At 37.9% G+C, this 1,153,433-nt stretch overlaps 16 protein-coding genes and 3 long non-coding RNA genes across 27 annotated transcripts in view; 7 read left to right on the forward strand and 12 right to left on the reverse strand.

Moving 5' to 3' along the window:
- Nucleotides 1-110, reverse strand: part of LOC139687898 (uncharacterized) — a 2,027-nt gene extending 1,917 nt beyond the window's left edge. The window contains exon 1 of the mRNA XM_071585232.1: nt 14-110. Within this exon, the coding sequence (XP_071441333.1) occupies nt 14-25 (12 nt within the window). The 5' untranslated portion in view covers nt 26-110. The remainder of the gene's footprint in view (nt 1-13) is intronic.
- Nucleotides 111-47,367: 47,257 nt separating this feature from the next.
- Nucleotides 47,368-49,543, reverse strand: LOC139688252 (vitelline membrane protein Vm26Ab). Its single transcript, XM_071585711.1, has 2 exons — nt 49,476-49,543; nt 47,368-47,849 (listed from the first exon to the last, which is right to left on the reverse strand). The coding sequence occupies exons 1-2, from the start codon at nt 49,485-49,487 to the stop codon at nt 47,478-47,480; spliced, it is 384 nt and encodes a 127-aa protein (XP_071441812.1). The 5' UTR covers nt 49,488-49,543; the 3' UTR covers nt 47,368-47,477.
- Nucleotides 49,544-68,685: 19,142 nt separating this feature from the next.
- Coq8 (ubiquinone biosynthesis protein COQ8, mitochondrial) lies at nt 68,686-86,227 on the reverse strand. Its single transcript, XM_071584706.1, has 10 exons — nt 85,928-86,227; nt 85,687-85,774; nt 85,292-85,584; nt 84,806-85,115; nt 79,224-79,348; nt 77,722-77,944; nt 75,624-75,764; nt 69,919-70,121; nt 69,540-69,692; nt 68,686-69,300 (listed from the first exon to the last, which is right to left on the reverse strand). The coding sequence occupies exons 1-10, from the start codon at nt 86,123-86,125 to the stop codon at nt 69,031-69,033; spliced, it is 2,004 nt and encodes a 667-aa protein (XP_071440807.1). The 5' UTR covers nt 86,126-86,227; the 3' UTR covers nt 68,686-69,030.
- Nucleotides 86,228-86,545: 318 nt separating this feature from the next.
- On the forward strand, nt 86,546-105,938 carry LOC139687821 (kelch domain-containing protein 2-like). 2 transcript variants are annotated; one of them, XM_071585135.1, is made up of 10 exons: nt 86,546-86,701; nt 86,843-86,934; nt 87,010-87,098; nt 87,190-87,343; nt 92,178-92,525; nt 93,220-93,335; nt 94,871-95,019; nt 99,775-99,827; nt 100,737-100,856; nt 104,599-105,938. In XM_071585135.1, exons 1-9 carry the CDS (start codon nt 86,588-86,590, stop codon nt 100,840-100,842), a joined length of 1,221 nt encoding a protein of 406 aa, XP_071441236.1. In that variant the 5' UTR covers nt 86,546-86,587; the 3' UTR covers nt 100,843-100,856; nt 104,599-105,938. The 2 variants fall into 2 exon arrangements, with proteins under 2 accessions (XP_071441236.1, XP_071441235.1); XM_071585134.1 differs by having other exon boundaries at nt 104,638-105,938.
- Nucleotides 105,939-117,962: 12,024 nt separating this feature from the next.
- LOC139687756 (metalloendopeptidase OMA1, mitochondrial-like) lies at nt 117,963-127,316 on the forward strand. The gene is made up of 7 exons (XM_071585032.1): nt 117,963-118,659; nt 119,210-119,349; nt 121,943-122,119; nt 123,599-123,706; nt 124,380-124,580; nt 126,429-126,596; nt 127,134-127,316. Exons 1-7 carry the CDS (start codon nt 118,284-118,286, stop codon nt 127,161-127,163), a joined length of 1,200 nt encoding a protein of 399 aa, XP_071441133.1. The 5' UTR covers nt 117,963-118,283; the 3' UTR covers nt 127,164-127,316.
- A 4,969-nt stretch (nt 127,317-132,285) lies between these two features.
- Nucleotides 132,286-147,970, forward strand: LOC139687803 (uncharacterized). The gene is made up of 4 exons (XM_071585113.1): nt 132,286-133,422; nt 139,721-139,934; nt 143,103-143,235; nt 147,818-147,970. Exons 1-4 carry the CDS (start codon nt 133,155-133,157, stop codon nt 147,965-147,967), a joined length of 765 nt encoding a protein of 254 aa, XP_071441214.1. The 5' UTR covers nt 132,286-133,154; the 3' UTR covers nt 147,968-147,970.
- Nucleotides 147,971-150,485: 2,515 nt separating this feature from the next.
- On the forward strand, nt 150,486-153,104 carry LOC139688133 (uncharacterized). Its single transcript, XM_071585561.1, has one exon. It carries the CDS (start codon nt 150,486-150,488, stop codon nt 153,102-153,104), a length of 2,619 nt encoding a protein of 872 aa, XP_071441662.1.
- A 9,545-nt stretch (nt 153,105-162,649) lies between these two features.
- LOC139687560 (serine/threonine-protein kinase 32B) lies at nt 162,650-701,604 on the reverse strand. Its single transcript, XM_071584772.1, has 10 exons — nt 700,970-701,604; nt 600,334-600,389; nt 541,958-542,123; nt 484,554-484,713; nt 475,709-475,746; nt 198,785-198,874; nt 178,987-179,204; nt 169,848-169,973; nt 166,213-166,347; nt 162,650-164,362 (listed from the first exon to the last, which is right to left on the reverse strand). The coding sequence occupies exons 1-10, from the start codon at nt 701,022-701,024 to the stop codon at nt 164,018-164,020; spliced, it is 1,389 nt and encodes a 462-aa protein (XP_071440873.1). The 5' UTR covers nt 701,025-701,604; the 3' UTR covers nt 162,650-164,017.
- Nucleotides 701,605-723,899: 22,295 nt separating this feature from the next.
- On the reverse strand, nt 723,900-732,517 carry LOC139687840 (uncharacterized). Its single transcript, XR_011700669.1, has 2 exons — nt 732,439-732,517; nt 723,900-726,827 (listed from the first exon to the last, which is right to left on the reverse strand). It is a non-coding gene; the product is annotated as an uncharacterized lncRNA (long non-coding RNA).
- Nucleotides 732,518-764,157, reverse strand: LOC139688134 (casein kinase I; the record flags this gene model as incomplete). The annotated part of the gene is made up of 7 exons (XM_071585562.1): nt 763,892-764,157; nt 762,324-762,430; nt 739,382-739,607; nt 737,208-737,347; nt 735,153-735,231; nt 734,929-735,003; nt 732,518-732,829 (listed from the first exon to the last, which is right to left on the reverse strand). Coding segments are annotated over exons 1-7 (1,071 nt in total), but the record flags the coding sequence as incomplete, so codon positions are not given.
- Nucleotides 764,158-784,286: 20,129 nt separating this feature from the next.
- LOC139687845 (uncharacterized) lies at nt 784,287-792,564 on the reverse strand. The gene is made up of 2 exons (XR_011700672.1): nt 792,468-792,564; nt 784,287-786,815 (listed from the first exon to the last, which is right to left on the reverse strand). It is a non-coding gene; the product is annotated as an uncharacterized lncRNA (long non-coding RNA).
- LOC139688135 (casein kinase I-like) lies at nt 792,565-831,944 on the reverse strand (the record flags this gene model as incomplete). Its single annotated transcript, XM_071585563.1, has 7 exons — nt 831,680-831,944; nt 830,171-830,277; nt 801,212-801,437; nt 799,799-799,938; nt 797,637-797,715; nt 797,413-797,487; nt 792,565-792,852 (listed from the first exon to the last, which is right to left on the reverse strand). Coding segments are annotated over exons 1-7 (1,047 nt in total), but the record flags the coding sequence as incomplete, so codon positions are not given.
- A 6,128-nt stretch (nt 831,945-838,072) lies between these two features.
- On the reverse strand, nt 838,073-869,635 carry LOC139687844 (uncharacterized). 5 transcript variants are annotated; one of them, XM_071585162.1, is made up of 9 exons: nt 869,487-869,635; nt 869,036-869,150; nt 868,555-868,800; nt 864,068-864,470; nt 859,230-859,367; nt 849,740-849,814; nt 843,835-844,006; nt 840,392-840,551; nt 838,073-839,207 (listed from the first exon to the last, which is right to left on the reverse strand). In XM_071585162.1, the coding sequence occupies exons 2-9, from the start codon at nt 869,096-869,098 to the stop codon at nt 838,950-838,952; spliced, it is 1,515 nt and encodes a 504-aa protein (XP_071441263.1). In that variant the 5' UTR covers nt 869,099-869,150; nt 869,487-869,635; the 3' UTR covers nt 838,073-838,949. The 5 variants fall into 5 exon arrangements, 3 of the variants coding, with proteins under 3 accessions (XP_071441263.1, XP_071441264.1, XP_071441266.1); XR_011700670.1 differs by lacking the exon at nt 838,073-839,207 and adding an exon at nt 841,094-841,223 and having other exon boundaries at nt 840,464-840,551; XR_011700671.1 differs by lacking the exon at nt 838,073-839,207 and adding an exon at nt 841,094-841,223 and having other exon boundaries at nt 840,474-840,567.
- Nucleotides 869,636-876,516: 6,881 nt separating this feature from the next.
- On the forward strand, nt 876,517-881,303 carry LOC139687959 (uncharacterized). The gene is made up of 2 exons (XR_011700708.1): nt 876,517-876,920; nt 880,964-881,303. It is a non-coding gene; the product is annotated as an uncharacterized lncRNA (long non-coding RNA).
- Nucleotides 881,304-887,207: 5,904 nt separating this feature from the next.
- Polr2I (RNA polymerase II subunit RpII15) lies at nt 887,208-890,938 on the reverse strand. 2 transcript variants are annotated; one of them, XM_071585187.1, is made up of 6 exons: nt 890,789-890,938; nt 890,574-890,663; nt 890,445-890,499; nt 889,550-889,623; nt 889,344-889,470; nt 887,208-887,639 (listed from the first exon to the last, which is right to left on the reverse strand). In XM_071585187.1, the coding sequence occupies exons 2-6, from the start codon at nt 890,645-890,647 to the stop codon at nt 887,577-887,579; spliced, it is 393 nt and encodes a 130-aa protein (XP_071441288.1). In that variant the 5' UTR covers nt 890,648-890,663; nt 890,789-890,938; the 3' UTR covers nt 887,208-887,576. The 2 variants fall into 2 exon arrangements, with proteins under 2 accessions (XP_071441288.1, XP_071441286.1); XM_071585185.1 differs by having other exon boundaries at nt 887,209-887,639; nt 890,574-890,930.
- Nucleotides 890,939-891,500: 562 nt separating this feature from the next.
- Pgk (phosphoglycerate kinase) lies at nt 891,501-905,289 on the forward strand. The gene is made up of 9 exons (XM_071585184.1): nt 891,501-891,663; nt 891,752-891,955; nt 892,508-892,652; nt 893,665-893,864; nt 897,558-897,696; nt 897,904-898,038; nt 898,115-898,236; nt 901,086-901,285; nt 905,084-905,289. Exons 1-9 carry the CDS (start codon nt 891,602-891,604, stop codon nt 905,125-905,127), a joined length of 1,251 nt encoding a protein of 416 aa, XP_071441285.1. The 5' UTR covers nt 891,501-891,601; the 3' UTR covers nt 905,128-905,289.
- Nucleotides 905,290-905,435: 146 nt separating this feature from the next.
- On the reverse strand, nt 905,436-913,949 carry LOC139687852 (uncharacterized). Of its 3 annotated transcripts, none has more exons than XM_071585181.1 (6): nt 913,836-913,949; nt 913,448-913,629; nt 913,269-913,360; nt 910,673-911,194; nt 909,658-909,812; nt 905,436-906,775 (listed from the first exon to the last, which is right to left on the reverse strand). In XM_071585181.1, the coding sequence occupies exons 2-6, from the start codon at nt 913,566-913,568 to the stop codon at nt 906,355-906,357; spliced, it is 1,311 nt and encodes a 436-aa protein (XP_071441282.1). In that variant the 5' UTR covers nt 913,569-913,629; nt 913,836-913,949; the 3' UTR covers nt 905,436-906,354. The 3 variants fall into 3 exon arrangements, with proteins under 3 accessions (XP_071441282.1, XP_071441284.1, XP_071441283.1); XM_071585183.1 differs by having other exon boundaries at nt 913,840-913,924; XM_071585182.1 differs by lacking the exon at nt 913,836-913,949 and having other exon boundaries at nt 913,448-913,822.
- Nucleotides 913,950-914,607: 658 nt separating this feature from the next.
- On the forward strand, nt 914,608-936,030 carry LOC139687855 (low-density lipoprotein receptor class A domain-containing protein 3-like). The gene is made up of 7 exons (XM_071585188.1): nt 914,608-914,750; nt 914,953-915,133; nt 915,655-915,806; nt 915,898-916,032; nt 918,134-918,268; nt 927,274-927,363; nt 928,779-936,030. Exons 1-7 carry the CDS (start codon nt 914,699-914,701, stop codon nt 929,528-929,530), a joined length of 1,497 nt encoding a protein of 498 aa, XP_071441289.1. The 5' UTR covers nt 914,608-914,698; the 3' UTR covers nt 929,531-936,030.
- A 4,325-nt stretch (nt 936,031-940,355) lies between these two features.
- Nucleotides 940,356-951,834, reverse strand: LOC139687989 (vanin-like protein 3). Its single transcript, XM_071585379.1, has 6 exons — nt 951,689-951,834; nt 949,081-949,206; nt 947,044-947,199; nt 944,249-944,415; nt 943,614-943,828; nt 940,356-941,405 (listed from the first exon to the last, which is right to left on the reverse strand). Exons 1-6 carry the CDS (start codon nt 951,755-951,757, stop codon nt 940,624-940,626), a joined length of 1,515 nt encoding a protein of 504 aa, XP_071441480.1. The 5' UTR covers nt 951,758-951,834; the 3' UTR covers nt 940,356-940,623.
- Nucleotides 951,835-1,153,433: the final 201,599 nt, after the last annotated feature.

Raw genomic sequence — 1,153,433 nt, forward strand, 5'->3', positions numbered from 1 at the left:
AAGAATAACGTACCAGCGGCTTCATGTTTTGCTAAGGCTGGTCCCACCAATGCGAGGAGTACACAGAGGAAGATCCTTCTTCAGAAATGTTTAAGCGACTGAAGTTCAAGAGCATCCGTTGACTTTTATATAGCGGCGCAGAAAGAGAGAATCCCTCATCTAAGGTCACCTTTCTCATCCGAGCAACTAGCCGTTCCACCCCCCTTACTCTCCCCTATCTCCCCACCACTCTGAACAACCCCTTCACATCCTCCACTTACTTTCAACCCCCGCCCCCGACGAGACTAAGCCCATCCCACGCTCATCCCTCACCAATCCCCACTCCCAACCGCACCCAGTGGCCTAAAAAATAACGCATTGCTCCCAACGGCATCCTTCCTCTCCCAGGTTCCCCTTCTCGTGCCCTCTTGGAGCCGCAAAACTCAGTCCAGTGCGGAAAGGGGCGCCGCTTCTTTTGACTCTCACTCTCACCTTTTTCCTCTCCTCCTACCCACCACGGAGCACCGCCCACCTGCAAGCCAAACGCACCGACCCCACCTCCCTCGCTCTCTTCATCCTACCCCTCCTCTCCCATTCCCTCTCGTCTGCACAGCGACGACCCTTTCTCTACTTCCCGCCCTCCCCTCTTCCTACACCCCGCATCTAGTTCCCAACACCCGAACTCCTCGTCCCCGTCTCCGCCCAATGAAAGCCGCTCGACCTCATTTTTACCCCTTGCCGAGAGCATTACGTCTAATTTACGTTCCACCCCCACCTCCCTTCACATTCGCCTTGCTCCTCCTTCACTCGGACTTTCCTCGTCTCTTTTTTTCCCCTGCAATTCGCTTTTCTTTGAGTGAGTAGGTATTCAGGGGCTGTGCGAATGCAGGCGATAAGTCATCGATGTCTTACCTCTGACCGCACCTGATTTCAAACTAACTCCGTAAATTCCATCGAATCCGAAGAAATATTTTGCAGGTAAATACCTAGGATCGATACTGATCAATCCTCAGTTGTGATATATTAAATATGCATTTTAAAAATAATTAAAAAGTCTCATTTCGCCAGAAGGTCTGGTATTATATCTTCTACTGTGGGTGAAAGTGATCTTATCTTTGGCAAAATATTGTGTCAACCTTAAAGCCATTCTCAGACCATCCGGAGCAAAAATAGATAGTCCACATATTCGAGTGTCTCGGAGGAAACTATGAGACAGCTAAAAAAAACATCTATTGCGCGAATTCGAGGTGCTTCGTAGTCAGAGGTATCATGCAATTCTTGAGGCTGCTATCTTCTAAAAGATTTTGCATTACTTCTCTGAAAAGAAACTACGTATATGGGCCTCACGTTTTAGCTCTCAAGTTAATTGTTCCCAAATTGGCCCCCAAGGCTAAGAATTTCGATTCCAGTAGAAGTCTCATGTCACGCGTTGCTCAGAATTTCTGAGGTGGCTTGCCTACGTGGGGAGTGAAATGGGGAGTTATTTATTTTAGAAGGGGGAGAGTTTTTCGAGGGAAAGGGGCATGAAGAGGCGATCGAAGCAAAGAACTACAAGTTGGACCATCGAGGTGAAATGAAATTCGTGACATTTATTCTTCTGTTACATGCAGCGTAAGTAGAGCATTTCTCTCCGAGGCTGATTTCTCGCAATCTTTGGCGCTTCCGCAGCATTAGCGTGCATAACCTAGAATGACCTTGCATTTTTCCAAGTTTAATTTGCTTCACCTCAGAAATATTCACTTAAATTTTTCCGCAACTTAAAAGAATTCCAGAGGTATCCAGCAAGACCTAAATGCCTTAGATGTTTACTCAAAGTAAATATCTATCCGGAATTAGATAGTTTGGCATTCCTGTCTCCTTAAAAATGAAAGTTGACTCGAAGAGAGTGAGGAAAAAGTATAATATTAAACCATTGTATCAGTTAGAACCTCTTGCTTTCAATGCCAAAAATCTATCAGATTTATTGTCCATAAATATTCCTTAATAGTAACGTGGGAATAGTAAAAATTATGTTTCGAACTTTTCGCCATTCTTTGCGGTCCATTCATTTTTATCGTGTGACAATTTCCTAGATAACTTGATATAAACTGCGTCATTACGCATAGAAAATTGTTCTTAAGTATTTCAGACTACAACTAGTTATGAAATAAAAATATTTTTACACATAAGTTGGCCTATTATCAGTGCCGCGATACATGCATTTACCAACGACAGAGTTTTAGCACGGAATGTATCCGTTAGATCCAGTATACTATGTCCAGTAATGAAAGCTTTTATTGCTTTTTTAGTCAGTCTTTCACTGTTATATTCATGTGCGTATACGCGATAGCTTGTTTTGAGACCGTAACAGTTTATTACCAAATATTTAAGTATTTACTTTAAATTAAAACTTAGACATACAAACGCTAACTTATGCCTCTCCCTTTAACGAAACCATAACATTCACAAATGGGCAAGAGTAAGAGCTATAATTAATTTATAAAAAAACAAGATTAATTCAGCTCTTCATGATCATTAATGCTATCTTCGAAGGATCGACATATTGATGAGCTCACAAAATATGTTTATTCGATTAGCAATTATATGTAAAAAAAATTACCCCTCTGAGTTATCAGTAAGAGTATGCGTAATAAAATAGCGTCATTAAAGGTTTGAACCTAATTCCTGACATAAGTCAATTCTGAGTGATTTATGCAAAAATAATCTTTTAAGCTAGATTTATGTTGAAATTTATTAGCTTGAAATTAATTAATACATCATCCGGTTAATTTCTCGGTGTGTAGTAACATAATACTTTTTATGACATAGCATCAGGAAGTAACTGTTCCTGCTATCTGCTAACGTAATGGTTTAATTTCTGCTAGCGTGTAAAAGCAGATTTTTAAGGGAATTAAATATTATATTTTTAGTTGAATATTTAGCTGAAGAGACTCATTAATCTCTAACATTCTACTGAATATATACGATTGTGTATATTTCTGCAATGACTTTGAAATCCTTCGTCCTACTATTGACAAAGTAAATATCATATACCTACCCCAAGTACTATCCATAAGGCCAAATGACCTTGGAGCCAAATCAATTATTTTACGGGATTTTTACGTCCTGTCGTAGTTATATCTCTCCTCCCAAGAAGAAAGTTTCCATTTGAAAAAAGTGAAAATATTTTAATACAGTTTCTTTATTGTTGGCCGTCTTTTATGCTTAGTAACAGTGAAAACGATGTTTGGTAGGAGAGGTCGTTTTTTCTAATCTTTCCCATTTCATAAATACGAACTGATCTTGAAATATTACATTACTCGGCAGAGGTTAGGGTTTATTTATAATATAAAAATAGTCATTTGCATTGTCCTAGAATTTTTCTTAAATGTCATAGCTGTATTACAGTAATGTGCGTTAGTGTTGCTGCATTCTACCTCTATAGAATTGTTAAAATATATTTCACTTACTCTTTTAATTCTAATTATAAATTTTTAATCCACCAAAGCCATCAAAACTAGGCAATTTCATTACACTCGTATATGATTACTTGTATTTTGCACCTGTATTACTCTCCTTTACTCCAAGAAGTAACCGCGAATGATTTTTCTAATTACTCCTATAAGTTTATTAAAAAATGAATAAGTAGGTAAATCAGCTGCATGTCTTAATCAAAATGGGGTCGATCGTCCACTAATCGGATACGTTTTAAAGAGTTCGAGTAAGAAACTATTTCAAATTCTCAATCAATTGATGCATATATATGTATATATATATATATATATATATATATATATATATATATATATATGTGTGTGTATGAAACGCACTGTGTAACCTTTCTCTTCACATATCCCTTCTCCTGACACTCTTTTCTCTGAAACCTCTCTCTCCCTATTCAGGTACCTCAAGTTTTTGCACGCTATTATTTTCTATTATCCGCGGGTTCAGCTTAGTCAACCTCGGCGAAGGGCGCTAGATCCATCCGCCTACGGCTGAATGCTTCACCGGAAGTGAGTCGCTGACGGATGGAGCGTGGCAGATGGATCTAAAGAACGGTTCGAAGGGACCGGTTGGTGTGAAGTTCAGGTTGAGCACATACGATTAGATAGGTAAGGCGCAATTGAGAGGAGAGGATAACTAAAAAAACCTATGCGCCTTTAACGGGATGAAATGGAGATCACCAGACCTCCTTAGTTTAGATATTCTTATTTATACGTGTGTGTTTATGTATATATATATATATATATATATATATATATATATGCGTAAATATTTTATTATTATGAGGTAATCTGCCGGTAAAGGTAGGTTTTCGGATGGACACGGCTACCAAATAAATATTTTGTGACTCCTAACAAAACACAATACAAATATGTATATATATTATTATTAGGTAATCTACCGGTTAAGGTAGGTTTTTGAATGGAAATAATTACTAATTCAATAATTTGTGACCCCTAGCAAAACACAACATCCTACTCTACATCACGTCCCTCTTCATCTCTGAGTATTTTCTTCCTCCCTGCATCCCGTCCAACATCCCTGTCCTGTTCCTTCCCTTTCCTCTTTTGCCCAACATTCTACCCTCTATCACAGTCTTCAACATCCCACTGCCGGTCAACACCCCCTTCATCCACTTTTCCTGCCTCCATAGGATTGCTCCCAACAAACCCCTCTCTTCGCCCACCATACCAATTACGTCCTCAATTGTTTTCTTCTCGGTCTATTTCATCTTCTTCATTCTTCTCCACACCCACATTTCAAAAGCCTCCAGTCTACGTCTATCCTCCTGCTTCAATGACTACCTTTCCGCGCCGCACATAGCTACACTCCATATCAAAGTTTTTACGAGTCTTTTCTTAACATCCTTAATCAACGTCCCTGTCATCATCTCCCTCCTCCTTGTGAAAGCCTCTTTGCCTAGCGCAATTCTTCTCCTTACGTCCCTACTACTTTGACCGTGTTGGTCCAAAATACTACCGAGATACGTAAACTGTTCTACCTGCTCTAATTTTTGCCCTCCTATTTTAATGTTTAGCTTCGCCTTTTTCTTTCTAGAGAATCGGATAACCTTTGTTTTATTAATATTGATTCTCATCCCATACTTGTCGCACTGAATTTCCAATTCACTAAGCAATGCTTGCAACCCTATGGCTGACTGACAGACTAAAGACCCTGCCTTACACCTCTTCCTAACACTGCCCATCCGGACTCCCGGTTCCCACCCGCACCTGAGATATATGTATATACATATATATATATATATATATATATATATATATATATATATATATATATATATATATATATATATATATGTATGTATGTATATATATATATATATATATACACTCATGGCTCGCGGTAGTCAAGGGGGTAGCGCGTTGGACTACTGACCGGAGGGCCCTGGGTTCGATTTTCGGGAAAGTGTCTGGACACCTAGAGGTCCACCCAAGATGTGTGAATTTTCGGGTACCAGATCTTCCTGGGAAACCATAACCGGCACAGGGAAAGAACTGGCCCCCCTACCCTGATGGTGTGAATTTCACACGCCGTCGGGATTAGTACTAGGTGAACTCTATCATCACCTACCAAAACGACCTTCGGTTTGATTACTATGTTTATGTTTTATATACGTATATATCCCTCCCATGGACTAAGACCTTGAGGTGGGAGAGCTTGTGCGTTCCGATGACCCCTAGAGCTGTGCTGGCGGAACCAGTAATAATTGCTCCTATTAGGGTCACCCATGCCAAATAGGTCGAAGGTTAGGAGGCAGACGAAAGGTAGTCCACGCAACGTCTGTTCCTCAGTGATGCGACTGCAAAGGCTTATGACCCAAGTGGGGCGGCAATTGGGTGGTAGTGTCACATTCAGAACCTACCTTAACCGGTAGATTATGGAATGATATATATATATATATATATATATATATATATATATATATATATATATATATATATATAAATTCTTCCAAGACTATATGTTTCTAGACAAGATGAAACAAGGCATTTCTATTCTCCCTCCTAAGATGGTGGTTGTAGATCCACCGAAGTTTCAAAGATTCAAATTTTTATTTTGTGTCTTTTATTTTATATATATCTTTGTATTTTAATTTTATATATACATATATATACACACACATGCTGATGTTTACACTAGCAACCTTGGGACACTAGAATAGAGATCCCGGTAAAACATCCCGGAATTGTCCACGAGGAGGGTAGGTGTGAAACTGTCATACACCATTAAAATTGGCCAATAGATAATAAATATGTAAAGTATTTTTCAAGAAAGAAAATTTATATTCCCGTCACGCCATTTATGGATAATGGAAACGTATAACACCAGAGAGAATAGACCGAGCGAAATGAGTAATCGTTTATTTACATAGTAAAAAGCTGATATTGCTAGCCTGTGGCAGGCTTTGCATTGTTAATGTTTCTTCAAGTCACTTAATGAGTAAATCACGCACGCAACTTAAATAAGGAACCCAGATGGAAATGCATTTTTCCTCTCTCAATATCACCATTCATTCGGCTAACCTTTCGAAAGAAATGAGCTGCATGGCATTTATTCTATCCCCGCCAGATTACGTGAGAAGTTTTAAGTGCTGTTACCGTTAACTTGTCTTTTTCCTCACATTTTTGAAGTGTTTTAACTTTAGATGTAGATTTTAGAATATATAAGTGATTAAGTTACACCACTTTGTCTATTTGAATAACTTCATTGCGGTCTTCGAGTAAAAGAACCAGACAATGAAGCCAATATTTCAAGCCAATTGAGTATATATATATATATATATATATATATACTATATATATATATATATATATATATATATATATATATATATATATATATATATATACATTCAAACACGAAATCCCGCCAAACGGCGAATGGTAATGTTAAACAGGTCATTTCAAACGTAAACAAAATTTCTCATCTACAGTTAAGCTTGAGTAGACGTCATATTAATCCACAAGTTTTTCTTAAATTTTTATGGTTTAACGTGAACGCGCTTTTCAATTTTAGTTTGTATCCTATTTATAGCTCCACTTTTGCATGTGTTTTCTGAATAATTACATGTTCCTGTGTAATGTTAAAATTAAATAATTTGGATTGTGTAGTTATTATGCAAGATGTAGTAGGAAGAGTTGGTTGACGAAACGAAAAAATTTTATTGCTGCTAACATTACAATGAAATATAATGATTTTGCTGAAATTTTAAAATATTCAATTAGTCATTTCAAATTCTGATTATTGATCCGATTTAATATTTTTTTAAATCTGCCTTCAAATTATTGAACACTTCTGACGATACAATAGTTTGATAAATGTCTATCATTATCATCAAATAGTTGTAAGGAACTTGTGCCTCACTGACCTGTGGTGGTTTTCATTTTATTTTAATCGTAGAATGATCAAAATTTGATTCAAAATTCAAAAGTTTATCTTTCATGTGTCGCAATAATTTTGGCAAAATATTTTTTTCATTTTTTGCCCGTGAAATATTTTTGCCTTTGAAACACTGCTTGATCAATTTAAAAAATGCTTTATGAGATATTTAGTGGGTTTTAAGATTTAATTGCCATATTGACTTAAAATGTACATGTATTTTTTTGTGAAATCAGGTTTTTATCAAATGATATGCTTCAATTTTTAATCTATAAAGTGAACTGCAAATAGTGAACATATTTTACCGGAAAATTATAAACTTCATTTGAGTAAGGCAATGTAGTCAAGTCCTATATTTTTCATTTGGAGAGGACGCATAGGTTCACGCATACTCACGTATATTCAAGATGTGATTGGTTAAGAATATTACATGTCCCTAATTAGAGAGTTTTCTATTAGCCGATATGCTTTAGAGAGTTTAAGATTACGAAAAAGATGTAAAAATGCCAATTTTTCGTACTTGCTGGATAAGCTATTTATTCCATTTCAGGTATAAATTAGAAGATATCGGTTGGTATCATAGCTATTGATACAATTGAGTGATTTTAGAAACAAAATATGGAGAAAATCCTTTCGAATCGTAAAAAGCAACTTAGAAAACACTTAACTCACCATTTATTTAAAAAAATTGAAATCCAATGGAATAATGATACCTATTAGCAACTATAGCGGCTATAGAAGAGCGATGAACTGAGACGGATTCAAGGACTATTTTTTTTCCTCGCACACTCTGCGACCACTACACAGAGAAAACTCATGCCTTTTAATACATTTGTATATGGTACCTTTTCTCTTCATACCTACCGCCCTGAAACTCTCGAGCTGTCTAAAGATATTTTTGGTTAATCGCTAGGTATTTTTTGTAGACGTGGTTGAATTAAAGTAAAAGTACTAAAGTGTTTTTTTCAATTTTCATGCTAACGAGCTCAGGCTAATGGTGAGTGGACTGCAAATTAGTGCAAATGTATCGTTGTAATGGAAGGAAGACGTTTTGAAAGAAGATATATTCGAAATATTGTGGGCGATTTTACATTCAAAGCATTAAGATCATAATTGCTATGTCAAAGTAGCTTTATTTTTATTCGTCAGAATTAGCTATCAATAGAAGAAGCACACTGACGACATTTGCTTAAGACATGTTTCCACGCGCAACAGAACCCGATCGCACCAAGGTTGTGGATAACATTATGCTGAGTTGATTATTTGGTAATTAATAAAATTGTGGTTTATTTTTATATTATTATGAGTTAGAAGATGTTGGCTTCATTTGGCAGGAGTGTACTTATATAATGGCTTCGGTAAGGAAATAAACATTATATTTACATTAAACTTTATTCCAGTTATAAAATGCTTAATAATTTTTTCCAATTTCAGGGCTTAAGGACTCTTTTAATCATTTTTAAAACACATTTTGACATATATATGCGGTCAAACGGCTTACACATTATTAATTACTGTTGATTAAAAGCAGTTCATATGACGTGAAAAAATGTACGAGAGAATTTAAAACAGGATGGTAAAAATAATAGAATGCCATTTTTATGAAACTATATGCATGGATGAAATAATAGTTGGCCATCAACAATTGGAGCGTTTAACGCTGCTCTCCAGAAAATTTCCCTTTCCACCTACATCTTCATTTTTGCATGTTTCTTCGTTTCGACGTCGGTCATTATTCGTTCCACCCATCTCGTCCGTGTAGTTTCCCTCTGTAGTTCCTCCTCTTTTTGCTTTCCCCTCGGCGGATGCTACCAAAAGATTATCACGTCTGAAAATTCGTCCGCTGGATTAACGGTCGACCTCTGTCCACGTCTCTGAGCCCCACCGAGTGTCGAGCGGGATTTAGTATGTACTACTCTCAGCGGGTCCGGTTCCGTGGCTTTGGCTTAACACGAGACATTGAGTGGACATCAAATAACATTCACTCAATAAGGACCATTAATTTTCTGATCGTAAAGGCCGGGTGGACACGAGACACGATTTTCACGCCGACAGGTTCCGAAAAACGTAGTCATGGGTGTCAACAGAAATTACCCGAGGAAATATCTGAGCCCGTGACTTTCGATTCCCTGGACGACTATACTACTGACCGGGCTATTGTGGTTGACTTTTATTATTCTAGCTAATCAAATTGCTTAGTTTCAGGCGTGATATAGTAGAGTTCGAACATAATGGTGAACAAATAACTTTTCATATTGAATAATAACTTTTTTCCACTAGATACTGATTTGATGTACCACTGAATTAAATGTACTACATCATTTTCAAGTAAAGAGTAAGGCAGAAGGCTACATCATCTAGTTCTGATATTTGTACAATTTTTATTTGTCAAACTTGAAAAGAAAGTGGTAGCATTTATCATTAAGTGGCACTATCGTGTGGCAGATACCCCAAATGGTGTAGTTAAGTTAAGATTATCACTCTGGAAATTACAAGGATCCTGGCGAATTGTGCGCAATGTAGTCGATTAAAAGTTCAGAATTACTTTAAAGCCCAAGTTAGCTTATGATACAGGGTGGCCAGCCATTGTAATAGTCTTGAAAACCGGAGATGGGGAAAACCTTCGGAAAAATCCGAATTGAGAATGAAAACCTGGATAATTGATATTATTTTTCTAGAAAATAGATAGTGCACCATAGAAGGAAAAATTGCTCATTTAAATTGAATATGGATGACCCATATGGCGATCTCTTTCGCATTGGCAACTTTCATTATTTTCTGTGATTTGCAAGAGGGTAAATAATTGTACGCCACCTCTGTGTACGTCGAAGGACCGTTCGTGCAGTTACTAGGGCCAGCCGAGTTACTCGATACAAAACAACCGCCTCACTATCCACTTCTGCACTACAAATGAGTAGTAATTGTTTTTAGGCACTTATTTCTTTGAGAGAGAATACCAGCGTGAATAAATATTCCGTAATGCAATGGTGCATGAATTTCCCAACTTACCGGAGCGATTATTTTCCTTGAGGAAGATTGTGAAAAGTAAATAATAATTTTACTAATGTACCCTTGTAAATGCACCAAATGCACTTCCGCGTAAACAATCAACTAATGACGAGTCAAGGGCTCCTAATAAGATGATAAGCTTGGAGGAATTAAAATGTGCCAAAAACTATGGTAACATTTCTATAGAAATATACAAAAAAAATTGAAAACTGACTGAAAGGACAATAATTTTGTAAAGTTTATTAGAAATTGTGCATGAAGTGAAATTAAATTAAAAGTGATTTCACTAGCATTAGGCACCAACTGTTCTTCGGCATTATCACTTTTAAAAGAATTTGTATTTCCTAAATGATAGAAAAAAACTATGCAAAAAGGTATCGTTTCACAGTTAGCACTCGTTTTAGATGTTTAAAAAACTAAAAGACCCCCAATCTAGGAGTCCAAAATTACGAGCAAGTGGGATTCATGAGTCTCAATCACGAGTCTCTACCGTAAGTGGGATTTTCATTTTGAAGAGTTATCAACTTTTTAAATCTACTTTTATTATTTTTGTACTCACCAATACCTGTGCTACAGGGGTAAATACTGAAATATTTTAGCATGAAATATAGCAGTGTCTGTTGGATCACATCGGGGACACGAGAAAGTACAAATGGTAGCGAAAATTCTTTAGCTACAAATTTTTATCCTTCAAATCCTGGAAAAAAACTTGAAATCAACCATTTTCTAATTTCGGGCCTCTATGGAACAGTTAACTTAGGTTAGAATAAATATTTAATGGATAGGCATTCTCTAAAATTTGTTAATCAGACGCTCAAGAGGCGGAAAATTTGAAATTTTGATCCGTATTACATATTGCGTGAGGATAGTCATTACTCAAAATAGCACACATCATTCCACGAAAACCTCAACATTCAAATGCTGTAATGAATTCGTGCTTGGGATACAAAGCCTTATTCAGAAGAAGCAAAGCTTATTCTGTATTGTTTTTGATACGTTTCTCCCTCCTGATGTTTACGCTTGGGTACCAATAGACGAGCAATTTGAATTATGCATGTGGGACTACATGTTACTCTTTTTATCAAAAGTATTTCTCTTTAAATTCTCCGCATATACTCAAGTAAAACCATTTTTAAGAAAATCCATGTTAGAAGGGAAATTAGAACTAGAGTCTCTGAGTCATTTGAGACCCATGATTCTTGCCAATTTATTATAAATAAATCAACTATTTCTGAAAATAGTTAAACGATTGCGATCACTGAATCATATTTTTTGGTCAAATGTTATGAATTGAACCTAATCATTCTAGGATTAAAATGATTAAGTTCTTCACGCAAGTCGCGTTTTAAATAGCCTGGTATTGTCTTTATATTCCTTGGCTTTTATGTCTGCCATTACTTGTTCCTTTTCATATTTCAGCCGTAACGTTCATCTGTGTTTTTCGTAAATTTTCCCATCAATTGTTTTCATTGTCCAAGAACCTTTGTTCTTAATTTGTCATATAATGTATGAATTCTTTATTATTAGAGTTTTTGTTGGAATTGGTGGTAAAGTTGTTTCTTCTACTTCTCCATAAAACCTTTTTTGTTTGTTATTTGATATGCTCTCCCCATATCACACTTTCATACACACCAGCATTCCGTAATATCCCCGCATGATTCACAGGCTTATGTTTCTGAAAAAATTCATCTTACTATCAGCTATATTTTTTTTCTGAGTTTTTGTTATCTATATTCTTCCTTCTTCTTCCATCCCTTATAAATCTGCACCTCAACTTAAGAACTTTTCTACTTCTGGATTTTGAATCCCTAGTTATATAAACCAACTTCTGTTCGTCTGCTGCAGGTTACAATTTCTGTTTTGTTTTCCTCTTCAAGTTGTCTTTTTCTATTTCCCTTCTCGAAGTCAACAGGTATTTGTGTATGATAACATTTTCCCTCTTCCATCGTAGCATTTCAGCGATGAGACGCATTATTTCAATTACACCTCCATGGGCGCACGCTTTGGTGACATTGCTTTGGATTTAATTTATTACTTTCTTGATAATAATATTGAGATTAATGTTCGTATAGAATGTATAGGTATTCATTAGATGGAACCTTATCGTCAGTGTTTATTATTTATAATTTTGGAGAGAATAAGCCTATTTTTTTAAGATCGTTTGAGTTGGTTTATATTCAATGTGGAAGTTTGCTTAGCAGAATGTATCAAAAATCGAAATAATTCTTATTCCTTCAGATGATTCATGGTGTCCATAATAGTAGAGAGAGAAATGATCATCTGAAATCCACGCCCTGGAAATGCGTGCCCTTCACGAACCCGCTATCAAAAACACTGCTCATAAGTCAACTTTCACTCTTTCACTCTACAATTATATTCTAAAAGAAAGCAGTCATGAACCAATTGAAAACTAAAATTCACATGAAGTTCTTCCTGAAAGTCCTGGTAGCCAATAACCCCGAATTCTTGGAAAACCTGCAATAAAACTTCGACCCTAATTACAAATATATTCAGGGAGAATATATTTGTTGCCTTATTTTATAATAATTATTGCATCGTCAAAACCAAAAATGAATAGATTTAAACATAATTTGCTGGACTTGCAGTGCTGGATTTGGGATGCGCCAAAGTCTCTCATTCATGAGGTTTTTATTGCAAATCGCCTAATTAATCGAATTTAACATTCTCAATTTTTAAATCTCTGAATTTTTGTTATCTAAATTTTATCATAAACTGAAAATTCCATTTTTCAACATATTTCCTATCAGCAATAAAAATGTCCAAGAAACTGATAATTAGTTGATAATATAAATATTTATCTTAATTAAGAGTTGTGATTTCTTAGTTAAGGATGGAAATAAGCAATATGAAAATGGGCAAATGTTCTCATCTAAAATTGAAACAATAGAAAACCATTCCTCAGTATTTCTTAGTGCGATATAAATATTCTTATTTAAAAAGAAATGACCTAGTATGACTTAAGTAGAAATTCTAAATTACGTTCTGCAATATACATGAATTAAATGTAGTCTGCACATAAGAGTAATGCTTAGAAAATAAACATGATATTTAAAATTTTGATCCTGAAGTCATTAAATGGGTAGAAAATGATTTTAATGCCCCATTATTCGACTAATGAGTAATGACTTTGTAAAAATATTTAACGAAAGTTGTATTTCTCGAGCATATTTGAATGCAGAACGCCAGGCAGATTTCATCTTAATTGAATGGACAGGCCAATGATGTCCAAGTTAATCGGCGTTATGTGGACTCTGTGCAAAGCAAAAGGAGAATGAAAAACCTTAAGTCGCAATGATAGTACCGTGCAAGTACAGTTTGATATTCGCAATTTCAGACGAGGGAGAGAGATTCAGTTCTCCCGAAACTGAATTCCCCAATTCCCCACTAATTCACATGTCGCTCGTCTTACCTCACCAATGATAGTCTCCGAAGCATCAAAAACCGGTCTAATATAATCCGTTGCTTATGAAGTGATGGACGTAAGGTGCAATTATAGTAAAAATTTGCTATCTCCCCAGGAAAAAAATTGCGATGAAGTCACCTGAGGAAGAAACGGAAAGTGTGTCCGTGGGAAAATTAATTTAGTGTGAATTATATGAAAATCTTCCCAGGGGATAACAAAGGCAAGGGTAGATGCATATCCCTTTGCTGCATTCTTTTACACATGCATATTCAGTTGGAAAACTTAAGTTAGTGGAAGTTTTGACTGAATTACGAGGGTGCTGGTATGAAAATGCAAATTTTATGCTAGCTTTGAAAGTTTAAGGAAAATAGTTTCAGAAAATGAGTAATTGTACGCGTACTCGTAGAATTTGATTCGTTTAATTATTTTCCAAAATCGATGCCAATGCTAATTTTGTGAATCGTTCGTAATTATCATTGTTTCTAAAAAGTAGAAAGAGTAGGTGGTTTGGAGTGATAAGGATGCTCCGCTCCAAGTTCTCATCTTCTTGTCTCTAAGTTAGACTCCTGGTCTAGTCAAAATGTTTCATTGCGTTCGATGCGAGTGGAATATTTCAGTTTTTCCTCGCTTCATCTCCCAGTGGAGAACTCTCCAATTGGTGTACGTCTTAATTAGAATTAGAAATCTTTTCATTTTACTTTTTCCTACGTTTCATGATGCCTCATAAAAAATTATTGAGTGAGCGGAAACGCAGAAATTTCTTGTCAGAGAAGCTCACATTTATTAGGTTTATTAGCAAGAATAATTTGTAGGCAGAAATATTAAGGTTATCCACGAAGAAGGGGTTGACCCTATCACGATTTTTTTATGGTTGTTATATTTACTTAATTATGGGTTGCGGTAGTGCAGAGGTGGAGCGTTGGACTATTGACCTAGAGGGCCCAGGTTCTATTCCCGGGTAAGCCTCTCTGTGCACCTGCAGCTCCACCCAAGCTATGTAATTTTTCGGGTGCCAGTTCTCCCTGGAAAACCTACCCTGATCTGTGAATTTCACTCGGTGAACACTTTTCACATTTAATTAGGTGAACTCTACCATCACCTACCAAACCGACCTTCGGGTTGATGACTGTGTTTACTTCGGTTTATGTACTTTATAATTTCATTCATTTTTTCCGTCACGGAGAAAACACTTAGGAGTTGAACTTGAATTTCTAAAATTCGGACTATTTGTCAAATTTTTTTCACGTACCATCGGCGTCCCACGAAGAACTATGAGTATCTCTTTTGCCTAATATGAATGCCCTCCTACAGGAGTAATGACTCCTTATCAGTGAAAGCTGTAAAACTGCACTATTTCCTTTTTATACATCCATCCATCAAAAATCATCCATTAACTCCTTTACTCTTAACCTCTTTGTGTATATATAGATTGCATATATCTAATATATGTATTTTCTAGGTAGCCTCCAGATGACGCTACTTCTCACTTTGTACTGAATATGGTGTTTCTTATATTCTCATTCTGCTTGGTATTCCCTCTGCTCGGTTCAGCATTTTATTTGGTTTACATACATCTATCAATTTGGCTAATACTCGGTGTTTTCTTGACCTTTTTATCTCCTTTATTTTCATCCATGGCTTTGTAATTTAAACTATTTTAAGACTGAGAGTAATGATAACCATATTTATTCTCTATTAATAATAAAATGGTGGTCAAAATGAAGGATTGTATTTTTATACGTCATCATTATGCTTCAATTTCTCTAGGTTACTGATGTCTCGCAGGCATTCCAGAATTACCCTTGATGTTCAATCCAGTGCCCACATCACCATACCACTTAATGTAAGTATCTCCTTTGTTTTCTGTCTTCTTTTACTTTATTTCGCCATACGCCCTCGCGGTGGCTTGCGAGTAATTTCCTACATTTGCTTCAGTTGACTGTAGTTCTAAGTAGGCTCTGGGTTCTTTGTAAAAATTACAATTATTAATTGAAATGTTATCAAGATACCTCGAAGTTTATTTTATTGTTTGGGACGCAGGTTATTTCAAATTCCAACCACCTTATAGCTGGTAAAATAGCATGGTAAATTATTAATGCTCAGTTATCAAAAATTTTACAATTTTTTATGACGTCGGAAGAATGAATATTTATTATAATAGTAAGACTCACTCGTAGATTGGCTTTCCCAGTGAGTGAAATCATATAAGTTGTTCATTTCGAGGCACAAAAACTTGAAGAGTATTTGTTTTAGTTTGATGCGCGCCCCGATATCGGAGAAAGGGTGTTTTGCTGCTGGGTGAAAGGGTAACAGACCTGAGGACGCTTAATGTAGGATTAGAGGTCCTTCACTCATATGATAAAAGTAAAATGTGAGTTTTAATAACCATGATATCAGAGCATGGTCGAGGGTGAAAGGGTTACCTGGAGTAAAAAGGAGAGAGAGAGTTGCGATCGATGCAAGAAACGTGAAAGGGATTTCGATGTGTAAGAGATCAGAATCCAGAGACCCGTTTCCTACGATTTCCTTTTTTCGACGAAGAACCTGGACCACGGACTACATCTTCCAATGTGGAGCATCATTAAGAGATCCTTCTACGAAATAAAATTTTAGAACATGAAAGCTATGATCATTAAATGCACTGTTAATGTTCCAAGAATGGATGAAAATCGCAGCTTGAAAACCTGTTATTACTCCTCTGTTTACCATGCACCCCTTTGAAATCGAAATTGCATATGTTCCTTTTATTTTTATTCCACTTACTGCGTTCTTTTTTTCCTACCGATTGTACATCCGAAGTCCTCTTTTAGTATCCAAAAATACGCGTATCTCGTCTCCCACGGATTTTCCTACTTCTCATACGACAGCCTCAATAAGATTTGCTCTAATCCCAGAAAGCTGTGAAAGATTTCTTTCGTTTTCCCGCCGTCGATTGTTTTCTCTGTATGCTCATCGTATTTGCTTTTCTCTTCATGCATTCGCATTAGCTCTTCGTTTTGTGTCACACTCCGTCAATTTTTCCGTCTTTCTTCCGGCTATTATGTGTACACAATGCTTTCCACTTAGACGAGTTTCTCGATAGTCCTTGAATGCCGTGCCAAACATCCTTGAAAAAGCGTCACGAAAGAGGATTCGGCTAAATAACCATGTCGGTTACTTTCCAATATCTCATCACTTCTTGTGAAACTGTATTTATTATTCCAGCTACTTCACCTCAAAGACAAGATTTCGTGACCTTGGAAATGAAATTCTAATATTTCTCCAGCCTGCGACTTCGCAGTGCTATGCGATGCTTACTTAGGGGTGGTAGAATTTATATGGTGATAACAAAGCTACCAAAAAATTGTCAATATTTAAATTTCTCAATTTCACCGTTTACAAAAAATTACACCTCGCCAAGAGCCATTATGGCACTCGTGAAAATAATTTAAAAGATGTCCATTCCTAGCCAAATGGATAGTAAATTATCATTTCTGTTTCATGCCATAGCTGAAATTGATAGCTCAATGGATCTTGAGGATTTCTCGTCTCGGAGTGGCACGTTGTGTTTTCACGTACCGATAGATCACCTATGAATGTTTCAGGCGCAACGTGACCTTAAACATCCGAGAACTTTAGAAGCTCAGTACAACTACTGCTATTTTCTTTTTTATTGAATTCATAAAGTGAAACTTGATTACGATAATTCAGTGCTCAAAATATCTCCGTATAATTTAAGTGAGAATATCTGGAATCAATTCTTCATTTCGGACAACTTCTGCAAGTTGTGTTACTCAGTTAGAAGTGGCAACAGCGTCATTTTACCCTTCACGTCCTTGACTCGTTAATCTACCAGACTGAGTTCCCCCAGCAAGAATCTACGATAGTGAGTCTTGGATGAAATTACTGGTTAACTTTCCCTTCACATTTTTTTAAAGTGATTTAGGTTGTGTAAATACTGAGTTGGAGAATACGCTTTGATTTATTTCATTCTTAGGACCTATGAAAATGGTGCAAAGCAAATAATAATTAATTTTCTATTATTATCTGTGTTTTATATTCTAGATTGTTCATACCCCGACAGGCCTAATAAGATTGCACGAATATTCTTGGCGAAATGGGTTGTGACACGTTTCCCTTTCAGTCAGATGATAGCACAAACATAATTTCGGAGTACAGCTCCGGTATTCACTCATTCTCATGTAACCAATTGGTCAAGGTAACTGATTAACTTTTAGCTGCCTCGTTCAAAATTACGTTGACTCCTTGGGAAAGAGAAATGTGGTGAGAATTTCCCAGTCTTTAATGTAACCATTCAGTTGTTTTCAATGGCACTACTCATACTTGATTATATAGTGCGAAAAAAATGCTCTTCAGAAAATAACGCCATGCCAGATAATTAAAAAACGTAATACATGGCATGTGGGTAATTATTCTCTTTCTCTTCATAGCCGTGCGACCGAGCATTACGATTTCCTGTTTTCTCCAAATTCGATTTAGTCTATTTTCAGTATTTCTCAAGGTTTACTCGAGAAATTCGGCCTTGGCTCACCCGTTAGATAATTTCCTAATCTTCTGATAGTTGGAATGTTAAGAGCACTATTCTCATAACATAGTATGTAAGGAGGGATTTGCCTATCACCATACACACTCCCTCCCCAAGGTTTCCGATTCGGATCACCATGCCGATATTTCATGACAATCAAGAAACATTTGGGAATACTATATTTCTCGATCCAGTTGATTCCTCAAGTAAATATCCTCTCGTCGAATAGATCCGAAATCCTTCCCGCGGCTGCTATCTTTGAGTATAGATAACGGGTGTCTCTCCGACTTAATTCGCCCATTGAACGGTTTTTCTGTGCAGCCTAGAAACTGCGTGTTCAAGTTCCATCGAGAGCACGCTCTTCATGTGCGTCGTGTGGAAATGTATTAGCAGCTAAAGCAACTTAAAGTCACTCATCTAGTTTCGTGTTTCCCTTATCCAGTTTAGTGTCAACTCTTTTTCACCGAGACGTGTGCCAATGCCCCAGGACAAACTGTACTGCCTATGGGTTATATTTTATTACCTTGTGACATCGTCGGCAGCCAAACTCTCGAAACGCGAAGTCTCTAGCATGGATTTCGTCAAACTCACCGGAGTCAACGTTCCACGCGTCGTCCTATTTCTGGTGGAAAGCATAAAAAACTCCGCCCTCCGGAACTTCGACCCGAGGAGCAGGTCAGATACCAGCACCCATTTCTCTACCGTGCATTTCCTCGCGACTGCATTTCCTCTCGCCTTCACTTTCGGATATTTTCAAGGCTGCCGGGGAAAGTGGCCGTCCAAATCTTTCCAGGAGTGAACCCGGTGGAGGACAGAGAGACAGAAAAGGGGGGGGAAATCCAGATGGGGTCGACGGGAAAGGGTGAACGTGTCAGCGTGTTTGCGGCAAAGCTTCGGGGTTCGTCGCTGAGATCCGCCCCCTGGGGAGGAATAGTGAGTCGACTGAATCCGACGTATGAACCGATGAGTCCCATGGAAATGAATTTGGACTATCGATTTCCTACGGTCATCTTATTTTCTCAAAACGAAGCAACGGGAGTGTTATTTCCTTTCCTCATTTTTTTTATGGATCTCGGACAATTGCGCTTGTTCTTTTATGACGAAATCGTCCACGAGAGTCCTGGAGAAAGTGGATTTTTTCCAATTCTAATTCACCCCCCACCTCACCTTCCCCCCCAATAGCACGTGCGAAGTGGGAAGGGTGAAGCCCAGCATTCCATCTCCACCTTTACACGCACGTTGCGATTGACGACTGTGCTCCGCCATCGAAGGGACCGGTGGGATCGTGTGCATGCCCGGCAGTTGCGTAAATGCAGCGGGAGCGAGAGGAGGAAAAGAAAACTCAGCATTAATTCTGATAGGGATGAAATTCCAGGGGGAACGGTGAAGGGTGTTCAGCGTACACTCAGCAGATACCCGCGAGGTTTCTAATTCTCAACAGGGTACCCACTTTGAAGTAGATTCCTGAGGGTTTAATTACAGCAGTCATGGCGTGTTTGATGATTTTTAATCATTAAACATCGCAATCTTTTCCATATGCTTCCATTATGCTTTTCCATTTCTTTATTACTTTGTGCATAGAAATTTTAAGGTAAAAGGATGGAAAAACTGTTTATTGTTTTTTAGCAATCTATTTAAGCATAAAAATTGCCAATAGGAATAATTAATCAATAAAACTTGAAATATATTCATTGAAAATAATTTCTTATGCACCACGTTCTTTGTAATTAACAATAATTGCTGTATTTAATAATAAAAACGAAGCAATACCACGGTCATGGTTACTCTAATCTGAAGATAAAAAAATCGTTGACAAATTGCAATATTTATTATTTTTCATTATTATTTTTCTAGACACACATAAAAATGAACAGAATATAATCTTTTCATAATCAAGCTGCTTTAATTATGAAGATAAAATTTGGTTCATCTGAGGAAAAAACGTTTTTAGGGGTCAGTTGTGAACCAAGACCTGCCTACCAGCCAAATTTTAATGTTTTGTACAAATTTGAAGTTCAAAAAATATATGTGCAAATTAAGTTCCTCGGAACTTCGCAAGAGATGAATACGATTTATAGTGGGTTTTTTTAAAATTATGTCAAAATATTTTAGTTTTGTTTCTGAGCAACTCTTAATCCTTCCGAACAAGGTCTATTCAAAATTCTATTTAGTTTTATGTCAGTAAAGAATGAATAATTTAGTGAATTACTTAATTAATTTGATCCAATGATATTGTAATCAAGCGTGCCTATTTCAGGGAATTAATGAAAAATTCTAGCGCAGTGAGGACAAATTATCCGAGAAGTATGTGACTTTTATAATTACGCTCGTATTCAAAAATTTTGAATGATGTTTTTTGTTTGTATTTCCAGCCACGTCAAGAACAAGCATAACTTAACTGATGATAATGAAGATTCTTCTGTCCAAATATTACTTCATTTTTCTTGTCACCCACAAGGTCTATTCTTATTGTCCCTAAGTCATAACAAAGATTTATTTTCACTGTATTAGAGCCGGTGAGACTCGTTTTTTTTACATTTTTCAGTTAACTCGATGACATTCCTCTTTACATGGTAGTACTGAGAGCATTCTGGTGGAAACACGCAACTTTGTAACGAGCGTGTTAGTTTCGCTCAGTAAATATATGCAGTGTATGCTTAAATTAACTCCAATGCTCAACTTTAGCATATATTTGAGTAAAAATAGGTCAACTCGAGAGCTGTAAATTTATCTCAAAAAATTACTTATAATCAATATATCAATCCATCTAAAACCCTGCATTGAATATATATATTAAGACTCAGAGCAATTTTCCAGAGATAAGTAGAATTGAAATTTATGAGAGGATACTAGTCGAGTCTGGCAAAATATTCGAAGATTGTTCTTGTGAACTCTAAGTTGCAGGTCAAAATCCTGAAAAAAATCACTGTACACTTTTTCAATTATACAATTTTGAAATATAAGTATTTTTATGCGTGAATGTTTACAACTTAAGATATTTCTGTAGTAAATCTATACTCTAAGTCTTTGTTTATCAGCAGAGAGGCTGATTAGTAAATGATGTTGGGTGAACTGTCCGCAATAAATTCTTGGAAGGAAAAATGATGTGAAAATAAGTATTCCCCAGGGTCAAATTAATGCCTTTCATCTTATTAGTTCACCAGTAATTATTGAAAATTATTATTTTATTGCAACGATACCTGTTACCCTTGATTTAAATCTTTGAATGAATACATTTAAAAATTACTTAATATTAAATATAAATACGACAAAATCATATTTGTTAATAATAATAATTTGCATATAGGCTTAACATTTAAACATTTACACACCTTGGTCTTCATATCAATTGGTAGTACGAAACATGGTTCATAAATTTTAGTATAATAATGAGCAAGTTAAAAATCTGTTCAGGGATCTCATTCAAAATTCATTCTCACTTCGTCTAGGAATAGCTACGAACGTTGTAATCATATCTTTTCAAATTATTAGGGTAGACGATTCAAAACCCTTATGAGTGTTAAATGTCTAACCTTCGTATATATTGGATAAGGCAATTCCAAGTGTTCGGAAGCGGATCTGTTAAAAGAAGAGTGGTGATTTTCAGTGCCTACTGCGCGCGAAAAAAATACATAACTTCCGTATTACGTCCTCAATTTTCCGTGCTCGAGACGAAGACGATTTGATTTTTGCAACTGGACTGGAAATCACGAAAACCCAAGGAGAGAAAAGTCACTAAAAAACCCTATAGTAGAATTTCCAAATTCTGGCGAAAACAGCTTTAATTTTTTTGTTTACCCTCGGGGTGTATCTCAAGGCAATTTTTCTAATCCTCGTGAGTATTCGCGGTCTGGGAAGGGCTGAAAAAAAACAGCCTCAGGAAAGGCAGGAGGAAGAGGTAATGAAAATTGGACGAGGGACAGTTAAATTACAATTGGCAAGTTCTCGCTCAAAGCTGAGCGCCTCGAGGGCAAAATGTTTCTCACGGAGAGAGAAAGCTGCGACTCTCCAGTTTAATAAAAAAATACACGGAGCCAAGGCTTGGAAGACACACACAGTGAATTCGTTGGTGCGGAGAATTTTATCTCGGGTAAGAAACCAGAAAGGGAATTAAATTATCATTAATAGATTGGGGTTGCGGAGCGCAATAGTGTCTTGACGGATATAGAAGCCGCCTTTAAACACGAAGGTGTGTTCACCTTCCTGTTAGCGCTCGAAACTTAAAAAAAAACACCATTCACTAATGGCGCTTTTGACTTTTTTTCTCATCGCATGATTAAGGCTCATTTATTTTTGGTCATCATTTGTGATGAATTGCTCGTAATTTTCTGTTTAAGCAACGCCAATTGTGCTTCTCCCGTTAGAAGATGTGACCAAAACACTTAAACGATGTGATGGAAATGACAGCACACGGTACATATTCATTCTTAAGTGCGCTGGTTAGTCACTGGGCACAGGTATATTGAAACAAGTTTATGGGAATATATTGCGAAGTCTCAGTAATGCAGTTTATGTGTATACAAATTAAAAATAAAATATCTGTGAATTATTTGAAAAAAAAATAATTGAAATTTGCTGGAAGCATTGTTTTATTTGTCAATTGCACGTGCTTTTCTCCATTGTTAAAAATGCATAAATAATGAAGCAGCTGAAGTCCACCCATCCATATTTCTAATGACAGAAGCTACAAATAGGTTTTCTATAAATGTCCTGTGGTAGAAAATAGTTATTTAAACAATTTACTTTCATGTACCAAGCAATTTATGTTTTTCATCTTATTTATGAGCTAAAAATATAAACTATTACTATCAGATCTAAAATTAAAATTGGGGAAGTGTAACGGTGTGACAATTATCCACATTGTTAGGGACCAGGGATTCGTTTCTTAAAGCTCCACAGCTTCTGAAAAAAATGTGCCTAAATGTAATATGAATCATTCAAAATCGCATATGCCCTAAAAAGTAGAATTGATGTTGGAGAATATGTGTTTCCATCAGTAACCTTTGATTGAGTGAACTCGAGGATTTTTAATTGACTTACAGGTTTGAGAAACTGGCCCCGGGATTATCCACATGTACTGCCTATCTGCACATTACTTCGATAAAATATTTTGTCTACAACCCTGTACTTTTGCCTTTAGGTATTCTAACATCATTGTTGCATTACATATTTTTGGTATTAGTCACTGAAACCAATTAAAGAATTAATCGAAGTTTCGCTCCTCTGACATGGAGCGTCAAGATTTGCGAGCTTACTCTTTCGTCGTCGTTCCTAGTGAGAGGAATGGAATATCGATAATTTCTTTTAATTGGTCACAGCAGATTCAGAAAATGTGTAATGTCCTAGTACATGTAGTATTGGGTACAAGGGGAGGTGATCGCCAGCTGAGGTCATTTGCACTATGAGGGATAGGTGAGCAATTTTATTAGAAATAGGATATGCAGGGAATTGGGAAAGGCGGAGAAAAACCCGGCGTCGGTATTAGTCTACATTCAGCGAAAAGTGCCGAGGGGTCACACAATTGAACCACCCTTCCAGCGAATGGTTTTCTCAAATATAAGTGTACTCCTAATAGCACTCTAAGAAGAGATCTGAATGCTGCTGAGAAATCGAGCCACCACCGGAATTTGAATCCGCGTCCTCGCGATGGGAAGCCAGAATACCTGCCATAGCACCGACCCGATTAGCAATTGTAGGGAAACATAAAATAAGCTCCAGGCGTTCCCATTTGTTGTCATATCATGAATGATAAAAATAACAGAAGAAACTCTTTTCCAATATTTTCGTTGGATAACCATTTCCATTTGTTTTTTTTTATATTTATGTCGAGTACAAATCTAGGTAGTGTTGATGAATTCTGTCAAATGCCAGTTGTTTTCTCCATTGTTTGTTTTGCACAAGGCTTGCGCACAAGTTTCAATCAGTGAGCAGAGAAGGGGGAAACTTGGAAAAATCATCGCTTAGAAAAAAAATAGAACGGAATAGTCGTTGGAGGTCGTGCAACAAATTAGAGCGAGGAAAGTAACGAGCGTTGGGGTTTTGACGGTTTAAATACTCGCAATCCAGAGCGGAGAGCGTAACCAACCAGACCGCCGATCGCGCTCCACTAGAAATTGCTAGATTTGCGCCCGAATGAAATGGTCGTTGGTTATGTCATCGGGTTCATGATAGAGTGAGGGAGAAGTTGGAGGATTTGTGTCGGAGAGGTTGAGGAGATGGCGAAGCGAATGGAGGATGAGGACAGACACAAGGGACAGGGTGCCACGACTCCTGAGACGGTTATCGCTGCGTTCGAGCCGTACCAGCGCGCTAGAGTCTCCGAGGTGAATGGAATTCGGAATAGGTAATAAGGTCTATTCTCTTTCACTGTCCCGAGCGTGGGATCGACTGAGCGATGGTATGGGTAACGGGAGTGAAGCTGGATTGTTTGACGGCCTATGGCGTCGCTTACGGTTAGTGGTGGCGAGTGAATTATGTGCAGGCAGGGAAGAGGGAATGGCACGATGTGGAGGGAAGGGTGTCTATTTTTCGAGGTGACTCACGGTGTAGTAATCTTTTATTTAATAGTAAACGGGCAAAGAGAATGATTCTCTGAATTGCATATAAATGAAAACTTCACAGAATTATTAAACCGTTGTGAATGAACTGGATAATTACATTATTGGACGATTTTACTCCGCTCTTAGATTTGGTCAATTTCAATTCACATTGCAGTTAAGTAAATGTATTTAAGCACAAAAATCGTTTACCGAAATCCGTACCCGAATATATTTGCAAGGAGTTCATGATTAAGCGAGCACATGTGCCATCAGTCGTCACCACTGTTAGTACTGCAATAGTTGTCTTTATAAATTTGAACGTTCTCTGACCTGTAATTGTGCCAAGTTGATGAACTCCTTGAAAATGGACAGGGCTTTAGACTAACATCAATAAACGATAAGACGCGATGGTTGCGTCTCGAAATGTGAATATTTTTATGAGCTTTGCATTGACAAAAAGCATTCTGTGGAGTCCAAGATTGTGTCAAAACCCTTTCAAAAATATTTACGTAAGATGAACTAGAATGCTCAAACTATCAGGCTACTTTAATTACATGTCGCCATAAAGTCCGACGACGGAGATATATAATTAAGGACGGGTATCGTGACACTCCTAAACCAGAATCTATACATTTTGCTTGCGAGTGTAGGAATTTGCAAATATGGCATGTGCATTGGCGTCGCGCTGTCACAAATTCCGTTTCATAGGGATGATAAAGTCGATGGGAATCTAACGCATGGGTCGCTGTAAAACAAAATCAAAACACATGCTTGTAGGCAGGACGCCACTACCCTTCAGGCGGAAAAACATGCGTGCGTGTCAAGGGTACGCGTGCGCACATTTTACGTATTAAAAGGAAACGTACAGGTACAAGCGCCGCTCCGGCAAGCATTTATGTGTTCGCCTCCAAAAGTCAGATATGGCCACATGCAAGATGCCGACGGGAGGAGAATTAAGAAAAGAAGTAAATGAAATTGCTGCTATTCGCATGAGCGTGGTTTAATTTTGTGGCTAAAGTCTTTCCCGTGAAGACTTTCCCTTTTCCGGATTTACGTCACAAGTCCACCTTAAATGTCCTCAAATTGTAGTTTGCTAGAAGTAGAATTTTCCACGTGTTCACTTAAATTCGCCTGTAGCATCAAGACTGGTGGCAAGAATTAAATGGGGAACGTATAAGACATCTCGTTCATGTAACTTCTTTCTTAACGGATGCGTAAAATATTAGGTACTTGCGCGTATTTCGAGTTAGATTAGCATAGATAACTTCAATCACATATCTTAAGAGAACAGATTAAAATGAAAGAAGTAACTTTGTAATTCCAGTCACACTTAATTTATTTAGTGATTTAAATAAAGTGTGCGTGGAATTTCAAAGATACTTCTTGCATTTCAATGTGCTCCATTAAGTTACGCTCGGGACAACAAATGTTTAGAGAGCGGAATTTTTTCTTAGAAAATAATAATTCATTCTTTTTGTAACGTTTTTTCGCTAATATAGAATTTTAATTTTCTCAGCATGAACACTTTCTCACAGTGCCCATGTAGAGGCAGTGCCACTAATATCCAAGTAATTCCACCCATATATAAGGTTTACGATTGCGTCATATCCCTTTAAGGAGTAAAAACGACATAAGGACTATCGCAGATTGTTTCAGATTAGACAGGAGCGTAGATCGTACACGGTGAAGGAAGCTTTCTATGTGATATAGAAGATAGCATTTAACGAGAAACTTTATAATCCATGGCAATTCATCCTTTGGAGGCTCTCTCTCGTGATTGTATTGATTTTATAGGTAATAATTTTTACCTGTACAAAACAATCTCTGTAATAATGTTATTCACCGATCATAATGGTTTTATTCTACAGCACAATCGTGGAATGAATATTCCTGATTGATATGGAAAAAATAAATGAAACATCCTGCATAAATAGACGGGTTTGAGATGCCTTATTATTATTATCATCAATCGTTTCGCAAGATTTCAAGTCAACCGAGTGTTTACGTATATGTAATTACCCCATTATGTAAGCATATAGTATATACTATGTGATGTTGATACGTAAAATATTCTGAGGGAAAGAAATAATTTAGTCTCTTGAAGAATAAGACAGCTAGTTATATTAAAAAGGTGTACAGTGGTTGCCACGCTCGGAATGTGAATTTAAGCCCATGTTGATTTTATGAGTCCAGTATTGCATTAACACAAACTTGAATTAAGTATTATATCGTGAACTAAGGAAAAAAAACAATGCGCTCTTCGTCCAAATTAAAAAAAGGTATCGTTTCTTAAAATTGAAATATCAGTCATACATTTTTAATATCTAAAGATTATTTTAGCAAAGAGTGTAAGGTCTTAAGCTGTTTGCTAGTTCTTTTTCTGTCACAACAAGAAAAATCCGCCATGTTGTGATTTCAAGCGTTTCGTCCGTGGAAGGAAATTTTCGCCAGCACGAAACCGCACGAAATATTACACATTTTAGGCGTAAATTTTCCCCACACCTGATTGACCATCCGAGCGTTCCTGTCCCCATAAACGCCTTAGAAAAGCATTTGAGTGCGTGAACCTGCCTTTTTCCCCACCCCATTGCATTGGCTGTCCCGTCACTCGGCGACGTGCCCCGTCTAAGCCTAGTGCTTAGCGGCCGTGCAGCGATCACACGCTCAAAACCATTCCACAGTCGCCGACGTTTACGACGCCTAAATAGCGGTTGCTCTGGGTTCGCAAACCCCGTCGCGAAATCCAGTGAAACATATATTTTTCACGAAATTTAATGTTCCGCCGCGTGTGACCGTGACTTTTCTTGCATCAATTTCAAGCATCACTGAGACGCGAAACTTGAGCATGGTTTAAGGATATACCCCGAAATCCCCCGAACCAATAACTCAGCAGCTAACCTAAGACTAAGTCCAATAATAAAACTAATACTAAGTCCAATGGCTTGTGAAATTCATGCGTTTAGGGTAATAGGGGCAGCTCCTTGCCCTGTGCCGCTCATGGTTTCTCTGGAAAATCTGGTATCCGCAAACTGACTCACCTCGGGTAAAACAGAGGAGGCGCAAGAGGCGCCCCTGGGAATCGAACCCGGACCCTCCGGTCAGTACTCTTCACTTCATCCCTAAATTTAATGCTCTGAGTAGAAGACGTCATCCTCAGCATCTGGTCGAGATTCAATTATCTTCAAAGTAGGGTGCTGACGTAGTTAAATAAAACCAGTAAAAGGAGTTTAAATCCCAAATAATACCACTTCGAACGATTATCATGGCCAAATCGTCCGGAGAACGAACAGTATTTGTTGACAACTTTCATGCCGCAGAGATGTAGGTATACTTTATGTACGGACACACGTTACATGAGGACATAAGGGGGACGAAAGTGAAACAATGAGAATTCATTCATCCAATAAACTGGAAACTGGCTAAGCACTTAAATTTGTACAATTTTAGGGGAAAAAAGGGGACGAGAAAGTGTTACGGTACGCTTTATCGAGGAGTGGAGTCATCATTTGTTTCCAGAAAACTTCGTGTGTTTAAAATATAATTTTCCTAATCTTCGTTATTGCTGTATTCCCGACTGGCGATTCAAGCATCGATCACCAAAATATAAAAGAAATCACTTGCCCCTAACTTAGAACAGAATATAGCTTATAATGATCAAAATGTATGCTTAGAAAATAGTTTAAATGTGAAATTAAACATTGTTTTTATTGAGGCTCCAAGAGAAATACTGAAAATCCAAATTTGTCAATTATTGATATTAACCCCCGTCTTTTTTATCATATTCAACTGTTTATAGTATTTTTATTATGCAGGGAATATTGCTGCAGCAGTTATCTGAAAATATTTCTCAAAACTGACTTCTGTCCGTATTTTTAACCAGTAATATTTGAACGATAACACCTTATCAAATTTGACAATTTTTTTAAACTCACATATCTTTCTTATTTTCATAAGTGGAATCTGCATTCTAAATGCCATCATATCTTAAGAAAATGGATGATCAATCAACAATGAAAACTGATAAATCTCCTACTGGAAGAAAATAATGTTATTGATGATGAAATCAATGTTTATAAAATGTAATAAAATGAAATGCTTTAAATATTAAGTCTTTATCCAATTACAAGTAAGTCACATAAATTGTTTTTAGATATTATTGGTAAAATAAAGTACGATTAGTCATTATTAAATATCATAATCAATCAAAAGCTCTATTTATTGGTGAGATTAAGGTCCACAACGAACTGCTGTCTAAGGTCGGTGAAATCCGCTACTTCAGGGTTGTGTTGCTAATCCTTTTTCGCGCATCAAGAAAATCGCGCCGCCTACCAAATTGAGTGTGTCGAAAGGGACCATCCTGTATTTGGGTTCGTGGTCTTGGACTCCAATCCCTGCCTACTAGACTACCACGCTGCCATTAAAAATATTATTTTACCATATGCTAACAGTAAATTGTTATGGAAATGCGAAAAATTTGCATACCAAGGAAAACGACATTAGTTATCTCCAACTAAATTTATAAAGTACATTACAGCGTTGCGTTCTTAGTATTCTTATTTGGTACATATTAAAGTATCAATTTAAGAGTTCATAATCTCACCAATATGAAATATACGGGAATTTATTCTGAAAAGCCACTCAGTTTGAATGCTTAAGGAAACGCCATAGATATTTGAGGGCTTATTTCCTGTTGGCGTAGTAGATGATGATTTGAAAATTAATCGTAAGTTTTTTTTAGCCTGAAATCGATTTCTTTCGAGGTGAAACATTACTCTCTTATGATGATTGGAGAAAATAACCCATCACGATAAAATATTTCGACCGCCAAAATAATGGTTAATAGAACTAATCTCCGGCGCGAAACGGGCAATGAATGTCGCCGTCGACATCAGAATTCCTCCACATGACAGCCATCAAAGTTGGCGCAGTCCGGCCAATCGCTTGACCGTCTGAGAATTGGACCGCAGCCGGTGGGCGTAACATCCACATGAGGGGGATTGCTCCCACGAGAAGGGGGGGAACCCTTTCATATCCCCTTCCCTCTCACCCTCACATCTTTGCCGCGGCTGAGGCCATTTTACATCCTCCCCCTGATCCCTGCTAACAAATCGAATCCCCAGCCGCCCTCCACTGCCCACAAAAGGCCCTTATAATAACGAAAAAGCGCCCACCACAATGGATGCAGGCCGGTCGTTGGCCCCAACGCCCTACATTCGTTCGCCTCCCCCTCCCGTCGTACACGCACCCCCCCTGCCACCCCCTCTCCCATCGCGGCCCCACCCTCCACCCCTCCCCTACTTCTCCTCACCCCCTATCCTCTCTCCTCTCCCGGCCGATCGTCCCTCCCCTCAGCCAACTCCTCTCACCCAGACTCGGCACAAGAGTGGCGAAGAACCGGAAGGCGCCCGTCGGGTGAGATTTCTACGGGCGATGGTTTCCTGCTTTCGATCAAAAAGAACTCTCGCACGGGTGTATCAGGGGGCTGCGAGACAAAAGGATGACGGGGGAGAGGTCAGGTGGGGGTAGAAAGAAAGGTGACGTTTACCTTCCCTCAGAAATCCATCTCGTGTTATTTAGCGCGTTTATCATTATTGTTATTATATGGGGCTCGGTGTCGATCCGGGTCGGCGGGATGGATTGGTTTTCCTTTCTCGGCGAGACGAGGATCCACCCCGCCTCGCCTTTCTCTCACCTCCCTACGGTCGCCGCTTCGCGAAAGGGTCGGGTTCCGGTGATGGTGACTGCAAAGAGACATTCCGTGACATGAAACCCATTTCCGACGCGGAGTCCCAAACCAGGGAAACAATTGACGGCGAGAGGAAGTTCGTACTGCTACGGCATACGCATACGGGCCCATTGAAGAACTTCCCAGAGGTCTTTGCCATTTCCTTCGGGGTTTGGCTCAGGAGTGGCTTAGTCGTCAATTGATTTCAGTGGAGACTAGTTAAACAGCATCAGTGACAATGAATGAAGAAGAAATTATTCAGTTTGATGTGGAATAAATAGAAAGCTGATAATAAAATTTAAAGTTAATGGAAATGAAACTTAACCAGTTTCTCGAGATTAAAAAGGTTATTTAAGTATTAAAAGTAGGAGAATGACATGGTAAAATTTGAAATATGCCGCAAATCTGGGCAGTGTCTTCGTTGGAAAGAATTTAACGTCATTTCATCGTTGATAGAAAAATTCCGTCCGCAAATAAGCATTCAAAAAGAAGGAGGAATGTATGACAGGAACTGTAACATTCAATCAAGACGTCAAGAATAAATTAGAAAATATTTCGAAAGAGACGGAAAAGCTGTTCGGTTCCAATACCTGGCTTTGACTAAAGGCATACCTTGAGACGCATTTGGGACGTTCTGCAAGCATGACGTCAAGGAAGGAGTGAAAGACAAAAAAGATGTGTTACATATTACTGGTATAGAATGGCATGGGATAATAATGGCATTAGGGATAATTTAAGAAGATGGAAGAGTTAGAGGGAGAGATAGCGGAGACAAAGGTAGTTGTGTCTGATAAAAACAACTAATGCGTATCGAGTATAAATGGGAAATAAATATAAACAAGTGAATATTTTTTGCATTAGCTAAGCGTTTGTGGTAGGTGACCCGATGAATGAATACATTAAATAGCCGTGCAAATTTCAGCAGCATAACAAAAGATATATGTGTAGGTTTCTCTTTCCAATTATGCATTTTTCCTCGCTAAAATTATTCTTACGAAACACCACCGGTTTTCACGAATATCGTTGTCGTCATCAGATTATGATGATATTCGTCGTGACTGCTCGTATGGAGTGATCAAAACCTTGTGAAATATAAAAAATATTATTAATTTCAAAAAGAAACATATCACTTTCGCACACAGAATCAAATGTAGCATTGTATAAAAGTGTACTCCTCCCCACATTATTGTTATTTTTTTGTAGTCTGCCGTTCAAGGTAGTTTTTGAATGGACTCAGACCAAGCATTCCAACATTTTTTAGCGTTGTCTAAAAAGAAAAAAAACCTGACTCCCCCCGCTGTTAAACTGTTGTTAAATTCCCCACACATTCTACCTCCCTTCATTTCGTCCAAAATGCATATCCTTTTCCTCGCTTACCGTCCAAATGTTCTGCATCCACCTTTCCTGCCTCCTTTGGATTTTTCCCAACAATCCTCTCTCTCCCCCCCCCCCACCATGCCTAGCACTCCCTCGTTTGTTTGTATTTTACATTTTCTTTTATATCTTCGTTTGTTTGCATATTTGTATATTGAAGTGAATATTTAGGCTGGTTAGGATGAGCATGAATGTCGCTCAAATGCGGGGCAGAGGAATGCTAATACCTGATAGCAGAGTTCAGGTGAGTAATGAGTGACTATGGATTTTTCATCGCTAATGGGAAGTTATTGAATAGATGATAGAAAGGATATTAGTTGAATCGACGAATTGGTCGAAAGAAATATCAAAACCAAATAGAGTTTATTAGTTGGAGTGGTGCAATGATTAAAGATGCTATGACGCGGCATCGCTGTACGAGATCCCACTAGACAGGTGGTTAAAATAGCTTCAGTGACGCCAGAAAATATTAAAAGCATAAATTCAATATGAGCGAAAGTAGTTGTATTTGAAAAGGAAAACTAAGAGAGAGAAGAGTAAATAGTTTGAGCAGAAGGGGGTAGGCGGAGAAAGTCATGGGCAAATGCGGTCGAGGAGACTCTCAAGAGAAATATAAGAAGTCTCGGTAGTAGAGCATATAAGAAACATCCTATGAATATGAAATAGGTGAAATAAATATCCCAGCATAGGGCAATATAGAAGACGTTATTTAAAGGGACTAAGTCATGATTTAAAATCAGGCTAGTTTCACTTTATATCTCCCGAAATGGAACGGGGTTAAGGGGGTGTATAGATAATTGCATAAATGAATTGTGGAGTTTATTTTCTAGCAGAACAAATTGAAAGCCTAGAGAAATATAGAGTTCCTTGGAGTCATATCACAAAATCTATTGAGGCTACTAATTGTATGTGCCCAATTATGGTGCCAACTGGGGGTAATCGTTAAGGCTTATTCTGGAACATAAGCCTCAGCGGAAAAGCATCCGTGATTACCGGAAATAATGAACTAAGTACAGAAGGGATAATTAAAGTTACCACATGAGTCAAGTCCAAACGACAGTTATGCATCCATGAATCCCATTGAAGGCATCCTCTTTCTCTCCGTCTCGCACTTATAATCAGCCACATTGGGATATAAATGCTGCATTTTTCGGAGCGCTTGTGCCTTATTCGGCCGCACCCGTATGTTTTTGCCTTTGCTCTGATTGTCAGAGAGCCCTTGTGCTCTGGCATGGCATTTAATCTCGGCTGGAATTGCGGAGAGCGTGAGAAATGTAGATGCAGCATATAGAACGCAAGAATGTTCTCGCTAGCCGCCCTTGCGATCTTCGCCAAATTCACAAGCCATTGCAATAGCGAAGATGAGTAGTGGTAGCTGTAGTTATTAGAGTAGATGACCGAGAGATAGTTCATTTTCACCATAAGGGATGGATGTGTAATTTGAGTGAGGTAGAATTTTCAGAGAATTGGGGAAGGGTGATGAGAGTCAAAGATTTGTTAAGATTGGAATCAAACAATCTTAACGAACGACGCCAAGAGGTCACTCTTAATTTAACGTCCCTTCTAATGGACAGTGTACTCAACTTTGAAGAGATGGCACCCAATCACTAATCGGGATACCTATGAATTTTTTTTCAGCAGCAGCCCTGCGAACCCATGCGACTCCGGGTTCTCGGGGGAGGAGCCAAAACACCAGCACATCACACCGATCCGATCTGGGTAGGATAAAACACAAGTAAAAACTTGCTGAGCAAATGTCGTATTGAAGTTTATTGGTCAACACAGTGGCAACGTATTTCGCCAATTGTAATTTAACTGTGTTACAAGAATTAGTATTGGTTGGCACAGTCCCCTCACTTCAGTAATGTGAAACCCCGGTCCTCGTTATAGGCTAACTGATAATCAGATAATTACTAGAAAAACGGCACCCCTAAAACAAAGAAGAAGATATATTATTTTATTCATTGTTTCTTTGTATCGTTGTCCGCAGTGGTATAATAATTCGCTGACATAAGACTTCATATTAAACTTTCCCTAATTTTGGTTAATCTTGATGAGGGATCTGGGAACAGCAGTGAACTATCGCAAATGTCGTGCAAAAAAAATGTTGGGGTAAAAAGAATTCAGAGAAAAAAATATCAAGCGGGAGATTTTAACTAAAGCTAAACATCTAAAAAATAAAATTCTAAAGTATGCGGTAAATGAACCTACTTGATCCATAGTAGCATCGAAACTTTTAAAAAAATATCTGCCGGTAATATCGTTTGGAACAAATAGATTGCCTGATTGAAATTCTCACAGAGGTTATTCGATCCCTGATCTAAATGGATTAAATCCCGTCATCCTAATGATATTGCATACCCTCAGTGTTTCATCCTTTTGAGGGACTAATAATTGTGCAATAATTCAAATTTTGGATTAATGCTTATTCATAACATGCACAATCCCTCGTCATTATGTACTAAATGCCGCCATCTGGACGTACTTCTTTTCTACCTTGTGATGATAAACTTCGTGAAAAGAATGTGTCCCTAACTTAATTGCCTGGATTGTTTTCGAACTTAAGAGGATTGTTTTCTGTGACCGCCTTATGGAAATGGCTCCAATCGTTATATATATTTGTATTTCCAATTTTTATTTAAGTACTGGATGTTATTATTGTGGAAAATTCTTAATGTATCTCAGATCCTTTCGCATTGCACATTGTTACTTCAATATTTAACTTTCCCTTCAGCGAAGCACTGAAGTAAATTGATTTATGGAACGTTTCAAGTAAATTGTAGGAGCACTACTCCTTCGTAGTTATGTTTCTTTCCGATTTACAAATATGCCTCATCTTACAGAGCAAGAAAAACAAATAAAATTCAGAATAAATTCGGTGCTTGAATGATATCAGACCCATTTTCCACATTTTTAGAATGAGTTGTTCCGAGAACTAGCCGATTAGAGGACTTTTTTTTCCAAAAGTGCATCTCAATATGCACAATGCAATGAAAACCGCCATGAGGGCATGTGGATGGTAATAGGCCATTCATTCACAAATAAAAGTGCATACATGCGTATGAATGAACATTTGCTCATATAGAGAAACACAAGGGAACATACAGATATACCTCTATACGGTTTACGTCATACAATAATGGATTTGTTTGATTAAATCAGTATTTTATCTATTTCAATGAAAAACATTCGGGTTCTAACGTAGTGCTCGTGGAGAAATAGCTCTCACAACGCCTTTATCAATTGATTCCTAGGAATCACTAATGATCCGATTTGCAGGAAATTGTAAGCATCTCTTTTATAAACGATGCGTTTAAAGCGCTAACTTGCACTAGTTAGTGCTATAAACACATTGTTTATAGAAAAGATGCTTACGATTTCCTGCAAGTGGAATCACAAGTGATTCCCTAGGAATCAATTGATAAGGGCGTTGTGTGACGTATTTCTCTTTCTTTTCGGTGTTCAAATTGCAAATGCTAGTTATTTTTTACATAAAAAGAAATATCAGAAAAGAAATGCTTTTGTAATTACTCGCTTAAGTTTGTCGTCATGTTGGTCCAGTCTCTTCAGATGATCAAATAAAAACTCCTCGTCGAATCTACCTACATCATGGATAAACGAAAATATTCCGCCTCGCAACGTCCCTCGTGTACCTTGTGGCTCGGAGAGTACAGGTGGTGTCATCTTTCGCCCAAAGAAGGAAGTTCTTTTCTCCCTCGGCGCTGAACGGAATGGGAGGCAGAGAGAATATTAGAGAATTTTGAATAGTTCACGGTAAACGACAGGATACGGACAATCCCTTAATGGACTTTTTATCAATAAATGTTGTTAAAGTGAATTCAATTACTCATATAAAAACATTGAATTACTAATTCATAAAATTGCGAAGAATATTCATGAATAATAAAGTTGTATGATGTTCCCATTGTTATCATATTGACAGAGCCAAGTCTCTTCAGTTTCAAATTTTCCTTTGATTTTTTCGAATAAAATTAATAAAAGTAACCTCCTGTCCAATAGCACCGATAATACTTTTTTAATATTGGCTTTTCCTCAACGCAAATGTTTCGCTCAATGAGATGTGAACTGCTTTAACTAGTCAAGACTCCAATTGAAACTCATAAATGCTTCTGAATATAATTATGTATTTTCAAAAATACATATTCTCAATTGAATACACCCAAAAGACGTGCGTTCTCAGATGATTGATACCCATTCCTCTGCCACTCTAACGGATTTATCTTCCTGAAATGAAATCCTACATACATAATCTCTTCCGCTAGAAGTACGTTGATTTCCGAACAGCCTCAACGGAGAGTTTAAAAAGCCGCAATAGTTTTTATGAAAACAGGTTTTGTAACTTGAATTTTCACAAATGGTTTCATTGTGAAATTTTAATCACGCAATACGTTGCCAGTAATTAACAGTATTACTTTTTTTTGGAAAGTGGCCAATGAAATGTAACCTTAATCTTGCCTGAGGGGACCAACAGGAAGAGAGAGACTTCAACAGATTCATTAGTTACATAATGAGTTTTTATTGAAGCCTTCACCAAACTGGGATCGACCAATGGGGTTTTGGTTTTATCAGGTTTTCGTAAGGGAGACGTCTATTTCTTGGGGTCAGCGATGAGTTAGAGTGGCGTATAATAGTATTTTTGTGTGTTTTCCTAATTATGTGCTCCACTGGCTTTGTTCCTTTAACTGCCTCGAGTCACTCTCTAATTCTCGTTAGTTTTGAAAGCGCAAACGGAGTCATCCGAGGAATCTTGTTTACCGAATGATGTAACTTAAAAGAATAGACGCTTACTTTGCATTATTATGTTAGTTTTTTAAGTGAGTAGTAATTGTATGAGCTGGTGTATTTGCTAATCGTTGTAGCTGGCGCGCACTATGTTTACATTATTAATGACAGATACTATGAATAAAGTTTTATAATAAAACAACCAGTGCTTCTTGCTTACCCCCGCTGTCACACATCTTCCTGGTAAATCTCAAGTATTTTGTATATGCAGAGTATTTAGTATTTCCAATGCGATTTGATGTAATATTTTTCAATCCCTCGAGCAAGCGAAAAACCATTTTTATACAGCGACGTTTGGGAAAGCAATGTTCATATCGGTCGATCGAGAGGGCATATTTCATTAGTAAAGTTTTTCGTCTAATTAGGATGAAAGGGACTTGATATTGAGGCTGTTATTCGTGTAAACTGAATTTCCCCTAATTTAATTCCATTCCTAGAGACGTATTGAATGATAATTATTCCAACGTCCAGAACGTTTAGCGTTGTATTCATGTGGCTCGCCCGAAAATTTTGAAACTTAATGAACTATTCTAATGGAAGGCACAGATTCACTATAATGTTTGTTAAATTTTCCCTGAGGAGATTTCCTTTCATAAAATAATATTCGGGCAATACATATAATTCTCTTTCATCCATTTTTTTAATTACTTGATTTGCTAAAATCAAACAAATGTTTAACACAGAGTAATTTACCGACCTGGCTGAAACCTGGTGTGTATTCCTTTAAGAGAAGCTGCTATTTGAAAATAACTTCAAAACACACATGTGTTTCCATTTCCATAATTTTGGACCGCTCAAACTACCTTTGAATTCTTAAGCAATACAAACTTCAATTGAAATAATAGAAGTGGCAAGTAGGTTTTGAGACAAAGAACTTTTTAATAAATATTTCCGATTCCGCATTAGATAATGAATGCATATTTTATATGATTTCAAAAGATACTTCTACTTTTTCATGGTCTATTAGGAGCTGAGTTAAATAAAACAATTTAAATATATTGAACACTGATTGGTAAAAAACATTCAATGCTGCATTTTGTCAGAAGACGGATAAAGGAGTATAAATGCATTTGAATGCAACAGTTACGGAGTGTAAAAATCATTCGCCTCGACCGGGATTCGAACTCGTATCCCTCGATGGCTGGCCGAGTGCTTTAGCCAGTTAAGATACCGAGGCGTCCTCTTACACTCCGATATTTTTCATTACAAGCAAATTGAATTACAATTGAATGAATTTGACTCCGAAATTAATCCCATTGTGATCAAGGTGAATGATGTTTACACTCTGAAATTGTTGCTTCGTAATATGCGCTGAGCGAATGACTTCAATAAAATTTACTGTTGCGGCATCTTCCGCAGTTTCTTGGTATTTGAAAAATTCATTTTGATGGCTAATTAGTAGCCCCTTGTACCAGGGAGTTGAGTAGAGCGAATAGGCAATTTAATGCTCCTCGAACTCATCAGAGAATGGACTGATATGAAATCATATATTCGTAAATAGCAGGACGTGAATGTTACATCTTCATCGACATAATACCCCGCAAGGGCGAGTGGCGTTTGGTCACCAGCCATGCATGAACAATAATTCTATCTACATTTACGCAGATATTAGTTCGAACATGTAATCGAACAGAGTTAGTCACCACGCAAGAAACTACTTGCATGCAAAAATATTCAGTTACAGGTCAATACTCAAATCATGCGGGAAAAATGATATGAAAATGGTATATTTAAGACATGCATGAAAACGACGAAATATATACACTACCAATAATATATACAATATATTTAATATATACACGATCAATACTAACATGACGAATATTATCAGCGTTTTGCTTTCATTACTTATTTTAAAATAATGCCATTGCAGTTTTGTGCTCAATACTGTTTGCTCATGAATGTTCTTGCCATAGAAGCCGCGCAACAATTCAGCGATACCGGAAATCAGAATATGCGGCCGCAATTCCGGCATCGCTATTACTTTAATTGCGCTTTTTCTTTCGCATAAATTAAAATGGCGATCTTGCTTTACGATTTCTTTTGCTCCGTAGGCGGTATGAACCAATATAATGTGGCTATTATGATTTTTGAGGTGCCAAGGTTGTAAACAAATTTTTTAGAATTAATTTTTAGAAAAATACTTACCACACTGGCCGGCAAATCTCAATTTCTATTCCATGGACTATCTAACTAGAATATTTAAATATTTATCAATTTTAGCTTCAATAATGAATGATTGCAAATTATGTCTATGACTCGATCAAAAATCACGAGATGCAATTGCAACAGTAAAATGGTCCAATATGTCGATCTTGTAAATTATTCGAAAACAGACGGAAGCGATCCAGATCTGTTTTCAAAGACCAGTGAAGTAGAAAATCAAGGCCGTAAATTCCTCTACATCCTGTAATTCTTAACCTGTTATTTTAAAATCAGCGCACATGTGTTTTTAAAAATGCTTTTGATGAAAGCTTTCCCAAGCATTCGCGTGTTTTCTTTAATTAAGCACACATTTCATTTTGGTGAATTCTCTTTTATTTCCCTCCTTAATAAGCGAGAGAGTTAGTATAAGAAATGATGGGCATGGTCAATTAGGTACGATAAAACCTCTCGCTTAAGACGGAAATTAAAACTGGACCTCTCCGATTTCCGGCTGAACGGAACATGATGAAGAAAAGTCGTCGTTTCGATAAAAAAAAGCAGTGAATCAAAATATCTTGGCACAGGAATTCATCAATCCACTTTCTTTGCCGTCGCAATTGCTTTGGGTAAGTAGAAACTATAAGATAATGTGCGAATTAAATGATAAAGATGACGGATATGAAGATCGAATTCGCTCAAGCGTGATAATTTTTTAACCAAAGATTTTTCCTGTTTCTTTCTCTCTCTACTAGGCGGGCACCTGTTTAATCCACACCGTCACAAATCATAGCTTCAGCTCCAGTATGTTTTACCGGAGAGGTTTTGTGGTACCAGCCATGGAAATAGAGAGGAAGAAAGATCTAAAAACGGGAGATAGGTATTAATTTGTTTACGTAACTCTATTTCTGTGTCACGAACATGCATCATGTGACTGAGAATTGGATAAATCCTTGAACCCATATGCCGGGCAGCATTCCTCTTTAATTTTGTAGTTAATTTTTGCTTTAGTGATAAAACGTGATATTATTTGTAGGTTTCAGGTTCTAGGAAAATGTGAGGAAAAAATAAGAGAGAGGTGTTACTCCGCTTTAATTAGGTCACCTTAGGATTGCGCGGAAAGTATTAGGGATCCATGAGAGAAAAAGTTAATTGAGGAATTTGAAAAGGTTAAGAGAAAATCTGCCCGGTTTGCTTAGAATTGCTACGAGAAGAGAGTAAGCGTGACGGGTGTGTTAGAGGAATTAGGTTGGGGGTCCCTTGATTCACGAAGAGAACTTGGACTTTTAGAAAGGTAATGGACACCCAAGAGTTTTCTTGCGACACAAGTGAATTATTATTGCACCATATTATATTTTTTTAAATCAACCACTGACATAAAAATAAGAGAAATAGACACCGCCTCAGACAGATCCAAGTACTTGTTCCTACCTCTCACGGTACGGAATAATTACTTAATCAAACCCAAGAGCCCGAATAAATTAACTAAAAAACTTGCATTTCATATGTTAGTCAACCACACCAACTATTGCGTGAAGTGTATAGGCATGTATGTGCAGGAGTGTTCTGATATTAGGTAATATATATTCAAATGCATGAATTTACCAATTATTTCCGCATGTATGGCTGGTGCCATGACACCCCCCGCCAAGCTCACTTGCAGTGCCAGATGGAAATTTTCTCGATACTACAAGAAAAATCTCACAACTTATACGTTGAATACAATTTTTTCATCTGGCGTTGTCTCCCATCTGTCTGAGCTTCCATCCCAGGTTAGATTGTAATCGTGACACTTCGAGTCCTCTTTTGGCGAATTTTCACGAGCTTAAACTGTGTTTGGCTCAATTCTCGAAATAATATTTTTTTATGGGACCGTTTTAGAATGGGGAAAATAAGTTGGGCATAAACTATTGATGAAAGCTAAGGTTTGAATACGGCGGAGGGGAGGTAGGTAGATGAAATCCGCCGTCAGAAGAAAAAGTAAGTGCAGTAGATTGGGTGGTAGAGGAGGATGTCATGGTAGAAGGGTGAATGTTATTTGAGGGAATAGACCTATTATACGACATCTAGGAAGGTGAAAAGTATAAGGAAATGATGAAAAAATAACTTGGAACAGGGAAGAGAAAGTATGCGCGGTATGTTACTCGTATTTTTTTAGGCACCGTCTAAAACCTATGTTTAATTGGTATATTACCAATGAATGAATGGAATGGGTCCCAAATGTTCGCTGTATATTTAAGGTGATGTCTCACCAACGAGAACGCTTTCTTTCCCTTTGTCATCGCCTCATTTCCCAACTCATGCGTTTCACAAATGTCTACTTCAAGGCGGCAATTTGGTAAAACACTCGCTATGTAAGGTACCTGCGTGTTTTCCCGAAGTATTTTACGTGATCGACCTCGATCATTTGAACGCTTTCAATGCGTGTGTGTCTTTATGTTTCTAGGTCCATCAGCGCGAGATGCATTTCCCTGATTGGCATCCGTGTGTCCAGAATCGACACTCGGACTTAAAAAAAAAAAAAAATCCCCCTTCTTCCAACGCTCCTTCAAACCCGTGTGCCGCTCGGACGTACCCCAGATAGCAAAACGCAACCCGGTCGATTTCTGTGTTCTGCGGGGAGAGGGGAGACGATTGCCTGCTTCTTCGCGAGGAGGAAAGGGAAAGGCGGGCGAGACGGGGAAATGGGCGGAAGGGGAAAGTGTGGATGGAAAGTTTTGTGGAACTAAGAAAGGAGGAGAATGAACGTGGGAAGAAGAATTTTTGCAAAAATGGGAAGTGGAAACAGAACTAATGTTGGAGGTTTCCGCCAATATTCTGAGTAAATCGGTAAAAAGTGAACATACTTTATAAACCTGTCACCACGGTAGTCATTCTGTGAAAAGTGAACGGGAAAATATTTTTCGACCGTTTCCCTGTCCAGGAATCGGTGCTTTCAAATATCTTCAAATTTGTGACGCCTGTGGAAAAATACTTGTTTTCAGCATTATTTTTGTATACTCGATTTCTATTCTAAAGTATTTATGTTCCAGCCCGAGTAGCTGTTTCAGAACGATCGAGAAAAAGTTCTTTTGCGACAAATGTACTTCGAGTGATATGTTCTCCAAAGTTTCAATGAAATGTGAGAAAGTCCTCTTGCAACGATATAATAGATCGACTAGTTCGAAATAGTGCCCTTCTCAATATTGACCATAACCCATACTTATTTGTGAAACCTGAAAAGAGGGATTCTAACTTCACCAGGCATGAGTATTACTGACCAGTCAACCGCAACAGAAAAAGTTGTCGAGAATAATATTATTGTTTGATGCTATGCATAACATGTATAAATAAAATATGATAGCAATGCAAAACTAAGGTAGCATTAAAGTTAGTAGATTAACTGGATCAATATCTAAAATCATTAATTTTTTTAACTTTATGCTCAACGGCTCACTCTCTTAATTTTTAATGGTTTCATAATTGGTTTTTATTAGACCTTCTTTGGCGAATGATACCATTACTACCCTTCTCGCATATCACATGGAAACATGATGGAGTCAAACGTATATAGATCTTTAGGAAACGTAATTGGCATAAAACTCTTATCATTGGACGATAATTCAAATAACATCGTCACGACAGACGTGAGTCGCGCGTATCTATATGATCGAGTCTAATAGTTTTCACCTAACATGAATGCACTTTGAAATGACTGAAGAAAAGACTGAAAAGAAGGTGAAAGTAAGAATAGAGTAATAAAGGAAGATGTGGTGTCGGAGAGAGCGCGAGTGCAAGCGCGCGCATGTTTGTTGGTGATAACATGCGTCTGCCTCGCGACGTCCATCCCTAATGAATAGGGAGCCGCCTCGTCTCGCCTCTTGTGTTATGCCCGGCTGAATTTTATTATTTTTTTCCGAACTGGTTTTTCCGCGCACAAGCAGATTTCTGTGTCGCCTGTTATTTGATGAGATGACACGAGATCCCTCTTCCCACTCCTGCCAGGATTTGTGCCCACGGGAAAACACAATAGGAGTCCACGCATACGCCCAGACTTTCGCCCGGATCGAGAGCGCCGAGGACTTGCTTTGTGGTGAGAACGTGCCAAATGTAATTTTATAATGGCTGGCTCTATCTCGTGAGATATTAAGTAAGTAAAGCAGGGAAGATATTCTGAAAACTGAGGAGCTGGGTTCTACGAAGGGACATTTGTGTAACGGAAGTGATAAGAAGGCGCAAAAGAAAAAAACACGGGTAATAAGAAGGTTCCTTTGATGACGAAACTTTGATGACAATTAGTAAAAAATCATGTACATATTTTGTATTAATCCCATAGAAAAGACACCGTCTTGTGCGGTTAGTAAATTATTCATCCTATATTTTCAGTCAGTAGACTGAAAGAACCAGATTCATCGAATACTTAAACGAACGCAGGGAATGCAATGGGATAAAACTCTTCTTAAGCTACTGGCAAAATATTAGAATTAAATTGGTATCACTGCACATATATCTACGCGTAAGGGTCCTGAATTAAATTAGTCGCTAATGTATAGGCTCATGATAAGTATAGTTAAAGTTTGGAAACCAAAATATATAGCGAGAATAACATTAAGGCTTTTTCATCTTAAGTACGTAGTTTTATGCTATCTGAATAAAATTAATATTTCCTCCGTAAGCAGGTAGATACTTGACCACTTTGTGAAATTAAAGTCAAACCACAAATGAGAAACCTATCAATACAGTTCCGAGCTAGAAATCTGCATTAAAACTCAACTAGGTGAGCATTGTAATGAGTGAGGTTGTTAGCTCACGCTAACGTCGCCTATTTGATGACCACCCTTGATATAGTCATGTGTAAATATCGGAGTGCAGATTACTTTTAATATTCGTATATGGAGTACCTTTTGGATTAGCTCTTTGTATACTATGGAAAATGCTCTATCTAAACCCTAATAACTCATAAATACAAACAATTTCATATTTTAAAAACAGATTTTTATCTCTTGAACCTTCAAAAAAGAAATCTCATGCATAATAATTTTCAAATTCCAAATAAGTTTTGCACATGGCACAAAACCCCATGGAAAGGAATTCATAGAATTTTCAGCCGTTAAAATCTCCGTCCTTTCGAAACCAGATCTAATTCAGTTTGGATATAATACTAGAGCTATTCTCATGATAGACGTTCCAAATGAAGTAATAGTCTTGTTTGTTGGGATTTTTTCCTCTGCAATGGCATGCAAGCTTCCCATTTCTCAAGTTTTCTACTTTCAAAAATGGTAGGAGAGAAAATTGTACGCCTATTTTCAAATAGCCTTCCGCTTTGTCGGACTCAACTCCCTCATGGAAGTTGAAGATGTGTAATACTCATCTCAAAAGCCCTAATCGAGCAATCTTTCAGGAGAAAGCTTGTGAAATACATAAAAAAAAATAGGTAAAAATTCCTACGGTTCCCCTTGATTCACGTCGATTGGCTGTTAAATTGATATGAAATGACATAAAAAGAGTGCACTTATTCCTTTTAATTTTATCCGTCTTGAGGACGATTGGTCATAGAGTTTTTCATCTGAATAGTCATCTGGTATAGGAAACACGATTTGTGTTTGTTATTTATATTTAATGGTTAATATCCAAAATTACCCCGTGTTATTGTTTGGAAATGACACTGCAATTCAGGGATCGTTTTGAACAGCAGTCATTAATCGAGGTCGATGCAGCTTTCCACTAAGTTCTCCTATTTCTGACCTCTTTTCATCTGCATATTTTTTTCATCGGGTATTTCAGTGCATGTTTTATATGTTGCATCCAAAGCTCTCTTCTTGAATGTTTCCCTCTTCATTTTCCTTCCACTGTCATCTAAAGAACTTCGACTTGACCTACGTAACTCAGGATGGGAACTACGGACTGCTTTTACGTTATACTAAGTTCTACCGTCCATTCATTTTCACAGTTAAAATTTACATCGAACTTGGTGTGGGAGAGGGAACTAGACGATACTTCTTCTTGTATCAGAGTCAATTATACAGAAAAAATATACATAATATATAAATGAGTTCTGTGATCGCCTACTTACTCATTCCTATTCTACAATAAGTTTTCGCACTTCAAGGCTCCCCCGATGATTTCATTTCACTTTTTCAACGTTTCCTTCACCCTTCTTGCTCATCAACTCTGTACATAACTTCTAGAGCCACTCAAATCTTCCCATTTTATTATATTTATTTCATTATAGACAGTGCCATAATTTCTATATCATACAAACATTAAAATTCCGAGAGCATCAATGGCTCTTCCGCACCATTTTTATTGGTTATGTGGAAATATTTTACTGCGGTTTTTCAAAGAGGTAGTTACTAAGAGACTCCGTAAACGTTCATTCACACGCATTGTAATTTTCCTCAGTGGTTTGTGAGAATGTCACTAACGTTCATTTATTTACCTGGATCACGCGAACCTTGGCCCTTTCCCCTGAATCAAAATTGCCAAATAACACGGGGAGAATATCATATAACGGGTGGAGGATACGATACGATAGTATATTCGTATATTGAAATGCAATGGAATATTGAAGAGACTGATCGACAGAAAAATTATGGAGGAAAAGAAGTGCATGAGGGCTGGTGGAGAATTTTTGAGCTGAATATAGTTTTATCAAGACCGCGGAGTTTTACGTTGTAAAAATTGTTTTAGATGACTAAAATGGGCTCTTTTACTACCTTAATTTGGATTTGTAAAAATTGAATAGGCTCTAAAATCTACTAATATATAACAACGCCATTGAAAATCAATAACATCATATCTTTTGGTCATTAACTGTAATTCTCGAAAACCGCGAATATTTAGACGCAATAATTTCCTTAATTCAACTGTATTTCCAAAGAACATGAAAACATTACAAATAGCCAAAAAACTTTACTTTGAGGTAATTTTCCGTGTATAACTCAAAAAATATTTTCCATACAGCATAGTAATAGTTAATAAAAGTGTTTTTCAGGTAAGCAAACATTTAAGTTCTATGCAATGTTTAATAAACGCTCGACAATGCAGCATAGCCATCGTTACATGGTCGTATCGAGCTGAAATGGAGAAACGAAATACCTCTGCTGTCAGGGTGATAGACGCGTTACAATTCTGAATTGATGCCATCTCATAGTGACCAAAATGCGAGAAACACACCCAATCACCTAGTGAGCTCATTTCTGTCAAAATATATGAACAGTACTTCAATCTCCAAAAATATCCATTTTTTCATTAGCCCTTTAAAAAATTTTGAATAAAAGGCAAGTATAGGCATCAACGCCGAAACAGCCAGTTTTATGTACAGTAAAATGTAAATTTTCGAGCTAATTTTTCATGAAACTTGTATATATAGTTTTATTAATGCAGTCGTCTTTCCTCACTAAATAAACAGGTTTACCAAATATCTGTGTTCTAGTAAAAGGATATACTGTAATATCCATTATTAAAAGAGTCTCTTAGGAGACCAAATAGGGCTGTGAAAATGTTGCCCAAGTCCATCAAAACATTGCTTCGACCGGTTGAGTATTGCTATGAAATACTTAAATAGGTCCAGACGGAATTTATTTCAATTTTCAATTTCATACTTTCAAAATGTAAACTGATTTCTCTTTCGTTATGTAAACCAAGCACCTGTTCAATTTATCAATTATTAATATTAAAAAAAGCACAATAAATGTATATGCGGTAGAATTAGTGAAATACTTTTCTAATTTGAAATAGGGAGTTGAAAAGATGCGATGGCAGGAACCTTAATAGATGACTGGAGAGAATGGAAATAAACTGAAAACTTTCACAGAAAAAAACAAATTAGCGCTGACATGAAACTGGATAACAAGAGAAGTAGGTTGATATCAACGATAGGGCCATGAGTAAATATGAATATAATTGTTCGAACTAAAGTTATAGTAACGGGAATGACTCGAAGATGGGATTATTTTTCATCGTGTTACTGTAAATTCTGTGGCTTTTCTTGGAAAGCTCGACTGGTATTTCCGGAAATTCATCCGGTCGCTCAAAGGTCATCGGGAAGAAGATTTATAGTATTATTGCCTGCGCAGCGAAAGGAAGCATTTCGAAGAAAACCGTTTCATGGGTCCTCCTCCCTCACGGGCTTTCCCGACGTGTCTGGCATCTGGCTGGGCGAGTGTCACCTTAAGTTGGTAGCGCGGATATCGGGGATCGCCCTCCTCCGGCAGGGTCCTCTTGTCAGGGCAGATATGAATGAGCAGCGCGAGATTTCGAACTCCTTCAGCCACTCGAGTCCCATAGGCAAAGTGTGTCACTGTTCATTTGCTGGAAAGCGAAATGTGCACCTTGGGCACACGAGAGAGATAGCCTATTAACGGCGTCCCAACGGACATCCGTGGGGATAGGAAAGCGAGGAAATAAATGGATGACCGTGTAAAAAATTGATAAATGATTATTTCCTAAGGATTCTTTTTTATTGCGCCATAGAATGCGTCGATATACATAGTGCCCACGTGCGGAGATCGCCCCCGTGAGGCACTGACGAGGGCGATACGGGTCAGATCGAGAGTGTGGCAACTACGTCCGTACTGATCTAGCGTCAGCTGCTTAGAAGTAGCGGTAAGCGGCATAGGGTGAGGGTGCGGTGTAGGCGGCGAAGGGCGCGGCGGCGTAGGGAGCCAGCGCGGGTGAGGTGTACGCAGCATAAGGTGCGGCGGCCACTGGTGCGGTGTAAGCGGCAGCCACTGGTGCGGTGTAAGCGGCGGCTACTGGTGCGGTGTAAGCGGCGGCTACTGGCGCGGTGTAAGCGGCGGCTACTGGTGCGGTGTAAGCGGCGGCTACTGGTGCGGTGTAGGCGGCAGCTACTGGTGCGGTGTAAGCGGCGGCTACTGGTGCGGTGTAAGCGGCAGCGATCAGGGCTCCACGCTTGTCACGCGGGGCTTCAGCTGCAGCGACGGCCAGGACGGCGAGGGCGACAACCTGAAACAGAGCGAAAGGGAAAGGGTTTCAGATGAGCGCACGGTGCGGTTGTTTAGAAGGGACGACTGATGTTGTAGGAGGGCCTTTAAGCCTTCTGCATCCAAACAGTACCCCACTAGCCGCCGCCAAGGCTTGTGACGGTGTGTGTTAGGATACTAGCCTATGTATGTATACATTTTCTCGTATGCATAAAAATATATTGAAATTATAGCTCGTATTGAAAAAATATATTATGAAAAAACTTTCGCGTATTCATGTCTCTCTACGCCATGCAAAAATGGGTATTTTCTAATGAATCTTTGAATTTTGCTTTACGGATCTAGTAAGTAGGAGCGGTAGTCCAACCCAATCGAGGGTGCTTTGGTGTGGTGAATAGGATTTTAGGAAGCGGAGGAAGAGTGGAAATAAACCAGACCGGGCTCTCACGCGTCAATTTACAATCCCCGTGCGAACAATCTTGAATGTATTAAAGAACACTCAAAATCACTTCTACCGTTAAGTTATAGATGTTATGAACACTAAACGAGTTAGCGTAATAGAAATATTTGTATGAGCGGGCCACAAGGGCTTTAAAACTTGACAATGTCTGTCTTACTTTAAAAAACGGACCCCAGGGCGTCTATTCTGGAACTTTTAGCATGCCTACTCTCTCGCAAAAATGCGTCCATTTTTACCGCATGTCTCCACCTTGTGACCGGTCGAGGAATAGATCAGTAATTGAGGAGAAACGTGACAAAAGTGGAAGATCATTCATTCGATATCGATCGATCGTTCGAACCATCAACATCGGAAGAATATGTATTACAGACGGCAGGTCGATTATCACTGGACATGTACCTTGATGATGAGATGGAATTGATTTTAAAATAGACCATCGAACTACTTAGGTATTATTAAGATCGTAATTAATTTGATCACCTATTGATTTGACACATCAAACGGTAAGGTTTAATTAAGTATAATGTGTCTTCAGGTGCAATAGAGGAATGCGCGCAGCGTAACTTATTTTCTCTCCACCATAATTTGTTAGTTACTGCTTCAATTGTCACGTATATTGATCAAAAGTTTCGGACCATTGCATCGTTAAGATTTTATTCGGTAATATTGATTGATATTCCTCAGAAATTCGAACTAATGCTGAAATTTGCAAAGATTTATTTACAGATATTTAACTTATGAGACCCTATAGAAACACATTCCTAGAAAAAAATCCCCATTTATTTTGAAATTGCTCATTGTAGATTTCTGTGATAGATTTCGGCCTAGTTAGTTTCTTTCTGCGACTGCTCATGGCAAATAATAATGACTGATTGGATATCAGGTCCAGAATAGCACTTATTTTTCTGCCAATTAAGTACGAATTAAGATGGAATATTTATTTAATTATTATGGCCTTTTGAAAGTGAATCATTAATATATTACGTTATATATGTTATATATTATAGTGGCAACATTGTATGGTGGGACAAATCCTCTTTACTATTTAAATATTGATTTCAAGAAAACTATATCTTGAAGATTCTTAAGTTATCATAGAACTAGTCTTGCGTTTAACAGTTACTCGGAAGCGAAGGGGATCCCTAGTATCTAACGCCACCGAAGATTCACCGTCGAGCCCATACTCACCAGGACCTTCATTTCTGCTGTGGGGTTGTTGGGACCAACGGCTTGAGAGAGTTGATTTGAGGAGCTGCGGTGCTTCTTCGAGTGAATGATGCTTCTGACCACGAGAAGCAGCCTATATATACCTAGAGAGGAAACCTGGCAAGGGAGACATTAACCCGTCGCACTGTCAACACCTCACGGGACAAGGAATAGATTACCTCAGTTGTCGTAATCGTGTCCCCTTAGATTGCGGGGTGAGCCAGGCGCGGGGGAGATGGCTTGCAGTGGATCCGAGAGCAGAATTTACAAGAGAGGTGGCGAGCCGGTGCGGCACGCGCCAAGAAGCCTCGGGCAGACTTCCAGGCACGCTCCCTGACTTGCGCCATTGCACTGGCAATCCACGAGGCGGAGTCCACTGGCCATCGTGCAAGGAGGTCCCTTCCGTCCGTGCGGTTTCCATTTCATTCGGCGGGACATCCTTCGTTGTTGGGAGGGGCAGAAACGAGCACGTTGAGGAGCGCCGATGGGATCGGAGACAGGGTGGAGGCGTTCGTGATCAGGTAATTAAATGTCCCCCCACGACCCGGTACCTTGGTCGGTGAACTATCGTATTTTCCGCGTTGCAACAAGTATTTGGCATCGGCCTTGCGATTACCCTATCTTTCTCCCCCACGTCCCTCTCTCCCTAATTTCCCTTTTCCGATTTGACTCGCTAAATAATCGAACAGTGAGAGTGGAATGTTCTCCTTGAACTGAAACCGCAAGTAGGAATAGAAACCCATGTTGAATACTAGAGAGGTGAATTTTTGTATTCTATCGTCTCCTGCTCGACTTCCTAGTCCGTGAATGAGGGTGTCAGTAGATTTCATTCGCGTCAAACGAGAGCATACCATCCGAGTCTCAAACATTATAATTATGTTTAGGGTAATGAGTGGATCAGAACATCCGCAGTCGATGGTTACAACCCCTTTAAGAACATACGCTCATATTTTAGCCTCGGCATGAGGATTTCTCTGATGGCACAGTGACCTACTGAAATTTGAGATTTAATCACAATCTAGTGGAAGTCGAGATTGAATATTCCTAGTCAATGTTTCGCCATTCTAAAGGAAGAGAAACTAGTCGAGTTAGAAATTTTAGGATTCGTTCGACCCCTTCCTATTTTGCCATATTGACTCTGAGCTTGAGTCCGACTGGTGCAGTCGGACTCAAGCTCGGAGTAGTAGAAGACTAGTGTGTAAGTATTATTGTGCGGATATAACTACAATATTTCATCATTTTCGTGAAGATTGGGTATGCATTAAAGAAATGAGGAGATCAGAGTGGTATTACTATGATGAGTACAGTTGCGTCCTTCAATAGCAAAACAATAAACTGCAGATGGCATGAATATCAAACAGCTATATTTAATGTGAATTCCGGGTGATTAAACATTTAGAGGACATGCACAGAATGTTTAAAGTAACCTATGCCTATAATTAAATATAAATCTTGTATAAAAAAGGTCATTTCCGTGTAAATTATATAGTTACATCAAAAGAGTAAGTGAAATCCTAAAAATGCTGCAGGGTTTTTCATCCACGGAGAAAAAAATTGGTGTACACATCTCGTACTTCTCCGGCGAAATGGATGCACCGAGAAGGAGAAGGGGATTTAAAGATGACACCTTTTAAAGCGAAGAAATTGATGCTGAAGTACAACCTGAAGATAAAAATAATGCCGTCTGGTTTATGGTGGAATAGTAAAAATCCCAGGCATAAAATTAGAGCCACATATCCAGAATACTAAGAGGAATATTTTGTTATTTTTGATTGAAAAAAGGAAGGGGATAGAGCACAATTAAAGTAAACTTTCGAGAAAAAGAAAATCTAACTTCAGCAAAATAATTAACCTCGAGTTTAGAAAGCTCTCCATCAGCATGCATATGGATAATTTAATTCTCTACCGATGCAAGACATCGGGGTTGGCCGCAGGCAATAAAATACGAGGGTAGGCTGAAAAATAATGCACACGTGCTTGTTGACCACAAAATAATGACCATCAAAAGCACTTCTGGTCATCTGTGGAAGTAACATTTCCCCACTACACGCATGCGCTGTTTTGAGGTTGTTAGATTCATCCAGTGTATTTTGAGAAGCGGAAGTATGTAGACGTGTTATAGTGCTATGACAACGTGAGTTAAACAGCGTGCTGTTATCGAATTTTTAGCTGCTGAAAAAGTGTCTGCTACTGAGATTCATCGACGTTTATAGGCTGTTTATGGTGACAATGTAGTGGATAGGTCTACTGTTAATCGATGGGTAGTAAAATTTCGTGGTTGCGAGCCTGGAAAAGCCATAATTGTTGATGAAACACGCAGTGGGCGTCCGATCACTGCCACAGACGATAAAAATTGCAAACTCGTCGAAGATTTGATTCATAATAACCGGCGAATCACTCAAAAGCGCATCGAAAACCATATTGGAATATCTAAGGAACGGCTTCATTGTGGAACAATTTGGATGCCCTAAAAGCTGTGCACGATGGGTACCACGTCGTCTCACAAACGAGAACAAACAAAACCCTCCTTATTCCCCCGATCTTGCGCCTTGCGATTTTTATTTTTTTCCTCAACTCAAGAGACACCTCGGGGTAATCATTACACCTCGGACGATGAGGTTAAGACCCAAAAATTAGATAACAGAATGCTGTTTTACTCGCGTTGACGTAGCACTAGAACACGTCTACATACTTCCGCTTCTCAAAACTGTGCATGCGTGTTGTGGGGAAATGTTACTTTCACAGACCACCAGAAGTGCTTTTGAAGGTCATTTTTTTGTGGTTTACAAGCATGTGGGCATTTGTTTTCAGTCTACCCTCGTAGAATTGAAATCAGCCTAATTTTTTTTAAGAATGAATTGACGTACCGAGTATATAAGAGCGTAAGTTTGCAAAGATAGGGTAAAGAGGAGTCAATGAAAAGAAGCAGGATGAACTCATTGCACACAATACGGTTACAGTAAAATTCGAAATTTCTTGTTGAAGCAAATACAGGAATTATAATTGAAAGGAAACTTACAAGGAAGAGCTCTGGTATACTTACGTTAAATAGAATTCCTGAACTCGTAGATGGATGAACATGTGAAGAACTTAGTATACATCAGAATCAAACGGAGAACTACAGGGCCGCACCCAAAAGTGGTAGGACTGATTTTTTTACATGAATTTCACTGACGATATACTTACATCGACTTAATAACCTTCAAAGTATGCTCCTTGAGCTGCTACACACTTAGTATAACGTTGCTCCCATTCCCCGTACGCCCGCTGGAAATTTTCTTTGGGGATGCCGTTGATGACCCTCGTCGAAGCCTCTTGAACGGCCTTTATCGAGTCAAAACGTCGTCCCTTGAGCTGTCTTTTCATCAGGGGGAAGAAGAAGAAGTCCGGTGGTTCCAGATCGGGAGAATAGGGCGGGTGCGGCAACGTGGCAACGCCGTATTTGGCCAGGAGCTGTCTGACGACGAGCGCGCCATGGCACGGCGCGTTGTCATGATGAAGCACCCAGCAGTTTGCGATGGCCGGTCGGACTCTTTTCACGCGTTCTCGTAGGCGGGTGAGCACCTGCACGTAAAAGTTCGTATTCACAGTCTCCCCTGGTGGGACAAACTCCTTGTGAACCACTCCATGACGGTCGAAAAACACAATCAACATCGTTTTGATTTGCTCATGCGAGCCTTTTTTGGACGTGGAGACGCGGAAGTGTGTCATTCCGGGGATTTCCCTTTCGTTTCGGGGTCATATTGAAAAACCCATGTTTCATCACCAGTTATCACATTGTCCAAACAATTTTCATCTCGGTGCAAATTGGCTAACACTTCTTCGGAAACGCGCACACGCGTTGCCTGTTGGTCGACACTCAGAATTTTCGGCACCATCTTGGCGCACACCTTGCGCATGGCCAAATCCTGTGAAATAATGCGTTCGACGTTGGATGCCGACAGACCCAACTGGTCTGCAATTTCTTCACTGGTTAAGCGTCGGTCTGTGTTCAGCAGTGTCCTCACTCTGTCCACATTCGTGTCGGTTCTTGCCGTCGACGGCCGTCCGGAGCGATGGTCGTCTTCAACGAGCTCCCTACCCTTTTTCGCTCTCGTTAAATGATTAGCTCTCGAGAGCTTATCATTTAAATTGATGTTAAAGTCTGATGGCTCCCCCTTCAGGCCAGAATATATGTTCATTGAAATAGCTGGAAAGGAGGGTAAAATATTGTTTTGTGTCGTGTACAAACCCCCCAAAACAGGCCATATGTCTGAAGACTTTGAGCCTTCTCTGATCCGTCTTCTTCCTAGCTACAAAGGCGTGATTCTGTGTGGTGACTTTAACATTGACATCATGAAGAAAACGCACAATATCACCTATCTCAGTGACCTACTATTTAGTTGTAACCTATTCCTCATTCCCTACCAGCCCACCCATAATCTTGTGAATAGCAGTACCCTACTAGACCTCTTTATTGTCGACGACATGTCCAAGGTTGAAGAGTATGGACAGCTCCCTGTCTCTTTTTTGTCTGAGCACGACCTAGTTTTCATTAAATATAGATTTAAACTGCAAACTTATAAACCTAATTTATGTGTTTTCGTGATTTCAAGAATTTTGATTCATCCAAATTTGCTGCAGACTCACTTGAAACTAATCTAAGTGAACTTTTCAAAACCCATCTGGTGGATAAAAATATTAATATCTTCAATACAATACTCATGCAACTCTTTGATACACATGCGCCAAAAAAAGTTATTCAGCCAAAATGTCATCCAGCTCCATGGTTAACCTCCGAAATTAGGAACTTCATGGCCGTTAGGGATCGTCTTCGCCGTAATTTCAGAAGAACTCAACTCCCGAACCTTCACGAACAATACAAAGTGGCTCGCAATCAAGTGCAGCACCGAATCCGTACCGCTAAACAAAAATACTATGTTTCGTGCTTTTCCGATAAATGGGACATAAAGTCCACTTGGCAGGAGCTGAGGCGCCTCGGACTTGGAAAGCCTAGACGTCCCCCATTCAAAATGAACTTCCCCTTGGATGATTTAAATAGCTACTTTCTCACGTCTGCTTTCAAGAATGAAAATGATGTCGAGGATGGTAACCATTCTACTCAAATCCAAAATAATCTCACTTCATTTGATCATGCATTATTCTCTGACTTTGACGATGGAAGGCTTTATTTCCCCCACTATACACCTGAAATGCTGATAGCACAAGTGAAAAGGTTAAAATCAAATTCAACAGGCGTCGATGGAATCAGTGCAAGAATGCTAAACGTTATTCTTCCAGTAGTAATGCCTATGATACTAAACATCTATAACTGTTCACTCAATTACTCTATATTCCCTACCCTGTGGAAATATGCCCTAGTTCGGCCCATAATGAAAATAACAACTCCGAAAGAAATGTCTGACTACCGACCTATTGCACTTCTTTGCTCTATTTCCAAACCTCTCGAGCGAATCGTTCATACGGTTACAGTGGAGCATCTTACGCGGCACAATTTCTTCGATGAGTATCAGTCGGGCTTTCGTAAGCTCTATAGCACTCAGTCGGCTTTGATAAAGGTAACTGATGATATACGCAGATCCATAGACGCAAAAAAGGTAACAGTTTTAGTCCAATTCGATTTGAGCAAGGCTTTTGATTCAGTAGACCACGGCATACTACTGGAACGTATGAGCAAACTCAAGTTCTCTTACTCTGTCCTTCGCTGGTTTCGCTCCTATCTGTCTAATCGTCAGCAAGCTGTTAAAGATGAAGACGGGAATGTATCTGTTTTCCAACCTGTCCTATGTGGAGTTCCACAGGGGTCAATTCTCGGGCCCTTATTGTTTACTATTTTTATAAAAGAACTCGCTACCATAATAACTCATTGTAAACATCACTTTTATGCTGACGATCTACAGATATATCTTGAGTCCTACCCCTCTGAATTTAACCATGCCATTGACTTGGTCAACAAGGATATCCAACTCATCTGTGAATGGCTGACAGAAAATCGGCTAAATCTAAATCCCAAAAAGACCAAGTCGATAATCTTTGGAAGCACCGCCAATGTACATATGCTGCTCGCAAGTGATCTCCCTAAAATAAGTGTTTTAAATATTCAAATTGGCTACTCAAATACAGTGAAAAGCTTAGGAGTTTATCTAAGCAGCACCTTAACCTGGCGCGAGCAAGTAAATGCCATTTCTAATAAAGTTCACAAAACTCTTTACACAATGAAGCATTTCAGACACCTAATCCCTATAACGTTACGCCAGAAGCTTGTTCAAACGCTAGTATTACCACATCTCGACTATTGCTCAGTTGTCTACGCTGATGTGAATAAGGAGCTAAGTACCAAATTACAAAGGCTCCAAAATTCTTGTCTACGATTCATCTTTAATATGCGTTTTAATGAACGTGTAACTCCTTACTATAAAATGTTGAATTGGTTAAAACTCGATCAGAGGAGAATGCTTCAAAAGGCCTCAATTATTTAAAGTTCTGAATTCAAAAACCCCTTCATATTTATATGAAAATTTTATATTCAATTCACTTACGACAAAAAGATCAACCCGCATTACAAAAACATTCCATCTTCCCAAATACCGCACGGCTATATATGAAAAGTCATTCAGTATTTCATCCTGTAAAATATGGAACATGGAACTCTTTACCTAATAATGTAAAATTATCCAGGAACACATCCCAATTCAACAAGAAAATGTTTGAATATCTGTCTACCACGCTACCAAAATGACCATATTACTGTTCTATCAGGCTAAATATTTAACTATTGTTCTTTGTATTTGTATGTATGTATTGTACTATATGTTTCGTTCAACTGATGTCAAATTATGTCTTGTTGCAGTAGTTTAGAACCAGTTTCACTCCATAGGTTTCAAAACCTAATGTAATCTGTATTCTGCTCCAAGGGACTTTGCTCCCAGAGCAATAAAAATTGTTTATATATATATATACCCTCTTTAAACAACTTTTGCCACTCAAATACTGTGGAACGGCTTAAGGCAGTGTCCCCATAAGCCTGCTTGATCATATCGAGGGTCTCAGTTGCCGTCTTCGCGAGTTTCGCACAAAACTTCACGGAATAACGTTGCTATAAATTCAGATTCATTTTGTTTTTCGACGTGGACAAAAAACTTGCTTCACTAAAAATGGTGTCCTCGCTCAACGACAGCTCGCAGGCGACTGAGGTTGGTGTTGGTCTGTTGCTAAGAGCCCCCTCCACCTTACTCTGCCAGGCAGACCCCCCTCCACCGCTCCGTTCGCGCCAGAGAAAATCAGTCCTACCACTTTTGGGTGCGTCCCTGTATTTCAATCTTAAAGCTTACGATCATTAACGATGCTATCCCGTCTCTGTATATTTAGTAGTAATATTTCATATTTTCATATCCTTGGGAACATTTTAGTATTTTTACTGTAGGTTTTGCAGCGATTAGTGCTTTCGTTATATTAATACACATTATGCATCTGCACATAAAGGAATACATTAGCCATTATGCATATACAACTAATTAAGAAGCAATAAAATGCATGTTCTTTTTCTTTCTTTGCTCTTGTCTCTCCGAAAGACTAGGCATGAAATAACAGTTGATTATTACCTTAAACCTTCCAAGCTATAATTATTAATAAGGTAAAACAACATTCCTCCTACCTAGATGATGAATTTTGCGTTGTTTAGCCCTTTCCATAGACATATCGATCTATATTGAAAGTTTTTGGTCGATTATACTAGCCTCCAAAATTAATCATCATTTTATTTCTTTGATGATTAGAAGAGTTTGACGAATGCGAATCACAAGTCTGTACACATCCATGACCAAATTAACAAGTCCCCAACCCTTTGGTACATGTAAGCATTCTAAAGAGTAAACTGACTTCACCACTGCCGACTTCGCTCCAAATATTAAATAAAGGTTACAGAAATACCGGTTTTAAGACCTTTTGAGTACTTGAATATCTCTTAACATTGTATATTAATTCATCATTCTTAGGCCAATCAATCAAATAATAATAAACTACATCAACTGCTAATATCGATGAATAATAAGTACTGTGCTAAATAATAAAATGATATGCATGTCCATTTTTGAATAAGCTTATGACAAAAAGTCATCAAGCAGAAAGTTGTTTGCATAAGTTACGGGTAAAATTCAAGTTTGAGGTCTAAGATATGGGAAATTGACGCTACCGATGTTTTAACGACCAGTTCCCTTTTTGTGTTATCTATAATTGAATAGGCAGATTTGGTTTAGTGAAACATCTTCAAATGATAAGCCCTATATAGTGCCGTTTGGCTTAAAATATCACGAATTTATGAGGCCGATTTCCATTTTCTTAAATTTTATGAATATATTTAAAGATCATCTCGACCGACAGCTAGTTGCAATATCCCTCTGTCCAGTTACCGATAAAATAATTAAGCATGAGTTTTTTTCCGTATAGCTAATCGTCTATAATCAACAATTCCCCGCAGTAAAGTTGAAACGTCTTTGATGAATAAGGCCATTTTCGGTGAATTTTCAGTTTTCCTATTGATTTGATCATTTACGAACAACCATTCTGTTATCTAGGTCCTAACAAGCTACTGATAGTTTTTTTACGTCAATTCTCGCATCATCATAAGTGTTAGCATACTGGATTGATTTGAGAACCTATAGGCATAGCACGAGAATTCCTTCGATGAAAGACCGCCAACCAAGTTACCACGCCGTTATGCGCTAAATACTATAAAAATTTATCGACAGCGTATAAGATGAAGACAATTATGGTCAAAACATGATCTCTCCAGACAATTCTTTGCCTGATTTTTCAATCATTGGCATCGGGCGAGAAATTCCCAGCCCATTTCAAGTGTTACTCATCCATCTCAAACCGCTATCACTTTCAACCGCGCAAATATTTCGACACTGGTCACAGTACGCCTCTCGTCGACCGCGCAGTGAAGTTACTCAGCCATTCAGTTCTCTTATACATGGCTCGTCGTCATGCATTTTTGCGATGTTTCTTTCGTTGTCCTAACATTGCAATTGAAGGAGTAAATAACTGGATGTTTGTCTTACTATTGGAAATTAAAGTAATTTATTATTTTGGCTCTATCGTGAAATACAAAAATTCCTGACTCAAAACTAATCTTAATTCCTTCATTATTTCATGACATAAGGTGTAACCGGGGAAAGAATTTTGTGTTAACCAACCCAGTGGTATCTTCCCCGGCTAAAAATAAATAAATTACGTCTATATTAAGGGCGAAATCAAAGCCATGAGGCTCTCTCTTACATTTAACCGCTTGTATTGCAAACGCCCACGCCCGAAGAGGATCTGCGTAGAATCAGCAGCGTTCGGTTAATATACGAACTAATTGCTCACCAGCCTCGACCGACCGGCAAATACCGGTAATGCAAATTTTTTTATCTTTCAAAAAACCTTTTCTCACTTTCATACAAGGCGAGAAAACAAGGAGGCAGCCCACTAGAAGCGATAAGAGCACTTGCCCAGTTACACGACACCACTGGTGAGAGGTGTCGGACTGAAGTTTTTTGCTTGAGTTTCACAGTGCCAGCCAGCATTAGAGTGATCAAGAGGTACCAATCCAAAGATAGGAAACTCCCGACTCACTCTCCACGCTGATCTCATCTCTTCCAGCATCTTAACCCATCCAACCAGCCATGTAAGATACCTCGAATTATACCCTGAGGCGCACCGAAAATTTGTACGTTCAGAATTGTTCCTTTTACTGTGCGGTTTTCCATGAAACTCAGTTTCAGGCCCGGAAATTGCATCTCTTGTGTTTACGATGAAGTTTTCCAAAGGCATTCTCGTCGCCATCTAGGTTTTCAAACCCTGGGATTCCCCCTTCCCTTCCCCCGGCCGGTGGCTACACTCCCAAAGGGGTCACCACGCTGCCGCTTCCAACTCGCACGTACGTATATCAACTCTGGGAAAGGAGAGTTCGTTCGAACGAGTAAAGTGTGCTCGTGCATCCGCTTTCAGTTTCGTTTATCCTTCCATCATCTCCCTTCCCCCCCCTCTCTCTCTTCCCCTCGGTGACTTCTCTGGTCGAAGAAAAAAAAATCTGTATTGAAAGTGGCGGCGTCACTCAAACCACAGGCCCAAGAGCTTTCAGTGTGACGTGAACATTTTTCTGTCGCCCGACATATCTAGCAAAGAAGTTTGGAGGTTCAGGTGCGGTCAAGTGGGTATGCAGTATTTCCGCATCCGACAAGTCCTTAATTTCATGAAAATGTCTCAGCAACGACTAGTCCTTACTCTGTATTTAGTTTCGAGGTATAAGCTTTTACTTAAGAGCACCTATTTTCTTTTATTTTTTGGCATACCATCCCGATTGACATTAAATAAAATAAATAGACTTAAAATGCAAAGTAACCTACGTTTTCGTGTAGCGTGAGAATTAGTGGAAGGAGCCGAAAGGTCGCTGTATTGACTTAGGTCAGTACTCCTCGATCTGCAGTGGTTGGAAGGTCGTGCCGAATGGCGTTTGTTTAAAATAGCGAGTCAAAATGAGGAATACAATTGAAATATGAAGTTCTTTCAGTGATAAGGTTTTTACTGATAAAAAACTACAGAGCTGTTGGCATTCATCGAGAAATTTGTGCTCTGTAGAAACCAAATGTGATGAGTGACAGATTTGTGCGTCGTTGTTTTCGTTTAAGACTGAACATAAATGCCCATGAGGCAGACAGAAGTGGCTGCCCGTCTATGGTGAACAATCAACTGCATCTGAAAATAGACGAAAAGTTCGTGAAAACCGGCGTTTTATGATATCTGAAACCTTGAGAATGTTTTCCACAGATTTCTAATACTCTGCTGCATGGAAACACGACTGAAAAGTTAGGCTTTTACATGTTTTGTGCTCGCCTCGACGAGGAACTTCAAGATGCCGTCATCGGTTGGCTCTCTCAGGAGGCAGAATTTTATCTTGAAAGAATTTGGAAACTTCTTCAGAGATATGACAAATGTTTGAATCTGTTGAGCGAATATTTATAAAATAGTAGAAATAAGTAGTTTTGAGATGATAACAATAAATAGTAGTAGTAGTTTTAGGGGAGACGACCGACAGCTAAGGTCATTTGCGCCATTAGGGATGGACAGGGTAGGATGAAGAATGAAGAGAAACCCGGTGTCGGCATTAGCCTACACTCAACGAAAGGCGCCAAGGGGTCCGCAGCTTAACGTTCCATCCGACAGACGGCGTGCTCAATCAAAGTGCTCACCACAAAGCACCTCAAGTTGGGATCTGGATAATACTGAAAAATATCTGCCACCTCCAGGATTCGAACTCGGGCCCTCTGCGTGGGAAACCAGCACGTCATCTACCGAAATATCCCGATCCCTTCTGTATCTATTCCAGTGTATTTTCATAGCATAATGGGGGTTACTTTCTGGAGAGCCCTCGCACCATAGGGAACAAGTTTGAAAAAAAAACTGCAGATCTGCCCTAGAGGCATGAACAAAGTCGACGAGTTCAAAAATAGGCGATGAAAAATATAAATGTTGTTGCAAGTAGATCAGTCCACATTTAGAACTTGCGGTCAATATTGGGACCCAAAAGGGATGGCATTAATTGACTTTAGTTCAAAGAGAATCAGTTACGATTGTGAAAAATTAGCTACGATAAGAAGGTAAGAGTTATAAGGTTATTTAAAGGAGTGAAAATGGAAGTCTTTCCAGGAGCAAAGAGATTCAGGCAAACTTCAGGCGATTTTCATGTCGGCCGAGACATGTGGCATGTTGGGAAATATCCTTTCACTTCTCCGAATTACTTCGCTTTCAAGTTTGTCACGATATTTTTCCTGCAATTCATTCGGAGTCTCCCCAATATTATGAAGGCATTCTATATGATTCGAAAAATGAGGATTCATCACTACTCTTTCATCCCCTCCCAGGAATTCCCTCCCGCGGCCCTGAGTGCATGTAACGCAAATGTGTATCATGGTCATCAACCTTTGGATTGATCTGATACAACTCCCCACTCATATCCCCCCTCAGCTGATCTCTTCACGTCTATATATCGCTTTTCTTTTAAGCCTGTCGTTATAAATATCCTCAACCTGAGTCTTCCACGCCCTTATTATGTGTTTGATAGCGTTATCTCTTCTTCCCTTTATATTATTCAAACTTCTTTCATCTCGGGCTTCCGTAGAATCTCTTCGTTAGTCATTCGATTGGCTCTGGTGCCACCACATTTCCAATCTTCTCTTGTCTTAGAATATATAAATTTGCTTTTATTAGATTTATAATGGTTACGCATCTACTTTCCCAGGACTATTTCAATATTTATTCCCTTCTTGCTTCTTCTGTCCTATTTTGCTAATTCTGATTACCAAATGACAAATTTTTCTTCGTCCTTCCTCTCCTTTTTATTCTCCTGTTTTATAATTGTGTAGTCTGCTGCTCTGTCACCACATCACCTCCTCTCCAATTAAGGGTGTCTTCCTCAGTTCACTTTCTCTTTCCGTCAAAAAATCTTTGTCGTCGGCAGAACGCAACATGGTGATTCTTTCTTGAATACAAACTATCTTTCCAGGAATTTATTTACTCTATGTATTGATTTCCCCGTGTAGGCGCTAAAGGTATTGCATGATAGTGCACATCCTAGCCTAATTCCTTTCTTTATTTTAGCTCTGTCACTCAGAAGGATCAAATGTAATTGTAGCTTACAGACTTTTATGTAGGTCATCGATCACTCTCGTATCAGTCAATTTTTATGCCTGCGCAGAATAATAGCAGATATTGACGTATATTAACTATCACCATTCCTCGGAAGGGAAATATATGGGTTTCATGTTGATGACTCGCATATTAATTATGCTGTAAAATTCTCTATTAATTGGCGAAAAACTATTGATTTTCCGCAGATGATTTTACGAAATGTAGTTTACTCAACTCTTGAGATTACTGAAAAATGCGGAAAGAGAGTCCATTGAGACTATCCAATGTAAAACTCTTTATGCACCTACTTTATGTATATAGCCAAAACATGTATAATATACACTAAGCATACATTGTATGAACTATAGATATATCACCTAACTATGCATACATAATATAAACATTACAATTATTGCGTGAACAATGCATTCATTTTTTGACTTTGCGAATACTGAATCCGACATCGGATGCCTTTCTTGAGCAATAAATTTCATGTGATTTCGGCATTCCAAAAGTTGAATGTATGCGCAGGACAAGGCTTTTCACGTCGCCCGAAGAAGAAGAACTTCCACATAGGCCCCGCTCCCCCACCCAAGTGCGGGGCTAAGCATTTCCTCACTTTGGGCCTTAGGCAAACTTCTCCTACTACCCCTCCTCCCTCAATGCCGACTCTTTTGTGCAGCCCCAAGTGAAGACTTTCCCTCGGCCCCGTTGGCACCCACTCCCGAACCCTTATTATTCTTTATACTTCACCCTTACGCGAGAGTGGTGTGAGTTCAGACTCACACCACTCTAGCGTAAGGGTGAAGTATAAAGAATAATAAGGGTTCGGGAGTGGGTGCCAACGGGGCCGAGGTGTGAGTTCAGAGTGTCCTTCGGCCAGTATCATTCCCGAACGTTCTCCCTACATAATATTTCTATAAAACTAATAAATTTGTATACCATCAATTGAAAACTGGGCTGCTTTAACTAATAAACTTGTCGCCGCCAGTGCGTAGCGTGTGTTCTGGTAGCTGTCATCGATGCTTTATTGCATTCACTGCTGCTACTTGTGACCAATATATTCCTCCGGCTATTAATTAATATTTATACTTGGTGTATTTAATCAAAAAGACTTCCTAAAATATGTATACCGTGTTTTCAATCAGTTTCCTTAACTGCTCACTTGTACGATTTCCATGTGCTCAAACTTACATTAGAGCTTTTCTTCGATGTGGGTACAAGAGTGTCCTTGGGCCAGTACCATTCCAGGTATGTGTCTACTTCCATCCTTCGGTGGATGCCATCTAATTGTTTCTCCCTTGGTCGTCCTCCTCCTCTCTATCTTGATACTTTTCCTTCCAAATACACTTCTGTCAGTTCCTTATCTCATGAAATGCGTGATTTATTTCTACGCGCTTCCAATGCCTGCGATATCATAGTCTACTGAGTTGAGTACTGCACTTAACTGAGGGCCCTGGCAGTCGAATTTCCGGGTGGTGCCGAAAACCCCGATTCTAATTAGCACTTCAGCATAATCTCCACCCTCGTCAATTAAAACGAATGTTAGGGTTGACTGATGTGAGAGGGATGTCTTACGCCATTATTAAGTAGAAAGTATGGATAATTAGTTGGATTGTTTGAGAACTATGCCCAAATGTACACTCGATCTTCTTCTAACAGCAATTGGAAGTTGGTAATTTTCAGACTAAAAAAATTTGTGATTGATTAGATGCTAGATATGCATAGGCGTAACGACTGTTACTTATTAAAAAATAACGAATAGTTCAAAAACGCTAAAAAAAGGCTTAAGAAAACATATTCTACCACTATATGTTAAACCAAATAATGAATCGATTGCGAATTAAGAATCAAAAGCGAATTTTACATTTTCCTCCAGAGTGCCATCACAAAAAATAAAACGATGTGAAGGAAACTAGATTAAAAATGGTTAAAGTTAAGGAATTGTATCAATCTATCTTAAAGAATTACCCTATCCTGAGAAAATGTAAGATATATTTAAAAAAATAGAATATGTAAATTGACATTTTATTATTACACGTCTGTTTTCAAAGCAAGGACAGAAGAAGTACGAAGCATCTTCTTATACTTGTTTAAGTTACATCAGAATATTTCATTAAATTTATAATTTTTATTAGTTTTCAGTGGTACATTCGCTATTATTGATGAGCGCCGCCAATAGTCTAAATAATATCCAAGAATTGAAATTCTATATCAATGAAAATAACTTCTAGATGAAAAGATAAAACTATAGAAACCATGAATTAATCAATTCACACATGTGGCAGATGTGGAAAAATTTCAAAGCCACATCGCATTTATTCCCCAGCCGCACCTCAAGATGAGCGAACAGTTGTATTGTCGGCAAGAAGACGGATGCCTTTGGTGATCATTCCGCACCATATCTTTTTATGCACTGTGGCAGCATTGCGCAATTGGTTTAGCAGTATAATAGTTCAATAATAGGCACCAATTATATTCTGACCCTTCTCCAGGTAGTCTTTTCAGATGACGTCCCGAAAGTCCCCAAAACAGACAGCATGACCTTCCCTGCAGATTTCTGCACCTTAGGCTTCTTTGGGGGAGGTAAATCGCTGTGCCTCCATTCCATGCTCATTTCTTTAGTCTCAGGATCATATTGATGGATCCAATATTCATCCATGCTACCAAGCGACCAAAAATATCCTCTTCGTCTTGCTCCAAAATATTCAACATCTCCCTTCACGAGTCTCTCCGTATTTGCTTCAGAAAAGGAGTCGCTCTTAGAGTCAGTAGCGTCAGACACTGACATGTGCAGTTCTCTGTGACTAATTTTCCACACGCTGCCTGAGATCAGTCTCACTCATGATCATTTGGATGGTTGCTCTTCGGTCTAATAAGATAAAGTCCTCCACTTTCTTCACTGTGGTATCATCGTCAGTGAGAATGGTCTTCTACGTCATTGATCGTCTGGGAGGGACATGTGGCCAGTTTGGAAATTCCTTTTCCTCCTCTCAACTGTGTTATGTGACGGGCTACCATTTTCACAAACAGTAATCATTTCATCGTGTTATTGCCGAGCACTGTCAATTTTCAAATAAAGAAACTTAATCACACTTCGAGCCTCTTTCTTCTCCATACTGCGGGTTACTTCAATCAAAGGCTTCCTGAAACAAAACTAGTGAGCATTAATAGCTGTAATTTATAGCATAGTGTATATAATGATCAATTAATATACAGAATAAATTTTATCCAAATCTCTCTATTATTTCTTTGTAATAATTAAAAGTTTACGATACCTCCTCGTACTTAAATATATTCTTGAACTATAGCGTTTCGAGTGATTCAATTAAGGTATGTTCAAAAAATTCTCGAACTTATTAAATACATTTTTCGGACATTGCTGCAATCAATTAAGCATCTCCTTTGAAGTAAAACCCTCCGTCGCTAATGCACTGTTGCCAATGCAGCTGTCACTTCTGGAAGCTGACCTATGCCTCTTTCGAGATCGCGCGTAGGCCCTTCCGCGATTTTCCTTCTTCTTCTGTCTTCATTCATATCGAATTGCTGATCTTTCGGAGCGGATTTCAATTTGCAAAAAAATGAAATCTACTGCAGCTAGGTAATGTGAATAGACTCGCAGAGGAAGCGTTGTGTATACGGTTTTGGCCAAAAATAAATCGTTAACGATACGTATGTGATTGTGCATCTCTCTGATCCAAGGTCCGAGGTCATGGGACATACTTTATAAGCAACCCGATGCATTTCCATTTCTGCCTTAAGAATTTCATGACAAGGATCAATCGATTGGTCACAATCTTTTAATATTTCTTGAATTTTCGAACAACGATTTGGAGGGTGCGATTTCACGAACTTGCGAAACATGAGCGTCGTCAGAGGACATTGAGGGACTTCTAGAACGCAGTCCATCCACGACTAGCCATCGTTCTTAAATCTCTTAAACCATTCATTTAGGTGTGCGGCTGATGTAAAGACCATCATAAACTTATTTAATTGTATCATGAATATCTGTAAACCTTTTTCCACCAATGAACAGCATTACCTTGGATCAGGTTGAAAAATTTAACTATTTACTCTATCAAGCATTATTGACTACAAAAATGTGTGAAACCAAAGCGAAGAAGAAAATAGCCTTGGTAAAACAAGCGTTTCAAAACAACAAGAACTTATTCATTAATAACCATGTAAGCATAGAGACCAGAAAAAAGTTCATCAAAATGTTTGTTTGGCATACTTACTTGTATATTGTTACTAAGGCGTGAGACATGGACAATCAGGAAAGCAGAAAGAAACAAGTAATAGGTGATGAAAATGTGGATTTGGAGGAAACTGATGAAAATAAGCTGGGCTAAGTAGAAAGAAAAAGTAATAAAAAGTCAAAGAAAATATATTGATGCTAAGAGCAATATGATAAAATAGGGAAAAACTGATAGGACATGAACTAAGGCATAATAAATACCTAACAAACATATCTGAAGGAAAGGTTGCAAGAAAGAAACCAAGAAAATATGCCAAATCAATCAATCAATTTATTTTTGCCAAAGGAGGTGTTGTACAAATATCAGACATGTCAAAGAAAATATACTGCTGCAAATTATAGTTGCAGGCATTCATCAACAGAGTGGAACATATAACAGATATTTGCAAAGTGGCTCTCTTCCAGAAGATGGAGCATGAGATGGTCTTGATATCATATGCTACTGAAGGATACAGCAATAATTGGAGAGGCATGATTATTAAGACAAGGTATCAACTTAAGCATTTGATGATTGATGACGTAGATGAATTATCAATGATCTAGTATAAGAGGTGTTCAATGATAAGTTCTGCAATTATAACACCTGTCTCATACTGTATTTACTGCAAAGAATCATGCTGCTGAAAAATCACTGTCTTTAGCATGGTGTGGTTTAATATCATGGTTTACAGCATGAACTTCCTTGGAATATCATATGGTAATTTGGAGGAGGGCAATCTTGTCCCAACTGGGTCCAAAGTGATGCTATAAATTGAGATTTTATCATGTAATCAACACTAAAAGTAAAATTTTCACTCTTTCAATGAGGAAATGCAGTCATAATTTTCCAGTGCTAGTCATGATATAGCGATTAACCTTCCAAAAACTGCACAACTCCAAACAATCTTACACATGACATAGCATTTTAGATGGGATGTAACAACAACACTTAATTTCTTACTCTGAGTAAATCAATAAGGAACCACAGTAATCAACCAGAGGTTGGTTTGATAAGCGAGTTTTGCCTAGTATTAAGCCTAACAGCAAGTGAAATTCATCCATCAGGGGAACGGACCTGTTCCCTTTTCCTGTGCCACCTGCGGTGTCCCTAGAAGAGCTAGTACCAGAAAAATTATGCAGCTTGGAGGAATCTAAAGGACCTGAGAGGAATAATTTGGAATGAAACCCAGACCTTTGACCCAATAGCCCAGTGTTCTACCCACTGCATTACAATGCCCTACACTAACAATGGAGAGGCCTTTTTAGTTGAAGGTGTTCATTTATTTTAATTTAGAAGGTACAAAGGTAAAGGACGTTAATACCTTAAAATGAGTATCTTTAAACTTCTTGTATTGCTTGTTTACCTGATTTATTAATTTTAATGATAATATTCTGAAAAAATATATAATATTCAAACCTTAATACAAAACTTATAAGAGTCCATTGACACTGCACGAATGCTCATCATATTTATATAATGACTACAACTGTCCAGATTTCGGTCCCCCAAAAAATGATGGTCTCAGTAATGCTCATGACTTTTCTACTTTTATTCATTGAGAAAATTGTGCCAAGAAGCCTGTAATGATTGGAAAATGGTAATTTCAAAAGGTTGGCAAGGATAGGTCATATTGGAATGTAAAAGAACAGGGTGATTGCTTAACTCTCCACAAATCTTTACCACACTCATATTGCTTGAAAAAACTCTCTCCGAACATTTTGATCCAATTAAAGTTTTAAAGAAGGGCACACAAAGGAAAAAAATCACCTTGCTGAACCAAAATCCTTCTATTGTACCTGGACATTAGAATTCCCTCTTCAGTCAATAGGGAAACAAATAATCTTTTAGACTGTGTAGGGCAGGATTAGTAAGTCACTTTGTGCTTAGGAGAAAATAAATTCTAGCTATGATCATAACTGGCAAAATTGTGGATTTAATGATGAAGGAGTTAGCTAAGAAAAATCACTGTAAATTGTATTTCCAACATCAAGAAACAATAAAGCTGCACTATCTGAAAGCGTGATCATAACAAGTTTAAATTTATACATGAGGTCATAGGCTGGAGTGAAGCAGAGTGGATTATGTCGGCAGTGTTTTGGATAAAATGGGCAGGAATGATATTAGAAGAAAAGCTGCATCAGTAATTGAAACATTTACAATTTACTGTACGTAGGTAAATATGCAAAGAAAAGATCCGTCAAGACTTTTTCCTTGTAATAAATGATGTCCATATATTATAAGCATAGGTCTAAATGGCAACAGAATCATTAAGAAACAACTAGTTCTGGTAAAGAAGCTCCTTTACTCAAAAATATAAATTATGCACATACATATAGCATTTAAAAATACAACCTCATAATACACAATATAGCTATGCACAATATATGTACAAAATCACCAAACAATGTACAAGGCACTTTTGGAATATTCAAGTGGCTTTTACATGGACTAAATATCTGGTCACTGACAAGTGATTTGGAATAAAAAATGAACTTTCAAGAGGTGTTTTCATGGTAAAGACCATGATCTATGCTCCAAAACTTAGAACTGACCTAGATAATTCAGCCATAATTCAGCTCCTCATAGAAATTCCAAATAACTTGAAACCAAATGCAATTACTACATATTTAATCAAATTTGTATGCACTATAAGCTTCTTCAAAAATGTCTTTGCAGTTAATTTTCACTTTTAGCTTGGAAAATAACAGGAATAGTCCTGAGAGTTTTCGATGAAGAGAGTAAGCTTGTTCAGGAGGAGGGCAAAGTCTTTCGGTGAGAATAGTGGGTATGAGATGCTGGATTCGACGTGTAGTGTCTTGGTGGCCAAAATCAAAACCACCAGTTCCAAATACTTCTCCCAGGATCATTACTGCATCAACATGAGCAGCCTCCATTGCCTGGAATTAAGAATAAAAATGCATACACAAATTCATACTTATATAAAGAATTTGCATAATTTCAGTAAGTTATGGTTTCCCTAATTATAATCTATTTAGTGTGCTAGAATATTTTATAGTTACTATGATCTACTGTCACATTATTCCAATCATGAGCTTTTCACATGTATTGCCATCAAATACGATCTAGTATATGGGTTGATTCTAGCTCCTTAGTTTGACATACATAAAATGATTACCTTGGACTCATATCCTGTTAGAAATCCTAGGTCTTGTGAGATTCTTAAAACACGGACTCTGTCCCCTTCTGCAGCAGCTTTTATTACTTGAATGTATTTGTCCATGAACGCTTTGTCATATGACCTAGTGGCCCCAAAGTCTAGCAAGGCCAACTAAAATTAAAGAAAAAATAAACTGCTTATTGTAAGTGAGAACACTTATTTACAAATTTTTACTTTTTTGCAAAATGAAATAATTGCAAAATCATGGAACCTCAAACACGTAGCCAGGAAGAAAATACCATGAACAGAATTTTAAAAATCTTCACAGGATGTAAATAACTACACTGAAGCAGATATCAAAGTTTAAATCAACTGAACAATATGAAAAAAAACTCACCTTTTTGCTTTCTGTGTCATAAAAAAAGTTGGCCCAATTGGGATCTGTTTGCATGTAGTGAAATGCAAATAACTCCTTGAGACATAGACGCATAATGAGAAGGCATACATACTCTCTAGTTGACTGATCTAATTCAATGCATTTATCAACAGATATCCCATGAATTAATTCTGATGTAAATATCTGGTTTGTGCTAAGTTCATCTGAAAAACAAACATATTAAATGTGAGAAGCATTCAATACGATATAGAATGAATTCACAAAAATAAAATGCTTGTAATGCCATCTACTTAAACAAATCTAGAGCAGATATATTACAATAAAACAATAATATGTTTATCAAAATTAGTAACAAAAGTACGTGAATTAATGTATGAATATAAAAAAAATGATCAAAACAGGCTAATGTTAGTTTTTGAACTAATATTAACCAAGTGGCTAATTACATTCAATCAAATGTAAAAGTTTTTCCTCGCTCATCAATTTAATCAAATTACTTATAAGCATACAGTTGCACTATGGTGAATCTTCTCAAGCACTGCTTCATATTAGGCAGCACAATTCTAGGAAGCAGCTGAGTATGATGCAAGGTGGCCACAAAAATCTTAAGACAAACTTTCAAGAAATTTCTAGGTTTTCCTGAGTAAGGAAATCGAAATGAGATAGATTTTGTTACAGATGATATTATACATTAACATGACAATTCACTGATGATTTTTCTGAATAATGAGGATAATAATAATAATAATAATAATAATCTTTATTTGCCCAGAAGACACTGACACAGTGTAATAGATACATCAGATAAGTGTATAGGACACGTCATATGTACATATAGATGTTAAACAATGATGAAATTCAGAAAAGCATGACACAATAATAATTTTTTGCATAAAATATATTCCATATTCAGTATGGTTATTTTTTCTCCATGAATTCCATTACAGAATAAAACTGTTCTTTCCCTAAAAATGATATTAATTTCTTTTTGAACAGGACTGGATCCTTTACGTACTTAAAATCGTAAGGGAGCCTGTTCAGTGCAAGGAGGCCCATTGATTTAGGCCCCAGGGATGTATTTAAAGTCCTGCAATAAGTTTGATGCAGGTCTCTGCAGGCTCTGGTTTGGTGGCAATGAACGTTGTCATTTGTCATATAATTGGATATATTACTTTTAGCGAAAATGCATACGACATAAATGTAAATACATGGAACAGTCAGAATATTTAACCTTTTGAAGAAGGAAAGACAAGGTGCATTGTAGGGAGCATTGCATATTAATCGTATTAAACATTTTTGAGCTTTAAAAATTGAATCAGAATGAGGGGAAGAACCCCAGAACAGAATACTATAGATAATTAAAGAATAAAATTCTCCGTAATAAATTGAAAGTAAGATATCAAGGCTTTCAAATTTCCTAATACTTCTAATAAGAAAGCAAATGGAATTTAACCTGCTACGAAGATTGCATATGTGTTCATCCCATGATACATTTTTATTTATAACAACTCCCAAAAACTTGGATCTAGAAATTTGGGGTACACACGTTCCCCCTAGGTCAATGGCCAATGAAGCAGGGGCTTTATTTTTATTAGAGAAGTATATGAGTCCAGACTTGTCAGGGTTGAGTTTCAGAGAATTTTGTGAACACCATTCACAAAGAAGTTCGGAAACTCTAGCTGCTGTCAAGGTCAAGTTGTTTAACGATGGTGCTGATACAATTACGTTAGTGTCATCAGCATATAAAATTGGCTCGGCTCCTGGAACTGACTGCAGAACTTTTGGTAAGTCATTAATGTAAAGTAAAAATAGGATAGGGCCCAAGACTGAGCCTTGGGGTACACCTAATGTAACTTCTTTACTAGGAGAAGTAAAATTAGTACCGTTCTTTAACAAAATAACCTGTTGGTGCCTTGCGCTGAGGTAAGATTTGATCCAGTTATAAGGGATACCTCTGATGCCATAGTGTCCTAATTTGGACAAGAGTAACTGATGATTAACTAGGTCAAAAGCGTTGGAAAAATCGAAGAATAGTCCCAAGGTTTCAATTCTATTATCAAGATTTGAAAGTATTAGGTTTACGAGGTGATAGGTGGCTGTATATGTAGATCTGCATTTCCTAAAACCATTCTGTGAGCCAGACAAGAGATTAAAAGATTCAAGAAATGATGTAAGTCGATTATGGAAGACCTTTTCAAATAGTTTCCCTATCTGGTTTAATAAAGATATTGGACGGTAAGAATTCATATCCTGCTCACTACCTTTCCCTTTATAAAGTGGTACAACTTTGGCAATTTTAATGGCATCAGGAAAAACACCAAGTTGTAGGGATTTATTAATTAGGAAGAGTATCTGTTCCTTGATAGAATTAATTGATTTTTTTATCACAATCCCTGGGATACCATCTGTACCAGGACTACTTTTGTTAGGGAATTTTTTAATGATGTTCATCAGTTCCAGTTCAGTACAAGGAAGCAGGTACAATGAATTAGACAGGCTTGGGATTAGAGGATAATTAACAGGAATTGGAGTATTTGTAGTAGTCTGGTGGGACAAGTAGAAGTCATTTAAGTTGGATGCCATTTGAGAGTAATCAGAAATAACATTACCGGTGGAGTCCTGTAATTTGAAATCATGATGATTATTGATAGAACACTTAGCTTCCTTTATAATCTTCCAAATTTCTTTAGATTTGTTATCGGCATTGAGAATTCTACAGTTGTTAAATGTTTTTTTAGCCAGTTGTAACTTTTGACGGTACGTTTTTTTCAGTGTTCTATACTCCAAGCAGTCTATCGAGTTACATTTATTTTTATAAGAGATAGCTAACTCCTTCATTTTTTTCGAGAGGCATCGTATTTCATCGGTGACCCAATGGTTTCTAGTATTTAAGGACAAGTTTCTAGTTTTGTGGGAGACCAATGGAAAACAAATGTCAAAGTAATATTGATATGAAGAATAAAAATACTCAAATGAGTCATTGTAGGATCTGAGTTGGTATAAATCAGACCAATCATGGGACTTCAACATATAATTGAAGATAATAAAGTTTTGCTCTGTAAACTGCCTTTTATATATTTTTTTACAGTGACTAGGAGAAGAAATTAAAATCTTGCATAGAAGAGGATAGTGATCTGATATGTGGGATTTGATTACTTCAGTATTTACTTTTCCCAAATCAATGTTTGTTAAGATATTATCTATAATAGTAGAGGAAAGGCCGTTTACCCTAGTGGGTTCGGTATTAGTAACACAAATGTTGAAAGAGGTGAGGATATCTAAGAATTCCTGTTTGGCTTTGGAATTACTTGCGAAATCACAATTAAAGTCCCCAGTTATAATTAAATTAGGTTTTGGTATAGCATCATGAATTAGCTCTAATAGTTTAGCAAGTTTGTTAAGAAAAACACTAAAATCACTCGAGGGAGAACGATAGATAGATAATAAATGATATGTGACATTATTTACACTGAGACCCACGACACAGGACTCGAAGGACAACTCTTCATTGAGAAAATCCTGTGAGAAACAGGTCGGGAAAAGGCGCACACACTGTGAAACTAGAACCAATACACCTCCATTTCTATGCTTTGAACGGCAAAATACATCGGCGATGGAATATCCAGGTAGATTTAAAAATTTCAAATCACTTAATTTCAACCAGTGTTCATTAATACAAAGGACATGAGGTTTATATTCACTCATCAGGACCTCAAGATCCAGCAACTTGTTACTAAGACATTGAATGTTAATGTGCAGGACCTTGAGGTACTTCGCTACCCTGTCGATGTTGTCGGGCGTGTCTTCCAAAAAGAATAATTTCCGACGTGCACATATTTGGGCCAAAATGAAGGCTTTATGAGGGTTTCCCGTAGCTCACTATTCACTGAAATGCGGAAGGAGGCATGGTTGCCGCGGGTCACTTCGAGCTTGACAACTTCCATGACCAATGAAGTATCCAGATCAGGAATTTCCTCTCGAACATATTCCTGAATAGCTTCCACAGTTGTGCTGGAGTTGAGATTCCATACATGAAGATGCGATCGTCGTGGAATACCTGCGAGGGAGCACATCTTCTCCGACGATCCTATCGCCAGAGGAGTACGGCGTCTTCGTTTATTGGTCGCAGGGATGAATCCATCATCAGATGCATTAAGGGGATGACGAGGTTTAAGAGTCATAACAGATTCAGGTTCAGGGGAGTCACACAATTCGACATTGCGGGCACTTTGGGCAGATTTGCTCAAAGTGGCAGCAGTGAATGTATCACATTTCTCGGAAACGGTACATATTTGCTCTGGGGCTCTTTCTTTAGAGATCGCAGTCTTAGATTGACGCGTGACTGGCTTCTCGTACTTGGGAGTAAGAATTTTTGGTTGAACTGGTTCCACAGCTGCTTTCACAACATTTGCGAACAAAGGGTTTTCCTTCTGTTTGTCCTGAGTCAATTCACGGACACTTTTAAGGTTCGTTCGAAGGTTTCCGCGGCGATGAGTAGGTGATTTCCACATTTTTCGGGCTGCGTCCACGTATGTCGTTTAAATGTACAACAGTTTCGCCAGCTATCCTGCTGGCGTCCTCAGGTCAAGGATGAAAAAGAAGCTCCGCGCAAATATGAGGACGTTCCCTGATTGGCCAAGAAATTTCCCGGTATTGGCGCCGGATTTTTCCTATATAAGACGGGACAACAAGCTTCTTTTTCATCCTTGACCTGAGGACGCCAGCAGGATAGCTGGCGAAACTGTTGTACATTTAAACGACATACGCGGACGCAGCCCGAAAAATGTGGAAATCACTTTTAAGGTTGTTTACGTCGTGCTTGATAGCTTCTAGGTCGGCCGCCATCTTAGCGATCGAGAACTTGTTAGTACGGCATGAAAAACATCTCCAGAAAATATCCCGGCAGCTTGCTAGCGCTTTGCATGCTATCTCGTCTAAGCCGGAGCATTTATAATGAAAAAGAAGTGGACAGAGTTTACACGTAATAAACTTTTCGCCTAGATTCAAGGAATTATTGCAGCCACTACAGGCTCGTATGATATTACTGGCCGCCATGATACTTACTATTTCAGGCAAGGCAGGGGAGGCAAGAACAGGCAAGGCAGAGGAAGGGAAGAAGAAGGAGGCAAGGGAACTGCAACTAATCGATTAACAGTTTAGTTAACCACATGCATGAAATTTTTCAGAAGAATATATGAAATGAATGATTGAATCAAAGAAATTAAGGTAAAAAAACAAAATTCACTGAGAGATGCATGCAAGACTTAGACGTCATATGCCATTAAAAGTATGGCCGTAATCACTTGGACCTCATATTTATCTGATTATCCATTATTTTCAATTCTCTACCCACACATTTCCTTCCATTACCTGAATTAATAGAGATATACAATAATATTCACAAAAAAATGGATTTCGGCCAAATAACACTGGATTCCCATGCTAAAAACTCCTAAAACTACTAATTTTCAATTACTCCACTTGTCAAGAAATCTAACAAATTCCAGGGAGTAGTATGCTTACTGGCTATAGCAAAGGCCTTATGTCTGAAATCCAGCTTTGTCATGGATGTTATGTCGTTACAGAACATTCATCCTAATAAGCAGTTTTATAATGCAATATAATATCATCCTTCATCACACCAAAACATTCAATCATAAACCATACATGCATGCTAAACATTAGATTAAAAAAATGGCAATCACCTATCACTGTAGGAACTATGTATTCTGAATAAGGCTCCATTAGTTGCTTAAATTTCTTGGTGCATTCTGCTTCCCTTTCATAGTCCACCTCCCAAGCAAGCTCTCTTTTAGCCACTGTGACAATATTGTCGATGAACATTCCTGAAGAATAAGAAAAGCCTTATTAATTCACTATTTAAAAATACACTGATATCAAAGAATGAGATCAGATAATAATTATAAAAATAAGATATTATTTATTAGCTCAACCAATATTCTGCAGATTATCTCTAGCATGGTACATGAACTTCAGTCATTTCTTCAAATGATTATTTTTTAGGTTTTTCACTTGAATTTTCTCCCTGTGCATTATAGGGCAGAAGTATCATACCAGTACACAATTATTTAAATAAAAATAGCATGGAAGCAGATTAAACAGGTAAATTTTGATTTTTCAAGGTACCACAGCAAATATAAAAGACTACATTATAGTCAACTTTTAGCTTCAAGTGTATTATGCAATAACACAATTTTACCAATAAATCAGCAAATACATCCAGTATTTCAATGTCAATACCACTCATAATCAATAACTAAAGAGCCCAAACTAATTCGCACTGTTGAGAACAACTCCATTCATCCCAACTTATTAATTTAATTTTTAGAAGAAACTGGGCTGTATAATTTAAGACAGCTACCATCATTTTAACATTCTAATATTATGTTATAGGTGGTGCAAAGTAACTTCAATGCACCCCTTGATCTAAACAATGCTAATCACTATTGCTGAAATAAAATATTTACTCTTACTGCAGATAATTACTCCAATATGTTAACTATAAAATTAAAACTTAAATGGAGGTTGTGATATTGAAAACCCAGATCATGATTTGAACGTAGCAAAACCCCATTACTAACAGTACATAGTTGGTTTAATATTAAGAACAAAATGACAACTTAGTCTAACAAGAGTTGAATACTTTGAAAATTGCCCACTATTACCTATTTTCATTTCACCACTCACCTCCAGGATCTATTATAATCAAATACCCCTACGAAATAATGCCTTTCCACAGACACTAGGATGAGAATTTACCTGTCTCAGACTTTCAAATTGATTAAATTCTATGCTAAATTGGGCCAATTTTATCAAAATGTAAACATTAAAAAAAAATATTACAGTGATAATATCCAAATCAAAACTATGGATATACGAGGGTCATCCGGAAAGTAGTACCCGTTCGTGAAATAAAGACACAAAAGTAAATATTAACAAACATAAAAAATTTTATTTGAAAGAGGATACTTTAAACTACTTCTCAACATAATCTCCAAGCAAATTAAGGCATTTGTCATAACGTGTGACAAGTTTCTGTATTCCTGCTGCATAGTCCTTCGCCGCCAGCTCATTGAGATACGCGAGGGACCCATCTTGCACAAATTTTTGCATAATGCAGATGGTGTTTAACAATTTCATGAACAATTGTTCGAGAAACATTGGGAAAATGCTCACAGATGTCATCAATTGTGACGCGCCGATCGTTCCTCACGAATTCGTCAACTGAGCTCACCAGTTGGTCTGTAATGACAGACGGTCTCCCCGAATGCTCATCGTCGTGTGTGTTCCCCCTCCCCATGTTGAAGTTGCGACACCACCGCCGAACAGACGACTCGTCCATTACATTGTCTCCATACACCTCCTTTAATTGGCGATGAATATCACATGGGCGAACGTTTCTTGCATTGAGGAATTTAATCACTGCCCTCACTTCACAACTGGCGGCGTTCTCAATTTTTTTAAACATTGTAAACAATCACAGAAACAACACAGGCAATGCTAGCGTCACGCAACTTGGCTCAGAGAAGGCAGACAAGCCACTGAAGCTATCTGACCTCGTCCAGCGGCTACTCGCGTCGTCAGCACTTCATGCGGCACGAACGGGTACTACTTTCCGGATGACCCTCGTATATTGACCATGCTGCATAACGCATCTTACTATTCTCCCCTTGAATGCAAAGATAAGTTTCTATTATACATACTCGTATGTACTATTTGTTCCCAGTGTGTGCATTTTCCTAGGTTTAAATATGAATACAGATAAAGAATGTCCAAATTTACCATCGGGAAAAATCTTCCATATTTTAAGAACAGAGACCAGGTTATCTATGTCACTATTTATTCCCTTAGCAACTCCCGGGTATTGTATCTTCATCGCCACTTGTCTCCCATCGTGAAGCTCAGCCAAATGAACTTGCCCAATAGAAGCAGCAGCAAATGGCTTCTCGTCAAATGTTTTAACCTTTGATCTCCAATCTGAACCTAGTTCTTGCATCAGCACTTTCTAAAACAGGAAAAGGTAGAAAGAAATAAATCATACACAGAACAGACATAGAACAAAATAAATGACAGTACAACAGAATAGCAATACTCAGACAATTCCATTATCATTAATCATATGTTATAGAGCAGAAAGTGCATTTCAGTATGTGTGTGGACTGAGTTTAGGATATATTTTTTACAGTCAACTAAAAAATTCCTTCAGATTAACGTTATTATCATAACATGGTTGTCTTTAAAATTATTGTATTTCCTGGTCCATAAGATGCAATGTAATTTTTTGGATAAGAATTTACAAACAACACTAGGATCAGACAGAAAAAATCAAAGTATTTCGAGGATAAGACTTAATACTAAGAAAATTAAATTGTAGTATGCATTAAAAATTAGCAGCTTAACATATATCAATGTTTATTCATCATAGCAGCCCAGAAATGCATCATCTCTAGTCTTCATAAGTTCAGCATGAAAAAATACAAAGGTCAATTTCCATCTTTCAGCTGCTTTGTTCATTAAAGTATAATTCACAAATTCAAATTTAAATATAATACTGCATAACCATCTGCTCTCTTAGGACCCTGTGAGGTTATTTTCATTTCAAATTTTTATGTGATGCTTAGTTTCTGTTGTTATCTTGACATAATCAAATTTTTATTAAAAGCAACCATTTTATATACCCTTACAACACTATCTTACTACTCAAGGTTGAATGCCTGTAGACTGTGAGTTTACCACAAGAGATACAATGCATATATAAGCAGAGGAATGACATGCCCATTAGCCCAGTGCACATTAAGTTTCACAGCAACACCACAAGTGACAGGAAACTAAACATGATACATTACAGATATTTATCATTTGGAAATTTTTTTAGGAAGTACTTTCAAAGATACATTAAAACTGTTCCTTAATAATGACTCTGAACATATTGATATTATTGAAATTTCTTATAAAGGTAATCATTTCCTTTGCCTGATGAGCGAAATAAGTTCTTCTTAGTGAGCGTTTTTCTGGAGAATCGGCTTGTGCTATTAGACCCAAGTTGGCCCATAAGATGCACACTGATTTAAGAGCACAATTTGGATTGAAAAATGCATACTTTGGGTCAGGAAGTATTGCAAGTGTTGCTTATATGTTAATTCCAAAGGGAAATGTAGAATAATTCAAATTACGGAAATAACTTTAACAGCAGCTTTCATGCACTATCGTATCTTACTATAAAATACCAATGTTCTACAACATACCTTGTCAACTTTTAACAGACACATCCCTCAGGAACTTACCTCAAGTTGCCATTTAGGCATAAAATCAGCTGCTTGACGGACTCGTTCAAATGCTTTCTGGAGTTCTGGGCTAACAATATTGCTATCTTGTATACTAAGTATCTGCCCAAGCTTCAATGCAGCACCTAAATACATTACACATTATATAAAACATCTTTAGTAAAATCCTAATTTTTATGTGTATGTTATTTTAACTTTATATTAATAAAGGGAAGGCTAATGACATATGCGACAAGGAAAATTATAAAAATTATTTTCAGTATTCTGCCATGAGTGGTAAACTTTGAAGTACAGGTACTGAAAATTTTTATGCAATATTTGGGCAAGTGAAGGAATTCAAAATTTAAGATCATTAAAAATATCTTTTTTAAAAATCAAAAAACTAATTAAAATATAAATGTTATAGTACATGCATTACACCCAACTGCATGAACATTTTTTATCAAGAATAAAGGAACTAGTCCCTTCCCCTGAGGGCTTTGACAGATATATTAGAAACATACCCAGAAATTGCACAGTCAATATTGTATCTGCTGAGACTGGGTGAGCATAGGCACCCACAATTTAGAAAATAATTTTCCCATGTTCTAAACTATTTAATATAATAAAACTGTCAAAATTGTTATAATAAGTCACTAGCGGAGTGACCATGGGATAGAAAAACTTGGATTAACAGAAGCCAATAACAGGTAATGCAAGAAGTAACTCGTAACATTTCAAGGTGTTTTAGTTAAAATTCCATTAAATGTTCCTCAAGGAAGTATCTTTGATCATCTCTAATTTATTTTTTTACTTTAATAATACCAAGAGCATTGTCAATAGTATGCTCAGCCTATTTCTTGATGGTGCAGTCTCTGGAATACTGGGATATTCACATTCAACAATCCAACTCAAATCAATCCAATATTGGTGCACCACTTGGAAATTAACTTTGACAAAAATTAATAGCTTGTTTAAAATTTGCTAACATGTGTGTAGGAATTCATTTTCTACCAAGGTGATTCTGTTCTAAAGTTGTTCAATGAAAATGATGAGTGGGTGAAAGGTAATGCTGATTACTATAATAATCCTATGCTTTAATCCCATGCCTTCCCCTCCTAAGAAGAGGGAAAAGTTTTCCTTGCCACCAATCTTCCTCTCCCAAATGCACTTTCCCCTCCACCTACTGTCTTTCCATGCATTGAAATGCCGGGAACTTCCTGCTCAAGTGCTGAAATTTAGAACAAAAAGTAGTTCCTCCACCAATGTAAACAGTATCAAATGCATCTAAGTAGCAAGTAAGAAGTCAGATATTACTCGTAAATGTTATGAGAAAATACATTTAGAAAATATGTGAACAAGCTAAAAGAAATTTAGGATTTTTTAATAGAATGCTGAGGAAATTTTATAAGAATTTACAAGTAGTACAAGAGAGAACATACTTGTATAATAATGATTATATTCCTCACTAGTTTAACCTTTCTTATCACAAACTGCAAAGACATTGCATCTCTGTGAGACCAATATAGTATCAGAATAAAAACTAGGATATCAAAGAGAGGCTAAAATGGTCAAATTATGACAAAATGAAATTAGGATTAAGGCTATATCATAAGAATAATATTTTCTTACAGGACTTATAAATAACTTAATTGCTGCTGGGGGAATATGCACATGAAATGGATATGATTACAGCCTCAATTGCGCATGCACTTAATAATGAAGCAAAATATCAAGGCCAAGTAATATATAACAAATTGGCAACAAGGTGAGGCAATTAACATTTATATATTTTTGCAAAGATATTTTTCAAAACAAAAGTTGCCAACAGCTAAAAATCAAGCAGTTATAAAATTAACAAAAGCTACCTTCCATTTAACAAATGTTCATTTTTCATCAATTTCTATGAACCCTGATAGTCAAATAATTTCTGGAAGCTCAAAAGCAGATTTTTGCAATAACAAAGATTAAAACAGCAATTTTCAGCTGAGGTAGCTGCACCAGAGAAAATTGAGAGGCCATTAGGACGTGTATGGTTTTCAATATGTCATTGCCTGAGATAACACAAAATTTTTTACCAGCAACGAATTCAACCATTATGCTTAGAAGTGGGAATTTTTTTAATATTTTAGTGGAACAGTACTTGCACTAGGCAGTAAAAATTCAGCTGGATGGCCCTAAATTGACAAATTTCCACAAATCAGTCCAGTCTGATCACTCCATGAGATGGTTAATCATCAGGAAAATGGTTCAAGTGCAGTTCTAAGACAAAAATGAACATATTTTGTTTTAAAACCAAACCTATAGAGGAATATGAGATCAGGAGATATTTCAACCAACTTCAAACCTCTTCCATTTCACAAAGAGAGTTTGTCTCATTCAAGTCAGGTAATGCCAAATGAATTCAGAACACCCTTGTTCTTTTTATGATATTGTGGAAACACTGAATTCAGCTGGAATAAGTCAAAAACACCAACAGGAACTGGGCTGATGACACAGAACAATTATCCTCGGGGCATGCAGCTATGGTTCCAACACCCCCTCATGAATTGCTACATGATTAAACCCCAGCAATATGCTTGAAATTAGATCAATATCATCCACTGTGCTTACAGGACTCTGACATTTCAAAATAAGAGAGGGAAAACTTCTATGCTTTATAGAACTTTACATTACTATTGATCCATAGAAATTCCATCATACCGCAGAGGAAGAGGTTGCTAATATAAGAATAAAGAGAGCAACTGTAAAATTTTTCAGTTTAAAATGTCATTTTGCTCCATGAGCAATGAAGGATCACAATGAGAAATCAAAAAAACTTTGTAGATTCCACCAAACTTAATTATGGCATGACTGGTTGCAACAAGTATGTGATGAAACCAGTTGTATCTCACCAAAGTTTGGTGAAATGTACAAAGTTTTTTCCTAATTCCTCGTGATGCAATTTCACAAGGTTGAGCCTGATATCACTGAATTTAGTGATAATAATGGTTCCCAATGAAGTTCCCATGGGATAATTCATAAGAATGTATGGCGTAGATTGAACCCATTACATAAAAGGTATTATATAAAAGCTATCATTTAGATTGTATTATGGTTAGACAGATTCAGGAACACAGAAGAGAGTTTAGGAAATGGAACAAAGAAGCATTCACCAGATTAACAAGGAAGGAGTATCACCAGGCTGTAGACAAAATCATAAGTGCAAAACAAGAGCTAGATACTACAAACGAAAAATGGGAACATATCATAAAAGGAATATTGAAAGCCACAAAAGAAACTATAGGGAAAGGACAAGGAAACCATGGATTATGGAAAATATGTTTGCAAAGATATATGAGAGTACAAATGGTAGAATATAAACACAGATCAATGAGTTCAATAATAAACTGAGGTACCTGTAAGGCAAAAGAAGTACGGCGGAAGATGCAGTCAAAGAGTATAGAAAAAATACAGAGAAAGGGTGATATTGGTGGGCTATACAGGATGGTTTAATCACAGTCTGGAAGTCAACAGAGAAAATTGTTGCAAAGATCAGTCAGGAAAATATTATTTGAACCATGGAACATTTAAGAGGATTACATAGAGGAAGCATTATATAGAGGACATTGAGTGTTTGTAATTGTCTTTAATGATTGTGTAATGTTTACGGGTTAGGTAGAAAAAGGGACCATTAAGTCTCAATCTCGTCCCATTGAAGTCATTAAGTAAATGAATAAATAAATATATGCTAAAGGCATCAGGTTAGCAAGCTTAGACATGGAAAGAGAGCATGATGTAGATGAAGATAGCTTAGGTCCAGGCTTACCCAATGGTGAGATAGAAAGGGCATAACAGGAATTGAAATCAGATAAGCCTGTGGGGATATACATTTTTAAGGAATTATTTAAGTTTAGGATAATATAGGAGAAAGATTTTTAAGGACCAATTCATAGCTTACATGAGGGAGTAATTTGGCTGTAAGATTTTGTTAGATCAGTGTTAGATCCTAACCCAAAAAAAAGGGAAGTGCGAGAGAAGTAAGGAGCAATACAAAATTTCCCGCGCAGCTAAGGTGATACTCAGGCTCATTAAGAGGATGGAAAGGAGGATGAATTATTACTAAGGGGATGTTCAGTTTGGGTTCAGGAGGGGCCTCTCACAAATGTGATGCTATGGCAGTGTTGAGGTTGCTATTAGAGAGGAACATAGAATACAATCAGGATGTATTTGTTTGTTTCATATATTTAGACATTGTATTTGAAAGAGCAAATTGGGCAAAATTAGTGGATGTACTAGAAAATATTGGAGGGATAGGAGACTTATCCGCAACCTGTACATATCTCAGACTGCATAGGTGCAAGTGGCAGATGGAGAGTGCGGATGGACAAAGTTAGGAAGAGGAGCAAGGCAGGATTGTCCATTATCACCTGTGCTGTCCAACCTACATATGGACAAAATGACTAAAGAGGCATGGGAAGAACAGGAAATAGGGATGAAATTTGGTGGGGAATTCATAAACTCAATTAGGATTGCGAATGATCTAACCTCAGTTTAACAGTCAGCCAAGAGGTTGCAAACTCTGCTGAGTACATTAATGTAAGTAAACCAAAGATTATGTGGTATTCCAGAGAGAAAAAGACTAAGTCAAGCATTAAAATAGAAAGGCAAAAACTAGAGCCTGTGGAAGAGTTTATGTATCTCTGGAAGTGTTTTGGATAGAAATGGTCAAAGTACTACGGACATTAGGAGAAGAATTGTGTTAGGCAACAAAGCCTTAATAAGGAGGAGGACATTGATGATAGAGATGTTGAGTAAGGAGATTAAGAAACAGCTTGCCAAAAATTTAATATAGAGCATGGTTTATATGGTGTGGAAACATGATTATTGAAGCATGATGATAGGTATTGGCTAGATTGAAGGCTTTTGAAATATGAATATGGAGTAGGACGGAAAAGGTGAAATGGATAGAAAGGAATAGAAACAAGGATGGGTTGGATATGGTTGGGAAGGAGAGGGGATTGCTGGAAGAAATCTTACGGAGACAAAAAAAATGGATGCAAATCATATTCATTGGAAACAGGATGTTGAAGACTGTGATAGAGGGTAGAATGTTAGGCAAGCACGGAAGGGGAGGGAATAGGATTTGATGAAATTAAGGGAAGATAGATGTATGTGGAATTGAAGAGGGACTTTCTGCAGTGTCAAATGTCAGGTGGTGTTTTTTATTAGGAGAGAAGGTATTTTCATACCATTGTAACCTAAACTTATCTTAACCAGTAGAATACAAACAATAATAATAATTTATACAAACTTTTCTGCATTATAACCAAGACTAGTATCTTGTCTTTTATGCTTAGAGTACTTGATGAAACTTAACTACAGTAGTGCTTGTATTTCTACCTGTAACATACATTACTTTCAAGTCACTTGGTTGAATTATATGACTAATCATTAGTCCTTGACCTTTTTGTACTATGCAACAATAATTGTGCATTCCCTAAGGTGGAGTCATGTTTTTCCACACTTCCTAGGAATGGCTTGCAGAGTATATGCAAATGGAGCAGGCTATCATTCCACTCAATGATCATTTATGCTACAAAAATGACAACAGAAAATCATACCTCTAACTTTGCAAAGGGTATCAACGATTCTTTCAGTGTTGGCCTGGGTGAGGAAAAGACTTGCCACAGATGGCACCACTTTTCCAGAATTTACTGAAGACGATTCAGCACTTTTGCCAGAACTACCAAGGGTTCTCCGAGCAAATTCAGCAGCAGTGCCCACCCCAAGGCCAGCTGCAAGGCTTCCAAAGGAAATCAAACGTGCCAAACGGCTAGCAGGAACAGGTCGCTGGCGAGCAGTGGAACTTAATTCTTGTTGTTTTGTTTTCAATGAATCGGGGTCTTTAATCGGATGAACTGATGAGGAATCCTGAGGAGGATGTAAAAACTTAGTATATAGTAATAGGATATCTTAAATTTTCATTCCAACTTTCAAAATTGACTGCAAAAGCCATGTTAGGGATATATTCAGAGGTAGACCTACCGAATACCTGAAATTCTCAATTCTCTGTACAAGTGACAACCCAAAAAAACTGCATACCTTACCTGTCCGTTGTCACCGCTATTGTTGATTGGGGATGCATGGTTTTCAGGCCCCTTGTCTACTGTGACTGTAGTGTGTCCAGTTTCTTGTTTAGACATTTTAAACGCGTGATTCAATTCGACCCTTTCCTCATTCACTCTGCCGATTCCGGAGAAAAGCTCCTCTTCATTTTTAGCATTCGGTTGCAATAATTTCGTATCATCCCTAACATCGTCAGCATGCACAGTGGCTTGACTTGACTCTTCCTCTGTTGATTGCAATGCTTCATTTTTCGAAATTATTCCTTTGTTGCCCTCTTATATAGAAAATAGGGAAATACATATTGCATTATTAGGAAACAGTCTTCATAATATTATACTTATATTATAAGCCAAAAATTGGGCCGCGTCTTATTTACCCAAAGTATAGCGAGCTAACTCTTGGAATCCAGCTGCTACTCCGTACAACTTTTCTGTGCTGTCATTAATTGCTTTTGAAGTTTTCCTCTGTCAGTAATACATAATTATAAGCAATACTGGTTTAGTTTTAGTGCATAGGAGAATGATGATCATGATAGTTTTTATTTATGTTGGTAGATATTAATAGAGAAATCGTCAAAGTAAAGAGAGCATAGGAGATAAGACGTGAGTAACACTTACCGAAACTAATTTGGGATCCTCTCGAATTTTCTTTCGCGCAGCGTTCGAGTAATTACACATTTCTTCATTCAAACTTCTAATGCTTGAATTTAACCATATTTGTTTAGCATATTCGTTTTGTAACTGGATGCCAGCACGAAACACGATTTCTACACCTTTTATGATTTTTGTGAAATCATTTCGCCATGGAGCAGACATTTCTCAGGATTTACAAATGAAGAGAGTGTACACGTTGGAGATGAACTAGCGCTACAATAAACAGTAAACCTCGTCTGCAATGTTTTGGTTTTGAATTTGCGATAGCTATCCCATTATTTCATGCGGGTGCAAACCTCGATGATTAAGCAAGGTAGCCAACAGCAAATTTTTAACGATTTGTTTACTAAGATATACTTTTGGCAATTCAGACTATGAAGATAATTTAGCGTAATTAACACATTCCAAATCCTGCCAACAAATAAAATTAAAATAAATACAAAACATTTGAAAATTTCTGTGGAAGTGGAATCGCGACGACTTTTTCTGACCATTGTCAGCCTGTGATGGTGACGTAACTTTAAAAAGCCTTATTGTTGGTGCTTCCGTCACTCGAGAAAAAAAAATATCCTAGGCACTACCGTCACTTGAGAAAGACTATGGAAGTTAAGCTAAATTTCTAAAATGTCTTCGCAATCGTTCATACCGTTTTTGACATTGCACGACAAAATTCATCACCGCAGTGGTCACATAACTGTTGTATTCAAAGAACACATGCTAGTATGGGGAGGCTACATGGTAATGTTATTTTTCCTCCTGAATTTCTAATAAGTATCCCTTCGTGGAACCTTGTAATGAAGGTTTTTCACCGCCTTGTCCCTGTTAACAATCGAAAAGATTTTTGTAATCATGTGAAATAATAGTTTTTTTTCTATTCAGGAAAACCCAGACGAAATATATAGATCTCAAGTGAAATGCGACTATCACAACACCAACGAACTTTGGGCCTATGACAGTCACACAGAAATATGGTATGTATATATTATTTCATGAAAGTAGCCTATATCCGATTAGCATTATGATGGACTTAATGCTCCAATTTCTAGGTCACTAATAATAACGAAAGGTGACCCACCGCCGAGGAATTCTGGTGCATGTGGCGTTGTGTTCGATGACTTCTTATACGTATTCGGAGGTAATGACTGCTTTCCTTATTATTAATGCTCTTGCTATTCTTCGTTTTCTGAAATATCTGCCAATTTTTCGTTGTTTAAAAAATATTTTAGGATATCATGGTGTTAGTGACGGCCTTGTCGAAGAAGGGAATAGCAACCAACTCCATCGACTAGATTTGACAACAATGACTTGGAAACAACTGTTCCCTGGAGGTGTGTCTCCTACGCCATGTGACAAACTTGTCGGATGGGAATACAATGGAAAGTAAGGAGAAGCTTTATGGAACTCTCAGAGTTTTGAAATTACTTTAAGGACTAGGCTACCATAAGGTCTTGGTCCCCAGGTCCTCAATTCCTTTTGCTTTGACAGTCGCCGTGGTTTCACTGATAAAACGTAGGCAGATTTTCTTGCTCTTTATGATGGAAAATGCCATGATCATGGTAAAGGATTATAAATTCTGCAAATAAATTCCATAAATCTTTTAGTTGCCATAATTTCAACTGCAGTTTACATATAGGAGAATTTCAGAAGTTCATTCTTTAATATTAATGTAATACGATATTTTATGCAATTTTTCTTGACAATGGATGGCATGAATGTTGTTTCCATGTGCCCTCAACGCAACCTGTTACCGTCATTTTGTAAACTTATGGTCAATCTTCGTGTTAAATGACGATTCTTAATTCTTTGAGCGTTCCTTACACAGGCATTGAAAAAATGTGGTTGCGGAACTGCTGAAGTTCTCATGTAACTGAAAAATGTACAATACAAACGTTAAATTCGTGAACTGCGTGTGAATACATGTATTGTTATTTTTAAGTGCCCTTAGAGAGACGATCATTAAAACTGGCAAACTAGGTGAAGTCCTTAAGTGCCATTATTGGGTAAGATCTGAGTAGGTAGGGTGTTATAAAAAAAGTTCCTTTCTTCAGTAGTTGAGCAGTCTGAACTTTTTCGGGGTTTGTCATTGCTTAACTGAACTTGGCCCACGTCGATCTACCGGCCGTAAAACCTCTAGATTTTTCAATCATACAAACACATATTTCTGCACGAAGTAACTAAGTAAATCTCTTGAACCATTGCAGTAATCTCACTACAATGGACATATTATAATCAGTAATACTCCCTGTAATCACTTGCAATTGTAAGACCGGGATGAGGTATGTAGTATATGATGTACGGCCCTAGAAAGATAACTACACTGAAGTTAGCCCAAGTGGGAGGTCGTATTTTATAGCGAAAACAAAGAGTTCATAACGGAAACGTTTTCGACAATATCTGCTTAGCTAGAAAAGTTTTTTCTTGAAAATCACCAAAAACACTCGGCACTCCCTACTCTACTACGACGTACACATACACCCCACAGTCATAGCCTAATTTAGGATCCAGGGTCCACGGCAATCACCAGAGTCGTCCTTTCTCCCCTAAAATACCAAAGTATTTAACAATATCTCCTAAACCAGAACATTTTTTCTCTAAAATTTACTATAAACACTTAACACAACATACACTATCTGCAGCCTTTCGCTTACCCCATGCTCATGCCCTAGTTTAGTAGCCAGGGCCCACCAAATGTGAATACGACACGACACTGAACTTGTCCCATGGTGAACGGTTATCTCAGCTTATTATACAAGAATTTGAAAATTACTGCTAAACTAGAACATTTTTTGCCTAAATTTTGGCATAAACTTTAATCACATCATTCCCAATCTGCAGCCTTTTACTTACCCCATGCTCATGCCCTAGTTTAGTAGCCAGGGCCCATATTCGTCACCAGAGTCGTCCTTTCACACCAAAAATCACAAAGTACCTAACAATATCTTTTGAATTAGAACATTTTTTTTCTAAAATTTGGTGTAAACATTAAAACCAAATTACTCTATCAGCAGCCTTTCGCTTACTCCATGCTCATGCCCTAGTTTAGGATTCAGGGCCCACTATCGTTAGGCTGCAGATAGAGTAAAAATGGTTTAGTGTTTATGCCAAATTTTAGAGAAAAAACTAGTTGAGGAGATATTGATAAGTACTTTCTTATTTTTGGTGTGTAAGGGCGACTCTGGTGATTGCAGTGGGCTCTGGATCCTAAATTAGGCTATGAATGTGGGGTGTATTTGTACGTCTTGATAGAGTAGGGAGTGCCGAGTGTTTTTGGTGATTTTCAAGAAAAAACTTTTCTAGCTTAGCAGATATTGTCGCAAACGTTTCCCTTTTGAACTCTTTGTTTTCACCATAAAAGACGACCTTCCGCTTGGGCTAACTTCAGTGTAGTTATCTTTCTAGGGCCGTATATCATATACTACATACCTCATCCTGGTCTTACAATTGTAAGTGATTACAGGGAGTATTACTCAGTATAATATGTCCACTGTAGTGAGATTACTGCAATGGTTTATGGGATTTACTTCGTTACTTTGTGCAGAAATATATACGTTTGTATGACTGAAAAATCCAGAGCTTTTACGGCCGGTAGATCATTGTGGGCTAGCTCTCTGTGGGCCAAGTTCAGTCAAGTTGCTACCTTATAATGTAGCAATATGTACTGAAGCATAGATTATTGTTGTTGATGTTGTGCGAAATCCTCTTTCAGTTGACTTTAATTTTCCCTTTGCCCTTGCTTGAAATACTTAAGTCCTTCAAGAATTGAGTTGTGTCTTGTAGCATAGTATTAGCTAGTTCATATGGTCGTAGGTTAGCTGTGAATATTACCATCTCTTTCTTGGCTATCATTTCTCATTTATAGCAATGTACAGCACCCCTATTTAATCATATCTCTTCACCTTGCTGATTATCTTACCAGGAAACAACAATGTGAAAGAGCCATTTTTTTGGAAAATTATTTCCTCAAAGTCATATGCGTGATACTAGCTTGCTATCTTAGTTGTCCATGTATGGGTATTAGTCTACTATTCATTTCTTTCCTTAATATCGCAATATAAGTGATCAACCATGGGCCACCCTTACCTGAAGAATACTTGCAAAGCACAAATTACCATAGAGAATTCTTATCAAATGATCCTTATATATGTAAGCATTTCAATTAAACATTGCTTGCATTAGAATGGAACCTATTATTGAAGATGGCCAGATAAGTAATTAAATTTTTTAATAAAAAAAACGTGATATGCATGCGAATGATCCAGCTTTAAACTGAATAAATAAGCTTAGTATTTATTCACACCAAAACTTTGTAATACTACCAGTTTTGATGCATAGAGGGCATCATCAGGTGGTGATCCTGCCTGATTTCGGACAATGTTACCTATGCATCGATACCTGTAGAATCATAAAGTTTGTGTGAGAAAAAATACCAAGTTAATTTATTCAGTGATCATAAATTTTCACTAAGTAGAGCCTCTAACCATCAAATTAATCAAGTTTTTGTTTATCAGTCAGCCAAGGGGTTGCAAACTCTACTGAACACATTGAAAAGTCAGTGCAATAGACATGGTATGAGAATAAATGTAATTAAAATAAAGTGTATTCCATTTTCTCGGAAGAGGAAAGCTAAGTTATATTTTAAAATAGGAGGGAAAATAAGAATAAAATAGAACAAGTGGAACAGTTTACTATCTCGGAAATGTTTTGGACCAGAATGATCAAAGTAGTTCGGATATTAGGAGAAGAATTGCATAAGGGAAAGAAGCTGTCATAAGGAGAAGGGAATTGATGACAGGGACATTAAATAAGGATGTTAAGAAAAGGCTCATCAAAACTTTGATATGGATCGTAGTTATGTACAGGGCAGAATCATGGTCACTGAAGCAGGAGGATAGAAGTAGATTGGAGGCTTTTGAAATGTGGGTGTGGAGAAGGTGAAATGGACCGAAAGGAAAACAAATGAGGAAGTGCTAGGTATGGTGGGCAAGGAGAGGGGTTCGTTGTGAGAAATCAAAAAGAGCCAGGAAAGATGGATACAGAGCATATTGATTGGCAATGGATTGTTGAAGACTGTGATAGAGGGGATAATGTTGGGCAAACGAGGAAGGGGCAGGAGTAGGAAATAGGGATGTTGGATGGAATGAAGCAAGGAAGGAAGGATGCAGAATTAAGGAAGGGCCTATTGTAAGAGAGGCAATGGAATTGTCACTGTACCATTTGGTAGCTTATGTCCATCAAAATACCACCTTAACTGGTAGATTACAGATGATTATAATGATAATGATAAGTTGACTGTACTGTATACCTAGAATGAATGAGGGAACAATAGCTTTGCAGATTCCACTAGAATTTTTATTTTACAGGTCCTGCAGTAAAACTATTGTTGTGCAATTTTAGCTAGAGATACAAAAGAGAGTCAAACTTGTCAAGAGAAGTTGACCAGGAGTCATTTTTTGAGTGTCTTTGCACATCAGTTTTGGTACACCTTTAATGTGTGGCAACATGAATTCATCAATAAGTGCTCTACACAAACTGAGGATCCAGGTACTCGCTTAACTAAATTCTGCTGTACATGAGATGGAGTTGGATGAAGATTTGTCCAGATTTGCACTGAAAGAACTATCAAATATTTCCCCATTTAGATGGTTATTATTTGAACTGTTCAAAATAGTTCTTCATTGGGCACATAATGGAAATGGAAAATGAAAAATATGTTCATAGGTAATCTATAGTTAAAAAAATGGAAACTGTAATAGAAATGTATTTCTGGTGAAAATGGCTGGTATGGTGATTTTAGGAAGGAGTAATTATAGAGTAATTAGGCTGAGGATCACCTCTCTCATATGTTAACTCTTCTCATGAAATAGGTAAAAGTCATCAAGTTATTACCTAAACTAAAAAGTATGGGAGTGATCAATGTTTACTAAAAAATACAGATCAAATGAGCTGTGTGATTAATATTGTGCAAATATCTGCACTTTTATTTCTGAATAATGTACAAGAATATAGTTGCAGTTTTCAGTGAGAGGAGAGTGGTTCGGTGTAATGCCTTTGTTTTGCCTAATTGTTAGCTGGCTGGATTGAATTGATTAATTTATGTTTTCTTTATTTTCTGCATAGTTTTCCTCCTGCATTTGCAATGTACTTTGATTGATTGTAATAAATGCAGTAATTAAATAGGTTTTAATTACAAAATTGGTGTCATTTCAATTTCCAGGCTGTATTTCTTTGGTGGTTTTGGGCCTGCACCGGATATATGGAGCTCTGGGACTTTTGACTTTGTTCCTGAACGTATGAACATGCTTGAGAATCATCCTTCTAGGGGCTGGAACAATCAACTGGTGTCACTTGATGTTAGGTGTTGCAGAGAGTTACACTCAAAAGGGCAAGAAAAAGAGCTGCTCTGGGAGTGGCCGAAAACATCTGGGGCAACTCCTTGCCCACGAGCAGCACATGCAGCTGACCTTTCTGGCTTTAGACTCTATTTATTTGGAGGTCGCTTCAAATCTAATAGAATGAATGATCTTCACTGTTTAGATTTGAAAACCATGCATTGGAGTGGAGAGTAAGTATATGTTTTGTAATTCATTGGCAAAATGCTGTGGTTTATTGTTTAAGTGCTATATTATTGTTTATATATTTTAGTATTCACACATTGGTTACCATACATGCGGGTAGTCTGACAAGTTTCCAACCTAGCAAATAAACGAGACATTTTTTCTACAAATTTATTTTTATTTTTCAACATAGTCTCCTTTTTAGTTGATATCCTCTTTCCAGCGATCACAAAAAAATTTGTTTTCATTGCGGGACGTGTGTTGCTAACTTATTACGGCTATAGGAGTTTTTATTTTATTTTATTAAGTTTTGAAGGGTAGTTGTATGGGGTTTATACCATAGATGTAACTGTTTGGTAGACTGGGAAGGAGGGGGCAATTAGTAGCAGTTGTTGGTTGATAATTTCCTAACCACTTGTCAATGAGCTCTTATTTTTAAACTTGTCTAAAATAAGGTTCTTGCTTGTTGTTTTAGCTTGTAGGATAGGTATGGTAATGGTACCTTATAGTTTAAAGTATATTTAGTGAAATACTCTTTGGTTTTGTTTTCATTGCTCGTGTTTCCTCCTTTTCCTATTGTACTTAATTTCTTGTCTTTATATTAATGGTTTCCTGAACACTTCCATCTAAATATTCCCGTAGCAACTTGTAGAATAATATTTAGATGTACAAGATTGTATTTTTATCCTAACACTCTTCCAGCTTAACAGAACCTCACCGGACAAATCCTGAAGGACGATCTTGGCACAGTTTTACTTTTGTCAAAGAAGGAAAAGCCATTCTATATGGGGGATTTAACCAGCACAATGTTATTTTAAGTAAGTTAATAAATTGTATATACTATAAATGTAGAAAACATAGATTTAAAATTAATTAATATTAATTAAATTCCAAAAATTGAAGTTATTTTGACCTAGTGGTGTATTAATTTGGCCAGCTGGAGAGAAAAATTTCAATATTTTATTTTATTTACTTGGAAAAGTCTTACTGTGAAGTCCTTTACAGCTACAGTTATGCCCACATGATGGTAATATGGCAAAATTATTTTTTTAAAGCTCATGCAAGTGGCAAAGTTAATCATTTATTGAGCATGACAAACAGTGTAAATTTCATTACGACAAACTTCCTGTCGAGCACTTATATCATACATTTCTAAAATATCATATCCTGAAGTTAAAAATTACCAATTGTAATGATTTTTTGTTATTTTATGGTAAACAAACACTAAATTCTGCAGTTTCATTAAGTGCCAGCATGTGTTTTCCAATGTCACATAGAAGCAGGGCCACTTCAAAACTAGCTCTAAATGGAAGTAATGCTCACTTTTTCAAAGAGCATTTTTATGCACTATTATGATGAAAATGCCAATACATGTGTATGTTCTATGTAAACTAATGTAACTATTAATTGTGGGAGTGATAATAGTTGTTTGATTCTGTCATCCCCGAAAATACTAATTCAATGAAAAGCATATTCTTGTGGGTTAAAGTAACCACTTATTAAATGAAGAACACAATGTCTATTTCCTCTGTTCTTAATTTGAATACAACTAGTTTCAACGCTTAGGCATCATCATCAGGTACGCCTAAGGGTTGAAACTTGTTGTAGGTAAATAAAGAACAGTGGAAATATACATTGAGTTCTTCATTTAATGAACATGAACTTCCACAAAGTTGAGCTGGGAACAATTGAATAAAGTAACCATTGTTTACCGTGCCCTGTGGTTTAAATTACCTGAACTATTAATGTTTGTGGCATCTCATATGACTGGAAATGTTCTTCATCAGAGCATTATGATGGAGACTAAAAGAAGATGACTTTGGGTTTATTATGGCTTTTAGAGGATGGTTTTGCATTTATCCTGTACAGTAACACCTGTAATCCAGCCACCATTTCAGTTTTGATACCAAATGTCAGCAGAACTGTCTTCTGTTTAAATGATTCTACACAGACACAAAAGCCATGAAGTCATCTTAAGATCCTTGATGTACAGTGTTACTAAATGAGATCTTAAAACATTATGACCCAGCCTGAATCAGAATATTAGAAATGGCTCTTGAACTAGTTTCTGACATAATTTTGCTTGCAAGTAATGAAAATTTTAATGGTATTGCAAACTATATTATGTTAAGGTAATCACTCTGGCTATGTTGCCAATACTTGAAGCTTTGCTTTTGGGTAATTTTTCTACTTTTAAAAATTTTATAATGTAGGCACCTGGGAAAAGAATGTTTTCCGATAATTGTCAGTTTATCAACTGCAATTTTCCTTTGCATTGGATTTTAAATAATCAGCCAGGATGTGCATGTTTGATATAGAATAGGAGAAAAATTATACCTCTATACTTTTACAGAGGATTGCTGGATTTTAGAAGTTCCATCAATGAATTGGGTGAAACTTTGTGAAGGAAGACCAAGGCTTTGGCACCGGGCATTGTTTTTAAAGACTGGAGATTTGATTATAATGGGTGGCCATGAACATAGTATAACAGATCCTGGAAAAGTAAGTATTTTTACATTACCATGAAAGTAGTTATCAGTTTCCTTTGTTTTAAAATTCTAACAATTATTTATAATTAAAAGAGATTAATCTTTCTAAATTGGTGGGTAATTACAAGATGTTTTTAATACAACTTACAAGGATTATCAATATTGTATCAGATCACCATTGATCAGATGTTAATGCTATGTGGTGCATTCCCAAAAACCTGCTATCAATTTAAAGTCATGTTGCTTCCTGTGGAACTGGAATAGTAAGTGTTACCATCATGGACCTGTAGATGTTTTGATGATTTTTGTGCTTCCCTTAGTTTTCTAGTAATAAGCATTTAATAAACACCCTTAAAATCACCTCATTTTACTGGAAGAATAACAGAATTTTCCCACCGATAACACGTGTGTTATCTATACCAAAATGTTCAAATGATCAAAAAAATGAAGATGCGCGTTTGGTAATGAAAATTGAAAAAATCCAGACATAGACGTATTTTTACACACACACAAATCCAATATAGACGTATTTTAACACTCACCATGTATAATTTTTATGAGCATATATATATGTATCCCTCCCCGGACTACAACCTTCAAGTGGTGGAAGGGCTTGTGCATTCCGATGACCCCTAGAGCTGTGCTGGCGGGAATAATACTTAATTATTGCTCCTGGTAGGGTCTCCCATGCCAGATAGGTCGAAGGTTAGGAGCCAGGCGAAAGGTAGTCCACGCAGCATCTGTTCCTCAGTGAGGCGGCTGCAATGGCGTCTGACCCCAGTGGGGCGGCCAGTAAGTGATGGTGTCACGTTAAAAACACTATTGAGGAAGGCAACGGGAAACCACCTCAATTATCATTCCCAAGAAAAATATGATGGACTATACAGATATTTTGAGTCCTGGCAACCACGGGGCTCGGCCCAATCGGCCGTGTGTCGTGCCCGGCAGCGGGGGAGGCAAGGCTTCCGCGGTCGTCATCCCACGAAACCCTTGCAAGGGAAAACCAGCAGCAGCAGGACAGAAGACGCAGGAGAAGAAGACCACATTAGTTAGAATAGGAACGTGGAATGTTACGACAATGATGAGGACAGAGAAACAGGAGAATGTTAAGCGAGAGATGGAAAGGGGAAATATAGATATTTTAGGTCTATGCGAGGTGAGATGGAAAGATAGCGGGTATTACTGGAGTGATAAGTATAGAATAATATACAGTGGTGGGAACGAGAGCCAACGAGGGGTTGCCATAGTATTAAATGAAGAGGTAGGAAGAAGCGTAGTCAACATAGAGCAGGTAACGGATAGAATACTACTTGTGGAGATAAAAGCAGAACCGACGAACTTAGTTATTATTCAGGTATACATGCCACCGAGCAACCATAAGGAAGAAGAGGTCGATAGGATATACGATCAGTTAGAGGACATGATCGCGTGTGTTCCTGCAGGGAAACATTTGATAGTGATGGGGGATTCGAATGCAACGGTAGGCGAAGGAAGAGATGGTGATGAGGTGGGGGACTACGGTTTAGGCACGAGGAATGACCACGGGGAGAAAGCAGTTGAGTTCTGCAGAAGACAGGGGTTAGTCATCACCAACATTTGGTTTAGACACCACAAAAGACGGAGGTATACATTGAAAATGCCAGGTGACTCAGGAAGATATCAGCTAGATTATATCCTGGTTAGACACAGGTTTAGGAACAATGTGATAAATTCGCACAGCTTCCCGGGAGCGGATGCGGACTCTGACCACAATTTAGTTGTTATGAAATGTAGCGTCCGTTTCAAAAAGATAAGGCAGGGGTGGCGAGTTAGGAAATGGAATGTAGAAGCATTGAACGGTTTGAAAAGGAAGGAGTAGCAACAGGCGGTAGAGGAAAGCATGGGGGATGGTAAAGAGATAAGTACTATCAAAGAAAAATGGGAAAGTATCAAAAAAGGGTTGTCTAAAGCCACAAAAGACACTATTGGAACCGTTAACGCTAAAAGGACTAGGAAACCATGGATCACGGATGAGATGATTACAAAGATGGATGAGCGGCAAAAATGGAAGAATGTAAATACAGAATTGGGCAAAATGAAGTACAAAGAATTAAACAATAAATTGAGGCGGGTAACGAATAAAGCAAAAGAAGCATGGTAGAAGACACAGTGCGAAGATATGGAAAGTCTACAGAGGAAGGGTGAAATCGGTGCGCTGTGTACAGCAAAGTTAAATCGTTATGGGGAAGTAAGAAAGGGAGATCTATGCTAACAGTTAGAGATAGGGCGGGTAAGGTCATAGTTGACACAGGAAAGATCCAGGAGAGATGGAAGGAATATATAGAAGAACTGTATAGTAAAGAAATTAGACCAACAAAGTTAGACATAGAAAATGAGCATGACATAGAGGAAGATAGCTTAGGTCCAGGTATACTCGACGATGAGATAGAAAGGGCATTAAGGGAGATGAAACTAAATAAGGCCGTGGGGGTGGATAACATTCCCACAGAACTATTGAAATGTTTAGGGAAATGTGGGAGGAGGAGGCTATATTGGCTGATTCGTAGTATTTATGAGGAAGGAATCTGGCCAGAAGACTTTGTGAGATCAGTTTTAGTTCCTATTCCGAAAAAGGTAAAGGCTACATCATGTGAGGACTACAGGACAATAAGTTTGATATCCCACGCAGCTAAAGTTGTTCTCAGGATCATAAACAAAAGGATAGAGAGTAGGGCAAATGATTACTTAGGGGATGATCAGTTTGGGTTTAGGAAGGGGAGAGGTCCACGTGATGCCATTGCAGTAATGAGATTATTAATCGATAGGAATATAGAACACAACCGGGAGGTATTTGCCTGTTTCGTAGATTTCAAAAAAGCTTTTGATAGAGTGAATTGGGAAAAACTAATGAGTATATTGCAGAAAATAGGAATAGATTGGAGGGAAAGGAGGCTAATCCACAACCTGTACATGTCTCAGACTGCTCAGGTGCGGGTGGGGAATGGGGAGTCCAGATGGGCAATGTTAGGAAGAGGTGTAAGGCAGGGTTGCCCATTATCACCGTTGCTGTTCAACCTGTATGCAGAGGAAATGATTAAAGAGGCATGGGAAGAACTGGAGGTAGGAATGAAAGTGGGTGGGGAATTCGTAAAATCAGTTAGGTTTGCTGATGATCAAGCTTTAGTTTGTCAGTCAGCCAAGGGGCTGCAAGCATTGCTTACTGAATTGGAAATTCAGTGCGACAGGTATGGGATGAGAATCAATATTAATAAAACAAAGGTTATGCGATTCGCTCGGAAGAAAAAGGCTAAGCTAAACATTAAAATAGGAGGGCAAAAGCTAGAGCTGGTAGAACAGTTTACGTATCTCGGTGGTGTTTTGGACCAACACGGTCAAAGTAGTAGGGACGTAAGGAAAAGAATTGCGCTAGGCAAAGAGGCTTTCACAAGGAGGAGGGAGATGATGACAGGGACGTTGAGTAAGGATGTTAAGAAAAGACTCGTAAAAACTTTGATTTGGAGCGTAGCTATGTACGGCGTGTAAACGTGGTCATTGAAGCAGGAGGATAGACATAGACTGGAGGCTTTTGAAATGTGGGTGTGGAGAAGAATGGAGAATGTGAAATGAACAGAGAAGAAAACAAACGAGGAAGTACTTGGTTTGGTGGGCGAAGAGAGGGGTTTGTTGGGAGCAATCCTATGGAGGCAGGAAAAGTGCACATAGTATACAAATTCATGATAACTACTAAGTTCTGGGTGCGCGTTATACATAAGGCCAATACTATTTTTTTCACTTCATCAATGTTTTCATCTGTCATTGACGTGCTTGGCCATCCAGCACGCTCCTTGTCGTTCACATCTTCTCGGCCCTCTGAGAACATTTTGTACCACCGATAAACGTTGCTTCAGTCGAAGGTAGCTTTTCCATATGCCACAGTCAACATTCGAAATGCGTCCGCGCACTTAATTTCGTTTTTCACACAAAATGTGATACAGATTCTTTGATCCATTTTTTGGAACAAGCAAAAATCAAAGACAAGCCAAAACACGTCCAAGCAAAACAGCTATCAACAATCAAGGGAGCATTCAAAATGGCCGAACTTTTCGGCATGTATGAGAGACATAAGTACCATTATAATGCCACAAAAATATAAGATCAAATATACGTAACCAGCAAAAATCAAAATTCCTGATACTTTTTGAACAGACCTCATATGTGCTATCTCTCTCATTAAACCTATTAGAGGCTTTTTATTTTGTAGCTGTAAATGATTTAACCATAAATTTAAGAAACTGTAAACAAAGCTTCATTACCACACAGGCAAATTTCATTTTAGACAATTGATTTTTGCAATGTAAAATGTTCACTTTTGTGATACAATAGACCACTTTCTTGCCTGTGAAATCCCATATTTCCACTTAAAAGGCATAATTAGCACATCATATTTTCTTGAACCAAATTCCATAGTATTCAAATGCAGCTGTTTTTAAATTATACCAGCTTAAATTCAACAAATCACCTAAGAGTCTAAAGTCAAACTTCTCATGCCTGTAAAATTAATTGCAAATGACATTGCATCTATCCTTGTCTCTTAATTGGTTGTAACTGGAATAAATTTCACAATGGCAAGTTGTTAGCAGTTTTATGGAGGTGACAAAAGTATTTACTGAAGCTCCTGAGTACAAAGAAGTTTTAAATGTTTCTTGCAGCTGTATTGTGAATGATCATTCTGTAACCAGTCAATATTTACGATTCTGTCTGTCGATTCAATTGGTTCTTATTGTTCCAGGATCATGCCGAGGAACTCTTTGTGTTGAACTTTTCCCCCAAGTCATTATTAAGGTAAGAAAGATAATGATAGAATCTAAATATTATTATTTAATACTATTTTAATAGCACAATTTTCTAGCATATTCATTATATAGCCCATTGTTTGAGTAGAATATAATCAGGATTGGCAAACTACTTTTCAATCGAGTGTTATTCAACAATCTCTCACTGGGGCAGCAGTGGTGTTAATGTTTACCGCTATAACAGCTGTCATTGGAGCTTTGGGTCCACCTTCTTTTTAAACTGATTGCCTTCCCTCTTTAAATATTCTAAATCGTAAATAGCTGTGTTGTATGGGAGGATATACTTCCCACAAGCATGTAGCATTACATAATGCCTCACTTGATTATTGTTCAGGCAAGCAAAATTTCAGTGCAGCGTGTTGCTCATCACGATTCCTATATCATTGCCATGGCTGCTGCCGATGCAGTAAAAAGAGATGTTTCAGGCATGATATGGTGGAATATCCTGATTAATTAAAAATTGACTATTTACCACAAAGTAAAATGTAATATTACCGGTTTCAATGTAACTACATCATCACCTGATGATGATGTAGTTGCATTGAAACCGTTCCTATTTAATTTTATTTGTGCTAAATTGTCAATTTTGAATTAATTAATAAAGATGCAGGAAAAGTCAAATCATTGAAATTTTATCTCATATACATTAAGCTAACAATATAACAAATGCTGATTATTGAACCGCAAATTATGCAAATAAAATATGCTGAACATTCTTTATTGAACAGTAATGGTATTTAGACTATCCTACAGATGTAGCGACGATATTGTTCCCAATTCAAACTAGTTTATACTTGCAAAGTTAGGTCAATTCCTGTAGTCAATAAAAAGAAATTGGTCAGTTTATACTAGAATGATAACTTACTGGTGTCACTGATTATGATATTGATTTTTGCAGGCTATGTGTGGATAAAGTTCTTAAACATCAGGAACAGCTTTCCCACAATTGGAATTGCTTACCCAAAACTCTCCAGACAGTGCTACGTCTCCGAGTTGAACAGTAGCTGTATCATCTGAGGTAGGGCTCATTATGGAATTATAAATCACCCTAGACAGTGTGTTTTTTGTGAAGGATTTTAATCGATTGGCTAATATATCATATATGGCTTATCGTTGACTGCCACTTGTTTTTCATCATTTATCATCAAGTATTTATGATAGTTTCACCGTGTGGATTCGTTTGTTAATATATCTGTGACTTTTAGGTCCTTGAGGAACATCTATTATATATTAATATATATGAGTTGTTACTCATGAGTGCAAACTCTTGTGCTGCAGGTATTTGGTCCAAATCAACAAAACTTGTTGTTCCATATTAAAGAGGAGTATTTTTTTTCTATTCATTAAATTTGTGATAGTAACATTGTATATTTATTTTTGTATCTTATTGTATATTCACAAATCAATGTTTTGGTGTCTCCTCCCGGGATCCAATGAAATTAGGATAGTTGGTATAATAATTTGCTTACCTTATTTGGAAAGTTAGTTGGTGGCACGTGACTAAATTTAGTGTATTAGATGGATTTTTACATCTTTACTTTCAGTTTTTCTTTGTATCATCATCCAAAGGTCATTAGGCAGCTATACAAAATTCAATAAAATTCATAATATGCATCAAAAAACTTCAACGCTTATTGAATTGAACATTAAAATAATTTTTCCCTCTCATTTCGAAGGGTAATTTGAAAATTTCTCGGACTGGAGTAAAAATAAACGACTTACCTCAGTGAAACTATTTTATTTTTCAATATAGTCTCCCTGTACACTAATGCACTTGGTTCAGTGATGGCCCTGTGTCTTGATCCCATCTCGAAAATTAGATTCCTTCAAGCTTGCAAAATACTCTTCTACTTAGGCTGTTCTTTTTTTGAAGAGAATCTCCGTCCACCATGGAAAATTTTGAGCTCGGGAAAGAGATGGAAATCTGATGGAGCCAAATTAGGAGAATAAGGTGGGTGTGGCAAAAATTCGTATCTTAGTTCATGCATTTTTGCCATAGCAACTACACTTGTGTGTAGGCGTGTGTTGTTTTGATGAACGATAACTTATTTCTTTGCCAAACTTGGTCTTTTTTCTTTTTATTTAGTTGGTCAATGATATTAGTGTAGTATTTTCCAGTAATTGTTTAATCAGTGGGAAGATAATCTATCAGCAGAAGCCCTTTTGCATCCCAGAAAATTGAAGCCATCACATTTCCAGCCGACCGTATTGCCTTAGCTTTCTTAGGTGGTGGTGAATCAACATGTTTATACTGCTTTGACTGCAGTGTTGTCTCTGGGCCCAAGTTTCATCTGTGGTCACAAACTGGTCCAGAAAATCTTGTTGGTTGCTCTTGAAACAGGTCAAACATTGTTCAGAAATTCCCATTCTGATGCATTTGTTACCCTACGTCTAGAGTCGCAGCACCCATTTGGCAGATAATTTTCTCATATCCAATGCCATTGTTAAAATGGGATATCTCCATCCAGATGTCATCCCTACAGCTTCAGTGATTTCTTGCACTTTCAGTTGGTGATCCTCCGTTACCATTTTATGCCCTTTTACAATAATTACATGTTTACTCATAAAGAACTGCCTGTTACTATGTGGAAAACTCATTGCGCTAGAGCTGACAGCTGCTGGGGATTCCGAGAACCTTTCAAACTACCCTTGTATTTCAGTTCCAATTTTTTGGAAAATGTAATGATGACAAATTTTTCCACAGTAACGTACATATTCACTTGGCATTGAGAGAGGGGTTTATGATGTAGTTGTTTTAATTAATTTTCACTAAGCAATGATAAAACTCGTAGTGTTAAGGAGAAGGTAAAGCAAAGTTACATAGAACTGATGTGGCCAGCATATTACTTTCTCCATACATTTTACCTCTATTTAAATAAGGTTACATAATAGTTTGTACAGGTTGACATGAACATATGGCCATGCCACAAAATTGTGTGATGAATACACTACATCCACATTGTGCCCTAATGCATTACTTGGACAGAATGATATTGCTATGAAGATTTTTCACTAAATACGTTATATAATGTATTTAGTGAAAAATCTTCATAGCAATAGACAGAGGGAAGAGATTATATAATCTCTTCCCTCTGTCTAATTTCAATGATGATGCCCTCAGAAAATGTTCATATTTTAAATATAGAATATGTTTCATTGGTATTAAATTGTTACTTTATACACTCCAGCTTTTTATTTGCAATTATCATTTTGATTATGAAAATATAATGCTGATGATAGAAACAACCTTAGCTTCGCTTAATTCTAGATAAGGTAAAACTCACTATGTTAACAGTGGAATTTAGTTATCTGAAGGGTTCCAGTTAAAAAATGATGTTCAAAATTGATTTTTTGTTAATTAAATATTCATCAATGGAATCAAATCACTTGTGAAAATTCTCATTTGAGGGATTGGAACATATTACATTAATGGATCATGATTTCTATGAAATGTTTTAATTGACAATTTGCTGAAAATTATAAACTCAGTCTGCTTTTAAGTAATGATATATTAATTTCTTTTGCATTAAAGGAGTGGGTCATGATTACAGACCCGTAAAATTTATGAATTGTGAATTTGCCACAATTTAATGAATTTATGAAGCGTGAACAAATAGTTTTAGGGTCTGCTGCTTGGGAATTTCACAGGTACCCAGTCTTGATGGAAAAAAGTATCTGTGAAATCCAAGTTTATTTTTCCAAAAACTTGACTGAATAAAAAGTCATAGAGAATTTTGTCTTCTGTGAAACAGCCAACCATAAACATAACTCACTTTGAAACTGAAGGGTATATCTGATAAAATTTTCAATCAACTTTATTAAATTATTAATTTCAGTAAAAAATGTCAAATAAAAAGTTGTAGAAAAAACTGTCTTTAATTTATAACTGTAATAACATTCTTTCAAAATTTGATGTTTAAACTGACAAAAATCAATTAAACAGGAGAGTTGTGACTCTTGCATTATGGCAATAGCGGAAGGTTGATTTTGGCCTACGGTACAGTCATTGTTGGTCTTATTTACCAAAATGATACAACTGTATAATTATTCACATACACATGGCTAAGCATCCATGGGAAAATCATCAAATTGTGCTTCCGTTGGAATCCCAAATTTATATTCTTCATCAGTTCTCTATATTCCTACATACTAAGTATGGAGAAAGTAGATATTGAAATGCTGCTAATTTAAAAGTGTCAGTTGAAGAAACTTCTTGGAAAATAGTGTTCAATATCTATATTGTGTTTTGTATGACACATATTACCCAAGGCACATTTGTTTTCCTGTGTTTAAAATCTTCATTTTAGTTACCCTCATTCATTTGTGTATTAAACCAGTATTTGGGGAAAGTTACGATATCATCTCCTTATGCTTTTATGTATGTTATATATTTATTAATATTGAATATTGTTAATTTATGTTCATTAAGAATATTTTCATATTGCCTATGGTGAAATTCATTAAACATGTGTAATTTTGGTCACAATATAAATTTACTTTAAGGTGATATTATTATCATTTTGATGTAAGTTGTAGAGGAAACCTTTGATATCCTTTCTTGGGTAAACACACACAATATATTATAACAAAATTCAGTCTAAGGGAGGCAACACTTAAAAGCAAGTAGATATTGAGATATTAGTTTACAGGTTAATTTAATTCTAATGTAAATAATCATGCATAAATACTAGTATTAAAAGAATTGTATGCTACTAATTGTGTCCAGAATCTTTGACACTGATGTTTAACATTTTTCATAGGATAAAACATTTATCTCCAAGTGTTTTGTGGCTTTTTAGCATGGCCTATGCCCAACATTTCAACAAGCAAGAGGGACAGTAGCCTCAGTCATCCCGGTGGAGACATCACTAATGTACAGTTATGCATAAGCTATACCATTTGAGAAACTGTGATTGAACTAGTGACTTCATGTATTCACCTCACAATTGTCATATTAGTATCAACATTTAGCTTTTGCAGTAATGTTCAAAATTGCAAACATATATTTTTTTAAGGGGAATGCAACTTAAAGAGCACAATGTCAGAAACCTCTTGTGCTCTTGATTTCTGCTTGGGTTGCGTTGTCATTCAGTGTCTATTCAATTTTATGTTTTGAAAATGTAAATATGTAAATAGTGTTAATGTGTTGGCACTCTCAATTGCAGACTAGTGTTGTAATGCATATGAGTGTTTACATTCTTCCACATTGATTTAAAATAAAAATAGATTAGACTGAATAAAAATTCCAATTTAAATCATATAATTTCAATAAAATTTCCATGATTTTATATAATTTTAGTATTGTCAAAGAAGATAAAATCAAAATTGCCAATCTATTTATTTAATTGTACATAAGCATTAATCTCAACACAGGTTTTCCGTCATGAATGTTTTTTAAAAAAACCATTTGCATAAAAAATAGAAAACAGGAACTATACAAGAATGATTTACTTCAGTTCTGCTAATAAGTTAGATTGTATTGTGTCAAATTAAAACATTTTGTATCTTCATGATGCTCTGTAAATATAATTTTCTTAGTTTTGAGAGTAACTTTATGATGGACTTCAAGATAATCAGTTGGAATAGACATTTCAGTTGATTTTAGTAAAGGTTTAATTTTTCACTCACATTTGTAGTTTTCAGAGCTCTTTTTGCCATAATTTTGTTTGTCTAACATTTTTTTCGTGTAACAAATCATCTTATTTTGTGGAAAATTGGTTGATACATTTAGCATTATTTTATGTATCTCTCCAGCAAATTTGTGCATTTTATCATAATCCATTTGAATAGCTCCTCAATAGTTTTTACTGAGAACTTCAGAAATGAAAATATTTTCTTGGTTCATAAGAATGAACCAAATTTATCTTTAAAATGTGGGCTATTACTTAAAGCAGTCATAATTGATGGTAAATGGCAAGAAATGTGTGCTATAAAGACTGGTGATCTCACTTGATATAAGCTCGTACTTAGTGGGTGAAAGGTATGTGAAAGTGATAGAGAGTTATGCTGGATTTAATGGTCTTACCCTCTGATCTACAGGCTTCTCGGTTATGTTTTCTTCAGAAATTAGTATGATAAAGGTATATACTGGTTAACTTCAGTTGCTTCTAAACTTGTTCATTCATTTTACCAACTTAAATTGGTATGGCGGTAAGTGACACTAATCAATGCTGGATTGTGTTTTGTAAGCAAAACAATATGTGATAAAAAGTTTGAAATTCAAGTTCATGGTGCATGGATATCATCTAATTTTTCTGTTTCCTTTCATCATCATGTTCTTGGGTGTATGTGTTCTGCATTTCCTCTGAATTTTTTTCTTCGTGCTTGGTGAGTAGTACCTAAGGAAATCATAACTTTCATAAGTTCTGTTCTCTCGCTCGAAGGAAAAAAAATAATGAACACAGCTCCTACAAAAAGATATATTATGAAATAAAGTCTGTTATCTGTTGAAAATATTTTTTTTTTCTCCTTTTAAAATACGTTGGAGATTCACAACTATAACTGTGCTATGAGTCAGCTTATACATTTCTATTGCTAAGATTAAGTAATTTTATCCTTTGCGATCTATTAAATCATTTCAAAAGTAATTCTGTCATATCTAATAACACTGACATAGACCAAACCATATTTTGAGAAACTACCGTTAGTAATAACTTTCTTTCCCTCCTTATAGATGCCGACATGAAAATTATGACTGATGGGGGGTTATTCCCTGACAATGGTGCTCGATGCTATTTGCTTAAGGATGACATTTCTGGATGCTATATGAGTATCAGGCGGCTGAGTCAGTGACATGATGGCATTGCTGACATAGCATCGACAAATGCATTGCTTTTAGGTAGTCATTTGTCAAAAATGTCACACAAAACACAATGTAAACATGAGAATTGAAGAGAATTCGGGGAGTTAATGCGGCTAATTTTTATTCATTGACACAACATATTAAATTTCAACATATCCAATTCACATTCATAGCACTTAACAGAAACTGTGCAAATATGGGTTGAAATAATTCTAAAGAGAAGGCTACAGGATCAATCAAACCATGCCGTATTGTGTGATGAATATTTTGTCCGATTTTTTAGTTCTATATGAATTTTGAAGACTGATAGAGAGGAGAAAGTTAGGTAAGCGAGGAAAGGGAAAGAAAAGGATTAGGATGCTGGGCAAAATGAAAGAAGCATATGTTATTGAAGAAGGGGTTATTGTAGTGTGTTAGTGTCAGGTTGTTTTGGTAGAGGAGGCAAGTACCTAAATGCGTCGTGCCATTATCTAGGTTGTGCCCATCCGAAACCCTACCTTTACGGATGGATTATCATTATTAAAAACGATTGTAACACTGTATACATATGACAGCAATTTGAGGCATACCTTAGATTTCACTGATCCGCAACATTAAATCATCAATGCGCCTAGTAAAGAAATTCCACAGCCCATGCCAAATAGCAACGGTATCAGTACATAAGATTATTTGACAAACCTTAGTTAAACAAAATTAGTTTGCATTATTGGACTAATTATATCTACATAATGTAATTATTCGATATTTTTTCCGAATGAATTTTGAATTCAGTTTTTTTTCAATAGCTTTAACCAAATGCCATTTCGTACAAAAGCTACTTTGGCTTGAATTATAATTTATGGCTCAAGATAGAGTACCTGTGAGTTGCTGGACAGAAATCCTGCCCATGAATAATAGCACTTCATTAGAAGGTTCTTTAGTTTCAATATGAAAGAAAATTACCATATTGTACATTTGCCTTAAGTTGATTTTACTTTCTAATGCAATTCCGAATTCAATCTTATTTATACCATGAATTTGGCATGATTGAAGCTTGCAGATGCAAATGAATTCACAATTTCATATCAGACTAAGTTCCCATAAAGGCAACGTGGTTTCCCGTTGCCTTCCTCAATAGTGTTTTTAACGTGACGCCATCACTTGCTGGCCGCCCCACTGGGGTCAGATGCTGTTGCAGCCGCTTCATTGAGGAACAGACGCTGCGTGGACTACCTTTCGTCTGGCTCCCAACCTTCGACCAATCTGGTGTGGGTGATCCTACTAGGAGCAATTATCATTGCTCCTGCCAACATAGCTCAGGGGTCATCGGAATGCAGAAGCCCTTCCACCATGTCAAGGTTTTCGTCCATGGTTAGGGTCATTTACTATATTTCCTTCAAAAATATATCAGTTTTGAGTTAATTTTATGAAGACTACTATGTGATTTTGCCTTTTTCTGATTACCTTTGAAATGCAAGAAGAAATAAATTCATGACTGGTGGTGGCTTTATGATTAATTGAATGAATGTGAAATGAGCTAGAATAATTAAAACACATTTTTTTGCAAGGATTTCTAAGGTAGTCTTTGCCTTTTGATGCCAAGTTGAAATATTTTCAAGGAGGGAGGCTGTCACCATAGGGCGGAGGGAATATTAAATTGTGGTTCTAACTACACATCTACTTAAGGATGGGTGGAATGCATATCAGGTGGTAAATTATTAGTCTTTTAAATCCAAAAATTCATATTTACTTATATAGTAGTTCGCCAACCTTACTTGATAACCTCAACAGTCCTCAAATTCTCAAATGTATATCCACCCATGGTCACTTCAAAGTATGAAATTATTATAAATGCAGGAACATTGAATTTCTCTATAACCCTTAAAATTCACCTTGTAAGAGTTTTCCTAGGTAGCTTAACTAACTAGAGCACTTTGCCGAATTTTGATGGATCTGGGCATAAAGTCTGGTCAAAAAATGCTTTGTACATGGTGAAATTTCTGCATTTCAGTGTACATTCACAAAACTATTTAAGTAATTCATAGTATATCCCTCAGCTCTTTAAATTCTACTTAGTTGGACATAAATACTTCCATCTAATGAAATTATTATGATTCATCATGAAAAATGACCGTTTTCAGTTAATAATTGGCTTTGGGTAAAGGTATTCAAAATCATTACAGATGTTATGTAGGAGGAATTCATTGAGAGCAATTGAAGAGCTTGTTTTAAAAAAGAAATATGCTTAGGTTTTAAAGTCATGCATGGAGAGGATATCAAAGAAGGCATATATGAAGAGAATTTCAAAGGAACATTTGAAGAGTATATCAATGAGGGCAAAAAGAAAAGGCCACCAAAGAAGACATATATGAAGAGGATTTCAAATAAGACATGCAGAGACTTGGTAAAAAAGCATGCATAAATAGGGCTTCAAAGAAGGCATATATATAAAGAGGATTTTTAAGATAGCGTGGATGAATATGATTGAAACACACATGGCTTGTGTGTAAAATAATGGAACAAATAAAGAGGATATTAAAGTATGCACAGTTCCAAAGTATTTATGTATGAATGGGTATTAAAGGAAAGTATATTTGAAGAGAAATCAAATGATTTCACGTCTGAAATGTCATCTAAAGAAAATCTTCCGAACATTTCATTTTCTTATATATATTGTTAATGTTTACATGCTAATTGATTTCATCTGTAAATATTGAGACTTAATTTAATGTTCATATGATTCTTTTTTGGCTCGGCAGTGGTCTTGGATGATAACTTGCATTACATTGAAAGTTTTTTATGTATCCTTTTAAGTGAGGTTAGAAAAACAGGTAAGTTTCAATTATAAGCCAAACTAATGATATATCTCATCCTTTCAAATTCCATAGATGCTAGATGTTTTTCTCATATTTAGGTATTATTGTTCATAAGACATATCTATTCCAGTGTTAGTTAACATTGTCTATAAAGTTTCTATATGGTATAAAAATATATATCTATTAGTAGATCTGAGCATATGTTTCAATGTTGCTTCTTAAAATTTAAATTCTAATTGAAATTTGATTTATTAATACATTTCAGCCTTTTATATTTATACTTGTCTTCTTTGAACCTTAATATATGAGGCATTACGTGATTTTCATGTAAAGTTGATTTTTAGTTAATTTATTACAAAAGTTCTGATTTAAATAAGGTGAGAAATAAGTCATTACATGCATACCTATACTTATGCCTATCACTTTACAATGTGCTTAATGGAATGCCAAATGCTTAGAGCTCTGAAATGCATTGTTAATGTAATTTTAAATGTAGTGGTATTTTAATATCTGTAGTATACTGCTTGATTACTGTAAAATCGACAGTAATGTAGAGAAAATTAACAAAATCCAAATATTAAACTATGAACTGCGAGGGTTAATGGTGGTCATCAGAAATGTAACCAAACTTGAATTTATCTGTTTGACTTTATGGTGAACACATTATATTATGACCTACTATGTCCACAAGGTGTGCGACTTTTCCTCAAAGGTTAATTGTTTAATACCAACCTCTGTAATAATTCAATCTTTAATTCATCCACTGAATAATACTGCATTACATTACAATGCTACCGAATGAATAGTATGGGCATCGCATGTTTTACTCAGTGATGAGTTTTTTAGACTTCCATGCCAGATTATGGAGCACCTTTGAGTATTTACTTTGCCTGTTTTCTTTTTTTCAATTCAATTCCAGTTCAATTTTTTCAATCAAAAGAGGTAATTTTTCTCTGTATTCTGTGGAAATGTCATGATAGCTCTCAGGGATGAGTTACTTGAATATTGAATTTAATGAGAAATAGCATATTTTTTGCACTCTTTCATCACATATTTTCCTCTTAAGTGCCTCAAAAGTATATACTAGCTTCTTCATAGCAGCACCACGTGTGCTGCATATCTTCTGCAAGGTAAGCCTGATGTGACTGGAGCCATCGGAACAGCAAATAAACCTATCTCCCTAAACATTGTAAATATTTCTTTGTGATTTTAATTATGTTACTCACTCACTCTGTTAATTTTATTATACCAATTGGTACTACTTATGATATTTTCCTAAAATATTGGTGAGATTTTTGTATTAATGATCTATTGTAACGGGACCTGTGTTTTACGATTTGACTAATTGAATGAAAAACTAATGAGAACATTATAAAAGATAAATGAGAGGGATAATAAAAATTACTTGAGGTAATCTTAAGTAGCATAGATTTCAGTAACATTTGAAAAGAATATTTTCTAGGATGATGTGAATAGTTATCTTAATAGATATTAATATCTTTGTGAACATCTCCATTTCAGCATGATGTTAATTTTCCTGTTTGAATTATTTAATATTTATCCAATCTTGAGGTAACCTTTACTTACAAGCATATAAATACTTCAGTGTTGGTCATATTTCTCCATTGGCGTGGACATGTCCCCCAATCCTTTTATAGGTAATTAAGGTTTAGTCTCCTGTCAAATGTTTACCCACAGTATATAGAGCAGTGCTGTGGAATATTTCTGGATTTAAATGATAAAAAGGATAAGTAGGTATATTAAGTGATCCAATTCTTGCCTGCAAGAAAAGGCCTTTTACCTCCAGTATTTGATGGCATGTAGGATGGACCTGTTTTCCAGAATAATAGTTAAAACATCACCTGTGTCTAATAAGTGCAGGTTTAAATTACATGGATTAACTTTAATTACTGAAATTTATTTTTACTCCAGTTTGTCAGTTCTACCTAGTTTGAATTTATTATATACATATGTATATAATGTATATTATTCAATTAAGGAATGCTTTTGGGATTATTATTATTGAGCTTATCACTATCATGTGGCATGAATATTGTTGCTTGCTTGTGTGATGTCGAAAGAGGTACAAGCAAGATATTAAATGAACTTGATCATATTTTATAACAACTTATAACAAAACTTGGAGAAGATCTTAGTGAGTGGAATTATTTGTTTTACAAAAATTAAATAAATGTAACAGCCGGCAAGAGATTAATTTACTCCATTCCATTTAAAATAAGTATACCAGAATACACTCACTAAGGAGAATTGAAATTATTTTGTAATTACAGCAGTGATGGTGCCATGCCTTTGGCTTTCCTGAAATGCAAATTCGAAAAGGAATTTTAACTTAAGTTGGTGAGGTGTTACACTGCTAAGACTATACAAATATTTCTCTTGAAATCCTCCCCCGAAATGAGGGTACATCTTACATGCAATCAATTACAGCATTCACTCAATGGCTGAGAAATTCACAAAAAATCCACCTGAGAAATATGCCTTTCTTTGTATGGAACGTCTGATCTTTTGCATGAATAAGTACTGGGACAAAGTAATGGCTGGGGAATGTACTTTATGTTGGGAGATGAGGTTTTGTATACTAACTAGTTAGGATATGGTTGAGACCACCAGATCTTACTGAGAAATTGGAGGGAGGAGAAAATTACTTGGAGGCTCTTTACAGGTGTGGAATCATATCAATGACTTCTCTGGTCATTCATGAGATTTTTACAGGTTTTTGTATTTTCCTATTCATACTGTATTCTGAAGAGACAACAGGATTTCCCTGTTTAGGCCTTTGGTACAATCTTCCTAAGCAGAGATGCAGGTGGACAATTTCAGAGAGGTGAGGTAATTCCTATACAAATTATTTAGATGAATTTACCTCATCAAATATGCTTCCATTATCTAGTTGTGATATACTACCATTCCATAGTCTGAAGGTAAGGTTCACTTCCCACCCAGTTTTGCTTGCTCAACCTAACCCAAAGCATGCCACAAAAAGACAACCTCCTTCCTTAACAGATGATGATATTTTGGAGTTATGTTCTTGATATTATTAGGTTTTTATTACCTGTGGTATGTTTAAACTTCACACAGTGTCACTCAACTTTGCACTGTTGTATGGTGATGTATTCAGTAACTTTAATTTTGTGGCTCGGCATGACTGAAGCCAAAATATCCAAAATTCAACCAAAGAGACCCTTAAGAGTTGTTTCTTTTCCATGTTGGCAATTAAGAAGAATTGAAGCAATTCATATTTTAATATGGAGGACTAGAGATTTTTTTTGTCATCAAATAACCACGTGGGATGGGATTGACAGCTGCTATGTGATGGTGATTCACAGATAATGAAATTGTTATTTACAGCTATTACATTTTCAGGAAGGAGACATCTGTGAGAGGAGAGGGAACTGGATAATTGTTACATCCTCACATAATTACGGCAACTTAGCATGCCTTTATGTGGAATTAAGTTTTTTTAACAACCTCTTTTTTTCTTTGCTGCATATCAACAAGAGTTAGATGAAGTAATAACTTTTGTGTGATTTTGGGGAATATTTTCATAATTAGGAGTTTATTCCACTCAACATAGTTTGTTAAAACTCCTGTCAACAGGCAACCTTCCAGAGATTATGGAGGACACATTTTCTATAAGCAACAGCCTCCAACTATGAAAGTCCTGATTATCTTTTTCCATGTATCATTCACCAATAAGGAAATGTGGCACTATAGTGTTTTGAATATATGCCTGTCTCATAACATCAACTTTGTTTCCCTCCTAAATTTCTTTGGTTGGACAAGTACCTGTTTTTTTAACTTAAAATTGGTTGGCAATACACGGTACTCTCATGAAATATTTGGGCATTGTAGGATTCTGTAAGGAAATGCCTTTAAATGTGATTGAAGAGTGATGGTGAAAATGTAAGTTTTGTCCTAGTTTGCATGCAACTGCTACAGAATTAGATTCTCACCCAGAAGGAGGTGCAGGTAATTAAACTAGAAATTCATCAAGAATGTGTAATGACTGTGGTTTTACAGATATCATTGTATGATTATACAATTGCAAATTATGAATATACATTGTCACAATACCAGAAGATGTAAAGATATACATGTTAAAACATCTAATTTGCCTAACCATTTAAAAAATGGGACAAGAATATCACTATTCAAGAAGAATCTATTTGTATATCTGGTTGATGAGTGTTGTTATAGTGTAAATGAATATTTATGTAAAACTTTTGTTTATTAGTTTATTGTCATAACTGTATTTTGTATTTCTATTTGGAATAATGTGATGTACATGTATATCCCATTGCTGTGTCCTGTACACCTGCCATGTATTCCCAATACACTGTGTCTGCTGGACAATAAAGATATTATTAATACAAAGAGGATAAGTATGCAAAAGTGTTCTTACTTGGAAAGTCAAAAAAATCCTTTCTTATCAGTATTTAGACAATGCACAAGATTAGCTAAATATGCAATTGGGAATTTTATTCAAAATTAAAGGTACTGTGCAGCAGCATCAATTTTCTTTTTACTGTCTAATTCACGATATACTGCTTCCTTGGGAAATGTATAATGGTCCATGAACTAATATTTAAAGGCCACTGTTGATTGTTGCATACGAAGGTAATTAAAATGGAAGCTAAACCATTTGAGAGGGTAAATAATGAAAATGCACTTCTCTGCGATAATGACAGTTCTACTGCATGAAGTTTACTTGGAGCAGAACAATTTCCCATATTTTAGGCAAGACAAAACTGAGCTCATAAAACCCACCTGAACTGTAAAGTCGAGGCATATATATTTGGTAATGTTCTAAACGCATTAGCACTCCCGGTATAAAAGTACCCGTGTATTTTTGCTGGGAGTAAATATTGTGGCAGCAGTATCGCTGTGTACAATCTACACCCGTCAAAAAAGCCGAATATCCATTGTTAAATACATGCACGTAAGAAAATGAATCGACGGCAAACCTTTAAAAGCTGGTTCGATGTTAGCCATCATTTTATGGTAACGTAAAAAGACATAGTAGTAGTTCAAACTCAATCATATCACGAAAACATGGATTTAAAAATGTCTAAGACTCAAGAAAGTGTATACATCTACACGAATCGAAACAACGATTATAAGCATTTAGTTCTTATCTTAAACGCAGCCCACGCAGCAGAATTTACAGCTAGCTGTGCACTTTTTTGTCTCCGATATCCACTGAAAACGATTTGAAAACGTAACTACAAGGAAACAACAAACAAATGACAATATAAAAGCGGGTTAAATAAAAGCAAAATAAACATTGAATTTTAAAAATAAGTTTATGTGACTTTCATCGTTGTACGTTTTCGTCGAGAGCTAAATATCGGGTTTTAAAAGTACCTCGAACTCTAGCAGCTGCCAGATAGCGTTTAGATGAGCGAATGAAAATTGATAACGATCGACATATGAAATATTAACTTAAAATTGTTAAAATTAAGGGTAAAGTTTAACCTATCTGTTGTTGCAACTCAATCTCTGTAAATTAAATAGAATTTTTTCCAAGTTTTGGTCTCCTAGTGCGCTCATATACCAAACAGTATTATTTTTTTGCCAATGTCGATCAATATTACAATTACTTTAAAAATGACTCGAATACGTGATAATTAAAAAATGTAAGGCACCAATTTAATAAAAATATTGGAAATGCAACCAATCTGGTCAGAGAAGACGGACGACGTCAACCTGTGCAGTAAAAACTTTTTTATATAACCTTTATATTTCATGAAATATTACATATACCTGGGATATAAATTAAGAAGAATGTAATATATCATGTAGTGTACAGGAATAATTGCATATCAGGTGGCGAATATGAACTGAAAGACAAATATGACGGACGTAGTTCGACGGCAACCAAAAGCTGCGGAGGCGACGAAAACGCTGAAAATCCGCATTTCAGAAACTTGGTATCCGGCGAGCATAACATGTCAGGAGGTATCCTCGTAGAAGGTTCAACTTGACTCACGCCCCTGCTGCCGCAGGAAAATTCTCCACCCCCTTGATAGCGCCCGGTAGTGACCCATTGGCAGTAAATACTGGGAGGCGGAGTTCACAGAAAATATAAAAGGGCATCAGCCAATCCGGCGATATGACCCACTCTCCATTCTAGAGAGCGGAAAAAATAATGATTGGTCGATTTTTCCTGAGGAGGGTCGAGGATTCACCTACTTGACCAAAGAGCCAATAGGTCGCCAGGGACTGGTGTAGTGGTGTGAGGTAATTTCCACGGTACTAGGAGCAGGAGTTCAATGGTACCTTACACGAGGATACCTCCTGACATATTATGCTCGCCGGATACAAAACTCCAAAAAATCTCGGGTTTTCAGTGTTTACGAAAGTTGCTTCCGCTCTGCCCAGTTCTCATTTCGCGAATTCCTACGTGTTTATCGGCAATTTTTTTTATCCTCCTGCGCTTTTCGAAATTACATTCCTTTTATTTTGTATGGCAGGAATACGTAGTATGTGGCGAATTGCAATGTCGCAACTATAGTTTTTACACAGATTTTTTCAAATTATAGTTGCCTTGTTTTTAGAATGTCACTTTAAATTCATTCCCATAGCCTCCTATTAATACAATATAAAGCTTTGATAAAATCTTAAATAATAATCGTTGCGGACGTTTATGTTTTATATTTTCGTTGTAAATTTTATGCGGTTTTGCAAAATAAAACATTTCACTTGGAAGCGACCAAGAGTTTCAAATGTTACACTCAAGGCGAGTAGTTCGTAAGGTAAAATCGTATAATATTAGATGAAAGACAATGCATTCTCTTATTTTACAGCGCTTTTTAACGAGTTTATTTACAAAATATATATGAAGCTAATGATTTCAAATGAATGGGAAGTTTTAATAATGGTCACAATAAAATATGCATTGCTAAATTGAAACTTAAAATTCCAACTTAATTATTTATTTTTGCATCAAATTTTGCGCTCTGTAAAAAGAATATTTCAATTTGACATCAACCATCGTTATGTAATAAATTAAGTGTTGTTATGTAAACTTTTTTCGTGAAATATCACGTATACCTGGAGGAATATTAAGAAGAATGTAATCTATCATTAAGTGTAAAGGAAAATGTGCATATAAGGCGGCAAATATGAACACAAAAATGACGAAGTTCGAGGGCAACCAAAAGCTGCGGAGGCGACCACAAACGCTGAAAATCCGCATTTCAGAAACTTGGTATCCGGCGAGCATAACATGTCAGGAGGTATCTTCGTAGAAGGTTCAACTTGACTCACGCCCCTGCTGTCGCAGGAAAATTCTCCGCCCCCTTGATAGCGCCCGGTAGTGACCCATTGGCAGTAAATACTGGGAGGCGGAGTTCACAGAAAATATAAAAGGGCATCAGCCAATCCGGCGATATGACCCACTCCCCATTCCAGAGAGCGGAAAAAATAATGATTGGTCGATATTCCCGGAGGCGGGTCGAGGTTCCACCTTCTTGACCAAAGGGCCAATAGATCGCCAGGGACTGTTGGAGTGGTGTGAGGAAATATGCGCGGTACCAGGAGCAGGCGTCAAGTGGTGCCTTCTTTGAGCGTACCTCCTAGCATATCATGTTCGCCGGATACAAATCTCAGAAAATCTCGGGTTTTCAGTGTTTACGAAAGCGTTTTGTTGCGATTTCCTTCGCGACTTCGTCATTTCACGTTTTCCTTCGTGTTAGTAGCATAATTGGAGATTATCCTTTCAAATTACATGATAGTTTACTTTATTTTTAATATATTTGTCGAAGTCACGAATAATTAGATGAAATATTATGTTAGAAGTAATTTTTTAGGTTATTGTAACATTTTCATTTCATTTTTTCCTTAGCATTAAAAATGTAAACAGGCACTTAATTTTTTCTGAGACCCTACCCAAAATTAATTTGCTTACTTCCTGACGCTGACTAGACTTCTTTTTTCTGGATGGAACGGCTGTTCTTAAGGCATTCTTTCCTTTAAAAAATACAAAAATGCTCAAAATGAACTGTTTCCTAAGCCTGTGTAGATGCGAGTATATTTATTTTATCTTTCACGATTACATGGATTCTATTTTTATTTTTGCTATGGCAGATGATCGCCATTGTTAATAAGCCCAACTTGTGAACAAACCAATCAAGTACCATTAGATTACCTGTGACTACCATTAGATTTCAGCAAATCCAATGAATTATATCATTACATCATTCAAGTAATAACGTACGAATCACTCGTAACTCGCCATTAACAAACGCCAAAATAGCAACTTATACTCCTGGTAGCATGTGACTTCGTATTCCAACCGAGTCACTTGGACTCATCGGAACTGCAAAGACTCGTTTCTTTTGATTCATCGCAGCAGACGATGAATCACATTTGTTTCACTCACTGACAGGAAACTTTGCGAGATCTTCGAGTCTTTTCGGAGTCGGAGACTGTTCTTTTGAGTCGGCAACAACAGTCCCTAGCATATCCAACCGCCAAAAGTTCACTAAATACTCGTTGACCTCATTCCTAATGACGCGAGTCATTACACTCACTTGAATGACTCGTTCAATTAAACGATTCGTGACTGATCGTCGCAACGCCAACCTATTCAGAAAAACAGTGAAGTAATTTAAAGCGTGAAGTAGGCAGCTAAACATCGAGGGCTCTAAGGGCATTTTGAGAGTGTATTAATAGCTGAGAGTTTTATTACTTCGCTTTAAGAGTTAAAACACATGCCACATGAATACCCGAAAACGCAACGAAAGAGTCTCGTAGTTTCTGTTTGCAATCTGTGGCCCATATCGTGAATTATTGAAATTGAAATCATTTTCCAGTTGTTTTCAAAATGCTATGCTCCAGTCGGTGCTTATTGATAAAATTGAATGGCACAATAAAAAACGCTGTAAATTGGAATAACTTAAGCAAATGGACAAACAATCACTCGAATGTTTTACGAGGAAGATGTGTTAGTTTAATGAAAAGTGAGGTTGCTAGTCAGGTTCCCAAGAAATTCGAGTACAAGTTATTTTCGATCTGCAAATTTCACACGTCGAGAAATTGCAAAGCTCTTCCACCTGTCTTGGTGTTAATCTTAAGACCAATCGTAAACGTATTGAGTGTGCTACTCGGTCGAGGGCTGAGGAAATGGTGGCAGTCCTTGTCCCCTAGTAGGAGGAAACAATTATATGAAAATGTGAAAAGGCATAAATATAAATTAATAGGTAAGATTGCGGTTAATTTTCCATTGAAAAATCCTATCATGTAGGTCAGCTCCCCAGTTGATAATCCATACCGATGTAGTTAATTCCAGGGTTGATATACATGGTTTCAGTGGTACATGTATGCTCGTGCTCACCTTGATCCTTCAATATTTTGTACAGTAATTATATGTAGGAAATCAGTCATTATTATCATGTATTTTCTTAGACCTTCTTGTTGTACCTGCAATTCAATCCTGTTAAAACTGCTGCAGCACAGCCGAATTCACTAATCATATGGCGAATAGCCGTTACTATGAGGTAAAATTTTCAGCTGGGGTGCTTTGAGGAAGTTAATTTTAACATGTACAAAATCCAAAATATGTACAGCATTTTAATAAGTACCGTTTCATGTGGAATGGTTTCATAACTTTGTGAACAAAATACATCACTCATCCATGATGTGCATTTTAAATCCTAATAGTCCAATTTTTTATGAAATCATCTGCTTACTATTTCTTTTTCTAGTTTGTAAAGAGGCATTATTAATTGTTGAAAACTTTGGCACCTACAGGAGGAGCGGCCGTAATTCCTGTTACTTGTTATGCTTATTATGAACTACATTTGGTAGAAACTCCTATTACAAAAAGGAAAAGGTTTATTGTGTTTACCAAGAAAGAATTGCTTCGACTGGCTAACGTTCAACGTGACGTTGTGAGTGGGTAACATGACTTGGCAAATTATTTCTATATAGCTTGCTTGTACCTAATTGAACTTGGCCTACGGAGAGCCAGCCCACGACTCTAATGTCGCTAATATGCCATTCTGCCCAATATATGTTAGTGAATTTCTTCCACCTAAACTCCATTTTCTTAAAAAATATTCAAATACATCTGGCTTGAATCCATAATTAGCAGAAATTGATCTATGGATTCTGATGAAGTGATTTATTCTGACTGTATCACCTCTTCTGAAAATGGTTGTGAAATTTGAGTGTAGCATGACTTTCTAGTCATTTTGTCACCTCTGGAATGGTGGCTTTCAAATATTATATCCTGGTGTGGGGATGTTCAAGCATAGTTTGACTCACTTTTGAGGCATTAAATTCACCAATGTGTTTCTTCTAATTCATTATTGTGATGGGAATGGTGGGAAGTCAGCTCTGGGAACATTATTTGTTAGACAAATTTTACAAAATGGAAAGGAAGACTCATTCAGAAAAATTAACAATATAGCTTTAATTTCACATTTATTAACATATGTAATCAACAAAACAGCAATTGGTTGAATGACTATAAGAATAACAGAAACATTACATTTTGCAAATAATTTGGAGCATTCAGCCAAACAAGGAATTAGTAAAGAAGGAAGTGCTAATTCAACTTTGTGTCATCTGGCTGAATGATCTGCAGTTGCTATTACAATGACAGTACAGATGTTTGTAATCAGTTTTTGGAGTGTGAGGTCATATTTATCAAGTTTACCCCATTGTAAAACATGAAAGGTATATATTAAATTTGGTCCAAAATTAGGTGAATGATAATGGAATAGTGATAGGTGTACTGCTATTTGCTGTTCAGCAACTTTGCTGAATATGTATAGTATGGATCCGAGATGAATTTAAAGAACAGCATTATGTCTTTCTGATGTCCCATGCAAGCCAGCATTACAGATGCATTCCTAATTGCCACTGATGGCATCAATCCTGAAGATGTCTTTGTTGTAGAGCTCTAGTGTTTTATGCCAGACCATAATCAAAATTTTCAATTCTCCTTGAACCATACCGTGTTTTGTTCTGCATTGTTGTTAGTCCCTTAATGAACTGCTCTAGGTTTGTTTTCCTAAAACGCTTTTAACCAATGCTCCTTTCTCCTTTGGTCAATGATAGATACAGTTCATTCATCAAATAACACTTTTCTTTCTTCTCTTTATCAAACTAAAAAAAATAATAGTTTTATTTTAGTATATTTTTAATTTGATTTCTGCAGTATATTTTTGTGTTTGTGATCAACATTTCTCAAGCAGAAGTGACCATCTCAGCTGAAAATACTCCTGACCCTTTTAGGGTTTCCCCTCCATTTTCTACATTATTCTCTCAAAGTGGAAATTTTTGGGGAAAAGAAGGCAAAATTTTCTTCATTTCCACTGTTGAAAATCGATTATTTTCCCCTTTTTTAAAGCAGCATTATGAAATTAGATGAGTAGGGTGTATAAGACAGAATTTTTTTATCCTTTTCGTCATAAGAAAACATATTTTTTAATCAAAAAGAGAATGTTGGAGAGGACTAAAAATTCATAAATGGTTATTAAAAAATTAATTCGTGTTTTATAAGAGGCTGCAGTAACTGTTCTTGCAAAGAAGAGTACTGCATTTTGGATTATATTCTGTTATCAATCTGAAGGAGATACCAAAGGAAATAAATGAAACCTTCATTGAATGTACTTTGATAAAAATCTCATCAAGGATTTCCAAGGGTGTCATACAAGAAGTAGCCCATGTTCTTAAAAGATCAAATCCTCCATTATCCAGGGTAATAAAATTATAGAAGCGAGAGGAGAATATAAGGTCACCTAACTGTTTGGTGATTCAGTCAACAGATAATTGAAGAAAGGTTTTAAAGCCAAAGTGGAAATAATTACAAGGAATCTATTTACATGCTCTTTCATTCTAAATGATGAGGAAAAGTTTCCTGCACCATGAGCTTAAAAACTACTAAGACTTCAATGATGATAAAAAATTCACCAGCCTAGAATGAGCAGTTATTAAGCTTTCTAATCCCCTTGTGGGTTTGCTGAATTTGGTCAGCGGTAACCAGCGTACTCTGTCAATGGCATCCCTTGACATAATTTTACATCTAATTGAGGTCTACCCTCACCAGTCCAGGTACCATTCCTTGGTTTCTCTCTTTTCCTTTGTACTCCCTCAGGATGTCCGTACAATTTCAGCCTTCTCACTTGCTCTTTGCTTGATAATCATCCCATCTTTGTCATGCCTATCTTGAAAATTTTTTAATTCTCTCTCATCATTCTGTCTTTGTAAATGAAATCAGGTAGAAACTAAAATGCATGATTCTTTCACGTTACTTGAAGTTCAAAATATTTGTAAAAATCCTAAAAATGTTATAAGTTCAGTTATTTTATATGAGAAAATCACTATCCATTTGACTAATGGAATTCACTTTCTTTTAAGTATCAATTTAATTATGTTTTAAATTTTATTGAAAGTATTTAATTTTGAATGAATTGGAAAAATTAGTTCCCCATCCTGAAACCGATTTAATTTGTTGTTCCTTTTGATGTTGAGTAGTTGCTGGAGGAACATAAGAAGCAGCTACTTCCTTCTGATCATTATTTTTATAAAAAAGTTGCCCGTGTAGCTGTACAGCTAATTAACAAGAATGAAGATTTACTTGGTAAGCAAGATGCCCCATGGATGATATTTTTAATAGATGATGATGAACAAAAGAATGCCTTTGTTCTTCCAGTAAGTACAAGTTTTTTCTTCTACTCATTAATCTACCAAAGATAAGTTCTCTTGAAATGAATTGTATTTACAGTAGTTTCAAGTGTGGAAAATGAATGATGATGGTAAATTCATTGAAATGGTGACATTGTGGAGTCAAATCCTGAAATAATTCACTATAATACAATGAATCCAAAACACTAGCTTTGAATTATTTTTTATTAGTCATTACAAGTCTAAGATATATAGATTGCCATTTCACATAATATTTTCTCTTGTGAAGGTTTTCATGGTATATAGTTTGGATAGCTGGATTTCAGGATTTCTCCTCATTGACATATTCTGATGATGACCATTCTCAGGTCAGGCTTAAGTATCGCAGAAGCTTGGCCTCAGCAAGTCTGCAGCATAGTAGGTGGAATGTCACCATACAGACGTGCCAAGGTAGAGAAATCCTGAAATGTAACTGTTCAATGTTCTCTCCATTTGACTGGCTAACTGACATGAGTTCACTTCTATGCTTGCTGTATAACTCACCATGTATTCATAGCAATGTCATTTACTCCTAAGTGATCTTATAAAATACAAATAACATACACACAAGGATGTACAATATGCACACTTAGGCATGAATCGTACATGAGTAAAACACAGTTACCAAAAAAAAATCAGGATCACTGTGGCATTTGACTGAAATTAGCAAAGGGTCATTGCAACAATTTCATTGTATAAATCCTATGCCTTGACCGGGATTCGGACCCAGATCCCTCAATGTCCAGTATTTTTACACTCTGAAATTGTTGCATTGTAATGCATATCAACAGATGACTCTGTCAAAAGTTACAGCTGTGGAATATCCCGCAGTTTCTTGGAATTATCATAATAATTTCAAGTCAGCAACATTTTTTCTGAAAATTATCAATATTGCTCTGTTGTTACTATGCTGTATTTGTAAAACCATATTTCATCTCTGATGATAAAAAGTATAATTATTACTTTCTGAAACTTAGTTCAAAAATGTTACTCGCTAAAAACAGTGCCTCTGATTATGAATACTCTGAATTTCTATTTTTTTTATGATGTATCCCATATTGCTGTTGTAAACCTATCCTTGGGCAAATAAAATTATTATTATTGTTTACAATATGGCTATTAACTAGAGAAAACCACACTAAGGTGTTGTATACTGTATAGTAAATATTAAAGAGTATACCGCCAGTCATTCATCATTAATATTGCATTCATAATATTCTTTGGAGAGCAGCAAGATTTCTCCTGTGTTTTGACTCACTGCATATACTGAAATTCAAACAATTTAATTTAGCATTTCCTTTAGAATTAATGCTTAATTAATCATTTTGTATAGTGATAAAATAATGATTTGTCTTCTTAACTTTGGCTTATCAGCATTAGTTACCATTATTATTTTTGAATTTTTGAATGAAAAATAATTTCATATGCCTAATTGTAAATGTTTTTTTTTTTTGCTTCATGGGACAGAATAAGTGCATATTTGTTTGCACTGGAATGCTAAATGTCTGCAGCAATGATGATCAACTGGCTGTTATTTTGGCCCATGAGATTGCACATGTTGCTCTTTCACATATGGTAAGCATGGATTGAATGAGCCGATATTTCAGCTGCATTTCTCTTAGATTTTTCTTTAGCAGTGTTTATGTTGAAAGGAAAATGTAGTCAATCAATATTTCTTTTGAAACATTTTCCAATATTAATCTTTTTAAACCTTTTATAGGTACTTTAATAATTAATGGTAAGATTCTTATTTTTTATATTCAGAACTGATTGAAAAGCAAATTATTTGTTGAAAAATCGTGCCTTATTTACCCTCCACTTTCCCTCTGTGTCCATTTTGATATTTGACTTGGTAAATAGTACCTTTGCTAGCAAATTGAATTTATCATTTTCGGTTAAAATCCTACTGTGAGTTTTGTGGTTAGATAATGAGTGGGCTTTATATGGTTGACTGTAATGCTGTGTTATGACCTTTGTAATGAGAAAATCTTTAACAATTGACTTGTAATTACTGTATGCAGCCATTGAAATTAGAATCACATCAAGTGTGCAAAAAAACCAGAGTGCTCGCCTGAGCAGTATATTTGTTATGCAATAAAAATATTTGTGGGAATTTATTCTTATTTTAAAGATAGAATTGCATTTTTATCATGTTGGTAATTTATTTGTGGGAATGTTATAAATAAATGTGTATTGACCTTCACTGTCTAATTTTATGCTTTATATTTGATTATCTTTTTATATTCAGGAAGAAAATTTGAGTAAAACGCATTTGATACAAATGATGTTGTTCATACCATTTCTTTTGATATGGACTGTTCTACCCAATGAAAGTGCCTTGTTTTCCCATTGGGTAACCAACAAAGTAGCTGATTTGATGATTCATCTGCCATTCAGCCGTGGAATTGAAACTGAGGCAGATGAAGTAGGTTTAATGATGGCTGCAAAGGTGGGTTTGGCTCTTTTTAATTTACCAACATTCGTTCAATGCCTTTCACTGTCTTCACTAATACTTTTGTCACTGGGGGTAGGCAACCTCAATCTTCTTAAACTGGTCATCAGGTTCTAAAGTGTTGTTGGGTCGCATTCTCCTGTAAACATTTTTTTTTAAAATGGCAGTAAAAGCAGTTTCTTTTGCTTGTGGCTGCTGTTTATATGGATTTTCTCAAAATTTTTTCATCGTGTAGAGCAGATTTAGTGGTCTCAAGTTGTTTGTATTGTAATGGTGTCTTGATAATTGAATTAGAGGTTATTTTTGCAAATTCCTACGTAGTCTGATTCCGTAAAGTGTTCCCCACCAATCAACTGCATATTTCAGTTATGACCTTCCAGATGAGCCTTTGTTTACTCACATGTGTTTTTAATGAGTCAAAGATCACTTAAAAAGACCTAAGAGGCTTAATGGCAATAAATGAGGCTTTCAAAAATGGTTCAAAATCTGTATCATTTCCAAATGGGAAGTGTGAGCATTGCTTTAGTCCAACTGTCCTATTGTTCCATGCCCCATTCCTTACATGCAATTTCTGTTCACTTGATGAATCTGTCTCATGTGGTGCCACCTGGAATTGATAAAAACCCTGCCCTCCTGCCTAACTTTCCCTGGTGAAGATGAACTTTACAATTCGTGTTCAAACTCAAGGAAAGCTAATGGCTCTCTGCAACAAACAGCAGGCAACAGGTACACACAACAGGTCTGCACAAACAGCAACAGGCAAAAATCCTCCAATGTTGTTAATGACATTGAATGCCAACTTAAGCAGCTACTTCTTCTCCTTCTTGAATGCATTGAGTCATGATCCTGATTCAACTAAAGAGCAAGTTGAATAAAATCTTTTGAAAGCGGTTGATGATGTTGAAATTTTTGCCCTAAATTTTAAGGGAAATTGTCTTTTTCAAAATAAAGGTTTCCTCAAATGTTTTCATCTTATTGATTAACCCAAAATTGTAGCCTAAAAAACCATAATAAAAAGTATGAGTTTCCAATAAAAAAAACCAGAATTACTGCTGACAGTAATATTGACACTTGGTATGTTTCTGCTAAGAAAACTCATAATTCTGCTGTTATGCACTGAAAACTCATAATTCCCCTATGGTGCTGCTGTGAATTCTCCCTGTACTTCATTTAAAATATGGAATTCTGAAGCCCAAAAAGGTATGACTAAGCGTAGATAACTAAAGCAAATCTGGAAGTTTTCCTGCAGGAACTGAGCATAGATAGTCTATTACTAAATGCAAATGGCCTTACTTATTATGAATTATGCATCTTTCCAACCAATCACATATATCTAAGTTTGAGCAAAAAGTGATTGAGTAGCATTCTTTTGTAGAGAAATATTGATGCCTCTGTTCTTGACTATAATGTATGCACTACAAAGGAAATTGAATGCACCATTACAAATTTGAAGTAAATTAATTCCATACAGCCTAATTCTATTGTTATCTATCTTGGAAAATGTATATTATAGCCTGGATGAACTTCTTTTCTGACCAGCTGTAGGCCCTACAAGTCTTTGGGCATGGTTTATGTGTTATGTATATCTATATATTTGTCTTAATGTCATGCCTTGTACCAATTAATGAGTTTCATCCATTTATTTTGACATACCAAACAAAGATAATTAAATTGATATGTAATGTTTAAAAACGTTTTTTGATTACAAAAATATTATCATTCTTCCTACTTCATGGTTCATTGAAGAATCACACTGCTTCGACCTGTCGAGCATGTACATATATTAGGTTGTAGTCCTCTGCATAATAAAAACCCATTCTAATCATCATTTTATTTTTGTTTAAGGCATGCTATGATGTAAGGGAATCAAGTGCATTGTGGGGAAAGATGGATAAACTTTCTTCTGATGATAATTCTATAGAATGGCTCTCCACTCATCCCAGCTATAGTAGCCGAAAAAATGTAATGGACTGTCTCATTCCAAGAGCTCTTCAAGTTAGAGAAAATTGCCTGGTGAGTTATAATTTTATTTTCTTTTCTTGAAAAGTACAGGACATACTAATTATCCATAAGGATGAGTACAGGCCATTTTAATGTTAATCTCTTTTGTTCTTAACTCAAGTGTTTAGTATCAATAATATGTCATTCAGTGGTTAGCATTAGTATTGAATATTTAAGAATGAGAGAGTGCACAGTCAGTATTCATGTATTTAAATAACCCAAAGCTTGTCTGAAATACCGTGTTTTGGCCATTTGAAAACCCTACATTTTGTGTTTGTCTTAATACTTTAGGTATTGTATGATGTACTAATCAATGCCATAAATGCTGGAATTCATTCATTTCAATTATATTAGTAGTTTCCAGCCAGATTAATTGCATTTATTTATACTTTACCACAGCTCACATTTAAGTTTTAATTTTACGGTTCCTCTGAGTTGTGGAGAAAGGAACTTCACAGGTTATAAGATAAGATTACTATAATTTTTTCAGGGTGTGCACTTTGAGTCAGAACTTATGCATAGTTATTGAGGCTAATGATTTTGTTTCAGTGTCCTCCACTGTTTGGTGCTAGAATATGAAGATGAAATCAAAGTCAAGATGTAAAATGCCATTCTTAGTATATATGATGTGCTTTGAGAAAACAAGAACTGGAGTTCTTTGTTGGTATGCTTTTCATTGCAGAGGTTAAAATTATTGACTTTTTTATGCTGTTAAGAAAACGTGTCAACCCACTGTTCATAATTTCAATAAAAAAAACCTTCAAAATGTGAATAATAATTTCATTTCACCTAATTTTATTTTTGAATGAAGTGGCATTATTTTTCTCAGCAAGTTCATATTAAAGCAAGCATATATATACAGCTTGTCAATTTTCATAGAGAAAGGGTAATAGACTTTCGTAAACAAAGTCTGACTGAGACATGGGTGCCCATTCAGGGTGGCAGGTGAAATTTGAAAGCCAAACTGACATCTGTACTCTAAACTTAATTCTGTTCATTAATCTTAGAAGGGCCAAGGATGGACAACTATTAAGAATGACCGTAACCCATCATTTTGACTGTTATAATTTGTTCTGAAACTAATGCTATCTTTGGCTTCTAGCATGGATTTTAGACTTGAGATGTGAATTTGGTGAGAAGATAAGTGTAACTGAGAAGAGGGCAAATGCTTAAGTTTTAAATAGAGTTGGCGAAGAGAGGGAGTTACTTTTAAAAATCATAAAAAGACAGAGAAAGTGGTCGGAGGAAATATTGAAGGGTAGTAGTCTGTTGAAGACCATTATAGAGGGGAGAACTTTGGATAATCAAGGTAGAGGAAGAAACGAGGATAGTAGGTTTTTATAGATAGCATGGAGGGAGGCAGAATTTACTAAGAAATGAAGAAAGAAATAGAGTGGAGCAGGTAAAAAGGAAGATTTCACAATAATTGGAAGTAAATAGTCATTAGGGACCATCTAAAAGTTACCTTTAAATGGGAAGAATACCTTGATTGATTAAAAGAAAGAAATTAGTCCTCTAAATTCTAGGGTGTCTTGTTTTTCACTGCCGTCAACACTGTGAGAACTTGCTGGCTTTGAATGAAAGAGAGGATATTAAAATTAATGTAAACTTAGGTATAAATGTGTATGTTCATATTCAATCTACAGCTTGTAAAAAGTGTCTTGAAGTAAACCAAAGCAAACAACAAGGAAAGCAATGAAAAAAGTAAGTATAAAGGCAGATGTGATCAGAAATGGTATCAAGTATTGGTGATCTTATACGCAATGTGGTAAAGATAAGAACCCTGCCCTCAAGTGACCCTGGAGGAATATTTGTAGCCTTTTATGCATATTCTGTTACGCCAGTCCTTTTATCACACCATTAGTCCTCCTTTGTAAAGACCTCCACATAATAATCCCAGGAAAGCAAACTCTCTGGATTAACTCTTTAAGTGATGAGGTGGGCGGCAGGACCCATTTTTTAGATCAAGACATTACCTAGTGCAGGAGATGTCCCTCGTGAAGCCCCCACGGTGAAAGATGGGTTAGAGAAAGAGCAATATTCTCAATTAGGAATTGACGGGAAATACAAAAATAGATCAACAAATTATTTTTGTTTTTCTCAAACACTATCGGGCCAATTTTAATTAATAGAAACAGAAGAAGCATAGGTATGTGGAAAAAATAAATATCATCTATCCATTTCCCATATAAATTTACTCATAATCGAAATATCAGTCAGAAAAAGGACAACGGTTGGATTAAATTCGAGACTGTGCGGTAGGGGGAGAGAGAGAGACTCCATGCCCATCCATGCATATTGACCCATCCGACCAAGAAGATGGTTACTGGTTGATTTTTTTAAAGTTAGCCCTAAATGCTGCAATGTTATGACTATTTAAACTCACTTACTCTTGAGAATTAAGAGTGCTCTCTTTAGGAAAATCAAAAATACATTCGGAATAGGCAAAGCTTGTGCTGATGAATGAAAGTGAAACATCATCGTCCATTAAAAAAGTGTAGTTAATAGCCATTTGTACACAATACGAGCATGTCAATGAACATGAAAATGCACATAAAATAAAGAGTGAGCGTCGAACGTGAAAAAGTGTGTAAAAGCACCTCATGCCCCTGGTAGGCAGGATGGTCGCTTTTCGTGTTTCATGCTATTTTTTTAAACCTGATCTGCTGCATGACATTCTTAGTTTTCTTTTTAACATCGAAGGAGAAATAAATAGGCTATGCTAGGCTGATTCTTGAGGTAATATGCTGTGAGAGAATCATCTCTTTCTGTTATCGTCTTTATTTCTATCATGTCCCATGGACCTACTCATACCAGTAGATACTTCATCTTGCTAATCAACATAGTGATTCAATATTCTTCTGCCTTCTTCATAATTCATATTTGTCGTATTTTTGCATCGAGTTATTTCAAAATAAAATTATTTTTTATCAACAATTTTTTGCATCGTTCACTCAAAAAAAGAAATAAATATTTCCAAAATTTAACATTAATAATTTAATGATCCATAAAATTAAACAATTTATAGACAGTATTGTTTAGATACATGATTTTAATATCATTTTTGCACATAATCAGGTGAAAAACAGGGACGCCAATGGAAGATTAAAAGTAGAACAATTATGCAAGTTTGTGTCTTGAAACACATCTTAATATTTAAATGAAATTGAAATTTGGCTTGACGCACATTCATTGGAGTGTCTGCCGACTTCGAGGATATCAGAAAATATGACCAACAGAATATGATCAATAGAAAAAAGCAAAAACTTATTCATATCAATGAATTGTTATTTGTATCAATAGATTCACTATACAGGTAGGTGATATGAAGTGGTTGATGAAAGATAACGGTAATCCACTATTATGTATTTAATGGCTGCCCTAAATTTCCAAATTCTCTCTTCGCTTCATTAATATGTAACAATGGGACATTTTTTTAAGCCTCTACCATCGTAGTTTCACGAAGTGGCAAAATATCAATGTGCCTTAGTAATTTTTTCAAATTAAAAAAATATTCTCTCTAAATGACAAGCTTATCAAGCCCTTCATATTATAGCTTAGATAGGACCAAGCCGCGTCCAGAGCGACGCTTTTTTGGCTCTTAATTTTTGTAGCATTCGCGCCGTGAAGGCAATTTCGTTCTCATCTATGGGGAATAAAGTTAACTTGTCAACTATTTCCAGTGAACAACGCAACTAGCTCAGGCCTGTTTGCGTCTCCCCGAACTCTAGGCGTGCGCAACTTTGAATCGATTAAGCATTTGGCAAAAAATTGTATTCATCGTTATTCTGAAGGTTTACTTGATGAAGACTATTAGACATTATGCTTCCATGAGTGGGATAATTTGTTGTCAAAATTTTCCCCCCAACCCTGGAGGCGTCCTCAGGCATTGTCTGCCCATCTTCAACAACTTTTGATAGTAAAAAAACTACACGGCAGAGATTGAGAGAAGCAAGATGAAGCCGATATTCACTAACGTTGGGCGTGGGTATTTAAGAGTTGCGTTAGAAGAAGTTTGATATTTAAGTTGAAGAGGTTTAACCCTTAGTTTAAAATATATATAAATAGGTTCTAAATATACTCATGTAATACCTTTAAATATAAGCCCAAGGACATGTTCGGATGTCAGCTTTTCATTGGCTATTTCCATGAATAGTATTCCAATTTCTACCTGCTGCCACACACCCTTGCGGAAACTTTCAGAGTAAGTTATAGATGAAGATGTACTATATCCTTGCAATAATTAGTGATAGTTTATGAATCTAACAGTAATTAATTTTTAACTCCCAAGTGTTAAAAGACGAAAATTCCACAGCCATTAATTATAGAAATGAATGCCTCTTGAAATTTTCCTTCAGCGTTAGTTTGTCCAGGTCAGGGAATCTACGTGTTTTAGTTCCTATTCCGTTCAGCTACGCCGAGGTTTTTCGTCAAATATCACAATTTGTCGAGGTTTTGTGCTCTCGGATTGTACAAGTCAGAGCGCGATGGGTCGCGTAAAAGAAAGAACTTTAAAAGCCAAACTTATCCTACTCTTATTCATGTCTGCGAATGGCATTCGCGGATTCGAAGCAAGTTCAAAGCTAAAAATGTTAAGAGACGTATTTACTCGGACAAAAGGCTTTCCGCCGAGCAAAAATCCTCCAACCCCTCCATCTCTCCCTTTCATGCTCCCATTCTTGGCGTCACTTGTGTTCTTTCCTGGGTAAGCGGGAGAGAGCTTATTTCACAATTTTCTTGAGCTGCGCTTTCTCCAAAAGCCTTGGCCTTTGCAGAGCTGCGCCGGCCACCTTTTCACGAGGTCTTAGCCGTCCATTTCTTCCATCTAGTGTCGATCTGGATGGAGTAGACATGTTCCGAGACGAGTTTCAACATGATTAAACTAAAGCAGTATTAAAAAAAATGAGCAACAGGTTTTTGAAATTAATGCAAATTGGTGTTTGGTGGAAAAAAGAGGTTTTCAAAAGGGGGGATATATTGTTGTGGGTATAAAAACGAGGTGGTCGGAATGAAGTAACAACTAGAATGTAATGAATTTATGAATTCAGTAAATGAAATTTTAATAAACAGTAAATTATAAAGCTTTTCCAGCTCATTTTTCTTGAAAAAATTCGAGCGAGGCGAATTATTTTTGGTCGCTATCTTGGCCTGTTTTTTTTTCGTTCGGTAGATATGCGTCCGTAGAGAGATAGAGAGAAAATAAAAGCTCGTCCACGATTATTTCTTCTATAATTTCAAGGTCAAGTTGCGTGTTTTACCGGTTCAAGAAACAATGCAATATGTGCACCTTTGGTGGTAACGTTGACATCATGCGAACATAACTGAGTGAATCAGCGAAATTTGGCCCGAGCGGAGTCTTTGCAATAGCGCAAGTGATGTGAAGGAATTTGCATATTTAAACAGTTGACAGTGCTTCTGCTCGCGGAAGTTGTGACTTGGATAGGAGGGGAGGAAGGGAGGAGGAGAGTTTGTGGGAAAGGGGGTGAGGAAAGGGGAGGGGTGGGGCAGAGGTTGCGGCAGAAGAGTTAAGAAATAACACATAGCCATCCGGGATGGGTTGGAGATGTAAACCGAGGCACTGTCATTTTAACCGTCGTGATTGAATGAACAGCGGTGGGTTATCGCGGAATTCGCCGGCGCTCGGCTGTATTTTTTTCTTTCTACTCCTTTCTGACGACTCTCGCCGGGAGCGCGAAAGGGGCGCACAGTTTCCTCGCGGTCGCCGGTGCAGAATGACGGCGGGTCCCCTCGCTCCCTCAGTGCAAAGGAAAGAAATCGTGTTCGGAGGACGTGAGGGCCGACTCGTACCGAAAGAAAAAAAACAATACAACTGATCGAACCGTCTCTCAAGCGCGAGTTTACGTCAGCAGCCACTTAAAACACACTTCGTAGGATCTCAGTGGATTACGTATGTGGTGTAACCTCCATCGGAGTTCATTTCGAAAGCTCAAAAGTGAATCAAGGACACTTTTTCGCGGCGTGAAGGAGAGTGTGAAAGGAGTACGTGGACGCCAAATACCGGTGACTACTCTGTCGACGGAGGCACACACATCGATCCCGCTGACTCTTTATTCAAAAACAAAAAGCTTTCCTTCGTCCACTCATCTATATCGCCGTTCGAAACGTCTATCCTGAGGTGCCGTTTTTCTCGTCCCCGTGGCACTTCGCCCCTCCTCCATCCGATGGAACGTTTGGCGCGCTCTCCGTTGACGGAGCAGTGAAGTGGCACGACTTCGGAGGTAGTCGCTCGCGTCGCGCTGAACTTTGGATCGCGGGCACGCACCCGCTCGCGCACCGCGGCTGCGCTATCAGTAGTTGCGCCAGCTTCTGACAATGGGAGCAGATCATAGGTTCCCTCACCCCTCCCCCCCGTCCAGTGACCGATTGTGCACCCCCCTGTAACAATTGTTTTCTCTCCTCTTATCTCCCTCCCCCTCCTCAGCCATACCACCGGTTAAGGGGGAGCGGTCACGAAGAAAACGAAAACAATCACTCTTCCCGTGTGCGCATTTTTTTCGTGCGCGGAAATCCTCTAAGGGACTCCCTTCGCCGTCGTTTCGCCCCGACAACATGGAGTACAACGCGACGGCGTGCGTGCTCTACGGTCTGGCCGTGATCGTGTTCTTGAACATTTTCTCGAAGTTTGTGTCACAGAGGAGAGCCAAGAGGCCGCCGCCGCCGTCCGACCGCGACCAGCAGAACGGTGGGATGTATTCGGCGGTGTCGTCCGTAACCACCGCTCCGGAAGTAGGCAGCGCAGAGGACCGCTCCGAGGGCATCGACCACTTGACGAATGGAACTGCGGGTCACGTGACGATAGAGCGAGTCAGCAAACGAGGTGACAGGAGGCAATAAACGATCCTTCATTCCCACTAATACGAGGTCCTGAAGACGACGCCTCCTTATCCTAAAATTTGTGTGTTCCATTATAAAATTTGATCTAATTGCCTCAGTTTCGACCCTTACCTATAATTCAAGGCTCTTCCTCCGTACCCGCAAACAGCAATGACGACATAACTCTATTCCAACTCAAGTCTGAAGTGTGATGAAAATAATAAAAAGAGGTTAAAAATAATCCATGTGATCATAGAGAAAGGATTGAAACGGACATTCAAACGTTTATTAGTTTCGGAGCTCATGTCGCCTTCGTAAGAAGTACCGAGGTATCTTGTCAGCCACGGACTAAGGCGGTATCGTCAATGCGATATCGTTTCTAAAAGTCTGTAGGAAGTCACCTGGGTGCTGCGATTTGAGAAGAGTCAATTTGGGAAACGTGAAATCGTTCGCTATGCCGGCACGCATTCCTGGCTTTTAGAGTGACAACAAATTAATGTAAACCAAATGACGGCAACGTTGAATGCGAAAGTAACGAAAGTTTTCACCTTTCCCAAATACTCAGTACATCGTATGACTGCCAACAGATTTTTGGAAATGAAGGTGAACATACACCTAGGCGGTATTGCCGCCTTAGACTGTGGCAGAGAAGTCACTACGGTACTACTGATGAAGGAGGAACTTATAAACATCTATGTGAGTGTCCGTTTTTATTCGTTATACATGTTTGAACGATTCTGAATGTTGTAACCTTCATCACATACAAGACTTGATTCGGATTTGAGGTCACTCCGTCATCGCTGTTTGCGGCTATACATGATAAACCTTGAGTTACAGGTTTGCGTCGAAACTGGGCGAGCCAATTATATGCTATGCAAACGAATTGAAATAGAAAGTGTCTTTAAGTTGTAATTCATTACGGACTTATAGTCCATACAATACACGTGTCATCAATGCCAACTCGATTAATCATTGGTATATTTCATTAACACGGGATTATACGCAACTTGTTTCCATCCAAAGCTTAGAATCGCAATAAAAATATATTTTTAAGCCAAGTCTATACTGAAACTTCTAATTTGTATTAGCAGTGGATGGAATTCAAATTATTTTGATTTGAATCTAGTTAAAGTTCAAGTCCAAACAATTAATATAATTTTCAAGCTATGGAACACAGTGTGTTTCACATTGCACTATTATTTCACATTCTCACTAAAATTTTTGTTTATGGAGAATATTTTTCTCGATGAGCATAATTTGTGTCCCTATAACTTTTTAGCTGCTTATTAATTATTCGATCTTAATATTAGTTTTATAGAGACATAGTTTTACTTTTGTTTCACCAGCCTTTAGGAGCGAGCAATATCCTTTACATTCCCTGCCTCACATCCTCATGGTGTATCCCAGCGAGTATTTGATCACAAGATGGTACGAAAAGATGTGTCAAAGAAGTTGAAAGTGCAGTAGATTTAAGTGCATGTTAATTTACTTGCCTAGTTTTCATCTGGCAAATGAACACAGTTTCGCACATCTCCACGTTCGTCCATCAATTAACGCGAATAATTATCACGTAAGCAAAATATTTGAAAAAGCCAGGTGTTTGTCAAGCACACTGAAAGACTTTTTGGAGTGCCTCGAGAGCGTTATTTTAATATCAGCTCAAGGTTACGTTATCATCGACTCCTCAGAAAAACTGACATTTATTTTAAGGCAGCAGATAAAGCTTAACGATATAAAAACTGGAATTAAATCAGCATCTTTTATTACTTGTTTGATATTGAAATACTAGCTCGGAAAAATGTCGGCTGTAATACTTTTGACGGTTTATGATCGACGCTCGCAAATGTAGCGCCTTTTGTGAGTTGCCTCTCTGAATAGGAACAACTTTATTATACGAACAAAAATCTTCCTTTTACTTCGAAGCGCTAGATTATGGCTGAGCCTTTTCACGCGTTTGAATAAACGCTCATCGCTGGTCGAGGCTTTGAAATCCCCACATGGCAAGAATATTTGTATTTTGTCAGTGCGATATTAACTCTATGACTTCAAACGATGACAGCATTAAAAAATGTCATTGCCACTAAAATAAATCATTTTGCATTTCTTCACTTCTCATGGGCTTGCCAAATAAATGCATGACATGCAGGCGTTCTTTTTACGGGTAAACCTGTTCACGTTCGCGTTTCTAAGTCACATTAAATTCCGGTGGAGCAATAATCATGGATGGGTTTGGTAGGAATGACTAAAATTCTAAAAACCAGAGAAGTGCACATATTTTTCGGTATAGAGGAGAACATAAAAGTGACAGCGTTTAATAGCATTACATGCAGCGCTTACTATAAAGATAACACTTTAGATTCTTAGGAAAACGATGTTATTTTATTTGACTTGCGATAAGATAAATATGCGCGCAGAATAGCGATGATCATAAAGCGAAGCGGTTTTTGGTGAATTCAGATAACTTCCGGAGCATGTCTTAGACTAGTTTAACTGCAATTGTCTTGATCATGGACGAATATCCTTGGCGTTTGGAGATCATACATAGAATTGTAGTATGGAGGAATCAATCATGCTAGTTTGGAGTATGAACTCCTAACTATTATGATTGATTCCTATTTCTGTTCATAAGCTGCCATCCATCTATTTTCTTGTTAGTTTCATGCATTCCTTTTCATTTTGCTTTTTTCCTATTACATTTCTTCACTTTATTTTTAAATTATACTCAGCATTATTTATGTACATTATATTCATGTATATCGCTTCAATTCCTACTCATATACGAGTATACGTATGTCACTTCAATTCTTTTCCAGTCAATATCCCATGCTCCACAAGAGTCTGTGGCCGAACCTCAGCACTACATATTAGGATGCATGGTACCGGTCATTATAAACTGTTGTGTGCTAGTCAAGGCGAGGACTTTGTTCAGCGGTTATACGTATTTTTATTAAATTAATGTATCAGAACGTGACCCGTTCACAAAGTTGACTGGAATAATTAACATGAATGTTATTGAAATTAATATTTAAATGGATATTGATATTGACATACACAGCTAAAGAGCAAGTTTTGGTTACATATAGTAAAGTGCTTAAAATTATTTTGTGTCATTTTAACCAGGGCTTTGGATCACAGTAGTGTCTAGTTCCATGGGCCATCAAAAAACCAACCGTAACCTGTAAACTATTGCTAGTAATAATAATTACAATTTATATTCATCTACTAATTATAATGCATCGTTATTTTCCATCAAACTCCTAGTTTTATCACAATATATGTAGGTGAATTAAACTTTTATGGGATTCTAATCGGAATAGGATTCTCGTATATTTTTCTCTTGTCAGTTGGGGTAGATGTGCGGAATTTTCCGAGAGTCTTATCCAAAAATGCTCGGTGTGTCAAAATATTCCGTCCGCTATGAGTTTTTTTCAGCCCGACCATCCGGTGTACGACAAAAGTACAAAACTTGAATTAAGTATCCATACCTATGACCACATAAAGGCTGTTTTACATTCAACCCCTATAAAAGCATGAGGAAGCTGGATATCAAGGCAAAGAAGTTTACCGTCATACCCAGTGGGGATTACCCAGTGTTTGAGACAGTAAAGGTTTCACTCGTACGGCAGTCAAAAGTTTTCGCGGCACGGCCCCGTGTTCATTCCAGGGAAATCCACCAGATGGAGGTTGACGCGCTGTTTCCACAAGATTCATTGCTATTGCATCATGACCCCTTCCCGGAATTTCTAATATTGACAAGTCAGATTACTTCTCACCCATAGTTATACGAGGACTCTTTTAACGTTAAACTTGGGAACTGCGGAGTTCACTCTATTAAGGGAATGTCCGGCATCGAATTAATTTTCTGGGCTTTACTTCACCGAAAGAATTTCCCAGAATTAAAAGCCATACGCACAGCAGCTATAACAGAAGGTAAAATATCGGAGGATAAGAAAAATAGCATTGCAATAAAACTATTTTAAAATAAAATACAAAGACATTTTTCTGTTATCTACTGTGGCGTAGATATGTTTCTGTCATAATGCGAAATAAATCCTCAAAATAAAGCGTGATCCTTTAACTACAGGTTCAAAATATTAAATCTAACGTAAATGCTTTCGAGACTGGTAGGATGAATGCCCTTCATCGCAGCAAAGAAACTTCTAAGGAGTGACCTTAATTATGAATTTTCTTATTATTTGAAAAGCGAAAAAAATTCCAAGAATAAGCTTATACGTTGCAATAATAATTGAGAAAAATATTAGAACTATTGTGATTTGGTTGCGTATAGGTCAAGAATGTATTATAATCGAGATATTCTGCAAAATATTTCTCGGTAATCAGCTCATTAGCAATACAAAGTCAACATAGCAAAGATGGCTCAGACAATCATAGTGATCATTAATACGTTATTAAACCATAAACACAGTAACTAACCCGAAGGTCGGTTTGGTAGGTGATGTTAGAACCCACCCAGTACTAAGCCCGAAGGCGTGTAAAATTCACACTTCAGGGTAGGAGGGCCAGTTCCTTTCCCTTGGCCGGTTATGGTCTCCCAGGAAGATCTGGTTCCTGAAAAATCACATAGCTTGAGTGGAGCTACAGGTGCCCAGAGAAGCTTTCCCGGGAATCGAACCCGGGTCCTCCGGTCATTAGTCCGATGCTCTACCCCTGGAATACCGCGACCCACAAGAATCAATTATATTGTAAAAAATTAATATAAATGTTGAGAAATAATATCTATAATCAAATCAATAATAATAAAACATAGAATGGAAATGTATCTATCTAAGTTATTTAAAAAAATGTGAGTAATGAACATAATTGGATACTGTCGAGTGGTAGCTTACTTAAGTGCCACAGCATGCTGCAACCACGCTTTTATATTATTTAGATACATTTTGGAAACGACAAAGTGTTAATTAAGTTTTGAAGTCAATAATTAACTCCTTAGAAGCGAGACGAAAGCTTCAAGAAAATAGGCATTAATATCATAAATTTCCTGCTCAATGTAATAATATTTTGAAGCATACTAATAAATAACTTATTTTCCGTAATATCCCACGCTTGTATAAAATCGGAGGGAAAAGCTATTTTCCAACAAAAATTTGAAACAGCTGAAAACAGGACAGCTATTGTTGCGCACTGGTACAAAATACGAAAAGTAAGGTGAACAATCACAATTTGCTTAATTTTGGTGATTTTCCGTTGCCATTTTACTTATTACGTTTTTAATATTTAAAAGTAACTTGAATATCTTAGCAATCGACATTCTAATTATTCCCTTTTCTATGTTAGACTAACCAAAGGATAGACAAATATCCATTAAAACACACAATAAACGGGGAGCACATCTACATATTTTATGCTTAGAGTGCAATTGAATATAACCCGCTTGCTAATCTGAAAATTTCATACTTAGTTTTGCATTGTTTTATTGTGCTCCGACAGTAGTAGAAACGTGTACATCGACAATAGATAGTATTTATGTTATCTAACTGATTCAGATTTAAAATGTCTATAATTACGAATGGCAATTATTAAAAATATGCTATCAATGAAAATATTTTTTATCCATGCCATGTCCGCGCCTTTATTTTCGAATTTTTTCCTGGTCCTGACAAGTCCAATGTCGGATTAGTCAGCAAGTACTATGCATGTGGTATACCACGCTTATTCTGGTTTTACATGGCCTATTATTACATGCCTATTTATCAATATTTCATTAAACTAGTTAATATTATTAGCATTTGAAAGTACATCACAAAAATACGATGCAATATATTTAATTATTTTAACACAAACTATGAATCACATAAGTATATTCTTGAACAATTTCCTGCCACTCAATAAATATTTTGTTATAACAAATTCATTCCTTTGATTTATTATGCATAACCATGAGATTATATTTATTGTATTCTTTGGTAATCTAATCAGCATCTATTTGGTAACAAAACGCGCTTTTGATTTCGACTATATTCACCATAAAATTTGGTATTAATAATCGTAAAAAATTTAAACTTTAAACTTTCATGCATGTCATAATAATTTCTCCCATTTTAAAGTTATTGTTTAAAGTTATTCTACAAGAAACTAACAGTTAAAATCTAAAAATATTAATTTATTTACACATTATCACAATTTCAATGTTTAAGCGATGCTCTGTAAAAGTGACGATAATTACGGTTACCTAACCGGTAATATAGAAGCAAACCTACAACAGGCTTGCTTCAACCCTGTCACATGAGAGACAGGAAACCGTCATGCCGTTATCTTCCTCAACGTTAAAATGAACATTTCAGATGATTTCGTTGAATTGCGGCCATCCGCGAACGGTGTTTGTGGGTTGAGTCGGCGGACGATGGAGGATCCACCGGTGCTGGATCCCGCGGGAATGGACGAGGCGCGAGAGGTCAACTGGAAGGGGGAAGGACCTCATGTGGTCCACCTGCTGGAACACGGCTGGAGTGAGGAGGACTTGGACGAGCTTCAGCGTCCGATTGAGGTGTACTCGTGGTATGGTTCCAGAGAGTCGGCCCGAGCCCTGCTTGTAACCGATGCGCCGCTTATTTCCAATCGAAGTTATGGCTGTTAATATTTCGTTTGAAAGCACAAATTTCTCCGAAGGATAAACCCATAAGCTCCATCATATAAATTTAATCGCTAATGACCAAACAAAATCAACTTCGAACACAGTTGGGTGAATTGTGGGGGGTATATGATGAGTCCATGAGTGATGAGTTTACATACACGCAATCAGAGGGAATTGGGGGGGGATACCAGTTGGTAGGACAGGGGGTTTCTCCCCCTGTCCTACCAACTGGTTTTACACGAAGTTTTAGCAGTCAGAAAATCTCAACATATGCTGAATATTTAGTTGGGATTGTTCAAAGGATTAAACCCGGGACTATCCAGTCGGCAGCGAAACCTGCTTCCCATTGGGCTGCCATCATCTCCAAGCTTATTTTCCGACATTAAGTAATTAATTACACTTTACACACGTTACTAATTAACACAAGTTGTTATAATCCTGTCATAATGGAATTTTTCAAGCTACTCTAGTCTAAGGCCTCACCACAATTTTTGAGGAAAATTGTGTCTGACGAGCTTGTTCCGACCTTGATCCCGAGTCTTTAGAGCAGCGTGAAGGTGATTTCTACCTCAAAGTTGGGATTAAACTTTATAAATAGTATTATTGAACTCTGTAAGTCATAATTGGTAACATTCTCATGCATGTTCAATCCCCTTGTAAAAAAAGGGTTTTGGCTTTCTTGGAGGAGTGACAAATAATGAATATACTACGTATGATTTTTGGATCCGATCCTCACGATGCTTTTAATGACTTTTTTGATGGTATTTAAAGAAGAAGGAAGTTTTACTCAATAGTTTGGCTTAAATTTTATAGTACAAGAGGTCATATTAGCCCTAACCTAATAATTTTGGCACTGAGATTTTGCATTTGCTGTATTTGCAATATGCATTAGTTATCAATGACATGGCAGTGCAAATGAATTAATATTTTTGGCAAATTCTTACAAACGGTAAAAATACCTACATCACGACCCAGATTTCAGTATTTAGCATCATCAACAAGTCAGCCTGGTTTTGACTGTCATTTTTAAACGATATTAATGCTAAAAGCATTGAAACCCGCGTCGTTATTTATTTATTTGTGTGGTCTGTAACTACTTTTTGAAATAACCATATTTTTAATGGAAAAGCACCACAGAGTTAGCCGATGTTTTGTTTGTTATTAAAATGAAGCTAAAATGATCGTGATTATTCCCCGCGAGAAAAATCATGCGAGAGTAAATTATTTCTTATTTGATGATCTACATGTAGAACGATATCATACGCCGTGAGACGAAGGGTGGGGGAGGGGGATAACTAGTTTTGGAAAGCTAGCAATTGCAAAGTATTGTGGACAAAATCTGAAAATGTAAAATTCGTTGAAAGTATTTCACCCTATTTGTGATACGGTCTCGAGTCTCGTAAAGAAAAGAAAATTTCTTGTGTCAATTTTATCTGTCCGGTCGTAGGTACCTACACCTCTCTAATGTCCTCATTTAATTCTGGAATTGGATTATTTTCTTAACGTCTCGTGTCAAAATCTCAAGACTGGCGACTTTGTAATAAATTAACTCTTCTCGTTGAGCCGTTGATCCTTCAGAGATCCCGATTATAGTTCATGTGGTATTTGTTTGACGATTTCCTTTCATGACTGGCTATCACGAAACGAACCGCGTTTACCAATAATCTGTTGTACTTTGGATTCAATGTTTTCCAAGATAAGTCCAAAGTGATAGCAGCATATTCAACGTGGAATCCAAGGAACGAATACTTTCATGGTACCACCTTCACTTTTACGTCTCCATATGCATGCATATATATAATAAATTATTCCAGCTTTTGCGAGGTTGCACTGTGAGTGTTTCTTCTAGAGTGGGAAAAGTTAGGTATAGGATGAGAAAAAGACAATTTCGTCTCAGTTTTCTATCGCGATCTCGAGTAGACGTGATGCGATGGGGGAAAGCGTCTCTATCAATGTTCGGTGAATAAATCGATCGGCGTTCACCAAAGGCCACAGTGAGGGAAGCCGTTCATCGTGCTGCCTGAAAATCGTCCACCTCTCTCTCCTATCTCCCGTCATCCACTCTGGTCACGCGATTGTCCGTGACAGTAATTTTTTTCTCATTGAAAGGTTTCGATAATTAAGTTAACCATAATCGCGCACTTTATTATTCTGAGATAGCAGTTATGAGGGTTTCCGTCTCTTGTGTAAGCCAAATATGGCATCTGAATTTGCCCACCTGTTATTTAATGAGCGTTTCAAGATAATCCAAGAGTTGAGTGATAATGTGGCCGAAGAGAGTGATGCCAATGCGTTTCTCAATGTGGATTAGTTGATAAAAACGACCCATACTTTAAACTCAAGCGAGTTCCCGGGACAACTTTTATCACTATATTCTGTTTTCTTTGCTTTATTTCCTAAGTCTCATATGCTTTTTGAGAAGCAGTCGATATCGCGCTGGCAATAAATCACCGAAATATGGGTGAGGAGTGCCAGACACATAAAAAATTTAAATGCTTCGTCTTTAAGGACGCTATCTCCTCGATTCTAATGGAAAAGTGCGTTAGCAAGGATCAAAGATTTGTCCAGTCAATAAATTGCTGAAAGCAATAATAGCATAGGGATAGAGCATAGGGATTTGATAGTCCGGTGGATAGAGTGCTAGATTTTTGATTGATTGAGGATTCCTGGTTCGATTCCGAGTGTCGGTTCTGGGCATTTTCAGCGTCACCCTAGCTGAGTGATTTTTCGGGTAGGAACCAGATGTTCCTGGGAATCTACATGCGGCCTAGGTAGAACCGCGCCGCGCAGAACTTCATATTATGTGAGCTGTATCCTCACCGATCGAACAAAACTTCGGATAAATTAGTGTGTGTTCTTTAAAAAATAAATATATATGTATTTAGGTTGAAAACTTTAAAAATTCCGTAGAGAAACATTTATGATGCGATAATTTTGATTTTTTTAAATATCTAGTGACAGCTAAATGACTGTAAAAGTTTATTTTTCAAATAAATACAACCTGTGAAAAATTTATGAGTATTTAGCTACCTGTAAGAGGTGCAAAATATAATTTAATGGATGTTTTGACTTAAATAAAAATTTTAATGCAGGTTTGTCCATCGTCAATCTTGTGGATGCAGTTTTGAATTAGCAGCAATTCTCCAGGATAAAAGGCGGAAGAGGATCGCTGATTATCTGCTCTGTCCTGGATTCTGCAATCCGGGAACTAATATATATAAAAAGGTATGCAAATGCAAATGTTATGCAAATTCCACAAAGTTACGCCTGAGACAACAAATTTTAAAAAGGTATGTACTTCATTTTGAAATTATTACCAGGCTCTGAGTTTTCCGAGCTACAGCAATTTCCACGCCTAGTCTATTTTGTTAGCATAATAAGTTAAATTTGTGGCCAAGTATAATGCATACTGTAGTTCATTCGGGCTCACTTGTATCTTTTGTTGAAAAAAGCTTACAGCAAATCATGTCTTGCAGCAAAACTTCATTAATCTATACTAATGATTGTCCACTCCAACAGAGGCAAATAACTAATAAGCCGTAAATCCAAAATGTAACATATTCGGTTGAGAGCGATAACATTCAATTTTATCGGATGTTCTCACTCTCCAAATATATTATTCATCTAATCCAACTTCTATGGTGTCAAGACATGCATGAAAACTGAACGAAAAAAGAATAATTTATTAATGTATTTTGGTTCCAGATTTCATGGAATTAATAAGGAAAAGAATATGTATTTGGGATGTAATGAAGTAATGCAAAGAGTGTGCGGAATGAAAGAGGCGTGATATATTTTGTCTTACTACTTTTGGATGGACACAGATTGAACACTAGCGGAGTTCCGGCGATGAGCAGCGACCCGATCTTAGTTTGCGTCCGCCTTCAGTTTTCTACGCGAGAGTTAGTTAACTGAGAACTGAGGCTACGAAAAAATCCCTAAATGTCATTATTTTACTAAACACATATTTGACTAAAATCATAATTAACAATGTAAGGAACTTTAGAGAAATAGAGCTCTGTGAAAAAATCGAAAATTTTAAAAAGTGTTACCACACACTCTTATTTTAAAATTCTTGCATTTTCACATCAGCGAGGCCCTCGTCACTTTTTACCAATACTGCTTGTCTCTGTTACAGTTTTCTCTATACGTTTAGCTGGTAGAGAACGGTCTATGGTCCTCTTTTAATAAAAATAGATAATTTGTGTTTAAAGCATTTTATTATATTCCCACATTTTAAAGCACAACTAAGATCTCAATTTCATTTATTAATGCCTGGAGCAGGTAAAACTGGCCAAATTGTGTCGCCATTGGGAATAAATTAGTGTGTGTTCTTTAAAAAATAAATATAATATATTTATACCAATATGAAAGCGGTCTGGTCCGTAAAATATTGGCTCAATCTTGAATCTTAATTCGCGAGTTTAACCTCTAAAAGTGACAGGAAGTTTACCAGTATATGAAATAGGGAAAGCTTATGGGTACATACATATATTTCAAGTCTTTCCATAGAAATAATCTGTATTACAAGTATACAGAAATACCTTTGGAATCACCGTCCCAGTCTCAAAGCATGGGTAAGGTTAAGCGCTTTAGTATAATCATATTGAAGGGGTCCACTACGTCCATCCACAATGTCGTTGTCGAGGAAGGGTTGACACGAGGAGGTGAGATCTAGTTTTGGAAGTGGGTCTAATAAATCCTTCAACAACTTCTATTTAATTATCATAGGATAAAAAGAGGAAAGTTCGTAAATGAAGAGAGTTAACTTTCAGGAAGGAAGAAAGAAATTAGCGCTCCTCGATTTTTAGTATTGGGAAATAACTGTGAAATTCATAACTTTAGTAATAATTTTCTATTTGAGTGAAGTTAAATTCACACCATCTAATAGTGGTTTGTTAGTTACGTTGAGAATAATATAGAGAAAGTTCAAGTTTAACGAACTCCACGAGCGGAAAGAAGTTCAAAGTTTAAAGAATGAGCCCCGTTAATATTTCATCGTTCAATCTCGGTTCATGCCCCTTTAGGCATACATTATCATTCGGTCATATAGCCTTGGATTATTGAGATGTAAACGGATGCACATTTTAGGCGAGGGGTCTCTAGGAAATTGATCCCTTCCTCGGTCAATCCATAGAATAGATGGCAATTGTCACACTAAATCGCTCCCAAATGATTTACGCTAACGCTACGCTTGCGTCATCATTGGGTCTGTCCATGGGGAGCAAACTTCAGGCGATTAGTAAAATATGTGTGAGATATGTGAGAGATGTGTAGAACACACACATATTAAAATATGTGTGTATTCCAAATACGCAACCTAATAATGAAATTTTACCTCTGGCTGTACCATCCAAATCAAAATGATATTTTCCGTGCCCTTCGTTATGCCGTGATCATAATAATTAGGGTATCTATATCGCGAATAAGCCACCAACGGTAATTGAACTTTACTAACTGCTACCGAAAGACCCTTTCCAGACAGTTAATGAACCTCGAGATAACGCCAGTGTTTTGCTAACAAATGTATTTTAGATTATAAAATCGACATCACAAAAAGACAATTTTGCGAGGTATTTTATGGAAGAGGTTATCAAACCTGATCTATTAAATTATGTCCCCCTAAAAATGTTGAGACAACAAACATGGACACAAGGAAGTTACACCTTAAGAATTTCACCTTTAGGTTTCCTAGAGGGAATTTCACCTGACAGGCAAATTTCGAAGGATAATTTGAAGATTTTCTTCATAGAATAATCCCTCAGATGTACGAAAGCCTTCGGGAATCAAAATTAAACATTGATTTCTTTCGAATATTTAAAACTTTAGTGAATACTCTTTATGCCTTGATTTATAAAGTTTTGAAAGTTAGTAAACTTTGTAAGGATAGGAGACATTTAAATAGTGTCACTGAAGCATTTGGAGAGGTTTAACCACTATTCCCTGGGAAATGGTGGTTAAAAAAAGTTAAAAAATGAATTTAGGTGAAAACAGCATCATTTTCAATTAGTAACCCGTAATATTTGCAAATATCTTTCTGGAGAAAAAATTTCTATGTTATTAGCGATTCTAATACACTCGTGTTAGATCTATCTCATCACCAACAAATTTATGCAAACTATTCTTTCAAAATATCAGCTTAATACATAATTTTAAATGCAATGAATCGGTTTATTGAGCACAGGGAAATCAAACCTATACCTACCTTTATTGAGCCTGGAGTTCACCCCCTTGGCTCAGGTAATTCTGCGTCCACTAGCCGCACCGATCATAAACAAATCTTGAAAAATGAATTAGAATTGCAAGAACTCCATATCCTCCATCTGATCGACGTGTTATTCAGTTCAAGTGTAACATATTATTTGGAAACTATCCAGTGAAGGAAAACTTTGGGAGAAAATTAGTTTTAATGATCTCGAAGTCATCAAAGAAATGAAAGAGAAAACCCTGTACCAAGCTTTGGGGTTCCGGGGCTGCTAAATGTTCTCTATTAGAGTTTGGTGGGCACTTGGGCATAGGTCATAATTGCGTTCAGAGAAGAGGAAGCCGTTGTTTACCGCCTCTAGAGCAACCTTTCATTCTGGTACGGGTGACTAAATATGGTGATATGTGGTCTGAAGTAAACGCAGGATTCATCCGTCAAGGAGGGGAGCATAGAACCAGAAGCGAAGTCATCAACTCGAAGGTCGGGTTGATTGGTGATAGCAGTGTTCACTTAATCCTAAACCAAACGGCATGTGAATTCCAAACATCAGAATAAGGGGGCCGTATCCTTTCCTGGTGCAGCATATGGTTTCCCATAAAGATCTGATTCCCTAAATACCACACAGCTCGGGCGGAAATGAGGCTGCCCAGAAAAGCGTGAAGGGGAGCATATTATAAATGAAAAAAATGTATTTAAAAGTTACTTAAGTAATGGATTTACAATAAAAATGAAAGTAGAGATTAATATAAATATTGAGAGTAGTCTGTAAGAAGCGAGATCAACAGACAAAATATAGAATTTTCAGGAACGGATACTATGAGATCTGAGTAACATGGTAATGTACGTAATATAATTACCATATTCTATCCTTGTTCTATATGCTACTCAGTCATATTTTCATAGCATTAGGATGAATTAATACAATTTAAAAGTAACATCGGCTTCTCCTAAGCTGTGTGATTTTTCGGGTTCCTGAACTTCCTGGGAAACCATAGGCGGTACAGTGATCTGGACACATTGCCATTGGGTTTAGCACCATATTTGGTGAACTCTGCCATCACCTACCAGACCGAATACATATATATATATATATATATATATATATATATATATATATATATATATATATATGTATATAGGTCTTTATATTATACACACACACACACACATATATATATACATATGTGTACATGTATATATAATAGATAAATTTTCACAAATATCAACCGATTCTCATTAAATAATTTAGCTTACTGACTAAGTTTAAAGTCTATACCCAGATTGATCGTAAAGAGCTACACGTATGGGTATATTCAGGAAGATGAAATAAGAGCATATCGGCGAAACATAGTAATATATGTTATAAAAACTCTCCCGGCAAACTCGATTTTTGCTAACACTACTTCAGGGATCAATTTCTTGATGTGACTGTTAAATTCAAAAATTAATATAACAATCTTCCTATCTTGTGTTATTCCATTTGATTTATCTAAATCCACATCTTACAAATAAAAGCTAGTCTTTTGTTAAGTTATTTATTCATTAAAAACAGTTTGAATTAAAAATAAATTCTTCAACTAATATCATGTTTTTCCCATTCAGGTGTCGCTCATCTTCGAGAAATATGGTACTGGAGTTCGTTACGTCACTTACAGTCACAGGAGAAGAAAACCCATGGAAAAAAAGTGTCAAGGGGATTGTAGTAGAGAGATGTGTAGCGGTCTCAGGAAACTGATAAAAATTAATAATTAAAAATGATCAGTCTACATTTATTTATCATGTGTTTACTTATACCGCAAGACAAACTAGCCACAATATTCTCATTTGCTAAAAAAAACATGAGAGGTACATTTAAAAAGAAATGAACTTAAATACCAGCTCAAAAATGCAATAGCTTTTAAAACGCTTGAAAAATATGCTCATAAAAAGTTTTTGGGAATGTCATTTGACCTGAGTAGTAACTATTTAGAGGTATACGTACTTAACGAGCAGTAATGCAATCTCTCAGAACATAATTTATTTTAATTAATGAACAAATATCTGGTTTTGCGTGAACAGGGATACTGTGCGACTGCTCTTCTAGGTAATGCCTGCCGACAAATTACTTTTTCAGTTGTACACAAGATCCAAATATGTATCTGACAATAATTGATTTGTATCAGTCATCAATGCTATTTTGTGAAGCGGGATTGGGCATGACTACGCAACAGAGATTTTATACTTGGATACCTAGAATATATTTCGTAAACTACGAAACCTAAAACTCTAGCCTTAACCATTGAAATTGAAGCTAAACCCTTACATTTGTGAGATGGTTGTTTATTGGACAGCATTTCGGCACGAAAATGTACACATACTTTCGCTGAATGTCATGAATTAACTTTGAAATTCAATCAACGACATAATGCAATGACTGAGAAAGGTTTACTTCCCAAAATAGGCATTAATTATCAGAAAGAATAAATTTTACCAGCTTAAAAATAGACGAGTAGATATATATATATATATATAATATATACATAATGAAATGTTTTAATGTATGTACAAGGGTTATAAAGGTCCGTGTTACCTTGTGTACAAAAATAAGCAGAAACATTTAAGACCGAAGATTTCAAATTATTGCATTTTCTTGGATTGAGCATCTATCATCCGTTGGCGGAGAAAGAATCTTCTGGTAGTTACTAAGCGGTGTTATGTGTGCATCTGCCTCACCTTCCAACTTCGAAGGAAGCATCAGATTTTGTTGCCCAATTTCCCCTCTGAGGAGGCAACTTCAAGCTACCACCTACCAAGGGAAAATGATGGGATCTTAGCTTCCTCTTGAATTTTGCATAACTACAAAAAATTGGTAAAAATTAAGTCCGAAACGAACACATGTAAAAGTATATGACACGAATAAGCATAAAACGGGGAAGGATATGCTAACAATAATAAAACAGTTCACGGAAGAAGGACAAACGAGAAAGAAGAAGCTGTCAGAAGATGACGAACTTCTCCTACAATGTTCTGTTCTATGAGCGCACACTATAGAGAGGGATTTTATAAGCAGAGACACATTTGATTACGCGTAAGCATTTGAAATTGTGCATAATTGGTCGTTCAATGTACTTATAATTCTATAAATGCAGCTTGTAGCGCTACATGAATGTCGATTATGAGTTAGATGCGAGGTACAAAACCCTAACGCCCATGCTTCCAAGATTTTTAATCAGCGAAATTGTTTACTGCTGTTTTTATTTACAGAATTCTTAACTTGATAAAGTTAAAGTACAGAACAAAAATAAAAATCAATTTCATTTTATATTCCGTTTCCCGGTTCCGCTCAAAAATGGACTTCAGATTCGCATCAAGGGGGTATTCATATAAAGATGTTAACTTGCGGATGCAAAGGAACCATGGTCGTCCATATAAATAGTAAATATTAAGACTAACAGCTGTTTATACTACTTCAAGTGTAATCTCATCAGCATAGGTGGTGTTTTATCGTACTTTTTCTTTCTAAAATTTGAATCCGGAATTCAAACTGCAAATTTCACCAATAGACATTTTTAAGCTCCTAAGAATTTCATTCCCATTCAAGAAAGAAAATATATATTGAAGAATTAATTGTTTGATTTATGTTATAGTTTCAATGAAACTCACATTTGCAACCAGCGCTGTGTGTCAAAAACGAAATCATGTTTTACCATTCCATATAAGGATTTTCTAGTCAAAATATTTGTGACACAATGTCTAATTAGTAAATGCGGAATATTATGGTGTACTGAAATTCGAAAAAATATAAGGGTGAAAGAATGAGAGAGTAGGATTACGATTGTGTTTTCACAGAAAATAAGTTTTGCAAATTGCTTATGCCCTCCAGAGTCAAGCTCTATCTTTTCAAGTCCAAATAACGTTTGTATCTTTATATGTGTCATATCAAACAATATTGATCGAAGGCAGAGATAACGTATATCAGCGGAGTATGAACAGCAGAAAAATATACATGGTTAGGAGAACTCTTAGGTATTTTGTAGCGATAAGCTATCGGACTTAAAGATTCGACGTGTCTCACAATCCTTATACATGATCAGTCAACGTTCAACAGACCGAACGGTGGTGATCGCTTGTGTGCCGTGAGGTGTACTTTTGATAAAAGAGTTGACGACCGCCATTATCGCCAGAGATGTCGGGACGAACGGCCAAAACTCGGACCCAGTGAATTGATTCGGGAGAAAAAATTTCTCGGACTGGTTTTTCAGCAACAGTGACACGGAGAACACATTTCAAGATGTGGACATTGGAGTATCCCATTGAATATGTCTTTTACGGGATCGCGACTATTGCCCTATGGACCATCATCAACTTGTTCATCAAGGTGACGTCCGAGAGAACAGAAGAGGAGATTGATGAATTCGAGCCAAGTGTTCCAGAGGAAAACGAAATTCATGTTATAAAAGAGAGGGAGTTCCAGGGAGTGTATGCCACGAGAGAAACTAGTGGCATCCCTACCAACAGTTTTAAAGAACTTCGAAAGGAGAGTGCGTGGGAGAATCAGGCATTCGAATTGAGCACAGGTTTAGAAGACTCAAGTGGAGCAGGCGAAAAAGTATTATTTCAAGGAGAGTTGTTGAGGTATAAACCGATAACTGGAGACGTATTGGAGATAAAAGATTGCTTCCTGGAAAAAGAACCTGGAAGAAATGAGGGGGAAGTTGGATCAATGGTTGAAGCAGAACCAGAGATTAAAACTTCAGATTGCCAGGTATTACTTCCAAAGGTTTGGGAAGAACCTACAACTGGAGCTGAACTGAAGGTGGGAGATTGCTTCCTGGAAAAAGAACCCGGAAAGAATGAAGTGATAGTCGGACCAATGCCCGAGGCAAAGCTGTGGGTCGAATTTCCGGATGATCACCAGGAGGAGTTACTTCCAAAGGAACTGGTTGAAGAGGAACCAACGACTGGAGCCGAACTGGGGATAGTAGATAGGTTCCTCATAAAAGAACCTGGAAGAGATGAGGTGGAAGTTGGATCAATGGTAGAAGCGAAACCGGATATAAAAGTTTCGGATTGCCAGCTGGAGGAATTACTTCCACAGGAATTGGTCCGAGAAAAACCTGCGCCTGGAGTCGAACTGGAGGGAGAAAATTGGTTTTTTGTTAAAGATCCTCAAAAGGCAGGAGTCGGGGAGGGACTGAATACGGAAGTAAAGTCAGAGGGAGAATATTTAGAGAGTTCCCTGGGGGAATTTCTTCCTAAGGAATCAGTGAGGGTGGGAACTACGATTGAAGCTGACCTAGAGCTGGAAGATCCGCATAATTTCCTGGAGGAAGAACCTCGAAGAAATGTTGACAGCATGATTCCGGACGAAACGAATCCGAAAAATGAAGGTTTGAATTATAACCTGGAGGATGACCACCCGGAAGGAATTGAACCTGAGGGTCAGGCGGAGGAAGTACTCAAACGGGACGATGCCAGGCCGGATTGGTTCGGCGAGGATGATGCAAAAACTGAACAGTCCATATTATTGGATTTGGACCGCAAAGCTGAAATTCTCGGAAGTGATCTCAAATCCGATATGGCGAGTGATTTTGAGGTAGTGGAAGCGCCAGTTTCCCAGGTCGATTCAGTTAGGGAGACAGAGATGGAAGCGGTACGTGAAATGGCTGGTAATTGGAATGAAGATTCTAGTGGTTATGAGATCCTGATTGGTGATTTAAATCCCCCTTCGCGTTACTCGAGATCTGAAGAGGAAGAATGCCATGATCTCGGAGATGACGTTGACCGAAATCAAAGCAGCGAGGTGGACGTAGATGAGATCCCCGAGGACATAAACAACGAGATACCCGATGAAAGTAAGAACTTAGTGGTTGGGGTTGAAATACCCAGGATAAATGTCATTGATCCGTCGGCGCAGGGTCCGTATGAATTTAATGCGGAGGAAGATGAAATTCTTGAAAAAAATGATGTTGATTGCTTTCCCGAAGTGGAAGAAGAACTAGAAAAATCTGGCGCAAAAATAGGTGATGTTGACACCGGGGAAAATGGGGCGTTTCAAGATTCATCGAGCAAACCTGACCTTGACTCTGATGGGGAAATATGCTTCTCTGAAAAAAGGGAGCGTGTTAATCCTGAGGAGAATGTCTCAAAGTCCATGCCGTCCGACGAACATCATTACGCTCAAACAGAAGAAGGCCCAAGGATCGGCAACGAACGAACTTATCCCATTGCTGAAGCATTGAGCACACAGGCACAACCCTTCCAAGAGGAGGTCGAAAGTTTTCACTCCGATGAATCAGAAGACCTGACAATCACTGTCGAAAGATTGACGGATACGCCCTCTAGCGACTTCATCACTTCCCCTCATGCAGCAGAAATATTAGACCCCCACGGCGAAGAAAAAGAACAAAATATTTTAAAGGACCTGGACCATATCGTCGATGGACCACTTGATAGTCCATACTATTGTGCGGGAGCGGAGAGCTCAGAAGAGGGACGCGAAATAAATCGCGTCAACACCGAGAGGAGTACTCAAGAAGGGCACGCGGCGGAAAGTGAGACACCGGTCGTGGATGTGTTCAGGAGGGACCGAGTTGAGCAACCCACCATCGGGAGCAATGAGGACGTAGTAGTGGAATCTGCGGTTCGGCCACTTGGACGTGAGGAAGCTATTGGCAGTGTAGGAGTCTTGGAGCATTTCAACGGTGGTGCACAACACGTCAGCGAGACGGCAGACAGGCACGTGGTACCAAAAGATTCCGACCGAGAGAGTAGAGAATCTATTCAACGGGTTATTGGTTTACCTGTTGAGGGAGATGAAAAGTCAAGTGCGGCGGATGCGATGATAAAGGCGGAGGACATATCTATACGGAATTGCTCCAATGCTAAGAAGCCGAGCCATCAAGGTTAGTGCATTGTCATTAATACCCAAAACATTAAACAGTATGCTGCAATCACGTGGGAAAGAAAAAAACAAACGGTAGATTAAAAATTTACTAGAACTGTAAACCTGTGTTTGTGTGTCAGCCATGGTGGATATGGTGAATTCTTTAAATATTTCACGTAAAATTAACTCACCCAATGGATACTGGATATCACGATTATGCACGGATTCCCTTATAAAGTGAAAAGTCCTTGGTTTGTTCCTCAGTGGATATAAAAAAGAGATATGCTTAATTATTAGTATTTCTCATTGTCATGCTTTTGTCACAAATTTTGCGAGGAAAATTAAATAAGCAGTTGAATTTCTCTGTTCAGCACCTGTAGTTTTAGACAATTAGATTTGCCTTTTCATTGCTGCGTTTGGATTATTCTTAAAGTCATTCTTAAAATATTACTACGGAAACTTGAATATGAATTTAGCATGGGGAAAGTGTTTTTTCATTTATTAACGCACAGTTGCCCACCCCTGGGGGGCTGGTTTGACCCCGGCGGTGAAAGGAGTTTTTTAGTTCTATTTTGATCCCTACTTCGGGTGCTACGTGGAGAGCTCTTCATTTGGATAACGTAGCCCGTCGGATGGGAAGTTATTAAATTGTACAAGCTCCTGGCACCCTTTGCTAAGTGTGCCTTAATACTGACACCGGGTTTCCATCCACCCTTCCCCAATTTCTTGTAAATGTTACAGTTGAAATGATCCACATATCATTAGTGAGACAAATAAATAAGACTGTCGATTTCCTCCTCTTATGAATACTACGATTTTTTGTTAATAATTGAGTCTCCTTTTCTTTATTTATTCGCTACACAATTTTTCTCGTAGATTTATGATTTTTTGTGTTCCTTCGTAAAAGTTTTTTTCACAAACTTGGGGGTTCTTAACCTTTTTCTTGAACTTCCTCGGGATTTCTTTCTTTCAAAGATTCTTTATACTAGAGCCATATCGCTGTGGAATTTAGTTCAATATCTCGATCGCAATGCTTATCCATCATTCGTGTGATCAGTGGAACGAAGTGTCCTCTAAGCGGCGAGAGTAGATCGCAATATTTACGGTTCATTGCATCTCTGTCAAGGACGGTATCGTTGGCCATCAGGGTATCATCTATGCAGTTTTATCATTTTGAATTGACATTTTTCATTGCAACAAAATATTTGTAAGTTGTTAATCCGCTATTATACTTCACTGGAGGCAATTACATGAGCATAATTGAGAACCGTATATTATACACAAAATCGATACTTTTTTAAAGACAGAAACAAAAATGAAATGAAAGGACACTCGCAGAGATATTTGTAATGTTTCAGTGGCCACGCCACCATCATACAGCAGAGTCTGTCAGATGAAGTGTGTGTGTGTATATATATATATACATATATATATATATATATATATATATATATATATATATATTATATATATATGGATAGAGAAGTAATGAAGAAGTAATCTTCCGATGAAGACGGAGTAGAATTCCGTCGAAATTATCAAGAAATAACGTGTGAGTGATATTTTTTTTGTGTTTCTATGTTGTTTGTTACTGTGTAATGTACTATATATATATATGTATATATGTGTGGGTCACGGTAGTCCAGTGGGTAGAGCGTTGGACTGCTGACCGGAGGGTCCCGGGTTCGATTCCCAGTATAAGGCACTTTTGGCTCTAAAGTGAATTTTCGGGTACCAGGTCTTCCTGGGGCACCGTAATCGGCCCAGGGAAAGGAACTGGCCCCCCTACCCTGATGTGTGAATTTTCACACGCCGCATAGGGCTTAGTACTGGGTGATCTCTACCATCACCTACTAAACCGACCTTCGGGTTGATTACTTTGTTTATGGTTATATGTATATATGCATATATGTGTGTGTGTGCATATATCTAATCATATACATGTGTGCGTGCATAAAATACACAAAGAAGGCGTGGTAATCTAGAGTGCAGAGAATTAGGCTACTGACTGGAACACTCGGGTTCGATTCGAGGGGAGGCCCTAATACGAGCATCCTCGTAAACCCTCAGCTTTACCAAGGCTGTATGATATTTCTGGTAATAGAAAATATCGCGGAAACCCTAGGCGGTACAGGGACAGTGGATTTTACAAGCCGTTAGGCTTAGTAGTATTAGGTGAGGGCACACTTCACATCACAAGGGAACAGCTAAAAAATATACATATATAATATATATTAGTGTGTACATATATATGCCTACATTTATGAGTGTGTGTGTATATATATATATATATAAATATAAATATATTTCCACACACACACACACACACATATATATATATATACATATATATATATATATATATATATATATATATATATATATATATATATATGCACACACACATACACACATAAGCATCACGCGGGAACAATTATCAATTCTCAGCTCGAAGTAATCACGAATACCCTCAAGAGACAACAAACATATATAAACCGAAAAAGGTATTGGGAAATAGGATAGAAACAAAGGACCGTAGTTCAAGTCCTGGTCAAGGAAACTATTTTCTGCTTGCGATCCGCACCCTTTCACCTTCCCCAATTACTTTGTATTTGTCCTTTATATGTGTTTATATTCCTTCTTCTTATGCCTAAATCCGTATACCATATCATACAGTCACTTGAATGAGGCATAGGGTTTTTTTGCTCAGAGACACAGTAAACCCCCTAAGCTCTTTACGCACAGCTTAACATGTTAGCAGTACGACAAAAAAATAGTGCTAAGCCTTCAAATGGCCTCTGTAACCCAGGGCCTCATTTTTCCATTGTAAAATAGTGGATCGCAGTAGTAAAAATGACTGGAATAGCAGCTTCAGCTACTGGAGAACTAATTATTACTAAGTTGTTTTGTTATTTTCACATTGAATCGCAAACTCCATTTTGTACTGACGACCTAATGCCTTCCGTCACAGGACTCTTTAGGGATTTGCAAGTTCTAACGCAAATTATGAATAGGTGCCCCATTGAAGTTCTTTATATATGTTATTATATTGTTAAAATGCAAGGTATATCATGAAAGCAATTTTTAAAATTCTTAATGAAAACAATTAAAAGTAAAAATTCTAATACACTAAATTACCCTCTGATACCCTATGAAATAAGCAGACAATTATCTTCTTAAGTTATTATTATTGTATACAATTTCAAATATTTCGTGTTGCTAACTTCATGAAGCTGATTACTGATTTGTGATTTATCGAAGTTGTTACAGCAAATTCCGAAAATAGCAATCAAGAAGGAGATGAAATCCCTAATCGGCCGCAATCCAATATCCCCTTTCTACGCGAAGACTTCATCAATACATATATGAAATCCAAATTGAAGATAGTGAAGCCGAAGAAGAGCAGCATCTTTGAAGCTATTGGCTGTTCTTCCCATGAAGAAAGGAATTTATTGAAAAACAACTGCGGACAAGGTACATTAAAAATGGGTAAAATGTACGCAATTCATTGCATTAAAGTATATGGCTGCCCCCTGCGTATATGAATTACGATTTCCTGAAAATTAATTCAGTTTTTCTTACCATTTAACTTAAGTTATTGTAAAATCACATATTTTTATGTTCAAAACGGTTTTTAATTAATAGGTAAAATTTGAATGAAGTAGATTTACATAATATTTTATTTATTACTGATAAATGTACCTCTCTCAGAATGAATTCTCAGGACTGGGCGTAGCCAAACTACGGAAAAGTAGATTACATTCTCTATTTACCTCATACTGATTTCAACATAAGTGCCACTCATTCACAGCTTCCATTGAACGGAGGTAATATTATCAGCGGCTTACCCGTAGTTGAAATTTTCTTTTTTCTTTAATGAAAACTCCTTGGTTGGTAACACGCCTTTCTGGGGATACCCCAAGAGGAATTCAATCACTGGACCTTGAAGCAGGAGAATCACGGTTGGCGTGTTGGGGATTGCTCAGCAGACGATGAGAAACTGCCGACGAGGAACAATTTTGGTGACTCACTACCCGAGTTTGAGGGTTACAACTCGTACTTCGAGGCCGTCAACAGGATGTGCAAGAAAGAGCAAATTATAGACCTGATTGCTGAAGGTTTTGACACCGAACATTTAGACTTTGAAGTGCCCAGAATTGAAATTAGTGAATGGTAAGTTTATGGAATTATGATACATAAATTGTGAGCCTACCATATTGTTATCTGTTGGCGAATAGTTTTACGATCTCAAAATTTATGGTTCGGACGAGGTTTGCAGAATGAGTCCATTTGTAATTGCCCAAAATTAACGTCTCGGCATGAAGATCAGATAGTGTGTTTACCACCGACGACGAACCCACGCGTTATCTCTGCTCTAATGCGGGGGAACTCTGACCTTTCCCACTGCAAGGAAGGAGTAATAAACATTGTCAGACTGATCATGACAAGAAGAAAAATATTTCTTGTGAAAGCAAAGAAAACGTAATATATTTTCCTTTTAATTAAAACCATAACATTAAGACGAGGAAGATAATAATTTCAGTGCCGATATTTGTATGCTAACTACGTGGCTTAAGATTTTTTCTTTCATCAAAAACAGGATATCCACCATGGAAGGCTGCAAAAGTACGTACGAGTTGAGGGTCAAACTTCTCAGTGAAAAAAAAATAAAGATAGATGAATTCCAGTCCGACACTTGTGCCGACACGGCGTGGAGCAAGGTACACCTATTTTTAGAAGATGGATTCAGCTACTGGCTATTAACATAACTGAAGGCTGGTCCGTCATTTATTTTCTAGTGGATCATATTGTTGGCATTTTTAGGCAGAAATGCGTTCACCAACTTTAAATTAGAAAGAAACGTGAACAAAGGCAATTTTGGTAACGTGAAGTAAAGATTTGATTAAAGATTTCATGAAGTTATATGATTTTGTTGGTTTGAAATGTTGTGTTAATTTGTAAAAATTTGGCAGGAAAATGAAACCGCCGAATTTGAATTGAAATCCTCAGCTAATGTCTAATTTAGACCAAAATGTACTGCAACGCAAATATCATTTCTCCATCGCTACATGGATAATGTAGCGATAAAAAGCAATAAAATTTATATAATTGCATACAATAATGAGATATCAATCTTCAATTTAATTTAAATATCGAGGAAATGAATGAAATAGAGTGATATGATAAATCCAAGGGATATTTCACCTCTCAGGAGAGGTGGAATTAAATGGGAAAAATGAAGGCACGGTGAATACTTATTAAAGTTAGTAAAAATAAGGCGAACTATAGCTTATAATGAATAAATTCTTCCATTTCTTGGACTCTAAGGTTATTCTAGAAGCACGCTCTAAATTATGGTACATCATTAGTATTGTGCAAGATATTTGGAGGTACTTGCAGGAGCTACTCGGAGATGGATGATTCGAATTTGGAATTATGAGTTTGCTGTAACTGATAAATGTCTTTTCTTTTTTATCTCAGGTGTCACACGTCTTTAAGAATTATGGCAGAGGCGTTCGATATGTATGTTTTAACCACGGTGCAGTTAAGTGGCTTGGGAACCACGGCTGCAGGATGACCGGTGGTGTCGTGAGGATAGAGCGTCGAAAGCAGTGAGTGAGAGAGAAGAATAATACAGCACCTCACGTGCAAAGCTCCTACGCGTGTAATGAACATTTCTCAAGAAATCATAGGATATTATAGGGTGGCAAATTTGATAATTTTGTAGGTATTTATTTTCAATACAATTTCCATAAAAATCAGTTTCCAATGTTCCAAGAATATTCCTAACGATTACAAACCTGAAAACTTATGTTTAACGTGGAATTTTTTCAGAAAGTATATCGTCACAGAAAAATTGAGTATCAAAAAAATATGCTTGAAGTAAGCGCTATTAAAAATTAATCCACTTTCTAGACGAAGGGATACATTAATTTTTGATAAAAATTGAAGAATTATGTCTACTAAAAAAATAAAAATTTTGAGAAAAATACAATTCATGTTGCAATAAATATTTTTGTAGATCTTGTCAAGAACGCGATTTAACCGCCCAAAACTGAAAAATAATACTGAGTTTCGTCCGAGAATGAGGCACAAATTTTGGCTTCGTCGAGCAGGAAAATAAAAGATCACAAAACCTATTGTCGGAGTGTTCCACTTGTTGATTTCTTTGTAGTAAGGGAATCCAAAGCTACAAAGAAAAAACGGGTCAGTTGGAAGAATTATAAATAAGCGGATATTGTTCTGAGGGGTCTTGAGGAGGAAAATTCATCCATTTTCTCTTCAGTACATGAATATCAGCAACTTGAAGCTGCAGTCACGACTTGAACTTTCTTGTGTATCCTTCTGAACAGGTAATCTCTAAAAATATAATTAGCCACCGGCGTAAATGCCACTGGGAATTGGATACATGGAATCTGTTCGCAGAGGGGTGCTGAGCTTCCTCAGCTCTTTGTCCAACCAATTACCTCTATTATTTAAACATCAGTGTTCCTGAATGCCAGCATCATTTTTATGGGTATCTGTTGCAAAATGAATCTTCATAGTCTTCTTCGTCGTTGGTTCACCTTTTCAAATGACAGTTTTGACAGAATTTCAGCCAGCTTCTTTAGGTCAGAATTATCTAGAGCTGAAGAAGCTGTGCGGAATGCCTACGAACCAACAACATCCAATTTAGCTCGAAATGTAGCAATTTTATTATGAGTTTTACAATAAGCAAGTTGCTACAAGTAGGTGGTGTCTCCATCCGTTTTCATGCGGAAACGGATATTCCTCTTGGTTTGAGTTACGCGGTTCATATAAATTTCAGAGAGTAAAGAGAGCACGTGATGCGTTTTTAATGTGAAGTTTACCGGGATTAATCTCCATTGGATTTTATTATGAAGATTATATTTCAAAGAAGAAAAAATAAAGGCTTTTAAATAGGACTACCATGACGGTTTCAATACATTTATAAAGAGTGTTTTGTACCATTGGTACCCACAGCGCATTATCCGAAATATCCTTGTTTACTTTGCAATGGTTCTGTAACTTAGAGATAAACATCAAATGTACGATAAAATAGTAATGAAAATGAGAAAATCATTACAGAAAAAGGGCCATGAACAGATTTTGCCTGAAATATTTAAATTATATTAGGGATGGGCTGAAAGGAAAATAAAATGAATACCGAAGAGTACTGACTAAGGAAGCATTTGATTTGAACTGATTGTGTATATTGGAAGGGTGAAGTACGTGCCAGATCTCCAAAGTGTCAGAAATAAGCTGAATTTCATTGCGGAATTCAAGTGCTTTAACGCCGAACAAAAAAATTAAACCATATCTTTTGAGTAAGTGTCCCGCACTTGTTGTGTAGAGTTCATAAGTAAGGTTAAGCCAGCGTAAGAGTAAGAAATCTTATGTTAATTTTTAATCACACATCTTAGGCTAAGAATGGTATCGATATAGTTTTGGATTTTAATGCTAAAATCAATCACCGATCATGAAAAATATCACTGAATTCGCTATCACTACCGATGGTGCAATAAAGGCTACAATGGGGACAAACCCAATGACAACCAGTCGTTTAATAGTTGAGAAGGATAAAATTTTATTTCCAAGAACTATGTATATATATATATGTATATATACCCACAAAAATGTTATAAACATAGTTAAAATACATTCTACAGCCTAGGAAAACCTTCCGAGTCTAAAAATAATTTCCGCTCCGTCCCATCAGCGCAAAAAGCACTTGACGACAAATCAGCAGTCGTCTCCCAGGGCCCTCCCCGCTCGAGTCCCGCATTTCCTCCCTCCGACTCCGAACCCGTTCCGCAACTCTTAACCCCCAAAGAACCAGGCACGCAACTTAAAGCCTTCAACTACCTCGCGCGGCCAACACTGTCGACCTCGGTAGTTCAGCAGGAAGGCGATGGCAGAATCGAGGGGCCCCGCGCCAACCTGTTACCGAGTATTTCAAGAGCTTTCCACCTGTGGCTTCAGTGACATCAGAAGAGGGGGGGGGAGGGGTCGACCAAGGTTCTATTGGGTGGACTAATGTCGACAACTTTCAAGCTCACTTGAAGTATTCTCAGCCGAAAGTTTCTATTTTTCCCTTTATTAAAGCATTTAGAATCCGTCGTGCGGATAATTTCTTCTTTTAAGATTATATACTGACTGCCTTTTGATGCGATGAGCTCAGAAATATAAATTGTATGTGTTTTTTATGAACAAATGACACTAAACTGGATTCAATGGTTAGCAGAACGATCGCGATGCCAAAAAGAGTCGTCCGAGAACGACTGTGCTCAAGTTAACTGCGCGAGAGATATCGTATGAGGGGCGGTGCGTGCTATGTGCAAAATAATGGGCGACGAAACCGTCTATTATAAATTAATTCATGTCCCAAGATTAAAAGATCGCGGAAGGGATTGACTTAGCTCACCGTTGGAGTTGTAATAGCTCAACCGTATTCTAAATGTCAGTGGTGATTTGGTCGTTTGGTCCTTGGTTGATGGGCTTGAAAGGGTGCAGCGAAGTGTGAATTAGCATGCACCTAATTATGGGCTTGGGTGTTTGATTTTACGAGGTGAAATTACTGCATCATGGGGGAGAATAATCACATAATGGATACAAAAAATATTGCATTAAATCTTGCGATTCATTAAAGGCATCATTAGAAATACCTTTTGCGTAGCATCAGTCGCACAAACTATAATCACACCGATTGCAGAAAAACGAAGAAATCTTTTCTCAAGTGGTATATTATTGTGTGCTATATGCTAATTTCTAGGTGTGTGTTTTTGTACATATATATATATATATATATATATATATATATATATATATGTATATATATGTATATATATGTATATATATGTATATATATGTATATATATGTATATATATGTATATATATGTATATATACATATATATATATATATATGTTTATATGTTAATTGTATATATATATATGTCTATATATATACGTATATATATATATATATATATAAATATGTGTGTGTTTGTGTGTGCGTAATTATATATAAAGTCGAATCTCGAAGGCTCGCCAGTGTTGTGACTATCGGTATTGTTAGCCAAAAGACAACTAAAGCAATGCATAAAATATGCGAAAGAAAAACCGCATTATATATATATACATGTATACTTATATATATATATATATATATATATTAATATATATATATATATATATATATATATATATATATATATATATATATATATATATATATATATATATATAACACTTTTGCGAAAGTCTCACGGACGTGAATTATAATGTATATGAAGTTAGCACTTGTGGACAAAGACAAAAACACAGAAATACACAAAAAAGAAAAGAACTCTGTTCTATCCTTCTCTTCCTCGAGAAAGCTAGTGAGTTTGTTTTCTTTTTTTGTGTGTTCCTGTGTTTTTGTTCGCTAATGCTAACACCATATACATTATATACATATGTATATATATACATATATATATATATATATATATATATATATATATATATATATATATATATATATATATATATATATATATATATATATATATATCTTTATATGGATGATGTACAATGTACTACTAAGTGTAACCGGCTGATGATACGCTGTAAAGGAGAATGAGTCTAATTCAATACTTTTTGAGCAATTTGTAAAAAAATTATTTCCTTCGCGTAGCTAATTATTTGATAGTGCACGTATTTCCCTTCTGTTTACAACCAAACACAAAAAGCGCGGCAAGGGCAACCTCACGTCCTAAGCGCAGCGAGAGGGTCGGAGAATTACGAAGAGGAGATTTGGAATGAATTTTTGCTTGGTCACATCATCTTAGGGGCGTTTAAATGTTTGGTGGCGGAAGAAAAATGCTAATCGGAACTAAGAAGTGTATCCTTTAAACCCCACTGCGGATGGCCCATGTGCAATAGATATACGTATAGGATCTTGTCTTTATATATTTCACCGCCCATCTCCCATCGATTCACTTTATGTTTTCCTTTCGAGCCCTCTTTCGCTTCGTGGGGTTCGAAATAACACAGGCAGTCGTCCGAATGCGCAGAATTGACTCCTCCTTTTCATGTGACCGATGGCGCTCACGAGTGAGGAGTACGGAGGGTCACTCCATCAAAGCGGTGGACGGACCGTTCGACTCGAGCAATAAACAAATCACGACGAAACCGTTATCAGTGGCGCACGAGAAAAATATTGCCGGGAGATTAATATTCTCGAGCAAAATCTCTAGCACGAAGTCCAAGTTCATTCTTTTCCTTCGAGCCCATCACCGGACGAACTCGTTAAAAGAGTTCTATCCCTTGCTCCTTCTCCACCGTTCCTCGAGAGCGGGGAAAGCACTGAAGGAACTGGAAGTTGAGTTAAGAGTGGGCAAGTCCTCGATCGTACGCGACAGCGCTCGACGAACTCTCCAAAAACGACAACAAACCCACGAGAAGCACACTCGAAACGGGTCCCTGTACCCACCTTAACCCCTCTCCCCAAAAAGTGAAAGGGCGTTCTCCGTACAAACACACACACACGCCGGAATCACAGTCGCCAAACACTCGTGCGAATCTCCTCCTCAATCCAATCAGGTGTGGCTGTGTATGTCTTTTGTGATCTCCTTTTGTTATCACCAACCTTTACCGGAGAGCTTTCTTCTTGGGATCGTCCCGATCAAACAAGCGACGACTCACACAAAGAAACGAAAATATGATGCGACGAGTCATTTGCTCATATAATATTTATATATTTATATAGATAGGTAGATATATATATATATATATATATATATGTGTGTATGCATGCTTATATAATTGTGTTTGAGGAAGAAAGAAAGCGTCTTTTTTTTTTTGGTTGGTTCCCTTTCGTTTAGAATGCCAGCTCGACGAACTTCCGTATCGTAGAAAAACCCATTGGCGGCGAAGCCATTGAAGTGAATCCCATCAGGGAGGTGGCGGGGTCTCGGCTCTCGACTGAGGGGACGGCGTCCTATCGATGAACTCGAGCGCCACCGACGATCCGTCACCGCCCTCCTCCTCCTTGACTGCCGTCAGGCCGGATGACGCGGCGGCCGCCTGCTCCGCGCTGATTGTTATCGGCTCGAACCCCGGCGAGGGCATGTCCTTCCTGGATGGCGTGACGGGCTCCGAGGCATCCATGGCCATCTTCAGCTCCTTCTCCCACGCCTTCTCCTTTCGCTCCCTCTCCTTCCTCTCCAGCTCCTTCTGGCGATTGTAGACGAGGAAGGGGAGGACTGGAAAGTGGTCCATATCACCACCCGGAGATTCCTGGGGGTAAGACGGGTGGGAAATATGTGAGTGAGTTGTTCCTTGCGGATACTGCGCTGAAAGGACGACCCTTTGATGGCCGCTATGATAGTCGGGTCGTCTACGCCGTACCGGCTAGCGGGTTTGATTATCCCTTAGTCATTACTCACATTGTGGTTTACCCCAGTAGTCTTGGGCGAATAGTGAGCTATGATTACGGCCCTGTTGCGTCTAAAAATTAAAGTATAATACGTACGAGACTGTGATATACTGGGTTTTGAGAGATGGGTTTAGAAGAGGAGGGAACAAGTAAAATGAAAAAGAAAGGTAAATACACGTAAAAGTACAAGGTATGGTAGAAGAGGAGAGAAGGTAGCTGGAAGCAATGCAAAGGAGGCAAGAAAGGTCAGCCAGTCAATGGCACGACTCCGAGATCTTATTCCTGAGATTATCATAAAATCCCTCAACACAATGATGTGTTGAATTAGTGATTTAGTAACTAACTGTTGGAAACAATCACTAAATCTTATGATGATTAATTATGGTATTTATGATCTTATTCTTCGTGTACTGATGAAATAAAAAACTCACCATGCCAAAATTTGCAAAAAAATGACAAATTTGGAAATATAAAACTAATATAATTTCTCAGATAAGAAATTTGGGGGAACTTTTTGATAACTAAATGTCGTCAAAAAGAATTTTAAGATACATATGAGTAGGCTTGACACTATTAGCATCCGTTTTCATTGATGCATTAAATTATTTCAATATGATATACGGTCTACATAAATTCAAAGAATTCAAATGATAAACTTATTATTGAAAGAAAAAGGCATACAATTTACTACTGAATGATGCTCTTAATTTTGGAAAGAAAATACTTTGTTTTTCTTCGTACATTTTATTATGCACGACCTAGGTTTCGACTAACAAAGTCATCATCAGCTGAAGTACAGAAAACAAATTGCTTTATGTACGCGCTATATACATTACCCTTCATTTTACTGGCACAACCTTTGTATATTGAAAAGGGGAGCCTCTCATGAATTCTAAGCAAATTGCCTTTTCAGATAATGCGTATGAATGATACACGGGAAATTAAAATAAAAAATGATTCAATGAAAATCATGCACTTTAACTAATTAATATTGGAAGTATTTTCCAAAACATCATCATCAGAAAGGAAGGCAGCTGAAAAGATTTTGCGACCATTCATTTCCAGTTCCACCAGCAACTTGTTGAATAAACTCAACTCATCCACTTGATATCTGTAATCAATATTATTTGGGAGGGTGAAAAATATCTCCATGCCTTCCATCTCCTTGTCTCCAAAGCTTCAATGTTATTTCTTTTGACAGAGATTATTCAAAATGAGTTTACATCTCCAGCTCAATGAAAACTGTCGATCCCGGAAATATGCCTGATGGATGCCTGATGACCAATAATCTCTTTGCCGGACAAAGTAAAAATTGAGGTGAAGGAGATTGTTTTGTTTCAAGCAAATATGATTTCTCAGCGTCCCCTCACCTCCCCCTTATCCTCTCACTCTCCCATTTGCCCTTTGAAGGGCCACACTAAGCTCTCCCATTACCTTGAAAGCCTTCTTATCCCGATGGATGGAGGGACAGATAAGAAATTCCTAAAAAGGGAATGCAAAATCACGGAATGGAGGGCTTCGGCAGAGAGGAGGAAAGAGGGAGGAGGGGTAGATGGGTGGAATAGGGTGTGGGTTGGTGGCAACGATCGAAGGGAAATGCGGAAAATCCCGGACGGCTCTGGGGGGATGAGGAGACGGTCCTGAGGAGAGGGTTAGTAGTAGGAGGATGACGATGAAAGGAGGCCCTGAGAAACAAGGTGGAGAGACTCACGATGTCCCCCGGGGTGCCCTGGGTCTCCCGCAGCGACCTCTGCTTCGCCAGACGCTTTTTCTTCTTGTGCAAGGGCCGAGTCTCTATGATCATCTCCTCCAGCTCGAAGGTGGGATCGCAGTTCAAGTGGTCCTTCTGCAACGCAAATAATATTCATGCAAGGGCGGGGTCTCCGATTCCCAAAGACCACCACTTGGGCACCGCTTACGGTAGCTGTGGTGGCAATTCGTCATGCACGGGCCTGGAAGGGCGCCAAGTTTACGAGTATACACAAGAGATATCGAGCGATAAAAAATATACACCATGGGCGATCATTTGCCATGTTAATTAAGCAATTGCAACCGAGGAACTGGCGCACTACCGCGCATTGAAGTTGCGGGGATAGCCATCGATATTCAGCAATGTTAAAGTTATTTTCTGGATGTAATATAGTTATAATGAAAATATTCCATTATATTATTAGGAACATAATGGATCATTTCTATAACAAATAGTGTTTAAAATTTGATGAGCCCACTTCATCAGGAGTTAAAATTAGATTTATATTAGAGTAAATGGATTGATACACTAATTACCGTATTAATTCTTTATGTGCACAAAAAAACAGTTAAATTTGTTTAATGGTGCACTGATAATTACAATCCGAGTTTAAAATGTTAAGAAAAATCTTGAAATTGAATATATCAACTCTGATTAAGTGACCTCGAGTTCATCAGACCGTTATATTAGACACGCATACAAAAAAACCACAATTATCAACCTGGAGGTTGTTTTGACAGGTGAGGATAGAGCCCACTTAGTACTAAGCTCAACGGCGCATGAAATTCACACATCAGGGTAGAGGGGTCAGCTCATTTCCCCGAGTCGCCAATAGCTTCCCAAGAAGAAATGGTGCCTGAAATGTAGATTGGGTGTAGCTGAGGGCGCACGGAGGCGTCATCCAGAATCTAACCCGGGCTCTCAGGTCAGTTGTCCAGCCTAACCACCCGACTTCCTGGTCCTCTAGATGCATTAATGCCAATTTGATAGCCAATCAAAGTCAGCCCTTTAATTTAAAATGGAACACCATTACCAACTGCTACTGTTTCAAAATAAATATTACCATATTTAATCAGAAAAAAGTTCTATAAAGTCCATGAGTTAATCATACACTTTAATTATTTTCCTCTGATGGTGAATGGTTTTGAAATAAGTACCTCTATAAAGGATACTGGGAAATATGTTTCACCTTATAAATTATATGAAATGAAAATACTACTTGTAATATTACAATGTAGTCAAATAAGGGACTTATACAAGTATAGTTTAGGTCATTTATTAGAGCGTATGTTAAAAATAAATGAAGGCGAATAACTATAAAAAATTCATTAAGGTAATTGAAACGAACAGCGAAATTTTCATGAATATTCAAGCACCAATTAAGAGAACTAAATTGTAAAACACACCGTTACCAGAGCGGGATGAAATGGTAATGTGAGCTATTTAAAGAAATGTAACTTTTTCTCTTGTTTGTTTTTCAATCAGAGAAATTGAACGAAAACACTGCAGCTCATGTTACTGGAGTGGAATGGGAACAATGACGTACCCAACCTAGCACTGCCTAGTACCCTGAATATCCTGCCGATGCAATACCCATTAAATGAACCCCCCCCCCTCGCCCATTTCCCGTGGGTCTGACATATACTTCAAATAAAGGGAGAGGGAAACTGAAAATTCAATGGAACATTATATCGATCACGATAAGGTGTGCGGAACCGTTTCTAATAGGAATGTGAATTCTAATTATGCATGCCCGTAACACCTGCGACGCACACGCGTCCTCCGCAAAGAGCGGGCGGAATAATGGCGACACTTTTGAGTTTATCTCCATGCTCCCGCGCGTACTCTTAACCATGAGAAACGGTGGTTGCACACCCCAATCAAATAGTTTGAGATAATGCACTCGGAAAACACGTGGAGGCTAAAATTCTCCGCACGAGAGAAACAGATTGACTTATATTCGTGAGTCTGACGACTCACGAATGAAGATAAGGGCGACATTACATGAGCTAAGTACTTTCATTGTAGAAATGGGAGCCGTGGGAATATTTTTATTACGCGCATTTCCTATTTATTAGTACATTTCTAATAGCTATACTGCCTCAACTACTATTCAGAAATAGTATTTGCAAAATGTGCGTCTGAACAAACTACTACTACTGCTACGAACGTAACCGAACTCTTCTTTCTCTTTGTAAATCCGTTTAATGAACCAAGTTACCTTCACATTCAAATAAGGAAAACAGTGGAATGAAATTGGTGTACCATATTTTAATAATATAGACGAGGTAAATGAGTGTTACGTAGGAACAATAGCGATTCCAATGAAAACATCGAGGAAAGAAATTAATTTTAATTAATGGCTAAAGATTGAAGGAATGAAATTTATATAAATAGGAGGAATGAAATCCACCGAGGAACAAAATTTACCTAAATAGCCTTATATCTAACTAATTTTTCCATTTCACCCTTAAAAAATAACAAATTGGACGCGGAGAACATTAACAGTGGCATTTAAAATATAATAATTACTGATATAGTGCCGCATATCGGTCCTGTAGGATTAAAAATTATTAAATTCTACTTAAAATTGAGTAAAATAGGCTTGTGACGCCAATTAACCGAATAGAGTACAAACTAATCGCATACTTTTTCAGAGGCGACTACTTGCTGAATAGATTTGTGGAATAAATATGAACGAGAAGACCTATGAGTCTTCTCGTACAGGAATGGATCGGATGAAATACTAAAACAGTTAACGAAAAACGTGGTGTCAAAGAAATATGAAGACTTGAAGAGGCCAGCCGATTGGATAATTAATCGGAGAGACGCGTAATACAAATATCAAGATTAATGATCAATGGTGAAGAGGTCTTAAAAATGAATGCCTCGGCAACAAACCTGCGATTTATAAATAAGTACACTTAACTATTAAAAAAGGCAAACTTTAAAGGTATCTCAATCAAATTATGAACCTAAAAAAATACGAAATATATGCATAATTTCTTCTGAGCATTGACGAGAAACTTTACATGCAAAGATAATGGACTATTTTATTAATATATGTAATATTTTTTCAGAATTTTAGGGTTGAATTAATCAAAAAGATAGTCAAAAGCCTGCATCTCATTTAGAGGCCAGGGCTACGGATTGTGTACAAGGTTCCGGGCTCATGGTGTAGCCGTTTTATTTGAGCAGCCCCAAATAAAATCCAAAGGTGGTCCTGTATTCTAACCAAAAGAACGTCGTGGAAAACCGCAGGCGGTGCTGTGATAGGATCTGGCCTTCCTCTTCTGTAAGCGGGCAATTCACCCCCGCTGGGCTTTTCTCATGATAAACTTCTCTCCAGTTTATCAATTTCATGAATCTTCAGGTTGTTTAATGTGGGTAGATGACATGATATGTTTAATTGAATAAAAAATATCATTAAAAACACTCATTTCGTCTCGAAAGCGAGATGCGCATTAGCAACGGCAATCCTGGGGTCTGGTCCCCATATGAATAGGATAAGACAACGGTTGGTGTTTGTTGACTACTGATGGTCGCTCAAAGACCATCTTATCGACAGTCCAATAGAGTCGCAGAGATGATCTTACGGGAGGTGTGAAAGGCGGCTTTAGCTGCTTGCGCAGCACGGCGTCGAAATCCAATCCGTGCATTGAAGGCTCCTCACGTAGGCCCTGGATGCTCTTCAGTCGATTCTCTGGCTTAACACACAGCAACTGAGGGGAGAGAAGCGCAAACAAACCGTTTTAAAACATGACGCTAGCAAAAAAAACTAAACATTTGCGTTCAATTATATTATGTTGTATATTATTTTCACTCTTCTGACATGAATTTGCTTTGTTTTACACCCAGAAAAAACCTTGCAGCAAAATTATTATTATTATCATTATTATTGTTATAACCAACATTTAAGCGTAAACCTCCGGATAATTTTAAAACCACTGTAATCGACGAGGAGGTTGGTTGAATCGACGGATTGTGGTTAATCACCATGTCGTGTGAAATTTAACACACCTGGGTCATATGGGAGGCATTTCCTTTGCCTATGCCTTCCCAGGAAGAACTGGTAACCGAAAAATCACACGGCTTGAATGAGGCTGACACTGCTCAAAATGATCACCAGAAATCGATCCCAGGTTCTTCGACCAGTATCCCAACACTACACCTTGCCTCCCTGATCATTTAAAGAAACATGGAGCTCAATAGTTTTATTTTTATCACACATGGATATTTCTAAGGACAAGTTCTAACTTCCGTTGAAATTAAAGTAATCTATAGGAACTTAAATTTCGGTTAATGCGAAATAAATCCATTTTCAGCGGTGAAAATGTTTATTGGTCATGAAACAAATCTATTTGCGCGCATGAATCTAACGTTTGGAATCTCGAATAAAATATTTACTCTTTCCAAACAATCCGCAAACGGAGTCTGGTTGAAGTATTACCAGAACTTAATGGAAATTGGCAAATAGTAGGAGGGAATCGTCAACATTTGTAACGAATCTTTCAAATAAAAATGTAGCAGTTGATGGTTAAACATTTGCCCACCGAAACTCGCATCCCATTCCTACGCATAAAATTCCTGATGTGTAATCCTCTATGATGTTGGAATTTAATTTTAAAATCACTCTTAAGAATCCACGGTATAACTGCGACAGCGTCAGTAATATTTATCGAGTGCGAGCTTAAATAATAATAGCGAGAAATTTAATTGTGAAATTCAAAATTTCATTAGAACAAAGTTTTCTCATGGAACGATTATTTAATCAAGTATACCAGTTCCTGATTGAAAGCATGATCATATGACCTCGACGTTTTGGAAGAGATTGCACGCTCCGCTGATCCTGCGTTAAGCTATATTGGCAGGGACGATGATACAATTCGCGGTAGGGTCACCCATGCCTGATAGGCCAAAGGGTGGGAGCCAGACAAAAAGTAGTCCGCGCTGCGCCTGATGAGACGACTGCAGAAGTATCCGACCCTAGTGGCGAAGAAATTTAAAGTGATGGCGTCACGCTAAAAATAATAATTAGTAAGGTACGGGGAAACCGCCTCGATAAATTATTCCAAGAAAATATGATGGATTCCAATTTGAAAACTAATCCCGGAAACTACGAGAACTAATCCATAGGGCGGATGTCGGGTCGGGCAGCGTGGAAGCAAGGCCTCAGCGGTCGTCTTCACATGAAATACTCGGAACTCCAGCTGAAGCGGCTGCAGTAAAATATATTGGCAAAGAAGAGGAAACAAACTGCAGGAACTGCAACTTGGAATATTAGGACGATAGTGATCATGGAAAAAAAGCTGGAAAATATGAAGGAGGGACGAAAAAAAAGACGAAATATTAATATTTTATGAGTTAAGGAATTGAGACGGAGAGACAGTGGAGATTGGTTGAGCGGTAAGTTCAGAGTAATTTATAGTGTGGCGGGATACAGAGAGGCGGAGAAAAGATGCGGTGATATTAAAGCAAGGCTTAGGACGTGGGCTAATAAAAATTGAGGAATTAAGCGAAATAGCATTATACGTGGAGGTTAAAGCAGAGAAAACACAACAGGTTTTTATATAGGTTTGGTTTTCAGAATTAATCCCGGAAAATATGGGTTAAGCGTATGCAATTAACAATTAGAAATAATGTTGCATGTTGTTGCAAGGAAATACTCGATATGGTATGGCTGGCAGTGATTGGTATGTGCTACTGGCCGAAGGGAGAGAGATAATTGCAATGTAGAAGTGAATGTTTTAGGGATAAAAATTACCGCGAATAAATACCAGTTCACAATTGAAATATTTTAATTATTACAAATATTCAAACAACAAAATAAACATACAGGCTGGTACACGTACGAAATGACGAGAGATAGAGAGATTATTAGGCATATATTTAGGGATGGTATTACCAAACTTCCCCGGGGCGGATGCAAATTATCATATTTTAGTGCTCATGAAATGCAATATTAATTTCAAGAAGATAAAAAGGGAAGAAATGGATTTCTAAAACTTTAGAGGAGCTAAAAAATAAGAAACACCAGGAAGGCATCGACAAGATCCCTGGCGAACACCAAGGAATGGGTAAAGTAGAAGAAAGAAGGGGTTATTATTAAAATGAGACGAGGAAATTCGCAAATGAGACCATAAGGTCAGTAAATACGTAAAGGCTTAGGAAACTATGGGTTACGGAAAGAATGGTTGGTGAGATGGACGAGAGAAGGAAATGGAAGAATATGAACAAGGAGCTAGATAGGAGAAAGTATAGGGAGAAAAATTAAATATGACGATAAACCAATTATACGAAAGAAACGTAGTAGAGAAAGAAACGTGCAGATATGATTAATTCATTGAGATCAAATGGGCTTCACACTGAGACTGAAAGAATTGTCAGGAAGGAAGGAAACCCATTCAAACTATGAGACGCGATAGGAAATCAAAGGAGAAGTTATTCAGCCACCCAGGAAAGAATATGAAGACAATAAAGAAATATTAATGGAGAAATTAGTTCAGTGAGTTTAGACACAAAAATGTGTATGAACAATAATATCCAGTGTAAAAATACAATGCAAATGATGTACCTAATTAAATTAAATACTCGAAAAAGCTTTTCATTCAAAATTATAAGAAAAAGCAGTGCAATCCCTGACTTTGTCCAGTATCTCGAGGCCTCCAATTTTTTCAATTATATGCCTGGCAGAAATTGATTTATGTATTTAAGAAGGGTAATATAAACTTCAAAACCTCACTATTGAATTTGCTTGCATATTTTTCGTTTTCTATACATCACTGACCAAAAGATATCTAAAAAATTATGAAGGGGTTAAATTTCCTCTAAAAACTCATAGAATAATATTTTACGTTCATTTGAACTATCATTTAAAAAAAAAATTCTTCATTTTTAAGACAACCACCTGCCTTCCCTTAAATCTATCTTTTGGTCTGATTCATTACCCGGAGGTTGCTCACGTGAACTCGGAGAGAAATAATTAAGGGATCTTATTCATAAGGCAAGAGACGCTCGATAAGATTCTGATTCTGAAAAGGTTTGATGGATGATTATGAAGCGGTCTGATTATTGCAATCACGTCTCCGTACCAACAGCATGGCTCTGAATTTTAAGAATCCATGAGAGTTTTTGTGCTCCCACAAATTGTAGCATGCAATGTCACCCGTGAATTAAAAAACCGATTCATCATTGCAGCAATTCTCGTTTTAGGTTATGAGGAATATTGAAATATAATGATGGTGAACTGATACGGTAAGTGTGCGGGACCGGATAGTCTACAGGAGGGATGAATGAGTGTAGAATCGGAATCATTGAGTGCATGAATCGGGGTCATAGAGTGTTGAAAGGAAAGATTATATGAGACGAGATGGAGATCAAGAAAAATCATGATTTTAACACTAAGCGCGATATATTGTATGAAAAGGTGAGAATAACATAGAATTTATTTATTACTTGAGTTTTTTTCCGTTATCTGTCATCAGTGAAACTTCTGATCCACGTTTAATGAACTGTTGATGACCTAAGCTCCTTCCCAACTCTCTTATTTGTAGATCGCAGCGTATGCGTTGGCTAGGAAAGACTGTCAACCAATCTAACTGGGACACATAAGGATAACTTGTAACGGGCATTAAGGCAATGTGGCCCCAATTTTATCGCTCAGGACAACTATCTTACCAAATCATGCAAACAGAGGCAGTTACACCACGAGCAATTCTAACACCTATTTTTTAGATGGATATAGCTGAGGCAACAACGTAACTCAAATACAGGATCGAGTCCTGCAGGGATTAAATATTTCTTCTACTGCCTACATCCTAAATCACATATAAGAAGGCGCGGGCCAAACGGTGTCGCGCGGTTCGTTGGGTAGAATTCTGATGAATGAAAAATTATCACTTTTTTTTAATAATTCAGTTTTTCAATAAACCGCAGGAAATAAAGCAGAAGAAATAGGAGGGAACAAGGCATACTTCTTTGTGGCTGCGAGGGAACGTTAGGCGAAAGTATCGAATTGGAAAGTTAAAATCACATGATGTAAATTTTATCCAACACATCCCAACAGTCTTTCTAGAATAAACTGGACCTGTAGCAAAACTTTTCCACATCTATCACGGAGCGGTCACACCTTTCTCATGAATAGCGAAAAAATTATCTTAGATTATGCTGGATTAACTCACTGATAGGGCGATATCTATACAGTTTAAGTCATTGATGCTGTCAAAAAATCACTTTTTTGTGAAAGACATGTTCCATTGCCGATTTGTTTTGCATGAATGTCAGTTTTTATAAGCTTGATGGTGCTTGAAGAGACTTTGAAAGAATTTTGATGCACTTCACAACAGTGCAAAGGGCCAGTTAAATTTCAATCTGAAACATTCTTCATTCAAAAGCACTGAAAATCTCGCGAAAATATGGATTTAATCTGAGTGACTATATGTTTCATTAAAGCGTTAATCCCAACGAGATTATTTGTTTTGGTACTACAGTAGTTGAGCAGTGCCTTTTACTTAAAATATCTCCGAAAGTTAATAAAATCAAGATCTCCTCTGCTCAAGTTCCTCTTTAAGTGCGCTAAATTTTTACGTTTGGCATTTATGAGGTAATAAATATTTATGGGGTGGAATTATTTTGGCATTCGTAATCACGAGGCGAAATCCGCTGATTTCGCTCGGCTGGATGCAATTTACGTAAGTGCGGGATTCATGGAAGGATGGTCACAGTTACTGTACCGAAATGAGAAGAAAGTCCATTGAATTTTGTTGACATACTTTTCATGAGTAAGGAGCAACTTCATATTAAATGGATTTACCGTGGAAAGCTCACAGGTTGTTCATGGAAAAGAAGAATAAGATATCCACTTCCATTTCAAAATGAAAACTGTAACTTTTTACTGCGGAAGTTCCAGCAAGGAGCGGGCTCGATTAATACGAGGGTCATCCGGAAAGTAGTACCCGTTCGTGCCGCATGAAGTGCTGACGACGCGAGTAGCCGCTGGACGAGGTCAGATAGCTTCAGTGGCTTGTCTGCCTTCTCTGAGCCAAGTTGCGTGACGCTAGCATTGCCTGTGTTGTTTCTGTGATTGTTTATAATGTTTAAAAAAATTGAGAACGCCGCCAGTTGTGAAGTGAGGGCAGTGATTAAATTCCTCAATGCAAGAAACGTTCGCCCATGTGATATTCATCGCCAATTAAAGGAGGTGTATGGAGACAATGTAATGGACGAGTCGTCTGTTCGGCGGTGGTGTCGCAACTTCAACATGGGGAGGGGGAACACACACGACGATGAGCGTTCGGAGAGACCGTCTGTCATTACAGACCAACTGGTGAGCTCAGTTGACGAATTCGTGAGGAACGATCGGCGCGTCACAATTGATGACATCTGTGAGCATTTTCCCAATGTTTCTCGAACAATTGTTCATGAAATTGTTAAACACCATCTGCATTATGCAAAAATTTGTGCAAGATGGGTCCCTCGCGTATCTCAATGAGCTGGCGGCGAAGGACTATGCAGCAGGAATACAGAAACTTGTCACACGTTATGACAAATGCCTTAATTTGCTTGGAGATTATATTGAGAAGTAGTTTAAAGTATCCTCTTTCAAATAAAATTTTTTATGTTTGTTAATATTTACTTTTGTGTCTTTATTTCACGAACGGGTACTACTTTCCGGATGACCCTCGTGTGTGTGTGTGTGTGTATATATATATAGCGAGAAAGTCTTCTCCAGCATCGTGATTGGAGTTCCAGGAATCTCATTTTCATTTCCATTACGGATTGTTTTTAATAATTAGTGAGGGCCCATGGTTGGTGTGAGGGGCCTAATGAAAATCTACCTCCGCGCGAAAATTACAAAGAATATTACGTAGGTGCCTCAATGTATTCATCTATGAACAGCCAAGATAAATCGAAAAGAAGATAATAGATAGAGGAAATGGTACGTGGTTTTGAGTTGGAAGCTCTTCAATCACTTTTATGCCCCTGTACTATGCCCCTTAGTCTATATTTCACATAAAAGCAAGCTTTCAAAAATCCAGATTGCTCCAGATCCAGTTGGTAGATTTACCTCTGAACTAATTTGATATTCTCGTATGAAATATTTCGTCAATCATGAAATCATGTAGAATGCTAACAATAACATAGTAGTGAATGAAATGTTGAGAGAACATACATTATGACAAAATTGAACCTAATACGGTACTGTGAGCATGCGCATGTATCAGACTCACAACACGTCATGTTCTCATAATAAGCTCAGCCCGTTAGCTGTGATCTGGAATGAATGGTACAATACAGTGAAGAACGCTGTCTAACATTCTCATCACAATTCCTAACTACTCTTAATTAAAACGTATTTCTATCACTTACCCGTAAATTTCGCACTTACATTTTCTTCAACATGCACACCTTAAGTCCAGTTTTTAATTAAGTATTAAACATATTTATAAATATATACTATTCCTCTTTATTAATTTAGTTGAATATGCAAAATTTTGCGGACAAACTCTTTCCGAGGAGAAAAAGCTCATTTAAAAACAATCACTGCAACACATTTATTCAAATTCAGCTAAAATTATCAAGTACCACAATAATGTTGGATTTCATACTTACAGCAAGGGACAAAGTAAGTGCACAAATACCACTGTTGGCACGATAAGGAGTCTCTCTTGCACATAACACGTTGAATACATTATAAATAACATTTATTTTCCTTAAAACAAATAATATATCACTAAATGAATATTTGGGGAAAACTTTTATAGAAAAAATTGGTCTTAAAAGAATAATTAGTGATTTAAAGGGGCATATTTAAATAAAAGCAAATAAAGCAGGGAGATAAAATGCTATACCTACGTTGGGACTTGGGAAGGGTTCATTAAATAAATGATCATCTATTAAGATTGCCAGAAGTATTGCCTTATGCCCTACCCACCGCCACGCTTGGCCGAAACGTAATTGTTGCATTGTAATGTTCATCGCATTAATCGCAAGAGGATGACTCCGTTAAAAGTTTTCACTTCTCATAACTTCCCTTGGCAATTATTTCTATTAGCCTTATGTCAAGCGACTACCGTGGTCCCTTTCTTCGATTGTTCTCCCCACTCTGATAATTTCTCTGTCTTTTTTTAGAATTAGTTAATTATTAATATATTCTATAATCATAGTAAATTATTGATATTATCTTAATATTATCATCCAAGTAAAAAATTAATCGATCATGTACTTCCTCTAAAACATGACTTCCTGATTTTTTTCGTATTTACCTATTACTTTTTTCTTCTGCAGCTTTTACTGTCAATTTTGGATTACATATTAATATTTCACATTCTTCGATGCCATTATCATCCGCCATATGTAATCGGTTTATTTATGTCTACTGGTATTTCAAAGGAGTACCTAATCCATTTACGATAATTAGCCTAAGTTTTAGTACCTATTAAACCAAATACTCAACAAATGTCCTTTTTCCTAAATACTGCTCCTCTCTCGCACTTAAGTCTCTCCCTCAATACCAATTAAAAATTACTACAGTGTTTTCTCTGGGAACGATAACAATTATTTCCTCCTACTATTCATGAAACCACCCACTTGTACCTAACGACGATGTTTTATCAACAGGCACACCGTAATAAACACTAAATACGTTGGTACGAATTGATTTACTACGAATAATATTCTATCACTCATTGGTCTATATTTACTACAAATCTTCATTATTTACCTTAGCCCTGAGTGGAATCACTTACCTTGAATCTAAAATCCTCAAATTATACGGATGCAATTGTATCAAGGCATAAATTCAATATTACGCATGAGTTAAAATATAATTAAATACGAGAACTTCCCGTTTGTATGATTGCTCATCAAAGTAAACAGTGTGTCTACTATGTACACTCATGATCGAGTCGTGAAGCGAATAAAATTCGATCTGGAATAATTTTTACTTCTATAATTTTTTGTGATTTTCCCACTGACGGCAATGATTGATAGCTGGATTCCGAATTCCAATTGAAAACACTCGGTACACTCACAACATGGATCTGCATGATCCACCTGTCTCGGAGATAGATTGGCAAAATTGGAAATCTTGAAAGTTCTCGACCACATTTTACTTGAAGAAGTTTCAAAAATTATAAAATAACACAATCGAGGTTCTTTTTCCTAATATAAGGAAAACGCAAGTAAAAAAAACGAATTTAAATTGAAAACAATATTGAAAAGCACCGCAAATACTCCTAGTAGAGAGTTGCAGGTGGAGGCAACTATTTAATAATTATGATTAGATTTGGTAAATATTCATATTACAATTCCTGATACGACTTTATTTCATAAAAATTAGGCAGAGATCATTTTCACTGGTGATAGAATGTTTAACACTGGGATAGGAGAGTGTTAGGCACAAGAGGCAAGATAGGAATAGGCATGATGGACGGAATAAATAGAGGGTGAAATTTTGCAGAATTAAGGAGGGGTATACTGAATAGGGTGCCAGATTTTACTATCGTTGGGAAGCTTAGCAATTGAGTGGTGCTTAGTTTGTGTGCTCACCTACCGTAAACGGTAGACTTAATTCAAATAATATATTTTTTGACAGCCAATGTAGTTACTGGCATTTATTACCTGTACGTGTTCGAGCGACCGGACGGCGATCCGCCGGTTCGACAGAGGAGAGGGGAAGCGAGTGCTGGGGTGTTAGGGAGAGGGGATGCAGACATCCAGCGTGGGGCGACTCACCTTTCGGATGAGATGGACGACGACACGGTGCCACGTGGAGGGGCAGTGGAGGCTCGCGGAGACGATCCGGCGGACCTCAGCGAGGGGCGTGGCAGCGTGGATGTCGAACGGCCGCACACCGTTCAGCATCTCATACGCCACGACCCCCAGGGACCACCAATCGACGGCGCAGTCGTAGCCGGGGCACTCGTCCGCGGAGCAGGCGAACACCTCGGGAGCTATGGGAAGAAAGACGAGCCAATTGAACGCCCGGACGGAATTTAGAACGTTGCACCCCTGGCCCTTCCGCCCAGTAGCTTAAGCCCACCTTAAAACCCCAGCGCTATGGCATTTTCAAGTGCTGTATATTCGTCCTAGCTACGAGAATAATGAGAAAATAAATATGAACCGAAAATAATTGATGGTACCCGGTGTCACTTCATGAAGTATAAACTACAGTAATCAACCCAAAGATTGGGTTGATGGGGATGGGCTCGCTTGATGTTAAGCTCAAAGGTGTGTGACATCCACACATCAGAGTGGGGGCTCCCTGTGCCGTCCGTGGTTTCACAGGAAGATCTGGTGTCGAAAAAAACACACAGTTTATGTGAAGCTGCCCAGAGGAGTCACCCGCAAGAGAACTCGGGCCCTCCAGTCAGCAGATCAGCGCCGTATACATTATTATAACGCCATAATAATTAGTATTATAACGCTTATAACGCCAGACTTAATGGAACACAAAATGCTTCAATGAAAGCAGTGACTTTTTTGCACCCCACTGGAGATTTTAGCTGGCAGACAAAGCCAATGGAGGAAACAATTTACTCCCAAGGGGGTTGTGGAATACCTGCATCAACCGACTGATGGGTCCAAACGAAAGACAATGAATGCAAGCACTGCCTATTTATGAATATTCCATGTATTACGGTGTAATGTAATGCGAATGGCAAACATAAGTTAAATAGTGGGCACATAAAATAAAATTTATTTATTAAAACTTATTTACGTATGGAGTTTATTTCTATACGGATGTGAAACGAGGGCGACAGGAGTATCACGGAAAGAGAGACTACAGACGATGGAAATTTGATGCTACAGAAGAGTTATGAAAATAAAAAAGAGAGAGTGACCAATGGAGAAGTGCCTCGAAGAGTAGTGTAAGAGAGGAAATTGTCAAGAAAAGAGGCAAACTTATTTATTTATTTTTATTTATATACCCTGCAAGCCAGCACCAGTGTGTGAGGCAGGGGGTGAATACACACCAGAATAATTTACCTGAGCATGTCTCTACCGCGGTTGAATAATGTTATTCTGATCCCCTATCGCTCGTGGAAAAAATGACATCCTAAACCTATCTGTTCCTTACTTAATCTCTCAAATTTTACAAACATGATTTCTCCTCCCGTAGTACGATGGGGGTAATAATAAATTTGCAGCATCAATGCTAAAGAGACACCCTTTCAATTTACAGGGGCGTTCCGAAAGTAATGCAATTATTTTTTAAATTCATTTGAACAGATTTACACAAACACTAAAATTTCTTCAAAGTACTGTCCTTGGGCCTCCACAGATTTTTTCCGGCGACACTGCCATGACCGGTACGTGACCTATAGGGCGTCTTCGGGGACCTCTCGCAAGGTTTTTGTCATGGCTGATTGGATTTCTTCTCTATACTTGCAGCAGATTCTCAAAAACACTTTGGATAACATTTTTCTTTGACCTATTTTATCATATTTACCTAGTACTCTTCTATTCAATCCTAATTTTTTGTTAGCTTATCCACATATTCCCCGTATGTGTTTCACCCAGGAGAACGTGAGTGATGGTAATGCCTAGGTATTTAATTGAGTCCACACATTTCATTTCGATGTTTCAAATGCAGTAGGCGTTTGGGAGGGAATTGCTCTTTTTCCAAAATTCTTAACTAGGCACTTTTTAAAGTTTAATTCCAATTACCAAGTGTCGCACAAGGTTTGTACGTATAGCATTAAGGTCATCTGATAAATCTGCTCTGTCCTTAGGATCACGGATATTACGGTACACCACTGCATCATCGGCCAATAAACGTATCTTACTAGTGATTACGGATTCAATGTCTTTAACGTTAAGTAGGAATGACAGAGGTCCGATAACAATTCACAGGGGAACACCTGAAGTAATTTCTACTGCAATTGAGCTCCATCTATGACTTCTCTTTGTACCCGACCATTAAAAGAAACTTCAACCCAACCCCGGTTATTTTTATCAATGTCAGATGCTTCTAGCTTTGCGATTAGTTTACTATGAGGTTTCTTTTTCAAGCCCTTTCTTGAAATCTAGAAAATCGGTTCCACTGGAACATTGCTCTCTCCCGAAGTAAGAATATCATGAACAAAAAGCGCAAGTTGTGTCTCGCAGGATCTACCTTTTCGGAAACCGTACTGATTTCTCATAAATAACTCCTGATTATCGCGGTGTCTCATTATCGAACTAAAAATTACATTTATGTTCCATAACCTTGCACAAAATGGATGTGAGGGAAACAGGTCTGAAATTGCTCGGTTCCTCCTAGTCTCCATTTTTAAATATCGGTATTACGTTAGCCATTAATTAAAATTAATGGAAAGCATTCTGAGGCACGATATTTTACCGAAGACCATAATTAAAGGTAATGTAGAAAGAAAGAATTAGAGAGGGACAGGAATGAACTCCAAAAAGCAGGAAGTAATTAAAAATGTCACTGCAAGGAGCTATTAGGGAATGAAGTAAAAGTCAAGGAACAGGATAATATCGATATATCCTACCAACCACCCCTAAGATTGATACTCCCGTGTTCATGATAAATGTTATAACAAAGGTAAGTGCTGGCTGTTCAAGATATTCAATAATATCTTGCCGTAGGAAGAATATCAGCCTTTGTTAATTTTCTGGAGTCGACGTATACCTCATGTATTTAAATTTTCAATAATAAATAACGATTAGGTTATGTCATTATCTAAATATTTACAGTCATCGACTTCTTCCCACAGTGCCCAATCAGAGCCCAAGTAATCTAGCTGAAATTTGATTTGAAATGTGAGGTTAGAGCTCCCTCGAACTATACTATAGATCACTTATACACTTTGGCATGCGGAAATCACATATTAGGCGCACAGTTGCTTTTCTGGTGCTGCCTATCCCAGCAATTTCTGGTACCAAAAAAAATGTATCCAGTGGCATCATGATGTAGGTTCAAAAGTATAACCATTTAACTAAAGATACTGAATGAGAATGCTTGAATTAGGATACTGTGTTAACTTTGCAGCGCTATGAATTATGCAACTTAACCTCTGAAGTTCCTGCTTCCCTACGCATTTCTCCACTTTTCCACAATATTTACCCTCAGAGGAGTATGTGGAATTTAATGTAGAAATTCCTATAATATTACAGAAAGAATCTATTAACCAAATTGAAGTAATAATACTAAAAACTCATCCATTCTTCAAGAAAGGAATAATTAAAATAAGGTCCAAGTGGGTTAAGGCATTCTTAATAATGATTTTTTAAACTGCTTTTACTTAGTGGAACTTTTACATTTAGGAAAGGAAAATTACAACTTTGTTGTTTCCACTTAATAATTTAATTTTACGACCCGGGTTTCAATACATAGTTCCATCTTCAGATGATCTTCATCTACCTGAAAATGATATTTATTGGAATCCGGGTCGTAAGATTAAAATATTAAGTGGAATTAACAAATATTCAATTTTCTTCTTTCTATTCTTTTACTTTTACTTCCATTTATAACTGCTATTTGATTTTTACTATCTCAACAGAGACAATACGGCCAGTTTCCATTCAATGTATTTTGCTTCTGAAGAATGAGATTGAGTGAGCGCACCCTCCATTTCAAATTGCTTCAAATTGCTTGCACATTGCCTAATTGCTTACAACAAAAACAAAAATCTCCGGTGGGATTACGCCATCACCCAAAGGCGAATGTGGGATGGAAAGCGGATAAGCACGGTCCCGAAAATTCGATAAATTTTCTACGGACCTGAATTTAACTTATAAGATTAGTTTCAAAGTTTGTTAAATAAGAAAAGAAAATATCTTCAATTTTTGAAGAAGTCACAATCATTGGAAATGTCAGCATGTAAATGGGAGAATGTTGTCGGTTTTCACATGCAAAGCGGAGAATGTGGGATTGTAAATGAATGGGATTCTCACGTGCAAAATGAAGATATTTTTGCGGAATTTGTTTCTATGCATTTCTTAAAAGCAAGGAAAGATTTTTATTAGACTCTTGCCCTGCTTCACCGTAACAAAACTGCACTTTACAAAATTACACGGTTGCAGCTACAGAATAAAAGAACAGAGGTGGTAAACAATTCTTCCTGCACGAGAAAAATATATAGTGCATTTTATACGACGGGACTTCTAAAGTGCCCGGGCACGAAGGCAAGCTAAAGGCATGTAGCACAAAACTGGTTCGGCTACCGGGACATCCCCGGGGAAAAACCATCTATACTCATCCAACTCTTAGAGCTTTCCTTACCCACGCGACAGCGTGAAATCCCAGAGTACGGGGATTTGAGCGGGATTATCTTTGACCTCCCTCCCCATGGACTACAACCGAGACGTGGAGGAAGTGTTCATTCCTATGACCCATAGAGATGTGCTGACGGGAGCAATTTCATTGCTCCTCGACAAAATTATGAATATGAGCTCTGGAAAATGCGGGTCTCGGCCTACCAAGCCCGGTAGTCTGGTAGAGGCAAACCTTACTTGATCATCATCACTCGAAATCCTTGCGAGGTGTAATTAACAGCAGCAACAGAGAAGAAGGTACAGGTGAGGTCCGAAGCATTTTAAATAGGCAGTTGAAATTGGCAGATGAGGACGATACTGAGAACAGGGATATAAGAAAATATTAAGTGAGATTAAGAGAGGAAATATTGATATTTTAGGGCTGAGCGAGGTGATATAGCAGGATAGCATTGATTACTGGAGGCGATGGCTACAGAGTGGAGGGCTAAAGAGCGCAGGGTAAAAGAGACAGAGGTGTAGCTCTAGTGTTAATCAAAACTGTTGAAAGAAGCGTCGTGCACATAGAGCTAAGAGTAATACATTAGTTTTGGTAGAAGCAAAAGCTTAACCTTGGTATTTATTCAGGTGCACATACCAATCGATAAGGAGAAAGAATGGGGCGCGTGATTAGAGGAAATAACCTCAGGTGCCCCTTTAAGGAAATACCCTGATATGTGGGGGATTGATACATGGCGGAGAGTAAAGGGAATGGTGGGAGTCATGTAATGTACTATGGTTTAGGAACAAGCAATAACCAAGGGGAGACAGGAATAGAATTATGCAGAAAATAGGTTTTAATCATGAAAAACACTAGATTCATGGTTAATTATCAACGTCGGTATATGTGGAAAAGCGCGGGGATTCAGAGAAAATTCAATCAGGGCTGTGATTTAGTGAGAACACGGATACAGAGAGCAACAGAAAAAAGATGAGAACATGTCAACAAAGAGATATGGAAAGCCGCAAACAAAAATAATGGAAAAGTTAATGGGAAAAGGCCAAGGAAATCATGAATTAGAGACAAGATGATAAGAAAGATGGATAAAAGAAGGAAATGGCAAATATAACCAAATTAAGAATCATGAGTTTGGTAGAAACATTACGAAGAGATGAACAGTACGCCGAGGCGGGAAAGTGACTTAAAAAACAATAATTGAGGCAAAAAAAATTGGTGGGAAATGTACTGCGAGGATATGATGAGCTTACCAAGAAATGGTGAAATTGGTGTAATATAGGTGTAATCACTATTAAACAATAAGAAGGGAAAAGCCTACATAAGTTTGAAAATACGGCAGGAATATTATTGATTGAACCATAAAAAATTTAAGAAAGATGGAAATAATACATAGAAGACCGTATGACAAAGATATTAGGCCAGTTAAATCATGCTAAAAAGATATTAGGCTAATAAATGCATGCAAAAAATATATATTTTGGATGGTGATGACATAGGTTCAGACCTACTCGATTGTGACATAGAAAGAGCATTAAGGGGAATGAAATAAAATAAGACTGCAAATGGATAAAATCCTCGCAAATACCTGCCTACAAAATGCGTTTAAGAAAAATTGGAAGGTAAATTTTGATGGGCTAATTCGCAGCATGAATGAGAGAGGAATTTCGCCGCAGAGGCAGAGTCAATATGTGATGAATATAGAACAAGTTTGATTTGGCACGCTTCTAAGGTGATACTTAGAATCGTAACTGAGAAAAGAACAAGAGGCCAAATGATTACTTAGAAGATGATTCGTTTGGATTTAAAAATGGGAGAGGTACGATAGATGCCATTGTTGTAATTAAGTAAATAATAGAGGGGAGCAGCGGAGTCAAAATGCGTTTCTTTAGTAAATTTCGAAAGGCGTTAGATTGAGTTAATTAGGTCGAATCAGTAATATTATCGTTTTATTCTTTTCAGAAAATAGGAGTAGATCGGCGACTAATCTACAACCGATACGGGTCACAGACTGCTCATGTGCGTGTGGCAGATGGAGTGCTGGGATGGGCAGTGTTGAGAAGAAGGTAAGCCAGTAAAAAAAACAGAGGTATCCATTATTACCCATGTCTTTTACTTGTACGTTAAGGGAATGATAAAAGTGACATGGAGAGAACTGGAGATGGATTAAAAGCCGGTACAAAAGGTATAAAAATCAGTCAAGTTTGCAGATGACCAAAATTTAGGTACTTAGCTAAGGGGCTAACAATTGTTAATGAGCGCAGGTGAAGGGTTACGCTGGATAGGTACGTGTTCATTTGACATCACATTCACAGTGCTAGGCACATTCACAGCAAGGTAGGCTACCGTGCATCGATATTGTCATTTGTAGCAGACTATATATTATGATCCGAAGGGACAAAACTCGTACATATATCATGGTAATTTCGGCCGGTAATTATCCCCGGTCAGTAATTAGTATTTGTTCCTCTGACTACAGTACGTTTAGGAGGGGTGGAAGATGGTTTATAGACAAATTGTGTCGGATATTTGTTCTTAAGGATCCCGAAGAGACTATTATGATTCATAAAGCAGTCTCTAAGGCTACAAACTAGCCTCTCCTCCCTATCTAGTTCATGATTTTATCCATTCAAATCATAGTACGTAGTTGCTTAAGTGCGTTCGTAGATGTATTAACCGGTGTGGGGGGAGCTAATCGAATTTTATTGCAGATTACTTTACCCCACATGGAATGGCTCCAAAGATAATATGCCACTTAAAAAATGTTCTCAATGAATGCTAATTTCTTTACTGAGACGGATGTGAAAAAATTACATGAATGGCTGTTAGCTAGCATTTTTTTCATATTTAGCAAGTCATTAATCATATTCAAATAAACAAAACATTGGAAGAAAATCTAGAGAAATTGATGGAAAACCTGACAGTAATAATTCACTCAATGCAAGGCTCTTAAGATGTATAAGAAATAGTTTGGCATGTGAAAAATAGTACTTATATTAGAGTCAAATTTACGGGCATGGATTAGAATCCATACGACACATGAAAAATGCATGAAAAATTGGAGCTTCTCATCCTTTAAAATATTAACGGGTAAAAAGATAACGAACAATTTTATAAGTTATTTAAGAAGAGATGGTCTTTGGAAATATATTGAAATGCCTCTGTACATAAACACCTAACTTCATCAATATTTTCAAACTTTGAGCCATTGGCCATTTTTATATAGCTACTAAAATTTCGTATACAAGATTGAATATATATATATATATATATATATATATATATATATATATATATATATATATATATAATTATTTCTATACACGTGCATAAGATACTTACTGAATGATTTATATTTCCCTTTTCTCCTTTCAAAATCGCAGTAATTGACAACAAAAGAGGCAAATGGCTTCGAAGTACGGTGTACATTAATTATCAGGCTTGGATCTTATAGAGAAGCAATAACTACATTAGCGCCTGCGATTTTCCACAATCGCATTTAGGAGAAATCTAATCTAATCAATCTTTTGATTTTAACGGAGGAAATATTTATTTTCCCTAACGTAAGCTTACATAAAAGGTCAATAACCTATATAATCTGTATGTAAAACTGGTGCAAATGGCTGAATCTTAAGGTATCATCATAATTTCGTAGATTTTAGCCTGGGAAAGACAGTTTACGAGAGAGAGAGACACACAGTGAACGGGGGTCTGAAATCGAAAAAAGTTGTCCAAAAGACCATAAATATTCTTTTTCTGTCCAGATTTTTAACTTCGTATGGTCTCTCACTACTGAATAATGCATGTGGTTTTACATACCTTTGATCATAGCTTCAACACATTATAAATATGCAGGGTACCAGAGTAGATCGAATTCTGCGTAAAGCGACCACCTTCAATTTTCCCAGAAAACCTTTAAAGCCAAGCCGACATAGTTTCCATTCAACCAAAAGTGTAGAGCTAACGAAAAGATCTTACATGTATGAATCATTCCTCCGACTAAAATTGGGCCTGTTTAATTTGAACGGAATTTTCAAATATTCATTAATGGCGAACGCCCTTTGTTGTTTATGCCTAAAATTGTAAAACTTGCTATTTCCGTCAGTAACTTACGCAAAGCGATTTATACTCGTACCACCAAATTTGCTGAAGAATTTGAAATGCGAATCTGAAGAGAAAAGTCGCACGACGCCGAAAATAAATTCTATTTCTGCGTCATGCGGCGAAGCCCGGCTCCACCAGTCGGCTACTCTGGATGTGATGACAGGATGATTTAGAAGTATCATACAGGCTAGAAGGCATCCACTAGGTATTGGTGTTCTTCAGCTTAATCGTTTACAAGCAAATCGGTTACCGAAATGAGTCGTTTTACGACTAAACGGGACTCTTGAGCAGTCCTCCGGAAATAAAAGATAACCACTGATATAACCATCGAAATTAATTAGGTAGCTGAAGTTGACATTTATAATTTGGATCCCAAAATAAAGCAGCAATGCTCCTCCGAATTAGATAAAGAGATCTTTCAACGTCCAAAAATCATGAAAATCAAATGTTTGAAGGAATTAAAATATATGTAATATATAAGAGAAATACATTTTGCATGAAACTTCATCCATGTAAATTAAATTTATATTACTCCATTAATTTTTCGAAAACTCCCTGACTACCTTTGAAGTAATTATAATTGAAATAACGTTTACCAAGGCTAAGTGGGTTTTCAAGTAAAACTACAACATTTCTTCCACGAATTTAACAGAGCATTAAATCGCTTTTTAAGCCAATTAAAGGGAAATATTCTTAGCAGAGATAAGAAGGTGGTAGAGCTCTGCTACACGAGAAAGTAGAACTCTAAGACTGCGTTGTCATAAAACGTGATTTTTCGAGAAAGCCTTTTGGCTTGTAACGACTAGGGAGAAGAAAGTAAATGTCTAGCGGGTGAGTACATCTACATCTACGCGGTAAACTGCAAACTACCGCTAGAGTGTGCGGTAGGGCAGCCATTCCACACCCGGAATGCAACATCAAAACTATTTCACTTAAAATTTACCAATATAAATGTTAAATAATTCAAATTATGAAGGAATATCTGCAAAAGTTTAAATGCAGTATGCTATTCAAATGTAAAATCCTTCTAAATGTATGCAAAGCGAATTTCTATTAAGAATAACAATTAAATAGGGCAAGTATATATAATAAAAATGCGATAGAATGGTTTATATCAAATGCTTATTTATTATATTCGTATTATCCAGGTATTCTGACGCCTTATTCTTCGCATGAAATATGATATTTTAAATCCGTTGGGTTTTACTCTAATATGGTTCTCATGATCTCTACAACCATATTATGACAAGAATTATGCTATATTTTTAGAGCATCGCAAAAGAGCTGCTTTCAATTAGTTAAAGAGATTAAATTTGTTCATAACTCTGCGCTACGCGAGTGACTTGCAACCTGGTTCATCTGAATATGCTAACAAGTTTGACATAAAAATTTACAAATATTGCCAATATTCGCTCCTCATCATCTGATTCAACAATGAAACCTTCTTCGCAGTCTAATTGGGATTTTAACTTTTGAAAACTTTCACATAGCTGCAAATAACCTTTGAAAGCGTCATTCACTTACACTCTCAGCACTTCCAGGTATCGAGGAAATGATTCCACTTAGCATTAAGATATTTGCTAATCTGGTTGAACTTGACAAAACCTGTCCCTTACGCTTTAAGCAATTATAATTCTCTTATTTATGCAAATAAATTATTCTCTTATGATTGATATTTTTACTATACTGAGAAATATTTTCACATTCACAGTACATTAGTTCCTAATAATTTAAGAGTTTTACTGTTTGGTGAAGTGACGATTTAGAGTAAGGAGTTCGAGTTATGAGAAGAGGGTTAAAACATTAGTTTGAAAGCAGCATGTAATTCAATTAAAGACGGGACATAGAAATATCTACCAATTATAATGTATCCTTCGTTATTTTAAGATGAGAAGCTATTGATCTGCTTTTCTAGTTCTACGAGAATATTGTCTTGTAATAATAATTAAGTTCCCGTAATATTGAATTAATGCTGTCGTCTGATAATATGTTAAATGGCTATACGTAGAGTTTTGTTAAGGATTAAGGACCTATAACTCGGCATAAACATTATATTAAAAGTTATTTAACGTATCCTCCACGCGACTGGTTGTTAAATTCAACACACACTGCCCCCGCATCTACTCGTATATACTTTAATAGTTCATTATACTGAGAGGTGAATTTGGTAAAAATTTCAGCGTGAGTGGTTCCAGCTGTTTTACAACTTTCAGTTCCAATAATTCCGTCCATCTGTGTATTCTGAACGGTGATGATATGTAATAATGTATTTATTTAAATTGCAGCAGTCAACAGCTTCTAAAGAAACTATTTCCTAAAATTAATAGTTAGTAAAGTATTAACAAAAAGCTTTATCTTACTGTTATAAAATTACCTACAAATAGTTTCGTTCGAAAAATTATTACTCTCGTCGGTTAAACTTTTGCAACTCCCTCTAAAACTGAAACTAGAGCCATTTAGAAAAAGATCTTCGGCAATGAGAAATTAAGAGCTCCAGTTACAACCTACACTTTTCTCTAAAAAGAACTAGACTACCCGAATACCTTACCTGCTGCACTCCTGCACACCTCCGGTGTGTAATAAATACGACGAGGATTGGGAGTTTCCTACACGATCTGAATTATCGATTGAATGTGAACGTAGGGTTCCGATATCCTTGCCGCATTACGTGGCAGTAGGGGCTTTGGATGCCGAATAGTCTGATTGCACTTGGTATCAGTTAGAAACATGTATAGCGTTTAACTTTGCATTTTTCTTCCCACATCACAAGGTAAAAGGTCTCCCCTTCCCTGCTAAAGACATTCCTCCGAAATTCAGATATTCAGAATGACGGCTACTCTTCATCAAATTATTGATCCTTGCAGAGTTTCTTGATCAAACTGCCACTTACCGAAAGATATAACATAATAATTATCTTATTAGTTTTAGAAAATATAGCTTCAAAATTCGGGCAAGGAATCGTATGCCCGCTTGAATAGAGAAGGCTCAGATACTTTGAACACAATTCCAAAAGAAAACTTTTCCTGCTCTAAGAAACTCAGACAAAAATTAAACTGAAAAAATCTGAAATCGTGAATGTTCATTCACAATGAATCTACTCATAGTTTCTATTTTGATCCAGTTGATTTTCTCTCCGTATTGGACAACAAAATGATTTTGCCATTGGTGTATTCTGGTATGGGATCGAAAATTATAATTATTGGAGAGCATTCGGCAATGTGGATATGGATGAATGGAATTGGAGGATTGCTTTGGTGAAAAATTATTCATTTTTGATTCATCGAGTGGACTATAAAAATATTTAACTTTCGTAACGCAGGGAACGTAGCACTCCAAAAAAGCGGACAATGAAGGCCTAGGAAAAAATATCACCCTCAGGCAAGGAAAACAAATCTGTGACGCTAACATAATTATAGGCAAGGTGTTTGAATCTAATCAAAATACAACACCCAATTTCCCGAGTCCATGCTTCCAATTTTGTGGCTTTTAGTATACTGCGGATATTATTTTTAGATGCTCTTTCCATTTTACCAGCTCACCAAAATTTGACGGACTTCACTAAATATAAAAAAAAACATGTTCATCGGTTTCCCACTCAGACATGCAAAATAACCTTTTTTACCGTCAATATTACGTTGAGGTAGCTCTATAGTGACAATAACGCAGCGAAAATAAGAAATAAAACAGCCTTCACAAAAGGTCATGCTCACACAAGATTGAATAATAAACGAGATTCATAGACCATGACAAAAATGAAAATCAATCATTCGAACTCCCTAGGCATAAGATGTTACTAACACACGGTTGGGTTGGATTGGAATAATTCCAAATAGTTGGCCAGGAAGGGAAAGGGAAGAAGTTTTCAAGTTACGACCAGAGTATATGTATTCCTATTTAGTCGCAGAATGAAAAGTTCACATAGGGGAAAGTTTATTCTGAGGAGGGTAGGGTGAAGTTGATAAATTCGTTCAACTACCAGAACTGGAGTTTGGTTAGCAGACGCAATATTTACGTGTATTCGTAGAGTTTGCACTATTCTCTTCAGGTGTTGAGCGCCGTAATTTTGCGATCAAATAAGAAAATTTTTGGTACCCACAAGGGAATACGAGCTGCGAGAATATATTTTTACAGGAGATTCTCGCCATTGTTAGGGTATATCGTTGTTAGGGAAAAGTACTGAAGCTTGAAGATCTAAAGGTGATTTATTCTAAAAGATAAGAAGAAGCATTAGTTGTAGAGGGAATTATTAACTACAGGGCAGTAAATACTAAGTTTTCGTTCCATGGGTCCGAAATAAGAAGCCTAAAAGGAAAATTTACTTGCTTAAAGAAGACGACTACAATGGCTTAAAGTGCGTGCAGCAGAAACAATTTGCTAGTTAAAAAAAATAGTAATCACCGTAATATTGAGGATACGGGGAATCACTTCCTTGAGATCACGCGCTCAGCAGTCAATTAATTCATTCCCAGTAAATATATAAGAGATAAAACGGGACCTAAATGGTACAACGCGGATTTTCGGAAAGCGTTAAGAGTATTCAAAAGGAATAGGTTAGCAGGAAATTTGAAACAGAATCTATTAGCATACCAATATTTAAATGCGGATACAAGGACAAACCGAGCAATTACAGACCTGTTTCCCTCACATCCATTTCGTGCAAGAACGTAAATGTAATTTTTAGTTCGATAATGAGACACCGCGATAATCAGGAGTTATTTACGAGAAATCAGCTCGGTTTCCGAAAAGGTAGATCCTGCGAGACACAACTTACGCCTTTTGTTCATGATATTCTTACTTCGGGAGAGAGCAATGTTCCAGTGGAACCGATTTTCTAGATTTCAAGAAAGGGCTTGAAAAAGTACCTCATAGTAAACTACTCGCAAAGCTAGAAGCATCTGACATAGATAAAAATATCCGGGGTTGGATTGGAGTCTCTTTTAATAGTCGGGTGCAAAGAGTAGTGATAGATGGAGTTAGCTCAAATGCAGTAGAAGTTACTTCAGGTGTTCCCCAGGGAAGTGTTATCAGACCTCTTTTATTCCTACTTTACGTTAACGACATTAACTCCGAATTCACTAGTAAGATACGTTCATTTGCCGATGATGCAGTGGTTTACCGCAATATCCGTGATCCTAAGGACAGAGCAGATTTATCAGATGACCTTAATGCTATACGTACAAAACTTGTGCGACACCTAGTAATTTGAATTTAACTTAAAAAAATGCGTAGTTGAGAAATTTTGGAAAAAGAGCAATTCCCTCCCAGACACCTACTGCATTTGAAACACCGAAATGGAATGTGTGGACTCAATTAAATACCTAGGTATTAGCAGCCAGGCTGGGAATCACTCACGTAGCGAAGGTTAAATTACAGATTGAAGCTCTTGCATATATTGGAATCTTAAATAAATCTCTTTAACAGTGATGTTCAAATGTGTCAATCCATTGCACTATGGTATGAGAGATTATGTTAGTAAAATTAGCAAGATTAACAGTAGAACAGATAAATTTAAGATGCCTTTTTTCCAAGAAAGATAAGGGATCATAATAACATTGTTCGACCGCGGTAGGGTCATGTTCCGGTAAAATTATTCTGGTGTGCATTCACACCCTAGCAGTAGCTTGCAGGGTATATAATTAGAAAGTCACACATCAGTTCAATTCTTCAATTTGGAAGATTTCGACGTTGTAATGAAATTTTTGATTTTAGAGCAAGGAAAATCAAATGAATTTCAAGCTCTGGTAGAAACGGATTCTCAATCAAAGATGCGCTGGGAGCTTTGGAAAGGGTTTAATTCTATAGTACCTGCAGTAAAAAGCCGATTAGATGCTTTGATTGGACTCCATTCAACATGCATGCCGAGAGCAGTGTTAATATTCTAAAGAAGCTAGCCAAACGCCACGACATATTCGAAAGATTTTGCGGAGTAGATTTCAAAGATTAAAATTTAGTCACTATTTACTGTTGGATAAAGGAGGCATGAAGATTTCAAATGTAACTATTACGTTGAGGATGAAATCAATGCTGGAAGCTAGAAAAGAAAACACATGTTAAAATGGAGTGGAATCCTAAGGACGCTACTGACCTTCAGTCGTACTTCACTTCCTTGTAAATCCAGGATCGTTTTGACGGGACGTAAGGTGGGCGAGAGGTATGTATCGATGAAAACGAAGAGAATACGTTGAGAAGAAAGACAGCCCAATGAAAAAGTTTGGAATATGATGGGGGAGCTGCATGAAAAAATTCGAACAGACATAAAATGTGGATGGGGGAGATAAGAATTGAATAGTATTTCGTATCAGTATTTTTCTTCTTCTTCTAGGCCGAGACAGAAGGAAGACTACTTATAAGAGCGAGTGGAAGAGGAAAAGAATGCAAATTTTGTAGGACAGAATGTACGGTAGAAAGCTTGATGAACTGAGAAAGGAAATAGTACAAAAAGAAAGTGTTAATTTGAAATCCACAATGTAGTGTAACACTTTTATCGTAACCGCAGTACATGAAGCATACCTACCAGAACCATACCTTCCAAAACCTACCTACAGTGGATATTCAATTTAAAAAATTGCTTTGAATTTTGATTTCGCCTAATTTTATTTTGGCGAAAATGGTTCAATAAGTGGACCGTCGCTTGCAGTAAAGGTGGGCAAACCTGACAAAGCTTCGCGATACACTAAAAGAAATCCCCGCAAGCCTTACGATGATGGGGAGTTTTAAATAAAAAGAAGCACTTGGATTGAAATATTGAGAGAGAACAAGATTATCGTGGTAGTGCTAAGATAAGAAAAATACAGGGGCGAAACACTCGTCCATGTAAGGGCTATGTTGACACAAACGCGGGATCAAGTCATGTTTTAAATATGAATGGCATCTACTACCTGTCAGCTTAAATCATGCAAGTCTTCTTCTCCAGACAGGAAAAATATCACATCTTTACTGGAACCAAGTCGCTCGGAAAGATTATTCTCAGCTCCAAACAGAGCATGAATCTCTATTTTTTGGCCAAAAGAATATGCCGCATTTGATTGATTGCTAGAGATGTGGAGTTATTGAGCTAGAAAACTGCGCCTTAAATGTAATACAGGGTAACCGTAATGTAATACAGGGTAACCGTAATTTAACTTCTGCGGTCTTTAGGTTGCACTTTGTCGTCCTCCATACATACTCGAGAAAATAAGCGAATACACTGCGATATGACCACAAAATGGGAATATCTAAACCTGAAATATCCGAACCTCTTAATGATAGATTTCAAATCTGGTGGTTTAATTTAACAGGCCCTTATTTTTTGGAAACTTACGGATATCGAAATAATTATTTAAAAATATTAAAGCATGTTACGTTAACTATAGGTAATTAATTATACCAGGGGGTGGTCAACTTAATATTCAATGCTCCCTAGAAGTATTGAAAATTCCTGGAAATAAGACTATCCAAATATAGTGGACAGAAAAATGTCATATAAATTAATTTTTCAGAAATAAAAGTAGGATATAATTAATTGTGGGAATAGTTTGCATACAACATTCTTCAATATAGTATTCTTGAAAAATAATTTTTTTTGATAATATTCGGATAAATATTTTTAGCTAGAGAGCAACAGAAGCTTTTTCGGATATTGCTACTTATAGAGAAAATAATTGTAATGAACCTACAGACATTTGTTGCATTGACTTCGCACTCCACTGCGAAGAAGCTAGAATAAATCAGGGATAAGGGTTACACTCAATCATAATGATAAACATCCACAAAAAGATAAAAAAAAATGGAATTAAAATAAACTCGATTTGGAAGTTAAACCAAAATATTAACAAAAACAAAGGAATGATTCTGAATTGTGACGCAGTATATGGGAATAAAAATGTAAAACGGAGGAAACAAAATCTAGGAGACGGAAATACCTTGTTGATACTTGAAAAATAAAATCAGCAGAAGACGAAAATGAAAAATGAAGAGAAGAGAAAAAGTCTGGGAAAAGATTTCTACAAGAAACAATACTCCATTAACAGCTAGCAGAATGAGTATAGAAGTAATACAAAATTTCATGAAACGTATACCTTGAGTATACTTTACAATGGTAGCGAGATTTGGACAAGAATAGTAGCATAAAGTGAAAAATTGGAATCAATATATAAGCGGTGATCCAGGAGAATGGCAAAGGTTATTCGGAGGGACCAGAAAACTAACAAAGGTTCCCCACGAAGAGTTCAAGGGAAAAGAAATCAGATGAGAATTCTGTAACCAAGACGGGATAGCCCAATTGGACAACGTTGAAGACAAGTGTGTGCTTCTTAATCTCGTTTTTAGCGGCCAAACAAAAGTGAACACAAATAGTACATTACGCCAATTATGTATTTCTAACTCGAGAAGTCTGTTTTCAGAGATTATATAAAGCTGTATAATTGCTGGGCAATGCCACATTTAGGAACGTTAAATGATGCTCTATTTGTAGTGTTAAAGATTTATCAAGGAACTAGATGATTGGACCGGCTTTGCAACGGAAACTGCAGCCAAAATCATAAATCAAATATTAAAATTCAATTTTGTCCACCTGTCTCATCTACACATGATTAATTTAATTATAATTAGTTTCATTATCAATCGAGTCAATTATTCTTTTAGATTTTTTATTTCTCATGAACAATATGATCGTTTTCACGTTTCATTAGATGAAAATGAAAGAGGGTATAATTATAACCATATGAGCTGAAGTCCCGAAGCAATTTCTGGCAACCGCCAGCCGAGCATAAAAAACGATTTAATTAACAAACAAATGAAGTAAATAATTCAGTCTATCAATGTTACTCATCAATTTGGAGGGATAATTTAAGTTTAATGTACCTAGTTAAATATCTCGTGCTACTGAACTAGAGAAAAATCATTGTTGCTAGAGGGCTCTGATGAAGAGTTACAATAACTAAGTTGCCTTTATCTTTGTAATCATACCCCCGGTATCAATTTGCATTGCTAAAACTTTATAAACATTTGAGAGCATAAAACGAAAGTATTTATTCATAAAGACACTTAAATGATCTAAAATGCATAGCATGTGATTACGTTAATGAGAGGGAGCACTGCGCGATTTCCTGACTTGGACAATACTTTCTTGCGTCTCTCAATTCTTAGGCAAAAAGTACTTTTCTGCATGATATCTTTGTGAAATCAATTAAATATTTTATGCATTTCTTTGATAAGATAATGAAGAGAGTAATTTATTTACTTGCCTGACTCCGGGAAAATGCATGTGATATGATAAATATTTTGCCTGAAAAAACTCAAACGTTATATCTGAACAGGTACGAACAAAATCTACTCATTTCTTTGGGGCTATACACATTACAAAGTCCATTAACTTACTTTTTCGTGCCTAAACAAACCATTACCCGTTTTCGTTTTATAATGTTAGGGTCCTTTCGTACCCTCGTCAATAAAGAGGTATATGATATCTCAGAAGGAATGGAGAAAGAGGATAAGGAATTCATTGCATACATTTTTCGGATTTTTATTCAATTTCAATTATTTTAGACAATATATTTCATTTTCACTCCATGCAGAATAACAAACCCCGAGTGTAGATGTGGTTTGGTTTGTCTCCCATCATAGAAGAGCCTAAAAAGATTTTATTTGGGAATCTTCTACAATTTAATTGCTATTACATTCCATAAATTGAAGTGCAATAATAACAACAAGAGAAAGGAACAATTTTCTGAAAAATAAATTGCTTCCATCATAACCAGTAATGAAAAACCCAATTTTTCAAGATCATTCCCCTACTCCGGTGCGTTCTCTTAACTCTCTTTACCTCTTCCTAATGAGCTACTATAGCTCTATCTGCTTGTTAATTAAACTGTTTCACCCGAAAGACCTTGAAATATTTTTTTTATAGGAGAGAAATAATAATAATATCAGTTCGTGTGTACTAAAGTTCTCTTGCATCCAACGTAGTAATACGTAGACATAGATTGGTGACAGTGGAGCTCGTCCCGAACAAAAAATTGGAGCACCTAAAATTCAATCAACTGAAGAGTGGGGATTAGTTTGTTCCCTTGCGCAACCATTCGGTTTCTTACAAGACTTCAGTGACCAGTTACTCCACCGCTTGGGTTTTAGAGAGGCTTAGTTCAAAGGAATCACTTGAAATTTGGAACGATAGCCGGTTAGATAGCATCAAAGTGCACTACATTGAAGCCCACCTCGCCACGTCTTTCCAAATCAATTATCTTAGTAAAATCAAAAAACGCTACTTACAAATTATTGATGTGAATACAGGAAGAAAATATAGGTTTTGTAGGAATGATACCTTAAAACTCCACATATAACCTCAAATTTTTTTAACGATTTTAGGAAATTACTGAGAAAACATATAAATCCTGGACGATAAATATTCTTAATAGAAAACTAATAATTCAACTAAAATATATATTCTTAATTATTTTAATAGGCACATTAAAAATAATCCCAAATATTACTCTCCATATGGATTAGCCAACTGCCTTACTAATTAAAAAGGTTGACGAAATAAAGTTAAAAAGGTTAGAAGTTGAAGTGGGTTGGCTATTGTCAAGAACTGAGTAAAATTAGAAAATGTAATTAATCGTCTTGGTATGTACATTACGTTTTGATAATAAAAAATATAAATTATGTTTCAAAGTTAGTTACTGTAATATATACCGATATTTTAGAAGCAACCTGCAGTTAATCCTCCGGGTTTAGCAGTAGTCTGTAAATGTTACAAATATAATAATATCGGTATCTATATGTGCATTCTGTACAAGGATACATTGGGTGCAATTGATATCTAATCCATTCAATCAAAACATTTCAATTAATGAATACTACTCAGTCAGGTATTTTTGTAAGTTTAAATTAAAATGTATAGTATAATATAACAAAATAATACAGGCATGAAATAATAAAAACAATTAAAAATATTGCAAATATTAAATTCATTAATCACTTAAAATTTACAGAGAACACAAAAAAATAGCACTTTGAATTTCATTCGAATGATTTTCTTTTAAAACTATTGGGCTAAAACGACCACTACAGTCAAAGGAAAATAAACAGTAATCCTAGTATGCAAGCCCTCGCGTAGTCCTACAAATTTTGGGGAAAGTTTCATCTTTCCCAATGTATTTGTGATTTTAAAATCACGATGACTAATTAAAAACTCATTTACTTAACAGGGTTTACATATTAATCAAAATAACTCACCCATATATGGTTTGGTGCCAGACATGGAGGTGGCCAGTTGGCCCTCGGAAAGAACAGTGGCAATGTTGAAGTCTGTGATGTGGGCATGACCTGTTTGGAGAAAATAATGAAAATATTATTCAAGAAAATTGCTTTCACCTGAGGGGGCAAATTTTATGCCGACTCCATATGCAAATACTCGGATATTGTGTTTCTATGGATTACATGAATTATCATCATAATTAAATATTTACCAATCAAAGTTTCCTCAAGTTGCCTTATAATAAGATGAATAATATCATTATCTTTGAGTACAATCGTGCCATTTACTGTATACTTATTTCAAGAGATTGAAATATAATGTTAGTAATGTGAATAACGCCTAGAAAAACCAAATGATCTTGGTAACTTTAAAAAATCTCCCTTAAAAAATATTCTCCTTTAAATTTCCTTTCATTTTACCTCATACCTTGCGGTTTTACTACCCCTGCTTGTTATACCATCATTGACGTGCCAAAATGTAATTGCTTTGCAGCATAGTTACAAAAACTAATTGGAAGTCTCCCCGATGTGAAAACAACTTTAGCATTGATTTTTCCGTACCCCAATGCACAGCATCCCTCATGAAAGCGCCGGTGGCGTCGGGGAGAGAGAGATATATGGATGATTCCGAAAAATTAATTGTTACTTTCCCATCCCAAATTAAGCAAATATATAGCGAGATGTGATGAATGTTTCCATCAGTTCGCATTTCAGCAGGAGCGGGAAAATCGCGACCGGATAATGATTAACACGATTCTGGGGGACGTTATTAAAAAAGTCGGATGATAAAGAATTCTTAATTAACGAGCCATGGGAAGGTTGGGGTGCAAAGTTAACTGAAGCGAGGGAAGAGATTCCAATGAAGCGATGAAAAACAGAAACCAGTAAACCTGGACTCCAGTGGAAACAAGGAGGAGAGATCGAGGAAGAGAGAAGGTAGAAAGTACGTGGGAAAGAGAGAGATAAAGAAATAAACAGAAGATGGGGAGGAGATATGTGCGTTCGTGTGTGTGTGTGTGTGTGTATGTGTGTGCTCATGTGTGAGTCTGCGTAGGTGTTCGGAGAAAGATGGCGAAAGAAGAAAAATTAATTATGACAGTGGAGGAAATAGATAAATGCGGTGGCGGTGGAATTTTCCTTCAACACAAAAAAAAAAGAATGTAGAGAGGAGAGCGCTGGCCGAAAACGACGCGGGCGCCATTATGCACCAAAATCGCTCCGACGCATGGAAACACTTTTCCCTCCTCCATCATAATTAGAAACAGACCGTCGAAGAATTCGCCAGCTCGCCTCGTTCGGGATATCCTTGGCACGTGGCGAGAGCGGTGAATACGCGCACTGCACATATTTAGAGAGACTGCGTGGGGAGGACTTGGATCTCTCGAAAATAGCAAAAAAAGGGGAGATCCATAAGGGAAGTCAGCGGGGAAGGGCGAGAGTTGGGGTGGGGAAATTTTGGGGGGTTAGTGCGAAGTGGAAGTGGAGTGGGGCAAAGATGCGGCCGGCTGGGGAGCGGTAGTTGGGAAAGTGAAAAGGATAAGGGAGGCAGAAGAAGTTTTTCAGATCCCGGATTTGGAGCAAATCCTTTTGAGCCGGACGAGGAAAACGGGGAGTAAGAGAGAGAGAGAGAGAAGAGAGAGAGGAAGGGGGAGAGAATATTCCGTCGTATCAAATCAGTAAAGATAATGAAATCGTTTGAGTCGCTTTTGAGATGAAATTGTATCGTTCAGCCATTAGTAACTTGACTTTCGGTACGAGTCTAAACAAAAAAATGTTTAACTGAAAGTATTTCGTGGTCCGTGACGGTAGGGGATAAGAATGAGCTCTATCCCGGATGGAATTACGCGATATTTACTCTCATGGAAATGTTAATTAGCCGACGATTAATACTTTTCAGCAATAAATTGGTAAGCTTATGAGTTTGCTATGCTCACTGAACATTTTTATCTGTCTGTAATTTATCCACCAAACGTATTTTTTTACATGAAAGTTCAATACAATAACTTTTTATCCCATGCTTTATAAATAGGCCGAACTTAAATTGGTGTTCTGGAAAAAAGTTTCATTTTAGTTAATGTTTGGTCGTTTAAAGGGAGGGAGAGAGACAGTTTGAAATCAATAGTAGGCCGTATACTAAGAACTATCAAATCAAATGTTACCAGCGAAAATTCACGCATAAGTCTGAACGTAAAAACAATTGATAAATACCCCTCTAATCGTATAAAATATAAAAACCTAACTCTGTCCAATCAAAATATTTCCCATGCTCGACTCCAGTTACGGGAAATCGTCTGATCAAATTTTAATCAATAGATGCTAGATGATTTCCCACAAATTTTATTTTTTGTCAACCGAAGGACTCCGATATAAATCCTTTATATATCTTAGAATTTTAAAACTGATGAACACTAACGAATTGACATTCCATCAACTCGAACGCGATTTTAAATTGAGCACACAACATTCGTCATAAAACTCAGTTCCAACTCCAATGAAAAAAAACGATAATTTTTACGAATTGATATGGACGGCTTTAGGTGCATGATTTAATGGTATAAGCTCAAAGTTTATGTGGAAAACCATGGAAATTGGAATCGTCAGAAATATTCATTCGGTTCGCATCAAAGTTAGGATCAATTTTCACCTTCGTTCACAGGTCACTAATTGTAGACCCCTAATCTCAATTTAATGAAAAGTGAAGAATATTTTTTTAATGAGACAGCTGGTTACCATGGATATGGCACTGCTTTGAAAGTGAGGGATGCGGATATTACGCCCGTGACTGTTTTGCATCCCGGTGGGGAAAAGTTCCCTTTATTTCATCTCTGCGATGATTTTGCATGAAAACACTGGCATAAAAATATTTAAAAAAATAGCACGCCGCTGAAACCACATGGAACTATGATATGTACATAAGATTTTAATCGCAAAAAGGAAACATTAAATCTCTCCGGCCATGAGGCGAGAAAGATGAAGGAGAAAGGGTGTTTAGGAACCTTATTGTAACGCTGAGTGGCCCATAAATGAAGGGGAAAGAGGGTTATTCAACTGCGTTTTCACCTCAAGAGATGTGCTAAAAAAACATATACCTATATACTGCCAGGGTGGCGAGCGAAAGGCAAGCATTCCCAGAGCCATGCGACCGCTAAACGGGAAATGGAGTGAACTAGTTTTGTGTTTCGTTTTTGACATTTTTGTTTGCGGAAACTTAAACGCCAACCCTGTTCGACAAACGACAACAGAGCAAGCGGGAGATAGCTAGAAAGAGAGTAAGAAATATAAAATGGACCTTTTAAAAATGTAATGATAACAAAACAAGAACTTCAAAAAGAAATGACCTGAAAAGGATTTCATACTGTTGATGGAAGAAGACGGGAAGTCTTGTGGAATCGGATGCTGTGGATTCATGACAGCAAGAAAGAAGGAGAGATGTTTCCGCAAGCGGGAGTAGGAGGAGGAGGTCAATGAGTGGGATAAAGGAGGCTCTGGGAGTTTTTGGATGAAGGAAACGTGGAAGGGACTAGTTTACAGAGGAGATATTGAAGAGGGCCGTGGGGAGGAGCGAGGGGATAAAAACAGGGGGAAAGAACGGTCGGAGGGGATATAAGCGGGGCGCGCGAAGAGGAGGATGGCTTTAATGAGGTCGAGCGTGGGAGGGGAAAGGCGGTTGGTGGATCCAAAGGGCGGCCTGAATGGATGGACGGACGAGGGGGATGGTGTGGGTGTCTTGTGACGGAATGAGCATGGCGTCCGCAGGGATTCGAGTGAAGTGGAGAACATGCGGGAGGAGTTACTAGAAAACAGATAGGAAACGGACTATGATGAAACAAAAATAATGCAAATTCTACGAAAAAAAATTTCTGTTGGGTCAGCCGAAATGCCTTAGCGAGATGGCGATTAAAACTCATGACCTTGAAGTTCGGTTTGCCGGTTTGATTACAGTGTAATTCGTTGACGTTTCACCTATTTTATTGTAAACCCTGAAGTTTACGGTAGTAGTAGAACATACCGATTCGGTGCAGGGTGATAGAATCTTTGAGTGTCTGTCATGTGCTTAAAAAAAATTAAGTTCCTTAAGGATAGATATTTGCCTGAAAAAAAACGGGTACAGGTACCGATCAACGTAATTTTTAACAGATAAAACTCTCTAAATACTTTTGATATCAACTTCCATGGATACAACACAATTTTTCTAATGCTTAGTGAATGAGGCAGTAAAATGCCGACAATAAAATAAACACTGGACAATTAGAGTCACTTTACCTATTCCCGATCCATTAGATACGTAAAACATTAATTTCATTCGTCAGTATCATATTACCTACGTAACTGAAATAATTGTCTTCATTCGTGTGGACTAATTGAACAAATTAACTTCAATAGAAGACGTTTACTGATTTAAAATAAACATACATATATTTTAGGGAAACCTTCGCTCATGTTGCTGTAAGAATTTTAATATATCCTCTACAATGTCCATATTCTCCCTTGAATTTCGCGTCGGCGATTACATTCAAAGGTCTAGTGGAAGCATCATCTATAGCCTAAGAACAAGGTCGAATAGAACTTGCCTCCTGTCAAGGATGTGAGAAATAGTATCCCAACACTTACCATCCAATCAACCAAACTGGTCATTTCCATCGATTTAAGGACGCATTAAAGAACCATTAACGTAACGTCCTAATTTACGTAAACGATCTACCAAACAATTTATATTCCCAAATAAGACTCTTTGCTGATGACTGCATTATAAACAGATGGATAGAGCATGTAAATGACCACGTAATACTACAAAATGACATCGATCGCCTTGGTGACTGGGTTACAAATAATAATATGGGCATTAATATAAGTAAAAGTAAGCATATAAATTTTTCAAATAAAAAGAATGCAGAAAAGGAAATTTATACCCTCTTTGGAGAAAGAATCCCATGCACCAGTCAATGCAAATATTTAGGCATTTATTTAAGTTGGGATCTTGGGTGGGGAGTCCAAGTAGATAATTTGACACGGAAGGCATTTAAAGTATTGCATCGGGTGATGAGAAATTTAAAAGGAAGTAGCGTAGCCACAAAAGAAAAAGCATATAAGGTACTGGTTATCCCTATCCTAGGATACTCCCCCATAGAATGGGATCCATATGAGGTGGGACATATTAAAACGATAGAAAAAGTTCAAAGAAAGGCAGCAAGATATGAACTCGGAAGGTACAAAAGAACAGATAGTGTCACAGAAATGTTGGATGCACTGAAATGGGAGAGTTTGAAAAATAGAAGAAAAAGGAATAGGGTAGGCACAATGTATAGAATCGTTAAAAAGGACGAAGCGTAGAAGACTTATGGTATGGGATAGAAAAGCCTAACTTTAAGGGAAAAAACGACCATAGTTTCAAAATAAAAATAAGGACGCAAAAAACAAATAAGAAAAAATGCTCTTTTTTAAATAGAACTATAATTGATTGGAACCAGCTGCCTGGAGGTTTGTTTGAGCCCTTTCCATCCAATTTTAGAAGTTTTCAGTATAAATGTAAAGCGGCCACTAGGTAATAAACTTCATTGTAATTATTAAAATATTGTTTGTATGTGATGTGGACGGCATTTTGTATGTGATGTGAAAGTTGGTTTGTATGTGATGTGGAAGTGTCAGTGTATGTAAAAATATTTTGTCTCTTATCTGTTTTTATAGTGCATGTATGTATGTAATTTTCGTTGTAAGAGTGATCATTAACCAAACTTGACCGTTGCCACCAGGAAAATCGTCTAATTGCAACGTAATTGTAAAATAAATAAATAGTAACAAAATTGTAAAGAGGCCATCTATTCAATGAATCTCCCTCTTTGCTGAATTTTTTTTACGAAATGTGTACGTTTCACTCAACGCAAAACGACTATTTTCCAAATTTATGTTTCATTCGAAATAATACCCAGAGACTTTGTATTCTTTTTCTTATTTATTAAAGTTTGTTTCCAACCAAAACCTGCCTTCAATGGCAGAATACCAGTACTAATGAATACTACTACGGTTGTGAATAAGCTAAATATTTTCACACCAAGAATAAAAACATCTGTCATCTATGTTAAATTCGAGTCAATAGACTTGGTGTCAGCCAAATATCCTGATATCAATGACTACTTTATTCAAGTCATTTCCAAACAAAAAAATAAGGAGGCCGATAAAATCTATTAATCTCAACTTTCTTCGCACATTTTAATCAATGCTAAAATGCTTAAGACCTAAATCAGGCATCCAGTAAAGGCAACTAAGATGAATGTCAGTCGGTCATTTTAGGATTGAATACATTTGATAAAGAGATTCCGAAGATAAATTATTGCTAAGAGCCCTTTTCAAAGAGAATCAAAGACAGGAAGCGTCTACGGGAAATACAAAAGTCCTTTTCTTCGACTTGAAAATGAATTGTCGGGTAACCCACCCTGAAACAGAAAAAAGGTCGCAGGAAAGCGAATTGAGAAGGGTAAAATAAAAAAGCCCGTGATAAAGGAGAGAGGGGAAAATTTGAGTCAAACGAATGGCGGCGTGATTGTGACAGGAATGACTCGAGATCACAGGGGAAAGAAGAAAGATTAGATGGTTGTGGGAAAAGAAGGGAAGAAACCAATTAAGGGGGCAATGAAAACATTTTGTTGCAAGCGGTTTAATTTTCACCGGATATTACATTCCCCGGCCGAACCTCGGGCAGGTGCGGAACGGATGCTAGATTTCTTTCGAGAGCCGAAAAGTTTCACCGAATCGTAAATTCAATAAAGGGAGAACTTTGAGCCACCAAGAAAATCCCCAACTCATTCATTAAGGCGCTTTTTGAAAACTTCCAGGCAAGTCGTCGGGGCGAGACGGCGCGAACTGTTTGAAATGGAACAAGGAGGGAGAACGTCTAGCGGAGAGAAAAGCTGATGGCAAGGGGGGCAGGAAAGAAATAAAGGGCGAGTGTATCTTGGAAGAAACGTCGATTCCCGAATGAAAAAAAAAGAAAATATTCAAAGGATTTTCCAGGTCTCAATGTGTAGAGCACGATAAGATTCTACGTGGAAATTTGAAAAGCGGGCTTGAATTCCCTTAGTCTTCTGTGAGAAAACGAGCGAGGAGCTCGGGGAGGTCATTTATAAGTGAAGGCGCGGTTTCCTGTCCGCAAAAACCCTTCATGGACAACCAGAGGGGAATTTGCTGTTGAAGGAGGACGAAGGCGCAAAAGAAGATGGTAAAATGAGAAATGGCAAAAAGTATCGAGAATCATAGAGTAATGGGAAATAGAAAAGTAGATTAAATGGGGTTACACAACTTTTGACTTTTATTTCACTGTGAATGCAACATAACCGCCTACCATAATATTTTGCGGTTCAGGTATCAATTATTCTCAAGATCGTTGAATGAGAGAGGGAAGGAAAAGGAAATGTACACAGTAACACTATATTGTTTGCTGGAAACGTTTGAAAAAATCTAATTCCGTTGTTAATAGGAAACATCAAATTATTGGAATATAATATTACTGAAAGACAGGATGACGATTTACGAAAATTAATTTATTGTGTATTATCGGTTGAAAAATATCGCAGGCTAACAAAAACCCGAGGGAGATGGAAAAGAATGTGAAAAATACTGACACTTGACTTCATTTATTAGTATTTCCGAACACATTCATTCCTGAGAAAATTCAGACACAATAGTACATTTAACATCGGTGGAAAAGTTTCATTGTAACTGCGTTTTAACATGAATACCACAAACGAACACGAAATGAAGACTAAAGCAGTTGAGTTTATACATGCATTCATATTAAATATTTTGGAATACTCACTCTCATACTCGTATATCGTCGGCATTCCCCGGCTTGGCATAACATCACACATGAAAATATCTCGGCGCCTTGTTTGTGAATAGAATGAACTCCCAAAGCTGAGGTTTTTGAACGGAAAACACGTGAAGCAGTATTTATATTCACTGATGTACAGTGAAATGTGATGATGTTAAAGCAAATACTATAATAAAGCTAGACAAGCTATTATTTTGGAGAAGGGAATTTAAGTGTGTAAATGAGTTCTGATAATTTCTAATGGGGATCAAAAACTGTGTTCTGAAACATTTGCCTAGAGAGATGTTAAACAAGGTGGGCTCATCTTCGATGGAAGGAAAAAGAATATAATCACAAAAATGCAACAATGGAAGGATGAAAACTGACTCATTTATATTATTCCCGGAAGGACGCCAAAAAATGCTAATGTAACGAAAATGTTTTATAGATGAGTGGATAAAACGAAAAGAGGAACAAAATGTGTTGAAACCGGTATTCATGAAAAAATTAAGGGAAGAGAAAAATTCTATTCAGTGAGGCTAATTTTTCATCTCTAAGGATTTATAATATCTTGACGGATAGGGACATGATTTAAAGTTGAATTACGCCAAACAATTCTTGAATTACTATTATACTTAAAAAATATTCTATTTATATATCGAATTCGTCATTGCATAAAATTTGAGAGAATCATTGTTCTTTGAAATTTTTTAGACCCTATCTCCAAGAAATATGTACAAAAGGTATCAAATTGAGTGACGTAATCATAATCAAGCCGAAAAGAGGGTTTACCGCAATGACGTGAAAATATAGCCAATGGAGAATGGTAATCAGTAGCCCTTAAGTACACTTTTTTACATATTTGCTTTCCAATGATGATATTAACGGCCAAAATATTCCAATTATCTATTTATTCTAAAACAAAGGTAACAAATAGTGAATAATTATCCGACTGATTGGCTGAAACAAAGACATCTCAAAGGTTTGTCATAACGTGACTTTTCAGTTAAGCTTCTAACTCTCACATTTTACAATCTAAAGTTATCAAAGTTCGCAGCCAATTGTAGCTTGATCTTCTTTCCATGATAGACCGCGAAATCTGCAATATAAATAATAATTTTGGTACCTTTAATATAATGGACGAAACAATCGGATCTAGTCTGGGACAAAAGCAAGGGTAAGTTCATCTAAGACAGTCAAATTACGTTCCGATTCAGGTGCTACGATTTTGTAGATGAGCAATAAATATCCATCTTTTCTAAAAATAAAATTTTCAATTATAAATCTTCATTCCCTTTCGTCGAAGTAAACTCAAGGACTGGATGGACGGACCCCTACCCACAATATAGCGTCTTCTTGATGAGCGAGAGATACATACGGAGTTGTTTGCACGAGCATGCTCCCGCTCGTGGGCAGCAGACAAAGGCCAAGGGGGGGGGGAAGGCAGGTCGAGGAGGATGGGGTGAGGAGGCGGAGGAGAGGGGCACATGATGAAAGGAGAGGAAGAAGAAGAAGAAAACGCGAAATTGGCGAGAGGAGACGGAGAGTTATTTTGGAGGAAGGCATAACGAGAAAGATTGTGAGACTTCTGCTAGGGAGTTAAAGGGGACCAGCCGATGAGTGGTGTAGGTTACGGAGACGGTAGGAGTGGATGGGAGGGAGGAGTGAGCGGAGGGGATGATGAGAGAAGTGGGAGAGGTGGGGGAGATAGAGAGGGATGAGGTGCTCTATTGGGGGTGACGGACGGGAGAAAGTATGGGGGGGAGGGGCGAGGCCGCGGGAGGCGTGGAGCGAGCGGAAGGGTATGGTAGGGTGGGAAGAGGAGCTCTAGCCCTCTCTCTCACGTCGGGAGAATGAGGAAGGAAAGACGGGGGGATGTCTGTTTTAGGCGTCGTAGTGTCGTGGCGCGTCGAGGAAGGTTTGATGAGGGGGGGGAGTGACGAAGTCGGCTGCCTCCACTTTCAACGGTGGATGTGGGAGCGGGGGGGGGGAAGGAAGGAGGAGACCCGACCCGGAGATCAATATAACGGTAAGCAGTGTGACGCGATGTGACTCCGATTAATGGCGTGCGTGTAATCCAACATAAATAGCGGCACGCCGTGTTGGAGAGCGGGTGCGAGGAGAGATAGAGGGGGTTTCGAATTGCGTCGGTGAGGGAAGAGGGTTCTGGATTCGAGGGAAGGGATAATCAATCCCATTTTGGAGAACGCGTGTGGACGGACGGAGGAGGAAGAGTGCGGGGGGGGGGGGTGCGTGGAAGCGAGGTATTTCGCTCTACTTGAATTTAATGCTCGACGCGGGCGCAAGATCTCTTCCCTTGCCGAGAGAGATAGTGTCCAACATTGACTGCTTAGTTAATTACTGATTTACACGCTTCGCTGAGTGTCAAGAGAATTGAGCGGTGACATGTGGCCGGAAAGTAGGCGCCGTGACGCTTTGATGGCTGCGGGAGATGACCGCATGCCATGACGCCCAAAGTTACGGATCGGGGCACACGCTTCCCCGTCAACCACTCAAAGTTTAGGACGTGAACGCATTTTTTACCCTTTCAGTGATTATTTTGATCAAAATTCCCTTCATTACGCTCGCTGAATTTCCTTTTTGGAAATTGCTCACTAAATACGTTTGGAAAGTGTTCAGATTAGAAGAGAGCATCCGGCACACTTTTTTTCATAATTGAATCCTAGTTCCATGGTCATTTGATTACTTGAACGTCGGTATCAAATTTTAGGGTGCGAATTATTGAATGATTTCTTTTTATTGGATAAATGAGAAAACCTTGTCTAATCCTATAGTAGATATTTTCAGATCGTCTGCAAGGAGAAGTTGATTTTTAACGTTTCAAATAACCTTTGGTTTTTACTACGGTACTTATTGCATGCGAATGCACGGAATATATTTCTATTATACACTAACAACTAAACACTTACAAAGAATTCACACGTGCGTGAAATTATACTTTCTGCATTATCATATCATCAAATTTAGTTTATTTATGCATGAAACTATTTTTAATAAATATAAATAGAACTTTGTAGGAAAGTTTGTTTGTTTAAGGTGAATTTTTACAAAATACTTCCTTTCACCCCTGTTGACTGGTTTTCGACAAATAGTTTCATTTGCCTCAATGATTTCAATTTAATAATATTAAGACACCAAAAAGTAAACTCAAATGCATTTGAGAAAATGCAATGAATTAGAGTATTTGCGAAACTTCGCTCCATCACACCTAGCCAACTTTTACGCAATGCGTGTGGGGGGTGGAAGAAAATATTTGCTTTGCTCACGGACCAGAGAAGGTTGATTCGTCAGTTGCGAATATCAAACCGTTGTACCAGATCACATTTTAATGCGACGTTCGGAGAATGTCAAGGTGGATGGAGAGGGCAAGTAATGGCGAAGTCGAGTGTGCCAATTGACGCCAGGAAGGGAACAAATAGCCCAATATATTCGTTTGCGCTATGAATAAATCAAAATTTGTGGATGACACGGGAGTCCCCTTTAAGAGCACTAATACGGAAAAACAAACAACACGTATTCTCCATCAGGCTTACGCCTGAGGGTAAACACCCAAATCCAATCATAACAATCGAGCTCAATGCGATGGATTACCTCCGTCCGACCCACCCTATTCCCCTTCTCTTCCTCTCATCCACATTCACTTCGGCGGTCTGGTCCCATCGCCCATTACAGGGTGACGTTCCTCAATACCCTTCACGCCTTTCACCACGCCCAAACAACGCGCGTCGCTTGTTTTCTTTCTTTCCGTCCCTCCCAAACCAATCACGGGACGCATTTGGACTACGAGAGAGAAGTTCGCACAACGCTTAAGGGAGGAGGGATCGAGGGAGGACTGAACACGAGGAATGCGAGCTCCAGAGGACTCCGCCCTGGCCATAAAAAGACTCAGATATCACCGATAACTGATAAATATGTGTTTTCTCCCCGGAAATTCTATGGCAAAGGGGGTGAAACTGAGGAGGAGGGTGTAAGGGGATAACGGCGGGGGAGGGAATAAACCTCGTGCCGGAGAGTCAAGAGGGAAAGAGAAAATAGTGGGTGAGGGATGTGTCGGGGAACGGGAGTGGGACGGAAGGGAGACTGGCGGACGGAGGGAAACAGAGGGCGAGGAAGAGAGAAGAGTCAGGGAGGCGGGACGTCCGAGCATTACCGGCTATCCTTGATTCTCTCTGCCGTTCTACCACTTCACCATTTCCCCCCCCCCCCCGAGTCACATTTCGTGGCGGCGGCGATGACCCTCTGGGAAATCGATCCCTCATCGCACTCTCGCCATCTTTCACGTACTACCGGGGTTCCCATGCCCGTGTCCGATCAGCGCGACCCTGTCCCATGTTCCATCGATCGAACGAGAACGGATGGCTGTGGGCCACGAACGGTGTGAGGGCTAGAGTGTGACCGAGTGGGTGCGATCCCGGAAATAAATAGATTTTTTTTCTTATGGGGTTAGTACGTTCTACATTTGTTGGTACACATCTTGTACACCTAGATCTGATGTACATGTGCGCGCTCGCCCATAGGGCAAGAGTTTTTACTTGAAGTTTACTACCGCAATCGGTATATGCTATACTGGCACACTACGTCCAAGTTGTTTACTTCGTTGCGTTTAAGCGAATACTGAGGCAAGGAGAAGCTCTAGTAATGTAATAAACTACCGTGGTACATGAGGTTCATGATAAAGTAAAGAATGTATTTTAATATTGTCACTAAACAACCACTCGAATCAAAGAAACCTTACTGATGGCTGGTCCATTTGGGGAGAATAATGCCGAATAGTAGGGTTTTTTTACATCACCTTAAGTTCAACAGGTGAGCCACCTGGGCCGGTGACAGATGAGACGCATATGTCGAATCTGGCCATGGTAAAATTACCTTTCAGTTTCGTTTTTTCGATTTTCGAATCTGAAGCGATAGCCATCGTTGCCACAAAGTGTTTGACATCTGTTCGCTAACTCTAAGAAAGTATGTTTATATAACTGATATCAAAAAGACGCTACAATCGCTAGATTAAAATACTCTTACTCTTGCGTATTTTTCAGTTCAGATTAACGTCGTGACATGTAGATGCTTAAAAATAAGACTACTAATCGTGCAGCATGGTTTTCGCGGATAGCAATTTGGAACTTATTCATTATATTCTCATGTTGCAATTTGACTAACATGTAAGGAGGCTCACATTGTAAATTGCATTCCTTAAAAATGTTTTCACTACATAAGAAAATAACCCATTTAAAATCCATTCTCAGAAGAAATATTAAAAATACCTTAATATGAATGCAACGAGTGGAATCTATCGTAAATAAAAATAGTTAAGCTAACAATTTAAAAACCAGTTTAATTAAATGAAAATACCATAAAAATAAAGATAAGCCAACGAAATAATTACTTTTCCGAATATCTGCATGCAATTTGAGGCTGAAACTTCTCGTAGACCATATTATATAGCGTATAAGTCAAGATTGTTTTAACCAGCGAGAAAATAAGAGTGAAATGTTTTCGAAAATAAATCATATGGGTACGAACGCAGTGGCCAATCAATATGAATATCATTTCGAGAGATGAAAGATAAACCAGATTAGGTGGGGAAAAACTAGAGCAGTTGAAACAGTTTACTTATCTTGTAAGTATTATGGTCTAAGACGGTCATAGTAACAAGGACATCGAAAGAAGAATTGCGTTAGGCTAAGAAGCTTCCACAAAAAGGCGACAGTTGACGACAGAGACGTTGAAATAGGATTATAAAAATATTAGTGACACCTTAGATATGGAGCATTGTTTTGTAAGTCGCGGACACTTGGCAATCAAAACAAAATTAAAGGCGTAGATTTTGCAGGGGTTTTAGATATGGGTGTGGAAGATGCAAAAGCTAAAATGATCCGATAGGACAACAAAAAAAGAAGTACTAGGCATACTGAGAAATGAGAGGATTGTTGGGATAAATCCAAAGGAGGTTGGAAAAATGGATGGAGATAATTTTGACTGGAGATGGAATGTGGAGGACTTTTATAGAGGAGAAAATATTTCGCAATTGAGTAAGGAGGAGAAAGAGGATGTGCCTCTTTGAATGTGTGGAATTAAAGAAGTTTAGTGTTGTGTGGTGTGCTAGGATGTGTCTTGTAAGGCGAGGCTATGAATAGTAGCAGTTTTCATTCCGTCTCAATCAAAAATCTACATTAAACGGTAGAATCCCACACAATCATCCTCAACTTTCAAATAAAGGGAGAGAAAAAGAATGCCTCTGGGTTTACTGCACAGTTGAGTTTCACATTATTTGAAAAGGCAAACTATATTTGTAATAATTTATAATATTGAATTTTCAATCGCAGCCGATTATTCGAAGTGTCATGGCCGGAGTTATTAGGAAAGATGATGGATTGGTAGGGTCTAAAAACCTCATTAAAGAGATCCAGGCTTAACTTGGGGATTAGGTAGATTTTGGGGTTAAACACGAGGGAAAACTCGACATCTTTAACAAATTATTATTAACGATAGGCATTTAGGGCCCTATGGCTTAATACCGGATCCACCAGATGACGCACCTCGCTTGAATCGCCCTCTTACCCAAGTATATACCGTAGTGTTACTGCAAATTCAACATCCCCGATTTTCAAACCCGAAACCTCAGCGCATACTGCCATTACAATGTATTCTGCTCCAAGGGACTTTGCTCCCAGAGCAATAAAAATTGTTTATATTACAATAGCTAAGACAATGATCCGGTCCGAGTAATAAATGTCGTTGGGACTGAAGACTTCTTACTGTTGAGAGATGTAGCACTTTTTACTATTACGATGGGACACCTTACCGCCAACTAATCATAAAATCTGCAGTCATCCTGATTGAGATGGCAAGGGAATTTTCAGATCTCGCGCTGTAAGTGGCTTCCCAGGTAAAAACGGAACCGGCAACTTAATAATTGGCTGTATTTGAACTTCGGACAAAAAAGAGAAACAAAATCAATTTCCTACTGATCCAAATGTTTATAATTTAACTTTGTACATGCATTAGCGATAAAGCCTTGATACTGAAGACAAGAGAATTGCCCATGTTCAATGGGTAGGAGGGATCCGAACCTGCAACTTCTAAGCTCTTTGGAAGCAACAAGATAACGCAATTGACTAATCAGACTAAACTTGTTCACAAAACCTATTTTCCTTTAACAAAAGGGCACCTCATTTGACACAAATTAGGTTGATAAAGGCACAGACGCAGAAGGCTTCGGGGCAGATCGGCGACAAACAGAAGCGTAAGCATGGGCTTCTTTGTCAGTGACAAGCTCGAATAGCTGCGTAGGCAAAGAAAATCTCTCTCGCTCTTTCAAAATGAACTTCAAAACGAGACGGGAGAGGAGGAAAAGGAGAAATATGGAGGGACCTTCTACAAGGGACCTCCCCTTTTATCTTCGAAAGCCTCAGGGGCTGTGCCGCGTGCCCTGACCTACTTCAAGCGCTATCAACAGGATGTGAGCGATTTTGTCCCGATTATCTCTTTTCTCGTTCCTCTGAATTGTGAATTCACCGTCACAATTCTTTATATGGCTATAGAATCCCAAAATTACTCAGGGAATTTTCCTTGGAGGGTAATAAGAATATGTGGGTTGCCAAGGATGACATTAATAAGCAATATTTTATTTGGAAAGGACTGGGGACCATAATTACACATTCCGTACGATATCAAGCAGTTAAAATAAGAAAATGTGAGATTTCACAACAAAATTAATACCTTTCAGAGTGAGAAGGATGAAAATGTGGGCGAAAATAACATTAAGGGAGAATTATAAGGGATCATATATGACATTCAACCGTGAAAACGTTGACACTGAGGGATAGTCTTCATCGTTTACACAAATTAAAACAACAAAAACTGATTTGATGTCGTTATTAAAGGTTTGCAAAAATTCAAGCACTACGCGTCTCAGAAGTCACCTTGCCATGGTGACATTTTGAAAGATGTCTTCCTGATTATATACTCAAAGCCATTAATGTGACGGAATATTTTATATAAAAAAGCCATCACAAATATCGATTAGCTGCTTTGTTGTCAATCAATTCCTGCCCGGTTGATTAAGAAAATTTTAGGGTTTTTTCGGCCACCCGTTCGAAGAAAGGGTCATGAAATGGATTGGAAACTTTGAAGGCGAATAGAAAGTCCGATTGAGCTTACGAGATGGTAGGAGCCAATATCCCCTCCACATAGGATATTTTTGAGAAACCTCGCACCTAGTACTTTATATTGAAAGAATTTGAGGGGTTAGAAGATAATGATGATATGTTTATCTATCTGACAGAGAAATAGTGAGATAGAACATACATTGGGAAATAACACTAAAACACACGATAAATACCAATATGTCCTAAAATATATTTGAGCTGCATCCACATTTTCTGTAGCCTGGGGATTCTAAATGACCGTCCTATATTCCGAAATCAAATATTTTTCTCTTTCACTAAGACAACTACGGAACTTGTATGAGAGAGCTCAGAGTTATCAAAATTACACATTTAAAAAAGACAATAGAGAGTCATAATTTTTGTACTTAATTTATCTCATTGTTTTAAAAAACTTTAAATCAATCGATACATTTTTAATTTTTAAAATAAAAATTCCAAAGTCCTTTGCGTAATGAAAATAACAGCAAAACGTTTCTCAAGGAAGATTCTTTAAAGCTATGAAATCAGCCAAAATAAAAATTGAATGTATTGTACCTTGAATATCTAACGCCCGGGATGAAACTAGGAATTTGGGAGTAATCATTAAAAGTGCACTTTCTAATGAACAGACAAATGAACAGGAATTACTATAAGAGCAGAGATATTCTTGTTCTTTCAGCGTCAGGTCTTCCTGGGAAACCATAACCGGCACAGGGAAAGGAACTGGCCCCCCTACCCTGATGTGTGAATTTTCACACGCCGTATAGGGCTTAGTACTGGGTGATCTCTACCATCACCTACTAAACCGACCTTCGGGTTGATTACTGTGTTTATGGTTTATGGTTTTTATATATATATATATATATATATATATATATATATATATATATATATATATATGACATCAACTACGAAATCAAATAAAATCAATGAATACGGAGCTTCAAAGCTATTCTCTCATGTTTGTATGAAAAAATAAATTTTGTCGGTAGAGGATGCAGTCACTCGTACGATCGTCAGTTAATACGCAGAAATATATTACAACTCCAGGCACAAATTTCCATCAATTCCACTTATATACTCTCCGCAGAACTCGGACCAATATCTGCTCTGTTGACCCAGTTAATAATTAACATTAAACTTCGTCAATCACGTCCCAGGGTCCTCGGGAGTGATTATCCGCGTAACCGAAGGCATGGGGACGAAGAAAAAATTCCAGCATGCGCGTTTGCGCTCGGAAGTGGCAATGGCGAAGCGGCAAGCCTCCCGAAGTCGCCCAAGCAGGGGCGATGCAAGCCCCTGCGGCGGCGACGGGCTGTTTGCGGGACTGCGGGCGGGCAAAAAAATGCCTCGACATGTGGGGACGACGTGAGCGGCGGGGTGGCAAATAGGATTCGATGGCTCGGAAAACAGGGTTTAGATAGAGGGGAGAGATTGGCGGGGGGAGAGACGAGAGGAGAGTTTGTTTGTGAGTTTGGGATTATGCTGTGGAAGTGGGAGAAGGCTTGAGGGGCGCGGGGATGAGGTGTCGGGGGATACTCAGATTGTTGGGTTTATTAACTTACGTATCCTGAGGTAACTACTACTCCACGCTAATGACTATGAAGCTATTATTAACTATTACGGCATATTACTAGGCACCACGGCCTACTGCCTACAATAATTAACAATCCATAACTATTTCTAACTCGTTTAAGCCGCTGTTAGTTATTACATTAATGACGAATATTAATGCACGTCAATAGAAATAATTAACCACACCTAAACATTAGGAGCTATAACTAATTTTGACTGGTTATTAACCGCTGATAACAACTAAAACTAACCACTATAAAAAATAATGACTACCAGTAGATGTTACTAAATAATAACAATTATAAAAGCTATTAATAAATACCTAAACTACTTATAAATATATCCTGATAATTATTTTTTACAACTTTAGCGTCTATAAAAGTGTATCTTTTGTGAGCAATCTAATAAAAAAATTTTAATTATGTCTGGTTGAACATTGCCTCGGTGGAAATAATTTGCAAACTACGGAAAATCAAAGTCACTCAGCATACGCGTCCAATATACGAGGGTCATCCGGAAAGTAGTACCCGTTCGTGCCGCATGAAGTGCTGACGACGCGAGTAGCCGCTGGACGAGGTCAGATAGCTTCAGTGGCTTGTCTGCCTTCTCTGAGCCAAGTTGCGTGACGCTAGCATTGCCTGTGTTGTTTCTGTGATTGTTTACAATGTTTAAAAAAATTGAGAACGCCGCCAGTTGTGAAGTGAGGGCAGTGATTAAATTCCTCAATGCAAGAAACGTTCGCCCATGTGATATTCATCGCCAATTAAAGGAGGTGTATGGAGACAATGTAATGGACGAGTCATCTGTTCGGCGGTGGTGTCGCAACTTCAACATGGGGAGGGGGAACACACACGACGATGAGCGTTCGGGGAGACCGTCTGTCATTACAGACCAACTGGTGAGCTCAGTTGACGAATTCGTGAGGAACGATCGGCGCGTCACAATTGATGACATCTGTGAGCATTTTCCCAATGTTTCTCGAACAATTGTTCATGAAATTGTTAAACACCATCTGCATTATGCAAAAATTTGTGCAAGATGGGTCCCTCGCGTATCTCAATGAGCTGGCGGCGAAGGACTATGCAGCAGGAATACAGAAACTTGTCACACGTTATGACAAATGCCTTAATTTGCTTGGAGATTATGTTGAGAAGTAGTTTAAAGTATCCTCTTTCAAATAAAATTTTTTATGTTTGTTAATATTTACTTTTGTGTCTGTATTTCACGAACGGGTACTACTTTCCGGATGACCCTCGTATAAGAATCGGTGCGACAAGTATTAATTTTTAGTATTGAACTTTGGGTTGTTAGTTTATAAGGAGAACAGTTTAACGTTACTACGCATAATAAAATATTTCGCGCGCCTCCCAGGTCTGAGAGAGTCCTTAGAAAAAAATATGTTCAACAACCTAAAATGAAAACTATCAAAGAAATATAGGGCGGGTGGGTACACTCCTGTAAGCACAATCAATTACTCGCAGGCTGACTTTTATATTATCTCAACGGGCCAACGTGTATAACATTCGGGAAAAAACCGGACTCCCAGAACTAATAGATTTAGGGAATCCATTTTCCCGAGAATACCACGCGACAGCGTCCACTTTAAAAGGTCACCACTCGTAATCCAATCCCTCGAACACCCTTCCCCACTCCTCGCATTGCTTCCCGCCCAGTCCCTAAGGTCCACACACGCACACACAAGACCACACTCACCGGAGGGTTGCTTTAAGGGGGCGGAGTAGGAGAATGTAGTTGAATGTGCCGAGGAAAGAGACTGAGTGGGGGTTGAGGTTGAGGCGGGGCAGGCGGAGGGAATGGGGAGGTTGGAATTTGAAGGGAGATGGGAGGTTGGGAGTGTAGAAGAGGTGGCATTGGGCGGCGGTGTCTGTGGATGAGTGGCTCTGCAGGAAGCGGTAATGGAGACGGTGGAGTGCGTTGATTGAGGGAAGCGAATCGGTGGGGTGGGGAAAGATGGGGCGAAAGGCGAAAGAGGGGGAAGGTAAAGGAGAGAGCTCTACGTTGGGTTACGGCACTTACCGTTGTGCGGTCGGAGTGAGAAGGTTTTTCCTCCTTTCGTCCCCCGGGGTTGAATAAAGGGGGAACGGGGGTTAAGGTGAGGAAGGAGACCGGCGGAGTAAGCACCGGGATCGGAGCAATGCGATACGGCCATGTGCGATGCTCTCGTGATATCGCCCTTCAACATCGAGGCCTTCGGCTGAATGGAATGCGTCGAATTACCATGAAATCGAGCGACGGCAAATCGCAAGGGTGTGACTATGGTGAATTCAATTTATAAAATGTATGAGATGTACTTGAAGCGTATTGGCATTGCTTTAAGCATCGATACTTTTTACTTTTTAACATTGAGTTTATGTTACGAATCGATGCCCAAAACATCGCAGAGGCCCAGGCACTGATGGGTGGGTTAGCGCATGGACTCATTCCCGTCGCCCGTGAAAGAGAGAGCAGAGGAACAGATAAATTAGTTGCAGAAGGTAAAGTTCGAGAAACTAACTCTAATTTTCCATAAGCTACTCTTTCCAGTGCAATCTGATCCACATTTGTAGAGCTGTCAACCTTTCATGCAGTGTAAATTGATCGTAGTGATGCAACGCGAGCTGAACCCGAAGAAAAACCAAAACGTATCTCGCAAAGCCATAATAGTCAACATGCCATCTACCCTTGTACAATGCGTTTGTAATTTACAAAGAGCAGTTGCCTGATAACTGTAAATTCTATCATTAAAGACACATTTTCGAAGAAGCCATACATCATATTATTATATAAATAATAAAATATTATATTTTTAACAACAGGTTTTATTCACGACCACTTTTAATTTAAAACGGCTGGTTGCCATTTCCATACCTAGAACTATTACAAAGAGATTTTAATCTCTTTAGTACAAAAAATATTTTAGAAATTTTTCTTCAGCTTGCATCCCGAATCAATTCACTGTGAATTACTTTTAATTTAAAAAGGAATATTTGTGTTTGTAAAAGCGATTAAGTTTGCAGCGAATTATGTAGTAAGGAATGGACTTTGATTACAAAGAGTAGGTGTGACCTACGTGCTGAAATAAAAATACTAACACAGCTAAAGAGTTTCCTCTTACCCACACTTAAAAGAAATGCAAATATATTACTCCCTTACTTAATATAGGAAACCCTGATTATTCGCTGAAACAGGAAGTGTCATATGCATCTTCTTCTTATTCATAAATATTTGTACATTAAAAAAATACATCAGCCGAAGATTATGTGGCTAAGTAATGCGATTTATTTTGTAAAATCGATGGAGGAACAGTGACTGACTCGACGTCTACAGAACCTGCTAACGTCAAGTCACTATCTGCTGACACTTCGGCATATACGTCTGTTTTTAATAATTCCTTCAGGAATTTACCTTTTTTCCATTATTGGTACGAAGAAAGTATTAAGGTAAAGAAGCGCTGACATACCCCACTCAAGGAATGAACCTTTTATTTGAATTTATTTCTCAATTAAAAAACTAAATTACCCGCATGGAAAAAAGTCCATATTTAACAATGAATGATGCGCTTTCAGAAACTGTGCCGGCTGGTGTGACTAATGTTGTTAATGAATAATTAAAAGTTCATTCTATGATCACCTTTTGACGGTCGAACACTAAATTATGGGACACTTCATCCATTCGGAAATATCATTACCAAAGCAAAAATATCACCAGGTTTCAGCAAGCACGTCTTCATAAGTGTTGGATTGACACTTAGAAACACAGAACAAGTATTTTCCATGGTTTATTGAAGTTGATTAAAGCAAATATCCTTGTGAAAAAGGCGATCAAAACAGAATCAGACATACGGCATCAAAGAATAATATTACCAAGAACTTATTTGGCTTTACCAAGAAAAAATTGTTTCAATTTGAATTTGATTATGATGTCATTTGAAAGGGGGAAGACCATGCCGTTAATATTTATCCTTTAATATTACAATTTTACCACATGTTAACGCATATCTGTCAAACAGAACTCTCATAATCTACCAACACAGTGTATTGCGTTCCTCGTGCATTCTGCTCTTAATATGTACAGCGTGCGTTCCGAAAGTAATACAATTATATATTTTAGTAGCAAATTGTATAGGCTTGGCTGGCCGTCAATTTCCCGCGAGGCCATTATACAATATGGTAGAGCTTTCTAAAACCTATAGTAGATATTCCTACACAAGAATTGAGTAGATTTTTATAATAATTTTCTTGTAGCTGAGTTTTCGAAAAAATGTGTTATTTAAACACTGTCTTGTCAAATAATCTATTGCATTAAGATTTTTAAGCATTGATTACTAATAAATAAAGAAATAAAATAAATGATAAAAATAAAATATTACAAATTTGCGACATCATTAAAGCTATTTTAAAAAATGCATGTCGTTCTTGCCTCATTCTCTACATATTATTGCGACATGATTATAAAGAGCAGAAAAAGGTTCCGAATGCGTTCGTTGCTAGATTTAATAAAAAAATATCGGTTCCTGCTTCAAAATGCCTAATTAAAATATCTCTTAGGTCGTTGAGATTGTTAGAGTATTATTTTGTGGGTATTAGTTTATTTTTACAGTTTTATTTGTCTACGTAATGAGTTTATCAAAAAGATGCGTATTTACGGCACGATATAAGGCCAGGTGATAGTTATTTTCACATTATTTAAGGATAATAAAATGAATTTTTAAATACTCAATGCAATTCACCCCACATTTATACCAGAGTATTTTTTCGAAAAGTGACTGAAAAACATCTAGATTCGACAGTTGACCATTTGATGAAAATATTCTTTGTTTAATCGTCATCATTTCAACATTTCAACCGGAAGATTGGCTGCCTGTTGGTCTTCATTCTTCTCTATGTAATACTACCTCCTTGACGTCCCGGAAAATTTTCCATCTTATATCCCTCGTTATTCGTCTGAATATTTGTTGGGCTTCCTTGGGCATCCTTTTGGATCTTTACTCCTCTCTCTGCTCTCCCTCTTCTCGCTAAGGCTCCTAATAAAACTATGTATACCGTTCCAAAGTATGCCAAATATAGTGCTACATTTTTATTTTCTTCCTCTGGGGTTCTTCTATAATCTTAAACTTTACTACAGCAATTACTTATTTGATAATGATTAGGGCTCATAGAGCATTTATTTACTGTATGATATTGGTGCAACGTGTGTGGTAGTAGAAAATGCATGACGTTTAGCATCGCGTTAAAAAATAAATGTGCCAAATAAACTGGGATCATTCTGCTGTCCTTTTTAAAATGCGCTCTCTATTTGATGACTAGCAAATGGAATTCGATAATTTATAGCAAAGGGATATTGTCTTTGTTGTGGAAATATCGCAAAGTCCCAATTGAGATTATTTTTCATTTAAGGTCATTTTAAATGTATCAAGATGCACATCAGTCCAATCAAAACGAATTTTGGACAGGATTCAATCAATTAATATCATTAATCAATCAATACTGAGTCATGTACTCCATAATGCGAACATTTGCTCTGCCGTCTTCATATTAGGGACTTGTTAGTAATCAAATGTTGTTTACGAAAGGTAGCTACAATTATCCGTAGGAATTCCATTAACCTGGGGGATGTCAGCACATTTACCCTTCAATATTGCCTCCAAATCCGTTTTCACTCTTGAGTTGAGAACATCGCGATCTATTTCGTGTTCTCTTTTGGGAGCTTTCGTCTCTCTCCAATATCTCGCCATTTATGCTATTCTTTAATATAGTAAAAAACTGCATATACTTTAAATGAATATTAAATGACAGTTGGTCTCAGCCCAGGTGATTACTCTCCACGGAGTAAATTGCCTTAGTTAATGTAAATTTAAACTACAGGGTGCGTTCCGAAAGTAAAGCAATAATTAAAAAAAAGTAATTTATTAAACGGATTTGCAAAAACACTAAATATTCTTCAAAGTACTGTCCTTGGGCCTCTTCACTTTTTTCCAGGGACTCTGACATGACCAGTAGGCGCCCTGGAAGGCGCCTTCGGGGACATCTTGCATGGTCTTCATTACGGCTGAATGGATCTCTTCTATGGACGAAAAACGGGTTCCTTTCAGGGCTGCCTTAATCCGAGGGAACATAATAAAGTCTACCGGGATAACGTCAGAACTATAAGGGGGTGGGGGAGCGTTTGCACCTGGTGTTTGGCCATGAACTCGCGGACTCGTAGCGCGTTGTGGCAAGGCACGTAGTCGTGATACAGTTGCCAGGTAGCGGAGATGTCTTTTCTCGTCCTGCTGACACTTTTTTGGTGTTTTTCCAGGCCATCCACGTTGCAGGCAGCGTTAACGGTCTGTCCTTGAGGAAAAAAATCCTAATGGACCATTTCTTCACTGTCAAAAAGGACAATGAGCATTGTTTTCACTTTTGATTAGCTCATTCTTACCTTTTTGGGCTTGGGGGAGTGGTCGGTGTGCCACTCAGAGCTTTAGCGTTTTGTTTCTGGGTCGTATTAAAAAACCCAGGTTTCATCACCAAATCCATCATCATATTGTCCAAATAATCCGGTTTATTTTCAATACGTTGCAAAAGTCCACTTGAAATTTCCGCTCGGTACGTCGTCTGACAACACCTTGGGCACGAGCTTGGCGCTCACTTTCTTCAGCACTAAGTCTTCAGTAACAATGAGACACAACAGTAAACGACAAGTTCAGTTCATTGGCAACCATCCTGATAATCAATCGACGGTCAGAGTCCAAAAGTTGTTGAACTCGAGCCACATTGTTGTCAGTTTTGCTGGTTGACGGCCGCCCAGAGTTCGACGTTCCTCTTCCCGACCCTCCTTAAAGCCTTTAACCACCTTGAAACTTGTGAGTAGGGCAGGGTAGAGTTCTCGTAAGCCTCACGAATCATATTGCAAGTCTCCTCAAGATATTTTTTCAGTTGAGCACAAAAGTTAATCGCGTAACTTTGCTCGATCGTCGATACCATTTTTTTCGTGACACGTTCGGCGCAGAGAGGTTTACAATAACTGACGTCCTGCCGCTTTAACAGCTTAGAGAGTACTGAGACTGGTTTCGCGGCAAAGCTTTAGCGTCCCCGCCGCCTATTTCAAGTGTTTTAATCCCACTCCGACCAATAGAAGTGGCGCGGGAAATTCAATTGCATTACCTTCGGATCCAACCCTGTATATTTTTAGACTACCGAACGTTGGTCGTGTCTGTTGCATTCTATATGATATCAGATCTCCGAATCGAAGTCAACGCAAATTTCGTCACACACTACCCAAGTCTGAAGCCAAGCACGCAAGCAATTATCCACGAGAATAAAATAAATCATTCTATATACTCATTACATGCCTTTTGCGTCATAGTTTTCAGCATGAAATTTCTAGAGGAGACTAAAATTTGTCGTGATATTAGAAGTTATTATAAACGTTCATACGTTATTATAAAATTAGCCTCATAACTGAGAAGTTTTTACCAATAAAAACCAAATGAGAAAAGAGAGGTCGTCTACAGATTCATAATTTGGATGCGTGAATTTTGTCTAGTTTCATTTTTTTCATGGCCTACCTACCTTGCTGTCAAAAGATGAAGAATTTAATCGATTAACAATGGATAAAACATATCATTTTATCTCATAATAGCATTTTTTAGTGTTTTTTTCTAATTGCTATTATATTTTTTATTGGACCGTTTTCTAGTCTCTATATCTGCAATAAAAGTACAGCCTTGACCAGGTACTTTGATTTAATTACCATCACTGTTTCCGTTTGGAAGAAGTTGATCTCATTGAAGATTTATTTTAGATTTGAGCAAACATTTGGGTTAATTCTCTTTTGAAATAATATTTTTCAAACTTGTGATTTATCTTTGAATATTATTCAATTTTGATAACGCAGAAACGTTTTACGGAAACTAGTTCAACGCAGTAAGTCTGCTGTCATGCGGGCAGAGGGTTAAATAAAAGAATGAAATCCTCGTCGGGGATTCGGGGATAGATTTTCAGTTTTATTATGATTATTTCCATTAGTTGATTTTACAGTGTAACGTGCACTCAGACATATGGAGCAACTCATAATCGAATCCAATTGCCATTGACCTAAGGTATTTACGTATCCAGAATTCAACAGCTTAAGGTTATAAATTACAGATTCAGGTGTAATGTGCTGGAACGGGAACTTTTCCATAATAACAGAGACGAAAAATTCTACAATTTATCGAAAACTGTAGTAGTCTTCGTCTTTGTTTTTAAATTAAGGTCAGATTAAAATTGGCTTTAAATTACGTTTCAACTTTTTAAACCCGGCCTGGTAGTACCCGTTCGTGAAAATGTACCCAAAATACGAAGCCGCTCAAAGATAAAGCGTTATTATAAATGAAATATTTTTTCATGGATATCAACTTAGAGGCCAAAAATATTAACTTATTGGCATTTTTAACTACCGAAATGTAATCGCTCTGATTTATTTCTGAATGACTCTATTTTCTATCTCTATTCAGTCACAAATGAATGGAATCTACAACATTATTCGATTTGGGAGGTGATGAAGGAAAGGAAGCTTTACAAACTGAGTAATCGAGGACAAATTCTCAAAATGATTGCCATTCTGTTCAGTTCTCAATTTACCGTAGTCATGAAGATATTGGAAGATTTTTCTCCCTCCCCCACACCTGGAAGCCTTCTTGAGTAATTGCGGTCACGTCATTTCAGAGGGATGGAGTACAGGGTGCGGTTTCATCCAAGACTCATGGTCTGGATACATGTGATTTCACCATTCCTCCTCTAAGCCCCTTCATCGAAAATGCTATTTCCGGTATGCCTCCCTTCTCGTTGATTAGTGCAAAAATAGATGTTTTTTTCCGTACCTCCCGTTTCCTCGCAAACTAGTTAAACCGAATGATTATTAAAAGTTGAGACCCTCAAGCCGTTGACGTCACACCGATCCGAGAATAAATCTATAACAGGAAATCGACGCAATACACACTCACATGCCAATCGGGACCACGGGCAGGCCTGCGATTTGCCTCTTATTTAACCGCAGGACGGAACAGATTTTATAATTCTCACACATTCCATCAGCATTGCCTCTACACCCCCCTTGAGGTGCTCGTGACGACATAACTGGGCACGGTGCACTTAAAGCTGAACGCCACAAACCTGGGTGCCAATTAAGGAATTTTGAGGGAAATTTCTTAATTGGTCTCCAGGTGGAATTTCAAAAAGAGTCTCGAGTGAAACAGGATTCGGCTGCAGTCACATTTTGGGCCCTGGGTTGCATTGCTAGGGGATCCTACCTGAATTTACGATGAAAAACGTCATTATTGGTTGATGTTGAGAATTAGTGGCACCTGTTTAATGAATATCCATCGAATGAAAAGATTCATAATGGATTGAAATCGAATCTATTGATTGAAAATACTGTGGATAAGAATATTACTAAATTTATACCACTTCTGACGAGTTCAAAGTAAAACTTTACAAAGGTGCTCCAAGAAATGCAAAGACTTGTGTTTGGTGAATGCATACAGAGAAGTAAATGACGAAGAATTTAACGCACACCATTGTTGGTCTCGCGGTAGATACAAAACAAAGAAAAAAAAGGCTGACGAACTTCAAAAGTGAAAATGCATGTACGACAAGAAGTGTTAGAGTGAAAAAACTAGAAAGTTGCGAAGTGACGAAGTAGCCTTTACGGAAAGCGCCAAAAACTTTTGGTGGTCGGAAATCTTAAAGGGACACTCACGACGAAATTGGAAAGATGTACGGCGTCGAAAACCCAAATTGCAGCCAATCTTGTACATACGAGGTGAGGGAAAACATTTTCACCGTAATTTTCCGTTAACTCATGTTCAGAGATTACAAAAATAATAGCTTTTTTACGATCACTGTGTACCTTCATTTACGCCAATAATGTCCAAGGAGTCATTGTTTAAATGTACGCATTTTCCTATACATCGCGAGGATTTTGAGTCTTTGTGAAATGTTATAAGTGATAAGATTGGTGATTGGATCCTCATAGTATCCTTACAGATTTATTTTTTACGGTTTTAGTTCCTTATTACTATTATGATTTTTCCTGCCAATGCCCAGGTCCCTTTACAGCCAGAGATTGTCACGGAATTTAGGATCTATAAACTGAGAGTACGATGAAAATTTTCACTACTGTATTTGTAGGGTCACAGTATTATGTTTATCTAAACTTAACGAATGGCGCATAACTGGTATTTGAAGGAGGCGTATTTTAGGCAGCTTAAAGGGAAAGGGGTCATCTTTTGGAAAGGAGCTTGGAGAGTTGAGTCCAGGAAGGGAATGATCGTTGTAAGACAAAAAAAGTCTGAAATAGGTTTCATAATATTTATATCAATCTTTATCCACAAATATAGCACCATTGCTGTTTCTCCCCAACGCACATTTCAAGCAAAGTCGCGGTGTCTAAGCCTTCGCAACGGTACGGCATGCTTAAAGAATATTTCACCATACATCAGTCAAAATTTCCTCCATGCAAAATATATTCCCTTTCGTTGCATCCATGTTAAGTTTTTTCGTATGGTAAAAGAGCTGGTATTGAAAATGAACTCAATAGGGTACGTAGACGGTGACAAATATTTTGTAAATACTTTTATTTTAAGTTGGAATTTCCTTTACTTTTTGAAAGTACATGGGTTCACACCTTGACAAACCTATCCCCATTCATTAACATGATTAATGTAGCCGCACCTACCCATAAATACGTGGCATTAAATACGTTCAAAAACCATTACTTGACACTTTTAACAAGCAAAGACGCACTAAAAGCGTCTGGAACCCTGGTGTACACAGAAATTCGTCACGGAGATACACATTCTCGGAAAGTGACATTCATAATCTCAGAACTTCCATCACCACCCATCATCCCTCAAGCGATCCCACAACCGCCTGCCGTATTCCTCCGTATAAAGTTAAAAGCTTTTAGTACGTATATCTTAAAAACACTGATTTCGAGAGTTCTCACTTGCATTTCATATTCACTCTGCTTCTACATTCACCACTACTTTTATCGCAGTATCGCTTTATGATACGTATAAATATAGTATAGTGTATATGTTTTGGAATATTTGAATCAACAATTACTTAGTTAAGTATGAATTGATACTACGATTTGTATTTTAATGTACAAATAATGTATTTTCAAGATTTACGCACCCGTACGTGAAAGTAAGCCTATTTTGCTGACACAGGAGTTTTTGAAAATTACCCCTGGTCGTATAAGGAAGTACCAACATTCATGCCACGGACAATATTTCATTAAGGGTTAAAAGTAAAAGTTGCGCATAAAGATTCAGCAGAGTTGGCTTACAGCCATTGAGAGAATAAAGGGTTATTCTAAACTTTCATATCAGGCATGAGTCGCATTGTAACACTAGAAGGGCAAAAGATATCTGGAAGATTCTTTCCCATCAACTAGATCAATAAATTTTCAATTTTCTATATTAGCAGACCAAAGAAAAGGTCACTCCCGCGGAATCTTATCATCCCATGTAGAAGTGAAAAAATAATACCATCATAGGGCTTGTAAATTGGATGCAAACCTCACTCGACGGAAAATGTCCGTAGCTTGTGCAGGAGGATACATGCGTCAAACTCGGTCGCACCTACGGAGTCCGCGGTGACACTCAATACTCACGATGGTGAAAATATTATCGCGAGACGGTGACAGATACTCTGGCGCCTATTTTCCAAAGACGAAATACGACGTGGCCCCATTTGCTGAACTGGTCATAGAGAGGGTGAGGGTATAGCATGAGGACGATCGGTGGGGTAGATGGTTGAATGAGGGGAATGTGGGGGGAGAAGGACGCAGAGCAGCATGGAAACCAGGGAGAGAAGGGACTGGATAGGGGTAGGACGGGCAAAAGAGTGAGATAATGCTGGAGAGAGGTAAAGAGATACAGAGAGAAAGAGGGGACAGGGCTTTACGGCTGGCAGAATGAGGACGCGGGAGGGGGGTGTTCGGGTGGAGATGGGTGGGGAAATGGGAAAGGTCTCGCCATTTGATGGCGGCGGCGGAGATTTGAGGCGATTGGCGAGGAACAGAAGTGCGTGCAGGGCCGAGGAGAGGGAGGGCGGGTGGGGAGAAGAGGCGGTTAACGATGGCAAAGAGGGGAGGGAGGGTTTCCGATGGGCGGAGACGGGATTACCGTCGAGCGGGCATGATTAGAAGAAAAGCAGGGCAAGGATCGGCAGACACTGGGGAGGGCATGTGGAGGGAGTGGAGGGGAAGGAACACGTGTGGGTGTAAGGGGAAGTGGCGAGTGGGAAGAAGGGAACAAGGGTCGGGACTCGTGGGGACACATCCCTCGAGTCTTGCGATTTGGCAGTTGACCACGAAGGTGAAGAAGAGAGACGAGGTAAAAGATATCTTCTCCTGCCGCAATCTTTAATCATTCGCCTCAGAAACTTTCTTGATTGCCGGGCGGAATATTTCGAAAAATTCATTTTTCCCTTCCCATAAACTCCTCAAGCCGAAGCATTGGGATGGACAGATTAAAAACTAATCCTGTCGCATTAGGGTTCTCCACGCTACCGGCTAATTAATTTTTTATCCGCCAGGTTATTGCTTATGTGAATGCGTGAGAAGCTTACTTGGAAGTCAACAAATTTGCATTGCTAGGGATAGAGGTGGTTATAGAGTGCACGCTGACATAGGAGGAGGGCTAGAAGAAAATTAATGTTAAGATATTCATATTTTAAATTTTCTGATAAGGCTTTTACACCAAAGCAATCAATACAAAAGACGTTTTTTGAAAAAAAATTAACAGGCTTTAAAAGTAATTTATTTCTCTCCCATAGATTCGTCAATAGATATATTAACTGGATCTAATACTTTGTGATATTGAAGAAGTCATATTTAAAATTAGTAGGTTTATGATGCTTCCAGAGTAGGTAGGTGTGCAATGCGTGAGTTATTTTTAGCTACCAAAAGCACTATTGTTCATGATTATGCCAACGTTTTTATTGATCCATTACCGTGAAAAAATGTTCCTTTATCATAAATAAATTCAAAAGAGTAATTTTCTATATTTCCTCATGGGGAACACAAAATACTGTTTATGTTTTTCATATGAAAAAAAAACAAAAATATATGTAGTCCACATTCCATTTTGGTGTATTAACATTCAAGATAAAATATTGGGTTGCAACGAGTATGAATATGCCCATCAATTAAAAATTGTTTCCATTTTATTTACTAGATCAACCTTTAAATTCCATATATAATATCAATATCTACCAGCTTTAAGCATCTTTAAGGAAAAACATATTATGCATTGATGAAAAAATATACAATGTAAAATAAAAAAAAACAATACATAGAGCTTTTAGCAAAAAAAGAGTTCATTATAACTGTGGAAATTTGAGAAAATTATATGAATAACGAGAACAATAAATTTATTTTTAAACTATGGTATGACCACAATCCGCATATTCTGCAGAACTTGTGCCTTTTAGACAGAATACTGCTTTTGATAAGTTAAAAAAAAGGTGAATACTGATGACATGGCCTATTATCATAATTATAGTTATCAAAGGATGCCAACTGGAGATTGCATATTCCTACATGATGCATTATAAAAATTGTTATCAGATATTTATAGTCTGGAAATTTTTTGTCAAATAAACGTTTTATATAATTATAGCTAACATAATTTTCAAAGAAAACAAATAAATAAATGTTTCTCACGCCTCAATGTGAACTGGAAGAGAGAGAGAAGAGATGATGACAAAGTAACGAAAACTTTTAGGAACATCAAAAAGGAAGTCATTAGTCCTGGCTCAAAAAATCACCAAATTACGATAAATTGACCATTTGTTAACCATCATATTTGCTTTAATTAACATACTTTTATCTTTTTCTTTCTTGGAGCAACTAAAAAAGCAATAAAAATATTGCTAATTTATTTTTACAAGGAAATTTTCTGAGATGCCCGCATAATATGTTCAATAAGCAAATAATATTCATTTTATATGCATACCATACAAATTTTATATTGGTGTAAGGCAAAATAAAAAATACTTCTAAATAGGAAACTTAACGACCTAAGTTACCATTCACAGGAATGAATTATGTCATTTCAAGTCTACTTAAAAAGAACAGGAAACATAACGAAGATATTCGCACACTAATACGCACAGTGACGTCACAGATACATAACTTATACTTTTGAAACCTTAGAAAGCTCTGATTGGCTTCTTGAATGCGCAGTGCAGGTTTATTCTAACTTTCATCTCTCGGGTATACCAAAGTATATGGTAGCTTCATGGACTTGGCGAGGATTTTTGGATTGTCCGGAAGGGGAGAGAGACAAGAGTATCCCCGTCAGTTTTCTCCACGGAGGCCAAAAAGAGCGAGAGCATTTCCTGGAAGGGAGATAGCTGGGGCAGAAGTGATCCTCCGTGGAGCCCACATTAGTCAGGCGATGCTCCGAGAGAAGGGAAGGCGTGTTGTTGGCCCAAATCTTACGTCAAGGAGACTGGAATGCGTGAATTATTCGGCGTGAATTGTGGGTACAGGAGCCATACCGGAAACGCCCCTAAATCCCAATGTTTTCCTCACACACAGAACTTAAGGGTTCACGCTCGAAGTAAACAGCGATAATTCATTAGGTTGCAATGTTTTTAAGATAATTTTGCGGAAAACACGAGTAATAATGTATGAAAAAAATGTTAATAGCATGTGCAAAGTTAAAACTTTATAAAAATGGGAGAAAATCAAGAAGAAGGAGTTGTACTCACGTAAGGACTTATTAGTCGTGCAATTTTGAAATAAATTATGTATCTACCACCAGCGTTTTTCAATCGCTTCCTTGTTACGTTGGGAATTTGCGTTTTTCTACCAATTGACTAATTTCAAGAGATCATCCGGCACAAACCACTCAATCCTTCAATACAAACCACTCAAACCTTCGAGCTTGAAAGTTCGTACGTTCATCATAATTTATACGAAATGAAGAAATACGAAAAAAAATGCTGAAGAATTTTCGTACAAGAGACATATTGAAATTTAGGGTCGAGTACTTCAGTTAAATGAGCAGGAAAACCCTTCAAGCTAATGTCATTTACTTTTTTATCAAAGGTAAATTATACTAAAGATAAATACGTAACAAACGTATAACACGAGAAAAGAGGAGGAGCGTAAGGAAAAAGGAGGAAAATACAAAAGCCCTATCCCATGGCCACTCAAGAAGACGCTCGCAGATTCAGCCAGCTGTTCCCTCCGGTCGTACTCTCCTGGCTCAAATAGAAAAAAGTGTGGTCTTCAGTAAGTACAACGCAAATGAACCGATCACCAAATGGCCGTCGAAGACAAACTCGGAGAAGAGTCCCTCCTTCACGGAGCAAGTGCCTCATAGACACGCTCTTCCCATTATTTTTCCTACCTCCATTAAAGTGAGCTTTAATTGCTCCACGGGGAACACCTTCCGGGTTTCCCCATTGCCGAGGAAAACCCTCTTCAATTTCAGGAGGAGCATTTGTGCGGCTCCTTGAAAGCGTAAAATGGAACTCCTTCGATTAGAAACTTCTCCTCCTCCTCTTACTCTTCTTTTCCGAAAAATGTAAAGTCCATGGAAGTCAATTTATTACGCGATGCCGATAGGAGAAAACCGTCGAGTCACTGGCTGGGGACTGTGAATGACGAGATAATTTTGGCTGCAGAAGAGAAGCGTGAGGGCTCTGCGGAATACAGATTTCTTTTTTATGAAAAAGAATGTAAAGGATTCTACAAGAAGCGATCTGAGACACGAGGGAAATATTTTCGTAGCATTCAAATAAAAGAATTTTAAGGTTGAAGGCGTTCAAATGCCACTCGATTCTGTTGTAAGCAATGCCCTGAATTAATAAACTAAGCCGCGGTTTGAATTTTAAATCGGAAATTCCCTTAAGGAATTGCGAAGATTTAGGGTGCCCATACTGATACGATTTGTATGCTGGACCAATTCTTCTAACTGCTAATCATCTACTCCCGCGCGGTAAGATCTGACAGGAAAATTGAACAAAAGGATAAAGCAGGCATTGGCTTCAGAATATACGTATTCTACGCCACGAAAGTAAAATATTTTCCATGAGTAGAAAGAAAGGAAATATAGAAATAACATTTCTTTTAATATAAGAAGCACCGCCAAAACACAGTGGTGAATATATAAGAGGGTTGTCCCATTAGTACCCGGCCTGGCCTGAAGATGGTGGTAGTGTTTTAAATAATATCTCTGTATTAAAAAGTATGAATCCTAGAAAGCATATATTTCAAGTTTGAAGACGCTACTTTGTTCAGTATTTGTTTGGCAGCCGTCAATAGTAAAACGTTTTCAGCGAATTTGTGAAAAAGTCCTTAGCCCAACCAATATAAAAGCTGAACTGGGTTCTTCTCTGGGTGAGTCTGCTCCTTCGTTTACATTAAAATTTTGGGTAGCAGAGTTTAAACGAGGTGGTACGAGCTGTCAAGACGAGCATTGATTGGTTGACAAAATGAGATGACGACTCCAGAAACGGTGAAGAAAATCCACTAAGTGATACTGCATGATCTTCGACTGAATGTGCGCGAGCTAGCGGACATAGCAAGCATTTCAAAAAGTGCGGTACATCGCATATTAACTGAAAATTTGGACATGAGAAAGCTGTGTGCAAGATGGGTGTGGCGTTTGCTCACACTCGAGCTAAACCATTGCCGTGAAGATGTTTCAATTGAGTGTTTGGCAAAGTTTTACAGCAACAAAGCAGAATATTTGTGCCACTTCATAACCATGGAGGACAAAACATGGGTCTGTTCCTTCACATCCGTGACAAACAATCAAAACAATGGATTCAAAAGGAGAACCGTCTCCCAAGAAGGCGAAGACCATTTCATCTGCAAGCTAGGCCATGGCGTCCGTTTTTGGGGTGCGTGTGGGAAAATATTCATTAGCCATCTCGAAAAAGGAAAAACTATCAACGGCCAGTATAATACTTGAACTTGATGCAACGTTTGAGCGAAGAAATCAACCAAAAGCGGCCGCATTTGGCAAAGAAGAAAATGTTGTTTCATCAAGACAATGAACCAGCTCACAAATCTTGCAATGGTCAAAGTTCATGAATTTAAGATTGATTTGCTACCTCATGAACCCTATGTACCAGATTTAGCCCGCTCGGATTATTTTCTGTTCGCAAACTTGAAAAAATGGCTCGGTGGTCAAAGATTTTCCAACCGTGAAGAAGTGATGTCGGCAGTAAATGGTTATTTTGAGGAGCAAGACAATTCTTATTATAAAAAGGGTATCGAACTCATTAAACATCGCTGCGAAAAGTGTATAGAGCTGATAGGAGATTATGCTGAAAAATATATGCATTTTTTTGGAAAATATTTGTTTTCTTAATTGGGTCGTGTGCTCCTAAGACCACCCTCGTGTATACATATATATATATATATATATATATATATATATAACTATGTGTATGATCGTGTGTGTAATCACAAGCCAATGTATATAATTACAGCAGGTTAAAAATTATTTGAAAAAAGTATTAATTTAAAATAAAATAGCTCACTTGAATACTACTGAGTAGCTGAGGTGTGGCTCCCTGTACTTTGGAGGGGGTTGAGACCACCGAAATATTCGAGTGAGTTATTATCATTTTAATTATTCTTCATTAAAACATTTTGTCACCATGCATGTGCGTGTGCATAAAACATTAGTGAACTCCATAAAAGTGTTATCTTTACATTAATGTAAATATTTTTAAATCGTCTAGCGAGCATTCAAGTGGATATTTTCCCATCTTAAAGGTACACCCTTTGCTTTTTCCTACAAAAACATAATTATAAATTAAAGAGAGTTAATTTTCTTAATTATGATAATATTTTCACACATATTTCTTGTTCCCATTAATCCAAGATATAAACACCAAAAGGACCGAAGATTTTTAGGGTATTTGTTAGTTTCGTAATTCCTCGCGAAAGATAAAAATATCCAGGCGACTGAATGTCTTTCGTGTATTCTTAGGCAACCTTCAGAAATATTAATGGTTTTGTGCCATTTATTACTTGTCAACCTTTGTTGCGCCGAGGGGCAAGGGTAAACAGACACGCACATGTTGGGGCATATCCTGCCGTATATGCAATACACATATCAGTACTAACTTGCCAATTTGCATATACCACAGGATAAAACCATACTCACATGTTTCTTTTGCACATTAACTTAAACTCAAAAGCTACCAGCCGACTGACTTAATGACCTCCTGTGGGTCTAACCATCAATTCAATTTCAATTATTTTGTGCCGTGTCAATCGTGGGAGTCTCCGTGCACAATTAAAAAAATACATAAAGATGCATGTATAAACATAGATATATATTAAATAAAATGAATCACGTCTAAAATGTAATGTTTTATAATTCGCTAAAGTTGGGTTTCATATAAATATTAACGTTCATAAAACATTGTTATTACAGGGTATGACAACAATATTTTCTTTTTTAAAGGGATTTGTTTTGGGAAAAAGTAAGTTATGTTGTAGCACTCAGTATTTTATGTGTTTTAAGCAAGTTCAGATATTTTCACACATTCTAGCATACGTAAACATATTTCGTCCTAAACTGAAATCAACCTTCTTTTTTACTTTTAAATTGGATTATTTAACAAATACGAGCTACTCATGTTTGCATTCGAGCAAAGAACTAGCAAATCGTACATATCATTAAAGACAATTGCAATCAACCAAGCCAAATGTAGAGAAATGCCGACCAAGGCGGGAATTAAACCCATATCGGATTCGCATAGGAATAAAAAAACACTACAAATGAAAAAAATAGAAATATTGAATCGACGATAAGATACGAGTAGTAGCCTTTTTTATTTAGCCAATGTGAGACTAGGATTATGGTAAAGTATTACTTCATTTGATGAAAATCTTACTTTAATTCATAGAGATCGAGTCCCATGAATGGACCTTTAGGCAGACACTGTAGAAGCTCCCAATATTCTAGCAGCATCGGTAAGACATTTCACGGTGTGATGGGGAAGATTAAAAAAAGAACTCCGAAAAAATAATTCAAAAGAAAGCCTTTAGGTAATAATAATAATTGAAAACTCAACAGAAATGCATCATGTTAGTAAAATATTTTGTTTGCATAGCAATAAATCAATTCAATCACCAAAATCTTAGTTTTAGGAAATTGGCATTACTATTGGATTATAGTGTTAGAAATCAAACGAATAACAGAGCTAAAACAAATCCACAATAAACATTTCCACGTATTCCTTGATCATCATCATCTACAGTATTTTTACCCCAAAATTGATTTGCTGCAGTCATCCTTGTTTTTCTTTTTAGAGCTGATTCACGTCCCATCGTAGCTTTTCAGTCTTACTTTTTTATTTATTCTACGTAATTTTCTCTTAATCTTACTGGTGATATATATTTCCTTCAAATTTCCCTTCAATTATGTTTTCAACTAATCCATCATGCCTTGATGTCCGTCCAATCCATATAGTTTTCTTTGGCGGAGTGCTCTCCATTTGGTTCATTCCTCCTCTACTCTTCTACATATATACTGTATATATATGCAGCAAGAATAGAAAGAAGCCTTGGACTCTTTTATTCCACTTTGGTCCAATTTTTAAATATACCATATCTTAGATCAGCGGTGCGCCTTGCTCTATCTGAGCGTTTAGACGGACTGCTTCCTTAGTAGTAACCTCATGTTCATTGAACTCAGTATTTGCCTCTTTAGCATGATCACTTTCATAGCTTGAGCTATTCTTCGCTTGAAGTCTCTCAAACCCATTCAACCCCAAATTATACAGGTCCCAAGGTAGATGGAAGATTTCTTTAGTTTCTCTCCTCGAAGTTGGATATCTGCCTCAACCTTTCTCTCCTCCACATAAAAAATATCATTTTTTGTCGATGCTCAATTTTACGAAGGTAGTTTAAAAGTTTCTCGGAATTACCACAAAATGTCAGCATAAGCGCAACGATTTCTTGCGTAGAAACAGTAACCCTTTATGAGTAAATACGTAACGTGTCAGTGGTCTGGGAAGAGATACGTGTTACTGACGCCTCTCTGTTCTAGCTTCCGTGAAGAGATTTGTGAATGTGGGAAAAATTGAGATTCGAGCAGTGATTGTATACTTCGTAGAGAAAGGTATGAAATCTAAGGAAATTCATGCAAACTTTCAGAGAAATCTATGGGACTCGGTTCCTTAATGTCCAACTTTTGCCAAGTGGACAAACAAGTTTAAGTTTGGTTGGGACCGCTTAGATGATGATACCCGTAAAGGTCGGCCAAAATGTGCCACTACCGAAAAATGTTTGCAAAAGTGCATAAAATGGTAGTGAAGGATCGCCGAATGAAGATAGAGTAATCGCTGAAGCAGTAGGAATGTTACCTGAATGAAGTGAAGTAAAATCATCGTACTCTTCTCTAAGCACTCATGTAATTTTCCACAGTCGTAGCTATTTTTGATTATTCGAAACAGAGTATTTTTCACTCTGACCCTGAGTGCTTTTATTATATCTTCATTTATGCTGTCAACTACTGGTGATTTGCTATACTTAAGGTCTTGAGGACTCAGTCATGTTCGCTCCTCAGTTCTACAGGGCCATTTTTGACTTTTTAGCAAGAATTTTCCATTAATCATTTCTTCAAATGTTTTGAGCCTTGTAGAATGTGTATGTATTCATTCCATCTCTTCACTAAGTCTTTATTTGCTATTTTATCTTTCCACTAGAATCTAATTTGATTTGGGATTTTCCTCTTTTTTCTCCAAAAAGTCTCCTCGCCAGTTATAATCTGTGTTGCCGTTTCTTTTCTCTACGTTGTCAAGGGTTTCTTTTTAGCAGTTTCCATTCAATCTTCATGATCTTCCTATTCTCTCCAATGAATATTTTCACAACTTGCTATGGGCTCTCAGTTTCATTTATTGTATTTTTGTACTTTCCACATTCATCTATGAGTTATTTTATTTGAGCTATTATCTATAGCTACTCAGTCACCACCTTATTCACGAATTGTTCTTCTCCAGTTAATATATTAATTATTTTTTTCCATGGTCCTCCTATGACAAATTTATGTATTCCTACTACTTTTATTTCGATGGTCGCACTGAAAATGTTCTCCTTCATACTCTTACTTCTGAATATATTTATGTTCTACCTTGATTTCTCTACTTCATCTATTTTAATGGAGACGGCTATTCATGAACACCAGTTGGTGATCGCATTACATTTGTTCCGTAGCAGCTCTTGCATTGCTTAACTTGGCACTGGGTATCTAGTTCTGACAAGGAGTTAGTCAATTAAATATCCTGTCTGACATCTTCCATGATTGTTCTCTGACATTTTTCAAATAGGGTGTTTTCCACCACCATGTTTTTCTTGCTACAGAATTTTATCAGCCTTTTCCCCCAATTTGTTTTCTCTATTCAAAATAAACAATTTGGGAGACCCTCTGATTGGATCTAATTAAATGGTCTCCCATAACGGTTAGGTTCGCTTTCTTTAAACTGCACCTATAGACTCTTCCAGTTTTTCGTACACCTCTCCTATTTCCTCTTTTGAACGGTTGGGCATTGACAAGTACACGTCAACTAGCGCTGTGTTTGTAGGCGCTTCCTTAAGCGTCATCGTCAGAATCCTTTTATTTTATTGGTAACACTAAACATACATACTTACTTACATAGAATTAATTTCCAAAGAGAATATCTAATCTTTAGGAGCAAAATTAAATGAATGCCATCCATATTAGAAATAAAGCAATCAATAAATTATGATGGGTCTTCATCAAATAGAATTTATAAATGATTTATGATGAAAATATAACTCTAATGTAAATGATAAGGGAGAGCATTAAACTAATAATGCTAAAAATCCATAGGCACTAACTATAAGGCTCAGTCAAGGTCTTACATCATACGCGAATATACTAAATTCCATATTTTATTTGGCTATTGTTCCTCGAAGGCTCACCAAGGCTTAAGATTTTCTTTCGTTGTTTAAATCCGATTAAAATTTAGAATTGAAACATAATAATAACTTGAAAATTAAAGATATTTAACACCTGAAAATAAATTTTTCATGAAGTAATATGTGAAATAGTCTTCAAAAATATTCTATTGTGCGTAAAGTAAGCCATTGTTTTGTCTTGGTATGATAATATTAAGGCACTTACGATATTTAAAAATTAAAACCAATAAAAAGAACCCGATCAATTTGACATCATTTCGTCAACTATTTTCTATCTTCTTTGGTAGAATTTTTCTGACTAATTTCTTCAAAAGTTTCCCGGCCTTAAAATACAACTCTTCTCCAAAATTCGCAGACTTAATTTTTTTGACTCTAATATTCTATACTTTTCTTATACCATAGTCAATCAGTGATTGGCATTTCGCGTTTGCATGCCTAAGTGGATTTACTTACCAAATGAATGGAAATAGATCGGATAAAATCAAAAAGTAAAAATATTATGAATCCCGAAGATTTTGCTGTAGGCTTTTAGGGTATTAACTGCATAAAAAAGGAAAAAATATTACTCACGACTTATTACTATAATACATTTGAAGTTGATTTCTCTGAACAATGGAAGAAATAATTTTCGCCGTGAGCCACGCAGACGATTATTATTATAAACTCAGCAAACATGCAGAATTTTATGTAGGGGTTAAAGTCTTTTACATAATGGGGTTATAAGGTATACAATAAATGATATCAATTAGGGTGAATTATCTAGTGATTTGCAAATTAACCCGGCATGTACATCTAAATCTTTTTTCTGCAGACTTCGACGCATGAAAACCTGATTAAAAATATTTTCTCTTTTAAATATCCACAAAAAGTTCATCAAAATCATTATTAATGATATTGAAGGCTTCCATGAGTGTGATATACTAAAATTTTAATGTTTACTGATATTAAATAGAAAGAAAACCCTGGATGGAATAAGTAAGTGTAAATAACATATTTCCCGATGAAAAGGGAAGCAAAAAAAGTATGACACTAAAAATTAATCAATAGAATCTTATTACCGCTTAATCAAGACAACTCAGGAATGTGTAGAGATTCTCCTTGAAAACATCGCTTTATTCAATCGAGGCCTGAGCTCGTATATTTCAATTTCCGGCAGGTGTGTGAACCAATTTCCGGTCACGTGATTAATACATAGGGGTGGTAACTGAAAGACCCCTCCTCCGGATTACTGATACGAACATTGTTTTCAGTTGCATAGACGTGATCATTTTTTATTAATGCGTATGATCCAACGTCATCTGTATAAATAACTTTGTGATATTATTTTCCACTGAATCACTTTATATAAATTGAGGAGGACTATTTAGAAGTGAGATGTTGCAATGATAATGGCATTTTAATACTGAAACTGGGCTGAAAACCAATCAATTTCAATAGAAAAAGTTCAAGCTCGATTATTTAACAATTTCCGCCGAAAGTAGGGTGGGATGTATCTACATTTCATTTCCCAAGTGCGTATAAAAAAGCAAATTATGCTTTCGTAGTATTAACCTCACGTAAATCCCTCTCTCATGAAAGTTAACATCACATTAGCCGAGAACTTTACATTATTCATCGAAATACATTTTGTCTACCTGTCCTCCAATCATCCTTATCCACAAGAATTATTGTATTTTTGAGGCAGTAAAATAATATATTAAATATAATAATGCCTTAATACTTTCAGGCATGAGGCTAGTGAAGAGAGAAAAGCCTTAATCTGGAATCGAGTGAAATTAATTGCCCTGGGAAGACTGAAATCACGTGCTCGGTGAGTATGAAAGCACGTACTTTTTTACTGCCAGCATAAATTACGGAAGGCTTATCTCTTTTCCCTCCCGGTATGATTACATATTTTTTTTAAACTTAACTCGATGCTGGGATTACTCACGGCTTCTGTTTTCCGCCACGAGGCCGTTTGTTCACTTTCCATAATTGAATGAGCCGACCAGCTGTACCTCTCCTAAACACCCACGAATTCCTTCCTTTCCTCCCGCGGATTCTCCTCAATTTTTTGTCCCGACCACGTCCGCTCCTCGCGGAACACCACCAACCGACGGGTTCACCCATTTTATCGCCCACACTCCCATCGCCCTTGAAAGAAAGTGTTCACGTGCAAAGCGGCAAAAGATCCATTATATTTCCAGTTCCAACTAAAATTAATTACACAATGCCATTAAATTTACGGTTTTAACGCAGTTAAATAACAATAAAATGAAAATAGAGGGAAAATAATTCCAAATATTAGAAAAAAATCTTACGCTTCTGAGCTCTTAAACTCTCTCGCACGACCTATTATTATCCACATCCATCCGACAGATACAGAAATAAATTTGCGTCGTTATGTTTCTTGAATTGCTTGAGATTAGCGAAGGAAATTGCTAAGACGTGTGTTTCCATTTTGCAAATCTCATTAAACTGGCGCCATTACCGCACCGGGTGGATTTCAATAGGACATTAAAACAGCGTTTATCAGGACTTCTCCCCCGTCCGTCTTACTTCCTCAATCGATTACAAATATTAATTCTACACAGAGCAGTAATTGACGAGAGCATTATCTTGATCGTTGGAAACAAGACTGGGAGTGTGCGGCATTTGGGAACATTCAACGCATTCAGCGATGTGTTTTTTGCTTTTCCTGCGACTCATATGGTTTCCCCGAATCTCATTCGCAAAAAAAATCAAACAGATTTAGTTTTTATCTGATAAAACACTTTACCCAGCTTTCAGCGAGGGGAAGCTCTCTGTTTGGGCTTCGGCAGGGTGCTACCAGCACGGTATTGCTAGATTTATGGGCCGACATAACGCAAAAAATAGACACTCACCGAAAACGATCGCTCTCCTTTGAAATATGGAGCAACCCCACCACGAGTGTTAATGGTGCTCCGTTTTCTGCTTTAGCGCTATTTCCACCGCAACTTAAGACTTCTGCCTCAAACCCTCGCTGCGTGGATTGTCCCTCTCAGCTAAATTCGTCACGCGCAGCGAGACAACTGCGCTGTCTGTTCATTGCGTAATTCAAGCGTACGAATTGGACGTGGAGTTTAGCATGCAAGAGGATATTAACTCCTCTCCAGTGGTCCAGCGAAGAGAGTGGGGAATTTGAAACACCACTGTCAAAGGAACTCCCTTTCAATTCACGGCACATCAGGATGAAATCGTTCACCGTTCGAAGCACATGTCAAAAGTGTCATTTGGGCAAGCATTTTCGGGTCTGATTGCCCATAATTCTCTTCTCCTCATTCTTTTCCGAACGGGTGGATTCCAATCGGGAGACCTGATTACGCGGACGGCTAGAGAGAGATGGCTTCCAGTACGGCGAATTTGCTTTCACGAGAGAGTAGAGTGAGGACTACAAAGAAAGCGTGCGCGCATTGACTGTCTGCTTGATTTTATTCACGTGCTATTTTTCTCTGCGCACAAAACATCAACAATTGAACAAAAAAAAACCAGTTTCCTACATTGAAATACCTATATTCTGGCTAGACCACGACCTTTTTTTTATTAAATAATAAGAAATTTTAATACACCAAGAATCAATTATACCATATTTTTCTCAACGGCAGTTGACTATTCACTTACCGCAGAAGATACGTGCATAAAACCCTAAAATAATCGATCGATGTTTTTTTCAAAACTACTGTTGACAAAAATCCCTGTATCACTTATGAGAAAACATCGCAACCCTGTTAAAGATTATTGAAAATTTTTACTTTTGATTTTAAATCATTCTTTACCAATTAAATTCACATATTTCATCTAAACTCGAACCACGAATCATTAGATATAATAACCTTAAGAAACCAACTGCAACCTTGGCGAAACTTCTATGTTGCTATCAATATTTTACGTATTTAAGAGTCCGTATTAAAATATATGTCTCAATATTATTCCGTGAAAATCTTCACAAAAAGATAACTTTTACGGTTCATTCCCATTTACATAGCTCACGGCACTCGGATTAGATGTAAAATAAGGTCGTTTAAGCTAAATTTCACTGACTAGATAGATATATACTTGTATAATGGAAAGTGAATATTAATATATATATATATATATATATATATATATATATATATATATATATATATATATATATATACAAGGTTCGTCCGGAAAATAAGTGTACTGATTTTTTCCCGCCGCTCCAGGCGCGCCCAGCACCGCTCTGACGGGCTGCGATTGGAGGGGGGTATGTTGGCAAGCGACGCTGAAAAAGGCAGTCGGCTCTGAGCTGTGGTGTAGTGAGGAGATCTGTTAACGCGAACCTCCACGCTCGACCCACGTCACGGAACGCGATGCCGAAGTTTTTGGAGCAGCGTTATTCCATCAAATTTGCGGTAAAGCTTGGGAAATCGTCTACCGAAACTGTCGGTATGATTAACCAGGCTTACGGGGAGTCAGCCATGTCCAGAAACATGATCTTTCGGTGGCACAAGATGTTCGTGGAGGGCAGAGAAGAGGTCGACAACGAACCACGGCCTGGACGCCCATCAACGACACTCACCGACGAAAATGTGCGAAAAGTTCGCGACGTACTGAACTCTGATCGTCGTCTTAGTGTTCGGATGATAGCAGAGCAGTGTAATGAGCCAACAACAATAGTGCACGAGATTATTAGGGAGCAATTACAGATGCGAAAAATTTGTGCAAAGTTGGTGCCGAAAGTGCTCAGTGATGATCAAAGACTCAATCGTTTGGAAATCGCGACACAACTTGCGGATCACTGCAAAAATGATCCACATTTTTTAGAGAACGTTGTTTCGGGTGACGAGACGTGGATCTTTGAGTACGACCCGGAGTCGAAGAGACAAAGTGCGGAGTGGCACACCCCATCAAAAGAAAGCTCGCATGAGCAAATCTCGGATCAAGGCGATGCTCATTGTCTTTTTTGAAAAAAGGGGAGTCGTCCACTACGAATTTGTACCTGATGGTGCCGAAAATTCTGAGTGTCGACCAACAGGCGACGCGTGTGCGCATTTCCGAAGAAGTGTTAGCCAATTTGCACCGAGATGAAAATGTTTTGGACAATGTGATAACTGGTGATGAAACATGGGTTTTTCAATATGACCCCGAAACGAAAAGACAATCCGCGCGATGGCACACTTCCGCGTCCCCACGTCCAAAAAAGCTCGCATTAGCAAATCAAAACGATGTTGATTGTGCTTTTCGACCGTCATGGAGTGATTCACAAGGAGTTTGTCCCACCATGGGAGACTGTGAATGCGAACTTTTACGTGCAGGTGCTCACCCGCCTCCGAGAACGCATGAAAAGAGTCCGACCGGCCATCGCAAACTGCTGGGTGCTTCATCATGACAACGCGCCGTGCCATGGCGTGCTCGTCGTCAGACAGCTCCTGGCCAAATACGGCGTTGCCACGTTGCCACACCCGCCCTATTCTTCCGATCTGGCACCACCGGACTTCTTCTTCTTCCCCCTGATGAAAAGACAGCTCAAGGGACGACGTTTTGACTCGATAAAGGCCGTTCAAGAGTCTTCGACGAGAGTCATCAACGGCATCCCCAAAGAAAATTTCCAGCGGGCGTACGGGGAATGGGAGCAACGTTATACTAAGTTTGTAGCAGCTCAAGGAGCATACTTTGAAGATTATTAAGTCGATGTAAGTATATCGTCAATAAAATTCTTGTAAAAAAAATCAGTCCTACCACTTTCGGGTGCGACCCTGGATCTGAGCCCCTGGCCTCTGGTATATATATATATATATATATATATATATATATATATATATATATATATATATATATATATATAAAGCTGTCCAACTTGTGCATTTCCTACTTCCGAGTTGGTCTCAAAATTCCACACTCTCACCCTTTCCGCCACCTCCTCCTCAACCACCCCCACTCTTTCAATATAAGCCTGACCTCCGCAGCATTTACAGCCTTCCCCCTCCTCCCAAAGGCCCTCCGGTTTTTCCAAAATGCCAGCGACCACCGAACAATCCCAACACCCCCCCTCCCTCCGACAATGCCCATGACATTGTAAACCTTTCAAACACCAGCCTTTCAGACAATGAAATATCCGTTCTCAGTAAAGGCCTATCCTTCTCCCCTACACCAAAAATAAACCACATAAACATACTCACTGATACCCTCAATTTCTGCCGAAACCTTCGATGGCGCGCCTTCTGGAAATCACAAAGTAAACCTTTCAGTAACTTAAAAACCAATCCCGCACTTCACAAATTCCGCCCGGCTTCAACTCATGAGCCAAAACCCCTTCCTAGTAACCATCCTGTCGAAATTTTTATACGTCTACTTATCGAAAAAGTTTCCAATCAATCCTTCAGAAAACATCTCAGACCGAAAAATAACCTCTCCATGAACGAACGTCATGCCCTAAAAACCCTACAGTCCAATCCTAACATCGTTGTTACCTCCGCCGATAAAGGCTCCTCTGTTGTAATTCTAAACACCAATGATTACATTTCCAAAGCCCTCGCTCACCTGAACGATACATCCCCCTATACCACTCTAACCAAAAACCCAACACAAACTTTCCAAACCGAAATTCGGTCTTTTCTCCTCCACTCCGGACCAGAAGAAGGCCTCACCTCCCAAGACATATCCCTACTTTCACCCCCAAACCCCAGAACACCCCAGTTTTATCTCCTCCCAAAAATACACAAACCCAACATCCCCTGTCGTCCTATAGTTTCCAGTTACAATTCTCCCACCGAAAGAATCTCCGCATTCCTTGACCACCACCTACAACCACTTGTACTCTCCTTGCCCTCCTTCACGAAAGACACGTACCACTTCCTCGACCGTCTAAATTCCGTCTCTATTCCCTCCACACCCAACCTACTTATTGCCAACATCGACGTTACCTCACTTTACACTTCTATTCCCCATGCAGAAGGTTTATCCTCCCTCCGGCATTATCTCTCTCTACGCCCCCTACCCCAGCGCCCCTCAACGGAATTTCTCCTCAATCTTGCCACTTTCGTCCTAACTAAAAATGCATTCACTTTCCAAAATGTTTTTTACCTACAGACAAAAGGCACAGCGATGGGTACGAGGATGGCACCATCTTACGCCAATCTCTTCATGGGCCATCTCGAAGAGACTTTCCTGTCACAGCAACCCCTTCAACCTCTTTTCTGGGTCCGCTACATAGACGATATTTTTATTCTCTGGACACATGGCTCTGATTCTCTCAACAATTTCTTATCCGCCTTAAATTCATCTTTCACTGTTAAATTCACCTCTTCCATTTCAGACTCCACCATCACCTTTCTTGACACAGACATCTCACTTCAAAACAACAAATTCACTACTTCAGTACACATCAAAGCCGCTAACCATCAGAAATACCTACACCACACAAGCTGTCATCCTCAACACACGAAACGCTCGATTCCTAACTCTCTCTCTATCCGCGGACACCGAATTTGCAACACCACAGCCACTCTCAACAAATACCTTGACAATCTACACCTTGCACTCCTCAAACGCGGTTACCCAGAAAAGTTACTACGAAATAAAATCCACCGTTCCACCCGACCAAACACACCACACAATAACAAGCCCACATCTGACGCAGGACTCAACCTTTGCACCACCTATTACCCCGGATCACACAGACTGAAAACCCTCCTTAAAGAACTGTTTCCAATTTTACATGACAATGACGCGACCTCATCCTTACTACCCCAATGCCCATCTATCGCATACAGACGACCCGCCAATATCAAAAACCTTCTGAGATCCACCAACCCTTGGGCGCCCCCCCGTGACAAATTTCCCAATATTTCCCCAACTTGCAACCGCCCCCGATGTAAAACCTGTCCTCTTATTATGCCTACCCCCCTCTCCCTGCATCCCCTCATTGCCCCCTCACCTCGTTCCCACGCTAATTGCCTCTCAAAAAATATTATTTATCTTTTAACATGCAAACATTGCACTTCCTTTTACATAGGCAAATGTATTACCCCCTTATCCATCCGAATGAATAATCACCGGTACTCCTGCAATTCTGCCTCACTCTCTTCTCTTCCTATCCTTTCACACGCCAATTCCCACAACCTTTCATTCGACCAGTGTTTTGCTCTAAGCATCCTAGAATCCCTACCTGATTCAGCCACCAACATAGAGGTGAGAACTCGTGAATCCGCCTACATACTATCCTTCCGTTCCTTTAAAATTCCCACCCTAAACCGCCATATTTAATTTCCCTCCCAGCATTCCCTCCACACCTCCCCTCCACGCCCATAGCTCTTTCCCCTCTCCTCTGCAATAGCATATTTTCAGTCTCTCTTGAAGAAGGCCTCTGAGAGGGCCGAAAGCTCGAACAATTTACCGTGTGAGTGTTCTTTTAAATGTGTCTATTCTTTTCTATTTGTGTTATATTGTGTCAGCCCATTATATATATATATATATATATATATATATATATATATATATATACACATACATACACATATATATACATATATATATACATATATATATATATATATACTATATATTTATATATATAAATATCTTCGAAATGGAACGCTCTTCGGCGACGCACAAATATATAAAAACACAGATGTAGATTTTATATTCTCGTGTGGGTCGCGGTAGTCCAGGGAGTAGAGCGTTGGACTACTGACCAGAGGGGCCTGGGTTCGTTTCCCGGGCAAGGCACTCTAAGCACCTTTCGGGTACCTAGCCTTCCTGGGAAACCATAACCGGCTCAGGGAAAGGAACTGTCCCCCTACCCAGATGTGTGAATTTCACACGCCGTATAGGGCTTAGTGCTGGGTGAACTCTACCATCACCTACCAAACCGACCTTCGGGTTGATTACTGTGTTTATGGTTCACATATACTCGTATAATTACCAAACTAAAATTTTGCTTGGATTGTTTCATGATAAACGTTAGAATAATCATAACATGTATTAACATCGTTTGATACCATATGAGTAATGTGTTAACAAACAATATTATCAAATTTTTTGCTCCTGTTACTCTATACCCTTTACAATTTCATATAAATATAGTGCATTGCCAAACGGTGATAGTATCCATTGAAGTGGTATTTCCAATATTTCCAAGTAACGACTGCAATAGATGAATGTTAAGAATCGGCATTGATTAAAACGGCATAAAAATTGTGTTAAATTTTTAGTTCTGGGTATATTACCTGCATTATATCTGTCAATATATTCAAGTTAAATTCATGAGTATCATTCATTAATACTAATCTTAAACATTCGCAAAATATCACTTCGAGTGGATTTGTGGAATGGATGAAATTAATGGTTCTTGGATTCATATCCGATATGTTGATGTTTCAGTAGGCACTGAAATACAAGATGCCTAATGGAGCATACGTTCTTAATGTGGAAAGCGCTGATCAATGATGACACGCCACATTAATTAGTAGTAGTTAGGAGAAAACATATCCAAGGCACAAGAGAATATGAACAACCCCCCTCATGTCATGTACCTTTCGAAGTTTAAGCCCTTCTCGATCGTTTACGTCAAATGCTTCCTGTGAAGTATATATATATATATATATATATATATATATATATATATATATATATATATATATGTATATCGGCGGTTTCCCATCGCCCCGATGCCAATATATCCCAAACTATTTGCTGGGATATCTTACGTTTAGCCGCGCGCTTTAAACCTAACCCTCGGCAGCTATTCTTCACACCGTCAAGGAAACACCCGTACGCTTCCCACGGAATTAATATATGCCGCTCTGACACTTTCTGTTTAGCCTTCAGCCCTCGAGAGTGGCACGAACGCATACCATACCGTCACCTCTTTGAAACTCCAAAACACCTCAAAATTTATGTGTCAGATAGATTTTCAGCGGAAGGGTGTCTCGGTAACCACCGCCGCCGCCGAGTCGGATCAGCTCTTGACAAAGGGGTGCTAAGGAGTTTCGCTACACTCTCACAGCGGCAGTGCCAGCAGGCGATGGTGACACCTGTTGCCACGGAGAAAGTCCCAGACTCGAGGGGGGATCTCTTTCCTCCCCAACCTCTCTCGCACCACCCCCTCCCCAATCCACTCCTCGCACCAACCCGGGCTCGAGACCATCAAGTGCGGGTTGACGCTATCACATACATATGTGGATCACGTCGTGGAGGCGGAAAGTGAGTGAGAGGGCGGGTTTGAGTTGGGAACGGCTAGGGTGGGAAAGAGACAGACAAACAGAGTGGAGAAAGAAATGGGGTGAATGAATGAAGAAGGTAAGTGGGGAGAGCGGCATAGAGCCTACAGATAGAGGACATGGAACGGGAGTTAAAACTCGGAATAAATTAACGCGGTGGATTGGGTTGAAGGAAGTGAATGGTTTTGTGCGTGGGAGAACAGACGAAGCATCAAGATGAGGATATGCACTCCACGTTGCCCATAATCTCAACTTAATGCGGCCTTGGTAAAATGGCGCATTAAAAAATTGAGGGATTTTGCGGAAAATTGGGGTAAAATAACGAAACTCTGGAGAGGTAGGATGAGAAACGATGTCTTTTTTGTTTAGTTTTCCGTTGTTTGAAAGGGTGGGAACAACGTTCGCATAAATCAATGATCGCAGTTTATCAAGGAATTTCATATGTTTCCGTTTATCTGGAAATAGTTTAGGAATTATTATCATAAAACACATAGAAATTTTACATCAGTCATGATTGATTTCGAAATTTTACATCGTGTAATAGATAAGGGTTGTATGAACTATTATCCTATTTCATTGGATGGCCCTATATTTTTGCTTAGATCCAGGAAACTAAGATGTGTAATTGGTGGAAGTATTTTATCAACCACACACATATGCAAGAACTTAAGCAGTTTACAATGGTGAGAATGGATTATCATTACACAAGTTCGGACATATTGAAGCTTTTCTTGAAGTATTGGTAAACTTCCGATTATAACTATTTTTCTTTGGTAATCTATTGTTGAAGGTATTTTTTGAATGAATACCGAGTTAACATCGCTACTTTTGTTATATTTGTCTCACAAGAAAGACCTGACTCAACAGGCTACAGTAAGTTGTAGTTAAATTCCGCATACATTTCACCATTCTTTATTCCGTCCAACATGTCTATTTTATTATCTCCCTATCCCACCTGTCTAATGATTCTGTCCTCCATCACAGTCTTCAGCATTCAATCCTCAGTTAAAATTAAATGCTTTCACTTTTATTGCCCCCTTAGCACTTCCACCAACAATCTTCTCTCCTCTCTCATCATGTCTAGTAACTCTTAGTTTATTATCCCTTTTCGCCCATTTTATCTCCGCCCCATTCATCTCTCCAAAACATCCAATCTACACCTATCTACACCTATCATCTTGCTTAAATTACCAAGTTTCCGTAACGTAAAAACCCGAGCTCATCTTAGTTTTTACTGATCTCTCTTTAGCATCCTTGCTCACCATCCCAAACATGTATTCCCCCTTCAATTCGAAAGCTTCTTTTGCAAATTGTATTTCTTATTCTGATATCTTTACTACTTTGACAATCCTGGTCCAAAACAGTTTTTATATAGCTATCTGCTCCAGTGCTCAACCTTCTATTTTAAAGTTTAATACAGCCTTCCAGCTTACGGTAAACTTCATAAGCTTAGCTTTGTTTACATGGATTCTCATCCCATACCCATCAAACCGATTTCGTAATGCGTACATCAATTATTTTAATGCATTTGTTACCTTATTCCTATATCCAGCCCTTCTCATGCCTGTGTTAACATATCAAAATAGTACGAGTTAAAACGTTTCAATGGTTTTGCTACTTTGCTGCAAAAACGTTTAGATGGCTGAAAATAATAATGGAAACTCTGGCTCTAGTAAATCTTTGAACATGTCTTTTGGTGGATAAGTTGATAGTGTTTTATAATTATTTCATGAAAGAACCATACACATTTTCTGCAAATCCATGAAATATTCAGGAATTTTACGGAAACAGCAACTTAGGTATAAAAGGGGTGCTTATAATGAAATTAGTAGGAATACTCTGGGTAGTGTTTTTGAAATTATCTGTTACCCCATTACTGGGGCCTAGTCTGCTTCTCTGCCGCCGCGTCAGTGTATTATTGTCACATCAAGCGAAAATTAATAAAGTACATACTTATAGGTGTGGCATTTACAATTAAAGCCTTCAGGTACACCCTTTAAATACTTCATCTGCGGATTAAAAAAAACAGAGTTAATTTTAACTAAAAATGAAAAAGAACCGTGTTTGCAGACGCAAAAACCGTTGAATATTTAGAAACAACGAGGGAAAAACTATAACATTTCTGTGGTGATAAGTGAAGATAGCCCTTGGGAATAGGTATGTCTTATAAATGATATTGAACATTAATTCCTATTGACAATGCTCAGGACAGAGGGGAATGTTTTTAGTTTACGTTTTAAATCTTTACCCAGGATTATTTGTAGCGTGAACGAATACTCATACCTTCATTTTCTTCTGTTTAAAATGACTCTTTACAGTCAATTATAGCTGGTCACTGAGGGAAAAAAATCTAGCTTCGATCAGTAGTGGTCTATTAGCTGTAGATCTCGGTTTTTAAATCTGCAATGCAGATAAAACAACAAATTAACTCTTTTTGAAATTTCTTGTTGACTTCAATCGGACAGTAAAGTATGAGCATTTTTCATTAAGTACATTCTTTGATCCAACTTTTGAACTTGACCGAATTCCTGCATACAATGGCACTTCAGTGGCATCATTTCCTATAGCCACATAATTCAATGCAAAAGAAGCAGTGAAGGCTAAATGAGTGCAGCAGATGTTGCATGACTTTTTTGGATTCTCATCACGCTTCACAATGGGAGTAACAAGTTGCTCTTCGCGAGTTTCGGTTGAGCACGCACTCCACGTTCCCTTAGGTCCGGAGGTCAACAATGGACTAGAATACGAGAACGCTCCACCCATGAATAGGGGGGGGGGCTGAGGGCTCGTTAATATTTTACTCTTAAAACTTCTAAAAGTCCATTGTCAACTGAACAAACTCAAGTGAGTCTTGGAAGGTTCTTCCACATGCGTCGCAATTGGCGGTCATCTGCACTCGTGGGAGTAATTAATTGTATGTTTCAGCTTCACTGGAAGCTATTGAGAGTAAGCGAATACAATAAATGAAGCTGTCATTGATCACACCAACTCGCTCTCCATACCTACAATTCATTCAAACGATGAATGATTATTTGAGCAGAATAGTGACGAGCTCATTGTACGTGTAGCAATGGCATGGGAAAGGTAGTCGACGACTTAGGCTTGGTTATTAACGCCATTGAAAATTGGTGGCCATTATGGCCTTGAACTTCCCATCTGAATGATTGAGAAACAGAATTGAGTTTTCCTTCACCAAACAGTACGATAGGGATCAAATGACCAGGACCGCGTTTTTGACTTAAAAACCAATCCTGGGGATGTAGGTACAGTGAACTAACACACACTGGGAAAAATCCCCATGAACACATTTTATCAGGCAAATATCAGGTATCAATCGATAACGAATTCGAACCCATTGCGTAATAATACGGATGGATACATTTTGAGAATACTTGTAATTCTAAAACTACCGGTTCACATTATATTTTATGCATTTAATTATTTCAATGATACATATTCAAATCTCAGTGTAGGCATTTGGTGCTGCTCTATTTATTCAGAAAGACTTAAATTTGAAACAAGATAGAGTGTAACGAAGAGCAGCTAGGTTTGTGAAAAGTTGATATGAACAAGATAGCAGTGTCACGACACTTTTGAAAGAATTAGGATGGTAGCCACTAGTTGACCGTAGGCTTAAATACAGATTAAGTTTACTGCGTTAATTTGAGATAGGTTGCTTATCTGAGGATGTTAAGGACATATTACAGACCCCCACCTACTGCGATAGATCAGATCACCAAAGTAAAATCAGGGAGATTTATCGTAGAACGGATAGATTTAAAATGCCGTTTTTTTCTCGAACTGTTAGAGATCATAATAGACGTAACAGTATCCCGTAAAAGGTAGTTAGAATTGGTAGTGTAGATATATGTATGTCGATATCTTGTATGTTTCTTCCAGCATGTTAATCGTTTTATTTAATTGACCCATCTTTGAAATAGTTCTACAGAATAATTTGAATGTACGTATCCTGTTATTAAATATTGTGGCATGTTAGTACTTTCTTTCGTGCGATTCAGGTTTACCGAGTGCATGAACAAACTAATAACTGTGTAAAGCTGTCATAATTTGGTTTTGCATTTGGTGTTATTCTAGTTTATGGGTGGTGACCTAACAACCCCCGCCACACGCCCTTGCGGTGGCTTGCGGGGTATTGTGTGGATGTAGATGAAAGGATATAGCTTATCACTGGAGTGTTTCTCATTCAAATCCGGACTCAAGAGAGAACTCTCGAAGAAACCCAAGCTTAGTCATTTTCCTGGGAGTAGAGCTAACTGCGATACCTCAGGTGGCGTAAGAGAAGGAACTGACTCCTCCACCCGCAACGTGAATTTCACACAAGCAGGCTGTATTTCAGTAAGAAATTATCTGTGACATTCTACTTTTAAGCACTAAAGCCCTTGCGGCGTTTCCCGGGCTGTTATTAAAAAATGACGCATTCAAATTTCATCCCGCGAATTAATAACCACTCACCAATTTTCCAATGGAGTTGGGTCCCGCGCAATAGAGCATTGTTATGCAAAGGTATGAAAAAGACGGAGAAGTAAAAGGATTCTCTCATCACGCCTTCATAGCAGACCCACTAGAATTTAATTTTCGGACGCTTTCGTCCCAGCAAAAGTAAATTAGCATTCTTATTAGGAGTTCAATAGCCAAACTTGAGGGTTGGTTTGATGATTGAAGATAGCTTACTACGTGCTAAGCCCTGAGGCGTGTTAAATTCACACGTGTTTGAGAGGAGGGGAAGGAAGAAATAGTTTATTCAGCTGCACCACTTGCGTCGTCTTCGTAAACTCGTCACCAATAAAAACATGGGAGCACTAATTTTGTCAGAGGTTTCCATTAAGCATAAATTAAAATCCGAATATCAATTGCCAAACGCTCTACTCAGCAGTCATTCATGTTTCTATCTAAGGTCAAGGGGTAAATCACTGCAAAATGAGGACTGTAACCGGAAATTTTAAGTATTACATCTGGAATGTAAATGACTGCGCCCTTGGCTACGGGCACATTAGTTAAATTTTACTCAAAACTACAAACTGTCCTACCAATTTTGTAATGACTTTCAAAGACAAATGAACTCTTGATGAGATGACAACAATATTAATTTTGCTAAAATTCATTTTCCAGGGTTGTTAACTCTACCGACATTGGGTGCTATGACACTAGCATGTTCAAATAAACTGGCATGGCCGAGCAACTGCTAAACTAGAAAGGTACAAGCATGTCGTGGGAAGTAAATATGCATATAATGAAATATGTTTTATTTATAAATTGTATCTGATAGATATTTCTGGAGACATTTGCATTTATTTGAAATAATGTCACTTCATGTTGAATAAAAATGCCTGTCAGTGAGACTTTTAGAGATTTTGGTAACCTTTGGACGCACACAATATGCTAGATGATGAAAAATATTTCGAAGAATTGAAAAAAATTGCAATATAACGCTCGTCCCTCCCAAGGAATTTTCGAGCAGCAGTACTGACCAGATTGGAGTTTTTTCGACAGATATAGAATGGATGTATTTACTGAAGACGATAAAGTTTCGGGAAGGAACTTACTGCATCAAGAGCCCAAACTACACTGAAAACTCGAAGAAGACAAACAGTAAGAGGAAAAGCTTTACTGGATTGTTATTTCTCCAAGCAATTGAAGAAAAGCGAGTAAGAGCTCATGAGCGAGTAAGCGTTATGATATAAAGTTCATGAATTTTGGTGTAAGTTTGAAAACTGACTTCATGTATCTTTTGAAAAAGTTTTATTATGATAATTTTTAATACAGGTATATGGGAGTCATGAATCGTAAATAGCAACATGATGATCTTGACATTAAGTAAGAAGATGAACTAACTACCGTTTTCAACAACATTAAGAGTAATATCTAATTGATGGATTGATTGATCTAAAACACAGTCGCATATTCTTCTTACGGTGTTTACCGTAAGTCTTCTTACGGATATTTAGAGAGCTAGAAAAAGCACTTCCATTCATACACAAAATTAGTAATTTCAGCAGAAAATGAATTTAATGAAAATAAATATTACCGGATTAAAAGCTTAATCCGCATTAAACTGAAAATATAATAATTAAAGCATCAATTCTAAAAATGAATAACTGTCCCCATAATCGTAAAGAAAATTACGATACTAAAAATTTCTTTCCAGAGCTGTGAATGTTTCGAGTGTTTGAAGGTCACCAATATAAGTACACACAGTATTTTTTATGGTGGAAAAAATTGCCACTGCAGGATTTTTCATTTTCATTACGGACAAAAGTGTAGAATTGAAATAATATGTTACTACTGTCGTAGTAACATAGTATTAACATAGTAATGCAAAATTATTTTAAATACTTAACTTAAATTTGGTGGTGACAAAAATATAATTGGTAAATATTGAAGAATTTACCCTAATTTTTGTGACATGTAATAAAAATGTTTGCGATATGTCTAATAATTTACTTCTTACCTAATTCCAAGTAATTATGTCTGTGTGCCGCCATGCTAGCGTCCACGTGGATTTACAGAAGGGGATGCTAGCCACAAGCCAATACTCAAGTAATTATGTGAAAAAATGCTAACTTAATATATTCCTGGAGGTTTGTTAAGAGGCTATACTAATTACATTATCTTTCCACGCCCAATATTACAACATTTAATACTAGTTTTATTTGCAATTGAAAAAACTTAGACGGGAAGGACGAACGCTTAGCCATATATGTGGGAGCATACAAGTTACAACAGTTCATTCGGATTTCATGATATTATGATCTATTTATCCTCTATCATAATTAATTTTTACTCATAAAGGAACAAGAAAGAAGTATGTCGTACCATTTAAGCAATCTTAACAATCTCTGATTTATTCTGTTTCTGACGAATGTTTTTACTATCCAAATTTCTCTACCTATGGTAAAACCCATTTTATTCTTTCGACTAAACTTTTTCACAAACCCAAAGCATTTCCTTTCAGCTGAACATAATTTTTCAATTAAAACTTTTTCCGATGTTAATACCCCATATTCGAAAATAGGCTTAATTTCTATGCGAGAAACACCTCTCCTTTCACCTGAAATCACCTGCCCAGCGTATAATGAACTCCGTTTCCTTTGAGGCGGACCCAGCTGAGCCTCATGAATGAAAATGGAAGGTAATAGAGATAAGCGGGGCTTATTAGTACCCAAGCAGTTTCAAGGTTCTAGATTTAATAACACCTACTTTTTCTCGTTACCGTTATTGGTAAATGCAATTATTCTTCCAAGTTATATAATGCCTTAATTAAAACTTTGCATACCGAATAATTAAGTCTCGCGTATTTAAAATTAGGGATAGCTTGTTTTAAATATAATCCTTCTCTCTTATTTCTTACGTCCATGAACTCGTTTTCGTCTCCCCGAACAAAATCACCGAAGGTGACATTTACACTTTAATGGCCAGTTAATCAAATAAATAAAATAAATGTTAATCACCCTGATAAACAGAACGTGTAGGCCAGAGGAGAAGGCGTCAGCTCAGGATGGCTATGCTACGTGAGCCGTGGGGAGTTTCAGGAGAAAGTCAGCCAAGGGAGTGATGAAAAAAAACCTTTATTAATTTATTTGAGCTGTTTGAAGCAAGGAAAAGGGACTACTCTTGCCAAAGTCGCTTCATAAAGGATGCGGCACTCTGACAAGCGGATCAACTCAAAGGGAAAAGAGGTGGAAAGAGAGGAGGTAGGGGTGGGGTAGGAGAGATGGGGAGAGAGGGAGGAAGTAGACGGGCAAATGACGGGAAGAGGGAGAGGAAGAGTGAAGTAAATTATGACTACGTAGAGAGGGGACACGCGGAGAGATTGGAACAAATATACAGGGAGGCACAGAGAATACGATTGAGAAGGAAGAGGATAAGAAAAGAGAGATTTAAAGTGGGGAGAGACGAGGAAAGTGGAGCGTGGAGGGCGGACAAGAGACGAAGGAGAATATGTAGGGGTTAGGAGTTGGAGCGTTTGAGACGCTCGGGGAAGAATAGTTGGAGTCGAGTCTGAATCCAAGCGAGCGGGAAAAGGAGGGGGTTGAGTAATTTATGGAACCCTTAAAACGCTCCATTCATCTTCGTGCCGACTAAAGTTGAAGCGAAAACACAGATTACCAACAACTTAACCCTAACGTATAGCTTTCAGGGCCTCGGCGGCGTTTTTTGTCCGGGCTCTTTGCAAAAATTCTCTTGAGTTGCTTAGACTAAATTTAACGAATCCTCTCTCTCTCTCTCTCTTACTTTCTCCGGGGAATATAGGGGGGAGAGGTGCCGGAGGTGGAAGAGAGAGGAGGAACTTATCACCAGGGTTTCTTCGACGGGAATTCAAACATTATTGTATGGGCTGTTCTTCTGGGTGATAGGTGCGTTTCACTCTAACCTTTCGACCATACAAAGGATATCAATGCATTTATTGTTCCGAGCGTCTGCACGCGTGTATTCGTGTAAATTAAATAAAATACAAAGAAAAAATGCCCGATTTGTTATAATTAATCATGAATAAACACAAAACGCCACATTATAATTTAAATACCTGGGATGGAAACCTCTGCTAGGGCTACAAGAATAAAAATACTTTTGAAATACGAATAGCTTCAGTTTCATAAAGGTTCCCGGAGGTAATTATAGTCCCACACCACAATGGAAGCTAAAATTTAGCATAAAAAAAGTTGAGGAAAAACTGAGACCTTTTGCGTATATCGTTGTAAGGAATGCTATTTTGCACGCACAGTAATCACTATAAATAGGATAAATAATAAGCCACAGGTAGCCAATCAAATTACTCCAAATAAATATAATACCCATCACTGGTCTAAATTCAACGGTCAATTTTAGCCAAGTTTTAGTCCTATACATTGGATTAGAGTCGTATTTTTCTTCAAATTAAAATACATGTGTTCGTGAACAAGAAGATTTGAAAGTGAAGTCATATTCTTATCATATTTTTTTTAAATTGGTACAAATAAACGTGAATTGGCTATTAATAAGAATGAAAGAGCTACCTTTTTCTACAGCGGACGTGGGATAAAATGGATGCAAAATTTAAATGGCATCGTTATAAATCTCCTTAACTGCTAATGGTAAAAAATACAGGTACCCCATCGAGACGGGACGAGGAAGGAGAATTGAATGGGAGGAGAAATCCCTTATTTTTTTATCTTTTCTAAGAGCACTAACGGAGTCCTCTCGAAAGAAATCTCTTTCGCCGAATCTGCATGCTCCATAATCTGCGATACCGTCCATCTAACATTTTTTAAGGAAACAATGCAGTCGATCCCTTGCACATCCTTATCTATCATCCGAGAGCTAGCTATTCCATCTCCACGCTCTTCTACTCGCCTCCCCGGCCCGACCCCCTTACAACCCTTCCTGGCATGTACCTCCGACGGTCAATCCCCATGCCGTTCCTCTTGACCCTCCCGACCCTTACCCACTACGGGGCTGATCCATTTTTCGCCCCATTCCACCTCGCTATCATCCTTCCTGTCCTATTTATCCATCTCTCCATTTCCCCCACCAAAGTGCGGTGGACTACACACAGTTATTGGGATTGTTATCCCTCAAGACCCAGTCTCCGATTCGATTTTACCGAAGGAGGCTCGGATCCCTTGCGGGGATTTTCCAGTCCCCCGCTTATTTTCCATGAGGAAATCCATCGGAAGAGAGATCCCGCGGCACCGCTCATCAGACCATTCGGGAGGGATTAACAACGGTCGTACTGGGAGAGGAAGGGAACAATATGGATTTTTCTAGAAGAGCGTAGCCATCATCTTATCCCTCCTGGGGGCATAGGTGTGAGAAAGGAGGAACAAATGGTCAACGTGAGTTTAAATTTATAGTTTCATGCTTTAAAACTCGTTTAAGGTCATTGGTTATGGCCGACGACGAAAGAAATAGAAAATTTTATTCCTACAATACGCAATCTTGGAGCTGCAAAAATTGATAATGTTATCATGGATATAAATGGGAGAAACTCGAAACAAATCAATGAAGATGCAAGTGCAAAAATCATTCACCTTGACCGTCATTTGAACCCGAATTGCTTTAATTGTATCATTGCACGTTGGTTGATTCGCCACATCTTGTTTCTCTAAAACATCTAGAACTTCATAGTGTGGATCACTAGAGGCATTAAAGAGGTTCCTAGGGATGACAAACAGTGGTTTCTAGGAACCTCAGGGGCTTAATTGATTAAAGGACTCGGCCTGATATCTAGGGATAGAGGTTAGTATCCCGGTCATGGTGAATGGCTTTTACACTGTGAAATTTCTCCATATACAATCTACATCGGCGGATGACGCTGTTTAAGTAGCTGTCGCAGTATCTATCGCAGTTCTTTGTTTTGCTTATACGAAATCTTTAATGCAATCACCATGACGGCAATTGGGAATAGAAAACTTGATGGGAAACTACAATATGGTAGTGAATTTTTGATTTCACAAATAAATTCTTCAAACGTTGGGATATGTACGGTGTTTTGTATTGATTGGCCATATATTCTATATAAAAAATCAACGTGATCAATAAACATGTATGCACGACGCAATGTCCATAGCGATTTTTCTCTCTCCCTTTGCCCTCGGGGATAGCGTTGGAGAGAGTTAGCACAAATAACCAATATGTGTTTACATTCAAAGCATTTTCGATCTTTAAGCACTCGCTTGGGAAATTGTATTAATCACTGCCCGTGGTAAATTTTTTATCTCACTCCACACCTGCGTGTAATGGTTCGCGGGGAACTGGTCTCCGATAAAATTTCAATTCTGGTTCAACAAAAGGTCAGGCACACCAATTGATCCTAAGGCTTCCGCGACGTCTATTTGATGAATTCATTCTTCTTTCGGGAATTTCCGGTCAAAGACTTCGACCTGAAGACGCCTCCAGGACTGGGGGCGAAACAGTTGTCCATCAACTCACCTACGCGACGGAAATTCCCAAAAGAAGAATGAATTCGTTAGGCACACCAGTTGGATTTAGTCCAAAGCAAACTCATGACATTTTGTTGCGCGGGATATCGTCACTAATAAAAATCAAATTACTGCGGTTTCCACATCTCCAAAGACATTGCAGATTCACACCACCGAAAAGGTTGCGGTGGTTATTAGAATGGGAAGGCGGCCAGCAACTGAAATCATCTACGCAGTTGGGAAGAGCTGCGCAAGTTTTGGGTTGAAGGATTTTTTTGGACGAGAGAAAAATGAAGAGAAACTTGGTGACCATATTATAATACTCTTTGACGATACTTAGGGTAGTTTAAGAAGTTCACCAGTTGATTTACAATCCGAAGGTCAAAGAAGCGAAGAAAACATTTACTCTATGCATACTACAAGTACGAATTGCAATCCCATCCAACCCAGTACATTAGCTATGTGTTCTATTTTCTTTTTAATTTAGTATACACCTTGAGTTCCTCTGCTAACTCTCAGTAGTAGTAGCATTTAGGGGAGGCGACCGACTGCTGAGGTCATTTGCGCCATAGGGGATGGACAGGAAATGATGAAGGGTGGAGAGAAACCCAAGGAGGGGTCCGCAGCTGAACGTCCCATTCGACGGACGGCGTATACACTCAAAGTGCCCTCCACAAAGCACCTCAAGTAGGGATCGAGATACCTCTGAAATATATTCAACACCCCGGGCCGGGATTTGAACCCGAGCCCTCTTGGTGGGAAGCCAGAACGATAGCCACAGCAACAATCCCGATCCCCGCTAACTCTCAGGAACCAAGAAAGTTTTCAGTGTAATTCAAGTACTTTGTTATTCATTGAAGTCTACATGAAAAATAAATCACTTGGTAATATACCACACAATATTGCAAGACATTGACCAATTACGACATAATAAAGTCATGCATTTCATTCTTCACCATTATACAGCTCTTGTCTTAATCCCAAGCCCAATAATCCTTGCTTTTTGAACACTTTAGTGGACAGAAATGATTTAAAATGACAATGTTTCTTTTTAATTGGGTAAACAAGACTGCATCCCCGATGGGAAACATTAAATGTCAATATTTATGGAAACAGGACACCAACATGGATACTATACATACAATTACGAAGAGCTTCCGGTGTTGATTTTCCGCAATAATATATATTTTAATGATGATTTTGATAGTTTTAGAGTCTGAACAAATTGTTTCTTCATGAAAATTTTCCCAGATACGCTAATTTTCTTTGGAAGCAAAAATAATAAATGATGATCAGCAAGTACTGATAAACCTTGACTCGGCAATGCCGTTGGCTGAGCTGCTACAAGAATGCGATGTAACCTTTTGCTACTGGGGCGAAATCATTTGATTGGTTGAATTAATTACTGCTCTCCTAAGAAAGGGTGCCAAGGGTGCTCGCTGAAAGCAATGCAACTCTGGACTTCTCTGTCTCCTTCTCGAAGAAAAAGACGGCAAAAGCCGTAAAGAAGTGGCCTAAACCTACGGTAGATTGGACTCAGGAAATTCATCTGGTTTGAAAACCAGCTCAAAGGAGTCGAAATTGAATTTGGAACACCCTCGCCTGCGATCGAAGGCATTGTATCAATCAAAAAGCTACGAATTTTTTAGAAATAGGGCATTCAAGATGGGCTGGAACGTTTGATCTCAAGCAATTTACACTATCCAATAAGAATTTAAAGCCATCTGTAAATTTGAAGAGCATTGGGGAGAATTAAAAGAAAGGAAAATTACATTTCGTGAATGAGATTACAGATACCGCGCGAGAGGAGTTAAGAATAAGTGGATTCAAAGGCAGCAAGGACTTAAGTGATGTTATCTTGAGTCAAAAGGAGGATTTTATAAGGGATTTATTATCTTTCAGACTAATCGTTCAAAAATATAAATATTGTCATTAATCCACTCAAAGATGGGCAAAATTTCACTTCTTGAGATGACTCTAAACAAAATTAATAGATCTAAGTAGATCTCATTTTGCTTGCCTATGCGTGTGAATTAATTTGCATTGTATTTAGGAATTGATTTCCCTTTAGTCCGTATTTTTTTAAATAGTTCTCTTTAATGAAGTATTAGTGACATGATATTTTATTTAAGAGTGATTCACCAAATGAAAAAGATGAATTTGATGTGCAGATCAAATGAACCAAGAGTCCAAAACGGTGATTCTTCTGTCACCTCTATTTTCTCGAAAGGACAGGCAATTCATGAAAAACTATCTCATATTCAAGCTATAAAATATCAAAACGAACAGTTTGAAGCGTTGGACAATGTTTTCTGCACATATTCTGCTGTGGTAATACACATAAGATGAGATTAAGAAGAGTAAAAGTTGTGCCTACTACATGAATCCCAAAAGATACACTCGAATAAAATATAACTGGGAGAAGAGCAAGCACTTTAGCAAGTAATTAAAAGTAATCTAGGAAAATACCCTGAAGAAATAGTTTTGATGAATGGCTATATAGAAGGCAGAAAAAACCACCATATTAAACGTATATCCCAAGAAGGCGCAGATGAGGAATTCTTCTCTTCTCTAAGGATTGTTTCAAGATATTGTATCGTACACAGTATTGCCATATAAAAATACCTTTTCAAGTCACAGTGAAAACACGTCATCTATCAGCGGACTATAGGCCTCTCAAGCTAATACCAGAGCTAGGTAAATTGTAAGAGATGGTTATCGGAAGAAATATTGAGACTATCACGAACTAATTGTTACCGTACGGTAGCCAATACTATTTCTGCTATTACAGCATACCGTAATAAAAGAAGATTTATAGAAAAGAAGAATTATATGATAGATGATATAACAAACCGCATGGAGAAAAATATAAAACTACAATATTTTTTAAAGTAACGTCATCGTTTAGCTCGGCGTGGCGGTCTAGTGCGCACGAATAAAAGCGGAATACAACCAAATATAAAACTTATAGTAGTTATCTTAGGAAAAGATGCACTGGAAATAAGATCTAAGGCTCATATGAGGGAAAAGAATTTTACAATTTCATTTTTCAATGTAGGCACATAAAAACTGCATCACTCGCATTTACTAGTGACGGAGAATTATTATAAACTTAATATTTTGAACCTTATTTCATATTAAAATTATCAATTTATAATCTGCTTTTAATTTAAACTTTCGCGCTTCACCAAAGTAAATTTAATATCAGACAAATATTCTCCTAAGCGAGTTATAACTAGCGAAAAATAAAAGAATTGAGAAATCTGAAACGTATTGCTACTAAAAAACGACAAAATCCGTTTGAAGATAGAACTTTTAAAATACAAAAAATAACCGGAAAATTGCGGATTTATAATCTGTTATTATTTCGTTGAAATCAAAGTCATAGTGATTCAAATTAAGGTAAATTTTATAATTCTAGGTTTCAATTTTTAAACAGTGAGATTAGTGTGAAATTATTTTCATTACAAATATTGGCAAAATATTTCATGCAAATTATTGCTTTGTAATATGTAAAATTAATAAAATAGACAACAAATGTAATCTATCATATGCTATTTCAATAATTTCAGAGGATACTGATTAATATCACTATATGTGCACGTTGTTATCATGCATGCATGCATGCATGATAACAATCACTATAGAATTAATTCCATATTTTATTAAATAAATAAGAACTAGTCGTGAATTTATTTAATGTGGTTAATAATCATCTATCGGGTTAAAATCAAACGAATTAGATGCGAATTCCGAGCTGTAAAAATGTTTCTATAGAAGTAGGTTCCCAGCACTCCGTCACTCGATCCTGACGAGGACTTAAGATTGTTAATATTAGATACAAACGTAATATTAGACGCTTTAGAGCATGGAGACTGTACAAACTAAAACCGAAACTATTTTATTCCAAAGAGATACATGAAGGTTGAAATTATTCGTTTTCTAATTTTCCCTTCTATACATGTAAAGGCAAGAGGATTGTATTCTCTCGGGTTTACGATGAATGAGCATCAGCATTTCATTCTTCGCCTTAAGGTGCATTTACGAGACTATGTCCTGGAAGTGACCTTAATTGCTAACCACACCGGAAGCCACGACGCTAAAAAACTGAACACAAAGATGGGAAACGTGAAACTTCTTCTGATAGGGCAGAATCAACTGTGCCCCTTAACATATCCCGCCCCGACGGTGAATCGCGATGCCCGATTTTATCATGGGAAAAGGTCAATCGTGTCGGTGGAATGTCGTCGATGGTACCCGAAATTACCAAATTTCTTAAAGGGGAAGGTCAAAAGGGACTTCGATAGGTTATGTCGGTGAGAGAAAGAGAGGGAGAACCTTTTATCGCTCGCCGAGGATTTGCCGCAGGTATCGGGAAAGATGGATGGTAGGGACCACACGGATAAAATCCCATGGTAAATTCTAGATCGGGGTTCGGCAATCTTTTTTTTTCAAAAGTGGGGTCAGATTACCTTGGATTTGCGCGGATCCAGAAAGCTTCATCAGTGTCTTTGAATATTTGAATGCACCGGGTGCACTCAAGTTTGCGGAAGCACGTTGACTTGAATGCAGGTAATTTAGTCACAGGTTAATAATACATGAATTAAATAATAGTTTCCGATTTTCACGTTTAATTGTATGTATCCGACTTATATGTTATCATACGTTAATATAATATGCCAGAGTGAATTTTGTGGGAATCGCAAATCGAAGGCAGCTGGATAGAAATTGTATTTAAGACGAAAAATTCTTAGGAATAGTTGAGTGTGCGTGTCATCAGCTCATGAAATTTCACTAAATAGTCACCGAATGGCAAATATTACCCTCAAGCACACGGTGTATCCTAAAAAATATTATTTTTCAACATTAAAAACCAAAAATTCTCAATTTATTACAATTTTTGATAACAAATCGATCGAAATAAACAATCCATAACACATGTCAACGAGTGTCAACATAAAGGGAGTGAATGAGTTCTGTGCAGAACGTAAATGAAAAACGACTAAACAGTCTTTTATGACCAAGGAGTAAATTAAAGTGGTCGTTGAGTAGGCGTACCATCACCTCTCAAACCGTTGAATAATGGCCATTGAAAGGAAAGTAGGATCAAATTAATGAACAACAACAATGCTAATAGATATAAATACTGTATACAATGAAATGATCAGAGGATAATTTCTGGTCTCAAAATTTCTTGGTATAGCTCTTAAAGATAATATTATTGAAATACCATACACAATTATTGGAAATTATTCAGTCATAGAGGATACTCAATACAATAAAATATTACTGACTTTTAGAAACACAGACAAGGTAATTTTTGCAATAGCTAACGATCATAGCCTTTTTATTTGCAACGATATTATTTTTTAAAAATTCTTACCAACTTAAAAGACCTAATAGTGTGAACAGCATCCTTAGTCAAAACAAACATGTTAAAAATCAATATTCAAGTTTATGAGCAGTCCCACAGTATCTTTCCTACCTTAACAATAATTAGGTTTAAAAGAGAATTTATTTGTGTTTCTCGAACGAAATCTTGAGGCACTTACTAATGAATAATAAAAAAATTCTCCGATTAAAACTCTTTGAGAAATGGGTTTCGATATTATTTGTATGAAAAATAAATAACTGATATTTTTGAAATTGATTTCTTACTCCTGTTTCTCATAGTAGGCCAAATGGAGATAATTGGATTTCTGCCCATAAAGTTACCTAGGCATTATAATTGGAACTTGAAGGCAGGATAACAGATTTACTTATCAACTTATCAATCAAAATCGTCTGTTTGCTAATTAAAACGAAACATTGCCTCTTTCCCATGGCCTTTTGAAGCATAACACATAGAAAATACGTTCTTCCCTCCTTTACCAGAAAAATATTTGTAACTTAAAAAGGATGATTTTTTAAATTAACAATTATGAAAATGATCATATATTTTAAGAAATTTCATTTCCGCAGTACATTGGAAAAATATATTTCCTATCAATGCTAATGTAAAATAGCCATGAAATATGATAATTTTACATTCTATTGCAAACAAGCTAATTATTAATTTCCATCAGTGTTTTCCATTTGCATTGTCCCGTTTTCGAATAACAGTGAATAGAAAATAAGGTATTAAATTATGCAGTAATGCCCAGGCAAGGCAGTGAGCTCTCTATTCCTATTTTTTAAGTAATTTTGGAATATTTCCTTTGAGCAGAAATGGTTATCGTGAGACAAACGAGAGTAGGGTAGTAGATTCAATTATGAGCGTAAAGAAATTCTGTACACTCACTTCACTTCAGAGGCTAAAAGGTTGAGTATTTGCGCAGGAAATTGTGTAATGGTGTGAGAGAATGTTGATAAAAGATTTAAAATTAATAATCACAGCACTTTAATGCTTAAATCCTAAAAAGAGTGATGAAATGTGAATCACCAGGAATTTAGAGAGTTAAAGATGCCCAGAAATGTGGAAACTGCTTTCGGATTTCACACTTTTTGGAACGTCCAATATCCTAATGTTATTTTCGCGGTCCCTTGAGAACCAGGAATTTCAATTACAAACACACACCAGATAGGACAGTGATATGATATAATAATCGCAATATATTCTGCCCTAAGGTAAATAGACCAGGTCCCTGTCGGGTACCTTGGCTGAAAACGCTTCTAATGAATTGAAATTTACTATTTTTTTTAATTTTCTTAGGAAAATGATCGAACGTTCACCACTCATAACACGAGCGTCAATACAGCTACCTGTATTTTATGCGCCTCAACATGAGTTCATTTTGACGTCCAATAGAAAAAAATGTTCCCCGTGATATTGACTGTGCTCGAGGTCACCTTAGGATGCCATTATTCTGGCGGAACAACGAGCAAGCATATCAAAAAACTTTAATAGGAAAGAATATTTTTGCAACGCTCCCAATTAACTCCAAGGATAATCCACAGAATTTTAGTGTCTGGTCTCCCTCAAAGGAGAGAAATAAAGTTTCCCGTTTTTAATCATGAATATCTTTATTTTTTCTTTTTTAATATTTTTTAAAGGAAGAAATAAGTTTTAACGGATAATTTCCTCTGACTAGAGACAGCCAGCATTCCGAAGGCATTCAGTGTTACTGGTGTAAATTAACCAGCAAAATTCTAAGCAACCGTGGCCCCTGTATATTTCTAATGTGGATGCGTAGCTCTATTTTTTCGGCTCCGGTAATGGAAGAGCTTCATAGGTACTGTTTCATTAAGTGGGAGACTCAAGGAAAAATAAAATAAGAAAAAATGAACGAAGAAAATAGATTAAACCTGCATGAATTATTTTTCGCGTTTGATAGGCTCTTTTGAAATACGAGGGAGAGAAAAATGTGTTCACAGATAACGCACGAAAATACTTAATTTTTAATTTTCATAAAGGAAGATGACCAGGGATAGTATCGTTATATCTATTCTTCCTTCGTTATTACTTTTTTTCAACCAGTTATGAAAGGAATGGATTTGGCACCAAGTTCAAATGAATGGAAAATATGACTCCATTTTCCCTATTGATTCAGGATCTACAACCAGAATATATGTCAACGAAATTATAATTTGCACCAACCCCATTCGACGAGTCGTGGTGGAACAGTATTGTATAAATGGAAGTTTTTACTTTGAATTGTCCATTTAATTGATTAATTTTTGTTTAACTCACGTTTCGATGCCTGTGCTTCGTCAACAGGAAAACTTTTAAATTTCAATTCATTGGATGTACAACTTCCTCCGTCAAAAACCTCCTAGAGAGAGATCACGCAATACAGTCACAATCTTTAACCTATCCTCTTTCCTAGTGAGAATATAATATTCCACACAATAGATTAAAATTTGGAAGTTTACCAGTTAATGATTTCTAGGCATCGAAACGCGTATTTCATGTTATTTTTATATAATGAGATAGGTCGAGGATAAAAAGCGTGCTAGAAATAAAGGTATTCACCACAAGAATACGAACATGGGTTTAACCATACTTCATTCTTCGAATACGAACATGAAAATATGCTCTTACCATATCTTACAGTTTATATGCGGAACTGTGGTTATGAATAGCTATGACTAAATAACTCCGGAAGCGGTAAAGAAGCGTTGCTAGAGGAGCAGCAGCGGGGCTAAATACATGGACTGCACCGAAACGGTTATCAATTAAAATTAGAATTCCGAAGTTTGTCTAGATGCTAAATTTACTGAGATAGTTTGGCTACATCCTAGTTGCTACTACGTCTTAAGCCGAATAGCGGCGAATATTTGAATCATAATTAATCAATTCTGTTTCTGCCCACACATGGATATATTGAAGAAAAGAATAAATATGCACTGGATTTAATGACATGAGAAATTATACTGAGCCATTTCATGTTATAATATTTATCGAACAGTTGTAAAAAAATTGTGGAATAGTGGATGGAAAGAAGTTCCAGCAGTCAACCATAAACGCCTTGGCAGCAGGAATTTTATGACTCTATTAACTTACCAATACAGAGCATACTTTTTTAAATAAGGGTATCCTTCAATTACCTTGAGAGATGAAAATGGCAGGTGGGTATGACTGACGACGGAATGCAATGACAAATTCACACAAAACGGCAAGAAACTTTGAGTTTTAATTAAATATTTGATCAGCAAACTCATAAAATAAACCATTTTGTAGCAAGAATAGTGTCGTAATGAACAATAATATTGAATTTTTAATGCATGAATGCTTGAATGGTTTAAATTGCTTTGCACACACATACTGTACCGAATGGGTTGGTGGTAGAGCACACCTCCATCTATTCTCCTCATTTTCCCCTTATCTCGCCCAGCCTATTTCCTTTCTATTTCCCCTCACCATTATGTTCTCCGCCCACCCACCCGGCAATCCCCACATTCTCTTCCACCTTTCACGACCTGGCCTCATCTATTTTTATATATCTCGTCTTCTCTGGGCCCCAAAGCCCCTCATTCCGCCCACTGACCATCCTAGACCCGGCGTCGTCCCTCCTGGCCCTATTATCGGCCTCCGCACGCTTTCCATCTCCTCTCTCTCTCCTCTACACACCCTCCCCTCTGACGCATCCTATCGTACTGCCCTCTCTCCAATTCTTCGATTCTCCTCCTCCAAACTAACAGGTTCCCCCATCCATTCCATCCACCTCTTTCCCCCTTCTCCTCTCACATCCCGAGCTCAGCCGCTGAATGCCTTTTTCATTAATACGTCAACTCCTCACGTTTGTTTGGGCTCTCCACACGACTCCTGCGAGAGAGCGGGAGCGGCCGAGGGTTTGGGCAAAAAAAAATAAACGGAACGGAAATGAATAAACTAAATCCAACCTAAAACTGCGCTACCTCCTCCCTTTTCGGATTTACAATTCTTGTGTCTCTCTCCCTCAGCTTTTTTTTTGTGTTGTCACCCCAACCTACCTTTCTTTCATCCCCTTTTTCTCCCTCTCTCTTCATATTCACTCCATTCTCTCCTTTTATATTTCGATTCATTCCCTTCCCGTCATTATTAAACTGTACTTCAATCCTTGTGCTTAATTTTTTTTGCGATTCGTCCAACTTTCTCTCTCCCCCCCCTCTTTCTCTCTCACATCTTCCCTCCTATTCTTTTATCATCCCTTCACCGCCTTTCCCTCCTCATAGCCATCCCGGTATCGTTTGTTTACCCGCGTGAATAATTACTCGGGTGGCGAAAGTTGGCGAGTTTCGTCGCTCGTGGAGTTTTCTCCAGTCTCTCTCTCTCCATCATCCGTCTTTGAGAATTAAGAACGTTGCGTACTCACTTAGTGTCACCTGGAAAAAAAATAAAGAGCAAGGGAATAGGAGTGGTATGAAAACAAGCTTCCCCGAAAAAGTTATCCAATTAAAGGCGTCGCGATGTCCCTTCCGTTCCCAATTACGAACTCATATACATACATGCACTAAATCTCCGCAAGGGGGAAAGGAGCAATAAATAGGTATCATCTGGTGAAAATATCACTTTTCTACGTGCGATGGGAGAAAGATAAGAACGAGAAATTCCAGAGGGCGAGACTTTAATGACTCGAGCCCGGCGGAAGTTATTCATGCTTGATGACACTCAAGTTTGAGATGGTTGTGCACATTTGTATAAAAAATTGTTTTTTTTTCAGCATTTTTTAATGACATAATTGATTTTCTTTTGTGACTTCTTACTCCATATTTAAGTCATTTTATTTTGCATCACAGGGTCTTGCAGCGATTCAATGATTCTACGTAAGCCGGAAATGAAGGTTTTGCTACGTAAGCACCATGCGCAATCATTCTCGAGGCCATATGTATATTACATGGATTCAAAAGCAAATATTTCACTCATTTTGGAGAGGATATGATGACATTTGCGTTATTTATCCAGGTTTTAATGACATTTGCATAATAAACTTGAATTTATTTCTATAAGAAAATTCAAAAGTAAGTTATAACGAAGGGTTTTAGACTGCAGTCAAGCTCATAACTACATATAAATTTTTAATTCTAAACATGATAATAAAATGAAAATAGACTACAAACATAATGAGTGGTTTAACAAATTAAACATGCTAATATTAGCTGAGTGTCTTTTTACGATCTAAGAATGCGATATCATGTGTTTTCATACAGCTATCTTACAAAAATTTTCAAATTCTAATGACACTGCAAAATAATTTTTTAAATTTATTTCTATGAGAAAATTCAAAAGTTAGTCAAAACGAAGGGTTTTAGACTGTAGACAAGTTCTCAACTACTCATATACTTGTAATTCTGTACATGATTATAAAATTAAATTGGCTATATAATGCGTGGTTTAACAAAATAAACGTACTTACTTTAGCTGAGTCTCTTTTCAAGATCGTAGAACGTGATATCATGTGTTTTAATGCAGTTATCTTGCAAACATTTTCAAATTATGACTTTGCCTTTTCAGTCTTCCAAGGTTTCACGTTAAGAACAAAGTTTACTCTGACTCGAGCGTTATCTTTCAAGTCCAAAACACCCTCTGCCCTCGTTTCTCTCTAAAAATAAAAGGAACACCTACGCACTTCTCTTCCACACCCCAGCGCAAGTCTGTTTTCTCCGAATCTCAACACCAGTTTTGCTGGGCCTGTCAAGAGATAGCTGAATGTTTTCGAGTTGCCAGCTCAGGAGCAAGATGGCGATATAAACGCCGGCCATCACGAGCTAAAACATACAAATATCCCGCTCCCGTGCTATTTTCCTAATTCCGCAAACAAATCCTCTATCTCGCATCTAGCTTCTCGACTTGCCCCCTCCCCACCCCCAGACGCACTGTAAAAAAATGATCGCGTAGGTCGATTTCAACTGCAATACATTTGTCGAGACTGTCTAAATTTAGAGCTTTTTGGTGAGAATATATCGTTTTGACTCGTCGGCCAAAACGTAAAGTTAAAACTTGTACTTAAACTGAGTGACTCGCGCTTCAGCAAGGATAACGAAAGGAATTAGTAGTAGTAATTCCCGCAAGGACTTGACACCACCCCAGGTTGCCATACTCCTTTAATTTCCGTCCGTATCCCACTGCGGGGTTTTCATTCAAAAGGTCCATTTCGGTGGATAAACAATTCGTAGGAAGGCGAGGTTTAACCTTTTCCACAAAATTAAATAAGCCATCCATTCTGGAGAACAATCTCAGCCTTGACCGGTTTGTTTCGATTGCAGTTTATAAAATTCAACGCACTTAATTAATTAAGGGATTTACGCCGAAATTCGCACATTGGGTCCCATTTAACATTCAAAATGATTTTCAAATTCGCCTGTGCCTTGAACATAATATCTGGTGACCCTTCATTTTTTTTCAATACTTTAAAGTTGTCTTAAGTCGTTCGAACGTTCAATTTTTCTTTATTACAAATCAATTTAGGGGTAGAAAAGCATAAATAAGATCTCCTCTCGTGCGGCTTTCACTTGAATCTAAGGAAAAGTATTTTAACACCACCCTACTCAAGATAGAAGTTTTAACTTTTACACGTTTCCCATAGCGTATTCATTAAAAGCTTATTTATAAGTTAAGAAAAATAATGTAACGGAAGAAACAAGCACAGCTTCAGGTTAATAAGCTAGAGGAAACAAATGTATTTGAACATTAACCTTGCAGGCAATCCCCTTGCTCCCAAATATGTCATCAGTAGAGATTTTCTCAAAGAGCTTCTCGTGCGTTTTCCCCCCGATGATTTTCTTGAAATGTCATGAAATTTGGACTTTCAAGCCTTATTATTGTATGCACGATTTCACCAATGATCTAGGTATTCCACAGAGACATCTAACATTTATCTTCATACTCCAAGTGAGATGTTGATTGATCATTAGAAATCATTTCTGGCCAGGGAATCTGCATCGTGGGCCGTGATAGACTCCGCATACCTGAAGCAGTTCATCATCCATCATTCTGGTCCATCAGATAAAGGCCTTTGTTTTCTCGACTCGGCTGAACAATAAGCGCTGCTTACGGCTTCATTACAGGTTCCGTGCATACCCGCCATACCCTGACGGGAGGTTATGAATTAGTGAAGCCTGCCTTTCACTGTCACCACACAGCGAACCCAGGGATTGGATGCACCCGAAATGTTTTCCGTTTCAATCCATTTGAGATTTTCAAAATTTTCCTAGTTTTACGAGTTTTTATTCGCCAATACAAGGCTATTCCGATCATCCATCAAGAGCACAGGACTCTGACAGCCACTGTGGGATCGGTTGGAATAGGAACTGTTTTTTCTGGTGAGTGATGCCCACGTGACGCGGAGTGTACTCCGATTTCGGTGCGATAAGGCATGAGCAATTAGCTCTCACCGCGTCTCCACCTAATGTTTTTCCAGTGCTTCATTATATTATAGCCCAAAAACAGAAAATTCCCCAGACAGAGCTCATAATCGTCCTCGGAATGCGTCTTCCGCTATCTTTTTCATCACATTCCTTTTCTCTGAGGACTCGGAACTCGGAATGGGAGACATTCCAGCCCAATGGGAGATCCCAACAGCTTCCATCGTCCGAAAAACACAAAGAATAAAGAAAGGAATAAATTTCATTCTTTTTCTCGTGGATTCCGAAACGCGTAACCATTTTCTTTTTAATATCTATCTTTCTGCTTAATATAGCAATACTGCGAGTAATTATGTATGTATTGATCTATATAGTACATAATACGTATTATATATAATATGTATACTTATATAAGTATATATAATAATATTTATGTACATAGTTTATATAAGCTAGTATATATATAAATGCATATACATAAATATATATTTTTCAATACATATATATATATACTAGTATATATATGTAAATATATATATATATACACACACACACACGAGGGTCATCCGGAAAGTAGTACCCGTTCGTGAAATAAAGACACAAAAGTAAATATTAACAAACATAAAAAATTTTATTTGAAAGAGGATACTTTAAACTACTTCTCAACATAATCTCCAAGCAAATTAAGGCATTTGTCATAACGTGTGACAAGTTTCTGTATTCCTGCTGCATAGTCCTTCGCCGCCAGCTCATTGAGATACAGGGTCACTCCTTCTTTAAGTTCTTCATCGCTGTCAAATCTTTTTCCTGCCAAAAAGTCTTTAAGCTTTGTAAAGAGATGAAAATCTGAAGGGGCCAAGTCCGGGCTATACGGTGGATGGTCGAAAGTTTCCCATTTGAATTGCTGCAAAAGTTTTTGTGTTATCCCAGCTGCATGAGGCCTGGCATTGTCATGAACGAGAATGACACCAGTAGACAATAGACCTCGCCGCCGATTTTGTATTGCCCGCCGTAATTTCTTTAATGTTTCACAATACGCATTGGCATTAATAGTGTCTCCACGGGCCATAAAATCAATAAGCAATACACCTCGTCGATCCCAGAAAATGGTTGCCATGAGTTTCCTGGTGGACAGAACTGTCTTGAATTTTTTTGGTTTGTTTGGTGAATGAGCATGATGCCACTCCATTGTCTGTCGTTTACTCTCAGGTGATGCATAACAAACCCATGTTTCGTCACCAGTAATTATGCGAGTCAAGAAAGAGTCTCCTTCATCAGAATAACGTCCCAAAAACGTCAGTGCTGCAGCCATACGCTTGGTTTTGTGCTCATCTGTAAGCTTGCGAGGGACCCATCTTGCACAAATTTTTGCATAATGCAGATGGTGTTTAACAATTTCATGAACAATTGTTCGAGAAACATTGGGAAAATGCTCACAGATGTCATCAATTGTGACGCGCCGATCGTTCCTCACGAATTCGTCAACTGAGCTCACCAGTTGGTCTGTAATGACAGACGGTCTCTCCGAACGCTCATCGTCGTGTGTGTTCCCCCTCCCCATGTTGAAGTTGCGACACCACCGAACCGACGACTCGTCCATTACATTGTCTCCATACACCTCCTTTAATTGGCGATGAATATCACATGGGCGAACGTTTCTTGCATTGAGGAATTTAATCACTGCCCTCACTTCACAACTGGCGGCGTTCTCAATTTTTTTAAACATTGTAAACAATCACAGAAACAACAGGCAATGCTAGCGTCACGCAACTTGGCTCAGAGAAGGCAGACAAGCCACTGAAGCTATCTGACCTCGTCCAGCGGCTACTCGCGTCGTCAGCACTTCATGCGGCACGAACGGGTACTACTTTCCGGATGACCCTCGTATATATATACGTATATATATCCGTATATATATACGTATATATATATATACGTATATATATATATATATATAATTATATATATACATGTATATATACGCATTAGTTTAAAATTTTGCCATAGTCATTAGCGATTACATGAGTAGTGATGAGTCTCCATCACAATAGTCGAGCATGAAATGAATGCCCGAAAAGTTTTCTGATGTGAGCAGAATGAGTGTTTGTGAAAATACTCTACGAGAGCTGTCTACAATACTTCTGACCTCAATATGAAAATAGCAGCACTCTTTAACAGGAATTGTAGAACATATTTGCGTATGTAAAGGTACTCACGAAAATTTCAGCCATTTCGGACTCAGTTGTTGTTTGACAATCGTTTGAATGAGTCTTTGCGGGGTTTTCAATAAAAATTGAAAATATTGAGTCTCAAGCTGTAATCAAATATTTTTTTTAAAGAAATTACGCCAAAGCAAATCAAATTCGAGGGGGAAACTGTGTACGGGGGCCGCAGCATCATTTATGACTGTGACATTTTATGGCAGTTGAATTTAAGCGTGGATGATGGTGAGCGTTTGGGACGGTAAAAAACTGCGACATTCACCAGTAATGTTGAAAAATTTCACCAAATGGTTCTGGGTTACCATCAAATTCAGATTAAAGAGACACGTAGCAGAGGATATAGTAATTTTGAAAGAACGCGTTCGTCATACACTGACTGAAAATTTGGATATACGTAAGCTATCCGTACGCTGGGTTCCGCGTTTGCTCACTTTGGACCAAAAACGCATTTAAATGAGCATTTCCAAGGGTGTGTTGGAGCGATTGAAACGAAGTGAATCAGATTTTTTGCGAAACATCATTTCTGCAGATGAAAATCATCTTGCTACTACACTCCTGAGACGATAAGAGTCAAAACAGTGTACTGCAAAGGGTGAACCTGCTCCGAAAAAGGCGAAGACGGTTACATAAGCAATGAAGGTGGTGGCGATTGCTTTTTGGAAAGTCACAGTATTGTACTCACTATCTTCACATTGGTATAAAAAATAATAACGGGATTGTATAACGCATCACTAAATTACACGCTGAAGGCAGATATTGCAATAACCGAGTGCATTTGAATAAAAACGAAGTGCTTTTCCATCAGGACAACGCACCTGCTCACACTTCGGCGGTCAGAATAGCTGAAATTCACGATTTGCACTTCGAATTGGTTAACCACGCACCATATTAACCAGCCTGGCCTCCAGTGATTCCTGTTTCTTAACCTTAAAGTTTCGCTTGGAGGACAGACATTTTCACGGGACGAGGAGGCTATCTCGTACATAAACGCCTATTTTGATGAGAAACACGTGAACAACTACTTGGAAGGATTAAAAAAGTTAGAGCACTGCTGTAAAAAGTGTAACTAATTAAAGGAAGACAATGTGGAAAAAAATTATGAAAAATTATCTCGCTTATTTGTTAGGTTGGAAAGTTTTTACACCCTCGTATTTGTGGGTGGGTTTTTGGCGCAAACACTCATTTTTGAGTGTTTGCGTTATTCACTCTGAAGTTCGCGGCCGGTATCACTAGCACTGCTTTAATTAAGAACGCAAAACGATACTTCAGCCGTTGCAGTTTCCAGATATTTCGGAACCTTCATCGGTCGAGTTCCGCGGCAGTGCTTCCAATTCCGAGGTCAATTGACAATCATCAGTTGTTAGTAGTCTCATGAGATGAATAAAAACTTCATTTATTTTGACAGCAAATACGTTGTATGTACCATAGCGAACGAAACATATACAATATATACCAATAATTAATTAATTATAGCATACTTAATACTCTTCAATATTAGTAAGTATAAATATTTGGTGATAATTTTCAATTTTGGACGTAGAAATATTTGCATATCATGTATATAATAGGAGCTTTTTTATATATCAGCTGTTGAACTCTCAAGTTAATGAAAGATTTCGGAGAAAATCATAAGTTTGGTATTAAATTAAGTTCAAGAAGACGGGGCATGTAGAGCTCGCGTTTTTGAGATGGCGTCGTTTATTTACTATCCCAGTTAATCCTTACACATGGCCTATACTCATCAATATTTACCACAGAAGACTATTAACCCCTGATAAGTGTGTTTACATAAAGTAGAATCAAGCCAAAGGAGCCTATTTTTGAGCAGAAACTCTTCTATTTCATTGAAATTTTGTCCATATTTTAATAAAAGTGTTATTAGATTCGTAGTCATATGGTTTAAAATACCCTGGACAACAATTATTTATTTAATAAATTGCTGATTCAAAATAATTGGAATTAATTTAATCTACAATTCTCAACTAAGAAGAACTAAAAATTAAAAAAAACTTATGTCAGTGACACGCTATCTTCGCTTTTGGGTCTAAGTTGGAAAATTTTAACCAAGTAAGACAATAAAACTGTAAATAAAATAAAACGAAGAGACACAATTTGAAGGCGTTCCTTGAGTAAGTGCGTCAAAGCAAAGACGCTATTATGAGCTCTACTCTTCAGCTATCATAACAGTTATCAGTAATGATTCAAATTTATGGAATACACTCGTAGGATATGCATCTTAATTTCGAATAGTTATTGCAGAACTTAGTGGAACTTACCTACGTGAAGCATGATCCTATGTAGGGAGGAGTGTGCCCGGAGGGGGATGCCTCAACTACTATGAGATCTAAATTGAGATCGAAGAATAATGTTTGGGCGATTACTGTGTAGATTAATTGCAAACTCTCATATGTATCTAAAGTTTAACTTAAAATGGCAGTTGAGAGTTAAGGTAACAGTAAACGATGACAGATGACCAAAAACTCAATTACATAAGATTTAATAACATTCAGCATATTCTCAGATGATAAGGTATTTTTAGGGCAAGACACACCTTGTTGTTAAATAAAATCTACAAACTTATTCACATAAAACAAAAATATATCAACATATTCAGGATAAAAATTTTAAATATTGTTAAACACGAGTTTATTAAAAGTCAATTCAGATGATTTGAGGACATACGTATATTTCGATATTTTCATATCACTTTAATTATAAATGTTAGCATAATCCACTGAGAGAATTTTCATGATCCGATATGCCTTTTATTTTTTGCTTAGCTATCATTCAAATTTGATAATTTAATATATATTATTTAAGAAACTATGGCACCACCTCGTGTCGGCGACGGTACTCGCACTGGGTGAAATAAGAGCGATCCAATTGAGGAACTCAAACTGGAAGTTCTTATCAAGAAGTTGCCCATGGCATACGAAAGGAGCTGGTGTATTCTATCGGGGCGACGCCCCTTTCTTCAAGCCCTCGATGTGCACGTGACCACCATTTCTAGCCCTCGAGATAACCGAGCCACAGGCGATACCATGAACAATGGAAAGTGAAGGTTTACAAAGGGAGTGAAATGAAGGGACAGCCTTGAGAGCTAAGTGTGTAAAGTGGTTATTCCCACTGGCGCACTGCGCTAGAATAATATTTGCCGCACGATGGGAGAATCGCTCGTAATTGAAGACGGCACCGATTCGTCGCCTATCTCTAGAGTCTTCCTCTGGAATGGAGGAAACCTTGATTTTTTCAATTTCTTCCAGTTTATTTAAATGAAAAAAAACATAAGTAAATTTATATTTATTTAGTCATAAAAACTAGGGTTATTATACCCTTTAAAACGTTGTCTCCAACTACTACCCTCTAGAGCGTCAGTTTGCATATGTATTCAGCAACAACCATATTTTAGTTCAGTTATATCCAAATTCATGGAGTTTATCACTGATTTATTCATCATCTATATGTATAAAAGAACCTTAGAGCTGATGGCCCTGATGACTACTACGATCGGGAATTATCATTAACTGACAAATAAAAGCCTTAAAATTTTGAACATGGAACAATGGCTAATAATTTGCCATGAAAAGAGAATGAAAAGTCAAGTAGAGGATTTTGATTCGCAAGCTTCAGTGCCTTACCGAAAACGCGCGAGTGTTTTGAAGTACTTAACCTCGTTTTGCAATGAACGTGATGATCCTATAGCAGTTAAAATCATATAATCCAAAGAATACAACCAGAATGAAATTCAACAAGAGTACTTCACATACTAATAATACAATAATAGTATATCAATGAGAGAATAAATTGATTCAAGAGATTAAAGTAGAGAGCATTTCAATATTATATTTTATTAGTTCCTGTAAGAGTAATCCCCTTTGATAGTTCGTATTAGGAATTTCAAAGGCATTGTTTGGAACAACAAGCAAAATAAAGCGGTTGGATTTCCGCGGGGTCGCTCATCAGACATAGGATGTGAAGGGAGGAGATCGGTTACGGATGGGTGCGCAATAAGTTCTGGTTGACTTCTTTAGAACCCGTTCTGAGAGACCTTTTTTTATTTTTTTTAAACTACCGTTAAGAGATTTAATGACTCCGGTTTTTTTAAATGATAGAATTTCCGAAGAAATATTCCCAGACAAAGCTTTTTATTCTTAAGAAAGAAGCGGACCTCCAGAAACTTTTCTATCACCGCTTCAATAAGCTTCCAGAAGAAAAACTTCTTCAGCTCTCAACAAAGTGTCGCCCTGCCGGGTCAATTACGCCAATTTGCCTCGCGACTTACCCAACTTTGTTGCCATTTGGTATTTTTGGTAAGTTTTAAAAAATATGCAAGTACGTATACTACTTAAACTAAGACTTACACACTTAAAAATGAGTCATGAAATGGTTTGATCACCCTCTGTTGCCTTTCACTTGAGGGCTTAATATTCTTAGAAAAACATATTTCGCCTTTGTTTCGGAAAATATTCCCGGAAAGACTGAACTCGCCAGGGGTAAGATTTGCGATTGATTGTTTTAAGAGGTTTCTATACTTTATTTTAAATTAAAACGGAAAAGTTTTACAGCAATATGCTTGTAATTTTCACGGAAATGAAAATACTTATAATGATGTTGCTAGGACACAAGGGCTTGGAATGTAACATCGCATCACAATGTTGGATCATATTCCAATAAACTAAATTTATATAACATTAATGTAAGACTAATATAGCGAAATAAGAATCTTGTAACTGGCCAATGTCCTTTTATAAAGTGAGCAATCAATTTTTTCCATCCAGAACTGGCTCTCCGGAATCTTACAACTATTGTATGCTATTGTTAATAATAAAAATTGTCATCATTGAAACGGAAGATACGTAAACTTCTAATTTTTAGAATTTGCAAAATTCAATATGCAGCAAACATGGAAAAGTGAGTATATTCTTCAGAAATGCTATACAAACTATACAGTTAATTATTAAAACAAAAATATCCTCATTTTTCACCGGTTATTATCACCGTGGCGCTGATTGGACGGATGTTCGACGTATTTGCTAGTCTTTGTGTCCATCTGAAATAGCTTAAGAAGCCATGTAATTACGGACCTTCTGAAGTATTAACGGGCTCATCAGTGCCACCCAGCACTTTCCAAGTTGAAGCCAGCATCCGGACCCAAAAGATGTTTCACACTAACTTTCTGGCGGTAATTCCGTGACTACTAAAGTATTCGTTCTCCCTGAGTCTTGAATCGCCTTGCCTCATTACATTTAATGCCTACCCATTTGGGGACGCTAAAAGCTCTACTGTTCCAGGAGAGCGTCCAGTAATTGCAACTATCTATTAAATGAGAGGAGGTATTTCTCTCTAAGAGCGGCTGCGGATCAAAATACGGAAGGGAGATGTTGAAACAAGACAGTTTTCTTTGCGCTGCACTCTCTTTCATTCATGACCTTCCAACACAAGTGAGTACATTTCCACCAAAAGTTTTCCAAAAACTGATTCAATTTATGCCGCAGTAAATTTGGGCTTATTGCTATTTCTGACTTCACGTTTAAAAAAAGTCCAGTTCTTATTTCTACATTTCATTCATGGCCATCCAGTAATCGTTTATAGTTTGCAAGATAATAAAAACGATTTAAACAAGAATATACCTAAAAAATACACTTAATTCCAGACAAAAAAACAGGGCGCTATCTGATGGTGCTCCTATGCGGCTCTAAGTAAATTTTGAGAGGTAATACTTAGAAACTATTCTAAAACCATCCTCCGATTGGAGTAAAGTCTCTGATCTGAAGGGAGTATTTGTTTCGTCGAATTGAATAGCAGTCCAAGGAAGCTATATCCCGTATCAGGGATCAAATAAAGTATAAACTGTGATTATAGGCTATTACTCGTCCTTTAATAATATTAATTTTTAATTCAAAAAAATAAAGACTCAAATCTTTACTTATTTGAAAATTGGGTGCCATTTTGCCTTTTTTTCAACTGGAACAAAAGTACAATTGGTAATACAGTAATCGAGATTTAAGTTTATAGTTACAAATTGGAGTATTGAAAATAAAAGAAATGCGTAAAAATTTTGAATAATACTCGTACATTAAATGAATCTATAGTTATTAGGATTTTTTATCATATTTGAGTTATTGCGATAATTTTTTTCCTTCCACACTGATTCGGTAAATTATTTCCACCAAATCTCCTCTGTTTGTTGAAAATTTATCAGATATTATGTAAAACTCCTTCGAAGATTCTATCAGATAGCTTCTTGATTTCCACATTTTTCGGGCTGCGTCCGCGTATGTCGTTTAAATGTACAACAGTTTCGCCAGCTATCCTGCTGGCGTCCTCAGGTCAAGGATGAAAAGAAGCTTGTTGTCCCGTCTTATATAGGGAAAATCCGGCGCCAATACCGGGAAATTTCTTGGCCAATCAGGGAACGTCCTCATATTTGCGCGGAATAATTCTTTTCCACGCACTGTGAAGTGGATATCCATCCTCTCTGTTAAAATTTTCTGGCCTTTTAACGATTTCAATGGCCTCTCTGATTATTCTCTGGAAGTATTTTCCTTCTTTCGCTATTATTTTAGCGTCGTCGAACAGAATAGAGTGTCCGGGTGTGCTCCAGGCGTGCTCAGCGATGGCCGATGCTCTAAACTGTTTGGCCTTGGTTGCCCTCTGGTGTTCACTCATGCGTGTTTTCAGCGCTCGGCATGTTTCACCGATGTACCATTTGCCACAGGAGCATGGCACTTGGTATACGCCTTCTGATATTAACGGTGAAATTCCATCCTTGGGTCCGGGTAGGGTGTCAGCTATCTTGGTGACGCAGTTGAATCTGGTCACCACATCATGCTTCCTTAAAGCCCTCGCGATTCTTTCCGAAGTCCCTGCGATGAAGGGGATGGTGACGTAAGCCTTCGGTCGTGGTCTGGAGTCTTCCTCCCTGTCAGGAACAGCGGTGGTTTGTCTCTTCTTTTCTTCCTTCTCGGCCCTTTTTTGGATCATATGAGCGCTGTATCCATTCCTTTGCAGGGCATTTGTCAAGTGTTTCTTCTCGTTGGCAATAGAATCGGAGTCACATATTTTATATGCTCGGTTGACAAGTGTGTCTACCAGTGAGGTCTTCTGACTGGGATGGTGGTGCGATGCAGCATTAAGGTAGCGGTCGGTGTGAGTAGGCTTCCTGTATACTCTGTGTCCAAGCCTCCCATTCCCTTTATTTCTCTTCACCATGACGTCCAAGAAGGGCAGTTGATGATCCTTTTCCACCTCCATAGTGAAGTGGATGGCTTGATGCTGTGAGTTCAGATGTTTCAGGAACTTTTTTAATTCTCCCTCTCCGTGTGACCAAATGACAAAAGTGTCGTCGACATATCTTAGCCACAGTGAGGGCCGCTTGTCGCAGGATTCCAGTGCTTTCTTTTCGAAGCTCTCCATGTAGAGGTTGGCCACAACCTCTACATGATTGGCCAAGAAATTTCCCGGTATTGGCGCCGGATTTTCCCTATATAAGACGGGACAACAAGCTTCTTTTCATCCTTGACCTGAGGACGCCAGCAGGATAGCTGGCGAAACTGTTGTACATTTAAACGACATACGCGGACGCAGCCCGAAAAATGTGGAAATCACCTACTCATCGCCGCGGAAACCTGCGAACGAACAGATAGCTTCTTCTTTACATTGTAGCCGACGAATATCCAGAAAGTATTTACAGACACGGTAACAAGAATTTCCTATCTAAAAATGCCTCCCTGCGGAAAATATTTTGCACACTACGTCGGGGAGGAATAATTAATACTCATTCTAATTTATGACAAAAACGCTAATGCATACTTTGTAACATCATACGCCATGAAAATATTATTATTTTATGATGACAATGGCTGCAGCGGATTTGCCTAGTTGCCCTATCTCAACCTTGCCGGTATGTTAATTCAAATTCTGCGGGTTTGAGTCCCGCGCAGGGTATGTGTTTTGTGAAAATTGAGGCGACCGAGGTTTTGAGGAATACATGACGGCTAGAACTTTATTGTGATCCCGGCCGTACGCGAGTTGACGGCACATGCGTCCGTTGCCACGTCACCACAAGCGTCCCGAAAACCAATATTAATTACAATCGGTGAGTGTTATTGCCGTGACGAGCCACGCTTCCAGCTCATTCGCTTGACCCCGAGTCGAAAGGCAGAGGCGGTTCGCCGCCCACTTGGGACCACACACTGCGATAGTGACAATAGGCACCACACGCGCGATGCTAACAGCGGGGATACGAAGAACCTAACACGGCTGCAATGCCCTTCCGCAGTTTAGTATGCCGTGGGTTTTAAAATCTTATCCAAAATCTTCCCTACAAGATCATTTATTTGACTCTTCCTGCCTTGATATTAAACACCTATCGAGCACTTTTATCCAGTGGCATCTTTTCTAAACCTTCAATTGCATTATTTCACTTCCTTCTCCTTTCCACATTCTCTCTTCCTCAACCCTATCTCTCTCTCTCTCCCTCTCTTTCACTCAAACACACTAGCGACACCGCCCCTAGTTTTACTTCATTTCATCAAAGGCATATCATCCCTAAAATTTCGGCCGGAAGCATTTTTCGTCCTTAACCTGTTCCGCGTCACAATGGCGTAAGCCGAAACGGGACGGAAAGCAGGTACCGCGACCTTTGAAACCCATAAATATGTAATTATGCGCAAACAACGGTTTTAGGGAGAGGTGGCGGTACAGATAGAACTTTGGAAGGGGTGAATTGGGCGGGGAATGGGGTGAGAGGGGGAACTGGGGAGGCGGAGTGTGGGAAAAGCAGTTTCAAACGGCCACTTCAGTGTTTTCAGCTCCCCTCCACCCTTCCTGGTCCGCATCCCTTCCATCTCTCTCGTACAAGCGGGACTCATGTCCTCCTCCTCCTCCTCTTGCCACTCCACCTTGTAGCGTACTTGGCGCTCAAAAGGGACTCAGAATACCTCTATTTCCCCCGTAGGGATCTTCCTCCATCATTCATTACCTCCCCTACCCTCATGCTCTTTCCCCTCAACATATATTCTAATAGTCCCTTGGTCTCTCATCGCTGCATCCACCCAATTTGGGTTTGGGACCTCCTTGTAAACATGCATGTACAAAACCCGAATTGCTATCACTAAATATAAACGCACACACACACCACGCCTGCACATAGACATTCTGTGACCTAGCGCATGAGGGGTCTTTAATTACAATGAATGTGCTTTTCTGCTCAGCGATCTTGAATGGGCATTAAAAACCTTTGTACGTGCATTAAAAACCTTTGTACGTGCACTAAAATTTCAGAGCGGATATATACATACTCGCTACAACGAACATAAATACTACCACCAATGTATCCCAAACTTTGAATTTTTAACCAACCCACCTCGGATTTCTCCCACAAGAACTGCTTCTCTATTAAAACATGTCATGAGCCAGAATCTAATACATCAAAAAATGAAATGAAACGTTTATGTCCAGGATGTTCTTTTCCTCCAAAAAGTACACGTGATTTTTCACGAATTATCTGTTTTTATAGAGCAATTAACCTTGAGGCGGCTCTAAAAGCAACTGCTGTGCTATATAACCACATAGTCAACAATCGCTATGCAAATAATAAAGGGAAGAAACATGTAATTATTGCAGGTGAGTTTAATCCACAATTGATCCTGCCCTGCAGGGACATTAGGGAGAATAGACAGACATCCTAGGATTTCCAATATGCAAATAAGTACATTTGAACTTTCTGGCATGTTGCGCCACATTAACCCCGGAGCTGAAGGACTAATTTTTTTGTTGTAGTTTCTTTTTGAGATTAGATGGAATATACAAGGCCTGCCGGAAAATTATACAACCTCAAATCATCCGGTACCTTGTGGGGGCACAGCGACACAGTACCATACCTAAATTCTCCAATCTAAATGCCATCAATGTCCATTTGGAGGGAGAGGGACAGGCTCCACGCTTCGATAACATTCTCATAGAGGATGAAAAGCTATCTGCCCAAAAACCCATTTTCAATTAAGGAAACTGCTAGAATAAAGATGGATATATGAGTATGTTATATACCACAGGAGATGCAAAACAATCAACCAAAGTATGTTGGATGCAATATGTCTAACAGTGACGGAGGAAGTAATTACGACGGTTGGGTGAGAAAAACTCATTGCTAACAACACTCCTGCAATTAATCATATTGCAAAATGGGAGGCGCGCTCAAAACTCAAGTACTGGTCCTAACTGAATATGAATGAGAGGCTGAAGAATGAATGTGCTGCTCTCTGCTGATATATTTATTCCTTCTACGCTAACCTTAAACCTGAAAAGGACTAGAACACAGACACGATACTACATACGTACATACTACCCCATTGCCATATATACGGTGTCAGCCCTAAATTGCCTTTAAGATTTTAAAAAGAAATCCATAGAAAATCTCCTGGAGTAAAATAACTATACTGAAGCACCATCATTATGATTCTGACGATCCAAAGGCCGGTTTACTTCCGTATTTCATTCTTCTCTATCCATTGTTCAATGCCTCATTTGATGCCAACTTCTCTATTTTACTTCCCACTTCATTTGTTCCATGTAAAAATGTTCCATGTCCTTGCTCTTCCTCGCGGAATATTCCCATTAATGTTAGCTTCTTTTATGTTCCTAACTGATTCATTGAGCCTCAGTGTGTGTAAAATCCATCTAGGTCTACTTTCCAATAGAGTTCTTCACATGGTATTTTCCTATTCTGCCATTATATTACTCTTCCTCGTTTCTCACTTCGTCTGTCCATTAAGTCATGTGTTTTCCTTCGTCGTCATTTTTCAAAGGATTTCATTTTTTGCGTGCCCACTTTTACAATTTTTGATGTCTCTGATTTGTAGAATGCTCAATGAATTCGCCATTCTCCATACAAACTTTTTGATGAACTACTTCTTTGTTTGCAGCCTCGGATTCTTTGACAATAGTGACCATGCCACTTCCTCACGAACGGCTTCTTAACTTGCGATATTCTTCGCTTGATGTTGTTTGACCTTTTTTTAATCACAGTTATTTTGGTACCCAGGTTGATGAAGGATTCTACTAACTCTGGTTTCACTCTTAGAGTTGTGATCTCTGTCTCTGGCCTCTCTTTTCCTTTCATAATAGTTTTAATTTTCTTCATATTAATGCTTATATTATATTCCTGAAGTCTTTGAACCACTGAATTCGGAGTTGCTTACACATCCTCTCGCATTCTAACTTTCATGTTTTGTTCACCGATTATTGCACGTAATATACTGCCATTTCTAAAAGTAAGTTGGAAAATTCTCGGAAATATTGCGTTTTGGCTCCTTCGTTCATTTTGGCTTCTTTTTCTTCTGTTTTTTTTACTTTTGCGTCGTTACCTGATTCTTTTTCAGGCGATGAATCATTCTTCCTTGACTGTAATCCGCTTCAACCGCTTCTGATATCTAGAACATCTTGTTCCATCTGACTGTGCTAAAGGCCTTCTCATAGTCCGCGAATGCCCCATATAATGACTGGTATACGTGAAAATTTTTTTGGCCAGTTCCCTCAAGCTAAGTATTTCCTTACTTACTCCTCGGTTTTTCCTGAATTCGAATTGATTTTTCGTAAGAATTCATTTACCTTTCTTTTTATTTTTTGGCTTATCAACCGAACAAGGATTTTGGATGCGTGAAACATCAGGCTGATTGTTCTCTGCGTTTCGCATTTTCCTCTTCTTGGTATCTTGGGCATTGCAATCAGCGCACTCTTCTCGATGCCGTATGTTAGCTACTGTCGTAGTTATCCACGATTATCCCAAAGAGAGTATCTTTCACTTTGACCCCGCGTTGCCTCACTCTTTTCTCCGTTTGTACTTTCTTGTCTTAATGCGTTCCTGTTCTTTAGGCTTTTGACGGCCCCGACGAATTCCTTTCTCAGTATCTCCGCGTCACGTTTGACTTTCTTTATCAAGACTTCTTCTTTGATTGAGTGGCCTTTGGAGTTAAGGCCCTTGGTAGAGTACTTCAATACATTCCTACCATCTCTGTCCAATGTCTTTATCTTCCATTAGTATCTATCCATCAGGATCTTACCCTTTGTGGGGATTTTGTTTTTCTTTCTCCGAAAATTCTTCACAAATTTGTAAGCCAAATCCTTTCTTTATGTCTCGCCTTACTCACGAGTGCTCGTCTGCTACGGCAATTATGACATCATTTATTTCCTTCCATTCATCTATGCTAGTCTCATTCACTTCTCTAATTTTTTTGCCGATGAGCACGATTAACATTTATATGTGCGATTTATTTTATATTTACTCCTCGCAAATTTTTAACCACCAATTTTCTCGACAGTTCATAGGTCCATATTCTTTTTTCATACATAGTTCATAGGTCTTTTTTGTGTCTAGTGTGCTTGACGTGTTACATTATTTAGACGGTATTCAAACGCTTTATATGTGTGCGCGTATATATACTTTACCCAGAGTTGAAAGAAGTTTTGAATGATGAAAGAATGCAAAAAAAATATCACCTAAAATTCATTTTGACAAAATATCAAGTAGAAATATTGTCATGCATAATAATTTTCAACAAAAATAAATATCACTGTGATACGGAATGTCACAAATACCATAAGACATTATTTTACGTAATTTTTGGGCAACCTCTACTCTTTCATTTGTCTTATGTCCCATCACCTTGCTGAAATTAAGTTAACAGTTCCGAAGGACATTTCCGAATATAAATTTTATTTATTCCCTGATTCCATTATGTCTTCCTTTCTCTCTGACAAGGGGACTACTTGCCTTCAACCCTCCTCTGCTATTCAATCCCATTATTGAACTAGCAAACCCACCACGCCACCCTACCTCACCTTCTTTAACCCCCAACTGACCACTCGTCCATCACTTCGGGTCAAATTTCCACGTATACTAACAATAAAAGGGAAACGTGCATGGTGTAGTGCGAATACGTGGATGCCAAACATTACACTCACGCTGTCAATTATTGTTGCCAGTTTCACTATTACTATCGAAGGTGCTTCTGCAGTAATCACTAATTATGCAGTTATAGATGCGATTTCTGGTGTGTGTTCAATATGTTAGAGTTCCTATTGGGGTTGTTTTTGGAGTTGCAGTAATAGGAACTGTAGTTGTTTATTTCTACTACGTCATTGGTTTACATAAGCATTACATAATGGTGCAGAAGGCATATTTTTGTTAAAATTGGCGCTGTATTGATACCGTTCTCTTGTTTTTGACCAATTATGTCCATTGCCTAAGTTGCTGGTGCCTTAATGTCGCTGTCACAATTCATGATTTTGTTTTTAGCGCTGCTGTTGCTGTCGAGAGGAACGAGTTCTCCCTCTCCGTCTCTCGCCGGCGAAACGAATCGATTGCGTCGTTTGAAGAGGAAGAAGAGGGGTACGCTTGTAGGATTAATGACGAATAGGGGAGCAGGGAGGTATGTCGGCGTTATTGGGACTGAATATTGGGTTATGGATGCAGTTAGTCGCTATAAATGGTAGAAAAGCCACCAAGAAGGTTACATGAAAACGGAGAAAGGAATTCCGCTAGGTTTAGGAGAGGAGGGTGGGGAGACGTTGAGAGATTATCCCATATTAAAATCTGCAGATCCTATATTGCAAAGTATCCGGCGTGTATATTTTTCTTTTCCATCCCAATGACATCTTATACTCTATTTATACTGCTTTCAGATTCTTGGAGGAAGTGAAATTCTGCTATCCCAATTTTACTTGGGTGTTTGTGAAGAGCGTTTCAAATTCAGAACGTAAGTCATTCGTATGAGGAGTTAAACTTAGATCCTCTAGGAGAATTTCATCAAGAGTAGGCTTATGTAAACGCTGTGTTTCTCTCTTCCCTTCGCACTCTGCGTAATTCCCTTTTAGCTTGAAATATCCAGTTGGAATGAGTGGCACACAGTTCCTCATCAGCCGAGAATTTCTCACGATATATGCCTTCGCGCAGAATCAAGAATATAGTACATTTTGCGCCCTATTTTCTTATCATGCAAATGAGAAATTAACATTCGTGGCCTGTGCAATAAATGCGCGAACTGGTGAAACCTGGCGGCCATGACGCGAACTACATTAGCCCCACCCAATAGCGGCGCCAGTTGCCTGAGACCCAATGAGCCGTCAGTGCTTGGCGGATCGTCAAGCTGTGCGTATGGTGCCAGTTATGTCAGTTTCTGTTGTCCTCGTTGTTACTGCTTGTCAAAAATAAAAATAGACAAAATCACGGAGCAGCAAATATGAATTAAGTTTTTTGGTGAAGTGCGGTAAAAGTTATCAAGAAATTACTGAAATGCTGACAACTGTTTACGGTGATAATGCTCAGAAGAAAACATCCGTTTTCAAGTGGATTTCCAAAGGTGCTTTAAACAGTGGAAAAGAAGATGGAATAAATGCATAGTAACGAATGGAGAGCACTTTGAAGAGGACAAAATCGATGTCGACTAAATTTTGCAATGTTAAGTTTTTATTGCCTCAGGTTGCGCATATATTGGACAGAGTAGTACATGGATAGGCCATTACTACCCTTAGAGTTTCCGAAGTAGCCAAAGTCGTCAGATTCAAGGGCCAAAACCACCCACATTTTTGATAAATTTGGCCGGAGAGAATTGCTTACTTAAATGAAAACATGTTGTGAATACATAAAATCTACACACGTTTCCTTTGGTAAATTGCAGAAACTTCCCGAAATTATAATTGTTTTAATCAACTCGTGAATTTCTTATTACAAGTTTTAGAGCTTTTCGTTTTAAATGGGAATTGAAAATGAAGCGATTTACGTTCATGGATTACCTAAATGCAATTCAAGTGAAGGTAGTCATTCTGATATTTCAATCGCATTTAACGGAAATAAAATATGTAACCTAGTATATGATCGGATAGCAAAAAAAGATGAAACCAATGAAAATGAATAAATGAGATTGCCAAAATGATATATATTTGAAACACTATCATGGAATTAATTAGAGTAATTTGCGAAATTCACATTTATGGGTAGGTCTTTGGAAAAATCGATATTAAAATGATTCAGAGTATTTGAATTTAAAAAAAGGTTATGATAAGATTAACCGATGAACGAGAAACTTCTGGTTAATAATATCGCAAATAAAAGGACAGTGAAGAACTCAATACGTACTGATCACACAGTTGTATACTTAAAAAATTGGTCTTAGCAAAATTATAATAAATTAAGACCTTGGAGAGTGGCTTATGAGAAGCACCGTAAAAATAGGATAAAATTTTAGCTAGGAAATGACGGAAAGGAAATTAGTTGAGTAAACCGAAAAAAATGACGGAAGGCAGAACGCTGAAAATTGTCAGAGGGAGGAAGTCCATGGCAGACGTAAGTGGGGACGATTAATAAAGTGAATGTTTAATTTCTAATGATATGGAGACAACTAGAATCATCACTCTTCGTCGTGTATGTGAATTATTTATCATAACTCGAAAACTCTAGTGATATTAGAATATATCCACGAAACAATCCTCTACCAGGTGATAGTGATAATTTTACTTTAATTTCTTAATGATGGTAATATAAGTCGAAAGGCTATTTTATAAACGAATTAGAATTAGTTAAAATCGAAGAACGCCATAACGTTCTGCCAATCATGAATGCAAAAAGGCAGAATCTTACCATCAAAACCAATCTGGTAGTCTTATTAAGACTTATAAATCGCTGATGAATCCCAGTTCCTGAGTAAATACCAGAAGGTTAAATGCATTTAAAAGTTTGATCAGCTTTCACCAATGTTCGGAGTTAGCTTCTGAAGTTCACGGGATGAACTCCTCATAACGTATGTATGATTTTCGCTGAAATTAGAACCCTCGTGGAATTCAAAGGAATAAAAAATTAAAGGAGAGGAAATGGAGGACCGGAAATGAGGAAGACACAAAAAGTTTAAATAGGAATAGAAATGAAAAACGGTGAGTATTTAAGTAGGAACAACGGATAATCGAACAAAGTGAGGAGGTTTTTCAAGAGAGTTGAAATAGACGATGAGGCAAGAGGAGATTGAAATCTAGAAGTTTGAGGGCATGATATGTAAATTTTAATATGAAGCATAAGTTTCTCAGGTGGTTTGATTCCCATCTTGACGAGTATATTAGTCCATTAGAGTTGATGGCAAAATTAAATCATTTCCGAGGCGATAATCGAGAACCCGTTCGAGACCAATAATTTCAACATTGGCACTGATCGAAGCTAGCCTTACCCCTGGCTCTCGAATAAATTAAATTAGTTTAAGGTATGAATGCTTTCTGTCACGTAGTGCAGTAAATGGGGGACTTACATGGAAATCTAGGTAAATTATTCCAACTAGACAGGTGAACTCAAGCGTTAAAATCTAAATATAATCCCCAACCTCTTGCAGCACTGTCACATAGTCTTACCAAGGTAACTTTTCTATAAGTTACAAGTGAAACAATGAACAAGACCTCGCCTACTTCTGGTACAGAATTATCTAATCACAAAAAAGCCATTGAAATGGGTATATATTTTCAAATTCGACATTATGTGACAGAGAAAGTTTAATGTTTTAAGTAAAATTCAGGGCTTAAAATTTAATTTTAGCATTTGAGTTCCGGGTTGTGGATAATGTGCTCCTCTTGAGCAATGCTTGGCGTGTTGCCTCGTTGAAATCATATCCGAATCTGAAAATACCATACCGAAATTGAAAAGGTTCATACCCAATAGTTAGGGAGGGACACGGCGAATCGCGCTCAAATATGAAGGAAAAAGATTTTGGTGGGAAAAACCCTTCGAAAAGACAGTTGGAGGCTGTTTATTCCTTGGTACAAAAGAAAGAAAAGAGTTAAAGATGGCAAATGGTTGGGAAGCGAAGAGGCGTTGAGGGCGATGACAAGGGGCGGGAAAGCGAGAGTGAAAAAAGAGAGAGTGGGGCAGGGCGATGTTTTTTGGGTAGCTAAGCTGAATTGTCTCGGCAGGGGTCGAGGAGACATCCGATCACAGTCCCGGGTTCTTTCCTGTGCCTGTCTGTCTCTTTGCTTAACCTCCACTGCATTACTATTCATTGTAGAACGTTCCCAGAACACAAGGAGAATAGTAGACGGCCTGAGAAGATAAAAGTTTGAGGCCTAATTAAAAATGAATGCATTTCAAAGGGAAGGTAAGGAAATTATTTTCGTTTGAAGATGAAAAAATTAAAAAAAAGCACAAATGAGAAAACAGGAGTGTGGCAGACGAAAAAGACAAAGGAGCACCATTTTCGCGTGATTTTCATATTATTGAAAATATAATATGCCATGAGAACTCAAGGATGATACCAATTACCTTACATACAACCTACTGATGCTCTTGGGTGAAAATATAAAAGTGGCCATTTTTGCAATCTCCAAAACTTTCGAAAAATATCCAAAAGTCTTTAAAAATGCAGTATAAGAAATCATAGTCACGTGCTTTCAACAAAGGTCAGCTCAGTATGGTACCTTATATTTTTAGTATACCAGTACGTTTTAGAAAAGTACAAGACTTAAATAGTATTTAGTACGTATTAAAACTGGTATATGCCAAATGTAAGCATATCTTCATTGATTTATCATTTAAATCAGGTTTGCTTTTCGTGCTATTTTCTCTATATGGAGCCAAGTAATGACAACGCATTCCGAGTGAAATATTTTGGCAAATTCTGCATAAATATCACAGTCTAAATCTACAACAGGTATATTACCGACTTCTACAGGAACACTTCAGAACATATCTTTTCAATTTCGCAATACACAAGTTCATCAATGAATTTTCATAAAATATCATGAAAAGAAAAGTAGATACATTATATTTTTCAAATAAACTTTTGAGTCATGGCCCCATGACTGGTCTAATCCCTAATTAAGAGGGTAGAAAAAAAATGAAAAACCATAATATCATGATTTTAAATCTTCGAGATTATCCTACTGAAGGTATTATAAAGTCTTGCCGTCTCAATAACACCTTTTCTGCTAATATATCAATTAAACTTGACCAATCAAAATCTCTATTAAAACCTTAGTTTTGGCAGGTAACTGGTTAACATGAAGGGGATTTGGTTGTCTATCACACCTGGTTTGTCCCTTTGAAAATATTTTACTAATTCATGGGATCCTTTACAAAATTCATCTAAATTTTAAACGCTACACTTGTGTCAGTGACCCTGAGCACTATTCATCGGATACTTAATGTGCCCAAACTGAGGGGGAAATAACGCCTTGCATTCACATTTATTTGCTGGTCCCCATGAGTTTGGATGCGAGTGACTCTTAATGGTCAAAGCACTTACAGCAAATCTAGGGCGTACTCACTTAAAATTCTAAAAGTAGCTACCCATTCGATAAAATGTATTTGATTTAGATGGATGATGAAATTTATCGTCGAAACACTAAAATATCTCAAATGAATATTAAATTTTGCTACCTATTTAAACAGAATTGTCGAAAAATGAACGCAAACCATAAAAATATGCTTTTTAAATTATCCAATGCGGAATAACTTATGAACTTTCATCTACTTAGAAATAATTAGTGAAATTTTTTACCCTAACGGGTACATCTCTGCTTAAGACTTGTATTTTTACTCATGAAAAAAGATCGCAATATGAGATAATGATAATTGGCATATTATTCAAGTGATGGAGGGTATAATGTTGCCTTGAAAATTGATTCTGTACAATAACCCTTTTTACTCTATGGTATATGGTGAAAGCCCTTTTTACTCTATGGTGAAAGCAATTTTTAATAAATGACTAAGTCTTAGGAACCGGATTAACCATTTGCGCAAGTGACGTGGTCGCCAATGAGGTAAAAATTCGGTTTGCATATGCAAACAGAATATGTTTGTACGAGGAGTGGCATGTTCCCGCCCTCCTTCACATCAAAAAACACGCTGGCCACCCCCGCTCGACCACCCACTTTCCAGGGGCTTATGTTTGATAGCCTGACCATGACGCCAATCACCGTTGTACCAGAATTCCCTCAATCACCAATGAGTGATTGTTGGAGATAAAACTGTTCAAATTAACTGAAAGGTGACATCGGAGATATCTGAATATATATTTTACCATATTCAGAAAATATGAATATGTTTTACCATATGGTCAAAAGGGATAAATTTTGGTACAATTTTCTCAAATCTAGACTCTCTGTCATTTACAAGTAAAACATTTCCACCCCAGACATTATCGATCGCCATTCAAACACATGTAAATGTGCAATGAATGTTATTTATGGGTAATACTTGATGATTAGAATAACTTTTGTCTCCATCGATGTAAAACCCTGCGTCAAACAGATTTCTTATTTTTAATACATCGGTATTAAAGAAAGTACTCATTACATATTCCTTCAATGCATGCCTCAATAATATCCTCACATCCCAGCATCCTATTAATTTAAATAACACCAGAAAATACAGTTTACTCTAAATTGCGCTTCATAACATGATGAAACCTCTATGAATTTTAAGTCTTAATATTTAATCTTACCTTATCCGCAAGAATTCAAAAGTAATAAGGAGTTACTTTATTTCATTCCCACGCGTAGCTGAAAAATATATTAATTACTGCATCCATTTAAATTTAAGTTAACATTTCTAACTTAAAAAAATGATTTCCCGGAGCTGCTTCCATATGAATCAATAATAAATTCGGCGAATATTTTTGAACCTCTCACATTGAGAGCATGACACAGGTGGATGTGTACGTGAACGGAAGTACGATTGGCATTTTTCTGTTTTCGTTCGTTTAATAGTCTAAACACAACTACTAATACACCTGTCTGGTAATTCCTTCCTCTTCTTATATCTTTGTTATAGTTACTGTTAATTTATAAGCATAGTACTCACAGTATTTTGGCAAGAATCTTAGGATACCATAATCTCCAATGTCATTTACTCATGTGTATTCGGTAAATATTTTCTTAGTAAAAATGAGCGTTTTTCCCACTATATTCACAACCGGTGGATGAAATCACTAAAAACAAGGGAAAACATGCATAAATAATTATAAAAAATAAAATTAATTTCTACTTCTCCGTCGTGATAAATATTCCCTCATCCAAAACATGTAGTATTAAATGTAACGCAATTTTATTTCAAATTACACGAGAGAAAAACAAATTTGCACTTTCCCACAGATTTCTTTGTAACGTGCAACGCGTTTCAGTTCATCGAACCATCTTTAGGTACAAGGCAAGATTCAACGTGTAATACATCATATTCAAACCTATTTCAGGAAGGGGGGAAGAAACGAGTGAGAAGTAAGGTAGGAGGGGACAAAGGGGGGAAATATGGATAACCCAAAGAAACAGAGAAACTTAACAAATGGTGAGGTAAAAAGAAGGGGGGAAGATAAACACTTGTGGTCATTATTTGAGAGGACGGTGGCAGGTAGCTGGTATCTTGGCAGTAGGAAGGAGGGAAGAATAAAGAAGGGTTAAGCTGGGAGGGGAAATGGAAAGAATAGAGGTATGTTGAGGGATGAGGTATAAGTGAATCTAAGAAGGAAATTATCAGGGAAGGGTTGCTCAACACATACTTAGAGTGGAGGGTAGGGGATCGTTAGATGGGAAATACGCAAAGGGTGGAGTCAGTAGGAGAGGGAGTTACACTGTTTGCTGTGGAAACGGAATTCTGAGAGGAGAGTGGTTTATAAAAATATTGTCATTCAAAAGAACATTCATATTTAATTTTACAATTTCAAGGTGCTCTAAAATATCAGGTGCTTTGCCCTTATATTCGTAGTTTAGAATCCAGGATTAAATTTACATGAGTGGGATGACTGCAGTAGATGCTTAGTCACATAAGCAAAAAAAATAGGAACCAAATTGGTGCTTCCACTTCCTGATGCATTAATGACCTCCCTTTTCCTTGTATTTGCCTTATTTATTAAAAATGAAAAACCAGCGATGACGAAGTTTCACATGAGTAAATAAATAAAACAAACAAAAGGAATATAACAGACATATGGTCACACATGGATTCGGTGGAAAATCAATATCCAAGTATTACAGTTACCTTTAATAGCAATAGACCTAGTGCATGAGCAAATCATTCCGCAGAAAACAATAAAAAAGTGTTTTGGCCAATGATAATAAATTTTAGTTTTTTATCGCCGAGGATTCAATGGAAAATGAATATTAAATATATTTAAATGAAACGGCTGCTATTATGAGGAATATCACTTAATGCATGTACACCTCCAGTTTTAACCACATTTGTGGGTAAAATGACCCAGCAAGTAATGCTTATTCACTAAGTAAGCGTTATTCACGTGTGGTGGAAAACATTGGACATATAACCAACCCTGAAATTACCATTGATGAACGATCTGCTACAAGAAGGTTGTTGAGGTGAATAAATCACTTAAGGCCAACGAAATTCAGGAAAATTATACTGCTACTTATAAAGTACGGTTAAAATTTCATGTGTTTATTCGAAATGATCAGTGTGCAACGATATACGTATTTATGAATTGATAGCGTGACGCTGTGAATTATAATGCCAAAAATTAACGGCCGTAATTAAGCATCATGACAACTCCCTCGTTTCAGGTGGAAAAATAACCACTGTATATGTAATTCAGCAGAAAACACAAAAAACGTGCTATCTAGAGGGGAATGGGAACTCATAATCCTCATATTTTCGGGATGAAAAGGGACCGACCAGACGGCCATCTGTGAGACAGGAGAAGGGTACCCATAAAGGGACGATGTTAGTGATTATCCTAATAACTTATGGTCGCAGACGGGTAATCAAAGCACCGTTGGAGTTGTAAGCAATGGGTTTTCTGTGTGCCCAGGGAGTACCTCCTAGCCTCGACCCATTTTACTTGTCGGAACGTAAAATTTTGTCCTCCTACTCAGAGACGAATGGGCAAACAAACGTAGCAACGAACCAGAAACGGTTTTCGAGAAAATGTTCGACAAGAGAAACCATCTGATGGTCGTACAATGAGCAAGGACAAAGTTGTACAATGAGCAAGGACGGTCACTACATCTTGATTGAAATTTTTGACAAGGTGGATTTGAGGTTGTGAGTTGGGACCCAGCGTGCTCCACGCGAGCGGAATAAAAACATTACAAGAATTTTAAGCACACTTTATATTTTCGGGTTCCACCAGATGGAATGATCGGTCTGAGTGATTCCTTCGTTCGATGATGGGGATTGGGAAATAAGAATTTGATGGAATTTGAGGGATTGAGACTGTGGTGAACGAAAGCAATTGAAGGACCTCCCATTCACTTGGCCATGAAATTGACTAGAATAACTTAAGGAGTTGTTTGGCTACGAGACCTTATGGGATGGAGAAAGGATCGGTGGTCTGCTGAATGAGCATTCAATCAGGACGCGCGTTCATCCAAGGGACTTTTCGGAGGAAAACGTGCGCAAAGCCGACCGAAGAACCGATTACCTTCGGCCGAAAAAGTCTGTTCGGGAAACATGGTAGCGATTTTTCAGGTTTAAATATTTATCCCTGTATCCGCGCTTTCTGACTTTCTCTTAAGAATGCATTTTCTATATAAATAGGCGCGTAAACATGATATTGATTTCAAAATAAAACGCAGCATTTAACTACTCCATAATGTTTTCGTATTTCATAGGTGGATCAATAATACTAAAATATAGGCCGTGAAATTGTTTCAAACTTGCAATACGAAATTGATGTGGCCTTGGTAATTTATAGAAAGCAATAAAGAAGTGAATGGTGATACAGTTTTTTAAAAACTCCATTCAAAAACCTTTACCTAAACGCTTAGGTATGTTTAAACAAGCAGGTGAATATTTTCAAAACTTTTTTCAACTTTGAATAATGATGTGATGAAGTTTTAGGACACGTGACATTTAGTCAAATGTCTCAATTGCAATTGAGAATTTTAGATTAAAAATTCCTACTAATTTTTCCCGAATATGAAAATGATACCACTATAGTTTGAATATTCGATTTCATTTTCTTCATGGAAGTATTCCCGAAGCTATTCTAAGTCCAATAATAAAGCTAGCTTTTTGGTATGCAAACTGCGTCTAATGGGAAAATATTTGCCTTGAATGTGTTCTGAACGGAGTGACTATCGCAAGAAATCCACCATTGTCAGGTGGGAGGCCGAACTCAATGAGTTGAGTATGAGGGCGGTGCATTTCCTCGATTCACTATTCCCAATTGAGCCAACAAAGTGTCGGCGGCAGCTCGAAGGAAAAACTTCGCCAATTCCCTGTCAGAAGAGCCAGTCTTTTATCGACAAGAAAAGAAGGATGCTTTTTGGGGAAAAATAAAGTAAGTTTAAGGGCGGGACCCTTTTTAAATCACTCCCCGAAAACATCCATCACTTGGCCATCACCCCCAAAAAAACCCCTAACTCCTAAACTGGATTGAATACTAAATTGAAGCAAATTTATGACCTCAATTTCATCCGCTGCCGAATGATACCTATCGAGTCAATAGATTGGAGTGCTGTGAAAATTTTCCCTTCAATTCCAGAGTATTCAGTAAGAAAAACGACCTCCTAGGGAGAAATTTATCAGCATCGTGAGTCTTTTCCATTCAAAACGTACTGCTTCATGATTTAAGGAATGGCACAAAGATGCACACGCACATAAATATAATTAACCAATCAGCTCGGAAGTTGCTTTATGATCATTGACCATCCCTAAAACATCGCTTAATGTGTGAACTGCAGCCCGAGAGCCCCGGCTAGCCATGGGAATTACCATGAATGTGAAGTGGCGGATATCAATCATTACGTTATTTTTATGCGAAAGTATGGTGTTAGGTCGAGATCATTTTGATTGCGGTCATATTCTAGTACATGAATATGCAACTCAAAATAAAGAAAATTTGCTCGAGAATGGATCTCGAAAATCCGTAGCGTAACCCTGCCTGGCGTTAACTAATTCCAAAGGCATATTTCACTTAAAAGATTAACGAAATCACTACAAAACCATAAAACACTTATACTCAATTTGAAAATAACCAATCAATGAGATATTATTAACAAATATGCATATAGCCATCTACTTTAATGAAAGCCATGATATTATTCAGGATTAAAATAATACTGTATCGAATTGTGAACTGATAGCTTTTGATGATAAATGGTGACCTTGAAACACTCCTTTTCCCTTTTTTCCATTCTCTTCTTCATAAATTCAGGCACTGAAATGCCTCATTACTTACTTCTATCATTTGTGCCTTCCTCTCACACCCCCTCCATCTGAGCTTCCTAAGGATGAGAGCCATTAGTAAACAATAGTATTCACAATGCACTGTCTTCTCCTTGTAAATTCTTCTATATATTAATAAACCCCCAATCCTAGAAAGACTATGTACATCATCTTCATCTTTTGTCGGGTTGAGTTTAAAACATTCTTCTACAGCTTTCTTCTTTTTCAATCCTCTATGGCCAATGTTCACAAGTTAAATATTAGTTCCATTAATTAATGTTAAGTTTAATTTGAATTGTCATCAGAGTTCAAGTAAGACAAGTGAGTTTAATGTGGACATATGAATTACCTCATGCGCAGAGGGAGATAGCTTAACCATCATTATTCATTCATAATCACTTGATAACGAAATTATTGTTTAGTTCTGGTAGCTTTGACATTTATACATTTTCAATTATCACATTGAACCCATATTCAATAATCTCGTATCTCTTTTACATTTAAGTAGTTTTCTCCCGTCTTCTTTGGACCAACATCTTGATGGATTTGTTTTCTTGTCTTTCTAAATATTCATGCTTCAGAGACACAAAAAAACTTCCGTTTTATGTTTCATGGCATTATTTCCATTACCCTTGAGTGGCATTATTTCCATTACCCTTCACGAGTACTGTCCTTTGATAAATTGTAATTGAATTATATCCCAATAAATTATAGCTCGGAAAAGTTTATATTCATCTGTATCTTCCCTAATATGCAAATACAGACATTTTCATGAATAGAAGAGACAAGTGCCTACTCAAGTAATAGATTTCTTATCGCTTGAGTGCAATATAGCGGGATGAAATCCTAGTTCACGTAAATAAAATAATTCTTCCTCTTCCATGAATAATATATGTTCTGTCGTCACAAAATGACCTATGCCTTCGGGATACCTATACTATAATAAATACTGAGTACATATGAAAATTAATATAACATTTGGATTAATTTCTACCATGAAAATTTAGAGGGTAATGGCATCACTGTGAACACGACTACCGATGGATTTAATTTATGAGAAATAAATATGGACGTCGCAGAAATAACGGACGTCGCAGAAATAACGGACGAAGGTATTTTCAATCTATCTGAAATATCAAGCGTTAAACCCAGAGAATAAACACTCTAATACTGACTCAAGTGGCAAATGTACCTCCCACGAGATTTGCCTGAAAAATTCACTTTAAAATTGTGAGGCGAAAGCACTGCCCAATGCTTTATTTCCTGAAAACAGCATGAAAAAAATGCTACTGATATATACGTACCTCACAGAGGATTTCATAAACGAAACCTGATCTTACAGCGCATCAATAACAGATTAAAATTTGCATAAACGGGTCATAGAAAGAGCAGTTGAAATGATAAAAGCCTTAAAGCCTGGTAACCGCTCGGAATGTGAATAATACTCGACACATCACTCCTTTTCACAGTCGGAACGCTGAAATGTTTAAAAGTGGAACGATTCCTACCCTCTCGGCTCAGACAGGAAAATGGAATGGGGGCAGAGGATATCAAAACCGCTAGAGGTCAGGTTAATGAAATACCAACTTCAAAAATTAGACAAATAGTTGTCAGAGAGACTAAAAAGAAGTGAAATCCTCCAACCGTCCTCTTTTGCCAACTTACCTACCCATTTCCGCAAGCTCATCCCGTCCCCGCGGGAATAGTTGGTCCAAAACCTTTCAGAAAGTATACGTGACCGCTTGTCCTTTTTACCGAAAAGGAATGGTGTTATGTGGCTCACCCCCGAACCCACTAGTCCATGAAATCACAGGTAGCAGTAGATGGGGAAGAGCAAGGAGAAACTTGACCCCTCACGCGTATCGATCTCGAACCCCAGGCGTCGAAGGCCTACCGCGCATCAGCCTTGATCGGGGATGCATGCAGAATGAGCAAACGGACTGGGAAAGGTCGTTGAGAATGGCGGTCATTAAGAAGAATTAAGAAGGACAGGGTTTGAATTTCCTTTGTAGGGTGGAAGAGGAGAGGGAAGTGAATGGGAAGAGAAAGGGGCATGTTGTCGAGAAGCGAATGGTGAAATTGAATAATTTCTTTAACAATATGTGATCCGTCTCATGTAAATACAAGTAGATATATATTTTCCTATACCAAACAATGTCATAAGAATGCAAAAATTTTAAAGTGTAACAATCATTCGCCTTGGTCAAGGAGAAAGATTCTGACATCCTGAAATTATTATATTACAAAACACATTTATCGTATGACCCCATTAAAAGCTACTATTGTCGCGGCACCTCCCGCAGTTTCTTGGTGCATGTCACAAGAAACTAATAAATAAGTTGTGTATTAATGCACGCCTGCCATGAGTAATGCGGGAGGTACGATGGGTAAAATGAGAGGTCAGAATGAATTTCTTTTTTACTAGATGGAATATTTCGGGAAACGCTCGAGAAATATGAGTACTCGAAGGGTTGTAATTTCCTGACATCACCTGGAAATGAGAGGAAAAATCGGGGTGGAAAGGATCGATTTTGTGTGCCATGACTGGTGCATATCATTAGGATCGTCATGCTATTTATATTAAGGTAATTATATATATTTTTCTTTTAATCTCTTGTAAAATATCTTGGAACATTATTTTCTAAGTGCAAATGCCTTGGAAGTTATTTGGGTTTTTGTTCTTGAGGTAAGCGTGGAGTCCCCGTGCATGCCCATTAATCTTAGTAAAATTGCTCCTTTGAATATTTCCGGAATTTCAACGTTTAAACAACTCAAATACTCTAATCTATCTAATTTACCAGAATACTATAGTAACTAAAAACTTAAAGGAAGTAAATTTTATGCAAAGGTAAATTTAAAAACAGTTTTCCAACTATGGAAATATATATATATATATATATATATATATATATATATATATATATATATATATATATATATATATATATATATACATGAACACACATATGCAAATGGAAATATATATAGAAAATAATAAATTTTCTTTATCTGTTCCAGTGTATTTTTTATAGCAAAATGGAGATTACTTTCTGGACAGCTTTCGTACGTCAAATATATCCATAGAAAATAGCACATATATTTTGTGCTCGGATATATGTTTTTTTAGCTGTTTTCTTCTTTTCACCACACCAGATGTGTTTTTAAATCACCATGAGTGACTCTGACAGATTTTATAAATTAATAAACATGTAAATATCATAAGCATCATCAGTAATTAAATACTAAGTTTTGTTTGCTGCACAGCCCTTCATTTTTCTCTATTCAGTGTTAGTGCTCTCACCTTCTGATTGATTTTCTTCTTAATTTTTCCATTGTATTTGTCTCTTAGTCGTCCTCATAGTATATTCCCTTGTATTGTATTTCTACATAAACCATTGTCCTTTGAGGCGTGTCCAATCCATCTAATTATTCTCTGTCGCATACTTCTCCATTTCTCTTCTGCCCTTTTTTACACTTCCTCGTTCCTCAATTTTTCCATATAATCTTCAAAAATCTCCTTTAGCTCCATATTTTAAAGGCTTCTGTACTATGGGGATCTACCATACGAAGTTTTGATGTTTTACACATGTATATATTTTACGTCATATATAATACGTCATTTGCTTCAAACAAGGCTGAAATGCATTGACACAGATTAACACAAAATGTTTACAGAGGCCGAGGAGGGCAGGCTGATCGAAAATGAGTTTCAATATGGATACAAATGTACGCCAACTTGAATATCCACTCGAAGCGATGAGAAAATATTGGTATTTACATAGTTTTACTCGAAACTTAGCTCGCAAATAATTTTACAACGGGTTGCTTTTCCATGTTGATATAAACTGCCCTAAATACATACTCTGAGTGTACGAGTATAATTTTCAGGGAGCGATATTTAAAAAAAACCGTTCGGCAAAGTGACCGGAGAAAAATTTGAATATGAAATTGAATACACCGTATATATCATGCATTAAATTTCGAAGCTTAATAAATGCCAAAATATGGTAAAGAATGTGTCGGGAACAAAAAATAATATCGAATTTCAATGGTAGGATTCGTTTGAATTTTAAAAAAATTAGTGAGTGCAAAAATTCAAGTATTACAAAAGGTAGATAAAAATTCAGACTCGTAAATAAGCGCTGTATTTTACCAATAAATTCTAACAAGATATTGTGCAAATAATACAATCCTGCAGTTCTTACTGCTAATTGCTCTACAGTCGTGCGACATAACTTGACATTTCATTGATAAGCCTTGACAGCGAATCCTACCTCATGTAGGCACGTTCACATTCCCCACGGACATTGCATGATAAAAATTTCTAGCAAGGTGAGAGAGGCAACGAAAGAGAGAGATGGGGATAGTGAGAGGTTCTTCCCAAAAACGTGAAAAGAAGACAAATACCCATCGGTAGACGTCGTATTACGGAAGGGAATGAGGAGGGATTTCGGAGGAGAACAGCAAATATGACGCGTGCAGCCATATCGAAAAACAATCAATCAATCACTCAATCAATGAAAACGGGCGAGAGGAAGAGATGGAGGGAGGAGAAGGGAGGAGAAAGAAAGAAAGCCATTGTGCCGCACCCATGAGGGGAGGGAGGCCAGAGGGGACAGGGGAAGAAACGCCCCTGGAAGGAAAGACATTAAAAATGAAAGCGCGGGATTCCGCGAGGTAATGGCGAAAACATCCAGGTCCGTGGCCGGAGGGTCACAGAGGGATGGTGGGAGAAGAGGGACGAGAGACACCGGATGGGAAATGGGAATATCGGTTGGGTGGGAGCGGTTAAAATGCTCTGCAGAAAAGGAAAAAGAGAAGGTGGAGGAGGACGAGGAAGATGGATGCAGGGGAGTGAGAGATGAGCATTATCGCTGGGGAGGGAGGGATCGGAGGAGATATGGGCGGCACGGAAGAGGTGATGGTTGTCGGAGGCGTAATGTACGGCGCATTATGAAAAGGGAGGCGGCGGGGAAGAATGATATGGGCTGGAAAGGGAGCCAGGGGGGCTTAAAAGGTGCTATAAAGGTGTCGTCGCGGGAAGATGGAGGTGGTGCGTTTGTCGTGATGGGGAAAGGAATCAGGGGGTGCAGGAAATGGCGATGGCACACGGCGGACGTGCGTCCGAAGGAGGCTATTATGTGTCTAATATTATCGACTTCGCACGAAGTAGTGAGGCAACGGAAGGGTGCAATGCAGGAAAAAGAGGCCTCGGATCGTTCCTGAAATGCACGAGTCTATCTCACCAGCCAATTCGTTCACGAGCTACTGAACCATAGGCCTTTAACTGATCGCCCATCCGACGCCAAGGAGGATTCTCCATAAGGAGGAATCCCGTACACCCAACCTTCCTATCCTTATCCTTGCCTTCAATGACATGATGAGAAGATTATGTAAAGAACACAAGTGCTAAATTATTCACAGCAAACAGATGGATATGCTTCTAAATGATTCTCATTAGTATTCAAAACGCGGTTGGGGAAAATTCTAATTTAAACTACACATACACGCATTATTTCCCAAATGAAGATGAAGGTATGCTTCCGATAGTATTTAATTAGTGAGTTCCACCGTCGTCAAATGAATTCAATGATATTTATTAATTATGCACAAACAGGATAGCCAATTAAACGTTTTACAATAGAATTTAATATGTTAAAAGGCAATAAATACAGAAGTGAAACAAACACAGGTAACAGAAAATTTCAAAATGGAAATGCATCAAAATATGTAACAGAATCATTCAAAGTCACAGTAGAATAAAAATTAATCAATAATTACAATTAAAATTTCAGTTCGTTTTCCTCCTACTGAAATAATTCATCTTTTTCTTTTTATCTCATTACCATCCCTGATTATTTCAGCTATGGGGAAACATATATGCGTCCTTTTTAGAACAGGGTACTGCATAAAGCATATTGCCAGCTACTACGAAAAGTAACTGCTAGTCCAAAAAGATAAGCCAAGCTCTGTACCCATAAAAAACTACTTTCAAAATTGTTAGCGAAGGATATGGCAGTGGCATTAAGCCTAATCCATAAAGACAAACTTCGAAATATTCCACAAAAATTAACGTAATTCTTGGTGCAGTAGAAAATGTTCTCTATATTGTAGTGTCACTTGATAAATCTCTTTTTTATCTCCTCAACTGTTACAATTGTTTTTCCTTTACTGAATTTCAAATTACAGATCCGCACAGGGAAAACCAAAGTTGATTAAGACAGAAATTTGGTTTTTAGGGAAAATGTATGGAGGAAATTTCGTATTTATAAAACCAAAAGTGTTAATGCGTAGGACCAAGTCCGAAATATGGTTATTAAAATTCAATTATCAATTTTTAATCGAGTATTACTCCAATATCTTTTATTGAATAAGCTCTTTGAATTATATTGCCCCTTAACGCTGCTGGAATCTAAAATAATGGATTTTCTAAGGGTGAGAGAAATCATATTGCTTTGGGGAATGCTGGATCTCTGACACCACGGGAAAATTATACTTGCAATCATAGCAATCTTACAAATTATTGTTACTATTCTGACAACAGTAGAGGCCTTTCAAGAAATTATTGAAACTGTTCAGCCTCCTTTTGCTATTTAATCTTTGAACCACGGATTATCTTAATTTTTCTAACCCCGTAACTTATCTCGTTTTTCTTTATTGGATATTCCCTTTCTTATGATTACTCGTATTTCACATATTCACCATTTTGAGTGTCCTAACTGTAATATCGAATGAAAATGAAGTCAAAACCAATATTGAATATGTATTAAATAAAAAACTACAAAGGTTCACCAGAACTCAAGATATGGCGAAAATTCGGAGATTAACAAAAGCGAGCATTTCCAAACTGTACCAGTGAACTTCTCCATACTCTTGGGGAGGAAAACCGAGTGAGGGTAAGTTCGCTCCAAAAAGCTGGCTCAAACCGCTCGCCGGGAGGGAAATTAGGAAGGAAGCGAGTGGTGGGAGCGGGAGGTGGCCATTTGGGGAGGGGAATGGGGTTTGGGAGAAAGAGTGAAATGGCGGAATGAGGAGTGATGAGGTTGGGGGCAGAAAATGGAGGGATTTTGGAGGAAGGGAATAGGCGTGGCACTCGGGTGAATGTTCTACTCTCACGCACCGAAGGCGAGGGTGTGAGTAAGTTCGAAGAGGATAGAGAGAGAGAGAAAGAGTGACGCCCTACCATAATCCCTTGTCTTTTAAAGGGCGCGTCGAGGACGTTAAACATTTCGTACGAGTTTTAACGCCGAGACCCGTTTCTTTTCTGATGGGGAGGGGATGATAATAGTTTCTTTTTGTTTCTCAGTCGATTTGCACCTCATAGGATAAGGAAGGTGAGTTGGAGGCCGGGAAATAATCGGTCCTCCACCCGAAAATTATTTGACGGAGCCCTAGTCTCTTCGAAGAGAATGGACTTGGGTAGTGATTTTAAAGAGAAAGATTAAGACGTTGCGAAACAAATATGATTCAATGCTGGACTCCGTTCGCCCGCAATTAATTAAGTTAAACAAAAGAATGCGTCGTTCGTCACTCATTATTCGCTGAAAAGTTTCTTTTTGAGACAAATCCTCCTCATTTTTGTTTATTAATAGAACACACTACACTTCGAATATCTTAACGTTTTCAATTGTTGCAGGCTCAACTCTGTGGAAGTTCATGTTCATTCAATGAAGAACACAGTGTATATTTCCTCTGTTCTTTATTTACGTACAACTAGTTTCAACGCTTAGGCCTCATCATCGGGTACAAATTAATCAAGTCGCGGTCCATTTATATACCATTCATGAGGGAGAAGGGGGTGGGTGAGAAAGGGGTGTAAGGAGGGGAAAAAGTGGGGTTGCGATCGGCGTAGATGGGAAGAGGGAGAGGGGTGTTAAGCATCAGGAAAGGTGATTGGTGGGTTCACAGGTGGGAGGGTTGTTGGGTCTTTCTGTGAAGGAAAGGGATACCTCCAGGATTGGGGAGAGGTATTCAAACAATTAATCATTAACCAAAAGACCCTTTTTTCAATTCCTGATTTCCAATTCTTCTCACTTGTCCATCTGGTACATGAGTTCCGGGTTGAAATCACTCCCATAATTTTCTTCCCATACACAGGTATACTTAGCGAAGTAAGATTGCTTGAGGTCACAATTTCTAAAACAGCGTTTATGTTCCTCCGCCCATGTTTTTAATGAACTCCCCGTTTGGCCTATGCATGTAAGCACTGCAGTCTTTACGAGTTAGCTTGTAAATGCCACTTTAATTTCGTTTTCCTAGTTTGCCTTTGGCCGTATTCAAGAATGATCTTAAGTTACTCGTACTGTTAAAAGCTATACAAAATTGTTCCCTAGGAAAGACGCTGTCTAACTTTTGTGAAATCAAACCATAATAAGGGAGTTTACACCATATTAGTTTGCCAATAATGGTTTCTTTTGATTTTTGTGTTAATATTGGTTATGGAGAAATGGATGGACATTATATTTCAGAATCTATTCCACACCAAAAGTTGCTTCTTTAACTAATGCCACTTACGTACCTGTATTGATTTTTAAGCATTAACTTACCTCCGGGGAAAAATATCTGGCAAAATTTTCTTATAATATTTCTTTACATTAAACAATGAAAAATGCTAACGGCTTCATCCAGCATTATTTTCACTTGCTGTGTCTAGCCAGAGATGACAAAATTCCCTCTAGCATCGACCTCAATCGGCTACATTTATCGTTAAATGCCGTTCAATCGTTAATCCCATCAATGTCTATTTCAGGATAAAAGCGATTCAAAATTCTAAGTGGTTAAATTACCATGGCACCCTTGCAAAATCATTACACCAAATTTAATACTTAACCGCCGCATATTTACGTGCTGTTGTATTCAATCATTCTATAACGTCGAAATATATGCATGTTTCCAAGAATTTTGAATTCAACATGATAAAATATCAATAAGAACGAATATAATTGTTGCCAAAAAGCACCTTTTCTCATTAATTAATTGCTGATAAAGTGGCGTAAACACAATTTATTCTATAAAATCAGAGAGCAAATATTTTACAAGAAACATCGAGAAGTTCTCATTAAAAATGTGGGCATATTTATTCGTTCTCCACTCAATCAAAGAGTTTCATAAAGTATCATACGCCGAAAAGAACAGCGTAGCCACCAATTTACGACTGGAGGAAGAGTATACAGTCGCAAGTAATTCAAACGGTGATGGTGAAATTTGTAAAACATTTTATTACCCGAAATCACTTGATGAAAACTGGTTTTCTACTGAACGCATTAAATTTGAATGGATTATTAGCATTCAACAACAAATGTAGCTCAGATATTCAAAATTTAATATATTACCGACATTTCAATTAAATAGAATTCCTAGATAATCAAGTAATATTGCATGCACAATAGCAAACGATTTTTATTGATTTCGATTTGATCAAAGGGTTTATTGATGCATTACATTTAAATCCACGTTGAAAATATCTTCCGTACAAAAGAATTGCCCAAACAGTAATAATAGGAATTTATTCAATTCTTTTTGCTATAATTTGGTACAGGTTTGTTTAAGTTTCAAATGCATTGGAATATTACAGACATATTTCTTTCGCCTCATATTTTAATGAAAATTTAGAAAAGCATTGATTTAGCTTACTGGAATACACTGGCATTCATAGTCAGGCATGAAGCATCATTCTACAGTTTGCTTGAACACCGTTTTTCCGCTCTTCTCGAATTATCTCTATACACCATAAATTCTGCGAAAACGGATTGACTGCGCTTTGAAACAAACTTCAGCCGATTCAAATGCCACAATTAGCGGTTAATATCGATCTCCTAATCAAACCTCGTAGCCAAATCTCATTACTTTTAAGACTCTAAAACTTAAGTCACTGTTACATTGGACCAAGCCGAAAGCATAGGTCGTTGGACCATACTATTTAAAAAGCGATTCAATGAATCAAATGTTAGTTAAAATGAAAAAAAGCAAATAGTCAGGATTCCATTTCGCTCATCGTGCCATACACGAGTAATTCAGCCCCTGGCAAATACAGGGTCGCACCCAAAAGTGGTGAGACTGATTTTTTTGCAAGAATTTTATTGACGATATACTTACATCGACTTAATAATCTTCAAAGTATGCTCCTTGAGCTGCTACACACTTAGTATAACGTTGCTCCCATTCCCCGTACGCCCGCTGGAAATTTTCTTGGCGCACACATTGCGCATGGCCAAATCCTGTGAAATAATGCGTTGGACGTTGGATACAGACAGACCCAACTGGTCTGCAATTTCTTCACTGGTTAAGCGTCGGTCTGTGTTCAGCAGTGTCCTCACTCTGTCCACATTAGTGTCGGTTCTTGCCGTCGACGGCCGTCCGGAGCGATAGTCGTCTTCAACGAGGTCCCTACCCTCTTTAAATAACTTGTGCCACTCAAATACTGTGGAACGGCTTAAGGCAGTGTCCCCATAAGCCTGCTTGATCATATCGAGGGTCTCAGTTGCCGTCTTCCCGAGTTTCGCACAAAACTTCACGGAATAACGTTGCTCTAAATTCAGATTCATTTTGTTTTTCGACGCGGACAAAAAACTTGCTTCACTAAAAACGGTGTCGTCACTCAACGACATCCCGCAGGCGACTGAGGTTGGTGTCGGTCTGTTGCTAAGAGCCCCCTCCATCTTACCCTGCCAGGCAGACCCCCCTCGACCGCTCCGCTCGCGCCAGAGAAAATCAGTCCTACCGCTTTTGGGTGCAAGCCTGTAAGTATACATTCTTCTGAATCCTTAAGCTTGTTAAATCTATAACAAAAATATTTATATAAAAATACATTACCATGAACATGCACTCGATGCTTTGATCACTGAATTAAGATGTAAAACATGAGTTACATATTAATCAATGAAGTATTTGAATACGTAGAAAGAACATTTTTAAAGAAAACTTGAACGGTTCTAAGTTCAGAAAAGATCGAGATAAGAAATATTAATAGCGATACGATAGGTAGCGAATACATGATGTTGTAAAATTAATCGTACCTTTAATTGCAATGATCACGGTGGCATTTAACTTTGGCATAAAAGGTGACAGGAACTTTCAAGACCTATGCAAAGATATCTGTTTGTCTCAGTTAGCATGCTACTTAAAATAGGTCGAAAAAGCCTACTTTTTAACGTGATGACTCAAAAATAGTAAAATATCCACCCTCGAGATGGGAGGCTACAAACGTTTCTAGGATTCTAAGAATTCGTATGCCGTTGAACTTGTCCCGCGAGAAGTCATACGGGTACGAGGAAAACCTCATCTTCGTTAATTCCAAGTTTTAATTAAACAGTAGGCGAAATTCATGACGACCACGAAGCCATTAATAATCTGCTCAAAAAGGATTTACTTCGGAGGGGCTATATTTTTCAGAGAATACATATGCATATGTATGTATGTTTATATATATATAAATAAATATATATATATATTCCTTCGGGTTGATTACTGTGTTTATGGCTTTTTATTATATAAATATATATAAATATATATATATATATATATATATATATATATATATATATATATATATATTTATAGGGGCTGCAAGTATTGCTGAGTGAATTGGAAATTCAGTGCAACAGGTATGGGATGAGAATCAATACTAATAAAACAGGGGTTATGCGATTTTCTAGAAAGAAAAAGGCCAAGCTTAACATTAAAATAGGAGGGCAAAATTAGAGCAGGTAGAACAGTTTACGATGAATGAACAGGAAGAGTTTGAAAGGAACAAGGGGTGGGACGATAGGGAAGAATTTCTTCAGTCCGGGACGGAAAACACATGAGAGCATGTTCCTAGCATATTTTAAATATCATGAAGAATTACAATAAATCTCGACTGACCACTTCGGTCTCTATATCCCAAAATATATACCGATCGAGGCATTACAGAGGACAGATCGGCCAATGATCAAGCAACCTGAGGCATTGAAATACAAGAAGTGCAAAAGATAATTTGAAAATGATGACATAATTTAACTTTTCACGGAGTCAAAGTAATGACAATTTCAATAAAAACTTAAACTCTAGAAAAAAGCAAATTTGATTCATAAAAAATACCATTCTTGTTTCGTTTTAAAGAATAAAACTTATGCAAGGTAGTATGATTAAAAATGTATCTGGCGTAAGTAAATGTTACCTTGGCTCGGCCAAATATGAAGCGCGTTTAACTGAACGTTCGAATTTAGAGGAGTCACCATCGAAAAAAAGGATAATGCGCATTTATATTACAGCCATACTCAATGAATTTATTATACTTTCAACAATTTTAGACTTCGGTAGAAGGTAATAATTATTTTACTAATCCCATACTATCTTACGGGGAAAGGGAGGAGGCTTGAAGAGGTAGATTAAGGAGGAGAGGGAATGAATGGAATAGGGAAAGGAAGAATGAGGCCGGATTCGATGTCCTTTGAGAGTGGGTTTTTATCCTTTCCGCTCACGTCTGAGACCGGGAACTAGTCCCGTGTCCGTGTTAATCCACGCCGACGGCAGAGCGGGGTGCAGGCTGAATATCGACTTGGGAGACAGGCGGAGGGGGACAGAAAGAGGGGGCACTGTAGGATGGGGACTTTAAACGCGAGTGGAGGGAGGAAGGAGTGTTTGCAGAATGACGGAGCGTAGGGGGAGAACGGGTCCAGATAATGGCGGAGAGTGGCAAGAGGAGGAGGAAGAGGAAGAAAGCCGAGGAGGAGGAGAGGGAGTGTTGGAGGTCGGTTTTGGAACCCCATAATCCTCCTCCATTCTCCTGCTATCCTCACCCCACATCTATCTCCCCCATTCACCACCCAACGCATAAACAGACGCGCCTGTGGGAGGGTAGGTGGTGGACAAGGTGCGTGGCGCGAATATCCACCCGGCCATTCATTCCGACCCGGGTGTGGAAATAATAAAGAAAGAAGGGAGGAGAGGAAAACACATGCATGCACGCCCCATCTTCTCACCTCTCCTTCCATACGCCCCTTGCGAATATCCCCATCGTGCGCCGTTCCCTCCTTCATGAACAGACACACACCTCCCTCCCGGAGCAGACCATCTCACGGCACTTCATGCATGCATGCATACGCAATATTGAGAGGAAGGGTAAGGGAGCCGCTCTCACCTCCATCCTAATGCCTCGTCCCTCCATCCCCGAATGGCTGCACGCTCCACTCCCCTTCCCTCGTCGCTTATCCGCGGGGAATGTTTTCTCAGCACCTCGCACCTTCCCTTCAATCCTTGAGCTTGCAGTTTTCCTCCTCGCCTAATCCGCCCAACCTTGGGTGCAACCTCTCATCCCCCCTTACCTTTCGCCTCCTTCCCTCCCATGGGGTCGGCAGTTCTCTCTCCCGCCCCCTAAACCTCCTCTTTCCTCCAAACCGAGCACAAATACCCGTGCGTGATCCCTCCTTTGCCCCCGAAACGACGTCCCAAATCGCATCGTTTCTCTCCCAGAGTCTGGGAGCGGATTGAAGCGATGGGCAGACAGTAATCGATTCACGCGACGAGAGGGCCCGCTTCGACCCTCGGGGGAGAAGGGAAAAGGGTTTGGTGGATATTTTTCATCGGTAGGACTCAGGTCTCTTCTAGGGTGGGCTGAGGTGGGCACGTGTCAATTTAAAAGTCAGTGCAGAAAGATTGTGGCCAATGCTGATTCGAACACTTATTGGTTCGCGGTGTTTTCCCCCGAAATCGAAAAATGGGCGAAATGTGAAAAGGAAAAATAAGGTGTAAGAGGTGTGTAAACGCAATGAAAGGCAAATAATTTTTCCACCTTGAAATTGCATTAACAAATCATATTTAGAAGGATATAATAATTGAAGGTACATCAGTCACCTCAAGAGCTCTAACTGAAGAGTTAACGGCGGGAAAGGAGGAAAAAATGGAGATTATTCTTATTGAATGCCTCTTTACCTGCTATTGACAAGCAATCTTTTGTTTTGGTCCTATTTTCTCCAAATCGCTCATTCAAATACTTCTCTCCCTCTTAGACCAGTTCCCTGCGTAAAACACAATATTTTTTGGCTCACAAAGTGGCATTTCCTTTCACGTTGTGACTGCTACTTTAGGGTTAAGCGTGTTTCTGTCGCAAGTCTTCACAATTTATGATTTCTGATGAATGGATTCTCGCTTTCATTTCACAAAAGCCTGCGGGAAACTTTTGTTCTCTTCCACCGTGTTCTGTGGAATACTCAGCGAAATATATTGGTTTCAACTCTCCCCTTCGGGTTGGGCTGCTGTTATTGTTCACTTGGAACCTTCAGTGTCCAATTATCGAGTTGCCTTTGCGGGACAGAAGCGAGGATCCCACCACACCCGCTGAGTCTAGATCCAATTTTGATAGTGCTCCACGACTTCTTTGTCTCGTTAATACATTAATAACTACCAGGGTGCCGAATTTTTCCATTACTATTCACTCATTTGTTTGTTTCCAATAATGAATGGAAAACCTATAAAGGAACGAAACGAAAGTTTAATTTGATTTTTTTGCGAATCGCAATATCATCAAATGCCGGACTAATGTTTAGCGTAGTACTGCCCAATCAAAATATAACATTTAACACACACGTGCGACTTTTTATGAAGTTATTTTTACGATTTGTTGAACATATGATAGGTTTCTTTTTCCATCGATCACGTTATTTTCTTTGGGTTGCAGGTGAAAGTCAGACCACTGGTCTCTTATTGATTTAAAAGGAAATTCACCACAATACCATATACCATCCGCCACTCAAAGTGAAAAAACAATTTCAAAATGTATTTTTTGGGAAAAATTTTAATCATTTTGAATTAATTCAAATATGTATTTTTTTCAAAATTACCGAAAATAATTCAGCGATTCCTTGGGGGAAGGGATGTCGACGCATAGAAGAATTTGTTTTAGAAATGAGTCGATGACACCTATGACACCAAGTATATACTCATTGACTTCAATGCTGACTCACTCCATCCACAGGTGTTGTCTGTGACCACACCAAGGAAAAAGTACTCAATTCACTAAATAATTCAAACCTCTCTAGACCCCCTCTAAATTAAATCCACGGAGTACAGCCCCTTTCTATTCCATTCGTTTCTTTTCCGCTCGGGTAAATAACATTCCTGGCCTGGCTATTCATCCGCATTCATTTTGCTAAGGCTTCACTTTCAGACTTGGAGAGACGTGTTGACTTCCGGGAATCGAACCCATATCGGGACCAAATTATGGAGCAAAACACGCAAAGTCCCCTCCTCTCTCCCTCTTCTCTCTCTCTCTTCATTTTTCATTTCTCCACTCCCTAGTCCTCTTTCCCACCCGAATTCTTCGCTCCTTCTCTTCTCGTCCTCGTTTTCCTCCACATTATCATCCAACTCTGTCCAATCCCTTTTCTTTAACTTGTTCAGCTCTTTATTTTCCACTTCCCCACTCTCAATTGCATCCCCTTCTCGACCCCTTCAATCCACCTCCATCGTAGAACAACTACCGCATTGCGTCGTTTTCCCTTCATTCCCTAACCCTGCCTTTCAACCTTTCCTTCTTTCCTTCTTCCTTTAGGTTTCTTCGCCCCGCCCATCCTCATCTTTAAACACCTCTTCCTCTCCTCTATTCCTCTACTTCCTCATATTCCCCCGTCACTTCCCTTGGAATTTACTCTCGGTATCCTCTCCGTCCCATATATATATATAATATATATATATATATATATATATATATATATATATATATATATATATATATATATATATATATATATATACTTGCTCCTACGCACGAAGAGGGCGTGAAAGACTTCTTTTTTCCCATTTTCGTCTTTCCCGTAAATCCAGTCGATGATTGCAACGCTCGTATACATAAGGTTACGTGCACTCTTGGAGGGTGTTAGGAGCTCGAGTACACCTGCAAGCGCACATATGCACTCATATAATAATGCTATTTTATACCTGGAGTACTTCCATGCCACCTGAAGGAGAAATAAACGGACTATTCTCAATTAATTCTTTATCTTTGCCTTCGCTGCAATTTTTATAGTACAGGCAAAGGAGAGACTAACATTAATCATTTTTGACTCTTCGGTGGTCAAACCGCTTTTGTATGTAGAACTGTATATTATATCGTAGGGAAAGAAGTAGAGAGAGATGTCAAGAGGGCCATGTCAAAGGGTTGAAAAGGGCCAATCCTCTGACAAGCGCTCTTGACACGCCCTCTACCTCCATCTTCCAATAGCTAGCAACAGCACTAACAGCATATAAACCATTCTCCCTTATTCATTCCGCTAAATCCCCCTTCAGAATCACTCATACCCTCAGTTCACTTGCCCCCCCCCCCCCCGCTATCACACTATGCCATCTCCATTCTTGTTAGCGAACTTTACCCCTCCGATATTGCAGATTGTACAAATTCCCACATCCTCCACAGAAACAATTGATGTGAATAGGGTTGGTGCGTTTGCTCGCGCATTGGCTTCCCATCCCGAAGACACGTATTCGAATCCCGGCGGTGGTGGCATTGGTATCCCGATCCCATTTTTGTTGGCATGTGAAGAGAATTTGTAGTTGAGTGTGCCGTTCTTTGAACGTTACGTTAAAATATGGACCCTTTGGCGCCTATCGTTTAGAGTACGCTATTGTTAACGCTGGGTTTCTCTTCGCCCATTTTTCTTTATTCCCAGGAAATTATATCACAAAAATATTACCCTTTGGCGCAAATGACCTCGGATGTTGGTCTCATCTTCCAAGAACTGCTACAAAATAATTACTTCATTTAATTCAAATCCGTTTCCTTGTTTATTCTCTATTCACACAATTCCACTTTTAATGAACTGCCTCTCGCCTTCTCCCTTTCAGTCTTAGATACCCTCGGCAAATCTGTCAACAACATTCAACTGATGACCATTGTATCAGTGCATATTTGGGACCTCAAGGGTTTCTAATCTCAAGGACCGAAAACTGTCCACTAATTCTCTTCCCACTCAACCGAATTTCCCCTTTCATTTTTTCTTATCCGTCAAGCCTTTTACTTCCTTCTTTATCCCGTTTGGCTGTTCTCCATTAAAGGAGGCGGGAGCTCGCCTCCGTAGCACACCAGTTGCACAAGTGTCCTGCTGTACGTATTGTCTCTGATTCTCCGAAACATTAAAGATTACTTTAAAATGTGTAAGGCAAAGAGAAAATATATCCTCAATTGTTAAGCATCGGCCCGATAAGTTGAAGGATCATGGTTCAAGTCCCAGCCGAGGAAACTTTTTCCTGCTTGAAAGCCGACTTTCCACTAACCTTGTGTACTTTGAAAAATATGTGAAATCTATTTACCTGAACAGAGCATAAAAATATAATCCTTAATACGTTATTTATTTTAAATTTAACCCGTATTTGAGTATTCTACGATATTTAAATCCATACTTCAGGAGTCCAACGATAACATCCAATGTCTCTCTAAATATTTTATCTTTAAAATTAATATTTTTGAAAGAGTCCCCTGTGATTTTCAGAATGATCCATCGTCTAGTAAATTGACTCGTTTTCATATCACATCATTTGTGCACAAGAATCAGCCGGTATTTGAAATTGTGTCATAAAGCGAGTACACTGACGAACCGTCCACCTAACGACCACGCTTTTTAATTAATGTGAGAGCATCATGCGTTATTTTTGAATTTTTGGAAACTTCAATGACGGAAAAAAGATTATTCGACCAGATGGCCAAGATCTATTTCAACGAAAAGGAGGGGGGAATGAACAAAGTCACTGAGAAAGTTTGTTGTTTTTTTCAAATATCCATGATTACATTTTTTCGAATGATACTATCAAGAGTCTCAATCATCACGGTAATAACTCCTAAGTTGTGTTTGAAATCCGAGAGTGAAACTCACTTCGTAATAAGCCCAGCATATTGCGGTCATAGGGGCTATTTCCTTTCGCTCTGCCACCTGCGGTTTCCCACAACATCTTGGATTCGCACCACTGTGTTTATAAAACGACTGGATTTTGACGAGTGCGTGGATTTGACATTGCTCCCATCGATACACAAGACGAACCCCTACCCATTAAGTGACCACGCCTTTCCATGAAGTTTGATGAAATATAAAATTATGACATCAAGGATCAAGTCAGAAATGAGAATAAGTTCAAGGTAAAAGAGGTGGAAGTTCTACTGCTGTGTCTCAAAATATCAGAAAAAACATAATTAACGATAAGATCGCTTCGAAAAAGTCCATCCTGTGGAAAATACTAGCGAAGCAAATTTTGAGAATGTGTTAAAATTATTGTAATGCGTAGGTAGCAAGGTAGGATTCGGGAAAGAAATTATTTCACTTGTTTTCTTTCAATTATTTTAGTCATGTGACATCGATGAGATTGCTTATCTTAGCACATCGCTCAATCACTCGGTTTTATTATTTCAGCCTTGATCCTGGGCGGTCACACTAAATAAAGGGATATCAGCGCGTTATGATTTCATTAAACATCTCGGCACTGAATCTGGGATATCACATTTACTGATGCCATCGCGTTATCATAACAACAACTGCCTGGGTAGTGTGCCTGGGAGATAGAGAGCACACTTCTGTTGAGAAGATTTTTCCCCCTTGATTTTACGAATATGACGCAAAGGCGAGGAAACTCTTTTTCGTAGATACGCGGAGTCAGTCTAGTGCGGTGCTCTCAGAGCAACTTAGTGGGAATTTACGCTTTAAACTTAAGCCATAGATTTGACTCTGACAACACTGTAAATTAAACACCATAGTGTATAATTTTCCCAAAATTTTAGGAAAAAATATAGACATTCAAGAAACCGAGATCCTGGATTGCTTCCCGCCATTTTTTTCGCGAGATCGCAATCATCGGGAAAAATCTTCGCGTTGTGAATGCGTCAAAATAAATATAACATCCCTCCCTTATGAATTTGGTATTTTATACGTATTCCTTGGTAGCTATAGTGAAACCTTTCGGATTTCAGTTTAAAATGGGATATCCCTCATCATTTAGTCTCAGGGTCAACCCTCGTTATTTTATTGACGAATCATTCGATGTTGGAGCATTGATTGCTAATATTGTATAGAATAAACAATGAAGTTACACAAGCATTAAAATACACATGAGGAAAAATTATCGGAGGTCGCCGTAGCCAATTGGGTTGAGAGATGGGTCGCTGCAAGAGAGGCCCGGGTTCGATTCCGGGTGACATGTTTGGGCACCCTCAGCTTCACAAAAGCTGAGAGATTTTTCAGTTTCCAGATCTTCCCGGGTGGCACAGAGGAAGCCCACCACCATTATGCGGGAATTTCACCCGCCGTTGGGCTAAGCACGATTATCACCAAATATGTGCTTTTAATAGTACTAATTTAATAGCCAAACTATATGTACTTGACTGCACACACGGAAGTTATCTTTTAAGTCATAACATATGATGTAGCGAAATAATCATAAATTTCCTTCTCAGTAAATCTTAAAAATCATCGCAACACAAATTGTATAGATAAAATAAACAGCATTTGCTGTCAATTAGCGGAAATTGAGGAAACTAGCTAAAAGTTAATTTGTAAATATTTTCATGCCAAATAAAATTGTTCATAAACAATTGACTGCCAACAAGAAAACACTATTTTTGGTCAAATAACAAAAATAATATACTTTATGAAAAATTTTCCCTTTGGGATAAAGTCGTGTACAAACTGCTGTAGTTGGAATTGGATATAGCAACGAGTTCTTTACCCAGTGAAAAGGTATTTCATCAAACTGGTGGTGGAAATAACTCTTCTGGGAATGCCACTCTAAAAACTTCCACCTACGTTTATAGACATCCTGAACTAAATTGTAGGAGTTTTGATAAAAATATTCGTAAAATGCCGTCACGACGACGATGATGGCATGCTCAGCGCATAGCCACGTTACGACAAGACATGACGTCAGGAAACCACCGACGCATGACAAATAAAAATTCCACCCCAAGGCTTCCTCCCTCCGCTTCCGCCTTTCCACTCTCCTCCGTTCCTCCGCAGATCCGCGTCGCCTTCTCCTCGAACACAAAGACTGCTGCCGCACGCACACACTCCATTTCTCTTCATTCAGCCATCAATCCCATCGTGCCTCCCCACCTGCCGTTCCTCAAATTTCTCACCTCTCCGCTCACGCCTTTATTATCATTCACTCCGCCGTTCCATCCGCTCGTCCCCAAACCCTGCCCCCATCTTCAATCTCATCCTCCTCGCCTTGTGATCCACGCGCTCCGTCATCACAAATCGCGTTCGAATGAGAACACCTCAACACGCGTCGCTACTCCCACCACCTCACGTAAAAGTACATATACGCATTTTTATTCGCCAGCCCTCGAGGAATGGAGTGGTAGTAGTTTCCAATACGGAGGTGGTCGAGCACCCAAGGGGAAGTTGCAAATAATTACATTTTTTTAAGTTTCGCATGCACGTTTACCGATGTCACGCGACAATGTGCATGGGGATGCCGTCAAGGTAAAAACGGTCAGAGTCAATACGGGTTATCAGCCGCTGGACTTGTTTGTAATCGTTCTCCAAACTAACAAGCTCCCGGCCAGCATCTTCATTCACTCGCATCCCCTCCAACGAGCACCTTCCATTACCTAAAGCCCGTAGTTCATCTGTGGCGTTCATTAAGTTATCTTAAATTAGGATGTATCAAATTAGTTAACCCTTTGCTTGATATTGCCCTCCTGAAACATAGGTTTTTATCTTCATTCTTTCTTCAAAATTCATCATTTGTTGCTTCGTTTATTTATTTTCATCATTCTTCTGTAACACCAAAATCCTATTGCCTTTATCTTTTTTATTCTAATATCCCTATTTCTTTTTTTCTAATACTTTTACTGCTAAGTCTCTTATCCGTAGCTAATTAGACACCAAGTATAAGTTTTAAAGAGTCACATTTTTATGGCTCTGCTAAACGAAGATTTAATTATTTGACGTTAGTAATTGTTTCCTCTTTGGGCATTCACCTTCTACTTATAATATCCCAATGACTTCTTCCTTCGCTAGTGATATTGATATTACTAGCGAAGTTGCCTATATATAAAAAATCTTCCACCAGCTCAAGCACATGATACTTCTTACATGATTCTCTTCCCTACTTCAACTATAGACACCAATATGCTGAATTTTGCTTATCATAAAATTTCAAATACATGTACTTATTAGTTCTTCTTTCCTCTCTGCGAGTATGGCTAGCTGTCCGGCCGTATATCACAGTATACTTAGTCTTACTCCATGTATTATATCCCTTCTTATTATTTATTTGATCTCGTTCACTCTTTGCGAACAAACAAATTAAATTTCAATGACCACAACGAGCAAATCCTGCCTTACTCTTTTTATTCAAGTTTCTTCCCTATTATTACAATGTTTAATCAGGATTTATCGTTCTACCCATAAAGCGTGAATTATTAACTCAAGTATTTTACCTAAGGGAAAAAATTAATCACATTAGAATGGTTTTGGGGGAAGGGTTTTTCGTCATAAATTCCTTTTAAATTGTACAGTGCAAGGGGGCGAGACCAACTACTTAACGCAAATAACTGTTTTCTATCTAAAAAAAGGCAATGTTGAAAACTAATGCAAAATTTATTAACAATTTAGATACGAGATTCACGTCAACGTTGAAAAAGTCAAATGAAATTCCAAATACACATGCCATAGCTAGTTTTTTTTATCCTACCACGACCAGCAAAAATGTTACATTTTTTTTCTCTCTTCTTGCCACATTATAATTTTTGACACCAAAAAGTTTCCAAGAAAATTGATTCGCATTGAATTGCCCCGGGTGAGTTATGGTACCTCGCCTTATATTGAACACTAAATGCGATTCGTGGATGTCTCCATTTTCCGGGTTCCCGCCGCGTTGGTTGTCATGGTTGACGACAGTTTCGCCTGGATTCCACCAGGCGTCTTCAGGTCGAAGTGCCGATATCATTTTGGCTGCGCTTATATAGCCCTCGCTCTCTCGCTGCTGCGTTGTGATTGGTTGGTTTCTGGAACACTCTCTTCCAGGCGTTCGTCAGGTGGTAACCGTCTTCCCGGTTGAAATTTCTCGGCGTTTTTGTGATCTCAATTGATTCTCTAATCAGCCGAGGATAGTATCTTTTTTCCTTGGTGATTATCTCGGCTTCGTCAAATTTGATGTCGTGTCCGGGTTCGCTCCAGGCATGCTCGGCGACTGCTGATAGGCTGAATTTCTTATTCTTCGTTGCCCTCTTGTGTTCTTGCAGGCGGGTCTTCATGGACCTGCATGTCTCGCCGATATACGATTTGCCGCAAGAGCAAGGCACGCGGTACACACCTTCGAGAAGACCTTTCGGGATCTTGTCCTTGGGCCTTGGAATTATCTGGCTTATTTTGGTCACGCAGTTAAATCTTGTGACAATGTCTTTCTTCTTCAGGACCCTCGAGATCTTTTCGCTTGTGCCGGCGACGTAGGGGATGATGGCATAGGTTCCTGGCTTGTCAGTTTGATGTTTCTCCTTGTCGGGTGTCTGGTGGCGTTTTTCCACTTTAGCGGTCCTTTTCAGGACCAATTCTTCTTTGTATCCATTTATCTTCAGTGCCGTCATCAAATGTTCCTTTTCCTTGGCCAATGATTCTGCATCCGAAAGTTTGTATACGCGATGCAGGAGTGTTGCCACGAGTGATGCCTTCTGGGACGGGTGATGATGTGAGTGGGCGTTCAGGTAGCGGTCAGTATGGGTGGCCTTCCTGTATACTGAGTGGCCGATACTCCCGTTGGTCCTCCTCTTCACCATTATGTCCAAAAACGGGATTTGGTTGTCTTTTTCGGTCTCCATAGTGAATTGTATTGCCGGATGCTGAGAGTTGAGGTGCTCCAGGAATCTCTGCAGTTCTTCAGGTCCATGTGGCCAAATTACGAACGTGTCGTCCACGTATCTTAGCCATAACTTTGGTTTTTTATCATGGGATTTGATCGCCGTTTGTTCGAATTTTTCCATATAGATGTCTGCTATCACCGGGGATAGGGGTGAGCCCATTGCCGCTCCTTCGCGTTGTTCGAAGAAACTCCCGCTCCAAAGGAAGTAGGAGTTCCGTAGGCAGTACTCTATCAGCTGCGGATGATCCTCTGGAATGCCGGATTTTGTGAGCTCTTTGATGATGTCCACCGATTCTTGAATTGGGACGTTTGTGAAGAGTGATGCAACGTCGAAGCTGACTAAGATGTCGTTGGGGCTGATAGTAATCTTCTTCAATATTTCGATGAAATGAGTGGAGTCTCTCACGAAAGATGAGGTTTGTCCGACGTAAGGTTGAAGTGACTGTGCTAAGTATTTGGACAGTCTATAGGTTGGTCCGTCTATTTGGCTGACTATTGGCCTGAGGGGCACCCCTTCTTTGTGGACTTTGGGTAATCCATATAGTCTTGGTGGCTTGGCCGCAGATGGGAACAGACGTGTTTGATGTTCCCGTGGAATGGTAGAATTCTTTATCAGCGCCCTGGTGTCTCGCTCCGCTTTTGCAGTGGGATCCGAACGAAGTTTTCTGTAAGTGGAGTGTTCCAGAAACCAACCAATCACAACGCAGCAGCGAGAGAGCGAGGGCTATATAAGCGCAGCCAAAATGATATCGGCACTTCGACCTGAAGACGCCTGGTGGAATCCAGGCGAAACTGTCGTCAACCATGACAACCAACGCGGCGGGAACCCGGAAAATGGAGACATCCACGAATCCTGAACGCCACGGAAGACTACGATCCAACACTAAATGCGGTTCATATCAAACTAGTTATTGACAACGAAAAATATAATCATGGTTACGGCGTACTGAAAGAAACTAGAACATATAAAGTATTAATAAAGATATTAACAATGTGAAGTAATAATGTGAGAAACCTTCGTTTCCGTGAACACTTTTAATCCCGTATCTGATGATGATAGCAATGTTTCGTTTGGTGTTGAATATTTTGTTACATAAATAATTCGAGTATATTAATTTAAATTTTTCACACTGCTAAATTCTCGCAATTCGGTGTACGCCAGGGGGCGAATTTGCAATTGTAACCGTCGCCACATTTCTCACAGTTCCTTGAACGGTCCATACGCTTATTCTCGCCAACGCATTGGCACAGGTGGACCGTATTATAGGATTTCAGAGAGAGAAAGCTGATGTCGTCACTAGTCAACTCTTCACGAGGGTCCTCAAAGAATTCACCGTATAGCGTCTCATCCGATCGATGGAATTTGTAATTTTAACTGAGTCAGCACACGGAACCCATGTAGTTTAGAATCTACATCTACTTCATACCCTGAGAGCCTCCTCGAGGGGTAGGATAGCCTCCAGAGCCTCCAAAAATAGGATATTAAGCCATTTCAATGTGGGCGAACGTGAAGTCATTGAAAAATGAAGGGCAAATGGTTATTAGGTTTATCGATTATGATTGGTGGAATGCTTAACCTTGGTATAGTTTAAATTTGTATTCCAATACTTTTAGTAGTGGGAATGGCAATGAAAAAACCGGAAAAACCGTAGAATTAAACATATTATTCCCCTACTGAGGGGTATAATATTGCTAATACTGTAAAACAATATTAAAATGAATCTCAAACTTCGGGAAAAAAGAGTAAAAAAATGGCAGCAATTAAGAATCACAGCGAAATCACTTTGTCTCATTGGCATCCTATCTTTAATTTGGAATGCTTTAAAAAATGCAAATTTGCGTGAGGGGTGAAATCAACGCCTAAGCTTGAACGTAAATCTCTATACACTGTGTAAGGAACTGTGGAACAACGGTCAATGCTCTATACTAAAAGTTTCGCTCACCACATCGCCGATTATTACTTACTACCAGATGAATTCGGCAATATTCAGAAATGTTGAATGAGTATCTGGCGAAATTTTACATTGTATTGTAAAACCTTTTTCCCACGGTTACGGCACATATCCTAGAGCTCATAGCCGTTTCACTACGCATGCAAAAATTAGGCGATAACATTTGCTTCCCGAGGCGTATATTTGAGTCAAGATGGTGTGAAGAAGAGCTACACGTTCCACTAAAAAATTTCCATACGGAAGGCAATAGCATATCACATTAGTGCTATTGATGAGACACATTAAAGCATTTTGGGCCTGAGCATTATGCTTAAAATTGCGCCACAGCTTGGATAAATGTTTTCAAATACAAAAACAATATATTGGTACTATTTCCATTGCGGAACTTAGGTATCATACACTCATTTATTTACATTAAAGCCAGAATTTCCCCAGAACAGGTTCTTGAATGCTTTAATTGAGTCTCCTGTGACTAAAGCTCGAATCGAAAACATATCCATTACACTAGCTCAACGACTCCAACAACCCTTCCACGACCAAAAGATAATTATAGCACCCAGAAAGCTTGAACGAGGTTGGGAATGCTGGTTGCTGTTTGATACTCCCTGTGACCGAAACGGTGGCGAAACGGAGTGGGGGCCGGAGGAAGATAGCGCCTGAAAACGTTTGCAGGTATCATCCATCAAAACCAGCGGCGATTATGGATTCAGACGACCCGGCCATTCGCGAAATCCGATTTATCGCCCCAAACAAGTTTTGGTACACGCTAGTGAATGCCATCCGACCGACCATGCAGTAACCGGAGCGTAGGGAAGGAAATCAGGCGCTCCCATTCAATAACCTTCCCAGGCAACCCACACCCCTTCTCTTAGCACACCCCTCGACCACCGTCCTCGCATCGCTCTGCGCCCCCTCTTCTCGAACACCCTCGATAGAAACTTCCTCGGGAGCGATTGGACGCTAAATGGGGAAAAGGAGAGAAGGGAGAGAATGCGGAGTCCGCAAAACGATCCCGAGCAGAGCGGCCTCGAGGAATAATTTTTCGCCATGTGTTAAACTGCATTCGATTCGGCTCGCTCGGCGGATCCCTTCATCAAGAGGGGGAGGGGCAGCTGCAGAGAGGGAATGAAAGTTTGATGCTTATGTTCCTGTCTCGATCCGCCGCGGCCGCTTTGCGTCGGAATCACTGCCGGAAACAAGGGCCAACCATGACCATACAGAGCATTCATCACGTGAGGAAGGGCGAAAGTGCGATGATTCGTGGAGTGAAAGGGTGAACTGGGACGTTGGCCGTTGGATAAATAACTCGTCCTCGCGCAGCGCACCCAACGCACAGAATCTGACGTCACTCTGACTTTAAAGGACTTAATCGGAGGATTCAAAAACATTACCTTTTCATAACCTGAAGTCATTCAATTTAATCAAAAGTCAAGACGTAATTATTTGCTTCTTGCATCGTTAAACTCAATATTTAAAATTCCAAGATATAACCAAACAAATCGAAGAGGATTTCATCTAATTCCCAAAGAAATGTTTATATGCCAGGAAGCTAATATCAAATATTATTCTTCTTATCAGAAATGAACGCACTTCATTATATCTCATTAAATGTCAATTTCTCATCAAGATCTCTTAAGAGATCTTAGCAAGATATTTGGAGCAGTTCAAATTCAGATTTTTAAATGTTAAAAAATATCTAATGATGTTTGCGATACACACTAAATATTTCGCTTCATAGCTTCCAATTAATATTTGATATAAAAATTATTCAATAACACATTTCTGCAAAGGAACAGACTAAATTCTAATAACTCTGGAAACAAAATTACTCCACGATGCTACATTATTCATATTAAATAAAGTAGGGCTATCTCAATTACAACAAAACATGCCCTATGTAATAATCTTTCCAGTATTTTAATATAGGGCAATTACGAGAATACAAAACTCTTGCACATTCTCCAGGATATTGAAATTTTAAATGACTCCAGCCAACAACTACTCTGGGTGAATACATAACTTTCATCAAGTGAGAACAATATCTGAGAGATAATTAGTCCTTTAGAGAGATCCCATCCTTATTAATTGAATTTCAACAACAACGGATAAATAATTGACAAAGAAATTCATAACAGACAGCTCAGGACTTTGTGACAACATTGTAGCAAAGATAATAGCCATTTTACTCAGCCAATCAGGTATTAATGCATGATCTGTTCGAAATGGAAAATGGCACCCTATAACTTGATGATCCATTCTGTTGTGCAGTTAAGGGCTACAAATTTGAGTCATGTTCACGATAGCAGAAATCTAGAAAGTTGAACTCCTACGCTTTAGATGAGCCATTCATTATTCCAAAATGATTTCCAAGTAATCCAAGACGGAAGTAAAATTTTCTTCCAAGTTGGCATCAATAATTTAAACGGTCAAAGAGAAATGTTATCTTTCACCAATTAGGCCTCATTTAGAATATGCTGCAAGTATATTGGATCCTCAAAAAGTTGGATAAATTGCTGAATCGGATCGCTTGAAGTATAGATGAGCTACATTTGGAAAACTTTATGATGAACTTAGTGACGTATCCAAAATATGTATGAGAGTAACTAGGCTGGGAATCACTCAAGGAGCGAATGTTAAATTACAGGTTGAATCTCTTGTATAAATTGGAAGGACGTCTCTTTAGCAGTGATGCTGAAAATGTATTATTCTCCACATCGTACTATGGAAGGAGAGATCATGTCAATAAAATTAGAGAGATGAAGTAGAGAGCAGATAGATTTAAGATGCCATTTTTTCCACGAACAATAGGGGATTGTAATAACATTGTCCAAACGCGGTAGGGCCATATTCAATAGAATGGTTTGAGGCGTCACTTTGTAGAAGAAATTCATTTCAGAAAAGAAATACTTTGTTATTCCACATATATTTTATCAAACACGACCTAGGTTTTGACTTGCAAAGTGACTCACCTGATGATGACTTTGTAAATCGAAACCTAGGTCGTGTTTAATAAAATATATAAGGAATAGCCATATTCAAATCAATATTAGTCTGGTGTTTATTCACTTACTGCCACACACCTAAGTAGTGGCTTCCAGGGTACAAAAATATCAAAATATCAAATATCTCTGTGCTTCCATAACCTCGAAGCTTTAATCCAGTCCTACTTTTTCTTACTCCTCCTGTGTGCTCAAGTAGCTCGGTTTACAACCCAAATCTTTTTTTACCCTGAACTGATAGCTCAGCATGAATCAATATGGAATACGCAGGATTTCACGTTATTTGCCACAAAAATCCATATCTCCTCCCCACATCACTAACATCATCCAAAATTCCGTCATCAAATAGCACCAATCGTCACTAAGTTTACGATCATATTACAAGATCGTCAGTTTTCATCAATACTCGGATTTTTCTAACGCATGTATTCATTAAATTCTCCTATGTGGCAATTTATTCATGTAATAGTCCATTTCGAAATGCCTGTTTAGAGTATTTCCAGAGTTTATCAATGCAGCTATTTCCTGTCACTCTACCGACAGACTCACAAAAACTAATTCTTTCAACTTCTGCAGTGTGAAAAAGTGTCCGCTCCTCTGCTACCTAGCCAAATATTCTTTAAAACCAGCTCCGAGTAAGTTTAGTCAAGAGGAAAACGAACAACAGGAAAATTTGTCAAACACAGGCCTAAACAGACAGCGACCGAAATTCAGCCATTATTTTATAATTCTTTAACAGCGCAACGCCATTTAGTGCTAGCTATTCAACATTTTAAGTACGTCAACATGAAATTGGCTATTAAAATAATCTGATTAATTAAGCCATTCCTTTATTATTATTCCTAATATAACAATAAGTGAATTATATTTTTTTATTATTAAGTAGAACGAATTAGGCAAAGTGGGTACTTAGCTTAATTTCGTTGGCTCAAGTTCCGCCGCGGTCATATGCATAGCATTTCTTATACTAGTTCGTCGCATAGGAAACCCGATGTCAAGTTAAGAGTTGCTGCTAGATGCACGCAAACCACCTTGAGCTTCCAAAGAGGGAGGAAAGTTTCTATTTGGTTCGTTTAACAAGTTGTCCGAGGAAGGAGTCCGTTGGAATGAGAAACTTGAGAAAGAAAGTGTCGTACCAAAGGCACGATGAATAGCACAGCAGATTACGACAGTGCGATGGAGGCAACTTAAAGTGAACGCCCCGTTGACACTTATGCCGGGCCTTTAAGAAATCAGAAAGAAATAAGGTTTTATGACGGAAAAGTAATACAATAAAACACAAATTATTATTTCCGCTGAGTTCTGGTGAAGGTAAGTGATGAATATTACTGTCCCTGTTGTTAAAATAGAATCGAAAAACACGAAACACAACTCCGAAGGGCAAAGTTACCAAACATTGAGATCAGCGCTTGTTAATCAGAGCAGGATAAAAGTGAAGGAAATGCCACGTACGCGATTCCTTTGAAACCACAGGAACGACCAGCAAAGTTTTCGTAAGTTTTTTCACCCTTTCGTGGCTTCCTTGTCGCCAGTATCTGAGATGGAAGGAAAAACGTATCGCACACGCTCCAGTTCATTGGGTCCACTTCACTCAACCCAATCATAATATGTTCCGTCGCGAACAAAAATAGATTGTGAAAGAAAACTTACATATGCGTAGGGTGGGGAGAGAGATACAGGATTGAAGTAAAAACCTCTTGCTAATAATTTGAGAAAGAAACTGAGACTTACTTACTAAGGTATAGAGAACGGAAGACTCGCATATCTGTTGGTGAAATAGAGATAGGTGGATACATTTTTCAACTTCAAGTTGATACTTCCTACGTTTAATTTTTTTTTAATCCTAAGACACTTGCTGATACCTGCTATATCAGCTCATAGTAAAACAGATTGCTTATAAAATACCCTTTTTTTCACGGACTTTATTATCATAGTGACATGTGATACATCATTATTTTACTTCATTTTTGAATAACACATGCCTCCTATATACAATATGCAACCATTAAGGAAAAATGACAGTTTGAGCAGGTTCAGTGCTGGAGGGGAAGGGTATGTCCACAGAAGCGTGGTATGCGATTTTATTTAACAGTCTAAGCCTTATTGTAGAGAATTTCCTGAATCCAAATTTCTCGGAATTTGGAAATTTTCATATTAATATTTCCGATGATGTCCAAAGAGGGGTGACGTCAACCGAAAGCAGAGAAATTTGAGGAATGTGTCTTTTATGAGCGATATTTACTCCCTGTGAAAATATTATACCTACTAATAATATCAATATAAAAAATAAAATAAATTTGTAAGTCTATATCTTTCAAACGACTCTCTTCTCGTCATATACCACAAATACTCATTAATTACGCATTCAATAATACGAAGGACGTTAACTATTACAATTAATCACAAAATAAATAAGTTCCTGACTTGATCTTGTGTCCTAAGATTAGATGCAAAAAGGAATTGAGTAACACGACACTTTTTCTTTCTTATCGCAACTAAATATGCTTAGCACATCAATTTGATATCGCATCCTTTTTTCTGTGAATATGTTATTATAGGATAACTTAAGTTCAATTGACATTAATTTTAAAATTTTGCCACTGCCATACAGCTACTGTGCATCAAAATCGAAACAATTTAGTGAAAACAGTTGATATTTATCTATCATTTGTTAATTTACCTGACATAAGATAACAGTAAAATAACGCGTATTGCGTGGACATAATGTTAACCTGTGTAGAAACCACTGAGCATGTAAACCAAACAAAATTCTATCCACAAAAAGATGCAAAAAAATAACTTTGAAGCCGGACAAAGATGTCTCGCGTCGTTATTGTCGCAGAACAATAGCCAGAGAATTGGAGAAACCGCGCGAAGAACCATACAATCTTGGATAAATTTTCACATGGCTTAAATAACCTCTCCGACAAAGAGTTCTCGGATCTAACTGGGGAGATCTCTCTCTAAAACCATTACCCTCCTTGACAGCTAACCTTCTAATTCCTTTTCAAAGTTCCTCACCTCTTTGTGAGTATTTTGGGCCTCTCAAGTCTAAATCGAAAGGCATCGGCGGAATTTCTATTGAGATTTCCAAACAGTTTTGGTTCCTTTCTCCCTTCATTTCAAGCCTCATGCCTCCAATATACATAATGGATTTCTCGAGGCCTGTAAACTCTCATCTTTATAGAAGTCAGCCATTCCCCCATCCCAGCAATTCAAAATACTTAGTGGATTGAAGACTGTCGGAAAACATCAATCCTAAACGCCCCTTCAAAGTAAAGGGCGTAACGCCAATTTCTCCCAGATACGCAATAAGAAACAATAATTGAAATGCAGATTATGTAATACCCAGAAATTGGACTAAAAATATTACAAGTTATCTACTTTTATATTTTTTATTTATTTACTATTTCATCATAAACTTAATACCAATGCAATGCTTCTCATCGACTATCCTCAAGATTTAGTTGGTAGTCACTCATTACGCCAATTGATCGCCATCAATTTCCTGAAGTAACGCATTAACATTTAACCTTCTCTCCTTTATCCTATCACCGACTGCATCGTAAGCCTGTACGCTTGGTAACTCTTAAAGAAATACATTTCAAATTTATTTAAGTTTTTTTCTACCCTTTTCCTGTTTTGCCTATCTTATTCTAGAAACTCAGGTTTGATATTGTTAAAAAGTACATTATTCTCCTGTTGTTACGCAATTTAAAAAATCTGGGGCTTTTAAATATATGAACTGACATGAAGATCCGGGTCTTTATATTAGAAACATATCGAATGAAACGTTAAACCCGATATACAGCGTTATCTTGAGAGAGCTTCTCTTGAAAGAGAGAAGTGGCGATGCAATTTCACAACCACAAGTCCAGTTATCATCGAACTATTCATAATACATAATAAATAAACAAACAATGGTTAAATAAATGATTTTTTACTGGAAAGGTCTGATAATTTACCGAGAATTTCAAAACCGACAAATTAAAGCCCTATAAGATAGAAGATAACGCGTAAGTTATGACAAGGCAATATGATAATTTGCATGTGCGCAAACCAACATATAGCTTCATAGCTCATAGGGTTTCATAACGGTAGTGCAATCGATGTCGAGAAAGTAACTATATTAACGTAATTTCAAGATATTTGCCAATAATGGTATTAAAACTAGTCAACTTTACATATGATCGTTAGCCACATTAATCAACCCGATTATTGAATTAAATAAATGCATATTGAAATTACCTTCAACTAAGTCTCACGACTTTTGACGTCATATATTCACAGAAGAGTCAGTTTCTTTGCCTCTAACACCTGCGGGTAACAAAAAAGTCCTAGTGGACAGAAAACGACATCACTTTAATATTTGTTGAGAACGGAGGGATCAACTAGGTTTAAACCCTGGGCTCTTTGTCAGTAAATAACGCTGCATCCCCTGTCCTCTAACTTTGCTGCATATACGTTGTCAAGAAAGCCCTTAAAAGCAACATTTCCCCTCGCAAAGTTCACGAGCAGTTTGTTCAAGCGTAGATTCCTCTGTCTATTCCACCTGAATATGCCATGATGCACATAACTGCGAAGAAAAGTAATTTAAAGACCAAATATGAGATTTCCCATCGGTGGGAACTGTACAGACGAGAACTATTGTAATATTACCATTATGAAGTGTTCGACGTCGATTGAATTTTCATTTACCTTCACATTTAATTTAATAACTTATTAGATTTTCCACCACCGCCCTAATTGATGTTTATGCAATCAATAGATTCTCATGCATCGCTATCAATCCCACGTTGCGAATCTGCATTCCAAATAGTCATTTTCTATGGGCGAGATCTTTTCCCCCCCGAACCCGTCACACCATGACTGCTGACGAACAAAACTACGGGTACGGCAAGACATCTAAAAGCAGGGAAACTCGTAAACTCTATTGCCTTTTTATCCCAGGGGATATTAATTCGAGCTGAGGCACTTACATCCGCACCGTGAGAGGATCCTAGCTACCTTTCAGACACATTTCATGTGGCCGTGAACAACTTAAGTATTCAAAAGTATTGAGAAAGAGGGAGGAGGATGGAAAGAGAAAGAGAATGAGCGAGACAGAGAGAGAGAGAGAGTAAAAGGTAGGTGTTTGATAAGTTCCCTGTGCTTGGCTAAAACAATTACGTGCTCAGCGTTATACTGTAAAGAACTATTCGTTGACGTGCGCCAAAAGAGTGGAAGGTGCATTTACCACCACCCCCCACCCCGACCCCCAAGCGTTACTTTTATCTTGCCCAATAGGGGCAGGGTAAGAGCAGGCGGTTTGCATGCATGAAGTGGAGTCTTAAACGCCCTCAAACCCCCATTGCTCTCTTCCCTCCATTCCCTTCTTGATGCGATCCGAGGCGCCCTCACCAGCCTTCCTGCTACCCTTAAACTGGTCTCAGCCTCTAAAATTTTCCCATTCCTGCCTTTAAAAGGGCAAGGGAGAGTGGTGGTTAGCGAGAGGCCCAAGAGGTGGATGAAAGGGATCGGGGTGAGGGCGAGAGCGTGGGGGTGTAAGCATTTTAAAATTAAATTTGCCCAAGGCATTCTAGATTCAAAGGAGTTGCCATGCCTTGATCTGGAGGAGGAGCCTTTAAGCTTTTAGGCATCGGAAAATCCATAAGTTCACCTCTAGGAATCCATCTAACCCCCCACACCATTCTCCTTCCCTCTCATCCAAAGCGATCGTCTACACTCACCCTCCGCTTTCCTCCTCTCTCAAAAACACCTGACCTTCCAATCAAAGAACTATCCTCGTAAGCTGTTTTCTCACCAGCGGTTACGCTTAGGAAATTCCTTCTTTGATTATTCGATGCGTTTATTCATCAGGGGTTTATTTTTACTTTCTTTCAATGTTTCTGTTCTCCATTGAGTGAACCAACGAAGTTTTGGCACTATCCAACCGCTGGCAAGACGAATCTACTGATTATAAGGCATAATTCTGGAATAATATTTTTTGCCTGAGTATTGTTTAAATCACTCCAAAAACCAACGCAAGGGTATAAAATGAATATAAAATTTAAATAAATATCCCAGACAGAGAAACCTCGCAGTATACGTCTTCCTAGCTAATTTATTTAAAATTCTTTTAGCTTAGTATACCATCAGCACAGTTACATGATGTGACACTCACAAGTCTACCAAGTGACTTCAGAAAGACCTTAGAACACCGTTTCAATCCTTGGTAAGGTTCCCCCTTTACAGTCATCCGTCATTGTAGTCAAAGCTTTTGCGATGCCCTTTGGATAAATTCATACACAAAGGCCCAATATGATAGAAAAGCAACATATTATTCAGGCGGTCAAAACAAGAAGGATACGTCAAAGGGAGGTCGGACCAAAACTGCAAGGGTCAAGAGACATCTGAATATTTTCCCTTTCTGGATAAAGTTTGGGTGTTGGTTTTAATACAGCTTTATAAGGATACCATTATCGTTATATTTCATTGAAAATGTCTTTCCTAAGGGCAGGAGTAGCACTTACAATCAGCAGCAAGCCACTCAATTCAATGCCGCTATTTTCTGTATATTGCCATATTTTTTAATTATCTGCCTACGGCAACAGTAAAATAAGAACGAGATTGATGATTTTTTAACACATCACTTAAATAAAAAAATATTTTATCTCTCATATGAATCAGGTTTCAAGGTCAGCATTTACCTTTATCTTGTGATAAAAAATATTCAAATGATATAACTTTGGAACTCAACGAAATATACTTATTTTGCTCGTTCTACTAAGCACTAAGCAAAAAACGAAAAAATATCATACGAATGAAAAACTACACTCACCATACATGCCAATGTTTATCTGTAATTATCACTTCATACTTCCGAATATTTTATCTGCTTTGCACTCTTTTGTTGGAACTTGGTTAGATAGATTTCTAAGGGATCTAGTCAAGTGAAAACACTGTTAGAGAAGCGGAGAAAATCCTTAATGTACACTTTCTCCTATCTACTTTCGGAAAATCAGAAAATTATGTTTCCATTGTATTTTGAAAAGTTTCCTTTGGAATACTTTCTCTCCAATTCCTCCTCGACAACTCTTCCGGTAGTAGTTAGCAAAATAAACCCTTGAAACATTGAGAAAACTTCTAATATTATTTTAAGAGAATGGATAAGGTGAAAATGACTTAAAACACGACTAAAAACGCACTTAAGCATATTATTCTGCTTGGGTAATCATGAGAGGTATTCAAATGAAAACTGAACACCCGCTTCAACAACCAGTTCGCGCACCAACAAGAACATAGCCTAAAGTCGTGATGAGCTATTATTAATACCTTCACTTTGGTCTCAACGTCATAAATTGCGCAGGGGTGAATAGTTTTCCGAATTTTAAGATCAGAAAAATTTTAAGTAAGAGATGAAGGATGAGCGTTCTAAAATAATTAAACGTTTTATTTAGGAAATTAAAATACCTGAAATTGCTTACGTTTCAATATTCATGAATTTTTTTGCAAATTTTTTGTGCGAAACTGCTTGAACAATTATTCATAAAGAAAAAAAATATCGTAAATTGCAAATTATGGTATTATTGATTTAGAAAGAAAGGTGAATTGTCCCTTCATTGAATGAGAAATATTGTTACTTCCGTATGGTAATTGCATTAATATTTCATGAATTTTAACAATTTATTTAAATATTAAGACTAATTCATAAACTAACAAGATTTAAACTACGGGTACCGTACCATAGGTTTGATTGGGAGACTGACTTTCAATAGGGGAAATTTTAATCGCACAAAATGACATATTTTCAACAAAAGACAATATTTATGACATTTAAGTCAAGATTTAAAATTAAATATTCAAATTTGTCAAAAACGCAAAATCCATGCTTGCAGATTAATATTTTTCCTGTTATCTACATTTAAGTCCTATTATTTTGAAAAGTATAGCTATCATAGCCAAAGAAAAGCATTAATTGCATATTTTGTCAAAAAAGAAAGTTCTCCGGCTGGTTTAAACTCTAAAAATAGAAGCACTGATTCTATGACATCTGCCCATTAACTTGTGAATATCTTATCAATGTTATATTTTAATGTTATGAAAGTTTCATCTGAGAGGAACCTTCAAAAGTTTGGTTTTTACATTAAGTTCAATATCATTTGACTACCTGGTTTCTGCGCCATTTCGCAAGAAAGCAATCGAAATCTAAAATTCAAATGATAATATTTTTTTTACCCGTAATAGTATCTCCAGTTCCAAATAACAAGAGGCGCAGAAGTTATCAGTATCAACAACTTCGAAATTAAAATTTCCGTGCAAACACTAATTATTTCGAAGTGTTTCCGTTTTTTCATGACAACAGCATGGCATGGAAATCATTAAATCTCTAGAACTAGGCTTCAATAGTAATCTTGTAAAGTTGAAGGCATTTTTCCCATCATCGTGAATGATGCCTGACATTAGTTAGCAAATGAAATAAGGGAAATCATCATCTACATACTACAAAAATCATTTACCAGGTACGTATCAGCTGAGACATTTCAATGATACAATTGTGTGGGTAATGTAGGCGTGAAAATTGTGATAGTAAAAAATATTTTTAAAATACAAATATTTCAAAAAGTTAAAATCATTTGGCGTGACCGGAATCCCGGTCATGTATGCATTAGAATTCAATAAGGGTATTTTCTATTACTTCATTATTCGTCGTTTTACTGACCCATTTGCGCTCAAAGATTTATTATAGAAGTAGTTCCTCTTTTTGTTATCCTCACGTAACTTTACATCCATCGTAAATAACATACCTCTTTGCAAAAGAATAAATAAATGATATTATAATTTGGAATTTTTGTATAGCTGTTACATGAAGAATGCCATGCTCATTTTGATTGCTCTTCTTCTTTACCTGATCAATGTTGTTATTCACGCGATACGTATACGTGTATTGGATGTAATACTCTACCCAAGTATAGAAATTAACAATTTCACCTGACCAAAACTCTAAATTCTAATGCTTTAAAAATCATAGTAACAACTAGTTAGTCCTCACAAAGGTCCTATCTTATCTTACCCTATCATAACGAGCTTTCCTTGAGAAATTTTCTACGCATCATGCATCTCAATGTTTTTTTTCTAATGCTTCTATCGGCAGCCAATAGATTTTAATTGCCTTAATTGTGTAGTTTCTTCTAAAAATAAAATACAGGCTAGAATTTCCCCCTCTAAATCAGCGCAATAGTCATATTATCTTTACGGAATAATCTATTAATGTGAACCTAACTCAATTCATCAAAAAATACCTCAGATTGAAATATTCCTGACATCACTTTTAAATAATATATGCAGCTAACAGATAATCAAGCAATCATATATTATTGATGGTTTCCGGCGTAAATTTATGGAATCGATTCATATTGGAAATGAAAAATAGTAACTTTGCGATTCCACTGAAAAAGAGTTTTTTTCAGTGGAAACACAAAGTTACTATTTTTCATCTCTAATTATATATTGTTAAATATTTAGAAAATACAACTTTATCTTTGTAATAATTTAAAACATTGCCTTAAAAAGCAGAATCAGTCGTTAAGTACTGGGGAAATACGTTCGGGAAAGATTCATGGAATATAAAATTAAGAGTATCATCCTCAAGAGAAAGAAGATGCTTTATGGATTTCGTGGTGTACTATAATTCCCTTGCTATTACTAATATTTGTTACCTAAAACAAAGCGTGTTGAATATTTTTGCTGCCACAGTATGCGGTCTAAAATTGTGAAATGGTTTCCAAACCATAGGATTTGCTATGAAAAATCCTGGGCTTTTGTTACCATCAGGTACATGGAAGATAGGAGCATGTATATCTGTTGTTTAACCAATACTAACGCACAAAGCATTATCCATGCGTCTGGGGTATCAACTTGAGAGCAGAGAGTCCTTTTTAAATTTTCCCCTTGTGACCTTTGTCTTTTGGGACGAGTTTATTGACCATGCGGATACAAAGGTACCAGCACAAAAGCACCAATAAAAAGATACCTCTATACCATTTTAAAGTAGATTTCTCGTGTATTTTATTTGTCTTTTCCACAGGTATCATTTGACTTGTTCGTAAGTTTTAATGCAGTTGTTCGCAGATACCCTTAAGTTGACCACGGGGAAATGAGGCGAGGAACCTCAGGACGAGAGACTTCGTGACATGAGAAACTTCACGTTCCAACTTGGAGCGCCAGAAATGAGCATCGTTGGCAACCGATGCGGAGTATAAGTTTGCTACGGATCACAATGGAAGGAAACAAAAGGCCCAAATTAACCCTTCGCAAATTACCCCTTGCTATCTTTTCATCTTGTTGGTGGACCCCATGGAATTTAATGGGGATACGTACTATGCCCATGTAGTCAGACGAAATGAGGCCGCAAATACGTTACAATAAGATAATTCCCAGTTCTCTATTCAGTACGATGGAAAGCAAAAGCTTTTCATTAGCCTAAATTACCGAAAAACCATCATTTTCAATGGAGGAATTAAGAGCGTACCCTCCCTACTTTTCATCAGAAATGTATACAATCGGAAGTCATCAAAAGGGGACTCTACTTAATGATGATGTCCATAGATTATAGCCTATAAAATGAAGCACTTTCGACCAAAATTTCTTTTACGCAAATAATGTCATTCATAGGGTTTCTTTGGAAATTGATACATTTTTACTTTCGCCCTTTTCAGATGCACTAATACTCATAATTCTGTATAAAACGGCCACGGACGAATATCATCCAAACTTAAAATAAAGCAGGAGCAGGTGAGATAAACACGGCATTTTTTATATTGCAGCTATACAATAATTCTAAATAATTCCATCAAAAATTTTTATTATGCTAATAGGTAAGTTGTTTACGATGAAAATAAGGGCTAAGTGACGATAACATACATGAATACTATTTTATAGTAACATAAAACTTCGATAGTAAAATGACGGCTCATGATGCAAGAATACTAATGACCACATTTTTTGGTCCACATTTGGGGACCACATACCCATACTCATTGTAGTCTTGTACGTATAACTGCTCAAATATACAATAAAATATTATTTTGGTAATTAAACCTATACGAATCCATCTGGCTCTAACCTTTATATTGTTACTCCACCTTTTTATGTCACAATTTTGACGAATATATTTTCTTTGTATACTTTAGGGTGCTGCAATAGCTTACTTTGGTTATGCATTTATTTTTTCGGTTTTCCTAGCTCAGTTTTTATCCAAGATAGTAACCTTGACTTTGTTTATTCAAGTCAATTTGTACATTTTTGCTTTTCATTGATTTTGAAGGCAAGCATTTTTTTTTAACACCTGACAATCACAATATAGTGGTCTTTAATATTTATAAATCTATATATACTCTAAAAGCTGCCAAAAAATTGGGTGACGAAGGCTGTGAGGTCACCACACAGTAAGAAGCATAGAAGCCTGAGACTTTATCAAAAACTAGAAAATACAGATATTAGAACGTTATTTTCAGTTAGTCTGAATTCCCTCAATTGAGTTTCCTGAAGGAGCGAGTATTCATTTTTCTATTTATATGAGTTAATTTACCTGTTTCATTAATTTATTCCAGGCATTATATAGTTTAAGTCTCGTTATAATTATTCCCTCGGTGTTAGCATTAAAAAATACGGCATTCTCAAAACCCAGGAATCCAGCATGCAATTATCTTTCCCCCAAGTGTTTCTATCCCAGATACCACTGCTTATTCTTTAATGCTAATACTTCTAATTTAGATTATTCGTAAAACCATTGAGAAATATTTTTCTATCAAATTTCTCGATCGAAAATTGATCCTTAATTTCTCTTTGACTGATAAGTGTATAATTCACAAAGAGCTGAGATGACTACCCGCTTCCCAAAAGAAAAAAAAACATTGGACAGCAAGAAAAATAAATTGTGAGCAAGCTGACGAAGTTCTCATTGGATGATCAGCGTTGAATTTTTTGGACATTCTCACTATTAAGCAGTAGGTAAATTGCAAGTATTTAACAGAAAACTACGTAAATTTACCTCATTTTCTCAAATCTACCACGATTTCAAAGAGTTTTCACCGACAACCATCCATTCAGTTTAGATATTTAACTATGGTGACATCATCTGTTACAAAATGTGCACTAACTTGTTGCTGGTGCTGAGTGTTGGATGAATGGATTTTCGCATGAGTGTGTGCGCTTCTGTGGGTGTCATTTTCCATGCTGTTGTTTTTTATGTGGTATTGTTCCTTTTTACGGCTGGTGACCTATCACCCCCCGCCACACGCCCTTGCGGCGGCTTGCGGGGTATTATGTAGATGTAGACTGTTTATATTTAAACTGTTTTTGACAATTTTGCCCCTTTTAACATTTTTAGCTAGAAAATAATTCACCAATTCAAATTGGAATCGCGTTCCCATATTGTTAATGACGATGATTGGAATGGCAATATGCCAGATTCCTTTTTACCTGATCTTTGCTTCATTAAGTAATTATTTGATTAAATGAGCTACAAAAAGGTTAGCCAGATAAGTTAACAACCAAGCATCCAATTTATTATTAGAATTTAATGAATAATGGAAGACATTTGTTTCATTCAAAATAATCATTCAAACAACTCAAATGAGTGGAGACTGGTTTCCTGGAAAACATGTCAATAGTTTCATTCTCATATCAATAACAAATTTTCTCTTTTTTTTAAATATATTTTAAACCATATTCTACAACCATTACGAAAACTTTACGAAAAAATGTCGCCCTTATGTCAAGCGGAAAAATAAATATGAGAGACCGTGTCTGTTATCCTAATGCATTTATTTAAATAGACGGTTATCATTCAAATGTTACCTACGCGGTCACGAACATTCCCGTAGTGTATACTTCATAACAGAGCATAAAAATGTTAAATCTGGTAATCTAAAAAGAGCGTTTTCAAGATTGTTAGAAACACAAGGGCTCAGTTAAAAAAACACATGCATTTATTTGATTAATATAGCATGTTTCATTCTACTCACATATTTTCCACAATGAAAGTCAGGAAAATATGAACTCTTCGTTCTCAGCAACGTCTCTTAGTTTCAAAACCTAAAATATAAACCGTTCGTGGTAACACGATTCATTAGGGCTCACATGCTCGTAATTTAATTTGTTATATCTGAAGTTAAATGGTAGAGAACATTCTGGACTCAGCTAGGACAACTCACAAAGATATACAACATAGTTTTATGCCAATACGTTTCAAAGGAGAGTAAAATGAATACACTTGGGAAAAATGATATTTGTATTGATTCATTTCTAACGCTTTCAAACCTAAAATTCGGAAAATTTTCTAGCTTGTTTAAAAATGAACCCCATAAGCATGAGAACACACGCACCGTTTTGAGGATGTTAATAACATCACATAATTTTCAAATCTGTCTCAGGAATCATCCATTAGAGTTCGGGGTTGATTCCCGGATTAAAAAACAAACTTGGATATTTACGGACAGTCGTGAGAATAATAGAGCAGCTGTCAGTTTTCGTTAAATCAGAAAATTATTTTTTTTCTCTCTGTGGTACTCAGCAAATTCTCTTCAACACTACCTTAATATAAACTGAACTCTTACAAAGACATTATAAGATGCAACAATTTCAGAGTTTAAAAATCATTCGCCTTGACTGGGATTCGAACCCAGGTCCCTCAATATCCGGTCGAGTGCTTTAGCCAATTAAGCTACCGAGGCGTCCTCTTTAACTCTGAAATTTTGGGGCTTTTAAAGGAACTAGATGTTGTGACAAAATGCCGTACATACAATGTCACAGGCATTCGTATTCGTGCGCGACGCGCCACAGTCCACGAGGTTAAAGCCAACTTTAAACACTTATGGTGTTTATACTTTGACAAATTCCAAAGAAACTGCGGGAGATGCCGCAACAGTAACTTTTAACGGAGTCATCCGCTAATGTGCATTTCAATGCAACAATTTCAGAGTGTAAAAATCATTCGCCTTGACTGGGTTCGAATCCCAGTCAAGGCGAATGATTTTTACATTCTGAAATTGTTGCATTGAAATGCACATTAGCGGATGACTCCGTTAAAAGTTACTGTTGCGGCATCTCCCGCAGTTTCTTTGGAAAATTATAAGATATTATTTTTCAAGGCTGATGTGGCTAGATAGTCATGCACCAAAAACACTTTTAGGAACTAAAACTTCAAATATGTTCAAATATGATTAAATGTTTTCCTACATGAAGATTATTACTAATGCACCCTTTTCTACCAAAAAGTCGCTGCTCATCTTGTCTAATTAGGTTTTTGTAACTGGGAAAAAAGAAGCAAGAGAAGCCGCAGAGAAGCACATTCCAGTATTGTTATGCGACAGACAAAAAGCTGTGTAAAACCTTTATTCAATTTTTGTGGCGCATAATTTGTAATAGTAGAATCAGATCCCATGAATTGTAAACATTACTAACTGAATGTCAACTTTTCCTGGTTTTGATTACCGTCGAGGAACAAAAGACCTTTTTATAAAATTACAAGCTATGGCATTGGCATCGAATTATATGCATAGCAAATGGCATATAGTTAGAGAAAAAAAGACATCGGATGGAAAAATTGTTTATTTTTTCGCTCAACTCATTCTAAGTAATATTCTGGGAGACGGGACTCCCCGCAAAATCAATATTATATCTCTGTTGAATATTGGGAATTTTTGGTGCCTCCTTCTTTTTGTGCTTATCTCTCACTATCTATCCCTCTGTGGCTGAAAGAGAGCGGTTCCATGTTCATTCCTCCGAAAGTAAATTACTTTCTCCCTTTTATTTCTCTAATCTTCGCGCTGTGGTTCAATGCCCAATATTTACTCAAGACTTAAAGACTCAACAAATAATCAAATAAATTAAGTAAAATGACCAATTCTGTATAACTACCTTGTTGTGGACCATAAAGTATTACGATCTACTCTTGGCATTGAGAAAATATTTTCCTATTTGAGGCATTGTAGCGCTAGTCTTCCAAGTCTACAGTAACAGAGGACACATCAAATCTAGAACGAAACGCGATTGCTGAAGGGAATTATAACGGGGAGAAATTTGACATTATGCAATCAATGTGGATGTTCCTTATTTTCTTATTATGATTACAAAATAACCACATTTTTTTGTAAAAGGCATTTTGGAGGAACACTAATGCAGCTTCACAAAAATAAATCTACAAATATACTTATTAAAGAAAAAATGATCCGTTAAACATTAGGGCATCATGTTGAGATTATTTAGTTCATTTTGTTGATAGGAGATAAAAGGCGACTGTAAATAATTTTTACAGGCATAAGTTCAAATTTGTACAGAGATAGCGCAAAGGGCATGCGTCTTTGTCCACAAATGTTCAATTAATGAAAACAGAATGTGGTTAGAAGGCGATTTGATACCACCGCATCAGCATTGTGGTAAATATATCGCTCTAATAACTAATAGTATCAATTATAGTTGTTGGTCGAATTATATCTTAATTTTTAAGGTAACTAGATTTAATCGTACTATGGAAATTCTTTCAGTTATTTCACTTCATGACACATTTGGCCAATTATAGGTATTGGAAGGTGAAAATAGTTATTATTTTTATAATAACTTCTAAATGTCAGGAAAACAAAGAGGTATTCATAACTACCTGTCCACCATAATAGGTATACGTATTTGATTACTGTTTCCTACGGAATTGGGATGGGAATCAAGAAAACAATCATTTCGATAGGGCTATAAGAGACAAATATTTGTCGAATACCACTCGGCTGATTCACCTTATGATCGGACTCTAAGAAGAACGTGCTGTCACATTTAAAGTGCATGAAAGACCGAAGTCCCTCACAGTGCGCCGCAAAATCTTATTTATTGGAGACCAAACCAACGCGAAGAATCGCACTTATTGATTGATTTTGTTTAGTCAAATGAGAAATCCATTCGTGAATGAACGGCTGGATATGGATGATTTTGTAATATGCGAATCCACTCTCCTGGGAGAATAATAACATTGTTCTGGAATAAAACACGATCAGATGAACGTGCTAATACAAGCGATACAAGTTAAAAATGTATGTGATTCTGTGGCAAACCTTCTAATCCAAAGGAATTCCTATCCCCGATGAACCTCACTCGCAGAGGGATGGAAATGGAAATACGCAAAACTAGGGAGACTTGTAAATTATCCAGACCCCTTGGATGACTCTTCCAGTTTCTCGCCCGCCTCTTGAATAATCGATTCTTCAGCTTACGGGTGAAAACATCCACCACCACCCTCGAAAAAAAATCTTAACCCTACCATGCGGACATTAATAAAAAACAGAAAGGATCCTCTGCATGGACCTGCTGAGGAGGGAACACATTCATATTTCCTTTCCCGCTGCTTCCCCAAATTTAATTAAAAAAACATGCCCCTCTTTATTGACTATGTATTAAGGGTCAAATGCAAAAGGCGTCCGAAACATAGCAATTTATCTAATTCGCCTCCATTACACGCGGGACCCCCATCCGAGGGAACTCGACCTATCCCTCCCTCCTGCATCCAACGGCCGTGAGAGTGGACATCCATCATCCCCACTCTCCAGCCTTCCTCTACCTCATTCATTCTGAAAATCCTGGGCTGCCTCCACGCCGCTCTCATTTCGGACGGGGTAGAGGCCGCCTTCTCCCTCGCCTTTTCATCCCTCCCCATTCCGTCTCCACCCGCACACGACTTTCTCACATCTCAATCTTTCTCCTTTACATCTCCCACTCCCGTCCTCTCAATGTGCCTCTTTCTCACGACCTTGTCCCCTCTCGCTCACTTTGATGCCGACCCACCTCTTCAGTTTTCCTTACCGAGACAGAATCTCTCTATGCAATATTCCTCCCGGTCCATTTCCCCAGTTGCAACCGCTCCCTCCCCCACTACTCATCTCTCCCTCTCTATCTCTCTCTCCGTAACCCAACGCACAGCACACACTCTCTCTATTTCTTTCTCTCTTTGCTGACGAACGAAGTCGTTTGCCATCACGAACCTATCCATCTCCGGAGCGCTCCCGGCTTTTTAAAGAGATTCCACTGCTCGCTTCCCTTTTCCCTCACTCCCCCTCGTCACCCTCCCCCCCCCCAGAGATAATGCGTGCCCTCTCGATATTTTCCACCCACGGAGTCTCATTTCCATTGGTTCGCATTTTCGGTGTTCTATTCGCTCCTCACTTCCACTGGCTTAAATGGTCATGGGATTATGTTTTAATGAGGGATCAAAGGAGGGTTTTTCCCGGCTCACTCGTATACCGACCACCATTCATTCGCACACAAAAGATTTCAGATATATTCAAGTAGCGGGTGCATTAATTTCACCCGTACCGCTTTGAGCATACCCTCGTGAAACAACACTATAAAATTCTTGCCTTCCAGATTCGGAAAGGTAGGATTATCGGGAGTTGCGATTGGTCTGCGTGATGTGCATCTACGTAAATATCCTGAGAGGTATTCAACGGACTAAAAGGATGCCGGTGCTAGTGATATGGAAATGTTAATGAGACTTTAGGAAACGGATTGTGAGAGGAAAATTTTCCTTTTGTGTTTCCATTGCCACGCATTGTTCGTGAGATCAATAATTTCCAAAATTTTTCAGAGAAATTTGCGGGAGAAAAATGAATTCTTGATTTTTGTTTGGAAATGAATCACTATCTTTGTGAACGCTGTCTAGCATCTTCCCTCCAGAAACTGAACTCGCACGCTTGACGTTTTATTCAATATTTTCAATCTAGAATAAAGACTTGATCTCTCTGTTGACCCTCAATCTAGGACTGCAAATATAGTGCCTCCAGTGAAATATTTTAGAAAAATATTTTATGAGTTGGGGTACCCTGCTTTGAGCAATCTCGAGTGAACGTGATTGATTCGTATAATGTGTGTGCTTCTTTTGTCCTAAGAAAACTCTACTCGGTCATTTCGGAAACGGGATATCTACATCTTGATAACTTAAGCCAAGGATTTTCAACATCATTTAGGGCAAACCCCATCGTGGAAGGAGTTCAAAGGAATCTTTTTCCAAGTTCGAGGTTCAAAGACCCAATCATTGTCGCTTGATGTTGTATAAGCAGAAATATCCTGAAACTTCAATCTACATATAACAATAACTCAGTCTATAGCAATAAAAACTTCCCATTTCCCATAATTCCATCCAAAATGCCAATTTTGTCCTAACTCCACCTTTATTTCCCATCGTTCTCCTCTAAATTCCCAGTATTCTCCTACTTTTTCAATAGATGATGGAATAATATGAAGAGTCTCATCTTCTTTTCCATATTTCTTATGTGTTTTAATGAGATTACAAGTATAGTAGCCTTAGGCAGTTAAGTGTCTACATTCCTGTCCCTTTATTTTAAGTGTTACTTTAAAGCCACTACTAACACTACAAGATGTGTTTTGGCGTTTCATTAAGCAATAAATTGCTATAAAGCTCGCTGCTTTGAAACTTTGTGCCAATCCATTGCAATTTTTTAATTGAAGGGAAACTTTCCAAACCTCAGACACAGGACGCTGGTTTCAATGTATTATCAACAAGTCATGACACTGCTTCATAATAATTTGTTATGTTCATCTCCGTTATATTTTGGTTATTATTTTCATATATCCATGTATTCACGGATTATATATATATATATATATATATATATATATATATATATATATATACACACACATACATATACATACACATACATACATATGCATAGGCACTGTCAGTTTCATCCAAGCTGTATAATATTTCGGCTAACTGATCATCCTAATTAGGTCCCACTAACTAAATATGTGAATTTCACCGACTTTCCGGTTAATAACTGATACATATAAACCTGTATGTATACATATATATAATATATATATATATATGTAATGTAAATATATAATACTATTTTGTAATCACATTTTACTTTCAATTATATTTTATTTTGCCAGTGTCAGTAGTCAATTAAGTATTTTCTGGAGAGAAAAGTTCTTCTCTTTTTTAATTTGCAGTACCACTTCATTAGGCCATTCATTTGTGATTCTCCCCTCTTTAATTTCATTAGCTCTGCTTGTGATCGATAAATTTCCAGACTTCTTTCTTCCCGGATATTTTATTGCATTCCATATTTCCCAATAAAATTTCATTTTTTTTCAAGCATTGAGTCATTATGTTAATCTAGTCCGAAGCAGATAAATATCCGAGGCTCATCAGGAGTCATACAATTTCAATTTCCCAACTTCAAATCGGTAATACACTATTTCCCATGCGGTTATTTCCAAGTGGTGTTATAAAGGTTCTCACGAATTTTTACCTGTTTCCCAAGGCATATTGAGTGTCTGTCATCCGGTGACCCTTATGCCTAATGGAACTGATTTGTTGAAATTAATTAAATAATATTTATTGATCTCTTTCTATCTACTCACGCAAAGTTATATCATTTGAATTTATTTCAGAGTATCAATCACAAAGGACTGTCTATTGACCGCAATAGTAAATTTTAAATACGTACTTAAGCTAGGAACACCTCTATTCTTCAATGCATGCATATTAATTTTTAAGCGCTTCTTTATCGAGAACAAAACAGCCTCACGTAGGCGAAAATATATTACAAATGAAAAATATATGAATCTCCTGCTTCTCCTACTAGCTTTAAATAAATCTTGTAAATTCGAATAATTTGGACTGTTTTCTAGGAAAAAAGCAATCACAGCGCTGAAGATGACGGGCATAAAATCGCTGATTAAAAGACATATTTTCCGAGCACCGTATTTCTTAAAATAATTACTTTGATTTACACTTTACTTCGGTACGTGATATAAATTTCCAATGGCGTAAATCTATCTGCAATTTTCCTAAAAAAACACTGTTAATCCTAACTATTATCATCCTTAGGAATATAGATACACAAATGCATAGGCTGCACTGTCATTAACATAACTTTAGATAGTTCCATTTGAAAACATCTGTTTCCACATAATGCTAAAACACCTCTACTGATGATTCTTAAGGCCCGCAGTAATCAGCCTTTCCAACTGTGTATTGTTGAGCACCATGACAGGATTGCATTCGTGCATAGGATAAGGGATGGAACAATCAAACAATGCCGGGTGACCTGGATGGAATAATCCACGCGGAATTGAAAATAAAGGCCTTAGAACTCTCAGTCCAACGCACTACGAAATTAAATGCCTTCTGCCCTATGCAGTCGTCTTACTATGTCAAATTTGTAAAAATACAATGTGAATTGTATTCGAAAAGTCAAAAAACTTGCACTAATAAAGAGCATGAAGACGTACTTAGCAGGGTTTTTGCAGGTGCCCCCGCCCTTTTAAGTGGGTGTTTTCTTGCGTGGGTTTTTACTAGGGTCTTCATATATGAACTCCCTAGCTTTTTCCACCAAAATTACTTCTTGTGCTTGTTTTTTTAATTAATTATATACAGGTATATATATATTATATATATATATATATATATATATATATATATATATATATATATATATATATATATATGACTTCACCATCTTTTTCTTTTTAACATCGCTTCATATTTCCTCTAATTCATATTATCATTGTTATGTAAGTGACGAAGGGTTACATGGAAGAAAGGACCTCATGGTCTCAATTTCGCCCGAATAAAGACGCTTATCTATCTATCTGCCATCGATTAGGATATATGGATTTCACTATCAACAAGTTGCACTATAAGTTACACTATCTGGCCTTCTGGAAATTAATTATTTAAAATATTTAGTATTCATGTTTCTAAACCTCGCCTCGTTACTCCCTGTATATCGCTTTAATCTAGTGATTTCCTTTCAATTTTCTAAAAATTGCACTTACACTGCGTGACACATTTGAAATTTTGGTAGTGCAAATTTTGAATTTGCGTTTGATTGCTCAGATAGGAAATACTAATACTTTCTCAACTTCCTCTTTTCCTTAATGTGCTCACTGTTTTTGCAAGCTTTTTTTTGTTTTTTTTGCATATAATACAGAATAAAATGATAACAAACTTTCGGAATAAAAAAGACTACAAACGCTGTTACCTCAGGTAAAAAACCTTCTGTTGCCACTCCCTTGAATCCTGGTTTTGTATCGAGGATGCGTGGAGAGAACAGAGCCTAGGAAAAGTTTGGTCTGAGACCTTATGACCTAATCTACACTGCACCAGGGCACCACGTGCTGCTTTCACCACAACTGCTCTCGGAGAGGGCGCCGAGGGTCGGGTGACTATATAATATCCATTTCAAGTAAATTAAGTGTGCTCGGCACGACAACTACTTCAGCCCCCGTTTCTTTTTCCCGTTCCAAAGCCACACACAACTCCCACGCACTTACCCCCGGTCACCTATCACCCCCAACTCTCGTCCTCTGTCACACACATCCCTTCCAAATTACCAGTCCTCCCCTCCATCTGCCGTCTCATTTCGTTTTTCAATGTTTGGCCACCAACGAGCTCTCCCTTCCCTCCTTCCGCGAGAGGCTAACACGGCTCACGGTCCAACTCGCATCGGTTCGGTTCGATGGCTGGAGCGTCTGGTTTTCACACGCACATGACAAGGACTGAAAAATCACTGTAATTGCATATTTTCCAGTTAAGTTTCGGTGTCGTTTTCACCTCTTAACTAGGCGCATGTGGAGAGATCCCTTAATTAACAAAGTCGGTCAGAAAGGATGACTTGGATCTCCAGGAGCGTCAAAGACAGGCCAATGCTTGTCTGGTTTCTCTCCACCCACGACCTACATTTGCATCATAATCTTTGAACCACAAAGTAGACATGAATATGGATTTTTTTATGAAAACAGATAACATTTAACATAAGGATTTTTTTTAAATTTTGAAATGAGGTTTTGACGGAATTGGAATCCAAAGGCAATGAAGTTGACAATGGGTATATTATTTAAAATAATGTCCATTTTAACCTAGACCCAGGTAATGAGCACAGAGAAAAGTGCGAAAAATAACTAATAGTGAATAGAATGAAACAATGAGCTGGGTGGGAGGTGGGAGGAGAAAAAAATATTCTGTGTGACGAGTTGAAAGAGACGGAAAAAAGGTAAGGGAAGATAATGAAATTTAGCGGATTTTTGAAGTCTTGGAGGGTGGAAAGAATGTAGGTGAAAGAAAAGTATGGGAATTTGGATGGCATCAACGCAATATTACAAAGTATAAAAATTCTAATAAAAAATAATTGAGGGAAAGCATAAATAGGATGGGGAAAAGGGCTTCAGAAATCTACGGCTACACATACCAGTATTCACGGATGGTACAAGACCTCTCTCTCAACGAGAAACTATCTATTGATGATGTCAATGACAACTTGCTTTTTATCAGCGAATGAATTGAACAGGAGAAGAATGGGTACAGATCGTTCGTTCAAGTGATGAATTCCCATTTCCGAATATTTTCCCGACTGATATTCCATCCTTTTTCCAAATTTTGTCTCGTATGTTTGGGATCTGAGTTGGTGCTTATTCGTGGATCATCCCCCTTTGCCTCGCTTCCCACTGGTACCAATGAAGTCGCTACAGTTCTAGTATTTGCCAGGCCTTGCAAGCGCGACGGTCTATGACAAACACCAACTGATCTCAAAACTAAAAGGAACGTCAATTGAAACGGAAATTCCCGATTCCACATAAAATTACTAACTTTTTCAAAATATTCGCCTCTTCTATTTATTTTTTTCAAAATCATTTGAAGTGAGTATTTCCAGACGTATTTCTGACTCCTCACCCCACTCTGAAGTAATAAAATCTATCCTTAAGGAATTTCACATTCTCCAGAATATTTTTTTCTCTTTACATTTTTATAAAACCCACTACTTTTTCTTCCGTCTGGAATGAAGAAGGGAGAGAGTGGACAATTCAGAGTTGCTAATTATCAAAAAACATCTTATCGAATGAGATTGGAGAAATAAATTGATTGTAGGCGAGGTAACTTAATTGAATCGCATGATAAGAAACACAAATAATTTAAACTCTACATTATACCTTGACCATTCATCAGCCTCTTGATGATGCGTTCACGCTGCAACTGACCACTTCCTTCCCATTATGTGATATGGGATATTACGAGGTTATAATATTCGCCAATATAAATCCACGGGTTGTACCAATAATATATCCAGAAAATAGACTAGAAGCAACAGAATTAGTATGATAATGATACACCTCAGTATACCCAGAGAATTACTAACGAAAAATTACTACGAGGAAATGGGTAACAAAGAAGTTTGTCGTAAGCATTGGGAGAAGAGGAATAAATTTATCTGAAACGCTCGGTAAAAAAAATAAAATCCCTTTCATTGGAAAGGGTAAAGAGGTCTCCGGAAGACAATGGAGGAACGAAAAGATGAGGAAAGGAGAACCATGGATGAAATAAAAGAAAACCACTTACTGAAAGTTTCGGCAAAATGAAAAGGGAAAGCTTAGGGGAAAAGGAAGCAGAGGAGCTGCAGCAAAACAGTTATTGGATTGCTATTGTTGACCGGGTTTTCCGGGAGGCAACTTCAACCCTTCACCAGTGTATTCAATCGATAATACCGAATCAAAATTGAATATTCAACTTTGGCCTAATACTCAATAGATATCAATATTGGTGGACTACAACCTTCATTAGTGCCAGGTGAATGATAAACGTACGTTAAGCGGCTTTTAGTCCGAAGACAGGAGACATTCTTGACGTTGAACTCGCGCGCACTTCAAAATAACCCTTTTTTCCGGCAGATCTGTGTAAATTACTCCTCCCTTCCTAAGCGTAGCGTTCCTGACACGTGCAACCATGTTTTCCTTGTCGAAACGCAATTCCAACCAAATCGCATTCGTTCGTCTCACTTCCATTCACCCTCTACATTTGCCATCACTCCTTTGTATTGCATTTACATTCCCACCCGACACGGACCAGAAATAGATCAAAACTGGAAAGGGTCGTATCCCTGCTGTCGTAAAGAATCGGACTCGGCTTGATGCATATTTTTACTCCTAATATATGACTTGGATCCAACGGTGAAGTCAGCATGTATCCTCCTGAAACACCACGCGTTTTGATTAAGGTTCCACCGTCAAATTCTCTATACCCTCCGTCCCTAGCTCGCTCCTCCGTGTGCATGGAGATGAGCTCCAACCGCCGCGGCCGGACTCGAAATTGCCTCTTGAATGGGAAAGACCGACTGAGGGTGGGAACGGATAGGAGCGGTGGGGTCAAAGAAGATGGTGTGTGGAGGAGATTAAATTTTATGTAGGCTGAGCGAGTGTAAGAAGGGATGACTGGTATCCACGTGCGTGCGTGGGTGGGTTGCGATTGTGTCCCTATGGCGCGTAGGTGGACCGGTTGGTGAATGGAACATCACTAGATGCGAGTGAACTGAGGCAGATTCACGGCGTCTTCTTCACTCAGCAGAGGGAGTTCGAAGTGTTTGAGCGGATGAGACCGGAGGGAGCCGTGAATCCCCTCCTAACACCTTAGTTGCTAAAGGAATTACTCGAGCGTAGTAAAACTCGCAGTGGTGTAAGTGCAACACGTCATTAATCAATAACTCCTTGGAAAATGTCAAGAAGAGCACCATGCGCACTACCACGCAGAAATGGCGTGTTTTTTTTAAATATACACCGTTCATTTCATCTGACCGTAATTCTAATCCTGATGTCCCAAAAGCCTTCGAGTGTAATGTCCCGTAACTGATTCATACCATGCTAATAATTTCGGTTGGGTGATATGCATACATAAATATTATTTTAAGTTCAAACTTGCTCCTCATCTTCTCTAAGGCTTATCATTTTACTTTACTGTTTAATGATTTCCCTTGTTTAAATTTAAAAAGTGAAGGTTGAGATTAAAATCGTGGAAGAGCGCCATAATTAACTTCCTGTGTCTTTCTAAACTCCATAAAGGTTGTGGTTCTATTCTAAGACGGGTCATCGTCAGTATTTCAATCCTAGGATTGGTTTCATTGCAACCGAATCTACTACTGAAAGCAAAGCTGCACATTCATGGGAGAGTAATGTATTGGTTTCCCGTTGTCTTCCACATCGCAGTACTCCGGTTGATACCGTGAACTTAAATCTTGTCCGCAGCTGTGGCAGCTGATGCCGGGGCGGCCCACTCGGTCATCAGAAATGGTCATTGACTGCCCGAACCGGTAAGTATATACCGTTGGGCCACCAGTGCCTATTGTGAAACTGCTGCCTTACACCATGGGTTCAGGGTGGCTTTTAGTAGTAGTTGTCTCGTTTCGAAATACCATTATTGTGTTTTTTCTGTTAATGTGTGGTTTCCTCGTTCTGAAAAACCATTAACAAATTTTTTCTAAGCTGAAAAATTTTAACACGCCGGTCACGGGGTATTAACTAGCGACCTACAGCTCCAAAGGCAGACACGCTATCTCTGGTCTACCCTCGTCCCTGAAGAAAAGTTTACCTTTTTCATAGTGAGTTTTCAAACATCAAGTAATTATCCTTTAAATTGGGTCGGCACTACTAAGGATTTATTTCCACTGCTTGATGCCCGCAATATTTAACTGTCACACCAAGGAAATTTTGGATTTATCCATCCTATCTTTTACAAAACTAATACATCTGCGCAAATATATCTAATATAAAATGATATAATAGACATAATGATATATATAATGACATACTGAATTACCTAGTTCTATTAAATGTTTTTCTATGGACCTCTGCGGGGTAAAATTAGAGGCTAGTCTCCAAATTATGCCAGTTTAGTTCATTCTTAAATCAGTTTCAAAAAAATATCTCTTCCTCTGGGGTACCATGGATTTGGTATTTGTCCTATTAAGAAGAGAAAACCGGCGGAAACAATAGAATTTCTGTGATGACCACATTCCAAATAGCCAAAAATCACTAAAAATTCAAACATATGAACTATGTTTAATGTATTTTTCTTGCAAGAGAAGGCGAATTGTAAAATTATTAATAAAATGCAACCTTTTACACACGATATGTTAAAGTTTCAGGCTAGTTACTCAATTCTTTAATATTTTAATGAAAACAAGATGGCAGAGAAAAAATGATAGTCGCATCGGTTTTAATCGAGGATAGTTCTCAAAGCTCCCACTATTTTCATGTTTACGGTGTTTTGTGGCAGCGTTAGTTCCGCACATTTAGTAAAATTCGAAGGTCAGGGTCAAGTTTCGTGGGTCAAAACCTAATGTTCATACATGCTCAATAAAAATTATAAAAATCAAATTTCGAAGTGCTCGGGTTAAAATTTTTGGTTATCCTAAGCAGAAAATACCATTACATACAGACATGAGCACATTGACATCAATCGAAAAATGGTCAAAAATTGTGCAGGGGGCCAACAGGCATGAATTATCGATGTAATCCCTAAGTCTTATGTTATTCGTGAAAACCACACTTTCCCCTGCACTACGTATTGAAAAAGTAAAAATGCTATTATATAATGTGAAAGATAATGAATTAAAATACGCGAAAATTAGTGAAAACATATTGTGCAATACCACATCAAATACATGCATTACAGTATTGAGGTTATGAAAGCATAATTTATTTATAACAAAAAAAATTTACTCTGCCAATCTAACGTCTAATATTTGAATACTTTCATATGGTCGCAAATAGGCGGCAATCGGAACTGTTTTCATCATGCTCTATTTCATGAACGGTAACCTACATTAAATAAGAAAGTCCCGTGAGTTATTTAGTCCGGCGATGAGTCACAAAAAACTTAATCACATGCGCATAGTTTTTCAAGGCACGTAGGTACATACTTTCAAATGCCTCCAAACAATTCAGGAGTACCCCTCAAATGCCGGATCTGGATAAGATTTACGGAAGGAAGGGCTTGAGCGAGCATCTTAGTCGAGTTTGGGCCTTCATTATTCACTTCGTCAAGATCGTCATCACCATCATCAACATCCTTTCTCCACGGAGGAAATTGGAGTTTATTTTGACGCGCGAATGTTCCTGGGAATTTGAGGAGGATGAAGATTCAGAAGGAGCATTTTCCCGACAGCTTCGAGTGGAAACCACTCATCTAATGTAATCCAGTGGCTCTTGAGCAAAGATCAACGTTTTCCAGCAATGAAATTTTCAACGTGGATGTAAGCGAACAACGGAAAGCAAAATTAATGTCTCCGAAATTTTCGCTTATCATGTTCCACCATTAAAAATACCCCATCCCAAGTTACAGGATTATTTTTGTTATTCCATCAACATAAATTGATGAATTTGGGAGTAGTGGTCAATCAACACAGGTCATTGGAGAATCCATGGCTCATCATTTATTTGGCGAGCACACCAGACGTCCCCATTAGGATCATAAATTGAATTTTCATTCTCATTAAGAGAATCCAAAGGTGAAGTTCTAAATAGCTTCTTTAATAAATATAACAATCATATGACAAAAATTGCATTATCAAAAGTAAATTTACAAAAATTAAAGGGATATTTTCCAGTAGTACTGATTTAAGAAAATTTACATTTGAATTTTTTATTGATCTTCATTTTATTTCACTCCTTTAGTATTTCATAGTAGATTGAATAAAGTAAATATAAATAATTTTGAAAATTAGATTAAATTATAAGGGATGCAAAAACATATATAAGATACATCCCACCACTCCCTAGCTTTTCATTGTTTTTGAAATTTAAAGTATAGTAAAAGTAGAGTTAAACCCAATAAATACACAATAGTGAATGTTGTGGATAGGGAACAAAGCATATCCAGATGTACCCAGCTCCATCTGTAAAATTAGTTCAATCCTGCAATTGATTTTCTTTTTTAAAATTTCATAATCATGAAACACGGTTGAAAACTGATTACCGCCTTTTTTACCGCTCAAAATAGATATAAATTCCAAGAAAAGCGATCGTGAAGAGGAAAAGAATAATTTTTTTCAACACCTCACAAAAACATTGCGTATTTCCCGCACACCATTCCTTACAACATGCCTATCCAATCCATGATTTCAATGTATTAAATTAATGCCACGCGTCGACTCTCAAGTTGTCTCCCTACATTTATATATCTTTGAAATTCTTTTGTCCTTGTCACCCGCTCCACTGGTGCCAGCTTTCTCTGCGTGACTCGAGATTTCTGTTTGCCTTCTTTTCATCCACCTTCCCTCTTCTCTATCCCTCCCAAAAGAGTCTTATTCCTAAAATAATCCAACCTGCACCCTCCCGCATTCTTTTTAAGGACGCCTCTTCCAATTCCTTCCCCTTCTTTGGATACAGCACACTCTCCTTCCTCTCTTATTACCCAAAGACTAACCGACCCCCTCCACCTTATCCTCAGTTCCTCCCCGTCTGTTTCAAAACCCACCATCCGAAATCTTCCTTTTTTTTAATGCCTCGCGCTAAACCGCCTCCGCCGAATTACCGTCCGGATTGCGCGTTTTTCTCCTTCCCTGCCCCCTTGTCCTCTTGACTAATCTCTGTCAGGGGCACTCGCGTCGACTTCCGAAACTCCCCCATCCACCCCCGGAGTCTCCTTACCTTCCTTTCACCCATACAACTCCTCCTTAATCGTCTTCTCCTCTCACATCACACTGCAAAATCCTTTCGCCTTTCAAGGTCGCACATTTGCAATAAAAAATCATTATTTTTTTTTCGGATTGACTCTGAGGATCGCAATTTCTCGAAGGGCATTTTAAAAACAAATGGCTTCTCCGCGAGCAGCAGCTGCCAGGCAAAGATTAAAAATAATCTTTCACGGTGCTTATTTTAGGAAATGTGTCGGGAAAGATGATTTCACTTGAAAAAAAGAAATTGCATGGCATATTTCATTTTGTTGCGCACATCGGTAAATGCGCTGAAAATAAAGACCACTCCCGTGCGAACTCTGACCTATTCAGTTACCTTTCACGCAAAACAACTTGCCCCCATCTCATCACCGTGACGCACAAAAGAAAACAAGCTTCAGACAAGTCCCACTATCCTACAAGTCGTTCATTTTTTCCCGATTTCCAACCTACCACCACTATTGCTTTTGTCTACTTATTTAACCCACGCACGCCCATCAATCCGTGAGACCCCTTCCAAAGGCCCCAAACTTATCTTAAATGCGATCGATGGCGTTCATTTGTTAGGGGAGAAAGAGCGGTGGTTGGAAAAGTAGTGGGTGACCAATATTAGCCTATTACCATCGCGCCGCAGAAATGAATAGAGAAAAATACGGGGTAAGGGTTTTAGGGACTCAAGCATTCCATTGGACAATTAGCGTCGTCCCACACAGACTTCATTAAGTGCGCTTCTGCGTACGCTGTCTGCTGCGATTGAACCCGAGAGTTAAAATGAGTATTTTACCCAGAATTCAATCTCACAAGACCTTCTCTTCATCACCAGGTAATAACCACTTCAACTTTATCAAGTTCATCGCCTTTCAGGGAAAAGAGTGATAGTGTGTAGCGCCCCCTGCCTCTACGTCCCAGCGTATAAGGAGGCTGAAAAAGAGTAAATCATCAGACGAAAGACGTTCTTCCTTCATGGTTCTCCTTATTGCGTAATTTTATCCACCAACAAATAAATCATGGTAATAGGGAAAGATAAACCAATACGCTTCAATTAACGACCTGATTTTTACTTAGAAAAAATCAGCATCCCAAATATTCCTGCCAAAATATGTCGCTAAAAATATAAAATCTAGGTTTCGATATTGTCCGGTTACCTCTCGGAATTACTTTCCTGGCCGTTATTCTGCCAGCTGCCGTAAAACAAGGTTACAACAGGGTTCACATTTTACAGAGTTTAAAACGGGTTGAAGGTAAATGTGGATCTCAAGCTACACCTACATCCCGCCCTCCAAGCAATCTCGATGGAAGGTGGCAGGGAATGTTAGGTCATCAGCTATTTGCGTAATTTATGATTATTAGCACTGGGTGCATTTTATTTACAAGAGACTCAAATTGTCGTTCTTCGACTTCCCTTTTTTTGTGCTCCCGATTTGTGAAAGAGAGAGGAATTCTTACTTGTTTGTTAGTCAGTTTCCCTTAGCTTGTCATTGTGTCCCTACCTTTTAGTGTAATCCGAGGCTCAAATTATTCTCTCTGTGTCAACATCCAAGTTAAGTAATTTATATCTGTATAAAAGTTTAAGCAAAACTTTTTCGTAAACAGTTCCGCCATGAAACATCTGCGACATGAAATCACAGAGATATTCAAAGTTAATGAAATACAATAACTTTTCAAAATTTTATTCCACACTGAATATGAGTTATTTCCTAAATATTCTTTATTAAACTTACTACAGATTTTTAATCATACATTTTTTACAAAACCTCATAGGAAAATACAACGTTTACATAGTTCCTGTTTTGTTTAGAAATAGCCTACTTCGTCCCGATCTTTATTTCACGTTCCTTTAACTTTTCTAATCAGGAGTTCTGCAAGAAGTAAAAATTATCACGAGGTATACACAGACTGATTTCCCGGGAGGCTTTCAAAATGAAATTCCCATGTGAAGGAAGGAAAATTTCTCAGGTTTTATTCATATATGACGAAATTAAAGTAAAACAAACCCCGATCATCCACTTTAAGGCGGTTTAATGTGCGCACAGTTGGAGAGAGCATCTCCCGAATCTCTCAATTTCGAATTTCAGCTCCTTCCCAATCCAATACCCAGCTCGACTCACAACTCGCCCAGGACGGCCTTCGGAGTGATCGTCGTTAGGGGTCAAATCGGCTCCCACCCCAGCACCGCCCATGGAGTTGGCTTACCCACCTAGAGGAAAAGACTCTTCGTCGTCCCTCTTCTTCAGCGTTTTGACGTGGAGATGTCAGGTTCCAACGGTAGACATTTCGTCGAGGGATGTCAACCAACGTGGCCCAGCGGTGTGTTACCGCACGATAAGGCTGATTTGGACAAGCACCCTCCCCCAATCCGACCGACCCTTTCTTCTCCTGTCGTCCTTACTCCCCCTCTCTCTTCCTCTTTACTCTTCCCCCATATATCTCCAAATCCTGTGGTGCTAATGACTTGAGCAGACGTCGTCCTTCCACGCGATAAATTACAAAAACGTCAAAGAAATGCTCACCCTCCTTCCCTAACCCTCGTCCCAACATCCTTCTTCCCCTTCTCGCTACCCTCCACCACCCTTTTTTTGCGTGTCCTCCCTCCCCAACAGCCCACATACACACCTTCGACCCCAAAGACACGCCCCATTCCCTGGCAACAGCGTTTCCCCTCACTTTCTATCCCCTTCCTCCCATCTGCCAGCACTTTCCTTTCCCCACCGTTTGATTCCGACGTCGCTTAAAACTTACCCGTAGGGTCGGATTCGTTTTAAAGCGATTCGCCGTTCCAACTCCCACCGTTGCGAACGAATTGGTTCCACTGGAGCAGCAAAAACAAAAAGGCCGATCCGAAGTCCAGTCTACACGTTCCGAACGCACGACCGTAAGGGACTCATTCGGATGGCATTGGACACCGAACCGGACACACTCGTTAGTCTGCAGTTCTCAAATCCGTACCCTACCCGCATTTCAAAGGGAGGACCCTCGCCGGGAACGTGAACCGTGGGCGGGACAACGCTCCGTGGCTCGGAATTTTTGTTGTGGTTGTTGGGTTGGCCATCAGGATTGTTTGGTGCTGCATTATTTTTTCGTTAAACTCGTGCGACGAGGACGTGCTCGACGGAACGAACGATTCGATGGCCCTGGTTACCTCTCGACGATACTACTGCCTCGTCCACGCTCAATCAAGATAACCCTTTTTGAATGAGAGAGATTTGAGTGATTTCGTGTTGACGATCGACGGGCAGCCCGTATGATATTATACGCGTTTCTCCCACCTCGTCAAATCCATACAGATTTTCGAAGCCATTTTCAAGCGAGGTAAATCTCAGTCACGACATGTAGCCAATAATACAGCTCTGTTACCTTAACTGTGTATACGTCACGCGAAATAAAATACATGATATCGTTTTATGCTCGATTGCTGTTACAACACTGTGATGCTCAGAATATGCAACTGCTTTACGCTCATCGATGGTGTATATTAGCGGAGAAACTTTTACACAATGAGTTTCATTAGCGGTGGTTAGTTAGCTCATCAAAAGTGTATCTATGCAATGGATATGTTTTTAACTCAGGAGGATAAATAGATTTTCGACATTTGTGAACGTGATGCCCTACTATGTCCACTTCCACACGACAAATACGGAATTTAGAAGGAACCCTAAAACTTCAAAAAATTGTATGCCGTCACAAAATAGGCGCGAAAATAATTAGGTCTTCTAATACTTTGTGAACACGAAAAGGAAAAGTCACTCAACCGTGCATAAAATTGATTCTATAAATGTTAGTACATTTCCATTGAGCAAATCACTGTCTAATTTAATCTCCATTGCACATTTACCAGTGGGTGTATTCTGAGATTTAATTTGGGCATATTAATGGAATGCCAATGTCGAAGATTCCTTCTTTGGTCTAGTTCACGAAAGCCCAGACAAATTTCCTTTCGATTTTAAGAGATATCATCGATATTTATCCTCTTGGTTTTATATTTTTTTCATTGAAATTAGAAACAATCCCTAAAAAAAGTAATATCTGTAAGGTAAAGATGCACAAAAATAATACAATATGCATGTTTTATCGCAGAAATACCATCTACATCTACATCTACTTAATACCCCGCAAGCCGCCGCAAGGGCGTGTGGCGGGGGGTGTTAGGACACCACCCGTAATTTAGAAAAGAAAAAGAAAAAAAAACCGCATGCAATAACCACAAAATCATACATCCACAAAAAAAACATGGCATACATTCATGCATGAACACTTACACCCCACACACATGCAAACACTCAAACTACATCTTACATACACATGCACCTGAAAGTATACCCAACAGCTTTGCAGTGTTTCACTTTGCTCCGACTTGTAAATTCAATGTTTTCAATATTTCTAAAGTGACTTCGGTTTCTTACTGTTATGATTTCTGATTGTTCGGGGAAAGAATGAGTATTTGTACCGATCTGTCCTGGAATCTATCTCCCTTAGTTTATCTTTGCGGTCTGATCTACCTAAGTAGTGTGGGGCCATTATAATTCCTTCAGTGTCATAGTTAAACTCGTTTGTTCTGAACCTTTCTAAAAGTCTAAGCCTCGCTTGTTCTCTCCGCACTTCAAGTGGTTCCCAGCCTAAATCCCCTACGACATCTGTCACACTTGTGTTCTTATCATAACAATTTTTAACGAATCTACAGTAGTATAATATAAATTTTTTTAATACAAGGAGAACAGAAAAACAACTTAAAGAAAACATGGAACTTTTTAAAAATATTTCAATGGTAAAGAAAGTAAAAGGTCAATCGTATATTTAAGAGACAAAAAAACTGCAACCTAGAACCAGTTAATATGATATCACGTTCATATGAACTCGTTTAAATTTAAATGCGCTAAGACAATTCACTCCGTGGAAGGTAATCACCTGGACTGAGAAAAAGTGTCATTTAACATTCATTTAAAGTATATGAAGTTTTTTTACTATATTAAAGAACAACATACAACAACAACAGTTGGCGAGATATTGGACGGAGACAAAAGCTTCCAAAAGAGTACACGAAAGAGATCGCGATGTTCACAACTCAAGAGTGAAAACGGATTTGAATGCAACATTGAAGGGTAAATGTGCTGACATCCCCCAGGTTAATGGAATTCCTACGGATAATTGTAGCTACCTTTCGTAAACAACATTTGATTACTAACAAGTCCCTAATATGAAGACGGCTGAGCAAATGTTCGCACTATAGAGCACATGACTCAATATTGACTGAATAATGATATTAATTGATTGAATTCTGTCCAAAATTCGTTTCGATTGGATTGATGTGCATCTTGATTCATTTAAAATGACCTTAAATGAAAAATAATCTCAATTGCGACTTTGCGATATTTCCACAACAAATACAATATCCCTTCGCTATAAATAGGAAAGAGGCGGGGAACCCAAATTTTATAGGTAGAAATGATCCCAAATTTAAGGTAAAATGCCGGGCACAGAGAACAAATAAAAAAAAATTTCTTTCCTAAATAGAACAATTGTTGATTGGAACACCTTACCTGCAAAAATATTCGAGCCCTTTCCTTACAGAGTGTATACTTTTAAGAATAGATGTAAGGTATATACGTAATAATTTGATTGATGTGTGGTGTATTGTATTATATGTAATAGCTTATTTTTTTTAATTTATCTTTTTTTCTTGCTGATTAATGGTTGTAAATGGGATGGGGATTCGCTTGTTTTGTTAAAGAGATTTGTGTTTTGAAGTCTGATTTTATCTATTATCTTTTGCGATTATTTGGGACTTGTGTGCCACCTGACACTGTCTATCAGCACTTGCGTATATTTAATAATAATAATAAATTATCGAAGTCCATTTGCTAGTCATCAAATAGAGAGCGCATTTTAAAAAGGACAACAGAATGATCCCAGTTTATTTGGTACTTTTATTTTTGAACGCGATGCTGAACGTCATGCAGTTTCTACCTCAACACAATGATTAGGATTATGATGATTATAATGATTAGGACTCTATGAGTCCTAATCATTATAAAATCACAAATTTTTTTCGGAAACTCAACCATAAGAAAATTATTGTAAAAAAGTATTCTATTCTTCTATAGGAAACTGTACTATAGGTTTTAGAAAGCTCTACCATTTTATATATTGGCCTCGCGGGACATTTGACGCCCAACCAAGCCCATTTACTTTGCACGATATCGACAGATTTAGAAAGTTATGCAACTCAAGCTCTGCAACGCGTATGCACGTTATATTTGTGATTTTGAGACAATAATTAGGGACACATTCAATTGCAAAGTCGAATGCATAAGCTACTCATGGTCCTATAAAACTTTAATCGATCTTTTCTTCAAGAAGCCTGATAGTAAGAATGTCAATTCGATCCCTTCTATATTTCTTACCTTTAGGTCGAAGCAGCCCGCGCTTCATCCTTTTCTGGCCCAAAGTCCCTGCTGTTCTGCTCCGTATTACCAACGCTGCTCAATTTCATCCATTCTTTTATTCGCGCAGGCAGACGGAAGTTGGCCATCGCCGACAGAATACATGTATAGTGAATAGAAATGGAAATGACTATATCCGAAGAAAAGAAATGAGGTGAGTAAGAGAGATAGGAGACGCCTTCTCCGAAACTCTCTCAGGATTATAAATTCTCCCGTAACTTTAAATTAAAATTTCCTTCCGCAGCTTGTTTGACTTCTCGAGCTTTGCCATGACCTATCGGCTAATGTTGAATATCGAAAAGTGTTTTGCGCCGTGCGTCTAATGTAAAATGAATATCATAACTCTTTTTATTTTACGGCAATTTTGCAGTTAGGTATAGGAGAAATAACTTCATTCATACCCTTCAGTGCGTTGCGATTGGGGGTTCCAAAGCCTAATGTTTTTATGTTCTGTTATTTCATGGGCTATATCCTTTTTCTCGTTTCCTATAATTCCATAATTTTCATACTTTATCTTATTGGCGTATTCAACCCATATTTTTTCATAACCTACTGGTTCCTCAACTTCATCATCAGTCCTTCAATCCGAAGATTGATTTTCTGCAGTCCTTCATTCTTCCCTTACCCTTATCATTTCTCTTTTTAATCTGATAGCTCTTCTGTTCTACGTCTTCCTTCATGTGACCAATTTATTTGTTCTTTTGCTTTCCTGACGAAATCCTATCTATTTTCCCATAATAGATTCTTTATAAATCGTTGTCTCAAGGTGTGTTAGGTCCTTTGGTTCGATGATTCTTTTTTTCTCTATGGTGCTCTGCATGGTCATTGCCACTCCTATTCTCTGAATATTTCTTCGTTTCTAACTTTTCTGCCGATTTAATCTTCAGCATTTACCCCCAGGACTATGAAGGCCATTATCTTCTTTTGATCTATTTTTTCCTAAGGTCCATTCTTCTGATCCATACGATTCCACACTCCATATAAATGTTAACAAACACATCCTTTGTGTTTATAGACGAAACTTCTTTGAGCATAAGAGATGAAATTTCATCATAAAAGACTTCTGAGCTTGAATTATTCTTCATTTTATATCGGTAGACATTTTCCCACCTTATGGTACTTTCGAGATAGGATCATTCTTCCACCTATTCTATTGTCACTCCTGCCAGCGCAACATTAGCCTTACGTTTTTATCGTCTGTAAATTACGACTTCTGTTTTCTCCGTATTTATTACCCTTATATATTAACGCAAATTTTGATCAATTGTGTCCAAGGATGCTTGCAGGTCTTCTCGATTCTCTGTTATAATTTCGATCCCCTCCGCGAAGTGAAGCAATTTCATTTCTTCTCCGTTCACTCTAATTCCTTTGATGCCGATTCCTAGCGCTTCCAATATTTCTTCTTCTAAGAATATGTTGAATTGCTTCGGCTCGTCCCCATATCGCTTCTCTTTTAATACAAACGCTCCTCGATTAACCGTCACTACCAGCATGTATTTGACATTAACGCTTATCCTGGCATACTTAACTCCAGCTTCCATTGAAAATAAATTTATATTTCTCCACTTATAACTCCACGCTTACTATTCACCCCTCCATATGTTATCACGAATGTCGAGATTGGAAGTGAGAAATGGTTTAGGTCATGACCAAATGCAGCATGTAATTTACTAGGAATCATGTACAAAATATTCCCAGAAGGCTTCACATTTGTGTGAGAGTTGGTACGTGTATAACAGTCGATATATCGCTGTATCAAATATCTCTCACTCTATTTCCTCTCATCAGTTCCCACATTCACTCCGCCACAAAGGACGTAGCGCCATACGCAATCCTTCTACTCACGTCTCCCTCCCCCATCCATATCTCCCGCTTGCCGTCTTCTCCCCCTTCTCCGTTTCCAGTTTTCTCCCTCTCGGATGATTTCTCATATCTTAACCCCTCCGACCTTCTCTGTCCTTCACCATCTTTGCTCTTCTCTCGTGTTGCCCTTTGCCCGGGCTAAATTTGAAAAGTATGAGACCCAATATAAAAAGCTTCAATCAAGGTAGATTATGTTCAAGGAAGAACCGATGAATGGGCAAAAAATTGACACGAAAGGGAAATAAGTGCTCTAGGGTTTTTTAGAAAAAAAGATAGCGGCATACTTAACCATTAAGGAACATATATTAGTATTTTAGGTAGGAATTACTTTACGGCCGATGGCATAATAAGAGTGAAACATGCAAGTCCAATTCTATATATACAAGAGGGTCACCTTCGGGTATATAAGAAGATACCTTCTTTTAGAGAGACGGAAATTTCCCTCTGACACTCTTTAAACGTCAGTTCTCCCGTCGAAACATTCGCCATCAGAACAGACGAAGGCTAAAACACCACTTTCTTTAATATGCAATATTATAAGATATAAATGCGCATTTTTATATGCATTATTTTTGAATACCTAGGTTCACTATGACCTACATTCACACAAATATAGTTTGCCTGTCATTGTTTGTCCCCACTTGTCGATTAGCAGGTCAAATTGTAGATTTAATCGCTGATGAATGTCCATGCGCCTTCCCTCCTCCCGTCATTCTTCGTTTGCACCCGCCTGCCCGCTTCTCTGTCCACCATCCCCATCTGTCGAAACGTCCTCAAAAGCCTCCTATTGGCTCTCTGACGCGACAGACCATACAACGCACTGAACCCCCTCTCTATCCATCCAACCCTCTCAGACTCCCACGACCCCTCTTCCCCGACCCTCCATTCGCCCTACCTCCTCCCCCACCCCACGCCCCTCTATCCCTGCCCCAAGAATGGAATTAATTATCGCCTCTGGCCCCGGGGGTTGGCTTCTAAGCGCTGAAAGAGAGTCGGGGATGATGGCTGGGATGGAGGAGGGAAGTGGGACGTGGCGACTGTACGAGTGGGTGAGGGAGAGAAGGAGAGAGAGCGAGAGAGAGAAAGGCCTGCCATTCGGCTGGGGAAACAAGGCAGGGGCGTAGGAAAATGGAAACAAACAAACGTTAAAGAGACGGAGGACGACAAAGGGAGAGATGGGGGAAGGGAGATGTGGAGAGGAAGGAAAGAAGGGGATAAGAATGGGCAGGGAAATGTAGACGTGGTGGAGGAGGAAGCCCAGTGGCGTTGTCGGGAATAGCGGGACGCGTCTGCGACTCCGAAATCGTTGGGGAAAGCAAACCAGTCGTGGTGGAATGAGGTGAGCGCGTGGGTTCCTCGGGGCGTCGGCGGGAAGGAAGCGGAGGAACGAACGAAGGGACAAGCAATGGATGAAAGAGGATAAACGGGAAGGAAATGTATAATGGAGGATAGAGGAGTACGAAGGATGGAAGGAAAGAGAGTGGGAGATTGAGAGGAAGGGAGAGAAATGGGACCGGAGCAGGAAAGACTGGAAGTGAGCCGGGAACTTCTCTCCCCTGTTCGTTTATTCATCCCGAAAAGGGGAGGCGGATGTAGTGAAGTGGTGTGGAAGAACGGGAAATAGCAAGGAAGGTTCCGATGGAGGTAATGGCGGTAATTACTCCGGGTAATTTCTGGACACTAAAAAATTAGCTGTTAATTCCCTTTACTCGTATTGAGAGTGCTGGACTTATCATACAGTTATTCACTCAATCAATTTAGGGAGATTTAAACCCCTTGCTGTGTTCCCGCAATGTTCCTCTGAAAAAATACACTGTTTTTGTCATCTTGGTGCAACATGCCAACCCTTTTTTGCATTAGCTTTTACACTGTGTTTTTTTTGATTTGCCAGACGCTTTTCATTCATAAACATAACATTCAAATTAAATTCACCCGATCCGTTCGCCATTGCTGTGAAAGGTTAGAGAGCGTTACATGGTAATTAGAAAGCCTGGAACGGAGCCCAGTTTCCTCCGAGAATAATTCACCAAGGCGACTTAACGAGAACAAGACCTTGTGTGAATCAATCGTGAGATATTATTTTTAACTAAAAAGGAATTATCCTAGCCCAAGAGAACATCATCAAATGAAACCCCAACGACAAGGCAAGGGAAAAATTATGTTGAAGAAGCATACTAAGGGAAACATTTTACCTTATAAGGAGAATTTCTCCGGTTTAATCAAGTAATGAGGCTGTTTGAGCTCACTTTCCTATTTTTCCCTGCACAGAGTCTTTAATAACGCACGTAATTAACAATGAAATCTGAACATAACGTAAGGTTAGACTATTGAAACAACTCCGTAACTAAAACACTTGACACTTTCTCGCGAAAAACATAATATTTTGAGACAATTTCCATAAATTAATTTGTCAAAGTAACTAAATTCCACGTAATTATGGTTGCTTGATGGGTGAGATGACGATTAGAAGATAGAAAAATTAAATTTTTAGGCCTTATCTCATGCTGCGGAGAAAAGAAGAGAAATCGGATGAGGAGAGGGATAAGAGTTAGACAAAGAGAGAGAGATAGAAAGTGTGAGCGGGTGTTGGATTCTCTTCCACAAGGCACACGGCTTATCCCCCTGGATTCTTCTCGCGTTTCCATGACACCCGTCGTGTCCTTCAGATACCCACGGTGTGACGTCATTGCACTCTTTGGACGTCAGCAGTGCCCCACGTCCAGTTTTCCGTCCCACCGCGTCGCGGTGTTTCGGGTCCAGTTCGGCATGGCTTCCCCTCGGCCTATTTATCGCTACGCCAATTGCTGAAATACAAAGGATCTGCTCCTCAATTTGAGGGAGGGGGTGCTTACAGGAGATTAAATTGCGGCGAGAATGGAAAAGTCACCAACTGACTCAATCCACAATTAGTCGAAATAACCCGTGGCAAACAGACATCAGACAGACGGATGTTCAAAATGAACGTTTTCCGTTCTTTCCTAACTTGTTATTTCCTCGCGGCTATCGACGTGGCTCTTCAGCTTACGTCGTTTTGCAACACCAACGCAACGTCGATTTGAAGGATTCACGAAAAACGCAGTTGTTGGAGAAAAATTACCTGGCCATCTAACAGACGGATAGAAAAGACATCGAGCCTTTCATGAGGTAAATAAACCAGAAGAATATTCGGGTTAGTCTTAAAGAAGGTAGGATTCGTTAGACGGGATATGGGAAAATGTAATGAAAAATTGAGAGATATGCTAATTCTGGAGTTGAAAATTTCTTAGGGAAAATCCGCTGGAATTGTGTAAACTTTTTAGGAAAAATTAGTGAGCATGACGGGTTCGTTGGATGAAGTAGGTTGGGGCACCATTATTCACGAAGAATGAAAAAAAACAAGCAGACCCCACGGATAGTACAGGATACCTGAGTTTTTTCTCGCAATACCCCAAAAATTATCATGAAATCAAACATATATTCGACCAACGAGATGAAAAAGGAAGGTAGACACCCTGACCGACATATTCAATTTAACGTTTTTCCCTTACACGATACACAGTTACAGCAAAATGGAACCCAAGTACTCGAATGTATTAACTTAAATGTTTGCCCTTGCGACGGCTTGCTGGGTACTGCGTCGATGTAATGAGAGTGAGAAGAAGCGTTTCCTTAAACTCCTAAGGTTATCATAAGTAATCAGTGGCGAAACTATATTGATGACGTGGGAACTCTAGGCGAAAGGAAAAATTTAATCTTCGGATCGTAATAGATTGCTCGTATTTGACCTCCTTGCACGTAAACAGAATTTAGAGATTTGGGACCCCTTTTTAAAACCAAGTGGTTTCAGGATACCATATGACTTTTATATTAAATTTATTCATTTTTTCAATAATGAAGTACCATGTATAGGACTATCAATACCAAAACTCTTCGCACTAAGAAAAGTTGACCTATCCATTTTCTAAATTAAGAGCAGCTGTAAGTATATTGGTATTTCAAGATTATTCTGCTCGGCCTCTTAAAAATTACTCCATGTTTTTCCAGAAGAAGGAAGTCCTCAGTCCTTTAGGATGACAATTTATCAACCTTCCCCAACCACGGTCCGGTTAACACGGAAATAATGAAAGAGGGCAAAAAGAAGATAACCCAAAAGGATATATCACCATAGATACCACGAAATTTGATGAGGGCTAAACAAATATATCCTTATGGAATTGCAGAATCAAAAAAAGTCCAAGGAATTAATAGCGGAGACGGTGAAATACATAGACTATTCACTGCATTGGAAAACTGAGCAGATGGAAAAAATGAAAGAGAACGCCACTCGATCGCCAAGGCGAGTGTTGAGCTTTAAGGATTAATGTTCCGATATTCCGACTGATTCAAAATCCGCCCCAGAGCCCCATTCACCCCTCGGGGATTTTCTGATATGCGAGACCGACGGAGACCGTACGCAATATGTCGGGCAACCTTTACTATTGATTTTAAATTGTTTAATGTATGGTCTAACTAAACTATAAATCCTATGGGCTGATAGGCGTGTTACGGAAAAGCGGAAAAAATAAAGAAACAAGCTAAGTTGAAAGAAGATTTTGTGCAGTCATATAATGTTGATGGATTTACGTGGGTAATGATTTCATACGTCTCGGCGAGCCTAAAATTTAACTTTCATAATTGTCAGCTATCATTTGAAAAAATACTTCGGCCATACACATTTGTACACTTAATAAAACAGTCTAACGCCGAATGCTGATTTGATAGATAAGGGGTATAGTTCACGGTTCAGTATGCCCCAAGGAATGTGAAATCCACACATGTGGCATAAGAGATCTAGTTAATTTCCTGGAGTTGATTAAAGTTTCCGAAAACTACCTGAAACTGAACATGGGATTCTACAGTCAGTAATGGAAAACTTTACTTGCTTGGATAAATCGCTCGCAATCGGCCAATGACCGATACATTTATTTTTTAGATTGTTTTCATAGGCAAAAAAGAGATAGAGGGACAGATGTTCTCATAATAGATTTTCCATTTCCCTCTTCTCTATTTGTACTTTCATCCAATCTCCAGTTCTAAGACCATCTTGCAGAATTAGCATTTCCTTTGTAGAAGTATTTGTGGCCCGGGGGAACGGTGGAAAATTTTATTCATTTTTTAAAAGTTACCTCCGCTAAGAGTGGTTTCTTCTCTTAAAAGAGCCCCCGCTCACTCCCCATGCGAGAGGAGACTGAATTTATTCTAATCCTCTATTCACTCTTTTTTGTCCGATTGAAATTTGTGACCCCTATTAATCGCGAATGCATTTTATCTGCGCATTTATGCTATGGCGGATGACACTGTCAGGACCAGTCGTAAGCTCTATTTATCCTAAATCTCAGGAAGTATGATACATTATTTTATACTTCGTTGAAGGGGAAAATCAATCTCACCCAAAAGAAAGACAAACCCTGGAATACTTTGATTGCTTTCGGAAGGCAAAGGGGTGGCCGGTTTGTTTTGAGGGACTCTCAGGAATTAGAAATTACCCTGTCGCCGCCGGGGATGAAAATGGGATACAAAATATGTGACCCTCGACCAACTGGCAACCTCAGAATCTCCAATGCCAATTATTGATGAGACGTTTGAGTGGTGGTGAAATTACGGAAGGGTTCAGCTTGAATGGTGGTCTGAGCCAACAGCCTCTCCGATTCCCCCACAAGGGTGTATCCACGCCCTTCGTCTTCACGAGACCCAGTGAAGGAGGGAGGATCGTGGTGGAATTCAGGAGGGATGACAACGACCAGACCCCAGCGGGATCCAACCCACTCTATTTGCCGGCAAGGAAGGCATGCCGCCATACACCTTCCCCAAAACATTCCCACCGTCAGTAGCGTAAATTCTAGAGCATTGTACCTACCTCCCGGACCACAATACACAATTGGGAATCATTGATGGCACCGCTACTTGTGTCCAGGCTGAATCTTGCACTAGCGTTTGCATACTCACATAATGATCACACACTCTAGGCTGGTTTACGTAATCATTACGAAATCTAAGGAGTTTTAAGGATGCTGGTGATGCTTCATGCCATATGATAGCAACGAATGATTAACCCTAGAGCTCAAAGATAATTGTAAAATATTTTTCACTGGCGCTATTGAAATACAGCTTAATTTTTTTGATCGATTAATATTACAATTGATCTAATGATAAACGAGGACGCTTTCACCATGAGAATTAGGAATAGAATCAAAATATAATAAAGAAGATAGTATTTATTTTGGCTTAAAGAATATTTCGATAAAACCATAAGAAATGAAGGGTGGGCTTCAAGTCCCAGCATTCACAGTTGTCCTCTAATGCAATAGTAGCTGGCAAAAAGCAGGTACCTATATGATCCTATACGAAGAAAATGGATTGGGATAAGCATAAGGACGAACATTTGAGTAAATACTTTAACAAGGAAAACCTGACACTTGCGAGACTCAAACCCGGGACCTCGCAAATCATGTTTACTCTATCTACAAGCAAATGTTGCTCGAGGTGAATAACCTTAGTTTTATCTTCGTCCATTTGTATTTCATAAATTTTTCCACAACATCTACTTCTGATAATTTATTTTCATACATCGAGTAATTAGCGCCAGCCGTCTTCTTTCATCATCTCCCATATTATCAATCTACATGTATTTGGGTTGTATGTGGTTCACAGAGGGAGTTCGCTGGTTTCTTCCCTCACTACCTCCTTTTCCTACCGCTCTCTTTTTGAACGCGTGTCAAAGTACCGAGAAGAGGGTCGTTTAACTGAGATATTTTAGCTTATTTTATGTTCAAAGCTTTGTCGTTTGTTTTTTGGGACAATTTAATAAATTACATCCATATTTATGTTATTTTTATTGTGCCGTGCATAAAATCTAGGAAAATAAACAATTATTATATCAACCATACAAGAAACTCATGTTCATATTTGTACACGGACTGCATACTTCTACGTTTTATCCTGTTGGTGATCAGAAAGTGTATATATATATGCTATTAACGAGGATATGTAAATACTACTTTATGACAAGCGTATTGACACCTCACAGGTTATTAGTTAGTATCCTAGGTGAAAATAGAGTTGCACACACTTCCATCAATCAGCTAAGAACAAAGTAACGCATCGATACAAAAAAACCCTTCACGAGCGCCCCTATATGCGATAAGGTAGGGTTTGTGCGTCGCAAAATCCATCACAGCATAGGTGATTTCCTCAAGGATGGATTCACGGGCCGACAGCGAATTGGATCATTCACCGGTCTCCGACGTTGTCCGCTCCCGGACACTTGAGTATCCTCGCGCACACATCCTTCCACCTTTTTTGTAATCCTCTCAGGGCATTCAATATTAGAAAGGAGGTATAAAAAGTTCCTCTCGCACGCACACACCACTATATTCATATGTATTTATAAATATGTATATATATGTATATATACATATATATACAATTATATATATATATATAATGGGCTGACACAATATAACACAAATAGAATAGAATAGCAACATTTAAAAGGACACTAACACGGTAAATTGTTCGAGCTTTCGGCCCCCTCAGAGGCCTACTTCAAGAGAGACTGAAAATATGCTGTTTCTGTGGAGAGGGGAAAGAGGAGTGGGCAGGGAGGGGAGGTGTGGAGGGAATGCTGGGAGGGAAATTAAATATGGCGGTTAAGGGTGGGAATTTTGAAACACCGGAAAGCTAATATGTAGGCGGATTCACGAGTTCTCACCTCTATATTGGTGGCTGAATCAGGTAGGGATTCTAGGATGCTGAAAGCAAAACACTGGTCGAATGAAAGGTTGTGGGAATTGGCGTGTGAAGGGATAGGAAGAGAAGAGAGTGAGGCAGAATTGCAGGAGTACCGGTGATTATTCATTCGGATGGATAAGGGGGTAATACATTCGCCTATGTAAAAGGAAGTGCAATGTTTGCATGTTAAAAGATAAATAATATTTTTTGAGAGGCAATTAGCGTGGGAACGAGGTGAGGGGGCAATGAGGGGATGCATGGAGAGGGGGGTAGACATAATAAGACGACAGGTTTTACATCGGGGGCGGTTGCAAGTTGGGGAAATATTGGGAAATTTGTCACGGGGGGACGCCAAAGGGTTGGTGGATCTCAGAAGGTTTTTGAGATTGGCGGGTCGTCTGTATGCGATAGATGGGCATTGGGGTAGTAAGGATGAGGTCGCGTCATTGTCATGTAAAATTGGAAACAGTTCTTTAAGGAGGGTTTTCACAGTCTGTGTGATCCGGGGAAATAGGTGGTGCAAAGGTTGAGTTCTGCGTCAGATGTGGGCTTGTTATTATGTGGTGTGTGTGGTCGGGTGGAACGGTGGATTTTATTTTGTAGTAACTTTTCTGGGTAACCGCGTTTGAGGAGTGCAAGATGTAGATTGTCAAGGTATTTGTTGAGAGTGGCTGTGGTGTTGGTATATATACATATGTATGTGTATATATATATATATATATATATATATATATATATACGGTAAAGAGATAGGAACATATATAAAGGACGAACACAGGAGAGGTAGGGAAGGCGGAATCAGGCAAATCGCGAGCGTAAAAATATTTCCTTGACTGGGATTTGAACACCGGATCTTTCCACTTGCCGGGCGGATGCTCTAACCGCTTGCACTATTGAAATTTAACTTGAGATTTGCTGGTCTTATAGGAACCAAGTGCACCGATTATTTGGCCAAGAGATGGCGTCAAGGAGCTGTTTCACCCACCAAAGGAGGAATGCATGAGAGGAATGACAGTAGGTAAGCAGTCATACATTATAATGAAGGATAGAAAAAGTGCGTTTCGTGGCATGCATAACCAGAAGAAAGAGTATGAGCCACATTGGCCAAATACACGTTCGTGATTTGCCTTATTTGTTCGCCATATGGCGGGATTTCGTGGTTGAATCTATGGAAAGATCCAGCGTTCAAGCCACGGTCAAGGAAAATATTTTTATGCTTGTTATCTACTCGATTCCACCTTCCCCACCTCTCCTGTGCTCATCCTTTACATATGTTCCTGTCCCTTTTCCTTTTATCTATTTCCATGTGAATGTGTGTGTGTGTGTGTATATATATATACTAGTATATATATATATATATATATATATATATATATATATAATATACATATTCACATGTATATGTGTGTGTATGTGTATATATTATCTGGGTGGCCCAATCATTCAAACCGCCCGGGCTGAACCAAGCCCACTGAATGCATCAATTGGCTGCCTACATATCCCCCCCACCCCCTTGTTCATCTCCTATTGGTCCCTTTACCTCTCCTTCCCCCACCTCTCCCCCGCACATCCTCTCCGCTCTTCCCCGAGAACGCCATTCTGAAGACGACAGCCGTGCTGTCGAAACGTAAAATAACAAATTGTGAGTGTCCTTTCTTTGTGTCTCTATATTCTAAAAATCTACATCTGTGTTTTATATATTTGTGTGTCGCCGATGAGCGTTCCATTTCGAAGATATTTTATAATTGGCTGATATAGCCGATCAACTTTTTGTTCGCCTTCACCGTGTCGTCTGTTCCTGTCCGTCTGCCGTCGCATCGTCGCCGTGAGTGTTCTGTTCTCTTTCCTTCACCACTGTTTCCTTCCTTTTTTCTTAACTCCTTGTCATTTCCTGCCTTCCCAATGAATTACCCTAACCACTTTCAACTTTGGCTGCGCCAATTCCGCATAAATGCATATAAAGTAGCCCAATATGCTAGCCATTCCGAGTTCCTCACCTCATGTTTATCCCTAGGCATCATACCCAATGGTCTCGTCATCAAAATACCTCTTTCTGGGAACCCACCTAGCCTTCACCCACACTTACACACCGTCATATTTCAACAATCACGTGATCTCACGCGTGATGTTCTATCGCACTACCTCTCTCTTTTCAGTAAACATCGGTCCAATCTTCTGTCTCTAGCCAAAATTATATCCAATTCAGCCCCTCATTTAATTCCATCACTTAATCATATACTTTCCTCGGCACTTCGAAATCTCACTCGAAGACGTGAGGGCCTCCTGAAAAAGCTCTCTACCCTCACCCAGTCTTTCTTCCGCGTGGGACTTTCCCTGCCGCTTAAACAATCGCCGCCCCCACCCGCACCTCCACCCCTTTTTCTTTCAAAACCGGATCTAGCAACCCTTTACAACCTGCCATATCCTCCGTGCAAAGCACCCATTTTCTCCAGGCGTCAACCGAAAGAGTCCCCGACCCAGCACCCGACACCCGAAAACGGAAACAAAGTAGTGAACCTTTCGTCCGTGACCCTCGACAATAGCGAGCTTTCGCTACTAAGTAAAGGCCTCTCCTTCTCCCCCACCCCGAGAACCAACCACGTTAACATCATCACCGACACATTAAATTTCTGCCGAAATTTACGGTGGCATGCTCATTGGAAATCCCAGCCTTTCCCTTCGAACTCCCCCACCATTAACCCAGCACTTACCCGATTCCGTCCAGCCTCAGAAAACGAACCCAAACCACTCCCATCAAACCACCCAATTGAAATCTTTATCAATCTCCTTCTGACAAAGATTTCCGACAAAAAATTCATAGATTCCCTTAAGCCACCAGATAACCTTTCCCCCTCTGAGAGACAAGCTCTCAGACGTTTAACGTCAAATAAAGATATTATAATCACGACGGCGGACAAAGGGTCATCCGTTGTCGTGCTAAACAAAGTAGACTATAACGCCGAGGCATTGCGCCAATTAAATGACATTTCCTGCTATGCCCCCCTGCCCCAAGACCCAAACCCTTCTTATCAAAAGGATATTCTCTCTTTTCTTTCCAATTTCGGTCCCATAGAAGGTCTCTCCCCCACAGACATATCCATTCTTTCACCACTTAATCCTAAGACTCCCCATTTCTATTTGCTACCCAAAATACACAAAACCAATAACCCCGGACGCCCTATTGTCTCCAGCATCAACTCACCCACAAAACGAATCTCCGCATTAATAGACCACCACCTTCAACCGATAGCCACTTCACTCCCTTCTTACATTAAAGACTCGCACCACTTTCTGGAACGTCTACACTCAATCCCAATTCCGCACAACACAACCATTCTCATGGCCACGATAGACGTCACATCTCTGTACACCTCCATTCCCCACAAAGAAGGCTTAGAAGCCCTGAAACATTACCTCTCCCTACGATCCACACCACACACCCCATCAACAGATTTCCTCCTCGAATTAAGCCAAATCGTTCTTACCAAAAATGCTTTTCAATTCAATGACAAAATATATTTACAAATAAAAGGCACTGCAATGGGCACGCGTATGGCTCCTGCATACGCCAATCTTTTTATGGGTAAACTAGAACACGACTTTCTGCAACAACAAACCCTAAAACCACTTTTCTGGGCCCGCTATATCGATGATATTTTCCTCCTTTGGTCCCACGGACGCGAAACTTTATCCTCTTTCATTTCCTCTCTCAACTCCTCCTCCTCAGTATCATTCACTTCTTCTATATCCGACTCGAATACTATATTACCTTCCTAGACATCGATATTCACCTCCAAAACAATACGTTTCACACTTCAGTCCACATTAAACCAACCAATAAGCAACAATATATTCATTTCGACAGCTGCCATCCTCCTCACACAAAGCGCTCCATCCCATTCTCACTCTCTATCCGTGGCTTCCGTCTCTGCAACAACACCCCCTCCCAACAGAAATACTTGGACCAGCTGCATGAATCCCTCAGAAAATGTGGGTACCCTGAAAAACTGCTAAACAGTAAAATCCTCAAACCGTCAACACAATGCACTCCCCTCCCCAAACCAAACCGCCCAAAATGCCCTAATCTTATCACCACTTTCTTCCCCGGAACACACAAAATTAAACATCTAATCCGTGACCTCTTCCCAATTATCAATAACACTCAGTCCACATCACTTTTATTCCCACACTGTCCCTCTGTTTCATTTAAACGCCCGTCGAACCTGCGAGACATCTTTAAGTCCACAAATCCAACTTCAAGCACCCCCGTCTCTCCCCCGCCCCTATCCGCACCATGCAACCGCCCACGCTGCAAATGCTGTCATCTTTTAAGACCCTCCCCCTCACTCAGTACCAACTCCCAACCACTCGCCACCTGTACCTCAAAAAATATTATATATCGCCTCTCCTGTAACTTCTGCCCTGCCTTCTACGTGGGCGAATGCACGACCGCACTTTCCCTCCGCATGAATAACCACCGATATTCCACCAAATCTCCCACCTTTCTTAATTATCCCATCCCTACTCACACCGCTTCCCACAACCAATCTTTTGACGACTGCTTCTCTGTTTCGGTGATTGAAATCCTTCCCAAATCTGCGAGTATAATAGAGGTGAGAACCCGCGAGATGGCGCATATCTGGGTGGCCCAATCATTCAAACCGCCCGGGCTGAACCAAGCCCACTGAATGCATCAATTGGCTGCCTACATATCCCCCCCACCCCCTTGTTCATCTCCTATTGGTCCCTTTACCTCTCCTTCCCCCACCTCTCCCCCGCACATCCTCTCCGCTCTTCCCCGAGAACGCCATTCTGAAGACGACAGCCGTGCTGTCGAAACGTAAAATAACAAATTGTGAGTGTCCTTTCTTTGTGTCTCTATACTCTAAAAATCTACATCTGTGTTTTATATATATATATATATATATATATATATATATATATATATATATATATATATATATATATATATATACATACATACACACACAGTTTTGACCAAGAAAGTTTTGGGAATATATACGAGATATTCTCAAAACTTCTTTGGCACTTCCGAAGTGGTGGGTGGGACGTGGATTTACCCGGGGCGTTGGGGGATGATACCGAAGCAAGTCAAACACGATTGAGGGAGCGGGAGGAAGAGAATGGAACTCCGCGTCCCACATCTCGGGAGAGGGGTGAGTCGTCCCCCCAAAAGACGTGGGAGGATTTCGGAGCCCGTGCAGCCCACGCACACAGCCACACTCCCTCTGTATTTCCCTCCCTCCCGCGAGTGTGAGACAACCACCACAAACCCCGCCCTCGCCATCGCTCTTTCTCTCTCCCGCCCTCGTTCCATTCTATTCCCGGCGCCGACTCAACCGCCATTTCCTATTGTACCATTCTCGTCCCATTCACCTCCTCTCTCACCCACGAGCCTATTCCCTCAGTCTCTCTCCTTCAATCTCACCCTCTCGAGAGTCTTATCGTATCTTCCCAATCCCTCCAAACCCTTGGGTTCCTTCCACTCCTATTATTAGCCCTTCTCATTTCCTCCACCGCAGTCGTCCTTATTCCTTTCTCCCTTCCCACCACACAAACATCTCCTCCTCCTCTTCAACCCTTACCGCTTTTTTCCATTCCCTTAAACTATCGTTCTATTTCACTCGCCCATTCTCTCTCTCCCGCCCTCTCTTTCTTGAGAGCCAGTGTTGCTCCGCTCTGTATTGACGAAGCTTAACCGGCATTTTCTTTACTTCTCCTCTCGATCTTCTTTTTTCCCATTCCACTACCGCTTCCCTTTACGATACTCTGAAAGGAAAAATTTCAAACATTTTCGGCTCCCCCCAGCTTACTTACTAATTGCACGCCGAGGAGACTGAGGCCGCCGTATGCTCGGAGTAACTCGTCATTATTTCCTGAGAGTTACTGCCGGACGGGATGGGTGGTTCGAAGGAAGGAGACGCACGTGCCCGCAGCCGCAAGGCGAGCTTTAATCCAATCACTCGAGTTTCTTTTTGCTAATTTGCATTCCCACCAACAAAAAAATTTGTGTGAGTCTCTCGCCAAGGAGAGTTTCCGCACGCCAATGAATTGACGTAACGGGCCAATTAAAGACTTATGCTGCCACAGAAATTTCAATCCTCCATGTTCTCCAAATAATTCATATTCATGTTTAAAAGAAAGGCCCGCGAATTATTTTTAACTATTTATCCTAGAGTTTACTTCCTTTTTTTTATACTTCCATCTCTATCATGCGATGGAAATGTTTTGCGGAATCCACAGCATCCATTTACCCTTAACTAGTTTTATACATATACATACATATATATATATATATATATATATATATATATATATATATATATATATATATATATATATATATGATTTAAATGATTCAAAACTAAAAATCAATTTTTGAGTGAGTTTCTTATGTGCTGTGCTCCATGCTTTTGTTTACAAACATCATTTAAGTGATATAAATGAATAAATATATATAAAATATATCATTCCAAAAAAGAGTAAAATACTTCAGACAACGTCATGCGGAATAAGAACATATCATAACCACACTTACTTAACATCTTTAATCATTTACTGAAACTATGCATCATAAATAAAAATTAGTATAACAACATACTCTGAGGTACAAATGAATTTGGCTATAGAACAAAGCACATAAGTGCACGTATCATTGTTGTAATGGGCACTCTCTCTTTAAGCCGATTGTCTTTCAACTTAATTCTCCCTCCCTAAGCTCAAGTTACCCCGAGGATGTAGCGGCTGGGGAACGGAGAGGAGCTTGATAACTTCTGCCTCCACGGCAGCGAGGTGTGTGCCAGTCGAAGACTCGAGCGAATAATAACATGGTCCCGTAGCTTTCTTGCCGAAATATTGCCCACAATCGCGAGGGAATACTCCCCTCTGAGATCCCCTCACCATTCGACGCGAAATTGCGAAAGAGCAAACGTCACCGGCGGGAGAAAGGAGGAGCGACTCACTCTAAGTTGCCGAGGAAGTCAAAAGCCCATATCAGACGTGATGAGACGATTTTCTTTTGGGACTGACGACTTTTTGAGACCATGGAATTAGTTCGCAGTCAAAAATGGAGAAAATGAATGGATGCAACAATACACTACCACTCTTTATAACGCTGCATTACTAATAACCGAATGGAGTTTTGCTATGCTATTAAAAAATTAATGCTATTTTTTAAATAGAAAAAATAATGTCCATCGTAAATTTCAATGATTATGGCGTTTATGAAGCCACTTGTAAATTGAAGGATTAGAGCAATATGGTTGAATGCTCTTCAGTTTCCTTACTTTTTAGGTTCCTTTTTTAACTAAGTACCTGAGAAAAATTACGATTTACGTTCTTTTAAGTTCTCGCGATTATCAAGTAAATCCAAGTGTTTGAATATGAATTCAAGTCTTTTTCGACCTTTTCTCAATCAAATTGATAGCGGGATTTAGTATTGAATCAATGTGGAAACGAATGTAGAGATCGATCCGTGTTTTCATTGACAAACACTAAAATACAAAATAAAGTAAAGTTAAAAATGTGACACGGGTTTTCGTTATGATTGAAATAAGACAGGTCTATTTGGAATTAGCCGCACCATTGTTAAGGAGCAATATCATTTGCGCCAGAGTAATTCATAATAATGAATACAATACAGGATGAAAACTAGTTGGAAAAGCAACCATATGCATTTCAGAATAGTATATTACAATAAGGTTCTCCTTTTATATTATTGCAGCTACACAAATGATTAAGGTAATCAACATTGAGGGTACCGCATGCGTTTTCTATTTTCATTTACAAAGGCACTTAATCCCAGTAAAATCCTAGGGTTTAGGTTCACCAACAATATGCTTTATTCTTTTGTAGCAGCCATCAATCAAAAGACGTCTTTTTTAGTTCAATTTACTTAACGTGTTTTATATCTTTTCATTTCATGCCACAATGTTGAATATCCACGTGCATGACTATCTACACTGTAAATCATTAAACTAAAAGTATACAAAACTTAAATTCATTTCTATATAACCCATAATCAAACGAAATCATGAGACGAAAGTCGGAGCAAAAATTTTCTCTCAAGAACCACTGAAATAACAAAATTACAAGAAATAACACTTAATTCTACCGTGTAGGACAATTATGGATACGCCCGTTTGTTCTTAGAAACCAATAATATAGAATTTAGTAAAACAGTAGAAATTTAATATAGGAAGGGATGTGCAGAGCGCACCTGAGGTCAAATTAATTAAAACGTTAATTCTGATCACCCTCCGATCATCATATAAATCTACAACTGGAAATGAGTATTCCTATGCACTCGGTCCGAGAAATAAATACTTCAGAGAAGAATAAATACTATTAAAGTACTAAAAGAGTTAGCGGCTTAAATTGCGGCCATCTTAGGAGACAAATTCAACAAATCGATTTCGGAAGGCGTAGTTCCCCTGGAAAATATCTAACGTCACACCCATTTTTTAAAAGTAGTAACAAACAAGACCCCAGTAATTACCGACCAATTTCTTCGTCCTTCCGCTCCCATGAAAAACTAAAACATATCAATTTTAACAACTTAATGGCATTCCACGACAATCAAAACCTCATATCCAGCAAACATGATGTATTCAGAAAGGAAAGATCATGTGAAACGCCGTGGGGGCCTTTTATACACGATATTCTACAATCGGAGGAAAGGATCAAATTGAATAAAACAAAATCAATGAGAAAAAAGTAATCAGATTTTCTTGGATTTCATTTAAAACTTCGATAAAGTCCGACATGTCAAATTAATAAATAATATGAATACTATGCCGCAGGAAAGAGTTTGACTCCAATAGGTGAACCGTCCGTCGGATGGGACGTTAAGCTGCGGACCCCTTGGCGCCTTTCGTTAAGAGTAGGCTAATACCGACGCCGGGTTTCTCTCCACCCTTCATCCTTTCTTGTCCATCCCTAATGGCGCAAATTACCTCAGCTGTCGGTCGCCTTCCCTTAATACTACTACTACTCCAATACGAGAGCTAATTCCCACAAGTTCAAATACCTGAATGCATACCTCATTTCAGGGTGAGGGAACTAAGAAAATGATGCAACGAGCATGATGAATACAATTTTCGGGTACAATAAGAATAGTTGCGATAATTTAACGCTTTTCTATGATTTGCAAATACATTTAACCATGAAAAACTCCACGAGAGCGAATGGTAATGAACCTTCGGCCCCGTTTACATTTCTTCTCCAATAATTACTTTCGTTACTAAAGGGCCCCCAAGCCAGATATTGGATAGAGACTTATGGCTAACGCTTTTCATGGGTCATACTAAAAACTGGAGAAGTTGTAGAGAAATAAAGGTTGAAAACCAGACTATAGATTTCTAGACCAAGTTTTATTTTTGACTTCTGTTCACTATTGTTCCGCACCAAGTTCTTTCCAATTCTCTCACCCTTATCCCCCTCAAACCCCCTTCTAACCTCCCGCATCCAATAATCCCTTAAATTAGCCATCGCCCCCTTTCCTGATCCTTATCTCTGGGGACCATCAACCCCTTCCACCCACAGCCTTCACCTGTCCAGATCCCAAAGCGCTAATCCTCTGGGGACCCCTGCCCCCTTTCTTAGTTCTTCATCCATCTTCTTCTGTCTCCCTCGCATCCCATCACGCACCGTCTCCTCTTTTTTCCATTTCTCACATTGGCCTCTTCTTCAAGTCTAATTTTAACTCTCCGCACGTTCATATCTATGGACTTAAATTCTTACGCATATACTTGCATATATTAAATTTGAATTCATGGATTGTACCTCTGTACATATGGGCTTTCTGTTCTTATGCTTAAGTCTATTTTTGGTACGTAAAAAATTAATTAATTCACATCTTAACCTCGAAATCCACCAGGAGAACGTGAGGCAGAAGTTATAGGTCAGCAGCCATTAAAGTAATCATTGATTCATGAGTCGCAAATTATATTTCTTATCGTTATTGTTTCGATTGTGCCAGGTACTCAATTCCGCTCGTACTAACGCATGTAAAAAATATGTATGACTGTATGCGGGCCACGGTAAATTTTGGCATGATCCAGTAAAAAATATATCTTTACATTAACCATATACGTGATGATGAATTTGACTTTCTAGTTTGCAGATTATATTTAAGCAGTTGCAAAAATACGAGAGAATCTGCTCCGATTTCTATGGAATAAGTACGTTGGGAATATAATACGAGTATCAACAAAAAGAAAACTAAAATCGTCATGTTTAGAAGAGAGGAGTTGAAGAAAAAAGTCACAATTTGAGGAGTGAAAATAGAAAAAATGAAATCTTTCATCTATATGGGCAGCACTAGAGTTTGGGATTAAGGCATTTCGACCGACTTCAAGGCGTTCAAGACGCAACTAATATGATCAAAGTACCTAAGATTAAACACAAGGAAGCTGTTCGTCAAAATGTTACTATGGGGCATGGCCTTCTACTGATCAGGGACGTATAATATTGGATAAGTGGACGGGCAAAGATCAGTATTATTTTTAATGCATGAATGCACGAAGCTGAAGAGGAGGATGCTGAAGATTAAATGGAAAGACGAATTGAGGAACGAGGAAGTACTATATATGAAGAAGAGGAAAGAACAACAGGACAAACTCTATGGAAAAGAAGAACTGCATAGTTTGGACATTCAATGAAGCACAATGGACTAGTTAGAAAAACAATGGAAAGCAAAATTGAGGGGAAGATCCCTTTTTAACAGTGGATGAGAGAATTAATACTGAAGATAGAAGAATGAAGGCATGCAGTAAAACCAATCTTAAGATTGAAGCACCGAAAATGATGATGAAGGAAAAAACTTATTCTAGTATTCTATGTATTTCCAACATACATTGGTCGCTTGTATCATGCATATAAAATTCGGGAAATAGATGCTAGAACTAGCAGACTCAGGGACTCCTTCCCATAGACAATACAGGATAGCAACTGCAGGGTTATAGATAGCAAAACTTCCACTTGCGAGCCACAGCGTCTAGGTAATAACTATTTCTACTGAATTGCATGCTCTTTCACTAACCTCGTGTGTTTTGTTACCTTGTTTGCCTATGTTGCCCTGTTGCCCGCATGACTGCATTAGAATGCCATTACAAATGTAGTGCTCGTTATAGCATTCCTTGCTCTGCTTTATTTGTTTTTTAGTTTCTCTTCCATCCCTCGTCTCTCACTGCAGGGGGGGACCCTCCCACTGCCTGCAGCGTTGTGTCACATTCCCTGTGTCCTTGGGGAAGGAGACCATTGTACGTTGCATGTTCATGCGGTAGTTGAATTTCGCCTTATTACTTTTCAAATTCTAGCTTGTACAATATTGGACACATAATTACTACATTATAAGGTGCATTTGTTTGTTAGTTGATAGTATATGTATTTGCATGCGTGTACTTTGAAAGAGTTTTTCCATGAATATCTACGCCACTGTGAGCATAGGTTTTCATGGATGTGCTGATTATGCATGTGGTTTTGTCCCCTTTTAGGAGTGGTGACCTTACACCCCCCGCCACATGCCCTTGCGGCGACTTACGGGGTAATATGTAGGTATAGATCACATGGTCTCATTTCCCGTTTGTTTCCTCCACCATTACTCGTCTTAATTTTTCCACTCCATATAATTCCCTCGGAGGACCCCGACTTGCCCAAACCCTTTCATATTCAATTTTTCCTTCCCTTGGACCAATTTCGTGCTCAACTACCCCGAAACAATCGCCCACCCGACAACCTCTCACTAGGTATTTACCGGAGTAGAAAGACTTGTACCTGGCAGAAGGGAAAACGTTGAGAGGGGTGCGGGAAGGGGGAAACATGGAATATGGGGATTGCGAGGAAGGAGAGAAGTGGAAACGCGGTTGTCCTCGAAATGCGGGACTATGGAGCACGCATCAAACGAAATTAAAATATGAACCGAAAATACTCAAGCACTCGCCAGCTGGAATTAGTTTTTCCCAGAAATCTGCCCGAGCGGAGGGAAGGCAAGGGGAAAAATAAACGAATGAAACGTATTACAAATATTTCGCCGGACTCGTCAGTGGGGAGTAATATTTCACGTTCGCCACCGAACTTGATGCGGGTGGCAAAGTGGAAAAAGAAGTTTGGGATTGACGGATATTTTTACCAGCTTTCATGTTTCACAGCTTTCGCGAGAGAATCATAATAGGGTACGCTCCGGAAAAAGGCTTTTAATGGTCTGCACGACACAGGCATTGTCGGGGGTGAGGGAGGGTGAAGAGGACCTGGGGGATTATTTGCGAAATTATTAATGCCCTCTTGGATTCCCAGAAGTTCATAGAGAGGCGGTAAACATTAATCATTGCAGATAGCAATTCCATCCCGAACCCTCATAATTTTGGCCCAAGTGACGCAGGCCATTAAAACATCAGAATTTTCGCCACAAAGATCATTAAAAATCCGAAAATGAAAAAAAACATATTTAATTCCGCTGCATTTCACTTTGGGTAACCGAAGATGTATTTAAGAAGAGGAAGAGATATGCACACATATACACACATATTTATTTTTCCCGGAGACTAATAATGGGGGGGGGGAAGTCGTTTTGAATCGCGACGAGCTTCATACCCATAAAAGTATGGGTTAGAAAAATGAATTATCGTTATCTCCGTTCCCTGCGCCGTGTGTCAAATTTCCATAATTTGCTGACTCGCCGACGAGAGTTGACCGTCGGATCGAAAATTCGGAGAGCAACGAGTGGGCACGCGAATGATAAGCGGCTTTGTATTTGCATTCAAATCCGCCGATGAATGCACCGATCAGACTGGCTTTCACGTCATGCATTTGAGGGAACGAGAACGTGACGGAGCGACCCTGTGACCCTGGGCGGCCGCGTGATCAAAACTAGTAAGGGGGTAAGAGAGGAGATAAGTCGGTAATTTCGAGTTCAATGGAGACATGAACTGATAAAACCTCCGCAGCCGACGAAAAACTTAATCGGATCTACAGCGGTTTTTGGTAATGTAAATATGTCCTCTCAATCCCCGTAAATTAACAAATTTGCTATTATTAATTGATGACAAATTAATTTATTTTTCAATTAGTACTTTGACTTCACACGTTTTTCCAGTTCAGTGCCGTGGAATTAGTTTATTTTTTTCCCGTGCTGTAAAGAGCGCGCTCAAAACTGTACGAAGGAACAAAATAGAATCTTTGTGTCTACGACTAATTGCATGAATAACCAAAGGAGGCATAGGGACATAATTTATGACCATTGGGTGGGTCACGGGTCATGGAGGAAGTCGGTAGGCATGCTCTTTTATAAAGGTATTTATTCCTCTACGGAGCCTGAACAATTCATCGCGCACCCTTGTCCCAACACCACTACCCAGAGCACATGTGCGCCCCCTCCCTTTGGAGGAGTAGGAAAGGACCCCTTTATTCTTCCACCTCAATCGCGAGAGGTCCGAGGACATGCGGGCGGTGGGACCGCGAGAGGAAAGGGATAGCCTCCAAACCCAAGTTGTATCCTTTCGATTTCGACCCACATTGTGTCGCTGGGTTGCCACTATCACCCCCTCTCTGTCTCCCTCTGGGTCCTGTCTCTTCGCCCTCCCTTTCGACCGAAAGATTTGAAAGAAGAATTGGGACGGAAGGTACACGGGGCCCTTAGGATATGTGTGAGGGAGACAGGAGGTCCTTGGGGGCCGGTGGGTTAGGAAAGGGCTAATGATGAGTTCCCGAGTCCCACCGTCTATGATTACATGGCTCGGAGGGGAGGCGGGGGGTATAATGTCCGCTCCCAGAATTCAATGCTCGGGCTCCGGTTCGGCCCTAATGTCGTACGTCCGATGTGTACTTTTGCGTCTTCAAATAGCTTCTCCAGAGGGGTCCTCAAACCTTTATGTTGATAGCAACTTTACGATTTTTAAGGAATTTAGAGCAGCTTACGACGAGAGTCTATGTAAATTCTCTCTCGTTGACAAAATGATTTAGGTCTCATGAAAACAAAGAGTGTAAATGGCAGCCATCCCATGACCTTGAAAATAAACTGCCTTCTTCACCAGCATAACAGAGAGATATGTAAAATCGCCGGAAATACTTGGAGCTGATAACAACTGCTGAGAAGCTCTGTCTAGAATAGTTTCTTGAATCCGTTATTTATTTATTATTTTTCAACTTTGAATATTAGTAATCGAAAAGGTGACTCTCATTGGTTGTTTAACGCTAAATCTACATATTAAAATTTAAAACTCGCGAAGGACCAAATAGCACCTGGTGCTGCAAGTTCAAGATGCATGGCAGTACGATTCGTTCAAAATGTTTTTTTGGGGAAAAATTAAGTTCAGATTCTAGTTCAGGATCATTAATAAAACAATTCAACGCTAGATTGTAATTGCTAAAAATACTTGGAGGAAACAGGATCATGATCGATTTCGATCAATATTAACTATTAGTTTTAGCCCTACTTTTTATTCCAATCCAGGCTGACAGTATAGAAAAAGAGTCATATCAATGTAACTATAACTATAACGTATGTATGCACTCACAAAAGACAGGGGACCGAGGTAGTGGGGAATAGAGGGGAAGACCGGAAAGGGTGGAATTGATAAAAATATCTAAGAGAGTTGTATATGACTCAAAACGGTTCCGATCGAATACTGCCTCCCCGCAAAAAGGGTCCACTAAAAAAACCAATACGTACTTCTGGTAGGACAACAGGAAGTAGACTCCACTACTGGCACTGGCCTGTAGAAGTAGACTCCACTACTGGCACATTCTTAAATACACTTTCTTCTCCCATGTAATTTGCGACCGTAACAAAACCAAAAAACTGCAGCAAATCTGTTCGGAAAACCTAATTATGTGATCTTCCAAGGCCAATCGAATCACATTCTCCCGCAATTCCATTAAAAGAGGCTGTATACTGTCGCTTCCCATACATGCCCCATGTGGTATTCCGGTATAACGTAGATATAAAGTAGTTATCTCAACTATTTTCTTATCTTATCCCCATAATTTGGCCACAAATAAGTAATTGAACTTATTCAATTGTTTCTGGCTCAACCTTGTGGAAATTCATGTTAATGAAATTAAAAATACAAAGTAACTTTCCACTGTTCTTTATTAGCGTACGACCGGTTTCAACGCTCTGATGATGACGCTTGAGCGTTGAAACCGTTCGTACGCTAATAAAGAACAGTGGAAAGTTACTTTGTATTTTTAATTTCATTAAGTAATTGAACTTATAAAATGAATCTATCCGCATTAAATTACGTGAATGAGTTCAACCTACGGTTGAATATTCTTCTCTCAAATGACTCCGAATCCAGGCCTGATTTTCGGGGTGGTATCATTCATAGTAGTAGTAGTTTTAAGGGAGGTGGCCCTGGTTATTTGCGCCATTAGGAATGGATGGGAAGAAGGAGAGGTTCAGAGTAACCCGGTTTCGTCATTAGCCTATTCATAATGAAAGGCGCCAAGGGGTCCGCAGTTTACGATAGCATCCCATCCGACGGACGGCGTATTTTCTCAAAGTACTCTCCACAAAATACCTTAGTAGGGATCGGAATATAACTTAAAATATCTACTACTCCACGGTTCGAGACCGGGCCCGCTGAATTAGAAGCCTTACTTTAGCCAACGCACCTTCCCGATTTCCTAGCATTACTCATTTGATGATAACAATTTTTAATAAATTGTAGCATATTAAGTAGCTCCTTTTCCAGGATTAAAAAATAATTGGTTATGAATGTGTGCAATACTTTATAGGGAGTAGCCGATATTATACATTTATGCCAATTTATTTTTTCATTTCATTAATTTTCGTTGATTATCGTTTACCAAGCGGCCTACTTGAAATAAGCGTTGGTCTTTTGAACAAAAAATAGCAAATTAAACTAAAAACACTCAATTCCTAGGTTGAAGAATATCCACTTGGATGGGAACTCGACCTCTGAATAGCAGGCGATTCACGTCCCAACTGCTTCTCAGTGAGGCGAAAAACACGAGTGTAAAATTTAAATGCTATTTTTTTCCACCAAAGAATTTCTTCAATAAATGTCAGCCATCAATAAACGCGTCATGAATTTAGTGACCTGGGTCATTAGAACGTAGTCCTACAGCAATTATTTTATTAGCTGTGGCACTGTGAAATAGGGAACGAATCTCAAGTCCTACGAATACTCGAATCGAGTACTCAGTCCATTGTGACATCCGTGCGAGAAAACCTGTTCAAACGCTATGAAAGTATTGTATTGAAACCAACGGGAGTGGAAATTCGAAAAGAAATTTCTATCCTGGAGAATAATTCAATAAATTAGTGTCTTCCTTCTTTTGTAACCTTTGTAATATGGAGCTGAGTCTTTCGGTCTGTACCAATAATTAACATAGGTAAAATCTATAAGTGTTCCCAGGCTAAAATTTAATTATGCCCCATATTGTATTATGATTTTTTAAATTGTGTAAATTAATTAGTAGCGGTAGGTAATTGAAATTTACTTTGTGTTCATTATGTTTTCTGCGGTGCGCGTAACTCCAAAGTGATGACGGAGAGTTTATTTCCCCTGTAAAAACAGTGCTCCAGCTCCCCAGGTAATTAAAAAGTTTCATATGCTAGATGCACCCTGCATGCAGGCCGCAGAAAATATATATTCTGATCGCACAGACAAAATCCAATTGAACACCCGTCATATTTTTCCAGAGTCAGAGCCTGAAAGAAAAAATCACAACTTAATAATTAAAGATGTTCGAATATATTCTCAAATCGTCAATTTTCCAGTAAACAAATCTCATTTTTTTATTTTAGATGTGTGATTAAACGTATTATGTAACACCAAGGCCTATGATCTAGGATCTCACTCAGTTGGAAAAAACCGAAGGTTAAAATTGAAATCACTGATCCGATGTAGAGATGATTTAAGTGGCTTAGAAAATGTGAGGTAAGGAGAAGAATGTTTAATGAGTAAAGAGGAACCTTAGATCGAAGCAGCAGTACAGTGAAGGAGAACGTGAAAGGTGAACGTTGTGAAAGGAGACAAAGGAATAAACGGTGGAGCAGATATGATCCATTTTCTGTAGTTAAGACCAGTTTCTAAAAAATACTAATAGAACCATAACCCACTAATCGATGCATATATTTTAGGTAACTAATCTTTGCATTACTGTCTGAAAAGTCGCCGAAAAAGTTCAATTAATATTTAAATCGATAGCTTTTCAACAAAATTCAGCGTAAGATGCAATAAGTTTTAGTACTCATCGCAATTAGGAACGTGAATTTCATATGTTTCGGAAAATCTTTTGTTTTTAACATTAAAAGGACAATTTTCAAACTTTTTGGAAAAGAAGTGACCATGTGTATAGTAATAATTATTATATTTCCAATTAATATAAACAGAAGTTCTCGATTACATCTTGATTATATGATGATAAAGATTTTAAACTTTTATATAAAATTTATCTCTATAAAAATATGTGATATTAAGTGATGCATTACTTTTATTTGCAGTCTGCCACCAGTAATAATTATCAGTATCTATTAATACAAAATATGGTTTTCAAAAGCTCTATCCCTTGTCTAACGTCTTGAATTATCGACTGGCTTCTTAATTTCAGCCGCTTTTTCTTGTTCATTACCGACTCCTTTCCATTACGTATTTTCTTCAGGTAGACGGTACAACTTAAACAAGTCAACTATTCTGCCTCTACCACTCCGAAACACTGTTTTTTTGGCTTGAGATTGTCAATAACATTAAATCCGTGGATCAACGTGGCAATCTGCGCACACCGACCGCTAGGTTGTCTAGAAAGGCACGATTCTGCACCAGGCATAACGCACGCAATTGTCTATTCCTAAAAAGGTTGACTTTGAAGATAAATCACAATCTAGGCTACAAAAAAATTTTTATAAACAGCTTTCAATGAATTTCAATTAACTACTCTACGTGAGCAAGGAAATTTACAATAAGGTTACGAGACTATGAGAGTTGCAAATTATAAAAACTAAAATCTAAAATATCGAGCCTAAAATAATATTTCCCGAGTAGCCTCATCTATAGTTTCTCTGATCGCTTATCTTTTATGAAGAAAAATAAAATTTTAACCAATCGATTCTAAAGATTATCACTATAACATTTGCAAATGCTCCCGTTAAATTTGACAAAGCAAAATTGAAATAACTGTTTTTTTTTAAAGACCATATTTTATTGAAACGCTTCGAAACTTATGCCATCGTTTTTAAGCAGTGGGTTCAAAGCAGAAATGAACCCATCTAGTACTTCTTAAAGTTTTCGCTCCATTATTTCGAAAAGTATTGCTGCCAAATGCTCTTATCTGTACTCAGTAAGGTTAATTGCGCTTATATATTTAAATTTTTTAGCACTGTGTTTCTTGCTTATCAGCAAATTCAAGTTCTTTGACAATTCTTTGGGATGATTTACAAAATGTCCACTTATATAAATGATATTCTCATAGTCCGGGGGCGTTCCCTCTTTTGCAATTTCCAATAGTCCAACCGTATTTTTCACAAAAGAGAGACGACAAAAACAGAAATAAGAACCATTGATTAAAAGGCTCTTTTGTTTGTGGCAATACTGCAGCGCATTTTCACTGGAATGAACCCGAGCAAGGGAATAAGCCTCTTACATCCATTCCGATTTCTCAATTCACCTTTAGGTCATCAAAAGTCTTGTTACTCATAATCCATCATTTATTTTCCTCCGAAATTTCTCTCTTCTGTCATCCCTTCTGTAATGATGCTCAATGGTCTTTTGAGTCTCACAATATGTGCAATTAGTTTTTCTCATTATTCAATACCTCCCATTTAATCTCTACTAACTAACTGGTGTGCTTTTTAAAAGTTCATCTTATACAGCCATCCTTCCTTAATCGCATTTTTATATTTCAGTGGCATTTATCACCTCGAAAATTTGGAGACGTGATAACAAAATAACACATAAAATACGACTCATATAAAAAAAACATGCCTATGGGCCCTGCCGCCATATTCATCGGTTTTTGTATATTTTCTTCTCAAAAGTTTTTGTTGCGTTTGATGAGTCAAATTATTGCGACAAAAAGATTTAGTGTGCGTGTGTGTATTTCTCGTATTCCTCGTCCCCAGAAGGCCCAGTAGTAAGCCCAACGGTGTGTTAAATTCACATATCTGGTTGGGGGGCCAGTTACTTTCCCTTTGCCGGTCATAGTCTCCAAGGAAGACATGGTACCCGAAAAGTCACACAGGTTCTTTGGAGCTGAGGGTGCCCAGAGAGGCTTGCCCGGGAATCGAAACCGAGCCATCCGGCCAGCAGTCCAACCCCTGGACTACTGTTTCCATGCATATATATATATTTACATATATATTTATGCATATATATTAATGCATATTTATATATTATTATGTATATATTATTTATACATTTACACATATTGTTTATATATATATATATATATATATATATATATATATATATATATATATATATATATATATATATATATACATTCAAACACGAAATCCCGCCAAACGGCGAATAAATACTCATATATACAGAAACAGATATAAGGAAAAGGGATAGGAACACATATAAAGGACGAACACAATAGAGGTGGGGAAGGCGGAATCGAACGGATCACAAGAGTAAAAATATCTCCTCAACCGGGACTCGAACACCGGATCTTTCCACTTGCCGGGCGGATGCTCTTAACCACTTGAGCTATCGAGGATAGTCAATTTACCCTGAGATCCGTGGGTCTAATATGTCGCCAAGCGCCCCGATTCTTTCAGCCAAGAGATGGCGTCAGGGGGCTGTTTCACCCACCAAAGGAGAAATAGACAATACACAAGGAAAGGAAAGGACAGTGGGTTAGAATTCATACAACATCATACAGGAAAGGAACAGTGCGTTTCGTGGCACGCATAGCCAGAAGAAAGAGATGAGCCACATTGGCCAAATACACATTCAAACACGAAATCCCGCCAAACGGCGAATAAATACTCATATATACAGAAACATATATAAGGAAAAGGGATAGGAACACATATAAAGGACGAACACAATAGAGGTGGGGAAGGCGGAATCGAACGGATCACAAGAGTAAAAATATTAAGAGCATCCGCCCGGCAAGTGGAAAGATCCGGTGTTCGAGTCCCGGTTGAGGAAATATTTTTACTCTTGTGATCCGTTCGATTCCGCCTTCCCCACCTCTATTGTGTTCGTCCTTTATATGTGTTCCTATCCCTTTTCCTTATATCTGTTTCTGTATATATGAGTATTTATTCGCCGTTTGGCGGGATTTCGTGTTTGAATGTGTATTTGGCCAATGTGGCTCATCTCTTTCTTCTGGCTATGCGTGCCACGAAACGCACTGTTCCTTTCCTGTATGATGTTGTATGAATTCTAACCCACTGTCCTTTCCTTTCCTTGTGTATTGTCTATTTCTCCTTTGGTGGGTGAAACAGGCCCCTGACGCCATCTCTTGGCTGAAAGAATCGGGGCGCTTGGCGACATATTAGACCCACGGATCTCAGGGTAAATTGACTATCCTCGATAGCTGCCTCGATAGCAGGACGTGCCTGTGTTCACCGAGTGTCTAAAATTCGCCGGCGTCCGAGGCTTCGGCCGCCGGGGTTTGGAGAGCGGCACTGCCGGAGTCTCTCGGAAATCGAGGTTCCGATCGTGTTTTGTTTCGAGCGGCGGTTGACCGCCTAGTTCATCAAGAAGCGTGCAGTTTGACTCTCGACTTCTTCCGCCGGAAAGGCCGTACTTTTGTTTTGTTTACTGGATCAAGACTGACCTTGACTCCTGGTGTAGAGCTTAGGCTCCTTTTTATTTGCTACCGCCGGGTGCGTGTGGCGGGGAGGGAGCGTTCGTGAGTGTTTTTTTTTCTTTCTTTCCTTCTTGGAGTGCTTTCAGTGCGCTCTTCTTCTTTTCTTGGCGCTGGCGTGCTCCATTTGATTTCTTTCAAAATGGTCGTACGTCGCGTAAACACGCTCGCCTTGCAAGTTGATGAAAAGGCGAAGCCCCCTACTCCGTTGGAGGTCCACCTCTTTACACTAGAGTCGCTGGGCCTCACACCCGAAGAGATTGTGGCGATCCAATTTGGATATAACCGCCATTTGGTATTCCTGAAGTTGGCAACTGAAGCTACTATGAAGAGGATTCTGGATAATATCCCACGAAAACTACCGTTTCCATCCAAAATTGATCCGAGGACGACGATTACCATTGACGAGACCTCCGGTAGCCCTTGTAATGTCAGGGTTCTATGTCTCCCCGTGGAGACCCCATTGGAAGATATAACAGGCGAGCTTCAACGTTTTGGAAAAATCCATCGCTCGTGGGAGAACAGGTGGGAGGGCGACAAATTGGCACGCGTGTTGACAGGTACGAGAGTGGTGCGGATGACGGTCGAAAGAAATATCCCCTCGTACCTCCACATCGGCGGCAACCGGGCCATCATCATCTACGAGGGTCAGCGCCGCACCTGCGCCCGTTGCAACCAAGAAGGCCACGAGCGCAAGACCTGCCCTCGGAACCAGGGAGGGAAGAGCTATGCGGAGGCAATGTTTTTGGCCTCCAATCCGAACACCGCCGAAGAGATAGATGAGCCCGAGATGGCTGTGGAGGAGAGGGCGCGGTCCCTGATACTTATCGAGGGTGCGCCCCCAGCTGTTCCCGCCGAACCCCCGCATCCCCCTCCACTCGGAGGGAAATTTCAGAGGGAACGAAAGTCGTCAACGGAAGAAAGGGATCCGAAGAAGAAGAGGACGGACGACATTGCACTGCTGATTTCGAGCATTGATCAAGCTGTGGTCCCTACCAGCTCGGATACACACTCACGACCACCAGCCCCTATCTCCGTGACCCCGTCAAAAGAGGACAGATCATCCTGCGTCCTTCCTTTCTCTGGCCACGCCAACGATGCGTTCTTCCCGCAATCCTTGCTTCACGGGCTTCCAACTCCCCGAGAATCACGGGTGACAGCGGGGGAGGATGTATCCGATTACGACTGTCCCCCTTCCTCAACGGCGGGCCCCTCGATTACGGTGTCTCGGAAAATCAAGAAAGTATCACCGGCCGCGGAAGTTGACACATGTACCAGCAAAACCTTGTCGACGTCAACAATCCCAGACATTCCATCCTCATTCTCCTTTGAGGACAGCCAAGGTGTCGACGATCTTCCCAGGGCTCCTCTAGAGGCGGACCAATTCGACCGATCTCCTCTAATTTCTCCCGATGGGGCCCCTTCGGCAGAAGACCACCAGTCCGCCACCCCGCCCCCCCCTGAGGCCACCTCCTGGGCTGGGACGGCCCACAGCTCTGCTCGCTCGAACAGGGCCCCCCGTGGAATGCCGCCGAGTAACCAGCTCTTCGTAGAGACCACGGCTGGGTCTTCCTCTTCGGACGAGGTCGGAAGGGAGGTATGCGGTGACAACTCGAGACCTCGATCGTCGACCCGTCGGACGAAGCGTCCCGGGAAGCGGCGAAGCACTCGTCGCCCGGGTTCGAGCCGCGACCGAAGCGACGTAAGCCATGACCAGGACTCTGGTAAGTGATGTCCGGTGCCCATAGCTGTCCTCTCATTCCACCAATGAATATTATTTCGCTTAATATTGCTGGCGTTTATAGCGCTTTAAAAATTGCAGTCCTCCAACGTTTTTTCCGCGACCTTAGGGCTGATGTAATCCTCCTTCAAGAGGTAAAGGAGGACATAGTCTGGGATGCGAACATCTTTCAGGCTATCGGCAATTTCGCCGAAAGTCATTCTGGCACCACCACCCTAGTCCGAAATGGCATTCCGTTCTCTCATGTTCGCCGCCACCCCTCGGGCCGAATAACGTCCGTTATCGTGAATGGTATCCATATCACAAACCTTTACGCTCCCTCCGGTGAGCGCGCGAGGGCAGAGCGCGAAACATATTTCAATGAACTTCTCCTCCCCTACCTGTATTCCTTCTCGGGGAAGGCCATATTGGGCGGAGATTTTAACACTATCTACCGCCGAGAGGATAGTGCCTCGAACAGGGATAACGTGACATACTATCCAAGCCGGGCGCTCTCACTGATGCTCGACTCCATTGGAGCGATTGACGCAGTGCGTTCTTATTGCGCCGGTCCCGCCCCTTTCACGCGATCAGGGCCTAACTCTCGGACGCGGATTGACTACCTCTTCGTCTCGACATCCCTAAAGAATGATGTCCAGACAGTGGACACCCTCCCGGTGTCCTTCTCTGATCACTGCGCAGTGATCATGAGAGTTACGTGCCCGGACACAACCCCGGGCGCGCACGTCCACCGCTGCGGCTCCGTGTGGCGCATGGACCTCCGCGTGTTGGAGGACGCGACTCGTCGTGATTCTATCCGCACCCGGGTGTGTGCACTGATCGCGGCACTCCGCCCCGGTGCAAACCTCGCTCTATGGTGGGACGAGGTTTTCAAACCCCGCATTGTCACCCACATCAAAAGGCAAACTTTCGAGTGGCGTAGGGAAAAGAACTACACCATCTCTTTCTACCGCCGAGCGCTGGAAGAGCTCCTGCGTAAGGATGTGGCGCCGGAGGGTTTCCACGCCCAAGTGTCGTCCCTAAAAAAAATTATCCTTGGCCACGAGCTCCAAAAATACGCTCCCCAACAGTGGCAAAAAGAACTGGACACGGATAAAGGGGGCCCCCTAACGCTATCTGAGCTTCGGCGCTGGATGAAATCCAACTCTGGCTCCGATATAGACAGAATCCCTGTCAGAGAATCTGCCGCCGGTGACACCAACCTCCTTAAGGAAGCGGGCCGGCACTTTCAAAACACCTTTAACAGGTATCCTCCATGGAAGGAGGGAGACGCACCCCCTCTCCCCCCTCTCCCTACGCTTCCCACAGATCAAAAAGGCGATTTTTGTCGAGACATAAGTTCAGACGAACTGGACTGCGTCTCCTCCATGTTCCCGAAGGGCAAAGCACCCGGCTTGGACGGCCTACCCTTTGAATTTTATCTAGCGTACTGGGATGTTTTAAAACCTATTTTAACCCACCTTTTTAACTGCATTTTAGCTAGCGGCTCTCTGACTGCAAGTCAGAGGACCGCCGTGATAACGCTTATACCAAAGAAGACGCGGCCAAAGTCGTTCAACGACTTCAGGCCAATCGCCCTTTTAAACGCAGACTATAAAATATTGGCGCACGTCCTACGATGTAGAATGACGGCTGCTGCCGACATCGTCCTCTCTCCATCCCAGTACGCCGTGTCGAAAACGCGAAACATTTTCGATGCAGCACTTTTAATTCGCGACATCATTTTTTCCGCCCCCTTGTATGGCGATCGTTTTTTATCACTGGTGGCTATCTATCTTGAGAAAGCATTTGACCTGGTCCGGATCGAATGGATTCTCACCGTGCTCAAGAAGATGGCCTTCCCCGAGTACTTCATTCGTGCCGTATCAACGATGTATAACGGAACATACTCTATAATTAGGATAAACAATGCCACATCGCCGCCCATCCCCGTCAGTAACTCCGTTCGGCAGGGCTGCCCACTGTCAATGCTGCTGTTCGCCCTTGCCTTAGACCCCATACTCAGACGACTACAGAGCAGTGGAATCGGGGTACGTCGTCACGGCGCCGTCTGCCTGGGCGTCGCATACGCTGACGACATAACGCTCTTCGTAGACGACCCGTCCCACATGGCCCTAGCCCACGACATATTAACGTCATACGAGCAGGGTGGTATCTTCCTCAATAACCGGAAATCCGGGTTTTTGCTGCTGAAGGGCGACCGGCCCTCGACCTCCATCGGTTGGTCAGAAGCGCCCTCGCTCAAAATCTTGGGGTTCTGGTGGGAGAGGGAGTTGGCTCCCACGATTGAGCGAAACTGGGGAATTATTGACCATCATGTAAAATGGAGTGTTGGAAAGCTTTCACTCCCTTCCCTCCCGATCGTGACCCGCGTCCGCCTCCTCAACCAGATTGTCTTCCCAAGGATATGGTATGTGGCCCATCTATGGCCCTTACCCACTAAATACAACGCATACTTTATTAGAGTGTCCAACCAAATGATCTGGAATGGCTACGTAAAGAAAGTGTCCCGAAACCAGCTCTATGGCCCGTTCGAACAGGGTGGTCTCAATTTAACCGATACAGCTCTAAAGGCGAAGGTTGTCTATGCGAAGCTTAGCCTGCGCATCCTCGGCGGTGACGACGCGTGGCGCAAGGCACTCCTCAAGGACGCGTGGCAGGAACTCGCGCGCGACGTATGCCACCGGAGGGCATTTGATGAAACGAAAAAAGTCGCTTCTCTCCTGCGAGATGGAGAAGCAATTCGAGTGAAGACCCTGTATGTCAGAGCGCTTACCGAGCAGCAACAAAATACATCGAAAAGAACGATTTCTTGGAAAAACTGGGCGACCAGCAGGGCGAACGATGAGGCACGTAGTGGAATGTTTAACCTAATCGCGAACACAGTCATGACGAGGGAAGTGAGGCACCACCTTCGGCTAGCCGATTCGCCCCTTTGTCCGTCATGCGGTCGAATAGACAACGTCGCGCATCTCATCCTTGGATGCAACGATAAAATCAGAGAATGGGAAGCTCTAAAAAAGATCTATAAAACCTGGGACGTGTTCGGCGGTGGTGCCATTACCGACATGAATCTGATCACCTTGAACTTTCGGCTCTTTCCGAGCTTTAAATCCTTCATAATGACCACCCTAATCGTGGAATTCACACAGATGAGAACCGCGAATAAACACTCCGCTAAAGGCATGCAAGCATTGGTGGAACGGATGTGGCTGCCCCCGGTACCGGACACACTTCGTCCGTGGTTAAAAAGTTGTTTTTCTGAATAACTGTGCTTCAAAGCTATCAATAATCCCAACCAAATCTAATGTTCCGTTGCTAATCCAAATATTTCCTTCTATATTTTGTGAACCCTGCCTTTATTATTTCCTTCAACAGTATTGTTCATGGTCACAATTGTTTAATGCAATGTATATGAATTTATGTCTATGTAAGTGTGTAACCATAGCAGGAAAAAAAATACTCTGTAACCATAATCTGTAAGCTGACAATGTGTACAATGTAAACACTAGCAGTGTAACATACTAGACCGAATAAAACTAAATTGAACCATAGCTCAAGTGGTTAAGAGCATCCGCCCGGCAAGTGGAAAGATCCGGTGTTCGAGTCCCGGTTGACGAAATATTTTTACTCTTGTGATCCGTTCGATTCCGCCTTCCCCACCTCTATTGTGTTCGTCCTTTATATGTGTTCCTATCCCTTTTCCTTATATCTGTTTCTGTATATATGAGTATTTATTCGCCGTTTGGCGGGATTTCGTGTTTGAATGTGTATTTGGCCAATGTGACTCATCTCTTTCTTCTGGCTATGCGTGCCACGAAACGCACTGTTCCTTTCCTGTATGATGTTGTATGAATTCTAACCCACTGTCCTTTCCTTTCCTTGTGTATTGTCTATTTCTCCTTTGGTGGGTGAAACAGCCCCCTGACGCCATCTCTTGGCTGAAAGAATCGGGGCGCTTGGCGACATATTAGACCCACGGATCTCAGGGTAAATTGACTATCCTCGATAGCTCAAGTGGTTAAGAGCATCCGCCCGGCAAGTGGAAAGATCCGGTGTTCGAGTCCCGGTTGAGGAAATATTTTTACTCTTGTGATCCGTTCGATTCCGCCTTCCCCACCTCTATTGTGTTCGTCCTTTATATGTGTTCCTATCCCTTTTCCTTATATCTGTTTCTGTATATATGAGTATATACGAGGGTCATCCGGAAAGTAGTACCCGTTCGTGAAATAAAGACACAAAAGTAAATATTAACAAACATAAAAAATTTTATTTGAAAGAGGATACTTTAAACTACTTCTCAACATAATCTCCAAGCAAATTAAGGCATTTGTCATAACGTGTGACAAGTTTCTGTATTCCTGCTGCATAGTCCTTCGCCGCCAGCTCATTGAGATACGCGAGGGACCCATCTTGCACAAATTTTTGCATAATGCAGATGGTGTTTAACAATTTCATGAACAATTGTTCGAGAAACATTGGGAAAATGCTCACAGATGTCATCAATTGTGACGCGCCGATCGTTCCTCACGAATTCGTCAACTGAGCTCACCAGTTGGTCTGTAATGACAGACGGTCTCCCCGAACGCTCATCGTCGTGTGTGTTCCCCCTCCCCATGTTGAAGTTGCGACACCACCGCCGAACAGACGACTCGTCCATTACATTGTCTCCATACACCTCCTTTAATTGGCGATGAATATCACATGGGCGAACGTTTCTTGCATTGAGGAATTTAATCACTGCCCTCACTTCACAACTGGCGGCGTTCTCAATTTTTTTAAACATTGTAAACAATCACAGAAACAACACAGGCAATGCTAGCGTCACGCAACTTGGCTCAGAGAAGGCAGACAAGCCACTGAAGCTATCTGACCTCGTCCAGCGGCTACTCGCGTCGTCAGCACTTCATGCGGCACGAACGGGTACTACTTTCCGGATGACCCTCGTGTATATATATATATATATATATATATATATATATATATATATATATATATACTCTTTTTTAAGGTAATCTACCGGTTAAGGTAGGTTTTTGGATGGACACAACTACCAAACAAATATTTTTATTACTCCTAACAAAACACAAAATCCATCATCCTACTCTATATCAGGTCCCTCTTCATCTCTGAGTACTTTCTTCCTCCCTTCATCCCGTCCAACATCCATATCCTGATCCTTCCTTTTCCTCTTTTGCCCAACATTCTACCCTCTATCACAGTCTTCAACATCCCACTGCCAGTCAACACCCCCTTCATCCACTTTTCCTGCCTCCATAGGATTGCTCCCAACAAACCCCTCTCTTCGCCCACCATACCAAGTACTTCCTCATTTGTTTTCTTCTCTGTCCATTTAGCCTTCTCCATTCTTCTCCACACCCACATTTCAAAAGCCTCCAATCTACGTCTATCCTCCTGCTTCAATGACCACGTTTCCGCACCGTACATAGCTACGCTCCATATCAAAGTTTTTACGAGTCTTTTCTTAACATCCTTACTCAAAGTCCCCGTCATCATCTCCCTCCTCCTTGTGAAAGCCTCTTTGCCTAGTGCAATTCTTCTCCTTACGTCCCTACTACTTTGACCGTGTTGGTCCAAAACACTACTGAGATACGTAAACTGTTCTACCTGCTCTAATTTTGCCCTCCTATTTTAATGTTAAGCTTGGCCTTTTTCTTTCTAGAAAATCGCATACCCTTTATTTTATTAATATTGATTCTCATCCCATACCTATCGCATTGAATTTCCAATTCACTCAGCAATGCTCGCAGCCCCTTGGCTGACTGACACACTAAAGCTTGGTCATCAGCAAACCTAACTGATTTTACGAATTCCCCGCCCACTTTCATTCCTACCTCGAGTTCTTCCCATGGCTCTTTGATCATTTCCTCTGCATACAGGTTGAACAGCAACGGTGATAATGGGCAACCCTGCCTTACACCCCTTCCTAACACTGCCCATCCTGACTCCCCGTTTCCTACCCGCACCTGAGCAGTCTGAGACATGTACAGGTTGCGGATTAGCCTCCTTTCCCTCCAATCTATTCCTATTTTCTGCAATATACTCATTAGTTTTTCCCAATTCACTCTATCAAACGCTTTTTCGAAATCTACGAAACAGGCAAATACCTCGTGGTAGTGTTCTATATTCCTCTCGATTAATAATCTCATTACTGCAATGTCATCACGCGTACCTCTCCCCTTCCTAAACCCAAACTGATCATCCCCTAAGTAATCATTTGCCCTACTCTCTATCCTTTTGTTTATGATCCTGAGAACAACTTTAGCTGCGTGGGATATCAAACTAATTGTCCTATAGTCCTCACATGACGTGGCCTTTACCTTTTTCGGAATAGGAACTAAAACTGATCTCACAAAGTCTTCCGGCCAGATTCCGTCCTCATAAATATATATATATATATATATATATATATATATATATATATATATATATATATATAAACACAGATGTAGATTTTTAGAATATAGAGACACAAAGAAAGGACACTCACAATTTGTTATATTACGTTTCGACAGCACGGCTGTCGTCTTCAGAATGGCGTTCTCGGGGAAGAGCGGAGAGGATGTGCGGGGGAGAGGTGGGGGAAGGAGAGGTAAAGGGACCAATAGGAAATGAACAAGGGGGTGGGGGGGATATGTAGGCAGCCAATTGATGCATTCAGTGGGCTTGGTTCAGCCCGGGCGGTTTGAATGATTGGGCCACCCAGATATGCGCCATCTCGCGGGTTCTCACCTCTATTATACTCGCAGATTTGGGAAGGATTTCAATCACCGAAACAGAGAAGCAGTCGTCAAAAGATTGGTTGTGGGAAGCGGTGTGAGTAGGGATGGGATAATTACTCACTATCACTACTCACTAATCACTACTCACACCGCTTCCCACAACCAATCTTTTGACGACTGCTTCTCTGTTTCGGTGATTGAAATCCTTCCCAAATCTGCGAGTATAATAGAGGTGAGAACCCGCGAGATGGCGCATATCTGGGTGGCCCAATCATTCAAACCGCCCGGGCTGAACCAAGCCCACTGAATGCATCAATTGGCTGCCTACATATCCCCCCCACCCCCTTGTTCATTTCCTATTGGTCCCTTTACCTCTCCTTCCCCCACCTCTCCCCCGCACATCCTCTCCGCTCTTCCCCGAGAACGCCATTCTGAAGACGACAGCCGTGCTGTCGAAACGTAAAATAACAAATTGTGAGTGTCCTTTCTTTGTGTCTCTATATTCTAAAAATCTACATCTGTGTTTTTATATATTTGTGTGTCGCCGATGAGCGTTCCATTTCGAAGATATTTTATATATATATATATATATATATATATATATATATATATATATATATATATATATATATATATACATATATGCATATATACATATATCAAGGTAGTATTAGCGAACAAAAACAAAAAACACAGAAACTCACAAAAAAGAAAATAAACACACGTTTTCGAATTTTCAGAGGTCTAGCGACCTTTCTTAAGGAAGAGAAGGAAGGGACTGATGAGAAGGTTATAACAGAAGAGGCTGGGGACGCTGAATAGAAGGGGAAGTTGGAAAGTTTTGCGCGGGGAAGTGTTAGGAGGGGGATTTTTAGAATTGTGGAAATAATATGGAATGTTTTGGGAGCGGAGGGGTGATGAAAATACCTGAAGATTGGGGTAATAAACGTATAATATTAATGCCTGGTTCATTCCAGGAATCAGGGAGCCAGATAAACGCCTGCTCTATAGTTATGAGTTTGAGTTGATGGTCAGAGGATGAGAGGGATGCTTTATTTCAGACACTACAGCATTTATTAAGGGGAGTGTTTTGCTTGGAGACGTGTTATGGGATAGACAGCATCCAAATCAGTGAATAATTTTTGTATGAAGCTCAGTGGTTATTTAATATTTAGTGGTCATTCAGTATATTCAGTGGTTATTTATTCTAATATTTAGGGGTGTGGCACACTGTCTAGAATTCCACCACCAACCTTTTTCCCAAATGTCCCTCCGTTACTTTGAAACGCCGCGCCAACTTATCAGATCTCCTCAAATCAACCAATCAACATATCCTATACAGCCATGTCCTATAGTGGCTAGTTTCAACTCTCCCACCGAAATAATCTGCGCATTCCTTGACCACCACCGACAATCTCTTGTACTCTCCTTACCCTCCTTCACGAAAGACACATATCGCTTCCTCCACCGTTTAAACTCTGTCTCCAATCCCTCCATCTCCAACCTACTTATGGCCACCATCGACTTTACTTCCCTCTATACCTCTATTTCCCTTACAGAAGGCTTATACTCTCTCCAATGTTATCTTTCTATGTGCCCCCCCAATCCTTTGACCGACTTTCTCCTTAATCTAGCCACTTTCGTCCTCACAAAAACACATTTTCGTTCCAAAATTGTTCCTAATTACAAACCAAAGGCACAGCGATGGGAACAAGGATAGCGCCATCATACGCCAATCTATTCATGGGCCACCTTGAAGAGACTTTCCTTTCACTCCAACCTTTTTTCTGGGTCCGCTACGTAGACGTAATTTTTATTCTCTGGGCTTTTATTCCCTTCTGGCTGTGAGTCCCTCAATTAATTTTACTGGCCTTTATTTATTCTTCCTCAGTTAAATTCACTTCTTCCATTTAGGACTCCACCGTTACCTTTCTGGACACAGACATCTCACTTCACAATCACAAATTCGCCACTTTAGGGCATATCAAAGCCAATAACCATCAGCAATACCTAAACTTCACCAGTTGTCACCCTTCTCACACCAAACGCCGATTCTTTACTCTCTCTCCATCCGCGAGCACCGAATTTTCAACACCACAGCCACCCTCAACAAATACCTCCACAATCTACACCATGCACTCCGAAAACGCAGTTGCCCAGGAAAGCTCCAACAATATACAATTCACCGCTCCACCCAACCTCACAATCCAGAGAAAAACACCCCAAATCTGACGCAGGACTTAACCGTTGTGCCATCTATGTCCCCGGGTCCCACAGACTGAAAATCTTTCTTAAAGAACTATTTCCTACTTTACACGAAAATGACGCTACCTCATCCTAACTGCACCAATGCCCCTCTCTCGCATTCAGAGGACCCAACAATCTCAAAAACCTTCTGCGATCCGCCAACTCTTTGATGCAACCCCCCTCGACAAATTTCCTCGTAATTCCCCTACTCGCAACTGCCCCCGATGTAAAATATGTCTGCTTATTAGATATGCACCCCTCTCCCGACACCCCCTCATTGCCCCCTCACCTCGTTCCCACACTAATTGCCTCTCGAAGAGCTTTATTTATCTTTTGTTATGCAAACAAAGCACTTCATATTACATAGTTGAATACATTATCCCATTATCCATTCGAATGAACAATCAGCGCTACTCCTGTAATTCTGCCTCACTCTCTTCTCTTCCTATCCCTTCACACGCCAACTCCCACAACCTTTCCTTCGACCAGTGTTTCTCCCTAACCATCATAGAGTCCCTACCCGATTCAGCCACCAATATAGAGGTGAGAACTCGCGAACCCGCATATATGCCATCTTTTCGATTTTTTTTAAATTGTCACACTTAAACGCCATCTTCAATTCCTATCTCAGCATGCCCTGTACTTCCCTCCCCCCCAGACTCCCGTCCATGACCTTCCAGTCTGACCTGAAGGTCTCAGACAGGGAACAGCTCGAAAGCTCAAACAATGTTTAGGTGTTATCTATTTTATTTTGAGTTCTATTGTGCCGTCCAAATGTTACATATGTATAGTGTACACACACACATATATATATATATATATTTATATATATATATATATATATATATATATATATATATATATATATATGTATATATATATGTATATGTATATATATATATGTATATATATGTATATATATATATATAAATATATATATATACAAATATATATATATATATATATATATATATATATATACAAATACAAATATATATATATATATACAAATATATATATATATGTATATATATATATATGTATAAATATATGTATATATATATGTATATGTATATATATATATATATATATATATATATATATATATATATATATATATATATATGTATATATAATAATGGGCTCGCACAATTTACTCGTGCGAGCCTAGCAATAAGCTCGAACAATTTACCGTGTGAGTGTCCTTTTAAATGTTGCCATTCTATTCTATTTGTGTTATATTGTGTCAGCCCATTATTGTGCCGCTCGTGTGAGTTTTTCCGTACAACCGTTATATATATATATATACCTACACACACACATATACACAGCAGAAGAGGGCAGAGGTGCCAAAAATTAACCTGTACCAATGGTAAAAGTTTCACCACATGACACTGATGGCGTAATACAAGATGATCCGCCCTGTTACGGGCATTGCAATCCGAAGTCACCACATTATTCTCCCTGGAAGATACTGCGTTGCATGAATTACCGCATGATGGCAATGAACCCGATATAATATTTTGGAGGTAAAATAGCCTCCAAATAGTATCACCGGGTGAGGACTATTAGAAGGGCAATAAAAATAGACAAGTGAAGGATACCCATATGAAATGTTAGGTCATTAAAAGTATGCGGAAGCTAAAACATGCTAACAAATAGATAAACAGACTAACGGTAAACCTCTTGGGAGTGAGAGAAATTCGCTCCTTTCAGAACAAATAATACAGGGTGATCAAATTAGATACCTCAACAAATCAAGAAAAAAACAAGAATCTAGTGAATGAAACTGAAAAAACCCTTAACACGAAGTTGTAAAGAAACAAGTAATAAAATAGCCAAGGAAGTCTAGAATTAAAGCTGCTGCGGGGAAATCAATGACAACAAGAAAAGAAAGGGCAAAACTTGTGTAGAGATAATTTGCAGAAAGTAAATCAAATCCCCACAAAGTTCGCGATACTAATGGAGAGAAAGATATCAATACCAGAAAAAGAAATTGGGAAAGGATGAAAGAAATAAATTGTATAACTTTACCAAGGGTCCAAACCACTAAAAAGGTGACTTAAGTAAAGAATGAATCGTGATAGGGGGAGACAAAGAGGGCGAATCGTTACTGAAAAAAGCGTATTTGACCGAGCCATCAAAGATCTGAAGAAAATAAAACCACCAGGATTTGTGGAAGTAAACAAAGAAACAATAAATGCACTAGGGGTCAAAGCGAAGGACACTCTTTGGAATAGTCCTTGCTAGGTTTGAAAGTGGAATTTTACTAAAGGATTTGGGGGTGTAATTGAGAGTAACAGTAGTTAATAACAATACCAAAGTATCCATTAACACATAAATGCGAAGAACAGAGACCATTGAGCCTGATAAATCACGAATCGGAAATACTTACTCGGCTGATTAGCAGAAGAATAGAATTAAAGATAGCATAAAGCTCAAGGAAAAGCAATTTGGATTAATGAAAACAAAAAAATGAAAAATTGCTGACCGTACATGTTGCATAACAAAGCAACACACATCAAGCAAAATGAGTGGCAAAAGAGGAATTGAAAAGGGCTTTCGAGGGCCTCGAACGGAATGAGTTGTTCAAGATACCAGAAGCAGTTGGAATGGAATGCTTAGGACAGAAGAATAATCAATTACCTCTTCAAGAATCAGGTAACAATAACGCAAATGAAAAGCTGAAGAAAAATATAAACGAGGATAAACCAAGGAGTTAGACAAGGCTGCTTGATCTCTCGCCAGGGATTCTCTACGTACTACCTTGATCAAAAAGTTCCCGGAATAACCACCGTGTGGCGCTCCCATCGTTCCGATTTGAGTTCTGTTTTTTTTGTTAAATTGGTACATCTGTTGTTGATATTCCCTTACATCTTAGTGTCATAACTTGACATTTGCAAAAGTTACGGTCGGTTTTCGGTATGTCCATCAGTGCTTCCTGCGATTTTTCCATTACTTCCTCTCGGCTGCTAAAACGCGTTCCCCGTAATGGTTTTTTAACTCGATTGAACAGAAAGAAGTCACAGGGAGCCAAATCAGGTGAATTCGGTGGCTGTTGGATGGTATTTGTTGCATTTTTCGTCAAAAAATTACGAATAATGATAGCACTGTGCGACGGTGCGTTATCATGGTGCAAAATCCACGAGTTTTCTGCCCACATTTCTGGTCTCTTTCGGCGAATTGCTTCACGCAAACGTCTCATAACGCCCAAATAATACTCTTTGTTTACTGTCTGGCCTTCTGGCAAAAATTCATGATGCACTACACCGTTGCAATCCATGAAAACCGTCAGCATTGCCTTCTTTTTTGACTGAAAACGACGTGGTTTTTTTGGTCTCGGCTCATTTGGTGAACGCCATTCACTTGCCTGATGTCTGGATTGCGTGTCGTACTCATAAACCCACGTCTCGTCTCCAGTAATGATCCTTTTGATGAATGTGGGATCGGATTCAGCCTCGCAAATCATGTCTTTTGCGACGTCAACACGGTCTCTTTTTTGCATGAAATTGAGGTCTTTTGGCACCAACTTTGCTGCTACACGACGGAAACCCAAATCATTAACCACAATGTCTTGGGCGGATCCATAGGCAATGTTCAAGTCCTCCGCTATTTCTCTGATGGTTAATTTGCGGTTATTGACCAACATTTCTTTTACTTTATCAATTTTTTCACCGACTTTCGATGGTCTGCCACTGCGTTCATCATCTTCGATTGACTCACGACCACTTCTGAACCGCTCGTGCCACTGGTAAACGACCGTTTTTTTTAGAGAATCGTTGCCGAAACACTTTTCCAACATTTCCAACGTCCGTGCGCCACTAAATCCGTTTTTTACGCAAAATTTAATACAAGTTCGTTGTTGCAAATTTAAATCCATTTCTGCAATTGTAAAAAATCGCCAACACACACAGAGATAGATGTACTCTTGGCTACGTAACTTTTGCAAATGTCAAGTTATGACACTAAGATTTAAAGGGAATATCAACAACAGATGTACCAATTTAACAAAAAAAACAGAACTCAAATCGGAACGATGGGAGCGCCACACGGTGGTTATTCCGGGAACTTTTTGTTCAAGGTAGTATATCTAGAAGAGGAAATCAGAAATGGAAATCAGAGGAATGAAAGTGAATGGCGAAGAAATTAACACAGTACGGTTCGCTGATGGCATCGCACTGGTTGCAGCGATGTAGAGGAATGCAAGTAGCTCTAAATACTTTAGATCCAGTACTTTTGGAATATAATGCGAGCATCAACAAGGATAAAACTTAACTCACTGTGTGTGGAAGAGAGATGCTGCAGGCTGTAATTGTAATTCGGCCTGCAAAAATGGAGCAAGTGTTACCTCAGGGTTACCTGGGCCGCAGTACAACTTAGAATGGAAGAGTTAAGACAGATATCAAGCGAAGAATAAGTCAAGCTAAGAATAAGGCATTCATCAAGAAGAGGCAGTTACTATATTCAAAGAATCTGAGTTAGCAAACAAGGAGGCAGTTTGTCAAGACGTCCGGAAGGAGCGCGGTACTCAACGGTACAGAGACATGGCATAATGGAAAAGTAGACCAGTAAGGCCTTTGAAACATGGAGGAGAATGCTGAAGATTAAATAATCAACATGAGGAACGACGAAGCATATAGGAGAAGAGGAATGGGCCATATGGAGAACTTTTCGGAAAGGACTAGTCGGCTTGGACACACCTTGTGGCACAATGAACTGGTTAGAAATATAAAGAGGGGAAAATTGACGGAAGCTCCCGTGAGGAAGGCCAATAGACAATTAACTAGGGCACATTAAGAAGTACAAAAGAAGAGCTATCAGTGAGTGATATAATTAACTCTGAACATAAACGAATGGAGACGAGCAGTAAATCAATCTGAGGATTAAAATATTGATGAATGCGATGATGCGTATATACGTAAGTCATTATCGTAAGTGATGAGGTCCATCAAGAACCTTCTATAATTAGCCCGTCTTGTTATTGGTAAATTAACATTTTTCATCTCTATTAAGGAAATCATAGTCAAAAGCCCCGATGCATTTACGTAGTGTTTTCTTTGACCAAGTAGCCAATATTGGTGTTTTATTTAAAGTTAATTCAGAATATTTCGTAATTGAATTGAGGATCTATTCAAATACGCTGAAACTTATCATAATGTATTCTGTTGCAAACTATTCTTATTTGCGTAGCCACGAGCATAAGTCCTACGTAAAAAAAAGGTAGTTATCCTCACTTCACCGCTGTATCCCTTGCAGCATAACAATGTAATATAATCGCAGCATACGTACTCACCATTTCTGACTCAAGAAAACGTAAAAGGAGAGGAACTTCGACGAAAAAATACGAGACAATCCATTAGGACCGAAACTAAGGGAAGAAGAAAAAGGGAGATGGAGACACAGGAGGGGGAGGCGAAATGCTATTGTGGAGCGCCCGCTTCATTGTAATCGACGACGACAGTAAAGAGAAGGACAAAATGGAAGCTGTCTCATTCGAAAAGGAATAACAAAACGAAGCCGCGTCCTCACCGCACGACGTCCTGGAATATTAAAAGCACGCGAGGTCCCTGGAAAAAAACACGATTGGAAGGGGGGGGGAAGAAATCGTAGCGAAAAAAATAAAGAAATCTGTTCTGAGGAATAGCGGAGAAATGGGATCGAACTTGTTCGGATAGTGTTGTGTGAGGAAGGAAAACAATGGCAAAAAACGCAGGGGCGCCTCTCGGCGGTTCTTCCCTCTGCCCCCTCTCAAGACCTCGTCCTCCTCCCCTCTCCGATTCCCGACCCGACCGCTCGTCCTTGGTCTTCATTCGCCTGGATGGATGAGCGGAGGGGACTTGGAGGGAGAGGCTCGCGGGTGAAGAGAGGCGTGTTTTAGTCGGAGGGCGCACGGGAAAGGCGAGGCGGGTCGGCAACTCATGGGGAGGGAGTTCGCGGTGGGGCGGGGGGAGGCACGGCGACCGGTAGGAGGGGAGAAGAAGGATCCTGGAGAGAGAGGGGTGGGAAGGCGAAGTGCGCCACGGCGCTGACTCTGCGGTTACAAGACTGGATGAGAAGTGAGCGACTGGCTGAGGCACAAGGGTGCCTCGGAGAACCAAAAGGAAAGAGAGGGAGACTCCGGGGAAAGACACACGTACGTATTCTGAAAGCAATTCAATTGAATGTTTCAACGAAAGCCAACTTCAAGCCCGCGGCTGTCGCCTTGCTTCCTCTCTGGCCGTTTGATTGTGGAATAAATGAGCTCCCCTCCTCCCCATGAAGTTGGCCTGTCCATTTTGACTCTCATTTGGACCTGGACGATTATTTTCCTCCCGTACCATAAATTATCAATCAATTCCCCCATGTATGGTGATTTTTTTCTTTGCATTGCATGAATTTAATCTTCGTTTACGTAGCAAACCTAGGCTCTCTCGAGCAATAACTTAAAATAGTTTAGAAACGGCAAAGTATTTGCCGAAGAATAGAAATGATTAGGCTAAACTGTCGACATGCTTTATTTGAGGTATAACTATATTGTTGTACATTATTTTTTCTTACAATCGAGCTGGTAGTCTCATACGATGCAAGGACCCTTGACCTTTTCTGAAAAACAGAACGGAACGGGACACTCAGTGTTACGCTTAAGTACTTCAAGGTTAAATCAGTCTCGAAATGAAATGCATGAAAAACTGTAAACATTCTATTAAAAGTTCATTAGATCAAATGTTGAAAGATAGTGACTCATTAGAACATAGGTTTTCATATGATTCAAGAAGTAATTATAAAGGAATGCTGTTTTTCCCAATCCCTTTACATATATTTTCTTAAATTCTCATTATTAAGCATAATATTAATTAACGTCCATGGTCAAAAAACATTGATTATGGCGTCATCAGGTGGCCACTTGTAACTAGAAGACTACAGAAACTAGTCTCTCCTTCCAACTAACCCCTAAAATACTACCGGCACCGAACTAAGCGTATCGATGCAGGAGGAATGTATTTTGAAAATTATTAAGTGATTGCAATGATAACTGCAATAAATTTTGATTTTTGGAACCAATCCCATTACTTATTGTACGGACCCTATATGCAGCATAAATCGTAAACATATTTTTTTAAACAAATACTTTACGTAAGTTACTATTTTTAACTGCCTACTTAAGCGTAAGACCACTAATTAGCAATAACAAATATATTTTCAAGATGTTTTTACGAGGATTGTGGCTTTCTTTGAGTCATAAAGCCGTGAATATATTGATATACAAAGAAATGAAAACATCTTGTCCATATAACGAGGTTAATCGAAATTCCTCTTTACATTATGTTGCAATAGAATCGCCTGCACATACAATGTTTCCCTAAGTATAAAGGTAATATATTTCATTGAGAGTTTTATGGCATTTCCAACAGGGTTAATTTTACGGAAAAAGTAATGATTTATCCACAGATATGGAAGTTTGTTCTTTATAGCTTTAAATATACCTAATGTTGAAATGACCACTTGGTCAGAAAATTTAGTTGGTATTGTTTACCCTTATATTTTTATTATTCGCATGCTTGCAGTATGGTAGGGGAACTTAATTTACATTAATTAATAGGGGAACTTAATTAACATTGATTTAGTAAAACTTTATCAGGCATATACCAGATGAGTATTTCTTAGCATTTATTATAAAAATGCTCTTCAATCTCTTAAGTTACGTATGCCTGATTTTTTTCAAGATCAGCTCCCATACTATAGCAAATTTCGGAAGATTCGCATAGCCCCTATTCAATTCCCATTCTCAGCATGCCAGGAAGAATGAAGTATTTTGAAGTCGCCGTTACTTTTACAGCAGAATTCTAAGAGTTGACATTTATTTCAGAGTGAAATAGAAAGCTGTTCACAATTTTATCTTCCAGCATTTTGGTCAAATTACAAAAAAAAATATTTATAATCCTATTGACGGATTGAGCCGGAATACGAGACCTTAAAATCCAACTTGAGGAGTGAAGATAATTGTTCTTGATGAAACCAATATAAAAATCAGATATTAATATAAGCTAAGGATCATAATACAGAGAAACAATATTTTCACTTGCAAGACTTCGAGATTCTAATGCATTTGAATGCATTTCTAATTCCAATGATATTAAGAAACATCAGCATCATTTTGTTGGATTTACATACTTTAAAAAAAGCTAATTTAATTTATGTTCATGATATATCCTTAAACTAGCATTATTTATGGCTCGGGTTCAACTAATTTCATTGTTTTATTACATCTAGAAATATTTTCAACCAGTAATTTGACAGCATAGACAATTTCTTTACATTTGTGATCTAGATGAGAGCAGTATATGAGTAGTTTGGAATTTTTTCACGACAGGATATTTTTTCTCGGTTGACATGTAGACATATGGAGATAAGGGTTAGATAAGTCCTTATACATGTAAATGAACACACTCACAGTTGTGTGTATTCAGGATGCACATTTCTGTACTGAAGACCATTCTAAATGAAAATCATAGCAGTAAGTTGCTCCAAGCCCTAAATAGAAAAAAAACTACATGAATGCATTCTTTCGTTCTAAAAGAGGAATAAAGGACGCAACTGGAGAGAAAAAAACAAAGTTTTGGGAACAAATGATAAAACCTTATAAGTAATAATGGAAATGAATGGCATATTTCAAGAGCACTCACGGTATTTCAGCCATGGAGTTTCATGCTTGAGTTATCGTTCACAAAGATTAACAACGTTTGATCTTTCCACGAAAGTAGTACGAAAAATATCTTTCCATGGGAGTCATGTTGTGCGAGACAGGGTGGCAGCGAAAGAATAACGACCTGGACCGAAAGAATCGTTTGCATGGATTACGGCAAATGCGGAGAACTGAGCAATGAGAAGAGGAAGGTCATTTCGCATATCTATTGCACCATTACGGGGGCGCTGTTGCCTTCGGCCGACTGGCATTACGAGCTCGTATTAGCTAGTGAGTGGAAAAAAATAACAATCCACGATACTCTCGTATTTCCAGTCTAAGGGCAAGCGATGTGCTCCGGACTCGCGAAGGCATCATTAGCTAATGGACATTTTACTCTGGAAACAGCAAAAGAGAGGGAGAGAGAGATGGGTTACGGAGGGGAGGAAAGAATAACCCCAGGGTATAACACCGGCTGGGATTCGTGGGCGGTGTCATCTCGCCCCCGTGAGTGATGGGACGGTTTGCGCGCCAAGGTTTCGCGAGGAAAGGAATTCCGCGAGGAGAGTCCGCTTCAAATTGAAAGTCGTGTGATTCAGCCGCCAGCGGAAATTACTGATGTTGATGACTCTTTTCAGCGAAGGCTCAATTCAGGCTCCTGGTCTTAAGTACCTGCGAGATGCTCAATTCCCCCTTAGCGCAATTCACATTCAGAATGAAAAGAACAAATATCGTGAGAGGAATATTTTTTTATTTCATTATTCAACATTTGTGCTGGTTCGCCGCAGTAATGTTTTTTTTCCCCTTCGAATAAAAATACTCAAACCACCAGAGATAATTCGCGGAGAAATTTTCCACGCTGCGTCAAACGTCATTGTTCATAGATTATTAATATTCCGAGGTTTCTTCCCGGTCTTCAGTTGAGTTACCTGGCGTAATTGTGTACAGTTCAGTGATCACTAGGGATACAAAAAAAACGTTCACGCGTGAAGAATGTCAGATAGACACCAAGACGAACCGCGACAAGCATACGTTCATTGGGCTTCGCACAAGCCGGCGAACGAAGAGTTTTCTGGGATCATTTATTATTAACTACCAATCATCTCTCCGTGTATTACGAACGCACAAGCCGAAGAGTCTACCTCAAGTTTCAAGCACTAGCTCCTTTCTAGCATCCTGAGAATTTCTCCTCCGTGAGCAAACACCGGTGATTAAAGGCCATTCCACGGAGTCGATATATAATGAATGCCCTGCCGCTTTTGGTTGGCCGAACGATTGGCGCGAAATGTCGAATAGGAATCAAGATGTCGGTGCGTGGTTGGTAGAGTATCGGAAAAGGGATGCGATGAGAAATTATCGGAGGAAGGTGGAGAAGGAAACGCATTGGAAGTGGATGACGGAAAGTATTGGGGAAGGGGGATGTTTGCGGGAGGGATCGTCAATAAAACAAGAAAGCCGAAGGCGGGTCTGGATGGAAGGGCCGGATTTGGTGAACGGTGCCAACACCCGAATTACAACTCCTCCACCGACCTCAGTCTTCCAGTTTTCCTCCTTCGCTAGTATCGAAAATGATAGTCGATTCAAATCTATTTCTCCAAACTAAAAAGCAATTCTGATGAGCGTGGAGTTTTCCTCCGCATTGATTCACAGAGATAGTTTACATTAGTAAAGCACTGCGTCTGTTGACCAAGTTTTAATGATGCTGATTAGGCTACGCTTGCTACTCTATTTCATTCTCGAGTTCATCATGTTCAACTACGTCTGGAATTAACTTCCCATGATCTACGCAAAGGAGTGTGGTGGTGGGTGTTCAGACACCGGGTATAAAATTCAAATATAGCTAAAGGAAAGGCTGACATGGATTTGTTTTATTATCACAGCTCTACAGCCTGGGGTGGCCCTTGGCTTCCTCTTTCTTTTATATGCCAGCATTCTAATCTTCTTCTTGACTTCTCTCTCCATCTTTCAACTATCATTACCCTCGGATCTTCAACATCCTGCATCCATTATAACTGTGGAATTACTTCTCCCTGCCCCCCTCCATCGACTAGTCGTTTGGAGCTTCTGTGCCCATCCATTCTTTCATTGTGGCCCAGCCATGCCAGTCGCAGTGAGTTGGAGAACCTAACTATATCCCTCCTAATAATTCACTTATCTCCCAGTTAATTCTGATTCTCAAACCTGCCTTTCTCTATCCTGTTTATAATCCCTCCTCATTATTTCCCTTTCAAATGTTCGAAGTGTTTCTTCGTCATTCTGGGAAAGGGTCTACCTCACCACTTATTGTGCTAAAATAGGTCTTATGAGGTTGGATTATTTCTTCGATTTATTTTTCTTGACAAGAGGATTTAATGAGCGGTGTATTAGCATACCAGTAATGGACCTTTGTTGTACATATCGCGAGGGATATATAATACCTAGAAGCTGTTTCCCAGGTTAGCCCTCTGATTAGGTCATTATCGCCCTATCATCAACGTCAATGTAATGTGAGGCGGATAATTTCCTCGATGTCTCATGTAAGACTCTAAATTGATACCTTTGCCTTCTTCTTCCTTCCAAGGTTAGACTTGAGGCTCAGGATTCACTTTAAACATTCGGTCCATTTTGTTCCAATTCATTCTCTTTCCAATTGGCTTATATTCTATAGCTTTCCTTGGAATTCTCTCTCTGGGTATCCATCTTACCATTTTGTTTTGCATCATTCTTTTTTTTGATGCCTTTGTAATAAGGTTGATTTGGAGTCAGTATTAAATTTTTCACGAGCCTCTAATCCACTTTAGGTAGGTATTGCGAGATGCTTTTGGATCATTTAAGAAATTTCACCTTCCAGGCCTTCTTTCTATTTTGCCGCTCTCAAATCACTACTTTCTGGAAATGTTCCAAAATACTGATATGATATATGGGGCAGCAAAATGGAAACCGAACACCCGTCATGACACAGTCCGCGCGAAAGGTGGCAACATTGTCTTACGCATCGATACTGCCATCGCTGAGGTAGGAGAGCTGCATAGTTACAGCTCAGGGACAACGAAAGTGAGCATGCCTTTCCCATTCGGGTTTCGTAAAAAAATAAAGGTTTTTAGTTATATTAAGAAACTCTCGCCCTTTCACTATTTGTTTTCATAAATAAAATTCCCTCTTTTGGTGGAATTGCATTAAAATTTATTTGGAAAAAGTTTTTAAAAAACCATAGCTAAATCCTCACGAACGATTAGCGAGTAACTATTTAACTGTGCCTCTGTAAAGTTTTACAACACTAAATTCTTTTTTCCTTATTTCTCCCTCCTTTTATAAGTCTTTCGCCTCTGTCACTTTCATACAATGCCTCATACCTGCTTCCTATACATTTCTAGTAAGCATATATGCTTAGTAAGCTTCTTTCTATGTTTTTGTTCAATACTATTGTCCCTCCTCCACGCTGGCTCTCCTCTCTTTCGCTTTATATTTCCTTATAACTATCACTCCAGTAACCCCCACTATCCTTCCATCTCATCTCTCACAGCATTAAAACATCTATGTATATTTCCTCCGTGAAACTCTTGCTTTATATTTTCTTGCTTTCTTGTCATTGTCCTAAAATTCTAAGTCCCTATTCCAACTGGTTTGACACTCTTTGTAGTGTCTTCTGAGCTGCTGCTGTCAGTTTAGCTGCGCAACGATTTTGTATGATGATGATCGCTGAAGCCGTGCTGCTCCCACTGCCGGGCATGGTATACGGCCCAGACAGTCAAGTCCTATTGTGACCAGGACTCATACTCGCGTCAATGCCCAGAATTGCTTCATAGAAAAAATTTAGGTGGTTTCCCGTTGCCTTCCTCAATAGTGTTTTGAACGTTACACCATTACTCTAATGGCTGCCAAACTTGGGTCCGACGCCTTGGCAACCGTCTTACTGAGGAAGGGACGCTGCACGGATTGCCTTTCATCTAGCTCCTGTCGTTCGCTGCACCCGTCAGCACAGCTCTAGGGATCATCAGAACACAGAAAGCCCTTCCAACGCGTAAAGGTTGTAGTCCATGGAGAGGGGTAGTATTACTACGCTTCCATCAGGGATACTTTTCACATAATTTTTTTAAACGATTCCTCATGATCCCATTCATATTGTGATATTTGCGGAACTTGTTTCATATATTATATTTAACTTATATATTTTGTAACATTCAATACCCGCTCATGCACTCTCAAAATCCTTCACAATTTTCCTCGGACTACGCTGTTGATGGTACATACAAGTATGTCTTCTCCAAAAATCCATATGCGCAGCATACTTTCCTTCTCATACCCATGGGTTACACATCCAATTACTGAAGTACTAAAATCTCCTTTTAGGCTTAAAACCACACTAAATTTCCCATATTTTATCTAATATTACCCTCCTTAATATTTCAATGAACATTTTCCCGAGTTTATTACCCAGTATTCTCAAATACACATTTTCCTACAGTTCTTAGATCCATTTTTGTCATTTTCCTTTCACACATACACACTTACAGTTCAACAGACGTTTTTAAGCAAATGTTAAACCATTTTCCCAAGGCTATCGTTTCACTAAACATACTATCCAAGCCCGCGGTTCTTAATATTTTCAAACTTCTCGCTGAAGTTACAATGGAAATATATATATATATATATATATATATATATATATATATATATATATATATATATATATGTGTGTGTGTGTGTGTGTGTGTGTGTGTGTGTGTGTGTGTGTGTGTGTGTGTGTGTGTATGTATTTAATCAAATACATCCTAATGAATAAAAAATATCCTATGGGAAATATTATTTCCAATAACGTAAATAGAAAATTACAATGAACCAAACTCGTCCCACTCTATTGATCCAGGTTGCACTGGGCTTCCGAGTAATTCAATAAGGCCTCCATCTCTCTTTAACCTTTACCCTTTGCGAGAACGGAGCGAGGGGTTTTGCAACCACGGTGAGAATATGGGGATACATTATCGAAGGGAATAATCTCATTACGGCTGAACTTAGATTTTTTCAAGGCCCTCCGAAGCTTAGTCCAATTTCTCTTTAAAAATATTATATTAGTACGATGGCGTCATTCTTTTCCGGTTTTTGAACATAAACTGTATTTAACCAGCTGTTATTTCAAACGAGTATTTTATTCACAAGCGTATACCTGATCCACCGTCGGTGACAAAGAGGATATCTCTCACAATATTGAAAACCGATTACGCAAACTAAATTTTTCTATTGCCACAGATTTCTACTCAAATGGTTTTACCTGAGTGAGATTTTGGGTGCATCTAAGGCTAAAAATATTTCTGTTTACATCACGCATTCAGTTCTTCCTAACACAAGCTGCAGGAGAGATTAGAATACAAAAATATTTTCAATTATCTCACTAAGCAGTCGAACTGCACCATTCGAGTAACTGTGGTTTTCAATTTGAAAGTAATTTCCTACTCTTGAGTCTCTTTCACTCGCTTTGCACCCCGGAATTCAATCGGAGATGATTTCTATTGGCTAAATATTAGCTGCGGTATCGAGATTGACTATATTTTTCTCATTTGCTTCTCAAACTCCATTGACAGGATCTCTATAAATAATACCCTTTATTTGGAAAATCCCAAGCTAATAGTTGCCACTTCATTACACAAAGATTTGAATTTCACCGAAGTCAATATGGTTGAATGTGGCATTTCATTCATGTAATCTGAATCTTTTCAACATTCAGTTGCTGTCAAAGAGAGAGAGTAAAGTATTGCATTTTGTATAACTTTCAGTCAATGAGCGATTCTATCTATGAAAACGCTTTATTAATGCAGCTGTTAAATGAATAATTGAATCAAATCTGAAACAGCAACAAATGGAAGCATCTAAAACGTAGCACACATCGGTATAGATGAAGGCAATCAGTTCAACTCAAAAGCCAAACAAACGCAACTTTGCTAGCAGAATTTCAGTGGTTTTGTGACGGGGTGGGAATTTAAGTATTGCATTGGTTGATATCAGAAGATCTGATAAATTGGCGGGGCGTTTGAAAGTAACAGAGAGACATTTGGGAAAAAGGTTGGCGGTGGAATTATGGTTTTTGAGGATAGGGTAGAGATCTTTTAGAATTAATCGCAGAGATTCTAGGCCAGGGAAGTATGTGGTGCAAATTGAAAGAGGGTGGTTTTCAGCGGCAGTGGTAGGCAGCGGTTTGGTAGTGTAAGCGTGTCTTCGGATCCTCTTGTTAAGGAGGGATTCAGGATAACCTCGTTTGAGGAGGGAATGGTTTAGATTTGAGAGGAAATCATCAAGGGAGTCGGGGCCATTGCAAATTCTGTCCTCTTATGGACAGGGAATAAGGAAAGGAGCGTTTCGTGTAATATGGGTGGCAACTGTTGTACCGTAAGTGTTGTTGTTTTTGGTGGGTTTTACATGCACAGAAGTGTGAAATATTTGGTCAATTATTGATATAATTCTAGAGGAGGAGACCGTAGAAGTAAAGGTGACAAGAGGACGAAACATTGAGGTCGGAAATGAATGTTTTCAGGGAATCAGGACCATGTGGCCCGAGAAGGAAAAGATCACCGATGTATCTGAGCCACAATAGAGGTTTCAGGGGTTGTTTTGACAGGAATTTATTCTCTGCGAGACCAAGAAAGAGGTTTGCATAGGAAGGGCTAAACCTGCTACCCATGGCACAACCCTGGATATGCAGGAAGATTTTATCGTTAAGGAGAAGGAATTACGGGTGAGGATGAACTCAGAAAGGCTAAGGAGAAAATCTGTGCTGGGTATGTGTGGCTCAGGGCGTGGGAGAGGTGGTGTTGGAGGGCGGAGAGACCTTCTGAGTGGGGAATAGATGTATATAGGGATGTGGCAATCCCCCATTAATTCTTCTTTGGACTTCTTTACTTGGTCGTAATTAAAAAAATAGGATGAATTACCTTTAAATCAATGCTTATACTTGATGGTTTAAGGCGGAATATCGTCATCAAATTGGCTTCAAGCCCACGTATCTTGTATCCTAAAAGAGATAATTCCACGGCGCTCATCTCCTCTGTACCTCGTTTGCAATAATAAATCAACCCTATCCTTTGAAATAATCCATTTTCAGCTGCTGAATTCCTTCCACGATTAGCTTCTTCTCATATATTAACAAATATATGGGTTATACCTCTCCGAGCAGTAATTCAACGCGCGATGAGATCAATCTCCCACAAAAATAAATGTCAACCAATTTTTAAGTTGAATATTCTTCCTTGATATTCAGTATCCCTGGGTCCCCTGAGAATTTGAAACCCTTTTGCCACTTCCCCGAAGTACCCATATCTTTCAGTCTGCTAATTTAGATATGAGATACTGCCACTAGAGGGACGCTAAATGAATAGAGTGGGTCGGCGGGATAAACAACCTATGCATGCCTAAACACGAGACCGCCTTTCGGATGTAAAAAAACCCCGGAGAGGATGGAAAGAAATGTAGGGAGAGAGGAAAGGAGTGCGATGTGAAATGTCCCCGCGTCCAAACTTCGATTGGCAGGAGGAACATTGGAGAGAGATTGCATAATGCTTGAATCCCGAGTCTTCACGCTCCCCGCCATGGGTGAATGTAAGGATTCAAAAGATATTACGTTCAATAGGTGACCTACGTGCGTGAATCAATTCACCCCGTATTCCTGGAAAGCAGAATAACTAAATTAATCGAGGGCATGCTATCCGAGGTGTTTCGAAAGTACAGTCACCTATTCACTTGACGTCAGTTATTTCCTCGTATTCATCCGGAAATGAACAGAAATTCAGATATGCAAATGGTAAATGCAAAGCAAAATATTATTAATGATTAATTATACCATTAATTAATTATATAATCAAGTATTGATTACACGTAAATGTATATACAGGTAGCTGCATTGAAAAATGACTCAGGAACGTAAATATATTACCTAAATGAATAGATCTATTATATTCAGACACAAAAATGAACGTAACACTCATTTGCTGCTCCACTTACACTACCTCTACCTTCCAAATATGGTGATTGAGTATCCACTATACTTTTAAAAAATTTATCCCAATAATAATTCTATCCTATGCTACATTAAATTAAATCTGAAAATTAATTTTCTTGCTTGGGGACACATTTCGCCAAGACGGTACGGAGTAAAGGGTTCTAATTTTTTTGCATAAATAGGGTAAAAATTTCGAAAGTAACTCAGAATATGTACAATTTAAATATACTTCTCTGGATATTTTTAGATCGAAAAACACTTTTTTTTAGAAAAAAAATCCTATTTCTCACACGGTAGGCAGCAAATGTTTTACTCAAAATTATAATTCATTTTTCATTCCTTTACAAAGGGGAGACTTATATACAACCACACAATTTGTCTGTCTATTATATCTTTATAAATGTTCATATATTATGATTTATGCTGTCGCAAGAGCAGAAGCTTCGGATGTGGTAAACAGATACTGCCAAATTCGACAGTCTCAAATTATTGCTTTAAAACAGCATAATTTTTTTTCATAAAACAGCTGTTGCAAAATCTCGATTTTTTTCTTCAAGATATAACTTTAAAAGTACATCAGTTCATTTTTCCGAGTTCAGAGTTTATTATGCCTGTTAAAATCTATCTATTCATCAACCTGTTACCCACGGGACCCTGCTAGGGTGTGAGGCAGGGGATGATTACAACCCGGGCATGCAGCAACTAATATTGATTTTTCTTAACTTTAAGTCACAATATAGTTTCCTAAAATAATTTAAATAATGTAGATCATGCTAGCAACAGTACATGTACTAAAGTATCTAAATTAGAGTACAGAGTTCTAGAGGTAACGAGAGTGCACACGCCCTTCAAGGTTGTATTCCATTGGAAGAAGTATATCACTGAACTTGGTAATTTATATTTCCTCTGCCTATTCTTCAAATCAATTTTTTTAATTATTAAATATCTTAAAATATCTTACAGAGAATTAGAATTTGTTTATTTTAATTTTATGGTGGTTTATTACAAATTAAAAGGAGATGCATAAAGAAGAGTTAAGACTAGGACTGCCTGAATAGTTCCTAGAACTTCCAAGACTTTAACAAACAAAAACTAGAGGTGTAGCATCCTCTCAAATGAAGTTTTTTTCATTCCAAAAACCACCGAGATTCTGTCCTAATGTTCGAGTTTGTTTATTATTTCCAATAATTATTTTTTATAATCCATCCATTGAGTTCAAAATTTTACTATTGATGGCTATGTTTTCATGTTTTGGAGAGAGAATTGCCGGATAACATTTTCTAGGTAAAGACCCATATGAAATAATTGCTAAAATTGCATGAAATTCCCACGGATAGACGACAGAGCTTTTGACTGCAGGGGCTGGGTTTGGTTCCAGGTGGCACCGCTGAGCACCCTCAGCTTCTATCTACCTGCACTGTTACTGCCCGCCACCACTAAGGTGTGTGGTAGGGATGATGACATGCTAAGCATGCGACATCAAAAAGTAGGCCTTTATTACTTTTTAGTTACAATGAATTTCTGTATGATTTATGGTATTGTTTTGTACGGCGCGGAAACAGCCCTTGAAGTAAGATGATAGGGGTACATTTAAGGTTCTTGAAATGTTGATGTGGATAAGAATGGAAAAGGTAGAAAGAATGGAAAACGTACCAAAAAGTACTAATCATAGTGAGGGAGGAGGTAGGATTGTTGGTATGAATCTAAAAGAGGCCAGAAACATTAATTCAGAGCTCTCCACAATCAAATCACATTTTTCCAAAGCATTAGCAATATCGCGTACTCATAGACGCCACCCAGACAAAGAAATTGTCTTAAGTGCATAAAATGGTCTACAATACGAATTAAATTCAGTTAATGAACCTAATTTTCACTAGTTTTTTTATAAAAGGCACGTTCTGATTTTTTTAGGAATTAGAGAATTTTCCCAAATTTACTCTCCCAACTTCGTGGCCACTTTGGTTAAATAGGTATACAAAAAAATAACTGCAACAGTTCTGTGGTGCGGCACCTGTCTTTAGCAGAAGGATCGAACTGATGGGACGGGTGTTTCGAGAGGTGGAGCTTTAGGGAAGGGATGGGGAGGGTTTCCTCCAACACTCCTTTTTTCTGCGCCAAATATTCCTGAAAAGTCAACTAAGCGAATTGTAATTGATCTGAAATGAGTTAGTGGATTTCGCCCCACTCACTGCTTCCCGTCATTATCAAATTGAAAGACAATTGCCCGATCGAACGCAATTTGAGTGGCTTATTCAGGGATAAATTACACGTCGTCTCGATGAGCACGAGGTTGTTTTGCACCAGAGGTGACAATTAAATTATACAACCGGCGTCGACGGGGGCTTAGTCATTACACTTTACACTAGCGCGAACCGAATTCCAATGCCCGGAGATTCCCGCAAATCTTTACAAAAATGATTTAACTGCGTGGAAATTCGACCTCCTTCTGTTTCCTTTACATCGATGCACTCTCATTCCGATTGTACAAAAGTTTCTAGGCCAAATGCCGCATTTCACACTTCATGCCACACATCCTGAGAGATTTAAATAAAGTATTGTGCACATTTTTCGCAAGAATTTCTTTCACAGAGATCCGGAGTGGGTGTTCATAGCAAGATCATCATCATCATCATTTCCGTTAATTTCGAATTATGGCACATCAAGCTAATCGATTTTTCATACTCTACAGAAGCACAATACGGCTCTCTAGACTCATTTCCTCGCCATCATTCTTAATTTTCTACGTCCTCTCACCAATTATGCTATCGCTACTTATCAATCTGGGTAAGCCGGACGGGAAAAGCCCTTGCTGATCAAGCCAAAATAACATGGTTCAGATATAGTCTCATGCAATGAATTAATGCATTTTAGGTAACATTTAGTAATACCTTACGGTTTCACGAATAATTTGAAGAGCCCACATCATATCATCATCACTCTTTTTCTTCCACCAACTTTACGAATACATTTTTTTTATGATATTCAAATAAAGGGAAATAGTAAAAAAGGAAGTGCCATAGATATTTTACATCGTGAGTAATATATATCTGGAAAAGGAAAATTAAGGCTCCAAATAAAAAAAGGGTAATAACGACGCGTATAAGAAATATATGTATTTCTCTGTATATTTAATAAATGACGGTAGTAACAGTAGAACAAATAGAATTTGTAAGCAATATTATGAGGTTCTATGGAAATATTAAATTAAAAAATGATGGATCAAATAACTGAGAGAGAAATTTTAGGGAGATCGGGGAAATAAATAACACCAAAAAAGAGATATTCAGCTACATCGAGTATTTCAAGGAAGAAAGAGGATAATTAAGAGATAGAAAACTTCCCGAGTACCAGTCTGCAAGGAAAACCAACCGGATAGAAATTGCCAAGGAGGGCAGAGAACGAGACACGTGAGCAAGATGATCACAGACTTATGAAGATATAAAGAGGCTAAGCAGAGGGTATCACATCGGAGAATCCAGTTGAGAGTATCCTCAAACTAATCTCAGGATTAATGACTGCTAATTATGTCCATACGTTGCGCCAAATTCATTTTTCACTTGGTTTCGCATCCAGCGAGTAGTGACGACTGACTAAAAATGGGGAAAATCGAGAGGGGCGATAACTCAAGCAATTGACACTGGCGATTATTGTGGCATGTATTTCATGGCCACGCCTCACGAAGATCTACATCTGTATAATACCTAGAAACCTAACGTGATAGTATGTGGTATAGTGTGGTCCATCACTTGGCAAATACCATCAAAAACTTTTTTTCTGAATTTTCAGTGAAGTTAAATATGTAACGCAATTGAAAAGTGATATAGATAATGATGACTCTTGTATATGACTGTACATCCATCACGGCATCTAAGCATTATATACTTCCCTGCGCATGCGGGAATACCTGCTAATAGCGAAAAAGACATTAAAATAAGAATAGATGAAATAATGACAACATAATATACGCACAAGATATGTATTTAAGGTAACGATAGCAATTTTTGCGTGACGTGAGCGTGAAATGCTAAATTCAGACCGTCGGTTAAGTGAGCGCATGGACGCAGATCGTATTATGGATTGATAAGATGACAGTGCAGACCATTATCACTGAAATTCTGTCAATGCAAAAGATCTGCACTAAACTCGTCCCGCAGATCTTGACGACCAAAGGCAGAGTCAAGTGTCTGTTTGCGAAGACCTTCTGTAATGCCCTCATAGTCCTTACTTGTTACCAGCAGACTACTATTTATTCCCTAAAGTGAAATCCGCCCTCAAAGGACACCACCATGGGACCCTAAGTGCCTTCAAAGAAGCTTGCACGCGTACCCTTAGGGCCTTCTGGAATCCGCCAACCAGGGAGCATTCGAGTCGCGGAAAAGCCGATGGAAAAAGTGTGACGACATTCAAGGTATGTACTTTGAAGAATTTCGAGGCATTGTAGCAAACTCTGAAATAATTATATTTTTCCGAAATTTTTCCCAATACCTTTTCTACAAAACATGTTGACCACTTAGAATGAAAAAAAAGTATTTTCTTTCCCTAGCGGTCTACATGTTCAACATCATTACTGAAGAGACCTCTCTCGATTTCACGTAAGATTTAATCTATAACTTAAGCTTTGCTTTGTGAGCTTTTCCCAAACTAGGTCCTTTAATAACATACTATTATTACACGTAGATATGCTATTAAATGTATCTTAACAACGTTTAACAAATCTGGCTCCTCTCCGCTACACACGATCTAATTTAGCCATCAATGTAACTTCAAGAGGATTTCATATACTAGCAGCATAGTCGAAATGAGGCCTACCCAGAAAAAGAAAACGTGGCTTACTAACCGTCTCGTCACATTTCCTCAATACTCTTCTAATAAATCCTATGTTTTTGCTATATTGCCAAACATAAATCATCGTGTGCTTCAATCAGGACATGTATATAGTAAGTTAAAGGTAGTGCCTGTGTATTTAAACAAATGTACACTTTCTATTTCGGTTTTTTTAGCGGACAAGCATCTTGGAGAGAACTACTCTTATTTTAAAAATTCATTACGACACACTTTTACACGTTCCATTTAAATATACTCTATCCAGCTATTAGTTAATCGAAACCTATCTTTATACATCCCTATATTTCGTTTAGTGCTTTCCATTTAATGCATTTTGCATTTTATATATTTTATCAACGGGCTAAGAGGAGGTCATCCATTAATTACGAAACACACTTGGGGGGTTGAGACAAGGGTTGGCAATATGATTTATCTTTTTTTTAATTCACGGGAGGCAAAGAAATAATCAGCAAGGTGTAACGCCAGATCCGAATTTATTATGATTTTTAATTTCGCTAATTTTAACTATTCTCGTTTATCCAAATTTACTAGTCTGCTCAAATGATGTGCGTCTAGTTCATGGCATAATTTCCCTTTATATTCAGTGTTGGTCTAATGGGGCTCAGCAGAGCTTGGTCTTCACATTCAATTACATTTATGGTCACCGGTTCTATTCTAATGAATGAACAAAGCGTGTCGTAATGCTTTAGAAGAGGGAGGGGACGGCCAGGAGACAACTTTTGTAGCCAGACGAGGAAAAAGAATTGAATTTTTATAATTAATTAATGAAAGGCCATTGTGTCTGAAAAATGTTCCCGTCCAATTCACTTTCAACGAGATAAGTCAAATTTACTTGTCTAAAGGGCTCCGAATGATATGATTTCAAATTTTGAACAGGTTTTGCCTGCCTCACTTCTCAATGCGTTGTTTCTCATAAACACTGATGAGCTGAAATCCAAGGCGTGTTCGAAAGAAGAGTTCGCTGAGTTGTCTCCTGGTTTTCGGCATTTAAAAGTCAACAGTGACTACTCCGTCATTTCCGATTATTATACGCCGATTATTATGGCGCTAATTCAAGGAATGATTTTTCAATTTATTTGTTAAATAAATTCAGGGTCCTACATAAATGTTTCTGAGCGATAAGATCAATTCAGTAGAATAATTTTGTGCCTCACACTTTGCGGCGTCACTCATCATTGGCGAGTTATTGGAATGTACGCCCCGGGGAAACGGACTTCGCCACTCTTGCTTACGTACTACAAGGAGTTGGCAGAAGTCAAAATGTAACATTCTGCGTCAAATCAGACTTCAAAATGTATGCGATACATGAAATCTGAATTGACGGGGAAAATACGTTTATTTTTAAGGGTCTAAAAACGTGAAAATACTGAGACTTAAGACCACTCATAAGATATACTTTCGATTAACTCAAAAATGTCTCGTACGACCAATTCTTGCCAAATATCGCACGTGACCTTAGTCGACGCAGCACCAAAAAATTAAATTACAAAATATTGCAGGTTCACTGCAAAAGGCTTAAAGCGTAGATAAAAAATAGCCAGCTTATTAAAAATAGCAAGTTGAGCATCAAATCCATTACTTGGGCGACAAGTAAAGCTCACGAAATCAGCGGCAACACAACCATGACGAGGTAACAGAAAACCATCATATTTGTTGCAGTTTCGCAAAAGTGGTGTAGTCTCAATTTTAATTTTTTTATATCATCCCCGGTAAGTATTCTGTGGGTAAAAAAGTCCTCTGATTATGAACTACTGGGATGGGAATTTCACAAAGTTGTTGAAGCAGGGTAAGGACTGGGGATTTTTACTGAGTGCGACGCTATAAAATGTGAAGATAGACACTGAAAAAATAGGTTTAGACAAGGTAAAGTTGGGAAATGAAATTAGGTCAAGGAGGAGGTGACTTTGCAATCGGCAGGAAGAGAGTGATATACTCAGGAGACGACCGGGAGATAGCAAGGTGTGATAGCAGGGTGGGATTTATCAATCTATCCATTTTCTGTGTTGAGACACCCATCGCTGTCACATTTCGCACCTCATGACTTTCTTCCCGAGGATGAGATTAGTGCTTATGGTAAAAATGGAAATCAATGAGCAGAATTTCACTCGATAACCATCCCACGAAGATGTTCAAAATCAGATTAGAAAAAAATAAATGAGGAAGAAAAATGTAGCCATGCTAGACGCAGAGAGAATTTTGATATAAAAGTAAAAAGTATATCCAATTCATACGCTGATAGTACAAGTCTAATTGCGGACAATATTCAGAAAGGAAAAGAAAATAAAGGCAAATGAGCAGTGTGAAAAAGTTCTTAGCTTAATAAAAGAAAAGGAAAACCTAAAACATAACTGGAATGCAGTTACTGCAGAGAAAAGAGAAATACGCAACACAGGATAGTATTGGATAGTAATAAAATGAGGAGTTGAATGCAATGAAAATATTATGAGAGAGTTAAATATACTTTTAGAGGAACACATACTTAAGATACGAAACGAAAATTCTTTGGTGCATTTTCAGATGTTAAGTCGGCATCCTTATCAGTTAGAGGTTCAAGAATGAAGTGAAGCATTGGTTTGAACAATTCCGATAAGGTAAAAATGTGACCAAAGCGAAGGATTACATAACCGTTAATACATGAATATTAGAATTGCGCACAGTCAAAGTAAGATGGAATATAAAATTAAAACAGTAAATACAAAGTACAAATATATTAATAAAGATCCGTCCATACACCAAGCCGTTCCATTTGAGCTATCAACGAAAATATGGAAAGAGGAAAAGAGGCCAACTCTACTGAAGCAAGCCGGAAAGACTTGAGAAAGGAAGGGGATCGGAAGGTGCGCTGCCTAATGCACAGGCTTCCCACCGAGAGGGACCGGGTTCAAATCCTGGAGAGCACAAATACTTTTCAGAGGTACCCCGATCCCTACTTGAGGTGCTTCATGGAGAGCACTTTGAGTGAGTGCGACGTCCATCCGATGGGACGTTAAACTGCGAACTCCTTGGCGCCTTTCGACGAGAGTAGGCTAATGCCGACGCCGGGCTTCTCTCCACCCTTCCTCCTTTCCCACCCATCACTAATGGCGCAAATGACCTTACATGTCAGTCGCCTCACCTAAAAACTACTACTTGAGAAAATCATCACAGAAGTAGCTAAGAAGTAACTTTATAGTAAAATAGCGACTAGGCGACAATGGATAAAGACTTTAAAATGATAACGTGCATATATAAATAAATATATAAATACATATATATATACATATATAAATACATATATATACATATATAAATACATATATACATATATACATACATATATATATATATATATATATATATATATATATATATATATATACATATATATATATAATGGGCTGACACAATATAACACAAATAGAATAGAATAGCAACATTTAAAAGGAACACAATTTACCGTGTGAGTGTCCTTTTAAATGTTGCTATTCTATTCTATTCTATTTGTGTTATATTGTGTCAGCCCATTATTGTGCCGCTCGTGTGAGTTTTTCCGTACAATCGTTGTATATATATATATATATATATATATATATATATATATATATATATATTTGCACACACACTCAAGAAATGAGAGAGCGCGGAAAACTGAGGAGTCAAAGTTAGGAAGAATATTTCAAATTTACCAAGTCAAGCCATTCAATAGTCGCAATAAGGAAAAGGTGGAGTAGGTTGAAAGGAATTGCAAAGAAATCAATGATATCATGAAAAAGGAAAAACCAAAAGAGTCTATAAGGATTGATAGGATTTCTTCAAAGGAAAAAACGAAATACAAGGGTTTAGTTTCGGCAACGGGAAAATAGCGTTGCCAGAAATGATAATACGCTAACGGAAGGTAAAGACAGGAAATGGAAGGTGTAGATACTTCAAAAAGCTTCGTCAACGAGAAAAAAACCTTTGTAATATTATTGAATGAAATTTGAGATTGTATTGGATAAATACGACCGAGGCAAGAATAAGATGAAACGCGAATTCGAAAAGCCAGTAAATGACTTAAAGAAAAAATAAAGAGCAAGAGGTTGACAAAATGAACGAGAAAAAATGAAGGTGCTTGCAAGTTAAATAAAAATATATTTTAGGAGTGATTAAACTCGGTAACGAAGGTAGATTGAGAGGATAAAACCTTATTTAAGGATGTAAATAATGCAAAACCGAAGGACAATGTTGATTAAAATATTTTTAAAACACTAAACCCTGAAGAGCATGCGGTTACAATACTAACGCGAGTAATCAGCTGAAGGATGGAGAAAAAATTAAATACAACATGTCAATGGAACAATTCAGATTCAGAAAGATGTACGAAATATGCCCTCAAAATCTAGTTCTAGAACTACGTAGAACCTAAAGGTTGATTAAAGCCACAGACGAAGAAGCATTCAAATAATCAGACAAAGAAAGGGCCAAATGGAGTACAATACAGAAAAGTTCAGAAAAAAAGTTCAGAGCAGTTCGGGTATAACTTGAAGCACAAATTTCCCAGAAACAACATAGGGGGGAAAACAAATAAGAATGGCCCTGCAAGGTAAAAAACGAGGAAATGGTTGGACCAAATGAAGAGGAAAACAACAGAGAAGAGAGAATTAATTATTGGCGTTAGCTGGAGAGATGAGGTTTGCATTCAACCAGCCAACCATCAGAAAAATGAACGAATTACGCAGCACTCTCACGAGAGGGCGTCTCATTTCCCGACTAATTAGAACCTTCCTTCGCGCCGAGCGATCGTGGCGCCGCCCCGCAGACACTGCACGACGGTCGGCTGACGCCGGGACTCCAGGTGAAAAAGAAGAAACAAGACGCTCAAAACTCGATATTATCGGATCGATATAAATCAATGCCGTCTCTCTCTCTCTATCTATCTCTCCTCTCTCTTCTCACCCACACACCCAATCACGTCGCGCTTCCCGCTTCCGATTATGCGGCGACCCCGAGGCGCTATTAATGACCGGTGGGAAAAGAGAGAAAGGGAAGGAGAGACAGTGACAGCGACGGTAGAGACGGGAGAATGGGGTGGAGGAAGTTCAGAATGTGACATCCGGGATCCCTCGGAATTGGCTGACCCCGATTAACCTACATCCTCCAGCATCCATCCCTTCCTCCACTGCCGAACGGATCATTCAGCTTGTTACGTTTTTTCCCCTCTTTTCGTCCATTCGTTTTGGCATTCGTCGTTTGGCGAGAGACAGAGAATGAGAGACGGCTTGGACGAATCCCATTGAGAGTGTGTATCTCGCGCGCCGATCCATCACTAATTATTCCCTTGCGGGCCACACGGCTCACTCCCGACATAAATTCATTCTTTGTGCGCCGCGGGGGCATGACCGACCACACCGCGAACGAAGGGAAAGTGGAAGGGAGGATCTCTTTTTACGAGGGTCAAGTAGCGAGGATACCGGATGGGAGGAGAGTATGGTGAACTCCTGAGAGAGGCGGGCGAGGGGGATGGCGGCGGGAAGTGAGTGAGCGGTGGGTTGAGTCGGCCTCGCGGAAGGAGATGGGGGAGGGGGGAAAGGATGGGCCGATTTTTAAAGAGTTCTGGAATTTTTTTTTACAAAGAAGACGAAATCAATACGGGTACAGACCCGGAACTACGGCAGAGGAAACAGTTCTTTATACCATTATTTTTATGCTCGCATGTGCATACGCATTCATCGCAAACAGACGTATACATTTTCCTTGCAGAGAATACTAAATTCACTAAAATACTACAATAACTAAGAAAAAATATTTCTAAGGCAAGAAATCAGCTAAATACATGGAAAAATTTGGATAACGACGGGTACGTGAAAGTCATCTGTATACGTCAAATACTTACTAATGCTTACATAGACGCGTAGTAGAAAGTAGTGTGACACGAATCAAGAAAACTTGTAATGGAAGGAGTTATGAAGAGGAGGTGAGTATTCATTTTGCTTTGTTTCCTGTCTCAATGTAATGTTAAATTGTAAATTTATTTCACTAAAGATTTGCGAAAAATTGTAATTACGTCACAAGAAAGAGCTTCTAAGAATAAGGTTTTAATATTGCTTGGAAAAATAGATGCATTATCAATGTCAGCTTCACATTGGTTCTTAGATTTCCGCGGTGTTTATTCATAGAATGAATCTCCATTAATCGGAAAACCAGAAAAATGGATAATTCTAATGATAGCATAATACTGAACTTCGTGCACTTCAAATTTGTATGACAGAAACGGAAATTGCCTCATTACTTGCCAACCAATAATTTAAGTACAATACACTCGCCTATACTTTGCATGTTAACCATCACGATGGGAATTGGCTCGTGGAAGCGTAGTAGTTGTAGTATTTAGGGCAGGCGACCGACAGCTGAGGTCATTTACGCCATAGGGGATGGACAGGAAAGGATGAAGGGTGGAGAGAAACCCGGCGTCGGCATTAGCCTACTCTTTGCGAAAGGCGCCAAGGGGTCAACAGCTTAACGTTCCATCCGACGGACGGCGAACTCACTCAAAGTGCCCTCCACCAAACACCTCAAGTAGGGATCGGGATACCTGTGAAAAATATTCAACACCGCCGGGATTTGAACCCGGACCCTCTGGGTGGGAAGCCAGTAAGTTAGCCCCCGCACCATCTCGATCCCCTCATGGAAGTGTTATTTATAAGGTATCCTCAGGAGTGATGGCTTGCGCAACCGTAACTTCAGCATTACTGCTTTAAAATAAAGATCGGGAATAAAATATAATGTACCCAGCAATGCCAGGACCGGAATTTTTGGTCCATTTCTCTAGGGTGAGGTGATGACAGCAAAGGAGTGGCATGGGATGGAGCATCTGGAGAGGATGTAAGGGAAGGAGGCGAAGGAATAAATGGGTGAGCGATGAGGAAGACGAGGGGAGGGGGGTGAGAGGGAGGAATAGGTAAGGGGAAGAAAACAAGGGGGGGCGATGGATGACAATGAGAGGAGGGATCTTAGGGCCGGGAGCAGGGGGGTGGTGGGGAAGGAGGAGAAAAGATTCCGGGGAGAAGCAGGGGGCGGGGCGAGAAAAGGAAGAGGGAAGCGAGGACGCTAAAAGGGTCTGGGGTCAGGTGGGTGGGAAGCGGAATGAAGAAGAGGCCCTGAGACGTGTGCGAAAACTTAAATTAAGAAAATGAACTGGGAAGGGAAAGGAGCAAGGAGAGAAAGTGTGAGAGGAAAAATAAGAATGGAAAGGTTCATTAGGTCCTCGGGCCGAGTCGCCGAGTCCTTTGAGCTCCCGCGCTCGTGGTATGCATATTACAAACTCCCCCTTTTTTACTAAGACCCGACTTAATATGGGCCCGAAGCATTTCCCCTGCCGTGGGCTTTATGATACACCATTTTTATATATACCTCATGCCTGCTCTCAGGGTTGTGCGGAATGATGCCGCAGTCAATTATACCCAAGAGCAAATAAATGACTCTCGAGGAAACTTGCCGCCAGAATGTGTCTATTTTAAGAGAAGGTTGGAATTGATCGATGCCAAAAGAGTTCAACTAAGGTTTATTAGACAGAATAAGTGTTATCACCGAGTGAATTTGGCGTAAAAATGTTTATTAACACGGATGTAATGACAGCAGGAGACAGGACTAATTAAGCGTAATTCAAGTATGGACGGTGGAAGTTTTCAGAGGCATACCGATCTCTATTTGGGGTGTTATAAGCAAAGCACTCCAGGTGGAGTACGGCGTCAGTTGGGCGGAACGTTAAACTGTGGACTCTTTAGCGCCTTTCGTCAAGGTTAGTTTAATTTCGGCAGTGGATTCCTCTCCGTCCTTCCCGTTTCCTCAAAATCCTAATCTAACCTCTGGGAAATTACCCACCTAGTCCTACTGGCGTAAATCAACTGTTGTCCGCATCCCCTTATAATTACTACTACTGAACTCTAATATTCTAAGGTAGGTCATTTTATTCTGATTGCCCTTCTCAGATGGCAGCAGAGGTTTTTTTTCGCAACCTACCTTCCCGCAGGATTTTTTGGTGCTAATTGTTCAACTGATTTAAAGGGACCAAGTTAAATATTCATGTGACATAGCGCGTACGAGGAAATTGCTCGAGCAGGTACGGCCTATATCGTGGCCCTTGAAATCCTGTTGAAATGGAGAGGGGAGGAGGGGTAAGCGAGGGACGAAGGATGGGGAAGACTTTGGAAGAAGACTTGGCCAATGTGGGGACGTTCTCCGCACCTGACGCAGGAGAAGCATGTGCGTTTTAGTTCGGAAGGTCGCCTAAAGCGCGTTAGTAAGATGATGGAGGAAGAGGGCAAACGCGGTTTCGGGATTAGCTTCCTTTCGACAAACGGAGTTAGCGGTTAACAAGTTCAGCCCTACAATCAATTTTCAGCCTTTTCCATTTGCATAAATCTTCAGGCTTTGTCTCCCAATCGATACTCGACCAGACCTGAATCAACGGATTGAGCTGCTAGACTAACTTTTGAGAAAAATTATTTAATTTCCTTCTAAATACATGTATGCCAAAGTGAAGTACAGTAAAAGTTGTGGAAGATTATTTATTTGCATAAATTATTATACATTTAGCACCCTATCTAACTTTTTTTTTTAATTTCCGATTTTCTGGCCTTGAAAGTAAGAAAAGGAAATTTCTACTACAAATTCTATAACTATTGATCTTCATTATAACTCCAATGCTGAGCATTCGGATTCAATTTATTGAATTCTGATTTTGATTTCAAAAATTAACCGAAAAGCAAAATTGATCCGATTCAAGGAAGGAACATTCTCGAGTCTCTAATGCGAGTTTAAGGGTGAGATTTTTTCAAATTAATCCTCAGCCCTGGATCACAGATTAAACGAACAATCCTTCCCCGCTCACATAATCTGACCTGGGTGAGAGAGCTGGGTGTTCAGGCGGAAGAGGGCACAATAGGTATTGAGAGGGAAAGGGAGAGAGCCGTAAAGGGGGAAAAGAGAGACTCGGGGGTTAAGGAACGGAAGACGATAAAGGAAATCATTTAAAGGGAAAGGATTAGAGGAAAAGAGATAAAGGAACAAGAGAGTTGTGGAAGGTGGGAATATGGGAAGAGAGGAAAAACGAAAGCAAAAGTGAAAGCATAGGAATCCACATCTACAATAGAACAGGTGAAGAGATGGGCAGATAGATACATATGACATACATGGGTGGTCGGAAAAGTTGCCGACTCAGAAAATTTCAGAAAAAATGTCTTGCATCTTTGTTAGGTCGGAAACTTTTCAGACCACCTCGTGCATACATTATGCATATAATACTGGCGCGCGGCATAGTTCAAAGATTTAAGGAGGGATAGGATTAAGGAGGGATATAGGAAATAACAGATGTCAAACCCCGAAGAGAGCAGGTTGTTAGGCGTAAAGAGTATCTGTTGAAAAAAAGAAATAGAATTATTATTAATTCATACAGCTTGCTAGGGGTGCTCTGACGGTCCCCTGGTGAGGAAGTATTTTTATTTCCTGGGAGTCAATTATCTTCAAGGTACTTGAATTTTATTGAGAGGGTATATGAATAGAATGTAAAAGAAAAACATCCAATGATATTTCTCCGAAACCCATTATTTTAGCATATGCGATCTGGAGAATTATTTTTCCCGATGATGGGAAACTCTGGTATTTTGATCCGTGAACTATCATTATATTTCACACTTGCGATCAAACAATCGTTTTTTCGACACATTGAAAAACAGGAAGCCAAAAATCTAAACTGAAATATATTACTCAAATTTTCTATTTCCTAACCGAAAATACTCAGGAATACTACGTTAATTATCAGTCAGTTTTCACTCCCCTTTGCCAAAAAAATGGTATATTATTTTGAACGAGTATTAATTAGAAATACCCGGTAATTTTATACCAAAACTGCTAATTTTTAATTCGCTATATTCATACGGATGAAATAAATATATTTTTCTGCCGAAATAACCACGGTTTTACCCGTACTCCTTGTTTAATAAAATGTTTTTACAGAAGTATTTCTGTTATGATATTTTTTAAAAGCGAATATGCCAAATTAGTCCATTTCCCAACATTATTTCCATGCATGCGTTTTTGCTGAGATTTTTGCTTCACGGGTCATTTAGGAACGTAAACTTGGAAAAATACATTGAAGGGATTGAGTTACTAATATCCCGCAGTACGGAGAAATTCGTGAAGAGATCAAAGGCTCAAAATGGAAGGAAGAGGGCACATTACAAAAGTGGTAAAGTTACTGCAATTAACCTTATCTAGGATTTAATTGAAGAAAAACACGATTTCGCTAATTAACTACCGTTCTGTGGAAACAAAAACAAAATCCTGAAATAACCGGACGGAAATGCCAGCAAAACATTATTGAGACATGCAGTTGCCGGATAAAAAGATGGTAATTAACAGAGAATGACTATCTTAATATGAATATGAAAGATAATTGTCCCTCAAAAAAAATAGAGAAAACAGTTAAGGGGTCAATCATAAGTTTGATTTATATGAATTGGCTGACTTCCTCGAGTGATTTTACTTCAAGTTTCCCTTCTATTGTGTTGCTAACTAACCCATCGTGGCTCTAGGTAACGCCAATTTTTCCAGTTCTTTGCCGAAGAGTTCTCCATATGCTTTATTTCTCTTCTGCTCTTCTATATACTTCCTCTCTCTTCATGATGATGATGATGTCAAGTTATGCTGCTTCCCAGGTAGGTCGAAGGATTCCACTTGCTCTAGTTTTATCATCTGCAAGCTGGAGCATGTTAACTTCTTTGTTATTCCCCTAACTCCTTAAATGCCCAATTTTTGTGCTTCTTGCATTGCCTCTTCCAGATATATGTACTTTGAATAGACCTGGCTACATATTGCATCCTTGTATAACTCCATTGTCTATTTTGACTCCTATTTTCCATCCGTTTTTCATTTGCATGATTCTTATCTGATTCTTGTAGAGATGATGGATTATTCTGGTCCTTGAATTCCGTTTCAAACTCTTATGGCATCTTGAATATCTTGTTTCATTCAAATTTATAAAATTAATCAAATATTTTTTGCGCTCACGGTTGCTACATATAATGACTTTTTTATCTGTACTATTTTTTGGCAAGAAACTTATTCTCAATCTCAGTCTTTCTTTGGTTGCTCCTTGGTTTTTCCTGGACCCAAATTGGTTTTCCTTGAGGTTTTCGTCTATGATTATTTCATTTTTTTGCTAATTATTCGAGCAGGTATTTTTGATACGTGGGAAATCAGGTTCAATTTTCAGTGCTGTACGCATTTATCTGTTCTTGGTCATAAAAGCAAAAAAATTGTGGAGCTTACAAAGTGTTGCTTTGTCAGTGCTCATTACAAAGTTCCATAAAGTTGAGTCTAATAGTATGGGATATTTGTGGGAATATATTCGCGCGAAGAATGACGTGCTCCGGTGGTTTCCTATAACCTAACAAAAACCTCGAACGTTCGCTATTCCTTAATAGAGAATGAAATTATTCTGATGCTATAGAGAATTCGGTAGTTATACGCGATTATAAACATTATAGTAACACGTGTTTTTACCGCTTTACAATCTACGTCAAAGACAATATTAGCTAATATGGATTGATAATTTTTTCGAAACATTGTGGTAGCCTAATACGTACAAAAATTGCAATGAAATACTGTCACAATCGCTGTCCACGCTGCATAATTTTATGGGTTCAAGATAATAATCACAATGCGTACATTATAATGCCAATAGTTCACAGTAATGACTCCCAGTACTAACCATAAATCTTAATTAGCTATGCATAATATCCATTGGCTTCCAACAAATTAATCCCTCAGAAGCTTATCTTGCAGTACCAGCAGTGCTAGCAAGCAGACTAGTTTTAAAGACAAATATGGCTCTTACTTTTCCAACCCATGCAAATATAGAGAGAGGAAGAAAAAAAGTATGGCTAGAGAATTTGCTTAAATGACCAAACGCAAAATGAATACTGACGCTGCAAACAGCGTTGCGCAAGGAAGAGGATAAAATCATATAGAGAATAACTTGTAACTTGTGACAGGAAAGGAACACCACAATCTAAGAACTGTCTGAATGCACTCCGAAGCCCATAAATGTACATTCGTGAACACGATATTCTGAAAACTTCCTGGGACACGCTAAACACCGACCGCGCCATCTTGTTGGCTACAGAAACTTGTTACTTGATTCTAATGAACGAGCTGACTAGACAGCAACGCAAACACCTTCTAAACTCCCTAGCCTGACTTGCACGAGCGTATAGAAGGGGAGGAGAGGACAGAAAAGAGGAGAGGGGGTTGGAGAGGACGGAGAGAAAGTCAGTGGAGAGTGGTGAAGTGTTAGTAGTGAGAGGAGACAGGTGGAAACGGTTGTAAAAAAAAGGGAGGAAAGTGGAGGACTCGGGAAGAGAGGCGATGTGAGCGCTCGGGAGAATACGGGGAGGGAAGGGAGGGGAAGGGAAGGAGGGTCGATCGATTTCGAGGAGGGGAAAGGAGAGGAGAGGGGGATCGGGATGAGGCGATGGGGAAGGGGAAGAGAAATAGGGGAGAGAGAGAGGAGAGGGAGGAAGCACAGGGCATGAGCATAAAAACGCGAGGAAAAAAATGAACGGAGAGGGAGTGGACAAAGGCGGAGAGTTGTGATGAGGGGAAGGAAAGAAGGAATACGCTGGGGAGGGAGAGGGGAGAGGTATAGAAAGGGCGCCCGCCCGACCACTCACGCGTCCCTCAGACCCTTCTACCCCCTCGCCACTCTCCGATCCGGGGTCCCAGGAAGAAATAAATGGGGGGAGCGAAAATGATCGTCCGTGGGCGGGAGGAAGAATGAGGAAACTGCAAGGGACGGAAGTGCATTATCAGGGAAGGAAGAGACCTAGATACACGCTTGTGTGGGTTTACGCGAAAGAGACGAAATTCAACTCATTACGAATATAGCTGCGCATAGGATGTATGTATTATAGTAATGACTCCAGATGTTGAGAAGTAGGGAAACTAGGACTTTCCGATCCTGAAATTGGTATTAAATTCGAGTGGTGGTAGGAAACATTCCCATCCGTTACACATGGTAGATCCATGTTTTATAATATTTGAAGCACTCAAACTTTCTGGGAAACATTAGGCAGTGCTGGGAAAAGTACTGTATCTCCCTGAATGAATGAATTTCACACGCCGTAGGCATTAAATTAATCATCTATCAAACAGGCTTTGCGTTAATGACTGGTGGAATTCGACATATAATATTTCCTGCTGATTTGGTGAATAATAATACACGATTCTACATTTTGGCTTGAATTGAAAAACAGTAACACGACGATGAATTAGCGTCAATATCAATATTTTTTATAACAAGCATGAGCTTTTCGTCTTCTCATTCAAAACGGCTTCGTGACAGCTAATTCCACATGTCAATTCCGAGGGATTTCTGATTATCTCCGAAACCTCTACTTAGATACACCTAATTCTCAAAATTAAGAGATAGGAATCTGTGTGATGGCCGCTGGAGTTTCCAAAAGTATTTTCGTCTAATTTATTTTTTCGCGATTATTGACCTTTACGTTCTCATTACTGTGACGCACATCAAGGTAAAGGGGAACTTCGGAATTTATATGCCCGCATGCTTCGGAGATTTTCACCGGCCTTGTGAGACGTGGCAAGATATGGACGGAATAACCAATAACTCCACCCTCTGGGCAAACAAATCTCTAGTTCGTGAGCTGCCACGTGGGCGCTTACGACTTGATTGGCGTCATTATTCATTACCGACGATACATACGCGTAAGAGAGAAAAATAGAGAGTGGGAAGGAGAAAGACAAAAATGCAACTTGATATTCACGGTGACACTAATTTAACATGCGAGTTGTTCATCAATATAATGCTTACCGTATATCGCTATCGGGCAAATGTGGATAATGAGTATCCGATAAATCCGCACGGCGTTGCAAAGAGGGTTGATAGCATTTAATTGGCTCATATTGATCCAGAAAAAAATTACCATTTTCCACTATGAATGAAAATATAACTAATAATAAATTAAATTGTGGTACTGTTAATGATAATTTAATTCTATTGAAAATTTGCTAGCGTTTTTTCAGTTAACACGGACTTTTTCTTCTATTCTTAGTTTCAATTTACGGCTTTTCATTTTCCTAAATGAGGCAATTTTCAAAATCAGTTATTTCCTGATCACGAATAAGTATTTACTTCCTCATAAATACAAGCCTTTTTTATTTATTTATTCAGATTAATAGAATACTTGCGGGTATTAGACCACCATTATTACCGTTGTGGGTATGAATAGGGGCTTGATCATCGCCGATTGGAGCATGATGCTAAGTATCCCAAAATATACTAGTGAATGAACTCTAATTATATAAAATTGATACACGCATAATATAAAAAGTAGGTGGCAGTGATTAGATTTCACGATTTCAAAGAAGAAAGTGGAAAAACAACGACAGGGTTTTTCATCATCTCCCTGGATATTTAATGTGTACTGTGAACAGACAAATATCGAGATAAGACGACGAACGAATAAATAGAGAAATAATAAGCTAGTGCCATTTGCCGACAGCATAACTGTAGCTTATTACGCAAAATAAGGGCTTGTGAATAAAAAAGGCTGGTTTCTTCAAGAGCCATCACAATGCTGTTTCACTATTTTTCTAACGTATATTTCTTAGAGAGACCAACTGCCTCTCAAAGAATTAAGTTGAGCCCCCTCCTTTTTAGAGAGGATTTCAAAGGGCCGAGGGAAAATCCAGTGGAAGGCACACCAGCCGATAACGGCTCCAACCGATACAATACCTCCCCCTTTAAAAGCATCGCACCCACGCGATTGTATCCGTCCAGGCTTGGTTGATAACTGCAGTGTCCTCGGCCTCCTGGTGTCATACTTCTTTTCTCAAACAAAAACAAAACGAGAAGATACAAAAGGAGAACTCACGGGTTTCCCCTACTCCTTTACAGTCCAGCCTGGAATTTATCTGGCTCCCTAGTCATCCTTCTAAAATACCGCGCCTTGCAAGGGTATCAGTATCCTGAAAGGATTCCTTGAACGTGCTGCAAATCAGGGCAAATGCCGGAAATATTTTACCCTTGGCCCCTTCCGAATCTCAAGAAGGCTGTAAGACGCCACTTTTGGAAAAATAAAGGTAGACATTCCTCGACGCCGCCTGATGGTGCATTTTAACCGCCTCAAGAAGTGGGACGGGAGACGGGGAGGTGGTGAAAACAGGGAAGGAGAACAAATGGAAGGAGACAACGGGACAAGACCTAGATCAGGAGAGACCCATGCCGAGAAAGGAAGGCCGCGAGCGAGATGTGGATCGTTTGGACGTAGGAATGGAAAATATTCTTCCAGCAACGGCAGTAGAGGGCCAGATTTAGAAAAAAGAACTTCCTTCAACGAACTCTTGCGTGGCAATACATCCCAAAAGGATGACGAAGGATCCAGATAGATTCCATGCTTGACTTCAATGTAACAGGGAACCCCGAGAAGTCTACCTTTGCTTCTTTTCCCCGTGAATCCCGCACTCGTGCTCATCAGACACTTCACCAATATTTCTTGAGAAGTAGAAAAAATGACGTTCTCTTTCAAAGTCATAGCTCTACATAATTCAAGTTTCCCTCACCTGCCAAAAAAGGCACGGCTTTTCTAAGGAGGAGAACTCCATTCAGGAAAAAATCGCCAGACACTTGTCTGCGAGAAAAATTCCCTTCCGATACGAAGCACCACTTTTCCCCCTTCCGAGAATCCGTAATGGCTCCCCATTTGCCGTCACAAGTGCTGACTCGTCATGTATGATTGGCCCATAATTTTCGCTTTTGTTCCAGATCTCTTTCGAGATCAAACATCACAGCTACCAGCGTGTCTGTAAGCCTCTCGGTGGGAATACCTGAAACGTACCCTCGCACCAGGGGCACAGAACTGAACCATATTGTCCACGCTTACATTGTATTGCCTCCTCGGATGTCCTCCATCGCTGCTGCAGCATTCCGTGAATGCCAAGAGGGAGAACCCACAGCGTCGATGCTCTTTGCTGCACCCCTTCATTTCTCGTAACCAGCTGAGAAAATTATCAAATCCTGTGCCTTTCCTAGTGTTTTTTAGTTGAGAACATGCGACGACTTTTCCTCTCAAGTGACCCTCTTCACATCAAATCCAACTCCGAAGCACGCGATCTTTCACAGTCGGCGTCACCACCCAAAAACAGAGATTCCCCTCAAGAACTCCAGCACCTCGCGATCGTTCCCTCGGTTCAACCTGCCAACTTCTCGCGGTCCTGTGATGAGAGTCACCGGCGCCATCGCGCTTACTTCTCTGATGTATTTTTCCACGAAATAGATAGCCGCAGCAACTCCGATAGAGTCCTCAAGGCTTGCAGGTCTCGTCTGTCTCACCCGCACTTGAATGTTCCCATCAATTCCAAGAAGCGGTCTCGCTCAACAGCCTTCCCAGCTTCATCAGGCCAGGAGGGGTAATCCGGCAGACCTATGCGCTACTACTCGAGTACGGGAGCAAATTGGTGGGTCGAGGCTTCCCTGCACCGCTAAACTTACTTCTCCCTTCGCCATGCTTGCCGCCGCCAAACCAAGCAACATTCCTAGATCGGAGAGCTATTCTACCGACTGAGCCGATGTAGCGCTGGTTTCTGGAGATGGGTTGAAAGGTTTTCGAATGAAAACGACTGGTTCCTTTCAGAGCTACCTCAGTGAAGCTTTATAATTTTTCTATCAGAGGCTTCTCAGAGCAGTCATTCGCCTCTCCAAGTAATAAGTCCTCCTTTTCTTCAGAGAGATTTCTAATAGCGTGGGGATAGCCCAGCGGGGGGAACACCAGCAGACTGCCGCTCCAACCGCCACAATAGCTATGCTAGCAGAATCGTAGGAAGGTGTAAAATATGAGCCGTATATAAGTATGATGAAGGAAATTAAATAGCATGGGCTCAAATTAACAACTACAAAACAAAGCATTCAATACGATGGTTGGTTTCATAATAACTTATAATTTAATTGATTAAAAATAAGATAATAATCTGCAACCAAAGCAAATATAAAAATTACGAAATATATCTAGGGAAGGGCACGCTTAAACAACAAAATATTTTAATATTTAGGAAGAGGGATTAACGGTGATTGAAGGAAACAAATGGGTAGATATTAAGTGAGATCACCCAAGCGAAGGATCACTTTCTATCAGAATACAAATTAACACCGTAAGTAACAGTAGTAAATTGGCGTAAATTATACATATTCCGAAATAACTTATATTATAATTTTCTGTAGGTACTTATATCGTACAACGGTTTGAATGAGTTGTACGGATTATCATCATCATGTAATGGTTTCATTCTCTAATGCTGTTACAAATAGCCAAAGCAGTTGAAAAAATGAGAATTTAATCAATAAATTCAGAATCCTAGGGAAAAATTATGAAAATAAAATAGGTTTGATAAAATGACTAATTAAGTGGTCCTTCAACGTTGGTAGAAGAGGAAAGAGGCCTATCGAAGGCACTCACCAACGACCATAGTAGTTGGGATTATCCGAAGTCTGAGGGTGAATTACGAGAAGCGGGTATCAATATAAAAGAAGAAATATCGTTTAAATCAACCTAATATTTATTAGAGAGACGTGTTCCACTGTTTCGCGGCTTTTTGATTTATAACGACGTAAAGCAATGAACCACATCTTGCAAATAAATATTCCATGGAATAATACGAATATTCTTATTTATTGGATATCAAAACTATCACAATGTGAAGCCTGACCTAGTAGAGTTAATGTTGCAACAAGAATGTAACTGGAAGTATCAGCGCCTATACCTACAAGGGAAAAGTGAGACCGATTAATTGAGCAGCTTTGAGAATTGCCGAAAATCAGTCCTCATATTGATATCCAATTATTATGTTGATGATATATCGTTTCTGAAATAGACGGACGAAGGAATAATTTGTTAAAACATAGGCATTCAGCTATGAGAAACTCTCAAAAAGGGGAATGAGACACAATTGATTCCAAGGTACAAGCTATGAATATATAACGTCTTCCGGGTGAAGGATGGCTTTCGTTCTAAGGTGGATATTTGTTCGGCTCCCGAATGTAACATAAATATTCCGGAAGGATAGAAGGAACTGTCATCTCCATTGATTAAACTTGACCCGACCTCCCCAAGTCTACGCATTTCTTATTGATTCGATGGAAATGGAGATGGTAAAAATGGAAATGAAACAGAATAGAAGGGCTTGTAGCGTAACGAGTAATCTTGGGAAAACATACATTTTCTCAGGAATCGCCCAAGAGGAGAAACGAGATGCGATTAGGCAAAATATTTCAATGTGACGGTGCTCCTCTTGGCAATTGGAATGGTCGAAAGGGAGACAACTCCCGAGAGGGAACGAGCATCACAGCCAGCATATGGAAGTCTGGAATTGCTGGTAACGTGAATAAATTGGCACTGCTCTGTTGGGAAGGAGCTTGAATTTCACTGGCCTCATGCAGGGCATGCGCAAACAAAATCACCCGCCGTGACAGCCGCCATGTCAACCAGACAATGAAACCAGGTTGTGGCTTCGGAATCGAAACCGACGAAACTTTCATTTATGGCGGTCCTTAAATTACGTAAAGCAATTGGGATGCCATTTTATCACGTCTACTTGCAGACGGGTGGGGAGGAGAATCAGGAGGAATTTTACGTAAATTATATCATTGTGTTATTTCAGCCATTGTTTATTTAGAGAGAATTTCAATTGGCCTTAATCATCAAATAATACACCCATTCTAAAATCATTAATTAAACTATCGCCTCAAAATTATTGAATTATTCACCAACTTGTTCAAACAGTTCTAAAATATTTGCCTCCATTCTCTCGACTTATTCTGATAACACTAAAAAAGCCCCTTGATATTCTCTGTAGTGCACTTGTTTTTTAATATAAACAAATGATCTATGTTATCCTTGGATTACAATTGTGAAATACGCTTCCGTCAAACCTAAATAGGCTCTTTTTAAATCATTAGAAAAGGTGCTTGTTTGATATATAAATGAGAGCAGCGAAAATTATGAAGTTGGGGGATTTTCATACCGTACGCATCCTTACAAAAAGGGGAGAGCAAAAAAGCAAAAAATGGCCTTACGTAGTAATTTAAGGACGGGCCCTTTTGACAAACCCATTATTAATCTGAATCGGATTTTAATAAATCTCCTTATTTAGGAACAGAGTGGCTCTCACCCTATGACTCAAAATCAAAAGAAGAATCTGAAAACACTTTGGGCGAAAAAAAAACTTAAGTCGAAAGGTTTTAATTACTTCTTTTGGTGGTTCTCATGAGAGCATTCAAACTGTAATATGATACAAAGACCCGTAGAGTTATGGAATAGTGCAGTGATTTTGGTGCTAAAGCATAACTTTATCACAAAATCCTACGAAAATGTATGCGTAGCTAAATGTTTGCGGTAATGGAATTAATTATGATAGAAATAAAAGTGGGATTTGATTTTTATGACTTTAAGTGAAGTTTATATTTGGAGAAACCTAGATAACACTCCAAAATAGGAGTCGCTGTAAAGTAACCATTAATTATATAAACTGAACATTTTAACCCAAGATTTTACCCGTAAAAATAGGAAAAATGGCAACTTGATATGAAACACTTATAGCTCTTTATATAATGTTAATATTCCTTCTATCGTACTTTTAATTTTCAGAAGCTGACATTAAGAATTTAATTTCAACTTCATAATACATCTTTCTCATTTTAATGTAATGAAACTCCCAATTAGCACTTGTATGCAAGTTACGACAGGCAAAACTCATTTAGAGCATTACGGAGTAATTTTAAAAAAATCCATTTATGTGCGTGGCATTTATTTTTATGACGAATACATCAAACGTACTATCCGATAATTTCAAAACATTCCAAATCCATTTCAAAACATTTGTCGCAGTTTTAGTTCTGAATGAGCTTGTATTTAACCATCTGCTACTGTTAGAAGCCTCGATATTCGCATGAATAAAAAAGGATACTTTTTATCACGGGCCATAACAGGACGATTGCGGGGGAAATGCCTCTCCCAAGCCCCTTTATAAAAGCTTGTATCTCGTGCCACAATGGGCTAGATCTATTCAGCAAACTTCTCCTGCTTCACCCCATTTTCTCTTTTACACTCTTCCTTTTACTACTCGCAGAATTTAAGAGATGGTATTTAAGCATCAATAGGGAGTCTAGGAGAGCAGGGTGAATAATTTGAGGAGAGACTGAGTTCGAGCTCATGCTGCGTGATTTATGGATGTGATTTATGCCCGGGATAAGAGCATGAGCCTAAGGAAGAAGGGGAAGAAATGTCCAAGAGAGAGATACGGGGAAGGAGGCCGTGGGACACAAGGGAGGAGGCGGGGATGAGACGAAAGAGGGCATCGAGGGAGAAAAGAGAACGCTGGGGGAAGAAAAAGGGAGACGAGTCCCGAGAAGGGAAATATGTACGTTTTTGGGGCCCGAGTGATAAAAAGCAGGGAGGGAAGGGAATGAAAAGAAACAAGAAGACAGCTCGAAGAGGAGGAGGAAAGGGAAGGTGATATTTTTTTACAAGCCCACGCATTTTCCCTCCCCTTTACCTCGGAGAGGAAATTTGGGAATAAAATTTTGAGCCTAATAGAAAAACAAAAGAATTAAAAAAAAAAGAAGGGCTCGTCCCAATTCGGGATAATTCTGAATTCGGGGCGACTGGGGATAATCCCCGCGTTGATATTCAATGGCGTCAATCGCTATTATTTTTATGACTTTCTTGTTTCCCCCCTCCTTTTGCATACTATTTTTCGATTCTGCCTCGCGTATTGTTTCCTCCCTCCCATTTCACTCTAATCATGGAGAGTTTATGCAAACTCGAAATCCGCTCGGGGAAACAGCCCCGGAGGGCGGGGTGGGTGGACGCAAAAATGTAAACAACTTTCGCCAGCTGAGCACTTTGCCGAAAAGGCTCGAACAGTCGTTTACATAGCGCACGCATTCCACTTCTTCGTCCTAAAGCAACTGATTTTTTTTTCTTTCGTCCTCCGCCGTCACCCGTCTCCCTCCCTTTTGTTCTTTCAATGTTTTCTTTTCCGCTCCGCAAGACGTACCGGCTCCTTGCTTCGCTTGGGAAAAAGCAATGGGAAAAAGAATTGAGAGAGAGAGAGGGAAAAATGAGAAAGGGAAACAAAGAAAGATGATGTCCATCGTTTGAAACTCTTGAGACGTGATGGGACCCGGAGCTGCTGAACGAGTGTCGTGGAAATTAAGAAAATCTGAAAACAATAAAAGTCGATATGGGAAAAAGTTTTAGAGGATAGGAAATTCTGGACAGAAAAGAAAGAAGAGACCACACGTGCGGTGCGGAGTTTCGGGAAGACCCTGAAAGATTAGAGGGAATTAAACCCTTTCAGAGATCGTTTAAAGGGCAACATGAAAATGAGAAAGTTTTTTTTTATCCATTCCCAGCAAATAAAATATAACCCAATCGCAAGACACAACTATACTTCAATCAGTTCTAATGAGAAATTATACTGAATTTACGTCAAAAAGCAAGAAATTCTGGGTGCAAGAATGTTAATCAAATAAGTTATCTTGGAGCTATGTATTGCCTTTAAGCAAATAATGGAAAAAGGCAATATAATGAATGAGAAGAAAAATTGACATGATCGTTGAACCTAAAGGAGTGGAACATAAAAAGATGATAAATTTGAATCCGACAATCAACATGAAAAATAATGAGGATATCTCAGTAAAATCACAGTGGAGAAATAGAACCGATTAAACTAGAGCAGGAGGCAAGGACAGGCAAATAAGAAATTAGAAAGAAGCGAGAAAATACTAGCCAACCGGGAGATCAACGATGAGATGTTTTTGATCAAATGCAAAAACTCCTAATATAGACTTTAAAAACAAAGACTGAGGTAGGATTAGGTCGGATTAATCCGTCAAATTGCAGCTTGGGACGGAATTCAGAATAAATAATTGAAATAAGCTACCCAAATGTGGTTTTACAGCGCACGTTGAAGGGGAAAAGGCTCATCATGGAAAGAAAGATAAGAAGGCGATCGAGAGGGGAAGATTATTCACTGGCATATTTTCTTTTCTAAAGATTACCATTCCAGCACTATATATTAAATATTTCATCAAATGCTCTAAATCAATGCCATCCATATAAGTAGCAATTACCTCAGGAGCCATGTCAAGGTTATGGAGAGGAGAATTGCAACAATCACGTTCATTTTGTAAACTTATACATGTACTGCAACGTGTACGTTCATTGCATTTATGTATGCAAAAATTTTTGAATAGTGGTTTCCGGCGTAGAGGAGAATAAATTTTGAAAATTTCGGTCCAAAACACTACATTCAAAATATTCATCATACCCGTGTATTTGAATGCTTGTTGTCGGGAGCTTTCATATGACATACCCATACCTGTTCTATAATCACGGTTGTGAATAAAAACCAAGATATTTTCAATAGTGCTCAATGGTTTTTTTTAAATACTTTTTAAAACATTCAGTTCAAAACACTGCGAGATGTTCTTCAGATATTTGAATAGATATCGCTGAGAGCTTTAAAACGATATCGCGCAGACTCGTGCTGCGCTCACATTTTTCGGGGTAGTGAAACGCGGTGACATAAAAAATATTGCATCATTTCCCGTATCCATGAGGGAAATGAAGCAATATTTTTGCTTCGGAATGAAGGTCGTGTCCGCGATGTTGTGCATAACGTAAATTGCATTTCATTACGTCATCGTGAAATCCTGTGGCCTACACTAGCATGGCTTTTTACGTCACCGTAGTTTTAACATTACAACGATTTCAACTGAGGATTCTTTGGCCCAATCGGCCCCTGAGTTGCATCATACTATCTGTATTGCTCAACGAAGTACTGTGCTAAAAGATGAATATGATACCTAGTGTCAGAAGCTGTTCCAAATGAAATCCTTGTGATGATTAATGAGTCGGAGATTTCTTTCTACAAAATGTGTGCAATAGTTAATTGTGTAATGCAAAAATATCAGCTGTTGAAAAATTACGAATTTTTTGAAGTGGAATAAAAATTGATGCCGACAATTTACTAAGATAATATCATTTTCTCACATTTACGCTGGAGAAATTAATTTTAATACTCAATAAAACGCGGATAAAAGGAGATTTTCACGGAAAAATTTGCAAAAAATATACATGACTAAATTTATTCCTCAATCTTCGCTACAACAAACTAATAAAATAAAATCTGAATAAAAAGAAAATAATTCTTTGTTAAACTTAGTATTGAGATTTAACAACTCAATTCATTATTTTAAATATTTTAAGATTCATATTAGATCCTCTGCATAAATATGTGGGACCAGCATAAGATGATGAAAATGATACCTTTAGCGGACGTTTCACAACTCCATTTATTAGAGGCGAAACGTAATAAATGGCGCAACGAGGGCAAGCATCCATTACCTAAAGCCCACGTCGTGAAATTCCAGCCCGTGCTCACCGTATTTACACAACTCCGTCACCAACGAGGCCGGGGGGATATTTAGCAATCCTTTAGCACAAGCCCAGCCCCTTGGGTTTAATCGCTACCTTGAAATTCGAGGCCTCAACCGTATCTACATGCGATCTCAGATTTTGCAGCATTCAGCAGAATCCATTCATAACCAACGTCCTTTGTGAAATCCATCCTCAGATATTGTGAATTCACAAGTGAAAATAAATAATAATTTGTTTTCCAAACTCTTTATGCGTCACGCTGAGTCTCACGATACATTTCGTAGCCCCATCCCACTGGCTAGATCATTTATTTTTAAAGTCGCAAATATTCCGACGCTAGGGACGAAAAACTTTATTTTCCGTGTAATCCTTCAGGGTGCAGACTAAAAAATAAAACTTTTTTATTTTACGAATTTTAAGAATTTTACGGTCATCCGGTTTAGATTCTACATACGCGTGTACAATTACCCAAAGAGGAATTTCGCGATTCCGTGCAGGGAGCCGGTGCGTAAACAGCAAGGAGGAATAGGGATGTTGGAATAGATCCCTGCAAACATCGCGATTTTTTTTCATCATCCGCACAATAAAGCGGAAAGATAAACGTACTAAGGCGATTATTTACGACGGGGCAAGGATGCGGCGGGGATTTCGTAAGAATGAGGAAGACCGGGAACCGGAGGAATGGGACTGGAAAAAACGACTGGGGTGGGATGTGGGACAACGGGCTACGAGAGAAAGAAATCACCGCAGTAAAGAGTCAAGAGGACCCGAAGAGCGAAGGGTATGAGGGAGAAAGGCAACGACGTTAATCGGGAGTTAGAAAATACGACTGGGACGGTGGAGAAAAAAGAGGGAAATAGAACGATATTGACCAAAGGAAAGTACTAAGGGTGAGATAATGTGAGAGGTTAATTCAATACGCGCACAAATTAACCGTTTTCTTTGGGACGCAATACAGCTGCTAACTCCGCTTCGATGCCGGCATTTCAGCTACTTTTTCGCATATTTACCACTGATCAAGGGCTTCCGAGTTCAAACCCAGGACGATACCACCACATGATCCCATCTTAGATCTAATTGGCGCTGTTTGTGGAATAGGAGGACTCAGGTGGAACGAAATTTGCGCATACTATTGAACTGCTCCCTACCTTAATTTGCGTGAATTTTGCTTCGCCAAATTCTAAATTATCACTAGACTAACTTATCAAAAGCAAACAACTCAATTCATGTCGTTTCCTATCTTCCTGGTTTTGAAGCATTAATATCGCATAATAATAAGATAAGAATAACGCCACACTAGGTTATGACCAGGTTTTGTGAAATGGCGTTGTTCCCTCTCTTTGTCTCATTTGTGCTCGCATATTTTTACGATTTGGTTCGAGTTGGGGTTCCGATAGAAAAGAAAAGCGCTGTGGAAAGTTAAGTCGTAGACCAACCGGGCCTTAACTCATCCTGACGCTCAGGATCAAGAAATACCTATGATGATAGACAAAAATTTTTAAATAAATGTTTGAATATTATGCTCACTAAAAGGATCGATGATTTGGTCGAACTAATTCTTATTGAATAAAAGCCATTTTGATCAAACAAATCAAATTCGTACAAGAAAAATCAAATCAAATCCAAAAAGTACAATCCATATATCTCACCGTACAGTACACACTAGTCAGAGTAAAATTATTCACAACTTTGTGGAATATGCTCCCTGTCTAAGACATTTTTCACGTTTAATACTCCATCACCTCCAGATAGTAAAAAGTAAGGGCAATTTCCTATCCTAAACGATTGACTACATGACATAATAAATCTGATAACGTATTGACCACATTAGCTTTCCTCTCAGAATGGCGGAGCTTGAACCCAGGAGATCGCACAACTTTCAGCGTCGCTACTATTTTGCGGAGATGTTGGGTACAAGGACATCATTTCTTCCGTCTTGCGGGATTTTTAATAGGAATCCCACGATTTACAAAGAGTCAGCAATTTTTGCGTTACTTCAGATCACATATAGATTCACGCTAGATCCCTTAATTACCTTTTCATTGCAACGCCAATCGTAAATTGCGCCAACGATCAAAATAATCACCTAATCATAGTAATGGCCGCCATACGGCCAACTATTACATATTATAACCTTAGATAAATTAATTATAAAGATCAAAAAAAAGATTGTTTAAAACCGGAGGGATCCGGTGTGACGAGCACTTACCCCACTAGGCAAATGCACCCTCTCTGCAAATGGAAAACACAAACTAAAATCGCCCAGAGATATTAGTTCTAACAAAATATACTATTTTTTGAAATGCGGATTCTGTTAGTCAATGTATGAATGATAAAAGAAAAGTGCACAATTAAACAAAAGAATCCAATTAAATAAGCTACGACTCAATATATTTTTAAAATTTTATTTCTTTTCAATTACATCCCAACAGTCAGCTTAGTTGCTACAGATGTTTATTAAATTTTAAAACCATATAACCACATTTGACGAAATTTTCGAAGAGGAGAGTTTTATGCAAACTCATGCTGTAAGGTTCTACCAGCATGCCGATAGGCTACAGTGAAAAATTACTTCTTCTTCACGGCCATTCAACTTATAACGAGATCGCGTGGCAAGGGCGTAGTTGTATAACCTCGGATACGACTGCTGAAATTTTCTTCTTTTGATGAGACTTTGAAAAACTTAAATACTAAAACTTATCATTGTGATGGCACAAGCTGCGAACGATTGAAGTACGATGCAGTTGGAATTTTAAATGACAATTAAAGTTACTATATATGCTAAGACGATGAAAACAACATCATTATGCAGAAGGACTGTAAAAGATGCATGCTATCAAAGACGCGAGCCTACAAAAATTAAGTCACTCCCCGCGTTGAAACGAGAATTTTCTTGAATGCTTCGTCTGGGTTTAAAGTAATCGGATGCTCCCATCTCCATGCTGGGAGTGTAAACAGGAAAGAGTTTTATCCATTTGGGACTACGAATTATTGACTAAGATCTAGATAGGAAGTAAAATCGCAGGTGCAAGGAAAGAAAGGAACACGGAATAAATAAGCGAATAATCGCTACGCATCGGAACATTCCTTTTCAAGTTAATAAAAGAAGCATTCTATTGCAAGAAAATGATTGAACGAAAGCGATATGCGGAACCTGACGGCAGGAAAATGAGCGGCAGAGAGTCAAAAGGAGCTCGACGCGATAGCGCTTGTGTCCCATATACGAGAGTGCGACGGATTTGCCCGCCGATCACAAAGATTTTCGAGCCCGCCATGTAAACAGGAAAGATTCGAAACGACAGGGAATGCTATAGTGACTGAAACGATCGTTGCGAATCGAGCGAGGGATGTGAATGAGGAGAAAAAAAAGTAAGCAGGAGAAGGGGAAAGGCGCGGAATTAAAGGAGAGGGAATAGGAATTTTTGAGAGGGGGAAGCGAGCGCGTTGGAGTGGAGAGAGGGAAGATGAATTTACTCAGCGAGAAGGGAAGATGATGAGAAGGACGCGCTGGGGAGAGGGTTTCGGTGGCTTCTAGTGGAATGTTTGGAATGAGGAAGACGAAGAATAGGAGATGAAGATTTGCAGGAGGCCGTTGGGAGGGAAAGGAGAAAGACAGGAGTTTAGAGAGGGCTCGGGGTGGAAAGAAAAAAAGTGGAGACGCAAAGGCAGTAGCGGCAATGTTCTGAGAGTTTCGAATTGAGAAGGGAGAACGGGGGAAGGGGGGGTGCGAGACGGAGAGAGAAAGACGAGGGAGAAGGGAAGAGCAGGGGAGGAGGGAGAAGAGCTTTCATCGTAGGAAGGGGTGAGGATATAGGAGGGGTGGCACACGAGGCAGGAAGGGATGAGGGGTTGGGAGGGGTGGTGGAGATATTGTGTGTATGTGGGCAAATGCTGAGGAAGGGAGGGTGGTTACGCGAAACCTCTCATTTTCAGACCTTCAGTAGGAGGCATGGAGGTGGGGGGAATGGTCGAGGAGGAGATGCGAGGGGAAGGCAATGCTGCCGGAAGGAAAGGAATTTTTGTCCTCAAATAGGACGGGTGCTCGTAATTGGTGTGTCTGTGTGTGTGTGAGGGTGAGTGAAAGAGGGAAAGAGAGAGACACATAAATGTACAGAGAGAGAGAGGGATAGAGGTCCCGCGTTTTGGGAGGAAGTGCTTTTATCGCGTGTAGCACGCCTCATTCAACGACTCCGTAGCTTTCTCTCTCTCTCCTCTCTCTCATTTACCCAAGTCCTTTTCTTCATCGTCTCCACGTTTGCACGTCATAGGTGTAACAGCGCCTCCGGCCGTTATTCGAGTCCACGTGGGACGCGAGCGATGGTGAGTTCTCTCGAGGTCGAAAAAACTTTTTAAATGCACCGCTATATTACGCCAAGTGCCGTCATGAAAGTATCATTAATCGCCACTCTACTAATTTACAGCCATGCAATGCGCTTGTGTTGGTTTTTCGAATGAGCCAGGGATTAAGAGTTTTAACAATTCACATATCTCGGTTTTTGCCCAGGCATTAAACATTTTTCCTATCCAAAGACTTTTTGGAAATTTTGTAGCGCAACTAGGCTAACCTATTCACCTAATTGAATTGGGAGAAAAGAATATTAATGGCAATTATTCTAATACTTATGAATCTTAGCTAACCCATCGCCATATCTAATTATACAGGGCATAGGCATCTAAGGTTGATTCGTATTTTAATGGTATTGATCATTTTACTTGAGAGATATAAGTTTCATTAATATTTTTTCTCCAAATTAAATCTGCTGAATAGGTTAGCCAAGTTGCGCTACATACATGGCTTAAAAGTACATATGGGGAAATAGGAAAAATGCTTAAGCCGTCCTCAATGTTTCCTCAAAAACTAAATGATAAAAGTATCCGTAAAAGATATTTTTAGATGGAATCAATGGAAGGTTACTCTTCGCCAAAAAATTATTATTAGACCAAGTGAGTGTATCCAATGCCAACATAATAAAATGGTTTTGATTAACCGTGGTAAATTACAGTATGCTCCAATTTGTGCACTCCCATTCGCTATTCCAAATCGCACAAAAAATATTTTTTGATACTATAATACTAGTAGCTTGAAGTGGTGCAGCCTTAAAAGATTCGTTCACCAATTTGCATTAATACGCCAGTATACCAAAAGCGGCAAAAAACCTTGAAATGCTAACGATTTGACTCGATAAATCAAATATTGCTGCAGAAAAAAAATGTATCTTTGGTGGCGTCATTAGCTTCAGACGCGGGTATTTGGAAGCAAAATTTATTTTTCCATTCAGAACATAGGAGACCCATGTTTTGAAATGCCACAACGAACAGGTGAAAATACAAGTTATCGTTTTTATCATTACATGAGGCGTCCTTACGCCTCTTGAACGCTTAATCTGCCTTGGCCAGGAGCTAACAAAGGGTAGAAGATTTATACGTCCATAACTTTGGCGTATAGAATATTCCCGGAGTTCAAGATCAAATTTTTTTCCTTTCTTTCCACTTCAACAACAGCGGACCTCGACAAGGTGGGAGATTCGAGCAAAATTTACGTGCTAAATCTGAAGAGATCAAATTAATGTAAAAAAAAATACTACGGAATCTGTGCCTAATCAAATGAAAAAAAAGAAGGTACCATTGAGTTCTAGACTGGACTCATTTCTCCTAGAGATTAATCAATTCAAATGGTAAAAATTCTCTTGAGGACAAACGTATACATATATCTTCTGAACCCAATCTATTTTAGCTATTAGCGTTATCTCAAAGGGCACATTACTAACTGCGCAATCTTAACAGAGCTCTTTTCAGCATCACTTACAATAGTTCTTCAAATCCAACTACTTCGAAAATAAAGTACATACACTGTTCAACAAAAGACGTTAGCTAATGATATTACATAATTTTAACATCTTTCTACAGACAGCGAATGTGCTTGTTATTTGTTATCATATTTCGATTCACATTAACGCAAGAAATAACTAGATCCTTTGCTGTAAAAAATGCACGCATTCTTTTGACAATTATCTTAAACTGAATGCTTTTCAAGGAGAAGTATTTTTTATGGAAGAGGAATAAACGGCTTTCACGGCATCTTCTTAACGTATCTTTCCCATGCTGAACTCATAATAAACATATGTACGAAGTCAAGTACTTTTGACTTCACTGTTGTGAAAACTTTGAATATTCGTGTTCAAACACTAATACATTAGTACTTTTCCACAAACTGTTATTGGTACGACGCATTTCACCGTGCTACGGCATCATTACGAAGAAAAACTGGTCATGGAGTTTCAGAATATAGAAATAAAACTGGAAGTGAGTCGATAAAACATAGTATGAACATAAACTAGTTTAGGCTAGCTTTTCACTAAACTTAGCCTAAAACTCTCCACTCCAAGTTTTCTATACATAACTCTAAACCAACTCCATGCTCAGTCACGTGCAAACGCGTAGTGCCAATAAGTATCATCATGAAATTATAATTGCTACTACATGTGTGTATGTTTCAAATGAACCACACCTTACTTAATTTACCTAATCCTTATATATATTGTAATTCCGCTTTTAAGAGTTATATAGTGATTAATTCAAAGAAATAACAAGAAACCACCTGTAATTTAGGGTCATTAATGCTCATTTTGACATTCTTAAATACATGTATAGTCATGTAAAAATCTGTCTTAAAAGCCGTTAAGCGATAAGAATTATAATTATATTACTTTTTCCCACAATACTCACGAAAATCATAGTTTTGTTAAAATTAGAATTAACTTGACAATGCTAGCAACGGGATGGCAAACAATTATCAAATCGAGCAATGTGGTTTGCAATCATTATATAAATGTATGTCTCATAAAATCTTTCCTCATCCATTCTCACCAAAACCTTGATTTCACTGTGCAACAAAGACAGAAATGTTCAAAGGAAACCCCTGAATCAATCTTACTACATTATTGCCTACCGGTGAACACTGTTCTACGAGTATGAAAAAAACGTATTTGCCCCAGAAATATCCGCAAGAAAAATCGGTGATATTGATTTCCTTCCCGGATAACCATCAATTACCCCTTAGGAATCCCAAAACTCATTACCTGGTCATCAAAAACTCGCCTTCAATTACTTTTCTCTCTAGAAGAGCTTTCCCAAGGTCAGAGTACACTTTTCAAGTCCTATTCTTTCCTCGGATAATCACCAATGGGCGCTTTTTGATTACAATTGACCACCTCGCTGCATCACGCGCGTTTACACGACCGCACAAATCTTCATAAGCCAGGAATGAAATGAACTCCGATGACCGCGCCACCACTCTTTCAAAAACTCGGAATCACTCCCACGAGATGAGGAGGCCCGATGGTGAGAGGAGTCGGGGGGAGGAAGAGAGACGGGGGGGAGAAGGGATGAAGAGAGAGGGAGATGGGGATTGGTAGGCCGTGTGTGGTTCCCACCGCAACCGCAAGTTGGGTAACCAATCCCCCAAGGGGTCTTTCATCACGGAGACTTATACCCAAGGGGTGGATTCCCTCCTTTCCTACACCGACCCCCACCCTCCTCATACTGTCACCCCACTGAGAGAGAGAGAGAGAGGGAGAAGCAGGAGGTTCTCTCCCCGGGCCTCTCCCTTTTTGCGTGCGTGCCGTGGCAGGGACTTCGATTCGGGGTGCATTGCAAAAATGTGAGAGATAAACCTGCTTAATTCACTAGAAGAAGTTTGCAATAGCCCCGAGATATCGGCGAAGTGTTTATTTCATCTCCCGCGCGCTCGAAGAGACAGGGGGAGGGAGAGAGGTCGTGCTCGAGAAGTGCCCTAAGGAGCACGGCTTTTCCACCCTCCACTTCCAGAACCCCTCTCATCTCGCATATTATGCAGGGCGTCCCATTTATACGGCGCGTGTCGATAAGAGCGGAAATTGCAGCGAGTGGGAAAGTGATAAGGACGGGAGGAGATGATGAATGAGTTCCTCAAGGGGGCAGGAGGCGGAGAACGGGGAAACGAAGGGCAGATAGGAGCGATGCTGGGACGGGGGAGAGCAAAATATGCAAACGTTAAGAGAAGAATACCTTCTTGGGCCCAAAATGACGGGAAACGAACGCAGAACTGTCTAAGAAATTGCACGCGGGAATACTTATGTAAACTGCTATTCTTCCTTCCACAGTTTATACTGAAAGCAATGGATAACGAGGTAGTCATGATTTTCGACCAATTTGAGAATTATAGTATACCCTTTTTTCCGATACCTTAACACCGAAGGTTAATTCCATTTCATAATCTATATGGCAGCGTTGAACTTCATTATTTGTCATTTCAATGTATAATGAACCTGTTGTAATATTGAAGATATTTACATCTCTCTTAGGTGTTGCAAGAAAGTTCTTTTACTACAGAACGTTTAACCTCTACGTACCTTTGAAAGTATTTTTAAGCAAAGAGAAGGTGAATGTTGAACTTTTGGGTTTGTCAAAGGCAAACACTCCTATGTTTAACCGCTGTTGTAAATCCCGTAAAGTTTTAGCGCGCATTTAATGGATTTTGCATTTAAGTCAGTCCCTATGTAAAAATTAATTATTTGGTTGGCCAACATTACTTGCAAAACATTCTGAAGATCTAAATTAGCAAAACTAATTATAATTCATGATCAATTGCACGTTAAGCAATGCCTGAAGGCATGCATAACGTGCAATAGCAGTAGCAAGGTGAGGGAGAAGATCCATAACTGCCCTATGTCCTTAATACGCACTACCCTAAATACAAAATATAGACATGCATCAAAATTGGAGGGGAAATGATTCAAAATACTGGTCTGATGGTACGCCTCTTAATGGAAAACCTTTAAATTCAAAGTTCCACTTAAAGGGGGATGAAAGCCCAAGAGTTTTCGTTCCCCAACCTTTCTGAGTGTACGTGTGATAACACTAACTGATATATTGACAGTGAATTTAATCTTTCCACCATCAAATTTGGAACCCAGCAATCAAACACGGCATCTTCTCTGGATATGAAATTTGTTTCAGTGATTATTTATAATTAAATTTAAATAATTCATACCAAGAGCACATTATTGTAAAAATAGCTTTATATCCTGATGAAATTTATATATAATACCGGCATCCTTACCTCAGTTTCGATTTTATTCTGTAAATTTTGGTGTTATAAGTCAACGTCCTTATTTCTCCAACTACCCTTTTTTAGATATTAATAATCTTAATGATTGGAAAGGAATGAAAACTCGTTTGGGATGTGTCACGTCAATAGGTATATGAACTGGAAACTAATTAAACCCTCATAACGTACACAAATGCCTCATTTCCTTCCAATTTGGTTGAACAAATGAGCTGCGAAATGCATTCTTAACACAAAGGATAAACGTATTAAAATATTCGATATAAAGGTTAAATTTCCCATAAATCGATTCTGTTTGCCTAATATGTTATAAAAACTTGAGAAGAAAGCAAAGAAAAGGAGTGTTCAACATCAGTGTTAACCTTAGAGATGGCGTCATCTTTTACAAGGAGGCACGACATCTTGTGGGAAAATAAATTTTCTAGGCAGATGATTAGAGCCATTTTAAAGAAAGCAATTCTATTTTCGATAACAATAGCTATAAGATCAGTGCATGAAATTAACTCGAGTGCTGCACGATGGAAAAATAACAATTCCAACAAATTTTGTGAACTAAGAAATTCTGTCTTTTAAAGAATCGGCTGCCTTTTAACTACGTACCAGAATCGACAAAGCCGAAGGGCATGGGATTTTTACCGACACGATCGATAATAAGTATTAGAATTCCGTGCATACTAATGTTTTGCGTCATTTTATTTCAGAACTGAAACTCTATCGACTTAAAAAAGGATTCCACTATATCGCCATGCACACTCAACCAATTTTTAAGAAGATAACAGTGTATCCAGCGTTAAATTTTTATTATTAAAACCTGAAATAATTTTCATTTAATACACGATGGATTATAGAGAATTCTCGCTTAAAAAGAGTGGGATGTAAAGAATCTACTCTAAATATATTGATACAATCGCACAGCGTACATCTTACACGTCGGATACCTCTGCAAGTCCAATCTTTCGCAAGCTCACCCAATTTACGGCGGCGGCGGCCAATTTCCACCATCCGCTCGACTTGATATATGAAAACACCGGAGCGTTAATTTAGGAAAACAAACCGACGATGCTATCCTTGGGAGAAAAATTGACCTGGATCCCCATCCAATTCGGCTCGAGGTAAACATCACATTTGCAAGGCAATCGTGAGGGGTTGCTAATATCCTGGAGCGTGATACCTCCTTATCGGGAACACAAATATGATTGCACTCGAGGACTATTCCAGTTTGCATAGGAATCTGAATAGGTCGGATGCATTGGGAAGGGAACGAGAGATGAGAGGAAGCGCGAGGAGCTCGAGAGAGGATTTCTGAGGCTTTAGGAGATCCGTATCCGTGCGCGGGCGGGTCTATCGGATCTACCGAGGCAGACCGATTCAACCCTTTCTCTCTCCCCGCACCCCGGACTAAGGCGCAGAGCCTTCGTGTTTAACGACTGCAGATCCACAAGAGCGAGAACCCAAAGGGTGGATAAAAGGTCCGGAAGCCATTTCCGCCAGAGAGAAATGGGTGGATGTAACGGACGAGGAGGAAGAGAGAGGTGCTTTTTCGCGAGAAATCCTCACGTGTTGCCGTTTCGTGCGGCTATAATAGCAGGACGAGGCGTGATTTTAGATTTAAGGATACGAGTGGGTGGGTAAGCAAAGCTTATCTTGGAATAGGCTAAGTCAGTTATGTCCATGCATGCGGTTAGTTGCTTAGAAAAATATTAAACAAGCATCGAATTTTGATGCACCGAAACGTTGACAGGCTGAAGAGGAAAGTGAGATCTAACTAGCAACACAGCAGTAATTCGGGGCAGTGCCAAATACTAAGCGCAATTTCGTGTGAAATGTACACCTTCGGGAGGTGGGAGAGGGGCATTTCATTTTCAAGTTTCCCACAAATTTCGTTTTACAGAAAATGCATTGCTTTTTTCTTAGGAGTCGTTTAGTGTCGGCACTCGGATTTGAACTCGAATCACTTCGGCCAGTACGATCGCTATACTTCCTATATTCCACACCTCCTCCACCAAATCGTTGCACGAGAAGGAAATCTTTGTTTTCTCGGTATGTCTTAAAAAGATTTTTTCAGATTTACGGATCATGCACAGGAATGGAATATTAGAAAAATGCCTCTTCAGGGTGAATATTACCTAAAAGTTACGAACAAGAGCAGAGTTGTAGAAAATCTTTACCCTCCATGTAATGAAATTCGCGATGGTAAAGACGTTTTACGACATTGCCTGATGGCGTGCTTTGCCTACGGTGCTACTCATACCTGGCAAGAGACCAGCTGCTGAAAATCTCCCGTAAAACAAAACACAACCCCTTTTCCACGAGGAAAGCAATCAACAAAAACAGAATGAAAACGAATCAGTTATTAAGACTAATTATGGAATCTCAGTTGGATTTTATTGAGTACTTTCCTGTTTATCGATCCCATTATTTCCTGGTACCTCCATAAAATGGAATTCTCAACGTATATGAACATTATCACCGTGGAATCAAAGAAGACTTTTGTAGATAAGGACGTTAAATATCAATGTCAAAAAACTTATTATCTTAATTATACTTTCATTGAAAATCTCCTTCATTTGTTACAATCACCTCATTTAGCATTGGGTACCCATTTTAAATTAGTGACTAACCTAAACGAATTACGACGAGCCTTTATTTTTAATCGAATATGACTTGAGTGGAGCCAACTTCATCAAGGCGTGCTTAGGAGTAGCCAAGTTTTTTGTGAAAGGATACAAAAGCTCACCCTATTTCGATCATCCAGCGCACTACGAGAGAGTCACAAAATCAGAGCGCGTTACCCAAACCTAAGGTGAGATGCTGCCGAAGTGAATCGCGACCTTCGTGTTTCACAGTGTGAGCTCTGCACACCGAAGTGAATCGCTATACCCGAGGAGATGGCGAGGTCTGTGGGCCAGTGAGCCCACGTCGCATTAGCGATATAAAAATGGTAACATAAATCTCTTTTGCCACGAACTAAATTATCCCTGCCTCTCTCGCATCCAAATTGGACTTCCTCAACTCTGTGAAATAAAACAAATTTGCCATGAAGTGGCAGTCACTTCACTCGTACTCGCGGAATGGCGATGCACAATTCATCGACCGAACCGAGAAGGTCCTTATTATTCCGTTCACCCGTCTTCATTGAGAGTACTCGAATGAGGACCGGTTTCTGCATTGGGAAGGACTTTATACCCACTCTGAGGTGTAAGCATATCGCTCCGATTCCGTGACTCGCCACGTGTCAAGGCCTCAGGGCGGAGGCGGGCAGGCAAGGGGAGGAGATTGGAATGAGGAGAAGGGGGCCGTTAAGGGGGGAGGGGTGTGGGAGGACATGAGAGAAGAAGGCCAGTATAGCTCACGTGGGGCCCGACTGGGTCTAGAGGTCGGAACGATTTGATTTTACGTGGATGTATGGGGTGGGAAAGGATGGCAGGCAGGAGTGGCATAAAAGCGGTTGTTGCGAGTTGAGTGGAGGGAAAGCTGAAGTAAGAGAATAGAGGGTTGGGTGAGGCGACGAGGGTCGTAGGATCCTTGGTAAGGGTTGGGATGGAAGAGAGGGAGTAAACAAGAGAATTGAGGACGGAGAGAGTGGAGGAGGAGAGTGCTGGGGAAATGTGGCCGAGGAACAGAAGTGAGATCGGGCAGAAAGGGGGACGTGTGGCCAAAGCGGTAAGAGAACATGGATAAAGGTCAAAAGGGTCGCAATACCCTGAACATCTCCCTGTCCGCCACTCACATCCCCTCATTCCTCGAACCCTGTGTTGGACTCCACCGTGTCACGTTCTCATTAATAGCTACCCACCGTGGTGGAAAACGCTAATAAATTTTGTGCCCGCGTTTACAATTAACACTACGCTAGAAGAGCCACAGGGGTCGCCATTTCACCTTTGACAATCTTTCACCTCGAAGATTTTAAACCCTCTGAAATTATTAAAGGCACGACATTTCAATTTATTTTAACGTCTAATAGTTTCACAAATTCAATCGATGGTAAAGTAATCGATGTAACTCATTTTCACTATGAACTATAACGTATTGCAATTAAAATTCAGACGCAATGAAATTGACCCCCGAAGCGGTACGCTAACTTCAAAGAAACTAGGATTGATAGCAATAAAATCAGAGATTTTAACGATTTTATGAACTGAAATTTGTTGTCTCTGTAAAAATTTAATAATTGACATATTTTTTATTAAATTTTAAGAGTTTTGTGCGGAATGGAGGTGGAAATACTCATAATGGTGAGTTGAAAAATACTTGTCGTTGCTTATGGCATAACGGCTTTTCTTAACGTTCTCAGTAACTGTTAGGGAAGATTTAAAGGTTTTTTAATGGTTATAAAATAATATATCTGCCCAGCCGTGGAAACTGAGCATAGAACTCAGAGTCTCCACGACTGGACAGAGATTTTATTCACAGTGATCAAAAACTTGAATGATTGAAAATGCAAATAATGTCCAAACATATTCAAAGAGGAAAAATGCATACGATGCCACAAGTACTAACTGACAATTTTGCGGTGTTTTCTTCGGAAAGAGAGAATGACAATAAGTTACATGTATGCTTGAGACCGACGACGAAAGACAGGATGGAGAAAGGGTTTCAATTAACCAGAAAAAAACTGATTACAATCATGTATCGTAAACTGGAAATGCTGCTTTACTTTTATTTTCCTGGAGGAGATTCATTGAGAATTTTAATCGTGCCGCACCCTAACATCTTCTAATGAGAGGAGGGTGCAGATTTATGCTTAGAAGGATCAGTTGGGGATGCTATTTGGGTGCAAGTTGAAATGAAATTTAAATTTATAGTAGATATATTCCCCTACATTACAAAAAATTGATTTCGTTCTCTGAATAATAGCCAACCAGACCACTCCATTGAACCATAACTTACTCCCCAACTGATAACGGAGTGAAGCAGAGATAAGAATGGAACATGATAGTTAAGCAATAGTGTGAGCATTTGGCCAGTTGCGACTAGATCTTTTTGGAACGATCCGAAGAACTCAGAAAGGATTTCATCAACGATGGACGCAGCTAAGTCCCCAGATCCAAACGTTTAATTTGCTTGAATTACCCGCTGTTTGATAAGATTCAAGAGTAAATCAAGTTACGTTCATAGTTATAACCAAACAAGCGAGTCATGACAGATTTGGGAGTGGAAAATGCAGAGCAAAATATAAATAATATATATATATATATTTGTTGGGAGAGCGTAAATTGGCGACTTCAGTTTCATGATTGATCTCAAGATAGGTATATTTCTTTTCAACTATATTCCATTATTATATCATTTTCTTGACTATATGAAATATTAATTGAATATTTAACCAAATAATATATATAAGCATTTATCAACTCGGTCAAGATTAGTTTGATGCTTTAAATTAGTGTTTTATGTACAACTTGGTACTGAAAATTTTAGAGTCAATTTCTTTTAACATTCCACCACGCAATTCAAAAATACAATTTTTTTAATAGGATATGAAATCATCTGATTCACAGGATTTAGCATTTTTATCTGACCAAACTATGTTACCTAGAATTTTTATCGAATCTAGTTCAGAATTCAAGGATAAAAAAATCTACGGATGACCATGACCCAGTGCAACGGCGCCAGTTCGCTTCGGCCTTCCTGCGCTTAATGTTGGCAGTAAAATTGTGATGCAATGGACGTGGGTCCATTATTCCTACCCCTCGCGATAACCATGAAAGTAGGTTGTGCATTGTCTCGTAACAGCGAAGGATATGGGAGTGATAGCAAGAAAAGTATTTTGCGGAACACTGAGCAAAGACGTAGATATCGCTTTACATTTCGACTGAGATCTCTGGTTTCCGTAGATTTTGCTACATGGGCATACGAGTATGTATTGAAGAATCCGACATGAAAACTGTTTTATTAAAATTGCCATTTTGGCGTGCATGAAATTCCAACGCTGCTCATTTAAGCCGTTGCATGCATAATAAAACATTCTTCTTGAATGCCAACCAATATCTCACTGAGCACTTCTTGTTACTTCTGCTCAGTTAAAATTCTACTGCAGAAGCTTAAAGATGCCTTGTACTCTCACTCTCCAACTAATTGTATGCTTTAACTGGGTAGACAGTATTAATAGGGATACGCTTTTCAGCGCAAGTGAAGAAATATACATAAACATGAAACCATTTACTACATCTTAGTACATCAAAAAAGATTCTTGGTTCTAAGATGTATTTATTGAGTTGAAATGAATAATTATTATCATTTTAAAAAATATGATGTACCAGAAAATCAAAGTAATAAAGTATTTTTTTAAGTCTCAGCTTCCAAATTTCATGAAAATGAAGCATTAAAGATTTTCTATTTTGATTCCTTTGCTACTCCATGTCTTCTATTACCAGGAAAGTTAAACTATATTAATATTATTTGAAGTAAATTGAAAATATCTGCACTTAAATCATATGAGCATTGATAACGATTGAATATGCTTGAAAGATACAGGCAACCGGAAATACTTAAATTACCTCTTGATATTGTTTCAACCAATTAATGGAATGGTATTTCTTAGGCCACGCTCATAACTTCAAATTTAACGGTAAAGACAAAACGAGAACACATCAGGATCCACAACCTTATCGTAATCACCATTTCTAGTAGATCCGTAAACATGTGCAATACGATTAATTATTTTAATGAACTCACAAACAGCCAAGAACGTGCACACTCATCCTACCTTTTAATCTTCCTATTTTCGATTTCAGGGGTTGTCGATATTTCCCAAAGTTCAATCCCGAAGAACACGAGGGCTAACAAAACAAATATCAAAATGTGAGACACCTGGGTGATTCTCATCGTACCTAGACCTCTAGAGTGACAAGTTTCCTTTATCCTTTGCTTAGCGACATATTTGCCCTCTTCATGAGTAGAAGCACACTTAAGAAGCAAGAATATACTCTTGAATGTTTAATGATGGCTTGTAAATGAACTTTGTATTACTATTTTACCCTCAGAGGGAAGATCACTCTACTGTGGAAAAATATGTAAAATTTTCCTTTAAACGCCAGGGAAACCCGATGGAAATTGTTAAAAAAATATAAATGGCAATATGACTCGGTATCTATTTCCATTATACGGACACAAAAAGCTCTAGCATCCCATTTTATAGAGATCGTATTTGTTTATATTATTGGGCAATGTATTTTCCCAATAACAGGGATAATGTTTCGTGAGAATCGTGAATAGCCACTAAATCACATAGTGGAACAAGTATAAACTTCAGAGAAAACATTGCAGAGCGTATTGCGCCATATTAGTCATCTGCTTTTCCACGGATAACGAACGAAAAATATAGCCGCGAAATGGTACAGAATGACACAAGCACTAGCCATTTTATGAAAGCTCATATGGAGCAAAAATCTTAAAGGATAGCTAAATGTCAACTTGTTTGGTGGCGGCATTTTTCCATTGGGACGTCCGTTGGCCATTAGCAACTCCCAAAGTTCTATGTCATCTGGTCACACCACGTGAATTACTTCATGATGCGCAATATTCTTGCAGTAAGGTCCTTCATTGAGGCTAGTTTTATAACCTATTTGAAAAAAATGAAGGCATAGATCTGCATTGCGCACTTTAATGCTTCACTCGCCAACAAAAAAAATCTCTCTTTTAAGGTTTTGAAGGTTTCACGACTTTCACTGTGCGGTTCTCTATGAATACCCCGTGAAAATTGATCTCGGGTAGAGTAAATGAGAAGTAAATAACCAATAGCAACGGGAGGGCCCAACGAAATATCCGATAGTCCTAGTGACTACCAGCGGGAGCTCACAAGCCGCGGGTGATTTCGACAGCCAGTCCCAATTTTTCAAAACCTCCGATACGGCAGGACGTAGGAGTCGGAATCGATCACATCGCACGTCCCGCGGAGAATCAATCACCGGAGGCTGGCGTGGAACCGCAAAACGGCAGCGAGACGGCCGGGAAATCCACCCAAAGACCACGTGCGTCGCTGAGCGATCCCGATTGCTACCGAAAATATATTACCCTAATATTTTGTCTCTACCGGCGAGACTCGGTGACAAAGGGATTCATTTTTTTCTAACTCTTTCCATGTCAACGGTATTTGATTCACCATATGAAACTACGGAATTTACGCCATAGCCGTCCAACCACGTTTCAGTGGTAAAATTCTTTTCAGCATGTCCTTTTGAGACTACCGGAGGTCCTGTGGCATACTGTGCCTAAACGCATGATTGTATTTTCTGAGTTAACCTCAATCGGATAATCTTTTCAGAAGCATTTCTTACGGGAAAGGACGTGTTAAAAATCAGCGCTGAATTTTCCTGATGTTACGACGACGTAAACTCCAAACACTGAAGTGCTTACTCTTTTATTTATTTAGCGAATAGTCTTCCAAAAGGTGAAATAAGCGATAGGGAAAAGTCAGCTCATTATTTAATTTTTTCAACGCCTTCAAATGCCATTATTTAGCTGAGTTTTAGTATCTAGCTGAATTGAAGTAGTTTTACCCAAATCTGTAGTATTCGAGCCCTATAGGGCCCTGCATGATATTTTTTACTCTTCATTACTAAAATTTTACCGTTAAAGGCTAATATCCGTTTATTTACACAACTAGAGAACCAATAACTATTGCACAGGTCACTTTGGTTTCCCGTATGAGACGATCACTGACTCAGGTCATTCTAACGATAAAATATTAAGGTTTTACTTCTCTTGGTACCCTCGGAGTCAGCCTACAAGAAGACTATGAGTTGACTCAGGTCTAGCGAAGTTCTGAACGCAAACTCCCCATAATTCAGGCCTTGAGATGGAGCCGGGAACCGATTCCGTTGTGAGCTACGGCTCCAGGAATGCGTGAAAGGGCTCTGAGCTGCGTGAATCTGGAGTGGAGGGCAATTGACGCGAAGGGATAAGGACTACGGGAGGGTTTTTAAGGGATAAGGGTTGGGAAGAGAGTGTGCCAAGACATGCGAAGCGGGGCTAGGGTGGCGAAAGGAGTGGGTTATGTCGACGATATAAAAGGGATAAAAGAGAATGAACAGAGAGGTAAAAAGAGAAAGGAGGAAGGGTTCGGAAAAGAAAGGCGGTCGGTGGATTTATACCGACGTGAGGACAAAAAAGAGATTTTATTATGGGCTTAATAGAGACCTTAAGGTTCATAGGGTCACGGCGTTGTAAAAAATTAAGAGAAACGAAAATAAAAGGTTCAAATTTAGGGGCTACAAAAAATCTCTAAATAATACCCGAGTAACTCCCTTATCGAAGGTTAAGGGCAAAACCGAGAAAGAAAGGCCGTGGGTTTTATTCGAACACTGGTGAAATTATGCAAATAAACGTGTTTAAACTATGGGTCTCAACCCCGTATTTCGGGGAAACATCGACAAAACAACACTTTCCCTTCTTCTGGCAAAAGTAATATGTAACCTACTGAAGAGATATTTTATTACAGTAACAAGCACAAAACAAACATGTTTTTGAAAAAATTCACAAAACATTTGTTGGTAGTAATTTTAGTCTACGTATAAGGAGCACAAACAAAAAAGGAAGCATTTAAGTGGTATTAAGAGTGGGCCGATGAAAGTAAAGCACAAATTTTATACGAAATTCATTTTTTAAGTTGGGTGATTGCACGTCCCCGAGTTGTAATCAATAATGAACTCATAGGCCAGTATAAAAAATGTCAGTCAGGAATAAAAATGTGATATTCTAATTTTCACAATAATATATCGTTGCCGGTATTTGGAAGGCCAAACTTTCTCTTTAGAAAGAAAAAAACCTAAGGTCATTCCTCTTTATAGAGGATTAACTATTTATCTTATGATTATTTAATTCTTTGCTTTCAACTAACAATCGCGGAACTGTTGAAAGCAATTCAGGAAAGCAATTTGCTACTGAGTAAAATATGATGGTTCGGATGAAATCAGAGGAGCAAAATATAGAAAGATCAGGGTATTCTGTTTCTATATTGAACAGAAAAAACGATGAATAATGCAACTAAATGTGATGCATCGGAAACTGGATATTATCATGTGTCATAATTAAAATGATTGGGTTAATAAATAAAGGGTGATTATACATTTTCATTCACATAGATTACTATTAAGGCAATTTAATTATGTATTATACTGCTAGGATAACATGAAATTTGCATGTGGTACAAGTTTCATTGATTTGACTTCAGAGTAACGACAGTGGCAGCCGCTTTAATTTAAAGCATGTGCCTCTAATGATTGAAAAACGCTTTACAATTACAATCTGTGAAAAAATCATCTAATCGGGGAACAGATATAAGTCTAATAAAGCTAGGTCTATTGAGAGGATCAGAAACATTTGATTGATTTTCCCTTAGCATTGATTTTTGAGAAAATATCCCAATATTGCGGAACACATCACGCTCAATATATCTCTTGTGCATTAAATATGTTACCAGGATGTGGCTGGCATACAATTAAACTTTCTATATTTGAGAAAGTGCCCATAATTCATTCGACGATATTCTATCAAAATGGCCGCAGTAGTGTCAATGCTTCCTTCCGTAAGAGCAGTGAGTGTGCCTCCGTGTTCACCGTCCTAAGACATTCATTGCCTCCTATCTTTAAGTATTTAAAACCATCTTCTATCAGTACTTGGAAAAAACAGACTTCTAATTATTTTGTAGCATTAAATAGCCATTGTGTGATAATTTACGAGAAGAAAGCAAAATTTCAATGCAGGATCGCATGGTTACGCAATATTCGCCGCAGGCGAACAAAATATATTTCATATTACTAAGACTACCGCTGTCATAAAGTTAACTCAATGAAACTTGTGCCAAATATAAAATAAACATTAAACTATCAATATATCATAACATCCACCATTTAAAATGATAGATAATACAAAATTAATGATCACTCTTTATTGAGCAGCCCTCGTAGTCTTAAAACTATCCGTTACCTGGCAATTTCTTCATTCTTTCATACTATAGGTCTTCATGTTTGCTCTTTATAATTTATTCCGGGCCTCTTCCTACGCTCTTTGTTTCCTTTCAATAGGGCGTTCAGCAGACGGTTGTGAGAATGTACCCAATCAGTTTTCATCTCCACTCCAGTGGCTTCTATCAACTTCCCTCTTTACCTTCGAAGGATTCTTTATCACAGCCTGCCAATTTTGTTTTCATCACTATTCTGCAACACCAAACTTCCAAAACATCTAATTCTTCCTGTCCTGATGTTATCACTCACGTTTCCCATAAATATCAACTATTCTGTTGTCCAAAGAAACTGCGGGAGATGCCGCAACAGTAACTTTTAACGGAGTCATCCGCTAATGCGCATTACAAAGGAATTTGTCAAAGGATAAACGCCATAAGTGTTTAAAGTTGGCTTTAACCTCGTGGACTGTGGCGCCTCGCGCACGAATACGAATGCCTGTGACATTTTATGTACGGCATTTCGTCACAACATCTAGTTCCTTTAAAAGCCCCAAAATTTCAGAGTTTAAGAGGACGCCTCGGTAGCTTAATTGGCTAAAGCACTCGACCGGATATTGAGGGATCTGGGTTCGAATCCCAGTCAAGACGAATGATTTTTACACTCTGAAATTGTTGCATTGTATTCTGTTGTGTCAAGGGTATTACGCGTTAATACGCTAATCTACTAATCTAATCATAAGAATCCTTTTCCGTATAACCTATTCTACCTACCATCTGTATATTGCCTCCCTTCTTGAGAGAAATTAATCTACTCAAATCCTTAGCTAAATTGTTCCATGTTTCCATTCACGTATATACCCAGATTTATTTTTAACTTATCCTCCTAACTTCAGCGTAAAGTCTTGGTTTTAAATTAATTAACTTTCCAGTTTGGAAATTTTCACTGGCTATCATAACTTGAAAGTATGTATCATCTGCTTGGATTCGTGAGGTAAATCATAACTTAAGTGAGGACGCATCCTTACGCTTTGAAACTGGCTGAATGTGAATAAGAATCTGGTGGAAGAATACATTGCGTCCTTTCATTTTGCCAAAATTGAGTGACGGTACAAGAGTAGATGAAAGAGGACAAGAGGAGATCAAAAAGAAAGCCAGTGGAGGAGCAATATTTGGATTAGCAGATACGGAACAAGAGCAAATGGTAGATTTGCGGGGAGAGAGAAGGTAGGTTCAAGCCCTTCCCCCTTGTCACTTCACGTCGGCGCCCCGACAGGTGCCAGGGTAGCAGGCGAGTAAATAGATGTACAACACGTCTTTACCTGAAACACTTCTCTTTAAATTTCACTCGCACACGAACGCAAGACACGCAAACACAGGAAGCACACATGTACACTCCTCACCCTCAACACGCGGAATGAGTTTGACCAAAATTGACACAAAGCGAGTCGGCAGGGGAGAATTGTAGGGAATTTCTTACAATAGAGGTAGGTTTTATGAGTATTTTACAAAGCTTAACCAGCCCATGCTGATTGAAGGCATACCTTGTAAATCAGCATGATTTTCTTTTACTTCCAACACCTTTCCCATGCTTTTCCACCATTTCTCGGTCTTCTCTTTCCTTTCGTACATATATATATGTATATTCAAATATACAAATTTCGCCAGTTAAAAATACACAGTTGAGACTCAAACGCTGCGTGAAGAGGAAAGGAGAAATCGTTATCTCCTATCAACTCTGAGAAGTAGTAGCAGAAATATTTGCCATATTCTGATCCTACTTAGTCTTTCCACGAATCGTGGGGTTCCAGCGGGAACGGGAAGGAAAACGGGTCTTGATCCAAAGAAGGGTAATACTTCCTGTAACCAGATGTGATGCAGAATACTATTTCATGTGTTTCTTGCACCAAATGATTACCCAATTACCGAAGTGAAAAACTGTAGCTTAATGAAAAATGTCAAACCGACAGTAAAAAATAACAGATCAGGAGCATGCAAATTAGAGCTGCTCATTGTGTGCTGAGAATTATTTGCAGGCGTTTTAACAGAGTTGAACGAAGAAATAAGTCAAAATCCAAAGACTAAACCCACTACAGGATTTACAAATTCCTCATAATTCTGTGTACAAAAGCATTGAAATTTATTAAAAATTATTTCTCGGTGTCAATTTTTTATCAACAACTTAAAGCTTTCTTTCTAGAGTTATTTATGCATTAAACTGAAATATCAACATCTTGTACAGGTGTGTCCTGCCGACAGGAGACAGCAAAAAATCAATCCTTTCACAAATAGATAAGTATTTGGGAGAAGATTCAATCGTAAAATCTTGTTATAATTTGCCAGCAAAAACCATGTACCGGAAAAAATGCAATTTAATGGCAATCCTGAATATGTTCGAGATAAACCAAGAGCATTGATGCTTAAGGGAGGGAAATTAATGCTACAATTCACACAGCTAGTTTACAAGGGACGTTTTTTTTTTATTCAACGGGTTTCCAAGGACAAGAATTCTCCCAAAGATACTGAAACTTGAAGCATTACGCGCTCACTTATTACACGCTTGGTGAATCATCAGGGTCGGTAAGGTTGAAGGGTTGACATTGAGAGGTAGCGCCCAATTATCCTTAAGAGGTCCTGGCACCGTGTCAAGCGCAGGGGGGAAAAATCTTAATCGCACTCACGCAGGACTCATCAACAATCCTGATATATCTGTTTTTTCCCTTCCAAAGGCTTAAAGCTACCTCCTGATCGATCTCATGCCTTGAATCCTGGGGGAAAACCGGGCGAACACACACTGTGGCCCGAAACGGGTTGTTTCTCTCCAATGCTGAACACGATGATTTTTATATTTCAATTCCCGCGCAATCATTGCTCATGCTATCGTACTGACCTCGACCGATTCAGGCCTTACATGAATTGCATTGGTAGATTAATGGAGCATCACGCTTTGCTGCACTTGATTAGGACGCCCCGTCTTAAAACTCCGGTAAGCCCATCTGCGATGTTTTCCCACTCCCTTATGGATGCATTAATCACTCGTGAAATGCACATAAATCTGCATAGCAATACCTAGGGAGTCAAGGTCAAGGGAATCGCGTTTAAGGGTGCAAGGGGAGGGAAAACATTTGGCAATCTATTTCGTTTAAAAGTTCAATGATATAATATTTTCAATTCTATTTCCATGGGCGAGAAAGACCGTGTAAAAATTGAAACTGAAGGTACTCAAACATTCTATAGCTTGCCGGATACGATAAAGTTTGCCCTCTTCTACTCAGTTCATAGTGTATAGCAGTTCTTTAACTGAGAATATTAAATCCCAAACTTCCTTCAACCAAGGATTTTTCCACCTTATTCATTAAATGTTACTGTCTTCCTATAACACATGCATTCATTCCATTGATAACTAAAACCCAATAATTTATCTGTAAGAGGAGGGTAAAAAGTTGGTGTGGATTGCTGTAAAAGATGAAAGCCAGGAGAAGGCAATCATAACTGAAAATCGTATTAATAAATATTTTAGCCAAAAAAAAGTTGGTAGAAATGTAACAGGACACCTTTATTTTACCGGATAACTGTCAACTCATATCCTGTCGCGAAATACCAAGAGCTGAAACAACATTGATTCTTTTAAGTTTAGAATAACTGAACAAGTCTAGGGTTTTAGAATACTTTCATTAATTGTTAAACCAATTCGTAGCTAGATTCTCATTTTTCTCCTCTCGGAACAAGGAGTTGAACTTAAAGATTCCAAGCAATATCCAGCCTCATAAAACAATGCGACAGAAATAAAATCATATGAGCCAGAGGAATATTCCTCATAATTAACAATGATGAAAATAGATTGTCCCTAATGGTAAAAGTATGAGGCCGAAATCATTCTTTCTTTCATTACGCCTCTACCCGAATTTGCATTCAATAGCAAAATATTTAATTTTTTAAACAGCATGATATGAAAAAATGCAAAATAACTCTACAATAAGATAGTATGAATGCATAAGTGTTGAGTTTACTATTTTTGAAATACTTTAAATGATCCTTAACCGTAGGAATGCATAGTAATGAGAGGGTTCACTCTGACGGCATAGAATCGCCCGAGCTTACGTACACGACTGACGTACATGGTACCAGTTTGCCACTCCACTGCTATCTATGCAACATGAATATGGCTGGCCAAAATGGCAAGCCAAATGACGATACATATGGGAGCGGAACTTGATCTGTGTTCACCATGGGTGAAAAAACCGTTACTTTTTCAGGAAACATTAAAAAACAGTTGCACGAAAAACGCAGTTTATTATCTTTTCTCAGAATATACTGGATGACATAATTGTCCGCTTGTGGAATTGTTAGCAAATCGAATCACTGTTTATTCGGCTCAGCATATTTGGCGACAAAGATTTATATATTCGGTGCATAGCAATTTCAAGATGTATAACTCATAAAGTTGAGCATAACAAAGGCTTTCCAGCGAACAAAATAACTCCAATGACTGAATACATCGTTCCCGCAGCCGCTGACATGTTGACGCGAACCTAGTAATCAATATATTTTTATTTAATATAGATGTAAAGAAAAAAAGATTAAATTTAAGAACTTTCAAGGTTAAAAAGACTGCAGTAAGCTGCAAAGATTTTAAATTGATGTATATGTAAAGGAATGCATTATCCTGTATGTAGGGCTGTATATCATTCACCACACCTACTCAAACTATACATTCAAAAAGATCTCAATGAAGTGACAAAACGATGAAAGGATCGTTTGGAAGAGGAAATGGGAGTAAAACATACAGGGGACAAAGACCGTCACGATGCAATTTAAGGATATATTGCTGTTATGGTGAATAACGAGAGAGAGCTCAAGGAAATCCTTGAGGAATTAAAAACCACATTAAGTCAGAAGATTAATATGGAACTAGATACAAAAATAGACAAAGAATCTTAAATTAAGGAAACAAAATGCTACACGACGAATCAGGGAGATGTTCTAGTTACTGTGCTAAAAGTTACATATTTAGATATTAAAATAAAAGAAAATAATCCTCAGAATAAAGCAGAGTAAACTCTTTTAATGACAAATTTGAATATTTAACATTCAATAATGTAAACTTATTCAAAAGAAAATAATTCTTTAAAGACCTTAGCGTGAAGAGCTTTTTTGTGTGGAAGTGAAATAAATAATGTAAGAACAGCAAACCTTAGAAAACTGGAAGCTTTGAAATTGTGTTGATTTAGAGGGTTAAACAAATTGGGTATGTGAGAAAGCCCACACAAGGATCCTGCGAAAAAAATAACACCCTAAGCTACGAGGGTCATCCGGAAAGTAGTACCCGTTCGTGAAATAAAGACACAAAAGTAAATATTAACTAACATAAAAAATTTTATTTGAAAGAGGATACTTTAAACTACTTCTCAACATAATCTCCAAGCAAATTAAGGCATTTGTCATAACGTGTGACAAGTTTCTGTATTCCTGCTGCATAGTCCTTCGCCGCCAGCTCATTGAGATACGCGAGGGACCCATCTTGCACAAATTTTTGCATAATGCAGATGGTGTTTAACAATTTCATGAACAATTGTTCGAGAAACATTGGGAAAATGCTCACAGATGTCATCAATTGTGACGCGCCGATCGTTCCTCACGAATTCGTCAACTGAGCTCACCAGTTGGTCTGTAATGACAGACGGTCTCCCCGAACGCTCATCGTCGTGTGTGTTCCCCCTCCCCATGTTGAAGTTGCGACACCACCGCCGAACAGACGACTCGTCCATTACATTGTCTCCATACACCTCCTTTAATTGGCGATGAATATCACATGGGCGAACGTTTCTTGCATTGAGGAATTTAATCACTGCCCTCACTTCACAACTGGCGGCGTTCTCAATTTTTTTAAACATTGTAAACAATCACAGAAACAACACAGGCAATGCTAGCGTCACGCAACTTGGCTCAGAGAAGGCAGACAAGCCACTGAAGCTATCTGACCTCGTCCAGCGGCTACTCGCGTCGTCAGCACTTCATGCGGCACGAACGGGTACTACTTTCCGGATGACCCTCGTATATAAAAAACGCTGCAGCAAAGGAAGGAAGAATGAATTGACGCGACATAAAAGAAGAGGAGCTGGCTAGAAGTATAATTAACGTAAAGAATTATTGCAGAGGGAGAAAGTGAAAGAAATACATGGGGAAAACACTGAAGATGAAATATGTACGTGGATATGGAGAAATATTCTGAAGATAGATCCAATGGAAAAATGCAAACCAAGCGACAGATTACTAACCGAAGAAGAAAAGATTCCGTACCTACCTCGTTATCATCTCGAGTGCCATGTTATTTTTGCGGATCACCTCGGAGTTTTGAAAACGAGTAATTAATTTACTGCGCCTCTATTCCACGGCTTGCTTTCACAGGCAACGAGGAAACGGAAGAAAACTCCGAAGATAAAAATTATAATTAGAAATGAATGCTTGAAAAAATCTCGGCTTCTCCATTTCTTGCATAGAAATAAACTTGTTTGGCAAAAACTTTATGCATTGCTGGTCCCATATTTCTTTGATAAAATCATTATGTAATCCAGTTAATCGAAATGTTGCATTATACCTCCTACATTTATGAATAGAATGGCTCTCCTGTGTCGCATTTTTGTAATTATCGCATTACTAATTGCATATTAAATATAAGGGCTCAAAATGTATGGTTACGTAGTTTAAATCCGTCAAAATATTTTTTTACTGGTACTTAAAACTGTTCTCATAGGATTTTCCCTAGAACAGCAAACTTCATATCAACTTGTATTTCATACTGCATGGCAGCTTTATACGGGTCATAAGTGACAGAATAAGAATAGTTAAGCGTGAATTATTTCTGAAAAATATACAAATAATATTGAATGAATCACACCAGAAATAAGGAATAAGAACTTATTTATTTAATTTCCTTCAGAGGGAGTACCTTAAAAAATTGGTGAAAAATCACGTCAGAAGTAAAGGACCTCAATTATAATTTAAATTGATGATTTTTAGTTTCTCATTTTCTATACCCCTGAATCCATACTACTCCCTGAAACACTAGTAAAAATGTCTGCTCAGATAATTGCTTAAATACTGCCAGACCTGTTAATTCAGAATGAAGCAACATTAAGTAATATTCTACAAATACTTTATATTAACGTAACGTACACTTTCAGTAACACTCGACGCTTTGAATTCGTGTACCAATTTTTTTATGAATCAAGCGGGCTTTCTTCGCGATTCCGCTCAAACCATGAATTATCGTTGAGAGAATTCTATCCAAAACGCTACCTTCGTAATATGCAAGGGGAAATTTAAGTTTAATACTAAGGCTTTGTATTTTTCATATTCCATCTCCTTTCCACATCTCTGAGAGGGTAACTGTTTCTGTTTGGTTGGTCCTTTTTTAAAGAATTTCCTTCATTACTTGTTTTGAATTTATGATTGTGGTTATCATTTCAGTCCACTTTCCATGATGCTTGCATGGAAGTAAGTTAAAAACATTTTGTCATGCGAATATTTATATTAAACCCTGGCGAACCATTTAGCAGGGGCGGATATAAGAAGGAATAAAGAAAATGGGGGAAAAACCTATTCCTCATATTTTGCATATCGAACCCGTTTCTTAACTTAACAGCTATATAAAATAAAGGTAATACATATATTATCCTAATACTATTGATAATAATGTTGGGACAATATATATTTCAAATACATATTATCCTATTTTTATTGACAATAGGATAATATAGGAATAAAACAAATAATGAGGCTGTACCTGTTAATATTGAAGCTCAAAATTTGCATATTTTAATATATTTTATGATTCAAATGAAACAAAACCGAAATAATCGATAAAAAGTTGTTTAAATTCACGAATTAGCATTAATATAACTTTCAATTTGGCAAACTTTTACGGATTATATGGATATTGCAAACGGAAAAAATTTACCAAAAACCAAAAGACCGAAGACCGAAAAAACTTACGATCGAGTAAAATGCATAATTTTCTTCATATGTCACTTTTTACATCTACATTAGTTATAATATAATTTTTGTTGGTTGTATAATTGGGGTATAAGCCATGCTGAAAGTTCTAACACGCCAAATTAAGTTAACCGTGTAGTCTTCCTCTTCGGATTTTAGAACTCGGCAAAGCAGAACTATAATACCTGATTTATTCACATTTTGGAACCCAAATCACGATATGATAATGATGAGTCAATATTTTCATCGATGAAACTGCCTTGAGGTAAAAATTCTTAATTGGAAAAAATCTAGAAGTAATTACTGAAAGGACGTTACGACATAATTTTTTTAAATAGAAAAATCAAACATTTTACTTACCTTCTTCGTCCAGAAGAATGTTATCAGGCTTGATGTCCCTGCAAATACATTGAAAATATGAATTGGAAGCTGAAAGATTTATTTTAACCTTTAAATGAAAGCGGATATTGAGAGTGAAATTCGTTCAAAATTGCGAATGACATCTTTCAGCCAAATGCACAGAAAGCTCACCGCTGACGAATGGAACCCACTTTTAGTAAATGCAGAACAACCTAACATTTTACAATTATCTCTCTTAGAACTTCATGAAAATAAACTGCGAAATGTAATTGTGTAATCAACTGTTAACTTTTAAACTTCCGGTCTCACTCTCATGCCATTTTTTCAATAATTCAAAGCAGAATATTGATGAATATTCGAGCCGGAGAGAAATTCGTAAAACATTGATCAAAATTGAATTAGCGAGTTGTTGATTTATTCACGACGATTTTTTTAAAACTATTTGCTTTTTAACTCGAATTGAATTCTAATGGTCCGATGGAACGTCTACAGTAGATTATGCCTGGTTTGGTGGTTAATTATTTCTTCTGCTGTTAAAATTGGAGGTTAATTGGCTGGAAGTAATACAAGAAAAGCAATCATCCAAAAATATTTTACTCAACTACGCATGAGGGAAATGCCAAAGATTATTATGCCTTCCACCAATTTCAAGCGACCACTATGCTAGAGTACCCAGCACCAACACTGAAACTTGAATAATGAAATATTGTGAAACCAATTACCATATAGTAATATCATGTTCCCAGTTTTTAAGATACAACAAAAGTACGTGAATATTCAATTCTTTTGGATGTGTTTCGCGCTCTTTAAATTATAGCGACTATGGTAGTAGAGCTATATTGAGTTTCCTCTCGAACATAAAAATCTGAACTAACAATGAAACCCAACCAATAGAAAATATTTAATGTTACATCAGGAAAAGAAAGGTCCTACCATTTATGTTCGATCTCAGTATTTTGCCCTAATGATCCTCTGAATTTACTAACCTTTTCATCGTTTAATTAAAAAGACTATATGCATAGTGCTAACGAATGAAATTAGTTCTATTCTGGATTTAATGCACTGAGGATGCCGAAAGGAATCCAATTCAATTGTAATATCTGATGTTGCAGGTGATTGCGCGGTGAAAGACATTTTATTGCTCGTATAAAGTGTGTAATGAAGCATATTAAATACACTAGTGCAGCTATAAAAGTACAAGACATCAGGAACCCTCGTTTTAAAGAAATTGAATTTCAGCCGGACCAATTGATGACTGAGTCATCAGAATTGCTCTAATGCTCCGGAAAATTTAAAATTTTGGTTGCATAGGAAACTTTGATCGCATAATATCATGGTTAATAAAGCATTATAGTAAATGAGTGAAGACAAGGCCAACTAACTAAAAAAATAGCTGTATTAGATAATCCGAATGTAAACACGGAAGGCGGTAAAATCATTGAGGATTTTATGAACTGATCGTAATTTTTTAACAGTGACGTCTGGTTCGCGCATATCTTTCATTTAAACATCTTCTTCTTCCCCTCTCAGACTCTTCACTAAGGGTTCATACGATGACTTGAATTATATTCGTCGTGTTTGCGTATCATTTCTCGTGGGGAAAGCCAAAGGGCTTTGACGGTCAACCTTATACGGAAAGGAAACTAAAGGATCGGCTCTTCTAGAATGATTTCGCCCGGATGTGGCGAAATTCAGTTCATCTAAATCTTCATGATACGAAGAATGGTGTTTGGCAGCGGACATATTAACACCATAGCTGCACAGTGTGTAGGTAACATGGTAAGTGGCCATAACAGTTATGGCCACTTACCATGCATTAATGACTGATAGTTACAAAAATCTGTTGCCACTTAATACAAAGAATATTTAGTATAACAGGTCGGAGTAAATTTTTTCACCTTTCGTAAAACATTCAGAAAAATTAAAAAAAACACTGTCCCAACAAAATTCTAGTGTATTAAAAAAGTATAAAAGCTATATTTATTAACTGGGTAAAAGGTTTCTTAAAAAAATAGTTTATAAATAGTAAATAAAAGTTTACCTTTACAAAAGAAGTAGGTCATAGTTAGATGAATGTTAATTCCCGAAGCTACTCCAGAATGAGAAAAAAATAAAAAACTACATTAAGTTTATACTTACACAGCTTATGGCTGTTTCTTTTTCTTATTGATTTGATAAAAATGACATCTTAAAACTATTCGTTTCATAATATCTCTCTTTTTAACTGAAGGTATTGTTTCCTTAACTTCATGTAGTTTTCTAAGTATGAAGTGCGTCTTCATAACACTAGCTTCAATAGTTTTCTCCCTTTGATCTTAAATGAAGTTAAGTTACAACTTCTGCAAAAGTAGCATGGATATTTGAATCACAAATCGATCTTAGATGTTAATTTCTAACGTCAATTCTTCGATAATCATAAAATGACAAATAACAAGTGTGTTAGTTACATTAAGAAATTTATATCCCCATACTTGACTACAGATACGTTTCCTAGAATCATTGAAGGATATTCACACCTAATGAAATATTTGGTTGCGGAGTTACATTCTCTTTTTTGCGTGCTGTTGATTTCATTTATTAAAGAATAATGCGTTAACATTCTATACTAAACCAGTGACAATTAAGCAATTCATGTTTCCACTAAAACCATTGATTCGGAAGTAGGTGTAATACAATCATTATCAATGACCCCAAAATCCTGTATGTTTCCTCTATTTTACTAAAAAAACATATGTATACATATATTTATATATACATCATTATTATTTGGTAATCTACCAGTTATGGTAGGTTTTTGGAAGAAAACAGCTACGAAATAATTATTCTGTGACTCCTAACAAAAGACACTACTCTACATCAGGTCCCTCTTCATCTCTGAGTACTTTCTTCCTCCCTTAATCCCGTCCAACATCCCTATTCTGTTCCTTCCCTTTCCTCGTTTGCCTAACATTCTCCCCTCAATTATAGTCTTCAACATCCCACTGCCGGTCAATACCCCCTTCATCCACTTTTCCTGCATCCATAGGATTTCTCCCAACAAACCCCTCTCTTCGCCCACCATACCAAGTACTTCCTCGTTTGTTTTCTTCTCTGTCCATTTCACCTTCTCCATTCTTCTCCACACCCACATTTCAAAAGCCTCCAATCTACGTCTATCCTCCTGTTTCAATTACCACGTTTCCGCGCCGTACATAGCTACGCTCCATATCAAAGTTTTTACGAGTCTTTTATTAACATCCTTACTCAACGTCCCTGTCATCAACTCCCTCCTCCTTGTGAAAGCCTCTTTGCCTAGCGCAATTATTTTCCTTATGTCCCAACTACTTTGACCGTGTTGATCCAAAACACTACCGAGATACGTAAACTATTCTACCTGCTCTAGTTTTTGCCCTCCTATTTTAATGTTTAGCTTAGCCTTTTTCTTACTAGAAAATCGCATACCCTTTATTTTATTAATATTGATTCTCATCCCATACCTGTCGCACTGAATTTCCAATTCACACTGCCATACTTACAACCCCTTGGCCGACTGACAAACTAAAGCTTGGTAATAAGCAAACCTCACTGATTTAACGAATTCCCCGCCCACTTTCATTCCAACCTCCAGTTCTTCCCATGCCTCTTTAATCATTTCCTCTACATACAAGTTGAACAGCAACGGTGACAATGGGCATCCCTGCCTTACACCTCTTCCTAAAACTGCCCATCCAGACTCCCCGGTCCCCACTCGCGCCTGAGCAGTCTGAGACATGAACAGGTCAAGGATTAGCCTCCTTTCCCTCCAATCTATTCCTATTTACTGCAATATACTCATTAGTTTTTCCCAATTCACTATATCAAACGCTTTTTAGAAATATACGAAACAGGCAAATACCACCTGGTTGTATTCTATATTCCTTTCAATTAATTATCTCATTACTGCAATTACTGCAATGGCATCACGCGTACCTCTCCCTTTCCTAAACTCAAACTGATCCTTCTCTAAGTAATCATTTGCCCTATCATCTATCCTTTTGTTTATGATCCTGGGAACAACTTTAGCTGCATGGGGTATCAAACTTATTGTCCTGTTATATATACATATATAAGTATATATATATATAAATGTAATATATATATATATATATATATATATATATATATATATATATACATACATATACGAGGGTCATCCGGAAAGTAGTACCCGTTCGTGAAATAAAGACACAAAAGTAAATATTAACAAACATAAAAAATTTTATTTGAAAGAGGATACTTTAAACTACTTCTCAACATAATCTCCAAGCAAATTAAGGCATTTGTCATAACGTGTGACAAGTTTCTGTATTCCTGCTGCATAGTCCTTCGCCGCCAGCTCATTGAGATACGCGAGGGACCCATCTTGCACAAATTTTTGCATAATGCAGATGGTGTTTAACAATTTCATGAACAATTGTTCGAGAAACATTGGGAAAATGCTCACAGATGTCATCAATTGTGACGCGCCGATCGTTCCTCACGAATTCGTCAACTGAGCTCACCAGTTGGTCTGTAATGACAGACGGTCTCCCCGAACGCTCATCGTCGTGTGTGTTCCCCCTCCCCATGTTGAAGTTGCGACACCACCGCCGAACAGACGACTCGTCCATTACATTGTCTCCATACACCTCCTTTAATTGGCGATGAATATCACATGGGCGAACGTTTCTTGCATTGAGGAATTTAATCACTGCCCTCACTTCACAACTGGCGGCGTTCTCAATTTTTTTAAACATTGTAAACAATCACAGAAACAACACAGGCAATGCTAGCGTCACGCAACTTGGCTCAGAGAAGGCAGACAAGCCACTGAAGCTATCTGACCTCGTCCAGCGGCTACTCGCGTCGTCAGCACTTCATGCGGCACGAACGGGTACTACTTTCCGGATGACCCTCGTATGTATATATATATATATATATATATATATATATATATATATATATATATATATATATATATATATATATATATATATATATATATATATATATATATATATATATATATATATATACACTAGTGGACACAGACAAACACAGAAACACACAGAAAAGATAAGAAACTCACTAGGTTTAGAATTTTCTCGACATTAAAATGGATGAGTTCAAATCCTGCTGCCTACGCATGTAGTCCTGTGGGGCGTGATCAGAAAAATGTTCAATAATTTCCAGCAACATTCAAATATGCATGATAACCAAAGTTAACTAACATTTTTTAATTGTGACAATGACAAATCTGACTATATCGGGAAAAATTATAACATTTGAGTGATTCGATAAGTAAAAATACACAAATAATAAAACTATTGGCCTAACTCATGGCTCCCTGCTTAAGTTAATCAATGCTGAAAGCTTTGTATCTACTGCTTCACATTATTTCTGGCTGTACTCTCCATGTTAATATCGTTTTGTAGGTCTACGTGGGTTGATAGCACTTAATTCTCTATTCAAATTTTGTCATTCACCTAATGAATATTTCAATAAAAGATGTTGTCGTACTGGCGGTGCATTATTAACGCTTGGATTCCATTAATTGTAGCAGAGAAGTGAATTTGAGTCGTGCTATTTCAAACAATACTGCCTCATATACACACTGGACCACGTGAAACACCATTAATACTTTGGTAGGAATCCTCATCCGCGACTTCTTTCACAAAATGTAAATTAACCCGGTGATATTGCTGATTCATGATGAATCAACCATTAATGGCGATTCATTAGTTACTGACGATCCTCCTGGCAATCTGTAGGCATTTTGCAAAATTATTCAAGAACCATCCGGTGTATCACGGGGGCCATCAGATGAATTTCCTGGATACCGTCGCGCCAATGTCATGGATGTCAACAACCAGTACCGCACTGGAGCATATGAGTGTTTATTAACTTAGAGTGCCCTAAATTCATCCATTCAACGGATCATATTAAATCAATCCAAGGACTTGGTGTATATCGAAGTGAAATTCAGCGTAGTTATTTCAATAAGGTTCACAGAATAAAATAAGCATGAAGAATTTACAGGTGAAACTGATGATCCTTTAAAAAACAAGGCCAACTCACTGTTTTATTTTTTTGAAGGAGGGATTAAATGAAAGAGGAAAAATTATTTGTTTATTGATTTACAAATTGATTAAATATGAGCTCATGTAGTCGGTTTACTCTTTAGAGCTATGGTAAATTAACCGAATAAGATTTCAAAACGATCCTTAATACGCTCAAAACTACTGGCAATACATGGAAAACTGGCACTGCTAATAATTACAGGATTTAACATATAATAGTCATTATTATTCCCTCTGGGTGGAAATACTTGCCTAGTTCCATATTTGGATATAGTAAAATTTAAAAGTTTCAAAATTCAATACCAACTAACCTTATTAAATATAATATTTGAACATCCCACACTTTATTTCACTGAGCATTGCCCACTGAAAATCAGCAGGTCTATACGCAAATTATTCATGGATGTGGATGATGAGCAAGGAAAGATAATATGGTAGAGTGAATCTTTTTGAAAGTAATTTCATTCAGCAAAACATACGAATACCACTCGAAATGCGGTGTTTTTGCAACCCGGAGTTAAGGAGCCATTGCCAGGCATCACCTGCCAAGCTTACTGCACGCTAATCTTGGTACACTTACAGAATAATAGTAAGCCTGCTTGAAGTACTGTAAGTGCTTCGTTTAAGGAAGAGATCTTTTAAATTTTGATGAAACTAGGGTTACCCTTAATAACAGCTCACTTCAGTTTCATAACGAATAATTCACAACTGAGGGGTCAACTCTTTTTGATATTTACATAAGGATTGATGGAAGAATCATGATGACTGCAGAAACAAGTATTTTTCACCGTTTGTTCGTGAATAAAAAATGGTTACATCAAAATACACGCAAATCGTCGTCTACTATACACGTCCACTGCAAAATCTTACAGCACTCTTTACTATATGATCGACGACATGAGGTTTCAGTACCGAAATCAAACACAATCTCGGCTTTCCAAATCATTGAAGCCCTCAAACATGTAACGAAAATAGTCTGAGAAATGGGCCCGCGCCATGTGGATTACGGGTATTCCTTAATGTTACTCAACAACAAGAGTAAATAGATGCTGCGAGAATGCAGTCACACTGAACGGGAGCGCAAGAAACCAAATTAGTGTACTCCTAAATCTGCAAAGGGTTCATTTGCCGGGATCACCCAATGTTACTGAGAAACAGGTGAGTGTGAAGTTAAATGCCCATATATTTGAGAATCTGTTTATAATTGTTTACAATCCTGTTTCATTATCATAAGTTTCTCGAGAATATGTGATCAATGAAAATTCTGGATTCCCATGGTCTTTTACTCTATCTTTCATTTAGTCATTTTCTCTGATGACATTCCTCACCCATTGCTAGAGCCATGCACACCTTTGTACCAGATCCGTGAAGTATTCTAAAAATCCACAACATCTGTTTATTTGAGCGCTGCAAAAGGCTTCAGCAAAAAATGTGATCTGAATCAGCAGATTAAACATGCAATTTGGATATAGACGATTCAAAATAAATGGCATAGAATATTGAGGAACATGTAAATTAATTAGTTACGAACCTACAGAGCAAAAATCATTTATTATGTAGCTGTAATCGCTCCCGCCTGCCCCTCGGAAAGCTTAACTCAAAGGCGAGATTGGAGAACTGTATTCCTACACAATATCTATTTTCATACTTCGCCTACTTTTATGTCAACTGACGACGAACATTCACATAAGAGTTCCAGCAGACTGAATGAAATTTTCGTTCAATTTTAGCATACGTTTTTAATATTGTCTCATTTGTATGAGAAGTAAATTACTGATGCAAAGATCAGAGAAATATAATAATATCTGATAGTAAAAAATAACTTAATTCTTTATCACTATTCTTTTTCTTCTACTTTCAACTCATAAGCAGAAGGGAGTGCAATTTCTTCCAATTACAGATCATTGGATTTTAAACAGTATTTCTTTCACAAAACGCCAAATATCCAAAGCCACCACAGGAAAATAATTAATTATCTTTAACTAACAAATATTACCTCGACGCGATGAATCCCCGTACGTCTATACTTATCATATATTATAGAAAATATTGGATGAAATAATAGTGCCTTATTACAAATCCATAAAATAAGTAACAATAACAAGCAATGTGTTTGCCATTTTGTTCTTTTGAACAAGGGCCACTGTTCGTTTTTTTCATTTTCATTAATTCAAATTGGGACGTTTTAATGATCAATTGCAGCTGAAAACAGTGTGTAAAATAATTGATGATTTTTAAATCTTATGCAAAAGTTAAAAATTATTTCATTCATTTCTTCAAGATTTGAGGAGGAATTAATCGAGTAAATAATTTATCTCAAGAGATTCGTGAATATAGTAGTAAAAGAAGTAATAATATGCTATTATAAAAATTTAACATCTCGGAATGTACGATGGGCACTGGCGGAGTTCTTTAAGTATACGTATTTCATAAATACCACTAATTGAACACAATTTGAATAACAAAATAAGCGTCAAAAGCATCCGGTTTGAAGCCAACGTAAACTATTTTTTATTCATCCAATGTGAGACGATTTAATGATCAATTGCAGCTGGAAACAGTACGTAAAATAATTGGTCATTTAAGTCATTAAGTACATTGGTCATTTAAGGTCATCATTGATTTTTTATGTATCATCACCTTTTTTATAGATACAAAAATGTTATAAAATATTCAATGTGTAAATAATTATATTATTAGACTTCCGATGAATATTTAAACAATCATCTTTCTGGGAGCCATAGTTATAATTGTTATAATTGTCTCACCTGTGGATGATCCGTTTCCGGCGAAGGTAGTCAAGGGCCAATCCAATCTCCGCGACGTATAAAACAACGCAGTCTTCAGAGAACGGCACTTCTTGGGACACGTGATAGCGAAGGTCACCACCCAGAAGAAGGTCAGACACCATGAAGAGATCTTCCTCATCTACCAAAGGAAATATATAGAAAATTAAAATTTTACGGAAAATTATTTCATCCATTTCCTCTAGATTTGAGGGGAATTAACAGAGTAAATAATGCATCTCAAGAGAATCATAAATACATTAATTAAAAAAACAATAACATACTATTATCAAAATTCAAGGCCTTGAAATATACGACAGTCCGTGGCAGTTTTTCAAGTTTATTTCATAAATACTACTAATTGAACGCAATTCGAAAACGAAATAATTTTCATCAGCACCCGGATCATTGGCAACGTAAACTAATTAATTCATGAAACTGAAAACAACAAAATTAAAAGTTTGGGTTTTGCAATTAAATTTTCAGGTTTTTATTCCACTGTAGTTTAATTTACCTTTTTTCAAGTCATAAATGATAATTAATTGCGAATTTTCGTCGGTGATATTGCGTCAACTCCGCTAGTTGAAATGTTTTTTCATGGATTTCCCATAAAAAATGGAATGAGTTCGACGAATTGTAACTCAAACTTTTAATTGCAACGTATTTTGTAAGCATGCAAGCAACAGTTTTCGTACTTCTCATTTAGGACCAATAACCATTACTCAACGTCATAAAGAATAATGTGCTACGCTGTTTTCGTATATTCAACACGCATTCATTGCAGGAGGCGGAAGAAGCATCATGAAATTCAATACAAAAACAGGCAGTTTCATGATAAAAAATCCGTAGATGGGACGATATATTTAATTTATTCTTCTGAAGTAAAAAAGGGTTATTTGTAGAGTCATTTTTAATTTAAAGTCTTGTATTTGTATTTAATTGCGGGATATACATGCACTAAACTGATACTATATTCTTTTAAATGGTGGAAATAGGACAAAAGGAGATTGAACGTGCTGCTAAATACGGTAATAAACAATGAAACTATATGACTCGCTCTTTTGATCACAATTACTCATTACTCTTTGCATTTATCTTAGTAGGAGCAACCATTATTTTTATTCTTCCCCATAAAATGTTTTATTTTTCGACCTGTTTTGGTGACTGAAATCTCTCCCATTGAAAAATGTCTATCATATTAGAATTTTTAGTGTTTGCATTAACTAAGTTCTCCGTCATCCTTATCGTCTTAGAAGGTGGTGACGTTCGGAATAAAATAAGAAAAATATTTTATTTTTACCTAGTTCGATGAAAATAAAATCATATTTCAGAACCCTTGTAACATCCTAAGAAACAAATTCCACAACTCATCACTCACTGCATCAATCCCTTGGCCGCTCCCACCATTTCACCGTCGTTTTCGGAATTTTCGGCACCTCTCTACCTCTTAAACCTTTATCAACCCAAAACCCCCGCATCGCACAATTCGGATGGTGCTGATAGCATGGGCAATAAAAGAAAGTGATATTAGGGACCTCCGGGAAACATCAAATAAATGTCAATCTTTTTCTTCTTGGAATGTGTTTATAGTATTTCTACTTGGGTAAAAATCACAATGGAAAGTATTATTGGCTAAAGAAAAATTTCCATTCGCGTCACTGAATCTGCGCAAATTTTGTTGATTCTCTTCATAATGTATATGAAAAAATATAATTAAATAATAAATACATAAAATAATAATAAATAATAAAAATAAATAATAGTCTGTGAGCTTTGAATGAATATTTCTTTAATAAGATTAGTCTTAGGACAATTTGCAACTAGCTGGAATAGAGCAAGGCCGCATTTGATGCACCTTTCAATTAAGGTAAATTATTGAAATTCAAAGCGCCAAGAACAATAGCTGTGTGAATTGCATTAAGGCAAAAGCATAACAATTGTCGTAATTGGATTGCCAAGTTCACACTTTAACGTTGAGACTAGCGTGGAAAAGATTTATTGCACACTGTTTGGAAAAAGTATTAATGTCATAAAAATACTGTTCCGCAATGAAAGTCTCACAAAAAAGGAATATATCAACTAATAGGAAACACCGACCATGAAAAAAAATTGTAGAAACAGTTAAACATAAGCAGGAATATTTTCAAATTTATCTACACCATTGCACTCTTGGGTAATTTATCTCCTTTCTTACTAACTTAAATCGAGGCAAAAACAATGCATCGGAAAAAAGGTAACTGCCGATTCAGCACTTTCGATTCTTTCTTTGACCGTAAGTTTCCTATGAATAATACGGCTCTACAACTTTTAAAAAAATGAGTCGGCAAGGTTTGAGTCTTTGATTTCTATTCAGGGGGAAAGGTAATGGGAAGTGGAGGAAAAGCGTTACTGCTAATTATTGTGTTTCATGAATAATTAGCGGCTGTTAATTATGTAAGCTTGCGTATTAGCGTGGCATACGTCCATAAAACTATATTTCCTTCTTCTCGACATCACATCGATGACTATAACTTAATATTAGCACAGTCACGAATTAAAATTTGATACGCCAAACCAATTTTCGAAACTTGGTCGGTGGTAGGACGACAAATCTCCCCCATCTAAACTGAAAATCAAGGAGAGTGCCCAAGACCTTCAGTCAATGTCCGTGCGGCCGACTTGTTTGTCATCTCCGAGGGGAGGAGGGACTCGCAAGCATAATGACGCCGGCGTACACCCGAGCGATGGGACCGCTGGTGACCGCTGTTGCAACGGAATCAGTCGGGAGACGAAGATCTCCCCTCGGGGGTCCGCATCCACAAGCTCCCAGGTGAATGATGTATAAAAGGACGTCTTAATTAGGTATTTATCTCCTGCAAATCGTGAACCCGACGGGAGCCTCGGTGACTAAGAAGAGAGAGAGGATTGAAAGGAAGGCTCCGCGGGTTTAGTGGGGAACGGTAAGTTTGTTTTGGGGGAACGGGAGATAGAGGAGCGTCTCTCTAGCGATCAAGTTAGAAAACAGGGTAGAGGCGCGGAATCATCTTCTCCCCTTTCCCTCTCTTCCTACTGCCTTGCCCTTATCTATGATTTAGATTCGATTTCCAACCTCTCCCCCGCTCCAAGCTACCCGGTCCCATTTTTCACCCTCCTCCTGTCTCCTGCGCTTCTGCTATCATCAGCTTTTTTCCGACGTTTTATTCATACTTGAGCCACACGCATACTTCCTCCACCATTCAATTTGTCACACGAACATAGGTCCCAATTTCCCGGGACGCTCACCCACCCCGTGCCCACCCATTGCCCGCAGTCCGCCCTTGGGTTGACCGAGATCGCCCTCCCCCCGCCGACCCGTCGGTCTTCCCGCCCGTCATCCACGCCCGCTCCCTAACAACCGTGGGCAAATAAGATCCAAATGGAATCCGACCATCCTCCTCCCTTCACCACCTCCTCTTTCCACTACTTCCTTTCCCTCTATCTAGACTCCTACCTCCCTTTGCCGGGCGTGAGTCGCCGTTATCATTTTGTGCCCTTGCCGCGGGTTCCCGTGGGGGAGGTGCGTGAACCCGCAGTGTTTTCGCGTGTGCGGCGATAGATTTATGCGGATGACCAATTTTGCCATTTTGAAAAAATTAGAGTCAATGGAGCGGCAATTCACCCGCATTAATTTTTGGTGAGAGACATTCTCGATACTCCAATTTCCTCTGTGTCATCAAATGTATTGCAAATTGTTTCTCAATCAAAACATTTGGATTTTTAATACGAAACAGCCCATGTTCATTATTCCTTCGGGTAGATGGACCATGTTTTGATGCGAGACTGCCTGACTTGAGTTTTTTGCATGATCAGTCAAAGTTATAAAACCCCGAACTGTTTAAGTTTGTTTTTTGACGCTTTCTTATAAAATAACATTTTTAACTACTGTAAATTTGATTTTGTTTCGGCTAGTGTGGATACAAGCGGAAATTAAGTTTAATGGAACAAAATTCGATACACTTGTTATTTTTCTCAGTGTGCTGCCGTTATAATGCCTATGGCAATGGCCCGGTAAATGCTGAAGAGTATCGGCATAAAAATTAATTACCTACAAATGGAAGTCTCCCCGGCCAAATCAATAGTTAATATATGGCTTATTTCTTTTACACAACAGCTATCCCCTTAGAAAGTCTAGTTTTGATGTAACCGTGACAAATATATAATTAAATGAAAGGTAATAACGTGCAATCATATAAAACAACTGCAAAGTAGCATTAGGTGACTTTATAATCATTATTTTACCGAAATTAAGTTCGCACTTTTTTTAGATAACTGATGAAAAACTAGGTCTATGCTCTTCGGTAAGCATATTTTTATCCATTTACTATTTCCGCATGCACTACTTACGCCCAGTTCAATTTCGATCGAGTTGGGATAGTTTTACCATGAACTCGAGCAAGTGTCGGATGATCGGAGCTCTTGTTCACCCCAATTAATTCCCTCTTGTCTCCCAGTTTTAAAACGGTTGTAAATGCAAAGAAAAAAGGTCGAGGGAATTCGAAATACACCAACACGCTCTCATTCTACTCTGCCAATGAAAGGACCAACAAACTTTCCACGTCCAACCACTCCCCTCTCTCCCTACCTTGATCCTTCCCTCTCACTCTTTCCCTCCTCGCCGCTCCGGAACCCACTCCACCCCTTCTATGTCATTGCCTGTGTCACGAAGCCAACAACCAAAGCCGCTACCGCCAAATAAACTCCCTCCGAGATAAACCAACTAAAAGGGGAGGAACGGACGGAGAAGGAGGAGGCACGGGGAAGAGGATGGAAATGGAGTTCCGGAAGAAGAAAAAAGGCGGAGGCGCCGGGAGAGATACTGGGAGAAGAGGATGAGGGAGAGGATGGGAAGACACACCACACTCACCCAAATCGAATTCCTGAGTCGCAAGGGAAGGGGGAGAGAGAGAGAGAGTTCGATTTTCGATATTCTCTCACTCACTCTCTCCACCCCCATCTTCCCCATTCGACGGATTTCACCGCTGAAGGATGACGCGGAGAGGTCGCGGGAGGGAAGGAGCAGTGGGCGGGAAGGGGGGAGTTGGGGTGAGGGGCGGAAGGCGGACTACTGCGGGACAGGGTGTAAAGGGTGCGGGGACGCGAGAGTGACGGGGGCTGGAGGAGGATTGGGGCGACGGAAGAGCAATAGTGGGGCGGGGTGAATATTAGAGGGATTGGGGCAGGCCCCGGGAGAGAGGGAATGGTCGGAGAGTGTGGGGAGAGAGAAGCCGGGGGAGGCAAGAGGAGGGAAGGGGAACGTTGCCATCCCTGAGGTGCGGAGAGAAACGAATTAAGGATCGCGGATGCTGGAACGAGAGAGTGGGAGGAGGATCCGAGGTTGTCGGGGGAAGGGTTGCGGTAGAAGTGAAAGAGGAGCTTTTGAAAGTCGACCCCACGTAAGTTTTTGGGACGGAACTCGGGATGAGGTGAATAACACCATGTAAGGGAAGGTGGGTAAGGAAGACGAGGGCAGACGAGGTTAAGTGAGGGGAGGGAGTTGGTGACTGCGACCTCATTCCCCCAGATGTGGTGGGTAGGTACGAGAGAGAGTACATGATTCCACTTCTTTCAACTGTCTTCTTTTTCGGACGAAAGATTAGTTTCCGAACATTAATCGAGGGAAACCCTCCCAAGTAATTACCAATGTATGTTACCGAAGCTTTCAACCAAAACATCTCCGCATCTTCTCTGGAAATGATTGAATCAGCCATAATAAAACGACTAGTTCAGTAGAATAATTTTCACTGCTTGTCGCAACTACTGTAGCAAATAATAATACGTCTGTTTCATATAAGTTCGAAACTATGACGAACATACGAGTAACTAAATACGAGTATGTCTCAATTCTTAGTTGCCACAGAAAACACTTATTTAGAAAATTGTATCAAATTTTGAACATTATATTAATTTATCCATCTACTTTTATTGAGAATAAACAAATTAACCCTTAGATTTACAATATTTGTATGAATGAAAGCGCTAAATATAGATTAAAATACCAATTACCCTAATATGATGATTCTATTCACATTCGATTATAAAGGGTGGTAACCCGTAGACGTAAAAAAATCATTTTGCGATTTTCTCATCAGTGAATACTTGAATTTTAGAAAAAAATTAAACGACATATATGTGTAATCAGGGAGTTTATCATTATATTGAGGATGAATATTATGTGAAAAGAATTAAGTAATTTGTTAACCAAATGCTACGAGAACTGGGATATATCCTGTTTACGTTTCTTCAATATTGTTTACCACACTCATTAAAATAAGATAATTATAACTTTAAAATAACTGCTACGCCGGATAATCGTTTTCCCATTGATAATCATGAGATTTTTTTATGAAATACTTTCGTTTTTACAATCCAGTTAATTTATAAGAATTTAAATACACTTTGAAAGCAAACCACCAGGATTCTTATCTATTAATGAACCAAATTTCCTTTACTGAAAATCAGTTGAAATGGCAACAACAAATAAATCAAGAACCAATATTTATAAGCACAAATATTTTTCATTCGACGGAGTACATAAGATTGTTATATACTACATTCCGATAAGTATATTATACTGGACTAAACTGCTCCACCAAACGCAATATTTTCTGGCCTTCTTTTCTAAATTGATGACAGTGATTTTTTATTCAATATCAAGGGTAGGCTTACACCTGCAAAGATCTATAATCTGGTTTTTGATCGTTTGACATCTATTACTATTTAATCCTAGGCCAAATCATATGACTCCACTAATAACCTCCCTAATAATGTCTTCAAGTCCATCGTATGAGTAAAGGTTAGGCATAGTTTACTAGTTGAAGCTGACAGTGTTGGGGAATTTCCCCTTACTCGTTTCCTTGTATTCAACATTTCAGATCACAAGGCTCATCCCTTAGTGATAATGAGTAGAGAAGAAGTAATTTTGCTTTTTATCAGAGAAACCATCAAACTCCACGGGACGGCATTAAAAAATATCAGATTTAAATTCAGAACAGGCGGTTCATTCATCTACAGCCCCGTGTTCCAAGAACACATTGTCGGTAATACTGTGTCATTCAATATTTATCTCCCACCGAGATATACCTTCTCTGCGTGATGAGTGTGAATACTTCCACTTCCTGAGTGTTTCCCATTAATGTCTTTCCCTTAATTTGCTTCTGATAGCGTAGAGTAACGCACATGACCTTCAAGCCCGCTACCCTGAAATCGCCAGGGGTTGGGGAAGTGGAAGGGACACCCAATCCTCCATGCCCGTTCCTCCCTCCCTCTCCTCCCCACGCCCATGCTACCAACTTTAATGTGCGGTTCGGTCCAAGGAGGCTGACTCCGAACCGTAAAACCAAGCCTCATTACTTCCCGTGGGTGAAGCTGAATGTTAATGCGGGACCGAACAGTGGGAGGGTGGGCCCTGGGTTTACGCCGTGGAATACCGGAGTGTGTGTTAAATAGGGCGGGGGGTGAGCGGGTCGGAGGGTGCGTGGGCGGAAGGGAATCGGAGTAGGAGCATGAGGAGAGTTGAAGGTAGCATGCAAAAGCCCCTTTAATCTACCTTACATCCATTCTTCGCCTTCTCTCTCTCTCTCCCCCTCTCTCTGCACGTATTCCATCCTCCCGTCCCCCTTTCCTCTCTACCTTCCCCGCGTTCACGTACCCAGCCCCTCCCACCGTAGAGCGCCGGGGAGACGACATGCCCAAACAAAAGCCGACTCAGGGGATGTGAGGGGTGAAAAAAAGCACAGAATGGTGAATCGAAGGAATGAGGGGTAGGAAGCCGGGACGGGGACCCTGCTCATTATTCATTTATCAACTTATTCATTCCTCAAAACGTCCTTTGGGTATCCTCCATCATATATCAATTTTCTTCTTCAACGTTTGCCCCCCGACCGATTTGCATGCCGAATTACGTCACCATTTCAGGCATGTGTTATTCTTTTCCCTCAGACGTGCTTGAATTTTGTGATATAATGTACCTGAGTGGCTTAAACTGTGCAACCGTGAGACTCCCAAGGTTATGGGAAGAAGGGAGAATATTGTACCATCAAGGCGAGGCGGGATGAATAATTAAGTTTCTAAAATTGAAGTATATCCGGTAGGGAGGCCAACTGAAAGTAAAAAGGAGGAATGGAAAGGGTGAAAGACTTCATCGGGGGATAAATAGTCCTCCCTTACATGTGACTCCAAGGTAGACCCAGTATAAATAAGCAAATTGAAGTAATTGTGATACATATGAAGTTCAACGCGGTTGAGACAAAAATTGTGGAAAAATAAGATGAAAAAGCAATACAAAAACTCAACAGCTAAGAAGTATTATTTCGAGTCAAAGTCATGTAGAGTTGTAGGTGTTATTTATATGAGCCCCTGATATTTTTCACTTTTACTAGAGGGTCACACAAATTCTTCAGTCTAAATTTACTACTTTTTTGCAACATATTTCTTTGCATAAAGATTGAAAGGAGATGCATATATACTGGTTGTCAGGTATAAATTAAACACTCTGGAGGTCGTAGTGTGTGTATAAACTAATAATATAAGAAAGATAAGAGATCCGGCGAAAATATTCATAAACGTATGTCTTGTAACCGTGAGAATGAATCAGAGACTTCAAAACTCCCATGCCATAAAATAGCAAAGTCATGAACTGATCAATTTGTAACATCTGAATTTCTTTCGTTCAACAGTATTTAACTTTGATCCTAAAGATTTTCAAGACTTTCGACGGTTAAATAAATTGCATAAAAATTTTGTGATTCCTGAGGTTCACTATTTAGGAATACGTGCAGTATCTATCGTTCATCATCAAACACGGAAACCTGAGGAAAGAATTCACAAGGCAAAGGGAAAATCCGTTGAAAAGACTCGTAACCTGTTAAAAGGAAGAAAGCAGTAAACGGTAAAAGCACTGAGCAAAAAGACTCTGAAGGATCAAGGAGATGAGAAGGAAGAGATAGGATCCGGGAGAATCTCGGGAAAAGTGGCAGAGTGTATCTTTGAGGGAGGGTCTCTCGGAGTGCGGCCAGTTCGGGGAAGGGTCGGGGTTTGTGTGCGCGTGTGTATGAACTACGGAGTTTTCCTTCTCTGCCACCCTTGCTCATCCCAATGGGATATGGGTTGCGTTGAGAGGTCTGACGAAAAGAGAAAGAGAGAGAGAGAGGGAGAGAGATGGGGAGGGAAGGAGCAAGGAGTAGGGGAGGTACGGAAGTGGAAGAAACAGGCGGAGATTCGGCACTTTCAGACAAAAATGAGAGCGAATGGAAAATATGATGGCAGGATCTGGCGGAAGAGGAAGATGAAACTAGAGGGATAGAGGAGAAAGGGCTCCTGGTTCATTCTGGATAGGGTTTGGGACGGATGAGATGAGCACATGGAGAGCAGGGCGAAGGAGATAAAGTGAAAACAACGGAAGAGAAACTTGAGTCCAGGACTTTTCCTGGGGTGCTCAGGAGTCAAGCGGAGCGAAAAAATTTTGAACGTGTAACATTATAATTGATAGTGGGGCCATAAATGAATAATTTATCCGGGCGTTACGACATATTGTCAGATATGGCTTACTTCAATATTCGGTTAGACCAAAACTAGTTTTATTACTTTAGAATAATATTAGTCGTCCCATGGAATCGCAGTTTATTCAATGTGTGGAGAAAAAAACAAGCAATTATAAATATTGAATTCAATCATTCATCGCACGTGATCTTCTTTAGTTATAATGCATAAAGGGGATATACATTATATATTAAGGGGATTACGGGTGGTACGGTGGTTAGTGGTCTGACTTCTTACTCCGGGGTCTCGACTTTGAAATGGCGGTGGGAGAGGTTTTCAGAGCTATCTGGAACCATAAATTGAGCTCTGCAAGAAGAGCACCAATAATGTACTCCTTCCGTCGGATGGGACGTTACTGTGAACCCCTTAGCCCCTATTGTTACGAGGAGACTAATGCCGACTCCAGGTGTCTCTCCACCCTTCCTCCATTCGTTGAATATCCTACCTCCACCAAATGATCCGCCTATCCCTGAAGACGAAAATGACATTAGATTTTGGTCGCCTTCCCTTAGAACTCTTAATAACTCTTATAAGAAAAACCAAGAACAATCGGCAGCTACAGTAATATTTTACTCTTGTAACGTTTGTAACGGCGAAAAAATATTTATTCTTTCCAGCAATGCATTGCCAGTTTGTTACGTACTTAAATCTCGAAAGCCATTTTCGATCCTGTATTTGCATGAGAACATATATAAATCCAATGTCCTATTATTGTGAAATTTTTCATGGATAGTATTTTGAGAATATGAGAAGACGTATAATCCCGAGTGTTCTCGCGAGTGAAAAAATTATTTGTTTTTGCTTGCTTTCAAAAATGAGTATCACCGTAATTCAGTCGTTAATATTTGGCAAGTGTAGTAAAAATATTATCTGTGGCCTTTTAGAATATGGTGTTATATTTACGCGAATTAGAGCTGAAGTCTTACATTGGACCCATTTCCATAGAGGTGAGGATAAAAAAACGAATGATAAATGCATGTTGCTTGGAAAAAGGTAGTAGCAATGACACTAATTTGTTCGTAATTTTAAATCTCATTTGGAATATAGGCAAGCGTGGTAATTTCGTGAAACACTTATTATTAAAAATTTAAAAAAATAACATCTACGGTATATTACACGGTGCAATGAAATACTTCAAGTAATTAAAAGTAAAAATCTAAACATATCTCTTCTATGCATCCATTTCCTCAATAATTAAAACTTAAGTATTTTTATGTTAGGTCATGTGCTAATTCGTGCGAATACTATGTTAATTTAATGGCATAAAATTTGTTTCTCCGACAACCCGAATGATTATTTTAAATATAACAGTTTCGGTAAGGCTTCTGATTATTTAATTTAATTTGTATGTAAATATTCTGGTCGACGGAGACTGCCTCCTGGCTCACAAAACGTCAAACGTCCACCTTAATCGTACGTTTTACTTCATTTCTTTTCCTTATTCATTTGGTGACTCTGCTAACATAATATAATATCACTAAAAAAATATACAAATGAGACACTACACTACACAATACGGAAATGGGACCTGCGATTATCTTTCCCACCGTTAAGGCTGTAAAACCAATACATTCACCAGAAGAAGCATCAAATTATGCTAAAAAATTATCAAAACTTTAATCTATGAGAAAGAAGTGACAGTGAATGTCCTATAGGGTTATCTGTCAAGTACTCAATTTAAATAATGATTTTGGATAGTGTAACTGAAAACAATCCGTCCATATTTCATCCTCCCGCTGTGATCTTAATGCTAATTCATGACTTTCCGCTTATAATAAATAAAGATTAATCTCAAATATCAATCACAATTGCGGGATTAATAAACATCTTTTGCAGAGAGAAAATAGTCTAGAAAGTCATAATGAACTTTTCTCAGGCAAAATTAATTGGGTTCTCTTATTAGGTTTTAAACATATAATTCATAACTTCCGCTTTTAGCTGACATAAATCTAGTAATTGATTCACAGTCAGCCGCCAGTTACATTCAAATGGAAACATAATTGTGCAATTTTGGAGTATCCAAATGTCTTTTGGATCAAAGAGTGCCAACATCTCGTGCTATAAAGTTGTTGAGAGATTTTACGGTTGCTTTTCTTTCCTTTCCATCAGGAAAGGGTCTGTGGATATTAACCCCGTTTCAGATAGAAATAATAGCATTTCGTCAGCTTCCTAAACCAAGGACAAGAAATGGAAGTATCCTGCGTAGAATACCATAAATGTCTTCATGGTCGTAACTTCCTTGCGAAAAAAGTTTCAGAGCTGATAGAAGAATATGATGACAACTCGCAATATAAAATATTACTTTCCTAAAAATCACCTGACTCGAGTTAAAATACAAATCAACTTTTAAAAATACGAGTAAATGAGTCAATAATTGATTATTTGATTTAATTCACAATTTTATTAATCCAACAAGTTGATCTTCAAACAGCCAAGTACCTGAGGGTTCGACGTTTTGTGTTACTTCCGAGAGGAAGATACCTCAGTATGGTTTGGAATAAAACTTCTATACATAAACATAACGGCCACGGGAAGATATAATGTTCAAATAGTGTACAATTATATATCATTCATTATGAGCAAATAACGTATTCAAAAGACTCAAGTCATAACATGCTGACTTGCATCTTTTTCTTAATGAAGCAAAATTTTCATACACAAGAAAACTAAACTAAAACCAGTATGAGTGACATAATTAGGTAGTAAACATTCGCAAGTGCGATAAAGACCTTCATCGTTTTTAATATTATATTCCTACCGTGAAGTATAAAAGATAAAAAACCTATCAGATATTACGATCATGAAATTACGTGCTGTGCTCCATCTTGCATCTTGAAAGGATAACTCAAAAATAAATATTTACTTTCGGGCATAATAAAAGAGCAGTATGAATTTTATTTTGTGTAATTTAATTTATATTTTTCAATCAGTAAAATTCATATCTCCAAACATGTTGAAAATTAGGTATACCATGATATATTCGGTAGTTCTGTCGAACACCGACGGGAAATACCCATTCCAGAGTCGCATCGGCGCTATTTTCTTCGCTATTTGCGTCGACGCGTGAATGGCACCCGACAAATGACACAGCTTTAGTCAAGCTAGTGTGGCGCTCATAGGTTACTCAAGAAATCAAACACGGACCCCCAGTCAGCAGTCCAACGCTCTAACCATCTGGGCTACCGTGCCACCCTAGTTAGTTTTATGCACCTAATGATTCTATCTTTCAGGGAAACAATGATCGCATTTGATAAAATATAAAACAAGGAGACTTTTCAATGTTTTTCCTCTACATATTCTACATGTGTGCTTGTGTAATTTATTGAAAAACCAACTTCACTGGCCCCTGGTGCAAAGAGCTAGTCAGTGGCACCCATGGCAACATGTAACCATAGCAACTGCTTTAGCACTCTATTTAAACAAAATGGTGAGTTTCAAGAACGGCATTATCTATACATTGCTTACCTGCTGCCCAGCGCTCATTTGTAAAAACCTTCGCTAGATCTATATGAATTTGATACCTCATTCCCAAAGTACCCATATAACCAATATATTTTTCATAGCGGAGACGTAGGACCTTTGCAACACGAGGGGGTCGGGTAACACGGTAAATATTCACGACGCACGACAACATTAAACCAAGCGTGCTCTACTTTTCACAACGCTCGGCCGCACTTCTCCCTCTCGTAGCCACTCCCCTTCGCCTTCCTCCTCCTCTCCCAGCATTCCACTCAGGAATCCCCACAGGGTGACCGCGATGACTTATGGAGAAGCGCACGTGCAGTAGAGGACTCACCTCTCAGGGGATTCCGACCCGGCCCATGACGAAAGCATGGAAGGACAGGCAGGCCATGAAAAAGATCCCCTCCCCAAGTAAAAGGCCTCGCGGGTGGCAGCAAATAATAAAGAAAGCGAGGCAGCATAGCCGTGTGTATGTGGGTGATGGAAGGGAAGAAAAATAGGGTCAGAAGGAAGGAGATGAGGGACCTGGACGAATTTTGACGGGAAACACACTGCGGGACGCGAAAGAGGGATCGAGAGGAGGAGACAGGGCTGCCGGGGGAGGGTGGGGGGGGGGGGTGAAACGGCACATCTCTCTCGCTCTCTGACGCCGAAAGAAATATTTTGAAAAAAACACGTTATGTAGGCAGGTTACCCGACGAGAGGAAAATATGAAAAATAGAATTCCTCAGCAGCATTTGGTTCGTTCTACGATTTCTCAGAGGACGATCAGAATGTGAAACAAGATTTGAACATGCCAAACAATCCCAAAGCCGCTTGTTGAGGTAAACAGGTGTCTGTAAGCATATCTTTTAATAATGCCTTACATTTTTAAAAGTCAATGGAATGAAAATCTCACAAAAATATTACAGGAATATGTATGTACTCGTATATATATATATATATATATGTACACATATATATATATATATATATATATATATATATATATATATATATATATATATATATATATATATATGTACCTTTATTTGTATATCATATATAATGAAGGTTATACTACAGTTGTAAATTATGCATAAATAGAAATAAAAAAACAATATATAATATATATATATACTATATATAAAGTCATGGGTCGCAGTAGTCCAGTGGGTAGAGCGCTGGACTGCTGACTGGAGGATACCGGGTTCGATTCCTGGACTAGGCACTCCGGGCACCTGCAGCTCTACCCAAGCTGAGGTGATTTTTCGGGTACCAGGTCTTCCTGGGAAACCATAACCGGCACAGGGAAAGGAACTGGCCCCCCTACCCTGATATGTGAATTTTCACACGCCGTATAGGGCTTAGTATTGGGTGATCTCTACCATCACCTACTAAACCGACCTTTGATTACTGTGTTTATGGTTTTTATATATTAAGTCATAGCACTGCATTACTATTATTTTAGGTCACTGCGCAGTAATAGTCTGTGCCTGGAAATATATTTATGCTAGCCTATATGCGTGCGTGTGTATTTATAACACAGATTTACTAGAGCTATTAAAGTACTAATATCATTTGAAATTTGAACAAAACTGTATCCAATACAATTTGTATTGTACAGTCACATCACGTTCATTCAATTAATGAATGTGTTTGCACACTATCATACGCCAAACTTAGTCCCCACACAATTACGGTGTATTGCATGAAGAGCCCTGATAAAAATTAAAATTGAATAATACATAGTGAATCGAAAAAAAATTGGATAATGAGGAAGAATCTGCAGGAAAAATTACACTTTGGTCGTCAACATTGTCTGGCATGAAGTAACATTCAGTCGTGGTCAATGATGCCAGTTTCCCTGATGGTTTTAAAATACAATAATAAGAAAATGAATTACAACAAATCATAGTTTAATTAAGAGTAATAAAAAGGCTAAAAACCTTAATAGGGGAACCATTCAGCACGTTTGAGCTATAAGATACCCTTAGTTTACGTGTTTATACATAAATATTGATGTTCCATAGATATAATTGAATTTATTAGGTACCTCAGCGTCAGAGATCATGTTTACACACGAATATATATATATATATACATATATATATATATATATATATATATATATATATATATATATATATATACATACACGACCGAGAAATATTAGCAAATTATACCATTGTTTTTAAATTTAATTCAATATTTATGTAAATTATACATTCTATGTAGAGTAAGCAATACAAGTAATTTTTATCTGATTGTTCCTCCAAACAGTGTTATCCTACGATCCAAAAGTTCCATGTTACCCACGTCGACTATAAATAATTTGTCATTCCATTTTCCAAGAAGCCGAGATATGAGAAGTTGAGATATGAGCAGACATTCCTTCCTATAACATATTTCAAGCTGCTAGGAAGCTGAAGAGAAATTAGGTTGGCTGATATTAAGTTATTTATATAATTTTAAATATTATAAATGTTATTAATCTTTTCACCGCTGCATATGTTGCGTTGCCAAGGAATGAAAATCGAAATATTTTATCGCATGGTTCGAGAGTAAAAAAAAGTAATCCAAATTTTTTCCAACGAACCCAAGAGTTATAAATTCTTTAAGCTGCACCTTACGACCGCCATATATACACGAGAATCATGAGCATTAGTTGGCTCTATCCTGGTACTTCAGCTGGACCCACATTTTGTCACAAGTACTTTCTTCTCTCGAGTACAAAATTTCAACTTGATTTCTGTGATTCATCTAATGAAAAATATAAAATTAGGACCGTTATTCCAAAGTGAATCGAGAACGTTCGGAAAGAAAGCCAAATTGAAAAAAATTAATCCATCTTGATAGTTGGTAACTCGATGAAAATTAATCAAATTAAGCTCAAAATTTCAACTTGTTTTTTTTGCGTTTTAAGGGGATGAAATCCGGCTTTCATGGCAGGTTCTACGAAAGTTTTCATTCGCAGTAGACGTCGCATTGATCAAGCGAAGTCAAAACGAGATTATTCCAGATGAAAATTGAATGGCTCAATCGTCTCAGCGTGGAAGGCTTTTCATAACAAGAACATCACGAACGTTTCCAAAACTAATTCCTCACACTAATATTTTCTCTCAGATGACTAAATTTTTCAATTTGGAAATATCATTTTCGGAGAGGAAATTTTCCCAAATTCTCCTAGTTTCGCAACCATCGTGATGTGCAAGTGGGAAGCACGTGTCTCGTGAATACGCACATCAGGTGAATACGCACCCCTGGGGGAACTTACTTTCCCACTCTCACGTGAATGACGACACGATTGGTGCGTGTGTCCCTTTATGTGAATTTTAAGCACAAAGCTGTGAGAGCGGCCTATCCAGGAATTCTGCATAACGCCTACGTTATTCATTCTAAAGATCCGTAGTCGATCATAATCACGGATGAGTGCACCGCGGTGCCTTCAATGGAAATTAGATCAAATGATCGGAGGCGGGAAGGGAGCGGCATCCAAGGAGTCACCCCTCCACTGCCGAATGAACTGTACAACTGAGTAGTGCATCAACAACGATCAATGAGGGAAATGCAAGGCATCCGAACGGAGTGCTTCATCACATAGGTCAAATCCAATTCTGCGGAGTGTACGGGACTCTTTATATAGAAGGCACATATCTATCAAGCACACTTGATCTAAAATAAGTGATGAGAGCGGCGGAGTAAGTCCGCAAAAGAATATCAGAGAAGGTAACAGTAGGGTCTCCAAATAGGTCAAGGTCAATACCTACCTAACTGTACACATCTAAAAGGTCTAGCTACTTACGTATTAGCTGCGTCACCCACAAGGGCTTATGATAATGATGTATTTTTTTTATTATGAAACGGTCAAAGAAAGACAGTTTTCAAGTCATTTGATTCATTGCTTCCATTTTTTCCACTAGTTTGTAAGAAAAGGGTTCCTTTAATCCGTCATCTCGAACATGTTTCTCTTAACCTGTCATTGAAAATTAACCTTTCAAGGGAATGCCTGGTGTAAGTTATTCTCCTTCGTCAAAATTACATGGACGCAAATTGGTATAAGGCCATAAATAAAGTAATCCATAAATATTCCTCAAGTTTTTCTTATTTCAAACCTTGTATTGGAAGATGTCAAATATTCTGTAATCTTGTATGGTGAGGTGTAGAACTTCGTCTCTTCCCAGGTGATTTCACCCAATTAGCTCTTTTTTATGTCATCACTGGTGAGGATGGTTTTATGAGATCAAAAACCTTCACTTATCGGAGATTTTGATGCCGTAGTCTCAGCCTGACCGTTTCATTTTATTAACGACCTATATTTGTACAACATTAACTCTCATAGGCGCATTGGATACATTGCTTGAGATGAGTTCAATAGTCACACCAGATCCTTTCTCCTTTTTCAAAATAGCTACGTAACCAGAAACACCTGACTTTTTCTCTATCTGCACGAGTCTCCAATTTTTTCCTAATTCAATTAATTGATCAATAAATGAGATTATATGTGACACCGCACACCTTTATTCTCCATCACAACAGCCGCGTACCTTCATTGCGAAAGGTTTGTTACGCTACCTACTCTTGCTTGCTCTTTTTTCATCCCACTATTTCTTTCACGGTCGTCTGCACTCTAATTTTAATTACGCCGATACCAGATAACTTCTCCGATTCAAGAAACGCAGTATAAGATATTTTTATATAAATCTTGCTATTCTATAGCAGAAGTTTTAAAACCATGACCTCAGGTCTATAACCTGAGATTGAAGCATTCTATATTCACGGGTTTCACCGTTCAGCCGTCAGAATATTCCATAAATTTCAAAGCTTTTTAGGCTACATTTAAATAATGCAGATGGGTTAGAATACTAACTGTGCTGAAGCAAATACTACTGAAGTTACGTTAACACTTAATTAGCTAAGTCAATAGAGTAACTCATTCAATCAAAGTCCTCATTACTCGCTAGCATGAATATAATTAATTGGACATTAGCAATCCGAGGAAAAAGATACCGAAATTCTTACTAATAAAAAACACTCTACACATTTATATAAGTAAAATCAGTATCAGGTAAATCTTTCGGAACAAGGTAAAAATATGACTACGTCTCATTGCCCACAGAAAGATTTTAAAGAATTAATTTAGCAGGTTGAAATGACAGAAAGGCATCTTACTGAAATGTAAATTTTCCACTAATATTGCACAACGTTCCATCAAGATTAACACTGCATAGATTCAACTTTGAAATTAGCCCACATCGAGTTTTGATTTTGCGGCGAGAGTGATCAGCTTTTAAACAAAATATTCCGTGGCGATTCAAAGCGTTTAATATTTTCTGTAAGGTATCAATTTGAAGTTGTATCATCTCCAGTTATCAAATTTTTTTAACTCACCTTTCAAGTGTATGTCTTTTGTGAGTAAACTGTACTTTTCTTTGCTATTTAGGGACGATATTATCACATTTATGATATCATCAGATCATATAATAATAGAAACCTGGCTCATAATGACCAAAGGATGAAAAATATTTTTAATATCACATTATATTTGTCGCCATTCTTGGTCTGCTCTGGGGCCCGTTGATGAATAGAAGGAAACCTCGTTCACTCTTTACAATAATTTTCAAGAGAAACTACATTACTTATACCTGTTCAAAATGAATCAATTTATAGGACTCTGAAAAATCGGCGGCGTTCATATCATGAGTATTTCGCAAAATTATTCGCACACTCCGACAAAGTCAGTTAAATGTCTTCTCGATCTCTTCTCTCTCTCGTCCTAAAACTATTACACATCATCCACATAACTTACACAGGTACCAATTTAATGCTCTAATGCATTTAACTGCAAAATTTCAACGTATCCATGAGAGGAAGTTACTGAGGAAAATCCCAAAAAAAAACAGAAAAAGGTAGTTGAGGAAGGCTGCTGAACGCCTTGATAGAATGGCGAATATTAAGTAAGCAAAGTAGAGGAAGGAATAACTTTTCAGAAAGTATGAAGGTAGTCCAAAGTTATAAGGAAATTAAAAGGAAATAATGCAGGAGAAACAAAATGAAATTCTCTGATGCGCACAAGATATTAGTCGCAAGGGTCCGTCACGAGTTCTCTTTAAAAGGTAGATATGAACTTTATTAATGAATAATTCATACTGGATGCAGATTTACTCTTAATTTTCCAGGTAACGGGATATACCCATGACATTAGGCACATACAATTAAGAATGTGTGGTCGTAACGATCTCCTCTGACCATCAATGATCTAAAATTCACCGTTTTCGTCTAGGTTTACTTGGTAAAATGACTATAAGGCTATCAAATAATGTATAAAATCGTTCTGTATAACATAGATACCTCATCACATCTAGTTTTATAACATCATCCAAATGAACATGCAAAAAAATTCTTATAACAAATGCAATTCTGCCCTTCACTACAAAGTCCACTGCGGAAGCTTTCAGCGTAATATGGCCAATTAGAATTTTATAGCAAAACTAGGTGTATCAAGTTACATGATCCCTGGCGCACTTCTCGAAATAACTTCTACCTCACACAATAGTTTCTGCTAAAGTGTTCAAAGTACTACTCAAAGTAATGTTTAAAATTGTGGCGACCGAGGTTAGATAAAGTATGGAATTGGAGCGAAGAGAAACTTTCCCGCTTCGGGAGAAATTCCAAAACAACTTCCTTTGGTGCGACACTCGACGATTCCTCGAGGAAGTTTGCTAACCCTGGCGATGTTAGTATATGGCTGTGGATGGGCCTGGACAGAGGGGATGGACTAGAGAAGTGAGTGAAAGGAAAGTGCGGGATGGTGGGGCGGATGCAGGGTTTCACGGTGGATCGGACTTGGACTTGCGAGGATAGGAAGGACGAGGGAAGAATGAGAACTAGAAATGGATACCAAAAGGATGATAGATCGCTGTTGTAAAATGCCATCCGTTTGGGGACTCCTTAATTCTTGAATTTTTAAGGGCAGAGAGTAATCATACCAATGAGTTTAAAAGTGATTTACTCTTCGAATTATTCCCTGTCCCGATTGGTGACGAGAGAAATGTTTTTTTTTAATTTTGCTAATTCAGAAAAACAACTCTCCTAACAAACACTACTCCCCCTGCACATTTAGTCATCAATTTTACGTGTGTATGTGATTATACAGTCAAAAGGACAAACATAAATTGTACTTTTTGCGCTTATGCATGCATTTACCTGTTAACTAGGAGCCGAGGGAAACCATGTACTATTATAGGGAGAGATTTCACCCTAGCCCGAACCCAAATCCTAACTTTAAGTTAGAGTGAAAGATATGGAATTCGTTTCCAAAATTTGGCACCGCACGCCGTAAACATGGGACTGAAATAATATTTAAAAATTCTCCGGTCTCAGCAAACCGACTTTTTTGGGCAATGTCACCACCAGACGAGAGAGAATGCATTTTTTTCAGGATAACGCCACTGTATATCAACCGCTTTGGAAAAAATGCAAATTTTCAATAAATAAGAACCTGACAAAATGTATTACTCCCTTCATGTATTTTCAATTGATTGAATGGCAATAAATATAAGATTGATTTCAAAGGTACAAATAATTTATAGGAGAGAAAGCTACCGGCAGAACACGTTAAAATATATTATCTTTTTATACACAACATTCTCTCTATGCACAAAATTCTCTCTGTTACACGGAATTGATGTTGCTAAAATTTCAAAAACTTATTCACGCATAGAAATGTATTCCTTAATTACTTTAGTAAAATCCGAAATGGAAAATAACTCGTGCTCAGATTTTCTACTATTATAGCTTTTATTTGCTCATCATTTTCATCTATTTATTCAATGCTGATTAATAGACATCATATTTACTGAACTGTAACATCTGTAATTCACCAGCGACACTCTTAGTCCTTTAAAAACACCCCAAGTTTAATGCAAGAATATTGCTAACTTCTCTTGCTTTCAGGAAGAATGCATCAAAGCATTATCATGAAGGAATTAAAAGAATGTTTAAATTAAAGAATATTTTTTTAAATATGAAATTATCACTATTACACCTCTCATTTATCAGACAAAATTTATATTATTTTAATAGTAATTAACATAATGCCCCAACTAAAACTTTAACTATCTCTCTTTAACGACTAAATCTCTTTAAAATATTAATAAGTAAATGAATATAGTCCCATGCAAAAAAATACAAATAGCCTTGTTTCTTAAACATATTTACCTTGGTCACTGCGACTGAAAAATTGTAATACCATCATTACGATTTCATAAGATTCGTGGTTTCTTTGCAAACGAGTAAATTGCACTCGATCTGTAATAACGCTGCTACCGACGAAGACATGGCATTCACATGGCGCCAAAACAAATAAAGGGAAACTACAAGATGAAAAAATGCTAGGGGCGGTTATTTGCGACAAATTTGAAAAAATAGAAACACTGGAAGTAGTTCTAAAATAGATTGGACCTTTCCGCATCGCTTCGGGCAAAAATGAAGTATGCATCGAAACGGAATGAAACCACACTCAAATGAGGCTATCAAAGATGAATTTTCAAAATCAGAGGTCTTCCTTCATCTCTTTTATTATTATATATGCCATCAGAATGTATGGAGATGGAGTTGACAAAAACAACCTTAGCTATCAAAGAAAAATGCCAATTTTTTCAGCGCAACTTCTATATATTGTTGGAGCTATTTCCTATGGTTTATCCAGCGGTTCACATCCTCGCCATAAATATAGATAGTATTATATTTGGTTGAGTTCACTCTCTCACCTAATATCCATTTTCTGAGAAATGTCAGCTGTATTGATGCCGATATCGAGCGCAAGATTCGCCGTGTTGAAAAGAGGCGGCGCCGTCTCTAGCGATCTCTCAACATGGAGACCAAGAGCGAATAAAAAGAATCGTGCACCTTTCTCACTTTACAATTATAGTAAGGCAAGAACCAAGTTGCTGAGATGCACTCATAACCCCCCATAATGATGAATTGAAGAGAAACTAGACTTTGAAATCATAGACTTGGTAATAGCTGGCCAACCGACTCCTTGTGCCCAAGCTAATAATACCAATGTTAACAGTAATAAGGTTAGCTTATTGTTTGATAAAATTATACAAATTTTTGATTTTTCAGTTACAATATTTCACGGATTAAAACTTAAATGACGGATTATTATTGAAGTTCATGATTATCCCATTAAAAAATGTCGATACTGCGTAAAAAAAAGCAGGCAAAACATAGCTTAATTTTATATGGTCAGTATCTATTAACAGTGGTAGAGTAATTGGTATACTAAGCCTTGAGAATTAAAGTAGTGCATATCCAAAAAAGAATAGTAAATATTGAAAAAAACAAAGTTCACACCTATTCAATTGTGCCCGACTCAACTTGGAGGAAATTTATATTAATTAAATGAAGAATACAATGTATCTTTGCACTGTCCTGATGATGACGCTTGAGCGTTGAAACTAGTTGTACGTGAATTAAGGACAGTGGAAAGATACATTGTATTCTTCATTTAATTCACACCTATTCCCTAAACTGCCCCATGCAAATACTAGCATAATTACTATGTTCGTATAATATTCTTATTGTGACATTGTTGGTATTGTTATACTGGTATCCTATTTCAATTTAAAAATGTAATACTAGATGATAAAAAAAATGTTCGGAATGACTGAAATTTTATTTAATCGTACGCTCTAAACAAATTTTGTATAAATTTAAGTTTGTAACGCTCACCGTTGTTTTCAATGGGGGAGCACCTTTCTTTTCACTCTAAAAAAAAGGATCGTACAATTGTATTGAATAATTTCCCGAGGCTTGACAATAAATTTTTAATTCGAGAAAAGACACCCTACAGCGCTTTGTAACGTAATTAATTGAATTCCGAGGTTGAACGTTTTTTTTATAAAAAGGAAGAGAATTCCACGCACTAATGTCCTTCATATAAGGAGGAAAAAGAGTGAAAGATTTATTTCCAGTGGCAATGAACACGGAACTCAAGAGAATGTTACATAGTAAAAGAAATGAGGATTTGAGGGTCGTTTTTTAACGAAATTAAATGCTCCATTGTTTTAGTTTAAGCTGACCGAATTAATTTCAAATTAAAGGTAACTTTCTTTGCTGAGTTTCTTACACTTGAAGAAAAATAACGCAACGACATTTTTAAATAACAATGATGATCGTTTTATAAAGCATGGGCATAAATACATTTTTATTATTGTTTGTGAGAACCCAAGTGCAATGCAAAGAATAAGTGGCGGGAATGTTAAAAATATTTTTCAACCATTGAAACCGATTGAAATCATTCATCAATGGGGGCCTGAAAGTTATTTTGCGACTGAAAATTCAATATTTTGTGTGTCTTCACGTTTCCCAGAAAAATATTAAATATAACAATTCCTTTATCAATGCTCGCATAACAAAATTGCATTGTGTCAAGCGGGGTACCATTGACAGAACACGTGATGAATAAAATTCATATTTAAAAAATTTTTTATACAATAATGGAAATTTTATGTATTTCAACTAGTAGCCGGAGGATAAAACCACTTTCTAGATTAGGAAACTGAAAAATGGCAACATAAATTTACAGGCGCTACCTTCATGACGTCTCACGGTCTCAGTCCGTCCAATTACCGAAATAAATACGCCCATAAACCGAGTCTTGGTACTAATCGAAAAAAATTGTACGCAGAAAATAACGATAGGCAGTCGATGGAAGACGCAAGGGAAGATTAAGAGGCAGCAGAGGGTAAGACGAGGATGGGGGTACCCAAAGGTCCGAAACGAAAGTCGGAGAGTAAAGAGAGATGGAAAAGAGGGAGAACATTTTTTTATAACCTTCTCCGTCTATTTTATCCTTCCTCCCATTCTTACCTTCTTCATATCCACATTTTTGGGGCGTCAATAGCAGGCGAGTGGAGAGGAAGAAGGATAAGGAGATGGTAAAAAATATATTTACTATCGAGGAATGATAAACGCTACGATTTTTGGAATGAGTTTGCGGAGGGTCGCTCGGGGGATGTTGTAGGAAAGGGAAGGGTGTGGGGGTATCTTTCGAATCGAAGCCCATCAACTAGATTGGGAGGAAAAGTCAGTCACGTGGCGATGTCACAGTGAGAGAAGGGCGCGCAAGAGAGCGCGGAGAAGGCAGGAGGGGAGCGAAAGCCGCCTATGGGAGAGGCGGAAGAAATGAGGGAGGGAAGTCAGGGCGGAGGTGAGGAGGACTTGGGGGAGAGACGGGAGCAATGTTGCGGGGCTATGCACGAGAGGGGTGGGGTAGATTTTGAGGTGAGGAGCGGAACACGGTGAAACGGGGGAGGGAGACAGTTTCGGGTTGGCGCGGAGGGTGGTTGGGCGGGTGGCGGCGGGGAGGGGTGGCGGCCGGGAGGGGTGATGGTGGAGGCAGAGGGAGGAGAGCGGGTGGCAGGCAGACATCCAGAGATCCCAGCGGGAAAAAGGGTGCCAAACTGCGTCTCTTCAGTGGCCTCGCTACGCTCTTTAAAGGATAGGCTTCGAGAGGGCCTTCAGAGACGCTCTCGTGGACTGGGCCGGACGAAAGAGGGCTTTGATCCGCGGAGTGGAGGGAGAAGGGAGCGGGAGAGGGAGTAGATTCATAAAACATAAAGACGGAGAGGATATATGCGGAAATGCGAAAGAAACGGTCGGAAGAGAGGACGCGGAGGAATCGGGGAGCGGGCGGAGGGTGGAGAAACATTTGGAGAACGGGGTAAATAGAAATACACATATCGATTCTCCCCTCCAAGGAATCTATCGAGTTGGACGCCGAACTGTAAGGATGATGTTTATTTACTTTATTCGCTGGATTCGTCGGCGGATGAGATAGCTCTGCATCGCTTCGATTGACAAAAAAGTTTTTCTTTGCCTTCGGAATACTTCCGTTCGAACCCGAGGACCTACGTCGTTTAGCCAAGCGGAGCGCATTTCCCTGATTGCTTAGAAAACCCTGAATTTCCTTGATACTATGTCCCTCCGGAATGAAATTGCATTCGTTAACTTATATCACCGCCTTCTAGTTTCCGAGTCCAAACTCCAACTCAATGAATTAAGGATTTTCTAAATCGCGACAGACTTAAAATAGTCATCAAGTATGACAGAAATCTCCTCTTTGAGTGCTCGGTCAACTTTTACCTAATAACACTAATCTCATACATTGATTGACAAGTTTTTATCCACTACTCGCTGATTGAATTTGAATTAAATTTCCAAAAAATAGCAAATCAATATTTGTGAATATGAGAATTTTTGGCTTACAGGAGTTAATTTTATGCATTGGAATGAATTCCCTCACTCCATATTTACCAAATTGATGACCACATCGAAAAGAGTTGCATTTGGCTAATATAGGTATCTTTTAGTATCCTAGGTTTTTACCACTCTTGTGTCTCATCAAGTTGGAATTGGCCTCCCATATGCGTGCACATACACACACATACAGTATATGTAAAAAAAAACAGTAATCAACCCGAAGTCGGTTTAGTAGGTGATGGTAGAGATCACCCAGTACGATCACACAGCCCGACGGCCTGTGAAAATTCACACATCAGGTTAGGGGGGCCAGTTCCTTTCCCTGTGCCGGTTATGATTTCCCAGGAAGACCTGGTACCCGAAAAATCAACTTAGCTTGGGTAGAGCTGCAGGTGCTCAGAGTTCCTTGCCCGGGAATCGAACCCGGGACCCTCTGGTCAGCAGTCCAACGGTCTACCCACTGGACTACCACGACCTTCCACAGTATATATATATATATATATATATATATATATATATATATATATATATATATATATTCTTATTTATCTCTTTGCGCAGGGAGAGGAAGTGGCCCCTCTATCCTGATTTGTAAATTCCACACTGACGTATGAAATTCACACATCAGGGTATAGTCAGAGCATGGTAGTGATCAAGACCGCCTCAATTCAGCTCACCTGTTTAAGGTGGCTGCAATGTTCTGCGCCCATAGTAATGAAATGATAACACTAGTTTTCACATTAATATAAACTACTATCTTTTCGACGCCAAGTGTCATTTTTAAGGTGTTCCTACTTTTTCTCCAATATCACGTACCAAACCAGCGTAGAATACCCCTAGGTTGTCAGTTGGAGGGAATGGAAATGAGATTTCGGAAGACAGAATATCCAATGGTGGCCAGATGAGGGGAGAGTGGAAATGTAGAATATGGAATAACTACATAAATGACACGTGATTTCATGAACTGGAAGAGAAAGGGAAGGAAGCACACATGGGATAGGCATGGTCAATCGGTATGGTCACAAAGCTCCACACCGTTCCAAACCTTTCACTCCTTTCTAAATTCCCCTCCCAACACCTTCCATCACCTACATTACCCCGTTCAAATCTATTTTGGTGTACGTGCATACATACTACCTTGATCAAAAGGTTCCCGGAATAACCACCGTGTGGCGCTCCCATCGTTCCGATTTGAGTTCTGTTTTTTTTGTTAAATTGGTACATCTGTTGTTGATATTCCCTTTAAATCTTAGTGTCATAACTTGACATTTGCAAAAGTTACGGTCGGTTTTCGGTATGTCCATCAGTGCTTCCTGCGATTTTTCCATTACTTCCTCTCGGCTGCTAAAACGCGATCCCCGTAAAGGTTTTTTAACTCGATTGAACAGAAAGAAGTCACAGGGAGCCAAATCAGGTGAATTCGGTGGCTGTTGGATGGTATTTGTTGCATTTTTCGTCAAAAAATTACGAATAATGATAGCACTGTGCGACGGTGCGTTATCATGGTGCAAAATCCACGAGTTTTCTGCCCACATTTCTGGTCTCTTTCGGCGAATTGCTTCACGCAAACGTCTCATAACGCCCAAATAATACTCTTTGTTTACTGTCTGGCCTTCTGGCAAAAATTCATGATGCACTACACCGTTGTAATCCATGAAAACCGTCAGCATTGCCTTCTTTTTTGACTGAAAACGACGTGGTTTTTTTGGTCTCGGCTCATTTGGTGAACGCCATTCACTTGCCTGATGTTTGGAACCAACTTTGCTGCTACACGACGGAAACCCAAATCATTAACCACAATGTCTTGGGCGGATCCATAGGCAATGTTCAAGACCTCCGCTATTTCTCTGATGGTTAATTTGCGGTTATTGACCAACATTTCTTTTACTTTATCAATTTTTTCACCGACTTTCGATGTCGATGGTCTGCCACTGCGTTCATCATCTTCGATTGACTCACGACCACTTCTGAACCGCTCGTGCCACTGGTAAACGACCGTTTTTTTTTAGAGAATCGTTGCCGAAACACTTTTCCAACATTTCCAACGTCCGTGCGCCACTAAATCCGTTTTTTACGCAAAATTTAATGCAAGTTCGTTGTTGCAAATTTAAATCCATTTCTGAAATTGTAAAAAATCGCCAACACACACAGAGATAGATGTACTCTTGGCTACGTAACTTTTGCAAATGTCAAGTTATGACACTAAGATTTAAAGGGAATATCAACAACAGATGTACCAATTTAACAAAAAAAACAGAAATCAAATCGGAACGATGGGAGCGCCACACGGTGGTTATTCCGGGAACTTTTTGATCAAGGTAGTATATATTAGACGTTATATGTTTAAAACTATCAAAACAATTTACAATGTCGCAAGCATATCATTAGTAAGATAGGGTAAAATTTTCCCGCGTCCAATAATTCAAACAACACGTTCTCAATAAGTATTGTCCAAGCGTATTTTTTTAACATGCACAATCAATACTAATATATATGAGTGTCTATAAATTGTATTTACGGAGAAAACAGCAAAACGATCATACAGCTTCAAATAAAGAGCTCATTAATGAGTAAATACAAATCGAAAATCCAAATAAACACCAGTCATAGCTTTTTTAAGTTCATATGCATTCATCCAGAATAACGAGATGATTATATAAAATATTTAAATTTCGTTTACCTCTCCTGCTCGAGATGAGTTCATTTCAAAGAATAAGAATGACATGAATAGGATTTTTTTCGTAACTACTCACTTCCCAAGAAGCCAATTTTCGATCAAGTAATCTAATATCTTATTTTAGTAACTTTCCAATGTTACCTATGATTCCTAGAATCGCAAAAACTTTTTATGACATTCGGAAACATTAAGGATGAAGATGGTGCTTTTTAATCAGTCATGGTCCGTTTAGGGCATACTTTTTACTGAATAACAATAGCTTCCTACATTGAACACAATTCTTGTTACAAACTCTTTAGAATCATGATGATTGTCACTTATTTTGTACACCTAACGCATAAAAACTTTGATGCATAAAATGCGTCAGACCTTATAATGGCCTAAGATATTATTCTATGCTCTAAAGAAAAAGATACCATTTAAATTTTACTATAATATCGAAACAGATAAAATTCCCCTTATTAATTACTGAACGGGTATATTTGAATTTTTAAACACTATTTAATTTCCTTGTTTTAGGAAAAAATAAAAGGGATTAAATTTGTAAAGTCACAGTGGCACAATTCGTAAACTTATGAGGGATCGCAAAATAAATTATCGCAGAGATTTTAGGAATAAATGCCTAATAACCTATTTTACATAAATAATAAAACAGTCCTTGATATTTTTTGTTATTGCTCCTATATTTATATAATTACCCAATAAGAACGAATCAAGAACGACCAATCTCGATCAATATAAGCCTCAAAAATTGCAATTCTAAATCTCATAGCGCCAATTAATTTATTTAAAGATCTAGTAGTCATCACGCAAAGGCACATCCACAATTTGTTAACGATGAAGTGATCAACTTGACTCTAAGAATTATTTCAATAGGTGACACTCGCGAACGAATATGCCTTCCGGTTTCGAAAGAAATGTTTTCATGGAAAGTGGCAATTCATCTGGCAGTAAAAAGCGAATTCAGTAGTCGAAAATGACTTACGTACGCTTATCCACTTCTGGCCGAGTTCAACCACGAGAAATATAATCATATTTTGCAAAAGATTAAAAATATCAGAAAATATGTAAGCTAAACTCCAATCAAATTTTTAATGCAAGAATTCTGAAAAAGTTGAATTCAGCAAGATTTTAAACAAAATGCTATCATTCTCCCTTGAAACTGATAATAACTGATGATTTATATAAAAATATAAAGTAATTCACCGACAGAAGCTGTCACTCTCTAAATATTTATAAAATTATAGAATTTAAGATAATATGTATAATCATTAACTTTGATACCAGGAGTTTTAAATATTATTTCTTGCACAATTTATAGAATCTCCGTTTACAATTCGGCAAGAGCACACATGAACAAGCCTAATTTCTACTTTTTTAAGTAACTTGGCCAAGATTAATATATTGCAATATCCCAGAATACTCTTAAAAAATCACCTTCAAAATATTAATGTATTGATCCACATTACCTGAGGAAAGAATTTCCAAGGCTTTCAATTTCTTTATTTTCCCAAACTGCGTAATAATTTTAACTCCCTTTAATGAGATAATTAAACGACATTATTTTTATAAAAATCAATGGAAAAGATACCGTAGGGTGACTGCATTACTGAAAAAGATACAATCATATTAGATCAAAATATTTATTAGAATTATCACTTAATGAGAGCAATGGACTTCAATTACCACATTAAACTCATCGAGAAAACTGAGGTACTGAACCAATAAATGAGCCCACATCTCTTGGTTTTACGGAAATAACATACATAATTCCCCAGTGGTTTACAATGATTCCTCTTCCATATTTAAAGCCAAAAAGGTCGATAAAATCTGTAGGTACCTTGGAATTCGTTTGTTAGAGATAATATCACATTTTACGAGTCGTTCCCAGTTTGAAAACGAAAACACGTGGTGAGCGCGTTCGAATGTCGCCTCGTGAAAGACATCGAAGAGGCAGATGGAGGGAAAATTGCCAGCGAGAAACAACGGAGCACGAAAAGTAATCTTATATTGGATATTACCCGAATTCCGCAGATGGAACAGCTAAAGATTTTTGGCGGCGCACGTTGAAGTAAAACAGACGCTTCCGTTTCGCGAAATGCCGGAGGGAATTCCCCCATCCCATGGAACCTTGGCTTTTGGATGAAAGAAATCTCTCAAAGTGGGATGTAATGGCGGCTGACGAATAGCTGTGCACTCTTTTGGCCTTCCGTTCCCCCCTCCACCGCGCCCGAGCCTTGTTTGAGTGGCTGTGTGCGTGAGTACCCGTAGGGGGGGGGGGACTGCGTAGCCATCGGAGTGAGTGTGAAAGACGAGACCGCACCCAAAAAGGAGAGTGGGCCAAAGGGAAGTCTAAATCAGCCGTCAGTGAAACTTTGACCACACTGGAGAGCTTCCAGCGCTTTCTGTCCCAAACAGAATACGGACCAGCGGTGAGATGGCCAAGGGAAAGGGGCGGATGGGAAACTTGGGGAGGAATTTGGAGCGGCGGTGAGGAAAGAATGAACTTGGGATGAAAAGGGCACTGCGAGGATAGGGGAGGGAGGAGATAGGTCAGTTGAGTGGACAACCCGAATTTCGCTCAGTTTTTCGGCAGCGGTCTGTCACAAGCGTCCCTTGTTATTACATCAGTCTACGAAGTTCCGTCAACGACGAATGTCGTCTACAGAACGTGTTCTGTGCACTTTTTTGGAATACACGATGTATTTTCGCTGTTGTTATCAACATATTGCTGTCTTCAGCATATGTGCGTGTATTTCCTTTCGAAAACAAATAATAATAGCAATATCGCAATGCCGTAAAATATAAATAGTGCGACGGGATATTACGAATATGCTTTGGAGAATCCGCCATATTCATATAGATTACCATAACGCCCCTCACTGAAAACGAATTGTATTTCTCTCGAAACAAAGGCAAGATTAAAACAAACGCAAATACCATTGCTCGTTTTTTTCTTTTCCTTTAGACCCATTTTTCTCAAAAATAAATAATCATACATATTTAAAAAAAGAACTTTTCAAAAGACTTTCCTCATTGCATCGCACTCCCCTTTTAGAATAATCCCTGGCTCCTCCGCTGATAAAACTTTTGCAAAGTTATCTTAGGTGCAATAAATATCTATTTATGTCTCATGAATATAAAATGCTTATATGAGTAAAAGGGATTACCTTTCAGGTAACCTCATACTATTTGTTCAATCATCCGCCCGAGTCCTTAATAGTTCAAGTCAACTGGCCACTTATAATGAATAGAGATTGCTGAAGTTCCCCTGTAGCTTACAGGTATTTCGTTTAATTGTATTTCGCTTCGTCTTCAAAAATATTGGCGAATGAAAATAATCTTCAGGGATACGATTATGGAGGAAGCCTTCTTCTTCCAACTCAATAATTCTGAAATTGCCGAGGAAGGTTATTGGTAATTTTAATAAGCTCGTACATAAAAGACGAAAGGCCTAAAATTAAAATTGTATTTCATTTGAAACTGGGACCAATTTTTGTTGAGACATGATCCCAATTGAGACATCAAGCACCCCACGGTCAATAGGTGTTTTTTTCTATTTAACGGATATTACATCACATAAATCTCGGTAGAGGGCGAATCTCATTGCATTTTTTAAATATACACATTTGATCCTCCGGAAGGTGAGACCCGTTTATTTTTTAATACCATTATATTTTCCATCTTTGTTTCAAGATTATACTACAGGGTTCGTCCGGAAAATAAGTGTACTGACTCCTGGGCTGGGCGCGCCGCTTCAGGCGCGCCCAGCACCGCTCTGACGGGCTGCGATTGGAGGGGGGTATGTTGGCAAGCGACGCTGAAAAAGGCAATCGGCTCTGAGCTGTGGTGTAGTGAGGAGCTCTGTTAACGCAAACCTCCACGCTCGACCCACGTCACGGAACGCGATGCCGAAGTTTTTGGAGCAGCGTTATTCCATCAAATTTGCGGTAAAGCTTGAGAAATCGTCTACCGAAACTGTCGGTATGATTAACCAGGCTTACGGGGAGTCAGCAATGTCCAGAAACATGATTTTTCGGTGGCACAAGATGTTCGTGGAGGGCAGAGAAGAGGTCGACGACGAGTCTTCGAGAGGTTCCCGACGATGCCTTCGCGGGAGCGTTCCAGGAATGGGAACGCCGCTGGAACAAGTGTATCGACTCACAAGGGTCCTATTTTGAGGAATATTAGCTTAAGATATGTAAAAGTGCAATAAATTTTTTTTCCTGAGCTCAGTACACTTATTTTCCGGACGAACCCTGTATGCTGAAAATGATTTCGCTTCACCAAATGGCCGTAATAACTGGCGAGCACATTAATTACCAATCAACTGACCTCATTAACTTTTTTTAATCGGAAAACAAATGTGGTTCGTTTGATAATTTATGTCTAAAAATTAAATTACCAACCCAAGGTGCTGGTGTAACCGTTATGTCTGCTGGACTGCTGGACTGTATAGTTGTTTAGTGGTCTCAGAGTAACACTATTGTCATCGTAGACACCTGTGGATGGACGCACTTACTTCTAATGAGATATTTTGAGCATGTTTAAGGGACAGCCTCAGGAGAAAAAAAGATGGGTTCAGGGAAAGTTTGTGTGAGAAGAAAAAGAGTGGAAAAGAGCAGGCATTGAACAACTTCGCCGTGGAATGAAACGGCAAGGCTTTTAAAAATCAATATCTGCTGGAATGTCAGCCGACGGCGATGAGGACGAGAGGAAGGGCAACTGCAGCCGGGGGTTTCAATATAAATTTCCTCAAGTGATGGCTTCCACACTTGAGTGTCGTCTCCCAAAAAAGCTTGTCTCTTATTTGTTGTACCAGCTTCTCACCGGGTGTTTCCACTGTTTCTACAACTAATTACGGGTAATAACAGATACCTATTAGAACAGTTATTACCAACATGTTGATCGAGAATCGGGGTCAGATTTTACTTCTTACTAATATTTTAATTTAAAAAATTTAAGCCCTATTATTTTCCCTGGCATTCTCTCCGATTCTTCATGCAAAGGTAAATCGTTCATTTAGTTATTTTTGCCAATTTATTTTATGCTTTGATAAAAAATATTACTGATATAATTTATATTTTTAACCTACAACTGGAGTTAAATCCTATTTCGATTGCATTTGAATTATGGAAGAATCATACTGTATTTATAAATTTCCTCGAGTAATTCTTATATATCTATCTTCAATTTTTAAACGGTGGATGAACAATAATTCTTTTATAAATAGTTTCATGGATATAGATAAAAAATAAAACGTGATGAAATCAACAATTTCAGCCATTGATTAAGGTATTTAAATGATTATATTATAATTTCCTGCGTGATTGGTTCCACACTTAAGTTTCAGAATATTTTTTTTTCAAGTACCAACGAATTTCCGAGCGTTTTCTCGTTTCAATTATAGTAATTTTTGAATAGACTCTCCATTCTAGCTAACTTCATAGCAAGTATTTCGATTCCGCCCAAAAGACTAACTAATTGTATAAATTCATTAAGGTAACGCTAAATAATTGCCTATCAAAATATTTTCAATTGACATTTAATTTCAGGAAAAAATAACTATTCCCACTTGAAAAGCAACAGCAGTAGCGGAAGCGTTACGCCAAACGGCATTTTTTTCAAACAATAATACATTAAGTTAGTTTAATACCAATTCAACTTTTTAAAGTAGAATAATATTGCATAAATGCTAGATAGTAGAGACAAGTTGAACCCTTAAGTACATCAGAAACCATAATTAAGGCTGAGGTCTGCCATAAAACGCATTATATCATGTGACGGATGGCAGCCCTAGTGAACTTGAAAAATCAACCACCGTAAATCTCAACGGGTCCAAAATTGTAACGAGGAGGGTCAATCGCTACCAACTTACTCTTGCACAAAACTTATAGATGTGCCCAAAGTAATCTTCAAAAAAATCAAAAGTACAGGACTAACTGAAATGGCGAAATAATGCTGCAGACAAGTTTTCAAACTTATTTCTCCATTAAGTAGCAATTTCTACAATATGGAGGGAGTGTGCGCTCTAATTCTCTCGCTCACTACCTCTACATAGTTGGCCGTTGTCGATGTGCGATATCACTCGCCTGCGTTTTGGGACGCAACACCAGATGATATTACTAAAGTATTGAAACCCAGCTCGTGTAACCTTTTAGTTAAGGTTTGCAAAACTTTTCCTATCAATCAATGAATAGGGACACCTCGTCGGACCTAACCACGACAAACAAAAGGTTATTTGTTTTGAATTCAGCATTGAAACCGTGTTGATCTGTTTACCCATTGCTCACCTTATCCGTGTTGATCAATTTACGCACTGCTATTTATGAATTGATACGCAAGATATTACAAAGCTCAACTATTTTGTCAGCTATAAAATTACCCTGGGCTGAAATTAATAAAGACGGGAGGGGTGCCGATTCTGATGCGTGAATCATGGCCATTTATTTGAATTTTCAGAAATTAAAGTGAAGAAATGAATTTCATTAAATTTCAAGGAAAATTTATGGCCATGGGCCATGCGTATAGGTATTCTTGTGATTACGCTCCGGTTTCCGCTTCCATCAAACTGAAAAATCCGGTCAGAGTTCCACCAGAGGAAATCGCATACAAGCATAGCAAGCAAGCTTGTTCATACATATGAGATAGCGTTCACGCCAGCTCCTTTCCGGAGCGGAAAAAGCTATTGAAAACCTTATTTTGCGTTAAGGTAGAACTCACTTTTACCAATTTTAACTTATTTCTAACTCTTGTGCCATTCTTTTTCTCTTGAAACATTCATACAATGTTCCTAAGGTTTTCTCCCGTTAAATTCAAATTACTGTGAGAGCTACCACGAAATTTACTTTAATGGAGTCATAACCTTTAATCGATCAACATGTAAGAATTTGAGATTTTTAAAAATTGTCTGACATGACCGAAACGCGAAATCAAAACCCGATCAAGGTAATTTTTAAACTGTGATACTTTTAAAATGCTCTTCTTTCCTTGAAACTTCTAGTACTTCATCTTCGTCCACATTCACCCTTGAAGTTTTGCTATCCATCTCTTCCTCTCAAGCCATTTATTCTACTATCGTGTTTCCGTTTGGTGACCCTTCTTCCATCCGTTCTTTTAGACTGACGAAACCAGTGTAAAATATTTCTTTTACACTTATCAAACCTAAGCACCAAATCAATTCTTTCATGGCACACCCATTGCTCACCTTATCCTTCCTTTCCTTAGAGGCTAAAACAATGACATATTCATACAAATCGTATTATAACTGATTACCAAGTCATGGTCACGCTAAGGGAACAAGCTTTGGACAAATATATTTAAGAAAAACAAGAAACATACGCCTTTATTTAGCTTTGAATGTAGATTGGGAGCTCTAAATAAAGATAAAAAGCATCATTTCATATAGATATATGGAGCTTTTGATTTGATTATTTTTTAAATGGATTTAATTTAAATACCTTTTTATGAAACAGCAGGAGATATTTCCACTTCAATGGGAACAAAACTCAATTGGAATGAATATGTTATTTTAAATACATTTTTATTTAATATCTCCATATTTCATCATAAAAGGTATCAAACACGATTAATAATTATAGATTCTATTTATACCGCCGAAATATCATTTCAAACGTTGTTGGAAATGGAAATTCAAGTAAACGGCCAGGACACGATCCCTCAGTGGCAGGATTTAATGGCTTCTGTTTAATATTATCACAAACATAGAAATAATAGAGGCGAAGTAAAAGTAACTCGTGTGAATTGAGGGTCCATATGAGATTTTTAATTTTCGGTACTCAAGAGGAGCCCAAACTGTGCCATTTAACATGAACATTTGCAGTGCAAGATAATGGACGAGCATTCCCTAACCCAAATGACTTTCGGGTTTCCCTCGACCAAAACTCGGCACAATTTGGGTTCAACTTGCAGTCATCCTACAAAAAGTTCTCAATACCGATTATATTTTGTAATTGTCCCGCGTAAAAATAAAATTACTTAAAAATCAATCATTTAATAGTTTAAAATGTCTTTTAAGGATTGAAAGAATTTATATTGTCCTTTATTGTATGGAATTTTGAAGTTAGAAAAAGTAACGTAAAATTAGATGACCACGGAGTAATCCATCTCTAAATGATCGCTTTCATATAGAGTGTGATCGTAAATGTTCGTTTATTGCAGATTTCACTAATAAAAATGTATCAATAACAACTTTAAAAATAATGTATCAGTCGTTGAAACTCATTTTCATAGAAGCTCTTTTAAGAAAAGATCAAGTAAAATAGCTGAAGGTGCTGTCTAACACATTGGTTATATCAAATATTGTCCTTCGTATTGTATATTTATTTTATATCACTCTAAACTTCATTGTAATCAAATTAATAGCGCTAAATAACCCGAATATTGAAACTATAATTGTAATGTGCGAAATTATTTGTGGCGATTATTAGAGGAAGCATTCAACAGCTGAGATCATTTTCACCATAAGCAATGTGGGTTATTTTTCAAGGTCGGGGTATTCCGGGAATGGAGGAAGGGTGGATAGAAACCCGGCCTCGGCATTTACCTTCTCTTAACAAAAGGGGTTACGAGGGGCAAGGGTAACACAGTTAAACGTTTCATCTCATGGACTCCACTGAGATACATCCCACATAAAATCCCAAGTAGGGATCGACACACTAGTGAAAGATTCTGTCACCTCAGGAATTCGAACCCTTGGGGTGGCTAATCAGTACATTAGCCACCGCACCATCCTGATCTCCAAATATAGTATTATATATCTACTTGATTTTTAGCGCGCGACTGAACTTTTACAAATATTCATTGTTTTCGTCATTGCTAATAATTAAAGAATGGAGAATCTACAATAAAAGGGATTTCCTCAGCCAATGAGGGTTAACATTGTAAATATTAAATCTGCATATTTTTTCTCCGCCAGAATGTATCGTTATTGATTGTCATAATCTCATAACTCATATTATTAGCTAAGAAGATTTAAATAATCGAATATCACAGTAGAAGCATTGAGCTAAATATTAAGTCAATTTGTAAAAGTAATACGATCCTATTGCCCTAATAACCAGTCCAAATCCATTCTATTTTTCTCACAGCTGCCCTAAAAGTCGGCGTTAACTAAACACAAAGACTAATTCATATTTGCTTCCTTATTATGTGATTACGAAGCTTTTCAAAATATCGAATTAGCCCTCACTTAGCTGTAGACTACAATTATTAATTTTGAACCCCGTGTGACTTTTTCATCATTCAAATTCACCTCGGAAAAATTCTGGCTTCACCCAGCCTATCAGTACAATATCTTTATTTTGTTAAAAATATTGATAAACAAGTATAATGTGATTAATATGGTTACCCGTGGAGTCGTATAATCCAACCCCAACTATTTGATACGTCTTTGTATTTTGCATTTTTTATGTAATACCTCCCAAAAAATAATACAGAAGTTCCTTTTATTTTCTCTTCATTTGCAGCAGACGGTACATAATGTCAAAAACACTGCTTAGGCAATCTCATTAATTGTATTATGGGTGAGGAAATAGGATCTCCCTACAGTATGTGAAATTTACCCGTCCGATGGAGGGAGTCAATTCCTTTCCCCATTTTTTCGCAAATCAGGTCACGGTTTCAAGAGCGTACAGTCTTCACTCGTCACTAACTTCGGAAGCACGGAATAAGATGAAAAGATAAGGACCATATCTCAAAGATTATGGATTGATATTCATCTCTTTTAATAAAAGGAATATTTTGGTGCCTCCACTTAAACTTGAGCTGCGGGTAGTGGTCTGAAAATGCTGAGATTCTTTCCTCTGGGGAGTTACGGGAGGATAAAACCGGTCGACAGGGATCGCCAGGTTTATGGATCTTCAGAAGAGGCACCTATGTATATATATATATTTTTGTGTGTGTGTGTATGTATATATGTATATGTATATATGTGTGCATATATATATATATATATATATATATATATATATATATATATATATATATATATATATATGTGTGTGTGTGTGTGTGTGTGTGTGTGTGTGTATATATATATAGAGAGAGATTAAAAAAATTAAGATCTTTTAAAATTGATACAAATTACATAAGTCTTATGATGGAAGCTTAGGAGAGAGTTGTCTATTCTAACGACTTGCACCAGATTTTGCAACTTCACTACAATACATAGCATTTTAAATAGTCTAAACTCACCTTAGGTAAATAAGACGCAAATCATTTTGCTCAATGTGTATTTTTTAGTCTAAATGATGGTAAATCGGTGACGCAGGAAATATTTTTATCATATGGCCAATAGTGAAAGGAAAATATACGAAAAATCTACAAAAGAAACTTTCTCAAACTATGGAACATTAATATGTAAAAGTTCCTTTAAAGTTTAATGAACAAGAAACAGTATTAAATTCCCGTAAACAATAAATTATAGCCTAACTAAGCTATACTGTGATGTGCAATAGTGATTACATTTATCAGTATTGTCATTATAACCTCTATTATTAGGTACCGTTTAAGTTAGCCTTTGGATAGATACAGACTGAATTAATTTGCCACTCATTTCTTTGCCTTTTCCATCAAATTACAACCTGCCACCCGAATCTACAATTGACCCTTCTTCAGTACGGATACATTATTTCATCCTTCCCTTTTTATCCGTCCAACATTTCTATCCTATTCCTACCCCTTCCTCGTTTGCCTAACGTTCTCCCCTTTCACACCGTGTTCAACTCGTAATTATTCTTCATCGCCTCTCAAAATGCTTTACATTCACTTTTCCTGCCTTCCTTGGATCTCCATCAGCAATTCTCTCTCTTCTTTCATCATACTTGGCACTAATTTGTTTGTTTTCCTCTAATTTCCCCTTCTCCTCCAAACCATAAATTTTAAACGTTTCCAATATAAGCATGTGAGCATGTTTCTACGACCATATTTCCGTGCCGTGAAAAACCATGCAACACATCAAAGTTTTTTCTCATCTTTTTCATCACATTTCCACTCAAAATGAAACAATTCTCGGTCATAAATTCCCTCCTAAATGTCAAGTTTCTTTATGATTTATTCATATTAATGACGCAAGTGTCATACATACGCTTCTCTTGTATGGGACCCTCATGAAGAAGGTCATATTAAAAAACTGGAAAAGGTGCAAAGAAAGGCTGCCCGATATGTTCTGGGGAAGCATAGGAGGATGGAGAGTGTGTCTGACATGCTAGAAACGCTGGGCTGGGAACCTCCAGAAACTAGAAGGAAAGTAAGCAGACTTTGTGGGATGTTCCGAATTCTGAAGGGGGAGAAAGCTTGGGCAGATCTCAGGAAAGAGGCGGGGAACCCAAATTTTATAGGCAGAAATGATCACAAATTTAAGATAAAATGCCGGGCACAGAGAACAAATAAAAAAAATTTTCTTTTCTAAATAGAACAATTGTTGAGTGGAACACCTTACCTGCAAAAATATTCGAGCCCTTTCCTAACAGAGTGTATACTTTTAAGAATAGATGTAAGGTATATATGTAATAATTTGATTGATGCGTGGTGTATTGTATTATATGTAATAGCTTAATTTTATTTTTAATTTATCTTTTTTTTTCTTGCTGATTAATGGCTGTAAATGGGATGGGGATTCACTTGTTTTGTTAAAGAGATTTGTGTTTTGAAGTCTGGTTTTATGTACTATCTTTTCCAATTATTTGGGACTTGTGTGCCACCTGACAATGTCTATTAGTACATGTGTATTTTTAATAATAATAATAATAATACATAACTCCATTATAACCTGTATAAACCAAAGTAAATAGGAAGAAAATTTCCTCAAGCAGAGGGAAATACGGAGCAGACGTGATGATAAAAGGGTGTATTGATGAGAAGGGATGATGGGTAGACAATGCCCAACCAATTTCTAGGCCGAACTCAATCTCCACACCACTCCCAAACATCCCACGTACTCCGCAACCCAACAACTTTCAAAAAAGTTTTCTTTTACCAAAGGTTGGGGCAGCGAAACTGCATTTTCTCATAGATTGGCCCAAATTTTATAACCTCTTCCTTGTAGCGTTCCTTCGTTAAAATAAAAAATAAACTGTCAAGTCTGGACTAAGTGGTCCCATCAAAGCCCTATATGGACTCAAACTTATCAAGACTTGTTGGCAGTGTCGGGTAATATTGGGTTCACGCCCTGATGAAAAACGTTTATTTCTAACAAACCCGCTGAAACTCTGAAGTAAATAATGATATTACTAACATAGGTAAAAATATAAGTACCGTGGGGTCTCTATCGGGAAGCTTAGGGCCCCTAATACGGGGGTAATCCCAGAAGTACCCGACCCAACAAAGAAAAAACAATTCTGGAAAAAATTGTATTTATTTTTCAACATAATCTCCTTTTAGCTCTATACACTTTTAACAGCGATGTTCAATAAGTTCGATACCGCTTTTGTAATAAGTACTGCCTTGCTCCTCAAAATAGACTTTATAACTGCCGACATCACTTCTTCACGGTTGGAAAATCTTTGACCACAGGGCCATTTTCAAGTTTGCGAGCAAAAAATAACGCAAGGGAATCTGGCATGAGGCAGCAATTCAAACTTTAATTCTTGAATCTTTTCAAAGAAAAAACTCATCCCTTGAAACATCTTCACGACACTCGTTTTGCTCGAGTGTGAGCAAACGCGGCACCCATCTTGTCCACAGCTTTCTCATGTCCAAATTTTCAGTCAATATGCGATGTACCACACTTTTTGAAATGCCTACTGTATCTGTTAGCTGGCAAACTTTCAGTGGACGATCATCCAGTATCAATTTGTGAATTTTCTTCACCGTTTCTGGATTGGTCACTTCATTTGGCCGACCAATACGGTGCTCGTCTTGACAGCTCGTACGATCTCGTTTTAACTCTGCTACCCAATATTTTACTGGTGTAAACGAAGGAGCAGACTCACCCAGAGTAGAATCCAGTTCAGCCTTCATATTGGTTGGGCTGAGGCCTTTCAAATTAAAGAATTGTATCACATAACGACGACCAATTTTCTCCATGCTCACAAATTCACTGAAAGTGCTCCCTATTGATGGCTGCCAAACAAATACTAAACAACGTGGCGTCTTCAAACTTAAAACATATGCTTTATAGATTGCATACTTTCTAATAGAGTGATATTTTTTAAACAACTACCGCCATCTCTAGGTCAGGCCGGGTACTTACGGGACCACCCTCGTATTTATCTGTACCAGATATTATACCAGGGCCTTACCATCTAGCAATCATCGTACTCCAGAACCCCATATCATCATCCCTGATGAATGTCATGGATGATGAGATAGGGTTCTGGTAGATTAAAACACTAAGGAGGATGAAAAGACGTCACAAAACATCTACAACTTTTCTTGAAACCCATCTCCTAAAAATATATTGCATATTCTTTATGAATACATATAAGAATACACCTGTAAATCAAAGCATATTACTTACACAACAGAAATAAAACTAAAAAGCAATTAAATGGCTCAAAATTTTCATATTTAAGGTTTACTGTAATTATTGTATCTTTAAAAGAGGATATTTGTCACCCATTTCATCATCTTTCTACTTTTATCACCCACTTTAAACAAGAAGAGTAATGGATATGTATATATGTTATTACATAAATTCTTTAAAGTACTGAATAGGAATTATTTTCCCAGATACTTGTCATAAAAATGATCTAACCTCGGTATATTCTTTGAAGATCCGTTGGGTTAAACTTATATGCTTGCAATAATCAATTGCTATTGAAAAATGTGTTCTCTCTCGTACTAATCATATAAGAATAAACTGTACTCTATTCTCCATTTAGACGTGCATTTTGTATGTAAAAAGCAATTTGGAAAAAACCCCTTTTAACAAAAATTAGTTTTAAAAAGGGCAATCAAACTTATAATACTAATTGAATAATACCATCGATAATATAATATGAGATTCAATCATGTATCTTGTAGAGGATTAGTTTCAACAGAAAAAACCCCAAAGATGATTTCCCAATTCAGGTAATTATGCCGATAACCATTTGTCTCGCCTATCCGGCATCCCGATTTTAAGCTTCGCTTAGAGAAAAAAAAAGATCCAATCAGCTAATGCTCTTGACACATTTTCGATGAGTGAGTAGATATCGGGGCCCAACGGATCAATGAATAATTAATCATCGTTTCAGGAACCGGAAGGTCTATCGGGCCAGCAGAATCATCACAGACGAACATTAATCCAACCGAAATCCCTGCATGCTGCGATGAATTTTCACGAACAATGCCCGACGAGATACATGCTTACTCATGACTCAACTGCTTACGCCTCAGGAAACAAGCTGTAAAACGCGCTTTCGCTTCCACGAAAGAACAAACACACTCGTTCTCTTCCTGCTTCCGATCATCCCGGATGGCACTAACCACCAATACGCGCTCCCATCTCCACTCTCCTCGGGAGTGAATTTCATCAAAATTCAGGTCGACAAATTTTTTAGCTCGCAACTCAAGCTGGGAGGACCGACCTCGGGACGTGATCCCCATGCAAGAAGACTCCCATATCCGAAACTTTTCCTAAGAGAAGTCCTTCGGGAGAAAAAGAGAAAGGAAAAGAGAGAGCGCGAAGAAAATAAAATGAACGGAGTGGAGAAGGATGGCGTAAACGGTGAGCTAGAATAGAGAGAGAAAGACACGGGAGGAACGAGAGGTAGAGGGGGTGTGTTTTTCGATGTCGGGGGCCAGTATTGGAGGCGGAAGAGCCTTGAGGTGGCGAGGGTCGGAAGGGGGTGGCAATGAGACACAGGCAGGGTTGAAGGGAATTGGAATGGGATGGGGTTCTGATGACGCCGCTTGGAGACAGGGAAAAGGGGGCGGGAGGATGATGAAAAGACGAGGGGGAAGAAATTGGATGCGGCGGCAAGAGGAGGCTACTCGTGGTTCCCCAGATTCCCGCGTTGAGGAGAAAATTGCGGTCCCGGGTAGGAAGGAGTAGAGGTAGGAGCGAGTGTTGGGAGTGGGGATTGAGTGGGAGGGGAAGGAGATGAGGTAGACTGGGAAGGAGGGCGGATTCTGGATCCGAGGGATTTGGAGAAGGGGAAATGAACCGATTTCGCGGTCTCGATAATGGCTTAAAAGTAATCGGCAGGACTGCCAACCGCGCGCCCGCGATACTCAGATCCAATAAACGTTCAAAAACTTACCCCAAACCCACGCTACTCACCTGCTCGACCACCTTTCTGCCACTCCTCCATAACACCAATTCGTTTTGGTGTGGGGAGGGGTGGCAATATTTAGGGGTGCCTTGTCCTTCACGGGACGCCAGCCCCATTTCTCTTCATTGGGGCAATTTACGAGCAGCTCTTTCGACTTCAGAAGCTTACTTTAGTTTAAACTCTCCTCAAACCTTTCAGAACTCCCCGCAGCTGATAACTTAGGGCGCTTCCAGCCGATAACTGTGGGAATTTCTACCAAATGCGTTAATTACGTACTCTAAATTTTCCTCGCCTCTTTATGACTTGCGTGTGAAATGAAGACAGAATTCCTCCATCACCGTGAGATCCATATGAAGTAATTATTTGTAAATTGGTTCTCAATAAATATTTTTTACAGTCACCTACTCGCAAAATACCCAAATAAATCGGGAATCAAAGGAGAGAGGCATTCTTATTTAAATTAGTATACGACAGCCAGAATAGTAGTTCTCATTTTCAATTCGAGCATGTAAAAAAATTATCAATAGAGAAACATATATCCTTAGTGAGCCATTCCGCAATTTATCTGCTAAAGACGGATTTCCATTATTCACGTAGGTACAATAATGAAATTCAAAAGTATGTAAATGTGCAAACGAAATCTAGGGTATTGTAACGCTAAGACCACAAATTTCTAATTTCAAAGGTCCTAATCCTATGTTACAGGACAATTTTGCAGCGATTTACACATACATTACGTAAGAGGTAAGTCTTACACAGTATTGCGCATGAATTAATGTATGAGTTAATCACATGTCCTGGCATTTTAGTCAATTTAATTTTATGATGCGTAGGTTTGTTCCTAGGAGGAAAATACCATTCTTACTTTCATAAACGTATAAAACGGGTTGAGCAATACTAAGCTCTAAAGAAAGAGGTAGAGAGGGTAATTAATTCCAGTAAGGAATTAAACGCTAATTTCGAATCAGGTAAGTTGCCGCTCGTAAAGAATGTGAAATTGAGATGGGATCCAGAGTCGATTATGAGACTACGGAGGAGGTTAATGGGAGGCTCGGTTAAATGCGGTAAGGACGACCCGAGAGAATAAGTTTGGAAGCAGAAATCCAATGAGGGAGAGAATACAGAAGTGAGAGGATTAATTTTTACATCCCGCTGGTAAGGAATTTGTCGAAACTTTGGTGTCTCCAGTCATATTACTAAATCAATCAATCCCCCCAAAGAACACAGACTACTCATGACATAAATGGCAAATGCCTGAGAAAAAAATCATTCCAACGAATTCATTCTATGTTTTGGAAAAAGTTTGAGATTTTAGACACACTGGTTTTGTTGAATGCCTCTGCGCAAAAAGTGCATTTAAGGATTTTGAAACAATAGCTTATGTAATGGAGAATTAAAATAATTAACAAAAGTGTTTATTTAATCCTTTTAAATGGTAAATAATTCATTTTTTTGCTTATAATACCCGAACTAATTTCATTTTTGCAATAATGTCGTGGCTTTCGTACTCCAATGCGTTGTAACGTTTATTTTAAGCAATTGAAAAGCTAAAAAATTACTTGAGAATAACCTTGTCCCGCATAAAAATACAAGCCGAAAGTAGACATCATCTCTAATAATATTTTTTACCCTTTAAATAAAAAAATATCCTCTTTATTAAAAGAGGCTGTACACGAGACGAGCATTTAAAGAAATACATTTCTTGATATGCAACTGTATATATATGTATGCAACTATGTATATATGTATGCATGGGCGTGCATATATCTATATATATATATATATATATATATATATATATATATATATATATGTGTGTGTGTGTGTGTGTGTGTGTGTAAATATATTTACACACACATACATATATATACATATACACATACATATATATACATATATGTGTGTGTGTATATACATATACTTATACATATATATACATATATGTGTGTGTGTATATACATTTACTTATACCTATATATATATAGATATATATATATAGATATATATATATATATATATATATATATATATATATATATATATATATAGATATATATAAAGCAAACTTATCCAACTTATGTAAAGATTATTAAGTGAAAATGAGGCTGACTTATTAGGATACCATGATTTCGGCCTCATGTTTCACATTTCAATACCAAATAGGTTAAGAACGAACACTAAGAGTAGATGCTTAAAATTTTAACTCAGGAACAAAATAAACATTTTTTAAACCCTCATCATGAGAGTATTTATACTTAGTCTATTATGGGATGCATAGGGTACCTTATAATTAAGTCTTCTGGTTTCAACATTATAATTCGCAAAAACTTCACCAATTCGCGAAATCGTTATGAGAATTGGAGAGAAAAGTATTTGAGGACTTAATTATGGGAGAGGAAAGTGCATGAGGAGAACCATTAATAGAACGAGGCCGGGGTGGAAAGGAAATATTGGAGGAAGAAAAAAGAGGAAGGAGGGTAAATGAAGCCCACTGAAGTGAAGGAAAAATTTTCCAGGATAAGGACCACATTTTTGAAGGGAGAGGCAAAGTGATTGTATTGCCCAAAATTTTAATCGAAAAACGGCTTTGGGAGAGAATGAAAAGGACTGAGCCGAATGAAGAGAATATTAAGCTGGAAGGAAATTGCGTATGGAGCGAGAGGAGAAGTTTCAGAAGACGCGGTAAGCATAGAAGGGTACTTCGAATGAGTTTATGGCACCCGAAAGTGAACTCGGGTCTGATAATATCGAGTAATTCTAGGATAACAACTCAAAGCCGCGGGTTGTAGGAGTGCCGCGTCATAAACCATAACAGTAAAGGCATGGAAAAGAGAACAGATAACGAGCAGCTTTAGTTTCCTCAAGCGACGAGGAAAGCGTGTAACTCCTGAACGTGAACTCCAAATTTAATGCAAGTCCAGCTCAAAGGACACTAAAACCTTCTTTATTACGGTAGTAAATTAAAACTCATACATGAGCATGCCATCAAAACCAATTCAAAATTAGTAATTAATATGTCTGAGACTATTGAAAAGAAAACGCCTTAGCCTGTTCTGCTGTGACTAGAAAGAGAAACATAAAGAAATGATGGCATTGGTTCTAACAAAATATTTTTGTTCGACTATGAAGAAATTTCTAACGCGAATGGACCCTGGGATCACGGTGAGTTTGTGTATAATATTTTATTTAGCCAGCTGAGACGCCGTCAACTACCTTGATAACGTGGTAATCGAACCCACGGTCCTGGAGTTAGGAGATAGGTACGTCACTATTGACTAATCATTACTTGTTCTACTCGACAATACCATTTCTGTCGCACTTTTAGTTAATATCAAGAATAGTACTAGTCAATGTGGCCGCGCCAATGATTAAAATAATCAAAGGCGAGTGATGGATTTAATAAAAGTGAATTTCTAAAATAATCAAAATATTGAACGATTCATGCCAGAATACCTTTTTTGAAGGGATGAAATGAGTTGACATTTAGAAAGTGTAAGAATTTCAAATGACAAGGTTAAAATGCAAGCTAAAATATAAACAGGAAAAGCGAACGTCACTATGTTTAAAAACCGAACCAAACTTTAGCATAAAATGAACAAACTAGCAATACATTTTTTTTATTTCTTAAGCCATTCTTATGTTTTCACACGAATGTGATCTATCTTAAACCTTACACCCGACAGCGCAGCGCAGCACTGTACTGGGTGATTTTGACTTGATTATCTACAAGTTACCCACGAAAATTCACGTGAATAGTAACATAGCAATTGGCCTTGTCCTTTACCTCAGCATCTGCGCATAAGTATCCGGTTAGCGCTCGGGTATAATATAAAGACCGAGGTTGAGTTCACTTGAACAAACATTTTATTCCAAAACTAAAGCGCACATTCATGAAAGCACCGCCATATTCGCCATGTTAAGAAAGTAGAAAAAAAATAATTTCCGTATCTAAATAGCTGGAAAATGCATGCATAAGGAAAGAAAGCAGAAATTAAATATATTTATTTAATTAAAATAAAGAAGGATAAATATTAATATATTTTATTTAATAGGGACTTTGAACGTTTAAAAAAATATCATGTTGAGCTATTACTTTAAAACACTTCAAATCTTTCAAAATATAAGAAAGGGCTGTTTGAACGAGTTATGTTTCAATAAATAGGTGTCTAACTTTTGTGATCTTTATAATAAAATCGTTTATATTCAAATTTTCATTAATTGAATTTGTTTCGTCCTTAATTTTTCAAATTCATATCAATGTCATTTGCTTCCAATCCAAATGTTACCACCAATACAGTTTTGTTATTTTTGGTATTGCTTAGCTCTCTCAATTAATGTAATCAATTTTATTTTGTCAAAAAAACATCGAAATTATAGCTTTTTAACCATATCCCGAGTTCACATCGGCGTGGACGACCGATTAAGTTCCTCAACTATGAAATCGGATCCAAAATTCAAGATATAATCTCTTCCTGGTGATCGCCTCTTTTATTCATGGAACGGGAGAAGGGGGAAGAAGACGGGATTGCCTTCGTACCTGGAAAAGTAATGTGACTTGGTGACGCAGCAGCCCTTCCTCCGCCTCCCCCCCCCGCCCGTCGAAGGGGATTGTGTAATTTCCGCGAGCAAATCGTCGTCAACTCCTAGTGGAAAACGGGCTCATGTTCCCGATATTATTACCAGCACAGTGGGGCGCACACCTTTTCGCGAGTGGGATCGAGGAACTCACCCGGCGACCCGAAGGGAAGAGACGAGGGGGGGAGGGGGGAAATTAGGGAGGCGGGGAGAAATGCGAGGACGAAGAGCCAGTTTCTCTCGCAAGACGTGTGGATTACAACGTACGCACACCTCCCCTCTCCTTCCTTCAGCCCTCCCCATTCCATCACTCCAACCCACCCCCTCATATCCCATCCCATCCCTTGCTAATCCCCGGAGATGCATCCACCGTAAGAGGATCTTATCAAGGTGTGGGCGGTCACCTCTGTCTCCAACTTCCGTCATCACCCCAAGAGAAAGAAAGAACACTCCGACCACCTCGTCAACGTCCTAACCTACTCATTCCCACAGCCTAGACCACCCACCTCCTTGCTTTTCTTCATCTCACCTCTCCTTCCTGGCTCGTAAAGCGGGAGCGCTCGTCCCACCACGCACAGCGGTGCAAAAGACAGCGGCCCAGAGGGACGAAGACGAGAGAGATGGATAAAAGAAGGCGCTGTCTCAGTATAAAAAATGAAATAAAAATGACGAATAGAAAGAAATAGGCAAAGGGAGAGAAAGAAGTGGCGGTAGATGAATAAAGTGGTGAAGTGAAGGCGGACGATGGATGTGAGTGTGTGCGAGGGAGACTTGTCTTTGAAGATGGAAGGGGAGGAGCTGAGTGAGCTGTTATGGGAGGAGGGGAGGCTGAAGGGGAGGAGCTGGGTGAGAAGGAAAGGACTTAAAGGTAGCGTGGATAGATGCCTCCCAGAAAGGGAGTTGGTGGGTTTGCAGATGACGCGGCGGGAGGACTGCGGTCGGAAATGTGAGGAGGAGGAAAGAAAATGACAAAATATCCCCTCGCCCCGGGGATAATATGGGACGGAATGGAAGGAATCAATTTTATTTTCCTCGCAGTAGAGTGACTTCTACGTAAAAATCAACACCATCATGAAGTCGAAGTGTATTAAGTGTGTGCTATCCAGTAAAACTAACTCATAAACAGGATGCTCTTTCAGATATTATTATTTTTTCACTCCTATCAGGTTTAGTAATAACTCTATTCAAATAATAGTGTTTTTCACAAAAACATATTGTAGTAAGGAATTCTCAATATTCTAAGTATACTTCTTAGTTCGACTTGTAAGCTTTAGATTCCGATTACTGTCAAAACGGTTTGGAGACATTTTAGTTGGTACCGTTGGTGATTTAGTCTATAATCTTAGGCTCGTTGAATATAATTGGATAAATAATGAACTTTTTTCATGTAAAAGTATTTATTTATAACTTAAAATAAAATAACTGATAAGAGTTAAACAATAGATAATATGGAAAATAATCCCTAATAGATATCAGAATTAAAAATATATGTTCTCATTGTAATTCAAGATTTTTTATCCTTAATTTCACTATTTATCGAAGACCGTACCAGTGCAATGTTTAGATAAGAAAAGATGAAATTTAATAGCGATAATGATCTATACTGATTCTGAATAATCTATATATCTATACATTTAAGGTATCTCTTATTTAAAATTGGATTAGCTACGCAAGTGCGTACAGGTCACATTCATGGCTAATGGCAACATTCCGACTAACAGAAAGAGCTATGGCCATGCTATCATGCATCAAAATCCATTATTTCCTGTGTACATACATGTATCCTAAATTTGAAAAAGAAAACACAATTTTAGCCTAGAGCTTGCCCAAAAATACTCAAGGGCAATGAAATAATGTTTCATGTGTTTTAAGTAAGTTTCCCAAATCATATTAAGTTATAGTCAATTTTGCTAGCTCGGTGCAAAAATTAATTTAAAAAAATCAGTTAACTATAATTACATGTTTTGAACACTAGTACTAATAAATAGCTCTATACGGTGCTCTTAGTTAAATCCTAAACCTTTTTATAAAAGTTTTTAGCTTTCGGTCGTAAGTTAAGCATGGTGGTAAAAATTACTAGCTTAATCTTATGCATTACAATAATATATGGTTAATTCATTTGGTGATGCCCAGATGATATCTGAAACAAGTTACGTGGAAGGAATAATTACCTTGAACGCCACCTTTCCCAGCCCTATAAATTCCTACCTCACTCTCCATTCTGTTGAATGTTTTTTTTCTCCGTGTGTTTTTCAGGGTGAAGGTAAATTAATGTCCGAGTAACTAAGTATTCACACACTACCACATTCACATTGTTCAAGCCAAAAAACAACCAATTAAGTGATATGGAGAAAAAAAATCATTATCATAAATGAAATTCAGATAGGAAAAATATTGGGAACTTTTATGAGTAACAGGGCAGGGCTAAGCTAGCTGTGCTTGAAGACCAAACTAATCATTTTCTTCGTGCATAAATGTTTCGCTTTAAACACATCCCTTGCAACAGAATCTCCAAATATTCATACTTCATATTTAAAAACTCAATGAAAAGAGATGGATAAGTATCAGATTAATTATATGCAGTTTTTACTGCATCTTCCAGTCTTACACTTCCTCACTACTCACTACACGATGTATTGTACATCGATTTGGGTCCCGTTTTGGAAACTATATACTTTTTCCCAGTTTTTTTCAATATGCCCTTGACAATATCCGTCTTTGGATAGTTCAAATATGCTCTTTGGAATAGAACTTCAAATAGTATGGGTTTTTTTTCCTTTCTTTTATAGCATTCACCCAAGCTGGTGAAAAAAAATATGCAGAAACACTTCAAAGACTAGCGCGCTATATGAAAAATTCCTCCTTTAGAAAAAAAGAAGCCCTTAACATAGGCAAGAAGAGAGGGACAACAAAACGTGTCCGTAATAAAAATGTTCGAAATTAATTAATAATTTTAAAACATGAAATACTACCTTAACTTGAAATGTTAATACTGTACGATCAAAGGTATATATGAAGCATTCCGGTAGGTCTGGAAAGAAACGACAAATTTGGGTCGTGATGCATGTTAGTGAAAGAGGCAATTTCATTACGCAACCTAAAGGAGGGTTAAAACGTAGTTTAAAGCCAAAAGATAAAGCCACCACGTAAGAGAGGCAATTTGAGGGCTGATATTACCATTTATAACAGAGAAACCGATATAGGTTTAAAAATAAATGAGGGAAGCATATGAACATAAAACATTCCTCATTAAATTAAAGAAACGAAATAATCAAATTTATTTACAGGAATGTCGTGGTCTTTGGAAAGAACGTATTCCGTATGACTGGATACATTTCATAGAATAATTCACCTCACTAGGAGGCTTTGAAGAGTAGAATATATTCAAGAAAGAAAAAAGTAAATCGGGTGAAAATATTAATCAGAGGTTCCAAAACTGAACAGAACAAGAGCCAATACACGTAATGAAAGCAAGCATACCCCGGTTCGAGAAAGCAATGGAGATTAGAGGACAAAGAAGTGGAGTGGGAGTTATAGTAGCAGAGAACGGGAAAGAATCGGGTCAGAGAAAAGAAAAGAAGAGTATAGAGGACTGGGATGAGATATTGAAAGGGAGAAAGGTTGGGAGGAAGGCTGGTGGGATATGAGAAGAGCTTGCTTCAGGTAGGGGCGGAACTGCTAGAATAGATGATGAAAAAAAGTTGTAGTTAGTTTCTTAAAGGCTCTCAGGGAAAAAAATATTTCCTTCCGAAAAAATGCAGGATCAAATTCACAGAAAAATTGAGGAAGGCGAACAATGGGCACAAAGGTAAGCTATGGAATCGCGTCAAAGGCCATACCCGATTAGTCCTCGTGTATTCCAGCGAAATTCTTAAAGGTCACGATATGGTTGGGTAGGAGATATTAAAAGGAACCTTGTATAAATGAATAGGTTTTAAACTTCTAGCGCAAAGGTCGAAGAAAAACGTTTTTTCATAATATTGTGCCCTCAATCAGGGCTTACTAATGCTTATATTTTATATAGATTCCATGATGGTTTCAAATAATACCAAAACATTTATTTTGCCTTTGAGGAATGAAATAAGCGTCGAGAAATAAATCCAGCTCTCTCCATATACTAAGATCATTAGCAAATTATCGTATTCATACTGCATTCAAATTTTGATGAAACTCGAGGAAGGTAGGATAAGTGAAAGCATGAGATACTGGAAGATAAGTTATCCTGAAGACGGTTATGGAGGGTAGGATTCAAAGTAAGCAAGATGAAGGAACAGAATAGTAATTTTGGATGTAAATCACGGATTCAGATATTCATTATCTACAGAACAAGTAAATTTAATATATACGAGGCTAGATCGATTCATAACTCGCCAAATTGAATACTATATGAGCAATAATAATCAGAGTAACCTCCTGAAATTTATTATACTTTTCCATAAATTCACCATGTACTTTTTTAGACGCCTATCTCCTCTCTTTACAAATAGCCAACAAGAAAGAAGTGTTTTGTTTGCTGTCGCAGCTAACGAGTAACCTCTTCGGCCTACAGAATCATCATTTTCCAAACATCGGCCAACCAAACAATTTTTCAGGGGTTCGAACGGAGGAAAACCAATTGAGACCTGGTCTTTTCGGTGGATGTCCCGAGCGTTCCCAATGAAATGCTCGTAGCAGCTCCTGCGTTTGTCTTGCTGAAATTCGTGGCTCATTGGCTTACACTCGTGGTACCAAGTATAATAATCTATTGTGTCATATTTGTTAGGGTTTAAAAACGCAATAACGTGTAGCTATGGTCAATCAAAAACCTATTCTAACCTTAAAGCCTACGGTAAAAAAACCAAAGTGATCATCCTAAAGACTTGCTTTATGATTAAGAGTAGAATGTAGTAAAAAGATTTCTCCTGACGAAACCGACGACTGAAGTGGGACAATTTTTGGTGAAAAATTCGTGAGGTCTTGGAAAAGCAACATGACCCGCGTCAGTTATCCGCGGGTCGTTACAGTCTGCGGGGTCGCTGAAAAATTGAACCCCTGTTCAAGGGTTGCGTCACAAAAGCATGATGCTACTTTCCTTGGAGGAATGATATCCGGTAAAATTTTATATTAAACTCAGAAAATCAGGTCCGGAGACCATGATCAAAGTTAAGGATGCTTATGGAGAAGGAGAAATTTCCTAAGTGATGGTTTTCTGCTTGCACAAGATGTTCTGGGAAGGTAGCGAGAAGGTTGACGATGAGGCATGCCCTGGGCATCCATCAACAACACACCGTGATGAAAATGTGTAAAAGGTGAGACACATGCTCAATTCCGATTAACCCCTAAGTGTCAGGATATTAGCAGAGTTAAATTTTAAGAACACCACAGTGTATTGTATTCTTACAGAAGATTTAGCCATGACTATCTTCTCTTGGACCTCTTGAACCACTGTGAAACTGACCCAAATTATTTAGAACAGCTAGTTACCAGTTGGGAGACATAATTCTGAGTACGATCCAAGTACAACCCCTTTGAGTACCATTTTGGACCAGTGAATTATGTCAAAAAGGCCGTGACGACGACCTGAACGAGATTCCCATCGATACCTTCCAGGAAGCGTACCAGAAGCGTGGCAGAGGCGCTGACATCGGTGTGTTGATGCACAATGGTACTGCTTTGAAGAGTTTTAGTAATTTGCACTTTGATCTGAAATAAGTTTCCCTCTGATTTATTCTACTTATATTTTGGGGCAAATCATGCATAATTTGCCTAATGCTTTGGGTATTAATGCGTAAACGTATGAAAGAACGTTTCTTTCCCTCCGCCACTTGGAGTACTCCAGGAACATGTAATACCCAAATTTCAGTAATGACTCGATATTCTTTATTAAACCCCCTACATTTCAATGCTAATATCGTATAATTACGTATTAATTTAATCTACCAGTATGGGGAGAATGGTGTAAAATGCAGAACAATTGTTCGAAGCATGAAAAAAATTCCAAAATATCAATTCGAGGTATTAATTATAAAGCAACAAGTAATCCATTCCAGATCTTTCTCAGGCAGAAATTTCAAAAGAGGGATTACAAGAAAATTAAGAGCATGAATATGTTGACTCGGTGCCTGGTTGCTGTGAAATGATCGATTATTCGCAATGACTGGTATATCAACATCACAAAATATTACATAAAAGTTTTAAAAACGAGTCCAAACCCTAAAGCTATAACGTTATTAAACTTTATATTTTCACATTTTTATGAACTTCCAATAGGTTAAAAAAACCTTTTCATTCACTTATAACATTCATGTAATCGTATACGAGGCATATTTCGTCTTTATTAGACCAGTCTCTGAAGCGAATTTCACTATTATACTAGGCTTAAAAAATGAAAAACAAAATTTCTTAATGCAATCATCATCGTTTACTACGTTGGCCAAACATCATCTTCAGTCACTCACGAGCCTTATAATAGATTAAATTGATTAAATATGGATTTAAGTTTATCCTTTCACATCAATAATTATAACTGGTAAATTCCTCCAATTATCTTCTGGCGCAGTGTCCTCTAATCAATATTCGTCCTCTTATCCTCTAGTCCTCTTATCAACAGCATTAGAAACAAAGGAATTAAACCCCCAACACTGAAAAAATTACTGCTCATGTGGCGATCTATGCGAAAGGACAAAAAGACATGTGGACCGTCATTGACACTGTGGTCAAGTTTTCAAAATATAACATTTTTTTGGAATAGCCGGTCGAAAGTTACTGACACGCGAAATGGGGAAGATCTTCACAAAAATAAAATTGTGCAATCCGCAATCATGGGTACGGTTAACTGACCGTCTGAATTTAGCACTTCAGGCACACGCTACACGTCGTCGTCGGTTCTTGATGTCGACGGCCGTCCAGCACGTGGCTCGCCCTCCACGCCCTCCGCCCTCTCACTGCTCAATCGTTCCCTGCATTTTGCGCTTCCACCGATTTACTCGACTAGGGTCCACTACAAATGCGATGCATCCTAATCTAGTGCTCGCCGGCGATTGGTGAGTGTTGAAGATCAAAACCCACCGTACCTGCGTGATACGAGCGCGCTACAACTTGCAGACATGTCAGGAAAAAATATTATATTATGATCCTTGGGTACATACCGTCGGAACCCCATTTGTGTAATGTACGTTGCATACACACACGGCGTTCACCGTGACTGTAATGTTTTATTGTGTTGGCCGTGAATAGCTAATATCCCCCCTTGGCCAAGTTAAAATCTTCTCCTTATTTATCAGTATTTGATAACTCTACGTTAAAATATTAAGACGGTAACACAAAATACTATTAATATCCTGGATTCTTCAAACGTCAACGGTTTAGTAAAATACGATTTTGAGGGACAGACTAAAATTTATTTGATCAGTTTTGCCTGCCACGTTCAAACACCCATCATATCCTCGACCCTCTCTAATCCAAAAAATATTATTTTTAGCGGAATGGTTTATTTCCATACATATTTCATATACTTAAATAATCTCAATGCATCTGAAATCTTAAAAAAAAACCCAAACTGGACGAAATTTAAAAACTCCCTGAAAAGCAAATACCACTTTCCCGACTTGCTTACTGGTAGAATTCTAAACTGGACTAAACAACCACTAGCAGGATAATATTTTTTTTTATATTTACAAAAGGTACAATTCAATGAGTTACACTCTCATACGAATCAAGAGTTTCATTATACTGAAAATTGCAATTAATTTCAGTTATTTTTGACTTAACATAACATATAATGCCTGTCAAATAAGCTAGTATCACTCCATTTAATACAATTGCACGAGCATTATGAAATGGTCACCCATCAATTTTACCATCTCGGCATTATTTCCATTTGACGAAAGATACGATGGATAACAAAGAAAGGGCAACGGTGTATAACTTCACCGTCAAATGAACACCTAAATACGTACTCTAAGACTTCGTAATGAATCGCCATTGAGAGAAGCTTGTTCGTTTTTAAAAGTCTGCAGATATTACCTGGGTTCACCAACAGGCGCATTTATTGCTACGATATGCGCCTTAAATACCCAACTGCTAACCTCTACGTCCTCTTTTGGAAGAAACTCCTTATTGAGCGATCAAAAATCTGCGCCCTGACACCTGCAATAAAACAACACAGCCTAACCTCTTCGAACGCTTTGACGTCATTGCTTCTGCTCCTCCTCTTTGTTTCCCCTACCACCTCCCTCCTCCGAAGCATTAGAGACACATAATTCACGATGGCATCGAGGTGCAGGAGTTCCTCAGACACACAGAGTGAAGATTTGCGTTGTGTATCTCAGCGCACGAGGAAGTCGTTTCAATGTGTTAATGTCAACAGATTTGGCTCATCTCACAGTTAATGAAAGTTTCGTCATCAAGGAACGTCACCGAACCTCGCGCAAAAGTAGGCTTAACAAAATTATCTTCATATCCATATGATGTTCGATTCACGAAGACAAAATAAATGTAAAGACGAACAAACTAAATGCCTACTTCCTACGAGGTCAGAATCATATAAACGCTGTGAAAACACTGCAACATTTCCATTTAAAATAAAAATTAACAAAAATTAAATACAATACTCTGCAGTTCCTTTTGGTGAGTGTAATCGTTTTTCTTTAAAGGAAGCGTACTTACAATAAAAAATGCAGAATTTCAATAATATTTTTTTCAGAATAAAATAATTATTAACTCCTTCGAAGTATACCTAAGAAGGAACTTCTCCCGCCTAAAATTTGAATTTTTATGGGAAGAGGAGTATTTTCCATGACTACTTTTTTATAAAAAACCATAATACCTATGTAAGCATTATGAACTTCATTTGCAACAAAAGGTGCATCCAAAATTGCAGCAAACACCAGGAATATTTTTTTTTTTATAATCCTAAAGATCTAATTTCAAATACAGCCCTCATTTCATTAATAATTCTATAACCATGATGCCAGTACTAACTCTTACTTGATTAGGGATCGTAAATTTTTTTACGAATGGCTAAACGTTATATTCAATTGGAGAATAAGTCCATATAAAGAGCATTAATTACCTGATAGAATGAAATTAAATTTTAAAATTTTGGTATAATTTCGCAAACATTCATATTTCAAATAAATTTCATCCTAAAATAATTAATTATTGACGTCACTCCATGTCGTAATTTCCATATTAAAATTGTGAACTGATTTGAAGTACAGAGCGGGGCACACATTAATTATTGGGGGTGAAAGTTTTCTCAAACAGTTGCAAACGTAAATGATTAAAGCAATATTTATGGAAATGAAATAAAAAATAACTGAACTCCAAAATGACAAATCCAATCCCAAACTTACAAAAATGAAGTCATAATTAATAAAATATCATAATCGACATTCAAATACATTTTCTCATTGACTTTAGCACAACGAGAACAGATAATAAAGGAAAATAAATGAATAAAGAGTAAAAGATGGAATTTGAAACGTTGAGTTCATTTGTATAGAGTAGAATATGACGGTATAAATTGTCCTTCCCCTAATCTTCCAAAAAAATCAGCATACCGAAATATTTTTAAGCAGAAACACCTAACAAAAACTATATATGTCGAAAGAAGTTAAACCCTTGTCCAAGCATCCCAGTTAATGATAAAAAAACGACTTCGAACTCACCTTGAAATGAGAACCAGAGGTTGACGAGGAATGGGTGCTCCAGCGTGGATAGGATCTCAACCTCCCTCGCTACGTGTCTCAGAGCATCCCTTTCCATACACTGGCGTTTGCTGACGTACTTCATGGCAAACATTTGCTTGGAATCCTTCTTCTGCACGATACACACCTGTGGATCAGAAGATTTTGTTTATTCATTAGCAAATTGGATACATCTAAGTGAATCCGCAACCTAAGGAGGATATTTTACTGCTGCTCAAAATTTGTCAGGAATGGCCAAAACGTTTAAAGGGAATATAATGCAGTAAAGTACGTATATAGTACGTATTCCTCATCAACGCTTATTCATCTCTGTAAAGTTACAGAAATATTCCACCTTCACGTTTTACGGCCATTATGAAATATTTCCGTAGTATAGAGTAGCCATCAATTTTATTAAATTTGAAGTCCAACTAAGCAAGTATAATTAGACTGGGGTCATGGTCTATCTACTCGGGAGATTCCTTTCGGAGTCATTACAGTTTAAGTTTCTACCGTCTTAAAGATACATTCTACCACAGTAGAAATTGAATTTTTCAATGGTGGTGACAACTTTTCAACTTTTCAGAGGAGAAACGTTTATTCTACGGTTAAAATTAGTTTTAAAAAGGTCGTGATGTCAATTCAAGGTTTACGGAACTTCCTTATTCATAAATAGGGTTTTCAATGCAAAACCCTCCCACGTTACACGCGCGCGAGAATAATAAAAACTGAATAGTTACTCCATAGATTAACTATTTTTAAACAATATAGGACACACACGATATTTAAAAATAACTATAAAAATTAAATATTCTGAACGATGATGTAATCATATTTCCAGTTTAAGGAATAACTTATCTCATATTAACTAATATACGTTAAGCTTTCCATTTATTTGTAGATATGCTTACTTTATTCATCCTAATTTACTATATTTTGAAATAAAAGTCATTAGACACAGGCTTTCCAGGTAGGATGTATGCTCAGCGAAGGAACCTTAATTGCTAGAAAAAAGGGAACAAATATTTTGCGGGTGCATCACTGGACGTTGCTAGACGCTTAAGGCAGAAAACTCTGCTAATAGAAAAAATATGTTCTCTTTGTGGCACGTTGCGGTAAATCATATATCTTCATGTTAAAATATTTTTATTGAATACTATTTTCAATAGATGTCTGCAACCCTAAAATTACTGCCAGTGACCGTTTTCATCTAATTTAGTCATACATTCTTAGGTAGTTCAATACAGTCTGAGGCTATCGACTGATTTACAGTCCGATATGGTCGAGGTTAATAAACATCGAGGAACAATGAACATCCTCAACTAACTAATTTCTTACAAATTCCACTAAATTTATGATTTCACATCGGTCAGGAAAGGTAAATTTAATATAGTCGCTTCATTCATTCAAATTTTATTAACTGAGATGACTTACTTAGGCTGGAAGCCAACGCAGTCGCTGGCTACATCAAGGTTCGCGGTTTTAATCTCACCTCAAGTATTGGCATATCGTAATAAGTTACTGCTTTGCCTGTAATAGGGTCAACGGTGAGTATGAGGTCACACATCGGTGAATATCCTGTGTACTTGCAACATCCATCAACCCTCGATTCGGTAATACACAAAATACTCGCATATATTTACTAGAAATACCAATTAGATTTAATATGGATGTCCACGGAAGGGTAGTCAAAATGGTCAAAATTATAACAGTTATTACTCTTCTACCGATAGAATAAAGTCAATAATGCTTTAATTCCCACAAAGAATGCATTTTCCAAGAAACATTGATATTATGTTGCAAATAGCTTTTTCAACACGTCAACTAACATAAATATTCTTTAGACAAGATTTGTATTAAAAGTGTCGGTATAATATTTTTCCTGACATGTGCATGAAGGGCTAAATTTAGACCGTCAGTTGATTGCGCGTTTGATTGCAGATTATATCGGCATTGATAAGATGACAAGACACACCATTATCACTGAAACTTTGGCGAAGCAAAAGATCTGCACTAAACTCGCCCCGAATGTCTTACGGATGATCAGGAGCAGAGTCGAGTGTCTGCTTACAAAAACGCTCTGCAACGGCATCGTGACGACTCATCAACCCCCTGATAGCGCCAACTTGGTACCAGCAGACTACTTTCTATTCCCAAAAGTGAAGTCCTCCCTCAAAAGACACCACCATGGGACCCTAAGTGCCTCAAAGAAGCTTAAACGCGTACCCTTCAGCACCTTTCAGAATCGGTCTATCAGCGGTTCATCTAGTCGAAGAAAGGCGCTAGCAAAAGTATGTCGACGCTCAAGGGATGTGCTCAGAATAATTTTGAGGCATCGTAGCAATATCTGAAATACATCTATTTTTTCCGAATATTTTCCCCATACCTTTTATACAAATCATGTACAGATGATATGAAAATGCCCCGTGTGACCAGACTGACGACATGTCAACTTGGGAGCACAAGGAAACATGAACAATTTCAATGATAATAAACCGACCAAAGAGAATTCATATTTGACTTTTGATCAATAATTGGTTTCAATAGGTGACAGTCAAATGGCCAGGCCTTCTAGCAGTCTTAACTTATTTTCAGATGATTTAAGCTGAGACAGATGAGACGAAAAATTAAACTCCATTGTAAAGCGGAGGCCGAGTATTCTCACGAATGTAAGCAATTTGTGGATTTGGATTTTCATTACTAAAGAAGTATTAAAATTTTAATTTACTGATTTTATTTTCTACGACAATGCTGTCACAGGTCAAAAACCATCCATCAGATGAATGCAAACAATATATTGTACTTCAGAACAAATAATTTAAAATCAATGGTGTATAAATCTAGAAGGTAGATTCGCAATGCCTAGTGATAATTTCATTAGGGCAGCTTTAATTGAACTAACATTCTCCAATGATTTTAAAAATTAGAAACTCTTTCGTGGTATATTTTATTCGGAACGATTTGTAATACTGTTGTGAAACTGGAACGATGGGAAATATAGAAACGGGCCATTTGAAAGCGATGGAGAAGAATGACAGGTGCAAGCTGGCAAATAATAAAAGTAGCAGAGACGTTCTAAGGGAAGTTAAAGAGGACATAGGTGATGAAATCGTGGTAGAAAAGGGAAATTAAAGTTCTTGGACACGTTTTGAGGCATTAAAACTTTCTAGAAAAATTAGCCAATTATCTCGAAAACAAGAACAAGTATAAAAAGAACAACACAAAAAGACGAAATCAAATACTTACATATACGCAAAATTACGTCACTGTATTACATAAAGGGCATTCTGGCTGAAATTGAAATAAACAGCAATGAAGAGAACTATATGGCTTTAAAACTAGGCCTGCATTTAGGAGATAATAAACATATTCTTACCGATTGCGATTATGAGGTGTTTACTCAAGGGCATTTGAAGTGTCAATATCATGTCGCCGAACAATTTAAACTTTAATACTAGGACAACTTTATCTTTCACAGGACCATCCAGTAATGGACCACAAATGTGTCTCTATAACAAATAATGTAGTAGATGGCTAATTAATTATTATTATTATTTCCTTTTCTCCTTGGCTAATTCATAATATCCCATTTGCATACATTTTATTTGATATATTTACAAGTGGAAGACAAAATATATTTTTTTTCTTTTTTTAAGCAATAAATGTTCTTTCATAATTAGGGCTATGGCAGCATACTTACCTATTTAAAAATATTTTTCACATTACGTTAAACTACATTGTATGCAACCGAAATTATTCAGAACAATCATATTTATAATATATTTTACTTTTTCAAATAAAAATAAAACGGCATACTTTCTTCCCGCAAGGAAGCATTGTGACCTGCGTCGTCCGGTCGCGTGAAGGAGGCCTCATCCCACCTAACCTTCGGGTGTTTGGCTAATGGACGATTAATGGCAGCTTTTCGAATCCACCTGGCTTCAACAAGGCGCCGTAAATTAAAACGATATCTCACGTTGAGGAAAATGAAAAATAATTTCGAGCGAGGATTCAGTCTCCAGAGTCGACTTCCACTCACTCGCTCAAGGGTTGGAAAACGCTGACGCGGGGCTTTTTCCTGCCGCGCAAAAAAACCCTCCTCAAAAAAATAACCACCGTCCCACTACGAGTCCACTCACAACCCTCTAACCATCCCTCCCGACCCCACCCCCCCGCGACATCAGTACCCACTTCCACACTCCAAATCCCCACTTGCAACGCCCCTCTAAACTTGCACCCGGTCCACACTTCACCCTTCCCCCAATATACCCCTCCCCCCCCTCTTCAAACCAACATGCCACCACTTTTATTCCGTCTCCAGGCAACGATTCCTGAATGCGACCCAAAACCCAGTACCCCTCTCATTCTCCCCTTTCCCAAAAACCTTTCCAGTCAACCCACTCGAGTTCATTCCGATAGGGCACGACTGTGGGCACTCATCAGGAGGGGGTTGAAAAAAAACCACGACCTGACTGGGAGAGAGCGGTAGGGAATGTTCGGAGAAAGGGGACAGAAGGTTATAGATGAAAATGAAGGAAGTCCGAGAGTGAAAAACGGGTGGGGACTAAAGCAAGTTGGAGAGCCAGGAGGAATAGGAATGAGGACGGGAAACGGGACTTTTTTTACGAATCATCGGGCGAATGAAGCGTGAAGAAATTTGAGGGGAGGAAACATCCCGGAAGGGAGGTGAATGGTAAATGGCGATTGGGAGAATAGTTGGGGACTGAAAGAGAGATAGAGAGAGGAAGGAATCGCTCCCGCCGACATTTATTATTTGACGGACAAGGCCGTCGGTCTCGGCAAATGGAATTCTCCGCTTGGATGCCTGAACCGATCAGTTAGGCGTGCCAGTCGTCTCCCAGTTAAGTCATAAAACCAGCGGGACGTCTAAATCGTCACTGGATGACTAAATGTTTGCGTACCGCACAGACTTACATTCCGGGAGACTGAGTACAGTTTTAAGATAAATGTTCCAGAGCACACAATGCCATAGTGTATTTATGTGGACAGGTTAACGCTCATTCGAATAATGCGGCCGGAGTTTACAATAGAAAATTCATCTCAGTTGACCGGTTTTTCAACAGGTATTTGGAAATGTGTGATCATTCAAGCTCCCGAGATGAAGGTTAAAAGAGCAGATTGAAAAACCTCTCTCAAGTTCATACCCATTTGAGAGTTCCCAAAATGCCGGATACTGTGATAACAGACTTGATGCTCTAATTGTGTAAACCATTTATCACACACAAGAAAGTTTTATTCATCAAAGGAATAAGATTCATTTTAACGATATTATCTGACTTCATACGGATAAGAACAACAAATACGAGATGGTTCATAGGAAAACCTATATCAAGATTGATAGATATGCTCTGGGTGCTAAATTGTACTTGAATGGCATTCGTAAGATTCCGGTAGTAACGGAACTCGAGTTAGTACGGTGCTTTGACACCGATTTCCCAACCAAAATCCCCAAGTTAAATCCACGCTAATGAAGAATTTTTTGGTGATTTCTCGATCTTTGCTGAAGTTGGTAATTGGGGAGCATTTCAAGGGTAGTATATCGTCCCTCATAATGATACTGTAAAACTGTGATCCTATGGAGCCTTTCGCTAAGACAGTCAAGGTTAATGATGACGTCAGGTTTTCCTCCATCCTTCCACCAATTCCTGAAAATCCTCATTCGGTAAAAATAATTGATATAATTACTATTCTGCCGTGAATTCCTATAACAGTTATTCTTGATGTTATTTCAATTCGCACGTGACATTTTTGCCATTCATCCACTCAAATTCGACCCGCAGATAAACTATCCTTGCCTATCGTCTCTAAATCCGAATGAAAAAAACAACCACGTCACACATGGACTTTGAATGTACAACTTTCATTTATCAAAATATCGAAGTCAGTCGTATAAGAATTGTGTATATTATTACGTTACATTACGTTTGAGATTTTCTGGAGAGATATAATTACTCTAATAAAAATAGACATCGTCACCCTACGACACATGGACCCCAATTCTCCCATTATTCTTGAGTTTGGAGGGATTTAGTGTCAGCTGGGATATTCTAAAAACAACCCTATTTCGGCCGAGAAAAAAATTTGTAAGGGTACGCCATTCACAAATAAGAAAAATGAATCAACTAGTCAGAGAGCGCATTAAAAAAGGAAATAATTCATTCGAAGTACCAAATCACGAATTAGAAAGCATTTTTTAATGGAAGAGAGATTGTAATTAAATGGTTTTGATGAATCATCCCGCCCCCCGCTCCAGCTGATTTCGTATTTTGAGAGTAGTTATTCGGGCGCTACTTCATATTTTTAGCGGAATTTTATTGGGCTCTACAGGCGGCAGCCAGTGCTTCCACTCCTGCGGAAGTAACGCGTAATCATGTGCGTTCATGGAGCCGTTACGCAGCTCTTTCCAGTCGATTTTATTCCTCACTTCTACGACCATCGACGGCCGGAGAGTAGATGCCGAGAGAGAGGGAGAGGGAAATTGACCAGATGGAGCACTCGAGTGATTTGGTGGATGGTTCCGGCCTTGATGGGATGAAAAAGATTTGGATACAGCCCAAAAAATCTCCCTGAAGCTGCACACTCAATGCTAACGAAGCTCTGATGCTCCTGAACCGTAAAAAATATCATTTCTAAATTAGAATAGTTTTCATTCCTGGATGAATTATCGCAGAAGAACGTCTCTCACCTTAAGCTATTTAACATTATTAAAATTCAACGAAGCCATACTTTCGGAAATTTGAGGATCTTTCCAAGAAATGCATACAATTTCCTCTTAATTAGATGTGAATTATCGGATTTCTAATTTCTGTAGAATAGATAAAGCAGGTTGGTTTCCGCGGCCCAGCATGCTAGTATTCCGGGAAATTTTACACAAAGAATGATTTTTGGTAGTTTATAAATCAGGTATTACTAAAATCACCATAGAAGCAATGTATGAGCTGCAAGCATGACCTGCAAACAGAATGTTCGATATCAAAGTGAGCACGGTGGAATGTGGCCTTCGGTTTGCGGTCACGATGAATAATGCCGACTGGTTTTCGACACGGTTTGTGGTAAATGCGCCGTAACAAGACATACGGAGGGCAGCGCAGGGTCGGAAAATAGAGTTCCAAGGCCCCACGACGAACTGCATATATTGTGGAGCGTGCTAATGATAACATACCCCGTCGCAAGGCGTAAAAGGAAGCGAAATACGAGGAAAATGTTCACCGATCGTAAAACGAACCGAGTTTTTACGTCAGAGTTAGGATATTTTATTGTCTCAAATATTTTTATTCAAAGATCAGCGTATCTCTTCACTTACTCGTTCGCCCTAAAGAAACACCTCTCATTTTTCCAACACAAATCAAGATCAAAAATTCTAAAACAAGAAGTGAACATTAACTCACATTGTGAAACTTTGTTAAACAGCAGAACCTTTGAAATATAAATGAGTAAGTTAACATACAGGGTTCGTCCGGAAAATAAGTGTACTGATTTTTTCCCGCCGCTCCAGGCGCGCCCAGCACCGCTCTGACGGGCTGCGATTGGAGGGGGTATGTTGGCAAGCGACGCTGAAAAAGGCAGTCGGCTCTGAGCTGTGGTGTAGTGAGGAGCTCTGTTAACGCGAACCTCCACGCTCGACCCACGTCACGGAACGCGATGCCGAAGTTTTTGGAGCAGCGTTATTCCATCAAATTTGCGGTAAAGCTTGGGAAATCGTCTACCGAAACTGTCGGTATGATTAACCAGGCTTACGGGGAGTCAGCCATGTCCAGAAACATGATCTTTCGGTGGCACAAGATGTTCGTGGAGGGCAGAGAAGAGGTCGACAACGAACCACGGCCTGGACGCCCATCAACGACACTCACCGACGAAAATGTGCGAAAAGTTCGCGATGTACTGAAATCTGATCGTCGTCTTAGTGTTCGGATGATAGCAGACCAGTGTAATGTGCCAAAAACAATAGTGCACGAGATTATTAGGCACCAATTACAGATGCGAAAAATTTGTGCAAAGTTGGTGCCGAAAGTGCTCAGTGATGATCAAAGACTCAATCGTTTGGAAATCGCGACACAACTTGCGGATCACTGCAAAAATGATCCACATTTTTTAGAGAACGTTGTTTCGGGTGACGAGACGTGGATCTTTGAGTACGACCCGGAGTCGAAGAGACAAAGTGCGGGGTGGCACACTCCATCATCACCCCGTCAAAAGAAAGCTCGCATGAGCAAATCTCGGATCAAGGCGATGCTCATTGTCTTTTTTGACAAAAGGGGAGTCGTCCACTACGAATTTGTACCTGAGCGACAAACTGTAAATGCTGCATTTTACGTCCAAGTGCTCGACAGGCTTCGAAAACGAGTCGCCCGCGTCCGGCCAGCGATCAAAAACATCTGGCGGCTGCATCACGACAATGCGCCGTCTCACACCGCGCTTGTCGTGTCGGACTTCTTGGCCAACCACGGCGTGGCAACGCTGCCGCACCCGCCCTACAGCCCGGACTTGGCGCCCCCGGACTTCTTTCTGTTCCCGAAGATAAAGAGGAGTTTGAAAGGAACGCGATACGGGACTTTGGACGCCATCAAAGAGGCCGTGACGACGTGTCTTCGAGAGGTTCCCGATGATGCCTTCGCGGGAGCGTTCCAGGAATGGGAACGCCGCTGGAACAAGTGTATCGACTCACAAGGGTCCTATTTTGAGGAATATTAGCTTAAGATATGTAAAAGTGCAATACGTTTTTTTTCCTGAGCTCAGTACACTTACTTTCCGGACGAACCCTGTAGGTATCCTTCAAGCATTTCAAGCTCATTTGCTACTTTTAAAATCAGCAAAAGGATTGAATTATATTCTAGAGATATGCCTCTATTTGCATTTGATGTCTTGACAAAGGATTTCTCACTTGTCCTCACCTGATGCACGCATTCTGGGAAGTTGGAAGTCTTTAGTGGTTAGGGAAAATTTGATAGAGTTATTCTAAATAATTATATGAACTGTATAAATTTCCACTTGCTGACAATCGAAACAACTGAATCTCTCCCCCAATCCTTTTGTGGCAGAAAAATTGATACTGGCATTTTTTTTTTCATTTTTTCCACGGTCATTTCAGAAATTAAAACTTACTTTTTTACCAAATATAGTTCATAAAAATATCTTGCTATACACTTAGTAGACCATTTATCTCGATATTTCGAATGAAGAAGGGATGCCATTTTTCGACAAATTCAATATTGATCTTGTTTTGTGGAGTATTTTATGAGATAATAAACCAAAACAAACGATTGGAAGCGAAAAGCAAACTGTGAAACATTTGATCAAGAAGAGTAGGACATGAGATGATTAAAGAGGAATGGAGAGAGAATAAGAGAGATGACGTTAGGAAGAGGAAGGAGAAGTGGAGGTGCAGGACGGAAGTGCCAGGGAATAAATTGGAAGGGGACCTCGGACGCAAAAGCGAGTGGATGAAAGGAATGAGTGAGAATAGGGGAGGTTCGAGGTGTGGATTGGGATGTGTGCGGAAAAAAGATAGAGGGGAGAAAGGATTCTGACGAGCTATGGAGGGGGCAGAGACAGCAGTGCTTGTTTGCGAGGTGGGTCAAGAGTTCCGATGACGCGGTTGGGAAGAGGGGTACGGACGGACGTATTTGAGATCATTTATTTTTTATCGACGGCCCATTTACATTTTCCGGGAATGGGGTGGATTGGGAGCTTGACGTACGACATCTAAGTAATGCCGGAGCTTTACGGGGATAGGAATGAACCAAGCGCGATTGCCGGGGATGAGGGCGACCCATATTCCCATTGCCCCATTCCAAATGGACGAGCGAGTGGGTGTTCTCGGGTTGTTGGAAATGGAAATGATAAGAATAAACATCAAATCAAGTCGATGAGCCACAAGAGCAGCCGTTATATCCCTTCCAATATCGTCGCATAACATCTACGAAATGTACTTACGAAATTTCTGATGAAATTTTAAGCAGCTTTTCACCCTACAAGCTGTCTTAAAATGAAGAGAAACCAATTAAGAGCCAACGAAAATGTAACCCATTTATTGTTATATTCATTCTAATTTGGCAAAATGACCTTTATTTTGTGAAACGATTAATAAAAAAACGAGAATTGAAATTAAGTTGCTACTTGCATGCACGTTCATGAACGTACATGACCTTTAAACAATATATTACGCAATTAAGGTCATGCATCATGATCATTTACATTCTAACGGTTTGTCTAATTAATTTACAACATTAATTACAGGCGCATTTATATTGCAGTAATAAGTGAGACGAGAAGGTGCACTGACTTTGAAAATTGTACTGCTCGCCTGTGAAACGCTGTGCTGCACAAAGTTAATGGCAGAAGGAGTTTTATTTTCTTTTTCGGGTACTTTAAGTGTCCTATGAGCCCCTTGAATAGGTCAAACTTGTAATCATATTTACCGGAACGGCATGAAAAACCATGACCTCTGGGTTATCAGGCTGACACGGCTTTGGTTAAGGAATACTGAAAAATGTTCAATCGTGTCACCACAGTAATCAACTTGAAGATTGGCCAGAAATATGAGGATAGAGATTATCCTTGCTCCACGGACTACAGCATTTGAGATTCAAACTTAAGTGTATAAAGGGTGAGTTTATTTCTCTTTCAATCCTGCGGTTTTCCTGGAAGATCTGATAGCCACTTAATCACAAGCTTTGGGATTAGTTAGGTGTTTCATGACACATGACCCTGATTACAACCCGGACCCTTCGGTCAATTTCTGAACGCTCTACCCACCAAGAAACTACAGCGTCCCAATATGAGTAACATGTAGCAAATTTCACCGATTTAAATCTTCAAACTAAGCAAACGTGATTTTCGCATATTTAAAGGGAGGAGCAACTTTGACGTTCAGGGGAAAAGCATTATTAAAGTCAATTCGGTATCCCTCAGCAGATGTGTCGTGTCTTTTAAAAGTGCCCCAAATGAATGCAACCTAGGAGTACCCAAAGGAAGTTCAGCTACCACAAAATTTATGAAATGAAGTGGAATGAGACCGCAATTCTTATTGTAGCGGCATTCCAAATCCGTAATGAGGCTACACTAGAGGGAGTCATTTTTATTGGCAGAGACTTACGTGACACCTATAGTCCCACCCCATTTTCATCGCCGCCAATCAAGCCACTTGGTCACGGTGGTTGAAGATATGACAAATACATTTGCACAACAAGCACATTTGCACATCTTTCCTTCATCTCGCGGGCCAAAATGAACAGGCGCGGCTATCGATTAATCCAAGAAGAAAACTGGCGTGGAATGCTTGGAAAGAGATAAGAGGCTGAAGTCTCTCCCGAACACTTTCCCTGTCCCCCTCTCCCATCCTCTAATGACTCCTCGTCCCCATTCTTCCCACTTAATGCATCTGGTGAATGACATGGCCACAGCTGACTTGCACGCTTACCACATGATCCATTACACGAACCGAAGAGGACGGTCTAACGAGAAGTTGCTCAGAGTTGTCTTGCTGAAGTTCCCTAGCGACCAGAGAATTGTTTCTTTTCCTCCACTCCCGTCCCTCCTGAATTCGATGAAAAATGACCGAAATAGCGAGTTGGAATGCCGTCACACACTTCTTACACCGTGAAAAAAATCGACTCCGCCATAACGAGATTGTAAGACCAATTACACTCTTTTTCGAGCTGACGGTTTAACTGTCCATTTACTGATATCGTCTTTTGATTCTGAGAAACCATTTCTATGAGTCCGAGGGTTCCTTTTGATGAGTGAGAGGAATTATTAAAGTTTACATATTTTTCGTTTATTTAATTCGTGATTATGTTATCATCTCAGCTCATAGTTAGTACTAATAAATTCCGAAAATCACTACATATACGGTAGAATTTTTGATCTAAAAATATACTGGAATTTAAATAAGTTTTGTATTGTTTCAATGGAATTTGTAAGGAAGAATGTGTAAACTTTTACAAAATCTAGTGACTTGGAAGATGTTACCTCCCCCGTAATGAATCCTCCAGTCGGCTTTCTGCAAGTTTTACGCCAGGTTGGTTAATTATCATGTTTATTAACGCACATTTGGAAATTAAGGGCAGCATTTGATTATGTTCAGAATGTAAGCCGAATGTTTTAGAATATACCGCGCTTCGTGAAATGTGACATCGACCATCAGAGTAGGGCGGCCAGTTTTTCTTTACCGTTTTCCAGGAAAAGTATAAATCATCCGGAAGGTCACAAAGCTGACTAATTCAGCCAAAATTACCTCTCGAGTCGGCAAGAATTACGATGATTAATTATCTGACAGTTCAATCAGGATCAATAAAATCAGCTCAAAATAAATGGAGGCGGTGCCTATTTACTCTTACTCATTTCTTCAGTTTCTTTTTCCTCTTTCATCCCTTCGCAAAAAAAATAATATAAAAATAGTAAATTTTCGTCACAGTATGAGGAAAATTTAATATGATGAATGCTTTTCAATATCTTTATTGATTTTGAAGGGCAGAATGAATACGAATGCTCTTTGAAAGGTTTCATACTGAAACACGAAACAGGTTTCCAGTTCCAACAATCATAGGTAATTGCTTGTCGTCCGTTTCTGCAGTCCCTTCCTGGAACCACATATTACTAAACGAGTAATTTAATGTCAATAACCAATACGTCATTTTACTTCTATTGCCAGAGGGCAAAATTCTTTTTTAACACAAAAGAACAAACGTTTCAATTTGGTTATTACCTTTATACTCAATCAACGTTACTGCTTCAAATTCTTGTAACGCATCTATTAGATTAGCAGTCACTTGTTTTCGAAAAATGTTGACAATTTGCGATTTCAAGATGCGTATTACCAAAATTTCAAATTTTTGAAACTCTCGTGATCGCAATATTTATATATATCTTATAAGTTTCCATGACGTACTCTAAATTCCTGTGCGTGCAAGTAGGTTCATGTCAATGTTAAAGGCGGTAAGAATAAGCATATGCTAGAAACAATACTGTGCAAAAATACGGCGATTTTACATTTACATTTAGTATTTAAATACCTTGATACCAGCAGAAAACAAACGGTATAAAAATTGATCACTCATTAAATACAATAAAATGTTCCAAACAAAATTTTTAAAAATAACTTAATTTAATTGTGAAATAATTATTTTACAACACTTTAGCATAATCAAAAACTCAATAAATTATTGCAGCGAAATTGTTCGAACAAGTACTAGTACATATGTTTAATGTATCATGCATTATTTTATATTGCCATAAAACCCGTAAAATGAATATTGGTAGATGCAATTATTGCCATCCATCCCTAGTAGTAAAAGACGGGTCCGCATCTTAATAAATCTCTGAAAAATTAAAAGTCATCATAACCTATTAATAAGAGAAATATTTGACTGCTCGAATGATAACTATAACCGTAGTAAATACTGTTACATATATACAAAAAGATTTTTTCTGATTCCGTATTTTTACAATGTGTTCCCTTTTTTAATTCACTCCAGCAATAGGATGCATATGCCACTATAAATAATAACAAGGTCCCTCTAATTAATATAGTCATTTTTGCAAAATAGTAAATGTTACTACAAGTACCGAATAGCTCATCTTTTCAACGTAGAATTAATGATTATTACGGATATGATTGACGGTTGTTAACAAGCTGTGATTGCTTATATAATTCACCACACCACATCAGTATCCATCTCCAAATAAAATCTTCTTGTAACACCCACTGTGCCCTAATTACTACTAGGAATTTTAACAGCCTCTCTTAACAGGCTTTAATCTCAAAATATTAACCGACCAAAGCTTTCCTATTTCAGCTGCGTCCATACGACACCTAGAAGCGTACACATGGAAGTGGCGTACCCACTAAGTAAAAAAATCCCAATCAAGCTAGAAATTTAAGTAAAATTTTTGCCATGATAACGATCACATGCTGTCATTCCTTCTTTATATTCTCTCCCGCACAAAAAAATTTAAACGGTACGTGAATTGAAACATATATACGAGTGTGTGTATATATATTTATATAAAATGTCTAAATAAAAGATCCTGCGCTAACACACATTTTTTCAACATTTAATTTTTTATTTCTAAATGTTCAAATTTCAATTCAATCAATAATAAAATTCATAAAAATCTCAATATTTCACATCCATAATATGTAGCTCATATTTTTCGATATAGCATATGCTTAAGTCAGGATCTTTACCACAGGTCACCCATATAGCAGAGAGTAATTTGTTTTACAAGATATAGTTAATTTTAAATTCCATCCGTTCATCCCTCTCCATACCCTTTATCAAACCAACTGCATTTTTTCACGATCGTTGAAGATGTTCCAATCAGCATGAATAAATATAGGGACGATAAAACCTATAAAACGTCAGTTATCATCAAAAGAGAGAGAATAAAAAAGTTAATATACTATCCACTTGCCCAATTGCTAAAAATATTACAATTCAATGGCTTTATGACTTTCTAGGTCATGAATTCCGTAAAAAGTGTGTTTAAAAGGTAGGACGTAATATTACGCTATCCAAAAGCATTAAACGCAATAAAAACAAATCTGTAATTCGTAACTTAGTTCAGTGCTTACAGACAGCGGCCCGGAATTGATATTTATCAAGCCACCAACATATTCTAATCATCTATGATCACATTATTGAACAATATATATTGGACACATTGATAAATCTGGATTCAAATTTTATCTCATTCGTTCTAGTTGAACAAACCATTGAATATTGTGTCATGAATACCGCATTTATTCTAGGAGTTTACTGAGGCAAGAAGGAACCGCATTGTCTTAGTCACTGGATTTTTTTAAATATGATTTTATTACTTTATCAGTAGTCCCGCTAAAATTCGAAGTCAAAATAAAAAAAGGCGTTCCACAAGTACGCAAACTCTCGCCAATCGCATTCCCCGTGAATTTAGAATATGTAATAAATGAAGCTCAAGCATTGGGCAGCAGAGGATTCAAAGTGAATAGTGAAGAAATTATCATTTTCCAATTCTCATATGATTCTGCAGTGGTTGCAGAAAAGTAAAACGACTAGCAAGCAAGTCGAAATGTACCAAGTAATTTTCGAATGCATACGAGTATCAAAAAGAGGAAAATGAACATCCTTGCGTGTAGAATAGAGATATATTCACAATTAAAGTAATTAGAGCAAATGAAATCCTTCATATACTTGGGCAACAGGATACTTTGTGATGGAAGGAATACAGGCGTGATCAATAATTAAAGAATTCGTTATACTAATAGATAGAATTATACTTATAAATAGATGGAATTAATAAGGAAGAGGCAACGTCTATGTTCGAAGGACCTGAGATTGTAAACAGGGAAGCAGATTGTCAAAACTTAATTTGGAGCATTGGAAATCTGAGACATGGAACATTGAAAAAATGAATCAGCGAAGAGAAGAAACCTTTGAAATATTATGCCGGAGGAGAATGTCAAATGGACAGACCCAGTGAGGCACCAGGAAAAGGCATAGAAGAGCAGAAGAGTAAAGTACCTTATGGGGAACTGTACGCCAAAGAAGACCTAGATTTATTGGACACACCTTGAGGAACATTAGTTAGAAACATAATGCATGAGAAATTTGAAGGGAATATTCCGATGGTAGACCAAGAGACAGGTAGAGAAAACAATGTAAGAAGCACGTAAACAGAAAAGCTATTAGGGGTCGAAAGAATTAATACTGAATATGGAAGAATGGAGTATGGCAGTAACCTAATCTTAGGAAATGAAATACTGATGATGATAGATATTTGCGATATAAGATTTCAGATTGAGGTTAAAGAATATTAGTTTATTCGTAAACAAGCAATTTGTTTGCCGTTTAAGTTTTTAAATTTTCTGCATTTTTTTCCGACAAAATATGAGTTTTATTCTGAGTAGCACGGCATCCAGAATGCGTACAACTCCCTTCATTGCACGATCATTATTTTAAGGACAATGGATGCTAGAGACCTTCCGTGGGGTAATGGCCAAGAAAATTAAGTGACCTGTTGCTGTCTACCCATTTTTTCAACGCTTGTCATCATTTGTCTCCTGGAAGGTTGGCAGTATCAAAGTGGCCACAGGGGAAACAAATAACGAAGGTTTCGTACAAAAAATATACTACTGGAAATTAATTCCGTTATTTCTTAGCTAATAGTTAGAAGGACGATGCTAGAAAATTAAATAACTTTTCATATTTTTTGCTGCATGAATATGAGAGGAAAATTACCTTGTGTAAAAGATGCACCAAATGAATATCATGATTACTCAAATAGAGCTAATTCGTTTAAAATCAGATAATACCAAAGCGCTCCCATATCCCCTCGCCTCCAATCTGATCGAAATCAGGGCAAGCAATTCGTCTGCGGGCGCTTAATCACTCGATCACGAGTAAAAGGTTATCGAGGAGGTTAACTCTAAAGGGAGATAATCCGTTGCTTAACCCCTAAGACGTGGTCCCCTTTATCATGGTGAGGCATCAGCAAAATATAATTGCACAGTTTCAGAGATGAAAGTATTGCAAATGCTGGTAAAATTGTAGTTTTTAGTACAAAAGAAACAAATTTTTGTAAGGACGCAAAGAATCCAGTGTATTTTATTCATCATCTGCTTTTGACCTCCCTCCATTTTTATTGTATTCCAGTTAATCTTAAAAATACCGATAAAAGCATATAATCGGAGCATTTACGGTACTGAAAACTTTTGGGTAGAGATACAGGATCAAGCATGGTGGGCCATGAAAGGAAGTGGACGTAGTGCTTTATACATAGGCGATGATGATAAAAGGACGCGCAGTTGATTTAGTAAATAATCCATGAAGGCCCGGCGTAATTTACAACTAATAACGTTTAGGAATTTTCCTTTCAACTGAATAAAATCTTTTCCCTGCATTGGTCTCATTCATTGCGTTCTGTAATTGAATTATTGCATTGTTTTAATGATGTGGAAAAGAGATATGAGGTTTTCAACCAAAAATCAAAATGCGCCGATGTTTTAATTTAATATTACCGTATCACTTGAACTAAACTATCATTACTTCATATTTTGATAATCTTACAGCAAATGCGAAATACTGATGATAAATGTTGAAGGCCTTAAAAAAGTTGGAGAAATATCATTTTTACTTATTTGACAAAGTATCATTCCGCGTAAATTTAGTTTTTTAAAAATAAAATTTGACTACTGCATAATAAAATTACCATAGATTTTTTTAAATAAACATGTTTGTTTCAAATGAAATTATCGCACCTTAAAATTCTTACTTACAGCCGTAATAATGAAATTTGAAGTGAAAATTTAATGCTTCATTTCTACTAATAATCTTTTCATTGTGTGACTCGTATGTTTAAAAGTGAATATTACTACTAAAGCCTTTTTTAAAACAATAAAATATTTGTTCAAGATATACTTCTGTCTTAAAAAACCACCATTGGCATAAGCGTGTCTATTTATAAAATTTTTGTCCTGTACAAATTCAGAGAGATATTTGTAATAATTGTAATTTTTATTTAGGTGAGCCCCATTTTTGCTTGGGATAAAAACATATGTACCTAACTTAAATATGTGAGGCAACAAAAATTACTGAATGATTACCAGAAGACAGTCAAAGACACGAGAGACAAACTCGTAATAGAAGCCTGGTTCAGTCAAAACCCTCCTAAGCTGGGAAGCAATAGTCTTAATCGAGATATGTGAAATAGATCGACTAGAAGAGCCCAAGAACTCCTCATAGGATCGCACACGCGAACTCATTAGCGTAGGCATGCACGATACAGAGCGATTACGAACGCGTCGGGCACTTAATGTTCCATTCTCACGCGTTCCCCGTATCTAACGGAGTGGGCTAACACTCCCATGAAGGGCCACGGGGCATGTGATCGTCGGGAGGAACACAAGGAGTTCCGTGAAAACCAGACCCATGGAGTGCCGAGGAGTGGAGAGGGGAACGGAGGCAGAGTTTCGAGTAGCAGGAGAGGGGGGGGGGGAGTGACTGGATTCTATGGGTAAGGGCAGAAGGAAAGGGGGGATGAGGGGCGACCGACGGAAAGTTCTGCCTCATTTGACCCCGATGGCTCCTCCACGCGCAGGTCGAAAATTCGTATTCGTACGCAGAGATGAAAGAGGAGAGGCGAGGGGAAAAGTGTGGGGAGGGTGGCACTGTCCCCGCGCAAACATCTCTCCTCCGTCCCCTGTGGCACCAAATTCGAAATGGGGGCTCTTTTCCGCAATGCTGCTCGACGCGAATAAAAAAACAAATGAAATAAAACGGACGGGGTGGCGTTGTGGCCATGTTTAAGTTGCGGCGACCGAGGTCATTTCGAAAAACTCACCTCTGGTGCGTCTACATCTCCACGCCAGCACATAAATCTTCGCAATCATTTGCTCCCACATTTTACGCTTCTGCCAACCACAGGGTTTGTAGGGTGAGTAAAGGGACACCGCCCATGTAAGGAAAATTACAGTAGCATGGGCATTCATCAAAAGTAAGTACATACTGAACGAGAAGTAATTAACAATCACTGTAACCTTGATTAGCATAAACTAAATCTCAAATTGGGAGCAATATTGGGATAAAATATATTTTGATACTAGAGGTAATGGTATCAGGCGTTGATTAGTGGATAGGTATACTTTGCGTTCATTATGATAGAATAAAATCAATGGTAAATTTTACCACTTCAATCACGTGGTAAAATTTATTTTATATTATCTTTTTCCCTTTAAACCGACATAATGATCGTAAATGAGCCATTGCTTGACATCAGCAAACTAATACCCTATATTAGCGGTTAACTACCGTGAGTAGAAATAGCGGAGAGAGAAAACCTGGTGTGGACTAGTCAAAACAAAAAACATACCTGGGATTTGCCCATATTTTGACGTTCAGTGAGTGTACTGCACTTCCCCAGCAACGGAGCGAGGCCGCCGATGAATAATGATGATAGCTACCCCCGATAATCGAGCACTAATCCTGGGGCGTGGGAAGCCTGAACCACTCCGGATCAACGTGATCCCCGATAAGAGGAATGCTATTCTTTCTCCTCTCGATTGAGTAAATAAAACCGAATGAAAAAGTAAACAAGAGACTCATTTTTTGATCTTGTTTTGAAATTGATTCTCAAGGGACACGAAAAGGGGTAAGAAAAAAACGAACCTACAGGGTCGCACCCAAAAGTGGTAGGACTGACTTTCTCTGGCGCGAACGGAGCGGTGGAGGGGGGTCTGCCTGCCAGGGTAAGGTAGAGGGGGCTCTTAGCAACAGACCGACACCAACCTCAGTCGCCTGCGGGCTGTCGTTGAGTGAGGACACCGTTTTTAGTGAAGCAAGTTTTTTGTCCGCGTCGAAAAACAAAATGAATCTGAATTTAGAGCAACGTTATTCCGTGAAGTTTTGTGCGAAACTCGGGAAGACGGACACTGAGACCCTCGATATGATCAAGCAGGCTTATGGGGACACTGCTTTAAGCCGTTCCACAGTATTTGAGTGGCACAAGTTGTTTAAAGAGGGTAGGGAGCTCGTTGAAGACGACCATCGCTCCGGACGGCCGTCGACGGCAAGAACCGACACGAATGTGGACAGAGTGAGGACACTGCTGAACACAGACCGACGCTTAACCAGTGAAGAAATTGCAGACCAGTTGGGTCTGTCTACATCCAACGTCCAACGCATTATTTCACAGGATTTAGCCATGCGCAAGGTGTGCGCCAAGATGGTGCCGAAAATTCTGAGTGTCGACCAACAGCTCCTGGCCAAATACGGCGTTGCCACGTTGCCGCACCCACCCTATTCTCCCGATCTGGCAACACCGGACTTCTTCTTCTTCCCCCTGATGAAAATACAGCTCAAGAGACGACGTTTTGACTCGATAAAGGCCGTTCAAGATGCTTCGACGAGGGTCATCAACGGCATCCCCAAAGAAAATTTCCAGCGGGCGTATGGGGAATGGGAGCAACGTTATACTAAGCGTGTAGCAGCTCAAGGAGCATACTTTGAAGATTATTAAGTCAATGTAACTATATCGTCAATAAAATTCTTGTAAAAAAATCAGTCCTACCACTTTTGGGTGCGACCCTGTAGCTCCATATGGATAATTAACCCTACTACCTTAAATGAATACACATATGCAGGTACATAATATATATAATATATATATATACATATACATATATACATAAATATATATATATATATACATAAACATATAAATATATATACATATACATATATATATATATATATATATATATATATATATATATATATATATATATATATATTTATATATATATATATATATATATATATATATACATACATATACATATACATATACATATACATATATATACATATACATATATATATATATATATATATATATATATATATATATATATTTATATATATATATATTTATATGTATATATATAAATATATATATAATAAATATATATATATAAATATATATATAAATATATATATATATATATATATATATATATATTTATATATATATTTATATATATATATATATTTATATATATATATTTATATATATATTTATATATATATATTTATATATATTTATATATATATATATTTATATATATATATATTTATATATATATATTTATATATATATATATTTATATATATATATATATTTATATATATATATATTTATATATATATATAAAGAGAGAGAGAAAGGAGGGGGGTGAGAGCAAGAGAGAGATATTCTTCTCTGCCTAGTCGAGAAAGGCAGAAAAAAATCTCCTAAGGGAAGGGAAATGAGCGAGCGAGAGATGAAGTCGACGGAGCGGGAGACCACCCGTGACCCAATTTGCACTCCATTAATCCGGCTTTACAAGATTTAAGCATTATTTTTTCCTTCGAAGGCAAGCACGAGAGTGGGTACGGTGGGTGAGGAAGGAAGGGAGGTAGGAAGGGTAGAGGAGGTGGAGGTAGTTTCCGAAGCCATGCAGTGGGAGAGGAAGAGAGAGAAAACGAGCGAGTGTGTGTGTTTTTGAGTGCGCAAAAGGACACGGGGTGGGTGTAAAGGGAGTAACAGGGGGATCTCGGGCGCTGGCGGACGCGTGGGGGCGTGAATTGATGGAGGGGAGGAAGGAATGGCGGTGCGGGGGCGAGTTTAATGAGAGGGAGGGTGGAGGGCGTCTTTAAAAGGAAAGGGAAATGTGGGAGGGAACAGGGATCGGAAATGATTCAGAGGGCTCCATCTGGGGCAGGAAGAAAGTGGGAAAATTGAGGGAAAGGATGGGGTGATTTTGTGAGCGGAGGAGGGAAAAAACTGAAGGGGATAAAATAATGTAGAGAATAAAGGAGTGAAGGCTTTGAATTCCTTTCGTTCATCTTTTTCGAGTGCTTTTCTCTTCGAATTTCTGTCTTTTATGCGGTTCCGCGTCATTTGGTCGCGATATTTTCATTTCCCCCACCCGTGCTTATGCACTCGGTTTTTGAAAACTACCGCCGAATTTCCTCCTATCAACTATAATCATGAAGATGAATTGGTGTCATTACTTCAAGTATTTTCATCGCAACAGATTTGTAATGTTTCTTCCGTATGGTTCCTTGTCATTACGTAATCAGTCATTTGTTTTTCTATTGCCTCTCCTTTGGGATATTATTGACTTGATTTGTAAAGTGAATCCAATTATATACATAGTGCCCTTGTAAGCAGAAAACTAACTGGTGCGTTTATCAAAATCAAAGTTATAAAGATCTTCTCACACCCTGATAGGTTCAAACGAGGATTACAATAAATTAATATTAATTTGGTTAATACAAAAGTAAACTTAAACATCTTTAACAAATCGAAAGTATTGTACGAGTACTTGCAAGTTATACTAAAAATATATTATGGTCGAAACGCCTTATTTGTCGATCTCAGGAAATAAAATTTGAATCCAAAACATTTTTCTGAAAACATGGAAATGTGTTATTGTTTCAATAACAACTCATAGCTAAGAGCAAAATGTACCTGCAAGTAAAAAATTATTATCTCCTGAAAACTTCAGATATTTTCGGGTGCCATTCATGGATTGTGGAAGGTAAATTTTGTTGGAATTTTTTCTGCCAAGCAGTGGTTTTTGATGACTTTCTTCAGGGTAAAAGAAAATACCTTGGAAAAAAAATTGAAGAAAATTCAATTTTTCTTCCAGTAATATCAATGTTAGCTTGCGGAAATAATAGTAATGTAAGTCAAACTCGTAGTATACGGATCCTTTTCATTTAGATTTTACCTCCACCGTACTCAGTTTCCTAGGTTACACTAGTATATTTTGGTACTCTGGTAGTCCGAGCTAGCAGTTGAGCTCATTGAAATTCAATCAATTCACTACAAAGACAATCACATTTGAGGTTTTGAAAGTCAAAACAATACAATGGAGTATGATACTTCAGCTCAGGCTAATGAAAACACAGATGTAGGGGCTGAGTTTACTTTTCGAGTTATTAAAACACTATAACTGACGAATTTAGATTTTATAAGGAATAAAAGAAAACACATAATTTGCATTTTCATCGCCACTTTAAGTATTTACCGAAACAATCACATATTATATTTGCCATACTAACCACCTTTGGAGAAACTTGCTTCACTGGCAGATATCTACGCCGTCAAACCATACTAACATACGGGTAAGTTCATTTCTCATCACGTACGTAATTTACTACCCTATCAACTACGTGTCCACTTCAATTACATAATTCCCAATTGAAAATTTCCTCTGGATATAGTGTGAGAGATGAGACTAGCTTGCGACCTACCAGAATTTGCTTAATGACATTCTAATGGAAAATAGAGACATATTCAGCTAAATAAGGAGGAAAATTATCGACAGGGACTAGTTTCACTTCCCCTTGGATTACTTTCACTCTTCCTTGAGTCCATTAACACTTCGATTATGGAATTATCTCGTATCGTGGTCACCCTTACTAAAAATGAAGGACCTGTCTTTGAATGACGACACATTTTTCAGAAATGACTCCAGATCCCTGACCGGAGGGAAACTCGCAGATTCCGAGAAAAAAAAGTCGCTCAGTGGAGTGGTTTCTAGCGTCGTGATCCCTTAATGCGCTTATCTGGGAGCAGTCTAATACCGACGTCGGATTTCTTTCCGGTGTCGACTTACCGCCTCTCAGATAAGCGACCAAATACGTTCGACTTCCCGTCGGCTCCCACCTACACGTTGCCGCCCGACAAGAGCCTGCCTCTGAAGTGGATGGCGAGATAAGCGAAACTCGCCGTGCTAGAGTTCCTTCCTTTGACATACGAATCATAACTAAGAGACGAACAAATTAAGGTACTGATTGTGTACGGTTCGTATGATATATTAAGCGAGGAGAGAAGAAGACGGTCAATTTTGTGAAAACCTCTCTTTTCGTGAGAAAAGCCGGAAAAAGGCAAACACAGTGTGACAAGAAATTCCTTGTTTTGAAGGAAAAGGACGAGGAGGAAACTGGCCTGTAGTTACAAAATTAGAAACCCTCGACGGCGGAAAAAACAACAAATTGGGTGGAAAAAAAGGGAAACAAGCTGGATGGAGTGGAAGGGTAAGGAGGTAGAAGGTAAGCTTTGAGATCCTGGAGAAAGTACTGAGGTGGAGGAGAAGAACAAGACTGGGTCGGAGGAGAGACTCTCGGGGAGAGAGGAGAGGTGTAATCTGGGAAATTAGGAGGGCGCAGAAGGGTGGCAGGAAAAGGACGTGGGGCTGTGCTGGGAGAAGCAGAGGCGAGGGGTTGGAGACGGGTAAAGAGATGGAAGGATTAGCAAATCGTTGTCGGGTGGGCACAGAGGTAGAGGGAGGGGGTCTGGCTTTGGGACTTCAAAACCTTGCGAGATCCGATGAAGGGCTGAATAATTGACTCTTTTGGGGAGAGCGAGAGAGGTGGGAGAGAGTGAGTGGTGAAGAGAGAGAAATCAGGAGGAGAGACAGAAATAAATGAGGAGACTAATTAATAAAAATGAGACGACCGTTTTTTACCCTCGATTCCAGCGGATGGAAGCGGATGTAAAAACCCGTAACAATTATTTTCTTTTTAAAGCGCCGCAACCCGCAGGAAATACGCAAGAATAAATATTGCGATCAAAAAATGTTGATCTCAGGCGATGCCCGATGCATCTGAGTGATCGCCCCAGTAAAATTAAAAGCTCATCAAAGGGTATAAAGATTAAGAATTTTATTTGCGACGGGAAAAAATGAAAGTTTTCAATTCTCTCAATGATTCATTCTAAATAAAATAATGATTAAGTTCGTAGGCAATTTTTAAGCATAATTACCATGCAAAGACATGAATTTAAATACTCCTAATAGGGGAGCACGATCCAAAAAATAACTTTTTTCCATCAATAACATCTAAATTATCGTTTAGGATCAAATATGAATTGTTTTGGTTGAAAGCGAAAATTTTGCAATAATTTGATTAAAAGTTCCAACAGGAAGCCATACAAAGCATTCATAGAGATTTTCAAACAAAATCATCCAATCAAACTAAGAAACGCATAAAATTCTTTATTTTTAAATTAAAAACCCTACCGATCGAAGTCAGTATTGTCTTATGCTAAAAAAGTAGCTAAAACGTATACTAGCTAGTCAGTGATAGTGTCAGCCAGTAGATAATGGTTTAAACATGTAAACAAGAGAAAGTTGTGCGATTTAAATACACATTTTAAGTACATTACTGACATAATAAATTTTTCATAAGTACGTATTTAAGTACCATAAATGAGAATTGGTGGGCTCTATTGGTGCTGAAACCAGGATAAAACACACTTTTTATTTTTCCATTTGGGTTCATATTACCGTATTTTTACCAGTGCGTATAGAAAAGGTATATCTATAGTGAGAACTTCAATTGTAAGTGATGTAAGGTAGTATTCTTATTATTAGGTAGGTAGGTAAATACCTACAGAAAAAGGATATTTAATGGTGTAATGCCATTATCATTATACCACCCAATTTCAAGAAAAACAAATAATACTTATGTAGAGCAGAGTTTCTACAAAGTTAACACCAATCCGACGCATAAATTTCCAACTGATTTGGGTAATGACCACAAGATTTATCTCTATGTATCACAGTAGCATTAAAAGAACCTCGTCAAATGTATCCTCATGACTTAGTAAATAACACTAAAACTTTAATCTAAGTCATGTTAAGAATTGAAAGTAAACATAACAGAAATTGAAAAATTTCCCATTTTTGTTTCTTGTGAATTAAATCATCATAATAAGATTGGGATGTCTATAAGGTCTTTATCTATCAATAGGAGAGTTTTTAACTCTGTTGAGTAATTAGCTGATCCAGGCGCTTCATTAATGAATACAAAAAGCAGGATGATCTTTCGTATCACCGGATTAATTCAAATGAGTGATTCACTAATATTTAATTCAACCAACGTCATTATGAACCGGATAGTTAAACAGAGAGTTAAAATAAAATAGATCGTTTTTGTAACTTGAAAATAGGATAAAATCCTGGCTTAAACTATAATGTTAATTAGAGCTATATCAACAGCAGTTGTTCCAGTTCCAACACAACATATTATTACCTGAATAAAATGTATATGCAATCAAGCAAGTAACGCTTAATTTTCAGACTTTTTCTTAAAACAAATTGTTTTCCAAATAGTAACGCACATCAATACCACCTCTTTCGGCAGTTTTTCTGACAATTTACCACGCAAAGCAAAATATGCAGAAGGGAGACAAGTACGAGGGTTGCTATTTATATTTCCATGGGCCATATTTCCATTGGCCTTTCATCAAATACCTTAAGATATTTGTGGCTGCTAACAGATAGAACCCAAGTTTCGGTATTTGTGGAAGATTTTGAGCATTATATTAGTGTGTACTGCAATGAGCATTTCTGATATCAGTCATATAGTATACATTTAGAATACCGGTGGATTAAAATTTCAATAATGGTTGGGAGTAGCCTCAGATTAACCCTTGCATCTGGAATTCTAGAAAAGGCATAAACGTAAATTATGCCAATCACAAAAAACGGTAATCTGAAAATAACGTATGGGCGTGAATGAAAATTGAAGCGTATTAAGCTTGAGCATTAATCTTGTAACTTAAGAAATATCGTGTAAGCATCAAGCAATTCATCCTTTATTACCATCGTCATTAGTTTCACGGCAAAGCGGTCGAAAAATAACGCGAATAAAAGTAGATAAAAATCATACCACGAATCTGATGGATTTTGCAACTCGATTTACTTGCATCGTTATCAAGTTATAACTTATAATTTGACCATGAAATTCACGTATTTTTAGCAAAAGATAATACTTTTTTAGCTAAAAATGGCCCTGTGAACACGATTAAAATATTTTGGCTTCGAGATGCCCACGAAAATTAGGATAATTAGTAGAAAAATCATTGACGACAGGAAATGATAGATACCCTCTGGACTTGTACAAATGGCTTGACAGAAAGAGAATGAAAAAGAATTATTAAAGGGAGGTTACAAGGACATCCATGAAGTAACCGAAATTATGCACAAAGTACGTGAGCTCAGTATAAAAGGCTACCGTGGTAATGTCTTCAATATACGCTCTAGTTAAAAAGAGCAGGAGGCATCAGAGGAGGAAAGAGGGGTAACAACCCCACTGCACGCAAGGCTCTAACAAGGGGCGTATATGAATAGCCCCTTCCAGTGTCGGAAGGCGATGAAAAATATTACTGAAAGGAATAACCCCGCACCGGATTGAAATTCTATGGTTGCCATGGAAAAGGGAACCGGAATAAGATGATATTCAAATGAATTAAATGGAAATAGGAATAATGCTAAGCAAGAGGAAATCTATAGTTCTTTCACTGAGGTTTCCTTCACTTGGATTCTGAGAAAATGAATAGAGATCCTTCAATACCATCCATCATTTAATTCCCACCTCCGTTTAGCATTTCATTCTTTGTCTGAACACAATTTATCAAATTTGGTGACGCATGCATGGAAATCGAACATATTTCGACTTATCTAAGGTGTAAGAATTACTCACGACGTTGCCTAATGAATAAATTTCGTTTTATTTCCTTTAAATGACCAGGCACAATTATAAATATCCGAAACAATACGTTTTTGGGGAAACTTTTGATCCTTACTACCTGTGAATTTCAAAGGATAGAACCTTTGGCTCTTTCATTAAAATACATTCAAAATCAGATATATTTTCCATTAACTAATTCGGAACGAATTGGGACTCGTGTCGCAGATCTTAATTGGAAATTGATGGGTAAACGAAGATTTAACTTTTATTAAAATTTTGAGTTCAGAGCAGAGAGAAAACTAAGCACCAATATTTAATGAAGGAAAAAACAAATGGCGGTGCAGTTCGGGGAAAATCTAAAAAAAAAAGACGAGCCAAGATGACAAATCGAGTCTCATTAAGTGAATTATTTCTTTTCGTGACACAACTTCGGTAAATATTAATTACAGCGATAGCTATTATTTCTATTTTAATTCATTTCCTCAAAATACATCTACGGGCTGATTAACAACTAGTGGCATGTTCTTTTATTCCTCGAGTTCATAGGGTTCTCAAAATGCAAATGAATCGATGTAATTTTTTATTCTTAAAGAGGAAATTTATCCCTTATCGAAAGTATGCGTTAAACAGCAAAGACTTCTTAAAATCAATGCGAGCTGCCGACGTAGACTTGTGTCGCAGAGAGTCGGAACAGCAGGCTTTCATTATGTAACCAAGATAAACTATTTCTTGTCAATGACATTCTCTTAAAAAAAAGAAAAATGGCAATATATTCCAACCAGCGCCTTTAGAATACATCAACATTGGTTTATTTATTTATCACTATAGATAGGTGCCAGGAATTGAAAAACTAATGGAGTTAATTTTTTATCTTTTAAACATCAGAGCATTAATGATCATGTAGAGCAAATAAATTCAAGAGTTGACTTAAAGAAGTTCCTCCTTTGTGATACATTACATTAGATATAGGATTCTACCCTCAGGAATCCTGTAAAATTACCAGAGTAGTTGACATACCCATTAATAAAACCAATCAACCTCACGTATTCTTTCAGCACAGCAAAATGAATGATCAGTTGCAAATTAAGCCGTGCTCTCTTTGATTCATGAAACTCCCTTTAGTCATAATCTCATATTCTGTATTTATTAGCCCTAAACTTTTTCATGAGTCCTTTCATGCCACATCCGTCCCATTTTTACCAGGAAAACACTTCAATGTCCAGTCCCCACTGTAATCACCTGACATGTATGCTCATTAAAGGCTATAGACTTCACTTCCATTCAATTAATGCGCAATTAGGTGCACTTTTATGCGCTACAATCTTTGCTTCTTTTGACAAAAAAGAACATTTTTTAAACTTTTTTGCCGCCGAAAACCTCTCTCCCGGCATTCACCAGCCTTGTAATGCCCACATTTATCATATTACCTTTAATTGATAAGATATAAATAATTATCCATTGTTTTTATTACTCTACTATCTACACTTCATATGCACGTATTTTCTCTACTCCCTGTAAAATGAAATCCCTTCTTCTATCGAATTTAACTTCTGCTTTTTTCTCCCTATGACCACAGAGTAAATAGCCACAACTCTTTGTAAACCTGTATACCCCTCAGACAGCATTGTTGCATTCCAACTTTAATATCTGAAGCCAACTCGATAGTTTTTGAGTGAAGTAGATTTGAAAAATTGGGCATATCAGCGCGATGTCCCGTTATTTTTTTGCACTGAATATGACTACAAAATTTTAAATAAATATGTCGGTATTTTTTCTCATCCATCAGAGAATAATCAATATTCATTTGAGGCGATTCATCTAAGAAAGGTTTTGGGGTAAAAATCGACTACTACCAGAGGATCACGAAACTCTCGTACAAAAAGGGACCTAATGCATTCACCTGTGCAATGATACCGCAGAAATTCATACTCGATATTGGCGTCACGTCCCTCTTTTTTCTGCTCTTTATTTAGCCGATGTTACATTATGACAGCTTAATGTCAGGTTCTTTAAATTTTATTTCGAAGCCTCCAGCTACGACTAATTTTTTAACGTTCCTCATCGAAGTTCAAAATTTTATTTCAATCACGTTATATTTATGGTATTTTTGGCACCCTAGAAATAGCACGCTATAAAATATTTAAAGCAGCATAATCAATCTGTAATAAAGATGGATGAATCAAAACGCTTTTTTTTCGATAATACGACCAAGAATCCCGTACACCCCCCAGACATCATTGAGCATGGATGAATGAATGAAATTTTATTCTTTCATATTCCCCGCTAAAACATGGGATGGAAGAAGTTCGATGAGTATCATACCGAGATTAGCTAGGCAGGCGTTTACCATAAAGAGTCAATAACTTTGCTCAAAGAGGATGACAGGTGACAGATGACTTACGGACAAGAAAGTGATACGTGAAAGAATCCGTGTGAGTTATTGCACTCTTATGGATTAGAGACATGCACCATTGAAAAGCAGACCAAAGAACAACAGACCTTCAAAGCTTGGTACTGGAGGCGGGTACTGTAGATTAAATGGACAGATGACTTGAGAAATGACGAATTGAAGAAGAGAGTGACGAAGGAAAAAAATATGGGAAGCGATAAGGAATGAAGAGTATTAGATAGATTAGAACTCATTTGAGGTGTAAAACATTTGTTAGGCACGTAATATAAAGGAAAATAGAAATCAAGAAGCCACGATGAAAAGACCAATGGGTAACTACCTAGGCCAATAAAGTAAAATATTAAACGAAAGATTTGTCATGGAGTAAAATTCGGCAGTTAGTATCGACAGGGAGTTTGTATCAGAAGAGGAAATTGGTGTAAAGCCAAACCCAAAAAACTTTTGGTTTCAAATATTGATGCCAAATACATTCAAAACTTGTTCAAGTTCTCTTATTATCAATCGACTTCCCTGGCTTGTTTCTTATGTTTTTATACAATTCTTCCTGCAATATAGTTTTTGTTTTGGGTCTTTAATTTCAATTCTCATTCGTTTCACGAATACCTAAAAGCAGCTTAGTGCGTAAGCTTTTTGGCGCGCTTCAAGGTAAAACGATCTAAAGATTAACAGCAGAAAATACTTTTTCAATGACGCATTTGGTAAGGCATTGGACCTCTCTCTTCATATAGCTTACGTGCGCCTCTGATTCCGAGTTCAGTTGTGCTAAACAGGCAAAAAGGCTAGAGTGGTAGTATGCACCCATTAAGCAGAAAGCTTCCCTTTACGCCCTGTGGTTCGTGGTCCAACGGGAGAAACACGCGTAAGGTTACGGTTTCGTTCTCGGATAAAGCGTTCATTCCTCCCTTGGGTGGGGACGGGTATGCTCCTTCTTTTACACCAGAGTGAATGGGACCTTTTTACCTTCGACTTAAAACCGGGACGGGATGGACGGAAGATGAAAATTCCGTCTCCGGGTCGTAGCCGTGCTCTCCTTCTGGGAATGAAGGGCTGAGTAGGATGCACAATTTCTTTTTTAGTGTTCTTGTCATAAAGAAAAGGCACCTCAGGAGAGGGCTACTTTGGAAAAAGCCCATCTCTCTGGCGAATCAACCCAAGTTCTCGACGTGTGAGGGAGAATTGCCCTACTTTTTTCGCCGGCATCTCTAGAAAACATTTTATCCATAAAATCGAACAATGCTTGCATTCTAGAGAAAGCATTATGAACTGTGGATGTATTCATAGCATCACCTTGTCATCAATTTCATCTTTTATACGTCGCACAGAACAGAAATTGAAAGTCGGCTGGCGATGCAGTACCTATTGATAATTATGCAAATAATAAAAATGTACACCCATCTTAAACATAAATTGAACACAGGCAATAAATTGAGCGTATTAATTTTCATCTATAGAAAAATGGGTCCCAATTGATGTACATATTACAACTATTACGCAATTTTCCTCCAAACAATTAAATAACATGGATAAAAAATTGACATGAATCCATTTACCTTTTTTTCTTGGTCAATTTAGTCAAACAATATGCTGAATATAAATATTAAATAGTGCTTAAAATGTCTTCTATATTTATTTACTTTTGACGTTTATCTATAGCGAGAAAATAAATGAAAAGCGTTGACATTCAGTCCACTCTAAATAATTTCACATTAATTCATTATGCTTGAGCTGCTTACTCAGGAAAAAGTATCCCACTTTCCGTTTATGTGGAGTTTGCATGCTGTAATTCACAAGGCACGCTTTGCTGCTCAAATAAAAGAAGCCACCTGCTGGAAACACTAAAGGTTATCCAGCCGTGTCAGGCTCAAGCTTGTCCAAGCGCACACCGTTCTGTCGTCAAAATTAAGTTTGCCATCGTTGACACGTGACATCGTAAAAAATGAGATATACTATATTCAGTCAAGTTTTAATTATCTACTATCCACCAGTCAACACACCTGTTTCAACACAGGGGAAAGCTACAAATGTGTTATCAGGATAAATTACGTTTGTTCTTAATTATAAATGAAATTACGTTTATCCTTATTATCAGGATAAACTACTTTTGATGTATTTCATTACCTACTTGTTTTAAATTTTTATTGTGCCTTCTTCTATTGTTATATTGTCGTTTAGTCACGGTTCCATCTATCCGGCAAATTGAACTTATAAAATTTTATTCAGTAAGGGTATTTCTCTATATTGTTAATCCTCTGATAGAGCTTCCTGTAATCTCTACCATACTAAAACACACCTAGTGGGCGAGATAGTTTAAACCAACCAACTTCTCAAGTTAACTCCTTAGCTCATCGTTTCCCGTTCACTCTTTATAGCAATTTTTCAAGTCCCATTCTTTCGCCTTGATTTTTCATTCTCTTTACTTCTGTATCGTCATCACTTCCCCTTCCCTTCATGTCAACTCCTTTTATAACGCGTGCCAACTGCCTGAGACTCTCACTTAGGAAATGGGGACATTCCACACATGGATTATGTTGGAATATTTTTCTGATCCCCAGGCTTCACCATTTCAAATATTTATTGTTTTGAAAGAGTTCTTCTGTATCCATTTCTATTGGAGATCAGGATAAATACTACTGTGCCAAAGTTTCACTAATATTTTTAATGTTTTACTAAGGTTCGATGAAATAGCATATTATAGGGTCGAATTGAGTGAACCGGTGCGCGACAACGGTAGAGAATTACTTTGTTAAATTTTCATGATGGTCTTATTTTGGCTTCACTCGCTTCGATAGTTTCAATCTTTTCGCTATTAGCAAAAAACGCTAATCTCAACAAGAGTATTTCCCGGAAGTGCACTTAAGAAAACTATGAATTGTTGGCAGCACGAGAGAAGAGCTGATAGAGCATGCGGAAGATGTGGGGACCTTGGCAATGGAATAAGAAAGCGGATATACAGAATGCAGCAAAGAAGAAATGTGAATATATGGATGAAAGTCGCCGCGTAAAAAGCTAACGGGGGTCTTCGATGCAACGCGAATGCCAGTTCAAGGTGCGTACCGAAGGATAGTGAGAATTAGAACTAATAATGACCAAAAAAGGACAGAAAGAAGACTCGCGCAGATTAGTTGATCGAATATACGATATTTAAAAATATATTTGATGTTAGCCACATTTAGCTGTTCATTCAGAAGTATCTCAGAGGCGGTTCAAGGATTCTCCGTGAATATAGCATTGAGAATATTTACTTTATTAACTTTTTTATGACATAAAATGCGAAATATTATACACTTGAACAAAAGAGTATTTTGTCCTTCGTCATCTCTCGCTCCTAATCCCCCGTCCTGCCCTCACCGTCTTCCCAGGCAAAAGATTATATGCATCTCTTTCTCTCTCTTACCGACGGCATTCTTCGTTTGATCTCTGCAATCCTCCTTCTTCCTCAGGCAACTGCTTTTGAAAAGTATAGTTACTTTATGTGGCATTGTGAGACACAAAATTTTCACGATGTCCTCCAAATAATATTCGCAAAAATGTTATTCGTGCAATAATATGCTCTGCGCGCGAAATTCTAAGGAACATAAATCATACATAGGCAAACCTTTGGGCATAGAATTTCGTTTCAAATAGATTTATTTTCAATTGTCAATCTGTTTTAATTGGTCTCATTTCATTAAACAATAGAAGCTAAATTTAGAATTTAAACTATATTTGTAATGCCATCGATTTTGAATAAATATACTCATTCTTAATTCGGATTATATATGAATTCCCGTTTTTGACAGGTGTTGGAAAGATTGCCAAAAGTTTCTTAGAGATAAGTTATTATTTGACTACGTTGTTATAATCTAGTCTGGCGATTCACTAATGTCTGTTACTTTCCATGACTAAAATAATTAAATCAATAATATTTACACCTTTTAAAATATAGAATATGCAATCATGCAATTTTCTTTTGTTTCAAATCATAGCAATACACTCCTTTCTCTGTCGTGTCTTTTCCCAGTAAATCATAATACCAACCTTAAATGTTCGCACAGAAAATTTTCCGTAAGTTTTTAGAAATTGTTTGTTTTTCCTAGAAACCATAAAATAGGGCACCCTTCAGGGTTTTACCGATGAAAAATCTTATCTTAATTTTTGACTACGCCACAGTAGTTGTGCCAAGATTTAAGTTCTTTGTTCCATGGGTTGACACACCGTGTGGATGAATTAGTGAGTCATTAGTGAGCAAGTTTTGAGGGCTTTCGCCATATATTATCACTATTATTATATTTCACCTTCCTCTTTCTCGTGAGAGTCAAATAATCAAACTTTAAATACCATGCGAGCTCCAGGTAAGAAAATCTTACCAATGTGAATTACCTCGACAGCCGCTCGTAGTTTGTATTAAAGGGCTGGCATAGCTCATTGAGACTAACATTAGGTAACAATGGCGCAGATGTATGGAGGGAAGCCGGGGGGTCAAAAAGATAGTAAGAGAGGTAGAAATCATAGATTGAGAGCGATGGGTGACCTAGAAAGGAGAGCCAAGAACGGCTGATAAGCTCAACGGAGTCACCCTAATAACAAAGAGATGGGTACAAAGGGCTGGATGTCGATAAACAAAAATATGTGCATTGCCATGGAGACGACGTCCGGGTGAGAGATAGGAAAAGAGAGAGAGAAGGACGAGAAACGGTCAAAAGCTTAAAAATGTCGCCGCTACCGAACAACGCCAATCATTCCAGATTGCTCATTGGCTAGTGGAGGCGGCTTATCGCGGAGGAAATAAAGTTAAAGTGGGGGACTGGAAGGTAATCGGATTTTTGGATTATGTTCCGTCAGACAAGAAAAGAGATTTGCCAGATAGGAGATGGCATGAAGAAATGATGTTATGATGGCTTAAACGGGTCGGTTAAGGTTTGAATAAATGATACGATTCCATAGTCCGGAATATGTGAAGTTGATGGCCAAGTAAGAAGTTTCCGAGTCATTTCAAACTAAAATATACTTTTCCTTCCAGCTAAAGAAAATTACCACAAAAGAGCTGTACCAGAAAATAACAATCTAATTATAGAAAGCGGTTCACAAAAAAAGACTAGACTTCTCAGATGGTGTAACTCAACGGCAGCAGCAGAATGAAATTAATATATAAAACGATGGAGAGAAATTTGATTATTGAATAAACAGACTGAGTGACAAACCCTTCGATGAGTGAATGTGGTCATCAGCAAATGGAAAGTACAGATAAAATTCCTGAGGGTAAAAGACTTAGTACTTAGGCCGATAATAAATGGTATTTGATACATAAACGCAGGTGATAAAATAGAGATGAAAGAAACGGGTAAACTAAGAGAGATGAGTGGTGGAACATATCTATTTATGTGAAAACCTATAAATATAAGGAGTGAATTAGGGAATCATGGAGAGCAAGATGGTTCTATAAATCTCCCATGAGATAGTTTACACACGAAAATATGAAATAAAAAATTACAATGTGATATATTATGACGTATTAGTGATTAAACACGTCGTTTAGCAGTAATAACTCAGATAAATCTTAAAACTAATAAGTGGATTCGGGGGTCTTTATCATCAGAGAATAATGTGTAGGGCAAATAATGCGTAAATAGTTCAAACGATGACCATTAGTTCAGAAAATAACTACATTTGTGGAACCTAAATTTACTAAGATCATCTGGTTGTTCAAGATTCATCATTTGAGGCCTTAGTTACTGAGTTATAGTCGACAGGCAAACTCTTGGTATCACAAATATTTATTATGTGGAGTAATTTATCTCATCCATTACACTAAAATGTTTGAATAAATTCATCATGGCTGCAAGTGGAAGCGGTAAATTAGATACTTCGTCGTATATGGGGTGAATAGACTGGTAAAATCCTTGACGGAAAATACATATATATATATATATATATATATATATATATATATATATATATATAACCATAATTTATAAATGTAATCATTTTAGTTTCAAATTACATAATTTTCGTTTTACTACTAAACTTTTACCACTTTCTACTAAATTGGCAATACACCACTCGGAGAGTGATACGTAATCTCTGTCACTAGAAGTTTCAACAAAAGCTAATATATTTTTGCGGTGCAATTTTATTCATAACAGTTATTTTGCCTAATTATCAATGGGTTGAAATGCCTTATAAATAATTAACTATGCACATTTTCAAGAGCAAATTGAGCTTCGGGAGAAATTCCATCAGCAATGTAGAGTAGTGCAAACTGATTACAGTTCACCTCAATTCTGTTGGAATGGCACAGATGACATTACGATTGATATTGAGTTAAATAATATTTTCCATCATTAATTCCAAGATATAGGGCCTGCACATGGAAAAAAGGTATTTTTAAAAATGAAGAACTCCAACAGAAGTTTACAAATATATATGAAATAAAATACCAATGGTTTTACAAGAAAAAACTTAAATAAATTCCCAGACACTTCTTTAATTTTATCAATTTAAAATTGTTATTGAATAAAGGAATTACACATTCTCTTTAATGATAATCTGACTGCAATTGCAATTTGATGCCGGCCTGGGTGATAACGTAGCGATGTGAGAGAAAATATTAGCTACGCAGAGAGGCAAGCCATCGAAGATAGATGACTATCGCCCATTCCGACGCCTAAGCCTTTGCCGGGACATGGCAGGTCATTTGGGATGCAGCCCGAAGTAATAAGCTGTGAGGGACAACAGGGTCATTGAGCGACCCGGATAGTTCCCGAACTCGGGAGGGGAAGGGCCCAAGGAGAAGGAGGTTAATCTCGCCAATGTCCTCTCTCGTGACGGCCACACAACCCCAACACAGGGACTCCCTCCGAGGGTGGTTTCCTTTATGCACCCCTCTCACTGCACGGGGCGGATGTGAAGCGTACACCGGAGTGGGATGCAAACTCTTTGCGGAGACCGTACAGGACACCTCCCGGGTATTTACACGCTTTCCCGTCGCCCACGTTGCTGGATCAACAAGGATCTTAAGTACTGTGCCAAGGACAAAGGGCTGTGTAATCGCTTTGCAAAGTAAAAATCTCACACCCTCCTCCTGCACTGTTCGTACACCGTTTTATCACTCCTGTAATTGAAAACTCTAAAGGTATACAGTTTCGGAAACTTTGATGCCGCCTTCCTACAATAAAAAGACGAGATAATACAGGTGACTACAGGAAACAATGCGAATTTTTTTTTCGACAGGCGGCATTTAAACGCGCAAATGAGTAAAAGGCCAATTTATACTTGACTCCGAGTTTATAGACACGGCTAAACGCCCATAAAAGTAAAATTGCATTTTTCACTTGAAGCTCCTTAGGGGAAGTTTGAACACCCGGAGTTCCCACAGATATTCCGCACGCTGCACCTAAATTAAGATCTTACTCCCAAAAAGCATGATGCTAGTGATAATTCTAAAAAAAATAGTGGAAAAGGACCACAGATAATTCCATTGCTTAAAAGTACAATTTTCACATTCCAGGCAAAGCAATTTTAATAAAAGAATTCGAACATTTAAGATTAGTTTAATTAAATATTAAATGAAATAGCGGAATTGAAACACGTAGGTATAAAGTGGATCGTGATGGTGTTGGCGGCTAATACTGGCTTCCTACCCAAAGGGGCTGGGTTTGAATCCCGCAGGGCGTAGGATGTTTTCAGTAATATTCCTATACCTATTTGGGATACTGGGTTGAGAGTACTTCCAGGGGAGTACACGCCGTCCGTAAGATTGGACGTTAAACTGTGGACCAATGAAGCCTTTCGAAAAGAGTAAGGTAATGCCGACGCCCTGCTTCGCCCTACCCCTCCTCCATTCCCTGAGCATCTTACCACCACCCATGGCCCAGCTATCCCCTATGGCGCAAATGACCTTAGCTATATATCACCTCCCTTAATTACTTATACTGCACTTGGGTATAAATAAAACGAGAGTTTTTACTAAATCTTTAAATAGAACCTTTTTTTGATGAAGTATCAAAAATGTTGAAGAGACAAGGAAGCGCCATTAAGAGCGATGTTCTTATTCAGCCCAAGCTGGTTGTTATATTGCCGTATCCTTCAGCATTTGAGGTTACATTACACAAGCCGAATTAACCATGTCAGGTTCGACATTTGCAAGAAAATAGATAGTCGAGGCTAACTGGTTAATGTCTTTTTGGGGGCAGGGGTAGACTTGGTTATCGATATAAAACAGCTACCAAGACTATCATTTGTCTTGGTAGCTGGTTTATATTGTAGCGTGAAACATTTTGCTCTTCAAATTAAACTAGTGATTTAAAGGTTTTAAACTTGTTTTCGACCTCTTTATCACTAAAATAGTTTAGAAGAGTAGTGATTCTTTACTTTATGTCTACCTATCTTAATCATTAGCCTCATGGCTCAATTTAATAGGGTATTCACATAATCTGAACATACCGTATACACGCATATAAACAGCCAAAAAATTTCTCTTTTTTAATTTACTTAATTTCCAGTTATCCAAGGATTTGGTAGATGTGTTATCTAAGAAGAACGCATACGATCATTAATGCAAAATTGTTCCATGATATGGGATTTGAAGATGTCGGCCTTGTAGGGTTATGGGTTTCATGTAGGGTTATATTTTCATTTCATTTTTATTTGTTGTATAGCCAACCAGAACAAATAATATTAACTCGAGAGCGTTCGAGATTTATTATAATCTCAATAAAAACATTACTTACTAATGATGGCAACGCACGAGCATCGTATTATTTCTCTTTGCTAATTAAAAGTACTTTGCAAGAGGCAGTAATTATAACTGTGAATTATTATGCGCAGTGTATTTCATATTCGTAAAAACTAACAATTTAATAATGAGATCTTTCACGAATATATTTATTCGGATAAAATACATAAAGTCAATCTACATCATAACTGTACGGAGCATACAGTATATATCGTATACACATATATTGTGCCTTTTAATATGAAATTACTCCCCAGGAAATGCGACTTCGATGATAGTGATTATATTCCAATCAACACTACCGATTTGATTTGGCTGATATTTTCAGGGTTAATAGACCTTGGTGAGATAACATCAGGAAAGGAGACCTTATTCCCAAGTGTCACAGATTTGAACACAGCAATTCCCAAATATCCTATCAGCTATTCGATTCAAAATGAAGGCAATTAAAAAAATCTGTAAAAGAAGAACAAAGATAAAGATCCGAATCTTTTGAGGATTTTGTTTTTTGAGTGTTGGATCCTGCTTTAATTTGACGCCTACAAATATAGACCTGTATATGTAGGGGAGCCGAGTCCAACGGAATTATTTCCAAAATTTCTTCAGGTTGATTGACATGTAAAAACATGCCATGCAAAATGACGTGCAAAATTCAATTATGCCTGGAATCAATATCATTCCCTATTTAAAATACCAAAAATCGCCTTAGAATGCACTCATTTGAACCATTTCGTGGCCACATTCATTTTATCGAACATCTTTATACTATAAAAAAACAAAAACATAGTAATCAACCCGTAGGTCGGGTCGGTAGGTGATAGTAGAGTTCGACCAGTGCTAAGCCCGACGGCGTGTGAAATTCACATATCAGTGTAGGGAAGGGTAGCAGTTCCTTTCCTTGATACTCCCCGAAACTCAGCAAAAACAAAATTCGCCCAAACACAAATTTTGAATGATTTTTCTCACTTTTAATTAAAATGTCGCGACGGAGATGCACTGCGGTGCCTGTAAATTTCGACCGAATTTCAATACGACCTACTCATGCCAGATAATATTATTATTAGCCATTTTCTAGTGTTACTAAATTTTTAGATCAAAACCGAGAACGACAGGTTATGAAAAAATCAACGGCCATTGCATGGGATGTTCGTGTGTAAGTAAAGGGTCACACGATTGGAATATAAACCAACAACCCCTGATGTAAGGATCACTCAATTTACATCAGATGTGCTAATCTCCTCCAGCACTAATATTATTATTCATTAACACCACCTGCTTGTTATATACTAGCTCCAGGGTTTTTTAATTACCAAAGATGTATTGCAAGGAAATGAAGATCTTTTGCATGTTGTGAGGAATTTTTAATGATCATACAACCTATTACCTTAATACCAAATACTCCTATCCAATTTAGCATATTTAATGATGATCACCATTATAACCGCATTTCTTCCCACTAAATGAATGCATTCCCCATTCTCCAAAAAAAATTTCATTCTCATTAACCTTTTAATCACTGGATATCTTTTTGTACCTTCATTAAAAAAATTATCTCGTGAATCTTTTCTTGTTATCAAAAATATCAAAAACGTTTATTCCTACAAGGAATACAGAATAACATGAAAATAAATGAGCATAAATTCCTTGATAAACAATGAATTCGATAATATTTTTCATCCAACGAGAGAATAATTTGCTCTAATCTACAGAGAAGTCATCACAAAAAGATTCATTCTCCGTCTTCCTGGATTCCTCCGGTATTCAAAAAGAGTAGTAAAAGTAAAGTAAGATAATTTTTGTAGAGAAAAATAGTATTTGATTGTTTTAAAGTTAGCATTAATAAACAATTTTTTTCGATGATTATGAACATTAAATTTATAGTAAAATATAGATAGATAGATAGATAGATAGTGGTCTTTATTTGGGCGAAATTGAGACCAAATGGTCCCTTCTTCCATTTAACCCATCGTCATATACATATTATATTAGCCATTAAACTTATAAATACAGTCACATGTACACATAAATACCTATAGACAGACATCAATTCATTAACACAGATTTGCACATCGAAAAGAAAACAGTATATACATATATATAGACACACACATACACATACATACACATACACACACATACATACCTATATTCATACACATACCTACACATATACATACATATCCACACACACATACACATACACACATAAACATACATACATGCATTCATACACATACATAAATACAAACATAAGTACGCACATACACACCCATACATACATACATATACATATACATATACATATATAAATTAAGAATACACCTACATATACTCAAATTAAATGACAGTGAAGTCAACAGTACAATAAAATGAGGAAAGTCTGAGCAAAGAATGAGGTTTGTGGGAAAAGCTAGGGAGAGCGTGGCATTGCTCAACTAGTAAAAACCCACGCAGGAAAAACACCCACGAAGAGAAGGGGGGTGTGAAAAACCTGCGAAAACCCTATTAATTAGAGGAAAGATACATGTACATTGTAACAATCATTTTTACAGAGTATACATATTATTAAGTTACTGAAATTGAAATGGAGAAATTAAATACATTGACAACACATGCGGAGTAATGAGAAGCGTGATGTTTCTAAAAATAATTACGCAAACTCCTACCGCTTGAGATGACAAAACAAAAAGCAGGGTAAAAAACAAAGTAGACACAGTGATCTGTATAACAGCTGAGTGGAATGACGGAGGGATACTAAAAAAAAAATAGGACACTGAGATATGACTGAGTTCACGTCTGTCATAAGCTAGACAAAAATAATAATTTCTTTCAATCCCAGTGATAATGAAAAAATCAAAAGTTGGTCCATCAAGGTCAACAATATTTGTGTTATCTGGGCTTCTTATTCCCAATGAAGTGCATGTCAACATACAGAATTGAGACAAAATCAGAAATCAAAGGTAAAATGGCCACGGCGTGACCTACAGACATTAAAATATTAATTTCTACTGAAAAAACAAGAAGTGGATATTTTTCATACACACAACACCTTAACATAAACCACACTCGTTCGACATTTAAAAAGTACCAAGGCAATGCATAGTGCACGGAAAAGGAAACCTAACTGCCATTTAAACTGACCAGGCAAGAAAAATGAATTGAGTGAGCTTCACGCCCCCTCAGGCTGAGGGAAAATGTGTTTTGCTAATGTTGCAGTCGTTAGGTCAGGCATAGTAAGCATCCCTATGAAGGCCAATAAAAGCAATCTTGATTATGGATGTGGGAAGGGGAAGAAGTGAGTGAAGATGCGGTATTACGAAAATGTCAGCAGAATATAAAGGATAAGGGTCAGACGGCCTAATGCTGAAAAATGGTTGGAACGATGATTTAGAGGAAAGAGAGAATCTGATGAGGTCCCCCGAAGAGTAAGCGTGTCCAAGAATAAATGACCGGCCTGAAGTCATGTGAAAACGAAGGAGCATTTCTGTTTATCCCATTATTTTTTCTTACTGTCTTAATTATGGTTTATTTCCGAATGGCGCCCAAAACAAACGGTAGTATGCCTATCAGTAATGTCGATATATATATATATATATATATATATATATATATATATATATATATGCATGTGCGCGTGTGCGCGTGCGCGTGTGTGTGTGCATATACACATTTTATGCGTATATAAGCATAAATATATTTATAAATAAATATATATCTTCGAAATGGAACGCTCTTCTGCGACGCACAAATATATAAAAGCACACATGTACATTTTTTAACCATAGAAACACAGAGAAAGGTCACTCAAATATGTTGTTTTGACGTTTCGATGCCACAGAATTTTGCATTTTCTTCACAAAGCACTACTTCATAACTAAACCCCGGGAACGTATGCCAACGGGAAAACCGCATTAATGACGATGAGCTATAGACTGTTAAGTCTAGGAGTAATGGATACTGCCGGAAATAGTTTAGATAAATGAAGGCCAAAGATGAAGCCAAATTCGCTAGGGACCATCTTACGTAAGATTAATTAATATATTTCTGTAAAATAACCTCCCATGACACAGGAATCTAATGATATGTACCATCCATTAGAAAAGCTCTTCTACACTCTATAATGCAGGGACCTCAGCCGAAATAATGCCTGAAAGGTGGTTGAAACGATCGGTGGGACCCCGGACTGGTAAAGACTTCGATGTGAGCATAGCATGTGAATATTAACGAATTGATTAACCCTAGCAGGACGATGCTACTAGTTCGATATTCCGCTTGCTAAGGAATCTTCTTTGGAAATGGGACCTTATATTCCAACAGTCTCATGGCTCTTCAACGGTGTTGATTCACTTGATTTTCTCAGTACCCAGGGGGTCTATTATTCATGGTAAAAATCTTAATACTTATAGATAGCAGGAAGAATTATATTCCTTAACGCACCATTTTTAGTTCTCTTATTATTCATGACGGTCCGACTCAGTAAAAAAATAATGATTTGAAGGATATAAAAAAGAACCGTTTTTGCGAAACTGTACTACAATGCGAGATAGTTAAACCCTGTATTGCAACTGTAACAAAATATATACATGATCTCGAGTTTATTTTATGGGTACACAGCCACTTAGTATTTTCTTCCCATTAGGTCAAACATTAATTGTTAATTTACATATTTTTAAGTTTTTCAACAAAGCCAAAAAATATATGTGCATCTTATGTAAAATATATATTGTGCAGCTTAAATGAAATAAATGTAATTTTGACTAAATTTCTTACGTCAAACACCAAATCAATTTTTAAAATATTTTACTCTTTGTATCAATTTATTTTCATGTTTTCATAATTAATCAAAACGCAGTAAAATTTTAACATGCTTGTCATAGTCCATAAATAATTCACATTCACATAAGTCACATTTCTCTCCTCAGATTCCGAAAGATGCTGATATTTAAAAACCCTTGAGACAACCAGTTAAAGTGAGGGCTCATTAACATAGTAGTTAAACGAGGTTTTAAGCTGCTTTCTCGAGGGTATTGAAACTTCCATCTGTTAAACGAAATAAACAGCAAGGCATAGCACCGAAATTAGTTCAATGAAGGAAGGAAAATTATGTTACGCTCGCGGTTGAAAATAAAAAAACTTGTTAACAGAAGTTGCTTTCGAGATGGGTAGCACGAAGTTCGGAGACAAGAAGCACCTGACTTATATAGCACTCTCTACAATGCAATTATAACTACGAAACCTATAACTCGGGGATATTCTCGCGGATGCTAATCATAAGAGGAAGAATTTCTACATTTTTCCAAATTATAAAATTTATTTTTACAATATGTCCAACCACCAACTGGCATAGTGGGATAGTTTCAATTTAAAAGAAATCTTCATCAAACTAAAACAGCCATTGAACGAACGCACCTTTGCTCGAATAGAAATTATAGTTGCATTAGTAGTTATATATATATATATATATATATATATATGTGTGTGTGTGTGTGTGTGTGTGCGTGTGCGTGTGTGTGTGCATATGTATATATTCATATATATATACATACATACATATATATGTATATATATAAACATATATATACATATATATTCATTTATTCATACATATATATATATATGTGTGTGTGCATATGTATATATTCATATATACATATATATATACATACATACATATATATGTATATATATAAACATATATATACATATATATTCATTTATTCATACATATATATATATATTCTTCGAAATGGAATGCTCTTCGGCAACGCACAAGTATATAAAAACTCAGATGTAGATTTTTAAACCATAGAGAGCCTCATTCTGACTTCATGATTCTGAAGACGACGGCCGAGCCGTCGAAACGTCAAAACAACATATTGCAATAGTCCTTTCTTTGGCTCTCTATGGTTTAAAAATCTACATCTGTGTTTATATATATATTTTTTTTTAAGGTAATCTACCGGTTAAGGTAGGTTTTTGGATGGACACAACTACCAAACAAATATTTTCTTACTCCTAACAAAACACAAAATCCATCATCCTACTCTATATCAGGTCCCTCTTCATCTCTGAGTACTTTCTTCCTCCCTTCATCCCGTCCAACATCCCTATCCTGTTCCTTCCCTTTCCTCTTTTGCCCAACATTCTACCCTCTATCACAGTCTTCAACATCCCACTGCCTGTCAATACCCCTTCCATCCACTTTTCCTGCCTCCACAGGATTTCTCCCAACAAACCCCTCTCTTCTCCCACCATACCAAGTACTTCCTCATTTGTTTTCTTCTCTGTCCATTTCACCTTCTCCATTATTCTCCACACCCACATTTCAAAAGCCTCCAATCTACGTCTATCCTCCTGCTTCAATGACCACGTTTCCGCACCGTACATAGCTACGCTCCATATCAAAGTTTTTACGAGTCTTTTCTTAACATCCTTACTCAAAGTCCCCGTCATCAGCTCCCTCCTCCTTGTGAAAGCCTCTTTGCCTAGCGCAATTCTTCTCCTTACGTCCCTACTACTTTGACCGTGTTGGTCCAAAACACTACCGAGATACGTAAACTGCTCTACCTGCTCTAGTTTTTGCCCTCCTATTTTAATGTTAAGCTTAGCCTTTTTCTTACTAGAAAATCGCATACCCTTTATTTTATTAATATTGATTCTCATCCCATACCTGTCGCACTGAATTTCCAATTCACTCAGCAATGCTTGCAGCCCCTTGGCTGACTGACAAACTAAGGCTTGGTCATCAGCAAACCTAACTGATTTTACGAATTCCCCGCCCACTTTCATTCCTACCTCGAGTTCTTCCCATGCCTCTTTAATCATTTCCTCTGCATACAGGTTGAACAGCAACGGTGATAATGGGCAACCCTGCCTCACACCCCTTCCTAACGCTGCCCATCCTGACTCCCCATTTCCCACCCGCACCTGAGCAGTCTGAGACATGTACAGGTTGCGGATTAGCCTCCTTTCCCTCCAATCTATTCCTATTTTCTGCAATATACTCATTAGTTTTTCCCAATTCACTCTATCAAACGCTTTTTCGAAATCTACGAAACAGGCAAATACCTCCTGGTTGTGTTCTATATTCCTCTCGATTAATAATCTCATTACTGCAATGACATCACGCGTACCTCTCCCCTTCCTAAACCCAAACTGATCATCCCCTAAGAAATCATTTGCCCTACTCTCTATCCTTTTGTTTATGATCCTGAGAACAACTTTAGCTGCGTGGGATATCAAACTAATTGTCCTATAGTCCTCACATGACGTGGCCTTTACCTTTTTCGGAATAGGAACTAAAACCGATCTCACGAAGTCTTCCGGCCAGATTCCCTCCTCATAAATACTACGGATCAGCCCATATAGCCTCTTCCTCCCACATTTTCCTAAGCATTTTAAAAGTTCCACGGGAATGTTATCTACCCCCACGGCCTTATTTAGTTTCATCTCCCTTAATGCCCTTTCTATCTCATGGTCTAGTATGCCTGGACCTAAGCTGTCCTCCTCTACGTCATTTTCTTTTTCAATGTCTAACTTTGTTGGTCTGAGTTCTTTACCATACAGTTCTTCTACATACTCCTTCCATCTCTCTTGGATCTTTCCTGCGTTAACTATTACCTTACCCGCCTTATCTCTAACTGTTAGCATAGCTCTTCCTTTCTTACTTCCCGATAACGATTTAACTTTGCTGTACAGCGCACCGATTTCACCCTTCCTCTGCAGACTTTCCATATCCTCGCACTGCGTCTTCCACCATGCTTCTTTTGCTTTATTTGTTGCCCGCCTCAATTTATTGTTCAATTCTTTGTACTTCATTTTGCCTAATTCTGTATTCATATTCTTCCATTTTCTCCGCTCATTCATCTTTGTAATCATCTCATCCGTGATCCATGGTTTCCTAGTCCTTTTAGCGTTAACGGTTCCAATAGTGTCTTTTGCGGCTTTAGACAACCCCTTCTTGATCATTTCCCATTTTTCTTCGATAGTACTAAGCCCTTTACCATGATTTTCTCTACCGCCTGTTTGTATTCCTTCCTTTTCAACCCATTTAATGCTTCTACATTCCATTTTCTAACTCGCCGCCCCTGCCTTATCTTTTTGAAACGTACGCTACATTTCATAACAACTAAATTGTGGTCTGAGTCCGCATCCGCTCCCGGGAAGCTGTGGGAATTTATCACACTATTCCTAAACCTGTGTCTAACCAGGATATAATCTAGCTGATATCTTCCTGAGTCACCTGGCATTTTCCATGTATACCTGCGTCTTTTGTGGTGTCTAAACCAAGTGTTGGTGATGACTAACTTCTGTCTTCTGCAGAACTCAACTGCTTTCTCCCCGCGGTCATTCCTCGTGCCTAAACCGTAGTCCCCCACCTCATCACCATCTCTTCCTTCGCCTACCGTCGCATTCCAATCCCACATCACTATCAAATGTTTCCCTGCAGGAACACACGCGATCATGTCCTCTAACTAATCGTATATCCTATCGACCTCTTCTTCCTTATGGTTGCTCGGTGGCATGTATACCTGAATAATAACTAAGTTCGTCGGTTCTGCTTTTATCTCCACTAGTAGTATTCTATCCGTTACCTGCTCTATGTTGACTACGCTTCTCCCTACCTCTTCATTTAATACAATGGCAACCCCTCGTTGGCTCTCGTCCCCGCCGCTGTATATTATTCTATACTTATCACTCCAGTAATCCCCGCTATCTTTCCATCTCACCTCGCATAGACCTAAAATATCTATATTTCCCCTTTCCATCTCTCGCTTAACATTCTCCAATTTCCCTGTCCTCATCATTGTCCTAACATTCCACGTTCCTATTCTAACTAATTTCGTCTTCTTCTCCTGCGTCTTCTGTCCTGCTGCTGCTGGTTTTCCCTTGCAAGGGTTTCGTGGGATGACGACCGCGGAAGCCTTGCCTCCCCCGCTGCCGGGCACGACACACGGCCGATTGGGCCGAGCCCCGTGGTTGCCAGGACTCAAAATATCTCTATTGTCCATCATATTTTTCTAGGGAATGATAATTGAGGTGGTTTCCCGTTGCCTTCCTCAATAGTGTTTTTAACGTGACACCATCACTTACTGGCCGCCCCACTGGGGTCAGACGCCATTGCAGCCGCCTCACTGAGGAACAGACGCTGCGTGGACTACCTTTCGTCTGGCTCCTAACCTTCGACCTATCTGGCATGGATGACCCTACCAGGAGCAATAATTATTACTCCCGCCAGCACAGCTCTAGGGGTCATCGGAACGCACAAGCCCTTCCACCACGTCAAGGTTGTAGTCCGGGGAGGGGTATATATATATATATATATATATATATATATATATATATATATATATATATATATATATATATATATATATACATATATATATATGTGTGTGTGTGTGTATAGCTTGGATATATATATATATATATATATATATACATATATATATATGTGTGTGTGTGTGTATAGCTTGGATATATATATATATATATATATATATATACATATACAAGTTGTGATCAAAAAAGATGGGACTGGTTTTATAACTTGTTTATTTCGAGGGATACAGCTTAATCGAACTTTTCGCCCTCAAAGTGGATGCCTTGGCTGACGACACACGTTTGCCAACGTTTTTGCCAGCTCTCGAACCCTGCCTGGTAAGCCGCCTTAGGGATCCTCTTCAGGTCCGCCGTAGAATTGGTTTTAATGTCCGCAATAGAGTCGAATCGGCGCCCTTTCAAGGTTGATTTTAACTTTGGAAACAAAAAAAGCCTGATGGAGCCACGTCTGGAGAGTAGGGTGTCTGCGGGATCAGGAAAGTTCCAGCTCTGGCGAAAACCTCTGACACGATCAGCGCCGTGAGACCCGGCGCGTTATCGTGGTGGAAACGCCATGCATGTATTCTCCACGTGTCCGGCCTCTTTGGGCTCACTGTGACCCTCCGTCTCTTCATAACCTTTATGTAGAAATCTTTGTTGACAGTTTGACCTTGAGGGACGTATTCAAAATGAACATGATCTTGCCAATCGAATAAACACGCCAGCATGACCTTCACAATGAACCAGGATATGAGAGCTTTCTTTGGTCGCGGAGGATGACCACCTTTCCACTGAGAATCCTGGGCCTTTGTCTCAATATCATAACCGTAAACCCAGATTTCATCAACAGTTAGGATGGTTTTACGAAACACTGGGTTGGCATTGACTCGATCCAGTGGTTCCTGACTAATGTCCAAACGTTTTTGTCTCTGTTTATCAGTCAGCACCCGCGGGACGAATTTTGATGCGACTTGCGTCATGCCCAAAATGTCTATCAAAATTGTCTGACAGGATCCAAAACTAATATTCAGTTCTTCGGCTATCTCCCTAACAGTTAAACCGCAATTTTTCCTACCAAATCGTTCACCAAGTTGACATGGTCAGGGTATGTCGAGGTGGAAGGCCGCCCCGTTCCCGAATTTTCATCTGTCGAGGTTCTGCCGGATTTAAAACAACTGTACCACTCAAAACACCTGCTTCGACTCATAGCTTCATTAACAAAGGCTTGCTGAATCATCCAAATGCCTCTGTAGCACTTTTGCCAAGCTTGAAATAAAATTTCACGCACACACGAGGTTCCTCTAGCTCCTTTGCTGCCGTTGTACAGGGCGACGAACAGGTTAATACACGTACCGCTGCCGCTGCGTAATGACTTGACGTAAAAAAACACAACACCGCTTGTTTTAGTCACCAGATGTGTCGCTATATGGCGCACAGTGTCTCGTTTCGATCCGTTGAACGGTTTGCGCAGAATAAAATCAGTCCGGTCTTTTTTGATCACACCTTGTGTGTGTGTGTACAAGTATATTTAGTGGGTCGCGGTAGTCCAGGGGGTAGAGCGTTGGACTACTGACCGGAGGGGCCCGGTTCGATTCCCGAGCAAGGGACTCCGGGCACCTGTAGCTCCACCCAAGCTATGTGATTTTTCGGGTACCAGACCTTCCTGGGGAACCATAACCATAGGGAAAGGAACTGGCCCCCCCACCATGACATGTGAATTTCACAAGCCGTGGGGCATAGTACTGGGTGACCTCTACCATCACCTACCAAACCGACCTTCGGGTTGATTACTGTATTTATGGTTATATTTATATATATAAACACTGATATATATTTTTAAAACATAAAAACACAAAGAAAAGACACTCAAATATGTAAGTATCCTTTCTTTGTAATTCTATGTTTTAAAAACCTTTATCAGTGTTTATTTGTACGTCGCCGAAGAGCGTTCTGTCTCGAAGATTTATGTATATATATATATATATATATACACATATACACACACACAGATATATATATATATATATATATATATATATATATATATATATACATATACATATATATGTATATGTATATGTATGCACATATATATTTGCATATAAACGCATGCATGCCATAATTTATATAAAAAATGTAAACTTAGTCTGAAAGAAAACTGCATCTAATTCCAACTGTTTTTCGCTCGGGGAATCACATTTTCAATAGCTCATGCTAAATAAGCTAAACTTTGCCGACACGAAATTTATAGCAGCAAAAAGCGTCCCAGAGTCTGCAATGAGTAAATACAAGCCGACTGGTTTCAAAACTTGGTGATTTATTGCTTGTCGCCGCAAATACCTAAAAATTCTAGATAATAAAAAACGCGCCTTGCTTGTTCAAGATAAATGGTGGGTGGAACTGTTCCACGCCCAGTCTGATCGTGGGATAAAGCCCGTATCGCCGCAGCATTAAAAAAAATCCACCTCTGATAAAGTCGTGAAAATATTATTCATGACCTGTCTCCCCTTTCTCAATCCCCAGTTTCTTCACCGTAGCACGGAAGAAAGTGCATTCCTTTATCAATGACCCGGTATGGGCCCTCAAGATAAAATACCTGCAGACATCAAATGTGATATATATATATATATATATATATATATATATATGCTGGGAACTGGAACTCCCGATGTGGCACTACGGTCACGCTTCTTCTTTTATCTGCAGAGTAATTTGCTAAACTCCGAGAACATTAAGTAATTGCTAGGTGTTATTTTTGGTACCATGCGCCAACTTTATTGCACAACATAATAATACATATTTTCTCTGTTGCAAGAAAGTTAAACTGTCGATTTGATCTTAATTACACCATCTCCCTTCGAGAAATATTTTTTTCTATAACAGATAACTATATTAACTGTACTGCGAGACTATATTTGTTTGATAAATTTATAAGTTCAATTTCAAAAGGTGTCTCCAAATTACTTCGTCTAAATCAAGTAACAATGACAACTGTCAAAGAAAATGAATGAAGAGCCATTGGCTCAGTTTTATTCACTGATGGTACCGCGACTGACGAACAAGCATGAATTACAAGCGGCGGAAAATACAGAATGATGCAAAGACAGTCAGGAAATTATATAAAATTATATGATCCCTGGCCCAGAAACAATTTGTCCCATCGAGGAACTATGCTACCCAAAGAATGTGTTTGGTGGTGGTACTTAGATGTTAAGCAATTAGATGCGGCATGAAGCAGTCAATAAACTGGCACATCATTATAAAAAAAAATTGAAATATCTGCCATCAGATGACCAAGATATGATTCCAATGTGTTGGGAAAAACTTGGTGGACTTTTAATAAACCTGCTGGCAAGTGTGTCAACTTGAAACAGAATACGGGGACACATTAGGCCAATTAGGCCATTAGGCCACCACGCCCTACCTAACCAGAACATCAATGTCGCCAATCGCCATCCTGATAATACACGGCTTCAATCCACCCAGGATACAAACAGTTGAAATACCGAATATTGTATTATCGTCTAATTAAATGTCAAAATAATTGGGAATATGGTGACATTGCTCGATTGAGTTTTCAGTGAATAAAGCACCGTACAGCGGCCAAAAACTTAAATTATAAAATACCATTAAAATCAACGATAAACGTTTAACCTAAATGCTTTCTTAAGAAGGCAGCAGAGTTGTTTTTTCGATAGGAACGCCTAATTACCTTCCTCCACTGTGCTATTTCACAATTTTCTCGCTCAAGTGCGTTTACATGATTGAATGTGAGCAAGCAGGTTATGTGAGCGGTGGGAAATCTGTTATCAAGGTTGGCGAGGATAGGAATACGACCAACAGGAACACCTGAGCTCATCAAAACTCGTGTTTGGTCTCCCAAACGCAGCCTGCTGCCATGAATATATTTATACTAGTCGGAATACGCAGGAAGGGTATGGGTCGAAACCCGTTGAAAATATTTTGAAATTAACAAAATATTGGCCACATAAATATTATTCGGCTTTAATATAAATATTAAAACAGAAACGGAGCACTTGATTACATAGGCTGTATTCCAATACTACTAAGTAAATATATAGAGCACAAATATTCGTTATTTGATTATTGAAACCAAAAAATTTTCAGGAGATAGCTGAAAGCACGTTTTGAGTTATAGAACGCTGTGCTAAAATTTATGTAAAGAGAAATATAGTGCAATTTAAGTACATTCAATTAACTGAGTCAGCGGTTTTGATGACCTTTTCTAAATACATATGTTAAAATTTATCACAAATTTCACAAAACTACCTTTCCTCAACAAATGTTTCAATGTGAGTAGAATTTACATCAAAACAATTGCGATTCAGTTCCTTTATATGTAATAGCACTATAGTATTTACTACTTTGGCACCTCTTTCAACAATCGGGAAAATGTTGCACCCTTTTTATGGCACGCTGATGCTTCCTGTAACGTCATTTGCCGTGCTTCCTATGCAATACTTTGCCTATCAAAGTGTATTTCGCCGTTTAATGAGCGCATGAAGTTCCTCGCAATGAATAGAGCATTCCATTTTATGAAAGATATGAATACTTAATTTACACTCTCGGTAATCTATATTAAATGAAGCACGTTTAATTAAAGATAGCATTTAAATGAATAATTAAACCAAATATTTTAGATTGAACGGTTATTCCCACCTGGGACTGAATGCGCATCTACCAATATGGCAACCATGATATGTTAAAATAATAAATCCCTCAATGATGAATTGAGAGTGAACATTTTTTTATTAAAATTTGTTATCAAAAATATGCAAATTTTTAATTCCAAAGTGCGCTAAATACTTATTCTCTCATCCTAGCAACCAAAAATGACTAAGGTTACCGACGTATTTTCGGGAGAGACACGATTCTCTAGACATCAGATCAGTTTATAGTATTTTGTTAGAATCTTTATGAGACGTAAATTAACTGATTCCTAATAGATTTTTATAGCTGAAATAAATTAGATCGTTTACCTCACAATGAACACCATTGCAACTGTAATCAATTATCGATAAATACGTTTAAAATAATCCAACAGATAAATATTTGAAGACACAAAATTCTTCGTGTAAGAAGGAACAATTTAAAAAATGATAGGGTAAGGGGATAGGATATTTAAAATGCGATATTTTTACGGAAACCCGATATACTCGTATATGGCATAATCCTGCAGTAAAAGAGCTATCCAAAGAGGTATCCCACTCTGATGCCTAAATATTGAAACTAGACTTAAGTAGCAGTATTCCACAAAATTCAAAATTGCAAATATATAATGTGTATTGTGTGCATACATGTATGTGTTTATCTTTTATTGCATTGAATAACATAATATTTTTTAGCATCGTGAGTGACGTGATGCTACTTTGACCAACATGGCGACTAATTTCACATTTTTTCCCGGAATTGATACATTCAGAAAAAAACGTAAGCTAACCTAAGACATTAATTTTTCAAATAAATAATTTTGGGCGTCGAAAATTCACTCAATGACTAAATACTTATACGGAAAACTCACTTATACAAATATTTATGATTTGAATGAGCATTTATAAATGTAATGTAATCACTGTAAAAAGCCTGCCAAAAAAAGATGACACTGTTTGAATAAATACTTAAATTCATTAGCTACTCTTCAATCATTCTTATCGCCTCCAAAATACAGCCCTTGGCTGCCAACACAACGTTTCCCATGTTTTTCCAGCTTTCGAATGCCGTCTGGAACTGTCCTTTAGGGATAGCCTTTATGTCTGCGGGACACTTTTGTTGGGTTTGTTCTATAGTTTCAAATCGGCGTCCTTTCAAGTCGTATTTCAACTTAAAAAATAGGAAAAGGTTGGCTGGAGTAAGATGCACAGATTAAGGTGGTTTGAGAATCACCGGTGTGCTTTTTTTTTGGCCAGAAACTCGGTAACAGTCAATGATGTGTACGCCGGTGCGTTGTCGTGATGAAAGTACCAAGACTTGTTTTTCCACATTTGTTGTCTCTTCTGCAACAAAGCGAGCCTAAACATTCTTTTAACCTCTATTCAGTACCGCTCATTCATATTTTGCCCTTGGGTGACATATTCAAAATTGATAATCCCTTTCCAATCGAAGAAAACGAACAACATCACCTTCACGTTCGATCGCGTTATCCGAGCTTCAAGGTTCGTGGGGAAGATGGCCCCTTCCACTGTGAAGACAGGGCTTTGGTTGCTATATCATAACCACACACTCAGATTTCGTCACCTGTGACGATTGTTTTAAAGAATTTTTGGTCGTCGTTTGAAAAATCGAGCAGTTCTTGGTTAATGGCAATTCGTTGTTGCCTCTGCTCATCTGTTAACCCTTGTGGCGCAAATTTGGACGCGCTGCATGCCAAAAATTGTTTTCAACACAATCCAACACTAATTTCAACTTCTTTGGCAATCTTCCTGACAGTTGACCTACGGTTTTCTCGCCTTAAATCATTCATAATGTTGACGTAGGCGTCGTTTGTTGACGTCGATGTTTGTCTACTTCTCGGTTCTTCATCGGCCGAGGTTTGTCCTGACTGGAAATGGTTTTACCAGCGACAACACTGTGTCCAATTTATAGATTCACTACCGAATACCTCTTGAATCATTGCGTAAGTTTCAGTTGCACTTTTACCAAAATTAAAATAAAATTCAATGCACACGCGCTGCTTCTTTAGCATCTTCCCTCTCCCGACAGAAGAATTGGTAAAAAAAGCGCGTGTAACCTCAGACAAGAATGATTGTTGCGCGGAGACAAATCGATATTGAGCCACGAGAAAGGTGGTGTTTTACCTCTCACAGACACCGTTAGAAGGCGACCTTTTACTGACTGTGATCCGTGGGCGCATAAATATGCCAGTCACATCTTTTTTTGCACGGACCTTGTAATAGAAGTATGAATAGTTGTTCAGTCTCTCTGAATACAGGTAAGTGTTTAAACAAAATACGTAATTTATACCAAAAATAACATATTTTGCTAAAAGTGTGCAGATAGAAAAATACGCACATTAATCAGTTCATGTATGTATCAATTTCCCATACACTATGCAACGTGCACTTTTTTAAATATGTTCAAACTAATATTTCCCCCATAACTGGACTACATTTTGGATGGTTGAGGCACTAACCTCTCGTTCTCGCACTCGGAATATATTGTTTTGTGTAAGGCTCGGATACTCGGTAAAAAATATATTCGTATTCATCATGGATGAAACAACGCAATGGGATCCAGTTCTGAGATCTCTCAATCATCCAGGTATTACAATTTTTATCATTTCCCAATTTCACTTACATTCCTCCCGGAACTCTTGACGCATGCGTGAGAGTAAAAGTTAGGGTCGAATAACAAAATCAGAGAAAAGCCAAATGAACGCTACTACTTTTACATTTTTACATTTTATCTTCCTGTGAGGAATGCTTCATCAGCAATGAAGCGATTTCCGCTATGCGTTTTTCTTTCCACCGTAATCATTTCGCGTAAAATTAACATATTGCCAAGAATGGGAATCTATCTCGGTTGTTCCGAATATGGTTGGGTTTTTTTTCTTTTTCATCCCAGGCACGAATTAACGAGCACGGCACATAACACAGCGTGATTCTAAAATTAAATAAATCTAAAGATACGATTCCATTATCTAGAATTCCTGTCGAAGGCATAAAAGTTAAGAATAAATACTACCACTGATACCATGAAGTGAATTTCTTTTCTTTCATCACCATTCTTATAGGACGTAGCACGCGTTTTATTTATCTTTGAATTTTGTCCATGGGATAAAGAATCCATCTCTTCTTTTCATAATGGTCGAATGAAAAAGCATATTTCTTCAGCTGGTTCATTATTCCTAAAATGTAAATTTTATCAATAACATATAATCATCCATGAAGTTAGATCAAGTTCTTAATAATGAATGCTTGCACAATAAAACGACTTCATTACTACTAATGAATCCGATGATATCCATGAAAGACTCAAAAGTCATGAATTAAAATAAAATCTGGTGGCTGTTCCTGTCCTAAATCGTCACCTTCTCATTTTGATGATAATTACTCCATGCCTTGAGGCACACTTGCAGGGAATCTTTAAATGAGAGAGCTGTTCGTCCGCAGTGCCATGCGATGTACTTTGACCTTTTATATCTCGATTCCTTCACCACCGTCTGCCCTCATTAAACCTTTGAACTAACTCATTTTCTCCAGTTAAAAAATTCTCATTGGCTCCGGAGTCCCTCAGTTTTAAGTTACCCCATCTCCATTTTTCCCTCCCCCCCCCCGCTGGTAACTGACTCCTCATTTGCACTCGGGAAAATATACTCCCACCACTTATTCCCCATTCGCTCCTCCCCCCCTAATCCCGAGGCAATCTCTCCGTCTAAGTGTCCCTTGAGGTTTTTTCCCTCATTCTTTTTTTTACCCCGAGAGCCAATATTTTGAATGGGTGGAGCATCAATTGGGTTCGTGAATAAAGAAGAGGCAAGCGTAGCGGGTGGGTCCGCCCCGCTCGGAGCGTTATGGAAAAAAATACATCTCCCTCTCTCTCCCTCGCCGAACGCCGCCGTGCACGCGGAAGATTGGAAATCCCGAAAATATAAGCGGCTCAAAGCCCCTAGGTAGAAGGGGCACATGCTTCACATTATTTATCAGCGCGGAAGCGTGCACACATGATAAACAAATGCATGCGAAATTTGATTACCGCTCACGCAAGGAAAGCCCCGTTTCGTGCGGGGGAGGAGCCAACCCGTTTAACCCCCTTTTCCCCGTTCCCTCTCCTCCTCGCTTCCCTCTCCCACCCTCTCCCCTCCCTTCACAACTGGTGAGTTTCATTGAAATCGGTTTCATGCCTCGAAAGCGGGCTCGCAGGAATTTCATTTCCGACTCCCTACAATATTAATGGTTTGAATAGCCGTATGATGATCAATGCTCGTGCCGAATTCTATGGCGCCCAATTTTCAAGGAAAACATTTTTAAAACCCACCACGCTGGTATAACATGCCGACAGGTGAGCCGGAGCCCATACATGACCTGAGTCGAGGTACCGGCATGCTTTCCAATTTGGAGAAATGGATCACAAGATTAACGAAACGGCCACCTAAAGTTAATGGAGATAGATATGAGCCAGTAGACAGTCAATCAAATAATCAACACTGAAATTCCACGATAACGCATAAAAAAATAACTATCTATTGAGATCTGAGGATCAATATCCCACTAGCTTTATATTGTTACTTGTACCTTCAATATATTACCATGGGTAATCTACCAGATAAGGTAGGTTTTTGATTGACACAAATACCAAGCTACTATTATATTAAAATATTTTCATGGTAAAGTTTTCATTTATCTGTTTTCTTCATTCGTTAACGTACACATATTTTGATAAAAAATCTACATCGTAAAAAATGTATTTTCACGATTTTACTAATGTAAATAGGGACCTGACGATAATTATCCGGAAATTTTTTTCTCAGCGGCTATCTTAAGTTATTACTACATTTTAAGTTAAAGTAAGTAGAGAATAATAAAGAGAGAATTTTAAAGAAATGAGTCCCTGTATCTGAAACAGTAATGAAATCGTGTCCAAACTGGATACAATTGTTTTAGTTGTTAGCAGTAGCCTACAGGGTTAGGGTAGGTTGTCGTTAGACTAAGTCAGTACAAATTTCCCAATGTAATTCTATGGACAGACTGACATGACACAGAATATTCTTAAATCCCATACCACATATTAAAATAACCCGTTTTTCATCTATGCATACTTTTACATCCTGGAGAAAATACGATGAAATATTATGCGGTTTAACTCCTAGCCATTAAATTAGACATCGATGAAAAAACAATAAGTGAGAAATGTGAACCGTTGTACATCTACATCTACTTAATACCCCGCAATCCGCCGCAAGGGCGTGTGGCGGGGGGTGTTAGGGAACCACCCATAATTAAGAAAAAACCGCAAGCAAAATTACGATATAATCACCGGTAATTTTGCACAGTAGAATTCCTTGTCCATTTTTACAGGGACTTATGTGCTAATAGTTATTAGATTAGCCTCTTTCAGCGTAGTTTAATTGCGGTTTTAATTAGCCAAAATTCCTATAAATAATGCTTTCTCCCAAACGTTTCCCAATCGCAAAATTCAGTGAAGAGGATCAATCATTAAGGAAATTAATACAAATGAAGTTGCCAACTTACCTTTCCAAAACTCCCCTTCCCGATGGCTCTGAGAATTTGAAAATGGTCGAAGTTCACTGTAAATTAAAAGGGTTAGGGTAGGTTGTCGTTAGGTAGGGTGTCGGTAGGCCTACAGGGTTAGGGTAGGTTGTCGTTAGACTAAGTCAGTACAAATTTCCCAATGTAATTCTATGGACAGACTGACATGACACAGAATATTCTTAAATCCCATACCACATATTAAAATAACCCGTTTTTCATCTATGCATACTTTTACATCCTGGAGAAAATACGATGAAATATTATGCGGTTTAACTCCTAGCCATTAAATTAGACATCGATGAAAAAACAATAAGTGAGAAATGTGAACCGTTGTACATCTACATCTACTTAATACCCCGCAATCCGCCGCAAGGGCGTGTGGCGGGGGGTGTTAGGGAACCACCCATAATTAAGAAAAAACCGCAAGCAAAATTACGATATAATCACCGGTAATTTTGCACAGTAGAATTCCTTGTCCATTTTTACAGGGACTTATGTGCTAATAGTTATTAGATTAGCCTCTTTCAGCGTAGTTTAATTGCGGTTTTAATTAGCCAAAATTCCTATAAATAATGCTTTCTCCCAAACGTTTCCCAATCGCAAAATTCAGTGAAGAGGATCAATCATTAAGGAAATTAATGCAAATGAAGTTGCCAACTTACCTTTCCAAAACTCCCCTTCCCGATGGCTCTGAGAATTTGAAAATGGTCGAAGTTCACTGTAAATTAAAAGAAATTAATATTAATGTAAAACTACTTACTTATTTCAGTACATTCTAATTGGGGTAAATGTTTCATTCAGATATTGAAAGAAATAATAAAGGTGGGCATTGTAATTTATTCCTCTAGTTTAGAAGTTTATCAATCGACATCTATAAAGCCACATTATAACATAGAAGGCAACATATAATAACAAGAATAAATCCATAATAACTGAGCGACATCATAACTGAAAATGGACTATGAATGCACTGAAGCCCTTGAGTATACGAAAGAAAATATGGATAAAAACAGTGTCGAAATGTTATCTCACATTTTATCAACCACGCCTATTTTTTGAGAGATGTGAAATTCAACGAGATTTCAAAACTCTACACTCGACAGCATTGTTTCCAAAACTTGTGCATCCCTTGGGAAGCCACGGCAAAAAAAATTGAAAAAAGCTTACAGAGGGAAAAAATTCTCAATGGTGGATATTATTTGCGTCAATTTGAATAAATTTCTTAGCAAAATGGTAGCTAACGTTTCCATTCATTTTTATTATTATCGTCTTTCCAACCTAACGTTTGGCATACACGGACTCAATTCCAGAGAGATACCAAAATGTATTTGCAGAACAAATTCTTTAACAAAGGGACAGTGAAAACCTTTCCCGAGGATGTGTTTACGAAAATATGTCAAATGAAATTTTAGTGCCATTATGTTGCCCAAGGTGGGCAGATTAAAATCACGGGTGTTCTCAATAACTATGGCATTTTATTGTGTCATAGGAGATGGAAATACTTGATGTAGTAATGTATACGTCAAAATTGGTACTATTCTAAAAAAAGAGAATTTTCTCATTCAAGAAAAATAATATTAATAAAGAGGTGCTAGAGAAATTTAAATTTGAGTTAAATCTAGTGTCGTGTATGCATCTAAGAGCATGCATTTTATCAATGACCATTAAATTGGTAGCGGAATCACACCGACCAGTGGGTGGCCAATAATTATCTGTTTATTCATCAGTATTGTACCGACTGCTGCCTCAAGGCCGAGGTGCAACCTGTGTCATTTAGTAGCGCTGGTTGTTGCACACGAAAAAGTTGGTTTCAAGTCGCGAGTAAAGCCAAATTTCTACCATAGGATCAATAATAAATAATGCCGAAAAGAAAAATAATTTTCAAAGGGTTGAGAATCTTGCTTCCTAGAAAAATAAACCTAAAATAGTAATACGTTCAAATAAATAACATACTTTGTTAACCTAATATTTTAATGTACAACAAAATATGTTCCCGTATTAGTAACTACATATTGGGGAGGGAAGTCGGCAACCTGTCCCGTCACTTGTAGTATCAAGAGACAAGGATAGTTACGGGATGCGCAACGCCGTAGTCTGATTCCCACTGTCTTCATTTGGTGCCTAATAGCAATTTATACCTAAAAACAAAAAGTTGCACACTGTTACTGGAATTCAATTTGTGCCCAACCTTTGCTTACATGAGATTATTAAACTTCTTCTATGAACTAAAATAGGATGTAATTCCTATTACTCATATCAATAACACCCATTCCGCAGTACAGTGAAATACTCATGGGGCTTGGGCTAACGCTTTCAATGTTAAACGCTCCTAAGAATCAAAAAATCAAAGACACTCAAAATGGAACCAAGGAAACCTTTATTTTATCAAGGGCGTTTTTCGTTCAAGTTAGTCACTGACTGGCTTTTAAAAGTCATAAATAAAACATGAAATGATGCGGTTACATTCTATGGGAAATTATACTGCTAAGCCTATCTATTTTCTACATGTACGGTAGTGTAAGGGTAAACTGATCGAAAATTTGGCGAGCTCCTTGGATCCAAAAGTGCACAACACAGTTCAACAGCGGCATCCTGGGCAACCTAACCACTGTAATCTCCCTCTCGGCTTGAATAAATACATGGTAAGTAGCTCTTCTTGGATTAGAAAGCACGGGAAGAGTTCTTTTAATAAAACTAAATAGATATAGACACACACAACTATTTACAGGATTACCATCGTCTATTTAGAGCCATGTTTCACGTGTCTAACACCATTTTATTTTCTGATTTCCATCTTATTAAATCCTTCATCACCATGGTGGATGGAGGAACATAATTAAGTCTATGCGATTATTTTAAGAAATGCTCTCTTAATCATTGGTCAGGAAACAGTCCGGCATGAGAGCAAGTGGAGCAATTTTTATTGAGAAATATTTACCAAAAATATTCCACCAATATCCGAAAGGTAGGTTCCATTGTATCAGAGGCAAGAAAAAATCAATGTATTGCTAATTATGAGTTTTTATTTTACATTTCTCCTTCCATTGAAAGCAATTTTCGTCCAGGGAAAGATTCTTATTTAAAATGTGTACAATTAAGGACCCTACTGTAAGAACTAAAATGATCGTTTGATGCCTTCGCTCATACCATCGAGTTTCCTAATTCGATTTCTTCCTTCCCAAGAATAAACCATTGAAATTTCCGTGGATATCGTAAAAATTATTTGAAAAATGTATAAATTTATTAGATCATCCATTGAGACGTTAAAAAATTCCCTCGATGTATTCAGTGGAGGCGTCGGAAACAGTAACGAAATTGAATTTTTCTTACGTCGGCATTATAATGTTCAGCATTCATTATGAACTCTCTACTCAGCTACACTGAAAAGGTTCCTATGCTGTCGCAAAGTTTCAATTGTACCTCAAATACAAAACATAATCCATCCAGTTAGGTTTAGTGTACGATTGATAGAAAAAGATTAATTAAACGATAGCCATAACGGCTTTTCTAATGGATTTGCAATCCTCTGTAGCTCTTAGATTTCACTTTTATTAGTCCTGATTAGAAACTTAAAGCACTAATTTATTAAATCTATGCATAAAATTACACATTAAAAATAGGATGTACGCCTATTTGTTTAAGTGAGATTATGTAAATATATGTGCAAGTGTGATATTTGTGTGGAAGCATATTTGCATGGAATGTTATTCCAAAACACGTAATAACTCTAGTCCTAACATTGCTAATTAATCAAAATTAATATTTATGGTCCATTTACGTACTGATGGTTTTTTATGTCACTTATCCGGCGTGTTCAGTCTCCCTGGGTGACAGCAAAAATGATAGCAAAAATTCCACTTGCCACCCTCAGCGTCTAGGGAATAATTACTTCTTCTCAATTGCATGCCCTTTCGCTAGCCTCGTGTGTTTTGTTATCATACCCTATTCATTCCGAATAACCTCATTAGTGTTCTGTGCATCTGTTTTTAAGTCCCCCCTGCAATCCCTCGTCCCTCTCCACGGGGGGATCTGCCCATTATCTGCAACATTGGGTCACATTCTCTGCCTTCCAATGTCTACTCGGGGGGGAGAGTGTTTTGTGTTGCATGTTCATGTGGTGGTGGAGTTTCGCATTCTTGCTTGTTGTCTCCTGGCTTGCGTGTTGTTGGATGGCTTTAGTGCTGCATCCTGGGGTGCAGTTGTTTGTTGGTTCATGGTATGTGTGTTTGCATGAGTGTTGGATGAAGGATTTTTTGCATGAGTGTGGACGCTGCTGTGGGTGTAGTTTTTCATGTTGTTGTTTTTGCATGTGGTATTGTTCCTTTTTACGGGTGGTGACCTAACACCCCCCGCCACACGCCCTTGCGGCGGCTTGCGAGGTATTATGCGAGGATAAATCCATGAGCCGTCCCAGTTTAGTTTCTATGATAATCTAGCTACCGGTGCTTTGCTGGTTTAAGACCTGATGACTAGAGTCGAGGTGAATAAATTCTGAATTCTCCAAGTCAATTTTTTCATCGGTTACCTAGCAGCGGCCTGTCAAGAACTTTTGGATCTCGGGCCGCAGACATTCCGCCCGAGGTGTGAGAGAAAGACCTCGCGGCCCATCTGATCCCACGTATCCCCGATCCCCATAAACCTTTCGAGCACCTTCGGAATGCTCCTTTGCCCTCTCCCCGTTTGCGTCGCTCTCTCTCAGCTACCCTGCTTATCCCATCAGTCCTGACTCCCGCCCCCCTTTGCCTGGGAACTCACCTTTCCCTCTGGCCCTACGCCTTTCCTATCTTTCACTCTCTTATTTCCCTTTGCCCTTATCCCCATTCGGTCCCCTCGCACGTCCCTTTGATCTCCTCCAGTTTCTTCTTTACACTACACCGAAGCCGTTGCTCCTCCTACCAACTCCTCCTGCTTTCGTTTCTGCTCTCATTCTTTTTTTAAATCGGTTGACCATCTCTCTCTCTCTCTTGGAGACAATATGGAGAGCTCAAGTATCATCGGAATCTTTCAGGCGCTTTATTTTAAGTTCTTCTTTTGTATTCCTATTCACGTCTATTTATCCCATCCCTCTCCCCCTATGTTTTTCTTAAACCTCTCACTCTAGCTCGTAAGCTACTAAGTGAATAGAAGGTCGCTTCAAGTATATAGACATGTTCGCATGGACACCCCCACTTACACAATCAATATTTAACACATTTTAATGTGTAAAAAGTACACACACATGTATTATCACGCACGCACACACATATTCATTCACTCGCATATTATTATTACTATTGGTATTCCACCGTTGACTTTTGGATGGGCCTAGACTATACAACGGTACAACGATGCATTTATTTTCTCCCCCAGTGTATTGTTATTAGTGAATACGAATAAATGCATATATATATATATATATATATATATATATATATATATACATTAATTAATAGATTTCATTTTTGCATCGACACAAAAAATAAACGCAACACTCACGGATGATTTGTAAACTTTCTGGTGCGTACACAACCGTTATTTCAGAAGGAAGGAAGAACAGGAATTGAAATCCTTCATCCTAAAGATAGTGGTTATGAATCCACCAAAAATTTTAAAAATCACTTCGAGTGGTAAATTTTTTTGTTTTTTTTATGAAACGTAGTTTATTTATTAGTTAATATACTCATGTATGTAGTGTGTGTATACTCATGGTGTAGTGTGTACTACACCATTAAATAGACATGTGTTTGCGTGTGCGTATGCGAGTGTTTATGTTGTGTGTGCGTACTTGTGTATGAAAAATTAATATCATGAAAGTGATTATTAAAGGTAAACATGAGAGAATTATTAAATGGAAACCCTCAAACGTTTCGGGTTGTGTGTGTGGCTTCTGCGTTAACCAAAATAGGCTTATCAGGAAATGAATTTATATGGAAGATGAAATTTATTTACAATTCCTTCCAAGATTATTTCGTTTGAAACGCCGCCATCATTAATTCCCACAATATATGAAGACATTTTGTTCACACACTCCGAATCACAAAACTTAGAACAACACTATATTCACGGTTAATTAATATCGATTTCGTGTCCATAATCGATTGAATTTTTCATCCTTATCGTACCAGGTGGTTTTGAGTCTAGTTTGTTTGCCAATTTCAGCTTATTCATTTATATAACATAAAAAATATATTTAGATATACTAATGTAATAATGAATATTAATTAGTATTCCAATGCTATTATGGATTTTTCTGTGCATTTTTGTTAATAAAAAGCTGCAAAGTGTCATTAGAGTATTGGCTACTGCCTCGAAACTTATTTACCATTTCCAACTCACTTCAATTACATCAGTGAAAAAAAAGACAGTCAAACATACGAATTTACCAATAAAAATACTTTTATTTTCTTTATATCATTCAATCTCCCTATACATTATTCATAGCATATTGATTTGGATTCAACAGCAATGTGATTATTCCACCTAGCTACCATCCGTAATAGAAATAATTATTAAATTTCGAGCAAATCTCGAGTAAACACATAGAAAAAATCTTTAATGGGATCAAATCATTGTGTATTATGCTGTAAATTAGATATCTTCTGACTTACAGGACTTAATATTTCTTGACTTCACGAGGATTGTTTTTTTTTGGAATAAAAGAAACTCAATAACTCATAATAAAGCATATATCGTTCCTCCAATCGATTAAGAAGTAGGCTTCAATAATGACAAATTTTGGAGAATTCCAATGATTATAAATATTTGTGTATTCTTTCCTTTTTTGGTTTTCTCCGTAGTGTTTCCCATGCTTTATTATATATATTTTTCACTCTATGGGAGTCCACATGTGGGGAATTGCCACTTTCATGTTAGATTTAAGACACCTTAAAGGTGCCATATTTCAGCAGCCTCCTGGGTCTTCCGTAAGTTAGCTAAGCATTTCTGAACATAATACAGTACATACCTGTACATAGAAAGACCCGTTTTTATAGCTATATTACACAGATATATTCCAAATGGTGCATTTGGATAGCTTACGGCATCGGTTTCATCTCAAGGGTACGCGAAAATTTGTTTTCCATGGGCGTATACATAACGTATATCGTTCGCGAAAAGGGCTAATATATTACTGCTTATGCGATTTCACGAATATGGAGAGCTCGAGTGGCGGCGAGTTTTGGTCCTGGATGGAGAAGTGATGCGGTTAGGTGCATATTTGCAAGCAGGAATGCGAGGTGGTATTACATCCAGGTATAACACCGAGACAGGCACTCCTCCTAACCGTCTTTATCATGATGCAAGAGTGCATAGCAATGAGTACGGCTGGAATTTGAAGAAACGCAAAATGGCAAGCGACCGAGATGTATTCCACATAAAATTTCCACCAAAAAAGTCTTAGAGGTATAAAATGCATATTTCCTCAAGAAAAGCCTAGATTTTAATGCGCATTACACAACCTTTCATTCGTCCTGAAAATCACATCAGGGATACATTTAAAAATCGCTGTAAAATTCCATACAATTGAATAAATTGCTCCGATTAGTTCGTTTGGTACATGTATTGTTTGAGCACAAAGTGATCCCGTTAACATGAGGTTGCCTCATGCTGAGGATATATTAACATAAAAAGTGATCAGATAATTTTACTAAATTTTGCACAATATGTCAAAAGGCTTTACATTCGTTTGTGTGGATTCTGAGACGTTATCACGCCTACCCTCAATAGCATAGACAAATGGTACAGTAGATGCGCATGGTAGGCCTACTCACCAAGTGTTTCATTTCCTCATATTCCTCACTAGTTATCTCATGATTAAAATATACTCCGCAAGGGAGCTAAATACAATAAGTTAATATTAAAATTTTATATTCTAAATCGTTATCAGAGGGCTATGAAGCCTTATTGGGTAGAAAAGTTTGATGAAGCCTAAAACAAACACTCAAATTATAAATCGACCCATTTCCAATCCAAAATTGGATGCTTTTCGTGCCAGTGAATAACTACCGACTAACTGGGTTAACGTGATTTCCAGAAAAACATTTGATACTGCACTTTTTGGATTTCATAACTTATCGAAGCTCATTAAAATAGGTAGCCATTAATTTTTTTTAACTTAAAACGAAGCAGCGAGTGGGGAAATAAACTCAATTCAGCTTAATTTCATATCTGATTTTTACAATTTATCAAAGCTCAAATCTGTGACCTCATTTGAAAACTATACTAGTTTCTTTTATTCCTTTTAGCTTCTCCTAAATTTCGCGTGCCCAAACAGAAGTCTCTTCGGTTCAAAACTGCTCAATTACATCCAACATGAACCGGATAAGTGCTCGCTTCAAAGGTAAAAGATATACACATATTATATTCCCACAGTGAAAATATATTCCGATCAAAAATAACCTGTACGCCTTCTATGCCAGCTCACTTTCCTGCTATTTAATATAATCAATTGATCCACTGCCATTTCTTTCGCAAGAAAACCATTTACCTGCTTCCAGCGATCAAATGGTCTTGCGGGTATGAAAACATGTTTAATGATAAGCTATCAGTGGTTCAACGGATATTCTAAAATCAATCCCTAAAAGATAATATGGATTTAATCAAAGCACGCCGAATGGCAAAAAAGCTCATATATGGCTATTGTTTTAGGGGAAAGGGATTAAAAGATATAAAGGACGAATGGAAAGTGAGTGGGGTATACAGAAGAGTGAAGATTCAGTCCAAGCAGAAAAAATTTTATATTCATCCATTAAATGTACTTCTATCCTTTTTCCCTATATTTATATCCGCAAAAGTATGAAAATATGTTAACATGTATAAATATTAATGAATGACGTTCACAAAAGTGATTAAGAACAGTCAAAAATGTGGCAAAGGTATATAAAACTAGGAAACACAAACTAAAAAGACACCACAGTTATATTTCTGGACAGGTTATCAATTTTCTTAGTTTTATATACCATCGAAACGCTTATTACCTTCCACACCATTCCTGCGTTTTATCTTTAATGTGCATTCCCTCTCTTTTTACTTATAATCTCCCTCCCTCTTATTTCCTTTCAATATCCATGAGACTGAGTTCACCATTTGGTGGGTTTTCATGTTTGAATGTGTGTGTGTGTGTTTATATATGTATGTATGTGTATATATATATATATATATATATGTATATATGTATATATATACATATATATACATATATGTATATATATATATGTATATATGTATATATATACATATATATACATATATATATATATGTATATATATGTATATATATGTATATATACATATATAAATAAAAATGTATATATAACGATTATACGGAAAAACTCACACGAGCAGCAAAATAATGGGACGGCACAATAGAACACAAATAGAATAGCAACATTTAAAAGGACATTTACACGGTAAATTGTTCGGCCCCCTCAGAGGCCTTCTTCAAGTGAGACTGAAAATATGCTGGAGAGGAGAAAGGGGAATGGGCGGGGAGGGGAAGTGTGGAGCAGGGAATACTGGGAGGGAAATTAAAGATGGCGGTTAAGGGTGGGAATTTTGAGGGATCGGGAAGCTAAAGTGTAGGCGGATTCCCGAGTTCTCACCTCTATATTGGTGGCTAAATCAGGTAGGGATTCTAGGATGCCAAGAGAAAAACACTGGTCGAATGAAAGGTTGTGGGAATTGGTGTGTGAAAGGATAGGAAGAGAAGAGAGTGAGGCAGAATTGCAGGAGTACCGGTGATTATTCATTCGAATGGATAAGGGGGCAATGCATTCGCCTATGTAAAAGGAAGTGCAATATTTGCATGACAAAAGATAAATAATGTTTTTTGAGAGGCAATTAGCGTGGGAACGAGGTGAGGGGGCAATGAGGGGATGTAGGGAGAGGCGAGTAGACCTAATAAGTAGACAGGTTTTACATCGGGGGGCGGTTGCAAGTAGGGGAAATAATTTGGGTAGTAAGGTACTACCCCAATGCCCATCTATCGCATACAGACGACCCGCCAATCTCAAAAACCTTCTGAGATCCACCAACCCATGTATGACTGGCATTATCATGAGTGGATCCGATTAATCACAAAATAAAAATAAACTTGAGTATTTCTCTGAATGAGTAAGGCAATAAAGCAAATGCTATATTATCTATTTCCACTCACGTAGTAGTGAAATTGAGTTGAAAACGCACTCGAGGGAGTAAAAATGCTGCGTAAGCGGATGGGGAGGAAGGACACCGGAAGAAGTGGGTTCAATATCGCTGCTCTGTGGGACTCTCGGCCCGGAATAATAAATCTCGTCCTGTTCAGGCAGTCTCTCCGTTTCCTCCTCCATAATTTCATTTTATTTCTTTCTCCATTCTATCACTACTACATTTCTTCATTTTACATAGTTTGTTTCCTCAAATTTCCTTCCTTTGTCAAATTCCTTTTCCCCCGTTACGTACACAGACCATCGACCGATATCAATGCGATTCTGAGAGAGTTCATTGTAATATAATATTGTTATAATTTTGTTTCTCAGATAATGGATTCACAATCTTCTAGTTCTACACCGTTAACTGTCTTCTATTTACATATTAAATGTTCAGTTGTAGTATTCCAAAAAATCATTCTGAGTGAAGAAACCTAAGGTGTGCTTTAGTTAATACGAATGCGAAGCTTTAAGCACGGATTCCTATGAAACTATAGAGTCAGCTCGGATTAAAAATATGACTCCAATATCCCGCTTCGTTCTTCTAGCCCAAAAAATTAATTATATATGCCATTGGGAAAACTAATTCCGTTTAATATCTAATGCAATTTCAAGGGATCGTTCTTTTTTGCAGGCGAATGTGTTTGTCCAGGTGTACAGCACGACTTTTTTCAAGATTTATGACACTTGTCTTAAGCATAGAAATAACAAATTAAGACGATATTTCATTGATTAATACATTTCAATGCGCGGAGCATTCCAGTGAGCTTAGTTTGATTATGGAGTACAATCTAGCCAGCTAAAATTGAGTCCTGTTCAACGCTGAGATCCAAAACAAATAATCAATTTGAATTTTCTGCACAACGAGCCACAATCTTTACTAATCGCACCTTTTGCCTGATTCGCGGTTTTAAAATTCATTTGAAAGGACTCAAGGTGACAGCCTCTCTCATTCAATTGAATTTGATATTTGGTTATTTTACTTTGATTATAATGGCTGAGTCCGGAAATAGATTTCCTGGTTTTAATCCTACTTCCCCACCGCTTATGTTGTCTGAAGCTTCTCACGAATCGAGACAAATTTTGAATGGGACATCGAAAGAGCGCGATCTATAATATTTCATCGCAAAATTTACTTGACTAATGCAATCTCACAAGTTAATTCTAAGTACTTATAGAATAACTTAACCCAAAATTGCATTGGTAGACGAAACGAAAATGAGAGATCTGAGAGGAATGAACTGTTCTTCAAATCGATTCAAAGAATCCTTTCCCATACACGCACAGTTCGAAACCGAAACATCAGAACACGTTAGGGGTAACTATAGAATGCAGGTGCTATAAAGCAAATTATACTTAAACATAACCCGAATTTAATGTTCAAATCGCAAACTTTCCACGAAATGGCTAGCAACGTAACATCACCTGCCCAACGCCAATGTGATCATCCGCAGTATAGCATGTACTAGATGGTCTCAGGGCACCCCCTTCTACCCGGTCTCCCTCCTGACCTTTCTCTGACGACTCAACGGCCACACCCTCCTACCCTCTGACGCACTTTTATCCAGTCTCCCTCACCTCGTCCGCCCCTTTCTCTCCGCCTTACCCCAACCCCACGATTACACCAACCCCACGATTCCCCCAACCCAACCTCACTCCCTCCCCGTCTTTTACTCTTTTGCTAGTCGCACACGCGGGAAGTTGACGATGGTGGAAAGGGAAGGAGAAGGTGACGAGTAGGGGTGGAGGGGGAAAAGAGACGAGACACTAAAACGTGTGGATTGGAGAGGTATGGGGGACAGGAGAAAGAGGGAAGAATGGCGAAAATACTTCGACGCCACGTCCACCTTTTGTCTTTTCGGTATAAAGGACGGAAAGGAGGAAGCAACTCGCGCCGGGAAACGCAAACTAGGTCGATAAAGGGAGGAAACACACCGGCGAGTGTACATACCCTTCCAGTGCCCCCCATGGGGTGCGCATTTGAGTTCACGAAAACCCAACTGAAGTGGACACTAAAAAAACAAGTGGGCCACTGTGCAAAAATTTTGGGACACACGAAACTGGAAAACATCGTGTGAAAGGAGCGTTAAATTTTTGCGTGCGTGGAGCGTTCATTCTCATACTTATTTCCTTCACAGTTCATTCCAGTGGATGAGTGCCACCTGTTCGGAGTAGCTCGATCAGCAACACACTACGCTTGAATTTTTTGACCACCATCTTACAATAAAGTCCCGTCCTAGGTACTGAGAGTGAGTAGGTGTGAGCATCTTTAATATGTGAAGCCCCAATTGTAACTCTTCTGGTGAAACCTACTTATTCAAACCCGAACCGAAACCCGGAATAATCGAGCAAAACATGAAATGAAAAATGCCAAAAAACATACATTCTTTACGTGTAAAATTTTCCAAATCATTAGTTCTAATAAGACAAGAGGTGAAAGGTTCCAGGTGAGGATCAGGTTACAAAATCATGAACTATTACAATCATATGGTCATAAAATACTTCGTCAGTCTAATATAAGAAATCAGTCTAGTAAAACAAGAGTTTTTAAAATTTTTCTTCAAATTTATTCAATTAATCAATTCTAATGCACTGCTTTTCTTACGGCTATGAACTTTAGACTTTGCAAGTCTGAATTAAATGTACTACGCTGAGCATTGTAAAACGAGGCATATGGGAAAATGAAATTGATCCCCTCTCAAACTGTCATTGTTATAATATTACAGAGATCGTCTGAAGACTATCATGTTCTGTCTCATTTCTCTTACAAATAAGATGTGCCTAATGTGAAAGTCAATATATGAGTAAGTAAATTTGGATCGATCGTGGATGGTAACATGTAGTTTTGCTGAGCACACCAGCATTACGAAATTCTGTGACAAAGTCAATTCGCATCATCCTGCCACAGTCCTGGCACACCATCCCATTAAATTTCGAAATTTCCCGGATAGTTCACGTGTCTTTCATCCGAAATAGTTTTACCCCTCAAGCTTAACTTTGGATGAACATACTACTGTTTTACAAGGTCATGACATCGACACATTGACCGCGACCACAACCACCAGCTCGGACAGCGAGGCATCTATCTAAACCATGTCTTTCCCCATAAGACTTTCCCAATATCCGTCTCCGTCGGAGGGGATGGGGTGGGAAATGAGAGGGGGGTGGAGCTTGCCTTTAGGGGTGTGGTTCTCTCGCAAGGTGCGTCCATTAGAAGTTCAAGGCGGGACTGAGGGCGGTTGTGGGGTCGAATGTGTCGGTCGGGAAAGGGGGAGGGGAGTGGGGAACGGGAGGCTCTCGAGCGGACGCGTCGTTGTAGGCCTCGCCTCTCATATAATAGAGTCAACGACGAAGAGGTCTCGAGACGGAAATGAAACCCGAGAAACATTCATGGAAAATTTGTCCCTCCGACCGGCCCAACTGAACCCAGCGGGAACGTTTCCGAATGAGTTTTTTTTTCGAGAGGGACAACGTTTTTACGAGCAGGGTAAACTATAGTTTATTGCCGCTTGGACATGCTTGGAATTTTTTCCTTGGTAAGGAGAGGCACGAAAGCAAAGGCCAAGTCAAACCAAAAGTATTTACATCGCCACGATATTTTTCTTCAAATCGTAGGTAAATTACGTCGATTTTATACGCCGTGTGCCAAATGCATCATTTCATAAAAATTGCGGAGAATCCGGAGACAGAGAATATATAGTATTGAAATATTATGTAAATAAATCACGAGGATGCATCAGGTCCACGAGATGATATCTAAGTACCGCAAAAATATATTTTCATAAAATAACTTCAGTTCCGACTTCATGTGGGAATTTATTATAGCCTATGTCCTGAGCAAAAACTCGCAACAAGTTTCTATTATTTAGATTATATGCACTAGCAGTTCCTTGGCTTTGCGCACTACCAATTAACTAGATTTGGATCATTAGGATTTACTTTGCGATTCAAGAATGATAGAAATGACTTTTGACCTTTAAAACCATTCTCTCGGTTAAATTGAGTAGCTTCAGGCGTGATGTGGTGGAGGTCGAACATAATGAATAACTGCTCAGTTATTCATTATCCTTGGGGTTGTTTAGTTTGGTTTTGCATGGAATATATTTTGATCCTTAACGATTGTAAATAATTGTCTGTGGGTTCCGTTACATCGGCACCACGGTACTTTTGTATGACCACTGGATTCAACTGCAGCAAATGTTGGAATTATTAAAATATTTCACAAGAGCGTTGAATGATAAGGTGTAGAAATGATTAGCCGCTCTCGCGACTGTAAGTACAAGACTTCAACGACAATATGTAAAAACGAATTCACTGTCGTCCAACATTTTCCAATAAATTCACGAAAGGATACACTAAAAGATTTGAGAATCACTTAGATTTCGATCCATGGGATTAACATAAATTATACCCAGAATAAAAATGTTTGATGTACTTTCTTTAGGTATTTATCATAATTGAAATTATAATTTCTAATCATATCACTCGTTAAAAACTTTGCAGGACGCTGACATGGTGAATGACAACAATTTGGCTCCTTTCATTCCTCAGCTACATATATATATATATATATATATATATATATATATATATATATATATATATATATATATACATATATATAATATATATAATGTGTATATATACATATATATTCAGCGTGCATCTGATGGTTTAATCATTTCTCTAGAGCGGATCACACTATTACTGAAAGATTGGAACAAATATCAAAATTGTTCGCACTACGAGTCATTCTTCCGCGATATTTAACCTCCCACCGTGCTTCTGAAACAATGTAAACGGAGTGCCTCCCATTTCCTATTTTAGCATGGTTCATTCAGGTAAATTTAAATGGCAATAATAATCTAACCGTCCCCATAAAAATCTTTGAATCTCATCATTGACTATTGCATGAATAAAAGGTCAACTCTCATTCTTCGCCAACGTCAGCACGCTTCGTGTAGCACAAAGTTAGCTTTCTACATTTTACCATGTAAATTCAATCTGGTTAAAACAATTTTTTTGGCAACTCGATAATTCCTTTTGAATGCTTCTATACTCGTGTCCTTATTTGAATTCCATCATACGCCTCGGAGACGAGAATTCAGTAAATTCGACTCGATGGCGAGTTTATGTCCGTGCCCGGATCGTGACACGACTGCAACATGGCTGGAAAATCAATTTTGAATTCCTGTAAAAGTAAATGAATACAAAATTTTTTTTCAACTAGCAGTGAAAATGCAAACCGTAGTCGAAGTACCGGGATACGGGGTGATATTGAAACAAAGAATTGAGAAAAAATAGCCTGAAATGTGAATTCATTATTTCCGTTTTTTGCTCAAATTGAACTTCAACGAATAAAAGTCAAGTATTTTCATTTCATTTCAATTCCAGAGACAATTAGAAGTATAAACCAATTAAAAATATGCTTCACCATACCCGGAAAAACGAGAATATTCCCAATATTTTCAATTTTGGATTCAATTTAGCAAACCCATTTACAGAAAAAACTAAACTCAAATTTATAACTGAGCATTGTCAATAATGAGAGTTAATTTGCCGATAACTGATCAAAAGGCTGCTACGTACACATGATTTTAAAGGCTAACTTTTTTTGAGAATTTAAAGTATTTTATTATGAACTGTTTTACCTGTCTATTTCAGAAATCGGCTAATAATTAAGGATCCAAATCTGCATACAGGTATCCATCTATTTACGAGGGTCATCCGGAAAGTAGTACCCGTTCGTGCCGCATGAAGTGCTGACGACGCGAGTAGCCGCTGGACGAGGTCAGATAGCTTCAGTGGCTTGTCTGCCTTCTCTGAGCCAAGTTGCGTGACGCTAGCATTGCCTGTGTTGTTTCTGTGATTGTTTACAATGTTTAAAAAAATTGAGAACGCCGCCAGTTGTGAAGTGAGGGCAGTGATTAAATTCCTCAATGCAAGAAACGTTCGCCCATGTGATATTCATCGCCAATTAAAGGAGGTGTATGGAGACAATGTAATGGACGAGTCGTCTGTTCGGCGGTGGTGTCGCAACTTCAACATGGGGAGGGGGAACACACACGACGATGAGCGTTCGGAGAGACCGTCTGTCATTACAGACCAACTGGTGAGCTCAGTTGACGAATTCGTGAGGAACGATCGGCGCGTCACAATTGATGACATCTGTGAGCATTTTCCCAATGTTTCTCGAACAATTGTTCATGAAATTGTTAAACACCATCTGCATTATGCAAAAATTTGTGCAAGATGGGTCCCTCGCGTATCTCAATGAGCTGGCGGCGAAGGACTATGCAGCAGGAATACAGAAACTTGTCACACGTTATGACAAATGCCTTAATTTGCTTGGAGATTATGTTGAGAAGTAGTTTAAAGTATCCTCTTTCAAATAAAATTTTTTATGTTTGTTAATATTTACTTTTGTGTCTTTATTTCACAAACGGGTACTACTTTCCGGATGACCCTCGTAATAGAACGTAATAATCAACTAAACGTCGTTACATTACGTTCTGTAGTCATAATTTGAACCTCTTAAACGAGTAAAACGTCTTATTGGCGGGTTAACATAAACACTGACGAAAAAAATGGAAAATACATTGGACATTCATTAACCCATTGTTTATTTTTTTAAATGACCTTGTATTTTTACATATTTTATATTACAGATAAAATGAAATGAAATAATTCACTTTGTAATCCAACAAACTTTATTTAAAAATACACGACCCAGGTTTCGACGTTGAACGTCATCATCAGGAGACGTTGATGACGTTTAACGTCGAAACCTGGGTCGCGTTTTTTTTTAATAAAGTGTGTGGAATTACGAAGTAAATTATTTAATTTCATTTCAATATGATATGCAAATTCCATAAAGTTACGACTGAGACATCAAATTATATATAAACTTAAGTTAATGATCTTAAGTGCCATAATGGCGGCAATTGTAGATAAGTTCCAGACAATACACTGATATACAGTGAAATAAAGACACCGGCAGATAGCAGGCTACTCTTCAGTGATTTAGATCAGCTATTGGAGTGGTGTGAGAATTGGGGGTTACGTAGAATTTAAAGCAGAGAATGAACGGCACAAAAATTTGGCATAAAACGAAAGAATAATAAGATATAAAGTATAAAATAGTAATGAAGGCGAATCAAGCTTTTCGTAGTAGTAGTAGTAGTTTTTAGGGGAGGCGACCGACAACTGAGGTCATTTCCGCCATAGGGGATGGATAGGAAAGGATGAAGGATGGAGAGAAACCCGGCGTCGGCATTAGCCTACTCTTTACGAAAGGCGCCAAGGGGTCCGCAGTTTAACGTCCCATCCGACGGACGGCGTACTCACTCAAAGTGCCCTCCACAAAGCACCTCAAGTAGGGATCGAGATACCACTGAAAAATATTCAACACCGCCGGGATTTGAACCCGCGCCCTCTGGGTGGGAAGCCAGTACGTTAGCTCCCGCACCTCAAGCTTTTCCGAACAGGTGAGTATTACCTCTCAGATACCTACGCTGTAATCAAACTTTTCGTGGGCGCATAACGTATACCAGAATAATATTTGGGTCAGCCTTGAAGAAACTAGGACTGATTCGACGGATTTTAGAAAAATGTAATTACGAATGTTTCCATTTATATTTTGAGTCTAATAATGAAAAAACAGTAATTTATTGATGAAAATGGATTTATTGTTTTTCGAAGTGTTCCCCATGATAATCAATACACTTTTGCATTCGCTCTAATCAATATTTGTGACACTTTTTCCACCCAAATTGAGGTGCGTACAAGGTTTGTGAGAGATGTCACTTTAGTTTGAACACATTCATAAGCGGTGGTATTGGTCTGGGATCCATTATAGAAAGCGTTAACAAATGAATTGATAAGGTTCGGAGAGAATCCATCAGATTTATTAAAAATTGCAAAGGGAAGGTATTAGGTGTGACGGATATGTTCGAGGATTGACCTTGATTCACGAAGAGAACAAACAAGGCTTAGCATTCATGTGTGCATGCGGAGGAGTGATTTTGTATATGAGCTAATATATATGTTCAAAGCGTGCATGAATCAATATTTGTGCAAGTAGGACTGGTGCCCTACCATCCCCGGCAACGCCCTTGCATCGACCTGTCATTTGCATTATGATCTGAAACCTTCAAGTCTAGTACAACATCTGCAACGCTATTCGTTTTACCTCACACTGGGGGCCATTTTTATAACATAGCAGATGACGATTTCCCTCCCTCTGAACGACCTTGAGGACTGTGGAAGGGTAAGGTTTAATTCATACTACGACCTCCACCAAAAAAATTCCAATTTTATGTCCCAACCTTAACGTTAAGGCGAGAGATATAAGAAATTGAAAACAAAACCCATAAATATTTATAGACGCAAGGGTAGGAATTGTCCCATATATCTTTCTCTATTTCTCCTCTCTATAGCGATAAGAAATGCCGTCACCGTCACTAAGATCGTGCCCCTGCTATTTACTCCACGCGGTCGCACGTGCCTATTGACCCCTTGTTCACCCTGGGGCGGGAGAGGTCAGGTTGGGAAAGACGCCAAATCTAGGCTGAGCAAGCAGGACAGCGTCTCGTTGCGGACTGCGGCGATGAGCCCACTCTCGGAAAACGCCCACGCAGACCCTCCCTTGCCACGAGATATGGCGGGGGAAGCCATAAAGTATGGCATTCACTGAATACGAATGAAGGCTACTCGTCGCATGGGATCAAGTTGGTCGTAATATTTTAACCTTCGGAGACATCTGGCCATCTATGTTTCATAAGGGAAAACAGTCATCCCGGGCCAACACCTTAGTTTTACACAAGTGGAAATAGAATTTTGGAGTAACTTAAGTACCGTCAGCACGTTTAATTGTAGTTACAACAGATTGTAAAAAACAGTCGTCTTTCAATGACATTTTAGTAAAATCAAATCGATTTGACGATAACATACATATACAGTCAATTTTGTACACTTCTGCATGGAGATTCGCCGTGGAAAACATCAATTTTTCTCCACCGATGTTGGAAAAACAAATCTCCTGACTACATGTCGGGTCTTTTAAACGGACATGCCTTATTATGTATGCTCAACCGTTCACTATGGTCACGTACGAGTGGAATTTTGTCTTGAATGAAAGCTTGGTTAATATTCCCAAACTGCAATGAGTAGTGCCGAATGCCGATCAGATCAAATTAGTTTTTCAAGATAATTAAACCAACATAAGTAAAGCATAATAATAAAAACTTTTGAGCGAATTTTTAAATACATTTGAACCCTACGAATAGTGTGACCAAACTTACAATATGGTATAGGATGACTGCTAAACTAAGCACTTTACCCTCCACAAGTATATATCATGGTTGCGTGCGGATAAAATGACCTTGTAAAATTCTTCTTCTTCCATACAGAGTAAGAACCATTCTAACTAATCCGTTTCGTACCCCATCCACTCTACAGCCACGCGGTACTCTTCTTAATTGCGGGCAGTATTATATAGAAACTAAGGGTAATTAGTCTTGGGATATACTGCTAAGATGTTCGTACCATTTTAAAATGTTTTTTTCATAATTTTCCTTTATACTAGACACTCCTAATCTAGTCGTCTATGAATTATTAGTTGCTCAATCCAGCCTTGCATAACTTTATGCTCGTCTTAAGAATGTCGTTTATGTCAACTTAAGAAATCCTTCTGCCTGTTTCGGTCCCTGGATGTTCATCAAGTCATTCAAGATGCGTAACAGATGATTCTTCATGCAATGAAGGTGATACTGTGGGAGTAATTGAATAGTATCCATGGTCATAAAGGCGCACAAAACGTTTTATTCTGCAGACGAAGCAAAGACAACAAGGGAGAGAAAACCACCCACTAAATAACTCCATGGTCCGCCTCCGCGGCCTCTTCCTAACCGCCTCACCTGAAGACTTAAAGGCCTAAGCAAGCGAATCCATGGGTTAAGCGAAGCGTGCCGAGGGCTGAGGCCTTGAGGGAAGTAGAACCTGCCTTTTCCATATTCCCTCCCTCTGCCTTCCGCCCGCGCTGTCCCCTCCGCTGCCGCCGACCCACCTCGTTTCCTGTGCCGAGGATTGAGACGGAACTTTGCCGAGGAGGAAACCACCGAGTCAGCCAGTCGTCTACTATGTGGGCCCCCGGAGAAAGGGACGGACGTCCGGGTGCTGCGTGTTCCCGCGTCCCGTTCCCCCTCCACACAAGAAATCCCCCCCTTACCCACAGACAAAATTCCATTCTCCATCCTTCACCTACAACCCCCGTCCCTCCACATCCTGGCCGTTTCCCTCTCGACCCCGTCACCGCGGCCCCCGCTGCTATCTGGAATACTGTCAGGAGCCAACTTTCCGTTAGGACCTCCCAGGTGCTTCCTTTCCATCTCAGAAACGCCTTTATTCGCCAAGATTTCCCTTGGAATATCTCCCTCTCTCTCCAAATCACCTATGTTTGGCAAGAAAAGGTTTAACTGCATGGTTAATTTCGCACTTTTCAAACTTTATTCGCATTTACTTGAGATGTAACTGGGTTCAACCAAAGGTGAGGAACGCTGCTGATATGTTAATCAATAAAAATGACTAATTTGTGACGTTGCTAATAATGTTGCTATGTAAGAGATAATTACGTCCCAGAAGAGGGCTCCTAGGCGTTCAAAGTCATTTCCTTCCAAATAAACAATAGGGTAGATCAATCATCATTGAATTAAACCCTCTTTCTCTCTTCCTAGGGGAACGACAGTTTTCACTTTGTCGGAAGGGATCCTTCTCGCCTCTCATCCGCCTCCAGGCGAAAGATACAGAGCGTCGTTTGAGAGCACGCAGGAGAATCGCATACCAGGAAGTAAGAGGAATGGAGTAGGGGCTAGTGTAGTCGGATACCCATGCGGGGCTAGGGCTATGGGACAATACACGAGGCGGTGGATTTATCTAAACAATATCAGATTCGTGCATGGATGCGGTGTGGAGGCACTTCAAATGCACCACTCGGACGGAACGTTTGACTGCGTGATCCCTTCCCTTATTTCGTTAAGGGTAAGCAAGCACCGAAGTTAAGTGGCTTGTCCACATCCTGTACTCAATGCAGTACTACCTACCACAGAAGTATCCTACAATTCCTGATGGTAGGCATGACTTCAACTGCCGGGCAAAACTCAAAAAATTAAGCACCTAATTTGGGATGATTAATTAATTTTGGGTACTCAATTGGAGGTACGTATTCTTATCATCCTGTGGGGGTGCAAGTTAATAACCAATTGTGTCAAGATTAGTCTTAAGTAAGCGTGTGACATTACTCCTTTATTTCAGCCTTCGAAAATACTTAAGCCCTTTGAAAAAGCTCAACAATTATTTTGCAAGCCTTATCATGATAATAAATGAATACTTTTTTAAAATAAATTAAAGTTTAAATAGTATATTTAAATTGAAAAATAGTTGACAAAATTTAATCGATTAGTGAAACATTTTTGTGTAACACACCAGTCCAGTAACCGAAAGAACACATTATAAATTCCGTATCGGGCGCGAATGGTGTATTTGCGGACTAGCATTTTAAGCGAACATTTGTATAATCGATGGTATGAGATGATAAAATATAATCCATGCGTATCTAGTATCCGAAATACATACCATCACCATTTTGTTTCTTTCGAGATGGGGAGTAGATACTAAGATGAAGTTGCGCTTAAAATACGCTGACATACGACCTCATACCTCATAAATACAAGCCATAGATGGCCGCTTCGTGCAATGCATAGGAGTTATATTGATTTCGCTAATATGTGAAGCGTATTCAACACTTAAGATTGTCGATGTTTAGCGTACAAGAATAGAGTGTGGTCATCCGTTTTATCCTCTTTTACGGTTTAACATCCATATAAATCCATCGTCACTTGAGTGAGATATGCGGTGACGGTGCTTTGGATGGGAAAAATGTGCGTTCGTAAATACAAAAGTTCAAAGAATGACTAAAATCGGGCGACTTTAAAACTAAAAAACCTTGGTCGCGTACCAAAACCAATTTTCTAGGGGGCAAAAGAGACCCCTATCAAAGAGGGCTTGAAATCACGAAGTCAACATTGTGAAAAAGTTGCATGTATACAGAGAGATTATGTTTAAGAGCAACACAAGTCTCAACTCTCTGGAGTAATGAGTTTGTTAGGGAATAATTAGAGGATCTTCGAACTTGTGTGAATACCTCGTACCAAAAAAAATTATCATATATTCCTGCGTACCGCAGAAGGACAATATCAGTACATATGTGATCTCATGTCTCAGAAGTTAATTTTCCCACGGATAAACTTCTGAGTAAGCAATCCCTTTCTCAGAAAATGGACAGCTATTCTCCTTACTTGCTCTGGATATCTTAACCTCCCCTCTGTTTCCCAACGATAAGGACGGCAGAAAGCGGTTTCAGAATTGATGCACTTGGGCCAGCTTCCAAGCCACACGTAGGAGACAAAGGGACGTTCGTAAATTCTGCCGACTGAACGTTTGCAACATATCAAGCGAGAGGATCTATTCTTGCTCGCAAATATCTGTTTGACAATACCGATCAGAATATAGTCATTACATGATACTTCATGTTCATTAGTTTATAAAATACGGGCGTAGTATAGAACCTCAATAATAGTGAAATTGTTGAAATACGCGTAAAAATATTTTGATTAACTTCTAAATTTCTTCGAAACAAAATATTAGTCAGAATTTTCTGACATACGTAAGAATCTGGAAAAAGATTCACCGCCGACTATCAAGTAAATAAAGTAGGTAGTTAAAGCATTGAAATATAACAAAGCTCGTAGAGAAGACTCCTAAAGCGGTTAAACTACTGAAATATTCCCGACCAAAGATTATAAAAGATCCACAAAGTAAAATCTGAATACATTTGGAAAACAGACAAGATACAAGAAAAATGGAAATTAGTTTTGATAAAATCGCAATATAGAAAAACAAACAAGAGGTGAACAACTACAAAGGAATTTTTGTTTCACCGGGCTCATATAAAATTTAGATGCATATCAAGGCGGATTTGGCAAGAACAGATCTTGCTCAGAACAAATTTTCCATCTAAAGTCCATAAATCGCTACTTTCTGCTTAACTTTAAAAACATAGTTGTTACATTTGAAGATATAAAAAACCAGTTGACTCTGAAGATAAAGAAATCTTAGATAGAATAATCTGAAAGTTTGTTATTGAATATAACCCAGAAAATATAATCCGTTGAACTATTGTAGACACTATCTCAAATTAAAATTAATGGGCAAAATATCTAATACTTTCAAAATAGACACTTGTGTAAGGTAAAGTTATAATTGTTACAAACGCTTTCCAGCTATGCCTCAGAAAAAATAGTAAAAATTTGTATTGAAAATTTGAGGGAATACAAAATAACGTCAATAATATTGAAAAGAAAGAACAACCTTATTGAAGTAAATCACCAAGAATACGAGGATACTATATATTGCTACACTTTCTAAAACCCTGACAGATGAATTCACATAATATAATCTCTTGGAGGAATGAGGAAGCAGAATAGAGTTAAGAATTCCACACAGAATAAACTAAATGTATTATGAAAATTAAAAATGCTCAAACTTTTTTATTTGACAATTTTTCAATTAGAGAGTGTTTTAAAATATTTAGGTGAAATAAAGAAATACATTTATTATTTAAAAATCTACTATAGAGGAAAGGATTCTTAAAAAGAATCAAGCATATGGCATTACTCAAGATAATAAAAACAAAAAGTCCATATCTTAATTTGCGAAAAATATGATATTTGATAGTCCACCAATTGATATTCGTTTTGGATGGACAGAAACTTAATACCTGCGTAACATTTCTTATATTCATATAACAAGCCGCAACCTGACAGGCTACACTGCATTAAACTGTGCTTCAATTCCGCATACATTTTAACTCCCTTCCTTCCGTCCAACCTATCCTTCCAAAAAATTCAACATTAAAACCTTTCAAAATCGTATGGGTTCATGTTTCCAGCCTCCTTTGGATTACTCCCAATAATCCTTCCTCCTCCTCCACCATGTTTTGTACCACTTAGCTTGTTTTCTTTCCGTCAAATTTACTTTTTTCATCCTTATCCAATACCCATTCTTAAAAGCCTTTACTCTATGCCTATCATCTTCATATAATACAACTGCATGCACCATTTTTAAGTTTCGCCCAATCCTTTCTTGATTCCATTCACAACGTCCCTGTTTTTATATTCCTCCTCCTTGTAAAAGCTCCTTTACCCAACGCCATTTTTCTTTTATTATCCCAACTACTTAGACCACCTAGGCCCAAAGCACTTCCAAAATACATTAGCTATTCTTCCTGCTACCAATTTAACGGTTAGCCTTCTTCTTTCTCAAAAGCCTCCAATTCTCGTGGACGGACCCCCGTTACTCCGGTCGGGGCTCCACTGTGTTGCCTTTCCAGCCGCCTAGGCTTCTAAGGCAGGGCGTCGTCTTCTGCGTTGTCACGGCGTTCTGGCGATCCCTGCTACTGAAGCCTGGGCCTCTTCTTCGCTGGGAGGGCATCTTGGCGATCCATGCTCGCAATGGGGCGCTTATAGCGGTCCCACGTTGAAACCTGGATCTCTCCGAGGCGTCGGATGGTGGCGACGTCTGAATCCGCAGCCCTCTCGAAGAATCTTCGAGACAGCTCCGGAAGAAGGACGTTCAGAGGTTCCATGTTCCCGTCCTGGTGCATCTCTTCCACGCGGGCGTAGCGCCCGCATCCCAAGATGCACCGTAGCGCAGAGTTCTGCACCACTTGGATGAGATTGAGGGTAGACTTCGGCACTCCTGACCATACCGGCGCTGCGTACGTGATGACAGGCAACACGCACGCTCGGTACAGTCGACGCTTCGTTTCCGAGCTCAGGACCCCCGGACGAATAATCGGCCGAAGCCGGTTAAGCGCCGCGAAGGCCTTCCCTCGGACACGTCGCGCTTGGGCGTTCCAAAGGAGTTTCCGGTCCATCAGCACTCCGAGGTAGAGAACCTCGGATTCCCACGGAAGGGTGACTCCATTCACCGACAGCTCCTCTTCTGTCGTCGCTCCTCTGCCGGTATGGAAGACGATTGCCTTCGTTTTCCCGGCATTGACTGCAAACCGCCAGCGACGATACCACGAAAGTAGCTCGTCGACGACGATCTGCAGCCTCTCCACGGCGAAAGATATTCGCCGGGAGCTGCACAGGAGCGCCGCGTCGTCCGCGTATAGTGACAGGACCTCGTGCCTCCCATGACTCCTGGGAATGTCATGGGAGAAGATGTTGAATAATACTGGCCCGAGAACCGAACCCTGGGGGACACCAGCGGAGATCCGGTGCACCCCAGAGAACGAGTCAGACCAGGAAACGACGAAGGTCCTGTCTCTTAGGTAGGAGCGGATCACCTCGATGATCCACGTCGGGAAGTGGAGTCTCCGCATCTTCAACAGCAGTGCCTGGTGCCAGACGCGGTCAAACGCCTTGCTGACGTCGAAAAATGCGCCTGCCACCGACATCTTCCTGTTGAAGGCGTCCGTGATGAAGTCCGTGGTTCTCACCAGCTGATGGACCGTGGAATGCCGCTCGCGGAAGCCAAACTGCTCATCCGGGAGGATGTCAGCCTCTCGGACGAAACCTATTATCGGCTCCAGCAGAAGTCTCTCGTACATCTTCCCGAATCCGTCGAGTAGAGAAATGGGCCGGAAGTCTCCGGGTCCCACCTCCGTCCTCGACGTCTTCGGGAGACATATGATCCTCGCTCTCTTCCAAGTGGTTGGGAAATAGGAAATCCTGACGCAGCCGTTGTAGATGCTGGTCAGGTACGCCACCGCTGCATTCGGAAGTTCCCGGATGACGATATTGGGTATATCGTCATTTCCCGGGGCTTTCCTCTTGCGTAAGCAGCGTATCGTGCCCAGAACGTCCTCCTTCCGGAACTGGGGAGCAGCCTTAGCATCTTCAGGGGCAGCATTCACCGCTTCCTCCGACACCACGATCTCCTCCTCGATGGCCGCCGAATCCGCGTTCCCGGGGTTAGGACTGAAGGTGCCCTCGAGATAGGTCGCAAGCATTTCTGCCTTCGCCCCGGGAGATGTCGCCACCTCATCACCGCAGAATACGATGGGGTCCAGTCGCTGGCTTCCTCGCAGCTTCCTGCAGATCTTCCAGATCTCTTCCATGTCCTCCGCGCCATCCTCCCGCAAGAGATCTTCCCGTAGGTGCGCCTCCCAGTTGTCCGAGCGGACTTCCTGGAGGGCGCAGCGGACTTCCCGGTCAAGCGCATGTAGCTGCTGCCGAAGGTCGTCGGTCCTGTACCGCTGCCAGCGCCTGCGGATGTTATTCCGGCGCGTGATGAGTCCGCGAACCGGGGGAGGAAGCGGCACACGCAAGTAGTACGAGCACCTCTCCCTTCTAGGAATCGCAGCCTCAATGGCAGCGGTGATGGTAGCAGTGAGATGACCGACCATTTGGTCTGCCATCTCCTCCGATGTTGGTGGAGTCAGTTCCCTCGGCAGCTTACCAGCGATGAGCCCTCGGAAGGTCTTCCAGTCCGCGGCACAAAGGTCAAGTTGAGATCTGGCTGGAATCACTGGAACTCTGGTCCCCAGCAGCAGGATGGTCGGGTTATGATCCGACGACAGTTCAACACACGAGTGCATACTGAGAGACGTCCGGACACCACGTGAGATTGCAATGTCAAGGACGTCTCCAAGCTGGTGCGTCGCCGTCGCCGGGCCAATCACCGTTAGTCCCTCGTCGTCTGCAAGCTCGCGGAGGGCTTGTCCTCTCGTGTTGAGAGACCTTGAATTCCAGGTGGGGTGCTTGGCGTTGAGGTCTCCCAGAATGATGGCCGGGCTGCCGTTTCCTAGTAGGTCCAGGATGAGATCCGGGTCCCAGGGCTTCCCTGGCGGGAAGTATAGGGAAGATATCCGGAGCCATCCTCCCCGCGTCCGGACGTCCACCGAGACAGCCTCCGCGTTCCGATGAGTGATCATTCGGCACGCTCGGTGTTCAATGTTATTCCGGACGAGGATGGCCGCACCTCCTGATGTTCGACCACCCTGGCGCTGAAGTTCCCGATCAGATCAAAAGCCTCACAATCTTTGTTTTATTTACGTAGATTCTCATCCCATACTTATCTCTTTTATTTGATAATGCGCTCAGCAATAATTGTAACTCCTCGGGTGAAGTAAACTTAAGGTTGGTTATCCTGAAACCGAACTGATTTTATGGACTCCCACCGACTTTCATTCATATTCAATTCCTTCCCATGCCTCTTTAATCATTTCCTCCATATGTACATTGAAAAATATGCGTGATGTGTCTCCATCTATGTCTCACTACAATTCCTAGCACTGCCCATCCAAAGTTATCATCCGTAATCTGGGTCTGAATAGTCTAATATACGGACAGGTTGGAGATAATCTCCTTATCCCTCCAATACTCTCCTACTTTTTCTAACAGGTTTATTAACTCTACCCTATTACCTCTATTAAACGCCTTTTCGTAATCTACGAAATTGATAAATTAATCCTGATTTTATTTTATATTCCTCTCCATTAGTAACTTCATCATTGCTATGGCAGCAAGCGTGCTGCTCTCCTTCCTGAAATCACAGTGATCATCCCGTAAGAAATCATTATTCCTCATCTCCATCCTTTTATTGATGATGTTTCCGCTGTATGTAAAATGAATCATATTGTTTTATAGTCTTCACATATGCTTTTTTATACGCGTGTCCTTGTTCTCAATTATAATTTATTCTACTGCCTCCTGGTACTCTATTTCTAAGGCTTCTACATTCCATTTCCTTATCCGTCTTCCCTGTTTTATCCTATTGAATCTAACTTTACATTTCAATAGCGCTAACTTACGGTCTGAATCTTCATCAGCTCCCGGAAAGCTGTGCGAATTATTTACGCTCTTCCTAAGTCTATATCCCACGATGATAGTTTAACTGATATTTCTCTCAAGCCCCTAGGAATTTTCGACAATATTTACGGCTGTCATGATGTTAAGTCGAAGTGCTCTTCATGATTAAACATTGTTTCCTGCAGAACTTCATTGATTTCTCTCCACTATCATTCCTTGTTCCTAAACCGTAGTACCCTACCTCACTTTTATCTCTCCCTTTGCCCACCACCACGTTCCAAACCTCTGGACCTACGTATCATATATTTCTTCCCAGGGACACTTGTAACTATTTCTTCTGATTTATAATATACCCTAGATATTTATTCCTCCCCATGGTTGCTTGATAGCATGTAGACCTGAATAATTACTTTGATCTTTGGTTCGCTTGGTTTTTAATTCTAATAATAATATTTCATCACAAGGCTGTTCAATACATACTACCCTCCTTCCTACCTTTTTTTCCGATGATGCGAAAATAAAATATTGTAATGCATTAGACAAGCCATAGTTTATATGTTCAAGCGGATGGCAAGCTGTAATTTATACATATTAGAAACGTTTTAAACGCGGATTGTTAGTATAATACTAGTCCATAATAATAGTCCATAATAAAAGTCCATGATAATAGCCCATGATAATTGCCCATAATAATTGTCCATAATAATTGCCCATAATAATAGTCCACCAAGAGCTAGAGAATTATGAAAAGCAAGAAGAAAAAAATAAAATATATTAAAATATATAAAATGTTATGGAAAAAATAAAAATAGAAGTTAGACGTTTTCGGTCAATTATAACGGATGACAATAGGTTAAAAAAAACGGATATTCAAATATCTTTGAAAAAAGAATTCACAAATACGTTGGACTTAGGAATTAAAAAAAGAAGTAGTAAAATACAGCAATATAGGAAGAAAAAGAGATGACGGAGAGAGAGTTTTAAAGATGCTGTTAAAATTTGATGAATCTCAAAGGTGGAAAAAACAGACCCAAAGTGTTCCGAAGAAAGAAAAAGAAACTTAACGACAAGTTGAGAGAATATCTAAGGAAAAGGAAACGACAAAAAGAAGGAATGGAAATGTGTCTGCGGCCCCCGGACTTTTGAAGAGAAGATGTTGAGAACCTAACTGGTTGCTGTAAATCTAGAATTCAAATTCGAATCACATTAAGATGCCTAAGGAAGTAAAATAATGAAAATTGCTCCCATTATTTCATCTACGCGTATGCAAATAAAGCAACTTTATATTGACGAAATATTGAAATTGTTGCATATCTCTGTTAAAAACATCTTTGCTTGGCTGGTATGAAAGAATAAAAATATCTCTAATCTTTTTTCATTAATATTGGATAATTTACACTCAAGTGGTCACCCAATCTTCTAGAATAGGTACATATAAGGCTACCAATATGTGATCACATTTTACTCTTGCAAAATTGTTAACATAAAAGTTTTACCCCATTTGTCATACCACATTACTTGTACTCAATCTCGTTTGTGTATCATAATGCCCTCTGAAAACGGAAGAAGGTAATTTTCAGAATGGCGAGGTAATCTTTGACAGAGAGCTTAGGAATGAAAAAACAAAGTCATTCCGCTAAGCCAACATTTGTAGCATACAAGCCAAACCTGTAGATGCACGGGCCAAATGAACGTTCAAGATCAATCAGCAGCCAATAAACAAGTCAAATACACACAAGAATGCAACCTCAAATCCTGTCTGAGCGCGCACCTCGGAAATTAGCCTCTGCCTTTGTTACCTATGCGCCTTAACTCAAAATCTGTAAACGTAGAATAAAATAACTCAAGCTCTATATAGGAGATGCTATACATAAGGTTTGTCTTAAAAGCATAGGCAATAATGACGTGTAGGGGATGTGTGTTCTGACCGTTGGTTATGTGTGCGCATGATCGCGGATCATATTGGCATTGATAAGATAACAGTATACAACATTATCACTGAAAATTTGGCAATACGAAAGATTTGTGCTGCATGCTGCGGCGATGCAAAAGATTATGTGTACATGAACCCTCACCTTTCTGCGCAGGATTAGCTCCGATAATCTTTTAGATAGTTGAAATGGAATGGGGCTTCGAGTAAGTCCCTAGGAAACCTTTTAACAATGATGGCGAAAAAATTCGCAAAATGCCGAAAAAGACGATGACAGAATAAAATAATGATGGATTTCATTTCGCATTACGGACGGAAAAATGTTTGGTAAAATCAAAAGAGGAACAAAGTAACAAATAAAAACTAAGGGGAAATTTAAAAAGGACACAGGTCGGGGTTATTTTTAGATTGCAGGAAGCTCCACCAAGATAAGTGATCCATCTCAGGGACCGATTTAAAAATTGATAAATCAGTGTGACCATTCGTTTTCTGTATTCCCATTCCAACGTTTTATCCATTTCTCCATCGAGAAGCTGATTATCCCTGATTTTTTTATCAGATCTTCTCTTAACGCTTTGTTAAGAGAAGATCTGATCCGCTCACAACTGAAAGTAATGTCAGTCTCATCGGAGATATCCATTTCCAATTCCAGATTAACATTTCAAATTTCCGTCATTTTGAAATAATTTAGTCCTTTTCCCATTTTTTCCGGATTTTTTTAATAAATTGAGTAATTCCTTACTTTGTCCCGATTTCTCAATTTTCCCCAACCGCGAAATTTAAGAAGCTCCACCGCACAATAACTTTGATAAATAAGGAAGAGCCTTTTTCACTCCACTACGGGTACGCTGAACCAAGAATCTGTTTTTCATTTAATCTATCATAGGATACTGTAAGAACTGAACAGCTATTAAATTGAGTTAGAAAGCTTCCTGCCAAACAATAAAATCCTGAAAATTAACTCACATTTTTAGAAGCCGCATACTAAAAAGTATGGTTATCAACTATCGCAATGTCAGACTGATCCTAATTGAATGAAATGAAATTTTTTCTTATTAAATATATATGAGCATCTTTACTACATAAAATAGTTGAAAACTAGGTTAAATTGCAATGTAGATTTTCAAGGATAAATAGGCTTCACACAAACAAAAAAACTTTATGACAGGCGTGCACCCATTCGAAGTTGGGTGCTATCCAGATGATGTGAACTTATCTGTGCACTGAAAAAACAACCTAGATCCTCCATTTATGTAAAAAAAACGACCGTATTTCTTGCATTCAAAGGGCCTCTATCTACTTTCGAATTTAATACTACATATTCCACCATCTTTTCTGATCATTTAAAATCCCCGAACGCTGAAACTTTCAAATATTTTGAAGACGTCCGCGATAAAAAAAAACTTTCTTCTCGACTCCCACGTGCGCGAACAGCAAAGTCGAAATGAGACAGGCGCTGTTTTTAATGAATAGGTAGGTGGGAATATACACCGGAATTTTAAGTGAAATCTGAGTCCTTCACCCTGAAAAGAAAACTCGATTCCTTCTGAGCTCTCGGTTGCAAATGCAAAGGTCGTTTTTAACATCCTTATATCTTGAGATGTGACTGTATTCATCCGAGCCTTCCAAGGAGAGTTCCTTTTCACCCATTTGTTTCGAAAATTTCACATTTTTTTCTAAATGAGTTCTAGAAATTCTGTAATAGGTGAGAGCGGTGTGAAGATATAAAGCCCTCTCTCATCCGTCGGAGTATATCGGTTCAAAGAAATATCGCAAAAGTTTTTGAAAGCCTTTCTTTGAGAAGCATGAACGAGTGCAGAATAAGAGAAAATGCAGCAAATTCATACTCCGTTCCTACTTGCAAATGCATCCAGACACAAAAACGTGAGTTATTTTGAAAGGAAAGGAAGTTCACGCAGACTCAGGAGCACCATCATCTCAAAACTACATATTTTTAGCCAAGGAGCGATGAAATTTTTGGATAGTTCTGTTCAATTTAAATAGCCCATCCCTCATTACTTAGGATACAACAAAGTATCAAAGAATGGCTGTAATCACTATTGAGGACTTCACTTCATTTTTCTAATTATATAACAAAAATACTCGTATGATTACCAACCAAATATAAAACAATTCACGAACTAATAAACAATTTGATAAGAAGTTTGATTATTTTTCATAATTCCATTTCTTTGCATTAAACGAAGACCTCACAATGGCATTAAAATTCCCAATTTACGCACGGTGAATCATATTTTGAATTGACTCCACGCAGCACTCAAAAAGAGGCTGAATATATATAAAAATATGTCATCTCTGGGAAGCAAAGCCAAATCAACTCCGCATACTAATATGTGCCATATCGTGTGTTAATTACATCAGTCATAGAACCAAATAATCTACCACTACGAAACATTACGCGGTGACTAATTTTATTGTGACATTTTCTATCAACCTCATACGAGTTCGTACATCCTGAATTGTTGATATTCAACGCACAGGATTTCAAAATATATTTTCACCACTAAAAATTCATATACACTTTCATTCTGCATATCTATTAAACAATTATGGTTGATCAGGTAGCATTGATATTCAAATGAAGTTGAAGTTTCGATTAGATAGTCACGAGAAGTAATGTCATTTACCCCACAAACACCAGATGAATTAACTGCATACAGTAAGATAGACTTATAAGGTCACCCTAAATCACTCCTTAGAAACGTAAAACACTTGAATGGATACATGGAAAATGGTTATATTTTGTTTTACTCAATCACTAAGCCCGTATAGTTCATCGTATGTGCAATCGAATATTTGCAAACTTGAACAAAAAGAACGGAAAATGAGTCTTATTGCACTGATAATGACAGAGGTTTTGACCAAAAATATCAAATATTTTTCTAGCCATATTAATTACGGCTATATAACTGACACGAAAATAGTATTCGTTCATGCTCCTAAACATCAGAACAGTAAATCATTAAGATATATTGTTAAAAAAACACCTAGCATTGTGGCACTAATACGGAATGCAAGTTTGAATCTAAAGAATACTTTTAATGATGACGAACGCCACACATTAAAATCCAATCATGACAGGGAAATACGAACCCAAGGTTCCTCAGTTTGGGCTGGCTGCGCTCATCTCAATGCACAAATGTTTCTCTACCAAATACACAAATGTTTCTCTCGTATGTGCAATTTGGATACGCCTCACTTTGACTAATTGTAACACAATAAGTAGATAGGAAAAGCCGTTCCTAAAACGCGCCATCTAGGATTTTCTAGAAGCCGTCCCTGATGCCGGACTGCCACGTTTTCCTAAGTTTGGCCGGTTATTATTATTTTTTAACGATTAAGGGACCTGTGGTAGTGGACACGTTCAAGCGTCGTGGCCAGCAGTTTCTAAGCCTTGCCATCTTGGATTTTCAATTGCCATTGCATAGGTGTTTTAAATGAGACACGGTATAAAAATCAAATGAATGCTTTAAATTATTTCTCCAACATGCATCACCATTAATAATGCTTCATACGATAACTATTTACCCTACTTTTACTCGTAGACCAATTTGGCTAAATAATGACAGCTTGAGTGTTATTAATCATTCGTTTGAATTGTGCTGCCGACATCTTTGAAATATTTATCAATATTATTGCATTTTCCACATTAATATCTTACACATTAATTTATCTACTACATCTCACCAACGTTCAATTCCCTTAGCTTCCGTTTGTCTAGGTATTGTGATACAAATTTATTTAAGTTAACTTCAATTCAAGAGACAAAAGTAGCCCAGCAAATGACCCCATCGGTAGCATCTGTGATATCAAACATAATATTTACTGAAATCACTTTCAGTAAATGTATGCTTGTATTTTCTCTTAAGAGTATTATTGAGAAAATATATTTATTGGATTTTAGTCAGGGCACTGTTACTTTATTTGAACACCTTCACCTCTACAGTCAAGGTGGACCTCATTCAATTTGGTGACTGCCAAGCTGCACCCAATGCCTGATAATCGGATGCATAGTTAATTCCAAAAATCCGGGAACGAATCAAAAATATAACTTTAAGCACTAATTGAGAGAATAATATTTTATATTTTTGCTTTTTTTTAAGTGGCTTTTTAAATGTGGGTGTTGAGCAGGAAAAGGTGAAATGGACAGAAAGGAAAAGAAAACAGAAATTGCTATGTACGGTGGGGGAGGATAGATTATTATTGGCAGCAATCGAAAGGAGGTTAGAAGGATGGATGCAGGACATTTGTTTAAAGATTCGATGCTTAATATTTGATAGAAGAGAGCAGATTTGGTAAGCGAGGTAGGCGTAGGAAAAGGATGAGCATATTAGAAGGAATGAAGGTACGAAGGTAGAATGCGGAATAGATGGAGGATTTTTTTAGTATCAGATGACAGGTTCTTCTTTGTTAGGAGAGAAAAAGAAAAGTATCGTTTCTTGTATCGCTGTGACCGTACAAAATCTACCATAAACGCTAGACTAGCAAATAATAGTAATAATTATTATAATAAAAGAAAATATTATTTATACGGCTTTAGACGTAGACATGCATGGTGTTTTTAGCCGATCTGCATTCTCAGCCCACACTCCGCAAAAAAAGCATCGACCCTTGGAGTTCAATTTACTATTGGCATTTTGAATTCATGCTGCTTCCGGGAATTACCGTCACGAAAGTGAGTTGATGGACAACTGTTAGGCAACTATTGGCATTTTGTTTCTGAAGTGGGAATATATATATAAATTAGTCTAAATACAAGCTTAAACACTAATTGAATGCCATCAACTACATTAATAAACTCATAGATTGGTTTGACAGTTTTGGGTAGAGATAACCTACTACTAAGCCCTATACGGCAGTAAAATTCATACGCCAGTTTAGGTGGATCAGTTTCTTTACCTGTTTCGCCTGTGGTTTCCCCGGGAAATCAGATGCCTCAAAAAAAATCACACGACCTGGATAACGCTGAGGACGTCCGGAAACATCATCCTGAATCGAACCTGGGTCATCCGATCAGCAGCCCAGATCTCTAATCACTGGATACGCCCCATACATTCAAATTCCGAGGTATTATTTTCAAAATTCACCATCTGAAGAAAGTAATATCATATAAGGGGGGGTCGGCGGGTCACAAAGAGCAATGCCATATATTTTGAGAGCATAATTCATACGATCTAATTCAAAGTTAAATTTACTATCTTACTCAGAATGTACGCCATTTAACAAATAATGGAAAAGTATGCGTGACCACTACAACTTCATTACGCATTCGAATTGAGATTTTCCTCCCTACACAAGTTGTAGCCAATTGGGTTTTTTTAACATTTTCCCCTTGATGGATAGGCACGACCTAACAGCAGATATGCAAGAGAGGAATAGCATAAGCTCAAGGGACAAATGAGCGCACATCGCGATCTTTCATCCGAGATCTCTTTGACTCATGTCCATTACAAAATGTCCGAGGTTCCACAAATCCAAAAATGAATACATCTGCAGTCGAGGAAAAAGCAATATGAGCTCTCACGTGCATGAGTTGATGAGAAAACTCAGCAAAGTCAATATTACTCCATCTGACTATGGTGCGAAAACTCACTGCCACATTTCCCAATTTAATTCGGTAGCAAAACCGTTGAAACTCATAAGAGAAGTTGCGGAACAGCATTTGATTATATGACCTGAAAGTAAAACTGCGAAATTCAATTAAGAGTTTTGTGCAATATACATTTTTATTCTTCTGCGCGTTTAATGACAACTGATTTACTGACCTAATTCAAAAAAAAGTACAGAAACATTTCGCAATCTACGCTCACGTCCGCGGTAAAATCCAGAGAATGAGCCCATAAATATCATGTGCGCCGGTAAATTATCCTGAACATGGAGATCTCAAACTTTCGCAAATTCCTCCCCTCTTGGAAAGAAAGGAAACGCGCTATATGAATCCAGACACAGTAACTATCGGTTATGCGAAACGCCATATAATCAATATTGTTCGGGATTTGAAAAAAGGCATTATCTAGGATAAAGCGTTTAGTATATAAATCTGTCTCCATTACAATAAAAAGTAAAACGAATCTACTTTCGCAATAAATTTAAATCACCGACCATGGCTTCAATGTATTGCAATCATCGAAGTAATACCTTAATAAAAACACTGTGTTGAAACCATGGTGGATGTATACGTGTGTATATTGACTTATTTAATCCCATTATTATAATGATATAAATCAAAAGAGAGATTGCGATTGCGATCAGCTGATTTATGAGTATTTCGTATTTCTTATTTTTTCCTTCGTAATCAATTAGAAAATATCCCGCACAATCTCGGTTTAAATATGAGAAAACATCGCTTATCTAATACTTAGTCTTACCCTTGTTCCCTCCCTTTTCTCTTCGTTTTTTCTTTCTTTCTTTTTACATCCCTCGTTCTTCCATACTCCTTAATCCTTTGGGGAAGCCTTTGGGACCACTTTCAGGCTGACTTCCGGAGATGTGGTAACTTTATAATTCATGCCTCCCTTCCGCTAACGTATCAGATGTTTCAAATGGATATTTGATGGCATAAAAATTAATAATAACCTCAACTTTAGCTCAAAATATCTTTTAATATTAAAGTAAAAATTTTAAGTTTTATTTCTGGCTAGGCTATAATTAACAGCTTGAAATAAACAAGAAAAATTAGCAATCTCTGCATTGTTACGTTTTTGAATTTGCCAGAAAGAAAAGAGAACAATTATATCATATTTCCATTTTGAATTTGCCGAGGCAGGAATTAGACGTCATTAGAAATTTCCACAGATATTTTAATACTTTTTGATCCGAGAAATGGAAAATTTTTTAACATTTTGCGATAATAATATAGTATGTGTCTAAATTAAGTTTGTCATTTTCGTCATTGATTTTTTTTATTTGTTTTTTTTTATTTTTATTTCTACTGAATTTTTCTCAAGGACCCAGGAGGCATCTTAAGTTTATCAAAGCCGGTAAATGGCCAGTCAGAGGTAGGTAATTAAGCCTAAGTTCAGGAAACCCAAAGGGAAGAAAACAAACTCTTAAGGGACGCCGGTCGTCCAAAAAGCATGGGGTCAAGGATAATGCATTGTATTTCTGCGGCCTCAAGAACGGATACTGGTAAGATTTTAAGAGAAACTTTTATTACGGTTTCGATTCCTAAAGCAATTAAAGTCAACATTCTGAGAAAACGGGAGGTAAAATTTCTTCCATAAATCTTAAACTGGAGCTCATTTAAGAGGGTATGCTGTAAAAATTCTCCCGTTTCTATGAAATAGAGCTTAACTTATTTATAATAATAACTATCCTTATAATAATTATATTAAATTAAGACCAATTAAATTAAATTTAAAAATTATTAAAAGTGAAAGATATGTACAGAATAATAAGATTTTTTGAAGTAGTTACTTCCTTTGAACGAGTCATCTCCCGCAGTTTCTTTGGAATGAGTCAATATTTGCACACGCCCGAAATAATTTCCGTTAAAACTCCAGCTAAGAAATAAAACTTTGGTATAGAAAAACTGATGCTCAAAGGTTCAAGTAGCTACATGGAAACGCACATCTTAAACATTACAATACATAACAAACTGAAATTATTGATAGAACTGATTTAAAAGGAATGGAAAAAAAAGAAATCAATTGAATACTTTCGGTCAGACATTCTTCATACCGTAACAGTAGTTCTTTAAAACAAAAATGTGCATAATATTATATTGAATTTTATTCATTTTAAAACAAAGAGGAAAATATCCAGAATCATCTCACAGCATATTTGGCTTGGGATCCAAAAATCTTTAACTATTAGTTTCAGTCAATGCCGATAAAAAACCCATAACTTCTTTCCCTAAGTATGATAAAAACAATTACAAAATAAGAACAACAGAAAACAGGGCTATTTAAGTATATTTTATATTTTTAATCTTCCCGCACATTTTACGTAAACGCACACGTATTGCTGTATAAAAAACCTCACTGCCCTTTTCGAGACTGTCGAGCATTATCATAGTTTATCATTAGAAGTGGTAAATCGGTCTTGATAAGTGATGGACCCGGGGACAAAGCGCTGTCGATACTCTATGTCCCGCATAACAGGACACAAAATACCCTGAGACCATCCACTAAAATATAACATCCTGTACACTAAACAAATATACATATTTTCTACATCCCTCATTCCATCCAATATGCATAATTTTTTACTTCCTCTGTCAAAATTTACATTCTCATAAACTGCATTCTTACAATAGACCTACTTTTCTTCAAATGTGTCTCAGCAACCTTATTTATTCCTCTATCATGCCTAGAACTCCTTTCTTTCCTCTATCATGCCTAGAACTCCGTGTTTCTTTCTACCCATTTTGAAAATGTACCATTGGTAATCTAATTATTAAAAAAGCTTTTGAGTGGTCCCTAGCAACTATTACATAAAGAGATATCATTACTGGTGATTGTGGTTTTTATGTGATGAAACCATTCACCTACAAGAGATTTTGATGCCATAATCTCTCACGTTGGCCGTACTGGTGGACAAACTAAGTCTAAATTGTGCATTTAAACCAGTTCTGAGAGCCGGAAACGTACTTGCTGATTCCATTGTCTGTTTTCATATTTTGACATTAGTTCAGCAGAAAACATTTAACTTTAAACTATTAGATAGTTATTCTATGTTCCTCGCAGAAAGTCATATATCTACTTGAATCTGACAAGTAAGGTCAACTTTTGACTAATTGACATCAAGATTTTACACTTTTTAGAATTAGCTAAAGTTGAAATAAGTACAACATAAGGAGAATATTTCCGATTGATTAGGGAATTCCCGCATTTTTCATTATTTTTCCCGATAGCCAAAGTCCCCATACAATTCTCGCTTTTCGTTTTTTTTCAAATTTGGTGGATATTCTGCTAAAAAAAGACTAACAAACCCCTAAGAACCTTTGAAAATGTGTCTTTAGTTTCAAATATTGCCAATTGTGAATACAAATTTCCCGCTAATTTATATGCCTTAATATTCCCTGCAACAAATCACAAGAGAAGTTCCTTTCTACACACGTAAAAGTAAATGATTTTTTCTTTTTTAAGTTATCTTCCGGCGGTACTCTTTAAAAGTTGATTTTTACAATATTTAAAATATGAATTTCTTCAATTGTCTCTCTTCCTCCATTTTGCAACTGACCTTACAAAATATCAAACCCAATAGAGATAAAATAAAATATATTACTGAATTAACAAACAAACTTGTGTCTCTTTAAAACTAAATTCGAGCACTGTCAATGGTTGAAGATTATGTTTAATGCATTTAAGTCCATGTATATTCCATCAAGTGGCGTTCAATAATACTTAAAATTAAGGAAATCCAGTTTTTATCCTATCCTATTTTCATAACATCATTAACATAATATCCGCTATTAAGAAATCCTTTCCATTCCATTGAACAATGACCTACATATGGATTCGAGACATTTTCAAAATACCAAGGATTAATGAATATTTATCCTTGAAAAACAAACAAATCATGGCACCGCAAACCGTTCAGTAAGGGATGATCAAACTATCACAAATCAGCATATCACAATACAATGATTACAGTGATTAAAAGTAACTATTATTTTGGTCAAGTAGGCAAACACGCGATCATTTTTTATAGTTAAAACAAGGTTCAATTTTCACCGAAAAGTCTTCTCCAGGGACAAATTTCTATCTCCTTGTATTTTTGGCTTTATGCCCGCATTATTCATTTAGACATAAACTTGCAACTGGAGCATAGCAGAGGAAGAGAGAACAATAATCTTGATTTAGTGATAAATAAATGAGCTTAAAGAAGAAAGTATATTCAGTAGGTAACGGAAAGCGAAGAGCGCTGAAACTCGCTGTCCTGCGAAAGAATTTGATACATTTTGCGAGAAAATGGAAGGATACAATAGGAGCCAACAGGCGAGCTAAAAAACTCGCTCCTAATAAACCCCAAAGCCAAAACAGTGATCAAGTCCGCAAGATAATAAAACTCGGAATATACCCGACGATCTTTTCACAAAACGTGCTCGGCGGAAAAATGAATTTTTGAAAGAAACTCGAAGGCCATCAGGCACCAAATGCCTCGTACGGAAGGGAGTGATTTTAAATTCAATAAACGTAATATTTAAATGCCTTCAGACTCTGCTGACTAATTGAAAGAGGATTGGAAAACGTCCGAGTGAAATTAGTTTTGCGCTTCTGATAGTGTTTTAATTATAATTTTCAAAAATATCGAATGATTACTCATCGCGTCGGCCGACGTTTGCGTGGGAATAATTTTTGAAAGTTGCAGATGGCGGCGTCAAATTTATCTTGATGTCTAGTCCACCCCTCTCCCGTCCTGGCCTCCGCTCCCGTTCAGGGTGGTGGCGCTCAAGAATCGGGGTTAGGAATACGTTCCCCGAGGAGACATTTACTTTGGACAACCGAACTTTCAAATTGTACTTGTAATGTCCCCTTATTTTTCATCATACAAATATTGTTCAATTTTTGGATACCCTCTGTCACTGATGCATCATTTTAAAAAGGAATCAGCCTATGAACACTTCCAATGCCATCAATATATGTGAACATATGTGTATATATGTGTACATAAGTGCGTGTGTGTGTATATATACATATACATCTATATATGTATACATAAGTGCGTGGGTGTGTGTATATATATATATATATATGTACACACACTCGTATTTTGGTATGACTAACAATTGCATGCAGTAATAGTTCAAGCTTCATTACACTAATCTAGGAGAAATTCTAAGAAGTAAGTAAAAGTGTATGTAGTGCGTATTTCGGGCAGTAGAATGTTGATATTGTGAGGGGAAAATTTTGGATAAGTAATCCCGAGTTGAGGGAGGAAACGAGGCATTTTGCAAGACAGCTTTGATGCATATGATGAGTACTAAAATATTAGCAGAGGCCATAAGAGCAACATTGACTTATCTCCCACGACCTAACGCAATTTTCTTTCATGTAATCTTAAATATTGCCATATTATTCCAGTTTTATACCAACACACCGCAAATGGTGACAAAGAGTGGGGCAATGGAAAAGATTCTGCAATCTCTCCCCCCAAAAATGCCATTATCTGCCTATACATCTAAAATAACCGCGAAATTAGACAAAAGCTGTCTTGAATTCAACAAAACCTACAGTTAAGTAGGTCCCTAGTGATAGAAAATACATTCAACTAGGTTCAGTCTCGGATGGATTTGAACAACCGTAATGCAAAGAATGATGCAATAACAAATAAAACCCGACGCTTTTATTCAATACTTTGATTTAGCGTTGCATTCCATGAATATCATTCTTTAATGCATGATTATACGAGGAAAATTTCAAAGGTAAAAAGCGTTGCGCGATAATTTCACCGTAAAACTGCGATCGTTATCCTGCGCATGCGCACTAGCTTCTTTCATCTTTGTTTACTATTACGTGAATTTCAGCCGAAAATAAGTTTCTCTCGAGTTTCTTTTACTGTTTTCAGTGTTTAATTCATTATAATATCCCGTTGACTTTAAAATACGGTCCGTTTTCAGATTTCTGTATCCAAGAAAACCTCGAAATAGAGGATGTGGAGCTATTGGCTGTTAAAGAAATAATCTCAAGGAAGAAGATCCTAAGGCCAATAAAAATAATTACGAAGAACTCCTATACCGGTATTTCGGTCACCAGGTGACCATCAACGGGGAGAAAATCAAATGGGAACTTGAACTTGGAGGAAGAATGTGCACCAGGCACTGTCCAAAGTCAAGTGGGTGTTCAGGTCTGGGGGTGAGGTATATATACCTGGAGGGGCAAGGGGGGAGGGGTTAAGTGATGGTCGGTAGGTGGGGGGGAGTTTGTTGAGGTCACGTGGGAAGGAGTGGGGGAAGAGTGGTGGCTATTAGGAGGGGGCTGCCTATTCCTGAAATGACTAACGAAGTTAAAAAGTGAACTGTTGATGATGCCTGGTTCATTGTTCATAAGTTTATTCTTGTTTAAGTGAATGTATAAACTCTCACATGCATCGAGTTTACAGTGTTGTATCGGTTTTAATAATGTTAAGTCGTTAGGAGTGATGGAGTGTTCCGTTTCAAAAATGTGTTTGGCGACAGCTGATCTATCGAAACGTCCGTTCTTAAAGTGTGCTATGTGTTCCTTTCAAGTTCCCATTTGATTTTCTCCCCGTTGATGGTCACCTGGTGACCGAAATACCGGTATAGGAGTTCTTCGTAATTATTTTTATTGGCCTTAGGATCTTCTTCCTTAAGAAAACCTCGGATCCACTGAAATTCATCGGCAAATCGTTGAGACTGATGGTGCCTCTACAATGGGTGATGGGACGTTCAGGAAATGAATAAGACAATTTAATAAATGCATGAGAGTGAATTTTGAACCTCGGAGGTCATATTGCTCAGCCTATGCTGATGGTGCCACACAAAGTCTAATCATACGAGTAGATTTTGGCAGGACCCAAATCGCCCATCAACGTAAAGCTCGGGAATCGCTCCGTGCGACTATCATTTGTGGCTTCAACTGTAACGGTCAGCGCTCTGACAATGATAATGACTTCAAATCCGCCTTCAGTCGCATTTTCCGTCATCGACAGCGCCGTTCTTTTGATGAGGACTAAGCCAACTGGTATCCAGGCACAACATATGCCTCAAAAAGACGGAAATTATGTCGAGGCTTATTTGTGTCAAAATAAATTCAAAGCAAAAATTAAATTTTTTATATTTGCATACAAAAACGGTGCTTACTCTTTGAATGCGTCTCGTAGAATTGAACACAAAAATCACCTTCGTATAGAAAAAATATAAAAATTTATTTTTGATACCTATGCCGAGAATCACATCATATTATTTGGGTATCTACTCGCGCTTCGGCATTCACGGCGCCCAGAAGAGTGAAATTATATTACTCCCTAAAATCAGGCCATAATCACAAATTCCATGCCGGAGGCAGCAATGAAACTCGCGAACATCGATTTATCGTCTGTAATAATACCTGATTTCGTTATAAAATGTGAGCGAATGATAGAGGATTATGCGTGGGCACATGAGCCATGAGACGCAAAATACCACTTGGGATCCAGGGATTGCTTCTTTAACGAATGAATTATCACCTATTTCCTGAGATATTTTCACTCCTCGCCAATCCCGGAAAAATTTGTGAATGGCATGTCACCGGCAGGTTATTTGATGAAATTAAAGTTTACGTTTATTGACTACGACTAAACTCGATAAAGATGAACTGTGCATGAATTTTCAAAAGTTCCGACAGATACGGCGCAGATATATCCCACTGGATTATCGATATCAAGGCCTTATTATGGGTTTTTAAAATGAATTATTGCAAGCAGCTGAATTCTAATTTAATTCCTCTAATCCTGTAATTTGATCTATTTTTCTTTTTCTCAAAACTTCTCATTTACTCTCGTACGATTATATCCAAAATAAAGTGCACACGATCGATTCTATGAATTTACTGGCTTTGTCGTCCTGCTCGGTAGGAATATGACTCCAAATAACAAATGTACACACACCACCAAGCTATCTGATGTCAAAATTAAACGCATACTCGAGTATAACATCAACAGCAATGGGCATTCTTAACTTAGAGACATTATATCCCCACCTTCTGCGCCAATGACACTAGCACATCTATCAACCTTACATAAGAGCTTAGATTTGAAAAACATGCGATGAAATAGTATAACATTGATGTATCAAAGAGTTGATGATTATGAGTCACCGAAGCATTGTTATTGATATTTCACAATTAACTCAAGCTATTGCCAAAAAAATGTTCATTTTGATGCTCAGATTGATTTCATTACGGCATATGAAGACATGCTATTTATAAATTACCATGCTGAAGTACTTATAAAATTCATGATCACAAATTCGTAAAATAAATTCGTTATCGTATATTATACAATGTATTGTGTGATTAAATGCCCGAATTAAGTAGGAACTCAAAATAATCATAATGAATATGCGGAAACAGAGCTATTAAAACAGATTATAGGGCATCAATACAAAATCGGATCTAGAAAAATAGGTAAGATAAATGCCAGTCAAGATTAGCGTACTAAATTATTTGAAATACACTTTCATGAGGACACAAACAAATCCATTTAAATGATAAATCTGCCGTTAAGCATGATTATTAATGGCTTTTATATGTACAAAGTTTGAAAAAGTAAAAGAAATATTATTGATAATACAAATATTATGATACTTAATTGTTTCCGGGGATAATGGCGGTTTTTGAACGTTGTTGTCCTGTTTCAGCAAACAATTTCAATATTCCATGAACCTATGAGAGGCATTGTGTCATGTAAATTATCGAATGCAGTAATTGGATAAAATTCGCCGTGTGAACTAGTAGTAATCAGAATCAACTAATTTGCCTTCAACATGATAAGGTCATTATATTTAATGTCAAAGGAATACACTTGACTTGCGCCGCATCAATTATATGTCAAGAACGAATCATGGAGTGGTACTAAATGGTAAAATGGTAAAAGGCATGCTATAACACAGGCCGCGTAAAACTCACCCGCTAACCCGGAGGTCGTTGTTCGGAAATGGAAGTTATTTCATTATGCAATTAAAGGGCACATGTGAATAGCATTGTGGCTCTATATAACCTCAATTGTTGGGGTATCTTAGTACCAAATTACTACAAACATTTCATTATTTATCCGTGCAAAATACCAAAGCTTATATAAAATTTGAAATACAAAACGCAAGCCAGACGATAATGCCTCTAAAAATGCTAATGCTTTCATGCCACATTAATGCAACAAAACGGATTTCCTGACATGAATTAAACAAGTCGGACTTATTTCAGTCGTGAAAACAATTTTGTCACCGAGTATTGGAAAATTGTGACCATTCGGGCGACCGGGAAAATTTTTCGCCCGATCATTTTGGAAGCCGAGACAAAGAGTGAGGTTTTGCAATCACGCGGTTTTGGTCAGGGCTGTGATTACCACAGTGATGGAAAAAAAGTTGGCCGGTGAGAAAGAGAGAAGGAGAAATGAAACAGTGAGAGAGAGAGAATGCATAGAGAGTGAGTACACAATTCAATTAACGTAGAACGGCACGGGTGAAATTAGAAGGTCGGCGGGAGGAGATAACTACATTCGAATGCAATATTCGCATTGGACGGAGGGACACAAGTAAAGCCTTAAATGGGCTAAGGCTCACAATGGGGTGAAATAATCTACAGAGAGAACGGAGGCAAAAAATCCCCGCCGCCGCCTCCTTATCCAGGCACCTACGATGGGGTAGGGCATCGAGTTGACAGTTGGCAACGGGACAGGATAATTGAAAGTAAAATGAGAGTTGTTTGATGGAGTTTTTAGGGTGGAGGCAGGAGTGGGGTGGAAGGAAAGGATGGATCACGATGTGGTAGATGGGGAAGATAAAAATTCGAAAGGTGTTCGATGGTTTGAAAGTGTTAATAATGAACGTAAGTATGACATTTCTTAGCTGTCTCAGATTTTACTCGGAGGTAATTGCACCCTTTTCAAATTAAAATGAATATTGGATCTCAACAATTTATCCAACTCATGAACAACTTGGCAACATGTGAAAGAACCAAGACTTGGTGAAACCTACAGATAAATGGGTATCCGGATGATCCAGACAATTACGGAGAAAAACAGTTCAGTTTATCGGCCGTTTCCGAACATGTGTGGGGCGAACCAAGACATGAAATTAAATTTCTAGATACGCAAACGACAGCCAAAGAGAAAAAATAGTATCCAAGACTGATATAAGAGGCAATTAAATTAGTAAAAACGCCAGGATAATTCAACCGAGAAGTATTCGCTAGATAGTGCGTGGACAAGAGTTACCCGGCAACCAATCAATCAGACGGTTACGACCAGAAGGGATGGCATATGTATTATTATAGTTTGTCATTGAATGTAGGTTTTGGATGGAAACAAACTCAGCACTCACACGTTTCTCAGCCTTGCCCAAGACACAACCTCCCCCACACTGCTATAACACATCTTCAATCCCGTATGTATTCTATCTCTCTTCATTTGGTCCAAGATGCCAATCGTTTTCCTCCCACTACCTCGTCTACCTTAGGTCCTCCCCTCTATCATAGTCTTCCACATAACATCTTCAATCAAAATTTTGTGCGTCCATCTTTTCTGCCTACTTTGGATTTCTCCCAACAATTCTCTGACCTCCACTGTACATAGTATATTTTTGTTTGTTTTTCTTCCTGCCAATTTGGCTTTTCCCATACTCTTCACCTTCATCCCAAAAGTCTCCAATCCACACATATCAACTTGCACCAATTGCCATGTTTCGGGCCATGCATAACCACGTTGCATATCAAATGTTTCATTCACCTTTTAATAAAATTTTTACTCAACGTCCGAGTCATCAACCCGCTCTTTGAGAAATTTACTTCGCCAAAGGCTATTCTTTTCCCTACTACTCGGATCACCTCTATGCGAAATATTTCCTTTGTAAGTACTGTTCTACTTCCTCGTATAAAGGCGGCGAAAATTGCAGTAATCTTCCGTCGACTTGAAGACACCAGCTGGAATTTTGGCGAAACTTTTATCTCTATCCAAGCTAACAAACGCGGCAGAACTTCGAGAAACATGCCATTAATGAATTCGGTGTTTACTGGTTCGTTGGGGTATGAGGCGTCCATTGGCTGACTAAAATGAGTCCATTGATTTACAACTCGATTCAAAGGACAAAAAGGACTTTATACATTTAAAAAAAATAGTACAAACCCGTCACATACTTTGGATTAAACAATACCAATTTGCGTAATTATGGATTCTATATTTATAGTACGATGAATGCATTCGCCCGAGAATTCTTGAGGTAATCTTTGTCTTTACTTTTACTTCTTCTCACGATAACACCTCTCGCATAAGTTGTAATGACGAAATCGGACGTAATTCTATGGTTTTTATCAAAATAAATATTTTCATTTTAAATTGATCTGGTAGTTCATGCACCGTTTAAAATAGGCATTTGGCCATTAATTGACTTCATTCAGGACTTTTCAAAGCATTAACAACATCTTAATATTTTATAAGAATACGTTCACCCTAAAATATTCCTGCCAAGTTAGAGCATAACCTTCATTTCATGACTAAACTTCTACTCATGTACGAGAATATGAATTTGTCGACACCTTTAGGGGGTCGGAAGAGTAAAACGCCTGATAATATATATAGTAGCTTGGAAAACTAAATCATTGTTGGAAATTTCTACTATACGTACTTCTCCATTATTGCTTTCTTATTTAGCATTTATCACTGCATGTGCAATATACTGCATATACTTAGCCTAATTTTACTGATACATCAAATATATTACGTCCTCTATTTAACATTTTCACTAAAACTAATAACTTTTCTTTTTGATTCACATCCATTCATTAATTTACAAAGAAACACATGACCTACTGTTATACCATCATTATATTCCTGCTAATACGCTATGTTAACATTACCTTCAAAAATTTGCAATAAATAGTGGCATATTAAAATCTTTGCCAGGAGTTAAAAGCGCATCGATTATATCCATATCTACACTATACCCTGCAAGCCGCCTCAAGGGTGTGTGGCAGGGAGTGTTGGGTGACTCATGTCACTGTTACACAAATACGTATTAGTTTTAATCCTGCACTCGAAAAATGTTAACCTTACGAAAGAAAGTATTCATATTTATCAATATTCAATAAAATATATAAATCTATATATTCAATATTCAATAAATCCTAACCTTATATTTACTATTTCACAAATTTCTCGAATGCATTCTCCCCAGAATATAGTCGTAGTTATCGTTATACCCAAGTATTTACCGATTCTACATGTGTTATTTTGGTAAATTATGTTTTCTGGTGAAGTACTCTTCCTCCAAAAATTTATTGAAGCTCATTTATTCAAATTTCATTCTAGCTCTATTGTCTAGTCTTGCACTATTTTTGGATTGAATTCAGGTCGTCAGCTATTGATTCTCTATCTTCAAGACAATATTTCGCTATATATCACTGCATCGTCAGAAAATAAACGAAGTTTACTGGAAACCTAAGGCCCGATGCCATTATGCATAAAAGGAACTATAGTGGACCTATTACACTTCCTTGTGTTTGCCATACGATGTGACGCTTACGGAGGATCGATGATACTCCCTCTATTATAATCCTTTGCTCGCGGCCTGTTAAAAAGTGATAAATAAAGTCTAATACACATTTATCAATCCCATAGCTTCCAACTTTTGGAGCAACTTCCTATGAGGGACTTTGTCGAATGCTATTTCAACATCTAGATATGTAGCATTGACCTTGACGTTATTTTCTCCCGAGACCAACATATCATGAACTAAAAGTGCCAGTCAAGTCTCGTAAAATCTACCCTTTCGAAAACCGTATTTTTTTGCAAGTAAAATCTTAGAATCGAGATATTTCATGATTGAACTTAGAATTATGTGCTCTATCATTTTGCATGAGATGGGAGTGAAAAATGTGTCGGTAATTACTCGGATTTTCTCTGTCACCTTTTTTAAATATGGGAGTGGCATTGGCTACTCTTCAGTCTTTGGGTACTACGTAATCATTTAGGGATTTATTAAATATTATTTCCCACTAAGGAGCTATTTCTGAGGCCATCGTTTTATTCGAACAATAGTCAGCCAAGACAATCTGCTATGCAATCACCAACGAGGGCTATGGTAAGTGCTAACGTTCAGAGTGCTCCCAATACATCGTCAAAACCACTTACTACATGACCGTGGAAGAGTGCTGGGTGTTCTTCTGTCCGTGATTTCATTGGCAGTAATGAAAATCCCACGACAAATGCTTCGAGAAAACAATTTTTCCTGGTAGGCAATATATTGAACAGAGCGTGAAAGTTTCATACTCCTCTGCAGTTTCTGTGGAGACGTAATTGAGCTACAATTCCGATTCGTTCTCAATTCTCCTATTCTCCAGATTTTGCTTCCACGGACCTGTTCTCTATTATAAAGATATGCCTAACCGAAAGAAGATTTCATTTCAACGAAGTGATTGCGGAAAAAAATGCTTATTTTTCAGTTAAAACACATCGTTTGGAAGGAATAAGCCAACTGGAGCAGCGTTGGACAAAATGGCTAAGCGTAAAAAGTAGACTATGTTGAAAATAAAATCCAGAGTATAAATCCTGAATGTAAGTTTATCCCGAAAAATTAAGCATCTTTTGATTTTTGCACGGACTTTTCCAACCATCCTCGTGTATCTTTTAATTTCCTCCTTAAGTCATTAAAATCAGTAAGTACCATCTATCAGAAACTCCAGTGAACTCGTCAATAGTGAACTGACATCTTAGTCAAGTAATCTAGTTTGAATCAGTGAGATTCATCCTGTGCTTTTAAGTGCCGTTTTGCTCTCGACAAAAGTACCTCAGGGAGAACACTTTGAGCACAGCTTATCGATCGATGGTCGGGGCTTTAAACAGAGGACGCCATGGCGCCTATCATTCAGATACGGCTGATGCTAGTGTCACGACTCTGCCTCTGTCCTGTTTCCGTCCCTCACTTTCCTCCTTTGCCCTGATTTTCCACTTTAATAATACGCAGTTCCAGCTTTCGAGCTCCTTTAGGGAAAAACCACCAAAAATCTTAAAACTCCACGCACTACCCTCTTCTAGTTTCTCGAGAAACTTCAATCAAATAATACGGTCCAAACTGGTTAAGACGCGCTTCTCCAAAAATCTACAGCGTCACCGCAAAACATGCACATGTACCATGAGCAAGGTTTTTTGCACACTATTCCAGTATTATCTCCGGAAAAAAACCAGCAAAGAGAAGACAATATTAAGTTTACACAAAATCAGAGGAAAATAGGTCAGTGCAATGCTAAAAAGAGCAAGAGCGATGCTAAGGAGGGCGTTCTTAGGTCATAGTCCATTGTTACACATGATTACCTAAGTGATTCACTCCATTGACGGAAAATGCTATCCTTTTTTTGCGTGAAAGACTATTTTGTGGGTGTATTTTTAATATTTGCATTACTATGAAGCACTTAACCTCAGGATTGGATAAAGTTGAACTTATACACCGGTCATTATTTGTTCAACTATCCCAACATTACGACTATACCAATATCCTGTTCTTCGTTGAAAAAAGTGGCACTACTCTTGTCTGCGGAATACTTCGGCCATAATAGTGTACCCAAGTTTCAGTGAGGTGAAACAAGAAAAGTAAATCGTTCTGATAATTAAATAAGATCAGATAAAGATGAACTTGAAGATGTGAGTCAGGTCTATGAGTTGTAGAAAATAAAAATATTTAGCACTAAAAGAGAGATTAGAATATTTTCCTAGGATATGAAAGATTGTGTTCGTATCTTTATCCTCGCAGCTGCTTTTACGGATGGAAATTCGTCGTGGCTGTCATTAGACGATATTTGTTTGCTATACACCGGCTTTTAGACCTGTTTTCCCAAGAATATAGTTTGAAAGAGATAGGAAGGAGAATGAGGTCTACCAGAAAATATCTAATAATTAACAAAGAGTCACCGTTACCTTTCCCTTAATCTCCTACCAAAAAATACTATCCCTGTCCTCACACTCTTCTTGTCCTCAGGGTAAAGAAACTTCAATCAAAAGTGTCAAAAAGACGATTAAATGTATCATTAGTAGCGAAAATCAGAATGGAAAATTTTTGTCATTATCGAACACACGATGCCTGTTAATCCGATACGCTTCAAAAGGTGGCAAGCTTCTAGGTTTATACAACAGGAGAACATATAAAAAACTCCATCATCATCAAGGTATTCTCTCATTTTAAATATAGGTTTCTTTAGACTGTTTACTTTCAAGCCATATTATAAGGGATCATTTGGTCTCAAAATCGCCCAAATAAAGACCACTATCTATCTATCTATCTATATTGAAGGTAAGATACATCAAATAAAATTGATAAACCTAATATTGGCAAAATTACTTTAAAAATTAAAGACCAGTTTTTGACGGTTTTCTAAAGAATATTTACTTCTAATTACTGCAATAACTTTATCTTACATAATTTGTCTTCATTTCATCGTCATACCTTACTGCCTAAAAAGCCGACTCTTTCCTCTACCCCGTTAACCCAACATTCTACATTATACTGCGGACCTTAAAATACCACAACCTTTCAATATTTCCTCTTCCATTTTCTCTGCCTTTTTTGGATTTTCTCAAGTAACTTCCTGTAGTTGCTCACCCAATTAAAACCTAGGTGTTCGCCATATTCTCTGTCCAAATCATTACCTCTATTACCCGTCACACACACCTCAAAAGCCTCCAATATACGCTCATCTTCTTCCCTCAAAGACCAGTTGTCACATTTGCATACCACTACGCTCAATATAAAAGGCATTACATACTTCAATAAGAGAAAAAGTTTCTCTTCTCTATAGCAGTTTGTGGGAATTGAGGGAAAGATTGGTTCATACGAGAGAAGAAGCGAAATATGAGATAATCTCGTAGAAGAGACGAAATACGTGTGCATTGAATGTCATCATAGATGCCTTTCGCCCAGGTCAAAGGATACTATTAGCAGTACTAGGACTTCCCACAGAGACCAGGAGAGTTTCAAATACATTAGCTACTTGCATAACAACTTCAATTGTTAAAGTTTTCCTGGTGGGTCTGAAAGAAATACTATTTAAGAAACCTGTTAAATTCAATTTATGGAGACGATCCGCGCCGTAGCAGGTTAGATTGAAATCATAACACCACGTCTGTTTCTACCAGCACAACTATCATTCCGTCGTCGTTTCAACCTCTGTACTCACATGGAAGAAATTAATACAATTTTTACCCACCTCCAAATTCTGCCCTCCATAATAAGATACCCATTCTGCATAATGAATCTGCATCATGAGACCGCTGTCTCCCTGAAAACGCGCCTAATGACTCAGATTTTCAAACAGTGACATTGATAGGAAGCATTGACGAGCGCTCTTCGGGCAGACATCCTAGCCCCTGACTGCTATAGTAAACTCCTTTCGTTTCTTGTGGAATATCCATAGCCACCCCGTAGATACAATACTTCCACGCAAAGACGCCGTAGTGTGGCAAGAAAACTTTGATGGACGCCATTTCGAGCAAAGGCCTAGCAGGAAGAGAACACAAACCGTTGCATGTGGTTGGGACAAGAGGGGAAAAATGTGGAAATCGAGGAAGGAGAAATGGAAAAGCAAGCAGGGTGAGGGATGTAACGGATGGGAGAGGGATGAAGGGTGGGAAAGGGGTGGAATATATAAGAGCAAGAAGGGAGGGCAGCACCCTGCGTGGGCCTTAGTGCAAAATGATGACGGCGGTGACGATGACTGTCGCAGAGTACGTAGGATGAGGACGGCGGAGTGGAGAGAGGATGCGGAGCGTGGATAAAAAGTGAGAACATTTGGATCGACGGTGGATGGGGTTGGTGGGAAAGAGAGTGGGCTGGGTATGCGGAAGGCTTCGTTTCGGTGACATTGGCACCATATGACACTGGCCCAACCCCTTAGACCTCCACCCTTCTTCAGACAAATCACTTTCGAAATTTGGAGCGGGCGAAAAATGCGTCCGAATTCTCATGGGGTCAAATGCCTAATTAAAGCATTCAAATAGGGTGAAAAGATGACGGTTTGATAAAATTTGCTCAAAAAAATGAATATCGGACTCCAGTCTTCTGCCTCGTTTAGATCAGTGCGGTGATACTGCGGTAAAGATTCCAATGGAAACTTCCACCTTCAGGGAAAGTCAGTTAAATCATATTATATGCACACACCCACACACCACATATACTTATATGATGCTGTTTGTACGATTTTGTCGACAAAGGAAAATTCACAGCATTCAAACCAGCACCAAATAACAGCAATTTTAACAAATCAATGCTTATTTCTATAGAGGATATTCATCGATTTGCAATTAATATGCATTTTAATTAATCCTTAAATTATAAAGTTAATCAACAGTAAAAATTTTCAGAACTTATTCACTGACTTCTTTAAAAAAAGAGAAAATTATGACGCGATTACCACTTACAAAACCATTCACTACTTAAAGAATGAAAAAAATGATACCATATTAAAATGAAAGTAGTTTACACTTTTATGGATAAGTGTACAAAACATTCGGGAAGTTCATAAATTTCAAAAGAGCATAAGGTTTTTTTCATAATTTTGGCGCAAGCTTTTCCATTGACTGTGGAGATGCTATTCATTGAAAAGTTAAATTTCAAAATGCCAAGATAAATTTATTTGAATTTTATTAGCCATTTTCGACGCAACTATGCATAAAATTATTTTTATTTGGAATTTCAATCATTATAAATGTACCATTATCAATTCTTTCCATCGGTTATATCATTCATTTTGGAATACGTAAAGTCAAATTAAACACCATCAAATAAACACATTGATATCAACGCTGCGATAGAGAGTACAAGTGAACCAAAACAAGCGGCACATCCTGAATTATCAATTCTATTAAAACCATTCGAAATGTTCATTTACGCTTTAAATCCTATCCCTCACTCTTTTCAGGTGGTTTTTCCATAATTTATTTAAATAAGATAATGGCATATGAGATAAAATGAGACTGTTATTTCCACTACATTTTGAAAATTAGGTTTCCCTTTTATGGAAATTGCATGAATGCGGCACAAAATAGTTAAGCTAAGGTGAAACAGATTTAAAATTTCCCTCGGGGGGCACGGCATTGTAATTATTCAAACGGACTCAAAGCAGAAGTTCTTCCTTTCATTTATCGAATCTTTTATTTATTTAATGTTTTTTCCCGGTTAATGCTCCTTTATTATTAAATCAGATAGATCGTTTAATTGTATGAATGAACTAGTTTATTTAACCCAAGTTCCCTCGCAATGCTGTCCGTTATGGTAAGTTCGCATTTATGTCACACAAAATACGCTTGCATTCGGTCGTTCCGTCATTACAAGGTTTAAATATTTTTTGTATGTAATAATTTAACACTAACTTTTTCAGAACATTTTGTCGTTTGATCATAACTTCTGTTGTTTACAGTAACTCGAAAATTTTGTCTCAGCGAAAAAATGGAGTTAACTCTTAATGGAGTATCTTTGCTATTTCATATTAATTTAAATACATAACAGGTTATAATAAATATGATGACTAAAATTCCCTCACAGGCTTTTCAAAAGCTTATTCTTTCATAATGCATTGCTGATTATTCAATATGAGAGGGAATAATAACTATAGCAAGTTTTTTACCCTTTATTCTTTTAATTTAAGGTTCCATAAACTCTTTCGGTGGTTAATAAATATAATAGATTACAAACTCGCTACGGCACTCCAAAAAACCAGACTCTTATTGAAAACGGATCAGACTAAATAAATAAAAGAAAAATTTCATTACTTTACTTTTTGGATACAAGATTTTGCTGTAATTATGTCAGAGATTCAACACAGCGGATGGCGGATCTACCTCTCGGAAAAAGGTTAGCTGCGAAATAAGCGAGTTTTCTCAACGAACAAGCAAAGTTACTCATTGTACGAGGGAGTTGAACCTTGGGTAAATTGGCATAAAACTTCTACGAAATCTGAAGAGGGTGCTTGCACTTGGGGAATGAAAATATTAGGTGGTAAATACCCGAAGGAAGAGGTGTCCTTTGAATCCTTCCGGTATATGACGGAAGGGGAAACTACGGTGATCGACACAGCAATACTCACTTCACTGCAGGCGAAGTAGTAATTACTTCAAGAGTTGCAGAACTGCGATGCGTTGAATGCAACTGATGACCATCATATTAGTATCCCCCGGAAAAGCGCCTAATTATCATTTCTTTTCATTGCCTTAAATTACGAGCGTGATGGATGGACTAAAATATTTCGAGGTAAACTGATCCCCCATACGATTTCCCTGGCGGTGACTACCAGAAGAGAACAAATCAGTCAAATAAACCACTCTGTAAACGATTATTACTACGAGATACACGGTATACGATATACGAGATATACGATATGAGGGTACATAGGAGGCTAGCTAATTAAAAAGATAATTAAATCAGAGATCTTAGGTGTAAGTAAAATAAAATAGCCCCAACAAGAAGATTTTGTGCAGGTTTAAAGCATTCATGCACATACTTATAGAATACAAACATTTTACGGAAGAGTACCGCGATAAAAGTTAGCAGCTTCCTGGAACACAATGAATAGAACCATCGTGGTGGATGTAGCACCAATATTTTCATATTTTGTAGTAATGCAAATGCATACGTCGACAACTTGCTAGATTAATGAGGAACTAGATAATTTATAGTACAATGATTTCACCAAATTAACAACAAACGTGGAGAAAAAACCGGAAGAAAATCGCCGGGGAATGCCAGAAGGTAAAACATCTGGAGAATAACGGAGAAAGGAAAACAGGAAAAAGAAAACTTTGGATTTTTTTGAATAATATAGGTACCAAAAACAAGCACTTCAAACAACATACAGTAGATGGGAGGTATCTCCTAAGATGCCAAATTAACTATTTTCTCGTAGAGCTGAAAAAAGAACGCTTTTCAGTGACAATAGAAATACATGGAAACTTTGATTAAAATATTTAAAAACAGAAATGCAGAAAAAGGCACTCCCATATTTAGTTTAGATGTTTCGACAGCACAGTCGTCGTTATCAGAATATATATATAGTCCGACGCTCTACCCCCTGGACTACCGCGACCCACACACACACACACACACACACACACACACACACACAGATATATATATATATATATATATATATATATATATATATATATATATATATATATATATATATATATATATATATATATGTTTGTGTGTGTGTATGGGTCGCGGTAGCCCACGGGGTAGAGCGTTGGACTGCTGACCGGAGGGGCCCAATTCCAGTGGGGGAAATATTAGGAAATTTTTCCCGGGGGGGCGCCAAAGGGTTGGTGGATCTCAGAAGGTTTTTGAGATTGGCGGGTCGTCTGTATGAGATAGATGGGCATTGGGGTAGTAAGGATGAGGTCGCGTCATTGTCATGTAACTTGACTTAACTTGCAACCGCCCCCGATGTAAAACCTGTCTTCTTATTAGGCCTACTCCCCTCTCCCTACATCCCCTCATTGCCCCCTCACCTCGTTCCCACGCTAATTGCCTCTCAAAAAACATCATTTACCTTTTGTCATGCAAACATTGCACTTCCTTTTACATAGGCAAATGCATTACCCCCTTATCCATTCGAATGAATAATCACCGGTACTCCTGCAATTCTGAAGGCCTCTGAGAGGGCCGAAAGCTCGAACAATTTACCGTGTGAGTGTTCTTTTAAATGTTGCTATTCTTTTCTATTTGTGTTATATTGTGTCAGCCCATTATATATATATATATATATATATATATATATATATATATATATATATATATATATATATATATATATATATATATATACACACACATAGAGAGAGAGAGTTCGGAGGAGAAATGCAATTGGATTTAAATTTTAATCATTTCTGAACCAAAAATGATAAAGATAGATAAATTTGAAGCATTTTTGACGACCTACGAATCGAACATTGTGACGAGAATAAGCAAATTGATTTGAATGCGTAAAATCACTAAATTGATGACGGATTTCTAGTCTGAATAAATAAAGAAATAGAAAAATGTTTCTTTCTCACAGTCTCATCTTGAAGAAAAGGATATAGAAGACCAATATAAAGGTCAATCGAAATACGAATCTAGGTAAAACTATTTACCACGTACACTGGAATATGACGACACGCAACCTGAAAGAAATTGGAATTAATAAGGAAGACAGAAGATTAACTCATGTTCTTTAAAGCGGGCAAACGACAGCCCCTAAATAGTGAAACAAGGGCAGTAAATAAATACAAAAGGCGTAAAACAGGGTTTCTCATTATCCCTCCTGATCTTGAATCTGAGGAGACGATTCCAAGTACAAAAGAAAGATAAAATTTGGCGAACGAATACATCAAGAAAGGATAAGTCACTTGTAAATTTCAGAAAACACAGATATACTTCCAGAAAAGTCTAAATTCCCGAAAAAATAATCCGAGTGTATGGATAAGTGTATGAACAAATTCAGTCCCTAGGTAAAAGAGAATAAAATCAAGAACAATAATCTTCAACTAAGACTTGGGAATGACGCAAGGGAGTAGGTTAAGATTTTTCTACTTAGATAGCAAGATAATTAGCAAGGATAAAGCGATCTAGCAATAGAAGCGTTTGAATGGTAAAGGCAGCTTTCATAACAAGCAACCACGATTGAAAATATTACTCCTCAAAAATAATGAACTTGTTCATTAATGCTTATATATAGAACTTACGGCTTTGAGAGATTTGCGTTATCAGTAGTGGAAAAATGAAGCCTAGAAGAGATGAACATATGGAATAACAGAACAATAAGGAAAAGCATCCCTAAAAACTTATTGGATGCCTTTTGCTAGTTGATCACGCCTTTCGTTGTTTGATGAATTCAATTTCTACGATATAAAGCGGCCGAAGGTCGAGGCAACCTCTGAGTTTGTTCCAACTTCAACCAATGAAAGCTGCTATAGAATGGAAAAAGTATCTCAATATTCCCTCATTCATTGCAGAGTACCTAAGACAGTCAGCATAATTCGACCAATCATTGCCCACCTGTCAAACATTTAGTATAGTTCACCAATTTGTTTTATTTTATGACCTTTATGTAATAACAATCACGTTTATTTCAGGGTGAAGTATTTATATACCTTTATTGATAAACTTAATTTAAAAAGTTTAGATAAAATTGATAGATTACAATTATCATCCCAAAGGTTGGTTTGGGAGGTGAGGGCAGGTTCACTCAGTACTAAGCACAACGGTGTGTAAAACATATCAGGTTAGGGGGGCCAGTTCCTTTCCATGTGACACGTCTGGTTTCCCAGGAAGATATGTTACTCAAAAAATCGCATAGCTTGAGTGAAGCTCCGTGCCCATTGCTAGATCCAATTCGGTCAGAGCAGCGTTATCACACCAAAATTCTTCATAGCAATGAAATTACTTTCCAAACCATATGGATAAGATTCACAGTTTTTGAACTGATTTGGAGGAAGAAATTAATTTTCAAAAACAATTTATGTGGTAACTAGGTATTTTCCACAAAACAAGGTTTTAAAAAACATGTCGCATGTCACATTAGAGGGTCATCTTTAGACTAAAGATCTCAATCTTTTACCCGAGGATATTTAACTTGAACCGCGCGTCATAAACAGTTAATGATTTTTTTCCTGTGAAAGAGTGGTCGGCCATATTTTTTATTTTTGATAAACCATGGAGAATTGAAAATTGGAGTCTAACGAAAACCTGGTTCGAACACACCCTCTCTCTCTCTCATTTGATTGAGACTACTTGATATTTCGACAGTGATGGACATAAAGACTTCTAGAAATCAAGAAATACGTTGAAAAACAGAATTTTCTCCCTAAATCAGGAAATTTTGATTTTCAGAAGAATATGAGAAAAGTACTCACGTAAAAAGGCACGACCCAAGCCCAAACCAAAATTACATATTTCATAACTATCAGGTGGAAGAAAAATATTTCGATCAAAATAACGTTGGAAATTCCACGTCATGTGGAAACAGACATTTCATGATTTGTAGCTTGCTTAAGGTGATGTTTTTTGCAATATTGAAATATTCTCATTTCCTCACGAGGCGCCCAAGCTACGGGCAATCTTTTAAAGGTAGGTACCAATCGCGTTTTGCACAATCCGTCTTGCTCGCCTTCAGCGGCCCGTTGTGATTTCTCAGAGGATAGCGAGCGAGACGGGGAAATACAGAAAAGAGAAGAAGGGTCGGAGGTCGGAGTTGATCAGGTGGAGGAAGCAAGGGGTAGGACGGCAGACTAATGAGAAAGGTGTGCTTGGCGAGGGTGGAGGTAGGAGGAGGGCGAGGAAAAGAAAGAACGCCGTGATTGCTTTGCAAGCGGGGAGGACTAGTGACAAGAGCGGGGAAAGATTGACGGATGAACGCGCGAGAAGCAGCGAGACATCTGTTACGGACTATAACAAGATGAATATGCATGGATGCGATGGTGGTATGTTCTGAGGTGGGTACGAAGCAGAACGGAACGGGAGATCGGGATGGAGGTAGCCGTAATTATGAGGGAACCACTCCAACTCCTCCTCCTCCCGAAACAGAGGGGAGGACGACGGTCCACGGGCTAAGGGTAACTTGAACCGGGAGGGAGGGAATAAGATGGGAGGTGTGGGAGGGCGGAATGAGGGGTAGTAGCCGGAGGTAATGGATAGAAGAGCAAGAGGCTAGGAGCATCCCTGGGAGTATCCTCTCCGGAGTCCCCCCCCCCCGCCTGATGGTTCAATCTAATAATTTAAGGCCTGGAAGGAATGCAATTGGATGGATCGGGATGAAAGTTCGGGACGATCGTGAGGGATACGAAGGGAGGGGAGCAGAGAGACAGGAAGGCAAGGAGGTCGGAGAGGTGGATGGGGGCGAGGACCCTCTGACGTGGGGGGGTTCCATCAGGAGTATGAGGGCTTCGGGATCGGCTGTGGGATGGCGTGAAGGGAAAGGGACTGACGGGGGGCCTAGGGTGGGGGGGTGGCGAACGGGAAAGGGAGGCCTTTACCGTACCTTTTTGTCGGGAGCCAGAAATCGGATCGAGAAAATCAGTGCCGGACACAAAGGAGTGTGAAGCGCGACAGGGGGGGGGCTGTTAGCTGAGGAGGGTATGTGCGCGCGAGGGAAAGAGGGAAGAAGAGAGAGAGGGCTGAAAGGAGAGAGGGAGGGAGAAAAGAAGAGAGTCGGGACGGCCACAGAGAGGAATGGAAAGCGAGAGACAAAGATGGAGAGCGGCGAAGATCGGCGCGGCCCGACGTGTTGGATGCGGTAGGATCCGCGAAAGGGATTGCGTAGACCGCTCCACAACACGCACTCCACTTTTTCTGAAGGGATGCTACATCCTCAGCAATGTCAAACGAGCAAACAATCGTCCAGTGGGGTGGCGTGACTGTAGTCACTCATCAGGCGTTAGCGCATAACTTATGATACCAAAATGGTAGTTTGTCGATAGCTGTGTGCTCCTAAAAATTATTCTCACAAAGAAATGAGTGGAAAAAAATCCAGTATCTTGAACTTTGGTCGCTTTTGATTTTAAAATATTTCTTCTCGTCTCCTTTTATAAGACGTTTCAACAAACGAGCGAGTGCTAAGCATTGTGGGGGAATTGAGGGGATGGCTGGAATAATTGCAAAGTAGGCAGGAAATATGGATACGGAGCGTTTTGATTTGCAATGGTATGCTGACGGCTGTAATTGAGCAGAGAATGTTATGCTAGCGATGACGGGGTTGGAATAGGTTATGCATGTTGAACGAAATGAAGGAAGCTTCTCATATTCTGGATTTAATCGCATTTAAAATTTCAAACTATGTTTTTAAAACAACGGGTCTTCCTTTATTTTAATTAGCTGGACTATTAGCATGGCCTAAATGTTCTCAATTCAAGTCAGTGGGTGGAAGTACCAGAGTGATGTTGTATGAACCAACGCTCAGTTCAATTTCAACGAAAAATGGGCAATAATTCGATACTACGAGGTTTACGATACTCGTAGGTTTTACCTGGATTATGAAGGTGGTCATTTTCAAGGTTATCCGATTACGGACGCTACTAAGGGCTGGGCAACTGTTTTAATACTATTGACACAGTTACACCAATTACGGGAAGACTTTCGATATGATAATTTGATGCACTCATTCGGTTTTATGGATGCAATTCTATCATATCAAATACTACATATATTCAATCAAGTATTATTAAGGAATTCAGCAAAATTTCGGTTTCCGAACCTTCCGTTGCCCTTATTTTATTCATAAAAGTTACAGGAATTCACCTGAATTTCACCTGTGTATCTGAATGCCAGAATAATGCGTTCCTGTACATAAATCTACGATTTTCTCATATAAATAGTACATTCAATTATTTAAAAAGTTGCGAAGTTGGTTCCGATATGTTGACGATATCTTCTGTGTTTTGACTGGGTCCGAAAGACAATCAGACAATTTTTCGACTCTGTTAAACTCTTCAGATGTATGTACACAATTAACAAGTGAGTTGGAAACAGACGGTGCCTTGAATTTCTTGGATTTGACTGTGAAAATAATTAATCAAAGGTTTGACTTTTCCATAAACAGAAAAAAAGTGTTACTCCGACCAAATAATCCACTCCACATCCAAGCATCACCATTCACAAAAACGTGCAGCCTTTCACGCCATGTTACACAGGGTATGCAATATATCAATGTCACTACAACAAACAAGAGGAACTCTGAATTATTAAACAAATTGCAATCAATATTGGTTACAGGGAAAAAATGGTTGACAACATGTACAACAGAAAACAAACACAGATAGCCCAGAAATCTATATACCACACATCTAAACTTGACGAGCACCGATGGCGAAGAATTCCATTTCTTGGCCACATTTTACTCAGTATATCACAAATACTCTCCAAAAACAAAATCAAGACAGCTTTTTACAACAAACATACTTTTAAAAACATTATAAGTTCACCCAAAGAAAAATTTGACATAATGCAAAAATGCGGGGTTTTGTAAACTCAATTGTGCGGACTGCAAATCCATCTATATTAGACAGACAGGGAGGACATTCGATATTAGGATTAAAGAACACCGTTCGCGCTTCACAAAGAAAGACAACAAATCCTAATTCGCCAAACACCTCTTAGTTAAACATCACACCAGTAACTTCGCAGCAGACATTCTTCACACTGAAATGAAAGGACGCATGTTGAATGCTTTGGAGGAGTTGGAAATTTGGCAATGCCTTCAGTCAGACAGGTTTGAGGTGGTCGATGAAACATTATACCTCTCCCGTTCCTCCTCCTAAAATTCTTAGAAGACTCCAATATCTTTCCGTACCAACCCCACCCCCACCAAGGCAGTGATGATCATCGACCGTCCCTTAATAAAGGTCAAACCATTGTAGACAAATTAAATATAAAACACAATGTGTTTGTTTTTTTTCCGCCGCTATTTCTAAGAACGGTGGAGTGTTACATGGTGTTCTACATTTAATGATCATTTAATTATAATTAACTTTCACGAATATGAGCCAGTTACCTTCCAATACATACCCTCTCCCTCCCCTAGACCACTAATAGGTTGCTGCACCTAAACTCAACTTACCCCCTCTCCCTTACTCCCCCTACCTTACCCCCTCTCCTCTCCCTTACTCCCCTCTTGGTACCAGACTATATAAGTTGAAAAAATGTTGATGTTTGTTACCTGATGATGATGCGCAGCATCGAAACCATGGTCGTAAAATATCAAATCTTTATAGTGGAAGTGTAAAGTTTCTTTTTTATCCTCATAATTACCTACATTATTTGAACTATTTTACAAAACTATATGCAGGCTAAAAGTTAATAAAATATTAAAATTTGATGTTGCATACCTGGCGTGTATTCATCCCCTGCCACACACCCTAGCGGTTGCTTCAGTGTGCCAGCTCAGCAAAAAAGGGACTGATGCACTTTTAAGGTTATCTCTTACAGAAATTAATGACATCATCGGGATTTTGCAGCGGCAGTTCCCCGAAAAAGTATGCGCTCTTAAAGTTAACTTATAAATTAATAATTGACACCATGCATGTACTTTGGTAACAGCTACTTACAATTTCAAAAGCTTCTACTAAGCCACCAAAAATCATAATATACATTTGTGAAAGATGTAATAGCTAAGTAAAGCAGAAGAAGAGACGATCCACATTCGCCTAATACACATTCAAACACGAAATCCCGCCAAACGGCGAACAAAAACTCATTTATATAGAAACAGATATAAGGAAAAGGGATAGGAAAACACATAAAGGACGCACACAGGAGAGGTGGGGAAGACGGAATGAAGCAGATATATATATACATATATATACACACACACACACATACACACACACACACACACACACACAGAGCTACATCATATCTTGCGAACCCACACATTTGTCATGCCGAGCTATCTCTTCCTCGACCACATCGCCCTTTAACAATACAAGTGCATTCGAATTATGGAAGTTCACGCCACTAAGCCATGCCTCTTACCCAGGAAGATCATTCATGACTCCCTCATACAAAATAATTCTATTTAAAAAAAATAAAATAAAAGAAAAACTTAACCCAAAGTGACAATTTTTCTTGGGCACCGGATTAACCTGCCACTATGACCTGAACACTGCAAGGGATGCACGCCATTGAATTATTTAAATTCGTGACCGCAAGTGGTTCGTGCAGAGTAATAATGAAGTGGATTAAAATTTTTCAAAGTAATTCACGCCCCCAAAGCAAATGAATTTTCCAAAGTTGTTAGCCTTTACCACTTTGCATCTCTTGCATCCGTTTCCACCCCAATTCCTCCTCCAAAAATAACGTACATACCACAGAATTTCGTGGGTGGGCCCGGGGGTACCGAGTTCCCATTTGGCTAAGACGGAATGCGAAGGAAAGTGTTCTACTTAGCGACGCGTCGAAATGTTCCCGTCTCCCCGACTCACGAATGCATGTGGGAAAATACTCTGGCTTATGCGGGTGACCTCTTACGGTCTAATTCGGAGGGAGAAGTATTTCTCGCCGGCTGCCGCGTCCCTCCAACCCACACTCCTCAATGAGCTATGGGTTACGCGATGTTTTACCCACTTTAACATGATAAACGATCTCTTTAATTAATTCTACTGGGCGGCTGGAACGCAAATGACGATGGCACTACTTCTGCCTCTTCGTTAATTTCCCCCGGTTTATAGAGACGCCATTTTTTGCGCATTTCTCGTTTAATTAGGAAGGGCAAGGTATAAATGAAATTAGTTTTGGCGGCGGACTGGTGAATTATCTCGTGACCGTCAAACGATCATGGAATAAATTTTGCCAGGGTGCCTCACGGGTTCTTAAATTTAAAGTTCCTCCAGTGTGAATAATGAACCTTCTTTCAATTGTTGATTACACCTGGTAAGGAAGGCGTATTCAAATATTGACTATTTATTGAAAAATCAAAAGTAAACTGAGGTATTACCTTGAATGTCCTTAAATGGATTGATAACATCGTCTAGCACAATACCAGTGACTTATTTTCGATTAGAATATGAATCAAAGGATCACCCAGATAAATAATCTAATCGAGTGCGTTCAGAATATGGTACAGTGTATTTTTTATCAAATTATTAATAGTGCAGGAATGATTCAATGTAAACTTTAATATTAAAACTTGAAAGTAGCTTATATTGGTCAATGTTTTTAAATTATTCGGAAATCCGACAAAAATAACGATATTTTCTGTTATCCACTTTTGGATAAATTGCTTGAGCATTTCTTTGTTCTATACTTATTCATAATTACATATGTTTATAACCCTGTAATTTGTAGGTCACGTATTGCGCACTATTCTGAAAATACGGGCTTTTCAGCAGCCAAAGAAACACATTTATTGGTATTAACGAGGGGATTCACCCGACCTCATTTCAGCTATAAAAAATCAGGCTGCTATGAAATAATGCTTACGTCACCATCATGCTAGTACTTGCCGTGCCGCAGTAATGTGATGGCAGTGGTAATTCAGATTCTGAATCAACATATAATTTGTTAAATTAAGCATTTTACAGCAAAATATATTCAAACATATATTGTAGATAAGTTTTATAAAAAATGTGCCTAACATTTTAAACATTTTCATTAAAACTTGATATACGAGGGTAAAATGAAAAGTTCTCGGCCTGGCAATGAAAGACTGCGATTATTAGTTAAAAAATTATTTTATCTTTCTACATAATTTCCCTTGACTTCGACACACTTGATTCAACGCTTCTCCAACATCAGTATTCCTTTCCGGGAGTGAGAGCGTGGAAGGCTGTGAAAATATCCATCTCTCTCAACTTCTTCGTTGGACGCGAAGCGCTTCCCAGAAACAAATTTCTTCAAGTTTGGGAGCAGATGGAAGTCTGGAGATTGCCGAGATATTCTTACCCCAAATCCCGTAGTTTTCCCATCGCCAACGCACCTTTGTGAGCAGGTGTGTTGTCTTGGTGAAAGATGATATTTTTTTTCTTCTTTAACCCAGGCCTCTTCTCGCGATTTTTTTAATCCAGCTGGTCGATAGGGTTGGATTAATATTCTCCTGTGATTATTATACCTATTTAATGGTAATCAATTTACAGGATCCATTTCGCATCCCAAAACACACTGGCCATAGCCTTTCCAGCAGATGCGATCGACTTCTCTTTCTTTGGCGCTGGACCACCGGCTTCCACCCACTACTTCACACTGCTGTTTCGTTTCTGGCTTATAGTGGTGGACACATGTCTTATCCATGGTGAAAAATAGCCGCACAAAATTGGTCGGTTCCCTCTTGAATCGGTCCAAACATTGCTGCAAAAATTGTTTTCGCATTTTCTTTCGATCGCCATTCAGCAAATATGGCACTCACCTTGCGCGGCGCTTTCGCAACCCTAATTGTTTGTGCAAGATGTTTCGCAACCTTTCTTCCAATATCCCCCATGGCCTTTGATATCTCACTCACCACTCACTCACCTATCGTCCAAAATGATATCGGGCACCATTTCATTGGTTTCTGTTGTAGTTGAGGGTTTTGACCGTCCTTCTCGTGGGTCATCTATGATCGAACTGAGACCACGCTTAAATTCAGCTGCTCACTTTTTAACGATTGACATTGAAGAAGTAGAGTCCCCGTATACTTTTGTCAACTTCGGATGAATTTCCTTAGGGGTTAATCATCCAAAAGGAAGAATTTTACGACCGCACGAAATTCAATTTTTCTACCTTCACGAAAAACACGAAATACGTCTACGGAAAAAATACGTGTAAGCAAACTACTTGATAAAACAAGTTGAAACTTGTCTTACGAACTAATGACACGTGCATCTCGGCAGAAATCATAACACTTTCGTTGATTGAAACTCTATCTCTGTGTCAGACAGAAAAATGTTCACCTCACCCTCGTAGAAAACACTTAAGAGGATGTTTTTCGACAAATTAACCATTCGTCTGGTGATCCTCGAAATAGTCAGCTATGAAGCTAACTGTATTGGCTAGCATAGGGGGCTTTTAAATTAAAATAAGGTTATCCTTGAGTGATTCAGGAAGAGGTAATGGTTCAAAAAGGCACCTGGGCATTGGTATTACTGAACTCAATACAAAAGGAAATCATGGCGCCCGTAGCTTGTGGGTGGACTGAGGTAAAATTAGCGTCGCCATTGACCGAATGATCTACATTCAATCTGAGTGGTGCGGAGGCTGAGAACCGACGCACGAACTAACGTATACAGTCAGCATCCACGTCATCAATTTGAATAATGGCATATTAACTGGTCTTCTGGCGACGAATATCAGAACCTGCAGCGGAACTGTCGTATTTAGTTCTATTTACCATATCGCGAATCACAGCTACCAAAGGTCATTAACATTTCTCTGTATTTCCGAAGCAGTTGGTAGAATCGTTTGCTTGGCGGAAAACACCTTATGGATATAACGTAGTAGTTCACGAGAACGACACCAAGTCTATCTTATATGGATATAGTGTGAAAAAGTGGAAATAGTCTATAAATAATGCTAAGGTTAAGGAAAAGCCAAGTTGAAAGCCATAAATAGAATAATAGTATGAAAACTTATTTTTGCCCAAATTCTTAATACAACACTAGCCAAATAAAATTCAGTTTTTTTTTATTTTTTATCAATTATCAAATAAATTTTGACGGCTACTGTCTAAAAATGGATTATCAGTCCATTTTACATTTTAATTAATTGATCTATGAAATAATTTAAAAGGTGAATATAATAATAATTTTTTCGATGTTGTTATTTCTTTAAGCTATACACCCTTTCTCTTAAAAATATTCATTTTACAGAATATTTTCCAAATAATCTCTATGGACTTTTATTCCTTCCGTCATGAACCATGGCTAAGGATTTAAATCCATTTTAATGTTCTTCCAAAATATGCCAAAAAATGTTGTTAACCCAAATCTCTTATTATTATTTAAGCCTCATTTTCGCCTGTTTGTGAAACTAACATTCTGGCTCGTCACTGCAGCATGTCCAGCCATTTAAATAATTCTCCGTGGTAATACTTTTCTCTAATCGTGCTGGTTTTTCAGAACCTCCATCAAGAACTCTCGAAATAATGGCCGTCCCCGTGTACTAAACTTATCTTTCACATGCTGCAGATTTGTTTCAGAAAATACGTTTCGGCCTCCTCCGCTCCTTCGGGACGGATACGACAGGAGTGAAACCAGCTCAGTGAACTTCTTCTCCTCGGGCAGCGGAGAGCGAGGGCGGGAGGAGGGAGAGGGACGCATACACAGAGACCTCATAAATCCTCGAACCCCACGCTCCTATTCCAACTGGATAACCCGTATCCCCTTTTATGGTGGCAGCCATTCTTTTCGAGCGCGTGAATTATGGTCCCGTGCGTCTCTTTCAGGGCAGCTAATTGGGTCCTTCTGAAGGCAAGGGGGGGTGGAGGGGGACACGGTCGTTGTTGTCCCCGCGACAGACTCTTTTGCGTATTCATTGCAGAACCACCACTGGCGACGGCGAATAATTCCAGGCCTCACCATCCCTGACACAAAAGTCCGCAGCCGCGAATGTCGGAGCCCTAGCGCGCTCATGACGGCGCTGGATTACGCGGAACCCCACGTGGCGGAATGCTAGTACTTTTTGTGATCCCCTGAGGAGCCGAATTGAGTTTTCGATCCGCACATTCACGAAGAGAGCATTAAATCATCTTAAATCTTACGCTCGGGACCACATCTTCATTAAGGTTCAGTCAACTTCATTTGACGGCAAAACAGACATAGTCCACATCAGTTGCTTTCATTTAAGAATTTAAAATGCTTGCGCACTAAGGTATGTTGTACCAACTCAGGGGGATCGAGATGGTGCGGGGGCTAGCGCACTGGCTTCCCGCCCAGAGGGCCCGGGTTCAAATCCCGGCGGTGTTGAATATTTTTCAGAGGTATCTCGATCCCTCCTTGAGGTGCTTTGTGGAGGGCACTTTGAGTGAGTACGCCGTCCGTCGGATGGGACGTTAAACTGCGGACCCCTTGGCGCCTTTCGTAAAGAGTAGGCTAATGCCGACGCCGGGTTTCTCTCCACCCTTCATCCTTTCCTATCCATCCCCTATGGCGCAAATGACCTCAGCTGTCGGTCGCCTCCCCTCAAAACTACTACTACTACCAACTCAGAAAATGGACTTCAGTTCCGCTTGTTGAAACTTTACGGCATGACAAGGACCAAAAAATAAAATCAATTGAATCCGTCAAGCTCAACGGTAATAGAGCCGACTGATAGATCACCATTTATTCAATCACCCATGAAGAGCATTATAGAATCATAGATAAGAAAATTGTAAAATGTTATCCCCAGATTTCTCTTCAGTAATAATGTCAAATTTTGATGTTCGGTGAACCTTTGTTAAGGCATATTTGTTTTATTACCCATCCGCTGATGATATACTGTAATTTAACATTATTCAACGTTCTAGAAGGGGTGAATGTGTTTTAATGGTGTACCAGCGAAAGGAACCATATCGCGTTTAAAAGCGGGTCGCGGTACTCGGTTTGGTAACGTGAGGACCTACAAACCGTAAGGTCGTGGGTTTGAATCCCACTCTTTCGGCATGGATGATGCATTTGTCAGGCCATCAGTGAGTCAGGTTGGACGGTTCGTTATATAATCTTGCTGTCGATGTAACTAAGGCTGAAATCTATTTACACTCCCTACGTAAACTCAATCAAGCAAAGTTGAAAACACAATTACGTGATAGTATAGCAAAGTAAAATGAAAATTCAATTACATGACAACACAGCACAAATGCAAAACAGGTACTCGACTCGAAAACTCGAACCTGTGACCTATTAGAGTCACCCCGTTAGAGCCTCAACCGTCGATCGAAATAAGAGTCCTAAAACTGCCCCTGATAGTTAATTGAGTGAGTTAAAGTGATCGGAGTTTGAACCCGGATCTTCCAATATCAGTCAAAAGCAAAGTGTATAAAGCATTAACCATTATAAAGCCATATAAAAAGAGAAGTTTCAGGCGTGATACGGTGGAGTATTCATTCAAATTGATTCATGATTCATTAAAAATTGGCAATTTTTAATTAAACATTAGAAAGCCGCCAACTGAGACATTAATTTTGTCTATGAGCGCTGATTATCAAAATTTTATGTTTTCCGTCATCACCCTGTTTTATCACGGATTCTAACGTTTCCACGCAGTTTCCACGCAGTTTCCGTGCAGGATCCACAAATTCTGCAAGCAACGTGCCCCCTTTAGGTAAACCGCAGAGCGTTTGGGTGCGTCCGAAAATTGCTTGCTGATTATTAAAATGTTATTTTTTCCATCCTCACCCTGTTTTTTCACGAATTTTAATGTTTCCCCGGTTCATGTTTCACAAAGTTCCGCCATTAAAGGCCAAGCCGTATAGCATTCTGGTCCAAAAATTAAACATTTTTAGCGTGCAAATTCCCCTTCAGCATTATAAAAAATATTAAATTTGAAGGATAGTACATTAACCCTCTGTCGACTGCAAATCACTTACAAATTGAAATGTTTCGTGGCCACTATGGGTACAACAACTATGTAGGAATCCGTGGCAAAACGTCTTTTCTCCCAGGACCAAAACTGTGAGTTCTTCTGATTTCCCGAGTCCTAACTGCCTCGATTCCCCAGCTACGATAGCGTTGGTAATTATAAGTTGGAACTCTTGTTATTTGCACCGGGTGCTACCCTCGTTTTCCCGGAGAGGGGCAAACGTCCAAGAGGCCTTAAACGAGAGACGTCTGAAATCGCCCTATTCCCAGCCACGCCAATTTCGCCCGTTACATTTCTTTCATGAGATCAACGCTTCGTGCCACGTCGAGCTTAGTGCGACAAATTAACATGGAGGTTTGATCGAAGGGCATATTATGTTCTCTTATTAATTAATTAACAAAAACTGAGCCCGTCTCCTGCCTGAATGTGTTGCATTGTGTTAAACCATTCTGATTATTAACAAAAGGCTTGATCTTTAATGGGTTTTGTGCTAAAAGCAACGATGGTTCATCGAATTCATAGCCTTTGGCTATCAACTACGAGGGTCATCCGGAAAGTAGTACCCGTTCGTGAAATAAAGACACAAAAGTAAATATTAACAAACATAAAAAATTTTATTTGAAAGAGGATACTTTAAACTACTTCTCAACATAATCTCCAAGCAAATTAAGGCATTTGTCATAACGTGTGACAAGTTTCTGTATTCCTGCTGCATAGTCCTTCGCCGCCAGCTCATTGAGATACAGGGTCACTCCTTCTTTAAGTTCTTCATCGCTGTCAAATCTTTTTCCTGCCAAAAAGTCTAAGCTTTGTAAAGAGATGAAAATCTGAAGGGGCCAAGTCCGGGCTATACGGTGGATGGTCGAAAGTTTCCCATTTGAATTGCTGCAAAAGTTTTTGTGTTATCCCAGCTGCATGAGGCCTGGCATTGTCATGAACGAGAATGACACCAGTAGACAATAGACCTCGCCGCCGATTTTGTATTGCCCGCCGTAATTTCTTTAATGTTTCACAATACGCATTGGCATTAATAGTGTCTCCACGGGCCATAAAATCAATAAGCAATACACCTCGTCGATCCCAGAAAATGGTTGCCATGAGTTTCCTGGTGGACAGAACTGTCTTGAATTTTTTTGGTTTGTTTGGTGAATGAGCATGATGCCACTCCATTGACTGTCGTTTACTCTCAGGTGATGCATAACAAACCCATGTTTCGTCACCAGTAATTATGCGAGTCAAGAAAGAGTCTCCTTCATCAGAATAACGTCCCAAAAACGTCAGTGCTGCAGCCATACGCTTGGTTTTGTGCTCATCTGTAAGCTTGCGAGGGACCCATCTTGCACAAATTTTTGCATAATGCAGATGGTGTTTAACAATTTCATGAACAATTGTTCGAGAAACATTGGGAAAATGCTCACAGATGTCATCAATTGTGACGCGCCGATCGTTCCTCACGAATTCGTCAACTGAGCTCACCAGTTGGTCTGTAATGACAGACGGTCTCTCCGAACGCTCATCGTCGTGTGTGTTCCCCCTCCCCATGTTGAAGTTGCGACACCACCGCCGAACAGACGACTCGTCCATTACATTGTCTCCATACACCTCCTTTAATTGGCGATGAATATCACATGGGCGAACGTTTCTTGCATTGAGGAATTTAATCACTGCCCTCACTTCACAACTGGCGGCGTTCTCAATTTTTTTAAACATTGTAAACAATCACAGAAACAACACAGGCAATGCTAGCGTCACGCAACTTGGCTCAGAGAAGGCAGACAAGCCACTGAAGCTATCTGACCTCGTCCAGCGGCTACTCGCGTCGTCAGCACTTCATGCGGCACGAACGGGTCCTACTTTCCGGATGACCCTCGTATTTAAGGTTTCAACCGAATTTTTATTGTTACCACTTTTCGGTACTATTAGCACAAGATTTGTATCGAGCAATATAAATAAGTGAAAAAATTCACTCCGAAGAGTGGTAGATATGAAACAGTTGCAAAAGTAAAATTATTCACATCACGCACAATGCATTTTTCAGGCCCAGCCAAATGTTCGCACATTTTGGGTTACATCATGTGTAAACACAAATTGGCAAATAACCCTGAGCAAATAAGTGAAACAATCTGCAACAAGTAATCAAAACTCGAACTTAGGTAATTGGAGTGAATTATGAACCTAAAATTTATGGTTGTGGCCTAAAGGAATTCAGAAGGTGCTCCACGTTAAACTGTAACGCTGTCGTCATAAGCACCACAGTTATCATCATATCTCAACTCAGATATACTAGAAGTTAGTGTTATCGGTGATTTAAGGTGATCCTCCGTTGAAGACAGTTGCATACATTATTTTTTTACTTCAAATTAAAGGAAATTATTCAACCCAATCCGTGACCTGGTAGTTGACTGAATAGCTCTGTGTTTTGCCAAAATATTCAACCTTCACGGTTGATTATTACGGTTTTATATGCGATATATATCGGTAATAGAAGAAGTTTCCTAACTTAACTGTACGCCAAGTACAGTAGTAAACGTTATTTCGTTTTGACGCGAGCATTCAAGCTTGCCAGCGTATGTTTTTCGCTCTCCGTGTTCCATTCATGCTTTAATATTTTACACCACTCTACCAATTTTAAGCATTATTATTAGTTTACTTCAATTAGAAACACCAATATTTGATCTAAAGAGCGCATTTCAAAAATATTTAGGATAAATATTTCATCCTATCCCGTTAAACCAACACAACAATTGGTCTGACGAGAGTTTTGCAACTAATTATTACGGCCATGGGAGTTTTCTTTCCCCATTCCTATTTAATTAAGAGGCCGTAGAGCTCATTATTTCTTGCTATCAACAAATGAAACACAATTGCCATTAAATCCATCAATTAATATCATATTAAAATAATATTACACCAACCAAATTGAAATTTGCAATATTCGAAACATGCTGTCCTCATCTGAGTATGATCCTATGTTTAAAAATGTTTCGGGTGAAAGAATGCAACATTTGCGTAAGAAAACACCGTATTAGTTGAATTGAACGTGAAGCCTATAATCCGAATAAGAAAGATACCGAAAGATCTCTTTATCAATAAAAAATGGGAAATTTTTATCAATAATAATGTAAAGACGTAAAGGAAAGTTAATACGAGACTACGAGTGAAGCTCGTAATGTGATGGGTGTTGGGTAGTAGTTTCGAAACTTAGTCCTTGAGGAAAGAGGATGAGCGTGAATTAGAAGCTTTTCAGATGTGAGCAGGGAGACGATAAGCTGCATAGATAAGAAGACGAGCAGAGAAGTTGGCAAGGAAAGTGAGGAAGTTGGGTAAACAGTCGAAGAAGGTGAAAAAGGTGGATGTGGAGGAGATGTCAGAGGATTCGCTATGTTGAAGACTGCAACAGTAAAACTTTAGGCAAGTTGGGAAGAGTAACGAAGATAATTGGTATTTTGAACAGCTCCCATGTAGTTTCAAATAAGAGTTGTGGAGGGAAAAAATACATCTATACCTCACCCTAACAGAAGACGTAGTACATGTGACAGGTCATTCTAGTGCACTAGCAATTGTGACTATTATCATTAAATATTATTTTTTCAGGGAGTCCGAGTGTTTTATCGGATTTTAAGAATTATAACAAATGACTTGATGGTTTTTACCGTTGTGTCCATGAATCTGGCGAAGGAAAAATGGTTTCTTGCCTCGGCCCGTTCGTCAATTTATTTTCCCCAACTTTCTTCATTGCCCTCTCGCCTAACAATGCTATGTGGAGCTGGAATTATTCCCTCTGGATCCTCTTTACACGCAAAAAAATTGTATTTGCTTGGTATATTCAATAGATTAAGGCGAGATGTACTGGAAGTTCGTCATTACGAGAAAAAAATTGCACTTTTCCACAGATTTATTGCAACGTACAACGCGTTTCAACTATTGTAATGCGTCTTGCACCTGAAGATGGATCGATGAACTGAAACGCGCTGTACGTTACAATAGATATGTTGAAAAGCGAAAATTTGTTTCTCATATTTGCTTGGTAGTTCAGTTTGTATAAAATCTTCAATGTATTCACTTTCACATCATACGATGTCTTTATTTGATGGTTTACGTCGGAATCTGATGGTTCGAGTGCACGTAATCTCATAGCTAGACGTTTTCTGTTCAATCGTAACGATTTTTCATGGAACGGACAACACATCCCTGTATCTCTTTTTAGCTTTCCAATCAGGTCTCACTGATCGGGGTTACAAGCGGTCGAAGAAAGGCCATGGCCTGCTTCCTGAAAAATGTGGAAATCACCGGCCATGGATAACATCCATGGCCTCAGGGGAATGAGTAATATAGGTAAGGTCTTATCAAAGCCAAAAAATACCTCTATTTATTCGAATATTTCCCCGCAGTTCGTTTGATGAAACGATTTTTTATTCAGCTTTCACAGATATATTATTCTGCTCCAGTATACTAGCTTGGCTGTCAAACTAGTGGAGTATCTTGAGTTCCGAAGATAAGAGCGATAGGAAGTGGAATTCAAATACGTTTGCTTTAGATGAAATCCTACAATTTACCGCGAATACATTTTCCATTTTTTGAGAAACTTGCATATATTTATTTTTAGCAAATAATATAGCAATGATTGTTCTCAATTCCAATTTCTCTTCTTCCCCCTTACCCGCCTTTCTTTTATGCTATCCTGTTCAGCACATTCATCCCATACCTCACATCAACATCCAAGATCAACATTCCCAACCACCTTCGCCACAATGGACTTGTTTACGCATTCCTTCATTCTCTTCTACAGAATAAACACCATTAGGATTTCGTGGATTGACATTTCTAACCACTGAACTCCTTTTGTCTTGACCTTATCTTTTTTTACTTCCCAATCGATAAACAAAAAACATTTAAAAGTAACTTATTCATTTTAACAAAAGAAAAGGTCGCTTCGCTTAAATTTATTTCATTACTAATCAGCACATAAATTTCAAATGCTGTCACAGCCCATGCGACGGAAACAAGCGAACTGCAATTCTAGAGATAATAAATTTATCGTGGGCTGTATGAAGTCCAAAAATTTTCGCCTACTTTTCAACGATATACCAGACAGAAATATAATTCACATAGAGAGTGGTGGATTAAAAAAAATGGGCTCCAAAGCTGATGATGCTTGGGAAAGAGGATTAAATAATCGTAAATCTCGTCCTTTATTCCAGCGTGGAGTGTATGGGATATCAGGCCTCCTCATAGGCATTACTCCCTTGTCAAATTTGCTGTAATACCCCACTAACCGCACTCCGCTGTGGAGCTAATTCTCAGGCCGGATTTCACGTCCCCGTCGCCACCTCCCACTCTCCCTCGTAACCAAGGTAAGATAAATTTTGGCAGCTTATCTTTCGCCCGCGATTGTGATAAGTATTCTACTGGCTGAATAACATGTGCGGAGTCATCTTGCCACAAATTCAGCATGGGAAAAAATGATGTTTTGTAGATCGCGTTTCCAAAGAAAAATTACCAATGTTTACCGACAACTTGACGCTCCGATTATCTTCATGAATATTTTTTTAATATTCTATGAAATTGCAGATCAAGTCACAACAGTTGCTTTAGCGAAGTCCCCCACTGTGATGCACCTAAAATGCACGAAAATTCACCGGCTAAATATCATTCGAGTGAAAAAATCAAACCCGGGTCCAAGCGAATTATTTTTTATTTCGATATTTCTCAAATTAGAATGTGTTTCGCGTTTTCACTAACTACAAGCAAATTGGTTCAAGCGGAAGATTTATATTATTTTTCGTTCCATTGATTAGACCAAATTACTGCATCAGGAGTCTGAAATATTTAACGCTTAACATTACATCTATCTCAATAAAGTTTGCAGACCGTATTCAATTATCTATAACCCTCTATTCTTTAACGAGTGCAAAATGTTGACGAAGCAAAATGAATTGGAAAGTTTTTTTCGTGAGTGCATAATTACGAAGATAGGAAAATAATTCACATTTGGGTAAACGCTATGCGGAATCATGCTTTTTGGCAAGAAAGGTAAACTCTCCCTCCACCCTGCGGTTTCCCAGATCTGTTTCTCCCATCCGGGCACGAATAAACCTCACCATTTTTCCAGGTACATCACCTGAATTAAAGCAGTCCTCTGGTAAGGACCTTGCTGTAAAAATATCCAATACACCATAATTGCACTCCTAAATAATTAGTGGGAAGTAATTGGTTTTTAGCCATTATAAATACTAAACTTGTGTTGCAATCTAATTTCACTTCGTAGGTATTTTATTTGATGCTAGGTTTTGGACGGTCCCTGACGATCATTTACTTCTAACTTAAACTAATAAAAACTTAGTACATGTGAATAATACCGAGTTTATGAGCACGATTTTTGGTCAATGAAACCAAGTTATCGGTAAGCATATTTCAGTTATGAGTACCACTCACGGCAAATTCCTACTTTCTAAAAGTCTTTGCAAACATAGGTGTACTTTTAGAAATGCATGCCCTAGTCCAGAACATCACTGTGGAAATGTAATTGAAGAGGCATGAGCATGGTTTAAAATAGCTGCAGGACCTTTCCTCTTACATTGCTACAAGATGGATGATAAATTTTGAAAGCATTCACTAAATAATATGAAGAAACCTATTAGTGTCCATCAGTATAGATTCATAAAGTTCATGCTGAACAGATAATGATCCTCAAATGCAGTAGAACACCAGCATAAATTCAGGAAAAACTTATGATTTTTCTCATTTTGAAAGAATATTTTCATTGTGCTGCATATTTATATTTTCAAATAACATTTACTCTTCTTCAGTTTATGAAATAGAGGAGGATTCTAATTGATGTCTCTAACAGTTAAAAAAAAATGTAATGAAAGATTTGTCCAATGAATACCTACCTATTCCCAATTCACGTAATTAATGGGTTAAAACATGAAAAATAAAAAACATGTTTCAGCGATTTCCCACAGTTACCTCCACCTAAAAAGAGCAAAATTCCTCTATTTGGGAGATGCCTGATTCTATATATGTTTGAAAAAGAAGGCACTGGCAAAACAATTTAGAGCCAAAAAATACAGATTTTCAAAAACATTTTTATTGGATAAAATTAACTGAACCCTATAAAAATAGATTACCTCATAGCAAAAGACTAACTCTCTCACCTCACATAGCGTTAATGATGAAAACAATTCTATTCATAATACTATTTATCTACTCTAAAAACTAATTATTAAATACTTAATGAATCAATTGTGAAATAATGCTTCGTGAATTAATTGCACGTTAATATCCAAAAATATTTATTTAGAAATAAAATTATTTCTGATGAAAATAGTCCTCGGCTGCCGACCGAAAAATACCAAGCTCTACCCTCAACGAAATATTTGTCAAAATGGGAAAAATGAATGAATACAAAATTCTACCGATATCTATTGGCGATAGTATTCAAACATTTTGGAAAAAACTCCCGATATTTTTATTGCCACTCTATAGAAAGAACTAAAGCAAAAATTTCCGAATCGGGCATGCTAAAATGGAGTAATACCTCCAGGTAGACGCCGCGAAAATTATGGCCCGGCGAAATAAATGAATGGGCACAGTAAAAAAAATTGCCGTTCCTCAGATTTACCTGTCCTCCCCATATCGCTTCATAGCATTTATCAATTCGCCATATAAAAAAAAAACTTGCACCTAATGCATTTAGCTGGAAAAGTAACGAAAAGATATCTTTTAAACGTTATCAAATGCCTCACCTCATATTTATTTTATATGTCGAATCAAATTGTTATTTATTCCACCCTAATTCACATTGAAAAGCCCATGTTTATATCAGACTTGCTTCAAATTACCTCATACAAAAAAATCGTCTATATCTTTCTGCAAAAACTCGCTGGATTCGGCGGGTTTTCCTACATGCATGAATACAAACGATACACCGACGATAAGCGCGCAGTAAGCTCTAGAATGATGGGGAATGAAAGGGAGTATGTGAAGCAGAGCGGACGCGTGAAGTGGTTCGAAGGAGCCCGCGGCCGCGGGGATGATGACAAGATGTTGTGACGGCGAGGACTAGCGGGCACAAGTACAGCGAGGACTCGAGCTCGGCAGGAGAAAGAGAGGCAGGGTGGGGTGGTAGGAAATAAAATGGCACGGGAGGATGAGATGGGGCGAAGGGATGGAGGAGGAAGATAAGAAGGAATAGATGGCGGGAGAGGCCGTGAGGTACATGCCGTGGGATCTTCGGTAGATGTCTTTTGAAACCACCCAGAGCGAGAGAGTGGAGGATTGATACAGGAGATGGTAGAGAACGAAAGGTACAGGCGCCCTCTCGGGCAAAGGGATCCCAGGGGGAAGGGGAGAGAGGGAATCTGGTTGAGGCAAAGGTTGACGGGAAGGAGATGTTTGGGGATCTTTTCGTCGGTGGAGGAGTGGGGGACTGCTTTGGGAGAACAGAGGACGGAGAAAGGAACACTCCGACCTGATTTAGGAAGTCATCAAGGCGATGGGAGAAGGATGCGCGGGGAGAAATACGGAAGACTTCTCGCAGCCCATAGTTAAAGGTAAATGACTCCCTCCATACCCCCCCTCGTCCCATTCAACATCCAAACCTTCCTTTTCCTCTATTCCCCTCCCCACAATCCCTCCCTAGCTTCTCGGAAAGTAAATGTGGAGTTCCTTACCTAATTCCGCCTGATGCCTCGTCGGTTCCGGCATAAAGTTTCCCCCTACTCGCCCTCTCCTCATTGAAGGCCATGGATGGAGGAAGGGATATTTTTTAACCAGCGCGAGCTCTCACTTGGGATGAATGACATCACCCACGAGTAAAGAGCATGAGTAAGTGAGTGCATGCCCATGCTCCCTCGGAACGGCATCCAATTATTTCGACGACGAGTGGATTCCCGGGGAAAGACTGCTCAAAATATTCCTCGCGGTGTTCTAGGCCATCCCGCAGGAATTCATCATTTACCACTCCACTCGATCCACCGGTCTTATGCCCGAACCCAACCACAGCAAACCCGCACCGTATTTCCTCAAGTGCTTTTAAGTTTTATCGCGGAAATTGAGCCAAAAGAATCCATCGCCTGCAAAAACATATTACTACTTGCACTTTAGAGAGTTAGAACTCCTTGGTGTTTTGACGTGACTACTCAGAAATGCGCATACGCAACATCTCGAAAATTAAAATCTCAAAACGCGTGGGGGGGGGGGGTTCCGAGCACTCGATCTGGCGGCGAAAACAATACACTCACATTCCCAAATGGGCAGCCGATGGATGTCGGCCAACTAAAAGGTCGGTTTGCTAATTGAGACGATTAAAAGGCCATTACGTATTAGCTACTATTAGCTGAGATTGAAATGGCAAATCAGGTTGACGTATCCGCGAGACCCCTACTAATTCCCCAGATTAATCTCGGGCGAGAAAAAATATATCGGTATGTTTCGCTAATGTCCACATCTCAGTAAACCTATTTCGAGTCAAATTCCCCCACCTCAGCAACCGAGACTATGTCCTACGTGTCAATGTAGTATACCTCAGTCCTGCCAACTCAGTATAAAACACGGTGTGAATTTGCAACGGGTTAATAGTGCATTACATGATATTTTGGCTTAGCAATTTTCAGGCATTCTAGCCTCCGTCTGACAATTCTCAATTGCATTTATTTATGTGCTCAGTGAGTTTTTATCCTCAGTTTATTTGTAATAATTGAACTTTTGAGAAATTAAATCAACATGTCATGTAACGATTAAAAAATTTCCAGGAAAACATGTTCCGTCATTTCAATGGAGATTTTTTTACAAGTATTAGCATTCAACCTTTTCAAGCTTGAATGCTATTCCATTAAAAAAGAAAATAACTCCACGTATATTTTGGGAAAAAGTAGAATTGCTTCTGATTGATTTTAATTAAACCGAAGCTAAAACTCCATCTATGTTATTGGCACTTTTATTAGCAACTATCAAAGTTAAAAAGATTTCATACTGAGCGCCTACTTATTCCCTACAACGTAGGCACAATAACGGTATATTAAAGTGCCATCGTAGTTTGGACGAACATAAAAACATTTTTGGCCAAAAATTGCAAGTTTAAACATTTAAAACTGACTTGGTGATTTTTTTTTTCTCACGATTTTATTTCTATCGTTTGGTGGGCTTCCAGTATCCTTTTCCCCAGTGCGTTGAAAACAATAAAATATCGCATATTTTATTCCACCAATCCCCATTTTCTTATTTTTTGTCATTCATGTAAGTATTTTATGAAATCCTTCGGGGTGAATTTGTCTCCTCTAGCAATCAAATGAACCACAACCCCTCGGCTTTCTCGCATGCGGCAGTGGGCGTAGTGGTACTTTAGAATGCATATAGTACGAACCTGAAAGGGCCGAGAAGCTCTGTCCCAAGTCATGAAAGTTCCAAATGCAAGTTTTCCTCAAAGTTTCTCCAACTCCGTGGAAACTTCAACGGTTCAATGTGACCAGGAATAAAACACTCGGTCTACGACGCATGTCATTATGTGTGAGTGTGTGTATATATATACATATGTATATACATATACGTATATAGACATTAACTCACAAGTATGTATATACGAGGCATGCTCGTTAAGTAAGGGCCGTTTGGTCACAGGAAAAAATGTACTTATATGAAACACATTTTATTGGCACTTTTAATTAGCTACAAACCTACTTCACTTCTTTACATAATCGCCGTTCACTTCTAAGCATTTTTCGTACCGCTGCAACAGCTTCTTTAACCCCTCTTCATAGAAGCTCTCCGCCTGATAGTTAAACCAGTTAACAACGCCGTTCTTGAGTTCCTCTCCGGTTTCGAAACGTCCACCGAGCCACTGTTTCAAGGGCAAGAAGAGGAAGTAGTCGCTAGGTGGAAGGTCAGGACTGTACGGTGGATGGTCAAAGAGTTCCCAACGAAAATCTTGAATTTTCTTATTGGTTTTGGTAGCAATGTTTCGGTACCCACCTTGCGCCCAATTTGTGGTATCCGAGGTTTTCCATGACAATATTGTAGACGGTAGTGCGTCCAAAGGAAATTGTTCAGCCAGGCCTATAATCGTCAATCGACGATCACATCGCAGTTTTTGTTTCACTTGCGAAACAATTTCATCGGTCATAATACTGGGCCTGCCACTTCGCTCTTTGTCATGGACATTTGTTCGTCCATTTTTAAACTCACGGCACCATCTCCAACACCAACCTTTCCTTCACTCATAACTGTAGGTCCATAAACTAGGCATAGCTCCCGATGAATTTCAGCAACCGACAATCCTTTAGCATACAAGAATCGTAAGACAGAACGCACTTCACAGCTCACGGAATCAACGATTGTCGCGGACATTGTTGTTTGCATGCACGGACAAGCAAACAACTTCTGAAACTTAACAAAAGCTTCTCAATGAATCAATCAGTAGATGGTGCTGCGGGAGTAAAACCGTGTTCTGAAGAGCCAGTATTTAAATAATAAGCAAACGGCCCTTACTTTATGAATATGCCTCGTATATACATACTAGTATGCTCGGCATATATATGTATGCATAGCATATGTGCTATACACACACATACATATATATATATATATATATATATATATATATATATATTGCGTTCTACTGATGCTCTTGGCCGTATTTATACATTTCATCTGAAAAATCATGAATGCTACTGGTATAGTATGCCCAACATTTCGCGCTGCATGTCAAGAGCTCAATTTGCTTGAAAACGATAAGTATTGGGACACGGCAATGGCTGAAGCAACTATTTCAGCATCTCCAAGTCAGATACGCACATTATTTGCTATCATCCTTACGACATGCTTCCAATCCAATCCACGTGGCTTGTGGAACAAATACAAGGATAACATGTCAGAAGGCATTTTACATCGAATTCCTGTAAGTTCAAGAAATCTCGATATAGAGGTACATGGGGAGATGCATAACCAGGCTTTGCTGTTGATTGAGGACATGTGTTACCCCATGTGCGGCAGTTTATTAGTGAAGTTAGGAAGTTGAAGGATGCCAACGCCAGATCGTGGAATGAACGACGCGTTTTATCGAGAATTGGAACGTGAACGTGAATATGATCGACATGAATCAGACCAATCGAATGTACCCCTGCTGAACCCCCAACAGAAGGAAGTATATGGTAAATTAATGAAGGCAATTGATGATGGAAATGGTGGCTTATTTTTCCTGCATACCCCTGGTGGAACTGGGAAAACATTCCTCAAATCATTGCTTATAAACACTGTTCTTGCGAGAACGGACATTGCGGTAGCAGTTGCTTCTTCTGACTTAGCGGCCACATTGTTGGAAGGATGCCTTACGGCTCATTCAGCGTTAAAGTTGCCGCTAAACCTACAGTTTTATGAACAAGTGACATGTAACATTTCGAAACAGTCCGCAATAGCCAAAATTTTAGTAGCATCTAAAATTATATGGGATGAATGCACGATGGCACCACAAAATTTACAGCTGAAGGTAGGCTCGGTAGTCATGATGATTCGACACCTAAACCAACCAAAACTATGCAATGGAACACGTTTGGTGATAAAAAATTTGATGATCAATGTGATTCACGCGACTATACTCAAAGGAAAATTCAAAGATGAGGAAGTTCTTACTGCAAGGATTCCCATGATCCCAACTAATATGCCCTTTGAGTTTAAACGAATTCAATCCTCCAATTCGTGTTGCATATGATGATTAACAAATCACAAGGCCAATCGTTGAGTGTTTGTGGTCTGAATCTAGAAAACCCATGTTTTTCTCATGGTCAATTATATGTGGCATATTCACGTGTTGGTAAACCATCCGCTTCATTTGTTCTTGTGCCTGATAACAAAACAAAAAAAGTTGTATATCAGAAGGTGCTTGACTTAAGAGAAAAAATCCGAATGAATATATTTACAGGTTTAATAAAGAAAACGTCTTTCTGACAATTCATTGTAATACTTATTTTTGTAATTTTATTGAATTTTTTTCCTAATATTATTATAACAATTCAAATATGATTAAAATCGGCACAGCCGTTCTTGATTTATAAATGGTGTGACTAAACTGTTCATTGATTGTTAGGCGGTACGAAGTTCGCAGGTTCAGCTAGTCTATGCATAAAATACGTATCTCACGCATTATTAAATCATACCGTTACTTTATAGTAATTTTTACATCAATGTCGACAAAATAAACGTATATCAACTGTTCCTAAAAAAATCGCTGTATAACGGAAGACTTGCTTAAAAAGACAGTCAAAAAAAGTTTCGAAAATTCATTATATTTAAGCATTCAGTTTATTCAAATAAGTTTTGATGAAACTTATCCGGAACTTTCCCCGTGACATTCCCTGTACTCGTACGCTGGAGGAGAGTGCCCTCTGGATACAAAACCTCGATATTCCACCGCGTTAGCGTTTAACCGAAATAAGAATAGTCTTTGAGGACTGCCAAACAGAATATTTCCTTGTGTAACGGAAAAGGCATCAATTTAAGGTGGATCTCGAGAAAATTATGTAAACATACAAAATATTTTAAACAAAGAATATATAAAATTAACTTTCATTCGCTGGTTCACTCAAGGGGTGGAAAATAAAGTTATTTACCATCTTTTTCCATGCATGCTTTTGTGGAAGACCACTAAAAGCAAATTACTGACTGTTATTAATTAAATCATGCTTGAAATACTTGGAGGATTGGCCCTGTGATACGTTATTTGATACATTCCATCACAGAAAGTCACAATAACTTTCTCATGGGTCGTAGAGGCCTTCAAATTACTGTTATTTGACATAATTTGCCACCTAACGAGTCAAAAATTGTATGCGGCAGCAAGGCAGAACCTTGAAAAAAGGGGTCTCTTTTTGCTATCAAAGTTTTCACATTCGAAGTCGCCACTCGTATTTCCTTGGCGAAGAGGAAATGATCCGCGCTATATGAGATCTTCCAACAAGCCACCTCTCTTCTCCATCCGCTCCCGAATTAGTGTATCTGACGCTTTATATTTCAAAGAAGTAAGCATACCCGTCCCTTAGGACCATATCAAAATGCCTTGTGGCAGCTATACATGTATATATTCAGCGAACCCTTTATTTCCCGCACCCCGGGTGGATGCGGGTCATTTTTTCACAGCAACGCATTTTTTTGAACTTTCAACGTTCTTCTGAATAATCCGACGAAATTAAATGCCTCATAAAATTCAAAGTAAAAAAAATGTGCCCTAACGATGGCAAATGTTTCCCTGCATCACATTTAGACTCGATCACTCCGAGTGAAGACGGACGTGTAAAAAAAATGTCATTTGTTTGTTCCTAGATGAGCGCGCTGAATTAATGACCGATGAAACAAGGCTCGAATTGTCCGTACGAGTGTCCATAAATTTAATTTGGCTGAACGAGAATTAGGAAGGAATTAGGAATCGAGGAAAAATTCTCATGACAATGAAAATGGTGCTACGAACTTTTGGTGCGCGGAACAGTGCGAAAAAAGATTAAAGAACAAACGTTAACGGTCGCGTCGCGATGAAAAAAGACGAAACGTTCTTACATCGACACGTTTAAACCCCGCTGGTAGCAACTTCAAGGCATTGATGTTGCCAGGTGCACAAAAGCGTTTGCAGTGTACGCGGGGTTGGGGCGAGGGTGGACTCCGATTCGATTGCCTCGTTCACGCGGACTTACCGACCCCAGCATCAGCTGCTGGAATTCTGATACAACTGAAAAGAGGTTAAAATTTTCCTCTACAGAAGTTCACCATCCATCTAAGGTCCTTGCAATATTCACATTTTTATTTTACTGCCGGTTTTTCTGATTACACTCAACTCAGCTCTCCCACAATATTTGAAGGCTCTTGAACGCTATGAGAATAACAAAAAAAGTTAAGTTCACTTTTTCATGCTATGTCTCACTCTAAGAGTGGTTAACTTGTTCAAAATCGTGCATTTAATTATTAAAACAAATTATATTGCATTGCATACACATAATTACGTACATATTTACGTCCGTACTCACTCAGGAAGCCCTGACTCATGCCCAGGAGATTTGAACACACTCCAACATAAACCTAAAAGTCATGATGGAATTGTGTCGGTTGCTCAAGCTGTGCGTGAATCAAAACTACTTCCTATTCAAGGGAGCGTTCTTCAAACAAAAGGAAGGGCTAGCTGTTCTATGAGGGTGCCCCTATCTTTGGGGCACTCCCATAGAACGGCTAGCTAGAGTGAGAGAGAGAGACACTAGAGAGAGAGAGAGAGACTAGAACTTTTGGCCGAAATTTTAATGGGCAAATTATAAGAAAAACTTGTATTCCTACGACAAATTATTGAAGAATATCCAATATTGGCACAGATACGTCGACAATGTGTCAAGCTGCTCGACCGGCAGTGAAAGGGAAATATATATATTCAAAGAAATGTTTAATTCACTGCATAATTCCATGAAATTCGCCATTGAAAACAGTGCAGAGGACAAAATAAACTTATCATACATTATTACTATTCGGATAAAAGAACCAAAACATGTGTTTTCCACATATAGGAAACCCAACTATATAGATTCCACCCACAAGTTGTCCACTATCTATTCTATGATACATAGACTAATCCGCATTCCGATGTCCAATTGTGAATTTGAATTAGAACTAGTAACCGTCAAACCATCACCGTTACGGATAGCTACCGTGAATCTCTTATACATATATACTCTCGCATATAGCTTGATACGGAAGCAATAGAAAAAGGGAGCCGTTGGCTCAAGTTTGACACTATGCGGGGATTCTGATAAGGATATGCGCAAGCGGGGAAAAATCTCGTTCATTAGCAATCTGTCTCACCGTATACGCAACACTATCCCGAAGGATAAATTCCGTGTTTCCTTTTACACTCCCTCAACACTCTCTAAATTCCTTTGTGCGCGAAAAGACAAAATTGACTAGCCCAGGATGAGGAGTATATATCAAATACAAAGTGGAAGCAACCCCATTTACGTAGGGCAAACGACCAAGAATTTCGCCATTCGTATTAGCGAATGCCAAAAGTGTACCGTATTAGAGAACTCCCATGGTAGGCAAACATGTACCTGAGTCCTACCAAGCTTTGTCTTGATAATTTTACACCTGAAAAATAAAGGCCAAAATTTAGATGCGTTGGAGCACATCAAAATAATCCAACGAAGAAAAAAGAACACACCTTCCCTCTTAAATGGCGCACAATTCAATTCTGCTCCCTCCCGTCTCAGCTTTGTTTTCCACCGGTGAATGTCGTTGCCCCAGCTACCGACCCAGAGGTTTCCGCTTCGAGGCCGGGGGGATACTCGACCCTTTCTCCCGTCGCTTCACCAGTGAGAATGCAGAGGCCGGATTATACTCGCCAGGCTCCACCACTACGGATTCGCAGGGGGTAGCCATTTAGAGCGGTCCGCCCCTCCTCTGATGTATACTTCACCCACTGGCGTGGATCCCTAGCCTTCAACCGCCCCGGCTACTTGATGATCAAGAGCAGTCCAGCCACGGACTGAAATTCAATATTAATGGGCAATTTTTTCACTCTTTACTTTGTTCCTTCCCCTCCCATTCACCCCGCTACCCCCCACCCCCAAATACCCCTGACCTCTTCCCCCCCCTTGCCGTCCTAGAGGAAACTACATAAACTTGTACCTACCAACATTATTTACCTGAAGATGACGAAGTAACGCCGAAACCTAGGTCGAAATATATTTTATTAACAGTGGAATTGTTGTTTAGTCCGAATCACGATTGACTGATGACTACGCTTTTAATATAGTGTGAGAAGACAGGAAATTTCTGGGAAAATCCGAAAGGGCAGATAATCGACATAAATAAATACCTAGCCATCCTCCAAAAAGATGTGTAGCTGGAGGTGCAAGCACCTGGTGGAAAAGGTATTGTGATAAGAGGGGATATGGAAGAGGAAGGGTAAAGGGAAAATATTCAGTAAAAAACCATCAAATAACGTGCAAATATGCATCAAATAAGGTGCAAATAACGGCAAGCTGGGGGAAGACTCAATTCAAAACAAGGGTTAATTAAACTAATGAATGAGTTATTTGTTTTGCGAAAAAGGGAATCAAAATGAACCACAACCATTTATACGACAGGCCTTTACCATAACAAGACAGAACATGTAGACTTGTAAAGTAAGATGGGGAATTTCTACTATGACATGGACATTCAACTCATGATCTCCGCCCCTAAAGTCACAGGTAATAATGTGTACGAAAGAATCATTAGGGGTTAGGGGATGTCGAAGGTCGTGATGATAGAAAGATTGCAGTGGGTAAACAGCTTAGAGGGAGAAAAAGCTTTTCAGACCACCCGTGATTCATTATAGAAATTCTAGGTAGTACGAATTAAAGTGGAATGTAAGCTGTTCCGGTTAGAACTGCATTTGATTAAAGTCAGGCAAGAGATATAAACTTTTCGTAATACTGATGCAAATTTGAAATATACGGTTGAAGACAAAATTTAGAAATAAGCATGTATCTAGAGGAGAAGGAAATTAACGACATAAAAATAAGTCTAAGGAAAAAGAAAATAATAGTACCAAAATTACAAATGCAAAGCAGCACATGCAATTTGGTAGGCATTAGATAGCATAGGTATTTTGTCCGTGTATTTGGAGAGAATTTTGGAGGAAATTAATATTTTCACTTTAAGGCCTTTGAAGGAAGAATTTCGTTCACAATAGAAGAGTTTCAAATGAAGCGAAACATTATTTGAGGCAGAGAAGTTTAATAAGGAGTTATCAATATTTTAATAGAGATTGTGGTGTAGCTTGGTGCGTGCTCTTCGCCCGCAAGATATCAGAAACAGGTTAAACTGGAGGATATACAGGCAGTAGAAGAATATGAGTAAAGGTGGACGGTCTAGAAACAGGTATACCTGTTTTAGATTGGATTTCTACAATGGATCTACGAAGTAAACAGAACTGCCTCCAAGCCGTGAAAAGTTTTGTAGAGCACAGATCACGCCTCCTAAGGATTAAACATTCTTTAGACTTGTTCATTACATAATAGATCCACTGTTCTGTCAATAAGGAATGCTGGGAAAACTTATTCCTGTAGGACATTCATTTTAGAGTCTTTAAAGAGCTTTGGGGATGTTTGAGGATATATGAGCATGATGAGGTTCACCGATAGAAGAACTGAATGGAGAGCCGTTGAAAAATCAACTTTAGGATTGATGACCATCTATGTTAATTGTGAATTCCAAATGATTTAGTGCAAAAGAAAGGTCCTCTTTTAATTTCTTCCCCGAATTAAGAAAAGTTTACAGCAAAATCAATCGAAGCCTATGAACAGATTAAGTGTCGTGATCTTCAATTCTTCTTACATTTATAGAGTGTGTAAATCCAATCTTATGTATGATAAATTACTGATGAATAATCGGTGGGTCGTGGTACCCCAGGGGGTAGAGTGTTGGACTTCTGACCGGAGAGCCCGGGTTCAATTCCCGGGCAAGGCACTCTGGGCACCTGCAGCTCCACCCAAGCTATGTGATTTTTCGGGTACCAGGTCTTCCTGGGAAACCATAACCGGCACAGGGAAAGGAACTGGCCCCCCTACCCTGATGTGTGAATGTCACACGCCGTCGGACTTAGTACTGGGTGAACTCGACCATCGTCTACCAAACCGACCTTCGGGTTGATTACTGTGTTTGTGGTTTAATGCTTCTTAAAATATAACATTACGTACGATTTACAATGAAAATAATTTTTTAATTCATAAATTGTATTAAATGACGAATATCATAACATTTAATTTTATTTTTATCTAGTTGAAATCATTGAAGTCTGACACAAGAGTCAATTCAATGATTTCATAGCATAAGGTCTCCTATAGATTAGAAACTTAGTCTGACACGGAAATATGAGTACAAAAGCGACATACTAGTAAAAGAAATTCGAGTGAAACTATTTTTTTGGGGATTAAAACCTCTTTGGTTGAATGGAATAAGAATAATGGGTGTTTTACCCACACTTTTTATTTGATATAACTATTTACAACGCATGGGTATAGTAACTCTGACACCTGAGGATGACACCTATCCGTTGAAACAAGTTACGCCAAATAAAAAGTTTATGGAAAATACTTTGTATTCTTCTATTATTAAGGATGAATTTCCGCGTAGTCAAGCCTTACACCATCGCGTGTGCCTCTTTGGTTTTAATACCCTGAGATACACATCCCACAAAGAACGCAATTTGAGGATAAACTGAATATAAAAAAACAGCAAAATTTATTTACTTGAAAACAATAATAATTTATCCGACCTTTTCGATAAAAAATTGAAAATTAGCATATAGAAAATGGTGAGTGACAAGACGTGCTTAAAACGTGAAACCCACAAAGGTTCCTAATTATTGTTATACTACCCACTTGTGCTCTTATGCACTGACTAGTGTAGTTATACCATATCGCTACTGCTTACCAAGAAACCTTAATGAAGATTAGGGATTGAATAAAATAATCATGGTTTTATTAGTCTCATCTGGATTAATAAATCGCCATGAAAAATTGGTCAATCCATGCCCAACCACTCAAATGAATGTAATAAGCATGCTTGGACGATTTATCAATTGCTAATCGCTTTATATGATTTTTTTCCGCGAGTAAACGTAGTTTTGACCGATTACAAATATTTTCCATTGTATTCGTTTATTATTAATTCTGAATTTTGTCCAACGTCGCGCGGTATCCATTTTTCAAATTGAAGTGTCCCTGAAACACTTTGAATAATTGAAAAAAAAAGCGGGAGCAGTGAAGATGGTGTATTAATCGAGGTAGGAATTTCATGACGAGAACTCGAGCTGAAATTAAAACCACACAAACCGGGACCATATCAAAAGAGTTGCGAGATTAATGACCATGTAGAGCGTGACAATAATTGCTAAAAGTACGGATGAAGGTCATTTTTTTCCGGAAACAAAAAGCCGTTAAAAAAAGTGATAAAATAACGTGCTGCATACCACGAGACCACGGAGGAAGAGATCGAATATGAGACAAAGGCTGGGAGGGGGATCAAAGCAAAACTTATGGACTCGGGGGAGCGCAGGTCGGGCGTAAACTGAGCGTCCAACGCATAATCAAGGAGAACGTGTGCATTGTTAATGGCGCCGCAGATCGAGCCTGCGCGGATGACCCCCAGTAATGCGCCCTGGGAGCGCGCATCAAATAGGAGTAAACGCGAACCATTTGGCAAGGAATGACGACCGCATGACCAATGCAAGAATCTCACCCCGCCTGGAAACTTTTTACCTTCGCATCGGGTGCAGACGCGCAATGCAATCCAATTTGTCGGTCATCTCGGTTGGTCTTCCCATTCACAGCAAAAAGAAAGATCAGGCCCCTCAGCACAGGGCGGGTTATTAAAGGGCGGTCTCCCCGTTAGTATGGAATGGCTTATTCGGAAGGTCGGTTTCACGAATGGGCGAAGGGAATATATAGTCGTTGCCTATGTTTTCCGGGAAAGGATGTCTCCGCGGCTCAAATACGACTGGGCAATTTATTAGTCCTGCGCATCCCAATTTCAAAGACTAAGGAGAGACATGGGCGCCGCAAAAGGTCATTCCTGTGAAACTTTTAGCGCTATGGTAGATTACATGTATTAACCAAAGTTATCAGCCCGTAGGTTTTTTCAATAGAGCTCCTCTAGTACTAAGCCCAACGTAGTGTGAAATGCATACATCGGGTTGGGGGACCAGTTCGTTTCTCTGTGCCACCTATGGTTTCCCCGGAAGATTTTACCCAAAAAATCACCCCTCATTGAGTGTGAAGCTAAGGGTGCCCAGAGGCGTACCCGGACCCTACTAAACCGACCTTTGGGTTGATTACTGTATTTATGGTTTATAGATATATATATATATATATATATATATATATATATATATATATATATATATATATATACATTTATATATATATATGTATGTATATATATATTAATAAATACATACATATATATATATATATATATATATATGTTTGTATATATATATATCCAAGCTATAAAATTTTTCGGGTACCAGGTCTTCGTAGGATACCATAACCGGCACAGGGAAAGGAACTGGCCCCCCTACCCTGATGTGTGAATTTCTCACACCGTCGGGCTTAGTAATGGGTAAACTCTACCCTACTACTCTCCATATGTAATATATATATATATATATATATATATATATATATATATATATATATATATAATATGATTTCGCCGTTTACGGGTTTCCTATTTGAATGCACGATTATATTTGGCCAATATAGCTAATTTCCTTTTCTCTGGTGATGCGTACCTTCCAACGTTCTGTAACTACTTGTATGACTGTTTTCTTGTTATTCTTCCCTCTTTTTTGTTCGTTTATTCCTCTAGCAGGGGCTAAAATAGCTCCCGAGAGTTATTATGTAGCCAAAGAATCGGGATACCTGGTATAAATAAGAAACTACCTTACTTCAAAATCAAAGAGCATCCTTATAGCGAAAATAAGGCGGGGAAAGACTGAAAATTACTCGGGGAATAAGTGCAGATAAGGAAGAACCAGCGGATTCATTTTATTTCTGACGGAGCTGTCTCCATGAAACAAAGCATTCCGCAGCTTAATTACTACCGGGTGGACTGAGCTTGGCTTTTATAATTCCGTGGTTGATGGCGAATAAAACTGAGGAGCAGGCTGAACAGGACTTAAATCTATCAGTGTGTACGATTTTACGCTCTCAAATTCAAGGAGAGGGAATCTAGAAATAGCCATTGGGTTTGAACATCAGTGGTGGAAGATTTCTTGTCAGAGCAAACCCGTTAGAAACCTGACCGTTGCACCGATCAACGCATGTCCCTCGGAAACTCAAGGGGGCAAATGTCCGGAAGAAAAATACTACTCTGCCCTGTTACTTTTCTAAAGTGCACAATCAGTGGCCTAGTGGACCAAATCCGATACACATTTTCTAAAGTTCAAGGCTGAAAAATCAAGTCAAAAAAAGATTGTGTCATTACTGATAAAAATGTTCTCAGTGGAACTGTGCATCAAGATGGTCCGCCGAATAGCCATAGGTTACTTTCCATGAAATGGGTAATTAGTAAGCATAGGAAAGATTCTATAGGCATAGTTGGCCAGCCGAAGTCTATCATGATGGATTTGCTCTCAAATTTCGAGTACGTTTCTCCTAAAAACTTCAATTTTACAAGGTTCTTCAAATCTTATTTAGCGAGACACGGCCGCAAGAATTCTTCACGTCGAAAAAGACTGCTATCGCATGCTGCCAAAAGAGGAAGGCTTCTTTGTTAAAGTCAACCGTTCAGTGGAGAATATTGATTGGCCATTTACCCCGCCAAAGCTCACACTGGATATTATAAAGATTTCGCCGCTCACTGACACCAAACGAGAGGGCGATTTACCATCCGTTCCAGCAATTTTCAATTTGCCCGAGCAAATCTAGAGGGATTCTTTACAGTTATTATTTGCGTTCGTTCTGTCTTTCTTGTGCACTGGAATCGGTACTGTAGTAATCTGCCATCAAGACTGCGGAAAACCACCGTCAACTCACACTTTGTTAAGAGTCGTTCTCAGGAACACAATGCCGAGCCGAAAGATTCCGGAGGTAGGCATTTTGGGTAGGTATTATTCATACCTGGATAGGAGTTCTGATACTACGCAATAGCAAATAACCCTCATAGGGCGAAGTTGTCGTTATATCCCTCAAATATAACAATCACATTTAAATTACGACGCTATGCCGCTGTTTTGACGGCCTTCAACTGACTGCCTGTTTCCGCGAATGTTCTTGCCAAAACTCTCACTAATTTCAGCGGGTGATGATGTCGCACGATCAGCTGCTGCTGCATGCTCGTTGTTCCACCATCGTAACGGTGTATAGTTACAGGTGCCAATTTTTCACACAGTAAATTATCAGAATGGAAAATGTAAGATAACACTTAACGATTGCCCTCGTATCTACGTTTGCAGATGAGCTTATTATGAACCTATTTCCCCCCCATTTGGTGTGAAGCTGAAGAAGGTGAACCTATTATGAACCTATGACTTCCTCATAATATCTTCAGAGGTCCTAGATGTATACAATTACGCAACTTGGAAAAATTCTGCAACGCATGCGCATTTGTAGGTTTGGCATTTTGGCATTTCCTTAAGTGACCGTCGTTACAAGTCCAGATACGAACTCTAGAGATGACAGGATTTGCTAGCGCCATCCCGATCTCTACTTGGTATTGAGCACTGTGTGAAGAGCACATCCGTCGGATGGGACGTTAAATAGTAAACCTCTTGACTCATATCGCTAAGAGTAGGTTAATGCTGATCCCAGATTTTTCTCCAGCATTCCTCTATTCTCTCAATATCCTACTTCATCAATTACTCAACTATGACTAATTATGCAAACTGCCTTAAATGTAGGTTGCCTCCCCTAATAACTACTACGTGTTTTGTATTGAGTCTCCATTTGGGCTACTAGTAATACCACAACTCAAGTAAGATATAGGCATTACGGGATCGAAAAAATACCCCCACCATTTTGACATTGATAAATTTCAACAGCCGCTAGGATAAAGGTATTTATATTAAAAACCCACAAGATCACAACCTTCACCGTTAATATCTCCCAGGGAAAATTTCATTTCAGGCTATGATATATATTTCACTCTCTCTCATACAGGTATATGCAATTTGAAGGTATAAAAATGATGCAACTGAAAAAATTAATATTTTCTGAATAACACTTGAAGATAATAAATTATCATCTTAAATATTATTATCATTTTCAAATCTCAATTTATATTAATATATTTCGTACATTCATCAATGCTGTACACAAAATACTTCCGAGTTTTAATTCTTTCATGTGCACAGAGATGCTTCATTAGAAATTAGGCAACAATACGCTGACCGAATTGTATTTAAAAGCCAGGTGGTTTTTATAAACAATGATATTAGAGAAAGGGCGTACGTTCTTCCAGGAAAAGTAGGCTGACGATCATCCTAATTGTGCAGTCTACGAGAATTTTGGTTCTAGTTTCCTTCTTTTACACGAAAACGTGATACCTAAAACTTTGTTTCGAAGTGTTAGCAAGTATTCAAAAGCTCTTCTACGTGACCATAGAGAGGCGTCTTCATTTCCATGACGAAGAGATAAAGAAGAAGAGCGGGAAAAATTCGGTGAAGAGAGAGGGTCAGAATAGAGAACCGCATGAATTATAAATTTCATGAAATGGCAAGCGTCTTTTGTTTTTTTCGCCATTTCCTTCGAAGCACCCTTTTCTTGCATTCTTAATGACCTGAGATGGATTTCTTATTTTTCTCGTAACATTCGTTTGATCTCAGCAGTTTCCGGAATTTTCTTGCTTTTAATTTCTCCGTTGAAATTGAAATTCGTCCGTCAGAGGGTGGGAGAATGGCCGCCGAACACGATTTCCCTTTCTACCTCCCTAACTTGGTTCTTCATTAGGAACAAACACGCCAGACGGGAACCAAATTTTCTCATTTTTTGTCGGCACTTAAATAATTGATTACAACTCGATTTAGTACTTCGAAGTGCCGAAATTGAACACCGATTCCTTCATTTCCAGGTTACCCCGGTGAAAAATTCCCAGCCCTATATTCATTGATCACTTAAATACTCAGCCGAGTAATATTTCATTGCGACATACATTTCTAATCACTCGACCTTATCCGTCTCCGTACAAAACTGAGGATAAGAATAATGAATTGATTTATTTTTGTCCTAAAAACTTGCTAGGCTTCGAATTATCTTCCAAAATTTTAGCGCCTTTTCCAGTTGTTAGTGCACAGAATATTTTCCGGAAAATTTAGTTCAGCTAATACGAAATGAGATTTAAAACTCAAACGGATAATGAGTACTTCTCTTAGCATATACGCAAAAGCAAGAAAGATGGTACTTTAACCGTGTATATTTTGATATTCTTGAGGGTGAAGACAATGAATTTGGACAAAGATGAAATCCTTATGCTGAATCAAAACTGAAAAGGAAAAGAGTGACCCTTAAAGGTCGCGATCCCAATTCCTTTAATTATCATATAAATACGCCATAATGATTCAGCCATTTGGAAGCGAATCCAGTACGTCACATATTTTCTGGGGGTTTGAATTTGAAACGTGGTTTGAAAATTTCTGATGGTCAAATCTTAATTGATTGTAGCATATGGTACTGTTCGCCATACATCCTAGTTATGACGCATTAAAAATATAAATAAATTTAAAATATTTTTTCCATATTATATTTTCATATAAATACAAACTCCGTCTGGCTAGTTTGGAATTCGAACGAAGAAATTTGGCGATAAAATTATTTTTGGAACATTATATAGAGTAATTCTTTGCTTTTCCGTGCGTTCCGATGTCATCGACGGATTTTGGATATTTGTATGTTCCCTTTCACGTGGTTTTGAGCAATATTTTTATCCATAACTTTGTAATCAGTAGTAAATTTCATAGTTGCTGACGCGATTCAATACGAAGCGTCTCCTATCGCAAAATTTGGCTAACGCCTATAGAAAGTGAACCTGAAGAGAAAGTTTGCTATGATTATGGAAGCCAAATAATACATACATCTTTCGATCTTGCGAATCACAGAGCGGTTCATTGGAAATATGATGACATGCCGAGTGAAGTGATGCGGTAAGGATCCTTACTATTTTCATTGGTGAATTCCTAGATTTCCAGCAGTGTTACATCCATTGAAATAGATGTAACATTGATCCTACTGAAAAACACAATCCATATCGAATTCTATGATTCCCTAAGTCAATTAAACGTGCAACAAAGCCAAAGGCAACATTCCTTTCCAGATTTGCGGAAGATTAAAATATTAATAAAAAAAGAATCTCGAAAACGAACGGTGAAACCCAATAGCGTTTTCTCTCTATCCAAGTCCGTCCCTAGAACCGTTTAGGCATTGCCGCTGGAGTACCGGCGTCAGACAGATGATATTTGTTTAGTTCAGTATCTCATTCAAATCCATCAATATTAATTGAACGAATCTGGATATTGAACGACACACTGTGAAAGGATAGATAAATCTTCCTTGTTTATTCACCATCATTCCCAGTATTTTGTATGCACCAATATATTCTGAGCACAATATCATGTCACTTGCGTCATTGGCGATAGCAAAAGGCTCCATTATTAAGAAGGCTTATCGGCAAAAATAGATATGTGGCATTATATGAGGCATGACGCCGTTACAATAAATGCTCTTGGACTCTGTACAGCTCGTAACCGTGAAGCCTACCAATGATAGCTAGTGGCAAGTACCGCACCCGCAAGGGTCGCCGGTCAAAACTCATTTGGGGAATGGGAATCGTTTTGCCGTGTGCTTTCCACAACTGGGGTATGATTATCAAAGTGAAATGCCTATACGCCTTGACAATCCCTAATCCCGCCACGGGATATCTCCATACAGTAGGGTGGGCATAAAGTGGATGAGCAAATTTTCGTGGAATACGGAATACTCATGAAACATATTTCCAATTGTAAGTAGCGGGCGAATATCATCGTGCTGTGGCACTGAATTTGTTCCAATTCTACAATAAATTGCAACATCCTTTCTCTGAGAATGACATCCGAGTCATTTAACACTAATCCTTTGAATACAAACTTTAATCTTCGAGAACGGAACGAACTAAACCGCAAGTTCTCCTTGAAACAAACTCCCGGAAACCTCAAACAATCGGGATTAATGGATCAAGCCAAAGACGAGCCGATGTTGATTGAGATGAAACCATTCAAGTAGGACGCATTCCTGAGTATTCGCTAGGCAGTGAGCATTATATTGTGCACAATTATCACCCCTTCATAGCGGAACAAAACCTAATCTACGCAATGACTCATGTTTTGTATTGACAACGTTTTGTGGAGAATAAAAAAATCACATATTTAAAGAAACGATTCCAACGCTCTTTGAATGAACTTCTTTTAGATGCATAACTCTTATCTTGAAAAATCAACCGACTGACTACGCTGATTACCTCGATCTCATCAGCAGATTTCCGCATCTTGCATTGCTCTCGCAGTGATACTCTTCGAGGAACTAAATTCAATAAGTCACCCACCCGACCGATTGGCAGTGATTCTGATACTTACAAGCCATAAACTACAACTGTATAAATCTCTAATTAGGTTTTCGTTTTACAAATTCCACCTTCAAGTCTAGGTATTATTAGTAAAACCATCCACAGCATCCCATGCCAATTCCCCACCTTAAACTCTTCAATGCGTAAGAATTATTTATTCACGAATGAGCGTGAAATAAGTTTTGGACTGATATAATCACTTCTCTTTTCCATCACTTCGCCGAAACGCAGACATAAAACCTTCTCCTTCGAATTTTCAGCAGCACGGAAGACAAATCAAGTAGAGTTGAGCCCTTTTCTTGAAATAACTAGAAATAAACACGAATTTTTCCATACGTAAAGTCTGCGGTCAAGCAAATAAAAAATTGGGATTCATTAGACGCATTGTCGGCAAAAGTGACTCAAAGGTCAAGGAACGTTGTTACCACGCTCTTGTAAGGCCTCATTTAGAATACGCATGCAGCGTGTGGGACCCGAGTGAAAAAGGTCTCATTCGGGAAATTGAGAAGGTTCAACGCCGGGCAGCCCGTTTTGTAAAAAATTCCTACGATAAAACGCAAAGCGTTACCGAAATGCTCATGGATTTGGGGTGGGAATCATTAGAAGAGAGACGATTCAATGCAAGACTGAAATTATTAAATAAATTCAGATACGCATGTTTCAGCACCGAGTTCTCGCAGATTATTCGTACTCCTACATACATTGGTCGCTTGGATCATGTATATAAAATTCGGGAAATAGATGCCAGGACTAGCCGACTCAAGGACTCCTTCTTCCCACGGACAATACGGGATAGCAACTGTAGTGTTATAGATAGTAAAAATTCCACTTGCCACCCTCAGTGTCTAAAAAATAATTAGTTCTACTTAAATGCATGCTCCTCCACTAACCTTATGTGTTTTGTTATAATAACCCATTCTTTCCGCATGACATCATTCGTGTTCTGTTCATCTGTTTTTAAGTTTCCCTTTCAGTCCCTCTTCCCTCCCGGCGGGGGGAAATTCCTGCTACCCGCAACGTTGGGTCGCATTCCCTTCCTTTTACTGTCTCTTTGGGGGGTAGAGTGTTTTGTGGTGCATTTTCATGTGGTAGTGATGTTTCACATTCTTGCTTGTTGTGTCCTGGCTTGCGTGTTTTAGGATGGCTTTCGTGCTGTATCCTGGGGTGCAGTTTTTTGTTGTTTTGCAGTGTATGTGTTTGCATGAGTATTGGATGGAGGGAGTTTTGCATGAGTGTGTGCGCTGCTGGGGTGTAATTTTCCGTGTTGTTTTTGCATGTGGTATTTTTCGTTTTTACGGTTGGTGACCTAACACCCCCCGCCACACGCCCTTGCGGCGGCTTGCGGGGTATTATGTAGATGTAGATAGATGTAGATTTTTTCCTAAATGCCCTATCTAAGGCATCTGCCCATTGGTAATTAAAAACCAAACTGCCCCGAGGGAGACACTTAACGTATCACCCCTATCTTAATGTGCTGACAAGCCGCTCTGCTTCCAGAATCAACGACCAAATGTAATTTATCATCCGCTCAATACGGGTTTTGATATTTTTTTACTTCCCCCACCTTACAGGTTTTATTATCCCGAGAGTACTTCGTGAAATCCCAAATAAAAATCTCAATCTCAATCTTTGACTATAAAAACCTTTGACAAATGACAGCCATTAAGTCGCATCACGCCGCCTAATGGAACTGGGGCGTCTCTCATACAAGTTACGTGACAACTGGGAACAATATGTGGGAACGGGAGCCGTAGAAGCCAAGGGAATGGTGCGATGTGTCTCATTTCATATTGTTCGGCCATTTTTTCTTATAAAAAATCGCCATTTTTGTCTTAAAAAGGCAATTCCACAAATTTAGATAGATGTATGCATAATGAAATCGTGCAAATTTTTGCTCATCCTTCGATCTATGACGATCCATAAAAAATTCACCTGAAATGCCTTTCCAACACTTAGCGTCAAAATTGGGCAGTCCAAATAAACCAGCGTGTAAATACCCGTTTTCTTTGCGATCCAAAAGATTGTTTAAAATGTGAATTTGGCACTCTACCAACATATTAAAATATAAGAGCTGCTCATAACTGCGATTTCCTAAATGTTTTGTCGAAGCATAAGTCTTCCGATTCTTCGTCTAAATAATTCTAATGAAAAGCCTGCATCACCACGACATATGAGAAAAAGCAAATGGAAAATCGAAAAAATGTTATAACAAAGCATCAATTTCAAAGCGTAAGAATCATTCAACTTGACCGTGAAAACCGTACGCAACCAGAGGCAACCATTGGTAAAGGCATACTTCTCCAAGATCATTAATCAGGATTCGCATGACGTAAATCAATTTTTTTTAGAGGCAATTCTTATCCATCTTGATGTATTTCCATCACGTTCTCGAAGTTACTGGAAAATTTAGCTTAACTATTGTGTAACTACATCCATTCTCACATGTTTTAGTCTGTATATCTAACCACTACACGCCTGATGAAATCACGTTTCATTAACGGCTGCTCCATCCACGTTTCGGATGACGTACATGTTTATTTCCTTGGCAGTCTAGACGGCAGCAGGCGCATGCTTATGCCTGCGCCCATCACGGCTGGTAAAAAAAAGAAAAACAGACGGCCGAGTTATGTTTCGAAAACGATAAGGCTCCTGATACGACCGGAAACTCCGCTAAGGCCACGAAGGGGCGACCGAGGTTCCTCCGACACCAAGCCTACGGCGCAGAGTACTCCTCCGAGCATTGTGGCCCCATAGCTCTACAGAGAGATAACACGGAACGCCGACGTTTCTCTCATAACACTCTCTCGCCCTTTCTTCCTCGCAGGATGTGAGGGAGCTAGAGAGAGCTGACACGACCCGGAGTCAACCTTCCCTCCCGAAAAAGGCTGACATGGATATGGGTCCCTCTACCCTTCGCTCCGATCGAGGAAAGCCGGGTAGAGATGTGCAATGTTTTCGGACGCGCGAACCGCGGACCACCCTCAACAGGTGCCCCGGCGTTTTACCCCGAGTGTTGCCGCCTTCAGACTCGATGCGAGGCGGATAGCGGCGGAGGAGCCGACGGTCGACTGAGGCAGCGAGCGGACGACGAACCGGCGTTCGACGATCGCTCCGCTGCGCACTCCAACGGGTTCCCTGAGTGCCCAATCGCACAAACGTATGTAGTATGTACGTGTGCATGACAAGAGGAGGATGACGTGGGCGAAGTGTGATCATAGACCGGTCGTACTTACACTCTCACCGCGAAGGGAGACTGGTCGCCTCATCTAAGGCGGCACATGCAACAGACTACCAACCTATCCCGTACAAAAACGTCATCATTAACTTATTTGGGCAAGTGAAAGTAGATATTATATTTTCCACTATCATTTTTATTGCCAACGTACAAAGCATTTCGAAGTTTCGTACAACGCGCTTTGATGTGTTCAAGAGCAACGATATTGTTCTTAAATACGACGTTTTGACCGTGATACGAGTTTATTCTACAAACTTTATTTTGTACGCAAACAATAAAATACGGTAGAAAAACAATAGTTTCATTCATTAGAAAGATCCACAAATTGGAGCCAGCCTAAGTGCCTATCTATGCATTGGGTGGTAAACTTGCATATGTTTTATTTACGTCGGTCAGAAATTACTCGTACTTCTCCCTGTTGTCGTTTTTGTATCAATGCTCTGCAGAGTAATTAGCCTTAATCCACAATCCCTGTGGGAGGAGAATGTTACACGACAGTTTCCTCACTAGCCATATAAAAATCGGTTATTTCCTTATCGCAAAATATGGCAACATCCCAGGCGGCCCAATAATAAATGAAGCTGTTTACGGTGGGTGACCTTTCGACGTCGGAGAAGACCGAATTTTCCGGGCTTACACAAGCCAGCGCGAATGTAAACAATGGTCAGCTGAGGAAAGCTGCCGAGTTTGTCTCCGTCATTATGCATGACGACGCTCAAGCGTAAATATTTAAGTGATCAGAGAAAATCAGCGTGGTGAACATTAATTGGGGTTCTTTTAAAAATAACGATTTTTGCATGGAGAGGTTGAAATTTCAACAACGGACTTTTGTCCGTTTTCGTTGCTTAATGCCTTAAGATTCGAAACAGATGCGCCGAAACCAGACGATGTAACGCTCATGCGTCCGTTGGTATTATTTGTTTACGCTGGTACCAAAAACCCGTTGCGGAAACGAATGAGAAATTGACACAGGCGAAACAAACAAATAGCCTCGCCTAAAAAGTTATTGTTCGCGAGACAGAATTCAGTTTACGAACTGTTGATAGAATAAGATTTACGTGATGCCCAAGTGTTCTCTAAACACCTTCCAATATTTTAGTCACCGTCTACACTTGCTTATATCAACAGGCAAAAACAAACGGTAAGGACGATGAGCACTATGTCACCGGGTTGCCAGCCACGCCAGAAAGATATTTCCCGTGGCAAGGAAGCACGATGATACGGGTGCGGTTTCCATCTGGTTCTGAAAGATTTATGCCTTCGGCGTCGTTCACGGAAAGGTCTCGGCGATAAAATGGGGAGAGGTGAATCATGAAAACTGAACTAACCTTCCTCATCACTGGCACGCCTTTCCGAACGCGCCCCGGACTGGTTGGCCCCCATCACGTGACGAGGAGAGGTTGTGAACAGGAGGGGTCCAGCACGCCCGCGTTTACACGCTAACTATAACAGAGCGCCGAATTCGGCTCGCTGGGGAGTCCGCCCCGTGTGGATCCTCCGCCGACCCCCAGTCGCCTCCACCAGGCATTAAAGACGAATACGGCGACCCCGGAATGTACCCTTACGGTTCCGGAGAGGAGACCGCCGACCGATGAAGGGAGTCACCGATCCGACGTCCGCCACATCGCCGATCACGCCATGGCGGCGGCGAGGGCGTCGTCGCCTCCGGGGGACGTCGGGAGAAGTCCGTGCGCGCCCTGGCGAGAGGGGCTGTGCGTGTGTTGCTGCGGCGGTTAAGAGCCCGAGGTTAGCGAGAGCAGCGGCTGGGACTCGTGTTGGGAGCCCTGCTTCGGCAAGGCGGGGCGGAGAGGGAGAGCGCCGAGCTCTCTCTCTCGCCGAGACGATAGAAGAGGCGCGGGGGATCAGCCGCCGCGGAGCGAACTGGCGATTGAGCGGTCGTTTTGCGAGAGTCGGTCGTTCCTGTTGGGGTGGCGGTGATGGTGAGGGTAGGGGAAGAGGGTGGGGAGGGGACAGGGAGCACAGAGAGAGGAAGGGAGTAGGAGAGTGGAGCGTTGGTGCTGGGTGTTATGCGTGTTTCGGAGAACCTGAGAGAGAGATAGGGGATGGGATGGGGTCAGGAAGGAGAGCGGTGAGGAGGGAAGTGGGAGGAGTTAAGAGAAGGGAGTGGGGGAGCGTAGGGGCGAGGGCGGGGAGGATGTGGAAGGGGGGTTGTGACTGGAAAGAGGAAGTGGGCTACTTCCTACGCATGCGCCTTCTAACTCGGCGCCCCGAGTTTATTTTCCCGAGAGCTGCTCTTTGGCCCTTTTCTCGCCAGGAAAATTCAAGGCGAAATGCATGCCAGACGCGAGCGAACCTGTCACGAATAATTCGACAAGGTTCTTTCCCGTTTTAATCGGGAATCAAAAGAAAATCCTTAGCTCATTCCCTCTTCCTCTTCCAAAACCGCTCGATTCACCGATTCCGATCGCTTTTTTTGAAATTTTTCTTTGAGCGCAAGGTACTTTTAAAGCCGGATAAGAAACCGTTCAAAATCTTTCACAAAGTACAATATTTACTTCAATTATACCGCAATCAATTTTCTTTGACCTTTTTGGACCCCTGATAGAGCTCCTCTTTTGAAATTTCAGGTCATTCACGACAATAACGTAGATTTACTTTTAGAACATTTTAAACCGACTCTTCTATTTTTCATTGGTATCTCTGTGTGCCTAAAGCGTTTAAACATTTCATCACCCTGTCAACAATTCTATTTGATATTATTTTATAGTTTATGATGTCGTTTTCGCTCAGGGTTTGCGTAGTTTGAAACTTGGTTTAATGCATAATAGAGTTTTCTATCAATAATTATTGTATTTATTTCAAAAGGACACTTTGCGATAAAATGCCGCTGGAAGAAAACGACCGATGCCAAAAAAAACACTGTGTAACTAGAATCAATCCCATGAATTCTCCCAATCAATCATTTTTTCCCTGGTTTGAAATTGCCCAGCGTTCACTTTTCCCTAGTCAACTCCCACCCTTAGTAAAGAGGCCATTTTAATGTCCAATGTTTAAGACTTTACCTGGGCTGCGTGCTCGACCATTGTAAAATTTAGGCATCGATGAAATCGGAAAAAAATAAATGTACTTGGAAATAATGAAAAGCGACTCAATATTACTTAAATAACTATTGTTAAGGTATATAATGTTAACTGCCAGGTACAGCAATGAGTTTAAAACTTAAGTCTAACAACCGTTGATGAAGATTACATTTTTGAAGCAACCGTAAACCAGTATGTATAAATAAAGACTCAAACTCTTTCATTCTACTCGCAATTTTAACAAGCGAAATGATAATTCCCGTTGACGTCATTACGAATGGCGTGTTCATAAGGGTTGAAAGGGTAGAAAATAAGATTCAATTCAAGACAAAAAACGGAAGGAGAATCGCAACCCAAACATCTTCGGTTTGGAAACTACCCAATAATTATGAAGAGAAAATAATAAAAGCCGCCTCAGTGATTGCCGATGAATTCACGTGGAAACTCGTTTACCTGAGTTGGGTTGACAAGAGCAAAAATGGAGAGCCGAGTTGGTTGAAAATAGTGAGATTCAGAATTGACAAATCCAATAGCGCATTCATTTCCCCCGAAGAAATATGTAGTCCATTGAGCGAATTTTGCGACGTAGAAACGTAGATTATTTAACTCCGAAATCTCTAAAAAATAAGCGTCACGTTAAATAAGGTGTTGAATATCAATATGCGGCCGACTATGAATTATACATTCTCTGATGACTGGAAAAAATTAAGTCATTATCATGCATGTCAGATGAACAAAGAGACAATGAAGTTTCCGATGAAAATTGCTTTTACTCTCGTTCAAAAATATTTATTGACATTTAAATAGGAAATACTTGGCGATCTTCGGCAGAGCAATATAAAATTGCTTATAAATTATTTTGAGGATAGGGAGCAATCAAATTTCTCCATGATCAAGAGCCGTTGCTTGTTGGATCCGTTCCCAATTGTTTCAATTAGGGCAGTCAACAGTAGCTTGCTATTCGATTTACTGTGATGTTGTTCTCCACCCAAATTACGATCATGTACGAGGATGAAGTGAAAGCTCCGCTTCACTAGCACAGTATCTGGCTCACTCCTGGTACACTGTAATGATGTTCGACGAACTCAGTGCTGTAGGTAGACATCCCGGAAACCATGCTGTATGTAACGCTCTTTCCGTGGTTCTATAACCTTTTTGTGATGCGTGGCTTAGCCAGAGCTAGTGACGCTTTGAAGCTGGCTTCTCTGGAGCTAAGCCATGGTTAAAGAGGTCAATTTAACATGCAGCGAAGATATGGAGAGGTGGATCGACATCTTGAAATTCGGCTTCTGATGAGCATGGTTAATGAATAGTTTACTCAGTAATACCGGGTTTTATTTATATTCATATATTTATGACGATATCATTTTTGTCCAATGATTCATGTCTACAGCCCATTAAAAATTAATTTTAACTATACTATACCTGTTGTTTTTAAACATTAGGGACATTGAAAATTTTCAAATACGATTACGTAATTTTTGTCCAAGTTTTCATGATTTTTCGCGAATGATATGTTTTCGTGACTTTTATTTTAAAACGCGATTCGGGTTCTAACGTCTGCACATACTTTGAATATTATTTTGCGGTGTAATACCGTTATTTGCTCAAAGCTTTGGCATTGTGCCATTTCCATCACGTAAATTTACTGGAAGGTGGTTTTTTATAGTGAATTTTGGAGAGTGAATAATTTAAACAAATACATTTTCAAAATTATAATAGATTCTTCATTACAATTATTAAAATAGATTTTATTGCAAATATATACTCTGAATGTTTCCACACATATGGTCAAATTTTATATTTTGAAATCCATACTATCCATGCATGTTAAATCTTAACCAATGCACTTGCCTCACAGAAGAAACCAGTTCGAAAATTGTCACAGTGCAGTTGAAACATCGGCACCCGCGGTGCTACTGTTATAAAACACTTGGAAAAACACGAATATTTTGGCGTGCATAAAAGAGCACCTTTTTTAATGTTTTGATTTTCTTCTTCATACGTAAATAAAGCTGCCATATCCCACAAAATTAATATGCAAATTCAAAACATGAAACCATTATTCAGCTGAATATTCTAAAAGTTACTTAACATGTCTGAGTTGGCTACAAAATCTAGGGTATCATAAAGAGATCTCAGACAATACTCTAATATTTCTTTTTACATATACTTGAGGATTTTCAAGTGGACTTTTCTAACAAAGTTAATTGCAGTAACTCGGATATTAATAATTGATGTTATAATATAATATCAGCATAAATTTTGAAATTATATTTCATTGTTTTGGCACTAAATATATTAGGGGGTCGGAACAGTGTATCTAACGTCGATCCCTACTTGGAGTCTCATGTAGAGAGCACATCACGAGGAGTACGCCCTCCGTCAGATGGGACGTTAAATTGTTTACCCCTGGCAGTCTTTCTGCAGAGAACAAGTTAATGCCAGGTTTCTCTAAGCCTTTCCTCCGTCTCTTGAACATCTTATATCTACCTAATTACCATCTTATTTGGAAAATTCCACAGTTCTTTGAAGCATAGAGATTGAATAATGTGGGAGTGGTGGGTGGTTAAATGATACAGCAATGTTTGCTCAATTCTATTAATATCAGGTAAATATGCGGGGGGTTTTAATTTTATTTAAATATTTCCCAAGCAATGTTTATCCCAATGGCGCTGTGTAGTGAGCACAGTCTTTAGGGTGAGGGAGGTGATTTAACTCAAAAGCTCATCTTAAGTTAAACCCGCGTTTTAATTGATACCCATTACTTTCAGCACATTTCTGAAAAAGCACTTAAATTTTAATTATCATAAATTTTGGTCAATTTTCAATACCTAAACACAATTTACCACGAATCATTTATAAAAATCATCAGCTAAACGTGGAATAGTGGATCGAGGTGCGTTCAAGTTTTCAGGTTTCCCAAGATTTATCTGACCAACTACAAAAACCAGAAAATTGAAACCTCTGTTACTTCTCTACATAATCTCCATGTAGACGTACGTATTTTCCACAACGTGGGCACCATGATTCCACAACCGTTGAGAACCCTTCCTTTGGGGTCTCTTATGCCTGATGCTTGCACGGATCCAGCTTGTCCATGACCGAGGCTTCTTGGGTTCGTTGTTACATGACGCTCAGCCTTATTTGAACCGTCGCACCCAAGACGCTTTTCACATCCATAAAATCATCGCCTTATGTCCCACTAAATGGAAATGAATTTCAATGGGTTTTTAACCAAGTAAATGGAGAAAATGGATGATTACAAGCTATTCTTGTACACCAAATGATGTCATTTAAAGCATTGAAAATGATTCTCACTCTATCGGCAGCTATACGAGCCCTGTTCACTATCCGATTCAGCCATCATTGTCTTGTGTTCTTTATGAAGATCTCCCACGTATTTTAAGCTCAACCACACCTTCTTCAATATTTTCCTTTAAACTGGTAGTCCCAAGAAGAAAGTTGGAATGTCTCAGAACTTGAATGCATCTCATAGAACAACATACGTACATGCAGATTGATAATTTTCCATTATTGGACAAAAGTCTCCTAATAAACTCTTTCGCCTTATTCAGAGTTTTTAGCGATACTTGTGGCGTTTTAAGTAGCGGTGATGGTTCGTATATGCAGATGAATACTAAACGCTTCACAAAAGAACCAAAGAAAAAGAGAAGGAAATTTCACGAGGCGATCAAGAGCGTACGAAGGCGGTTAAACGGGTTGCCTTCCCAACAGGCGCTACGCATGACAACTCGCAGTCACAGTCCATTGAGGGTTTTTTTTAATTCATACCTGGTACCTAGTTTTTCGCAGCAAAAATTATTCACATAAAAGACTAAAGAAATCTGAGTGCACTAAATGCGCTGGATTTATTTGAGTTTGACTTTCGTTATCAAAAATAACGATCAAAATCCATTCGGCCAACTGCCGTCTAGGAGCGGATAAAATACAAACGCAAGATTTAGAAGTTTCGACTAATGACTATTAACTAATTTTCTTATCAAAAGACCAAATTTGGTTCAAGAAATTTCATATAAATGAATACAATTGACGTCATGATCAACTTGATCGACTTGAGGTGCTCATTTCCCAACAAAGTCGTTCAGAATCCTGCTCCGGAAAATTTCTTGAGGATAAAATGATTATTGAATGGAAATAACCGACCAGCACGAGCAATACGCGCAGCGATATTCAAATTTTGGAATTCAATATATCGAGTTGTATAGTTCTTTTCAAGTCCTTACATTATTATTTCACGTTTTTTTCAAAATAAGCAAATAATTAATCGAATGCGGTCACCGGAATACGTTAAATAAATAAAATTTTACCTTAAACGAGATATTGAAATATATTCAATTTAAATTTCTCACTCACCACCAAGTTCTATATCGTTTGCGGCGAACTTAAAATAACTTTAACTGATGATAAAAATCATAGAAAATAATTGTAAATGTATGACTAGTGTGGGTGTTTCTCCTTGTTATAGTGAGTAAATTAATGGTAATTGTTCCCTCAAAAGGTTCCCTGACCATACGAAAGCCTCTTTAGAGTTGTGATTCAAGTGTTGAAGTTTGATCGCTTGTAATTTACGTTATATTCAAGACGTCTTGTATCAATATCTTGTCGAAGTTGAATTTTATGATGAGAAAGGGGCTGAAGGAGTAATTATGAATTTCCTAACGACACCTCAGCCATGCGCTCCTGCTGTGGTTGGCAGAGTAATATGCTGTGTTGCGAGATTGCAATGTTGAAGTGGATACCTCAGAAATAAGTATGTAGGGGAGGCGACCGACATCTGAGGTCATTTGCGCCATTAGGGATGGACAGGAAAGGATGAAGGGTGGAGAGAAACCCGGCGTCGGCATTAGCCTACTCTTTACAAAAGGCGCCAAGGTGTCCGCAGCTTAACGTCCCATCCGACGGACGGCATACCCACTCAAACCCTTCAGGCAGGAACGTACCCTCCACAAAGCACCTCAAGTAGGGATCGAGATACCATTGAAAAATGCTCAACACCGCCGGGATTTGAACCCGGGCCCTCTGGGTGGGAACCCAGTACGATAGCCACCGCAACATCTCGATCCACCCTCAGAAATAGGATGCACAGGTGCAGCAGAGAGTCAGACCTTTCTTCCTCGTGCACCACAGCATCAGCGACCATAGCATCAGGAAAGGAAAATACTAACAAATGAAGAAAACTTCCCTATTTACATAACTTATCCCGCTACATTTTCAGGCCTGGTGTCCTGATAACTCCAACATTACGCCCTTGCTGTAGCTTGTAGAGTAGAAAAACGTATTCGTATGCAATTACACACGAGTATGTTTGCGGCAATAGGGAAGAGATAAAAATACCGAAAAACTATATCCCAATATTTCACTTTGGATCATAATAGTAAAATTATTACAATCACAGGATAAAACTATAAACACTTTCGTAAACGAATTACTTCATCAATCAGGGACTCTATTACAACTTTGCGATCTTATTCTTTCGCTAGGCTTCATTTTTGCATTCCCAAATTAATGTTTTCCCTCTATTTTTTGACAGCAATCCATTATGAACTTTGCTAGGACGTCTTCGCTATGCGTCATTCGATCTCTTTTCTTTAAACGGGAGAGAACCAATGAAGGACGAAAAGTTAAATTTTCAATTAGTGTAAAAAAGGCTTGATGTTCATACGAAAGATTGGAGAAGCATTGATAATGCTCTTGCATCTCTTTTCATGCTTCGTGTTAGCGAGCAAATGGAAAAATCTCGTGAGTAAATTTGTCAAAAACATTAGTCGTTTGAAGAAATAGAAATCTCTCTCGCTTTATGGAGCGGCCCTCGTATTCTTTCTTTCATGATAAGAAATTTTTTAAAGTGAGATTTAACTCGCTTCCAAAATTAAACCCAACATTCGAGACGGTAAAGTCTGCAGTGAAGGATTGTTATTACTTCCATAAACCTAACTTTTTACGTCAAAATTTAAGTATGAGAGTAAACAACCTTACTCCTCTTTGAAATTTTACATCCCAAACATAAATATTATCTCTGTTGTAATTGTCTTTCTGACTTTTATGTGCCTATGGATATCCTAAGCTTTTTGATTTTACAAAATTTGGATCACGCCACAAAATCGATATCACGGGCATAAATTAATAACAGTATCAATAATTTTAATTTTGCCATTTAGCAGTATAAAGGTGTTGAGACACAAAACAGAGCTATATATATATATATATATATATATATATATATATATATATATATATATATATATATATCTCGATATTACTCCAATTGTGTTAACCCGCACTTCCGTGGGTGAACTGAAAACTTTTCAATTTCAACATGAAAATGGCAGAACTCTTCAATAAATGTTTGGGAATGTATTTGCGCATACATTAAAAGGTGCTCAAAAAATAATAAGCCATTCAGGAAACTAAGTTTTTGCATAGCAATTATTTGAGCGAGTCTTTGTGATGTATTCTGTGAAAATGGAAAAAATTAGTATCCAGCTGTCATTAAATATAATTTTTTGAAAGACACGCCTAATACGCCCACTGAAACCTGACGATTTGGACACTGTGGTAGGGGACACTGTACCATTAAATTTTAGGCAACTGAATTTAAACGTAGCCGTACCAACTTAGCTGATGATGAACGTTCGGGTCAGCCAGAAACTACAACAACCACCGATAGCATCGAAAAAGTTCACCAAATGATACTGAAAAACTGTCGACTTAAGGTCAGAGAGATAGCAGAGGCTATGTCTGCATCGAAAGAACGTGTTTTTCGTATATTGACTGAAGAATTGGGCATGTTATCCGCGCGTTGCGTGCTGCGTTTGTTCACTTTGAACCAAAAACGCATTCAAGTGAATATTTCCAAGGCCTGTTGGAGCGGTTTTAGCGAATCGAGTCAGATTTTCGTCGATGCATAACTTTAAATGAAACTTTAATCCAACGCTACACTTCTGATACAAAAGAAAAGTCAAAACGGTGGACCGCAAAGGGTGAACCTGCTCCGACAAAGGCGAAGACCGTTCCATCGACCGGTAAGGTGATGGAGATTGTTTTTCGGGATATCACGGAACGGTATTCATCGGTTTCCTTAAAACAGTTAAAATAATAACGGGAGAGTATTACGCATCACTACTCGACAAGCTGAATTCAGGAATTGCAAAAAACGACCAAATTTGAAGTAGAAGAAAGTTTTTTTCCACAAGGACAACGCACCTGCTCACACGCGGTCGTCACGATTGACATTCACGAAGTGCAATTCAAATTGGTCGACCACTTACTGTATTTACCAGGTCCCTAGGGGCTTTTCTTATTTTTTAACCTAAAAGTTTCGCTTGGAAGACGATTATTTTCAACAGATGAGGATACCGAATAGATAAACACCTATTTTGCAGAGAAAGACGTGAACTACCACTTAGAGTTAAAAAAAAGTTGGATCCTCGCTGGAAAAGCGTATCGGGTGAAAAGGAGGCTATGTTGAAAAATAAAAATAACCTGAAGGACAAATATCTCGTTTATTTGTTTGGTAAAAACTTTTCAGACTACGCACGCATTCTGAAGACATAATGGCATGTCATTTATTTGGGAAAAGTAAACTAACATAAACTAAATAAGTATAAATGCATTACTCGATAATTAGTTATAAAATGAAATCCATAGGATAGTATTAACGGAAGTCTTTGTGTAAGGCGCACCTTATTACTTTATATTTCTTCAACCATTTTCATTTTTTTAAGTCGCAGACAGCAATGTATCAAACAAGAAGTTAATGAAAACAGTGTAAATGCCTCTATTAGTAAATAAAATGAAAATATTTCTAATAATTATAAATTCTCATGACAACATATATATTAAATTGATTTTAAATGCGTAGAAAAATATTTGAAGTAAGACCTGAAGAAAACTGATAAAAAAAGAAATTAAATCGAAAGTAAAGCACTTTTTATTTGTTTCTTGCCGCACCATATGACACGGTAGAGATACCAAAATACACCATCAGTTGACTGCGCGCTTTCCCTATGCTCAAATCGAGGTAGGAATAAATGGAGGAGCGGAAGCTGGTTGAACAAAGAGAACACAAGAGAGCACATTTACATACATCTGCATATGAAGGATATTTAGTGAATAATTATTTTCATTATTAACAATCTACCAGTAAAGTATGGCTTTTGATGGCCAGAAGCTACAAAATGGAACAGTGATGATTCCCTTGTTTCTCTTAACAAAGCACAACTCGGCATCCAATCACACGACATGACCCTCTTCAATTCTGCATTCTTCCGTCTTCTCTTTATTCCGTTCAACATTCTTTTTATACTCCTGCCCCTTCCTCACTTGCCTAATATTCTCCCCTATATCACACTCTCCAACATCCCATTGCCAATCAAAACGCATATTAATGTGCCCCTGTAACTAAAAACTTTCTAAGCCACCTGTTTCGGGAACAAGAAAAAGTCACTAGGGGCCAGATCTGGGGAATACGGTGGCTACGGCGCATCATTGGTGTGTTGTTTTTGACCAAAAATTCGCGCACAAGTAACGATGTGTGAGCAGGGGCATTGTCATGGTGCAAAAGCCAATTTTTATTTTTCCACAAATCCGGGCGTTTGTGGCGGATTGCTTCGCGCAAATTTCACATAACTTGCAGGTAATATTCCTCATTAACCGTTCTACCCTGTGGCAAGAACTCATGATGCACCTCGCCCCTGAAATCGAAGAAAACTGTAAGCAAAACTTTCACATTCGACCGAACTTGGCGCACTTTTTTCGGCATTGTCTCATGCTGCAGCTTCCATTGGGATGAGTGAGCTTTAGTTTCCACGTCATAGCCATAAACCCATGCTTCGTCACCAGTTATCACCCTCTCTCTGGAGCAAATTTGGGTCGTAGCGGACAGTCATTAGCGATGCTGATGCGTTGCTGTTTTGGGTCGAAAGTGAGTAATTTTGGTACGAATTCCGCGGCGACCCGTGTCACGCCCAAATCATTGGTTAAAATTGAATGGCAAGAGCCAATCCTTATGTTTAGGTCCTCATCAACTACTCTAACGGTGATTCGACGATTGGCCAATACTATTTTCTTCACTTCATCAATGTCTTCGTCTGTCGTTGACGTGCTCAGGCGTCCGGCACGCTCTTCGCCCTTCAAACCCTCTCGGCCCTCTGAGAACATTTTGTACCACCGATAAACGTTGCTTCGGTCCAAGGTAGCTTCTCCATATGCCACAGTCAACATTCGGAATGCGTCCGCGCACTAAATCTCGTTTTTCACACAACATTTGGTACAGATTCTTTGATCCATTTTTTGGAACCGGCAAGAATCGAAGACAAGCCAAAACACGCCCCAGCAAAACAGCTGTCAAAAAGTAACGGAACATTTAAAATGGCCGAACTTTTCGGCATGAGAAGGAGACATAAGTACCATACATAACGCCACAAAAAAATCAATCATCAAATATACGTAACCCGCGGAAACTTAAAATTCGCGATACTTTTTGGACAGACCTCGTATTATTATTATTAGGTAATCTACCGGTTAAGGTAGGTTTTTGGATGGACGTAATTACTAATTTAATAATTTGTGACCCCTAGCAAAACACAACATCCTACTTTACATCAGGTCCCTCTTCAGCTCTGAGTACTTTCTTCCTCCCTTCATCCCGTCCAACATCCCTATCCTGTTCCTTACTTTCCTCGTTTGCCTAACATTTTCCCCTCTATTACAGTCTTCAACATCCCACTCCCGATCAATACGCCCTTCATCCATCTTTCCTGTCGCCATAGGATTTCTCACAACAAACCCCTCTCTTCACCCACCATACCAAGTACTTCCTCATTTGTTTTGTTCTCGGTTCATTTCACCTTTTCCATTCTACTCCAGACCCACATTTCAAAAGCCTCTAATCTACGTCTATCCTCCTGCTTCAATGACTACGTTTCCGCACCGTAAATAGTTATGCTCCATATCAAAGTTTTTACGAGTCTTTTCTTAACATCCGAACACAACGTCCCTGTCATCAACTCCTTCCTCCTTGTGCAAGCCTCTTAGCCTAGCACAATTCTTCTTACGTCCATACTACTTTGACCATGTTGGTCCACAACACTACCGATATACGTAAACTGTTCTACCTGCTCTAGTTTTTGCCCTCCTATTTTAATGTTAAGCTTGGCCTTTTTCTTTCTAGAAAATCGCATAACCTTTGTTTCATTAATATTGATTCTCATCCCATACCTGTCGTACTGAATTTCCAATTCACTCAGCAATGCTTGCAGCCCCTTGGCTGACTGACAAACTAAAGCTAATCAGCAAACCTAACTGATTTTACGAATTCCCCGCCCACTTTCATTCCTACCTCCAGTTCTTCCCATGCCTCTTTGATCATTTCCTCTGCACACAGGTTGAACAGCAACGGTGATAATGGGCAACCCTGCCTTACACCTCTTCCTAACACTGCCAATCCGGACTCCCCGTTCCCCACCCGCACCTGAGCAGTCTGAGACATTACAGGTTACAGATTAGCCTCCTTTCCCTCCAATCTATTCCTATTTTCTGCAATATGCTCATTAGTTTTTTCCAATTCACTCTATTTAACGCATTTTCGAAATCCACGAAACAGGCAAATACCTCCTGGTTGTGTTCTATATTCCTCTCGATTCATAATCTCATTACTGCAATGGCATCACGCGTACCTCTCCCCTTCCTAAACCCAAACTGATCATCCCCTAAGTAATCATTTGCCCTACTCTCTATCCTTTTGTTTATGATCCTGAGAACAACTTTAGCCACGTGGGATATCAAACTTAGACCTCGTATATACACTACGAATTCTAACTATCTCCTACGAGATAGCTGTTATTTCTATTTTGATCTCTAATGGTATGAAGAAAAAAAAGAAATTTTAAATATATCCGCTTTACTATCTATCTCCCTGATTTTACGATGGTGATTATATCTACCATTGTAAGTCGGGGCCTGTAGTATGTCTTTAACGTTCTCATATAAGTAATCTGCCTCAAATGAACGCAATAAATTTAACCTGTATTTAACATACGGTCAACTAGTGGCTCCAATCCTAATTTTACCAATAGTGTTATGGACACTGCTACCGTGTTCATAACAACTTTTCACAAACCCAGCTGCCCTATTCCGTACTTTCCGTTTAAATTGGGATATGAAATAATTTCCCAGTTCAGTCTATCCAGCAATATTGCTGTCGTCACTCAATAAACCTCCCATCACTCAGTTTTATACACGAGTGCCTACTTGGTAAGAGTGAACGTGGTTTCATAATTAAATTGCCGGGTATTTGTATTTATAGTGATCTTTTCGAGCTATGAATAGTTACAATATATTAGGACTTAACAGCAAAATTTAGAATTGCCTAGTTTCAAATTTGGATTTTCCACTTTGAAAATTTTAAAGGCCTCTTATAGTAATACTACCTTGATCAAAAAGTTCCCGGAATAACCACCGTGTGGCGCTCCCATCGTTCCGATTTGAGTTCTGTTTTTTTTTGTTAAATTGGTACATCTGTTGTTGATATTCCCTTTAAATCTTAGTGTCATAACTTGACATTTGCAAAAAGTTACGTAGCCAAGAGTACATCTATCTCTGTGTGTGTTGGCGATTTTTTACAATTGCAGAAATGGATTTAAATTTGCAACAACGAACTTGTATTAAATTTTGCGTAAAAAACGGATTTAGTGGCGCACGGACGTTGGAAATGTTGGAAAAGTGTTTCGGCAACGATTCTCTAAAAAAACGGTCGTTTACCAGTGGCACGAGCGGTTCAGAAGTGGTCGTGAGTCAATCGAAGATGATGAACGCAGTGGCAGACCATCGACATCGAAAGTCGGTGAAAAAATTGATAAAGTAAAAGAAATGTTGGTCAATAACCGCAAATTAACCATCAGAGAAATAGCGGAGGACTTGAACATTGCCTATGGATCCGCCCAAGACATTGTGGTTAATGATCTGGGTTTCCGTCGTGTAGCATGCCAAAAGACCTCAATTTCATGCAAAAAAGAGACCGTGTTGACGTCGCAAAAGACATGATTTGCGAGGCTGAATCCGATCCCACATTCATCAAAAGGATCATTACTGGAGACGAGACGTGGGTTTATGAGTACGACACGCAATCCAGACATCAGGCAAGTGAATGGCGTTCACCAAATGAGCCGAGACCAAAAAAACAACGTCGTTTTCAGTCAAAAAAGAAGGCAATGCTGACGGTTTTCATGGATTACAACGGTGTAGTGCATCATGAATTTTTGCCAGAAGGCCAGACAGTAAACAAAGAGTATTATTTGGGCGTTATGAGACGTTTGCGTGAAGCAATTCGCCGAAAGAGACCAGAAATGTGGGCAGAAAACTCGTGGATTTTGCACCGTGATAACGCACCGTCGCACAGTGCTATCATTATTCGTAATTTTTTGACGAAAAATGCAACAAATACCATCCAACAGCCACCGAATTCACCTGATTTGGCTCCCTGTGACTTCTTTCTGTTCAATCGAGTTAAAAAACCATTACGGGGAACGCGTTTTAGTAGCCGAGAGGAAGTAATGGAAAAATCGCAGGAAGCACTGATGGACATACCGAAAACCGAATACAAAAAATGTTTCGAGGATTGGATCAAGCGCTGGCATAAGTGTGTTGCAGTCGATGGGGATTACTTTGAAGGGGACAATATAGATTTAGATGAATAAACTTGTATTTTTAATTTTCTGAATAAATTCCGGGAAATTTTTGATCAAGGTAGTATATTCAGGCAGGGGCTACACAGTTTATTTTTTATTGCTTCCCAAACAATCAGTCATTCCTGGACAAATATAAGCATTTGGTAGTCAGAAGAAAATCTATAAATAGCATAGAAATTACCCTAAGTTGATTGATGGATGACCCTATATACTATATATGTTCAATTTATAATAACATTTTGCCAGCTCTCTTCACAGAGCATACCGCCTCATTACTGAATTAGGAACTTACTTGTTAGTTTGCGCCAGGAATGAATTGGAAGTTATTAATGATTTCCCGTTCCTCAGCCAGGAAGCAGTTCCAAGCGGAGTTTTTGAACGAAGATAAGGAAATGATCCAGTAGAAGAAAAAACTCCTCTTGGAACTGCTTCATTTTCACCCAAGTTAAATTACCCACTACAATTCAAAAGCATTAAGAAATACAATGCAATATATATCAGTGTTGACTAGCTTAGCTTAATTCCTGAATTGTGATGACGGCTACGTGTCGCCAAGATGAAAAATATTAGGGATAACATCTCTAGCGACAAAAATAATGAGATCACTCATGATTACAAGATATCTAGGGTGAATGCCAAGAATGTATTTCGGAAAGCGAAAAGCGGATTCAAAACGAAAAGATTAGCGAAAAACTTGAAAGAGAATCCAAAAGCATTTTGGTCGTACGTCAGAAAGGTTCAGGCAAATAATTCAACTCTTAATTCACTCAAAAATGATAAAGGAGAAAGAGTTATCGGTAGTTTGTAAAAGGCTAACTAATTCAACTCCTTCTTCCAAAGAGTCTTCACCAATATCTCACCGAATGCCTCTGGTGGCTTTCTAAATCCGGTCAACCGATGCCGAAAATTGAAATCTCATAAAATGGAATAAAAGGTTTGCTGAAAAATATCAAGCCTAATAAATTTCTGCGGGCCCGATGAAATACCCGATCGTATATTTAAGGATCTAGCGTCGGAAATTGCGCCGTATCAAAAAATAATATTTAAGAAGTCGCTGGAAGATCAAAAGGTTCCCAGAGATAGGAAAACGGCTGACGTAACCCCAATATTTAAAAACAGAGACAAGGAGGAACCGAGTAACTGCAGGTCTGTTTCCCTCATCCATTTCGGGCAAGGTTATGGAACATGAAATCGCTTGTTAGATCGTGAGACACCTCGATCAGGAGGAGTTATTAATGAAAAATCATCTCGATTTCCGTATGGGTAGATCCTGCGAACAACTTACGCTTTTGGTTCATAATATTCTTATTTCGGGAGAGGGCAATGTTCCAGTGAACGCAATTGTCCTAGATTTTAAGAAAGCCTTTGACAAAACACCTCATAGTAAACTACTCGCAAAGCTAGAAGCATGTGACATGAATAAAAATATCCGCGGCTGGATTAAAGTTTCTTTTAATGGTCGGGTACAAAGAGAAGTCATAGATGGAGTTATCTCAAATGCATTAGAAGTTACTTCAGGTGTTCTCCTGCGAAGTGTTATCGTACCTTTTTTATTCCTACTTTACATTAACGACATTGAATCGGTATTCACCAGTAAGATCCATTTATTAGCCGATGATGCAGTGATTTTCCGTGACCTCCTTGATCCTGAGGACGGAGCAGCTTCTTCAGATGACCTTAATGCTATACAGCGCGGGTGCGACACTTGGCAATTAAAATTAAATTTAAAATGGTGCGTATTTAAGATATTTTGGAAAGGAGCAATTCCCTCCCGAATGCCTACTGCATTGGGAACATCGAAATGGAATGTGTAGACTCACTTAAATACCTAGGTGTTACCCTCACTCACAACCTCTCCAGGGTGAAACACATTCGGGAAATATGTGGGCAAGGTAAGAAAAAATTAGGATTTATTAAAAGAGTACTAGGTAAATGAGATGAAAAGGTCAAAGAGAAATGCTATCTGTCGTTGGTTAGGCCTCATTTGGACTATACTGCAAGTGTATGGGATCCTCACGAAATTGGATTAATTGCCGAATTGGATCGCGTGCAGCGTGGAGGAGCTGGATTGGTATAAGGTTGTTATGATAAACTTAGCAGCGTATTCAAAATATTAGAGCAGCTAGGCTGGAAATCACACCCAGAGCAAATATTAAATTACAGATTGAAGCTCTTGCATAAATTGGAAGGGCGTCTCTTTAGCAGTGATGTTGAAAATGTATTATTACCCCCATCGCACTACGGTAGGAGAGATCATGTCAACAAGAATAGAGAGATTAAGGGTAAAACATGAAGATTTAAGATGTCATTATTTCCAGGTACGATGAAGGATCAGAATAATCCAGGTCCAGCCATGGTAGGGTCATATCCAGGTCGAATTTAGTCTGTTGTGTATTCACCCCCTGCCATACATCCTAGCGGTGGCTTGCAGGGTACTAAAATAAGTAAATAAAAAAAGTTAAAAATCGGTCGGCGCCAAGTCTGGACTGTACGCACAGTGGGAGGTCAATCCAGTCTTCACGAATCTTTCCGCCCACGGCATTGACCAAATCCTGTAACCACTGATGATCGGCCTGATCGCAGTTCATCATAAATATTTTCACGCCCATCCTTGAAAGCTCTCACCCAGCTATGCACTTTGATTTCTTCCATCGCATTGGGGTCATACACTTAATTTATCTGTGAATAAATTTCCGCTGCTCTAACGTTTCTTTCTGCCAAAAAAACACAGAACGTCTTTCATTTTCGGCGGGCTGATCAATTGTTTTAAGCATTTTGAACTGACACTGTACGCAGCTCACTGCAACAATATCAATGCAAGTGTCGTTGCTTAACGCCCAAGGCATGCCGGAAGTCGGTGTGCAAACTTCAATGTTCGCTCGGCATTCTATTAGCTACGTCGATTCGCACCTCACTTTCCGAATAATCCTCGTATGAAGCAATTTGGCTGGAAAATTTTGTTAGATCATTTCTAATACCCTATTCCAAAACAAGTAAAAGGAGCAGTATGTGAGAACTACATGCTTGATTTCATTCTCAGCAAAGGTAATACTTAGGATCATCAACATAAGGACAGTGAAGAGAGCAAATGAGTACTTAGGTGAAGATCATTTTGGGTTTATTATGAGGATGGTACAGATTTTGCCAAGCAATCATTATCACGTGAGGTCACCAGTAGTAAGAAACCGAGCACAACCAGAATTTACTAGTGCATACAGTACGTAGATTGTAAGGAGGCATAGGAAGGGCTGGAGGCTTTAGTGAGGGTAAGTGGGAATATATTCAAATAAGTTAACATTGCGGATGATCAAGCGTTAGTTATTCAGACAGTCGAAGGGTCGCATTCGTTATTTTGGTCATTGCAGAATCAATCTGATAGCTATGGTGGAGTAATGGGATTCTCCAAAAATAGGAAGGCTAAGATAAAAATTGGAGTTTACGGATAAAAATTAGAACAGTTAGTTGACATCGCCTATTTATGAATTGTTTAAGCAGTTGATGACTATTACTTTAAATAAAGAGTGAAAACTTTAATATGGAGCGCAGTTTAGCATGGCTGGAGAGCTTAATCGTCGAGCCGAGTATATAAGCGTAGTTGAGAGGGCTTAGAGGAATGGAAAAAATAAATTGTGCGGTAAGAAAACAAGCAATTATATTTTTGGGATGAAGGGGAAAAGAGATGGCTGCTAGAAGAAATTCGAAGGGCAGGAGACACGGATACAGGGGATGATGATGAGCAATAGAATGCTGAGCGTGGGATTAAAGGGGGGATTCTTGAAAAGCAGACAGAGGGAGAAATGGATTAGATACTCTATATTCAGAAAGGTAGGAAGTATGAATAACTAAAAAAATTAGTTGTTATAATATGAAATATGGGAACTAAGGACATTTTGTGTCGTGTCATTTAGGGCTTATGAGAATGGTATGGGCTTTAGATTTAGGGCTTATGAATAGTATCAGGGCTCATCAAAAACCTATTCTAAACCGTTAGACTACTACTAATAAATTTAATGTATAATAAATAATTTAAAGGTTCCAATGCAATTTCTGGATGCTATTTGACTGCCAGGCTGCCGAGCACGTGACATAATGACATCGCTGAAATAGCATCGACAAATGCATGCAAATACAACAAACGCTTGCACAAAAAACTTTCGGGCGTTGTTAACATTTAATAGCAGCACAATGTACGAGGTGTGCCCGAAAACTATCCGACATGCGTTCATATCTCCGCATTGGTGCTAATCTTCGTCATTCGGGCTGTGGCATCCTTCGAAGTAGTCCCCATTTGATTAAACTACACGCTCCCAGCGGTGCTTACACATCTTAAAGCAGTCCTCGAACGCAGATTTTGGAATGGGCGTCAGCTTGCGCGTCGCATTACTCTGAACCGTCTCGATGCCGTCGAACCGCTTTCCTTTGAGCGCCATTTTCAAAATTGGGAATATCCAAAAATCGCAGGGAGCTATATCAGGACTGTAAGGAGGCTGGCGAAGCTGTATAATCTTGTGTTTCGCCAAAAATTGCGGCACAAGGTTCGATCAATGCGCTGGCGAGTTATCGTGGTGAAGAAGCAAGTCACCGCTTGACCAGATACGCGGTCGTTTTCTTCTCACGGCATCACGCAATCTTTTCGGAGCTCCAACGTAATATTCTTTGTTGATCGTCTGATCCCTTGGAGTAAATTTGTGGTGCACAAGACCCTCAACATCAAAATAATAATGCAAAACGCAGGCCGGATACTTATCGGACAACTCGTATTTTTCATGCATACCACGTGTGGAATATCTCTGATAAAGCATCTCAGAATATCTAATAGTTAATTCCTCTAATTGCATGCCGTAAAGAAGCATCTGATTTACAACAAAATATTAAAACATGACTTTTGATGTTATATCAAGCTCACAAACAAAATTAACAACCCCAAGTCATGAAAGAATAATCTATCTATAATTACTATAAATTTCATTTTCATTAATGCAATTAGGTTAAGTCGTTAACTTAAGAATGATACTAAAAACTGTTTATTAGGGCCACTGTAGATAGGTTTAATATTTGAATCCATTTAATGTATTTCTTTCTCCAAATTTTTAGGCACAAAGTGTAACTCCCAATGTTGGGAATTCATTTCACCTATTGAAGCACATCATTAACTCTAAGGTTTCATTTAGGTATATACACCCATCACACTGTAGATGTAGGCACCATTATGAAAAGCCCAGGATTGTATTACAAAATGTAATGTTCTCTTTTCCTACATCCTCTATCCTTTTATCATCACATTCAAGGATTATCTCCTCCATATTTTTCTGTCCCTGAAACATTACTCATCTAGGAAAGCTCTACAGCTAAATTCACCCAGAATTCCTATCCTTTCAGACTTCTTCATAAGCATTTTTGATAATTCAACTAGAACATAAGCAAACAAGCATTGTACAATTCCTCTATACTTTGCCACTACATCAAATATAACCCACCCAATCCACTCCCAATCATTACATACTCCAAAAGTACATATCTCATAACCACCAGAGGGTCATGTTTATTTCATCATTTTTCATTTCAGTGGAGTGTTAAGCGGGGTTCACTCTTGGTCTTTTTTGTTTTCTCAAGATTCCCATTTGGAGACACACCTCGTACTACAAAATATCTTGAACAGAAATTCACTGACTATTAATCCATATATCCTGCCATCTTGTCAAAATTCACATACTTGTATTCATCTACTGGTTCAATTATTTCAATGCTAACACTCATCATGAAACATTCTTTCCTTTCTCGTCAAATAGAGCAGCTTTCATTTTAGAAGCTTTGACTCCAAGTCTCATGCCTTTTATTACTTCATTGAAGCTAACCAAAATGCCAGAGCAGATTGTGGTCCTTCAGCCAGCAATACTGAATGAATGGTGTACAGAATAACAGGAACACAAACCTCCAAGCCATAAATCCACTTATGCATAAGCGCACAGAAAAGCCACAGCGATAATATACATTCCCATTCGCACTCGTGGTCAAAATCACCTTACTGCTACAAACGTTACTCAACAACGTTACTGCTACAAACTGCTCTCAATAACTGATAATTTTATCTATATTCTCCTGTTACACTCAACGCTACCAAGTATTCTCCTGTATACTCAAAAGACTATTTAGTGTAGAATTCTTACATTCCACATTAATCCCCTGGCCTTTATTCAAAGATAAACTTATTGCTTCCTTCCAAACATTAGCAAAGCTATATTTTGCAAAGATAAATAATTTCCACAAACAAGTCTTCATCTTCATGAAAAAAATTATCATTAATAAATGCCAAACACCAGAAAAATTACCATCTCCTTCTACACAAAGAGATGGAAAAAATGGATTATGATTACGTGGAATTAAATGGAAATATTAAATTTTTCAGATGATATAGCCAACCATTACCCCAGAACCTCAGGTAAAACTTGTTGACCAAATTGAATACCATGATAATGCTATAAAAGCTAATGAGAAGGAAACTCACAATGACATTTACGATTGGTATGAATGATGTAAGCACGAGTAGTTGGAAGACTAGACAGACCTAAGTTTGGTAGAAGTGAATATTCACAGAGTGATATATATAATTAAGATAAGCCTAGATTAAACAGTGGAGTCAATAAAAACTGAGCTAAATACCACTGACAATCTCCTGAATAATGTTGATTCTACGTGGGAATAATTTTAAATGGCAAAAAAATAAAATATTAGGCTCAATGTAGACGATATAGGATCAGCAAGGCAGTATTAATATCTTGAATTAACACTACTTTATAGTCAGAAAAAACAATGAAATGATCAAAGGCTCCATGATCTCTAAATGGTAAACAGTAATCATGAAATTTTGTTAGATGCCATCCTGATTTTGTACAAAATCTCTCAAGTACATTTAGCATACAACACTTCCTGTCTATTACAAATGAAAATACTTGAAATACATGGTGCATTGGCTCACATAAGGGTCATATTGATTTTTTTTTCATCCAGGATATTTATTAACAGTCTATCACAAGAGAATAAAACGTTTTTCATAGAAAAATGAATTTTCTAGTTATCACATTATTCATCACTCCCTTCCCTTGGTGCTAATCTCTTCCATAGAAAAAAACCTGCAATTAGTATATACCTAGCTATGAAAAAATAAAGTGGAAATCAAAGGAGTTAAAGACTTGGTACTGGCTAATCATGCTGCATTCCTTAACAATTAAATCTAAAGTATATAACTTAAAGATAAGAATTTCATAACATGAAGATATGCCAAAATAATAACATGACATGGTTTCCCTCAAACTCAGTGGATGTAACATGTACGTCAAGATTTAGCACTTTAATGGGCAAAAAAACAAATGAAGGGAACTATTTAACAACACATTTTCACCAACATTGGTCCCACTCCAACTAATGTTTACTATTTACTAAGAAATCCAAACAAAAGTTATTACGAGCAGGTAATATGATTTCCTGACATTTAGTAACAAACAAATGAGAACAAATCGATATTAGGTCCATGTAGAAATGCCACAAGAGCATTGCTACAACTTTCAGGGAAACCAATGTTAGCCAAGGAAAAGTAACTAGCACCTCTACCACTACCGACTGTGTTCATTTAACAAGAATTGCGCTTCATTTAGATATGCCTTACCTTCTCACATAAAAAACCATTTTGGGTTGATTACTGTATGGATGACACTCAAGTATATTCTACTAAATAATGCCGACATGAGAGTCAGGAACTTCCTATGCATTTTCAGTGTCCACTACTCATTTCAACACAGATTGCTGTCACTTATTTAACATTTTGGCAACATAACCAGACACTGACAGGCAATATGGTCTTTTTCAGGAATCAAGTTCAATGTTTACAATTCAACAGCCACCATTCACCCCATCAGGTAACTTTGCATATTATCCCAGAGAATCAAGATTAATGTCTTGATAAAATTCACTAGTATTAGTGAGGAGTCAATCAGAGTTGTCCATTTGCTGATTACGTTGCCTGGATATTGTAATTATAAAATTATGCATCCATATGAAGTACTCTTTCTGTGATTAATAATTCATGTGTAATTATTAAAAAATAAAACAGAGGAGAACTACAAAACAACAATGTATGACTTTAAAGAAGTAGATTCTTTTGTTATTTTAGGATGAACACTGCCCACAATTTAATTTCAGTAAGCCTAGTGGGACATAAAGAAAAGTGGCAACACATAAGTACACCAGTATGAACCAAATAACATGTATAAGTTAACATTCAATTAGTATCCCTGAACTGCCATTATACTAATATTACTTACTTACCCTAGGAATAAGGACTTAGTGAAAGGCCTTGGTTTTGTTGCCCATGAAGCAGTACAGTAATTGATATTTGTAAGTTTATTCAACTTAAATACCACAGGTCATTCATTCATTATTTGAAAAAATTAAAACAACTCCTTAATTTCAATTCCAATTGCCAATGGAGCTTCCACAAAAAAAAGACACAATGCTTTGGGGGAATTTAATTATTGATTGCACTCTATGACAGAGTTACTAGAAATACATATTATTTGTTGAACACACAAAAATAACGAAATGATGTGCATGAGAACGGTAATACCTATAGCCTCAAACAAATAATAATCCTAGTCAATGTTTGACACTAAAATATCAACCATTATAATGTTTGGTAGATTAATATCATCAACAATTCCAACTCAATAGCCCAATTTTAAATTAACATAGAAATTAGTTAAAAATCTCATTCTCCTAGCTAGGGCTACATTTTTTTTTATCAGATAACAGTTGGCAATATATGCAGACAGAAGTATCTTGAACCAAACAATACCAAGGTAAATGAGCTTCTTTAAAACTTTATTTTGAAGAATTTTGTTATTGTCATCATCTGTCCTACCTACAGCACTTAATACATACAAGTGACCTGGAAATAATGATCACAATCAAATTTTATGATGAGGACTGTAATGCAATGGAATAAAATGTTTTTAAAACAAGGATGATAATCAGAAGACAAAGAGTTAAATGATCTACCATCACAATTATGCGAAAGAAATTCCCAGATGGGAAAACAAACCAAGACCAACACAAGAGAAATAATAATTGATGTACCACATCACAGAATCCAGACACCCTCAAACAAAAAAAACAAACAGTACTTCAATAATATCCATGTACAATCAATGGAAGTCTGCACTCCGCACATGATAATCATATGGTCCATTAATAATTCATTCAAATATTCCAATTCTAGGACTCAGCCTCACTTAGCCTATATATTTATGAACACATCTGGTTCTTTATCCCACATTCACATAGTGTGAGTTGGCAGAAAGATATACCTTTCTGTCATTCATGAAACTAAATGGGAAACTAACCTCGCAATTTCCCTATCATTCGCCTCCCATCATTTAAAACCAAACTTATAACCAATGTTATAACCATTAAATGCCACATTTGCTTCAGCGAACACTGCCATGCAAATAGTGGCTGAATGGCTTGGTTTTGCATGAATTATCATCACCTTATAAAAAAATTTAAAGACAAAATTCACACAAGTTGAGATGAATTTATTTTCTGCGATATTTATGATTTGTAAAAAAAGTGATTCCATAGCCTAGCGACAGATGTATGACACACGATAACACTATCAGTGGTTTGGAAAATTCATTCTTGCATGCACCCAAGACACTTTGAAAAAGCTCACGAATTTAATTATATGATTTTAGGCGAACATGAATGAACGGCTATAGTAGTTTTCATTTTATTAAATTGATTTATGAGGCCGTAGAGCTCAAGTTCAAGCTTTAATGAATGAATGGTGAATGAATTAAATAACCAAACTTCCACATGAAACAGCACAAGGGCATTTTTTTTAAAAAAGGTTTCTCGTGAAGTCTACAAGTCATACAATATCTTAATATTTTGTTTACAGTATGCATATACCTTAAAGTAAAAGCACAGATGACACACTCAATGGACATACCACAGCTTTCCATCAAACAGGCACCAGCCAATCATACTTGAGGAGTGCACAAAATTAACTATCAAAATTTATATTCTTCAAGATTAACTGTTATGGGTTGACAAAGACATAGTTGATATATGACCCATATAGACCAATTTGTATTAGTCAGTCAGCTGTTTTACATCTCCAATACAATCATACCAATGATATAGATATATGTAAGACTATGCCATACTTAACGGCCAATGGGATGAAAAATCTGTTAACTGTGATTTATGTGCAAAGATTTAGAAATGCCTTCCAAAGGCAATTTTTGTAATTTTATATTTTGGTTTGCCTCATTCCATGAAAACCATTACAGAAACAGCAAGTCTCTCTAAATCTATTCGTTGAACAACTATGTGATTCCATATGCATTAAAGACTTTACATTTAACAGCCTAACCCAAATAAAATTAATTCTTTCTCTACACTACATGGGCTGTTAAGGAACATTAAAATGATGAGTTATTTACTCGTATTAAGCTAAATAGGACGACAATTAAAGATAAGTAAAGATCTTAAGCCCATGTACATGTTTGCTGGTGGATTCAGAAGATTGCCATTAACACCTCCCACCAGCAGCAAATCAACAACACCAAAATAAAACATTTATGAATATGCCAATACGACAAGTACTTTTTGATGAACTTTGAAACTAAAATGTAAGTAGAAATTCTTAGCTATTAGCAAATAAAGAGTCTAGATTAAAGAAGATAAAGATGTTAATGGGATATCAGATTTAAATTTTCCCAATTTCATTACTCAAGGCAATTAGTCTTACCTTAAGGCATTTTGCCCTAAAGAAGGTTATAAGGTCCCTCTTATTTGTTCATCAGCCTACACTTCCCATTCTGTTCTAACTTAACTGAAATGGTTTCTCTACTCAAATATATCATTCCCAAAAAATAGTTTTGGCAGCATAGGCAAATCTCTTCAACCCCTTTCGAGTCTAATTCGACCATTTTATGCAATTTTCTTTGCATGAATGGTCATCTGCAAGCAACTTTCTCAGAGCATGGCATAATTACTCAAGGTGTACACAATCAATACTTCTATTCACCGAAGTGGAATAGGTAAATTTCACAATCGTACCGCATTCATTCACTGAGAAAACCCCCAAACCTTAGCTAATGAATAACACCACTTGGGGGATTCATGTCCTTCAATTCACTCATTACATTCACTCTGCACATATAAACATTCTATACACACACACAAAATTTGTCAAAGCTGTGATAGAGCTGAATTGCTTAAACATGCTCTCTTTTACAATCTTCCCAAGAAATTAAACCGTTAGTTCTCTTGAAGGAACAGTAAAATAGATTTCATAGCAAATGGTGAAAACACCATTACTTTAAAAACAGTTGATGACCCAATGAGTCCATGATTTCCTCTGCTTTAGTGGCTATCTGTAAAGAAGAAGAAAAAAAAATTTGACCTGTCTGCTAGATTCAGCCACATTAGTAAAGCTACATAACTTCATAAATTTCGGTTGCATAAATGATCAATATATACACAGCAATAGAATTTATCACCCAGTAAAAAAAAATTTTTTGTGTTAAAATCATCTTTCATGGATCTACCTCAGAATAAAGAACTGAATTTTCAAATGCACTCATTTTCAATATATCAGCGCACATAACTAACTGAGTAATATTAAATCAACTTTATGGCCATTTATTGGTTTCATTTCGTAGATTCGTCTCATTGAGACCCCAATATCGTCCATTCCTACCACTATGAGGTTCCTAAAAAAGGAAATAAGCAACATAAAAAATCTAATTCATCACAATGAAAAAATAAATAATTCAAGTGACTATCACATAAGTTGTGCAAATTTCAATTAAGTGCTTCTAGGAACCAAGAAGCAGAATTGAATCAACCCAAAAATCCATTACCATTCTTTCAAGTTCCATTTTATTTCTCATAAGAACTCCTGCAAGTAGATTTAAAATCATTCATCATTGCATTCCCAAACCTACCCATCAGATATAATGGAAATGCATCTCATAAAAGCAAACATGCACACCAAGACTAATTTCAACCAAACAAGGATCAATATGCAGCATATTAATGTATGTGAAACAGCTAAATAATACCACAAAGATATTTTACAAATCACCAAGGCCAAAAAATATGAAATTCCACCAAACCCACAAGCTACTGTAGAACAAGTTATTTTAAACGCAGATCCAATGGTGTTGGTTACTAGTATCATCCACTACCTCTATGGTAACCACTTATCCTGTTGACTGCACTCAACTGCTGAACTACCATCAGTAAAATTAACTATAATAGTTTTTTATTGAAGCATTAATGAGGAATATGCATTATTATGGTACTTCGCTTGATAAATTTTCTTGTGTAATAAATGTTTGTTAACTTTTTTCAACAAACACAAAGTAAATGTTATGGCTTCCTCAAGGCAATAACACTATATATTGAGTTAATATGGCAAAATGATAATGCTTAATTAGACAATAAATAATGACCTTCGAAGTAACATAAGAATCATCCCATTGCGTTCAGAAATGTAGGCGGGAAGCTCTTACTTCACAGTGGCTTTGTGATCATTTGATTTAAAGCTGGCAAAATAAGTTGACCATGAATGTTTTTATTGTTTTAGCACCTCAAAACATGACTTACTGTTTACAAATAAAATACTGCTGAAATACCAGAAGGTTTTAAATTTCAGCTCAGACAAAGGAACACATCAATAATTCTCAATAACCATCCAAACAAATATTTCAACAATACCCTATTAAGATTGACAGGTCACCATTATAGGATAAACAACAATTGTAATTACATGAAACTTAGAAAACCGACAGAAGGATGATAAGAAGCATGAAATAATTCCCTAACGCCTCCAAGGAAACAATAAGAATTCTTGGCTCGATAGAAAAGAAGTAAATAAGTAAGATTATCTTTTTTGTCAAGTTCCTAGTGGTGTAATCTGTTAATACACTGTTACTAAAGGGATTACACTTCAAAACTGTCCACAGGGCTTAGGATACAAAATGTTTAGGAATTATTTTAGCAAATAACACAAATACAAACCTCCAGTGAATTTTTTAATAACTTTGCACAATTTCATTTCAATTAGCAGGGGAGAAATGAGAAAAGAACAACGTGGTGAGTTGACATTTCTGGATTTGTACAATTTAAATAATACGTCGCATCATTTAACAAGAAATAATCTCAAAACCAAAGAACAAAATAGTAGTCTAGGGGAAGGGCTAAAAAAACCTAAGAATGCAATAAGGACTAATGGGATAAATTTTTCAACAGAAAGTCCATTTTACATACAAGTTTACAGATTCATAAAGAAAATACAGAGTTGCCCCACTTTTAGATTTATTGCAGCTAAGTTTTTCATGTAGATATTAACGCTCATATCAGTCTCATAATAATCATATTAATTGGATATTAAAACAAATAGCTGGTTCTGTCAAGCAAATTTTGTCAGAAAGCAAGCACACTGACAAGGTTACTATTTACAATTCTTTTCAATTGTGAACATATGACCCTGTGGTAGCGCATCAAAGAGTCAGGTGGCCTTCTTATGACAGGTATGAGGAATCAATACACCATAACCTGGGCAGCAAATACTACATATCTTTGAAAAGCTTTACAATCTCATTATTCTAAATAATTTTGAGAAACTTGATTTTAAACATGCATAGTTTAAAATTATTAAACCTATTAAATCGGTGAGGAGGAAAATAACATAGGTCAAATTTTAAATGTTTTTCGTTCCAAAATTATTTTAATAAATCGACCAATGTTGCTGTGAGCTACAAAAGTAATGATGTCCGTGGCATTGCCAAGTGAGGAATTTGTGAAGCATATAGATCAAGAGAGAAACGCATAAGCAATATTTGGGACAAATTTGCAAATTTTCATTCATAACTGCAGATTAAAACATCCACACGGTAATCCCAGCCAATGAGAGCTTTAACTGCAATGGTGGGTCTATTGGAAAAAAGTCATTCTTCAACCACATAAAAATTCCACAAAAAAATGTAGCTAAGTTCATAAATTAATCATTTTAATCCCTACCAATACTGAGTTATATTCTCAAAGTAATGAGACTGCTTCCCATAAATATTGAGAATTTACCTTTACTAAATATGAGGTAGGAATAGGGTTGATATTTATGAATGAATACGCATTTACTCCCAATATGCATACTTCAAGTTTAAATGATACTAATAAAAGAATAACTCAAACAAATGCACTTCTCTTGCCAGACCTCAATTAATGAGTGGCAAGCCACATTTGAACACAAGCTATTGAACCTCTTGATCCAGTATGTAAGTTAACAATGAACAATAAAGCTCTGATTTCCTAATGGAGCCATTACTTCACCTATGTCATCATGAACTTACATTTACCTACAGCATTACAACACTTCCTCTTCATATGCAGAAATAGATAACTGGACATGAAAAAAATTACTGGAGCAGCAGATGACCACACAAATAGTCTGCCTGACTGATTATCAGATTATGGGCCTACTTTTTCAAAATAGCTTACTGTTATAAAGCATAAGGGTGATAGAAGGCACTATAGTACCAGTTAAAGAAAGCTATCAAGGTGTTCCTTTAACACATGTTACAAGCTGAAATTCATTTATAGAGGATTCAGAAACTTGAGAGCAGAGAATCCATCAATCAAAATAATGGCTTCTCAATCAGCCACTACTTGGTATTCTTCACTACCTCTTATTTTTACAATACAGATTTGTCAACTCATTGGAGTACAATTCTTTGTTTATGACACCAGCTCAAAATTATCAAATAACAATTTCCCAAGGATTCCTTTATTTTTCCAACATTTCCAAAATTGCTTTATAGTTAAAACAAAGCTTTAATTTTTGATATAGATGAATTTGATTGATTGAAATGACAAGTCTGTAATTCCATCTTCCATTCAAGATATGGTCACTGCATTGTGCCAGACTTTTGTAAAATATAGAAATATGATCACATATGTTTCTATTAATTTATCAGTCTGTGGTGGTATCTTACTAACGTTTTACACCAAGATTTCCAACACAAAGGAATAGCAGTTACTAAGATCTGCCTTAGAGTCATCAAAAGATATTAGTAGACAATACATAATTTGATTAGGAATGACTTAAATTTTTGGAATTCAAAATGACAAAATGCAACTTCTTGCTTCACAGGAGTGAGAGTTTTAAATCACCAAACAAAGGCAAAACAAACATTACATACATCCAATCAACATTACAAAAGACATGCAGAATAAACCCAAACAATCCATTATGTCAATATGAGTAGATTCGATTTTTCAATCAACAATTGAATAAGCATTGGGCAATTGATTGAAATGACACAACTGTGATTTTAAACAAAACTCAGTTTTCCTCACAGTATCAATATGTAACATATAACCCCATTCATGGTAAAGCTATGACAAATTGGTTCTTCAGTTAAATATATGACGGATGGCTCACACGCATTACGATAACGCCATAAATTAGTAATCAAAGTAGTACACTTATGAGTATTTTATAAGAGGAAATCAGAACAAAAAGAAATTAAAATATCATTTAAATGTATACTAATTCTAATCAATTTTGTGTACCACGAAAAGATTTAGGTAACCAAATCATACAATAGTTATGATTAATAATGGAGTATGGTATTATCTCAAATCTTATTTTCTTAATAGTTATTAAAGCTGAATTTAGAAAGTTTCCTCCTCAGATGAGATTATGCCATCTTCCTCAGTGAAAATTAATAACACTAGAACACCAATTTTAAAATTACAGACGTCACAAAAATGTCAATATGTGTCATTTGTTTAGAGGTTTTTGAAATTAAAGGAAAACAGATAATCAAGGAAGCGATTCAAAACATGCACCAAAACAAAAGATTATCTTATACATCCATTAACCTGAATAATTAACTTTTTACACATATAATACAGCATAAAATTTTCACTCATTTTTGAAAATGAGATACAAAAGCAGGCATTCCGGAGAAATCTTGAATTGCATGCAATTAGATCCAAATCACCATATTTGGAAAAGAATGGAAGAAAGCTGTGGAATGTGTTATTTATTAGCAAATCTATAAAACAAAACAGTTTTTCTGGACTCCTTTAATTAATTTCTCCTGATTTATTATTATGTACAAAATTCAAATAAATGGTAACATTCAATCACAATTACCAAGCATCCCCACTGATCAGGTGACCAACATTTTTCTACATATTTACAATAAAATGGCATGCCACATATCAAGGATTACATTTCTTCATCCCTAAACAAATTTAACTTCAAGGTAATGTGTTTAACTTTATATCACTGATTTATACCAGCACAACTTTTCACAAGACAATCTTGATTCTGCTCTACTGGCCACCATAAAGAGAGTGGGTAAAGTTGAGAGAGATGAGAAGTGTCTGGAATTTCATTGTCAATTAAATGAAAACAAGAAAATAATGGACATGAGTATGAGGGATAAATTTCTGAATAAGCAAGAGTGGACAATGACCAAACTTAAAAAGGAGTAAGAAAATAACGTCAGAGAAATTGATGAAGTAATTAATTCCTTGGAATTACAAGCCCCGACAAATATGGACACAGCCAATATACCTGATCAAGTTTGTTCTGATTCATAAGATTTAGATAAAAGAATGTCATATTATAACAAGACTTAGAAACATAAAATTTCAAGCAGTGGATCAAATAAACCTTCACATAGAGCAGTCCAGCTCCCACTTCTGTTTTTCTGCATGGAAGCAAAAACATGGCCATAATATAGATCAGGGAAAATGGTGATAGTAGACGAAGAATATGGTAATTCCAAGGTCATATAAGGAAAAATATGACCACACAAGGTGTTTATTAGTAAAACTAATACAATTTTCAGCTATGGTGCCTTCTAAATCAAAGAGTTCCTTGCACCAAGTCTTTTCCTCACTCCCGGTGCTTCTCAGCGGCACCCTCTGGGAAAGATGCAGAGGGAACAGCCCCTGCCTTCTCACCTTGAGTGGCCACTGGCATGATGGTCGGATGAAGTTTAAAGCACTTCAGCCTAGGTACAGGCATCCCCCCTTCGCCTCCAGCCCCTCTGCCCCCACCCCCACCCCCCGCACCCCCAGGTCCACCACCCCCACCTGCTGCTGTTCCACCCCCATTTGGAGGAGTGCTCGTCTGTCCACCCTTCTGCGCTGTTATGATTGGTGTCGATGAAGCCGAGGCTGAGACTGCTGCTTTCTGTTTCAGCATGGTCCAGTCAAAGGTATAGTCATACTGGTGATTGAGCGTGCGAAACAGGATACGGAACAGCTGTCGCAGGTACATATAGTCTGGGTCTTCTTCAAATCGGAGACCACGGCAGTAGTTGAGGTACATCGCAAACTCAGCAGGAAATCCCTAATGAAAAAATAAGACAATGAAAATCATGTAATTAATTGGAAATTGATTTTTTTAATGGAGTAATATTGGACAGCCATAACATGAAAAGAAAAGTTTTCGGCATCGATAAATTCTAATTAGTAGCTCTGTATCTATAATTAGGATTTAATGGAGAATGGATTTTTCAGTATTTTAGGAAACCTGCTAGCGAATTTCACTTCGTTTAAATTCTCGGAAAACAATTATGTAGAAATCAGATAGGTTGTCAAATTTATAAATCATTACACCAGAGAATTCTATAAGAACAAATTCAGATACATGAATGCAATATCAATTAATGAAACAAACAAAAATACTGACTTATATTAATGCAACACATATAGTGATTGAAAGACTTAAGATTAAAGAATGAGAATTGACGATTGTATACATAACATCTACATACTGGAGATAAACTATTTAATATTTATCAAAGTTATTTGAACTTTTTTCTAATTATTAAAATTAACAGGGCCTCGGAGGATTCATGAATACCTTGCCATGTCATCATTATTCCTAGAGCATACTGCAAAATGGAGGATACACACACAATAAAAACTGACTTTTAAAAATAATGAGACTACTTTGGATGGTTACAATATTCTTCCTGAAAAAAATATAGGTAAACATTTCACCAAATCCAACTAAATAAGCGCACATTAAATGGCATATGACCCTTGAATTGACCCTAATTCATTGTAATAATGAATGAAATTTGACAGGATATCATATTCTGTCAAATTGTCCTGTTGTTGTCTCTTTTTCCTCACGATAATAGTATTTTCATACTGTACATATTCTGTTATCTTCTTTTGACAAATAGTGGATCACTTGATATCTGATGCCATTTAATACTTGGGGCATATCATTTTAGGAAACATTTTTTAAATGCATAATAAACCAGGCAAGGAATCATTTATAATCTTCAAGTTACAAGTGGTTCAGGTAAAATGTTATTAAATCTTAACCAGTTCACTACACTCATCTGGCAGAAGAAATGCATACTGCATAAGCTCTCCCAACTGCAGCACTATACCGGTTATTTTTGGGTAACCCCTCGTATTAAATATGTAATTCACTTAATGTTCAAGATCACCGAATACGAGGGTGAGTCAAGTGAAAGCCTTAGCACTGCTAAAACAATGCAAGTGTAAACAATACCACCCCCACTTTCAACTAGCACCACAGAGAACGAGGGATCTTCCATTCATTTACTCAGCTGTAGGAGGGGTGAACCATATCTAAAACCATGTTCAGAATAGTGATTCCTCTATTTCACTTCAGCAATTGCAGCTGGATCAGAAGTTCTCATAGCAGTAGTAGTATTATTTGGGGAGGCGACCGACAGCTGAGGTCATTTGCACCATTAGGGAGGGACATGAAAGGATGAAGGGTGAAGAGAGACCCGGTGGCATCGGCATCGCCTACTCTTTACAAAAGGTGCCAAGGGGTCCACAGATTGACGTCCCATCCGATGGACGGCGCACTCACTCAAAGTGCCCTCCACAAAGCATCTCAAGTAGGCATCGAGATACCACTGAAAAATATTCAACACCACCGGAATTTGAATCCCGGCCCTCTGGGTGAAAAGCCAGTATGATAGCCACCGCACCATCTTGATCCCCCGAGAAGTTCACAAACAATTTTATTCTCATATCAGACTTCCCTTGACCAGGTAAAGTACACACTTTAGTGACAGCAGAGGCTTTTACACCAGTTAAAGCTATGATTTTCCTTGGCGTATCCATGACCTTTCAAAGAGCTAAAATACTTTTATTGTACGCCAAGAAGACTACATATGAAAAATGTATGAGTGAGAACTTTCAGTATTCAACAAATTACGAGATGAAAATTATTTTAGTTTTAAGGTTTTCATTTGACTTTCTCTCGTATAAGAGGCTCATCAAATTAAATATGAAACATTATTGTGCACATAATGAATAAGATATAAAATCCTTTATGATGTAATTCTTCAAGTTTCTAGTGCTAAAAGTGAAATGTTATAGAATATTGATATAAATTATAGTTTTGAAAAGGCATGACCTTCCTCTTGTTCTTTTAAAACTAATTTTACTTACTTTACAGAGAACTTCTACTGGAGTTGACATCTTCTTTTCACTTATTTTCTCATATTTCTGTTTTTTTGTTGCAGCCTGCAAGATAAATTAGAAATATATTATATTAAGAATAAATGATGAGCGTACAGTATTCTAATGTTCAAGAAACAACACTTTTCTTATACACTGAAATATCACAGAACTCAGTATATGTAACTTATCAAGTAAAATATAATCAACCATACCTTTAATCCTTGCCACGGAAGACTGCCTCTATTGAAATACATTAAGACATATCCGAGGGACTCCATGTCATCTCGACGACTGTAAAATAATAACAGTTTTGGACTAAGTTTTGAAAGAATATACAGCAACCAGAGCCCAAATGCATATGAAAAATGAAAATAAAACTTTTTGACTACTTTTTTAAACAATTATTCATCAATTTGTTGGCAATATTGTTGACTATTTACAGCTTTGTTCATGCAGTCAAACTTGAAAGAGTAAAAGTTTGGAAGGGGAAGTTATCTCTTGTTTGTTCCTTGCCAAAAATATGGGACAATTGACTTCAAAATAAATCACAACACCTTTTAGCTGACTATACTGTCTTCCTAAAATTAAAGGTTTCTAAGTATTTGAAAAAGCCCACATCAGTAGAGACACATAAAATAGGGTTCCCACTAAATTCCCAGATTCCATAAACCAAATATTCAGAAACTGAGACATTTGTCAATCTCATTGCAATGAGATAATTAAGAACATTCAACAGCCATTGTATGTCTTACTGAACCACAGAAAACAACTCTGAGAATTTTAAAAACAGCTCACCAAATGCCATAAATAATAATCTGAAACCTTTACAGCAATAGTTAACAGATAAAGATCAAAATGTCCGAATTTCAGACAATCTGAGCAAATTCTTCAGCAGCACCTAGCACTGGATATGTGGATAAAAAAATATGCTTCTTCACAGGATGTCCAGTAATCAGATAAAAACAGGACAATTGCTGATGGTGCAACAATTTTGACCAATGAGAATAAAGGGAAAATGCAGCAATTACCAATTCCATGAGGAATATTTTCCTCATCATGCCTCGGTTTCAACCTTTGAATAAGTCAATGGTGGCTCTTTTATCACCTCTAATTTTCAATGCATAATTGGGGGAAATGGTAAAACAGCCATGAATAGAACTGGAGAGACAAATGACAATTGGTGGAGAATTCATAAATAGGTAAGTTTGCAGATGATCATGCCTGTGTAGACCAGTGAACAGAAGGGTTACAATTATTGCTAAGCACATCAGAAAGTCAATGTAATAGGTATGGGATGAGAATCTAAGTAAGAAAACCAAAGTCTACAAGTTTACAAGTTTTAGGAAAATTGGAAAAGCTTAGTTCATTGAAAAAATAGGAGGGTAAACATTTCAGACCAGAATGAATAGTTAACCTATCTTGGAGCTGTTTTGGACCAAGTTTGTTGAAGTAGCTTGGATATATAAATAAGAATTGCATTAGGCAAAGTAGCTTTCACAAGAAGAGAATTAATGAAGGGGATGTTGAGCGAGGCTTTTTAGAAAAGATCAGTGAAAACTTTGCAGGTAGGCTTCGTTTTGTACTGCGTGGACACAGGGTCATTGAATCCAGATGATAAATCTAAATTTGAGGTTTTTGAAATGTGGATGAGGAGAAGGTTGGATAATGTTCATTGAACAGAATGGAAAAACAAGCCAAGTTCTATGCATGGTGAGGGAGTAAAGAGTGTTGCCAGAAGCCCTAAGAAGGCAGGAAATGTGAATACGGAGTGTTTTGATTGGTAATGGAATGCTAAAGACTGATAAGAAGAGAGAAATTAGACAAGCAAAATAGGCAGAGGAAATGGATATGCATGCTGGACAGAATAAGGGACATTTTCGTAATTTAAGAGTATGATAGTATATAGAGGGACCCTAGATACTGTCATTTTGGATGGTGCTGATAAGTGTAGCAATGATCAGGTTGTGTCCACCGAAAACTCACTCTTTATGGTAGACAATCATTGAAACAAAAATATCCATTTGTCACGGCTGCTGTCCTCACATTATTTACTACAAGCAAAATGCACATATAATTTAATTTCCTTTGCATTGGGCAAACACTAAAACACAGGTACATGAACTGCAAACCAAAATCAAGCTAAGCAACGACAACATACACCAACCGATTTTGGTTTTGTTCTATTAAAAAAATAAGTAATGAGCATATATACCACATTTCCCTAAAGAGAAGTGAGGCATTAGATACAAATGTCCATATTCCCTTACCTCTGTTCAATGCCTAGATGAGCATTAATGGAAGCATAACGTGCAGTCCCTGTAAGGTTTTTATCCTCACGATAACCTATGTGCAACCTTGTCCTAGGATCTCTAAACTTTTTGGCCAGTCCGAAGTCTATTAAAAATAGCTGGAATTAAAATGTACATAGATTAAATTAATAACATTTGAAGTATAGATACATTTGTTGGTATCAGCCAATTATAAAATAGCACACATTAATAGGAGCATCACAATTTTGATTGGTCAGAATGTTACGAAGGACTCAAGAAGTTTAATTTTGAAAACTCCATGCATGTTAAATGATTCATATTAGCATTATTCTTAACTTACTAGGCCCTTTTAGGGATCTTGATCAACAGAATAAAAGAGATTTTAAATTACAATCACAAGAATGAAATTTGGAGACACTAAATTGACAAAAAAATCAACACAATAGCATTACTATAAATGCATCCTAGTCCATGTTTACTAAGAGTACACAGTGGCACAATCACATGGTTTGTGCATAGTGAATTAAGTGAACAGCAAATGAAATGAATGAATAATGATGCTTCCTGTGGGTTATTAGATTTCAAAAATCAATCGATTAGTAATAAGAAGTATTACTTATTAGGGGTATGAGATGACATCTGAGATCACTATTGCAATTAGAAATCGGTAAGTTGGTATTGGAAGAATGTCAGAGAAGGGGAGAGAGAAACCTCACTCCATCATTGGCCTGCTCTTAACGAAAGGCACCATGGAGTCTTAAGTTTCACGCCCCACTTAAAGACAGCATATTACACTTGAAATACTCTCAGCATAGCAACCCAAGCAGAGAGTGGGATAGCAGTGAAATATTTTGCCACCTCTTACTTACAAACCTAACTTACTTACTTTTATATCTCATCTTTCTGCTCCGTCTTCATCATCCGATGAAGACGGAGCAGAAGTCCGCCGAAATGATCAAGAAATAATGAGTGAGTGATCTTATTATGTGTTTCTATATTGTTTGTTGCTGTCCAATTTATATATATATAAACATATTTATATACACATATATACATACACTCATATTAATATACAAATTAACACATATACATATACACATATATATAATCGAACCCGGGCCCCTCTGGTCAGCAGTCCAAAGCTCCATCCCATGGACTAACGCAACCCACACACACTATATAAAAATAAATAAATAAATATATATATATATATATATATATATATACACACACACATACATACATATATTTACATATATATATATATATAAATATATATATATATATATATATATATATATATATATATATATATATATATATATATATATATATATATATAAATATATATATATATATATATATATATATATATACATGTATACATGAATGTGCATATATAAGTATATATACGTATATATTATACACATATACAGGGTTCAACCGGAAAATAAGTGTATTGAGCTCAGGAAAAAAAATTTATTACACTTTTACATATCTTAAGCAATATTCCTCAAAATAGGACCCTTGTGAGTCGATACACTTGTTCCAGCGGCGTTCCCATTCCTGGAACGCTCCCGCGAAGGCATCATCGGGAACCTCTCGAAGACTCGTCGTTGACCTCTTCTCTGCCCTCCACGAACATCTTATGCCACCGAAAGATCATGTTTCTGGACATGGCTGACTCCCCGTAAGCCTGGTTAATCATACCGACAGTTTCGGTAGACGATTTCCCAAGCTTTACCACAAATTTGATGGAATAATAAATGGCCTGGAGCGGCGCCCAGCCCAGGAGTCAGTACACTTATTTTCCGGACGAACCCTGTATATGTACATTCATACATATATAAATATATATATATATATTATATATATATATATATATTTTATATATATATATATATATATATATTTTATATATATATATACATACACATATATATACGCATATACACAGATATATATATACTTATATATATGTACTCGGAGATAAAGAGGGAACTGATATGGAGTAGGATGTGGGATTTTGTTTTGTTAGGAGTAACAAAATATTTATTTGGTAGTTGTGTCCATCCAAACACCTTGCTTAACTGGTAGATTGCATTTAAAAAAAAATACATGCATATATATGTATATATATAATTATATTTATAGATCGTTTTACAGCTTACCTTATTGCAATGTCGGCCAATGCCCATGAGGAAATTATCTGGCTTGATGTCCCGATGAATGAAACACTTCAGGTGTACATACTCTATGCGGCCAATCATCTGGTCAGCCAGCATTAAAACTGTCTTCAGAGTAAAGCGACGGGAGCAGAAATTGAAAAGATCTTCTAAAGATGGACCGAGCAAGTCCATTACTAGCACATTGTACTCTCTTTCTTGGCCAAACCATCTGTAATACACAAAGAGATGTACTTGGTGAGCTAGGAAATCATAAAATACTTATCCTTCGAGGACTTGAAATTAAGATCAAAGGCAAGAAATGCAGATGAGATAATCAAAACTTCTATTTAAATCTTCTAATTTTGAACTCCACAAGTACAGACAAAGTACTAAATATCAAAGGATCAATACATAAAAGCAAAATAGTTTGAAAACCATGTAATCTTTACCATATTTATCTTAGTTATCACCCCGCAGGTTGGTTTGATAGGAGATAGTAGAAACCACCTGGTTCTAGGCCCAAAAGGCAAGTGAAATTTACACACCAAGGTAAGGGATTTAGGGCAGAAAACAACTGGAGGTACACCCTATGCCAACCACACACACATACAAGCAAGATCACATTCACACGAATACACATACTCAATATAACCGGGTACAAAGCAAAACGTATAGCCAATATGCAGACTGCACTAATACACACATGAAGACAGACTCACAGACAAAAACAGACATGGAGACAGTGATAGAAACACAATGATGCAGAGACAGATGATCATACATCTAGACAAAGACAAAGCATACACAAAATCAGATAGTTACACAAATAGATAAAACACGTTCTTGCAGCACACACAAAAAGAATGCACTCAAACGTACACACGCAGACAAACTTCACACACAAACACATGGACTGATACAGAGACAAAAAAAACAAAGAGGCAAACACTTGACAGAAAGTCACACACACAGACTAATGCAGACACTCTCTCACTCAACCAAATGTAGACACAGACTCATATAACTAGAATGAGACGCAGACAAATGAACACCCAAATGCATTGAACTTGAAATTAAACCACTTGGCTTTTCCACATTTTGTTTTTTATGGGGATCGAGATGGTGCGGGGGCTAACGTACTGGCTTCCCACCCTGAGGGCGCGGGTTCAAATCCCGGCGGTGTTGAATATTTTTCAGAGGTATCTCGATCCCTACTTGAGGTGCCTTGTGGAGGGCACTTTGAGTGAGTACGCCGTCCGTCGGATGGGACGTTAAACTGCGGACCTCTTGGCACCTTTCGTAAAGAGTAGGCTAATGCCGACGCTGGGTTTCCCTCCACCCTTTATCCTTTCCTGTCCATCCCCTATGGCGCAAATGACCTCAGCTGTCGGTCGCCTCCCCTCAAAACTACTACTACTACATTTTTTATTTACTACCTAGGTTTCGTTATGGTATAACATCATCAGGTGATGATGTTATACCTTAACGAAACCTAGGTAGTACATAAAAAATTTTCTATGTGGAAAAGCCAAGTGGTTTAATTTCAAGTTCAATATGAAGATTTTCCACCAAGTGACGCCAGAAACTGTTTTCTTTACCCAAATGCATATTCACAGACACACTAAGATGCACACAAAAATCCACACACATACATTCAGAGTTCTACACATATGGACACAGACACACACATCTGGCATCTGACCAGTAACTTGGGGTGAATGCAGTACAATTGCTGGGAAAAGTATACAGCAGGAGGCAGATGGTTGTTATAGTACTGCCCGCAAAGTTAGAAAGAAAAGCCCTGGACAAGGTAAAAATGAATATTATTTGAGTTCTTTGCAGTTCTGACTTCGGTTTTAAGCGTGAGGAGAGAGCATAAGGGTATGCAACACGCGAAGGTGCCCCAATGCCTTCCAAGCTAGGAAGCAGGCCAGAGCAATCATCTAACTGGGAGCTCTTTTTAACCAGCGTATCAAGAGGTGGCCAAAATTGCTCCTTTAAACAGGTGATGATATTACTCATCTTAACCACTGTGAGGCGACCCAAGATCTTTTTGGCATATGGTATGGGAGAATGCCATCCATGCAGCTACACTTGGCAAGTAATATAAGCATACTTGACACCCAACTGATACACACTGAGAGATTTATGTGGGCCAAGATTGATTGGCATACATGTACTGATACCTGTATCTGCAGTACCTAGGCACCTCAAACTGCCACCCTAGCGGAGAATGACAACTTGCTATATAGACTAGTCAAAAACCTGAGTGATTGACTACCGGGAGTTACTACCAGGGCATGACCAGCACATGGGGAAGCAGGGTAACTAACGGAAGCAGTGAATGCCTTTTGGACACCCTCATGCCCCTTGAGGTTGTCCTCACATACAGCATCACGACAACTACAAGAATGGAGATCGCCGACAAATCTCAGAACGGGGTTCGTCGGCGATCTCCTCCCAGCCTTCCTCTAACGCCATGTGCCAACTCCCAAACTGTGACTTTAAAAATGCAGTTGTCTTGAAGGCCTCTTGAAGCATCTGAAATGCTTCAGTTGCATTCTTTCTAAAATGCACGCAAAACTTGATGGTGTATCGCTATTCAAGCGAAGGCTCCATTGCGCCACGCTACAAAGTCGAAATACACTCTTCACGCAGAGGCACATCTTTCCGCTCAGACTGCTCGGAGCAAACTGGCGACCGGCTGCGTGGAAAGGGCAGACCCTTCATCACAGTTTCAGACCGATTTTACCGCGCTGTCACGGATAGTGGCGCCACAATAAAATCATGGCCATGCGAATTACTTTCATTGTAGACCATAAATAAATCTGTATACATACAATACATAAATACGCCAACTAGCGCAATCTGGCGGCCATGACTTGGACTATAGCCTCGACCACTAGCTAGCTGGCTAGTTGCCTGAGACCCAATGAGACGTCTGAGCTCAGCGGATCGTCGAGCTATGTGTATGATGCCAGTTATGTTAGTTTCTGTTGTCCTAGTTTTTACCGTTTGCCGAAAATGAAAATTGACGAAATCACGGAGCAAAGAATCAACATCAAGTTTTTTGGTGAAGTGCAGTATAAGTTATCAGAAATTACTCAACTTCTGACAGCTGTTTACAGTGACAATGCTCAGAAGAAAACAACCGTTTTTAAGTGGATTAAATCAAACAAAAAACTCAAGAAAAAGCCGATCGAAAATCAAAGTCAACCTCCTGATTTTATTTTATGTCGAAGGCTAAGGTCATCATGAATTTCATCCTCAAAGACAAACAGTTCTACCATACAGTTCTCAAGCGTTTAAGAGATCGCGCGCGTCGTGCGCGACCAAATTTGACTCAAGGTGATGGAAGGATCCTTCACCATGACAATGGACCTGCACATCCCGCATTGATTGTTCGCCAGTTTCTGGCAAAAAATTCAGTCACCATCCTTGGATCATCCTCCTTATTCGTCATATTTCGCCCCCTTTGACTTTTTCCTATTCCCAAATTGCAAATATGTAATAAGGAGACATCACTGGGAAGATGTGGGCATAATAAAGCAAGAAACGACGAGATAACTAAAAAGCCTAAGGAGCGTGCGCGAGTGCGTGTGTGTGTATACGAGGTCTGTTAAAAAAGTATCGCGAATTTTGAGTTTCCCCGGGTTAGGTGTTTTTGATTATTGTTTCTTTTGGCGTTATGCATGGTCTCCCTTATGCCGAAAAGTTCGGCCATTTTAAATGTTCCGTTAATTTTTGACAGCTGTTCTGCTGGGGCGTGTTTTGGCTTGTCTTCGATTCTTGCCTATTCCAAATAATGGATCAAATTTTGTGTAAAAAACGAAATTACGTGCGTGGACGCATTCCGAATGATGACTGTGACGGTGAAGCTACCTTGGACCGAAGCAACGTTTATCGGTGGTACAAAATGTTCTCAGAGGACCGAGAGGGTGTGAAGGACGAAGAGCGTGCCGGACGCCCGAGCACGTCAACGACAGACGAAGACATTGATGAAGTGAAGAAAATAGTATTGGCCAATCGTCGAATCACCGTTAGAGTAGTTGATGAGGACCTAAACATAAGGATTGGCTCTTGCCATTCAATTTTAACCAATGATTTGGACGTGACACGGGTCGCCGCGGAATTCGTACCAAAGTTACTCACTTTCGACCCAAAACAGCAACGCATCAGCATCGCTAATGACTGTCCGCTACGACCCAAATTTGCTCCAGAGAGAGGGTGATAACTGGTGACGAAGCATGGGTTTATGGTTATGACGTGGAAACTAAAGCTCACTCATCCCAATGGAAGCTGCAGCATGAGACAATGCCGAAAAAAGTAAGCCAAGTTCGGTCGAATGTGAAAGTTTTGCTTACAGTTTTCTTCGATTGTAGGGGCGAGGTGCATCATAAGTTCTTGCCACAGGGTAGAACGGTTAATGAAAAATATTACCGGCAAGTTATGTGAAATTTGCGCGAAGCAATCCGCCACAAACGCCCGGATTTGTGGAAGAACAAAAATTGGCTTTTGCACCATGACAATGCCCCTGCTTACACATCGTTCCTTGTGCACGAATTTTTAGCCAAAAACAACACACCAATGATGCGCCGCAGCCACCGTATTCCCCAGATCTTGCCCCCAGTGACTTTTTCTTGTTCCCGAAACTGAAGAGGCCCATGAAAGGACGACGCTACGCTATTATAGATGAGATCAAAACTGCATCGAAGGAGGATCTGAACAAGATCACAAAAAATAATTTTTTGAAGTGCTTCAAGGATTAGAAAAACGTTGGCACAAGTGTGTAATATTTAATGGGGATTACTTTGAAGGGGACAAAATATATATTCATGAATAAATAATTTTTGAAAAAACACAACAGTCGTGCTTATTTTTCAACAGACCTAGCGTATATATATTTTGATAACACGTACAAGGACACTCGCATTGCAGATTGTTTGAGCTTTCGGCCTTCTCCGAGGCCTACTTCAGGTCAGACTGGAAGTTCTCGGAGGGAAACTATGGAGTCTGGAATGGGTGAAGGTGTAGGGCATCCTGGGAAGGGAATTAAATATGGCGGTTAAGGGTGGTAATTTTTAAAAATCGGAAAGCTAGTACACATGTGGATTCGCGAGTTCTTTCGCGATGTCTCGTATTCATGTTAAGTTGAAAACTTTCCTGACTACCCTGGTATAAATCAAGAGAGAACTGGGAAACGCCTGACAATGTGCTTCTATTTTCAGTCCTTCTGTTCAGTCAATGTATGTATTCTCGAAATTTGTTTATGGCAGCAGAAAACCGTGCCTTCTCTCCCAAGGGGGAATGAATTGCGGAGGGCACCTTCTCTCTTGGTAGGAGGTAACCCGAGTTTGGGTTATGTGCCCTTCTAATGACTGTGCCCGCGTAGAGGGAATTGACGTCAGGATATAATCCCTGTTGGTGTTAATGGAAAATCTCGATTAAAGTTTCCTTGATAAGTTAAAAGGCAAATTGGGAAATGCAGCCACAAATTTCATTACGCACCAGGAGAAAAATATAAGAGTTTCCACGGAACATGCCCTTCCTTATTTTAAGCGATGTTTCATGCCAACCGTTTTCGTGTTAAATTGTTCCCACCGTATACCAATGACAGTGAGTGACCTTTCACAATTGCTCTTGCGAACTCCACTATCGCGTTCACTTTTATCAAAGTAGCCAAATGAAGCTCCAGCCATCGAACTGCCGAAGAAATGGTAGTTACAGCATCTTTAAAGCAATTCACTTCACCACTCGCAAGTACTGCAAACCAAAAAGAGAAGCACGAAATCTCTTCCTAACTTCGACTTTCGCACGATTACGACTGCGGCGGTTGCTTCATTTTGGTGACGAGGGCGTCTATTGTGTGCAAAAGAATATGTGGTCTAATCACCATTGTTCTTGGCAAAGAGCTACTATATGAATTCTCACGATCGTGGTGTAATAGGAATAGGTGTTGGCCAACTCCGGCTTATATTTAGGATCCATTAATTTCTTATATGATGTTAGCGCGTTGATTACTAAGTAGTTATTTCTACATCTGTACAGATAACGCTAGAGCTGACTGCTGTATTCCAGGCGGTAATCGTAGTCATGAAAATGGAATCAATGTTTTTTTCAAACCTTATTTCTTCCTTCATTAAAATCCTTTCGACATCTTGAAATAATGATTAACTCTTCTTTTTCGGCAAAAGTGAAGGCCAAACAATTCCATAAGATTCTTTTCGGAATCTTGAAAACGTGTTCATAAAATAAACAAACATGTAAGCTAAGTATAAAATAATTTCCAAGTTTTAAATATCTGTCGCGCTCCCTATATACCATTTGTGCGCGACGGAGCGGCCATATATCATCACACGTAGTCTGTGCAATAAATGCGCGAACTGGAGCAATCTGGCGGCTATGCCGCGGACTGCAGCCCTGACCACTAACTAGTTGCCTGAGACCCAATGAGACGTCTGAGCTCGGCTGATCGTCGAGCTGTGCGTATGGTGCAAGTTATGTTAGTTTCTGTTGCACTTGTTTTCACTGTTTGTCGAAAATGGAAATTGAAATCACGGAGCAACGAATCAACATCAAGTTTTTCTGTGAAGTGCGGTAAAGGTTATCAAGAAATTACTGGAATGTTGACAGCTGTTTACGGTGATAATGCTCAGAAGAAAACATCCGTTTTAAGCGTTTCAAAGATGGCCGATAAGACGCCACGGATGATGCAAGTCCAGGACGACCTTCAACCGCTTGTGTTGACGACAACATTGATCGTGTGCGGTCCGTTGTCCTCACCGATCGTCGAAAAATTGTCCGAATGATAGCTGACGAACTGACTTTAGGAAAATCAAAAGTGCACACTATTTTAGCCGAATATGGTGGATGGATCCCTCTCCATAACAATGCACCTGCTCATTCAGCATTCATTGCTCTCCAGTTTCTGGCAAAAATATTCAATCACCATCCTTGATCATCCTCCTTATTCGACAGATTTCGCCCCCTGCAACCTTTTCCTACTGCCAAAACGCAAAAATGTGATGAGGGGATATCGCTGGGAAGATATGGACATAATAAAGCAAGAAACGACGAGAAAAATAAAAATCCTGACTGCCGAGGACTTCCAAGGGTGCTTTAAAAACAGTGGAAAAGAAGATGGAAAAAGCGCATAGCAACGAATGGAGAGTACTTTGAAGGGGAAAAAATCAGTGTACACTAAATTTAGCAAAATAAAGTTTTTATGGCCTTAGTTCACGTATTTATTGGACAGACCTCATATTAGCGAAATACTTGATACCGACTGTTTATATCTAACTGACTCTGACTGTCACAGACACTGTAACACGGGCGAGGCCCTCGTCCGTCGGAAAGGAAGGGAGCATGGCAGGGTGGACGCGGTCACCAGTGTCTGTGACTGCGTTCGCCGCTCCCGCACTCCTCGTTAGACCTTACCTTTGGATGAGGGCTCTGCCTGGGTTACGAGTCTCGTGACCGCGTCTAACCTGCCTTTACCCTGTCCCAGGTAATGTTCTGCCTTTTTAATATTATCCGCATTCGCGTTGCGTTACCGATGGTCTAGCCATCCAAAAATTGCTTACCCCTAAGTTAATGGTATAATATGACTAATGTTGTATAATTTACGATTTTTTTGGTAAGACTCGGCGTATTTATTCTGACTCTCCCCGATGCCCTTTGTGTCGCACAAGAAACGCCCCTTGCGACAACTGGTTTTCTTATGCACTAGATCTCTATCTTGAATTTCCTTTAAATCGATTCTATAAAACAGAAATATCAAAAATGTAGGTATCGATGTAACTCCAAACTTCCCAATATTTTTAATTGGAAACGTAACCGCTAGTACGATTTAACTTCCAAAAAAGAATATTTAACTCTCAAGGAGCTCTTGGCACCAAAGAAACCCTTGTCGGCCGCCTAATGGCCAAATGACAAAATATTTGTTCCTTTGGGTATCTCAGGTTACATAAAATAAGCCCTAATTGTAATATCACGTTATTCATACGTGTTACAGTCCTCTATAGAACGAACTTGCAGACACGAGAATATACGGAACAAACTATAAACGAAGGGTTTTGAGTCAAAAGGCGCCAGTGAGCACGATTAATAAGAGAAATTAGGCGGAGGTCAGCACACACTTAAATGCTGGGATACCTCTTCACAGATGGCAGACTCCATATGGGGAATTACGGACCGGTAATCAACAGCCAGTGATCTTTTAGCAAAGATAAGACATCAATTAATACAAAAAATAAACATCAATTATTAAAAAAATAAACTACAATTAATAAAAAAAACAAATACTGATTAAATTTGCCACTAATTTATTACGCAGGCGGCACTGATTTCTCTAATACTATCACATTTACGATCGTATTAATCTCGATGACTATGTAATAAACAATTTATTTCTCTTAAGTCGATAGAAATTAGTAGATAGCTCAGTGGCTCGCGACTGGAAGCTAGCTCACATTACTGCATCAGTAAATGTTGCGATTATGAGAATCCCACCAATTACCAGCCCATATCATTAACATCGGTTTCACGCAAAATATTTTTTTTACTGTTATTAACGCTGAAATTTCTCTATAGTAGGAAGATACTTACCAACAAGTATCAGGGATTTAGGAGGAGCAGATCTTGAGAAACCCAAATGGGTATTTTTATTCATCATATCATTAGGTCGGGAGAAAACTCTAAACAGGTATGCAGTATGCATGAGCATGAGTTTTGAAATTTTTTAGCAAAAGAAGTGATGATCAGGACGATTACGAAATAGAGGGTTCAGCGCTAACTACGACAGATCAAGTTACATATGCAATTGGGGGTAGTTCTATAATCACATCATTCAAGGGGAACACATATCAGGGCATCATGCGGATCCACTTTCAAGAGACTCGGCTTCATTAAACGGGTGATGGGGAAATGTAATGAGAAAGTAAGAGAAAGGTACTATTTCGCTGAAGTTAGCCCACATTTGGAATACATATATTTGCATATGCGTACGTTGAAGTGAGTTTTGGATGTATACATTCATCTGCGTAGGTTTGACATATCATGCTTTCGTTTTTTTACATTTGGTTGCATATTATCTTGCAGGTGGCGTCCTAACAACCCCCCCATCCCCCGCCAGCCACACACCCTTTCGGCGGCTAGCTGGGTATTATGTAGCTATGGAACACTTAAGGTAAGGAATCTTACAAAACACGTCAAATGTTAACGTAACGTTAACCAAAAGTACAGCAAGCCCCTGCCTGGGACAAGCATGTTTAACAGCACCTCTACTTCCAGCAGACGTGAAGACGAGAACCTGCCTCGCCGACAACTGGAATCGTATTCCGTTAAAGTGACGTCAGGAACGGCCCTATCTCCCGCCGGAACTCCACCTCTTATGAGCGTATTGTATTCCGTGTATGTCAAAGGGAGACGTGCCTTCAATATGCTTCGCTCCCCAGGGACACACCGCCTACATGGCAACCCTTCGAGTCTAACGTCTCGAGCCACGGAGTGGGGGGTCAATAATTTACTCAACATGAGCGGGTAAGATCGAGTTTCTGCAAATAGTGTAATTTGAATGGAAATCTACGCAAAATTGTCAATTTTTTAACATTGCGATAGCAGAAAAACCTTCACGTCCGAACGGATCAACTACTTTTACCCACATAAAACAACTGTGGCTTTCATGGCCAAAATGATAAGATGCCCTTCGCAACCCACCTCCTAAAAACGACGTCCCACTCTACATTCAAAGAGAAAACTCCGAGCAACGCAAGGCCATTTAACACAGAGCAGCGTAGTACTACTAAATATGTATACGGTCGCGTTACAAATAACCTGAGCATCAGACGAATTGGATAATACCAGAGTAACCAGGATTGCACCAGGTGGTAGAAGTGACAGCACAACTGGTAAGTCATTTACGTGGTGCTCGCTGGGATCCCTAATTTCGGCGCAGGGGTTTAAGTTTCTTATCTTAAGAGAAAAACACACGCTTAGGGGACACACTATGACACATACCTCAGCAGAATATGTGTATTTGCATTTTTTTCTCATATAGTGCTGTGAACGATTACTTTATTGATTGTAATACCCAAGCCTGAGTAAGTTCATCTCTGGAAGAAAGTCTAAAATGAGACTTGAGCAAGGCTACAATGGCCACTCGCAGGGCTTCAGCTTGGACTACACCATGCCACCGCGGTATCCAACGTTTGTACTGTGGCGAGGACTATTAAACCAGAGCGATATAACGGTACAGTCCCCGAAAAGGGATACAATCAACTTTTCCGGTAGGACAATTGTACATTTATCTTCCTGACCTTCCAATGAAACAACCACAAAATTCTCACGACTGAATAATCTAGAAGTATTTTGAAATACTGACGTATTTTTCCTCACAATTTATTGCAAAAATCTACATCTACATACTACCTTGATCAAAAATTTCCCGGAATTTATTCAGAAAATTAAAAATACAAGTTTATTCATCTAAATCTATATTGTCCCCTTCAAAGTAATCCCCATCGACTGCAACACACTTATGCCAGCGCTTGATCCAATCCTCGAAACATTTTTTATATTCGGTTTTCGGTATGTCCATCAGTGCTTCCTGCGATTTTTCCATTACTTCCTCTCGGCTGCTAAAACGCGTTCCCCGTAATGGTTTTTTAACTCGATTGAACAGAAAGAAGTCACAGGGAGCCAAATCAGGTGAATTCGGTGGCTGTTGGATGGTATTTGTTGCATTTTTCGTCAAAAAATTACGAATAATGATAGCACTGTGCGACGGTGCGTTATCATGGTGCAAAATCCACGAGTTTTCTGCCCACATTTCTGGTCTCTTTCGGCGAATTGCTTCACGCAAACGTCTCATAACGCCCAAATAATACTCTTTGTTTACTGCCTGGCCTTCTGGCAAAAATTCATGATGCACTACACCGTTGTAATCCATGAAAACCGTCAGCATTGCCTTCTTTTTTGACTGAAAACGACGTGGTTTTTTTGGTCTCGGCTCATTTGGTTAACGCCATTCACTTGCCTGATGTCTGGATAGCGTGTCGTACTCATAAACCCACGTCTCGTCTCCAGTAATGATCCTTTTGATGAATGTGGGATCGGATTCAGCCTCGCAAATCATGTCTTTTGCGACGTCAACACGGTCTCTTTTTTGCATGAAATTGAGGTCTTTCGGCACCAACTTTGCTGCTACACGACGGAAACCCAAATCATTAACCACAATGTCTTGGGCGGATCCATAGGCAATGTTCAAGTCCTCCGCTATTTCTCTGATGGTTAATTTGCGGTTATTGACCAACATTTCTTTTACTTTATCAATTTTTTCACCGACTTTCGATGTCGATGGTCTGCCACTGCGTTCATCATCTTCGATTGACTCACGACCACTTCTGAACCGCTCGTGCCACTGGTAAACGACCGTTTTTTTAGAGAATCGTTGCCGAAACACTTTTCCAACATTTCCAACGTCCGTGCGCCACTAAATCCGTTTTTTACGCAAAATTTAATACAAGTTCGTTGTTGCAAATTTAAATCCATTTCTGCAATTGTAAAAAATCGCCAACACACACAGAGATAGATGTACTCTTGGCTACGTAACTTTTTGCAAATGTCAAGTTATGACACTAAGATTTAAAGGGAATATCAACAACAGATGTACCAATTTAACAAAAAAAAACAGAACTCAAATCGGAACGATGGGAGCGCCACACGGTGGTTATTCCGGGAACTTTTTGATCAAGGTAGTATATACCCTGCGAACCAGTAAAAAGGTGCGGCAAGGGGTGCAGGCACCAGGTGGTATGGGTAAGGGATAAGGGGTAGAATGGGTGTTTAAATGGTTTGGAAAAAAGACATTCAGTAAAAACCCCGAAAATACGTGCAAATCCATATACATACTAGCGGAAAACTTCTCAACAAACACGAGTTAATTTCACCCACTCTTTAAGTTTTGTTGTATACAAAACAAGAGGAAATAAAGTATGAAACATCCAAGGACTCCTCCGCTTCTTAAGAAAATCCTTAGTCTTTTATCAACTCCATGTCTATTTACTCAATCTCTGTTTTCGTGGAAAATGTGGTTGCGCTAAATCTGCATCAACAAAATGAACTAGCAAGACACAATGAAAGTGAGTGGCAAATCAAATATCTTTAAGCCTCTACGTTGGATTGTTTAAACACAAGTGGCTATAAAGCGCCTTGGTTGGGACGCAGTTACAGAGAATTGTAATCATGACTACCAGGCAGGCTAATGACACATTGCCCTGCACTGACGATGGCATTTCAAATGCTGATCAATAACACTTGGATATAGAATTGAACAGTTTTAGCCAACTTCATCTACGAAAATATCAATTTTTCAAATTACATGTATATCAGAGATACTTTACTAATTCAAAGTAAATACGATTGAAAAATAATTATCAAACGAAGTCAGAGAGTTCTGCGCAGCTCAGTTTTTTTCAGAATTTTACCATTCATGGACTGCAAACTGGGTTAATTCAAAACTTAAAGATATGAATTCGTGGTTCAATACTTGGAAGAGGAATTCCTAGCCTGCATTGTAGAAATCTTCAGTTATACCATATCAAGTGACAGTTTTCGATAATTGATCATAAAGTAAGCCGCTGTCGTTTGCTCACTTCTATGCAGTATATAAATATAGATGATACAAATCAATTCGCAGATAATGAGCCAGTTGTAATAATGCGAAAGTTATACATCAGAAAGGAATTCAAGCGGGGAAAAATCATCAAATTCTTTCCAAAAACTGTGTTGTTCTATATTTATGATTACTTTCCACGCTAAGGAAAAATCACGAGCTACATCAGTTCCGATAGAACTCGGTTGAGAACTTAAACTGCAAAAAACCCTGTATTAAAGAGGAACAATTCGAAAACTCATGCATACTATTTACTTGGCAAACGAATTTTATCCATTCACCAAAAATTAATAATGCCAGTTACACACGCGTGACCACAGTTGGTAGATCAATTCTTTCATTCAGTGAGACGTTTTTTCATTCTTTTTCAAGAGAAATTTACGTTACATTTGCCTTGAACGCCTCCGTAGAAAAGTTGTAACCGATGTTCATATTAATCTGGTGGAATAGTATTGATCTTATTCAATTGAACTGCTACCGAAAATAAACTTGTGTTTGCAGCACAATATGCCGGTCAGTTTACTTATACGTTATGAATGTATGTAAAAATGTCAGGGCATGATGGTCATGTTTTTCAAGTACAACGTCTAATCAGGAAACGCTCTAATTTATTTGAAAGAAAAGAACACTTATAAAATCAAGCAAAAACAGAAATAGAGTATGAGATGTGAGCAAATCGACGGTAATCGGCCTGTTCAGCCTACCTACAAAACGGGGCAAAGGGCTGTTTTGCAGTACTACATAAATTATTACCATGCAACAGCTCAATAGACTGCTATCAACGGACCTTCGACACTAAATTGAACTCAGAGACACAATTCATGACACATCCCAATCCAGGATTTCTTAAAACAACAATATGGCCAAAATAAAATACGGCCGAATCAATTAAGAGAACATGATAGTACCCTAAAGGATCGTCTAATAATCGACAGACAGGGAAAATCTCCCTGTCGCAAGGTCAGTAGAAATTCGTGAACGGTCGGCAGGTTTGGAAGTTTTGTTTATGAGGCGGCCCCATAACCTACTTGTGCCGGTAGCAAACGGACTCTCTTGGCTTTTTAGGTCACCGTTGGCTTTCCACCAAACCGGAAAAGAATTTTGAGCGTTGGCAGTCCGCAACATTGAGATAAGGCAAGCTAACAGATCGTTATTGTTTTAATCAATCCCTAGATGATCATATTTGACGAGAAATTCGAAAGTTGCTTAGGCCGACAGCGAACAGCAGCCACAGAAATTTCTAATGAGTACGCAAAGCTAACAACACCTAAAGTCGGAGTTTTTTAGATGAAAACTGAACAACGTTGAAACCTACTCGTAAGGATACAAATAATAACATAAAAACTGTCTATAATTAAGGAAAAACCGTTGTGATTTAACAATTACTCGGACAGAACAGAAGGCCGCAAACTCAATGATTGAATGAATGGACGGCATATGAATAGCAAGGGGTATTTAGAGTTGTGAACATGCTATTATTAAGATGCAGTGTTGCAATTATTTGGCGCGAATGTTTTATGAAATACAAAGGATACGACGATATGGAAGTGAATGACATAAGAAGGCTAAGAGTGCAATTAGCTATTGATAATTCGTGAATGACAACATGGATAAGAGCAAGACTTCAATGACAATACCCAAAGAACTTGTACAAGGAATTCCAGATGTGAATGGTTAAGCGTCATACATATTTACCTCTCCCGCAGCTAAAACCATAATCATATAAAATCGAGAACAACGAATCGTTGGTCAGCGGATCTCACAAATGAGAAAAAAAATAAGAAGAAAACAAGATTGGAGCAGAAATATAACACTACGCATTAATCGTTTATTAGTTGTCAAGGCATGGAATCGTTCTGATGATTGATTTTCCATCATCAGAACGAATACTTTTAATGATGACAGCTGGCAATGTAAACACACACGAAGCTGCGGTGTTGCCAGATTTCATGCGACAGTTATCTTCGTGGCACCTCCCAGCGATACCTCCATATGGATGTAACCTGTGGAAGCATTCGTATGTATAACTTCAACTTTGGGTGCGTTAAGGTTTTCCGCATTTGACTCTCCAGTTATTTATCATTACTTTTATTGGTATTAGTCTACCGGCTTATCAACCGTAGGGTAGATTTTTAATAGACCCCGGAAGCACGCTTCTGTTCTCCTCAGCCCTAAAGAACATGACACAAAATATCCGCAAAACCCTATTACATATTAACTATTCAAAACTAAACCAAACCATATATAACAACAATCTTTACTCTGCATACTTTCCACCTTATTTAATTTAATCCAAAAAGTCTATTCTTATTCTCCCTCTACGCTTTCCCAGCATTCTCCCCTCCATTAATATCTGTAGCATCCCATCACACCACAGTATCTACTGCCCCCACTGGTCCCCCAGTTCTTCCAACAACCATCTGTCTTCAACCACCAAGCTTAGTACTCAAATTCTTTAGCTACGATGACCAAGGTTCAGATTCAATCAGATATTGGCCACATAGTCCAGTTTTGACTAATATTTAACTCAAATCAATTATTTTTGGACTGCATAGTTAACCGCCTGAAAGAAAGCACGCATGGATATACTAACAGGAGGATAATATGATTAAAACCGAACAATCAACGAGGGCAAAAAGAGGACTGTAAACTTATCAATATTTATTAACTTGGTGCGAAATCTGAATACAAACAGAAATACCATTACTTAAAATTACCATTAAGGAGCTGTTACACTTGGCCTTCGGAAAGCAGTATCTGACGATTAATTTCAAGACTTCTTTTTATGTTTTTTGTTGAATTTTGTTTCAGCGAAACCCGGCATTGCAGTAGAAACACAAACAAAAGCTTTTTAACTAAGCAATCAACTTAGGCCATAACATTAAGAATTAAGGATTGCTATTCCAAAATCGTGTAAGCATTCTCGAAGATCGCTGCTTACGAATGACAAGTGTTCTATCAAGTATTTCAATCGCTTACCGACAAACTTTCCTTTAACAGGTACAGCATTCTTATATGTATCCTTTTTATCATATGTTTAGGTATTATGATACACTGTAGGTCATCCCTACGTCAGACACAACAAGTACAATGATAAATCAAAAAATATATTCACCATTTAAAAGTACTTAAGAACGATTAGCTGGGATTAACGTCGGATAGCATACATTACCGACATAGCACAGAGAACATGAGATACTTTCAAAGTAAATTTACAAAGTATCTGTTTATGTTAAATATTTAGCATTGCATTTAGCAAGCACTTGAAACTGCTGGACACAAAGTCAATAAGAAAAATACACAATGGTCATACAAAAGCATGAAATTCTCTTCAAATAAAAATTATATATATATATATATATATATATATATATATATATATATATATATATATATATATATACAGAAACATATACAAGGAAAAGGGATAGGAACACGTATAAAGGACGAACACAATAGAATATATATATATATATATACACACACACATATATATATACACATATATATATACATATATATATATATATTTATATATATACACACACACATATATATATATACACATATATATATACATATATATATATTTATATATATATACACACACACTACCTAAGAGGGGCTAAACACAGTATATGATCGAATGGCTCCTACCTGGACTTCTGGTGGAGAAGTTAAAATTGAGTTTAAACACCAAAGGCCGTAAAATATCAACGAATAAGCTGTCAACTTCAATCAATTTACTTGACAGGCCGACATTAATGTCAAATGTTGATGAATTAAAATTCATGCCATAAAAATGCTTACCACCTTGTTAAGTTTTAAGACTAAAAACATAAACTGAACTCTGGCAACAGTGCCATATCACCGCGGCAACGGCGCTTCAGCCAATTAGACACCTTGCACCAGCATCACACGAATCAATGAGCACTCACGTGAAAGTAACTGATGCTCGTTCACGAGAAACCTTAAGTTCGGATAAGTAAAATTTTAAGGTTTAGTACCAGCTCGCTTAATTCTTACGAAAACTCTCATCCATTAAATCGCAAAGCAAAGCTTCTGTATAATAGACAACACATAATAACTGTTCGTACAGATATCAAACCCAAAAAGATCGTGCGTCTTTTAACGCCTTTTGGAAGTTGCTGCTGTGTCGCGTTTCCCGACGGGCTAACACAATTCACAATAAATACAAAATGTACAGAAAAACCATTCAACGCAACAAGCTACATTCCCAAGTACCTTAATCTTTAATCAATGAAAAATCCTCTTCGGATTGGAATCGTACTGAAATGTTCAACGTCAACACCAAATGCTATACGTTAACAGCCGATGTACGTGCCTTATAAACATATCGTAGCCTCATAAGCCCACCATTACAGTTCACAACCTGAAGGATGGACCTCAAGGCGTACATAGCACTATGCCGTACGAAATTTAGGTATTAAGATTAGGTGGTCAGATTAACATTGTCTCTTGGCGATTTTCAGGTAAGATCTACTAATAAACTCCCTGGACGAAAAATTTGTTGCCCTGAAGAGTCACCAGCATTAAGTCAGACACATCACCACCCAAACCTTGAAGATCGAACTCGAAATGAAAATACGGAATTTGGCGACAAATCCGAGGGCTCCCGGAGGCGTTGACGATGAATTTTTCGATACAGTTACCTGTCTCTTGAAAACGTAGTCTCTCCCTCTATTTTCCATTCTAAAGTAATTGACCGTTACTTTACGAGTATGAATACTTTTATTACGTTAATTATCGCAATAAGTAACTTTATTTCAAACATGGCTATAATCTGTCAAACAGTGTAATTTAATCCTGATAAAAAATTCCAAGGTCATCACCAACTGGCCTCAAAATTCGAAAAATGTATTTCAGTAGCTAAGTCCACACACATGAAGTTCGAAACACTAACAGATGGATCAGACGGATGCACCGCCCAAAATCTGCAGCTTTCTGTCTGCACCAGCGGAACCCTAAGACCCCAGACAAGATGAATGATCAAAGCTAAATTTAAATAACATTATATCTCTACACCAATTAAATACGTGGGCAGTCACTAAATACAAATAGGCTTCGCTGAATCTACTCTCGCTGCTGAGAGCGCTAAGTAGATGGTGCCAGATTTACATTTAGTTAAGTTCTTACACCCCCACTCACTGACACTTCTAACGAAAGCCTTTAGTGCCTCAGGATATAATGTCGAAAAGGTCATGTGTTCATTCACATTAATGAAAGAATAACATGAGAGCGTGTAAAAATGGATATTGTATGTTAAGTGGCGAAAAACAGTAACATCAACGTTGAACGAGGTTCATAATATCTAACAGCTGATACTCAAATAAAAGCAACACTGCGGAAGCCTTGCCTGGTTGCATACACGCCATCCCAAACTGCTGCTTCGCCCGCAGCGGAATAAATATACCGTTACTACGGTGACGTCCCTTCATGGCAAACCTAACTCCATTTTGCCCCGTCGAGATATCCACTATCTCGAACCGCAAAGCAACACAAGACGGGTCTCGCCACTAAGTCCAGGTAGACGACAGACAGCCTAAAAGAATTACTTCTGATGTCTGTACTAATAGAAGCGAAATGAATAAATTACAGTAACGTACAACAACCCAAACACCTAAAGCAATTAAATGTAAAGATGGGAGTTCTTTCAATTATCGTTTAAAGAACTTTCTGAATGATATAAGTGCAATTGATGTCAGTTTCAATGGTCTTTTCATCACTTCACAGCAGCTACCTCTGAAGAGCCGTCGGTGAGGTCTCCAAAGAATTACGTAAACGTAAACCTACGCGTATGTACCTGAGAGTATGACTAGTTCTCAAGTCCTGTCATTATATACACGCCAAAATACGAGTAATGAGTCGAATGCTAATTCTGACGTAAAAATCTGAAAAGCTCATGCCCATTGCTATCTGACTTAACAGTAGAAACAAACAAGAAATCACGCCAAGGCTTGGAATAGCTAAAACAACTTTGAGAATAAATAAAATGACAAGGTCTTCAGCGGCGATGGAAATTAAAAGAGATGTTAGCGATAAATGTAAAATGAGTTGATATAAATAAAAAAAACCTATGGAAGTAGCCCATCGTAGTATGATAGTGATTACTAACAAAAAGATTCTTTGAATGCAATTGAAGGAAGTTGATTGGGTCATGGATTGTGAATTGTTCCCGATTTCACTCATTATTTTTAAGTTTTAAATTCGCTGACTTCCCAATTCTGCCGACACCCAATAGTGACGAAGACCTCCATTCGACGCTTGCATTCATCAATAAAGTGAACATACGCCCATAAATGGGTAAATATTTATAATTCGCAATGACAAGTTTTTCAAATTACTAAGTTTTTATAGACAGAATCATAGGTGGGTAGCCAATCATATATAAATTCTATACACGATTGATAAACTTCAACTGTTTATTTCATCCAACGACAAATAGACAGTCCAAAATCATGTAGTATGGATGTTTATCACTGACAACATTTATCACGACAGTGGACCCTGCTGGTAACCCTAGCAATATCCCCTCGAAAATGGATGGTACGTGTTAGAGAACGTACTGGGCCGCACTATCTCCAATAGCGTTAACTTATGACCTCGGCAGTCTTAAGAACCTAAAACCTAATCATTATAACAACATGATAAGTGAATCGTGCTTACAACGGCAAATATCATCTTTCAGGAATATTTCGCATTTAATCCGACGGTAACACTATCACAAACCATAAAATCGAAATTATAAGGAATGAATTGAAAAAATGAATTAATTATCACGTTTGAGCAAATCACTTGCAAGTATCTAAACACTCATAAACAGTACGAAATGAATCAGAGGGCATAACTTATTTGAGCCATTTACTGTGGCAAGCACTATGTCCCAAACGTACCAAATAGAAAACACATCCGAGATCATACCAGTCAGATGAAAACGGACTACCTCCTCACACCTTTCCATGCAAAATGTTTTAAATACAACAAATACAAATGTCACATCGTAAATGCAACGGTCAATTAATAACTGGGAATGAGCCGCCAATGACTCAGAAATGCCTTCACAATCGTTTTTCAAACGCACATTTAACAGAAGTTCAAAACAGGAAAATGTTCACGACGAAATCTCAAATAATTTTTCTTGCAATTCCTTCGGATAGGGATGCGACAACACTTTGACCAATACACCAGCAATTAATAACAGTAAACCCTGTATCACAGCAATCCGTTACCCTACCTTTTTCGACGCGCATGTTGGTTTTAATGAAGTGCGACGCTGGTAAACAAATCATAAAAACAATTGAAGCATCATACCCAAGATACTTGATGCAATTTTAATCAATTACGCTGTTGACATGCGAGCCGTTAATTAACCGGAAAAACTTTAATGAGAATCGGCTCTTTCCTAGGGCAAGAGCTGCACAGGGCTCGGTCCAAAAAAATACCACCATAAAAACAAACAACTCACGATCGATTATAACAACTATTTCACAAGTTCAATAATTATATTTAGGATATAAACATAAAAGGGCATATAGTGTCTGGACGTCCCTATCAATCGTATTAAACCAAGAATATGAAGAAACATCGTCAAATAACATAATGAAATCTTTATTTCAAGGCATTCCCTCCGAGCACCTGAGGAGTTTACGGATGGCTGATCACGTATTCCGTCAAGGGTCTTCGGTTCTCGAAGACATGGCAACAACGGATCTATCACTTTCCCCCTTCCCTCTCCTCCCGCTTTCCCCGCTCGACAGGCGAGTCTGAAAACCTTCTCGATTTGGGTAGGGACGGTTCCACCGAAATCTTGAAAAAATGGTAGAGATATATACTATTCCAGAATATCTATCTACAGGTGCCCTTTATTCGCATAAGTGAATTGTAAAGATGAGGTACTTTAGTAGCATAATAAATTCGTACATGCGAACCGCGGTACGGTTTCTTGGATATAATAACAACAGCAAGTGGTGGAATATCATATCCAGAAGGGAGGAAATCAAAACTACGAGTACGAATGCAATTATTTAATTATTGCATAATACCGCTCACGTTTAGTAACTTTTTGTTGATCCCAGAGAAATAAATGCATTCAATAACTATTTCGACATGTTCTATTGACGACGAGCAGCCTACGGCTTATTGTCCATTGTTCCGCTTTCTCGAGCAATATCACCAAACGAAAGACGGATATTACGAGTCCCGGTTCATGTTAACGTTGCCTAACAAAATCAGCAGCAGGGGCGAAACGATAAATGCCCACTTAATTAACGTTCGGGTACTTCAAGCACCCTGAGTGAGGCAATAAAATTCATGCATAGCTAAGATGTAATTTCAGGGTTACTATAGCAAACATCCCATTATACACAGTAAGAAATCTCAGAAAACGTAAAAAGAATAGAATTAAGGTTTCGTAAAACCCTTTTACTTTTTTAAACCTTAAAACACCTTAAGGTTTAAAAACCTTATTATTGAACAACCAGATTAAACCAGTTATCGCTTGGTAAAAGATGCTAATTTGTACCTCAATTATGCAAGACTGTGGTAGGCCGGTTTTCCACTTTGATACCATGAATAATGCTTAACCAGTGTAGTGGCCGTCATTACATAAAAAATAGGTGGATAACAACATAATTATGATTTTCAATAACGGTAAGTGCCTCATGACAGCTTCAACATTTGGGACCAAGGTGTTTTTCATTAACGGTGAAAATCAAATTGACGTCAATAGAAGTAATATGATCACCTGGGAAGATGATATAATCACCCTCAGAGTTTCCTATATTTCTCTGATAACTTATCACAATCTACAAGAACTAAGACTAATTCAGGAAATATTTTTTTTTACTTTACTCATAATGACTAGAATACTAATACTATACTGTCTTCTCACACCTAGACTGCTCTAAATTATCAATTATATTTCTTCTTACTTCGTGTCATATTCATAACACAACACTCCAGCCTAAAGTTAATCATAACACTACCTTATTGTATAATGCAATATCAAGAGATTGAAGCTACTACTGAACAATTAACAGAAATTTCAATAACTCGTCAGATTGTCCTTTGGTTTCTACAATTTTTGTTTTAACCCTTACAATAACATCTTGCAATTCCAAAAAAATGCTTATTAAACCTTTCCTACCCCCTAAACATCTACCCTTATAGCAAGAACTTCACAAATCATTTCAATGCAACAATTTCAGAGTGTAAAAATCATTCGCCTTGACTGGGATTCGAACCCAGATCCCTCAATATCCAGTCGAGTGCTTTAGCCACTTAAGCTACCGAGGCGTCTTCTTAAACTCTGAAATTTTGGGGCTTTTAAAGGAACAAGATGTTGTGACAAAATTTCAGAGTTTAAGAGGACGCCTCGATAGCTTAAGTGGCTAAAGCACTCGACCGGATATTGAGGGATCTGGGTTCAAATCCCAGTCAAGGCGAATGATTTTTACACTGAAATTGTTGCATTGAAATGCACATTAGCGGATGACTCCGTTAAAAGTTACTGTTGCGGCATCTCCCGCAGTTTCTTTGGAATTTCACAAATCATGTCAACTTAAGACATTTTATTTTCCATCTCTCAATATACCACCAACTTTTTAATCTGCAGCATTTTATCACATTAATTTTCACCTTCTTCCTTTCAGCATTATTTGGAAGGTTTACAAAGGCTATACCCTACATGATGGTACAAAGAAATATCTCTTTGCATATACAAACAATACACAACCTAACATGCTTTATTCATTCCTACTTCAAAAATTATCAAGACCAAATTGCTTGAAAACAGATCTTCATAAAATATATACGCATCCTTTGACCACGGATAATTAGCTACTTTATTTGGGTCAGCAGTTGTCCTAGATGGTAATGTAAAATAGTTAACTGAGATCCTAACGCAGACAACGGTGGACACTCCCTAAGAGAGAACGAGGCCCTACAACACTGCTTTCACCTGTTCGACATGAAATCAATCAATCATTGAAAACAACATGCTAACTTTTTTTTGTAATGGACTCTCAGCATTTGTTGAAATTTAAGGAATTATGAACGGTATTGGAACCAGACATAGTTGAGAGGAAAACTGTTTACAGAATAAACCAATCAACCATTGAGACGAAGGGGCTAACTTTACGTTAAAATTCAGCCGCATTCAAAATGTTAAGAGTCATTTAAGTTATGGAACACAAGCATAATTGAGAGAGGTATTGTTTACGTCAACGTAAATATGAAAAAGACCGCACTTACCGTATGTGTGGAATGCCAACTCCGCCGTTCAAAATTTTATATAACTTACTCTCGTAGAGCAGCTGTGGGTGTCTTGCTCGAACGGGTTCGAGCTTGACAGCCACTTCCTGGAAATAAAATATACTTTAGATGCACAACTCCGCAAAAGAATTACACCAAAAATAATGATAACATCGGAAATGATGCATTAAAATCAGTGACGTGATATTTTAATCTTAAATACGTATAAAATTTGACAAAAATATTCCGGGGCTTTATACGAAAAATACTACACCATGTACCGCAAGGGAATTAAGATTTTCATTTAAAACACTTTGTTACAGTGTGCCCACCGTAAAAATAAATTACTATGATTTCATAGAATTTTCTAACGTGCCAGCCACTAGCTAAATTATGAAATTATTCTTCTAATTTAAAACGGTGACACATATGGGAGATATTATTAACTATGGATCTTATTTCTAGAACCAATTCAAACGACGACTCACCCATTAGTGATATAAATATAATGGATTCAAACATAACACAAATTATCATTGATTATTTCCCAAAAAGGTAAAACGGCGACATTATGAGACTTGCCTACCTATAATCGTTGACACAAAAAAACCAAATACGTGTTTACGCCAAAACAAGAATTAAGTTTGGTCCCAGTTAGAATTTGCCCGACAGTTAACCACACTCAAAAAAAGCAGTTACATCATAGGATATGTAACAATATAATCAATCAATGAAGTCCCTCATGTCAACAATACACTAAACGGTGACGAAATTGAAGTTTCCACGTAAATTTTTTAAATTTTTTTGTTATGACTAAACTTCTAATAACTCAAACCTAATTAATAAGACAGTGTTTTAAGATAGACGTTGGACCTTAAATAAATAAAAGAAATAACATGACCTGTTTAAATATGGAAAGGAAATGCTAAATCTGAAGGCACTAATATATAGAAGTTTTACTCATGCGCACATTTTAACTACAAATATTCGTAAAATATATTGTAATCTAGAGCCACAAGGCTTATTCTCGCACATTAGAAAGGGCAACGTTCACATTATTTTACGTTTACTATTTCGAAATTGTATGATCGAATCCAAACACTCGAAACCGTAAACAAAGACGCATTAAATAAAAAATTTACTCGAGCTTCATCATTTCGGTATGGGCCAAATTTATGAGTAAGTATGATTAATATAAATATCCCAAGTTTGCGTGAATCACTTGCTTCTCATTTCATCACGAATGCTATTATCTAAGATGGCTGCACTCGGAGGCATATTTTCCCCTTGGATACGTAAACGACCCCAATGATACCTTCGAATACATCACTCAGTGTTATGTATAAAACAAGGAAAATAACTTAAGTACATGCAAACGTCGAATATACCGATACTACTTCCAAAGTAACTTCTCTCATTGTAGATGACTTGACAACAAGAATGTTATATGGCTGAACGGGCTATACGTTAATCGGGCCACCAGTATCACTGCGTGTACCCAAAAAACACAATTAAGAGACAAAATACTGCTACAAATAAAGCCAGGTTACAATAAACACTTTCCTTACCTCTCCATTTGTAATGTTAATGCCCAAATAAATGTCACCAAAAGAACCAGATCCAATTTTGCGCACTAAACGATATTTTCCACACACTATGAATTCCTTAATGGGTAAGGATTGTATTAGGGGTAATGACATTTTGTATCACTTAAATGTTTAAATGTCCAACATTTAGATTTGAACAGGTTATTCCAATCAATATTTAATCACTACACCATGATCAATTGGCCGACATTTCCTTCACAACGACTGACGTAGGGACAAAGCAACGCACTGCATCCTGGGACCTCAAGTTCGACTGTACGCTGTTTTCTTTATGTTGGAAATGACGTCATACCGGATTATCTCGCCGGGTTGCCAGCTTTTGCAACCCTTTAACTCCCCTTTTTCCTTGCCCGGCAAAACAAGTGAATCTAACCTTACGATGCTGTAATACGCTATCGTTATCTTTTGAAAAACCTTTTTATGAACTTTTCTCCACGAATAACCGTTAATTCTCCTGTATTTTACCGCATATTATTACATTAACCAAAGGCATTATTTTAGATCTACTGCGTGGCCGTTTTTTGCAAAATTATAAATCCTATGTGTCTTGTGCATATACCTCTTGCAATTCATCTTTTGTCTTTAAATGTATTTATTTGGACGATACTCTTCAAATCAGAAATGCAACAATCCCAGCGATGTCAAGCACAGACATTGGAAAACAAATTAATGTTTACAGCCAACAATCTCATCTTAAATGGAAGTAAAACTCGGCATGAATGCTCTTTAAGGCTGTTGATGAAGATAATTACCCTGTCGAGCGAACATGTTTGAATGTTGATGGGAAATAATCATGTGTTCCGTTTCAGAAAAAACTTTATTGTAATCTTAATATTTGTTTAGGGACTATAAATATGCGTGTGATAAATATAAGAGTAGCAAACTGTGCCTATTTTAGAGCATTCTAACCTTTGGGTCTAGACTCAGAGAACATTCTCATGTCCAAATACTATAGACGCAGAAAAATTCAATCTGAATTTTTAACAGGTCTCGACCCCATGAGCATTAAGTAGGCATACAGTAGTCCTCGTCCAACAAAACACACCAAACCATAATGTAACACTCATGAGACATAAAACAAAGCAGCACATCAGAAACTCGTCCGTCAATCTATGAGGAAAAAATAAATTCACATTGTACTGAGCTTAAGAGGCTACCCCTGAATACAAGGTTTCGTTAAATTGGGCAGAGCTAGTTTTTCTAGTAGTCTGGGGTTGTTGATGAAATAATTTCATACCAAAATTATTCAAGTAATTGTGTTATTCAATTCAATCTGTCGTTACATATGGAGAGTTAATATTTTATTTTTGTGTTGCACTTCTCTTCCATTTTTCCCTAACTATATATTCCTCCAAACCATGGATCACGGATGAGATGATTACAAAGATGGATGAGCGGCGAAAATGGAAGAATATAATCACAGAACTAGGCAAAATGAAGTACAAAGAATTGAACAATAAATTGAGGCGGGCAACAAATAAAGCAAAAGACGCATGGTGGAAGACGCAGTGCAAGGATATGGAAAGTCTGCAGAGGAAGGGTGAAATCGGTGCGCTGTAAAGCAAAGTTAAATCGTTATCGGGGTGTAAGAAAGGAAGAGCTATGCTAACAGTTAGAGATAAGGCAAGTAAGGTAATAGTTGACGCAGGAAAGATCCAAGAGAGATGGAAGGAGTATATAGAAGAACTGTATGGTAAAGAACTCAGACCAACAAAGTTAGACATTGAAAAAGAAAATGACGTAGAGGAGGACAGCTTAGGTCCAGGCATACTAGACCATGAGATAGAAAGGGCATTAAGAGAGATGAAACTAAATAAGGCCGTGGGGGTAGATAACATTCCCGTGGAACTTTTAAAATGCTTAGGAAAATGTGGGAGGAAGAGGCTATATGGGCTGATCCGTAGTATTTATGAGGAGGGAATCTGGCCGGAAGACTTTGTGAGATCAGTTTTAGTTCCTATTCCGAAAAAGGTAAAGGCCACGTCATGCGAGGACTATAGGACAATTAGTTTGATATCCCACGCAGCTAAAGTTGTTCTCAGGATCATAAACAAAAGGATAGAGAGTAGGGCAAATGATTACTTAGGGGATGATCAGTTTGGGTTTAGGAAGGGGAGAGGTACGCGTGATGCCATTGCAGTAATGAAATTATTAATCGAGAGGAATATAGAACACAACCAGGAGGTATTTGCCTGTTTCGTAGATTTCGAAAAAGCATTTGATACAGTGAATTGGGAAAAACTAATGAGTATATTGCAGAAAATAGGAATAGATTGGAGGGAAAGGAGGCTAATCCGCAACCTGTACATGTCTCAGACTGCTCAGGTGCGGGTGGGAAACGGGGAGTCAGGATGGGCAGTGTTAGGAAGGGGTGTAAGGCAGGGTTGCCCATTATCACCGTTGCTGTTCAACCTGTATGCAGAGGAAATGATCAAAGAGGCATGGGAAGAACTCGAGGTAGGAATGAAAGTGGGTGGGGAATTCGTAAAATCAGTTAGGTTTGCTGATGACCAAGCCTTAGTTTGTCAGTCAGCCAAGGGGCTGCAAGCATTGCTGAGTGAATTGGAAATTCAGTACGACAGGTATGGGATGAGAATCAATATTAATGAAACAAAGGTTATGCGATTTTCTAGAAAGAAAAAGGCCAAACTTAACATTAAAATAGGAGGGCAAAAACTAGAGCAGGTAGAACAGTTTACGTATCTCGGTAGTGTTTTGGACCAACACGGTCAAAGTAGTAGGGACGTAAGGAGAAGAATTGCGCTAGGCAAAGAGGCTTTCACAAGGAGGAGGGAGTTGATGACGGGGACTCTGAGTAAGGATGTTAAGAAAAGACTCGTAAAAACTTTGATATGGAGCGTAGCTATGTACGGCGCGGAAACGTGGTCATTGAAGCAGGAGGATAGACGTAGACTGGAGGCTTTTGAAATGTGGGTGTGGAGAAGAATGGAGAAGGTGAAATGGACAGAGAAGAAAACAAATGAGGAAGTACTTGGTATGGTAGGCGAAGAGAGGGGTTTGTTGGGAGCAATCCTATGGAGGCAGGAAAAGTGGATGAAGGGGGTGTTGACCGGCAGTGGGATGTTGAAGACTGTGATAGAGGGTAGAATGTTGGGCAAAAGAGGAAAGGGAAGGAACAGGATAGGGATGTTGGACGGGATGAAGGGGGGAAGAAAGTACTCAGAGATGAAGAGGGACCTGATATAGAGTAGGATGATGGATTTTGTGTTTTGTTAGGAGTAATAAAATATTTGTTTGGTAGTTGTGTCCATCGAAAAACCTACCTTAACCGGTAGATTACCTTAAAAAAAAATATATATATATATATATTCCTCCTTCCACCAAGTGCTTCCATTTTAACTTCAGCCTTGCTCTTCTCGTCCTTATTACCAAACCAACTTAACCGTCTTTCCTGTGCCTATAACAAATAGGTACCATAATGCCTCTTTCTCATATATAGTAATTCTTTGCCTTGAAGAGTGCCTCCCAGGACTCTTAAAACTATCCATGATGCTGTACCATTGAATAGTACGAGTCTCACCACATATTTACATAACTTTCCTTTCAACTTACAATTCACCTTCCTGTCGCACAATGTCCTATTCTTCTTCATTTATATCATCCACATTTTATTCTTAGGTGTATCCAGCCATTACTCCTTCCCAATAGGCCCTCATCTCTCCAATAATTATTGAAAATGTTCCAAATATTTGACAGAGGGTACCTTTTCTTCCTTTAGTGTAATACAGTTGCCCTCCTCATGTTTTTATATCATATACTCCAGTTTTCACCCTGCGAATCCTAATGCCCATTGCTTCTCACATCCCTTAAAAGAGCATTCATAACCATATCAAAGTGTATGGACTAAGACCTGATTGGTTATGTAGCCCAACTACCATGGGAAACCCTTCAATTTTAACAATACTACATTGAATTTGGGTCTCTGCCCCGGTTACATCTCTTTTAACAACTTTACATATTTTTCTGGTGCAACTCTCTTTCCCCTTCATGCATCTAGACTGATTCATTGTATGCCTTTTCAAGATCTTTAAAAAAATACGATGAGTAGATTTGTCTTCACTTTTCCATATTTTTCCATCTAGTCTTAGAGCCACTTTAAAATGGTCAACCCATTCCTCGCCAATCTCCATCTCCTGCCGTAACCTTCCACCATTCTTTCGGAGTCAGTGACATCAGTTTTATTACTTTGTAATGCTATAATTTGGCACATTTCCCTATCCTTTATAGAGTATCACAAGAATTTTCTCACCATGTTCGTCTGGCATAATTTTCTACTGCTGTAGTTTTATGATTGGAATTTATAACACTTCATTCACATCCCCAATTAAACTTTTGCAACTTCTATTGGGAATGGGTGTGTTCCTGCCTTTCTTCCTTTTTTACACTGCCCAAAGAAATACGACATGGTTACAAAGATATGGGATAGGAAGCGCCCGGGGTATTCTCAAATTTTCGATACACAATGGAAACCTACAGTGACGCAACCCCGTTCCAGGTGGCCTGGGTTATCCTGCTCATCAGCACAACCGAGATTTGGGCCATGGAGGAGGAATGCCCCATCATGCAAACGGAGGCCCTGGCGGCCCTCATGGCGGCGCACCACGCCGTCAGCATCGCTGAGCCTGATACTGAAATTTTTGTCTATGTTGATAATCAATCTGTAATCGTCTTGCTTGTGCGGGGAAAGGATGTAATATTTTCATCTCCTGACATTGTAAATTTGCATATGCTATTATTAAAAGAACAGTCACGCAATGTGACCTGGAGGTACAACCCTTCGGAAGTGAATCCAGCCGAGCGTCCTTGTTGAACTGTCCGACCTTTCTATGCCCGCTCGGCCTTGGATTCGGGGACTAGGTGGATATATAGGAGGGATGAAGCCTGAATTGGTCAGTCGGTCGAGAGCACAAGTGAAGGGAGGTAGCTCCAGATCTCTCTTTATCACAGCTACACACAAAGAATACATATTTTCTTGAACATTCACAAATACTGAAATTGCATTTGAGGCACAGGGCAACTCAGTCTGGGCAGAGGACGTGGGAGGTTGAGAAAAAATATATTCATTCATATATATTTGTATAAAAAAAGAATACACTTATCACACTGTATTGACAATTACCCTCTGCCCCCTCTCTGGAAAGAAAAGGTATTTTTTTTTAAACTCAAAGAGGGCCATATATAATTGAGCATCAAAGAAAATTATGCTTTTCACATGTCTGGTGTCTCATCATGTCGTGTCACGTGTTGTGTGTGTGCGTGTGTTCAAGTGTGGTGCCCGAAATGTCCTGCGTGTCACATGTCATGCTAATTAAAACCTTCCTTTGTTTCATGTTCCAATGCACTTCACTTTAACAATAGCCATGTCTTGAATAATTCTATTATTTACCTATCTACCTTAGACCCTCTCAATGGGAATTTCCTCTTATAGCAGTCTTCCCAAATAATATTTCTGCATTTTCCTTATCTTTTCTTGCCGCTTTTTTTTTAGCTGTCCCCACTATTTTTCAACTTTACTTTACGTCATGTATTTTCTTACCAGCTTTCTTCAGTTTTATCATATGCAACTTTACACAACACCACCAAGTCTTGTCTTCTTGTGGGTCATTCCCATTGTTTATTATCACACCATCTCTGATTTTCCATTTTATACGCAGATAAATTGAGTCAATTATCAGTTGTCAATTTTCAAAATGTGTACCAGTGATATTTCCTTTACTCATAGTTATTGGAGAATTCAAATTTAGTATTCCTTGGCATTCCAATGATTTTGGATGGCGCATTGCTTTGCATGGCGTAAAGCTGAGCCATGTGTGATGGTACAGGTATGGTTGAGAATTTAGAGTATCTGTAAGTATCATTGTTTTTTAAAAGTATTTTGTTTCAAATGTTTTTCTATTTGAGCATTTTCATGGTGCTTCACTAGATCATTACCACTGGGCCATTTGCCTAATTGTAACGAAATTAAAACAATAATGATTATTTTCATTTTTCCTCAGGTTGCTTTCTTGAAATTACTGCAATGACAAGCTCATAAATATTTCTGAAATGTTTCACCTTTGCAATTTCAATGTGTGAAATCATCACACCTGCATTACCTATATCTACTACAACACAAATAGTGAGAATGTTTTTACCTACATGGGAGGTCCCATAAGCAGCCGGCCTGACCAAGGGCGGTAGTTATTTGAAAAATACAGGGTCCCACCCAAAAGCGGTAAGACTGATTTTTTTACGAGAATTTTATTGACGATATACTTACATCGACTTAATAATCTTCAAATTATGCTCCTTGAGCTGCGACACACAGTATAACGTTGCTCCCATTCCCCGTACGCCAGCTGGAAATTTTCTTTGGGAAGGCCGTTGATGACCCTCGTCGAAGCCTCTTGAACGGCCTTTATCGAGTCAAAACGTCGTCCCTTGAGCTGTCTTTTCATCACGGGGAAGAAGAAGAAGTCCGGTGGTGCCAGATCGGGAGAATAGGGCGGGTGCGGCAACGTGGCAACGCCGTATTTGGCCAGGAGCTGTCTGACGACGAGCGCGCCATGGCAGAACTTTCGGCACCATCTTGGCGCACACCTTGCGCATGGCCAAATCCTGTGAAATAATGCGTTGGACGTTGGATGCAGACAGACCCCACTGGTCTGCAATTTCTTCACTGGTTAAGCGTCGGTCAGTGTTCAGCAGTGCCCTCACTCTGTCCACATTCGTGTCGGTTCTTGCCGTCGACGGCCATCCGGAGCGATGGTCGTCTTCAACGAGCTCCCTACCCTCTTTAAACAACTTGTGCCACTCAAATACTGTGGAATGGCTTACGGCAGTGTCCCCATAAGCCTGCTTGATCATATCGAGGGTCTCAGTTACCGTCTTCTCGAGTTTCGCACAAAACTTCACGGAATAACGTTGCTCTAAATTCAGATTCATTTTGTTTTTCGACGCGGACAAAAAACTTGCTTTACTAAAAACTGGGTCCTCACTCAACGACAGCTCGCAGGTGACTGAGGTTGGTGTCGGCCTGTTGCGAAGAGCCCCCTCCACCTTACCCTGCTAGGCAGACCCCCTCCACCGCTCCGTTCGCGCCAGAGAAAATCAGTCCTACCACTTTTGGGTGTGTCCCTGTATCACTGTATTAGAAAGTAGGCAATCTATTTAGCATATGTTTCAAGTTTGAAGACGCCACATTGTTTAGTATTTGTTTGACAGCCATCAATTGTGAACATTTTCAATGAATTTGTGAAATTCGAGAACATTGGTCACTATTATATGATACAATACTTTCATTTGAAAGGCACCAGCCCAAACAATATAAAAGCTGAACTGTATTCTACTCTGGGTGAGTCTGCCCATTCTTTTACAATAGTAAAATATTGGGTAGTAGAGTTTAAGCGAGGCTGTACGAGCTGTGAAGACGAGCATCGCATTGGTCGACCAAATGAGGTGACGACTCCATAAACGGTGAAGAAAATCCACAAAGTGACACTGGGTGATAGTTGACTGCAAGTGATTTAACGAGCTAGCAGACATGATAGGCCGATCAAAAAGTGTGGTACATCACATATTAACTGAACATTTGGACTTGAGAAAGCTGTGTGCAAGATGGGTGCCACATTTGCTCACACTCGAGCAAAACCAGTGTCGTGAAGATGTTTCAATTGAGTGTTTAGCAAAGTTTCACAGTAACAAAGCAAAATTTTTGTGCCGTTTCATGACCATGGATGAAACATGGGTCCATTACTTCACACCCCGAGACAAAAAAGCAATCAAAGCAAGGGATTCAACAGGGAGAACCAGCTCCAAAGAAGGCGAAGACCGTTTCCTCTGCACGTAAGATAATGGCATCGGTTTTTTGGAATGCGTGTGACATAATTTTCATTGACTATCTTGAAAAAGGATAAAATATTAACGGTGAGTATTATGCGAACTTATTGCAACGTTTGAGGAAAGAAATCAAGCAAAAGCGGTCGCATTTGGCTAAGAAGAAAGTGCTGTTTCATTAAGGCAATAATGCACCAGCTCACAAATTTGGTATTGCAATGGCAAAAATGCATGAATGAAAGTTCGAATTGCTACCTCATGCACCCTATTTGTCAGATTTAGCCCCCTGGGATTATTTTCTGTTTGCAAACTTGAAAAAATGGCTCGTTGGTCAAAGATTTTCCAACCCCAAAGAAGTGATGTCAGCAGTTCACGGATATTTTGAGGAGCAAGACAGTTCTTATTATAAAAAGGGTATCAAACTTATTGAACATCGCTGGGAAAAGTGTATAGAGCTGAAAGGAGATTATGTATAATAATAATTACATTTTTCCCAAAATTTTTGTGCTTTTTTTTGTTGGGTTGGGTACTTTTAAAATTACCCTCGTATGTGGACTTGATTTGTGCATTTCACATCAGAAATACTGCAATGCACTTCTGTGAAATAATAAAATCTTTGGCTAAAAACTATTTTGTTAACCTACTTTGACAAATACTGATGAAAAAATATATCATTAGTCACTGAATAATAATTACACTATCATTACCCTTTACTAAAGTATCTAAGATAATGAATGCCACAACTGAAGAAAGTGTAGAGTCGCAGTGGGAGAGAACAAATTAAGGGATCAAAGAGACCAGAAAAGAGGCTACATGAAAGATACCAGAGAAGCCTTTGATAACACTGGTCATGATCGATGAAAAGTAGTAAAGAAAAAAGGACACAAGACCAGTGAGTGAGAAATGCTGCACAGAAAACTTGATAATGAACTAAGAATTGAAAGATTAATCTAGGGAACGATGACTTAAAAAAGAATCTGAAGAGCTGAACTGCCATGACTATTGTACTACAAAGAGATGGATATTTCGAGTGGTGGCACTAGAACGTCAGGAGCACAGCCAACACGTTTTGAGAGAGTGCAGGGAAGGAACTCAAGATCGCCTGATGAAGTAATGGGAGAAATGTACGAGCTCATTAGGTGCACAAAGAAACATTTCTCCAAATTAGTTATTGTGGTAAATAATATTTTACGTCGACGAGATTTCGACCTTAGTTATATCCAAAACGTAAATGATAATCTTAGATGGGCTTGTGGTGCTCTTAAGGTTGTATTCTGTGACGTAAACAAACGTATAAATGATCACTGCTTAGCTCACGATGGCTTGCATTTAAATCGCAAAGGGGCATATCTGTTAGGTAAGGCAATTGAAAATGTAGCAAATATTTGTGCATACAAGGGAAACGGAAAACGGAGGTAGCCCGTGTCAATATAATCAGTACCCCCAATCAAAATACAAAAAATATAGTTGATTGCACAAAAAATTGCTCTGTAAAGCTTCTACATCAAAACATTCAATACATAGCAAATAAAAAGCTGGAAATTGAGATCCTATTGCAGGAAGAGAGGCCGGATTTTCTTTGTATAACGGAGCACGGCCTAAAAGATAATGAAATGAAAAATCTAAAGCTTAGGGATTATTTTCTTGTCGATCATTTCTGTAGGGAAAGAAACAAAGGTGGCGGTGTTGCTTTTTTCGCCAAAACTTGTCTTGAATCAGTAACCAGAGCCTATAAAAACTTAAAAAATAGAATCGGCGAAAAAAAGGGATTTGAAATAACCTTGTGCAAATGGCCCAAGACAAATGAAACTTATTTTTTTATTGGTCTGTACAGATCTCCAAGTTCACCAGTCGATGAATTCCTCAAAAAAATGGATAAAATACTTGAGAAAGTTGTCAAGAAAAACAATAAAATTATCATTGCTGGGGACCTGAATATAGATGTCTCAAAAGATAACAGCTCTACTCAAAAGCTAAAAGAAATACTTCTCTGCTACAGTGTTCAGCTAACTATTTTTACCCCAACCAGAGAGTCATCTCACTCAGAAACTGTTATTGACAACATAGCTACAAATCTACCAGAGCATAACTTCAAATCTCTAGTTTTGGAAACTACTATCTCAGACCATCATGCACAAATTATTGAATTTATCGCACACACTCTAACAGATAGAAGTGACAGAAACACAGATACAGTGTACACACGTATATACTCACAGGAAAATATGAATCTATTTAAATGGGAGTTGAAGAGTGTTGACTGGGCAGCAGTACTAAATGCAACTCTAGTTACAAACAATTTCAACGAATTTCAATCAATTATTGAGTACTACTGGGATATTTGTTTCCCATTGAAAAAGCTAGCCATAAAAAATAAATCTGCAAATAAAGGATATAACTGGATAACAAATGAGGTTCTGACTGCTAGAAATAGGCTTAACTACTTAACTAAGGCTAGTAAAGTGGATGCCAGTCTGGTACCCTTAAGAAATAAAATGAAGTCCGAGTACAGGATGCTGCTTAGGAAAGCAAAAAATGACCATGTCCAACAAATTATTTCGAATTCTACCAATCAAACAAAAGTGTTGTGGTCTGTAGTAAATAATGAAAATTCCAGTAAAATATCAGAGCCCGCGAAAAATAAATGCTTCTCAATAACAATTGATGGAAAAGAAATTAGAGATCCTCAAAATGTGGCAAATGAATTCAATAATTTCTTCGTAGATATCATTGGCAAAACAACAGCGCAGAAAAACATTCTAAATGATAGCATAGAAAAATTAATGTACATTAGTGAATCAATTTACTTGAATCCCACCACAGAAAATGAAGTCAGAAATGTAATCAAGAAACTAAAAAACAAAAAATCCAGTGGGCATGATGGCATATCAAATTATCTAATAAAACTTTGTCAAGAATCCTTCACTTTACGTATTACCAATATAGCCAATGAATCGTTTCTAACTGGGCAATTTCCTGAAGAATTAAAAATAACCAAAGTTATTCCACTACACAAAAAGGAAGCCAAAGACCAACTGAATAATTACAGGCGAATCTCACTAATTTCATGTATTTCAAAAATACTTGAAAAATTGATGGAAGAAAGACTATTAAAATTCCTCATAAAAAATAAGGTTCTTTCTCAGTCACAGCATGGCTTCACAAAAAATAAAAGTGTAGAAACTGCATGCAGTGATTATGTCACTAAAATTGCCCAAGCTTTAAGTGATAAAAAGCATGTTATAGGGGTTAACATGGATCTATCAAAAGCCTTTGATTCTGTAAAATCTAGCATTCTTTTAACTAAACTAGAACATTATGGTATCAGGGGAGTAGCTCATCATTGGCTTACATCTTTTTTGGAAAATAGGAAACAGTATGTAGAAATTGTCGGAAAAAATGGTGCTACCTACAAATCAAAAATGAAAACTATTAAATATGGTGTTCCACAAGGTTCTGTATTAGGGCCTTTACTTTTCCTGGTGTATGTGAACGACATTGAAAAAGCTATAATCTCTCCAGAGAATAATACCGTGTTGCTCTATGCAGATGACATAAGTCTAATAGCAGGTCATATTAAATCATCTCAATTAGAAATAGACATGTATGCTATGGCGAATTCAGTCGCTCAATGGCTGCATGTAAATAATTTACAACTAAATGCAAGAAAAACAGTTTACTTGGTATTTAGTAATAGAAACCTTCAGTCAAATATTTCTGTAGAAATAGAAAACCAATTGATTTCTGAGTTAGTACATACCACTTTATTGGGTTTAGAAATAGACAACAAGTTAAGCTGGAGATTTCAAATGGAAAAATGTTGTAAAAAATTATGTTCAGCCCTATTCCTTTTAAAAAATCTTGCCAACTATTGTAATACAGAAGTATTAATCCCAGTATATCATGGTATATTTGAGTCCATAGCTCGATATGGCATTGTCTGCTGGGGGAGTTCAGCACATGGAAACATCAATAGAATACTCACACTTCAAAAACGTGCGTTAAGGGTTATATTTAAACTAAATGCAAGAAAATCCTGCAGGGAGTATTTCAAATGTCACAAAATCATGACCATTCCCAGTATATATATGTATAATGTGATATTGTATGCCTGCACGAAAACACCTTCACTGATCAGAAATAGGGACGTTCACAAGTACGACACCAGGGGCAAGGAAAATCTTAAAATTGGCCATTGCAGAGTAGCAGTACTAAAAAAAACCCAGAAGTTTCAGGAAGACTACTGTTTAATCGGCTTCCTGAAGAGTTAAAACGAATACTCCCCCAAGAAAATAAATTCAAAAAAAATGTTAAAACATTTCTTTTTAAATAATGTTTTTTATAGCGTCCAAGAGTACACAGAAAGAGCCAATGTAGGAAATTCAACTTTTTTAAATCCTTAATACTCATATATGTCATGTACATTATTATTCCTAAGAACCTGTATACAATTGATGTAATTGAATTTTTGACGAAGCCCATACAATTATGTATTGTTCTATGGCGAATAAAACTATCTATCTATCTAAATATAATAAAGGAATAAGATGAGATAATGGGAAGATGGCAGGAGTATATAGGAGACCTGTACCAGGCAATTGAATAAACTGACCAGCTGAATCATGAGATGTGTACCAGAAGGGCAAAGACTATATAAAAACGAGGGGGGAGGGTCAAAATGATGGACGATGAAGAAGAAGGTAATTGGTAGGAGGAAATGAACAGGGCAAAGGAAAGTAAAACAGGACGGAGAAGAGGCCTTCATGGACACGCTAACCACGGCAGATGCCTTAAGATGATAAAAGCACCGGGTGTATTTATAACTTTCCACGTCTATGCAACAACAGCCAATAGTCTTCGCAATATATTTTCAAAATTAGAGTGAAAGACACATCGATAAACACTCTTTCTTAACTCGTCATTGGCAAAGGTTTCGATAACACGAAACGAGTATCCCGGGGAACAAACACGCCCTTTTGAGAGTCAACTGTCAAAAATAATCCTTGAAAATAAGGTTTGACAACGAGGCTCGATTTTCGTCTCCGTTATTGGAGGATAGAGAACAAGTCGAGTTACGGATCATGTTCATCACTCCCAACCAATGGAGTTACAGCAAATCAGTTACCATTTCCACGTACTATATTTGGACCGATCATTAATCATAATTTGATTTAAGTTATCAACAAGATATATATGGTGCCTTAATAAAAATAATTGCAACTTTTCTTGTCTATTTTCATTATTCAATTAAGTTTAGATTATCATCATTGTGTTTTCTGTGAACTACCACACTATAAGAGGGTGTCGTCGCTGCTAGCGCTCCTAGAGTTCGCAATGGATTAGTGCCGAAACGTTCATACGAGAGAAGGTTTATTCCTCCGTATTAGTGAAATAATCATGTTGGCATTCACTGAATGCGAATTTTATGTGACGAGGTAGTATATACTGCAATGCGAACCCTTGGAAAGTGATATGAGTTTTGTAAGGTGCCTGCCCGAAATTATTTAGATAGTGTATGTCAGCACAATCACTAAGACAATTTTGACTCGTTATCAGCTTTAGTCTTGATAAGGTCTAAGTATCCTTACTAGCGATTTGTTTTGTAGCCTGCTTCAATGTGGAAGGAAGTAGGAATATTTTACTGCAACCACAGAGCTAGACACCGAATCGACACCAATTATTACAATATTGTTTTTAAGGAATGATCAATTCTCGTGGTGTTATCAGAATAGCCGCGTAAGTACAATGTTTTAACAAATGCTATTGTGCCCATTCCCCATTATATGCTGGCTGCTCTTTGAACTTAAATACACTCACCATCTCAACCTTTGGCTTTGTTGTGAAAAAGATTACTGTTCTATGAGAAAAACAAATTGCGATTTTTCAAAGATTTGTTGGTGGAAAGTGCAGAGTAGTGTTTCTCATAGTGACTAACTTCCACTTCATCTCGCCTGAATCTATTAATCTCCCTTTGAAGAAATAACGAGGGAAATCAGCTCTCTCCCTAGGTCGTGGGCCAATTATATTGGTAGCCTGATGCCATTTATAATTCGTTCTATATGTATGTTTCTTATGGACTCAGTGGTACTCTCATTGCTGAAAAATTAGTTTTATAGTCCGAATATAATTATTTTATGTAGCTTTTGGCTTTGATTCACTTATCTTCTGATGCTGCAATTCTCTCATTTGCTGTATTTCTTCATTGTTTAAACCAATTAATTTTTCCGGTGAAAATTAAGGGCAAAATGCTATTTTTTTTACGAACTTTTAGAATCATTGGTTACACTTCCTTGAATTTTTAACTAGATAATGACTTCCGATAAAACCAATGCATGGATAATCTAAAGATTCAAGGTGTGAAAAACATAAAATTTCTTCTGCTTAAATTCTAATGAAATTATATTTTGATCCCTAAAGTCATAGACTCCTACATTTAGATTTTCAGATGGATATGCGATGTTGAAATGAGTGAATTTGATATGAGAACTGCGGCAAAGTATGTAACTCTGGATTACAAGTCACACGGTTTGCAGTAGGAGGTGACTGAAATGTTACTTACTGTCTATGATATGCTGGTGTCACAGCCCGAAATCATTCCTACATTGTGCGTACAAACAGAACTCCGGACTAATATCTTTAGAAAGTAATGAAACCAATAAATAACATTTACTATGATAAATAAAATTTGATATTCACCAGCGTAGTGGAGTAGTTAGATGCAGGGAAATGTTGTAGATGCTTGATATGATGGTTCAAGTGGAATCGGTCACAAAATTGTTAGAAAGAAATCATTAGCTTAATAGTTTTCTGCAAACGGTACATCACTTTCCAGTTATTTCAGCTGGGGGAGGAAAGGAACCCCATTATAAGGCTATCATAGGTAACCAATACCCAGACAATTTCTTAACCGAAGGTTCTCAAAACTGTGAGTGTTTGAATGAGATGTCTCATTGAACGTGTGGATCGTAGGTTCATCGGCTGTGTGAGCACTACAGTGACTAAAATATTGCATGGCTGTGAAAAAAACAAGCAATTACTCCTCATTAGTATTGATGAACGAACAATTGATAATTTCTCTTTGGAGTGCAAAATCCAAGTATCTCGGTGTATCATTTTAACGTAAATGTGATGCTTATTCTACTTTAGTTGGTGGGTGTATTATTTTTTTAACCTAAAGCATACATCACGACTGAGGAAGGATTAGGACTTACTGTAACCAAACAGCATTTTCTCAGAATGTCTGATTGTGACAGGAATAAGTCCGTTGAAGGTCATATCTTTCAAATAACTTCAAAAAGTAATATTATGTCAATTGAATAATGTTCGAGCTATAAATAAAAATCTGATCAAATTTTAAACTTCCTAAATCTACCCTCCTATAAAAAGATTTTTTTTATCAATCATGATACTTGCATTGAAGTAAATGGTAATGAGTTCCATCTAGTAAAGTTCCACAGGGTGTTGCATCATTTGAATATTTTGGTTGGTCACACAATATTTACTCTTAAAATCAAATAGGTTTCAAGGTTTTAATGTGGTGTGAAATTGGTAATTCACTTGCCCAAATTATTTAGTAAATGGCCTCTCATAAAAATCCCAGCTAGGGTGTTCTAAATTGGCCCATTTAAGTATTCAATAAATATAATTAACAAGCGGAAATGCAGAAGTACAACACCTCATGACATAGAAGTTTCCATGTTTTTAATACTATTGATTTTGTATAGAAACCTGAGCTATTAAACAATGGAAATTTTGTGTAGTAATTCTATTTTCCAGGCTGTTGAGATATTGACATGTAAGCATAATTGATGGATGGATGCCAGGGGTCCAATTAGAGATATACATGTGTTTGGTTAAAGGTAAAAAAGCTGTAAAATATTTGCAACCGTGTGGAAGTCTCCATTTAATGCTGATTGCATAATTTTGTTCTAAAAAGATATTTTGGAAATAAAATGTTCCACTTGCAAAATTTTCCAAAGAGTCATGAATACCTTCTATGGGAATTTCTGTTACAATCAAAATTTTAACCATGCTTCCTGGCCTTAATTTGGAAAATTCAAGAGAAATATAGATTTATATCATAGAAATAACAGCATTCTGTAGCCACCACAAGTATGTATATTGTAAAATGTCTGTTTTAGCGAATGGATTGTATTTTAATTAATAATTTGGAATTACAGCACCATGTGTTTTAAAATTTAGATTCCACTAAATCTTCTGGAATTGGAGGAAATGAGATATTGTGCATGCAGGACATGTCAACATATTTGCGAGTGAAATTTAGTCTTCCTAGTTATTCACTTTTTGGAGGGAAATCCACTTATCACCTATATTTGTTTGAAGAAAAAAAAGAACAGTACATTTTATGGTACTTAACAGACAATATTTTACTAAATGGAGATGTGAAAATATAATTACCTTCAGGGACATAGAATAGATAATGAATAAATTTGTTTGTGCATTGAAAGTGATATTCTTAATTGGCCAAATAATGTTACATGTGGCAACAAAAAGGTTTTCCCCATCCTCACAATAACAAAATTTTCAGAATGAGAGTGGCCAGGTGTTTCTCAATACAAAGAAATGACTCTTTTAAAGTACCAATTTATGGTAACTAACATCCATTTTTAAATGTCATCCCATTTTTTTCTATTGGTACAGAAACATACAAGAATGCTTTAATAGGTACACAGCAAGAGGGCTGAAATTAAGAGTTAAGTGTCGTTTATCACCAAGTTCTTGATTGAAGGATGATGGTGTCCATTGACTTGCCATTTACTCTTTGAGTATTTCAAAAACTTTCTTCATTTACCTTATGTCAGATCCCTGATAACCACTTCACCATTATGACATGGATGTATTTCTTCACCAAAGGTTGGTTGCATAACTGATAGTTGTGGATCAGCAACTCAAGATTCTTCCTTTAATTTTCAGGAATTAATTTTAGCACTTTCACAATTTGTCTCACGTTCAACTAAAAATTCTGTTTACTCAATGAGCTGTTGACTTAACTAGGAGTCAAAATAACCGTCTTTATTTTAATATGTAACCCATCACGGTATCCAGGATTCCTAGTTTCTAGAAAATCAGTGAACATAAGGCAGAGAGATGCTATTTTCAATGCTCTGCAATATCACAGATGGCTGGAAAATTATCAGGTACTTCTGTAGTCCAGGGTTAGAGCTTTGGCCAACGGACTGAAGGGTCTGGGTTCAATTCGTGGGCACCCTCAGCTCCACCCAAGCTTCATGATTTTTGGGTACCATGTCATCCTGGGAAACCATAGCCAACAAAGGGAAAGGAACTTGCCCCCCTGATGGGTGAACTTCACACCCCTTCGGGCTTAGTACTGAGTGAACTCGACCATCACCTACCAAACCAAACTTCGGGTTGATGACTGTGTTTTACTCATCAGACTATCCAGCAACCACTTGTCTAAGATGTGAAATCTATTCTCACCATATTTGAAATGATAAGAGAACTAAACACAAAGTTAATCACGCTAGCAGGATGGCAGTAGCAATTCACCAAGGGCAGCATTTTTACTTTTGGAGACAATTTATTTCTATTCACACAACCACATGCAAGTTGTATTGCCTTATTCAAGTGATGATCCGTGGCCTTTAAACCACCATTTTTATTGGTATTCATGAGATATGTAGGTACCAAAATTACGGAGCAGCTCAATAATATGAGAACTTGGTGTGGAAATTTATCATTAGGAGAAGTTTAGCAAGTTTTTTATGGTTTTGACAAATGAGAAAATGAATGAATTAAGGTTCCATTGAACCCCTCATTGCCACTCGCAACTGGCAATGATCACATTGTCCATTACATGCTTTCAATTTACTCCTTTTTCCATTGCCTTTGCTGCATATTGTCATCAATTTCCTCTTCTCGATTTAAGCCGGTGATTAGTAATTCACTGCAGTGGACTGATTTCTGGCTGAAACATGCATATCTAATCCTTTCCATTTGTTTTTTCATTTCAACTGCTATGGTTTTTTTCTCATCCTATCAGAAGTAAATTTTTCTGACTCCAACATAAAGAGGTAGGCTATCACTTAACCTAATTGCCATCCATGTAACTCATTTCAATCAGTGAACATAATGCTTCTGAAGGCAAATACATTTCATGTATTTGCCTTCAGAAGCATTAGTTAACTAAATCATAACTCTTGTTTGATTCTTCTGGTGGACAAAGTGTAAACTCTGGTTAATTACTTGGATTCCGGCTCAGATAAATATTAAAACACATAAATGGTTTCCGTGTAATTTCAAATCTGTTACTGAATATAAATGTTATGGCTGAGATGAGAGTGGATTTCAATATAAAAGCTGGCCAATACTCGGATATTGGCATATTATCATCAATGTAGCAAAATCCAATATTTAAGAACAAATTATTTTCAATTAATTATCCGCTCTGTACAAATAGTCTAAATATAACTTCCATTAAAATTTTCTCAGTATTGCATTATGAAAAGAAATTTACTTTCATAATACCGTATCCTTGTATTGTCTCCTCTATGTTCTAATGTTCCTGAAGATCATCACACCCTAGATCTAATTTATTTCAATGCAACAATTTCAGAGTGTAAAAATCATTCGCCTTGACTGGGACTCGAACCCAGATCCCTCAATATCCGGTCGAGTGCTTTAGCCACTTAAGCTACCGAGGCGTCCTAAATTGTTGCATTGAAATGCACATTAGCGGATGATTCTGTTAAAAGTTACTGTTGCGGCATCTCCTGCAGTTTCTTTGGAATTTGTCAAAGTATTAACACCATAAGTGTTTAAAGTTGGCTTTAACCTACCTGAGGAACTAGATGTTGTGACGAAATACTGTACATACAATGTCACATGCATTCGTAGTCGTGCGCTAGGCGCCACTGTCCACGAGGTTAAAGCCAACTTAAAGTTTAAAGTCCTGTTGAATTTCCTACACCAATGGATATTTACTTATTACTTCAAGAGGATAATTTGAAGTTAGTTTTATAAAGCAATACAATACATCATACATGGTTTCCCTAAAATTGAATGCATGGTTAATGTATGACAGATTTTAGTCCTGCAGTAGGCAATGAAACAAGCGAAATGAATCGTTTATCATCACAATCTCACCAAAATTGGTCCTACTCCAAATATGCTTATATTTTTGTTTGAAATCAAAATACCATGAGTAACAGATAGTATCCTTTCAGGCAAATGGTAGAGGGAAATTAAATAAACTTCTAAATACCTCATGCAAATTACTCTCGAACTTTAAAGGAAAACAAATGTTGGCCTAGGAAAAGGAACTCACACCTCTACCAGTGCTATTAATTCCACAAGATTTTAGCTTCATTTGACGTGTGCCTTACCTTATCATATAACACACCATTCAAGTATAATATACTGAATAATGCTGACACGAGAGTCAGAGACTCGCTGTGCATTCTCACTATACGCTACTCATGATTTCAGCAAGGATGTGGCTACCACATATTCAACATTTTGGCAACATAACCACAGACAGGCAATTAGGTCTTTCTCAGGAATCAAGTTTCATGTTTACACTTCAACAGCCATCATTCATCCAATCAGGTAACTTTACATATTATCCCAGTGAATCAAGATTAATGTCATGATAAAATTCACCAGTATTAGTTAGGAGTCAATCAGAGTTGTCCATTTGCTGATTAAGTTGTCTGGATATTGTAATAATAAAATTATGCATCCATATGAGGTACTCTTTCTGTGATTAATAATTCATGTGTAATTATTAAAAAATAAAACAGAGGAGAACTACAAAACAACATTGTATGACTTTAAAGAAGTAGATTCTTTTGTTATTTTATGATGAACATGGCCCACAATTGAATTGCAGTAAGCCTTGTGGGACCCAAAGAAAAGTGGTAATACATAGGTACACCAGTATGAAGCAAATGATATGCATAAGTTAACATTCAATTAATATCCCTGAACTGCCATTATACTAATATTACTTATCCTAGGAACAAGGACTTTGTGAAAGGCCTTGGTTTTGTTGCCCATGAAGCAGTACAGTAATTAATATTTGTAAGTTTATTCAACTTAAATACCACAGGTCATTCATTTATCATTTTAAAAAATTAAAACAACTCCTTAATTTCAATTCCAACTGCCAATGGAGCTTCCACAAAAAAAAGACACAATGCTTTGAGGTGAATTTAATTAGTGATTGCACTCTTTGACAGAGTTACTAGAAATACATATTATTTGTTGAACACACAAAAATAACGAAATGATGTGCATGAGAATGGTAATACCTATAGCCTCAAACAAATAATAATCCTAGTCAATGTTTGACACTAAAATATCAACCATTGTAATGTTTGGTGGATGAATATCATCAATAATGCAGAGCCCAATTTTAAATGCAACATAGAAATTAGTTGAAAATCTCATTCTCCAAGCTAGGGCTACATTTTTTTGATCAGATAAAAGTTGGCAGCATATGCAGACAGAAGTATTTTGAACCAAACAATACCAAGGTAAATGAGCTTCTTTAAAACTTTATTTTGAAGAATTTTGTTATTGTCATCATCTGTCCTACCTACAGCACTTAATACATACAAGTGACCTGGAAATAATGATCACAATCAAATTTTATGATGAGGACTGCAATGCAATGGAATAAAATGTTTTTAAAATGAGAATGATAATCAGAAGACAAAGAGGTAAATGATCTACCATCACAATTATGTGAAAGAAATTTCAAGAAAGGAAAAAAACCAAGACCAGCACAAGAGAAATAATAATTGATGTATCATATCACAGAATCCAGATACAACCCTCTAACAAAATAAATAATCAGTACTTCAATAATATCCATGTACAATCAATAGAATTCTCCACTCCGCACATGATAATCATATGGTGTTAGTAATTCATTTAAATATTCCAATTCTAGGACTCAACCTCACTTAAGACTATATTTTTATGAACACATCTGGCTCTTTATCCGTCATTCACATGGTGTGAGTTGGCAGAAAGAAATACCTTTCTGTCATTCATGAAACTAAATGGGCAACTAACCTCACAATTTCCCTATCATTCGCCTCCATCATTGAAAACCAGACTTACAAACAATGTTATAACCATTAAATGCCACATTTGCTTCAGCAAACACTTCCATGCAAATGGTGGCTGAATGGCTTAATCGAATGGAATTATGCGATATTAGCGAATGGAAATATCATCACCTTATACAAAAATTTAAAGACAAAATTCACACAAGTTGAGATGAATTTATTTTCTGCGATATTTAAGATCTGTTAAAAAAGTGATTCCATAGCCTAGGGACAGATGTATGACACACTATAACTCCACTATCAGTGGTTTGGAAAATTCATTCTTGCATGTACCCCAGACACACTTTGAAAAAGCTCTCGAATTTAATTATGATTTTAGGCAAATGTGAATGAATGGTGACATTAAATAACCGATTTTCAGATGAAACACCACACTGCCATTTTTTTAAAAAAAAAGGTTTCTCGTAAAGTCTACAAGTCATACAATATCTTTATATTTTTTGTTTACAGTATGCATATACCTTAAAGTAAAAGCACAGATGACACACTCAATGGACATACGACAGCTTTCCATCAAACAGGCACCAGTCAATCATACTTTAGGAGTGCACAAAATTAAATATCAAAATTTATATGCTTCAAGATTAACTGTTATGGGTTGTCAAAGACATAGTTGATAGATGACCCATAGAGACAAATTGGATTAGTCAGTCAGTTGTTTTACATCTCCAATACAACCATACCAATGATATAGATATATGTAAGACTATGCCATACTTAATGGCCAATGGGATGAAAAATCTGTTAACTGTGATTTATGTGCAAAGATTTAAAAATGCCTTCCGAAGGCAATTTTTGTAAGTTTATATTTTGGTTTGCCTCATTCCATGAAAACCATTACATAAACAGCAAGTCTCTCTAAATCTATTCGTTGAACAGCTATGTGATTCCATACGCATTTAAGACTTTACATTTAACAGTCTAACCCAAATAAAATTAATTCAATTCTCTACACTACATGGGCTGTTAAGGAACATTAAAATGATGAGTTATTCACTCATATTAAGCTAAATAGGACGATGAATTAAAGATAAGTAAAGATCTTAAGCCCATGTACATGTTTGCTGGTGGATTCAGAAGATGGCCATTAACACCTCACACCAGCAGCAAATCAACAACACCAAAATAAAATATTCCTGAACATGCCAATACAAGTACTTTTGGATGAACATTTGAAACTAAAATGCAAGTAGAAATTCTTAGCTATTAGCAAATAAAGTTTCTAGATTAAAGAAGATAAAGATGTTAATGGGATATCAGATTTAAATTTTCCCAATTTCATTACTCAAGGCAATTAGTCTTACCTTAAGGCATTTTGCCTTAAAGAACGTTTTAAGGTCCCTCTTATTTGTTCATCAGCCTATACTTCCCATTCTGTTCTAACTTAACTGAAATGGTTTCTCTACTCAAATATATCATTCCCAAAAAATAGTTTTGGCAGCATAGGCAAATCTCTTCAACCCCTTTCGAGTCTAATTAGACCATTTTATGCAATTTTCTTTGCATGAATGGTCATCTGCAAGCAACTTTCTCAGAGCATGACATAATTACTCAAGGTGTACACAATCAATACCCCTATTCACCGAAGTGGAATAGGTAAATTTCACACTCGCACCACATTCATTCACTGAGAAAACCCCCAAACCTTAGCTAATGAATAACACCACTTGGGGGATTCATGTCCTTCAATTCACTCATTACACTCACTCTGCACATATAAACATTCTATACATACACACAAACTTGTCAAAGCTGTAATAGAGCTGAACTGCTTAACATACATGCTCTCTTTTACAATCTTCCCAAGAAATTAAACCGTTAGTTCTCTTGAAGGAACAGTAAAATAGATTTCATGGCAAATGGTGAAAACACCATTACTTTAAAAACAGTTGATGACCCAATGAGTCCTTGATTTCCTCTGCTTTAGTGGCTATCTGTAAAGAAGAAGAAAAAAAAATTTGACCCGTCTGCTAGATTGAGCCACCTTAGTAAAACTACCCAACTTCATAAATTTCGGAGGCGTAAATGATCAATATATACACAGCAATAGAATTTATCACCCAATCAAAAAAAATTTTTTTAGGCTTTTTAAAATTATCTCTTGGATCTACCTCAGAATAAAGAACTGAATTCTCAAAGGCACCTTAAGATATCAATGCACATAAACTGAGGAATACAAAATCAACTTTATGATCATGAATTTGCTTCATTCTTTATATCCGTCTCATGAATTTTAAGACCTCAATATTGTCCTTCTTACCATTTTGTGGATAGTAAAAAATGAGTAAATAAGCATCCTATAAAATCTAATTCATCACAATGGCTAAATAAATAATTAATGTAACTATCACATAGGTTGAGCAAAATTCAATTAAGTGCTTCTGGGAACCAAGAAGCACAATTACATCAACCCAAAAATCCATTACCATTCTTTCAAGTACCATTTGATGTTTCATACTCCTGCAGGTAGATTTACATTCATTCATCAATGCATTACCACACCCTCTAACCATCAGATATAATGGAAATGCATCTCACTGAAGAAAACATGCACACCAAGACTAATTTCAACCAAACAAGGTTCTAATATGCTGCATATTAATGCATGTGAAAATAACTCAATAATATAAGCTATTTTACAAATCACCAAGGCCAAAATATATGAAATTCCACCAAACCCACATGCCACAGTAGAAGTTATTTTAAATGGAGATCCAATGGTGTTGGTTACTAGTATTATCCACTACTTCTATGGATATCACTTATCCTGTTAAATATAAAACAAATATAAATGAAAATGACCTAAAATTACATTTTGATTGAAGCATTGATGAAGAAACTGTAGTTGCAAATTTCAGTGGCTCTTTGCTAACACCTTTTGTAGTGCAAGTATAGTACTATAAGAAATGCAGTATTTTGTAGTATAATAAGTAAGTGTAAGCTGTGTTTTCAATTAAAACGTATTATAACATTAGCATTCTCAAGTTAAACCATTATATACAGAGTTAAAATGACACACCTGCAGCTCCAATAATAAAGACCTTTTAAGTAACCCAAGTTATCATCTCTTTGCGCTCAGAAATAAAAATGGGAAACCTTTACTTGACATTGGCTTCATGATAATTTGCTGTTTAAAAGCTGTCATAATAAGTTGACTATGGCTTTTTTGTATTGTTTTAGCACCTCAAAACATGACTTATGGTAAACAAATATAATTACTGCTGAAATAACTGAAGTTTTTAAATTACAGCCCAGAAAACTAAAACATCAAATATTTTCAATAATCATCAGAACAAAAATATTTCAAAAATACACTACAAAGACCACCAAGTCCCCATATAAAGGTGAAAACCACAATGGTAATTACATGAAATATAACCATTAATGAAAACCTACAGCATTCTAAGAGGCAAGATAATGCATTAACACCTTGATGCTAATGTTAAGAATATCTCCTTAAAATATCTTAATTTCAAGAAAAGTAGTATGTATGAAATAGAAAAGAAGTAATTAAGTACGGTTATCTTTTGTATCAAATTTCTAATGGTCTAAATTGTGATTACACAGTTAATGAAGAGATCACAACACAAAACTGTCCTCAGAGCATAAGATATAAAATGTTTTAGGAATTATTTTAGCAAATAACACAAATACAAACCTCCAGTGAATTTATTTATAACTTGGCACAATTTCATTTCAATTTGAGGGGAGAAATGAGAAAAGAACATGGGGTGAGCTGACATTTCTGAATGTGTACAATTCAAATAATATAACAAGAAACAATTTCAATTAAAAAATTCAAGATTAAACTAGAAGGAGGGCTAAAAACCTAAGAACAATTAAAACTAATGGGATAGTGAAATAATTTACATTATAAAGTCGATTTAACAGATAAGTTCACAGGTTCATACAGAAAGTACAGATAGTTTCCCTGCTTTTAGAATTATTCCAGCAAAGTTTTTCATAAGGATATTCAAATTAGTCACATAAAAATTATATTAATTGGACAAAAACACCAATAGCTGGTTCTGTCAAGCAAATTTTGCACACTGGTAAGGTTACTATTGACAATCCTTTTTTAACTGTGAACATATGACTCTGCGGTGATGCATTGAAGGGTCATGTCGCCTTCTTTTGACAGGTATGAGGAATCAATACAGCATAACCTTGGCAACAAATTCTATATTTATTTGCAAAGCTTTGCAATCTCATCAGTCTAAATAATTTTGAGAAAGTTTATGTTTGACATGCCTCGTTGAAAATGATTAAATCCATTGAATCAGCAAGGAAGAAAATAATATAGCGCAAATATTAAATGTTTTTTATTCATTAACTATTTAAAATAAAGAGTCAATTGCTGCTGTTAAGATAAAAGAGTAATGATTTCTGTGGTATAGCCAAGTCAGGAATTTGTGAAGCATATATATATATAGAGAGAGAAATGCATAAGCAATATTTAGGGCATAAATCTGCAAATATCCATTAAGAGCTGCAGATTAAAACATCCACACGGTAATCCTAGTCAATGAGAGCTTCAACTACAATGGTGGGTCCGTTGGAAAAACTGTCATTCTTCACCTACAGAGGAATTCCACAAATAATATAAGTAATATAAAATAATGTAAGTAAGTTCATAAATTAATCATTTTAACCCCAACCAACCCCAAGTCATTTTCTCATAGTCACGGGACTGCTTCACTGTGAATTTAGGGGATTTACTTTTACTAACAATGAGGTATGAATAGGCTCAATAATTATAAATGATTAGACATTTACTCCCGAAGTACATACTTCAAGTTTAATGATAGCAAACAAAGAATAACTCAAACAAATGTGCTCTTCTTGCCCGACCACAATGAGTGGAGAGTCATCTTTGGACAAGAGCTTATGAGTCCCTTGTTCCATTTTGTAAGTTAAAAATGAGAAATTAGCACTGTATTCGTACTGGAGTCATTAATTCCCTGTCATCATAAACTTACATTTACCTACAACATTACAAAACTTAATCATCATATTCAGAAATGGATAACTGGATATAAAAAAATCTCTGGAGCAGCAGATGATCACACGAATAGCCTGCCAGCTTGATTCTTGGATTAAGGACCTACTTTTCCTCTAAAGCTTACTGTTTTAAAGCATAAGGGTCATAGAAGGCACTATATTGCCAGTTAAAGAAAGAGATCAAGGTGTTGTTCCTTTAACACATGTTACAAGCTGAAATTCGTTTTTGGAAGATTCTGAAACTCAATCTGAGCCGAGAATCAATCAATCAGCCACTACTATGTATTCTTCACCTTATCCTATTTTTACAGTACAGATGTCAACTCATTGGAGTACAGTCCTTTGTTTACGTCACAAGTTCAAAATCAACAAATGACAATATCGCAAGGATTCCTCTTAGTTTTAAAACATTTCCAGAATTTTTTTTAGTTAAAACAAACATTTAACTTTTAACGTAGATGGATTTCATTAATTGAAACGACAAGTCTGTAATTCCATCTTCCATTCAAGATATGGTCACTGCATTGTGCCAGACTTTTGTAAAATATAGAAATATGATCACATATGTTTCTATTAATTTATCAGTCTGTGGTGGTATCTTACAATGTTTTAAACCAAGATTTCCAAAACAAAGGAATAGCAGTTACTAAGATCTGCCTTAGAGTCATCAAAATATATTAATAGACAAAACATAATTTGATTAGGAATGACTTAAATTTTTTGAATTCAAAATGACAAAATGCAACTTCTTGCTTCACAGGAGTGAGAGTTTTAAATCACCAAACAAAGGCAAAACAAACATGACATACATCCAATCAACATTACAAAAGCCAAGCAGAATAAACCCAAACAAACCATTAAGCCATTATGAATAGATTGGATTTTTCAACCAACTATTAAATAAGCATTGGGCAATTAATTGAACTGACACAACTGCGATTTTAAACAAAACTCAGTTTTCTTCACAGTATCAATATGTAACATATAACCCCATTCATGTTAAAGCTATGAAAAATTGGTACTTCAGTTAAATGTATGATGGATGGCTCACACGCATTACGATAGTGCCATTAATTAGTAATCAGCATTGAAGTAGTACACTATATTTTTATATAGGTAGAGTATTTTATAAGAGGAAGTCTGAACAAAAAAAAATTAAAATATCGTTTAAGTGTATACTAATTCTAATCAATTTTGTATACCATGAAAAGATTTAGATAACCAAATCATACTTGAGTTATGATTACCTAAGTAGTATGGTATTAACTCAAATCTTATTTTCTGAATATTTATTAAATATGAAATTTAAAAGCTTCCTTGCCAGATAAAGATTATGCCATATTCCCAACTGAAAATTAATAATACTTGACAATCAACTTTAATGTTTGTGGGCGTCACAAAAATGTCCATACATGCTATTTGTTTAGAGGTTCTTAAAATGCAAGAAAGACAGAAAATCAAGTAAGCGATTCATGACATGCACAAAACAAAAGAATACCCTCAAATTTATTGAATTGGATTAATAATTTTTCACAGATATACAGCATAAAATAGTCACTCATTTTTAGATTGAGATATAACAGCTAGGATTCTTGATATATCTTGAATTGCATGCAATTAGATCAAAATCACCACACTTGGAAAAGAATAGAAGAAAGCTGTAGAATGTGTTATTTATTAGCAAATCTATGAAACTAAAATAACTCTTCTGGACTGCTTTACTTAATTTCTCCTGATTTATTATTATGTACAAAATTCACAGAAATGTTAACATTCAATTACAATTACCAAGCATCCCCACAGACCAGGTGACCAACATTTTTCTACAATTTACAAATAAATGGCATGCCAGATCAATAATTTCATTTCTCCATTCCTAAACAAATGCAATTTTAAGGAAATGTGTAAAACTTTATATCAACGCACTTAATAATAAAGTCTTGACTTCACTCTACTGGCCACTATAAAGGGAATGGCTGAAGTTGAGAGAGATGAGAAGTGTCTGGAATTTCATTGTCAATTAAACGAAAACATGAGAAAAAATTTACATGAGCATGAGGGATATATTTCTGAATAAGCAAGAGTGGACAAAGACCAAACTTAAAAAGGAATAAGAAAAGAACGTCAGAGAAATTGATGAAGTACTTAATTCCTTGGAATTCCAAGCCCTGACAAATATGGACACAGCCAATATACCTAATCAAGTTTGTTCTGATTCATAAGATTTATAAAAGAATGTCATATTATAACAAGACTTTGAAACATAAAATTTCAAGCAGTGGATCAAATAAACCGTCACACAGAGTAGTCCAGCTCCCACTTCTGTTTTTCTGCATGGAAGCAAAAACATGGCCATTATATAGATCAGGGAAAATGGTAATAGTAGATGAAGAATATGGTAATTCCAAGGTCATATAAGGAAAAAAAAGATCACAAAAGGCATTTCAGTAAAAACGAGTACAATTTCCAGCTATGGTGCCTTTTAAATCAAACAGTTCCTTGAACCAAGTCTTTTCCTCACTCCCGGTGCTTCTCAGTGGCACCCTCTGGGAAAGATGCAGAGGGAACGGCCCCTGCCTTCTCACCTTGAGTGGCCACTGGCATGATGGTTGGATGAAGTTCAAAGCACTTCAGCCTAGGTACAGGCATCCCCCCTTCGCCTGCGGCCCCTCCACCCCCACCTCCTGCACCACCAGCTGCACCACCCCCACCTGCTGCTGCTCCACCCCCATTTGGAGGAGTGCTTGTCTGTCCAACCTTCTGCGCTGTTATGATTGGCGTTGATGAAGCCGAGGCTGAGACTGCCGCTTTCTGTTTCAGCATGGTCCAGTCAAAGGTATAGTCATACTGGTGATTGAGCGTGCGAAACAGGATGCGGAACAGCTGTCTCAGGTACATATAGTCTGGTCCTCCTTCAAATCGGAGACCACGGCAGTAGTTGAGGTACATGGCAAACTCGGCAGGAAATCCCTATTGAAAAAATAAGACATGAGAACTCATGTAATTTATTGGAAATTGATTTTTTTAATGCAGTAATATTAGACTGTAGTTACATGAATAGAAAAGTTTTTGGCAATGATAAATACCATTGAGTAGCTCTGTATCTATTATTAGGAATCAATGTAGATTTTAGAGTGAATTTTTAAGCATTTAATGCAACTTTACAGAGAATTTCACATAGCTTAAATTCCCTGCGAACAATTTTTATGTAGGATATGGAATGTAGTCAATTATACAAATCATTACGCCAGAACATGTACAAATTCAGATAAATGAAGTAATTATCAAACACTGACACAAACAGAAAATACAGTATTTAATAAATGGTACATACACCGTGATGGAAAGACTTTTAAGGTTATATACTGGGTATTGAAGATAGCGGATATAACACCAAATTACCAGAGTTTAACTATATTACATTTATAAAATTTATTTCTCCATATTAAAAAACCATAACCGAAGTAATCAACGTGAAGGTTGGTTTGATATATGATAATAGTTTACCCAATACTAAGCCTGACAGTGAGTGACATTCACACATCAGGGTTGCAGGGTCAGTTCCTTTTCCTGTGCTGGCTATGACATCCCGGGAAAAAATCTGGTACCCTAAAAATCACACAGTGGGCAAGGAGTTAGTGTGCCCAAGAGGTGTGCGCAGAAATCAAACCCTGACAACCACGTCTCATATTTCAACATATTCCTTTCTATGTGTATCATACCTTTTCAATTGTCTTATTATAATTGTTCTTTACTATTACTACCTTGATCAAAAAGTTCCCGGAATAACCCCCGTGTGGCGCTCCCATCGTTCCGATTTGAGTTTTGTTTTTTTTTGTTAAATTGGTACATCTGTTGTTGATATTCCCTTTAAATCTTAGTGTCATAACTTGACATTTGCAAAAGTTACGGTCGGTTTTCGGTATGTCCATCAGTGCTTCCTGCGATTTTTCCATTACTTCCTCTCGGCTGCTAAAACGCGTTCCCCGTAATGGTTTTTTAACTCGATTGAACAGAAAGAAGTCACAGGGAGCCAAATCAGGTGAATTCGGTGGCTGTTGGATGGTATTTGTTGCATTTTTCGTCAAAAAATTACGAATAATGATAGCACTGTGCGACGGTGCGTTATCATTGGTGCAAAATCCACGAGTTTTCTGCCCACATTTCTGGTCTCTTTCGGCGAATTGCTTCACGCAAACGTATCATAACGCCCAAATAATACTCTTTGTTTACTGTCTGGCCTTCTGGCAAAAATTCATGATGCACTACACCGTTGTAATCCATGAAAACCGTCAGCATTGCCTTCTTTTTTGACTGAAAACGACGTGGTTTTTTTGGTCTCGGCTCATTTGGTGAACGCCATTCACTTGCCTGATGTCTGGATTGCGTGTCGTACTCATAAACCCACGTCTCGTCTCCAGTAATGATCCTTTTGATGAATGTGGGATCGGATTCAGCCTCGCAAATCATGTCTTTTGCGACGTCAACACGGTCTGTTTTTTGCATGAAATTGAGGTCTTTCGGCACCAACTTTGCTGCTACACGACGGAAACCCAAATCATTAACCACAATGTCTTGGGTGGATCCATAGGCAATGTTCAAGTCCTCCGCTATTTCTCTGATGGTTAATTTGCGGTTATTGACCAACATTTCTTTTACTTTATCAATTTTTTCACCGACTTTCGATGTCGATGGTCTGCCACTGCGTTCATCATCTTCGATTGACTCACGACCACTTCTGAACCGCTCGTGCCACTGGTAAACGACCGTTTTTTTTAGAGAATCGTTGCCGAAACACTTTTCCAACATTTCCAACGTCCGTGCGCCACTAAATCCGTTTTTTACGCAAAATTTAATACAAGTTCGTTGTTGCAAATTTAAATCCATTTCTGAAATTGTAAAAAATCGCCAACACACACAGAGATAGATGTACTCTTGGCTACGTAACTTTTGCAAATGTCAAGTTATGACACTAAGATTTAAAGGGAATATCAACAACAGATGTACCAATTTAACAAAAAAAACAGAACTCAAATCGGAACGATGGGAGCGCCACACGGTGGTTATTCCGGGAACTTTTTGATCAAGGTAGTATTTCAATTACCATCATCCCCAGAAGTGGTATGTGCTTGCTTGCCCTTACAGAGTGACTCTTTTGAAGGCCATTGATTCTTAATTAATCACTCATATTTATCAATTGCAGCAGTTTTAACAAAAATAAATCATACAGGCTGCTTGATTACAATATTAGAACTAATAAAATTGAGGGGGCCTTCAAAGATTCATTAATTCCTTCTCATGCAATCAGTACTCATAGAGCACACTACTGTATGAAGAATACTCAGAAAAACTGACTTCGAAAAATAATGTGACTACTTCTGATGGTTACAACATTCTTCATGAAAAGATAAAAGGAAAAAATTCTTCAGAACTCAAACTAAAAAACCACAATTTGTCACATAAACCTTATAATATTGAAAGAAATATGAAAGCATGTGATATCCTGTTTAAATACATTGGTAATTGCTTTTGTCTTCTTCCATATGATGAAGAGTATTTCCACTTACTATACATGACGGGTTACCTAATAGTTAACCGGAATTATCTTGTTTTGACTCACGTATTTAATTTTTTTAGAAGCAACCTTTCCACCTTCAAAGTGCTCTTCATTACACTTGTTCAATTTGTCCAATCTGAAATTTCATTCCAAGAAACATTTTTCAAAATTCATCTGTTGTGATGCCCAAAAGCTAATGCCTCGTTTTTTCTTCACAGGTTCCACATCATCAAATCGTTGTCCTTTCATTGCCTTCTCATTTGCAGAAAAAAAAAGAAATTGCATGGAGCGAGAAAAACACCTTGGAAAAAAAGTTGGGTCAGTTCGAAGATTGCCTTTCAATGCATGGCAAGTTTCAATTTGATTCTCTCTTTTTTGTTCAGTAAGGACGTGAGGCACAAATACTGCAGTGACCCCTCACATCATCAAATCTTCTGACGAAATTTGTTGAACCGAGCTCCATGGTTTTCCAGATAATTTAATAATCTCTTCAATAGTCGGTCGTTGTCGTCTTCAAACATGATTGCACAAATATTTTCAACAATTTCTTCATTTCTCGAAGTTGATGGACATACTGAATGAGGACTGTCAACAAGTGACATTTCACCTTTTTTGAAACAAGAAAACCAATAGTACACTTGAGTTTTTACCATAGCATAATCCTTGCAAATGGCTTTAAACATCACAACTGTTTCTGCAGCATTTTTCCCAAGCAGGAATCAAAACTTCACAGTAGTGAGCTCTTCACACTTATCTGCCTTGACAAAAAAACAAGGAGCAAGCAAAACTGCTTTTACCAAATAAATAGTTGTGACTGCACATAACGTTCCCAGATGACAACAATCCTTCCTAGAACTCATAACCAGTTCACTATACTCATCTGGCAGTAGGAATGCATACTGCATAAGCTCTCCCAACTGCAGCACTATACCGGTTATTTTTGGGTACCCCCTCGTATTAAATATGTAATTCACTTAATGTTCAAGATCACCGAATACGAGGGTGAGTCAAGTGAAAGCCTTAGCACTGCTAAAACAATGCAAGTGTAAACAATACCACCCCCACTTTCAACTAGCACCACAGAGAACGAGGGATCTTCCATTCATTTACTCAGCTGTAGGAGGGGTGAACCATATCTAAAACCATGTTCAGAATAGTGATTCCTCTATTTCACTTCAGCAATTGCAGCTGGATCAGAAGTTCTCATAGCAGTAGTAGTATTATTTGGGGAGGCGACCGACAGCTGAGGTCATTTGCACCATTAGGGAGGGACATGAAAGGATGAAGGGTGAAGAGAGACCCGGTGGCATCGGCATCGCCTACTCTTTACAAAAGGTGCCAAGGGGTCCACAGATTGACGTCCCATCCGATGGACGGCGCACTCACTCAAAGTGCCCTCCACAAAGCATCTCAAGTAGGCATCGAGATACCACTGAAAAATATTCAACACCACCGGAATTTGAATCCGGGCCCTCTGGGTGAAAAGCCAGTATGATAGCCACCGCACCATCTCGATCCCCCGAGAAGTTCACAAACAATTTTATTCTCATATCAGACTTCCCTTGACCAGGTAAAGTACACACTTTAGTGACAGCAGAGGCTTTTACACCAGTTAAAGCTATGATTTTCCTTGGCGTATCCATGAACTTTCAAAGAGCTAAAATACTTTTATTGTACGCCAAGAAGACTACATATAAAAAATGTATGAGTGAGAACTTTCAGTATTCAACAAATTACGAGATGAAAATTATTTTAGTTTTAAGGTTTTCATTTGACTTTCTCTCGTATAAGAGGCTCATCAAATTAAATATGAAACATTATTGTGCACATAATGAATAAGACATAAAATCCTTTATGATGTAATTCTTCAAGTTTCTAGTGCTACAAGTGAAATGTTATAGAATATTGATATAAATTATAGTTTTGAAAAGGCATGACCTTCCTCTTGTTCTTTTAAAACTAATTTTACTTACTTTACAGAGAACTTCTACTGGAGTTGACATCTTCTTTTCACTTATTTTCTCATATTTCTGTTTTTTTGTTGCAGCCTGCAAGATAAATTAGAAATATATTATATTAAGAATAAATGATGAGCGTACAGTATTCTAATGTTCAAGAAACAACACTTTTCTTATACACTGAAATATCACAGAACTCAGTATATGTAACTTATCAAGTAAAATATAATCAACCATACCTTTAATCCTTGCCACGGAAGACTGCCTCTATTGAAATACATTAAGACATATCCGAGGGACTCCATGTCATCTCGACGACTGTAAAATAATAACAGTTTTGGACTAAGTTTTGAAAGAATATACAGCAACCAGAGCCCAAATGCATATGAAAAATGAAAATAAAACTTTTTGACTACTTTTTTAAACAATTATTCATCAATTTGTTGGCAATATTGTTGACTATTTACAGCTTTGTTCATGCAGTCAAACTTGAAAGAGTAAAAGTTTGGAAGGGGAAGTTATCTCTTGTTTGTTCCTTGCCAAAAATATGGGACAATTGACTTCAAAATAAATCACAACACCTTTTAGCTGACTATACTGTCTTCCTAAAATTAAAGGTTTCTAAGTATTTGAAAAAGCCCACATCAGTAGAGACACATAAAATAGGGTTCCCACTAAATTCCCAGATTCCATAAACCAAATATTCAGAAACTGAGACATTTGTCAATCTCATTGCAATGAGATAATTAAGAACATTCAACAGCCATTGTATGTCTTACTGAACCACAGAAAACAACTCTGAGAATTTTAAAAACAGCTCACCAAATGCCATAAATAATAATCTGAAACCTTTACAGCAATAGTTAACAGATAAAGATCAAAATGTCCGAATTTCAGACAATCTGAGCAAATTCTTCAGCAGCACCTAGCACTGGATATGTGGATAAAAAAATATGCTTCTTCACAGGATGTCCAGTAATCAGATAAAAACAGGACAATTGCTGATGGTGCAACAATTTTGACCAATGAGAATAAAGGGAAAATGCAGCAATTACCAATTCCATGAGGAATATTTTCCTCATCATGCCTCGGTTTCAACCTTTGAATAAGTCAATGGTGGCTCTTTTATCACCTCTAATTTTCAATGCATAATTGGGGGAAATGGTAAAACAGCCATGAATAGAACTGGAGAGACAAATGACAATTGGTGGAGAATTCATAAATAGGTAAGTTTGCAGATGATCATGCCTGTGTAGACCAGTGAACAGAAGGGTTACAATTATTGCTAAGCACATCAGAAAGTCAATGTAATAGGTATGGGATGAGAATCTAAGTAAGAAAACCAAAGTCTACAAGTTTACAAGTTTTAGGAAAATTGGAAAAGCTTAGTTCATTGAAAAAATAGGAGGGTAAACATTTCAGACCAGAATGAATAGTTAACCTATCTTGGAGCTGTTTTGGACCAAGTTTGTTGAAGTAGCTTGGATATATAAATAAGAATTGCATTAGGCAAAGTAGCTTTCACAAGAAGAGAATTAATGAAGGGGATGTTGAGCGAGGCTTTTTAGAAAAGATCAGTGAAAACTTTGCAGGTAGGCTTCGTTTTGTACTGCGTGGACACAGGGTCATTGAATCCAGATGATAAATCTAAATTTGAGGTTTTTGAAATGTGGGTGAGGAGAAGGTTGGATAATGTTCATTGAACAGAATGGAAAAACAAGCCAAGTTCTATGCATGGTGAGGGAGTAAAGAGTGTTGCCAGAAGCCTAAAGAAGGCATGAAATGTGAATATGGAGTGTTTTGATTGGTAATGGGATGCTAAAGACTAATAAGAAGAGGGGCAAGCCCCTCTTCTTATTAGTCTTTAGCACCCCATTTATATTTCCAAGCTACTTCAACCAACTTGGTCCAAAACACCTCCAAGGTAGGTTAACTATTCATTCTGGTCTAATTTGGGGCAAGCAAAATAGGGAGAGGAAATGGATATGCATGCTGGACAGAATAAGGGACATTTTCGTAATTGAAGAGTATGATAGTATAAAGAGGGACCCTAGATACTGTCATTATGGATGGTGCTCATAAGTGTAGCAATGATCAGGTGTGTCCACCGAAAACTCACTTTATGGTAGACAATCATTGAAACAAAAATATCCATTTGTCACGGCTGCTGTCCTCACATTATTTACCACAGGCAAAATGCACAAATAAATTAATTTCCTTTGTATTGGGCAAACACTAAAACACAGGTGCATGAACTGCAAACCAAAATCAAGCTAAGCAACGACAACATACACCAACCGATTTTGGTTTTGTTCTATTAAAAAAATAAGTAATGAGCATATATACCACATTTCCCTAAAGAGAAGAGAGGCATTACAAATAAATGTCCATATTCCCTTACCTCTGTTCAATGCCTAGATGAGCATTAATGGAAGCATAACGTGCAGTCCCTGTAAGGTTTTTATCCTCACGATAACCTATGTGCAACCTTGACCTAGGATCTCTAAACTTTTTGGCCAGTCCAAAGTCTATTAAAAATAGCTGTAATTAAAACGTACATAGATTAAATTAATAATATTTGAAGTACAGATTCATTCGTGTGTATCAGTCAATTATAATTATAAAATAGCACACATTAATAGGAGCATCACAAAAATCTATTAATGATTGGTTACAATATTCCTAAGGACTTTCAAGAATACATTGAACATATTCACGCAAGGTGTAGTGAAAGTTCATCATTATGAAAAAACAAGTTTGCACTTTTCCACAGGTTTATTGGTAGTACGTAATGCATATCTGTTCACAGAACCATCTTCACGCTGACGATAGTACTGTGAACCGAAATGCATTGTACACTGTACACATCTTTTCTTGTCATAATGACTTTCAAGAAGTTTAACTTTGTGAACTATGACCATGTTAAATAATTCATATTAGCAGCATATCTTCACTGAATGATATGACCCCTTAAGGGATTTTGGCAATTAATTGAAATAGGATTGCATCAATTACAAATTTAAGAATGATATTTTTGGTTGCAAAAATAGCAAAAAATGCATTTCAAAAGCATTACTACGTAAATGCATCTTTTTTTCATGTTTTTTAAAAATATACTATTGCCTAACAACATGGCTTGATCATACTGTTTTAAGAGAACCATAACAGAAATATCTGGAAACAAATATAAATACTAATTTCTCCGCAGCTCCAAACAGGTCAAAGCATTTAATTAAACTTGACCCATTAAGTCTCTACACATAACATCTAACAACATTTTGAGAAAAGCTTTTATCCAAATAAAGACATAATGCATCAATGAATTGGTTAAGAGACAATCAAAAATTGTTGTTAAAAGTCACCATAAAATCATGCATTCCATCATCAGAACACAATTTTCAGGAATTTTATGGTTTACACATGATACTGCTTTATGCAAGTTACTGACTAGTTGAGAGGTTTTTTAAGAAATGGCTAGCAGAATTTGATAACAACTTCATTCACACAGGTGGCTTTCAGGGCAGATACTCAATTGAAGAAACGACAAATTTATCTAATGTTAATACAGTTTCATTTGAATGCTGGCAAAGAAAAGATCGTATTATAATATATACATATTTATATCGATAAAACGGAAACACACGAGCAGCACAATAATAGGACAGCACAATAGAATAGCAACATTTAAAAGGACACTCACACAGTAAATTCCAAGTAACTGACCTTTTAAATGTTGCTATTCTATTTGTGTTCTATTGTGCCATCCCATTATTATATATATATATATATATATATTTTTTTTTTCAAAGCTTACCTTATTGCAATGTCGGCCAATGCCCATGAGGAAATTATCTGGCTTGATGTCTCGATGAATGAAACACTTCAGGTGTACATACTCTATGCGGGCAATCATTTGGTCAGCCAGCATTAAAACTGTCTTCAGAGTAAAGCGACGGGAGCAGAAATTGAAAAGATCTTCTAACGATGGACCAAGTAGGTCCATCACTAGCACATTGTACTCTCTTTCTTGGCCAAACCATCTGTAATGCACAAAAAGATAATAATGGGTGGGTCAGGAAATCATAAAATACTAGTAATTAAAATCAAAGATAGGTAATACATCTGTGAAAAATACTTTTAGAAGCAAAACTTCTCTGCATATCAAAATCTTATACTCCAAATTCAGACAGAGTACTAAATATCACAGGATCATTATTATTAGGTAATCTACCGGTTAACGTAGGTTTTTCGATGGACACAGCTCCTAAATAAATATTTTGTGACTCCTAGCAAAACACAACATCCTCCTCTACATCAGGTCCCTCTTCAACTCTGAGTACCTTCTTCCTCCCTTCATCCTGTCCAACATCCCTATCCTGTTCTTTCCCTTTCCTCGTTTGCCCAAAATTCTCCCCTCTATCACAGTTTTCAACATCCCACTGTCGGTCAATACCCCCTTCATCCACTATTCCTGCCTCCATAGGATTTCTCCCAAAAAACCCGTCCTCGCCCACCATACCAAGTACATCCTCATTTGTTTTCTTCTCTGTCCATTTCACCTTCTCCATTCTCCTCCAAACCAACATTTCAAAAGCCTCCAATCTACGTCTATCCTCCTGCTTCAATGACCACGTTTCTGCACCGTACATAGCTACGCTCCATATCAAAGTTTTTACGAGTCTTTTCTTAATATCCTTACTTAACGTCCCTGTCATCAACTCCCTCTTCCTTGTGAAAGCCTCTACTACTTTGACCGTGTTGGTCCAAAACACTTCCAAGATACGTAAACTGTTCTACCTGCTCTAGTTTTTGCCCTCCTATTTTAATGTTTAGCTTAGCCTTTCTTTCTAGAAAATCTCATAACCTTTGTTTTATTAATATTGATTCTCATCCCATACCTGTCGCACGGAATTTCCAATTCACTCAGCAATGCTTGCCACCCCTTGGCTGACTGACAAACTAAAGCTTGGTCATCAACAAACCTAACTGATTTTACGAATTCCCCGCCCACCTTCATTCCTACCTCCAGTTCTTCCCATGCCTCTTTATTCATTTCCTCTGCATACAGGTTGAACAGCAACAGTGATAATGGGCAACCCTGCCTTACAACTCTTCCTAACACTGCCCATTCAGACTCCCCGTTCCCCACCCGCACCTGAGCAGTCTGAGACATGTACAGGTAGCGGTTTAGCCTCCTTTCACTCCAATCTATTACTATTTTCTGCAATACACTCATTAATTTTTCCCAATTCACTCTATCAAACGCTTTTTCGAAATCTATGAAACAGGCAAATACATCCTGGTTGTATTCTATATTCCTCTCGATTAATAATCTCATTACTGCAATGGCATCACGTGTACCTCTCCCCCTCCTAAACTCAAACTGATCATCCCCAAAGTAATCATTTGCCCTACTTTCTATCTTTTTGTTTAAGATCCTGAGAAAAACTTTCGCTGCGTGGAATATCAAACTTATTGTCCTGCAGTCCTCACATGATGTAGCCTTTACCTTTTTCGGAATAGGAACTAAAACTGATATCACCCCCACGGCCTTATTTAGTTTCATCTCCCTTAATGCTTTTCCTATCTCATCGTCTAGTATGCCTGGACCTAAGCTATCTTCATCTACTTCATATTCTTTTTCAATGTCTAACTTTGTTGGTCGAAGTTCTTTACTATACAATTCTTCTATATATTCCTTCCATTACTCTTGGATCTTTCCTATGTCAACTTTTAGGATCATTATATAAAAGAAAATGATTTTCAAAAACATGCAATCACTATTATATTAACAATTTCTGCCAACTCACAGAAAATCAAATTAGGAGAAAGAGGGTAATTGGTCGCAAGGGCCTGCCTACCATTTGTCTCCATGGTTTCTGGGAAAATCTTCAAAATCCTGAAGAACTATATTATTGAGACAATTCACAAAGCTATGACAAAACTGTGAGACCAACTCATGAGAGTCAACGATCGCATTAGTCTCATGACACAGAGTCTACCTAATGTGGTGCTGTCTATGTGGGTGAGATGGGTTAACAATTGTCAGTAGGAAGAAGGAGCACCAGAGAATTCTTAGACTCACACAGCCAGAAAAATCTACCGTATCAGACACAGTATCAAGATGGACCATGCATTAATACAGAAAAAATAACACTACTTTACTGATCAGCCAAATATTGGGACCAACTAATAGGGCAGGCCATTGAGATTTCATCTGGAGAAAAATTATTTCAATAGAGATCATGGCTTCTTTCTCAGCAACGCCCGGACACTAATTAAAAAAATAGAGAAGACCACGAAGAATTGGTCATGACCAATTAGTTAGGTAAGCAGCGAGCAAAGCCGGAGTGACTGGCCAATCAGGAGTGACCTGACCCCGAGCAGAGTATATACACTGATCGAAATCAACAACACAGTATTCAGACCAGAAGATGATGGGAGAGTCATCTGATTAAATATCAACAGCAATGTGGAACTTAACCTAAGGGAAAATCCTGAGAAGAATTCACCATGATAAACACCTTAAGTTGTTAACCCAGAGGTTGGTTTGATAGGTGGTAGCAGAAATCACCTGGTACAAAGCTCAACAGCGTGTGAAATTTAATCATCAGGGTTGGATATACGCATGGAAAACCAATGATGGTACATTCCATGACGCCTGCACACACAAGACAGGTAAGATTGTGCACACATGCACAGATGTGCATCCAAACATGCAGCCAAATGCACATACACAAATATACAGAGAAACACAGATATAAGGCCACCAACAGGAAGACATTGAAGCACAGATTGACACAGAAGAGACAACCAACCATACAGAGATGAAGGTACCAACAAAATGAATATACATGTACACAGACAAATTAATGATGCACACAGAGGTGCACACTCACACATCCACACAAAGTACAGATACAGACACGTTCATAGGCAGATAAAAACTCACACAATGATACATGGACAGATACATAGACAAACAAAAACACACAGGTAGATACAGACAACATACAAACACAGACCGAGACTTTGACAAATAGACACAAGCACACAGTGATACAGACACACACACTGACACAGACAGACCAACTTGCATTTGACCAACAACTTGAGGTAAATGATGTACAATCTTTGCGAAGAGCATACGGAGGGACAAAGACAGCTGTTAACTAACCACCCACGGAGTTAGAAAGAAAAGCCCGGAGCAAGGTAAAAATTAATAATAGCCAGGTCTTGATCCGATTAAGGGAGAAAAACAATTTGACCTGGTGCTCTAAATGCCTAGGATTTTTACATCTGAATAGGGATTGCAAAGGGCTTGACAGGTCTAAATTTTGTTATAAGTGCGGGGAAGAAGGGCATAAAGCTAGCATATGCCATTCTAGGGTGCCCTGATGCCTTCTGAGCAAGACTGCAGGCAAGAGAAACCAGCAAACTGGGTGACCAACATACCAAGAGGTGAACAAAGTTACCACTATAAACAAAAGATAAGATTTCTCCAATTCAATCTCAACCACTATGAGGCCGCCCACAATCTCTCTTGGCAAATGCTACGGGGGACCAACATTCATGTTGCTGCACTGTTCGAGCAATACAAGAATACTCAAGGATTGGGATAATTGGTCGAACACAGTAATCAACCAGAAGTACAGTTTGGTAGATGATGGAAGAGTTCACCCAGTACTAAGCCCAAAGGCATGTGAAAAGCACAAATCAGAGTAGGGTGGTCACTTTCTTTCCTTGTGCCAGTTATGGTTTGCCAGGAAGATTTGGTACCCTAAGAATCATGTAGCTTGGGTGGAGCAGAGGGTGCCCAATGAGGCCTGCCCAAGTGTCGAACTCGAGCCCTCTGGTCAGTACACCAACACTGATGGCATCATATATGAGCCTGGAGTAGTAACATGACTTCCTCTGGAACACCTCATTTTTTAAGTTTATCTGTTAAATCGACCCTAACAAGGCATATTCTACAGTGGTTGAAAGATGGAATTGCTGGTTGTTCAAAGCTCTTGACCGAGTTTAAGCATCTAATGATAGTATATTTTCATTAACTATGTGAAGAGGTAACAGCCTACTCCAATCAAAGTACCACAGCCTATGGAGTTTATCAAATAAAATGCAGGATTGGGAAGTGGTAGGATGGATGGGAGGAGCAATTAAGTGCTGCACCTGGGAGCATCATAGAGAATTATTAATATCTGTATATTATGCAATTTTAAATGTTGAAGAAGTCTTTCGTCTTTTCAATTGTGTTGTGTATTCTTCATTGTTTAAAATTGTTTTTATTTTACTATGCCAAATGATTTTTTAAGTCAATATAAGACAATGTTTTCCTGTCTATATTGATATTAATTCTTCTCCTCAGATTCTGGCGTAATGTAAAGACAGCTTCTCTGCTTCCAGCACAATAACCAAATCTGCCTTGTTTCATTGTATCTACCATTTTCCTCTTTGGAACTGCTCAGTTGTGCATGTATTTTGAAAGTATGTGATAAGGTTCCCACGGACAATACGGGATAGCAACTGCAGGGTTATAGATAGCAAAAATTCCACTTGCCACCCTCAGCGTCTAAAAAATAATTAGTTGTATTTAAATGCATGCTCTTCCACTAACCTTATGTGTTTTGCTATAATAACCCATTCTTTCCGAATTACCTCATTCGTGTTCCGTTCATCTGTTTTTAAGTATCTTTCCTTTCAATCCCTCGTCCCTCTCCGCGGGGGGAAATTCCTGCTACCTGCAACGTTGGGTTGCCTTTTACAGACTCTTTGGGGGTAGAGTGTTTCGTGGTGCATTTTCATGTGGTAGTGATGTTTCAATTTCTTGCTTGTTGTGTCCTGGCTTCCGTGTTTTAGGATGGCTTTCGTGCTGCATCACGGGGTGCAGTTTTTTAAGTTGTTTTGCGGTATATGTGTTTGCATGAGTATTGGATGAAAGGATTTTTGCATGAGTGTGCGCGCTGCTGTGGGTGTAATTTTCCGTGTTGTTTTTTTGCACGTGGTACTTTTTCCTTTTTACGGTTGGTGACCTAACACCCCCCGCCACACGCCCTTGCGGCGGCTTGCGGGGTATTATGTAGATGTAGATGTAGATGAATAAGCGAAATGAGGCCATTTAAACTTTATTTTGCAAAATTTAGTCTGCATCGATTTTTTTCTCCTTCAAAGTACCCTCCATTCATTGCTACGCACTTATTTCACCTTCTTTTCTACTGTTTAAAGCACCCTTGGAAGTCCTCGGCAGTCAGGATTTTCAGTTTCCTCGTAATTTCTTGTTTTATTGTGCCCACATCTTCTCAGGGATGTCCCCTCATAACAGTTTTGCATTTTTGGTATAGGAAAAAGTTGCGGGAATGAGATCTGACGAATAAGGAGGATGATCAAGGATGACGATTGAATTTTTTGCAAGAAACTGGCAAACAATCAATGCTGGATGTGCAGGTGCATTGTCATGGTGAAGGATCCATCCATCACCTTGAGTCAAATTTGGTCGCACACGACCTCTCAAACACTTGAGAACTGTAAGTTAGAACTCGGCATTTACTGTGTGCTTTGATTTTCGATCGGCTTTTCCTAGATTTTTTGGTTTGATTTAATTCACTTGAAAACGGATGTTCTCTTCAGAGCATTATCACCGTAACAGCTGTCAACATTCCAGTAATTTCTTGATAACTTTTACCACACTTTAAAAAAACTTGATGTTGATTTGTTGCTCTGTGATTTCAATTTCCATTTTCGACAAACAGTAAAAACAAGGGCAACAGAAACTAACATAACTTGCACCATACGCACAGCTCGACGATCTGCCGAGCCCCGACGGCTCATTGTGTCTCAGGCAACTAGCTAGAGGTCGGGGCCATAGTCCGCGTGATGGCCGCCAGATTGCACCAGTTCTCGAATTTTTTGTACAGAACTCGCAAATTGACACACACCACAAAAATACACGAGTCAGAACAGACCATACCTTTATTTCGTTTTAAGCGATATTTCGTGCCAGCCGTTATCGTGTGAAATGAAACGAAACCAGAAACGGCGACATTTCACAATTACCGTCGCTAAATCCATTAACTCGAGTTCATTTTCATCAAAATAGCCAAATGAAGCTTCTGCCATCGAACTCTCGAATAAGTTGTGGTACCACCATAATCTCTACATTAATTCACTTTCCCACTCGTAGCACTGCTAACTAAACAGTAAAGTACGAAATCCGTTCATAACTTCCGACTTTCTCGCGAGCGCGGCATTTTGCTGGCGAGGGCGCATATAGTGAGAAAAAGAATTTGGTCTAATCACCATTGTCCTAGGCAAAGTAAGCTACAACATGTATTCCCACGTACCGTGGTGTAATAGGGCCTACATTGTATTTCCTCGGAGCGCAATACTTTGTACATTGCAGAAGCATTTGCAATACATAAAATTACTTAATGGACTATGTAATAAACAGTATCATACCCGGGATATTACAATTCGTGGGAAATACCAAGAAAGAGACTAGGAATAAATAATGCCACATTTACTTAAACATAATCTATGGCAAGCCTCTGCCGGGGACAAGCATTTTTAACAGCACCTCTACTTCAAGCAAACGCGAAGACGAGAACCTGCCTCGCCGACAACTGGAATCGTATTCCGTTAAAGTGACGTCAGGAACGGCCCTATCTCCCGCCGGAACTCCACCTCTTATGAGCGTATTGTATTCCGTGTATGTCAAAGGGAGACGTGCCTTCAATATGCTTCGCTCCCCAGGGACACACCGCCTACATGGCAACCCTTCGAGTCTAACGTCTCGAGCCACGGAGTGGGGGGTCAATAATTTACTCAACATGAGCGGGTAAGATCGAGTTTCTGCAAATAGTGTAATTTGAATGGAAATCTACGCAAAATTGTCAATTTTTTTAACATTGCGATAGCAGAAAAACCTTCACGTCCGAACGGATCAACTACTTTTACCCACATAAAACAACTGTGGCTTTCATGGCCAAAATGATAAGATGCCCTTCGCAACCCACCTCCTAAAAACGACGTCCCACTCTACATTCAAAGAGAAAACTCCGAGCAACGCAAGGCCATTTAACACAGAGCAGCGTAGTACTACTAAATATGTATACGGTCGCGTTACAAATAACCTGAGCATCAGACGAATTGGATAATACCAGAGTAACCAGGATTGCACCAGGTGGTAGAAGTGACAGCACAACTGGTAAGTCATTTACGTGGTGCTCGCTGGGATCCCTAATTTCGGCGCAGGGGTTTAAGTTTCTTATCTTAAAAGAAAAACACACGCTAAGGGGATACCCTATGACACATACCTCAGTAGAGTCTGTGTATTTGCATTTTTTTCTCATTTTGTGCTGTGAACGATTACTTTATTGATTGCAATACCCAAGCCTGAGTAAGGTCATCTCTAGTTGAAAGTCTTAAATGAGACTTGAGCAAAGCTACTACTATGGCCACTAGCAGGGCTTCAGCTTGGACTACACTATGCCACCGCGGTATCCAACGTTTATACTGTGGCGAGGACTATTAAACCAGAACGAGATAACTATACAGTCGCCGAAAAGTGATACAATCAGCTTTTCCGGTTGAACGATTGTTCATTTATCTCTCAGACCTTCGGAAGAAACACAACCATCGTATCTTCAAGACAATAATTCACAATAGCGTTTAATATCTATGACGATACGATAATCGTATGATGAGTCCAATCAGCCACAGGCATAAGAAAATTACAGAAAATGTATTTATTCGAGTACTACACGGATTCTAGAGATGCATATAATGGGTCAATTAACATGAATCAGATAACATCGGACGGAAAATTTTATAGAGGGTACCATAAGAATAATAAAAGCAAGCCTCGTTATATTTTCAAGCATCGTAATCCCAAATCTGCAGTAGTAGATATTTGCGGAAGTTTAAAAATTGAAGTCGATGAATATCATTACCTAATTCATTGCACAGGCGAAGATATAATTAGTGGCACTGAAAGCTGGTCATCCAATAATACCGCCTGAAGTGAAATTTTCCCAAAACCCTTAGCGATTACAGAAAATGACAGTTCCTAGAACCTGAAGCGTTGTCTTTATTGCAGTTAAACTCTTGCCTTAGCAAGGCTGAAGTAAATCCAGGTAACTCTTTGGAAAGCGTTTGGTGATCAATTTTAAGTCCTGAATCCATTAGAATCTATGCATGCGCATTTGACAGGTCGCCGGACGACAAAGATTATTCAATACTATTAATAAAGATCAGCAAATTACAACTATCTCATCCCAAAACAACCATTATGATATTACAGGTATAATTGGAGGAAATTCCAGGGCCTCATCTATTGATGGGAGCACATATTATTAAAGCAGGGGTAAAGACAAAAATACTTGTGAGTCGCTATAAAATTCCTTTACGTTGAACTCCTAGTCACTTAAACAACTAAGGGCGGCAATATTCTTGATTTGTTAGCAACGAACATACCCGAAAAAGTCTTCACTATAGACACTATAATAGAAATTAATGACCACAGAGCAGAAAATGCTCAGTTTTACACACATGGGATCCGAAATAAAAAGGCCTAAGACAAATTGACTGGTTTAAAAAGGAGACTATAATGGCCTACATTGAGTGTAACAGCCATTTGCAACTTTTAAGAAATATTGTAAACAACGAAAACTTGGAGATACGTGGAATCACTTCCTTGGCAGCAAGCGCTCAGCAGTTAATGATTTCATTCCAAGTAAATGTAAAAAAAAATTCGGAACTCAGATGTAGGAAAACCATTACGAAGGCAAAGTTTATGTCACGTCAAGATGAAAAATACTAGGGACGACACCTCTAGCGAAAAAGGTAATAGTATCAGTTATGATAGCACGATATCTAGGGCGAATGCAAAGAAGGAATTTCGGAAAGCGTAAGTGAATTCAAAAGAAAATGATAAGCAGAGAATACAAAAGCATTTCGGTGGTATGTCCGAGAGGTTCAGTAGTAGTAGTTTTGAGGGGAGGCGACCGACAACTGAGGTCATTTGCGCCATAGGGGATGGACAGGAAAGGATAAAGGGTGGAGAGAAACCCGGCGTTGGCATTAGCCTACTCTTTACGAAAGGCGCCAAGGGGTCCGCAGTTTAACGTCCCATCCGACGGACGCCGTACTCACTCAAAGTGCCCTCCACAAAGCACCTCAAGTAGGGATGAAGATACCTCTGAAAAATACTCAACACCGCCGGGATTTGAACCCGCGCCCTCTGGGTGGGAAGCCAGTACGTTAGCCCCCGCACCATCTTGATCCAGTCCATAAATCACTCAAATACGATAAAGGCGAAATAGTAACCAGCAGTAAGGCCTACTCATTAAATTCCTTCAATCAAAGCTTCACCAATGTCTCCGATAGCTAATCCAATCGTTCTCGCGAACCGATGCCCAAAATTGAAATCTCGTATGATTGAATAGAACGTTTGCTGAAACATATTAACCTTAACAAATCCTCCGGGCCAGATCAAATACCAGCTCATATATTTAAGGAATGAGAGTAGGAAATTATCTAGAAATCATATCTGGAAATGTCATTCTGGAAAGAACAGGAACATCTTCAGCGTCATGGGTGAGCCAGACGCCGTACATAGGATTGGTTTTAGTATTAACAGTAAACATTTTTTCGTCGGAATGAAATCTGATTCGCTGTCGTCTACGAAAATTATGTCTCGGCGTAATGCTTGTAGCGGAGGTCCACCTCGACGATTCGACACATAGCCTCTTCACTCACCCGACATTCGACGACAGTTTTCGGATCGATTGCCCTGGGTCCTGAAAAATGAGCTCCTGAGTCCGTTGGATGACGTCGGGCGTACTGATAACGCACTCCTTCGAGTGAATTTTCCGACCCGGGGCTGCAAAACCGTAGTCGGACGTTTCCAACTCATTATACTTCGCGACGAATACCGTCCATATTGGGTACCCAGAGAACCAAATAATTTCTGTAGCCGAGTGACCAGTCTTTCAATAACTGCGGTTCTTCGATTATAAACCGCACTTGTTCTCAGTATTGCGACTGTTTTGAGGTTAAGACTGTTCAGTACCTAAGTCAAGCTTATTTGGGCGCCAATGGTGACTTCTACAAGTGGTGTAAAACGCCAGGAATTTCAAATTGAATTTTATCTCATCGCACCCTGCAAACTGAATATTTTGGTGCTATTATTAAATATTATAGTTTAAATAATTCCAGATAGGGAGGTGGCTTCCCTAAATTTCCTGCTCATTCACGCAAATTATGCTGTGTTTTCGAAAAGGTAAGTTTACAGCTGAATTAAAAGACCTATCAATAATTATTTTTACAAATTAGGATAGGAAAGCAATCAAAGAAGTACTATGCATTATGGAGGAGGAAAGAGCGTTGCTGTGACAAATCCGACGAAGGCAGAGCATTTTAATTGGCGACGGAATGCTGAAGACCACGAGAGAGTGGACGATACTAGGCGACACAAGGGGAAGCTAAAGGATAGAGATGCCAAACGGAGAGAACGTATGCGGAATTGGACATTTTTATCACAGTGTGAGGAGTTGGGTTTATTCTCATTTGCGAGGCTAAGAAATGTAGGAGGATAGTCAGTTCCTATCCAAAAACCTACCTTAAAACGGTAGGTCTACTATTATACATACTACCTTGATCAAAAAGTTCCCGGAATAACCACCGTGTGGCGCTCCCATCGTTCCGATTTGAGTTCTGTTTTTTTTGTTAAATTGGTACATCTGTTGTTGATATTCCCTTTAAATCTTAGTGTCATAACTTGACATTTGCAAAAGTTACGTAGCCAAGAGTACATCTATCTCTGTGTGTGTTGGCGATTTTTTACAATTGCAGAAATGGATTTAAATTTGCAACAACGAACTTGTATTAAATTTTGCGTAAAAAACGGATTTAGTGGCGCACGGACGTTGGAAATGTTGGAAAAGTGTTTCGGCAACGATTCTCTAAAAAAAACGGTCGTTTACCAGTGGCACGAGCGGTTCAGAAGTGGTCGTGAGTCAATCGAAGATGATGAACGCAGTGGCAGACCATCGACATCGAAAGTCGGTGAAAAAATTGATAAAGTAAAAGAAATGTTGGTCAATAACCGCAAATTAACCATCAGAGAAATAGCGGAGGACTTGAACATTGCCTATGGATCCGCCCAAGACATTGTGGTTAATGATCTGGGTTTCCGTCGTGTAGCATGCCAAAAGACCTCAATTTCATGCAAAAAAGAGACCGTGTTGACGTCGCAAAAGACATGATTTGCGAGGCTGAATCCGATCCCACATTCATCAAAAGGATCATTACTGGAGACGAGACGTGGGTTTATGAGTACGACACGCAATCCAGACATCAGGCAAGTGAATGGCGTTCACCAAATGAGCCGAGACCAAAAAAACCACGTCGTTTTCAGTCAAAAAAGAAGGCCATGCTGACGGTTTTCATGGATTACAACGGTGTAGTGCATCATGAATTTTTGCCAGAAGGCCAGACAGTAAACAAAGAGTATTATTTGGGCGTTATGAGACGTTTGCGTGAAGCAATTCGCCGAAAGAGACCAGAAATGTGGGCAGAAAACTCGTGGATTTTGCACCATGATAACGCACCGTCGCACAGTGCTATCATTATTCGTAATTTTTTGACGAAAAATGCAACAAATACCATCCAACAGCCACCGAATTCACCTGATTTGGCTCCCTGTGACTTCTTTCTGTTCAATCGAGTTAAAAAACCATTACGGGGAACGCGTTTTAGCAGCCGAGAGGAAGTTATGGAAAAATCGCAGGAAGCACTGATGGACATACCGAAAACCGAATATAAAAAATGTTTCGAGGATTGGATCAAGCGCTGGCATAAGTGTGTTGCAGTCGATGGGGATTACTTTGAAGGGGACAATATAGATTTAGATGAATAAACTTGTATTTTTAATTTTCTGAATAAATTCCGGGAAATTTTTGATCAAGGTAGTATACTTGTAACTATTATTACAATACTGCATGAATACCTCATATTCATATATCCGTAGCCAGTTTGTTATTGCTTTTCATTCACTTCAAAATTACACCATAGAGAGAGAATATGATTTTAATTTAATACAAATGTGCTATACTTGCAATTTAAATCATATTAGACCAAGCATATTCTAATTTATAACGAATATAGTGTCAAACTGAAGTTGTGGTGTTCACCATCAAAATCTTAACGCTTGTTAACAAAAAGTGCCCTGATTTTTCAAGATCTTCAAACAGTACACTGACTAAAATGGAATACTATGATTAAGGATTATCAAAATCTGTATTTTACCGTACACTCCATACCGTCACATTACAGGCGCGATTACTATGGCATGTATTTGCTGGGGAAGGGAACAATCTGGCCAGAGGTCGCCTTTGCCTCGAGTTTTTCGAAATCGTCACAGGTCACGTAAATACTATCCATCACATAAATCTCGCGACAATTGTTACCGCTCCAAACCAGGAAATTGAAAATTATAAACTAAGCATCTTGGGAGGAGCTACACGATTCCATGAACTCCTACTTACATTATTGGCTATGGAGCTGCAGTTTACATACAAATTTTGACATCACCTCTTTAAATAGTTTTACACCTGAAAATATATTATTGTGTACTAAACAGGAAATGTCAAAAGTGATGATAAAATGTTTCAAGAAATAAGTGGAGTTACTTTCATCGCTACTGAAGCAATAAGTGTGTTTCACATTGCGGTAGCGATGAACCCAGAACGCGAATTTCATCGATACTTCGACCGAGAAGTACAAGTCAGACCTGGTGATAACTCAAACATCCAATAGCCGCAAATGGAGCGAATGGGAAAATCAAATATCTTTAAGCCTCAAGGCTGGATTGTTTAAATAGAAATGGCTTTAAAGCTTCTTGGGCGGGTGCCAGTCCACAAGAGATTTGTAATCATGACCACGCCGCAGGCTGATGATGCATTGCCGTGCACTGACGAAGGCAACTCCAATACTGACCAATGAAAATTTGGATATTTCAAAAGAAAAGGATTAATTTAGGAAAAATTGATCACCTTTAAGCTAAATCATTTACAGGACTACCCTTTTTTGCGAAATATATCAAGGTACTATATACGCTTAACACACCGCCATTAAAAACTCGTAATAGACTATCAACTACCAATCAAAAGCAGCCTATGCGAAGATTACTCTTTACGCACTAATTTTGTTCAATATGGAATGACAGCGAGGGAAATGTTGGGCAGGTGCGAGTCGTACGTTGGGAAAACATAAAGGAAAACTATAACAACTCGCTATTACAACAAAATTAACTTAAGTTATTCGACAACAATGTTTATCCTCATCAGGCAGTGGTTTTTAATCGGAGTTTTGTATAGAAAAGAATATTATATTTACTTCCACAAATTTGGGGAAAAAAAATTTCTTTTTAACGCAGGAAATACGCGATAACGCATGAATACGACGCAGGAATAAAACAATGAAAAACTAAGGTTCTATTGGAACCTTGCATACCTGCGAAAATTGCTCAGGGACAAGATCTGGCCTCCATAACCTGATGTGTGAATTTCATACATAGTTGCGCCTAGTAGCAGGTGAGCTCTACCATCACCTATCAGAACAGCCATTGTGCTGATAACTGCGATGCCAAAATTCAAATTGTAGCCGTCATTACCGCAGAGTATTTCTATATGTACGCCGCAACCGCGACACGAAATACAACGGGAATGAGTAAATGAAAAATACTCATTTATTTAAATAATATAACATTAAAAAATACACCTTAACTGTCATGTTAGCGCTTAATAATTCCTTATACATCAGGATATAATAGTATCATTATTTAGTTATATATTTAAAAATTGCAGCTTTTATCATTAACCCACACGCAAAGTATACACATCTGACCAACTACACATGCTAAAATATAAGAACTTTCAAATTTTCAACCTAAATATTCTACATGTATTGAAGTCAATTATGTGTTTCCTCATAAGGGTACACCGGAAGGGCGCCAATTTTTTTTTAAGGTTAAGGGTGAAGTCTTGACAAACAAAGTTTGCGAATACCTACATAATCACATTACAGGGTATCAAGCGCATAGCAATATGTAGACATTACAAATTAGTTATTGATCACTCTGATAACTAAACGCACCTTCAATAAATACTCATTAATAACACAAAAACTATACAAAGCATTGGTGACTACCATTCGGGAATATCCTCAGTCAGAAAGTAAACAAATTACTCGTAGTGGAGCTTAACCGTGAAACCGTACTACAACGGGCTTAGACGATCAAAACAAACGTTTAATCCTCTCTCATACAACCAATGTCAACTAACTTAAATATTTCAGGGAGGTAAATTTTTAGGGAAAGTTAACAAGCATTTAATATAAACGGTCTCGATGTGCACATTAAATTTAAGATTTGAAAGAGTTACTCCCAGCCAAAATAGAACTTTCCAGTTATACCACTTCAAGCAATAACTTTTGTAAATTTTTCAAATACAAAGGGTCGATTGTGCATTTCAAAGCAGTATATAAAGATAGGATGATTAGATTTAAGATGTCATTTTTTCCACGACAGATAAGGGGTCATAATAACATTGACCGACCGCGGTAGTGTCATGTACGGGTAATAATTAGTCTGGTGTTCACCCCCTGCCACACAACCTAGCGGTGGCTTGCAGGGTACATAAATAAATAAATGACCATAAATAAAGTCCAATATTAAAGACAAAAAAATAAGAGTACAAAATTCAGACAAACCACTCATTTGGCCGAATTTTATTAACTCACCTAAAATTAGTAATGCCAGTTACACAAGCGTGATGACAGTTGGTAGAACAATTCTTTACTTCGGTGGAACGCTTTTTGATTCTTCTTAAAGAGAATTTTACGTTATATTTGCCTTAAACGCCTCGGCAGAAAATCAGAACCGATGTTCATATCAATAAGGTAAAATGGTATTGATCTTTATAAATTGAACTGATACCAAAGCAAACTTGTTCCGCTGCACAATATGCCGGGAAGCTTACTTGAACGTTATGGAAGCATATAATCCATATCAGGGCGAGGGCCATATTTTTCAAGTAAAATTTCTATTCAGGTAACGCTCTTATTTATTTGAAAGACAAGAACATCTATAAAACCAAGCGCTAATAGATCTGGAGATGTGAGTATATCAACGGTAATCGGCAGACAACCAACGTTCTCCCATCACGCTTGTCCAGCCATGTCATTTATCTATAAAACAGGGAACAGAGCAATTTCACTAAAATACAAATTATTCCCATGCAACATCCCAATAGACTGCGATCAATGGACCTACGAAACTGTATTGATCCCAGAGACTCAATTCGTACAACATTCTATTCCAGAAATTACTTCACAAAACAAATCGGTCAAAACAAAATATGACCCATTCAATTAAGTGGGTGTGGCAGTGTCATTAAGGATAGTCTATTTTCCCGCAGACAGGGAAAATCGCCCAGTCGTAAGATCTGCAGAAATTCGGGAACGGTGCGGAAGGTTTGGACGTTGTGTTTATGAGGCGGCCTCGTAACCTACTTGCGCCGGTAGCAAGCAGACTCTCTTGTTTTTAGGTCGCTGTTGGCTTTCCACCAAACCGGAAAAGGATTTTGAGCGTTGGCAGTCTGCAACATTGGGATAAAGCAAGCTAACAGGTCGTTATAGTTTCATTCAAACCGTAGATTATCATATTTAACGAAGTACTAGAATTTGATAATATGAAAACTGAAAGAATTGAACCCTACCCCTAAGGATACTAATAAAAAAATAGAAAATTAATTCATGAAAAATAAAATGTTTGGGTTTAAAAACTACTACAAATGATCAACAAAACCGGAAACACAATGACTGAAGGTAAGGACAAAACAAAAGGTATGAGGATATGCGAAAGAATGACATCATAGGAAGGCTAATAGTGAAATTAGTCGTTGATAATAAATAACGCGTACGAGATGTCATTTGGATAACAGAAAGATTTCACTTATAATAGCCATAAAACTAGTAAAAGGAACTCCAAATACCAATGCTTAACCGACATAATTACCTCACACCATACTATCTAAGGGATAACTATTATCTTATGAAATAGAGAACAACGAATCACTTGCCGTCAGGATCTCACACAAGAAAAAATACAAAAAACGGTGGAGATGGTTGACAAGACACGGACAGGGTATTCGCTACGTCGAAAAACTGAAATAATTATACGAGATAGAAATATAAAGTTGATACCTGATCTCCTACGTACTTTTCAGGGGAAACAATTTGACTATTCATATTGAACACACCACCGGACGGCAAGCAGACTCAATTAACCAAAACTGTTTTTTTTACGTTTCACAGGAGTTACACAAATTTTACGACTTATATAAATTAAACAAAATGTATACGAGATTTAATAGTTTGAGAATTAGTCCGAATAAGCTATTGAAAGACGAAAACGGGGCTAAAACGAGTAGGCTTGCAGGGTACATAAATAAATAAATGACCATAAATAAAGTCCAATATTAAAGACAAAAAATTTTCCATTATCAAAACGATTCATTTTAATAATGACAGCTAGCAACATGTAAACACACAGAAAGCCTACGGTGTAGCCAAATATCATATGACAGTTACGTATCTCGGCGGCAAGTCCCACTGATACTCCCATATAAATGTATCATACAGAAGCATTCGTGCGTATCACGCCAACTTAGGGTGTGTAAGGTTGGCCGCATGAGGCTCTTCAGGAATTTTAATATCATTACTTTTATTAGTAGCACAGTCTGACCCCATACTTCACATTACAACATTCCTTACACTGAATACTTTCTAACTCCCGTTATTTCATTCAAAATCTCTATTTTTATCCTCCCTCTACCACGCTTTCTCAACATCCCCCTCCATTACTGACTACAGCATCACATCTCACAGTATCTCCTCTGTCCACTGGTCCCACCTGCTTCTCCCAACACTCTAACGTCTTCAATTTCCACGCCCAGTACTTAATCTTTTGTTTCCCTTCCAGTGCCTTTTATTATCTCCATTCCTCTCAACACTCACATCTGTACGGCCTCATCTACGCTTATCCCTTGCCCCGAAGACCAAGTTTCTGATGCATACTAAACTTCGCCCCATAGTGGAGACCTAATAATAAATGAAAAAATCAACTATCTCTGAAGTATACAGTTAATGACCTGAAAAAACTAACCATGACTTCGGCGATGAGAACTTATCATTCAAATAAAGCCTAAAAGTGAGGACTAGAAACCTCTCAATCTAATGTATACTATTGGCTTGGTGCGGTTCTGATTATAAAGAGCAACGCAATCAATGCTTCGGTTTTCAGGCATAGAGCTGACACACTAGGTCCTTTTTAAGCACTATCTGATGGCCACCACATCTAAGATCAAAAGTATCAAATAATAAAAATACCAATCAGGGGAAACAACATTCTGAAGTTCTGTTTCAACTGCCCCGAAATTATCACACATTTAAATGTCATCGAAGGGATAAAACAAACAACAACAAGTCAACAAAATGCCATTGTTATCGAATTAAATGCATCGGTAAAACTATCGCAAGTATGGAAAAACTCAGAAGAAAGATCTTTTCGAGGAAGGTAACTTCATGGATCTCATGAAAAACCTACTTTCCTTACAAGATGTGTGTCTAAAGTAGCAGGACTGGGTCGATAAAAAAATGTATTGCCAGAATTGATACATTCACTCAAAAGTCTCCGAAGTAGCACCCTTGTGCAACCACAAACCACTGCAAGCGGGTTTTCCACGCCTCGTACGCCTTCTGGAAGGCGGCGCCCGGAATGCTGCCAAGCTTCATCGTCACGGCCTGTTGTAACGCTACCACCCAGCCGCGGTGACGTCTTTCGAGCAGGGATTTGAGACGGGGAAGATGACGTTATCTAAAAAATTTGCATCTTCACTCACATGGTCGGGAGGTTCTAGGCAGACCCGTGTGCGAATTTCCTTTTGTTCGTCCGAGAGCAGAGAGAGAGATACCAACTTCCTACACACCTTTCTCATGCCCATGTTTTCGGTCACAAGGCGATGCACATCAATTTTAGGGATGCCAAGTTCATCAGCAAAAAAGCGAGCACTTAATCTGCGATTCCTGTCTAATAAAGCAAGACTTGCAAGATATTCGTCACTTGTTGACGTCGAAGGGCGTCCTGAAAGTTCGGCGTCTTCAACAACTTCCCTAGCCTACCGAAACAACTTATGCCACACAAAAACAATCGATCTACCCATAGTGTTACCACCATTAGCTGCTTTGAGCATGCCACGGTCTCTCCTGATTTTGTTCAGTTTCAAGGAAATTTGATGGCGTGGCGCTGTTTCAATAACCGGTTCATGGCGGAGCGTAATGAGGTCACGTTATAGAGGTTTCGTAAAGGAAATATCCGCACTCCGCAAGGGTTGACAGCCAACTGCCACCGGCCTCTCCAGCCTTTCCTGAGACCCCTCCCTCGAACCAAGCCAGAAAAACCACCGCTCGTCCGTCTATTCGGGAAAAAATAAGACATTCTACTTTTGGGACAGACCTTGTATTACGAAAACGTGCAAAGCTGGAACTGAAACTAATTGGAAATGTTACTTAGAAAAAGTATGAGGACGCCTCGGTAGCTCAACATGATAAAGCACAATGCCGGACACCGAGAGATTCGGATTCGAATCCCGGTCAAAGTAAATGATATTTAACACCTGAAATGTGTGCGTTGTAATGCACAGTTAGCGGGTGATTACGTTAAAAGTCACTGCCGCGGCATCTCCCGCAGTTTCTTGGAATTTAGACACGGTATAGTAATATATAATATATATTCCTGCAGCAAAATACAACGCGGAATCACGATGGTACAACTGTGGGTTATAATAGCTTAAGGGCGACGAAGGAAACTGTACTCGAAATATAAAAATACATTCAAAACCGACGTCAGAACGCTGTTTGAAGGAATAATTCAAAGTGTTCTAACAAACTTTATAAGAAAAAAATGTGGCTTTACATGGAGGTTGACCCTGAGGATTTCTGCGATCGGGTATTGCAGGGCAAACGTCCAAGGATAGTATCTTAAAGATCACCATAAAAACGAATATTCTTGATAATTTCTTTCAAAGCGTCTATATTCACGACACGAACATGCCAACTGAAGGTCCAGTCAGAAGCATTATAAAGATGAAGGACACTATATTTCATTCCGTCACTGAAAAACTCTTCCGACTTTTCTCGAATCCAGGACTTGACAGCTGCCTTCATCTTCTCGTCTGAGGTGTAATGAATACCCTTGCGGTCTCTCTTGAATTGAGGAAAAAAATAAAAATTGCAAGGCGCAAGAACGGGGGAATAAGGAGGGTGTGGAATCGTTTCGAATTTCAGGTTTCGCAGAGCCTCTCCAGCTGCGCGCGAGATGTATGGACGAGCGTTGTCATGTTGAATGATTATTGGCGCCAGGCTGCGTTAAACACGACAAACATCGGAGGTGTGTTAGTCTGTATGTCCTGAGAAGAATACCGTTGCCTCTTGTTCCAGGAAATCGAGTCACATTAACTCGGTGAGCATCCCATTACACAGTCAAAAGAAGTTTTTTTGCGGATGGTTGCGTTTGAAATTTTTCTCATTCGCAACCACGAAATTTTAGGACCCATCGATTTCCACTAGACCTATCAACAGCATCGTCAACATAAACAGTCTTTAAACGATGATGAATCTCAGTAGGAGTCACTTTTTCAGAAGTTAAAAATTCGACAACGGCACGCCGTTTAACTTGCGCTGATATAGCACAAGAACACGTTTCCATACTTCCGCTTCTCAAAAGTACAATGAATGAATGAAACGACCTCAAACCTGCACATGCGTGTTCAGGTGGAATGCTACTTCCACACGCCACCAGCAGTGCTTCTGAAGGTAATTTTGTTTGTGGTTTCCAAGCATGTGTGGATTAGTTTCCAGCCTACCCTCGTATACTATATAACGAGCAGACTTGCACACTCGGGTGTTCGCATGAACGTAGCAGACCACGTAAACTACTGGGTTGTCACCACCGCGTCCGATCTTACGTAGGGAAAACGCATAAGAAGTATCTGCGGAATGGCCCTTAAGAGGCTGGCATTCATCATATGTATGGTAGGAAAATGAAGCGAAAAAAAATTGACGGATTTTTCTTCAGTAAGACCCCACATATGTAGGGTATGCGACGAGCGTATGGGATTTACCTAAAAAACTTACCAAATAATTGAATATGGAACAGAAGCCGCCAGATTCGTAAAAAAAATCGTACAGAAGAAACCAAAGCACACATATGCTATAAGATCTGAGATGGAAACCTTCAGATAGGCTAGGACTCGGATGAAGATTTAACCTAATGAAAAGATACTAATAGAGTGGTTTTGCATCCAACAAAAAAGATATAATTCAGCCCCCCAATTACTTCGGAAGAAAGACATGAAAAAAGGAGAGAGAGAGAGACTACCGAAGGGAGAGAGATTCAAGTATTCATTTTTCCGGCGCACTATTCACGACAACAATTTGGGGGGAACACTAAGACAGAAATGGGTAGGCACTGGCGAGAATAACTGGCATTCTAACGCCCCTCGCCACGTGCCCTTGGGCCGGGTTGCTTTTTAAGTAAGCAATCAACTTGGGCCATCCATTAAAAATTAAAGAGTGCTACTCCAAAATCGAAGTAATATCATTCTCGAAGATCGCTGCTTACGAATGGATAAGTGTTCTATCAAGTATTTCAATTGCTTGCCGACAAACAATCCTTTAACAGGTACAGCATTCTTTTACGTATTCTTTTTATAATATGTTTAGGTATTATGATACACTGGAGGTCATCCCTACGTCAGACACAACAAGTACTATGATAAATCAAAATTATATTTACCATTTAAAGTACTTAAGAACGATTAGCTGGGATTAACGTCGGATAGTTTGCAATAACGATTTTTAGGTATTAAGATAAGGCGGTCAGATTAACATCGCCTCTTGGTGATTTTCAGGTAAGATCTATTAAGAAACTCCTTGGGCGAAAAATTTGTCGTCCTGAAGAGTCACCAGAATCAAGTCAGGAGCCGAGTATTCTACTCACATCACAACCCACACCTCGTAGATCGAACTCGATAAGAAAATACGGAATTTGGCAACAAAACCGAGGGCACCTGGAGGCGTTGACGATGACTTTTTCGATACAGTCACCAGTCTCTTGAAAATAGCCCCTCCCTCTATTTTCATTCCTACCATAACTGACCGTTAATTTACGAGTATGAATATATTTATTACGTAAATTCTCACAAGAAGTACCTTTATTTTAAACGTGGCTATAATCTGTCAAACAGTGTAATTTAATCCCGATAAAAAATTCTATGGTCGCCAACTGGCCTCAAAATTCGATAAATTTATTCAAGTAGCGCAGTACACATACGTGAAGTTCGAAACACGAACAGATGGGTCAGACGGATGCACCGCCGAAAATCTGCAGCTTTCTGTCTGCAACAGCGGAACCCTAAGACCCCAAACAAGATGAACGATGAAAGCTTAATTAACATAGCATACATTATATCTCTACACCAATTAAATACGTGGGCAGTCACTAAATGCAAATAGGCTTCGCTGAATCTACTCCCGCTGCTGAGAGCGCTAAGTAAATGGTACCAGATTTACATTTAGTTAAATCCTTACACCCCCACTCACCGACACTTCCAACTTCCAACTGAGGCAACAAAAGTCTTTGGTGCCTCAGGATATAATGTCGAAAAGGTCATGTGTTTATTCACATTAATGATAGAATAACATGAGACCGGGTAAAAATTCATATTGCATGTAATGTGGTGAAAAACAGAAGCATCAACGTTGAACGAGGTTTTTTTTTATTTTTGTATATCCTGCAAGCCCCCGCCGGGGAGTGTGGCAGGGGATTAATACACACTAATAACAGAATAATTTTACCCGAAGATGATCCCCCGCGAACAATGCCACTATGATCCTCTGTCGTTCGTGGAAAAAATGACCTCTTAAATCTACATGTTTTGCACTTAATCTATCTAATCATATTGCCATGATCTTTCCTACCGTAGTAGGATGGGGGTAATAATAAATTTTCAACATCACTGCTAAAGAGACGCCCTTCCAATTTATGCAAGAGCTTCAATCTGTAATTTAACCTTCGCTCTGGGTGTGATTCCCAGCCTAGCTGCTCTAATATTTTGAATACGCTACTAAGTTGATCATGACGTTTTACAAATCTAGCTCCTCTACGCTGCACATGATCCAATTCGGCAATTAATGCAACGTCGTGAGGGTCCCAAATACTTGCAGCAGGTTTTATATAAGGCCTAACCAACGAGAGATAACATTTCTCTTTGACCTTTTCATCACATTTACCGAGTACTCTTCTAATAAATCTCAATTTTTTGTTGGCTTGTCCACATATTCTGCGTGTGCTTCACCCAGGAGAGATCGTGAGTGAGGGTGACGCCCAGGTATTTAATTGAGTTTACACATTCCATTTCGGTGTTCCTGATGCAGTAGGCGTTCGGGTGGGAATTGCTCTTTTTCCAAAATATCTTAACGACGCACTTTTTTAAAGTTTAATTCTGATGGCCAAGAGTCGCACCAGCGCTGTATAGCATTAAGGTCATCTGATAAAGCTGCTGTGTCCTCAGGATCACGGATATCACGGTAAACCACAGCATCATGAGCAAATAAACGTATCTTACAAGTAGTGACTACAGAGTCAATTTCGTTAAGGTAAAGTGGGAATAAAAGCGGTCCGATGACCCTTGCCTGGGGAACACCCGAAGTAACTTCTACTATATTTGAGCTAACTCCATCTATCACTACACTTTGCACCCGACCATTCAAAAAGTCTTTCATCCAACCCCGGATATTTTCATTTATGCCATATGCTTCTAGCTTTGCGAGTAGTTCACTACGAGTTGCTTTGAAAAAATTTACCTTAAAGAGAATTGAGCCATGGACTTTCAGGTTTTCAGTCCAATCATCTACCCTCCCTTCCGACGACCACCGGAGGTTCAAAATATCTAACAGCTGATTAATTAAAAATAGCAATTTTCCACAAATGATCCAAATTTTCCAAATTGCTATTTTTAATTAATCATGATATTCCACCATATCACGCCTGAAACGTCTCTTTTTAACAGCTGATACTCAAATAAAAGCAACACCGCGGAAGCCTTGCCTGGTTGCATACACACCATCCCAAACTGCTGCTTCGCCCGCAGCGGAAAAATATACCGTTACTGCGGTGACGTCCCTCCATGGCAAACCTAACTCCATTTTGCCCCTTCGGGATATCCACTGTCTCGAACCGCAAAGCAACGCAGACGGTTCTCGCCACCAAGTCGAGGTAGACGACAGACAGAAGACAGCCTATAACTAATTACTTCTGATGTCTGCACTAATATGCGAATAGAAGCGAAATGAATAAATTACAGTGACGTAAAACAACCCAAACACCTAAAGCAATTAAAATTGAGATGAGAGTTCTTTCAATTATCGTTTAAAGAACTTTCAGAGTGATATAAGTGCAATTTATGTCAGTTTCAATGGTCTTTTCATCACTTCACAGCAGCTGCCTCTGAAGAGCCGTCGGTGAGGTCTCCGAAGAATTACGTAGACGTAGACCTACGCGTATGTACCAGAGAGTATGACTAGTTCTCATTATGTACACGTCCACATACGAGTAATGAGTCGAATGCTATCGGCGAAAATGGGAGGTGCAGCGTGTCAGACGAAAAACAAATTCACAAGGTTATGACGTAAAAATCTGAAAAGCTCATGCCCATTGCTATCTGACTTAATTGATGGCTTAAGTATATATTTAGAAGATATCGTCATCTGGCAATATATATCCCAAATGTGACGGTAAAAAATGTTGACTACTCGACTCAAAACAGTTAAAACAAACAAGAAAACACGACAAGGATTGGAATTAGTATAACAACTTTTAGGATCATAAAATAACACTATCTTCGATGGTGATGGAAATGAAGCAGATTTAGTAGATGACCTAAATGCTATACAACACTAGTAGGACACTTGGCAATTATAATTTAACTTTAAAAGGTGCGTTGTTAAGAAAGGTTGGAAAAACAGCGATAAACCCCCGAACAATTACTGCATCAGTAACACCGCATTGGAAAGGGTAGACTCGATTCAATACTTGGGCATTACCCTCACTCACGAACTCGTCTGGGTGAAACGTATACGAGGAATATGCCGGAAAGCTCAAAAAAAATAGAATGTATTAGAAGAGTATTGGGGGTAAAAAGGGTTAACGGGAAATGTTATCTTTCGCTCGTTACACCATATTTAGAATAGGCACCTTGTACATGGGATCCTCATAAAGTAGGAGTGATTTCCGAATTGCATCGAGTTCAGCGTGGAGATGTTATTTTTCCCACGAGCCATAAGAGATCAAAATAACATTGCCCGACCCCTCTAGGAGGGAAAAGTATTTCGGGTCAAAAGTAGTATAGTGTGAAATCCCCTTGCCACGAACACCAGCGGTGGATAGGAGGGTACTATGTAAAAAATTCAGTACTGTTAGCGATAAATGCAAAACGAATGGATTTTAATAAAAATACACCTACGGAAGAAGCCCAATGTAGGACGATAGTTATTCATAGCAAAACATTCTTTTGGTGTAGTTATTGGAGATTGATTGGATCCCGGATTTTGAATTTTCCCTGATTTCCATGATTAGTTAAGGGTTTGCAACTCCCAGACGACCTAGCCGCAAACTTGGAGCAATATCCCCTAGAATGGATTATATACTGGGCAGCAGTGGTACCTCTAATAGTGTTTACCGTATGACCTCAGTAGTGTAAGAACCTTAAACTCAATCACAATAAGTATTATAAGATGTTATGCGAACCTTGTTTTCGACAGATTACATAATCTTTCAGGAATAATTCGCATTTAAACCGTCGGTAACACTATCATAACTATAAAATCGAAAATATAATAAATTGCCACGCATTTTTATCTAGAATGGAAGCACGCCAGTCAATTAACATTTCAGAGACATTTAGATGAATTCATCACCATGTTTGTGCAAATCGCTTGCGAATATCTGATCACCCAAGTCATCACTCACAAGTACGAAAAGGAACACATCGCATAACTTATTTGAGCCATTTACTGGGGCGAGCACTGATGTTCCTACCGTACTGAATAGAAAAACTTCCGAGATAAAACAGCGATGACAGCAGCCATTTCAATTAACTCCGATCTCAAACGGATAAGATAGATGGGATGGATCAATACCCCTACACAATTTCTCGTTCATAATATTTTCAAACACAAAATATTAGTGATCACCGGTAATTTTTTAATAAGCACACCGAAAAGGAAAACGGTCAGAACACAGGTTTATGACTAGATATGATGATGTTGGCATCCACGCCGACACAAGGTTCGCAAGTTTGATACAACAAATTCTTATTTTCAAATAAACACCCGAAAAGACCATAGACGATGCAAGTGGCGAAATGTTTCCCATAGATATAATACAACCGCGGATCATCAGTTCAGGCGTAGAGCAAATTCCAAGTGTCGATATTGTCGAAAGCTCAACACAGGTAAATAAAATAACATGACAAAAACCAATTACATTTGGTTTGTGTTGGTGACCAGATAACCGTAAATATATAAATACCCAACTATATTCTCTATCCAATAACCAACGTTTATTTTCGCCGATGATAAATGAGATAACGCTGTAATTTCATTTTACTAAAGGATATTTTTCACTGGCAGAATAGTGAAGAAACATAAACAGATTGGAGACTAGAAACAGATTACGTTCTAAGAAAAGAAGCCAGTTCCATTAAAAACCTTAGTAACGAAATGATTACTATTACACGTATGCATATATTCTCTCTATTTTTGTGGAGAAAAGATATTTTCTAACGCACTTACAACAAGTTCAGAACCGTAAAATGTTCACGATGAAATCTAAAATAATGCTTCCTGCAATTCCTCTCGACAGCGAAGTGACAACATCGCTATCAATGCACCAGCAATTAATAACAGTAAACTCTGTATTACAGCAATCCGTTACCGTACCATTTCGATGCGAAAGTTGATTTTAGCGAACATAATATACAACTCATTAACACAACTGAGACACCGTACCAAAGACACCTGCTGCAAATCAAATCAATTGTGCTTATCATATGCATGCGGTCTAACAACGGAAAAATTTCAATGAGAAGCTGCTCTTTCCTACGGCGAGAGCTCCATAGAGCTCGGTCCCAAAACTGAGCACGGTAAAAACAAACAACTCACGATCGATTATAACAACTATTTCACAAATTCAATAATTATACTTAGGATATAAACATATAAGAAAACGCACTGTCTTGACGTCCCGGTCAATCGTAATAAACCAAAAATATGATGAAACATCGCCAAATTAAAAATGAAATCTTTATTTCAGGCATTCACTCCGAGCACCTGAGGAGTTCACGGATGGCTGATCACGTATACCGTCATCGAAGACGGTCTTCCGTTCTGGAAGACATGGCAACAACGGATCTATCACTTTCCCCCTTCCCTCGCGTTCCCAGTCGTCAGTCGAGTCTGAAAACCTTTTCGATTGGGGAAGGGACGGTTCCAACGAAATTTTCAATAAATGGTGTTGTGATTAAAATATATGAATATTGAGCTATAATATACTTCATCGAACAGACACAAAAAACCTGGGCCTTCCCACGAAAGTTTCAATGTTATTGACCATTGAAAATGTACTATTTCACATGCTCTCTTATGATAACTTAGATGATCCACAAAATTTGCTCGTCGAAGTTAAAAAAAAGGACGTTAGTTCCCTGAAAATAATAAAACCATCAAATGGTAGAGATTTCAGATCCACAAAGGAGAACAATTAACAAACAATTAATTAACAATTTTATTACTAATTCGACAGATTTCGTTGCGACAGAACAAGCGTTACCTACTGTTTATTGTAATACTTTGGATTAATCGAGCAATGTTACAACGGAACGATGGATATGATGAATCAGAATACACGTTATAATATTCCCTGAAAAAATCAGCACCACTTCAAATTCGTTGATTGAGGTTGCCATGTTTCCTACTTGGGAAGTAACGGCAATAACTACATAACCGACGTTTTGGCCATTATTTAAAACACCGTTCACAACTACCTAAATATTTTATTCAATGAGAACAAGTGACATATCTCACCTTGAATATCTGGGACCAAGTTTACCATTCAGGGAGAAAACCAAAGGGGCCTGAATTGAAATGAAATCACCTGGGAAGATAATACATCTCACCCTTATGGTGCAATACATTTCTTTGATAATTTATTATGACCTTTAAGTGGTAAAACTAGTGGAGGAAAATCAATATATTTCTCACCTGCACTGCTCTCGTATTGATAAATATTTTTCTTCTTACTAAATGTTGTAATCATGACATTAATTCAACATAAACTTAAACCGTAACTGCTACCTTTATTATAAAGCAATATCAAGAGATACTACATACATTAAAACGTAATCGTGCCTTTCATGCTGACATACGTAGACGCTAAAAATGTTAATACCAGGCTACTTGTAGAAAAAATTGTATTTATATAAATAATTACATACAAATAATTACGATGTACACAAGAATTGGAAAGAATAGTGGCTGAAAGCAAGCCCATGCCACATCAACTACGTATTAAAAAGTTTTCTAAGTAAAATTATTTAAAAATTATTAATATATGTGTTTTCCAGGATAAGCAAACGAATATTTTAACTATCAGAATTTGTAAATAATCTAAATACATACTTTAATGAATAAAATAACTCTATTAAACATCACTACTAATAATTATTATAAAAAATATACACATATGCAAGCATTCATAAAAGCGATGACAGCTTTCCCACATTTTGAACTGTACAGTGTCAACAAATCGTTTTTCGCAGTAATATTATCGATATTATTTATAAAAGAAGATAACAATCATAATCTTGGCAATAAATAGCTGCAAAAAACTAACGTATCCCGGAATATAAAAATGTAGTCGTCATTCATAATTTATTCTAAACTAAAAATGGCAACAATTGGAGAGACATTCCAAACCCAAATAAGCTATCCATACTAAAAAGAAAGACTCGTACTTTTCCACAGATTTATGTGGAAAAGTACGAGTCTTTCTTTTTAGTATGGATATTAAATACTTCCACGAAGTGAAGCCTGAAACAATAGAATATATTCCAAATAAGCTACTTTGAAAAATTCAATTTGTCCGCCGGGTTAATCAAAACAGATTTTCGTATAATAAGCCTAAAAATAGAGCCTGAATCATTTTCAACAGTCGTCAAGATGGTTGTTTTCGGAGAAGTTGACGCCCGCAGTCTTGGTAGAACCTCAGTAAGGACGAGGACGGCCTTAAAACACTGCTTTCACCAGTTCGACATGGAACCAATCAACCATTGAAAACGACGTCGCTAACTTGACGCTGAAATTCACCATCGGCCGTGAACATAATACAAAGAATAATGAACTGTATAGGAAGCAGAATGGAGAGGAAAAGTTTTTCCACAATTAACCAATTTACCATTGAGACGAAGGGGCTAACTTTACGCTAAAATTCAATCACGCAGCAGTCGACATGGTAACAATAAATAAAGTTATAGAACGCAAGCATAATTGAGAGAGATACTGTTTACGTCAACGTAAATATGAAAAAGAGCGCACTCACCGTATGTGTGGAATGCCAACTCCGCCGTTCAAAATTTTATATAATTTACTCTCGTAGAGTAGCTGTGGGTGTCTTGCTCGAATGGGTTCGAGCTTGACAGCCACTTCCTGGAAATAAAGCATGTATATCATATTTATACATATCTCCGTCAACGACTTACATGACAATGAATGACTAAATCGGAAATGAGGCATTGACACTGGCGAAGTTATATTTTAGCTTTAATTACGCGTCAAATTTGACAAATGAAAATATTCTGGAGCTTGATACAGAAAATGCTATTGCAATGACCCGCAAGTGAAAAAAGATTTTCACTCAAAACGCTTTATAACAGCGTGTAATCTGTAAAAAAGAACTATATTATGATTGCATAGAATTTGCGAACATGCAAGGCACTAACTATATTTCGAAATTTCTCTTTTAATTAAAAAAAATGAAATATATGGGAGTTCTTACAACACGATGGATGAAATTTTAAACACCATTCCAAACAGAGATGCACCGATTCCAGAAGTAAATATACAGGATTCCAACACAAGTTGGTTAATTCACAAGATACTTGTGTACTTATACCTTAATAACGCAGCCTGTAACAGGCAGTTACGCCAAGGGAATAACTTTAAGCGCCGAGTACATTTAAAAATATCAACTATACCAAAAGGATTGTATCAAAACAAACAATCAATAAAGTAACTATGTCAAAATTAGTCATCACTGGGAGAAAAACGAAGTTCTGGCGGAACACATTCAATAATATCATGACCTCTAAAATTAACATATATCCACAATTAAATAATATGACTAAGCTTTGACGGAATAGTTGGACCATAAATAAGTAACTGGCATAACTCGCCCTAATTATATAAAAATGAAGAAAACAATCTAAACAAACTAAGCTCAAAAGTATTACTTAATAACAAACATTATTTAAATTTAATCGAATATTTATCGGCACCATTAAGTTATTAAGAGAGACATTGTTCCCATAACTTGGATACCGTAACGTTTAATATTCCGAAAAGGAATAATGCAACACACTCATTGTAATACGTAAACATTTCAAATATGTCAATAAATTTCAAGGACGTGCATCATTTTCGAGCGGGGAAAAATTCTGAGTAATAATGAATAACAGAAATATCCCAAGTTAGCGTGAATCACTAGCTGGTTATTTTATCACGAATGCTACGTATCTAAGATGGCTGATTAAGAGACAAATTGTTCACCTTTATCACAAAACCAATACTGACTTTACCATTCACTTCATTACTCAATAAGAGTGCACATCAACATGATAACACAGATGGTAACAGTAAATGTGATATGTTCAAATACTACTTTCAAAGCAACTATTTTCACCATAGATGACTTGACAACAATAATGTTCCATGGCTGTACGGACTAGACGCATAACGAGCAACTAATATCAGTCTATGTCCCCGACAAAAACCACTATGAATCACTTGATTTCAATACATAAAATCAGAATATAATAAATGTTTTCCTTACCTCTCCATTTGTAATGTTAATGCCCAAATAAATGTCACCAAATGAACCAGATCCAATTTTGCGCACTAAACGATATTTTCCACACACTATGAAATCCTTACTGGGTAAGGATCGTATTAAGGATAATGACATTTAATATTATTTAAATGTTTAAATGTCAAAAATTGATAAATGAACAGGTTATTCCAATCAATATTTAATCACTACACCATGATCAATTGGCCGACATTTCCCTCACAACGACTGACGTAGGGGCAAAGCAACGCACTGCATCCTGGGATCTCAAGTTCGACTGTACGCTGTTTTCTTTATGTCGGGAATGACGTCATACCGGGTTATCTCGCTGTTGCCACCTTTTGCGATCCTCTTCCTCACTCTTTTCCTTGCCTGGCAAAGAAACAAATGAATCTAAATCACGATACTGCAATACGCTATCGCAATCTTTCGAAAATCTTAAAATGCACATTTCTCACTCAGTAAGCATTAATGGTCCTAAATGTGTTAAGCGCATGTTTACGTTAACTGACGCATGGTTTGTTGATTTTTTAAAATGTTTTATGCAGTTATCATAATTATTAAAAAGTCAGCCATCACCTGCTCATGCTGGACTCGTCTAAAAGTGTATCTATTTGGAAAAACTTCTTCTCTTAGCCTGACATTCGCCAAGTACCAACCTCAATAATGTCAAGTCTTCTCATGCGCATATACGGACTCATATGACAGCTTTTAAGCCAACATTCTCTTCCTAAAGTCAAGTTAAACTCAGCATCAAATAAAACCTTAAGAGTTGATGGAAGTAATTACCCTCGAAGAGTAACACAGGCTTTAATATTCATCTACAGAACACACCGCAAGGGCGTGTGGCAGGGGGTATTAGGTCACCAGCCATGCATGCGCAATCGCAATCATGTTACCTTCGCACGCACATTAGTTAATATTCACTCAAAAAATTTTACTTTTTTAAATTAATTATTGAATTATTAGTCATTTTTAAAATTTACTTAATTTTAAGTATTTTATCACAGGAAAGGAAGTACTAACATCAACACTATTCAATAAAAGGATACATATATTCAAATCATGCCGTAGAACTGTTACTAATAAGGTCTAATAAATAAAATTAATAACATGCAGGATATTGGAAAATATATAAACTGCCAATTTTATTATCTCCAATGCGATTGCTGTCTATATGATTAACTGACATATATTATGTTTTCTGAAGGTTGGAGGAAAAAACAACATTTTTAATTTATCCGTTCCACAGTAAATCTCCCTAATTTTACGATGGTGATCTCATCTACCATTATAAGTGGGGGCCTGTAATATGTCTTCAACTTCCTCAGATAAGTAACCTGCCTATAATTTACGCAGTAAATTTAACCTGTATTTAGGTCTACGGTCAACTAGTGGCCCCAGTTCTAATTCTTCCAATATTGTTATAATACTGCTACCTTGTCATGACAACTTTTCACAAACCTAGCTGCTGTACCTTGCATTCAATCTAGTTCCAAAATTAAATCTACTTTATGAGGATCCCATATACTTGCAATTCACTTGCATTGGAAATCAACGCGAATTCGAATGCATTTTATGCCAGTCGTAACCTTACTTTTAATCCTTGTGCTTGCTTAGGCAAATTATAATATGCGTGTAATGATAATAGGATAGTAGCCTACTTTGCCTGTTTCCAGAGAATATTAACCACAGAAAAATGCATTCCAGATTCCGAACAGTTTGGGCCCCGTGAGCACTGTAGCAATAAATTTTTAGAATTGCAAATATTACTTTTCTGCGGCTTGTTCGAGCTATAATGCCTCATGAATATTTAGCAGAACCTTAATCTATACATCATCCAATCTTTTAGTGCCTCGGATGATTCAAAACCAAGCACAATATAGATAGTGCAGGCTATCTAACATTTATCAGTCCGATCTTTTTTCTCATATGCATAATAATCTGCAAGCCTAAACCTTCTCGTTACATCTCACTAATACCCTTCTAATATTGCCTCATATTTTGTTGACTTTCCGTCATATTCCTAGCATATGTATGTTTCACTCAGGAGAGGTTCATAGTTAATGTAACGGTGAGGTATTTAATCGAAGGTACACTTTTTAGACCGTTATTTCTATTGTAGTAATTGGGGAATTCAAATTTGGCGAGCTTTGTCATTTAAGTCAGCACTCTTGTCTTTCGTGCTCCAGATCGCTCTCTTGAAATTTCTTTCATGACGTGCTTATAAATAAAATAAACTCATGGACAACCTTTATGGATTTTAAGTGTGCATTCCATTCCTGAAATACCCATTTCCACTGCTGTTCACTTCTGTGAAGGAATAGATTATTTTCTGGCCATTCATATGTTGCCGAATTTTTCGAAGTGCTCATTCACACCTCTCTTTTAGCACGTGTGCGGCCTGGCCACACGTAAGGATCATATAGTCAATGTCTTCTTGTGTGTAATGCCAATTACATGATCAACGGTAAATAGGCTAAAAATATTTTGATAGCCCACTTAGGTACTACTAACGAATAAATATATGACAATTCAATGAATAATAACTACAAAATAAATCATTACTACAATATTGGGTGCGTTTATAACTTTACACATCTATGGAAATCGGTAATCATAGGTAACAACAGAGATAGTATTCCGCAATATAAATTCAAAATTTTAATTAACAAGATATCGACAAACACACTTTCATAAATTATCTTATACCAACATTTTGTTTACAAGAAACAAGTTTCTGCGGGAGTCGAGTCGAACCAACTTCGAGTATCATACTGAATATACGGTTTGACAACGAGGCTCAATTTTCGCTCTTCGTCATTGGAGGAGAGAGAACAAGTTGAGTTGCATATTATTGACATCATTGCCAACCTATAGAAAACAGGCAAACGGTTCCACAATTATAGCGATCATAAGTCACTATATGTAGGAAGTTGATTACAATATATTCATTGCATATTATAGTTGAAGTCGGAAAATAGTAGCGGCTTTTTCTTATTGACTTTAATCACTCAATTAACTTGAGATAACCCAGATTATAACCTGCAGTTTCTACGAATCATCACCCTCGCAATTGTGATCGTTGCTTACATGAATCATATGGATGTCTGTGAGTGTCGAAACTGAAAGGCAATACTTATGTATTAGATGTCTCTCTAATCCGTATGATTTGTGTAATCATGCTGGCATTCACTATTAGGAATGAAATGTGACGGGGCTGTATTTACTGCCATGCGAACCCATGAAAAGTGTTCGGGTTGTGTAAGGTCACTATGTGAAATAATATGAAAAGTTTGTGATTTTCTGCACAATCACCAAGAACATCCGACTCGTTATAAGCTTTTGTATCAATAAATTCTTACAGTTTTCTCGTTAATTAATTCCTTATGTAACCTGTTCCCCACTGGAAGGAAGTAGGGATAGTTACATTGCAACCACAGGAATGGGCCTCGAAACAATATTATCTCATTTTTAGAAATATTGTTTTTAAGGATTAAATAATTCTCATAGTTAGTAGTGATAGAATGACCTTGTGGGCTAGATGTTGTAAACAATTCTGCTTTTGCTATTCCCCATTTTACACTGGCTGCCCAATGAACTTGATCCACTGCCACCATTCAACCTTAGACCTTCGCAGGCTATGGCCATGAAAACGATTTACTTATTTCCCCATTGAAGGAATTGAAGTCTTCCTCTCTTGGACACAGAGAAGTTATTTTGGTGGCCTATCGCCGTGTATTATTTGTTCGAGTATGTATTATCAAGACTCAGTGGAACTTTTTCCAAAAAATTAGATTATAATGGGGAAACAATATTTTTTTACAGCTTGATGCCTTGAATCAATTATCCCATGATTTTACCCACATATCTACTGTATTCACATTTTTATTCACAGTTACAACCTAGTATTATATGCCTGATGTTTTCCGTTTGTTGAGGTCTATTGTATATTTACTCAATGACCAATCAAGTAATTATAGTGTAATTTCCAATGCAAATTAAGGGCAAAATGTAATTATTCTACGAACTACCAGAATTATTGTCGATATTTCCTTGAATATTTAAGTTTGTGATAACGTGAGAATAAACCAATGCATCGATAATCTAATGATTCGGTGTATGAAAATCCTCATGGTTTATTACGCTTTAATTCAAATGAAGGCATTGCATGTCGAATCCCTGACGCCATATACTCTTACATTTAGATTTTCGTTTGGATACCTGGTGTTGACTTGATCTCTTAACTGCAGTGGAGTATGTAACTCGGATTGCAAGTCTTATGGGTTGCAGTAGGAGGTGACATTCCTATTCATGAATTTTTTATTGGCCATAATATGCTGGTGTCACCGCAAAATCATTCCTCCACTCTTTGGTCTGCTCCGCTGGATCTGTGCAATATATTTTTTTACCTAAAGCAGATATCTAGTTTGAGAAATGCCTAGGACTCACCGTTACTAGAAGGCATTTTCTCAGAATGGCTAATTGTGACAGAGGAATAAGACCCTTGTAAGTCATAACATCTTTCAACATTTGATTAATAGAAATTGATTAAATTTAAACTTCCTGAACCTGCCCTCCAATAAAAAGATTTTTTCTTAATCATGATACTTATACTGTTGAATGGTGATTAGTCCATCCAGTAAAGTTCTACTGGGCATTGCATTTTTTGTGTATTTAGGTTGGTCACAGAATTTTTACTCCATAAATCAAATAGTTTTTGTGGGAAAAATCCAATTTTCAAGGTTTTACTGTACTGCAAAAATGGTCATTTACTAACTCAAATTATTTAGCAACTGGCCACCCAGAAAAATCCTCAGATAGCATGCTCTATTTTGTTTAAATTAAGTATTCTGTTAATATAATTTAACAAGTGGAAATAAGCTCTCCTCTAAACTATCAAATGAAAATGATGAAACCAGGGGTAAAATTCGAGAGATATATGGTCAAAGGTACCACAAGTTGCTAAATATGGCAATTGAAAAGAAAGATTCTCAACAAATATATTATTTAAGATGATAGCTAGGGTAGGTTGAAAAAATATTTCAGAAATAATTGCTTCTTTCCTGCTTCCTTGGCCTTGAATTTGAAATTTTTTGAAAGGAATTATAGTTAAATTCAACAGAAAGAACAGTAGTCTGTAGTTGCCAAAAATATACTGTAAAAAAGGGTTTATTCAAGCCAATAATGTTAAAATTTTTGTTTGATTTTACGATACCAGATAATGTACAATAAAATTAGATTTCACAACATCTCCAGGGATTTGAGAAAATTAAAATTTTTGCTGGTAAGGTTGAAGCCAACATTCATAAAAACATTTCTGAGTGAAATGCATCCACCATATTTCAATTTTTGATGGGTGCATAACACCTACATTTGTTTGAGGAAAAATAATTAAGTATGTTTTATGGTGTTTAACAGACATTATTTTAGTGGATTAAAATGTGAAAATGACTACCTTTAGGACATAACATAGATGATTTAAAAATGTGTACTGGAGTACTGAAAGTGATGAGACAAAAATTTTTCACCATTGCGCATGTGTTTAATTTGCATTTACTGTTACTTACCCTTAAAGAAGTTGTAATAAACCTCACTTACTCCTCAGTCTGTTACCCATTGTGTGCGTAGAGTAGCTATAGAACCAATTATTTATTTATTTGGCCTTTACATCAGACTATTAACAATGATAGCAATGGACACGATTACAAACACCCAAGCCCTAAGTGGAGGAAAACCCACGTAGGCGGGAATCAAACCCACAACCCTAGGATCGGCAGGCGAGGACATCACCCCGCCATGAACGGGGCGGGCCCAAATTTCATACCATTGAACTAGGAAGAGTTCTGTTCCTTCCATGAAATAACTTTTCCAAGTGTCACCGCAGCCCGCCACATTTGTTTTCCCAACATTGGTATTTGGATGGAATCCTAGACTTCAAAGAGGAGGATTCTTATATAGAACGATTGGAAAAATGATTCACCACAATTAGCTTAGAAAGCACATCAAAATTTCATCAGGAGACACAAAATGATTGTGATCTCATGCCTTCTCAGGTTGTATCATAGAGCATGTTTCCAAAAGAAAAGCCTTCCTCAATTGCAACAACATATTCCCCAAAAAATCTTAATGTGAGTGAGTTTTTGATTTTTCCATACAGACAATTGTATCACTTCATGTGGTAACAAAAAATAAAGGAGCCATTTCAAATTATCTCAATGTTAAGGATGATTCCTATATTTTTCAAGAGGGCATTGTTAAACCAAACGGTTTTCATATTGCTTTAGGTGTAACTGTTTTCACCCTTGATGGACCCATTAAAGAAACAAAACATTTCTTCCTCTTGTAATAAACCAAATGCTCTTTCTTAGTACCAGTTTTTATTTGCTTATATTTTGCCTTTTTTGTGACATTTTTTCAAGTGTTTGTTAAAGCATTTTAAAACATTTTTCAACAGTAATTAAAGTTGTAATTAAATTCATAATTTTGGAGATAGAATGAAACTTCTATATTATATCCCATCATTGAGTTCAATATTTCAAATATATTTACAAAATTGATTCACACTTTTTAGTTTCTTTTGATTCTTGAACAATTGATAAAAAGCAACAAATATTACCACTGAACATTCCTAAAAATGAACCTGAAATTTTATATCATTCATGTTTGATCAAATTTAACATAAATATATCATGCTTAATGCAACTGGAGGAGGCATCAAATGCCAATATCTAGAGTGATAATATGCAACATGATGCACCTGGCTGATTGATATGTATATAACTTTTGAAGCCATTACAACTCAATCAAATATGACTGAATACATTGGTGGTTGAGAGAAATCATTTGGATATAACAGCACTTTTTCTTAAATGGCCAAATAATATGACATGTAACAATTCAAAAATTTTCAACATCCTCACAATAACAATTAATCTTTTCATAAAGAGAGCAAAGAGCCATTTCTTAATCAAAAATGAACCTTCATAAGAAACAATTTATAGTAACACTAATTTTTCCAAGTTAATCCCTTTCGTTTTCCATTGGTACACTGACCAGAGTAAGGAGTATTAAGAAACATACTATGCAATGGTTTTATAGGTACACACCACATAGCAAGAAGACGGATGTAAACAGTTATGTAAGCTCACCATATAAGCGGTTTAACACAAAGACAAAGTTCTTGATAAGAAGATGATAATGTCTATTGAATTGTCATTTAATCTGAGTATTTCAAAAACTTTCTTCATTCACTTTATGTCCGATCCTTGATAACCAATGTTTCTTCATCATCTTGACAAGGAAGCCTTTCTTCACCAAAGGTTTGTTGCATAACTGAAGGATGTGGATCACCAACTCGAGATTCTTCCTCTAATTTTCCAGAATTAATTCTAGTACTTGAACAGGACTGTCTAGCACTTTCACATGCTGTTTCACCTTCCACTAGAGATTCCGTTAATTGAATGAATGGAGCTTCCCCTTTCCACATGCAGTACAGATGTGAGCGGTTGTCCTACATGGAAATGAAATTGAATTCCAGAAGATTTTATTCCATTGATGGTCCTACATTATGGATATGTAGTTACCAAATTAACAAGGGAAAATGTTGCATCACATACATTTCTCAGCTCTTGAACACCATTTCAGCAAAGAGTTCATTAAAATTTATGTAACTTTTGAATAGCACGAAAAAAATATTTTGTGACTTTTACTGAACTAATCCGTATCATGATCACTTTTATTTAGGAAAAGTGAGACAGTTAATAATATACAAATGTAATAACAATTGTTTTCATGCATCTTCTATAATCCTTGATCAAATTCATGTTTACTCTGCATGCACACCACTACTGATAGCAAGCATTATTTATTCTGGTTAATAACTTCAAACGTCTAATTATAAGCAATGGGAATCTAAATTTTCACAGCTTTTATCATGTGTTAGTTCTCACAGAGGTGTATTATTTAGCTTCAGTGCTGCTGTTCAAGCTTTTGCTAATGTCGCAGGTCACATCACAAGGAACAATATGTATGTAACTTTTGCTGTTTGAAAGATGTTTAAAATATATTTCTACCTTCTCCCCACGAGTCCTGAGCCAAATTTGGATGTTTTCTCTTCCCATCTTCATGAAACTGTATAATCTATCCTACATTTTATTCTTGTCAAATATTTGAATCAAAAAATATTATTATCATAACCAAGTAGTTTATAAACAACTCACAAATAGAGAAAATTATTATTCTTCTGTGATGATGTGACATACAATAGCACATAAACTCAACCAGCAACAATAGCTGAATATGCAGCAGCTACAAAAAACTAACCTATATGTAAGCAATCAAAGCAATCCGGACAAATGAATAACATACTTAAATATGTTCCCTGACACACTTAATACATCTGTAACTCAAATATTTCATTGCTTGAGTTATATTAAATAAGCATTAGAAGGAAATGTAGCAAAATAAAACAACATGCACAAAGGAGTTCTTTTCATTCAAAAAATTAATCTTGACCACTATTTTTTTTATTATTTTGTGATGATATACAAATTTGTTCTGAAAAACCAACAAGCAATCCTTCCACTAAAATAAATACACACTGGAATGCTATTTCAAACCTCACTTAAATGAATACCTTATGTTTATTCAAACATATTTAATAGTTTAATTTGAACCACTGCAGGTTGTACTTACAGTACTGCCGTCAGAACCAGATCCTACAGATCGACTATATGCAGAGGAATCAGTGGAAGAGCTGCTTTTTCTAGAGAGACCTCCACACTCTGCTGTAGTAGCCGGAGTCCATCCAGACGAGTTACTTGGATTCCCAGCTGTCACATCTCCTTCACACCATCTGCACCATGCACAGGCTAAAGAATTAGGGCCACGTGTGCTTCATTATGCTAGTAAAACTATTTTGTAATATAAAATCTAAGCTAGTCAAGCAATGTCTCACTGAATTTTCTGGGCACCTGATCAAGAAATAGAATCCCATCAGGTGGGCAAAAACCAGTACATGTTCAGAATACTCAATTATTTTCAAAAGGTAAATGTTAGATAAGTTGTTACTACAGGACAATTTTTAAATTAAGTTGTAACAAAACAGGTCGAAAAATTAGCATAAATTTAGTAATCTGTCATAATCAACCTTGTTTTGTTCTTAAATCTATTTGAGGAAGAACAAATCCAATAAATTAGGCCATTTAGTGTAAAATGGATCATAGTAGTGAAGAGTCAATGACAAATTCATTGATTCCCAAATGATTCTCAAATTGATTCTCAAATTTATGAGAAAACATAATTATTCTTTTGTGATAGTGTTGTAGAAATTATTTATGAATATTCATGGATTGCATTTTGCTATTTAACTTGAAGTAACGAAAAAATATAACTTACATAATTTACTTATTCCAAAATACATTATGCATTTGGGCAACTCCATCTTCAAAATCTGAAAGAACATTGTACCTAATACTGACAACAGTCCCAGAGGTCTGTTAATAGACTGTGGATGAAAAATGGCCATCTAAAAAGAAGAAAGTGGGGTGATGGAAGAATGGAGACCAGTCAAGGGATTGAGTGCAAAGAAGAAAATTAAGTAGTAAAAATAAAGTTGATATGAAAACCTCAAACTATCAATTCTAAACTGTGATTTCAATGCAAATCATACATTTGTATACAAGTGAATCTTCACCATTACTGACCACAAATATATGCATCCCAAAAACATCAGATTTTAACAAGAGAATCACGCTGGATATCTTAAATATGGATATCACTTTTTTTCCCCCTTTACTGTCATTGGTTCCTCCAATTTTTGCCTTTACCTCTTTTGCCTTTACCCTTTGCCTCCCCTCTTAAGCTTAGGATATATGTATTGAAAGTTTGTCCGTTTCCTGATTCACTTACAGCCTTTTGTTGCAAGTCCTTTTTTCCTTCAGTTCACTAAGGAGGGCTAAATTGTAGCTGAAATACACATAGCCGATGCACACTCTAGTCTTTCCCTGTTTTTTCCTAATTTTTCTCAATTTGAGTAATATTCTCCCAGTAGTGAGGTCCTTTTTGAATGTGAGAGTGATTGTTTTCCTGAGTGCTTATAGTGTGTCAGCTCTGTGTTTGTCCCTGGCATGGAATTTATTCCTGTAAACAGTCACGGAAGTCCCTTCACTTAACGGAGTCCCTTTAACCTTGTGAATGATCCCAATTGGGTTTGAGTGTTTGGGTCTGTAGTTGGTCACTGGCTAGGGAGTAACATTCCTGCAAACTACTGCAGAAGGATGCTCTGGTTAAGAAGTTGTGGTTGGTCACTGTAGTGGAATTTTTTTTCCCACAAACCATCACAATAAAAATTTTGTTTTCATTGCAGGTCAAGTGATGCTAACTTATTACGGCTATAGGAATTACATTATTTTATTAATAGATATCTTGACAATCCAACATTTTTGACACAATATTGACCCTGATCACAACATGGCCCATAAGTACTTCTTACATTACTACTTACAGCTGCCCCAGTCAACTGATTAACAAAATACACAAACAATAGCTTATTACATGTAATTAACTCCACTCCCCTGAGGTATGTTTTTAGATCACTCAATGAAAATAGGATTAGGCAAGATATATAATTCACTGAAACAATCTTTAGGGATAACTAGGAAATGTATGGGGAATTCATGAAGTTTTACAATTGAAAAACAAAGACTTAATAGAATTCTACAAAAAAACTCAATTAGTGAAATTTTACTGCATAATATCATGAAAAATTGACAAATGCAGTTGGATTACTTGCTACTTTTGGTATGTACAAAAATATACGATTTAGGTCTCGTATCTCCCCAATTGAAATCAATTATTGAATTCAAGTCAACACTTGAGTTTTGCTTAACATAATACAAAAACCAACCTGAAGATGCATGTATATGAATTAGTTAGGACTATTAAATAAAAAACAGAGCTGTGAAAATAACATCTGTAGGGCTGGGAATCAAAATCAACTATCTTTATTTGATTGGGAACTGTGCATACCATTATGCTATCCAGGATTTTAAGTACATAGGTAAACCTTTCAGTGAATATATAGGAAAGACAGTTATCTTAATGCTCTGCTTAATAACCTCAAAGATGTCTGACAAATTATAAGGTACTGTCTTGTCAGACAATCAATAGGTCATTCATTCGACTGTTAAACAAAAGGACGAAAACCCACCTAGGTCAGTGATTCTGAGGAAGGTTGGGCAAAATTCACCGAAAAGGATCATTATCTGGAAGTTTAGGTAATTAACACACCCACAAATTAGAAGACCTGGCAAAGTTAAATATTTTCATGATTAGTTTCCACAACAGTATATTACCATGTATTTATGCATATGTACGCATGAAATGTGACTTTTCCCACTGAATTTAAAACAAAATAAAACTGGTTAAAAATGTGTCAGTAGAAGATGGCCTATTACCGAGACATAGATGCTATGCTTTGCTAATGAATGCAGAAAAGTACAGGACAAATTAAAAATTGAGAATATACTGAAGAAATACATCCTGAACAGAGTTATAGATACTTTCAAGTAAAGTTCTTAGGAGGTTCCCTGTGAATATACACTCCAGCACTAAAGTTTCCAAACCAATTATGTGCAAAAATATATAATTTATCTCAAAAGAAAAAGGAGAAAATTATGTGCTTGCTGGGTTTTAGATATGGTGGAGGCCAATGAATCTGGGCTTAATATTTTGAATGATGTCCTCTTTCCTTAGCAATCATCACTTTTAAATCTCTCCCCGGAATACCACTCATAAAACAACCTCTTATCCCTCCACATCACAATCTTCACCAGTTATTCTTGAAATGAATCAGTTCCCTTTTTCAGATCACCTCCTTAGCCTAATCCCTATCTTTTTAATTCTAAATACATGTATAACCAATCCTTTTTGCTCCCTCTTACCACATTCATAAATATTCCATGAAATGACAAGATTATGGTTATGCAGGCAAAAACTACAACATTATGAGATTAGTAATAATAAAGCTCAGAAGAATATCATAGGCATCAAAAAGAAATGCAAAAGCAAAATCATTAATTTATGAAATTACAGGAAAATATTTTTGTCCTATTGATCTAAAACATAAATTAACTCACGGCTGGAGTCCAGGTAGATTAAGACCTCCTGGCATCACTCTACTCTGAGACACTGGGTGCAGTAGATTTGATGCATAACCTTGTGATCCAGAAAGAATTCTGCCAGCTTCTTCTTCAACAGCTGCAGGGGCATCATCTACACTGGGAGAGCACTTTGTACTTGTTGTAGCTCCTATTAAAAATTTAAGAGAAGAAATAATGCTTATTCATCTGAGGGAACATATGTATTGATAAAATGTGTTTACAGTTCATTACAGGAAACTAGGATGAACACAGGTATGATATTTCTTAAAACAGAAACCAAGAAAGTCTTAAGCTTCACCTCTTATATAGATTACATACTTTCTAACACAGTGATATTTTTCAAACAACTAGCGCCACCTCTAGGTCAGGCCGGGTAGTTCTGGGCCTTCCCTTGTACATACATTGATACAATTCTCTTTCTAGGTTTAGCTAGCTCACCACACTGTTCTTATTTTGTGAGAGAGCAATGTTCCACCGCATCCAATTTTTCTAGATTTTAAGAAAGCCTTCAACAAAGTACCTCATAGTAAACTACTCGCAAAGCTAAAAGAATATGGCATAGATGAAAATATCTGGGGTTGGATTAAAGACTTTCTGAATGGGTGTGTAAAAAGAGTACTGATAGATGGAGTTCTCAAATGTAGTATAGGTTACTTCAGGTTTCCCATACAGAAGTTTTATCGGACCTCTTTTCTTCCTGTTTCACACCAACGAAATTGACTCTGTAGTCACTAGTAAGATCCGTTTATTTGCCAATGATGCAGTGGTTACCTGTGATATCCATGATCCTGAGGACACAGCAGGTTTGTCAGATGACCTTAATGCTATACAATGCTGGTGCGACACTTGGCAATTAGAATTAAACTTGAAACAGTGTGTAGTAATAAATTTTTGTAAAAAGAGCAATTACCTCCCAAACGCCTACTGCATCAGGAACACCGAAATGGAATGTGTAGACTCAATTAAATATCTAGGCGTTACCCTAACTCATGATCTTTCCTCGGTGAAACATATGGGGAATGCATGGACAAGCTAAAAAAAATTAGGATTTAGTAGAAAAGTACTTGGTAAATGTGATGAAAAGGTCAAATAGAAATGTTATCTGTTGCTGGTTTGGTCTTATATAGAATATGCTGCAAATATATGGGATCCTACCGAAGTTCGATTAATTGCCGAATTGGATCATGCACAGTGTAGAGGAGCTAGATTTGTAAAACGCTGTCATGATAAACACAGTAGTGTATCCAAAACATAAGAGCAGCTAGGCTGGGAATCATACCCAGAGCGAATGTTAAATCACAGATTGAAGCTCTTGCATAAATTGGAAGGTCTCTTGAGCAGTGATTTTGAAAATGTTTTAATACCCCATTCTACTATGATAGGAGAGTTAAAGGCAATCAGATTAAAGAGATTAAGTGTAGAACAGATAGATTTAAGATGCCATTTTTTTCACGAACGATAGGGGATCATAATAACATTGCCCGACCTCAGTAGGGTCATGTCCGGGGAAAATTATTCTGGGGTGCATTCACCACCTGCCACACACCCAAGTGGTGGCTTGCAGGGTATATAAATATAAAAAAAAGAAATGAATTAACAGGTTTTATGAAAATAAGAAAGAAAATGTCTACTTCAGTATTCTAATTTGAGGAATGGGTTAGGTCTGACACAATGATGTCAATTATTGTTCATTACCAGAGTTTATTACATTTCAAAGATTATTTTATTGAAAAAAGTAAAATTTTTTTAACCAAAAATATACGATAAATGTTAAATAAATAAAACAGTTGAGAGTAAAATGAACACAAGTAGTAGTAGTTTTTAGGGGAGGCGACCGACAGCTGAGGTCATTTGCGCCATAGGGGATGGACAGGAAAGGATGAAGGGTGGAGAGAAACCCGGCGTCGGCATTAGCCTACTCTTTACGAAAGGCGCCAAGGGGTCCGCAGCTTAACGTCCCATCCGACGGACGGCGTACTCACTCGAAGTGCCCTCCACAAAGCACCTCAAGTAGGGATCGAGATACCTTTGAAAAATATTCAACACCGCCGGGATTTGAACCTGCGCCCTCGGGGTGGGAAGCCAGTACGTTAGCCTCCGCACCATCTTGATCCCCAAATGAACACAAATAGAGAACCAAAAACATATACATATAGATATTATATTAACAGGGTAAGCTGGTCAATTAACAGAAATGCCCTGACCCCAACCTAGCTTACCCATCCTCTTCCCTGCTGACGTGATCGAGGATGGCTGCTAATAACTCAAGTGGTCTTCAGAGACTTAGTGAGAGCTGTATGTAAAACTTTAAACTTTGTATTTCATACTCATATGTCAACCTTTCTCTTTTTCCTTCCCTCTTTTCCAGCAACTTCCACCACCTCACCCCTAGCTTCCTGATGCTGTTCCTAATGCCTATATGTGATTGGTGATTCACCCATGTGGACCTCTGAGACTTGGTGTACTCTTTCTTTAACATGTTTAAAACTTGTATATCACATCCCATTGGTTAGTTGGCCAACCTTCCTCTCCTCCATCCCTCCCTCCTTTCCTTCCACATCCAAACCCCTGCCCTTCCTGGGATGCAAAAATATATACATAAGATGGGATGAGATGTAAAAATATAGTATATAAGATGATATTGAATTCATTTTGTTACCTGAAGATGATGTTATATAGTACATCAAAACCTGGTCGTCCTATCAAACTTATCCAGGGGAAAATTGTTACTATAATTTCTTTATTACTTACTGTAATATAGGGAAAAATCCATGCACGAGTGTTATCCTTGATTTTATACTACATGAAGTAGTTAACTATCTACATTAATATCAATACATCATTAATCACTTGGGCTTTGATAGGTCCCTACGGTAATTACCTGAATGATATCACAATGAACAAGAAACCTCTTTTTCATTAAGATACTATTTTAATGTTTTCTTGATTATTTATGCTAATGAATTAAAATATTTGATGACTAAAAATAAGTTAAAGCAATAGATTTTGCACTACACAATTGAGAACCAAAGAATAATTACCTAAGAAATCACATATCAGAACACGTAAGTAGCTCACAAATTCTTCATTGCCTCATTTAATACATGAAAGGGAATTATATCCATTTACAATAGCATTAACATGGAAGGGTAATAATCAGAGTAGCTCTGCAAAGAATGGCAAAATAATAGGTGAAGAGATTTGGCAACTAACAATTGTCCACACATGAATAATTACTGAACAAATCATAAACAGGAACATTGTTTCACAAATGCATCATTACTTAATTCAAAGTAGTTACTTACATCCTGCATTCATTAGTATGCCCTTTCATTGATTTATTCTAAACATGAATGTTTTGTTTTATACATTACTTCTCCAATTCTGATTAAACGATAAATGCAAATGAAAAAGAAGTATATCAAATGAGTGGTTAAAGAGCTCAGTGCTGAAATAAGCTAATTATATACCACACATAACACAGGTATTGCTAAACAAAATTTATAATTAAATTGCATTGATCAAATAGAGAAGTTTAGCATAGTTCTTACGAGATACATTTTTGACGAAACAATATTGCTAATTTCACTTCCCCTGTTTTCACTCAACCACTGTGGTTATATGCAATGCAAAATAATAGTATTTAACGCACTCCTATGTCCAAAATTAATGACTTTAATGTGCCAAGTGAAGATCACCAATGTAAACAAGCTGCAGCCAAATCGAAAATATAATCAGGCTGAGTGGCAAAGGCAGGGTACCTGGTTGGGGTGTCACTCTGCCCAGTTAAAGCGGTATCAATTGGTACCAAACTCGTTTGTAATAGCTTTGGATGGAGAGATTCAATTCCAGCGTGTAATACTGCCAGGCAGAGTCGTCCTGCCTTCTGTAATCACTCCAGGTGGTGAGTTTTATTTTGAACGGCATCATACTACCAACTGGTGAACTCAGCCGGCAGTGTGCGGTTTGTAATAGACCCCTATGATTTCACAAGATTTACTGACAGCACCATTTTAATGCACCATCAAGGTACATTAATGATGGCACCTACCGGTAGTACTGCCAATAAATCATGTAAATTATAAAGTTCATTTTTAATGTTTCTCATTAAATTAATTACATATGAAATCGGTCAAATACAACAATACAATGGACCAGGTGAATTTTATTCAGACCATATTAACTTTAACATACAATGTTACTTGTGGAGTCCAGCCCTATTTCCAAGTTAAAGCTAAATTTCCTGACCTTTACAGAGACAATTAAAAATGCAGTTTCCACACAGCTGCAACATATTTTAAATACCATATTTCCCAGCCCATAAGACACACTTTTTTACTCCAATATGCTCTAAAACCAGCCTGTGTCTCATGGGTAAAGGGTATATGGGTATGACTTTGTCCTATAATTCACAAGTAGAATCCTTGGAAAAAATACTTTCTATCAAGTATTTTTTCCCTCATCAGGCATAGAAAATAGTTTTTTTTATAACAAATTTTGATAATAACACTGTTTTGAGCTAGCAGTAAGCAATTGAGCTTTAATATTTCCTTGACAGCACTCTCTGAGAAAATGCAAAACCCTAAATGTATACAATGTATGGCATTTAGTTTCATCTCACATATGGCAAGGCTGCAATATGCATTACGCCAATGGGGATGTTGCCCTTCTGCTCAAACATTGTATCTTTCACAGTAAACTCTTGAGTCTACAGGCACTTAACTGGAAGCATTATATCATGATCGTGTCATTCAATGCGTAATATGCTCCTTTCTAATTCCAAAGAAACTGCGGGAGATGCCGCAACAGTAATTTTTAACAGAGTCATACGCTAATGTGCAATTGTTCACTCTAAATAGAACGGAGCATTTCAATGCAACAATTTCAGAGTGTAAAAATCATTCGCCTTGACCAGGATTTGAACCCAGATCCCTCAATGTCTGGTCGAGTGCTTTAGCCAGTTAAGCTATCGACTGGCTAAAGCACTCAACCGGACATTGAGGGATCCAGGTTCGAATCCCAGTCAAGGCGAATGATTCTTACACTCTGAAATTGTTGCATTGAAATGCTCCTTTCTATTTAGAGTGAACAATTGCCTTTCCACACAGAAACTAAGCATCGCATAATGAGTTAAAATTAGAATAACCACATAAGATCTAAAGGGAGAAGATTGTCATACAGCATTACATTTTAAATTGAAGTTGTGAATGACATTTCAGAACAGAGAAACAGGGCAGCTGAAAGCCATTTTGGCCCACCAACTGAGAAGATGATACAAGAATGAAGGAAGGAGAAGATTGATTTAGTGAAGCAGAAAGTGAGTAAAAACATTTAGGAAATATGAGTAAAAAATTGATGTTCATGAGCTTCTAAATAGCTAAATCTTGAGGAACATGCTAAGAACTGGATGATAAATTACAGGAAGAATGGGATTTCTGTTTCAACAAAAATGATTTTCACTTAAGCAACAAGAGAAGCAATAGGTACATCTATTGCTGATTTTTCTGGGATATGATGGTGCGAGACATTTATGAAGAGAAATACATTTGCACCACATCTAAAGTAGCACAAAAACTGCCACTTAAATACAAAATAAAGGTTAAAGAATTGAAAAAACTGCATATATGATTTTAGCAGTGGTGATGATGAAATTCTGGCATTCTACAATGAATAAACGTTTATATAGTTGGTAATTGTTCAATGTAACAATTCTAATTTCTTCCCATAAAGTATTAACATCAAATTATTTTTTTATCTGATCCAAGAATTTTCCATAAATTCTAACCTGAAAGATCATAGCGCATCTTATGGACCGGGAATTACGCAACATTGTACTATTTCTTCTGCAAATACAACATTTCTTGCAATTACTGTCACTCACCAAGTGCTTCTAATCCCCAATCCCAAGATGACTGCATATCTTTTTCATTTAAAGAACAGCTTGTAAGGGTCACACCTACAATGAGAAATTGGGGCACAGGTTTAAAATTTTTCAAAATGAAAATAAGAATTTTAGGGTATCTGACTTCAGTCAAATAGGTTATTCATCTACTCATGCATGGGTCATTATCTACTGCTCACTTAGTGGTGCTGCCCAGCAATATAACCACTACCAGTGTTCTCTGCTCCAGAGGTTCTCACACCTAATTGGAAGGGGGCAGAAGGGATCATGGTCCATCAGAGGATATGATTTCCTCTCTTGAAAATAAATGATGACCCCTAAGTACATGGCTATCTTAAAATAACCAAAGTGAAAAAGGGTGGCCTTGAGGTGGATTTTCAATAAACTATCCTCTAAAGGGCTTTCCAGCATCTACTATTCGTGGGCCCAATAAAACATAGTGATGCAAAGAAAATTATTGCAATGAATATCCAATTATTTTAGTGATGCACAACATAAGAGGATAAGGTGAAATGTTCTCGGTCTGACAATGAAAGACTGCGATTTTCAGTTAAAAAATTATTTTATTTTTCTAAATAATCTTCCTTGACTTCAACACACTTGGTCCAGTGTTTCTCCAACATCAGTATTTCTTTCTGGGAGATAGAGTCTGGAAGGCTGTGAAAATAAGCATCTATGGCCCTCTAAACTTCGTCACTGGATGCGCACCGCTTCACAGAAACAAATTTCTTCAAGTTTGAGGAGATGGAAGTCTGAGGATGCTAAATCAGGAGAACAGTGGGGATGGATGAGCAAACTGTACTCCAAATCCCATAGTTTTCCCATCGCCAACGCACCTTTATGAGCAGGTGCATTCTCCTGGTGAAAGATAATTTTTTTCTTCTTCAACCCAGCCCTCTTCTCGTGAATTTTGGCATCCAGCTTATCTAAAAGGTTGGAGTAATATTTGCTTGTGATTGTTCTGCCTTTTCAGAGGTAATCAATTTACAGGATCCCTTTTGCATTCCAAAACACACTGGCCATGACCTTTCTGCCGATGCAATCGACTTCACTTTCTTTGGCACTAAACCACCAGCTCCAATCCACTACTTCGACTGCTGTATCATTTCTGGTGTGTGGTGGTGGACCCATGTCTCATCCATGGTGACAAATCGCTGCACAAAATTGGTTGCTTCTCTCTTGAATCGGTCCAAACATTGCAGTGAAAATCATTTGCGCATTTCCTTTTGATCAGCATTCAGCAAATGTGGCACCCACCTTGCGCACCCCGAATTGTTTGTACAAGATGTTTCGCAACCTTTCTTCCAATATCCACATGGCCTTAGCTATCTCACTCACCTTCACTTGTCTATCGTCCAACATGATATCGTGCACCTTTTTGATGGTTTCTGGGGCAGTTACTGTTTTCGGCCATCCTTCACGTGGGTCATCTTCGAGGGATGAGCGACCACGTTTAATTTCAGCAGCCCAATTTTTAATGGTTGACATTGAAGGAACAGAGTCCCCATATGCTTTTGTCAACTTCGGATGAATATCCTTAAGGGTTTGATCCATTCAAAATGAAGAATTTTATGACGGCATGAAATTCAAGTTTTCCCATTTCAATGAAGAACATGAAAGAGTCTACTGCAACCAACAATATGCATAAACAAACCACTTGAGAGAACAAGTAAAAACTTGTCTTACAAACTAATAACACGTACACCCAAGTAGAAATCATAAATTGTCAGGCCGAGAAATTTTCACCTTACCCTTGTATGTAGCCATCCACTATTCAAAAGAAGATATAGATTTAGCATCATTACTACTGCATATAACAATCATTAATTCTTACTATTAATTCTTTTGAGCACAGCCAATAAACATTTATTTGAATAAAATTGCACGCTGGTCAGGTATTCCCGAAATTAGTAATCGATTATGAGGTACATATCAATGCAAAAAACAGAGCTAATGTTTATTTTAAATAGTAAAATGTTACCAATTTTACTTTCAATTAAATAGTCAAGTGATTATTTGCATTTCCCAAAAATTCCAAGACAAATTACTTTCCATTTTCTTCAGTATTATACTAAGGAAAGCCTTAATTTAGCATTCCATAAATAAGTCATAACTATGCTCCATTTTCTTTTACTTTTCTCGATGAGAACTGGCACTTTTAATGAAACAGGCATACCTACATATTTCCTATTACCATAATTTCAGTTCCAATCGAATGAATATTAAATTGAAGATTCAAACTAAAAATAATAAATTTATGCTATTTTAGCAATAAGGGATATATGCTAAACAGTACATTATGCTAGGTAATTTGTAGTCATCAGTATTGAGGATGTAATGAAGACACCGAAAAAGAGGGTAGCAGATCAGGGGAAAAAGGAAAAGAAAAGAAAGGGCTATTTGAAAGTTGAAAAGAGTAAAGCTCCTTGACAGGCTCTTTTTCCTTGCTAGCTAATGATAAGATCATCCAATGCAACTGCTAATGTCTAATATGCCCTGTTGTTCTACTGAAATGAAAATTACTGCACAGTGGAAGTAAGCAAAGAAAAATTCAACCTTTGAGCAGAGGTCATAAACATATTGCAGAAACTTCAGTGTCATGGAAATAATCAACAGATAACGGGGCAAGAAAAAATGATGAAGAATATGATGATCACTCCAGGATACATTCTAACAGAAATTTTTCTTTTCAGATTATCATCTGAAAATGTCTACAATTTCCAAAATTTTCTAATATTGGGGTGGTAAGCGCCTGTATGCTTCAAAAGTTGGCAACCCTTATTAGAGAAGCTTTCTCATCCATGCCTTCTTTAGAAAAAGGTCATCCTTCTTTAAAAATGATTCGCATTTATTTAAAAAAAGGCAATGCTTCCTGAACTGTTTCATCTCTGGACCCAGAATGGTGTAAGACCAAATTGCTTCTCTTGCTGAGTCTTCAAACACTTTTAAAAAAGTTTAGGTAATAATATTGCAAAGGCGCTTCCAAGTAACATGATATAATAATATTGTTTATCGGTTCATATAAGACCTGTTCGTAACAAGTATGGAACCCATCACATTGCTTGCTCATATTCTTCACAGACATCACATAGTGGATATTACAGAGTCGGCATATATCTCAAAATAAATATATAATTAAGTGTACAGAGTAAAAACTCAAAACAGGAGTCGGGAGCAGCAACAAGAGTATTTTGTAGAGTTATTTATGAGTAAAATCATTTACCTAAGTAAAGGGACATGAATTCATCAACTTTATAACATTGATGATCACAAAGGAATTGATACAGTATAGAATTAAATTAAAAAAGGATCTATCCCCCTTAACTTTCTCGGCAGTGCTTTCAAGAATTTCACATCAGCACATTCAGGGTTCTTAGCAAACATGAATGAGTTTTGGGCAGTTATTCTAAAGTCATTATAATCTCTTGCGCTATACCTATGTACATCAGCATTGGTTTTCCAATAATGATATAAAGATTATAGTAAGGAATATATACAAACAGTGAGAATGTTGAATTTTTTAAAGTAAAGTCTACAACTGCTTGCCTTTGGACCTTTTCCAGGATTCTTATTACCCATTTTTGTAGTCTAAAGAGGCACATGAAATGATATGAGTGCCCCCACACGGCAATGCCATATTTCAGTATCCCTAAAAATTTTGTTACAGTAGCACCTTTATGAGATGACCCATTTATCCTCAAAAGAGGGAAGGCTGTACTTTTCTTTGGTGGGGATTAAATTGAATAACTGCTGTTTTCTCAATGTTAATAAAAAACAAATTTTCTTCCCACCATTTAGTCAGAATGTCAATTTTTCTCTCCACTACGACATGGTTTAGGTTTTCAAGAGGAGGTTAGGCGAGTGGTATCATCTGCATACATATACATTGACCCATCGACAAATTAATTGGGGAGGTTGTTTATATATAGAAAGAAAAGTAGGGACCCAGTATAGATCACCTCTATATAGAAAACCTCTCCTGATCATCAAGCTATTTGTGTTTGCGAATGATTTCAATTCAGCTGAATACAATTTAAGAACTTGTGATCTTACAGTTAAAAAAGATTTTAACCATTGGTCGGCTACCCCAGAGATTCCATTTTTCTCTTGTTTTCTCAGTAATACTGCATGATCAACAGAGTCAAAAGCCTTTTTAAAATCATAGAAAACACCAATTAAATTATTCTTTTCATCCAGTTCAAGTAGGATATCATGAATGAATCTATTTAAGGCAGTTCAGCTGATTTTTTTCATGAAATCAAATTGAGAATCAGAGAGAATATTGAATTTACTTATGAAGCACAACAACCGATTATACAGTACTTGTTCAAGTAACTTGGAGAAAGCAAATAGCATAGAAATAGGACTATATTCATGTTTTGTGGATCATATACTTTAAATATTGGGATGACTATGGCTGCCTTTAGCCTATTAGGGAATATACCTGAAGATAGAGATCCATTGACTAAATGTGTAATTACATTGATTACTGAAGGATTTTCAAATCCTTTTAATAGGGGGTAAGGCAAATTCATCATATCCAGCTGAGTGCTTATTACTTATTTTTTTAATAATGCTGTCAATTTCTTTGTAATCTGCAGTATGAAGAAAGATTGTTTGAGCATGGTGGGACACACCCTGTAATAGTGCATTAAGTCTCAGTAGGTAAGTTTTACTAGTAAGCAGTCTGGTTATGGCATTGAGAAAATTTTCATTGAGTAGGTTGGCAACATCAAATTGGTTGGTAACAAGAACATTATTATGAGAAACATCATCTATACTCGACATTGTAATGTTACAATACAGAATGATAACAAACAAAATGAACATTTTTAGAGGCGAACATATGATAATATTTTCCCAATTACCAATACTTGATATTTTGTCCTGATGATCCAATATATTGCATACATGGATCAAACAGAATTAAAAAGAAATTGGTTGTCACCAGACAACAGCGTGACGTAAATCTGATAACACCAAATTTTTGATTAATCAAAGCTGAAAAGTTACTGGTTAGGTTGTACCACATACTGAAATAAAATAATATGGCCCCAAGTTTTGAATATTTATTGAACAGATTAAAATGACAATCAATCTATACTGTATTTAGAACGTTTCAGTAAAAATGCAAATTTTTTACATAAAAACTTCATTTGGGTTAATGCGCCTTTGAAAAAACTACATTTACTAAGTTAAAGAATATCTCTGATTCAACAGATACTGAAGGGGCAGCTTGAAATTTTTGCTAATTCTACCAGGAATTTATGTATTTTTTTAACCTCCAATAAATTAAAGCCCTAATAAGAATCCAAAAACATCCCCTAAGGGCAACAAAGATTCCCTTAAATTGAACTTAAAATAATCCTCAGGATTGTCCAGAGATATTTATTCTGAGGAAGTAAATACTATGATCCCACTAAAGGCAGTTATCTGAGGCACTCATTTCTTTACACTTAAACATTTCCAAGCTTGGGTTCCATTCTTTACATGAAACTTTAAGTAACTTTATAATTTCCAATTAAACTTTTTGAGTGAGTAGGTGAAGAAAAGACTAAACCTATACACCTTGGGTCTAACAGGGTACTGACAGCATAAAAATGATGGTTTTATATTTTTTCCATATCATAGCATACACTTCGCTTTCCTTTTCACTAATTTTTTCTCTACAGATTTACTTAACACCAGTCTTCTATCATGTATTTTCAAATCCTCCTTACCTAGAGCAATCTTCCTTACCTAAAACAATCCTCCAACCCTTTTTCTTCTAAAAGACTTACTAAATGAGTGACATCTACCTGCCCAAGTTTATCCTCCAATGTTAACTTATTGACTTCATTTTCCTATCATTAATTCTTTTTCCATTCATAAGGTAGGTGCTGATTTTATAGTATGCTAAGCAATTCTTATAATTCTTAAGCTGGCTGACCAACTTAAGTTTCATCATCTGCAATTTTTCCAATGTGCACACCCTATTTCCTCATATTCTCCTCTCACCACCTCTGAAATGCCCACACACACCCATAATCTGAATGCTAACGCCACCTATGCATGAAGCTTTTGTAATGAGGGTAGAATGAGATGCTAGAATGATTTTGTAAATCTATTTCAAAAAAGTAAGTTTAATATAAGATAGTTAAAAGTTTTCATTACAGACATACTATTTGATTGATTTTGGCTGCAGTGGCAAGAGGCACACTAATTTTTAATGCCATCCGATTTCACCAATCTAAGCTTAACATGAGTTTTAACGTAAGTATAAATAGTTCAGATACACTGTTTTGCAAGGAAAGTATATCCTGAACCTTTCTTGAAACACTCTTTGCTGTTATTCAAAGCCACTTAAAGTCCACTGCATCTCACGATTTGCTCATTTGCTGCTAACGTTATGACATTAATTTTCATTGTCAACAATAACAATTTATTAAATATGCAATAACTAATGGAAATTAAACTTTAGAAAACAAAAATTTGTACCAAAATGGAAAGAACTTATCAAAAACTGATATCTTCAGTAATTATTTCTGAAGCTGCTTTCTTAGAAATATGTTTCAGTCAGTAGTGATTATACAGCGGATGAATGCAAAACGTTTACAGGAAAAATTTTCATGGCACATATACAACATTTTCTGCAAGCTCTAGATTTGATATCTCAAAATACAAGTAGCATAATATCAGTGAAAAGCAAGTGCCAGTTATTTTCGAAAAAAATAAAATGTCCAGTATTTTCTTCATTTTTGAAATCAAGGTTAACATAATTGAAAACAATCGTGAAAATTTACAAGATGGGATTTCAGTTTCCATTCATCATTACAATTTTTCCTCAAAATCAAGGATAGTCCTAGCAAGTGCTGTCTAAATTAATATGCATTGCCTGCATTAAAAACCTCAGGTGATCACTTTGGGTACTGTCAACTTCTTCACCTCCTTCCCTTCCTCTCTCCCATTCCTTCTTTTCTGTCTAATTGTCTGTTGATTAGCTCACATTCAGAGGACTCAGAGGAAGGGAGAATTCTAGGAATGGGGATCTCCATCCCTGAGTGCCATGAAAAGAACATCCACTAGCTCTCAATTCTACTATGCCCCCTGAGTAATATTGCAGACAAGTTCTGGGAAACAACGTTCAAAGCTTGGTGTCAAGTTACATTAGGTGTCTGAGAAAAGCATTGGGCAAGCACTGAAATGATGAAAAAATATGGAGTCCTCCCTCAAATTGGCTGGGTGAGCATAGATAGAGGGGTAGTTCAACGCCTGGAATGGTATACTCTTGGTAATTGAACCATCTATCTTTCTAGATGTCAGTAATGTGGCCAGTTTGGTATCCCAGCTAATTATCCTAGATAACTTCTTTCTTCAAATGATTCTCAGCCTTCCACCAAAATGCCACAGACGAATAAGAGCACTCCCTCCCTGGAGGATTTAGTCAACAATCATTCACTCCTCATGACTACATGATGTCATCCTAATGAAAAATAATCATCACCTGGGTTGGATGACTGTGGATATATCTGTGATAGAAGCATTTGTTTCAGCCTTCTCAAAGCCCTAATAGATAAAAGCCTTTACTTTGTTGCACAAATCTAGGGTTATGAATATGTAGGTCTGGTGGTAGGGCACAGCATAGTGAGACTCGGAATAGTTACCCAATACAATGAAAGCTAAAAAGAGTTACCAGGAAAGAGGACACAAAAGTAATGAATATAATAAGCACCAAAAAGCAATCACAACTGAATGTGATTACAAATTAGCCTATACTTACCACCACTTTCAACTAATTTGAATGAAAGATGGTTCTCAGGAAACATCCTAACAATCAGGTTCGTAATTATCCCCCCATGAATGTCATCTGATGGAGTACTTTTAGAAATGTGTAAAAGTTTCTCAATAGCTGGAATGGGATGCCCTGCACCGAATACCAAGGATGCAGTGAAGGGTTTGGTTATGGTATATTGTTAAGGGTTTAGTACACAAAGTAGCTGATTATTTTCAGAGACATTAATGCTCTGGTTTGGGAGTGATTGGCGAGTAACGGCAGTAATACACAATAAATGTATGATAGCAGGAATAGTAGGCCCAGGTACTTATAATAGTTACTTGGTGCCTATTCTAGGTACATGGCAAAGGGTTTGCTTATGTTTTATTGTCAAGAGGTTAGCGCTCAGTGTATCTGGTGATTTTCTGAGAGATGAATGTTCAGAGTTAATAATAATTGCAGAGTACTTTTAGAAAGGCTCGAAAAATATCCAATAGTTCATATACTATACTGAGAAAAGGGCTTGATTGTGGTATGGTCAAGGGGTTAGTACTAAGAGTAGCTGGTGATTTTCTAAGAAATGAATATTCCAGTTTATGAGAAATCACAGAGAATGTGTCAAATCACCAGTCTTAAATGGCTTAACTAGTTGCCTATCTAATATATGGCTACTGTTTCGGTAATAAAATTATCAAGGTTTTGACATGTTTAGAGTTTAGTAAACCAAGTGATTTTTGGGAGATGAAATGCCTATTTCATTTGTTCTACCAATTTGAACACAGTTTTCTATATTATGTGGTTTGCATTGATATGCCTAGGTATTTTACAGAGCTCTCTGAGATAAATTGAGCTATGGTTAGTGATACCTTGAGCCAAGTGGAGGGAATTAATTTTATTTCCTTTGGCATCTATGCTAAACTCAATTTTGTTCATAAATAATTCAATGAATGCATTGAATAATTGACTGTAATCTTCTATTTTTTCATAATCACTTGTATGATGTAGAAATTAATGATTTTCAATTATGTATCATTTGATGCAGGAGCTTCATGACTGATTTCAGGGATTATGGAGGTCTCTTTGAAACTGATTTACTTACTCACTTTCAAGTTCCCAAAATTGGTTCTGATGATTATTTCTTTAAATGCATTCACAAATTTGTTGAGCAGGACTGAGAATTTTCCTGTTGTGGGGCATGCATAAGTTTGTTAAGTTTACAAGACTTAAAACTGGGGTCATCATACTTTGTAATAAAATACTTCCATACAAGAGGCATTCTCAACATTTTTGGTCAATTTCCCCAGGTATTAACACACAATCATGCCATTTAATAGATACATTCCGAAGTGTGAGACTTAAAGACATATGTGAATGCAAAAATACAAATATTCAATCAATAAACATGAAATGTATATTTATACAGCATTTGTACAGTGTGGAAACATAATTATTGGACTCTGCTACTCTGATGATAATAATACACTAATATCAGATTATGGGTCAGTATTTATATTGAAATTTATTATCACCTTAGCCCTAAACTTTTTATTCAATTAAATGCTTGAAATGCCACTTTAAATGTATTTTTGGATTTATCTGAGTAGGGATTTATGTAATTAATTAAAGGTTATCCTGTTTTTTATACAGTAAAATAGAAAAGAATTGAGATTTTACAAATAAAAATATATAATCTAAGTCTGAAGATGAGACAAATACCTGGAACATGTTGACTAGGTTGATGAAGATGAGTTACATGGCAATTTGGCAGAGTGGATCCTGGTTGACATGAAAGCAAATGTATAACACCTTGCAGGTCTTCCATACTTGCAAAAGAAGACCCATGCCATATGGAGTCTGCAAAAGAAACAAACAGAAGCATTAGCTCAACTGATCATTTTATGAACTTTGATATTACTGAATTCAATAAATAAATAGGGGACCATTGAGTGTTCATAACATTTATGGAAATAATTAAAAGCAATCAATAAATTATGCTTCCAAATATGAAATATGAATTGGCCCAAAATGGACTCAACTAAATTCACAGTTATGATGAAATGAGACCCAAAAATGCAAAATTCATCCCATTTGATTTGAAGTAATGCCACCTGGATGAAAATGCAAATTAAGTGAATAAGAAATGATGAGGCTCCAGATATACCACGATGCCAAAGGAAAGTTTTGATTGAAATAATAAGAGTCATTAAATTGATAATTTTTAGTGAAATGATCATTCATAGCTTCCTACACACACTAGTCCACAGATGAATGAAAACAATGTGACACCACATTTTTAAAATCTCATATGAATTTATTTATCGATATTCAGGTACAAATTTCAGTATCTCATGTTTAAATATTCCTGCATCTGATTTTTTGAGCTTCTTTTAATATCACACAGTCCCTGTCAATATGAAAGCTGGACAAGAACATTAGTCATCCAAAAATGTCATAGAATAAGGATACAAGAAAGACTTAGGGCTGTATATTTTGTTTTGTATTCAATCGTTGAACTGATATTAACCCCTATACACCAATTAAGGTTAAATTGAATTGGACATCTGGATGAACTACTTTGAATGCTTAATTATTATTATAGGTAATCTACCCATTGAGGTAGGTTTTGGACAGATACAACTACCAAAGGAATATCTTTTATCTCCAAACAAAACACAATCTACGTATCCTACTCTACAACAAGCCCCTCTTTATTTCTGTATACTTCCTTCTTCCCTTCATTTTATCCAAAATCCAAATCCTATTTCTGTCCTTTCCTTGTTTGCTTAACATTCTCCCCTCTATCACAGTCTTCCACATCCCTCTGCCCTTCAATATGCTTTGCATCCACTTGTTTCTGTCTCCTTATGATTTCTTGCAGCAACCCCCTCTCCTCTCCCACCATACCTAGCACCTCCTAATGTGTTTTCATTTCTGTCCACTTGAGTTTCTCCATACCCCCATTTCAAAAGCCTCCAATCCACGCCAATCATCCTGCTTCAACGACCATGTTTCTGCACATAACTATGCTCCATATCAAAGTTTTATTGAGCCTTTTTTCAACATCCTTACTCAACATCCCTGTCACCAATTCTCTCTTCCTTGAGAAACCCTCTTCGCCTAACGCAATTCTTCTCCCTATGACCCTACAACTTTGACCATATTGGTTCAAAACACTTTCAAGATACGTAAACTGTTCTACCTGATCTAGTTTTTTCCCTCCTATTTTAATGCCTTTTTCTTTCTCGAAAATCGCATAACCTTTGGTTTATTTATATTGATTCTCATCCCGTATCAATCGCACTGATTTTCCAATTCCCTTAGCAATCCTTTCAACCCCTTGGCTGGCTGAAAAATTAAAGCTTGATCATCAGCAAACCTTAATTATTTTATGATTTCCCCTGACTTTCATTCCTACCTCCAGTCCTTGCTATGCCTCATTAATCATTTCCTCCACATATACATTGAACAGCACATGTGATAATGGACAACATTGGCTTACTCCTCTTCCTAACAGAGCACATCCTGACTCTCCATTTCCCACTCGCACCAGAGTAGCCTAAAAACTTTTAGGTTGTGGATTAGCCTCCTATCACTCCAATCTATTCCTATTTTCTGCAATATACTCATTAGTTTTTCCCAATTCACTCTATCAAACGCTTTTTTGAAATCTACGAAACAGGCAAATACCTCCTGGTTGTATTCTATACTCCTCTCGCTTAATAATCTCATTACTGCAATGGCATCATGTGTACCTTTCCCCTTCCTAAACCCAAACTGATCATCTCCTAAGTAATCGTTTGCCCTACTCTCTATCCTTTTATTTATGATCCTGAGAACAACTTTAGCTGGGTTGGATATCAAACTTATTGTCCTGTAGTCCTCACATGATGTAGCCTTTACCTTTTTCGGAATAGGAACTAAAACTGATCTCACAAAGTCTTACGGCCAGATTCCTTCCTCATAGATACTACGAATCAGCCCATATAGCCTCTTCCTCCCACATTTTGCTAAACATTTCAGTAGTTCCGCAGGAATGTTATCCACCTCCATGGCATTTTTTAGCTTCAACTCCCTTAAGGCCCTTTCTATCTCATCGTCAAGTATGCCTGGACCTAAGCTATCGTCCTCTACGTCATGTTCCTTTTTTATGTCTAACTTTGTTGGTCTAAGTTCTTTACTATACAGTTCTTCTATATATTCCTTCCATCTCTCTTGGATCTTTCCTGCGTCAACTATTACCTTACCCGCCTTATCTGTAACTGTTAGCATAGGTCTTCCTTTCTTACTTCCCGATAAATATTTAACTTTGCTGTACAGCACACCGATTTCACCCTTCCTCTGCAGATTTTCCATATCCTCGCACTGCGTCTTCCACCATGCTTCTTTTGCTTTATTTATTGCCTACCTCAATTTATTGTTCAATTCTTTGTACTTCATTTTGCCTAACTCTGTGTTTTGATTCTTCTATTATTTTCTCTCATCTGGATCCATGATTTCATTGCCCTTTTCCCATTAACGGTTCTTATAGTTTCTTTTGTGGCTTTCAATATCCCTTTCTTGATACATTCCCATTTACTCAGCTCTTAACCGTCATCCATGATTTCCTCTAATGCCTGTTTGTACTCCTTCCTTGTTGATCCATTCAATGCTTCTACATTCCATTTCCTAACCCGCCACCCCTGCCTTATCTTTTTGAAACAGATGATACACTTTATAGCAACTAAATTGTGGTCAGAGCCCGCATCTGCTCCTGGGAAGCCATATGAATTGATCAAACTGTTCGTGAATCTGTGCCAAACCATAATTCAATCTAACCGATACCTCTCTGAGTCACCTGGCATTTTCCATGTATACCTGTGCATTTTGTGGTGTCTAAACCAGGTGTCGGTGATGACTAACCCCCGTCTCATACAGGACTCAATTACTTTCTTCCAAAGGTCATTCCTTGAGCCTAAACCATAATGCCCACCTTGTTACCATCTCTTCCTTGGCCTATTGTCATATTCCAAATCCCCGTCACTACTATATGCTTCCCTCTAAGAACATTGGCAATTATGTGCTCTTAACTGATAGTACACCCTATCAACTTCTTCCTCTCTATGATTGCTTATTGACATGTACACCTGAACAATGACCAACAATCATCAGTTCTGCTTTTATCGCTCAAAGTAATATTCTATCTGTTGCTTGCTCTATGCTGACTATGCTTCTTCCTACTTTTTTATTCAATATTACGGCAACTGCTCGCTGGCTCTCATCCCCTCCACTCTATATAACTCTACAACTACCACTGCAGTCCAATCCTTGCTATCCTTCTATCTCACCTCGCATAGACCGAAAAACTCCATATTTTCTCTTTCCATCTCTCGCCTTATATTCTCTAATTTTCCTGTCCTCAGTGTTGTCATAACATTCCAAGTTCTTATTCTAACTAATTTGGTCTTCTTCTGCATCTTTTGTGCTGCTGCTGTCAGTTTTGCTTTGATAAGGTTTTGTGAGATGATGACCGCAGACCGCCTCTCCTGCTCCCACACATGACACACTGGGTCCCGTAGTTATCAGGACTCATTTTCTCTTTATTTTTCATCATAAAAAATATTGGGATTAATAACAGAGGTGGTTTCCCATTACCTTGCAATAGGCTTTTTAACATGACACCTTCTCCCAATAGTCGCCCCACTAAGGGGAGATGATTTTGCAGCCACCTCACTGAGTCACAGATGCTGCACAGAAAACCTTTCATCTGGCTCATATCCTTTAATCTATCTAGCATGGGTGGCCCAACCGGGAGCAATTATAATTGTTCCCGCCACCACGGCTCTAGGGGTCATCAGAATGCACAAGCCCTTCCACCACATCAAGGTTTCAATCCATAGGATGGGAACACTTAATATTGGAAAGTATTTCTAATGCCCCAAAAATTAATACTTTTTATTTCCTGCATGAGGAATATATCTTAAATAATTTTCAACTGCATTTCTACTAAAATGAAGTCTTTTTTAGAAACTTCCTTGATTAGAATGCTTAAAAGTTACTGTTAACTATAAATTTGCTCATTGAAATTAATACTAATATTTATGAATAAAATTGATTTTTAAAATAAATTATGAATTGAATTTGAAGGAATTAATTGATTGTTTTATAAATAAAACATTTTCAGTTACATTTTGGGATGTCAACTTCAGAAAGAAAAGAAATTACTTTCTTTCTCTTTCAAGTTAATTAGCATCTGTCACTATACAGGATTTTAAGGAATTGGAATCGTGAAGAGAAAGCTGTTGCCTTGGTCTTCTCTTTATGAAAGCAACAAGGGGTTCACAGTGAACCCACCAATGTGATGGATGTGAAATGCTCTTTGAAAGGCACTCAAGCAGGGATTGGAATACCAATAATATTAAAGTTAGGATTGTGACAAAAGCACACAGAAAGAAGCCAGAAAACAGATTCTTGCAAACTATTCCCTTCTACATTATAAACTTATTGTTTGTCATCAGTGAAGTAAATCTTTGAGGGAGGGGCAAGGCTAACAAGCAAGACATGAAGGCATGGCATACCAGGCGTGGTTGATCCACTGCGGTGTGATGTCTCTCTTGGTGGGGCATTACATGCTGTGGAGGATATCAGAGGGAGTGGAGTGGGGAAAGCAGCAGGCACGGATGGGGAGAGTCGTGTGTTCTGAGAACCACCACCCTCCCATGGCATTGACCACCGACGTGGTCCAGTATCTCCTGCATCAGGAACTGAGGCACTTCGCCCCTTGGGTGCTACTTCTTCTGACCACCTCCGCTGCTGACCCACTTGCATTGGTGTAAGGGAAGGCCGACAGCTTGAAACTGAGCAATCCTCCCTTGGCTCAGGAATTCCCCTTGCCATTTTAATTCCCCTCAAGCACTCACAGCAGGTCAAACAGAACTGGTACTGCATGTTCATAAAAGTTGAAAGACTAGCACAGGCAACCTGGGTTAAATAAAAAATTATATTTTTTACTGATATTTATTATGTGGTTGGAAGACATGGAGCACATCCATATTAATAAGTACCGGTAGAAAAATGTAGGCGACCAACCATTGATACAATGTGGATACAGTAAGAATTAACTGAAGAAAGAGGGCATAAAACAAATTAAAAGTGGGTACCTAACTGGCCATTCAATATGAACGCTTCATAAATCAAAAACCTAGGGTCTGATGCTTAAGTTTTGAGTCTACTCCCACCATAAGTTTGAACATAATTATCATTCTTTCCATTTTCCGATGTTATTCCCCAAACTTGGAAATTAACCGACTAAGAGGAAGGAAGGATTTCAAAATAAGAGATAATAGTAAAAATACTGGAAAGAGTTATTCACCATTCCCCATATCATCAACCAAGCAGAAAAAAGTAAAATTCAAGAATCATGGGAAGAAAGACTAAATATTTTAATCAAACACGATGCACTTCGCTTTTTAATCACAAGAGCTTTTAATAATTGCAAAATCAAAATATTCCATTTCACCGTGATTTTGCTTCAGCAGCCATGAGAAAAATGCAGTTAGAATGTTAAAAAATCTCTTACATAAAATTTATCATTGTTTAAATCAACATTGATAATTTTGCCAAATATTTGAACCAGCAAATCTAGTGGTTATCAACTATATGCTATGACGGATAGGGAGGTATAAGATTAACACACAGGAGGTATTAAAAAAATTAAGGAAGAAAACCAAATACTTACAATACAAAATCTTATATTAAGTTACAAAAACTCAAATGTTCCAATTCAGGAAAGGCAGACATTGTGCCAATGGTTTTAATTCCACTTTTTCAATCAGTAATTTTAATTGTTATTTTTATTTTATATTATTATAACTACTACTTGAATCTATCTATCAGAAGTATATAACAGCTGATACTTTATATTTACATAATTTAGGACAATATATGCAAATATGACTTAAAATATTTCATTTTTTAAGGTTAGTTGCGAGTAAACAATAGATGCTTGAGGAGACACATTGATTTGAGGAGGCAATACTCAAAACATTTAAGGACTCCTTGGTTTATTCTGTTACATAAGGCTTGTATGAAGGTTTTCACAATAATTAGTATTTGTACTACATATTTTTTCAATATTTCCAGCACCGCATTGAGGATATATATAAAAATCTCATTTTTATTCTGCCTATTGAGAAGATTCAAGAGTGGACTGAAGATTTAATCTTAGTCAATATCACCCCTATGTGCCAAGGAACATGAGGTAGATGAAGATAACTTAGGTCCAGGCATACTCGACGATGAGATACAAAGGGCATTAAGGGAGATGAAACTAAATAAGGCCGAGGGGGTTGATATCATTCCTGTGGAACTACTGAAATGTTTAGGAAAATGTGGAAGGAAAACTCTAAATGGACTGATTCGTAGTATCTATGAGGAAGGAATCTGGCCGGAAGACTATGTGAGATCAGGGTTAATTCCTTTCCTGAAAAAGATAAAGGCTACATCATGTGAGGACTACAGAACAATAAGTTTAATATCCCATGCAGCTAAAGTTGTTCTCAGGATTATCAACAAAAGCCTAGAGAGTAGGGCAAATAATTACTTAGGGGATGATCAGCATGGGTTCATGAAGGGGGGAGGTATGCAGGATGCCATTTCAGAATTGAGATCACTAATCGAGAGGAATATAGAACACAATCAGGATGTATTTGTCGGTTTCCTAGATTTCGAAAAGGCGTTTCATAGAGTGAATTGGGAGAAACTAACGAGTATATTGCAGAAAATAGTAATAGATTGGATGGACAGGAGGCTAATCCGAAACCTATACATGTCTCAGACTGCACATGTGCGAGTGGGGAACGGAGAGTCCAGATGGGCAGTGTTAGGAAGAGGTGTAAGGCAGGGTTGCCCATTATCACCGTTGCTGTTCAACTTGTATGCAGAGGAAATGATTAAAGAGGCATGGGAAGAGCTGGAGGTAGGAATGAAAGTGGGCGGGGAATTCATAAAATCAGTTAGGTTTGCTGATGACCAAGCTTTAGTTTGTTAGTCAGCCAAGGGGTTGCAAGCATTGCTGAGTGTAATTGGAAATTCAGTGTGATAGATATGGAATGAGAATCAATATTAATAAAACAAAGGTTATGCGATTTTCTAGAAAGATAAAGGCTAAGCTAAACATTAAAATAGGAGGGCAAAAACTAGAGCAGGTAGAACAGTTTACGTATCTCGGAAGTGTTTTGGACCAACATGGTCAAAGTACTATGGACGTAAGAAGAATTGTGCTAGGCTAAGAGGCTTGCACAAGGAGGAAGGAGTTGATGACAGGGACGTTGTGTTTGGATGTTAAGAAAAGACTCGTAAAAACTTTGATATGGAGCATAGCTATTTACGGTGCGGAAACGTAGTCATTGAAGCAGGAGGATAGACGTAGATTAGAGGCTTTTGAAATGTGGGTGTGGAGTAGAATGGAAAAGGTGAAATGAACCGAGAACAAAACAAATGAGGAAGTACTTGGTATGGTGGGTGAAGAGAGGGGTTTGTTGTGAGAAATCCTATGGCGACAGGAAAGATGGATGAAGGGCGTATTGATCGGGAGTGGGATGTTGAAGACTGTAATAGAGGGGAAAATGTTAGGCAAACGAGGAAAGTAAGGAACAGGATAGGGATGTTGGACGGGATGAAGGAAGTACTCAGAGATGAAGTGGGACCTGATGTAGATTAGGTTGCTGGATTGTGTTTTGTTAGGAGTCAGTACTCCTTACAAATGTTTTTTGGATATTTAGTACTTTTTCAATACATGATCCACTGCCCGATAGACATATACCATAACAGAAAATACTTCGCCAAAAAGTGAAGTAAATGCTAAACATATATTTCTTAGTGATTCAATATATTAAATATGCAGTTCTGGACAGATATATTAACGATGTGGTCATTTCAGGACAATTTTGGGTCCAAACGAAAGCCCAGTAGTTCAGGTGAACTCTTGATCAGGATCCCAGAGGCTTATAAACAGTGATGGATTTCATTTTCATTTAACAAAACTCATTTCCAGAGAACAAAATAGTGGCTTCCCCTGGGGTTTGAATAGTGATCATGGGGTTTTTTACAAAGCAAATCATCAGCAGAAGGGATTTAGATGATACATTTAATTCAAAGAAAGAAGAGGGCCCAACACAGACCACTTAGGAATGCCTTCCGACACTGAGACTAAGCAATCTACCCACATAATTTTGTGAAGTGAGTTGATACAGCAAGCATGAGATATAAATATTATATTAGTTTGATCCAAACAAACCAAGTGGAACCAATTGGCATGATTTCTGGTAGTTTTAGTTAGTAGGGGGATGGACACTACACAATGGTCATTCGAGGCATTTGGGATGGGTGGTTAGAGGTGGGATTTTCAGAGACTGAGGGCAGGGTTGAGAGAAAAGAGCTATTAGCTTTAGCTTTCACGATACAAGGAGCCCACAACCTAAAATGCCATCTAATGGATGGGAGACTGCACTTGACGGGCTATCCTTTTGCATGGATTTATTGCAGTATTACTATGGATCTTTGGATATCAATAATCCAGTAATCATTCATAAAATGGCAAGTAATGAGAAGATGATTAAAATGAAATAGCTTGACAAAATGAACATCCCTTTCAGAATGAGCGCTATTAACAGTTGGCATCAATTTTTTAAGTTCACAATAACCATTCAGCCAAGTTATCTTAATACTCATTCTTAGTGGAATAGTGAAGATTTAATATCACTTGGTGATCATTACTGTAAATAATTTTCCTGTTTGGTTTTTCAGTGGGAATCTACTGTAAATCAAAGCTAGGCAATAGCAGTAAATGTATTAACAGAAAAACTGTTAATAATTCATTAAGCAATATTTTGGATTTCTACAACTAAAAGTAAAATATGTATAAATGTGGCTAGGAATTAAAAGATATTAATAAAAAATATACTTTACTAATACATAATATAGTCTGTGCTTGAATGATCTTCTGTACTTAAATATCAATGTACTTTCAATGACCTTTGGAAGGGGAAAAAATGATTAAACCTACTTCGCCAATTTCACATGGTTTGGTAGCATCTGGGTTGTTAATTCTCAAGGCTGATTCCTGGAGGGCAGCAATAATACCACTTCTGACAGCTGCAGTAGTTTCAGCAGTTACCCTTGCAAGGTCATCCCACATATTTCGGCAGTGGGAGGCCATCGGTGCCGCATTAACATGACCCTGTGAACTTCCAAGCAGCGACTGAAGGCCTTGGGATAGTCTTGATCCAGCACTACACAATCCATTTAGCATCTGCAGAAAAATTATTTTCATAGATAATTGAGTTTCTACACAAGTTAGAGTCGTGCAAATAATTCATAAGAACATTAACAAGCCCAAACATAATTAATATCCAATTTTCCACGGCTTGCACCTAATTAACTAAAATAGCAACATCCCCTGTTACTTGTTACTTCTGTTACTACTGTTACCCTGGAATGAACCTGTCGCCAAGTGCCGAAAAGTAGGGTAATAAAAAAATGCCAACCTGCAAATATGACATCCACACACTGATGCAATCGGAAATATCCTTCGCCGAAACTGCAGACATTTCATTCAAATGTATCCTAGTACAGGAATCGGTTGAACATTGATCGATACGCCTAAAATTTATAAAAATGATATCATCACATTCATGCCACAAAGCACTACTTTGGAAAATATGAGCCACCTATTTTCTCTCGCACGTAGGAAGGAAAAAATTCAAGACAACCTTTTCAAAGTCTGGCAAATTCCAAATTAATTACAGCTTAACAAAAGAGAGCATGTGGAACACCCTCAGCTCTTAACATAAATATTTCATGATTAAAATGCGAAGTGCAAGAAATTTTCACAATTATAATATCCTAAGTACTATATTCAAGGTTCAGGATACTTTCAATTCACACAGTTCGTATAACGAACTCTGAAAATAATGAAATTTTCACGAAGTTACATACCTAAGAGATATAATATAATTTCAACTATCCAAGGGCATTCTGCAGCGGTAGTAGAGTAAAAAAAATTGTGACTAGATGACTTTCCATGCTAAGAAGTGTATTTTAAATCCTATGCTTTGTGTCCCTTCCCCGTTTCCCCCAACATTTATCCCTACATTCCCAAAATTGAGCCCTACCTTTAGCGCCAATTGATGGAAGTGGCAAGCCTAGGAATTATTCAGGAAACTGTCTCGTCCATAGCGCTCAAAGCGCATGACACAAACTATGATTTGAACGGTGCAAGAGTTGAAAAATACCTTCCTCCCTTATTTTGCGAGATGGAAACGCCGTAACATTAAAGAAATGAAATTAAACCGAGCTTATAACATGATATCATGTAAATTCATGGCAAACGAGTACAGGTATTTAAAAAAAAAAATTGCGATGTACACGGAGGTAGAAGAAGGCACTTCGAGGAGAAAATTGATACAGGTAAGCAAAAGACATTTCTGTTTCATATTATGAGGTGATTAATTTTGATAAAGAAAATCTGTTATATCAGTTTGACTTATGTCTCATAATATAAATCTCTATACCATTTTTGTGTGGTCTCTATTTCGCGAAACTGTAGCACTTTGACTATCCCAGTTGGTGTAGTGAGTCAGATTAGTTACAGGTTTGTTGAGTAGGATGTTCAGAAAATTTAACCACTGCCATAAGAGGGTCGGGTGCCCAAAATCCATGGCTTATATAAAAAGTGCTAGCAGCCAAATAGCAATACGAGACATAAAGCTGAAGAAGTACTCGTAAAAGCTGACGAAGAATATTAAATGGTTCCCAATAAGAAGGAATAGCTTTAAAATCCAAGGCCGGCTATGGAAAGTCTTGGAAAAAATCCCTCCATCCTGACATAGAATGCTCTGTGACATTAGTTTCAAAGTCAGCCAGGATTTTTTAATCATATATAAGTATCTTGCTCTTACCATTTCTCCAAGGTACCTATACTTTACAAACCATAAACACAGTAATCAACCCGAAGGTCGGTTTGATAGGTGATGGTAGAGTTCACCCAGCACTATGCCCGACGGCGAGTGAAATTCACGCATCAGGGTAGGGGGCCCAGTTCCTTTCCCTGTGACGGTAATGGTTTCCCAGGAAATCTGGTACCCGAAAAATCACATAGCTTTGTTGGATCTGCAGGTGCCAGATAGGCTTGCCCAGGAGTCGAACCCAGGCCTTCGGTTCAGTAGTCCACGCTCTACCCCTAGGCTACCGCGACCCACTCTCTACTTAATATTCATCGCAAAATTCAAGGGCCGTATTAAATGCTTACTTCATAAATGTAATTTTAATCTTGTTGATCCCGTAAAACACTTGCCTATGTGAGTGCCCTCTTAAGAGAAGAAAAAAATATGTATCATTCTAAATTGTTTTTGTGTTCATATTTATAGATAGTCAATGAGTATTTATTGTTTCCGGACGGCAAACTGCAAAATAGTATTTCTACTAATAATGACATACTATATACACACATTATCGAAAGATTTCAAGTTTCCTAGCCTCGGTTGCCATAAAGACATCCTCCCAAACAAGATGCCATATTCGTAGATTGGTGCATTCCGCACTTCATAAGAGTTGCCTGATGAAAATTAAGGATGTTTACCATCTATGTATAGGAAAACATTAGCAGCAATAACTATCCCCAAAGAATCTGGCACTGGAAATGGAGAAACGGGACTCTTTGGGACCAGTAGCATATTTTAAGAAAAGCCGTCCCAATAAGAGATGTAAGTGGCGTCTCACTTTAGTTGATAGAGTTATACTGCTGACGAGAGGGATTCGATTCCAGGAATTTCAGCTATACTGGATACCATCCCGCCTTCATCCCTTAGTTGGACGGAATAGTTTATGAAAGGGATAGGTTTTTTGTGAGATAGCTATTTGTAAAATTTACCAATGGGAGGGGTGGTTTTAACATTTTCCAAATTATTGTGAAATAATTTACGAATACACATAACTGCAAAATGAAAGAGTATTTTCACAAAAAAGCTGACAAATCAGATTTTTTAATCGAAATCTTCTATAAATATGCAACTATTTCTATACATGAATAAATTTTTTTGGCAAATGACCCTCGTCCTCTCAAATTACCCTGTATCATATCATTACCAGTCGGATTAGTCGAATCACAACACTTGTTTGCTAAAAAATGTGTTGTCTCAGGCGTAACTTTATGGAATTTGCATGATATATTGAAATGAAATAATTTACTTTGTGATTCCATACACTTTATTTGAAAAACACGACCCAAGTTTCGACGTTGAACGTCATCATCAGGTGGTCCTCATAGTTTTCAGTTTTAAAGGTCTTTATTTCCGTAAAGTGTACAATATATAAATGCATATAAAATATATAGTTGAAACATAACAACAACAATACGGAAACCCCCTTTTAGGATTTAACTCATCTTCGGGTGGTCCCCATAGAATCCAACTTGGTATATATACCTTCTGATCAAGGGAGGGGAAGTTGGTCAGAGAGGGAGGGTGGAGGGGTAAAAAGGTTACAATGTAGCTGGGAAGAAAAGAGAATTATATCTTTTTACTTCTTTAACCTTTTTACTCCTCCACTCTACCTCTCTGGCCAACCCCGTCAAATCACCGTAAGAGAAGTTACTGAGGACCTAAACATACACGAAGAAATTCGTACCAAAATTGCTCACTTTCGAACAAAAACAGCGAACATTATCGTTGCTAATGAGGTATTGGACTCTGTCCGCGACGACCCAAATTTGCTCCAGAGGGTCATAACTGGTGACGAAGCATGGGTTTATGGCTATGACGTGGACACTAAAGCCCAATCATCCCAATGGAGGCTGCAGCACGAGCCAAGACCGAAAAAAGCGCGTCAAGTTCGGTCGAATGTGAAAGTTTTGCTTACAGTTTTCTTCGAGTGCAGGAGTGTGGTGCATCATGTTCTTGCCACAGGATAGAGCGGTAAATAAGGAATATTACCTGCAAGTTATCCGTTATTTGCGCCAAGCAATCCGCCACAAACGCAAGGATTTGTGGAAGAACAAATATTGGCTTTTGCACCATGACAACGCCCCTGCTCACACATCGTTACTTTCTCGTTACTGCGCGAATTGTTGGCCGAAAACAACACACTAATGATGCCGCAGCTACCGCATTCCCCAGATCTGGCCCCCAGTGACTTTTTCTTGTTCCCGAAACTGAAGAGGCCAATGAAAGGACGACGCTAAGCTACGATTGACGAGATGAAGACTGCATCGAAGGAGGAGCTGAACAAGCTCACAAAAATAATTTTTAAAAAGTTCTTTGAGGATTAGAAAAAACGTTGGCACAAGTGTATAATATCCAATGGGAATTACTTTGAAGGGGACAAAATAGATATTCATGAATAAATAAATAATTTTTGAAAAAGCACAAAAGTCGCGATACTTTTTGTACATACAGGTACCTCGTATATCTAGTGGAAGTCCCTGACAATGTCCATGCTATTTGTAATATTAGCGGGACATGAGTTTTAAAACATTCACTATGTAAAATGCTATTAATTCGAAATTAAATAGGATAAAACCGGGATTTTTCGTAACATGCAACACATGCTAATCAAACTTCCGGCCCAATGAACTCACACAATGGGATTCAGCATGCGCTGCTGTCCAATTCCAGCCAATTTCATGTATTTTTATTCAAACTATTTCTCAGCCGAGATGGGAGAAAAGAACAGTGTCCTCTCGAAACTCCCTGTCTTAATCTGAGGGTAGGACTCAAGATTAGTTTCTCTACATTGGTTTTCAAATTACTTACCCACCGCCGAAAAAATGCCGATGGAATTATTTTGTTAGCCGATTCGTAAATATAAAACTGTCCCTGACTTGTGCATATTATCATATCATACGGTATCAATGATATAAAATGAATAATTTATGGAGAACATATATCCTCAAGGACACGAAGGGTAAAAAAGCTTATCAAACCCAATTTGAGCATTAGATATGCTGATTTAAAAATATTAACCTTCGGTATTTTTGAATTTTCAAATACTTATTCTAGGTGATTCATAAATTGCAATTAGTTCAGGTAGTTTCTTTAAAACTCCATGAAAAATGTGATTTTAGACAAGTTGTAACCGTAAAAGTTTCTTTTCTTCTCTCTGATAGATATGTATTGGTGACCTGAATATATTTTGAATGAGCAATGCATTCACTGAAGATTTTCATTGACGTTTTGGAAGTAACCTAAAGCGTACATTTTGACCCGAAAAATAAGGATGTTATTGCAAATGGAATTAGAGAAATTCATTGGAAATCTCACCAAAAGATCTCGGCGAAGATCAAATCATTATTTTTCAATGACTACTTTTTCAAACATAACTGGCGGACAATTTAGTCTTCTCCCTGGAAGACGATGAAAAAGTTAAATTTCGATATCAAGGATGAAAAAAATTGTGAGCTGAGAGTTTTTTCAGGTACACCAAAAGAGTTTTATACAAAAATATCGAGTCTCCAATACCAATGCACGACTTGGACCTTCAACTAACATTATTCTCTCTCAGCTCTCAGAAGAAGCTCAATAAGAAGTTGAAGTAGCAATTTAATAACATTTCATTGAACCCTTCTGAAAAGGTTTCCACATTTTTATTTTATGACTTATGTATGGCTTTTGTTTTATATGTTTATTCTATGGCTAATGTGAACTTGCCTACCTAAAAGTTCATCTTTCGTGGTAGTTCTGTCACATAAGTACCGCGCAAGTACACAGGTCGAAGGATACAGATGTACCGTTAGCTTATCATCTTACATATTTTCCCGCAGCCTTTGCCAAACACTTTTAAGTTTTATCTGAGGGATATTGATGGTTAAGCTACCAATAAAAATAAATCCTTTAGCGGAGATGGGTTGAGAATGAAAATACTCCATTTTACCACCTGTACAAAAGTTCAAGGGTTTAATAGTTCCGAGATGCACAGGATCCTTATTCCTGCGGGTTAAAACAATGAACTCGTTGTGAAACTGTCAAAGGCGGAATCCGCACAACACAGTCACCTGCCGTAGCTGGATATTTTGGAATCCCCATGAATAGTGATCATCTTACGAATAACTTGTATTTGAAATTGTGAATGGCGAAAACAATTTCCAGGGGGAAATATCTTGGCTTGAGTGAGCCATTAAAAATTTAAACACCATTTGAGAGCCTAAACCCCTCTTCTTTAAAATTACTCTCTCCTTTTCTCTGGACTGCGTCATTTGAAAAAGAAAGAAATCCAATAGAAATTATCTAATGTTTTTTTTAAGTTTACTAGAAAATTTTGGATCCATATTTTTAACATACCGTAATGGAAAAGTTGCATATCCAGAAAAATCCCTAACCATAATGAATAGACTTAGTTTTGCTGATTTTTTCATTATTTTACGTAATTACGATATTTTTCCAAAAAAATCAAAACAGATTTGCAAGAACTATTTAATTGCAATCCATCTAGCTGCCTTTAAAAGTTTGCTGCTTAAATACCGCTTCAGTACTATTTTGTTTCCAAGTAATCAGCTTATCAGCTCAGATACAGCGGAAAGATTATCGAATAAAGCTCTGAACCTAAGAGTGACTCGCAGACCGAAGAGGGCATATACAGTATATATGCCTGTACATCAATCCACTTGCTTTTATGCCACCTTCCGCCAGTCAAGGTCCTTCAAATACAATTAATGAGCAAACCCGGATTTATACCGGAAATCAATTGCCTTTGGCAATTTCTCCATTCATGACAAATTCAAAAAGAAGCCCTACGCATAATTTCATCCGTCCGTTCCCGTAATGCTCCTACTTCCCCGTGATCTTATGTGGATGGAAAAAGAGTGATCAACGTACAACGAAATTCCGGTTTTTCCATCTTTGAAAGGTCTCCGTACTTTGCAAACCCACTAATGGTAAATTAAACTGCAATGCACTCAATGTGCAATGGCAGATTAGAGACGCCACAGAGCACATGTAATAAATGATAAAAACTGGCCTGATAAAAAACTGTGTAAACTGCATTTCAAGCCTCATTCGCGGTAGAACAGGGGTTAGTATTTTTTGATTATTCAAAAGCACGAAGAAAATTTATTGAAAATGGAGGTGCGCATCGGAGACTGAGGGAAACTTTTATTTATTTTCCCCTCAGGAGAAGGACATTCTTCGATGACCACATCTAAATGTCATAGATTAGATAGCTCATGTTCATTTTACGAGGATCAATCCATTAATGATGTCATAACCAAGGAGAAGAGAAAGCAACTGGCAAGGCTAAAGACGCGTTTTCGGTGTGCAAACGGGGAAGTCAATATTTGCTTACGCTCCCCGTCATCAATCTCGTCATGGTCTCCTAGTGCGACCCTCACCTTGACCCGCAGTCCAGTATCTTGAGCAAATTTTTAACGTCTTTTTCCTTCTCTCTCAATATTGCCTATATCATCCTGTTCTCACAAATAATGAATTGGCATCCTTCGGTCCGTAATGAACAGCTCATATCCTGTTGTTCTTGTGGAAATAAGCAAGAACAAAAAAGCTATCCCTGGCTCTTTTGCTTTCCCGTATTCGAATTTTGATAGACCCTCGGAACGAACAGGGGAAGGGTGTTAGGATAGCTAAACTAAGTCCTTTTATGTTTGCCGAAGTAGATAGGAAAGCGGATGGGTTTAGCCCCGTGAAAGATACCGACAATGTTTTCACAGTGATGACTAGGCATGTATTGATCACCTCGGAAAACAAATTGACAGAAAAAAATTGCTCACAGGGCGTCCCGGATATCCGAAACTTATCGCTAACTCTTCACCAATTCTCACCCCAAATCCCATTCCAAATTCTGGGAATTGGGATTCGACAATAAAAGAGATGCTCAGCGTGACTGCGCTGAATATGAACCAACATCCGATTACATATTTCAAATCTTAGATTTTGTTCTTTGTCTCATCCTCTGCCAACGGATTGAATTTATAAATAAATACGAATTATAAATAAATCAATTTTAGCACGCTAGCCATTCCTAACTCAGGTTGTGCGCTATATTTACCCTCATGACTCACCTCTGGCGAAATCCTTAAAACAACAAAGCATGTTAATGTGTTCACTCAAACATTCTTTTGAATCACCTAACCTCAAGGGCACGTTCGCAACTCATCGTCGGTCCATTAGTTAAGACACCGAAAGGTTGGGTGCTAAGAGGTTCTGGGAATCGGAACGAATATAACGCGTAATGGCATAAAGTGGAGAAGGGGGGGAATAAGACATTATAAAGGCCTTTTATCAGCGTGAACGATCATTCGTCGACCATCTGTCATCGTGAAAGTACATCCCAAGATGAGAGCCAGGGGAATCGCCGTCGTTGCTTGCCTCGCAATGCTCCTCATAGCATTGCCAATGGCGCTATCCTCCCCGACCGGCGAGAGCTCTGGTGAGTACTTATCCGTAAAGTAAGTCGTCAGTACCGAGGAATAATAAGAAATTTCGTACCACGAAGAAATTTTATTTCACATCAGGTATAACACTTCTTGGTGGAAATGTAATCGTCTTATTCTTCACAATGGCGAACTGGCATATTAAAAAAAACTCGTAAAATGAACTTAATATCCCTTCCGAAGGGTAGAGCACTGTGCTTTCAATACTCTCCACACATTATACCAAGTAGGGGTCGGAGTGACCAATATCAAGTAAGCAATAATAGTAAATAAATCTGATCTGACAACACCCCTATTTAAAACTGTACGAGTTAGAATGCCAAACTCTGAGAAGTAACTCTTCATTGCCGACGATAAAGATCTTTATTTTTAAGCAGCATGTCGCGATGATATTTCGTAGATTGCACATACAATTGAAGCGGAAGAGAAATCCAAGGTACCGCCCATGATGATTCAATTTATAAGTATGCCGTAGGTCGGGATTTTCCGGCCTAAAAGCACATAGTCTTTTTCTTTGTATCTTCCTACTCTAATTTTAAGGCTTAGAATCGTATGAAATTAAATTAGAAATTGAGAGTGAAAGAGAAGAGAGGGATTACATACAAAATATACTTCTTGTAAAAAGAATAATTAGGGTATTTGCTATCTACAGGTATGATATCGATTCAGCAACTAATACTGCGGGGAGAATTATATTTTTTAACTATTTAGTTAGTCAATCGCCGCTTTTTCTGTTACTCATTTGTACCCGCAAATTATTGGGGCCTCGTTGATGAAATTGATATGTTAGCGAAATTTTGTAAATGATCACCTTGGATTATAACTTGCATTCATACATCGTACCCATATTCATCGATTCCTAACTAGTAGAAAATGCATCCAAGATCTATAAGATTCAAATTAGTTTTTTTCCTCATATTACTATATTAGCACCCTTTCCTTCCAACTCCTTTCATCACCGTAAAAATGTGTTCCCCGCTGGACTACTTGGTGGTGCCCGAATACACCATTGCATTAAGGAAAAATTCAACCTATTTTTCGTTTAATTGCTGTCTCCTTTGAAATAGTTATTAGTGCTTTCACTAAGGTGGCAAAGCTGTATTTTACTTGTTCAACATTACCCACTCATTACGGCAATCAAGCATACACTGAAATTCTGTGGGTGCATGCATGCCATAAAGCATTGAAATTGATGAATGTGGTGCTTGCTTGACCGTTTCCTCCAGCCATTAAAGAGTATCGCGGATTGCATAATTTTACGGCGTATGTCTATGAAAGCGCTAAATTCATTATTACTGGCTCCCTATAAGTTTGAATACGAAAGATACTGTCCTTTGAGTTCACTCAAATAGGCAAAATAACTTTGTTCAAAAGCTCGATGTACAATTTTGGTTAAATTCAATCTGGGTAGTGAATGATGAGGATAATTTTAGATGCACTTGTAATGCTAGGGAATGGCATGATTGCATACAAAGAAAGCCCCAGATCCCTGTGAACATTGCACCTAAATTTCATATCACATTGACAGAAGAGAATTTCGATATCATGTCACCAACCGCAGCTATACCTCATGATGTTTTCAGAAAAAATAATAATTTACATGAATTAATCACTTGCATGCTTCTAGTATGTAGGTATGCCTTTGTGATGACAATGGGGACATAAATTTAATTTCACATGAATAAAAATTATTTCAGAGTACCATCAATAAAGACATAAGTAGAAGGTAGCAAATGATAAATTAAGGCAAAAATCTCAATACAGCAATTGGATGGATCATTGAGATAATTCATAGATAGATATAACCACAATGTTTTTGTTTTCTCCTTAAGGTTGTAAAATGAGTTCAGCAGAGTCGAGTTAAATAAGTCAAAGGACATACTGAAGAATATAAGATAAGATTGGAGAAATATTTGAAATCTGATACTCACACAACACAGGCAAAGCTATTGGATGGAGAATATGAATGGGCAAAGGATAAAGATAGTTAAATATGCATGCATGGAGGGCATAGTGTGATGTACATGGAAAGGATGGTGGTAGAAATAAGAAAGAATGGCCAGGTGAAGTTGGGCTGTGATTAATTAGAATTAGCTAGCCAGTTCCCAAATAGATTGGAGTCACCACAGAGTCATAGTGAGAAGAATAAATCATAACAAAATCAAAGTAATGGCATTGTCAGGAAAATAGACTGCTATGTTGAACATCAAAATAGGGGAGCATAAATTAGATCGAATAGATCATTAGACATTTTGAGAAGAATTTAAAAAAAAATGGACATTAAAGGATCACAATTTCGTTACTCAAAGAAGTATTGACTAAAAGAAATGAATTCATGATGAGAACCTTAACCCCTCAGCGCGGTTCTCAGTACGTGATACGCTGCAGTCGGCAGGCCTTATCCGGGGATTGACGTACACCTCACTCTGCTCTCTCAGTTTTGAATTTTTTTCTGCGGCGCCATCAAATTTTTTAAATATCTATGGTTGCCCTTGGCCTCTTCGATAGTGACTCTTCCTAATCGTTCTGTTTCGTCTACATGAAAAGGGACTCTGTAAGGAAAATAAATATATCAAGTCCATTGTTATGAGATTAGTGAATTCTTTACATTTATGCTTTGTCCTCAGGTTCTGTCCGTCTTCATTGCTTGATATGATCTCCCTATCTAATTTCTCTGGAACTATTCGTGTATCATTCTTTCTTTTTGTTTCGTCATAACAGTTGTGAGGGCAAAAGGCCTCACCACAGTCTATAGTCTCAGTTGTTAGATTTCTTTCTTGAGAAAGAGAAGTAAAAAAGCCTTATATAGCCCCTGTAATGGATTCCAAGAGGGAAAAGCTTTTTTTGAGTGAAGATGATATAGAGAATTTAGTTGCACATTTGGTCGGAGAAAGAGAAGTGAACATTGGATGTGATAGTGCAAGTTAAAGTAAGGAAGTTTGGTCGAGAGGCACTTTGTTGAAAAGATATGGCCGACCGGGAAGAATTCCAGGCCTCAAAGAAGATGTCAGGTGTGCTCTGCACGAGGTAATAGGAGGGATAGAGTGTACTAATGCCCTGACTGCAATGCAGGCCTATATTTAGAGGATTGTTTCAAATTATGTCACACAAAACTGAACTTTTAGATCGGAGGTTCGAATCTTAAAGGCAAATAAAAAAGTGAAAATAAAAATATTTAGCAAAGACATCAAGAAAATATTAGGTAAAGCATTGATATGGAGCATAGAATTTTATGATTTGGAAACTTTGTTGCTGAATTGTGGAGATAAGTATTGATTGGAGTATTTTGGGATACATGTGTGGAGAAAATTAAATTGATTAAAGGGAGAGCATCAGAGTGGTACCAGGTATGGTATGGAACAAGAGAAATTCACAAGAAAATTGATAGGAGGATGCATTCAAAAGAAATGTTGAAAACTGTGATAGATTAGGGATGTTGAATAAGCATAGAGGGATGAAAAGAATGTACATTTGGGCAAGTAAGAAAATATATAGATCTGAAGGTTGCTTTAGTCCAGCACATGCCGTTTTCATTTTGTTGAAAGTTCTTTCTTCTTCAGCATTCTGTCACCATGAAAAATTTTGCATGACCCACTCAAACTAGATTTTACTAAAAGTAGCACAAAAAAGCCTCTGGGATATATTGATTTAATAGTGGAAGCCAGATGTTTGGTACAAACCATTTTCAAAACTTTTCTGAGTTTGCCAAAGCAATCCTTAATGATAACGGTTGATTAATTATTGTTTACTTCCATTACCACATAGTTTCTCTTCCTTGTAGACATTTTACAATTAATTATAACATATATGCATTAGTACCTGATTAGATGGCATTTATTAATGCTGGAAATATGATTGTATGTATGCCAACCTTTGTCCTTTAAGTGAGTATGCATACTACGTATGTATATATATTTTTTTCATCCTTCTCTTCACTGCCACTAATAAATGGTACACAATTCTCCTCCAAATAAATCTGAAATTATTAAAAACATCATAGTACTATCACAATAATTATTTGTTTTATGTATCACATTAGCTACATCATGTACTCCTGGAGAAGTATGGAATGTTGAATGCAACACATGCAGATGCACAGAGACAGGAATTGCAGCATGTACCAGGAAAGGATGCCTAAAATTGCCTGGAAACTGATATGGCAAATTAAAAACCAGCTACAGTTTTTAAGAAATCAACACTGGGGTGCTGTCAGCTATGAAAAGGCGTTTAATTCCATAATTTAGTTATTTGAAAAAAATGCATGCAATACAATTGTTCAATCATGAGGCCCAATACATGCCACAGTTAAGCATTTCAATGTCCTTACCTTTGTAGCAAAGAAATGTAATAAAAATAAATATTTTTCAATGCTACTACAATTCTGAAAATCTTTATTGGAGTGAAAGTGCCTCAAAGATGATTTTTGAGCTACGTAGTGCAGAAAATGACGCGAAGCTCTAGAGAAAACATCTTCAAGTACATTCAAAGAACCTGTGAGAGGTGCCAAAACAGCATTTTTTCATGGAATAATCTGGTAATGCACATTCCAATGCTACAATTTAAAAATCCTTCCAAATCAACCCAGTCAAGGTGAATGATTTTCAACCATTAAAATTGTTAAATTTATTGACAGACACCATGATCTATTGGAAAATGGCAATCGATATCAGGGACTTACAGAATGGCTGAAATGTTTTTTTTGGTAGAATAATATTATTCATCACCTAACTCATTTCTCCAATAGATACTCTCATTATGACTTAACTAAAATATACTTATCACAATCCAAGTTGCATCATTTAAATGTGTCACTAGGCTACATAGTACAAGAGAGACCAGAAGCAACAACGCCCACAACTTTTAGCACAATCAAGTTTCTTCTTGTTCAATTCCTGAAACATTGAGTAGCACTAGTGTGATTTGGGAGCTTGAAATTCTAAATCTCATGAGCCTCAATGATGGAGCGACAAATATGGTTTTTTCTAATTTGCGATTTGTTTTAAGATATTAAAAAACATGGACTCATTGGTGGTTCAGTGAAAAAAAGCATCAACAATGTGTGTTCTGCTATAAACTGTCCAACAATATAGCAACATGAGCTTCTTCTGTTTTCTGAAAGGCCCAGCATGATAAGTTTATTTCATTAATTTGAAGCAATTTATCATCAGTATACTTCTTGAGGTGGGTAAATTTTACAGCCAATATTTTAAAATAATGACCAACTATAAGTCATGGTTTACTAGTAAATAATCAATCACACATTCAGCTTAAAATATTGCACGAGAGTTCAAAATTTAAACTGAATGCTGAAATTTTGCACATGAAAATCATTACTGAGGGGGCCAAATTTTCCTAAGGAACTAAATAGAACATTAGCTCTTATCATGACAAAAATGCATGATTTTCACCAAAAAATAGCGACAGTTAAAATATATTTTGAGTACACCATTTTTTGTAGATAACATAGATGAGAGGTACTATTTATCAATTTTACAGCTTATAAGTGAACATGAATAAGTTAAAATACTTGTTTAACGTTTAAGCTGCCTTCAAAGAGCAACTTGGACAAATATCAAATTTTCCTTTTGCACCAGTCAAACATAAATTACCTGAGAAAATCCTTGGCGATCATGAGAAATAATTAGTACTGCAGAAGAACCAGTTTGGCCTCTGTATGTACTCGGTGCTAAGGTCCTTAAAAGACAAATTTCTTCATAAATTGCAAGGGACTTGCTACAAGCCAAAGACAATGACCCAGGTTTTCTAAAAATAGGAAATAACTGGAGATGAGTCATGGGTCTATGGCTATGACCCTGAAACAAAAGTCCAATCTTCCCATCAGTCAGTTGATGAGATAAAGGAGAATGCAACAATGCAGCTGATGACCATTCCAAAAGGACTTTGCCGATTGCTTTGAAAATTGTGAGAGATGCTGGGATAAGTGTGTGAGGTCCCAAGGGGAGTATTTCAAATGGGGCTATGGCCTCATTGTTCTCGGTAGGCTATAGCTCTAAAAAATATTGCAGGGCTGGATATCTTCTTGACAGACATTGTGCAAGTTTAACAACAGTGTGGCAAGCTTGCTAAACCCAGAAAGAGAATTGTATCAATGTATCACATTGAACTGTATAAGGTGACCCATCAAAATTTATCCGCTACTTCAGTCAGGGTCATGTATTTGAGCCATATTTGAAAGCCTTTATATCTGCCATAAGCAAATTATTTATATTTTGAATTTTTCACAAAAATTAATACAGCTAATTAATTTTAATAACATATTTACCTGGATTAGCATCAGTTTCATTATTATCAAAACTTGGGTAGTTTATTCTTTAATGCTACTCTTCCATATTTCACTTGGAATTTTATTGTAATCTTTCAGAACTTCCTGGAAAAGTTTGCTACTTCTTCGCACTTAAAAATTATCATTATTTGGTTTACTTACATTCAAAATTTGAATATGGACAATGTTATTTACTTCTAGAGGAAGCTGAATGTACAAAATATCATTATTGCTTCCTTAAAAACTTTGTGTTTCTATAAAATTTCCAAAATTAATTTTCCTCACCACCTGCAAGAAAATCTGGAAATTGTTAAACTTTGATTGAGCCAGAAGACAATATCAAGCATTCTACAAAATATCTAACAATTTTTCTGAATTACTGATATGCACTACCAAATGGATAAAAAAGTGTCAAAATTAACAACAAAAATACTAATTATATAGTTTCCTTCAAATGTATTTCATTAAATTTTACATATTTATTTCTATTCTTTAATCTTGCAGGAGTTATTGTATATAGGTATTAGAGTACAAGTTAGTTAATAATAGTTAAGTAAGGATGTTAGGAAAGGACTCGTTTAAACTCTGACACATAAGTGTGTGGTTTTGTAGTGCTAGGAAAGATGGTCTTTGAAGCAAGATGATGCATGAAAATTTGGAGGCTTTTGAAATGTGGGTGTGGCAGGGTTTAAAAGGATTTAAAAAATGAAACAATCAGAAAGGAAAACAAACAAGGATGCTAGGCATGGTGGAGCAGGAGAGGGCATGATAGGGAGATATTAAAAGATGTAGAGCAAAGCAATTTGTTTGGAAATGGGGACTGAAAACTACGATAGAGGGGAGAACCTTAGACAAGCGAGGATGGGGTATGAATAGGATAGCCATGTTTGACAGAATGGAGGAAGTAGGCGGAATTGAGGAAGAGTAAATTGCATTGTTGGATTACAGATTGTGTTTTATAAGGTAAGATAGTGAAATGTAATGTTGTTCAGTCTTTGTTGATCCCAAGCATACTTTAAAATATACAATACCTTTAATAATAGTTAATTAAACAATGAATGACAGTTTAAGGCATAAAATGGTGGCAATCCTTCATAATGAAAGAAGATGCTTTGCTTTTCTACATAGAATTTGACATTATATTTTTATTAGGTAATAAACAAGTTCTAAGTTGAAAAGCAAAGCGTCTTCTTTTATCAGTTTAACAATGGTCTGAAATGATTGCTATAAATCAGGATTTTTTCTTATAGCAAAAGTAAACGTAAAGTGGCCAGGTGCTCATTTTGATTCCTTTGTAAAAAGTACTACAAGACCAAACAGGGTCTGGAAAAATATTTTTCACTCTTTTATGAGAACATCAAATAACCAAAGAAACATATTTAGCTATGAGCATAAAAATTACCAAAACGTGAAACATTTTGAATTAATTACTACCACAGCCCTTGCTGCGCCCACCACCCTTTGGTGGTGGGCGCAGCAAGGGCTGGGCCGCACCAAACACAAGGAGCACCAATGCACAGAAGTACGGACAAACCAGCAGAACTCATGTGAAGCCTGCAAGGTCAATAATATGTTTCTTTTTGCAGTAACATCCAATTCATGGCCACACTAAGCAGGTGATTCCACTTTTCAACCACTCAATGAACTTTCAGTCTTACAAATTTATTTTAAGCATCTGAAGAGCAATTTTGTATCAGGAGTGCCCATTGTTAAGCCTTTGAGGCTCAACGAGACTGCTGGAATTAGAAATTTGGTGCACTTACATTGAAATACCATATGATCTAATTTGGTTTATCAGCACAAATTGGGCTCTTTTTGATAAGTTGAATGGGTTGTGTATTGGTGCATAGCTGTTGTCACTTGCAGGGAATGATAATTTAATAGACTTGAGAGCTTAGGGTGTGCACTTTCCAATTCAAAAGTTGATACTTCAATACTAACCCTGTTAGCTTTTCTACAAAAATGAAACGATGTCCCAGAAAAAGATTATTATATACTTTCATATTTTAGTGAAATATGGAAACTTAGTCCAGTAATTTTACCTTTGTCCAGTTATAGAGACATTTTCAGTATTTACTTGAACAAAGGATTATTTTTTCTACTGAGTTTTCATAATTTTATAGCGTAGCTGCAAGATGCGTGCTTGAATTTCAATTTATTTTTGATTTTCTGGACATATCTGCCACCAGAATGCTGAGAAGTCACTCCTGCCCCACAGGCCTAAACATCAGAGTTCACACAGACAACAATGACCAAACTCTGAAACGATGACTTTTGGGGTATAGGACAAGTGCATTAGCCAGAAAGGCTAATTTTATGAACATATCAATAAAAACCAACATTAAAACTACACAGATGTATTTGAGATGAATGCCAACCCAAGAAAGGGAGAGGCATATGAAGAGAAGGGAAGAAATGAAAACCTTGCTAAAATTTAGAGGATAATGTATCAGTTAGACAGGACACAATGATGAAGCAGATATATATGATAATTCCTTTCCTAATGTATTGCACCTGACAAAGCATGCAGAGCTAAAAAATGAGCTATATTAATATTCACTATGGGTTTTAAGAATATTTAGTCATGGCTTCACAGTTTAGATGTGAGAAATGGCATGGTCTGCCGAAAAACCTACCCTAACCTTCTAGACTACCACTACATAACCTGACATTGTTGTGAGAATGGAACAAAATGCAGCAAAGAAAAATGATGATCACTTTACTTAGTTTATATCCTTAGTTAGAATTGAGCAAGATTAACTTGAAAATCCAAAAAAGCAACAGATTTAGGTTTTCTATACCAAAACCAAAATTTGCACACTATTCTGTAGGAAAAGAACCAAGGACAATTTTTTTTCTATTTTTAACACCCAAATAAAAATAGGTTACTTTTCCAGGTAAGAGGCAACTCTGCAAAGAGTAAATTCATTTCAACTGCACAAAAAGAAAGTACAGAATGCCATTTGATGTGAAAAATCTAACCATTCCTTTATGTACAGTCTGTTTTAGGTGTTTCACATTTTATCATTTATGAAATTTCTTTCCTCAGATCTGCTTGCAGCAAAGGTTTGATTTAATATTCACCTGGACTAACAAGAAAGGACTACAAAAACCTAAATGCCTGGGGAAATTATCCATCCTCAGGTGGATTCAGTTATTTCTGGCATTGTGGGTAGTAGTATTATTTAGGGGAGGCAAGCGACTGCTGAGGTCATTTGCACCATAAGGGATGGACAGGAAAGGATGAAGGGTAGAGATAAATCCAGCATCGGCATTAGTCTACCCTTAACGAAAGGCACCAAGGGGTTCACAGCTTAATGTCCCATCCGACGGACGGCGTACTCACTCAAAGTGCCCTCCACAAAGCACCTCTAGTAGGGATCGAGATACCTCTGAAAAATATTAAACACCACTGGGATTTGAACCCAAGCCCTCTTGAGTGGGAAGCCAGTACAATAGTCACCGCACCAATCCCGATCCCCTTGTGGCACTGTGGCATTGGCTGCATTACTCTTGAAGAAATGGAATCATAGAACATACGAAGGAAACTAGTCCAAGCATAAATTATTTTTACACATGGTCTCGATGACTTCAGTGTCTGCACATTCATCAATGCATACCTAAGTACATTTCCGAGATGAATATTTTCAGAGAAGTATGAGAGCTGCAGTAAAAAAACCTTAGGGCAGAAATACTGATGATGAATAATCAGCCTTAATAATAACCTCCTTTTTACGGTAAATAAAATAGCTAAAATCTTTTCACAAGAGTTTTCAGTTGAGACAAGGCTTCAGGAAACGATATTGGTTGCACAAAAGAGCTATTTTATGACAAAAGGAGATCGTGACATTATTCATACTATTTTATCATTTTAATGAGGATGATGCATACAGTTAACAACCTGAAGGTTGGTTTGATAGGTGAGGGTAGTTCTCACTCAATGCCCATTGGTATGTGAAATTCCCATTAGGGTAGGGAGGGTGGGGGAGGTCTTCAATGGGTAGTTCCTTTCCATGTGCCTTCTGCGGTTACCCAGGAAAACTTAGAACCCAAATATCACACAGCTTGGATGTAGCTCAGGGTGGCCAGAGGCATCCCTGAGAATCGAACATGGGCCCTCTGGTCAGTAGTCCAGCAGTGTACCCATGGGTGGAGATAATTCTGAAGCTATTAATTGGGGAAATTGAAAGACATTGAGCTCAACAATAAGACATTATTCTTATTATGTCAAGCAACATACAAAAAAATTACATTTAAATTGGTAGAACCTATCCATTCTCTTGATCAAATGTGCACATGATAAATGAAAAAGGTAAATAATAATGATATTCAATACACAAATATTACATTTATTAAATATAGTTTGAAATCACTCAGTCCATCTGTGTGTACAATGCTGATTAGTGCAGACATAATACAGTCTCATCTCCTCCTGCAGGGATAAATTTAAAACAAAAATTAGTATAAGTCACTGCCGATTGAAATCATTGGCAATTATCCACCACCCTCACAATAATATACCATATACATGTGAATTTATGAATACTTCCGGATTTTAAAACCAACATTTTAGATAGGATTCAGGGCTAACTTTCTCAAATTTGAATTTTTGGTTGTCAGTAAACAGCAATGCCATTTCAAGTCATTAAATATCCAAGCAAATTTTGATCACATGCACTTTCAATGCATATAAAATACAAAAAATGTGACCCAGTAGCAAATAAGTAGAATGATGACAAAAAAGTGACATTTTTAACTTTAAAAATAACATACATTTGTTCCAAAATATACTCATATATCCATACCTATAGGGTCTACCAAAAAAGTGAATCTTAATTTTATCCTGAAATCATCCTGGCAAGTATACGGCAGGGGGTGTTAGATTGGTCACCACAAAGTTAATCCGTGATTTATGTAAATGTGATGCCAGAATTATTTTTAGTACATGCATTTAACTCATATGAATCAAATTTCTTTAATAGGTAAAGCTTGGCATATAATCTTGTAATGCTCCCAATTCAGTTTGAATGACAGGGTGGCATTTTCTTTTATTTCCACTAAGCAAAGTGTTTTCAGCGAAGCTTTGCAGATAGGCGTTTCTAGCATACACCCAGTTGAATCGAGCATTAGATACATAGCTACATGCTAAAAATTAAATGTTTTCTCCAAATTGAAGGCCTGTATCTTGAGCCATGACAGCAAATCCAACCTCCAATCACTGTGTCATATTCAGGGTGCATTGGCACATGGTTAGTTACCCTCTTTCCTTTTTTTCTTTGGTATCCTGTGAGATCCTAATATGGTTGTCATAATTGATGGTATATATCAGCCCATTGTGACTAATTTTAAACTTAAGTAGCTATTACTCCTCAAATCTTACAACAGTACCGATGAATATTTATAGATAACTCGTGATTAAGGTGATGTACTCTTGTAATGTGTATTTACATGGCTTTTATTTATATATTAATACGTATCATGGGTATTGCTCTATTTGCATGTTCCATTTCATATTTTTAACCAACAAAACAATAAAGCTATTATTACTCTCTCATGGGATACTTATGTGGGGCTTTAGAGTGTATTTAAAATACCTCAGCAACCATTCTCAGGGTCAAAGAAGCTAATAGTAATCTGGAATTCCTATAATGAATGCCTGAAATTCATATGACTTTACATGATAAAGAATGGTGCTACCTAGGCACGTGCCTCCATGATGGCTCACAAAGTAAAATGTAAATGCATACATGGATATACAACATGAGAGCCTTCAAAGGAGTACCTATAACAGTGAAAGGTAAAAGGATGTTGATGTACTCAATATAAAAATCTGCAATTATTCAGATTCTTTGAAGTCATTTCATAGTAAACAAAGTTGGTTAATATAAAGATACACAATGACAATGAGCCATTGTCAATCTTCAATGGGTAAACCAATACAGAAATTACATTTGTGTAATGAAAATTAATAAACCAACTCTGTAATTTTTATTTGCAAATTTTACTAGAAAAAGTAAAAAATGTGAATACTATAACAATGTAAATGACATATTTAACACTGTTGAAATGTATCATGACTGCTCAAAATTAATAGCGTTTAATCTAGAAAAAAACGACCAAAGGAAAAAATATATACCTCAGCACGCCGGGTTTGAGCTTGGAAGAAAACTGCTTCTCGATGATTACACTTAGGGCATGGATGTTCTTCAGTTCGGGGAAGAGTAGGGTCTGATATGACATCTGATACAATATGGGTTAACTCACTGTAAGAGAAAAAAAACGTGCAATAAATTTCAAAAAGAATGTCTCCGCACAAAGTGAACACTTCTAGTAGATACTCACTCAATTTCGTGCATAATTTTATTCACATATATGCAATTGCTGTCAGCTAACTGTTTGTAATCACAATTTCTGCACTGTAATAAAAGCAAATACCAACTATATCAGTGATCGACAAAATCAGAAGTATCAACGACGATCATCATCAACAACTTAAATTACTTAGGGACGAAATGTCGTGGAAAATTCACCATGCGAAACACCAAAAATTGGAAAACTGAACGCAAAAAGTAATGTGGTAGGCATGTAATAAGAATAGCTAATGTAATGAAATGAATTAAAAGCACAATGCAATCGAAATAAATGACAAAACTCTCGAAGGCATTTAATTAAGTTGAAAATATCAATTCTTTACGGCCAACATAATTTTTAATGCCAGAGAATATACTTATTTGACTATGATGTGCTTTTTCATAGCTCTAAATATAAAGTAATATAGCCCTGTGAACAACTTAAAGCAAAAAAAGCTTCAGGGTTTCTCACACTGCAATTAGATTATTGGCAAAGGAAAGTTTGACCCTCGTCTAATAATAATATTGACAAATACACCTTTAAAACTTGTGTAAACAAACCGAGGGGAACAAAAATAATAATTTGGTTTTATTCGGGCGATATTGAGACTGAGGCAGTCCTTCTTCCATCTAACCATCGTCAAACACATTAAATGAAAATATAATTACATTAAGGGCTAAATAACTAAAAAAAGGACTAAATAATGACAATCGATTTACAATGCATATGTATGAGCACAAAGCGTGTAGAAAGATATGCAAAATTGAGCGAAAACGGAAGGAAAAAGAATAGCAGATTTGCATACACAATAAGCTAATAATTGGTTCATTTGTATGAGGTAAATCAAAATGTTGATAATTTTTTGTAGATTCCAATATCAACTTACTGCATAAAGGAGGACCTTGTTTTCTTTATCCTCTTTTGGGTACAACATGTTGTTGCTGAAACAATTAATTGGTGGATTAACATGCCAACTAGTGCAGTTTAAACAGGCACCAACATGATGATACCTTACCATTCTTGACAAAATCGTATACCAACAAAACCCGGACCATCATCGTGCGTGTCATAACCGCTGATTTTAGACATACTGATGTATTATCCTCTAGATTAAGTAAGCAACATAAAGGTTCAATACAAATATGACTACACCACACTTATCGCACTATACCCATAAATGTGAAATTAACTAGGGGCTTGCAAAAAGAAGCCTAATTGTATGGCCGTCACCTCGAAAAGATATTACGACCGTTTAAAATCCTTGAATAGTAAATTGATTAAATGCGATCTTGAATATCGAACTCGAATATATATATCTCGTAGCTTTAGACTATCAATTACTATCGCCGAACCAACCAGAAGTACCAACTACACGAATAAGTAAAATACCGAAATGAATGACCAACAACGTGAGCTATTGTAGTTCCTATGGAAAAAGAATAAATTTATTTTTCTTGCCATTTTGTTGAAAATTAGGAATGAGTGAGTATACCACGAATTCCGCGTAAAAAATCACATTTGGGCTCCATTCTAAAAAAATTTAGAAGTTTTGTGGTTTTATGCTAAAATCTTGCCATTGTTAACATCATAAATGGACGAAAATATTGAGTAGATAAGTCCAGTTTATGGAGAAAAATAATTAAGTTTCATTCGTGCTGTTTTTGGCGCACTAGTTTTCATGATTTTTCCAGAGGATAGAATTAAATTATTTCTAACCTCCTCAGCTTTACCTCTTTTTAGAGGTACCACTTGCGAAGAATCTAGGAATAAAACAATTAATTATCTTGCATTAATCTTCAACTAAGACTTTTCTCGGTTTTTATATTTTATTCCTCAAGATTTTTTAAATATTTATTGTAGGTACTTTGAACTCTCTTTGAGGGACTCAACACTCACGGCCCACCGTATGGTTTTTTTATGTAACTATGACAATTCTCAATAGGTGTCTGTCTTTGCTTTGACCTTATCAAGGTCAGAATCCTGTGCGGGTTTTGAAAAGGCACTCGGAACGAGGAAGAGTATTTGATCGTGTAAAATATCAGCATGTCTCTGAAAAAGCTCAGTATTGATGCGTTGGATTTGACCAACAAGAGGGTCTTAATGAGGTAATTGTGCTTGGTTTATTAATTAGGATAATATTGTCTTTTTCAAACATTAAGTAATGCCTGTACTTAAAGTCATCCATTTTTACAGAGTCGATTTCAACGTTCCATTGAAAGAAGGAGTTATCACAAATAATCAACGTATAGTAGCAGCCCTCGATAGTGTTAAGTATGCATTGGATAAAAAAGCAAAATCTGTTGTTTTGATGTCTCATCTTGGCCGGCCCGACGGAAACAGAAATGCGAAATACACTTTAAAACCTGTGGCAGAAGAGCTGAAAAAGCTGCTTAGCAGGTCAGTTTACTTGGATTACCTGCCATATGCCGAATGAATACCTCGATATTTAAGTACTATTTTATGAAGAAATCATCGCTGTCCAAAAAGTACTAATTACAAATCAAAGAACGTGATATACTTTGCCTTAATCATTTTGCTAGAAAGTTACATAGGGCAAAGACATCAGAACATGTCTTCCTCATTTTACCCGCCGATATGACTCGGGGAATGCTGCATTGCATTCTGATACTTCTGAAGTTCATTAGTTTTTCCTGCTCTCGGCTTCCATTTAAGAATAACCTTATCGGGCATCATCTTGGCGGTTCGATTAGTGGGTACAGATATCACTTGATACCATGACTAAATGTGTGAAATTCACGCGTTTAGGGTATCAGAACCTCGCACTTTGCATCTGTGGTTTCCAAGTCATTCCAACTAGAAAGCCAACCGGCTCTTGTTTAGCTGCTGATATCCAAGGAGCTATACTGAGCCCATTAGCTCAGTAGTTGAATGTAATTTCTTTCAGTTAGCTACAAGTTTTTCGTGTCTAACTATTGAAATCTTTGCCAGGGATATTACGTTTCTTGATGACTGTGTCGGCCCGGAAGTTGAAAAGGCCTGTGAAAACCCTGAACCTGGTTCAGTCATTCTTCTGGAGAACTTAAGGTATCATTTAGAGGAGGAAGGAAAAGGAGTCGATGCATCAGGAAATAAGGTAAGCGAGTTTATTGTGTTTGCAATAGATGTACTTGTAGATAAGTTTTGTGTATGCATTTCATTTTAAAGTATAAATACGGTAAGATTGATACCATGGTGCATACATAAAGCCAGAACCAATCAAATGCTGGAAGAATATTTAATCATGTTAAGGAAATTGCTAAAGGTAACCAATTAATGAATAATTATTCATCAACAATTCAATATCATACTTTCTCAGTTTACTCTGTTCCATTTTTATTAAATTATCATTATCACTGTCGGTTGCATTTTTTGAACAAATATGTAGAGCATTAAATGTCAGGTTTTGTTAAAGAGGTAAGTTTTTCTTTGGAAGTGTGACTGTTTGACATGGGAGATGTACATTGACCTTCTTGGGCAGAGTAACCATAAATCAATGGTGACCTACATTTGACCTACAGAGTTCTTCTACACTGTAAAATTTTCCATATGGTATGTATTTTTTAAGTGCTTTTACTACTGTCAAGTAGTAAATACTTTTTAAATATAATTGAATTATTTATTTAATCATAAATGAACTAAACGCCTTTACACCAATAATTGGATATTTCATAAAATGATAAAACGTCTGCAGTAAAAGTTGCAAAGACTAATTTTTTTAATCTTTTCAACATAAATTAACTATAGGAATCAACTTGGCTTGTTTTGATAGGAAAATGGATTAAGAAAATGCACAAGACCCACAATATACAGTGGCAAATAATATATTACCCTCCCATTATTAATAGGTAATAGGGACTTGATATACTGTGGATGCGAGCTGACTTAACTTGTTTTAGATGCACAAAATGAGATAATAGGGAATATTCCTGATTATATTCCTACTTGTGCTTTAATCAAACATTAGGCGAATAAAAGTTTTTCAAATTTATAAACTGTTACATATGCATACTGTGTGAGAAGTGTAATAGTTAATAACAATAAATTCTAAAATGGAATACATTAAAGTTACTAAAAATCAGGTCCTCATTTATTTTCAATTTTTCTAGGTCAAAGCCAAGCCTGATGATGTCAAGGCATTTAGGGAATCTTTGAGGAAATTAGGTGATGTGTATGTCAATGATGCCTTTGGAACTGCCCACCGTGCCCATAGCTCTATGATGGGTGAAGGCTTCGCACAACGAGCTGCTGGTTTCTTATTAAAGAAGGAGCTGCAATATTTTGCCAAGGCCTTGGATAACCCAGATAGGTCAGTTGAATGGTTCCGTAATTCCTGTGGAATTTTCTTTCATGTGACTACAAATAAAGCTGGGTAATTTTTTGGCATCTGATATTTTTTTCAGTGATGACTGTTTCTTAAATATCAATTATCGTGAAGGGTTTATTATTTAGATGTTTATTAAGGCATGGGTTCTAAGGGAAATTTTGATGGAAAACCAAGAATTTCTTGAAAAGTGATGACTTGAATAGGTCTGGAATATGTTTCTATTCAATTAGGTTTTCTATTGCATGTACTGATTGCAAGGTAATGCTAATTGCAAGTGTCAAGGTAATGCATATAAAACAATAAATCCTTGTTGCACAACTGTATAGTATGCACTATTTAAAAGAAGCATACAAATTATTTTAATATATGATGTTTAACTGTACATATAGAGACTTAAACCTAAATGGAATAAAAAATAATAGGTATAATAGACCATGATTCAGATGCTGGTTTTGACTTACCAATGCTAAATTAAAGAGCTAGGAAAAAGAAAACTTGATGCAGGAGTACACAGTAACTCTTACAAGGTTATGTATACAATTGTCTTGGACAAGATTTCAAATCTCAGTTGAATACTCTTGAACTTATTCAATTTCATTTATTCCCAGCCCGCAATTTAATATTTCCCAGCCTGCAATTCACACTTTTTTGCTTCTAAATGTGCTCTAAAATTAGCCTGAATCTTATGCGCTGTGGGATAAAAGTATCCCTTGGCTTATAATACATGCTGATCCACTGGGAAAAACTTTGTGTTAAGAATTTTTTCCCACATCAGGCATAGAAAATGGTTTCCTTAATTACAAATTTTGATTCAAATACTGCTATTAGTCAGTGGTCAGCAATGGAGCTTTAATATTTCCTTAACAGTACTTTTCCAAATCCTCAGGGATGTCGCCCGACTTCTAATACTTTGTATTTCTCCTGATAAAGTATGAGCCAAAAAACTTCATTCTTGTCCTCATAAATTTCCAAAGCTTGAGAAACATTTTAGGAATTGGATGTTAAGACACAGGAAAAAAATGAGATTACTGATTAAAGAAAAATAATTTTATGAATGAGAAATTAGTGATGGGTATTTCTATTAAAACTTTTTCTGAGTGAACGTCGTGCTGTAAAACCAGCGGTGATTTCTAGTGTCTCTGATTGATTGCCTAAGTTCTGGCTTCAAGTTAAAAATGTGACCATCATGTCTTTTTAAACCGTGGGATTGATAATGCCCTATATGAAAGTGAATATTATATTGTATGAGGAAAGTGAAAAACTGCAGAAATGATTTGACAGCAGTAATGATGAATTTCTGGGATTGTATGATGAATAAATGTTGATAAAGCTACTAATTTTTTATGTTATTACTGTTTTAGGTAATCTACCGGTTAAGTTAGGTTTTTTGGAAGATTTTGATTACAGGTTTTATTTTGATGTAACTATTCCATTTTATTCTTATTAAATGTTAACATGAAAATATTTTGATCGTCTTTCTGTTTGATCCAAATATTTTTCATGATAAGTAAATTCTAACCTGAATAATCACTGTGCATATCATGTGCTAGTGCGCATGGGCATCTTATGGACCAGAAAATAGGCATACTTTGTAACAGTTATGTACAAGGTCTGTTCATTCCGAACTTTTTTATGACACCTCGAGTTGGTTATTTTTCATCTGCTTGAGGGTGTTTCGTCTGCAGTGACTTCCCAAATAACCGCCTTCAACCACTTTATTGATTAGTTACCACCATTTATGTGAAGTGGTGTTCATGGAGTGCGGTGAAAAATTGGATCAGCCGAAATGAACTTGTTGTAAGAGCAGTGTTGTCCTGAAAAATTCTATGTAAAACTCGGCAAATCTTTTATGGAAACTTTTGAGTTGATTACCAAGGCTTATGGTGAGGATGCTATGAAACATACATGTATTGCGTTTAGTGAGTGGTATACCCGGTTCAAAATTGGGCGACAATCAGTGAAAAAAGAAGAGCGTTCCGGAAGACCGTCAATGTTGACTGATGACCCCCCGCACCAAGAAAGTGAACAATCTCGCTTGTGCAAATTGACCTTTGACTATTAAGGAACTTGCTGAAAAGTTATGGCATCTTGAGTGGTTCGTGCCATGATATCCTGACTGAAAAATTGAGGATATATCGAGTCACTGCCAAATTCGTGCCCTGTTTAATGATAGCAAACCGGAAACAACATTGAGTTCATGTCTGTCAGGAACTGTTTGATTGAGCTGAAGAGGATGAAATATTCCTATCCAGGATCATAGCAGGTGATGAGTTGTGTGTTTATAGATATGGCATTGAAACAAAAGTGCTAACTTCACACAATGGATTGGTGGCACATCCCCCTGCCCCAATAAAGCTTGACAACTTTGCTTGAATGTCAAGGTGATATTGACTTTTTCGATGCCAAGGAGGGTTGTGCATCACGGAACTGCACTGACAGTCAAAACGGTACCACCTGATGGTTCTGAAATGCCTAAGAGAGAGAATTAGGCGAAAGCTGCCCGAACTTTGGAGCAGCTAGTGGTTTTTTCACCATGACAATGTTCGACTCATTCGTATCTCAGAACTCATGAGTTATTAGCCAAAACCAAGACTGCTTTGCCTCACCACCCACCTGACTTAACAGACCTGCCGCATGTAACTTTGTTCGGTTCCCCAAACTAAAAACTCTGCTCAAAGGAAAAAGATTTGCCACCATCCCAGAGAGAGAGAAAAATTCGATAGAGGGACTTACGAGCATTCCAGGACTGTTTCAAAAAGTGAAAACACTCTTGGGATAAGTTTATATGCTAGGGAGGAGACTTACTTTAGGGACCGTAACCAATAATTTGTTAGTGAAGTATTTTTTATAATAAAAAATTTGGAAAGTTTTTGAACAGACCTCGTGTACATTTTCTATTTCCAATTTAAAAAGTACATCCTACAAAAAGGAATAAATATTTATTGTTGATTGTTGTAAGGTGGACTATTGACCCACAATCCATAAACAGTAATCAACTCAAGGGTCGGTTTGGTAGATGATGACATAGTTCACCCAATACTAAGCCTCTCGACATGTGAAATTCATACATCAGGGTAGGGGCCCCAGTTCCTTTCCCTGTGATGGTAATGGTTTCCCAGGAAGATATGGTACTCGAAATATCACATAGCTTGGGTGGAGCTACAGGGGTTCAGAGAGGCTTGTGTGTGAATCGAACCAGGGCCCCCCAGTTAGTGGTCCCATCATCTACCCCTGGAATACCGCAACCCCTATTGTTCTAAATAATTTGAAATTAAAAAGTCTAAAGAGGTACTTTAGGAGAAGATTTTTCTAATTAAAGACATGTTCATACATATTGGACAGTTTTTATGTCATGATTGACATTCTTGGATTAATAGGGAAAGGCATTCTTATAATGGCTTTTTCCTTTAAAATGACATATCTAACAACCATTGCGTAGAGACAGTGGCTTAAAGTGGTGGGGACATGATTGGATGCATCCCTCATGCTTTGGAGATCAAATCCCTTTCATTCTAAAGATAGTTGTCGCAACTCTGTCCTTTTTTTCTAATAAAATAATTTTATGCCTTTTTCTGAGAAATTTCTAGTTTTTTTAAGATTATTGACCCACAGATTATAGCTTATTTTGCCTACAAAAATTTGAAATTATGTCTCATAGTTCTATTCCTTCCACAGACCATTCCTTGCCATATTGGGCGGAGCAAAGGTTGCTGACAAGATACAGCTTATTGAAAATTTATTGGACAAAGTAAACGAAATGATCATTGGTGGTGGAATGGCATTTACAATCATTAAAGAATTACATGGAATGAATGTATGTATATCAGTCGGAGAGAAATCAATAATGCAGTTAAAAATGTTTCCTAAATTTTACAAAATGTTTGAATTGAGTTCACTATATATATATACGTATTATATAGTTTTAAGTGCCAAGATATTATGCAGTACTCAATGGAAATTATTACCTTTAAATGCAGAATAACATTTTGATGTTTAAATAAATATTTTTAATGGATCCCAGATTGGATCATCACTATATGATGCAGAAGGTGCAAAGATTGTTAAGAGTTTAATGGACAAGGCAAAGAAGAATAATGTCCAAATTCACCTTCCAGTAGATTTTGTTACCGGTAATCGTTTTGCTGAAAATGCTGAGGTAAGGGATGTTTATTCATCTGCTACTTTCATTATTTCATGCAAGCAGTTGGCCTTAATACAACATTTGTGTGCAGGTTGGATCAGCCACAGTAGAGTCTGGTGTACCTGATGGCTGGATGGGCTTGGATGTCGGCCCTAAAACTAATGCTCTGTTTGCAGGACCTATTGCCCGAGCAAAAGTTATAGTGTGGAATGGGTAAGTAGCCTTTATTTCATAATTACTTAAGACTGATGACCTTCTTGGATCCTTGGGTGTTCAGTGGAGTAGGTTGTACAGTGACTAAAAGTTTCGTTGAATATAAGTATATTGATAGAATGAGTGTCTCATTTGAGCCCTAAAAATGAATGACTCATGGTAAAAGAATGGTTAACAGGTGGAGAATTGGAGTGGCTAGCTAGAAAATGGGGCTGTGCATTTAAACTTGCACATATCGGAATTGGAAAGACATTGGAAGAAAATTAATAAATAATAGAACACACAAACACTCGACCACTAGGGTGTGTTAAGGAATAGCAGTCAATCTCGTGAATCGCATTTGCTCACCCACTCAGGGTTTGCAAGGAATTCTCTTATGCCAGAGACCCATTTTACTCACCCAGGAATGACGAACAGTTGAAATAAAAATCAAAAGAAAAAGGCCCAAGTTCAAGTTCTTAATCACTCAATCACTCGGGTGTGTTAGAACTTTGTGAATTGCACTCACTCGTCCAGTATTCCTCCTATGCCAGTGACCCTTCAATCACACAGATTAATACAAAATTATAAAACGGATGAATGCACGTATTCGCTTATTTACTCAATCACTTGGGTGTGTGTTTGGATATGGGGGACCTTTGCGATTCACAAGTACTCACTCATTCAGGGTTTACAAGGATTACCCCTATACCAGGGACCTACTTATGACAGAAAAACAAAACAGATTATGACAGAAAAACAAAACAGATGGACACAATTTCTTGCTCATTCCCTCTATCACTCTGGTGTGTTCAGAAACGGGGACCTTTGTGAATCACATGCTCTCTCACGAATGAAATATTCATTTGGGAGATTTGAAAGAATGGGTCATTAGGAGGGGAATGGGGGGAAAGCTGGATAATCTCGTGGTTGGACAACAGAAGAGGGGGCGGGGAAGAGAGACGGTTCAATTGGAGTATTGGGTGTTCAGTAGGGGTGGGGAAGGAAAAGTACATTCAAGTATAACAGTGGATAAGGAAGAGGTTGGCAGCTGGTTCACTGATGGGAGAGGGGAAAAAAGCTAGGGGGGAAGCTAGGAGCTAATGGGAAAGTAATGCCCCTCTATTTCAAAGGCAATTTGAAGGGTTCCAAGGTTGTGGTGGGGGGGGGGGTATGGTTAATGAACGGGGGAAGTTGAGGACGTGGAGAATGTTGTGAGTCAACTGCATTGGCAAAGGGAAAATAGGAAGGCTGTAATGGTCCTTGTGTGCTGTTCATGATATTTGTACTGTTCTTTTTAATGTGAATGCATGCATAATAGTTCAACATGTAGTCTGGGGTAAGTTTAAGGAGTTTAATGTCAATGTAAGGAGTTCAATTTTAGCAATTTTGATCTTTTGTCCTTCAGAGATCATATGTTTGGCTAAGGAGGATTTGTGAAAGTTCCCTAGTTTGAAACAAGCGGCATGTTCTTTAAAATGGGTGATAGTTTCTTCTAGTGTGTCCAATGTATGAAGAATTACATTGTGGACATGAAATTTGGTATATGCCAGATTTGAGAAGGGATTCTATGGGATCTTTAGGGTTTCCAAGTAAATTTTTGAGTTTGTTATTGGATGAGACAGAGGGTTTGTGGTTGTGTTTCTTGAAAATGGTTTCTAACCCTTTGGTGGATTGTGGGTGGAATGGAAGTTTTTAGTCGCCACACCTGTTCCAGGTGATAGGAAAATATTTAAATTTGCTTCGGCACTGTTGCTCAAAATTGGACATAAATAAATTGACTAGGAAGAGGAAGAGAGAGTTCCTCATGGTAGTGCCAAAATTTTGTTCGTAGAAATGGTTGTTGAGGGTAAATAAATTTTGATTCACTATTAGGTTTGTTAAAAGAAGGTATTCATTTAAGGTTTCTTTTGAGATTTGTTTAGATGAAAGCCAATCTTCAAGGAACTTAAATGCTTTGGGGATGGGGTCACTAGGTAAGAGTGACTCCACGTCAAAGGAAACTTGGAGGAATTAACTAGTGTCAGGGGGGGCCGTAGTTTTATCAGATATCAAATATGTCAATTTTTTGGAGAGGGCAAAAGATTCATGTGTTATTTGTGTTCACTGACTAGGACATTGACTTTTCATTTTATTGTAAATGAGGAGCTTGGTACTTTTTTTTGATTATTGTATATAGTAAATAAGGAGCTTATGAAGTTAATCAAATTTGTGAATGATCAAGCTTTAGATGGCCAATCAGCCAAGAGATGCAGTGGAGTACATTACATAATCATAGAAGTATCTATGATAGTAAATCATGTGAATATGAGATTCTTAAGAAACTAGGAAATTAGGATGTAATCAAATTAGGAGGGCATTCATTGGAAAAACTCATTTGCCTAAAATATTTTGAATTAAAATGGGCACTATCTATCTTAAATATTGATTGAAGAACTGTGTCAACAAAAGAAGTATCCACAAGTGACAGGCAGTGGCTTAACAATGGAGAGCAGGGATATTTTTGCGCTTTTCCTACAAGTCTGGGAGTCAATCCAGAGAAACATCAAGGTAATATTGAGATGTATTAATTGGCATCTAGAACACATATAGATAGAATTCTAAAGAGAGAGGGAAAGAGGAAGAATGAGATTTTTGTTGGCATGAAGAGGGTTGAAAGTTTGAGTAGTTAAAGGAAATAGTTTCAGGTAAAGTTTAAATGTCATGTGCAGGCACTTAAGCTGTCCACTACAATTTGTTGTACTCTACAGGAATGATCAAAGTGTTATCTTGTTTGGCTACATTAATCAGGGTGTTGAGTAATGCATACTTTATGAGATCTTCTTTGGTGAGTAATTGATAAAACTATGTGTACCCAATTCTCTCCAAAGGCCCATGGGAGTGTTTGAATTTGAAAATTTTGCTAAAGGCTCCAAAACCATGATGGATGCTGTTGTTGAGGCAACAACAAAAGGTACTATTACCATCATTGGTGGAGGCGATACTGCTACATGCTGTGCAAAGTGGAACACTGAGGATAAAGTTAGCCATGTCAGTACTGGTGGTGGGGCCAGTTTGGAATTGCTAGAAGGTAAGATAAATCTCTCCCTTTGTGATATATACAAAATTGAAAATGCCTATGTAAATATGAATTGGGGAGGAATTACATTGTCAGAAAATGACCTGATAAAAGTGAAGCCAGCGTTTGTAATTCTGTGATGATGCATACGTGCTGCATGGGGATTAAATATAATAAAGGCTGATGTAATGTAGTCATATCTTGCCTTGGAGAATTTTTTCCTTTTTAATGGTAAATTACTATCAATAATTTTTATGAAAATAATTTTACATGCTCAGCCATGAATACCTGTGTTATTTTAGCAAGAGTCATAATAGATATTCTCCCATTGATGTACATGGGAAGGCCCAGAAGTACCCGACCTGACCTAGAGATGGTGGTAGTTGTTTAAAAAAATATCACTGTATTAGAAAGTGCACAATCTATAAAGCTTATGTCACAAGTTTGAAGATGCTATGTTGTTTAGTATTTGTTTGACAGCCATCAATAGTGAACGCTTTCAATGAATTTGTGAAAATGGAGAAAATTGATCATCGTTATGTGATAGAATACTTTTATCAATATAAAAACTGAAGTGGATTCTACTCTGGGTTAGTCTGTTCCCTTGTTTACAACAGTAAAATATTAGGAAGCAAAGTTTAAACGAGTCCATCTGATCTGTCAAGATGAGGATCGCATTAGCCGACCAAATGAGGTGACGACTCCAGAAACAGTGAAGAAAATCCACAAAATGATACTGGATGATTGTCGACTGAAAGTGCACAAGCTAGTATTGCAGTAGTGCATAGTAGGCATTTCAAAAAGTGAGGTACATCACATATTAACTGAAAAATTGGACATGACATAGCTGTGTGCCAGATGGGTGCTGCGTTTGCTCACACTCGAGCAAAAGCAATGCATAGAGATGTTTCAATTGATTGTTTAGCAAAGTTTCACAGTAACAAAGCAGAATTTTTGTGCCGTTTCATGACCATGGCTGAAACAAGGGTACATTACTTCACACCCGGAGACAAAAAAGCAATCAAAGCAACCGGCTCCAAAGAAGGCAAAGACCATTTCCTCTGCATGCAAGTTAATGGCGTCGGTTTTTGGAATGCGCGTGAGATAATTTCATTGGCTATCTTGAAAAAGGATTAACTATCAATGATGAGTATTATGCGAACTTATTGCAACGTTTGAGGGAAGAAATCAAGCAAAAGTGGTCACGTTTGGCTAAGAAGAAAGTGCTGTTTCATTAAGGCAATAATGCACCAGCTCACAAATTTGGTATTGCAATGGCAAAAATGCATGAATGAAAGTTCGAATTGCTACCTCATGCACCTTATTTGTCAGATTTAGCCCCCTGGGATTATTTTCTATTTGCAAACTTTAAAAAGTGGCTTGGTGGTAAAAGATTTTCCCACCGTGAAGAAGTGATGTTGGCAGTTTTTGGCTATTTTGAGGAGCAATACAGTTCTTATAATATAGAGTATCGAACTTATTGAACATCGCTGGGAAAAGTGTATTGAGCTGAAAGGATAATGTTGAAAAATAAATAAATTTTTTTCCAAAATTTTTGTGTTTTCTTTGTTTGGTCGGGTACTTTATGGATCACCCTCGCATGTATGTGTACTTCAGTTAACTCTGAACAACCATGTAAAATTATGTAATTTTACAAGAAAATGTAAGAGCAGCAATGATTTCTCCTATCCTGTATATAGCTCTTTCAGCAAATTTTTTTACCAGCTCTTATTAAAATATCAAGAGGTAAATAAACCTCTACAATCTACTTAATAAGCTGGCAATCAGGTGGCATTCCTGTCTTATATTATGTGTGGTCACATATTTCGATTTGCATGCATGAATAACAAAAACCAATGGCAAAGTAAGTCTAGAAGGTAACAGCTGCAGAGTGGTGGATGACTCGCAAGTTTTAGCCCATAGCAGATCAATGTCAAGCCTTAAAAATTCCCTTTCATTCTCTACTTTTTATTTTCACATGATCCATTTAATCTTATATAATTTGACGCTATCATGACTCAGAGCTAGCATAATCATATGTCAGGGTTTGTTGCTCTACAAGACTTTGCTAATACCTGATTGTACCTTCAGTCTCTGCCATTCAAACAGTCACTTTTGATAGAAAGATGTGAATTAATGAAATATTTTTCAATGTTCATATCTATCATTAGAGATCATAAGTACACTCACTTTGGGTGAAGTTAATACATGAATTGATTGTATGGACTCATAAGGTAACTGAGTATAGCCTTGTGATTGTATTTGATTCTCAATAATTGATCACATGAGGCAAAGTTGGCATTTCTAAGTTCCTGTCAAGGCATGAGTTGGACCTACGGTGGGCTAAAACTTTCGAGACACCACCACTCTGCAGTGCACACCGGCCCGAAAATGATGATTCCTGAATGCCCACTTACTTCTGAGCTGTATGCTGGCACACTAGCAGGTCTGTTTGTCAAAACTGTGAGGGTTAAGAGCATGGCTTGTCCTAGCATATTGAATTCCATAATAATTCAATCATGAGCTACTCTGTTGATAAAGCCATTGCATCGTATACTCTCACCACCAAAAAATTCTAAAATGTACTTTTTTCTTGGCATAGCTGTTTTTGGGCACTGCATTTGGCTCGAAAGCTGAGATTCTGTAGGGGAATCTGGGAAAGTAAATCATCCTCACATCTCTTTAATTTGATCGCTTAACATAGGTCCATGACAAATAATTGCTGTGAATAATATAGGATTTTAAACTTTGCCATGACCACAGTTCTTAGTGTAGTCTCCCCAGCTTCTTCGCTATATGCCTCGTCACATCATCTATGCTTCAGATGCAGAACTAAGTCATTCCACAAAATAGTGTAAAAATCTGCTTGGAAGTGGAAAAAGGGCAAGTGATATGCAGTTGCAGCGTGAAAAGTAGTGAATAACCATAGTTATATATATATGTGTATTTTCATGTATATATTTATTACTATTGTCGTAAAATCTGTCATTGGTAGTTGTGCTTTTCTTTGACATTTAATTTTTTCACCTGAAATTCGAGTTATGCTCTGTCAGGTTTAGTACTGGGTGAACTCTATCATCACCTACCAAACTAACCTAAGTGTTGATTACTGTGTTAATGGTTTTTATGGCTCCCATTAGAGAGGAACTTACTAAAACATTATAGAAAAAAGTGGAGAATTCAGGGTAAATATGGTGACTGACACTAATTGCTTTTCTACTCCCTCACCTGAAGAGGCTCAAAAAGTATTTCATGAATGCACTAATGAACAATACCTTTCCAGCTTCAATAGTAAAGAAAGATAAGCTGGAATAATATTTTGGGGGGGGGGGGGGGTCAATGTTCTAAAAATTTTAGCATGTGGTGGAGAAGTGTACTTATCTTTTTTTGGTATTAACTGTAGTTCACTTGGCAATGAAGACCGAAGAAATTTATGCATTAAATAAATGGCAAGGCTGTTTTTCAATAACTCTGGTATTTTATTTCCATATATTTTATTTTTGAAACGACTTACAAGTTGAGTTCATTTCAGTTTTGGACCTGAGTATTATAGTTTTCTTACATTTCTTTTTGGAACCCAGGGAGTTTGTTATTATCAAAATAAAAGCATTATTTTGTTCACTACTAACTTTAAATTGGTAAAACAGCCTGTTTTTCATTATACACATTAAATCTAAAATTGGTTTCCATTAAGATGTTAATTTTTTTGAGTAAATAAAGCAAATATTCCTTGCTTCTCATTGCATACTCCAAACATTTTATGCTATGTTAAGTAATGGTTATTCATCTGCTTGTATCACTTTCTTCTAGGTAAAACGCTGCCCGGTGTTGCAGCATTGTCAGACCCAGCCTAAAGATGTCATGTTGAAATGTGTAAAATTTAGTCACAGAGTTTTGTCCTTGTAAACCTTTGATGTATAAAATTTCATTTAACTGAAAGTCTAAATTGGCTTCACTGTACTAATTTAATTGGTGGATGTAATTCTACAATAAATTACAGAATATGAGAATGAAAATATGCATTTATATAGCGATTGACTCACAGCACTAAAAAATGCCAATGTCAAATTATGAAAATTTACCAAGAATAGACATGAGCATTGGTTTTTTTATATTTCATCAGCTATCACAGTATTTGTACAGCAAAACCACAAATAATTGGTCAATCAAAATATCTTGTATTTATATATATGGCAGTTGTTAATTCACGATTTGGTAAGCTGCCTGCAATGTGCACAATGAAACTTAGTTTACCATACAAATTTACCTTGGAATTGCCACAAATGTTAGTAATTGAATGTTTATAGTGGCGTAGCACCAGTTAAAGTAGACTAAAATACAGATAATTATTCAAAAACACCATATGCCTCATAATTAATCTACATATCATGCTTCAATGTCAATACATTTTTAGATCACAGCTCATACATCACTTGTCCTGATAAGCTCCAAAAGAGGAACAACAAAGAGAAACTCCATCAGTAAAATACATCAAGGCTTCCAAGTCCTTAAAATGTAAATAGGTTACAAAATGAAATCTGATAGAATTCATTAGAAATTAACTCCACTTTAAATGAGTAAAAAATGTTTCAAACTATTCACTTTGTTAATCCATCAAACTTTGAATCCTTGAAGCTGAAGATTGCATCTCTATAACCTTCCACACTTTAGTAATTAACATCAATACAGCTATCAGAAATACAAATCACTATATTACAACGGGAACTAGGAAGGTAAAATAGAGTGCATACTTGGAAGTGTTTTTCCGTTTAAAGTCAGAGTACATAGAACAAAACAATTCAATAGCATAAGAAATGAATACAAAGGCTCATCCTTTACTAGATATGTTGAGATAAAAAATAAGTACCTAAATTATTCCATTTTGAAAAGGAAATATTAACATACTACTTTCTCAAGAGGGATTTCTGCTGGCTCCATCCACACTGTAACGACGAAAAAAGACCCAATAAGAGGTAATGTGAGCCTGAGAATATTAAAAAAAAAACTGACTTTTTTTCAGGAGATTTTACATGCCTCAAGCAATCTGACAAAAGCCTTCCATTTTGTTTCTTAGCAAAAATTTACCGCCTGCTTGCAGCCACTTCATGTACCACACCCCTCCAAACACCTATCCTCTGCATCCCATTGCTTTCACTTCCATCCCAACCTTCCCTTGGCCACATCATGCTGTCACTTCTACCTCCTCTGCTGACCCTATAACCACCCGTATGCTGGCCTCGGTGGGTAAATGCTACACCTGCACCTCTGCCATTTCTGTGTGTTAGTGATCCCCTGTTGTTTCTTTGGCCCCAACTTCCACCTCTCTTCTTAAAATGTTGTGTCACCTCTCTCACCACCACTGCAGGAGGAAGTTCTGACATATGAGTGAGGTAAGATGAACCACCTTTCTGTTTACTTGTCTCCAACCTTGATTGAAGTTCTTCAGAGAACCTACTTTCACCCATGTTGGACCATTTCCAGCAAAGTGCGGGGTAGTCATACCTAGAAAAAATTACATTAAATTGATGACATGAAGAACTTAGTCTTAAAAAGTAGACAACTGTACCATAAAAAACAAATGTGAGGATCATTTTGAGGGGCAGGAGAGTTGGAAGTACCTTAGCAAAGAGAAAATACAGATGTTATAGTTGCATACAGCAAGATACAAAGGTATGGAGGATTGCAGGAGAAAAAGCTACAATGTATACATTGGAATGGGTGGGATAAGAATAATTATGAACTGAAAAGTATAAAGAAACTATATTCCACATATTTGAGGTGAGTGGCACAATATACACTTAATAGTACATATTCTACAAAATATATACTGTATTATAATATATACCAGTTGAGTAGAAAGTAATTGCAACACACTTTTTGATAGGTATGTGTGCTGACAGAGAGGAAGTACCTACATGAATAGTGCATATCATCAATTGCCTGAAGTAATTGGCAGCATTCATGGGAGAAAACACATGATATCACTATCAGATTAGAATCCAGCCGTGGCCAAATGGAGAGCTGGGAGTGAGGTAAGAGAATGGGTGGAGAACAAGGTATTATTGCAGAGAGAATGGAGAAGTTTTGCAGGAGAAAGGATTTAAAATATATAGCTCCTTGTTTAAATACAATAACAGACATATGGGCAAATGAAAAATAAAAAAAATACTGGTAGATTTCAGCCAGATTATAGCTAGATGGAAACCATATTTAATTTGCAGTTTTCTTGGAGATTTGGATCACATAGTGAAGCTCATAAAATGTATTCTCAAATTTAAGAGCATTAAAAAGTACAGTTGTTAACTGGAGTGTAAAGGAAGGCGTAGAATTACAAATTAAGACAAGGGGAGGGGGTAGAGAATACAGGAGAGAGGATTTAAAAAAATTAATAACAATTGGGATAATAAAGAGGAGAAGGTTCATTAAGTCATGGATTACAAGAGAAATGATTAGGAAGAGAGAAGGGTATGAAAATGTAACTCACAATTTGTTAAAAAATGTACATCATAATTTTGTAGGATTGAAGATCAAATTGGGGTGAAAGAAACTGGTGAAAAAAGGCGGTAAAAAGATAGCCTGCCTGAAAAATAAGCAGAATGATTTTTATACATGGAGTGACACAATTTGTGGCAAGAAATATGGTGGTAGGTCACGGGAAATCAATGCAACATGCATCAGTTGTCTGCAGGCTGTTATACAATATGCAAATCAATGCTAGACTGGCCCTATGCTCAAAGGTCACATCATGAATTCATGGTGCCACATTCCATGGCACAGCAATACATAAGATTTTGATTTGAGCCCTGAAAACTGCATTTGTAGACAATGACCACGGTTAAGGATGCTAGATGAGATGAGGGAATATCTCAAGGAAGGGTCTCCCACTGGCGCAAAACTTCCAAGAGGTTAGAGAGGAGGTTGATGATGAGGAATACTCCGGACATCAGTCAAGGACACAGTACCATGAAAATGTTAAAAAAAAGTGGCATGTTCAATTCTGATTAACACCTGCGTGTCAGAATGTTAGCAGAAGAGTGCAATATTCCGAAAACCACAGTGCATTGTATTTTTACAATAGATTTTGCCATGAGAAAGGTGTTTGCCAGGATGGTCCCCGAGATACTGTCAGAAGATCAGAAGGCTGGCTGAGTGACAATCTTGTAAGATCTCTTGGATTACTGTGAAGGTAACAGACAGCCCCAGCCAATTAAGCATGGCCAGACTTCTTTCTGTTCAAAGAATAAAAAAGAGCTTGAAAGGCAATCATTCTGGAATACTAGATAATGTCAAAGAGAAGGAGATGAGGTGCCTGAATGAGGCTCACATTGATGCCTTAAGGATGCATACCACTACTGTCAGAGGTGCTGGCATCAGTGTGTCAATGTACATGAGTGGTATTTTGAAGAATTTTAGTGATTAGTACTTTGATCTGCAATGCATTTTTTATTACATCTATTCTACTTATTTATGGAACAGACCATGTACATTGAGAAATTAAGACGCATTAAGGAGAGGTGCTCCCTATATGAAGTTAAAAGAAATATTAAGAGTTAAAAAAGGATAACCATTTACACCATTGAAAACAAAAAAAACATCTATTGAGATTAAGCTGCTGAGACGGGACTACATGAAAGAACTTGATGTCAATAAGTTTAGACATAATAGGGGAATGTAACATCAGCAAGTATTGATTGATAGCAAAATACTTGATGATGAAACAAGAAAGGCACCAAGGGATAAGAAGATCAATAAGGCACGGGGAATAGATAATATCACTTGAGCATTACTTGACCTTTAGGTAAATAGTTCACGGAGTATTTTTTATAGCAGTGAATTCTTCTCGGGATTTCATCCGGGTAATCTCCTCCATCTCCATCGCTGCCGACGTTTCGATGAAATCCTTTTCCATCGTCATCAGGGCCGATGACGATGGAAAAGGATTTCATCGAAACGTCGGCAGCGATGGAGATGGAGGAGATTACCCGGATGAAATCCCGAGAAGAATTCACTGCCATCATCCGCCGGGAGAAATTGAAGTCCTACATATTTTTTATAGGCTTGTCTTGCTTTTAAAAGCTATGTCTATTTGCTCTTGTAGGTGCAATTTCCTTCGCATAATATCTATATGCTAAATTTAACACCTTTATTCCTCTCCTTTTTTCAAAACATCCTGTTACACAGATTTTCATCTCTAATTTCCTTTAAGGCTGAGAAATTCAGCTATGCAGGTATATACTCAATTTCATCGCTAAATTTGGACTGGAAGAAAGGTTTTCAATGATCAGGACACTTGTTAATTTTGAATTGCACTCTGAAAAAGTACTAGTGTTTCCTTCAATAAAGACTGGAGAAAGATGAAATATGTTATCAACCATCAAAATTACCCCAGAGTCAGCAGATCAGATTTGATTTTTCCAGCTTGGCGAAAATCCTTAACATGGGCAACTACTGCTCTCATCCCTTTTGCCTTTTCATTGAAGGCACGTTTCCATTCAACATAATAGACCATTGCACGATGTGTGTAGCAATATCGACCAACCTGTCAAAAATAAAGTTATAGATTAAATGCACTTAATGGAGTGCAACATTGAATGGAATGAATTAATTAAAATTCCATGCAAGCACAGCAAAGAATAAACCTTGACTTCCATGCCAACAGGGTTATTTTAAGCTTACTTCAAAGAACATTCTTGTATGATGAATGATTTTCTTAAGGGCTGGTAAACCTAAGATAGTACATGCAGCATTAAGAGAGTTATAAGAATGAACATTTACAATTTTGATACATCAATAATGAGAGAATTTCTTTACTTGTGATTAAATTCCTGCCGACATAATTCATCCAAGGATATTTCATAAAATATAGAGTATAGTTTTAACAGTTTCAGGGATGATTTTGTGATTACTTAGATATTGTTTATGACAGTTAACTTAAGGGAATGCTCTCAAATTATGACATACCAAAGATTAGTCATTTTAAAGGTACGCATTCCTTCAGTTCCTGTTTACTACAATGGAGTCAATTAAAATTTTAAAATTACTTAATTTTATACTATTTTTATCAAATGAAAAGCCTATTTCAGCCATTAAAGAGTGAAATGGTTTTAAAATATGGGACTTTAAATATATGAACATTTTTTTATAATACATCAAAATTACTTTAAGATCAAATTCAGGTGATTGCAGTTATCATGGTGAGCCATTTATGCAATTAGTATAGTTCAATGCAAGAAACCTGTATAATATTGCATACTCTCAAACATGAATGAACTAGTTCAAGAAGAGATAATTAACCATGCCACATCCAGATGAAATTACAATACATCAAGACGCTTTCTTTATAAGAGTTTTTGTCATTTCTGCCAATATCAGAGGTTATTTAACATGGAATTCATTTACCTGAGGAATATTGACCGAGAGGGGACCACCAAAAGCAGCTTCCAATACATGATACACAGCCTCTGCATCAGCTGCGGCATCATGTTCCTTAGTACTCTCCCCCCCAACTAATGTTGAGTGTAAGCTTTGGAGTGAAAGCGAAGAGAACTGAGATCGAAGTTCCATTGCAAATGGGGCAAAAGAGTCACCAAAGCCACAGACAACTCCAAAAAATAACTCAGTCAGTCCATGACGTTCCAAGGCTTGCAGAAGAACAGGAATATCAAGTTTTATACCACTATGACTCACTAAAACAACACTGGGTAGCCCATTCTCTTTGGCCTGAGATTCCTGGGCATTATTATAACTGCTTTCAGCTTCCTCAGGAAATTGGGAAGACTCTGATGGATTGCAACTTGTCCCTTCAGAGATCATCTTAAGCCATTTATAGAAGCGTACAAGGGCAGTGTATTCATCAGTGGTATCCAAAATCCTCCGAGTTATTGTGTTGATCAGCACTCGTTTTCCTTCATGCACAATCACCTAAGATGAAATGCAGAAGGATTACTGGTCACAAATTCATACTGGATGGCACTAGCCAAAAGGGAAGGAAAGTAAGAAAATGGACAAATGGCTGGCCCAAACATAAGGGAAGGCTCAATGTAATGCTTCTTCCTTCAGTGAAGCATTCTAATATATAATTACTTTAATGCATCTCTCAATTTTACTTTTCTGTAATGTGTGGGTAATTTTGAGCCGAAGATGAATTTCTTAAAAAGTGCCCAATGCCACACTTACATGATCTTGATTTTGTATTAACCGAGGCACAAAATGCATAGCAGCGCATATTATCTTCAGAATTGAGATTAATTGTTGCTATGGTTCTTTAAAAGTCACTCCATGAAAGAAAATGCTTTCAATATTTGAATACGACAGAACATTTAGCAAATAATAAGGGAATTCATGTTTGAGTCACCATTCATGAAATTGAGTACTTCTTCAGTGCTCCTATTCCCATTTTCATTGGTTTATTCACAATAACAGTAAATCTATTTGGAGAATCATAAAAACTTAATTGCTTCACTAGGGAAGTGAACTTCCCTAGATTTAATAAGAAACTATTCTTCAGAGAACCTTGGATCACAAAATACTTCTCCAGAACTCATAATTTTATCTTTGTCCCAATTAGTCAGGGCCCCATCAGAGATCATTTGTAATATATATTTGAGTTATAAACTCATAGACTTCATTCCCAACGCATAATAGAAAATCATGCCGAGGCTCCCTTAGCATCTCATTGAACATTATGGTGGTGAAAGTTGGCTCTTTGAGAAAAGGATAAGAAGCAAGGGGGAATGATAGGAAGAAAATGCACTCATGCAAATGGCACAATTTGTTTATTGAATGATTAAATTCAGTAAGAAGTTAGAGGCTTCTCAATTGATGTAGAAACACTTTTCAACAAGTTTGCACTTCATTAGGTTTGAGATGAATAAAATTGTGAGCAATAAGTAAGATATAACGTGTTCATCACAACCAAAAAAAATTTCATGAATAAACATGATTCCATGGTGAGTCATTAATGATGCTACAGTCATCTAATATGTTGAGCATTTCAGCGAAGTACTGAGTATGTAAATGAATGCAATTTTTGGAGGTGTAATAGAGGATATTTAGCCATCTTGATGTGTCATGAAATAACATAACTTTAGTTGAGACTTTGATATTCATCTATAATGAGTTTATTAAAAGGAAAAAAAATAAACTACCTCGTACCATCTTCATCTGTACCTCCTTCAATTCTCATGCCTTGATAATTTTCTTTGTCTATACACAGGTATATTACAGAGAATAGATAATAAAGGGCGACACTCCGGCAGACTTACTATTCTCTCCAATTCTAACCTCCTCAGTGCATTTGGTTCACGTAGAAGTTTCATGATGATGATTATTTATTAAATATATCTCTATATTTTCTAAAATATACTTCATTACCTTTTCAGAATGTTTACAAACTAATACGGTAAATACAGAATCTCAAACCTTTGTTGACCAACATGAATGTTCTGATTGCTGTATTTCATGTTTTACTCACATTCTTAAACCTGAACTGATCTAAGTAGCCATTAGGCTTTTTTTCATTTACCTGATGATACATAGCATTCTATAACGACTGCGAAATTAAATTTCAGGCCACATTCCATTTTCAATCATTAATTTGTCTGGTATTGCCAAATCTATACCTTCTGTGCGTAACATTTTCACTCTATACTCATTCTGGCGTGATATCTTTGCCATAAAGGTTTGAATATCAATAAAATGGTATTTCTTGGGCGTAATAAAAGATTTACAAAATTGTTCAATTGGAACGTAATTAATGCAAAGTGTTAAAATGAACTTCAAAAGAAGGAATAGTATAAACTGTGGTTAACAAGAAATTGACCCTATTCCTGAGCGACCCTCAAGGAAAGATATTATCTCTAACAAGATGATAATATGGGAGAGACCAGTTGATGTATCATTTAACATGGATGCTTATTAGTCGTTTAAACTTTGTGTTTAAGCGGCAGCAACATGAGTGAAATTTTATGACATCAGACGTGATACGATGACATACCTGGAGATGAATCTTACTCGATGCTTCTGGATCCACTGATTTCAAAGGTAAAACATACTGGTTGAAAGGTTCGTAAAGGGGGCAATACGCGCCTGCAAAAATCAAATGAATGAGTATGAATTTTAGTTCAATAATTCCGTTCGTTAAGACAAGTAGGAGTTAGGTATCCTATAACATACCTATCTGGCATATATAATCATCTATGTGCCGATCCGTAGTTTCCAAATCCCAAGTAACAACAACGTAATTTCCTGGAGGCAATGTCTCCTCCACCGGAGGTTCGCACGTATGATTTGACATGGTTAAAGCATTTTCTTCAATAAATGATAAATTAATCCCCCGATGCGTTGGATAATAGTTTCTTAATGCGCGGAAAAAAGAATAGTACGATGGAATACTTTCGAAAAAACTTCTAAAGAGGTTTATAACAATTTTTTACAGAGGCACTACAAGCACACACTAATGTACTCAAAATAATAAAAAAATTGACTGATATCATGAATTGATTATTTTTCGCATTAATTTATCAAAAACTTAAGATAATTATGGTAAAAACCTGTAACCAACCAACATTTACACATTCTTGACAATCCTCCAGTTCAATACATTGAACCTACTACGTTCACAATCACGGTGAACTGGAAGACTGTCATCAGCTATAATTGATGTACTTAATGCGATATAGGGGATTGCGAAGTCCACGATAGTATCGAACGAAGAACGATATTACTCTTATTCGCTCAAACATCGCGTGAGAAATTTGTTCTGAAATCTTACGTATACCTACCCTTATCAATGTTGGAAGTCATATCAATCATTGATATTTATTTATATAATACATGTTTGCCACTTAATAGTTTATGTGTCATCTTCGTAGGTAAATATGTATGAAATACAGACGAGTGCGTCGTTAATTATCGCATCTGGCCGCGAGCCAACTATGCGTATACCAAGCAGTCAACGTACTAAAATATTGTGATGAATATTAACAGATTGCTTTCTTCGGGGATATAGTATGGCCGAGTTGAGCTCTATGATGTTTGTCAGATACTGGAAGTTCTAAATAAAAATTATTACGCTTTATAAATGCGTCTTTATCCCAATGTCAACCAATTAACTTGACGAAAACAGTAGGAGCTCGCGTCTTTAAAGAATAGAAAGAACATGGCAGCATATGATACACTAATTTAGGGATAAGCTGGGGTAATAGGATTACTTTTAGTAGCTTTATTCATTTAATAGAAAAATAAAAGACTGCTACAATGGCATTGCATTGTTAGCATCACTAATATCTACACTAATATTTATAATGTTGGCAACTTGTGAAACGGGAGGAGTAGAGAAATACCAACCCTTCTGCCGTCCGCCTTCCGTAAAAAAAATGAAAGAAATGATGTGCGCAAAATGAATTTGATCTGCCGTGACAAAAAATGGGTCGTAATTTGTTGTTTTTGTTATTTTCCTTGATGTTTAACGCTAATGGTGAGCATCATATTGTTTAATAGCATGAAAATAATTCATATTTCCCACATAGGTAATATTTTTCGTGAATTTAGAGCCGCAAAGCGCCATTATTAGTTGGTAAATGTTTGACCGATGCTTGTGTTAGTTTTGTAAAAATATCAAATTTTGAAGAATAGCTCTTTCTTTATTGATTTTCACAACAATTATTATTTCCTTGTAGGCTCCGAAGAAAATGTTAAGGTGGAGCTTGTAATTTTTCCCACTCTCAAGTCCAAAGGATTGAATTTTATATCTAAAAAGGCTGAAGAAACCCTTAATGTAACATGCAGTGCCATATCTGAAACAGATTCTTTGCCACAATATAATCTTCATTGGGACCTCCCGTTCACTCCTCTAAATAGGTAAGTTGTGAGCATGTAGAATATTTTTGAATTAGTTTGATTTTAATTAGTGGCATAGACGCCCGATAGTGCTAAATCACCTTCTCATTGATGGTACAATATCAGAGGAAGGAAGTGGCAACCGTGGAAGAATACATCCCTTGTTTTCATGTCCAAACGTGATCCAAAATATTCGCCAGATAATCATAGCATAAATATTACTGTCAACGTGATTATAATCTGAAGTAAATGCATGCATCCTAAAGCAGCTTTTTACTAGGATATCTTTTAGTACACTTACCTACTGTAGTTGTAGGTAATATGGCGCAACGCCATTGCGCTGCAAGCTCTTTTATCAATTACATTTTGAGTGTGCCTGAATGTGATACAATATTCCTTTGTCACTGATATCCAAATTGAATTTGGATGTCAGTGTCAACCCTTGGCTGAATAGGGAGTTTAATGTAAACTTAAATATTAATCATGAACATTTTATGATTATAGCAAAGTTCTTTTTAATGATGTTTCATATTTCATTTCAGTCAAAACCGAGTTACGATCGGAGGAGGACTTAATACTTTGACCTTGGTCGTGCAAAACTTGAAAGTGTCTGATAGTGGTGATTACAATTGTGAAGCAAAATTGGGTGATGAAGTTAAAATTAAGGAAGCTGTCACTGTCAATGTTAAAAACAGTAGGCCAATTTTAATCGTAACTTTTATGATAACTATTTAATTTATTTTTTAGCAGTTAATGAAAAGTAATTCACTATTATTTACCAACAGAGAAAAGTTACAGCCCAAAGATCTGTAACGATAAGATGTTTTCATGCTCTCCTGGACAATGTATACCCCGCCGCTACAAGTGTGATGGGCATGTTGATTGTGAAAGTGGGGCTGATGAAGCAAAAGTGAATTGTGGTGAGACTAAATTTTAATCTCTTGTGAAGTCAACCTTCTGGTACACTTAAAGTATTTTCACTAAATTTGGAAGATTTTCTGCTTTGGCCAACTATAATAAGACCATGGTTGCAAAGTAATTTAACCATTCCTAATGTAATTTAATAAAAACTTGTCCCCTATCCAGTAAACAGTGTAATCAGCGGTTTCCTAAAATTTTCATCTAGCAAATGCCAGGAACTTTGCGTTAAAGGCGTCCATATACAGGGTATTATAATAGTGATGGTAAATACTTAGAGGAGTGATATATTTTTCTTTTTTGAGCACTTTTTTATCTCTTAGTAATGTGCACAAAACTTGTTGGAGACTTCAAATAGTAACCACGAAAATACTCCATTGTTTTCATAAAAGTAAGGTTAAGGGTTCAGTCTTTTTATGCCCATTAATGGGCATATTCAATAAAATGTTGATATTTGCTTAGAATGATGCTTAGATTTTCTTAGAAATTTTTAGAACCTTGATCTCTCCTAAATTTCTTTGATCAACAATAATTTTTCCTGATTACAGTTTTAAATTTCATAGATATGAAAAGTACTTTTTTTAAATTTGACAGAAAACTGAATTGCCTTTTAAATTATGCCAATTGTGCTGCATCATGAGTACTGCATGAGAAAAAGGTGTTTCTGAACAATGGAGAGTTACACTCTGCCCGGTTTATGCTAGCTCACACTAATAGACAAAGAAACAAAAACATGCCTACTATAGCTTCTTTAAAAATTAGCTTCTGCTGAAAACATTAATATAACTGCAGGCTTACTAGAAATTGTGTTAGATAAACAAAACAAGCTATTAAGAAACATCAAATCATATTACAATCTAGAAAACAGCAAAAAGTAATCTTTAGTTTTTAAGACAGTGGCAAAATCTTTTGCGCAATTGTTATGTTGAATAATGAAATCCAACAATGCTGTACAGCAAAATTTTTGACCAGCAAGCTGCAAAACCTTGTGATCTCTGCCCTAATTCCCTGTCCCTCTCTATACAACATGCCTAAGAAATAATTGCTTAAGTTCAGGTCACATGTGCTAGCATTTTAGGGGTGTGGAATTTCCTGGTCATTAGGAGGGGAAGTGAAATTGATGATTCCATGATTTACTGAAAGTTGCATCACCTTTGAGCTGGTCCTCCATTGGATATTTTGGAAATGCTTCCTGAAGTCATCTGGCATTCCTACCCTTTTCCCACACATTTAGCTACTGTGGTGTCAGAATTCTTCTTCCACTACATAAGTCAGGACTCAATAATGAAGGGAGTGATAAAGTTATTATATTTACTGATATTACATGAGAATTATGCGATGTTCCTGATGTAGATATAGTTGAAGGAAACAAATAGCCTATATGTATTTACACATGTTACATATACTCTGATACTGATGAAATTACAATTGAGATAAATTATTTTAATGACTCTTGAATGAATTACAATGGCTCACCTATAAAAAATTCTCGTAAATGGGTACTTGCTTCCTTGTTTTTATGGTTGCATGTTATTAAATGCTTTCTGATATTATTTCCTATGGTGTTAATTCTTCAGAATTCAGCATTGTATATGTATGTGGTTCTAAAATAGGGCCCAATTCATGCCTGGGAAGAATTACTATGGTTTAGTTCTCCAGTATTAGGCATTATATATGTGCATATAGGGGTTGCAGTAGTCCAGGGATAGAGCGTTGGACTACTGACGGAGAGCCCGGGTTTGATTACCAGGCAAGCCTCTCTGGGCACCCTCAGCTCCATCTAAGCTTGGTGATTTTTCGGGTTCCAGGTCTTCCTGGGAAACCATAGCCGACACAGGGAAAAGAATTGCCCCTCTTACCCTGATGTGTGAATTTCACATGCCGTTGGGCTTAGTACTGGGTGAACTCTAACATCACCTACCAAACCAACTTTAGGGTTGATTGCTGTGTTTATGGTTTATTTTTTTATGTGCATATATGCTTTTAAAAGTAAGGCCTAATGCATGCCTGGAAGGAATAAACTGTGACTAATTATGATAATAGTTTACATTGTCTCCTTTCTCCAGCATTAAAAATTGAATTTGTGTATGCTTTTAAAAATAGGGCCGAATGCATGCCTGGGAAGAATAAATTGTGATGATGGGCGATGCATCCCTAAAAATTGGTGCTGTGATCAACTTAATGATCCAAATTGTACTGCCAAAGTGAAACCCACTTGCTGTTCACAGTGGCATAAATGTAAGTATATGATATTAATCATGAAGTGTAATGGAAAATTCCTGTTTTATTGCTAATAAATATAATAACTTATATTCCATTCATTGCTCACAATGCATGCATAGTAAAATCTCATTATTTTGAAATCAAAGGGGTGAATAAATTGGTCTTATTGGACTTGAAAAAATATCTGGTTTGTAGTAAAATAACAAAAATTATTTCTAATGGCATCGTGTTTGGCTGGTTCAATTGCTGTGCTATTTTAGCACTACATTAATACTGGGCAAGTGAGTACTTAAATTCTATTGTGATATATAGCATATGCTGCTGTGTGTATGTATTTATAGAGAAAAATGTAACAGTGAACACCTATTCCTGGGGATAAACCTGCAAACTGTGGACTTCCATTCAATAAGTCCATTAAATCTACACAAATTCTCTTATTTCCATTAAAGTGAGCCTTGTGAATCATTATGCTTCTTGAGATGCAGAGTGGTTCTCTTTCACATTAGCTCTAATTAGGAAACTCTCTTTTGAATCAGCACTATGGTACTGGTTCCATATTAGCTTTCATCATTCCCCAAGATACCATCTTCATTTCATATTTGCAAAATCAACATTTTCACTTCCTGTTTTGACAATCAAATACATTTACCGGCGCGTGTGATTTTTCCATTGACTATGGCTTAGATTTGTATAATGATTTGCAATAACTTTGAAAAAGAAAAAGCTACTCTCAATATAATTTATAACTTTGAATAATAGCACAAATTAAATTTCACAAAAGTTATTGGTTAATATTAGAAATTTAAAATGATTTATAAGTGATGAAGGTGTAAAATTAAGTGATTATCACTGCCATCTTAAGCAAATCAATTTTATTCAGAATAACAGATACAAGACAAAATGCTCATATATACAATGAAACTTTTAAATTACCAACCACACCTTTACCATCACACAAGGGCTAGGTTCACACCGTACCTACAATGCCCCGACCATTGCTGCACTCCATCCATAATTACGCACTTCAATTTCATACACCATTCAAAATCATGTGCTGTTAACACATCATTCACTTTTGAAATACAGCATCTCATGCCGTGCACATCACATACAAACAATGTTTTAATAAGTACATTAGTATAATAACTGCTGATCAATGAAGTTTATCACCCAGTGGCTGCTTTACACTTATGCTTAAAACTCATAAAATTGGATGGAAGAGCTCAAACAAATCTCCAGGCAGCTGGTTCCAATCAGTAATAGTTCTGTTTTAAAAAGATTATTTTTTCTATTTGTTTTTTTGCATTCTTATTTTAATTTTTAAACTGTGGTCGTTTTTTCCCTTAAAGTTTGGTTTTTCTATCACTTTCCATAAATCTTCCCACGCCTCATAATTTTTAACAATTCTATGCATCGAGCCTAACCTACTCATTTATCTTCTATTTTTCACTTTCCCATTTCGGTATATCCAACATTACTGTGACACTCTCTGTTCTTTTGTACCTTCCGTGTGCATATCTTGCTGCCTTTCTTTGAAGTTTTTCTATCTTTTTAATATGTTCCACCTCATATGGATGCCATACTATAGACAAGTATTATAGGATAGGGCTGACCAGTACCTTATGTGCATTTTTTTAGTGGCTATACTACTTCTGCTTAAATTTGTCATTACCCAATGAAGTACTTTAAATGCCTTCCACGTCACATTACCTACTTGGACTCCCCACCCAAGATTGCTAGTTAAGTAAATGCTTAAAAATATTTGCAATGACTGCTACATGGGATTCTTTTTCCAAAGAGGGTGTAAATATCTTTTTGTGCATTCTTTTTATTTGAAAAATTTATATGCTTACTCTTACTAACATTAATGCCCATATTATTATTTGTAACCCAGTCACCAAGGCAGTCGATGTCTTTTTGTAGTATTAAGCAGTCATTTACATGCTCTACCCGTCTGTTTATAATGCAATCATCAGCAAAGAGTCTTATTTGGGAATTTAAATTGTTTAGTAGATTTTTTACTTAAATGAGGAAGAGTAATGGCCCTAGAACACTGCCGTGTGGAACTCCTGCTGTAACATTTGCCTCTTTTGAAAATGCATCCCCTATTTTTACTTTTTGAATTCTGCCTGTTCAAAAATACCCTCAAATCCAATGGTAATGACTCCAACTTTAACAATAATTTATCTTGAGGCACTTGGTCGAAAGCTGCCGAAAAATCAACGATTACTGCATCAACATACTTTCCTTCATCTATTGCGTCGCCGATATATTAGCTTTATCCCAAAAGCTGTGTCTCACACATGTATCCCGTTCAAAACCCATGTTGGTGTTTGAATAGCCATCTATCTCTTGGCCACCATTCTCGAATGTAGTCAGCCATTCTTTTTTCTATTATTTTGCAAACAACTGATGTTATTCTTAATGGTCTCTAATTCTTGGCTATTGTTTTATCCCCTTTCTTGAAAATTGGAGTAATGGTTGCTTTTTTCCAATCACTAGGCAAGGCATCATTATTTTAAGCTACTTTGAATAGGTGACTCAGGTACAAAGCCAATGCGGTATCACCCAGTTTTAGAATGTCAATTGATATATTATCTGGCTCCATAGACTTATTTTTCCTCATCTTCCTTATATTTTTCACAAAATGCAAGTCCTCAATGATAATAGAATTTGTTGAGGGAAGTGAGCTGTTTTGTACTGTTAACCTGATGAAGTTCTCTGTCGTTTCTGAGCTATATAGGCAAGCCTTATTGTTCTTTTTGTTTTCTATTCCTTGATGAACATCCGTAAAGCTGGAGTTGAAAATATTTGCTATTTCCGCAGTGTCGGTTAAAATTCCATTATTGTTAGTTTTTAATATGTTCACGCATTCCCTGTTGTCTTTCCTCTTTCTCATGTATTCATTGAGTTTCCTTGCATTGTCTTTCGAAATTGCATTGATTAGAAATTTTTCCTTTGCCTTCTTCTTTTCCCTATTTAGGTTGCAGACCAAGGTGCTGTAATGCTGTGACATTTCTTTACTTTCCTTCTTTAATCTGTGTGTCTTTCTTACTGCTTTCTTGAGTTTTTTAATGGTTTTGTCGTAATACTCCAGATCTGTATTCTGTTTCAAATTTTTTATGGGAGCATACTTTATTTGCCCTTCAAGAATTATTACTTTGAATGTTTCTCATGTTTTCTCGATGGTCACTCCACTACCTTCCCATCCCGAAAACTTGCCTCTTAAAAATTTCTGAAACTCTTACCTATCTGCCCGGGTATATTGCCAAATATTCTTTTCATCCCCATAGCTCCTTTTGTTGATCTATACCAAACCATCTGAACACACTGCTGCATGGTTACTTATTCCTGGAAAAACATCTGTCCTAACAAAAGGGTTTGTAGGTCTAAAGAGAAAAACTTCAAGGGTGTTTTCTTCCCTAGTGGGCTTATTTACTACCTGGTAAAACCCTTCTTCGTTGATACGGCAATTTACCTGGTCTTGTGCCTGCCTGCTCCCTGCTATTTTGCCCCCCCCCACCATATTTCTGGAAGGTTTAAATCCCCGGCTATGATGTTATTTATCTTGGGGGTTTTCAGAGCAATAGTCGGCAAGGATCTCCAGTGAGTGCATATCTTTGCTAGGACTTCTATACAGAGCAGTTATCTTCAACCATTTGCTATTTTCTGCTTCACGTATCCTTACACACATCTCACAGCCACTTTGTTGCCAATCTAAAAAGCCTATTATGTTGCTACAAACACAAATGAATGCTCCTCTGCCCCTCCCACCTCTATCCCTTCTATAGACATTGTAATTTGACGGAAAAATTTTGGCAGATGTAATGCTATCGTTAAGCCAAGATTCTGTGACAATTATGATGTTGGGATTACACACATCTATTACAGTCTCAAATTCCCTAGTTTTGTTGAGGATAGTTCTACAGTTCACCTGGAGGATATTTAAGCCCTTACCTTCAATTTTACCGTCTATACCTTACCCATCCTTGGGTCTGCTTGTAGAGTGACTAGGCATCACTCTGCTCGCTACAAATCCTGTTGTTCCTTGCCATTCCCCGTCTTCCTGCTCACGTGGTATCCTCTGCTCTCCACTTCGGGTCCCTGCTTCAATTCTTCTTCTTCGTCTGATAGACTCTTTTGTGGTCTCTCTCCCATAGAATGAGACTGTTGCACAGTTAGTAATTTTGCCTCTGTGGTGGTTGTTGATTTCCACTTCCAAATCGCCTCGGTTGATACCTATGTTTCCCTGCTTCCTGCATGTAATTGCCTAGTAGTTTTCCATGTTTATGGTAATCCCCTCTGTTAAGATGGACACCATCTACCCCAAAATGGCAATCGTTAATCCAACAGTTCATATCAGCCAAGAATAAACCTAGTATTTGACACGCCCAGTCTATTCCCTCGTTATTATAGTTGATTATGTGGTCCCAAATATCTTTTCTTCTTATGATTCCACTGATCACTATGTTTGCCTTTTTAAATTCCTTCCCTGCTGCCATGGCCAAATCCGACACCAATCCAAGTGCATAGTCACCTCGAACATCCGTTTGTGCCAACGTGTAGGATCACCACTTGCTCTTCCCGCTCAGCCTCCATCTCCTCAATTCTGTGTTGCAGTTGCTCCGTTCTTACTACCTTGATCAAAAATTTCCCGGAATTTATTCAGAAAATTAAAAATACAAGTTTATTCATCTAAATCTATATTGTCCCCTTCAAAGTAATCCCCATCGACTGCAACACACTTATGCCAGCGCTTGATCCAATCCTCGAAACATTTTTTATATTCGGTTTTCGGTATGTCCATCAGTGCTTCCTGCGATTTTTCCATTACTTCCTCTCGGCTGCTAAAACGCGTTCCCCGTAATGGTTTTTTAACTCGATTGAACAGAAAGAAGTCACAGGGAGCCAAATCAGGTGAATTCGGTGGCTGTTGGATGGTATTTGTTGCATTTTTCGTCAAAAAATGACGAATAATGATAGCAGTGTGCGACGGTGCGTTATCATGGTGCAAAATCCACGAGTTTTCTGCCCACATTTCTGGTCTCTTTCGGCGAATTGCTTCACGCAAACGTCTCATAACGCCCAAATAATACTCTTTGTTTACTGTCTGGCCTTCTGGCAAAAATTCATGATGCACTACACCGTTGTAATCCATGAAAACCGTCAGCATTGCCTTCTTTTTTGACTGAAAACGACGTGGTTTTTTTGGTCTCGGCTCATTTGGTGAACGCCATTCACTTGCCTGATGTCTGGATTGCGTGTCGTACTCATAAACCCACGTCTCGTCTCCAGTAATGATCCTTTTGATGAATGTGGGATCGGATTCAGCCTCGCAAATCATGTCTTTTGCGACGTCAACACGGTCTCTTTTTTGCATGAAATTGAGGTCTTTTGGCATGCTACACGACGGAAACCCAGATCATTAACCACAATGTCTTGGGCGGATCCATAGGCAATGTTCAAGTCCTCCGCTATTTCTCTGATGGTTAATTTGCGGTTATTGACCAACATTTCTTTTACTTTATCAATTTTTTCACCGACTTTCGATGTCGATGGTCTGCCACTGCGTTCATCATCTTCGATTGACTCACGACCACTTCTGAACCGCTCGTGCCACTGGTAAACGACCGTTTTTTTTAGAGAATCGTTGCCGAAACACTTTTCCAACATTTCCAACGTCCGTGCGCCACTAAATCCGTTTTTTACGCAAAATTTAATACAAGTTCGTTGTTGCAAATTTAAATCCATTTCTGCAATTGTAAAAAATCGCCAACACACACAGAGATAGATGTACTCTTGGCTACGTAACTTTTGCAAATGTCAAGTTATGACACTAAGATTTAAAGGGAATATCAACAACAGATGTACCAATTTAACAAAAAAAAACAGAACTCAAATCGGAACGATGGGAGCGCCACACGGTGGTTATTCCGGGAAATTTTTGATCAAGGTAGTATACTTGGGAAGCAATTTACCCTTGCCCCGCCTTCCTTGCAAACTTCTCCGCTGAATCTTATTATAGAATCCCCCATGATCCTTATCTTTATTTTATTCTGCTTTAGTTAACATGTTCCTTGTGGATATGATTTTAGCCTTTAGATTACCTTGAAACCCAAAACTTGGCTAGCACAAGGTATTCAAGTGAAATGTAGTGTTTATTTTGTTTTCGGGAATATTTATGTTGCACATTGCATCTTTAGTCCTGGCAAGGTTTCGTGTTCAATATTTTTTTTACACATGAAAGATAGTAATAGTATGAGTTATTGAGGAAGGAGATTGACGGTTGATGTCATTTGAGTCATTAGGAATGGACAAGGAAGGAGGAAGGGTGGAGAGAAACTTGGTGTTGGCTTTAGCCTACTCTGAACAAAAGGTGCCAAGAGGTCCGCAGTTGAACGTCTCATCTGAGATACTGCTTACTCACTGAAAATGTTCTCCATGAAGCACCTCGAGTAGGGATCGGGATGCCCACAAGAGATAGGCATGCGTCAATCTTCGGAGAAAAAGCCATCATAGTGCTCCTCTTTCCTTCTTACCTATCCTTTTGGAGCAATAGGATGACCTCAATAGAAAAATTGCTGACACTTTTGAGTCCCTCAATATGCTTGGAAGCATTTCGATTGTTGACTCAATAGGGCTTTGAGGTTAGAGCAGTAAGTTGACGTGTAGAATTTTCGTGTTTCTCCTCTTCTGTGGGTGGTAATGTCATCCTAACTCCTGCCCCCCATAACTCAAAAGGCTACCTACCATTTTGCCCCCCATTCTTCCCCCTGGAAATGAGCTACACATGATTATTGTCAAGGTCACCATGTGAAGTGTGTATTCTTTGACCTAATGAAAAGTTTGGGAGAGTATAAAATTCCTGTGCCAAAAAGGAAAGTCAATCAGCAATAACACTTTTCTCCTCTCCTTGAGTTTCACTTCAGCAAATCCTTGAGGTCACTGTGTAGGCAATGGGTTAGCCCATGCAATCATCTCCTTTTTTTCTCCTTCCTTTTTGTTCCCAACCTCCATAATCCTGCACCAGGGTGAATTGACTCCCTAAATATGCAGTGGATCATAGCAGTCATCTCCTATGAAGTTCAGGTTGTTGGTTCTTTCTCCTTTCCCTGAGGGAGGAGCCTTGGATTAATATTTGACTGCAAACCAGACTCACTGGAAGTATAAACAAAAATTTGTGATAGGGCTAGTAGCTCATTGTTAATATACTGCATCCTTTTGTATTTTTTGGTTAAGTGTTGACTTAACAAAATTAATTGTGTGTTTTGGGTTCAGTGGAATTTTATTAAATGCATATTGATTAGAGTAGGTATTTGGACTGCTGAGATCATTTGTGGTGTAGTTAAATTCTACATATATATTTTTAGTTATATATGTTAAGATATTTAAAATTTATTACTTCTCCATCTATTTTTATGAGATAATTTAAATAATACACAATAATGTTAGCAAAGAATTAGCTAAAATATTATGAGGATATTATAGTGGAGGTGCCCAATGATTATTTGTTGTAGTTTTTTATTTTTGACCGCAGGAATTTATATTTTAATTTCAACTTTTACTGTGAACATTTTTATAATATAGATGAAACTGAACTGTTGTAATGCAGAAAATAAAGAAGTTTCAATCAAAGTGGTGCATATCTAGAGGGTTGCCAATAAAAGCCAGCAATTACAAACCAAATAAACCAAGAACCAGTTAATCTTTGACACTTTTGAATGTGATTCAATGGTCATAATACACAAATCCAAAAACCAGTCATTTTTTAAGGTTTGACCATTCATAAAACAAAGCGAAGTTTTCCGAAATTCTTGACAAATGTTTCTCAGGATTCAGGAATGAAAGAATATGCCGGAAGGAATTTATGCCTAAAAAATCTGCTCACAAATAAATAAAATGTTAATACAATCAAATGTGATTGAGAAAAAAATTGTTGATTTTTTCTGAAATGACAATGATGAGTTTTGTCTACAGTACTACCATAAATGTTAATAGCAAATGATATGATATTCTTCAATAAGTGAAAGTGATTTATCATATCTCCTGGTGATGAGGGTTGCTCAATAAAGTGTGATCATATGTTTTTTTATTCATATAATTCATTGTGAAAAACTTTAATTTTATGTTATATTGTAAGATTGATTTATGATATATGATTCAAATTGTGTTGAGTTGACTCTGGTGTTACATCAGAAGCAGCCATTGCAAGTTGAAATTTTTAGTTCTCCTACAGCAATGATGTAGGTAACACCTTATAAGAAATATGCTGCATTAAGGCTTTGCTTTCACCTGTACAAATCGTCAGCCAAGGCATATTTAATTTTACAGGAGGCTTGTGAAGAATGTGTTCGTCCCTATTGCACAGCTAGTAGATGGTTTTAAATGTTTGAAAAGGGGAGGGAATATCATCATGTGCTCAGCTGGGAAAATTATTGTCGTATAATTTTTTTATATTCAGGGAATGATGTATCCCCATGTCATACTGGTATGCACAACTATGAATGAAGTGTGCTATAGGAATGTAACTTGAGAATGCCGTTACCTAATATCTCATGAAACTCTAAGTGAAGTGTGTTAATTTTCTTCATTCTAATCCAAACATATTCCCATGTGACTTTTCCTGTTCCCTAATATGAAGAAATTAATTCATAGAAAGTGTTTTTCATTCTCAGAAACAGGTTTGGTTGGCCAGAATTTGTTTAAACTTTCAACAGCTCTGACAGATGCACTGCTGTAGTCAAATCAAGAAACTTGTACCATATAGGTACATTGAACATTATGCAGACATTATAATATAAAATTGAATGCTTCAACAGTAAATTATGCAGTTAAAAAAATATGATCAATATTCTTGGAATAGCCCTAATTTAATATGCTATGTGAAAAATATTTTTTTTGTGATTTTGATTTTTTTTGGTTTGAATTTCAAAATCTTGACCATGAAAATTCTTATCAATAAAGTTTGCCCATTATTTTGAACTCTTTATTTCTTAATTCTTTTTTATCTTTCATTTCAGCATATGTGGATAATGACCATGGATACTTATCAGAACAGCAACGGTATAGTGACATGGGTTTTTTGCAAACCACGATTTATACTGTGATTGGTACGTTGGCCTTTATTTTTATAACTCTCCCTATTAAATATATGTGAGTTAATTTGTATAAAAAATAAAGGTGGGAGCATTAAATAAAATAACTTTACTAGGTAGGGGAGGATGGTGTGTAATAAGTATTGTTGATTTATCATTAAGATATTTGTAGTTTGAATTGCAATTATTTTTTCGAAAAGGTTTTCCTTACAACCATTCCTCTGGTGAAGAGAATACATTCATTTTGGGTTGTAAGATGGTTAAGCATAAGACAGATCTGCTTTTCTTTACTAACATCTTTGATATTTTGATTCCAATATTCACTTTTCTCCTATCAGTAGAAAACTGTTTTGGAATGAGGAGGATGGGCACTAATCAAAACAAATTTCATTAGAAGTAAATGAATTGATTAAATTAAAAAAAAAATTAATGAACATAACATGTGGTGACCCTTCAATAAACATTTAACTTGATTTTTTAATTTTGCCTTGAAACAAAAATTGAGTTTAAAAATAATAGGGTTGAGAACTGGGATAAGAAATCTAAGATCAATTCCATGAGTGAAAAAAATGTGAACCACATCCATCCAACTTTCTTGGGATGTTTTAGGCACATGCATTGAAATTTGCCTCTAATTGTTTCGAATTTGAAGTTGACTGTCAGTGTTGTTGCTCAAATTTGGCCCTCAAAATGTAATCTCTAAATACATTTTACTTGGAATGGCCAAAAGTTCTTGAGTCCTTGTAAATGTGGAAAAAACTGGGAAAGGGAGAAATCTTGTGAAATTTATAGAAATTGACTGTACAGCCTGTAATTTTGGAAAAGTAAGGTTATTTTCATGAAAATAGATAGTGGTAATTGGAAGGATGAATAATTTTGGTATTCATTCTTTCAAATTTAATATAAATGTTTAACCTAATGACTAACCTGTTTTGTATTTTGCTGGGAGGTAAAGGACTGTCTTACTACATCTTTGTACAAAGAAGAGGCTTTCATGGTTTTAATTGAGTGAATCAAGTGTTGCAATATGAAACAACTCCCCACCTTCTGCTGCAATAGTAATCAGTAGGCATTCATTCAGTTCTTTGAGTGAGAATACTTAGGAGTATAAATTGCCCCATAATGGGAATGGTTGTTTTTCTCTAACATTCAATATTTTGTGCTTTCAAAATTAATATGGTTTCATGTTTTTATGGAGGTCCCTGTGTCTTGGGAATCTGTAGGCTGTTTGATATGCCATCAGATTTACCAGGAACCAAACTACCAAAGTTTGGGCCAAATCCTTGCAAAAGGCAAGGTTGAGAACCCCATGATCTTAGGTGGTAGAGGAGAATGTTGTCCACCAGACTAGCTCAGTTGACTTTTGAGTCCCTGATTTAATGCCTTAATGTGTTCTTAATGGAGTGTTGTGGTCTTTCTTTATTATGCAGGATGTGCCATGGCATTCATGTTCATTGTCACCATATTGGTGGTTGCTATTTGCCGTGTTCACATGAAGCGCTCGTCTACCCTTGGGGGAATTGCTTCTGTCACCCCTTCACACAGGATGCGTTGTAGTCGGCTAACAAATAATGGTGGACGGTTTCCAGGTGGTGCATTGCCCAGGAATAGTGCTACACACTCCCTACTTACCCATCATCAACCCATTGACCCTGCACCAAATTCCCCTTTGCATTCACTCCAGCTCTATGATCTAGATGTTTACCTGAATGCTGCCACAAGTCTCCCTCCGGGCAGTGGTAGGGATCCCAGTCAAAGTTCCCGCATGGCAAATCAGAACCCACACAGTCTTCTTGTGACATACAACATTAACAATGGTGTTCAGTTTGTGGGCCGACCAGTGGATCCTCCTCCATATTGTGAGGTTATGTCAGCTCCACCCAGAGAGGGCCCTCCTCCTCCTTATGTGTCACATGAAGACATCTCATCACAGGCATTAAATCAGATGCCATCCACACATGTGGTTGCCACCATCAACTCTCCTAGTGCAAGTGCCGGCACACCATTGAATCTACCACCTCCGCCCTCCATTTCAGTCCAGCCACCTCAACAGTCCACAGAGGAAGAACCTTCTCCGGCAGAGATGGGATCATCAGTTGTAAATATTGAATCCCAAGCCACTGACTCTTTACTAGGATCAGTGTCTGAGGAAAGAAATGCTTCCTGTGAGCACAATGGTTGATTTTTAAAGATACAGGTTTTTAAAGCAATATTTTTAATTGTATCACATGGGACCTGAATTGGGACCAGAGTTTAACAATTAAGCACAAGGCAGGGGAGATCTGTTATCTAAGATCTGGACGGCCTGGATGATATTATCTCAAAATGGCATTCTAATTGTTGGCTTCCCAAGAGGAAACAATTAAATGATGGTGAATGTGATATTTTTCTCTAAAGTTAATTTATAGGATGGCTTCTCTAAAATATGCTGGCTGGTTTATTCTTATAACTGAATCACCTGAAAGAGCAGCTAAAAGCTTTATTTTATAAAATTTAAAGATGATTGTGTGACAGTGACAGGCTCAGATGTGCTCTTTTTTATGATATTATTAGGTGCCAACTCAGTAATATATTTACTCATACAAAACATTTCTTGTTGTTAAAGCACTTGACATATATAATGAAGGTATTCCTGATTTAGGTGCACAAATCACAACATTTGTTACTGCTGCATTTATATGGTTCAGTTAATATTTGCAACAATGAAATGCAGTTCTATACATGGTTTTAATCAAACATATTCCTAATTGTTAACAGTTCATATACATTTAACTGATACACTTTGAATTTGTGTTAATTCTTATTGAAACGCCTTTGAAATGTGATGCATTGGTAATAACAAAAGAGTAAGAGATAACTTCTTTACTCCTGAATGATATCAAATCATGGAGGTAAATATCAGCTATGGGTATGCCCTTGTTTGTTTATAGCATGCCCTGATAAATGAATTAAGAGTTGGCTGCACACAATTTTGGATGGATGATTTTCATTTGAACTTTACTTGTTGCAAAGTTAGAAACATTTGAAAGGTAAATGTTGACTTCTCTCTAAATGACCTCACATCCACTCATTTTAAGATAAAGAACTGGTTTTTTCATGGGCTTATTATTCCATATGTTTAGCATTATTATATTTGTGGGTTACACTTGGGATATTATGTTTCAATGATAAAGGCTTGTATGCAATTGAAGCAATATAATAATTCAAACAATATAATAATTCAAACAATCGCTCCATTAGACCTTACTTCAGCTCATATCTCTCTCCATCATATCACTTTGGAAAATAACTGGTAGTAGTAGTAGTAGTTCATAGTAGTAGTTCTAGTGCTAGTAATTATTAGTTTTTTTGGCAGTGGCTCAGGTCTTAATATACTGTTAATGCAGCTTAGAAAAACCAATCACAATGCACAGGATTGGTGTTTGAGGTAGATTGAAGCCTACCATCTTTGAGTCAACTAGTGAGCTCTCACTGGTCTATCTGAGTTGATTAACTATTTACATTCACTCACCAATTGCTGCTAATTACTGGTTACTGGAAATTTAATACTAAATTTAAGACCCATATGAAACATATTACTCACTTTGAATGCCATTTCTCCATATCTTATTATACTGTCATGATGATTTTATATAAAGTGGCACATTGTGTCTAATTTCCAAAATACTCTATAATAATTTTAATGACAGTTATATTTAAGAAGGCCAGTAAAAGGATTCACATCTGATCAGATTCCTATGCTGTTGAAAATATTTTAATATTTTTTTGGATATATTGAGTAAGTATGTCTAATACTTTAGTAATGCATATTATTATGTGAAACCACTCAATGAAACACTTTCAACTCAGTTAATGTAGTAGGTAATCAAGATTTGTCCACTTAAATCCTCAGGTTTAGTAATTGAAAATTAATGAAAACTAGGCAAGGAATATGATATAAAAAGCGATATAAAAGGAGAATGCAGTTATCAATTTGTGTTCGGCATTAATGTGGAACTGTACTAGTTAAAAAGCCATAAAGCAGAGTTGGTGGAACTTGTAAATCATTAGCATACAAGTGTGATAATAATTATATGCACACTTTTTCAGTAAACATTGTAATTTCTGAGAAATATTCTGCCAGAACAGTTTAAAAATTATGCTGTCTCATCAATCTAGGAAATATGTCAGGTTTCATCTGTTATATTTTTGTTGTCAACATATCATACTTGATGAGCAGACATGTTTTTCTCAAGTTCTTAGCATCAGGAGTTTGAGTTTAAAATTTGGACTAAGCTTGATTATTTTGTGGGTCTGGTACCTTTTCCATATAAAAACAGAGAGGCGGGAGTACGAGTCAGTACATTGACACATTAACCATGCATTTGATGCTGGCATCATCCTTAAAGTCATTGCTAAAAGAAAGGGTTGCATAGTTCACTTCTGTTAGTGCCAAATGTATGAGCCTTTATTGGTCATACACATTCTCTTGCATATTATTCTTTAATTTTTCAGGTTTCTTAATAGGAATCATAGCCAAATTTCAATTGAATTTTGGAGATAGACAGCAACAGCAGAGGAAAAAAGTTACCTGCAGTCATTTTGAATGCATTTTTGATGGATGTTGGTACACACAAAGTAAAACTATAAAAGATAACGTGTAATGGAAAGTGGGCATCATTAGTGGATGTCAATGAGGTGGACATTTTTTCAAGTATTTAATATAATAAAGTACAAATGTTCTCATCTGCAAAGATATTGGAATCCACTAAAGCTGATGGATCTGATAATGCCTCTTCCTCACTGCCTGTGGAAACTATTTTGGAGGTTAAATACCCATTGAATGAATAAACAAATATTAGGTATTTGCATTCAATTTCACAATTTTACATCTATTCTGCATATCATGTTCCAATACTTATTCCAAATGGACCTAGGTTGTGTTTAACAACCAGTATATCTATAATTTCAGCAGTTACCATGAAGATGCATGAGGGTTGTGGTATTGGAAAATCCAGAATACAATGCTTATCAGAGGGGATTGAAGGGTGTAGGTAATTACTCTGTTTCTCATGCCATCTCTTGTAGAAACATACTTCCCTGAAAGGATGATTAGGTGATGATTAGAAAAAAAGATGAACTGCACTTTACTTATATGTATTTGTTGTACTGGTCCTGCATCACTCGGCCACGGCAGGAAAGACCTTATTCTCTATGAAATCATTCGAAAACTTCAATTTCTTTGGCTAACTATTTATCCACTAGTTAGAAATTTTTATAAAAGAATGGACTTCCAATATTTCTGTACTGTTCTACAGATAAACATTAGTCATTCTTTCAACTTCTACTAAGTTTTGACCATTAAATTTTATAAAATTTGCTAAAAGCTTTGTGGATACATCATAGAATTGTATCACACCCATTCTCAAAAGGGTATCATTTTCAGTAAAGCTAAAAATTTCCTATTCCATGATGAAATTCAAAGAGAGTTCTAGTAATTTGGGAACAGAATTTTAGCTAAATTTTCCTTGCCGAGCCAAGGTCATTTACTTTACATTTTATGAAATTTCTATTGACACATTTTAAAATTATGGCTATTCACGATAATTATTTTCCGTCTCAAAAGTAGATTTTCAGTTATGAATTACATTGAGCATGCCTTTGTATTTTATTCATATGATTTAACTGTAAATTGGACTCATTCTGATGGGAAGTCAAAAGTTATAAAACAAATCACAATTTCTTTCAAAGGTAATAAAATACATGAATGAAATTATTTCATAGGTAGTGCAAAAACTTAATAATGCACCCATTTTATCATTGTTATATTATTTATCTATGAAATTGTTAAATTTATCTAAAAAAATTTAAACTGCCCATTGCTTATGCTTTCAGGAAATAATTTTGCTGAACTTAGATTATTCAGCAGAGTAAATAATTAATGAACCTGAAGATGAAGATTTGATATCTATGTAATTTCACCAAGGGAAATTGTAGTATTTTTCAAGTAGAATCTGAGGGTTTTGTTCTCAATTCATTTCTCAAGACCAGTCATTTTGGTCACTCTTTAAGTGATCTATTCAAATATCTACTCTCAAGTTTAACCTCTAGTCTATTCCGTAATCTGAGAAACTGAAATGAGAACTTAGCTGAAACAAAATGGGAGGAAGCTTAGCCAAAGGAAAGTCATATTAGGACTAGCCTTAGATCCTACCCTTGTTATTAAATTTTCATCTTGTGTGAATACTTTTCACTCTGCCTGAATATTGACCCTGGTTTTTTTTATTAATTTTTGGAATTTAAACCTCCTAGTGTATACTGGCATATGCAGCGAGTTGCATCACATTTCTTAATTAGTTTACAAGTAATACACATAACAGATACATTTTATCACATTTAAGTTTTTATTTGACAATTATTATGCAAAAATTAGGAAATTTGAGGTTAACGAGTAGTTTAGCAGAGCTGTTGTATCACAGTAAACCCTAATATTTTGGTAGCTTGATATGTATTGCTTATAAGTGGTGTGAATATAGTTTTAAAGGTCAGATTGTTTACTTTGGTGACATGGAGTGTGTAATTTTCCTTTTGTCTAGAAAAATCACATAGGAGGTGAATTATTTACTTGTGAAACATGATGTTAATAAATACAGGTTTGTTGATGGTGAGCCTCTATTCATATCTCCCAAAATATGTTACTGTGAATAGTAAAAGTTAATCGTTCATAGGAAGAGTAGTGAAGTAACTTCATGGAAAATTAATTAGGAATCATGTGGTGATATTTCTGTATTGCATCAAATGATTGTACAATCAAGTACTTTGTTGGAGTGCCAGAGTGGTACTAACCAAATTTATCGTGATTGGCCATGCTCTATGGTGCAGCCAGGAACAGGATTTCAATCCGGGGACTGTTTATTGACCAGTGAAAAAATTTGGAAATTATTGTAGTAAAAGAAAAATATTATTTCCATAATCACAAATGCGCCTTAGTCTCCCCGTCCCCCAATGGCTGTGCCTCTGGCTTTGCTAGTGCCAATTTAAATAGCCCAGAATAATGTTAGAATAACGGTATGTTGGCGTCACGTTATCCCTTATTGTATAAAATGTATTGGATGAAGTTGTCTCATAAACATATTGGTTCAAATGGTTAAAGAAATGGATTTTAACAATTCATGTTGTTGGTCAATATAAATCATGCATTAGACGTTTTATTTTTAAGTTGGCTTCTCACAGTCTTTCCTTTCAGAATTGTTTTACCACAGATGGAAACTTTTATCATATCCCTGAAGGCATAAATATTGAAAATATCCCTGTATTTTTGTTCATAGAAAGTTAAAGGCTTACATGGTACTGAAAGAAGGTTGATTTTTATACATGCATAACTTTCTCTTGTGGAATATATTACATTCAGAATTCTGTAATTAAAGGTGACCCACTTCGTTGTGCATTGCATTGTGTGATTAATTTGAAACATTTTAGTTTACCGCATTTAAAATACATTCAAAGTGTTTTTGAATTTGTTATTGTCTAGGTGTAATTTATTATTTCCTAGTTTTTCTGTGCTCAAGCATCAAGCCAGAACTTTTCTACTATTCTGTGTATTTTCAAGTGGTACTAGCATTGTGAGCTAAGAGCCATGAAAAATTATATTTTACTACTAGATATCGTCATAATTAACTAAATAATCAGGGTAAGCTTACAGGTGCTTTTCTCTTTTAAGAAATTGGAACATTTTGAGGGCCCCATGGTATGTTTCTCATTATGTTTATTGCAAATAGAGTATCCTGTTGGCATCTAAGTCTTCCCATGTTGAATGCATAGCTATATATATATATATATATATATATATATATATATATGTATGATTCATATGCAGAAATGATTATTTCCACAGTATGTGATGGAAATTTGTTTGACAATTACATATATAGATAATATATGTATGTGTAAATATGAATAACTGAATTATGAAGTTTTATATTGGTTTAAGAAATGTTTTGACTGAAGCAAAATTGTTTTATCTAGTCGTAGAGTGAGTTTTTATAAATGTATGTAAATGCTCAACTGCCAGGAAAAATATGTTAGTAATTTTGCGTATATCAGGTAGTGGATGGAAGTGGATGAATGTATATGTACTATATATTGATTTTTTCACATTTTACAGTAAACCATTTATTAAATTCAAAAATCATATTTTGATGATACATATATCGAATTCAATTGACATAAGATTACATGGATTTCAATATTTTTATTTGTAACTGCAATATCATTAAGTACAAATATTATAACTTTTAATTCAGTCTGTTTCTAATCTTGGGTTGCATATGAAAATGTTTCATACTGACTTTTAAATATGAGGTTATTCATTTACAGGACACTGTATGCTATCATATTTTTGCCAAAGTAATCTCTTTAGAAATACCTTTATCTGAACTGACACTTGAAATTTAATTGCTATGCTTTGTTTGTTTTTGCTGAATGTGAAAAGGTGGTGTAAAACAATAAGTGATTTCATGTAATGAAATGGCGATCACCTGATTTTGGGAAAGTGTCAGGTTATTTTTCAGGTTCGATGACACAGCACCCTTACATTCTAGTTACTTAAACACTTTTGCTCACTGTATATTTCTCATGTAATATGGCAATATACAAAATGTACAAATTTTTGATATGCAGATATTACCAGTGTTGCATAGTAAATAATAATGCTGTGTTGAATTTTTGTGTTTAATTTGCCAAGAAGAATTTCCCTTATATACCAGTAAGACATTGAATGTTGATATGGTATGTAACAATGCTGAATGGGTTAATTTTGAGCCTAATTATGAGTTCTCTTATAAATATTTATTTCCATTTTCACAACTTGCGCGAAGTCATTTGATTAAAGAATAGTTACATTTTTAGTAGTAATTCCTGGACAGCTGTAATAGGGTTCTTGAATCGTACTGCAAGCTGATTTTAAAGCCCTCAAAGCTTGAATATGGAGTGTAGTCTTAGATGACTGAGAAACTTGGTTGTTGTGCCAAGATAAGACTATTGCTGGTATGAATAATTTTTCCTCCTGATTTATGTGTTTTTATTTTTAAGAATTTGCTGAATTCATATATAGTTCAGGCTTCACTTTCACCATCTGGTCCTTAAGTCTTCCAACTCTTCTCTTTCCTGATGGCTTAAATTCCGTAGCTTTCTTTGGAATTCTGTCTCTCTGGTCATCTACCTTCCTTGTTCTTTCCATTTTGCTTTGTATTCTAGCATTTAATGGGTAATGGAGTGAGCACCTAACTCTGCTCTTATGTCTTTATTCCTCAATTTATCTATTTTGGTAGTCCCGTAAAGTGAGAGTGAATTTCATTTCCAATATTTCCGTTTGCTTTAGGTCCTTTAGTCTCTTTGCCCAACGTTCTCATCCATATTACATAGTGGAAACCATCATTACCTTTTATAATTTCGATTTTCCCTTCTTATTTTAAAGATCTTTTTATCAATTATTGAAATAGAAAGACTCGTACTTTTCCACAGATTTTATTATACGGCACAATGCGTTTCACCGACTTGCGGCATCATCAGGTACAAATTTGCAAAACAGACAGAGCAAGCATATATACCCTCAGGACAGAGTGGGGGCGGGGAGGGTTGGAAGGATTTGAGGGGGGTGGGGGCTCGCAGGTGCGTTGATGGATTGTTTTGACCATTTCCAGGCTAATTTCTCGGAGAGGAGTGGGGAGGGGTATGGGAATAATTGCTCATTACAAAGTGTCATGTTGGGGTTCACCAAGTGCCTTCTAATCTCTAATTGCTCGAGAGCGTCCATTTTTAATCCTTTTGGGAGTGTGTGTAATATCTCCGGGACAAAGTCACTGCTGTGGTTGAATTCTAGTAAATGCTTGGCGAAGAGAGAGTTGTTATTCTGATTTTTGTGACACCTAGCATGTTCCTTGACTCGTAACTTGATATTCCTGCCGGTCTGACCGACATAAACGCTGTTGCAATCCTTGCATTTCAGTTTATAAATGCCTGATTTGAGAAGGCTATCCTGGGTGTCTTTTCCATTGGCTAGAAGTTTGGAGAGGGTTATGGGTGGGTAGAAGGCTGCTTTGAGTGAGGTAGGTAGGCAGTTGGAAATCCTATATGAAAGATCTCCCAGAAACGGGATCGAGCACCACTTAAAATCTTTAGATACTGCGGGCTGAGATACGAAAATGCTTTTTATGGCCATTGCTTTTTGTTTTTTCCGTAGTAATGTGTCAACTAGTTTGGGGTTGAAACCATTGTTGGTAGCTATATTAGTGATATTCACGAGTTCAATTTTGAAGTTTTTGGGGGAAATCTTTTTATCACTCCATATTCTCTGGAAATCATTTATTTTCTTTGTTATGCCTTGGTTTTCTTTGTAGACTGTTGTATCTTAAATATTGGAAAGGAGATACCTGTCATAATGTGTGTTCTTTAATGACAGTTTTCATTTATATTGGGTGCTAATGCCATTGTTTTTGCTTTTGGCATCAAGATTTCCCAGTTGTGTTACCCAGTTATTGTAGCTTGTGCATCACCATTTTTAATTTATCTTCTCTATTTGGTATAATCCTACATATACAACCTTGACATGGAAAGACTTGTCCATTCAGATGACCCCGTTAAGTTGAGCTGGTAGGGGCAAGGATGATTTGATTGCCTATTATCACCCAAGTCAAATAGGTTTGAGTGAAGGAGTCAGGTGAAAGGTAGTCTGTGCAGCATCTTTTCCTCAGTGAGCTAGCTGCAAAGGTGTTTGACCTCTGCGGGGTGGCCATTTGAGTGATGTTTTTGAATTAAAAACACTATTGGGAAAGGTCACAGGTAACCATCTCAATTATTTATGCCAAGAAAATATGATGTACACAAATAATACACATACAGTGTGGAACATACGTTTTGAGACTGTTGCTATAAAATCAGTTCTACTACCTTTCATCTTCATGAAATTTGGCAACTAGTTACTACCCCCTTCTTCTCCCTCATAGAAAGTTTCAAGTCCATCAGATGACATGCAGCTGATCACTAGCAGTAGGTGTGGTAGTATCAAAGTGGTCACAGTCATAAGGTCACAATGAATGAAAATAACAAATAATATGTTGTGATTAAATTTTGCTTTAAAGCTGGTATTAGTGTGACAGAAACATTCAAAATGTTAAAATTGGCTCATGGTGGATGACTTATGTCTCGTGCTACTGTTTTTCAGTGGTATAACCTTATTGTAGAGGGTAGAGAGTCAGTTGAAGATGACAAAAGGAGTGGATGGCCATGCATCATGAAGAGTAACGAAAACATTGCTTAAGTGGCAGCTGTAAAAAGGACCACCGTAATGCGAGCTGTAGGTTGATAGAAGAACTAACCGGAATACCAAAAACCATCGTAAAATGCATTATTACGAACTGTTTGAAGAAAAGGAAGCTGTGCGTGCCTACCACAGTGATTAACACTCAATTATTGGCTCAAAAATGTTTCCTGTGCTTTGTCACCTATCGGACTTGCCTAATTTGAGTCCCCCTGGCTACTTCCTGTTCCCCAAATTAAAGATAGACTTGAAAGGGAACCATTTTGCATCGATATAATGAGATACAAGAAGCCGTGGCAATCAAGTTAAACAGTATTTCAAAAGAGTTCTTGAAGGGCATGAAAAGGGTGAAAGATCATGCCAACATATGTATGACTCAAATGGAGACTAAGAAAACATTAGTTGAAATTTTTAAAATATTTTTTGCATCCCTTATAGCCAGTCTTAAAACTTCAAGTGAGAGAGAGAATATTTATAGAAGAAATAAAAGCTTAATGAACAAACTTGGTGAATATTCAGGTCTAAAAAGAAGTCAAAAGGGTATTCCATCAATTAGAAGAAATAATTATGGTGTTCCTCAAAGGAAAAATTTGATAGTGATAGATTGGAAAACAACAGTGGGCAAAGGGAGCTATGTTAATGGACTAGGACTCATGAATAGGCTATGGTTCATGAACAAGGAATGACTGCAGAGAGAAGGCAGTAGAATTCTGCAGGAAACAGGGTTTAATTATAACAGAAATTTGGTTTAAACACACAATAGACATAGATATGCATGAAAAATGCCCAGGAAGTTGAAGAGATAGTTGGATCATACTGTGGTTAAACAGATTTAGGAGCAGCATGATTAATTACCCATTTTGGGGTAGTGGATGCAGATTCAGATCATAATCAAGTACTAATGAACTGTAACGTCAGATAAGTAACATTAGAGGTTTATGTCATGTACATGTGACCTACCGATCAGTAAACATTATTCAAGACGATAAAATGGGGAAGACATGAGGAAATGGACTGTTGAAGTGTTAACCAGGATGAAAAGAATGGAGTGCCAGGAGGTAGAGAAAGTTGTGTGTGAAGAATGGGAGCTGGGTACAATGAAAGAAGAATGGGAGCATATGAAAATAGGGATATCGAAAGCCACTAATGAAAACATTGGAATGGTAAATTTAGAAAGGAAAAGAAAACCGGTGATTTGGAAGATTGATGAGAGAGGGAAATGGAATAATGGTTGCGCAGAATTGGGAGGAAGAAAATACAAAGGTATAATTAATGAATGATGTAGGAAACTGGAAGATGCAGAGGGAGAATATGGAAATTTTAAAAAGGGATGGGGAATTTGTGTGCTATGCAGTAAGGTGAAAGCTCTGCCAGAAAGAATGAAGGGAACAGCCCTTTATACTATTGAACGTTAGGAAAATTATTAATTGAGCTAGGAAAGAGTCAATGGAGGTGGAAGTAATGCATAGGAGATCCATAAAGTACATACAGGCATAAGTAGCTTGGTTATAGAAGTAGAATATGACATATGAGTTGCATTTTCCTCCCCAAGGTCTGGTAAATATGGGTACATACAGGGTGCGGCAGCTTAACTACCTTTTTTCAAATGCAAAACACTTTCAAAAAAGGAAGTTATGTTGCTGCGCCCTGTACATGTAGCAACAACACATGGAATTATTTAGAAAAGGGAAAGCTTGAAGTAAAACAAAAATGATAATTTATGTTTTTTTATTTTGATTTTAAGTAATAAATATATATACATACATACAGGCATAAAAACACAGTTAATTTTTCAAATATTGAGGCTTGGTAATTGGGTGGAATGTAAGTAGAGATGCTGCATTGAGCAAATGAGTTTTTTCAGAACATTCATGAACACTTCTTTAACCAGATTTGTTATTTCAAGATAATTTGCATTCGGTTTTGTCATCTATTATATATTCTCATTAGCTGTACCTGCGTATTGTGGCATGTTTTGTTCACGGTTGTAATGTAGATACCTCGAATGTGGATGAGTTAAAATTCCTTGCATAAAGAGCAAAGGTTAGTAAGCCTTGACTATCTTTTGTCAATTGCAGAGTGGTTTCATCATCATTTTTCATGAAGCTCAATGAAGATACTGGTAGAGGTTCAAGACTAGTAGCTAATGTGCTTGGGAATATCATTTGAGATGACAGAAAGTTACCTGATATTTCTATTGATTTAAAATTGACATTATCCAAACTTTGAGGGTCATCTGGGTAATATACACATTTTGTTTCATCGACATCTTCACAGTACAAAAGTGCACATACATGTATATTTGCTTTATAGGTATGACCGTATTTTATTTGGGTATCAGCGGTAGCAAAGCGATATATTGGAGCCTCATGACCATCATCACTGAACTGAACATCTGCATGAAAGTTACAACAAAGATTTCGATTGCACAGTTTAATATCATTTGAGCCATTTACTAATGCTTGGCTGAATGTGTAATTAGAAAGGTCATCATGTCGTAAATGCATGTGGCTAACTGAGTTTGTTGTTTTATACTGAAAAACTGTATTCACGGAGTCAGGTACTGCATCTACTCTTTGCATCAGAGGAACTTGAGTAATTATTAATTGTGACCCTGATGTTGAAGGCATGATGGATGCAAGCCTCCCTTTCCCACCAGCATATATTCCACTGCCACCATTCCCTGCTTCAGGATGGTTTAATCCAGAAGCCAGAAGGTTCACATCCAAGCCAAACGCCCAACTTTCTTGGGTCTGAACAGCTGCAAAAAAATAAAGTTATTTTGAAAAGTCATTAATTTAATTAAAATTGAAATTTTTTGCATGTTCTCATGTCTTATATTGAAAATCTCCAGAGGTATACTCTGTTAAGTACATATCTTTGTGACTGATATGGAGAAAGAAAGATAAGTCACAAAGTATTTTTGAAAAAAAATGAAGTATCTAATATTTCAATTATTTAATTCATATTTTTAACAGAATGAGGAAAACAGTTCAATGAAATAATCATTAATTGATTGTTACTATGAAATATGGCTAATGCTGAGGATAAAATATTTCCAGAAAAGGCACTGTGGTAGCCTAAACAGAAGTATAATAGCTTTTTTTCAATCTTTCATCATGGAATTATTGCATCCTCTTGTATTTACATATCATACTGTGTGACCCTCCAGTAAGTTGAGTGTTATTGGCATGATGGGTGAGTTGAGTGATATAAGTGTATTGAGTGTTGATTGATTGGAGAGTCCTAAGTTCAAATATAGGTAATACACCACCTTTACCCAAGTTGTGTGCTTTTTTTGTACTTTCCCAAGAGACTATTGTGGTGCAGTGGGTGCTAGTCCCCTACTCTGATATGCAAATGCTGCATGCTGTGTGGTTCACATAGTTTGCCATTATCCTACTGACCCTATGTTGCACATGGCTGCAATGAAAAGGGTTAACCTGGATAGAACCTCTCAGTGCTTCAGAAGTTCTAATGAGAGGGTAATGGACCTGTCCGTCCACAGTTGAATCTGCCCATGCAGAGAAGGAATCCAAGGGGAAGGGTGAAGATTGACTTGCACTGTTTTCTCTCTCTGAAGTGTATGCAGTGATCACATCAAAACATTCTTGAGTGCGATGCTACTAAGCGTATAGGCCACCATTCCAATTATTTCTGACATTAAACATTCTCAATTTTACTTTTATTCTTATGTTTATGCAGTCTTGTATAAAATTTTAAGAAAAATTACTGAATAGATAAGTGTGGTAGGCTTGGTAAGTTGGGTGATTGGTTTTTCTCCCTATGAAATTATCTTCGATTTTAAAAGATCCAACAAATTTTAGCATTGAGTTTTGCAGGATCAGATTTCTCCGAAGAATATGGATGCTAGATTCATTATTATAATAGTAATGTGATGGGTGACATGCCAATATTTAATAACTCTGCATCTTGCCAACATCCTACATCATAAATTAAGGTCTGCCCTAACATAATTATGATCTTTTTAACATGATCAAGTTTTAATAAATGGATCAAACAACCCATAGAGATCGAACCTAACTCATTCCCTAATGACTTAACATTGTACAAGATATTTAATATATGCCTTCAAAACACATAGGGAAGAGAGGGTGATAAATGAGAGAGCACCAATCATATTTCACCCTCTTCATTTTCTATCTGCCTGCACTCATGAGCATTTCAAATTGGTTGCCATTCTTGAATAATTCAAATAGTTCTAATTACAGGCAATTGAGTTTTCCTACAAATGCTGACCTGAGTGAAAATGGCAGAGGTTAATGCCATGGTATATCAACTTGTTGTGGGGTAAGCCATACTACAAAATATTTTTAATAATTATTTAAGTTATTCTATAGATTATGCAGTGGATAATTTACATACTTTTACCACTAATCTGAAAAGAGCCAAATTAGCTTTAATGCAAAATTAAAAAAAAGAAGTAAAATAAAAAACACCCAATCCTCAGGTGAAGGAATATTGATTTAGGTGGGAACTGAATGTGCAACATAAAGTTTGGCTTTTCATAAATTACTGTTCACTTATAGTGTTAGAATTTATTACTCCTTGAGTGATATAGTTGTTAAAAAGATAAGAATATGGAATTAAAAAAAGAAAAAAAAATTAAAATTCCATATTGCTTGCTACCTGGAGTTATCTCAGAAAATTAATAAAAGGACGTTTTAATGGTGAATCTTATAAATAGCATAAAAACAGTGGAATTGTCAAATTGAAAGAAAGATGAATAAAATCATACGCGCATTTTCAAAGGGAGATGCTTTAAATGGCTCTGAAAATAACAGTAACACTTATTATATGCATAGAAAATGGAATCCGACCACAATTCCCAAATTTTAAATGAACTGCATGGCCAATTTGTTACATTTCACTTAGTGAATTGAAAATGGGTACAATATGTTTGTAAGGAGCCAATGATTACCATTTATTCACACTCCATTCAACTTACCTGTGAGAAATGGGAGTTGTGAGATCCATGCAGTTGAAAAAATTAGATTTTTCACTTTCATAACTTTGACTAGATTAAAGGCAGGTTCTTTAAAGAGAATGTCAAAACAAATGAACACTCCAAAAGTGACTGAAAAATCTGTTTGGAATGTAGAATACATAGGCTCCTGTGGTTTGTTCATAGATTTTTCCAGGTACAAATTATATTTATGATACCTGGAAAGTGTAAATATAGTCCAAGTCTATGAGGTTATAAAACAATATGATAGAATAAATCTAAATTCACATTATATCTCCAGAATTTGTAGTAATAATCTGCAAGTACATATTATTATGCATTTATTTAATAGTGGGCATCCAATTGTGTTTTAAAAATGAAATAAATACCAACAGTCTGTAATTGAGTCTAGGAATTATAATTATTTATGTACTTACAAATGATAAGACCAATTGTACTCTTGTAATCAATAATAATAGAATTTTTTCATTGATTAATTAATGGAGTATTCATCCCATGGGTATATTTACAGTTTGCCCATTGAATAATTCATTGCTTAAAATAATTACATTTTATATGTAAGATTTAATAATTCTCTTTCTAATCAGGAAATAATGTTTTCTTAACAGTGGACTTACTTTGAAATAACACCACCATCTCTATCAAAGACCACATTGGTGTTATAAATGTAGAAACCATCCTCAGGACAATCCAGGTCATTTAGATTGCAGGGGACAACCTCTGGCAAATTCACTACTACATAGATTTTGTTTTTGCGTGATGAACACGATAGTCGCCTTATTGCCTGTATAATTTAAAAATAAAAATATATCCACACACATGTGTATATTAATGTGTGTGTATGTATATGTATACATGTATGTATGTATATGTATGTGTGTGTATGTATATGTATACATGTATGTATGTATATGTATGTGTGTGTATGTATATGTATACATGTATGTATGTATATGTATGTGTGTGTATGTATATGTATACATGTATGTATGTGTGTGTATGTATATGTATACATGTATGTATGTGTGTGTATGTATATGTATACATGTATGTATGTGTGTGTGTGTATATGTATACATGTATGTATGTATATGTATGTGTGTGTATGTATATGTATACATGTATGTATGTATATGTACAGGGTTCGTCCGGAAAATAAGTGTACTGACTCCTGGGCTGGGCGCGCCGCTCCAGGCGCACCCAGCACCGCTCTGACGGGCTGCGATTGGAGGGGGGTATGTTGGCAAGCGACGCTGAAAAAGGCAGTCGGCTCTGAGCTGTGGTGTAGTGAGGAGCTCTGTTAACGCGAACCTCCACGCTCGACCCACGTCACAGAACGCGATGCCGAAGTTTTTGGAGCAGCGTTATTCCATCAAATTTGCGGTAAAGCTTGGGAAATCGTCTACCGAAACTGTCGGTATGATTAACCAGGCTTACGGGGAGTCAGCCATGTCCAGAAACATGATCTTTCGGTGGCACAAGATGTTCGTGGAGGGCAGAGAAGAGGTCGACGACGAGTCTTCGAGAGGTTCCCGATGATGCCTTCGCGGGAGCGTTCCAGGAATGGGAACGCCGCTGGAACAAGTGTATCGACTCACAAGGGTCCTATTTTGAGGAATATTAGCTTAAGATATGTAAGAGTGTAATAAATTTTTTTTCCTGAGCTCAGTACACTTATTTTCCAGACGAACCCTGTATGTGTGTATGTATATACATATACATATATATATATGTGTATATATATATATATATATATATATATATATATATATATATATATATATATATATATATATATATATATATATATATATATATATATATATACACACACACACCCTTGTCTCCCTTGAAGAAGGCCTCTGAGAGGGCCGAAAGCTCGAACAATTATCCGTGTGAGTGTCCTTTTAAATGTTGCTATTCTATTCTATTTGTGTTATATTGTGTCAGCCCATTATTGTGCCGCTCGTGTGAGTTTTTCCGTACAATCGTTATATATATATATATATATATATATATATATATATATATATATATATATATATATATATATATATATTATGTTATATATATGTAAATTGTTTAAGCTTTCGGCTTTCTCTGAGGCTGATTCTAGGATGCTAAGAGCAAAATACTGGTCGAATGAAAGGTTGTGGGAATTAGCATGTGAAGGGATAGGAAGAGAAGAGAGTGAGGCAGAATTGCAGGAGTACCGGTGATTGTTCATTCGAATGGATGAAGGGGTAATGCATTCGCCTATGTAAAATGGAGTGCATTGTTTGCATGACAAAAGATAAGTAATGTTTTTTGAGAGGCAATTACCATGGGAAAAAGGTGAGGGGGCAATGAGGGGATGTGGGGAGTAGATCTAATAAGTACACAAGTTTTACATCGGGGTGGTTGCAAGTAGGGGAAATATTAGGAAATTTGTCGCAGGGGGGCGCCAAAGGATTTCAGAAGGTTTTTGAGATTGGTGGGTCGTCTGTATCCGAGAGATGGGCGGGCATTGGGATAGTAAGGATGAGGTCGTGTCATTGTCATGTTAAATAGGAAACAGTTCTTTAAGGAAGGTTTTCAGTCTGTGTGATCCGGGGAAATAGGTGGTACAAAGGTTGAGTCCCGCATCAGGTGTGGGCTTGTTTTTATGTGGTGTCTGTGGTCGGGTGGAGTGGTGGATTTTATTTTGTAGGAGCTTTTCTGGGTAACCACGTTTGAGGAACCCAGAAAAGCTTGAGCTTTGTTTGAGCTTTTGGGCTTCTTCAAGTAAGACTGGTAGGTCTGGTGAAATATTAAATATTGCAATAATAGTATAAGGTAAGCTATAATAAAAAACTGGAGGACAACTGGAACTATTAAAGCATGACTTGCCCTAGAATTTCCAAAAAAATACTAGTCTTTATAACAAAAAAATTGAAAAAAACTGTACCTATATGTTATGATATCCTGTATAAAGAATCTAAATTCCAGAAAATCTTAAAATTCAGAAATTATTTGGTAGTACGCTTTTGGAATTTTAGATCATTTTTAGGTGCTGGGTTTAGAATTTTATATAATTTTTTATCCAGTGTTGAATTAAAAAATGATAAAATATTTATAACAAATGCAATAATTATTAAGTATCTAGGTATTCAATTTATGTTAATTTTTTGTAATATTTAAATGTGGGTTTGTTGTCAATGCGCATGATCTGTGGGATAAGGCATTGTGAAAATCCTTATTAAAAACTGTCAAAATATAAACAGTAAAATCGGGACTCTTGGATTTTTAGTTAAAAAAAACTTTCAAAGAGTAAACTCAAAAACTCAAGAGTAAAAGTTGTCATCCAACAGTTTTTTAATGACAGGTGCTATTGACAGAAATGAAGAGGATATTAAGCTAAATAAAATTTCTTCAGTGCATGTAATGTACTTGCCATGGATGAATTTGGAGAGAGACAAGGAACTTCAGCAGCCTCCTCATGCTTTGGTGCAGGAGGAACAGTTTGGGCATACTGTAAGGCTAGCTTACGAGTGTTTGATGCACCAAGTCCTGTGAGTCCATACTCTGGGAATACCACAATATCAGCATTCTGAGAACAAAATGGTAAGCATAATTTTTTGAGCATTAATTATGCTCGGGAAACCTTGAACCAACTAGATTAATGAGGTCAACCAGAGGTATTTGATCAATCTGTATCCTGTTTATTAGAATTATATCAGCTAGAATCGTATTTTGGAAAAGACTTTAGAAGAAACAAGTAGGGAAAGGTGGAATGATATCACTCTAGAACATAATATTTGTTCCCAAAAAGAGGACCAAATATTGAAATTAAATACAGGGTCCGTACAACAAGTATTGTGACTGGTTCGTTGTAGCCTCAATGGAGCGATGAATGGGGGGGGGGGTCTGACCGGTTGGCTAGGGAGAGGGGTCCCCCACCACTCGGGCGCCCTTTAGTTCAGTTGCCTTCGGGCATCCGTTGAAATAAGAAGTGGAATTTTGTGAAGTGTGATTGTTTCTGGTGTCGTCATGCTAGCATGGAGCGCCCCGTCGAGCAATGCTATGCTGTGAAGTTTCGCGTTAAACTTGGGAAATCTGCCTTGGAGACCCTTGAACTCATTATACAGGCTTATGGGGATGATGCCTTAAGCTGCACAAGAGTTTTTGAGGGGCACAAATTTTTTAGGAAGGCTGGTAGCTCGTCGAAGACGAGCACTGTGCTGGATGCCCGACGACCGCTCGAACCAATTCTCAGGTGGCCAAAGTGAAAAAAGTTTTGGACTTAGACAGGCATTTAACCATCGCCCTTATCACTGAGGAGACCGGCCTTTCAGTCGGAACCGTCCACACCATTGTAACAGAGGATCTTATAATGAGTAAAGTGTGCGTGAAGCTGGAGCTGAAAGTCTTGAGTGAGGAACAAAAACTGTCGCAAGTGGAAATTTCACAAGAAATTTTGGACTGCGTCCAGGAAGATGAAGATTTTCTCGACAACATTATTACCTCAAAGGATAGCTCAAAAGGAGCTCAAAGGATATCGGAAGGCTCTACACAGTATACCGGAAACAGACTTCCAGCGGGCTTTTGACGAGTGGTAGAAGTGCCAAACTAAGTGTATTGATGCAGGAGGAATGTATTTTTAAGATTATTAAGTAATTGTAATGATAACTGCAATAAATTTTGATTTTTGGAACCAGTCCCGATACTTATTGTACAGACCCAGTAAGTAAGCAGGTATTTCCTAATTTTAGTGTGCCATAAATAATGGATTCTAGATCATAGAATTTGTTGGAAAGTCACAGATGATGAAGTAACTTCCAAGGTTAGTTGTATATGAAGCACTTTTTGGCATGGGTGTTTCTATCAGAAAACAGTATAAGTTTTCAGGAGTGCTTTCATGAGAATATCAGTTGCTTATTTCTGCCACCTTCTAAATGCATCGTATGCATACTATGATAAATAATTCTTTTAGTTTTGACTGATACCTCTGGCAACTGAAATTTGATCTTTGGTACTTTGAATTCAATCCTGAAGGCACTCACAATCATGCAAGAGAAGCGAAACTAAGCCAAAAAAGACTACTGGTAGCCAACATTCAAAGCTATTGGGAAGATACCAGTCTATTCAAAGATACTAGTTGTTAGATTTGATACCAAGTTAAGGTTATATTAACCACATTCTAAAGAAATTCAAACATAAATTATAAAATTCCTTGTAGGCCTATATAGGTCCTACAGTATTCATTTAAAATAAGAACATGAGTATAATTACATGCATTATAGGCCATAAGCAAATTAATATGATTATTCAAGGCTGCTACCATATAAACCAAGCTTGGTTGACAAAGTTCATTCCATAACCGACACAGTACCTGATCCCTTCTGTAATTTTGAGTAATAATGATTTATTAATCGAGAATAAGCTATACATTATAAAAACTTATCCCTCACAATCATTTTTCATTATTTACCTGCCCTTTTGCTTCTTCGATGAATTTTTCATACTCAGCCAGATTAGCATTCAATACAAAATTTGAATCATTTCCTCTTTGGTCAACTGGATGATATTCAACTACAGCTGCAGTGTATGAAGTTCGCTGTGGATGAAGTAATGGAAAGAATTCATTACTATGTAAAAACGGTGTTGGGAGGCTTCATTGTGATTAATTCAAAAGCAAATCTTTCAAAATTCTTGTGAACTGAATCATGTTTAAAAATATGAGTAAACTAAAGTTGCAAACATATTTGCCAACTTTTGTTAATTCCAAAATCATACTTCTTGATAAACTGACACTTTTGTTAGTGTTTGCATCTAATGCCAAGCATGGAAAAGTGTGATTCATGATAACAAAAATTTTATGAATATTAATAATTGTGAATACATGGAAGATATGGATACAAAATATCACACTGCTAATAATCATGCTAACTCTACATGACTGACAGAATATATTTTCTGCAGAGGGACTAGGATTTACAGAAGTCTGTAACTAATCAATGGCATACTGAAAATTGTGGTAAGGTGAAAAAATTCATTATTTTGGCTTCAATGGCTGCCAGTCATCTAAAACTCTCTCAGCTCAGCTGCCTGCTGAATACCATTATATTGAATTTTTAAAAATATTTTCCCAGATCTTGACTAATGACTTGTTTACAGACTTTTGAAAATGATAGCATGTACTTCAAAACATGCATATTAGTGATAGTTAGCAAATCGGTTCAGAAAAAAACACCTGTACATTTCAATAAATGAAGTCTACCATTATGATACTTTTGAGACAAATAGCAAGGTTAAAAATTTAATTTTGAATACATGCTTAGGATTTTTGGGACAATTAATCACACCAATTGCTCATTTCCTCTCCACATTTGGAGGTATTAAGTGATTCCTTAGCTAGTTTTGGGAAATTTTCTACTCGTTTTCTACAAACTGTAACCATTATTTATTGAGTATAATGAACTATAAAAAAGGACTGAGTATAATCTTAATTAATGATGTAAGAAAGGAAAAATACGAGACTCTTAATGAAGACCTTAAGTTAAATATTGGATGACACATGTCAAATTGAATTCATTCTGTACATATTATTCCATGGTTGAAAACAAATTCATTTAGGTGAATCAAGGAATTGAAGAAAAGAAGACATCCTTTAAAAAAAAAAGATTAAGCCTTGAGCTGAAATGAGTTTTGCAATTTCATTAGTTATCAGATTTATCATTTTCAGAATATCTTAACAATTAGTCAGAAATGGTGTTTGAACTTGCTTACGCAGTTGGCTCTGAAAGATAGATCATGTAGGAGCAAGGGATGGGAGGCTCTTTGCCATGTAGACCTGACCACAATTAACTGTGATGATTACTCATACTGATTGATAGTCAAAGCTTATGCTCAGTTCAATTGAGAGGTCTTCCATTTAGCTTTTGTTATCAAATGAAGAACTAAAGTTTCCTTGGTATTTGATTTACATCAGGCATTTTTGAAAGGGAATATCACCAACTTGAATATTGATTAATTTATATGCATTGAAATTCAATTTACTATGTAAGACTTGGTCTCTTTTCTTTCCAGGTGGTACATTGGCCAGGTCCCGGGTTTTTTATGTTGAGAAAGAATATAGTTTGACACCTAAATTGTAGACAGAGGATTGAGTGAAGGAAGGAAAACAGAGCAATCTCCTACAAAGCAACTGTTGTTCCTCTGGATGCAGAAAAAGCAACACAATTTGAGGGGGATGTAGCTATGGAAAGGATTACAATCAGTTAACCACCATGGAAGGTAAGTTCTATTCTCATAACATAAATATTAATTTTTATGCCATATTGCTAATGTCATGCTATAATGGTATTCATTCATTTCAACTTTTTGAACGTTCACATGGAGAATTATCAAGTATGTGGAGCTGAAATCTCTATCAGGATTTTTTTAGAGAAAAAAGGCAACCTAACTCTTAACTGCATGTCAATATGTGTGCAAGAAATATTGAGGGCAACTTCCAAACAGAAAGGATTACCTCGAACATCTTCTAGGTGAACATTAACCAGGATTTTAACCCATTTAATTGACTGAAATTAAAACTTAATCTTTTGTCAACCTTCCATCGACGTACGCGCCATGCATACGGTATGAACTACCAGTATGCTCTTCTCGACGGCTTCTGTGGCACAAGAATAGTCACCGGTCGTAATTGATGCCGTACAGTTTTACGGATCAATCCCTAGGGGACAAACGCGATACAATGCAGTCCATGGCTTCTGGCACCTGCATTGTAGGAATCTGTTTATCTTGTCGTATAAGTATTCACAGTAGTACAGTTATTTTTATATTTTTTGTTGCGAGCCCTGCCGTTCCATAGTGTTACCCAAACGAGCGTCAGTGGCATAATAATTTCTTGGGCTTTCATTTCATGCATGCAAAAAATACTTTACTTAACTTCATGCTTCACTAAAGAGTTTTAACACCCGCTCTATATACGAGCAGCTGTCAACAACAGCTGACACATTGTTACAACATTGCCGATACCGGTCTTAATAAACGTAGAAGACTTCTTCCACGGTAGAAATGGTTTGTCTCGTACTTACTGCGCGTGACGGATCTGTACAACTTAGCAGGAGTAAGAGAGCAGCGAGATATTTAATGAGTGAACTCATATTTGAAGGTAGCTGTTCTCTGCAGTGGAAGGTTCCGCAGATATCTAACCAACCGGCGCGGCGGGTGGAACTTTCTGCTGCTGATCTCGCTCACTAATTGCGTATATAGGATGTATAGATAAACTCGATGACCTTGGGTGTGCATGCGTCACGCAAGATGGCCGATGGTGAACTTGGGCCCAAATCAAATTGTTAGGAGAATCCCTTCGTGATCGCCTCGTTGGAGAATAAAAATTAAGCGCGATCGCTTTGGAAAACATCTGTAGTACTGTACATATATGGTGATTGCATTAACATAATATTTAAAGTAGATAATTATTTACATGATAATGTATCAGCAAGTGATTGAAAGACATCCAAAGCATTATGAACTATTTTCAAAATGCTGAGTTTAAGGTTAATCCTCCAAAGAGCAAGAGTATACTTTGAAGCAGTAAGCTCTTGCAAAATGTTAATAATTATTTAATTACCATTGGCATATCTTCCTCATTTATGAATTAAAACAAAACCAGAAAAATTAAAAATACAATTTTTTAAAAAATATGAGAATTTCAATATTTCCAAAGATAAGATGTCTGGGAGTGGAACCGGTTTTCTTTAGCTTTGTATTCGGACTGTAATACCGTCGCGTTATGCCTTGATAAACGTTTTCTTTCAATCAATGACATTGGTTGACATTAGTTCCAAGAATTTTAAAACGTTACGCGCAGATTATTTATGTGCACTGGATGAATATACTTGACCCACTTTGTGATGATGGGTTCGCTATTGTAAAATATTTGTTATCTCGTACTTCATGATTCGTATTATTATATCATGAATAGTGGGTCGCAGTAGTCCAGGGGTGGAGCGTTGGACGGGTTCGAATCCCGGGCAAGCCTCTCTGGGCACCTGCATCTCCATCCAAGCATTGGGATTTTTTGGGTACCAGATCTTTCTTGGAAACTATAACCGGCACTAGGAAAGGAACTGGCCCCCCTACCCTGATGTGTTAATTACATACCCCGTCGGGCTTAGTACTTACTGGGTGAACTCTACCATCACCTAAAAAACCGACCTTCGGGTTGATTACTGTGTTTATGGTTTTATATCATCAATAGCTGAAGGTAGGTAATACGGGCGGATAAGAAAGTATGAAATAAGCCTTCGATACTTATTTGTTAATATTACCATTTTTATTCAAATTCATTTGCTTCTGTAAACGCCCCTCACATCACAAGGCATTAAAAGAATCAGATTGGAATATGCAAGTGCGTCGAAAAGTAAAAGACACTTAGTCAAACTTAAAGCATAGTTATTTTCTTAAAGTTTTATGCATTTTCTTTATAATGTGTCTTAGGGAAGATATTTAAAGTATATTTGGATTAGTATTGGCACTAATTTAGGCAGGCACTTTCGTATGAATTAGTAGGGCGTTCCTGGGGAATGGTATTAGCATATTTTCTTTCACATTTTTATGAGTAAAACCCTCCCTCCCCCCCAAAAAAAGTACTTCTGCGAATGGACTACCCAACATGGCGATTTGGCTTCGGTCCAGCATCTCTCTCTGAGTACGACTTAACCCACATTCATTCAAACACAGCTGGTGTTTGTGTTCATCCCGGTTATGATTGCGCGGTAACACGCCTGCAGAGACAGGTCCTCCATGTAAGCTATGGAGTTAACGCCAGCATCGTCCAGTAATGACGCCTCTCGCTGGCATAATATTTCCAGTTTAAATCCACCCTAGAGGAACCTAACCGAAGTCAATTGCTATTTTCCTGGGATAGTTCCATTAATTCAAATGTTTGATTCACGTTGGAGTGCACTGCGGGTGCAAATTTTTTCCAAAATTTTCGCATTGAGAGCTAAGGGAATGCTCATAGATGTTTTATCTCTGAGCCGATACTTAGTATATCTGAGAGCGGATCGCCAGTTACAAGAACTTATTTACAAAAATTATTATCTAATAACTAAAAGCGAGCACCGAAACTATCGAGTTTTGTTTTTCGGTATTAATATCGAGCAGTGCGGAAGAGTGATGTGGGAATCAAGAAATTTTACCCGCGTAATCTTTGATTACAGGATCTGATTTATTTAAGAAATCTAATCTCGGGTTTTGTCATAAACTCGGGATTAAAATTCCACGATCCATAAGTCCTGGATTTACCTGGGTCCTTTTCCGATGACATCAAGAACATAATACGAACCCCAACGTATTACGGGCGGAGGGATCACGAATATAAGATTAGAGAGATTGACAGGTTTAAATGGTCATTTTTTCCAAGAACAATAAGAGATCAGAATGCTTGTAATCGAAATCCCCCGGGAGTCGGCTCGACATAATAAGTATTAACCTACAAGGTAGCGACTGCGCATGGTTATACGATCATATTTATATATTTTTTTTGCAGGTTCCCCTTACCTTTCCCCATCCATTTGAAAAACCCTAACCCCCTCATCCCTTACCCTTTCCTTCTGGTGCTGCACCCCCTGCCACACACCTTTTTGGTGGCTTGCAGGGTATTGATGTAGATGTAGATTTTCCATAGATTTCACTTATTTTCTCGACAATGAAGTGAATAATGAAGCAGCTGCGTAAAAATTTTCAATGTTATCTGCATGAAGTCTATTATTTATTTTTCTTGTTTTAGCAACCTGCAATCCACCGCCAGGGTGCACGGCAGGGGGTGAATACACACCAGGCTTATTTCGACCCGCATGTTTTTACCCCTACCGCGGTCAGATAATGCTATTCTGATCCCTTATCGTTCGTGGAAAAAATGTCATCTTAAATCCGTCTAGCAGTTTTCTAATCTCTGGGAACCTCGTGATCTACCAGCGACTTCTAAAGCATGACTTATAGATATGGCGCAATAAGCGAAGCTAGATCCTTAATTAGACGAGCGGGTATTTCACCGGACCTGGAGGATTTGATAGGCTAAATATTTTTCAGCAAATGCTCTATTCCATTATATGAGATTTCAATTTTGGGCATCGGTTGGCCGGTACGATTTGGTAAGCTATCGGAGGCATTTGGTGAGACATTGGAGAAGACGCTTTGGAAGAAGGAATTGAATTAGTTAGCTTTTTCCAGACCACTGGTTACTGTTTCACCTTTATCATTTTTGAGTGAATTAAGAGTTGACTTATATCCCTGAACGTCTCTGAATTACGACTAAAATGCTGTTTGATACTCTTTCAAATTTACCGCTAATCTTTTTCTTTTGAATTCGCTTAACTCTTTCCGAAATTCCTTCTTTCAATTCTTTTGCCGCCAGAGATATCATCCTTAATATTTTTCATCTAGGCGTGACATGAACTTTGACATCGCAATGCTTTTATAGCATTCGGGTTGTACCATCTAGGTTCCGTGTTATATTTCATAAACTTACTGGGAGTGAACTTGTTGACTGCTGAGCGCGTGATCTCAAGGAAGTGATTCCACGTATCCTCAGTATTTCGGTGATTACTATCTTTCTTAAAACTAGCAAATTGATTCTGTAGCACGCACTTTAGGCCATTGTAGTGCCCTTCTTAAAACAAGTAATTTTCCCCTCAGGCTCTTATTTCGGACCCCATGTACCAAAAACTCAGGATTTACTGCCCTGTGGTAACTAATTCCTTTTATAATTTAAGTAGTTTTTATGGCAAAGACTTTTTCGGGAATATACGTTGCTTACAAACCAAGAATATGATCACTCATAATTCGTTACGTGACAAGTTACCATTATTCAATGAGTTCAAAGTAAAAGAATTCCATAACGATTCGCAGATATTTTTGTCTTTACCCCCAGTTTTGAAATTATATGTGCTCCATTTGTCAATAGATGGGGCATTGAAATCTCCACCGATTTTAACGTCGCCATCATTGTGCTGGGATACAAAACCTTTGATTTGGCGATCTTATTCTAGTATTAAATTATCTCTGTCTACTGGCGGTCTTTAAAATGCGCATACATAAACTCTTTTGGATTGAAGACTTTTAATCGAGCACCAAACGCTTTCTAAACCATTACCTGGAATTAACTCAGCCCTGCTGACGCAAGAATGTTTGCTACAATAAAGACAACACCCCCGATTCTATTTGTTCCGTAATTTCCGTAAACGGAAAAGGATTTTGGAAACATTTCATCGTCGGCAATATCAGTGGATAACCAGCTTTCTCTCCCAATAATTATATCTGCGTCGGTGCTTTGAATAAGGTGATGATAATCTGCGACTTTGTTTTTTAAACTTCGGCAGTTGACTACTAATACAGGTAATGTTTCCTGGACGTATTGGTTTTTTTGAATTTTTAACGATGATCGTCTTCTTATTAATATAGAATTCCTTATAACATTTTCCATCCGGTGCTATCTGATTCGTGTTAAATGAACTATTGCTAGCACTGACTCTAGCTTCATTTAAGGCTAAATAATTTGTCAAAGAAGACTTTAGAGAGCCACTATTTGACCTACACGATAACCTGATCTGAGCTGATGTGACACGCTGACCTACATCTGATAAAGCAGCAGTGTCATCAGGATTACAGATATTACGGTAAACCACTGCATCTTCGACAAATAAACGTATCTTACTGGTAACTACGGAGTCAATGCCGTAAACGTAAAGTAGGAATAAATGAGGTCCGATAACACTTCCTTGGGGAACAACTGAAGTAACTTCTCCATCATTTGAGCTAACTACGTCTATTACAACTCTTTGTACCGGACCATTGAAAAGATTACGTCCATATGCTGGTTTTTCAAACAGTTTTCACAATCCACAAAGGGATTAAAAAAATGTAAAGATATTTTAAACTCATAAAGTAGGAAAAGTGTGAACTGTATTGGGTGAACGTAAAATATCATGGATGTAAACGTAGAGTAATGAAAAATACAAAGTCATGCCTCCACGTTAGTTCCAAACTAATGTAGAGTAAAGCTCTTTCACGGCTACCACATTTATTCCTTGAATATTGATTATTCATTAACTTTTGGGTTATGTTTTCACTTCTCTTCTGACGCAAAGCATTGCCTGATTGTCTTTGAATATCAAATCAGATGAATGTATGTATTTTGAGTACTCCAGAAGCTGTCAGATTCAAGTAAAAGGCGATGGCTGTAATTTCAGGGACGATATTTTAAATCAAAGCTTTTAGGAATTTGTTGGCTTTTGTTTGAAAAAGTATCTCTTGATAGCATTGATAGTTACTGTTATTGTATTCCTTAACATATACATACTTTATTATGTACAGTTATTTGCATATTTGTTTGATATTTACCATCAAATGATTAAGCCTTCCAGATTCTTTTTCTTCACACGGTCATACTCAGCGACGATATTAATGCGACAAAAAATTGAATACCATGATGCCATTATCCAAAAAGCTAACAGTTTTTAAGTAACGAGTGAATAATTAATTAAAATATTGGTTTTTGCCGAGAAATATTGAAATATATTTTATAAAAGCAATGCAGTGCCTTCAAAATCGTTAAAAAGTTACTTTTATCATTCTAAAACAATTCGTAGGTTTTAATTTCCGAATATCTACATATTATTATTTTCCATGCACGTACTTTCTTCACAGGGCTTCCTGGGGTCCGATTATGGAAGCATAAGTCAATTTATAGGCCATATTAAATCAGTCTTCAATTTAATCTGTAACTTTTCACCTGCGCGTACTGTGGAATGTGTACAGTTATCGAGCGTTCGAGATACAATCAGCAGACTCTGGATGGTCAACTTCCAAAAACTGTACTTAAAATGCACTTAAAATTTACTTTTGGCACTCGTAGCTCAAGTAACTACCCCCTAGTAGCGTTTCCTTCAGCTAAAATGTCAAGAATTAAGATATGCTGTTTGTTGTCGTCGAAAAACAAAATAAATTTCGTATTTAAAAAAGATGTCGAAATTATGATAGGATAACGGAAAAATAGTTTCTATTACCTTTTAGTACCTTTTTTCCCACTACATATTTCTTTTCCTCTTTTCTTTAAATGTTTTAGTCCGTTACGAAAGTTAAGAATTTTTTATGTGACATCTTTGAGGAGTATTCTGCTCAGTAAACATTTTCTTAACTTTAAAATGAATCCCGAAATTTCCTGCAGTATTTCGTTTCAGAATTTAAAAATCACGAGAGGGAGCCCCTAAAAAACCTGAAGTTCCCGGTATATCGGGTTCAAGCCCTGTTTTGTACCGCTATGTTTTTTATATTGTTTTGAACTTAATTTTGATTTATTTGATACTCACGCTCGCGCAAGAACGCGGACGCACGAACATGCACGATCACACGAGAGATCATGGGCCCTTATTGGACTAGGAGGGCCTCCTCAACCAGGCCCCGCGTCCGCCGAAGCAATCAAAATATTGATTGTACTTGTAACCCGGTTTCGGGTTTAACTCCCTAGGAGTCTAAAACCGTGAAATGTTTACTTTTGAAGTTGATGCAAAGACTTTCAAAGAGTCACCCCATTTCCAACTAAGAATAAGGCATTGACTAATTAGGTTCCCTTTTTGAAGTGGTGACATAGTTGCTTCAAAAAATTTCCGAATGTCACAAGATTTTCCTTTGAATTTTGAGGAAGTGCTACGTTTTCTTCAAAATGAATTGTAAACATAGTAAAATGTCCACTTTCTTTTATTACTATCTTGTTATGTCTGATCGCGTGCAATAGAAATAACGATTCCCAGCTCGCTGTCTTTCTCCAGGGATAATCTAAGATGCTCGACCCTTTCACTTGCTTTATGAAGCTCAAAATTATTTGGATATCAAAAATTCTTATTTTCAACCTCCTCAAGTTGAAAGGAAGATGAGCCAGTCAAAACTTTAAATGCATTTGCAGTATATTTTGTTTGCGCACCGAATACGAAAAAGGTGGAATCTCGGCAATATTCAGCTCAGTGTTCAAGTGAAGAAGAAATCTCAGGGGACTAAAGTTCCACGCGGAGAATATAAACCACATATGTATCCGTAGTTATCATTCATGATCACAATGCTTCGGAGTCTCAGCCTTAAAAATTCCGTTAGCGGCACAAATGGAAGCAATTCTCCTGTAACAGATTGAGATGCCTATACATTTATATCTTTGGGAAGCAGTGGAGAAATCATGTAAAGGATATCATGTGTTATTTCAAACCTGAAACAATTTAAAATTCCTTAAACTTTGAATTTGATGACCGAATATTCCGTAAAGTGGTGAGATTATCAGAATTAATTTGCTGCCCATGTGTGAATTTGACCGATTTTGAGTTCCCCATTCATGGAGTACAAGCTACGAGTAAGAGTAAGAGTACTAGGAAGAGTACTACACTACTAAGAGTATTCGAGTACTAGTACTAGCTATTATGAGTCCTAGGTAAAGATGATGAAAAGGTCAAAAAGAAATGTTATCTGTCGTTGGTTAGGCCTCATTTAGAATATGATACAAGTATATGACGAAATTGGATTGATTGCCGAATTGGATCGCTTGCAGCGTAGAGGAGCTAGATTTGTAAAACGTTGTTATGATACTCTTAGTAGCGTATCCAAAATATTAGAGCAGCTAGGCTGGGAATAACTCAAGGAGCGGAGGTTAAAGGTTAAATTAAAGATCGAAGCTCTTGCATGCATTGGTAGGAGGTCTCTTTTGTAGTGACGTTGAAAATGTATTATTACCCCCATTGTTCTACAGTAGGAGAGATCAATGTCAATCAGATGTCAATAAAATTAGAGAGATTAAGTGTAGAACAGATGGATTTAAGGATGGATGGATTGTCATTTTTTCCACGAACGATAGGGGATCATAATAACATTATTCGACCGCAGTAGGGTCATTTTCGGGTAAACTTATTCTAGTGTGTATTCACCCCCTGCCACACACCCTAGCGGTGGCTTGCAGCGCATATAAATAAACAAATAAAAATAATAAAAAAATGAAAACTTCGCCCTTTCTTATGCACATATGTGGATTAATCTCTTGTAATCTGTGGCATAACAAATTTTGTTGGATTGTAATTTACAGATTGACTCAAACGAAATTTTAGCTGACAAATTTAAAATATAAATTGAAGAAATGATAAAGAAAATTTAGTCCTAGCATCAGAAATGTGTATCATACTGCGGCCATAGAAAATTTTAAAAGAGGTTAATATTGCTGATTATCTTCATTGCATTCCCGCGCAAGAGAATATTACATGTTATTTCCTGGTCTAACTTTTGTTTGAATTAAAATTTTCTCCTCTTCCCCTCCTTTTCTTGTCGAACAACGCATCCAAACTTCCTATTATCCTTCCTATTCAATGAAAGATTGTTTGGTTCTGTGCCATTAAATGTGTTCAATTTTCTCGGCTACCCGATACATCATATAACGGGTTAGGTTACAAAATGTTTCCACTGGTTATAAACGATAATCCACACGATACCTCGTGATATTGAAACTAATTCCCTATGTTTACCATGTATGGTGTACAGAGTATGAAACTGAAATGAAATATCTTAGATTCGTGTCACTCTTGATCAGATGCAATATATCGCTGCTCTACCGCTAACATTCCCATGTAATCGGCTTGAGTTTGCAGTCATATAATTTCCGAAAATGTTTATTCTTTGGATGCTATGCCCTGACGAGATATGTTTTGTTATATATATATATATATATATATATATATATATATATATATATATATATATATATATATATAATTATTATTATTATTAAAAATACACATGTGCTAATAGACATTGTCAGGTGGCACACAAGTCCCAAATAATTGCAAAAGATAGTACATAAAACCAGACTTCAAAACACAAATCTCTTTGACAAAACAAGTGAATCCCCATCCCATTTACAGCCATTAATCAGCAAGAAAAAAAAAGATAAATTAAAAATAAAATAAGCTATTACATATAATACATTACACCACACATCAATCAAATTATTACATATATGCCTTACATCTATACTTAAAAGTATACACTCTGTTAGGAAAGGGCTCGAATATTTTTGCAGGTAAGGTGTTCCACTCAACAATTGTTCTGTTTAGAAAAGAAAATTTTTTTTTATTTGTTCTCTGTGCCCGGCATTTTACCTTAAATTTGTGATCATTTCTGCCTATAAAGTATGGCCTATCAGCATCCGGGCCTCAATGTCGTTCACTCATGGGAGTGGCCTAAAACTGTTACTTCCACCCCTTCCCTCTCCCTTTCCTCTCCCCAACCATTCCTTTCACCCCTCCTTCGCCTCCCGTTCTCCCCTTCCCCTGGCCCCCTTCCCTTTCTCTCGCACCCCTCACCTCAACAATTCCAGCAGTCATTACTTCTACATCTTCAGAGGAAGACGGATTGTTTCCGTCGAAATATCAAGAAAATACGTGTGAGTGTTCTCTTTTTTTGTGTTTCTATATTATGTGTTACTGTGTATTGTACTATTCGGCACTTCCGTGTTACGTCTATGAAAGCATATGTATATACATATATGTATATATATGTATATATATGTATATATATGTATATATATGTATATATATGTATATATATATATATATATATATATATATATATATATATATATATATATATATATATACCTTCCCCGTCAATCTTATGTTTACCTTTTATGTGTGTTCCTGTCCCTTCACCTTAAATCTATATATATCCATATGAAAGATCATGAATTCGCCATTCGGCGGGTTATCGTGTTTGAATGTGCGTATTATATGCATACATATATATATATATATATATATTTTTTTTTTTCTTTTTAAGTGTGTATGTATTTGTGTAATAGACCGAAAAATTTGCTGACGCAGAAAGTTCAGTGTTTCTACCTCGTTTTCATAATGAGGCTATCCTGCGATTTTCCAGAGTTTGTCATATAACCCTTGTGACCATCGAGATTTTTGATATTTCAGAACATTGCCATCGAATCGCTTAGTAAAAAAACAGCGGAAGATTTAATTTAGGGTAGTGCAAAACGAAGGATGGTTGTTGTTCTTGGCATGCTGTGATACGGTTATGTGTGCAAATATCACCTAGAGCGAAAGGTTTAGGGCAGATCCGCTTCAAAACCGATATGGAGACTTATTCTTGAAAAAAATATGCAGTGAAAAATACGCGCTTGGGGAGGGTGGAGTCACTAAAGAGCACAAGACGAAAAGGGTGCACTTAGTGCATTTGTTTTTATTTACGAAATCACGTGTGCGTACCCGCAAAGAATTAAACTTTCTGCTCCAGATGTTTCTTCATTCATGACTTTTCTCTTGGAAGAGAGTTTTGTCTTACGAACTGCAGATACAGTTTCACCGGCAGCGCCGAAGTCGTGGCGCCCGCAGCGGTGTGCTCTTCTCGTCCGCCTTTCTCCCACCATCCCGCCGTTCCCCTCCTAAGCGCCCACCCCTTAAGGATTTTCGCGTATTTCATGGGGAGGTTGAATGTGAGCGTTGGCGGACGGTTCATCCTCAGCTCACGACCGACCTTTTCACGGCTTTATAAAAACCTTTTCCATTAACCCCGAGGGCCCACGCCAGTCCATTACACGCGGTAAATATTGAGTGCCTGACTGGAATAAACCAAAAGTGGCAGGGAAAGAGCCACCTCGTCGATTGAACCGATCTCAATACTCGATGTTTTTCCCGCTCAATTAATGATAGGTAAAAAATATTCAATTATTAAATCTTTGCGGGATTTGTGGGTTAAATAAAAAAATACAAATGCCTTTTTAGGTCCCATGACGGCGAAATCACGACTGCGACTATCGATATGATTTTGATCTACTGAGAATTGAGGGAACGTATTGCTCTTCAACTTGACAAATCATCGTTGGTTCTGACAAAATAATTCGTGAAAATTTTTTTTGTTTGAATCTCTTTACTTTATTTTTGCTTTTGATACTGTTCCTTTTTAACGAGCATTATAAATTTCGAAGATTCACCTGATACATGCAGTTTCTTAATTTTCTAAATTTTGCGTGGGGTCTTATAAACTTAAATCTAAATTAAAATATATTTCTCATTGTATTTCACATAATATTTCCTAACGCATTTTTTATGCTGCTCTTGAGAATGAAGTGTATCGTAAAATTGTAAAAGTCAACTGAAATGTGTGTTTTCTTATTTATATTGAAGACGTTCACATAAAAAATATATTTTACGAAAGAAAAACAAATTTAACAAGGCTAATGCATGAAAATAAACTAGACACATTTAAAAAATTAAACTAAAATTTACAAATATTTATATCAGTTTATTTATATTTTGAGCACCCTGCAGGCCACCGCTAGGGTGTGTGGTAGGAGGAGAATATACACCAGACTAATTTTGATCCGAATATTTCTACTCCTACTGCTGTCAGACAACGTTATTCTGATCCTTTATGTATAAATATTCTAGGCTTCTCAAACACTAATCTTGCCTAAGGGTCCTTTTTATAGTCAATTGGCAGGCCTTTTAATTTTATCAATAATGGGGTTATGAAATTTTTTTGTTTTATTGAATAATACTATTATATGTACTATTTGAGGGGTCGTTAGAGGGTAGAGCGCTGGGTTCCTGACCAGAGGGTCCGGATTCCGGTGACCCCTCTGGACATTCCCAGTTTCACCCAAGTGTATGATTTTTTCGGGCTCCAGATTTGTCCGAGAAACCGCAGACAGTACAAAAAAATGAATTGGTTACCCCGCTCTTCTGCATGAATATCACACTCCCGGCGTAGTTAGGCTCTAATCTCACCTATCAACCCAATATATCGGTTTTTTTACCCGGGTTAGCATCCGCAGGTCATAAATTGTCCTTCTATCTGCTGGTTTTAGCTGAAATTACAATAATCCATAATTTCAACAATGTGCTCGAACTCCTCGCTTGCCTGTTATACAGGCAAGCGAGCTTGCCTGTAAGGTGCCTGCTTTTTTATAGCAAGATATCATGGAGATTAATTTTTTGGTAGGATTTTGGAAGGTTGTGAAGGCAACGGCCGTAATTCTACTTTAAAAAAGAAACTGCGAAACTAAATAAGCTTATTAGGAAAGGTTCGGGATGACATTATTGTATTTTTGTGTGGTTTCTATGCGTGAAAATTTCCGTGACGGCTTTATCCGTAGAATTTTCTCCCTCATTCTCTCAGATAACGAGAAGTTTATAGTTTAAGAATGGTGGTATTAATTAATTTTTATTTGATTTGATATTTTGACATGATATTTTGAAGTTAATCCCGACTGCTTGGATGAATTACCTTTCCCATGGTTTGCCGCATTTCGCCAATTTAAACCGAAGTGATGGTTTGAACACTCGATTTTAACGTGTCATGAGGAGTTCCCTTTGCCGAGACATGCTATCAGGTTAATCAAAATTCTCCCAGCGCGAATCAACAAGACGTGGACCCACTTCCTGCGTAATCTCATTTCATGCTCGCTTTTTATTTACTTCCTTGAATGTCATATTTAAAGAAATGAATTATTTTAATTTTTTTTTCAAAGTGGACGCGCCATATTATGTGTTGCTACGTGTATTTTTTTCTTTATATTTAATGAAATGGAAAATAAAATTACATTATCCAAAGCCCACTCTCTGACTTCGGTCACAGGTTTGGTGTAGTAGAAGGGGTTTCACACACATAAGTAGGGATCCATCCCGGATATGAACCCGAGACGCTATAAAGTCAAAAAACATCCGATTGACAAAATCATAAATAAGTATGACACAACATGGGCTTACAATTTTACCCATATAACCGACTAGTTTGGTTTGAATAAGTGCTTTAGTTTTAAAAATAGGCTCGATCAATATTCATTATGTTTAATACTCTCTTACATTACCATTTTATGATATGCCAAACTATTTTTGAAATGCTCAATGGTTTTTGGTCATTGAGAACACGCATAGATATAATGATGCAGATAGATCGCCCGTCTAAATTAGTCGAATTCAAAACAGATTTCATGTTGAAAGTATTGAATGTGAGAATGTTATCGCTCATGACACGATTTCTTATCATTAAATTATATAGCTTTGTCATTATTTAGACTTAAAAGTGAAGAATACGGATATGCCAAAAAATGGAGATAGAAGTGACAAAGCGTTCCACTGCCCGATACGTTATCACCCATAGAGCTATTTCAAGGAATTTATTCATCTCATATGAAATCCGCAAGACCATATGAACTTGTATATTCATGTACACTTGTATATTCATTCTCACTGTCTGAGGTAAGATACTGTTTCAAGTAGAGAACCGTTAAAACACTTCAGTCTCATAGACTGTGACTACTTCATATAATTCGTTTCTTTTCCACTTGGCCTCTAAACATCTTAAAATATGACTATAAAACTGTAACAACTTATTAGCGAGATGCTAATACACATCGTTTTTCATTATTTTATCATTTTCATTGGGTGCCATTCTTTAAATTCCACAGATGAAGTGCCTTCTGTTTTAAATCAAGTACAATTTAATTATTACAGCTTCCAATAGCCCCATTCAATATTCATTTCACTTTTTTCTAAGAAATTTTTACGGAATTACAAACGAATCTTAAAATGAAAAAACTATGTCCTTTGTCTTATCTAGTTGCTAGCTATGACGATTTACAAATAGGAATTTGGGGCTCCTCAAACGCTACAACTTACCCTAATTTTGTTAACTCTCTGTTTGATTTGAATTTTACCTGTGTACGTCTTCAAAATATTACAAATGTTCGTATGAGTTAAAAGAGTGGTCTAGTGTCCTTCAAGTGACTGCCTCTCAGCCATCGCGTCTTGGCGTTCGTTTAAAGGCTGGTCCCCGAGTTCTCGTATTCAATGGCTTCAGGCAGCGTAGATAGTGGGAGTGAACTGTGCGTGGCCAACCACTAATAGTGGCTTATCGTCTCCGATCTCTAGCAGTGCTCACCTCGGTTAATACGGACTAAAGGAAACCGCTTCGAATCAAGGAAACCAAAAAAAGAGCCACTTTGTTCGGCGGACGTTTCAATTAACCATGACGATCATCGATCAGACATTTTTATCTTTAATTTTTTCAATTATATCTATTAATGATGATGATTGCAATTTGACCCAATTGCATTACAATCCCATTATGGAAGGATTAAATTTTCGTGAGGAAAAAGACAATCAATAGGTTTGAGGCTGACACCTGGTCCAATGAACCCGTGCTAATTGTCACATCAGGATCAGTCCGTTGCATGTGGTCCAAAATTGGCTGCGTGACCAATAAAAGAAAAACATTCTGTTTATGATTGCCTCTATGTTGATTTAGTTAAAAAAAAATATTGCTTCAACTTTTATCTTTTTAGTTGAGGAGGGGTGACTATTATTATTTCACGCATTTAGCATTTGCGTATAATTAGGTAAATATTATTTAAAATTTTGTTTTTTCCTACGCCTTTAAAAGTTCAATAGTGTTTTGTTCATATTTTTTCATTTTATATCGTTTTTTACGTTATTTGTTCTCTTCCTGAGATGAGAAAATTTTAATGCAAATTTTATCATCGTGATTGAAAATTTACTATTTAGGATATCAACTCTGAGGGAAGTAATGCACTGAAGTACCAGACCTAATATTTTTAACGTAAATATATGTAATTTTACGTATGCATGTAAGTATTGTTTACGTTTATTAATATTGCAATTGAAAACTTTTTATTTTGAATAATATGACCTTGGGAAAATCAAAAGTGTTGCAAATTTTCCTCACTTTGAACCTCTGGTGGTATACCTAAAATTTTACAAATAATAGTTCCATATGACTATAATCTGCAGTTTTCAGTTCTAATTGGATGTTTAATTATAAGAAGAAATACAGATTTTTAAAATTTACGGTTATTAGTTAGCGGATTATACTTCAATTCCGTGTTGTGAATGCTCCATGATTTTATTGTTCAACACATATTCACAATCGCTTTTAATTTTATGCATTTAAATTGTAGTGAAATTGATTGAGTCGTCAGTAAATAAATGAAAAAGAGCAAGGATGAAGCATATAGCCCTATTTCCTTTGTTAACTGCATAAAAAAGTGCATTAAAGTTTTCATTATTTTTAAATTTATTTCCCTGTTACATGTACGATTACAGAAATTGGAAAAAATAAGCCTTGATTTGAATTAATCTCGGTGTTGGTTCAGTGGAGTGCAGACTACATTTTGACTGGACAGTTTCTGCACGTGCAAGTGGAAAAACCTTGCGACTTAAGAACCTAAAAGAATTGAGCAATTGCGTAGTAGTTGTAGACGGAGAGTTCAAGTTTCAGAACGTTCGGACAGCGTTTGCAGACCCATATTTCAGATAACCCTCTACAGCAAGGAAGAAAACCATTGTCCGCGTCATCTTGCTTTCAGAGTGTCTCCCAAAGCCCCGAGAACCCCTTCCAGGCAAGCGACAGGCTCGTGTACCACGAACCACTACTTTCCGCAAAATGTTGCCATTCCACCTCCGGCAATACTGTACATGGACCTCCTCTGTGACAGCCTGCGTCGCTGTCTGGCGCTCTCCTTTCTCATATCCTTCATCAACGCCTTTGCCATCGCGTCCATCACCTCGAGAAGTGCCTCGACGGTCATGGCGTCCCGGATACGGAGCAAGAATTTTTTCCTTTCGTCCGCGTTTACCTCGGTGACCACGTCGACCATCATCGAGATTAGCATATTCCGGACGAAAATCACTGTGGGTATATTCGGAAACTTCTCCTCCTTACTGCTCCTACGTGCTCTTTTCTCTTCGGAATTCCTTAGGACCCCGCACTCGGAAATGACGATCGGCACCTTAGGAGCCTCCAAATATGAATCGACCTTCTCTATGGCCTCGAGAACCTTTTCTCCGTCGACAAGTTGACTGTGGTTTTTGTATATTTTAGAAAAAAAGCGTATTCATTATTAGATCATACTTTCCCTCTATTCTACCATGCAAAATAAACTGATCGAACCTTGAGGACCAGTAAAATTGTCTGAAAGAATTAAAATTTTTGCAACGTATACAGTTACAAATTGATTTACCAGCCCCGGAAAAGAAACTACGACAAAGAAAGTTATGAACCAAAATTAATGGAGTATTTCATTTTTCGCTTTTGTTCGCTCTTTATGGACAAGAATTTAGGTACCCTTACTTTGAATTCACGATTGAGACTTCCATCGGCCAGTTTATAGTTATGTAATGTTGATGTTTTGAAAAGGATAACCTTAATTTAAACGCTTCTGTGGCCAGATTAATTTTTATCAGTGGACGCGATATATGGAATGAGGTTAACGTGAAATTGTGTAGACGGTCAAATATAATTCACTCCTGGTGTTCTCGCCCGCCCCTAATTCTATTAGCATTGCGGTGACGCTCCGAGTTGCATTCTCAATTTTAGGTGAATATGGTGGGAGAAGAGACTCAGAGCACTAGGAAGACAGGTGGGGGTTATTCTTGTATCCTTTCATTGAAGAAAGGACCAGGACTTGGCCGAATGAAATGAGTTGGGTGACAGGCGCATACCTAATCAGTGGTTTTAATCTTTCTTTATGTGCCTCGGACCACTCAGGTGCTTAAGAAGCATATATATATATATATATATATATATATATATATATATATATATATATATATATATATACACACACACATATATATTTATATATATATATATAAATATGTGGGGATCGAGATGGTGCGGGGGCTAACGTACTGGCTTCCCACCCTGAGGGCGCGGGTTCAAATCCCGGCGGTGTTGAATATTTTTCGGAGGTATCTCGATCCCTACTTGAGGTGCTTTGTGGAGGGCACTTTGAGTGAGTACGCCGTCCGTCGGATGGGACGTTAAGCTGCGGACCCCTTGGCGCCTTTCGTAAAGAGTAGGCTAATGCCGACGCCGGGTTTCTCTCCACCCTTCATCCTTTCCTGTCCATCCCCTATGGCGCAAATGACCTTAGCTGTCGGTCGCCTCCCCTCAAAACTACTACTATAAATATGTGTACACATACTCGTATATGTATATATACACACACCCACCCACCCACACATACACACATGGGAAAGGTTTTCAATTCTCAAAAAATACAAAGGCGAATGTTAAATGCCAATAAATTAATTAAAATGAAGGCTTGTATGTATGTATGGTGGATTTCCTAGACATTAGTGGAGTCAGTCAGTACTTGATCACCTAAGTTGGCGAAGGTAAAGAATCACCCACAAGATTTCCTTTGCAACCCTACCTGCTCTTTTAAGAGCCGTTTTTGCGTTTCTCGACCAACCAATTTTGAAGATCTTTAGGGTGGAGTTGCCACAATAAGGTTAAATATGATATTTGCGTTTCATATTTTGGGTCAATACTTTTCCTATTTTGGATTGTCTCGGAATCAGTTCCACGTCACTTGAGTTGCCGCGTCTTTAACTTTTTAATAACTAAAATTTTCTATGATATATTGGTACAGAAGTGAAAAACATAGCTAGCATGCGATGAAATAATTTTATATCCCTTTGGTAACTAAAGGTTAGATGGAAAGTATATGGTTTCAAACCACCTCCCTTTCCACCGTCTTTTCATTTTTGAATTGATTGGATTTTAAAGATGTTCTCCTGAAGTACAGTTTAATTAAGCGGTATTAGGAATATTACCATATAGTGTTTTTTGTGCCTTTCTTTTTTAAGGATAGCCGAATGCCATTTTTCCTTCTGAATGTATTTCCCTTGAATTTATTTTTGGCCTAATAATCCTGCTCTATGCTTGAAGCAGAATAACTCAAAATTACGTGCATCGCGCTATTCAAGTTGGTTAATAATTTAAAGATTTTGAGGAAAAAACAAGTGAGGTGGTACTCTAAGCTTAATTTTTAATTGCGGATTGGGATAATCGATTGAAGATCGGGAAATGAATTAATACATGCATGAGTTGGAAAAGATAAAAATAACAAAACAACAATAAATGGAATGTAGATATGTTGAGAATGCATTTTAATTCCTTACCCGAATGCCACGTATTCACACCTCATCCAAGGCGTGGGCTCCAGGGTGATTATAAACTGCGTCGAGTTTGTGTGATGAGTGTCTCGCGCCATCGCCAGGACGCCCCTTCTATTGAACGGGACGGAAAAGCTCTCGTCTGGGAAGTATCCGGGCACTTCTACCTCCGCCGAATTGAGCTCTGAGTGGGCGGGAAGAACGTAAATGTCTTCATAAATAAACTTTCTCCATAACTTCAGCACCCTCGTTTGAACGGTAAAAAGGATACTTTGCGTTCAAATTCCTCACTGGGTGAAGGCTACGATTCATTAAACGAATTTGGGTGGAAGAGGCTCGGGAAACAAAGCACCTGACGTAAAATGGTTCATAAATATGAAGGATCATTCATTATCTACGTCAGTCGCCTTGTATTGAAAGATCGTTGGTTGAATCTATAATGTGTAGTGATTATTAAGAAAATACCTTTGCGAGTGTACATATCATGAAATAAAAAAAATATTTGTGTGGAAAGATATAATAAATTACGAAATAGTTTAAACATTGAGGATCCCTCAACAAAAGACCACAGATAATAATTGTAATAATGTTTCTTCGGTTCTATTGCATTCCTCAATTGTAAAGAAGTGTGCATAAACGTAATAAATAATTTAAGTGAATATCTCGGCATCATGGTGCGGAAAACCGAAGGTCCGCGGTTTAATCCTCGGTGGTTCTTGAAATCGCTTCCTTCCACCCGAAAACGATAGATTCACCCAATTTGATCAAAATCCTCAAGCTGGGTTTCTGGAGTAGTTTCACTACAGTTAGTTGCTTTATTGTTGGGATCGTTTATTTTCAACTACTGAACTTTTTGATTTTGCTTTTGAATATCTTAAAATTTACTTATTCGCTTTTCATACTTACACGTATAGTTCAATATAATTTTATTTGAAACATTTTTAACTTAAAATTTGAACTTATTTTATAATAAATGAATTTTATTTCTCACCTTTTTAAAATGAAAGGCGAAAAAATGCTCTCGATAAATAAAATTGAATTGCATGTATCTACATTTTTATCGTAAATGGCCCTTAAAACTTAAATGAAATCATGACTGATCGCGTAATATATATTTATACACAGTCGTATAATGTGTGATGTGGTGGGGAGGATTTTATAGATTAATACCAAATTCTGGAAATGAAAAATAGTAACTTTGTGATTCCACTGTAAAATTTTAAATACGAGACGTCCCGGGTTTCGACGCTCAACGTCATCTTCAGGAGAAACGAACGTCGAAACCCGGGTCGTCTCGTATTAAACATTTTCAGTGGAATCACAAAGTTACTATTTTTCATTTTCAATACGAATCCATTCTATAAAGTTTCGCCGGAAACCATCAATTATATCAGTACCAAATGTAGGTATTACTCTCCTCTTATGTCTTTATTTACTCGTAAGCTCAACGCTTGAGCCTCATCATCGGGTGCACATTAAAGATATTCCCAGTCTATAAGTATTCATGTTTACCCTTGTTCACGAGTCACGGGTGTTGATTGTGTTCTTTATTTTTACTCAAACGGACAATACCAATACTTTCTTTAATCTTTAGGTGTTTTCCAGAAAATAATTTTGCAGGTTCAGGCGTGTAATCACCCCTGCCTCACGTTCTAGCGGTGGCTATTGCCATAAATGCAGATGTTACGGAAAGGGGTCTGTGTAATAAGACAAAGCCGGGCAAGGTAGGAAGGGGTGGTCTGGTCCCCTGGACCTCCAGACCTCACTTCTTTCTTTCATCTATACAAGTACGTTATTTCAGCGTTTAGTATACCGTCCATTGTGGAAAGGAAAATTTTCATATACTTAAACTTGAAAGAGTATTGTTACGAGCAATTTGTATTTTAGCATGACCTATACACTAACTATTCTTTTACCCTCCTAGTTTGGAGGAAATTTATTTCAAAACCAGCCCTCAGATCAAATAAGATGAAAAATATCGCTTTTTAAATTTAAAAATTATCTAGCTAAAAATTCGTATGTTACAAACTTAAGCGCAGTAATGCTGAACATCCTGGAATATGATTTGTAATTAACATCGTGCACTTCGATTGTCATATTCCGCATACTATTATAAACTCATCCGATTAATTATACTAGACTGGACATATTCAATGTAATTATAAAAATAAAAATTGCGACTTATTATTTTATGTCATTCTACGTTCGGTAATAATCAGTTATAATGTATATTCAAATCGTTCAGTCGTAGTAAACATGGCAAGTTCTGAGAACTGCGGGAGATGCCGCCACAGTTACTTAAATGGAACCATCCACCAATGTACAATAAAATGTGGCAATTTCTATCTAGCTATCTATCTAGCACGGGGTAATCTCTTCTAATTTCTATCTATCTAGCATTTCAGCTGGAGCGAATGATTTTTTCATTTTGAAAATTCTGCATTCTCTTGTAGCAGATGACTCTATTTCTTTGGATGTCTTAAGAGAAAACATTAGTGTTTAAACGTTGGCTTTCACCTTTTTGACTGGGGCACAACGCGTAAAACTAGGATTCCTTGTGACATTGTTCATACGGAGTTACGTCATAATATCTTGTTCCCTTAAAACTAGTAGAAATTCACAGTGCCAGAGGACGCCTCGGTAGCTTATTTGGTTGGAGCACTCGGCCGGAAATCCCAGTCAAGGCGAATGATTTTCACAATCTGAAACTGCTGCATCATAGTAATTATGTCTTTTGAGATTAAGGTGGGGAACATTTAAAGCATGTGCAAATTGCTAATATCTTGAGCTGGATGGTGGAAAATTGCGTGCTTCCCATAAACGAGATAAGTTTGTGTGATTGTGAAGCAACATTTAGACTAAGAAGCAGCATGAATAAATTATACATTTAACTATAGTTGTTATGACATATTAGATTTTTTTGCTATTTAATTTGCGCGATAACGGTGCATAGTTATATATAAGTTGGTAGAACGTGAATACGCACAAGAAACCAACGATCGAAAAGAATGCTCTTGAGCGTTACGTAGTTATATTGCGAATAAATATGATATATGCAAATAATATCATAGCTCGATAAATTTAGATTTCGGCCTCATGCCACTTAGATTTCCATTTGGCCTTTGAGAATAAATATGTTCCCGACTTATTTAAACGATGTACTTTAGAGAGTTATACGTCATTTGGCACAACAGATTTGAAATAAGAGGAATTCTTGTCGAGTACCAATAAAACTATTAATTTTAAGTCATCCAAACAAAATATTTCGCAGTAAAAAGCGTTGGAATATTATTTTTATATTGGTATTAATTATCTTAATATCATTATCTTCACAGGCATTGATATATACATGCAGGCATATATATACCTCGTTCGGCAATATCTTCTCGTATAAAGTTATGGCATAAATGATACCCTGTGTTAGAGGCATACCATTCGACTGTATTGAATAAATTATCGAAAGAATTTTTTTCCAATTTCTTATAAAAACACAATTCTTGAACGCATGGATTTTTTTGTAGAAGTCAATGTGGCAAATTCAACTGAACTTCTTTTTTCGTTCAAAATGGTGGCTCCAATTGTTGAAACTTGGTACTTAAATTTACGAGCATTTGTAACTTTGGCGCTGTTAGTTTTCAAAGACCCCGTCGATGTAAGTTTATCCTGGGAATTTTCACTTTTCTTTAAAAATGTGGAAGATTTTCTGCTTCACGAACTACCCTGTTTTCCTCTTTGTACTCATTTTACTCGATTGCACCGACCTACAACAGCCTTACAGAATAAAGAGAACATATTGTGTACCAACGTTTCCGACCAGTGACTGCTATTCAATCTGCTCGATCTGAGGCGAATAAAAACAAAATAAGAACACGTATTAACTACAGCAAGCATCTCCATTCAATTGCAATGCATCAATTGAGTACAAAGTTCGTTTTAGCGTGATTTACTACCCATATTTTCGGCGGAAAAAATGAAGTTTTAGTTGAAAGGTCAGTTTGGTCCGTAGCGATAATGCGCCATTGGAGAGAGGTGCGGCTGTATCGATATCGTCTTCGAGCATCCCTTTCCCATTAGCTAGAACAAGTAGGAAAGTTCACGTATTTAGGAAATATTTTAGATGGTGAGCAAATAACTAGAGATTAAAAGAAAAATTGCGTTAAATGTAGAACATTTCGCGAAGAGGAACGATGTGACGATGGCGGCCACATAAAAGCATAGGTGCAAATGAAAGATCGGTGAATATCTCAATATGCAGCGTAGTTTTATATGATCTGGAAACTTAGTCGTTGACTTTCTTCAATCTCCTTAATCTTGATTTGTTTGAGGCTTAGTTGTTTATATGTTTTGGGAGTGTGATTCATAATATTGCAGATTGTCGAGAAAGAGGACAAGAGGAGGTTGTAGGCTTTTGAGATGCTCGTTTGGAGAACACATAAAAAAAATGGACATTAATGAAAACAAATGAAGAAGACTAAGGCTGCCAAGGGAAGATAAAGTTTGTAGGAAGCAATTAGAAGTCAGGAGAAATGGATGAAAGAAGTACTAACAATGAGGGGCAAGAGAAAGCTATGAAATGTAATAGATGGAAAAATACTGAGTTTAAAATGCAGAGACAGGAAAGGAATGGTGTTCGAGATGGAGTTAAATAAGATAGAAAGCGTACAGAGATACAAAAAATGCTATTAAAATATAAAGCGTGAGTTTAGGAATAATTTGTGCCGTGTCAGTCCGGAGTTATGAGTACAGCAGTGTGTAGTGCTTAGGTCCATCGAAATCCTACCCTAACTCGGTAAACTGCTGCTAATAATAATTCCCTTTTCACTCACTAACCTCCTCCTTGAATCCACCCTCCTTTAACCAGCCGGTGGATTGTCGAACCGCTGTAACAAGGTTTTTTCTTCAGTAATTTAACCTTACTGGACTCCGCAGAATCATCTTTCATGTTTATAATCCCTTGGATGTGCTTCAAGCTCTGCCCATCAACCGTCACGATCCCTCCAACGTGCTCCACGTACTCCCTTTCCTTGATCTGCTCCCAGTTCTCTCCCGGCACGTAGTCCCACCCTCCGTGGTTCACAATCCCGTGGGAGAGCATCATGTTGTCGCCGTCGAGCGTCAATATTCCCCCCACGTGCATCGCGAATCCGGGTTTTAGGGGTGGCACCGTTATCTCACGCATCACGATGCCCTCGGCGTGAATCTCGCTCCTACTGTCGTGCACCGTGGTCCTCCCGACGTGCACCACGTTGTACGGTTGAGGTGATGGAGTCTCTCCCACCTTCTCCAAGTCCCAATGGGCGTGGTTCACGATGCCCTCGACGTGAACTTCGCTCCTACCATCATGCATCGCTATCCTCCCGACGTGAACCACGTTGCCCGGCTGAGGCCACGGTGCGTCTTTATTCTCCCCCGAGCTCCGCTGGCCTTGGTTCACGATGCCCTCGACGTGTACAATATGTGTGCCGTCATGTACCACAATTCTTCCGACATGAACCACGCTGCCCGACTGAGGCCACGGTAAGCCCTCTTTCACTTCCGAGTTCCGCTGGCCTTGTTCCACGATACCGTGGCTGTGCACCACACTCTCGTCCTCGTGCTCCGCGACACCTTCTATATAGAGTACGCCTGCTGGTTCGTCAACTTCTTGGGACTTCGTTTCCCCCTCTTTTTCCACATTAATTTCCTCTTTCTCTTTATTTATTTCCTCTTTCTCGTCATTCATTTCATCTCTGTCCATATTCATTTCCTCTTTCTCCCTATTTGTTTCCTCGGTCTCCTTATTCACTTCTTTTCCCTCCTTATTTAATTCCTCTCCTTCTCGTTTCTCATCTCCTTCCCCTTCCTCCTTTTTATTTCTGTCCACTTCCCCTTTTTTCTCGTCTACCTCTTTCTTTTCCAATTCCCCTTTCTTCTCTTCTTCGCTCTGATTATCCTCTCCCCCTTTCTCCTCCTCTTTTCCTCCCTCTTCCCCTTTCTTCTGTTCTCCTCCTTTTTCCTCTTTTAAACCAATTTTATCCTCATCCCTCTCTGTATCTCCGTCCATTTTCTTCTCCCGTTCCCCCTCCTTGCCCTCCAAATCCCGGCCATCATGCTCCTCTATCCCTTGCTCGTGCCCCCCCATCCCGCCGATACTTTCCGCACGCATCGCTTCGATCCCTAAATCCTCCCGCGGCCGATCGCGCTCTGATCCCCCGTGCTCCACTATCCCCTCAACATGCACGATGGCTCTTCCCTCGTCCATTACAATGCCACCGACGTGAACCGCGCACCACGGAGCGAGGGGCGTCTCCGCATCCTCCTCCCGTACCCATCCTCCGTGGTCTACCGTACCCTGTACGTGTACCACGGGGGATTCACCCTCAAGCATCACGATCCCTCCGATGTGGGTCGCGTGTAGCGGCACGCGGGCCTTCCCCCAGCCTCGGTCGCCCCCATTCTGCTCCTCCCCCTCACTCGAGGGGTTGGTCAAAACCAACCCCATGACGTGCACTACGGGGGACTCCCCCTCGTGCCCCACGATACCGCCAACGTACGTCACGGATCTCTTCCACGCCTCCATCTCTTTCTCCTCCTCCCTTTCTTCATCCTCCTCCCGTTCCTTTTCCTCCTCGTCGTACCCCTCCCTCCTTCTCCACTCCCGTGTCACTCTCAGCAGGGATTCCTTCTTCCATTTGTGGAACAACACCATGCTCTGCCTGTACCAGGACCGTGTCTCCGCCGCTTCTTCCCCCGTTCCTTCGTCACCCCCCTCCAGGATCATCGCCATTTCCTGCTCCAACACCTCCTTCAGGCCCTCCCAGTCCCTTCCCTGGCTCCCGGAGGCGCACCGGCCTCTACCCGACGTTCTCCGTTCCGCCCATGCCCCCGAGTCCTTACCCCCCTCACCCGCAGCCTCATCCTCACTGCCTTTTCCTCTTCCCTCCTCTTCGTCTTCCTTTTCCTCCTCGATTGTTTTCCCTCTGCACAGGTCGGCGAAGTGTCCACAAGTTCCTGGGAGCTCGTCCGAGTAGAGCTGTCGGGTGATCGGAAAGAGAGGAGTGGGTGTTATTCGGGTCGTTTGCGGCGTTCGGGCGGAAGGGATGGTGCGCGATCTTTCGGTCAAGTTAGCTGACCATCCCTTTGCCTTGCGCAAAGTATTTTTTCTATGCCTACATGAAAATGCGTGGGAAATGAAGCCGATGAATTCGCCGCCATGTACAAGTAGGCTTCACTGGAAGCATTTAAAAATGACAATTGCTTGTTTACTACATTTCCCATATTATATAAACCCATAAAAAGGAGATTGTCCATAAAATAATATCAGCATTTGATATGAAAAGTAATTTTGCGAAAAGTGTACTGGTATTTCCCTAAACTAACGTGGCCTTTTTGAGAAAGGCCGGAATCTCAGAACAAAAAAGTTAGGCACCTGGTTTGGTTAACCTCTTAGTATGTTAAATTAATTCAATTCAGGAAACAAATTATAGTTTAGTAAACCATTAGTGACACTTATTGTTTCCAAGAAAGTTGTTAATGGTACTTTTTATGGCTTATTCTAATGAAGCTAATCATTTTGTAAATCAAAACGACCCTTGTAATTTTACGCCATTTTTATTACAAACTAAGCATTTTGAATCTTTTCCCCATTTTAATTTTTGCACAAACGTACTTGTTCATTTTGGGAAATTGTTCAACAACATCCTCTAAGATCTTTTAGGTGTTATATTTCCTCAATACACCCTAGCATTGAATACATTTTCCTGTGTCAAGACAAGATATTCAAGTGGATACTGTTGGGTATTCTTAGGCTGTAGATGAAACGGATTCCAGAGCCGCACTTTCCTGTATACCTCTCTCAATTTGCCCTTAAATATGATGTCACCTACCTGGTATACATTTTTCAACAGCCAAGCTTTGGAGAGTTTGTCTCCTAATATTTCCTCTAATATTTTCCTGTTTATCCTGAAGAACTTAAATCTGCAGTTGTGTTTTCCTCTCCGAGAGCTCAATATTACTGCTTTAAGCATTTTTCTATCGCCAAAATTTCTCATTTTCTCCTCCAAAAATGGACGTTTATTGACGTTGAGTCTCTTTTAATCACTACGTTACATATTAATAACATGAATTCTTTGTAACTCAGACTAACTGATCATCAGAAACTTCATATAGAACCAAATTCGTTATTTCGTCACGGAAGAAGTGTTTTGAGGCGTTTTGGTGCACGGGCACAAAATATTATGGGAGAGACTTTTATTAAGGCTATCCTATCCTCACTCCATATTTTGAAATCGATAGCTGATTAATTGAGCATTACGAACATCCTACTAAGAGAGGTTCTATTAATGGCCAATGTTTCCTCACAAGAGAAAGTATTCTCACTTTTCTGGTTTTAATTACACGCCCCGCGTCGGTTAAACCTTAACCAAGCCATCATCTGGCAACTTTTTCAAGCTTACATTCAACGCATGGGGATTTGGGCGAAAGGGGTTTTTTTAAGGGAAACGAATGGAAGGGCATTTAGGAAAGGGGTGTTTGGGAGAAAGATGTACAAACTCCCCGTTCCCCGCCCTTTCCAAAGAACCTAAAAATAAATATCCCTCCCCTTCTCTTTCTCTCTTTAAGCCCCATTTCATACAAATCCTCGTCTACTCATATGGTGAAATTGGCCAGATGATGCCTTATTTTGGCGAAACCGTTCGTAGTGTGTGCCATTAAAAGTGAGGAAAAGTACGAAAACTTTTCTTTCAATAGATGCGCTCCACTTCCACGAAGTTACTTGTCAAACTCCTGGCCACAAGAATATTTTTATATTTTTTTCTGGATTGTGACTTTTAACGTATTTAGGACAGTCATATAAAGAGACCTAGACTCAGAGAATCGTCCACTGGCGTATTATAATTATCATATCCCAATTCAATATCATCGGTGTTCTATTTGTGCTGATAAGCTAAGCAAAATGAGTTTCCCAACTAAAAGCCACTAATTTTCTTTCACTAAAAGAGACAATATTCTTAAATTCCCACATTCTGCTAAGTACTAGTTTGAAGTAAAGGTAAACCATTTTCTGGTGAAACATCTCCAGCAGACTGCTTTAATTCTTCATGAAAGTCATAGTTTCACAATCAGTCTCAAAACATCAAACCTTTAATTTTGTCTCTCACTGAAGTATCCCATGAGAGTTCTCCAACGATTTCCGTTTTACCGATATTTTGTTTTCCATTTTTTCAAGTACTAAAAATGTTCATCGTCAGAGCATTTTATAAATTTCGAATACCTTAATCACTCCTTCCTGAGAAATAAGCTCACTGGGATAATGTTTCTTATTTGAATTCACATATAGTGTTGTTAAATACTACCCCGATGTTTACAAAATAACTGTACACGTGCCGGTAGAATAATGACATTTACAAATCAGCTTATTTAACTTCATGTAGTCTAATTTAGGTCCTTAATACATTCTCAACTTCATTCCCTCTTTGGGGCACGGTAAAAGTATGGTCATCGACTGTTACACAATTGATTTCAACTTTACTAAGTCTTGTTTTCTTACGGACAGCGATTACAGATTTACTATGCGCTTTTTTGTTCTGACCTGTTCGGTATACATCAAAGTTGTGGTGAGGAACACCTGCAGAGTAATGCATGAAATGAAAAATTAAGTTCAGATTAAGTAGGTAATTTGGCAATGAAAGTGAGAGCTGAAATGTTATCTTCTTTAACTGTCTGCATTCCTACTATTTTAAAGTTTCCCTGTTTTATATTAAATATAAAAAAAGGAAATGCGTCTACAGTGAATTATATATGTGTTCCACTTGGGGTCAGAGACGAAAGTTGTGGCAGAGAATCACTGCAGAATGCTGCAAAATATTTTTCACGTAAAGTATACGCCTTTGGAGAATGATATAATTCTAAGAACTTTTTCTAGCTTCCTAGATTGTTCTTTAGAGGTTTTGACTTACTTTATCACAGCTTTGTACGCATTATTTTGGAGTTAACAATATGAGATTAAAAGAAAAGAGTCCGTTGAGGTGCAATTTCCAATTCAAATGAAGATTATGGAATATGTGAGCGAATTTTAAGCGGAAGAAAGAAAAATTTCGTAGAAGCTGTAGTACATGATGTCCATTTAGCCAAAAAAATCGGAAAAAGTTAGGGAATTATTCAACTTCTTCAAAAATGTAGGGAAAAATGGGTAAAGGGCCGATTTTTTTGAAAAAATAAGAAATTTGATACGCAAATCGGGAATATGATATGGGAATTGGGAATATGATATAAAAATCAGGAATGTCCGATGCTAGAGATGTTCCTTTAACTGTGGACTCTATTAGTGTCGTGTGGATGTAGACCATCGCGCGTGCTTGTCTTTGCAAAGTATCTCAGTGATACAAGTGACCCATGAAGCGAAGTTAGATAATCCAAAAGTAAGTACCCAATCGTATTCTAAACACTCATGAGAAAATTCGGAGAAAGGACGAAATTTTCGACAGAAAAAATTCTATTGTGGGAATCCTTAAAATACGTGTATTTATACACTTGAAAAATCCTAAAAAATCCAGTAGTTGTAATGATAGTGAAGTTTTAATTGAAGAAATTTGGAACGGTAGAGAAAAAGAGAGGTCTTTAAAAGGTCAGTTAACAAGAGCTGCTGAGGAAACGATAGATTTTTTTAAACCGGAACGTTTTTTGAAAACCATATGGAGTCTCCTTTTCTATAGATGTGAGCCGTGGGCGAGACAGAGAAAACAAAGTTGAAGGCGAGAGGAATATGGTGCTACAGAAGTATTATGCAAATAAATTTGATAGACGGAGATACAATTCAGGAATAACTTCAAATAATGGGTCGAAGAGAGAAGCTTATGGAAGACACAAGAATTAGAGTGAAATTCATTGCTGAAACCCTAGGGAACAACTAAAAATAATACTTAATAAATACTATTCTGCTAATACTTACTAAAGATCGTGTCAAGGAGCTGTGAAGGAATGAAGAGATTCACAGGAAATAGAATAGTAAGGAGATCTTATACCGATTCTATAAAAAATGTAAAATACAACCAGAATGTTTCTGCTTGTTTTGGATATGTTTGTTAAGGTGTTGTATCGAATATAGCGAACAAAGTCAATGCTATCGAGGAATATATGATTGGAGTGATAGGCGTCTTATTGAACATTATTACTTGAATATATAGACACAAGAGCAGCTAGAGAATGGAGAATCGAAATGGTCGGAAACGGCCTGGAAAATATTGAAGAATTTCTATAATAGTCCTATAAATTACTTATTTATTACTTTATTTAATATTAACTCATTACGTTTAAACCTATTTGCCGAAGAGGTGATAGAGAACGCTTGGGAGAACTTGAAATAGGAATGAAAAAAGGCGGAGAGCTGATGAAATCCGTTTTTCGGATAGATAAACTGCAGCTAGTCAGCAAAGAAATTGTACTCTATGTTCAACACATTAAAAAAATCAGTCTACAAGGAAACATATGGGGATATACCTTTCTTAAGAAAACGAAAGTGTGACATTCTCAAAGGGTAGGACAAAGTAATTGGAACTTCAAGGTGGGAAGATTTAATTTACGTAAGAATAATTTACATAATTGGAAAATACTTTGGGCAAAAATGGAAGTCGATGGCAGTAAATGAGATGAATTATGAGCGCAGTCCATGCCTTGCTGAGGTATTAACCAATTGAAGGGAATGAATGATCTGGGTTGTAGGCGAAGACGTAAAGAAAATATTAGGGAGGAATGATGTGGAGCATTGCGTCTTATGCTTGACAAATTCTGACGGTGGAAATGAGATGAGCGTTGATGGAGGATTTTGTAATGTAGCTATATAAGAAGATGGAGTGAATCTGCCGGTTGAAGAGAAAGACAAATGAAGATGGAAATGGACAGTTTGATAAAGGGGGGTTTGAAGGAAACTTTTGGGAGCACTTCGAAGATGGCATAAAGAAAGTGGAGGAAATAAAGAGTGATATTGGGATACTTGAAAGTGGTTATAGGAGAAAAAAATGATGCATGCCTGAGGAAACCATTAAGCGTTTTGGAGAGGATAATGGGATAGGTTTTATGAGTTAATCGATATTGCAATTGTACGTGTATACGGGTGAAGAGAAATAATGAAGAATGAAAAATGGAAGTAATGCCGAGGAATATATGTTTATGCTGTACAGAAATGCTTCGTGGAAGTCTATGACTATGCATACAATTCCTAAAGGCCTGTTCAAAACCTAAAATTATACGACAAAGTACTTGTGATAATAATGCGACATTTACAACACGTGGCAAGTATTTATGAACCCCTGGAAAATTAGTTAACTAAAGACATTTTCATCAAAATTATAGTTTAAAGTTGGAATTTAAGTTTAAAATTTAAATTTTTATAGAATCAAATGTATGGTGAAAAACATTTGGGAGCAAAATACGGATCATAAATATCAATATCAATTTTAAGTTCCATTAAAAAAATTTTTAAATCCATTGTTTTGGTGGTTTAGCACGTGACTTTTCCAATTTTATCTTATCGCAGTGCTGCGGGTATATTTGAGAAAATAATATGGAAACCTCTGCAATCGCCCGCTTATGGTGCAAGGCGCTGGAGTTAACCTTTGACTACGAGTTAATTGCTTCGATTCGACACTGTACCCACAAACCAGGTGATATGGATAAGTCGAAGAAATACACTTACGCGCTGATGTATTTAAGTGATCGTTTGCCGTCAAAAAATGTCCAGCGAAAATAAAACAAGGTGAAATATTTTGACTTCATAATATGTAAACCTTTTGACCTGCTTCCTTTTTCTTTTACAAAGAACTCATCATACTTATTTGTCACCCACAATTACATAAACTTAACTTATCGCACACTTCGTTTTACCCCTGTTTGTTGCGGTTTGCTTGTTATAATACATGAGACACGCCTAAGGTAGCTTTATCGTATCATCGACCTCGTATTTGTATCGTATCTGTATTATGCCATTCAGTTCCTACGGACATAATAAGACCGTTCGTATACGCACTATAAAGAGCGACTCTCATCGTAAACCGTGTGCTCACGCCTAAAAATTTTGATGAAATTCCTTGGAAAATTTTTCCCATCTAAAACGATACGGAAATATTTCAGGGTGATAAAATTAATGTAATTTTATTCTATCATCACCTTTTAATAGAGTGCATTTAATACGTCAAATTAATGAAATCTTAACAAAATGGCATTTCCCTGACATCTTCATGCAACCTCCTTAAGTTAAGTGACAGCATTTGGGCAATTGTTCAAGAGATAAAGAAGGCGGCATGTTATTTCTGGGGTAATTATTTAAAAATAATTCTAAGCCTTTAGCATAATAACTACTCCTGAATCGATATTCAGTTTCGTGTTATTGGTGTAGGGTAAAAAGGTTAAAGAAATAATTATTGCGAAAAATATTTCAACGCTAAATGCTTTGTTCTTACCATAAATGTTAGTCGACCTATTGGCTGCTCTTCTACGGATATATCCATGTAAACAAATTGTCTCTGAAATTAAAGCAAATAAAAATTAATGAGAGGAAAATACTTAAAATAAAAATAACGGGAGAGCTCCCTTCTGATTACTTTACTGCTGATTGATATTGTTCTGTAGATATTAGAGAAATAAAATTTTCTGAAACAGCTCTTCATGCTGCAAAGTGATTAAAAAAATTTAATAATCGCTCCACCAACAAATGTAAATCGTTTAGTTAAGTATAGTTATTCTACAATTCGATAGCTAAGTTATTCTACCAATATTTAATTAATAAAATATATTATTAATGAAAATAAAATCGTATGTTGTGATGGTATTTATCGGTTCCTTTGTATCTCAATGTGAAATTTATTTAGAACATAACCAAAATTTAATTCGTTATTCCTGATGCATATTACAAATGGAATGTCATGTATATTTTATTTGTGCTATTTATATAATTGCCATTCACTTTGTCCAGTTGAAAAGATATCGGAGTGTACAGGAGAGAGTACACGTAGGCAAGTGCCCTCTACAGCCAAATTGAGCTGGAATATTCTTTTAAGTAAAGGATTCCGCATGGAGTAAAAATCAGTTTAGTTTTAAGAGTTCATAAGTATTCGCGTAGATAAAGTATTAATTCCCTGAGATCTTCGGAGATTTGAAGAAGAAAGAAGTTTTAACTTCAGCTCGGGGAGAAATAGCATCTACATTGAATATAATTATATATGAAGATGTTCATTTTAATTGTATTCATTGTTCGATGTTTGTGTCAGCCACTTTCAGTCTTCAAAAGATATGCCCTAGATTTATTGGGATAAATATGAGATGAAATAATTATTTTATCTTACTGTACACCCATTTTTAATTTATTTGAGCCATCGGTCGGAAGATCCGATATTCAAGTCCCGGTCAAGTAAATATTTTTGCATTTGTGATCTGCTTGATTCCGCCTTCCCCACCTCTCCTGTGTTCATACTTCATATGTGAGCTCCCTTTTCCTTATGTGAATTAATATTTATTCGCCAAATGGCGGGGTTTCGTGTTTGAATGTGTGTGTGTATATATAAATAAATAAATAAATAAATATATATATATATATATATATATATATATATATATATATATATATATGAATAACATAGTAATTATATAAAAACAGCAATTGTTGTCTCAATCCTTATAAATAAAATAAGCATTTAACCAGCAACCGTTGCTTGTTCAAGGAAATTGGAGAACTATGGGGATCAGTATGGTGTAGTGGTTAATGTACTTGATGCCCGCTCAGAGGTTCTCTGTTCGAATCCTGGAGACAGTCGATTTTTTCATTGATATGTTGATCCCTATTTCAAGTGCTTTTTGAAGAGCATGTTAAGCGCGTAGTCCATCGGATGGGACGTTCAACTGTGGATCCCTTAGCTCCATTCGTTAAGAGTAGGTCCAACTTCGAGTTTCTTTCCTACATTCCTCCAGTCATAAACGGCCTCAGCTGTTGGTTGACTTCCTTAAAAAACTACAGGGCATGGCAACATGACCTCTATTTTTGAAAGCATTTAGCGTTTGAAATAAGGAAGTTATGTTGCCGCACCCTGTATTTGGTGAACTTGGAGAGACATTGTAATTTCATTAGAATTCGTCAATGTCGTTATTATCCCCGGTCGATTGTCACCGGGTAATTTCTCCAGTACTATATCATTTAGAACGTATTAATATAGCATTAAGGCGTCTATGAATTCTCCTATGAACAACGTTTGCCTAGATTTTGTTTTATAATATATTTATCGCATTTTCCCATATAAAATGGATTGGTAGTAGAGATTTCTGAGGTCTCCTGTCGGGGAACGACCAAAATGCGTCAACATGATTGAATGAATGAATTGAAAAATAGCCATTTATCACGTATTGAAGTTGAATATTGAGATTTAACACCCCATCAGATAGAGAAAAACGACTGCAATCATTACGGCAGGCAACTAGAATAAGCTGAGATAAAGGCCTATCACGCCAAAGTGAAGCGGGATTCATAGTATGTACGATTATAAATTTATTATAGGATTGAATTTTAAAGTAAATTTTAGTGTAAAAGTAGTTGGGAAAGTTATTAAACACATTTATGGTAGTAAAAATGTTGCAACCTTATACATTTAACAGCATATGCCGAATATCGTATTTTATCTACGAAAATATAATTTTTTTGCTTGCACCAGGAATTTCTGCCTCCTGCGAATCAGGCCGTTTTGGGAAAGAAGTCACGTAAGGGAGTTGATCGAGGGCAAGTTATCCGATCGGGGCTTGTTAAAACCTTCTTCAGTTATTTTATCGAGACACGACAAATAAATTAAAAAAAACTATCGAAAAATATACAAATACCTTTCAGGGCGCCATGATGGCCAACCGACATAGCTAGAGCCTCGAAATCTTGATCAGCTCAATGAAATTGGTAAAATTATATTTAGAGCACTCGAATATATAAAATAAGAATGTATCCATAAAAATGTTATTGAATGAATAAAATTATTTCTCGTAAAAATTACACGGTAAATCTATTGCTCACAGCGTTGTCATGGACGGATAGATACAAATAAGTAACTTAGCTGGGATAAGGAGTTGTATTTTTTTGCTTTGGATCGCTATTTTTAAAATCTACATTCCGATCAACTATCATTATAATAGTGTTTTTGTGCTGTAATAGTAATGAATGAAAGAATAGTAAAATCACTCACTTAAAAACTTCCGGTTTAATTTGAATTTCATACGTATACCATTGCTTATTACCATAATAGCGCCTTAATTAAGTATTTATATTCTTATTAAATTTTGAGCAGTCATCTACACCACTCACGTATTATGTAAATTTTATGACAAAATTTCAATTTGTAATTTTCCACTGTCAATATGGAAAAAGAGAAAGTTCTTAATGGAAATTCAAATCATTATCGAATGATTACTTTTATAAAATTCAGTGCCTCCGGAGTTTCAGGACTGGCAATAGGTTAAATAGATAATAGAAGTCTGATGGAGAAAGCTCTTTCTGAAAAACATTGTGATGAAATATTACATTCATTACATCTTACTGTAAATAAAAGTAACCTGTACAAGATCTTAAATGCCTTAATAAAATAGAATCAGTGATAAGAGGTATTTTTAAGCTGTGATCTTTGGTTCGAAATTTAGATTTCAACTTCCGCGACTCTGACCTTGTTATTTCTTAGATTAATTTGAAGGGGCACTTGAATAATAAAAAACGATGTATTCGTTATACACGGTCTTACGGTCTTTGACGCACCGTAATTACTTATCGTAGGATTTATATACAAAGCGAAACAAACACCTTCGCAAGCCTGGAGCAAAACTGCGTTGGTGTACGCGTATCAACTCCCGTTTTGCATTTGCTATTTCATGCTGAAGATGACAGGACTTCTAACGACGCACAGCTTCTAAAAAAATCACCAACACGCTGAGTATCGTGAGACCATAAGGGATTCAATGGGATAATATCCTTTTTGTGAAGAGCTGCCACTTACAGGTTCGTATTTCACTATTTTGATCTATGATGAAAATTGTTTCCATTCCATTACGGCCATTATCGACCTTAGACCTTCTGACGAATCTCCAAAACCAGTTTGTGACATGCCAATGTGAACATAGAGTGGATATTTCAACTTATATCACTCAGGATAATTTTTCCGCATTTCCATTAAATCGATCTACTCCGTTCTCTTCACAGCGGTATTGAATCGTGTGGACTTGTGTCCCCGAAACACCGAATGGCCGGTTAAATATAAGTTTGATTTTTCTTCCATATAAATTGAAATGACTTTTACCTTCCTTGCTGCTGTTACCACAGTATACTACTGCCGTCAAGACATTTTCTGGTTGAAATCCAAGTGGTGGGTTTGATGCCTTGCCATGTCATCACCTGTATTATATACAGAAACCAAGTTGGAACAATGAAAGACATTGATTTCCCCTCCCTGACCTCCTCTTCCGTGAAATATGTATCCATGCATTCAAGGTGCGTCCGAGTTCATAGGTTACCCAATATTATTGTCAGGACTGGGAGTAGATAGAAAAAAAAGTTAAGCCAAAAATAGGCGGGCACTTTTCATAAATATTGGACATGGATGGTTGAACTGTGTAGTGTTCCTAACTGTAGCGCTAGAGTGGAAAATGTTTTCAATGCTTAAATGGTATCGTGTGATGTACAAGAACAACTGGTATTCATCCGATTCCTCTAATTGTATAGACAAACACTCATCGAAATTCATCGTCAATTGAGTGAGAGAATAGTACAATGGAAGTGAATAATGTACAATTGTAGGTGCGATATTTCAAATAAGACGGAACTTCCTTTGACAGCGAGGCCAAGAAGCCACAACCACGGACCAGATGGTTTTTCCATTGAGCGGAAGTAATCCATAAAGAGGTTTTCTCGGTGGTGTTGAAATCACGGCGTTGATATTTAAATAAATGTTTACACCTGCAGGGAGATCATATTGAGAAATACTAGTAATGAAAACTTTTTGTTTCAAGTAGTTTGCCAGGAAAAATAGGAGACCTTAGAAGCTAAACCCTCCCCGCCAAATAAGATAAATGCATTAAACATTTGTGACACCTTGTCTGCATTCTTCCTCCGACGAAGTATTCCACGGACTATAAGGTTGATTGATTTGTAAACTCTTTTATTGAAGTTTCGCCCATGCAATTTTATTGTAAGGGTGCTTAAAAATGGAATACAAAGACAAATACATACGTACTTTGAATGAAAACATGTAATCTTCGTAGGCAGATAACCTTTCGCTCTCATTCAGTGTTTTGAAGAGATATTCCAATTTACGGCCACTCTTTACAAGAGCTGTGAGGCCGCCAATCAAGTACCCGTTTGCGTAGACAGCTACTGGCTGCCTGATTCTCCATGCCGGACCGCCCAATCTCTGCGTATGGAAGTAATATAGAATGTTTACAGTTTCTTTCTGAGAATAAAAGTTTTTAAAGGAAAATTTTGGAGGGCGTTTTGAAGTCTAGGTCTTCAAAATAAATTCCTGACTTTGAACATTATCTAAAAATGAGATAAAATTTTGCAAGGGAAACTCAGGAGTGAGCAGTTTTAATATTGTTGGAAAATACTTAGGTACTTACTTTTCGCTCAGTGCACAAGTATTCCAGCCATTTGTACTCAAATAGAGGTTTAATTAAGGGTTTGTGGAACTTCTTTGGAGAATTTTGATATTCATCCTAGCAAGAAAAAGGAAAATCAAAATTTATCCTCCAAAATCGGATTTGAAAGCAGGTATTAAATCTGAAAATAAAAAAAATCAATAAAGCAAAAAGCTTTAAAGCCCTTATCATTCTCATAGATGATAAAAAAATCTCGCTACCATTACAGTAGTAGGAGAAATACTTTCACTTGGAAGTTCACATATATCGTATTTCGGAAATTCATTTTGAGGAATTCGTACTAGCCATCACAATATCTAGTAATATAGATGCATTAAATTACAAAAGAATTAGAAATCCACTCAGCATTTGAATTTAATATATTAGGTGAGTTTATTACGCAAGAAATTTGTTGAAAAGTTAGAATGAATAAGTAATAAATTGGTCCAAGGGAAATTCATTGTTCTATTATTTTCTCCTAAAATAAAGCTGAAACCTGATCAATTCCTGTCTTTGTTTGGACGTAGCATATTGTATAAGAGCCATTAATGAACACTGTAACATGTAATACGTGTTAAAATCCAAACAATGAAGTGACCTTCACGCTTCCAAAAATATGAAACTTAAACTCCTATCAATGAACTTGCCATACGATTTACTACCACCAGCACAGTGAGCAAATCAAAGATTGGTTTTGGTTGTTAAGGCAGGGGATCACTCCTCACCGATCCCTATGGCGTGTGACGTGCCCACATTCAAGTCCATGCTGCTTCCCTGAGTTGTTTCTGCATAGATTTGTTCAAGACTCACGGCGCACTTTCATGTAACGATACTTATTTCATGCCAAGAGATTATTTGACCTCGACAAATTGAATGTAAGGCCGGCCAAATTCATCCATTGTTCGAGAAAATATTTTTTAAGGTGTTTGTATTGTTATATATGATATATAATTATTATTGAGACCTAATAACCTATAATTATTCAAAATTTAAAATCATATTAACACCGAAGACACTACTTATTATTCAAAAATTTTATTGGGGCACACGTGTGTGGAGCAGTTATAATATTCTTGATAATTCAATTTCCGACAACCAATTTTTAATCTGGTTATTTGGTGACTGTCTATAAACAAGAGCGAGTTTGTCAACGATACGTTGGCCCTGTTAACATTTTAGATGCTATAATTCGGTCCAAGTATGTAAGAGAGAAGGCTGAATGAGAGATTCCGTCCATGATTTTCAGAAAATGGAAAGAGTTTTTAAAAGAAAAATTTGTGATGATCCTTTCTTCTCACCAAAAACCGCAGTTTTCAACCCTAAGGTTGATTTGATAGGTGAGGGTAGAGCTTACCTAGTACTAAGCCCAAGGGGGGTGACATTTACATATCAGGGTAGGGGGACCAGTTCCTTTCCCCATTCCACCAATGGTTTCCCAGTAAGATCGGAAAAATCACACTACTTGCTCGCAGCTGAAGTTGCCTAGAGGCGTCCTTGGGGATCAATCCCGGGGCCGTAGTCCAACGCTCCACCCCTTAGACTACCACTACCATTTCTCACTACATTGGACTTTTAAAATATTGTACTTGAAAACGTGTGTGTTTATTTTTAGTAGAAATAAAACCAACACGCTCCAGTCGGCGTTACTTTTTCTAGAAGTGGTTAATATTTCCTCCATAGATTAAAGTTTTGAGACCGCAGCATTCCTTCCTGTCTTCAGTGGTTTGGCTGTAATATTAAGCAAGTAAACGGAAGATATTGCTTTGAGCGAATCGTGGCAAAGATAGATAGGAATGTCTGTTTCAAAACATTTGATCTTTCATTTTATCAGAACAGCTATCCAGCTGAAAGGAATACGAATTTGGTATTAAGAAAGGTATTTTTGGTACGACCGAAGGAATTGTAGACTTTAGAGAAAGGTGAAGGGAGGAACAGAAAATGTTCCTCAGGTAACATGCTACTAATTGAACTTATGTGCTGTTCTTCTTTAGTTAAAAAAAATAATATTAAAAGATGGTCGGTGTTATATTGTGCTGAAAATTCCGTTTTCTTGTTCAAAACAATACAGAGAGAAACGCACAGAGACTGAACTTAAGCAAACTTTGAGTGTATAGCTTTTTCTAGCCGTGTGGTTATTTATAAGTCAAGCTTCAACGTGAAATTCGCCAAGATAACTTCGTGTGAGACAGAATTACTGCTACAGAATTTTTGCTACTTGATCCATTTCTAATTGAGAATCCACGTGGCTTAAGGTTAGCAAGTCACGTTTACAATGGTACCCTGTCATTCCTATGGCACATAGGCCCCCGTGGAGGTTTACAGAGTAAGATGTAGATGGAAGGACTGCTCGTTTGGACTTGGACTTCTTGTTTTATGGGGATAGTATTTTTATTTTGAAAGCGTGATTACATTATGGGTTGCTCCAGCGGTTATAGGGAACCCTCTCTCTAACGGCGTCTATATTTTATTTGTAATTTAATTCCGGCATAAGACTCTTGATGCGATAAATTGGAAGGAAATGTCTCGGTACTTAGTTACTACAAAAATCCTTTTTGCCGATTCTGAATCATTCCAAGTGACATATTTCCCTAATATAAAGAGCCTCGGAAATGATTTAATACGTTTTGATGAACGCGATATGGCTTAAGGAGAACGAGGGCTAGAGGTAAAGTAACGTATCGATTCCGATGTTCCCTCTATGCCTCTTGAAGGAAAGGCGAATTCGATCCTTCGAGGCACTGAGATAAGACGCCCTGGGGAAAAGAGGATGGCGGCCATAAGTCCTTCAGGGAGTTGAGTGAATACACTCCGACAAGTAACGTTGCATTTCAGGCAGCAATATGCTCAGAAACCCACACGATACGCAGAGAATAATTGAGGACGCGTTTACTGTATTCACTCTTCACGTACTAAGGGGCCGGAATTAGTTTTCCCCAAACATTAAAGCCAACTGCTGGAATCTGAACCCTGCCAATTACCGCTTTCCGTTATCGATTGGGGTCGTTTCCGCGGAAATGCGAACGATCTCCTCGAATTGTTATCATTTGTCAAGTCCCGGGAAATTTAGTTAAAGGCAAGCTCGGCTTTCGAAGTACTTCAAGTGAAATTTGGTCGATTCATCACGGAGAGAACTTAAATATCATAAAAAGTGCTTTATTTGAAGGTAATTCTGTTCTTTGTTTATTTTTGTGGTTTTCGACATTTTTAGGTGTCCCTATTTACTTTGGTCTCTCACAAGTCTAAGTAAATTATGGTTAGCGTAACGAGTTATATGATGATAATAACAATGTACAAGGCAGTGTAGAAGTAGTAACGAGAGATATGATGACATTAACGAGAGGAAATGAATTCTCATGTCATATTTTGGGATTCGTTCTCGAGTTTGTCTTCTTGATTGGCTAGAGGATAAAAATGTCAGAGGGTGACTATTTCATGAAAAACTTGACAGGGTGCCTCCGATGAATTTCCTGATCACCTAAGTAGGTAGAAATACCGCGCCACAGTCAACACGTAGCGGGTCTGTTACTTGTATGAAATAAAACTGTAGTTGGTCGTTAACAATAGCCATACCATTTACAATATTTCGTGGTAAATGCGTGATGGAGCACATTAGACAAACGGTACAAAATTATAAAAAGAGTCGCTTGACTTATGAAGTGATTAGAAGTGATACTTGAAATGTTTTTGACTAAAATTAATTTTGTTTATTTCACCTCAGATTCTGGCGAGAAATAATTTTTGGATTGAATATTCACTCACCTGGATAATTGTACATGCTACGTGAAATTCCTTGGAGGCTGCGTTTCCAACGACTAAAATTTGGTATGGAGGTAAAATTTGTGCGTGTTCCATCTTGAAATTTTGATCCTAGGCTGGCCGTAGATCACTTAGCAACGCTCATTGTTGGTCACAATTTTTTAAAATTAATCATATATTATATATTCAGAAGCCCAAACATTTTGTTTGGTTAAAGTTTTGTACTTACTTGACTTGTTTACATTTCAAACCATTGGTAAATTCAGGGTTGAGTAAAAGAACAATTACTTATTATGAGTATCCCAATTCTGGAAATCATAACATATAACTTCCCTTACTAGTGTTGAGGTATTAGTTATATGATATAAACATGTTTACCTAATTGGACTTATATGCTTAATAATTACAATTATTTCCGATTAATAGAATATGAATCCTCATAAAATATGCAATATTTATGTGTATATTGTTGCATCCGCGTGTTCTGCCGTGTGATTCATTGGGCAAGTAATGGCGTGAGTCCGAGCATCCGAATCACCGCTGGTGACTCGATGTGGACTATGGGCCAGTGGTTGATGCCGAGCCGCCCCCCCCCCCTTATTGCTTGGAGAGGGATGGTGATAACGACGATGGGTGACTAATGTGATCCGGAAGAAATCAATCTGGGACTCGAGATCTGGGAGGAAGGTTGGTCTGGGCCCCTTCTTCTGCCTTGAATCGGGACCGCCGTTGTACTCTCTTTAATTCTTTCTTTTCCCCCATTTCTATCGACGAACTCCTCTCCACGTCATAACCCACCAAACTAAAAGCCCCTGTTTACCCTCGAGGCAGCCACTCGACTCGTGGGGCACTTTCTCTTGTCGCCAATATTTCCTCGAAGACGCGGGGATACGAAAATATGACTTCTTTCTCCAATGTAGGGATGCTGATAGACCATAGTTTTTGATACGCTACTACTCAGTCCATTTTAAGGGAAACGTTATCTTCTTATCACGCTTAATCATAAGCAAATTCATGGACTTGATCCCCTTTAAGTTTGTATGCGTGCATTTCAATATATTTACGATAGTCTTTTTGATATATCTTTTCGCCCATACATTTTTAAAATTCTCTGTAGCATACACATAATTGTATTATATGAGTCAGAAGGCCGATTTTATTTAGCTACCCCAAATGGAGCAGTACTGATAGAACCTACATTATATAAGTTACTTTTTTCTTCATTGGCTAAAATAGGTTTTAAGGAGGAAAATTAACATTTCTCTTGCTGCCCATTTTACACCGTGGTTGTCTCCTCAGGAGAAATATTTTTTGTTTATGTTACTTACTAATACAAATTGAAGTAGCTATCATAATTTTACAAAATTCAGATCACTACCGAATACATAGATATTTATATTCCATCATTCCAGAGTATGCAGGCTAAACATATGCATCTACATAATACCCCGCAAGCCGCCGCAAGGGCGTGTATCGGGGGGTGTCAGGTCACCACCCGTAAAGAGGGACACAACCACATGCAAAATCAACACATAAATGCAAAATTATACCCACAGTGGTGCATAAATTCATGCAAAAATCATTTCATTCGACACGCATGGATGCATATACTATAATCTAACAAATAATGGCACCTTAGGATGCAGTAAGAAATTTATCCGATAACGTGCAATTTGAAAAGTAAGAAGTAGAAATTCCACTACCACATGGGCATGCAATATAAAACATAAAAATATAGTGATGTAACAGTAAATTTATTTGATTTAACGTAACTTTTCACAGCAACTGCTCTGGAAGCTTAAAAACAAACGATATCATTCAATGAAAACTGTAGTTAATGTTAATAGCACATTTCAGCCTAGTTATATTTCATAAATGAAACTTCAATTGAAGTATAACTTTTGGAAATTAAAATGCTAAGGAATCTTACAAAGAATTGGAAAATTACCTGATTATATTTTTATATACCCGTACATGAAATGCAATGTATTTTCCCATAAAAATCTTTCTATTTGCACGTACTGTAATTACCACATTATTTGACTTACTTCAACGTAATTAGTCTCTTCAAGGCACTAATACTGATACAAAAAAGTTATGAAATTGACATCAATAAAAATATAATGTGATGTATATAACTATACAAACAATAGATAGAAAAGTTGAGGTTTTACTTTAAATTTCAATTTAAACTAAAAACGTATTTATTAAGTGGTATTATATTTGTGGAATTATTATTTTTCTGTACTAATTGGTATTTCAAGTAGTCTTATTGGGTTTGCTATTTATTATTTCATTGTCTATTTTCTGATTCGCAAGTATCTTTTTTTAATGTATATAATAATTTTTGCCCCAGCATAATGCCTTCGAAGCCTAATGTACCCATATTTCATTGGAGAAATTGAGATATAAATTGCACATTTTATTTTCATGCCCGTTCGTGACAAAACTAGGTACTGGTGCACATTTTGATACAGCAGAAGGAAAATGAATTATCTATTGCTATAAATGTATAACTTGCTAAGTACAGAACAAGTAGTCCAATATTAAATCTAAATTTTAGGTTTTGAACGAAATATTATGCAAAATAGATCAAAAAGTTACACTTTTTCTTTGAGCCTGTTGGTTGCAGTTACATGACTTTTTGGATTATGCCAGCGATTATCTTCATTTGTTCGAATAATAGTCCTGGAATTATACCTTGTGTCAATCTTGGTACTTGGTAAATTTCACGGATTTTAGTTAAAACATCGAACGACCGGTTCTGTCGAATATACCAGGTTTTGTAGTTATCAACTTGACCTGACGATGTCGACTAGGTGAACCTGGTCATTTAAAGTTTTGATTAAAATCATTGAACTTTAGAGTTTTTAATTCATTCACTGTAAATGCGTTCAAGATAATACTCCTGGATCCTACGATCAATTTTATTTATTAAGATTTAATTTTCTTTTCAACAATCCGAAAATGTAAAAATTATTCGACTTGGTTAGGTTTCGAGGCTGGATTCCTCGATTTTTGGCCGAGTGCTTTAGCCAGTTCCGCGGAAAGCGAATGATTTTTTTACCTTAAAAGTTCTTGTATTATAATATGCATTGGATAATGACTCCGTGAGAAATCAATGTCGCGGCAAATCCCGAAGATCATTTGAATTTGATTATGTATTTGCACATGCTAGAACTAAAAAACATGTTCACCTTTTCAGAGGAGGTAGTATTTTCTATTTATTTCAAATACGTTAATCTACTAACTCTTATATTCTCTGCGTATCGCCATCATTTGTTTATTTAAATTTGGTTCCCTCAACTTATGCACCTATGTAAGAAATGAAACAGCGAAATAATGGTACAGTAATTTGTGCTCTGAGAACTTAGCTCTTACATTTCTTTACCAAGTAACGCGATCAGCAAATTTATAACTCATGATAGGAGGTTTATATTTGTCATATATTTTCCCAATCTTTCATAAAAATAGAAAAAAGTCGTTTTTAATGTAAAGAACTGGAATTCTTTTTTCGTTGCAAAGACAGACAAAAAGAACTCCGCGTCTAGGGAATAATTAAGTCTACTCAATTGCATGCACTTTCACTGACCTCGTGTGTGTTGTCAAACCCCTTCCCGCATGGCCGCATTATGGTGCCATTAAGTAATGTAGTGCTTTTAACAGTATTGCTTGCTCTACTTTGCCTTTGGGTTTACCCTTACATCCCTCGTCCCTCTCCGTGGGGATGGGGGTCCCGCTGCCTACAGCGTTGGGACACATTCCCTACCTCCGCCCTTGGGGAGGAGAGTGTTTTATGTTGCATGTTCACGTGGTGGTGGAGTTTCTCATTTTTGATTTTCATATTCTGGCTTGCGCGTTGCTGGAATGATTTCATACTGCATCCTGGGGTGCAATTGTTTGATGGATGATAGTGTATGTGTTTTCATGCGTGTGGGATGAAGGGATTTTTGCATGAGTGTACACGCCACTTTGGGTATAGTTTTGCATGCATGTGTTGATTTTGCAAGTGGCATTGTTTTCTTTTTCACGGGTGGTGACCCAACACCCCCGCAACACGCCCTTGAGGGGTATTATGTAGATATAAATGAGCTCCATTCATGAAAACATCAGCTTCAGTCAAATTAGTATTCATCTAAATCTACATCAATACCCTATAAGCCATCAAAAAGGTGTGTGGCAGGGAGTGCAGCACCAGGAGGATATATATATATATTATATATATATATATATATATATATATATATATATATATATATATATATATATATATATATATATATATATATATATATATATATATATATAGGGTCGCGGTAGTCCAGTGGGTAGAGCGTTGGACTGCTGACCGGAAGACCGGGCACCTGCAGCTCCACCCAAGCTAAAGTGATTTTTCGGGTACCAGGTCTTCCTGGGAAACCATAACTGACACAGGGAAAGGAACTGGCCCCCCTACCCTGATGTGTGAATTTTCACACGCCGTATAGGGCTTAGTACTGGGTAATCTCTACCATCACCTACTAAACCGACCTTCGGGTTGATTACTGTGTTTATGGTTTATATATATATGTATATATATATATATATATATATATATATATATATATATATATATATATATATATATATATATATATATATATATATATATATAAAACTACGCGCAATCCCTACCTAGTAGGGATACTTGTGTTGAACTGACTCCTATGGGATTTCGACAACAAACATTCTGGTCTCTTATCGTTCTTGGAAAAAATGACATTTTAAACCTGTGAGTCTTACAGTCTAAATTTCTAATCTTATATTCGTGATCCCAAGTAATGAAATGAGATAGAATGTATGCGACATTGAAGAACAGCTTACTGTAGCCCGGGGTGTCAGTTTTTGTCTTGTTGGGCGGAGTAAATGTATTGTCAAAAATTTATTTTATTAATTTATCGTATTTCTCACGCAAAGATAACAATCAAATTATATTTTGCCAGCTGTAGTTCTGTATACTACTCAAAAATGTATTAGTTTCACAACTCTTTACAAATCTGATGCATTCATCAATATTCTTAATTCGCTATGGTAAAAGAATCAGCGGCTGAGGTAAAAATCATTGCTTAACCAGTTTTTAAAACCTAAAGTTTTCAAATAATAACCTTAGGTTAGTCGTCCATCTTCGCGAACGGATTTGTTTCTTCATTTTCCATTTGAGGTCATGAGAATTTATATTTTTATTTTCATTCGTCAACTGTGCTGAGGAACTCTAAATTCAAATTTATTTTTTTTTGGATTTTTGCTTGATATTTACATTTCTACAACTTGGTGCAAATACGTGGTCAATTTGATTATGAAAAAGCAAAGGTAACAACAATATTTTCGAGTTTTATCAAGCTGGAGATTCGCGTGGGTATTACGCAGTAATTTAATTTTTTCTTGAATTTTAATTGGAGAGGAATACGTGCATGAAAATTAGATCACTCACCATATTGATAACAGTTAAATTTTAGCTGCAAACACGAGTACACGTAAAAATAACGCGGTAACAAAAATTGATTACCATGATGAAGGGATACGCCTGCGTGACGGCTATGAAAAAAATACACAATACACAAAATGTAATGCAATTCCACGAGCTTTTCCATCAAGTGTTTTCATAGCTAATAATTTTTTTTTCTTTTTTGTAGCACTTAAATACCACCCGCAAAATGTAATGCCACGGTAACTTTACCTATTTTTGTTGACCTCGCTTATTTTCTACATCTACATCTACATCTACATAATACCCCGCAAGCCGCCGCAAGGGCGTGTGGCGGGGGGTGTTAGGTCACCAACCGTAAAAAAGAAAAATACCACATGCAAAAAAACAACACGGAAAATTACACCCACAGCAGCGCACACGCTCATGCAAAAAATCCCTTCATCCAATACTCATGCAAACACATATACCGCAAAACAACTAAAAAACTGCACCCCATGATGCGGCACGAAAGCCATCCTACAACACGGAAGCCAGGACACAACAAGCAAGAAATTGAAACACCACATGAAAATGCACCACGAAACACTCTGCCCCCAAAGAGTCTTTAAAAGGCAGGGAATGCGACCCAACGTTGCAGGTAGCAGGAATTTCCCGCCGCGGAGAGGGACGAGGGGTTGAAAGGGAAACTTAAAAACAGATGAACAGAACACGAATGAGGTCATTCGGAAAGAATGGGTTATTATAACAAAACACACAAGGTTAGTGGAAGAGCATGCATTTAACATGCATACAACTAATTATTTTTTAGACGCTGAGGGTGGCAAGTGGAATTTTTGCTATCTATAACCCTGCAGTTGCTATCCCGTATTGTCCGTGGGAAGAAGGAGTCCTTGAGTCGGCTAGTTCTGGCATCTATTTCCCGAATTTTATATGCATGATCCAAGCGACCAATTTTGGCTCTCTCTATGCAGCAATTTCAAGTGTAAATCCTTAAAAATAGTACCATGCAGAACGTATTCATATTTTTTTCTGTTGTCCATCATAACGTCAAAATAAGAGTTTAATTCTGAAGTCATGAAGTATTCAGAATGAAAATAGTTAGTTTGTGGCTACTACCTCATTGTGTATTTTATAATAAAATAATTGTCGGGAACCATGAAAAGTAAGGAAAAAATGGTTGAGGAGGGATCTTAGTTGAATGAAATATTTGGTCACGATGCGTAGTTTTCCATTTTAACGTTAGCTTTCAATTTTAGAATGAAGATTTCACGAGAAAAGTTATACGGAACGATGTCCTTGGCCTTGGTTGTAAAGCGGATGGCCTACTGCTTTGAGGTATTCAAATGCAGATGAAAATTGAGCACCCTCATTCCTTACAGAAAAATCTTTTTTTTATCTAGGTGGAACAAGAAATGTTAGCAAGATGATAGTCTACCTGCTTGTAACATATAGGCTTTTTTCGGCTTCCTATTTACAAGCAAATTTGTGAGTATATAATTAAAATCCGAGAAATTCAAAAAACTTGTAAATATTGAATTTGACTCCTACTCCAAGAAACTACGGAAGATGCCGTTAGAGTAAATTTTAACGGAACATTTCGCTAAATGTGCATTACAATGCAACAATTTCAGAGATTCAAATCATTCCACTCGACCGAAATTCGAACCAGTAACTTTGAAGGATCCGGATTCGTACGTATTCTGGTCAAGACAGATGATTTTTAAATTCTGAAATTATTACATTGAATTGTATATCGTGGGTAGGAGACTTAATTTTAATTTGCCATGATGTTGCAAAAATGCAATGTGAAAAGACTTGTTTATTAAACATGTCATATTTTAAACCTATTAACTGATATCGCATGGTGCATGCGGTCCGAGTTAAAAGTAGTCACAACGAACATTTGTATTGTTTGCATTCAACTATGTCGGTTATTTACAAGTAATTAAGATTTCCGTTGTTTTTGTTGACGTATTCCCGATATTGTGTACTATAAACACACACGCACACATATACATACAAGTTGTGATCAAAAAAAGACAGGACTTATTTTATAACTTGTTTATTTCGACGGCTACAGCTTAATCGAACTTGTCACCCTCAAAGTACATACCTTGGCTGACGACACACCTTTGCCAACGTTTCTTTCAGCTCTCGAACCCTACCTGGTAATCCGCCTTGGGGATCGTCCTCAGGTCCGCCGTGAAATTAGTTTTAATGTCCGTAATAGAGGCGAATCGGCGTCCTTTCAAGGTTAATTTAAACTTTGGAAGTCAAAAGAAAGTCTGAGGGAACCACGTCTGGAGAGTAAGGTGGCTGCGGGATCATGGAAGTTCCGGTTCTGGCAAAAAACTCAGTTACGATCAGCGCCGTGTGAGCCGGCGCGTTATCGTGGTGGAAACGCCATGCATTGTTTCTCCACATGTACGGCCTCTTTCGGCTCCCTGCGACATTCAGCCTCTTCATAACCTTTGAGTAGAAATCTTTGTTGACGCCAGGCCTTTGTTGACGCCATAACCTTTGAGTAGAAATCTTTGTTGACGCTTTGAGGCCAGTAGTTTCAAACGTTACAGCCCCGAACCATCTCCTAGCTAGGAAACTCAATGACATCTTTAGGCAGCACTCCAAATTCTCCCCCAAACATGGGGTAGTCAACTCCTCAGATTTAGCCAACCGTTTATCCTCAGTGGTCCTCCCTCCTAAATGCATCCTGGTTTCCTTTGACGTGGTGAATCTGTTTCCCAGTGTTCCTGTGAAAGAAGCCGTTCAGCTCGCCGAAGACCTCCTCATACAGAAGGCGGTTCCGTTCCCCATTATAAGTGAAGTGTGCTCAGGTCTAAAAACATGCGTTGCGCAAAATTATTTTAAATTCAATGGGAGAATATATGAACAACCAAAAGGGCTGGCGATGGGGTCACCCCTATCTCCATTATTAGCCGATATCTTTATGTGTCAGGTGGAAAGAGACATTTTTGCTCACCACAACTCCTTAGTGAATAACGTCTATCGCTGGTTCCGTTATGTCGACGACGTTTTTTGTATATGGTCAGGATCGGAGAGACAACTTGACAATTTTTTAATGTTCATTAACTCAATCAACAAATCCATTAAATTCACTTTAGAAAAGGAGAGCAATGGCTCTCTTAATTTTCTAGACTTAGTAGTAACTAGAGTCAATCAGAAATTGGAATTTGCAATCTACAGAAAAAAATCTTACACAGATCAAGTAATCCATGCCACATCCAGGCACCACTTTTCTCAAAAACTGTCTTCTTTTCATGCAATGATTAATAGAGTAATTAACGTGCCCATGTCTTCGCGCAATATTGCGAAAGAACTGTCTATTATTAAACAGATAGCGCACAGCAATGGTTACACGCCCCAATTAATTGACCGTTTATACCAGTGTAAAAGAAAAAAACTAAGCACGCTGTTAATATATGGTTTCAATCATAATGTTTTTTCAGAAGCCAAGTGGCGCAGGCTTCCCTTCCTACATCTACATCTACATCTACTCAATACCCCGCAAGCCGCCGCAAGGGCGTGTGGCGGGGGGTGCTAGGACACCACCCATAATTTAGAAAAGAAAAATAATAAAAAAAAAATCGCATGCAATAACGACAAAATCATATATAAAAAAAACATGGCATACATTCATGCATGAACACTTACACCCCACACACATGCAAACACTCAAACTACCAACTAACATACACATGCACCTGAAAGTATACCTAACATCTCTATAGTGTTTAATTTTGTTCCGACTTGTAAATTCAACGTTTTTAATATTTCTAAAGTGACTTCGGTTTCTTGCTATTATGATTACTGATTGTTCGGGGAAAGAATGAGTATTTGTACCTATCTGTCTTGGAATCTATCTCCCTTAGTTTATCTTTGTGGTCTGATCTTCCTAAGTAGTGTGGGGCCATTATAATTCCTTCAGTGTCATATTTAAACTCGTTTGTTCTGAACCTTTCTAAAAGTCTAAGCCTCGCTTGTTCTCTCCGCACTTCAAGTGGTTCCCAGCCTAAATCCCCTAAGAGACCTGTCACACTTGTGTTTTTATCATAACAATTTTTAACAAATCTAGCGGATTTTCTCTGGACTTTATCTAATTCTTTTTGCCAAATTTTCTCCCACGGATCCCAAATACTTGCGGCATATTCCAAATGAGGTCTAACTAGAGCAAAATAACACCTCTCTTTAACTTTTTCATTACATTTCCCCACCACCCGTTTTATGAAGCCAAGTTTCTTTAAAGCTGATCCGCATATTGTCCTGATATGTGCTCCCCATGAAAGGCGTGGTGTTAGAACAACCCCCAAATATTTAACTTGATTTGCCGTAGTCAATACTGAACCCTCTATTTTGTAGTTTATATCCTGTTCCTCGCTTCCTTTATTCCAAAATTTCAAAACTGCACATTTATCTATATTAAGTGTTAATCCCCATTTATTGCACCATCCCGAGATATTGTCTAAGTCTCTAGAGAGTAGCTCGCGATCTAGTTGGCTCCTTATTTCCCTGTATATCACCGTGTCGTCAGCAAATAACCTTAGATTGCTACTAACGTGTGTGCTTAAGTCATTTATGTATATTAAGAACAGAAGAGGCCCTATTACACTTCCCTGGGGGACGCCCGAAGTAACATCTCTCTCCGTTGAGCACAACCCATCTATGACTACTATTTGTTTGCGGTTTGACAAGAAGTCCCTAATCCAATTAATTATTTTCTCATTGATCCCATAGTATTTAAGTTTGTGTAACAATTTATTGTGTGGGACTTTGTCGAAGGCTTTTTTGAAATCCAGGAATACTGCATCGACTTGGGTGTTGTTTTCTCCCGATCTAAGTATATCGTGAATGAAGAGACCAAGTTGTGTTTCGCAAGATCTGCTTTTCCTAAATCCGTGCTGGTTGTGGATTAGTATTTTCCTACTATCAAGAAATTTCATAATGTTAGTGACAATAACGTGTTCCAATATTTTACAAGAGATCGATGTTAAAGAAATGGGTCGGTAATTGGTTGGTTTATCCCTATCGCCGCCTTTATAGATGGGAGTTATATGGGCTAGCTTCCAGTCGCGAGGCACTGAGCCTTCTTCTATCGATTTTAGAAAAACAATATGTAAAAATGGGGCAATGTCGTCAGCTAATTCCTTTAATATTCTAGCAGGTATTTCTTCCGGACCAGGTGCCTTGTGTGCTTTGATACTACGGAGCAGATGTACTATTCCCTGCTTGGTCAGACAGTTCCTAGGACAGTTGTCTCTCTCGGTCGCTAAAGTGTTACCAAAAAAACGGATAAAGCCAGCCTTTTACAATAGACGCAACTTGCGAAACATCCTCGCAAATAACAAAGACGAAATCCCAAAATCGGAAAGGAGCGGAGTGTACAAGCTAACCTGTGAATGCTCCGCCGTCTACGTAGGCCAGACGGGAAGGAAGTTCCGAGAACGTGTGAAGGAGCACCAGGCCTGCCTGAAGAACGGTAATGGAAAATCTCAATTTGCCAAGCATTTGATTGACCAGAACCATAAGAGTGATTTCAGCGTGGAGTTTCTCCATTTCGAAAGAAAAGGCCCCCGGTTGGACATTTTGGAAAATATGGAGATATTGGAAAGAGCAAATTCTTCCTGTAATATAGTGAACGACGTGCTATGTAACTCCCGGTCACCCCTCCTCAACCTTAAACTCCCAAACTCTTTGTCCTATCTCCACTAACCCCAAGGCGGACCCCCGCCAGGCAACCCTTTCCCTACCATGCTTCCTTAACCTCCCCCCCCCCCCCGGAGACTAACCTTGACTCCTCCTTCTCAGTAATACCCCAATCCCGCTCCTTTCCCTCCCCCACCATCTCCTCTTCCTTTCTTACATCCATACACACCCCCCCCCACCTCCCCATTCCTTCTGTTATATAAAGAAAGATTTTGGCCTGTATTTCACCTGAAGATGACGCTGAGCGTCGAAACCTAGGTCGTGAATAAATATTTTATGTGGAAAAACCAAGTGTTTCCTTTGCAATATGTATCGTTTCCACAAAGTGACGCCTGAAGCTATCTCCTTTGTTGACGGTTTGACTTCATCTATATATATATGGCAAGCCTCTCTGGGCACTTGCTGCTCCACCCTACCTATGGGATTTTTCGGGTACCTGATCTTCCTGGGAAACCATAACCGGCACAGGGAAAAGAAATGGCCCCCCTACCCTGATATGTACATTTCACACGCCGTCGGGCTTAGCACTGGGTGAACTCCACCATCATGTACCAAAACGATCTTAGGGTTGATTACTGAGTTTATGTTTTTTTAAATATTTATATACATAGTTTAGGAGCGTTTTTGAAAGGTTCAAATTCAATTGATGGTGATATTTCGATTACATTTTTTTCCGCTGTCGTTCTTTCTTAACAATTGAATTATTTCAAGTTAAAATTGAACGGAAAAGTGAGCTCCATGCGTGACGATATAGTGTATAGATGGCATCGTAATACTAAAAATTATTTGTTTAATTGAACGATCAAATATTGAATATTTCATTAATTCTGTTTTATAGTCAAGCTTCTATATTTGGTCCGAAATAAAATCATGCGTTAATTGTATTCCTTGTTCAATGAAATATATCGCAAGTGCTGAGTGATTCCGCCAAAAAATATGGCCAATAAATAAATGTCGCATCGCGAAACAGGCAATATTAATTGTGCCCCGGATTGTAACGACTCGCTCGTCTGTTATTCATTTTAGTCCTCGCGTTACTTATGAATAAATCTTGAAGTTAGCAAGTTCATCGTTTGCAAACGATTTCAAACATAACAATTTTAAACCAGCGGACATGTACGCAGGCGAGTGGAAAAAAAACACCATCGAAAAAAGCTGACCATGTTGGCGCGTGGATATCGAATGCTCAAAAATTCAAAATGGAGATCCGAAATAGCCCCCAGCCCGAGGCGCCATATAGTCCAGCAGATACATTGAATTAGCTACCGCGTGAGTTGGCGGAATCGATTGCATCGGTCGCTTATCCGTGACCCCGTAGCAGTTGCTCGAGTCCTGTGTGTGTGCATCCCTCCCTAATCTCCGAAATTGTGTAGCCGGGCGCCAGAACTTTGGAAACCTCATATAATAATACCTCATATAATAAACCTCATAATAACCCATTCTTTCCGAATGACCTCATTCGTGTTCCGTTCATCTGTTTTTAAGTTTCCCTTTCAATCCCTCGTCCCTCTCCGCGGGGGCAAATTCCTGCTACCTGCAACGTTGGGTCGCATTCCCTGCCAATTAGAGACTCTTTGGGGGTAGAGTGTTTCGTGGTCCATTTTCATGTGGTAGTGATGTTTCAATTTCTTGCTTGTTGTGTCCTGGCTTCCGTGTTGTAGAATGTCTTTCGTGCCGCATCATGGGGTGCAGTTTTTTAGTTGTTTTGCGGTATATGTGTTTGCATGAGTATTGGATGAAGGGATTTTTGCATGAGTGTGTGCGCTGCTGTGGGTGTAATTTTCCGTGTTGTTTTTTTTGCATGTGGTATTTTTCTTTTTTACGGTTGGTGACCTAACACCCCCCGCCACACGCCCTTGCGGCGGCTTGCGGGGTATTATGTAGATGTAGATGTAGAAACCTCTCCAGGCAATTAACGGCACTTCATTTGAAGTTTGAGGAGAATTTAAGCGACTTTATAAAACATTCCGCGGAGCTAGCGAAAGGGATGTACGTAGAGGGTGCTTTTTCGTTCGGTCAGTAATTTATAACCTTATCCGTGGAGGGTTTCACGACGTCTGGCATTCACCATGACGGGCGAGATATATGTGGCAAAGGGGAGGAGGGATTTCAGATGTGGTATCTGATTACTTGCTGGCGATTTCGAATGGCGTTAGATAGCTAATAAATTGGAGCACGCGAGCTCATTCAGCGAATTTCCCGTCGGTGTCGCCCGAAGACTGAAATTAAGATCCGACATCAGTCTTTTCCTGATTTTTCTCTTAAAGCTCATCACACGAAAGCCATGCGTTAGGAGTTAAGCTCTGGAACTAGGTTTTGTTCATTTTGAAATGGTCGTTGAAACGTAGAACGCATCGAGTGTATTTGTTGATGATAGTAATAAACTATGCTATATTTGATTGATGGTAATAATTATTTAAAACTGTCATTTTATCTGTAATGAAACTCCGAAACACTGGTTGTTTTTATTTGTTTGCTGCAGTGCAGCTGCTGAAAATCAGTCGGAGTGAGAATCTTATCACTTCCTCCTGGGGTGCGTAGGTATATCGTTATATCGCGGCATGAGAGGTCAGGTATTCCCTTGGACTGGGATACTAATTCTCAAATCCACCCTCCGGCCTGGTAAGCCTGGTAGATGGCGCACCCGGTGAGTAACCCAAATATCCCCAGGAGCGGGATCGAATCACGCCCTTGAGGCGAAGGCTGCTTTCCAATTTTTTCCCCGCTCTATAGCCCATTCGCAGAAGAGAACGACCTCGGCCATTGGAGAACCTAAAAAACATAAAGGATCGAACGTTTCCGGAATCCTTGCAGCCATCTCTCATTCTCTCTCTCCTTCTTTTTTCTCCAATTCCCTGGTTTCCCGTCCTTCCCTGATCTCAGGGCTAGGACCGAACGGCAGGCCGCCTACTCTCCGCGGGACCGCCATTACCTCCCATCTCCTTCTACTGCTTGCCACAAATCGAATGTCCTGACCGTGCGGCTTACTTTTTATTCTGAGCGACATTACAGCATTTTAATATCTTTCGCTGTTGGCAGAGAAAAGTCCTGCGGCGCCCTCCTTGTGTTTCCGTCCGTTTCTTGAACCCGCTTGAGAATTTTGGCATGGAAGTCGGTGCGAGAGGAGAGTAGAACGGAGAGGAAGATCAACGCTCACTTCTCGGAAAGTGAGCGGAGCGAGATGAAAATGTTTTCGCCGGGAGGCGGTCTGGAATAAGGCTCTTACATCCTCATCAGCACGTCGTGGGATAATTGCCCAGGACCGAATGAGAATAAGGTAGGAATTGAAGATTATAGAAGTTTAGTTTTTTGCGTTCTGCGGAATTCGTCTCCGGGGACTTAATTTTAATAGGAGTCAAATGACTCGATTCTTGGTCCCCGAAAGTGGCATTCACTCTCGTGTCACGCCTTTTTAGCAAACAAAACAGTAGATGGAAATACTGAAGTCACGTTATTCCAATTTGGATCCGATCGATTAGAGGCTTTTCATAAATTCACCGCAGCGTGTGGGCATTTGGTAAACTTTCCAATAATGTTTCTCACATAGGGGAGTAAGCAGTATAGAAGGATTATAGCAGAGTTGCTTCAATTTATCTCAAACAGAAATAGCTCGCCAAATTTTCACTAAAAATGAATGTCGAGGCGCTGATTTTTTGTTTAAATTTTGCGCTCTTACTTTTTATCCATTATTTTACCATTTCCAATCTGCCAGGTGATTTTGTTACGTCTTTCATAGAGCATAATGTTCTATGTGAAGTAATATGGAAAATTTATTACGAAAAATTATTGAAGAGTATTTTCACTAATTTCAATATGGTAAAGAGCGTTCAAATTTAGTTCGATTGTTTGAAATTCACGTGGGATTTATTAAATTTCCCGGTCAGCAAATCGCCTGATAAATTATTTATAATAAAAATGTTAATCTCACATGTATCCATACAGCCTAACGACGGCCTAGCGCTCGGACCTCATTATTAATACACGCGCAAAATAATGAGGTCCATAAAATATAGATAGAGGATTAACCATTTGAAAAAATACATTAATATTTATTTATTAGACCTTCTTTAACTGAATTATTTAGGCACGCGGTATTATTTTTTATCTGCAGTTATTTTAAACAGGCTAGTTATACCTTTTTTTTGTAATTATGCGATTGGAAAAACGTATTGGTTTTGTTGTCAAGTAAAGGGGGTTCAAATTCAAGTGCATATTCAATGTAATGCTGTGTTAAAGATTTAGTATAACCTACGTTAAAGTTGGTACTACCTTTGGTAGAAAGCAAGAATATGTGCCGGACGACAGTAATTACGAGTACAAAATTCGGGATTTAATGAATGAAGTAAAGAACGGAAGTCACTACTTCTATCCTTTACTTCATTCATTTAAGTCCCGAATTGTTAACTCCATGGTGAGTTAAATAGATCACAGCTGTTTTGCACAAATATACACCTTAGAGCGTAAGGAAGAGCATATGAATGTTGGGATAGAGGTCAGAAGACCCGCACCTGTGTCTAACCACTCTTAAAGAAGGATACCAATGGCTACATAAATTAACTTCAGATCCGATGGACGGAATAATACAGTGCTGGATCCTGGGGTGCAGGTTTTTGTTGGTTTGTGGTATATGTGTTTGCATGAGTGTTGGATGAAGGGATTTTGGCATGAGTGTGTGCGCTGCTGTGGGTGTAATTTTCCATGTTGTTGTTTTGCATGTGGTATTGCTCCTTTTTACGGTTGGTGACCTAACACCCCCCGCCACACGCCCTTGCGGTGGCTTGCGGGGTCTTATGTAGATGTAGATGAATATTGCAGTATTAGTGTTGACCGCAAGCCACTCAAGTATGATTCCACAAGCATCAATACCTAATGCTAAGATGTGCCTAAGGATTTTACATTATCACGAGTACTCGTATCTAATAGCATAATTTCATCCTTTTAACGTGCATGCTCTGCACTCAAAATACCCACGCTTTATTAGTGTATGCCAATATTGTAAATGGCAATTTTGATGAATATTAGAACTTCGGTTATAAATAAATTCAGCTTCAATGAATTCATTTATAAGTTGTCTATATGGCAGCTTTTCGGTTTGAAAATACTCAAGTTTTATTCGAAAGCGTTAAATCATTCCTAAAATGTAACGAGATACCGTGATCTGTACGGTAATAATTGAAAATTTTATGGGAAAAATCGAGGTAATGACACTAGTAACGAGGAAAGAAAATCGTAGCCTCAAATCGTACTCCCATTAAGAAATATCTCTCTCTAGTTTTTTTTCTAAAGTTCTAATTAGAGGCCCCACAGAGTGGTTACGGCGCCGGCCTTTTTTAACGAATGGGAATTAAGGAATGAGGCTATGCAGTCATCCAGTTGGTCGAGAGTTCCCAGAGTATTTAAATTCCGGGGAGTTTCTTTTTACGATGCATATAATGCAGCTGGTCAAAGAGTGTCACGTGAGTTTTCCGGCGCAACTTCCCGCCCTCCGCATCCCACGTGGTCGTTAATCCGAATTCAAACCGCCCGACACGGCCCATTTACCGTCGGCGATACCGCCCGCACCTGATGTCCCGACCACCTTCCATGTGCATTTAAGCTACAACCCTTGGGTATTTTCTCTTTCTCTCTCTCCCTCACTCCTTTCACCCTCTCTCACCCTCACTCCTTTTTTCCTCTTGCCATCTCCATTTCCCTCTCTCTCTCGCTCCCTCCGTTTCCAGGCCGCGCATGCGCGAAAGGTTTTCTCTCTCTCTCCTCAAGTCGACGCGTCCGACTTGCGACCACGCCCCTCTCTCCCGTCCGATATCCTCCCTTCCCTCCCTCTCTCGAGGGCACACTGCCACGCGCCTCTTTTCACGGTTTCTCCCTCTTCTTCTCTTCCTCTTTTCTTCTCTACCAAGTCATTCGCCTCCCCTCTCCAACCCTCCCCGTAAGTTTCCTTAACCTAACCCCCTTGTTCCTACTCCGTTTTGTCCTTCCCGCCACCTCCCCGATCCACTCTTTCTTCTCTGCCCCACTATTATACCTCCTCTCGTCTCCTCGGAATTTTCCCCCTCCCATCCGCGTCTCCGCCCTCGCAGCCCGTTTTGAAGCACTTCGGTTTTTCCTTCTCGGCTCCCTTCCCTCCGGGAATACCCTCGCTTCCCGCCAAACCCACATCTCTTCCCCCACGCCGCCGTCAAATTGCTTTACGCCTCCACCTCTCCCGCCCGGCCCCTTTCCCCCTTCCTCAAACTCAGCCCTCCGTCCCGAAAGCTCCGAACGCCACCCTCATCTTTCATTCCCGCTGCGCTCACACCCCTTCTCGTCCTTGCCCTCCCAACGTTTCTCCGGCCTTGCTTGCCACTTCGTGTGTCCTTCCCCCCTCTCCGTTCCCCCTTACCTTCTTCCTCTCTCATCCCCGTCCTCTTTCCTCTCCTTCCTCCGCTCCCTCTCTCATTCGCACACGTACAATCCCTCCGCAACCCCGCGCGCCAACATCTCCCCTCTCCGCTCACCCCCCGTCCTCCCCCCTTCTCTCTCCTCGTCCTTTCCGGCGGGAGGGGGCGTGGTAACTCACGTGCGCCTCGTCGCTCGCCAGTACGGCGGACGACTTGTCGCGGGAAGAGGCGAGCTCTCCCTCGCTGCGGAGCGAGTGTCGCGTGTTCACAGTTGTCATTCCCCCCCTTCTTTCCTCCCCCCACCCCTCGCGCACGCAACTTTTACGCATCACTCACGTGGTGGTGGAAGGGAGGACCCGACCCCCTTCCCACCCACCCCAAAGGTCCGTCCTGGGGCCAGGGGGAAAGTTTTTCCGCGAGTTTCGGTTGCTCCCCCCGATCCCGCCCACACCTAAGGTTCCTGGCTGGTGCGAGACGAGAAGTTTTCTCACGGCCCCGCGCCGCGCCGGGAAACTGGTCCTCCAAGCCCCGGAGGGACCTTCCCCCCCTTTCCCCCGATCCCTCAGCGACTTCGCCGCAGGGGTCATCCCTCGCCAGTCCACGCTGGAACGTCCACATCCGCCCACGGACGAGCTGAAACTCTTCCCCTCCCCTGCAGTTTGCGCCGACTAGGCAAGTGCTTCTGGGGTGGTTTGGTGGTGAGAGGGGATTTCGCATCAAAGGCTCTCTGCATTCCCCTGCGAGATTGAGCGACCAGGAGTGCCCCCGTTGCCGCTCACTGCACTCGACCGTACCACGCCTTTCTCCCTTCCAGATTCCCCGAAATTCCCCAATCTCTCTTGGAGAAGGAGCCCCGGTCTTTTGTGGGGAAGCAAATTCCTTGACGCTATTACACCGTACCTAATCCCATCTCCCACCTATTTTCTTGGCAAAGATATTCCTTCCCTTTCTCTAACCTCATCTAACTCCCTTCCCCGCCCCTCGGGCTCACTCCCCGGCGTCTATCCTTCCTTCCCTCCCCGTTCTCCGCCACCACATTTCGACTCGTGCCTCCGTGTTGGCGGCGGAGGCGTGGTCTTCCCTTCTTTCGTCTCGAGGGCAATAAGAAGAGAGTGAGGATAGAGAGTTACTCTCCCGCAGCCAGCTGCTCAAGGTATGATCGCTCCCTATCCTCATTACTTTTTATCTTTTTTGCCTCACACTCCCTTGCGACTTCTCGTCTTTTATTTTGGCTGCCTCCAGAGAATACTAACAGTATGCCAACAGAATGCCTGCAGAATTTGAGGAATCTTCTCCGAGCATCAATAACTGAATCCGTCCGGACCACAAATTTACCAGGCACGTGGGCGTTTAGGTGTCATGGCAAATGTGCTGAATTTTGTCTGATCACAAAACCGTATCAGTTCGAGGAAGATTGTTTCAGGAATTTTTGTGAACAATGAACACAGTACTGTTCATGATTTATAAATACACCACTGGTTGATGAAGATGTTTAATATAAATGTCTTGGTTCTTGGAGAAATATTTACCCTCGATTCATGGGTAGATCATAGATTCGTTAATATATGCAGTTGATATTTATTATTAGACTTTAAGTTTTATTGCCAACGAGGTACTGTGTGTCGGGAGAGTTTCGTTTGATTTTTTTTTCTTTTGCCTGCACTAGTTTTATCCAGGTTAGTGGGTAGGGAAGATATGCAGGAGTACAATAACTTGTAATGACACCTTGAAGTTAATGACTACCAACACCCAAACTGCACACCGAGGAGTTGATGCGAAAGTTTTTAAGTTCCCTCAACTTCCCCACCATTCAATTAATATGCATGGAGTGGCAATGGCTTCTCGTAAAAGTATTCCCCTGCGCTGGCGTCCTGATATAACGGCGTATTCAGAAATTATTTGGTGGAAGGGAACCGGTGGAGTTACTAGTAGGTTTCGAAGGCATTTTTTTCTCACTGACGTTGAGAAATTTTCAAATTTAAGGCACTTTGTGGATGTTACACGTTCGCGGAGACATGAAAAACATATAGAATAATGGAATAACGTATTCTATTAATTTGTGTATTCTTAGTCGTTGGAAGTATTTCATTTCAGGGATGTAAAATTAAATGGCACAGTTTTCCTTCATTGCCAGCTGGGGTAAAATCATGGCTCTGGCCCCTTCTGCACGACTCGTGAAAACGTGTGACCTTTCACTTTATATTAAATGTTCACGGTGGATGGGACAAATGTTCAAACAAAAATATCATACTCATATATGTAATTATTTATATATGTATGTATACATATATATATATGTATGTATACATATATATATATATATATATTTATTTATTTATTTATATATTTATAACTTAGGTTATTAACTTTTTTTTTTACGGCGGTCTAATTTTTTTTATGGTGCATTTGTAGCGTTACTCCATGCAGTGTGTAGCTCTTTTATTGTTGGACTCTTATTAAGTTTATTAATGCTGTGAAACCTCCAGGACATTTTAGTTAATGGCAACTAAGACAGTAGGTAATTAATCAATGTAGGGACAGTAACATATGGTATGGCTTTCAGTTGACAGCTTATGTCACCCGCCCACGCGATCTTCGAAAAAGACAAGCAGGGTAACGCATTGACCGTAGGGGACTCAGAGCTTTAGTTTGTTGCCTAATATTTTCCAAGATGTTCAAACATAAGCGACAGGTTACTGCAAGGTTAAAGAAAAACTTGAATTTATTTAATGAAAATAGTTAATATTATAATCAACTATTTCAAAGCTAGTGAATTCATTTATATTTCTGGGCTAATCTGAATGTACCTCCAGAGCCGTACTGAAAATACAGAAACAAAATGGATTTTTCCTTGTCCATTTAAGTATCTTAAACAATTTAGAAGCTCATTATTTCATCGAGGGGATGTTATCATTTAAAACTTTAGGTCACCAACCAATTTTACCACCGTAATTTTCATTTAATTTAAAATTGATTTGCGTAAAGTATCAAAATCATATTTTCGTTACGTAAAAGTGAGTTGTGAGTTAAATTATGGATGATCGATTCCACCTAAGTACTAGCTAACAACGATCTGTGCAGCTAGTTGGTTAGATGTACAATAGTAAACCTAATGAATGCCTGGAATTGATTATGAAACTATTTTCAAATGTTTTAATCCAATTATCTTATACATTTGAGTTTAGTTAAAAGCATATGGATAACTCTCAGAGTGCGGGCAGATGTTTGGCAATAATTACGAAAAAATTGATGCATTAAAAATCCTCATAAATGTAGATCAGGATTTACATTTTTATTTGATATAACGTCTAAACTTTAAGAATCTTTCGATTAAGTATTTCGTGAAGACTTTCCTGAAACGCCTTCTCCTTGATAGTTTTGTATTTTAATTCACATGTATCATGCCTCGCTTTTCTAGATGAATAATTATTTTTGGACAGAAGTACGCCAAAGGTTTTGTCAATGGATACGTTTACACCTAAAAATGCTGAATACATACATTTACGGTGGCGCAAGGGTACTATAAAGGAATATCCGCCACTTCCTTGTGTTTGAGGGAGCCAACAATCACCTCCCTCGATTCCTCATCCCTCCTCCATATATTTCTCTGTACTCGGTCATTTGTTAGCCAAACCCCATTACTATCCCCCTTGGAGTTGCCTTTTAATGGCCATCTAGTGGACTTAGATCCTTCCTACCAGACTCGTTCACCCGCTTACCATTCTCGATACTCAAACGATCTTGCCCCTGCACTAAGATCCGTTAGATCATCCCCGACACGTACCGCTTCTTCACCCAATTCCGGTCTCGTCCCACCACAACAAACCTCCGCATTAATTCTTCACTTACCACCTTAACCGCTAATGGCTCCACCTTTGGGTACAAACCGCTCAATCCCATTCGCTCTCCCTCGCCATACCAAGTACCCTTCTTGGGATTATCCTCCATTAACCTTGAAGGCATTTGGGGCGCCCGCTTTAAATTCAGCCCTTCGTCATGTAACCATGATTTTTCCCTTTCTCTCTCACGTCCTACCAAATTTCCTTCCTTTTCTCCCTCTCTCTCCCTCTTTCTCTGTCATTTATGTCCTCAAGAAGTCTAACCCCTTTTTTCCCCCGCCTCAATATTCTTCGAGCTGCATCATACCTCTTTATCTTTTCCACCTCTTTTAACATATATACTCGTATTTTAGGAGAGAGGGAGTGAGGGAACGGAAATAATAAACCTTAAAAGTCTCTTGCGCAAAGGAAAAGGATGAACCGGTTTATAGCAATCGAGCGGTCGATGGCGGTCAATGTTTTTTTTCATAACGCTTACGAATTTCACCGGAGCATATCTATGTGAATTCCGAATGGAATGCTTCCAAACGACTGAACCTTTATCTAAATAGTCAGTGAGAGGAGGATAATGACGGTGAGAGTTGAACTGAACAGGGCATAACCACGCTTCAGGGATATTTTGGATGTTCTGATCGTTTATCCCCATTGGACAGTGACGTTGGAGCAGAAAGTGGATGAGCTATTAGCAATGCGGCGGGTCGTGCCACGCCTATATCAATGCATTTAGCGATACCAAAAATGATGTGGACTTCTTTGGGTAAGGTTATATTTCAATTTTGTTGGCATTCCGTCGCATCCGTTTCTGCCGCAATGTGCTTCTCAATTTACGCAGCATCATGGAATTGATTTAGCCATATTAGTCCCCTTCGCCAACATTTTATCTTACTCAGAAGTTCAAAAACCATTCAACTATTGGATGAAATTTTGGAATGCCTTAAAGCGTTTGTGGAAGCCACTTATGATAACTCACGTTTATACCCAATTATTTCTGTTTATAGAGCGGCGTAAAACTTATAAGTACGCCACATTTTTTACCAGATTTATTAAGTACAATTATCGAGTTTTTATTTTTCAGCTAACCTTTTAAAAGTGAATATATGAGAATTTTTTCAGGGGAATGAAAAACCGATTAATTTATCTAATGCACTTCAGAATATCTCATCGTGATATAGGGCTCTTTGACCCTTGAATAATAGTGTATAAATTGGAATATTGTAAATGAAGACAAAGTTATACATTTTTGCAATAAAGTTGCTTCTATGGAATGGTTACTCAATGGTCTCTTATAAATCAAGTCTTCGCATGATTTATTTAGACTGGTTATTCCCTTTGAGTGGAGAATGCTTGTATGAAAAATGTACAGTGACATTTTCAAGGAGTGTTCTTTGTCATACAGCCAAGAATTCTGCTCATATTTTTTTCAAATTTTCTCTTCTTCGGAAGGGTACAAAAAATGATAAAAGATTCTAATCTGTATGTTTTGTTGACTTTGCGAATTGAATCATCGAATAGGGCGTGCATTTGAGTTAATAATAGAACAAATTGCCATTTCTTTACCTCATGTAAGTTACTGAAGCCTTTTTAATATTATGCAAACCACCTTAGGGCATATTATTATAGAAAACATGTGTTTCAGATATCTAATGAGCATACCTTGCCTATAACCAGCTAAAAAATGGCAAGGAGGCTACGAATATTAACTATTTCAGGGTAATCAGTTAAAAAAAAGTATTATATTGAGAAATCTTAATCTCGGCTGTTGTCAAGGAACTTTTCGTAGTTTGAAAACCTTAACAGAACTAGTGGGCTATCAATCTATGATTAGGTAGTTAACCTGATAAATGTAGCTTACACATTTTCAAGTTTATAAGATTATCTTGATTTAATTACATACGTGTTATTTTTGGTGACTTGAGATTCATTCATTATCCAAATATCCTATCCTTTTCTTCCAAAAAATTCAGCAGAGAACTTGAAAGGCTTTTCACAAATGTTACATAAAAATGGCATTTTCAAGCCCCCTGACTATTTCTCATTGATCTTTCTTTTATTTGCTGCTGAAAATATATTTCATTGTTGTTTACAATCGCAATAAAATTTTCGTACTGATTCTTCATTCATGAATTTTTCTCTCATACTTCTTCACAATTGATTCATCAATACTATTTATTAACTTGAGAGAAATTTTATCCTTAATTTTTAGACTCCTGTAATAAAAATCTGTTTTTTACCATAATGTACAAATAATCAAATGAAAGGAAATGTTATTCTTATCCTTTGATTTATAATGGACGACTCCCTTACCTATTAAATTGAATCTTTCCTGTGTGAATTGTATTAATTTTAGACATATTTAGCGAATTATTTCATCTATGAGAGATGTAATTTATAATGGCATTTTTTACCATACCTCTTTAGCTTAGATTGGAGACTACTTTAATGCAGCCATTGGAAAGGATCATTTCATCAGACATAATATTCCATTCACTCTTAGAAAATAATGTGAGGTAAAATGTTTTACGCATTTGAATGAATAAACGTTTCTTTACTAAATGTGAAAACTGCTGGTCGTTGCGGTGATAATTTAATTCACTGGTTAATAAGCATTAGAACGATTGCTCTAAGTCGAAGTATTAGGAGTAATAAGGTTTTCATTTATTGGAACATTAATCTGAGCCCTTGGATCATGGCTCTATTTTCAGATATAGATCAAAACTTACCATCTTTCAATAAAAATGTAATGTCAATTTTGCCTCGGCTTACTAAAGAGCAAAGCCAGGATTGATTTATTTTGTATGCAAATGTAATATAATAATGGATCTTCAAAATGCTCTGAAGACTCGTCAGGTTTAGAAAGATTAGCTAAATTAACATTTAAATTTATAAGGCACCTAAAGATAACATATAGTACATGTAGTCCTCAAAGGAGCATATAGACACGATGAGCGTATCGTATCTATATGTTCCTTTGTTCGTATTAGAGTCAAGAGACTGTCATAAAAGCTTATTCAAGGAGATTTTTCTTGATGTTCAAGCATGAATCGTAAGGAGGCTATGCTACTTTTCACATGATTTAAAATAACTTTGATTGCTCTTATGTAGAACATTTTACCCGAGGCGCTTTAATAATTAGAATCAAGTTTCAACATACCGAAAAGCAGTCTCAAATCCTAGTTTGATGGATTAGAATTAAGCCCACCGTGTACCTAGCCCTGCGGCGTTTTTACTTCACACATGGATTTCACATACAATTCCCTTGATCGATTTTCATTGAGTCTATCATTTTAGATTAATCCTTGCGCGGCGACCGGCTCATGCATAGGAAGGTGACGGAATCTTATTTCAGAGGGATTACTTTTCAATGCATATGCTAGCTCCATCGGTTGAATAAATTTTTTCACAAAGACCGCGCGTCGCATCTCGAATGTCACAAAAATAAAATCATTTAGAAAAACGCCGTTCCATGGGGGATATTGTTTTCCCCCACTTAGTAGCGGGATATTTTGGTTTGATGGCGAGAGAATGGAGACGGCCGACAAGAGTTCCTATGTCAGATTTTACGAGGGAAGTTAAGGTCCGTAAGTCTTTTTGAAAGGAGATTGACGTGAGGCGTTTGACAAGCTCCGAAACTATAGTCCTTAATTGTTGGTTGGCCCTGCCGGTCGCAGGCCGAACTTCCACCCTCACCCATGCGACTCTCACCCGCCCCCTCGCAAAATGAGCACTTCCTCCGGATGGGTGTCGTAAAGTGCACGTCCAAGTGTAGATACTAACATGTATTTACGTTTATATCTGTATGTACGTTTCCAATGAAGACCCTCAACCCATTTGAAGGAAACAAAAATACAAGCACAGTGCATTAAATTAAGTTCCCGAAACAGATTTTCGTTCCGAATTTCGTACTTTCCCATCGTCGCTTTTGCAGTTTGAACGATATTCAAGGGAAGGTACGATTTTGTTCACCAGTTGAATTCAAGAGCCATGCAGTAAAATCTCATTAGCGAGACATCGTTTGGCGTGAACATTTTATTTGCTCTAGGATAAGCGAAAGTATCCCCCCGCGACGAAATCCCCGAGGGAAAACTCGGACAAAAATCTAATTACGCTATCCGGGACGATGAAATCCGTGTTCCTTTGAAATTTCTTCCAGCATGTATTTTTTGGTGAATTGATAGGTATCATCACTTTTTAAATAATAACTTGAATTTTGCCTTCTGGAGTTGGCCAGGATGCAAAGCATGTGAAAGCCTTCGGGTTGCTCAAAATCCTTTTTACCCTTGGTTAAAATTTCCCGTGGAAGTGATGTTACACATTATATATCAAAGGGAATGGGAGTGAGAGAACGCAATCACCATGGCCTTTAGGCGGTTGAGGGAGAGTTCGAGCGTATCTAAGGTTTGCTGTCTCTCTCCTCTTCCCTTCCAAATTTCAACAGCCCACGTCTTGAATGCCACGATTCGGCTAATCAACATCTATCACGGACGAAGGCGTTTCCCTTCCTCTCCTCTGTAACCCGTTAATTGTCTATAGGCTGGGGTTGGTGAGAGGCGTATGCGCTGTTAACCGTTCACGTAGAACAAATAAGTTGATGCTCGTCACTTATGAAACACAATTACTTGTATATAACGCGTATATGTTTCATTATTTTTTTTGAGACTGGAAGGTGTGGGAAGTTCAGCCCTCCACTTTCGATACCCTTTTGGGTTTTTTTCTCTCCTCAGTCCTTTCTCCCCTGAGATCTGCTCTCGCCTCACCACAGCATATTGCTATCAATATCCATACACCCATCATCACCATCCAGCTCTGCCTTCACCCGCAACACAAAAACCGACGCCAACGAGCGTAGGCGGTAGGCAACCGAGAACGAGGGTGTTACGGCTGAAAGATGTAGCCGTGAAGGGAGAGAGGATGAGGGCGGGAATGAAGAGGACGAGGGTTGGAAGAATCGAATTGCCTCCGTCACCCTGCGGAGGAGATGGAAATTTCTTTGGTTTCCTCCCTCCTCCTTCCTTGAGACCTGAGGGCGCTAAGATGAGAGGAAATGGGCCCCCCCATATCGTTCCCTTTTACTGTTTCGGTTTTGTCAGGTGGATGGCTTGCTTGCCGTTAATCAAAAAGTTGCGGCATTGAGTCCGGCCTCGAGAAAACCGACCACCAGTTACTTTCGGAGAACAATAATTTCTTCATCAGTTACATACATTTCTTCATACATGTTTCTCTGTGCCCGATACTAATATTTCTTGCCTTAAGAGCCATTTTGACCTTGTTCACTCATGAATCTCTCGGCCTATTCCTTCCTGTCAAATCATTCCCTCGTACCCATTTGATATTTCGAATGTTTCCCATCTTTCTGAATCATCAAACAAGGGTTGTGAACTCATCTGATATTTGTCCAATACCTATGAATAAAATTCAAATACTATCAGACCCATTCATTCTCCGCCATTGGTTCCCTATTTTCACGAGAAGGACAACTCGATAACTCCGCACACACCTCCGAAGTGAATGCTTATCATCCTGGTCCACCCAAGCTAAACTTCACACAATAATGTGGGGAGGAGTATAACTTCATAGCTCCCTTAGACAAGCACTTATTTTTGAGACTTCACATACTGCCAACCAATTTTCTCCCAACATATGCACACGCTTTAATATGTAAAGCCTTTCTGTGCTCACTCTGGGTAAAATCTATCTAAAATGATTGTTTTTGGATAATCAAAGGAAAAATTAGCTATCTTAGTGATTTCTTCCATATTGTCCTATCCGTGCATATGTCTTTCTTCTTCGTCATATTAATCTTTCATTTTATGCATGCTCTAATCTTTGTATACCTTTTATTCTACTAATTTATCGTATCATCCTCCACAAAGATATTTCCAAGCTATATCGAATAATTAATTTGCTCAATTGTAGATATGAAGACAATGCATGTATTTCTATGTATAATCGTTTTCGCTCGTAAGTTATGCATATTAATGAGTTAAATTCATCGCAAATATAATGAAGAGTTTGAAAGAAATAAACAATGAGAATAAATGTATCATGAAATTCACTATTGTTATGTATCACTTGCGAGACCTCATTCCAGAGTTAACACATTGAAAGTCCCCATTTCAGCCTTAGTAGATGCCTTATTTTTTTAAAGATACCGCCAACATTGTTGGTTATAGGAGGAGGATGGTAGGAGCTCAATGCATAAATACCACTTGAAATCGTTCTCTCTGTCATCTGAGGGAGCATCTGCTATTGTCCACTATGCGCGTCTGTTTATATCCAGTAAATATCGCCGTAATGACGTGAAGGAAGTATAAATGTTAGTGAAGCGTCCTGGAATGAAGAGATTCTTCATTTTCTGCATGCATGCACTCTGGGAAAGAGAGAGATTGAGGAATGGGAAGAGGATGAGGGGGTTCAGAAGTGGAGGCGGGGGCTCTTTCTTCGGCTGAGGAAGCCTTATACTCTTCTCCTCATTTCTGCTCCCTTCCCCAGCCAAGCACTCGCCCCACTCCAAGCCCCATTTTGCACCCAGCCACCTTTCTTCTCGCGCCTCCAAGTGGTCAGAGCATACCACTCTTCTGCGAGAAATTCCTTTGAGTGGACGGAAAATTCTGCGTCGGATGGGAAGGGGGATGGTATATTGACGAGAGATTGCTTTGCTTTATGGCTTTTGGTACTAGGAAGCGATTTGTGACGGGAGAAAGGGAAACCCATTGGTCGCTCAAATTGACCAACTTCAGATACCATTCGATGGGGAAATAAACCTCCTGTTTCGGTATGTTGTGAGACATTTGGTGAGGGGAGGGGTAACATAAAGGAAATGTAATCTGAGATACGAGCGGGTGGACATTTAGCCTTCCTTGTGGTCGTTATTTTGATTCTCGCAATATCTCCGGCGTCGTTTTGTGATTTCTGTGTTAACCCAAATGCGCAGATTAGGACTGAACCACTCGCAGTTATAGATCAGCATGGTCTTCCTCGTTACGATGATACCATGGGCTTTATTCAGCAAATAGAGTTTGAATAACACCTATTTGCCTCGAGCGATCGTGGATGTTAATAATTCCATTTCATGGTAACAGGATGTAATCATTCTTTGATAATACAAATGGCTGCCTAAGTGGTTGATGTTTGTCTTCAATTTATTGTTGACGGGCGTTGCGTGAGATGAGATAGCGTTTGGTCTGCGCCATTATCGGGAGTTGACAGTTCGAATATTGGCTTGATGCACTTTTCTACTTGGTTCATATATCAGGCAGTTTCATTTAGTACCCACAAGGTTGTACCTTCTCATCTCTCATTATCTACATCATGTATTTAATTTTAGAACTATGCTGTAGTAATTTGATTTCCATTTATATAAACCTAATTTTCAGTATCAGAAAAGAAGGTTGCTCTGCTTTCTGATACGAATAATCAGTTCTTCTTTTCTCTCAATAATTCAGTAAATTTGTGATTCCTAATTTTTGCACTTTTTCACAAGTAATTTTCTCTATATATTTTTTCTACTGTGCATGACCACATTTTAGTTGATTTTGCCTGGATTATTTAGTTCTTCCTCCTTGCTCATTATTATTGTATTGAAGGTAAACTTGCCACCATAGCAATAGGGAACAGTCGCATTCGTAAACAAACAATTAGTTTTTCTCTTTTTTACTTATTAAATCCCTCTCATGCTTTTTTGTAAATTATATTTTACTGATTATTTATGAACAGTTAATTATTCTTTATAATAATATGACTATTTACATAATTGATTTTAGTTATAGGCTTATATTTTACATTTTTATAACTTATTAGTCTTTAGGTCTTGAAGCCTTCTAACCTATTGCTTTAAAAAACGCTGAGCCTCATTCCAGTTCTTGCTGTATAGCGTCATCATCTGCGAGTGTTTTGAGTGAAATCCTTTATTCTCTTATCTGGAGTCTTCTCAAGCTACCTGTAATCTCTGCTTCGGTCAATTTTTTACCTAATTTATATTAAAAATGAATGCACAGAGGTTCTGGTCAAATTATGGACACAATCCATTGATTATTCATAAATAGTTCTTTGAGTATCTACATCTGAAGTTGCGCCACGTCACTCGAAGGTGGCAGACGCCAAGTGTTCAACTTCAAAGCTTACTTCGAATGGAGGGTGATAAGGAACTATTCTCTATGGCGTAGGAATTTCTCCTCCACGGATATTACTAGTCACGCTTCGGTTATTTGTTTCCCCCATCCCCCGTCCTTCATACGCCACCAGTGAAAATGGTCTCGTCCTTCGGCTTTGTGTGACCATTTCCAGATGTGATCCGCAGCGCTTGAGGGCTCCCCGGCCCTATTTTATGGCGTCCGGTGCCATGCCGCCCCCGCTTGAAGCAGGAAGGGATAAATCTATCAGCGGAAGGGTACTCTCTGCCCAGGGACATTCATTCCTACGTACGTCGCTGCCGCCTTCAAGAAGTCTTTCCCTTTCCCATTTCACAAGCCAGTGGCGTTTTAATACCTAATCCTCAGATGAAGAGAAATTGTTTGTGTGGGTGTCATTGTTGCAATCAGTGGAAGAAATTACTTTTGGCGAGAAATTTAGCGTCAGATGATATTCTTATATGTTGCTCCAACGTTGCGATGCTACAATATTATCGATGCGAGAGGCCAAAGGCCCTTGCGTATTGGAAAGATAATCAATGTGAAAGGCGTATTCACCGATAAAATTTACATATTCGATTTACAAATTTTTACTCTGCGCTATTTTACCTCATGCTGATATTTTTAGAATTTAGTTTCTAGTAGAATTTACAGACTTGATCCTTTAAATTTTTTATTTGTTTACCCATCTCGTAGTTGGTATGCGAAGGAAATCTTGTTTCATCCGGCATGTAATATATTTATGAAAGATTACATTTTGATTGCATTTACATTTCTGCTTTTGGAAAAATTATTATGTTTTGTTTGGTGCTATCTGGATTTATGGGGTTTAGAGCGCCGTACTTTTCCTTGAAATGAATTTATTTTGAAACGGTTAATCACATGTTTGCCCAGAAACAGTTCTAGTAAAGTCATTGCCACAAATTCCAAAACCTGGCCGTATAAGGTTGTTGGGTGTCAATTCCAGTTATTATAATTGTATTTGGTTAAAGGTCAACTTGAAAATTCAAATTTGAAAAGGTATTTATCATGAATAGATCGAGAATTCAGTTCTCATGCGCCCTCGGGCTATTGGGTAAAAAACAATCGGAGGTAATTTTCATGGAAATTGTAAGAGTATGATGCAGACCTGTTTGGAATGAAAAACTGGAGAGAAAATGGAAATTACTCACACTTCCATTGCCTTCGACTGTATTCAGAGAAACAATTGAGCATCATAGTCCGCTGAATGATAAAGGGCGAGTTTTTATCCTTCAAAACCTGTTGCAAGTCTCTCTTCTGTTTCAACCAATAAAATAATCCCTAATAATTTTGCTATTGAAAATGCTAAGCCCTATATCTCTCTTTCAATCATCCCTGTTAAATTTTAAAAATACAGCAAAAATTCAATATTTCTTTCTCTTAAGCAATCATCAAGGAAATCGAAAATTATTTAGAAGTTAAATATGCAATCAAATAGCCAAATAACATAACAGGTTATAGAATGACTGCGTACATATTACCAAATTAGATGTTGCTATTTTTCTTTCCAGTGTCCCATTCTTATAATTGCAAATTTTATTTACTGAACATCTTCGATGCCAATTTGGTTGAATACATATGACTTAGAACTGCATATATTTAAGTCCTCATCTGATTATACAGTGATGAATCCAGAGGTTCTTTAATATACCAGGATAACCCACATACCATGCATCATTGTGATTAAAGAAAACACTAGATGAAATTTATTTTTGACTGAGTAATACCCATACTCATTGAGTGTTATCACATATAATTTAAACATCTCGTTATTCAGGAACGAGTTATTGGTGGTTTTTGATATGTTACATCGTGTGCTGAAAAATTATTGATGCATACAAAAACAGCTTCAATTCCAACTTCTGTGGGCAGTTTTCCCTCCGAGACAAACTTTTTAGTTTTAGACCAGGAGTACTAGGCTTTCCAACGTTTTTTGTCTTGCGCGAATTTGAGTAGTGACTAATGTAATGATATACATTACCTTTACTGAAGTGCAGTGAGAAGAAATTGCAGCGAATATGGTGCCGCATGTATTTTTCGAGGATTTTCCCGTCGTTGGCAGTCGATATCGTATTTCAAAAATATTTTTTATGCAGCATAGGGATTTGCCTGGCCCACTTCCATAACACTCTTCATTCTCATTGGCCGTCAAACTTTGGGTTACACACATATCCAGAGTACATTTGGACAGTTCTCCGTACCTTAATTTCTTTGGCGTTCAGCTTTTAATATTCGAGAGAGGAGCCCGTCATTGAAACGACCACCAATTCCATCGAATCTGTGCGATCTTAAGCAAAGCTTAAGGCAGCTTTGGTCTAAATAACTGTAAAGGCCTGCAAGTAACCTTTTTATCAAAAACGCTACTTTTGGCGTATAAAAAAAGGTTTCTTAGTCATTGTCCACATGTGTTTAATTAAATGGAATTAAATATGGTTTACTTTTTTGCCTGGCACTCTCCGGGCTGCAGGGGTGCACGTTTTATCTGAATCTGGAAATAATCTTTAATTTTGGTCGGAATTAGTAGTGCCTTAAGGATGAGTTTGAATATTTCTGCTTGTATCCACTTGAGAAAGGATGATGAACTCCTTCATCCAGTTCCGGAAACAATAGTTTTAGCTTACCATGAGTGGGAGAGATTTTCCAAGCATTCAAATTACGACTCTTTTATAGTCCGAAATTGGCCGTTTTACGTATTCGCTGTGATATTAATATAGGCCTAGCGTACTTGATGACTTTATGGAAAATATGTATCAACTTACTTTTATACTATAGTATTTGGCCGGGTTTTTATTGCAAATTATATAAGATTTTTTTTGCAAAAAATTAACTATTTGCTTTAAGTAAATATATATAAATATAATGGGTGCAGATACAGTAATCACCGAAGTACCCGAACTGACAAGGAAAACACAAACATTTTGCAAAAAAATAAATTTCTTTTTCAACATAATCTCCTTTTAGCTCCATACCCTTTTCTCAGCGATATTCAATAACTTCGATACCATTTTTATAATAAGAACTGTCTTGCTCCATAAAATAACCATTAGCTGCCGACATTACTTCTTCACGGTTGAAAAATCTTTGACCACTGAGCCATTATTTCAAGTTTTCGATCAGAAAATATTCCGAGGAGGCTATATATATATATATATATATATATATATATATATATATATATATATATATATAACACTTTTTAAAAGTCTCACGGACGTGAATAATAATGTATAACACTTAGCACTAGTGGACACAGACAAAAACACAGAAACACACAAAAAAGAGAGACTCACTATTTTTCGAATTTTCGGTGGTCGGGACCACCTTTATCAAGGAAGAGAGGGACAGGGAATACGAGGGCTGGAGTGATGGATGGAAGGGGAAGGTGGGGAGAGAATTCCGAAGGGACGGGTTTGGAGGGGTAGCCTTAGAAGGGTGGAGAAAATGTAGAAGGTGATGGGGTGGAAGGGGGATGAAAATATAATTGGAGCAGGGTAATTAATGCCTAATATTGATTTCTGGCCAATTCCAGGACTCCAAGAGCCAGATGAAGGATTGCTCTAATGTTTTCAGTTTCAATGGAGGATCAGAGGGTAGGAGGGATGCTATGATGGATACGCTATAGCATTTATCAAAGGGAGTGTTGTGTTCGGAGGCGTGTTTGGGGATAGGGAGCATATCAATTAGGGAAGAGTTTTTGCATGAGGCTCGGTGGTTGTTGATTCTGATATTGAGGGGTGTGGTGCACTGCCCAATATAATAGGCAGGGCAAAGTTGGCACTTCAGAAGGTACACTACATTGCTAGACGTGCAAGTAGAGGAGGGAATTGGTGGGAGAGAGTTAAAAAGCGGGTGGGAGAGGGATGGGATTTTGGTTTTGAAAATAGGGCATGTTTTGCATCTGGGTTTATTGCATGGCGTTGGAGTGGTTTTAGGACGGGTTGGGGATTTAAGGAGTGGATTTGTTGATTTGAGGAGATCGGATAGGTTGGCGGGGCGTTTGAAAGTAACTGAGGGGCATTTGGGAAAAAGGTTGGCGGTGGCATTATGATTTTTTAGGATAGGGTAGAGGTCTTTTAGGATTGATCGTAGAGATTCTAAGCCCGGGAAGTATGTTGTGCAAATTGAGAGAGGGTGGGGTTCCGCGGTGGAGGAAGGTTTGGGAGTGTACGCATGTTTTCGGATTCTTTTGTTCAGGAGGGATTCGGGATAACCTCTTTTGAGGAGGGAACAGTGTAGAATTGAAAGGAAATAATCAAGGGAATCAGGGTCACTGCAAATTCTGTGTCCTCTTATGGATAAGGAGTAAGGAATGGAGCGTTTTGTGTGAAAAGGGTGGCAACTATTGTTGTGTAAGTATTGCTGTTTGTTTGTGGGTTTAATATGTACAGAGGTTTGAAATGTTTGGTTTCTTAATGTTACATTGACATCCAGGAAGGTGATTTGGGAGGAGAAAACTGTAGAACTGAAGGAGACAGAGGACGAAGCATTGAGGTCGGAAATGAAAGATTTCAGGGAATCGGTACCATGTGGCCAGAGGAGGAAGATATCGATGTATCTGAGCCACAATAGAGGTTTCAGTGGTTGTTTTGACAGGAATTTCTTCTCTGCGAGACCAAGAAAGAGGTTTGCATAGGAAGGGCTGAACCTGCTACCCATGGCACAGCCCTTGATTTGTAAGAAGAATTATCGTTAAAGGAAAAGAATTAGTCGCTTAGAGGAGATCGGGATGTGGAAACATTTTAAAGTGACATCGCTTTGATTGCCGGTAGCGCCGTGGTCGCGATTGCAGTTTGCACCCTGTTTATTTCTGAAAATCAGTCAGTAGTCGTGGAACCCCACGTGCTGACACCTTTGATCTGCGCAGTTCTTTGTGAATAATTTTCAGCACACTGCCGTAGTTCAGATCAGTTTCATTCATGGTCATTTGGATGGCTGCTCTTCGGTCTAATAGTACAAGTCCTCCACTTTCTTCACTATGGCAGCATCAACCGTGAGTTAAGGTCTTCCACTTCTTGGAATGTCAGTGAGGGACTTGTGGCCAGATTAAAAATACTTTTTCTACCTAGCAACTGTGCCATATAACGAGCTATCATGTGCATTTACATCTTTGATTCCATTGTGAATTTTTCGGGCACACTAACCTTTCAAATGAAGGAACATAATCACACTGCGAGCTTCTATATTGTCCATACTACGAGTTACTTCAATCTACAGCTTCTTGAAACAAAACTAATCATTGTCAATAGGTCTTATTTACAAAATTATGTACAAGAAATTTATTCAGTATGCAAAATTAATTTCATTTGTCAGATATCTTAGGTATTTTTCAATAATAACTCGTTAAAAATTATGCCCCTACATAATGTGTAGTACATTGGTGTTCTGTATTCTACAGGTATTTTCTAAAAAAAATTAGAATAAAACAGTACGTTTTCCTTTAAAAACATCCTTTTCTCCTGAACTATATTTTATAATCAAAACTAATTTTATTCCGTGTGAAATATCTAATTTATTCTAAAATATTCGATACCTTAATAGCTAAATCATATGCCGTGTGTATTTTACTTTAAGCGGTGAGAAATATTCTCTCTCTCTATTCCATATATTGACCATAGTTGCGCATTTCAAACGGCATGTGAATTTATTTAAAAAAATTATTTTAGTGAATTTTTCCAAACTCTAGCTGAATTAAACTTTTTCAGTTAAATAATTCAAAGTAAATGTTGGTTTTGAAAGTATAAGTGACTCATGGAAAACCTTAAATGCGCATCTTTAATAAATCCAAAAAATGGAATTCGAGAATGACGATTGTATTTTTTTATACAATGGGGATTTTATGCCTCGCTTAGGGAAATATTTAGTAAAATGAAGTGAAAAGTTTCGAAATTTTAATTTTTTTGTAGCTGGGTAAACAATGAATGCCAGTTACTCAGTTTTTAAAATCCCTAGTTCTCATCGTGGTCTCTGCGGCCCCAAAAAGGTTTTTACATATTTAATAGGAGAAATGTCATTTTTTACAGCAAATTCAGAAGAGGGCAAGCTGGCAATATTCAAGTATTCCTAAAACCTTGCAAACTACGATAGTTTAGACTATATTAATAGATGTTTATATCATAATTTATTTTGAAATATACTCCAAAGTTAATTTTGGGATCATAAATCAAAATTTAAAATTTACTAAAGGGACTTTGATGTATCTTAAAGTTAAATCATATTTATTATATGGAGTATTTTGATATGGAGGAAAATCTTTCCTAAATCGTGATCGGTTTTTTCTATATTATCTCGGCAAAAATGTATGAACTTTCTGTCTCTTAATAGAAGACTTTATTACAATAGATATATTTCAATAAGTAGAGTCAACATTAGGAGCGCATTTCTTAAATCGGTAGCTATTCTATGTATCATTGCTAGCTGCAGAATATGATCTGGCGAGGATATCAATACTTTTTATTTCTTAACCATGTAAAATGCATGTAATGACCCTTTTAGCTAGTGAGATTTTCCCTGTTTTTTAATGCATAGCTTTAAGCTGAATTAAGATTCTTGGGTTCTTTGCTATGTAGTTACGCGTTTTCTAGTCTATTAAATGACAGAAATTAGAAAAAACGAAGCTTACGTCATTACTCGCTAAGATAAAAAAACATAAATAATGCTAGAAGAGTAAAATGAGAGTAACAATGTGATGTTAGTGTACATTTTTGCCTAGTATTGGGCGTCAGAACGACGTAGTGAAATAACTGTTTGAGCTCGAATTTTTGATAAGAGAGAAAAAATTGGAAAATGTTTTATTGAGAACTCATTGTAACGTACATATTTCACTCAAACGTCAATTAATCCTAGAAGGTGAGGGTTCCTGGGTGTGAACCATTGAGCATAAGATGAATGCTATGGATTGGAACACTATTCTAGGTGGCAATTACTTAACATTGGGCAACGATCGATCATATTTACAGCTTTAAAGAATCAAAGTTATTTAAAAAATAACTACGGCTAAAACTTGCTACAAATTAGATAGAAGTAACAATGAAATGAAGCAATTAGTTTTATTATTTTGTGATTATTTCATGTTTTTATATCTTATTTACATATACTTATTAATATGAGATCAATTTCATAATGGAATGCCCATTGTTGATTCAGTGGCATCAAATTGCATTATTTTTTATCTCAGAATTTATTTAGAATAATTTATAGTATTTTCCATCTGGTTAAAACTAGTTACTATTTATAAAAAAAAGTTCAGAAATGAAAAACGCAAATATCATAGCAGATTCAAGCGCAATAATCTATCAATCAGCATCATAAGTGATTTGCATGGCTGGTTCGAAAATTATAAATAGCTGTATCATTGGAAACTAGCGATTGAGCTGCATTTGACGCTGGCGTTGCTGCGTGGCTAAAGCTAATATCGTGTGTTGATAATGTAGGAATCTGACATCGGAAGACACAAGGGAAACATCTAGTACCTTGAAAAATCAATAGTGATCACATGTGCATTCCCTCGATACTGGAAAGTCGGTGTATGCATAAACGGCCCTTCGAAATTAAACGCCTGCAGGAATATGTTTAGGCAACCCGCACGTGAAGCCTTGCGTGAGAAGTGTTGCCTACGTGTTAGGAAACTAGGTTTGCTCTGGGGAAACGAAACTTAATGAAGAATATGTTTACTTTGCACCCGATTAATATGGCGGTGCTGCGAGAGATAATGAGAACGAGGTGCATCCACATTTGTATTGCTTGTTCTTATTGAAAGCAACGACTATTTCCAATTGAACTCCTGTTATCTTTAGTTTACTTCTCTGACAGCAGTATCTTTAAATGAGTCATTATGGTTGTCCCATAAAAAACAAAAGTGTAGTCATTTTGCGTTCAAATAAACGCTTGAAGTAATTACCTATGGGTAGTCTAGTAATGAAAATTAATCTTTGCCCTTTTCCATACTATGAGATTTTACTGCGCTACGATCGTGTGTGCAATGACAAATTAGACGTTATCCCTTTATTCTCATGAGCTCGGAATACAAAAATATCGCAAAATTTACTTTTAAACAGTTCTTTCCTACATGAAAACAGTCATCCCTTAGTCTAATAAAAAAGATAAATTTGTAACACGAAGTAGTTAGTTAGATTTGAACCATTAACCTGTCCAAAAATGGGAATTTAAATGTAATTGAAAACATAAAATAATCAAGTGTAATTTTCTTTCACTTTTTTAAAGGTTTATTATTTAGCTGCGAGATTTTTAATACTATGAAGTTGAAAAGTTCATATAACTTTGCTATGCTTATAATAATCATTCGTCAATATGGTTAAAATTGGTAAGCATTTGGGGTGCCGGTTGTTTAAAGAGAAGCGGTCACATATTTTTTGTAAAAATACACCATAAGTGTAAAGCATTTGTCTACACAAAAAGTTAAGTAATGTTTCCAGGCAACCACTTTCTGCGCCCAATTTCTAAGAACCAGGATTCATAGTACTATTTCTAATCATATTTATGCTTGAAATCCCATCAGGCAACTTAGAAAACAGAATGCTAGAAATACTTGGACCTCGAACGTGATAAATTACGCTGTCAAAACTTGAGACTTAGATGTGATTGAATATGTCTAATAATAAAATGTATATGGATGATGGATGAGAAGGTAAAAATTTTTCAAATAACAACAAGAATGAAAATTGAAAAGTTGAGCGCATTATAGCACACTTATTGTTCATAGTCAATCCCTTTTCTCAATTTTTTTACTTTAGGTTTCAATATTTTACCTTCTATGAAATGAAAAGCTACACCTTGCATGAATTTTAAGATTAAATACTTCTGTGTAAACTATAATGATAATGAATAATTATTGACTGAGAAACCAAAGGTATCTGGCGAAGATATTTATTATAAAGATTTTAGTTTGTATTTCAATTAAGGTATGTTTAAGGAATTTAAGCACCTCATTTCATAAATTTACTTCACATGGCAAATGTTTCTTTTATTCTAAAAGCGTAGGAAGGTGAATTAAAAAAAATAAACTTGAACGTGGGTTGAGGGAACGCAGGATCTTTTGTCCATAATTGATAGTAGTATTCGTTTAAATCAAAATAACAATATTAACTGGATTATAAAAAGGATTATTTTTGGCTATTTATTCGTTTTAATGTGATATTAATAAAAGCTAATTAAATATTCACTAAATTTCGATCAACTTTAATTAGGGTCATTTAATTGCAAATGAACTCAATTTTCTTTGTCATATGTTTGATTCTTCTTTCAAAATGTCTTGCTGAATTACATGGCCACCGTACTCATATTATGGAATTACTCAATCCTTAGTAGGTGGCAGATCACTTAGCTAGTTATTATATTTCATATTTTAGCAATATTTTCCACCCAATACCACGCTATAATTGTGTGTGCCCATTCGTACGGATGGGTTTCTTTTCGAATTTTATTTTTGAAATCTCTTTACATTAATTTTGTGAGAACTTTTGTAATGATTTGTAATTTTATTTGAACTAACTATAATTAATATAGGTTGATATTTGTAGGAATTGGAAAAACTTCGTAAATATATCAAGGACTTAGGTAAATATTAACAGGTAAATACTTAAAACAGGCAAAGGAACTATCTATTCAGTGCACTTTCTTACGACGTGAAAACATGCCACGAAATATTGTGCTGGGTAAAAATCAATAGTGCAAGGCTTACAAGCCTAATACTTCAAAATTTACGCCCGCTAGTTTGGTGCGACTTAAGTATTTTTATTTTTATGCCTAAAATTTCCCCCATTCTTACCCAATGATAGTAAAGTATACGTTCACATCAAACACTTTGTTTTTTCTGATGGCCATATTTACGCGATAAAACTTAGTTATGAAATCCTTTCTTATTAATACCAGTCTCTCTTATTAGCTACTATTTTCTAAATGTGAAATAAAATGTGCCTACGGTTAACGGAAATTACCTATTTAACTAACAGCTTTTTGATACACTATGGTGCATCAACTTTTATTTTTATGTATAACTAAAAAGTGAAGTTTGGCGCACTGCTCTTTAATTTTTCGCAAGTTTTAGTTATTGTTAAATAATTTTGCATTTTTCTTCATAATTAGAAATATGCTGCAATAGTGAGTATAAAACGGGGGTTAAAATTATTTAAGGTCGTGGTGCTGATCTTTTCAATGAATGACTAAGCAATTCAGCATTATTTCATTTCTTAGAAGTATTGAAGAAGTGAGCGGCCAAATTACCTGACCTATTTCCATCTTTACATGTTCAACATGTGTACTTTCCCATTGCATATAGGAAATAGGAACCTTTTGCAGAAAATAGCTGGAGCGTGATAATTAAGGTTGGTGTTTCGGTCACTGTCTATTTCTACGAAGCTTTAAAAAAGAGATAAAAAAATTAAGTTGTTTTTTCAGCCACATATTTTATAATTGCATTTAAGCTAAGGTCTTTGGTTGTTAGTTTGATCGTAACTGCATTCTTGATTCCCATTATAAAGCTTTTTCTTCGAGTTTTCCATCTCCTCCTGGAAACTTATGATTCCTTCTTTGGTATATGATTTTTGCTAGATTATCTGCTACTGCATTTACAATTGTAAAACTGGTAGTATTATTAGTTGTGTTCAACTTTTAGCAGTAATAAATCATTTCTCTCGGGATATAGAAGAAAAAAATAAATATTTGATTTCTATTAATTTCTAAGTGGAAGAAATAGCAGATAAGACCAACCATACCGAATCATACAACCACAAACTTATGGTATAACCATTAACCATTTAATATATCCAATAAAATATTCCTGCAAGTGGTACAATTCTGTAATTGTCATCATTTATAATGGAATTCACTTAGTTGCTTTCCAAAAAGCACATGGTGGACCCAACCGTGTTATCAAGATGTTATGCAATGCTCAAAGGAGCTAACAAGTAAAAAAATCAAACGTTATTTTTCAAGAATAATATTTTAAGTTGAACAAATGAAAGCCTTTGAACGTGCTTATACTGTAAATTTTACATATTTTATTTCCTGTTTCAGCACGATTACAACTTTTCTCGAATAATAAAAGAATAGTAATTTGTTTGCCTATGATGGGACTAATTGATGCCATTTTATCAAATTACCGAGGACATATACTATATTAAAGCTTTTAACCTTATTTGCTCACATGAAAAAATAAATTCCGAGCGACATGTAAATATTCAACTCAAACAGTGTGATTAAAATATGCTCATATGTGCGTACCTGGGCATCTGCATTTCCGAAATTGTTGGCCTCGAAATTCTCTTCCGCGGACTGCAATTAGTAGAAAATCAAATGTTTAGCTTTGCGAGTGTGTACAACGACAAAGTGTTCATATACAGACGCACTGCGAGACAAAGGGATCTCATTCCTATGTGGGGAGGGAGCGAACACAGCGCCGCAGATTGAACAAAAGGAAATATCATTTGATTGCGGCCCGATTTCAAATGGCAAAGGAATGGCCCCTACCGCCTCTCGAGCGCTTCCACACAGAAGTGAGTGGATGGCTCGGACCCTTTTACTTGATCTATCGCACTTTAGACGAAAAAAAACGGAAAGCCCGGCCCAGATTTCGTACCACTGCGGGAAGTATTCGCTTTCGGGGGTGGAATTTCGGCTGCGGTTGGTTCTTTCACAAAAATCGGCAAAGTCACGGAAAGAGTTGTTTTGGGGGAGAGAAAAATGTGGAACAAGACGTGGCAGGTGGCGCTCATTCCAGTGTTTTCTCACGCGTGGATAAATGAAAATGGGTCTTTGCGTGATCATGTAGGTCTGTGTTTTACACGTGGTTCTGTCGAATGGCCGCTCAGCGGAAGTCATTTCCTCCTTATGTGCTGCCTATATCCGGACTGAGAGTCAACACACGAAGTGCTTTCATAAGATATATTTTTTCTGACTTTTTGACCGAGTCTGTTCATGCTTTTCCTTCCTCCCGCTCAAGGATTTCTGACATTAAGATAGGTACCCACCTAGGGGTGTGCTTTTTGTGTTCCTGACGATTTATTTATCACAGATGCATTGCTATGAAATCATTCGCTAGATTATGATTCTAGATCTCTGAGAAACGGTTTACCAGGTTTTATCCATAATACCTCCGGGAATAAATAAACTTGCGTGACGGAATGAGGTTGGGTGGAATCGATGCCAGTTAAAAGGAGGGACGGTCGATACATTGACCTTACCTCCCGGCCAAAAGAGCTGAATCCTGAGGCGACTTAAATGTCAATCACTTTCACGTGTCTTTAAAAAGTCTAGCCTGGCACGGGTTCCGCAACCAGGGTTATTGCTTTCGGAGGTTGTTTATCCTTGAAGCTCCGGATGGATGAATACCTTTGAACAGAATCTTGTACGTGCCGTAAATATCGCTGCATCGCTGGGTTTCGGTGGAATGCATTCCATTCAAGTAAGCATTATTTACTGGAGAAAAATAGTGCCTTATCTTAATGTGCCATGGTTTACATTACTTCTCGATGAATCCTGCACTAATGTTGCCTAGGAAAGGAAGTCAAAAGGATAGCCATCAAATTATATTTAATAGTAGAGCATTATTTTCTTAAAGGATTTACATGAGACTTACCCGTTTCAATCTAAGAGCCTCATGTTCAAAATTGACTTCTCATTGATAATGGTATAAAATATCTTCTGTTAATGGCAAAGCACGGAATTGGTACTTTTAAATACTTTGCTCGAAAAAATTTGTTGACAGTGGGTATTCCATGTATCCGCGTCATGCAATGATAGCTGCTACATCGATTGGTGGTTTTAGTACACCTTCTACTGTTAGAGCAAATATTGGATCTAGTGAAGTATTTAAATAAATTAGCAGATGAAAAGATGCCATTCCCTTAAAATTGATAGACTCTCCAACCTTGTTTGTGATCGTGAATTGGGAAAGGAAAGACAAGCTATTAAATGTATCACACGCAAGTTTTCATCCGGATGTTCTGCCCTGGATATAGTGACTATTTTCTGCGTAACATAAGGTGTTAACTCGGAAGCCATCCCTTCTTAAAAGTCTCTGCGTGATTGTTGTCACAGTAGATGGGTCTTATTTCATAATTACTCTCAAATATATGTGACGCAAACTCTATTTCTTTAGCAGTTTTCACACATAAACCTAGGTAAAATTTAAAAATTCTGTTTTCCATAACTGACAATTATTCCGGTGGAAATAAATATTACTGTTTCTGTCTTAAATTACGTAAAATTGTGCATCCTTTTTTTGGCATGGTAATTATCTAAAACCCTGCAAATGAAGCAAAATATCATCAAGTTGGTCGCCTATTATCTTTAAATTTGTGTTCCACGTATCCAAATAATCCCTATTATGGTTTTTCCTTGACCATATTGAATGCAATAGTCAGATGATGCTGATAAAATAAAAACCGTTAGTACAATCTATCTTTATTCTGTAAACCAAGTTTCCGTTAACAAAAAGTGGTCAAGTTATTTAAATTGAATCCTAATGGAAATCATGGATAGAAATTGAGAAAATTAGGTATGTCACAGTGCCCGGTTACATCGGATGGAAGGGGGGAAATTATGAATTTAATTAGACAATATTCAAAAGAGCCAAAGTTTAGCGCTGTCATTTATTGCATAACACTGGTACTTATTACATGAAAGTGATTAAATTACAAAAAAGGAAGTTATTTACACGGGAAATTTCATTCAATGCCAGTAACGCGTAACAACTTTAAATGTGAAACTTATTATACAGGGCATGTTCCAAAAGTAGTGCAATTAAATTCCCCACGCCGCTTCAATTAGTTGGAGTGAGAACCACTTGGAATAGTTGGAAAGACGCTAAGATTTACTACCAAACCGGTCTCAGTGCTCTAAAAGCTGTGTAAGCGGCAAGACGTAATTTATTGTAAACTTCTGCGCGCCGACCGGTCATGAAAAAAATGAAAATCGACGATCGAGTGCATATTTCAAGTGAACCTTTGCAACGGATTCAAAATAAACTTGCTTTTTTGGACAATATCATCACAGGTGATGGAACCTGGGTTTTTGAATACGACCCAGTAACAAAACGCCAAAGCTCTTAGTGGCACACCGACCAGTCCCCCAAGCCCAAAAAGGCAAGAATGAGCAAATCAAACGTGAAAATAATGCTCATTGTCTTTTTCAACAGTCAAGGAGTGGCCTATAAGGAGTTTGTTCCTTAAGAACAGACAGTTAACGCAGCCTACTATGTGGATGTGCTGGTAGGCTTCAGAAAGGGTCATCAGGACGAGAAAAGACATCTCCGCTACCTAGCTACTCCATCACGACAACGCGCCTTACCATAACGCGCTACGAGTCCGCAAGTTCCTGGCCAAACACAAGGTGCCAACGCTGCCCCACCCCCTATAGTCTAGACATCGCCCCAGTAGGCTTCTTTGTGTTCATTCGGATTAAAGCAGCCCTGATAGGAACCCGTTTTTCGTCCATAGAAGAGATCCAATCAACCGTGAAATAACCCTTGCGAGGGGTACCTGAAGACGCCTTCTAGGGTGCGTACCGATCATGGCAGAGTCGCTGAAAACATTTGTAGAGGCCCAAAGACAGTAATTTGAAGAATTTTTAGAGTTTGTGCAAATCTGTTAAAAAATTACTTAAAAACATTATTGCATTACTTTTTGAACGCCCTTTATACCCTATAGGGAAACGATGTGACACGGGTTTTAGAGGCTCCACCTTGTAGTCTCGATGTTCCCTTCATATCGTGATTTAAATTCGCTGCCGTTCGAACCGTTATCTTCCCGAGGCTCAAAAAATAACATGCATAATCAAGCCGCTGTTTTAGAAATCTACGAACGAAGTTTTTATTATTGACTATTTTTGTAACTTCGTATTTGGAAAATATTTTGTAAAGCGACCATTAAGATACAATATTAAAGAACAGGATGTTGTAGTTTCGTGATTCAAATTCTTAAGCAGTCCTCCAATTTCGTAAAATATCCTATTAAAACCGCTATTTACAATGAACGAAAACATAGTTTCAAATATATAGACTTAAACTTAGAATACTCAACTTCGAATGTACTAATCGTTAACATAGACAGACATATTGCTAGATAAAATTGTTAGGCTTGATTTTAAAATGCACAAAATTAAAATTTTTCAAAAAGGAATTCTTGACATCAGAAAAAGTATTTGTTTTAGAAACTAATTGAATTGAATCATTATAGTTTCATAACAAAATGTAATACATCTCTTTCGTTGATGCGTTTGCATCTCCATTTTCCTTGTCTATGTAGCTTGGGTTATTCCTTGGATAAGCTTGGTTTTTTGAAATCAATATCCAAAAAATGTCCGTCAAGGACAATAGTGGTAAAAGCAATTTCATGAAACATGCAAAAGTGCACAAATATTTTTCTACCATTGATGAAAATAAATTTGTTCATGGTGAATGTAAAGTTAAAAAGCTATATTTGACGCAAGGATAATTTTTAAAACTTAATATCCGTTAACGTGCACCGTTTACTTATTTGGCTCAGATGGGAGCATTCCGAAAAAGAAGGATATGGCGAATATTTTGAATGAATTTTACTTGGGGACAGCACCCAGTGATCGAAAAAACCGGTGGCGATCCCGGAAAGAATTCATCCGGAAAAAATATGTAATGACGTGAACATTAATAATGCTAAAAATACTGGTGATTTGTAATATATTACAAAGGCTCTCACTTCGAAACTATTTCGGACTATTTTTCTGCGGCGTATTATAACTATCTGACTTTTAACTGCACTATATGTTATAGCTGTAGCGTTATCAAAATATGTGAAAACAAGTGAAGAAAATGTGAAATTATTGCTGCAGTACACTGTCGAATTATCATGTTTGTTCGAAAATTTGTTTGCTATTTCGTGTTTTCTTGGTCTTTTTTCATCAATTTAAGAACCTTGCCTGGGGAGTTATTTTGAGTATATCATCTCTACTTAATAATTACCGAACCTGTATTCTATTTTTATCACAGGAGCCTGCGGTATAAGCTTACGATACAAATGAATTAATGACTGCGGCACGGGATGAGGAAATTTTTTAGAAACATTTCCTATTCATGATGGAAGAAAAACAACTCATACAAACTCAACTCAACTCAGGGCTGAACAAACAACGGTTTTAGCCGCGATGTGATACTTATAAATTGGTACGCCATTGAATATTCCTATACGTATTTTTGGCTGGAACACTTTGGAAGGAAGTCATGAGAGAAATTGGAGCTTAAACTTCAGGGGATCTGTAAGGATGATACAAATTCTGGTCTGGTCAGAAAATAAAGCCACTAATTCTTACGAAATTTCTCTTTTTTACCAGCGTACACACGTAATGACATACTTATTTTGATGAGCAGTGAGGCGTGTTCTGCTGATCGTGATGGGTCCCGTTGAATAAATATTTAGTTTTAGACCCCTCGGGGAATTTATCCTCGTGATTCCATCGTCGTTTTCAAAGGTATCGCAAGTGGATACAATATTCGCGTTATTTTTTTTGCTTCCTCTCGTCAAGTCCCTACAGCGGAGTTACGGAAATATGGTGGCAATCAGGGCATACGTTCGCCCTCCTCCAAAAGCCACAGATTCAAAACCGTGCTTCTCGGCTGGGCCTAATAAATGCGCTGCTAATGCCAACTCCCTTCTACGCCGACTCCCTCGCAAATCAAGTTGCCTGAGCGACAATGAACCTGGAGACGGCCCCGCCCATGTCCCCGCTTGGCAGTTCCGGAGTCTCCCGCGGTCACCGTCACCGCGAATTCCGTCCGTGGGGCCAATTCCCACCGCTTCAAGAGTCCGGCCCCGTTATGCATGTTCGTTGTTTTTTCCTTTTTTCAATTTGCCATTCGCTCGCCGATTCACTCGTTTCGATGACATGTTCAGAGTCGGGAGTTGGACGTGGTCCACCTGTTCGTTTGTTTAGCCGACCGCCCAGGTATGAGGAAGTCGATTGGAGGGAGGCGATTTAGGCAGTCGATGAAGAGAGCCGTCTATCGGAGTATTGAGCGATCTCCCCTTCTCCTCCCCCTTCCTTCAAGTGGGCGTCTATTTAGAACTCGCACCATTTTTCGCCCGTAAAGAAATCGTTTTTGTCAGCGCTTTTCAATCTCTGTTTGACGGCCGAACCATTCCAGAGCCGCCAATGCCGCGGACTAATGAAGTAAGTTCAATGGAAAAACCGGCAAATTGAAAAAAAATTCGCTTAAATCAGCATTTTGGTAACTGCATCGAAGTTTTTATTGGTTTTCATCGTCGCCGGCCAAAGAGAAATAGGAATAGAAATTGTTCTGGAAAATATGGCTCCACGGATAAGCAGCGCCGATTGCTTTTAAAATTCAGCCCGCCAATTTGACAGCAGCTGGTTCGAGTGCTCTACGCAATGATTGCTCGTAGCATTTCAAATTTCTTTATCAATTATTTTTTGGGTAGATTACCGGTTTATTTTAATAACCACAAACTCTGAATTCAGATTTTGAAGTTTTGAGCTATCAGCAAAGTGCCGCATCCTGTCAAGAGAGGGCAGCAAAGGATATCCAATAATAGGGTGATAGATTTTTTAATGGTTATAGTATGCCATGATTTTTACCCTCTATCGAAGTCGATTTCTTTTTCAATGTTATCCTTCTCAACGAAAACTTCATTTTGTACATGCTCCTTAAGTTTTACTTTACGGGAAGCAGCGAGCGTTGACTAGGCACCAATATTCCATCTTGTTTTATTTTTTAAAAGTGGGACGGTGGGGCTGGGTTTGCCACCTTTTTTCACGTCGGGTCACTTCGCATTTCGTCCACTGAGGATGGCAAGTTTGCTCTTTGTGGAGGATTCTTTTTGGGGTCACGTTACTTTCATTCCCCCTCGGAAGTGCGGAGAGTTGCACTTGGCATGCTCCCCTCAAACTGCGCATTCCCAAAGTGGGATGGTGAGTGGCTTGCCCGAGAAGGGGCGCGTCGTTTTTTCCCGAATGTTGGAAGATGTCCCGACTCACAGGGAGGGCAGTTTGTGTGTGCATTGATCGTTCCACGCTCTTGACTCCCACGTTATTTAAAAAAAACACGACATACTACCTTGATCGAAAAGTTCCCGGAATAACCACCGTGTGGCGCTCCCATCGTTCCGATTTGAGTTCTGTTTTTTTGTTAAATTGGTACATCTGTTGTTGATATTCCCTTTAAATCTTAGTGTCATAACTTGACATTTGCAAAAGTTACGGTCGGTTTTCGGTATGTCCATCAGTGCTTCCTGCGATTTTTCCATTACTTCCTCTCGGCTGCTAAAACGCGTTCCCCGTTATGGTTTTTTAACTCGATTGAACAGAAAGAAGTCACAGGGAGCCAAATCAGGTGAATTCGGTGGCTGTTGGATGGTATTTGTTGCATTTTTCGTCAAAAAATTACGAATAATGATAGCACTGTGCGACGGTGCGTTATCATGGTGCAAAATCCACGAGTTTTCTGCCCACATTTCTGGTCTCTTTCGGCGAATTGCTTCACGCAAACGTCTCATAGCGCCCAAATAATACTCTTTGTTTACTGTCTGGCCTTCTGGCAAAAATTCATGATGCACTACACCGTTGTAATCCATGAAAACCGTCAGCATTGCCTTCTTTTTTGACTGAAAACGACGTGGTTTTTTTGGTCTCGGCTCATTTGGTGAACGCCATTCACTTGCCTGATGTCTGGATTGCGTGTCGTACTCATAAACCCACGTCTCGTCTCCAGTAATGATCCTTTTGATGAATGTGGGATCGGATTCAGCCTCGCAAATCATGTCTTTTGCGACGTCAACACGGTCTCTTTTTTGCATGAAATTGAGGTCTTTTGGCATGCTACACGACGGAAACCCAGATCATTAACCACAATGTCTTGGGCGGATCCATAGGCAATGTTCAAGTCCTCCGCTATTTCTCTGATGGTTAATTTGCGGTTATTGACCAACATTTCTTTTACTTTATCAATTTTTTCACCGACTTTCGATGTCGATGGTCTGCCACTGCGTTCATCATCTTCGATTGACTCACGACCACTTCTGAACCGCTCGTGCCACTGGTAAACGACCGTTTTTTTTAGAGAATCGTTGCCGAAACACTTTTCCAACATTTCCAACGTCCGTGCGCCACTAAATCCGTTTTTTACGCAAAATTTAATACAAGTTCGTTGTTGCAAATTTAAATCCATTTCTGCAATTGTAAAAAATCGCCAACACACACAGAGATAGATGTACTCTTGGCTACGTAACTTTTGCAAATGTCAAGTTATGACACTAAGATTTAAAGGGAATATCAACAACAGATGTACCAATTTAACAAAAAAAACAGAACTCAAATCGGAACGATGGGAGCGCCACACGGTGGTTATTCCGGGAACTTTTTGTTCAAGGTAGTATAATGTATATATTTTTGTTAGGCTAGCTTTCCTCACTCTCCATCAACTTTTACATCCTTACGCTAACTTAAGTTTATTGATTCTTTTTCAATGTTTTTGACCTCATTCTTTACCGATAACGGTGTTTTTAGGCAGTATTATTTCCCGAAGGAAAGGTAAAGGGTGATTCTAGTCCCTGTTTATACTCAATGAACGCTGTTATCTGCTAAAATGTTTTTCTTCTCTTATAATTAGTCGGCCCCAGTGGCCGAGCAGTAACGTCAGCTGGACTGTTAAACCGAGAGTTCTTGGTATCGATTATTGCTCAGGTGGAATTACTCCACCTGCAGCTTCTTTCTAATTTCTTTATCACTACATTCTTGTCAAAAATCTAATTTGAATTACAATTAATAAGACTGTCTTAGGATCAAAATTTATCACAAAAACATTATGTATCACCAGAATGCTAAGCTGCCGCTTAATCGAACGAATAATTGCAGATTAAAAGATCCCTTAAGTAAATTGACACTTATTTTATTATTTATACTATTGATTGTCAAAACAGAAGAAAATTCTTTGCTTATCATCGTCTCTAGAAACTAACACTGTCATATTCAAATTTTAAGATACACATTAGTGTATTTTCGTGACGGAGACAGATGTTTTCACTTTGATTGTCATGCAATTTGTGAATCGGAGTCATTTTACAGAACAACCACGGGATTTTGGAGAAAACCCATCCTTTGCATTAAGGTTGAAAAAATGTTCTTGGTAGCCATTTATTTTTTACATGTCAGGGGAAAAGAATTTGCTCAGATTCCAAAATTGTGGGTACGAGGAAGAGTTCCACCTCACTCGGTACTGAACGGAAAAGCCAATTAATCTTTCTCACTCTTGAAATTGCGCCATAGAACTCCCACCGCAAGACTACATTTGGGTTGGATTCTTGGGAATGAATTTCTTTCTATCCATGCAGGCGGTGACCATCCTTTTCAACCACATTCGAGTGCTCCTTCTGCCTCCATCATGCATCATTCTATCGTATCTTAAAATTACTCGTCTCCTCTGCGCGTCCTTGCTACCTTTTCTCGCATAAATTCATTTCCCTCCCTTGTCACGTAGAGCTTTTTTTCTTCTCCTAACTCTTCTATTCTCTTCAAAGTACAAACGCTTCTCTGCTAGGAGTATACCTTGAATTTCCATGCTCTCTCTCTCATTATTTTTGGATGGGAATTTATCGGATTCTCTCTTTGATGGGAAGGAGCATTTCCACTGTAATGCTAGTAAAATTACTGAAGAATGCTCTTTGATGCTCAATGTATTTGATATTATATTCAATGATACCCTAATTAATAGTCCTTGGCGTTGAACTTCACTTTTTAATGTTCCTTTGAAATATATGCAGGGTGCTCTTTGACCAAAGTATAACATTAAAGTTATCATTGCAGACTTCGTTCGCCGGCCAGAAATAATCTACGAAATATGTTTAAGGGTACTTTTCTGATAGTTTGTGGTAATGCAGGTAAATATACATTACTCTTAAGTTCTTTGAGGTATTAGATTGTAATTGTTTTTTTGACATATAGTCGAGTGCTGTACATATAAATAATTTTGCATAACGGTATTTTTTCCTTTTTCAAAGAGGTCTCAGTAGAGTAGTTTTTCCGACTTCCGACTGTGTTAGCAACGTCTTGATTCTTCCAGAGACAAGAAATCCCCGAATCAACGGCGCTTTATTAATTATTGTGCCATTACATAAAATATGGCTGACATTCTGAAACTTATCTTTCGAAAAAGATTCATAATGAACTTTAAACATTGTTTACTGCCCATATGTAAATGACTTCAAACGCGGTCAATTATTACCAGATTACAAAATTAAAATCATACTCTGCAACAAAATGGGCATTCCAGCATGTTATTTTCTTTTTGCATGTTATTTTCATGTTATTTTGTATGAGCATGTTATTTTCTTTTCCAGTTGCTCATTTTCTACATTTTATTTATCGCTCTTATTCTCTGACGGTATATATTATTTTAAATTTAAGATTTTGTTTTACTACTCCCTCATTTTATTCTTGAACGCCAAAATCAAACCGGAAATAATGTGCGTGATGATTTATTTGTTGGTAATGCTTCTTGATTTGTTGGTGACGGGAACGAAAATTATCCTGTTTCACTTTTAATTAAAGTTAATTTCTACCGTTATCAGATGCAATTCAAGTTTGAACTTCAAATTAACGTCTACCACTCCACTGCAGCTTACCTTTACACTTACTTCAGAATAATCTATATTACTTCCAAACGTCATCGGCATCCTTAATACACTAAGTTCATAAAATAAAAACCATGGATTATCGTCACCGATCAACCGATCTGGCAACAATTTGCGTTTGCTCTTTTTTTATGAGATGATAGGTTTAAAAAAAATTAGCTTTGTGGACATGAGTTTAATGTGAATTAACCTCGAATTATCAAGGTGCAATTGGGTGATGTTAAAGTGAATATAAAATCTATCAAAATTTGCTCTTAATCAATTTTTTATATTAATCCACGATAAATTAAAATGTTCCTCGATTAATCTTGAATGCGATTGACCAGTATAATTTCATTCAAAATAAAAAGGTAAAATTTACCACGAAATTCATATTTTAATGCTAAAGTTCATGACGAGTTTCGGCAACAATTAATGATGAAGTTGGTAATTGGACGAAACGAAAAATGAAATATACACATATTTTCATGGTATAAAAGAGATCGATATTCTCATAAAAATTCACTAAAATGTTTTATGTCAAATGTCATTTCCAGTTGTTTCGTTCTCATACATTTATTTATAAAATCGGATGTCTACGCCCTCGTTTTTCTGGGCGTTGTAAGAGAACATATCCCTCGGCATTCATTCTGAAGCATTCGATATTTTTCATTCATGGAAAAAGAATAGTTGTCAATTGAATCTTTTTTCTCGTCATATTAAACAAAATTACGAAATTGATACAACACGTTACGGTTGAATTTCCAAGCATGTTTACCCAAACGGTGTGTTATTCTGGGCTCTTTGTTCCCTTCACCTCCCCGAGGCTCGTGTTCCGCAACCAAGCCGTGGCGTTCATTAGATTCAACGCGAACATTTCTGTCTTTCTTAATGAACGACCTGCAGGAAATTCGTTCTGGATGAAAAAGGTTTTCGATTAATCGTGGAAAGATAAGGCCTTGACGAAAGTCCCCAGAGTTTATGTTAATTTAAAACTTTTAAATTGCAAGTAAAAAAAATGCTAAAATGTCCTCTTCTTAAGGTTGGAAGTAATTTTTGGAATTAATATTGCTGAATCTTTAGAATTAGAATTAAATTCAATATACTCTCTTCAGGGAGCTGTATGAGCACACTCAAAATTTTTGAAAATATCTAACTTTTTCTCCATGACTACCTGATTTGAGAAGATTGATCGGTATGGTCACTAACGTTGCTGGAACACTAAAAAAAGGCAAACTTAGATGAAAGAAATTTCAAACGAAAATGAAATTTATTTTCCTTTGCGTTAAAATATTAGTGAATGGGTGAAATTATGTAATTGAATGAGAAATTTTGACTCATTTAAATGGGTACATCACGTAAAAAACCAATTCAATAAAAATGTGGCTTCACATTCTCCCTGAAATTTTTAAATATATTATCGCTTCACGTATCACGATTAAAAGACGAATCGCGGCATGTTTGGGGATGGCCGATTCCAAGTCAACGGGATTTTATAAACGATTATTCTTCACGCAAAGGAATATTCTCTGGAAAAGAATAATGTGTTATTTCGAATACGAAATTGGTGTTATTTCAAAAGCCACTCACTCTCCAGGATCGGTAAACATATTTTTGGCAGTCAGATCGACAGAAGATAATTTTAAAAGCACTTAAATATTTAATTGCTCGCCAAATTAATTATTTGTGTTTTTCATTGCAAAATTAGAATCTTCATGGCTTAACTTTTTCAATAAAAAATTATAGCAATGGAAATCTGATTCATTAGTTTCAAGCAATTGACGACGACGGTCGTGGTTATTCCTTAATGTGATATTTCGTTAAGTTAAACCCCTCTCTAGTGATTTAGGGAAAAAATGGGAGTCTAAAAGTATGAAAAACCTAGCTTAGATAGGATCAATCAAAGCGATTCATAAAATGCGCAAAGAACAAGCTTGATCAACGGCAATTATCGAGGGTCGGATAACGTATCTGAAATTAATTGTTAAAGTAAAAAATGAATTAAAACCACAAATTTATCACGCAACTCTTCAAAAGTAGCACAGTAGAAAATATTTACGAATTACAGTGTTTTATTATTGAATTGTTGGGCGTTTTATTAACTAGGTGCCGATTCTAAATTGAGCTTCATTAATCATGGAATATCCTAAAAAATCGACAGATACCTAGATAATTCGTTATGATACATGCCAATAATGGGCATGAGAGTGTTAGAGTGCTAATATTATATGGAAATTTCAAAAATGTTAATGGAGATTCAGCTGATTGAAACTAATAATTATGATGCGCGCGAGACTTGCTCCCGGCATTTAAAAGTTAACATTATATGCATAATATTGTATTTATTTAGCATTTACGGTGAAAATTGGTTGCTTGTAATTTTGATTAATTTGACGTGGGATATTATGCGCTAGTTTAATTAATGATTAAACCTAAATGAATATTTTATAAAAGAAAATAATGAAAGATGATATTTCCAACACTTACACTTTAAAAATTTGATACTTAATTGACATTAAATATAACAAGATTCTTGAGTCTCCAGGAGATTTTTTCGGAAAATTATGGTTGTATGGATAAAAATTTTTGTGTTGGCCTGGTATAACGATGTTACATTCTTTCTTAACTGCTTACATTGTATTATTTTTACCAAAAACGATGCAATAGCCTTGGATGTATTTTATTTTATAATTTTAAATGTGAAGGTACTTTGTTTTGAATATGAACCATAATCATATAGAAATAATAAAGAGATTTTATTACTATTGTATTAAACCTCAATTTGGAGTTTTTCTACATTTTGAAAGGTAAGAATCGTTCGTTTTTTTCTTTGAAGTTCTTTATTTCGAGAGACAAATTTTTGTCGGCGTACACTTCTTTCCGCCGTCTCCTTATTTCCTCGTTATATCCTAATGTTCATGGAGTAAGACATCGCTGCTTAAGTTCAGCAGAGTTCCACGGCTCAAATTTTTGGGTGAAACAGAGCGTTTAAAATTAAGAATCCTCGTGGCGATTTTCGGATTCCGTCCGTGCCTATATAGAGGTGCTAGCTTATTGATTCAGAATCCAAAATGTCCTTTTATCTTCCCTAGGGTTAATATGCGATTCAGAGCTGTTCATGATTGATGAGTTTTTGATTGATGGGGTTGGGAGGGTCCGTTTGCTTCCCTGTCACGGGTTCGAATGCCGGTTGGCAGTGCCCAAGCCCTGGTTTTTCTTCTTTCTGCCTACTACCATCGCCACCGCCACGCTGGTTGGTCGGGAAACGGAAAAAATCCCCCAAGTTTACCGGGGAGGAAAAGAGAAGGAATATGCTCTTTCCGTTTTTCCAATACACAGGAGGGATTAGAGGATGGAGAGCGTAGGAGGTGGATAAGTGAGGTAAAAGCAGGCGCGGCCTCCGTATAATCTTTTATATTTTTTCCCCTCCAATATGCTCGCGGAGAGATGAAGAGAAAAGGCGCTACTGTATGTGAGAGAGGGGAAATATAGGAGGGGAGGGAAAGATGGTAGATAGTAGTTTGTTGTATTTGCGAAAATATGTGACACTCACCTGATTTGGAAGAGAGACTTCGTCATTAATAATAATAATAATAATAATAATAATAATAATAATAATGACAAAATAAAGAAAAAATTGTCTGTACGCATTTTAAACTTTTTATTCTTTACGGAAGGGAAGCGTAAAAACCTGTTGCAACTTTTTCTTTTGCTTAAATTTTTTCCCTTTAACCGAATTCCACCTCATACATACAGAACACAACCACCCGCTTACCTCTCTTTCTCCATTTGTATTGCGCTCTCTCTACTCCCTAGCTCCCTCTTCCTCACAGCTCTTTTTTCAGCAGATCTCTCTCTCCTCCCGAATTCGTTCTCACGCAGCAAGGGAGCTTAGTGTTCCTCTCCATCGGAGCGGATCTGATGCCTCTATGTGCTGTCAGCCAACCAGCCCACGCACACCGCATCGCGGAGGCACGTCATTTCATGGGGGACACGACGGGGGGTTGACGGAGAGGAGGAGGAGGGCGGAGGGAGACTTGGTGCGGGGGAAGGACGAGAAGGGGAAAAAGGGAGTGATCGGGAGGGAGGGTTGACGCAAGAGAGAGAGAGAGAGGAATAAACGAGGGGGGATACAGGATGCATCCCGTGTGATAGAGGGTGTGGAAGGGGCATTTAGGGAAACAGGGGAAGGGGCCCTGTGGTTTTTGAGGATACGCAGTGAGTACCGAGGGAGGGAGGGTGTTTCGAAAGGGACCCTTCAAAGAGTGTGAGGTAGTATTCTATGGTGGGAGGGTAGAAGGATTTAGCCGTATAAAGGGCTCTCTCTGTGCAGGGTGGGCTTTTCCTTCCCCCATCCCTCACGGGTTATGTGGGTGGGGGTTGGGCGAGACAGCAATTCGGGGAGTAGGCAAGGGTGGGTGGGGGTGAAGGTGGACGGCGCGAGAGGACTTTTTTCCTCCGACACACCCACTCCCTCTGTCCCCACGAGTGGTGGGGCGCTAAAGTGGAAGGATTTGGGGCCTCGGAAAAAATCACTGAAGAGGACCCATTCCATTCAAAGTGCGTGTGGACAAAACTGAGCGGGTACTGGAACAATAACCCCGTAATCATCAGTGCTGTATTAAAGGAAGGTCTATCGCCCTCCTCCCCTCACGCTTTGATGCCCGACTCACGTTAGGAGTCGGACATGACGGAGAAAGCGGTGCCTCATTATCAGATATAAGCTCCTTCCAGAGAGACGGCTTCCCATCAAGTTACCATTTCGGTTAGGTCCTCGTTGCACTAAAAAGTATTAGTAAGCTGGAAAGAGATGCGGGTGTGATTGTGTGTGGTCATAAGCGGATTGCCTTCGTTATTTTGGGTGTGCCATTCACGAGTGAGTAAATGTGGGCCTTATCTCGATCTCAAAAGTTTTAAGCACCTTATTGGCCGAAAATCAGGCGTGTTTTACTCGTTGGTGGCATATGCAGACCCTCTTAATTTGTAAGGATGTTTATAATAACATTAAGTATATTTTAAATCCGTGATTTGTAGGAGAGTTACACTAATGCGGTTTATTAAACATGCCTGCAGAATTCAACTTTCGATTTGAAGCCTAGTTAAATATTTTATAACTATTGAATTCCTCCAAAAAAGTGATAATTTCCGGATCTGTGTTCGGTGGAGTGGACATATCTAGTTTTATATGTAGAGATATTCGAAAAGATTTATTTCTAATTTGCTGAAACTTTGTTCAGTCACTTTAAAATATATCTCAACTGAATGGACATGTATTAATTTACAAATAAATAATCTAAAAATGTGTGCCTCAGAAATTTCCTCTCGTGGTTTTTCGCAAAATCTTTTTCGTTTTTCAGCGAGTGTTTTTCATACGTACTCTATTAGACACCAAAGAGAAAAGGCTGAAAAATTTTGACTTTTTAAAATTTTAAGATGTAAAATTGGACGTTTCTCTCTACAAAAGAATATTCACAACATCGATTCATTTTAAGTTTAAAACTTAAATTTGAATTTACTGTCATAGTTTAATGTTCACTTAACACTTAGATGTGGGAAGTACGAACGTTTCAAAAATAGCACGTAGTATATTGACTAAGTAGGATTAAGCTACTATGGTTCTCAAAGTGTGCTCACAATGTGAATTGTGACTTTCGCAAATGTTTAAAGGTGACTATCTGTTGGGGGAGTGGCGGAAGTGGTAATGGAGGAAGAAAATGAACATTAGAAATATACTATCTGAAAAAGAGGACAAATATAAGATATCAATCATTGTGACGATCAAAGATAAAATGCTGAAGTTTAATATGTCATTTCCTCGCCTATTGTTAATTTGGATGCATCCTATACCACTTATTATTAACTTAAAGGCAAATGAAAACGTCCTTGATTAGAATAGAAAATTGCAGAAGGTGGCCACAAATTGAAGTCGCTTTATTTTCTATCAGTATTACAGCGAATTTGACCAGAATATTTAAATTTATAAAAGCGAAATTGGTGATGTCAGTCGTGAACTTTAATGGAATTAATTTACATCAGAATGAAAGATAATCAAATGGGATTCCACAGCATTATCTATAGATAAAACCCTAGTTTGACAGTTTAAGTCATCTTCACTACTGATGTACTCATTATGGGAGAACTCATTCAGGTACTTCAATCAACGCAATCAAAATGCAACCTCGTCTACTTTTGGCAGGCACTCTAAATATATGTTTACAACGACAATAGTGATTAGAATGGAAAAAATATGATTACGCCATGAAGGAACATATAAAAAGGTATTTTTTGGAGTTTTTATGCTAAATAATTTGTCATTAATCCTCCCCATTTGAAGAAAAGTCAGGACAGTAATTCCTTACATAATTCGCTGAATGCTTGATTTGAAAAGAAATAATTTTAAATTTCCTGCATTCAGACGCCACGCCAGATCGTGCGATAAAGCCCCCAAGTGACCAAAAATGTTTGCTCACTACTGAGGAAAGTTTCGAGGCCTCCTGCATGTAGCCATTTATTTGTCAAAGAGATTACTTGACCACAAGGTAAAGAACAATCTTATCGTTCCGATTAAATGAAAAGCCGTAATTAGAAATCGGAAGGAGTTTTCTCTTGCTTGATTATAACCGTATATTTACGGATCATCAGCAGATAAATCCCTCCTCCGCGGCAGCATAATTCATGAGTGTCTCTCTCGAATAAAACGACTCGTATATTGGGAGCTTACTTGGGCAGAGGAACATGCAAATTATTTATTATTGGAAGTTTAATGAAACCCTGCGTAATCTTCGTACCAAAAAATTGTCCGGTTATGTCGCTCCAGTCGAAATACGCCGATACCTTCGCCAGAAACCGTAATCTCTTTGGTGACCGAATTTTGCAGTGACAAATGTCACATCTTTGCGCCCGTCTCAGGGACGGCTCTGGATCTCAAGCCCAGGGGATGATTCGGAGGGAATGGGGAAGGTCGAAGATGTTAAGGGGTGGGGGCGAGGAGAAGGATGATGGGAGGACAGGAAAGAGATAAAAAAATTACGGGGTAATGGTGTGGGGTTAGAGAGAGTTGGGAGAGAGGGATTTCGTAAGATAGGATGGGGGTCGTTAAATATTTAGGCCAGGAGGGTGGGGCATGGGAAAGAGACATTTAGGATTCGGTCAGGCGATGTTATAAAAGCTAAGAAATGGAAGTAGTTCATTTTCTGTTAGTACATGAAATAAATGTATACCCCCTACGCCAGCAGAAAAGAGAATAGAGTGAATATATACAAATGTTTATATGTTTTCACTTATAATTAAATGTATATATTTGCACACATAAATAAAGTTAGGAAAAAAATAACCACAATAACAAATAATGTCTTTGAACCGCCTAGTGTGTGTCTATATACATATATATTTTCTATATATATATGGTACATGTATGTGTATATATATATATATATATATATATATATATATATACGTATATATATATGGTACATGTATGTGTATATATATATATATATATATATACGTATATATATATATATATATATATATATATATATATATATATTTATATTTATATGTGGGACCACCGAAATATTAAAAGAGAGCGACTTATTGGTTTGAGGAACTTAACCAATGCAGCGTAGCAGAATGTATAATAAATACACAAAAGAAAAAGTGACTTCCTTTTAAAATTTTGGTGGTCCCAGCTACCCTTATTAGTGTGTAAGAGGAGTTACTGACCCAAAGAGATGGAAGGAGAATAGAGGACAATGCTGGGAGAAGGGGAAGGGTATTATTGATATGCGTACATGAAAAGGGAATATGTATTGGATGATCGGTTATTGAGGAATTAGGAAAGGTAACTGTCATTTAAGGAGAAAGAGTTAATTTGGGAGGTTGAAGTGTTTAAAAAGCCATATACAAGCCTGTTTCATATTTTTTAGCTGGAGGGGTGTGGCTCTAGACAGCATGGAATTAACTATAATTACACTTCGGCAATTCTCTAAGGATTCACTGTGGATATCTGCATTTTGTGCAACTTGGAGGCATGGAGAGGAGGGGTTGCTGGAGGCTTGGTGGTTTTTCATTTTTATGTACAGGGGCGTAGAGTATTAACTGATATTAAAAGGCGGACGCAGTATAAATTATAGTTCATATTTAAGACGATATTAAAGCCTTGACATGATACAGGACACTGATGTGGATAATGTTTTGGTAGATCTGGATGATATCGTTAGATTTAAAAGAATAAAGTGAACGGGAATATACTTGTAAGGAGGGAATAAAGAGTTAAAAAGAGTTACGTGGAGTGATGTGGGGGAAGAAATTGCGGTTGTTGGTTCTCAGTACTCCTGGTTTAGACGAATCTTTTATGTGTGTTGTCGCTGCTCAAATTTCCTCCAAATATACGTTATATACACACATACACATACAGGGTTCGTCCGGAAAATAAGTGTACTGATTTTTTCCCGCCGCTCCAGGCGCGCCCAGCACCGCTCTGACGGGCTGCGATTGGAGAGGGGTGTGTTGGCAAGCGACGCTGAAAAAGGCAGTCGGCTCTGAGCTGTGGTGTAGTGAGGAGCTCTGTTAACGCGAACCTCCACGCTCGACCCACGTCACGGAACGCGATGCCGAAGTTTTTGGAGCAGCGTTATTCCATCAAATTTGCGGTAAAGCTTGGGAAATCGTCTACCGAAACTGTCGGTATGATTAACCAGGCTTACGGGGAGTCAGCCATGCCAAGAAACATGACCTTTCGGTGGCACAAGATGTTCGTGGAGGGTAGAGAAGAGGTCGACGACGAACCACGGCCTGGACGCCCATCAACGACACTCACCGACGAAAATGTGCGAAAAGTTCGCGATGTACTGAACTCTGATCGTCGTCTTAGTGTTCGGATGATAGCAGAGCAGTGTAATGTGCCAAAAACAATAGTGCACGAGATTATTAGGGAGCAATTACAGATGCGAAAAATTTGTGCAAAGTTGGTGCCGAAAGTGCTCAGTGATGATCAAAGACTCAATCGTTTGGAAATCGCGACACAACTTGCGGATCACTGCAAAAATGATCCACATTTTTTAGAGAACGTTGTTTCGGGTGACGAGACGTGGATCTTTGAGTACGACCCGGAGTCGAAGAGACAAAGTGCGGAGTGGCACACCCCATCATCACCCCGTCAAAAGAAAGCTCGCATGAGCAAATCTCGGATCAAGGCGATGCTCATTGTCTTTTTTGACAAAAGGGGAGTCGTCCACTACGAATTTGTACCTGAACGACAAACTGTAAATGCTGCATTTTACGTCCAAGTGCTCGACAGGCTTCGAAAACGAGTCGCCCGCGTCCGGCCAGCGATCAAAAACATCTGGCGGCTGCATCACGACAATGCGCCGTCTCACACCGCGCTTGTCGTGTCGGACTTCTTGGCCAAGCACGGCGTGGCAACGCTGCCGCACCCGCCCTACAGCCCGGACTTGGCACCACCGGACTTCTTTCTGTTCCCGAAGATAAGGAGGAGTTTGAAAGGAACGCGATACGGGACTTTGGACGCCGTCAAAGAGGCCGTGACGACGTGTCTTCGAGAGGTTCCCGATGATGCCTTCGCGGGAGCGTTCCAGGAATGGAAACGCCGCTGGAACAAGTGTATCGACTCACAAGGGTCCTATTTTGAGGAATATTAGCTTAAGATATGTAAAAGTGTAATAAATTTTTTTTCCTGAGCTCAGTACACTTATTTTCCGGACGAACCCTGTAGACACACGTACACGTATATTAAGTATACTTAACGGAACGCTTCTCTACGTTTGTTGAATGTGTGTTAAAATACATTAAAAATCTCGAGTAGTTTAAGGGGGTGGAGTTGAAATGATTGCATGAGAATGTAAACAGGAGTGACGAAGAGGGGGTGAGTGAAGTGGGAAAGTGCGTGGAAAGGTAAGGGGAGAAATACGAGAGTTGTGAAGGGCTGAGGGGGGCTAAAGCTTCCATCTAGTTCGGAAGGGGTGACGGTTGAAGAGACGGATGTCGGATTCGCCTCTTTTCACAGGGGGATGGGAGGAGGAAATTGGGGGGTGTGGGGGGCTGGAGATGCTGAAGAGGTGGGGAGAGTAAGGCAGGAAGGGCTCCGGTTGGCGGTGGAAAGGCTGAGTGAGCGCGAACGGTTGATGCTCTGACGGAGAAGAAAGGGCGCTTATTTTAATCCCTTATCACGGGGTCCACTATCGGGCACTGCTTCTATCTCTCTCTTCCTCTTGCTCAATTAACAAACTGACACAGTAAACTCCATAAAAAATAACTGCTTAACTGATTTAAATGTATGTATGTATGTATATATATATACACACACACACACACACACACACACGAGGGTCATCCGGAAAGTAGTACCCGTTCGTGAAATAAAAAGACAAAAGTAAATATTAACAAACATAAAAAATTTTATTTGAAAGAGGATACTTTAAACTACTTCTCAACATAATCTCCAAGCAAATTAAGGCATTTGTCATAACGTGTGACAAGTTTCTGTATTCCTGCTGCATAGTCCTTCGCCGCCAGCTCATTGAGATACGCGAGGGACCCATCTTGCACAAATTTTTGCATAATGCAGATGGTGTTTAACAATTTCATGAACAATTGTTCGAGAAACATTGGGAAAATGCTCACAGATGTCATCAATTGTGACGCGCCGATCGTTCCTCACGAATTCGTCAACTGAGCTCACCAGTTGGTCTGTAATGACAGACGGTCTCTCCGAACGCTCATCGTCGTGTGTGTTCCCCCTCCCCATGTTGAAGTTGCGACACCACCGCCGAACAGACGACTCGTCCATTACATTGTCTCCATACACCTCCTTTAATTGGCGATGAATATCACATGGGCGAACGTTTCTTGCATTGAGGAATTTAATCACTGCCCTCACTTCACAACTGGCGGCGTTCTCAATTCTTTTAAACATTGTAAACAATCACAGAAACAACACAGGCAATGCTAGCGTCACGCAACTTGGCTCAGAGAAGGCAGACAAGCCACTGAAGCTATCTGACCTCGTCCAGCGGCTACTCGCGTCGTCAGCACTTCATGCGGCACGAACGGGAACTACTTTCCGGATGACCCTCGTATATATACACACACACATATATACACACACACATATATACACGCACACACACACACACACACACACACACATACATATATATATATATATATATATATATATATATATATATATATATATATATTTGTATATATATATATATGTATACACACACACACACATATATATATATATATATATATATATATATATATATATATATATATATATATATATATATATATATGCAACTTTTTATTTTAATTCCCGGTTTCTCCTAGCCTTATATTTTCCTCAATTTTCCTACTTCTGCTTCTTTCTTCATATTTTATATTTTCGTGTATCAAAAGATTCTCATTGATTGCGAAGCATAAGTAAATATTCCCACGTAAATTATGGGAGTCAATAATTTGAGGGCAAAAATGGGCAAATTACTAATACAAGGCAATGTACGAGAAGTGAAGAAATGAGTATTAAAATGGCAAAAAAATGTAACTATTAAAGTTTATTAAGGTTCTATGAACAAATATTTAAAGAAGTGTATATTTGGTAATAGGTCTTTGCTTAGATACATTTTTTCTGCCTGAAATGCGAACTGATGCAGATGTTAGACGAAAACCGATTCCAGAAAAAAGAGAAATGTGACGTTTGAAAATCGAAATCGGACTTCCCATTTTTAAAATTGAGGATCAAGACTGCAAGGTACTCTTTGGAACTAATGGGATTCTACTCTTCTGTCGGTTGCTCTGTAGTTAGCCTTTTGTCGCGCTTGTATTCCGAAAACTGAAATGTTGACTGAAATCTTCCTTGACTATAAGATCTTCCTTGACTATAAGATCTTTATACTTATTGATGCTATTAGGAACCTCGTGGTTATAGGATGGATTGTGTCCAGACTAAAAGATCAAAGAAATAAGATTTGGGGCTGGAGGATATAAAGAGATCAGGATAAGTGCTAACAAAATCACTCGTGAGAAACTTTTATTAAAAATATGAAGCCTAGTTTGTAATTTTTATGAATACAATTATTATTATGCTGCAACAAATACCAGCAGTTCCGATAACATCCTCAGTAATATTTAAATCTTTCTCCATCATCTAAAATTCAATTTATGACATCTGTTACTTTTGTCATCTTGATTTTATAACTATGAGTAAAAGTATAAGTTCATATTCTTTTAGCAAAACACAGCACCGTTGGCGCTTATTTGATTTAGTTATTCCCTGCCGCATCCTTTATTGGTGATATAATAATTTGTTGATATACTCTATCAATGTTAATTTCGTAGAAATCGGCGGGTTCATGCCCCCGAACTTTTCTCTACATCGAATAATCTTGAGGAATCGGAATGTATGAGACCCCTCATCCAAAGATTATTTACATTTTTTTCTAAATACGCTATCTCGGAAAACCATTGGACTGCGCATCTTTATGCACATTATGCATTAAATGAAAATGCAAAATCCGCGGTTCGATTCCCAGGCTTATCAACTCTGTTAGATCCAGGATCATGGACTCTCCTCCTCCAACCCACAGAATATTTGGGCTTTTCCATTTGTTGCCTCATTAGTTTATTAGGGAACGCGTTTATTTGGTTATGAATGCAAGCAAAAGGGGTGCACCACTTCCTCCTCGTCTGCAACACTCGTTCCAGTACTCTCTTGAACTTGAGAACATCCTTCCCCATTCTGGTCGCCTCTTTGGTCGCTTCGTCCCTGTCAACTCTTGTTTTGTGTGCTCTCTGTTTGTATGGAGTAGGGATAGAAAGGATAGGGTGAGCATGTTTCCCGTTCTCTGCGTCGTGCTTTTTCAGAAGCTTTTCCTGATCGATTGTTAGTGTGGTCTTCAGAAGGCATTTTTCGAATACAAGTTCAGCAAGAGGAAAGAAGACGGTGATGGAAGAGAGTAGGGGGGAGGAGGGAGAGTGAGGGCAGGATGTAAGAAAGAATAGAGGGAGCAAGGGCTGATGGTTTGAAAAGAGGGTGGAGGCGAATGATGAAACAATACAAGCTATCGAATTTCGTCGCCTTTGCCCCAGTAATTCTCTCGTCAAAGTCATCTCGGAATTCCATGATTAGTTTGACAGCTCTATACTGAATTTGTTGCTACGCACTTACTTGGGTCCGCTTCTTTCTCGAAAATTTGACGTATTTGATCGTACGTCTGAGAGATTATAAACGAAGATAGAATTTTATCTTGGTACCTTAATTCAACTTTCACTATTCCATTCATTTAGAGTGAAAACTGACGGAATGGTGAATGGTTGATTCCTTCCCCGTTACTCAACGCTACTTTTACCCGACACTTTTTCTCTTTTTTAAATCTCATATTAGACCTTCGTTTTCTGAACTTGAGGAATACAATCTGAGCCTACAGTACCGATCATGAAGACGTATAAGAGAATATAATTAAGTAGTGATTCCTATTATTAGGCAAGTGCATATTTTGCTTTTGAGAAAGAGACGAATTTGAGAATCATTCTCCAAAATATGGACGATTATGAAAGATAATTACGTTATCGCTGCTAACTCTTCTCTGACAACCTGTGTAAATAGTAAAATATGCTGAGACTAAAAATTAAGAGGTGAATACATATTGAAATAACGGTGAAAGTTATAAAGTGGGAGTTGATTTGCTCTTTAACATAGTATTCAGACATGACTAAACAAATTTTGAATATACTCAGGCAATTAAGTTGAAGTCGTAAGGGTTAGTTATAAAGGCTGATAAAATTATTCCTTTTTTTGTTGCTTGTTATACAAAGAGGTTTTGCCTGGATTCAGTTCTTTACACTATTTCATTTAGATGATGCCACCCCAATTTGGGCAGTTAAAAATGGAAAACTGAGATATAGCTATGGCTATTCATATCTGCAACACTTTTGAGATATAATTGGCTTATTGACGGTTCAGTATTATCTTTGGTAGGCGACATTCAATAGTAGATTTCATTTTGATATCTGCTTTAATTTTAAGTCTTGAAACTACCGCTTGTATGACGCATCAAGTTCTGGTCATAAACAATAGTCATCAACATTCGTTCTCCTGTTTTGTATCTGATAGCCTCGTCAAATCTTCATACTAATTGCTTTTATGTGCAATACGAAATAAATACTGGGGTATCATCCATGGTTTGTGAAGTTCCATATCGTCAAGTACATTGACTATACGTTTCACTATCTTCCTTATTGTTGGCATATTTGGATGTTTAAACGTTGGCTAGGCACTATGACTGGCATTACGGTGTCAGGCATTAAGTGTTCATAGCATGGGTGTTAGTAGCATATGAAAGGGATTAGGCAAATGGAGAGATATTGGATTTGGAATTATTTTATTAATTATTTATTTGTAAATTTAAATATATCCCCGATTTGAAAAACAAATTGCGATGATTTTAATACCATCATAAAAATTTCCAATGTGAAAAAATCTTTTCACTTAGCAGGTGAACTCAGTTTTGACCTTTATGATATATTTCCACTTATTATACCGGCTCCAAATTGGATTGTCGAATTGAAAGTATACCAAGATACGAGACTGAAAACCTATTCAGATCGATTCGACGCATATTGGGGTCTCGGTATAAAGAGAATGGAGGAATGGATGCGGAAAGAGGCAGAAGAGGACCACAGGAGCGTGTGTTATTTCGAGAGAGCGAATAAAGCATTTACTCCATATGTTTTATCTCCCTCCATCCTAGGTCACTTTTTACCTTTTTTTCCCGGCCGTTTGAAAAATTCGGCTTCCATTCGACTCAGTTATTCCTCATTTAAAATTAATTCCACTCCGCCTCTCTCCTCCTCTCCTTCCTTTTGACTTCCTCGGATGTACATGTCTGTGTCTGCGTGTGTGTGTGTGTGTGTGTGCAAGTATTTTTTTCTCTTTTTGATGTGTGCGGATAACATTAAACCTCCCGATTCCGTACTCAACATCCCCTTTAAAATCGGACAACGGAGAATTGGAAGGCGGGAGTGAGTGTCTAACAAAGTTTTGAGTAGAAAATTAACGGATGAAGGGATTAAGGAAAAGTATGGGAATAACAACGCTTCATTTCATCGTGTGACAGAGAGGATTATGGCATACTCGTTATTTAAGTCCTCCGATCTAAGAGCGGATGAGTAATTAATCCCAAGAGACCACTTAGTGCAGCGATAAGTTTTCTTATTGAGTGGAATTTTGAAATCTTTCAAGGTGTGCGTCTTTAAAGTCACGTTTGCCTTGGGAGATAGTTTCATGTTTCTTACTGCTTTAGTAGTGGTGATGCATCTGTGAAACGCCCTTAACCATTATTTCCATATATGAGAGGATTAATAAACATGTGAAAGCACTCTGTCAATTGAACTAATATCGCAAGCAACAAGATTAGATCAGTGTAATTATAATATGTAACTATATACCGGTATAACTCATTCGGCGAAGGCGACAACAATAGAAAACGTATATACGCAAGCTATATATATATATATATATATATATATATATATATATATATATATATATAGTGGGTCGCGGTAGTCCAGTGGGTAGAGCGTTGGACTGCTGACTGGAGGGTCCCGGGTTCGATTCCCGGGCAAGGCACTCTGGGCACCTGCAGCTCCACCCAAGCTATGTGATTTTTCGGGTACCAGGTCTTCCTGGGAAACCATAACCGGCACAGGGAAAGGAACTGGCTGGCATCCCTGATGTGTGGATTTCACACGCCGTGTAGGGCTTAGTACTGGGTGAACTCTACCATCACCTACTAAACCGACCTTCGGGTTGATTACTGTGTTTATGGTTATATATATATGGAAAACACTTAGCACTAGTGGACACAGAAAAAAACACAGAAACACTAAAAAAAGAGACGCACTATTTTTCGAATTTTCGGTGGTTGTAGCCACCTTTATCAAGGAAGAGAGGGATCCATCAAGGACTGGAAGGAAGAGACTGATCCATCAAGGAAGATAGGTATCAGTTCTATTCCTCTCTTCCTTGATAAAGGTGGCTACGACCACCGAAAATTCGAAAATAGTGAGTCTCTTTTTTGTGTGTTTATGTGTTTTTGTCTGTGTCCACTAGTGCTTAGTGTTTTACATTAGTATTCTCGTCTGTGAGACTTTCAAAAAGTGCTATATATATAAATAAATAAATACATAAATATATATATACATATATATATATGCTTTCGTAGACGTAACACGGAAGTGCCGAATAGTACAATACACAGTAACACACAATATAGAAACACAAAAAAGAAGAACACTCACACGTTATTTCTTGATATTTCGACGGAAACAAATCGTCCTCATTTGAAGATATAGAAGTAATGTCTATATCTTCAGATGAAGACGGATTTTTTCCGTCGAAATATCAAGAAATAACGTGTGAGTGTTCTTCTTTTTTGTGTTTCTATATTGAGTGTTACTGTGTATTGTACTATATATATACATATATATATATATATATATGTATATATATAGTACAATACACAGTAACACTCAATATAGAAACACAAAAAAGAAGAACACTCACACGTTATTTCTTGATATTTCGACGGAAAAAATCCGTCTTCATCTGAAGATATAGACATTACTTCTATATATATACATATATATATATATATATATATATATATATATATATATATATATATATATATATATATATATATATATATATATAAAAATATATATATATAAATATATATATATATATATTTTGCGTTTAAAGTTTAATGTACATGTTTGGTCTTTTTTATGCATCTGAAGAGATGAAAGAGCTAATAGCTTCTCAGACGGCCAATAAGCTTCCTTTCGAAGGAGAAGCTTGTGAACTGCCCCAGTAACACGAGGAAACGATATTCTCATCCTTACAAATATGTCTTCATTAATCAGAAGGAGAACAGAAACGTTCTTTTTTATATTCGTAGAATTGGAGACTGCAGCGGTCGTTACAGTAAAGTAATCCATTTAATTGTGGGAGCTGTGTCAATTGAACGACTGCAGTAATAAAAAAAAGACAATGAGAAACCTCCAAGTCAACCACCAAAGCAGCATTACAGAGAAAATAAAAGCGGGTATGGATGATAAAATAAATAAGTCTGTCATTAATAAATCTTCTCCGTCTATGCTTGTGTGTGTGTCTGCATAATGACGTTGAATTGGGGATAGGGAGATTTTTTACATCAATTGCCAGCGTTCCAAGGTTTTGATTTTCGCTTATTTGCATCATGGTGGGCTGATTTTAGACCTGGAAAAAACTACTACGGAGTGGAACTGTAGGATAAGAGGAAAAAATACATTCGGCCGATCTGAAGAAATGGCTGTGGAGAAAGAAGTCCCAGATGTTAGAGATTATGAACACATTTTGGTGATTTATTCCTGAGATGTTTGGCAATAGGTAAACAATTCTGATCCAAAGGAAACTTCCCAGTTCAAAGCGATTGTGCCTTATAGTTATAATATTATTTTCGGCAATGAAAGCGTTTTTTTTGCATTGAAGACCAATAATTACGCATAGTGTAATTTGCTTAAAATTGTATTAAAATGTTTCCTCACCAGGACCTGAAAGAATTTATCTTTATAATGTGTTCCAGCTCTAACAACCCCCGCGACACGCTCTTGCGACGACTTGCGGTGTATAATGTAAATATATATGTACATATATTATCTATATATATGTATATATAATATATGTATATATATATTATATATATATGTATATATTTTTATATATATACACATATATATATAATATAAATATGTTCTAGGTGGGAATAAATATTTCTATGAAAACTTGAGATATTTATGACGTAATTCCAGGAATACTCTGATACGAAATAAGTTTTCAGAGGAACTCGTAGAAACACTTTCTTTTAACCACATCTTTCCATAATTGTATGTTCTTACAAAGAACATCCTCAAAGCGCTTGAACTTATACTAGCAGTTTTCGGGTTTTAAGCTTTATTAGTTTTCATTTGTTGGTCAATTTTATCCCTCGAAGATACTATTTTGGCCGATATGCCCTCTTGCACGTCGCCGCCGATATGCTTTATATTTTGAAAACTCTGACCTGACGTTGTATATGTGGTTACTTTGTGTGATACCCGGTCTATTTAATTGATGAGCTCCATACTATGCCCTTCAGCAGCAGATTTTAGGCTTGTGGAAAGGAGTATTAATAGAGAGTCATATAATCTTTCCATTGGTATTCTAGAGTTCTAGGAATTTATTTTATTAAGCTATCTTAAAATGAATAGAAGATGACAAGAATTTTTATGTATAAAGCATTTGGCTACTTAGTTTAGTGAGCGCAAATTGTGGAAGGATAACACGAAAAGATACTTTAATTTTATAACTGCAGTCATTGTTTTATTTTTTGTTTCACATGGTGGTTTTATTTAGTTATGTATTATTTTTAGAGAATTATTTGTTTCAAGAAAGAAATCGAGTGTCCCGGGCCTTTTCAGAAGTTTAAATCGACCTGTCGTTTTGTCTGAATGGACATCTATTCAAGTGTCAGCGAAATCTGTAACTACTTAAATTACTTTCTTTAAGTATGTTTGGAAATATAGTGAACTTGCTTTGAACTTAACGTTCCTAATATTATAGTTAAAGCTCGCCAGAATGGGCACAAAGTACTAGCAATATATTGAAGTTTTACTTAATAAGGAGAAATATCCTTAACATTTTTATTGTACTAAAATAATTCCATGAAAAATATTCTGTTTATTCTAACACAGTTTCATTGAAGCGTAGTTTCTCTTAATGCTGAAATGAAACAGAAATAGAATTACTACATAAAGTCCAGAATTCTTGATTCATTTCTGTCTCTTTTGTATGTTACGCGTTGACAAGTACTTTATTCGAATAGTTGATTACCGAGGATTTGTTAATTTTAAATTTAAATCCGTTATATTTTCTGAGCTCAAAAATAAAGACCAAAATCTCTTTTTGATCCCATTCTCTTCCTCTAGTTCAGTTTCGTCGGCAGATAATTGGCTGATGCATACCGACAAACTTCCTTTGTTGATGCATATTTAGTTACCGTCATATACCGGCGACCATGGTTACCCTTAGAACTGATCTGTCTCTCTTTTAAACCCTATGTGATTAATTTTTTTTTCATTTTCGGACCTAAAGCTTTCATTGGTACTCAACCGCTATTTTTATAATTCAGTAATCTGTACGTCAACGTCGCAGTGCCATTATAAATTCAGGAGATTTACGCAAGGAATCAAAGGGAAGCTGATTGGATTTGCCTTGAGCAGTTAAGGATGCGTTTTACCGCAAGGCCTTGAAGGGCTTTGCAGGGGAAAAGGAAGGCGAGTGGGACTTTTACCCGCCATTGATTTGCATTCCGTTATATCGGTGCTTTCTTCCGTCCCCTGCATCGATCCCTCTCTCGACTTTCCCCCTAATAGAGAGGGAGGGGGGCGGCGGCGCGTAATTGGAGTCGGAAGGAGGAATTAACTACCAGTCGGCCCCTCGTATTACGAATGTAAAAGCTTCAAGGCGGCGTCGGGGGAGGAGGATTTCTGCGTGGACGTCGGGACTCCGGGGATTTTGATGTCCTCCGATATGCTTGGGTCGTGACCGCGGAGAGGGAATAGGGATTGTGACGGCCCCATCGCATCATGCGCCGCGGCAAGCCACGCGCAGCTAACTAACGCGGACGGTCAAAATGGTGTACTTGATGTATCCATCCACCTAATACATTGATTGTTCGATTAACCACGGGCCTCCCCATATCGTTCAGTGCGTCACGGGCATGAGGTCTTCTCTCAGACTCCCCCGTGCTTTCAATCCTTCCCAAAGTGACCATCCTCTCCGCACAATGCCGGGGCCTTTATGAATAATGCAACTTTTATTGGCTTCCGTCCATTGGTCGAGATCACTTGAAGCAGTTTTAGTCGATTCAGTTGTTCCGTTCCCCCATCCGTCCTGTGCCGAAGGAACACTGCAAACACACGCTGTCCGGTGCTGGGTAAATTTAAATGCAGTTGGACTGTTGTGAAGTCCGTCTTTATTGCTCTCGTTTTGTATTTGCGATATGGATTTCCATAAAGGTCAGCAATATTTATCTGTTAATTATCTTCGGTAATGAAACTGAAACAAAATAAAGAAATCGTCAACATGGGAGAGTTGCCCGATCAACGGCTTGTTTACTAATTAAATGTTTTATTTACGCTGGTTTGAAATGGGATTTGTTGATCCGGTGCAATTGGCTTGTCTTAATCTCAGCCGTGGGAGAATCTAAATACGTAACTATGCAAATATTTATCGAATACGTTTAATTTCCTCCCACCTGTGTTATTTATGTTAGATTAGGCCAGATCTGATGCTGTGAATTACATGATGTGAACTGTAATTCTCGGAAAATTTGGCAAATAATTTCGCAGGAATATGCAATAGTTTACGGTTGATAAATTTCTCGCTGAGTGATTACGGTCATGAACTTAAGATTAATAGTGAACAAAATTTCTACTTTTGAGTGTATTTCGAGGAAATTTCCAAAGGTAATATTTCATAAATGAAGGGAGCACCGGACTGAACGTAATTAAGTTTGACTGGTTCTTTACCTTTCATATAGCCTTCATCGTTCATATTTCATGGGTGGATAAAATAAGTCCCAAATCGCAGTGGAATTAAATGGAGCCCGAAATAACTTTCCTGAAACTCTATTGCTCTGAGAATTGATATTCAAGGGGAATCAAACTGGAGATAATTTGTTGATAACGTGATTAGCTTATTATCCCTTTACCTTGGTGACAGCTGTGACGAAGTTTTCACTCAGCCGAATATATTCGTGACATTTGGTTTGCCAAATGTGTAGCTCGGTGATCAAAATCAGTTGTCTCATCTTGTTATCTTATGAGATTTGGAGATTAATTTTGTCTATATGTTTAGCGTAAAAAAGGAATCCATATCATGCCATTCATGGCGAAAAAAAACAATTTTTGAAGAGTTAAGACTATACTTTCTGAGGAGTCACGCAACATTGCATAATATATAGATAATAGCTATGGTGGAAGTTATAACAGCGTCTCGTGAAAACTTTATCTTATATTCCAATTGCAAAATTTAAGTGATATTTTTCTCATCGGTAAAACCAATTTAAGAACATATTTTAGTTTTTGAGCATATCTGAAGCGTACATATTGCATAGCTGTGCCATTTATGCGGCGAAGAGAAATCTGTAATATAATCAAATCGCAGGATTGTTATTGATAGTTTACTATGTGTTTGATTTATATATATTCAATATATTAATGTACATTTTGCAACTGATTTTAGTATATATATATATATATATATATATATATATATATATATATATATACTTTTCGAATTGCTTGATTCTTTGTGACATTTCAGTGGCGCCTGATGATGATAAGTATCCCAATGAATTTCCTCCAAATTAGACGCTGTCGGAGATAACAATGAAAACCTAACATTGATGTCTTGAACTACTTCCTTTGAATATACGAGTAAATCTTTTGAACAATAGAGTCACCGGAAATGTATAGGGGTTCATGTAATTAAAAAAAACGTTTAGGGGCTTTTAACTGCGGAAGCAAAATTAAATTCAACTTAATCATCCGGTGAATACAAAGAGTATAGCGGATTTGATGCTTCATATTTCCTATTGAAAAATCGATAAATGCTTGTGTTTCATATTTTACTTCTCTTTCACTGGCTTGATACTGTGAGTCTCCTTGTTTAATGTGATGGAGTGCGTACGAATGAGCAACTCCCAAACGGTGTTGAAATAGACTAGAATCTCTAGATCAGTCTGAAATATTATCAGACAGATTATATTAAGGTACTTTAAGGCATAAAACATTAGTTTCGAAATGATTTACCTGTGAAGGAATGCACATCTTTATTGAATTTTGACGGCACTGGATAGTCAAAGTTGATCTGCAGGGCGACTGAGTATGATTGCTCCCAATTAAGTTATTTCTTGCATAATTTTCAGTTCTGGGGTGCGTAAATCATCTTTATTTCACTGCGCTACTCTGAGAGAGGCCCGCTGATTCATATCCGCAACAAAATGTACCAGATCCATTGACCCACCGGGAGGGGGGGGGGGAGTGAAACAATATCTGCATGCTGCATTGACAGTTCGAGGTCATCAATCCTTAATGGAATTGTGGCGTAAATGGGCTGTGATAACGGTTTCAGCGTCCCTCTCATGCGTATTGTTTGCTTTTACTCTTCGATTACCGGATAAATGAAAATGAGTTTTCATAAGGATATTTAGTAATGCTTATTGAAAAGTTGTCAACGTTCAATTGAATGTGAATTGCCAGTATTAATCGGTGAGCCAATTAAAAACTTCAAAAGCTAGACGTGATGTTGGATTTCTTCACCTTCAATATCCTGAAGGTTTTAATTCGCGTTGTTTTTCTCCCATTAATGTTGTAATTCAATGGCTGTTAATATAGTTTAAAATTACCAAGAGTGATTTCTAACCAAATTAGGAAATTATTTAATTTTAATGTCAATCTTAGGCTAATTTTATGCTTAGGGAACAATACGGTTTTGCACGAAATCTCTGTTTATACGTATTTTTCTCCTTGAAGGCACTAACGAAATAAACAATGATTACTTCAAAGCACTTATGTAATTACTAAAAATAAATGGTCGATGAACTTCTTTTGAACTCTTAGAGCTCTGAGATGTAATGGTTCTAAAAAATATGTATTCTCTGTTCAAATTTAAACTTGTTATTCTGAATGATCGTTATCAAAGATGAAAGTTGTGAAAGGACCATAAAAATGATAATTCTTTACGACAGAAAATGAAACAAAAATGTCCGAAGATTCCCGAAGAACATCATCTAGCTTATATAAATGCCAAAAATCTGTTGGAATCAATTAAAACTGAAAAAAATCGTTTAGTAAAATGTGCCCCTTAAATGTTAAAAAAAGCTTGAATTTTATCCTTCTATATGCTTCTGGGGTTTTGACGATGTATTTCCTTCTCTTTATTTTCTAGATAGCTTTTCCATAAATTTCTTGACATAGTCATTTCGTACTATGATAGCTATTATATACTAGATAGTAAATCGCAAAACTACACTATCGCCTTAACCAAGACTGAGCCATAACACTCTGTCCCTTTAGTGAAATGCATGACTTAATTTTTCAAATTCATTAAAGGTTGACGACGAGACATAATTTCATCTCATTGCTCATGCAATGCAAGTATATTATTTCTGGTTCATTTATCAGTTCAGTGGAATGTGTCTCTTTGAATTTTCTCCATTGCTGAGTGATTTAGAATCATACTCCACGCATTTACTAACATTAGAATCGACTATCGATATGGTGCTGTCCAGATTTCTGAAAATAATATGCATGAGGTGAACTTTCCAATGGGTTTTCATTCTCATCTTATTTTTTTCTCAGCTGTTGCGGCACCTCGCAACGATGCTTCATGCCCTCGTCAATCGAGTACAATTCTATGTTCCAGGCGTTTCACCGATTGCTCCTCATTGCTTCCGTAAGTTCTTAGCCGCGTATGCCGACGTGTATTTATCGTTTATCACAACCATCTTGCCTGCCTTTCGCACAAATTTCACCACCCTTACCTGTCAGATACTATACGCGACAAAATAAAGCACCCGATTCCATTTTACGACACACGAGCTAATTTATGAGGTCCCGTTTTCTGTCAAAACATCGGCGTGATTTCTCATTTTTTGACATTTCATACATTTTACTTATTTCACGTTTTATTACCAGTTATTTTCCCCTTGTCGATAGCCTCAGAAAATTTGGAACGATTATTTCAAATGCTAACGTGAGTATTTGGTATACGTCCGTGGTTTATCTAATATCTATTGGTCAGATTTATTCGCAGGAATACAAGACCTCGATTTAACTTTTTATTCACCATTTTGTATATATATTGAGAGAAAACCTACTGATAAAGGTAGCTTGTTTAGATTGCATGGTGTTATGAGCTAGACGAGGTTCTTTGAAAATCTATATATATTTGGTTAACAAAATTTTGTACCTTTCCCGATAAGAACTGGAGTTGGATTCTGAGGTCTGCGAAAGTAAATATCGTGCACAAAATTAAAAAAAATATTTGGCGAACTATTTGGCAGAGCGACTATCAATCCAGGCATTGGCCATCGTGAATACATTTTTTTCACTACATTGGCTTCATAGACTCTTAAATGAAGCTTTTTAATGTCAGATTGAAAGTATAGGAAGGTTATGAACAAATTTTTCTTGAAATTTTTATTGGAATTCATTATAAATTAAGTATATTGGAAATTGGTAGATATTTAGCATAGGCAGCATGGTTCTGAAGTTAAACAGTTTTGCAAAAGTCAAGCAAAAGTTACTTTTACATTGTCTCTAGACAATGGGATATTTCAAGCAACTCAGTATTCTTGACTCATGCCTTGAAACATCTGTGTGCTAATTTGCAAAAATCTATTGATTATACAATTTATTTTTATGCTTTCCCAGCGTTGGAGAGGTAATAGCAAAGCGACCCAACCGCAGAGCAACTACCCTGCCTACTAAAACATATGACTAAATTTGCAACTTTTGCAACATTGCAACATTAACTGACAGAAAAATTCCTTTATTTAATTGAAATATTTTTGAAGGTTTTATCTATCTTTACACGCCACATCACCGTGATCCTTTCGTCTGATTTTGGACAATAAGGAGATAAAGCTCGAGTAATTTTATAGCTGTCTGTCAAATTGACGACATTAGTAAATAGTTAAAGCCATGCTCATTAATCTTCGAGGACAATTATATTCCTCATGCACATTGCAAATTGGTAATTCTCACAATCTAGTTGACCTAGTAGACATTCTAATGGTCGGTCATGACCAAATATACTTCGGCAAACTATCTAATTATATTCATGTACGTAATCCATGCTCAATTGCCTTGAAAATACTGAATTACACATTCAAAGAACAAGTTTTGTGCAACTAGATTGGAATAAGTGCCAGCCAGTTTATTCCTGCATTTAAAACTATCTTAAATTTGAAACTATCTTAAAAATGTACCTTTTCATATTCTTTAGATTTAAAGGTACATATTAGGCCCTTTTAAAAGCAATAGAATAGTTTATACTGTAAGAGGAAGTGAAACTTGTGATAATTTTAGCATCGCTCTCCTTAAAGAAGGATATCAGCAACAAATATTTGCAGAAGTTTTCCTGAAAGTAGATTTTTAAATGTCCAAATTTTAAATGATTCGAACGTATCGTTGAAATTGAACTTCCCTTAAACAAATATAACCTTCTCAGTATTGCATTTTAACAAAGCCGCATCAAATAGGTCTGAATCTTGATTATACCGTAAAACTTACTCTCCCTAGTTACCTTATTCTAAACTACCCTAAAATTACATACTTCTTTTGTTTCTTTGATGTTATTAGTTTGTTTCATGCGTGCTATTCTCTTCTTGAGAATTAAAACGTCATTATCTTGAGAGCCTATCTATTCACGTTCAACTATGACTTTCTCGGATTCCTTTCCTCTCAATTTACTCTTCCTTCCAGTATCTGTTTGGTAATCGGAAATCACCCATTCTCCAGCATGACTTAAGCTGTGAAGCAGAATTCTGTCATCTTTTACTACTGACAATTCCTATATTCCTATTATTTCATAGCATAATGATTAATTACCCCTAATATTGTATTTTTATCACAAGTACTCTTTATCTACTCAATGCTTACTTCATTTATGCTTCACCCTGGTGTATCCAATTTATGCTTTCATGCCGTAATATGGGACGAGTTCCATTTTAGATGCTGGCATTTTTGCTCCCTCAGGCAAACATTCATTCATCTCGTCAATAATGAGCACCGACCTTTCTGCAGGCGACCACACAAATTTTAATCTCTTTATCTATCCTACAATCCTTCGCAAACATTCTTCCAAGATGCACGAAATAATCTAGACTTTCAATTATTTCTCCGTTAATACTAATTACGCAAGAATTCTTACTGGTAGTATATCTTTTAAAATTCTAAAAATAATTATTTTACAAATTTAAAAATTTTGATTAAAAAAATGATTATGATGAAAATATGATTGTGGCGTTACTAATAATAGGCAACATATTCTTGTAAACTGGGGACTAACGTAACGGTCAAGGCTGTACGAGATGTTATTATATTTAATATATTTTTATTTATATACTTAATCGTAGGAAATGTGATAAATAAATAATTTTATCATTCCAGTAATTCAATTGTCATAATTTTGGAAAAAACACTTTCATCTCAGATAAAATCTGGCAGGAATGTCATTCTTACCAACACCTTTCATCAATGTGATAAGTGGCGCGTCGAAGGAAGGAAAGAGGAAGCGATCGTTACTCGCAGGACACTGAAACCGAGTGGTTTTACGTAAGTGAGCGCCGTGGAGAACTTGGGGTCACGCAGAGAGAGAATCTGCCCTTGCGCAGCTTGTTTTGGTGTGGGCTCTACTTCCGCCTCCAAACTTTTGCAAGTGGCACAAAGAGTTCAAGTCCGCGACCAGATTGAATTCATTTTCTCGCCACCACTCTCGTTCGTCCCCGCCCCGGATTCAAGGCGCTGGGATTTCTACCGTGGTTTTTTTCCTCTCCGCATACCGGGGTCGTGCCGTGGTCGCTTTCTCCTCGGACGTCGACCTTTTCGTATCGACAAAGGGATCCCGCTCCAACAGTTGCGGAGTTATGGAAACAGTCCATCTCTAGCCTTCTCTCTCTCTTTCTTTCTTTTTTTCCTCCTACCCCCTTCCTTACTGCCCCTCCCTTCCTTCCCCCATTTCTTCCCCACTCTCACTACCCACTCCAATTTCCTGGCCACCAAACGTCTTCGACCTCCCCCGTGGCCTGGTCCGTCCCTACCCTGCCCTCCGCACCCGAACCCTGCCCCTTGAAAACCCTCCGCCGTCCGTCTCGTGGCATTCCGAAAATCACCTTATTTCCCGTTCTCTTAGACCTCAGTCCTCACAAAAGCCTTCCTCGGAGGGAGGGAGATAAAAAAAAGTACAAAATAGCATCCTACATTTCGGCTTTCCCTCTTCTCCTCACCACTATCCCTCCTTCTATTTTCCTCTTCTCGTTCATCCTATCCCAATGCCTACGCCCATCGATCCGCATGGAGACCGGAAGTCTTCGTGGGGGAAGCGCGAAAGGGTGCGGTGGTCTCTGGGGGAGGCGAGAGTGGGGGTTGGAGGAGAGGTGGTCGAGGCGACCCAAGTGGTAGGGGGAGGAGGACGGAGTAGGGAAAGGCGCCGCCGCGTTGGGGGGAGGGGCTGGAGGGGGCTGGCCCCACGGTCCCTTCGGCACGACCTCCTGGGGTAGGGAGAGAGGCCGTCCCCTTAAGGGTGGGTGCCGAAGGCGCCTTCCCTTTCTCTCTCTCATGATCTCATCCTCGCGGGGGCCTACGGTGGGCCCGCTCCGGTGAATCCTAATATCCGAGAAATTCTGGAAAACGACGCAGCCCCTTGAGATGACACTTTGAGATCCGGGGCGGCGAAACCGTGGCACGTGTATCATCGGCGACCTTACACCACCTCTCAACACGACTTGGAGGGCACTATTAATAGTCGATCGCACATACTTCCGAGGGAAAAATAACGAATGCTGCTTGAGGAGAAATTCAAGAAAATTTTCAATTTTTATGAAATGTAACTTTTAGGGGAGCAAATTCAATTGCGATCAACATGCTTATGTCATATAATTGGCACGGATTTATCCACGCCAAATGATACGCCTGCCGACTAGTCTTGTTTTGTGGAACACTCGATTGAAATATTTTCACCTTAACTCTTGAGTGATTCGTAAATATTTTAACATCAATATTATAGCTTCTCATGATTATTTATACCAAGGCAGTCTGAATCACGCGCAACGTACAGGCTATAGGAAATCAGTGGAAGCGTTCCAAAGATTTCTTGGGACATTTAAGATTCCATAACAAATGGGGCTTATAATGTCATGCAGTAGGGGCTGATGAAACGCGTAATAATTTAAGTATTAATAGGCGGGTTGCATCTGTAGCCCGTTGAACCTACGAAGTACTTGCAGGTTAATTTCAGTATAATATACGATAGATTCCTAAATAATTGTTTTTAAAAGGGTTCACTGGGTAGGGATAAACCCCAGATATTGGCAAATAGTTTTGTGGCACAAAAAGCATTCATTGAAGAAGGGAAGTATCGCATAAGAAAATCCTTGCTTCACGGTTTATGCTTGTAAACGCATAGAGATATCAAATGATCACATGATCACTCATTAAAATATATCCCTCATAATTTTGTCCTGAAATGTATTGAAATATGAAATGATTGCTTTCTTTTTTTCTATGAAATGATTGAATATTCTAGTTGAAAACTCATTTTTGTCATAGTTTATACTATATACACATATGAATCATGATATTTTGACATAAATTGGTAAGCTATCCAAAGGGGCCTAGGTTGAAGTTCGGTTGATGTCTTTGAACGTTCCCATCTAAAACCAATCTCCTATGTTGAATGCGTGAATTTAACAATCCGCTGGGTTTAATTTGAGATATTATCCATCCCCGCCTCAACAAACCAAACTTGGGGGTCAATTACGTGTATTGTGGTGGTGGCAGAACAAACTTAGGAACTCCTGGAAGTCCCCCGCCAATCCGGAATGGAAAATTGAATCGCGTCAAAATTGCAAGATTCCGTCCAAAGTTTTCTACACATATTATCCTTAAAGATGTTACGCAGTGTGTGTGGTAGGCGGTGTCAGGTTTGTAACCAGTAGACTAATTATCGATTGATGCGTCATACAGATGTGGCCGCCAGTCGTAGGAGAGAAAATTGTTCCCTACAGCGATTGGTTCTACAGTTAATTTTCCTTAAATTTGTACACTGTGGTCTCGTCTGCCAACGTTCTACGGAGTAACGATTATTCATTCCAAGTCAGCATTAAACTCAAGTGGTTTATGCTTTTCTGAAAGTTTCGGTTGCCTCCGTAATCTACAAGTCTCCAGTATCTCCCAACCAAGGTCATTCTGCAATAACATGATATTCCCTGCGTTCAATAACGAGTGTTCACGAATGGGCAGCCTTTTTCGTATACTATGTATTTACGTGATTAAGTTCTTATGAGAAGTGTGCCAAGCACCACGTGTATTCTAGTTGGTCTAACCAACACCCAATGACACCTCTCTTTAAATTTTTAGTCGAATATTTCCCCACCATTCATTTGAGGAATCTCAGTTTACTTAATGCCACTATAAACTTTTTCTAACGTGTTTCCCCCACATAGGGTCGGGTAAATTACGTAATTAGGAATTAGACTGATGAGTTGTGTAACTAGGCATCAAGAGTGGAAAATTGCTTGTCAAAATTATACGGATTTCATTGTACCACAAATGGATGACTCAAGGACTCAACCTAGTCATTTCTTAGAGCGTTTATCCTCGTCAGCAGGATAGCACTCGCAAGTCACTACCGGGAGGGAAACTTAAACGTGCATGCATGCGGTGAGTCAGCGAGTTTGTATTTTAAGATATCCGCACTGGCATCTGCATTCACTGAGGAACAAACAGACTTGTTCAAACTACTAATTTGCTTGCTGCTGGAGCGAAATTTGATATTAAATTTATTGCATACGGGATTACACTTTTTCACGCCAAAATATCAGCGAGTATAATGCTATTTAATTACTCGTTTATTTAATCTAATGATTGTTTATATTCTCAGATCTCCTATTCTAATTCCAATTCCTTATACTGCTGTTTGTCGAAGACATAAAATCTTGGGATTACTGTTGAGATTTGGATTAAACGATTTAGTGAAATGATATAAACTAATTCTTTTTTCATGTCATGTATACATTGACTCATAGTTCTTTATCCACGCAAACATATAGTTCTCGATACAATCTCTTATACTTAGCTTCTTTTTAGCTTAAAAGTCACAAATAATATTACTGCAAAACTATTCAATGGCAGGAATTTTAAGGGAAAGTAAAATTTGTATTTTAAAAAGTTTCATGCTTGGAATAATACCGTTTGATTATTTTCAATCAGTTGTTGACCTTTCATTTCACGTGCAACGTTAATGGATAAAGCTAAATCAGCAATTTAATTTATCCATGGTTAAAGTTGTTCAATCCAATCCAAGCATTTCACCAAATCATTCTGTGGCGTTGAATATTTCCATCTTTCTTAATTCCAACCAAAATGCCTATTTTTTCCTCCCACTATCTCATTTTTCAAGCCTTCTCCTCTCTATTATCATCTTCATCATCCCATTGTCTCTCATTATCTCCTGCATGCATTTGTGCTGCCTACTTCGATTTTTTTCCAGTAGGCGTCTCTCTGCCCCAACCAACGTAGATCTTCATCGCTTTATTTCCTTTCCGTCCATTTTATTTTCTCTGTTCTTTTTCTCAACTACATCTCAGAAGTTTCATATTTAAGCTCAGCCTCTTGTCTCAACGGAAAAATTTCCGAGTCATGTGCAAAGGCCACAAAACCACCCTTCATATTAAAGATTAAGGAGGGAAAGAGGGGAATAGAAAATAAAACTGGAAGCACTTAAAAAAAATGCTGCATAATTACCTTAAGGCATTATTTTTTCACTAAAATATTTTGCAGATTCCTCAAAGTTGAGATTCCATCAGAAAGGGTTCATCCTTTGAGCACTCATGTCCCTTTTGCGTCCACCTGTCTCCGTTACCACACCATTATCATATGTCGGCATGGCCCAGAATTTGAATTCCACGAACACTACGTCCTAAAGTGGCAGCCTACAGCTAGGTCTCCGAGATTCATGATGTGGGCTTAGTTGGCAGTGCGTTGGGAGAGGGTTTCTCGGTTGACCCGGCCACTTCACGCCACAATTTCACGGTCACTGCCTTGACCTCAGGCGGGGTAGTTTCGCTGGTGATTTTGCGTTTAAAAACCGGTGTGTTGCTATTTCGTTGCATTGCGGCATTCTTGTTTGAGAGCCGGGTATATTTCCTTGACAAATCTACGGCAGTCGGCAATGCTTTCAACATTTGAAAAATGATAAGATCAGCGTTTACCACTGAGAGGCTTTGTTGAATTAACTTTTGTAGGCCTACATAATGTTTCATTATGAAAAAATTGAACGTTTATCGAAATACGGTTAAAAAAATATGCGTGGCGAATTATTTTTCGGTGAAACATCCAAACTTCCATGCTAGATGGCTAGGAAGTTAAGAAGGACCAGTCAAGTCTTGAAATTAGCCGGAGATACATTTGTCACGGACGCAACCTTCAATTACAAACCTACCAACCTAATTTTATACTACAAGAGATCAAAAATAAAGCGTGTACAATATTGGGTCATTTATGTAAATGAAGCAATTTCCAGTTTCCGCACAATTAGGGGAAGTTACAAAATTGTAATTACCAACAATGTATATGAAGATTTTCAGCAAATTTAAGCTTGAGGGAATTATTTACGCGTATGTAAATATTGTAAATTTGAAGCGTATCATATTTTCGGTTACATTGTACTTTGGAAAAAATCTCCCTCATCGAACAACCTAGAGTTGAATCCAAGTACGTCACTTTGTAGAAAATAACATCTATGCCTCATAAGTATCATTTCGTTTCTCTCATTTGTGTTAATTATAGAGTGTGCACAATTTGGTTAAAAGTCCATTTGTCTAAAATGTGAGCGCTTTACTTCACTTGGTGACTTTTGAGCCTTGCTTCATCCGAATATTAGAACGTGTCGACTAATGAAGGAGAGCATGTTATTTTTTATGGCCAAAGTACATTAATCTATGGCGCCCTTCACATTCAGCTCTTCTCTCCTTGGAAGTTTAGACTCTGAGGAGTAGTTTAGAGAAATAGGAAAACAATAATTCTAGGGGAATTATTCTCCCAGGTTCTCTTCCCCGCCTCAGACAATTGGTCCTTTTCTCAAACCTCCCCAATGAAATAGTCGAATATGCCTTTAAATTTTCTTTAAAAATTAGTCTTATTTTCGTAACTTCACCTTCGCCTAAGGAAACGTTTAAAGTATCTTTGGATACGGCATTAATACGAGGGTCATCCGGAAAGTAGTACCCGTTCGTGCCGCATGAAGTGCTGACGACGCGAGTAGCCGCTGGACGAGGTCAGATAGCTTCAGTGGCTTGTCTGCCTTCTCTGAGCCAAGTTGCGTGACGCTAGCATTGCCTGTGTTGTTTCTGTGATTGTTTACAATGTTTAAAAAAATTGAGAACGCCGCCAGTTGTGAAGTGAGGGCAGTGATTAAATTCCTCAATGCAAGAAACGTTCGCCCATGTGATATTCATCGCCAATTAAAGGAGGTGTATGGAGACAATGTAATGGACGAGTCGTCTGTTCGGCGGTGGTGTCGCAACTTCAACATGGGGAGGGGGAACACACACGACGATGAGCGTTCGGGGAGACCGTCTGTCATTACAGACCAACTGGTGAGCTCAGTTGACGAATTCGTGAGGAACGATCGGCGCGTCACAATTGATGACATCTGTGAGCATTTACCCAATGTTTCTCGAACAATTGTTCATGAAATTGTTAAACACCATCTGCATTATGCAAAAATTTGTGCAAGATGGGTCCCTCGCGTATCTCAATGAGCTGGCGGCGAAGGACTATGCAGCAGGAATACAGAAACTTGTCACACGTTATGACAAATGCCTTAATTTGCTTGGAGATTATGTTGAGAAGTAGTTTAAAGTATCCTCTTTCAAATAAAATTTTTTATGTTTGTTAATATTTACTTTTGTGTCTTTATTTCACGAACGGGTACTACTTTCCGGATGACCCTCGTATCTTTGCGGTATCTGTAAGGGTTCAAGGCTTTCATTTCATTCAAGGGTTTATTTTTCACACGTGTTAGGGATTATGAGCAAACGACCCACGAAAAAATAGAGGCGCAGTAGTAAAAATGCCTGTAAGGAGTGATACGGGAGAAATACGACTTTATGCAAAAGAGCATGCATGCGTCACACTCACAAATGCCCCAATCAGACGAATAGTGCGGTGCTTTTGCTTTGCAGGCTCTGGAAACTCTTAATGGCATACAGTTTCCCAAGAATTGCAAACTCTTATCTGAGAACTGAACCTAAACGACCGAGATGGTAGCTGCATTAGCCCTATTGATAAATTTCGGAGAAAACGTATTGCATTTACTGCAAAAGGAAAGCGTATTGTGCATAGTTAAAGAATGCGTCAATATCAACCCAAAATATTACTCCCTAATAGTGTGTTGTAATTATGAGGTTGAAAACGTATTGTGCTAATTGAGACACCCTTAAATAAAAAAAGATGAAAACATGATAAGTTTTATGGAAACTTTTCTAATACTTTGGCGTAATTTTTCTGCTGTGGTCATCGTTGACGGGTATTTAATTTAACGTATTTGAGTATAGTTCTTTACCCGGCCGATTATATATCAACATATGCTATTTTTCAGTAAACCTATGATAATGTAAAATAGTTCAAATATGCTAACCTCTTGGCGTAAACAAAACTACTCATACTGATTCATGAATACTTCCTAAATACTCGTGTACATTTAAAAGGAAATAACATGTTAACCTGACTACGATAAAGAGTTCTAAATTTCCAAAATCTAACCAATAAAAATCACTTAGTTATTTCAGATTGAACCCACTCATTTAGAAGACGGTGCCATGAGATGTTACCTTTCATAGTAGGCAGAGGGTGTTCTAATTCATTTGTTACATGGCGAGCGGAAATAATTATTCCATTTATTCAAAGTACAAAGACATTTGATAATATACTCATTCGTTTAGTGATCCTGCTTGCACATTGTTCCAACAGATCTAAAGCATAGGGTGAGCAAATGGTAGCAAGAGCAAGCCCAAGGATGAATTAAAACACATCTTACCCATGAATCCGAATCCAAGGCAGAATTAAAATAATGTCCTTCCCATGAATCCCTTACCTTTAAGAAATTGGCGGTTTTTGTAGATATTTTTTTTCCTTGACGCAAATGAAAGCTGCGGAGAGCTTAATGAACATCGCCGAATCAATAAAGGAAATCGGACTTCCTGCATTAATTCTATGAGAAGGAGAAAGAGGCCATATCGAAGAGAAGTGTAGAAAGGGAGGAGGGACTTCAAGGGAGATTGGGATGAGGAAGGCACCAAAGAGATTATTAAGTCAATTTTATTGGGGCCGTAGAGGATGAGGAGATTCTTCAGGTCGTAAGATATCTTAATGGATAAGAGACTCGGGGGGAATGTGGGATGTGAGTCGTTCGGAGTGTTAAAAAGGCATTCACGGATTTTATGTCGAACACTAAACCTTTTCGCACTACATTTTCACCTTTTGATTTCAGTGATCTGTTTCACCATATACGATGGCCACACTCCCCATTCGTCGAGAATATATCTCACAGGTATATACTTTCAAGGGGTCTCTTCAGAAATACGGCCCCTCATTGAACGGCTTTTTTGAGGCATTGGCCTTGGAGATAAACAGAAAGGAAGGCATACAGAAATAATTATGGAAGAGAAATGAAAGGATGAGATTTATAATATCCACCAAGTGATGTCTTCCTTTCATTTCGTAATGTCTACGCTTCGATGCTCAACTCGATCAGACTTTTCAAGGTTCTAATTTAAATGATTTCATGAGAAAATTAATACCGGATAGGGCCTTTCATTTCAGCCTACGTTACGATTTTCGATTAGCCTCTGAAGTTGAATCGATTATCCTCTTCAGACCCTCCATTTCAAGAATTTCTCAAGAAAATGATCGAGTCGAACATTAAGAAGTCGGCTGAATAATGAAGACTTATCTGGTGGAAAATCATCCAGGCACAACTCTTAAAGAATATACGCCAGGAAAGCATCTGAACATAAAAATAAAGTTATAGCCGGGAGAACTTGAAATGTGGATACTTGACACGCCACGGCACCTGGCAACGTTGCCTTAGGGTTCTAAGTAACATCGACTGCTTAGTTAGCTGGCCAAGAAAAAGGTCTTCATAAAAGTTTCAGCAAATCTGGGCATTCATTGATATTGGTGCGTTCATCATTTTTCAAATGATCAAAGGCTGAGTTACATGCCACACATATCTTCATTGCCTAGTTCAATGGTAATAAATTTCGGTTTCTTTGCCTTCTCCGTCAAGATATGTATGTATGATGTGATTGGCCATCGGGTTTTTTTGGAGTTTTTTTGTTGTATTCCAGGAACAGTCGAGTTTGTTTATGAATTTCTATTCCGTCATTTGACAAAACTCGGTATCTTATCCCAGACAATGGTCTCACAAAAATGAAAAAAAGATTTATCAATCAACGTTACACTAGACCTACACATGAAAATATTTTTGGTATGCCAGGTGTATCATTTTGCGATGAAATCGATGAAATGAGAGTCAGCCAATATGTACTAAAAGGCCGTCTGATATAGTTGTATAATTGGCGTTATGAGTTCCAGAAATTGGTCATGTGTAGAAAAAATATTTACAAACGAAAATATTTTCTGTGATGAAACCGATTGATTTACTATAGCTGTAATCCACGGGGCATATGCTTAAATTATCCATGATCATCCGATTTAAGACCTTTCTCTGTCTGCTTATCTAAATAGCAATGATTCAATACAGCGGGGGAATTACTTTAGGTGTATTGTTTCCAGGAGTATTATAAATAAGGATTGCTATCGATAAGCCTATATCATCGATGATCATCGATATTGTTTTTCCAGTAATATAAAATTAAATTATATACTAAAGAAACAAGTGAAACTGTTGTCTTAATATCTTATATGTCTACACTTTCACTGTCTTTAAGCTGACCTTCATGAAAATTTCTGCTGGCTAAAATTTCGATTTTACATTTTAAACATTCTTCATGACATTTTCTATTTGAATAAATGAAATTGTTAAAAAAACTGGATATTTTAAGTTGACAATCAGAAAGAAAGATAATAAATTGCCCAAGTTATCAGAAAGATTTGAAATTTCATAATTGAGAGGTTTTTAGGAGATTATACGACGAGTAGAAACGTGGATGTTCTTGGATCATAGTTGATGTTAACTTTACGGTTTTCGTCAATTCCTTCTGGATTTCAAATCTTCACTGCCTGTATTTATCTTTTCGTTTTCTTAAATGATATATCTCTCCCCTTTACCACTTTCACGCGTTGCATTTTTCTGGCCACCATGAATGAGGAAAAATCTTTGACATTTTATGCTCCCATTTAGAAAACATTAACCCAGGAAGTTATCTTATTACTATATATCGGTATTGAAGTAATCACGATATCAACATGAGGTGTTATAAAAAATATCTAACCAGAGAAATCCCGACCAAATGGTTACGGAATATACTCGTACTAACTTTATCTCACGCTGACATATCGGGAAATTTAAATTATATGAGAATTTTACATTTTATTAATGTATTACATGTTATTTTTTAAATGTTTGAGGTTTTTTTAGCTTCGAGAAGAATCACGCAATCCCAGGACATAGGGGAGAGTCTGAAATGAGTAATTATCAGCGTAACTCTCGTAACGCAATGAGTGGATTAAAGTGTGTACACGTTGCCCTTCACCATCGCCGCCATTACAACTTCGTCTCGTGATGACCAAAGTAAACGAATACCCTTCACGGTCGTCACGCCATGCGGGAATTCTCTCCTGCTGTGTCATACTGCAATTTTTCTCTTTACAGCCTGGCGTTTTGCAAAGATATCTCGAGTAGGCAAATAAATGTATAAATTAAGAATCGCAAGAAAGGCGACAAATGGTTGCAAATGCCGCATAAAATATAACAGAAGCAATTGAGTAATTTGGAAGTTAAGATTTTATGAGAAAGAAGTGAAATATTTTAACCTTGTCAAGTCAAATAAAATTAATGGAAACATAAACTGATATTTTATTAGGACCCTAGACTTAAAAGCAATACGCCAAAGTGCCTTTCTCTTTAATCGAAGGCCAGAGTCATCTTTGTAAAAGTTTGATGCACATGCATTAAAAGAAACAAACACTTATTTGCATATACTTTTCTTTATTGTTCATGATCTATCTCTAACGTACAATATCATATCTCAGTTCGGGGTAAGGCGAGAATAAGTATATACGTATACGTAACGTATACTGAACACAAATCTAGAAACACATATTTAGAGCAGATCTTGAAAATCACCGATCTAATGTAACATTGCACAATTAAAAAAAAGTAAAAATTTTAAAAGTATAATAAGGAAAGTAATCTAAGCTGATCTTCCACGTAAAAAGTTTAATTATTCATTTTAATGAATACTGGTGGATGAAGCCCAAGTGGAAAATGTCGGAAATAAAAATAAAGTCACTCAACTTCTTTAAATCTCGTTGAACTTATTCTTTCCTTTTTCCGCTCAAGAAAATATTTATTTGGTGGGAAAACCGTTCCGCTTTCTTAAACATATATTTGTAAATTTCCAAGCGCTCATTCGTCATCTAGCTACAGCGCGAAGGTTGCTGTATTATCGTCATACTTAGCAAACTTCATCATTTAGAAAAAAATTAATTTTTCAGAAAATAATAATCACTGGCTAAACAACTTAGTGCAGTGGAAGTTTCCACTAAAAACATGGGGTTGTTCATCCTTTCATTCTCCGTATTTTTGCCGACCTCAGAGTTATTAGTAGTTTGTAATTAGACACAATTTTATTTTAAAAAGCCATTTTTTTCGCAAGGTAGCTATCATTCTAAAAGACCCGGTGAATGAATTGCAAGAGTTGTCATGGCACTCAAAGCTCCTCAAAAACTGGAAAAAAATCATCAATGCTCGGATTGAAATCGCCAGGTTAATTCAACGCGGTGTAAATACGTTAAAAAGTTTTGGAATTCTCCCATCCATTAAAAATACATTCGAAAAGTAACCATGATTGAGTTAATTTTCGGAATCCTCAGCGCTCCCCCGGTGGGAAGCATAATGGACGCGCGGAGCCGAGAGAGGAAACAGACCAATTGTGCCTTGGGACGGAGAACTTGTCCCATTCACCTTCCTACCTCTCCCAACCCAAACACCAAGTGCTCACACACCACCCCCGACGATGGAAACCGTCGAAGATGTAATTGAAAGGCGGACAGAACTCAAGTCCTGCGAGGGAACGAGCGCCTACATTTTCCCATCGATTCGAGAGCCCCTTGAAATCCCCTCTTTATCTCTCCTCTCCCTCTCACCCACTCGCGCTACTGCATAGCTCTTCCGAGCTCACGATATAGTTGTTTCAAGCCGACCGAGGCACGTACTTTGCGTTTCTGCTTGGATGCGGCGCACAAAGCGTTGCGAAAGGGAGGCAGGGAGGGAGCAGGATATAGGAAGATAGGTAGGGTGGCGGTGGGGTGGAATCTTGGAAATTCACACTCGACCGGGGGAGGGTGGGAGGAAGGAAGTAAGGAAGGAGGGGAGAGACGTTTTTATTTTTCTCTCTCTCCCCTTAAATGAGGGACGAAAAGATGAGGGGAGGAGGTTGAGTGGGGCGTGGGTTGGGGAGAGCGCGCTGGGAATTATCAGGAAAAGGATACGGAACGAAGGACGAATGCGCCGGAGACAAGCTCCCCCTCGCCTCGTAATTGAAAGAGTGGAGAAAATGAAATGGCCAAAGGACCCCTAGGGACGGGACGAGGCGACCGTGGAGCACAGAATCTGGAATACTTCCTGAGGGACGCGGGGATGAAAGGCGGGAGGGGAAATAATAATAAAAAAAAGAAATCAGAGCTGGAGCGAGGATGTTGGCGGAGGGGGGTTATGGAGGACGAAGGAGGAAAGGCATGGGTGAAAAAATATATATAATAAGAAATATGGAAAAGAGATTGTCTAATTGGCATTTCGCTTGAGGGGACGTAGCTTGGAAATGGCCTCTTTCACGAAAAGCGTTTTTCGCCGGACCGAAGCTTCGCCGTCGTTCCTCCCAGACTAAAGTGGGCATGACGGGACTTCTTTTTTTTGTTCTGCCTTTGCGTCCCCACATCGCAACATGCAATTCATGGCGTTATTTTCGGAGGAACTAGTTTTGGTGAAAGGCAACGTAGAGTATTTTTCATTGGAGTAATTCTTGTGCTTGATCATAGGAATACTGTTTCTGCTACCGTGAACGTGCCCACGCTTAATCCAGTAATAAAATTTATGTTTAAATATCATCAGTGCATGGATAGAATTTTATCGTAAAACCATGAGGGTTTGTCTTGTGTTTTTTCGTTGGTAAGCGTTGTATTAATGACAGGACATGATACAATATCAATTTATGCCCTTTTACATATATCCATTACCTTAATTCTCATAAAAATATTGACCACATTATGCCGTAGCGGATAATCTTCTCACGTCTTTTTGACTTCATCCAATCGTATAAATGCGACCAAATTGAGGTATGCTAAATTTTACTTTCTCGCTATGCAATCGATTAAAATTACTGTTCAGGGAAATAGTGAAATAATAATAGTATGGGATTTATAGTATATGATTTCGATGTAAATGTTCTGGTGTCTATAATTATATCACACATTTTGACTTCAGATACTAATGATAGCGTCAACATACGAGAATATTCTTACTCTTACATAAATGCCCATATCGCTGTAGATCAGGCTGTCACTGCTAGTATGTAAAATTAATCTGTCGTGTTTAACCTGATTTGCATTAGTTATTAAATTTTCAATTTTTTGTCCAAAAATATTAATGTTGATTCCAATGTTTAATATTATTTTAATTTTTTTCTTTTCTGCGATTTCTACAGAAATTGAACATAACATGTGACGTGACAAATTCACATCATGCCTCTTATTAGAATTTCATCTGCACTCGGAAAACATAACTAAGTTTACTGTATTTTCATAAACATATGCCTAACATATGAGTCATTGAAGTAAAGGGTTTTGAAAGAGCAAATTTATAATAAAATTTTGGACTGGGAACAGAGAAAAACAGCCTACGGCGTAACATTGGTGAAAACGTGTCGCATTCAAATTAACCTAATGAAAACACTTGTTTACTTCCACACTAAAATAATGTATTCCGACTGTTATTTCGAAACGTAATTTGTACGCTGACGTTCAGCTGTTTCTTACCGGGAATCGTGACCTATGTCTGCGTGCACTATTTATTCAAGTTTTTCTATTACGCTCACGCCGTTATCCCACAAGCATTTCAATAATTTCAATGTTATTTTATTTCTATTTGTTATGTAACCGAGACCTACTGTACTGACACGTAACATTTATTTTAATAATATTTCTATACTACGAGTACGTTTGATTCATATATCTCCAGTTAAGCAAATAATTTATTTTGGGTAAGCGCTTTAAAAGTATTAATTTAAATTGCAATTCGGATATAATAAGGAGAAAAATGCTCGGAAACACGCATTGAAGGACATTTTCATCCTATATTACTCGTGTTGAGGTATACGAATATTCCCCATAGTTTGCCTCATGTGACAAAGGAAAAAACTGCATTGGACTTGCACTGAATTCCAATGCACACACGCATTTCCTTAGTGACTGTTCATACTTAGCCCTTAGTATGTTCCCTTCGAGGTTAAAATTAATCATTACATAGTTCCGCAGGATAATATCGTTGCGTTACCAAAGAGACATAAATTTATCGCTAACACCTGATTTCTCATGTTAGTTAAGCGGTACGGGTTTTTACGAAAATTTATTATATTAAAAATGTTTTAGATAATTTTGTTGATTTTTACAGTATTCGTACCTTTAAAAAACCATACTTTTTAAGGCGTTTTTTAGTAAAAGCGGTGACACAGTGACATAATTCCTCCATTGCGGTTAGGACAATATTATGTGCACAGAAATTACGGCATCTTTACATGTCAATATCTTCATGAAGTGATCGCTCATGTCAATGAAATTTCATCCAGCAATTTTAAGGAAAGTAAGCATTACGATACCATACCATTGCAATAATATAGTAGCTGGTTGGAAATGATTTTAAAAGCGGTATCCGCATAAGCAAATGACGTGGAAAATTAATGGTCAGTTAAGCATAGAGTTAGTTGCTTTACGGCAAATTCCGGTTTTACAATTCGGGTAATGCCTATGGTCAACCCAGTCATTCCTCGTCTCATGCTTTTCTGAATCATAGAAATTCGTCAGAAATCACGTCCGACTGCCGTAATTGTGTAATTTTCAAACACCGTTAGCAAATGTGAAAAATGAGCTGATCCCCCCGCAGTGGTCAGTAAAATAGTTTCTTAATGAAAACCAAAAGCTGCATTAAAGGATAGTACTTGGACTATTTAAACCAACCCACCAATTAGATGATGCAAGGAATATGACACGTTTATCATGAATATTTTATCATTTTATCACATTCGCTTTGACGCTCATGTAAAATTTTGGCAAAGATTTACAATTTCACTGCGTGAAAATCGACCTGGATGGTCTGCTCTGGCATTGGGAGGATTGCTACGGAACTGCTCCCCTTAAATAGCTAATCTAAGGGGAAAGAAAGAGAATCAATAAACACGTTGTTCGTCGGAGCCACGTTGAGATTTGGGCATGCATATTCAACCAGTTCGGCTTCCGAAGATTTGAAATACCCTTGTTAAGGAAAATACGATAACTAAGACAAAATAAATCTTAGGTTAATCCTAGGTTAATCTTAGCCTGTTGCTTTGTGTTTCGTTGCTCAGTTAATAAGGAGTTTATCCTCTACGGAGCGCAGTGAGGAAATTCTGCGGTCACTGACAAGAGATTTTTATATTTTCTAGTGCTGCCTATCTTTGCAACTGTTGTGCGTAATTCTGTTATTTTAGCTAAGAAAATGACAAATATTGCAAAAAAACCATCGTTATATTACAAATAGGAGCTTATTTTAGTTGCTTAAGAAAATGAAAAAAGGCTTTAAAAAATAAAAATCCCAAACTACCAGCTGGTAATTATAGCATTAAATGAATTATATCGCACAAATCAATCAATCAAAGGTTATGTATCATAGTATTGTTTGTAACAGTCCTCCTTTGAAAATTACTTCTTCGGGTAGCCTTTTATTCTTTCTAAAATTCTTATATTTCTTATTATAATCAATTCAATTTGCCCTTGTTCATTCTTTGTATAGCTATTTTTTTCATTATTCCTTTATTGTGTAAAGGAAATATATAAAACTTCAGGATATTTTATACTTGGTTCATTTCTTTTAAGTTAAGTTGTCATTGCATACCTGCACAAATATACGCTTCTATATTATGTTTAAAAATAAAAAAAACAAGGAAAGCATGGCGTCAATTTTCAGCTTCAAGTCTTGAGGCACGCTCTTGGCCTTTATGCATAACGACTAATAACATGCGTTCTAATTCGTTATGCATGTGTCTTAGTCTACCACCATCCTTCCACCTCCCATAAATCAGGCTTTAGTGTGAAAATATTAACTCCTCAAACTTATTCCGTTACTTAGTAATGTGAGCCAAAAAAACCGGGTTGACATAAATAAATGATTCGCGCGAGTTTTATTCTTATAAATATTAACGAAGTAAAAATATTAGGACATATTCTGACTTAATAGTATTGGTTATATATGAGTGCTCAAAACATTCGCCGTCCTATAAACATTTCAACTGTTCGTAAAAATAGTGGTTCGATTTAAATTCAAATAAGACATTTTCTTGTAAAAATTTATTATAAATTTATATTTGAACTGTTGCAAACAAAATCATTCGGTGGCTACTTTAACTAATCTTTGAATGTGAAGAGAATTGAAAAATTGAATTGAAGAGAATTGAAAAGATTCATGTAGTATGATCTGAAAGGTTAAATCACCCAGTTTTTTGCATAAGAAAATAGAGGCTTTTATTGGTATGTTACCATATAGTAGAAGGTGGTTTGCCGCTGATTAATCCAGCAAATTATTATTACTTAAAAATTACAAATTGATGGTTCAGGTATTAAGTAGGATTTTTGCCTAGTTTATTAATGTTACGCAGCTAGTCCGATTTTTGAGTCGATTTATCTTGAGAGAATTCAAGCGTCACTACAGCAATCAATCAAACGTCAAATTTTGATGTGTTGAGGCAATTTACAGAGCGTATGTTGTCAGCTCAAATAAATGTTCCCCTTAGTTCATGAATGTTTTGACTCGTATAAGACTTTTTTATGCTTTTTTTATTTTTTGGGTAATTGGAAATTCAACGCTCGGTGCATTCGTTTGTCTGGTTCCATCCATCTGAATCCATCTCGGAATCCATTCGTCAGCCTGATATCATGGGCTTCCATTATGAATTCACGTCTGTAGTCTCAAAGCCGAGAATTGTTTTTAATATGTCCATCACTCTTTGTTTTATTGACGCATACCCATCCACTGACCGTGAGAGTTTTTGATGTCATGCAACATCATATTTTTAAATCAAATTAAATTTAGCATTCTATTACATCATTGAATTTCCCGGCCAATTTAACCAGGGTATCAATTTATTTTTTTCATCACCATTATATATTTCTGCTTACAAATTTTAGGCAGCTAACCGTGACCAAGGTGATAAGAGACTGCTTGTTTTCTTTACGATGGCTAGCTGACGAAAATTTGCATCGTAAGTGGTGTTTCGTTTTTCCCTTGCGTTCCTGTCACAACCTCTTCTGTATTCAAAATATCTTGTGCAAAGTTGGGCAGACGGGTGCTTCCATAAATGTATGGAAGAAACTTTGAGTAGTGACAACAAGGTGAATATTAAAGACACCATTAAAACAGTCGCAAATGAAAGGAACGCCCACAAATATATTTTTACGCATGGCTGGTTGTGCCATCTTCGTCGAACGATGAAGCGTGACATTCTGTGGGTGACGGTGAGAGGCAGTCGGTCTAGGGTGGAGAGAGTTATGAGGTTAGAGGTGGAGAGGTAGCTTTTGGTTATTATTGCGCTTGGATTTTAATGGACGACTCAAAAGCCTTTTACAGCCAAATTCGTGTTCACTCTCGGGCTCTCACTGCAATGCTACTGCTCATTGTGTGACTTCTATTATTGTTGGAACATTTATGTAGGAGTCCTTTTTATATTTTTTGTTTATATTTTGAAAAGGAATGAACAGGCCATAATTTGAGTAAACGTATGTGGCATAGTAAAGTGTAAATGTCCTTACATCTCTACAGGTTTCATATTTAAGTCAAATTATTGGCTGCTCGTTATTTTTGCCGGTTTTTGGAGAGTGTTAAAGGCGTTTAAAATAATATTTTAGGGATAAACCTTCTAACGGAAACAATTTCCGTAAATAGTGATCCGTGAGAAGGTGGTGACAGCATAAGATTTTAGAACAGAGATCTATCAAAGTTTTCTGTGGCCATCAAAACACGACTTACGGAGAATTAGTCGGTAGGGAGAAGATTAATGAAGAGAGGAAAGTGCAGAGAAGAACACGGCGTAAATCTTTTCTTACTCTTCAAGAAAGGCCTCAAAATGTAAGAGTTTTAATTTTCACTCAAAAACGAATTATTATCACCTAGGCTCTTCTCTACAGCACACACTTGCAGGAATCGAAATTAAAACGGCAGATCTGCCAGGACTTAACTTAGTTCACACATGTTCCCTCACAAGCCATGGACACTAGCCGCTGTACATGAAAAGAAATGTAAACTTTAATGCTTTAAGGGGAAGAACGAGAAAAAATCATGGGTGAATGCGTTTGAACAGAGATTGCAGACATGAGATTAATATCACATCAACATTTACCCAAAAACTAGCAAGCCGACGCCAAAGGTTGCTGGGGCACTAGATATGCATGCAGAATCATTAGTTTGTGCATGTACGAGAATAAAATACAAGTTAGTTCATATAAAACTCTCGAGAAGAAATAAAGTATGCAGTAAATGTTGGCCTTGACCCATTCATCAAATTTTAATATTCAAGTTTATTTTATTTTTTTGAACTCTTTACGTTAGATTTTGCTACGAGTATGCCTGCGTGTCGTTTGAAGGAAGAGCGAGAATTGGAACCTATCTGTGGCAGTGTATTATTCTCTTATTTTATCCCGGTGGTCAAGTCTACCAATATGATTGGCGCCATAACGATTCCCTTTGTGTTGCAAGAATGGTTTGGTGCTTTGTATCTTCCTAAAAGTCTGTTTTGACTGTTCTCCTCGAGAATCGGCAGTCCCTCAGCCTGAATCCAATTCCTTGAGGTTAGAAGATTTATTCTAATTAAAGCAAAGCAACACCTATTTCTTACTTTTTCATTACATTTTCCTAGAACCCGTTTAATCAAACCTAGTTTCTTTAAGACAAGCCCGCATATTCTTTCTAATATGTGTATCCTTAGAATGTTTTGATGTCAGTGTACCATTCCAATGTTTGACCTGTTCTGAAATTCTTGACTCAATCCCATACCTTTTATAATTTATGTATTATTTATCTTTTATTTCATTACAACATTTCAGTGTCTTACACTTTCTGGATAAAATTCTTAACCCTTATTTTACGCCACTACGATGTCTGGTCTAAATCATTAGAGAGTAGCACGCTATCTGCCGAAGTCCTTATATTAGATAATAATATTACAATATCTCAGAAACAGTAGAGTATGAATGAAAGAATGCATGAATGAGACGAAGACGCAGTGCGTATGCAAGAATGGAGTGAAATTGAAAAAAATACTGAAAAGGAGTAAGTTTCCCGAAATAACCTGATATGAGGCAATATTTAACTATGCCTACACCGAAAGGGAACGACGCAGCGTAAAGGGTTTGCATATAAAAAGGGTCGCCTTCAGTACAGACGGGGACAAATTGCCACCCCGGAACGCTCGGAAATGTGGGATTTGATTACGAAGCTTTTGAAGGAATTGGCAAAGTGCAGACTTATAGGTCAATTTGTCACGAAGAGTATGTTCTATGCCCTGCATGGGGCAGTTTGCCAGGGAGACGCCGAGAGAAGTATCCCCGCCCACTCAGACACGCCTAGTCAATTCTATCTCGCGGATACCAATCGCAATTATATATTTGCATACACTCTATCCTTCAAATAAAAAAAAACAAGGCGATACTTAGTGGTGGTGTCCACGTAGGCCCCCCAACCATCCAACCCACCCTCCCACTCCCGGCAGTCTACGCGTCAGCGGGCCCAAACCACCTCTCTTGTCTTACGGTGGCGGCACCCGGGCTGTCGCCCCCATTTTCCCCGTCCCATTTTCCTACCGGAACAAGGAGGAGGAACCCTCGCTCTTCGTAAATGTATGCCCATATTAATAAGGCATTCGGAAACTTAATTTGCGGATAACTTATTCTGAACGTAGATTCTTTCCTCGTCTTCGAGAACCCTAGCATTTCGAGAGTACGTGACTGGATTTGCTGGCTGTCGCAATGAATCGCTCTCACCCGTCGCACGCACTCAGCATGTTTTTTATCGATTGCTGTTTTGTTCATGCCTCAGGATCTGTTTGGTAAAAAAATAAAGTATCTTCCCTTTGCCCTTTTTTAGAGCTGGGATGAGAAGAGACCTAAATTATACATACCGAAATTCTTGTCAGAAATGGTATGGTTTTTATTCACTAACGACGTAGTTTTCTACCTTTAAATTTTTTTTTTGAATTCTACTGTATGATTGTCAAAATTGACTGAAAAATCAGATTGAATGATATGGTTAAATATCTTACAAATGGTGTCATTGCGTGCAAAAAGTGTGTGTTAGATTTTCTTTTGATTCAACCGTATTATTTTAAATTTTTGTTCAATTGAAACATATTTATGTTTAATTGGTAAATAACTTGATCTCACAGTTTAGGAGGGAGCGTGATTAGGGAAGAAACTGAATACTCAATTGGATATTATCAAAGAAAGATCCTTCTCAATGATTATTTTAGAAAATGCTATTTTTAACTAGAGTGAATGATAAGAAACGACCCTTTATTTTCCAGTGGTCACGTTGCGTGTCGTTAATTTTTAAATGCTGACATAATCTAAGAAACTTACAAGGTGTGTACCTTCATCTTACGGACGATAAAGTTGAAATCATTTTTAATCGCTGTTATTGTTACGAAGTTGTGAAATCCATTATTGAGTCCTGAAGAAGAATTACCCTATTCACTTTTACCATTAAATCTACATAATTCTCACGATTTCTCTTATATTTCTTTTAAAATTTATCAAATCTGAATGGATGTGGAGATTGTTTAACCTAGTTTCTATTATGTATAGAAATCAATGTTAGATTTCCAAAAATATTTTCATTTGCTTTTTTTTGCGGATGAAAATCAACAGTTATCCGTCAAAAAAATTCCAATAAAAACAACCTAAAATGAATGTCCAGAAATAAATGGTAATGGGGTCATACGAGTATATAGCGGGTCATGAATCTTTAACGGTGAAATATGATTGACAGTTAGAAGATCAGCGAAGTGTTGGTGAAACCGGGACTTGATCTTGTTGTGTCAATTATTGCCAATGACATCGGTCAGTATGATGAAAAATATTTATATACGACGATTAAATGATGATGGAATAAGGGCACAAAGTTTATGAGTTCGAAGTGGTTAATGTTCATTCAGCCAATTTAATATAGAATTTGATCACAAAATAAATTATCAAGAGCATAAAATGTCACTTTGGCAAAAATATTTTGTGTTTTCTATTAGTCATATTAAATGGCCATATTAAACACTTGAATAGAAAACGGAGGAGTCATTTTAAAACTGAACCTTAAACTACGTCTCATGTTGCAATGGGTATATTTAAAACCCATGGATTAAATTCAAGAAGTGAGAAATAAATTGCAGAAGGAATTCATTGGGTAGTTTTGAAGAGTTTTCAGGGATTTCAGGGATCTATTGCTTTGAGCTGTCAGTAATTGGCCATCTCTTTCCTGTCTTAAATTTACATTAGGATGGCGTTCTTTAAGTAAGAATGGCGTAAGTAGAGTTGAAGAGGTCCGTTAAAATGAGATCCAGAGGCCGTTAGATCACATCGGAACCACACGAATCATGGATGAAATGGCAGCTGTCGTATACCGGTCGGTCAGCTCTCGTGGAAATGATTAATAGAGGCTCAAGCCAATGCACTCTCATCAATCCCATCGCAATTTGACCATATGTTAGATTATACCTTAATGGGAAAGGCAAAATGGTTTAATTATGACAAAGATTTATAGTGTAATTACTTAAGTATACAAATTGCCATCATAAATGCGGATTGAATTACGATTACAGTAGAAGGTATGAGAATGCTTATGGTACGTTAAGCCTACTTAAATTAAACATTAACATCAAACGTTAATTGAAATGGTACTAATGAGATGATATCAAAACGTATTCTAATTCTAGGTGCACCCAAATGATACAAACCTGACATTAGTGTCGTGAAATCACTAGATGATCACTTTCCTGTGAGATGGGTGGCGATAAATTTCATCTAACCTTAGTTAATTGTCTTTCTTAACACCAGCTTGTCTCGTATACGAAGAGAAGATTTCACCCTTTTTCAAATTTTGTATTAGATGTACCTGTAGATATCATTATACAAATGTTTAATTTTCCATATTTATTGCAAGTAACTATTAAGATTAACTGCTTTCTTGACGTTGTATGTGGGTGTTGAATCCCCCCTATCACAGACTCGTATTGGGTTGCGGGGTACCATGTAGATGTAAAACTTGTGTTACAATGTGGGTAGATTACAAGCTACTTACTCAATAGCGATTTAGACCAGCCATTGGAGTGGAATGGGGTTAAAATTCGAAATTAGAAAATAAATAGCAGTCAAGTATTGGAAGAATAATAAAAGAAGAGCAAAACATGAATTATTAAATATATTGGACCAAATTGAGTATCTTAGAACCGGTCTCAGAGACTCTGGGTTACACACATCAAAAATTTCATTAGAAGTACATTTCTGAAGAATGTACTAGTCAGCTTTAAAGAAGATAGGTTTCATTAAATGGGTTGAAGGAGAATGTAATGAAGAGGTGAAAAAGGTTACTCCGATTTAGTTTGGCCACAGTAAGAGAACGCGAGAATTCTTTGGGATCAATAGGACAGAGCATTTAAATTAGGAATTGAAAAAGGCTCAGAAAAAATCTACCCGTTGTGGTAGTATTATAAGTAGCCCGTAATCTGCCAGATATTTTAGATTAGAATAAGCGTGACGAGTAAGATGGAGGAATTAGGTTGTGAGCCTTTGTTTCATAATGAGCAAGCTTACTGATGTCTTAAGAAAGGTACGGGACACCTGTCTTTTCCAGCGATATTGGCAGAATTATTATGATACCAAATTATATTGGTCGATTTGGAAAACCGGGATGAAATAAGATAGATGTACGCACTAGTTCGTCACATCATATAACAAGTATTCGTTCTTCCCTCAGCTAATACGCAAACATGGCATAATTGAACCCATCAACGCGAATATACTTGTATTTACGTAAAGGAAAACATTAATAACTTTGTCCATTATTAAAATAATGCTCACAGGCATGTGAATATGCGAGTGTGCACGAGTGTTGGGGAGTATGATCTAATATATATTCAAATGCAAGTATGAATTACTAGCTGTAAATGTATGGTTGGTGCCCTACCATCCCCTTCCACACGCTCTTGTGATTCCTTGCGAGGTGTAGAAGAGTGATTTGTATACATTTCTTTGATGGTGTTTATTATTTAAGAAAAAAATCCTTCAGTTACTGTAGGCTGGTGACCTAGCAACCACTACCTAGGGTGGCTTGCAGGTTACGGCATCGAAAGATACAAGTAAATTAATTATCATATGCATGTGTTTAATATTGGGTGTGTATCCGAAGGTCACGGACATTGTTAGAGAAGGAACAGATTCAGTCAAGAGTTTCAATCTATAGATAGATACAAGTACGATCGTCGTATCTCTTCAATCGACAAAATTAATTACCTTGTTCAATGTCCGCTTCAATTCTTCGTCACATGACACTTCTGCCAGGTCTCTTTTCTTTATGGTGCAACCATATTACCTTATTCTTATATAATTTTAAGTAAACTCTCAGCTCTCTTTATTCGTTTACTTAATTTTCAAAGGGGACCTTCAGAAAAATTTCCAACATTTCCAGTCTATTTTGTTTTCAAAGTTATAGACCTTCGCGTTATTGATCTGTTAATTATCAATCTTCACATAAACGTATACATATTGTGTTTCCATCTTTCTTTCAAAATTATTTGGACGGAGAATTTATCATGAATGCCTTATTAGTGGGTAATAATCTTAAATTGATACTCATCAGGCTTCTTTAATTCAAAATTATTTTATTTCCATAATATATCATGCATCATATTAACTTTAATTTTATTTGCTGTTGAATCGGAATTTGCTTCAAGCTTTTCTCAGTCGATTGCTATGAGTTAGTTTAGAACTTTTTATTGATCATATTGCATTCTAGAGTTCGATCAATTGCGATTTCAGTAAGTATTCATTGGAAATTTAGTAAATATTGGGTCATCTCTGAATAATGAAATTATATTAGTGAAACGAGGTATATTTTATTTCTTAAAATGTTTTTCTGAATATATAGATTTATTCTTGACCAGGCCATTTGAATACTTACCTTTTTGATTTTTTCCACTTTTTTGAACACATTTTATACTGTTTTCGGGGGTGTAGGTCAATTCTTCTGTTTTTTTAATTTATGTTAAAATTATCCGTCGATCTGAAAATATTATTTCACTCGACGTCAATGTCGGAAATAAATTAATAGAATAACTCTAAATTAATTTCGTGTCGATATTTATTCCTTCCATATCCTCATAAATAGTTTACATTTCGTTAGTTGTAATTATGTTTCCCATTAAAAAATCTAAAATGACCTTGAAAATTTAGAATGGTTATTAAAAATGTTGTTCAGTTTTTCTGTCTACGCTTCTGCATAATGTTTTAAGTAAATTTCTGAGTAAACCAAGGCTGTATACGACTCACACTTTAAAAGTAATATTTTTATTTGTTGTCACTCCCATTGGGAATTCAAAATCCTCGTGCTTTGCAGCATATTTCAGGAATAAAGGGTCTGTGACGTAGTCGAAATTTAACCTTGGATAAAGTGTAGGTCCTATTTTCTCATATGCACATTTTAATCCTTTAAATACCTACATCTAAATAGTACCCTAAAGGACATTACTAAGATTTGTGGCTGGGGGTGATGATTCCTTACCAGACATGTAACATCAATATTAAACTTTACGTAAATACTAATAATTAATAAAAAAGCAAAATATTTCAAATAATGGTGGCAATACTAAGTACAGCTACATGCACATTATTAAGGTATCTGAATAAAAAATATTTCTCAACAATTGCGATACGAGCTATTAATGACGAGAAAAACAATAAGGACAATACTAACTTCAGAATCACACTGGAATAGTAAGATTAACAATATATTTTGCAATGTTCAGCATAGAGCTCACCTAAGTATTTATCTTGATAAAGTACTGAGGTACTAAATGAAATGGTTTGGGAAAATTTGTTCGAAAAATGTTCCCGAGTCTTAGCATGAGATTTGGTTTGGTGCAGCGACGTAAAAGGGAAGAAAAAACGTTCCTTCGACGGCAGTAGTCGCCGGTAAGATTTGCCAAAACGCTCCAATGATCCCTTCCAAGGGTTCCGACGTCCGAATGCCATTTTTTTATGCACTCCCCGATTCATTCTTGACACATCATTCTTCAAATATGACCGTTGAAAAAAGGTGTTATTTGGACCATAAACCTTTGGTCCACAGTCAAAAACAGCCAGGTGGATACAAATGGAATAGTCAGCAAGACTGGAAGATTACTTTATGAGATGTGAGCCACAAATCAAACGTCATATTCACTAGGGATACAATGCCATGGATTTACAAAGACGTACGGATGTGGAAGCTTTGAAATGTGTTTTAGAGTCCCGAAATATATCCAGTTGATGTGGTTTTAACCAATGGGAGCGTTTTTGAAACGATGACAACTTTTAGACTCTTTAGAATTTTTCTTCTACCAAAAGCCTTTTAAAGTACTCGCCGTATAAATAATGCGAAAATAGATTGAAGGCATTGTGAGAAATTTGGGAGATGTGGGTAGCCGTAGGTCGGAATTAATTTCGGGCGGAAGCCTGGATGAAGGAATGTTGACGGGATGAAAAAAATTTAGAATAATTCAATAAAATTAAAAACTTTCTTAGTCCTTCATTAGTAATTCTTTGGTAATTACTGTTCAGAACTACGAGCTACTTAGCTGGGAGCGTTGTGGATTCCATGAACTATTCAGTGGCACTTTATTCCAACGCTATTGGAATTCAATGAACTCGAGAGATGACTTTTGTAAGCTCCTCCACGATGGGGTGGGGTTTCCGGAAATGCTCCCCTTCTCTACACCGCGAAACCCCTTCCAAACCCCCTCCTCCTCCCCGCTTTCCCTCTCTCTCTGTACAATTCAATTCCATTTTGCCGTGTCGCCTGGCTACTTCAACACCCAGAACTCCTCCCTCTCCGCCCCTCCACCTGCCCTCCCAATCGTTCCTCATCCACCCAACCCTGACTCCTCATCAACGCGCCACGCAGCGCAGCTCGCGCGTGACGTGAAATAGTGAGAGATGTCAGAGGTCAAAGACGGCGACGCATCAACCGAATCCACTCATCTGCGCCCCTTTGCCGTCCCCTCACCGTCATCCACGGAGTACGAGATGGCGTCCCCCTCATCCTGTCCCTCGCATTCCACGTCAGTCCGGCAAACAATCATCCAACCCCCCTTTTCTCCCCCTTCCTTCACCCTACCTCGACCCCTTCTCTAGCCCCCTCCCACAGGATTTTCTCCCGCTTCAACGTAATCCCTACCGCTCCAGGGTAGAAAGAGTAGCCTTTCCCTCCGGCGAATGTTATTCTAGCCCCTTGGTTTGGGTTATTCAGGGATGGAAGGAGAGTACAGGGAGGAGGGCGGGAAAGAGAGGATTATATGAAAAAAAAGGAAATGTGTCCCTTCCTCCGTCTTGTAAATTATGCGCCTCGCCACTTTTTCCATGCTTCGCTCGGGGCGATATTTCTTGTCATTTTTCTTTTATTTATTTCAGAAAAATATCGGTCGTCATTCCACTGACGTTTTAATTTGATGAACCTTCTCTCATCCTACCTCTCTATGTTTCTTTCATTCTTTCTCCTCTATCAATTTTTTTATGATCTGGGGACAAAATCTGCCGTGATTTCACCGAGATATTAATCTTTCGACTCAAGTAATTTTACTCATAATCATCCGTTACAAGTTTTTATAGTTTCCGTGCCGGGGGCCCATTTCTGATATTTTTAACTAACTCTGTCCTAGTCGCAGGTATTATCTTCAACACGGGTCTCTTCCGGTTTTTACGTTTTTTTAAATTTCAATTTTTCTTTCGATAATCTTTTTTCCTCAGACTCGCTCCTTTATTAATGGCAAGAATTTACATTTCATTTTGAGCAGATTATTTATGGATAAAAAATTTGACTTTAAAAGTATCTTTTGAAAAATGATCGATATGTTATTACAAGTATTATATTTAAAGAAAAGCACTTATTAGTTTTTACGAAAAAAATCGTATTATGAAGTAAAAATGCACTGAAATTACTCTTTATGCTTTTTAGAGGTTATGAAACCACATTAACCATCATCAGCATGTCGTTACCTGCGACGCATTTACCTTTGCTTATTCATTATTGGTATTCGACCGTTCAAGGTAGATTTTGTAGTAAAAAAGTCTGAAGAAAGATTAGCTTCTTTGACTGTCACAGCAAAGCCCAACCTAACATTTGACCCTACAATAAACCCTTCTCCAAATCCACATGCTTCCTTTTTCCCTTCATTCAGTCCAACGTATTCCTACCTTTTCCTGCTCAACGTTCTCCCCTCTGTCACAGTCTTTAACATTCCATCGTCAATCAAAATGCTCTGCATCCACCCCTCTACCTCTTTGGATTTCACACAACAATACCCTCTCCTCTAAAAACATACTTGGCACTTCCTCATTTGTTTTCCTTTCGGTCCACTTCATAGTTTATATCATTCTCCACTGTCACATCTCAAAACCCTTCTATCTACGCCAATTTTCTTTCTTCGGCGACCCATTATCCTTTAAAACCATACGTTGCAAAACCTGTCCGTTGACGAGTCATTGTTAGCATCTTTACTTAACCTCCCTGTCATCAACTCCCTCCTTCCTGGGAAAAATTCTTTGCCTAACGTAATTCATCTTTTTATGCCCCTAATACTTTGAACGCTTTGGTCCAATGCCCTGGCAAGATAGTGAAATTGCTCAACCTGCTCTATTTTTTGGTCCCATATTTTAACGATTCAGGTAGCCTTCCTTTTCTTCGTAAAACTCATGACCTTCGTTTTATTTAAATGTTTTCTCATCCCATACCTATCACACTGGTTTTCTAATGCTCTCAGCGCTAAGTAACACCATGATTGACGGGCTAACTAAAGCTTGATCATCCGCAAACCCTAATTTTATGATTTCCCCTTCCACTTTCATTCATTTCCAGTTCCTCCTATCCCATTTTTACTATTTCATTTACATTTAAATTGAAAAGAATAGTTGACAATGGAAACCCCGATCATACCCATATTTTTAACGCTAATCATCCAGATTTTGCCTTCCGCCACGCCACTATTACCTGAGCAGTCTGAGACGCACAGGTTACAAATAAATCGCCTATTTCTCCATTCTAGTCCTATTTTATGCAGTAAATTAATTAATTTAATCGCATTTATTCTATCAAATGGCTAATAAAGTATTAGAAACGAAAAAAATACATTGCTGTTGTATTCTAAGTTTATGTCTATTATTGACCTCATTGTCAGTATCGTATGTAGTACGATCTAGTATATTCCCCAAATATATATATATGAGTGTACTCGTACCCACACACCTAATTACACATACACATAATGGCGCACATTTATCTTCGAAAACGAACGCTCTTCAGTGACGATAAAAACATGTAAAAATTTTAATTAATAACTTATCTTAACGCAGAAACACAGTAAAAAGGCAACTATGCATGCATTTAACGTATCAATAAGGGCGCTATCTTCAGTTATATACGTTACGTTCAAATGTTATATTGCTTTCGTCAGTGCTTCTGTATATCGTATAGACGCATTCTTACGAATTTTCAGTAACGGTCGCCAAAGTTTGCCAACGAGAGTTTCCAAGAAACTACGCTTCATTGTGTCCCGTATACCATTAAGAGGGCAACGAAAGCATGAGCATAGATGCAAATTTCTTATTACGTGATGCTCGAAAATGACTCTCTTCACGACCCAGGGTGCTTCAGATTAGTATCTCGCAAGTATATACACATATCAGCTTATGCGTTTTAATATAGGAATCGGACGCCTTAAAATTGAGGCACGATGGCACTTCACTGGTTGGCCTACCTTTAAGAATGGGTTGTTCTGTGGCAGATTCTGGGCGTCATTTAATCTGGAGGAAATAATGAGTTTAAGGGAGTGCGCACGTGGAGGGAGGGAAAGAGACTCTGAGTGGTTTGTGAAAATGAGAGAGAGGGAGGAGCAGGATACCCTTAGGAAAGAGAACGGGGAACAAAGGAAGAAAAGGGAGGGAAGTTGAGATGAGGGAGCTTGAGAGAGAGGGAGAGAGCATTTAGAGTTCCATACCCCCGCGCTCTTATGAAGAGGAATCACTTCAAACATTTAGAGAAAACGAATTAGAAGTTATTGCCGTCGTTTCCACGTGAATGCGAGACTTCGCGGTGGAGTGAATCCATCTCGCGTTCATGAATACGCTCAAAAGGAAGCGCTTGGTGGAAATTGTCGGATAAATCGACCACTCTGTGGGAAGGTATTGATGATGTGAAAACTATGTAATTACGGACAATAAACTCTCGGGGAAGACGTGATTTTGATTCATACTGCCTAATTGAACTTTAATGAATGTTTATCAGTTTGTTCACGTTTTTCAACAAAATTGTATTTCCATTTTGTGTTCATGTAACTTATTCACCGTCTCCAATCTGTGTTTTTGTTACCATGTGACGAACGAAAATATTGTCACCTTAAATACTTCGTAGAACGTGTGTCGTGATATGGAGGTAATACTTAGTATTGTAACATTTATTTGAGCTACTTGAATTTTATTTCATTTCAACGATTAGGTATCAATTAACATTATTTTTAAGCAGTTAATATTTCGTGACATTTTCCTCGTGAATGCTAATTAATTACGGCTCGATTCTGATTAATCTTGATATTAATCATCTATAGTGAAGTTAATTACCTCTAGGAACTATTTAATTCCCCATTGGTTCACTATATTAGGCTTATACGAGGGAAAATCGTAGCGATCAAAGTTAGAGCGATTCGCATTTTGAAATAGGTTTCCCATTAGTAAATGACTTAACCAAGTCCTTCAGTAAAGGAACTCCAAGGAGCTGGAGCTGGAAAACGTAATAGGCTATTCTTTCTATGATGACCATTTCTAAACTCCAAGTGAATTTTGCAAACTCCTTGAATTCACAATAATCTGTTTTCACGAGTAATTGCTTCTTTAACTAAGTTTAGTTTGAAAATTAAGAAGGGTTCATTGTATTTAAAATAGTTGGAGCACAATATGGACTCTTGCACTCAGAAAATAACCATAATATCAAATAATAATAAGCGAAATAAATTAGAAGTGTGGTGAGAGAGAAACATAATTAGAAAACAGCAGGATTAGAGAAATAAGAATTTTTTCTCAATTTTCCAACGTATGTGACCATATTTTGGGGGTATATTGGTCAAAGGTGGAAAATCAGTGAAAAAATATGGGAAGATGTTTGCAATTTCAGGAGAACGTTTTGCAGTGGTCATAATTTATGATGCAGCCGTGCACAAATATTTAACAGAATAGTAGCTGAATTGCTACTTCTGTGGACTACAAACATTGTTACGAATATGAAACATTTATGGTAAGAGAAAAATGTAGAATAAAACTAGAAGATTTGGAGATGAAAATATGGAGGAAACAGAAGAGAAGTTTGGTTTTTATAGTAATTAAAATAGTCTTGGATATAATAAGCATATAAAAAGAAATCCTGCTCCATTAGGAGCCCTTAGAACCGCTTAGAATTTTGATTGGACGACTACTTATATATTAGAGTAAGCTTATGTGATAGAAGAAACACTGCTCGAGAAGGCTGAAATGGGAAACAGAGTGCAGACATTATGGAAAACGTGGAAGTGAAACGAAATTACGACTCAGGAGTTAAGAGAACAGTAGGTGACATTATAGGGAAGGGAAAATGGATAAAATATTTCGCCCCTTACAGTATATTTACGATAAAAATAGAACTTTGATTGGGTGTATACTATGCCATTAACATCGATTAAGAATACATAAAGTGGAGTTCCGTTATCTTTAAGTAAAACTGTATATGAAAGTGAATTTATAAGTCGTTGAATGCCTCTGCTTACCTTTCTGTATGCAACCACCACTTAACTATTAATTACATCATAGTGAACGACCTGCTTGCTCATGGAGAGGCCACCGTAACTGCCGACCATGTAAGCCCCGTAGAACGCATGAATGGGATGGGCCCAGTGCGTGAAAATGCTTGATTTACCGAGGACTATCCAATAAATCATATTTGCGGGCCAGGCGTCAGCCCACTGCCAACTGCACTCAGCTCAGCCAGATGCAGGCGGAATAGTTGGTCGATATGGGCAATTATAGGTAGCTCTATAACTTCATATTTTATTAAATAACCCAGTGAATATCTATAAAAATGTAATTTACATCTGAGAAAATACATTATCACAAACTTCAAACCTTTAATGCCATTTACATGAAGAATAAGGTTAAAATAAAAATTAAATGGACAGTATAATGCAATGTGTAACTTAACAGTGAAATATAAATGTTAACCACTGGCTCAAGCAACTTCTTTTGTATGTTATGAAAAAAAACTGGACTAGATATGGCCAAACGTTTTCAGATCAGTTATTAGTATCATTAAGGTTCTTAAAGAAGGGTTAATATATCTTTTTGATGCTAAACCGCAATAGCATATCAAAGTCTATACAACTTTTACTCCGACGTATTGCATTTTTACTCTTATATTTGATAAATTGCTTATGCATAGTTCCGTAATTGTATAGAGCTTATTTGTTTCATAATTTCACCATAGAATAATGGAGAGAAACAATTTTAATTATCCGTATTTGATGTACAAAAGGTGTCATGTTACATGGTTCTGTTTTTAAGTAGATTTTGTCTTTATGATATTTAAACGACATAGAAAGGAAGTAATGTAGTTCTAACCGACCATATTTTAAGTACATGTTTCAATACGTTGCTTGCAGCTTTCATCGAAGACTAAAATGGTAAAAGTATTGAAATGGCAATCGAAAAGCGTAGTTAAAAATAATTTAATTTAGTTGCTTTCTGTAGATATTTGTTCACCACCGCTGTTTAATCGATTGCCGTGTGAATGAATCACTCGCGTTCTGTAAAAGCTCTTAAAACGTTTCTACTATTACACCAGGGTATTTAGAAGATATACCGAGGCATTCATCCCAATTACCAGTCCAGATTCTCATGTTATGCTTGAGTTAATGCGTCGGCGGGCTCCCGTGGCCGCCGTCGCATTAACTCAATGTAACGTACGTGCCGACACAATTATCCCTCTGTTTCAAGGCTTATGAATTACTTCTTAAGGTTCGCAGTCCATAGCCCGGCCGAGCGGACCTCCTCCTCACCCCCTCATAACATCACCTCTCCTCCTCCTTCGCTCTGCTTTTTTTCCAATAGGACACAATACCCTCCTCTTCTGGCTGGCCAACGCAATTTGCTTGCCCAACTCCCTAACTCCCAAACAAACCCTCTTTCCCCCAACTTACTCAAACCCAAACACCCCTGGATCCTCATCCCAATATCCATCCACCCTCCCCTTCAGGTTCCCTCCCCTCACTCCCTCATCTACTCTCCTTCCTCCATCCCCAGCCCTTCGCGCTTCCCTCATCAACCAATAGCCTCCCTCCTTGGTGATCCCCTTCCTCTCCAACCACTCCATCCTATTATCCTACCCCTTTCCAACGGACCGAACCTCTTTCAAATCCCCTCCCCCGCAATCTCTTTCCTCCTTTCCCGCTCCTTCTCCCCCGTCTCTCTCTCTCATTTTCCTCTTTCCTCTGCCCGCTCCCCACCATTCCTTCGTCCTTTCCTCTCACCTCCCTCTCCCTAGGACGCACGACCCTTTCTTCCATGATTCCCTTTTTACCCTTCCCTCCCACGCACACCCTACATCACCACCGCCACCTCCTTCCCCCCACTCCTCCTCTCTTCGGAGTCCACGCGTCCCTGTTTCCCGTTCGTACCGATTTTCTGGTCTGCATCCCAACGCCTGCGTCGACACGGAGAGCAACCTCAGGTGCGCGAGGCATCCTCCGAGAGAAGAAAAGATTAACTTTTCTGGGATTACGGACGCCTCCGTCGCCTCCTATTCGGAAAAATTCGATCGTCTCCACAATGACGAAAAAATGCTTTTGAGGGAAAATGTTTTTTTGGAAAGGTTTATGGTAGCATTTCTTAGAAATTCCGTTTAGTAAAAAATCGTATTGGAAATATTATCAACAATAATGTATTCTCAAACGTGCTAATGTTTTGTGACTGGTTTAATTACCTTATTCTATGCATTATGTAAACCTGTTTCACTCCATAGGTTTCAAAACCTCATGTAACATGTATTCTGCTCCAAGGGGCTTTGCTCCCAGAGTGATAAAAATTGTTTATTATTATTATTAATAGATGCCTTAAAATATATTTGTGTGCTCAAAGAAAATTCTTTGACGTCTGAAATGGTGTACGAGGATTTGAGGGGATTGGATATTTTCATTTAAAATTTTAATTTGATCTAAATTGAGTACTTAATACACCGGTAAGGATTATTGAAATGAAAAATGTAATGAACTGACGGGTGATACTATAACATTAAATAGTTTTTGAGGTGTCCAGAGAACATTTCGATTTTGTTGATTGGAATATGGTTAAAATAGTCATCACGTGTGCCAACAGCCTTTGGCATTGTGTGCGCACTGGGCTCCCATTGGTCCCGCCAAGGTTTGACCCACGTGCATTGAGAATTAGCTTTCCCTTTTCATTCCATTATGTACTTCCAGGACAATGAGCCACCCGTCACGCCAGTTGGAATGTTAAACTGTAGACCGCCTTTGATTTGGCGCTTGGAGAGTTGGTTTACGCAGGGTTAGCATGGCCCTCACTTTTTCCTTCTCCGCTGTCAACACCACCCACCATGCTTCAGTGTGGAAGCATGCTTAATTGTCAAGCCCGGTGATCACCTTACTTGGAATATTCACGGGTTCGCATTTATGGAGAGGGCGCAAAATGGGGTGGCATATTGATTGGTATTTTGGAGAATTCAATCTTTCTGGTGAAAAGATTCAATGCGTAAAAGGAGAAAAATTAGGAAATTATTGATTACAATTAGTAAGTCCAAGTATAATGGTAACTAAAGGAAAATTGTATTTTCATATTTTTAAATCCATATTTGGAAAATTTTCAAGTATTTGGGTACAATACGAGAATGATTGCAATATTTTGGAAAAAGCGGATTTCAACCAATGAGAACTACATTAAAAATAGAAGAAATTTATCATTATTATTACGTCTAAATGTTACGAAAAGATTTCATAAAGAGCGAAAGAAGAATTTAGACTAACTATATCAGCGCTTTGGTACAAACGGAATGAATTCATGTTTAATCACGAAACTGACTCAGTGATTTGACAATGAGAAAGTACATATGATGATTGAATGTGGCCCTTTTACCTTGTACAATAAGTGATATAAAAATTACATAATCATAAACAGAAAAAATAGACTGATAAAAAAAATAGTTCCGTTTGTGAGAAGCAAGCGACTGCTTGTGGTCATTTGCACCACCAAACATTTGACGGGCAATGGGAAATAGATAGGAATTCAAAATGTAACCCTCCCTATGCATCAGTTCAATACAAGTAAATGTCAAAGGTTAAATATAAAATCAGGCTGTTGTTGTAGCTGCAGTCGAAGCACTCCTCAAAAGCAGTCACCAAGGCAACCGGAAAACTGGCAAAAAAAATGAACACTCCCCTGCTCTCTGAAATTAAACTCGATCCCTAGACGTGGGAAATCATCGGATCAGTTGTAGACGCACACTTTTGATCGTCGCGCGCGTAAACAATCATTTAAATTAAAAATAAAACTATTCAAGTCAAAGGTATGGGTATGGCTGTTGCACACGGCTGTGCCAGATAATTGGTGCAAACTTGGGCATTGCCTCTCACCACCTCTGCATATCCTTCGTTTGCAATTATGCCGACCTCGCGTCCCATTGCCAATCCCCTCTGTCCCTCATCCCCATCCTTCTCGCCGTGACTTACTCCCATCCTGTTCCCTCCCCCACCCCGAGCCATTGTTCCCCGCTCTCAACGGCCACGACGTGCCCTCGCCACGTCCCCTTTCGCCGTGGCCTCCTCCCCCAGTCCACAATCCCGCCCCAGCCCGACCGCAAGGTTCTCCTTCATTCTCACACCGCTCCCTCCCCCCCCCCTTCTATCATTTTCCCCGAACCCCGCCGCCATCCATCTCCTGAGACTTTTGTGGTCTCCCGCTTCATCCTCCACTCTACGGCAAAGGAAAAACCAAACATTGACCGTGGAATTAGGTACTAAATAAACTGGAGCTGGCACTCAAGTCCGATGGCGGAATTGCCAATTGTGCCCTATCCTATAGTATCTCCCGTCACTACCTCCCGCGCCCCCCAGGCGATTCAAAACCCTTCGTCTTGCCCTGTGTCCACCACTCTCTGTATCCTACAGCACACTTCCTTTCTTGCTTACCCTCCAGCGACTTTTTTTTATTAATGCGGGCGATACCTCCCATTTTTTTTCAAATGACACCACATTCAACTTATGGCGTGGCTTTGCTTTTCGGTCTGTCGTAAAATGGTTAAAGTTCAGACGGGGGACAAACCTGAAATATTAAGGAGTAAGGAGATATTCGCCTCAATTTATAGCTTCACAAGAGTAATGACGGTCGGATCTTGGACTCTTTTCGTATGAAAGGATCATACGTTGTCATAATTTAAGGGTTCAAACTATGAAAGACTACGGGTTTGTTTCGTAAAAGCCCAAAATTTATAAACGAGTTGCATATTTTGCCAAAATTTTCTTTAAATATAGGAGTGGTGACCATTTAATGATTAAGATAAAACCAGCCAAACAAAGTATGTGTAAAATGGTTGAACGGTGGATCTATTGCATCAAATTATGTAAACTGTTGTTGAATTATACTATAGAGAGGAATTTGAAAATATTTGCCCAGCTTATCGTGACAAGAAAATCCGGAACCTTGAAATGTTGTATTTACCTTTAACTTTTTGATTAACTTTTAATAGGTCTAGTGAAGTGGAGGCAAACTGCTAAAAGTTATTAAAAATGTTAAAATTACGGCCAATTGAGCTTATTTCCTCTGCTTAATTAGTGTATTGAGGGTTAGATGCAAAAAAAATAATTTAACTTATTATTAGAGCATTACAAGTAAAACAGTATAAAGGTTAAAAATTAATTATTCAGAAAACTTTGCCCTAGAGGCATCTCTCAACAAGCTTACAGCTTGAGGGGACCCTACTGAAGTGGCCTCCTAAGTATCCCTCCGATATTTTAAGGATATATGTAAAAGATTTGGATGACGTAAAATTTTTTCTTCGCTTCTTGTGATCAATGCTCTAGTACTATAAACTGAATTCGTCATACTTGTATTAGGACTGAGGACCAGAGATGAAGAAGGATAAAGTTATTTTGATAGGCCCGTAATTTATAAAAAGATGATACATTTTCCTCCTTCCATTAGAACAAAAGAAGTTTCTAGGAATATTAGTTTTCAAGATTAAACCATTACATTTTGTTTCGCAATCGCAATCAAACCTGCTTTCAATTTTAATCCCTCCACGTATTACCCTATACTTTATGGATACCTACTGTTTTTCCAGAATTCAGAAACTTCGACTTATTATTCTTGGACTGACATCTGTTGATTGTTAGCAGCTAATTTGATTAACTTTCCTGCGAAGCAAAGTCCATCAAATTAGCTGAAAAATTATCTCAATCCAAAAATCCATAGCCTCTTAGAATTAAACTTTCATACACATTTAAGAATACAAAGTTACCGGAGAAACAAGCCGCTCAAATTACAGCAGCGATACAGATTAACTATCTTATATCCCTTAGCTTATCAGAGTGGCAATAGTATCATCTGAAATCCCTGACATAGTCCAAGACTCCAAACTGTTAAATAACTATCATACCCGTACATGAATGATCTCCAAAAGAGCATCGCTGTTCTAATCAGCTTCCCTAAAGACCTCGTCGTCTCCCTAATTGGCGTAACCTTCTTCGTCATAAAATTTAACTTATTCCTTTAGTATGTCCGCGTAGAAAGGAGCCTACGTGGTAAATTTTGCACACACCTCCTTGGAAGGAAGATTACCCCAAATTTGCCACACCTTGAACTATCTCGTTTTTCCGATATGGCAACCGTTAATTAGATTGGAAATTATTAAGAGATCCTAATATCTAGAGGAAGATAGGACAACTATGTATGACCTTTTTCATCTGTCATTCGCTAGTGTCGTGTGGGCAGTCTCTTCATCTAAACATATGAGCTATACCTTATATCTTGCATTATCAGGTTTTTTTCTCGGGATTTATTTGAAGTTTTTTCTATTTATTTCTCCTTTTATTATGACGCTAAATATTATATTTTACTCTCATAAGAGTAAACTCTATATTAATACAGAAGCTAAAACATAATTGAAAAGGGAGGGTAAAATGATGACACATAATACTATGATTTTATGGAAATATTGAAGTTAAATTAAATTTAAATTTTCCTGGTGGTGATATTTTTTATTCTGAACAAGCCTAGGAATACAAGTATGGAAATGACGCAGCTCAAGTAGAGGCTTGAATTAATTTGGAATTAATATACGTAGTAGAATGGTAGTGAAAGATGGCACTGTGATAGATTTCAATTTATTTACTGTACCCTTTCCGTCACATAAAGTAACAAAATTGCTATCCTCAAAAGCTATGGGTTTTCCAGAAGTGCGGTGCCATTAAATTTAATGAATGGGAGTGGTGTTCAAAGTTATTCCAAGCAAGTTTTGACCGTTAGTTGATATTTCTCTCTGAATCTAACGCATCTCGGTTGTAATGGGGTATTCTTTGTGAAGTGGAAACGCTCGCCGTTTCATTCGAATGCCTCCAGGGATTTGCTTCCGCCCGTTGGATAAGCTAAAAGTTGCGGCACTCAGGTTAAAGAGATGAGTGCGAAAGGTTGAAATAACAAGATATCCGCTGTTGAAGACGTTTTTAAGTTTACATTACCAGAGTTGTGGATATAAGTGCAAATAATAGCCATTACGTTTATTACTTCTTAAGACTAAACATAAGAAGTGTTATCTTTCTTTAAAGGTCTTTTCTCTTTACGTAAAAATATAGGGATTTATAAATCAGTGACCGATGTATTTCTAGAAATGTTATGGCAACGTATTCCGTCGTAAGTAATTTTAAAAGAGTCTATGAATGGAGTTGGGAAGTTTCACTGCGGTGATACGATTGTGATACGTTTGGAGGACAGAGTGAAATAAGGCGATATGAAATCACTTTGACTAGAATAACTGGGAGGTTATACTTTCCTCCAAGTTTATCCTATGACTTTGTATTAAGTGAATTAGATGGAAACAAATCATTTAATATAGGATATTAAGCGTACAAATTTATATACTTTACTAATACATGATCTGTTTCATTTCTTCTTATGACAGAATACATTACCTTTACTCCGGAACTTGTAGGAAAAAACGTTCATTAAAGCCATTGGTTAAACCATTTAAGTTTTTAGAAAAATTGTAACCACAAATATCTCAAGGAGAGAGGCTGCTTACCTTGTTAGTGTAATAAAAAAGAGGTATTGTAAAACTTTGCGATAGATTAACGAAAGATACGGTTCTATAATGCATGGGTTTTGTGCCAGATCTATTTTAAGTTTTAAAATATCATGGAACAATTGCATTCATATTTATGCTTCGGTTATGGAGTAGTAACTGAGGGAATGTTGAATAAATATCCCCTTTTAACGAATTTCATAAACCTGAGTTCGAAGTGTTGCCATGTATATTGCAGAATTAAATGATATGTAAGAGATATTTCCTGAGTCTACAACTAATTACAAGTATAACACGCAGCAAGAAGTATTGTCATGATTTCATATAAGTATTCCGTGGATTTAACTGGAATATTATCATTGATACGTTTCCTTTTTATTAATAACTCTTTCGGCAAAAAGAAGAGTTTTTATTTATGCATGAAAATTTGTAGATCCAAAATCGGTTATATATAAATGTCTCGTAAAATACTGTCGTCTACGGTCTACCTATATCAATGGTATCCTTGGGGGATACAATCGGGTCTTCTCAGAACATATTAAGCCAAATCATAATTTTTCATTAATTTCAACTTTTTAATTTCCATCGGCGAGCGAAGACCTTTAGCTAAATGTTTCCAAGAAGATGTTTAAACATCTCCGAAGACACTTATGAAACGCTGTTTGCTTAACTTAAGCGGTTAAATTGACGCTTCCGCACCTTTTTAAACGAAATTGAAACCCACAATTAAGGTGATATTCATTTCCGTTTATGGTCTGATTCTTTAAAATTAAAATGCATCTTATAACTAGGGGTTAGATGGAAGAAGGGACTATGTAGTGGCAATATCTCCCCAATAAAGACGTTTTTTATTACTATTATAACTGTAAAAAGTTATTTTTTATTTTAAATTCAGCTCTTGTGCGTAAAGCAACATGCCAGAAAGTTTCACTTAGTACATAATAATAAATCATGGAAAAAAGTACAAGAAAAGCAAATTAAATTGATGGTTCAACACCATGAGAGAATTTACCTTCATTTTTGAGGATTTTAATATGGAGTGTGAGGTAACTATGAGAATCATATTGTTTTTTCTGGAGGTTATAATTTTTGTAGAAGGCCCTCTCAACTTGTTATTCCTCTCACGTTTGGTATTCATTTTTCCGATTGGTCAAAGGAGAAGATGGCTCTTACATTCCTCATTATGTTTGATTTTCGGCGTAGTGTTACAATGTTCTGCCTTCTTTATATCCTTCAGTTACCTTTATTATTTAATTTTCGTCCCCTCCAGGCCGTAGTTTTTTTATTATCATATTCAATCAAACAATCCGCATTTTCTTTCGAATGTCTTCTTCCCTTGCGTCTGTTTCTATGAATAGGCAAGCTAGTAGGAAAGGCTGGAATCCAACTTAGTGCAGCCATCTGGAATATTATAATGTGCCAAATCCACTGTATTCACTTTCAGCTATTCAGTCAAAGAGCAAGAGCGATTTTGAGCAAATAACTTAGGGAAGAGAAAATAAATAATAAAGCAGTCCCTCCATTTCGCTCTTTGATAAAGTTTCTTCTCTCCATTGAACGGCATTTGGAACTCATCATTGTCTTTATTTCCAGAGCTATTTATTCGTTATTTAACATCGCGGGCAACAGATTCTCCTTTTTCCACAGTTTTCGCTTTCATTTTCCACCCAAGCAGTTTCCTTCGTCTCCTTCAACCCCATTCGGCCTTCGTGGGATTCTCCAGCCTCCACTTCATTATCTCCAAAGAATGGGGCTAAAAAAAACAACAACCTTGGGCCATGGAATTAGGTTCCATATAAACCCCCACAGAGCTCTCCCTCCCCTCCTCCCTCCCGTATAGGAAGCGGACGCTGGAAATTGAATTTCGAGGTGAGGGAGGAAAATTGCAAGTGGGTTGTTCCACTATAAGGATGATGGAGGCGTATGGTAGAGGGTTTGATTTTTCCGCCTATTCTCTTCGCCGGGATACTGGCGACGGGAGAGTGGATTCATGCTTTCACATAATGAGTCGAGTGAGTCTGTTTGTACGCCTGTCTAGAGTTTATCAAACTTTCCGATGGATCGCACAGTTGAAACTTCGCGCTTCCAATCAATCAATGGCCATACTCCAAAATGTCGACTAAGTAACTGGAACTAATATCAGGAGGAGTAATGCAGTAAGGATGACAAAAATGAAACCATCTGGAAATAATTTTGGTAAATAATGCCCTTTTTTAGGCACTCACGTAATCGTATGCGTGCGTCTTGAACGATAATTTTGATGATAACATTCTTCCAACGGGTCGACCAGTTGCCTCGCGGGTAAAACCATGTTAATGATTGTAGTTGAGTGAAGAAGGTGAATCAAATAAATTTTTTCTCGACGAGATGGTGACATCTACTGTATATCCTGCGAGTGGCCGCTGGTGTGTAAGGAAGGGTATCATGTCGATTACAATTCCACAACAAGGGTTGAAACATTGAAATAAAATGTTTGAAAATAAATTTTATTTACTAATTGATACGTAGGAACCTTTCTCAGGGTTTATTTTCAGGAAGTTATCCATCACAAAAATGATGAATTAACTTATTTAAATCCATTCAATGATATATTGCTACCACTCGTTACGGCAAAACCCGAGTCGTGGTAATTAATATATCATTGAATATTGAACTTAGTCGTGGTAATAAATCATTACCACGAAAGTATATATAAGGAAGTTTATTTTTGGAAAAAACGTGTCAATAGATATTTTAAATCATCAGTAGTAGATATAATTATGATATCAGTCTATTGATATTTACCTAAGGGTGTTTTCCCATTAGCGTCCCATTTGGAGGATTCTCTTACTCTTCTCATAAGACAAGATAGTGCTTCTTCGGGATATTGCAGCACATTCCACTCGAGATAAGCAATCAGAAGAGATCACTGACTACCGGTGATATCACCGGAAGGATGTCGTTCAACACTTTCTTCACCAGTGACAAATACACTGCTGTAATTGCCACCTTACAAGCTCACCTTCCCCTCACCACAGTGGTGGTAAAAAACGGCCGTTAAGTTCTAAAATCGTTTAACCATGATTTTGTAAGCTACGAGATTCCAAGTGTCATTAAGAAATTCATGTGGGTTCCATAGTTTAGTAGCAGCGGTCATTTTCGTAGGTCATGGTGTATAAATTGAGGGCCAAAATGGCTCCCTCTACATCCTCATCTGTGCGGGGAGGGCGGTACTAACATCACCAGGTTTTGATCGTAATGCTCTTAAGGCGTTTACCTCATTGCTTTTCCGAAACCCAGCCAAAAATATCATCGTTTAATACATCACTGTGTTTTTCTTTTCAACACATTACGGGCCTTTGTAAATTTGTCTCATTTTTAACTTTTCGTGAATATTTTTAGCTGAACATATTTATTTTACTCTCATTCGCCTCCATCATCTTTATCGCAGGCATCTCTTTCCCTTGCGAAGGTGGGCCTTTCATAAACTGCGGAACGCTGGGGGCGATACCGCTCCTGGTGGAGTGCTCAGTTGAAAAATTAACGATGTTTCCATTCTTCTCCCCTTTCTCCCTATCCCCTTCCCCATGTCTCAAGTCTCCAGGGATTGACAGCATAGGAAAAAAATCAAAGCATTGTGATGGGAATATGGACGGAACGGTTGACCTTTGGAGCTTTTTTTTCCAATTTGAAATTTCACCGTCTCTGCTGTATTGGAGGAAGCTAGTTGCAACGTATCCTATCGTTATACGTTGGAATTTTTCTAGATAAAAAATATTGTAACTCGTAGTATTGTGTTCGGTGCAGCTGATTGAACTCCGTTACCGCAGAAATGACTCTTTTGTGTGTTTTCCGCAGATGGACATGATGAAATTCTCCATTTAGAAACTTATTTTTCTTTTATTTTTATGTAAGATTTATTTTTTGCTGAAATAGTAACAGTATTTCATCTAAATAATATTTTAAACAAAAGTGCAATAGCTATATTATTATTTATTGCTTTTGAAAGGCGATTACTCATTCATATTCAGTCATGTAAGCGTGGTATTGGAATAGAGCGAATGTATTGCCATTTTATTAAGCAACATTGCGTTAAATCTATGATGTGAAATTATCCCCCCACTGTAATCACCCATTTATAAAAAATCGGGATCAGTGTAATTAATATGTTGTATTCATTTAATCGAAAATGAAATATACTCCGGTGCATTGATGTTTTCTCACATTTTTACTTTCAACCTTCTTATCTCTACTCCGTTATCTCCATGCCCTCAGCTCTCCGCTCTTCATCCTCCAGTCTTAGTCTCTTCCCCACTGCCTGCCTTCCCCATGGCTCCCTCTCTTATCTCCTGACGTTTATCCTTCTTATCTGACTAACTTCCTTATTCCCAGTCAACCATCGCTTATCCAGCTATATCACCGTTTCTGGCTATTTATTTTGAGCTCTTCTCATTTATTTTATCGCTGTTTTATCTAACGCAATTCGTTGTTCGGGTGTTTTATTCCGTGTTCTACAATGCAATATTCACGGTCGGATGGTTACATACATGGGTTCTCCGTTATAATTCCTAGCCCGTCCGGAAGGTGAAAGCGTCGTTTGCGTTGAAGCCGAGTTACATGTATATTTTCCGCTATACTTTCAACTGATGATTGGACTCTGTTCTGATCCTAGATAGAAAAAACTTTTCATCAAAAGGCATTTAGATCATTAAATGAAGAACACATTGTTAATTTCCACTGTTCTTTATTTACGTACAACTAGTTTCAACTCCTAGCAGTCATCATCACGTACCTGATGATGACGCCTAAGCGTTAAAACTAGTTGTACGTAAATAAAGAACAGTGGAAATTAACATTGTGCTCTTCATTTAATGAACATGAACTTCCACAAAGTTGAGTCTGGAACAATTGAATACATACAGCCATTAAGATTATTAAACTAAAGTTTTCACCGTCAGGGATGGTCTTCTTAGTCGCTGGGCGTTATTTACCTAAGCTCGCTTCCATGCTTACTCTAAAAGCTCGTTGTCTTCCGTATCATTTCTATCAATGCAAGATTTATCAAATAATACCCTCCACTACACTTCCCGTTCCCTTTCCTCTCTTGACGTTTACTGCGTATACTATATTTATTCTTTCGTTAAGCGCACCTTTCTCGTCATGGTTTTTTTCCCTCCACATGTGTGTTCTCGCTAAGATTTCCTTCCACTCCATATGATTGGTTTTGCCTTTACTCCGCCCACTGAAGTCTCATCCTAGATATGGTTACATTTCAAGGCCGAGTCTAAAAAGGACGTCGCCATAAGCAAATTTCTCAAATATGCTTCGATGGAAAGGAACCAGCTCCCTGCCCCAAATCCCCCTCATCTGTTGTTTTTCTGGATCTTATCAAAGGGCCTAAAAAGAGGTCCTCATGCTCACAATATTTTTTGGGAGAAAGGGAAACTTTTATGAGCTCTGTGATCCCTAACTCCTCTCTCTGTTTCTCTTCACTTGCATCCATTTTTATATTTTCAGACTATAAGAGCTCTCTTCTCCAAATAAATCCTCACGACCTACTGAAAATTCTATTGTGCATACATTTTTAACATCGATCAGGATGTGAACTTATTTTGTTTCATTTTTCTTCCAAAACAGCGTAAATATTGTTAAATATTATCAAAATGGTTGCTAAATGTTTTGGATTAATTTAACATAGTTTAGTTTCATCTTGAATTAGAGCCATTTGGCATGATACAGTGGTATTAACAAAATTCATCATATTTCTCCTCAGTCCCTTTGGTACTGATTGTTGAAAGTATATCTTGACTAGAATAGAGTTGGAGTAATTATAAAGTTGCATTTTTTTGGAATTAGGGAATTTACAGTTTTGCTCAATTCCGCTGGAATTGATAAGTTATTATTATTCAGAATAGTAGGCACATGTCAGATCCTCCACTACCACGGTGGAATTTCAATTAACAAGCCAATTCCAGCTTTAAGACTCTCATTTCCTATTGAGGCTGGTATACTGAATCTTTTATGGGCAATCTTTCCCTCATCTGTTTGGATTAGAGTTATATAATCTTGCTACTGGTTAATCCCAGAGGTCACCGGCTGAAAACCAGCTTAAGAACAATCCAAAAACGTATTACTTACTTCATCAATTAGAGGTTTATGATTGAGTTCTCCGCTTATGAAATGTGTGCAATTGAAAAAGTAACATTTTTTCGTTGAACGTGAGAAATTATCATTATTTGGTAGCCTACCGCAAAATGTAGGTTTTGTGTGAACACAGTATGAACATACCTGCATTTCTTATCCTCATCAGATAAGGCACAATTTGACACCCAACTTTACAATAAACCTTCTTCAATAGAGCATACATCTTACTTCCTTTCATTCCGCCCAAAATGCCTTTATGTTCTTTGGAATTCCATCGCTAATCAAAATACACTGCATTTTTTCCGGCCTCTATTGTATTCCTGCCAACAATCTTCTCTCCCCCTCAGCATGCTTCGTACTTCTTCGTTTGTTTTCCTGCAACTTTATTTTACTTTTTCCATCATTCTTCACACACACATTCCAAAAGCCTCCTCTCGCTATACATATATTTGTATATTATTGAAAAAATAATTAGTTTGCATACTTCGTGAGTTCTGGAGTACACTACCATATGAATCGGCTAATTTTTGGTTTAAAAATGTATTTTCTGAACATACTTACCCAACGTTCACGCCATCCATTCTCTCCTACTTTTTTTAAGCTTCTTTAGAGACATTCTTTTTATATTCATACTAAGTTGGAAACTACTGTTCAAATTTTTCTTTACAGATGAGTTAATAAAATTATTCCGCCTGAATTTCCGCCAAGTTTTTAAAAGAGCTTTGCTAAAATAGGTAAAATAAGCAAGATTAAATAGCACAATCAGAAGCGATGTACTGATAATATTTATATTTTTTTCAAAATTCAAATTAGCAATATATACGAGGGTCATCCGGAAAGTAGTACCCGTTCGTGCCGCATGAAGTGCTGACGACGCGAGTAGCCGCTGGACGAGGTCAGATAGCTTCAGTGGCTTGTCTGCCTTCTCTGAGCCAAGTTGCGTGACGCTAGCATTGCCTGTGTTGTTTCTGTGATTGTTTACAATGTTTAAAAAAATTGAGAACGCCGCCAGTTGTGAAGTGAGGGCAGTGATTAAATTCCTCAATGCAAGAAACGTTCGCCCATGTGATATTCATCGCCAATTAAAGGAGGTGTATGGAGACAATGTAATGGACGAGTCGTCTGTTCGGCGGTGGTGTCGCAACTTCAACATGGGGAGGGGGAACACACACGACGATGAGCGTTCGGGGAGACCGTCTGTCATTACAGACCAACTGGTGAGCTCAGTTGACGAATTCGTGAGGAACGATCGGCGCGTCACAATTGATGACATCTGCGAGCATTTTCCCAATGTTTCTCGAACAATTGTTCATGAAATTGTTAAACACCATCTGCATTATGCAAAAATTTGTGCAAGATGGGTCCCTCGCGTATCTCAATGAGCTGGCGGCGAAGGACTATGCAGCAGGAATACAGAAACTTGTCACACGTTATGACAAATGCCTTAATTTGCTTGGAGATTATGTTGAGAAGTAGTTTAAAGTATCCTCTTTCAAATAAAATTTTTTATGTTTGTTAATATTTACTTTTGTGTCTTTATTTCACGAACGGGTACTACTCTCCGGATGACCCTCGTATCTTTAATAATTAGAACTCGCTTCCCCAAGTTTTCCTTTCATTATAGGATCCATCTCTCGTGTTGGTCTTACCGCGGGGGCTTCCTAAAACGAAGCTGAGTAAGTGCAGAGATTGCCTCCTTCACAACTCTCTGTTTCTATATGTATTCCATCAGAGTAGTTTTTTCCCCACAAACTTCTCGAATAGGATTGGTTTTACATCTATAGCGGAGGAATATATCAGCTTCTCTGACCCCAATTACAACTGCCGGGCGGGCTCATCAATCTGTACTTCAGCAGGAATATGGATTACATCAATAAATTCATCAATGTGCATAATAGGTGGGAGCGCACCAATATCTACATCTTTGAACCAACTTCTAAGCGGGAAAGATCTTCTGCTGAAAAGATCTCGTGGTTTATTTTTTGGTGACTAACAGTTCAGAAAGCTTACCAATTTCCCTAGGCTTGAAAATGTGAACGTACAATTAATGTCAAACTTCAAAGAGACGATTTTACCTATATAGGGCTGCGGAATTCACAAGAATAAATAAAAGGGTAAAAAGCATTCTTAATCTTTGTTTGGCATTGCATTATTCAGTTCAACACTTCCCTCATCAGAAACACGGCGAGCTGGGACTCATTCCACAAAGCTAAAAAGCCAATTTACTGGCTCTTGTAGATAACAGGCTTAAATGGAACTTTCGAATGGCAATAAATCTGTAATAGCTCATGTGATTTGTTGGGCTATTGATTCTCTTAAATTCTTCCTCTTTTTTCTCTTGAAATTCGCATTTGGCAGATGGGACTGTAATAGTGCCATTACTTACCGTAAGAACTCGCATTACACGTTTCTTGAATGTTCATTAAGTGATATTATTTCATTAGAGGGAGAACTTAATCGAGATTTCATCGGCAGAAGTTAATGAAGTCCATGCATTACTGCGTTTAAACGATATTATACTGCTGATGAGCACAGTGCTTCATGATTTAATCAATATCTACATCTTATCCTTCTAGCCAACGTACGGGTATGTGACTGGAGTGTCCGGACTACTTTATATATATATATGTGAAATGTTTCTGACAGAAATGATAAATTTTTATTTGAATTCAGTTGCTGTGGATCTTAAATTACGTAGCTATGGTTATGGTATTATATTTTGTTAATACTAAAAATTCACAGCTGAAACTCACCGAAATATTGATGAAAAGTTTATTACTATCCTAATTGTGAACATGAGATTCTACTATAATAGACCTGACGGAGCCATGGTGCTGTAATATTTTAAAAATATATAATTAACCGGAGCAATACTGTAAACTCCTACATGAATTTAGACCATACGAGGCGCCTCTATTGGTTATGGTAACTTTTTAGTCTTGTGATAAATGTTTATTTGAATAGATGTAGCAACATTGTGGGCTAATGATATTGCAAGAAGATGTAAGACGACTTACATTTGCAAAGAAATCCATTATGGCGGCATGTTTTTAAACGTTAACATTTAGTTATGGAGATAAGCGGAATAGGAGGGTTGTTTGGGGAGTTACTATATATCTTAGCTGCTCTTTTGAAATTCGGATTTCTCTATGTTATGCGATGTTTATGGATGCGGTATTTGTATTTAGATTCAGAACCATCAAGGAATTTAACGGAAAAAGCATAAATAAAGGGCTGTATGCAATTCTTTATTCCTAATAAAACTTTGTTCTTCGTAAATTTTCACAGAATCTTATACTTTACACGACCATAGTTTCGACGATTAACGTCATCTTCAGGTAGATGACGGTAATCTTCAAAACTATGGTCATGTAAAATTTAAGAAATTATGGGAATTTAAAAATTACAAACTTTTATTCAAAATGAATAATAGCAAGTTCCATAAAGTCACGTCGGAAACCATCAACTGAATGTTATTCCATTTTTTGTTTCGTTCATCGATGTGAAGTAGCTCGAGTCAATGGTACTAAGAAAGAGGAGATTTGAAAACATTTGGGAATGCAAATATTCTCTTAACTGCTTTCAATGTCGTAATTGTGGTGCCCAAAGTTAAGAAATCAGATAAAATGTTTAACTTATGGGTAACATCAACCCATAAACAATTTTGATATTCATTTTACATCCCAAGGCAACACTTAAATGAACGCCACCAAGCATTACCTCTTGTAATTGGGATTGCATGCATGTTGCAAAATGGCGTTCATCTTTTGTGACGAGTTGCTGCTTTATCTTCCAAACTTATCGGATTGTCCGCGCTACTGAAATAGATCCCTGGGACTCCTTTTATGATGCAAGGACGTATGTCCTGAATCAGTCTTTTCTTAAATCTCTCGTGCAATCGATATGCGCTCCTTTCTGATCAAAGAATGGAACTACGTGACGGCTGTAATGAAACTTCATTTTGAACAAGATAATCCCTTTTGGCCTTCAATCGAGACTACACTATACGAGTGCAGTCGTCACGATCCTTGCGATCATTTCATTACCCTGAAAGAGGATTAAAATTCAATTGAAATATAATTATTCACCCCAGAAATATTAGTGGTCTATATTTGCCGTGAATAATTGGAATTTAGCATATTTATCTCTCACAAATTTAGGAGAATACATTAAGAGATTATATTTGGAAAAATAAGAAACAAAGGGAATATATCTTCTTCCTCGAAAATACTTTTATATTCCTTGCGGCTGAAAGGCAGCATTAATATTTTTCTCTCATTGCATTTCTTTCTTGTCTCCCGGAGCTGCTGTTTTTCTTTTTTAGACAACGGATTAATAAATCACAATACAGTTCACTGATTTGCTCACTTAAATCATCGGTGCACCATTTCAACGGAAACATTTACATTTAGTCCGCTGACATAATGGAAATGCAATCTACATTGTAAACAAATCCTTCAGGTATACATTACATTTCTTGGCACAATATATTTACCACGAATACTATTATGCAACGATTATCAATTAAAAATCACCAGGCTTTTCGATTTTCTCCTCTAACTTCCAGGAAGAAACTTTTTATGTCATATTTTAAATCAGTACTGTTTTAAAAAGAGCTCCCTGAAGGGCCTTAATTCAATGTGGTCAATTTTCAGTGAATCAAGTCTTCTCCCCACCACGTCCTCATCTCCTCCCCGCAATGCAGGATTTTGCGTCATTACAGCTCCGTCTACGGTACGTTAACGATTGATTTGGTAACACTTTGTACGAAGAATGAATACTAAGTAAAGTAAAGAGGTTTTAGATTTGTGTTAAAAAGAGCAATCAGCGATTGACTATGCGGAAAAATAAGTGAACATTCAGCCTTTATTCGAAAACCTCTCTGGTTTTTATGTTATCCCTCGAACTTTTTTACTGAGATTCAGAACATCTTCCCTCGATTATGAGGAAATTAAATTTAAAAGTCGCTTAACTCTATCCACTGACTCGAAAGGGAACTATGATATTGATATCAAGTTGTCTGTTTATATTCCGTACGTCATTTCTAGCCTGCTAGGAATGGATATGAAACTGTTGTGTATTCATCCCTTTTCTTCCCAATGTGTGTTTTTACTCTATTCCTTCACCTCTAGAGGATTGCTACATTTTTAAGAAAGGGGTTGGTAATAAATTTGGGAACTTGATCTTAAGGTTAGATTCCAGTCCGAAAAATATTTTTATATCGATTGCGGCATAGAGCCAATATCAACCATTTTTCTCTAATTTAATTTATCTTATGTCTCCCTCAGCTGCTGTACCCCATTTTTAGGAATTGACTCAATAAATTATAATACGGTTCTATACTTTGTTTTCCATTAAACAGTCTGCACACAATTCCAGCGGTCAAATTTGTATTTATTTCGCTGGCGTAATGGAACACGTGTTTCAGGTAAATCCTTCATATTAAATATAGGACACGAGATGACATCGCGTAAGGAGGAAAGTTACTCTAGAAAAGCGTTTAAATAGCGCTCGCTGAAAAAATTGAGAAAAAGGCTCAAAGATCTGATGAGAATATATTTTTATTTTTTGAGAATCATCATTTATCAGTAGACCCTTTTGATAGCAATCGCATTGATTTTGATTTCGATTGTATTTATCATGGGTATGAACATGAAATCCCTTGACCCGTTTATTGTGCTGAAATAAAAATATTTTAATAAATAGTATTGCAAATCAAATAACAAGAACTGGGTAATATTTTTTCCGTTGGCTTTTTATAAGAATATAGTTTTTCTCTAGATCCGCTGTGTATTTAGATATTTAGTAGTCGATAAAGGTAATTCACGTGTTAAACTAATTTAATCTTTTTCAGAAGTAATTTAAGGAATCACCATTTGGGAGAACATCTAGAAACTACAAATATATTAATTATTTATAAAGTTTATCACATTCGCATTTGCAAAATCGACATTCTGGATCTTCAAATATTAAAACTGGTTTTTACAGCACCTTGTGCCTGTTTTTTGAAAGTTTTGAAAGAAATTTAATATTAATTTCAAAATAGTTGTGAATCTGCATTTAAATTTAACAAACCAACCCCAGATTGCTTCCTAAAGAGCATGGATATGGAAAACCTGGATAAATAGATTTAAGTGAAACGATTATCTACTGATGGTTTCAGGATAATATCAACAAAGTTTTAGCAATATTGAAAATTTTGCACAGGTATTTTCGAAGAATATTCAAAGATTTTTCGACATTTAATCAATAATCAAGGGTTTTATTTATTGTTTTCACATTAACGTGAATTAAATGTTTACTTTTTGGTTAATGGTATCATGAATACTGCCTTCTTCACTGCCATATTTATCCTTACGAAACTATACACAAATTTATAAATTTAAAGTATGCATATACATTGTGTGCGTATATTGTGCGCGCGTGATTGTCACAAAAGAATCATTCAATACATTACCAATTTTTATTATATATAGTGGGAACGTCTGGCAATGTTCCAAAAAGTTGATTAAAGTCTCCATTTGTAAATTCTGTAAAGACAAATGTAGTTTGAAGGTTAGTGCAAGTTAGAACATTTTCAGCACCCTTCCTGCTCTCTAACCGCATCTAGACTCTACATAAATTATGAATGGATACATAAATACAAGTTTAAGGACATCGAAAGTTTTCCTCAATGCTCTACTGTAAATTATCACCCCTTAAGCCAAAGCCGCCGTCTATTATTTGACTCATACTGCCCATAGCATACTTAGGGATAAATAGTACATTTATCTCTATCTGTCACTTTGAGACAACTATGATATGATGAGTGTCAAAACCGAAGCGACAAGATAACTTAAAGTTGATGAGAAATCGAAAAGGAGGAAGATACAAAAAATGGCACCCATCTTATTCTTTAGGTTCCTATCTGATCGAGACATAGGCGACCATATCGGTTAATTAAACGTATTCTGAATGGAAAAACAAGTTCTTAAAATTCTCAGCCACGAAATTCTTTTCCTTCCGACGCTTCATTTCCTCTTATCTTCCATTGTACTATGAACTGCAATGGCTTAGATCTGTTTTCATTTATCTTGAAGTGAACTGGGTGTCGAAGTTTCATGGAATCGATCCTATTCAAGATTGTTTTTTAATTTGGAATTCTAAAAAGATTCCGGTGTTAGCTACATGTTCCGTCAATATTATTTTTCTCAATATTTGTTCTGAATAATTATCAAACAACAGAGGAGACAATTTAACCTTTGGATTACTCTACACAAGATCCTTCTAACGTACTGGCTTCCCACCCAGAGGGCCCGGGTTCGAATCCCGGCGGCGATGTGTATTTGTCAGTGGTACCCCGATCGCTACTTGAGGTGCTTCGTGGAGGGCACTTTGAGTTAGTACGCCGTCTGTCAGTTGAGAAGTTGAGCTATGGACCCCTTTGGCGCCTTTTGTGAAGAGTAGACTACTTGTAATGCCGACGCCGGGTTTCTCTCTTCGCGTCATCCTTTCTTATCAATCCCCTATGGCGCAAATTACCTCAGCTCTTGGTCGCCTCTACTGAACACTACCACTACCACAAGATCCCTATTCTTTCAGTCACATTCACCCACAGTATTGTGCGGTTTTACACAATTTTATGAAATATAAAATATCTTTGTGAGCTTAAAAGAAATATTTTTATTGACTCCTTTGACTGTGAGGAAAAAAAGGGTGTTGTTTTGAGCAAGCAAATCTCAAATGACTTAATAAAACATTTTTCTTATTTATTTAAAAGATAATATTAAAACTCTTACTTGAACATTTGGCGTAAAAATTTTTTATATTTCTACTAGCCTATGTACTTCAATATAAGATATTCCTTCTCCCAGTGGAGCCGGACATTGTGAAAGTATAATTTCATGAAGTAAAAATTGTGCAATTTATTATAGCTGCTTCATTATAGTTGCTTCATTATAGCTGATTCATTATATTTATTTAATTTTCGTGAAAAAGAATCTCGAATCCTTGGAAAATCCCTGTTCCCGGGATTTTCCTGGGTTGCTATCCCGGGTTAAACCCTGGGACTAAATTTCCTGACGGATTTAGGCCTTGGTAACTAGATATTCACTGCCAAAATCCTTTAATCAAATTCAAAGTTATTGTTGCAGTCACAAAGCTCTCGAACGTTACCTCACATGTATACTATAATGAATACGAGATATAGTCTTCAATGTAAGTAAAATACAATTAACTGTTAACACTTCCAAGTTTCCATTAGATCCTGCCAAAGTTGTGCTAAAGTCACTGCATGGGCTATGATTTACTTTTCTTTTATTATAAAAAGCTCCAATTTATTTAAAAACAGGTTAATGCTTAGACTAATGTATTTATTTACAAAAACTTTACAAGTTTTAATATATATTTTCCCACAAGTTCTTGCAAAATAATTCCTCGAAACATTTTAAAGATGGTTTTAATTTTAAATGTTTGATCATTAAATAGAAATATAATTAGCATGATGATAATTGATATTAATTCAGGTGTTACTAGCTGCTTACATGGGTATAATTTTACTTTCCCTTAGGGCTTGCCAAGATTTCATGCATATATAAAATGGTTTCCAGGAATTGTTAAGACAACTTATTTTTGGGCAAGCATACTGCTGCATTACACTTTCATTGATTAAAATTATCGATATATTAATTTATTTGGGTTACTTTTAAAATAATAATTATAAATTATTTTGAAAAATTACGTTACTATCATAAAAAAGATGTTTCTTTAACTCTATGGTTTCCTCAAAATACTAGCAGTAGATCGGAGAAACGTCGTTTTAATATGAATTTTACGTGGGTTTTCCTATTCTGTGTAAAATTATGGCCTGTGGCTAACTTGCCGAGTTACACAAAATTGTTACTCGATTCAAATACAAATATTCCAACCAAATAGTTTATAATAATACCGAAGAAACCTTAAATATACAATCAATAAAATATTAACTTCTCAAAAACGCTATAACAATAATTTTGGAGATTTATCTGAAACCCTATACAGCAATTCAACTATGAAAATTGAGGTTATTACAAGAACTCTCGTGCTTAGTAAACATTATTAAGCATCCTTTCGGGAGTAATTCAGCTACTACATAGCTTTTCGTAGAAATTATGGGTGCAATGTGAAGATTTCTTTGAATTAAGGCGAGAAAAACTAAATTAGTAAATTTTAATTAATACTATACAAATATTATATATCTTTGATGACCGACATTCCTATCCAAATCAATGTTTTAGTGAAGTACCCCATTAGTCTCTCGAAACAAATGTTGCTATCAAATGGTACTACAAAATCATCCCTATTTCATAATTAATCATTGTACTCGTAAAATCAGGCTGTATAAGTTACTTTTTACCTTTTACTTTTCCGGCTTCCGAATCGAAAAATGAACACAATGTTCTTAGTGGAGGGTTTCACGAGACAATAGCTGCAATCCTGGGTATTATTACTAAGAAAAACAAAGTCTTCACGGTTATCTAGAGTTTTTATCAAAGTGGGGTGAAATCTCTTTTTTTTAATGTAAGGATATATAGACACGTAATTACATGGCTTCCTACAGTGATAACTCACTCTACGAGCATGAAAAAATGTGATCCGCTCACTCGAACCTATTCTGCGGTTGGATTTTAGCCGCGACCAATGGCGTCGTGAAATATGGGATAGTATTTTACCTTCGTGTATTGCAAAGACTTTTCTTGAAAATAGGGTAAACATAAATCACTTTTCAAATGCATACTCGATATGGTATTGTCATCTGACTATGTAGAAAATTCATGGCGTTGCGTTGGCAGTGCTATTGAGGTAAAAGCATTTGTGGATGTGAAGGAATCAAGGTAACACGTATTTCTAGGCATTTTTGAAACCTCATGCGTCTATATTTTACCACTCTAGAAAGGAAATCCCAGTTTCAAAATAAGCTAGCCTTTCTGGGCATATACTGGATAAATATTTTTTTGGGACTTAGGGGAAATCTTGCGGAAGCACGTCGAGGTTACAAAACTGTTATGAAGACTGGTCATGAGTGCTTTTGAATCAAGAAAATCAAAGGAGGTCTTTATTGTTTAATTCTGCTCTCGTAAAAAAATGAAAACGAAAAAGAATTAGCGAAATGTTTATTTCGTGACTTTTTTTCTCAAGAGTTAATAACAAATGTGAGGAAGTTTTAGAGGATAGAAAAACTGAAGTTACAATTGTATCAAAATGTATGGTGATCAAATATTGTAAATGAAGAATGCTCTGTCATGACCTGGAAGGCGTAAGGTATTGAAATAATCTTGGTTTTTCGTTATTACTTGTCTGAATATGAAATAAGGATAACACTTTATTCACCCACTGAATTATATTCCGGTTCACCAAGTTTCAACGCCTCAGCATCATCATTAGGTTCATACGTTACAAGGTACCTGATAGATTAAGTAGTGTTAACTAAATGATATTCATTGGCCGAATACTTTGTTATTTATTTCAATAACATGAACTTTAACATATTTGAGCCATCAAACTTGGGTGATTATTTTGTAACATTTGCACTTTCAATTTATTATGGTGTGTTGGGATGCATTTCAATTCTATATTAGTAATTTTAAGTTAGACGCGCTTCAAATTATTAAATGATGGTGAATTTCATGTCATGTTAAATGTTAATTTAAATTTTGTATTCAACGAACCGGTATTCCACGCCATTTTAGCAATTTCTTATTGGTTATGACATTTATTCCGACACTAATGACACGAAAATATGTTTAGGAGGGGTCGCGGTAGACCAGGGTGTAGAGCGTTGGACTACTGACCGGAGGGGCTCGGGTTCGATTCTCGGGCAAGGCACTCTGGACACCTGCAGCTCCAACCAAGCTATGTGATATTTCGGGTACCAGATCTTCCTGTGAAACCATATTCGGCATAGGGAAAGGAACTGGCCCCCCTACACTGGTGTGTGAATATTCACACGCCGTCGGGCTTAGTACTGGGTGAACTCTACCATCACTTACCAAACCGACCTTTGGGTTGATTACTGTGTTTATGGTATATATATATATATATATGTATATATATATATAATAGTATACGAACACATAAAAAGGTCACTCACACGTTATTTCTTGAACATATTGACGGAATTCAACTCAGTCTTCATCGGAAGAAACAGAAGTAATGACTCATTACTTCTATTTCTTCCGATGAAGACGGAGTTGAATTCCGTCAATATGTTGAAGAAATAAAGTGTGAGTGATATTTTTATGTGTTCGTATATTGTTTGTTGCTGTCAAAGTTTGTTATTCAATATACTTTCGTGTTACTTCGACGAAATATACTATATATATATATATATATATATATATATATATATATATATATATATATATATATATATATATATATATAATAGTATACGAACACATAAAAAGGTCACTCACACGTTATTTCTTGAACATATTGACGGAATTCAACTCAGTCTTCATCGGAAGAAACAGAAGTAATGACTCATTACTTCTATTTCTTCCGATGAAGACGGAGTTGAATTCCGTCAATATGTTCAAGAAATAAAGTGTGAGTGATATTTTTATGTGTTCGTATATTGTTTGTTGCTGTCAAAGTTTGTTATTCAATATACTTTCGTGTTACTTCGACGAAATATACTATATATATATATATATATATATATATATATATATATATATATATATATATATATATATATATAATAGTATACGAACACATAAAAAGGTCACTCACACGTTATTTCTTGAACATATTGACGGAATTCAACTCAGTCTTCATCGGAAGAAACAGAAGTAATGACTCATTACTTCTATTTCTTCCGATGAAGACGGAGTTGAATTCCGTCAATATGTTCAAGAAATAAAGTGTGAGTGATATTTTTATGTGTTCGTATATTGTTTGTTGCTGTCAAAGTTTGTTATTCAATATACTTTCGTGTTACTTCGACGAAATATACTATATATATATATATATATATGTATATATATATATATATATATATATATATATATATATATATATATATATATATATATATATATATATATATATACACACACACACACACACACACACGTGTGTGTGCATTTGTGAATATTTTAATATCTTGTAATGTTCTTCATAGCCATAACCTGAAATAAAGTGACGTAGTAAGATTCACTTCATTATTTTTCCGTTTTTAAAAACGCTGTAAACACTCTTTCGGTAACGCGAGGGTTTACGGGTTCTTTCCGCGTTAATTCATCCTGATGGATGACATTTTTGCTGGCATTGCAGCCGGCATCTCGAGATCCGAATGTGACGAGTGGAATAAAATCAAAGATGTAGTCCATCCGGATGAATCAGCGCGGAAAGATCCCGTAAACTCACGAGTCATCATCCACCATTTACCCCGCAGAAGCCTTCGCAGAAAACTAAATCATTGGGGTTTGTACCTATATTTTCTTGAGGAAAGGAAAGTATACCATTCTTAGCAACTACTTTTATTAGGGTAACTGAACGTATCCTGTGAACTCATATTTCGAACTGCTTTACCTATGTGCTAATATAAAATATATTTGAAGACGGTGTGTAACCGTGCCCTCAAAATTACTTCTCTTAATAATTGTTTGTATTTAAAATGAACAAATATTAAGGATAACGTCAACAGTTTCAGGCTTAACTTTGTGGAATTCCTTCATGATGAGGGTAAAAGAATAAGAGAAACTTTACACTTCCACACACTTTTAATGTTCTACGACCATAGTTTCGATGCTACGCATCATCATCTGACCACCTGATGATGATGCGCAGCATCGACACCATAGTCGTAGGACACTAAAAGTGTGTGGAAGTGTAAAGTTTCTCTTATTCTTTCACTCTCATCAAATATTAAGGGCATTAGTTTTATAGCGTAAGTCTTCATCTTCCCGAATCAGTCCCTATGCTCATGAAGGCTTTATAACCTAAATGAAGATAATCACCCTTAATGGGAGTGGGGGTTGATGATTTTTTATTAAAAAATGCCGTCAAATGTATGAGCACTCACGAAGAATAAGTCGTGATCAGCGAAAAGCTGAATTGATGAAAATCAGCAATTGTGTTGAATCCACGTGTCTTTTATCATGAGCACTATGGTAACTGATTTACGATGAGTTCCACTTTGAACAAATTTTTTTTATCTTCCACCCCCGTTATTCTTGACGGATAAAATATAACTGGCATCGGATATTTTTTGTTTGCCGTGGCGTAGGAATTATTGTGGAGAAAGCATTGTGCTTCTCATATTCCCATGTATTGGCGTCATAATAAAAAATAATGTCGTATTTTCATCCCCGTCCTTCGGGGCCACGTTGCCGGGTGCCAACTTCTTTACCACCTGCCTCCCTTCTCCCTCCCCCCCCCTGTATCCCTCTCTCTCTCTCTCTTTTCTCCTATCCACGTCCGTGCACCACATGCTTTACCTCCCCTTCCCGACCTCCCCGTCCTCTTGTGGGTGCGCAGCGTGAGGCATTATTTCTCCTCAGCTCTCAAGTGCCCTCGGGACGGGAATGAGTAAAAAAAAGAAACGGATTTGAAACAAAAAAATGGAGAAATAAATAGTCGTGAAGCGAAGCCGGTTACGTCTCCTCGCCGTACCCCTCCCCACCTCCATCCAACCCTCTTCCCTCTCCCTTCCCCCCTCTTCCCCTTCCGTCTGGTTGCGGAGGTGTCGCGTAGGTGAAGGGACAAAGGGGAGCGACAATAGGGAAGGGGATAATGACCCCTCTCCTTATTTGACGTAAGGAAATAATATAGTGATGAGAAAGCGAGGGCAAGAAAAGACAGAGGAGTTCCCGAATAATATTTTGAGAAATAAATTGGGTAACCTAGGTACTCTAGGGTCGGAGGAAGGAAGAAGGGAGATGTGGTGATGAAGGATTTAACGGTTCGAAGGACATAAGAGTAGGCTTTGAAATGGGTTGGTGCCTGCGGTGAGTTTGGCATTCGGTGGTAGGGTGGGAGAATGTGTGGGGAACGCTGTAAAATGGAAATATTTGCATAGAGAATGGATAACGATACCAGTGAAACGGGATCGGAGGGGATAGGAGGAGGAGAAAAGTGGTCTGCCGTTCATTTGTTTCCGAGCCAATGAAAAAGTACGCTCTTCCCTTTCAACTCTCTTCTTTCAATCTTCTCTCTCTCGCTCGCGGACAGGCACGCCAACTCCCTTCGGGCACAATTTCGATGATCTGTCCTGCACTCGTTTTCCTCCCATCCTAGAATTCTGGGTTGGGATAGTTTCAACTCGACGCCATCACGTGCCCTTATAAATTGATAACGACGCTTCGTTTCATTATTTGTTCAGTTGCCGGGACCCAATGATGCCGAAGACGTGGAGATGGGATACGTGATTTAGGACTGGGGCATGTGTTTTTATCTCAACGCTTATGGTCTTGTCGTTTTTTTTACTGTTCTACTCAGTGCTAGTATTTTATTTATTGCTGCAAATTCAGTTCACTTGTAATTTTTTCGATGGCCCTCATGCCAATACACTTTTTTTTTTAGAATGCATACCTCTCTTAACTACCGATATTTTCGAACGAGGTCGGAGTATTCCTGCCCTGGTGTGGATTTTATATAAAATTATTCCATGCTTGATCAGGTTTACTTGTTTACCGCTTTTGGCAAAAGTAAGGTTCCACATTCTATAGTTTTGGTTGGTGGCTACCATTTCCAAAATGCTTATTAGATTCCGACAAAATGCTTCCACTTTTGTGTTGCTTGGTTTATACGGCTTTTACGGAAGTTAGATCGGAGGATAATTCACGTTAGGGCTGGATTGAAATAAATTATGCTAAAGGAAAAATATTGGGCGAAATTGTGCGTTTTTCTTTTTGTTAAAGTATGGCCTTACTGTATTTAATTGATACAGGCTTGAGTTGAGATTTGATATTTTCATTTTTTTCAATATAAAAAATAATGAGGTTCAATTTCGGACAATATTAGAACTTCTGAGATTTATTTTGAATAAAATACTACTTCTTCGTAAGTGATTGCACAATGAATGATTTTAATCCATATTTCTTGATTTTTATTTCATAGTCTAATAGTGAATATCACAAAATACTTCTCTCCATGGAGTATTTTTTCCATACCTTAAAATCAAAGATTCTGAATGAAAGGTATTATTCCCTATACGTTTAAGGAAGTTTTAGTATGATTAATACGCTAATACTTAATTTAAGGAAGTTTTAGTATGATTTATACGCTAATACTTAATTTAAAGTTACCTTTTTAAGCCCTATTTCCAGTATTAGTTATTTTTAGTTGTATTTCGTTTGATATAAAGTTTGCAAGTTTTATTGTACCTCTCGTATCGTATTTTTGTCAAAATCATGCAAAAAAAACATTGCACCGCCTTTAAGATTGATTAGATTTTTGAAAACATGGTGTTTATTCCCTCCCTACTTGTTATCACGAGGGCAGGCAGAAAAGGTGGAAGCACTTAGAAGATTGCAGTTTTTATGTGCCCTATCGACTATGGTTATATTTTCCATTAGAATAACTAAGAGTTCAGTTCTATAAAAAGTTACCTTTTACACTTTCAAGGGGAGGATATGACCCATGGCCTTATGTTTCTTGACCATAATATCATCAACCCTTTTTCTAGAGCAGCGGTCGGCGCAGGCTAATCAACTGCAACCGGTGTTTTCTGCATCACTGCCCCGGACTATTGCTTCAGCTGAAATCCAGAGGGACGCACTTGGAAGTCGTGAATAGAATGTATTCCCGCTCTTTACGGTTTGCGGAGCGATCAGTTGGGGGAACGAATGCGACTCTCTCTCTCTCTCCGCTCCAAGAACTTTCGATCCAAACGAGTTTTGAGTTTTCGCCGAGGCCATTGTGCCAGAAGGTACCCTAAAACTCCCTCGCACCCGAAAGTTCAACCCTGTCGCGGAGATGTTTTCCCCATCCTTTCTTCTCCCACCCTGTCCCCCCGTTCCGCCCCACACGAGTCTTACGCCCCGGCCTGGCGCATAATTAATGCACGTGTCCTGCGGTGCGGGCGGCTACACTTCGCTTATCTCAGACCGCGTTCCCTTTCGGATAATTTTCTTTAAGGAGACCCATTGTTTTCCCACTTCCCCGCTCAGTTCGAACGGGTTAAACAAGAAAGATCCGGTCTTCACCCGGCGTGCGATCCCGGTGAAGTTTTCTCGGAGTTCTCCGCCGTTCTCGCGTGTATTCATCGCCGGCCGGCGTTTTCCTACCCCACTTATCGCCCCCCGGGCACCGAGTTCCGAGTCATGATTTAAACTTAAATTTAAAACGTTTATTACCCGTCATGCCAATGAAAAGTTCAATGGAATGCACGTTTAGATGCATGAACTCGTAGGCGAAAATTTCTTTCACATTTATTTGATAATACCGTGTTCCTTTAGCAATCTTTTTAATGATAGCGATATGGATTTGGCATATTTTATTGGAGTAGGGAAAATGCATGAAGCATACACGGGTGGCATGATGGATCAGGTTTTAAGTATAAAGTTTATTTTTCGCAGCGCGGGTACAAAGTTAGCATTTAAAAGTTTATATGGGTACATAATTGTAATGGAAGCACCCTTTAAATGTAAAAAAAACTTAGCTTTTAACTGGTTTATATGTATTTGCCTACGGGGCGTCCTTCGCTCCATCTTCTCCTGTCCACTGGATTGCCGATTAGTTACACCATCGCTCGCCGCCCTTTTTGCTCAAATTTTCGTGGTGTTTTTTAAGCTTTCTTTTTTCGCTACATCTTATAGAATTAAGCAATGCAGGTCAGTGCAGAGCAGAGGTTGAAGGGATAGACCTCACATTTTTATCCCATCTGGATGTGTGCATTCCTTCCTCCTCCAAAATACCTCCCTGCATCGTCACATCCGAATATCAAGTTTTCTCGCCCTTTTATTTTTCTTCAAATTGCTTTTGTATAAACATTTCCATTTCAAATCACATCGCGTTTTCAAGGAAAATGCTTTACCCGTTTTTGAGCATGCTGCCCATGTGAACGTCTGTCGAATATTTTTCCTTGTCCAATAAGAGCCCTTTCATCTTCAAGGTGGGCTCTTAAAGTCGTTCATTTTGCCTTCTCTTTCTGCCACATCTGTTCTGGAGTTAATATAAGACATACATGTATACATTACACGCAAAATGCATTACTCGTATTTAGTATCGTAGTTTTTTAACCAAATTTTATTCATCAAGTGTCATATAAATTCATTAATCAGGTTTGAACCTTATAAATGAGCATCCGAAGTACAAGAGGATATTATCATTGTAATTTTTTTGAACCTGTCTCAATATACTCTACCCAAGATTGTGGGTTTTTGCTCTCTTAGAGCAGGGTCTTTGCTCTTTCCTATAATGGTAATTCCACAATTTTTCACAACTGTACGAAATGGAAAAGAAAAATTGCTTGGGCGTGAGCCAAAACTCATTAATTTTGGATTCCGAATTAAAAAGTGCTCTTATCTTTAAGTAAACCGAAATTTGAAAGCAAATATTTTCATATGGGTTCATAATAAATTTTTTTTGAGTGAAACCTGAGAATCTATTTAAGTTCAAACTATCTCCATTACATCTTTAAAATGATAGATGTTTCCTTTTTACTGAGCATGATATGGCGTGTGCAAATATTCCCCTCTTAAATTACCTCATAAGCCATCGGCCGAGTAACAAATACATAGCATACACACACCCAAGCTTTGCTTATTTACTGTGGGGAAAAATTACGAAGAAGGGCAACCGATTGAGAGCAAAACTGTTTTTTTATGAATGCCAACGCATCCAATTACGGGCCCAGAGGTATACGGTTATTGCAGAAACAAAAACCGAGCGATAATGCGTTCCGCGCGCAAGCACTTATCTCGTCGTCCTTTATACTGCAGCTGCTTGACTGTGTCGCTCTCAGTAGTGACGTCGTCTCCCGCTTGGATCTCTCGCTCGCTTTTTGTTTCCTCCCCCCTCCATTCACGTCGTCTTTTGTTTTCTGCAATCCACATAAGCCGCCGCTGGGATTTGCTGCTTGGTGGATTCAGGGAGGACGTGACCCAAAATACTGTTGCTGTTGGGATTCGTGAGTATTAGTATTTATCTAAAATAAGGGAAAATATAAGATAGGCAGAAATATATTTATTGCGCAGAGAAAAACACTTAACAACGAATTTCTCAGCCAATGCAGGTTTTCTTGAGACACCAACATCATATTTTTTTTTCTTAGCGCTGCGCAGACTAGTGCTAAACGTGACATCTTCAAAAACCATTATTCCTCTTATGCTTTCTTTTTTCTGCATAATTAACGCTTCTTGCTAGGGTCGTGCATGCAGCACTTCTTTTGCATTGCGTTTATTTCTTCTCTGACGACAAACAATTTACGTCAGAGTTCCAAAACAAATGTAAGGCGTCGGAAATATTTCTGATGCACTAATTGCGTTTTCGGAGGCCTTTCATCCTCCGCTTCCGACCGAAGCAGTCAAATATTAAATCCTCTCCCCTCGACGAAAATTACGATATTAATTTCTTTTATGCAACTCCTTTTTGTGAAGAGACGCGATCGGATAATACCTTTGCTCTGCTTCCTTCCCATAATGCTCGCTCCTTTGTGTCTCGCTGCCACATAAAAATATCTCCTGAAGGGACTAAATATTACGCCACTTCCTGGGGCAATTATCTTTATCTGTTTCCGGAACTTTATCTTTATACGCCGCACTCGTTGTTTCTCTTTGATGTTCACTCATTTTCTTTTCAATCTTCTTTATCTTTTCCGTATCAAAGTATCCCCCTCTTCTTTATCTCCTTTCCCAGTTTGTCTACATTTTGTTCATAAGTAGGCTCCCTACGACCCCCCATAAATGCATGTATAAATCCACCATATACTTCTGCGCTTTCAAGTTAAAAACAGTAAACTTTTAAACAAGCATTAGAGTTTAAATTTAAGTTAAAACGATTATTTTCTTTTGGGTCACCTCAAAATGTGAATATCACGGTTTAAAAGCTCAGTTCTTGCTTGTTTCCGTCCTCCAACTTTATATGGAGCGTATCATTTTTGGTGAATGTGGAAATAAATGTATTATAAACAAACCCAATTATTATTTTTACCATGAAATAATTTTTTCGCCCAGGTTTGAAAAGAAATTTAATCGAGCATATTTGTGTTTTATTTGATTTGATAGTGAAACCAGGTGTACATCTCGTGATACGAGAACCATGTGATTAATAAGAGCTTTATCAAGGTTTCTTTTGAGAACTTAAGGCCGGGAAAGGCAAATTCAATAAACATTGATACAGAAACGAGTTAGAAATGGAATTGTACATGCCTCGGGAGAGGAGTGGAGTGCATGCGTTAAATTCTTACCGGCATACTTAAGGTTGTGCAGCCCCAAAATCCGATGGGGTTCGCGAGAATAATTTCTTCTATTCGGAATGCCCTTTGGTTATCACGAAAACTTCGCTTGGGTGCGAGAATGGGAATCTGCGTAACACGCGAAGAATAAGATATTGTTCAGCGGGCGAATTCCCATCCACACCCCACGCTAATTGCCGGGAAGGGGCCTCAGCCAACGCGCTGATTCCTCTCCCGGATCAAGGGGTTTCTCTCCTAAAACATCCCTGGAAATAATTGGATGCCTCACCTACACCACACAGAAGACCTTTTGCGAGTTTCGTATAGGGAGCCGTAATAAATCGAGTGAGCGGCAGTCGCCGTTTCCCAAAATAACACTCGGCCCGTGGACTTGAAAGGCGCGGCGCCGACGCAAGGGGTTCATACTGGGTGCAATCCCTTCCGCGGACCTCCCACTCGGCTTGCGGGCTCGTAAAAGGAATACGTTGGGCGGCAGAAGAACAATAATATGAGCGGAATGCGATTAATAAGACATCGACCCATGAGAGAGTCGGAGGAGGGGGAGCGGAAAGGGCTGGTAGGAAGGAGAGTTTAGTGGAACTGGGAAGAGGATCGGCGGGGAAGGAGGAGAAATGCAATTAATGTCGCTCTTTTCCGTGCTACGAGGGGAGAATGGGAGAAGGGGAGGGACGGCGGACGGGTGGGGGCGTTGGCTGGGATTGCTCGCCGGCTGTCGCCAGGGCCTCCGCAGTGGATGGATGGCAAAATAGGGTTACGCTGCGATGTCTTCATTCACGAGACCGACGGGGAACCTGATGTGTCGAGGGCATCTGAAAGGAAGAATAAAATGGTAGGAAGTATTTATTCAATCGGCAGCAAGTGATCTTCAGGATTAGTGTTAATACTTATTTCGATGGTGAGCTTTCTAAGAACCATATCGTGATATGCGTTATCCAGCCACGGTTAATATTCCGTCATCGATTAGTCTAATAGTAATAATTTCGTTATATTCGTGGTTTGTGCTTAAGAAAAAAAAACGAAAACAGCATGGATTAAATGTTATGAACCTTAATGGCATGGAAATACGATGCTACGCAAAATTCTCAATTTAAAGATAACCGTAGATATGCTCGTGGAACATGCAAATCGATTTTTAGTTGATGTTCGTCCCATGCTGCTGGTGAGGGTGTTCTCTGGGTTTGGAGGAAGGAGAGGTTATAGGATCACGATGACGTTACGTGGGGTATCGTGTAGGGGGAAGGGAATGGATATTCCGTCGACGGCTAGTGCCGGCCGAAACTGCTTCTAACACTTAGAGTGCTCTCCTCTTCTCATTACTCCCTCCCTCTCATTACTCCCTCCCTCTCATTCTCTCTTCCTCTCTCCATCTCACCCCAACGTCTGCGTGGAAGGGGAGGTGGAGGATGGATTGATTGATTAATGTCTTCATTGAAGCGAAACGAGATTGAGACCATTAAGTCTGCTCTCTTCCGCCCTCTAACCTCGTCGCTTGAAGAGAGGGAGAGAGAGGGAAGCGGAGAGACGAGAGAAGACTAAGGGGGACGGAGGGTGGGGAGTTGGGAGTGATGAGAGCGCACAAGTGACTTCGCGTATTCCTCGTCTGCTTGTTCCATGCGCGTCGGTAAAAAGAACCAAACTAGCATTCGGCCTCAGATTCATTGCATCGTGAAATCAATTTCACCGCATGAAGCTATCTTGAGCTTCAAGTCTTTACGCGTTTCCTTTATTTTTAGTCTCGTTTAAATAGCATTTTTATTGCTGAAGGTCCGCTTCGAACCCTTTCAGAGAATTTTAAAATTATAATCTCATCGAGGAAATGTTATTCATCCTCTTTCCGAACGATCAGTAAAAACTAGCACTATAGAGGTGAAGTGTTTTTGAATATCAGCGTAGCATTGACTCATTTGAATATTCAGCTCTCCGGTGCACATTTTAATAAAAGAACAAAAAAATTAGCTGCTAAAAATTTTTACTCCAGGAGAAGTTATTAATAGAATGCACATTTTATTTTGATTTGTAAAATGTAGATTCTACAACCTCATCATTTATATTTCAAATAAAAAAAAAATTAAATTATTGATATAACCTTTTTTATATTTTTCAATTCTTCAAAAACGGAATTACTTATTCAAATTTCTTAGATTCATTCCGCTTCAAATATTTATACGCTGCGAGGTGATAGTGGTGGTAGATCAGGAACAATACAGTGTCATTAGTTCCATGGACTTGGGTTTTATTCTCGGCATCGATAATAATTAAATACAACGGCCATCCACCTCTGACAGTTTTTTTATTACACCGTGAACACCAGAAATGTCCTCGCACCGCGTCACTCTTTTAAATCATCATCAAGGCTAAGAATTAATGCTCTCCGCCGGGTCTTTTGTTTAAAAGGGAAGGGAATGAGGGCGAGGGGGAGTTGGATGGATGGGGCATTAGGGTAAGCGGGCGAGCTGAGGGGTGCGGGGGAGGAGAGTGAATGGGGTGGGGTTCGGACGGCTGGGGAGTTTGGGGGGGGGGAGTGTGGAGGGGGTCTGGGAGGTTGATGTGAAAAGGCAGAAGGAGACGGACGTGGTTTGGATTCCGCGCAACTGTTGGCCCCCCGTCGTCGAGCACCGTGCCGCCGTCGCCCTGCAACTGCGGTTGCTTTTTGCCGCACCATCCGTCCCACTCCTTTTATGCAAGTCGAATTGTTGTCACGTTTGAGTGCGCGTCCGACTTCTCTCGCGTGCTTTAACTGATTGGTGTGTGTGTGAGAGAGAGAAGGCTGGGAGAAGGAAGGGGATGTCTCGCTATGCAGCCGTGAAATGTCGATCTCTCTCTCTCTCTCTTCTCCTCCCCTTCTCTCTTCCTCCAAGGAGGCCATGTTTCCTCGGGTCGCTGCATTTATTTATATAATCGAATCGATAGGATTCCTTGGGAAAGTAACACCTGTGGTATATATGCCTGAGGAAACGTTTTCACTCCTAAACACACGGTAGTAGAATTTATGCCTATGCCGTGAATTCTTTTACGTTACTGTAGGAGAATCTGTATCAAAGAATTTTCTCCTATAAAATTAATTCCACGGTGTATGTCTGCCGTTGCTCGACGCAACAAAAGATTCATCTAGGTCAGTAGTATCTGCACCTTCTTAAGATTATGGTATTATATGTATGATATTGACACCATTCATACATATAGTTTTATAGTGGTTTGTCTATAGGTTTTACTTGGATAATAATACGGATAAAATGAAAAAAATGTACTGAAAATGGAACAGATTTTGATCAGCGAAACGTATCCTTTAAAATGTCTCTTAATGCTAATCATGTTAGGAGAAGTATTTTTGGTGTGATTTGAACTAAACAAAATGAAACCTCAGAAATGTACAACTGAGCGCTATAAAAAATAGGTATTCTAGTTAAAGTTGGTGAGGGGCCGTAGGACAGCGCTTCTATATTCCGAAAAAAATTTCAAAGTTGGTTAAGATATGAAATGAAGTGATGGAAAAGTTTTTCTTTCTCACGCGGTAAGTGGAATTACAACAAGCATTGAATTATTCACCTGCCAAAGATTTTGATGATCCACCATTAAAATAAAATTATAATTATTCATTACCGTATATAACGGTTAAATTTTTTGAAAGAAAAAGTTCACAGAATTTGATAGCAGTGCCATTTTTAATGTCATTTTAGAGAGCAAATGCGATTACGTATCTAACTCCCTTGTGCTGGTAAAACAATGGATTGAAAGCAGTGGGGAAAGGGAAATTATACCACCACCTATGGAATAAATTACCTTCCACAATAAACGGACGATATTTCATCTGAGCCAGAAAGAGGTTAGTTACGAGATGAACATACATAATAATAATACCTGCATATTTGTAGGATACCCAAGCTCTTTGGGTCAAATGGGCTTTAGAAACCAAAGTTATACTAATGGTTTGGTTATCAGTGGTTTATTTTCTCGACTAATTTTGTTTATCATATCTGAAGTTAACGCTTAGTTATAATCATCGTGGTTTTCATGATGTGGAGAGAAATATGAGGGAAGCCATACTCGTAAACAAATCGTAACAACTCCAAAACACGGGCCTATTGTCCATTTCAAAATGAAAACTGATTGTCGGTAATCGTGAAAAAGTCAAATTTTCAATCGGAAAGATATTATTCGCATGTAAGCATCAGTCAGCTCATGTACGCTACGCTTTTCCTTTCATGATGACTTCTGTTTCCCTTTGCTTATGAAAAATGAGTAATCCCCTCTGTTGGATGCAAGTTCTACAAATAACATATAATGAGGCGAATTAATTGAGTAAGTTAAAATATTAAATTTCAAATCTTAATCGGCCAGCCCGGTGAGTGGTGAGCAATCGTATGGATTAGAGGCAGGTCTGTTAAATTCGAAGTTCGTAGGTTCGAGTCTCGGCTTTGGCTGAGACGTTGTGTATGGTCCGTTGGTTTGACCCAGGGTAATCTGATTACAAGCCGGAGTCTCCTTAATTTCAGGAATAAAGGACCTAATGAGACGTTTGGGGATCAGAAAATGTGCATTGAAAGCATAGTACTGGTTTATGAACTGAAACTTTCCTAACCTTCATTGTAACAAAGAAAAGGTGCGTTATATAAGGTTGAACTTTCTTTTTTAAGTAAGAAATCCCTTTGCATAATTTATTTCCTTTTGATATTTTAGATATCAAACAATTATGAAACATTAATGAACAATCATGGTCACATAAATACTATCATAGATGCAAATGGTGTGGACGTCATTCCAATGAATAACACATGAAAGTGAACTGGTATGATTGCTACATTCAACGCGATCTAAATTAATTGTTCTTCTTCCCTGTTACGGTTTCAATATTCATACGTTTTTAATTTGAAAATTGATTAGCGCATGTATATTAGATATCTCGGATAAAATATGTGCCAGTATGAATTCTTTTCAAACGAATTGAAGACGTTAGAGCTAAAAATTGAACGTTTTCTTAGTTTTTCATCGATATTCAGTCAAATTGTTTTTGAAGTATTACGCCCGTAATCGTTTTTCAATACAACCTATCAGATTTTCATTTCAGTGCTCGTGTTTACGTCATTTCGAAGGAGACTCATTTGAAGAGTGTGCAGGCGTTTGGGAGGTAGGTTGGATAACCCAAGTATTAAAGAAGACACCATCTCAGGCAGGTCGATAAGAAGGTTACATGTGGGGCATATGGAATTTTTAATGGAAAATTTCATTTATTGGGAGCTGGAATATTTTTGAAAACACATTAACTTAACATGGAACGACGAGAAGAGGATAATGGAAGTAATTTTTTGGAAAAATCAATTGTATGGTGAAACGCAATAAGAAACAATGTCTGTATTGAGATGTATATGATGAATGAATATTTAGTACCTTTATTGGATATTAATTAATATTTAATAAATAAACGATACCCCAACAAAAGAAAAAGGTATTAATTAGTTATTGTACGAATATTAGATGAAACCGTAGGACGACAGTGTAGTGGTGGTCAACTTGGGTATGAGGGAATTATCAAAGGGTACAGATAAATAGTTTTACAATTACAGTATTAAAATTGAAAGCAGGAGGTAGTTTATCTTAGTTCAAAAAGAGATTAATAACGGAGAAGACATTATATAATGAATACCACAGGGTGTAAAAGATGATAGATGTAAAAAAAACTCAAAGAAAATTAATCGGTTAATGGAACGGTGATTTTAAGATTTATCGTAAGTCACCGAAGAACCTGGGGTCGCAATTACCGATCGTAGAATCGAAAGTTCGTGATACGGATGAAAATGACTTACATTTTTTCTATACTCCCATCTGCAATTCTTTTCAATGGAACTCCTCGTTTTATCTCATCCATCACAAATAATGCGAGGCATCGAAAAATATTCTTCCTTCCTCCTCACCAAGTTCTACAGAAGAAAAACAAGCTGTTGCCGTTTTATAGGCCATTGAAATTTCTGATCACATGGATAAAAGTAAAAAAAAGTTGATCCTCCGAATTGTCTGCCACCCGTCTTATTCATTTCACTTCTCTGGTACGCTCGTCGCAGTGGCAATGCGGTCACGCGGATCTTTGCCTCCCAGTTCTCTCAAGAAACGACTAATTTTTGAATTAAGATGAGCAGCGATGTGGTGATTTTAATGTCTCTTCCAGTTTTTTCAGTTTAGAATGGATCCTTTTTCCTCTTCAACGCCTCTCGCTCTTTTCTCTTCGGCTCCGATTTCTTACCTCCACCTCTCTTTCTTTTTCAATTTCTTCTTCCCATCTTTTACGTTCTTCATTATTCCTCAATCCCTCTGATCCTCTCCGAAATTCCAAACGCATGTGGCTACATATTTAATTTAGCATTTACCGTATTCGGTTACCATTCTTTCCAAACAATGGCCCTGCATCTGTAGTTAGTATTTGTGAAGCTGTTTATTAGATGATAAAGTATTAAAGCGATGTATTTAAATATTTTTCTCCTGGTGCGACAACTGAGTGAGCTCTTGTGTATGTTCCTATGAACTTGCTGCATCCGTAATCAGGGTAAGTTACTTTCGTAAATGTTAATGTATTAGTGGGTCGTTTCGCACAGGATAACTTCAGGATGAATTTGCTTGTAATATTCTTTTGAAATTACATTCAGGGTGCCTCATAGCTTCAGCTTTAATTTTTATACTTGCCTGACGCCTTGGTCCGTTTTATAAAAATAAGAATTGTTCAACATGTGAGAATGTTTAATGTATATTAACACATAAACGAGAATTTTCGTTGTCCGGGAAGTGTAATATGTGAACATAAAAGTCAGTGGAACCTACAGTAGGTTGCTCTATTCATTCGTGTGCAATGCCAAGAACACATTTCACCATCTAAATTTAATGTCACTACAATAAAAAGAAGCTAATGGCTCCTACCCGTAGTGAACACAAATGCAAAACTGTTTTCTGATGTTTCGCTGAATTGTGTGCAATCGAATAAAGGTAATGTTATTTTCTAGTAATACATAAGATTTTTTTCGCAATTTAATTTTACAAATTCAATTAAAACACACTCAATACTTATTTATGAAAATATTATTTTGTTGCTCAGTGTCAACTTTAAAAATTTCTAATTTTTTTGATTTTTCCTGCTTTAACCATTGCTATTTTTCGCTGTATGCTATCGCCGTTTGCAATGAAGATTCTGAGATATTGTTTGCCGAGAATAAAATTATTCCATAGCGTCGACGTTCTACCCGAGTGCGAATGTCCCCAAGCCCTTTGGAAATAGCCGCATGCCTGAATCCGAGACTAACTATATATTTTTTGTGCGCACCGTTATCTCCTCATGCCTTCCAAACCCCTTGCATCCTATTCTGCCTTTCCTTCTTGCACCTATTCCCTTTTCTACCTACGCATCTCTCCGTAGGCTCCCCCGCACTCCACTCCGCACCTTCCCCCAACATTCCCACCGGCCCAACCCCCTCCTCTGCGCCATCCCTCTCATTTGGAACCTAACCACTCCCCTTCTAGCAATTAAAACTCCTGCCCTAGTCTCTCACTCCCTCCTCGCACCGGCATTTTACCCTTTACCCTCTACCCCCAGCCATCCCTTCTCCCCCCTTTCCCTTCGCACTCCTCACCATCCCTCCTCCGTCACTCCATCGATTCGTTCCGGCATCATCAAAAAGTTTCCCATCTCCCTCTCCCTCACTCTCACTCTCTCTCTCCCATACTCCGCATGCCCCTTGGGTGGTTCATCATTCATTCTTTTTCATCAATTCATCTCTCTCTCTCGCTCTCCGTTCTCGCAACGAGATACACTCCCCGTTCGCTCTACACCCCCACCTATCTCAACCCCGGGTCCCTGACCCTTATTATCTCACAGATAGCACACCAGCTTCGTTGCTAGGGTTTCTCGCGCCTTACCCGTATTTTCATAGCCATGCTGGCCAGCTCCAGCCCTGCTCCTCACGTTCTTGACATTTTTTCCGCTCCGGTGGTATTTTTCCTTTCCTCCTTCGTTTTCATCCAGCGCAGCCGGAGGATTCTCGTCACTGACAATCCTTCTTACCACCAAAAGGGCCGCGGTGGGACACTTGGACCGTACTTGATCGATTTTTTTCTTCTTCTCCTACATATACAAGTCGTTGCTCATACTATTGTGTGGTCAACGCCATTTCAAAATTCGACCGTCTCCGCGAGAAGAATTGGAAACTTTGGATTCAGTTCTTCTTGTGGCATTAATGCCGAAATGGGCCGTCACTGCGACACTCCATTTCTGTTTGCAGTAGCTGTTTTACAAAAAATTTTATGGGGCGTTTCCAGCTTATTCCTGCAATTCTTGATGTTTTTATCACCACCACGTTCATAATAACAGGCTAGAATGGCGTTTGGAAATAGTTATTGAAATAATACGGTCTATCCAGGTTTGTTTTATCCAACTTTTATTATTTCATATACGGTATTAAATCGCTCCTACATACTTGTATAAGAATACAGAACCATGATATTTACCTACTCCAGATATCTCTCATATTCGTAAATTATCTCAGCTTAGTAAATACATCTGTAGATATGTGGTGATGATGATGACAGTTGATAATGCCGCGGATACGCTTAAACTGGTAGTATTCTGAAGTTTTTGTGTGAAAAAATTCCAAGTTTATTTATTCAGTAATCATGAGTTTCCTCAAAGTAGAGCCCCAAACCATGCAATATATTACATTCTGTGTATTTGTTGGTTCGTATAATGTGGTGAAACTAAATAAGAACTTTGGTGACTAAAAATTCTGCTGAATTTCACTGCTCATGTAAAACCACTGTTCATGAGAGGCAAATAAAACTCATTTAATCTCAAGTATTAGCTGCAAATTTATAAGTTCAATGTAACCCATATTGTTTCGCTTTTCAATAGAGAACCATCAAACTTTGCTTGATTCGATATTTTTACTCTACATTTAATGACTTCTTCAGAAATAGGTCTTCTAGCCATCGGAATAATTTTAAGGTTTCCTTTAAAATGTAAGGAGTTGATTTAATTATGTATAGAATATTCACGTAAGGTTGTATTTGAATTGGGGAAGATTGAAAGAGTCCTGGTCATCTACTTAGATCTTTCTCTTTTTATAGGGATAGTTTTGCGTAGTTAGCTCAAAATTTTAAGTCACTAGGGATATTCTTTCAAATTAATTCACGAGGAGCGATTTTTAGCCTAGTGCTAGTGAATTTATTGATTTAGGTGCATCATATATGTGAGAAAAGGGATAAAATTCAGCTAGAAATTCTTTGTGGTTGAAAAGAGCGTCTTAAATTTGTGATACATTTCCTATGCTACGCCACGATTCCTCGTCATCTTTCGCAGTTTTATTATGAACCAACCCTTTCTGGTAGTAATGGACCTTTTCTCATACTACTTCTGTGCCCTTTTCTCTCATTTATTTTTTTCCGCACAAGAGCTTCCACATACTTCATACTTTTTTTCGGAAATTAAATGAGGTACAGTCAACCTCAGTCCTTCCGATTCCTTCCCAGGAATTCCCAGCCTTTTCTCCCACGCGCCGTTTCATTATTCTCTTCACCCCCAACGTATCTCTCATCTCCATTCATCTACATTTTCTGCTCGCCCCTCAACATGTTACGCAGGTTTTTCATTTTTTTTATTTGGCTTCCATCTTCGATGATTAGACCGCAGTTGGTGCCCGGGTCATTTTTGCACCTGCTCGCAGGATTTGATCTACCACGAAGGTATAATTCACCAATGGGATGTCTCTCCGGTTTCTTTTTGCTTGCATTGCGTGCTATTTGTAAGGCTAGAAGAATTATCTATGGAGATGAAACTTCGGGGGAGGGGTGTCTTTTTAAGCGTGTTCATCCTTATGCGCCTTTTACCAAGATTGCACTTAGTTTCATTACTGTGTCGCTCTTATTTACCTCCAGAAAATATGCCTGCCTGGAAGTGTAATGTGATTAAATATGCAACGGAGGATGAATTGGTGTCCGGGTTGTCCAGGGATTGGGGGATTTCGGAATGAATATCCTGAGAAACTTGACTTTGATTGACTGACTAGAGCCTAAATATTTTAGCACCCCCTTTCTTACTCCTTGACTAATACTTTTCCGTTTTCGCCTTGCCTTCTCACTCCCTTCCTTCTCCTTGTTTGCTGTCACTCGTCCTCTCTCAACATTTTTTTATCCAACTTTCTTAACAACTTCTCTCGTTCTTACCCAATGCTTCCGTTTTACCACCTCTTCATCCTCAAGCTTACCCCATTAATTTTCGTTCGCAGTTTAACGACCTAATGAAAAAACTTATCGTATATATTTTGAACAGTTAATAATTTGTGCATATTTTATCGTCTTGAATGAAATTGCGGTCGAATAATGAAGAATATTTTTCAGCCTATGTATTCAAATTCAAACTATGTAACGCAATTTTCAAAATGGAGCCGAGTTTAACATGTCTTTAAGTCATATGCAATGAATTAAATGCAAAGTGGTTCTCTATCTTAATTGCCTATGTTAATGTGACCAAATGTTTTTTTTAAAGCTGAAATTAAGTTACCTCGTTAATATGTCATTTTCAAGAATTTGCCATTAGCGAATATGGCTTCTGGTGAAAATAGAATGAAATTCTGATTTACGTAAAAATTGTTGTTTGTAATGTGAACTATTACTAAGATCTCGATGCTCGAGGATTTGGAATCAAAATGCTTGAGATTTTTTAAAGGGAGTTCTAATATCTTATTGATATCAGGTTCTGAAATTGAGTTTAAAACAGGTTAAACTATAATTTTATTCACTTTATGCATCCCATTTAAACTTCATTCTCATCCAAACGATTGATATAGGATGGAATTTATTTGCCAAGAGTTTTGATCGTCGAGAAACTCATATTTCATTCACTTATAAATAAAGTATTGCCTTAGGCTGAAAAATGTGACAAGAATATTGTACCTTAAGTGATTGATTATCAAAAAAACCAAATTTACTAAATAAGTACTTTGAAGCGAGCACAAATTGCCCTTTCCTTTTTCTTTTGCAACAATATATTTCAAGACCCGCAAACTTCCCTAGTCATTGGGTATCCAGATATTTAATTTAGGAAAAAGAAAAAGGATTCCAAAAAAATCAAAGCTCGGGGTTCAAATCATTCCATAAATTATTACCTCGGAAGGGAAAGATATATATATATATATATATATATATATATATATATATATATATATATATATATATATATATATATATATATATATATTATATACATTTTTATATAGCGGCCGATATATTTTTCTTTAAATTTACTCCACCTCTTTCAGCTCTCAATCAGGTCGTAGGCTTGGATTTCGTGGTAATTCTCCTTCCACCAAACCGTCAGTGATTCCCATCCCAAAGGAGAGAAGGTTTTTGACCCTCACTTCAGAATCCTTACCGAGCAAGATGACTTCTTCACATTTGCTCACGTTTTACTGCTAACTCACATCCTCCCCCTCCATCTGTTACCTTCTATCTTCCCTCTCATGTCCCCTCATTCCTCCACGTAGCATCTTCCCTTTGCCATTTGTTTTTCGTTGACTACCAAGTACTTCCCTTCTCCACTTCCCTCTCTCGTCCTTTCGGCTTCTGAGCCTCTTCCTATCCCAATCGCATCACTCCACTAAAACCCTCCTTCTCTCCATTTAAAATCCTCTCAACCACTTTCAGGGCTCCACCCACAATGATCTCTCGGTTCCCCGTCTTAATAACTCAAATCTTCTCTCATTTCTCACACACGCTCACGCTCCTCTTGCCTCTCCTTCCCACCCCATACCCCTCGCCGCCGCAAACCACTTTCTCCTTCAGAGATTTCGTTTCTCATTTTCCGCTCTTTGTCCTTCCCAAACCTCCATCAACTTTCCTTCTCTCTCTCTCTGTCCCTTTGCAGTCAGCAGCATTAATTTCCCTCTCCGAATATTTGTAAGCAATTGAAATAATTTATATATATATATATATATATATATATATACGTGTGTGTTTATATATTTATAAAACATTTTGGCGGCACAATAGAACATTCAAAAAAAAAGATAACATGTAAAAGGACCCTCAGGAAACTCAGAGAAACACATTTTGAGAGGAGACAGAGACACACAAAAAAGACATTTCAGTAAGTTCAAGCTTTGAGTCTGACCTGATGAAGGCCTCAGAGAGGGCCAAAAGCTTAAAATTTGGGAAATGTGAGTGTCCTTTTATGTGTTACCTATTTTATTTTTGCCTTCTATTGTGCTGTCCACATGTTATATTGCTCTCGTGAGTGCTTCTACATGATCGATATATATATATATATATATATACACACACACACACACGCGCACGCGCGCACACACACACACACACACACACACACACTCACACACACACATATATATATATATATATATATATATATATATATATATATATATATATATATATATATATATATATATATATAGAGAGAGAGAGAGAGAGAGAGAGAGAGAGAGAGAGAGAGAGAGAAAGAGAGAGACGGAGAGAGAGACTTCCCTTCCTTCACTCTTCTCTCATTGGAATCCATGGCCCCAACCTTCTTCCTTCACAGATCCCTCACCCTCTTTTCTGCTTCCTCCTGTTCATGTTCACAACTTAATCCAGTTGTCTGAGAAGTTTTTTTTGAACTCCACCAGAGGTAAGTTACTTGATGTTTTAAAGGCTACAGTTTCGTAAGTATCTGCTTCAAATAGATCAGAGCCTAAGTGCCGAGCAAAAACTTCCAAATTTTCACTTACTCGAGTTCCCAGAAAATTAGGTCTGGCCATTTGTACTGATATCGAGTGTAAAAAGGGAAAATTATCGTTGTGTCCGCTAAAGCCGCTAGAAAAAATTGTACTATCCTTTAATTTTATCTGTTTGCTGTTTTGGTGTTGTTGAAAATGATTTATACTAGAATTACTTTTCTGGAAATTCGAGGGTATATTGCGTGACTTCTATATGATATGTGCTATAAAAAAGCTCGAGAGGAAATAGCAGAGTTTTTCGCTTCCGTCGGAGACGGAGAATATCCTTCTTCTGCAAGGAATCCCCGCTTGTTTTTATATAAGTAACATGAGAAGAACGCCATGGGTGTGACACTTTAATTTTAAGTGCTCAAGAAACTTATTGTGAAATTTTTGAGTATTTAATTCATCCTGCCGTTAGAAAGTGCAAATGAACTTTTCGAGTATGCAGCTCATAATTTTGGCCCATGAAAATGAAAACGTTTAGCTATATAATATATCCTGATGTTAATGTATGAAATTGCGGAAGGAAGGGAAGGAATGGTGACTTCTGTGCTATCCATCGATGCTATTTTCTCTCCTCTCAGTCATAAGTTTCCACGAGCGTGCGGCCAACAAAAATTGATATATTTATAGGCATACATTCTTGAATTATGTTCTAATTAAAGATTTATATTGATAACTGCGAATGGTTTACTTGATATTTGAGTTGAAAACGGTAAAACTTTAATAGCGGTTATCAACAAAAGTGATACAAAGTTTGATGAAAATGATATCTTAGAGAAAATGTAATCAAGTGTTTGCACACCACGCAAGAAATATAAAGGGATGATTATAAGAGTTGATAGTGTTTTTCAAGTAATTTGAAATGATACCGGTTGGTACTTTTTCTTCCGGAAACTGCTGCTCCTCCTTTCTGGAAAAAGAGTTCAACAGTATGTTTGGAAATGGCAGGTCGGATTTTTCAATTGGTCTTTCTCATTCTGAATCAACAAACTTTACTTGTGTCGCAGAGTTGGAGTATGAATGGAACTTACATGCCTGGAATTTGAATGCCATTTACCCCATAATCGCTGGAATGCTTCGGATACAGACAAGGCCTTTCATCTTCAAAATGACTTCCGTAATGTATCGATATCCATTTTCTTGTGCTTTTGAGAAATATCTTACCCTAAATTCGCATTTTCTTCCTTATTATTCGAGAAGAACCCGTGAGAGAATATCGGAAATTTGCCGAAGATTTCCGAAGCAAGATGAATTACGAGCTTAATTCGGATCGAGTTGGGTAGCATTTTATAAAAGGTTTTCCCCCTTTTGCGCATTCATTTTCTTCCCGATTTCTTGCCACTTCCTTGGCATTTTAAGGCTCTTATCAACTCTCGCGAATCCCTTTTCTTGCCTTCACGGTTCCATTTCGAATTTTGTATTTGCATTCTTTTTTCGCTCGAGAGACACCGGCAAAAGTGGTCGCTCACCGAGCAGCGCTCACATTTACAGCAAACAAAATGTACTGAATGTGTGGGTAATAAAAAAAAGTCTGTGAAATACGGATTTATAATTCACCTGAGATTCGCCCCATATATCTTCGTGGAAATAGCTATTAGAAGAAGCGACATGCGATTTGAGGTAATTGGTGTCAATGCTAGGGGTGAAAACCCCAGTAATGGTATCGGGCTATTCTTAGCAAAAGACGGGAAGGGGAAGGCAGATCAAACGTCCCAACTGACGACCAAAGACTGTGCGAGGACTCTAAATATATATATATATATATATATAAATATACATATATATATATATATATATATATATATATATATATATATATATATATATATATATATATATATATATATATATATATATATATATATATAAAGGACTCATATAACAGCCACGAAACAGCGTTGGGGACAACATTGCCTAGTCCCTCACTCTTTGGATTCGAACTCGTATCATTAGTTTCCTCGTGGAGAGTAAGGACTAACCGTAGTCACCACAGCAATCCCACCCCTTAGAACCCCCCCTTCCGGCGATAACTTTCCTACTCCCCTTGATTATCTAAAAAAATATCTACTCCGTTTTATGCTACTGATTAAAAAAAGGTGAAATATCATATCCATTTTGATACATCGTACCACTTCCTTTTGTCGTAAATTTAATTAAACGAGTGAGCTAAGAGCGACATGCACTGAATAAGAAAGCGCATGGGATGGGACTTAGCACCCCGTGTGAAAATAAGATACTTATAGGCCGCGGGTGGGGCGCAGTTTTCGATCTCCCGTCGTATTTTGTGAAAACAAACCCACCTGCCGCCGCACTAAACCACTCGAGAGTCTCCTAAGTTCTACGGTTGGTTCACCCTATGGTTCATTTCGCGCGCGCGGGTCTCGTATATATTCGAGAAACACGGGACACGCCGCTTTTGCTTCCCCCTTAAGACCGTCGCCGTCGTCCGCCTCTCTCTCTCTTCTCCCATCCCCGTGTCACCGGGTGGCTCTTCGTGGACGCGGGTTGCCGGAGACAAGAAAAGTAGATCGCCAAATTTATGACTCTCCATTAGGTAGCTCAAGTTTCGGGGTCACCGGTCGCTTGGGGAACGGAATTTCCTAGTGAAAAATATAAGGCACGCAAGGGCGCACTACTCTCCGTCGCCGAGAGGGAAGAAAAAACGACGATGTCCCGACAGAATTTCTTGACTTACGCCCCACGATATTCTTCTTTCCTTTCTTCTTTTACCTGAGGGAGTAGTGTCCTTCGATGTTGACTTAGCAAGGTCGTTTTCTGGAAACATTTCGAGCCCAAATACGATCCCTGAGGCGCGGGGACGGGGGGTGGAAGGTATTGAGCAGTCGGAGGTAAACTAGGGGATTGATTCGGGGAGAGCACCACGATTGATGCGGGATAGCATTAATTGGAGGGGAAGGACGAAGGCGGTGGAACTAAGTCCTATCTGTACCTAATGCGTGATCGAGCAAAGGGAGATAAAGGATAGAGTCTGCAAAGATGGAAGGAGTTGGGAGTAACAAACGAGAAACGAGAGATCACAGGCTCACAGTGTGCAAATCATCCTCTTCCTGTTGTGTCCGCTTGACTTCATCCTCTCTTCCTCTCCAACTTCTGTATCCTAGTTGAATATGCTCTCAACCCTGTTTAAAAAAAATTTTAAGACCAAATACTGTTGATAAATTGAATCATCTGCATCCTCGGACTTATAATTTATTCACTTAAGCTTTCCATGAAGGATTTCCGCTGAAAATAATCCTCTCTGGCAGGAAATTGAACCTCAGCTCTCTCCCTTTCCAGACGAATGCATTAAACCGCTAAATTATCCCAGCTTCATAATTTTTAGCTTGTTGGATCAATAAAATAAGAAATAGGAGCCAAAGTCTTGTCAGTGAAGCATTCAATCAGTTTAATTAACTTATTTTTGCGATGTCTGGACAACTAGATACAAATTTTGTATATTTGAAAATCTAAGGCAAAGGAATGTCACCAGCTTATGTTATTGATGACAGAGAGTTATCATTCCTTTGGGCTAACTTTTATTTTTTTATTCCCTACGTCTATTCATTCCCACCTTCGTTTTCCCTCGAGTCCTCACATTTTCTCGAATATCTTTCAATACTACGCTAATAAAATTACTCAAATGCCTTTTGCGAAGCTAATATTTACTCTTTCACGTGCTTTTAAGGTTATTCCAAACAATTTCGCGTGACTAGAATAAAAAAGATAATTGCTTAAAAAAGGAAAACGTTGAAGAAGAGTAAGGAGGGTTGGGAGGGAGGACATTGTTGAAACTTCTTAATACGCAATACAAGCAAATATGCCTTTTAATGGAAATTCTTACTCTAGAAAGCTTAAATTCACCTCATAAGCGTCTTCTTCCTTTTCACATTGCTATTTCTTGTTATGCATTTTTCTTCTCTGCTGACACATGGGCGTAATCAGTTTCGAAAGTTAATTACATTGCACGAAACCTGGTAAGATTTGTCTAAATATACGAGGGTGGTATGAAAAGTTTCCGCCCTCAGAAAATTTCAGAAAAAATGCCTTGTATCTTTGTTGGGTCGGAAACATGTCGGAAACTTTTAGACCACTATCTAATTCCATGTATCTAACAAAGATACAAGGTATTTTTTCTGCAATTTTCATAGGTCGGAAACTTTTCAGACCACTCTCGTAATCATCCTAGCTTGAACAAATTCAATGTAAACGACGGGAAATCTATAGCAAAGTAACAATTGCACAAAAGCGTGCGTTAGAATTTGAATTGAATTAGAATTAATCAGATTGGGTAGAAATGTGGCACCTTATAATTACCGAGTTGAGAATGAGAGGTAAAAAATAAACTTTAGTGTATGGAGATATTTTCCTTTTGGATTCCGAATTAGTACTGCGACGTAAAATTAGGTTGTTGAGCTCTGTGCAGCCGTGTTACACAGAGTACCAAGCCGTTTATGAACTCGTATCCTCTTGATTTGCCTCTAAATGGGAACTTTCCAGAACGTAACGAGATGAGCACCGTGCCATAATCCCACTCGCTTCCCCGTGCACCATTCTTCCCAATCTCCCTTTTTCGTGGCATGCGCTTTCGCTTCAAGTGCCTCCGTCTCTTCCCTTCTCTCCTTACCCTCCGTGGGTCCTGCGATAATCGTCCCTTTCCCCGCGAAAAAAGAAGTCCAAAATAATCCTTTCACCGACCGTGCTTCCCTTTTCCCCTCCCTCAACTCCGTATAACTCTCTCCCTTGTTTTCTCCTCCATCTTCAACTTATTCCCTCATCGCCTAATTGGCCCACTTATCCCTCCACCCCAATTCCCGCTCCAGAAACCGTTACGCAATCCGCTCTTTTCACAACGCCCGCTTCCCTTCCCTCTCATGGTACCCGTCTGTGACTTTATTTCTCTCTTTCTCTCTCTTTGTCACTTCCTTCCTTCCCTTCTCACCAAACTTCTTTCTGCCAAAAATATCCCCTGCCCCCTTCCACTCATCCGTCGCGTAGTTATATCCTTTCGAATTTGTTTCTCGTTCTCCTTCCCTGGCCGTTGCCGCCCACTCGTCGCCCTCCTCCGTCTAAACCTCTTGCATTCCTCCCTCGGATGGTGCCCTCCTGTTCCATCTTCTTTGGGTTTCGATTTTCCCAATTGGCGATGTTCCCCTTGCCAAAATATCCCGCCGACGTGCGCGCAAAAAGTGTGATGGCTAGCAGTGTGCTTCGCTCCCTCCGAATGTTCTACTTCCCTCTCATTGAACCTTGGAAGTATGGGTCCCGATCATTATTTAAATGTGCTCGCAAGATAACTATTATGCCTTAAACGCATCCGTAGACAGTTTACCCGATTAAAGTCGGTGATTTCTAATTTGTTATGGCTTTATCAGGGCTAAGTGGGTAGCGCAGCTTGGCAGTAAAACCTTCTAATTCCTCCCAATTCCAATAGTTTATTATAGAATTTTTTCTTAAAACGTAATGGCATTGCCATTTTGGGTGTGTTACGGCTGAGTGGGTAGCGCATCCCGGAAGTACCTCATTCCAATTCCTTTCATTTTCAATTGTTCCTTTTTTTATAACGTTACTACATTTTTGCAATTGTCTACATATTTGAATACGTATTACTCGTACATATAGTATAACAAAATCGAGCAGTAAAAATCTTTTTGATATTGCGAAATTTAAAGAAAGTTAAAAAAAAGATATAATATCTTCTATTTAACCATAAATGTATTGCTCAATATGTTATAGGAATACTAATTGATTGTTTTAAAGGAAGTATTTAATAATTTTGTATTAAATAAACAAAGTTTATTCATGTTTAAAAATTTTGTCTGCTTACGAGTGAATATAAAGCTACAAATTCATACTATTATTAAATCTATGATATGTAATCTGCGTAATACAGCCATGCATTATTTTGTTCCTTCAACATGACCACTGGCCATTCATGACTGAAATTTTTTCGATATTTCTTTCTGCGTCTAAATGGTTGAAAGATAAAATTTTTCGAGTTTCAAGGTCAGTATATGACACAAAAATTTCTAAATAAAAAATTGTTTTACTTTTATCTAGAATTAGAGAAAAGACCTTTATTTTTAGCGTGTAATCCCAACGCAAAGATGATTTTTTACGAATGTATATAATTAATTTTTTTAAATGAAATACAATGACAACGTTATTAATTTTGGCAAATCAAAAGTATTTCACAAGGCCAGCCTTCAAGGAAGTGTTTTATTTTCAATAATTGTATTTCATGCATGGCATTTAAGGAATTTATAAAAATTACCAAAATGTTCTACGGTAATAAACGAATGTCATGTGTGCTTCAAAACTTTCTATTTTCAGCATTGTTTGAATGGATACACGTATATTGTTAGTTTCTCAACAAATGATTTAGCAAATAAAAAATCTTTAATCTCCAGTGTAAATAACAAGTATCGGGAATGTTATTTTTGTAGTAATTTAAAAATATTGCTTGTGTTTATTCAAGAGTCTCATGCTGATAAAATTAATATTAGTTTCGCATATATTAACTGATATCTGCTTCTTTAGAAAGTTACTTTTTATGGATACATGTGAACACCTCATTCACATCATATCACAATATTGAATAAAGATATTATCTGCGCTTTCGTCATTCCTGAACAAAAATATTATTTTCTTACTCTGAACGCCTTTTGATTTAAAAACTCTACAACTATGTGCCCAGAGGGATTTTGCAGTTTTGTGAATGCCGACCTCCATCGGCATTTAAAAAATCCGTTTCTTTTTTATACAGGAGTACGGTCTCGTCTCAACAAAATAACTTAATATTTTTTAATTAGAGAAGCTGTTTAAAAAAAACTCTTTTTCATAAATTTTTGGAAAAGGCAAGTGATGATGGAAAATTCTGTTACAAAAAAGAAATGAAATCACGGAGGGATTTCATGAAAGCCCCCATTAAGAAGTTCGCTCACTGATACGAAAATTTACGTATCATTCTGAAGCTACTTTTTCACGGGAAAAAATAATTGAATAGGACTTTCCATTAAAAATTCTACCTTCTTGGAAATAAAATTACTATTCTACCAATTGAAAGTATTTTGAAGT

Source organism: Hetaerina americana, unplaced genomic scaffold (assembly GCF_022747635.1).
Source record: "Hetaerina americana unplaced genomic scaffold, ioHetAmer1.1.p SCAF_2, whole genome shotgun sequence".
In the NCBI taxonomy this organism is placed as follows: Eukaryota; Metazoa; Arthropoda; class Insecta; order Odonata; family Calopterygidae; genus Hetaerina; species Hetaerina americana.

Excerpts from the sequence above, each read along its gene's own strand:
- Coq8 (XM_071584706.1), bottom strand. The coding sequence starts at position 86,125 with ATGTCTGCTCCATGGCGAAATGATTTCACAAAAATCATAAAAGGTGTA. Across the intron at positions 85,585-85,686 it reads GTTAGCTCGCTATACTTTGG|AGGGCAACAAAGGAATAATT; the intron begins GTAAATAAGACG and ends TTTCTATATAAG. Across the intron at positions 69,301-69,539 it reads TAACAGGATATGAGTCCAAG|GCAATGGAGGCTGCTCATGT; the intron begins GTAATCATTTTA and ends TCTTAATTCCAG.
- LOC139687821 (XM_071585135.1), top strand. The coding sequence starts at position 86,588 with ATGTCTTCGCAATCGTTCATACCGTTTTTGACATTGCACGACAAAATT. Across the intron at positions 87,099-87,189 it reads CTTCTTATACGTATTCGGAG|GATATCATGGTGTTAGTGAC; the intron begins GTAATGACTGCT and ends AAAATATTTTAG. Across the intron at positions 99,828-100,736 it reads TCCCCCAAGTCATTATTAAG|GCTATGTGTGGATAAAGTTC; the intron begins GTAAGAAAGATA and ends TGATTTTTGCAG.
- LOC139687756 (XM_071585032.1), top strand. The coding sequence starts at position 118,284 with ATGCTATGCTCCAGTCGGTGCTTATTGATAAAATTGAATGGCACAATA. Across the intron at positions 122,120-123,598 it reads AGAATGCCTTTGTTCTTCCA|AATAAGTGCATATTTGTTTG; the intron begins GTAAGTACAAGT and ends TTCATGGGACAG. Across the intron at positions 123,707-124,379 it reads ATGTTGCTCTTTCACATATG|GAAGAAAATTTGAGTAAAAC; the intron begins GTAAGCATGGAT and ends TTTTATATTCAG.
- LOC139687803 (XM_071585113.1), top strand. The coding sequence starts at position 133,155 with ATGGAGTACAACGCGACGGCGTGCGTGCTCTACGGTCTGGCCGTGATC. Across the intron at positions 133,423-139,720 it reads AGAGCGAGTCAGCAAACGAG|ATGATTTCGTTGAATTGCGG; the intron begins GTGACAGGAGGC and ends TGAACATTTCAG. Across the intron at positions 143,236-147,817 it reads GAACTAATATATATAAAAAG|GTGTCGCTCATCTTCGAGAA; the intron begins GTATGCAAATGC and ends TTTCCCATTCAG.
- LOC139688133 (XM_071585561.1), top strand. The coding sequence starts at position 150,486 with ATGTGGACATTGGAGTATCCCATTGAATATGTCTTTTACGGGATCGCG.
- LOC139687560 (XM_071584772.1), bottom strand. The coding sequence starts at position 701,024 with ATGGGGGCCAACCAGTCCGGGGCGCGTTCGGAAAGGCGTGCCAGTGAT. Across the intron at positions 169,974-178,986 it reads TCGTCCATCTCATCCGAAAG|TTGCTGTGTGTTAAGCCAGA; the intron begins GTGAGTCGCCCC and ends CTCTCCCCTCAG. Across the intron at positions 164,363-166,212 it reads AGGGCACCCCGGGGGACATC|GAATCTCCGGGTGGTGATAT; the intron begins GTGAGTCTCTCC and ends TCTTACCCCCAG.
- LOC139687844 (XM_071585162.1), bottom strand. The coding sequence starts at position 869,098 with ATGTCTGCAGTTTCGGCGAAGGATATTTCCGATTGCATCAGTGTGTGG. Across the intron at positions 864,471-868,554 it reads AACCATGTGAAATTGGCGAA|GTTGCCTGTGCTAGTCTTTC; the intron begins GTAGGTTTAATC and ends TATTTAACCCAG. Across the intron at positions 859,368-864,067 it reads CAGTGGATCAACCACGCCTG|ACTCCATATGGCATGGGTCT; the intron begins GTATGCCATGCC and ends TTTCTTTTGCAG.
- Polr2I (XM_071585187.1), bottom strand. The coding sequence starts at position 890,647 with ATGTCTAAAATCAGCGGTTATGACACGCACGATGATGGTCCGGGTTTT. Across the intron at positions 890,500-890,573 it reads ATACGATTTTGTCAAGAATG|CAACAACATGTTGTACCCAA; the intron begins GTAAGGTATCAT and ends TAATTGTTTCAG. Across the intron at positions 889,624-890,444 it reads ACAAGGTCCTCCTTTATGCA|TGCAGAAATTGTGATTACAA; the intron begins GTAAGTTGATAT and ends CTTTTATTACAG.
- Pgk (XM_071585184.1), top strand. The coding sequence starts at position 891,602 with ATGTCTCTGAAAAAGCTCAGTATTGATGCGTTGGATTTGACCAACAAG. Across the intron at positions 891,956-892,507 it reads CTGAAAAAGCTGCTTAGCAG|GGATATTACGTTTCTTGATG; the intron begins GTCAGTTTACTT and ends AATCTTTGCCAG. Across the intron at positions 901,286-905,083 it reads CAGTTTGGAATTGCTAGAAG|GTAAAACGCTGCCCGGTGTT; the intron begins GTAAGATAAATC and ends ACTTTCTTCTAG.
- LOC139687852 (XM_071585181.1), bottom strand. The coding sequence starts at position 913,568 with ATGTCAAATCATACGTGCGAACCTCCGGTGGAGGAGACATTGCCTCCA. Across the intron at positions 913,361-913,447 it reads TGATTATATATGCCAGATAG|GCGCGTATTGCCCCCTTTAC; the intron begins GTATGTTATAGG and ends TGATTTTTGCAG. Across the intron at positions 909,813-910,672 it reads TCTCGGTCAATATTCCTCAG|GTTGGTCGATATTGCTACAC; the intron begins GTAAATGAATTC and ends TATTTTTGACAG.
- LOC139687855 (XM_071585188.1), top strand. The coding sequence starts at position 914,699 with ATGGGTCGTAATTTGTTGTTTTTGTTATTTTCCTTGATGTTTAACGCT. Across the intron at positions 915,134-915,654 it reads CCGTTCACTCCTCTAAATAG|TCAAAACCGAGTTACGATCG; the intron begins GTAAGTTGTGAG and ends ATTTCATTTCAG. Across the intron at positions 915,807-915,897 it reads CACTGTCAATGTTAAAAACA|AGAAAAGTTACAGCCCAAAG; the intron begins GTAGGCCAATTT and ends ATTTACCAACAG.
- LOC139687989 (XM_071585379.1), bottom strand. The coding sequence starts at position 951,757 with ATGAGTTCACTCATTAAATATCTCGCTGCTCTCTTACTCCTGCTAAGT. Across the intron at positions 949,207-951,688 it reads GTACAGATCCGTCACGCGCA|CGAACTTCATACACTGCAGC; the intron begins GTAAGTACGAGA and ends CTTCATCCACAG. Across the intron at positions 941,406-943,613 it reads ACAACTCCCATTTCTCACAG|CTGTTCAGACCCAAGAAAGT; the intron begins GTAAGTTGAATG and ends ATTTTTTTGCAG.